This window comes from Dipodomys merriami, unplaced genomic scaffold, assembly GCF_024711535.1.
Source record: "Dipodomys merriami isolate MVZ:Mamm:240054 unplaced genomic scaffold, mDipMer1.0.p SCAF_7, whole genome shotgun sequence".
Lineage (NCBI taxonomy): Eukaryota > Metazoa > Chordata > Mammalia > Rodentia > Heteromyidae > Dipodomys > Dipodomys merriami.
In genome coordinates, this window is record NW_027206290.1 from 668,337 (window position 1) to 1,821,769 (window position 1,153,433).

Sequence of the window (1,153,433 nt, forward strand, 5' to 3'; positions counted from 1 at the left end):
AAGAGGAATTGTTAGTGGCTTGAGCTTCACATTTTTTAATTGAAAAAGAAATAGAGTACCACTGTGCTAGGTTCTTCCTCTAATACATTTTCAGCAAATGTGGTGTTGCAAAGTTCCACACTATGGTTGTAACTTTTACAACTATTATATTGCCCTCACTTACAGTAACAAAGTCTTATGTTAGTCACTATATTCTGGGCACTTCCAAAGTGTAGAGTAACTCTTAATGGCTTATACTATATGTGCTGAAATGTATTGTTTTAGGTGATAATTATGTTTGTGAATCACAAGCTAAAGAAGGAAAGAATGAAAAAAGGGAAGACAGGAGGAGAGGGAAAGGGAGAAGAGAGGAGAAGAGAAAAAGGAAAAAATACATGAAAGGAAAAGAAGCAAAGGAAAAGACAAGAAAATGTAAGCACCAAACCAGTTAGACCACCATAAATATTGATTAATTTTGGTTTTCTTATATTCAGGATGAGAAAGAATAAAGACCTGATATTTCACCATGAAGTGAATGTGACAGAAATGAGAATTCAACTCAGAAACTATTACTAATTTTATACCAGTCCTTTATCATGCACAGGAATAGCAGAAAGATTCCCAGTTAACGGCCTGGATATGTAACACAGAAAACTCTTATTCTGTTGAAGCCTCAGTTCCCTCAATTGTCAGGTAGGAGGTTATTCTTCTTGCTTTTCTACACATTACATTGAGCTTAAAGAAAATACTGTGTATGTAAAGGACTTGACATTTTGACCTACTATATGAAAATACCTATATAGAAATAAGGTAAAGCATTATTGTAACTACATATTCCAGCCTTCCCATGGTGGTATTATTTCTTGGCCCCACCCTGCTCTTAACCTATATTCTCTATCATTTATCTTGCTGGACCTATGCTTTCTATATCCTGAGGGACAGAGAAAATATACAAGATGTGGTGAAGGTACTGGCGATTAGCAGATAGACTCCTGCCCTCTTTCTGCTGGGACTACATCCTAGAGATGCTCAAGTGTCAACATCATCTCTTCTGTCCTCATGAAATGGAGGAAGTCATAGTTCAGGCAATGAGTCAGGATCTTAGAGGAATTTAGAAAGGACTTCATGCTTGCTTTCTATACATATATGAAAGTAGGGATAAGGATAAGGATAAATGGATCACAAAAATGTGCTATATATATGTATGTATATACATATTACAAAGGCTCAATGATGCATGTGATCATATAAAATGATGTTTAGTGAAATGAACTCCAAAAATGGAAACAAGAGTTATGTTTTCAATTTTATTTTTGTTTTTGCTTTGTTTTGTTTGTTTTTTCTCCATTGTCTCTGTTCTTGATTTCTGTACCTTTTGTTTTATATGTAAGTTTCTCTTGAGGAGGGTAAGGTGAAGCACAGAAAAGTGGGACAAAGAGTGAACTAATTCAGCAGTGATATTCATTAGTTACTATGTTGAAAATGAACTATACACCTTATGCGGGAGGGGAGTTGGAAGGGAAAACTTGGGAGAATATAAGGGAAGAGGTGACACTGTTGAAAAGAAATGTACTCACTACCAGACTTATATATCTGTAACTCTTCTATATGTTACCTTTACAATAACAATTCTAAAACAGAACTCCCACCCCTTAAAAAAGGAATAGGACAAATTCTGGTCCAACTCAGGTAATCATTTTTCCTCTGGAACTTGAGACCAATCAACAGATCTCCAGGAGGTATTCTCAATGGACTTTGAGAAAACCTCTGATGTGGCACATACATATTCCATCAATTTTATATTTTTAATTTGACTTTTGCAACTGGACTCAGCAAAGAATTTGTCTTGTTTTATTTCTATTACCTCAACGCTCTATTAACCATATGTTACATAATCAACACAGAGCATTTTAGTTTAGTTGTATGTGAGTGTGTGTGAGTGTGTATGTGTTTGTGTGTGCTTATGATGGCAAATATAGGAAAGAAAGAAGAAAGACAGACAGACAGACAAGAAGGAAGAAAGAAAGAAAAAGAAGAAACACAGAAAGAAACACAGAAAGAAAGAAAGAAACACAGAAAGAAACACAGAAAGAAAGAAAGAAAGAAAGAAAGAAAGAAAGAAAGAAAGAAAGAAAGAAAGAAAGATGGAAAGAAAGAAGGAAAGAAAGATGGAAAGAAAGATGGAAAGAAAGAAAGAAAGAAAGATGGAAAGAAAGATGGAAAGAAAGATGGAAAGAAAGATGGAAAGAAAGATGGAAAGAGAAAAAAGGAAGGAATGGAGAGAAGATTATGAACAAAAACATTTTCTTTCCACTGGAGTAGATGATTATGTTTATCATTATTGCATGAAGAGCTACAATTTCAGCTCTAAAGATCTATTATTTTCTTAGGTGGTAATATAATTGCAACCACTGGTGACCAACTATATTTTTTCTTCAACATCCATTTTGATTGCAGATTTTCTTTCAGATTAAAAAAAATCTCAGAATTTTCCTTAAGTAAGTACTTTCTGTGTGACATGGCAAACATACGTAAATGGCAGTCTGAAAATGTTTTAATCAGCTTTCCTTTTCCTTCTGGGATTATTTTTGTTTTTAGTTCTAAAATGTAAAAGAAAAGAGTAATGCATTTCAAAAAACTTCTAGACGATGTTGCCTCTGATTTGGGATGTGGGCACTCATTCTTGTGCTGCAATTAGAATCAAGCAAATCATTAAGCACTTCTAGAGGACATCCTATGTGAATTTAAATAGCTTGTATTTTTAGTTCTGTCTTCCTAGGTTAAAGCATTGCACCACACATCAAAAGGCATTTCTAGGTCAAACATTCACCTATTCAGTTTCTTGATACTATATTTTTTTAATTGAGGTAAAATATAACACTTATTTTTTTTCCTCAGGTAGCTACCGTTAAAGTCATCTATAATCATGAAATAACAACAAAGAATCGGGCTGGGAAGGTGTCTCAGTGGTAGAGTGCTTGCCTTGCATGCCTGAGGCCCTGGGTTCGATTCCTCAGCACCACATAAGCAAAGAGAAAAAAGCCGGAAGTGGCGCTGTAGGTCAAGTGGTATAGCGCTAGCCTTGAGCTGAAGAGCTGAGGGACAGCGCCCAGGTCCAGAGTTCAGGCCCCACAACCGGACCCAAAACAAAACAAAAAACAAAGAATGAAGAAAGTAGAGAGAGGAAATAAAACAAAGAAGGAAAGAAAAGTTATATTTAAGTCTTTAAAGCATTGAACAGGTAATATTTTCATGTCTAGGTTTCAATAATAAAAGTAAAATAATAAAACAAATCTAGCTTTACCATGAAAAGGCTATGTAGAATACCTTTCTGCCATGTCCTAAGAGACTATAAAGTTTCTTTTTGTTGTTGTTTTTCATTTATTTATTTATTTATTTATATTGTTATTGTAAAGGTGATGTACAAAAGTAATGAGTAGAATTCCTTTTGAACAGTGTCACCCACTCCCTCTCTTTCTCTGGGTTTTTTTTTCCTCTCATTCCACCCACAAGTGGTACAGTTCCTTTTCAACATAGTATCCAGTGAATATCTGCTGCATTTGTTTATCCTTTCTTCCACTATTTCCATGCTCCCTCGTTACCCTCTCCCAAACAGATAAACTTACAAACAAGAAAAAAGGTATAAAAAACTGAAACAGCAAAAAAGAAAAAAAATCTTGTTTCCATTTCTTGGAGTTCATTTGAAAATATATCATTTTATATGATTATATGAACATAGCTATTGAACTTTTGGGTTTTAAATTTTATTTTATTTTCAAGGTGATGTACAGAGGGGTTACAGTTACATGTTAGGTAGCGAGTACCTTTCTTCTTGAACATTGTTACCCCTTCCTCATTTTTCACCTACTTTTCCTCTCCCCCCAACCCCTTCCCCAAGTTCATTTCCAACATAATGCCTTGTGAGTATCGTTGTTGTATTTGTTGAACCTTTGTGATCCTCTTCTAAGAATATCCTCCTTTGGTCTCCCTGTGGAAATATCTAGAGTCCTGTATAATTTATCATGTCCAAGTATTTTTTTGTCTTTTAATATCCAGTGTGTTTATTTGTAGATTTATAGGCACTTTGTAGTTACATGCAACCATGCAACCTATGCTTCTTTGGATCTGGCTTACTTAGCTTAATCTATTTTTTTCCATCTTTCCATTTCCTTATAAATGGTTACTTTTCTTTATTTAAGAGTAGTCCTCTTTTATCCTTAATTTGCTTTCTATAGTTTTAGTTATCCATGGATAACAATGCTGTGAAAATATGCAATGAAAAATTCCCGAAGTAATTCATAAACTTTAAAATGTAAATTATATTATAATGTATTATTATAGTTATTCTATTACTTATTGGTTATTGTTGTTAATCTCCTACTGTACCAAATTTATAAATTAAACTTTATGTAGGCAGGTAAGTATAGGAGAAGTAGAGTAGGATTTAGGGCTGTTGGTATCTCAGGCATCTACTGGGGGTCTAGCAATATGCTTTCTGCAGATAACAGAGTAGACTATTGTTCAATATCCAACATTATCTCCCTCACTTGCATTTGACTTTTGAAAGTTTCTTATTTTAAGGTTGATATTTTGTTAGAGTCTCACATAATTTTTTTTGCCAGATCTGGGGTTTGAACTTGGTGCTTAGGCACTGTCCCTAAGCATTTTGTTTTGTTTTGGTTTGTTTTTTACTCTACCACTTGAGCCACAGCTCTATTTTCAACTTTTGGGTGGTTAATTAGAGTTAAGAATGTAATGGAATTTTCTGCCTGTGATGGCTTGGAGATATAATCATCAGATCTCAGCCTCCTAAGTAGCTAAGATTAGAGGCATGAGCCACTAGTGCCAAGCCTAAACCCATTCTTAAAAAGTTTAAAGTATAATCATGTTAGAAGAACCACCACTGTCATTACCACTATTTTAGTAAAGTGAGGGACTTTGTGTCTGGCATCTTTTTATGTCATAGTTTGGTTTTACAGCACATACATCATATATTGCCTAAATTATTGAATGATATATGAGTAAGAGATATCCAATTTTAAACAAAATGAAATAATATGGCAGCTTTCGTGTTCAATTTAGTTGAAAATCACAAATATGTACCATAGGCCTGCTGTTTTAGCACATTAAATTCAATGCTGTAAATTACAGAAAATTAGCAAGTATCTGAGTTTTGAAGAAGAATTTTAGTATCAATTCCATATTCCATGATGGTGTGTTTAAGTAATCAGCACCAAGTTTAATTGATGTGATTGTGGCTTTCTACATTCATTGCCAAGAATTCTCCCTCATTCATTTTCTGACCTTTGTCTATTTTGCAGAAACTCAGAGGCCAAAGTCTTAATGTATACAATGCTATCAGTTAAGCAGCAGCATTTTACTGAAAGTAGCAGAGCTTTTATAATAGTTTTATATATGGAATTTGAAGGAATTGCATTTTAGTTTGAAAATGGTTCTTTTTTTTCATTTTTGACTATTTGAGAGACTAGGTGTGGATATGGTCAATCAGGACAAGGACCAAACTGAAAGCAATAATCAAGCCTTTATTCACTCACTGTGATGGAGCAATCAAGAATCACAAATTGGCACCGGCTCTCTAGTATTCTTAATTCTACCCCCCCCCCACCATGGAATAGAATAGTATCATGCAAGGGTTAGGTGTTTCACCACTGACAATGGGAGAAGTAGATGATGGTGGATAAAGAAATGGCTTTACTGCTAAAAAGCCTTGACCCAGGGGCTTTTGGTAGACATGAGTTCCAGAGAGGGAGAGTTGAGAGGGCTAAGAGTAGGAATGTAGTGAGTTAAATTGAAGAAAAAAATCTCAGTCAGTGTTTAGAGTAAGGAGCCCTTTAAACTAGGCACTCAAGCTAGAATGCTTATAGTATGGCTGATCAAGGAAAGAGGTGAGGGAAAGTCAATTCTTGATCACAACAGCTTCTAGAAAACTGTGCACTGCCAATTTGCCAAGTTGTAACTGCCTATGGTTAGATTAAAACATATCACATACAGGGAGTGGGACTGGAGCTAGAGACCCACCAATCCAACCTTTTTCCATTAGCTGTTCAGCAATGTTGATTATGTTGCTCATCTACACCTACTCCTTCCTTCAGCATCATTACACCTGACATTCTCTGGCATCTGGTTCCAGAATATCATTTATTTCTAGGCAATTATTATCTTTTGGATACCTGATCTCATGGCTGATTACTTTCAGCTCCATTGCTGTTCATTTCTACTTGATATCAGCCATGTTCTGCAAATAACAGAATCCTATCCCTGAGTTCTCTGGTTTTGTTAAAAATAAAATTATTCAAAAGTACTAAAATCTGACATCTCTAGCTGTGCTTCTTGTACACAACATGTTTTTCTACACACACTAATATTTTCTAGTAGTATAAGGTTAAGCTACTTAATGAATCCTCTCATTTTATTTAATGAATCCTCTCATTCAATGATACATTTTTGACTAATCCAGGTATCTCTATTCTGTCCCTGGGATATTGACATCTTCCATTGCCAAACTCCCTCCTCTCAACATTCCACAGTACCAGGCGCACATTTTCCTTTCTCACTACTCCTACCTCTGGACTACAGTGCTTGTTGTCACCATCAAGCTTGGCTTACTAGACATTTGTGCTGTCCAAACATAACTTGGCATTGGACACTTGCTTGGCAATCCTCTTATTCATCCCTCATTGCATTTCTGGTGCTCTCTCTCTCTCTCTCTCTCTCTCTCTCTCTCTCTCTCTCTCTCTCTCTCTCTCTCTCTCTCTCTCTCTCTCTCTCTCTCTCTCTCTCTCTCTCTCTCTCTCTCTCTCTCTCTCTCTCTCTCTCTCTCTCTCTCTCCCTTTCTCTCTCTCCCTTTCTCTCTCTCTCTTTCCCACTCTCTTCAGTGACAGACAAAGGTTCTATCCTTCCATCATTTTCCATTCCCCCTTCTCTCCTCACCATTAACAACTTTATTTATTTTTTTAAATTTATTTATTTTTTATTGTGAAAATAACTTACAGAGCAGTTACAATTACATGGGCAAGATAATGAGTACATTTCTTATCAAGCCTTGTTGCCTCCTCCTTTATTTCCCCCTCCCAACCCTTCCCATCTTCCCAGCCTCCTCCCATCCTCCAACCCCCCACCCCGCGCCAAAGTTGTAAAGTTCATTTTCGACATAACATCTTGTACATCTCATTGTTGCAATGGGTCCACCTGTATCCCTATTTAAACAATTTGTTTTTTCCCTTCCCTTCCACAAATTATACCAACATCAAATACAATGAAAACAGGGGTTATACAGTGGGGGAGAGGCATACAAAGCAGCAAAGAAATATAATAGACACAATAGCAAGAAAGTAAAAAACATTTGAGTCCTTAATAACAACTTTCTTTTCCTTCAGTGATGTTAGAATTAATAGATAAGGATATTAGACTATTATAGTTACTATATATTTTCTTCTTCAAAACTTAGGAGATTCAAACTTGAAATTAGGAAGATGAAAACTGTAACGTTTATAATAAAAATGTAATGGAGAAGATTTATAGCAAATTAAATATTGCATAAGAAAAAGTAGTGAACTTAAAGACAAAGTAGAAATTATTCAACAGAAGTAAAGACAGAAAAACAGAGGCCTAAATAAATTCTGTGAGCATCACTGAACTGTGAGCCAATCAAAGCAGCAGAATATGCATATAGTAAGAGGCACAGAAACATTGACTTGGAAAGGAGATAAACCTTCAGGTCCAAGAAACTCAAGCAACGAAACATAAGCATCATGAGAAATACTAAACGAAGGTCTAGCATGATTAAATTGTGTAATAGTTGCAAAAAATGAAAATTACAACATCTGCTAGAAGAAACAAAGATATATTTCCTACAAAAGAACAAATTTAAGAATGACAGCGGATTTCCTTTGTGAACAGTGCAAGTGAGAGGAAATGTAACATCTTAAACTATGGACGGAAAAACTGTCAACCTACATTACTACGCCCAGCAGAAATCTATTTTAAAAGTAAAGGTGAAATAAAATAACTTCTAGACATTCAAAGTAAAATAATTTATTACCAACAGATTCATACTTCAGGAGTTATGCAAAGAGTCCTTCAGGCAGAACAACAGTAATGTGTGATGAAAATCTGGAGCTATACAAATGAATAAATACCGCTGAAAATCATGACCATATGAAAGATAAATAATAGCTTTTCATGTTGCTTAAATATGTCTTAACAAATAATAACTATTAAACCAACATTGTGGCTTTTATTGCATATCTGTAAGTAAAATGTTTAACAGTGAAGCCAGGAAGAGGGGAGGAGGGAGAAATAAAAGAAGTCTCTTCACAACACCATATGCTGTCAAGGTTGAGCAGCAACAGAAGCCTCATTTGCTTATAGTAGGAATGCAAAATGATGTGGTCAGCTTGGAAGACAGGTTTGAAGATAGGTTTTTTGTTTTTTGTTTTCAAATTTAAACCTATTATTAACATTCAACCTTGTAATCATATGTCCATTGTTTTCCCAGGAAAGTTGTAAAATGACATCCACACAGAAACTGTTCATAGCAATTTTATTTATAATTGCACCAAATTCAAAGGAACACAGATGTGCTTCAATAGCTTAACAGACAACTGATGGTATATCTAAACAACAGAATAGTATTCAGCACTCAAAAGAAAATCACTATCAAATAAAGCCATAACTTACATGCATATTAACATTAAAGAAGCCAATCTAAGAAGGGGAGGTATCATGTGATTTCAAATTCATACCATTCCTTTTATTTTTTTTTTAAAGAAAAATAGGTGTCCTACTCTAAGGGTCTACACTCTCTGTGAAGTAAGACAATATAATTTGGAGGTATTCTATAGCAAGGTAAAGATGTCCTTGAGGCTCAGAAAATGTCATAAAAAGCTGTTTTAGCATACTGAGTACTTTCAGCTAAACGAGATTGGGAGTGCTATGAAGTAATGTCTCTCTGACCTTTTATTGACCTACTGCTTCCCATTTATCATTTCCCTTGAAGTGCTTCATAGAAACCAGAATGTTTCTTACTAAGCCAAGTTATAGGAAGTAGAAATATTATTCTAACCTTTTCCTGCCTTTTTGTAGAGGATGAAACTCTGTGGCTGGGCACTGGTGGCTAGTGCCTATAATCCTAGCTCCTCAGGGGCCTGAAATCTGAGGATAATGGTTCAAAGCCAGCTCAGGCAGGAAAGTCCGTGAGACTCTTATCTCCAATTAACCACTATAAAAGAGAAGTGACACTGTAGCTCAAGTGGTAGAGTGCTCACCTTGAGCTGAAGAGCTGAGGGACAGCTAGGCCCAGAGTTCAAGCCCCACATCAGGAAAAAAAAAAAGTAATTCTGTATCAGATACTGAGTTGTCAGGCTGTTAGGCTAAACCCTAATTCCAGAAGAAATCCTGTCCTAAACCCAGGGGGAAGGTGCTACACATATTGTCAAGAATTCTGAACAGAACTTGGTAGGCTTCTTCCTCAAGCTATTCTATTATACCATACATTTCAGTTCAAATATATTTCTGTGTAGATGAGCATTCTCTATCAAACATAATAATGGGATAGCTTGGTTTAAGTCTTTGGAGTTTCAACTCTAAAGATTCCATTTGTTATTTAAATTTTGGGTTAAATAAGCATATCCTGCTTTCTCTTGTTAAGCTGCTTTTTCCTACAGGGATGTTGGCTATGACACTTAAAAAGAGGGAGAAAAGGCCTAATATCTATCACAGAATGACTATATAATATTTATAGTCAAATAAGACAGCAACAGAAATAAAATGAAATCACAAAATATAGTGAAGCCAAAAAAAGTCAAGAAAATTAGAAAAAGGAAGATAAGAAGAGATAGAATAAATGGACAACGTATCAGTATGACAGATTTAAATTTAACTAAGTCAACAATTATGCTAATGTATACTCAATTTAAAGATAGATATTATTATACTGAAAGATAAAAGTAGGCTGCACTACATAGTGCCTACATGAAAAATCATTTTAAATTAAAATAGTGTGTAGATAAAATTCTAGATGACTTTGCTGGTGAATTAAGATAGTACGATTCAATTCAATTCAGCCTTTTCATTAAAACTGAAGAAAAACTTTAAAACTAATAGTGTAAACACAAAGGCAGCAATAGATAGATGTTCGTACTGCAGCAAGTATTTAGTGTTCACTAAATCTACCTGAGCTAATAAGAAAAGTCTTGATTTTTTTTTTTTTTAAGAATTTGGGGCCAGGCGTCAGTGGCTCACGCCTGTAATCCTAGCTACTCAGGAGGCTGAGATCTGAGGATCACGGTTCAAATCTAGCCCCAGCAGTAAAGTCTGTTAAACTCTTATCTCCAATAAACCACCAGAAAACTGGAAATGGTGCTGTAGCTCAAGTGGTAGAGCACTAGCCTTGAGCTGAAGAGCTGAGGGACAGCGCCCAGGCCCAGAGTTCAAGACCCACAACCGACAAAAAAAAAAAAAAAAAAAAAAAACAACTTGTGGATTTTATGTAAGTTAAGAGTACAAGGTTGTGCCTTTGAATAATGCCTGATATGTTTGATACCAGTAATATAGTCTATATCTTAACCAAAGGAATTTTCAAAAAGGGGACAAATACAAAAATGTTCCCTCAAGAGAATGCAATATGCAAATCCCTTAAATATCTATTCTATAATTCTAAGATCTTGATTTATTTATCTTTCATTGAGTAGCTTTCAAAGGTTATGGTAAAAACAAAGATATTTTTCTTGATAGAAATTTGGTATATCATTTCTTTAATGCAAGCTACTCCAATTACCATTTAGCTAATGAACCTTTCAAATTTCATTTGCATAATTGGTGCCAATTTTGACAAGAGGAACTTATCCTGCTGTGATAAAAGCATCATTGGACTCACCAATAGAGTGATGATTATTTAGTTTCAAATCAGCATGGACATGCCACTAGACAAGCAGAAAAGCTAGCTTTTCATTCTGGCTGGCTAGAGCTCATACTTTCTGTTAATAAGGCCTGGGAGTTGAGACATGATTGACTACATCAATATTGAATAACTAGTCATGAAGCTTTAATTTCAATGGTGTCTTCATGCTATCAGAACACTTTGATCGTCAAAATAAACTACCTCCTTTTTAAATATGTGGATATTTTTCTGTTATTATTTCTAGAGTGGTAATTCCTCCAAATCTCAATCTACAACTTCAAGAAATTACTCCTGAGCTCCATAGTCATGTACTAAACTTCATACTAGATATCATCAGCAAGTGTCTTGTACTGCATTAGGCTGTGTGCTAAGCACTTTATATGCATTATGCTATCTCTTCTATAGGTTTGTGTATGTATGAGAAAAGCCAATACCACAAGTAAGTGCCAATTCACACAGGTGGCAGGGAAAGAATGTGAGATCTAAATTAAATTATTCTGGGTTCTAAACCATGCTATACTGTCTCCTACTTTAGATTATGTCTTCAAAAGAATCAGACTTAAAATTGAACTTTCAGAGCAAATAGGGCTTGACATCTTGCCTTTAAAAACAAAACAAAACATCCCATCCTCCTACACACTGTGTTGATGAAAGCATCGTTTTAATCAAGCAAAAATGTCATGTTTACTCCCAGTCAATAGTGATAAATAATACCAGCTCATTTGTAGAGATCTGTTTAGGGATTTTCTTTTTCTTATTCTTTTTTTTTTTGGGGGGGGGTCCAGTCGCATGGCCTGAACTCTGGGCCTGGGCACTGTCCCTCAGCTCTTCAGCTCAAGGCTAGAGCTCTACCACTTGAGCCACAGTGCCACTTCTGGCTTTTTTTCTTTTTGCTTATGTGGTGCTGAGGAATCGAAACCAGGGCCTCATGCATGCAAGGCAAGCGCTCTACCACTGAGCCACCTTCCCAGCTCCGGGGATTTTCTTTATAAAGAAATGCAACCTAATTTTAAAATGTTTAATTAAATATTAGTAACTAATTAAGCAGATATTTGTTGATAATCTGCTGTGTGTTGTCACTGCTCTACTGGAGCATATATTATCCCTTCAATATGTTTAAATTATTTTTAAAATATATTTTATTGTTATTGTAGAAGTAATATACAGAGGAGAGAAAGTTCTAAAAGTCAGGTAATGATTACATTTCTTTTTGAACTATGTCACTCCTTTCTTCATTCTCTCCCAATTTCTCCTTCCAATATTTACCCACCATGTTTTTAAATTAAACAAAAATACGAGTACTCTGATTATAGGAGAGGTATTAAATAAAATACAACAGTCATCCATAACAAAACAATAATTTCATATCTAAATTGTAATAGCTTAAGTGACACAACAAGAAGTATTAAAAGTTAATAAAAGAAATGAGTAAAATTGAAGCCACAAAATAATTGAGAAAAAAGAATTACATATCAATATTAAGGCAGAAGAATAAAATTGTTGATATCTGAGGTTCATTGATTAGAATGAAGAGAAAAATTACTTATGTCAAAAATGAAAGAAAAGCAAATCAAATTCTACAAATACCAAAAGTGTTAGAAGGGAATATTATCTATGGATTCATGTCAATGATTTTATATGATGAAATAAATAAATTCCTTTAAAGATTAAAGAAAAAACTTGGGGGTCTGGGAAGGTGGCTCAGTGGTAGAGCACTTGCCTTGCATGTATGAGGCCCTGGGTTCGATTCCCCAGCACCACATAAGCAAAAAGAAAAAAAGCTGGAAGTGGCGCTGTGGCTCAAGTGGTAGAGCAGCACTAGCCTTGAGCTGAAGAGCTGAGGACAGCGCCCAGGACCAGAGTTCAGGCCCCATGACCGGACTCCCCCCCCCCCAAAAAAAAAAGAAAAAAGAAAAAACTTGGGCTGAACTTTTGATTTTACGAATTATTAACTTCATAATCATTGGCAAGTCCAAACATCATGAGCCTATTTCTTATCTATTCTAGTTGGTAGTAAAATTTCCCATTCTAGCTTGCAGCAGACATTACATGTATCAATGTATGAACAGTGCACGGTATACCACACATACTCATAAAAATATTTTCATTAAATTATTTTGAAGATTGGTACTCTTTCTTCCTGTGTGTTTGGCATCTAGCATAATAGTATAGATACTTAAATAATCCTTATAGAATGGATAAAGAATAAATGAGGGAATGATGTATACAGAGCACCCAAAAGTCACATATGTGCCAGAATATGTTTTTTGAAACCTGAGAGTTGAGATATATTACTAATTTGCAATGTCTTGCTCATCTGTTTGCTTCTTAATGGATCCTGCTGTGAGGTAATAATAATAATGTTTCACCTTGTATTTTTAAAAGCATGTCATGCTGGTGGATGAAACAGGACCTGAGTAAGCACAAATCATAGCCAGACTAGGACAAGAGAAAATGATCTATTAAACCAGAATGAAACTGGATCAAAATTACCAAAGATGCTTGAGTGGGCTTTTATTTGATAAAGCAACTCATGACATAGTAAGCTTTTTATAAACCTCTAACACACAAAGGTATACTTAGAGCTATACTTAGAACATCTCACCTGGAGATAAAACAAACAAGATATACTTAGAGCTATACTTAGAGCTATACTTAGGCAATCTAACCTGGAGATAAAACAAACAAGGCACCATAGTCAGATATGATAAAAAGAACATGGAATAAACACAAATATTTTAATGTACATGGACACAACTTTATCCATAGACAAAAAGTGTGATCATTTTAGGAAATGAGCATTTAAATATAACTGACATACTATTGAGGGTTATTTATATGTTATATTTTCTGTATACAAGAACTATGTTAAGACTGATTTTACATTATGGCCTTAAGAAACATATGATGTCATTTTGTAATGTTCACCTTTACAACAAGTTTTCAAAATTAAGTAAAGAAACCATTTTTAAGGGAAAAAATGTTTCAGTTATCTAATGCATATCCTATTACTAGACCTGAGAATTTTGACTGATTAGATTGTGGCTCAGAATTCATTCCCTCCTTTCCATGCTATATATGTGCTCACATTTTGCTTTGGATTTCATCTTGTAGCTTTCTTTGACCAGTGTGATTTAGGTAGAAGTAATGGTGCTTTATTTCCAAGCCTATGATTTACAGGTAGAGTTGTCTGACTAAAAATATGAGATGCTTCATTAAACTTGAAATTCAGATAACAAAAAGTACTTTTTTGTCACAAATATATTACATGCCATATTTGATGCATACTCATACTAAGATATATTCGTGATTCATCTGAATGTAAAGTTAACTTGGTACTTCTTTAAAGAAACACTTTAAGTCTTTTTATGCTTGTCCATTGTCCACAACTGTCCTTTTGCATTATCCATAGGCAGCCATGCTAACATCTTCCCTGATCTTACTTTTATTATCATATCCACTATATGACCTCATGATCATATATTTTTAAATTATTTTTCATTATTAATTCTTTAAAGCTCTGTTTGATGTTTACAAAAGGCACACAGTGTTTATTATCTTAAGAAAAAGTAACATCTTGGCTTATATTTCAGATCTCTAAAATGAGAACCTCTGTATTCTATCTCTGTCTCTCTGTCTCTCTTGCTCTATCACTGTCTGTATGTGTGTCTCTCTCTCTATGAAAACACTTTTATACTTAGGGTCTTGAGCTTGCTAGGCATGTTTTCTACCACTTTCTAGTTCTGATTTCTTTTATGATGATGCCCTAAGTTCACATAATTGTCTCCACAGCAAGATTAAGCCATATATTTCATATGTCAGAATATAAAAAATTATTTGTAAAGTACATGAATTATTTCAGCATATGATTAAAGTTATTGTTTCACTTTTCTTCAGCATTATAATTCTCAAGAAATACATTTTGCCTTTGAAAGAAACATCAGAGACAAAATACTGTGAATATTTATCTTGGTTATCTCGATTTGATTTCCATTTGTGAATATGATCACATATTGATAGCTGGACAGGTGGGGCATGAAGACATGAAAAGAGATGTCTCCATGTTTGGTTCTTTTCAGAGATGTAATTGAAAACTCACAGGGTTACTCCAAACTATACAATTTCTCAAGAAAAAACATTACACTTGAATTTGTGCTGAGCATATATGTGTTTGGGGTTGAGAATCACGCATTTGTTGGATTAAAATTGAACTGAGTTGAAAATCTTTTCCCTGTCACTATTTCATCTTGAGCCCTTAAGTTAGTTCTCTAGGGAAAAAATGTTTTAAAATCCCAATAATAGCAAGTGTATTCCCCAAAGCCTTTTTTCTCTTCTGCGTGCGTGCCCCTATTTCCACTGCCCTCACGAACACTTTTCTAATTCTGTTTATGAATATCCTATGCAAAGCATCAGAGAATGGGGCCAACTCACAGATGGGAACTTAGAACTTGGGCCAGACAGCTAATGTATTCATCCAATGTCTTCCAGAGTTAGTCAAGTGTGTCCAGCTGGTTTAGCATAATAGGAGACTTATTAATACAACATAGCATCATAATCAGTGAATTGAGACTAAATTTTCTTTCAACAGAAATGAAACTATATCACCATGGTAAGAGTTCTACAGAGCTTATGGAGGAAAAGCACAAACCAGTTTAGACAGGATTCCACAGCATCCAACTCGATTATTGACACAAGGAACAGAAAGTGTGTTTGCCTTGTTATGCCTCTATGTCCTATTTCCTTTGAAGATCTTCGAATGAAAAGCTCATCACATCTACACAAGGCAGGTTTTAAGCACTTGAACACAGGTAAGCTTGCTGGGCACCATTGACTGGGCACCTGTAATCCTAGCTACTAAGGAGGCTGAGATCTGAGGATCATGGTTCAAAGCCAGCCTGGGCAGGAGAGTCCCTGAGACTTTTACCCAGAAAACTAGAAGTGGAGCTGTGGCTCAAGTGGTAGAGTGCTAGACTTGAGCTGAAGATCTGAGGGACAGCGCCCAGGCCCAGAGATCAAGCCCCACGACCGACAAAAAAAAAAAAAAAAAAAAAAAAAAAAAAAAAAAAAAAAGGTAAAGTAAAATGTTCAAATTTCACTGTACCATAAGGTAGAAAGCCTACAATGAAAAGTTCATGTGCCACTTAAAAAAATCCAATTTCAGTAAGAAAAAGCTCACCAATTCACCACATAATTTATAGTGAATATCTTGGATATAATTGTCTAATTATAAAATGAACTCTCCACATCATCTCTATCAGGAGACATATCCAGTGAAATGGAGAAGGGAGACAATTTTGAAGTTTAATTGAACAAGTAAACAAAACATTTCTCCAGTACCTAAAACAATCCAGAATTTACATGGATATATTTTCTAATTTTCAAAAATTATCTCTCTGGCTTTGATATTTTGATAATAACTATCTGGAATATATTTATTTCTCTCAATTTTTTGGAGAATTCATTAAACATATACAACCTAGAAATAATCTTTCTGTAATTGGATAAACAATGATACCACTGTGGCTGCTGAAAGTCAGAAGGATGCCACCTTGGCAAGCAAAGAAGGTTTTGGAGGAAGGAAGGTTCACTGAAGAAGGTGGACAACGGGGTTTGAATACTGTCTGCACAAACTGCCAATTAGCTTGGACTAGCTACTTAAATGCTACTTGAAACTCACTAAATTCTATGTAGGCTAATTATGTAGCTATTTCACAGAGTTTATGAAAATAGCATATAGTGCTCAGAACCCTGGCATATAATGAAAACTCAGTTTAGACCTCAATACCACAATGATTGTTTTATCAGTAATATTAGTATTTAGATCAAAATAAAAAATGGATTTAAATCACATTTTAGATCAAAACAAAGATGGATTTAAATCACATTTAAATCACATTTAAATCTCTAGCTTTGTAAACTAGAGAACATTGTGTAGCTACTCTCACACATAATCTCTGTGTACCATAACTATACTAATGAGGTAATACTGAATATCTCTCCAATTAGCTACAGGACTTTTTTTATTATTTTGTACTATATTTTATTATTATTTATGATTATTAAATGATCATTTATTTCCTCACAGTTCTGAAATCTACAAGTCCAAGAGCCAAGGCATTGCTGAGATTGATGTCTCTCTGGCCTCTTTCCTTGGCGACTAGATGGCCATCTTCTCCCTGTGGCTTCCCACTGTTTCCCTTTGTCTATACAGAGTATAAACAAAGTCTTCCGTGACAACTTGTACTACACTGCAAAGCATCAACTTCTGTCTTAGTATTGTATAAGCAATAGCAATTATTGTTCTCTCATTGTCTTTCATGCTGAACAGCACCCAAAGGATGCCGAAGGGAGGTATGTTCAAAGGCTCTTTCAGCCTAATTATGAAGTCAGGACACACAGGATATTATAAGGAATATAAAAGGATATTATAAGGAATGAACTATCCAAACAGTCACACATTTTTCCAAACTCATATGAATAAAATTGGATTTCCCTAACTTATGAATATTTATAAAACAAACTACATGTGTTAGTATAGTTATTTAAATATTATGTAATATATACAAATAGAACAAATGAATAGATTATTATTGAAGATGTGAAATTCTATTTACATCATTAGCATTGTTGTTAGTATGTTATACAATAACAGAAAGTTTGTATTGTAAGTATATTATACAAACTGGGAAAGCAATGTGGCTGAATATGCTACCTTTGTTCTTAATATTGACTTAGTAGTGTGTGATAAAATGATGTAAGGATGAATTCTGGTCCATTTTTAAAATTCCTGATTTTTAATGTTTTCATAGCAGAAAGAGATTTATAAATCCAAATGGTGGGAATACATAACTGACTGCATTTACTAATCTGACTTAGGCAAAACGTTTGTTTATCATTTGTGCAGTTTATGATGAATTGTATCTAGTACATTTCTTCTCCTGTGTTCAACCTAATTGTTAAATGTTACAGTGTTGCATTTTTTCAGAAGTAAAGTTCAAAATTCCCCACAATGCCATTTGTGAAAATTTGAGGAAAGTTTAAAGAATGAAGCATTTGCTCTGTAGAGAGAATGCTTTGTGGGTGATGGGTAGAATGGAAATGGAAATAATTCTGAACATCTCCCTCTATGGCATGACAACCTATTTTTTCCTCCTGAATAGCAATTTTTACTTATTGTTGAAATATCATACTCTTACATTGAAGGGATAGATTATATTAGTTTTTTAAAAGAAATATTTTAAGATCTGATTGGTAATAGTTACCCAAGAGACATTTATCAAAGCAAAAAAAAAGATCCAAAAATTTGGAATAGCTGTCATTTGTAAAGTGAACTGCATATAATTTACTTTTTACTATATTGCCAAAAGCTATATTCAGGCAAATTCTATGAATGACATTTTAACATTCATTTCACATCTTATCATGTAGTACTGATTCAAATTTAATACAATTAACCATTTGATAATAGTCCATAAATAGAGAATGTGCTATGTTACAATACATAAACCATCCAGTAAGAACACCATTAAATAAAATGTCTGACTTGTAGAGTTGCTATTACTTAGAAATGAGTTTATTGCTATAATGATACACTGAGAATGCTTAGATTAGTTCATTTGTTGACCATTAGAAAGCATATTTTTCCTTCATATCTATGTTAAAAATAAATTTTAGGTATTGTATTTTCTTGCATATTAGTGGGATATCTCTAGAGACCATCATAAAACTACAAGCTATTGGGACAATATAAGGAGGAAAACTGGTAAAAGTTGGAGTTGGAGGTTAGTTACTTTGAGTCTGAACAAGCTTTCATTTGAAACCTGCTTAGTGATGAATCTTTTGGGAGGTGCGTTAAATTAAATATCTTTTTAGTGCATTTAAGAGTTTGTTCCTCTGCTGAATAAAGTAACTATTAGCCATATGTGTCTATTTAAATTTTTTAGATAAAATGTTTGATTCCTCAGTTGTGCTAAACCCTGTTGCTAAGCTCTGCAACTAGTAGATAACACAGAACATACAAAGATCTCAGTGTTTTAGTTCATCTGCTATTGCTATAACAGAATAACTGAAGTTGGATAAGTTACAAAGAAAAGTTGCTCAGCATGACTGGAATTCCAAAACATTGTACTAGTATCTGCTCAGTCTTCAGTGAAGACCTCACCCGTGCAGGGTGACAAAAAAGAAGTTCAAGAAGACATACATAGAAGAGAAGTGAGTGTATAAAAGATACAGAAAGGAATTAATCAGTCTTATTTTATAACAAGAGCTCTCATCACAACTAACTCAACCTTATTTTTGGTGGTTGTGGATTCTGAACTCAGGATTTGTGCTTGTGATGCAGATGTTCAACCAGTTGAGCCACATTAAGTCTTCTGTATTTCTGACTTATTCTCTCCTAACCAAGCACATTTGTTTCTGTTGATAAAGAAGTAGCGAAATATTGCTTCCATCTCATATTCTTCAGATATTTTTTGATGAATGTTGACTGATAGAACAACTGTCAGTGGCAGAAGGAGGCATAGCTTAACTCACAATTTAATACAACTGTGGTATTTTCTATTCCAGATCAGGTTGCTCTGACTACTTTTTAATGATGATACCATGCTTGGTAACATGAAACATGGCATTATTTCTCATGTTTCTGTGCATTGATTGAGCTAAGATCGGGTGGTTTTCCTGTGTGGAATAGGCGGAGTGACACTGTCTTTGTCTGGGAAGTTAGTTGACTACCATTGAAATGACTGAGGTAGCATTTTGTCTTCCATGCTATCTATGTATAATGACTGGCTTCCAAAAGTCAAAGCTGAAGATGCCACTCTGCTTAATCCTTCGGTCCAGAATATTATTGAGTTGGCATTCAAAGCAATACCTGAATCCAGGACAATTTTAAGGAGAGAGAAAATAGTTCCCACCTATGGATTAGAAGAGTGACACATGCGTATAAGGAAGAAAGGAAGTGATGACAGAAATAGCTGGAGACCATTTATTGATCTGTTCTCTATATTCTGATACATTTCTCTCTACCGCCCTGTATCCCCCCCCACCTCCACATCTGCAAGCACAGTCCATTTTTATGAATCTCCCAGGTCAAGGATTCTGTCACCTTCATGGCATCCAGGTGAGTTTCCCTGAGGACTGAATACAAAGTATGGCAATGGTATTTGATAGTTGGCAGAGGCCTGAATGATACTGAGGAGATTGTTAATAAAAGAAAAATGAATGCTGGGAAAATTGCCATGGAAATTAGAGACAGGGTAGATAATGGAATATATGGGCAGAAAAAAAATGGTAAGATTGAAGTTACTTTGAAAATAGAAAAAGTGTCTAATAACGGCTGGATGTGGCTGAGGAGGTATCTGTACGGTAAATTATATCTAAAATATACTTGGAACTCAAAAAATTAAACCACCCAACAACAAATCCTCAAAGAAACAACTGCCCAATAAATAAGTGGGCGAAAGACTTAAAGAGAAGCTTCTCTGAAGAAGAAAGAAGGATGGCCATTAGACACATGAAGAAATGTTCAACATCCCTAGCCATAAAAGAAATGCAAATCAAAACAACATTGAGATATCACCTCACTCCAGTTAGAACAGCAAAAATCAAGAACTCTAACAACAACAGATGCTGGAGGGGATGTGGACAGAAAGGAACCTTACTTCATTGTTGGTGGGAATGTAAACTTGTTCAACCACTTTGGAAAGCAGTATGGAGGTTCCTCAAAAGACTTCACATAGATCTCCTCTATGATCCAGCAATCCCACTTTTGGGCATTGACCCAAATGTTTACAAACAAGACCACACTAAAGCTACCAGCACAACTATGTTTATTGCAGCATTATTTACCATAGCTAAGATATGGAACCAACCCAGATGCCCCTCAGTAGATGAATGGATCAAGAAAATGTGGTATATATACACAATGGAATTCTATGCCTCCATCAGAAAGAATGACATTGCCCCATTTGTTAGGAAATGGAAAGGCTTGGAAAAAATTATATTAAGTGAAGTAAGCCAGGCCCAAAGAAACATAGGTCCCATGGTTTCCCTTATTTGCAATATCTAGTATAGGTATGAGTCAAGCGGAAAAGATCAGATAATGTGATGTTAGGAAAACGAACCCTTAAATATGTATTTTAATGTTTTCGTTTCTTTCATGCATGTGTTTCTAACGCATTTATAAGATTATTTCTTTGTTGCTTTGTATGTCCCTCCCCCACAGTGTAACCCCCGCTTTCACTTTATTTGATGTCAGTATAACATGTGGAGGAGAGGGGGACAAACAAGTCGTTTAAGGATTCAGGTGGACCTGTTGTAACAAGGAGAATTACAAAATGTCATGTCAAAGCAAGCTTTACAATGTCCGAGTGGGGGGGGAGGGGGGTAAGATTGGGTGGGGGGGAGGGGGGAGGCTGGGAAGGGAGGTGAAGGGTAAACAAAGGAGGAGGCTGCAATGCTTGGTAAGAAATGTATGCATTATCCTGCCAATGTAATTGTAACCCCTCTGTACAGTATGTTCTCAAATAAAATAAAATTTAAAAAAAAAAAAAAAAACACTGGAATAAAAAAAAAAAAAAAAAAGAAGTAGGTTTAATTAGCTGATAAAGAGAATACCACATGGTGTTTAGCAGGAAGAGAAGTTTATTGTATTACCAAACTGCTACCCAACCTTGCTTGGTGGAGAAGCACAGGGCCTAAATGCTGACTCATCCCAGGGCCAGGACTTACCTAGACCTGGGATGGGAAGAGGTGTGGCCAGATGGAGGAAAGGTCATCCAGGCCACACAAGATCAAGATGTGACCACAGGGCCTGAGACCCTCCCCCAGTCCAATGGGAGGTGTGAAGGGAGGGGGTCCAGGATGTAACCTCAGAGGAGGGAAGGCCAGTGCCCCCATGCCCGGGCAGTATTTAGGCACATCTTTTTTTTAAATGGCTTTGTTTTTAGCTTATTTTTTTTTGTCAGTTGCCTTGTTTGAACTAGGGTCCAGCTTTACTTCTGCTTTTTTTTTTTTTTTAAGTGGTTAATCAGCTATAAGAGTTTCCTGGTTGGCTGAGAAGGTGGCTCAGTGGTAGAGCACTTGCCTTGCATGCCTGAGGCCCTGGGTTCAATTCCTCAGCACCACATAAGCAGAAAAGAAAAAAAAAAGCTGGAAGTGGCGCTGTGGCTCAAGCGGTAGAGCACTAGCCTTGAGCTGAAGAGCTCAGGGACAGCGCCCAGGCCCAGAGTTCAGGCCCCACGGACCCAAAAAAAAAAAAAGAGTCTCTTGGTTAATCAGCAATAAGAGTCTCCTGGAGACTTTCCTACCCAGGCTGGCTTTGAACCGTTATCCTCAGATCTCAGCCTACTGAGTAGGATTACAGGAGTGAGCCACCAGGGCCTGGCTGTTTTTAGCTTCTTATAAGAAATTACAGGAAGGACAGATGAACTAATGGCAAATGTTTTAAGTTTTCAAGCACAAATGGGAAACAAGCTTTTCAGTTTCAGTTTTACTAAGTTGGAGAATAATATTATCTCATTCACAATTCCTTAAACCACAAATGGCTTTCCAAGCAAGAAGTAGCTTCAGGGCAAGTCAAACTTAGGCCCTGACAGTAAAATGTGGCCTCAGGGTTAAAACCAAATCAATGATATATCTGTTGGATTGTTTTGAAGAATTCTAAAAGCTTTAAAACTATTCCTGGAAGACACCTTCAAACAAGACAAAAGCCATTTAAGGATTTTCAACATATAATCCCTGGGCATCCTGAGTCACCACCCAAAATAGAGAGAAAACTGCTTCATAGGTAGTTGTAGCTGTGGTATTTCTCTGATATAGAGGATTATATTGGATACCTTGGAACCTTACAGATTTTTTAAGATTGTCAGATTATATTGGATGAAAACAGCCATGGACATCTGGAAAAGGAAAGAGGATTTTAGATTTCCAGCTTGTCCTGGGGTTGAACTCCAGGTCTTGAACTTCACAAGCAATTTATCACTTGAGTCATATCCCCAGTTCTTTCTGCACTCAGTTTGTTCTTTCGATTGGATTTCCACACAACCTTCACCTAGGCTAGCTTTAGACAATAATCATCCTGTCTTCACCTCCAGACTAGTTGGGATTACAGGTGTATGCCAGGTTTTGAACTCTATATATGGGCAGGATGAAGATGAGGAAGCCACCCTGTAATCAGTACAGGCCCTTTACTTTGTAAAAGGTAGGATGATTGAGAGAATAGAGCCAAGGTTCCCATGATAGTGACACAGAAAATTATCCCAATAAACAGAACTAGTACTTAGTCAAGGAATATTTTCCCTGCACCAAAGCAGCAAGCTCCGAGGACTTCTGCTTTGCCCCAATATGCAGGTTCTTTTAAAAAATTAAAACTGGCAATCCATATTAACAGGCTCATACTGGAAGAATCTCATTTGAATGTGAATGTGGATCACAAGATGCTGGACTTACTTCACTCAAGATTGATCCCATAAATGGATGAGATTTCTGAATGTTCAATGGAAATGGGTTATTACAGACAGAGGGTTGGTTGATTGTGGCCAAGTGCCTGCAAATATCTCCATCAATAATTTTACCCATTTCAGCTCTATGAGTTCAAGTCTATTTCGCCTGAGGTAGTTGATGATTTTCTCTGATAAAATATGGAAGGAGGGAGGGTTTCGACTTTTAGGTCAGGACTTTAAGAATGTTGGAAGCTTTTACTTTGTCTCCTTGGCTGATTTGCCATGCAAGAAGTTCAGCGTTCCTTTTGGAAGGTTTGGGAAAAGAATGTTGACACTCTCTTCTGAGCTCCCAGCAAACAGCCAATGTGATTACACCAACAGACACCATGTGAGATTAATTAGGCCACAGAAGTATTAATGTATTACATCGTATTTGTTCCAGCCACTATCTTTTAACATATGTAACAAATTACTACATATTAAGCAGCCTAAGCCAGACATGGTGGTTCACATGTCAGCTTGTCCATATCTTATCTAAATAGAATCTGCTTCAAGCTCATTCAGGTTCTTTGCAGAAGTCATTTATTCACTTGGGAGGTGTTACCCCTTTCTGGTTGTCAGCTGACATCCTTTCTTCAGTCCTAGTAGTAATTTTGAGTCTGCTTGCACAGAACCTTCCTAGGCTGGGTATGTCTCCTTTTGTCTCCTAAAAGAGGCCTATCCAATGTCCTAGAGTCAGAGGGGATATCTGGCTAGCTTTGCCATTTAACATAACCTAGTCATAGAAGGACACTCCATCGCCTTCACCAAGTTTTATAGGTGAGAAGAAGTCACACATGGGCATGACTCATGGGTGGTCACATTTGAGTGCCCGACACAGTCATTACGTTTAAAGTGGTTTGTCCACCAGCTATAAAGAATCAAAACATTTTCCCCTCAGTCGAAATTCTTTGAGTAAAAATTTGTCATTTTTATAAAACAGTGGTGGTAGAGAAATAATTTTATTGCTTAGCAAAATTAACGCATCTTTACCTTAGTGACCTTACTGGTATAATACTTAACCAAAGAGAGCTTCTCGTCTGACTCAGCAGAGAAGTACCAGCCCCAGGAAATCTCCAGGCCATTTCAAATCCTGAGCTGAAGCTGGCAGTATTTTATCCATAGTCTGCTTTCACATGCAAGATTCAAGTAAATTTTTTTTGAAATATGGCTAGTCTGTATAATTAGACCATTTCATATTTTAAGGCTAACATTTAGGAACTGAAGGTATAGCTCAGTGTTACAGAATTTAGTTTAGGATGTGCAAGTCTCTGGGCTCAATCCTCACTCACACATGCATATACACACACATACACCCCCACACACATACCCCATACACACACACACACACACACACACACACACACACACACACACACACACACACACACACACACACACACACACACCATGACACCAAGTTTAGGAAAAGTTACAAAAATATGTATCATCTGTTGTCAGGTGCTCTTGAAAATTGAAGGTCATAAACTGTGATGTCCGTGTTCATGTTTGGTAAAGTGAATTGGGTTTGAATGTTATAACTATTGCCCTAATGTTCAAACCACTCTATGTAAAGATGTGGAAAATTCAGATTGGGCACATTTCTACATTGCTAAAGAAGCTCTAAGGAGATGCTTTTTTCAATGAATTAATTTCAAAAATAACCTGGATCAATATGCATCACTCAGCTTTGGATTATATGAGTGCAATATTGCTAGAAATTCTGCTGCCATATGTTCAAACTATGTACAGTTGTTTTTACATCTTAGTATATGTGATATGCTACAGATGTCATATGCTAAAGCACTTTATGTGGTCTACTCAATGAGCAATCAAAATAACCCTATTATATTTGCTGTTTAAAGTTTATTTTAAAAAATGACAAACAAGTCTTAGTTTATTCAAATGCCAAGGGTCAATCAGCTAGCAATTCAAGGAACTATGATACCAACTTCATTCATTTCTATCAGATTCCTAAACTACATAAGTAATATTCACTATGACAAACTTTCTTTTAAAATTTTGTCTTCACAAGTAGATAAGGCCAAGGCCTTTTTGCCAAGATTTGATTTTTCCTACTGTGCTTCTGTCTCTAGGGGCTGATTTTCCTCAAAGAAGTAAGATTATAGATGGCAGAGAGAGTATCATTTCAAGTGTATCCAATCCCTGCTGTCTATAAATGTATTTTTGTTTAGTTTTTTAAATTAAAAAGAAAATTTGAATTCTAAGCAAAAACAAGACCTTGACCTAGTTAACACAGTTAGCTGTTTTTTATCAATTGTAGTGGCAATGAAACTCAATGGCATTTTGAATCCAAAGAGCTAAAAAGAAGATTCAAATAGAGTATTAGAAAAGTAATTCTAAGTTTATGAAAATCATACAGTCGAGTTGGGAAGGTAGCTTGCCAGTAGAGTGCTTGCCTCGCATGCATGAAGCCCTGGGTTCAATTCCTCAGCACCACATAAGCAGAAAAAAGCTGGAAGTGGTGCTGTGGCTCAAGTTGTAGAGCACTAGCCTTGAGCTGAGGAGCTGAGGGACAGCGCCCAGGCCCAGAGTTCAGCCCCATGACCAACAAACAAACAAAAAAAAAAAAAAAAAAAAAGAAGAAGAAGAAAGAAGAAAGAAAAAGAAAAAAAAGAAAATCATACAAACAATTGAACAAGAAATTTGCAATGGTAGAACCAGCCCTACCAGTCTCATAAATAAAGCCTGAAACGTTCTCAGTGCTGAAGAGAAGAGAGTTGCCATGCTTCACACCTTCGAACTTCACAGAACAGCTGAACTTCAGTCTAGCTACAGACAGCGATGGAAACTCAGAAATGTGGTGATTCTGCTAGGGTCACTGAAAAGGTATAATAGAGAAGAAAGGATTTTACACCCATCAGTTTGACCTAGATAGCTTCGAATTAGACTTAAGCATGCACCTCATTCACTCATTCATTCATTCACTCACTCCTTCATGCTTTTATCATTCTTTGGTTCATCACACTATGGTTCTCACTATCTGCAGAAGATATCAAAACAATCCTTGAGGTTACAATGGTGAGCAAACACATTTGGTTCCTTCCAGAGTTGATACTAAGTGTCCTGGAAAAGAACAGGGAAATGGGCATTCACAGTTCCTCAGAACATGACAGGTGCTCAGTTATTTGAGCCACAGAAAACATTCACACATTAGGGCTGCAGGGAGTGTGTATCAGGGAAGACTTTTAGGAAAAAAAATCTCACATACAGTAAAATCTACTTAACAATACATCACAGGTTAGAAGACTTTGGGAGCCTGTTTTCCACAAAGGAATGGCTTCTGTGAAGACATGGTAGTCAACTAGAGCAAGATAATTCAAGTATGGAACAAATTGTAGACTGGTAGAAGTCAGGGTTATAAAGGTAGAAATGGTAAAATGTAATAAACAATATTGGGCCAAAAGAGAAGCTTACCGCTCATTTAGACAATGGTAAAGAGTTTGTGTAAAGAAACACCCAACAGAAGAGAAATGGTCAGGTTATTCTGGTTGCTCTTTAGAATATCAATTAGCTCTGGCAAGGAGCTACATAGTGAGAGGAATATGGTAGCTACTGAATTGTAGAAGCACATAGTGTAGTGGCTGACTGAAACTGCTGAGAGGTCTCCTATGTGGCTAGATTAGCCAGGTATATATGTAGATGATGGAGGATAGTGATGTTCACAGCGGTGGAATTCAAGGGGCCGTAGGGAAGAGCAGAGAGTAAGGTAGGCAGATGCACTCTTTTGGAAGCAAGAAAACTAATGTGTGTTTACTGAGAACCAGCAGAGTAAACATTGAGAGTACTTTAATGTTCCTTCTGTATTACAGCATTTCTTCTCATGTGTTGGTAGGATTGCTTGTATTTCTAGTATTATTACTATTATGTTCATGACCTTGCACATATTGAATGGTCTTCATGGTCTTAAACTTTGCACTTATTAATCATAGTGTTTAAATTTGTATAGTCTGGGATAGATACTATTGAATCATTTAGGCACACTGGAGTTAAATAATTTATCCAGTATCATACAGGTAATTTATGGCAGATTAGGTCTTTGAATGTTGTTTCCTGTCAAATTCCATGTTATCAACTATCATTTTATTTTATTTTATTTTATTTTGGTCAGTCATGGGGCTTGAACTCAGGGCCTGGGCACTGTCCCTGAGCTCTTCAGCTCAAGGCTACCACTCTACCAATTGTCCACAGCACCACTTCTGGTTTTCTGGTAGTTAAATGGAGATAAGAGTCTCACGTACTTTCCAGCCTGGGCTGGCTTTGAACCATGATCCTCAGATCTCAGCATACACTACTGTGGTATTCTCTGTGATAATTTCTTTGAAAGGATTGAGAATTAGGGAAGTTGGTGGATGCTTCTAAAAAGTGAAAGCCACAGAAGCCATATAAAGTACTGGATCCTAAATGATGTGGTAGAATTTTGGATGATTGAGTACTGGTGTGACATGAGAGTAGTAAGAAATGTAGCTGAAAAAATCAAAAGTCTGAAAATTAAAGGAGTAAATGTTAGAGAATGACATTTTGATTGTAAACTCAAATTAGATCTTGAGGAAAGTTTTGAGCCTAAGAATGGAATTATTAGACTTCCATTTAAAGATAGATAATTCCAGGAGCAAACTAGAAAGTTTGGAAAGAACAGCAATGAAGATGCATAGAGAAAGTACACAGTATTTGCAAATCAGGATAGAATTTGGCTATTACAATTAATTTATGTTCTTTGAGTGTGAAGAACTCTGAAAAGTAGACTGAGAGGTTTGCTTTTTAGGAGAAATAACCAGATGAGTGATTATGTACAAATTCAGTATTATGACCATTCATTGAGCTGGATGGTCAGGAAATTGGAAGACATTCTATTAGAAAAATTGGAGACAATGAAATTTGAATAAGAGATATGCAGAGAGATTTCTCTGAATGGACAAGAGTATTTTTCTTAGTTTGTTAAGAATACATTTATTGCTTTAGCTTCTCTTATCTCCTTGTATTTTAGTATAACATGTATGTATAACAGTATTCACGGAATCAATATCACAGTATTCAAATAATATTCATTTTACATCATAATATGGAAATTACTGGATATATAGGAGAAGAGTAAATATCACTCAAGCACTTTATGCTCTCTGGTAAGGAGGGTATTTTTGTTTGTATGCAAAGTAGTTGTATCATATTGGTGAAATTAGTTTATTCTTATATTCTGGAGAAGGAGAATAGGTATGATTTAAGGAGAATTGAACAGGTGCTAAATTGTCATGGATAGACTTCTGATTACGTTTATGTATTAACTTGACAGAATGTCCAAATGTCTGATTAAATATTTTTAAGTATGTCTGTAATAATGTTTCAAATTGAAATTAGTATTTGACTTAATGGACAGAGTACAATAGAAATCCCTCTGCAATATGGGTAAAGATCATTCAACATTACATAAAAAGATGGAAGAGAGTTGAATTTGCTCTTTTTATGGTCTTCTCTGGCACTAAGTCTTCTTTTCTTCTCAGCCATTTTAGACATGGGATACAATCTTCACCATCAACTCTTTAATCTCTGGCTTTTGACTACACCATTAGATTTCCTAGATTTACAGTGTGCAAATGGTAGATCAGAGTTTTTCTAATTTCCATGATCATGTGAGCCAATTCCATAAAATTAATCCTATACATTTTTTTAAGATGAAGAATCTTAATATGGTCACAGAATTGTTTAGACCCTAATATTTACAATATTTTAAATGAGAAAATATTCAAAAAAGAATTCTCCAATTTCTTATAGTCTTCATTTTTTTCTATTTTTCTTATACCTATCTGCTTCATATACTTACATTACCATACTGTTCACTGTATTGACAATCTTGACAATAGTAAAAAAATGAAATGATAATGACTTAAGAATGACTGTAGTTTTAATTCTGGGTAGAGATTGCCAAAAATTATTCAGAAGAATGCAGTACGTGAAATCAATGGAACTGAAAGAAGGGGATATAATTTGTGAGTCACAATGGATGGTAAAAGTTGATTTCACCCCAGTAGGCTGTGTACCCAGGTAAAAGAAGCAGAGCAGAGGTTAGAGATGTGGAAAATACTGACATATAAAGATGGATTCAGGAAGCGTAATGAATAAAGGAGACTTTGAAGTTGGGCTACTATGTAATCTCTTCCTATCTCTGCCCTTTCCAAGCCTGTGACATTTGACTATGAATCATAATTATGAGAAAGAATTGGGGGAAATGTTTATAAACAAACTGAAAACATTCTTAGAATAAGAGGTCCAGTCAGCTTATTTGAACTTTCATCAAAAAATAGAGGAGTCTATTTACATGGCAAGTATGTCCATAACAGCATTTCATAGTCTACTTTATTCAAAGGTAACTAGGTCAGCCTAGTTACTTGGTATCTAATACATGGTAACTGTCAGAAGCTCCTAATGTTGTCTCTCTTTAAATATAATATTGTTTACCTATTTGTTCACATTTGTTAAGAAAGTAAACCCTCACCAGACACTAAATTATCTAGTGCCTGGATCTTAGACTTCCCAACCTCAGCATCTGTGAGTAATTCATTTTTATTATTTATAAATTAGCCAGTCTAAGGTATATTTTTACAGTATAATAGGGAAGCCCAAAGAGACTAAAAGGAAATGTAGAAATATAATTTAATTCAGTGTTTATTCCATTTTTATTACTGTGATTAAGTGCATAGAACAAAACATTTATGGGTGGTGTGTGTGTGTGTGTGCCAGTCCTGTAGCTTGGACTCAGGGCCAGGGCACTATCCATGAACTGTTGTGTTCAAGACTTGTGCTCTACCACTTGAGGTACAGTTTCACTTCCAGATTTTTGGTGTTTAATTGGAGATGAGTCTCACAGACTTTCCTGCCTGGGCCGACTTTGAACTGCGAGACTCAAATCTAAGCCACCTGAGTAGCTAGGATTACAGGCTTGAGCCACCAGTGCCCAGATCTTATCTTTTTCTCCCTCCCTTCCTCCCTCCCTTCCTCCCTCCCTCCCTCCCTCCCTTCCTTCCTTCCTTCCTTCCTTCCTTCCTTCCTTCCTTCCTTCCTTCCTTCCTTCCTTCCTTCCTTCCTTCCTTCCTTCCTTTTCTGCTTTTAACATTCTGTCTTCATTTTTATCCTTTTAATGTTTGATCCTGATAAGTCTTTTGATCTATGAGTTCACATTTCTTCTCAGATGTTCATACCCATGTCTTTCATCAGTTTTGTAGTTTGAGCTTTTTTAATTTTTTTCAAATAGAGTAGTCAATCTTTTTGTATTTCCTCTCTTCCTTCATTGGCTCCCAGGTTGCATATGTTGGTCCACTTTATGAACTCCCATAAATTCCATCACTTCAATTGTCCTGTCTTCAATTTCACTGACTTTTTTCTTTTTGTCTTTAATTTGTTCTTTGAACTTATCAGTGTATCCATTTCAATCACTACATTTTTAACATCAACATTTCTTGTTTCTTATGTTTTCTATTTCTTCATTTATATTTCATTTTGATAGCACATTGCTTCCTTGATTGTTCGCCACATCTTTTCTTAGACACTGACCATTCTTATGACATTTGTTTTAAAGTCATTATATTCTACGTCTACTTTTGGTCTTTATTCATTTTTTCCTATGAATAATTTCTACTGCTTTATCTTGTTTTTGAATAATATTGTATTTCTTTATCTTCATATATTTTGCAATTTTTTCATTTTATGCATATTAAATTTCCATATTTTGTAATGAACAATTAATCTTGCCCTCACAGGTGTCTATACATTATCTTTGACTTGTGGGAAGAGATCGTCAGGTTTCTCAAACACCGTGGCTTGATAGGATTGTTTATAACTGGGGACTTTAGTCATTGGACAGTTGCATATCTAATGTGATATGTGAAAGTGACTGAGCACTGTAACCTATCAATTCTAACTTCTAGAGGGAATGATCATTAGAAATATTATCTCCCAACTGTGAGAAATATATATTTATACATAAGTATGTTTTATATATATAGTGCCTGAAGAACAAAAGTCAGACATATAAGCAGTATTTCTTCATGCCCTGATCAAAAACTCTGCACCTCAAAGGCTCTGGTGAGGATCTCTAGTTTTTAGTACTCTGCTATTTTCATCAAATGTGACCAGAACAAGTGATGCCATCCATATTCTAGAAATAGAATTGAGAAACTCCCTGTTTGCAACCCTATACATCTTTTTCCTTAAATGATTTAATCTGTATTATTTTCCTGTAATAAGTTATAATGTGAGTATACAACTTTCAATGAGTTTCATAAGTCTCTCTCTGCTAGCTATAAAACCAAAGGGGGTCACTGGGAATTCTATACACTTGTTATTACTGACAGAAATGAGGACAGATTTCTTCAGGAACATATATCATAATCTAAATATCTCTAGGTTGGTGTGTTAGTCAGCTTTATTTCATTGTGACAAAATATCCAACTTCAAAGGAGGAATGGTTCGTTTTGGTTCAAGGTTTCAGAGACTTTTGTCAATGATGACTTGATTCTGTTATTTTGAGGCCTGTGGTAAGTCAGGCAGGCCTGATAGCAGGGAGCACATACTTAAACCAAACTGTTCACCTTTCCCATTGCTGTACCCACCTTGCATTTCGTGGAAAGAAACTTTCCTTGATCAGAATAAATTATTCCATGTTTGTTTTTGTTGCTTAGATTTATGTTTATTTTGTGGCAATACCTGGAAACTGTCTATCCTTTCTTATATTCTGAAAAGTAATGATGTTGGTGCATATAATAATTGTGTCTCCTTTGAAGATATAATAGCGTAGGATATTGAAATACATCTTTATATACTATAGAAAATAAGCACTTGTATGGCCAGAAATGACTGATGATGTTCTGTGTGCATACAAAATATTCAAGTATTAAATGATTATGCTAGTTACTTGGAAAACATATAACTGGCCAATACCACATCAGTGTGTTTTTGCTGAACTACTTCTCAGGTATTGACATGAGAATAAAGATGGAAGTTCTTCTTGCTATGTTCAGTCTGACTTGAGAAAGTTACTCAATAACCATGGAGTGAGTGAGCAATTACCCAAATGGGATGGAGTTTGATGCTAATGAGAGACTGGATAACTTAATGTACTTTAACCACACCCCCAGTGTTTTCTAGGTTAATCACAGTCGAGTTATCACCTGAACTATTGATCATCTTTAATTTCTACTTTTGCCTCCCATATTGGTTTGATGCCAATTTTTATAATTTTACCTCTTTAATCTCTTAAAACTCCTTTTACTTTACACTAGTCCAATGGTCATTTTTCAATCTTTACTGTTTTATTTCTCACTGCCACAATGCTGTGAATGTACTATGTACAAATCAGGATGAGGGTTAAAATTTACAACACAGACACTATCTGATACTAAACGTGTATTGGGAATTATCTGAACAATTTTCCTGGTGTTATTATTTATAGGTAGGTCTTTCATACTGTCATGTTTTTCTATGGTTATTATTCAATCCAGGTTTTTGGATTTCTCTTCTATTGTTTGAAATTATGCAGTACACTGATAAGCTTCTAAAGATTAGTTTTTGATTTTGAAGCTCATATTTGTTCTCAAACTGTCTAGAATTTATCAATTTACATTGTTTCTCTGATAAAATACAACATGAAAAGTCTTGAGTTGGAGCCTTAGTTTTACTTATCAGCAAGCTCTGTTTTCATATGCCCAATTCATGGATTATTTTGGACATTGTTTTTGTTTTGTTATGTTTTGGTCGGTCATGTGGTTTCAAGTCTGGGGTTGTGCCCTGTCTCTCAGCTCTTCAGCTCAAGGCAAGAACTCTACCACTTGAGCCACAGCTCTACTTCCAGCTTTTACTATTTATGTGGTGCTGAGGAATCAAACCCAGGTCCTCATGCATACGAGGCAAGCACTCTACCTCTGAGCCACCTTCCCAGCCCCCCTATTTTTGACATTGTATAACAACATTCATTAAACCCCTCTGTATACCACCTTGACAATAAAATTAAATTTAAAAAAAGAATGAAGTTGAACAAAAATGTTTCTCTCTTTTCTAAAATATTTTCAGTGTTTTTACTCAACATTCTATCACTTATTTTTTCTTTTCTGTTTTCCCTTTTTCCTTCCTTTCTTTTTCAGTACTGGGGAATGAACTCAATGCCTTGCACTTACTAGGCAAATAATTTCCTCGTGAGCCATGCTCCCTGTCATATATTTATTTTCTTATTGGTATTTGTTTTTCAGATAGCGTCTTGAGCTGTTAACTTTGACCAAGCTGACTTTGAACTGTGATCCTTCAATGTCTTAGTCTCCTGAGTAGCTAAGATTATAGGCTATGCCACAGCTATCTGGCTTGAGTTTGTCTTTTCACAGGAAGTAAAATAGCCATAGTTCATTTAGGGTGTATTTGGGCAAATAGGAGCAGAAAGATGAGGATCTCATTCTATACTTCCTCATTTGGCAGAATAAGAGAGTTAGCTTTGACTAGGAGTTACTTTGGACTATATTCTTTCTCTCAAGAGTCGCCTCTGTGTTACACTCACTTTCCCTAATTTTAAACTTACCTTGCAAACTAACAAAGAATCAAAATTATGTGCTTTTTCTTGTTGAATGTCATGCAAAAAAACCACGTATTATGTTTTTGCTCTATGAAGAATCTAGACCTAAAGTGATGATAATGAATAATAATAATAATAATAATAATAATAATAATAATAATAATAAATAGGACATGAGTGTAAATTGGAAACTGTAGGGGGATATCAACAAGTTCTGTGAGTGGGAAAGAGCCACTAGAGTCAGGAGGGTCTGCAGATGAATGTTTCATAAATATATATGAAGGTAAGAAAATAAAATCCACCAAAAACTGCTTGGGCAGGGAGCAAGAGAGAGTGGAACTAAGGTGATATAATAGAGATGGTAAATTTATTCTCAATACACTTACACATCTATGGAGTTATCACAAAAACCTCTTATACTGTCAATATATTTTAATGAAAATATGTTTAAAATATCCTGCCAGGCTGGGAAGGTGGCTCTGAGGTAAAATGCTTGCCTTGCATACATGTGGCCCTGGGTTAAAAAAAGCTGGAAGTGGTGCTGGGGCTCAAGTGGTAGAGTGCTAGCCTTGAGCTGAAGAGCTGAGGGACATCGCCCAGCCCAGAGTTCAGTCCCTACTACAAACTGACAAAAATATAAAAAAATAAAAAATGAAAAAAGCCAAGCATCTGTGGCTCACGCATCCTAGCTACACAGGAGGCTGAGATCTGAGGATCACGGTTCAAAGCCAGCCCAGGCAGGAAAAGTCCATGAGACTCGTATCTCCAATTAACCACCAGAAAACTGGAAGTGGCACTGTAGCTCAAGTGGTATAGCGCTTGCCTTGAGCTGAAGAGTTGAGGGACAGCTCCCAGGCCCAGAGTTCAAGCCCCACGACGGACCAAAAAAAAAAAAATCATGTCATCTTGGTTGGATAAGTTAGATAGTACTTTTAGCCTAACTCTTTACATCATCTTTATAAAAGTACATCTCCTCCTTGGTACTGTGCACTGAGCTTTCCTTTGGGTGGTGAAATGAGCACATTTATTGCTCTTCCTCTGCTTTCGTGCTTGGCATCAGGACATGATTTACTCTCTAGTCTCTCTCTAGTCCCTCTCTCTCTCTGTCTCTCTCTGTCTCTCTCTCTCTCTCTCTGTCTCTCTCTCTCTCTCCTTCTCTCTCTTCCTCTCTCTCCCTCTCTCTCTCTCTCTCTGTGTCCACACACAAACACACACACACACATAATATACACAAGCATAGATGTGTGTGTTGTGTATGTATATGAATGAAATAGACCTAAACTTATGAGTATGAAAAGTTGGTTTTCCAAGCCATAGAAATTTTGATTTTATTTTCAACTCAGGACTTCACACTGGCTCAGCTTGCTTCTTGACTGGTGCTCTTGTAACTTGAGGCATGCCTCCAGCCCTGCTTTTGACTAGTTAGAGATTGAGTCTTGAACTCTTCTGCCCAGGCTGGCTTCAAACCTAAATCCCCTAATCTTAGCCTCCTGCTTATCTACTGTTATTGGAGACTCACTGCCAATGTTTGACTTTTGAGATTGTTACTTGAAATTTTAAATTAAGTTCTGGCTCCTGCTATGGGGGAAAGACCAATTTATATTCCACAGTGCTTGAACTAATTGATATTGTATCTTATTCATTCATTTCACAAATATTTGTTGGTTAATATTACCCTGGAGGGATTAATACTTTTCTACTGCCAGTGACAAGTCTTCACTTTTTTCATGTAGATACAGAAACCTGATTTTTAGTTTCTTCTTACATTTGGATTCAGGTAGAGAGCTGTTGTTAAAGAAAACATAACTTGATATTATTGTTACAAGTAATTGTATATAATCACTTTGTAGAATGAATATAGAAAAATCAGACAGAGACTATTATGCTTCTGATTAACAAAGTAATGATAGGGTTTTAAGCTTTCTATATACAAATGAATTTACAGTTTGTGGATTGAAGAACATTTGAGGGACAGGTCAGAATAGGATGCAGTAACAAATGATTCTTCAATCTCTGAAGTTTATATGGGATTTGTATACATTTCTCAATGGAGCTATGTATATACCTGGGGTGGCTTATAGATCTCCTCATGATCTTCCCTTTATTGGCCACCCAGGCTGAAGAAAATGACAATATACAAACATTGATGAACTTTCAAGAAAGTAAAAGTATAGCTACCTTACAAAGTTTCCTTTGAAATGGAATTCTGGACTTCATTTTGTTGATCATTTGGCCATTTGTTATCAGTAAGTCATGGAATTATAATCTTCCCTGGGAGTGGAAGCAGCAACAATTTTGAATCATCATGTTCATTTTCCACAACATCTAGAATGTGTAACATTAAAAATAATGCTGACCTCTCATGGGAGAGCACATTGGATTTTTGAAGTCTACTTGCCTTAAGGAAAATTCTTCAAAAATAGGAGATCATTTTATGACAAGAAGATCAGTATAGAACAAGTCCAAAGCAGAAACAAGTTTTATTCCAACACTATTCTGGTTATTTATACTTAATAACATTAGGTCAAATGCTCTGTAATGTTCTCAAATTTTATCTTTATCACTGAGTCATACATGACTTTGGACCTCAGAAATTTGCTTCTTACAATGCATTTGGGTCCGCATTCTTTTATTATCCACAACATTTATAGTCTCTGTTATAACTCCGATTTTTATTAGATATTTTAAATCAAAGAACATAGAGCTCATAGGTTTTATATTTTGAGATTAAAGATTATAAGGCTTTTATTTTTCTATCCTCTCAATAAAGTAACTAGTAAAATCCCTGTTACAAAATAAGACAAAGAAAATCTTCCTTCCGTGCTTTCAAATATACTTCTAGTTGCCTTTGAGAATCATTTAAACTTTGTAAAACCTAAAAGTATTCCTTTACCATTTCTACACCACTTTTAAAATTTCAGTTCTCATTACAGTCCAATGAAAAAAGTATTACTACTTTCCTTTCATTATGGATGAATATATTGAAACTTGCCTTAGCAAGGGTTTTTGTTTTTATTTTTTTGTCATGGGGCTTGAACTGGGCCTGAAAACTGTCCATCAGCTCTTCAGCTCAAGGCTAGCTCTCTACCACTTGAGCCATAGTGCCACTTCCACTGGAGATAAGAGTCCCATAGCCTTTCCCCAGGCTGGCTTTAAACTGTGATCCACAGATCTCAGCCTCCTGCATAGCTATGATTACAGGAGTGAGCCATTGGCGCATGGCCAACAAGTATTTTCTAAAAGGACAATTATTCAAGTGATAGTATGTGATGCTAGATATTTACATTGTAGTCCTAAGATGATTGCATCAAGTCATCAGGAAGTTAGACTCTCACTGTGGTCAGTTTGCAACAGGAAAAGAGGTTAGTCTTATGTAAGTCTTCCCACTGTCTATACCTAAACAAACACCTAAGGATCCTTTACCAAGTAGACAATTGATTAATATGGTTTTGATACTCTAATTTATTCTGTGTGAAATTAGTATCTAGTTACTAATTTGTGAATTTTTTCTGGATCATGTGATGCAAATTAGTCTCTATCTTTGTATCTCAGGAATTTTATCTTGTTTCTCTCTTCAAAACCATGTTAAAGAGGCATGCAATGTTTACAGCTATTATTCCTGCTACATGGAAGGGATCAGGGAGGAGGATCATGGTCTGTGGCCCATCTAGACCAAAAGCACAATAAACTATATGAAAAATAACAAAAGCAACAGGTAAAGCAAATGGGTTGGAAGTACTGCTAAAGTGGTAGAATAACTATCTAGCATGCATAATGCCATGAGTTCAAACCTCAGCACTAAATCAACACACACAAAAAAATTAAGTGGGTAGTAAACCTAAAGAATATGTGGCTATGAATTCGTCTAGTGTAGAAAACAGATTGTATAGGTCCATTCTGTGCCAGCTTTGCTAACAAGTAATAAACTAATAAGTGTTGCTGGATGGAACTGAAGAACACAAGTAACCTGATTTCTGTATAATATGGAAGCTAAATAGGGAGAGGAACACTCCAGTACCCCCAGGCTTTGCTGGCAGTTAGTCTACGTAGAAGTTGGCCTAGGTCAGTTCATAGTCACACCACGCATCTGTTCAACAGTACCATGCAGCTTGCCTTCCTGATTCCTGTGCTTTATGGTCTGAGATTATACATGTGTTAACATTGGGGATAGGACTCACTAACTAGAGCAGGGATTTTTTTTTCCAGGGCCTTCAAGTGCTTTAGATAAATATCTCAACTCCAAAAATACTTGTGTAGGCTAGAAATTAACTCAAGAATGACTTTCCAGACAGCTTTGGAGCACCCTAATTTGTTCTATACAACTATGTAGAATAAGTGATTAGACTACAGTTTTAAAAATTAATGTTTCTTATATGCAGCCAATACACAGAAAGTGTTGACAGTAATAAAATAAGAGCTTAGCAATTAAACAAAGCCCATTTTACATAGCTTTACAAAATATCAGCTAATCAAATGTTACTAAAGATAATTTATTTGTAATATAATAAACATATGATAGAAATTATTTTTAAAAAACCCTGAAACATAGCCCGAGAAAATAATACCCAATTCAATATCAATTGATGCAAAGTAGTTTTCTCCCACATAGTATAGGCCCATAGTCTTCAACAGTTTCTTTAATTTGTTTTCTAAAAGCTAAGTAAATTTCTTCTGACTGTGGCTGTGAGATTTACTATGTCTTGGGAACGTCTTTCAATTCTTATAGTCACATCTCAAAGGAAAGAATTATTTTAAAAAATATTTTTATACTTAAGTATTTGCACAAAGGAATTACCATTCAACAAGTCAGATTATAAGTACAATTCATCTTGATCAAAGCCACCCCTTTGCTCATCCTCCCCCACCCCACAACTCAATTTTTTTAACTTCATAGGGTATGTTTTGAATATTATAACTACATTTCCTCACCACACACAAAGTAAAAATTCTTTAACTGCTACTATGAAAATCAACTTTGAGCCAAAAATACTAATAAAAATAAAATTGAAGTTATATTGTTATTAAAATAAAAACTAAAGACTAATTTTCTCCTGTTTTTCCACATTAGATAGTCCTTGAGGTACTGACTAGGATCACTGTTTCCTGCACTTTTTGAGCCTTCCAGAAAGCCAATATTATTTTGATTCTGAGTACTTACTGACCGCAGAAAATATTTGTCAGTTGAACTGGGAGTGTAGCTCACATGATCGGGCATCTGCCTAGCAAAATATTTGTCAGTTTTAAAACCCTTGTAAATTTAGAAAAAAAAATAGTCTGCTTTGTGTGCTTGAGATCAGGTCTGTAAGAACTTTAAAATTTTGTTTTGTCCTCATTAATTACTAATTATTGTGTCAGGGGTTGTATGGATGAGGATAGATGGATCATACTTTTGGCATTTATTTTCTCATTTTCCTCTCTTTATGACTTCCTACTATTGTATTCTTCTCCTTAAATCTGTTGGAATAGTTTTATCTAAGTAAATGAGAGGAAGCAAAATTATCATAGATGCACCATTCCTTGTAGGATAAAGCTCAAACACTTTAGCATGATATACAATGAAGCCTTATTTGACCTTCTTGTTCTACACTCTCATTCCAGACTCATTTCTCAATGTTGAGCTACTTGCATCTGTAACTCCTCTTTTGCAAGGAAGTTTAATGCTAATCTGTATCTCAATTATTTGGCTCAGTTTATTTCTCAGTCTGATAAATTTTCTTGTATCAAACAAGCAATTAACACTTGATGACCTAGAATATCCACTTTAACATACATATTTTACCTTTGCAGGAATCACTATGAATCAGATAGATTTCATTTCAATTTTTTGAGGCCCATATGATCTTGAAGAACTTTGTTTTGGTGGTCTGGATTATTTGCCTAATCTGCCTTGACTTATTGAGCTCTTTGATGACAAAGATCATAAGTATTAGAGGGGATGGAAATTCAAGCTATGTATCTAATTCTAAGAAAAGCTCTGTTTTCCTGATTTTCTCTTTCTATTAAATTTTTTTCAAGGTAATGTACTGAGGGGTTACAATTATATAAGTAAGGTAATAAGTACATTTCTTGTCGAACTTGTTTCCCCTTCCCTCATTTTCTCCTCCTTTCCCTCCCCACAAAGTTGTGCAGATCATTTCTAACAAATTGTCTTGTGTATCTCACTGTTGCATTGGATAAACATATATACAATACCAGGGTACCAAAATCAGATACAATGACAACAGGGGATATACCATAGGGGGAAGAACATGTGAAAGAAACAAGAAACCACATAGCACATTAAAAACAAAAACAGCAAGGAAAAATCTCTTGTGTCCATGTCTTGGAGTTCAAATCTAATAACAATAGATGCTAGAGGAGATATGGCCAAAAGGGAACACTATTGCACTGTTGGTGGGAGTGTAAACTTTTTCAACCACTCTGAAAAGCAGTATATAGAAGTTCCTCAAAAGATTACACTTACCCACTTCTGGGCATTTACCAAATGATCACAAATAAGGCCATACTAAAGCTAGCAGCACAACTATGTTTATCACAGCATTATCCACCATACCTAAGATATGGAACTATCCCACATGCCCCTCAGTAGATGATGGAACAAGAAAAAATATATAGATCTATAGATATATAGGAATTCTATGCTTCCATCAAAAAGAATGGCATTGCCCCATTTGTAAGGAAATGGAAAGACTTGGAAAAAGTCATATTAAGTGAAGTAAGCCACACCCAAAGAAATATAAGTCCCATGGTTTCCCTTATTTGCAATTGGTATATGTCTAGGATAATGGTAGCAGATAAGCAGAATAGCTCAGTAGTTATGTACATATGACCATATAAGATGATGTTGACTTCCTTCTTGAAGGAACAGTCTTAATTGAATTTTCCAGATACTGTGTGATGTTGATGATAAGCCTGGACATTGTTTTATCTCTTATCTGAATCTTCCTGTCATGCAAGTAGAAAAGGAAATAGTCCAGAGCTCTCACTTTCAATGTAAGTCCACTTACTGTTCCCCTTTTTTAAGGCAGAAAAAGAGTTTTCTGTGGGATGGGGGGGGGGGAGAACAAACTGTGGGCCCTCAAGAGATGGAGGCATGCAGGGACAGAGGGGAAGGAAGAAGAGAAAAATAAAAGGAAAGTGCTGTTCCCTGTTTTTGATCATCCTTTCACACACAGTGAAACTTAGTTTGACATTAGAAATTCTTTTAAATAATAAGATTTATTAAGCTTTATTAAGCTTATCATTAAAGAGAATGTAGAGGAATTCCCCTTTGATCATTTAGGAAGCCAGTCCTGGCTATCTATTGTATACCACCTGTCACCTGTTATTTGGGGGAAGTGCATCAATATTTAGGGAATTTCAATGTCCAGAACTTAGCTTCAGTAAGCTAAGACAGAAAAATATGTCATCAAATGAGTATTTATGGCTGCAGATGCAGATCATAGGTCAATGACATAGATAGATAGCGCCTGGGAATAAAATATGTCAACTTGAGTAGAAAAATAATATGAGCCCTTAAGTTTCACATGGAAAGTAAAAATGACCTTTGGGAAATGGAAACAAAAACAATGAAATGTGATGGCCAATCAATTAAACAATTGCATAGGTAAACTGAATAAAGCAAGTCTACTGTTAAGATCTGCATTATTATCCTGGATGCCCAAGTGAAAGAAATAAAAGTAAGTGAAAATAGTTTTGAACTGAGATATTAATAGAAAAGTTAAGGAATTCTAAGAATAGATCCAGGATGTAACGGGCTGATAACAGGATTTCCAGAAAAAGAAATAACAGATGTAGGGGTTATCCTAATTTAACAACTATTCAACAAAAATATCCCCAGGCTGAAGAAAGATATGATCTTATAAATTCAAAAGATGCCATGAGTTTCTGGTATCAATGATAAAAAAGAGACATGTACCTCTGAATAAATGTTTAAAATTAAAGATAAAGAGAAAAAACTCTTAAAGTTATACAAAAAAAATCAACACCTACACCTACAAATTTAAAAGTTACATTTTTTTTTTTTTTGGCGGTTATGGGGCTTGAACTCTGGGCCTGGGAGCTGTCCCTCAGCTCTTCAGCTCAAGGCCAGTGCTCTACCACCTGAGCTACAGCGTCACTTCAGGTTTTCTAGTGGTTTATTGGAGATAGGAGTCTCACAGTCTCTCCTGCCCGGGCTGGCTTTGAACCGCAACCCTTAGATCTCAGCCTCCTGAGTAGCTAGGATTACAGGCGTGAGCCACTGGTGCCCAGCAACAGTTACATTTTCAAATGAATGTCACATACTCTGGCCACCTATGCTTGCTCAATGTATTGACATATCAATGCCAGATAGATAGATAGATAGATAGATAGATAGATAGATAGATAGATAGATAGATAGATAGATAGATAGAGATAGATAGATAGATAGATAGATAGATAGATAGATAGATAGATAGATTGTTAGAATATATGTTCTCTTATCATTGGTAATTTATCATTTTGGCTGATAGTACAACGTGGCATTATTAATAAATATACCACCCCAAGAAGCAACAATAATATGCTTTGGACCAAGGAAAACTGGACTGTCATATAATTCATCATCCTAACTGAAAGTAATAAATGACAATCTCAATATTTATGCTGAAACAACTAGGATTTCCTGGAAAATGGGATGAATAATCTCTACTCATTAATACATATGAAGAAAATTCTGAAGAACTTTTACCATGAACATAAAAAGAACCAGGAGAAACTGAACAAAGACCCTAAGATGAGAGAAAATGGATTCAGGAAGGATAGAAATATTAAGTAGAATACTTTCAGTTAAATAAAAATGTGTCAGATCAACTTGTACATAGTAATGAATATTAAGTAGTATTTCATAATAATAATCTGTAAATTAGAATAATAAACTACATCAATGAGATGAACTTAAGTGGAAGGGAAAAGATTGTGAGAGAGGACTGGGTAATGTTTTTCCAGACTTGATTATCAAACAGGGTAGAAGAAAGCCAGCATTTGGTAGCTCAAGCCTGTAGTCATAGCTACTCAAAGGCTGAGATCTGAGAGTCTAAATTAAAAACCAGCCCTAACAGGAAAGACCTTGAGACTTTTATCTCCAATTAACCACCAGAAAACTGGAAGTGATGCTGTGACTCAAAGTGACAGAGAGGTAGCCTTGAGTTGAAATTGCTCAGGGAAGCACCCAGGCCCTGAATTCAAGCTCCAATACTGATAAAAACGAAAATAAAAGGATGTAGAGGAGCAACAATGCAATGGAGTATTAAGAATTAGCAAAACTCAAGGTTAATGGCACAGCTCCCCATAACTAAGCCTGTCTAGATGTCCATTTTCACTTCAGACAGAGTGCTCCAAAGTTGGGGGGCCCCTTAGCACTCCTCGTGTACAATGGTTTGCTAAAATAATTCACAAAATTTAGGAAATTACTATACTTTATTACTGCAACCCTGTCATAACAAAAAGATTACAGGTTAGAGCAAGAGTAAAACAGAATTAGGACAGGCTTTAAGCCTGGAAGTAAATATACCAAACACAAAGTATTTCCATGTCTTCTAAGATGGCTCCCTTCCAGCATTAATGTGTGACAATATTTGCACAGAGCACTGGCAACTTCCCTTAGCTTTGGTGTCTGGAGTTTTTATTAAGATGTCATTATGTTAGGAATGATTCACTGAGTTGTTGGCTATTTGATTGAGCTCAACCTTTATTTACTATAATCTTTTCTGTAGATCAGAAGGATATCATTTGACTCAAAGCCTCAACACTATAATTACATGGTCGTTCTAGCATGGCCAGTCCCCATCCCAAGTAAATGTGATAGCATAAATTACCAACTATGATCAATGGATCCAACATGAACAATAACTCTTTACTATTACTTGAGGAGTTTAAGGGTTTAAGGGTGACTAAAGGAACTGGATACAGAAGGCAGACCTGTCTTTGTACTGAGGTCAAATTCTTTTTTATCCAAAAATATCTTTGTGAGGGAATTAGCTGATATTTTTGTTTATGTTACACGGATTTTTATACCTGCAAAAAAGAGAACATATTAAAAAAACATAAAAAATAAAATTGACCAAAAAACTGAATTATTAGGTTGGGTTAGAAAAAATAAAGAAAAGTTAAAAGGTAAGATATTGGTCAGCAGATGAAAGTGCAAGAGATGTTTATACCTTTCAAGTTAGGGAAATTTCCAGGTTCCTGTTCACCATCCTGCTAGGTGGACAGTAGATCTGATGGGACCTGAAGAAGATGTAGTTTTGCAGAAGGCAAGAGGGAATTGGTGAATTGAGAAAAATGTTATCCTTTGGCTTTCATACCATAGTGTTCACAACACATTTGAGGATACATTTGATGCATGTGAGATAGAAATAACGATTTTTATTTTTGGTCTGTCATGGGGCTTGAACTCTGGGCCTGGGCGTTTTTCCTGTGCTCTTCAGCTCATGACTAGCTCTCTACCACTTGAGCCACAACACCACTTCTGGTTTTCTAGTAGTTTATCCGAGATAAAAATCTCACAGACTTTCCTGCCGGGGTTGGCTTTGAATCCTAATATTCAGATCTCAGCCTCCTGAGTAGCTAGAATTACAGGCGTGAGCCACCAGTGCCCAGCAGAAATAACAATTTTTATATAGGAACTTAGGTCATACTCTGATAGAATAGCTAGGCAAAATGGTATTAAGAAGTTGTTCAAAGTGTGAACTAGAGGTGAAAATAACAGAATGGTGGCATTGAATTTTGAAAGCATAAAACAAAAAGGTTAATGAGGGTCAAGGATAATGATAAAAGGCAAAACTCAGTGTGATAACAGTCATGAACCAAACAAAACTATACACTCCAAACAATTCATAAGAAAACTTGAGAAACATGAGGGGAAATATTTAAAATTGTAAATGGACAACAATCAAAATCAAAACATCTATTGCAAAATTGCAAAATTTTTTGATAAATAGAGCCATGTGTCAATGTAAGCAAGAAGCTTGGTTTACTAAATGTATATACAACTGTCCACTAAAGAATATCAGGAATTTCATTTAATCAATGTATTTGTAAAAAACTTCATTACATTTAAAAGTTTCCTTTCAGGCCATAGGCTTTGACATTGTTGTAAGGTGAATCATTCCAGAAGCCACAGGTTTGGAATATGAAATATTGGAGTCATTGTTATACAGTTATTATGCTGCAGGCAGCCCATTGTTTACAAAGGCCTATAGCCCCCAAATACACATAGCACAGCTAGGAAACAGGCTAAAGAGGAAAGAAAGAACAAAAACAATACCAAGAATCCAATTCAGCTCCAATGGAGAGCTGCATTGGGACACCATGATGACTAGAGACAAGCCATGAGACAGAACACAGGAGACCATTGTGGAGACACACATGGCATGGCATAATGGCAGTAGGCTGGTACAGACCTAAATAGGTTGGCACAGGGAGCAGATCCACAGGAAATTCCCAGTCCCAGGCACTGACTGACAGATTCAGTAACCTATAGCCAAGTGCCCACCTGTCTCCAGGGTTCTGGTACCCATCATCTGGGAGGAAAGTGATGGGGGGGTGCTTCCTCCCCCAGCATGAAGACAAATTTCAGATACTATCATCTACCATGTGGCCAATATGGTGCCAGCCAGACCTCACCACCTTACTTCAACATCACCTGTTTAAATTAGAAATAATTATAAGTGTTATAATTCTTTTCAATTTGAAAAACTCTAATAGATAAATTAGACTGAAAAGATACATCAAAAGTAAAGTTACAAATTATCTGGAAAGAAAAGAAAAGAATATCTTATATGAAAGCATACATAAAGGTGGGACAAAGGGTGAACCAATTCAGCAGTGAAACCCAATAGACACTACGTTGGAAATGGACTTACAGTTTGGGGAGTCGGGGGCTCAGGAGAGAAAAAACTGGGAGAAAATGAGGGACATTGTTTAAAAAGAGATGTATTTAATACCTGACATGTTAATGTAACCTCTCTGTACATCATCTTTACAACAAATTCTTTTTAAAGAAGTAGAAAAAGACATTCTCCTGTGTGCCTTGATTTCAAAACAAAATGAAAAAGTTACAACAAAAAATTAGTCATATATATCAAAAATATAAATTGGAAAGATGGAAAAGTCAATATAGTAGAATTATTTTAAAATCTAATTCATCTTAATTTAACATATTAATTTATAACATATAAATTTGAAACCTTATAATTAACTGTAAATTAAAATGCATCAAAACTGATTATGTCCATTACAGAATAGTCTAAATTTTGCTTGAAATAGCCAAAGATTTTATGTTGATAATTAATGTTTTGAAGACTAACAATAAAAATGAAAGCAATGAATAAATTCGTTTTACTGTATTGTTAAAATGATATATCCCATGTCTTAAGAATCTTTGTGAAGTTATAATTCCATGATCTTCTTTGCAAATGTTATAAGTTAATCAATAGTTTAATACAATGCCCCTTTTTAAGATAAAGAGAATTTTGAATTCTAGTTTATTTGGGATTGGTTAGGAAGGCATCAGAGGTCATTTCATATAGTTTTCAAGTCAGAGTTCATCTTCTTTTTGAATTCTGGACAAAATTCATAATTGCCAAAAGTTACACCATAACAGATTATTCAGAAATGTGGATTAGTCATACAAATCTTCTTAAATCAGTTCTGTAAAGATGATAAATGACTGAAATCATGGGAGCCACGGGGAAGAAAGAACAATGTACATCTGTGAACAAAGCTGTGGGCCATTTGGCTTCACTGCAACAACATCCAAGGGCCTTGCCAGAGAAGAGGAGAGGCCTGGAAGGTAAATAATGAGTCCAGAGATTCGAGCCCCATCTGTTCAGACAGGCTGAAGCTTGTAGGACTGATAACACCTAAGTGAGACATTGATTGATATCATCTCAATTGGCTCTTGACATGAGAGGGAGTTGGGGATTTCTGAATTAGAAATTGGTCACAGTATTCTAAACATGAACCAAAAGCAGTGTTTTTAAAAACATTAGTAATCAAACAAATCCTTACAGTTCACTCCCCATTAAGAACAAAAGAAAAAGAGAAGGAAAAGGAGAGGAAGAAGAACGAAAAAGCAAAGGAAGAAGAAGAGAAAAGGAAAAGAATAAAGAAGTGGTAGAATGATCTGAGACTACAAAATGACAAATTACCAGATGCCTATTTCCAATGAGTAATAATTACATATACTTGACCCATGTATTGTTTTCATTTGCATTTGTCTTTCCTTTTTGTTTTAAAATATCAATTATTTTGAAATTCTATATATTTTTATAAAATATTTTGCTTGTTGATATTTATAAAGCATTTTTATGTTCCTAAAGCAATCTTTATATTTATACTGCATACAATTATTTGTGTATAATAATTTCTACATATTTTCCATATTATAAGCTTTTAAAAAACAATTTTTACCATTCTATATCTTTCAATGCACTTTTTGAAGAATTTAACCAAATACCTTGTTATATAAATGGCATCATCATATAAAACAATCATAATATACAGTTAAATTTGTGTCATTCTGATTTTTTCTTGGTCTGATTTCTGAAAGAGAATCTTTGGATTAAATGTAGTCTGTATAAATTGGATATATTTGCTCATTTTTCCCAAAGTATTTATTATATCTGACATGACTTAGGATAGTTCTAATGATATCCATCAAGTATGAGTGATCTTATGGTTTTATTCTTGTTTGGTTTGTAATACTATGGTAGACATTATACTATATCATTACCATTTTAGTTAATATTTCTTCGATTACTCATGCAATTAAACAGGATTAATATGTTTATACACATAAGAAGTTATTTAATCATTGGTGATTTGATGACTTGTTGATTCAGGTTGTATTTTGCATTTTAACCATCAAGTACTTCAATAAGATTTTCCCAATCTCTGTCTCCCATAAATTATATGTGATTTGATTTCTCTTAAATTACTCTTAACTCAATTATGTTATTGGTTACAAAAGAACAACACTGACAAAATATTTATCTTTTTATTCATAGATATTTCTTTCCTGAATTTAGGAAAATTATATTCAATTATCTCTTTAATATAGTCTCTCTTATGCTTCAAAACTGCCTCCAATTCCATATAACCACAATTAAACTGTGCTTTGACCCTCAAGCTTTTTTTGTGTCTGTTTTGGTGAACAGTCTTATACAATCATTTGAACAAATCAGGAATTTAAGGTTCATAATTCTCCTTGATTTTGATGAATCAAGAAATTTTGTAACATTTCTGAAAGTAACACTCTATTATCACCTTCCGAATTTTGCAAATTCAGAAAATACACTTGCAAAAATACACTTGCATGCATGATTATTGGTACAGAGTTAAGCAGTATACTGATTTCAGAGATATTAAACTTTTTTCAAATACATTTTAGAATTTTGAAATATGTTCTTTCTCTCCCTTACCATCACAATCTAAGAACATATATATATATATATATATATATATATATATATATATATATATATATATATATATATTGCTTTGAAGTAGTGTATCTGCATTCACCCTATTCATTTTCTCTAAACTCCACTCCATCCAGGCAGTCTTAAAATCTGAAAATGTCATTTATGATCATTCTTCCTTCTCTGATTCCCTTCAATGACTTCCCATTATACTCAGAAGAAAGGTAAAACTCATCTGCCAATTAAGTCTTCATAACCTTGCTTCTGTATCCTCTTTAACTTCATCCCTGTGTGCATTTCTTTACCCTCTTCAATCCATATGCCAAAGCAATTCTGTTTCTCTGATGAATCTTTATGCATACATTTTGTTCCCCTGTCCAAGTGACCTTTACTATGATTAACTTGTCCAAATACTGCAGTTCTTCACTTAAATCTCTTCCTTGGCAACGCATTCTTTGAACACTTCAGTCAAGTAAAATTACCCACACATTTCTTTGGCATAATATGTAACATAGTTTCAATGTTATCATTATTCTTATGATTTTCTGGGTAGACTACAAGTTTTCTCAGGACAAGGACCTTGCTTGCTTTATCTTTGTTGTCAGCAACTAGCACAGATTCTGAGAAAGAACAAATGGTTCCTGTATTTTATTTTATGTACAAGTGGTTCCTGTTAGGTAGAATCTTAATAATGCAGATTATAATAATACAGCATTATTTGCCTAAGAGTAGCCCTTGATCAATACTAAGCCATATTTTTGTGATTGTTGTCTTACCTTCTTTATAGTATCTCGAAGATCTCATTCAGTTTTGAAGAATAAATATTTCATTTATCTTTGCTGATAATAGCTCACATTTTTATTTACAGCTTTACTAGTTTTTACCTGTTTGTAGTGCAATGAACCAAAATGATCTCTATTAGCTATATAAGAAATGCATCTGCCCTGCAACGTTGTGTTGCAGTGTATCAACACCTGCTATATTGAGAAGAACATAGTAAATTAGAAGAGTCTGAAGCGAGGGTCAGATTTACATCACTAGAAGGGTATGAAATTGAAGACTAAATTTGACCCATTTAGGAAGTTAGACTCTGTAATGATTTATATGTATTTGTGGTTTATTTTCTTGGTTATAAAACAAAGAATGATAATAGGTTTTCTTTAAATTGCTTGTTGTAATAATCCTACTTACAGAATGCCATCCTTTCAGCATCTCTATCCCTTCAAAATATCCATTTGCTTGCTCAAAGGCCAACACCACTGCATTACTCATTAAGATTCCTTTTATATAAACACTATTAGTACAGAAAAGAAGGCTATAAAAAATGTCCTGTTCAGCACTATCATTTCTATGCATTTGCCTCTGCTCAATTAGGGTTTTTGATGGCTGTTTCATAATCATCATCCATTTGGTGGCTATGTGTGGTAGCTAGGAACAAGATGACATAGCACAAAGGATACCAAGTAAGAGTAGAGGCAGGCACCATAAACAATCTCAGGTTCCTCCCTTCATTATTTTCTTCCTTCATATCTCCAAATACTGGACAGACATCTGAGAACAGACAGAAGAGTAAAACAAAAAGCATTGTTCTTTTCAATTAAAACCAGCTAATTAAAATCCAGTCTTATAAGCAAACTATGTTCCCAATTCCTCATCTGCAGTAATACCAAGGTATTACTCTACCAGTAATACTCTACCACCATGAGTGGTAGAGTGCATAATTGTCATCAAATCTTTATCTTGAATGGAAATCCTTTCTCATGTTCATTTATATTACCCTCACCTAGCCCAAGGTTGCTTCTCTACTGAAGTGATACTGAACTTGGACACTTAATTTACTTTAGCTAAAGGAATTTTGGGGGCGTGTTGATGATAAAGACTTGATATTTGCTTTCATGACATCTGGCCCTCTGTTATTTGCATGTGAAATACATACTCAGGGTAGCTGAATGGTATGAAGGTAAGTAAATGAAAGGTATGTAGAGAAGATCTGGATCACTTGTGGCTAGGAGCCAGACTCAATTCAGCAAACTCCTAGCATGATTTGTAAACATATGGGAAAGCAAAAAAAAAAAAAGTATTGATTGTTCTCTCCCACTTTGGATGCTTTGTTATCCATCCATAGCTAATTAATACATAGTATTAAGATACTGTATGTTAAATTATTAATACTCTGGGATGCTGCATAAATGATACCTTCTACAGTAGGTAATTAAGGAAAAACTCTAAAAAGAACAGAAAGTTTTAGAAATGCACTTTGGAGTTCTAAAATCAATTGACCAGAATCTGTCATTATACTGTGTATCTTTTGGAGATATATAAGACTTTTGTAGATTATGGTTTCCTTATCTGTAAATTGAGGATGACAATAAATATTTGATTAATAACATGTTAAAGATCCAATGAAAATTTGCTTAGCCAAATTATCAGACATATTTTTTTTCAGTAAATGGTAGCTATTCCACTATGAGTCCAACTCTTAATAAGTACCCACTAGTTTTATTGCTAAAGTGCTTCTCATTTTATTTTATCTACCTCTTAGAGAAGTTAACTGAATTAGATCTACCTGCAAAGAATCAAAAGAGAAAACATTGGCATACAAAAAGAAAAACAACCAGTTTTAAATTCCCATTAAAAATTTTTTTTGATCCATTTGATCCAATTCATTCTGGTGTGCAGATACCTTGAAAGATCTTACAAAAAGGGATAGAGGATACATTAGGGCTCTTTGACACAAATAGAAACGTCTTAAACACCAGAAACACAGCAAATCAAAGAAAGGCAGAACAAACGGGATCATATTAAACTGCAGAGCTTCTGCATGGCAAAGGACATAGCTAGCAAGATAAATGGAAAGCCTACAGATTGGGAGAAGATCCTTACTAGACAAGGACCTCATATCAAAAATATATCTAGAGCTCAAAAAATTAAACTCACTGCAAAAGAAACAACTTCCCATTAATAAACAGGCTAAAGAATTAAAAAGAGATTTCTCTGAAGAGAAAATACAAATAGCCAATGGACACATGAAGAAATGTTCAACATCACTGGTCATAAAAGAAATTAAAACTACATTGAGATTTCACCTCACCCCAGTTAGAATGGCCATTATCAAGAAAATAATAACAGATGCTGGCAGGATAGATGTGGCCAAAAGTGAATACTACTCCACTGTTGGTGGGAAGGTAAACTGGTTCAACCACTCTGGAAAGCAGTCTGGAGGTTCCTGAAAAGGCTAAACATAGAGTTTCCCTATGATCCAGTAACTCCATTCCTGGACATTTACCCAAATGGTCACAAACAAGGTCACAATAAAGCTACCAGCACAACCATGTTCATTTACCATAGCTAGGAATGGAACCAACCCAGATGCCCCTCAATAGATGAATGGATCAAGAAAATGTGGCATAAATGTAAAGTGAAATCGAAACGAACTCCAAGATATGGAAACAAGAGGATTTTTTTGTTTCTTTGTTTTTTTCAATGTTCTTTTTTCATTCTTTTCCCCCTTTTGGTTTATACCCTGTTGTCACTGTTTTTGAATTTGATACATTGTGTCTTGTGAATACATTTATCTGATTTGGGAAGGGAAGGGAAGGGAAAACAACAAAATGGTGAGACAAAGGACAAAGGGTGAATCAATGCAACAGTGATATGATACAGTATGTTGAAAATGAACTTTACAACTAGGGAGGGAGGAGAATCAGGTGGGAAGGATAGTTGGAGTAAACAAGGGGGGGGTAACAGTGTTCAACAAAAATGCATTCATTACCTTGTTTATGTAACTGTAACCGCTCTGACATCACCCTTACAATATAGTACAATACAATAAAATAAAATACTTTTTAAAGGAAGCAAGATTTTAGAAATAGCAATAAGAAAAAAATTTTTATCACTGTTCATCTTTAGCAGGTAACTTTCCTCTTTATTCCAGCGAAAGGTTTTCTTTCCTGTTTTCATACACTTATCATTGGGGTCACAGAATCAGAGCCTTTATAAATGAAAACAGCTTCAAGCATCTGGCTCCTTTATAGTCCATGTATTACTTTGTTTTGTTTTGAGACCTCTCAGTTTGGAAGGGAAATTGGTTTTCCCTGGATCATTGAACCAGACACTTAGGTTTTACTTGCCTGGGTAGCATCACCTGAAATTCAAGGCCTGTTACTCCAAACTATGATTTACCCAATGAAGGTGAGAGAGTGAAGTCACACTTTTAGTGGGCATCAATTTATTTCAGGATAGGAATGCATAGTTAAAATGAATACATAAAAAGTATACATTTCTCAATGGAAGTTTCTGGGTAGGTTTTTTTGTTTGTTTTTGTGTTTCTTTGTTTTATTGTTTGGCTCCTTAAACCAGAACATACAGCAGTCCACAAACAGTCACACTTAAAATTAAACTACATAAAATGATTTCCAAGACCTGGACACAAGAGGTTTTTAATGTACTATGCGACTTTTTTGTTTCCTTTGTTCTTCCCCCTATGGTATATCCCCTGTTATTACTGTATTTGATTTTGGTAACCTGGTATTGTATAGATGTTTACTTGAATTAGGGAAGGGAAGAGGAACAACAGGATGGTAAGACAAAAGACAGGAGGGAACCAGTGCAAAAGCCATATTCACAAGACAATATTTTGGAAATGATCTGCACAACTTGGGGATGGGGATGGGAGGAGGGAAAGTAGAAGAAAAATGAGGGAAGGAGTAACATGTTTGACAAGAAATGTACTTATTACCTTACTTACATAACTGTAACCCCTCTGTACATCACTTTCACAACAAAAAATTAAATTAGTTACTAGGGACTGATAGTTGGAAACCAATTAAGCCTTTGGTCAGGTCTAGGATTAAATATCTTACATTCACATCTACATCTATGTCTATTTCTATATATCTGTATGTATCTTTTTAGGTTGAGGTGTCACAGAAAAATTAGCACACATTCCACTTTCTTTCTACACAATTTTATTGGTAGAAGCTTTGCCTACCACAAATCTGACCAACTTCAGTATATGATCTTTTTGTCCTTTCCTTATTAAAGTGAGAACTTTTCAGCTTTTCATTTAAAGGAAGCACCGTGTGGTATCTCTTTTGCCTATTCCAATTGTCAGCATGAGTAATTTTGTGTATTGGGACTTTATTAAGTAAACTAGGAATTACTGAAATGCAAGCACTGTGGTACTGCAGTAGTTGATGTGATAATACAGATAGCTATTCAGTGAAAAATGGAGCATTCTGTACAGCATGGGATGAATGGGACAAATTCACCATTTTGGTGGGACAGAGTGGGAAACAGTGTGAGTTTTCCTCAGACTACTCACAACAGGCAGACAATTTCAAACATAAATTCTTTATTTCTGGGATGTTCTTGTTAATATTTGAAACGTTGGTCATGATTAACCAAACTTCAAAAAGTAAAAGCATGAACCCCAAGATAAGGATTCAAATATTGTTTCTTTCTTGTGATTGTTTCTAACATATTTATAAGATGATTTCTTTATTGCTTTGTATGTCCCTCCCCACGGTATAACCCCTGTTCTCACTGTATTTGATGTTGGTATACTTTGTGGAGGGGAAGGGAAAAAACAAATTGTTTAAATAGGGATACAGGTGGACCCATTGTAACAATGAGAAAAAGGAACTTTACAACTTTGGCCGAGTGGGGAGGGGCACGGATGGAGTGCGGGGGCTAGGCGAGATGGGAAGGGATGGAAAGGGGAAACAAAGGAGGAGGCAACAGGGCTTGATAAGAAATGTACTCATTACCTTGCCCATGTAATTGTATCCCCTCTGTACGGTATTTTCACAATTAAAAAAAAAAGTAAAAGCAAACCTAATGGGAAACAGAACTACCATGTTTCTTTTACCAAAGAATTCAGTTCCTGAAACTGTTGTCTTTTGTCCAAATTCTTTGGTTTCAAATGGAGTAAACCCACTTGAACTAATTAAATTATGGGATTCCAGGGACAGCTCACAGACTTGAAGAGCTTTTCCCTTAACTCACACAGGAATTTGAGTGGTTGATGCAGCTACTGTTATATATCTTGGTCAATCAGATATCATTGATGAACTTCCTGGATGTTAACATTTCTTCCAGCTGATCACTATGAACAGCAATTCCTAAGTCATGCTGCAATTATTTTTCTGGCAATCTATTGCAGTTGTTTTTCTTTAGTGAAATGTGCTTGAAGCTTCCTTGAAATAGAGGCTGTTGACAAAGTGTATCATCTTCCTGTTCTACTTGCTAATGAGAACCTTTCCTCTCTTTGCTTGAAGCTCCAGAAATCATGTTTGCTTTCTTCAAATTATGAACAATTATGTTTGCATGTAATTAGACTCATTAAAACTCTCTCATTACTGACTCGTGGACTGGGAGGGGAGAACACCTTTCCCCTGGAAACGAGTTCCCTGGGAATAGAAAACACCTGAGCAGAGCAGATTCCTGGCATGACCCAGCCCTAAAGCAATTAGTCTCCTGTCATTTAGAGTGAGTTTCAGACTGATATTTTATATATGTTGAAATGATTAAAGAAAAAAATGCTGGAAACTCACATCCTTTGAAGGAACAGTATGTGTAAACAACCAATTAATGTCAGTAAATGCAAAAAGCTATTGAAAAATTTATGAGACATTGAACTCACCCTGATAATTGATAGCAGTTGGTGAACTTTCATCATGAAACTAACGCTAAACAGATGATATCAGTGTTTGTTATTAGTAATATGGCTGGAAATATTTTGTATGTAAATTGTCAACTATTTGAAACTAAACTTGTGTTCTTTTACATTTAATTTTCATACAAATCTCAAAGGTGGGAGGAATTTAGCAAAATGATTCCCAAATCTTACCTTCAAGAATAATTGCTCTAAGGAATAGAAGAAAAATTTTAATTTGGTAGGGTATTTCAGATCGATTTTGGCTATTTTAAATATAAAGAGTGTAGATTTTTGTGTTAAGACACAGAAAATCCAGATCTCTGACATAGAAAGGTTAGGTGATGTTTTATATATTTTTAAGATCTCCTCATTTCACTGGTAAAGATGGATGATATGAACCTCAGAGGATTGGAATAGTGTATGTAATTAGAGAATAGAGTAGCACATGACAGATTCAATAGGGGTTATTTATAGTGAGTGACACTATTTCATTAGAATATGACATAGTATATAGTGACTCCACACTCCAAATAAAGTAATAGTGATGCATTACAGAATGTAGGATCTTGAAGGAACTATTTAACTTTCTAAAATCAAAGATTTATATGTACTAGCATGTTGCAGACTTAATAAGAAAACTTAATAGTAATTGAGCCAAAAAATTTCCCTGGATTATAAAGGTATAACATAAATATTGCAAAACATTGTGAGAGAATGCAGGCAGGAATGAAGGAAGAGAAAGACAGAAAAATCCTGTAGGAATTTGGGTCAAAATTGTGAATTGTGAAACAGATACTATGACTACAATTTGTACTAGCAGACATATTTGAATGGCTTTGCTACTTTGGAGCTTGTGGAATCTATTCACCTCATGTCAACTGAGAAGTAAAAAGAGAAAAAGAGATGTGGCTGGGTCCCTTTCAGGGAATATCTTTAATGATGTAAAACTCTTCTCCTTCTCAAAGATCACACTATTTCCCAATGATGCCATAGGCATTGACAAACCTTTTAATAAGGGAGCACTTATTGAATCCAAACTGTAGCTGGTTCTATTCTACACTTTTTAGGTATATATGGGTCAAAGAATCTGACTTTTTTAATGGCTCTTAATATGTTTATACCATCTTCAGAAATTTTGGCTGCACCCCACACAATCCACTTAGCTAGATTTGCCCAAGGGACATTACATAGGTTACAGTAGTCCCAGGAGGGCTAGAGAGCTAAGAGTGGAAATTTTTTAAAGAAATCAATAATGATGTTTTCATTAGTGGCTCATACACTTTGCTTAGTGGCCTATCAAATCTTTCTGCTGCTCTCTGACATTTTTTAAATTTTTATTTATTTATTTTTTATTGTGAGAATACCATACAGAGGAGTTACAATTACATGGGCAAGATAACGAGTACATTTCTTATCAAGCATTGTTGTCTCCTCTTTGTTTCCCCTTCCCATCCCTTCCCATACTTCCCCCACTTCCCCCACCCGATCTCCCCCCTCCCACCAAAGTTGTAAAGTTCATTTTTTGACATCACATTGTTGCAATGGGTCCACCTGTATCCCAAGTTAAACGATTTGTTTTTCCATTCCCCTCCACAAATTATACTAATATCAAATACAGTGAAAGCATGGGTTATACTGTGGGGGATGGACATACAAAGCAACATAGAAATCATCTTGTAAATATGTTAGAAGCAATTGCATGAAAGGAAAAAAAACAATTGAATACTTATCTTGGGGTTCTTTCCCCTAACATCAACTTATCTGACCTTTTCTGCTTGACTCAGACATATACTAGTTATTGCAAATAAGGGAAACCATGGGACCTATGTTTCTTTGGGTCTGGCTTATTTCACTTAACATAATTTTTTCCAAGTCTTTCCATTTCCTAACAAATGAGGCAAATGTTATTCTTTCTGATGGAGGCATAGAATTCCATTGTGTATATATACCACATTTTCTTGATCCATTCATCTACTGAGGGGCATCTGGGTTGGTTCCATATCTTAACTATGGTAAATAATGCTGCAATAAACATAGTTGTGCTGGTAGCTTTAGTATGGTCTTGTTTGTGATCATTTGGGTAAATGCCCAAAAGTGGGCTTGCTGGGTCATGGGGGAGCTCTATGTGGAGTCTTTTGAGGAACCTCCTTACTGCTTTCCAAAGTGGTCGAACAAGTTTACACTCCCACCAACAATGTAGTAAGGTTCTCTTCCGTCCAAATCCCCTCCAGCATCTGTTGTTACTAGAGTTCTTGATTATAGCCATTCTAACTGGGGTGAGGTGTTATCTCAATGTTGTATTGATTTGCATTTCTTTTATGTCTAGAGAGCTTGAGCATTTCTTCATGTGTCTATTGGCCATCCTTCTTTCCTCTTCAGTGAAATTTCTCTAAGTCTTTAGCCCACTTATTCATTGGGCAGACTTCAAATTAAAATTAGTGAGAAGAGATAAAGAAGGTCGCTACATACTAATTAAGGGATCTCTCTGCCATTTTGGATTAGGGAGCTCCCAAGCAGTAGTATTAAGATGGGATGATTTACTGATACAATTATATATTATTTCATGAAATTGACAGAAGTCTTAAATTTCTTCCTGGCAGCTTTTGTAGAACCTAGAATATGGAAAAATAACAATGTTATATGTTAACAAGTTGAAGAACAGGTGCAAAGAAGAAAAATGCCAAGATGGAATGGGACAGATAATCAAGGGGAATGGGACAGATAATCAAGGAAAATGTTTGAAATGAAACCCAGAGAATACTTACATTTGAGAGGTTGGATTGAGACGATGAAGTGAACTCAGGTTTAAGGCTAGGACTGACTGTAACTGAAACTTCAGGGTTAATGCTTAGGTTGATAAGGGAGATTAGCAGCTGCCTGAACTCCCAGGATATAATCAATAATACTGAAACATATAATCTGATGAGAACAAACAAGTGCAATGCACTAAATACTGAATAATCTGAAATAGAAAGGCCTTTAGAAAATACAAGGAGCCCCTACAGTAATATTTCCATTCCCCCAACACATCTCCATTTAGTTCAAATTATAATTAAATACCTTTAACACTCTTGTAAAATCTAGAAAAATTCTTATGCATAGATTATCATGGCATCTCTCGCTGATCATTGGAATATGTACATAATTATAACTATCAGTCTTTCAAATTTTCCTATAATTTGTTCAATTACAGTTGTGAAGACTGTAGTCTTAAGACAGAAAGAAAAATTCCCAGGGTTGCCGGGCGCTGGTGGCTCACGCCTGTAATCCTAGCTACTCAGGAGGCTGAGATCTGAGGATCGCGGTTCAAAGCCAGCCCGGGCAGGAGAGACCGTGAGACTCCTATCTCCAATAAACCACCAGAAAACCGGAAGTGGTGCTGTAGCTCAAGTGGTAGAGCGCTCGCCTTGAGCTGAAGAGCTGAGGGACAGCGCCCAGGCCCAGAGTTCAAGCCCCACGACCGACAAAAAAAAAAAAAAAAAAAAAAAATTCCCAGGGTCATACTAAGTCCTTGATATCAGTGTCCCTTCTGTTACATGAAACAGTGTACATTTGTTATGATTTCAGACCGTTAGGATTTTGTGATCATTGATTTTTCTTTTATTTATTATCCCCTTGAAATGTTAGCTGTCATCTTAACCTATTCTGAATTTAGATTTCTCTTTCATCAGTAATTTTTCCAGAAAGCCTGTTTATATTGAAGGACAGAGTTAAACCCATTAACCTTTTCATAATTTGATTCCAAATTATTATTATTATTTGCTGATTTTACTACAAAAAGACTTGAAGATTCTTAGTCTTCATTTTAGATGAATTTACTTGTTTCGTTCAGCCTAGTGCTACATTTCTTGAGAAAATTTCATTGAAAATTTGTTGGACTTCTGGTCAATAGTAAATTGAAATCAAGGTATAATTCTAATACATTATAAAATTATATTTCTTTGATATATGTAGTAGTTTTTTAAAATAATGTATATATGTACACACACTGTAAAGGCAATAAAAGAAAGGAGGGAGAGGGAAGCCAGGATGTGGTGCAAACCCAATGCTCAAATGTGCCTGTGCTTCTATACATTTCTCACTTTCCCTTGAGGTTATGTTTTAAGGGACAGGTGATTCAGCTCAGCCTGAAGGATTGTAGACAGAAGTGATATTAGCTACTTCAAGATCAGGGTTCTTCAAATATCACACAAAATCCCTCAGCTCTTACATCCTCTTCTGCAATGATTTTTGAACTATGTGATTGAAAACTAAACTTAGTGTAATATGCCTTGAAATTTCAAAGCTGACCAGAACCTCATGTTAATTACCCTAAATAACACAGAAATTGCTTTTGGGAAATTGTTGCCAGCATAAAATGTCCCCAAATATTTCTTATTGGCTTCATAGTCATGCGGTAGGTAGAAATAAAATTGAATTTGAAACTTGAAATGTAGTGATATAAGTGAGAGACAAAATACTCAGTAAATCTATTGCCTGTGATCATATATGCCAAATATGTCTGTTGACTTTTTTATCTCTGCAGGACTAGCATAAAGAACACATTTTTAAAAATGTATTCTGGTTACTTATGATTTCTTTTGGAAGATCATGACAAGAAAGAAATAAACTCAGGAAAGAATTATCTGGATTGTAAAGTTAAGGGTATACCTAGAATTCACATGTGAGCTCTTGCCCAGTTGGAAAATACATAAGCATAATTTTTGAAGTTTTAGAAACATCTTATATTGAATATGTATTGTTTTCATAATTTAGAAAAACACAATCGAAAAAAATTTGAGTTTATTCACAATCATAGAGGTAGTATCCAGAGCACAGAGATAGAGAATTAGAAGTAAATTGAACTCATTAAAATGGAGAAAGAATAGGATGAGAATGGAATGTACAGGAATTTGGAAGGTAAGTATGAAAAAGGGTGGACAAGACACTTCCAATACAGAATGAAATAGAAGTACCCAGAACTGGCTAATAAAGTGAAAAAGACTATGAGCCATGTTAGGAAACAGCCTTCTTTCACTTCTCCTTACAAGGCAGAACGTTGGGGTGCCATAACTTAAAGATGCTCATATATCCATCAACTGCAAGTAACCCAGGTATAGATTCAAAATGCTTTCCAGTAAATGAAAATGTCCCCATGGATAACTGGTGTCACAGTCAACCACAAGGCAAGACAAAATATAAAGTCACTGGGCAAAGGCTGTGTAGAAAATATGAGTTGTATAATAGGAGAAAATAAAGTACCTAGGACCCATACTTTATTTTTCTCTCTTCCCAACACGAGATTGACCATAAATATTTTTAACAGGACATCATTTCTGTATGCATTGCAATTTCTTCTATGGCTTAACACAATTCATAATACATCATCCAACAATATTTTTTCAAAAATTGCAATAAGAATTTGGGAATGAGCTGGATATGACTGTTAATCAACTTGTAAAAATCTAATAAAATTTTAATCTAACAGTTCTAAAATTGTAGCAGTTACATAAACCCTAATTTTGGAACATATAATTTTATAATTTTTGAAAAATATAATTTTAGAGTTAAATTTCCATGTTTCCTTTAATATAAAAGTGCAAGGTTTTGATAAATGAACATATAGACTAGTTTCTATGGTAATAGAGCACTTTCAATTTAGGTCTGATAATTTTAAATTAAAAAGGGCAAGAAGTTGTCAGTTTTTTTGTATGGGAGTACTTAGCAACAAATACATAAACATATAAAGGAAGACCCGTGACTTGCAACACTGAGAAAGTATTAACTAGATGAAGGAATTTTCTTGGTCATGTACTTGCTAATGCTCTACCACTTGAGCCACAGTGCCACTTTTGGCTTTTTCTGCTATTTGGTGCTAAGGACTTGAACCCAGGGCCTCAGGCATGCAGGGCAAGCACTCTACCACTAGGCCACCTTCCCAGCCCATCTAGTCTTCCTTTGAAGGAAGACTTATGTTTTCCACTGGACTTTGGGGATAATATAGTTTAAGTCCACAGCAACAAAACCAGTGAAAATCTGCAAAACGTTTGGTTTTGGTTTATAGAGGTAAATTTAAACAATCTATATTTTTTTTAATTCAGTACAACTTTTCAATACAAGCTGTCAAATGTAGAAAGTATGAAAGGGCTTTCGGTGGTACTTTTACACACAGATTGTGTGTGTACATAGATTTTATAACTCACATTCATTAAGTGCTTACTTCATTCTGTGCACTCAAGGTATTTTGTGTATTTTTCATACATTTTTATGATCATACTGGAAAGTCCTATACTTTTCATTTCAACAGATATAGAAATAGGAGAGGGGGAGTTAATTATGTTGCAATTGATTTACACACTTCATCATTTATTTACCTATTTTGAAGTTGAATATACAGGCCTTATTCTCAATTAGAGATAAGGCTCTGAACAAACAGACAAGTTCCCTTGGGCTGGGAAGGTGGCTCAGTGGTAGAGCGCTTGCCTTGCATGCATGAGGCCCTAGGTTCGATCCCTCAGCACCACATAAGCAAAAAGAAAAAAAGCGGGAAGTGGCGCTGTGGAGTGGTGCTGTGGCTCAAGTGGTAGAGCATTAGCCATGAGCTGAAGAGCTGAGGAACAGCACCCAGCCCCCCCCCCCAAATAGACAAGTTCCCTGTTCTTGGAATTTTTTTATTTCCTGATATATACTCCTTTGATAGCTCCATTGATCACCATAATCTGATTAAGAAATAAAAAATTACAGAAGATAATTTCTCATACTGTAATTACTGTGAAAGGGTATGGCATTGCATAAGGAAGTCAATGGAGGTTTGAAATAGTGAAAATCAAGCTGATGGTCTCTGTGGAAGCAAGCATTGAAGCATAAGACGATCTTGAGAGAGAATGTCCCACAGCCCAGTGGTGATGGGAATGTAGAGACAGGAAGCAGGCCAATGTACACTAGTACCTGAGAAACAAGATTTAAAAAAAAAGTCAATTAGGTATACCTGGTCCTCTGACCCTAAATCCTCAACTCTGAAATAATAGCAGTTGGGATGATTTCAGGAATGGATCAAGGAATCTGAAGCTTAGTCCAGGATGGCTACCCAAAAGTAAGAAATTGCTGAGAGCGCTCCAGTATTCTACAACATACATAATTTTTGCATTCTATTCCCAGTATATCTTTGTTTTATGAGACTAGTACTCCTTTCTCTTTCAAAAAGCTGATTTTGAGGAAGATGAGACCCATTTTTGCTAAGACCAAATGGAACATTTATGAGAACATCTGATGTATGCATGAAGCATTTGAAAATCATGATTACCATGGTTTATGTAGGCACCAAAGAAGTGGTTAATGACATGTATATCAATTTATTTAGTGTTTTACTCCCCTCCCCTTTGAGCACCTGAGATATAGCAACAAAATCTTAAATGTCCTATCAGGAAGTAGCAGAGCAATCGTAAGTATAACTATGGATTGTTTATTTGTGTTTATTTATACTTAACTTTTGAGTATATCACTTATAAATTGGGTGGATCACTTAAATTCTGTGTGTCTGTTTTCTCTTCTGTTTCAATTTCCTCTGTCTGTTTCAATTTCACTGAAAAATAAAATTCTATGATACTTTAAAGTACAAGGATATTGTAAGCAAACAGCAAAATTCTGTACTTCATAAGTGCATGAGGATCAATAACAGTATCTGCCAATAAATAAAAATAATCTAGTTTGAAGTAGATATAAATGAGTATTCTGACTCAATAAACAGCAAAGCTGATGCCCCTCTCTGAATCTGATTTTAGGAGAGAGTATTCAACTGTACACATATGCCTAGTGCTTAGTCATCTCTTGAACATTTGCTGAATGAGAAAATTAGTAAATGAGGAATAACTAGTAGGGATATGTGACACATATAATTGGCCAGTAAAATAATTGACTATATATATATATATATATATATATATATATATATATATATATATATAATTTAAATAGTTGTAAAAAGAGATTGCAATTCTATGTCAAGTATGAGTCAATGCATATTAATCAATGATACCGCTTCTACTATTGGCCCTTATTCCCCCTCCCATCTTTATCCTCAACTTACTTAGCTCATTTTTATATACTGTACACTGAATATAATGATTTCATTTGCTCACCCTTTTCCCCTATATTCCTGTGCCCCCTTTTATCCTTACTCCAAAACATGTTTCAGCTATAGATACATTTTTTCCTATCATTTTCAGAAGATTCATTTTTATCCTGGCATAGAATCAATGCTAGAACTATTTCATGGCTACATATGTAGAGGATGTCATGGGTAGTATCTTATTAAGGTCTGCCAAAGTTCTATGATAAAGAAATTATCATCCGAAGGTCTGCTATGGTTTGGGAGAAGGACTCATGTGTGGTGTTACAATTTTCCATGAAGCCAATATACCCATTACTGTACTTCTCTGGCCTCTTTCTTTCTTTCTTTCTTTCTTTCTTTCTTTCTTTCTTTCTTTCTTTCTTTCTTTCTTTCTTTCTTTCTTTCTTTCTTTCTCTTTCTTTCTTTCTCTCTTTCTCTCTTTCTCTCTTTCTTTCTTTCTTTCTTTCTTTCTTGACCCAGAGACTCACAAATCCTGAAAGTTGAACTAAGTTGGGTAAATTAAATTAATATGTGGACAAGAACCACATGATTATCTCAATAGATGCAGAAAAAGCATTTGACAAGATCCAACAGCCCTTTATGATGTAGAAACTAAGAATCCATGGAACATTCCTCAATATAATAAAGGCCATATATGACAAATCTACAGGCAGCATTATATTTAATGGTGAAAAGTTAAAACCATTTCCTTCAAAACCAGGAATGAGACAAGGATGTCCACTCTCTCCACTCCTCTTCAATGTTGTATTGGAATTCATAGCCAGGCAAGAGACAAACACAAAAAGGATTCAAATGAGGAAATAGCAGATAATATGATCCTGTACCTAAAAATCCCCATAGACTCCTCCCCTAAACTACTTGAGCTGATCCAAAACTTTGGCAAATTAGCAGGATATAAAATTAACCCACAAAATTCAATAGCTTTTCTGTATGCAAGAAGAGCAAGGTTGAAATAAAAAAAAATCAAGTCATTTTGTTATAGCTTTAAAAAATATCTAGGAATAAACTTAACCAAAGAGGTAAAAGATTTTTATAATGAAAACGTTAAAAACTTAAAAAAGGAAAGTAAAGCAGATTTAAAGAAGTGGAAAAACCTCTGATACTCCTGGATTGGATTGGGAGAATTAACAACGTGAAAATAGCAATACTGCCCAAAGCTATCTACAAATTCAATGCAATACCTATCAATATCCCCAAATCATTCTTTAATGAAGTAGAAGAAGCAATCCAAAAATTCGTATGGAACAATAGACCCAAGTCGGGGAGGGAAGGGGTAGTGGGAAAAAAAGAATGTCTAACAATGTTTGACAAGAAATGTACTTATTACCCTACTCATGTAACTGTAAACCTCTGTACAGCATCTTAAAAATAAAATAAAAACCAAAAATTAATATGACAGATAAAAATGCCTTCCTGGTATGGATGGAATAAAAGACCATTCTTTTTTTTTTTTTTTTTTTTTTTTTTTGCCAATATGGACCATCAACTCTGTGCCTAGGTGCTATTCCTGAGGGTCGTTTAGCTCAACACTAGTGCACTACCACTTGAGCCGAAGCACCACATCTGCTTTTTTTTTACTGCCAAAACCTGCCCTTTTCAGTGAATTGGTGGCTGAACACACCTATTCTCCAAATAGTATTCTATTAATTTCCTTATGCTTTTTTATTTGATTTACCAAATTACAATCTAGTCCTAGGTGTTAGAACATTCTCTGTAAGAACTTTTGAATATCTATTTGGAAGAATTGGCCTCTCTATCCTTATCCATTCTCTTCTATTCTTACAAGTTCTTTGCCAGATGGCAATCTTTACCCTTAATATTTAAGCTGTTGTGAGTTGTACACTATAACTCAATAGCTTCAAATTTAGCAGCAAGGATAAATAATAGAGGGAGCTTGAGCTTCAGAGCTCTATTTATTCAGCTCAAAATATTGCATGTGCTTTTACTATGTGCTAGATGTGTGGTGCCTGGGAATATCATTATCAACTAGATGGATAGCTCTTGACTTCACGGAGATGGAGACCCCCCTGGCTTTGCCACTTATTAGATGTCCAACTGAGAAATTCCTATTTATCTCTTACACTTCCCTTATTGTAAAATGAATATAGCAACGTCTTTCGGCCTGTGTTGGGAAATACAACTAAAAGTAAAATCTTCCTCCATCTTCAAAGTCCTCTCTTTAAAAAGGTAATAGTGATAGAAAGATGTTTTATAAAAAGGCCTTGAAGTAGAATGTGAGGTACGTCAAAAATAAGCTGCTAAGAATGCACAAAGGAAAAAGTCTATTTCCTTATCTTTCATTGAGCAGGTAAGACGATCACACAAGTTCTCTAGATAAATTATAACTAGTTTTCAAGTAAGAAGAATATGTAATCCATTTGTCACTAACGCTCATCTTAACTTTATCGGGCTTTTGAAATGATTATATGTTAGCTAATTGACTCTGTCCAGAGCAACATTTCGTATGTTTATGACACAAAGTAATTCTGCATGCTGAAGCAAAGGTGCCCAGGGAATTTAGATTGGTTTCTCCACAAACACTAGGGAATATATCTCTTCCTACATATTTACATTTCAAAAAGTTGCCTACTAGATCTTTGAGATACACATTCATGAGTCTTAATGCTGACAAAAGGCCTACTCAGTTTTCAAAAGCTTGCATATATTTTTCAAAGAAATCTGAATGTACTTAGACATTTTCTAAAATGAATACTCTAGGAAAGAAGAGGAAAGAGGAATCTCTTATTTTGAAGAGCGAAAAAATTAAACTCCTGTAAAAAAATTTAAATTAACATACATTAATTGTATAAGGAAAATTTCACTGTGGCACTTCCATACTTATAAACCACACATTCTCCCATCAAAATGTCTTTTCATATTCTCTCTCCCCTATCCCTCTTAGAACAATTTCAGTTATTTTTATTCTTCTTTCTTGTATGTTTATAAAGTATGTTGTTCTTACTCACCCTTCTTTACTCTCACTATTCATCAACTCACTTAACTGGTACCCATCCCCAATGGATCTTGTTCTACTTTTCTGTTATGATTTTTTTAGTTTGTGTGAATTGTACTCTATTATATTTTAATCTAAATAATCCCATCCATTGCTTTCTCTCTCCCTGACTGCTCTGCCCTACTACAATTTAATAGTTTTCAGGACAAGTCTTCATTTGTCTTCGATGTTTGTTAGAATTAAGCAACATGTATATATAAAGGTGAATTCTGAAATCTTTTTACAGCTGAAATAGTAATTAGCTGGATGGACATTTTGGCTGAATCAGAGACATCTTAAAATCAGATAAGTGAAGGGAGGTATTGTTGGAGTGGACTCCAAAGAATATGGAATGAGATAGAGGCCCTTGAGGTCAGAGTGGAACACTTTACATCTTTCAAACAAATGCTCAGTTTGAAAAAACTATATACTAATATTTTACGACAGTATGTCAGAATTTGTCACAAGAGTCAATATTTTCTGATAGTCAAGTGGTAAGAGAAAGTAATGAAGTTCTTAAAAGAGGAATGTTAGAAGACAACCTGGTGAAATTAAGCTCTCTGAAGAAGGTGCATGCGAATCCAGGATTCTGCCTACTGCTTGACATTGGCTGACTAGAACATCATGGTGATGGAGAGATGTAACATATAGGTCATCCTTTCATAGCCATTTTACCTTAACTTTTGTATCTGCTCTATTATCCCTCTGACTAATAACTAAACTTCTAAGAATGTATTATTAAGCTTAGCTGACCTCTAGCCTCTAGTAACACCAAAGATAAGAATTCTGTAATGACAACTGCAAACACTTACAGGAAAGCTTCTTCTGCATTGCTATAACCTACCTCATATTTCTACCAATAAAACTGGCAACATTTGTTGATTTATAACTTGTATTTATTTTGTGACTATATAAGTTCATATAACCCTTTCCAGGTGGGACATATCATTCAAGATAACTTGAATCTAAGGGTCCAGGCCATGTTCACTTACATTTTCCTTGCAATATGTTATTTATTTTTAGTTTCTTCTTTTAAAAATTTGATTATTTTATGTTAACAGTAACATACAAGTAATTTTCTCTGTAGTATTTAGAGAGTTTAAAATTGCAAGTTGACTAACAGTTGAGAACCTAAATGTTGGCATCTGATACATGTGGATTTCAGTCCATGTCTCCATATTTATCAGCTGAACAAACCTTGATAATTCCTCAATCTATTCCTACAAGCCAGCTCCTCATCTCTCTGCCCCTTGGTGTCCACAGCTACAAAATAAAGTCATAACATCCTCTGAGAAGAGCCAATGAAAGATTTCAGTGCTTAACTCATGTCTAACACTTAGCAAATATAAATAAATGGTGACTACCCCCACCACTATTTAAAACAACCCCATAAATATGGAAGCTTGATTTAACTTATAAACTTATAAGTGAATGTGTTGGGTGGTGTGCAAGTATATACCAATGTATTAGCTGAAATACAGTAGATTCAAGAGAGAGCTCAAATAGTGTAATTCCTTAGAAAAGAAAATCAAAGTTCAGCATAAAAAAAATAGTATGAAGCAAGTACCTGAAAGGGATAGGCTGGGTTCAAGGGAAAAGGGGTAGACAAATAAACAGGAGAAGGCAAAATGTAGATAAGAATTGAATGTATATCAAAATTAAGAAGATGGAGAGATAGAATGAGTAGGGAAGGGATGGGTAAAATCATTGAGAGGAGTGACATTGATCAAGATCTATTGTATTCATAAATTGCTTTGTAAAATGACAAGTGCTTTGTACACTAAATAAGTAAATTAGAAGTTTGTAAATCACTAAATGGTCCATATGTGGGTTCCTAGGTGTTTGTTGTGGTCTTAGCTTTCTATTTTATATAGAAAAATGAAAGTTCTGTTGGTTGATTGAAAGTTAAATCAACAAAACTTGGACTATAATTTGTAAAATAAAGAGACCATACTGATTACTTTAAGTAACCCATTTATTTTTTAATTTTTAATTTTTATTTATTTATTAATTAATATTAATACATTTTTATTGTGAAAATACCGTAGAGAGGGGTTGCAATTACATGAGCAAGGTAATGAGTGCATTTCCTATCAAGCATTGTTGCCTCCTCCTTTGTTTCCCCTTACAATCCCTGCCCTGCCCCCGCTTCCCACCGAAGTTGTAAAGTTCGTTTTTCTACATAATGTCTTGTACATCTCATTGTTGCAATGGGTCCCCATTTCTTTATATACTGTCATAGAAATTTGAGTTTTTCTTTTCAAGAGGTAGGATATATTATTTCTATATATTTTTTCTATATATCTAGATAGATAGTTTTGTTGAATAGTTGTTAGCAGAAATGAGTTAAAAGAGCTTGCACAGCAACTATATATTTCCACTTGTCCTACTAGAACTTTGCTGTTACTACAAGGCTATTTAGAATAGCTTTACAAGGATTAAGAGAGATGGACCAGACCCAAGTTTTTTCAGCTGTCCTAGGTGACAGCCAGGAATTTTTTAGACCTGTGTGCAGGCCAAACAAGTGTAGAAAAGCTGATTCTAGATACATACACTATCAACATTCTGTTGTATAGCACCAAGATTTGTGGTTGGTTGTTATGCAACAGGAATTGACCAATATCTCATTGGACAGACATAATATCAGATACTCATTGGGAAAGAAAAAGTTAGGAGAAGCAATTTCTATCTCACAAGATTTTTGTTATTATTATATATTTTAATTGAACAAAGCATTTGGTACTTGAAACACTTAGTAAGAAGCTTGTTTCTGAGATTAAAGAAATCATCTTCCAATATATGTCTATAAACTCTCCATGTTGCAATACATTTTGAAGTTTATGATCACTGTCATTAAAGCTAACAAAAAGCAAACACATGGAGGTTCTATGTGCTATACGTTTTTGTTTATAACAGAGATTTCTTTTTAAAAATAGATTTAATTTTTACCTATTGCTTCAAAGGACCCAATTTATATATCAGACATTTAAACTAAGTCTCCCTCTAAACAATGAACTGCTCAAGATAAGATTTTATTTTCTCCCATTGAATCCATTTGCATAATGGATTCAAGCAGTCAATGATTGGTTAAATTGCTCATTCTGTCTCATACCTGCAAGGGTTTTGCTGGGAGCAAACATCAAATGCAAAACTCAGATTACCACGGAACATTAAACAACTATTCTCCACTTTAAACTTTGTGATCTCCATTACCTGGAGTTATCCAATAGAAAACAGATACAAATTAAGATCTCAATTCACAAAAATAATAGGTAGCATTTATACTGGCTTCCTATGGAGAAGCTTTAAAAAAAAGTGTGGAAGGCACAGATAACACTTCTAAATGAAGTGTGCGTGTTCTTACAGATTCATAAATACACCTCTTATTCTCTTCCAAATATTGACCTTTCTGTGCTCCAAACAAGGTGAGCACAGGCTTAAACAGGGTAGATTCAAAACAGAAAGCAGCCTTTCTTTAGAACATGCAAATGCTTCCAAGAGATGTTTTGGTGCTTCCTTCTTAGACATACTAGAGGAACAATAGGTTAATCCAATCTGACTTATGCCTGCTGAATAATGAATAAAGGAGCCAAAAAGCTGATAGGTAACTGGCTCTCTCTTAACATAACTGGCAAAAATTCCCTGGAACCCTAGAGTGTTACTGGGAAGGGAATTATCTTTCATTTGTGTGTGTGTGTGTGTGTGTGTGTGTGTGTGTGTGTGTGTGTGTGTGTGTGTGTGCTGGTGTGTGTGTATGTGTATACATTTTTTTGTTTTCTTTCATTCTCTTTAGATTTGCTTTATGAAAAAAATAAACAATAAGTAGAAGTCCTGACTGCCGTATGTGTTAAAATGTTTGGGGTCACTCTTTAAAGGGTGAGCTGATATTTCCCATGATAGTCATTGAAAATCTACATACAAATGCTAATTTGTCAACTTTGCAAGGGAAAAATAGAGAAATGAACTCAAAATGTTAAGCAAGGTGCAGGTTTCTTGTAGCATTTATTTGACATGGAACTGAACTTATTTTATTGGATCATTTGGCCTGGAAAATTTATAAAATCACATCAAATTTATGGAAAACTTTTACCAGAAAAATCTAAGATATATAATAAATATAACTAGGTGCCCAATATGTGCTTACTGAAATGCAATGAGGCAAGGCTAAGCTAAAAAGATACTTAGGCAAAAAATTAGTCCATTGCATGGTAAGACAATAGGAAGATAGTACTCTGGTCTCATGAAATTTCCAGGTATGTAATAGAATAGATGCTGACTCTGTATTTTTTTCAGAAGTTATTTAAGTTGACTGTAAAGATGTTTTCAACTTTCACCTCAGCTCTAAAATCTATATCAGTTTTCTGCTGGCATCTTATGCAAAATAAATTCACTTGTAAGGGCAAGAAGCAGACACTAATGTTTTCTGTCAAATATTTTGCAATCTACCTCAGAAAGCTAAATATAAAACCTCTCCTATGACCCAACCATAGCACTCCTAGGCATCTACTCTGAGCAACAGGAACAAGGCTACAAGGACACATGCACCTCCATGTTCATTGTTGCATTATTCACAATAGCCAAGATATGAAACCAATCCAAATTCCCCATTACAGATGAATGGATCCAAAAATTGTGGTAGCTATATACAATGGAATACTATGTAACCATTAGGATGGACAAAATAATGGCATTCACAGATGGAACTAGAGCAAATCATTTTGAGCAAGGTAAGCCAAGAGCAAAGAGAAAAATGGAACATAGTCTCCCTGATATGTGGCTGTTAAATCTAAAATGTGAGGAGATATGACAAAGTAAATAGTACTCAAGAAACAAAGGACATCTACTTAACTTGTCATATAATTTCTAAATGACTCCTTGTTCTTGACCTCATATATGGTATATATGTGAGCACATTGGGAGGAGCTAGGAGGAGGGCACAGAATCAGAAGGAAACAGGAAAATATACAACAGAAGGGCATTCTCATCATGCTTCAGTAAAGGATGTCTGCAAAATATCTTAGACAATGCATGAATATTGAATGTTAGTAATTTGTCACCATTGGGAAACAATTTTAATATTTAAAAAGTTAATTAGCAAAACCTATTGATATACAATAACTGATTCATATAACAACAACCAAAGGAGAACCTTCATGGTCTAAACTAAATACTTCTAATTACTAGTTCAAACACACACACACACACACACACACACACACACACACACACACACATGCCATCTGCAAGTTCATAAACTGAATTACATATAGTTATACTTTGACGTCATCATAAAATTATCATACAATGTAAAAATACCAAATTTTTAGCTATCACAAAGTTTCAAGACTTCTTGCTCTGGTAATGAACTTCAACTTTCTATTTAGGACCTGTTTTGTCTTCTATATCCTCAGCTATACAAAACCCTATAAACAATAGGAGCAAGGACAAGAACCACCTGATTATCTCAATAGATACAGAAAAAGCATTTGACAATATCCAACACTCCTTTATGATGAAAGCTCTGGAGAAACTAGGAATCCATGGAACATTCCTCAATATAATAAAGGCCGTATATGACAAATCTGCAGCCAGCATTTTACTTAATGGTGAAAAGTTAAAACCATTTCCTCTAAAATCAGGAATGAGACAAGGATGTCTACTCTCTTCACTCCTCTTCAATATTGTATTGGAATTCCTAGCCAGAGAAATAAGGCAAGAGACAAACATAAAAGGGACCAAATAGGGAAAAGAAAAACTCTCCCTCTTCACGGATGAAATGATCCTTTACCTAAAGAAGCCCAGAGACTCCTCCTCCAAATAACTTGAACTGATCCAAAGCTTTGGCAAACTAGCAGGGTATAAAATTAACCCACAAAATCAGTAGTTTTCTGAATGCCAACAATAAGAAGAGTAGGTTGAAATAAATAAAGCAAGTAATTTTGTTATATCCTCTAAAAAATAAAATACCTAGGAATAAACTTAACTAAAGAGATCTATGATAAAAACTTAAAAAAAGAAAATTAAAGCAGATTTAACTAAGTGGAAAAACCTCTGATGCTCCTGGATTGGGAGAATTAATATCATGAAAATGGCAATACTGCCCAAAGCTATCTACAAATTCAATGCAATACCTATCAAAATCCCAAAAGCATTCTTTCATGAAATAGAAGAAACAATCCAAAAATTCATATGTAACAATTGAAGACTCCAAACTATCTTTAGCAGGAAGAACAGTACTGGAGAAATATCAATACCAAACTTCAAACTCTATCATAAAACTGTAGTTATAAAAACAGCTTGGCATCGGCACAGGAACAGGCTTGAGGACCAACGGAATAGAATTGAAGACCCAGACATGATCCCATAGACTTATGAACACCTAATCTTCAATAAGGGAGTCAAAATTATCAAATGGAAGAAAGATAGCCTCTCAACAAATGGTGCTTGAAGAATTGGCTACACACATGTAGAAAATTGAAGTTAGATCCTTATATATCACCCTGCACCAGAATCAACTCAAAATGTATCAAAGACCTCAAGGTAAAAGCAGAGAACCTGAAAATATGACAGGAAAGGATAGGGGATATTCTAGGGCTCCTTGGCACAGGTTGAAACTTCCTAAATAAAGATTCAGAAACACAACAAATCAAAAAAAGTCTGGATGAATGGGATCACATTAGACTGAAGATCTTCTGCATGGCAAAGGACCTAGCTAGCAAGATAGAAAGCCCACAGATTGGAAGAAGAGCTATACAACAGACAAGGGTATTGTATCAAAAATACACCCAGAGCTCAAAAAATTAAGTCCCCCAATAACAAATCCCCAGAGAAACAACCACCCCATTAATAAATGGGCTAAAGACCCATTGCAATAATGAGATGTACAAATTGTTATGTTGAAGGTTACAACTTTGGCTGGGGCGGGGGGGGGGGGGGGGGGGAGGGAGAGGGGGTAGTAGGGCTGGGTAGCAGGGCTAGGGGAGGAAGGGTTGGGAAGGGGAAACAAAGGAGGAGACAACAATCCTTGATAAGAAATGTACTCATTACCTTGCTCATGTAATTGTAACCCTCTGTATGGGATTTTCACAATAAAAATTTTTTTTTAAAAGAAAGAGACTTCTCTGTAGAGGAAATAAGAATGACCAATAGACACATGAAGAAATGCTCAGCGACACTGGCCATAAAAAATGCAAATCAAAACTACATTGAGATTCCACCTCATCCCAGTTAGAATGGCCATTATCAAGAAAATAAATAATAACAAATACTGGTGGGGATGTAGCCAAAGAGGAACACTCCTGCACCATTGGTCGGAGTGTAAACTGGTTTAACCACTCTGGAAGGCAGTACAGAAGTTCCTCAAAAGACTAAACATAGAATTCCTCTATGATTCAACAATCTTATTCCTGGGCATTTATCCAAACAATCTCATGCTTGGCCACATTAAAGCTACCAGCACAACTATGTTCATTGCAGCATTATTTACCATAGCTAAGATATGGAACCAACTCAGATGCCCCTCAATAGATGAATGGATCAAGTTGAAAATGTGGTATACTTACACAATGAAATTTTACTTCTATCAGAAAGAATGGTATTGACCCTTTTGTAAGGAAATGGAAAGACTTGGAAAAAAATCTTATTAAGTGAAGTAAGCCAGACACAGAAAATAGACTCTGTTTTCCCTCATTTGTAGTAATTAGTGTATGTCTAAGTTAATCCTGACAGAGAATCATAATAGCTAATATGACCAAACAAAATGATGCTAATTGAAATGAACCCCAAGACATGGAAACAACAGGTCTTTTTATTCAGTTGTCAACCCTGATGTTGCCAATGTACAGTATCTAGTTCTTTCTCCTTGTGCTATTTCATTTTTCTTTTTCCATTGGTTTATTCTTTGCAATCTCTGTCTTTAATTCTAGTACCCTCCATTTTGTATATGCATTTATCTGATTGGGGGAAGGAAAGGGAATTAACAAAATGCTGAAGGAAGTACAAAAGATGTCCCATTGCAACAATGATACTCATAGGACACTATGTCCGAAATTAACTTTATAACTTCATGGGTGGGGAGGATTGGGGGGGGGGGGAGGGAAGAGTAACAATGTTCAATTTACTCATGTAAATGTCACCCCTCTGTATAGCATCTTTACAGTAAAATAAAATTAAAAAACACTATAAGCAATAATACCCTCAGTCTCTCTAACACAAAAGACTAGTGGGGAGAAATGCTTCTAGTTTAAAAAGTAGAAAATAAGAATATATATGCATATATATAATTAGTAGTCAGATTAAATTAAAATAATTTTTCTGATAAGGTATAGCCAAAATAAATTGAAGTCCTTAGTATTTGAAATCTAGCTCCATCATTTACTACCTAAATGGCCTTTTACATATTTTAACCTCTTTACAGCTTAGTTTCCTTGTCCATAAAAATGAAGGTTAGTTTTAGTAAGTGTAATAACATATGAAATGCTCAGGTAGTGTCTGGCTTCAACAAATGAAATCAGTGACGATGCTAGTAGTAATGATTTGTATTGCTATTTTTGCAGTTAATATTCTTGTTTATCCAAAGGATTATCGAGATCAGTAAAATAAAGAGGACATTTTAATGAGTACATATAATGAATTCATATATGAATTAGTTACATAAATATTAGGCTTGGCTTGTAGTCAGTATGAAATCTCCCATGTGTATAGATTGCTCATTACATATTGGTAATTAAAACCATACTTAAATTTTGTGATTCTCTTCAGTATGCTATCTTTATTCTTAAAAGGCAACAAGTACAAACTTACATAGGCCTGCATAATATACTCTGTTCTACATGTGTGCTGACCTCAAAGAGAATATTCTGAGTGATCTTAGTGGAAATCTGAATTACAATCCTAAAGGAAAACAAATCCATCAATTTACTATTTTCAAATAGATCTCTAGAATAAGTTTAAATTAGTATAGTTCAAGTGTGGGTTGCCATCCCAGTTCCACTTCTTACAAGCAATCAAACATGACTTATCAATAAAATGGAAAAGGAAAGGCTACGGGGCTTAAATGAGGGCAACTCATAGAAAGGATTTATTTGGTAATAGTTGGTCTATAGCAAGTGTTAATTAAACTAATTTGACAACCAAGAAGAAAACCTTGGAAAACCTCTGAGGTGCTACATGGATATGTTAAGCTATGTGTGTGTGTATATGTGTGCATGTGTTCATTTATAAACTATTAATTAGATCTATCAAAATATGTTCCTATTTATTTAACTCATCAGGGATATGTTTCAATATAGCCTTGTTATTCCATTAAATACAATGAAGGCTTGCAACTGATCCAAGATTGCTGTCAGGAGAGGCACAATGCCATGATCCAAGATGATCTTGATGGAGACTGAGCTAAACGCCATCTGACCTCACTTAAAAACAGCCTCCAGCATAGATTGTCATGTCACCATGAAACAAAACTTAATTTCTCTTCTTAGGCAGGTCCTGTCAGCTGATTGTGAAGGAATAATGAGAAGCTAGAATGCCTGCTGAGACTCTGTGTGTGGTACTCAGTGTGTGTACTTGTCCATAGGACACAGAACTCCAGCCAAACCAAACTCTGCACTTCAGAGATGCTCTTCTATCCCTACAGTGGATTTCTCTCTTCCTTTTGAAATGCAATATTGCAGGCATTTAATATGAGTATATAATTTGCTGGAGGACCAATGAAAGTGAATTATAAAAGGTAATGATAATAATAAAAACAACCATGATGGCTTTTCTATAAATGTTCCAGTCACTTTTTTAATCTCTGTAACTATTATAAGAAAAAGGCAACAATGACTCATACCTGTAATCCTAGCTACTCAGGAAGTTGAGATGTGAGTATTATGCTTTGAAGCCAGCCTGGGTAGGAAAGTCTGTGTGACTCTTATCTCCACTAAACTACCAAAAAAGCCAGAAGTGGAGATGTGGCTCAAGTGGTAAAGTGCTAACCATGAGCAACAGAAGCTTAAGGACAGCTCCCAGGCTCTGAGTTCAAGCCCCAGAACTAGCACACACACACACACACACACACACACACACACACACACACACACACACACACACAAATATAAACACAAACACTGATTTCCTTCATTTTCAAAGATGAAGACAATGATACTTACAAAGTTAAATAACTTCACAGTCACAAAGCCCACTGAGATACAAATTTGGGTAATATGATTCCAGAAAGCAGAATAGCCTTCAAGCTTTAGCACCTCTTTTTTTCACAAGTCTCTTTTAATCATGAGCAAAGCTATAGTGTTTGCCTTTGATTTTAGGGATCAACATCCTTTTAGATACATTTCTCGGCCACCTCCAACAACAAATCCTGAAAGTAGCCCAGGACAGGTCTAAGGTCACCACTGCTCTACACATAAAGGGCATTGCCCTCTCTCCAAATAGTTATGTCTATTAACACATTTAAAATATTTTGGGATGGGTGCCAGTGGCACATACCTGTAATCCTAGCTACTCCGGAGGTTGAGATCTGAGGATCATAGTTCAAAGCCAGCCCAGGCAATAAACTACCAGAAAACTGGAAGTGGCATGGTGTCTCAAGCAGTAAAGTGCTTGCCTTGAGCTGAAGAGCTGAGAGACAGTGTCCAGGTCCAGAGTTCAAGCCCCACAATCAACGGCCCCCCCAAAAAATCATGTGGTAGCCTTTCATAGCCTCGTCTCATTTGTCTTTCTTGTCCTTATCTCTCCCAGATTTACAATTTTTCTTCAGTTCTAAGCTCCAATTCCTTTGGTTTCTTAATTAACCTGCATTCAATCTTGTTGAGATTCTACGTCTCTTCTCCCACTGGTTAGAATACATTGTTTGCTCTTTATTCTCTTGTCAAGTGTCCAAGCAATCTGGCTGACATATTCTGTATCTAAAAGCCAATGGCCTGACTAAAGGACGAATGATTCTCTCTGATAACCATAACTTGTTATTCTTGCCCTTGACATTAGCATCTTTTCAATTACATTTCCCAGAATAGGTTTGCTTTCTTGTGCCTGAGTCCAGGTTGCACAGACTCTGGTATGTGACTATCATGATCGATACTAAAGATATTACAACCAGATTTTCAGACCTATTCACTGTTTCTTTACCATTATTCACTATTCATTTATAAGCCTGTCACTGGAAGCTATAAATTTCTATATAGATGACTCATGCTTACTAATGATCACTTTGAACAAAGCCTAAAGCCAAATAACAAAAAAGCAAGAGAATATAAAGCAACAATAATATGCTAGAAGCCAAAGCCTTATTGTATATTTGTATGTCTGAATCCATACAATGAAGGATAATTTACCATTTCATATGGAAAAATTACAACAAATTCAGAACTAATCCTTTTATGTGAGCTTTTAGATTCTATCAGACTGAATAATTTATTTATCATCTATAACATCTCTGGAAGGGGCTATTTAAGAGTATATATTGTTTTATAATTTTTGAAAACTTTTCACCTGTCATGATTCTCTCATACTTCACACCTAATAGAGAGAGGCTTGTCATCTCTACCTTTCTAATTTATGAATGAAGGGGAAACTGGGCAAATATGTTGATTCATTTGGAGCACTGAATCTTTATAAAAAAAGTTTAATTTTCTAATTTCAATGATATTTTACATCTATATCTTTGTGATATTTTACATCTATATCATTAGTCTTTTAAACTTCAAAAAAAATCTTATTTTTTATTAGGAAAAAAACCCATTTGCCCAGTGGGTTTTTATCATCCTGGACAACTAGTCTCTCTATAGTTAGAGAATTAGTGTGCCAATCCTTCTGTCTGCTTTCTTCTTATAAGTTTTGTCTACAATTGCCATGGCTTTTCTTCTTAAAAGGATATAAGGCTTCAGAAGCCAGAAATACAGGGTGGGAACATTCCCACTGGGTCTTGGACATCTTCCAAATCTAAGAAGGATATTATTTTCAGTGTCATGCTTCCAGTCTCTCTGGAAAGATCTCCCCTCTTTTCTCATACCTTAGCTCTGCCTAATCTCGCTAGCTTGAGTCTGAATGGCCTCTGTCTGTCTCTGTTTCTTTGGAAAACTTAAGTCCTTATCACAGATATACTATGACAAGTGCCAGATACTTTCTTTTCTACTTTTATCGTTGATACTAGCCCCTGCTGTCAGGGCTGGTTATCAAGATTGCAATCACACACACACACACACACACACACACACACACACACACACACACACCATTGGTCTCCAAATGAAAATCTGGGTGCTGGCCTTGGAGAGCAATCTTATTTGCCATCTTTGTCTTTCCTCTAAGGTACAAAAGGCCACACATTGATGTTTACTATAAATGCTGTAATTCCAACATGATTTGCATAATGGAATTAATTTCACTGTCATTGCCTTAGGTCAAAACCCCATTACTGTACTGTTGACAGTTGCTTCCTAACTGGCCTCCTTGTCTTATTTAAAAGAGTATTTCTGAACTAGAAACATAGAGTTTCCTTATTTATAACCTTTCAGTCTCCCAACAACTTTCAGGATTAGAATGCACATGGTGTAGAATTTTCTCAAATTTCCCATCATGCAGTCCCTCGATATCTCTTTAGTCTTCTTCCTTTCCTTGAGTTCTTCTTTTCATCCCTGTATATTTCTTGTAATTTCCTAAATATGACAGGCTTTCTGTTTCACTGTAGAGTTGTATATGCTGTCTTGCTATTCAGGATATTTTTATATTTGCCCGGCCACTGTCTCCTTAGTTTGGAGAACTTACCTCATTTTTGACCACAAAAACTCTATGGATCTGGGGAAGGCTTTCTTTACCTGGGCTCCAGCATTGCTACAATTGTCTGAGAATGTATTTTTAGTTTGAGGTCAAAGGCTCTCTAGTATTCATCTCCATGACTTCCTTTCTGGTTGGTACAAAGTACATTCTCTGACCATATTGAGTGATTTACTATCTATGCCCAGTACATGAGCTCACAAAGCAAGGATTACCTTCTCAGAGATTTGAGTTTTCATCTACTAGTGGTCAAGCAGTTTATCATCAAGCTAGGAGTTAGAAAGTCCACTTCTTATTACTGTTACTCCAACTCATTGACTGAATCTCTATTTTAGTGACACTTTTCAAAGCACATGTACGTATTTTTACTGACTCTATTAGGTATTAGCACTGCTATCATTTCCTGAAATTGTATTATAGGAGACCAAAAAACAAAACAAAATTAAACCCAAAGATAAAACAAAACAAAGCCCAAGGATAAAACAACCAAATGAACAGATATATAATGCAAGTCAACTTCTTATAAACATTATAAAAATGAAAGTGGTATGCAATTTTAAGTGAGATATTTCCTAAAAGCATTTTTTGGTGGGATAGTTGAACCAAGACCTAACAGAAGGAAGTAGAGTGGTCTGTGCTCTTGGATGGAAAAAATTCTAGGCAGAGCAAACAGAAATGTCAAAGATCATGAGAGAGCTCAATTTCAGAGTAGCTCAGGTACAGCAACACTGCCATGTGGTTGGAGCATAGTGGTCTGACCACAGGTAAGGAGTGAAAGATGAAGCCAGACAGAGTTGGCTAGGGCCAAGCGAGGAAGCACCTTAAGTTTATGGTCAAGTATTTGTTTGGCTCAGTTAGAGGGGAATCCCAACAGGGAGATTTTGAGCAGATTTATGGAATGATCTGATTGCTCTCTTGAAGGATCACTCTGTCTCTTCTATGGAGTAGACACTATTGGGGACAAAGGGAATGTGGAAGCAAAGAGACTTTTCTGCTGACTTGGGTTTGGGTGGAAGCAGTTAAAGAAATGAGAAACAGAAGCCGGGCACCAGTGTCTCACACCTGTAATACTAGCTACTCAGGAGGCTGAGATCTGAGGATCAAAGTTCAAAGCTAGCCTTGACAGGAAAACTCTGTGAGACTCATCTCCAATAAACCACCAGAAAACTGGAAGTGGCGCTGTGGCTCAAGTGGTACAGCACTTTCCTTGAGCTGAAGAGCTGAGGGACAGAGCTTAGGCCCAGAGTTCAAGACTTATGACTGACCATAAAAAGAGAAAGAAATAAGAAAGAGTTCTAGATACATTTTAAAGGCAGATGTGATAACATTAAATTTATAACATGAAAGGTTTTTATTGATGATTTGGCTATGTGGCATGTTAGAAAAATAATCAGTGATAACCTGGAAATTTCATGCCATTTAGTGAGACAAAGAAGAATGTGAGCAAAACAGATTTAGAAGGGAGTTGGAGCTTAGAAATGAATATCTAAAATATGTCTCTGGTTTCAAACTGAGAGTATTTAGAAATTGGCAAGGGTAGAAAAGTCCTGTCTCTGAAATTCCCTTATCTTGTTAAAGACCAGACCAGCCAAAGGAGAGCTCAATTGCATCAAATCTTATTGAAGTTTTACTAACCAAGGAAGAATAAATTTATATCACAGAAGAAGAAACTTTGCCTAGAACCCAGAACAATACCATCCCAGACCACTGTCTACAATGTGGGTTCATTTATTTCACCTAAAAATCATTTACATCTCTTCTAAAAGTATTTATAGATCCATACTTCTCTTTTCCTTATGAAGAGAATACTTAAGCCTCAACCATCCAAGCCTTCCTTGAAGTTCATACTTCGTATGATTCCTGTGCAAATATCTGATAAATTTGCAGATTTTTCCTTAGTCTGTCAATTTATTTGAGCAGACTCAAATGCTCAGTCTTCAATGGGAAAGTCTAAGCTTCCCCACAGTGGATAGAGAAAAATTAAAGAATTATAGATAGATACTAAAAGATGTAGCCATACATATAGAAAAGGCTATTCATAGATATCAGTGGAATGTAGATATAGACATAGACATAGACCATTGGAAACCTTGAGTCAGCAGTAAGATCAATGAGCCTAGAGATAGATGAGCTCAAAGCTTGAAAGTAAAATTTAGGAGTAGTGTTAATAGCTTAAATGTGGTAGGATTCACAGCCATGGGATTTGGAAGGAGCCACAAAGAGAGTGGAAGCACTTAGGTTAAAAAGCCTAAGAGTAGGTTTGAAGGCTAGGAGAGACTACTAGCCGAGACCAAGAAAGTGGTATTCATTCCATGAGAGCAAAATCAAGACAAAATGGACTGGAAAAATCCAGGAGATTTCAGTAAGGAGTTATAGTTACTTCAAATGGTGTTGATAGGCCAAATTAAGTGAAAACTACCTTTGCCATGGAATCTGGCAATATGCAGGTTATTCATAAGACTGGCTAGGGAATCTAGGGGTGTAATGGAAGGGAAAGTGACAGAAGTGAGGTATGAATGGTTACAGAATTAGTAGACACAAATATGGAGACTACTTAGAAGATAAGATGGCTTAAATGAATAATTTTTAAAATCAAATGAGTACTTTAAAATTCCTTTACAACCATAATATCTATGAATATAAAAGTCATATTCATGATACGGACCCAGTACTTAAATATGTTGCTAATTCAGAGAATTTGTGTTCAGTCTAAAAGGCGAAGAGATGAATTACCTTAAATGTATTTGATTTTTCCTTTTAGAATTCAGATAGCGTCTCAGAGCCTGAGGACCACTTGTGCCTGCATCAATTTCTCTGTGTAATGCAGAGGTGGTAAAGTGACAGTTCATAGACTCCTAGGTGACAGAGAAATTCTTGAGTTGTAGCAAACTTCATCCTTGTCTTTGTTCTGCGCATCACAGACCCATCTACCCTAATATCCGGTCCTCCAACCATCCTCCTCCTACTCATCGAAGAGTAGATAAATTGAGATCTCAGAGTCCTCTGTCTTTTAGTTCAGGACACTGCTATGGGATGTCTCTGGATCTACAGAAGAGTCTCCCAAAGTAGGCTACGTTGAACAGGTCATATGTTATAAACTAAGAGGAAATGATATGAAGAAAAGCTGAGGAATTATAGTCAAAGACTTAATTATAATCCCTGAGTAGATGTTGAGATGATGCCATAAACATTGTTTGAAGAATCATTAAATCTACACACATCTATCTACCTCTTTTTCTATCTGTCTACCTATCTACACATGAGTAAACTTGCTTCCACTTCCTCACACCTATAAGTTGGCTAAGGAGGCTAAGATCTAAGAATTAAGGTTTGAAGCCCAGGCATACCAATGTAAGGTTTTCTTTTTCCCCCTTCAATTGGCTAGCAAAAAACTGGAAGTGGAGGTGTGGCTCAAGTGGTGAGCAATGAGCAAAGTAGCTGATTCAGAATGTGAGGCCCTGAGTTCTAGCCCTAGTACTGGAAGAAGAAATAAAGGAGAATTTCCAAGTCAGGAATAGCAGTTAAGGATGAAGTCCCTATACAATGTGCTAAAAGCCAACTTACTTATTATAAATGTTTATGGACTAGGTAGAGGGGTGGTAAGGGAAGGTTGTATGTAATACAATAATAAAACACAAAATAATGAAGGCCTTGCTTTTGTAAAGGTATAAAAAATAAAAGAACAGTTTCCCTTATTTTTTTTATTCTTTCTTTTCCTATTCTTCTTCCCTGATTCTGTCTTTTTACTTACATGGCCCAAAGTGAAATAGGATACAATACATGGTGATATAAAGCTTAGAATAAAAAAAAATTCTTTCTTTAAAACATCACTCAGAATTTAATATAAACTAAGCCTTCTCTTTTCATGTAACTTTCTGTTTTAGGTTATATATCTATTTTTCCCAGATGACACAGATATTTGCCAGCAGTGACATTCTTGACACTTTCTCAATGGGAAGAAAGCACAGAACTATCTGATATTTTAAGTGCAACTTTCAACATAGCAGCATAGATAAGCATAACAAATACAAAAGAGAAAGCAAACTAGGAAAATGGGCTACAGGGTTCTTTTTTTTTCTCTTTGTCTACTTCAGCAGGACAAGGGAAGTAATTATTAGGGTTTATGTGTACAGATTCAGAATTAAAACTAGAGAAGCAGAATGAAGTCAATCTATCAGATGGAGTGGTCCATGGCTATGGCAGAAATAAATGTTCCCTGCCACAGGGAAGAGGATCCTGATACACCTGACTTTCTCCCAGACACTTAAGACAGTGGGAGCAGTGGAGCAGATGTGCCTGGAGATACCAAATAGATATACTTGATGGAGGGAGCATGGAGCAAGATAGCTTCAAGTTCTTGAGGAAAATAAGTTACAGCAATCAATGGAACTGAGAAGACTCATTATGCGAGACATTCGTTGCAGGACAGGCACCATCCTGAGGGAATTCTCTGCTAGAGCCTTAAGACTTTTACCCTGCTCAGGCAGTTTCTACATCTTAAAATTGATTTTTTTTCTTCCCAAAATAGATTAAGCTTTCTATCCTGTCTTGAAAAAAGAATTTCTAGTGGCTATGACAGAAATGAAGGAAGAAAGATATATTCATCCCAAGGCCTGCCTCTGAATTAAAAGGGAAATAACTATGCTTTTTTCAGACTAGTTGCCTAACTTCTAGAACTTTTTCACATTTTTAATACCATGGATACATCCTAACTGGAAGAATAGACTGTTAATCATTTTAGAAATAAAGTGTCTACTAAGTTCCATAGTACATGATGATGTATTTTCAGAACCTTGAGATATTATTGTCCTAATGGCATGATGCTGCCCGGTACAGTATGGTGCCCTTGAATCCCAAACTTCAATCTTAAAATATGACATTTCTGAATTTATAAATTATCCTTGTCTAAAAATTGGTGGCAATTCTGCTTAGCTCAAAGTTGGTGGAGAGGACTGCATAACACCCACTAACAAGAGTTAAACTGTTTCTACTATAAAGTGTTTATAATGTCAGCTACATATTTGGTTTCTAAATTAGTCAAGCACAAGAATAGCTATCACTGAATCTCTATGGCACATTTAAAATATGAAATAAATACATCTTAAAATACATGCCAAAATTATTGCTATGATTATTCTTTATAAAGATTGGTTTTTATGTTTCTGTGCCCCTATGTTTCTAATAGTTTCTGGTTTCTGATGAGCTAACTATTCTTTGTTTCTTACAATGACCCATCCTGGACACTTGTCAACATGATATCTGGAACTTGGGCTGTCCAAAATCATAGTTACTAGTCACATGTGCCTACACAGAACATGAAATGTAGTTAGGATAACTTAAAACCCAAATTCTTAATTGTCTTATGGATTTTTTTTCAAATGGCAATAAATTCAGTATGGGAAAACTTTAAGTAAGTTTGGAACATCATGAATATATAAATCAGCTTTTATCTCCCTTTTATTAAATTCAAATATTGATCATGTGTTTCTGGAGAAAATTTAACATCCATTGAAATGTTAAAATGTTATATTGTTAAAGACAATATATGAAGAAAGAATGTAAATATCTTGATATGATGTTAACTTGGTCCTACTATAATTTATTAGATAAAATAAATTGCTAAAGTTAATTGAACCTGTTACTTTTTAGCATTTTTTAAACATTTCTGAATGTGGCTGGTAGAAAACTCAAAACTAAATATGTATCTTACACTGCACTGTTCCTTGGAAGTTCTATTGAGGGCTTATTGACTTAAGTATGCAACTTTTGGTCTTTACTCTGAGCTTTAAGTTCAATTGAGTCCAGTTAAGGTGATGATGATGATGTTAACTAAGAAAACATAAAATCTTAAACTTATGTTTTATACGATTTTAGTATATAAAGCATTTTTACCTTGGAAGTAATATTAAACTCTATAAGTCAATGTAATATGCTACAAAATTCATTAAAGTCCAGAAAAGTGCAATGTCTTACTTAACGTTACTGCATCCATTGTTGGCAGGGCTGGTATTGGAATCTACATTCCCTGGCCCTCAAAAGGTTTTCCCAACAACATAATCAATTTGCCCTTTTGTTTAATGGTGGATAGAGTATTGGGTATAGTTGAATATACTTAGAAAATGTCCATTGAGCTTCATATTTGTATCATATAGATTAGTGACTGAAGGTTATAATTAGTAATTAGCCATTTGTTAAGTTGTCATTCTAATGATTTTTTTTTTGGTGGAGGGGATTGGTCCTGGGGCTTGAACTCAAGGCCTGGGTGTTGTTCCTGAGTTTTCTTTCCTTAAAGGTAACACTCTTCCACTCAATCCACAGCTCCACTTCCAGCTATTTTGTTAGGTAAGGATCTCATAAACTTTCCTTCCTAGGCTACTCAGCCTTCTGAGTAGCTAGGACTACAGGTGTAAGCTATGAGTACAAGGCTTGGCTTTCTTTCGTTCCTTCGTTCTTTCGTTCCTTCGTTCCTTCCTTCCTTCCTTCCTTCGTCCTTCCTCCCTCCCTTCCTCCCTCCCTCTCTCCTTCACCCCTCTCTCTTTCTTTCATTATTTTTCAAGTTTTGGATCTAGATATAAAAAACTTAAAACATTTTGAGTGAATCTTTCATTCATATACTGTCAAAGAACCTAAATGATAGAGATCTGGCATTTCCGTTGTTGTTGCCATTGTTGTTGTTGTTAATAGTTTGGTTACTTTAGTTTAAAATGATCTTTATAAAATAAATATTTAAAAATTTAAGAAATATGCATCATTACCATAATGTAGCTACCCAGAGAGCTGCAATTTGGAACACTGCAGTTTGAAACTAACCCAAGAAGAAAAAAGAGTTTGTCTAAAAGAAACATGAGAGTCTGCCTTCATGAAACTTTGTCTCCAAAATAATCAGCAAAAAGTAGGACTGGAGGTAGAGTACCAGTTAAGCAAAGAAGCCAAGTGAACATGGAGCCCTAAATTCATCTCCCAGTACCACCAAAAACAGAAACAATCTGAAAAGTACAAAAAAGGGAAAACAATTTTCACAGCTTACCACCTAGAAAAAACTCAAAGGAAACCTGCTATGCATGTTGCATGACCATTTGTCATCTGCCTACCAGTAAATAATTGTGTGGTAGAATTTAGTTTATGACTTTTGTATATGACTTGATGTTTGGACATTTTTAGAGGGAGTATTAAGAAGAAAAATATTGCAAGTCTTTCTACATCATCTCTAGGAATAGCTTAATAACCATAACATGTAGCATTTATCTCAGTAACTGGTGAGAATGAAAAAGGAAAAGAATTTCTACAAAGTAGGGCAACAGATGATCATAACAGATTCCTTAAACCTAGGTCCAATATATCTCATGTGTTGGGAGCTATTATCATCTTATTTAAACATAAAGAAGCCTATTGGGGTAGTTATTATTTTTAATGTTGTACTGTTATTGTAAAGATGATGTAAAGAAGGGGTTACAGTTACATAAGTCAGGTAAAGAGTATATTTCTTTTGGGACAATGTCACCCATTCTAGAGGAGATATTATGATTATTAAAAAATTAAAAACTAGAGGCCAGAGTGGCAGGTGGTAAAATTAAATCAATACTAGGCCATTTCTATGGCATGATCTTGCTATTTTTCTTTTTTCTCTAAAATTTATTTATTGTTTGAACTGGGAACTATGTAACTATTAAGGGAAAGAAAGGGGATGAGGTAAGGAAAACAGAATAAGAGAGAGAAATAAATGGGGATAGAGCAAGATGGTAGATTAGAAGCATCCACAATTTTGACTCCATAAAAAAGAAGAGTATGGTAATGAAAGAACAAGCATATTTGGAAAGTCACATTGTGTCTCAAAGTTGTAGAGTACTAGGCTTGAGCAAAAAGAGCTCAGAGACAGTGCCCAGGCTCTGAGGTCTAGACCCATGACCAACAAAAAAATAAAAAATAAAAACATAACTCTAAAAACTAGATTTTGAAAAGGGAAGGAGAGGAAAAACATCAGGAAGTAGCATGAAGGCAAAAAAAAAAAAACCCAGAAATAAATGTAGTAAGGATTTCCAAGCCTGTCCCCAACTTTGTAGAGAAGGAATGCTGAAGGTATCATCACAGACACAATTCTAGCTGCAAGATAAAGCAATGTATCCTAAAAGTCTTATACCTAAGGTGGGGATTTGGGAAGAGATGGTAACTTCTCCACTATGGAAAGCTAATAGTGGAATGAAAGACATTATATAAATCCTTTATCTTGGAGGATGACAACAACATTCCATTTTGAGAAAGGAACTGATGTTTGAGACAGACATACTCTGGGATCCTGGAAACAAAAGTATATGCACAGAGCAATGAGTTCTGGGACACTATGATACACAGTCTGAGTGAGAGAGAGCTCTGAGATGTTATTAAGGAGAGAGAGTGTGATAGGGTCTACAGAGTTTAAGCTGTGGAAGATTGTATCAGCAGATGAGACACTAACAAGTGTCAATAACAGAAGCTTGGATCCTTGCCAGCTCAGGTGCCTGGGGAATTGGTGGCAACACAGTGGTAGCTGTATCAGAGGTGCTCAGCTGTGGCTTGAAAACCGGAGGTGACGTGCAGCAGTGGCTTAGGCAGTTGCAGTCAGAATCGCAACAGATTGTCCAATAATAATACAGGTGCCTGCCACTGGGGAGCCAGTACTTTGAGTGTGAGTGGCAGTGCTGTGACAACATGGAAACAGTCAAGGACCCACAGCAGTGGCTCGGATGTCCCCAGTGGCTAGTTGGAAGCTAACATCTTGGGCCTTGTCAAGAGGTTCTGTCCACCACAGACAAGAGTGCCTCCCACTGCCAGAGCCTAGGCCAGCATCTTTGATCGGTTATGCATTTAGCCTTCAAGACCAGTTTTCTGTTCTGGATGTGTTGATTGTTGGGTAGGTCAGAGGCCTACCTACTAGATCAGACCAAATGAAACCATTGACTGTTATACTCCACAGAGAAGTGAATGGCTGAGTAGAACACCAAATCATAGAAACACAGTGAAAACTCTATGTGATAGGTACAGTGTCAGAAATGAAGACATATCCAGAGTTTTCAATCATATAATTTCTTGTGTCCTCTTCAAAGAGAAGTGAACTGCTACATGGGGCCTATAGAATTGAGACCAACAGGTAGAGTGGTTAGGTCTCCTCAATCTCTGTTGCATTTAGGGATTGCTGCAAGTCTTGTATACTTGCTTCTCTTGATGACATGCACCAGAGTGTATATATAGAGAGAGTGAGAGCCTGTCAAACCCACAAGCTATAAAGCTTCCTACAGCAAACAGCAGCTCCCATTATACAATGAGCATATACTTGATAGTAATCAACCCATCTAATAGAGACTTCAGCTAGATTACTGCAATCTGAGTAGTGGTAGTGATCATGTCCAATATCTGGAGCACTGGAAAAAGTCTTGGTAAGTGAGCCATACTGTCAAACTCAATGGTGAGAAATAGAGCCTCAACCTAGATCTTATATTGTCTTCCCTGAACATTAATACTATTTCAACTGAACGATGGCAGATGATTATATTTCCAACCAATGATATGCTTTCAAATGAAGAAATGCAAGCATAGAAACGCAAGCAATATTAAAAAAAATAAGACATCATGTCTCCTCTGAGTCAACAATTCTATGAAAGTAGAATTTAAATTTCAAGTGGAACTTCAAGTGGAATTCTAACAATTCCAATGAAATACTTGAAGGATAATGACATAAAAGAAATTCCAAACAATGAACTCAAAGAACAAAGCTAAGAATCATCAATAAAATTTTAAAAGGACATATACAAGCACTTTACCCTAGTCAAAGAAGATAAAAATAAAGCGCTGAGTAAAATCAGAGAAAATTCTAATAATTGAATGGGATAAAGACAATAAAATATATAGAGATAGTTCAGTAAAGATTTAGAAATCATGAAAAAAATCAAATACAAATAATGGAAATAAAAAGCTCAAAAACTCCAATCAAATCTCAATTGTATCTGGGTGCAGATGGCTCACACCTTGAATCCTAACTACTCAGGAGACTAAGATTTAAGGATCACAGTACAAAGTCAGCCTAGGCAGGAAAGTCTGTGAGACTCTTATCTCCAATTAACCACACACACAAAAAAAGAGAAGTAGAGCTATGGCTCAAGTGGTAGACTGCTAGCCTTTAGCAGAAAAGCTCAGAGACAATGCCCAGGCCCTGAGTTCAAGTCCCATGACTGACATAAGACAACAAACAAAACAAAACTTAAATGAAAGACTTACCAACAGAATGAAAGTAGTTGAATATACAGTCTTAGCAATTAAAAATACAGAAGAGAAATTAGGTCACTCAGACAAGGACAAAGAAATAATACTAGGAAAATACAGAATATGCAAGAACTTTCAGACACCATCAAATGGCTCTGTAATATGCATTGTTTTGAGCAATCCATGGAACTTTTTCCAAAATAGAGGCATATTTTAAAACATAAAAAGTCTTAGCAAGTATAAGAAAGATGAAATACTCCCCTGTAGTCTATCAGACTATAATTAAATTAAACTAGAACTCAACAGTAAATTAAAATGCAGAAAATATTCAAGCACACAAAGACTGAAGAACACATTGTTGAATGATGAATGAATCATTGAAAAATAAAGGTGAACTTAAAATGTTCCTAGAATCTAATGCTAATGAAAGCACGATCTACCAAAAGTTTTGGGATTCAGCAAAGGCAATGCTTAGGAAAATGTTTATAGCTTTTGAACATCCATTTATCTACTCTACCACCCCCCCCACACACACACATAGATTTCTCACTTAAATAGTTTAGTGATACACCTCATGATCTTAGAAAAATGAAAATAGGACAAGTTGAAAATTAATAGATGGGAAGAAATAATAAAATTTAGGACATAAATTAATGATAAGAATAAAATCCAGTGCAAGGAAAAAATGAGACAAAAGTTGATTCTTTGAAAAGATAATGAAATTGATAAATCTTTTTGCCAAATTGACTAAAAGAAGGAAGGTAAAGAGATCAAGTAGTAACATTAGAGATGAAAATGGTACATAAAACAAATATCAATGAAATCCAGTGAATCACAAGGGAATACTTTTAAACCTATTTTCTAGTCAACTGTGAAATCTAGGAGAAATGGACACATTTCTAGACATATTTAACCCATAAAAATTGGACCAAAGGATATAAAGCACTTAAACAATGATATACCACGTAATAAGATTGAAGCAGTAATAAAGATTCTCAAAGAAAGAAAAATCCAGTTAGGCTATCATTCAGAATTGGCAGAGAAATAAAACCCTTCCATTATAAACAAAAACTAAAAGAATTTATTATCTCTGGCACAGTAAAAGTTAGTTAAGGGATTCTTAGCCCAAGAAAAAAACAATAAAAATAAAAAATAAAATGCATGATTAAATAAACTTCCTAGAAAAGTAGAATTACTAAAACAGGGAGAAGAAAGAAGCAAGTACCACAAAACAACAAAGAATATTTCTCAATACTAAGGTTAAGCATCAATTGGCTCAACTCTTCATTGAAAAGATGTAGAAGAGCAGCCTGTATCAAAAAACAATGGTCAACTATTTGTTTTTATAAGACAGACATTTCAATCAAAAATAAACACAAATTCAGAGTGAAGAGATTAAAAAAAAAAACCTTTCAAGCAAATGCATCCTGAAGAAAACAGGAGTAGTCATACTGATATCTGATAAAATTGACTCAGGCTAAAATCAGTAAAAGGAGACAAAGGGTTCCTTCATGTTAATAAAGTGAATAGTCCACAAAAGAAATTACAGGAGCCAACATAGATGTGCCTAATAGTGGCACACTGACAGACACTGACAGTATAACAGTGGGAGATTTTAGCATCATACTCTCACGAAAAGACAAGTCAACTAAATAAATGATCAGCAAAGAAGCCTCAGAATTAAATGACATCATAAGTGGATTAATAGATGTCTACTGAATATTTCACCCAGTATTTCCATAATACATATTCTCAGTAGCCCATGGGACTTTCGCTGAAATAGATGATATCCTACGACATATAGCAAGCCTGAGTAAATATAATACAATTGACCACAGTGGAATTAACCTAGAATTCAACAGCAAAAGATACTACAGAAAACATTCAAGCGCATGGAGACTGAATAAATATTGCTTGAACCACAGCTGGGTTACTGAAGAAATAGACAAATCAAAAATTTCTTGCAAACTAATAAAAATGAAAGCATATCCTGCCAGAGCCTCTGGGATACAGGAAAAGCAATGCTGAGCGGAAAGTTCATAGCTATCAGTACATACATATAGAGAACAGAAAGTACTTGAATATATAACCTTATAATGTAATTAAAACTTCTTAAAAAAACAACAAACTAAACTCAAATCTATTAGATTGGGAGGAAAAAAGATCAGGGCAGAAATGAAGGAGAAAAACTAAGGTCAATAAAAACTAAGGTCAATAACAAAAAGGTCAATAAAAGCTGGGTCTTTGTGTAGGGGAAGGGAAAAAACAAATCGTTTAAATAGGGAGACAGGTGGACCCATTGCAACAATGAGATGTACAAGTCATTATGTCGAAAACGAACTTTACATCTCATTGTTGCAATGGGTCCACCTGTATCCTTATTTAAACGATTTGTTTTTCCCTTTCCCCTCCACAAATTATACCGACATCAAATACAGTGAAAGCAGGGGTTATGCTGTTGGGGAGGGACATACAAAGCAATAAAGAAAAAAATCTTATAAATGTGTTAGAAACAATCGCATGAAAGAAAAAAAAACATTTGAAATGTCGAAAACGAACTTTACAACTTTGTTGGGGGGGAGGGGGAGCAGGGAGGATTGGGTGGGGGGCAGGGGGAGGATGGGAAGGGATGGGAAGGGGAAATAAAGGAGGAGGCTACAATGCTTGATAAGAAATGTACTCATTATCTTGCCCATGTAATTGTAACTCTTCTGTACAGTATTTTCACAATAAAAAAAAGAAAATAAATTAGTATGACTGACAAGCTGACTTGACCAAAAAAAGAAGAGACCCAAATCAACAAAATTAGAAACAAAATAAAATAAACATCATAATGAATAGCAAAGTAGCAAAAGAAATCCAATATTTTTTTTGGGGGGGCAGTCGTGGGGCCTGAACTCTAGGCCTGGGTGCTGTCCCTCAGCTCCTCAGCGCAGGGGTCTACCACTAGAGCCACATGGCCGCTTCCTGATTTTTCTGCTTATGTGGTACTAAGGAATCGAACCCAGGGCTCATGCATGCAAGGCAAGCACTCTACCACTGAGCCACCTTCCCAGCCCAGAAATCCAATTTTTTTTAACCTATACTGAAATAACTTGGAAAAATCTATGTAAATTTCTAGAGTTATAGCTGAATCAAATATATATAAACTACTTAAATAGATTCATAACAAGCAATGAGATTTAAGTATCAGTAAAGAGTCTTCCAATAAAGCAAAGTTCATGTCCTGAAAAATTCATAGTCAAATTCTAAAAGGCCTTTAAAAAACTAACAATACTACTCAAACCATCCCATGATAAAGGAAAGGATCCCTACAAAACTCATTATATAAAGCCAGCATTCCAAACCAAAATAGGGATCCAACAACAACAACAACACAACAAAAGAGATAGATTAACCTCTAGAACAGTTTCTTAATAAAATACTTGCTAATACAATCAACAAGTAATACAAGAATATTTTTTCATGCCAGAAATGCAAAATTGGTTGAATATTTGTAATTATAGGTAGAATATTCAATCCATCCGATCATGATTTATAACATTTTTCATTCATTAATTTACTCTTCATTTAGCAAGTGATTGCTAATTCCATTCCTAACTCCATTTAACTCCATGTTAAATGCTTAAATGTTGAGTTTAATGAGACACATCAATAGAAGTATTCTATGTGTTCTTTAAACCAATTGCTTGAGAGTGTTCATTTTGTCAGGCAATAGCTGTTAATGCCTGAAATCCTAGCTAGTCAGGAGGCTAAAATCTAAGGATTGCATTTTTTTTAAATTTTATTTTATTTGTGAACATACTGTTCAGAGGAGTTACAATTACATGGGCAGGATAGTGCATACATTTCTTACCAAGCATTTCAGCCTCCTCCTTTGTTTACCCTTCACATCCCTTCCCAGCCTCCCCCCTCCCCCCCATCCCAGTCCTTCTCCTTCCCCCCACCCCCACACACACCGACATTGTAAAGCTCCTTTTGGACATGAAACTTGTACTTCTCATTGTTGCAACCGGTCCACCTGTATCCTTAAACAACTGGTTTTCCCCATCTCCTCCACAAGTTATACTGACATCAAATATAGTGAAAGCAGGGGTTATACTGTGGGGGAGGGACATACAAAGCAACAAAGAAATAATCTTATAAATGCGTTAGAAACACATGCATGAAAGAAAAAAACATTAAAATACACATCTAAGGGTTCATTTTCCTGACATCACATTATCTGACCTTTTCCGCTTGACTCATACATATACTAGATATTACAAATAAGGGAAACCATGGGACCTATGTTTCTTTGGGCCTGGCTTACTTCACTTAATATAATTTTTTCCAAGTTTTTCCATTTCCTAACAAATGGGGCAATGTCATTCTTTCTGATGGAGGCATAGAATTCCATTGTGTATATATACCACATTTTCTTGATCCATTCATCTACTGAGGGGCATCTGGGTTGGTTCCATATCTTAGCTATGGTAAATAATGCTGCAATAAACATAGTTGTGCTGGTAGCTTTAGTGTGGTCTTGTTTGTAAACATTTGGGTAAATGCCCAAAAGTGGGATTGCTGGGTCAGAGGGGAGTTCTATATGAAGTCTTTTGAGGAACCTCCATACTGCTTTCCAAAGTGGTTGAACAAGTTTACATTCCCACCAACAATGAAGTAAAGTTCCTTTCTGTCCACATCCCCTCCAGCATCTGTTGTTGTTAGAGTTCTTGAGTTTTGCCGTTCTAACTGGAGTGAGGTGATATCTCAGTGTTGTTTTGATTTGCATTTCTTTTATGGCTAGGGATGTTGAACATTTCTTCATGTGTCTATTGGCCATCCTTCTTTCTTCTTCAGAGAAGTTTCTCTTTAAGTCTTTCGCCCACTTATTTATTGGGCAGTTGTTTCTTTGAGGATTTGTTGTTGGGGGGTTTAATTTTTTGAGTTCCAAGTAGATTTTAGATATGAGTAAGGATTGCATTTTGAAGCCAACCTGGGTAGGAAATTCCATTAACCATGAATTAAAAATGCAATTAACCACAATAAAAGACAGAGGTGGAACTGTGTCTCCAGTGGTAGTGTGCTAATCCTGACCAAAAAAAAAAAAAACTCAGAGACAGTGCCTAGGCCCTGAGTTCAAGGCCAAAGACTAGTAACAAAAAAAAGAAGAAAAGAAAAAAGAAAAAGTGTCCCTAGGGAAGTAGACAATATTAACCAAGGAAATTACTCATTCTTTAATTTTTATCATGTCTATAGTCTATGACATCTGGAAAATTATCTCTATGCCCATTACTATTGGTTTAATTTTTTGATCAATTTGAATTGGCATTGTGATTCTTTTCACACTTATTCATGAGCCTCAATTTGACATTGTTCATCATATCTATGCTTCATTAAGAACCCCGTATTGCTGGCTCAAACATGATAATCTACCGTTTAGCTTCTTCATATCCCACTCATTCACCCCAGAACTTTAAACATATTCAACTTCTGCAGTTTCCCAAATCACATGATTGACAATTCATGGTCCTATTATCCTATATTTATACTAATTGTTGCAAATAAGGGAAACCATGGGACCTAAATTTCTTTGGGACTCGGTTACTTCACTTAATATGATTTTTTCCAAGTCTTTCCATTTCCTAACAAATGGGATGGTGTCGTTCTTTCTGATGGAAGCATAGAATTCCATTATATATATATATATATATATATATATATATACATATATACACATATATATGTATATATGTATATATATACACATATATATATATACATATATATGCCACATTTTCTTGATCCACTTATACACTGGGTTGGTTCCATATCTTAGCTATGGTGAATAATGCTGCGATAAACATACTTGTGTGGTAGCTTTAGTATGGCATTGGTTGTGATTATTTGGGTAAATGCCCAGAAGTGCTATTGCTGGGTCATAGGGGAGCTCTATATGGAGTCTTTTGAAGAATATCCATGCAGCTTTCCAGAGTGGTTGCACAAGTTTACACTACCACCAACAGTGCAGTAGGGTTCCCTTTTGGCCACATCTCCTTCAGCATCTGTTGTTACTAGATTACTTGATTATAGCCATTCTAACTGGGGTGAGGTAGAATCTCAATGTTGTTTTGATTTGCATTTCTTTTATGGCCAGAGAAGTTGAGCATTTCTTCTTGTGTCTATTGGACATTCTTATTTCCTCTTCAGAGAAGTCTCTCTTTAAGTCTTTGGCCCACTTGTTGATGGAGCAGTTGTTTCTTTGAGGATTTAATTTGCTGAGTTCTAGGGATATATTAGATATAAGGCCGTTGTCTGTTTTATAGCTAGTGAAGATCTTCTCCCAGTCTGTGGGCTTTCTATTTATCTTACTAGTTATGTCCTTTGTCATACAGAAGCTCTGCAGTTTCATGTAATCCCATTTGTCCAACCTTTCTTTGAATTGTTGTGTTTCTGTATCTTTATTAAGAAAATTTTGGCCTGTGTTAAGGAGCCCTAGAGTTTCTCCTATTCCTTCTTGTAATGTTTTCAGGGTGTCTGCTTTGACTTCAAGGTCTTTGATCCATATGGAGTTGATTCTGGTGCAGGGTGATATATAAGGATCTAATTTTAGTTTTCTTTTTTCTATATATATTTTGTATTGTAAAAATACTGTGCAGAGGAGTTTTTTACATGAGTAAGGTAATGAGTACATTTTCTAATGAGCATTGTTAACTCCCCCTTTGTTTGTTCCCTACCATCCCTTTCCTCCCCACCTCCCCAAACCCTCGATACCCTCCCTGAAGTTGTGAAATTCATTTTCAACATAGTGTTCTGCACATCTCATTGTTATAATGGGTCAACTTTAATCCTTATTTGAGCATCTTGTTATTTCCCTCCCCTCCCAAAATTAGAAAAATGTATATACAAGATGGGGGACACTGGAATCAAATACAGTGAAAACAGGGGTTATACTGTGGGGGAAGAACATACAAAAGAAACAAAAAAATTCACATAGTACATTATAAATACATTAAAACAATAACCAAAAAGTAAAAATCACTTGTGTCCCTATCTTGGGGTTCATTTCACTTAACATCATCTTATATGGTCATATGTAAATAGCTTTTGACCTTTTTTGCTTGTCCTAGAGATATGCTAGTTATTGCAAATAAGGGAAACCATGGGACCTATGTTTCTTTGGGCCTGGCTTATTTCACTTAATAAAATTTATTCCAAGTGGTTCCATTTCCTAACAAATGAGGCAATGTCATTGTTTCTGATGGAGGCATAGAATTCCATTGTGTGTGTGTGTGTGTGTGTGTGTGTGTGTGTGTGTGTGTGTGTGTGTGTGTGTGTGTGTATTTTCTTGATCTATTCATCTACTGAAGGCCGTCTGGATTGGTTCCATATCTTAGCTATGGGAATAATTGTGTGGTAGCTTTAGTATGGTATTGTTTGTGATTGTTTGGTTAAGTATCCAGAAGTGGGATTACTGGGTCATATGGGAGCTTTATGTGGATTCTTTTGAAGAACCTCCATGCTGCTTTCCAGAGTGGTTGAACAAGTTTACACTACCACCTACAGTGCAGTAGGGTTCTCTTCTGGCCACATCCCCTCCAGCATCTGTTGTTACTAGATTACTTGATTATAGCCATTCTAACTGGGGTGAGGTAGAATCTCAATGTTGTTTTGATTTATGACCAAAGAAGTTGAGCATTTCTTCTTGTGTCTATTGGACATTCTTATTTCTTCTTCAGAGAAGTCTCTCTTTAAGTCTTTAGCCCACTTGTTGATGGGGCAGTTGTTTCTTTGAGGATTTATTTTTGGTGGATTTAATTTTCGAGTTCTAAGTATATTTTAGATATGAAGCCCTTGTCTGTTGTATAGCTAGTGAAGATCTTCTCCCAGTCTGTGGGCTTTCTATTTATCTTACTAGCTATGTCCTTTGTCATGCAGTAGCTCTGCAGTTTTATGTAATCCCATTTGTCCAACCTTTCTTTGAATTGTTTTGTTTCTGTATTGTTATTAAGAAAATTTTGGCCTGTGTCAAGGAGCCCTAGAGTTTCTCCTATTCCTTCTTGTAATGTTTTCAGGGTGTCTGCTTTGACTTTAAGATCTTTGATCCATGTGGAGTTGATTCTGGTGCAGGGTGATATATAAGGATCTAGTTTTAGTTTTCTACAGGTGTTTAACCACTTTTTCAACACAATTTATTAAATTGACTGTCTTTCTTCCATTATATTTTTTGGCTCCTTTATGGAAGATTAGGCGGCTATAGGTCTTTGGGTTCATTTCTGGTTCTTCAGTTCTAGTCCATTGGTCTTCAGGTCTTTTCTTTTGCCAGTACCCAGCTCTTTTGACTACGATGGCTTTGTAGTAGAGTTTGAAGTCTGGTATTGATATTCCTCCAGCACTGTTCTTTCTGCTAAAGATTATTTTTGATATCTGGTATCTTTTATAGTTCCATATGAATTTTTGGATTCCTTCTTCTATTTCATTGAAGACTGAGTTTGGAATCTTGATGGATATTGCATTGAATCTGCAGATAGCCTTTGGCAGTATTGCAATTTTCATGATGTTAACCCTCTATCCAGGAGCATGGGGGGATTTTCTACTTCCTTAGTTCTGCTTTGATTTCCTTTGTCAGGTTGTTAAAATTTTCATCCTAGAGATCCTTCACTTCTTTAGTTAACTTTATTCCTAGGTATTTTATTTTTTGTGGAGCTAATACCAAAGGAGTTGCTTTCCTGACTTCAGTTGTGCTCTTCTCATTATTGGCATACAGAAAAGCTATTGATTTTTGAGGGTTAGTTTTATACCCGGCTACTTGGCCAGCTCAAGTAACTTTGTAGTGGAGTCCATGGGATTCTTCTTTATTTTTTTTGGGGGGGGGGTCCAGTCATGGGGCCTGAACTCTGGGCCTGGGCTCTGTCCCTCAACTCTTCAGCTCAAGGCTAGCGCTCTACCACTTGAGCCACAGCGCCACTTCTGGCTTTTTTTCTTTTTTTTTGCTTATGTGGTAGGGAATCGAACCCAAGGCCTCATGCATGCAAGGCAAGCACTCTACCACTGAGCCACCTTCCCAGCCCATCTATGGGATTCTTTAACTACAAGATCATCTCATCTGCAAAGAGGAAGAGTTTTACTTCATCTTTCCCTATTTGGATCCCCTTTATTTTTGCATCTTGTCTTATTGCTGTAGCTAGGCATTCTAGTACTAAATTGAAGAGGAATGGAGAGAGTGGACATCTTTGTCTTGTTCCTTAGTTTAGAGGAAATAGCTTTAGCTTTTCACCATTATGTTTGTCATACATGACCTTTATTGTATAGAGAAATGTTCCCTGGATTCCTAGCTTCTCCAGAGCTTTCATCATAAAAGGATGTTGAACCTTGTCAAATGCTTTTTCTGCATCTATTGAGATAATAATGTGGTTCTTATCCTTGCTCTTGTTGATGTGATGTATTACATTAATTGATTTGTGTATATTGAACCAGCTTTGCATCCCTGAAATGAATCCTGTTTGATCACGGTGTGTGAGTTTTTGGATGACTTGTTGAAGTCAATCGTCCAAAATTTTGTTGAGAAGTTTTGCATCAATGTTCATCAAAGAATGGGTTTATAGGTTTCTTTCTTTAATGAGTCCCTACCTAGTTTTGGGATGAGGGTTATGATGGCTTCATAGAAGGAGTTTGGTAGTGAACTTTCCTTTTCAATTTCATTGAAGAGTTGGAGGAATACTGGTGTGAGTTCTTGTAGAATTCATCAGTGAACCCATCTGGTTCTGGGCTTTTCTTGGATGGAAGATTTCTTATTTAAGCTTTTCTTTACTGCTTGATATGAGTTAAGTTGGTTTGACTAGTTTGGGTATATCAATATTTGCTAGAAATTCTTCTATTTCATCTAGATTCTCAAACTTATTAGCATAAAGGTATGAGAAATATTCCATTATAATGTTCTGTATGTTGGTTGTTTGTGTGGTGATGTTTCCAACCTCATCTCTGAGTTTGTTTATTTAGGTGTGCATGCTTCGATTTCCGTACCTAAAATGTACTTGCTGTACTTCTTCCCCTAATGAGTTCCAATTGATCTTTTCAATTGATCTTTTCAATTTAACCTGGATTTTCCAATCTCTTACCTTCAATGCTGATGATTCAATTGGCCAACCTTTTATCCCTCTTTGCTATTCTTAAGTAAGCAATAGGCATAAAATATGATGTTACTATGGCACTAGTAGTGCCTCACTTGACTTTTTATTTACACAAGGGGCTTAGCTTACTAAACTTTACAATTCTTAGATAGAACATTATTTTATTTAGTTTTAGTGCCTGGTACACAGCATATACACAGCATATACTTGAGTTGTGTTTACTATAAAATGAATTAATAATTTTATTATCAGTGCTTAAAACCTTTTAGTGAGTGCTTACTATAACAAAATAAAGTGTGGATTCATTGCAGTACTATATTAGGCTATTCTTCATAAACTTCTTGCATAATGTGGTCTGAATTCTTGCTATTTCTTGTACACTTTTCATAATCCTGCTATATTAAAATAAAAGGCAACTCCAGCAATAAACCTTAGAATTTCAGGCTTCCAGACCTTGACTCATCCATATTCACAGTGGAACTATTTCAGGGTCTGGTCAGTCACACCATTCCTGTACTAAAGACCTGATGAGAAAGGGCTTGTGGGAGCTCTTTGTTACCCGTGGATCTAAAGAGAGTGGGTGTGTTAAAAATGTAGGCCAGCTTCAAAAGCAAAATCTAAAATGTTCCTGGACTATATTTTTTACACCCCAGCCCATGTCAGTTCTCTATCTCTTTAACTGAAAAGTCCTCAATCTCAAAAGATCCCCTTCCTTAAAAGATCTCCTTCCTTCCTCTCACATTCACTCCTTGGTTCTTGTGTCTGTGTGTTTGTGTATGTGTCTGCACAAATGGCTCCAGCTGTCTTATAGCCCTCCTCTAGTTGTATCATAGGCCCTGGATGGAATCTTAGATTATAAGTATGTCCTAGTTTTCAGTGCCTCATTTTGAATATTGACCTGCTCCTCAGTTGTCTGGTGGGAACAGTGAGGACTGGTCAGCTCATTCCATGAAATGTGAGTGCTTTCTTACACATTTTCTCACTCCATTCCCTATGAAATGAGAAGGCGTGTTTTCCAAGAGAAAAGGCTGTGCATGAGTTTTCTGCAACTCCCTTCCTGTCAGTAAGTTTACTTGACATCCCCCATTCTACGTAGGCTGGGGCTGGCACACAGCAATGCCAGCATTTCCTCTGCTATGAACATGTAATTAAATGCTTTGTGAAGCATTTGGGGACATTCAGTTATGCTGAAAACAACCCAGAAATGAAAGTTGACTTGGTCTTTGTTCTGTAAGGCAGCTTGTTTCTTGTATCCATTTTTTTTCCATGTACTTATTGGTTCCTTAAAAGCCCAATTTGGACCTTAGGTTATGGAGATTTTGTTTTTCGGAGTGAGAAGTTGCTAATAAATAATTCTATCAGTGGCAAATGATATCCCTTTAATTTAAAAGTGGATCAATGGTGATTCATATTCTGAATCTTGTTTCTCTTCTCTAATATTACTTAATAAGTCACTAACAGTTTCATGTCAGCCTAATTTAGCTGACTCTGCCTTTCTGAGTCCTTTTGTGCCGTCCTCTTTCTATTAGTTAATCATGGCAAAGTCAGAGGTAAAAAAAGGGCCCCTGTCTCAATCACGTGATAGGTTTTAGATGTGACTGTGAAGTCAATAGGCTTAATGTATAGTTTGAAGTAGCTTCTGTGTCACAGTATTCTCTCTTCCCCAGTATCAGAGCCATGTTGATGCTTTATTTCCAGAAGGCAAGTTCCTTCATTTCTCTGCCTGTAAAACAATGGTTGCTTTTGGGCTAAACTGCCATGAAGCCTGTTCAGTTCTTACCAGCTGATTGTTCTCCTTAGTGTATCCTTGATTTTCTGTCAAGGACTATGTGATATATGGCTGCTTTCTCTGAACACTGCCACCCACTGGATCGTATTAGCTGCCTGCCAACCCACACAGTTTCTTAGGCCAGATTTAACATTTCCTTCTGCCTCATTGATCCCCAGCACAATAATTGCCATTTGCCCAAATTCTGCCAGGACTTCCATGCCAACTAAACTCAGCCTAACAGGTCCAGGTCCTGCCTTCTTTCACTCTACTTTCTTTTCTTCCCTCAGCATTCTTTTTACCAAGGCCTAATTATGACATCTAGTGAGATTAGCACAGTTTACAAAGTAACTTACCTTTTCCAATGAAAAAATACGTTCCCTTTTCATACAGTGTTTTATCTTTGATTAATAGCTAAATTATATTATATTTTATTTTAGTTCTAGGAACAATTGTAATAGTGTTCATATTTTAAAACCTACTCATTATTTATCATTTTGTTGCTTGTTTGTTGAAAAGAATATTGTAGATGGCTATATATTTTTTCTATCGATCTATAGTCAAATGCATAGTGAAAATATATTAAATAGCTATCTCTATACAACAATAATATTTTATCATATATTTATGATAAAGATTCCTAATATAAACAAAAATCTTTATGAAAAATATAGGGGCAGGAAACAATTCATGTCAGAATATATAGTGATGATCTTCATTAAAGCAACTTTACATATTTCTTCTATTCTATATTGAAGTGACAGCATATATGAAACATAAAATTCATCCAAGAATGTTCTAGTAATTGAAAGTAAAGGAAGCAAAGGGACTATTGTTTTCTTACCCACAGGAGGCCCAGAAAAATTTGTAACAATGCTTAATTATATCCTTTGCATCAAGTCACTTAGATTACATAATGAAAATTACTGTTGCAATAGATAACCCATCTAAAAATAATGTCCTTCTATACCACTACTCAAGAGGTTCAATAGTACCTACTCATATGAGAGGGCAAAGATGACTCTTTCATTGACCAGTAGTCATATGCACACTGCTTTTTGAAAAATCAGATGGGAAGTTTTCAAAGAACACTTTAGGTTTCAGCTGTTATAATGTTTAATAGTACATTATGTATCATTTGATTCAGCAAGAAAATGGCACTGTTCCATAATCACACTGGAAATGGCATTAATCAGGACAGATGTTCAGTCATTATTTAATAACATGGTTCCTGGTAAAATGACTCTCTCTCTGTTCTTTACACATATACTCACATATTCAAATGTGCACTTTTGTTGAGGTATAATCAATCATTTTTAGATTATGTTATTAGGGATGTCACATAGTTGTAAGGCACAACTTTTCTAAATCTTTTAATGTTTCTATGTCTGGAAAAAAGAGGATAATAATGTCCATTTATCCATATGGATATTGTGACCACTGAATGAGATAATTTATGTGAAACATCCAATTAGAATATGGTAACACCCATTCTACAAATTTGATCTATTTCCCCATTCTCCTATCTATAAATTTGGAAGGGATCTTGAAAGTATCCCTCTTTACAATGATATATACAAGAGCAAGTATGGATTAAGTAGATAGCTATAGCACCTTATAGACAATAAATATTACTTTATTGATATTTATTACTAATTAATTTTCCAATCGATAGGTTTAAAACAATCATGGCTACTCACTTATTATCTACATATAGTATATCACACTGCGAAAAATAAGTTCTCATTTATTAATAAACATTTATCATCTTTATATCGTAACAGTTTTCTTAAGAGTGAGAATTTACTCTCTTAGTTTTGCAAATGGAAACACTTAAGCACAATCAAGTTAGGAGGTATATGTAAAAGTGGAAAGCTAGTAATTGCCACAGCTGGTGACAAGCAGTTTGCATTGCCTCTCAAGCATGAGCATTTCCATCACATCCGATGCCCTCTTTTCTATTTTTTTACCTTTCAGCCTCCATCTATGAGACACTACCCATGGTATAGTCATGTTATTTTCTTTCCCAAATGACATAATTGCATCTGTAGATCAGATCGTCCTAAATAATTTTATGAAGAAATGATGACTCAGCCCAGTGAATCATATCATTCATTTCAGCTCAATACACACCTCCAAAGATGTTACAGCAGACCTATGAAATTCTTTGTTGAAGTATTAAAATATAAAATAAAATTATTGGAGTTGTAATTTATCTAAAAAATTAGCTTCTGGGATTTTTTTCCCCTGAAGAACTTGTGACTCTTTTTGTGTGACACTAAAGTCCTGCAAGGCTGAGCCTAACAAGTGAGGCATCATCGGTTTGGGGCTGTACATTTGGGTTCAGAGAGCAGCGTTACCTGCCTAAATTGGACTTTGAATGAGAAGCAGAATTTCACAAGATGACAATAGGGAAATGATATTTTGAGCTATAATAGATGCAGAAGCAAAACTGAAAGAGCATATGCATTCCTATGTACCTGTAGATGATTTACTCTAAATTTAGGAACCATCTACAAAGAAATCTAAGCTGCATCACAAGCTGGCCAAGAGTGACGTATACTTGCTTCAGTGAAACCCAGCATAGACTCCAGAAAACTAGCACTTGTAACTAATATTCAGAACTCAGAGATAGTAGCCAAGTTTCATCAAAAAGTTTACTTTTATCTATGCCCTTGCAAGGCATGACAGGATAAAGTCAGTTATTATCCTTAACATGTATAGAACTAGCTGAGTGTAAATTAAATGAGAAAAGCACTGAACCCAAGGAGGAGGAAAGAAGGAAGATCAAAGGAATCCTTGAAATGTTAATTACAATCACTGAAAAAGAGGTAATATGAAGCTGAAAGTAAGATGATCTTCTATAAATAACATTTGAGTGAAGAATATTAGAAGGTCAGCAGATGGAGTTCTATGAGGTGAAAATTATACAGAAATTTAGACAAAGAAATAAGGGTATATAAAGAATTCCAAGAAAGATTAGGTAAGTAAATCTCAAGTTAAATTGGAGATGAATGTTCACTTTGTGGGTTAAATAGAATGGCAATGGCTAAAACCAGCCCTCTGAAGAAATCAATGGTGATGAACATGATTCTTAAAGCAGGGAGAGTAGAGCTTGGAATGGAGTATTAGAACTAGAATGGGATCCAAAAGGTCAATAACATACAAATGGAGAGACAACTCCAGTGGAAGGCATGCTGAAATCTGAAAACTATTTGTAGCTTTTCCTGATTGTACAACCTTTCCATAGATAGCTAATCCATCTTTGCCTTAGTTTCCACATCAGTATAATTGCCAACATTATACCCCAGAGGATACTGTAAGAAGAGTGCCTGTTCCAGAACCAGTGCAAATTCTAGCCTGACAATTTATCTCCTGTGAAATTTGGCTGTAGCAATCACCTTACCTCAACTTATCATCTGCAAGTTGTCGGTGATTATGCACACTGTCACCCTTTGCAAAAATTATGTCAAAGGGGTGAATCTACAACGGCAATAGAAATAAAAGCAATATAGAATAATACGATTTCAGGATTGAGCATGATTATTTCCAACAATAAATAAATTTTAAATCTTAAAGATGTAAATTGATAAATGGGAATGTATCAGAACTAATCAAAATAGACAAAGTCAGTCCCATTTGTTCAAACTTTCTTTGATTTGTCATGTTTCTGGGTCTATATTAAGAAATTTTGCCCTGTGCCAAGGAGCCCTAGAGTTTATACTATTCCTTCCTGTAATGTTTTCGGGGTGTCTGCTTTTACTTCGAGGTCATTGATCCATTTGGAGCTGATTCTGGTTCAAGGTGATATATAAGAACCTAGTTTCAGTTCTATTCTATTGGTCCTCAGGTCTGTTCTTGTGGCAGTATCAAGCAGTTTTGATTACTATGTCTTTGTAGTAGAGTTTGAAGTTGGTATTGATAACCCTTCATCACTGTTCTTTCTGCTACTTAGAATTCAAAAAATTAAATTCCTCAAAAACAAATCCCCGAAGAAACAACCCTCCCATTAATAAGTGGGCTAAAGACTTGAAGAGAGACTTCTCTGAAGAGGAAATAAAAGTGGACAATAGACACATGAAGAAATGCTTATCTCTGACCATAAAAGAAATACAAATCAAAACAACATTGAGATTCCACCTCATCCTGGTTAGAATGGCTATAATCAAGAAATCTAGTATCAACAGTTGCTGGAGGGGATGTGGCCAAAAGGGAACACTACTGCATTGTTGGTAGGAGTGTAAACTTGTTCAACCACTCTGGAAAGCAGTATGGAAGCTCCTCAAAAGACTCCACATAGAATTTCCTTATGACCCAGCAATTCCACTTCTAGGTATTTACCCAGATGATCACAAACAAGGCCATATTAAAGCTACCAGCACAACTGTATTTATTGCAACATCATTCACCAGAGATAAGATATGGAATACCCAGATGCTCTCAGTAGATTAATGAATCAAGAAAATATTATATACATGCACATGCATGCATGCACACACACACATACATACATACATACACAGAGTAGAACCCATGGTTCCCATTATTTGCAATAATTAATATACATCTAGGATAATCTTAGCAGATGAGCAGAATTGCTCAATAGCTATATACATATGACCATATATGATGATGCTAAGTGAAATGAACTCCAAGACATGGACACAAGAGGTTTTTCTTTGTTGTTGTTTTTAAGGTAATATAAGATTTTTTGGTCTCTTTTGTATGTTCTTCCCTCTACAGTATATCTCCTGTGTCACTATATTTGATTTTGGTACCCTGGTATTGTATATATGTTTACTTGAATTAGGGAAGGGAAGAAGAACAACAGAATCATAAGACAAAGAACAAATGCAACAGTGATATACACAAGATGATATGTTGGAAATGATCTGTACAACTTGGAGGTGGGGAGAGTGTAGGGGAGGGAAAGTAGGAGAAAAGTGCGGGAAGGGGTAACAAGTTTGACAAGACATATACTTATTACCTTACTTATGTAACTATAGCCTCTCTGTACATCACTTTATCAATAAAAAAATTTTAAAAATTAGATAGAGGGAGTGAGAAGAAATAACATAAACTGAGGGAAATATCACTTGTGTTACAAACATAAAAACAATATTTACAATAAATTGTAAAAACTTAAAACCATCAATCTGATAAGCCAATAGGAAGGAAAGGCAGATACTAAGAAAATATTTAAGATAATGTTCATTTAAGTTACAGTAGGGGAGTAAGACTCTGTATGTTCTATTTCTTAGGGTAAATGACAGATAGTTTGGGTTTATTTTTATAATGATAAAAAGATGTTACAGACTTGGGGGTGGAAGTGTTGCATGCCTCTTAGCCCAGTTACCTAGGAAAACAACAATCTGGAGGGTTTTGATTTGAGGCCAGATCAGGCAAACTGTTAGTGAGGCTCAATCTCAATCAATAACCTAGATGTGGTAGTGCACATCTGGGATCCCAGCTATCTCCAGGCAGAAATTACGATGCCCTACCTGAAAATAACTCCGGGAAAAATGGTTGGTATCATGGTTCAAGTGCTGGAACACCTGCCAAACAAGCATAAGATCTTGAGTTCAAGCCCCAGTATCACCAGAAAAACAAAATATAAATTGTTTGTAAATAATGTACGCTTCTTAGCATGTTTTTTTAAAGGAGCTTGTAATAAAACCCTATGTCATAAGATTTCTCCAAGAATAATCGAGTTACTTAGAACAGTGCCTGGAGCATCTTAGTTTACTAGGAAGTTGCAATGTTTTATTAATATTAATCATAGTAGTATTATTATATTAAAGCATTGGAAGAATTATAGGAACTACTATGAGGAAGTTATTCTTCTACAGCTATTGTCTCAGGAAAAAAAAGTGTTGTAGATAGTAAGAAGCCTATAACAAAAACAAGAACAGAAAGCCATGCAAGGAAAAGCCTTAAGTATCTCAGTGACAGTTTTGCCTCTACAATGGAAATGGTTTTGCACAATATCAGAGGTCTTTGATTCCAGCTGTTTTGGTTCCCTGTGATGATATAGAACTCATGATTTATAGTTTCCCACACAGCTGTTATAAGAACAGAATATGCAAATCAAACCCAAATTATCTACCAATTGGTATGGTTTCCTTATTTTATCTAACAATAGAGAAACATCATGGTCTGTGCCTCAATCCCTTGTCACCCCAGTTAGTATGAATCTTAGACTTCTACATTCAGAAAGCATCAATCAAGGTTTGTTTCTAGGCCAATGAAGCAGCGCACGTGGTCATGATCCAGCCCTGGGGTAAAACCTGGCTGAAGTATCATGCTATAGAGCATTCTTTTATCATTTCCTAACCAATCACATACTGGTAAAACTGATAAAGATGTTTTGACAAGCTACTGGGGTTGACAATAATACTAGAATAATAAACAGATACCATCTATTGAGTTCATTTCAGTGGGCTGCAATGACCTGGTAGAACCATTCTGAGAGGGAAGTTTCAAAGTCTTAAGAGAGTTAACCACATAATGTATGGAAGTCAGCCATGCATTATACAATGGAATGAGGATTCCAGCAGACTTGTTCATCTATAAATAATATTCAGATCACTAACCACAGGGAAAGGAAAGACATAGGAGAGCAAGTAGGCCCTGAAGTAATAGGAAAGCACTGAGCAACAAATCAAAAACAGAAGTGATTATTTTGTAGGTGAAAGAATAAATACATGGTATGGGAATAGATGCTCATTATAAATGTAGAGACATTTTTCTGGGGATCATATACTTGTACTGCGAGGAAGTTAGACCATGAAATGGCGAGATAGTTTAATTCTGGGAGCTAGGTTTAGAAATAAAACATAATCAAGATTATGTTCTTCCCCCACAGTATAACCACTGTTTTCACTGTATTTGACATCAGGGCCCTGCATCTTATATATACATTTTTCTAATTTGGGGAAGGGAAAGGAAATAACAAAATGCTGAAACAAGGATACAGGTTGATCTACTGTAACAATGACATGTACAAGACAATATGCTGAAAATGAACTTTACTTCTTGGGGGTAGGAGAAGGGGAAGTTGGGGAGGTGGGGAGGGAAGAGATGGTAGGGGAAAACAAAGGAGGAGGTAATAATGCTCGATAGGAAATGTACTCATTACCTTACTCATGTAATTGTAACCCCTCTGTATAATATTTTTTACAATAAAAAACATAAAAAAGAAAAAAGAACATAATCAAGCTGGGCATCAATGGACTCATGCTTGTAATCTAGCTATTCAGGTTGAGATCTGATTATCTTGTTTCAAAGCCAGCCCTGGAAGGAAAGTGTGTGAGACTCTTATCTCCACTTAACCAGAAAAAAGTCAGAAGTGGAGCTGTGGCTCAAGGGGTAAAATGGTAACCTTTACAAAAAAGCCCAGGGACAGTGTCCAGGCTCTGAGTTCAAGCCCTAGAAACAGCACCAATAAAAACATGATCCTGCTTGACTCAGACATACTAGATATTGCAAATAAGGGGAAAAACAACTCGTTTAAATAGGGATACAGGTGACTCATTGCAACAATGAGATGTACAAGTCGTTATGTCAAAAACGAACTTTACAACTTTGTGGGGGGGGAGCAGGGAGGATTGGGTGGGGGGCCGGGGGGAGGATGGGAAGGGATGGGAAGGGGAAACAAAGGAGGAGGCTACAATGCTTGATAAGAAATTGTACTCATTATCTTGCCCATGTAATTGTAACCCGTCTGTACAGTATTTTCTTTTTTTTTTTTTCCCGTGGCTTTAAGGTTTTTTTATTTTATTTTATTTTATTTTATTTTATTTGAGAACATACTGTACAGAGGGGTTACAATTACATTGGCAGGATAATGCATACATTTCTTACCAAGCATTGCAGCCTCCTCCTTTGTTTACCCTTCACCTCCCTTCCCAGCCTCCCCCCTCCCCCCCACCCAATCATACCCCCCTCACCCCCCCAAACCGACATTGTAAAGCTTGCTTTGAAATGACATTTTGTAATTCTCCTTGTTGCAACAGGTCCACCTGAATCCTTAAACGACTTGTTTGTCCCCATCTCCTCCACATGTTATACTTACATCAAATAAAGTGAAAGCGGGGGTTACACTGTGGGGGAGGGACATACAAAGGAACAAAGAAATAATCTTAAATGCGTTAGAAACACATGCATGAAAGAAATGAAAACATTAAAATACATATTTAAGGGTTCGTTTTCCTAACATCACATTATCTGACCTTTTCCGCTTGACTCATACCTATACTAGATATTGCAAATAAGGGAAACCATGGGACCTATGTTTCTTTGGGCCTGGCTTACTTCACTTAATATAATTTTTTCCAAGCCTTTCCATTTCCTAACAAATGGGGCAATGTCATTCTTTCTGATGGAGGCATAGAATTCCATTGTGTATATATACCACATTTTCTTGATCCATTCATCTACTGAGGGGCATCTGGGTTGGTTCCATATCTTAGCTATGGTAAATAATGCTGCAATAAACATAGTTGTGCTGGTAGCTTTAGTGTGGTCTTGTTTGTATACATTTGGGTAAATGCCCAAAAGTGGGATTGCTGGATCATAGGGGAGATCTATGTGAAGTCTTTTGAGGAACCTCCATACTGCTTTCCAAAGTGGTTGAACAAGTTTACATTCCCACCAACAATGAAGTAAGGTTCCTTTCTGTCCACATCCCCTCCAGCATCTGTTGTTGTTAGAGTTCTTGATTTTTGCCGTTCTAACTGGAGTGAGGTGATATCTCAATGTTGTTTTGATTTGCATTTCTTTTATGGCTAGGGATGTTGAACATTTCTTCTCTGAATAGAGACCCAGAAACACAACAAATCAAAGAAAGGTTGGACAAATGGGATTGCATAAGGTTGCAGAGCTTCTGCAGGGCAAATGACATAGCTAGCAAGATCAATAGAAAGCCCACCGATTGGGAGAAGATCTTCACTAGCCATACAACGGACAAGGGTCTAATATCTAAAATATACCACCCAACAACAAATCCTCAAAGAAACAACTGCCCAATAAATAAGTGGGCGAAAGACTTAAAGAGAAGCTTCTCTGAAGAAGAAAGAAGGATGGCCAATAGACACATGAAAAAATGATCAACTGTACAGTATTTTCACAATAAAAAAAGACCATGATCCTGAAATCATATACTTAGGTGTGATGTGATTACAGAACCTGGATCTAGTATCTATGCCTGAAGGTAAACATGTGAAGTTATCCTCAAGAGAACTAAGAAGGCTTACTTACATATTGAAGTAAAGTGAGATAATGTGTTTTCTGACCATAGTGTGATATTAGTTGAAACTAATTTCTCAAAAGCCTGAAAATTTGACAGAGATAAATAGATGCTGATCAAATTCCCATTAGAGAGATAAATTGTTCTTAAGCAGGTTGATAAATAGAAGACCCCCTTTTATTCTCAAGATATTCCAGTGTATTAATACTCTGTATTCAATAATACAAAGAGAACTTTCAGAGAAGGAAGAAAACCTTGTCCTAAATGTGTATGCACTAATTATGACAATGTGAAGAAACTAGAGTAAGAGGTACCTGAACTTCCAAAAGTGAATGAGGCAAGCCCAACCCCAGAACCAGAGGGAAGAAAGAGAGACAACACTACACAGCTTCTGCAGAGCTCATGAGAAAACCAATATACAAAGAACATGTTAAAAGAAATGATGGGTAAGATAATAGCTTTTCACGGAATAGTTTTAGGCAGGAAACGCACAGAAACAATCATTCATTCCTTCACCCAGTCATTCTTAGTCACGATGCAGAAGCTGGATGGATACCGATAGAAATTTGCTATGGATATCAAGACTGCACACACACACACACACACACACACACACACACACACACACACACACACACACACACACACACACACACACACACACACACATCAAAAGGGTTTGCAAATACAAGATTTTTTAGGAAACCAAGACTAGTTCTTCAAGCTGGTTCTTGGGTGGTTTGGTTGAAGAAAACAAAAAGATGTTGTGATGTCTGTTCTGTTGGAAGTGAGATGAGGGTTACTATGTGGGAAGGCTGGTGTATGGTTTGAATCTGCCCGCAAAGAGGGAGCAGATGTGTCTTCTATTTCGTTTTCCAGATGTTTGCTAGAGAATGAAGGGTCCCAGATGTAGACCTAAGAAAGAAGTGAGATTTGTTTTGTTTATAAAGGCAAGGTAATAAGGAGCTGTTGGAGTTTTAAGCCTTCAGAATATGATGTGAAACATATGTGTAAAATTTTGACTCTTGTGCTGCTATATTGAAAATGGAATGTAGAGAAACACAGTGAAGGCAAGGGCATTATTGGAAGGATTGTACAGCCATCTGCAAGCTTCTTAGTTGAAAGGCATAGTGAAGGTAGTAGGAAAAACTTACACTTTTATTTTAAAAGTAGAGTTAACTGAACTTGATGACAGATTGTATTTAAAAATGTGACAATAAGGGAGGAGTACTGCATGATCCCTAAGTGTGAAGTGAGCTAGGCAGGTTAAGTATTGTCTCAATGGAACCAAGCAGGAAAGGCATTTGTTAGAGGTAACATGAGGAGTTATGTTTGGACATACAATTTTCAGATACTTGTGAGACTTGGAAATGTAGATGTCATATGGCCTTTGGATATACCATAGTCAAGACACTATGGGGTCTAGATATTTTAAAGATGTCTATTTTAAAGATGTTATTGGGTGAAGATCAATTTAAAAACTTAAGCTAGATTTGGCAACTCATGTGCAGATTCTAGTATTATAATTTATTTCAGTAACAATCAATTTAAAAACTGTAAATTTATTGATATATTTAGGATGAAGGTAAAACTGCTGCTCTGGCCCATTCACCCAATAGTACAGTCTGCCTGAGATCCTTGCTGAGTCCTTTAAAGCATCTCAGAATGGCTTTGACCCCATCTTTCTCTGCAGTTTTAATGGTATATTGGCTAGTGACATAATGACCAATGTGATGGGACAAGAGATGTTAGTAGTTAGCAATGGATTTAAACAAAAATGAGAGAAAGATTTTATGAAGTAGAGGCAATTAGCCTAACTTATTGACTACATAATTTTAGGGTACGACTTTTTCACAATCTGGCAGGAAAATAGGAGAAGGCGATAAAGTTAACAGGTTGCCATAAAGTTAAGATAAAAATGTATCATTGACAGGGAGGAGAATGGGCAGAATTAGATATTTTTGGCCAATAAAACAAATTAAAATTTTTCTGCTTGTGATAGAATATGTAGAATGTCACTTCTTCTAAGTTACTGAGTATTTAAAACAATAATTCAACTTGGAAAGTGACATTTTTCCCTTGAAAACCTAAGATTGTTCAGCCGATGTTATCATAGGAAAGCTACGCACCTGTGAGCTTTCTAGCCAGACTCCACATGCTGACAGAACTGTCTTTCAGAAGTCAAACTCATATTTTGTTACTCCCACTTCTCAAAAATATCACTCATATCCTCCTTTGAAAATTGCTTTTTAAATTCAAACTTCCATTAACTTTGTGCCTCTCTCTCTCTCTCTCTCTCTCTCTCTCTCTATATATATATATATATATATATATATATATGCTAAAGTTGGCCTTCTCCAAAGTGTCCTCTTAAGTTTTTAGAAAATGTTTCCTACACATTTTTCTTTTTTCAAGGCCCAGATTCATAGATCTTCCATGAGAAACTTTCAATCAAGGAAAATTCATACACAGCATTTTCTTCCTCTATTTCTCTACATGAAAGTATCAGAGCTACTACATAGTTGCTAATGTCTAGTTTTTCCAGTTAGAATGTAGACACTACAGAGATGAATACCATGGCTCAGTTCACATTTATTTTGCTCTTTCTGCAATCCTCAGCAAAGCAAAACATTCACAAGAATATATATGGGTGTAAGTGGCTCAAACTTGCAATCCTAGCTACTCAGGGAGCTGAGATCTTAGGATCGTAAAGTCAGTCCAGGTTTGAAACTCTCCCCAAAAAGCTCAGAAACAAAGCTCAGGATCAGAGTTTAAGCCACATTATTGGCACTGAAACACACACACACACACACACACACACACACACACACACACACACATACATGCACACACATACACACATATACATATATATGTATATATACATATATATATATATATATATATTGGAATGTGCAAAGTTAGTCAAGTGCTTAGCTAATGAATCCTACTCTTGGTTCTTTCCTTTCGTTGTCTTTTCAGACTAGTCTCAAACTTAACCATCCTTCCATTCTAGTCTCCTGAGTATCTGAGACTACAAGCATGCACCATTGCACCCATCAAAACAATGGATTTTAAAGGGTAGTATCACTGCCTGGCATTAACTTAAGATTCAATTCCTCCTTGTACTTGATATTTAATAATATAAACACAATACTATAGTTGTGTGTGTTTTCTTTATTGCATTTTTATTACTTAACTAGGGAGAAAAATGAACTCAGAATTTTGGGGAAAAGCAATGTCCTGACTTTCCTTTTTTACATGTCATATTTAAGGATAAACACATATAGGTACAGCCAATAGGTCAGGGAATTTCTGAAGAAATTTTTATTTGTTTCTCACTGTTCCACAGTCACATTGCAAGATATGAAGACATTAGATTGAATACAAAGGTGATTTTTAAGGTGCGGTGCTTCAGATAACCTAACTAATAAGCATTTATGGAATTTTTGGTGTCTACACCATCAGAGACCTATAAAAGAACAAACAATGATGGTTTATAATATCACTTAGGTTCATTTTATTCAGGGTCTTTCTATTCCAAATGTAGCAAGCTTTATCTTTATTCTTATTTTCTAACAGTGTCAGCTTTATTAAAACAAACTGTTTTCCAGGAATAAATTACTTTCATGGGATTTCTTGAGCCCCATATCACATAGAAATATAGCAAAACAAAACTTTGATAAATGTAATCCTTTCCATTAAGAAACAAATTTTCTATCTTTTTTTATTGGCATTTGGGAAATAATTCACCACTTTGGAACATTCCGAAGTTGCTAGAGTTTAATATGTCTATCAAGAAACTGTGCAGTCAATAGTCATTTTAAGATGAACTTTAAAATTTTTCATTTTGTTTGCCTATATCATTGAGGTAATAAGCTCTGGGCTGAAAGTTTGCCATTCATCGAAAAGGTACCTTCGCAATGTTTCCTCAGTCGCTTCTATAGAAGGGATCTGAGAAGCAAAATTTTATTTCCAATGAAGAAAATAAATTAATGACCTGTTAGTTCAATGCAAAATCTTTTAAAAATAACTATGAAGTTGAGAAAAGACATTTTTATAGACTAGTCTCCTCAAAATTCACATTGAAACATTGACCCTTAAGTATCTCAGAATTTGTATTTGGGAATATGACCTGTAAAGGTATGGTCAATTATCCATTAACACAATAACGCCATCAGGATACATTCTAATCTAACTGGACTGGTGTCCTACTAACAAGAGGACATTTGGATACCAGAGATTGGGAGCACACAGTAGAATGACTGTGAGAACCCAGGGAAAAAGAAGATATTTGCAAGCCTAGAAGAAAGACCACAAAAGAACCCAAACTTGTCAGCACCTCAGGATTCTGTTTTTCAGAACTATAGAAAACACAATTATGTTGTGTAAGCAAGTTAGCAAATTATCACAGGTGCTCCTCAATTTTGATGGTGTTGCATGCTGATAGGCACTTCATACATGGAAACTACCTGATGTCACAAGTGCCGTTTTGTCACTTTTAGAAAAATTTTATTTTTAATAGCAATGAATTAATTTACAAAAACATTCTCATAAAATTATTCACAAGTAGTTTTGTACAAAGAAGTTTCAATTCCACATATCAGCTTGTGAGTACAAGGCAGACTTGATCAAGGTCACCTTTCATCATTCTCCCCAACTGTCCTAACCCCACCCATCTCCTCAATTTACCTAGTTCCATTTTCACACATATAGGCTGAATATTATGACTGTGCTCACCCACCTTCCTCTCTATTCATCTGTCCCCCATCTTTACTATCTTAACCCAACAACACACATTCCCGCTTCCTGTCTTTCATTTTGTAAAATTATGTTACTTGTTCAAAAAAGTTTTTTTTACAACTTTTGAGTCCTTCCCTGCATATACCATACATTGATTAACACACACACACACACACATTTGTAATTTAGATCTAATATGAGAGATATGAGAGAAAATACATGTCCTTTATCTCTCTGAGCCTGACTAATTGTATTTAACAGGATTTTCCCAAGGTCCAGTCATTTCCCTGAAAACAACACAATATCATTCTTCCTGATAGATGAGTAAAATTCCATTGTGTGTGTGTGTGTGTGTGTGTGTGTGTGTGTGTGTGTGTATCAAGTTTTCTTGATCCATTTGTCCACTGAAGGGCATCTAGGCTGTTTCTATAAATTGGCTATGGTGAATAGTGCAGCAAGGAGCATGGGTGTGCAAGTGCATTTAATCTGTCTACCACACTGAGCACTATAGCTTAGCAGTATAGCTTACCATTCACTGAAGTAGCAGCACCAGGAGAACTGCATGGCTAGTGGGAGCTGCTGTTCACTGATGCTACCCAGTATCTGCCAAGTATGGTATCACACATCATTAGCCCAGAAAGAAATAATGCATATCCCAGAAGGGATAAATCTTTACATTATTATAAAGCTGAAAAAGAAAATCTAGGATGAACTCCTGTAAGTCATGGATGCTGTTTATTTATAATACGTTGAGGTAGAGAAACAAAGCAGAATGAGATGTCTATCATACTTTACCTTTGTATCTGGTTGATGATTTAGAAGATAAAAAACTGAATGGATATATTGACTCCTCTACTTTCTTTCATTTTGTTATATTCCTTCATCCAAAAAAACTATATGTTCCTGGTTTGTTATCCAGCAAATCTGGATATACATATGACTCTCTCTCCCTGTGCCCTTGGAAACTGCCTGCTTTCTGTGAACATACACTGTTTTCATGTTACAAATGTCCTGATAAGAATAACTGCTCTTTCCCAGTGTTGTGTTTAAATTTGGTAAGTAACGAGGCAAAGCTTTAAAGATCCCATTTTCTTAAGACATTTTCCTAATTTTCTAATTACTAAAGCCATTAGTGAAAACAAATTTTTATCTCCCTCTGTTTTACTTTTCTTTTATTATCTTTTGGTCCACTCTGTGGGTTTGGAAGGACTATAATCTACGTATACATTTATGTTTTAACAAAATGATAAACGGATCAGAGTAGTCATAGGTAATACAGAGTTGTTAATGATATGTAATTTATTATAGAATAATTGACTGTCCAAAAGTCAGAGAAGACAGAAAATGCCTGACTTATACCCATATAGTAATTCACATCAAACATAGATGGCTAGTTGGTTACTTATATTTGACATCCCACCCCTAAAATTAAATTTCCTGTTTATGTTTGCCTTCTTCCCTACTCCATAACTTTGGAAGATATTTTACTTAAAATCCACTTTTCCCAAAGGTGAATGACAAGCTTGGAAAGTAAAAGGAGAACTAAAATAAACCCAGTATATTTCTGTTTAACAGTTCTTCTAAATTTCATTTAGGTTCAGGAGAAATATCAACTTTAGTGACATTGTCACATTTATCCAAGCTATAAAATTAATGATAATGATGGTAATATAACAATTCAGAGTATACCTAATGGCTAGTATGTATATAGTAGAAGGCTGAGTGCTGGATGTGCATTTTCTAATTTAATCCTCATTACAACTTCCTGAGGAAAAGCAGCTTCAGGAGATTAAGTACCTGAATGAGTGTCACTCACCTGGTAATGATGGAGCTGAGAATTGAACTTCAGCTCTCTGATTCCATAAATGATGCATTTACTACCACTTGTTTCTTGCTCTATGCCTTAAGCAGGCATTAAGAGATATTAGGGATTTTTTCAGTAATGAAAATACACACAAACAATTCAAAGAAAATTGCTCAACCTCCGAAGGGAATTACTTGATAAATTAACAACATTTTATTTCACATAAAAACCTGGAATATTCTGAAACATAATTAAAAGTCTTCTCTCATTTTCTTCCAAAAGGTCACCTCCATTCCTTCATTGGTGGAATAAAAGAATGATTTAGCCAGTACTATAACAGCTTAAAGCAAATTGATTGCTTTTTAATCAAAGTTTTTATAGCTCTTGGAACTAAAATGAAATTGAGTCCAACTGATTTAGACAGAAACGTAACATTTTAGGGCAGCAAGTTTCCTAAGTAAAGTATCTTCAAAAAACAAACACTAAAAATATAATACTCAGAGTCTGGTGCTGTGGCTCATACCTGTAATAATAGCTACTTGGGAGGGCAAGGTTAGGAGAATCATGGATCAAGGCCAGCCTGAAAAAAAGTCAGTGAGACCCTTGGTCAACAAATAGATAGAGGCCGTGGTGTATGCTTGCCTGACTAGCTTTGCAATCTGAGAGTAGAGGATGGAAGCTTGAGGCTATCCCTGGAGAAAAGTTAGTGAGAACTTTTTTCTCCTATTTTAACTGGAAAACTTTGACAAGATGGCTTGCTCCTGTTATCTTAGCCACAGTAGAAAGCATAAATAGGAGGATCATGGTCTATGCTGACCTGGGAAGAAAATGAGACTCCATGTAAAAAATAATACTAAGAAAAAAAACTATAGGCATGACTCAAGTGATAGTGTACCCACTTAGCAAGTTCAAAGTCTTTATTCAAGTCCCAGTACCCCATGTACACACACACAAACACACACACACACAAATATATGCACACACATATACACAATTATATACATACACATACTAGTAGGCAAAAACAAAACTTATGAAACATACATATGAAACTTAAAAGTGACCAAACAAAAGCAGATAATCAAAGATACTGTTTTCTATTAACTGTTTTTTAGAACAAAATATCCTTAGTATTTTATTATAAATGAAACTTCTAAGCATTAGCAGATTTCCTTAATTGGCATTGCAATCTTCTCTTTTAAAAATCTAAATGTGGATCATAGAAAAGAACAGTGCAAGTAGAGTGAGTCTCCCTTCTTGTGCTCAATGAACTAAGTAGTTCTACAAAATGCATATTCTCTTATGAGCTGGTCACTAAAAAGATCTTCAACAAGATAAGAAGATCCCCAAAACTACATGCAGAGAAATTTAATGAGCATTAATGGTATTCCAAAAGAGATGCTAGACTTGTTAGTGGTAACCAAGGATGCTTAGATCATGCTAATGTTAAAGCCTAACAGATTTCCTAAATGCCTTTCATGTTGAGGCGAGATTCCTGTTTCCATGGCAACCTGCAGTGAGTTAAGGAGGGTACTGTTAAACTGTACTGCAATTTTGCTTAGTCTTTCTGAAAGAAAAATGTCAGAAGAAAGCATTTTCTATCTATGATTATAATCAAAGATCCTTCCACCCCACCCACAAGCTTCTGTTGCTGCTCCTGAAGAACATATTAAATACACTAAATTAGAAATTTATTTACTGATCTACTATGTTCTACATGAGCTGCAGACCCGTTGCTGGGCCCAAGGATCACATTTGTAGCAATTAACACTGGCATATTCGTAGGAAGAGATCAAAACAGATAATGGTGCCAAATAATGAGCAGAAAAATAATGAAGGAAGCATCTATGATGCCTTAATTTCTAGAGGCTGCTTTTAAATTTGTTAAAAAACAACTTCCTCCAGGGAAATGCCTTTCTCTTCTTCTTTTGAAGCTGCACTATTCTTTGAATTTTGAAAGGATTGAACATATAATGAATATTTCTGTTGTTTTGCAAAGAATCCAAATCAAAGCTCTGGCATGTGATATCCACCCACATGTTTGCTTCAGCTTTTCCTAATTTATTCATTATCATGCTACAAGCTCAAGACCAGGCCATCTCACCCAGAGCGACAGAAGCAGCATGTCCACTGGCAATTATCCCAGATCATTCAAACAGAAAATCAAAGATCCTGATACAGGATAGAAACACATGGCCAACTTTTAGAAGACCATTTATTTTTCATGATATAGAACATTTTCAGCTAACATAGACTGTTTTTAGGATTTATGCTAAATTCTTTAGGGCATCCTTTTGATAACTGTAATAACTTTATAAAATACATGGACTGTGGATATTATCCCATTTTATGAATGAGAAAATTGATCTAGTAAATCACCTAAGATCACACATAGAAAAAAATTGAAAGTAATCAGAGGCAGACTTGGGGCTGCCTTCCTCTCTTTTATGCATTCTTCTGCTCTTTACATATTAAATACATATAAACTTAATGCACAAGCACACGTTATGAGTAGTGGCAAGGATTTAAAAACAAAGCATACAGTGTGTTGTGGAAAGCAAATAGACAATGACGAGAAGTAATGGAGTCATCTGTTCTTGATGCCAGGTCCTGTCGATGTTTGTCATGAGGAAATGTGGTCTCAGTCTTTTGGTTCAAGACAATCCATTCCTCCAAGTCTCTTATATGTAATCTTTGCATTTTAAAAGATGGATCCAAAAAAGAAGCCTTTGAATCAAGAATAAAGAAAAGCTAAAAAGCTGTGAACATATGACCATATAAGATGATGCTAATTGAAATGAACTCCAAGATATAACACAAGAGGTCTTTCTTTGTTGTTGTTTTTAATGTACTATGTGATTTTTTTGTTTCCTTTGTATTTGTATGTTCTTCCCCCCTATGGTAAATCCCCTGTTGTCTCCATACTTGATTTTGGTACCCTGCGACTTGTACATACATTTTTCTAATTTGGGGAGGGGGGAAGGGGAATAACAAAACTCTTAAACAAGAACACAGGATGACAGATTGCAATAATGATACCCATATATTGTATACAGTATATTGGAAATTAACTTTACAACTTCAGGTGGGAGTGTGTGTGGGGGGGAGTAAGAGTGAAGGGAGATGGAGGACAGAAGGGTTAGTGAAAGAACAAGGGAGGGGTAACAATTCTCGACAAGAAATATACTCATTGGCTTTTCATGCAATTGTAACCCTTCTGTACAGCATTTTTACAATAAAATAAAATTTTAAAAAAGATTTGCCCCATGCTGATTGGTTTTTATTTATTAAAAAAACACACAGAATAGGGATCAGTAATTTAGACTTTCAAACCTCCTGCTGTTGAAGTTAGTGTCAAGGGTAGGCAGGGACATTTGTAAGGCATATTCCTCCATGGCAGGAGCTCTGCAGTGGTTTGAATGTGTCCCCTCCAGAATTCTGGTATTAAAATTGAACAGGTGGTATTAAAAAGTAGAAAACTGAAGAGATGATTTAGACCATGGGGGCTCCCACCATATTGGTGTTCTATCTTCTACCATATGAGAATGAAGTATTTGTTCCTTTTGCAATATGAAACAAAAGGTGTCATTTTGGGGCCAAAGAAAATCAAGTCTCCAGAATTGTGAAAAAATAAATACTTACTCTTCATAAATTATCCAGACTTTGGTGTTCACTTAGAGCAGTGCCAGAAGACCAAGAAAAGCTTATGTTGGTCATCTTTTTGGCATTATGACACAGTAACTGTAACAAACCATTTCTAAGAATGAAGGACTTATTTGGGCTCATGTCTTTAGGGTTTCCAGTCCATAGTTGATCATTGTGTTGCTTTAGAGCCTGAGGCAGCACAGTACACCATGGTGAGAGCACATGGCAGAAGATGTTGCTAATATTATAGCAGAGGAAGAAAAAGAGTCCCAATATCTTTTTTTTTTATTGTGAAAATACTGTACAGAGGGGTTACAATTACATGGGCAAGATAATGAGTACATTTCTTATCAAACATTGTAGCCTCCTCCTTTGTTTCCCCTTCCCATCCCTTCCCATCCTCCCCCCAAATCTCCTCCCCCCTCCCCACCAATGTTGTAAAGTTTGTTTTCCACATAAAGACTTGTACATCTCATTGTTGCAATGAGTTCACCTGTATCCTTATTTAAACGATTTGCTTTTTCCCTTCCCCTCCACAAATTATACCGACATCAAACACAGTGAGAGCAGGGGTTATACCATGGGGGAGGGACATACAAAGCAACAAAGAAATAATCTTATAAATGTGCTAGAAACAATTGCATGAAAGAAAAAAAATTGAATACATATCTTAGGGTTTATTTCCCTAACATCAACTTATCTGACCTTTTCTGCTTGACTCAGACATATACTAGTTATTGCAAATAAGGAAAGCTATGGGACCTATGTTTCTTTGGGCCTGGCTTACTTCACTTAACATGATTTTTTCAAGTCTTTCCATTTCCTAATAAATGGGGCAATGTCATTCTTTCTGATGGAGGCATAGAATTCCATTGTGTATATATACCACATTTTCTTAATCCATTCATCTACTGAGGGGCATCTGGGCTGGTTCCAGATCTTAGCTATAGTAAATAGTGCTGCAATAAACATAGTCATGCTGGTAGCTTTAGTGTGGTCTTGTTTGTGATCATTTGGGTAAATGCTCAGAAGTGGGATTGCTGGGTCATAGGGGAGCTTTATGTGGAGTCTTTTGATGAACCTCCATACTGCTTTCCAAAGTGGCTGAACAAGTTTACATTCCCACCAACAATGCAGTAAGGTTCCCTTCTGGCCATATCCCCTCCAGCATCTGTTGTTATTAGAGTTCTTGATTATAGCCATTCTAACTGGGGTGAGGTGGTATCTCAATGTTGTTTTGATTTACATTTCTTTTATGGCTAGGGAGGTTGAGCATTTCTTCATGTGTCTATTGGCTATCCTTCTTTCCTCTTCAGAGAAGTTTCTCTTTAAGTCTTTAGCCCATTTATTTATTGGGCAGCTGTTTATTTGAAAATTTCTTTTGAGGGGATTTAATTTTTTGAGTTCTAAGTATATTTTAGATATGAGATCCTTGTCTGTTGTATGGCTAGTGAAGATCTTCTCCCAATCCGTGGGCTTTCTATTGATCTTGCTAGCTATGTCCTTTGCCATGCAGAAGCTCTGCAATTTCATGCAATCCCATTTGTCCAACCTTTCTTTGATTTGTTGTGTTTCTGAGTCTCTATTAAGAAAATTTAGGCCTGTGTCATGGAGACCTAGGGTTTCTCCTACCCCATCCTGTAATGTTTTCAGTGTCTGCTTTGGGAGTCCCAATATCTCTATTAAGGACATACTCCCAATGACTTCACTTCCTTCTACTAGGCCCCACCTCTTCCCCTTGGTTAGTAGCCAAGCTCTTAGCATGTGGGCTTTTGGAGGGCTTTAAGATCTAAACCACAACAAAACCCCTTTATACAGCAAACAAGACCAAAAAAAGGTTAGATTACACTAAAATATCATGCACAATTGATTCTCGTAATCATTTACTTTTGATGACAGAACATACATAATTATATAAACACAAAAGAAGGAAAATATTCAGTTCTCTGTTTCATCTTAGCATTCTCATTAATATGTGAATGAAGTATACAACTCTCCCCCACGGTATAACCCCTGCTTTCACTTTATTTGATGTTTGTATAATTTGTGGAAGGGAAGGGAAAAAACAAATCGTTTAAATAGGGATACAGGTGGACCCATTGCAACAATGAGATGTACAAGTCGTTATGTCGAAAAAATGAACTTTACAGCTTTGGTGGGGAGGAGGGGGGAGATGGGAAGGAATAGGAAGGGGAAACAAAGGAGGAGGCAACAATGCTAGATAAGAAATGTACTCATTATCCTGCCCATGTAATTGTAACTCCTTTGTATGGTATTTTCACAATAAAAAAAAAGAGAGACTGGATAAAAAAAGAATACAACTTTCTTGGGGAAAGGATATGAAGTTCTTTGAACTTGTCTAAGGCAGTATTAACCTTATGAATTTTGTAAAGCAATGTTATAATGTTGCATTAAATACCAACACATCATTTAGTTAAAGTAATGATTCAAATCAATTTCTCATTTACCACAACCATTAGCTGGCTAATAAAAGACTTGAAGTTACATAAAAGTAGCCTGATCATAAGAATAAATGTGAGTGCTCACAGTGGTCCAGCACCATATGCAATAATTCATGACTATGGCCTCACAATGATACTCTAGAGTTTTTTTCCTAACTTAACAAAATTGTGAGAGAATATAAAGCAACCAAAATTCTAGCAGCATCCTGGTGTTAATAGCAGCTGATCAAAACTAATGAATCTTGGATATGCAAGCACATATGAGTGGAAAAAATAATTTATTTTCTGAGAATCTGAATTTGAGGCCATGACAGAGAGAACAAATATCTCAATCTCCATGTCTCTATTTGCATACTACATTTCCATTGTGCACTGTTGCTTATGAGGTTAGAGAAGAATATATTCAGTTCTTACTCTAGACAGATACTCCTGTATGTCCCAATAATCTTATCTTAGGTTGAAAATATCATAAGTCAAGAATGTATTTGAGGCTAGATGCCAGTTGCTCACAACTATAATCCAAGAAGATGAGATCTGAGTATCGTGATTTGAAGCCATCCTGGTCAAAAAAGTTCCTGATTCTCTTATTTCCAACAATCTACTCAAAAAAATCCAGTGACACTGTGGCTCAAATGGTAGAGCACTAGCCTTGAGCAAAAGAAGCTAAGGGGCAATGCCCAAGCTCTGAGTTCAAGCCCTAGATCTGGCCAAAATAAAATCATTTCACAGATACAACCAAGCCAACATCAGGGATGAACATTACAGCTCCCTGTAGAGTATCTGGTTTTTGTTCTTGTGAACATGGGGCTAACTGGGAGGTGCTATTGTCTAGCATCTTACCACATGTCATTAAGCCAGAAAAAGTGGAGCATTCAAAATTCCAAGTCATGTTTCTACTGAATCCATATCACTTTCATACCACGTTAGAGCATAAAATTCAATGAACCACTGTAAGTGGAGAGCTATCTGTATTGTCAAATGACACTAGTTCATTCATTCAATTAAAATAAGAGAGTTCTAAGTAACATTTTCTTTCTTTTATGGCTAAACGCAATTCACACACAGACAAACAGAGCTAGGTGGATAGAGACCAAAGCAAGAGAAGTTAACAGTGTGGAGGAGGTGTACCCTGTACCTTTCAATAAACAGAGAGAAATTGGAATTTGTAGAGACCTTTCTTACTTTCATCAGAAATATACTGGCTTGGACAACATAGTGCAGTAAAGAGACTACCCTCCACAGGCTTTCTGGTTATTTAGGCTGATATAAACCATGGTCCCAAGTCTATCCAGTATCAGCTTTTGATAGAGTAAGCCTGAAAAGTTTAGGTATAATGTCTCCCAGTGTAAATCAGCATAGTGATCAAGAACCATCTCCAAACAGAAAGTGTAATGCCAATTGGTATATCAGTTGGGGGCCACAAGCCACTATTGTAGGTTAAATGAACATAAAACTTGGCACTAAACGCTGACTAAAGCAAACGATGAGACCATGGGGTTTCAAACTGAAAACAGATTTTTGCTTCAAACAAAACTCCTTGTGTTTTACTATTCAGTGAATCCCTGAAGCTTCCTCCTATATTTGAAGGTACCACTTATGCCCAAGCACATTACACTACGCAACATCGGCCAAGCACCCCAAGCTGTTTCATATGCTCAGTCTTTCATACATTTTCCCTTCCCATTTGCTGTAATGTCTCATCAATGAACATTAAACTCTTGTACATTTTCCAAGATTAAACCTAAGGGTTAGTGCATCAATAAAGCTTTCTAGAACTGCTACATAGGGAAATCTTCCATGCTCCTCAGACACTATATTCATTTCTTTATTATAACATTTACCATGTTATGAAGGTAGCAGAATGTCCTGAGTTCAAACTAAGACAGTCTGTGTGCATTAGTAATGAGTTAATGGACAAAATTTGCATATTTATGGTGAGACTTTGGGTTTGGTCTAAAGAAGAAAGGAAATATTTGGGTTTATCTGTTTATTTCAAGCTCTTAAGGGACACACAAACAGAAATGAAAAACAGTGAAGCATTTGCCCCTGCTTCATTGATCCTTTACCCTTTGGATAAGCCAAAAAAAGAAGAAGAAGAAGAAGAAGCAATAGTCATGGCTGGAAACTATTTCTGAGTGTCTCTGAGACCCTGGCTATGAGAGGCACTTTGTCAGAATACCCTGTTGACTAAACGCAATTTAGATCAAATCAAGAGTTATTTTCCCACTGTGGTTTGAGGCAGAGGGCTGGCTTACAGCCATCACCAGTGTCATAGTAAAATTCACCTCTACCATTTTATGAAAACAAGGTTGTTCCTCTGTCCATGTGGCTTCTATAACAGTGTGCCTACAGTAAAGCCCTGCATCTGGAAGATCAATCCATACCCCACAGGAAGCAATGACTGAGTGTTCCTAGGAAACTTCTTGTGTATTTTGTAGCAGTGGTAAATGAGCTGTCAGAAAAAACAACAAAACTACATATCTTTGGGACCCTGAGTTAAATACTTAAGAAAAAAATTGAAAGATTAATATGCAACTGAATGGCTTCCATTGCCAAAGTAAACACCGCTATAATTATTACTTTGTATGTATTCTTTTGACTGTGAACATTTGATCAAGAATAATAGCTTGATAACCAAGTTTATAGCAACTCATGCAGGAATCACTCTATGGATGATTGTTAAATGAAAGAATGAATAAATATAAATTAAGCTTAAGTGTACACACCATGCACTTGTGTATAATAAACCTTTATAAATTTATCTAAAATAATGGAACAGCAAAAGGAAACTCAGAATGTCTTACTAAAGCAAAACAAGCAAAACAAGTTAAACTAATTGATATTCATGTTTTGCAAGCTGCACAAATACTATAAAACTACTATTTTAAAAAGATTCTTATCCCCAGAATGAGAATAGTGCCATGGTTAAAGTACAGTTTAAATCTCAAGGCTAAGACTTGAGGATTGAGGTTCTAAGCAAGCCTAGGTAGAAAAGTTCATGAGACTCTTATCTCTAGTAAACTGGCAAAACAAAAGCAAAAGCAAAAACAGAATACAACAATAGAGTGCCAGCCTTGAGCAAAATGGCTAAGGGGAAGTACCCAGAGCTTGAATATAGGCCCTAGGACCAGAAAAAAATATATACTTGCAGAGTCCAGTTACCTGTGCTGAATCATTATTTTCTTTTTTAAAAAAATTTATATTTCTTTTTTTTTCTATTTTTTTATTGTGAAAATACGGTACAGAGGGGTTACAATTACATGGGCAAGGTAATGAGTATAATTGTTGCCTCCTCCTTTGTTTCCCCTTACCATCCCTTCCCATCTTTCCCCCACCCCTTCACCCCCCACTCCCACACGTCAAAGTTGTAAAGTTTGTTTTTTGACATAACATCTTGTACATCTCATTGTTGCAATGGGTCCACTTGTATCCCTATTTTAACAATTGTTTTTTTCCCTTCCCCTCCTTTCCCCTCCACAAATTATACCAACATCAAATACAGTGAAAACTGGGGTTATACTGTGGGGGAGGGACATATAAAGCAACAAAAAAAATCTTATAAATATGTTAGAAACAATAGCAAGAAAGAAAAAAGTTTTGAGTCCTTATCTTGAGGTTCATTTCACCTAACATCAACTTATCTGACTGTTTCTAAGTGAAGTAAGCCAGGCCCAAAGAAGTATAGGTCCTATGGTTCCCTTATTTGCAATAGCTAGTACTTATTTATTGTCAGTTGTGGGGCCTGAACGCCAAGGAGAACACTCTGCCATTTCCAGCTTTTTCTGCTTATGTGGTGCTGAGAAATTGAACCCAGGGCCTCATGCACTCTAGGCAAACACTCTACCACTGAGCCACCTTCCCAGTCCTTAGTATGTCATTCTTAAGTTGTAATGTTTGCCCAGTGTATTTCAACTGTCTCCACAAAATGTAAGAACAATAGTACCTAACTTACAGGGTTGTTATATAAAATGATGATAATAGCTTCTAGAACATGCTAAATATTTATTAAGTATATACAATCCTTGTATATATAATACATATCCTACTTTAGTAATCTGGGCCTGGCACAAAAGATAATAATTCTAACCACTTACTCAGATTCTGGGTTCCTGTATTTCTTTTTCCCCCAATCTCCTTTATTTCTTATATTTGTTTCCCTTTTATAATACTGAATCTAGAGCTGGATGAATATACTGATTATTAACAATAGTTTGTGGTTAATTTTTATAGCGAGTTATTTCAAAATACCTAAGATGTATTGCAGCCATACTCTTGCTCTTATGAAAAAAACAATGTTAAATTCCCTGTCAAACTTTATCCTTGGCTTTTTTTCCCTCTTCCATTTTAACACTTCCTCTACCATGCATAGTTATTGATCTCCTGTGGAGACAGCTTCCTGGTGCTGCCTGTACTCATCCAGTTGCAAGCCTACAAATTGACCGATCAGTATGAGAACAACTTGTTCCAATGTGGCCAATACTCTCTATTCTAGAGAGTTGCAATTAGAATTCTAGCCATTATATATGAAAGAACTCCCAGGGAAAGGTTGAAAAAAGGGGCAGGAACAGGGGCAAGGGACATTTAGGAAACACATGGTTTCATAATTAAAACAAGATCTTGTGTTTAGAAAATGAATATTAAACAATTTCTGCTCACTGGCCATGTGCCCGTTTCTTCTGTGGGTATTGTGGGCTGCTGTTGCTTCTCTGATGGATGATTTTCTAGAAATAAAAGTGTCAGTCCATTTGCTACACCTTGCTGTGAATCAAAGTGATGTAGCCACAAACTCAGCAATCACTGCCCTCTGAATGAGTCAGGCACAATAAGTGCAGGCTTCCTTGAGGATTGGGTTGCCAGATTTCAAAGGAGGCAAAATGAGTATGCTCAGCTTTGCAAGTGAAATTACTGTGTTTGTCAGTCACTTTTGTGTATTGCCTCTTGTCTGCAGAACATGAATTCCGAGAGAGAATCCAAATTCCCATTTTTGTTGCAAGTGAGCTTTGTTTGCTCTAGTGCTGATACTGTAATTTATCTTCATCGGGCTGTATTTACAATATTATCCTAAGTTGCGGGATTCAGCAAGATCGTATTATTGATTTTACTGCAAAGCCATGTTTGGAAGAAATCCTTAAGAAAATTAAACACATTTGAAAAGAGATGCATCATTTGCACCAGACCATTTATTATTTTGATAATTTCAAGTCACATGTATCACATTAAGGTTTTAAAATCTTCGTGGTTTGCCATTTACCTAAGGTAGAGTTGCAAGATAAAGTAGACACTATTAAATTTGAATTTCAGATAAACAAATACATTTTAGTATTAGTACACCCCATATGTTGCAAATATTGCATTAATCTCTAATTTAAAAGTATGCACCTGTTTTATCCCTGTAGTTTTATTTGCTTAAGCTGATGAACCTTTCTTAAGACAAACATCTATATATTCATAGCTGAGTTTTATGTGATAACCCCTTTGTGTACAAGTCCAATCTTATTAAAAGTCTCTCACTTTTGTTCTAACGATAGTGAATTTAGCATTTCTTGGGCATATTTTATGTGATCACTTCCATGCCTTTCATTGCTATTCTTTTAGCTCTAGACAATTCTTGCACTTAACCACCAATTACCCAAGTCATTTCTTCACCCAGCCAGCTGGCATTTCTTTCACCAGAAAGACCAATTTTGTATATTCTAGTCCGTATTTGAGTTTTCATGAGGGCCACAAAAAAATCTTGCCTTGGTTTCTTGGGTTCATAGTCAACTGAGAGATAGTACATGGAAGACAAACAGGAAGGAATCATTATGACTGAGGAATGTGATTCCAAAATTTCAGGTAGAAGGGCTTCTACTATTGTTCTCATTGGACCTAATTGTCTGAACTGCAGGCATTGTGAAATGCTGCCAATGAGAAGGAAGATAGAAAGCTGATTTGAGGTTTTATTTCCTTACTGGTGAGTCCAACATGTCACTCTTCCTCTCATGGAACAGGGAGAAAGCAGGACTCTTCCTTTGAAAATTTTTCTTTCCAATAAGGTGAAGGGAAATTCTCTCCTCTCTCTAAAACCCAGTTAAATATTAAGAAGTTGAAATAAGTGTCTGCACCCAGTGCTCCCAGACTTTTATTCTCAACTCATTGAATTGATCCATTAAATCTGTGAGGAACTATTAATGTGTTCTGACAACTTGTCAGAGTAGGTTAGTATGGTCATGCTCTTAATCTCAGGTAGCCACTTCACCCACTGACCATACTGATGCTTTCTACAGAGCAACAGGAAAACTGTTTAGAATTTGCCACAAAAGGGATATGAAATGAGCCAGATATGAATCTGTGTCCTGTATGTAATTAATTTTTTTGGTCAGTCGTGGGGCTTGAATTCTAGGCTTGGACACTGTCCTTGAGCTTTTCAGCTCAAGGCTAGCACACTACCACTTGAGCCACAGTGCCACTTCCAGCCTTTTTTTACTGTATATATGGTGCTGAGGAATGGAACCCAGGGCCTTATGATGTGAGGCAAGCACTCTACTGCTAAGCCACCTTCCCAGCCCCTGTATATAATTAAATATAATAAATATTTTGTTTTCTGTTTAGCTTTACTACTGCTCATGATGTCTAGCAACAGTCCTAAAGCAATTCTTTTTTTAATTTTATTTTATTTTTGTGAACATACTGTACACAGGGGTTACAATTACATGGGCAGGATAATGCGTACATTTCTTATCAAGCATTGCAGCCTCCTCCTTTGTTTACCCTTCACATCCCTTCCCAGCTTCCCCCTCCACCCCCCAACCCAATCCTCCCCCCCCCCCCCCGCACCAACGTTGTAAAGCTTGCTTTCGACATGACAACTTGTACTTCTCATTGTTGCAACAGGTCCACCTGTATCCTTAAATGACTTGTTTTTCCCCATCTCCTCCACAAGTTATACTGACATCAAATATAGTGAAAGCAGGGGATATACTGTGGGGGAGGGACATACAAAGCAACAAAGAGATAATCTTATAAATGCGTTAGAAACAAATGCATGAAAGAAAAAAACATTAAGATACATATCTAAGGGTTCATTTTCCTGACCTCACATTATCTGACCTTTTCTGCTTGACTCATACATATACTAGATATTGCAAATAATTCTAAACTTAAATGAAAATTATCTTCTACTGTCAAGATTATGTATAAAGAGGAAGTTTAAAAGTTACATCTCTTGTTCTTTAAAAGTTTATATCAAATAAAATGCAGGTTTTTTAATTATGACTGATCAATTTCTTCTTTTGTTTAGTGCTGAGTAGGTTACCACTTGGACATCTTTCTACCTAAGAGTAAAGATTTTAAGACATGTTCAAAATTTAATGACTTCAACTTAATTATGTGTCTTATTATCTTTAGTATTAGAATATAAAAGTATTTATTCCACTCAGAAAAATTTTAAAACTCAAGCCACTCTCCAGCATCTACAGAAATATTTTTTTCAAGAACTCAATATTCTGTACAATTCAGGCCTATGTTATCAATTCAAGGAATGAGACTAGGTACTCATTTGCTAGAAGAAAGAGATGACAGATAGGGAAATATTGACTTTAGAGTTTTAACAGAGTGAATAGCAGTTTATGTCTGAAGGCTATAGCCTATTAATTTAAAATCCTACAAAAAAAAATCTTTCATAAATGTAATTGTAGGCACAATGGCTTTCCTTTACAGAAGGAGAGCTGGAGGTCTACTTCCACAAATGAATTATCAGAAAACAACATTGAAGATATGCTTGCCCTCTTTTAAAGACATAACTGATCAAAAGACATCAGTTCTTCTTTGACATGATTTTCTTTTCAACTTAGAATATATAGAATCTCTCATTTCTGTTTTTTCTGGCATTTGGGCTAAGGAGGGGCTTGTGTTGTATGTTTTATCTGGTGATATAGACACTATTCTTGTGAGAAAGCATTCTAGTTTTGTACAATAGTGATCGTTAAGATTGTTTCTTCCTGGAAAAGTTCATTGACATTTGAGCCTCTCTTATTCACATTTATTTTTACTAGAAGCTCTTATTGTTAAATTTAACAAAACAGTATCATATTTTAATGCTTGCTCCATTTAATCCCAAATTCTCAATCTCTCTTTGCCAGTAAATTAACTTGATTTTTAAATGCTAATCCTTGCGTTTACTTCTTTGATATCTTACAAAGTCATCAACATGAAGGGATAAAAAGGACACTGGTAAATATCACATTTATTTTCTCTTACAAGTGAAGATTTCTAGAAATAAGCAAGGCCATAGTAAATAAGTAAAGATCAGAATATAAACTCATTTTTTAGCTTCATGAAGCTGATTGGATAACAAAGACTTTCCCTGAGTCTGAACTCTGAAGAAACTCAGTTTTCTTTTTACAGGCTAGACTCCCTGTAGTCAACTAATTTCTCGAGGAAGAGAAGATCATTCTGCATCTTTCTTTGAGGCTCTTTATTCAAAGAAGAAACCAGGGCTGGGAAGGTGGCTCACTAGTAGAGCGCTTGCCTTGCATGCATGAGGCCCTGGGTTTGATTCCTCAGCACCACGTAAGCAGAAAAAAACCTGAAGTGGTGCTGTGGCTCAAGTTGTAGAGTGCTAACCTTGAGCTGAAGAGCTCAGGGACAGTGCTCAGGCCCAGAGTTCAGGGCACACCACCACGAAAGAAAGAAAGAAAGAAAGAAAGAAAGAAAGAAAGAAAGAAAGAAAGAAAGAAAGAAAGAAAGAAAGAAAGAAAGAAAGAAAGAAAGGAAGGAAGGAAGGAAGGAAGGAAGGAAGGAAGGAAGGAAGGAAGGAAGGAAGGAAAGAGAGAGAGAAAGAGAGAGAGAAAGAGAGAGAAAGAGAGAGAGAGAGGGAGAGAGGGAGAGAGGGAGGGAGGGAGGGAGGAAGGGAAGGAGGGAGAGAAAGAGAGAAAAAAGACAAAAAGAAAGAAAGAAAGAAAGAAAGAAAGAAAGAAAGAAAGAAAGAAAGAAAGAAAGAAAGAAGAAAGAAAGCAAGCAGAGAAGTTGAGCATGTTCATTTCAGCCCCCCCACAACTCACCATTTAGCAACTATTCCCTTGCTGGGGAAGAAGTGAATGAGGAGGAATTATAAAAATGAAAGGCATGAGTAGTTAATATCACTGATCTCAAATCCTCCAACATTCAATGCTCTTTGTATGAGCATTTGAGTATCTCTCCCCTCTTGTCTATCTCCTGAGATATAATAACAGTGAAGACAAGAGTTTACTCAGTAAGTACTTGCACCTGAATAAATGATTGCATGGTTCACTAGCGTGGAATTCTGGAACAGTGCATCTTTCAGTGAACCTGGCAATGGTATCTCCCAAATACACTCATACTGACATTTCTTCCATTCCTTTTCCATGTCACAGAAGAAAATAGCATCTGATATAAAGATACCTGCTATGCCACTGTTCCTTGAGCAGCTTGGCAATACAGAATATCGCTGTATAGCCTTAGGGAACCATCGATTATTCTTCTCTTTCTTTGCAGTGGTGAAGTGTCTCCTGAGACTACTGTATAGTTACCAGAAAGTTCATCTCCTCATAGAATGACAGATTAGCTAGTTATCCTCAACTTAAGAACTTTTACAGAAAGTATATCTTATTTGCAGATGCATTTACACATGATTTTGGTCAAACACAGTAAAAAATTAATAAAGGAAGAAATTAAACAAATTTCAAAAACAAATGTGTTTGACTCTCATATGGGTGGTCCATAACTGAGTGAATACACAGAAGTGCTCAGTTCTACCTTGTCATGAATTGTGTTTAAATCATTGCATAATCCCTGCCTTTATTATTGTGAATATGTGCCAATCTCAAAAGTAAATGGGACCCGTCCCCCAAACAACTTGAAAGCTAATGTGCTTAATTTGAGGGGTTAAGTGAGATTTGTTGAAAGGCAGCATATTCTTGACAGAAGTTGAATAGAGCTATGGGAAAAAACATAACTTACATGGTTTCCAAGCTATGGATGCTCAGATCTTATATGGCATCAGGAAATTTGAGTAATTTAAGCAGTTCTGAATTCTATTCATCTTGAGAATTTGAGATGTTTCTTTAATTCTAATTTCCTTCAAACCATATAACTGTGAATACCAAAGATGTACTATATATGATTATTATTTCATTGTTCCTACGTGTTATTTTTAATATTATTTCCAATACTGGTAACCAGATAGTCTAGAAGCAATTTCCAATAAGCATAAATTTTTATGGGAAAAGTGATATTGATCCCAGAGCTTCCCTCCTTGCTAAATACAGAAATGTGGGAAGAAATATTGAATGATGAAGTTGACATCTATGTGAACTCCTAATATAGTTCAACCAAAAGCCTTAATAAAAAAGTTAAATGAATTATATGTAAAATTGGGCTAAAGGTCATGTATTCTATCCTGTTCAGTAGTTGATATGTGATGATTTGATTTAAATGAGAAGTTGTCTTTCTTTTATTTTAAATAATATTTTATTTTATTGTAAAGGTGATATATAGAGGGGTTACAATTACATAAGTAAGGTAATATTCTTATTTTTGCTTCAATTCTAATCTTTATTTTCTTTTTTTTAATTGTGAAAATACTGTACGTAGGGTTACAATTACATGGGCACACTTTTGGGCATTTACCCAAATGTTTACAAACAAGACCACACTAAAGCTACCAGCACAACTATGTTTATTGCAGCATTATTTACCATAGCTAAGATATGGAACCAACCCAGATGCCCCTCAGTAGATGAATGGATCAAGAAAATGTGGTATATATACACAATGGAATTCTATGCCTCCATCAGAAAGAATGACATTGCCCCATTTGTTAGGAAATGGAAAGGTTTGGAAAAAATTATATTAAGTGAAGTAAGCCAGGCCCAAAGAAGCATAGGTCCCATGGTTTCCCTTATTTGCAATATCTAGTATAGGTATGAGTCAAGCGGAAAAGGTCAGATAATGTGATGTTAGGAAAATGAACCCTTAAATATGTATTTTAATATGTATTTTCATGCATGTGTTTCTAACGCATTTATAAGATTATTTCTTTGTTGCTTTGAATGCCCCTCCCCCACAGTGTAACCCCCGCTTTCACTATATTTGATGTCAGTATAACATGTGGAGGAGATGGGGACAAACAAGTCGTTTAAGGATTCAGGTGGATCTGTTGCAACAATGAGAAGTACAAAATGTCATGTCAAAACCAGCTTTACAATGTCGGTGTGGGGGGGGGGGAGGGGGGTATAATTGGGTGGGGGGAGGGGGGAGGCTGGGAAGGGAGGTGAAGGGTAAACCAAGGAGGAGGCTGCAATGCTTGGTAAGAAATGTATGCATTATCCTGCCCATGTAATTGTAGCCCCTCTGTACAGTATGTTCTCAAATAAAATAAAATAAAATTTAAAAAAAACAATTACATGGGCAAGGTAATGAGTACATTTCTTATCAAGCATGGTTATTGCCTCCAGCTTTGTTCCCTTTGTTTCCCCTTCCCATCCCTCCCATCCCCCCGCCCATAGTTGTAAAGTTCGTTTTTCAACATAGCAATTTGTACATCTCATTGTTGCAATGTGTCTGCCTGTATCCCTATTTATACTGTGGACATACAAAGCAACAAAGAAATCATCTTATAAATATGTTAGAAACAATAGCAAGAAAGAAAAAACATTTGTATCCTTATCTTGCAGTTCATTTCGCCTAACATCAACTTAACTGTTTCTGCTTGTCTCAGACATATACTAGTTATTGCAAATAAGGGAAATCAATGTGTCTGCCTGTATCCCTATTTATACTGTGGACATACAAAGCAACAAAGAAATCATCTTATAAATATGTTAGAAACAATAGCAAGAAAGAAAAAACATTTGTATCCTTATCTTGCAGTTCATTTCGCCTAACATCAACTTAACTGTTTCTGCTTGTCTCAGACATATACTAGTTATTGCAAATAAGGGAAATCATGGGACCTATGTTTCTTTGGGCCTGGATTACTTCACTTAAAACTTTTTCTAAGTTTTTCCATTTCCTAACAAATGGGGCAATGTCATTCTTTCTGATGGAAACATAGAATTCCACTGTGTATGTATACCACATAGAGCTTCCCTATGACCCAGCAATCCCGCTTTTGGGCATTTACCCAAATGATCACAAACAAGATCATACCAAAGCTACCAGCACAACTATCTTTATTGCAGCATTATTTACCATAGCTAAGATAAGAAACCAACCCAGATGCCTCTCAGTAGATGAATGGTAATATTCTTTTTGAAGTGTTCCTTCTCTTTCTTGTTCTCCCACTTTCCCTCCCCCTAACTCCCTCCAAAGTTGTAAAGTTCACTTCCAACATAGTGTCTTGTGAGTATCATTGTTGCAATTGGTTCACTCTTTGCACTTTGTCTCACCATTTTGTTATTCCCCTTCCCTACCCCAAATCAGATTAACACATATACAAGATACAAGTTACCAAAATAAAAAAACAGTGACTATAGGGGTTAAACCAAAGGAAAAAATTGAAAGAAGAAATCTTTTTTTTTTTTTTGGGTCCGGTCTTGGGGCCTGAACTCTGGGCCTGGGCGCTGTCCCTCAGCTCTTCAGCTCAAGGCTAGCGCTCTACCACTTGAGCCACAGCGCCACTTCCGGCTTTTTTCTTTTTGCTTATGTGGTGCTGAGGAATCGAACCCAGGGCTTCAGGCATGCAAGGCAAGCACTCTACCACTGAGCCACCTTCCCAGCCCCAAAAGAAGAAATCTTATATATACACTTTTATAATTTGGGGAGGAGAAGGGAAAAAACAAAATGCTTAAATAGGGATACAGGTTGAGCCATTTTAACAATGAGGTATACAAGACACTATGTTGAAAATAAACTTTACAATGGGGGGGGGCAGAGCAGGGAGTGTAGTTGTGGAAGTGGGAGGGAAAGGAGGGTAGGGGAAAAACAAAGGAGGAGTTAACAATACTTGATAGGAAATGTACTCATTACTTTGCTCATGTAACTGTAACTACTCTGTACAGTATTTTTTAAAACAAAAATGTATTAAAAAAGAAATAACTTCATACAGTACATTAAAAAGGCAAACCTCTTATTTCTGTATCTGGAGTTCAGTTCCATTTAATATAATTTTATATGAGCATGTTTACATAGCTATTGAGCTATTGTGATCCTCTGCTAGGACTATCCTAGCCATATACTAATTATTACAATTGAGGGAAACTATGGAACCTATGTTCCTTTGGGTTTGGTTTACTTCATTTAATATGATTTTGTGTAAGTCTTTCCATTTTCTTACAAATGGGACAATGCCATTCTTTCTAATGGAAACATAGAATTCCATTTTGTATATATATATATATATATATATATATATACAAAATATATATATATATATATATATATATATATATATATGTACACACAGTTTTTTGATCCATTCATCCACTAAGGAGCATCTGGTTTCATTCCATATCTTGGCTATGGTAAATAATACTGCAATGACTATAGTTGTTTTGGTAGCTTTAGTGTGACTTTGTTTATGATCATTCGAGTAAATACCCAGCAGTGGATTGCTGGATCATAGGTGAGCTCTCTGTTTAGTCTTACAACCACCCTGCTTTCCAGAGTGGTTGTACCAGCTTACATTCCCACCAACAGTGTAGTAGGGTTCCCTTTGGCCACATGCCTCCTGCCAACATCTGTCATTATTTGTTTTCTTGATAACAGCCTTTCTAACTGGGTTGAGGTGGAATCTCAATGTAGTTTAGACAGGCATTTCTTTTATGGCCAGAGATGTTGGACATTTCTTCATGTGGCTATTCTTATTTCCACTCCAGAGAAGTTTTTTTTAATTCTTTAACCCATTTATTAATGGGGCTCCATAGTTTCCCTCATTTGTAATAATTAGCATATGTCTAAGATAGTCCTAGTAGAGGGTCACAATAACTATGTACATATAATCATATAGAATGATGCTAATCAAAATTAACTTCAAGATATGTAAACAAGAGGGATTTGTTTAACTTGTTTTTAATGTACTTTGTGAAGTTACTTCTTTTTTCTTTCATTTTTTTCCTTTTGTTTTTCCTTTTTTTCACTCATTTTGGTTTTGGTACCCTGTATCTTGTATATGTTTATCTGATTTGGGGATGTGAAGGAGAATAAGAAAATGGTGAGACAAAAGACAAAAGGTGAACTAATGCAAGGGTGATACTCACAAGACATTGTTGGAAATTAACTATACAACTTGGGAGAGGAAGGGAAGCAGAAGGGAGAGAAAGTGGAAGAAAAGGAGGCAGAAGGTAAGACTGTCCAACAAAAAATGTACTCATTATCTTACTTATGTAACTGTAACTCCTCTGTGCATTGCCTTGACAATAAAATAAAAAATCAAATGCCTTTATTATATATGGAGCTTATACATATATATGACTAAGAACACTATATTACTATATTTGAACATTAAATTTTTAAGTATGAATTTTAAAAATTAAAAAAAGAGTTTGCCTAGGATTCTTGGAGTTTTGAAGGCAGTTACTGCATGAGTCTCTATTTCTGAAACTAATGCTCATTAACAATTCGCTATGGTAGTAAGATACTCCAAATGGAAAATGATGTATAGCATGCTTAGACAGACTCGAAATTACTGTTTAATGGAGAAAGATACCAAACAAGTTATCAGATTTCATGCTGATTTTGTCCAACTCTTTGGTGGCAGTAAATTCCAGCAAAAGTCAAAATTGCACAATTACATAGTTTCTTCTGCCATGATTTGCACAAGGAAAAATTATGGTGGCAGTAAAGAGTGCCATAAATAGAGAAGATCCTAATGCTAAAACAATTCAGCAGGATAAGAACCCAAAGCTATAAGTAGAAATAGTATAAATGAAGCTGTCTACCTGTCTTCTGAAGTACATGCTCAACATAGGGTCCTCATGCTTCAGAATGAGTCTTGGTCTCATGGACCTTCATCCTTGGAAATCCCAAGGGGAAATGGAAAGGCTCAAGCAGGGTGAGCTGATTCGTAATGCTTTTAATGCCAAAGATGAAATGCATCTGAGATTTCATCACAAGTACTATCTACTTACAGACTTCATGTAGACACTAGTCCACAGAGGCTAATCTGATCTCCCTGAAATAAGACTTGTCTTTCTCTTTTATTTATTTCTTTTTCCCTCTCTTTCTGTCCTACTTAGATTTGAGAATGTTTGACACATGGAATACCATGCCTATAGTTTTTAAATGTTTTTGTTTTGAGGCTGAATTACAATTTAGATGCTTAAGTGACCATGAAATATAGATTGGATTCAAGTAAACATAAAACATTATAGTTAAAATGGGAATCAATATAACCTCTGACCTAATTTAGAAATTCTTTGTAATAGCATCTTACATATATATATTGTCATATAGACAATTATTCATTGAAAACCCTGTTATATGTACAGATAAGCAATCCCTTAAACAGTCATTTCATTGTGGATCTGATCTGATCACTAATAAAATTCTTTCTTTATATTAATTGAAAAAATGCTCATTATGATTTAGAGTTTTGAAACTGAAAAAGGATTGAAGATTCATTTTGTTATAATAAGAAAGTCATTCTTCTCTCTTTTAAGAATTTCTGTGGGTCTATTACTTTCCCCATAATGTTATTGTCACTATGGTGATATAGTATTGAATGCAACAGATAAAAGTTCCTAATTTGGACAATATATAGTATTAGAAGAAAATGAAACAAAATTTTGGGTATTCGGTATTAAATATGTTGTTCCCTTTGCCAAGATTCCTCTTCCTTCTTTTACTCCCCATTCATCTTAGTAATCCTTACAGCATTGAATAAAATCATAGTTCAACATCAATCTCCTACCTATAAACAGAGTCCTTTATTCATAATTCTGTTGTGGTATATTAAATTATTTAATTCTATCTCTATTTATTCATCTTCTACAGTAGACTCTGAATTTCTGAGTTACCAAAATGTGTTCATGTAACTTCATAACTTTCTGAGTATTTTAATTGAATATAGTAGTAAATTATTGAATATTATCTTTCCTTTATTCATTTTTTGAAGAAATATCTTCCAATATTGCCTATTATTTACAATGATTATATGAGCTTACGGAGATCCATAATAGCTTAAAATCTGATATAAGTGTAAGATACTTAATTGCATCTGGGTGGAGATTTCAAAAAGGCATTAAATACAGGGAGAAAATTTGAAAATTAAGTGGGTGGGTAGATACTTGTATCTACTCCCCACCCCGGGTCTTTGCATGAGTGTATATTTAGTATTCAAATATTTGGATCTACAAGTATGAAAATACCAAAGAAGTCCAAGGAAAAATTAACAAGAGCTAATGAAAGAATAAGTTGGTGTGGTGGTGTTTCAGAAAGAGTGGAAAGTGAGTAGTGGTCATTTAGGAGAATGGAATACAGAACTGAAAAGGAAGCAGTATGAGTTCCAAACAGCCTTGGGCATGCCTAAAATTCAGGGTCTTGAATTCAAAGTGAGATCACTCAACATGGGTTATGTTTCCTTCCAGTCATACTCAGTTTTACACATGCAAAGTTGACTAACATTTTAGGCATCATTAAATCCAAGTGTATGAACTGAGTACTGGGGAAAATACATTGATAACTACTATCACATTTGTGCCAAAGAAGAAAATTACTAATATTTCAGAAAATATATTAATGAACACCTGGATTTCGAGCATATGGCTTAAAAAGATAAGTTAAGTGTATGTGAAGGAAAATGTACTGCAGGGAAAATTGTGGTTTTCCTGAGAAATCATGTAGAAAATGGACGGAATGTTGCTGAAAGATGAACTGCTTCATAGCCAAAGGGAAAGTAGCCAGGGGGAAAGTTCCACAGGCCACACAGCCAAGGAAACTTTAAAATACCATGGCTATTTTCTCATTATAAGTTATGTCTAATACTTCGGTGTTACACAACTCAGTCACTCTGTTTAGTACTCTGCTGTCACACAAACTCCCTAATGGATGTGGCTGAAATCAGATAAGAAGACTACAAAAAATGACTTAAAACAGAGTCTAAGTGGAGTAAAACCCTGGAAGAAAAAAAAAAATCTAGTAAAACCCTCAAGGAGGTGAAGATATATTAACAGACATTAGCCATAATGTAGTGTGATGATTTAAGTCATTTTTTAAATTAAATTTTAAAGCATTGTTAAATAACAGATGTTTCTCAAAAAAGATGATAAAAATTACTGTATTCTGAATGCTTTTAGTTTGCCTAACAAACGTGTGTGTGTGTGTGTGTGTGTGTGTGTGTGTGTGTGTGTGTGTGTGTGTGTGTGTGTGTGTGTGTGTGTGTGTGTGTGTGTGTGTGTAGCCAGTCCTGGGGCTTGAACTCTGGGCCTGGGTGCTGTCCTTGAGCTTCTTTTGCTCAAGGCTAGCACTCTACCACTTGAGCAATAGCACCACTTCCAGCTTTTTCTGAGTAGTGTATTGGAGATAACTGTCTCAAAGGACTTTCTTGCTTGAGCTGGCTTTGAATTGCAATCCTCAGATCTCAGGCTCCTCAGTAGCAAAGATTACAGACATGAGTCACTAGCTCCAGGCCATGGATGGATTTTTTTCATTAAAAGACCCTGCAAAAGAAATATTATTAATATCTGATGATAAAAAACTCTTATTAACTTACACATTTTTATAGTTGAGTTCTTCATTGGGTTTGATAGAACTCATCACTTTTTGTAAAATGCAGTTATTAAATTGCTGTCATATTTTCCATTTAATATTATATTATAGTTAAGGAAATACAACACTTGTCATTTATAGGTAACAAAACTGATGTGTAGAAAGGTTAAATAGATTATCTAGTTTCTCACAAATGAATGAGCTAAGGCATCAAATGTAAGTGTCGGAGACTTCAATTTTCTGTCTCTTTTATGTAAATTAAGGTTATTTTTTCTACCATTTCAGAACCAGCCCTGATTCAGCCTAGCAAGCTTAATTCCATTTGCATACCCAGAAAAACATGTTCATGTCATAGCAGAAAACATTTCACACAGCTACAGTTCATCAGATAAAAAAAAACTGCCTCTTGTCAGCAGTGACACAGAAAGCTTCTCTTTGGTTGAGACAAAAACAAGTAGTGTAACTATCTGATTTATTTAATAGAGCAAAGGGGTCACAAAGAATAAGATATATTTTGAAGGATGGAAATAAATCTTATTTTCTAAGTGAAGCAGAGAGATAAAAGACATGACCCAAAGTAACAGCTGAATTTGGAAAAGGAAAGTTTCAAATTAGTTTTTAGACTTGGCAGGGTGGATCAGGGTTAACTATGAATCAAATAAAAAGCAATTAAAATATTCAACCAAAGTAATTGTTCCATGTGGTAAAATGAAGTAATTGTTCTATGTGGTAAAAATAAATATTTATGAAACCATTAGTATGACGGGGTACAGTGGTACAACCTGTAATCCCAACTACTAGGAGATAAAGATCAGGAAGATCACAGTCTGAAGCCAACAATAGGAAAAAAATTAGCAAAATTGTATCTCAGTAAATAAGCTGGGCGTGGTGATTTGTGCCTGCAATCTCAGCTATTTGGGGAGCACAGGAAGGAGGAATGTAGCCTGAGATCAGACTGGGAAAATCAAACAAAACCCCTATTTGAAAAATAAGTAAAAAGGGCCAGATTTGCAACTCAAGTGGAAGAACATTTGCCTAGCAGGAAGAGGTGCTTAGCCAAGTTGCAGGACAATTTTTTTAAAAACTTTACTCTCCTGTGAACTCAATCATGATATACCCTAATAAGATGTTCATATATGCATATAATCCATTCCAGAGAGCTTGAAATTCTTAGGTTTTTCCCAAAATGTACCCCTACATTTTGAGTTTGTAGTTCAGTTCTGAAACTGTGGCAACAGAGGCCAGGAATGTCCCAAAACTTGTATGAAATGTATGATGGCTAAGTTACTAGAGAAAAGAAAATGGCAAGCTGTGCTTGATGAATTACAGCAGTGGACTAAGGAAAGGAAGCAGCAAATTATAACACCAGAGACCTAAGGAAGAATTGCTACTGAAATTATTATGCTTGGGAAAGAAGCAACATTCTTAATGACAGAAGGTTCTCGCGAGAAAATTCAGGACAAGCTTGCAATATAAACTGGTAACTTATGGATGCAAAAGGCTATCTAAAGTCAAAGGATGAATAGTCAGAATATGTATAAAGTGTATAAAGTCAAAAGACAAATGAGGGCAAGTGATCTTATAATCATTTGTTTTTTTTCTTCTGTTAATGTAATCATCTTTAAGATCCAATATGATTTAAGTCTTTAGATTCTTAGCTGTTACATTTTTTTGATCTGTGACATCCTCACACATTATTCAACAACATTTGTCCAAAAATGATACAGCATCTTGAAGAGCTTTGGTCCAGTCCACTGACAATGCCACCTGGACTTTGCATCTCAATCAAATTTAGCACCATTCTCAATTCACACCTCACTAAAAGCTTATAATAGTTGTTTCCACTTTTCTGATTCCTGAGTGAGTTGGTGTTAACCATCTTTTTGCATTTCTGATGGGATTGATAATGGGAAATTAAATATTCTTTTATTTGATTATGCCTTTCAGGTTTTGCTTCCAGTCATATTTTTTATTCATTTTTCCTAATGGCTTGTTTGGTTTTTACATGCTGTTGAGGTTTGGATATGAAGTATCTTTCCAAAAGATTTCTGTGTTAAATGATCCCAAACAAGTAGTGCTAATGAGAAATTATAGGATCACGAGGCCTTTGATCTTATCATGATATTAGTCTATTATTGACACACAATTTGACAGCGTTATTGGGAGTGGTGGAAGTTGAGAAGTGAGTCTGACTCGAGAGACTTGGTCATGGTGGGGGGGTATCTCTCAAGGATATCTCTTGTCTCTTGTCCCTCTTCTATCTCTTTCTTTCCCTATGTGTTCAACATGAATTGAGCTGTTTGACTCTGTTACATTGGTCTATAGTATCAGTGTATCAAGGACTGTATCAGGATAGAGTGAAGCCAGAATTTCCTCTTGAAGATTATGCCTCCAGGAAAGTAACTTCTTTCTAGCAGGCAATATCTCTTAGAGGTTCCAAGATTTTCCACTAATACTACAAGCTAGTGATTAAAGCTGTAACATGTGTGTGTTTGGAGAAAGTTCAAGGTACAAACTATAGTTTTATGCCTCTGTGCCACAATGGCTCTTATCCCTCCCACAATGAAAAGTACATCCAGAATTTAAAGTCTTAGAATTTCCAATATCATCCAAAAGTGCAAGTCTAAAGTCCCCTCTAAGACTCAAGGCAAATTTAGCCATGAACCCTTGCTAAACACAAAAAGAAATCAAGTTGCAGATAATGGCACAGAGTAAGTGTTCCTATTCTAAAAGAAAGAAGTAGGAAAAAATATAGATGAATCAGTCACCAAAGCAACACCTAACTCTGGCGGAGCAAACATTTAATCCTAAATCTTCATGTCTAAGAGTCAAGACTCCAAGTAGAATACTGTGAGTGCCTGAGTGCCTACTCTTACCGCCTTGCAGGTTGTACCTCACATGATCACTGTCTTGGACTGCCTCTACTTACACATGCAGTCCCCCTCAGCAAGTGTTTCTGGCATCTTCAACTTCCTGGGTCTCCTTCGCAGCAGCATCTTTACTTTTGGCTTCATCCATTTTCCACCAGGGGCGACTTGAGGGACTCCATAACTGTCAAACACTTCCTGACCTTTCATTTCTTTTGAAGGTATGTCTGGGAGTCTCCCTAACCCTCAAATCTTTGAATTCTGCCTAGCTGCAAAACAGCATCTTGTGGAAAATGTCATGGTTTGGTGCTGGTGTAAGCTGCATGAGGACCTACAAACTAGTTAAAATAAGGCTAATTATTTGATTTATTTATTAAGAAGATATTTTATTGTCAGGTACTGCTTGCTTATGCCTATAATCCTGGCTACCCAGGAGTCTGAAGTCTGAAGATCACTGTTTGAAGTCAGCCCTCTCAGGAAAGTCTGTGAGACTCTTATCTCCAAATAACTATCCCCCATGCAAAAAAAAAAAAATCCAGAAATGGAACTCTGCCTCAAGTGGTGGAACAATGGCCTTGACCAAAAGAAACTCTGGGACAAGCCTCAGTCCCTAAGTTCAAGCCCCAGGACTGATACACACACACACACACACACACACACACACACACACACACACACACACACACACACGTTACTTATTGATGGTTATTTTTGGTTGTCAAACTGAGGGGCCCCTAGAAAATTGGTATTAATTTAACAATGTAAAAAGGCCTTTGAAACTACTTTATTAGATGGATTAGAAAAGTTTAGAGTACTATGCTAGAGATAGCCTAGAATACCATAATCAGGTGATTATGGCCCTGTCTCAGAAGACTGGAGTGCTGATAGGAAATGTGGACAATAGGACCAATGCTGATAAGGCTTCTGATGGGAATGAGTGTTCTTTTAATTTTTTTCAATTAAGCCAGAGGCCAATCTTGTTAGACAGTGGTGAACAACTTGTTTGTTATGCCATGAGTGTGGGATGCCAAGCTTAAAGGTGATAGACTAATTTTATCTGGCAGAGAAATTTTATGAAAGCAAAGCATTTATGCTGTTGTATCTGTGTCATTAGATGCTTTCAGCCAAATTTACAATATATATCAGTGGCAAAGGAGCAATGCAAAAAGAATTTTCTGGCCAATTGGCCAGACAAAGAGTTCCCTAAGATTTGGGGCCAAAGGAAAAAAAATGTAGTTATTAGCTCTCATTATTTTTTAACCAGACAATAGGAATGATGCCTTGAGGGTATCTCAAAAATCTGCAAGAAACAATAGGAAGAAAGAAAAATCATTTGAGTCCTTACCATGGGGTTCATTTTGCTTAACATCAACTTATCTGACTGTTTCTGCTTCTCTCAGACATAAACTAATTATTGCAAATAAGGGAAACCATGGGACCTATGTTTCTTTGGACCTGGTTTACTTCACTTAATATAATTTTTTCCAAGTTTTTCCATTTCCTAACAAATGGGGCAATGTCATTCTTTCTGATGGAGGCATAGAATTCCATTGTGTATATATACCCCATTTTCTTAATCCATTCATCTACTGAGGGGCATCTGGGTTGGTTCCATATCTTAGCTATGGTAAATAATGCTGCAATAAACATAGTTGTGCTGGTAGCTTTGGTATGACCTTGTTTGTGATCATTTGGGTAAATGCCCAAAAGTCATAGGGGAGCTCTATGTGGAGTCCTCCATGGAATAACTCCTATTTTTCACTGTATTTGATGTCCGTATAATTTGTGGAGGGGAAGGGAAAAAACAAAATTTTTTTAATAGGGATACAGGTGGACCTATTGCAACAATGAGATGTACAAGATGTTATGTCGAAAAACGAACTTTACAACTTTGGAGGGAGGATGAGGGGGGAGGGGAGGGATGGTAAGGGGAAACAAAGGAGGAGGCAACAATGCTTGATAAGAAATGTACTCATTACCTTGCTCGTGTAATTGTAACCCCTCTGTACGGTATTTTCACAATAAAAAAACTTATTAATAAAAAATCTGCAAGACAACTGCAACCATCACAGGCTCAAATATGAAGAATTCACATTTGTTTTAAAGACTTTCTCGGACAGAGTCTTTTGAGAAAAAGAGTCTGAAGATGCTCTGCCACATACGACTAAATACAGATTCAATTTCCCCTGGGAATTGTTTCTCCAGGTTCAGCTGGCAAGGCACTCAGAGGCTGTTGTGGCCATGGATCAAGGTGGGTCAAGGCCTAATTCAACCTGGTATAGTTTGCACTGGTGGCAGACCTTGGCATCATCTGTAGAGTGCTGGTTTTGCAGCCCTGTGAGATGTGATAGGTATAAGGCACGGAGGCTTCCGCAGCTATTTCAAAGGAAAGCCGGTAAAGTAGGCAATGACTGATAACATCGATTGCTTGACAAGCATCACATGACAGAAATTTGAGACAGTGGAGTGAAACTGAAACTATTATGCAGGCCCCAGGAAGTTAAAGATGTGAACAACCTGGGAAATGTACAGAAATGCTGCAGGCAAGCGTAAAAGCTGCTCAGGAGAGTGACCTAATGGGCTGGAACTGGCAAGGCTGTAGGGGTAGGAGTTGAGTAAGCCCTTCAGAGTCCACACATCCTGCCACAACTTGCACTGAATGCTTTGATATGGGGTTTTGACATCTGGTGTTTGTCGGTCTTTCAGTCTTGCCTTGAACATACCATTCCTTACTATTCTCCTGCTCCTCCCCTTTGGAAGGGGAGTATGGACCATTGGTGTTTGCTCTACCATTTTACCTTGAAAGTGTGAAACTTCCTTTTCACTTTTTTGCATGGGATCACAAATGAATATTCTTTTACTCATTTGTGTATGAGGCTAAGGCAATTTATTGACTGTTTGTTTTTCAGTGCTGGGTATCAAACCCAGGACCTCTTACATTGTCCTCAAATGCCAAAAGGTACTTGCTAACTCTTCAAGTCTCTTTCATAAGGGTACTGTGTTAGTCAGTTGTCATAGGTATAACAAAACACCCTTGAGGCTGGACAACATAGTCAAGGAAAAAAATTATTTGGTTCACAGCTCTTGAGTTTTTTGCATGTGCACATAAATCAGCCTGGCCCTCAGGAAGGTATCCTGGAAGATGGTAGCACATATTTGGAGTGCATGACATAGCAATAGTTCATATCAGTAGACTTGACATGAGAGAGTGGTTTGAGAGATAGGGCTATTACAGCAACTCATTCTCACAGGGGCAATCGCAGGGTACCACAAAAACTACCTGAATCAGGACAGCATCCCAAATTATCTAAGGATTTCCAGCTTGGCCTCACCTCTCAAAAGCACTATCTCTCATCATTGGCATCATAGAGTCCAAACTCCCAACATAGGAAATCATAGAGACAAGGGGAAAGCATATTCTAATTACAGTAGACAGTCTTTCATGAGGTCTTTGACCTCATGGCCTAATTTTTCTTTCAAAAGTCCTACTCCCCAAAGTCTTCATCTCACCTGAATTATGGGGGAATGAGGTAGTTAGTAAATTTTATTTTTCTTGGCCCCCAAAGTTTTGCTCTCCCATGGATAAAAAATGTATTAATTTCATCCCATAGCCCAAAAGTCTTACTCATTCTATCCATATGAAAAGTCTCAACTTCAGAGTCTCATCTAAATCAGATATGGGTACACTAAAGGAAGAATTTGTACTGGAAAAATCACTCTCTATGAACCTGTGAAAACAAACCTGGTATGTGGTTAAAAAACACAATGTTGTGACAGACACTTTTATTACAAAAAAAGAAAAAACAATAACAGATCTCAAGTGAGACTAAAACTTACTAGGGTAAACACTAGTACATCTTGAGGCAGGAGACTAGTCTTTTTGATTCAATGTCTGTCCACTAAGTACACTAGGCTGATGGCTGGACACGGCAATGCTGCAAGAACTCCAATTCCCATGGTTTTGCTGGGAATAACCCAGCCCACAGCTATCACAAGTTACAGGCAGGAGCCTGCACTTCTCTGTTTCCAGGCTGGAGGGAGGTTACTACTATCATGTGATATTACTTCTCACAACAACCTCAGATGGAAGAAAATATAAGAAGCAAGTCTCAGAGGTACGGGTTGTCTTACAAGGGCATTAATCCTAGGCACAAGGCTTCATCCTGGTGACCTAACCAGCTCCCAAAGCCATATCTGCTAATAACATCACCTTGGGTTATCAGGGGAGTATTCACAGAGGAAAATCGAGCTGAGAACCACAAAGAGCAGCAAAAAAAGCTCAATTGGGTGAATAAGTCCTGGAAAGTCACATTATGATATATAAACCTACACATGTATAGCCTTCTTACAACTAATATAGCAAATATATAGCTAATGAATGGTAAGTGATCATTAAATTCATCAATATAAAATGTTATTGGTGTGTACTTAATATTGAACGAGATGTAAGGTTGAAATCACAGGATTATAAATATCCATGGGACATTTGGGTAGTAAGTAATGGATGAGTATTAATAGGGAGTAGTATGTATGATTTATGAAAACATGGCTATAGATAGGAGAAGAAATGACACTTTGAAAAATAAACCAGTAGTAATAAAAAAATGGAAGCTTTAAAGTGAAGCTTACTAGGCAACTTGAAGGGATGTGAGGTGCAGGGTAGATGCGGGAGAGTGGTGGAAGAGGTGACCCTGTTCAAGGTGAATGGAAACCCCTTTGTACAAGTACTTAAAGATAATGAAAAATAGAGTGAAGCTTGGTGTCTGCTCACTAGAAAATAGAAAAACATGTGGCTTTTAAGCTCCTTTCATGGTATCTGTGTGTGTGTGTGTGTGTGTGTGTGTGTGTGTGTGTGTGTGTGTGTGTGTGTGTGTGTGTGTGTGTGTGTGTGTGTGTGTGTATTCCAGTCCTGGGACTTGTTAGGACCTGGGTACTGTCTCTTTTTTGCTCAAGGCTAGTGTTCTACCACTTGAGCTACAGATGCACTTCCAGATTTTTTTTGGTGGTTAATTGGAGATAAGAGTCTCACAAACTTATCTTCCCAGGCTGGCTTGGAACCAAGATGCACATACACTATTTATTTAGCCCTCAGTACAATGAAGCTGTAATAAGTGAACTGCAATATAGCTAGGGTTGACTGTATCTCACCTTCCTGACTAGTCAGGATTACAGGCAGGAGCCAGCTGCACCTGGACAATTTTCACAGCATCTTAAGTGACAGTATAAAGTGTGCCCTTTCTAAATAAACAGATAAAAATGTGAAGTAACAAATTACAAATAAGTGATGCTCACTAATCCCCAAAAGGATCTGACAACAACAACAAAAATGTAGTATTTTGAACACAGATGCAGAGCTCCTCAATATAATATTAGCCAACATAATCCAGAAACAAATAAAAAATCACACATTATGACAAAGTTTGATTTATCCCACAGATGCAAGGCTGGTTTAACACATGCAAATCAATGAATGTAATTCACCATGCCAACAGAGTCAAGGATAAGAACCATGTGATCATCTCAATGATAGCCTTCAAAAAATACACATCTATTCATGTTAAAAGCTTTGGAGATTGTTGCCATTGTTGTATTTTATTTTGGTACCCTGTTTATTGTATATACATTTATCTGAATTGGGGAAAGGGAGGGGAACAACAAAATGGTGAGACAAAGGACAAAGGGTGAACCAAAGCAAGACAACATGTTGGAAAAGACCTTTACAATTTGGAAATGAAAAAATTACTCAGAATTCTAGATACATACAATGAGAACAAAAGAAGATAGTCTTAAGAAAGAATCACCAAAGTGTAATACCCAAGCACCTCTTCATTTGTATATAAAATAATATACATACTGAAAAAGACATTTTCTTAATCTGTCTCTTTTTCAATGATTCTGTGTATATGGTGTATTCACATTCACATCTGTAGGAGGGTGGAGAAAGGGTGCAGAATAAGAGGAATAAGGTTGAAAAGTGCAGCAATGGAGCACACTAGATATGTATGAAAGTGAACTATGCAACTCATGAGTGGAGATAGGAAGGAGGACATGGGAGAAAATGAGGGAACAGATGACACTATGTGAAAGGAAATGTCCTTATTACCTGACGTTTGTAAAGGTAACCCCACGAATATCACCTCTGAAACAATAGAATAAATTAGAAGAAACAAAAACAAAAGAAGGTGATGCTCATAAATATATTCAACAAATGTGTATCTGTCTGGTAATAAGCCCTGTTTTACAAATACAAGAAATATCTTTGCCTCACATATTCTTGCCTAAATTAGGATATACCTGCTAGCAAAAAATGGCAATACTGTGTGAGATGAGGGACATGGACAGGGAAAAGAAAGTGCTTTGAACATGCTGGGAACACATTATAACCCAGCTGATGCTTATTTTATGTTCAATTTTTCAAGGAAGAATAGTTAGTGTAGGAAAAAAAGAATGATATCTATGTTTAGGCACAAATATGAGCTGGGGAAAATGAAGAGGCAAGTGCAAAATCTGAAAAAACATTTCCTTAATGGCTAGAGAAGTTGAGCATTTCTTCATGTGTCTATTGGCCATTCTTATTTACTATTCAGAGGAGTTTTTCTTTAAGTCTTTAGCCCACTTACTTATCAGGCAGTGATTTGTTGTTGGGGAATTAGTTTTTTGAGTTCTAAGTGTACTTTAGACGTGAGACCCTTATCCATTGTATGGCTTGTGAAGATCGTCTCCCAATCCATAGACATTCTATTGATCTTGCTAGGTATATCCTTTGCCATGCAGAAACTCTGCAGTTTCATGAAATCCCATTTGTCCAGCTTTTCTTTGATTTGTTGAGTTTCTGGGTCTTTCTTAAGAAAATTTTGACCTTACCCCAGTTAGAATGGCTATAATCAAGAACTCTAATAACAGATGCTGGAGGGGATGTGGCCAAAAGGGAACTCTACTGCATTGTTGGTGGGAGTGTAAACTTATTCAACCACTTTGGAAAGCAGGATGGAGGTTCCTCAAAAGACTCCACATAGAGCTCCCCTATGACCCAGCAATCCCACTTTTGGGCATTTACCCAAACGATCACAAACAAGACTATACTAGAGCTCCCAGAACAATTATGCTTATTGTAGCATTATTTACCATAGCTAAGATATGGAACCAGCCCAGATGCCCCTCAGTAGATGAATGGATCAAGATAATGTGGTATACACACACACACACACACACACACACACACACACACACACACACACACACAATGGAATTCTATGCCTACATCAGCAAGAATGACATTGCCCCATTTGTTAGGAAATGGAAAGACTTGGAAAAAAAATATGTTAAGTGAAGTAAGCCAGGCCCAAAGAAACATAGAACATGGGTCCCCTGGTTTTCCGTATTTGCAATAGCTAGTATATGTCTAGGACAAGCAGAAAAGGTCAAAAGCTATGTATATATGACCAAATAAGATGATGTTAAGTGATATGAACCCCAAGATAGGGACACAAGTTTTTTTTCTTGCTATTGTTTTTTAATGTATTTTAAATGTACTACATGAGTTTTTTTGTTTCTGTTGTATGTTCTTCCCCCACGGTATAACCCTTGTTTGCACTGTATTTGACATCGGTGCCCTGCATCTTATGTATACATTTTTCTAATTTGGGGAAGGGAAGGGAAATAACAAAATGCTGAAATAAACATACAGGTTGATCCATTGTAATAATGAGATGTACAAGACACTATGTTGAAAATGAACTTTACAACTGGGGGTGGGGAGGGAGGAATTTTGGAGGTGGGGAAGGAAGGGATGGTAGGGGAAAAACAAAGGAGGAGGTAACAATGCTTGTTACGAAATGTACTCATTACCTTACTCATGTAACTGTAACCCCTCTGTACAGTATTTTTACAATAAAAATATATAAAACTCTGAAAAACAGGTAAGTTCAGTAAGATATCTGAAGAAAGTAATAGTTAGAGCTAAGCCTGAAAATATACAAAGGGGAAGAGACTAGAGATAAATTTGTAAGTCTAATATATAAAATACCAGGATAGAAGTGAAGAGATTCTAGCACTAGTGCAGCGGAACTATGTAAAGTGGAAATGAAAGAGAAAAAGAGGTATGTTTGCAAATGTCATACCCTCAATGTTCAATAAAAATTACACAGCTATAGGATATGGGAGCTTTTTGCATGGAGGAAGTAAACTGATGTTTATGATATAATTTGACATTGGAAGTACGGTTATTGCATTAGTCAGGATGCTCCAGAGAAATAGATTCGATAGTAAATAGACAACCGATAGCAGAGAGATACATGATAGGTAGGTAAGTAGGTAGGTAGATAGGTAGGTAGGTAAGAAGATAGATAGATAGATGATAGATAGATAGATAGATAGATAGATAGATAGATAGATAGATAGATAGATAGATAGATAGATAGATAGATAGGTTATTCCGAAGCACTGGCTCCCATGGTTGTGAAAATTGACAAGTATGAAGATATGACTTATAAAACTGGCAATGAAACAGCAGAATAGTTACAGTTCAATTTTGAAATCCTGTGACCCCTAGGAACCAATAATACAAGCCCAGTTGAAGTCTGAAAGCAAAACAACCCAGAGGAACAGGCACACCCATATAGAGAGAGAGAGGGTAGAAGAGGACTGATGGCCCAGTACAGAAGTGAATTCTCCCTCTGTTTGCCTTTATGCAGCATCTAAGTTGATTGGATGATGACACACACTCTCAGTGGTTGAGGATGATTTTTTAAAACTCTTTACCCTCTTAAATTTGAATGTATTTATGAAACACACAGAAATCATGTTTTACCAGCTCGCTGAGCCTCCTTAAGTAGACCCATCATAGCACTGAGTAGAATTTGAAGTTGAACTAATAAAGGAAAATTTAATTGTAGATAAAACATGTTTGAGAAGTTGATGGAGTTTAGGGTACATTATCCAAAATACCAGTATATTTGAGAAAATGTAGAAGCAGGAAGATGTCTCTAATCTTCTTCTACCTCCTGTTCTCTCTCAAGTAGGTCATAAAGCCACATTACAAAAGTGTACTGCCTGTACTTGAAACAAGTACATCCTTGTCCTAAAAGACAGTGATATACCGGAAGACTCTAACTAAAAACTTAGCTTAATATTACTATTAACATAAGCCCCCTTTTCCTAATTATCATTTAAATGACTCACTGATTTTCAACAAAACTCATCATATTAACACACAGATTTCACTTATTCTTAAGATGTTTATTTCTGAAGGCTCCAATATCATTTCAAGCTCATATTAAATAATATGATTAAATAATACGATTGTCCATGATTCCTTTTGATAGGAAACTCAGCTATGAAACTTGCAATGAATAAAGAAGAGTGATCATTTTTTTTGTTCTCTCTACAAAATCTGCCTGCGTTCTCCTTTGGCCTTGCCTCAGGGAGTGGAAATATTGCGTCTAGAGCTGAAATGTCATAGAGTTAAAGGGCAAGCCTCAGGAAAATCCTGTTCATCACACCCACTGTGTAGCAATTTTTCTTCTGCATGGCAAACAAATCGAATTAACAAATGGTGACTATTTTCTATTGTTCTTAAGGAAGAGATTGCTAACATGTAACTGCCCTTTCCAAAAAAGGTACGCTGCTCCTTTACATTTAGAGAATATACATCTATAAATCTCTTACTCAAAGCCTTTGTACTGAAAAATCATTCCTCTTTAATCTCTTAGGCATATTCCTAAATTAAAAAAATACTTGTAGAAAAATATGTTCCTTTGACTATTGAGTAAGTCAAAACAAAATTATACTTGGATGCTTCTTAATTTCTGCACAAGGAAGATAATGAAATGAATCAAAACAACTTCTCTTCTGTTGAAAGAGCTGCCCCTCGGAGCTTTTCTTTAGATGCCAGCAGAGATCATTTTGTGCCCACTCATTTCACTCAGTGGCTATTCCAAGACTTCTCAGAACATTAACAAATCCCACCTCTGTCTAAGACCTCAAAGCAATATTGCTTGGTTTTGTTTAATGAGGAAGGAAGAGAAAGTGAAAAGCTTTCACTGAACTTGGTCTATTGATGCTCTGAAACAACCAGAGAAATCAAAATATATGTAGAGAGAGAGAGTGGGGGGAGAGAGATCCCTCGTTTGAAGAAGTATTGAAATATTAATATAGAGGGTTTTGAAGCCAAATATCATATATATGTATATATATATATATATATATATATATATATATATATATATATATATATATATATACACACACACACACACACACATATATGTATGTATAGTTACAACATTTGGGTCCATAGGAAAGAATAATGAGAGTCAGGGAAAGGCATAGAGGGGAATGGAAAAAGAAAAAAAGGAAGACAGAAAGAAAAGGGACAGAAGGAGAAAGGAGAGAGAATATAAAATGATCAAGATCAACATAAATAAAAATACTCTAGAGTCACTGTAATGCTCAAAACCTTGAAAACCTTTTGTTCTTCCAAGGGCCATTTGGATGTTTATATCATCATTCCTGAGCCTCAATACAGGTAGACAGCCTCTCTAAGAACAAAGAAGCAGCACATGGGTCTTTCTTGTCATGTACCAAACAATTTCTTTAATCATGTTTTCTATGCCTGGGAGAGAAAGAGGCTGAGATAAACAATTTTAACTGAATATTCCAAATATTGGTGGTTCATACCTGTAATCCCAGCTACTCAGATTGAGATCTAAGAATCATGATTCAATGCCAGTCAGGACAGGAAATTTTATGAGACTTTTATCTCCAGTCAAAAAAACCAAAAGTGGAGCTGTGACTCAAGTGGTAGAATGCTAGCTAACCTTGAGCACAAAAGCTCAGGGACAGTACTCAGTACAAGCCCCAGGATTGGCATCTGTGTGTATGTATATGTGTGTATATGCGTGTGTGTGTGTGTGTGTGTGTGTGTGTGTATGCGCATATGTGTGTGTGTGTGTGTGAAGGCAGGGTAATGGAAGGTGAGGTTAAATGATTGAAAGGATGAATGAAGACAAAGACCATTGAGAGGCAAGATCACAGGGAAGTGAGAGCACTGAAAGGTGTGAACATGAGGAAATGTGAACACAGGGAGTGTGACCACTGGGTCTAATCACTGACCATAAGAAGTTACTTGGTGAGTATGAATGAAAATCCTGGAACGAATATTCCAAGCATGATGTTACTCTGTCACTTTTTTCTAGATAATGTCAAATATCCTGGCAAATATGAGAAGAGATATAAAAACTGTGCTTGAATTAAATATTTTAGACTTAAAGAGGAATCAGGGTTTTGCAGCATCAAGTGGCACAGTAGTGTTAGCCCACTTTCTATAGTTTTAAGCTCTGACAGGTGTGGAGGGATGACAAAATTAGCCTTTGGTGGAGCATCTATTTCTTTACACTTTTGGAGAGTGTATTTTGCACTAAGTCTATTCTCAAGATTTTGGGTAAAGAATAGAAATTAAACATGCAAGGTCAGTGCATTCCAGTCATACACCTAATCCTTTTAAATCAGATATATTAGACAGATAGATGACACTTACATTCTATCATGTTTCAAGTCCAGTTAGTTTTTAATCCTAATTATGCTTGGCCTGATTTAAGGTGAACAAAAATTCATTTTCAACTAAGTAAACAGGGCCATAGAGCTTCTGTTATTTGTTAGAACAAGCCTTATTAAACACCAAGCCTCTTTGCTCTCCATTCCAATTATTGTTCAAGGCTTTAAGGGTCTGGGTTAAGTAGAGTTGTCAGGTTTTACTTTGTTGGATAATGAAGTCAGAAATATGAATTAATAGCAACAGCTGAAATTTGTGTCATGTATGGAATTTGCTAATGCATCCGTTAGTTTGTTTTCTTCTGATGATGCTACATGGTAAACACATCTGCTTCCTCATCTCCACAATGGGAATATGTTCTCCTTGTAGAGTTGCTTCAAGAATTAAGTGAGTTAATAAATCTAGGGAGCTTAAACTATGCCAGATACAAAAAATTCCTGATTAAATGCTAGCATTTTCTTTGCTACTATTGCTGTGATTATTGAGCTCAGTGTGCTTTGTGTCATTGGAATCACCCTAAAAGGAGAGAAAAACAAATAGGGGGTAGTGTCAGGAGGGCCAGGAAGTAAATGGAAAAAGAAAGAAGGGATTAAATACCAGCCATACATTTGAATGGAGCTGAATTCTATCTGGATTCTGGATAGTGCCTTGTCATTAAGTAAAGTGAGTTGAAGTAGATATATGAAAGTGATATTGATCAGTTTTGTAAATAAGTATTCTCCCAGTCAGCAGTGGAAGATCATTTAAATTAAAAGAAAGAGTGAAAAAGTAGGGCATTCTGGAGATTAAATTGAAGGTCTAAGACCCACTGACCTATGAGCCTATGTGTAATTAATCTATTCAGGCCTGAGCTGCCTTTTCTGTAATATGGAGCTAAATGATTGCTTCATATGTTTATTGCATTAGAAAGTACCCTACATCTTGTATATACATTTGTCTAATTTGGGGAGGGTAAGGGGAATAACAAAACACTGAAACAAGTACACAGGATGGCCCATTGCAACAATTATACTCACAAGACAGTATATTGGAAATGAACTTTACAACTTCGAGGTGGGGAGTGGGAGGTAGAGGAGGGAGGGAAGTGTGGGAGGGAAGGGATAGTGAGAGAACAACAAGGGAGTGGGTAACAATGCTCCACAAGAAATGCACTCATTGCCTTACTCATGTAACTATAACCCCTCTATACAGCATCTTTACAATAAAATAAAATTTTTTAAAATAAAGTATTTAGAATCTTTCATAATGACTAATGTAATGAGGAAGAATCTCAATAAATTGCTCTCTGTGTCACTTTCTTCATCATTTAAATATATAATATTCTATCTTTGTTACTATTTTGTTCATTACGTCTTTTTTGGATGACTGCATTGCTTGTCATTCTGAATGTTTCTTTTCCTCTATTCAGCTGCCATGTATATCAAATACGTAGGGACAAGACGAGGTTTTTTTCTTTATGGTAGAAGACCATGATTAAGAATCTTGAGGTCATCCTAAGACACCTACAGTATTCTAGCATAGATATTGTTTTTCGAACTTTACAACTTTGGCCAGGAGGGTGGCGGGGGTGGCGGGGGGGAGATGGGAAGGGATGGGAAGGGGAAACAAAGCAGGAGGCAACAATGCTTGATAAGAAATACACTCATTATCTTGCCCATGTATTTGTAACCCTTCTATACAGTATTTTCATAATTTAAAAAAAAAAGGATAAAGAAAAAAAAGATATTGTTTTTAGGCCCAGGCTTTGAATTCATCTGCCTCAGGTTTAAATCTCAGTTCTGTTACTTCCAAACTGTAATGTCCACTTCAATTAAGATAGTTATATTCTTATTTCCTTAACCTTAAAGAAAGGACATCAATTCATACACATGTAAACATATTTTACACATGCATGCACATGCACGCACAAATGCACATACACATATACACCATTTATGACAATTTCAAGGATCACATAAGAAAAAAATATGTGGAAATACCCAGAAATATGTTTGTAAACACTTGCATGAATGTAGTTAAAGTATTAAGATCATTATTAGTTAATATGGATTTCTCCTAGCATTCTTCATAAAAAGGCTAAAAGAAGTATTACCATAAAATATAATTCCTGTAGGCCTAACAAATTTGACTCAAATCCAGGGTGAGAAGGTCTTGTATTTGAGAAGTGATTTTCACTAAATGTTTTCACTTAAAAAAAATGGCAAGACAATGTTTCTTTCTGCATAAGAATTCACCATCCATGGAAATCTGGTAAACAAGCATGTGAAGCAGGTTAGCTGCTTTCCTTTTATCCCTAATGAGTCAGGCTCTACCCCTTTACCTGGATTGGTTAGGCTTCGGGTCCGTGGTCTCTTCCAACTGGCTAACACTCAGCATTTGAACCTTGGATAGGGCGTTGTGTTGACAGGCTCTTAATAAATAAAGAAAAAAAAGGACTGGACATGAAACTTTGAAAACTCTGGCAGGCTGATAGGAGTCCGGCAAGTCTCACAAACTTTACATCTTAGTGGACAAATTTCACAGACAAAGGGTGGAAGGCTTAGCAAAGCAAGAATTTGAAAAGATAACTCAGAATAGAACAAGTGAAACATAGAATCTTACAAATGAATAAACCTTAACTTTGAAAAAAGGAGATTATTTTCTACAAGTCCCCTTCTTCTATTTTAATTCTTTTCTTCAAACTTTTTAAATTTGTTGTTGTTAGAGTTATTTGAACCTGATCATCAACTTTGGTCTTAATTAATAGCAACTGATATAATGCAGGGACCTGCTTTGTCAAAGCAGTTTCTGTAGGTCTGGGAATTAGCCTCCTCACATACACTATGACATATGATCTGATCAAGATGTATCCTCCAATTCTGACACTAAAAGGTAGCAGTACTGTATTATTCATTTCCCTTTTGTTAACCATTGTTCTACCTACCCAGTGAATGGGTCATTCATCCCAAAATTTTTGACTAATTTTGACAAGCCCTGTAGAGCTATATTGTTGGGAATGAAAATCTAACATTCACTTCTGATACTAACACATGCATCTCCCATTTCTTCCAGGATCATATCTAAGTAAACTCAGTGATTTTACTCATTGGGCCCAGTTGCACTGTAATTCCATTAACTGCATTCCTGGTTGTAGATTCGTGAGGAATTCCTCAGGGGATCCTGATGGCATCCATGTAAACCTGGGAGTCAAATGACCCACCTGGGCTGAGGTCCCATTTTTGTCTATCCTTTGTGAAAGAAGGCTTTGGGGAGTGAATGCCAGTGTGAAAGAGAAAGCCAATTGAACTACCAAAATACAGGTTTTGCACCATACAAACAGAACAGTCTCAAGCAAGTAAGCTTCTGAAAACTATTTTTTTTCAGGGTAATTTATCAATATGTGAGGTCAGGCTGAGGAAGGCGTAAATACAGAAACCTTACCAGACACTTAGCCACTTCTGCTCTGTCACTCTTCATTTATGACTCTATCATCTTCATGGACATAGTCTTAGATGATGAAAAAAATGTTTTGTTGTCTTTGCACACTCATAGTTGGATCTTCATAATTATTTCCCTAAGTTGTCTATTTTAATAATAATTCCAATCCACATATTTATGCTTCTTTATGTTATCCTTAGAAAGATAGCCAGGTCCAACTCAATCTAGAGGCTCGGCAGGCTTACATCAACTCTGGGTCAGATAATTGCAAATGTATAAAATTGTTATTCTGAGTGTGTATGGTTTATTGCTAATATTTAGCTTTGAGATACATGTGGTAGTCTCTGTGCATTTATCACAAGAACCTAAAGATCATGTGATAAAATTCACTTACTTGGAAATTCTTCATTCTACTGTCTACCTAGAGTTTTGAAATCAAATACAAATAACTTTTAGACAAAGCAATGTATGTGGTAGATGCAGTAGATGCTTTGCAAATGCAGTGTTTCAAAGTGGAATTTATAAAACCTCTTATTCTCCTACAGCATCAGTTGTTAATAAATACATCTCTCTAACAATGTCTGCAGAAGACTTACACAGTTCTTAGTGCAACTTGGACTCCTGCCATAGGCTGTGTGAAGGCTGCTGGAGAAGTAAAGCACCCAATGAATCCAGAGAGCCATTAGGCCACCTCAGGCTCATGATCACAAATAAAATTACCTTATCTCTGCTCTCTTCATGACTAATTGACTTGTACTTTTAAAAAAAAGTCACTTCATCCCAATGCAATTCCTGAACTTTCATTCCTTAAGTTACTCTGATTTGTAGCAAAATGAATCAAAAGAAATTTTATCAAAGGTCAGTTTTCAGACTCAAAAAGGAAGTCATAACAAAGAAGGTGTCATTTCTCCCTACTAATCAAAGGAAGGAGTGTAAAAGTGTAGATTCGAGTAACTTTGAAAGGTAAGCTAGAAATTTTAATAAGTGTACTTTGTAGAGTATAGCTATCACTTGAACTTTGTAGTAGTCTGTTATCCAATAAAGATGAAGACTTGAAATGAACTTATGAAGAGGTAAGGCAATCTACATGCAGACCTTAAAAACAAATTACTTCCCAGGTGCCAGTGGCTCACGCTTGAAATCCTAGCCACTGAGGAGGCTGAGATCCGAGGATCATGGTTCAAAGTCAGCCTGGGCAGGAAAGTCGGTGAGACTCTTATTTTCGATAAACCACTAGAAAACCAGATGTGGCACTATGACTCAAGTGGTAGAGCCCTAGCCTAGAACCAAAGAGCTGAGGGACAGTGCCAAGGCCCAGAGTTCAAGCCCCACAATTGGAAAAAAGGAAAAAGAAAAAAAATTACTCTTTGAATAAGTTGAAATATTCACTGCTTAAGGACCTCAACCAGTATTGGTCATTTGATTCCCCAGGTTTACACTGATATTTTCAAGGTCCAAAAGGGAGTTCCTAATGCATCTAATGCTAGGAATCAAATAGCTACTGATTGAAGCAACACTATTTAGGCAGACACTATTAATATGGGAGTGGATCAATTATGTCTAACATAACTAACAGAAGTTTTTCAATTATATTAGGACAGCAATGAAGAAACTGCAGAGGAATTAAGTCCAACTAACAATAGGAATAGGAAAATTGGATGGCTCCTGGTATTATTCTAGCAGAAAAAAAGGGGAAGATGGTATGTGTCCTGATTAAGGGTGAAGGTTGTACCTTCATCTTCCGAAATATTGTCCCTGATGGGACCATCAACTAAAATTTCAGAGGTTAAAAATGGTTTCCTTGCTATGGAAGGGACTGTGAACCTCAATTCTAATGTCCCTTGTAATTGGGACTCTGGCTTTCAAGGGGTATTGTGGGACTTCATACGGAGACGAATGCCAAGAGTTTGAAGAAAATAATAGAAAATAAAAGAGGAGGGGCTGGGAAGGTGGCTCAGTGGTAGAGCGATTGCCTTGCATGCATGAGGCCCTGGGTTCAATTCCTCAGCATCCCATAAGCAAAAAAAGGAAAAAGCCGGAAGTGGCGCTGTGGCTCAAGTGATAGAGTGCTAGCCTTGAGCTGAAGAGCTGAGGAACAGCGCCCAGGCCCAGAGTTCAGGCCCCATGACAGGACCCCCCCCCCCAAAAAAAAGAAAAAGAAATAAAAGAAAAGAGGAGGAAATTGTGAGGAAAACTGTGTTTTGAAATGGGTTGCTTAAAAATTCCTACATTCGACTGGTAGTTTGGCTCTTCTTTGTTATTCTGCAAAGAGTACAACAGTGAGTAAAAAAGGGAAAAGAGGAACTTGTTTGTGGATGAGGAAGGATTTTTGAAATATTAGAGTTTGTCTTAACTGGTTTCTCCAAGATGGTATTCAGGCACTCCTTAGAAGGCACACCTCAGATTGTTCAAGAAATAGTAGAGGGGGTGAATACGTTTTGAGATTGTTTATGCACTCTTATTCTTATTTCAAAGTCTTTTAATGGTCACTCTATGTAAATACATCTTGCCCTAACCCAACTAGCCAATTGAGAGCAGATTGTGAACCTGAGCTCAACCAGTCTGAGCAGAGAGACGGGGTTGTTTGCTGTATTAGGGAGAAATAAAGGAGAAACCTGCCCGCTCACTGTGCTTGCTGGCCAGGTTTTTGGCTGGTGACAATATAACTCAAGAGAAACGATGCAAGTGTAAATAAAACAGGATAAAACCTCATTATTTTAAATATCCAAATTTAAAATTGGACAACTTCATTTCTCATGCTATGATCTCATATAATATTGTGCAACTAGCTTCAATCATTGTTTCTACCACAATTGTTTCATTCATTTATTTATTCAAGGAAAATTACCTGTATAGTATCAACTCTGTGCTATGATCTATTTCTGATATTCGTGATACAGGGGTAATAAAAACAGCACACAGAGTACATATCTTAATTTATAATTGTAAGATAAAGAAGAATACAGTGAACATGTAAATAGTCATAATATGACATTGTTGTTAGTTACACAGATTTAAAAAGGAGCAGGGAAAAGGATAGAGGTGGCAAGTTGAATGTGGAAAGGGTTGGACTTAATGTGCAATAATTCCTCTGAGCAGATACCTTTTTATATTTGAACAGAGCCTTAAGGATGAGGAGTCCTCTTTCATTTCATAAGCTTCATCCTCCTTCTCTGGAAAATGAGGATAAGATAAGAATATATCCCAGTTTAAGACATGAAATCCTGCATTGGAGTTATTTATCAATGGAGCATTTTTATACTCAGTTAATGTTGGTTAATCATATGATGTTAGATATTACACCTATAATTAGGGGTATATTTAAACAACAATAAAAATCCAAATTGTCTCTAGAGAGGATGAAATTGGATAGGCATCACCAAAAAAATAGTATATTATTAATTCAAAGATTAGAATAGTTACAACATAGTAAGGAAATGACTTATGAAAATCCAAAGCCATATCATAACCTTCCACCATTCATTAGTACTTATGATAATATCAAATTGAAAATAATACTGTCTATGTAAATAATGTCTTTTATCTGAGCATGTTAACAAGCTTTAACCATATCTTGACTAAAGTGGAAATGATTAATCTCTGTCAATGTTTGAAATAAATACAATATTACAATGTTGAATCAGAATTACAAGTAAATTAGAGAACCTGGTATCATACATAGAACATGTTTTTCTACCCCTTTTAGGTAACAAGATGTCCCAGAATATGCATTTATTTGAGTAACAAACAGTTGCATACTGCTCATTAACTATATAACTTTAAGGAGGATTTTTAACACCCTGAGTCTTAGTTTTCCTATTTGAAAAACAAAGATAATCATTTCAATCTTCAGGCTCCTTGTAGTATTTGTGATATATATCTATATACTATATATAATATATATAGTATATATATATATATATATATCCATATATATACTGTATATATATACAATATACAATATGGATGATAGAATGAAAAACAAATGTGGACAAATATGGTCCCTCTGTCATGCAAATTAATCTACTAGGGAAAAGAAATATAAATAAATATGATTATAACTAAGCAAAATACCATGAAAAATAAAATAAAATAAAAATTATGGAGTAGTTATGACTAGTACAATCATGAATATCAAGGGCTTGTTTTTATTCTAGAAGCACCCATCTCGGAAATATACTTTTAAGAAGGCAGAAGTTAGGCTTCCTTAAATCACTCAGTGAAGACAAGAAATGTCATATTGAAAATTGAGTTGATAAAAGTGACTGATTAATTTCATAATATAAACAGGTGAGACACGCCAGTTAATCTGATAAGAAAACAAGAAAGGAAATACAACAGAGTGCTTATTTCACATTTCAACAAGTCTAAAAGCTATCAGGGGATTAAAAGGAGAAAATGTTATATTTGAAAAGAGACCAGTCTACATCTGAATCCAACAACTCCTATAGAATGAAGAAAGGAATGCAAGAAAGGAAAATGTACCGTGTCAACAAATCACCCCAGTCTTCTCAGTCAAACAAAGAGGTGATGATTTGTGCAGTACCACCATCTTTCTAATGGCCACAAAAGCAAAGTAGAAGGTTCTAACTTACATAAGAGTTACAGGTAAGTGGGCCTTACTCCAAAGGAAATGAAAAGGAATAGAGACATTCTGACTGGTCTTCCTAAATTTATGATTTCAAATTCCAGTTCATATCCACTGAAAACAATTTGCAAAGTACTCTAAATTATATGGACAGAACTAAGATATAATAACAGGAAAAAAAAAAGCTAACTTGGAAGTTATCAGACCAAGTGCTTTGGCAAACTGAAATCAAACTCAGTACTTACTCAATTAGAAAGCACTAACTTATAACTGAAATCTGTCAATCAGAAATCACCAGATAACCTTTAAGTAAGACATCCCAATCAATAAAATATGCTTTTTCTTTCTGCTGTTGTTGCTTCCTGAAACATCTTTTAATTTTTTTTTCTAATTATATCTCAACTTATCTCCTCCAGTGCAGTCCTCAATGACTTCGGGTCTGGTGATCCCTATTCATGAATGAATGTTCAAATGAAGTCTTTCAAAATTTTAATAAACCTAAACTTGCCTTTCAATGGAGTAGACTCAACTAAGGAAATAAGGATTAAATAGTGAAGTAAAATTAAAGAAGTACTAAGTAGACATTTTCTATTTCTAGTTACTTCTCTTTGTTATTTTCCCTTTGGTCCACCCATTTAAAGAGTAAATGTGAGAATCAGTCAAAACCCAATGTGAAATAAGTAGCTGGTCTCTTTGGTGTAAAGCAAACACAATGATTTTTGCTGAAATTACATGAAAATACATGTCAAAGAGTCTAAGAGATATTGGAACACAAGAACATTGTCTATTTTTTCTTATCTATAGGAAGAGCTACAAGATCATTGTTGAATTATTCCAAGAGGTCTTATTTCAGCAGAGCTATTTGTCAAAAGGCATGTTTACACAGTCTCTGGCACACCTTTTATTATTCTACCTCTGCAACTGTGGAAATCAAACCAAAAAACCAGTTAAAATGATAATTTTTTCTTTTTATAAAAAAGTATAGCATTCACGTATTAAATTCCATTTTCTTCAAGCAGATTTACTAGCTTCTGCCATTCAATGGCTATCCTCATTTCTTCAGAAAACAAAGTTACTGGGAGAGATAAGCACTTTACAGTCTATGCAAAAAGTAAAAAAAATCCACAATTAATGGATATGGCAAATGCTTCTTTAACACTCTATTCTTATTTTTATGATAGAAAGCTAGGTACAAAGACTAATCTATTATCTCTGTTATTTTAGTAAAATATAGGATTGGGAAGATATGTGTAACAGGAGTGCTGAAATTCTTTTGAATAATGATTCCATTAAAATATTATGTCTTACAGTTTTTCAGGATGAATGAGATTTTGAATAGTGGAGTGACTCGGGCAAGTTCATACCTTGTCAAAGGTAGAACAGTCAGTTTTCTGACTTCTGGCAATATGCCTTGATCTTGTGAAAATGTTATGTATAGTTATTGAAACCTTATCACATATACTGATGTATACAAAAAGCCACTGAAGCTGTTAACAATGCTGTTTTAAAGCTTAGCAAAGTTCTTAGGCTTGGAAAATTGCTTTGTGAATCTTAAAAACACATAGAACATAAAGTAGATAAATATATTAAAGATCATAAGATGGAAGACCATCACAGCAGCACCTGATCCTCCCCTTCCAATCTACTGGGCAAAGAAGAGCTATTTTATATTTTCTTTGCTCTTCCTACACTGTGGTTGTCCGAAGAAGCCTGTTAGAGAGCATGTTTCTGGATACTGTAAGTACTCTACTAAACTCAGACACATTTGACAATCTTGAATGATTATTGCAGTGTGTGTGTGTGTGTGTGTGTGTGTGCGTGTGTGCTATGTGTGCATGTGTGTGTTTGTGTTTGTGTGTGTGTGTCTGTCTGTCTGTGTGTGTGTGTGTGTGTGTGTGTGTGTGTGTGTGTGTTGGGTCTTGAGCTCAGACTTGAGCACTATCCCTTAGATTTTTTACTTAAGGCTGGTACTCTACCACTTGAGCCACAACTCCACTTCTGGCCCTTTGCTGGCTAATTGGAGATAAGAATCTCATAGGGTTTCCTGCCCAGGGGGGCCTTCAAATTGTGATCCTCAGATTGTAGTCAACTGAGTAGCTAAGAATTCCAGCATCATACACTGGCTTCTGACAATTCCATAATCTATTATTATTATTATTAAGCTAATGATGTTACAATTAGCCAAATCAGATAAAGAGTATATTTCTTTCCTTTTTGGACAGTATCACTTGTTCCTTTGCTCTATGTATTCCAGAATCATAAACATATCTACAGTATTGGAAGAAGTTTCTGAAATATTTAAGCCTTTAAAAGTGTAGGTTGAAAAGGCTATAAAATTATAACAATAACATGAAAAGAATCAACACTCCCATACTAATATTAGCAAGATGGGAGTTGAACAAACTATGTTAGGGACTTTGTTCTCTGATTTGACATAAATAACTTATAACTTATTATATACTTATGTTTTATACATATCAAACTTGATTTATACCTATATCAAAATTTAGATACTTCTCAATTGCTATGATAGTCTAATAATATTTATATGGTATTTATTATTTTTCCATTTTTAGTCCTTTTTCTTTAGGATTGCTTTTCCTAAGCAACAATAATTAGATTTTCCCAAAAAAAATTCCTTTCGGAAATATAGGCGATCTTTGATATGGAGGCCAAACAGCCAGGCTTTGAGTGCAGATAACTCCTTCTTAATTCTACTGTCAGCTGCACTTATTTCTAGCTATTATAGTCCATTAAATCTCTGTACCACCATGAATCTGTGCTACATAGAGTATTTACTTGGCACTCTACATCTATTCCTGCCTCATTCACTTTTAAAGGCTAGAAAACTGAAAAATGCATTTCCTTAATTTCTTTGTAGTAAGTTCACCAAGTAGATGTACTCAGGGCAGTTGCAAATCATGTCAACCATCTTATACTATAGTTAGCTTTATTTTTATTTGACAAAATAAAACCTACTACGGAAATAAGGGCTTTTGCAGCAGCAGTGCCTTAGTGTCTATGAACAGCAAGAGAAAATTTTTAAAGTTTTAAGGGGCTCCTAACCTTATTTTCCATTTTTCTACTAAGCAGCTAATGCCTGTATGCTTTCACATCCAGAGGCTCAGCAGGGTCCTGCTGATGCCACCACCTTTACCCTGGCCTATCAATTTTGCCTGTTCTATTTGTTGGATGCTATCCTTAGATATCCAGCCTAGAGCACTCCTTCTGCTATTTGGTGATTGTAAATATCAAATTCCATGTGTTAAATCCATATCTCCAGAATTCCCTGAAGGGGTTCTGCTTCCTGCACTAAAACTTGGCTGATCAGTCTCCTTCAGGAATAAGCCACTGAGAGGAACTGAGGGTTTACCTAGAAATGAGGACAGAGAAGTTAAATGTCTCAGGCAAAATTGTTTGACTCAATGCCAATTCAATAACCATACGAGATATATAAGCTATTATTATTTTAAATATAAACTTAATGCTTTTCTTGCTACTGGTATTCGCTTGCTCACTAAAGATAATAATGTTAAGTGAAATATAATTTGGCTTGAGAATGCCTCAGCATTTTGAATTTTTATTGCAAAAACAATAAGGATTTAAACAAATTGCCAAGCTAACTTATGTTACCTACTTAGATTAATTAAGTAAATGAAAATGAAACATGGGAATGTATTTGTATTACAAATAGTTAATTCTCAGCCACAACAGAGCTAGGCTTCAGTCAATCACGAGTAATCTGTCACTGATCATTTAAAAAAGGCAGTGGGTGATTTATTGGTCAAGTCAATGGACGAATTTATGTATTTCTCGCTTTTGTTTTCTATTCATAAATGCTACCTTCTCAGATGGAACAATATGCTCTTCTGCTCCTGAGAATTTCCTGATCCAAGAAGGGTGATTTACTAAGCTATGCACTGCTAAATTTAATTGTCTAGAGTTTTTGTTTTACTAGTAAGAACAATTGAGATGAGGGAAAAACAACACTCAAAAGATCACTAGATTGAATCAGTACCAAGGTTCCAAAATGGCCTTGTTTCATTAGGAGAGCTGTGGGTCAGAAATGACTCTGGAAAGAGAGGCACCACAAAGTAAGGAACTGCATCTCTGGCCAGCAAAGAAAACTTCTGGATGGGGCTGGGAAGGTGGTGAAGTGGTAGAGTGCTTGCTTTGCATGCATGAGGCCCTCAGCACCACATAAACAGAAAAAATGGGAAGTGGCGCTGTGGCTCAAAGTGGTAGAGCACTAGCCTTGAGCTGAAGAGCTGAGGAACAGCGCTCAGGCCCAGAGTTCAGCCCCCACGACTGACCAAAAAAGACATAAAAATAAAAAAATAAAAGAAGAAAAGTTCTGGATGATGGAGGAACAAAAGAACAGATGACAGCCAATAGGGTGCAGGGATGTGATAAGCCAGCACTTTCACAGTATAATCAACTGTGGAAACAGTGAAAATGAGCATTTACTGCTGCTACATCCTTATGTGTAAAACTTTTGACACCAGAAAGTCAAATGTCTTAGGGAAAGGCAATTCTGCCTTTAGTACCAAAAATGCTTGTTGCCTAGTTCTATTTCTTGGTCTAAAATTCTTTTATGAGGGTTTGCTCACTGACTTAAGGGAAATATACTCAGAGGTTTAATTTTGAGAGTCATCTGAAATAAGGGTTATGAGAGTATTTATAGCACACTTCTTAATCATTTTCACCATCTTTTGGATGTTTTTCAAATTAGGCAATTGCTCCCCTACCTCTGTCAGATTCAGTCAATCAACCCTGCCTGTAAGTTTAAGTAGTTCTCTTATGCAAATTGGAGGTCACATCAGAGAAGATAAAATTAGAATAGGCTCTACAAAGAGACTTTAATGGAGGTATTGATCTGTTCATCACTTGGCCTCCAGATTTTAGACATCATTAGCAGGGAAGAATTTAGCTGAAAAGTTTCATTAATAAAAGGAAGGTGTGCAGGAACCAGGAACCTATGAAAGTAAGACCAGATATTAGAACTCTTTAAACACCTGTAAAGTATTCCCAGGCTCCTGAAAGAGCACAGGAAATCACATTTCTAAAACAAACTCTTCTTTTCTTTAGGATGTAATTATACATTCAGCTCTGAATGCATCTTTACAACAGGTTCCATCTCTTTCTGTAAACTCTAAAGCCTTGGAAACCTTAGAAATTATAAAATCTAGCCAGACGCTGGTGGCTCATGACTGTAATCCTAGCTACTCAGGAGGCTGAGATCTGAGAATCATGGTTCAAAGCCAACCCCAGCAGGAAAGTCTGGGAGACTCATCTCCAATAAACTACTCAGAAAACTGGAAGTGGCACTGTGGCGCAAGTGATAGAGTACTAGCATTGAGCTGAAGAACTGAGGGACATCACCCAGGCCCAAAGTTCAAGCCCCATGACCAGCAAAAATTAAAAATTAAAAAAATAAAATCTAACGTATAGAATTTATGACTTGCACAGAAATAGAACTGAAATTTCCCAATTCCTTATTCATGTGGATTTTCTAATATGTCGTACTTTCTTCTCCTCCTCTTCCTTTTCTAATTTATGCAATTTATGCTTCAAAGTGATTCAGTCTCTCTGTATTATCTGGTAAATATGAACATACAATTTTAAATCAGTTGTTTCATTTTCTACATTCCAGTATTTTCTGATGACTACATCTGGTGTCAAAAAGATCTACAGATTTTTAAAAAAATTATTTAAGTAGTTGTACAAAGAATTGCCATTTAACAAGGCAATTTGTTTATACAATGCATCTTGATCAATGTCACCCTTTTTAACATTCCCCTATCCTTCCCCTTTTTTAATCCTTACTTCATTCTTCTTAATTTTGTATTATGTACATTAAATTATATGCATCTCACTCTCAACCTTTATTTTATTAAACATAAAAATAGATTTGCTAGGGGGATTTATAAATCTTCATGGAAACTAGGTTTTGGGAAAGTATAATTTATGAAATTCTGTTGACAAAATATAACAACTGCTTTAAAGGAAATAAATAATTGGCTATTCAAGTCTGAGCAAATAAGAAAATTGGTTATTCAGGTCTGAATATGAATTACTATAACCTGAGAACATGGACTCAAGTTATTCTGAGTTATGTGTGGCACTGTAGAAATCACATGAGTTTTCATAGATAAAGGACAAAGAAATTCTTAAGTCAATATATTTAACAAATAAGTTGGTGGGGGAATTGTGTAGGTAGGCTACAGGAAAATGTATATAGTTTTCAGATATTATAGCATTCTTAGCTTTTATGGTTGGTGGAGGCTATAAATCAGCTAATTCTGGCAATATTTCAGCTTCACAGTTAAATCAACTGAACTTATAAGCAGGATGGGGATCTGAAGAAATACATAAGACAGAAAAAAAATGCATGAAACAGGAAAAATTTGAGGATGGTAGAGACAAGAAGCAGACTGGTTTCCTTTTTATATTACCAAAATGTCTTTGTTTCTTAGGGAAAATAAATTCATATTTCTACGGGATGAAAAACTGTGTAATTTGCATCTAAGCTATACCAAATTCATTAAGAGTAGTCCTGTAGAAAATTTGACAGAATGCTGATCTTGTCAAAATTTCTATAATAGGCATCTATCCAAATGACTTTATTTCTTGGAACTTTAGCGTTTTTTCATTTACGTAAATGAAAACATTAAAAATGGCACCATGGTTTTCAGCTGGGGTTTCATGGAGAGTTCAGGGCTTCCTCTTGAAAGTGCATGGGACTCGGGAACAGTCAGATGGGTGGGACTTGAATAAAAATGAGCTGAGCTTTTATCTTTTTAATGAATTTCACATACTGTTTTGTTTAAAAAGTAAGGGCTCTAAAAAAGAAAAGTAAGCCCTAATTACTTGAGAATATTTTAAGCTCTGTAAGACTAAGATTCTAAATGACCAACTTATTTATCAGATCTCTCTTTTAGAAGTTGGATTAAAGCAGGTCAAAAAAATTGCATTTGATGGAGAAGACATACATTTTCTCTTACGTGGAAACATCTCGTGAAGTCTCTTCTTGTGCCCATGAGGTATTGACTTTACCCCAGTTTGAATAGAATTTATTTTTTGTTTGGGGTATGTTGTTCACTTGTGTGTTTTTTGTTTTGTTTTGAGATAGTCTTACTACATACATAGGACAGGTAGATCTTGGACCCAATATGAAGTCCAAGCTGGTTTCAAACTTGGGATCTTCTTGTCTCGTGTCAGGGTTAATTTTATTTTCAAATACAGTCACACTAAATCGATAAATTCTGTATACTCCTGACTCAGCCTCTTGAATAGCTGGTATTACAGATGTGTGCCACAATGCCTAGTGCCTCACCATGAATATAGATTCTGTTATAATCAGTAGGCAGAAGATGCAGTTAAAGTCCACACAATGCAGACAGGAAAATAAAGTCTCTTTTATGAGATCTTATCAGGAGTTATTTGGATTCTAGCCACCAAGAAATATAAATACTTGGAATTTAAAATGTTATAAGGGGGGGAAAGTAGAAATAAAGCTATACAAAATAATTATGTTCAGTTTTTAGGTATTTTATTCTAAACAACTTTAGAATTTTAGATAAGATAATACACAAAGTTCCTCTATATTTTCACCCAATTTACCATAATATCTATCTTTGATGTAACCATGGTACATTTGATATAACTAATGCATTGAGATTGGTTAAAAATCCATTAAATAAAGACTGCATTATTCTTCCATTACTGTCCTTTTCTATGCCACAGTCTAATGCAGGATATCACATTGTAATTGTATCTGTTATAGATTTTCAACTTTTTCCTCAGTATTTTTTAGAAATTACTAATAAGGTATTTTGTAGCATGCTCCTCAATTTGGCTGTGTCTGATGCTTTCCTTAGGACATCACTTGGGAGAAGAATGGCTCAGACATGTCTTGTTTCAATGCATCATGGTTGGGGCACCTGCTGTGAGCATGTATTACTACTGGAGATGGACAGCTTCTTTATTCTATGTTACTTTTCCAGACTCTATTCATTAAGATGGAGTTACAGAGTCCATTCCACAGTCAATGTGAGGAAAAATAAGCTTAATTTCCTGGAAGGATGAGGTTTTATGCTTAATTCTTCTCTGAGGAAGAGTTGTCACTTGACTCCCATATATAATAAATAGATTTGCAAGTTATGATAAGAACTGCATAGGAAATAAATGTAAGATATGGGGAGGCAAAAAAAGGAGAAGCTATTGAGACAGTTTTATGAACAAGACATCAGCCTTCAGGCATCCTAGAACAATGCACATAAAGCCATGAGGGATTAAAGAGAACACAACAAGAGAAAAATATTTCCTAAATTCCCTAACTCATCTCCTTTCTCCCTACCATTATCCACCACCTCTCAGTATTTACAGATATTCAGGATTGGCGGATGGTGCTAGGAGATAGTTAAATAAAAATTGTCCCAGCCATAAATAGAATTTACAAACTTTGGTGATAGTTACTACTAAAGCATAGATTATCTTAAAGGAATATTTGAAGTGATTGTTTAGTTGAGAATAAGAAAAGAAAAAGGTCACAAGTAAATGTTGCTACCTAAGATGTTACCAGAGAGATTATATCCCTTTACTTCCTGTTTATGTCATGTGTATTAAATACTGAGGGCATATAAAAGTCAGGAAGTATAACATGAAGTGTCACATACAGTATCTGAGAGAAATATATTTTGAATATTTGAATAAAGAAAGTAATTTAGCCAAGTGTGATAACACATGTCTGTGATCAGAGAAGTGGAGACATGGACATATGGAGTTGGAGACTGGCTGGGTCAAAGTTTCACAGGAAACAATATCTCAGAAACAAACCTAACCAAAAAAAGGGGTTGGGTACATAGCTCATAGAGTGCTATCCTAGCAAGAGTGAAACCTTAGATTCAGCCCCCAATACCTCAACAAAACAAAACAACAAGAGAAGGAGAAGTAGAAAAGGAAGAACGCAATTGAGACAAGGATCTATGGCAGAAGATGGAGTTGGCATTAACAGACAACTGAAAGAGCCAAAATGAGTTCATGAGCTAGGTGAAACTGTGTGACCTATTCCTTGGTTAGGGAAATTAGTAGATGGAGATTTCTAACCTCAGAATCTTGTAAATTTGTAACTCTAATCATGGAATGGAATAGATAATGTAGGAAAACCAATGGAATACAAAATATAAGTAAACCAATATATTTTTTGGAAAAGTTTAAGGAATAAGGCTAGCACATTACGAAATCAAAGAGAAAGCAGATTGATTAGGTAACTGGTCTTCTATTTGTGCAGCACAGTAGATGAAATAAGTAGATAAAAGTGCTTTCTAAGCTTCTATGCCCTTATTTTGTGTGATTTAACTTTCTTTCCACAGTTCTCAATCGTGTGCCCTATTTCAGAACCTTTTTTCCTACTCATCTTGTGAACCTCAGGACACTGAGCAAATTTTGATGTTCCAAAATTTTATTTTTAGGATATCACATTATATAATATCTTAGGTTGGTGTCATTCATCCCCAAAACTGCTGTTTTGAACAAGAACTGAGAAAAATGTACTCAGTAGATATCAGCCTTTTACATCCAAGCTGTCTTCAAAACACCTTATAAAACCTCAGCAATCGCCCCTGAAAGCATTTTTCTTCTTTTATGTATTAACAAACACATATGTGGTTTAGGTTCATTTTCAAAGTCCCATACCCCATACCTCTTTTTCTGGCTGTGTTTTTCTATTAATTAACATTCCTGAGATCTCAGTCAGGCACAATATTGAAAAAGAGAACTTTTATTTATTTTGCTTCCCTGCTGAGTAGCAAATATTACAACTCCAGTACACATTATCCTTCAGGAAATATCCCTTTGTTCTCCTCCCATTAAGGAAACCATGAAAACAAGATATAAAGAAGAGAAGAAAAGTTCCAAAGGTAAAGAATAAAAAAGCTGCTTTATATATACACTAAGGGTCAAATATTCCTGCCCCATACCTGCAATCACATCTGCTCACCATTGAAAGTGTTTTATTGGAAAGACATTTTGTGGGGTGTCACTGACAACAATATCAATGTCCATTGAAACTTCTTATATGGAAAACAATAGTGAGCTTCTGATCTGCAATTATCATAAAGTCAAAACATCTGATAGTTTTATGCTACATTTGTAGAATTGTGTTGATATGGGATTTATCTGAAAGGCCTTTTCTCAGTGCTATCAATCATTTGTTTAGTATATCCTGTTAATGGAGCTAGTCTGATGTTTAAACAAGAGCGATGTGGGACTGCAATCCTACAATACTGCTGAAAGGCCTGTGCATAAACCAGCCTAGTCATTAGCTTTATTGCTAACACAGGAGAAAAAAGTGCACATAATTATAGCGGTTGTAGAGCCAGCAACAAGAGCTGGCATCAGGGAATTATTTCCTTGCCACCATTACTTCATCAGGATCAGAATTGTCTGGGATTAGGAACAAATAAACATGTTCTCCTTTTACTGTGGGATTTCTTTACAGTAAGCAAGACTCTTTCTAACCCTTGCTAGCTCACCTATAATAGTAATGGATAAAAATAACAATAATGAGAATGAAATTATGAGAAGTGAGGCTCAGAGAGATCTTAGCTGTTCAAAGCTATGAGACAAATAGTATGTGTGTGTGTGTGTGTGTGTGTTGTTCACTGTTACCACTACAGTAGAGGACATATGAAGATATTTATGTTAATATGCTGCAAGTGCCATAAGAGTCATGATAAACTACAACTCAGGACCAGATGGGACACAGGACCAGGTAGGCTTATTATTTGGACATCCCTTGGGAATTCTTAATGTTTATTTTGTAAGGTTCATCCTCCGTCCCTTTAATGAGATAACATGTCCTTCAATGAGATAATGTGCATTACTTACCAACACAGTTCCTGATCCAAAGAAGACATTCTCCTTTCTTTGGATACTTTTCCATTCCTCCCCTCTACATACATGGCAGAGTGACACTCAAGGATCCAGAGCACCCTCACTGACAATGACTGAGTCCCTCAGATTCCTCCCTATAATGCCCAGACCATTACATCTGTACTACTTTACCCAAAGGCATTGATGTTAAATCAAAAGCAGCAATTTATAATAGATTTATAAGAGATTGGGTGACTTTATCTCAAAGGTCCCCAGAGCTGTCACGAAGTGTCTTTGGATGAAGCCCCTGGGCTTTACTCAATAGACTCAGGCTTTGTCACCATTTATGATTGTGTTTGGCAAATCAAAAAGCTGATTGGTCATAAAAACTCTTTTCTGTCTGTACTATACCCAGAGATTTACAAGCAAAGAAGAAACACATCGTAAGCTTTGTCAATGTGGGATATTGGTGAAGTGAAATATTGCCATGCAGAATGAAGATAAATCACAGTTCCAAATGGCCTTATGGTTGGAGGCTTCCCAGTGACCCAGCTCAGCTCACAGCTGCAGCTGCAGCAGATAATAGCCAGGGAGTGATGATCATTGTGATTTTAGTCCATTATTACCGGGAGCCTGATATACATAAAATGTAGGTCAAAACATTCCGTTTAATACCATATTTATCTTCAGAACATGAAGCATGAGAATGTTGTTCCAGCATTGAAAAACAAAAATGATAAATGAATAATCTTCTAAAGCACAATTTAAATAACCGACCACATTCAATTTCTATCTCTTCATGGAAATATAAATTCCATGAAGAGACAGGATGTGTGTTTTTGTTCTATTAACCACTGTGCCTGCCTGCTTCCTATTGCAATCAGATACATATAGAAGGTTGGATTAATTAGATGTTGATTGAGAACAATGTTGCTGCATTTATTTATTTATGACTTATTTTTTTTATAGAACTAGTTCCTAGCCTGTGAAAGCACAAAACTGTATTCATGTTCTTTTTTATACTTTCTAACTCAGTATGTGCTTATTAAGTGAACAAGTTAGTATATGAAAAGAGGCTGTCTGCGATGGAGTTGCTGATAATTCCTGCATTCTTCCCTGGGTCTTGGGCGTGTGCTAGAAGATTGATAGATCTGTATCTATCAATTGGAGTCAATCTCCAAGGATTAAGGAAGACAGAAACTATTATGAATAGAAAAAATAAACAAAACAGATAAAAGACAAGAAAATTAATGGGATGTTCTAGGCATAGACTACTCGGCCAGAACACAGAAGGAAACTCTGGAACAAGTTAAGAACACAAAGGAATAGAGGGAATTCACAAAGTCAGAGAAGCTAATAAAAGTGGTGAACAGAACATGTTGCTTTTTAAATGTCAGCATACAAAGAAAAAAATCAGAGTTAAGTTATAGGTTCCAACAATGAGAATTTGTAAGAAACAGCATAGAGACAATTGTTGGAGGGCTAGTGATGTGTTTAGATGCAATTATGTGAGGAATATGGAAGTTTTCACTGTGAAAAGCTGTGGTTGGGAATATAGGGACTTTTTTTTTTTTAAAAAAAAACTACATTAGAAAATTCAGATTGTTGGAGATTCCCCAGCAGTGTTCTGCATAGAACTTTCAGTTTTTATCTCAGAGACTAATATTATACTTGTTCTGTAGTTAAAAATAATATATTGGTGTTTTCTCAAAATTGTATTGACTCAATGGAAAATTCCATAGGAAATATCAAGAAGTAGCTGCCCTTCATATGTGATTTATAAAATTTCACCCTTTCATAGAAACAAATTTGAACAGTTTATGTATTACTATTTATCCATGATTTTTACATAAAAATAAAAAATAAGATATGAAGAATATGGCCAAATAACATACTGTATCTTTCAGTGATTGATAATTTTGAATTTGACTTATTCTAGATTTAGAAAAGAGCTTGTTTGGGTGTGTTGTCATCTTACAGATGGAAACATTATAGGTCTTTGATCCATTTGGAGTTGATTCAGTTGCAGGATGATATATAAGGATCTAGCCTTAGTTTTCTACAAGTAGTTAACCAATTTTGCCAGCACCATTTACTGAAGAGGCTGTCTTTGTTCCATTCTATTATTTTAGCTCCCTTATTGAAGATTAGATGGCTATAGGTCTGTAGGTTCATTTCTGGGTTTTCAATTCTATTCCATTGGTCCTGAGGTCTGTTCTTGTGCCAGTACCAAGATGTTTTGATTATTATGGCTTTATAGTAGAGTTTGAAATTTGGTATTGATACTCCTCCAATACTGTTCTTTCTGTTGACAATCATTTTTGCTATTCAGGGTCTTTTATTGTTCCATATAAATTTTTGAATTGCCTCTTCTATTTCCTTGAAGAATGATGTTGGAGTTTTGATAGGTATCGCATTGAATTTGTAGATAGCCTTGGGAAGTATTGCCATTTTCATGATGTTGATCCTTCCAATCCAGGAGCATGGGAGTTTTTGCCACTTTCTAAGTTCTGTTTTTATTTCCTTTTTCAAGTTTTTAAAGTTTTCATCATAAAGGTCCTTCACTTCTTTGGTTAAGTTAATTCCTAGGTATTTTATTTTTTGTGGGGCTATTACGAATGGAGTTGCTTTCCTAATTTCAGCCACACTTTTCTCATTGTTGCCATACAAAAAAGCCATTGATATTTGAGGGTTAATTTTATACTCTGCTACTTTGCCAAAGTTTTGAATCAGTTTGAGTAATTTGGGAGTGGAGTCTATGGGATTCTTTAAATAAAGATCATGTCATCTGCAAAGAGGAAGAGTTTTAATTCTTTTTTCCCTATTTGGATCCCCTTTATGTTTGCATCTTGTCTTATTGCTGTAGCTAGGCATTCTAATACTGGATTGAAGAGAAGTGGAAAGAGTGGACATCCTTGTCTTGTTCCTGAGTTAAGAGGAAATGGCTTTAGTTTTTCACCATTCAGTATAATGCTGGTTGTAGGTTTGTCATATACAGCCTTTATTGTATTGAGGAATGTTCCATGGATTCCTAATTTTTCCAAGACCTTCATCATATAGGGGTGTTGGATCTTGTCAAATGCTTTTTCTGCATCTATTGAGATAACCATGTGGTTCTTATCCTTGCTCCTGTTGATGTGATAAATTATATTAATTGATTTGTGTATATTGAACCAGCTTTGCATCCCTGAAATGAATCCTGTTTGATCGTGGTGTATGATTTTTTGGATGGATTGTTGAAGTTGATTGGCCAAAATTTTGTTGAGAAGTTTTGCATCAATGTTCATATGATGATTTTTATTTATAAAACGTTTTGTTGAATGGTAATTCCTTTGCACAACTACTTAAAGATAATAAACATATAATTAAAAATTATAGACAAAGCAGAAACAGATAATTATGACTTAGAGGGGTAAACAATAAAGACAAAAAAAGAAGCAAGAGGAAGCCAGATCAGGACTGTGGGACCCAGGATGGAAATGTTAGAAAGGATTGAAAATAATCATTTCAAATGAAGAGCTTCAGGAAAAGCAGGAGCTACCCAGAAAAAAAAATGGCAATGCAGTACATCAGTAAATCTCTTTTGGCCACAAGAATATTGTAATTCTCACTGCAAATTGGAGATATTGTTGTGTATATTAAAATGTCATCTTTAAAAGAAGCCATAAGAGCACTTCATGAGTGGCGTCAATATTATGGCTGATTTCCTCTTGAACATTTGCTTTTTTTTACTTAAGAGGTGTGGTCAAGCTAGTTAATATTTCCTAAGGGTTTAGATCAAGATGTTGGGTTATTTTGAAACACAAATTTGTATGATTTTCAAAATCTATGTCTCTACTTATATCATCTTTTATTTTTCAAACAGTTTATTTCATGAAATATCTTTTTTCTGATTATGAAATCAGGTCATGGTCAATGAAGAAAAATCAAAACCAGAAGTATATACAGAAGAGTCTGAGTTGAAAAAATTACCCAGTAATAACCTCAAATGAATGTCTGAATGAGAATGTATATTAAATGTTTAGACAGAAAAGGATAGTGATAATGGTTTATAAATTGAGCTGTGCTGCAGTCTAGCAAGTGACTTCCAAAACAAATGCTATAGATACCATCCCATGTCTCCAAAAACATTCTGCAACATTTAAGTGGCTATATAATACCTTATTTTCTGGAGGGGCTAAAATTTACTTATTTGTAATATTTTTTAGAGATATGTGTTCTTTCCACAATTACTGACATACACAATTCCAACATTCTCTTAAGAATTATTAATATACTCTATTTTATTTTATTTTATTTTGCTTCTTTTTTGCTTTTATATATTTAAGTTTTGAGTTTTTGTCAACTATGAATGTATTACAAATCAAGTTGGGATTTGAAATAAGAGCTGGTGTTGGGGACAAGTACCTAGAAACCTCTAAATCTACCTTCTTTATTTACTGACTCTTCCCAAACAAGTGTCTGACAAAAATGACATGATATATTGCAAATTTTCAATATATTTTGATTTGATTAAATTTCATACATAACTGGAAATTATATTTGTAATATATTTTTGTAATATATTTATCTCAAGAGCTTTTCCTTCTCTATGTCTACAGTGTTAGTTATATACTTGCACAAGTAATTCATCATGCCAACAGTTTCTCTAAATATATAAACACATACAAGCATACACAAATACATATAATAACATTATATATACATATATTATAAGTACATATAATAACATTAATAACAAATCAGTATATTCAATATCAGTGATTTTGCATTAATGCTATATTAATCTTTTAATGTTAGTTTTTCTTTGATTTCACATATTATTAATTTAGTTCATTGATAATTTAAACATCTCTGTTTATTTTCTTTTAAATTAATTTTATTTTATTTGTGAACATACTGTACAGAGGAGTTACAATTACATGGGCAGGATAATGCGTACATTTCTTACCAAGCATTGCAGCCTCCTCCTTTGTTTACCCTTCACATCCCTTCCCAGCCTCCCCCCTCCCCCCAATCCCAATCCCAATCCTTCTCCTTCCCCCCCCCCCCCCCGCACCGACGTTGTAAAGCTAAACATCTCTGTTTATTATTTTAAGTCATTTAAGAAAAATTTAACAATGTAAATTGTTGTCTTTCTTTTAAAAAAATTATTGTAAAAATACCATACAGAGGGATTACAATTACATGGGCAAGATAGTGAATACATTTCTTATCAAGCATTATTGCCTCCTCCTTTGTTTCCCCATACCATACCTTCCCCTCTCTCCCCTCCACCCCCATACCCCCGACCACACCCCCACCCCCACCTCCCACCCCGCCAAAGTTGTAAAGTTCATTTTTTGACATAACGTCTTGTACATCTCATTGTTGTAATGGGTCCACCTGTAACCATATTTAAACAGCTTATTTTTTCCCTTTCCTTCCACAAATTATATCAACATGAAATACAGTGAAAGCAGGGCTTATACCCTGGGGGAGGTACATACAAAGCAACAAAGAAATCATCTTATAAATATGTTGGAAACAATCGCAAGAAAGAAAAAAACATTTGAACCCTTATCTTGGGGTTCATTTCACCTGACATCAACTTGTCTGACAGTTTCTGTTTGTCTCAGACATATACTATGGTGAAAATATTGTACAAAGAGGTTACAGTTACATGAGCAAGGTAATAAGTACATTTCTTATCCAGCATTGCTGCCTCTTCCTTTGTTTTTCCCCTACCATCCCTTCCCCCCACCTCCTCAACTACACTCCCCCACCCTCCCCTATAAATTGTAAAGTTCGTTTTTCAATATAGAGTCTTGTACATCTCCGTTGCAATGGGTCAATCTGTATCCCTATTTAAACAATTTGTTTTTTCCCTTCCCCTTCCCAAATTTTACCAACATCAAATACAGTGACTTTCTTAAGATATGCTGTAATAAGTAAAATGTGCAGCATATTAGAGGACTAGGTTCTAGGAAAAGAAAGAGACAGAATAATGGATCTCAGAAATATAAAAGTTGGGAAGGGAGTGATAGTAAGAATGACCATTATAGAAAAAGTAATGTGGGTGAAAAATTTGGAAGTGTTGAGGGAATATTTAGAGCTGGGAAATTGGCTCAGTGTAGAGTGCTTGCCTCGCATGCATGAGGCCCCGGGTTCGATTCCTCAGCACCACATAAGCAGAAAAAAAGCCGGAAATGATGCTGTGGCTCAAATGGTAGGGCGCTAGCCTTGAGCTGAAGAGCTGAGGGATAGCGCCCAGGCCCAGAGTTCAGACCCACAACTGCACCAAAAAAAAAAAAAAAAAGAATATTTAAAGGACTTTAGAAAAATAAAACAATATAAGAAAATTGTCATGTAGGCATCTTAAAGCAAAAGTATGCTTCAGATATTTGAAGAAATGCAGGAAATTCAGTGGAGTTAGAGCAGAATGAGTCCACCATTAGGTCTAAAAGTGACAAGACAGAACTTGTAGGTACTCACAGGTGTGACTAAAATCAGCATATGAGGGTTTGTGCGAAACAGAAACCCAGTCATGATTTCACAAGATTGGCCAATCTGTCATGTTGGAATTAGGAGAACAGAACAGGAGCAGAGGTCAAGAGAGTCTTCTACTCCACCAGGTAAAGTGGCTTCATTGACCGTGACAATGACAGAGGTGGTAAGTAGCTGTACCCATTTTGTATTTTGAAGGGGCAACCAATAGATTTCAAAGCAAAGAAATTGACAATATATTAAAATCTCATCCTTAAGAAGATTCAAAATGATATTAAGATGAATCCATCAAGGTAGCAAAAGTAAAGAAGATAGACAATCTGAAGCATCACTGAAGATGTACTACTATGTGAATTCATAAACTCTGCAGGCAAAAGTATCAAGTCCTAGGTCCACTTTGGAAAACAGTTTAATAGAATCTGCTAAAGCTGAGCATATGAACCCTCTGTGACCTAGTAGTCTTGCTTCTAGATACATGCCTGATAGAGAAGAACATCATGGTACACTGAAAGATTGGGCTATTTGTAACCCAAAGCCCATCAACAGTAGAATATAAATTGTGGAATAATTACAAATTAGAATAAAATATAGTAATGATAATAAACAATTACTTTTAGGGGGTGGGGGGAAAGAAGGTTGGTCGTTGGGCTTGAACTCTGGGCCTGGGCGCTGTCCCTCAACTCTTCAGCTCAAGGCAAGCGCTCTATCACTTGAGCCATAGTGCCATTTTCAGTTTGGGGGTGGTTAATCAGAGATAAGAGTCTCATGGGGATTTTCCTGTCCAGGTTGGCTTTGAACTGCGATCCTCAGATCTCAGCCTCCTGTTTTGCTAGGGCGTGAGCCACCTGCACCCAGCTTAAACAATTTCTTTATGCAAAAAAGATGTATTAATTTCACACAGAAAAAGAATCCAGATAAATCAACCACATAGATTAAGTTCACATGAAAGGTGGAACAAGAAAATCAATGAATAATGTTAGAAGTCAGAGAAAGGGGACCATCAGTGACTGTTGAAAATTCAAGGAGCTTCTTTTGAGATAGTAGTAAGCATTATACTGTTTTTCAATCTGGGTACAAATTATGTGAGGTTGGTTTTTTATCTTGTGAACATTTATTAATATTTTGTGATTTTATATATCCTCTACAGTTTTTAAAAGTGATAATTATGCTTGCTCTTTGCCTAGGAAAATGGCTGAAGTAGAAAATTGGTATTTGGTAAGTAATGAACGACATGGCATGCATCAAAAGCTATACATCGAAACACTGTTTACACTAGCAAAAACCTCATAGGTCACCCACAGGGGTAGGGGACTTGTTTAAATAAAGCTGACAATAGTTGTTCAATGGAAAAATCATAGGGTATGAAATAGCACAAGAAACAGCTTTATACACTAATACAAACACTTGTCAAGGTCCACATTGTTAATTGTTTTTAAAGTAAAACACAGGCAATATGATAGCTATACTGGCTTTCATTTTTAAAAGTTTGTGCTTGTAAATATACAGGGAAGAATGGAAAACATACAAACATTCCATGTGTCCAGGCAAAGGAAATGGTAATGAAAAACTGATAAAAATAGTAATAAGACCTTCACAGCATATTCGTGGCTTTTGTGGAGGTCAATTATTACTTATTCGAAACATAAATTCTATGTACAATGAAATGAAAATTATTTCATTTAGAAAGAAAATATGTGTTTTATCATAGACTGAATGTAGTCTGATAGAGAAGGAAATATTTTTCCTTGAGTATTAACCAATGAAGTGACTTTAATATCATAAAGTTGCACCTTATATTATTATGAGATTTAATAAATTGTTGAAGGCATTCAGAAATGGCAGTTTTATGGTTCCCTCCTAATGGAATATAGTACGCCCTAGAGGATATATGTATTGAACTGTGTCTTTGTCAATTTAAAATTATGTCTACTTCTTTATTCATTGAATTGAAAAGGAGATTATCTACCATACAGTCAATTTCCACTTGCCCTTGTTTCCAGTTTTTCATAATTTTCATGAAAAACTACAGACATCTTTTCTCCAAAAATATTTATATTTACTAAACATCTGATATTTTGATGAAAAATCCAAATGATTTCATTCTAACACTACATTTTGTTTATATGTTCAAGTTAACATATTTATTTCAGCATTGTATACCTAGAGTTAAATTTGTTGTAATCTCAAAATTTTTCTGAGAAGCAGTTGGGATTTTTTTCTCTAATCATAAAGCACAATTGGATCTCTTTTATTCATACAGAAATTCATTCAATAGAAAAGCTAATTATTTGGTTTCATAATTTATTAATCAAGTACATTATAATATATATTGATAAAGTTGTTTCTGATTCACATCTAAATTTAAAAATCTAATGACACTGAAAAAATAAAAACAGTCCTGAGCTTACATCAAGGATCCTACAGACACTACAGTGAAGGGAAGCTGCAAACTGACAATTTGTTTACCCCATGATTCTCTTATCAAAGTGGTAGACATTATCATATTCTCTTCCAGTCAAACTTGAGGCAGGCAAAGGGTTTTTCTTTCATGAGGAAAACTATCTGAAGCTTTAAATTGGTTCCTCCAAGCAGAATCATTCTTATCTCTATTAAAATCTCTCAAATTCTATCAATAAATACTATGTACTCTTGTTGGATGAGTGTTCCAGAAAGGTCCATGGGTGTTTTCCTTGTTTTCCAGCCTGTCACACTATTGGGTGGTGTGAAACAGCTGGTGAGAGGCTGTGGAGGGAAGTTAGGTCATGATGCCATGTCCTAGGAGAAGATGCAGGCTTTCCTTCTTCCCAGTTGCCTGAGGTGAACAGGATTCTTCTGCCACATGATGCCTCCATGTTGGACTCTGCTGCCAAGGGCCCAAGACACCAGGGACAAGTTCTGCTACCCTAAAATCTCTGAAACTCTGAGGCAGAATAAACCTTTTATATTATCAAGCTGGTTATCTCAGATTATCTTGTCACACTGACAGAAATCATACCATGTCAAATCTTTCTTTTCTCTTTCTTGATGAGTGTTTATAATTTCGGACAGATTTCCCTTAGATATCCTAAACAACAAATATTTTCTCCTACTTTTTAAAATAAGTTTTTATTATGATGAAAATACTGTACAGAGGCATTACAGTTACATGAGCAAGGTAATGAGTACATTTCTTACCAAGCATTGTTGTCTCCTCCTTTGTTTTCTCCTACCAACCATCCCTTCCCTCCCACCTCCACAACTACACTCTCCCCCACTCATGTCTAAATTGTAAAGCTTGTTTTTCCAACATAGTGTCTTGTACATCTCATTGTTACAATGGATCAACCTATATCTCTATTTAAACATTTTGTTTTTTTCCCTTCCCTTCCCCAAATTATACCAACATCAAATTCAGTGAAAACAGGGGTTATACCATGGGGGAGGGACACACAAAGCAACAAAACAAAATCACATGGTACCTTATAAACACGTTAGAAACAATAGCAAAAAAGAAAAACCCACTGTGTCCCTATCTTGGGGTTCATTTCACTTAACTTCATCTTATCTGGTCATATGTACATAGCTTTTGACCTTTTCTACTTGTCCCAGACATATACTAAGTTATTGCAAATAAGGGAAACCATGGGACCTATGTTTCTTTGGGCCTGGCTTACTTTATTTATATAATTTTTCCAAGTATTTCCGTTTCATAACAAATGGTGCAATGTCATTCTTTCTGATGGAGGCATAGATTTCCATTGTATGTGTATATATATATGTATATATATATATACATATATATATACACTATATATATATATATACTATATATATATATATATATCACATTTTCTTGATCCATTCATCTACTAAGGGGCATCTGGGCTGGTTTCATATCTTAGCTATGGTAAATAATTCTGCAATAAACATAGTTGTGCTGGTAGCTTTAGTATAATTTGTGATCATTTGAGTAAATGCCCAAAAGTGAGATTGCTGGGTTATAGGGGAGCTCTATGTGGAACCTTTTGAGGAACCTCCGTACTGCTTTCCAAAGTGGTTGAACAAGCTTACACTCCCACCAACAATGCAGTAAGTTTCCCTTCTGTCCACATCCCGTCCAGCATCTGTTGTTATTAGAGTTCTTGATTATAGCCATTCTAACTGGGGTGAGATGGAATTGTTTTAAAGATGTATATAACTTGAAATGCAGTATTCAATGTTGCAACATTTAAATGTAATACTCATTGATTCACTTACTGAATGTGTTCAGTATCTGCTGAGCACTTTCGGATTTCTAACCAGGCTTAAACTTTAAACATTATTTTTTTCCCCGAGAATACTTCTCAGTTCTTAGAAAAGGGAAATCTCACTTTACTATTCCTTTTTCTTTCCTTCTTTTCATGAATGCATTTTTAAAATTGTTAGTTATTAAAATTTTCTCTGAAAATTGCTTTTGATCAAACATGGCTTAATGGTGCCTAAAATTCTAGTGATATTTAAGCAGTGAATATATCACTTTCTTTGCTGATCAATGTAGATCTTAGGCTGGCTGACAATGCCTTCCATACATACCTCTAAAACTGTTTGGGGCTGAACGTGCTATTATACCAATTCCATTGGAAGAGTACGAATGTTTTTTAAAAATTGTAGTGCAGCTTGCCTTTTGAGATGAGGCATTTTGATATTTTTCCTTAGCATTAAAGTAAATGCTTGGTTTACAATTAGCAATAATAGGAAAATGAGGGGCTGACAATTAACTATCATTTAGAAAAATTAATGTATTCATGGTCCATTTAATGCAAATGCATAATTAAATCTTATACTGTAGTCATAAACCATCAATGTGGTTCTCTTTATATGCCATTTTTAAATTGAAAACTTCTTGCAATTCAATTGGCAGGCTATTTTCAAACGTCAGGTATTATTTGCTTAAGTAATTTAATCCATATGTGTGACATTTTCTTTCCAAATGCAGAATAAGGACATGAATATTACCACATAGGATAATTTTAAGTATTTCTGTACTCTCAAGATCTCACTTAACTGTGTTATTCAATTTTACAAGGAAAGACTAATTTCTATAGCATCCAGTTACTTGTTTTGTCATCCTAGATATACTGATTGGTTGGTTACATCATTCACTAAAATATATTTATTATGGGCAGAGTAGATAGCTAGTACTGAGGTAAAAGCTGGAGTTATTTGAAGTTTGCCATTTTCAAAAAAGTTCTGCTATATATAACAATTATTATTATCAATGTTAATCAATCACACTGTGAAACAATGAGCTACAGAGTAGGAGAGTCTACTGCTTTTATGTTTTGATACGAAGAAATGATTCACTAGTAAGTGGTATTTATACTGAATCGTGAAGGTTGAGTCCAATGTTAAGTGAAAAGAGAATTCTATACAAATAGCCAAAAAGAAAAAGAAAAGAAAGAAAATCTACAAAGAAAGAAATGCAAAAAAGGCAGTCATGGACTGGTAAAGAGTGTATTGTGTTCTGCAATCTGCTAGTCTTGTGCTCATTGCAACTGAACTACAAAGTACACGTGTACAGGAGAAATAAACTAAGCTGGATGAATAGGAAGGGCTTTTAACTGGGGCCACACTAAGGAGCTTAATCTGTTTATCAAATATTTGATGGCACCAAAAAAGGAAAAAAATAAACATAATCTTTATAAAAGACTAAAATTCCCAGTTTGCTAGCAAAGAGGAGGATGAACTGAAAACTAGTGTGTGATGAGACATGAGGACAGGATTATAGATGTTAGAAAAATGCTGTTGATTGAAAGCATTGGGAGTATGAACTACAAGAGCTGTAGCAAACACCTGAAACAGAAGTTTGAGAAGCACTTATCTAGTAAAATGAAGGTAATTTTTATTTAGATAAATAATGCGAAAGCGCATCTATTTATGTGTATACCCACATTCATTAATCTCAGAAATGTCTATTGAAGAGTCTTCATGAAGCTGGACTAGTCACAATTTCTGCTGTTAGAAAAAACTGCAACTTAGAGAGAAAGAAGTAGCATATTTAAATATGTGAAGGGAAAGTAAAAGTTAATAACCTTCTCACATGAAATAAAAGTATAGCACACAGAACAAAAACCACTTGGAAACAGAAATCTATATCACAAATTATAAACACACTAGTTATTGACTACATTCAAGGTATTATTTAGAAATTCTGATCATTTTATCTTTTTGTGGTATGTTAAATAGTTGGTTTTTTTTTTTAATTGTGAGAATACCATACATAAGAGTTACAATTACATGGGCAAGATAATGAGTACATTTCTTATCAAGCATTGTTGCTTCCTCATTGTTTCCCCTTCCCATTCCTTCTCTTACTCTTCCCTTCCCCCCACCCCCCACCAAAGTTGTTAAGTTTGTTTTTCAACATAACGACTTGTACATCTCATTGTTGCAATGGGTCCACCTGTATCCCTAGTTAAACGATTTGTTTTTTTCCCTGCCCCTCCACAAATTATACCAACAACAAATACGTTGAAAGTATGGGTTATACTGTGGGGGAGGGACATACAAATCAACATAGAAATCATCTCATAAATATGATAGAAACAATTGCATGAAAGGAAAAAAACATTTGAATACTTATCTTGGGGTTCATTCCACTAACATCAACTTATCTGAGCTTTTCTGCTTGACTCAAACATATACTAGTTATTGCATATAAGGGAAACCATGGGACCTATGTTTCTTTGGACCTGGCTTACTTCACTTAATATAATTTTTTCCAAGTCTTTCCATTTCCTAACAAATGGGGCAATGTCATTCTTTCTGATGGAGACATAGAATTCCATTGTGTGTATATACCACATTTTCTTGATCCATTCATCTACTGAGGAGCATCTGGGTTGGTTCCATATCTTAGCTATGGTAAATAATGCTGCAATAAACAAAGTAGTCCTGGTAGCTTTAGTGTGGTCTTGTTGGTGATCATTTGGGTAAATGCCCAAAAGTGGGATTGCTGGGTCATAGGGGAACTTTATGTGGAGTCTTTTGAGAAACCTCCATACTGCTTTCCAAAGTGGTTGAACAAGTTTACACTCCCACCAACAATGCAGTAATGTTCCCTTCTGTCCTCATCCCCTCCAGCATCTGTTGCTATCAGAGTTCTTGATTATGGCCATTCTAACTGGGTGAGGTGGTATCTCAATGTACAATAGACAAGGGTCTCATATCTAAAATATACCTGGAACTTAAAAAATTAAATCCCCCCAAAACAAATCTTCAAAGAAACAACTGCCCAATAAATAAGTGGGCTAAAGACTTAAAGAGAAACTTCTCTGAAGAAGAAAGAAGGATGGCCAATAGACACATGAAGAAATGCTCAACCTCTTTAGCCATAAAAGAAATGTTTTATCTTTTAGGAAATAGTGTTTTTGAATTTAAAAATAAAGCTTCTTTTCCCTAAAATATTATAGTGATACCAAGAGCAGATTATAGAGGGAACACAAAATGCTTCACAGAGAATCAGTATGAACAAATGAAAGGGTGAAAGGGAGATGGTCTTTATGAATTTGATGCTTAGGGAGAAACAGATGAAGGGCAAAGCAAAGACGGAGGAGAAGAGATAGAGGAGGAGATGGAGGAGCAGGAGAAAGAAAAAGGAAAGAAAGAAAAAGGAGGAGAGGGGCGGAATAGAGGGAATGAGGAGGAAGAGGGAAGGGGAAAAAGTAAGAAGGAGGAAATGGAGGAGGAGGAGGAAGAAGAAGAAATATGTATTTCATCACACTATGGGAAATGTTGAGCTACACGTTTGGGAAATGATAAATGGAACTATAATGACAGATGTTCCATAATTACTCTGACCATAGGATGGAAGCGACGTGTGTCTTCTGCATTGATGGAGGTGAGAATTGATGAAAATGATAATGTATCAACATCAGGAGAGATATCAGATGAATGTGGTAAAGTCAATGTTGTCTTAAGAAATAGTGGTAAAAGTGGGATGATTATTGAAAGAGATGATACACTTACAAAAGGGAGAACATTTATCAGGATGGTGAAAATAGATGCTGTTTCTCCATCACTGAGGGCTTATGGTGTTCCAAGTAGTGCTGTCAGAAGTTCAGGTCCCTTTTTCATTTGGTCTACATAATTATTTTATGAATAGTCAATCAATCTGCCTATTTTTCAGAGGGGGAAATTAAAGCTCACAGTAAATAGTATTCCCTGGGATTTTTAGTTGAGCAAGAGTAAACTCAGTTGTGGTAAAACTTTGTTCTTGACCAACAAACTACACTGCATTTCACATATTCATATGTTCACACCAAAAATAAAAAGGGAAAATGAGCAATAATGCTTCTAAATTGTCACATTAATTATTTAATATTTTTGTTGCTATGTGGTAAATATTATGTGACTGCTGTTTAGAATATAGTCTTCATACTTGTGAAGGTAGGGGGTCTTAATTTAGGGTACAACAGCTGCATGTCAAAAGCACAATAATGTGAGGCCATTCTGGTTAGCTCCTGTTTTATGAGACTAAGTGTGAAAGAAGCAGCAGGATTTTGTAGAGAGCTGGTGTAATGGTCCCTCAGCTTCCTGTCTGTAGAATTGGTATGAGCCCTTGAAGAACTAGGTCTGCAGTAAATCACATGACAAGGGAAGATAAGCAGATAATACATCTGATGAAGTAATTTTAGAGCACACCCACTCACAGATAACCCACTGCTCAAAGAATTCTGAACATTTCTTAAAAGTCACATTTGTCCCACTTCTTAGTAGGGAGGTTACATTTCTGCCTGAATTTTACAGGAGATCACCTATGTTCAAACCATAGCCCTAAGCATCAGAGTGGGAGATTTTAGTTTTTTGGTTCCCCTTCTGCTCTTATTTCCAGTTCAATTATATTATCATCTGATAATATACCTTGTACATTTTTAAATTGGGGGATTTAATGAAAGTTTCTTTGCAGCTTAATCTGTTATCTATCTCTGTAAAACATCCATAAACAAATCCCTTTTTTACACTACATTTATTTATAGACATGTATTTGCTCAATTTCCTTAAACATTTTGTTAAAATTCTTTTTTTTGTTTTGTTGTTGTAAAATGCTGTGCAGAGTGGTTACAGTTACATGAGCAAGGTAATGAGTACATTTCCTATGGAGCATTGTTGCCTCCTCCTTTGAATTTAATTTTACTTTTTTCTGTGTGTATATAGAAAAGAAAAATACAGTCCTACATCAATTACAATGTAGATTGTAAGCAAGAGATGGATAGATGATTACAATCTATCTCTTGTATAGTTACTGTAAACTTGGCTTTCAGTATTGACATATTTAAATATTAGAGACAACTATGTTTTTATTGTGAATTTGTGCAGTATAAACAAAAGTACTATTGTCGATATAATTATATTTTCCTTAAATTTAATTTTTATCTCATACAACTTTTTAAAGCTTTACAATAGATATTCACTTGGTCTAATTGAAGACTCATGAAATGTAAAGGCTAATTAATGGACAAAAAGAATCCATTATCCCCAAATAATGCCATTGCTGTTTCTCTCTCTTCTAGTCAAATCTGTTTAATTTCACGTGTCTAGGTAGAAAAATAGCCATGCAGAGGTCATAAATTATTTATATATATTTAAAAATATTTATAATTCATATGTGCACCGTTTGGGGGATTAAAATTTCTGAACAGAACCTTAATATTTAATCCCTTCAAAACTCCAGCTGAAATTTCATTGAATACTTTTTCATCTATTTAATCAACATAATAAATTCAAGCATTTTATTAAGGCTTTTATTGCAGTAAAATTATGTTATTTTCCACCACTCTTAAGAACTGCATAATGGATTTGTCATAGCTTTGCTGAGTGTTTTTTATGGAGAATTAAATGAAATAATCCTATTCATCATCAGCAGTTGTTTTAATAGTTCTTGCAGGTCCTAAGTAAGCACTATGAAATGAAAATAACTCAAAAGGGTAACTATGCACAGTTACAGCTATGACTGGGCTTGTTTGGAAAATGAAAGTGCACTGTTGTCATTAAGATCAAATCTAAGATTCTGCTACCATTTCTTTATGTTTTATTGGACTTAACCTTTCTTTATATTAAGCATGACACATTTAACAATCAGAACAGAAATTTACTCATTTATTTTACATTTGAAAAATGTCCTTATCTCTGAAGAGCATCCTTCTACAAATAAAATATCCTTAGCTCCCGGGTTATTACTACTTGTTATTTAGTAGAAATAAAAGATGTTCAGTAGACTGGAGAAAGAATTTAGTTTTCGGTATCCCTTTACATACCTTTAAAATTTGTTAGATTTGTCCTTCATATAAAGGACAAATTTTTATTAATTTTTATTGAAAATATTGTAGAGAGAGGTTACAGTTACATGAGTAAGGTAATGAGTACATTTCATAGAGAGCATTATTACCTCCTCCTTTATTTTCCCCCTACCATCACTTCCCTCCCCACCTCTTCAACTCCTCCCATCCACCTCCCCGACATTGTCAAGTTCATTTTCAATATAGTGTCCTGTACATCTCATCATCACAATGGGTCAGCCTCCATCATCATTTAAGTTTTCTACAATATCCCTTCCCCTTCCCAAATTACAAAAATACATATACAAAGTACAGAGCACCAGCATCAAATCCAGTGAAAACAAGGGTTGTACCATGGGGGAAGAACATACAATGGAAACAAAAGAATCACATAGTGTATTGTAAGTTCATTAAAGACAGTAGCAAGAAAGAAACAAAACCTTTTGTGTCCCTGTCTTGGGGTACATTTTGCTTAACTTTATCTTGTGGTCATATGTACATAGCCTTTCACCTGACCTGCTTGTCCTAGACATGTACTAGTCACTGCAAATAAGGGAAACAATGGGACCTATGTTTCTTTGGGCCTGGCTTACTTCACTTAATATGATTTTTCCAAGTCTTTCCATTTCCTAACAAAAGAGGCAATGCCATTTCTTTCTGAGGGAGGCATAGAATTCCATTGTGTATATATACCACATTTCCCTGATCCATTCATCTACTGAGGGGCATCTGGGTTGGTTCCATATCTTAAACATGGCTGTGCTGGTAGCTTTAGTAGGGTCTTGTTTGTGATTCATTTCCGTAAATGCCCAGAAGTGGGATTACTGGGTCATAGGGGAGCTCTATGTGGAGTCTTTTGAGAAATCTCCATACAGCTTTCCAGAGTGGTTGAACAAGTTTTCATTCCCACCAACAATGCAGTAGGGTTCCCTTTTGGCCACATCCTGTCTAGCATCTGTTGTTATTAGAGTTCTTGATTATAGCCATTCTAGCTGAGGTGAGGTGGAATCTCAGCATTGTCTTGATTTGCATTTCTTTTATGGGAAGAGAAGTTGAGCATTTATTCATGTGTCTTTTGGCCATTTTTATTTCCTCTTCAGAGAAGTCTCTCTTTAAGTCTTTAACCCACTTATTTATTGGACAGTTGTTTCTTTGAGGATTTGTTGTTGGGGAATTTAATTTTTTGAGTTCCAAGTATATTTTAGATATGAGACCCTTGTCCATTGTATGGCTAGTTCAGATCTTCTCCCAATCCATGGGCTTTCTATTGATCATGCTAGCTACTTCCTTTGCCTTGCAGAAGCTCTACAGTTTCATGCAGTCCCATTTGTCCAACCTTTCTTTGATTTGTTGTGCTTCTGGGTCTCTATTAAGAAAATTTCAGCCTGAGCCAAGAAGCCCTAGAGTTTCTCTTATTCCTTCCTGTAATGTTTTCATGGAGTCTGCTTTTATTTCGAAGTCTTTGATCCATTTGGAACTTCTCAACAAAATCTTGGCCAATCGACTTCAACAACTCATCAAAAGAATCATACACCACGATCCAACAGGGTTCATTTCAGGGATGCAAAGCTGGTTCAATACATGCAAATCAATTAATATAATTCATCACTTCAACAAGAGCAAGGATAAGAACCACATGCTTATCTCAATAGATGCAGAAAAAGCATTTGACAAGATCCAACACCCCTGTATGATGAAGGCTCTGGAAAAACTAGGAATCCATGGAACATTCCCCAGTATAATAAAGGCTATATATGACAAAACTACAGCCAGCATTATACTTAATGGTGAAAAGTTAAAGCCATTTATTTCCTCTAAATTCAGGAATGAGACAAGGGTGTCTTCTCTCCCCACTCCTCTTCTAGTATTAGAATGCCTGCGTAGAGCAGTAAGACAAAATGCAAACATAAAGGAGATTCAAATAGGGAAAGATGAAGTAAAACACTCCCTCTCTGCAGATGACATGATCTTGTATTTAAAGAACCCCATGGACTCCACTCCCAAAATACTTGAACTGATCAAAAACTTTGGCAAAGTAGCAGGGTACAAATTTTATTTTTTTTTGTGAAAATACAATATAGAGCAGACATGGGCAAGATAATGAGTACATTTCATATCAAACATTGTTGCCTCCTCCTGTTTCCCTTCCCATCCCTTCCCATTCCAGCCCCTCCCCCCCAAGTTGTAAAGTTCATTTTTCAACATAAGGACTTATACATCTCATTGTTGCAATGGGTCCACCTGTATCCCTATTTAAACGATTTGTGGAGGGGAAGGGAAAAAACAAAATTAACCCTCAGAAATCAATGGCTTTCCTGTATACCATTAATGAGAAGAGCACGGTTGAAATTAGGAAAGCAACCCCTTTTGTAATAGCCCCACAAAAAATAAAATACTTAGGAGTTAACAACAGAGGTGAAGGACCTATATGACGAAAAGTTTAAAAACCTGAAAAAGGAAATTGTGGGGGAACTAAGCAAGTAGAAAAACCTCCCATGCTCCTGGATTGGGAGGATTAACATTGTGAAAGGCTATCTACAAATTCAATGTGACACCTATCAACATTTCAACCTCATCAATGAAATAGAAGAAGCAATCCAAAAATTCATATGGAACAATAAAAGTCCCTGAATAGGAAAAGCAATCCTTAGTAGAAAGAACAGCGCTAGAGGAATATCAATTAAAATCTTCAAACTCTACTACAAAGCCATAGTAATCAAAACAGCTTGGTACTGGCACAGAACAGACCTAAGAACCAATGGAATAGGACTGAAGACCCTGAAATGAACCCACAGACCTATAGCTACCTAATCTTTTGACAAGGGAACTAAAGAAATAGAATGGAAGAAAGACAGCCTTTTCAGTAAATGGTTCTGGCAAAACTGGTTGAACATTGTAGAAAACTAAAACTAGACCCGTATATATCACCCTGCAGCAGAATCAACTCCAAAAGGATAAATTTATTTTTTGGGGCCCAGGACTCAAACTCAAGGTTTACACGTTATCCCTGAACCTCTTGGTGTTCAAGGTTAGTGCTTTGTCACTTGAGCCACAGCAAAACTCCTGGCTTTTTGAGTAGTTTATTGGAGATAAGAGTCTCAGGGACTTGTTGGGGGTTGCCTTTGAACCGAGTTCCTCAGATCTCAGCCTCCTGAGTGGCTATAATTAGAGATGTGTGTCTGGCTTTTTTTAAGGTTTTATTATTGGTTTTTTTGTTTTTGTTTCTGTTTTACCATTCCCTTAATCAACCTGGTAAAGTCCCAATAGTTTTCAAAACCTGATGAACATCTTTACAGGTATAAAGGGCCCCTTTCCTAAATATTTTGTGACAGCTTCTTCTCCAGAATTCCTTTAGTGTTTGTGTTTCTGACTATCTTCATATTTTGGACTTTACCCTTCCCTCTTCAGAATATTTATTTACAAGGTTTGCAAGCCTTCATTTTTGGTTTTACCTCCTGAGTCATTTCCATTTTTGCTTATTTTTTTTTAATACCTTGTTACCCCATTGTCAAATATTGGCCCATTCTTTCACTATATGGCTTGCCCTCTACCAAGGTCCATGCCCACTTCAATTTACAGCTCTTTAGAGCAGTTTTTTCCTTGAGTCCTTAGTGTTACCATTGTAATCATATTGTAAATAATATTTATATTATAATCAGTGTGAAACTTAATTGTAAAAAGTGTAGAATGAGTTTTCCTATAGCAGTTACTCAGATTAGTCTAATTTTTAAAAGTCTATTACAAAAATGATGACTTCAGGGGCTGGGAATATGGCTTAGTGGAAGAGTGCTTGCCTAGTATGCAGGAAGCCCTGAGTTTGATTCCTCAGCACCACATAAACAAAAAAGCCACAAGTGGCACTGTGGCTCAAGTGGTAGAGTGCTAGCCTTGAGCCAAAAGAAGCTCAGAGACAGTATCCAGGCCCTGAGTTCAAGCCCCAGGAGTGTTGAGGGGTAGAAGCAGGGGGATAGGAAGGGATGGGAAAGGGAAACAAAGGAGGAGGCAATAATGCTTGATAAGAAATGTACTCATTACCTTGCTCATGTAATTGTAACCCCTCTATATGGTATTTTCACAATAAAAAAAAAGGTGAAAAAGAAAATGATGACCTCACCAAAGTGGTTCTACTATTATATTGCTTCCTTAAAGTCCTTTTTTTCTATTTCTGAATTTATATTTGATTCTTTACTGGGCTCAGTTTCTCTGCCTAGTTGCTCTCCAGCTACATTCAAGCATATGTATATCTTCACATTCTTCATATCTGGAGAAATATTGGTGACATCACACAGTCCTCTGGGAAACTGTCCTTTATGTATATTCATCACAGATCAGTGATCTCAGGGCTTGCATAATCTTTCATCTTTCTAGTTTTCCTAGCTATACAATAAAATTAACTATTTTTTCTCCCTCATATATGAAGTTACCATACAGAACTACATATAGAAATTGATTCTCAGAAACAACTAGAGATCAGTAAGCTACTTTTATATAGTCTCATGTGATTCAAAACAATTCATTTTTATATAAAAATATGCAAAATTCTGATTGACCTATCATTTATGTAGTCACAATCTACTATTATCTTATGTATTGTTTAATACCCTGAAATTTTTTAACTTCTATAGGATTTGAGAATGAACTTGTATAAAGCTAGAAATAGTATCTATTTATATAGCTTTCAATGGCAGGAGAACAGAATTTATTAGATAATTTTAATAAGTATAAAATTAAATCAGACCTATTGTCATGTTTAATAGAGGTGAGATTCAAGAATGAGAAATAATTTCTTGAAATAAATCTCTAAATTGATCAGCTACACAAGACAACAATGCCAGTCATTATCTAGATATAATTGTTCCCTAGATTTCTCTCTGTATTAGTCATGGCCTCATAGGAGCTAGAGTAAGATTTAAAAAACATAGACTGATTGGTTCTTGGGCACTTGGGGATTTTTTTGAGCTATTAGAAGTGATCATATCCTAATTCAAATCTAATTCTGAGAAAGAGATTTCATCAGGTTCTTTGAGTTTCAATATTAAAGCTTTTCTCTGGTGCCCCTCCAAATCTTTTTCCCTCCTATCATATCCGTCTGAGAAAACAAAATGCTAATGTCTAACTAGTCTTTGTCTCTTATCTGAGATCACAGAGTAAAGTTTTTAAATGCTAGTTTCAACTCCAGCCATGTACCTTTGAAAATTTTGTATACTATATAATGAGAAACCTGTGTTTCTCTGAAAACCTACAAAACATAATAGACAAGAAATAAGAGCAGTACCTTATAATAATCCATTAACACATAGAAAAAAAAGAGACCATGGCTTTTTACACATTAGAGATAATGCACATCCTGCTGATAGACATTAAGAAATGTTTCCTATTTATTTGCTTAATATTAGCAGGAAAAATTACTCAAAGCTACTTGTAAATCCTGCTATACGATACTTGTAATTCTTTTCAACATCACACTGAAACATTGCTTAGCAGAATCAAAGAACTAATGATTAATTACTTGTGATAATGTGCCTTTCTCTGGTTATTTAATATTTATAGAGTTAACACTATACTGTTTCTTGTGAAATTGGAGATTTTTATCTGGCAGAATGCAAATAATTTCTGCTACAGAACATTGAATACTAAAGTTAACTCTCAGACATTTACTTTTTTTTCAGTCTAACCTAATAATTTTCCCTAACATTTTTATCAAATGTCCTATAAATAGTCTAGTTCTTAAATACCCTTTGAACTACCTTGATTATATCAGTGCCTTCATTAATTAGTGAGTTGAATACATTTTGGAAGTGTGGTTATTTTGCACTCATATAGGGGTCATGATTATACCCTCGGGAAATTATTCTTTGCGAATTTTGCTTCAATTTTAGGCCTCTTTTGCAATTAATATTAAGCCTTTACAGAGAATGCTTCTAAAAAGTGAACTAACTAATCCTTAACAGTTGATAAAATTGAAAGGATTCTCCAAAATAAGATGACTTCGTCTATGAGTATTTATTGATTTGATATAGGCACTAATCTAATCTGATTTTGTGTGCTTCCTGGTAGAGAAACTATCTACTTAGGAGAGGATAGAGGTGACCAGCTGACATGACATTTAAACTTTCAGAATAGATGATGATTAATGTACTTTCTAGTCAGCTTCAGACAGCTAGCTTCCTGCTGAGTTTCCATGTGGCCTCTGTTGTGGATAGTGTTGTGCTAACCTCTCTTACTTAAGCAAACCTTATGATTTTATACTCTGGATTTTATATCTGTTCCTACTGCACAAGCATCTTGCTATCACTACTGGTCAATTAAATAGGAGACCAAAGAAAACCCCAAAATATCATAATGTACTTGGTCTATTCTATTATATTTTGTAAAGAGAAAGGATTCAATAGAAAAACAAACCACTCAAAGACAGAAACAGCAGGTGAATACAGGTTACTTGTGAAAACGGCTTTAGAACTAAGCAGATGTATTTATTTTCTACTTTCAAGACCAAAACACTTGAGAGTAGACATCAAACAGCCAACATCATTATTATTACAAAGTTCCCAGGGGTCAGTAAAAACAGTCTTCAACTCTGATGCTGTGGACATTTGGTATGGCCATTGTGTAGACTTCAAAGAGCAAAAAAGGTAGAGGGTGATAATAGGGGTGTATTGACAGGTCCTAAAAGTGGTTTGTCAATCAGCAGTTTAAAGTTGCAATGGGCTTTTGGAATCTCAGGATAATAATTTTTGTGCAATGGAAAGAAAGCCTTTTCTTATATGTTACCTGTGCAGTCCAGGTTCTTTTTAATCTTTACATCATGAAATAGAGGCAGTTAATAAGAGGCATTTATTCCCATTTTCTTCTGCAGGAAAAAGTCTTGTTCTTGTTTTCATTTCAATGTAGAGGCATACTCTTTTGGCTTACCACAAAATGAATAAAACATTTTGGCTTACTGGACTAGTAAATTCCATAAATTAATTGCCTATTTGGTCAACCTTGGTAGGAAGATTGTGAGACACTTTTAGTTCTTGTTGGATTACTAATGTACTGAATCATTTTAGTCCCCAAGTAGAATGTGAGAGTTTATATCATGACCTGAAATGATAAATGGAGATAGTACTATTTTCTATTTCAACCAATCAAAACAACTTCAAAATGTTTCAGCCTAAAAAAAAGTTTCTTTGGACAACTTTAACTTGGCTTTTTTTAGACTAGACTTAAAGCATTTTGTGTGTTTCTGTATATCTACAAAACCCACTCAATGGAATTCCTAAGCTCATTCAAGAAATCTGACTAGCTTTCAGACATCTCTCTGAGGGAGCATGGTAGGAAATCCAGCATCTGCCTCAGCGACAGCAGAAATCCCTTGGTTCCCAAACTGCCTCTGTCTTAATTTCCTGTCCTCTTTTTTGTCAGCTTATTTAACCTGTAATTTTATAATTAAAGTACAAATGCTTTCAGATCACTGAAAATAATCTTATTCAACCTCTCTCCTCTCTTGTGGATCCAAGAACCCTAGTGGATTTGCAAAAACAGACTAGAGGAATGTCTATGTTCTCTAAGCTTCTACCTTATGCACAGTTTTACAAATTCCATGTTTTCATTATAGCACAAAAGCATAATTACAAATGTGGTACTTATGCCAAATATCTTAGCTTTTATTCCTCAAAAACACAGCAAAAATGAAAAATGATGATAAAGATGTTTTATATGATGCTCCAACTAATCCTTTAAATGACAAGCCTGATAAAGAAAACTATATAGCTTCTTGATTATTTTCTTCTTTATTTTTCTTATTTTTTTATTGTGAAAATACTGTATAGAGGGGTTACAATTAGATGGGCAAGATAATGAGCATATTTCTTATCAAGCATTGTAGCCTCCTCCTTCGCTTATTTTTGAAGACTATATGAACAAAATCCACACTCTAGAGTATGACTGTTCATATTGAATTCTTATTTATTAGATGTTCATTTCATGGCTAAATTCTCACAGAATAGAACCCTAGCTTTTTAATTTTAAGGGTCTTATTATAAGCATTGTAATGGAATCTGCAAATATCTGTGTCATATTTACATTTTCCTCTGAAATTGCATTTTTTTCTGCTAAAATTCTTCTTCCACCTAGAAATCAGAAAAAATATGTTATAGTCAGGATTGTTTCAAAAATTAGTACTCTTTCAGATATGAACTATCAAATCCAACTCAAAATAGCTTGACTAGATAGAAAATAAGTAAGTACTTATGGTACCAAGCTATTACTCATCAACTCTCAAGACCTTTAGTTAAGAGCCTTTTCCTTTTCCTTTCATAAAGGTGGACATTAAGCAATATGCACCCCATCAGAAAACACTTCTCCATGTCCTTCACAGACAAGCCATATGATAACCCATAATAATTTCAAAATATCATCACCCTATCTTAGCAACCACAGCAATCACTAAGATCAGCTCTATATGTTATGGTTGTACCATTCCCTGTTTTTAAAAAGTGTTGTTCTTTGCTCAACCAGGCTTTTGTCATTGGCTCACCCTAAAACTGATAGGTAATGGTAAAGCAAGCTCTAATATTATTATTCAAACTGGGACAGTAGGAGAAATATATGTTCAAATAAAATTTTGTTTTCAATAAACAGATAGAAGCACAAAAGATTTTCCTGAAATACAACAACTATATATCTCTTGAGGGACATAAAGGCAAATACCCAAATTTTGTCTAGTACCTACAATTTCAATAGTGTTCATAATTACTATATAATGTGGCTAAATCCAATGTAACTAGAAATAAATATTTCGCTTCCCTAAAGGGATAACCAAATTGCATCTTGTCTCCAATTCATGAATGGTGAGTTTCATGATATGGAATGAGGTTCATATTCTGGAATCTATGATTTGAAGATAAATACATTCTATCAAATGTTAGTATAATTTATAAAAACTGAAAAGTAGAGGCCCATATAAACAAATATTGAAGAGAAGGAAAGGGAAATACTATAGAATGATACACAACAGTGTTAGACTGAGGAAGATCAGTTGGTGAATATTTGAGATTCAGAGAATTGCTCTGGTGGTCGGATGATCTGTGTGTGTGTGTGTGTGTGTGTGTGTGTGTGTGTGTGTGTGTGTGTGTGTGTGTGTGTGTGTGTGTGTGTGTGTGTGTGTAATAGGGATTTGAACTCAGAACTTTGATCAAGGTTAATACTCTACCATTGAAGTTATGGCTCTACATCTGACATTTTGCTAGACTTTTCTTCCCAGACTGGCTTCAAACTGTAATCCTAAAGATCTCAGTCTCTTGAGTAGCTAGCATTTCAGGAATGAGCCACTGACACCTGATTGGCTTTGATCTCTCCTTTTTGTAGTTCTGGGGGTGTGATTAAGAGTGTCACACAAGAGTCTCTACCACTGAAGTACATCCCTAGAATTAGTATCTAATTTTAAAGCACAAAATCAATCAGCCTTAAAACTTTAGGTAGAAGAGAAAGTATTTAAATCACAATGCTGAATTAATGACTCAATTTGAACCTACTGTACCATTGAGAAGAGTTAGAAAACTGGAACAAAAACCCATTTTTAAAAGAAAATATATTTTACTTATCAGAAAGCTACAAAGCTAAGTCTTGTGAGACTAATATTTCAAAGAAAAAAAAAACAGAGAGTCTATGCAGTAGAGGAGCCTAGTAGAGAGTCTACATCTCTTGTGCTGACAGGGTAAGCATTAGTAAGAGTACAAGCTCTTTCCCCAAAGAATTAAAAAAATAAAAATGGTAGATAATTAAAAGTTTTTAGCATTTATACTTGGCACATATCTATTGATATAAGGTACAAAGTTTAGATTTTTTTTTTTTTTTTTTTTTTTTTTGTCGGTTGTGGGGCTTGAACTCTGGGCCTGGGCGCTGTCCCTCAGCTCTTCAGCTCAAGGCGAGCGCTCTACCACTTGAGCTACAGCGCCACTAGATTATTTTGGTTTTAAGTCATTCTTTTGGAAATTTTAGAATTTCAAAATGGAATGGAATTTGTGGGCCGTAAGTTGCTGTTAGCAACTATGAGAGACAGGGCCAGAAATTGCAGCATTTTTAGTATACGCATAAACACAATTGAAAAATTTTTGTTGTTATGCATGTCATTACTCATTAAGCAATTACTGCTAGAAAAGAGGAGGAATTAAGAGCACAAGTATAGAGCAGATTGTCAGTCATCTCTTCTTTATATGTGTGGGCTTGGATAGGTTTATTTACCTGTAAGCATTTTTTCACCTTTCACTTCATCTTCATCTGTAAAATGAAGATAAAATAATATTAATCTTACAGAAGCATGTTTTGAAAAATTAATGAATTAAGATATATAAATGATGAGATTTGGATTAGTGTTTGTTTTCCTTTCTTCCTCTGATTGAACGCCTCTTTGAAGTTAGGAGAAGGCTATGACTATTTGAGGGTAACCATTCTATTTTATGAGGTGATAAATTTATCCTAAGGTGCTTTCTTAGCTTTTTAAATCCACCTAATAATTTATTCTGATCATAGGCCACTTAGGTATTAGACAAAGGCACTTGATGAATCAGAACATGATCAAAATGCTTGGCAGTCATGATGATTTAGTGTGATATTTCATTGAAAATATTTCTGTCCATTAATTACAAGATTTCCTATTGTTATTTTTCCACTTCCTCAACATTTGGGTTCATCACTATATAACAGAACAGTTTCTGAGCTTCTCCATCTACAACTTTTAGAGACACTAATCAATTCATTTTGTTTTAAAAAAACTTGACAGATAACAATAGAGGTTCATAAAGTTGCTAGGCAGATAAAGGCTTACAATTTTCTTGTAAATATGAAGTGAAAAAAGTTCTGAAGTAGACAGTAATGTTTGCTGATACAATGTTAATACTTTGATGTTTCTTCCTGATTTTGAGATAATTTTTGAATAAATTTTGAATAAATTTTGAATAATTTTGAGTACCATCAAAGTAAAATCTACTTTTATATTTGTGATTTTTCAATGAATATTTTTATTCTAATTTGAATCCCAAAGTTTGTTTCAACCTGAAATGATGGTTGAACACTCATATCATGGAATCCCACTGACATGAAAATCTAAATATATACATCCTATTATATCTTAACATATGTAACCTTGAGTATATCAAGTTCCTGGACATATACTTGCCAAGCAAAGAGTTTGAAAGGAGCTGAGAAAGGACAAGTGTCATAACCACATATCAGTACTTAAGGTTCAGGTAATCAATGGTAATCAATCTGTAAGCATTTTATTTCATAAATGACTAAAAACTATCTTTTCATGAATTTAGTTTGAAAAGGACAAAATATTAGATACTAAGCCATTAAAGATTGCAATTTGGAATGTAACAACTATTTAGTATTTACTTGGGCATTGTATATTTGAGTGAAATACTTAATCAAATTTCTAACTATCAATGAGGAAGATTTATTCACTAGGAAACAACTTATTTCACTGTAAGTGCTGATACAGAACACAAAATGTTTATTACAGCTATACAATACAAAGAACATCACTGATAATATACATTATACATATTATTATACTTGTAGAAGAACCATACAGGAAAATTCCCTTTCCAAATACCTTAATGATTTACAAATTATTTGAAGAAGTAGATTTTAAGAAAAATGAATCAGTAAATATAAAAGTGCTCTATACTATTCATATCTTTAATAGAATGACTTTCTGGTCAAGAGCATTAACATTCTCAGCATATAAATAATTATATGGAATGATTTGTTTATAATTGTATTACACTTTGTTGTGAATAATCCAATAATCACAAGTTTATAAAGTGGCTAGGATTCACCAATAATAAGTCATTTAATGTTTTAAATAATTCCCATCCTTTTGGAGCCATTATTATTTGTTGTATGTATCAGAAGTGAGGGGGTTTACACAGACTCCTTTTTTCTTGTTGTAATTATTCTCCCAAATTAATATCCTTATTATTTTATAGCTTAAATCTTACATGTTTCTGTTTATTTAATAATGTTGAAACAATTTACAAATATAAAATTAAGATATATTTTCTTACAAAAATATGAAAATTACAGAAAAACACAATTGAAATTTTAATCCCTAATTCTATTAATTTTCTGAATTATAAAGTGTGTTTTTGGCCAGGTGCCAGTGGCACATCCCTATAATCCTAGCTGTTCAGGATCTGAGGATCATGGTTCAAACCAGCCCAGGCAGGAAAAACTGTGAGAATCTTATCTCCAATTAACCATGCAAAAGCTGGAAGTAGAGCTGTGGCTCAAGTGGTAACCTTGATCATCAAAGCTCAGACAGTGCCTAGGCTCTGAGTTCAAGCTCCAGGACCAGCACAAAAAAGAAAAAAAGAAAAGAAAACAAAAAGAAATGTATATTTCTGTAGATGTGATGTGTATGCACAAAATAACAATTTATGTAGTTTAGGTTTGCATTTCCTTTAGAATGGCCACTATCAAGAAAACAAATGATCACAGATGCTGGCAAAATAGAGCCAAAATGGAACCCTGATAAACCGTTGATGGGAATATAAACTTGTCCAACTACTCTGGAAGCAAGTTCCTCAAAAAAATTAAGCACTGAACTAGCTTATGATACAGTAAATTCCACTATTGGGCATTTATCCAAAAGAATACAAACCAAGGATACAGTAAAGCCACTGGTACAACCATGTTTATTGCAGCACTATTCACCAGAGCCCAAGTACAGAATTAGCCCAGATGCCCCTCAATGGATTTATAGATCAAGAAAATGTTGTATATTCACAATGGAAATTTACTCATCCATTAGAAGGAATAATATTGCACCATTTTTAAAGAAAGCTAAAAACCTGGAAAAATACATTAAATAAAGTAAGACCCAGAGAGACAAAGGATTCATGTTCCCCTATGAAGGAAAGCTAAATTTAGCTCATAAACTTATAAGCAAATACACAACTGATTATAAGTATAGCAATTTAAATACAAATATAGTAATTACAATATAGCAGATGCAATGAGAATTCAAATAGTATAACTCTTTAGAAAGGCAAAGACAAAAATTCAATTAAACAAACACCAGGATATGGGGACTTGAATAGGTGTGGGATGTAGGTCAAGGTTAAAGGAGTAGATGAATGAGATGAAAGAGAAGAAAGATGCAGTCTAAAATTCAATGTATATCTTTTAAAATTAAGAATAGTAAGGGAAGGGTTGGGTAAGGGAATGATAAGCGAAAATGTTGAAAAGGGTGACATTGATCAAGATACATTATTCATAAACTGCTTTGACAAATGGCTACTTTGTTAACTGCTTTGTTAAGGTTAATAAAAGAAATAAGAAAGGATGCACTGTTGATGATGGATTGTTTCATGCTTTTTATGAAGGAAAAAAGAACATAAAAATATTATACATATTGCCCTAGGTGGGAGGTAGCAGATCATAAACTTGAACTCTTGGTCTCTGACTCCTTGCTCTATTGCTCTTTCCTGATATTGTACAGCATTAGGTAACAGCTGCTACTTTACAGATTTTGTGAATATTAGCAGAATGTGTATAGAACACCGGCTGGAACTGTTGTTGCCTGGGTATCATATTATCATTTCAGTGCACAATATATCCTCTTTGTGTGTGGAATGTTTAATATGCATAAATACTGAACTTATTATGAATAATTATAACAGTAACAGGTACTTGCTCCCCTAATTAAGAAATAGAATGTGGTATTACATGTTTATGTCTCTTTCCACACTTTGAAGACAAAACATGCTGGGTACAGGTAGCTCGCATCTGTAATCCTAGCTATTCAGGTAGCTAAGATCTGAGGATTGTGGTTCAAAGCCAGCCAGGGCAAGAAAGTGTGTGGCAATCTGATTTCCAATTAAATCTGAAGGGGATCTGTGGTTAAAGTGGTAAAGTGCCAGCTTTGGGCAAAGAAGTTTAGGGACATTAGGGTGGAATGGATGAGGCCTTGAGTTAGATTTCTCAGCACTACATAAATAGAAAAGCCGGAAGTGGCACTGTGGCTCATGTGGTAGAGCTCTAGCCTTGAGCTGAAGAGCTGAGGGACAGCATCCAGGCCCAGAGTTCAAGCCCCACAACCAACAACAACAACAAAAAAGGTGGAATGTATGATAATATAGAAAGGAGTGACATTGTTCAAGATATATTGTATTCACAAACTGCTTTGTTAAATAGCAAATCCATTGTACAAGCAACTTAAAGGTAATAATAAAAAGTGGAGTAGGGGGAAGAAATAGAAAAGGACAATTCCCGAACTCTAGCACACAAAAATAAAAAATGAAAGTGAAGACAAAACATATCCTGTCCCTCTCCCTGCCACCCCTCATAAAATGATCTGACTTTGAATTATTGGCTAATCATTTTGTTTTGTTTTTAATTCAGATATTAGTTATCATTTACTCTGTATCTTAACCTGGTCTCTTTTCAAAGTAAAAGCTATTTGTCTAAATTTCTCCAATCAGCATTCTATCTTATTAACTTCTGTCCTCACATTTCTTTTCTTCTAATTTCTTCAGTTTTTCCCTTGATTAACCCATTTCTAGAGTTAGAAATTATGTTGAAACCTGAATATGTATTCCCTCTTAAACTGTCATAGATAACTACTTGAGTGTTGCATCTTCTCTTTCTCAGTCTATCTCAGTCCATCTTAGTTGCTCTTTCTCACCTTATGCCCTGTATCATTGAAGATATCAACATTATTCCTAACCGGACTCGAAATCTCAATGCAGTATAGGAGATACACACTCCTAAGGATGCACTTTTGGCATCTGAAAAGTCATTTGGAGTTGTAGGGCACAGGTATATTTCACATTCTCCCCAGGCCTTCATTGAATTCTTCCACATAATGAATCAATTGTAAATACCCTACCAGGCATTTGAGGAGATAACAACAAACAAACAAACAAAGAAAACGACCTTTTGTTGAAATTTCATCAGCTCAGAACCTAAATCTGTAAGAACTGCTGGCAAAGTTTTATCATGTATTGAATTTCCAGAAATTCATACACTATGAAAACTATCCCTTTTTCGCAAACACTGCCAAGAATTTTTACCATTACAGAAAATTTTTTCACTGTTGGCAACACCACTTAGAGAGTTTAGGGTAGCAACACATAATCCTCCCATTCATTTGTGTTTGTAATTGTCATAGTTATGGCGATGATTTACTTTATTTGGTATAAACAGTACTTCATTCATTTATTTAAGGCTTATCAGCTTTATGATTTTGTTGTGGATTTATGCATTACAATATATATCATTATGTTTTTCTTTAATTTCTTTCTTTCATCTGTAAAGGATTGTACTCATTTTTAGGTGTCTGAACATTTCATTTTAGGATAAGCAAGAGAGGAGTTACTAGTAATATTCATCTATAAAGCTAATTTTTGAGTGATGGAATCTTCACTTGGCATTTATTGTCCATTCTGATTTACTAGCATTAAGTAGTGACAATTTTTTTATAAATTTTGCTTTCATGAATCAGTTAAATATATATCACACATGACCACTACTTATATCACAATTTCTGTGCAATTAATCTGAATACTCAGGTACTTCCTGACTTTTCCTTGAAAGATGGATCTATATATGCATTATGCATATATATATGCATCTATATTTTTAGAAATTAAACCATTAGATTAACATTTTATTGTGTCTCTTATTAGTTAGATTTAAATATTACTTTTATTTTTAAAGGGGCATAAATAATTCCTACTGACCAATAACAGTATTGTTGATAGAATCTAATAAATCAATAAATAACATATATATTAATTTCCCTTTCCATTTGTTATAGATAGTGCCATGTTCATAACACCATAGAGTGTCTATTATAATCTTAATCATGATGTTACACAGTGTTGCCAAAGCATGTAAGACAGTGTTAGGTTTAGAAAATATGGCTTAAGGGTGAGTATGCCCATAGGAGTAATTGAGAATTCCAATAGTAATGGGCATTATATGACCTCAGGAGATACATTTTCATTCCTTCTCCAGTAATCTTGCAGATAAATTTGATGTTAGGTATGAACAAAATTTTCTTCTCATCCTAGCTGCCATTTCTATTGAATGTCAGGAGCTTACTTATTTTCAGCTTACATTTTTTATGAACTGTATTTCCATTCAATTTCTGTTCACCTGAAATGGAAATATGAAGTACTTATCTGAGAGTAGGACTTTTCCTGCCTTATTATCATGAAACGTTTCTGAAAATTAATGTGGTGCCCTAAGTTAACAGCAGTGATTTCAGTGCCTGCATGGATACTGCATAAAGGAATAGGGGATTTAAGTTATTTCTTTTGGCTTTAGTCGTATTTGTAAAACCCATTTCAAAAAATTGCTTATTTTTTCCAGTTGGACTTTATTTTTACTGTTAACCTACAAAATAAGTTGTCAAAAATGTAGGTAGGATCAGGTTTCTGAGGGTTTTTTTTTAATTTTCATGTATTTCTTCATTTGTATCAAAATGAAGATCAGAGACAGCTATAGAAATACAGGAATAGTTTAGAGCATTTAGGACAGTAAAAGAAACACGTCTATAGTTAATATTAAAGACATGGATCTGCCTGTGGACCAGAGAGAGGAATTCCAAAGTGCTCTGAGTGAACAAGGGCAACATTTATAAATAGAGAATAGAACATCATCCCAAAGAAACAGACTGTGCACACCATTCTAAAGTAAAAAATAAAAGTAATAGAAGAGTTGGAAAGAAAGAAAATTTGTGAGAGGGGTAGGGAGCAAGGAGATGTAAAAAATGATAACATCAGATTGAAAGGGAGATTTTTAAAACTTAACAAAAGGAAAGAGGGTTGGACTTAATGAGAAATATAAGAATCAACTTATATGTTTTTAAGTAAACATTATCAGATGAGAAATATAGTCACATTCTAGGATGAGCATATTTCATCTAAGAAAAGTTGCTGGTTTCTTTATTTATCCAATAATTTTAACTTCACATTTTAGACATCTAAGTATAAGTCAATTGTCATCTACCCTGCTGTTAAATTGAGTTTTCTTTTATTATTAATGGCAGAAATTAATCATATTAGAAAGCATTAAGATTTCCTATTGAGAAGCTACAATATCATAGCTTGGCATTACTGCTAGCCCATATTTTCTCCATGTCAATTTAAAGTATTAACATTCAAGAAAATAAAATATAAATGATTGTTGGAAACTTCTGCTTCCAGCCACAGAGTAAGTGGACTGAAATTGTCATCCTGCTGTCAACAGCTATAAAACAAAGTAGAAATATATGAGGCAATGATGTCAGGGACTGAAAACCTTGCAGTAAAGGACCAGATTATTGAGGAAGGTAATACCTGTTCAATCCCCCCTCTCTCTGTCTCTCTCTCTCTCTTTCTCTGTCTCTCTTTGTCTCTATTTGTCTGTCTGTCTGTCTCTGCCTCTGTCTGTCTCTGTCTCTGTCTCTCTCTGTGTCTCTCTGTCTCTCTGTCTCTCTCTGTCTCTCTCTGTCTCTCTGTCTCTCTGTCTCTGTCTCTGTCTCTGTCTCTGTCTCTGTCTCTGTCTCTGTCTCTGCGGCAAACGCCTTCTCGGCCAGCGAGGAAGAACGACCACCACACCAGGAGTCTTCTCAGATCACGCTTTATTGGAGAGCCTTCTTGCTTGTAGGAGAGCTTGAGTGCGAGAGAGCATGCACAAAAAACATGGCCGCTTATATAGGGAATAGGGACACGTGTCGTTCTATCATTGGTCATCTGCCTTTCACCGTCACCAGGTGCCACGGGATTGGCTGGGGACTCTACGTGGCTCGCGCATGCGCAAAGCCCAGGACCCACCGTCCCGCCAAGCACTGCCTAATATGGAGTTGTTTACCTCAAAACTGCAAGGAAGTGGGTGGCGCCTTGTAATTGCGTTCGCCCCGGCTCCCCGCATGTCTCTGTCTCTGTCTCTGTCTCTGTCTCTGTCTCTGTCTCTGTCTCTCTCTCTCTCTCTCTCTCTCTCTCTCTCTTTCTCTCTCAGCAGGCATTATCTTGGCCACTGCAACAGAAAGTGGACCCATAGTTCAGAGCTAGTAAAACACAGAGAACCTCAGAGCTGATGAAATATTTGTAATGTGCATAGCAGAGAACCAGACAAGTGGTAACTATAGAGGTAGTTATCAAAGGTCAGAAATGGACACCATGTGAGTTCTTGCCATGCACTATTGCACATCATAGATTCCATGCTGTATCACAAAGAGCAAGAAATGTTGGTTTTTAAGTGATAGAAAACCAGAAAATTTTCATTGCTGGGACACACGTGGGACACTGGTGGGAAGGAGTGACTTCACCAAATGACCATAATGGACCATCTTGAAACCAACTTGAGAGAGAGGGGGTAGAGAATACCCCCATCCCATTCAATAATTATTGAACTCTATGGAGCCTTCTCACTTCTAGTCTCAAGAATATAGTTCCCCTTCATGATTTCCATAATTCTAACAGTGGCAGGAGCATTCTCCCAGTCAGTAAGACTAAAAGTGAGTTTTTTTTCTGTCTAAATATACTTTTCTCAGGCATGTAGTAGAATTTAGCTCCCTTTCCAGAATTACTTCTTAATATGTATGACATTTAGTGTACAACGTAGATATAGTTTATCATGTTCAGTGCTGTTCCAAACAATGTTTGGGTGATTGGAAGGACCCAATAAGCATTTGTTGAATGCATGCCTACATAAACTTTGCACACTATTAGTAGTTTAATTATCATAGAGATCAGGCAAATTGAAATATAGGATCCATCTTCCCCTCTGTAAGTTCAACAAACTTGCAGGTTGAAGCTGAATTTTGTCGTTCAGTAGTAAAACACTCCCACAGCATGCATTAAGCCATGAATTCAATTCCAGCATAAAGTATACACTTAGTTCAGATGCTCAGCTCAGGGCCTGGCAAGCATTGTTAGATATAGCTGAATTTTCTGCCACAAGAGCAAATGATTCAAAACTAGGCAAACTTATTAAAAGACACGAACTAAAGGTGCAAAAATAAGATAGAATAAAGAGACAAGTAGTAAAATTCTAATTATTAAAGATTTTGAAAACATATAAAGAATGTAGTTCCTCCTTTGTATTTTACAATAGCCACCCACTCACAGAAAAATCCCAGGCATTTATTTAATACTAAACTGGTTTAAAGTAAAATTCTGAAAGCCTTCAATATGCATTACAAATTTCCAAAAGGTAGAACAAACATTATCAATCCCTTGGTGGGCCATAAGATAACAAATGAGAAGATTTTGCACTGAAACATTGTAAAGTCCCTCAGGATCTCATCTTAAGTCCAGTTAAAATTTGAACTACAGGATGAAAGTTATGGATAAGAAAATAGATGATCAGGTCAAAGGGTCAATAGCAGAGATGGAGTTTAATTCTTTTGTTGTTGTTGTTGTTCGTCTTGTCTGTTGTTGGGAATTGGACCCATGGCCTTTCACACACTGCAATACTGACCCCCAGCCTCAATTTAGGAGTCAGCTGTTACTTGGCAGTCTTATGTGATATGACCTCAGGTGCTCAAGAGTCATGCTGGAGGTGGGTAGAGTAATTCATGGAACAGAAATGATACCAACTTTGCAATTAGCAAATATATTTTCTGTGTGCTACCACCACCCATGGCACACAGAGTAATTGAGCAGAGGTATACAAGTTTCCTATGCCTTCTATACTACCTATAACATGAAATAGTGAAATGATTGACTTAATGTCTTCTAAAATGTTCAGTAGCTCTAAAATTCTCTTGATTGATTAGAATACTTTCAGTTTCCAGGTGTTAGTAGCTCATGTCTGTAGTCCTAGTTACTGAGGATGCTGAGATATGAGGATTCAGGTTCAAAGCCAGCCTGCAGGAAATTCCATGAGACCCTTATCTTTAATTAACCCCAACTTGAGCTGTAGCTCAAGTTGTAGAGTGATAAACTGTAGCAAAGTTGCTCAGGGACACAATGCCCTGGTCCTGAGTTCAAGCCCCTAGCACTGGCATACACACACACACACACACACACACACACACACACACACACACACACACACACACACACACACACACACACACACACACAACTCTCAGGAATTTCATCGTTAACAGTTTTCATTAGAGTCTCTCTAAGCATGACCAAACAGGACAAGTCATCTTGTTTTATATTTCATTTTGATCTCTTTATTAAAAATCCCATACTAAATAATTATCATTGTGTGTGTTGATATCATTCCCTAAAATGGTACGTTTGTGATTTTTCACCTCCTTTGTGCACGTTGAAGTAGTAAACATGGCAGACACATCTCACTGAATCCCTTTTGGGAGAGGAACAGGTATCTGTATATTTCCATAAGGTCTCCCAATAAGCAAAGTGCAAAGTCAATGTCTACTGACTTCCAGCCTTATGCTCTTCTTTCAAGATTGCTTTTTTTCTTTCTATCACTAACATTTTAAAATATTTTCTTAGTATGTGGCTCCTTTCCTGATTTAGATTTCTAAACTTTAATTTTTTTCCTGAGATCATGATCTCTATATATCTAGAGCTGGAGCTTCTCATCTGACTTTCGTTCAGCCCCAGGGCTTCCTTCTCTGCCTTTAGATGATTAAAACATCTCACTGCTTGTAGAGATGCCCTTTGTAACATCACTGTAAACTCAAACTTCAAACCTTCTCTGATAAAAAATTCCTCAAGCGCAACTCACAAATAGAGGTATCAAACCTTGAAATGGTGTCAGAGGTTTAATAGTTCTTTCTTTAAATGCAGTTTTTATTAACATTATTTCATATGTTCACATTAAGGGATAATGATATTTTAGGTGGTAGAAATAGGTATAAACTACTTAAAACATGACTTATTAGCTGAGCACCAGGGGCTCATGCTTGTAACCCTAAATAGTTAGGAGGCTGAGATATGTCCATCATGGCTCAAAGCCAGCCCAGGCAGAAGAGTCCCTGGGAGATTGTTAAGGCCAATTAACCAGACAAAAGCTGCTAGTGGAGCTGTGCCTCAAAGTTGTAGAGCACTAGCACTGAGCACAAAAACTTAGGGACAGAGCCCACGGCCTTAGTTCAAGCCTTATAACCTACAAAACAACAACATCAAAAACAAAAATAAAAAAATATTGATTAATGTTAAATGATTCTTAGGTGATTTGTCCTAAATAGAAAAAAAATCACTTTTTATGTCGTAACATTTTTTTTTTAAGAATCAAGGTTTTATTCCTGGATTTTAATAAAGAATGTGCAACACCATAGTAGCTTATATAATTTAAATAAGATTTATCTCACTATAAACCATCATTTTTTTTCAGAAACATTGAAGAAGGAATAGACTTTGTGAGGTTTTATAACAGGATCTGGTTGGTTTGAAAATATGTAAAAAAGAAAAATGTATTTGGCCTCAGAGACTTTGTAGTCTAATGAGATGAACAAAGTGTATATTATCAGAATCCAAAAGAAAAATGATCTTAATACAAATTGCCAATCATCACTTTAATAGAAATTGACAGATGCTGCTAAGATACATAAAAAAGTAGTTTTTTTTCTTTTTCTTTTTTTCCTTTTTTTTTCCAGGGCTGAGGACTGAAACCAGCACCTTGAGCGTGCCTGGCGGGCGCTCTTCCACTGGGCTAAACTCCCAGCCCCAGGAGTTATTTTTTCTAGACAAAAATGTTTTTTTTTCTCCCAAAGAGAGGAAAGAAATCTTCCAGTCAAGAAATAGTGGGGACCAAGGAGACCTAGGATTTCTCCTATTCCTTTCACTTTGGAAAACAGTATGGAGGTTCCTCAAAAGCCTCTACATAGAGCTCCCCTATGACCCAGCAATCCACTTATGATCACAAACAAGACCATACTAAAGCTACCAGCACAACTATGTTTATTGCAGCATTATTTACCATAGCTAAGATATGGAACCAACCCAAGTGCCCATCAGTAGATGAATGGATCAAGAAAATGTCGCATATATATATATATATATATATATATATATATGTATGTATATACATATATACACATGCAAACACAATGGAATTCTATAGCTCCATCAGAAAGAATGACATCGTACCATTTGTTAGGAAATGGAAAGACTTGGAAAAAAAATATTAAGTGAAGTAAGCCAGGTCCAAAGAAACATAGGTCCCATGGTTTCCCTTATTTGCAATAACTAGTATATGTCCGGGACAAGTAGAATAGGTCAAAAGCTATGTTCGTATGACCAGGTAAGATGATGTTAAGTGAAATGAACCCTAAGATAGGGACACAAGTGGTTTTTTCTTTCTTGCTATTGTTTCTAAGGTATTTATAAGGTACTATGTGATTTTTTTGTTGCTTTGTAAGTTCCTCCCCCACGGTATAACCTCAGTTTTCACTGTATTTGATGCAGGTGTCCTGCATCTTGTATAAACACTTCTCTAATTTGGAGAGGGGAAAGGAAAAAACAAAATGTTTAAATAGGGATACAAGTTGACCCATTGTAACAATGAGATGTATAAGACACTATGTTGAAAAACTAACTTTACAAACAAATTGTTTAACTAGAGCTACAGGTGGACCCATCGCAGTAATGAGAAGTACAAGATGTTATGTCGAAAAACGAACTTTACAACTTTGGCAAGGGGCTGGGGAGGGGGGGGTTGAGAGGGGGAGGAGGGGGGAAGGACCTGGTGGGGGGGGATGGGAAGGTAAAGGAAAACAAAGGAGGAGGCAACAATGGTTGATAAGAAATGTCCTCTTCCTTGCTAATGTAATTGTAACCCTTTGTATGGTATTTCCAAAAAAATCCAAAACAATTAACAAGAAAAAAAAAGGAAAAATGAACTTTACAAATTAGCGGGGGAGTGTAGTTGTGGAGGTGGGAGGGAAGGGATAGTATCATGGTAGCGGAAAAACAAAGGAAGAGGCAACAATGCTTGATAGGAAATGTACTCATTACCTTGCTCATGTAACTGTAACTCCTCTGTACAGTATTTTTACAATTAAAAGCTTTTAAAAAAAGGAAGTAGGCGGGACTATATAAGGGAATCACCCAGGCAGAAAGCACATTTGGAGGCCTGGGTTCAGTCTCCACACTTGGGTTTAATCTTTTCTGAAAAATCCTTCTCAAAAAGAAAAAAAAAGTAGGTGAAAGACATTAATTCTTGATATAAGTTGTGGCAAATGGAAAAAAAATGCATATCACTATAAGAGAAATGGATATTCTCTGAGAGGGCAAGATTCCACAAATTTGAGAATGATCTTTCTAGTGGCCATGTTGAGTTTGTTTGGATGGGAGCAAATGGAAGGATCTTCAAAGCATAGATAGTGAAGATAAGGTTTGATAGTGAGGATAAGAGGAAAAGAGATGTTGAGGTATCAGAAGATTCTGAACATAGAATGAATAGGAAAGAATGGCTAAAGGATTTTCTCAAAATGTAGTATAAACCAAAAGATTGTTAGTTTGAAAAGAAAAATTGGGGAAAATTTTTTTGTCTTATAGGTATGACACTAAACATTCAACTGGAAATGTAGAAAATTGGATATGTAGTCTGGCAGTTTAGAAGGATATACAGATTGGAGTTTAATATTATTATCATAAAGGTAAGATTTATAACCAGTCAATAAAGATCATCCAGAGTCGAAACATAGAGATCATTCCAAGTACTTTGAGAATATATAAAGGAGAGGTGATTATTTGCACAAAATAACTGGTACAGATATTAGTCTTGTTTTACTTCCTTTCCTTCCTAAATGAAATTCAAGAATATATCTGAAATTTAAACAGGGTACTCACTACAAGAATAAAGCATATGAAGTCTTGAGGACACTGGTTTTTTGATACAGAAAGTAAAGCAAATAAGGTGATTTGATAACTTTGATATGAAACTGTTGTTCTTGTTCTTCTACCTATACATCCCATGTTGTTAGCAATTGAGCTACTTTTTCAGGACTAGAATGAGCCTTCAGTTTCTCACCCTTCTGATAGATGTTCATTCTTCTACCCGGCTAACTGTAAAGACAAATAGATCATTATTTTAAATGTGTTCCTCTGTGTCCACACAAAAGCAGCAAGGCACTCAAAACATCAGATTTTCTCCTTTAATTAACCCTGAAACGTGTGTTTCATGATCTGTGCCTCTCCTGAGTGCTGGCAGGATTCTTGTTTTGTCACCAGTTTATTTCCAACTGCTCAGGTAATAAAGAGTATAAAAAGTTGCTTTATTATATATAAAAATGAGTCACTGCTGATTGATTCCCAGGGGAAATATTTGCTCCTATAAATAAAGTAAACATATTAAAGTTAGAAATTTTCATCCTTTTAAACTTCAATGAATGCTCTTGTAGGTAACAATGAACATCTCCCAGCAATTCTAAGATTAATGTTATAGATGAAGTATAGAGATTGTGTGTGATTCATTATATCTTATAGAAAAAGTAACAAAATAAAAATTCAAAGTAAGAACCTCTAAAAGAATGTATAAATAGCAACCAGGAACCAATGGCTCATGCCTGTAATCCTAGCTACTCAGGAGGCTGAGATCTGAGGATCAGGGTTCAAAGCCAGCCTGGGCAGGAAAGACCATGCAACTCTTATCTTCAATAAACCACCAGAAAACCGGAAGTGGCACTGTGGCTCAAATGGTAGAGTGCTAACCTTGAGGTGAAGAGCTGAGGGACAGTGCCCAGGCCCAGAGTTCAAGCTCCATGACCACCAAAAAAAAAAAAAAAAAAAAAAAGAATATAAAAATAGCTAGGTGAGTAAATGTGATTTTAACATGTTAATTAATAGCAACACAGTAGTGGAAGTATTTTTGTACATAAAATAGGCAAAGTGGCTTCACACATTCAACATACCATACATACTTTCCATAATTCTTTGAGACTGTTCTCCATTTTCTTTTCTATCATCTGCTTCACTTATCACATAAAATTTGCCAAATAAAAAAGTGATTGTTATCCATAAGCACATATGCTCCAAGTCCCTTGTCTTCACTTTCTTCCCCCGTGGTGAACGCAAGAGAATTAAGATGAATTGATTTTGTTTTGTTTTGTTTTTGCACTCAAGTTAGAGAGAGTGAGAGAAGAAGGAAGGAAGGCTCACACTTATCTGTAAATGTTGACCAAGAAAAAAAAATCAAGTTGATTGAAATGAGAGTGGAAATATAATTAAAAAGACAGAATAGAGGGGAAGATGGCGGAGGAGAAGCTGGAGGCTAAACAAGCTCTTGCATAGAAAGCAGTTTTAGAGTTCCAGTGAACAGTCCTAAGCCAGAGAATCACATCAAGTGTGCCTTCACAGGACAGAGAGCTAGGCCAGAGAGAGAAAATACAGGCAAGGAGACAGCCCTGAGCACAGGCCAGCAGCCGCCACCACTGCAGCAGCGGTGGTGGCAGCGACTGCAGCAGCCATACCTAAATCACAGAGAGTCTGGGACGAAGGAGTCAGACGCACCCGGCAAGCGGATTCCACTCAACACCAGCAAGAACCGACAAGGAGCAGACATCTTCATCCTGCAGTTCACAGGCCAGAGACGACCCAGGAACCAAGACTCGGCATGAGTAGAAGCCTGACATCCTCATTCCTTCTCAGGGAGAAGAGGAGGGAAGGCCACCCCTCCCCCCCTCCCCAGTACTGGAGATCTCCATATTGGATACCAACAAAGCTCGGTGGAGCTGCTAGCTCCAACTCAGGCCCTGGAATAAATTTCTAGAGTCATCTAGCAGGTCAAAACAGCCTACCTGACCTGACCTGCCAGACTCAGCTCCACCCAGGGAAAAGTTACCCAGCTCCAGCGCCAGCCCTAGGAGTGGCTTTCTTCACCAGGTAATCAGAGCCAGAGGCTGCCCCTCGCTTTAACAGCCTTGACAATCAACTGAAATTCAGTAAACAGAAACCCTGAGAGTTGCTCCAGGCTGGGCTCTGTGAGTTTCTTACAAACCAGCCCCCGGGAAAAGCTACTGTTTGGTGAAAGGCCTCAACTCTACCCAGAACCTAGCCTCATCACAGCATCTCTAAACTTGAGGAAAAAGCCATCTCCTCCCATTGAACTAACCTGGGAGGAGGATCGCAGAGCATTTTTCTGCCTGTTCAAAGAAACTGACTTAAGTAACCAACCAAGCCACAGGAACACAAGCAGACCAGAGACTCCAACAAGAGGCTGGTTACGGACACAAGGGAGATACAGGATTTTTCCCACCCCTCCCAAAAAAATCAAAGAACTTTTTCTTGTTGTTGTACCTTTTATAAAAAAATTTTTTTAATCTTTAATTTTTACCTTTTTTGAAAAAAAATTGTTTTCTAGTAATTTTATTTCTCCTCTTAGAATTTTATTTTAGGGGTATAAATGTGTGTTCGTTTTTCTTCCTTTTTTCTTGTTTTTGTTTTTGTTTTTGTTTTTTTGTTTGTTTTATTTTTGTTTAACTCTACTGAACTTCTGATCTTTCTTCTTTCTCTCTTATCCTTTTCACCAGTTCTTCTCTTTCATTCTTTATGTGACTTAATTGCTATTCTGCACATCCTCAGATAAACCCATAGTTGATTATTAGACTTTATCCCCCATTGTGTACACACTTAATCCACAAAATTATTACTCAGTTCAAAACCTCTTAGATGTAAATTCCTTAATAGCAGTACTACCTCTTTATACCTATGTAATATTTTAAGTATTTTTATTTTTAAGTTTTTCACATCTCCTTTATATCCCTCCCCTTCTCTCATTATATTCATCTTCTTCTCTGAATAGCTTGTTTTCGATTCTGTATAATATTATTAATTTTTACATTTCTATTTTTGTTGGTCTCTTTTTCTTCCCTTTCTCTTCTTTTTTTATTCTCTCTCTACTTTCTTCCTATCCAGCCTATTTACTGCTTTGAGATTAGGACTTAGTTAACACTCCCTGTGCCTTCCCACATCACTCTATTCCTATTTTTTACCCACATCTCTTCCTAAACCTAATAATTTCTGATTTACCAAATTCTTTTTTGCGGTTCGTAGCCCATTAATATATAATTGTTTGATGTTGAATAGATGTATCTGTTGAACTAGATTGTATCTGCAGACCATTGACTGTGCAAATACAGACTTTGATTGATGCTTGCCTTAAGATAGTGTTCTAGCACAAAACTGGTGTTAATTTCATCCTAAATGGGCAGAGAAAGCTGGAAAAACACAAGAAAAATGGGAAGTCCAGGTATCTCAACTCACACTCATGATAACCAGGGGACAGAACAGATACTGATTAATCCAGAGGAGAGTTCCCAAATAGCTTTACAAACACTGCTGGCAAACATGATAAATGAAAAGATTGAAAACATACAAAGGACTCTGTATGAGCTTGATAGGGAGAGAGAGGAGGCAATCCAAAAGTTTATACAGGAATATCATCAGCGTGAGGAAGCTACTCAAAAACTGATACAGGATTTGCATGAGCAGCTTGAGAATACTCAAAGAGAAAGGCAGAAATGGTGCAAGCAGGCTGAGAACACTCAAAGAGAACTACAGGAATCCCAAGAATGGGAGGAAGCTAATCAAAGAGTAATACAGGAATTGAGACAGCAGGATGAGAATACACAAAGATCACTAAAGGCATTCATGGAATCCATTAACAAAGAGCTGAAGGAAGTCAGGGAGACCACAAAGGGAATGCTGAATGGAACCCAACAGAAGGAATGGGAGTCCAAGGAAACCATAACCAATCAACTAAGTGATTTGAGAATAAACACTGAACACCAAATTAAGGAAGTAAAGAAGTTCATACAAGATCTAAAAGAGAGCTTGAACAAAGAATTTGAAGCCATCAAAGCTGACCAACTAGAAGGAAAAGAAATAAAAAACAAAGTAGAGAGTCTTGACAGCAGGTTAGACCATGCAGAAGATCGAATCTCAGGGATTGAAGACAGCCTAGACATTATAGAGAAAGAACATACAACCATCCAAGACAAATCCAAGAAATATGAGAGATCTATCCAACACCTGGAAGACACCATCAGAAGACCTAATCTAAGGATAATGGATGTAGAGGAGCACCTAGAAACAGAAGTTAATGGTCTAGGAAATTTGTTTAACAGGATCCTAGCAGAGAACTTCCCAAACATGCAAAAAGATAGGACTATTCAAATACAAGAAGCTTTTAGAACTCCAAATAGACCAGACCAGAATAGGACATCCCACTGTCACATTATAATCCACACAGGATAAATTCAGACCAAGGAAAAGATCCTTAAAGCTGTCAAAGAGAAAAGATTAATCACCTATAAAGGGAAACCAATTAGAATCACCTCAGATTTCTCAGCAGAGACAATCAAAGCAAGAAGAGCCTGGAATGATGTATGCCATTCCCTAACACAAACAACTATCAACTAAGAATACTGTACCCAGCTAAACTCTCCTTCATAACTGAAGGCCAAATTAAATCCTTCCATAACAAAGAAAAATTGAAACAATACATCTCCACCAAACCAGCCCTATGAAAGATTCTTAAAGATGTCCTACACATAGAAAACCAACAAGACCACAATAAAGGCCAAGAAACTGCAACCAAACTCAGAATCCAAGAACCATAGGAAGAACCCAGTTTTCGCAGCCCCCAAGAAGGTGGATAACATGGCAGGAACTCCCAAATACCTCTCAGTCCTATCTCTTAACGTTAACGGACTTCAGTCTCCAATTAAGAGACATAGACTGTCTAGTTGGTTTAAAGAACAAGATCCTCTATATGCTGCCTTCAGAAGTCACATCTTGCCCATAAAAACAAACACATTTTCAATTTTAAAGGCTGGAACAATATCTACCAAGCAAAGGGCCCCCATAAACAGGTGGGAATTGCAATCCTAATATCAGATAAAATAGACTTCAAATTAAAATTTGTGAGAAGAGATAAAGAAGGTCGCTACATACTAATTAAAGGATCTCTCCTTCAGGAGGATATTACAATTCTAAATATCTATTCACCAAACAACGGAGCACCCAAATTTATCCAAGAAACACTATTTTCCCTCAAATCCCACATAGATCCAAAGACATTAATTGTTGGGGATTTTAACACACCACTCTCCCCACTAGATAGATCAACTCGGCAAAAACTCAACAGAGAAACTGCAGATCTAAACAACTGCATAGATAGACTAGATTTAACAGACATCTACCGAATATTTCACCCAGCAGCATCAGAATACATGTTTTTCTCAGCAGCACATGGAACATTTTCTAAAATAGACCATATTTTAGGCCACAAAGCAAACATGTCCAAATTCACAAACATTGAAGTTATACCTTGCCTGCTCTCAGACTACAAGGGAATAAAATTAGAACTCAACACCAAAAGCCACCAAAGAAAGTCTGGTAACACATGGAGGCTGAACAATATACTGCTGAATCATGAGTGGGTCAAGGAAGTGATTAGAAAGGAAATTCAAATGTTCATGCTATTCAACAAAAATGAACACACAAATTACCAGGTCCTCGGGGACACAGGAAAGGCCGTCCTCAGAGGCAAGTTTATAGCTCTGATTTCCTACATCAACAAATTGGAGAGATCTGAAACCAACAATTTAATGAGACATCTGAACCTCCTTGAAAAAGAGCAGCAAGATAAACCCCAATCCAGTAGATGGAAAGAAATAATTAAAATTAAATCAGAATTAAATGAATTAGAATCCAAAAAAACTATAGAAAGAATCAACAAAACAAAAAGTTGGTTCTTCGAAAAAATTAACAAAATTGACAGACCCTTAGCAAATCTTATCAGAAAAAAGAAGAGAACACACCCAAGTAAATAAACTCAGAGAGCAGAATGGAAACATCACCACGGAAACAACCATGATTCAGAACATTTTAAGGGAATACTTCCCAAAACTTTATGCTAATAAGTTTGAGAACTTGACAGAAATGGACCTCTTCCTAGCAAATATTGACATGCCAAAACTAAACCAAGATGAGTTAAACCATCTTAACAGGCCCATATCAAGAATTGAAATAGAAACAGCAATAAGGAACCTCCCAGCTAAGAAAAGTCCAGCACCAGATGGAATTCCACAAGGCCTTCAAAGCTGAGCTCACACCAATACTCCTCCAACTCTTCAATGAAATTGAAAGAGAAAGCTCACTACCAAACACATTCTATGAAGCCATCATAACCCTCAACCCAAAACCAGGCAGGGACTCATCAAAGAAAGAGAACTATAGACCCATTTCTTTGATGAACATTGATGCAAAACTTCTCAACAAAATTTTGGCCAATCGACTTCAACAATTCATCCAAAAAATCATACACCGGGATCAAACAGGATTCATTCCAGGGATGCAAAGCTGGTTCAATATACTCAAATCAATTAATATTATTCATCACATCAACAGGAGCAAGGATAAGAACCACATGGTTATCTCAATAGATGCAGAAAAAGCATTCGACAAGATCCAACACCCCTTCATGATGAAGGTTTTGGAAAAATTAGGAATCCATGGAACATTCCTCAATACAATAAAGCCTGTATATGAGAAACCTACAGCTATCATTATACTCAATGGTGAAAAACTAAAGCCATTTCCTCTTAACTCAGGAACAAGACAAGGATGTCCACTCGCTCCACTTCGCTTCAACCTAGTATTAGAATGCCTAGCTAAAGCAATAAGACAAGATGCAGACATAAAGGGGATCCAAATAGGGAAAGAAGAAATAAAACTCTCCCTCTTTGCAGATGACATGATCTTGTACTTAAAGAATCCCATAGACTCCACTCCCAAATTACTCAAGCTGATTCAAAACTTTGGCAAAGTAGCAGGGTATAAAAATAACCCTCAAAAATCAATGGCTTTTCTGTATGCCAACAATGAGAAAAGTGGGGCTGATATTAGGAAAGCAACACCATTTGTAACAGCCCCACAAAAAATAAAATACCTAGGAATTAACTTAACCAAAGAAGTGAAGGACCTCTATGATGAAAACTTTAAAAACTTGAAAAAGGAAATCAAAACAGAACTCAGAAAATGGGAAAAACTCCCATGCTCCTGGATTGGAAAGATTAACATGGTGAAAATGGGAATACTTCCCAAGGCTATCTACAAATTCAATGCCATACCTATCAAAATTCCAACCTCATTCTTCAAGTAAATAGAGGAGGCAATCCAAAAATTCATATGGAACAATAAAAGACCCCGAATAGAAAAAACGCTCCTCAACAGAAAGAACACTGCTGGGGGAATATCAATTCCAAATTTCAAAATCTACTATAAAGCCATAGTAATCAAAAGAGCTTGGTACTGGCACAAGAACAGACCTCAGGACCAATGGAATAGAATTGAAAGCCCATTGATGAACCTACAGACCTATAGCCATCTTATCTTTGATAAGGGAGCTAAAACAATAGAATGGAAGAAAGACAGCGTCTTCAGTAAATGGTGCTGGCAAAATTGGTTAACTACTTGTAGAAAACTAAAGCTAGATCCTTATATATCACCCTGCACCAGAATCAACTCCAAATGGATCAAAGACCTCAGAGTCAAAGCAGACACTCTGAAAACATTACAAGATGGAATAGGAGAAACCCTAGGTCTCTTTGACACAGGCCGAAATTTTCTTAATAGAGACCAGGAAACACAACAAATCAAAGAAAGGTTGGACAAATGGGATTGCATGAAGTTGCAGAGCTTCTGCATGGTAAAGTACATAGCTAGCAAGATCAATAGAAAGCCCATGGATTGGGAGAACATCTTCACTAGCCATACAATGGACAAGTGTCTCATATCTAAAATATACCTGGAACTCAAAAATTAAATCCCCCAACAGCAAATCCTCAAAGAAACAACTGCCCAATAAATAAGTAGGCTAAAGACTTAAAGAGAAACTTCTCTAAAGAAGAATGAAGGATGGCCAATAGACACATGAAGAAATGCTCAACATCCCTAGCCATAAAAGAAATGCAAATCAAAACAACATTGAGATACCACCTCACCCCAGTTAAAATGGCAAAAATCAAGAACTCTAATAACAACAGATGCTGGAGGGGATGTGGACAGGAGGGAACCTTACTTCATTGTTGGTGGGAGTGTAAACTTGTTCAACCACTTTGGAAAGTAGTATGGAGGTTCCTCAAAAGACTTCACATAGAGCTCCCCTATGACCCAGCAGTCCCACTTTTGGGCATTTGCCCAAATGTTTACAAACAAGACCACACTAAAGCTACCAGCACAACTATGTTTATTGCAGCATTATTTACCATAGCTAAGATATGGATCCAACCCAGATGCCCCTCAGTAGATGAATGGATCAAGAAAATGTGGTATATATACACAATGGAATTCTATGCTTCCATCAGAAAGAATGACATTGCCCCATTTGTTAGGAAATGGAAAGGCTTGGAAAAAATTTTATTAAGTGAAGTAAGCCAAGCCCAAAGAAATATAGGTGCCATGATTTCCCTTATTTGCAGTATATAGTATATGTATGAGTCAAGCAGAAAAGGTCAGATAAGGTGATGTTAGGATAATGAACCCTAAGATATGTATTTTAAATGTTTTTTTCCCTCATGCATTTGTTTCTAATGCAATTATAATATTATTTCTTTGTTGCTTTGTATGTCCGTCCCCCACAGTATAACCCCTGCTTTCACTATATTTGATGTCGGTATAATTTGTGGAGGGGAAGGGGAAAAACAAGTCGTTTAAATAAGGATACAGGTGGACCTGTTGCAACAATGAGAAGTACAAGTTGTCATGTCAAAAACGAACTTTACAACTGTGATGGGGGGAGGATTGGGTGGGGAGGGGAGGGAGGATTTCAAGGGATGGGAATGGGAAACAAAGAGGAGGCTACAATGTTTGATAAGAAATTTACTCACTATCTTGCCCATGTAATTGTAACCCCTGTGTACAGTATTTTTACAAAAAAAAATTCACAATAAAAAAAGACAGAATAGATCTAATATTTTAAATGAACATATACACCTATAGGTGTATATGTGTGTGTATATATATATACACACACACACACATACTGTCACTGTGAGAATTTGGTTCATTTGATAGCACTGGTAAATATTTATGTACTCTACATCATGCACTTGAATTTATTATAAGATCAGTTTAAAATATTCCCAATTGCAATGTAGCTGACAAATTGAATACTGAATAAAATTACTGCTTTAAGGCAATATGGATTTGTCTCAGTTAAAATAATGTACTAAAATGCGTATTTCCCAATGTCAAATATATCAACTTGTTTTCAAGAGACAAATTCAAAAGGATTACAATTTCAAATTATTCCTCCAAATAGCAAAAAAAAAATCACAGTACATTCAAGGAATATCACAACTATGATAATAAGAGTTAGAGAATGGAAAAAATAACATTTTTCTTGTTCTGAAATAATAATAATTTAAGTGGACATGAAGTTTTTCCTTTTTAAAACAGTTTTTGCAGCTGGGAACCAGTGGCTCAGGCCTGTAATCCTAGCTATCCAGGAGGCTGGCATCTGAGGATCATGATGCAAAGCCAGCCAGGGCAGGAAAGTCCCTGAGATTCTTACCTCCGATAAACCACCTGTAAACTGAAAGTGGTGCTATTGCTCAAGTGGTAGAGTGCTACCCTTGAGCTGAAGAGCTCAGGGACAGTGCCCAGGCTCACATTTCAAGCCCCACAACCAACAAAAAAAAAAGAAAGCCAAAAAACAGTTGTTGCAATATGATCCTTTTTTTAATGGTACATGGATTTTATGCATGCCTTATGCATGCTTTAGCTTGTTTCCTCAGATGGTTTTCTATGACTTCAGCCAAGTCTATCACCTGATTTTGTTTCCTGGTTCCTGAGACAAATTCTCAAACTTTTCTGACTAAGCTAGCTTTGAACCATGACCCCCTGGATCTCAGAGTAGCTATGATTATAGTCATGAGTTACTGATGTTCAGCCTTGAGTTTCTCTTTATAAAAACTCCATTTTGTAGAGGAGAAAATGGAGTCAGTTGTCCAACATTATACAACTAGGATGCATGGTACTATGGTCAGCATTAAATGTCCACTCTACTTCTTAATTTTCAAGTCTTCCTCCATATCAAACATCTTCCTTTTGAGTGTATCTTTTAAGTCTTTTAAATTATAAGCTTTATAGTAAATTAAAGCAATGGCCTATTATAAAAATCAAAATTTCAAATTATATTTTACTGTTAAAAACCAAGAGGTAATTTAACCTCATGCAACAACAGAATATAAGAGTTCCGTTTTGTTGTCCTTTGCCTTCTAGAATTAAAAAAGAAAGTAGTAGGGGTAGAAAGAAAAGAAATAAAGAAAATTGCCAGGTATTGGTGATTCACACCTGTACTACTAGTTTACTCTGGAAGCTGAGATCTGAAGATTAGTGTTCAAAGCCAGTCTAGGCAGAAAAGTCTGAGAGACTCATTTATTATTATTACTACTATTATAATTATTAGTATTGTAATCATAATTATTATCTTTAAGTACTTGTTTATAGGAATTGCCATTTAATGAAGAAGTTTATAAATTAATGTACCCTGATCAATATCACCCCTTTCAACATTCTTTCTTGTATCCAACTATAAGATTTTTATCTGCAATAAACTACCAAAAAAAAACAGAAGTGGAGCTGTGGCTGAAGTGGTACAGTGCTAACCTTTAGCAGAAAATGATCAGGGACAGTGTCCAGGCCCTGAGTTCAAGCTGCAGGGCAACATAACAGTAAGGAAAAAAAAGAGATGGAAGGAAACAAAAGGGAAGGAAGGAAGAAAGGGAGGGAGGGAGGAAGGAAGGAAGGAAAAAAGAGGGAGGAGAGAAGACAAAAGGAAAGGGGGGAAAGGGAGGAAAGGGAAAAGGTCAGGCTAGGAAAATAATGTGAAATTACTCAGATGTATCCTATTAAATGGAAAAACTTGTCCTTTCTTCATTGTTTAAGATAGAGATGAATATGTTTAATTTTTATCTGTAGCATTTTTTGATAAATGGTGTAAAAACCATCAACTAGCCCTTAAAGAAGCTCTGTCTCAGCACTGGTTCCTTTTTGCTACCTAGAAAATTATTTTCAGATGACATTTAAGAACTTTATTTCCTTATTTATAGCTTTAAAATAAACTATATATATGTATATATATGGTATGCCAATAAATGTTCTTCTTCAGCTCACTAATTATGTAATAAAAACCTTGTGATTCTATTAGCAAAATATTTCCAAACTGAGAGATAGATGTCTTGGGGAATAGTACACATACTTGCTTACCAAATTAATCTTGCTTTTTTTTTTCCTTTTGAGAAGATTTTTATATGATTTTCATTGTAAAAATACTGTGCAGAGGGATTAGTTACATGAGTACATGAGTAAGGAAATGAGTACATTTTCTATTGAGCATTGTTACTTCCTCCTTTGTTTTCCCCCTACTTTCCTTCCCTCCTCACCTCCCCAACTCCTCCCTCACCCCCCCCCCACCCACCACAAGTTGTAAAGTTCGTTTTCAACATAGACTCTTGTACCTCTCATTGTTACAATGGGTCAACCTGTATTCTTATTTCAGCATTTTGTTATTTGCTTCTAAATTAAGAAACTCTTGGATCCCAGTAATTATTTAACATGCATATCTACCTCAATGGAAAGGGACTGAGTCTCTAAACTCTTAAATTGAGTGTGATTTGAGTTTGAGGAAACTTCATGTTTAAAGGCAAATTTCCGCCGGGCGCTGGTGGCTCACGCCTGTAATCCTAGCTACTCAGGAGGCTGAGATCTGAGGATCGGGGTTCAAAGCCAGCCCGGGCAGGAGAGACTGTGAGACTCCTATCTCCAATAAACGACCAGAAAACCGGAAGTGGTGCTGTAGCTCAAGTGGTAGAGTGCTAACCTTGAGCTGAAGAGCTGAGGGACAGCGCCCAGGCCCAGAGTTCAAGCCCCACGACCAACAATACAAAAAAAACACAAAAATAAAGGTAAATTTCCTTTTGCAATACAATATGGTTTGTATTCAATTATTTCCTGGTCAAATAAAATTAGTGAATGGGTCGTACACAGGAGTAACTCCTTTTTCTAGCATGAAATTTTTATTATATTTACCATGAAGCTTATTACTACTAGTTATCACCACTTGTAAAGCATATTGCTAAAGACTTGCTCTCTCAAGTACAATATGATTACATAGAAAAATAAACAGGGTTAAAACAATCTGATTCTAGTAAAATTGTTTACTCAGAAAGCCCAGTATTTCCATTAATAGGAAAGTGTTGTTTCTAATTATTCAGTCTCCTTTTGTGGTAAAGGCCATACAGAACTAACTAAATGTGGGTTTAAAAGATCAAAAAAGAGTAGAAATAAAATTAGAAACAATGTTCCAGTAGAGGTGATACTTTCAGGAAACTTATTTATTTATTCTTTAATTCAACAACTGTGTTTTTTGTTTCTAGCACCTAACAATTTTAGTCTCCTTGTGGTGTGGACATGATAAGAGCTTCAGCTTTCCAATCCAAAGTCCAAGCATTAATTCTCCCAAGCACTCCTTCCTGTTATTGAGGTGGTCAGGCATAAAGGACTTACTCATCCTGAGATTGCTTTTTATCTGTAAAATAGAAGTGATAATACAATAATTAGGAGCTTATGAACATTAACTGGGACAGTATCTATCAATTACCTGGTAGACTGATCTAGAATTTAGTAGTTCTTGGGAAATTCGTTGTGTTGTATGCTAAAACAGATAAAACACGATGTTTACAAGATGATCAAATTCCTTTCATTTGCTTCAACATCTATAAAGCAATGCACTTTATAGGTGATCTACGAATATAGCTCTGTAAATCAGTATAGATTATTAGTATTTTTCTGGTCCCGTTGTGGTACCTGAACTCTGGGCCTGGGCGCTATCTCTCAGCTCTTCAGCTCAAGGCGAGTGCTCTACCACTTGAGCCACAGTGCCACTTCCGGCTTTTTTCTTTTTGCTTATGTGTTGCTGAGGAATCAAACCCAGGGCCTCAGGCATGCAAGGCAAGTGCTCTACCACTGAGCTACCTTCCCAGCCCCCAGTATAGATTTCTGAGATAAGTTGAAATATATGGTATGCGTATTATCAAAAAATGCTAAAGATGTATGTCAAACACTTTAGTCATGAAATACTTTCTGAACTCATTTAGACACCACAGTGTTTGTTTTATAACAACAGTAAAAATGACTAGTTTGAGTTTAAAAATAAAGGAGAGTGTAACAATGCTTGGTAGGAAATGGACTCATTACCTTGCTCATGTAACTGTAACCCCTCTGTACTGTACCTTTACAATAAAAATATATATATCAAGAAAAAATACTTAATTATTAAATATACTGTGATGTTAATTTTATGAATCAACTTGGCTAGACTAAGGAATGTCTAAGAAGCTAGTAAAACATTGTATTTGATTTTAAGAGTATTTCCAGTGACTCAGCTGAGGCCCAATCTCTGGAGGTCTAACAGAGGGAAATATGATGAAAAGGCATTTCAAGGGCATTTGAATCTTTCTTCTGCAGCAAGGACATCTACACTCTCTGGCATTGAAACGTAAACTTCTCTGGCATTCTGATTCTGAGATGTTAGATTATGAGCTCCACTGGTTCTCAGTCCACCAGACTCAACCATAATTATACACCTAGCTATTCTGGTCCTCCAGTTTGCAGAGATCAGATTGTGCCATGCACTACCTGAATAATTCACTGAGTTAATTCCCTCAAATCACTCAATTAGTCAAACAAGCTATCCTCTGTTTCTCTGAAGATATTTGAGAAATACATATACCTTAGATTTGGAGTGTTTAGAAACACATATTCAAAGTTAAAGTCATTTATTTCCACTAATTATTATCATCGTACTGCATGAATATATGACAAATGTTTATTCAAAAACTGATTGACATTTAAAATGTTAATTCTTTTCTTGTTGCAAGCCTCATAAATTGCCCCCAGTACATGTGCAGTTTGCACACGTAGGAGTGGAACTGTGCTTTGTCAACCTTATGGGCAAACTCCCCTGCAAAGTGTTCACAGCAGTTTCATGTCATGAGCAGCAGGTGCACATTGCCATGGCCTACATGTTTACCAACACTTGATGTCCTAATACAACATGGTTTTGAGACCTCAGTATGCACCGCCCAAATTGCTAATGAGCCGGAACCATTATTGTTGTATTCAAAAGTCACTCATGTACCTCCATGGAATGTCTGTTAGTGTTTCTTTTTCAGTTTTAATTGGTTGTGTTCCTTTATTTTTTAATTGATTAATTAGTAGGGCAATAAAGCTTTTTGGGTTACATGTATTGTGATTCTCAATTCTTAGCTTTAACTTTTCAGTCTTTGTAATGTCTTGTGATGATCAGAAGTTTTTAACTTTAGCAGTAGGTTTTTATAAGTATAATACTTTCTGATTTGTGTTTCTTGTTTAATAAACCCTTTTTTACCCTAAACTATCTCAGCATTATTTACCATAGCTAAGATATGGAACCAACCTAGATGCCCCTCAACACATGAATGAATCAAGAAATGTGATATATATAGACAAGGTTTTCTCCAATTCACCACACTTCTTTCAGCCTCCCAAGGAGATGGAATTACAGGCATATATGATCATGCCAGGCGCTCAAATTTGATTTTTAATTGCAATCATAAAATTTGCTTTTCTGATTCTTAAAAACAACTCTGTAAGAATAGTTTGACTGCTTTGTTTGTTTTGTTGTTTGTCTGTGCCACAGCTGGGGCTTGAACTTAAGTTTCTCATCCTTATTTAACTCTTCTATTCAGGCTGGCTTGAAACTGTGATCCTCATATCTCAGCCTCCTGAATAGCTGAGATTACAAGTATTTACCACCAGAATCATCTTGCTGTTGTTCTCAGTGTGTTTTCCAGGGCCTTCTGTAAAGTATTAAAATAGTGAGAGGCTAAGAGTAGGTATCCTTGACTTACCCCTCATAGTAAAAAAAAAAATGACTTCAACACTTCATGGTTAAGTAAGTAATATTCATTGTAGATAATTTTGTGGGTATCAGCTCAGAGAAGTCCTGCTCCTCTTTGGATTTGTTTGCTTTTAAATCTTGAACAGTCATTTTAAGGGCCTAGTCCTTAGATATGCCTGGAACAGAAACTTTACAGAGCCTGGCTCCCTATATTCTCTTCATCACATTTCCTATTCCACTCCTGCCTATTTTCTAGAAAAATCAGACCTCTTTTTTTCTTCTTCCAAGCACCCAACATATTCCTACCTCCTCATTTTGTTTTGCTGTACCTTTTACTCTCTTGAATCTGTCTGCAGAGTTACCCACTTCTTCGGTCACTCTTTAGGTCAGTACTACAGCGTCTTCCTCCAACGTATGGATTTCCAGTGTTCTCCGCCTAAAATTGTAATGTGTGCCTTCATTTGGATAGTGCTTTGCCATGATCACTTATTGTTAGTATATTGTACACATTTTTATCTTGTTAATGGCTTATTAAGGAAAACATTAACATTGAGTATGCCTCACAAATAAATCAACTGAAAAACTGCTTGAGAGACAAATAGATTTGGTGCAATTTCTTCCATTAAATGCCTACTGTCACCATAAATGTGCGGATTATCCTTTGAAAAGAAAAATACTTCAAAACACTTTCAGTTACACACCAATATCAGAGATTATTTATCTGTAGAGTTTGTAGCAATTTCTTCCATTGATTGTGTTTTCTCTTACTAGGCCCAAAGGCTGAATCACAGTTTTATTTTTGTTTCATACTTTTTTATGTTTCATCTACCAGATAATGACTGAGTGTCTCAATTATAGAAGAAAATAGTTCCTGTTATAGTTTTAAAATGAAGTAAAGAATAAAAGTTATTTTTAACATGAAGCAAATTCATAAGAAATTTGTTTCTATAGTTACTAATATTCTTAAATGGAAGAATGAAAGATACATTAAACAGAAAGAATGAAAGAAATAATAAGCGGATTACTGAACGTTGTAGTCTCAGTGCATTCTGCTTGTGCTTTTGTGTGTGTGTATCTGACAAGCAATAGCAGTTGTCTTCATTTTAAAGATAGATGACTGGACAAAAAAAAAACAAGTTTTTACTTATTCCTGGAGTTGGTACATTGGAGCAGAGAAAAGCTTACATGGTACCTTTGTGGATAGTCAGGTTGTTTTTGGTAGTTCTGCTATGTTCTAGAGGAAGGACTGGTGGATGTTGGGTAAGACAAAAGGGGGATTCAGATACTATCAGAGGTTGTTTGTTAAATCCTTTCCAAAACACTCCACTGAAGAAATTAAAACTGGAGATTTCTTGGCATTGGCAAGACTAAGGTGAAAGAAGTAAGGTAATCAGCTGGATCCCAGCATTTACAGAGTTCTTTGTTCTCAGTCTATCTAAGTACAGGATTGGCACTAGAGAGTAAATGCCTTTAAAAACTCCGTGCCTTGAACATCCTACTTGCTTTACTCTAGTCCAAATTTTTCTTCTTAGAGTCCTTGACAGCTCAGTACCCATGTGGCCCAGCTTCTGCTATAAGATCTGGAAATAAGAATAAGGCAGAGTTAGTCCCATTTCCTGGAAGTTATCATGGGTCAGCAAGAGTGAGAGCAGTCAGGATGTCAGATTTTCTTAATTAGCTTAATTGGTATTATATAATATATTATGTATTTATTATATATTTTGTATTATATATGTATTATACATTATGTACTTTACATATTACATATGTTATATATTATATATTATAATATGTATTTGTTCTTTCTGACTAAGCTAAATAAGTTGATAGTACTTGCCTGTGACCAAGCAGAGAAACTTCATTTGTTATTACTTTTGAACTTAAGGAGGGTAATTCATGATTGATTCTAACCCAGACATTTTCTGATACTGATTATTATTTTTCAGTGATTTTTCTCTTGATTATCAGTAATACTGATACGGAAGGCACCTTGAAATAAAAATGTTTATTGATGCTACCTAGCAAAAAGACTGGTTCCTAGGATAAGTTCCTGAAACTACCTGAACCTTGGCTAGGAAAGTATCTATGCATGTTAGAGATAAATGTATTTTAATAACATAAATGTAAGGACACAAATAAGTTACTTACTTTCATTTTTATATTAGCCATAGATAAGAAGAGTAGGATACTATGAAGCACAGAAAGTTCAGGTTGGAGGATGATTCAGAAGGAGACGCAATTATAGCTTCTCAGTTGGTGAGGGTTGTTAGGCAGATTCAGTGGTGTCAGGTAGAGGAAGGGTCATAAAAGGATTTAGTGAAGGTTTCAGTGTGCATTCAAGAATGAGAAACAGTCTTTTTGTTTTATACACTGAGCTGTTAGCTGATTTTTTAATGTTTCCCACTTTTTCTGATCATCTTCTACCCTTGTCACTAAATTTGAGACACTTCAGAGTTTTCCTTCTATCAGTGATTTCAGTAGTTGACCTTCACATTGGTAGGCATTGAAAAGGAGAATTAAATTAGTCCATAGGATATTCTGAAACTCTAGCCAGGAAATAGGGTGACAGATCCTCTACTACTGCTTTCTGGATCATACAAATACAAAACCATTCAGTTGCCATTCTGACAATATTCTGGAAGTAATCAGATGTTATCTACAGCTGTCCTTCAAGATCTCTCAACAATTTTAAACATATTATTTATAACTTTCTCATTAAGTTGAGAGACTATTAAGACTCTGAGGATTCTTTATTTTTATTTTTATTTTTATTGTGAGAAAAACGAACAGAGGAGTTACGATTACATGGGCAAGATAAAGAGTCCATTTCTTACCAAGCATTGTTGCCTCCTCCTTGTTTCACCTTCCCATCCCTTCCCATACTCCTCCCCTACCCCCAACTGGTCCTTCCCCCACCCCCTACCAAAGTTGTTAATCTGAGGATTCTTAACTGAGGCAGGGAATGAACATTTACTGACCAAAGAAAATAATAAATGAAAGAGTGTTATATTATATCACTAGGATTGACTAGAAAAATCAGTCTATTGTCTATTTATACCTAAAAGTCCTAAAATTAACCAAAGTAAACATGTGAATGCTAATTTGATCTGACAATGAGAGAATTCACTTAGTATCATGCAAATGAATTAACAGTTTTGTATTAATTACATGATTTGAAATCTATTCTAGAGTCTAGAAGCAGAAGAGACAACAATATTTGAAAAAATATTCTCTTAAAAAACTATACTTGCATTTTTTGCTGTCATTTTTAAGAAAATAAGTTGAAGTAACTGAAATAAGACAGCCCTCCAACAAAGCAAGGAATATATATATACATGTATATATATATTCACACACACACTTGTAGGCCTAATATGTCATCCATATTTAAGTGATTTGACTGAATATACTAGCAATTATAAAGAATATCTATTCTAATATATTCTATATATAGATATATATTTTAGTCTATCTATCTATGAAGGTGTGAGGAAGTGGCCTGCTATAGTATAGAGCACAAGTGTAGAAGAATGATTTTATAAAGTCATAGAAGCAAGTATTCCCTTCCACTGAAACACTGGCCAGAATATAATAGTCTTAGTCATGGACCTGATAGCTTCTACCCTGTTGGACAGGCCATTCTCACAAATACATACAAATACAAACCTGTAAAATGATTTTTTGTTTCCTATATTTTTACTCCCAGATTCTCTTCTTCTATCTTTATGTCCACCAAGTGGTGTTATAATTAGATTTGAGAGGAAGTGCACCTAATATCTGTTCTGTTATACATCTCATAACAAACTGTGCTACTAATATGCTTGCTTCATCACACAATCACTATATGAGCATCTGTTGCTACAAAATATGTTATATCTTGATAGCATTGTAAAATAAAATTTTGAGTCTCTAAAAACTGAAGGTTAATGCATGGACTATGGAAATTTGACCAGTGTTAACTCTTTTTTTTAATTTTATTTTAAAGATGCTGTACAGAGAGGTTACAGTTACATGAGGAAGAAAATGAGTACATTCATTGTCAATCATTGTTACTTCTTCCCTTCCTTGTCATTGTCCCACTATCCTTTCCCTCCTCCACTTCCCATACTACTTCCCACCCTAGCCCATTTCCCGCCACCCTCCCTGGGGGCTTGGAAAGTTCCTTTCCAATATACTGTCCTATGGGTATCCTTGTTGCAATGGGCCATCATGTGTCCTTGTTTCAGTGTTTTGTTATTCCCCTTCCCCTTCCCAGATTAGACCTATGTATATACAAGATGCAGGGTACCAAAATCAAGTACAGTGACAACAGGGGATGTGCCATAGGGAAAGAACATACAAAGGAAACAACAACAAAAAAAAATAAAATCACATTGTACATTTACAACAATAACAATAAATGGACCTCTTGTGTTCATATCTTGGGATTCATTTCACTTAGCATCATCTTATATGGTCATATGTTCATGGCTTTTGAGCTTTTCAGCTCATCTGATAAGATTATCCTATATGTATACTAATTATTGCAAATAAGGGAAACCATGGGACCTAAATTTTTTGGGGGACTGGGTTACTTCACTTAATATGATTTTTTCCAAGTCCAGTGTCAACTCTTGATGATGTATTTTCTCAGACAGAGAATATATAGTTCTAGACACAATACAGCAAGTAGAACTAAAGAGGTTTTTGTTTGTTGGGTTTTTTTACATCACTTTTACTTCTGACTAGAATAACAAAATGGTGAGACAAAGGACAAACGATGAACCAATGCAACAGCGATATTCACAAGACACAATGTTGGAAATAATCTTTACAATTTGGGTCGGGGAGAGGAGTCAGGGGGATGGGAAAGTGAGAGAAAAGGAGGAAAAGGAAAATACTGTTAGACAAGAAACATACATATTACCTAACTTATGGAACTGTAACCCTTCTGTACATCACCTTTACAATAAAATAAAATAAAAATAAAACTTCTGACTGAAAGTTCTTCTAATTTTTCTTAACATTGTGGTGATTTTTTTTCAGGTCTGTTAATTGACTGCTTCATTGACCACCCTAGCTGTAACACTAATGCCTGCTAGAAAGTACATATTTTATAAACATTTGAGGAATGAAAGAACTAATAGATAGGTGAACACAATCAAGAATATATAGAAGCCATTTTGTTGTATAATTCAAATTTAATTATTGTATTCATAAAATATACATAAAAACTGATAGTATTTCACATGAATGCGATAAAATGAAGGCACTGATACAAGATAATAAGAAAGGATTAAATATGACATTGATCAAGATATATTGTATTTACAAATTGCTTTGTTAAGTGGTACTCCTTTGTACGATTAATGAGGAATAATAATAAAATGACAGGATTTAATAAGAGAATAAGTTCAAGAATATGAAATTTCAGATTGGGTATTATAATTTTGAGTCTTGTAGAAGCACCTTTCTTATATTTTTATATATGCTCAACTGCTTCCAAAATAGAAATACAGTAAGCAAGTACACAGATGAGCAGGTAACAAACTACTGGTTTCTATTCCTTAAAATAAACAAGTGCAACATGTTTACTTGTTCTTCCCTGAATAATATGTAGCTGAACTATAGTTAAGAAACCACAGCATCCTCAAAAGGACACAATTTAAGGAGAAATAATAAAGAAGATCATTTGAGTTCTAGTTTCCTATGTCATTAAAGCAACTATATAAGTAATTATATGGAAGCTGCATTTTCTTCTTTTATCACAAAGCCTTATCAAGTGCATAAAAGCACCAAGCATTTGATATATAAAATCAACAAAATGGACTAGATTCTGGAGTGTGTAAAATTTCAATGAGGCATATAAACAGAATAAGAAATTGTAGCTCAAATGATAAACTACTTTAAGGGAATATGAATAAATTAGAACAGAGATAGCTTTAAAAACCAACAAAGAAAGTTCTCTGAAGCTTAGTAAAGAGATTGAAGAATGTGACCTATTCTCAGTGTAAGAGTTTTTACAACTATTCATATCTCTTCCGTTAAGTGTAGCAATTTTCCTTGATGGTCTCTTTACCACCTCATGTTTCATTGAATATACTATCTACTAAAGGGTATAAGGGAGACAAGGCAGATCACTAAACAGAATAGAATCAGAATGGGGGGGATGATATAGCCCGTGTCCTTTAATACCATCATAAATAGTGATGTTGCATATTCTTGTGCTTGACCTTCTACTAAGTGTTAATTGGAAGTCCAAGATCAGGGTGTCAGTGGATTCAGAATCTACCAAGAATGATGTTCTAGGCTATACACTGCCAAATTCTTACACCCTTACAGCACAAACAACATACCTAGGGGCATGCTGGGATTTCTATTAAGAAGGATATCAAACCCAGTGATGGGGCTTCATCATCATGACTTAATTATCTCCAATGACTTATTATCTCCAGTATCACCTGAGGAGATAGCACACTGACAGAACTGCAACTTATGAATTTTAAGGGGACATACTTAGTCATAGCACACTGCATATTAAAAGTGAAATAAATTCTTATCTCAATCCTGTCCTCAAGGAGAATTAGAGAAAATAGTCAGACTGTGTTAGAGAAATTGTATGTCCTTCTTCCACTGATTTATGCCAACAGCCTTGAAAAACAAAAAATGGGAGGGGGCTCTTTTGCTCTCAGCTGAGAGGCAGAGATACCTTAAGAGTTTGCTGGGCCTGATTTGATAAGCATCTCCTGAATTTGAGGGATGAAGCTGCCCTGATACAAAAGGGAATATGGCTAATAAAGAAAATAAACTATGAAAGAAAAATAAAGCAATCAATGGGTGGATGCTGAAATAGAAAATGTGACAGACAAAAACATAAATGGAGAGGGTGTCATTTGAGTATTACCTCAAGGAATTTTGGGGCCCCAGACAAGTGCCAGAGGCACTAATAAATAAGAAGTCACATTTTCCAATGAGCTCTATAACATTTTTACATATTTTCTTTAGAGAATCATGAGCACTGCCATGATAAATGAAGTACAGTAGAGGTGACTTAGATCAAGATGGTGTTAGAACAGGCATTATTAAGAGGCATAACTGTCTTGAAGGGGAATCCAATGGAATTTATTGACATACTGAATATGGTATGATAGAGCAAAATAGGAGTAAATAATAATCTTGGATTTTTTTAACCTAAATTACTAGAAAACAGAAGAAGGAATAGTGAAGACTTTGGTTCGATCAAGGTGAGCCTTATGAGAAGAATACAATGGAGAGAAATAGGATGGATGAATGGACAGAAAGAGCTATAAACAGAAGAAACATAAAAACATACATTTACCACTAAGCCTGGGTCCAAAACCAGCTACTAATATATTTTTTAAATAGTTATTATGTGTTGAGTTTCTATAATGAACTAGGGGTTATAGTACATTTTATTATAGCCTTAGAATTTTGTTAGAAAAAATGGACTATGTCAGACATTAAAAACAAGTTTTGTGTAGGAATCTGGTAGTGATCTAATCACAGTCAGTGAGATCAACAAGAAACTAGAACTGTAAACTAGCATCTGTCCCTAGATCTTGGAGCATAATGTATTACAGGAATATAAGATTAGGCAGGGGCTTGGAATGTGGCTTAGTGGTAGAGTGCTTGCCTAGCATGCATGAAGCCCTGGGTTCGATTCCTCAGTACCACATAAAAAGAAAAAGGCAGACGTGGCACTGTGGCTCAAGTGGTAGAGTGCCAGCCTTAAGCAAATGAAACTCAGGGACAGTTCCCAGGCTCTGAGTTCAAGACCCAAGACTGGCACAAAAAGAAAAACAGATTAGGCAGATTTTATGAGTGAAGGTTCAGAAGCCAGGCTGGAACTTGTGAAACATAGCATACGCTTCAGAATTTTAAAAAATAAGTTATAAGGTGCCAGGCAGATAAAACTCAAGGAAATTCAGGTTTTTGTGATATAGAAAAATGTTGCACAACTCTTGAGATGCATCAGTTTACAGAGGTTACAGTTACTCAATTGAGCATCAAACTAAGTATGGCTGTGACATTATCATGTAGAAGGGATTATGCATATAGAGATGGTCCTACATTACTAGGTGGAACTGACTCCCCAAGAGTGTCTTAGAAATAGAGTGAAAGCTTTCCTGAAGCAGGAGAAATTCATGTAGCTTCAGTTCATTTTCCAAAGTTTTGGGGTGTCCTTCTTAACAGCCTTCCCTATGCATTTTGGACTTAAGTCAGCACTACAACCACTACAATTTTGCAAAGAATCTTTTATGTTCACTAGTTGTTCTTTTCTCATTTACTCCTAACAGCCACAAGTCCTAACAAAGAAAACAGAGAAAAAGATATCTATAAGAAATGTTAAGAGGGGAATGATTGTCCAAAAAGAAACATACCCTTTATCTGACATATGTGAGTGTAAACTCTCTGTACATCACCTTTCCAGTAACAATAAAAAAGTTTAAAAATAGAAGAGGGGAGTGGATTAGAGGTAATGATAAATGGGGCCTTGACAAATGAATATCCTTATGTCACATCCATGGACACCTATCTTTTTTATGTGGGTAGTAATGTGTCTTTTAGCAAAATTTACCCCGGGGTCTCTAGAATCTTCCACAGGGGTAAAAATGCTAGTGTTAAATGCCTTCATAAAAATTCACAGAGAACAGGCCATTGATTTTGATAGATTGTTACATGAACAGTCACCAATAAATTGCATGAAATATTGACATCCTCTATCCTCTTCTACTCCCCTCCTATGATAACACTAAGATTGGCAACATGACTTTCTTTAACCAAATGGGACACAAGGATAATTGGCCGAACATACACTGGTGGCATTCCTTACATGTATTGTGACAATACTTGCAGGTGTATTATGCTGTTGTAACAGTCCCTGAAATCACATGTAAAGAAGCATAACAAGGCCTCCTTCTTCTTGAAGGTGAATGGCTGCAAGGGGAAAGAGACAGGGGCTCATCTCTCTGGATTCCCTTGCTGGCTCTAGATGAATGTAGCTACCTGAGTGAACCCATGCAAGAAAAATCACCCAGTCAATCCACAAAACTACAAACAAATAAAAGATTGTTTTCTCAATCTACTAAGTTAATCTAATGGTTAGCCATAGCTAACTTAAACATTGGTATCTCTCTGAAAAAATATATAATCAGCAGGAAATGGCAGCCTAATGACACTTAATGCTTCATTTATTTAAACAGATTTTATTTAAAAAATAAATATTTGTTTATTTATATAAACAAATTTTATTGTCATTTTGAGATTTTTCATGGGGAGATTGTAAAGTGCCTTTACCTTAATGTCTCAAAATATGAAAACAAAAAAAAAGAGTGGGATAAAAAATGTCGTGAATAAATGTTATAAATTCAATGTAAAATGCAAATTAATATAATTTTACAAAAATAATTCCCTGATCCACTAGTAATGATTGTAGAGTCAAGAAGAACATGTGGATATCAATAACAGTATACAATCAGCTATTTTATATAACATTTAGGACAATAGAAAGTATTCTGCCACCCAGCAGAACTGCAAAGCTGTTCTGCATTTTCTAGACAGAGCCATTCAGAAGATACAAGTCCTCACTTATAACTAGTTCTCTCTGAAAATACTTCTCTCCCTACTAATACAAGTTTGGACAACTCCCTGGAGAATACTTTGATGTGACAGCTATTGTCATCTGGGCTATATAGTTTGCATTTTTCTTTTTTCTTTGCACTTCATGAGAGTTAAATTCAGCTATTCGGTTTCTCTATGTTCCTTTTTTCCCGAATCTTTGAGCACAAACTCTCAAAACTACACCTTCTCTTTACATTTCTAATGTTCTTTGCCTTTTCACCACATTAAAAGCTCTTCTTGTCCTGATTAGTTCGATGGCCCAATGAATGTTCAGTCAATTACTGGTCACCATCTCTTTAGTCTGATTTTGAGGAATGTAAAATGGATAGAATTATGAGCCAACCCTCCATTTTTCCATCCTTAATCCCTTGTAGATTACAGTGAGAACAACATTATTTTGATAGTTATAATACAAAATTTCACCTCAAAAGGAAGATAGAAAAATGTTTCCATGTTTTTTTCTCTTGAATTTCTTTAAATTATGACATATTTATATTTTATAAAATGCAGCCAACATTTTAAGAAAAACTATAGCAATATTATTGGTTAACTGTACTCTATATTCATATAAGGATTTAATAGTCAATTTGATCATGGGTAAATTATTGAACTTATTTAGGTTTTAGTTTTCGGGTTTGAAATTAAATCTTCTGGTGATAGGTAAAATGAAATGATTGTTATGAAGATCTTAGTTTATTTTGCAGCATTCAGTTACAGTCATTAATGTTTTTTTCCTGATGTTTGCTTGAAGGAATAAACACTAACAGCAAATACTTCTAAATTCCAGCCAGCTTAGTAAGTTAGTAGAAGACAAGTTTTTTACCAGTTATTAGTCAACAGAAGGCTAAGGACCTCAGGAAAATGTTACTTTTTGTTGTTCATTAAGGAAGGCAATCCTGGAGTCGGTTTTGATGAGGCTATAGCTGAGTCATTCATCAAAAGCTGTTAGAAGTTATCTGGATCTGTTCCCGCAGAGACAAGATGTTGCTCCTGGTGACCCTCATGCACTGGCATTCACTGTGCTTTTTTTTCACAGACGGTGTTTGTTACACAAGACCTCCACATGAGCTCTGAAATGCCTTGACAAAATTAGACATTCTGAAAAATGAGAAACCCTGTGCATTAACTGAAAGTTGCTATAACACACTGTCTCAGGAACTGCCAATACTGAACAAAATTTAGGCTCTTTTGAGCTATCCTGTTTAGAAAATTTTATGTAGTCAAGATCCCTCTTCTAAGATACAAAATTTTGTAGAGAATAAGGCTGTTGTAATTTCACAAATATTTAAGTACCAACAGGAGTTGATATCCCAATTCCATTTGCATTTGACTTGTTCCATTGGTTTAGCTCTCTATGTTTGTTCCCTTACTGGAAAATTAGACATAATCATATCTACTCCAGGCTCAGTGAGGTAATGTATATGAACAAATATCCTATTGTCAATATGAATTGGTGTGCATGTGGCCTGTGTTTGTATATGAGGTTTATTAAAATGTCAATTCCTGCATGTTCCTCCAAAGACTAGGATGGAGATTTGTGTTAAGACCTACAAATTTAAATGTCAGTCATTTGTTTGTAGACATTCATTGCAAAGCCTTGTAACTTTTCTATATTATATACTCTTGAGTTATTTGGTATTACTAGTGGCCATAAAAGAGGAAATGCATATTTTTCTAGTGCTATAAAGTATCAACTGGGAAGTAGGCTCAGTGGTAGAGTGTTTGCCTTGCATGCATGAGGCCTTGGGTTCAATTCCTCAGCACCACATAAGCAGAAAAAAACCGGAAGTGGTGCTGTGGCTCAAGTGGTAGGGTGCTAGTCTTGAGCTGAAGAGCTGAGGGACAGTGCCCAGGCCCTGAGTTCATCCTCCACACTGACAAAGAGAGAGAGACAGAGACAGACAGACAGACAGAGAGAAATATATCTACCTAAATACAATTAAAACCTGAATATAAGTAGAAAAGCTAAGAGACAGAACAGACTGTGATATAAAGCAAATTGACCTTTCTTTTGGCTTGAGTAAGCTGACAAACACCACTGAATTCTCCCTAATTACATATCTAAGGTCTAAAAAATAACCTGTATCTGGTGGCTAACTATTGTAATCCTAACTACTCAGGAGGTTAAGGTCTGAGATCATGGTTCAAAGCCAGCCTGGGCAGAAAAGTACCCATGAGACTCTTATCTCCAATAAACCACTCAAAAATCAGAAGTAGCTATAGCTCAAGTGGTAGAGTGTTAGCCTTGAGCACGAAGAGGCTCAGGGATGGCCCTGAGTTCAAGCCTCACAACTGACCAAATAGTAGTAATAATAATAATAGTAGTAGTAGTAGCAGAAGCAGCAGTAGTAGTAATAACAACAACAACAACCTACAGTGTCTCTTAATACCAAATAGCATAGGATAAATTCAAGTTAGTGGGGATATCAAAATCTAAAAGGATACTATGGTTTTATGATCATCCAAATCTAGGCTTGCAGCCATAGGTGTCCTTATATAATTTATATACTAACAATAGAAGCTGTACATAATGCAGATAATCTCTACTGCCATACCCAAGAGAGACTATTAGAGAGAGAGAATCAGAGTTAACCTCTAGACTCTCATTTGAAATGTTCTTAAACACTTCCATTCTCTAGCCTATTTCTTCCATTGAACTTATTCTTTATAATCTCTGTTAAAATAACTTTTAAGGAGTAACTAAATACTTTTAGTGCATCAATTCAGATAGATGTTTAATTCTGTTAACAGGAGCTGTTAGTCAAAATGGAATTTACTAGGTTCCCAACTCTTTTAGGAAATTTAAAAGCCATTAAAACTCTTCAATTACATTCTGGTTTTCTGGTTTTGTCTGAGTCAATGTAGATTTGTTTATTATAATTGAATTAAGTTTTAGACAAGATAATAAAATTAGAATATGTGTTAAGTTTATTTATAAAATATTAGGATAATAAAGTTTAGCAAGCTGAGATCCCAAAGATGAAAGAAACAAAATACATGGACATGGCACTGGAAACAACTCTTCCCTTCAGAGCATTTTCTTATCTAACCAGAGTAGCTAAGAGGCTAAGAACATAAACAGATCTTTTTGGCAGAGTCATGGATTAAGAGAATTAAAAGTAGTAGAACACTAGAATTTGAAGGTCCACACTGAGACCAAAAGTTAATACCCTAGTAATAAAGATCAATTTGACATATATCAGCCCTTCTAAGACTTCATACCTCAATCCTTAGGTATCTGTCATAAACCAATCCATACTTCACTATAAAGTCATAGCATTGTCCAGAATTCCAGTCATCTCTAGAAATGTTTGCTTTATCTTTCAAACAAGTAGTACTGGGTGACATTGATATTTGTACAGATAAATATACTTGATACTCACTTTACCTCCTCTATAAAAAGGCTTCCAAATTATTTAATAAAACTAAACATGAAAGACAAATCAATAGAGCTTAAAGAACATGGTAATAACAACTACCCAGTACAACACCTTTGACTAAATTTTAAAATTTTAAAAAATTAAAAAAAAAACTTAAATTTTAAAAAATTTTACAATTTAAAATTTAAATTGTAAAATTTTTTTAAAAGAAGTTAAAAAACTACATACAAACAAATATACTCCAATAGGACTGTAGAAAGTCATATAATGAATTTCTAGAAATCAATTTAAAAAATCTGACAATCCACAAATGAGCAAAAGACTTGAGCACATAGTGTGTTAAAAACAAATAGCCTACTTTTCCTCTACTCTCACAAGCAATCAACACAGAGGAATTCTGTGCCTGAAAATTTATGTAGATTTCTTCCTACCAGCAAGCAAGCAATTCTGCAACGGCAAAGTTGAGGGTCCTCAACTCAGATCAAATTCATTTCAGACACTGTCTGAATATAGTATTACAAATTGGGATCCCAAGGCTTCTCCCTACTTTAGATTCCCATCACAAACCCCATACTGTTTAGCCTTGTATTTATGAATAGTAAGCTATAGTTCAGGGTTTCTACAACTTCTCCTTGGGTTTGCTAAATTTGCTTGAGTAACTCACAGAACTCAAAAAATACTTATATTTACCACTTTGTTACAAAGGATATTACAAAGCATCATAAAGGATATTACAAAGCATAGAGATGAAGGTTTCCTTTGAGTATAAAAAAGGAGAAAACACAAGAGTTTTATGCTGTCTTTGGGTATGATGGCTTCCAGGAACCTCCACATGTTCAGCTATGTAGACACTCTATGAACGCTGTCCTTTTGAATATTTATGGAGTCTTCTTTGTATAGGCATAAATTAGGCAGGGAAAACCAGAAAGCTGTGCCTATTCTGATCTTGTTGGCCACTCTGTCTAACATTTCTACCTTAAAGAATGACAGGGACACACCATGAATGAGGAAGCTCTTAATGACTTGCTAGAGAAATTTTTTATTACTAGCTGTAAGATAGAAAAATGGGGGAAAATTAGACTTTTTCTATGATTCAGCATAGAAAAGTTCCAGATTCTAGGGTCCATACTGGGGCAGATGATAAAGGCAGAAACAAATTTAAATGACAATATACATATTCATGATTATATATTTGTAGTATATGTATTTTCTTTTTTGTATTTTATTTTATTTATTTTTGTTTAAATTTAATTTTATTTTATTTGTGAACATACTGTACAGAGGAGTTACAATTACATGGGCAGGATAATGCGTACATTTCTTACCAAATATTGCAGCCTCCTCCTTTGTTTACCCTTCACATCCCTTCCCAGCTTCCCCCCTCCCCCCCTAATCCCAATCCCAATCCTTCTTCTTCCCCCCCCCCCCCACCGACGTTGTAAAGCTCGTTTTGGACATGACAACTTGTACTTCTCATTGTTGCAACAGGTCCACCTGTATCCTTAAAGAACTGGTTTTTCCCCATCTCCTCCACAAGTTATACTGACATCAAATATAGTGAAAGCAGGGGTTATACTGTGCGGGAGGGACATACAAAGCAACAAAGAGATAATCTTATAAATGCATTAGAAACACATGCATGAAAGAAAAAAACATTAAAATACACATCTAAGGGTTCATTTTCCTGACATCACATTATCTGACCTTTTCCACTTGACTCATACATATACTAGATATTACAAATAAGGGAAACCATGGGACCTATGTTTCTTTGGGCCTGGCTTACTTCACTTAATATAATTTTTTCCAAGCCTTTCCATTTCCTAACAAATGGGGCAATGTCATTCTTTCTGATGGAGGCATAGAATTCCATTGTGTATATATACCACATTTTCTTGATCCATTCATCTACTGAGGGGCATCTGGGTTGGTTCCATATCTTAGCTATGGTAAATAATGCTGCAATAAACATAGTTGTGCTGGTAGCTTTAGTGTGGTCTTGTTTGTAAACATTTGGGTAAATGCCCAAAAGTGGGATTGCTGGGTCATAGGGGAGTTCTATGTGAAGACTTTTGAGGAACCTCCATACTGCTTTCCAAAGTGGTTGAACAAGTTTACATTCCCACCAACAATGAAGTAAAGTTCCTTTCTGTCCACATCCCCTCCAGCATCTGTTGTTGTTAGAGTTCTTGATTTTTGCCATTCTAACTGGAGTGAGGTGATATCTCAATGTTGTTTTGATGTGCATTTTTTTTATGGCTAGGGATGTTGAACATTTCTTCATGTGTCTATTGGCCATCCTTCTTTCTTCTTCAGAGAAGTTTCTCTTTAAGTCTTTCACCCACTTATTTATTGGGCAGTTGTTTCTTTGAGGATTTGTTGTTGGGGGGTTTAATTTTTTGAGTTCCAAAGTATATGTATTTTTATATGCAAAGGTATCTAAGTTACTTCATCAGGGAAATGAAAAATAAACTCCCAGAAGTCAAAATTAGCCACATAATAGCTCAGAATTCAGAAGATTTGCAATAATGTTAGAAAACATATAAAGGAATAAGAACAATCACACCTTGCTGCTAGAAGTATAATTTGGTAGGGTCAACTTAAAAAAAATACATACAAGTGACAAAGTGCCTATATACAAGCTTCATGACATTTTTATGAAAGCAAATTCATTACTAGGAATGTGTGCCTATGTGCTCCAAGAGACAGGCAAAAAGGAAGAAAGCACATTTGCAGCAATATTACAGATAATTGCTTGAGAGATTTGGAAATGCCTATCAAAAGATAAACTACAATGAGCCTAAACAATTGAGGTAATAAATATAACAGTATAGAAACAAACTTCTTCTCCACATAAAGCATGAATTAATCTTGCAAACATAATATTGAGACTAAAGAAATTTCAGAGATTTTTTTTGAAAACTAGGTTTTTCTATATATATTTGTTATTCCTTAACATTTCGATTTTAAAGAACTCATTTCATTTGTTTGAAATTCAGAAGAGCTAAAAACTAACCTTTGGTGTTTAAATTTGAGGATAAAGGTTACCTTTGGAAAAGAATTAATACATTGTAAGGGACAAAAGAGAAGGCTCTTGTTTTCTTTCTTATTATTCTGTTTCTTGGATTGAGAAAGTGTTACATAGATGTGCTCTTTTCTGATCCTTTATTGACCTATTTTCTTATGCCCTTCTATTTTTCTCTAAACTAAATGTAATGCTGTACATAGACTGTTTAAAGTTAGCATTAACTTCTTGCTGCAGACAGGTTATAATTGAAGAAACTTTTATTCTAACCTTACATGTTTTGGTTCTTATTTTAAATAGCAACCTGAGGACCCTGGCTAATGCTATTTACAATATTAATTAAAGTGATCACCTGAAGTTGAATGAAAAACTTTAGGACATAGGAGGTTTCCTCTGAGGAGGGGGATATGAGAAAATTTTGTTTTGTTTTTAATAGCCCTAAATGATTTTGGGTGGCCAAGACTGAGAACCCCTTCTCTAGAGTTTCCAAGTTTCCTTCAGTTTTATTTATTCCCATGAATATTTTTCCACATTCACTATTCAATGGTTATAATTATTACTATGTAAGTGTGTACAAGGTAAAACATACATAATTTTTGATGTTTCCATAAAGATTTTCTATAGTCTCAAGTTTTGCAATAAAACATGATTGAATTTTGAGTAAAATGCAATTGAAGTTTAAATTTCTGTGATATTATATTTAGTACATTGAGCCTTGTTATTTCAAGATAGAGTTCACTGATCTGCTTAAAGTAGTAAAACACATAGCAATGCTGGAAAGTTTGTAACTACTATTGTCTCCTTGGAATCTAGATGGGAATAAAGGATCGAACCTTGTTTATGCATGCCTTTGAAACTGGCATTGTGCTATATGGTATCATTCAAGATTATTTAACATGAAATATTATTTTAATAGAGGGAAATACTCTAAATATTACTAAGACATATCCCATTGTGGTATGAATGTTCTAATACTAGGGAAAATAAATATAATTAATTTACTCCTATATTAGATTGTATCACATGGTACAGTTGACATTAAGAGAGGAGATCATCCAGAAGAGTTTGGTATGTTCAAAGTAAACTAGAGGCTATCAGAATACATTTTGGCTGGCCAGGCAGGAAAACATTCTGTAAATTGCTAATGCAATGAAAAGACCTTCAGAGTATCCCTCAACTGATAGCTACCCAATAAAAAAGCTCTAAAGTCCATAAAATTCTTTGAACAATCAATGAGCATGGACAGGACTTCAAGACAAATATGAGAACTACAGTCCTAACAAATATTTAGGTAGATCCTTTCATGTTCAGTCTTGTGGCATATATGACTAAGTTAGTAAATGTCTTAAGCTGCTAAATACTGGTAATATGTTACATTGCAATAGAAAACTACAAGAGAAATGGTTACACTGTCACTAGTAGCTAACAATATGGACTGGCCTTGGAACCAAGCAGTGAAGCACTGGAGTTTTTAGTAGAATGGTAAGAACCATGGTAGAAAGAGCTTAAATTGCCTTAAAGGGACTTTTAATTGAATTGTGGATGTTGAAAATGTTGCTGATGATAATTTGGAAGGAAATGAAATATTTATTATCACAAATTGGAGTGGACGGGCTGGATTCTTGATGTGTACTGGCAGAAATTGTGCCCTTACAGTTGCATGAAACAAAGAGCTTACATAAATGATGAATCTGTGTATAGAGCTAAAGAGATGTCTAAGCATGGGGAAATCTGTATAATTTCTTCTTAAAGCTTAAAAATGGCAGAGAGAGAAAGAAAGAGAAAGGGAGGGAAGGAAGAAGGGAGTGAAGAAAGGAAGGAGTATAGAAAAGAAAGGGAAAAGGAAAAAGAGAGAATCTGAGATCGCAAACCACTCAAATGTGAGATTCACCATCCAGCCAGGCAATGATAGCTTATGCTTATAATCCTAGATACCAAGGACTACGAGATACAGAGGATTATGATTTTGAGGTCTGCTTGGTTAGAAAATCCTATTACACTCCATAAATTCGACAAGAAATGTACTCACTGCCTTATTTATGTAACTGTAACCCCTCTCTACATCACCTTGACAATAAAATAAAAATAAATAATTAATTTTTAATAACAAACAAAATAACCAGTAAAAAAGCAGGACTAAAGATATGGTTTAAGTGGTAGAGTGCCAGCCTAGCAAGAATGAGCACTAAATTCAAACTCTAGTACCACCAAAAAGAAAAAACAAATTCAATTTCTAGTGAAAAAGCTGAACGTATGACTGTAAGGTTTATTCTGAAACTTGGAAAGATCAAAAGATCACAATATTCATTCACAAGAGATTAAAGATGTTCCATAGATCCCCTCCATCAAATTAGACATTTCTAGAAAGCTTAAAGAGATGGTCACAAATGTTTTCTGTAATCCACTTCAACACAAAGCCTGCAATGAAGTTATTATATCAAAACCTGTGACTATGACTTATGTCTAATGGAATGAATCTCTTATGAAATTCACACAGAGCCTGTAACATTCTTGAGAAATTATGATAGCACTAGCACTTCCATTATAAACAATAGGAAAAATCAAAAAAAGCCCTTGAACCAGCAAAATTATACTGGAAGGCTATAAGAAGTTCCAGCTGTACATACCTGATATTTCTCATGAAGCAAGAATCCAGCATTTATAATAGTGAGTTCTCAGAAAGCAGAATAGAGAGTCAAGAAAGATTGCTCCCCAATCTAGAGGCTAAATCAAGGAGTAATGGGTCTATTTTGTCCAGATGGATTTCAAAGTTGGTTCATATACCCTGTTTTCCATTGATTTCCCACAGTTTTGAATACAGGAGTTCTTATAATTACTGTGCTCAACTGGGTCCCATGATTGTATTTTGTGACTGATCATTTATTTCTTCCATTTCAAAAGTCAAATAATGAAAAGAATTATTTGCAGATTCTTATTGAATAGAAAACTCACCGATACCTTGTTAAGATGATGGAATTTTGGGCTTTGATTTGAAGCTGTAATGAAATGACACCATTAGTCACCTTGGAAAGAATAGATTGGAAAGGGAGCATTCAGCACCGTTAAGATGAGGGTAAGAATTGAGGTACATAAGCGCTAAAAGACATTATAATTTAATGACAAAGTTCAAGAAATATCTTTTAAAATAGTTTCTTCCTCTGTAAGGAAAGAATTTTGAAACAAAAACATTGTGTGGAAAACCAGACAAAATAAAAAAATGAAAATAAATCTCCATGAAGCAAACTTGAAGATCATAAATCAATATAACTTAATTGGGATGGCCTTACGTGGATTGAAAGTGTCTGTAAAGGAGAGTAAAGATCCTTCCTCATTAATTATTTCAGAATTTGCATTTTGGTTGAAAATATTCATTAGAGCTCTGATGTTGCAAAAACAATTATAAGCTTGCTTGCTGCCTTTTATGCCAAGAATGGATACATAAATGTTCTCATGTTTGTATTTATTTATGACTTGCAAATTTAAAGCATCATCAGTATTGCATATGTGACAGTGTTTTTAAAGCACAAATTAGGAAAACATTTTCTCTCTAATTATCTTTTATTTGAACTGCAATGGATGCCATTTCTCCCAGAGGGTTATTGAATCATATATTTGACCAAAATGAGGCAATTTTTCCCTTTAACACATCCCAGCTTTGTATACTTCAAAATCCCCAAAACTTTGTCACAATTTTTCTTTGGTAGATGATTTCCTGTGCTGCAACTAATGACAGTTTTCCTGGATTTACAATAAGAACCAATCTCCTAGGTTCTCCTTGGCTGTGGTGTTTCCTGAATTTTAAAAGAAGCACTCAACCATAGGCCCTCTGGTTAATTAGAAATCAGTTTCAAGAATAGAAAATTATACAGAACTTCAGATATTGGCTTGAGGGATCTAGAAACTATGTCATATGAGGAATGACTGCAGAAGTGAGTGATATTTAAGCAGATGGATATTAAGCATATTTACTGCTTATAAAGGAGCTTGTAGCCAGGAGAGCACATTAAATACAAAGGTCAGTTGGAGGATATAATGTAAGACTGATTCATTTGTTTCTTGTTATTGTTTTTGTTTTAATGCCAGTACTGGGGTTTGAACTCAGGGCCTGGACATTTTCCTGTAGTTTTTTGTTTGTTTTGGGGTTTTTTTGTTTTTGTTTTGTTTATTTTTTTCAAGGCCAGCACTTCATCACTTGAAGTTTCACTTCAGCATTTTGCTGGTTGGATATAAGATTCTTATGGACTTTTCCTGCCCTAGCATGGCTTTAAATGTGATCCTTAGATCTCAGCCTCCTGAGTAGCTAGAACGACTTAAGCTACTGATACCCACTCTTAAGGCTCTCATTTGTTTAACAAAATAATTTCTACTAAATGATATCTGAACCTTTTTGAGGAGAGCTATGTGATAGCATAGCCCATGTCGCATGAATATCACAGACCACGCTATTTGTGGAGGCTACATTGGATGCAATGAACTATCCAACGTACACTCCTTTTGAACTCAGAATCTAGGATTCTCTCTTGCTAGGTTTCTGATATAAAGAATGTCAGCTCAGCTGGTACAAAAAAATCATATAAATAAGAGAAGAAGAACAAGACAAAAGGTGACCTAAATTATTTTTAGAGGTAGAAACTTTTCTTGATAGAACTGAAAACAAACATTAAAGAATTCTATGTGAGAAAGATCTGATAGCATCCCCCAAATTCATCTAGTTGAGACCTCTGAGGCACAGTGATCTAAGAACCCTCTGATGTCACAACCCTAAAAGTGAGCAAGTCCATCACAGATTCCAGATTATTAAGTTACTAGCCTCAGCTGTGTTATAATTGCAATTCTGTTGTTTCTTTTTTTTGCATCACTTTAAAGAGCAGTGTACCTTCAATTTTCCTCTATAATTCCACAGAGTCAGCTGACTATATCAATCTTTCCTTATTCTCTCTCATCACCTCTACCTTCACACTAAACTTCAAACACCCTACTTGTTTCTTTAGTGAAATTAGAATGGTTAATGCCAATCTAAAGTAGAGGCCATCCTAGGTTTTGTGGGCATGGCAGTTTTTAAAGGGCAAACATTCTATTTCTTAGAATTATCACATCATACCCAAGAGTCTGAACACATGCCATAAGAACTCTTGCTAATGCAAAGAGAAGGAGGCCTATTAGAAGAAATAAAAGTGGTAATTCTTTAGGAAATCTAGGACTAAGGTTTCTAGACATGGACAAGGCAGAAGGGATGGTAATAAATGCTGCCTATTTTCCTTCACCTGCAAGAGTTTTGGTCCAGCTTCTTATGTAAAAGGTCCATTTGTTTGTCCTGGACTTTAGAACTGTCAGCAAATTCTGACACTAAATTTTGTAGTATAAAACCTTTCTACAGGTTCTGGCTTAGCCCTTTCATTTTTTTTGACATGATATGCTTATTCTGGAGAAATAACAACAAATGTGAATATGTGAAGATGTTGCTTTCCTTTGTTAAATTGGTCTCAAAGTTTTTTTTAACTATTCTGCAAAAATAACTTAAACCCTGAATATGTAAGTAGCTCAAAATTGTTTATCTCTGTCTTTAAGCTGGATCTTAGGATTCAGAATAAAAATACATATATTTTATCTGGCAAAACATAGTTCAGCTCCTCATCTTATTTACCGCCCGTAGTTATTTGTTAATACATTTTTGTTTAAATGCATATGCCATGTACCAAGTAAAATATTTATTCTGAACTCATTTTATTGGAGCCATGCAAACATGTAGAATAGATTATTCTCCTAATTTCTTTTTATTTGAAATTTCATTTTCCTTTCACCGATTTGAATTTCATGTTCTGAATGGAAGTGAAAGAAGTGAACATTGAGTTTGTTTTCGTATACTCTCTGTTGCACAATGTATAGGAGAAAATGTCTCAGGCTTCCACATAGAGGAATGGGTCAAGTATCAAGATATGGCTTTCCCCCCACATTACTAAGGTAGATTTTTACTTATAGTTGGGTTTATAGTTTGCAGGAAAATTGATTGGCAATGACATTCTTCAATGGCATATTAACTCTTTGAAAATATGTATTAAAAAAAAAAGAAAATATGTATTTGATAACATTTCAAATACCACTTGAAGTTTAGGCAGGATATTGTCACATCATAGTCTATAATGGTTATAAAGAACTCAGCAAACACAAAAGAACTGTTTTAGTGATATATAATTAATTTAATAAAGGGTATTGATAACTTACTGTGTCTACCAGGAACTCCTGATTAAAGAAGCAGAAGGGAGTCCTGTGGTCAAATATATATCTAACACTAGAACTCAGATCATAGGAAGACAAAATCATTTCTTGGGATTTACTAATCTGAAACTAGTAATCAATTTAATTTACTATATTTAATTATAACTTGATTATTCTTTTTTTTTTTGAACTCTGGGCCTAGGCACTGTCTCTCAGCTCTTCAGCTCAAGACTAGTGCTTTACCATTTGAGCCACAATGCCACTTCCAGTTTTCTAGTGGCTTATTAGAGATAAGACTCTCATGGATTTTTTTTACCAGGGCTGGCTTTGAACCACAATCCTCAGATCTCAACCTCCTGAGTAGCTAGGATTACAGGCAGGAGCCACCGGCACCTGGCTTAACTTGATTATTCTAAATATTTAGTTGTAAAATAAAATATTAAATCAATATTTTTAAATACTATTAAAGAATAAGATTCCATGTCTTTTTTTTGTTGCTGTTGTTGTTGGTCGTGGGGTCAGAACTCTTGGCCTGGGCACTGTCTCTCAGCTTTTCAGCTCAATGCTAGAGTTCCATCACTTCAGCCACAGTAACACTGTGGCTTTTTCTGCTTATGTGGTGCTGAGGAATTGAATCCAGGGCCTCAGACATGCAAGGAAAGCACTCTGACACTGAAAGACTTTCCTAGCCCAAGATTCCATGTCTTTTAGAACAAGTTTCCATTCTAATGCTTTTCGCCATTCCATTCTTCTTCCTCTATAGTCTATATTACTAATCACAGAGTATCTTGATTTTACTCACTTGCACTGAAATATTGGCATCTTGTACTCTACCACAATTTCTAATATAAAATGCTGTTCTCTGAACAGCAACCTCTTATCAATGATATATAAGCTGAACAAGCTACAAATTAGAATGCTAAAGTGGAGTGATACATTTTTATTTTAGTGGCTTTAATTTATTTTCAGTATACATTCCACCAAAAAAAAGGCCAAGTTCTGGAGAAAGAAAGGATTAAATAGTATCCTGGTCTTTCCATGTAAAAAGTGGGATAAGACAAAAAAAAGTTTATATTTATCTACTCTTAACAACCACACTGACATCTGTTTATTCCCATCAGAACTGTGGTCATAGTTTCACTCAGGCTGTTGATTTTCCTCTTCATTGGGAATTCAGGACACTAATCCTATGCAAAGGACATACTTCTGTTTACAAAAGATAAATTCTGTGCACTCAAAACCCAGAAGGTGGCTCAATGGTAGAGTGCTTGCTTTGCATGCATGAGCCCTGGGTTCAGTTCCTCAGCACCACATAAGCAGAAGAAGCCACAAGTAGTGCTATGGCTCAAGTGGTAGAGCGCTAGCTTTGAGTTGAAGAACTAAGGGATAGCGCCCAGGCCCAGAGTTCAGGTCTCACAGCTGACAAAAAATAAATAAATAACAATAAAAATAAAAATCAGGCAATGAATGGTACATTTTTCATTTCCACATTGGAATCTACTTAGGTCTTGATTTTGCTTTTGCTTTCTGGCCATGTTTGATGTGTGGTTGATCTAGGTTCCAGTCTGGGGTCAGAATTGAGAACATTTTTTCATCTCCTTTTTCAAGAACTCTCTATGATGGGTCAGAGGAAGGGCACAAATCTTCATTGTCTTCTTTTGATTCCTGTAATCCTGTCTAGAGAAAACTCCATCCACTCTAGGGACAGAAAAAGGCAAGAAGCCTGTTTCTTCATCCTTTCTTTTAGAGTTATCATCTATGACATGTGGTATCTGAATCCTTGAGAGTTTAGGCATTTGGAAATCTAAAAACAAGATTTTTACTATTCTAAATAATTTACTTTTATTATGCTTTTGTATTGCATTGTGTCTCCAAAGAGAAGACAGAAAAGGGTACAAGACAATCTGAGGCAAACTCCTAAAATATTTCCTATAGTAGCACTCATATTTACTTTCCTTTAAAATACTCCCTATGCATCCTGCTGTGCCTTCCAGCACTGTTTTGTGTATGTGTATTTCTCCTCTGGTTGCCTCTGCCTTCCACACAAATTACAACAACAGGAGGGAACTTTACTTTCCCTACAAAAGAGCTGATTTTTAATTTTCTGTTTATGACATTAGTGGCTCCCCCATTGGGCAGAAATATGGACGCCATGACACATACTGAGCCATGTCATTAAACATTTTCCACTCTGCCACACCTCCATCCTGCTGGCTTTGGTAGCACAGCAAAATGATCATGTAATTAAAAATATAGTCAATATTGTATGAGTTACAGAATCATACTATGAACTCTAAAGTGCTATTGATATATTTAATCCCAAGCAATCAGTACAGATCAAAGGATGAGCCAGTTTGTGAGGATAAGATCCTTTCTGAGCTGCTGTTTTGGGGTAAGGTTATGTATAATGGTTCAATATGAAAAATGTTACAGCAATCGATTCTTCTATTGAGCATAGTGCAGATGTCAAAGCTTCATTGCAACAGAATAACATACTTAATAACTGATTGCTACCATCTTTACCTAGGTCTAAAGGACAGAGCTGGATTTTCTGTAAGACCAGCATATAAACAGAGAGACTATAGACTGTATGCTCATAATATATAAACCTTACATGGATTGGCTTTTAGTTATCAATTAAGCTGAAAAATACTTATCTTCTAAAACAGATGACTCTTGGATCATACTGAAAACTTCTGTCTGATTATAAGAAAAAATACCCAGCAAGTATTACTGACATATATACATGGCTTTAGTGGTAGACCAACAGGCTAATAACTCGAGGCCCTGAGCTCAAAACCCAGTAGTGCCAAAAGAAAAAGATAAACAAGAGGGAAAGAATTAAAAATATAATTCAAATATCATACCAGCATATAGAAAATTTTGTAAAACTATTATAACGTCTAAGTTTTCTGAATGATTGCATTTCAGTTGACAAATGAATATCTAAGACAAGTTTTAAATGTTGGCCTGGACTTATTTTTACATCATTGGAGATTTAACTCAGAGTATTACAATTGCTAGGCCTACCCTTACCCTTTTGTTTTGCTTTAGTTTATTTTTAGGTGAATGTTGCATTTTTGCATTGAGCAAATCTTTGGCCATGATTGTCCTACCATATCTGAGATTACAGATACCCTCTATCAAGCCCAACCTGACCTGTAAGACTTTGAACAGTTGATGTCATGAGTCAAAAATATTGATGTCAGTAACATATAAAGTAGAAATTAGGATTAGCAAGATAGGAAAATATTGGGTTTATTCAAGGATAGTTTGACCTCTGTGATTGGAAGAGGATAATTTTAAAGTGCATCTGAAGTGAGTTACTAAAGGATCCTAAATATCAGGCTAAGAGGACCTACTGAAGTTCTTAGGCAATGAGAAAATAGTGATGGGATGAAAGTGTGCAGTGTGCTACCTAGCCCATTTACTGCAATGTAAATGTGCATATATACATATGTATGCATATATATATATATATATATATATATATTCCTACTTTCTTTTTCAGTACTGTTTTCTGTCTATGTCTTTTCTCTTGGTTCCAGATGTTGGTGCTTATGTTTTGTTCACACTTGCTTCCATACAAAAATGAATATGTGTACATATACCTTGCCAAGCTCTTTTCCAGACTGATTTACAATTGCTTTATTACTTGTGTGTGTTTCCATTATGAAAAAAAAACAGATGATCTCAAGCTTATGATGGTTCAGCTAGCAAATTTTAAACTTTGTAATGGTAAGGAAGTAATATGCATTTAGTAGCAATCTCACACTGAATTTCTATCTCTTTCTGGCACCATTTGCAGTCTAATTTAGACTAGCAATGCAGACAAAGGCTGCCAGCTAGCCACAGCTCCTAATTAGGCACAAAGGTAAGCAACTGATTCACTTTGTAACTATGTCATGTTGCCAGAATCCTTTAGATGCAGGTGCTCAATAAATTAGATGAATTTGCTTTTCCTAGATAAAGTCATGTTAAACATCATTTGACATCAATTCAAATACAAATATAAAGGTCATAATTTCATCTGTATTTTAATTGAATAATTGAATTATTATTTGGAGTTTGGTTTTTCTACTTTGATGTGGAATTTACACTGTGTAAACAAGTGACAAATACAATATTCAAATGTAACTCTTATGTGATTTGGTAAAATTTGATACACTGCTAGTGAAATGTATGTTATTAAAGATTACATTTTGCCGGGCACCAGTGGCTCATGCCTGTTATCTTGATTACTCAGAAGGCTGAGATTTGAGGATTGTGGTTCAAAGCCAGCCCCAGCAAGAAAATCCATGAGAGTCTTATCTCAAATAAACCACTAGAAAACCACAAGTTGCACTGTTGCTCAAGTGGTAGAGTGCTAGCCTTGAGCTGAAGAGCTGAGGGACAGTGCCCAGGCCCAGAGTTCAAGCCCCAGGATGGACCACTTCTTTAAGTGTCAACCTCTTTCGTTTGCTATATATACTTAGGATGAACCGACAATTCTCAACATAGTATAGAAAATATAAAATTGAATTTGTCAATGCTCCACATTATGTCATGAGTCTGTCAAGAGCATTGAGCTTCAGCCTCTTGCTAACACTACAAAATATTCTAATTTAGTATTTGGAAACCAAAAAGGCCCCATTCTATGAAGACAGAGAGAGCCGTTGAATCATTTGCCAATCAATATTACTCTCAAGAGTTTGCTATACAAGTAAAACATAAAGCCCACCTTCCCGATGATTGGAAGTTATGGAAAATGATGTTAAGTGAAATAACTCAGCACCAGAGAGACAAAGAATCCATGTTTTCCCTTATATGTGGTAGATAGGTTTAGCTTAAAAACTTACAAGTAAATACAGTGGGTGATATGCAAGTGTATACAAACGCATTAACTGAACTATGGTAGATTCAAAGGAGATCTCAAATAATTCCTTAGAAAGCCAAAATCAAAGTTCAGCTAAAGTTCAGGAAGGGGAAGTACTCAAAAGGGGAGAGTTAGGGTCAAGGGGAAAAGTGTGGATGAGTAAATAAGGGGAAAATGTACACAAAAATCCATTATATATCCTACAAAATTAAGAAAACAGAGAAGGGATCACATTGATTAAGATGCATTGTATTCATAAATTGCTTTATTAAATGGCAACTCCTTTGTACAACTACTTAAAGATAATAAAAAATAAAATTGATAAAAAAATTTATGAATGTCAGGCCCAAGAAACAAGAGAGTACGCAGTTATGTAATTACTATTTGAGGACTTTTTTCTCCCAATTGGTCATGGGGCCTGAACTCGGCCTGGGTGCTGTCCCTCAGCTCTTCAGCTCAAGGCTAGCTCTCTACCACTAGAGCCACAACACTACTTCCGGCTTTTTCTGCTTATGTGTACTTGAGGAATTGAGCCCAGGGCCTCATGCATGCAAGGCAAGCACTCTACCACTGAGCCATCTTCCCAGCTTCCATTTGAGGATTTGTTATATAAATTAATCCATGACTATCTTTATGTAGATCCTCACAAAATTTTATGTAGCATTGCTGAAGCTATGGAAGTCATTGTGCAGTTTATCCACACAGTAAACTGGATTTGTGCTTTAAACTGAAGAGTAGAAGCATAGAAATTAGAAAGATGTGGAATCCATTTTGAGCAACTAATAGTGTTCTAGAACATCACAGGGATACTGGGAGGGCAACTAAAATAGAATGTGTTACTGAGACTAGAGATCATCATCAGAGACAATAATGTTAGTATTAAAGGAGTTTGACAGCATAATTAGGGCTCTGGCTTTAGCTACAAAACCCCTTTTCTCCTGCTTATTTTATTCACCTTTTTCTTTGGGCTTCCTGATAGTTTACTGAGTTACCTGAAAACTTTCCAATAAATCCATTTTATGCCTTAATTAAGTAGAGTTGGCTTCTATTGTTTGTAATCAAGATCTCTGACTGATACACCTAGTAAAACAAAAATTATTTTCTAGGATTCTAGCCTGCTCAATGATAGCTCTTTTGCCTTCCCTTCCCTTCCTAGAAACAAAATTATAATAATTAAAATAAACAGCAGGACAGATGTAAAATATTGCTTTCTCTAGAACAGCCACTAATTCCTTGAGTAGGTAAAGTGTTCTATTTACAGTTTCCTAAAGCATATCCCCTTATAATAGCTAGTATTTTAGTCATATTATTTGTTAACTCTTCTTTAATGGAAGCAGTCTCTCTTATTCACAGGCTTTATCTCTCTTTAAATCAATATCTGGTATGTAAAGTTTCTCAAATACTTGCTAAAATAATGAGTGAGTATGTTAGTTATGCTATGATTTTCTCTACAGTTCTGGTCCCAATGGGTAATTATTCATGGATAACTTTGGATAGCACTTTGCATCAAAAAAGTTAACTTTTTCCAATATCATTTTGCTTTTTAGTCCTAGATTCAAAAATCATTCACATTAAAAAAATCTTAGTTTTCTTACTTCAGTATTAGAAAACAAAAGTATCTTTGATTTCACCTGAGATTCTCCAGATAATGTTCAAAATTTTATAGAATTGATACATTATCAGATAAAATTCTTTTTTATTAATAAGTTTTTTATTGTGAAAATACCATACAGAGGGGTTACAATTACATGAGCAAGGTAATGAGTACATTTCTTATCAAGCATTGTTGTCTCCTCCTTTGTTTTCCCTTCCCATCCCTTCCCATCCCCCGTCCCCTCTGCCCTGCGCCAAAGTTGTAAAGTTTGTTTTTCAACATAAAGTCTTGTACATCTCAGAATCCTACTGCATTGTTGGTGGGAGTGTAAACTTGTTCAACCACTTTGGAAAGTAATATGGAGCTTCCTCAAAAGACTTTACATAGAGCTCCCCGATGACCCAGCAATCCCACTTCTGGGCATTTACCTGAATGATACAAACAAGATCACACTAAAGCACAACTATGTTTATTGTCACATTATTTACCATAGCTAAGATATGGAACCAACCCAATTGCCCTTCATGAGATGAATGGATCAAGAAAATGTGAGATATATATATATAATATATATAATATATTATATATAATATATATTATATTATATATTATATATTATATATTATATATATTATATTATATATATTATATTATATATTATATATTATATATATAATGGAATTCTTTGCCTCCATCAGAAAGAATGACATGGCCCCATTTGTTAGTAAATGGAAAGACTTGGAAAAAATTATATTAAGTGAAGTAAGCCAGTGCCAAAGAAACATAGATCCCATGGTTTCCCTTATTTGAAAAATTCTTAATGAATGTTAGTGGACCAATCCACCAGTTTAATTGCCAAATATTTACTATATGTCTATGTATTATCTATATATTACCTACAGTGCATCACATCCTTTGGTAATTTACTCTGATTCTCTACAGATTATCAAAGTCAACCAGCCAGTACAACCTAATTCAGACCCTTACTTTCCCTTTCTTTCCCAGTTGTTTATTTTCTTCAAGATCCAGCAAAAATATGGTGCCCTTTACCATGGTTTCCCTATCCAGCCCCAAACAATCCCCTTTCTTCAAACTACTTATAATTTCTTTAATGTGAACCTAAATTTTATCTATTTTGCTGCAATGTAAGTTCCTTCAGATTATGATATTTGAATGGTTCATCTTCAATTCTCTCAGAACTTTACACACACACACACACACACACACACACACACACACACACACACACACAAATGATCTTACAATGACTGAAACATAGAAGGAAACTACTATCAGAAAGTGTTTCACTAATGACTTGTATTGAACAAATTTTAAGTAAAAGGTATTAGTTTATTCTAACTTCTGTCATGGCAGTGATAGCATAAATACCATGTATAAGTATAAACTGAAACAATTTTATTACCAAAAGACCACCCATTAAACCTTGCAGAAAGATTTTAACATGAAAACTTTGCAGAACTGATCAATTATCTGCTTTTATGCTTGTCTTTGGTGGTTCTATGCCAGCTATATTTCTTATAACATTCCAATTATCTTTCAGGAAACTTTGGGATCTGGTGATATCATGTGTGTACAAGTACAAGTAATGTGGATCAAATACCAATCAAGAGCCATGGTATTTAATCATATGTATGAGACTTTCACTCTGGTATGGTATTTTAGTACATGAGATGATACTGTTCTATCTTGTGAATACCTGAGATGCTATTAGAAAACACGCTATTGTTGACCTGAATGAATATGAACTAAAAGAACGGATTTATAAGTCACTGAGAATTTGAATTATCTGTTGAATCAGTCTAAACATTTATATTTTAACTAATGGTACATTCACTGTCTTTTCCATTTATGAAACCAGGATATGTTTAACAGCATAATATTCTTATGGCTTCTCATTTTTATTATCATTTACATCACACTTCTTTTCTCTTATTACTCAGAATATTATTCCTCAATTTATATAAATGCAAAAGGAAGATTGTATACCTATAAGAATTGGATATGGACATAGAGATTTTTATTTTTAGTGAAGATATAGGAATATGATAGCATAAATTTATTTTCAAAAGAAACGAAGGATTTAACCTTATTTTATATGTAGAATGAAATAAATAAAATACTAGAGTCTCAAATTCTTTTGGATACTTATGGTTTATTGTAAGAATTATAAATAAAAGAGAGAAAATGATTGAATGCAACACAAAAGAAACTTTTAGTTTCACTATGATTATAAAAACAAATTGTTTCAATAGGGATACAGGTGGACTTCATTGCAACAATGAGATGAATAAGACGTTATGTCAAAAAATAAACTGGGGGTGGGGGGGAGATGGGAAGGAATGGGAAGGGGAACAAAGGAGGAGGCAAAAATGCTTGATAAGAAATGTACTCATTATCTTGCCCATGTAAATGTAATCCCTCTGTACGGTATTTTCACAATTAAAAAAAAAGTAAAACTATCTGTTAAAATCCAAGCTGGGCACTAGTGGCTCATGCATATAAACCTAGCCACTCAGGAGACTGAGATCTAAGGATTAAGGTACCAAGTGAGGCCACACAGGAAATTCCATGAGGCACATAACTCCAATAAACTACTCAGAAAAAGCTGGAAGTGTAGCTGTTGCTCAAGTGGCAGCAAACTATCCTTGAGCATAAAGAATCTCAGGTACAGTGCTCAACCCAAGTTCAAGCCCCAGGACAGGTAACAGAGAGAGAGAGAGAAAGAGAGAGAGCGAGAGAGAGAGAGACAGAGACAGAGACAGAGACAAGAGACAGAGACAGAGACAGAGAAACAGAGACAGAGAGACAGAGAGAGGAAGAAATAAAATCTACATTCTATTAATGTGTTCATAGAGAAAATTTATATAAATACATAAAACTATAAAAACTTTACCTTAATATGCAATTATTATCATACCTTTGTAAAGAAAAGTACTAAATTGGTTGGTTGTTTTCTTTTTTGTTTTTTAATTTTTATTGTAAAAATAGTGTATAGAAGGGTTACACGATGTTAATCTTTCCAATCCAGGAGCCTGGGAGTTTTTCCCATTTTCTAAGTTCTGTTTTTAAAGTTTTCATTATAGAGGTCCTTCACTTCTTTGGTTAAGTTAATTCCTAGGTATTTTATTTTTTGTGGGGCTATTACAAATGGAGTTGCTTTCATAATTTCAGCCACACTTTACTGATTGTTGGCATACAGAAAAGCCATTGATATTTGACGGTTAATTTTATACCCTGCTACTTTACCAAAGTTTTGAATCAGCTTGAGTAATTTGGGAGTGGGGTCTATGGGATTCTTTAAATACAAGATCATGTCATCTGCAAAGAGGGAGAGTTTTATTTCTTCTTTCCCTATTTGAATCCCCTTTATGTCTGCATCTTGTCTTATTGCTGTAGCTAGGCATTCTAATACTAGGTTGAAGAGAAATGGAGAGAGTGGACATCCTTGTCTTGTTCCTGAGTTAAGAGGAAATGGCTTTAATTTTTCATCATTAAATATAATGCTGGCTGTGGAAAGATTAACACCGTGAAAATGGCAATACTTCCCAAGGCTATCTACAAATTCAATGCGATACCTATTAAAATTCCAACCTCATTCTTCAAGGAAATAGAAGAGGCAATCCAAAAATTCATATGGAACAATAAAAGACCCCGAATAGCAAAAACGCTCCTCAACGGAAAGAACACTGCTGGAGGAATATCAATACAAAATTTCAAACTCTACTATAAAGCCATAGTAATCAAAACAGCTTGGTACTGGCACAAGAACAGACCTCAGGACCAATGCAATAGAATTGAAAACCCAGAAATGGACCTACAGACCTATAGCCATCTAATCTTCGATAAGGGAGCTAATGGAAGAAAGACAGCCTCTTCAGTAAATTGTGCTGGCAAAATTGGTTAACTACTTGTAGAAAACTAAAGCTAGATCCCTGCACCAGAATCAACTCCAAATGGATCAAAGACCTCGGAGTCAAAGCAGACAGTCTGAAAACATTACAGGATGGAATAGGAGAAACCCTAGGTCTCCTTGGCACAGGCCGAAATTTTCTTAATGGAGACCTGGAAACACAACAAATCAAAGAAAGGTTGGACAAATGGGGTTGCATGAAGTTGCAGAGCTTCTGCATGGCAAAGGACATAGCTATCAAGATCAATAGAAAGCCCACAGATTGGGAGAAGATCTTCACTAACCATACAACGGACAAGGGTCTCATATCTAAAATATACCTGGAACTCAAAAAATTAAATGCCCCAACAACAAATCCTCAAGGAAACAACTGCCCAATAAATAATTGGGCTAAAGACTTAAAGAGAAAATCCTATGAAGAAGAAAGAAGGATGGCCAATAGACACATGAAGAAATGCTCAACCTCCCTAGCCATAAAAGAAATACAAATCAAAACAATATTGAGATACCACCTCACCCCAGTTAGAATGGCAAAAATCAAGAACTCTAATAACAACAGATGCTGGAGGGGATGTGGACAGAGGGAACCTTACTTCATTGTTGGTGGGAGTGTAAACTTGTTCAACCACTTTGGAAAGTAGTATGGAGGTTCCTCAAAAGCCTCCACATAGAGTCCCACTTTGGGGCATTTACCCAAATGTTTACAAACAAGACCACACTAAAGCTACCAGCACAACTATGTTTATTGCAGCATTATTTACCATAGCTAAGATATGGAACCAGATGCCCCTCAGTAGATGAATGGATCAAGAAAATGTGGTATATATACACAATGGAATTCTGTGCCTCCATCAGAAATAATGACATTGCCCCATTTGTGAGGAAATGGAAAGACTTGGAAAAAATTATATTAAGTGAAGTAAGCCAAGCCCAAAGAAACAAAGGTCCCATGATTTCCCTTATTTGCAATATCTAGTATATGTATGAGTCAAGCAGAAAAGGTCAGATAAGGTGATGTTAGGAAAATGAACCCTAAGATATGTATTTTAACAGTTTTTTTCTTTCATGCATTTGTTTCTAACGCAATTATAAGATTATTTCTTTGTTGCTTTGTATGTCCCTCCCTCACAGTATAACCCCTGCTTTCATTGTATTTGATGTCGGTATAATTTGTGGAGGGGAAGGGGAAAAACAAGTCATTTAAATAAGGATACAGGTGGACTTGTTGCAACAATGAGAAGTACAAGTTGTCATGTCGAAAACGAACTTTACAACTTAGGGGGGGAGGATTAGGTGGGTGGGTGGCAGGATGGGAAGGGATGGGAAGGGTAAACAAAAGAAGAGGCTACAATGCTTGATAAGAAATGTACTCACTATCTTGCCCATGTAATTGTAACTTCTCTGTACAGTATTTTCATGATAAAAAATAAAAATAAAAATAAAGAAGGGTTACAGTTTCATGAGTAAGGTAATGAGTACATTTCCTATCAAGCATTGTTACTTCCTCCTTTCTTTTTCCCCTACTATCCCTTCCCTCCCACCTCCACAACTTACACTTCCCCCACTAATTTGTAAAGTTCGTTTTCAATATAGTGTCTTGTACATCTCATTGTTACAATGGGTCAATCCTTGTTTCAGCATTTTGTTATTTCCCTTCCCCTCCCCAAATCAGAAAAATGTATATACAAGATGAAGAGCACTTATGTAAATACAGTGAAAACAGGGGTTACACCATGGGGGAAGAACATATAGTAGAAATAAACAAAAAAAATTACATAGTACATTTTAGATTTGTTAAAAATAATAGCAAGAAAGAAAAAATTAGTCTTGGGATTAATTTCACTTAACATCATATTATATGGTCATATATACATAGCTTTTGAGCTTTTCTGCTTGCCCTAGAATTATGCTTGTTATTGCAAATAAACCATGGGACCTATGTTTCTTTGGGTCTGGCTTACTTCTCTTAACATAGTTTTTTCCAAGTCTTTCCATTTCCTAACAAATTGGGAAATGTCATTCTTTCTGACTGAGGCATAGAATTCCATTTTTCATATATATAATCACATTTTCTTGATCTATTTATTTACTGAGGGGCATCTGAGATGGTTCCATATCTTAGCTATGGTAAATAATGTGGTGATAAACATAATTGTGCTGGCAGCTTTAGTATAGCCTTGTTTGTGATCATTTGGGTGAATGCCTAAAGTGGGATTGCTGGGTCATAGGGGAGCTCTATGTGGAGTCTTTTGAGGAACCTCCATACTACTTTCCAAAGTGGTTGAACAAGTTTACACTCCCACCAACAATGCAGTAGGGTTCTCTTTTAGCCACGTCCCCTGTAGCATCTGTTCTTATTAAATTTGTTGATTCTAGGCATTCTAACTGGGGTGAGGTGGAATCTCAATATTGTTTTGATTTGCATTAGTTTTATAGCTAGAGAAGTTGAGCATTTCTTCATGTGTCTATTGGCAATTCTTATATCCTCTTCAGAGAAGTTTCTCTTTAAGTCTTTAGCCCACTTATTAATCTAATCGGGTAGTTGAGGTTTTGGTGGGGGGGATTTAATTTTTTGATTTCTAAGTATATTTTAGATATGAAACCCCTGTCCAATGTATGACTAGTGAAGATCTTCTCCCAATTTGTGGGTTTTCTATTGATCTTGCTAGCTATGTCCTTTGCCATGCAGAAACTCTGCAATTTCATGCAATCACATTGTCCAAGCTTTCTTTGATTTCTTGTGTTTCTGGGTCTTTAGTAAAAAATTTGGCCTGTACCAAGGAGCCCTAGATTTTTCCCAATTTCTTCCTGTAATGTTTTCAAGGTATCTGCTTTGACATCGAGGTCTTTGATACATTTGGAGGTGATTCTGGTGCGGAGTGATATATGGGGATGTAGCTTTAGTTTTCTACAGTTGTTTAACCAATTTTTCCGGCACCATTTACTGAAGAGGCTATCTTTCTTCCATTCTATTTTTTTAGCTCCCTTATCAAAGATTAGGTGACTATAGACCTTTGGGTTCATTTTTGGATCTTCAGTTCCATTCCATTGGTCTTCAGGTCTGTTCTTATGCCAGTACCAAGCTATTTTGATTATTGTAGCTTTGAGTTAAAGTTTGAAATTTTGTATTGATATTCCTCGAGCACTGTTCTTCCTGCTAAGGATGGTTTTTGCTATTTGGGATCATTTTATTGTTCCATATGAATTTCTGGTTTGCCTCTTCAATTTCATTGAAGAAAGAAGTTGGAATATTGATAGGTATCACATTTTGTAGATAGCCTTTGGCAGTATTGCAATTTTCACAATTTAAATCCTCCATATCCAGGAACATGGGAGGCTTTTCCACTTCCTAACTTCTGCCTTAATTTCCTTTTTTAGGTTTGTAAAGTTTTCATTGTAGGGATCCTGCACTTCTTTAATAAGTTAACAAGTAGGTATTTTATGTTTTGTGGGGCTATTACAAAGGAATTGCTTTCCTGATTTCAGCCACACTCTTCTCATTGTTGGCATTCAGAAAAGCCATTGATTTTTGAAGGTTAATTTTATACCCTGCTACTTTGCCAAAATTTCAGTTCAGCTCCAGTTATTTGGGAGTGGAGTCCATGTGATTCTTTAAGTACAAGATCATGTCATCTGTAAAGAGGCTGAGTTTTACTTCATCTTTCCCTACTTGGATCCCCTTTATGTTTGCATCTTTTCTTACTTCTGTAGCTAGGCATTCTAATACTAAATTGAAGAGAAGTAAAGACTAGACATCCTTGTCTCGTCCCTGAATTTAGAGGAAATGGCTTTAGTTTTTCACTATTAACTATAATGCTGGCTGTAGGTTTGTCATACACAGCCTTTATTATATTCAGGAATGTTCCATGGATTCCTAGTTTTTCCATAGCCTTCATCATAAAGTGGTGTTGGATCTTGTCAGATGCTTTTTCTGCATCTATTGAGATAATCATGTGGTTCTTATCCTTGCTCTTGTTGATGTGATGAATTATATTGATTGATTTGTGTATATTGTACCATCTCTTCATCCCTAAAATGAATCTTGTTTGATCATGGTGTATGATTTTTGGATGAATTGTTGAAGTCGAAAGTCCAAAATTTTGCTGAGAAGTTTTGCATTGATGTTCATCAAAAAAAATGGGTCTATAGTTCTCTTTCTTTGATGAGTCCCTGCCTGGTTTTGGGATGAGGGTTATGATGGCTTCATAGAAAGAGCTCGGTAGTAAACTTTCTCTTTCAATTTCATTGAATAGTTGGGGGAAAATTGGTGTGAGTTCTGCTTTGAAGACCTTGAAGAATTCAGGAGTAATTCCATCAGGTCCTGGGCTTTTCTTGGGTGGGAGGTCTGTTATTGCTGTTTCTATTTCAATGCTTGATATGGGTCTCTTAAGTTGGTTTAAATCATCTTGGTTTAGTTTGCACATGTCGATATTTGCTAGGAAATTGTCCATTCCTTCCAGATTCTCAAACTTATTAGCATAAAGGTTTGAGAAGTATCCCTTATAATGTTCTGAATCTTGGTTGTTTCTGTGGTGATATTTCCATTCTCATCTCTGAGTTTATTTGTGTGTGTTCTCTTTTTTAAAAAAATAAGATTTGCTAAGGGTCTGTCAATCTTGTTAATTTTTTTGAAGAACCAACTCTTTGTTGATCTTTCTGTTTTTTTTTTAATTCTAATTCATTTAATTCTGATTTAATTTTAATTCTTTCTTTCTGTCTACTGGCTTGGAATTTAGCTTGGTGCTCTTTTTCAAGGAGGTTCAGATGTCTCATGAAATTGTTGGTTTCAGATCTCTCCAATTTGTGGATGTACAAACTCGGAGCTATAAACTTGCCTCTGAGTACTGCCTTTGCTGTGTCCCAGATGAGCTGATAATTTTGGTGTTCATTTTTGTTGAATACCATGAGCATTTGAATTTCCTTTTTAATCTCTTCCTTGACCCACTGTATTAATCTTTCCTTAGCCTCCTCATGCTCATGAAATTCTTGTATTAATCTTTGGTTATCCTCATTATGCTCACAAGATTCCTGTATTAATATATGGTTAGCCTCTTCAAGCTCACACTTTTCCCTATCCTGCTCATGTGTTTCCCTATCATGCTCACACAGGGTCCTTTGCAAGCTTTCAGTCATTCCATTCAACATGTTTTTGGTGTTTGTATAGCATTTTTGGAACTCTCCTCTGGATTAGTCATTAACTCCTCTGTCACCTGATTATCATGAGTGGGAGCTGAGATACTGGACTTGCCGTTTATCTTGTGTTTCTCAGCTTGTTCTGTCGATTTGGTATGAAAGCAAAACCAATTTCATCCTAGAACACTGTTTTAAGGCAAGTATCAATCAGAACCCTGTAGTTGTACCAATTATTTGATGTGGTCAAAATGAGTATAGATACAATTTATTTCAGCAGATACAATCTAGTTCAACAAGAAACGACTATGGATGAATGGACTAAGAACATCAAAGAAAGAGTCAGAAGACCAGAAATTAATATGTTTAGGGAGAATTGTGGGGAGAAGATAAGAGGAATGTGTGGATGGAAAAGGAGAGAGTGAATTTAAACAAGACCTAAATTCAGAGAGAAGAAACAGATACAAGGAAAGGAGGAGAGAAATAATCAAGGAAAAAAGAAAAAATAAAAATTAAAAATTAAAAAATGAAATATTTAAAAATCATGTAAGTATAAAGAAATAATACTGAAAGAGGAGGATAGAAAGGAGGCAAGATAAAGAAAAATAAAAAACTTAAAAATGAAACACTTAAAATTATATAAGTATAAAGACATATTATTACCATTAAAGGAGTTAAGGCTGAGAGTTTATGGGTTTAGTAATCAATTTCTGAATTAGATATGCTAACAATGAAATATAAGGTTTAATAATCGAAGACATATATCTGGGGATGATTAGAACGTTTAAAAAATGTTTAAAATATTAGGTAGAAAAAAATAGCTCTTCCAATTTTTGGGGGATGGAGGTGGGATCTTGTGTCTTCCCTGTGTCCATAATCAGTCTCCTGGTGGAGTCTCTGGTTTGCTTGTGGTGGTTGCTTTTACCCTGTCTTGAATGGTTTCTTAAATCAGTTTGTTTGAGCAGACAGAAAGAAGCTCTGCCTTACCCAGAACTTTAGGACCCTCCTCCCAGGCAGTATCACAAAAGAGGGAAATGGCTTTTTCCTCTAGCTTGGAGTTGTTGTGTTGGCGCTAGGTTGTGGGTAGGGTTGAAGCCTGTCATAGATCATGAGCTTTACCCTGGGGACTAGCTCCTGAGACACTCACAGAGCCCAACCTGGAGCCATTCTCAATATTTATGTTTATTGAGTTTCAATTATTTTTCTTTTACTGCTCTTCTTGCTGTGTCTGATGCCTAGGCCACAGTGCAGAGCAGTGGCCTCTGGCTCTGTTAACCCAGTGTAGACAGTCACTCCTCTGTGGGCAGAGCTTTTGCTGCCTGGGAAGGGCAACTTTTCTCTGGGTGGAGCTGAGTTGGGCAGGTCAGGTTTCTGTGACCTTTCGAATGGCTCCTAATTTCTTCTCCCAAGGTCTGAGTTGACTGCTAGCTGCTCTGGCTTGGTCTTTGTCAATATCAAAGATGGGCTTCTGAGCTGGGAAGGTGGATCAGTGGTAGAGTGCTTGCCTTGCATGCCTGAGGCCCTGAGTTCAATTCCTCAGCACCACAAAAGAAAAAAGAAAAAAGCCGGAAGTGGCTCTGTAGCTCAAGTGGTAGAGCCTTGAGCTGAAGAGCTAAGGGACAGCGCCCAGGCCCAGAGTTCAGGCCCCAGGAACGGAACCGCCCCTCCCCACCCCCCCCCACTCCCCCCTACCACGGCAAAAAAAAAAAAAAAAGATGGAGCTCTTCTCCAGTGTGTTTGGGGAGGGCTACCTTTCCACCACTGCTCAGTGAGATGGAATGAGGATGTCTCAAAGTACTCACGCCAACCCTTGGTTTCTGGGCTGTCCAGGGTCTGAGACTGTCTGTGATCAGCATGGTGAAGATTCCTGCGCCTTGTCAGTTCTTGCTGGTGGTGAGTAGAATCTGCTCCCATACTGCCTCTGGTGCATTTATCCTGGGCTCTTCTCTGCTGGTATGGCAGCCACAGCAGCAGCTGCCTCTGCCACCACCATGGACACTGGCAAGTGCTGTAATCTGTCTCCTTAACCAAGCTGCCTGGATTTTTCCTCTCTGGCCAAACTCTCTGTACTATGACTGCACATTTGGTATGACTCTCTAGCCTAAGACTTTTCACTGGAAAACTAAAACTGCTTTCTATGGAAGAGCTTGTTTAACCCCCACCTTCTCCTCCTCCAGACTCTGGTTAGATATTTTCTAAAATTTTAATGAAATATTTTTCTTTTCTATAGACCCAAATTTGAAATTTAATTAATCTGCTATTGGACTAAAGTTGAAGCAATAGAAATTTAAAGTATAATATGATCTTTCCACTTTGATTGCAAATTATTTTCATACTAACAATTTGCTTTCCCATGGACAAAAGATGATCTTAGAAGGATAGCATTTTCTATCAAGGTTATAATAGGAAATCTATTGTGATGTAATTTCTTTGTTATTTGGTTTTTAAATATTCCCCAATGACACATAATGAATCCTTGGTCACTAATCTATAGTGCTATTATAATGGCATTATGAACTTGGAAATAGCAGTCTAGAGAACAGAAATGACATCACTGAGGACATTCCCTTGAAATTGATTTTGGGACTTCAGTCCCACATCTTCTTGTCTTTTGCTTTGCACCTACTGCAATCTGAGTAGTTTCATCCACTATATGTTTTCACAATGATATTTTGCCTTTCCATAGGCCCAAAGGCAACAGGACCAAACAACTACGTATTGTATCCTGAAACCATGGGACAAAGCAAATAATTCCTCCTTTCAAGATCATTTACCCAGGCATTTTATCTCAATGAAAAAAAATCTAATGCTCAACATTGTAAACTATGATGTCATTTTAACCTACTGGGACATTTAGAGTTTGAAATTTTTCTATATGCTCTACATATACATATATGTGTGTATGTGTGTGCGTGCGTGTGTGTATGTGTGTGTGTGTGTGTGTGTATGTGTGTGTGTGTGTATGTGTGTGTTGGTAAAAGCCCAGTGGTAGGTAAGCTAGGGAGTCATTCACAGTCTGATGGAAGTCATGGTAAAAGATGGAGAAAGGTCTTAAGACATGAAAGGGCAGGAATTTTTGAGAAAAAAATATAAAAGTTTTCAAGTTCTCACATTTCCATAGCATACAAGATTCAAATGCATTTAGCGCCATCACTCCCAAAGTTGCAATCAGAACATGACATTACTCTATTTTTATTGCAGGGATTCATAATACAGAGGGAATTCATTGCTTACCAAATCATTAGAATGTATGAATATATAAATATCAGGAGAAATGTTCACTAGCTTTTCAGTTCGAGACTACAGGTATAATGGTGATATGGAGAACCAGATGGTGCTCAGGTTCTGCCAAATTGTTCTTGATGAACACAGCAAAAACACTTTAAAAACCTCACATCTGCTGAAGTCTGCATTTACCAAGCAAAAATAATATGGCATCTCTCCCTTCCATCATTCAAATAATTATCAAATAGCCTTAAATCTTAATCTCTAGCACTAAGAAACTCTGGAGAATATAGCTCTCAATCCCTGAAAAAAACCCTAGAATAGTTCCAGAATTTCTCAAAAGAAAAATTGAAGAGATTTAATTCACTATACCTTTCCATTTCCCTGTATCATCTTAAAATTCTCATACACTGTGCTTCTCACTCATCTTTCACTCGCTTTGCTATCAAATATCAAATATTTTCATTGTATTCCTTTTCCCTATTTTTTTTTGTCGGTCATGGATCCTGAATTCTGGGCTTGGGCACTGTCCCTCAGCTCTTCAGCTCAAGGCTAGCACCCTACTATTAGAGCCACAGTGTCACTTCTGGCTTTTTCTGCTTATGTGGTGCTGAGGAATCGAACCCAAGACCTCATGCATTCAAGGCAAGCACTGAACTACCTTCTCAGCCCCTCCTTTTCCCTTCTTTGATCTATATTCCTACCTTCATGACTTTATTGTTCAACTTATAAAAGTAAGCAATTTTTTTAAATGTTTCAGGATTTTAGGCAATTTTATGTAAATTTCTTAAGCTATTCAGCTTACTTTCTTCTATTTTAAGTTCTTAGGAGCTTATGTGATTATGATTACCTTTTATAAAATACTATTAACTTTTATAGAATGACATCATGACTTTATCATGGGACTTTGTCACTTTTCCTTTATCTATTCACAACAGCACCCTTGACAGACATCTGCAGAAATTCTGATGAGTAAAGGCTCCAAATATCATAGGACAAAGGAAACAAATGATACTTAGCACTTCTCTTTCTTTAGAAATCTATAGCACTGAGAATTTATTCATTCTACCTTTGTGTGCATCTTCTTGTCTTCTTTACAAGTTTTCTTTTTTCCCCAATCTCTTTTTAATTCCATGCAGAACATAAATTTTATGCTCTCTTCCTATTACAGTAGGAAATGAGAGACAAGGAACATCCAATTTTCCTATGCAAAGCATAATATTTGTAATCACGCTTTGCCTGTATAACAGAATGATTGAAGTAGGGCAATTATACTTACATATTCTTCCCAAACGTTTCCTTTACTTACATATGAGAAATCCAGGAACAGTTCCTCTAAATTCTTGTATCTATCTTATAACTTATTAGCTTATTGCTGCTTGTCAACTGGACAAAATATCCACTGATTTTACTTGACCACACTGTGTACCGTTACTTCTGCTTCGTTTGGACCCTTGAATTTGGCTTATCCTTGAGATTACCAAGTTTGTTAGTCAGCATTTACCACTGTGACAAGATACCTGAGAAAGTTTATTTAAATAAAGGATTTATTTTGGCTCCCTGGTTCAGGGATTTCAATTCATGGTGACTTAGCTCCTTTGATGAGAACTTATGTTGAAGCAGAACATCTTTGCAGGGAGCATCAAAGCTGCTCACCTCATGGTGGCCGGCAAGCAGAGAAACATGGAAGGTTTCTGCAAAGGTATGTTCCCAGTGACTTCCTCCAACCTAATAATGAATTCACTTCTGATCATAACCCCTAAAGAGTGCCAGCAATTTGGTCTTGGGGTAGGGGTGGATAGGGGATGGCTGGAAGTTTTTATCCTAACAATAACAGCAAATACTAGGGAGCTCAGGGGTATTTTAGAATATGAAATAAGCCCTAATTAAAAGGTCCTTCAAAAAGGGGTGGCATTGATAAAGATACATTGCTTTCATAAACTGCTCTCTTGTATGACTAGCAACTCCTTCATACAACTACTTAAGTATAATAAAAATATACTTTTTAAATATCCTTCCAAGATTCACTTAGTAAACATAAGGATATGCTCTACTCAACTATTCCATTATGTTCACTTGTGTATCTGCTCCCATACTCATATACAAAAGTAGTAAACAAAATTATAGGTAAGTCATGATTTTTGTCTTCACTAAATGTACTAGTTAACTGCAGTGACATCTTTTAGGATCACAACAGTTAGTCTTTAAAGACATTTATTAGAGAGATAAGAAGCATAATAAGTAAACTACCTATTATTCATTAAGCAAGATTTCTACAATGTACCAAAATTTTATTTCTTAAAAGAGTGGGGAGAATTAGAGTTAAACCACTGTATTTAATGGATAAGTCTCTACTTAGTTTAATATATGGCTTAAATAATGAAAAAGATTTAGTTGTGGGAAGTGTAGAACATCAATTATTAGATCCTTGTTAATTTTTATGGGTAGAGATACAAGTCAGTAGGTACTTCCATTTCTGAGACCAGTTTCCAAGGAAATATAGAGAGAAAAATGCAGGAGACAATAAAGAACGATTTTCTAATGCAAATATTCTGATGGCTTTATAAAAATTTCACTGTTTACCTTCAATTGCCCCTGCTATAACAGATGTAGACAAAATTCATATTGTGAATATAGAATCGTAGGCAGTTCTACTTAAAATGATTGATTTTTCCTCAATTGCATTATTCTTGATAAATAAGCTATAGGATAATTTTTAATTGATGTATCACTATATAAGACAGCATAATATACACTCATTTCAAAAGTTTCATTTTAAAGTATTGCATTGGTCTTTGGTTTGAAATTTTATTATTTAGTATCAGAATGTTTGGGTTCTGAAAGTTAACAAATTGATGTTTTATTGTGTTCTAATTTTAAACACCTTATGAAAATGATTATTTTTGGCTTGTGTAGTCTAATTTCAAACCTAAAATATATAGGTGTGATTACAAACACTCTGATATTCAATATAATGCAATGGTTTTTAAAAGTGATATTGATGACTGGTGATATGAATGTTTCATCTTTATCTGAAAATCCATGGTCTTAAAGAATGGAGATCATGGGGCTGGGAATGTGGCTCAGTGGTAGAGTGCTTGTCTAGCATGGCTAAAGCCCTGGGTTCAATTCCTCATTACCACATAAACAGAAAAAGCTGGAAGTGGTGCTGTGGCTCAAATGGTAGAGCACTTGCCTTGAGCACAGAGAGGCTCAGGACAGTGCCCAGGCACTGGAACAGAAAAACAAAAAGAATGGAGCTCACTATATTTGTGGCAATAAGATAGAGTAAAACAAACATAAAACCAGGAAATCAAAGTTTACAAATTCTGTTTACATTCACATGTGACATAAAAGACAATAAGGAAATCAAAAAATATCAATAAAATTTATGAAGAGTAGTAGCAACAGGGATGAGAAGGAACATTGAAAAGCTAATGCTACATATGATTCTCATGTAGTATAGCTAAGCACTCAGTAACTTGACCAAAACAAAAAAGCCTGGTACAGTCACACAAGAATCAGTATTGCAAAAGCCTAAATTCATAATAAGGAAAGATTCGTATTTAATAAGTAGAATGGTCAGCCTATTGTGCATTATGTTAATATCACCTTAAGAGATTTCTTTAAATTACCTTAGTTATCCATGTGTGAAAAAATGGTAAAAGTATTTTTCTGTTAAAGGTCATAATCCTTGTGAAAATTTTAGAAGCAAATGTGGTGAAATAAAATTTGGTCATTTCTGTTCTTTACACAGTATGAATTAATTTTTTTATTCCCTTCCCTGATTCTCATTTTTGAAGCCCATTTATAGAATATGATATGTTTTAGAACATACTCCAGGTCTTTATAGCAACAATATTACAAAGTTTTGCTGTTCATATGCTGTCTAAACCAATTAGTTAATAGTTCCCACACCTGTAAAGACCTTCTATAACAGGAAAATTGAGAAACACTAAATCCTGTGGTTTTAAAATATTGTCATGTTTCTGTTGCTGAAAGTCACTTATTTTGTTGTAATCAGTGGTGTGTGGTATTTTAGGTGTCCCCACCATGGAAGCATAGGAGTATGGAAGCCACATTCATGTCAAGAATAGGTGTCAGGTCATCATGAATAAATTACTACTTACACTTGAAGGAAATGAGACAATTGTACTCTCCTATAGGATGCCTTGTTTGATCTCTTCAAGAAATGATATTTTATTCTGGGATCAGTATCAGTCTTTTTAGTGGAAATACTAGATGAGGAGTTGCCAGATCAGCTCTCTTAGTTGCACATTTAGATAGTTTTCAAACTCTGATATCATATGCATTTTGTCATTCAGCAAGCACCATGTATTATGTTAGGCAACTCTCTCAAACTATTACAATGTAAAAGAACATAAACTCAATACCTGAAGATGAAAGTGTTGGTAGGATTGACTCACACTGAACAGTCTTAAGGAAAAAATCTACTGTACTCCTGGCTATGCAAAAATCTAGAGATCTTAGTCTCAGTCAGAGTAGCAAATTAGAACAATGGAAAATAGGCAGGAATTGTCTTCAGGGTATCAGAGAATAAAAACGTTGAAAAGGTTGGGTTTTGTTATTATCTTTAGACCTAATAATTTCAGGAAAATATTATCACTCAATAAGAGCCCAGCAACATATGTTTATCTGAAAGCCATATATACTGTTTGAGAGGAACTCAGTGGCTCTCTTTCATCATTGACACTTTTGGAGCTACTGTTTGCAACTAGGCATTGCTAGTGCTAACTCTAGCAATGACACTTGTAGAGGCAAAATGCCTTCTACCATTGTCTCAAGTTCTAATCTCTATTGGGTGCCTTCCACAGGCTCTAGAAAACTCACACAGCATTTACTTGTAGAGATTTGCTTTCCCAATGTGAATTTTGGAATCTAGAACTGGAAGGAAATAAAAAGTGTGGGGAGATTTCTAATACATTCAAACACAGACATTTGTTGTCTGTTACTATATTGATCCTCTTACTGGGATTCTGTTAACTTCAAGAACCATTGAAAGCCAATTTCCTGCATCCCTAGACTTAGTGGGTCTCCTGACTACCTCTCTATTTGGGGAGATAAGTCAATATTACTGATTAAACTACAGTCAAATCATTGATCTGACTCTCCAAGAAGAGTGCTTATACTCCAAGTTGAATCTCCTAATTTTACCTAATATATATTTTTCTCCAACTGTTCTTAAAATATTAAAGCATTGATTTTCATATGCACTTTATAGAATAGGTTCTAGTATCACCTCCATCTTACAAATCACAACCTACATAAAGGAATAAGGTAAAATAACTTGCTATGGTCACAGTATTAATAAGCAGTATAATTGGGGTTATTAAACCAAATAGTGTGATTACAAAAGCCATGTTCTTGACCAATGGGCCAAGCTGCCCATGAAGTTAAATTTTATATGTCTCCTATTATACTCAGTTTTATAGTAGGGATTCCCATCTACTCTTTAATATCTTTCTTATTTCACACTTGCTAAACTTTCCCAGTGTACAGATAAATACATCTGTGCATGTGCAAATACACGTAGATAAATATATTCATGTTTATGTACACATGCTCATACACACATACTTTTGAGGTTTAAGTACTATTAATGTGCTTGTAGTTTTCATAATACAAAATAGTGCTTCTGTATAGGGTCTGTATAAACTTATTAGCTTGGAGAATGCTTCTTGTATTAGCTTAAGAATGCTTTTTAAGTGTCTTTTGTTCTCCCTACCCCATTATTTATACTGTAAATAGAATCATATATGTTTAAAATATACATATATATAAGTATATATGGTGTATATCCCATAAAATTTTGCAAAGTTTGACTAAAATTCATATTGTCATTCTTTTACTTAAAAGCTTTTTTTCAAAAACTTCCTGCTGCCTATGAAAAAATTAAAAATCCCTGAACTGTTTAGCATTACAGTAATTTCTCCTTCATTCACCTGTAATATTCACTTTGTCAATTTCAGATCTCATTTAAATACCCATAAAACAACCACTTTTGGGGGGCTCCAGAAAAAGGAAGTTGGAATAGCTTGTAGGTTCCAGATCACCACTTCTATTTGGACTAAAGTTTACTATTCAACAAGTGTAACCCGCCATTTCTTGCTTTTATGATTTTGTCCACTTGTCTTTGCTATCTAGAATGCAATTATCCAGCCTCTATCATTCTCAGAAATTCTGCTGAATCTCAATTCCTCACTTATATGAATGCTCTCTTAAGCTAATTATCTCTTCTTCTGTAAGTTAGATAAAATATACCTTTTATAATCTGTGAGACCATTGATTTTATGCAGCCTTTTTCTTCTTATTCATATATAGCCATAGTTTACTTCATGTGTTGTTTCATTATCTCTAGGGGAATTTATCTCTGCATTTCTCATGTTGGGTTTTCCCAAAGCACTTTGCATTTAGCCATGGCCCCAAGCTCCTGTGCTGACAGAGAGAAGGCTATTCTTGTCCACACACTTAATATTTGAGAATAATTATAGGCACATATATTTATGTGGTATAATTAAAGTGTAATCAGTAACAAAATAAATATGTTTTTGCTAGTCACATTCCATTAATCAGCATGATTGGAAAATTAAAAAATAAAGCTAGAAAGTAATACAAATAGTTTCCATTTCTATGTGATATATATATATATATATATATATATATATATATATATATATATATATATAGTATGTTATCCCTATACCATCCATTAGTCTAAGATAGTGGGAAACTGAAGCTCAGAAACATAAATAAACATGGCTAAACACACCTAGAAGAAACTATGGTTGAATCCTGGAGTAGCATATACAAAGGCTTGGAGTTATATGTTGGCCAGTCTCCTGTGCTTATGTTTTTATCTCTGTAATTCCACTTCCCATATACAAGTCACATTTCCCTATGTATTTGTATGAAGTGTTCCTTAGAACAACCATGTGACATAAGTGTTACATTCATCTTTTTATAGATAAAGAAACTAAGAGTTTGAAGAAGTTTAAGTTTTTCCTTAAATAGCATATAAGTGATTAACTTGACTCTGCCTTCTGCTTCTTGTACTTTTGTGAAGTATGGGCAGGAAGGTATACAGAACCACTAGTTATGTTGGAAGTTTTCTTTGAGCAAATAAAGGGCTAAAACACTCCAAAGTTACAGCCCAACATACATTTATACTGTGAAATTGTTTTCTTTTTCCTCTGAGCCCCAGAATGAAAAACCCTAAATTTCCATTTAATTGAATGATTAGTCACTTGGTTATTTTTTCAATGAAGCTTTTTTGAAAGGATTATTGATTCACATGTGAGCTGGTCTTTAATTAGTTTCTCTTTTTCTTACAATAATATTTATGGTTAAATCAATCAGCAGGCAGGTAAATAAATAACTGATGGCACATGTACATTCACTTAAATTTTCAAATAGTTTCAAACACTCTTGGCTTCAAAGAAACCTTATGTTCAGTGATTTGTTGAGACAGACTAAAATTTTTAAAAGGCAGGAGTCAATTTTGTCAGGTAACAAGCAATAGGATAAATACTTGGATTATGCTAAGCCTCAGGAAGGAAGAAGGATAAAGGACTCAATGATAACTTCAACCCAGAAGTAAGCAGCCAACCCTTATCACACTACAGTTTCTTTCTTTTAATGCTTTATAGTTTTTATGCTACAGGTGGTTTAAATGTTTAGTTAAATTTATGCCTACTTATTTTTGAAGCTTTTGTAACTGAGTTCATTTTTCAGACTTAGTTTTTGACAAGTTCATTGTTGGTATACAGAAAATATGCTAGTTTTTATATTCTTATTTTATATCTTACTAGGTTACTGAAAGTGTGTATTAAATCCAGGTCTCCAGGTACAGTATTTTGGGTCTTTTAAGAATAGGAACACGTCATCTGCAAGCAGAAATACTTTGACTTTTTTCTTTTCTATTCATATGTATTTATTGCTCTTGTTGCTGGTTCTTTCTAAAACTTTAAGCACTTTGTTAAATAAGGGTGGGTAACATTTTCTAACTTCTGAGTTTACAAGACGTGTTTTGAGTTTTCCTCTACTTGGTACAGTGTTGGCTAGTTATTTATTATTTTGTGGTAAGTTTTTATTCCTAGGTTTATCAGGGCTTTACAAATGAACATATGTTGAATTTTGCCTAAAGATTATTCCTCAGCACACTTTACAGAAACAACACCAACATTTCTCAAACTATTCCATGAAATACAAAGGAAAGGAACACCTTCAAATTTATTCTAACAAGCCAATATTGCTCTGATAAAAAATCTGGATAAGGACCCACTAAATAAATAAGCAAATGATGGAATAAGCATATATGGTATATGAATTGCCTTGATCAATATAGGTACAAAAATTACCAGTAAAGTATTTTCAAAGTGAATTCAACAACACATTGAAAAGATTATACATCACGAACAAGTTTGGTTCACCCCAGGAATGGTTCAATATATGCAAATAAATAAACATAATACAGTATACAAACAAAACCAAAAATAAGAATCACATAATCATGTCCATATCTGCCAATCTTTTGTTTGGAATTTTTAGGTGATCTGTCATTTTTTCCTTCCAATATTTCTTTCAACATTATATCGGTCTCAGAACTTTTTGAGAAGTATCACTTGTTTTCTATTCTGTGGAAACACCTGTGTAAATCAGCTGCTATGTTATAAATAAAAACTGGCTTCATTCATTAGTGAGGAAATCTGAGTATGGAGGTTCATAGGAAGGTTTTAGTCATTTTTCAGAAAGCATATTAGAGGCATATTTTACTTTTGTTAAATTGTCATTTTATCTGAACTTTAATTTCATAGGCATAAACTTTTTACAATTATTTTTATCTTTTAAGTGTCTAGATGGTATGTGGTTACTGCCTCTTTATTATTCCTGCTGTTGGTTTTTTTCATTCATTCTATTCTTGGTCAGTATTGCTGAGAGGAGAATGTTTGCTTTTACAAAAAAACAATTCTCAACTTGTCTGACACCCTTTGTTATATGTCTTATTTAGTTTGCTAAATTCTGTTCATGCAATCATGCTTTCTTATATTTTGAAAATGTATTATTTTATTGTTTTTGGTATAGATGCTCATAATCATTAACTTGTGGCTTTCTGCCTCCTATTCTATAGATTTATCTCAACATATAACTAACTCACATACTTTACATGTACTACACATGTACTAATCGTTACAAATGAGGGAAAACATGGAGCCTATGTTTCTCGGGGTCTGGCTTGTGTCACTTAATGTGAATTTTTTCCAGTTCTTTCCATTTCCTTACAAATGGGCTAATGTCATTCTTTCTGATGGAATCATAGAATTCCATTGTGTATATATACCACATTTTCTTGATCCATTCATCTACTGAGAGGCATCTGGATTGGTTCCATATCTTAGCTATAGTAAATACTGCTTCAGTGAACAAGCAGAGGACCATAATAGCTCAATAGCTATGTTCATATGACCATATAAAATAACGCTAATCAAAATGAACTTCAAATATGTAAATAAGAGGTTTTTGTTGATTTTGTTGATGATGATGATGTTTTTTTAATGTACTGTATGAAGTTCTTTCTTTTTTTTTTCTTTTTTCCCTTTGGCTTATCCCTTGTAGTAATTGGGTACCCTGTGTCTTGTATATATCTGATTGGGGGATGGGAAAAGGAATAACAATATGATGAAACAAAGGACAAAGGGTGAACCAGTGCAATAGCGATACTCACAAAATGCTAAGTTGGAAATGAACTCTACAACCTAGGTTGGGGGAAACAGGGGTGAAGAAGGAAATTGGGAGAAAAATGAGGAAGGGGTAACAATGTTTGGCAAGAAATGTACTCATTACTTTATATATGTAACTGTAACTCCTCTGTACATCACCTTGACAAAAAAATAAAATAATTTTTTTAAATGAGGAAAAAAAGAAAAGGAAAGCAAAGGAAAGCTTTGAGACTACATCTGAAAACTTTCTGAAATACAAAAGGGTTTGCATTTGGGTCATATGGTAGAAGCCCTGAGTTCAAATTCTAGTCTCATCAATAAATGAATAAATATTGCTTTGTAATTAGTTACTAAACCTATGTTCACATGGAAAATACTGATTTATTTGAGTTTTAATTTACCATATTATAGTTGTACATATCTTTTACTGCTGTTTTTTATTTCACCTCTTCTTTTTCTTTTCTGGTACGCTTTATAATTTAATTTGATTAAGCATGTGTCATTATTTGTTTTCTCATTGAGTTTTTCTTAGTCACATTGTTTTACTACCTGTCTGCTTCATTATCTACAACAATAAGTATCCTTAAGTTGGAACATTATTAGTGCAATTGCTATGTTGTAATAAAATAATATCTGTGGTTGTTTTACCTCATTCTCATATTTTATGCTATTTTAAATGTGCATTATAGTTACACATAAGCTATACTAAACATTGCTAAATTCATACACACACCAATACATAAATATATAAATAAAGATATAGATTCATGGACTCCAGTGCAAGTCTTATCAGGTTATTACTTACAGTCCCAAATGTGGCATCTTGACTTGAATTCATGATGTTGTACCCTCTGAACATATTTTTGCCATTCAGATGAATGCTAGATTTTGTCAATAAGGGCACTACAGAAAAAATGGAAATCAATAACAGCAAGGAGACACTTTCCTTCTGCGTCTGTCCTTCAAAGTTTGATTTAGCATGATATCCCTGTTAACCTAACAGCTCAGGTACAGCCACCTTTTCATGTCTTTCTCTTCTCACCCAATGGCCATTTCTAAGATCTAGCTACACTGTTTTGGTAGCCCTGGCTGAACTCATTTCTTCCCATTCAATGGCTTTGGAGAAAGACCAGTGATCTGCTTACACAGGAACTCTGGTCTTATTCTAAGGCAATTATCTTCTCTCATAGATGGGTCTAGCTTGCCACACTTTCTAGAAAGGTTAACACATTTCTCAAAATGAGTTCCGACCCAATCCCTCTGGCATTTCTCTTTATATCTGGGAGGTTACGTGTTTCCGTGTGACCATATACAGTTACTCTTGCATTCAATCTTTTTCTCCTGACCCTCACCTCATATTGTATATTTTTAATTTTTTCACAATCCATTAATTTGCAGATTTTTATTGTTCTGGCTTCTGAATTACTATTATTTTCTTCTTCAGGGTCAACTTACTACATTAACATATATCAAGATTCTAATGTTGTTTTCCTTTTTTTTTAATGGATGTGTGTGTGTGTGTGTGTGTGTGTGTGTGTGTGTGTGTGTGTGTGTGTGTGTGTGTGTGTGTGTGTGTGTGTGAAAATACCAAACAGAGGGGTTACAATTACACGGGCAAGGTAATGAGTACATTTCTTACCAAGCATTGTTGCCTCCTCCTTTGTTTCCCCTTCCTATCCTTTCCCATCTCCCCGCCCGCCCCTCTGCCGCGCGCCAAAATTGTAAAGTTCGTTTTTCGACATAACGTCTTGTACATTTCATTGTTGCAATGGTCCATCTGTATCCCTATTTAAACAATTTGCTTTTTCCCTTCTCCTCCACAAATTATACCAATATCAAATACAGTGAAAACAATTTCTTAAATATAGTAAAAATTCTTTTTCAAACACATGTATGTTCTCTGTATTTTCCTCTTGTTTTATGAATACACTAATAATTTTTGTTGAATTATTCTGTTCTTTAATGCTTATCCTCATGTCCAATGAAGATCTATTTCTATTGTAAGCTTTCTTGACTATTTGATCCTGTTCCATGAAATATCTGACAAAGTGTCGGCAATTTCAGAAGTAATTCATATCTACCTCATTTCTATTGTGATTTTAAATATTTGTTTTATCTTCACAATGTAGACTAAATTCTATAAAGCAAAATTTATTTTATAGGTTTTTCTGTAGGTATACCACATTATAGGATATAATTCTAGAGTCCAATATGTAACTAAAGTCACAATTATAAACAGTGAATTTCTATTATTGCTTTTCTGTTTATTCTGATATTTTCTAATACCTGTCTATGCAAAAGCAATAAGTTATAATTTTGGAAAGACTATACAAAAGTAGCCTCATATAAACATCATTCTCTCTAAGAGAGTAGGATACATTTGCAAAAGACTTGCTTTTGTCCAGGCAGTCATGTTATAAATATAGAATGGGCAATCAATTTTGAGTTCTATTATTAAGTAAAAAAAAATCTTTTATAGACCTGAAAACTTTTATAACATCTTTCTAAGTCAGTAATTGATCACAAATACTTAATGTCAGGATAGAATACATATTGAAAGAAAAGGTTTGTGAACAAAAAAAGAAATATCTTTAAACAACTGTATAGCTATATGCTAGGGGGAAGACAAAAAAGGTGGGGAAGAAAAAAATACATGTAATAAAAATGTAATATTCCAATGAATTCTATATTTCACCATTGCAGAGAAGTTATATTTATATCAGTCATATCTAAATATAACAGAACAAGACAGTATGTTGAAGAAAAAGAATTAAAATAGAAGTGCCTGAGATTGGATGTTAGCAGGCAACAGAGGCAGAATTCAAATTTCAGTCTGGAAGGAGTTATTTTCTTCTTGAATTCTAGTCCTATATTTATAACTTTGGAGGATATTAATAAATAATCTATTCATACGCAATACAATCTGCCAGGATACCTCAGGACAACTGCTAAGTACATTTCACATATACTGTCTCCTATGAGCCAATAAGGTAACAATCATGCGCCTCTAATAACCTATATAAAAAGAGGTGTCCTACATATCTAAGCTTAGGATATTGATCCATATGGTTTTAAAGAGAGTGGACTAGCACATATAGGATATCCAGGAATCTCTATGTTTTTAGAAACAATTTTGTTAATTGTACAATGAGATTACAAACACACACACAGAATAATTTTTAAAACATCTAAGCCATATATGGATGGCAAGGTACTGGTACTGCTTGCTCACTATAGGACCTATTAAATATTAAACTTTGGCAAGAAAAATAGAGTAGATGATTAAACAGTAGATAATCACTCAACCAAACTTGTGGGAAAAAAGTCATGCAGTTTATTGAAATTCAGTACAAAGCATTGTGCACTATGGACTGAAGTTCTTGGATTTCAACAAGTTTCAGCTGTAAAAAAAAAAATCACACTACAATTACAGAATGGCTTGATTTTCTTTTAAAAAATCATTTTTGAATAGCAACTCTTTGGTAACTATAGAAAAACCCAAGAAAATTGCAAACCCAAATACTTTGTTTTCAATATTTCTCTTTAGATTTTCAGAAATTGTTTCCTACTTACCAATGAGTATAATTATTTTCTGCCTTTGGCCAACAATCATGCTTTCATCAGGTTTAAAAGCTATGTATTTTGTAGTACAAAAGCACTGCAAAATTTCCAGAAAAGTAGTATCTTGATAGTTCTCTCAGTGGACTTTCCTCCTTGGATTTCTCTGGAAAAGCTCATTATACTAGATTCATTCTATTTGATCTTTTTCTGTGTGAGGAATTCTAATAGGAAAAAGGTAAATAATAAGCATTTCCCACCATTAACAAATAAGACTCCCAAATTAGAATCGCCATTTTCAAGAAAACAAACAACAACAAATGCTGGCCAGAATGCAGCCAAAAAGGAACTCTAATACACTGTTGATGGGAATGTGAGCTTGTTTAACCACTCTGGAAAGCAATATGGAGGTCTCTCAAAAATCAAATCATAGAACTACCCTATGACATAGCCATTCTACACTTAGACATTTATCCTATAGATCACAAGCAAGGTTATAGTAAAGCAATCAGTACAACCATGCTATTATGCCTACATATATTTACATTTATTCAATATACTCTGCTTTTTCCAAACTGTTCTAAATGCAGAGCTCCCCCTAGGACACAGTCAAAAGTAATGCATTGTGTAAGATGGTGAAGTAAGTAGAATTCCCACAGTAAAGGAAGCAAGATTCAAATTTTTATTCCCATACTATTCAACATTTTCTGGCCAAGTCATGATAAGGCAATATAGCAAATTTTTCCATTTGTAAATTTAATCCATGGCCTAAGTCTTGTGATGCAACAAGGTAAAAGTTGAATTTTAATCACAATCAAAAATAAATGACAAGCTGTTTAGATGATACATAAACAGTTTCCAGACTGAGGCTTGGTAATAAGCATGTGTTTTAGGATCCAGATAGCTTATTATGAACCTAACCTTGAAAACTTACAGAGCCTTTGTGTTCCTCAGTTTTCCCAAATGTCAAGTGGAAATAGTAATAAAGATTACCACCATCACTTATGAAGATCACTAAATTATGATGAAGCTCTTAGAACAGTGCATAGTCCATAGAAAATAATGCTTGTATTTATTAATAAATATTGCTTTCATTTCTTGTCTGTATCTTATTGATTATCCTTTTCTGATTGGGAAATTCTAATTTTTCTTACAAATTAAAAATCATTGAGCTGACACTGATCAAATATCAAGTTTGGGTACAATTTTTCAATGTATTTATGTGTTGAGTACAGTGAATGGATGAGAAGGAGAGTTTCATATACTTCTCAATATGAAAAGTACATTTATATCTTCTACTTTGGGACAAACTCATTAGAGAAAACCAAATAAACTCATGTAATAGGAATAGCAGGATATTTCCTATATTGTTCCCTGTTGCCTCCAAATATTTCTTTGTGGACTTTGGTTCTGCAACATTAATAAGAACAGTTTATTTATTGAGGGCTTACCATATACCCTATGCTCTTCTTGGGGATTTACATGTTATTTATACAATGAACTCCCACAAAAATGCAATGAGGTGAATACTGTTGTCTCTTTTATGTAAGTGAAAGAATAATAGCAAAAATCTAAACAAATACTAAACAAACCTAGAATTCCATAATCTTTAAATTACTGCAAATTATTTAGTTCTTTCATCATAGTAAACAGTTACTAAGAAAGAATTTTTCTAAAGACTGTTTGGTAAAATAATCATGGCTCATAGGTGGCAGATATTCACAAATTATCAGTTATATACCAAGGACAATGTCTCTTTGATATTCATCAAAACCTACAAAGTTACAGAAAAGCAAATTAAAGTTTATCAACGTTACTTGATTTTGTCTTTGTACAAAATGAAAATCATTCACTTATTTTTAAAAGATGGGATACAGATATGAACATAAGATGCTCATACTTTTATCACTTGGACTAGAGAAAGAATAGTAAATGTATGGGTAGCTCAGTAAACTAGTATAAAACTTTGGAATGTGTTTCAATGCTTAGCTAGAAAAGCAGAGCATAATTCAGATCAAGATTTAATGGGAATTTTTCCTTACTGCTCATTTTCACTAAAGACAATTATAGATTCCTTTGTCAAGAACAGAGCACAGGAAAGTTACTTTACATAAAGAATATTTATATAATTCAACATGTCCATGCTAGTCCATGTACATCTTTGAATTGAATAGACATTTGAATTGCAGGTGCAATTAGAGGAATGGCCAGGAGAAAAATTCACAGTGATTTCCTTTGCATCTAAATGAGTCTGGTTTCCTTGTTAAAAGTGACACAACAAATTCTCTAAAAGGCATAAATATGTATCTGCGAGCTAGGTACATATTTTGAATTATTCCAGTGCCTTTAATTTCAATAAAGAATGTACTGTTTCTGTGCAAGAAACTTGCTGTGCATCTATCTCCTCTAGAAACAAAATATATAGATTTTATCATCTTTTGTAGTTACCCTGAAGCATTCATACTTCTTTTAGGTATTTAAGAGAAAATAGTCACACTACATCAGATACAATTTATTTCACTATAAAGGATAGGAAAACATCAACTAATTGGCAGTTAAAAATTGGGTTTATAATCAAAGTTTCCAGCATTGTGTTGTTTTGTATGCAAATGCCCTTTGCCAGAGGATTAGTTCTATTATCTAAAGAATGATAAAATTTCAGTGACAATTTTGTTTACAAGGTATATAAGCTACAAAAATTGATCTAGTTTTTTTGATACTTAGATATAAATAATGGCTGGATTAAAATTCACAACACATTTAGAAAACTCTGAAAATTTAATTTATACCACAAATGGAGTTGTAACTCCTGGTCTTTTACTATATTCCAATTCCACCTAGCCATACCGTTAAGAGGTGGTAACTTTTTTAAACCTTAATTTCTTCCTGTAAAAATGCAATCATTGCCATGATTAATTATGAAATAATATGCCATATATTTATATATTACTTATCCATGAATATTAATTCTCTATGTAAATGAGTACTATAAATTATATCTTAACTGAGAAACTAAATGTCTACATGTTGAATATTGTAGATATACTATTGTTTTGGCTAGATTAAAAATAGTATTTAATTAAAATGGTCAGGGCCACAACTTGACAAACATGTCATGCCATGTAAGGACTTGACTTCATACTATCATAATTAGTGGCATGTTACTGAAAATTTTACCCAGAAGAATACCTTGGGTCTGAAAACAATCATTCTATTTGCTAGGTAGAGGATGAATTAGAAGACATTCTATGTAAAACAACGTGAGCCCAGATTATGGGAATATTGACTTTTGAGCTGGGGTGTCCAAGGAATTAGCCATTTTTTGTGATGTCTGTCCAACTCAATAGCCACTTCCTTTTGTTTTCTTGAAAAACCCCTCCTAATCATCTTCTAATATAGGTACATGTTTTACTCTAGGCTTATGTCCTGCTCTTTCAAAGCTAATTGGTATAAGATAAACAATTGACTCCAGTGGGCCAACCATATTCTCTTGATGTATTTTAACAATGAGACCAAGACTAGGGCGTCTAATTACTTCTTTGATAAAGCTGGGCTGCTAAATTCAGAAGTTTTGATTTGCCTTTATGGGAAATACTTATTGTCTATTTGTATACAACAATAATTGATACATAGCATTCCTGGGTTTCTAAAGATTTTCCCATTTCTACATCTTGATTCTTGAATGCTTTTGCCTGTAGAATAGTGCTATGATTTGGTTAATGTTTGTCACCACAAACAAGCATGCTGAAATCTAATTACTAATGCAAGAGTATTCTTAGATGTGATGGGACCACTAACAGATATTTGGGCCATGGGGGAGGCTCTACCCTCTTGAAGGGATTAATTTAGAGAGTGGGTTGGTTACAATAAGAGTGGGCTATTATTATGTACCTAGCTTCATAGGTCTCTTCCCTACTGCGCATGACAACTTCCTTTCATCTTTCCTCCATGCGTTGAAGATTCAAAAGACTTTTACAAAATATAGCTACCCATTCTTAAATTTCCCAGACTCCAACAGTGGGAATTATAATTAACCTCCTTTTTATAGAAATTATCCAGTGTCAAATAATCTTCTAAACAAGAGAAAATAGATATTTTCACAATGATAAACATATGTATATTAGTGTAGATATAGTGATATATGAAAGTGCAATGTTAAAACTAGCTACCAGAAGTTTTAAAGTTGGAAACAACATTAATGTAAAAGATTGAAATCTAATAACAATTGAGACTCAAGAATCTAAAATTATACTACGTGAAGTAAATCAGACCCAAGAACTAGGTTGCATTTATAATAATTAGAACATGCCTATAAATCTACAAGTAAACCCAATGGAGAGTAAAAGCCAGAAAATTACACTTGGATATAATAAATTATGCAGAACTCTAAACATTCACACATTGAGAACAATGGAGGATATTCTTCAGAGAGGATCACAAGGGCTCAATAACTATGTGCATATAATCATATAAAATTATGCGTATCAAAATGAATGCTAAGAAATGGAAACAAGAGGGTTTTTTTTAACTTTTTGTGTTTTTTTCTGTTTTTCCCCTTTTGTCACTGTTTTTGATTTCTGTAACATTTGTCTTGTATGTAAAATTATCTGATTTATGAAAAGCACAGAAAAGATGGGACAAAAGGTGAACTAATTCAGCAGTGATACTCACTAGACACTATGTTGAAAACAAACTATACAACTTGTGAGGGAAAGGACTCAGGAGGGAAAATACTGGGAGAAAACAAGGGAAAAGGTGACAGTGTTTAAAAAGAAATGTGTTCAGTACCTGACTTATGTAACTGTAACCCCTCTGTATATAACCTTTACAATAAAAAACTTTTTTAAATGACATAAAAAATTTAAATGAAACTCCATCCTAAAACATTCTACACAAAGAAGATACCAAAAAAAGAACAAATGAGTAAGAAAAGAAAAACAGATGTGACTTGGAAAGATTCCATGAATAGAATTTTCATAAGATGGCCTCTCTGACCAGGAGTAAATTCTCAAGGGTGTCAAGCTAGTTTGGAAAGTCATACCAAAAAATGTAGAGACAACAATAAATGAAAACTATTTTGCATAAATGAGGGATTATTTTAGAGGACAAGAGTGAAGAGAGGTATCAGGTACTTGTTAACCAATAAATTATTTATTTCACATTATATGCAACTCTTTCTGTTTTGTAGATTTAACTGTCAAAAAATGCCAAAGTCCTCCCTTACTCAAGTCTATTACCTTAAAGTAACTGGTAGAGTGATATGTATCAACACTAATTAGACTTGTCTAGTTTTGAAATATACATAAATGGAATTATAGAATAGTCGCTCATTCAAGCTTTCTTTCCTAATATTAGGCATATTAAATTCAAGCATATTTTGCATTTGGACCAGATTACTCATCAATATTACTGAATAATAGTGCATTGTATGAATAAAAATTGCTTTCATTTTAATATATTTGGACATCTTAAGTACTTTAAGCTAAAGAAAATTAAAATATTGCTTCTATGAATATTTTTTGTGTGCTCTTGCTACAAATATGAATACATTTCTGTCAGGAATGTACCTAAGAGATGAATTACTTGGTTAGTGAAGCATGCATATTTTCAGCTGTAATTTATTGATACTATCAGTTTCTCAGTAGTTGTACCAGTTCGGATTTACACCAACAGCTTAAATAAATTCCAATTGCTCCCCATCATTGGCAACACTTGGTATCATTGATCACTTTAATCTCTGTTTTCATGTATGTGTGATGCTTTTATTTTTCTATTGGTTTTCTTGTCTTCCTTGTAAATATTGATAGAAACATGTTAATTTTTTATTTTGTTCTTGTTTTTATTTTATTTTGTTCTTGTTTTTGTGGGGTATATATTTTCCTCTACTTTGGGTAAATACAAAATATAGAAACTACTAGCTATCCAGTTCAATATTGGCTACAATTTAGACTGGATTGTTTGTCATTCCTTTGTTGATACCGTTTGGGATACTAATTCTTTGTTTTTGTCAAATGTACATTTTGGTTATTGTTCCTTTGTTTTTTAATGCCAATATTTTCATTAGAACTCAGGGTCTTGCCCTCAGCTTGTTTGTGTTATTGGAACCCTACCATTTCAGCCTGTCTCCAGGATCCTTGTCAAATAATTTTAGATGTACTTTCATCTAGATTTTTTCTTGCCTATTGATCTGAATGAAATTTTATGAACAGAGTTTTGAATGTTACTAAATTTATAATATATAAATATTTCATTTATGATTATTAATTTTGTGTATGATTTCTCTTCCAAATCTTTCCCTCCCTTCCTTTGTCTTTTTCCCCTGTCTCTCTTTGTTCTATATTAATTATAGGACATTTCTTCTATTTCTGTGAAAAATATCAGTGGTATTTTGAAATAAAAGGCATTGAATCTGTAGGTTACATTTGATAGTATAAATATTTTAATATTAATATTTGTAATTCATGAACCTAAGGTATTTTTAATTTATTTGAATTTTCTCCAATTTCTCTCATTAATGCTTTATAATTTTTTTACTGTATAGTTTTTTTTTACTTCTTTGGTCAAATTTATTCCTAAGTATATTATTTTATCACTATTGTAAGTGAGGTTTTCTTATTTAATTTTCAGATAGCTTACCACGAACACTACTTGTATTATTATATATCTTGAGACATCACGTAAATTGTTAGATCTAGTATGTTTTGACTGGATTTCTCCATGTAATACCATGTCAATTGCAAACATGGATAATTTAATTTATTTCTTTCTAAAATGAATGTTTTGTTTCTCTCCCTTCTTTAGTTGCTCTATCCAGGAGTTCAGTAGCAATGATAACTACGAATTGAAATAGGCATTAACACCTTGTTTCCCAACTTAGAATAGAAGTTTTCAACTTTTTTCTATTCAGCTGTGGGTTTGTCATATATGGTCTCTATTTTGTAGAGGTACATTCCTTTATAGTTAATTTGTGAGAATTTGGGGTTTTCAGGGATTTTTTTTCTTTTTTTTATCTTTTTTTTTATTGTGAGAATACCATACAGAGGAGTTGCAATTACATGGGCAAGATAACCAGTACATTTCTTATCAAGCATTTGTTTCCCCTTCCCATCCCTTCCCATACTCTCCCTCCTAACCAATCCTCCCCCCACACACACCAAAGTTGTAAAATTTGTTTTTCGACATAACGACTTGTACATCTCATTGTTGCAATGGGTCCACCTTTATCCCTAGTTAAACAATTTGTTTTTTCCCTTCCCCTCCACAAATTATACCAACATCAAATACAGTGAAAGCATGGGTTATACCATGGGGGAGGGACATACAAAGCAACATAGAAATCATCTTATAAATATGTTAGAAACAATTGCATGAAAGGAAAAGAAAACATTTGAATACTTATCTTGGGGTTCATTCCCCTAACATCAACTTATCTGACCTTTTCTGCTTGACTCAGACATGTACTAGTTATTGCAAATAAGGGAAACCATGGGATCTATGTTTCTTTGGGCCTGGCTTACTTCACTTAATATAATTTTTTTCCAACAACATTTCCTAACAAATGGGGCAATGTCATTCTTTCTGATTGAGGCATAGAATTCCATTGTGTATATATACCACATTTTCTTTTGTTTTTATCTTTGGTCAGTCATGGAGATTGGACTCAGGGCCTGAGCACTGCCCCTGACCTCTTTTGCTCAAGATTAGCACTCATCACTTTGAGTCACAGCACCATATCTGTTTTTTTGGTGATTAATTGGAGTGTCATGGACTTTGAATGGCAATCCCCAGATCTCAGCATCTTGAGTTGCTAGGATTGCAGGCATCAGTCCACCAGGGCCAAGTAGCTTTGTGAGGAATTTTACATTATGAAACAATATCATATTTTATCCAGTGTTTGCTTAGATTTTGTGTTTAGCTCTGTGACAAATCTCAATTTGTGTTTTTAGATATAAGGTAGATCTAGATCGTGGTCCAGATATACATGTATATCACCAACATGTGTTGGGAAGACTTTCTCCACTAGCTTTGCTGAAAGAAAGATTTAATCACAAGAGAATTACTGTTTTTTATTGAACTATAAACCCACATTTATACAGGAACTATTTTATCTTTATTTTTGTAGCTTTTTAAGAGGTTTTGAATTAAGGAAGAGCAAGTACTACTTTGTGCTTTTTTCAAAATACCTTTAAATCTTCTAGGTCTACAAAATTGAACACTTCTAACCAATAAACCGTTTTAGTTTTCATACACCTTTAGGATTTTTAGTTTTCATGGTAAACGTATTACATTACTCCAGTTAAACGTATGACTTTCTGGTTGCTTTACAGTGATTAATGAACTTTAAAAATTTGACTTCCTGATTGCTACTTCTCTTTAACAATAGAATTGACTTTTATACAAAAGCCATATTTCCTATAAACCATAAGTTAAATATTTACTTCTTTTTATAGATTTTATAAGATTTTTTTACCTAAGTAATTACTTTTGCACAGCTTTAACTCCTTTATTCTCATCTATGACTGCTATAGTGTCTTGATAATCTCTCATGTATGTTATTGAATAAAAGTCATAAGAATTCGAATTTTTGTCTTACTTTCAATTCAAAAAGATGTTCAATATTTCATCATTGAATACTGGGTTTCCACAGTTTTTTCCACAGATACTTTTTGCAAATTAAGAATTTTACTTTGTACTTTTAGTTTGCTAAGATTTTTCTTTAATGTAAGTTACTAAATTTTTCAATACTTTTTCATTACTTTTATTCTTTTCTGTAAAATTGGCATAGCAATGGTCAATTGCAAGTGGTAAGTGATTCTTGCATTCCAAGAATATCTTGGTTATGATATATATTGTTTAAATGTATTGTTTTATCTCTTTTGCTAGTATTTTGGTCTTATCTTAAGAATAGTGACAACTATAGAAGCTCAATTTTATATTTTGTATGTTCCTTGACAAATGTGAATATTTTGTGCTGACTTTTATTAAAAATTAGCATTTTTTCTCTATGCTTCTCCAAATTAATTGCTGGTCATGTTTATATCTTGAACACTTAAAAAGTTTTCCAGTGAGAAGATATGAATCTGAAATGCTAATAGGAAGTACAAGATAAAAATTCAGTATATTTAATAGATATATAAGGTTAACCAGCTTTTTCCCATGTCAAAGATATTGCCCATCTCTATTGTCTTTTTGTTTCATCCATTCTGCTACAAACTGTTTTTTCAACTTTATCATATGTCTTCTATTTCATTGATTTCTGACCTTAAATTTATAATATTCTCTTTGGGTTAATTCTTCTGGGATATTTTTTCTCCCCTAATTTCCATAACTGTAATTTTAGAATATTTTTTATAAATATGTTTTCTCTAACATATATTTTCTATTCTCATAATTCTAACTTTTTATACTTTTTATTATAAAAATACTGTATAGAGGGGTTACAGTTACATGAGCAAGGTAATGAGTACATTTCTTATTAAGCATTGTAGCCTTCTTCCTTGTCTTTCCCCTACCATCCCTTTCCTCCCACCTCCACAATTACACTCGCCCCACCCCCCCAACCCTCCATCCCCAGCTAAATTGTAAAGTTTGTTTTTCAACATAGTGTCTTGTACATCTTACTGTTACAATGCGTCAACATGTATCCCTGTTTAAGCATTTTGTTTTGTCTTTTCTCCAGATGCATGGCATGACATCAAATACAGTGAAAACCAGGTTATACCATGGGGGAGGATCATACAAAGAAACAAAGAACAATCACATGGTACATTATAAATACATTAGAAACAATAGCAAGAAAGAAAAAAATCACTTGTGTCCCTATCTTGGGGTTCATTTCGCTTAACATCATCTTATCTGGTTATATGTATATAGCTTTTGACCTTTTCTGCTTGTCCTAGACATATACTAGTTATTGCAAATAAGGGAAACCATAGGACCTATATCTCTTTGGGCCTGGCTTAGTTCACTTGGCATAATTTTTTCCAAGTCTTTCTATTTCCTAACAAATGGGGCAATGTCATTCTTTCTGATGGAGGCATTGAATTCCAATGTGTATATATACCACATTTTCTTGATCCATTCATCTACTGAGGGGCATCTGGGTTGCTTCCATATCTTAGCTATGGTAAATAATGCTGCAATAAACATAGTTGTGCTGGTAGCTTTAGTATGGTCTTGTTTCTGATCATTTGGGTAAATGCCCACACAACATTAATCAAATAATAAGTACATTTCCTCTCTTAACGTATCTTCTGTTCCCTCATTCTCTCACAGTCCCTCCTTCCAGTATCCACCCACGAGTTGTATAATACCCTTTCATCCATGTCCAGTGAGATCCATTGCTGCACTTTTTTACCCTTTTCTGTGCCCCCTTTCCCACCCTCATGAAGTTATATCCTTATGGACTTTTTTTCTCAAGGTGATGTACAGAGGGGTTACAGTTACGTTAAGTACTGTAAAATAAGTACATTTCTTGTCAAACTTGTTACCCCTTCCCTCATTTTTCTCCTGCTTTCCCTCCCTCAAAACCCTCACCCCTGCAAGTTGTACAATTCATTTCCAGCATATTTTCCAGGCAGGGCTGGGAAACTCCCAGTGGAAGAGTGCTTGCCTGGTGAGAGCAAGGCCCTGAGTTCAGTTCTCAGCTCTGGAAAAAAAAGGTTATAAAGTACCAGGGTACCAAAATCAAATACAGTGACAAGAGGGGATACAACATAGGGGGAAGAAGATAAAAAAAGAAACAAAAGAAAATCACCTAGTACATTATAGACAACAACAACAACAAAATATCTTGGGGTTCATTTCACTTAGCATCACCTTATATGGTCATATGTATGTAGCTATTCAGCTATTCTGCTCATCTTCTAATATTATCCAAGACGTATATTAATTAATGTAAATAAGGAAACCATGGAGCCTATGTTTCTTTGGGTCTGGCTTACTTCACTCAATATGATTTTTTGATGTCTTTCCATTTCCTAACAAATGGGGCAGTGCCATTCTTTCTGATGGAAGCATAGAATTCCACTGATATATATTGATCCATTCAGCTACCGAGGAGCATCTGGGTTGGTTCCATATTTTAACTATGGTGAATAATGCTGCGATAAACATAGTTGTGCTGGTAGCTTTAGTGTGGCCTTGCTTGTGATCATTTGGGTAAATGCCCAAAAATGGGATTGCTGGGTCACAGGGGAACTCTATGCATAGTCTTTTAAGGAACCTCCATACTGCTTTCCAGAGTGAATGAACACATGCAGTATGATTTCCTTTTGGCCACATTCCCTCCAGCATCTGTTATTATTAGATTTCTCAATTATAGCCATTCTAACTGGGGTGAGGTGGAATCACAATGTTGTTTTGATCTGCATTTCTTTTTTGGTTAGAGAAGTTGAGCATTTCTTCATGTGTCTATTGGCCATTCTTATTTCCCCTTCAAAGAGATCTCTTTTTAAGTCTTTAGCCCACTCATTAATGGGACAGTTGTTTCTTTGAGGGTTTGTTGGTAGGGGAGTTAAATTTTTGAGTTCTAAGTGTATTTTAGATATGAGGCCCTTGTCTGTTTTATGGCTAGTGAAATTCTTCTCCCAATCCATGGGCTTTCTATTGATCTTGATAACTATGTCCTTTGCCATTCAGAAGCTCTGCAATTTCATGCAATCCCATTTGTCCAAACTTTCTTTGATTTATTGTGCTTCTGGGTCTTACTAAGAAAATTTTGGCCTATGCCAAGGAGCCTTAGAATTTCTCTTATTCCTTCCTGTAATATTTTCAGGGTGTCTGCTTTTACTTCAAAGTCTTTGATCCATTTGGAGTTGATTCTGGTGCAGAGTGATATATAAGGATCTGACTTTAGTTTTCTACAGGTGTTTAACCAATTTTTCCAGCACCATTTACTGAAGAGGCTGTCTTTCTTCTAGTCTCTTTTTGGCTCTCTCTTTGAAGATTAGGTGGCTAGTCTGTGGATTCATATCTGGGTCTTCAGTTCTATTCCATTGTGTCTTCAGGTCTGTTCTTGTGCCAGTATCAAACTGTTTTGGAATAGAGTTTGAAGTTTGGTATTGATATTCCTCCAGCACTGTTCTTTCTGCTAAGGATTGTTTTTGCTATTTGGGCTCTTTTATTGTTCCATTTGAATTTTGGGGTTGCTTCTTCAATTTTTGAAGAATGAGGTTGGAATATTGATAGGTATTGCATTGAATTTGTATATAGCCTTTGGCAGTATTGCCATTTTCATGATGTTAATCCTCTCAATCGAGGAGCATGGGGGATTTTCTACTTCCTTAGTTCTGTTTTAATTTCCTTTTTCAAATTTTTTAACTTTTTATCATAGAGATCCTTCACTTCTTTGGTTATGGTAATTTAATTCCTGGGTATTTTATTAGGGGAGGGGCTATTACAAAAAGAGTTGCTTTCCTGATTTCAGCCATGCTTTTCTCATTGTTGGCATACAGAAAAGCCATTGATTTTTGAGGGTTAATTTATACCCTGCAACTTTGCCAAAGTTTTGGATCAGCTCCAGTAACTTGGAAGTGGAATCCATGGGGTTCTTTAAATATAAGTTCATGTCATCTTCAAAGAGGGAGAGTTTTAATAATTCTAATTCTGGAAGATATATTTGTTCTTATCTTTTTGGTACCAGTTTTTAAGAAGAATTTAATAGTACTTGTATTTCATCATTGAATATAATTATGTATAGCTGTTATAAAATCCTTGGAAGTTACTTTCAATATCTGAGTCTTTCTGGGGATTGATTCTAATCCAGGTTGAGAGGTTCACATTCTCCTCATTTTGGTTTTCTCTCTGTCTCTGTCTTCTTCTGTCTTTCTGTCTCTGTCTGTATCTCTGTCTCTCTGTCTCTTCTCTGTCTCTGTCTCTCTCTCTCTATCTGTCTGTCTGTCTGTCTATCTCTCTTTGTTGTTCTCAGGCCCTCTATTACAGAGATAATGTTTCTATCTCTGTACTTTATAATAGCTCTTTGAGTGATTTGGATTCGCCTTTGCTGTTTATTATTAATAATTTATTATCCCGATTCTTACAGGCTCAGCACAAGTTAATCTCCCATTAGTTTACAGAAATTTTACCCAGTTCTCTAATAGGTATCAGAGAGTCAATCATCTCAACCTTACCATGGGCTTACTGACATGGCTTTAGTTTACTTTTTAGTCAGGTTCAAATCTTCTTTTTTCCCCCATATTCTTATTGACTTTCAACTGACAAATAACATTGTATTTTAGATGCCTCCTTCTTGGTGGCCTATAAATGTCATTTCTTTCTTCAGCACTACAAGTCTGATAGAATTCTAGTGTGCTTTATGGTTACTTTCTAAAGTTAATTCCTAGAGCCCTTAGTTTAAACCTCAGTTGTTAAATGTATCACATGTTGAAGTGGCTTAATTGTATCTTTCTTTCCACTGAGGTCTTGACAATTCAAATCTAAGTCATTTCAGAAATCTTAATAAATAAAACCCAAATCTTTATTTTACCACAGAGAAAAGATTAACTTGAAATTCATCTTTGGCTCTCTACTAGCATCAATTCTGGTCAGGATTTTTTTGGCCCCTTTGCTTTTTGACTTGTGAACTATGCTGAAAACAAGCAAATGCTTGAAGAACATTGGGAAATACATTGCTGAATTTCCTTTCTCCCTTTGATGCAACCTCTCACACCCTGGTTACTTAGAAATTATGTAGAAAATTTTTACAGATTTTTGCAAAATTATTCTGTTTAAAAATTTGTTGTAGGTAAAAGTGTTAGTTTACTAATGGATGGTAATACTAGTAAGTACTCATAAGTATAGTGAACCATTACCAGGAGAAATAGTTATAGCAAATATTTTACAGCAATAAATTTCTAATCATACTTAATAGAATTTCTTAAATAACTTTTGTTTTAGTAAAATTTTGAGGATGCTATTTTAAGCTATTCTGTAGTTAATACTTTTGGGGGCTTGTTTCCTGTATAATTTACTTTTTTCTGACTAAATTTCTGGTTGAAAGAGACTGTTTAATGTTCTAAATACTATGAAGAATACATTGTACTCTAACGGCATTTCTTGATAACCTTTCAAAGTATTGTACCAATATGTAACACCACTTACAATGTATAATTGCTGTTTTTTTAATCACAAGCTCTGTAATACTGAAAACTTCATAACATTTAATTTTGAATTATTTGGTATGGAATAATATATATTCTTTTGATTTGAATTCTCTTTAACATTAACAAAGCTATAAATCATATTTTGTTAGAGAAGTATAGAGTAGTTTCAAAGACTATGTCAAAAGAACTAGTGGCTAAAATTATGTAATTATAGAAAAACATGAATTCATTTCCTAAGTTGTTTGGGGGTTTGTTTTCTTTTTATTTTCAGAAATTTTCATGATACCTAAGTCATAGAAAGTAGCTAGAAAACTCTTATTAATTTAACTACTATTTCAGCTTTCAAGTTTCAATGACATCAGAAAGATTTCTTGAACAGCATTTCAAAAACATTATTTGCATATGGTACACAAGTGTAATTTCTCTGTTTAAATCACTCACCATGTGTCTGATACCTTTCTTTTCTGTGTGTTTTTTACTATTTCACCATGATAAGAAACAAGTTTTCAGTGTTCTATATGCTTTCATTGCTAGGGTTTTCCTTTTATCTGTAACAAACTGGCAAAGAGGACACAGCTGTATTTCTGGACTTGAACAGGCACATAAAGACAAAGTTTTGAAAAATGAGGACATTATTCAAGGAAACTAGATAAAACACGTCAGAAATAGTTTTAGATCAGAAAGTCACTTTTGCTGAATCATCATCTGTAAAGCAAAGACTCTCTTCCTGTAAGGAAAAATAACAGACCTAACTTGTCATCATTAACATGGTTTTGAGATTTTTTTCTAGCAGTAGTTATCAATTGCCAATGACCTTTTCTAGAATTATAAATTTTTAGACAAATTAGAAAATAGTTTTTCTATTACTTAATGACATTTCCAAGAAAAGAAATGTGTCACAGTATGATATGCAAATATTCAAAATTTTTAAATGTCTAAATTTTCTTAGAAGCATAAAATTTATGATATGCATTTGGATTTTTCTTATAAACCATCATGTTTATTAAATTCAATTTAGAAGTAAAATTTATTCAAATAGTTGGAAGTATTCTAATTAAATGTCCTTATAGTTTTTTACATACAGAACCACAAATTACTCAACATTAAGGATGCTAACACATTTTGAGATATTAAAAAAACTAAACTTTACAAAAAATATGTGTTAAATAAAAATGACCAGAGAAGGACAATAAATGGACTTTAAATCTATTATCTTATAGAATACGTTTGAAAAGATAGAAATAAAAAGGAAAAATATTTTTAATTTGGCCCCAGAAATACAGAAAAAAAGTTCCTTTAATTCTTTTTTTAAATTTTATGTTCTTGTATAGGTACTGTAAACAGAGGTTACAGTTACATCAGTAAGGTAATGAGCACATTTCTTGTTGGGCATTGTCACCCCTTCCTTTGTTTTTCTCCCACTCTCCCTTTCTTCCCCTGTCTTCCATAACCCCTCCTAACGTTGTAAGGTTCATTTCCAATATAGAGTCTTGTGAGTATCATTGCAATGGGTCATCTTTGCCCTTGTTTCAACATTTTGTTATTCCCCTTCCCCACCCCAAATTAGATAAATGTATATAAAAGATGCAAGGTACAAAGAGCAAATAAAATGACAATAGGGATATACTATAGGAGGAAGAACATACAGAAGTAAAAAAGAAAACGGTCAGACTACTATATTCCATTCCTATCTATCCAATGAATGAGTGCCCTTGCCCCTATCAATCATAGACAGTTAGCCACATTCTGGACTCCATGGCTGATTAAAGTATACAGAGAAGCCAAGGTAGCCTTAATAGCTCATGCTTTTGTCAAGTTAAAGACAATAAAAAATCAATAAGACAGAATCACAAAATTTACCCCCAAAATAATTCATCACAGACTGAATCTAATTATCATGCTAACTTTTATCAAATATAAATAATTCCAACTTCAGAAATCAGTGCTTTATAAAATTTGGAAGGGCTGGGAAGGTGGCTAGTGGTAGAGCACTTGCCTTGCAAGCCTGAGGCCCTGGGTTCGATTCCTCAGCACCATATAAGCAAAAAGAAAAAAGCCGGAAGTGGCGCTGTGGCTCAAGTGGTAGAGCGCCAGCCTTGAGCTGAAGAGCTGAGGGACAGCGCCCAGGCCCAGAGTTCAGGCCCCACGACCAGACCCAAAAAAATAAAAATAAAAATAAAAATAAATAAAATTTGGAAGTTCTAATTTTTAGAAAGTTTTATTAGTTAAAACGAAATATATTTATACTTCTCCTTCGTATGCTATGTCTATCTTCTGGAACTACTTGGAATAAATGAATTTTTTGCTGTAACATGTTTTTGTAAGGATTAGAACAACTGATGATATTAAATTGTTGGAATCAGATTATTATTTTTAAGTTTTGGTGTTCCATTTAATTAATTTTGAGCACTTTTAATAAATGACAAAGGAAAAAACATAGAATACTTAGTTGATCAAAATTTACCAAATAGTTTTTAGCTACACAAATAAAAGAATTAGGAATAACTTTTGCTGGCTGAAAAATGAACTTATTTTCATGGGTATATGTTTTCCGTGATCAGATTTGCCTCTGAAAATAATGCACTACAGTGATAATTCAAATTAACAATAGCATTTGCAACTGTATGTGAGATTTTAAAGCAGTTAACACTAAAAAAAACTTAAATTTTGAGAAACAAATCAAAAAGTATACAGAAAATATGTAACTAGCACAGAAATACCTATCAATCTATCTATTCTTCACTCTACATTAATAGTATCTTTAAAAGTTTATTATTTTTGTTACAGCTGCAAACTTCACTAGGTGCCATTGCTTGATTGAGTAAATGAAATTTTAATTGCCTGGGGCTGGGAAGGTGGCTCAGTGGTAGAGCGCTTGCCTTGCATGCATGAGGCCCCAGGTTCAATTCCTCAGCACCACATAAGCAAAAAGAAAAAAAAGCCGAAAGTAGCGCTGTGGCTCAAGTGGTAGAGCGCTAGCCTTGAGCTGAAGAGCTGAGGGACAGTGCCCAGGCCTAAAGTTCAGGCCCCACAACCATACCAAAAAAAAAAAAGAAAAAGAAATTTTAATTGCCTGCAATTCAATAATAACTTTTAAAGAAAAATGGAATTTTCCCAATTTTTATTATTCTTTGGAAAAGTAATATTTCATGTTGCCTGATGAAGGTGCTCATAGTTTTATTAAATTTTATACAGCTTCATGCCACATTTTACCATTTTCAGGGACTTCCAAAACTCAAAGCTTTGGACACATTTGCAAAGGCTTTGAGAATTTAATCTGCAAGTTTATAGTATTTTGGATATGAGTTTATGCAGACATGTTAACTTCAGATAATGGTGGCTATCTCGGGAGTCAGTAAAAGGTGATCATCAGGGACTTTGTCCAGAGAGCCCAGGTAGGCTTTCTTGGTAGCACCTAGAACTACACTTATGGTTCAGACAGTTGAAGGATCGTTCAGTTTTCTCACTTTGGAATTGCCTTTCAGAAGTCTGCATGTGCAGCACAGTTTTCTGTCCCGTAAATGTCATAATAGTGTCGCTCTTCTCAAATTAGAGGTGTCCCTGGAGGCAGACATGAATCATATTTGCTTTTGGGCGTTATTTGTCTTGGTTACAAAAATAGTGATGAACTGTTCCTGTGTAATTTGACATCCTCATCTTGTAATGTTTGTAAAAATCACTCTAAGGGACTAAAAAGTATAACAGTATCACAATGCTTACCCAAAGGGATTTAGTTCTAATAGTATTTCCACCTTGTTTTTTCATGGTGCTGCAAAATTTCTCCATAAATATGTTCATTGTCTTTATATTAGCATCATGCATATTTATATAATGTTTCAGGGAGAAACAGAAACCCTCTATATTGATTCAATAACCATTCTGATCTGACCCCTGCCTGCCTCAGCTGGATCTTTCCCCATGACTGTTATAACTAAAAACCACAGCAACATGGGACCATTCATTCCTTCAACCCCACTATTCCTTCTTTTTTTTTTATTGTCAAAATACTTTACAGAGGGGTTACAATTACATGGGCAAGATAATGAGTACATTTCTTATCAAGCATTATAGCCTCCTCCTTTGTTTCCCCTTCCTATCCCTTCCCATCCCCCCCTCGCCTCCCCTCTCAATCCTCCCTGCCCCCCCCACCAAAGTTGTAAAGTTCATTTTCAACATAACGACTTGTACTTCTCATAGTTGCAATGGGTCCACCTGTATCCCTATTTAAACGACTTGTTTTTCCCCTTCCCCTCCACATATTATACCGACATCAAATACAGTGAAAGCAGGGGTTATACTGTGGGGGAGGGACATACAAAGCAACAAAGAAATAATCTTATAAATGTGTTAGAAAGCATCGCATGAAAGAAAAAAAAACATTTGAATACATATCTTAGGGTTCATTTCCCTAACATCACCTTATCTGACCTTTTCTGCTTGATTCAGACATATACTAGATATTGCAAATAAGGGAAACCATGGGACCTATGTTTCTTTGGGCCTGGCTTACTTCACTTAATATAATTTTTTTCCAAGCCTTTCCATTTCCTAACAAATAGGGCAATGTCATTCTTTCTGATGGAGGCATAGAATTCCATTGTGTATATATACCACATTTTCTTGATCCATTCATCTACCGAGGGGCATCTGGGTTTGTTCCAGATCTTAGCTATAGTATATAATGCTGCAATAAACATAGTTGTGCTGGTAGCTTTAGTGTGGTCTTGTTTGTAAACATTTGGGTAAATGCCCAAAAGTGGGATTGCTGGGTCATAGGAGAACTCTATGTGTAGTCTTTTGAGGAACCTCCATACTAGAGTCAATGGTATTGTCCTAACAACTCTCTTTTTCTGAAATACACTATCCTACCAGCATTCTAAATTACATGTGCCACTGTTTTTTTTTATTGTTAAAATACTGTACAGAGGGGTTACAATTACACTGTTAATAGCCTTATCAAATCAGCCTCCCTTAAATCCTACATATCTCTCAGTAGCTGCAACATTCCATCTTGACACACACCATATTTGTTCTTCAGTTTTTGTTTTACCTTATCTTTGATGGAGAGCATCTTGAAAAGAGGACCTAATAGATCTACCACCATATCTTTGCTCTTGGAAATTTTGTTTTTCTTATACTACCATGTTGTGTTTTTTAATATGATCTACTTTACAACCAAGCACATATATTCATAGGAAAACAGAGTTATGATGAAAATTGAAAGAAGCAAATCTACCCATCACTAACATATTTTAAGCCAGCACAGATCTAGCCTCACTGCCAAAGTTGTTCAGCTAAATAATAAATATATCACGGGCCTTTTGGTATCCCTTAGTTTCCTAGGAATAATGTCTGTCTCTTTGTTCAGTGATATTTACTGGTTTTTATGAGCATAAAGAATTCTGCTAGTGAAAGCCATAGCATCTCTCTGACCACTAGATGTAGAACAGCTAACAACTGTGAAGACAGGATAACAGCAAATTTGTCATGCTCTTTTCAATGACAAGTACGAAACACGGCCACGTGTTTTCTGTAAGCAGATTTTGTATCTTCTTCAAATATTTCTCAGTCATCATGCTTGATAGTTTGACAAGCTCAAAATCATTTTCTCACAGGAAAAATTTAGCAAAGCATCATAACTTGGTTAAAGATAGAGTGAAAATTATAAAATCAAAGAATGTGAATAAAAGAAAACAGTGAGTATATCATAGTATACATCACTTAGGTAAGCCATTTCTTTGCATAAGGTCACAGTACAAAGAGATTATTCAAGCATCTTTCGTAAGTGCAATCAAATGACAAATGCTGGCCAGTACATAATTCTAAAATCAAGCAAACAACACCATTTTCATAATAATAACCTAGTTATCAGTCATCTTAATTAAAACAATACAAACAATTCTCTTTCTAATATTACCCAAAATAATGCTATCAATATAATTGGCTGAATTAGTGTATCTGTGTGTGAGCCCCATTTTCACAACTGTATGTAATCATCAGTTGTATTGTGATTCTGTCATTGCCTTTAAAATGAGATCATTATTTGCTCACCATCAACTTTTTTGGTATTGGGTCTCTGTCATTAGAATAGAATAGTTCCAAGAATCTGGGGGTCATTTTAATCTCCTTTTTTATAGAGGACAAGGTTGTGACTTAATTCAATAACCTAGCCAGACTGAAGTCTAGATCAAAGTGAGTTCACAGCCCCTTCAGTGCCATGGTGTTACATTACCATTGAATTGCTTTGTTGTGAGTTGATCTTTATGTAGTCTCTGAATACTTCATAGTTCCACAAGACCTTCCCAGGAAGATGGCATAGGTATTTTATCCCATTGAGTTGTCCCAGTATATGTGTTTCACTATCATTATTTCAGATTTCTCCAAATCCTGTATCTGAGCTTTTCTTCAAATCACACAATTAGAAATCTGACAAGGTAGATCCCAGACATCTACAGCTTTTAAAAAAAGTCTCACAAATGAGCCAGATGTACATGCTAAATTAAATATTTTTCCTAACTTCATAATTATTTGTTGAAAACCTAAGGCACTCTGCCAAATATCCATAACTACAAAGATCTAATAAGTATCAGGAAAACCATCTTCTTGTTCTTGACATTTTCCTGGAGCCTGATAAGTAGGCTATATTGACCAGAGATTGATCTAAGAGTTTTTTATGTATAAAAAGATAAACTCATCATCCTATGTAGATGTCTATTTCATATAAGCAAAACAGGTGAGTATATTCTGATTAAGTTCAAAAGGGAGTACAAGAGATCAATCTATGTTATTTACAGAAAAGTTGATATATAATCCTATGAGTATATGCTGTAGCCTTTGTGAATCAAATTTTTAAAAACATGATTTTGGTACTTACACAGAATAAAATGCTGTCCTAATGATTCTGTCACATTCCCATATGGCTAAAATGTCCTTTTGTTAAGTTAAAAGAATAATATTTCCATTTTGGCAGAAAAGGTTTCTCTTATTTATAAAAAAAATCCCTACAAAGCACAGAATTATGTTTTCTTGTTTGGGATGAAATTTTTACTACAGCCTAACACATAAAAATGAGCTAAAAATCAATAATTTCTCCTTTATTTGTCAGGAAAATGAGAACACTGGTCAAGCTGCCATCCTCAAAATTGGACAGGCAGGCAGGCAGATACAAAGAATCACAGCTGACTGGAGCAGAAATTTATAAGAAAAAAATGTTTGTAGAAAACTGGGTTAGTGTAGGGAAAGCTAAATTTCAATTGAGTATTTGCTAAAGACTAAGAGTACACAAAAATTGAAAATTAAATATTTGTAGGACCCCAGTTATAGGGGTCCTATAATTCCTGAGTTAACAGTAGAAAAATATACTGGTTCCTTGCAGTGAATGCCAGTGGAAAAAGCCCCCTAAGTTTAGTTAGGGGTTGAAAACAAAGAACCACTATGGATTAGACCAGTAATTGTGATTAATAATTCCTGGCCTTAGGTAAAGTCATTTGGTTTTCCCTGTAATCTACCTGAGGGAAAGAAAATACCAAAATGCCATTTAATTTCTAGGTGGAGGAAGAGAATATCTCATCCCAAACCCACTGATATGCTATCATAAGAAGGAAAAAAAGAATTGTAAAGCACTTGTGAAGTTCATACTCCAGAAACATCAGCATATTAAAAGCCTAAGACTAATTGTACTATAACAGAATGCTTCCCTTTTCATTATATCCTATCCCTGAAGACATAGCTACTACAGTTCCTTCTACTCAATGCATGATGCCTATCTACTAACAAAAAAATCACAAGGCACATTGAAAATGGAAAAGATAGAACAAGCTATAGAACCAGTTCTATTAAATAAGTCAGAAACATTGAAATTGGAGTTGGCAGACCAGTTTGTGTGTGTGTGTGTGTGTGTGTGTGTGTGTGTGTGTGTGTGTGTGTGTGTGTGTGTGTGTGCGCGCGCGCGCGCGCTGGTCCTGAGGCTTGAACTCAGGCTTAAATTAGCCCTCAACTATTTGCATCACAGCTCCACATCTGGCTTTTTTTGATGGTTACTTGGAGATAAGAGTCTCATGGACTTTCCTGCCCCACCTTTCTCTACCCCCAACTAGATTTCTTTTAATTCTTAACAATATAATTAGAAATTTAATTTTTAAAAGATAAGATAATTTTACAAGATAAGATAGACGATGTAAACAGACGATTTTTTTTTTGTCTGTTATGGGGCCTAAACTCTGGACCTGGGCACTGTTCCTCAGCTCTTCAGCTCAAAGCCAATAATGCAAGGCAAGCACTCTACCACTGAGCCACCTTCCCAGCCCAATAGATGACATTTTTAAGAGTCTAATTCTATAGTAGACATCAAAGACAGAATGGAAGAATGCCTTTTGAGGAGCTCATTAATAGACAACCCATTTGAGGAAAGAATCTCTGAGATTGAAGATATGAAACCTCTAAAACTGCAAAGAAAAAGGATTAGAAAAGATAGAACAATATTAAAGAATACTGGGACAATTACAAAAGGTATAATTTACCCGGGCACAAGTAGCTCACGCCTGTAATCAGGAGGCGGAGATCTGAGGATTAAGGTTCAAAATCAGCCCAGGCAGGAAAGTCCATGATGCTTTTACTTCCAATTTAAAAAAACAAAAACAAAAACAAAAACAAGAGGAGGCTGCAATGCTTGGTAAGAAATGTATGCATTATCCTGCCCATGTAATTGTAGCCCCTCTGTACAGTATGTTCTCAAATAAAATAAAATTAAATTAAAAAAAAAGAAAAGATAGAACAATATTAAAGAATACTGGGACAATTACAAAAGGTATAATTTACCCGGGCACAAGTAGCTCACGCCTGTAATCAGGAGGCGGAGATCTGAGGATTAAGGTTCAAAATCAGCCCAGGCAGGAAAGTCCATGATGCTTTTACTTCCAATTTAAAAAAACAAAAACAAAAACAAAAACAAGAGGAGGCTGCAATGCTTGGTAAGAAATGTATGCATTATCCTGCCCATGTAATTGTAACCCCTCTGTACAGTATGTTCTCAAATAAAATAAAATTAAATTAAAAAAAAAAAAACACCAGAAAACCGGAATGGGCACTGTAGCTCAAGTGATAGAGCACTAGTTTTGAGCTGAAGAGCTGAGGGACAGTGCCCAGGCCCAGAGATCAAGCCCCAATTTAAAAAAAAAAAAAAAAGGTTTAATTTATGCAGAATGGAAATGGCAAGAGAACAAAGAAAGGAACACAAAATCTTCACTACTAATGACAGAAAATGCTCCAAATAGCCAGACATAAACTACAAAACCAGAAGGCTAGAACACACAAACCAAACAAATAAATGAGAAACCTGGTTATATTTAAATTGGGAAGACTCAAAGATAAAGAAAATATATAAGCAATCTGGGAGTGAGGAAGGGAGGAAATTATCTGTAGTGTATCAAAAATAAGAATTACACTGTCTTTTTTCCAGAAACCATGCAAGCATAAAGAGAATAGAATACAATATTTAATTAATTAATATTTAATCTTGAGAGGGAGGAAAGAACAACCCTAGAATTGCATTCTATTCCATACTCTGTTCAATTGTCTTTCAAAAGAGAAACAAAATTCATTTTTTCAGACCAAAGATGAAACTATCTTTTGCTAGTCTGCTTTGCATAAAAATTTAAAAATAAGTATTTCAGAGAGAAGAAAAATAATAAAAGCTAATAACTTTGATCTTTTTTAAAATAAGGAAAAATACCTGAAGGTAAAATTTAAAAAATTAAAAATTGTATTTCATGTCTTTATTGATCCAACAAACAATTGAATTACCAAAATGTATTTGGTAATTCTTAGTTGTATATGTATTCTAATAGGCAAACAGACAGTAAAATATGGTTATATACTCCATGGAATATTATTTATCTTCAAAAGAAATAAGTGGTCAAACCATGGAAAGACCTGGAGGAAACTTGAATTCAGATTAAAGTTATAGAGGTTCTTTTTCCACTGTTATCTTCCTACCATATGATACGTCAGGAAAGTCTAAATTACACACAGTGTGAAGAATGTGGTTGTCAGGGATGAGGTAGAAAGAGCCAGAAGCATAGGGAAACTGTTCTATAAGTGGTGAACATATTTGCCAATACCATAGAATGTGAACTTTAAGAATAAACCCTAATGGAATCTATAGACTGAATGGAATCACCTATCAGCGTGGGTTCCTTGTAGCAGAGGGGTGAAGTATCAATAGCTTACGAGATCATTTGAGATAAAGGCCTGGGCTTCTGTACTTGCTAATAAATTTGCTGTGCATATAGGACTTTTCTGAAAGTAAAGTTTATTGAGATTTTTTTGAAAGCATTATATTATATTAAAGTATCAAAATTATTATTAAGGAAAGAAAGTAGTAAATAATGCCAATAAGCTTTTTTTTTTTTCTAATGGCACTACAGTTTAAACTCAGGCTTCATACTTGTTAGACAGGCATCCCTTGAACCATGAATCCAACCCAGTGTGTGATATAAAAAAATAAACTTGGGCTACATTTGTCTTTCAATAAGGAATTCATTTAGATCTATACCTTTACTTGAAGAAAGTGATTCATTGAATACTAAACAGAAATCACTTGTTCTATTATTTGCTTATTTTAATAATGATAAACATTGATCAAAATATTCATTGTAGTTTAACTTCCCAAACAGGATAAACAATTTAAATGTGTTTTTGTAAACTACTTATCAGCATTCTGTATTTTTCTTATTAAGATGGCAAGCCATACTATTAGTGATTTTTCTATCACTTTTGCAAGAAATAACAATATTACAGCGTGTGCTTTATATTTATTTATATTTTAATTTTAGAAGCAATTGTTTTAATGTCGATAGATAATTTTTCATTGATATGCATTTCTACATTGTCTACAGAACTAGTGAAATACATTAATGTTGACAGTGATGTATATATATTATATAATATATCTATATCTACATAATGATATGACTTGGTTCTAGTTTACGCGGTAATAGTGCTTTTAGACTTTGTGAGGATTCCCAACTCTTACATTTACCTTTCATACTAGCATAGTACCCAGAATCTGGTCTGAGATCCTGCATATAGAATCAGCAAACCAAATTGAGAAAACAATATCTCCATTCCAATGCTTAGTATTCAAAATATGCAACCATTACCTGTGTTCCTCGGTTTATTGTTTTTCAACATTTCTATGACAAGTAAACCTGTCAAAGGAAATAAAATATGTACTGAGAAATTGCTACATAAGCAAAATCTTACCAATGCATAACACTAATACAGAATGAGACAAAGCATACAGAGTGTGGATGACAAAACTTCTCTTATTGGTGGAATGTTCTGAGAGTTTGTGAAACCTTGTACAATCTATACTCAAGATATTAATTAGCCTCAAGAAGGCACATACTATTATTTCTGCAGTATCTCCATAGTTCAGTCAAATTCAGTGCGGGAGGAATCTACAAAAGGAAGTTAGTACTAGAACTCAGGAAATATTATGTGCTATTTTAAAGGTAATCCAGCTACTAGAGCTAGTATATGAGTATTGGTTGTTTCATTTCCTTCCCGATAAAACCACATTGGTGGTGCCTTATAATGAGCAAACAAACTAAAATTCAGGAATTGGCACTATGACTGGGTCTCTCACTGCTCCTCCCTCTCTCCCTTTCTCTCTTTCCCTCTCTCCCTCTCCCTCTCTTCCCCTCTCTCTCCTTCTCTCCCTCTCCCTCTCTCTTCTCCTTGCTCTCTCCACTTCTCCTCTCTCTCTCTCTCTCTCTCTCTCTCTCTCTCTCTCTCTCTCTCTCTCTCTCTCTCTCTCTCTCTCTCTCTCTCTCTCTCTCTCTCTCTCTCTCTCTCTCTCTCTCTCTCTCTCTCTCTCTCTCTCTCTCTCTCTCTCTCTCTCTCCCCTTCCTGGTTTGAACTTAGGACCTAGGTGCTTTCCCTGAGCTTTTTTCACTCAAGCCTAGCTCTCTACCACTTAAGCCATAGCCCACATTTGGTTTTGTGGTAGTTTTATTGGAGATAATCCAGAAACACTCCTGACCAGGCAGGCTTCTAACAATGATCTTCAGACCTCAGCCTCCTGAGTAGCTAGGATTACAAACAAGAGCCACAAGCACTCAGCTGAGTGAGTCACTTTTTAAGACCTATGCCCAGAAATAAATATGATGCCATTTATACTTTACCAGTGAAAACAGTCATTTTCCCCATAAAAAAAAATAGTAAAATGGTTAAAGAATTGTCATCGTCTTTAAACACAAGCATGATTGCTTTTACATTTTTAAATGTTTTTTATTGAGAAAATACTGCACAGAGGGGTTAGTTACATGAACAAGGTAATGAGTACATTTCTTATCAAGCATTGTTGCCTCCTCCTTTGTTTTTCCCCTACCATCCCTTCCCTCCCATTTCCACAACTACACTCCCCTCCCCCCCCACCTAAATTGTAAAGTTCGATATGTGTGTCAAAATATTTGGAATTCAATAAGCATTCATTGAATAAATCAACCAACAAATAAAAATGAATGGACCATGTGTTTATTCTTTATATTATTGCTTATGCAAATATCTCACAAACCTTCTAGAACTAAAATTTTCATGTATATTAGTATATTCATAAATAAAAGAACATATGCTCTTACATCCCAATTAAAATATCCATTATAATATTTAAGCTATTTATCTTTTCAAAAAAGAGAAAATCAATCTACACACCTGTGCCTCATGCTTGTAATCCTAACTACTCAAAAGGCTGAGATCTGAGGATTGTGTTCAAAGCCAACCAGGGCAATAAAATACATGAGATTCTTCTTTACAATAAAAAAAAGCCAGAAGTAGAAATGTGGCTCAAGTGAGAGACTGCTAGTGTTCAGCAAAAAGAAGTTTAGGGACAGCATCCAAGTCCTGAGTTCAAACCCCAAGATGAAAAAAACAACAATAACAACAAAAAACTTAACAACTAGAGAGAGGAGAAAAATCACAGCACAGAAGCTGCTGCCTCAAGATAGTTTTGTTAAAATGTACCTCAAGTAGAACTTGAAGCTTTTTAAGCTAATATGACATAATACTGTTATTATTCAATCTATCTTGGTAGATTAACTATGTATAGCACAGAAAAATTAATAGAATTTTATCAATGGAATAAGATGTTACCAAGTAGGTAGGTTGGAGGAAAGCTAAGGAAGGGGGCACACGGTATTTCTAGATCTTTTTACACCATATGGTTTATTTCTAATCAACTACAATAGAAATAGGTATAATTTCTAACATCTCTTTCACTATTTTACAAATATATGCTTAGATGGGTTTGTGTAATACTTCCTTGGATAAAAATAGCACTTGGAGCATTAATGTCCATGCTGTCATATTGTTTACACCTTTAAACAAACAGCTAACTATATTTTTGAAAGGCAGGAAAATGAAATTACAGTCCTGCTGAGTCCAGGTTCACTTTTAGATAGTTCTTTTCAACCAAATTACAAAGCTTTTCATAAAAGCAAGGCCGGCATTTAATTACTATTACCAGTACGGCACCATTCCAATATAACATTCAGCAACCCATATTAGCAGTCAAATTGTATTTTTAATCATGCTTTGTGCAGAGCACATGATCGATTATGTACTCTGTGTCATAAACAGTTTTCAAAGGACCTTAATCCATATTGGCTTTCACCCTGCCCCACAAGGTTCTCAGCAGCATTCAATCTGAAGTGAGAAATTGTAATGAAAAGATAAACAGTACAGTACAGTATCTAATAGTTGTATGCAAACCTTTATACAGAGAGGATTTTGTTACTGTTTCACAGCTAGGCACAAGTTAGAACTTGACTCTGACCTGAATAATCATGGGGAAAATCCTGTATTAATTTTCACCTTGAGTACCTATGCCGAAGTTTCACTTATCAAAGAAATTGTCCATAAACTTTTCTATTCATTAGCACTTCTCCTAGAAAATTATTTTGAAATCACAACAAAATCTCAAATACTTATATTAAATGCCATTACTATAAAGGTAATTGTGCAACATGATTGCTGATGGAGGTTCACAAGAGCAAAAATCTGCTGATTAATTTAGAAGTAGAACTCAATAATAGAAAAAGGCATCTTCAGAAATGATATTTAAACTTCAATCTAAACTATAAAAAGAAATCAGATTTCAAGAAGTCCTAGAAAGTTGGCTCTAGTGTCAGAGAAAGATAAATATAAAGTCTTAGGAAGGACTTGCAGATACAAGATACTACCCCAAAAAATATATCAATACACTTAAATTTAGGAATGAAACTAAGGAGAGAGTGATGGCGATATAAATTTAAGCACATGGATCAAGAACAGATTGTGGAGAGAATGAATGAACATCATAATATAATTTTAAAAAACAGATTTTCTGTTAAGAACAACAGGAAAAGACAGAAACATGTTTTTGTTTTGTCTTGTTTGGTATTTGTTTCTTGTTTTTATTTTGATGGTACTGGGGTGTGATCTCAGAAATCTGCACTTGCTAAGCAGATACTCTATTACTTGAGCTACATACTTAGATAGACCTGGGTGTTTTAAATAAAAACATTTGATCAGATAAAATCATTGTGAATAAACTGTAAGAGTGCAAAGGAAAACTAGAAAAGAAAAGTTAGAAGGCAAATCTGATAGGGTTGGTGACAATGGTGACTTGTAGTAAGACAGAAGCAAAGAAGATAGCATAGAACAGACATGGGGAAATGCACCATGGAAACATGGATGGATTATCCATGAACTCTACAACAGGTGGGACTATCAGGAGGACAACCTGGTTTCCAAATTAAACAACAGATGAGATTCTACAGCCAGTTAGTAGAAGACACTGGAAGAAAAAGAGTCCTGGTAAACCTAATAGTTTTACTATAGTTCATGTTAACTCTGAGATGTTTATAAGTTGTGTGACTATTATTCAATTATTTCTCTCCTCGTAGTAAGTTTGAATATCAGAAAAAGAAGGTCCAACTTATACTTAAAAATGGGTGTTTACATCATGAAGATAGTTTTCAAAATGATAGGAATTACTATACTCACCTTGAATAACAAAATATAAAATCACTGACAAATATTTAAGCTCCATATGGAATGTCAGTAATTGAATGTAGGAGGAGAAATTGAAACTTTGAAAAAATCCTGTATAACATGGTAAAATAAAAACTGAGAAAAGGTTTGATCAAAAGTAGTGACCATTATGTTGTAAGACACTCTAGAGTCCAAAGAAACAGCAATCAGAAAATGGTGCCCACCATTCAAGATTTAGAAATGCTATGATTATAATTCCAAAAATTGGAAAAGGTAGGTTTAATTGGTTTAGTGGGAACCGAAGACTGATTAGGAAGTTGAGAAGAATAAATATCAGATGAAGAAATTGAGACACCATAAGTCCTTTCCAAAATATTTTATAATAGAAGGAAGTTAAATAAACCTAGAGTGCCATGGGGTGATGGAGGATGCAGAGAGTAATTTTGTAAAACGGGAAATAAGCAGGTTTCAAACGGATGGAAATGCCACATGGCACATGTTGGTGCGGAAAAGGTTGATGGCAAGGCATGACATTGCCAAGAGGGAATGGCAGAAATTATGTGCCAAAAGAAGTCTTATTCTAATAAAGATGAGAAGTATGGAGTATAAACAAAAAGAAAGTAGAAGGATGCTCTGTCTACCATAAGAGGAAGAAACAAGAACAGATGGGTACAGATAGGACAAGGTGTGAAATAATGATTTCAGAGAGTGAGAAATGAATTTCATAGGAAAACACAGCAGAATCAATGTGCAAAAACAGAGCCCCGTTTGTGGTTTGTAATTATGAATTTAAAGTGAAACAAAGAGCTCTGAGATTTTTCTCTGGCAGTATTCACTTCCTAGGGTGAAAGCACAGAGGGAAAATAATTTGTTTTCTCTGTAGTTAGGGACACATTAGGTTGGAAGATGGGGAGAGAGGAGTAATTAACCTAGGGATATTAGTAGTCATTATAATTTAATTATAATTTAAAGTGAACATTCCAATTCAAGCAATAATACTGGCCCTCCAAGCTCCTATGTTAAATACTTAGTTCTCAATTGGACATTGTGAAGTTTTTGAAGAGATTACTCTTTGTTCACTGGTGATGTACCTTCAAAGGAAATGGTGAGACCTCCACCTCTTCCTCTCTCTTTTTGCTCCCTGGACACAATAAGGTGAACTTCTTCGCCCTGTCATTGTCTGCTAAGTACTGCAGGCATATTTAGAAGCAAGTTACTATTAACATCCTTTCAAGCGATCATATTGTGACAGCTTAGCACACCAAGATACATGCCAGTCCTTTGGTTACACAATTTATGTCCACTAAATCTTTTGGACATGTGTTCCATGACCTTGTACTAAACATGACCCCAAATGTACCTTCCATCTGGTCTTCTTGAATTATGACTTTAAACTGAGTTGTGCTCAGAAAGATGCCAACATTAAAGGACCTTCTTATACAGATTCATATAAGCTACCCAAATAAATCTCATGTTTCATTTGTTCAAATGGTTTTCAAAATAACTCCTATATTCTACTTACATGCTACAGGTAACAAAAATTTCCCACTATTTGGCTTGGTCATATTTACTTTTCAGCTATGCACTCACCAAGATGTGAGCCCACTGTGTTTGGTAAGCTACTCCATGATACCACCATGATATGCCACAATCACAGAGACTCCAAGGCCAAGCCTGTCCAACCATGAAAAACAACTTCTATAACTATTATCAAAATATTTTTCTTGTACAAAATTGATTTTTCTCAAGAATTTGTTAGAATAAAGAAGGCTAGCCCAGAAAATGGATAAGGAGAAGTAAAGTCAATGCTATAACTGTCTCTATGATATAAAAAGCCTTTGAAATTGTTTGCAGGAGGAATTTGGAAATGTTTAGAGAGCAAGAGAAAGTGTACAGTACTGTAAGCAGAATACAAAAAGTAATTCTACTAAGGGCTCAAAGGACCTGAATGTTCATAAAATGCAGAATAATGGTTATGTCTGATGGAAACACTCTATTGGAAGCTGAAATTAAGGCCACCCTTTTCGCAGTATGAAAATTCCTTTGATAGTAATATTTCCAAGCCTTGAGGCTTTCTTTTTAAAATACATTTTTATTGTAACAATACTGTACAGAGGGGTTACAGTTACATGAGCAAGGTAATGAGCTCATTTCCAATCAAGCATTGTTACCTCCTCCTCAGTTTTTCCCCTACACAGATGGTTCACACCTTTAACTGGAACTACTTCAGAGGCTCAGAATTTGAGGATTGTGGTTCAAGTTCAGCTCAGGCAGAAAAGTTTACCAAACCCCTTCTCAACAAATAGGTTGGCACAATGATATGTTCATGGGGAGCGCTGTAATCTTAAATTCTGTGAAAGGCTGAGATTTTGAGAATTCCAGTTTCAGGCTATGCCAGGCAGGAAAATGAACAAGTCTCCAACTCAATAGAAAGATACTATATGGTCTGAGGTTACATACTCCTGTCATTCAGCTGTGATAAGAAACTTAGACAGATCATAGTCTAGGCACATGCCTAGGTAGGGATCAAGACCATATCTCAGAAATAGCACCAAAGAGGTTGGAATTATGAAGCAGTAGTAGAAAGCCTAGCTGGTGTATATGATGTTCTGAGTTCAAACGCCCACCCAGACAAATATAAAAGAAAATGAAGTCAAGGACTTTGTATGCAAACAATCAAAAGATATTTGGAGGCAACCTCAGCAATCAAGGAGATATAAAGATATAAATGTACAAGTTTGTTTCAAAGACTTTCCAGAGCAGGTTTTGAGGGAAGCTCAGGGCATCCTCTAGTCTAAGACTGTTCAATACTAAAAGGTACTCGGAGGCTATGATACCGATAATTAAAGGAAGCCCCTGGGCAGCTTTTGCTGGCATTAGACCTTGCTGTTACACACTTACTACTTGTTTTGCAGATATACAGAGTGCAAAAGTTATACCGTTGTGGAAGCTTCTACCTAGATTTCAAAGAAAAGCCTGGGAGGCCAAGAAGCACATTGTCAGAACAGAGCTTCTGTAAGCTGTCCTTGCTATGGTTACTGATGGAGCTGTAAGAGTGAAGCAGAGGCTACATTGGAGACCTCAAGGAGAATGAGTAGTAAAAGAAAGAAGCTGCCAGCACATAAAAAATCAAGCTAGGGGAGAGGTCATGTGAGCTACAGGTAGCAAGACTGCTTGGGAGGGAATGCTTCTGCCTTTGAAAACGCTCAAATCTGTGACTTGGATGCCAGGCAGATTTAAGGTTTAATGTTTGGCTCTGCTAGAGTGCAGCCTTGTTTTGGTCCAATATTTTCTTGCTACTTTTTACTGTTCTTTCCTCTTGGAATGGGAATTTTTCCACTATAAAAAAGTGTGCTTCTTTCACTATTAAATTCTTAGAAGTATGGAAAGTCCAGGTGTTTTGTTTTGTGTTTACTTTTGGTTTTGTTTGCAGGGATTCATACCCAAGTATACTTTGAGTGTTGAAGACGATTTTGGTCTTGGACTTCCAAGAATTCTGTGAACATTGACTAAGGGATAGATTAAATTTATTTATTAAAAAAATTCTGTTGTCAAGGTGATGTACAGAGGGGTTACAGTTACATAGTAAGGTAGTGATTACATTTCTTGTCTAACTTGTTATTACCCTTTATTTCATTGTCAGAGAGACATGAAATTTTGGAGCAGAAAGAACAGGAAACTGTAGTTTGAATCTGGCATACCTCCCAACAATCCAGCAATAAAGTCTTGGTCATCAAGTTAATGCTTTGGAAGGCAGTAGAAATTTTTTTTTGTCAGTCATGGGGCTTGAACTCCGGGCCTGGGCACTCTCCCTCAGCTCTTCAGCTCAAGGCAAGCGCTATACCACTAGAGCTACAGCACCACTTCTGTTTTTCTAGGGATTTATTGGAGATAGGAGTCTCATGGTCTTTCCTGCCTGGGCTGGCTTTGAACTGCGATCCTCAGATCTCAGCCTATTGAGTAGCTAGAATTACAGTGGTGAGCCACCAGTGCCTGGCTCAGGTAGTAGGAATTTTTAAGAAATGGAAGCAAGAGATTTTTTTTTATTGTACTGTTTGCAATTCTTTTCTTCTTTCATTTTTTTCTTTGGTTTATTCCCTTCTGCCACTTTTTGTGATTTCTGTACACTTTGTTTTGTATATTGTTTGTCTGATTTGGGAAAGGGGAAGACAGAAATAGTGGGACAAAGGGTGAACCAATTCATCAGTGAAACCCATTAGATACCAGGTTGGAAATGAACTATACAACTTTGGGGGTAGGGAAGTCAGGAGGGGAAAGACTGGGAGAGAATGAGGGAGGGAGGGACACTGTTAAAAAGGAAATATACTAAATACCTGACTTGTATAATTGTAATCCCTCTGTATATCACATTTACAATAAAAATTTAAAAACAAAGAAAGAAATAGCACCTAAATCTTCCAGCCATTGACAGTGTGGGACAAGATGAATTGTGGAAAATGAGTCTCTTATTCTTTTTCTTTGATAAATGTAAACAGACTCCTGTACTAACTCTGTGCCACCACAGGTGCAAAATGACCAGGTCAATTCATCTTGGAATGAAATCTTTACAACTGAAAGCCATAATGCACTTTTCCTCCTTATAATTTGATTATCTCAGGTTTTCTGCTACAATACAAAAAATCAACAACAGATGCTGGAGGGGATGTGGACAGAAGGGAACCTTACTGCATTGTTGGTGGGAGTGTAAACTTGTTCAACCACTTTGGAAATTAGTATGGAGCTTCTTCAAAAGACTCCACATAGAACTCCCCTATGACCCAGCAATCTCACTTTTGGGAATTTACCAGAATAACCACAAACAAGACCATACTAAAACTATCAGCACAACTATGTTTATTGCAGCATTATTTACCATAGCTAAGATATGGAACCAACCCAGATGCCACTCAGTAGATGAATGGATCAAGAAAATGTGGTATATATACACAATGGAATTCTATGCCTCAATCATAAAGAATGACATTGCCACTTCCCAAGGCTATCTACAAATTCAACGCGATACCTATCAAAATTCCACCCTCATTCTTCAAGGAAATAGAGGAGGCAATCCAAAAATTCATATGGAACAATAAAAGACCCCGAATAGCAAAAACGCTCCTCAACGGAAAGAACACTGCTGGAGGAATATCAATACCAAATTTCAAACTCTACTATAAAGCCATAGTAATCAAAACAGCTTGGTATTGGAATAAGAACAGACCTCAGGACCAATGGAATAGAATTGAAAACCCAGAAATGAACCTACAGACCTATAGCCATCTAATCTTCGATAAGGAAGCTAAAACAATAGAATGGAAGAAAGACAGCGTCTTCAGTAAATGGTGCTGGCAAAATTGGTTAACTACATGTAGAAAACTAAAGCTAGATCCTTATATATCACCCTGCACCAGAATCAACTCCAAATGGATCAAAGACCTTGAACTCAAAGCAGACACTCTGAAAACATTACAGGATGGAATAGGAGAAACCCTAGGTCTCCTTGGCTCAGGTCGAAATTTTCTGAATAGAGACCCGGAAGCACAACAAATCAAAGAAAGGTTGGACAAATGGGATTGCATAAGATTGCAGAGCTTCTGCAGGGCAAATGACATAGCTGGCAAGATCAATAGAAAGCCCACTGATTGGGAGAAGATCTTTACTAGCCATACAACGGACAAGGGTCTCATATCTAAAATATACTTGGAACTCAAAAAATTAAACCACCCAACAACAAATCCTCAAAGAAAAAACTGCCCAATAAATAAGTGGGCGAAAGACTTAAAGAGAAGCTTCTCTGAAGAAGAAAGAAGGATGGCCAATAGACACATGAAGAAATGTTCAACATCCCTAGCCATAAAAGAAATGCAAATCAAAACAACATTGAGATATCACCTCACTCCAGTTAGAACAGCAAAAATCAAGAACTCTAACAACAACAGATGCTGGAGGGGATGTGGACAGAAAGGAACCTTACTTCATTGTTGGTGGGAATGTAAACTTGTTCAACCACTTTGGAAAGCAGTATGGAGGTTCCTCAAAAGACTTCACATAGATCTCCCCTATGATCCAGCAATCCCACTTTTGGGTATTTACCCAAATGTTTACAAACAAGACCATACTAAAGCTGCCAGCACAACTATGTTTATTGCAGCATTATTTACCATAGCTAAGATATGGAACCAACCCAGATGCCCCTCAGTAGATGAATGGATCAAGAAAATGTGGTATATATACACAATGGAATTCTATGCCTCCATCAGAAAGAATGACATTTCCCCATTTGTTAGGAAATGGAAAGGTTTGGAAAAAATTATATTAAGTGAAGTAAGCCAGGCCCAAAGAAGCATAGGTCCCATGGTTTCCCTTATTTGCAATATCTAGTATAGGTATGAGTCAAGCGGAAAAGGTCAGATAATGTGATGTTAGGAAAATGAACCCTTAAATATGTATTTTAATGTTTTCGTTTCTTTCATGCATGTGTTTCTAACGCATTTATAAGATTATTTCTTTGTTGCTTTGTATGTCCCTCCCCCACAGTGTAACCCCCGCTTTCACTATATTTGATGTCAGTATAACATGTGGAGGAGATGGGGACAAACAAGTCGTTTAAGGATTCAGGTGGACCTGTTGCAACAATGAGAAGTACAAAATGTCATGTCAAAACCAGCTTTACAATGTCGGTGTGGGGGGGGGGAGGGGGGTATAATTGGGTGGGGGGAGGGGGGTAAAATTGGGTGGGGGGAGGGGGGAGGCGGGGAAGGGAAGTGAAGGGTAAACAAAGGAGGAGGCTGCAATGCTTGGTAAGAAATGTATGCATTATCCTGCCCATGTAATTGTAGCCCCTCTGTACAGTATGTTCTCAAATAAAATAAAATACAATTAAAAAAAAAAGAATGACATTGCCCCATTTGTTAGGAAATGGAAAGACTTGGAAAAAATTATATTAAGTGAAGTAAGCCAGGCCCAAAGAAACATAGGTCTTATGGTTTCCCTTATTTGCAATAACTAGTATATGTCTGAGACAAGCAGAAATGGTCAGATAAGTTGATGTTAGGCAAAATGAATCCCAAGATAAGTACTCAAATGATTTTTTTCTTTCTTGCTATTGTTTCTAACATATTTATAAGATGATTTCTTTGTTGCTTTGTATGTCCCTCCCCCACGGTATAACCCCTGTTTTCACTGTATTTGATGTTGGTATAATTTGTGGAGGGGAAGAGAAAAAACAAATCGTTTAACTAGGGATACAGGTGGACCATTGCAACAATGAGATGTACAAGACATTATGTCAAAAACAAACTTTACAACTTTGGTGGGGGGCGGGGGGGCCTGGGAAGGGATAGAAAGGGGAAACTAAGAAGGAGGCAACAATGCTTTATGAAAAATGTACTCATTACCTTGCTCATGTAATTGTAACCCTTCTGTACAGTATTTTCACAATAAAAAAGTCAACAAACATAATAAAAGGTAATGGAGTATTTTTTAAATCTTTTTTTTTTTTCCGGTCGTGGGGCCTGAACTCTGGGCCTGGGCGCTGTCCCTCAGCTCTTCAGCTCATGGCTAGTGCTCTACCACTTGAGCTACAGCGCCACTTCCGGTATTTTTCTTTTTGCTTATGTGGTGCTGAGGAATCGAACCCAGGGCCTCGAGCATGCAAGGCAAGCGCTCTACCACTGAGCCACCTTCCCAGCCCTGGAGTCTTTTTTAGATGTCAATGAAGTTAACAATTGAATGAATATGTGTTTTAGGCAAATGTAGACATTTAGAAAGTTATAATCTAATACTGGGTGCTTAAAGTCTAGATCTAACAGTCATTCAATTTTATAGGAGCAGATGGCTGAAGAGGTGTGAAAGAAATGGACATTGGAGGTGCAGAAAGAAAGAACCAAGATGCACATTTTCGCAGTGAACACTGATATCTAAGTTTCTATGAAATGTATGGCAGAGATGAACATGGATCCAAGAGAAGTTTTCAATGTGTTCAGTAAAGTATTTTCCATTTACTATACTTGCTAGGAATAGAGAACATTTATTTAATTGAATTGGTCTTTTTAATGCAATCAGATTTATTTCTCTTCAGTTCCCATGAACTCATGAAAAAATAGAGCTTTTCCAATGCAGTTTTTTCTTACATTAAAACATTCTGAAGATTTATGTATTACAAACCAGAACTCCTTATCACTGCAGTTCTGGGAAATGCTGAATCCAGAAATGATTGAGGAGTGCTACTGAGCAGCAAGAAAAACAAACAAATAACAGAAAAAACGGGGATGTCTCTGAGTATCAAGATACCTAGAAGACAAAAAGAGAAAGATACTCAGGGGAAAATGACTGTTAAAAAGGCATGAGTTACATATTTTCAAATCATTCTGCCAGTGTATAGGAGCTAAATATTGCCTTGAATAGAACTACCATAGAGTTTGCCATTTATTTGGAATTTGTTTTACAGATCAAATGACAATGGATATGTGAAATTCATTTCTTAGACTACAGACTAGGCTGTTGTAATAAAGTAATCTGAAATTACAGTTGCTTAAAATAAATGTATGTCTTTGTCCTCTAATACACTAAGATAGATAGGCAATCCCATTTTTCAGGACCTTTGAAGGGCTCAGTATTTTTTCCCACCTGACATGACCCATCTTATGACTGATCCTCCATTTGGCTGGTTCCCTTCATGTCTGCATCTCTGTTCCTTAGTGGACAAGAATGAGTGGAAGTCTAGGAAAGACAGCTTGCTGAAAAATGATGTACATTACTTCAGCTTGCAGCACAAGGGCCAAAGGTAGTCAGATAATTTGTGTGGCAAGCCAGTCCTCTTTTTGCTTTATTTTTGAAGTTTTAAAATAGATTACAAAGAGCAATAGGAAGAAAATAAATTATAAGTCTATTCACAGCACTATTCACAATAATTGATTTATATTATTCTAAATATTAGCTCCATTAACTCTTAAGAATTCATTCATTTATCCTTTACAGAGTTATCGACAATACATTTAAAACATGTTGGATTTTAATTAATATGTATATTTGATTCTGTACTGATTGCTGACATCTGTCAATGTTTTTAGAGTATTAGAGAGGTAGTACCCAACTTAAAGTACTTCAACTTATGATTGTTTTTAACTTTAGGATGATGCAAAAGGGAAGAGGAATCTGGTTTCAGAAGAATTTGGGATTGTGTCCTTTTCTGAGTGTCTGGTTTGAATGATTGGTCCCCTCTAAAATTCATCCTGAAATATAGCCCCCAATAAGATACTTATGAGCAAGGCATGGTTGTGCATGACTATATTACCAGGTCTTTGGTGGTAGGGAAGTGGAGGTAGGAGGATCACTGATAGAGACTATTCTAGGCAAATATGTTAGACCCTTTATGAAAAATAAACAAAAGCAAAAAAGGCATGAGTAATAGGTCAGGTGACTGAGTACTTTTCTAGCAAACCTAAGGAGTTGTGTTCAAATGCCAGTATCACCACCAAAGCAAGCAAGCAGGAAAGCAAGTAAATAAGCAGGCAGGCAAGCAAGAAGAGAAGGAGGGAAGGAAGGAAGGAAGGAAGGGAGGGAGGGAGGGAAGGAGGCAGAAAAGTTTAATAATCCGTAAAATGGATTATTGCTTTTCTAATAGGATTAAGTTTATCCTTGCTGGAGCATATTATTATATAGTAAACTTGTTTATATATATACATATATATGTATATATACAAATATATATACATATATATAAGTTTTTCTGCAAACTTTTGTCATTTTGACTGATTTTTATTATAAATGGAAGCAGCACAAAGCTTTCATCAGAAATGAGCAGATACACTGTTGGTAGGAGTGTAAACTTGTTCAATCACTCTGGTAAGATGTATGGAGGTTCCTCAAAAGACTACACATAGAGCTCCCCTATGACCCAGCAATCCCACTTCTGGGTATTTACCCAAATGATCACAAACAAGACCACACTAAAACTACCAGCACAACTAGGCTTATTTCAGCATTATTCACCATAGCTAAGATATGGAACCAACCCAGATGCCCCTCAGTAGATGAATGGATCAAGAAAATGTGATATATGTGGTGTGTGTGTGTGTGTGTGTGTGTGTGTGTGTGTGTGTGTGTGAATTCTATGCTTCCATAAGAAAGAATGACATTGCCCATTTATTAGGAAATGGAAAGACTTGGAAAAAATCATATTAAGTGAAGTAAGCCAGACTCAAAGAAATATAGGTTCCATTATTTGTAATAATTAATATACATCTAGGATAATTTTATCAGATAGACAGAAAAGTTCAAAGCTATGTACTTATGACCATAGAAGATGATGCTAAGTAAAATGGACACAAGAGGTCTTTCTTTGTTGTTGTTGTTTTTAATGTACTATGAGATGATTTTGTTCCCTTTGTATGTTCTTCCCCCTATGGTATAACTCCTGTTGTCACTGTAATTTATTTTGGTACCCTGTATCTTGTATATATATTTTTCTAATATGGGAAGGAGAAGAGGAAGAACAAAACATTGAAACAAGGACACAAGATGACCCATTGCAATAATGATACTTATAAGACTGAATATTGGAAATGAACTTTACAACTTTGTGGGGGGAGAAGAGTGAGGGAGTTGGGGAGGGAAGGGATAGTGGGAAAAGGGGCAATAATGCTCAACAAGAAATGCACTTATTGCCTTACTCATGTAACTGTAACCCTTTGGTAAAGCATCTTTATAGTAAAGTAAAATAATAAAAAAGAACTGAGCAGATACTTCATATCCCAGCCTCCACAACTGTGAGACAAAATAAACATCTCTGTTTTATAACATTCATTCACAAGTATCCTATTTTAGCAATAAAAAGTACACTAATACATCAGACTAACCATAACTGGTAACACATTTTAGCAATACTGGGGTGTCTCCCATCCAATCAGGTACATCATCATCATGGGAACAGGTGGTCTTTAGTGCTGTTAAGTTATAATGATAGTAGGTTAGTTTTATTTATTAAATTCTTTTTTGACTTACAATAGTTTAGATTTATGGTAGATTTACCTGGAGCATCTGTAAAAGTACATGTAAGTATTTAACCTGGTGATTTGTGACAAAATCATGGCAGCACACAGGCTTTAGATATTTGAAGAATTTTAATTTGAAGTCTCTAATCAGCCACTTGTTATGTTGAGGGACATAGTGGAGACCAATATGTTGGTTGACTTTGGTGACTGATTTATGTATATAGGATCAAATCCAGGTAATATTATTCATAAGAATCAGGTTAATAAAATATTCATAAATCAAGTTCTACTAACTTAATCTTATAAATGGCTCAGAGCAATACATGATCTCTTCCAAAAAAAATATTTGGGCAAATCTAGTTCCATTACCTCTATTTTACTAACTAAGCACTTTTTTGCTTATAAATACTCTGGTTGTTGAGCACATGTCAAGTGAAACAAAAGAACATTTGCCTCTGACTCTACCAAAGCATTTCCAAGAATGTACGCATGCTAAATAAAGCAGTTGTAACAACATTAGGAACATGTAAATCTGGATGAAGAACCAAGTGCTTTAAAATTTAGAGGGTTCTCAGGAATGTGGCTCAATGAGATAAAATAGGTCCTTACAACTTAAAGTTAATTTTATTGAGAAATAAGAAACTTCATTTCTATTGAAAATGAAGAACTATATAAAAGAAACTCTATAAAATCAATGTGAACACTCCCCTATATGAATTATTTCAAGACAGATCCATGTATAGAGCAAAGTATCATAGTACTCAACATTGAATAACAATACTTCTCCCCCTATTAAACGATATGCATCATCTCCTTTAAGGTCATTTTTACATTTCACTTACTTCAAAAAGTTTATTTTTACTGTCTCCCATACTCTTATGCTCCATTTTAATACTTTAAAATATTATGTTAAATTTGCAATAGACTTAATTGATGTATGAAACTGCAAAAGAAATCGCAATGTAATTATAGTTTCATTGTTTAATTACTAGTATTATGAATATAGAAAGGAATGGACGTATGCCTAGCATGCGATCTGCATTAACTTCCTCTATATACATATTGTTCTTTAATCCATTGCAACATGGTGGAGTGATGGAAACTCGTGTTCTAATCAACTAGTGCTATATATGAATTGCCTGCCTCACAACTTTTGCTTCAGTAATCTTAGTCCAGGTGAGCCTGGAATTTTTTCACCTTGATAATCATTCAGCTAAATGACAAAATGAAGTACTTAGATATCTTGTTAAAAGTTGCAAATAAGTATTAGCTACTGTTATTATTACCACACATTTCTAAGGATACTGTATTATAAAAAGTCCAATTGAATTATTGGCAACACCAAAATAATTCATTTAAACTAAAGACATGTTCAATAGAGGATCTAGAATGCAAAACCTGCCAACGTGTTTAATATTCCTATTATTTTCATATTTTATTCTTTTTTGCATTTTTCGATACCAATGCTTAAACAAAATATATTATGTTTTGTTGAGGAATTATTAAGAACTAAAGCTCATATCTAGGCAAGGATCTGGTTGGTTATTTTGTTTACTGGGTGGGTTTGAAACAGAAAGATAGTAATTGCTCTCTCATGCATTTTGGATCTTGTTGCTTTTCACATAATGCTGTTATATAGACAAATGCTTTTATCAAGTGGTTTTGCTCAGCAAATCTGTATCTCTCTTTAAGGAAAGAGTCTAGAAAAAAAATAAAGATTGGTCAGATCAAAAGCTAAATTACTGCACTAAAACTGAAAAGTTTGAATTGTTCTCTACCAGACTCCATCACTAACATTTTTTCATTAGTGTACTATGATGATTGTCCTAAATTAAATAATATATTACCCAGGCTCCAGTGGCTCACACCCGTAATCCTAGCTACTCAGGAGGCTGAGATCTGAGGACTGTGGTTCAAAGCCAGCCCGGGCAAGAAAATCTGTGAGACACTTATCTCCAATAAACAACCAGAAAACTAGAAGTGATGCTGTGGCTCAACTGGTAGAACACTTGCCTTGAGCTGAAGAACACAGGGACAGCACCCAGGCCCAGAGTTCAAGCTCCAAAATGGACAAAATAATAATAATAATAATAATAATAATAATATATTCTGAGAAGCAATGCAGCAATTTTAAAGAAAAAATCTGATTCATATATTAGAGAGAACATTCAATAAGCAAATATAATGGTCAGCATCTGAGTCACTGAGTTCCACTGTATTTGGCACAATGTCCTTTGGGAACAACTTGTGAACTAAATCTTTTTAGTACTCAGATATAGTCATTATTATGAGTATGTATCTATATATACACATATGTGTTACATATGTAAGACTAGGCTTTTACAGTTTGTTTTTTAATTCACAAGAAATGCATTTGTCTTAAGGCAAGGATTTTTGACATATATATTCTGCTTCTACACATGTCATGAATTGGAGCCAAATGGAAGCATTCTATATGATTCCAATGATATTGGTACTTGGACTCACTGTCAGAAGACAGGATATAGAAGCTACATTGACTTGGAACAGAATAGGTAGGTATCAGGCAAATAAGAGATAATTGCAATATTCTGCATAATACTTTATAAGTAAATTAAAATTAAGTAAAATTAACATTAAAAAATTAAAATTAAGGACTGGGAAGTTGGCTCAGTGGTAGAGCGCTTGCCTTGCATGCCTGAGGCCCTGGGTTCGATTCCTTAGCACCACATAAGCCAAAAGAAAAAAGCAGGAAGTGGCACTGTGGATCAAGTGGTAGAGTGCTAGCCTTGAGCTGAAGGCCCCCCCCACGGCACCAACGTTGTAAAGCTCGTTTTCGACAGGACAACTTGTACTTCTCATTGTTGCAACAGGTCCACCTGTATCCTTAAACGACTTGTTTTTCCAAATCTCCTCCACAAGTTATAATGACATCAAATATAATGCAAGCAGGGGTTATACTGTGGGGGAGGGACATACAAAGCAACAAAGAGATAGTCTTATAAATGCATTAGAAACAAATGCATGAAAGAAAAAAACATTAAAATACATACCTAAGGGTTCATTTTCCTAACATCACATTATCTGAACTTTTCCAGTTGACTCATACATATACTAGATATTGCAAATGAGGGAAACCATGGAACCTATGTTTCTTTGGGCCTGGCTTACTTCACTTCATATAATTTTTTCCAAGTTTTTCCATTTCCTAACATATGGGGAAATGTCATTCTTTCTGATGGAGGCATAGAATTCCATTGTGTATATATACCACATTTTCTTGATCCATTCATCTACTGAGGGGCAACTGGGTTGGTTCCATGTCTTAGCTATGGTAAATAATGCTGCAATAAACATAGTTGTGCTGGTAGCTTTAGTGTGGTCCTGTTTGTAAACATATGGATAAATGCCCAGAAGTGGGATTGCTGGGTCATAGGGGAGCTCTATGTAGAGTCTTTTCAGGAACCTCCATACTACTTTCCAAAGTGGTTGAACAAGTTTACATTCCCACCAACAATGAAGTAAGGTTCCCTTCTGTCCACATCCTCTCCAGCATCTGTTGTTATTAGAGTTCTTGATTTTTGCCATTCTAACTGGGGTGAGGTGGTATCTCAATGTTGTTTTGATTTGCATTTCTTTTATGGCTAGGGATGTTGAACATTTCTTCATGTGTCTATTGGCCATCCTTCTTTCTTCTTTAGAGAAGTTTCTCTTTAAGTCTTTCGCCCACTTATTTATTGGGCACTTGTTTCTTTGAGGATTTGTTGTTGGGGGATTTAATTTTTTGAGTTCCAAGTATATTTTAGATACGAGAACCTTGTCCGTTGTATGGCTAGTGAAAATCTTCTTCCAATCTGTGGGCTTTCTATTGGTCTTGCTAGCTATGTCCTTTCCCATGCAGAAGCTCTGCAACTTCATGCAATCCCATTTGTCCAACCTTTCTTTGATTTGTTGTGTTTCCGGGTCTCTATTCAGAAAATTTCGGCCTGAGCCAAGGAGACCTAAGTTTTCTCCTATTCCATCCTGTAATGTTTTCAGAGTGTCTGCCTTGACTTCGAGGTCTTTGATCCATTTGGAGCTGATTTTGGTGCAGGGTGATATATAAGGATCTACCTTTAGTTTTCTACAAGTAGTTAACCAATTTTGCCAACACAATTTACTGAAGAGGCTGTCTTTCTTCCATTCTATTGTTTTAGCTCCCTTATAGAAGATTAGATGGCTATAAGTCTGTAGGTTCATTTCTGGGTTTCAATTCTATTCCATTGGTCCTGAGGTTTGTTCTTTTGCCAATACCAAGCTGTTTTGATTACTATGGCTTTACAGTAGAGTTTGAAATTTGGTATTGATATTCTTCCAGCAGTGTTCTTTCTGTTGAGGAGCGTTATTGTTATTCGAGGTCTTTTATTGTTCCATATGAATTTTTGAATTCCTTCTTCTATTTCCTTGAAGAATGAGGTTGGAATTTTGATAGGTATCACGTTGAATTTGTAGATAGCCTTGGGAAGTATTGCCATTTTCACGATGTTAATCTTGCCAATCCAGGAGCATGGGAGGTTTTGCCATTTTCTAAGTTCTGTTTTGATTTCCTTTTTCAAGATTTTAAAGTTTTCATCATAGAGGTCCTTCACGTCTTTGGTTAAGTTAATTCCTAGGTATTTTATTTTTGGGGGGCTATTACAAATGGAGTTGCTTTCCTAATTTCAGCCACACTTTACGCATTGTTGCCATACAGAAAAGCCATTGATTTTGGGGGGTTAATTTTATACCCTGCTACTTTGCCCAAGTTTTGAATCAGCTTGAGTTATTTAGGAGTGGGGTCTATGGGATTCTTTAAATACAAGATCATGTCATCTGCAAAGAGGGAGAGTTTTATTTCTTCTTTCCCTATTTGGATCCCCTTTATATCTGCATCTTGTCTTATTGCTGTAGCTAGGCATTCTAATACTAGATTGAAGAGAAGTGGAGAGAGTGGGCATCCTTGTATTGTTCCTGAGTTAAGAGGAAATGGCTTTAGTTTTTCACCATTAAGTATAATGCTGGCCGTAGGTTTGTCATATACAGCCTTTATTGTATTGAGGAATGTTCCATGGATTCCTAATTTTTCCAAAACCTTCATCATAAAGGGGTGTTGGATCTTGTCGAATGCTTTTTCTGCATCTATTGACATAACCATGTGGTTCTTATTCTTGCTCCTGTTGATGTGATGAATGATATTAATTGATTTGAGTATATTGATCCAGCTTTGCATCCCTGAAATGAATCCTGTTTGATCGTGCTGTATGATTTTTTGGATGAATTGTTGAAGTCGATTGGCCAAAATTTTGTTGAGAAGTTTTGCATCAATGTTCATCAAAGAAATGGGTCTATAGTTCTCTTTCTTTGATGAGTCCCTGCCTGGTTTTGGGATGAGGGTTATGATGGCTTCATAGAATGTGTTCGGTAGTGAGCTTTCTCTTTCAATTTCATTGAAGAGTTGGAGGAGTATTGGTGTCAGCTCTGCTTTGAAGGCCTTGTAAAATTCCGCTGTAAAAACATCTGGTCCTGGACTTTTCTTAGCTGGGAGGTCTCTTATTGCTGTTTCTATTTCAATGCTTGATATGGGCCTGTTAAGCTGGTTTAACTCATCTTGGTTTAGTTTTCGCATGTCAATATTTGCTAGGAAATGGTCCATTTCTGTCAAGTTCTCAAACTTATTAGCATAAAGTTTTGAGAAGTATTCCCTTATAATGTTCTGAATCTTGGTTGTTTCCGTGGTGATGTTTCCATTCTCCTCTCTGAGTTTATTTATTTGGGTGTGTTCTCTTCTTTTTCTGATAAGATTTGCTAAGGGTCTGTCAATTTTGTTAATTTTTTCGAAAAACCAACTCTTTGTTTTGTTGATTCTTTCTATAGTTTTTTTGGATTCTAATTCATTTAATTCTGATTTAATTTTAATTATTTCTTTCCATCTACTGGATTGGGAATTATCTTGCTGTTATTTTTCAAGGAGGTTTAGATGTGTCATTAAATTGTTGGTTTCAGATTTCTCCAATTTGTTGATGTAGGAGCTCAGAGCTATAAGCTTGCCGCTGAGTACTGCCTTTTCTGTGTCCCAGAGGAGCTGGTAATTTTTGTGTTCATTTTTGTTGAATAGCATGAACATTTGAATTTCCTTTCTAATCTCTCTTATGACCCACTTGTGATTCAACAGTGTGTTGTTCAACCTCCATGTGATACCGAACTATCTTTGGTGGCTTTTGGTGTTGAGTTCTAATTCTATTCCCTTGTGGTCAGAGAGAATGCAAGGTATAACTTCAATGTTTCTGAATTTGGACAAGTTTGCTTTGTGGTCTAAAATACGGTCTATTTTAGAAAATGTTCCATGTGCTGCTGAGAAAAACGTGTATTCTGATGCTGCTGGGTGAAATATTCGGTAGATGTCTGTTAAATCTAGTTGATCTATGCAGTTGTTTAGATTTGCCGAGTTGATATATCTAGTGGGGCGAGTGGTGTGTTAAAATCCCCAACAATTATTGTCTTTGGATCTATATGGGATTTGAGGGAAAGTAATGTTTCTTGGATAAATTTGGTGCTCCATTGTTTGGCGAATTGATATTTAGAATTGTAATATCCTCCTGAAGGAGAGATCCCTTAATTAGTATGTAGTGACCTTCTTTATCTCTTCTCACGAATTTTAATTTGAAGTCTATTTTATCTGATATTAGGATTGCATCTCCCGCCTGTTTATGGGGGCCATTTGTTTGGTAGATTTTGTTCCAGCCTTTAACATTGAAAATGTGTTTGTGTTTACGGGCAAGATGTGACTCCTGCAGGCAGCAGATAGAAGGGTCTTGTTTTTTAATCCAACTAGACAGTCTATGTCTCTTAATTGGAGAGTTAAGTCCCTTAACGTTAAGAAATAGGACTGAGAGGTATTTGGGAGTTCCTGCCATGTTTTCCACCTTCTTGGGGCCTGCGAAAACTGGGTTCTTCCTATGGTTCTTAGATTCTCAGTGTGGGTGCAGTTTCTTGGCCTTTATTGTGGTCTTGTTGGTTTTCTATGTGTAGGACATCTTTAAGAATCTTTTGTAGGGCTGGTTTGGTGGAGATGTATTGTTTCAATTTTTCTTTGCTATGGAAGGTTTTTATTTGGCCTTCAGTTATGAAGGAGAGTTTAGCTGGGTACAGTATTCTTGGTTGATAGTTGTTTTGTTTTAGGGCATGGCATACATCATTCCAGGTTCTTCTTGCTTTGATTGTCTCTGCTGAGAAATCTGAGGTGATTCTAATTGGTTTCCCTTTATAGGTGATTATCCTTTTCTCCTTGACAGCTTTAAGGATCTTTTCCTTGGTCTGAATTTATCCTGTGTGGATTATAATGTGACAGTGGGATGTCTTATTCTGGTCTTTTCTATTTGGGGTTCTAAAAGCTTCTTGTATCTGAATAGGCCTATCTTTTTGCATGTTTGGGAAGTTCTCTGCTAGGATCCTATTAAACAAATTTCCTAGACCATTAACTTCTGTTTCTAGGTGCTCTTCTACATCCATTATCCTTAGATTAGGCCTTCTGATGGTGTCTTCCAAGTGTTGGATAGATCTATCATATTTCTTGGACTTGTCTTGGATGGTTGTATGTTCTTTCTCTATAATATCTAGGCTGTCTTCAATCCCTGAGATTCAATCTTCTGCATGGTCTAACCTGCTGTCAAGACTCTCTACTTTGTTTTTTTTATCTGTTTTCCTTCTAGTTGGTCAGCTTTGATGGCTTCAAATTCTTTGTTGAAGCTTTGTTTTAGATCTTGTATGAACTTCTTTACTTCCTTAGTTTGGTGTTCAGTGTTTATTCTCAGATCACTTAGTTGATTGGTTATGGTTTCCTTGGACTCCCATTCCTTCTGTTGGGTTCCATTCAGCATTCCCTCTGTGGTCTCCCTGACTTCCTTCAGCTCTTTGTTAATGAATTCCAGGAATGCCTTTAGTGATCTTTGTGTATTCTCATCCTGCTCTCTCAATTCCTATATTACTCTTTGATTAGCTTCCTCCTATTTGTGGGATTCCTGTAGTTCTCTCTGAGTGTTCTCAGCCTGCTCATGCCATTCCTGCCTTTCTCTTTGAGTATTCTCAAGCTGCTCATGCAAATCATGTATCAGTTTTTGAGTAGCTTCCTCATGCTTATGATATTCCTGTATAAACTTTTGGATTGCCTCCTCTCTCTCCCTATCATGCTCGTACAGAGTCCTTTGTATGTTTTCAATCTTTTCATTTATCATGTTTGCCAGCAGTGTTTGTAGAGCTATTTGGGAACTTTCCTCTGGATTATTCATTATCTGTTCTGTCCCCTGATTATCAAGATTGGGAATTGAGATACCCAGACTTGCCATTTTTCTTGTGTTTTTCCAGCTTACTCTGCCCATTTAGGATGAAATTAACACCAGTTTTGTGCTAGAACACTATCTTAAGGCAAGCATCAATCAAAGTCTGTATTTGCACAGTCAATAGTCTGCAGATACAATCTAGTTCAACAGATACATCTATTCAACATCAAACAACTATATGTTAATGGGCTATGAACCGCAAAGAAGAATTTGGAAAACCATAAATTATTAGGGTTAGGGAGAGATGTGGGTAAAAAATAGGAATAGATTGATGTGGGAAGGCACAGGGAGAGTTAACTAAGTCCTAATCTCAAAGCAGAAAATAGGTTGGGTAGGATGAAAGTAGAGAGAGAGAAAAAAAGAAGAAAGGGAAAGGGAAAGGGAAAAGCGACCAGAAAAAACAGAAAAGTAAAAATTAATAATATTATGAAATAACAAAAACAATCTATTTAGAGAAGAACGTGAATATATTGAGAGAAGGGGAGGGGTATGAAGGAGATGTGAAAAACTTAAAAATAAAAATGCTTAAAATATTATATAGGTATAAAGAGGTAGTACTGCTATTAAGTAATTTAAGTCTCAGAGGTTTTGAAATGAGTAATAAATTTGTGGATTAAGTGTGTACACAATGGGGGATAGGGTCTAATAGTCAACTAAGGGTTTATCTGAGGATGTGCAGGACAAGAATTAAGTCACATAAAGAAGAATGAAAGAGAGCAAAAGGTGAAAAGGATAAGAAAGGAAGAAGAAAAGATCAGAAGTTCAGTAGAGCTAAACAAAAAACAAAAAGATAATTAAAAAAGAAAAAAAGAGAAAGAAAACAAAAAAAAGAAAGGAAAATGCACACTCACGTATCCCTAAAATAAAAATTATAAGAGGAAAAAAAAGTTATTGGAAAACAATTTTTTTTCAAAAATGGCAAAAATTAAAGATTAAAAAAAGTTTTAGAAAAGAAAAAATAATTTATATAAGGTACCAAAAGAAGAAGAAGAAGAAGAAGAAGAAGAAGAAGAAGAAGAAGAAGAAGAAGAAGAAGAAGAAGAAGAAGAAGAAGAAGAAGAAGAAGAAGAAGAAGAAGAAGAAAAGAAGAGGAAGGAGAAGAAGGAGAAGAAGAAGAAGAAGAAGAAGAAGAAGAAGAAGAAGAAGAAGAAGAAGAAGAAGAAGAAGAAGAAGAAGAAGAAGAAGAAGAAGAAGAAGGAGAAGAAAAGAAGAGGAAGGAGAAGAAGGAGAAGAAGAAGAAGAAGAAGAAGAAGAAGAAGAAGAAGAAGAAGAAGAAGAAGAAGAAGAAGAAGGAGAAGGAGAAGGAGAAGGAGAAGGAGAAGGAGAAGGAGAAGGAGAAGGAGAAGGAGAAGGAGAAGGAGAAGGAGAAGGAGAAGGAGAAGGAGGAGAAGGAGAAGGAGAAGGAGAAGGAGAAGGAGAAGGAGAAGGAGAAGGAGAAGGAGAAGAAGAAGAAGAAGAAGAAGAAGAAGAAGAAGAAGAAGAAGAAGAAGAAGAAGAAGAAGAAGAAGAAGAAGAAGAAGATGAACAAGAAGAACAAGAAGAACAAGAAGAACAAGAAGAAAAGAAGAAGAAGAAGAAGAAGAAGAAGAAGAAGAAGAAGAAGAAGAAGAAGAAGAAGAAGAAGAAGAAGAAGAAGAAGAAGAAGAAGAAGAACAAGAACAAGAACAAGAACAAGAACAAGAACAAGAACAAGAACAAGAACAAGAACAAGAACAAGAAGAACAAGAAGAAGAACAAGAAGAAGAACAAGAAGAAGAACAAGAAGAAGAACAAGAAGAAGAACAAGAAGAATATTTCTTTGATTTTTTTGGGAGGGTGGGAAAAATCCTGTATCTCCCTTGTGTCTGTAACCAGCCTCTTCTTGGAGTCTCTGGTCTGCTTATGGTCCTGTGGCTTGGTTGGTTTCTTAAGTCAGTTTGTTCGAACAGGCAGAAAAATGCTCTGCTTTACCCAGGATTTTGCGATCCTCCTCCCAGGCTAGTTCAATGGGAGGCAGATCTGCTTTGAGTATCACAAAAGAGGGGGATACAGTGATGAGGCTAGGTTCTGGGTAGAGTTGAGGCCTTTCAACAAACAGTAGCTTTTCCCAGGGGCTAGTTTTTGAAAAACTCACAGAGGCCAGCCTGGAGCCATTCTCAGGGTTTGTGTTTACTGAATTTCAATTGATTGTCAAGGTTGCTAGAGAGAGGGGCACCCTCTGGCTCTGATTACCCAGTGAAGAAAGCCACTTCTAGGGCTGGCGCCTGAGCTGGGTGACTTTTCCCTGGGTGGAGCTGAGTCTGGCAGGTCACGCCGCCGTTAAGTTCTTGTGACCTGCTAAATGACTTGTTTTATTCCAAGGCTTGAGTTAGAGCTAGCAGCTCTGCCGAGCTTTGTTGGTATCCAAGATGGACATCACGGGTGCTGGGGGGAGAGGGGTGGCCTTGCCTCCTCTGCTCCCTGAGAAGGAGTGAGGACGTCAGGCTTCTACTCACACCGAGTCTTAGTTCCTGGGTCATCTCTGGTCTGCGAACTGCAGGATGAAGATGTCCACTCCTTGTCGGTTCTTGCTGGTGTTGAGTAGAATCTGCTTGCCCGCTGGGTCTGGCTCCTTTGTCCCTGACTCTCTGTGGCTCAGGTATGGCATCTGCGATCGCCGCTGCCACCACTGCCGCTGCCGCGGCAGCTGCTTGCAAGAGCTCAGATGTGTCTCCTTGCCTGGATTTTCCCTCTCTGGCCTGACTCTCTGTCCTGTGATGGCACACTTGGTGTGATTCTCTGGCTTAGGACTGTTCACTGGAACTCTAAAATTGCTTTCTATGTGAGAGCTTGTTTAGACTCCAGCTTGTCCTCTGCCATCTTCCCTTCAGTTTGGTTATTGCTAGAACATTTGCAACCCAAAGTTTCATATAGTAGATGATGGGTTATATTTATCTTAGTTAAAATGTTGTCTCAAAAAATAATAACAAGAGAGAAGTTTAGATCATAGCCAAGTTTTGATATTAACTCACGCAAACAGCATTCATTCCACTTACTCTGTGTCACACATCCAGATTGAGAACAAATATGGAATTAATTTGGAAAAGCCAGAGACATATGAGATACCACCACTTCAAACCAACAATTCAGATTTAGCATAAATTTCATCAAAGCAACAGAATTTGTTCCTGATTTGTAGTATTTCAGGACTAACTGAAAGATTTTATTGAGTTACACATTATTTTAATCCATTCAGCTGTTGACCAAAATTCCAAAGGGCATTTTCAATTATGAATAAATATGAAATATATGCTTTATCTTTATTTGGTGGGCATTGTATCTTCAGAACCTTAGTAAAAGAAACACAACATGTATTAACACTTTTTTTCCTTATATCTATTACAAGGGTATTCAAGTTTTTCACTCTATATTCTTTTTTCTTATGTTTAAATAGTTATACAAGGGAGTTACCATTCAACAAGGCAGTTTTTGAATATATTGCATCTTGATTAGTGTCACAGCTTTCAACATTCTCACCCCACTTCAACTTACCCTTTTTCTTACTTTCCTTAATCTGGTAGTATATATATGAATTTTTAACTGAGTTCTACATAACTAGGAATAGGAAAGAAGCTTTTAATGGTGACTGAAGTTTTCTTTGACATTATTGTAGTTCCCCTGCAGAAGTCTTTAGCTACAGTGTCAGTGAAATCTCCTAATAATATGGATTTTGTAATTTATATAACTATTTGCTTTGTTAAATCCTTAAAATGATAACATGCTTGTCTACAGAGTATTATAAACACAAGTTTGCCTGCTGTCTAATTAAGAAAGTGTGGCATCAGTGCAAGTTTCTGACAATATGACATAACATTATTTGTATCATTCTCTTATCTATAAAATCAAAATAAAAAGAATCTAATTCTCAGTGTGTCTGAAATAGTCATGCAATACTTGAAATACCATTAAGAGAGTAGAAGAGCATGATTTTTTCCCTGAAACTATAAAGCTCTGTTAAGTGAAAGAAGTAATTTGAGCATTCAACAAACATTGGATGCAAGCAAGGCACCATCAATTACATATATGAAGATAAATAGGTAACTCTCATCTTGTAAAAATCTGTCACCCTAAATGGAGATATTATATCATAGGAAAATACCATATGACATGAAACAATGAAGTACACACAGGGCTTTTACAGTTTGTTAAGAAGTACATATCATGAGATTTACTTATAAGAATTCCTGAAAGGTGAGTTGGCATTGTTCATTTGGGTTAACACAGTGAGCAACGCAATCTTATCTTAAGGATAAGATATTCAAAAGGAAGGACACTTAAAATGAAATGCTGAGACATGGCTCCCCCAATATGGAGTAACCCCATTACTCTAAGGCCCTCTTCCCTAACACAATAAAGAAGCAGAGGAAATCGTGGTAAAGTGGAAAGAAGAAGGCTGAAAACCTAGGGATCCTGCGCATTGAGAGTTGCCTCAATGCAATGAGTTGAGATGAGTTCCAACAGCTTCCTTAATAACTCTCATACATCCCAGCCAAGATGCTGTAGAGATACAACCTAGAACTACCAACAGACACAGACTAAAATAGTTGCAAAACAAACAAACAAAAAATCTCTTCCCTCAGAAGAGAACGAGAAGAACTTTGTCCAAAGCACACCTACTCTCCCTCTCTGCAGTATGAGTTAGTCTCCCTTCCCTCAATAGAAAAGAAGACCATTTCCATAATTTTCTTCATGGAAACTTTCTTATAGAACTTCAATTTCCCAATTAGGACGGTGTTCACAGAGTCCAAGATCCAACTGGGCTTCTGAATCTATCATCAACGTCAATTTCAGTAGGAGACCATAGGACTCAAAGAGGTCCAGCAAAGTACTGCTCCTTAGTGCTGGAAGAGCTCAGCAGGGAGTTATTCTTACAATCCTGTTGGGTTACAAGGAGGTAGTGCGGGTCTGTGTCCTACAGTCACTCAGAAAGGCATGGAGAAGATGGACTTCCACCCCTCCCAAAGCTCTCCCTGGCCCTCATCTTCAATAAGATAGTGTGACTTTCCATATAATCAAGTCAATGATCTAAGTTCTTATCTTAAATTATTGTAAAAGAGAAGAGGAAATCCAGGCCCAGTGAATCACATCCATCTGTAATTTTAGTTACTCTTGAAGCAGAGATTGGGAGGATTGCCATCAGAGCACATTCCAGGCCAGAAGCCCAAGAGGCTCCATCTAGACCAATAAAAAGCTAGATATGATGGTGCACACCTGTTTTTCAAGCTTTTCAGCATGTATAAATAAGTATGCCCACTCTGACCTGGACATAAATGCCAGGCCTGATTTTAAAAACAAAGAAAGCAAAACGGGAGCACGGGTCAAGTGATGGAGCATCTACTCGGAAAGGGCAAGACTCTGAAGTACAAAACCCCAATGCCATGGGGCATGCGGGAGAGTGGGGGAAGAAAAGGAAAAGAGAAGAAAATAAACTCAAAATAACAGAAGAAAAAATACTAAGGAAAAGTACACAAATTAGGGAAATTAAAAATAGGAAGACAATAGAGACTATCAATGAGACCAATACTGTTTATTTTAAAGCATTAGTAATATTCACCCATATAGCAACACTGACAAAAATTATCAGACAGCAAACACAAAACACCAGTGTTAGCAATGAATCTGAAATTATCACTACTTACATGGTAATTATTATAAAAATAAAGGGATAATACCATAAATAATGTCATGTTCATGAATTTGATTATATTACATAAGGATAAATAGACCAACTACTCAAATCCACAATTTGAACTCAGCCAAGATGAAACAAATAAGCAGCAAAACTGTATGAGGATTATATAAATTAAAAATTCTTGAAAGATAAGGATCCACTTTCAGATGATTTCCCAAGAGATTTCTATCAAACTTTCAAGAAAGAATTAATATCAATTTTGCACAATCTCCCTCAGAAAATTTTAAAGGAACCAACACTTTTAAACCAATTTTATGAAACAAGAACCACCTTGCCATCCAAAGTAAAGATAATTCCACACAAAAAAAAAACTATAGAGCACTATCTGTTTATGAGCAAAGATGCAGCCTCTTCTAAAGATTAGCAAGAAAAAGCTCTTAGCCAACTAAAAGCCGAGTAAATATCCCTCATTGTATAAGAAAAGGCTGCAAAAGTCTTGAAAGTTACATTCTCTTTAATGATGATTGAAATGATGATACTCAGTATCTTTACTCTTATTACAGCAGTGCCAGGATCTCTGTATTTGTGGTAATGTAGCAAACAGAAGAAAAATTGCAGAAATTTGAAAGAAATAAATACAACCTTTACCAGATGACAATTATGTAGGATTTTTTTAAGAATATGATAAAAAGCCTCTTAAAACTTATAAGTGAGTTCAGGAAGTTCAAATGTTGATACAGAATAAACACATGTCAATAACATTTCCATGAGGTAACTAGCACCATGTGGAAATCAAAATGAAAACAGTGATATTTGCAATCACTTCAAGGAAATTTTGAAAAGAAAACATATAATTAAGTATATACTTGAGCAATCATATACAGAAAGTATATTCTGGAAATTAGAAAATGCTGAGATAAGAAATCAAAGAATAAATCTATATAATATAAATGATTTATATCCTATAAACTATGAGGGTGCACCATATTAGTTCAATGAAATTTCTTTCACAATATTGAAATATCTTCTGTAGACAGAAACAAACTTCTTCTAAAATACATATGAAAAGACACTCTCCAAATAGTTATGATAATCCTGATGAGTTTTAAGGCAGAAGGAAAGAATGCACTCTAATATTGAAGCCAAATATACAGTTACATTGACAAAACCAGAATGATATTGATGAAGGACAGACAAATAGAACCCTAGAACAGGAGAGAAAATCCAGAAATACACATACGAAAGGACAGCAGAATGACTTTGTGTGGGTGTGTGTGCCAGTCCTGGGGCTTGAACTAAAGGCCTGGGCTCCATTCCTGAGCTTCTTTTGTTCAAGGTTAATGCTCTACCACTTGAGCCACAGCTCCATTTCTGGATTGTTTTGTAGTTTAATGGAGTTAAGAGTCTCACAGGCTTTCCTTTCTGGGCTGGCTTCAAATGACAATGATCAGATCTCAGCTTCCTAATTAACTAGGATTATATGCATGAGTCACCAGAACTTGGCTCAGCAGCATGGCTTGTGACAAAGGTGTTAAGCATTTTAATGGAGGCTACAAAAGTCACCTGATCTGTCTTCCATAATATGTATTTTCCCTTTTTTATGTACTCTAATTCATACCAATATTCAAGTACCAAGATTTATACTCATTTATATGTTGAATATTTACTAATTTATGTAAAATATATATGAACTAACCAAATTTTAAACTACAAGACAAATAAATTTAAGAATTTTAACCTATTATTCCTTCACCTCAGTAGATTGTTTTGAGAAGCTATTATCTCTATCAGATTATGATCAACATAAAGAGAAACCATTCAAGTTTTTCTGTAAATTCTTTTTGTTTTAGTATTACATTGAGTCCATCTCCCCTGAAATAGAAGAAGGACTATGCAATATAAGAGGCATTCACACAGCATTAGTCAGAACACACCACTAGTCTCTAGAGAATATTTTCTGCATTATTAATAGTGGAAACTTAACTGTCTTGTGCAGGCATGAAAAATGTGAAAAATCTTGAGTTTGCTCATTATATTTAAAATATGTGTGATAAATTTTGTAGAGCTAAGAGTTCAGAAAATCAAAATGTACTTTAAAAATTTCCTCTTAATCTTCCTTACACTTCGTTCTTTATATTTCCTCACAAAATACCTGATGACTAAAGCTGCAACTTTTTTACATTATGCATACACGTGTATATAATTCAGTATGGCAGAAACATGATGTAATTTTAAGTTTCTAAAATGTTTTATTCCTCTTTGCTTTGTTTTGTAGAATTGGCTCATAACAATAATATCTGCTATTTCAATAAGGTAATACAATATTGCTAGGTTATATTTTTTCTTAGATAACCCACAGTAAGCAAAAGAAAAATCTTTGGATATTACATAAAATAGTAGCAAATATATCAGCTACACAATGTAAAACAGTTGGGAGAAAGTTCTCTAACAAGAAAAGTAAAATTTTTGGAATAAGTACATATAAGATCATTTAATAATCTTTATTTGGTTTTTGGTACCAATCTTGGGGCTTGAACCAAGGGCCTGAGCATTGTCCCTAAGCTTTTGTGCTCAAAGTTAGTACTTTACCATTTGATACACATCTTCACTTCTGGCTTCTTGCTAATTAAATGACTACAAGAAGCTCTTGCTTCCCTAGCTAGCTTTCAACCACAATCTTCAGAGCTCAGCCTCCTGAGTAGCTAGGTTTGTAGGTATGAGCCACCAGCATCAAGCTATTTAATCATCTTTTTTTTTAACCCAGGATTTTAATGTTGACAAAAAAAGTCCAAGTATAAACAAAACTATCTACTAAAAATTGAGCAATGAACTCCATCTCCTACTCAAATGCTAGTCGACTCATCTAATGCAAAACAATTTAGCACCAACTTCAAGAAGGATGCTGCTTATTAACATGCAGCTGTTTTTTCAAAAGCATAGTTCTTACAGATTCAGGCTAAAAATACAAGTGGTCTGTAGGATAAATGCAAAGGACTGCATTTCCTCCAGTCACTACTATAGGCTGCAGAGAAATCACATTTATTCCAACCTAGGTTTCTCATTAGAAAAAAAAATCAGGAAGAAAGTAAGAGCTATGGTTTAGTTAGAAATAAACTAACCAAAAATAACATCGAGATAAATTATATTTAATTTGAATTGAAAAGCTTTGAAATACATGTGACCTATTTCTTAAATTTTTATCACGGAAACTGGTTTGCTCTAAAGAGGAATGTGTTGGATTCCATGGAGTGCATCATCACTGCAAACCAAACATGTTTTTAGGGACAAAAATGGTGATCACATATAGCAAATAGTTTAGTAAAAAGAGAGGAAGATTCTTGACTTCATTGCCTAGGGATCCAGTTCCTTAGATCACCAGCAGGCAAGTAAAGAACTAAACATCTAATTTATGACTCGCTTCTATCATCCTCAAGAAAGTCTTACCTCATTCTGAATAAACATGTTATCAGTCTTATAGCTATTCTCTACAACATTTCTACATGTCATCTTCTCCACTAGAATAAAACTTTGTATTCTTCTGTCTTGTGCTAGAATATACTCACCTCAAGGGCTGATTTGTCTCTGTCTTTTTGCTTTTATATCTCCATAGCCCAAATTAGTGTCCTGGCACTGAGTTGAAATTAATCATTATATGATTGCTGAAACAAACTTAAGGAGAGTAGAGGAGATTCTCACTATAGTATTTTGTGACAAATTGACTGAATCAAACTTCAACAAATTGACAATCAAAATTCAACAGCAAAGATAAGACTCATATAAAGATTTCTTTCTTATATAAAAGTGTGAGTTTGTTCACTGACCTTGAAACATGACCTGATCCAAGGCTCTATTATTTGCAGAACATTTCTGTTGGGATGATGTGAAGCCTCATAGAAGCTACCAGGAAAGGGAGAGAAGGGGTAGGCAGTTTCTCTTTCTTAGTAAGGATGAGATATAGACATACTTATTCATTATACTCAGATTACATTGGTCAAACATTTCAAATAGACAAGAAATGGACATTTGGAAGTACATAATGTGTATTATAAGTTATTTCCACCCAGTTAATATCTATATTAGAAGAGAATATGTAGAACATATTGGAAAATAACAGTAGCACACTTGCAAGAAAGAAAATCAGCATAATATCAATAACTGAATTATGCTAATTTGACACTACTTACATCTCTACTCATACATAAACCTGAGTTTCATTAACTGAGAGAAGAATTGAATTCACCTGGATTGTACTAATCTCACCTTTTATTAAATTTAGCTTGAGACACTATGGGGAACACTAAGTTGTTGAATTACTGGACTAATAGATTGTAGCATACACTGCTTTAATTAAGTGGGCACTCTATATCCAAACAACAAATACATCATCGTTACCTGTCAGATTCCAAATTATATTGAATGAAAATTTTATTATTTTCTTCTCCATCACCTTCATGGATTTTTATATTACCATTTACAAGGGTCTCCTCTGTTTCAGATTTGATGGATACACCCAGTATATGAAGCAATCTATATTTATGTCCCTTGCAAAGTCCAGAAGTTGACTAAAGCCCTCTGGAAACTGCTCTTGTCAGAATGCCGTTGTGCACACCATGAATACATTATTACCTCTGCCGTCTCTGCAGTGCATTTGGCACACTCTGCAGCAGACGTGCAGAACACTGCAGCAAATGATAAATCCACATTGCTTTCTGTTCTAAGGGGAAACTGAATGTTTTGTGAAAGTCCAGTCTCCAAATTTGTGCCTTCTGCAACAAAAAAATTACCTTAATACTTGTGATTTTCTATAAAAGAAAAGCTCATTTTAATAATTGTCTACATATGCTAATCTTCAATAAGTTATTTTATATAATTAATAATGTCAAATTGTAGTCTAAATGACAAACTTTCAATCTAGATTTAGTAAAATACAAATTTCATGATCAGAAAGTCTCATCTGCACATACTATAAATGCAAACAAAAGAAATACTTTTTAGCTTCTAAATGATATAGATAATTAGCATTTTATTAATAAATACCACATTGCTTAATAAAATAAGGAAGCAGATATTTAGTAATTTAGTTACTTTTATTTATTTTGGAAACAAGAACTTTGAAAATAGTCAAGAAGCTCTCATAGAAGAAATCACTCTTTAGAGTCCTCTCACCAAGTTAATTTGAAAAGATATTTTTAAAAATCTAATATTAAAATAAAAAGAAAGATCAAATCTAAACTGATGAAAGAATCATGATCACCAAAAAAAATGACTGAAAGAGTATATAAAGGAGAAAATGAAATAAAGAGAGAACAGAAGAAAAAAATAGTACTTGAAACTTTAAAATATGACAACCAAAATAATATTTAAAACAGTAGGTGAGACTGGGCATTGGTGGCTCACACATGTAATGACAGCTCTCGGAGGCTGAGATCTGAAGATTGTGATTCAAAGCCAGCACAGGCAGAAAAGTCCACAAGACACTCTAATCTCTAATTAAGCAGTGCAAAACAGGAAGTGGAGCTGTGGTTCAAAGCAGCAGAGCTTAGCCTTGACCAAAAGAGCTCAGGGACAGTGCCCAGGCCCTGAGTTCAAACCCCACAACTGACAAAAACAAACAAACAAACAAGAAAAACAATAGATGCACTAAATGAAAATAAATTCATAGGAGAAAAAGAAAACATAAAAGGTATCACAAAGAGAAAAGGTAAAAAATTTTAAAAATTAAAGAGTCATATATCTGAAGAATAGAAGTTCTACAATTTTGAAATAAATAAATTTTTCCAAATTTCTGGATTAAAGGATACAGATCCTTCTTCTACTGATAAGACTCACCAGAGTTGTATCACAAAGAATCAAAATGATTTATCCATGCACCATAACAAAATTTCATTACATTGTAGAGAGCAAGAAGCTCCTAAAATCTCAGAAAGGTAAAACAAGTCAGGTCCAAAGGGATAATGGAAAGATAGTTCAGAGCAACTTCAGGCCCTAGCTAATGATTGGTAGTGCCTTCCATCTACCCAGGAAGAAGAAATTCCAAATTCAAATGTTATCAACAACCAAACTCTTATTCAATTGTGCCAATTCTTTTTATCATATAAACAGTAATAGCTTACATCAAGAACAGGAAAAGGAAGCACAATAATATAAATCCTGATAAACCTTCGTCAATAAGAAATGAATGATATATAGAAACAAAGAAGGAAGGAAAGGCAAGGGAAGGAAAGGAGAATAAAAGGGAAAAACGAGGGGAGAGAAGGGATATCTAGGCAACAAAATGGAGAGGCAAAAGTCCAAACTGAAATATCTAAGACACCCTGACAGATAGATATACACAAAATAGGGGTAATTGTGGTATACAGCCATTTCTAGGGTCCTTGGAAGATGGTGTCAGTCAATAGCTCCACTGACCTTCAGATACCAGGTATCCTTTATAAAATCAGGTAGCATTCGTATATAATCAAGTGACATCCTCTCATATGCTTTAAATCATATCTACATTTATTATACTAAATAATAACTATAAATGATGTGTAATATAAATGTTAGTATGGTTATTATGCTAAGAGATACACTGTACTGTTTAGGGAATAATGAAAATAGTTCATGTGTGTTCAATATAGACATGGCCATAACAGGCCTAACTACACAGTGTAGGGTTAGGCTCAAGGTGAACATTGCTCAGACAATGAGCACTGAAGAGCAGGGTCATGTGCAATGAGAGGAGGCTGTAGCAGACAGCCTTAATGATTATTTATAACAAGTTCCTTCAGATTACACCTGAATTTTTGCTAATGAAGCTATAGGAGACTGATTACCAGAAAGACCAAAGGATTAGAGAGTTGAATGAAGACAATGTGGGATATATACACAATGGAATTTTATTCATCCATTAGAAAAAATGATATTGCATCATTTGCAAATAAATGGAAGGAACTGGAAAACGTTTTGCTAAGTGAATTAAGCCAGGCACAGATAGACAAATGTTTGTTTGTGAAGCTAGAACTAGAATGAGTTTCTAAATATGTAAGTAAATATTTAGGGTAGTATGCAAGCAAATACAAATGTATTAACTGAAATACTTAACAGTATGACTCTTTAGAAAGGCTAAATCTTAGTTCAACAAAATAAACACTAAGAAATGGATACTTGAAAGGGATGGGGTGTGATCAAGGGAAAGGGATAGACAAAAGATAAGAATACAGGTAGAATACAGTCAAAAATTAAATGCATATCCAACAAAATTAAGAATTGTGAGACAAGGGGGAAGTTTAGAGACATAGGTGAGAATGTTGAAAGAGGTGACATTAAGATGCATTGTATTCCTAAACTGCTTTGTTGAGTGGCAACTCATCCATACAGCTACTTACAGATAGCATATATGAAAGGAACTTTCAATCTCATGGAACCTCTTTTGCAAACAGATACCACAGCTTGAGTTCTGGAAAACTCTTAAGAGAAGAATTTGGGCAGTGTGTAAGTGGGTGAACATGCAGACTTACTGGGAAGGTGGTGGACCAAGAGAGAATAGAAATTTTTCACTTCTCCTTTACCCTCATACCTTACCTATGCATGCCTACCATCTGACTCTTCTGAGAGTCATTTCTTATGGGAAACAGGTAAAGGTAAGTAAAGGATTTCCCTGATCATTATGAGCCATTATATCAAATACCAACTTGAGAAGAGGATACTCCAATGGAAATCTCCCATTTTATAGCTGATGGGTTAAAATTACAGATAGTCTGGGGCTTAGGACTGGTGTCCCAAGTGGTGCAAGATTGGAGGACTAAAACTTCAAATTTATGAAATGAGTTGAATCAAATAGTTGGATTCACAATTGGTGTTGGACAATTTCTTGGTGAAAGATAACACTCCAGAGCAGCATTGACAAAAAAAAAAATCAGTACAAGTGCACTGTGTGGTGGCAGAAAGTATCAGAAAGAGGGGAGGAAATGGTTCATGTTCTAAAGTGGTTTCAGCTAATCACCATGCAATATTATGAAATATACCAACTTTAAAGAGAAACTAATTTTATGTAGATGTTCTTTAACACAAATTATGAAAATATTTTTATAATTAACCATATAACTCCCACATTAGTTTTTATAGTACAATATTTAGGCCAAGTATGTTGGTGTATACCTACAATCCCAGCTATTTAGAAGAGAGAAATAGAGTAGATCACAATTCAAGGCTAGTTGAGCAAAAATGAATCAAGATCCATTTTATCAATAATCTGGTGTGGTGTTATATGCTTGTGTTTATGCTATGCAGGATACTGCAGGTAGGAGAAACAATGGTCTGAGGCCAGCCCTGGCAAAAATTCAAGGATATATCCCAAAATATTCTTCTTTGACCTGCCAAACAAGGTTGTTGTGAGGATTAATTAAAGTTGGTATCATAGTTTGGAAATAAATAACTAAAGCAGAAAAGGATGGAGCCCTTACTCAAGTGGTAGAATGTGTGCTTAGCAAGGGCAATGCTCTGAGTTCAAACCCCAGTCCATTAAATAATTTAGTACTCAATAATTTTAAGAAATATGTATTAAATTCAGTAATACACAGGATACTATACAAAAAATAAGAAAATGGACATTTATAAGGCTGTGAGACCTCTTTTTCTGTAAATATTAGAATAAGAATTTTGACTTAGATACTCTTTCATGGAGAGAATGTGTCAAAAATAAAGACTTTCAAGAAATAAGAAATCAAAAGTGAAAACTAAAGTATACTCTTGACCTATGTGTATAATAGAAAAACAATATATTCTCATATACAAAAGATTGGCAATGCTGTTGACAACAATACCTTTTATTAAGACAATATTTTAGCACTGTTATCATGGGCTGAGCATAGAGAAATTCTCTTGTAATAAGCTTTGACATTAGAAGGTTGACCATCTTTAGAAATATATCCTCCTCAGTCTCACAGTGGCAAGAGGTAAGAAAATACCTGAAAATAAAACTCTTATGCTAGGGAGCCAACCAAACCAGCCAAATCAGAACACCAATTTTAAGTCCTTCTTTTCTTTTCCTGGGTTTCTCGAACTAGAGACAAACTAAAAATGAATCCCTTCAATAAATACACACACACACACACACACACACACACACACACACACACACCACTTAAAAGACAGTTGTGCCCTTTATAAAAAAATTTTATTGCTATAACTTATAGTATTTTCCTTTTTATTTGTTCTCATTTTTGTTCTGGATTACTCAAATAAAATATGATTAGCATAACCATTAGAAAGTTATTTATAGATACTCAACACAATTTTTCTTTTCTTTTTTTTTAATTTAATTTTATTTTATTTGAGAACATACTGTACAGAGGGGCTACAATTACATGGGCAGGATAATGCATACATTTCTTACCAAGCATTGCAGCCTCCTCCTTTGTTTACCCTTCACCTCCCTTCCCAGCCTCCCCCCTCCCCCCACCCAATTATACCCCCCTCCCCCCCCACACCGACATTGTAAAGTTGGTTTTGACATGACATTTTGTACTTCTCATTGTTGCAACAGGTCCACCTGAATCCTTAAACGACTTGTTTGTCCCCATCTCCTCCACATGTTATACTGACATCAAATATAGTGAAAGCGGGGGTTACACTGTGGGGGAGGGACATACAAAGCAACAAAGAAATAATCTTATAAATGCGTTAGAAACACATGCATGAAACAAACGAAAACATTAAAATACATATTTAAGGGCCTGGGCATTTTCCCTCAACTCTTCAGGTCAAGACTAGTGCCTACCACTTGAGCCACAGCACCACTTCCAGCTTTTTCTGCTTATGCGGTGCTTTTCTGCTTATGTGGGGGCCTCATGCATGCAAGGCAAGCGCTCTACCACTGAGCCACCTTCCCAACCCCCTATAATTTTTCTATTTATAAAGGCACTTTTGCAAGATTACTAGGTCAAATAACATAAATCACTATACCAACAGGACCACTCTAAGACAGAAAATTAAGGGACTATATACCTAATGTTCTCCATGTCTCAAGCTATTCCCTCTTCTACTTCCTAACTCCTGGTGGCAAATACTCTCAGTGCCCTGTCCACATTCACTAGAATCTCTCTACTTATTTCACATGTATTTACTACTACACCACTTGTACAGTTTGGCTCGCGGTTTGGCCTTTGACAGCTGGCACCAGCCTTGACCATAGAGAAGACTAGAAATGTCTTTACCTGACACACTCCAGTAACAATGGGTCATCCAGGCCAATGGTTGAATTGAAGAGAAACTCAGAAGCTCCAGTTCTCTTGCCCCTTACTATAATAGCTGGAAGTGGGTACTTAAAAGGTGAGCAGGGTTCTCCTGTAAGATTGAACCAAAATTACTTTCTGAAGAATATTGCACCCTTACTCAAACCTGGTCCCTTACTTGTCCCACTTATTAAATACCCTAGCTTTTATACTCATTTCCTAAGGCAATGGATAGCAAAGTACCACCCATAAAACAATCAGAATTTATTGCCTTACAGTTCTTAAAGTTTGAAGTTCAAAGTGTCAAGGGTTGTTTTATCCTAATAATTCTAAGGTAACTATCCTGTCTTTCCTCTAGTTTCTGCTGATTTGGTAGCAGTGTTTTGTGTTTCTTGACTAAAACAAACATCACATGCTCTTACTCCTTTTTCTTTCTGTCCAAGCAGGACTTTGACCTCTGTATCTGATGCTGTCACTCATTGGCTGGCTCTGTACCACCTGGGCCCTGCCACCAACCCAAAGTCTTCAAATTCACCTAGTTTCTCTTGTGCTCCTGTCTGTATCCAAGTTTCTTCCTTTAATCTTAAATTTAAAAATGACTTCATTTTCACTGGTTACAACTACAATGACCTTAATTCTAAGTAAGGTACTAAGAGTTAGTATTTCAACATTTTGTTGAAAAGGAGACATAATTTAATTAGTCACAAAGTATTTCCTTATGAATAATATTTGTATAAATTCTTGTCTAAATGGCTGATTCTGCAAGACCTTCTGTCCATTAAATACTTAATTATGGTTGCAGTTACAATGCAAATAGCCTCAAGGAAAAGATATTCCAACTTAAACTGATTTAAATAATAAAACCATATATTCATTTATGTTAATAAAAAACACAAAAAGAGATCATTCTTCAGTCAAGGATTTGTGACTCACTTAAAAAACTTTATTGAGTGTTCACTATATCACAAAAATGAACTCTATTTTCAAGGTATCTTAACAAAACCAATAGAAAGCTTCCTCAAATATTCAACAAAAAGACAGAAATGTAGATAAAAATAAGTAAAACAAGTATCAATCAGATAATTCTAAATGTGATGAAAAAATTAAGATGGAAAGGAGTAAAGTTGAATTTTTAATGTGATTAAGAATGAATGGAGTTGGTGAATATAATCAAGACTAAGGAAGCATGGGACTATATGAAAAATATGAGACTATATGAAAAATAAGTAAAATGGTAAAAATGGAAAATATCACAGTAAAGTAGATTGATCATATATATCGTTCAGTTTTCCCTTGGTGAATTCCTAAACCACCAAATATGAATGTCTTTCTACTTAGCTAGGAACAGAGTAACAGGTGGAGGAATGCAAAGAAAAAGTCAGATCTCATCTGATAAGTGGAAAGATTCTACTATTTATATTTTTTTAGATATTAGAAATTTTATTTTATTGGTATAATAACTTTTTGTGTGTGAAAAAACCATACAAAGGAGTACAATTACATGGGCAAGGTAATGAGTACATTTCTTATCAAGCATTGTTGCCTCCTCCTTTGTTTCCCTTCCCATCTCCCACCACCATCCTGCACCTCCCTCCCCCACCAAAGTTGTAAAGTTCATTTTCGACATAATGACTTGTACATCTCATTGTTGCAATGGGTCCACCTGTATCCCTATTTAAACAATTTGTTTTTTTCCCTTCCCCTCCACAAATTATACCAACATTAAATACAGTGAAAACAGGGGTTATACCATGGAGGAGGGACATACAAAGTAACAAAGAAATCATCTTATAAGTATGTTAGGAAAAAATCGCAAGAAAGAAAAAACATTTGAATCCTTATCTTGGGATTTATTTTACCTAACATCAACCTATCTGACCATTTCTGCTTGTCTCAGACATATACTAATTATTGAAAATAAGGGAAACCATGGGGCCTATGTTTCTTTGGGCCTGGCTTACTTCACTTAATATAATTTTTCCCAAGTCTTTCCATTTCCTAACAAATGGGGCAATGTCATTCTTTCTGAGGGAGGCATAGAATTCCACTGTGTATATATACCACATTTTCTTGACCCATTCATCTACTGAGGGGCATCTGGGTTGGTTCCATATCTTAGCTATGGTAAATAATGCTGCAATAAACATAGTTGTGTTGGTAGCTTTAGTATGGTCTTGTTTGTGGTCATTTAGGTAAATACCCAAAAGTGGGATTGCTGGGTCATAAGGGAGCTCTATGTGGAGTCTTTTGGGAAACCTCCATACTACTTTCCAAAGTGATTGAACAAGTTGACACTTCCAACAACAATATAGTATTTATATTTATTTTTAAAAATTTACTTTATTAGTGTTATAAAGGTGACAAATAGATGTATTACAATTGCATGAGTCAGCTATTAAGTACTTTTGCTTTCATACAGTGTCTTCCCTTCCCTCATTCTCTGCCAGTCCTTCCTTCCCGTCACCACCCACAAATTGTATAGTACTACTTATATTTAAGATCAAGCAGATAATACCTTTACGAATGATGACTTAAGAAGCCAACAGTTCTTCCTGGCTTTGTTATTTTTATATAAATAATCTTTTCTCTTCTTGAACACTGAAGTTTGAGTGACTTGAAGTATTGATATGATATTTGACTATTTCAGCCTTCCTTAAGATATTGACGAATTTTTATTACAAACTCAGAAAGTGAGAAAAGCATTAATTAATTCAGAATCACAATATCACAATTCAGATTTTGATAGTAGGAGATAAATTTGTAATACCTTTTCTAAACCATGATGGGGGTCAGAGAAAACTAACAAGCAAAATGTATAATAAAATTGTGTATATATACCACATTTTCTTGGTCCATTCATCTACTGTGGGGCATCTGGGTTGGTTCCATATCTTAGCTATAGTAAATAATGCTGCAATAAACATAGTTGTGCTGGTAGCTTTGAAAATGTGGTATATATATACCCAATGGAATTCTATGCCTCCATCAGAAAGAATGACATTGCCCCATTTGTTAGGAAATGGAAAGACTTGGAAAAAAATTATATTAAATGAAGTAAGCCAAGCCCAAAGAAACATAGGTCCCATGGGTTCCCTTATTTGCAATATCTAGTATATGTATGAGTCAAGCAGAAAAGGTCAGATAATGTGATGTTAGGAAAATGAACTTTAAGATATGTATTTAAATGTATTTTTTCTTTCATACATTTGTTTCTAACACATTTATAAGATTATTTCTTTGTTGCTTTGTATGTCCCTCCCCCACAATATAACCCCTGCTTTCACTGTATTTGATGTTGGTATGATTTGTGGAGGGAAAGGGGAAAAACAAGTCGTTTAAGTAAGGATACAGGTGGACCCGTTGCAATAATGAGAAGTACAAGTTGTCATGTCGAAAACGATCTTTACAACTTGGGGGGGGGGAGGTTTAGGTAGGGGGGCAGGGGTGAGGCTGGGAAGGGATGGGAAGGGCAAACAAAGGAGGAGGCTACAATGCTTGATAAGAAATGTGCTCATTATCTTGTATGTAATTGTAACCCCTCTGTACAGTATTTTCACAATAAAAAATAAATAAAATAAAATAAATGTATAATAAAATTATCTAATTCAAGTTTTACTTGATTCAAAAGGTTTACAGAGGTAAAGATCAAAAGATACAGGGAAATGTGTCCATTTTGTGCACAGGTCAGACAAAGAATGGATAGCTGTGTAAAAAATGTGTTTGAATAAGGAATTTGATATAATATAATACACTGGGAAGTGGGGTGGGCAGCAAGGCCTCTCTACTAGTTGTATAGCATTCCACCTTGGGAATGCATTACAACTCTGTACAATGAAGCTTTTCAAGGAGGAGATAGTTTCCTTCTAAATGATATGGGTTGCTTTTTTAATATCTATTTTTATTGTAAAGATACTGTAGAGAGAGGTTACATTTACATGAATAAGATAATGAGTACATTTCCTACCCAGCATTGTTATCCCCTCCTTTGTTTCTCCCTTATGATCCCTTCCTTCCCTATCTCCCCAACTCCTTCCTCTCCCTTCCCACCACATTGTAAAGTTCATTTGCAACATAGTGTCTTGTACATCTCACTGTTACAATGGGTCAACATGTATCCTTGTTTCAACATTTTGTTACGTCCCTTCCCCTCCCCAAATCAGAAAAATTGTATATACAAGATGCAGGGCACAGGAATCAAACACAATAAAAGCAAGGGTTTTACCATGGGGGATGAACATACAAAAGAAACTTTAAAAATCACATAATACATTAAAATCAATAGCTATTTAGGGTCTTTTATTGTTCCATATGAATTTTTTGGGTTGCTTCTTCTATTTTCTTGAAGAACGAAGTTGGAATATTGATAGGTATCACATTGAATTTGTACATAGCTTTTGGAAGTATTGCCATTTTCACAATGTTGATCCCTCCGATCCAGGAGCATGGGAGGTTTTTCCACTTCTTAAGTACAGCTTTATTTTCCTTTTTCAGGTTTTTAAAGTTTTCATCATAGAGGTCCTTCACTTCTTTAGTTAATTTAACTCCTAGGTATTTTATTTTTTTTGCTATTACTAAGGAGTTACTTTCCTGATTTCAGCTGCATATTCTCATTGTTGGCATACAGAAAAGCCATTGATTTTTTAGGGTTAATTTTATTCCCTGCTACTTTGCTAAAGTTTTGAATAAGCTCGAGTAACTTGAGAGTGGATTCCATGGAGTTCTTTATATGCAAGATCATGTCATCTGCAAAGGGGGAGAGTTTTACCTCATCTTTCCCTATTTGAATCCCCTTTATGTTTGCATCTTTTCTTATTGTTGTAGCTAGGCATTGTGGTACTAAATTGAAGAGAACTGGAAAGAGTAGACATCCTTGTCTGATTCCTGAGTTTAGAGGAAATGTCTTTAGCTTTTCACCATTAAGTATAATGCTGTCTGTAGGTTTGTCATATGCAGCCTTTACTATATTGAGGAATGTTCCATCGATTCCTAGTTTTTCCAGAGCCTTCATCATAAAGTGGTGTTGGATAATGTCAAATGCTTTTTCTGCACCTATTGAGATAATCATGTGGTTCTTATCCTTGCTCCTGTTGATGTGATGAATTATATTAATTGATTTGTGTATTTTGAACCATCTCTGCATCCCTGAAATGAATCCTGTTTGATCATGGTGTATGATCTGTTGGAGGAATTGTTGAAGTAGAATGTCCAAAATTTTGTTGAGAAGTTTTGCATTGATGTTCATCAAAGAAATGGGTCTATAGTTCTCTATCTTTGATGAGGCCCTGTCTGGTTTGGGGATGAAGATTATGATGGCTTCATAGAAAGAGTTTGGTGGTGAACTTGAACTTTCAGTTTCATTGAAGAGTTGGAGGAGTATTAGTGTAAGTTCGGCTTTGAAGGCCTTGTAGAATTCAGGTGTAATTCCATCAGGTCCTGGGCTTTTCTTGGGTGGGAGATCTCTTATTGCTGTCTATTTTGATGCTTGGTATGGGTCTGTTAAGTTGATTTAAATCACCTTTGTTTAGTTTGGGCATGTCAAGATTTGCTAGAAATTAGTCCATTTCTTCCAGATTCTCAAACTTATTGGCATAAAAGTTTGAGAAGTATTCCCTTATAATGTTCTGAATCTTGGTTGTGGTGATGTTTCCATTCTCATCTCTGAGTTTGTTTATTTGGGTGTGTTCTTTTTTTTCTGATAAGATTTGCTAAGGGTCTGTCAATTATGTTAATTTTTCTAAAAACCAACTCTTTGTTTTGTTGATTCTTTCTATTTTTTGACTCTAATTCATTTAATTTTGATTTAATTTTAATTATTTGTTTCCATTTACTGGATTGCTTATTGCTCTTTTTCAAGAAGCTTCAGGTGCCTCATTAAATTGTTGATTTCAGAACTCTCCAATTTGTGATGTAGGAACTCAGAGGACTAAACTTGCCTCTGAGCACCACCTTTGTTGTGTCTCAGAGGAGCTGGTAATTTGTGTGTTCATTTTTGTTAAATATCATGAACATTTGAATTTCCTTACTAATCTCTTCCATGATCCACTGGTGGTTCAACAGAGTGTTATTCAGTCTCCATGTGTTACAGGATTTTCTTTGGTGGCTTTTGGTGTTGAATTCTTATTTTATTCCCTGTAGTCTGAGAGAATGCAGGCCGTAATTTCAATGATTCTTAATTTGGACAAATTTGTATGGTTTGCTTTGAAGCATGGTTCTGGTATTTATGACTCATTTCAGGGAAGAAGGAATGGGGTGGATACTTTGTTTCTGAGGTCTGCTAATATCCTTTAGGTCAAAGTACTTGGCATGTCAAAGCACATATTTTGGAGTTTTATTTTCTGAGCTACAATAAGACCAAGAACTGAATTTTTATGTGTAAACCAAATCATTTAAGTTAGTAAATTTTGCCTTAGTTTAAGCAATCTATAAATATTGATCAAATAAATAATTTAATATAAAAATGTCCTTACTACAATCTCTCAGATGATGTAAGTCCTCTGAAAGACTTTCTTGCCAGTGTTATAGCACTCATTCACTCTTAACTGTGGATCAGGTACTAATAGAACTTTTATATAGGTACATTAGTGCATTCTCATAGAGACCTATCTTCATCCTACAGCTGGAATCAAGCACCAAAAGATGAGATAATAGGACCCAAGTTGAAACTGAAAAGTTTCCTTCCAAAATCCATACTGCTAACTGTTATGCCCACAGAAACCTTCTATTTTATTTTTTTATATATTTTATGGTAGCTATTACCGGAAGAAATCAATATTTGTAGTGTCTCCAATTCTAAATGTAAATGTGAAAACAGCAAACAATAATGTCAGATCTACTTATTTAGATATTTTAATTTGAACTTTGTATCATTGATTCAATTGATTTCACCATGGGACACAGACAGATTACTGAAAAATTGTCTTCAAACAAATCAATTTTGTTGCCTACATAGATATAATTTGATTTAGTAAATACACAATAAATATCAGTTGCAATTCATCTTTTAAACTCTGATTTATTAATAAATAAAACTAGTGTTTCCTTTTCAATTTTATTACATTATCCTTTCTTTTTAACTATGTTGAAGAGAATTAGTGTTTTGGACAAAAGGGCTAAGCCTACTATTATGTTCTTGGCTTTCAATTAATTTCATTTTTTTAATGGGGAGGAACTATATTATCTCTAATTTTACTTCCATATCTTAAAACTCACAAATAGAAAAACATAAGATATCTGTAGAAGTTACTTCCTATAACTTAATTCTGTGTGTAGTTAAATATGATTATATTCCAAATATCTGGAGGTATCTGAATTTTAACACTCAAGCATTTATTATATTTACACTTCATTATAAATGCATAGACAAACATGGACTATATATAATAAATACACTTATACATATGTAACATCCATACAAATACACACAGACTGAATATATGCACATAATATATACACACATATGAATATATAGTATATATTTGTATATATGTGTATCACAGACACATAATTATAGATGTGTTGTGATATTATTTCAATGAATAGCCTTTGTTGTATTGTCACATGACAACATGATAATTTTTACAGGGAAATGTACAATTAACTATACTAAAAACAAAGCTTCTAAAAATAAATATAAAAGAGATACATGGTTTTCAATCTCAATTGAAGTTTCTGTCTTTGTGTGAAGATGACAGTACAGAACGCAAGTTTTGGATCTTGACATAGGACAAAAAAAAAACTCTTTATTTTTTTTCTTTTATATAGCTTTGTGAAATCCCAAGAACTCTAGCTATGCATTAGATCTCAGGATATATAAAACAAACACATCAAAATACTAACAGAAATTCTAATGTGCCCTCATTGAGGATAATGAGTTGAACCTTCAGCCCCATGAATAACAACAGAGTATCTAAAAAGTCTCACTTAAACTTGGACATAGTCTTTCTTTCAGATAATTCTTTATATAGATGCTGTTCTGGATAAGCAGTTTCTAATATGTATATCTTAGTAAATGAATATTGTAAATAAATATCAATCTCTTAAATTCTAAATAAATTCATCTTTTGGCTATATAGCAATAAATTAGAAAGTATTTTTAATTGAATGTTATGTCACAAAAATAAGAATATATTTCCTACAATATGGCAGACTGAATTGTCAATGTTTTACCTAAATACATAGAAGTATTTGATAAAAATACAGCAACTAAAAATAAATATCACTTCAAATCAAAAAGATAAAATACACAGATGAACAAAAAGATGTATGTAAATGCACAGCAATTAAGTTATTGGTTGAGGCTGTGAGAATTTAGGGAGACCTTGGGCCAAACATTATCACCATGGTTTAGACTTTTTTTTATTTCTACAAAGAACAGGAAGTAGGAGATAAGGCCTTGGACCTGAGAAACAGTGTAAGCCCTATGTTTAATCTAGCTGCTTGCTTGTGTGAGGGCAATTCTCTGGGAGAGTTTATCTTTATACTAGAAGGAACAAAGGAAAAGCTAAGGTCCCATCTTATTCAGGTCTTACATGGTTTGGAGGACCACACTGGCACATGGAATAGTAACCCAACCTTTGAAATATAAACATTGGTCTAAGACAAGTAAAATTCTACAGATCTGAACAAAAAGTAAAATTTTACATTATGAGAAGTCCTAATAACAAACTAGGATTCATGAGTATCTATAAGAAGCAAAATGTAAACAACAAAACAAATTAAAACATCCACAGGAGTAAGAAAGAAACTGATAAATCACTACTGAGCAAGGAAACTATTCATCAAAAGATGAATAGTTCCACATATAACAAAATAAGAAAAATAGAACTCAAAACCTTGAGTTAAAGAAATTTGCAAGAGACAAAACATTCCTGTTACGCAGCACTGTTACAGTGACTAAAATTTGTTTTGTGCTTACTGTGTCTTACACTGCTCTGCCCTGAATTATATACAGTAAGTTTAGTTTTTTTCAATTGCATATACATCAGAAATATACAATTTGCATACAGAAAGCATGAACCAAATAATGGCATTCATTTATTCATTTGTTTATATATTTGTTTATCTGTTCACTTTTTTTTGGAGTCTGGGTTTCACTATGTAGCCAAATGGGCCTTAAATTCATGCCTTAGCTTCCTGAGTAATGGGCTTACAAGAGTACACCACCAAGTCCAGCCTGAGAATGTTTTAGAGTAAACTATAATAGTCTATAACTGAAGCTCCATAGTTACAATGAAAAATATTGGAATACCTTTTTAAAATGCTACAGAAAATGTACCAATTTAAATTCTACATCCCAATAAATCATGAATAACAATGAAATAACAAACACATTTCAGTCAAAGCATAAAAGTTTGCCACATACGACCCTGATTTAAACAGTCTTTTGTGTTTCAGTCACATGAATAAATGAACAAATAAATTCCAAAGAAAAGAATGTTATGTAAAAAACAATCATATGCCTAGTAATTGGTATTGGCAAATCTAAATAAGCATTGATTGTATAAAATTGTAATAATGATGATGACTAATTTGAGGGTACAAAAATCAAGTTGAAAATAAAATATTAGACATTATCATGTTAAGATGGGGGAGGAATTTAAATATCCTAGAGCTTTGCAGTTTTCTGGGCTAGGCCAGAAATATGGATGTAGATTAAACTTCATTAAATAGAGTATTCATCAAACAACTAAACATGAAATGAATAAATATCAAATCCATAGAGGAGAAGAAAACAGAAAATTATGAACAGAACTTGAATAATCAAAAAAAAACTAAGAGAGGAGACAAAAGAGCTACAGGGTTGCTAAATAGAAAACCCAAGTCCAAACATGTCAGCAATAACAAATATCATTGCAACTAAATTAGTTATGAAAAGTCATATTCTGACTCAATCAAATGTATTATCACAATGAAACTCCTTGCTACTTAACAGGGCCATCCACTGCTTTGCAGATATGAAAAGGTGGATGAAATTTGGAAATAAACATATATGACATGAAAGTCATATACAGATGACCTAATGGTAAAAATATTATTTGGGACACAGAAGATTTTTTTACATTTTTTATTGTAAAAATGCTGTACAGAGGGATTACAGTTACACGAGCGAGGTAATGAGTACATTTCCTATTATGCATTGTTCCCTCCTCCTTTGTTTTCCCCTACAATCCCTTCCCTCCCACCTCCACAACTACCCCTCACCCCCTCCAAAGTTGTAAAGGTCATTTTCAACATAGTGTTTTGTACATCTCATTGTTACAATGGGTCATCCTGTATCCTTATTTAAGCATTTTTTCCCTTCCCCTCCCCAAATTAGAGAAATGTATATATAAGGCACCAATATCAAATACAGTGAAAACAGGGGTTATACCGTGGGGGAGGAACATAAGTATTGCTTATCAGAAGATTATTATATAATGAAAATAATCACCATGAACATGCTATAATTCTAAAAGTATAGACATTGAATTAAGACTCAAATACATAAAATAAATTCTCAAGTGGACAAAACCATGAAAATAAATGATTAATCTAGTATGGAAAAATGTAATGCACATGTTTCAATCACTGGACATTGAGTAAGAAAAAATTTAATGTGGAATTTGGAGATTTAGATTATGCAATTACTAAGCAACATATAGAATTCACTAGAATCTATTCTCAAAGTTGGATCACTTATTAAGCTGCAAGTAAAATAATGGCAAAAGAGAATAAAAATTATAAATCCATTGATCTCTGTTCATAAAATCTTTTTGGAAATTAATTCTCAAAATTTTGAAACAAAAACCAACTTCCAAATATGTGACTAGAAGATTTACCAGAAGAAATCACAATGAGAGTTGCACAAAGTTGAATATTTGACAGAGGCAATAAAATTTTACCAAAATTTGCTGTCTCAGAGAAATCAATGTCGTTGAAGAGTAAACAGATTGAAAGTAAATCATGAGGTTAATTTAGGGTGGAAAAATAACACAATATTAGAAATAAGAGTATAAATGTAAATAATAAATATATATCTAAAACCTTTTAAAATACGTGATAAAAAGCTAAAAATAGAAAGGAGAAAGTAAGAGACAAATAGAATTATCTATTGAAATATAACACAAAGGGTTAGGGATTTAGCTCAATGAACAATCTCTTGGCTGGCAAGAGTTTGGACTCAGCTTTGCAAAAAATATATTAATAAAAGAAGCTAAAATGAAAAATGACATAATAAAAAGCAGGAATTAGACAGAAAGAATAAAGTAAAAGAGTAAAGGAATTATTCATATTTGAAATGTGTATATAAATCTATTAATATAGATCTAATATGTACTTTCAAATAATAATATTATAAAAGTACAAATAAGTGAAAAAAGACAAATTCCCCTTCTAGAATACTCTCCCACTACCCAGCATTCTAGCTCTTTATGTATGCTTGATTTCTACTCAAATATACTTTAGAGTTGATTTTGTAACTATTTGGATGGAAATTTATATGGATTCAAATTCATACTTTGATTTTAACCCTTGACCCCCTTTGATATTTACTAAGTGTTTTGATCACTTCCTCTGGAAGGCTTTCAGACCTTCCTGGTTTAATCCAAAGCCCCTATCCTAGTTACTCTCAGCAAATGTCTTTGCTTTCTTTCTTTTTCTTTAAAATTTTATTATCAAGGTGATGTTCAGAGGGGTTAGAGTTACAAATGTAAGGTAATGGGTATATTTCTTGCCAAACATTGTCACCCTCTCCCTCGTTTTTTCTACTTTCTCTTCCTCCCCCCAACTTCCTCTCCCAAGCCGAAATTTCATTTCCAACATATTGTCTTGTGAGTATCGCTGTTGCATTGGTTCACCTGTTGTCCTTTGTCTCACTTTTGTTGTTCCCCTTCCTTTCCCCAAATCAGATAAATGTATGTACAAGACACAGGGTACCAAAATCAAACTCGGAGCTTCCCTATGATCCAGCAATTACACTCCTGAGCATTTACCCAAATGACCACAGACAAAGCCGTATCAAAGCACAACCAACATTATTTATCATAGCTAAGATATGGAACCAACCCAGATGCCCCTCAGTAGATGAATGGATCCAGAAAATATAGTATATATACACAATGGAATTCTGTGCTTTCATCAAAAAGAATGACATTGCCCCATTCATATGGAAATGGAACAACTTGGAAAAAATCATATTAAGTGAAGTAAGTGAAGTAATTCAGACCCAAAAGAAAGATAGGCTCCATGGATTCCCTCATTTGTAATAATTATTATATGTCTAGGATAGTTTTAGCAGAGGATATAGCTCAATAGTTTGTACATATGACCATATAAGATAATAAATGCTAAGCAAAATGAACTCCAAGATATGGAAACAAGAGCTTTTTCTTTGTTGTTGTTTCTAATGTACTATGTGAAGTTATTTCTTTTATCTTTCTTTCCCTCCAGGGTTTTCCCTTGTTGTTGCTGTATTTGATTTTGGTACCCTGTGAATTGTATATATGCTTATCTGAATTAGGGAAGGGAGGGGGAACAACAAAATGGTGAGACAAAGGACAAAAGGAGAACCCATGAAACAGCAATATTCACAAGAAAATATGTTGGAAATGAACTGTATAACTTGGCGGGGGTGGAAGAGAGGGAAAGGGGAAGAAAAATGATGGAGGGGATAAAAATGTTCCCCAAGAAATGTACTCACGACCTTAGGTACATAAATATAACCCCTCTGTAGAGCATCTTGACAATAAATTTTTTAATAGCACAGCTCGTTATCTAGATAAGGGACAATTCAGGGATGCAGAATTATTCCCTCACTAGGTTTAGTGAGAAGACTACCTGTGGAATGATTCTGTCCAATCAGAAATAACCACATGAAACCAAAGGTCAAAAGTCACAATTTAGACAAAGGCTAACCATAGTTACCTGCGCTGTGTCTATTCTTGCTTGCCCTATGGGCTAGCATGTGTCCATAACTTACCAGTTCTCTGTAAGAAAAATAGTAGCTGGAAGGAGATGCATGATACTCATATATTGGCTTGGTGAATGGGACTTTGTATTACTATTTAATAATAGTAACAACAACAATATAAAGTAAGTAGATGGATAGTTGAGCTTGTCGCACAATTTGCTTTGACGGGAGAAATAATAGTGATTAGGGCTCAGTTCAGCAACATGCAGATTCCAAAGTAAGGAGGAAGGTAGAGCTAAATGCTCAACATTTAAACAATGCTCAACAAGAAATGTACTCATTACCTTACACATGTAACTGTAACCCCTCTGTACAGCATCTTTAAAACAAAATTAAATTCAATTTTAAAAACAATAAGGACAGTTTTGTGACCATATGAGTTTTTAGCAAGAGAAAGAAAGTAATATTAATGTACTATGATTTGTGATCTACTGGTCACTCTCTTTTAAAAGTAATAAAAATAGCCAGGCATGGTGATGAGTTGCCTATTATTCTAGGATGCAGGAGGCAGAGCCAGGGGATCACAAATACAAGGGCAGCTAGGCTCTGTAGTAAGACTTAGTTTCCAAAAGTGACAAAAATGATAGAACGTTAAAACTTCAAGTGATGATATTTTCAATTAATTTTTAATTATTAATTTCATAAAATTATAACTTTTGAAGACATTTCATTTCAGTGCGTTTCAGATCATGAAAATGGGAATGAAGCATTTCTTCTAATTAACATAAAGAAAATTTCATTTTTGTCAAATTAACTGCCGAGATGTTTAAGTTGCAAGCTGAAATAATGACTATTTTTCAAAGAACACCATTTCAATTTGAAAGAATGATAGATAAGTAAACTCTGGTTAGTCATATTGGATACTTTGTACACATTTTCTTAAAAATGAAGAAAGTGAGCCTGACATCTCAGAAATGTCAACTGACAGTATTGTTACCAATGCTAAAATTTGAGCTTTCATATAAAAATTAGAATTTTAGAATACTTATTTCTGCTATGATAAGCTTGACAACTTTCCAGAACTAACCATCTTTTCTGATGATATCAGACAAATATGATTTTATATCACAATGGTTCGTGTGTTATTTCTCATTGGACAGATCATTCCACAGGATGTCTTCTCACCAAACCTAGTGAGGGAATCATTGTCCCTCATCTACATAACAAACTGCACTACTTTTTCTGAATTTAATTTTATTGTCAAGGTGATCTACAGACAGGTTACAATGAAATATGGCAACATCTGAATATCTGCATAAATTAGTGAACCAATATTTTCAAATAATCATGCCAGGTGATACAGAATTATGGCACAGATTTATTCAAAATGCAAGAGAGACCAATGAATTTTGCTATAAGAAAATATTGAAAATTCTTTGAAATTGTTCTTTATAAATTGACTACTTGTCAAATGTTAGCACATTAACAAAAAATATATACAGTTGCTTTAAGATACTTCTTCCTACAGCATATACATGTAAGGACTCTATTTACTTCAACAACAACAAAAAAACCTAAAGCACCAATATAGCAGATAGAACAACCTAGTAATCTCTCACTTAAACCAAGAAATTAATGCACTAAAAACCTTTATTATATGACCTGGAAGGCAGCACAAATATCCCACCAACTAGAAAAAAAACCTGTTGATGGAAAGTTCCAGAAAATTGTTCCTAATGTTTGAAAGGGTCATAAAAATCATTCATACTATATGTGTCTGTACAGAAATGAGAAGAAATAAGGCTTTAATAGCTATTACTAACCACTCCACCATCTACATGCCTGCTAGTAGAGAGGTAGGAAAAACAGTGTGAAGATAGAAGGCCAACCAACACTGAAATTGTCTCTCCATCTAAAGTTCATAATATTAGAGACATTATTTTTCTTATTGTTACACTAATTCCACTCATACTTTCTGATCTCTATAGGCCAAACAAAGCATGGTACTACTACAAGTAAGCTATCTTTTTATCATCAAATTTCCCAAGTAGAGTTTTTATAGGTTTTTGACCCCTCACTTGTTGCTTTCTTGCTCTAGGGAATAATTTGCACAGAAACTCAAGTTAATGTTATTCCATTTGTCTAGAAAACCCTCCCCACCCATTTAGCTGATTGATTCAGGCCCCAGGTAAGGACTTTTAAAGCTTTGGCTTATATTTTTCATTGCCATAATAGTTTATGATGCAGTACTAACAGACAAGCTCTTTAACTACAATTGCTAATGCCTTAAAAATGCAAACTTATCTTCCTAGCAGTTTTTGAAGACGTGTATTTGAGAGTAATATAATACCAAACCCAATATTACATAATGACTATCCAAGGTGTTGCTCCTTTCAGCAAAATGCATACTCTTGAAGTTTTCATAGCATGTTTCCTGTATAATAAGAACAAGATATCAGTAAATAAAAACATTTAAAAATTGACATTGTTAATTCTTATTTTTAAATCAGATTCCCCCCCCCAAACTTCTCCTAAGTCAGTGAAATGCTTTTTACTTTATGTAAGAGATGCATAACATGACTTAACAGTGAAATAAAACAGTTTATTTTCTATAGTAGAAAAATAAGTGAAGGTATGCAGCCCCTGGATTTGTTCAATACACGCAGGATGTCAGGAATTTCCAGTTAAGTTATCAGTAATACTTTTGGCTTTTCTTCATTGTCTCAACATGACTGTGTCAGTGGTACGCTACTTCCTCAGCTTCAACATAGAAACAAGGAGGTCACAAGCCTATACATTCTACTTTCACTCACAAACCCTGTATATTTCACTTCCTTTATCACACATGCATTCCTCCAGCAAAATCACAGTGAGCTATTCATCCATTTTATGGCAAACCCAAACCAAGTAGGCAAGGAATTGTTGTATGATCATTCTGATAGACTAGCCCTCTTTTCTTTGCCATAGTGACATTTCCCATTTGAAATATAGATATAGATATATAATTTGAACATGGAGCCTCCTGCTTACTAAGCAGGGTCTCTCCTTCATAAGCCATGCCCTAAACCATTTCTGCTTTACTTTTCAAATAGTTTCTTTTGATTTTAATAAGGCTGGCTTCCCACACGGCTGGGGTGACAGATACATGGCACCATGCCTACCTAATGGGTTGATATAGTATCTTACTCACTTTGTTCTGCAGGCTGGGTTGGTAATACCATCCTCTTGATCTCTGTCTCTTAAGTAGCTGGGCATATAGGCATCAGCTACAATGCCCAACCCTGGAGTTTTGTTAATAACTCAGAAGTAGGTACTATCTGAACATAAAAATAACTCCATCTTCTCCTTGTCGTCCCCTATATATTAGATGTAATTTAATCTCGTTTCTCCTAAACTGTTCTGCTCCTTCTCAGGTATAATCTACCATTTACCACTATGGATACTCAGAATTGATTTCACTTACTCTAGCATGTCAACAAAATCAAAAGTGAAGAGAATAAAGCAGTGTATCAGCCTCTCTACTTAGCATATACCTTGTAAGCAATAGCCATGGTGACTTCGTCTAGTATATCCACCACTTGATGATTCAAGGAATGGTATGTATATCTTAAAATACTACCATTTAATATGAAAAGTAAAAGTGACATGCTATAAACAAGAGGCAGTTTTACTGAGATATGGTACAACTGCATAAGAATGGGCAGATGTAGACATGCATGTTTATATTATGATTTCTAGCTGGACTGATGCAGTACTGGTTTTCATCCCAGCACTGCTGTAGCAGCTGAGTGTGCATTAAAAGTAGTATATGAATACACACACACACACACACACACACACACACACACACACAAAGACTTCATAAATGAAAATCCATTTGTACATGTCATTCTCCCACCATTTCTAATTTTCACTCCTGGTCTCCAATTAAAAATCATCAAACATTGGTAGTCGCATCTTTTACTTAGCATCTTATCTTACTCTCATAAATTAATTTATTTCCATAAACTGGCAAACTGTTTCACTAATTACACTTATAATGAGAGTACCATATTCAGACACATCCTTTTACTATTTGTTGTTGTCATAGTGCCCTCTCCTTCAGAGAACAGAGCACTTCATAGCCCCAGAAGAGGGAAGTTGTGGCTTTATTTCTTGTTTCCCTGCACTAGTCTGGAATCTTTATTAAACACAGACAGAACCTTCTAGTTCATTTTCATCTCCTTCATGTAAGGGACAGTTTCTTAAACACTGCTGGATCCCCCAACACTTTTTATTAAAGATATAAATGAATGGATTCATAACCCAATTTTACTTTAATTTCATTCTTCATTCATCAGTGGATGAATTATATTAATGCACAAATACTATTTTGCAAAGATTGAATGAGCACAGACTCCATGTCAGTCAATGGAGAGATGAAGCTTATGATCTCAGGACTTCTCAGGAGAATGAAACTTGTGTTATCAAACTAGCAATTTTATTTCTGATTCATAAAACCAGTAATGAGGGTGCCTAATGTAGCTCATGACTAATTCATACCATTACCAGATACTTTTTAGTATTATAAAAAAATTCAAATATATTTAAAGCAATTAAATAAAAGCTATATAATTCTTTCTTGTGAAGAAGTCAGGCAGGGCATAAAGAAACAGAAATAAAAGCTTATATAATAAAGAGTCATGCAAAGGGTAATCAAGGCCCAGTGTTCATGAAGTGAAAGGTGAAAATTGATATCATGTATGTATGAAAACACATCTGAAAACAAACATCAAAGTCACATGAATGATACTTTACAGTGCACTTTAATGGTAGTTTACGATTACTTCTCAAAGTCTCACTTCTGTGGTAGGTGTCTCTGATTTGGCTTTCAGTATAATGAAGATGACAGGTGCCCACCATTGCACCTGGCTATTTGTTGATAAGGGGTTCTCACAATCTTTTGTCACTTTTTGTTTCTGGCTGTTTTTACATTGTTACCCTCTAAATCTCAACTTCAAGTAGGATTACAGGCATGAGCCAATGATGCTGTTTGGCTTGCCACCATATTCTTAACCTCATAGGTCTCTAATGTATTATCTGGTTTTGTAATCAATTAATATTTTCTATGGTAAAATGTGGCAGGTTATAATCATGGATTGATATTAGACCTGTGTTGGAAGACTGTGACTCTCCTTACAACATCCAAGGTAATGAATGTCACATGAGGAAATACGTTTTTAAAAGCATATGTAAAGGACTATAGTTAATGATAATAACAAAGAATATAAGGACATGAAATTACATAGACTAATATCTTAAAGAAAGATGAAAGGATATCAAATTTTCATAAGGGTTAACACAATTATTCTAATCAGCTATTATTTCTCAGCTCTTTATATATGACCTCATAAATACGTAGATCAATTGTAAGCTTGTAATTTAAGGTACCATGTCAAAAAATGATAAGTGATCTTCTCTGAGAACTCTAACAACACTTAGTTTGCACCTCTGTGCCTTGAAGTGAACAGAGAATTGTGAGAAACTTTAGAGGAAATGCATCTGTGTCATGCTTTTATGTGGTAGTCAATGATTTCTCTGAGAGGTGAGTGTACAACAATCATAACCTATCTCCACTGTTCTGGCTAGGAACAAGGCTGGCATACCTTCTCATGATTTCTGGAACATATAATCATATTCTGATATAAGTATTCTCTACAGGCACACACACAAATGTTCCTCTTACAGATTTAATATCTCCTGAGCTTTGTGAAGTATATAGGAAACTGCTGCTTAGAATTACTAGACTGGGGAATTTTCAACATAAAGTGGGAAGGACTTAGAAATCTCCTATTCCTTAGGAAACATTTCCTGACCATCCATTATTGAATTCATAAAATATTTTCTGCTTCTTTATTGTCAGGACTAGTCATGTTTTGCCATCAATTATCACTATTTTCCATACATATAACCACATGTAATTTGATCATCTCCATTGATTGTTTTTTTTCTTTCTCACCCCTCCTAGATGTAGTGTGAAGTCTTGGAATAAGAACACAATCAGCATTCCCTCTAATTTATATCTTTTGAAAAGACTGGATAAAATCACGGGGCAGAATCATGACTTAAAATGTGACTCTCAGAGTCTATGTCATCTTCTTCCCCAATTAATCTCATTGTCTGGAGTTGCTCTCAGAAGTCTGCAGCAACAGTGCCCAGTACCCTAATTTGTACTGGTTTTATTTTTCTTTCCAAACCAATTATCAGTACTACCACTGCCTACTTTTGTTTGAAAAGTACTGTATCCGGTGTCTTCTGGTCTCAGTTCCCATTCCATTCCAAATAAGCAATTCCAATGACTATGCACAATCATATTCTGGGTATCATAAGCCATCATGTGTGAGTGCTTATTTCTCTATCATGAGGATGGAGAAAGACAAACAGCAAGGGTATGTTCATGTTCTGCCCATGTTGCTAAGAGATAAGCTATACCTGTTAGAAGCAGGAAAACAAAACAAGTTGGTTCTTTTTATATCACTAAAGTGCAGGTAACTGAGATTGGAAATAATGAAATTCTTGGGAAAAAATAAATTTTAAATAACAGCTAGTTTTTGGAAGCAAAGAATTTCTTAGCATTACCCTTGAGCCTGGTAGAGTGTACATATAATCCACTATAAAAATTGACTAAACATCTTCATGTAGCAGGAAGTTTTGGCCTTTGTCCTATTCTCTCAGAGACTAAAATGGTAAGCCAGTCACTTTCAACCAGGGCACATTGACACTGCAATTTATTTTCTTTATTGTACTTAAAGTATTTTGTACATAATAAATACTCATCAAGTAGACTGAGCACAATTCTATACAGTTAATCACACATTCAGTAGAAATGGAAAAGCTTAATATTTGTAGTCTTTTTATGGAAGTCAGCTAATTGCCTGTAATTTCAAAGAAATGAGCATACTATAAAGATTGGGGATGGCAATGGGAAAATCTTATAAAAGAAAAAGGAAATTTTATTTAAACCACTTTGCTAAAAGTAATAGTTACAAAGATATTTGAATACACAGCATAGGTAACACAAGCAGGAAATCCAGTTTAAAAATTAAGGTGTTTGTAATGTTACAGTTTTGCTATCTTTATAGCTTTTAGTTTATTGCCAAGGAAGTGAAATAACCTCTTTAAATTTTATGCTAGCCTAAGCTTGGAAATCTTAAATTAACCAAGAGTGTACTTTAGAGAAACAGGAATGTATTTAGAAATATATAATACATAAAGGTTAAATACTAATGATAAAAATCTTCCTGGCATTTTAGATGTGTACTTAGCAGTACAAAATACAAATACATAGTTATGCTTTAGAAGGTTAGCCCCATGGTTTCCCTTATTGCAATAACTAGTATATGTCTGGGACAAGCAGAAAAGGTCAGATAAGATGATGTTAAGCGAAATAAACTCCAAGATAGGGACACAAGTGGTTTTATTCTTCCTTGCTATTTTTTCTAACATATTTATAAGGTACCATGTGATTTTTTTTGTTGCTTTGTATGTCCCTCCCCCACGGTATAACCCCCCGTTTTCACTGTATTTGATGTTGGTATAATTTGGGGAGGGGAAGGGAAAAAATAAATTGCTTAAATTAGGATACAGGTGGGCCCATTGCAACAATGAGCTCTACAAGATGCTATGTCAAAAAAACGAATTTTACAATTTAGGCTGGGGGGGGGGGGCAGTTGAGGAGGTGGGAGGGATGGGATGGTAGGGGGAAAACAAAGGAGGAGGCAACAATCCTGGATAAAAAATGTACTCTTTACTTTGCCCATGTAACTGTAACCCCTCTGTACAGTATTTTCACAATAAAATCATATTAAAAAAATGGTTAGCATCTGCATCCTGATTCAGTATCACTTTATATAATGAAAATAAAATCATTTCCCCTGGTTTAATAATGCAAGTAAATGACTTTCATAATTACCTTTATTTTACTTGTTAATTGCTAAAATTACCAAATTCTTACTTACATTTTGAAAATATACTGCCATACATCAAGAAACTCCTATAGAAAAATACTCTTCTTTTTTATTTATAATCAAACACCAAGCTTAAAACAAAATGACTATGAATGAACTATTTTCTTTTCTTGTACAAAAGCAAATACACCAAGTAATCCAAACTCATAGATGATATTTTCAAGCAATGAAAATTACCAAAAATGTTATTGGGTTGAAGTGTACACAATGTGAACTGTTAGCACCTGATGAGAAGAATAAGGTTATCATAAAAACCCTTTGGCTGTATCTATGTAATATCAAATTATTGTAAAAATATTAAAATATTTCTTTAACTCAACTGGTTAAGGTTAGTTCATTGATGTGACTTAAATCCTGGAGAAGATCACAGATTCTCAGATCTGTGACCTTTTATTGGGAGAAATGAGAAGGAGCTTGGTCATGTGATACTGAAGGTATATAAAGAATGGAGAAAATGTCAATATCTTTTTTGTTTACTGTTGTATACTCATGGAGCTTTACTCAAAACTAATTTTCTTCTACTCAGAAGATTTCTGACTTCTATACTGAGACCTAATTTTCAGTTATTTGTGCCCCCAATAGACAAATACAGTGAAACCCCCAAATGTTTCTATAATTATAATGAGATTCATTCAATATGATCCTTATTAAATTGGGAAGACTTAAATGGTGATCATAACCCAGGATTTCTGATATGCAATTTGTGAGAACATGAATTTGTTTAATATTTGATGAAAGATAGTCTGAGTCACATTTGTAAAGGTGTTGTTTTTATATTACTGATAATGCTCCATCCGTGTGTCTGTCATGCTGGAGAATAAATCCATGACCATGGACATGCAAGGCAAGCTAAGACTGTTAAAGCTTTCTGCATCCTCAGCTTTACCAGTATTTCTAACAGTTCATGTGATAAACAAAAATCTTACATAAGAATGCAAACATATGTGAATAAGAATACTCATTGAAAAATTGTTGAAATAGTGAAAATAGAATTTATTTAATGCCCATTAATAAGTAAAAGACAACATAAATTATAGAAAATCTATTCAATGGGCTATTTGAAAAACTACTAAAAGAATGTTATAATCACTACATGAGTTCTGAAAGGAAGGCTGTTTCACATCATAGTATTCAGTTAGAAGAAGGCTACCATGAAAATGTTTAAGAAATGAAATTTTACTATATGGCAAGAAAATTATAAAAGTAAATCATATTTATATCTGGTAATTTCAAAAAAGGAATTATGTAGATTTTTCAAATTTTACTTTATAAGACTTCTGAGTTCCTTAGGATTTAACAATAAGAATATATTTCTAGTCTGGGAAGATGGCTAAGTAGTAAAGCGCTTGCCTTGCATGCATGAGGCCCTGGGTTCAATTCCTCAGCACCACATAAGCAAAAAGAAAAAAGCCAGAAGTGGTGCTGTGGCTCAAGTGGTAGAGCGCTTGAACTGAAGAGCTGAGGGACAGTGCCCAGGCCCAAAGTTCAAGCCCCACTACCGGACTCCCCCCCAAAAAAGAATATATTTCTATATTAAATAATAAAAATAGAAAAAAAACATAAAGAAGTAGGCAATTTTCAATATATTCATATAAAATGCTATACTTTTCCTAGCTTGCTTTTTTTCCATTACATTCTAACTTATTGAATTCTCCTTTATGTATTTCTCAAGGAATTCCAAAAAGCTAAATTTGTTTGATTTTTTACCTTTTATTTCTCAAATTTAAACTCTTCCTGCAATGTGAATGTTAAGAATATTTTCGAGGATTCAAATTCTTTATCTATTCTGTAACCACATCTACACAGAAAATTTTAGAAGTAATCATTAATACTTTTGTTTCTTGTATTTTAAACAAACAGAAACATATTATGGTTATTACCTATCTGATAGAAATAATTCATATTTGAAAGACATGTTTGCTTACATTGACCTGGAAAATATAGGCCATAACAATAACCAAAAATTGTTTTGCTCATTTTGTTTAAAATCTGTCTGGAAAGTTACCATTGCTCTTCTATAACAACATATGGGCAACAAGACTAATTTCTCCTAAGTCTTGTGGTAATTTCAGGGCTCCAGAAAGAAAATATATACAAAATGCTATTTGAACTAACATAAACATTTTGTCACCAAAACATGAACTCAAAAATTGCAATGTAAATACATAAATTAGACAGGCTAAAAATTATGAAAATATTGTCAGAGCTTCTGGTAATGCTGAATTAAGGAATAAATGCTTCTTTTTTATTGTTTCATGGACAACGACCATCCTAACAAAATGGTGGATATTTAGAGGCAAAAAATAAGGAACAAAATAAGAAACCTCAATAGTAATAAACATCAAACATATTAATCTTTTTTCTCTCTTTGAGTTTTATTTTATTTTTAATTTATTGTAAAGGGAATGAACAGGGACCTCTTAAAGAAAGTGACCAATCCAAGTAAGTTAGAATTTGTCAATTTAATAAATAATGGAATAGGGTACTTCAATAGCACACAATTCAACTATTGGCAGTTGAGTAAGATAGTAAGTCTCTAGCATAAGAAAGATGGTAGGTAAGAAAAATGGGAGTTGAGTAAGACCTCTATTTAAAGGTTGAAATCTTTGAGAAGGAATATGTTCATTAGTGGTTGACATAGAAAATACTTATTTTCTTGCAAAGTAGGGATTTATAATCTCCACACTGTCTGCAATGGCCTTGATTCTGTGTGGGAAAGAAACACTTGCCCAACATATAATCACAACTATGCCTTTTTCAGCATTGTGGAATTATTCGTGCGAACTGGCAAATAAACAGCTAAAAATGAAATATGTACTTAACTTCCAGGAGCAACCAGAAGACACAAATTCAAATTTTTATTGGAGAGAATTAAGGGTTCACATGATTTCCACAGTAAAGTTCAACTGAAAATGAGGTCACAACCCCAGAAAATACACCACCATGAACAAAAGTCAGGAAAATACAAATCAGTACCTCAAAACAGACTTTAACTTTAGATATCAAATTAGTTACAAGACTTAATATAATGAATGACTTCAAAATAGAACCAAAAATAGGATATGAGAAATTATCAGCACATAACTAATAGAACTTTTGAAATTATAAATCTAATTAGTGGCAATAAAAAACTCAATGATGGCTTATTCATCATTTTAGATAATTAAGAGAATTAATTACATAACTTCCAGAAAAAAATGAACCACGAATTTGAAGAAAACGTAGCACATAAAGATAGACAAAAATATAAAAGAAAACAACTATAGAAGATAAAATACACAATGTATATTAAAAACTTATGTATGCATATATGTACATGTACATTTTTTTGCTTTTGGCTTCTCATCTCTCCAAATACATAATTGAAACATTAATTACAACTAAATGTCTAAAATTTTTGCTCAAGTTTTTAACCTTGTTGGGAGACATATCACAGAATCATATTTGCCCACTTACAGTTGTATTACTCAAGTCTTAGAGACTGGAATACAATGTCAGGAACTTGCTTTGATTTAGACCCAGAATTCCTAGGAAAGAATGCTTTACCATTTAATGATGAAGACATAGACATAGACAGAGCCAGAATACTATTCTCATTTTTTTTAGTTATGTAAGCCAACATCCAAACCTATGGGAGATGATGAGACTAAATAAGAATAAAACACTAATTTGATTATAGCAAAATGTACTAAATATGTACTAAATGTACTAAAATGTGTAACAGTTTTGCAATTTTATTTTGCAACTTTTTGCTTTCGTTTCTGGACTGTATAGCTATGTTGGGACATTGTTCTGGAGAGCAAAGGGACAAGCAGTGACAATAAATATAGTATGTTTAACCTTATGATTAAACATACACATGTATATATAAATATATACATACACATATGTGGCATGAAAAGCAACAAGAAAATAAGGAAATATAACAGGAAATAGAATGAAAAGTAATCTCATAATAGTCAAAGGAAAGGGAAGTTAATATCTTAGTAATCACTAAAATGGTGGGATAATTGGCTCCACGGAAATACAGTTAGACCAAGTTCCAATAGAAATTGCTATCTCCACAAAAAGATGAATACCCAAACAATGATTTCTTGAAATTAATGGCAGATGTTGGCCATCAAGCAGATACTTGCTACCCAAGAATAAGGGTAACAAAAGTCATTGTCATCTAACTAAAGTTTGGGAATTTGATTTTTATTGTTGTAGGTTAATACCAAGTACATACTTCTGGGGAGAAAATGTAAGTAAAGTAAAATATTATCTTAAGTTCAAGTCCATCTCAATTCATTTCATATAAATGAAATGCTGATTGTTGTGATGACAAACTGAAGTAAAGTTAACATTGAATAATAAGCATTATAGCTTTATTCTTCTTAACCAATAGTATCAAGTCTCTATCATAAACTTTAGATTCTAAGCTATATATTACCACCTGAAATTTATTGAGATATCCCATTTGATTTGTACTAGTCAGCCTTTAATGAAGCTAAATATGGATAGTGCAACCTAACCAAAAAATGCTAGCTCCTGACTGTACATGATATCCAAACTACCCACATTATTCTTCTTATTAAGACTATGTAATTTTAAAATCATAAGATTAAACATACTATTTTTATTGTCACTGATTGTCCCTTTGCTCTCCAGAAAAATGGTCCAACATGGCTGTACAGTCCAGAAATGAAAACAAAAAGTTGTAAAATAAAATTGCAAAACTATCACAAGTTAGTACATTTTGCTATAATCAAATTAGTGTTTTATTCTTATTTAGTCTCATCATCTCCCATAGGTTTAGATGTTGTCTTACATCACTAAAATAAATGTGAATAGTATTCTGGCTCTGTCTATGTCTATGTCTTCATCATTAAATGTTAAAGCATTCTTTCCTAGGAATTCTGGGTCTAAATCAAAGCAAGTTCCTGACATTGTATTCCAGTCTCTAAGACTTGAGTAATACAACTGTAGGTGGGTAAATGTGATTCCATGATATGTCTCCCAACAAGGTTAAAAACTTGAGCAAAAATTTTAGACATTTAATTGTAATGTTTCAATTACGCATTTGAGGAGATGACAAGCCCAAAGCAAAAAACATAAACTTGATATTTATTAAGCACCGTACTCTAAGGAAATAGCAAAAATGTTAGCCTAAAAAAGAGCTAAGGCAAAAATGGTTAGGAAACGTGGCTCAAGTAGGCCTGAGTTCAAACCTCAATAACAGCATTTTGTTTTTTAAAGACTCATCTTTACAAACAAAGGCTGATTTTAAAAAGTCAAAATCAGTTTACTAAAGAATAAAATACTGTATTGAATTATATATGTATGGGTTAAGTATGCAATGGAAATATTGTTAGTATGAAAATGGTCAAAATTTATGACTGTACAAATAAATTAAAAACTAGAAGCAAAGTAGAGGAGGGATAAATGATGGAACAAGAAGCTTCAGACACTACAAAACATTTGCTTCTTTAAGGAAGGAAATATGATAGGCACATCAGTGTTATATCGGTGTTGATTGTATTATTTTTATTGTAAAGATACTGTACAGAGGGGTTACAGTTACATGAGTAAGGTAATAAGTACATTTCCTATTGAGCATTGTTACCCTTCCTTTGTTTTTCCCCTACTATCCCTTCCCTCCCCACCTCATCAACTCCTCCCTCCCCCCCAAGTTGTAAAGTTCATTTTCAACATAGTGTCTTGTACATCTCATTGTTAGAATGGGTCAATCAATATCCTTGTTTCAGCATTTTGTTATTCCCCTCCCCTCCCCAAATTAGATAAATGTGTATACAAGATGCAAGGCACCTGAATCAAATACAGTGACAACAGGGGTTATTCCATGGGGTAAGAACATACAAAAGAAACAAAAAAAATCATATAGTACATTTAAAACAACAGCAATGAAGAAAAAAACTCTTGTGTCCCTATCTTGGGGTTCATTTCACTTAGCATCTTCTTAAATGGTCATATGTACATAGCTTTTGACCTTTTCTGCTTGTCTGGTAAGATTATCAGAGAGGATAGTTATTGCAAACCATGGAACCTAGGTTTCTTTGGGTCTAGCTTACTTCACTTAATATAAATTTTTCCAAGTCTTTCCAGTTCCTAACAAATGGGGCAGTGTCATTCTTTCTAATGGAGGCATGGAATTCAATAGATAGATAGATAGATAGATAGATAGATAGATAGATAGATAGATAGATAGATAGATAGATAGATAGATAGATAGATAGATATAGATATGTATAGATATATGTGTATATATGTATATATACATATGTATGTATATATACATACATATGTATGTATATATATATATAGCATTTTCTTGATCCATTCATCTACTGAGGGGCATCTGAGTTGGTTCCATACCTTGGCTATGGTGAATAATGCTGTAGTAAACATGGTTGTACTGGTAAGCTTTAGTATGGCCTTGTTGTGATCATTTGGGTAAATGCCCAAAAGTAGTATTTCTGGGTCATAGGGGAGCTCTATGTGGAGTCTTTTGAGGAACATCCATATTGCTTTCCAAAGTGGTTGAACAAGTTTACACTCCCACAAACAATGCAGTAGGGTTCCCTTTTAGCCACATCCCCTCCAGCATCTATTGTTATTAGATTTCTTTCTTTTTTTTTTTTTTTTTTTTGGTCCAGTCATGGGGCCTGAACTCTGGGCCTGGGTGCTGTCCCTCAGCTCTTCAGCTCAAGGCTAGTGCTCTACCACTTGAGACACAGCGCCACTTCCGGCTTTTTTCTTTTTGCTTATGTGGTGCTGAGGAATCGAACCCAGGGCTTCAGGCATGCAAGGCAAGCACTCTACCACTGAGCTACCTTCCCAGCCCTGTTATTAGATTTCTTGATTATAGCCATTCTAAGTAGGGTGAGGTGGAATCTTAATGTTGTCTTGATTTGCATTTCTTTTATGACTAGAGAAATTGAATATTTCTTCCTGTGTCTATTGGCCATTGTTATTTTCTCTTCAGAGAAGTCTTTAGCCCACTTATTAATCTAATCTAATCGGGCAGTTGTTTTTTCCAGAATTTGTTGGTGGCGTATTTAATTTTTTGAGTTCTAAGTATATTTTAGATATGAGGCCCTTGTCTGTTATATGGCTAGTAAAGATCTTCTCCCTATCCATGGGCTTTCTGTTGATCTTGCTAGTTATGTCCTTTGCCATGCAGAAGCTTTGCAGTTTCATGCAATCCCATTTGTCCAACTTTCTTTGATTTGTTGTGCTTCTGGTTAATTGTATTCTTAATATATCACTGATGTGTTAAAATTAAAAATCAAAGGAATTAAAATCCACAATAAAGAAGCATTCTGTTTAGTTGGATCAATTATTATGCTGAGAAGGTAGTTTCACAGGGATGGTTACCTAACAAATTCATTGGAAGACTAATTCATGATCTTCTATCACTTCCTGTTCAAAATTTCACCCTTGCTTTTCAAATGCTAAACCCAACAAAGCAAAGCTGTCTTATGGGTCCCCCAATAGAACCACTTATGTTGGTCTTGTTCTGCCAAATACTACCAGCTATGAGCTCTTTACATCTGTATGTCCATACATCAATTTTTAACAAGGTTTCCTATTACTCCAATTGCCAATTCTTAATTAAAACAATACTTTGAAGACATTAACAATGCTTAAAGCAGATCTGCTATTCTCTCTATAAGTACTTTTATGTAATTAAAGAATTGTTAGAGAGGATATCTGTTAAGAAACTTCAAGCATACAAAGAGAAATATTAGAAAAATGTTTGGTACCTGGTTAATTAATACCATGGATGTGTTTTATTTTCAAATAAAGTTAGTCCTGCGTAAGCTAGGAGCAGATACTCATTTCAAATGTTTCAGTGGTGTAAGTTAAACAACTTTATTAACAACGCAAAATTTTATGACTTTACTCTCTTATCTTTTTTTTGGGGGGGGGGTCCATTCGTGGGGTCTGAACTTTGGGCCTGGGCGCTGTCCCTCAGCTCTTCGGCTCAAGGCTAGTGCTCTACCACTTGAGCCACAACACCACTTCCAGCTTGTTATCTTTTTTCATATGTGGTGCTGAAGAATTGAACCCAGAGCCTCATGCATGCAAGGCAAGCGCTCTACCACTGAGCTACCTTCTCAGCCCACTCTCTTGACTTTTATCTACAGAGTGACTGCAATCTGAACAGCTGGTCTGTGAAAACTACCTTGATCCATTCTTTTCTATTGTGACTTCTTTTGGCACTGGACCTCTGAAGGCACAAGAGATAGATGATTTTTAGCATTCATCTGTCTCTAATTCTCATACTGTCATCTTTGCTTCTAGAGGGCTGATGACAGGGCAGCTTGGAGTTTAAAGACTGCACCTATATTTGCATTTCAAGAGTTCCATAATTCTATGAAATCATTGAAAACTCTTCAATATGCATCGTTGTATAAATAGAGAAGGTGGCCAGGTATTCGTCAAGATTCATAAATTTCAGGGAGAAAAAATAATCTGGGCCATTGTGTACAAAGCCTATTCTAAAGAGAATGTCTTCTCTTACATTTTTAATGCTAAAATCTTGTTTAATATTGAAAATCTTTACCCATTTAGATCCATAGGGTTCCAAATTAAGATTGTGAAATAAGTATAAAGGGGAAAGAAGGACATGTGGTTTACAACATTATAGTAAAACCATCAATTTTTAATTTGCAGATCCCCAAAATACCTTTCTCTTAGGAAAACAATTCCACTTAAAATACAGGAGGTCTCTTCATCCATAGGAATGCTATCCATTTGCAAAGACCTACAGTTATTCATAATTACAGTGGTTTTTAAAAATAGAATTTTGTGACATATTGTAGCACAGAAGAGTGAATCCTTGGTTAAAATACAAAATCCTGAGTGCAAGGCAACTGGGTACCTTTCTCAAATAAGCCCTTATGCTTGTCTGGTAAGTTTGTGGACCCAAAGACAGCCTTAAGAAGGGATTAAATGAATACATTTGAAAGTACTGTGTAAATCACATTCAAGGGGAAAGAACAAAAACACCTGAGGCCCACAAAAGATTGCTCTAATTGGGCAACTGTGTGTTACTTGTTTTTAAATAGCTTTTCAATCAATAATTAAAACTTTTCATATCACCTCATCCAGCTTAGACATTAAGATGTTCACAAGAACAAAACTGTGGGTGAAAAGATTACTGTATGACAAAGGTCATTTTTTTAAAAATAAAATGTCCTTTTCACATTTTGTATTTCTTTGCCATTTTCAAAAACCTGTTTTGTAACACTTCTAAAGAATCATCTGTTTTGTATGTTTCCAGAACATACTCTCACTTCTGTTCCCTTCTACATACAAATTGTAGGAAACACTGGGAGGCTGTCTTTAAATTCAGCCCACCTTTCTGCCCAAAGGTGCCACTAGGCCACTAGGCCTTCTTAGTTGCCTGCAGATAAGGATTTAGTTTCCAGAGCCTCTATCTAGACCATTCCTGCCAGCCAAGCCAAATGACTGCTTTTTAACCTTGAAGACTTTCAATACTCCAAATCAAAGAATACAAGTAAGCTGACGTTTTGCTCTTTGGTAAAGTGTGAGCTTCTTAAATATACCTCCAAGTGGCATTTGAATGTCACAAGCAATCTGACTGTATTAGCAATTAGAGAACAAAAGCCAAGATTCTTCCTCTCCTGTAATTAAGCACGCACGCACGCGCACACATACACACACATATACACACACACACACACACACACACACATTCACTATCCCATACACCACAAAACAATGATTGTAGGATAACAATTCCATTTTGAGAGAAGGAATTCATTAGCTATGGCTGCGTCTATAGAATACAAATCCAAATATAGTACTAGCTTCGTTTAATATTTTAAACATGTGGCAGCTCATGAGAGTTTAAAGAGAAAGTGGGAGAAGAAAGTGTGTGCATGCATCTGTGTGTGTGTGTGTGTGTGTGTGTGTGTGTGTGTGTACGCGCGCGCGCGCGCGCGCGCGCGCGCTCTCGTGTTCCTAGGTAAGGAAGTTCAGAATACACGAAGGGAAGTTGGGAAATCCCTTCCCCACTCCCCCAACCCCCTCTTTCTTTTACACTCTCAGAGCAGCTACCGAGCCTTAAAATGAGAAGAAGCAAAGAAGTGGACCTAAGAGATGGCACAAAGGTCGCTGCCTTGACTGATCCAAAGTGACTGGTCCTGCCAGCACAGACTTTTCTCCTGGGTAGCCAACAACCTGCAGCAGACTGGGCGAGGCGGGCGGGGGAGGGAACCCCGAGGAGGTGCTCCTGGCCGCCTCTTTGCTGAGATAGCAGGAGCGGCTGGCTGCGGAGCCACCAGCACAGCGTCACCAAGCTGGTGCGGGTGCGGGTGCTAGGGCGCGCGCGGGCAGGCGCGCGGGCGGGGAGCCGCGGATGCTACCCGGGCGCCCGCGCTGCAGAACGCCGCGCCACGCCGCCGGAGCGCCGGGGGCTGGTCCGCGCCCGCGCTGCCCTGCGCCCGGCCCCGAACCACCTGCCTCAGAGAAAGCCAGAGAGCTCAGGCCTGTCGTCCTCTTCTCCAAAAGCAGCTTACATCCCGGTGGCGGAGCCGGGGAAGGGCGAGCATTTCTATTCTCTCTGGGACTGGGATTTTATTTTATTTTATTTTTTCTCGTCTCAATTGCCCAAGTAAAGGTCAGAAAGACAGGCTCGGATCTCACAAAGCGACCGAAGGAGGCGAACACGCTCATCCCCTTTTATCGTTGGGGGGGAAAAAATTCTCCTTGACATTTTTTACACTTTGAAGCAGCTGCAGCTGGTGTCGTCGGAAAAGGGGGTGGGAAAGAACGAGAGAGGGGGGCGGGGAGAGCAGGCAGAAGACAGGCGAGAGCCCCGAGCAGCGCCTCCTCGCCTGCCAATCCTGGCACCTGTGTGCCGAGCTACTGCACCGAGGAGGACCCCACTCGCGGCGAACCCCGGGTTTGAAATCACGGACATCCAGCCCCGGGGCAGCGGGTTCTCTCTGGCGGGACCCGCAGCCGCCCACTCGTGGCACGGTCCCGGCCCGCAGCCCCGGGAGCGCACGGACCCTCGGAGCTGCCAGCTGAGCCCCGGACACCCCCTCCCCTCCCCCGCCCCGCCGGGATCCTCGCCTGGCATTGGCACCGCAGAGGGCAAGGGCTGTCCACGGAGTTGGGTGCACGATTCGCTCTGGCTGCTCGTCTCTTCTCCGCCCAGGATTTATTGTCTGTGTGGAGCCTTCTGGGGGCGGGGAGGGAACTGCGCCTCCGCCGCCGCCGCTGCAGCTGCGGTCGCTTAGCGCGGCGCGCGGGGCCGGCGGAGGCTGGGGAGTGGACGCGCTCCGGCCTCCCCCGCGGGCGCTCCGGGCTTCCCTCCGCCGCTTCCCGCGGGAACCTCTCCAGCAGTCCACCTGAAGGGCACCGGCATCATGGTCTAACATAGCTCCTGCCTGGAATCCTCCCTCCCACACCTCTTTCTCCTTCCTTGCCGCTGCCTGCCCTCCTCCGGGGACCCTCGCGCCCCTCCACTGCGGACCACCGAACACTTTAAGGAATTACCCTGCTCAGCTGCACGGCTGTCGCTCTCTGGAACCTCATGGGCAGTTTCTCCCATCGACGATGTGAGTGGACCGCTCTCGCCCGGTGGCCCCCGTGGGGGCTGCTTGGGAACGGGTGGGGATTGGGGAGGGGGGCGATCGCCCCTGCAGCCTCGGCGAGCGCGCCTAGCCGGGGGTGGGGACCGGGTGGAAAGGCACGAGGAAGCTGGGGAGCTCCCTGGGAGCTGCCCGTGAGGTGGCCCGAGCAGGCAGTGGTGCCCTGGTAGGTTGTTGGGCATTCGGAAATGGGGTGCTAGCGGGGCGAAGAGTGCCTCGGGTTGGCGAGAAGACCCTAAAGGGTTACATACTGCGAAAAGGGAAGGCAGAGCACGAGTTGGGGCGCTGGTGCTTGGACCGTGAGTCCAGCTGAGATTAGACTTCCTATCTCTCCCTTATCTCCGTTATCCCCATAAACCTCCCCCCCCCCTCCAGGTGTGTAAGGGATGGAGGCAGTGTGTTTGATCGTGACCACACACACACACACACACACACACACACACACACACACACACACACACTTGTGGCAGGTCTCACTTGTCCCTTTATCTTGGAGGGTGTTGGGTGACTGTCTTGATACCTATTTGAAAAATGCAATTCGATCTTGATGTCATTGAGGATGAGGGGAAAGGGTGGGGTTGGGGAGGGTGAGACATAAAAGGGAAGAAGGCGCTGGAAAGACTGACGGACTGAAAGAAGTGAGAGGGGACAGCAGCAATGGGGCGAAAGCTGTCCCTAGGAATTAGTTTCCCTAGCAGGTAGGTTGCTTCCTTCTCCTCTTCCACAAGCCTGGCAACTCCTACTCACACTTGTCCTTTGTGTGGCATGGAGAAGCTGGTGAACCTGCACCATTCTCCATCCAGCGTCCCTCTCTCAGTCATTCAGTCTGCAGGACCGAGTTTGGGCTTCTGTGTGAGAGCAGAAGGAAAGCCCATTAGCATTAGGGTAATCCTGGCACCCTAGCTCACTGACGATTAGATTGGCTACCAGAGGTCTGGAGTCTGTTTTTAGAGTCAAGAACTGGGGGCGGGAGAGAGGGGCGATGATGGGGGCTGTGCAAGATTTCTTTTAAAAATAGTGTGACTTCATCATCGCGGAGATGTCAGCAAAATTGGTTCCTTATACTACTACTTCTCGGCCATCAGGGTGGAATAAAAGACCCGCCTCCGCCCTCTCCTTCTTTCCTTCCCCCTTTTCCCCCTCTCTCCCCTCCCCCCTCCTCCCTCCCCCCTCCCCGCCCCCTCCCCCTCCTCTCTCTCTCTCTCTCTCTCTCTCTCTCTCTCTCTCTCTCTCTCTCTCTCTCTCTCTCTCTCTCTCTCTCTCTCTCTCTCTCTCTCTCTCTCTCTCTCTCTCTCTCTCTTCTCTCTCTCCCAGTCACAAAGCTGGCGGGTTGGGCAGGAGGCTACCTACCCAGCTCGAGGTGGAGAAGGGAAAGGGTTACTTTCACAACTCCTGGGAATCGGCTTCAGAAAGGAGCCATCTGCGACTCCCACGTTCCTTTCGAAGTTCTCCTTCAAAAGGAATTGCAAGACGCGGGAGGGGTGGGTGGAAATCGGTGAGACAGGGCTCCTCCACCCTTCCCTTTACTTTTCCCATACACTCCCAGCACATCCACGGAATGTACCTGCAGTGGTAAATTGGGTCAGCAGGTAAACATGGGCACCCATGGATGCTGAAAGGTGATTCACCTGATCGATAAAAGGAAATTTGCATTTGAGCATATTTAAACCAGAACAAAATTTCTCAGCACAATAGAGATTTTTAGAGCGTGGGCGAGCAGCGTGCATTCCAGCGAAAGCAAGACACGTGATCCCCCCAACCGGAGAGATACAGTATTAGGAACTCGATTTTCTTTGTTCCAGGCTGAGTGCATGAGATTTTTCACCATCTCAGTTGCTTAAGTCCTCCTATAAAGGGATAACGGGCGGGGGGGAGGGGGGTGGGGGTAGGAGGGTAAAACAAAGTTACCGCTAGAGGCTATAGAACAGGGAAAGGAGCACTGGTAGGTAGCTGGCTTGAAACCGCCTCTCTCACATTTCCTTAGTAACAGCACCCACTACACCTCCATACCTGCCCCCCAGCCGTCCCCCTATCTTAAAATGATGCATTCCCTTTGAGAGATGCGGTGGAAAAGTTCTGCAGCCCCTGCACACGTGGGTGCTCCAGCGCTTCAGAACCTGCTACCATTAGCAACGGATTCTGCCACCTCCCCAGCCCAAGTGCCATGCCTCAGCCTCCATTCTGGTATCCTTAAGCCTACTTTCCTGGACTCTGAGGAAACCAACACAACCTACCTACCTCCCCTCCCCTCTCCCCCCTCTCTTTCCCCCTCCCCCTCCTCCCCCTTCTCTCTCTCCCTCCCTCCCTCCCTCCCTCCCTCCCTCCCTCCCTCCCTCCCTCCCTCTTTCCCTCTCTCTCTCTCTCTCTCTCTCTCTCTCTCTCTCTCTCTCTCTCCTCTCTCTCTCTCTCTCTCTCTCTCTCTCTCTCTCTCTCTCTCTGCAAAAGGTTGTAGAACAGTCACATCCTTGCTTCTGAACAACCACTGGAAAACCATTGATCACATAAGGGACCAATGGGAAAGAATGGATATAAGAATATATTTTTTCTTAAGATCATAGAACTAAATTGCATGTACACTGAAGGTGCAGTTAGCAATATCTGTGAATTCCTGTGGTGTCTCCGTTCTGTGGAATATTTGGTGTCTTGATAATTTATTAATCTTAGTGAGTTAGAACTTGCTCTCTAACCATCATTTAATTTGAGTTATCTGACCTGGGACTTTGGATTTATTTCATCTTTATACCATGTTTGCAAGCAATTTTAATGGGCTAAAGTTTTGTCTTTTAATTGGTGAGCTCTCTTTGTCATATGCTGAATTGTATCATGTTAATACATCATGGTAGAGAAAGCATACTCAATCTCCAGAATGTATCATGAGCTGAGTTCTTTATACATGTTCTTAAATTTGACTCTCCCAGAAAAGATGGGTACTTACCATGGCAACCCTTCATTTCACATCACTGGTGTCTGCGCACAAGCAGCTTCAGAATAAGAACAACTTCATAAAGATACAAACTGGATCCAATGGCAGTAGCCATGTTTTATTCAGAATTTTAGCATGGCTTTAGTCTAGCATGTGTGAAAATTTTCTTAGTTAAAAATCTAATTCCTCTTGCATTCAATTTTTTCTAAAAGACAGAAGACGAACTTAAAAGTGAATTTTTGTCTCTGCATTTCATTTTCTTTTAAAATTGAAAATATTAATTAGTACTGTGAAACTTTAATGTTGGCAATTAGATAATTCCTAGTTCCATGGGAAGTTAAACAGAAGAGTTTGGGATCTTTGGAGAACCTTGAGATTTTCACGTTAAACCTCTTGTCAAAGGACCACATCAGGCTTCAAAGAAAGATTTTAATGTGTCAATACTAGTTGATAGAATTTTAGTATTGAAACAACAATTTCAACTAGTAAAATTGTCAATGTGCTGTTTATTCTAGTCAGTGAATCTATATTATCAAAGTCCATAGCTTACTTCAGAGTTCACTCTGCACTGGATATTATGTGAATTCTGACAAATGTGTATTCATATGCAAATATATATATATATATATATATATATTATGCTATTGGTTTTGGTCAGTATTGGGGTTTGAACTTGGGGCCTTGTGTTTGCAAAGCAGGTGGTCTGCCACTTGAGCCACATCTCCAGTGCTTTATTTCCAAAGCTAGATCAATGTCTCTACATATACCTGCACTAATTCAGATAACAGATATACACCACCTGCCAGACTTGTTTTTGAGATGTTATCTTATTAAATTATTTGCCTGCTCTGGCTTCAAATTTTTGTACTTTAAGTATGAGCCCCTGTATGAGATATGAGCCCCTGTATCCAGTTATATCCACCACAAATGTCTGATTTTATATCACAGATAATGTTTTATTCCCCTATAATTTTTCTGTGCTCTACCTATTCATCCTTTGCACGACAAAACCCTTGGTTGCAGTATGTTATTTACTGTTTCCATGGTTTTTGTCTTTTCCAAGAATGTTATTTGATTGGAATAACAGAGTATGTCACAATTTATAACTGGCTTCTTTATGTGATTATGTATTAAATGTTGAATTGTTAATTGTTATGAAAACTCAAAATTCGAAGTAGTATTATAAATAAAGTGTTTGAAAGATAGTGGTCACTACTCAGCAATCTTTTGCCCCTATGAATATTTTAAGTATATTCTTAAATCAGATTTGAATCATTTAAAATTTTTCATTTTCAACAAAGGATTATACTACCCTGATAGAGTGAAAAAGGAGCAAGAGAATATTGAACACTTGTAAGAAGTAAGTCATAATTTCTAGTTATATCAGCCAATCTTTTAATTTTTGGTGAGGTGGGGCGGTTATACTGAAGTTTGAACTCAGGTCCTCATGCTTGCTAGGCTGGCACTTTATTACTTGAGCCTCACTTCCAGCTTGCTTTATGGCTAATTATTTTGGAGATGGGAGTCTAACACACATTTTGACCAAGACTGGCCAGAAATTACATACTTCCAAATTCCAGCTTCTTGAGTAGCTAGGATTACATGTGTAAACTCCAGTGCCCAGCAATCAATCTTTTTTAAAGCCATAAAATGGAAGTAGAAATAATTGCTGATTTATAGCTATTGCAAATACTGAACAATGCAATGAAGTGGCACCTAAAAAGTGGTTGGATATTTTTGAAGAATACATCTTAAAACTTTTGGTATTAATCAGTTATTCTATAGTGTGTGTGTTTAGAAAATAACCATATATGCATTTTAAAATAATGTGATTTAAGTAATCAATTGCATATTTTTTCTATGCTGGAATTAGGTGATCCCTGTCCATGAACAACATTTGTTATCTTGTTTTCCTTAAAATAAACAGTGCCTGAACTGCACTCATATAATGGTTATCCATTCCTACAATGAATCAGGTGCACTACTTAAAAGTAATGATAGAAGTAATATTCTCACCACTTCAAGTATTAGAAAATTGAGGCTCAAGGACACCAAGGACCTTATCTGTCATATAATTATAAAGTACTTGGCTAAAATGTAAGCCTAGACTTGAATGTGGTGTGGTGACTTTTCATAGGCATAATCTGAAGTTTGTTAAGTAACTGGCGTGCATAGACCCATGCATCATCCTTGATGTATAAAGAAAAATTGAGATTTTGATCCAACTTTGCGAAAGATCCATTTGTTTGTCATCAATACACCATATTAATCTTGTGACCATCATTTAATATCAGAAGGAAAGGTATTACTGCTTGTTTCCTGACATAATTAATTCATGACAGAAACATTTTATAACCTATTAGATTCTGTCATCCAAAAGTACACCAGGAAGTGTTCAGTAAAGCAAATTTTTAGTCAATAGCTGTCATCTATGTAAAAACTGAAGGTATAGTTGATAAATATGTTTCCAGAGAAGTGTCAGAGATGTTATTAAGTTATTAATCATAGTCAAAATATTATAATTTGTCATTCAAAGACACAGGGCAAAAATAGTAAATAAATAAAATGACCCAAAGAATTTCCTATGTGTATTCATTTTAACTGCATTCATTCATTTTAACTGCTTTGGCAAATGACTTTAAGTCTCCATACGAAGTGTTATTTTACTGGAATACGGATCAAACAGTAGTTACCAGGGATAAAATATTAAGATTTATATTTGCATTGACATTAACTGTTTAAAATTTTAAAGAATTATTAAATATTTAAAAGAAAGAACATATATTGCTTAAAGAATTCATTTAAGCCAAGTGCCAATGGCTCATATCTATAATCCTAGGATGATAATAGAATGTTTCCAATCTTGAAAAACAGGAAGCTAACCTGCACCACACCTTACCAAGAAAAATCCTTACAATGTAAGGCTACATAATTTTTTGAGATTTTCATAGGGAGAAAGAATATGGTACTATGTACAAAACAGTAACATGGAAATAGCAGAGAAAACTGTAGGATAAATAGTTGGGAAGGTCTGTGTGACTTACTTCATTGATAAAAATATATAGGATTTTTTTGCTGTTATATTAATGGCAACTATTTTGTAGTGGCAAAATATTTTGCAGAAGGTTGATTCCATTATCAAATTATGTCATAATGGGGAAAAAAAAGTAAGAAGAGAACCTTACTGAGATCATGCCTAAGTGTTATGATGACATTTGTTATACTAATTTGGTGGGTAAAATATGTAAGACTAACCTGTTCCAGTGAATTTTACAGAGTTAATGTGATATAGTATAATAGATAGTATAACTAAAATAGGTGAAAGTGCAGGTGATTAGATTCCTTGCCTAGGTGCTCTAACTTCACCATTGTGGGGTCCACAGAAGGGCCTTCCAAAATCAGAGAATGGAAATGTACCTGGGATCACATATTTTGAACATTCTCATCATAAGGAACTTTCCTATCCAGTATTATTTTGTGTCACTATAATTCAGAAGGTGAAAAAAATGTTCTTCTCTAGTTCAAATGTGATTAATTTCTTAAAACAATTATAAAAGCTATTGTAATTAAATCAAATGCCTACTTAGGTTTGGTTTGTGTTTAAAAAAATTAGTAATGTCCTTAGGGTAATACTTCATTTTTGAACATTGGGTATCCTGTATCTACACAGCTGAATTGTTCTGATTCACCACACATGTACACATAGCTATCATCATACTACCTCAAGAATCCCTCACACTTAAGAGCAGGAATGGACTTTAAAGGACCTCATTTTGTAAAAGAAAAAAAGAGGTACCTAGCAAAGTTTGTTTTTTTTTTTTAAATTCAAGGTTGTAGAACTGTAAGTACAAGAAAATACAATGAAACAGAGCTCAACTTCCAACTTCTGCAAGTAAAACCACACCTGGTAATATTGGATTCCTTCATACCTGAGCAAAGCAAATGAAGGAAAGGAGCTCTAATATAAGAGATCCAATTAAGGTAGCCAGCCAATATGACATCTTCTCCAAAACACATTTCTTTTTTTCATTTAATTTTTGGCCTCAAAGTTTGACCAAGTTTTTATTTGGCAATTACCATATTTAACATCCATTAGGTACTCTATTTTTAAAGATGCCATTAATTAAGAAATATGGAATTAATTTTTACTAATATTGATATATACTAAATTTGGATACTATATGCTTTTTTTTTTTTGGTCTGTCGTGGGGCCTGAACTCTGGGTCTGGGTGCTGTCCCTTAGCTCTTCAGCTCAAGGCTAGGGCTCTACCACTTGAGCCACAGTGTCACTTCTGGCTTTTTCTGCTTATGTGGTACTGAGGAATCGAACCCAGGGCTTCATGGATGCAAAGCAAGCACTCTACCACTGAGCTAACCTTCCCATCCCTATGTGCTTTTTTAATGAGAATTCAGATATTCTTTTTAAATTATTGATTTTTAAATGAAAATTCTAACTAAATGAATATTAAATGATGAAGAAATGTTCAGCTCAATTAATGTAAATGAATTCTTTTCTAAATTTACTAATTTCATTAAAGACCATTCACTGAGTTTCCTTACCAAAAATCAAGAATCACTTTAAAGTGATGTTAGGCCTAGCTAAAACAGATCACCTTAAATACTGATTAGGAACGTGATCTCAGCAAGAAAACAAAATATGACACCATTAACTTTATAAAATAAATTTATAAAATAATAAATTTCTATGACTTTTTTTCTTACCCTCATGTGAAAGCCATTTTAGGTTGATTTACTTATTAGTTATTTTCTGCTGTGAAACACCTAAAGTTGGATTCCTAGGGTAAAAAAAAATTATGCCACTGAGAAGGCTGATAGCTGAAGATCGTGCTATGAAGCCAGCCAGGGCCTGAAAGTCTGAGAGATTCTTATCTCAGTTAAGTACCAAAAAGCTAGAAGTAGAACTGTGGCTCAAGTGGTAGAACACTAGCCATGAGGGGAAAAAAAAGCTAAAGGACAGAGCCCAGGCACTGAGTTTCAAGCCGTACTATTGGCACACAAACAAAAAGTATACCATTAAAACTCAAATATTACAGCTCAAAGGGTCATTTGAAATATACCGTCTTCTAAACATATGCTTAAGATCTGTTATACCTTATTCCTCTGTCATAAGAAATATTTGAAATAAGTGTTCTCATGGAATATTTCTTCTAATGCTAAATTTATCACTACATATAATATAGAGTTTTGATTACTAGGAAATAGTGAAAGAAGTTTTAACTTACTGATAAACCTGCTAGCCATAATTATAATCAAATGTTATATAAATCTTTTAAAGTATAAGTTTGCATTGTTGATATGAAATAGAACTATTTGCATGGTCTCATGTAAGAATCCTTTCAAAAAGCCAATTAAAACTTCTTAGTACAAATAATGTTTAAACTTGAAGAAATACCATACCGGGTAAATTAGAACATTACATGTCAGCATAGTACCTATGGCTTTCATGTGTAAAATAGTTCTTACTCATGCCAGCTTTCAGTGTACCATACTGATTCGTAGGTGTATTTGTACAAAATATATTTCTGCCTCTGTGAATATAATCTCACATAAAAAATGTGCATGTTCTTCTACTGTGTGTCAACAGTAAGACAAGATGTTACCCTGTACCAACCCATGCCTTGAATCACCCCTGTACTACCTTACTTAAGGGGAGGTTATTTAGACATGCAATGTAGAGAAAAGCAACCTAACTTGTTTGTCCTCCTTCTCTACCCCAACTTATCTAATGTTTACTTCTGCAGACACATCACATCACTGAAACCCAGATATAACTGACCCAAGGTAGGAGATAAGCAGAAGAGGCTATGTGCAAAGTTCTACTCGTGTTATAGGTGGACACTTACCAGAATTGAGACACATTTATTTTCTCACATAGGTAAATTATAGTTGAAGTTAGCATATGAATCACATTCTATATTTCTATATGGAATATGATACAGTACATGTTCATTTATTGAAACATAGTAAATTGTGGCAATGAGTAAAAAGATGAGAGCGAGATTTATACAAACTGGGTTTAAAGATCACATTACTTCTTAGTGCCAGGAAATATCATTTGTTTCAGACCTGAGAAACTTGCCTTCTATGGCAGTTGGTACGGTATATATCCTCTCTGTTGTTTAAAGAGATAAACAGAGACCTGACCTAGTGGAATGGTAACTATAACTGAATAATGTTATTAACATCGTAGCCCATTTTCTGATACTAAAACAAATTCCAAGGACTGGATGGTTTATTCCCCTCATGGTTATGTAAAATGAGAAATCTAAGGTCTCCTTGTGGTCCTCTTGCTGTTAGGTCTCTGCAGAGTCTCGAGGTCATCCAGTGCATTTCCTTGGACCATAGGTAAATCTAATGGACAGATCCAATTAGGGTTTATAACAGATCTACTTCAAGATAATTTCTTAATCCATTCATCCATGAATTGGCTGTATCCTTATAATCTAATCATCTGGAGATCAAACCAGGACCTTTTACATTCTAGATGAGTACACTTACCACCAGGCTTCTAATCAACTCTTGTATGTTATATTTGTTTTCATCTTTTAATATCTAATAATAAGGATTAAATGTCAACATTTTGTGATCAGTCTTAGAGATGTACTCATCACTCCTTTATTTCTTCATGTTACCAACACAGATCCACACCTCAAGGGTACATTTGTTCTCTGCATATGTATATACAGCCTATAAAAAGGAATATATTTCTTTTTTTCCTGGTAGAATTTCTTTATGAGTTTCTGTGTGAAATGCAGAAAAAGGACAGTTGTATTGGTCTTCTGAGAACAAGGGTGGACACTTTCTTGTTTCAAATGTCACCGGATGCTGGTGACTCAAGCTGATAATCCTAGTTACCCTAGAGACTAAGGGCTAAGGATGGTGGTTTGAAGCCAGTGTAGGCACACAAATCCAAGAGACTCTTATCTCCAATTAACCAGCAAAAATCTAGAAGTGGGACAGGGCTCAAGTGATAGAGTGCCATGAAAAGGCCAGACTGGGTTAAGCGTCAGTTCTGGCACATATACATACACACAAAAATGTCAGTTAACTGTTTCACTATTTATAACAGTTGGTAACAAATGTTTTTAATATAAAGGATTGAACATTCATGATTGAGAGTTAAGAAGGTTAATTCTGGAAGTGGCACTGTAGCTCAAGTAATAGACAATCCTTGAGCAAAGGAGCTCAGGGACAGCACCCAGGCCCCAAGTTCAAGCCCCATGACTGATTTAAAAAAAAAAGAAGTATAATTCTATGAACCCATCATAAAATATAATACAATGTTCCTACTGTTTATATTGAAAAGAAAGGGGAAAAGTCCTAGAGTGCTGATCAACTAATATGTAAGTCAAGTAATAGTTTATCATTAAGCCAAATAGTAATCATTGTTAACTGGTAAACTCATTTAAATAATTAGTTGACTGAAACTTTGCTGATGAATGTAGAGCAGTTTAATGTTGCTTCAGACTTATGATTGTGTTCTCTACCTATCTCTTTCTCTTAGAAATGATCAGACTTTTCAAATGGATGATTTGTGTGCTTTCTCAAGGCTTACTTAAGTGTTTTCCAGCATACTTCAATATATGGTCCATTCATTCTTAGTACTTATCCCCTAAACCAGCACACATATATTGACTCCAATTTTTAATCCCTCAAAAAATAGCTCACAGACTAATACAAAAAAATACACATACCCTGGGAATGAAAGCTTGACTGAATGGATGGTTTCTCTCTTGCTTCTGAATATCGTTAGGTGATGTTTGTAGCCATGAATGTTGTTCCCCACTATCCTAGACCAATTCCTTGTTCTTTCCCTTTCTAAGGACATCACAGTACTATATTTCTCAAACCCTACTTTAAGTTAGACATTACTATGGAACTTGATTTGGCCAATTTACTAGGAACAAAAGAAGCATCTTTTCTAAATAGTACTATTTATTGTCCACTGAAGTATTTGCTCATGCTCGTATGCAGCAATGGGAGAGTATGTAAGCATGGTGGATCCTCTTAAGCATGAAACACTAAAGAAAATCTTCCCTTCGTTCAACAAGTAGTCTGAGCAAGAAATGCTGAAATCTGTGAGTTTATTTGTTCCTGTCAATGTAAGAAACAAAGCAAAATTCTATTGAAAGTATAATTCTGATGTCCATTCCATCTTGCCATGACTTCAGAAACAATGCATGAACATTCTTCTTATTTAGTTCTATGGAAAATATTACATTTAAAGGCTTATTTGGGTCATAGGAATGAACAAAACAGGTAACTAAAAGATACAAAGATTGGGTCAAAGATCAAATCATTTATAGATTTTAAGCATTTGACAATCTCAGTTGGTGATTGTTGGTACCAGTATATTTTGATACAGCAGAAGTTTAAGAGTTATGCCACTGTCTGTGTACAATCTAAGGACTATGATATTGGTCTTCTGCTAGAATCATTAAGTTTTCTTATTGTCTATATCATTGGGACAAGTTTATTGTAAAAAACGGAGCTAGGATTTTGCCAGTGGAAATAGAATGTCAATACAACTGAGACAGACCTGCTTTATAAAAGTTATTGGGTTTATTGCTGAATTAATAGTGAGTGAAAGTTCAAGTGTGACATCAAGGATTATTTCAAAACTTTTGGAATAGCAAATTAGATAAATGGAGGGAAAAATTTTGTAGAATGGAGAAACTTAGGGAGCTAATGTATTCAAGCATAACTGGAATACTATATTAATAGGAGGGAAGATCAGTAACTGGATGATACATTGAAGAAGCCTGAATCAGAGCATCGGTTACATAAAAACAAGATTATATACTGATAAAAATTACTAGAAATATATTGAAAACTTCTATGGTGAAAATAATTAAAGCTTCTTTTTAAGAAAAAGGAAGTTTTCAAATAATTTAAAATTAGATTTGTAATAGAGTGACTCATGTTATATTGCTATCTTGGTTTTCTTTTGATTATTTTTTTGGCATGAAAAGGATTCATAAATGCGCATACCCATTCCTTCTGAATACTAATTTCTTCCATCTATCATGCTTTTCAATTTAGAAAGGACAGTTTGCTCCTGGTCTGTTTACATACTTGGCTTCCTGGTACAGGAGAAAGACCTGCTCACACCTAGCGTATTCAAAATGTGTTGGGTAAATCAAGTCATATAACCAAGCCTATCTTCACATAAAGATGCCTTCAGTATGTCTGACTCTTTCCAAATCATTGCTGATGTCGTGGCTCATAGTTTTAGTATTGATCATTTGAATGGTGATTTTTAAGATGTTAACTGCCTCTAAAAGAACTAGCACTAAAGGTTATACCAGCAATGAACACCACCTGTGAAGTTCCCCAAATCTCTTCCTTAGTCTTTGAATCTTGACCAACAAGTAAACATATTTATGAATGAGTTTTGTTTTTCACATCTTTGATTGAGTTGAAATGAATTTTACAGGTTTCTCAGGGAAATTATCTTTTCTGTGCCCTACCATTTCACCGGGTTGCCTGACAGTTTCCAAATGTTTGACAAAGTCATTCATCTTGAAATTCACATTAACAACAATCTAGTTCTTGAGAGACAAATTCATGTCTTTTTAAGCACTAAATCTTAGGTGTTGAATAAAAGTTTATTTCTTATCAAAATCTGGGGCAGTTTTTGGCATGTGTTAGATTTTAAGAATGGATATTTGGAAGTTTTGAGGTATGTAACCCAGAAAGCCTAAAGTTTCTTTCAACATTTAAAATCTTGTATATTTCATTTTTGTTCAGCTCTATTGCATATCATTATTTATATAGTGAAGTGTATTTTCAGAAAAAGTGAGAATTTGGAATCAGTTGAATTAGGATTGTTAGTAATTAAATATTTTATTAGTACTGAGATTAGAACATTTGTCTACTTTCTTGGCATTATTTTGAAACCAACTGAACTTCTAATTGGAGGAGTAACACAGCAAGTTTTAGAACAGAGGATTTCAAATGTTTATATTGCTTGAAATACCTTTAGCAAGTGAAATATTACCAAAAAAACCCAATACATAAAACAGACACTAGAGCGAACCTATTGGATTTGAAACAACTATGTTCTATGTTCAAGTGTCATAATAGAATACAAGTATACAACTAAATTTGATCACTTATCACTTCCTATATGAAGAGAAAAGGTCCCTGAGATAGGGTAATCATACAAAAATATAGACATTATTTGTTATTTTGCAGCTACAGATTACCAACACACTCAGCATTGAGAAAGGTTATTTGTATTGTCAAAGACATATAAATTGGTTGACATTGCATTAGCTCTCCATTTGGGGTGATGAAAGGGAGATTGATAAAGAATAATGCTTTCTAAGGCATCTCAGAGAGGTTTATACAGATTATCCGTGAGTATTTAAGGCTTCTCCAAGACAGAAGGGTATTTGAGACGTCTAGATCTGCCTTAATTAATTTCTTTCTTCTGTGTCTATCTAAATGAGTAAAGAGTAGAGAAAACACATTTCCAGAGCAATGTGCGGCAATTGAAATGACTTGTTCATATTGATGTATATGAATCATTCATGTGGCTTTGGATTTTGGACCTGTCAAGGTTTAGAACCTTTTATTTCCCTAAATATCCCGTTGAGAATGATTACAGTGTTTGTGGTGTTTTATTTGTTTGCTTATTTTTATTTTTTGCCAGTCTTGGGGCTTAAACTCAGGGTCTGGATGCTGTCTCTGAGCCTCTTTGTACTAATGATTAAAACTCTGTCCCTTGTTTCTGAGTAGTTTATTAGAGATAAGAGTCTCACAGACTTTCCTGCCCAGTTTGGCTTCGAACAACAATCCTCAGATCTCAAACTCCTGAGTAGCTAGAATTATAGGCGTGAGCCACTGGCATCCAGCTGTTTATGATTTTTTAAAATGATAACAAAACTTCCTTCGGAGCAAAGATGTACAGAAAGATTATTTCCTCAATGTTTTATTTCTCTGTTATCCCATGAGATAGAAATATGTGAGGGTATTTTGGGGGAAGTAACATGCAGTTGAAATTGTAGTCAGATCAAAGACATGGATTCAAATGTTTTTCTGTTCCTTTGTAGCTAGGTGACCTTAGAAAAGTTATTTTAATTTTCCACATAAAAATATATGCATGTTTGAGCCAGACACAATAATAGCCATCTCACATAAATGCTGTGATGATTAAATAACGTAAAAAACTTACACTGTAAATCATGCTTTGGACATGCAATTTGTCATTTCACTATTTCCCCAACTAAAATGTCTTACTAGTTTTTGTTCCTTTGAGGATGAAGATGATAATCATTTTTCCTATCAGGGCCCTACTCTGACTATTATCATCTACATTCTATATTTGTCTTATATCTGTCTAAAACCTTTTTGAAAGGCCTTGTTCCTACAACCTCAGTACCTTTACACATGCTGGACTGGTTAACTGTTTTCTATATCTGACAAGCTCCTCTTTTAGATTCCTGTACATAGAGTAGATTCTAAACAAAGGGCTCCACCCATGTTTTTTGAATGTGAACTGCACTAATCCACAGTGGCACTATTCGAATCTTTTGAAATATTCTTAAAACTAGTGATGTGAATGGAATAAGAGGAGAAAAGAGAAGTTAATATTTATTGGAGGCTTACTATTATTTCCTTAACTCATTTAAGAATAATTTACATTATTTCCTGGTGTAACCCTCACCACCTGAAGGAAAATATTATTTCTAGGATTAAAAATAATGATATAATAATGTTATAATATATTTTAATATATTAATGATATATTAATTTAATTTAATTATTATTTGTTACATTTATAATGTTATTGATATTTAATATATTAATCACTAGTGTTTTAATGCCCATTGCAAAGAAAAAGAGAGGCATGTGAAATTTGTAGGCTAAAGAAGTTGCTTTATGTTTGGTGGAAAACTGAGAGACTCATGGGAAAGTTTTATTACATCAGTAAAATTATATGTTATACATTATTCTAATCTTTTTTGTCAGCTGATATCTTTCTTGTTTTGTAAGATCTAATTGGGTGAAATTTAAGTCAACACCACAAATAGTATATACTTATCACCTCATAATAAATTTATAAATTGAGTCTCTATTATGAAAAATGTTTTCATCATGTGTGGATCTCATCTGTGATACTGATATTCATTTATCCTATAAATACAAAAAGTAAAGCTTTGACAAAGCCTGTGGATGTCAAGAATAGATTTGTGGGCCAGCACAGTAAACACTTCTTGGAAATACAAAATGTGATAAAACACTTTCAGCCAGCTAAATGAGGGTCACTGACCTTGTCACAAGGACGCAGCCAGCCTCTGGAGAGTTCAGAAAGAATTGCATAAACTATTACCAGGAAATAGATCCTTCTAATATTTTAATTAGCAAGCTCTTCCATTGTTTATAATCTTAAATATTTTTGTAAGATAATGCTTTTAGTTCCTTCATCAACTACTAAATATCTTTGCTTAAAAGATTATTCTAAATGGAGGGACTGCAGATCCTCCTACAAATAATAGAGGTTTATTGTGGACTTAGAATTATTATTATTATAAAGTAGTGGTACTAAGAGTTGGTCTGACACCTGTCCAGCATTCTTTTCTTTTCTGGTCCTGGGGGTTGAACCCGCGGCCTGGGTGCTGTCCCTGAGCCTGTTTTTTTTTTTTTTTTTTTTTTTTTTTTTTTTTTTTTTTTTCCCTCAAGGCGTGCACGTAACTACTTGAGCCACCAGTTTTCTGGTGGTTAACTGGAGATAAGAGTCTCATTGACTTTCCTGCAGATGGGTTCAAACGTGATCCTCAGTTCTCTGCCTCCTGAGTAGCTAGAATTACAGGTGTAAGCCACTGGTGCCCAGCTCCAGCATTCTTATTTCTTCGTTCATTAAAGGATAAATCCAAATTCTAGAATAAAATTAAACTTTTTTGGGGGGGGTCCGGTCGTGGGGCATGAACTCTGCACCTGGGCACTGTCCCTCAGCTCTTCAGCTCAAGGGTAGCACTCTACCACTTGAGCCACAGCGCCACTTCCAGCTTTTTTCTTTTTGCTTATGTGGTGCTGAGGAATCGAACCCAGGGCCTCAGGCATGCAAGGCAAGCACTCTACCACTGATCCACCTTCCCAGCCCCTAAAATTAAACTTTTGCAGTTCAAAATATTGACCTACTTGAAAGGTTTTTCTCTCTCCCTCTTTTGCTATACATAAGAACTTCTTGATTTTAGTCTACCCCTCCCATCTGTCAAAGTAATCTTTGCAAATGCTATTTTAGAATTAATTTTCTTCTCATCATATTCACACACATATCAGCAAAGTTTTTATTTTTTAATATATATTTTATTGTAAAGATTCTGTCCAGAGGGGTTACAATTACATGAGTAAAATAATGAGTACATTTCCTATCCCCCTCCTTTGTTTTTCCCCTACCATCTATTCCTTCCCCACCTTCTCAACTCCTCTCTCCTCCCACAAAGTTGTAAAGTTCATTTTTAACATAGTGTCTTGTACATCTCATTGTTACAATGGGTCATCCTGTATCCTTATTTCAGCTTTTTGTTATTTCCCTTCCCCTCCCTAAATTAGAAAAATGTATATACAAGATGCAGGGCATCATAGCCAAATACAGGGACAACAGGGGTTATACCATGGGGGAAGAACATACAAGGGAAACAAACAAATCACAAAGTATATTATAAGTACATTAAAAACAACAGCAAGAAAGATGGAACCTCTTATGTCCCTATCTTGGGGTTCATTTCACGTAGCATCATCTTACATGGGCATATGTGCATAGCTTTTAACCTTTTCTGCTTTTCCTAGACATATACTAGTTATTGAAAATAAGGGAAACCATGAAACATAACATTTCTATTTATCTTTTTTTTGGGGGGGGGTCCAGTCGTGGGGTCTGCACTCTGGGCCTGGGCGCTATCCCTCAGCTCTTCAGCTCAAGGCTAGCGATCTACCACTTGAGCCACAGTGCCACTTATTCCTTTTTTCTTTTTGCTTATGTGGTGCTAAGGAATCAAACCCAGGGCCTCAGGCATGCACTCTTACCACTGCCACCTTCCCAGCCCTTCTATTTATCTTAAAAGTATCAATGAATTGTCTGAGGCCACTGTGAAGTTCTGTTGACAATAAAGATAAGATGTAAAGGGAAGCCTTCATGCTTGCTTTGTTTGTTCTGAGAAGCAAGGGCTGCAACTTCAGCTGGGCAGGTTGGTCCCAATTTTCAGGTCTATGCATTATACAAAGAAATCCTCTTCTGATTTGGTATTCATGGGGAGGATTCAGTGAAATAATACATGTTGTTTAGTTAAAATAGAAATGCCAAACAAAAATGGGATGTTTGATTACTATTGAAGAGTTTTCATTTTATAAACTTTTTAGTTCCATTAGATCATATTAATATCTAAGGCTGCTAAGAAACTCTCATGTTGGCACCTCATAAAAAGGGCAGGGGATAAGGAACTATTTGGCAGAACAGTAGTTTCTTTGTAGATGTCAAAAAGAAAAATCTCTCTGCCTTGCAAACATAAATCATGCATGCTTTCAAGCAAGGCCATATGATCTTGAAATAATCTCCGTATGGAAAAGCATAATAAAAACAATAGCTTCCATGATAGATTTACTGTAAGGGCATTTATAAATATAACCTTTCAAATTTGGACATCATTTTATGATTCCATAGTTTTGTATAACTCATATCACCAAGATAAATACTTCTATTTTTCTATATTATCTGGAAATTCACCAGAAATCAAATTGGTGATCCCAGGATTGATGATTAGGTATGTTCTTAACTTAGAATTTCTACATCCAAGTAGAATATGAATAGCCATTTGATGAAGTAGACATTTTTCACTTTTATTAATAAGATATTAACAAGTTTATCACATGTAAATGCAACATATCTGTCTACTGTCTTACTTCAGTGACCCTAATGCTCCCATTCTCATTTCTTCTTTTATTTCCTTTTTTACTTTGTTCTTCTTGATTTTTAAACATGTATTGAAAAATATAGTGATAGATTGGGGATGAGTGGCTCAAGCCTGTAATCCTAGCTACCCAAGATGTTGAAAGGTGATAATCAAAGTTCATAGGCAGATCAGTACATAGGACTCTAATCTCTAATTAACCACCCAAAACACTGCAAGTGCAGCTGTAGCTCAATTGGTAGAGCACTAGACTTGGGTAAAAAAAGCTAAGGGACAGTTCTCATGCCCTAAGTTCAAGCCTCAGTATTATCACACATACATACACACATGCATATATCCATATATATTGCATGTATGTATATTTATTTGCACATTTACATATATGTGTCTATATACATATATATTTATATATTGATCCAATCATGCCCACCATGTGAAAGTTACTGTAGCAAGTTCTAGAGAGTAACCTAATTTCCTCTCTATAAAAACTTGTAGACTACTTTATAGTCTACTGGAAGAAAGAAAGGAATTTATATTCCCATGTGCACATGCTATAGACTAGTTCAATTTATTGTAGCTGTCTCATATTTTTTCCTCATCTCTCCCTTTAGCCTCAGTTCACTCCACAGTGACTACATGCACGTCATATCTCTGCAGTCTGTGAAAAAGGAACAAGCGCTCCACCTTTAAATGAGATTAAGCCATTACATAAATCTACTAATTCAAAGAACATAAGATCACCTGAAAGAGTTCAAAAATGAACTTTCAAAGAGACTGTAACCTCAAAGTAAAGACAATTTAACTTTAATTTTGTTTTACTCTGGTGAACTAATACTTTGGAACTACTTAAGCACTTTCATAACTTTTGAGTTCTGAGTCTTATGTCATTGCATTTTTAGTTACCTAAATACTAGCCAAAGACCACTGTAAATTTTCTATCTAAATCTAGGATGATGACTGATCAGGGTCCAGAACTGAATTTATGGCAGTTTTCTGTCTAGTAAGGTTTTGGCTAAAGCACAACTTGGCATGGAGGGGAGATTGTATAAATTTAAGAGATTGCCTTAGTAATAGAATTGCCAAGCTTCTGTTAAACTTAATAGTAACAGGTGATACTCCTGTTTATCAAGTGTGCTTTGGTCAATAACTGACAATATTTAAGCTTCATAATGGCACTGAAAGGAAATTTCATATTGCCAAGTTTACTGATAAGAAAAGTATGAATAAGTATTTGGGCAACATGAGTGATCTTCCCATGCTATTAAGTGAGGATCTGAACCTGGAACTCCTGACATCTGACTTTTTCTATGTTACAAAGATCTTAGCTTTCTCTTTTCAGACAAATAGTTTTATATTCATAGAATGCAAACTTATTTCTCATTTATTATAAAACCTCTAAGTTCACGGATCCTAATGAGGAAAGTCAAAAGTATTTCTAATTAATGTGTTGTTTATGCATATATGAGTTTTTGAAAGATCAATTTCTTAAAAAAATTAAATTCACAATGAAATCAAATACAGTATGAATTTAATTTTTGAAGAAATTGATCTTTCTCATGTAACTGTAACCCCTCTGTACAGGATCTTTACAATAAAAATATAATAAATAAATAAATAATTTATTCTTCCTAACATAAGGACAATGTTTATAAATTTCTCATCATATGCTGTAAGGCTTAAAACTATTTGGAACTTGTAATTTTATTATATTCATTATTAAAATGAATTTATAAGATGAGTTATTTGTTGCTTCGTATGTCTTTCTCCCAAGGTATAACCTCTGTTTTCACTGTATGTGATGTTGGTATAATTTGTAGAGGGGAAGGGAAAAAACAAACTGTTTAACTAGGCATACAGGTGGACCCATTGTAACAATGAGATGTACAAGACGTTATGTTGAAAAACGAACTTTACACCTTTGGTGCGAGGGAGAGGGTGAGTGGGGTGGTAGGGAGATGGGAAAGGATAGGAAGGGGAAACAAAAGAGGAGGAGACAACAATGCTTGATAAGAAATGTACTCATTACCTTGCTCATGTAATTGTAACACCTCTGTATGGTATTTTCACAATAAAAACTTATTAATAATAAATAAAAAATAAAAAGTAAAATGAATCAGTAAACTCTCTAAAAGTACAAAAAATTAAATTAGCTATTTCTGTAATATATCACGTAAAAGGCAGACTGAGTAATGATGTATTAAAAATAAACATTTGGTAATTTAGATTACTAAGAAATTTCATTATTTATAGTATTTAACTGATAAGCAATCATATTCTAGAAATAGATTATTATTGAAAAAAAGTAATTTCATGAAAAATTCAGTAGAGTACAGGTGGTTTTAAAGCTATAGTTGGACACCTAAAATATACTTTATAATGGTTTTTAATTATTTGGCTTTACAATCAACTCATGAGTATATAAAAGGATGTTTCTAGATTATATTAGGCACATAAAAGATATTTGATAAAGTCATTGTTTTTAAAGTATCATGGCAGTTCAAAGCACTAGAAAGAGTCTTGAATATGGAGTGGAGTATAAAAAAAACATTTCTCTAACCTTGACACCCACTTTTTAAAAACGTGCTTTGTTCATAAAACCAAATCACAATAATATCTAAGGAATTTTTTAAAACTTATAAACTACTAGAGTTTTACTTCTTTATGCATTCTTATTTTATTTACTTTTTAGGTGTACAGATGTATGATTGAAGCTGAAGCCTGAGCCTGATTTTGCATGCTTTTTAAAAGATTTTTATGAGGATTATAAAGGTGATATACAGAGGTTACAGTTACATAAATCAGGTAAAGAGTACATTTCTTTTTGGACAATGTTACACCCCTCACTCTCCTAGCTTCATACCCATGCCCCCTTTATTTTTTAAACATTTCATTTGTAAGGCCAATGTTCAGGTTACAGTGAAACTCATCATGATCTGAGTTTGAATCTTTATTGTTTTCAACCTGTGAAAAGAGAAGTCAGGGGCCTTTACAGCCAATACACAAAATTGGCCCTAAATTTCTTAGTACAACCCATTTGCCACTCACTAATTGACCTTGGGACATTTTCTTAATATTCTACAGCTTAGGTTATTTTTTTCCTCCTAAATGAAATATCTATAAAGGTGTATCTATTCAATCTATAAAGGTATATTTTAAAGTCAATAAGTACTACAAGTTATTAGCATGTGTCCTTTCATTGTGCATAGATCCATTTATGAAGCAAATATATTACCATCCAGATTATACAGACATCCTCACTGTGAAGATATTCTCCTTAATATCAATAAATGTCCAAATTACATCTTTATACAAAGTTCTTTGTCCCCTTACTGGTGAACTTTAGAATCGTTTTCCATAAAACCATGCTGTGACATTATGAATGGTGCATATGTGCATCAATATATATTAAAAATGATACTAATTGTTAGTAAAAAAAAACTGTGACCAGGTTTATTTGGTGGATACAATCTCAAGTTCAAGAAATACTTGAGGGTTCTCTTTCTTCTTCAGTGTTGTCCCTAGGAGGCTTACTTAGCTCTGATGCCAATTATTCTGTTTCAACTGATAACTATTTAAAATGTTGTTGTAATTACTTTAATGATCCTAGGGCTTGTTGTGAATTCTCCTTCTTCTTCCATATCCTGTCCATTGCTAAGTTCTGTCCCGCAGGACACTGTCCTTACACAGCCTTGTGCTAATCCCTGCTTTTACTATCATATCATTCATGCTCTAAGCCAGATTCTCATCATAGCTAGGCTGAAGTATTCCAGTAGCATCTTAACTGGTCTTTCTGCCACCTGTGTTAAAGTCATTGAATCTGGTGACAACAGGTATCTTTATTAACCCGAAGTCTGGTCAGATCTTGTATTTTATCCTTTTTCTATGACCTTTCTTTGCTCTCTGAGTTAACTACCCATTTGTTTGACTTAATCATAGTCAACATAGAAGAAGTATTACTTGAACTACCTTCAAGAATAATTTTTCATTAACTTTTTCTATTACCAGCTTCACAGAAGATGGTGACACTGAGCTTTGAGTTTTGAAAACAAAACAAAACAGTCACTTCTTTCGCATGTTTACCATGTAACCATTCATACAGAATTTATAGAAGTTCTATCAGAGGGACAGTATCATCAGTTTCCAAAATGGCTAGGTTTGAAATCTAGGATAAAGGCTCCCTAGAAACTCTGACACCTTTTTAGGAGTAATCACTATGTCCCAACCACTGAGTGCTCAGCATTATTTTTCCCACTTCGGCTTCCTGTTTAAGCTGTGCAGTGAGCACCAGCACACAAAGCAGAGCCCAGCATGTGCTGACTTCACAGCTGGTTATTGTGTTATCACATTGCTCCCTCTGACTATGGTCAGCTCAGCCACATGGCAGTTCAACATCATATCACAGCATTACTTACAATCTGTACAGATAGCCTATTGTTTGTGCCTTTTGAAAGTTTTTAGCTATGATGATGCCATTGAACTCTCTAGCACTTTTACTTGAACTTCTTTAGCTTTTACCATAAAGTATATGTTTAAAAACCTATATTAGTAAAATGTGTACTGAGTAATTGCTGACTCAACCTGTTAAATTGTCTCATCTAGAGTTGATTGTGGATTTGATGATAATATCTAATTTGCCTTCATGTGAATCTTCAGTATAATTATTCTTAATCACACATAAATGGACAATGATACTTGTGAGTACATCTATACAAGACGAACTGTTTGGGTACTTTAAAAACATATGACTTCTTGTTTTCAGGCTAGTCCTTCATAATGAGAGCACTTAATTTGTGCCAAGCATTTTTCTAACTACTTTATTAAGATGATTGCCTTCACTCTTCATGGAGATCCTATCACTGGTACAATTCATAGAGAAAAATTTTAAATGCCAAAAAGGTTAGGTAACTTATTTAAAGATACAATAAATGGCAAAACAGAACAAAACCCTGGATATTTGCTATTGGAGCCCTCACTGCTAACCATAGTGGAACAGCTTTCCCTGATACTGTGTCCCTCAGCCTGGATTCCCACTTGAAAATATAAAAATGCTCATTTCCTGTTGAAGGTCAATGTAGGTACAGGTTAATTGTTCCCTGAAAAGATAGTTCACGTTTACATTGGAGATTAATCAATTGCTGCAAGAAGTAATATCCACTGGTGTCTCCAAAAGAGAACCTATGTTACACTGTGTGCTTACAAATACATTTCCAGCTTTTATTGGTACATACAGTCTCCTTTCATCTCAAGTGAATTTGAAGCCAATCATTTTGCTCTATGGAAAGGGCTCCCAAGATATACCTTCAAAGTAAGTCGCTTACATTCTAATGGGAAACAAAACTTACTTTGAAATTTCTTTACACCTACTTTGACAACAAAAATGTCATCAAGTTCATCTTCACAGGTTTACTCACAGTGCACTTTGGGTTTGTTTTGAGTGTGATGGTAATATGAGAGCAGTGGTCACTGTGTGAGGCTGTCCACACTTGATGTGATGCTAGCGATATCACAGGATTGAGAGCATCCCAATGACAGTCAGATAGGGTGTTTATGAAGCAGGCAAAGAATGATTAAGTTCAGGAATTAATTCAGAGTTTTATTCAATATTGCATAAAACAAAAATGCAGGCCAGTAAATACTCATTGTCAAAATTACTATTTTCTTTTTCTTTTTGCTTTGGAATAGTATTTACGTAAATGGTAACAGAAAAATAACAGATTATTTGTAATTTGAAGGCTTTTCATTGAATTTATTTCCCAACAAAGTATCTTCTGGGCCCTTATTAATTGAGAAGTGGTACAGAAAAAGGGGCAGAGATACCAACTAGGTGAGCCTAGGCTTGTGTGTGTGTGTGTGTGTGTGTGTGTGTGTGTGTGTGTGTGTGTGTGTATTTGTGTGTGAGTGCACACACATGTGTGTGTACTAGGGTTGAACTCAGAGCCAGGGTGTCCTTTACATTTTTTCTCTCAAGGATAATGATTTTCCACTTGAACCATAACACTTCAGCTATTTTCTTATTTTGTAGTGAATTGAAGATAAGAGTCTCACAGGCTTTCCTTCCTAAGCTGGCCTCAAACCAGAATCCTCAGATCTCAGCCTCCCAAGGGCTAACAGTGTGAGCCACCAGTACCCAGCAAACCTAGATTATATTCTGATTCCATGACTTTTTAGCTGGTTTTTAGTGGTTATTAAATTTTTCGAGACTCAGGCTCTTTATCTATAGTACAGAGATATCACCCAGAAGAAATATTGCATGAATTAGAGATGATATATGTAAATAATATAAAATATTGCCTAAAACAAAATAGGAAATCACTGTTATTTACTATCTTTCCCAATTCTTGCTCTGTTCCATACCAGATGCTATAAATTTAAAAAAATCCATTCAATGAGAATAATCTTCCTAAATATAATTTAAGTAATATATCTTCCTGATTGAATTTGAATCCAGGCACCAAACATAGTGTGTCTAGCACTTGGGAGAATATTTGATTCATAACAAATGCTTAATAAATTGCTGTTGATGGAAAACATTTATTGACTTGAAATCTCAGGTTTCAGAATGAGTGCAGAGCAAATGGAATGTAGAGATATCTGAGGAATGGCCTCTATCTAGACTGACTTATTTACTTCACATAATGTCCATTTACCCTACCTTCATAATAGACTATGAAGACATTAATTCAGGGAATTAATCTCATGCAATACCACACAGCAGAAGCATTTTTGTTGCTCTTCTAACACTTACAAGTATTTTGTGATTTGGTGATCTCATTTTAAACCATAGTCATAGAACCTCCTGGGAGATAAAACAAGGAAGATAGGACCCATTCCCTAAAAATTAATAACTATTAAAGAATCTCAAAAAACAACAAAAAATAGCTCCGTTCTCCAAATGGAATCTATATAATCAACACAAGTTGATTTGTGGAGCAAACTTCTGTTACTAGATAATTTCATTAGATTTAAATCTGAATATGTTATTCTACCTAGAAATGCATGCATGGAAAAAGACGTTTAGTCACAGTTACATCCATTATAGCTTTCAAAAAAGTTTTATTTTTAAGTAGTTGTACAAAGAGGTTACACTTCCAAAATTCAGGTTATAAGTACAATGTATCTTGATCAATATCACCTGCCCCATCTTTCCCCCTCCCATCCCTACCCTCAAGTTACATATTCAATTTTTACATAATGTACATTGAATATAATGACTGCAGTTGCTTGTCATTTTCCCCTCAATTCTTGTGCCCACTTCCCATTGCCATTAGAGTTTTTTTTAACGAAGGGCAATCTTCTCCTACTCTGTTGTTCTGCAGTAACAGGTTACTAAGATTTATTTTCCTGTGATCCATCAACTAAACTTTCAGGAATATAGTCTGAGATAACAGATAAAACAATATTTGTCTATCTTGCCTTAAAAAACTAAAATATGTGCTGATGACAAGATCTTGGGGAAATGTAGTCTACATTGTGGGCTGATATTTGAACAAAGACCTTATGAATGTCACATTGCCATATGGTAGCCAGACTGGCAAGAGTATATTTATATTCACTAGTTATGATGTATTACATGTATTCTTGTATTAATCCTTTGTTCCTAACACTTTTCTGAAAGAAAAGTTTCAATTTGAGATAAACTCTGTACTTCTTCAGACATTAGTCTTGTCTCCACCAAACAACTGTTTTTTCTAGCATATTCTGTGAATAATTCTAACACAGTAAGAATAATTCCTACCACCAATATTATACTTTGCAATTAGGAAATGTCATATGATAGGCATAGCTATACTATGAAGGAGGTAGGATTTCTTCCATTACTTTCTACTAAGTATAGAAAATAGAAGTCCAGCAGAGTAAAGTATTAGAATAAAAGGCAACCTAGGAAACTCACCAACAATTAGGAAACAGCTGAGCCAAAGCTGAAATGAAGTCTTGGCTTTCATTATACTTACCTTTTTTCTATATCATGGACTATATACAATCCCAGCTAAACACCACATTAGTTAAGATGTTTCAGAGAAACAGAGATGACCATATTTTGGTTTTGTGCATGTGTGTGTGTGTATATTTGTATATAGAGAAAGAATAGAGCAAGATACATGTTGACTTTATGGATTTACTTCATATGGTTGAGGACTTTGGGTTAGTCCAAAATCTGTTGGGGTCAGATGGCAGCTAGGAATTCAGGTAATTGCCAGTTGATTCTAAAGGCCATTTTCTGGCCAAATTCCTTCTTGAGAAGGGAACATAAAACTTTTTCTATTGAGACTTTCAACTGATTCAGTGACACTGACCCATATAATGAGGGTAATCTGCTTTATTCAAAGCTCATTGATTTAGTTTGTAATCCCATGAAAATACCTTTAGAAAATAATATTTGAATAGATATTTCAGCACTGTAGTCCAGCCAGTTAACATATAAATTTAGCCATTACAAGTTGGTCACCAGTGGCCCACACCTGTAAGTCCTAGATAATGAAAAGCTGAGATCTAAGGATCATGGTTCAAAGCTAGCTGGGACAGGAATACCTAGGAGACCCTTATTCCAACTAATCACCAAGAAAAGCTAGAAATGCAGACTGAGTTAAGTAGTAGAGTACTAGATTTGAGCAAGAAAGGAAAAAAGACAGTGCCCAGGCCCTGAACTCAAGACCTTGTGCTGGCATTAAAAAAAAATTAGAGTTTACACTCCCACCAACAATGCAGTAAGATTCCTTTCTGTCCACATCCCCTCCATTGTATGTTGTTATTAAGAGTTCTTGATTATAGCCATTCTAACTGGGGTGAGGTGGTATCTCAATGTTGTTTTGGTTTCCATTTCTTTTAAGGCTAGAGAGGTTGAGCATTTCTTCATGTGTCTATTATCCATCCTTCTTTCCTCTTCAGAGAAGTTTCTCTTTAAGTATTTAGCCCACTTACTTATTGGGCAGTTGTTTCTTTGAAGATTTGTTTTGGGGGGATTTAATTTTTTAAGTTCCAAGTATATTTTAGATATGAGACCCTTGTCTGTTGTATGGCTAGTGAAGATCTTCTCCCAATCCATGGGCTTTCTGTTGATCTTGCATAGAGCTCCCCTATGACCCAGCAATCCCACTTTTGGGCATTTACCCAAATGATCACAAACAAGACCACACTAAAGCTACCAGCACGACTATGTTTATTGCAGCATTATTTACCATAGCTAAGATATGGAACCAGCCCAGATGCTGCACAGTAGATAAATGGATCAAGAAAATATGGTATATATACACAATGGAATTCAATGCCTCTATCAGAAAGAGTGACATTGCCCCATTTGTGAGAAAATGGAAAGACTTGGAAAAAATTATATTGAGTGAAGTAAGCCAGGCCCAAAGAAACATAGGTCCCATGGTTTCCCTTATTTGAAATAACTAGTCTGAGTCAAGCAGAAAAGGTCAGATAAATTGATGTTAGGGGAATGAACCCCAAGATAAGTATTCAAATTTTTTTTGTTTTTTCCCTTTCATGCAATTGTTTCTAACATATTTATAAGATGATTTCTTTGTTGCTTTGTATGTCCCTCTGCCACAGTATAACCCATGCTTTCACTGTCTTTGATGTTGGTATGATTTGTGGAGGGGAAGGGAATAAACAAATCGTGCAACTAGGGATACATTGCAACAATGAGATGTACAAGTCATTATATCGAAAAATGAACAACTTTGGTGGGGAGGTGGAGGGAGGATAGGATGGGGGAGGGGGAGTATGGCAAGGGATGGGAAGGGGAAACAAAGAGGAGGCAACAATGCTTGATAAGAAATGTACTCGTTATCTTGCCCATGTAATTGTAACTCCTCTGTACAGTATTCTCACAATAAAAACATAAAAGAAAAAAAGAAAAGAAAAGAAATTAACCTTTACAAATCCCAAAAAGTTTTCAGCTGAAATATGCAAAGGATTATTGGACAGAGTTATTTACATCAGGGACACTTAGCAAAGTCAGTGATGCAACATTCTGCTGATTTCATGTTCCAAGTATGTCTATTGAACACTATTGACTCTGGTCCCATTTGAAGTTCTTACTCTCCTTTATGTCCATGGCTTCAGATCATTTTAGATCACCATGGCATTAGTTTAACTTTTTCACATATTTCTTATCTGACCTAGTATGACAAATAAAACACAATTGGCTCAAATGTGACTGAAGCCATATGAAAGTCTATAAACAACAAAGACTAAAGAAATAGCATGACCGTTATTTTCATAAATCTATTGTGTTCCACAGAGGGATGATGTAGACATTCTCTCAATGTTACACATGAAAAAAACGGAGAAGGCAAGAAATAAGTCTAGGATCACACAAATAGAATAGATTATACTTGGATGCCAAACTCCATTTTCTTTAGTTTTATTTTATATTTTATCATGTGTGCCAAAGGTTCTTCTGCATTCCTGAAGAAGTAGACTGGCAGCTTTCTTAGCCATTTATTTTGTTGCTCTTCTGCTTTAGTCTGTGAATATATTTATAAGCTATATTTTCAGTAGAAGCTATACTAAATTGCTTGAAACCAGCTATTTCAGTGACATAATTTATAACTTTGGACTTTGACAGAATATAGAATGAAGTCTAATCTGTACTTTTTAAAGCATGTTATAAGGTATTTACTAGGTTTTAGAATTGAAACAAGAAGATCTGTAACAAGATTTTTGATGAGACTAAACTTAAGGCAACCCTATCTCTAGCTTTTATTTATATATTAGACTAAACTGACATTTCTCCTTTCTTTCTTTCTGTCCTGGGGCTTGAACTCTGGGCCTGGGAACTGTCTCTCAGCTCTTCAGCTCAAGACTAGTGCTCTACCACTTGAGCCACAGCATCAGTTTCTTGGTGGTTTATTGGAAATAAGAGTCTCAAGGACTTTCCTGCCTGGGCTGGCTTTGAAGTACGATCCTCAGATCTCAGCCTCTTGAGTAACAGGAATGCAGGCATGAGCCACCAGCACCCAGCCCTTTTTCTTTTCTTATGAAAACTTTTTAATTTTAGTTTATGTATATACACTTAATTGTTACCTAAACTTGATATTTAAGTTTTTGGAATTTATTATTTAAAATCCTTCTTCTTTGGTCTTGTATTAATTTTATAGGGCTATCATAACTAGTTCCTACAAACTGGGTGAAAAAAATGACAGAAATATGTTCTGTCAGTGTTGGCAGATTAGAATTTTGAAACAAAGCATTAACAAGTTGGTTCCATTGGGGGGAATTTCAGGGAAACCTGATCTTTTTCTAGGATTCAGTGGCTCAGGCAATCCTTAAAAAATCCTGGACTTATGCATGCATCATTCCAATGTGTACCTACATCTTTATATAGCCCTCCCCTTGAGTGTCTCAGTCTCTTTTCCTATTCTACACAGAAACTCATCATTAGATCCAGTACCCGTTCTAAATCCAGCATGTTCTCATCTCCAGCTCTAAAAGCTATATTTACAAATAAAGTCACAGTTACAGATATCAGAAGTTCGAATTTGGACATCTTTTTAAAGCTACTATTCAGCCCTGTACATATATATATATATATATATATATATATATATCTGCATGTATGAATGCATACATGCATACTTACATACATACATACATACATACACACACTGGGGGTGTAGCAAAGTTGTAAAATTCAAATCAATCAGATAACATCAGTAAAGTTAATTAGAAATAGCTTGCATATGAAGTCCTTTTATTTTACAGGGTTTTTTTCTTCATATAAAAAACTAATGGCTACTAGAGCATCTCAAACCTCCCTAGTAAGTGGAGAAAAGGGAATCATGGTCTGAAGCCAGCCCAGGCACAGCAGTTCATAAGTTTATATCACTGAGTGGCCATGCAGAGTGGCATGTGTCTGTTATCCTAGCTATAGGGAAAACACAGTGACTGATGGATGACACAGGGAAGCACAAGTAGGAGATCTCAGCCCACTCAGCCTAGGCACAAAGTGAGGCCCTATTCTGAACTAGCCAGTCTAACAAGGGGCCGGAGGTGGCTTACTGTTAGAGTGTTTGCTTAGCAAGTATGAAGGCCTGAGTTAGAATCCCATTACTGGCTTCCCCACAAAAGATAATTCCTGCGCTTACTAATTTGTACTAATTAAATTGGATTACTGAAATAGAATTACAGTAGATATTTTCCTATACATTATAACTTCTGTTCCGTTAATATCTGTGTGTGTATGTGTGTATGTGTGTGTGTGTGTGTGTGTGTGTGTGTGTGTGTGTGTGTGTGTGTGCAAGAAAATTGATCCTGGGGGCTGGGAAGATGGCTCAGTGGTAGAGCGCTTGGCTTGCATGCCTGAGGCCCTGGGTTCGATTCCTCAGCACCACATAAGCAAAATGAAAAAAGCCGGAAGTGGCGCTGTGGCTCAAGTGGTAGAGCGCTCGCCTTGAGCTGAAGAGCTGAGGGACAGTGCCCAGGCCCAGAGTTCAGGCCCCACGACCGGAAGGAAAAAAAAAAAAAAAAGAAAATTGATCCTGGGGTTTGAATTTAGGGTTTGACTGCTATCCCTGACCTTTTTTGCTTAAAGCTTGCACTCTGTCACTTGACTCACAGCTCCAATCCTGGGGTTATTTTTTGGAGGGGGGGTTAATTGGAGCAGGAACTTGGCCTCCCTGGCTAGCTTCGAACTTCCATCCTCAAATCTCAGCCATTTGAGCAATGGGAATTAACAACCATGAGTCACTGACTCCTGGCTACACTAATATCTTAATTCTGAACTGTAATGGAAATCATTTTTTTAAGAAAAACAAATTGAAATCCCTGCTTTACTTGCTGTTTAGATTCTAAGAGTTAGATATTTAGTATGTAATGGCTCAAAGTAATTTCTGTGATAGCTCTTTAAAACTTTGAATGTCTTTTCTTTTCTTTTCTTTTTTCTTTTTTTTTTTTTTTTTTTTTTTTGCCAGTCCTGGGGCCTGGGCGCTGTCCCTCAGATCTTCAGCACAAGGTTAGTGCTCTACCACTTGAGCCACAGCACCACTTCAGGATTTTTCTGCTTATGTGGTGCTGAGGAATGAACTTAGGGCCTTATGCATGCAAGGCAAGCACTCTACCACTGAGCCACCTTTCCAGTCCCTGAATTTCTTTTTTAAGCTTAGTTTTCTTTGTGTTTTTTGGAATGCCTGAATGGAAATGTCAGGATAGGAAGCATCGTAGCACCTTTCACAGTTTCTTGGCTTCAGTAGTTTGATACATTTGTGTATAAATAGATGTTTCTAATGTTTAATTCCTGAAAGTTTGATTATAAAGTAAGTGAATAATTTTTCAACCATATGAATAGTATAAAATTTCAATATCAGTTTTGTAAGTACTTTTTTGTCTTTGCAAGGTCTCGAATATTTTAAGTAGTTTCCGATGGTAGGAGTTTTGTGTGGTTGGTTTCTGTGGGTTTTTGTTTTGTTTGGTTTGTCCATTTGGGCCTTGGAACAATGAAATCTATACAGAGAACTTTTTGAAAAGGCAAGTTGTAATTTCTGTCTTATTGTTTCTGGGATTTTATGTAGGTGGACATGTTACTTTTAATTCAAAATATACAGCATAAATCCTCTGAAAAATTATTCACTCTACTAATTTTATTTTATTTGGTCTAGTCACTATAGATTTTAATGAAGCCACAGAAGTAAATACTACCATTTATTTTTGGAGTTCAAAACAAAATCATTTTTCAATTTAAATAAATGTCAATAAAAATAATGTGGTGTTTTGTATTGGCCCTTTAAAAGAATTTATGTCTTGTAAAATCCCTGAATAATTCTCTCCACTGGTAAGAACAGATGATTTAATAGAAGGCTTCTGTCAAGACTCAAATGTAAGACTAGAAAAACATTAAGTCATTAATACCCTAACTTGATTTAATGATTTGGTTTATTGGATTAGGTCTAGCAGAGAACAGAATCCCAAGAGAACAACTTGCAGAATAGATTTTGTTTTGATGCAGGACTACAATGTTTTGACATCACTTTCTATTGTTTTATTGGTTTTGCAGTAATTGTTTATAAGTAATTCCAAATATACCAACATATTTTTTCACAATCCCCTGGGTTTGACTGCATTAGGTTACAGGTGGTGGCATTTGTTGGGATGACCATAAGAAACTTCATGCCTCTTAGAACAAGATTATAAAAGAAGTAGTTCATCAAATGTGTGGCAATTTACTACTTTGACATATGAAATACCAATTGAATCTGGTCAGGGTAAATGTCTGAGCTAACTGGCTACTGTGTATATGGGGGGAGGGGGTTCTTCTCAACTTACTGAAGATGATTATCCTAATTGACATGAATGATTATATTAATGATATAGCATGCATTCAACAAAAGAACTAAGAACTTGTATGGGCCAAGCATTGAACTACTTGACATAGAAGATATTAAAATATTATCTTATTTTTAGAAGTAGTTATAAAGTTGGTCAAAATACAAATAATATACTAATATTCTAATATACTAATAATCACAACTTTGGTAACTATAAGAATATAGTTGTAATTTTGATTAGAATGGGACAAAGGCTAATTCAGTTATTGGAGGATATTTCCTAGAAAAGGATGTACTTAATTCAGGTCTTAAAGTATAAAAAATTCAATAAATCGAAATGAAATAAAGATATTATGAAATATACATATATGTAGCAGAACCTGAGGGTTTTGATTTAGCATGAACTTGTACTTGGCTAAAATCTATGGTTATTCTAGTGCTGAGTGAGGATTAGAGTTGAAAAAAGTAAGTGTTTCAGAAGCAGAGTGATTCTGAGACTAGGCCAAAGAGATATACAATGTTCTCTAAACTTTTAAGTAAACTATATATTAAAATGTTTAAATCAAATGTCATTACCATTTTATCTTATTAAAGATGTTATAATTCTTAAAAATATATAAAGCCTAGTTGGTTTAAATCTATAATGTTATATATTCACACATACATCTACATACAGTTCTCAAGCTTTCTGCTCAGACCAATTTGCTATTAATAGATGAAAATCTTTACATAATGCCAGCACAAATTGTTCTTAGCACTTACACTTGTAACATATAAAATATTTTACCGAGTAAGCAACTTTTTAGGTAGCCCTGGTGTTAAAATGTGTGGTTTTGCTAAGACATCATTTTCAGTATTTATATCTCTTTCAGAGATAATCTCTGGAAGTAAAAACCATCAGTTCTCATAATATTGTATATATTTTATTTACATTATTGTTATTATAGAGGTGATATATTCAGGAGTTACATTTACATGTGTCATGTAGTAAGTACATTTCCTTTAATACTATGTCCTCTGTTCCATCCTTCTCTCCCATTCCCTCCTTTCCATCTCCACCCACGAGTTGTATAGTTCACTTTCATCAATGTCCACTACACTCCATTGCTGCACTTTTTTCACCCTTTTCCCTCAGATTCTATGTCTTTTCCCCACCCTCCCAGAGGTATGCATGTAAATAGACCATATATAAGATAAAGAATACAGAATGATCACCAAAGGGGGAAAAACAAATTAGGAAAACATCCCTTTGTTTCTGTATCTTTGCAGTTTGTTTCAGTATGTGTATTATTTTATGTACATATGAAAAAGCAGTTGGGTACTGCACCTTTGTAATCATCTCCTAAGCCCTTCCTATTTTGGTCTTACTGTAGGTGAGTATCTAGAATCCTGTGTAATTTTTCATATTCCAGTGCATATTAGATCTAACTTCTGCATATCAGGGAGATGATGTCCCACTTGTCTCGCTGATCTTGACTTACCTCACTTAACATGACTTGTTCTAGCTCCATCCATTTCCCTGCAAATGACTGATTTTGTTCTTTCTAATGGCTGTGTAAAATTCCACTGGATCCCCATAAATATTGTGGGGCATTTGGTTGTTTCCATTTCTTGACTATTGTGAATAATCCAGCAATGAACATGGAAAAAGTAATGATGCCAAAAATAGATTCATTAATTCACCCACTGATTTCCAGTAAATTAGTGTAATATATATATATTATATATTTTATATATATATATATATAACTACAACTAAGGGTTTTTTATTTTTTATTGTGAAAATACCATACAGAGAGGTTACAATTACATGGGCAAGGTAATGAGTATATTTCTTATCAAGAATTGTTGCTTCCTCCTTTGTTTCCCCTTCCCATCCCTTCCCATCCCCTCCCCCCCAAAAGTTGTAAAGGTTTTTGATATAACATTTTGTACATATTGTTGCAATGGGTCCACCTGTATCTCTATTTAAACAATCTGTTTTTTCCCTTCCCCTCCACAAATTATACCAGCATCAAGTACAGTGAAAACAGGGGTTATACCATGGGGAAAGGACATACAAAGCAACAAAGAAATCATCTTATAAGTATGTTAGAAACAATCACAAGAAAGAAAAAACATTTGAATACTTATGGTTCATTTCGCCTAGCATCAACTTATCTGACTTTTTCTGCTTGTCTCAGACATATAATAGTTATTGCAAATAAGGGAAACCATGGGACCTATGTTTCTTTGGGCTTAGCTTACTTCACTTAATATAATTTTTTCCAATTCTTTCCATTTCCGAACAAATGGGGCAATGTCATTCTTTCTGATGGAGGCATAGAATTCCATTGTGTATACATACCACATTTTCTTGATCCATTCATCTACTGAGGGGCATCTGGGTTGGTTCCATATTTTAGCTATGGTAAATAATGCTACAATAAACATAGTTGTGATGGTAGCTTTAGTATGGTCTTGTTAAGCACCATCAGAAATCTGTGTTATTTTGTTCCATCTCAGATACTTATATATTTTATATCTTACATTGACAAAAGCCTATGATTATACATCATATTTTATGCACAATTTGATGAAATAGTAATGATCCATAGAGTCCATGAACACTTGACATCTGTACTACATTACAGAGCCTCTCACTGAAAAATATTATATACCAAGAAATAGGCATATAATGAATTCCAAAAACACCCAATGAAACTGTGATCATAGTGGCTTAATATTTTAAGTTTAATTTTTATTAAGATAGATTTCAAGAAATAAAAAGAAAAATACACTTGTTACAGTTGGCTTCTCAGAATAATCACTTGTCTAATAAAGCAGTTTACTGATTAAAAAATAGATTTCAAGAAACATACATTTTGATGTATTATACTCACAACCTCTTTGTATAAATACTTAAGGATAAAAATTAACTGAAAGATACATGAGTTTTAAAAGGTCCTCTTGTTTCAGTTTCAAAGAACATTTTGGTTTCTCATAAATCAGTCCAGCTGCACTTACACTGCCATTGTTGGGCTACATTATTTTTGGAGAGAGATTTGATTTTCTGATTTGGGGCTACAGAGGACAAATGGATATTAGTGTTGTCCTTGAGAATAAGATAAAGTAACCAGAGAGTTCTATGTGTACAGTAATTTTTTTTAATGATGTTGGTTAGGAATCCTGACTCTATTTTTCATTGTTACATCTTGCTCTTTTTTTACACAAAGGAATGTGATTGGGCTCACATCTGATTTTTTTTTTTTGTCTTTTCTTTTTTGGTACTGGGGATCGAACCCAGGACGTTGCACTTGCTAGGCAAGCTACATCCCAGCCCTCACATCGGATTTATAGGTGAAAATTTGTAATTGCTTGCTAGTGGTTTATCATCATAATCTGTTGGATTTAATTCACTAAATTTCATGTAAAATCATTGATACTTTCTCCTCTTTTGTAATCATTTCTCACTCTAGGTTGTCAGAAAAGTCCTGTAACACCAAATCAAAACTAAACTTTTTTTGCATTTCTTTTAAAATTTTTAATACATATATTTATTGTAAAGATACTATAAAAGGAGTTATAGTTATATGAGTAAGGTAATGAGTACATTTCCTATCAAGCATTGTTTTTCTCTTACCATCCCTTCACTCCTTACCTCCCCAACTCTTCCCTCCCCCCTCCCCAAAGTTGTAAAGTTTGTGTTCATCATAGTATCTTATACATCTCGTTGTTACAATGGGTCAACCTGTATCCTTATTTCAGCTTTTTGTTATTCCCTTCCCCTCCCCCAATTAGAAAAATGTACATACAAGAAGCAGGACACCATAATCAAATACAGTGACAACAGGGGTTATACCATGGGGGAAGAACATATAAAAGAAACAAAAAATCACATAGTACATTATAAATACATTAAAAACAACAGCAACAAAGATAAAACCTCTTGTGTCCCTATGGAGTCATATCAATATTTTAAGAAACAATTCTTTTATAGTTTTGATTTGTCCCCCGTTTCTTTTGAAATTGAAAACTATTATTTTTCTTTTGTTAATTTTATTTTATTATAAAGACACTGTACAGAGGGGTTACAGTTATGGGTAAGGCAACGAGTACATTACTTGTCGATCATTGTTACCTCTTGCCTTGTTGTCCCACTATCCCTGCCCTCCCCCACTCCCACTCTCCTCTCCATCCCACTCCCAAGTTGTACAGTTCGTTTCCAGTGTAGTGTCCTGTTGATATCCCATGGTTTCCCTTATTTGCAATAACTAGTATACGTATAGGATAATCTTATCAGATAGGCTGAAAAGCTCAGAAGTTATGTACATATGTCCGTATAAGATAATGCTAAGTGAACCCCAAGATATGGGCACAAGAGGTCTGTCTTTGTTGTTATTGTTTTAAATGTACTATGCGATTATTTTTTGTTTTCTTTGTATTTTCTTCCCCCATGGTATAACCCCTGTTATCACTGTATTTGATTCCAGTGTCCTGCATCTTGTATATACATTTTTCTCATCTGGGGAGGGGAAGGGAAATAACACAGGATGACCCATTTGTCCCCCTTTATACCCTAATAGACATTACTATTTTGTTCATTTTCTTTTCTTTCCTCTCTTCTTCCCTTTGCCAGTGTCTAAGCTTAGTGTTAGCTCATTCAGCTACCTTCCAAAATGTTTTTTAATTAAAATTCCTTTGGTAATAATAAGTTAAGTTTGTTTTTGTTCCACTATAACTATTTTGTTCTAAAATTGCAGGCATGCAAGTGCTTACTAGAGAGTAGGTTCATACAATTCATCCCCATTCAAAAGATTTCCCTGTGGAGTGTCTCATTTCAAAGCCATGGAACATAATCAGTTTACTAAAATGGTAAAAAAAAAAAAAAAAAAACCTTCATTTGTAATGTGATGGACAACTATATTTCTATCAAAAGAATTGTCATTTGATGGACTTGAATATTCAAACTCAATTTGAAGTCTGTCTTAAGGAATAAGGAGTATTGGCTTTTCTACTTGGAATGATGTTCTTTATTCTAGAATGTCAGCTTCCTGGAAAACAATTTCTATTAAGCCTTCACAAGCAAATCCTTGGAGTTCTCATCCACACTGGGGTCATTCCGAAGTTATGCTTCCTGGTTTGAGCTGGTTCCTCTCTTTGTTCTGATACTTGTTCTGTTTTCACAGCAAATAACAAATAACAAAGGTGGGAGACAGTACCATTTTTACTCAAGGAAGGGGGAATTAATTTCATAGGATGAATTTCAACCCTAGTTCAACTAGAGATTTTATATAGTTGGAAAAATCTATATACAAGGTATATTTAATATATGATATATAATATATAGCATATATTTGCATAGCAAAGAGTGATGAACTGACATAGGAAAGTTCATCTAATCTAACATTATCTAAAAGGTCATCTAATTTAATCTAATGGGCACAATGGCTAAAACCTATAATATTATCTACTTGGGAGGAGGAATTCTGAAATCTAGCTCACAGATAGCCTCAGAAAATAATAGTTTCAATATTCCCACTTAATCCATGGCTGGGCACAATTGTATATGTGTATCATTCCAGCTAAGGAGAAATGCAATGGCTGGTTGCAATTGTGTTTACCTCTAATCCTCAGCGACTTTGGAAAGCACAAAGGGGGGAATTGTACTCCATGATAATTCATGCATAAAGCAAAACTCTATTTTAACCAGCACAAAAAAGAAGATGAGTGACTCAAGAGGCTAAGCACTTGTCTAAGGAAGTATAAAATGCTGTTAATCCTAAAATCAATAAAAAGTGGTATTTCTGGGCTGGGAAGTTGGCTCAGTGGTAGAGCACTTGCCTTTCATGCTCGAGGCCCTGGGTTCGATTCCTCAGCACCACATAAGAAAAAGCCGGAAGTGGCACTGTGGCTCAAGTGGTAGAGCACTAGCCTTGAGCTGAAGAGCTGAGGGACAGCGCCCAGGCCCAGAGTTCAGGCCCCACGACCGGACCCAAAAAATAAATAAATAAATAATAAAAATAAATAAATAAATAAAAAGTGGTATTTCTCTATGGTAAACATATCCAGATCATGGGATATTTGATAGTTGAGTAGAGATAGATTGAGAACATATTAGGCTTTGTATTTGGATAGGAAGGAACTAGTCTGCAAAACCAAGAGAAAGGAAACTGGAAGAGACTTATTAAAAATTTCACAGTTTGGCCTTGAGACAATCTTGACTATATTTATTACAGTTCTTACATACTGCTTCTAGTCTGTACATTCAGCAACATAGTATATTTCTCTTCTAATTATTCAAATCTAACTACTTTATTTATATTCATAGTGATGATTAATTAGACATAATAGTAGAAATTGATTCAAAATGGAGGAAAAGTGATCCTCTTTCTTCTTCAAGGAAAAAAAATGACATCTTTACAAAGTTTAGTACACTGCACATTGAAGCCCTCATGGGTAAAACGATGTATTATCAAGATTTTCTGTGAAATATTACAGAAAACAAATACTTGCCTGGGTGAAAAAAAGAATAGTAAAATGATTATTGTTGAAGGTGGCTAATCGGCTACTCGTGGTCCAATTCATCATTCTTTCTGCTTTTTTTGTATGTATAAAAATGTAAAAATTAATTTTGGAAGGCAGTTTGTAAAATGCCAGCTGTACCTGTCACCTCATTTCTTTGTTAATCTTCATATGATTTTCATCTATGCTAATGAAAGGTTTCACTATTTTCACAAAGATTACAAACGATTGAAAACATTTTAGTCTCACAATATTTTACACATTTAGACACGGAGAGAAAGAAGAAATCAAACCGCAAAGATAAAGGTCAATAGTAGTCCCAATAGGCAGAAATAAACACTGGTAACATTAAAGCCTAAACATTTTTTCTTAATACATGTACTATTATGTTATCACTATTCTAGAGATGATGGAACTAGTGCTTTCACTACATTGATGCTCAGCATGAAATGGCACAGAAGTTAGCTGAATCTTTTAACATAACTTCAACACCTTGTTTTAACCAAAGCAAACCATAATTCTTTTAGCTTATAACTCCAAGTGAGTGATGATTTAACTTTGGGGATATCAACATTTATTAACTACACAGTGCTTCAATAATCATTGAACCGTCTGGTCCCCTGTTTATGCAAAATAATGCAAAGAAACGAGGTGACATGTACAGCTGACATTTTACAAACTGCCTTCCAAAATTAATTTTTACATTTTTATACATACAAAAAAGCAGAAAGAATGATAAATTGGACCACGAGTAGCCGATTAGCCACCTTCAACAATAATCATTTTACTATTCTTTTTTTCACCCAGGCAAGTATTTGTTTCCTGTAATATTTCATAGAAAATCTTGATAATACATGGTTTTACCCATGAGTGTTTCAATGTGCAGTGTACTAAGCTTTGTAAAGATGTCATTTTTTTCCTTGAAGAAGAAAGAGGATCACTTTTCCTCCAAAATTTTCTATAATCTAGATTTCTTTTGTGGTAGTAATGAATTCATTCCTTTACCTACTTTTTATTCCAAAACCTGATGATCAGGTCAAAAAGTTGCTGAGGTTCGGATACTTCTCAGGTTATGAATATTCTTGCTGTGTATGATGTCAGATGGTTTGTCATTTCAGTTTGACCCACTTTCAATGAAGACAAGTTTGTTCTCAAATCCAAGTACATACCCTTCGTTTCCCCTCTCCTCTTATACCCTAGCCTCTAATTGCCAACTTGTACTACTTTTCGATGATTCCAGTAATACTGTTTCTGTTAAACACACTTAATTGGCCCTTGAACTGCTTTACAAAGCTACCTCTTTGTCTGCATTTTATTAATATTTTCCATTGCAGAAGAATATATAGTGTTCCATCTTAATGTAATTAGAATAATGGTATATTTAATGTTTGCATAGACCGTTTTTGAGGGAGAACTTTAAAATATTTCTAATTTAAGAAGAAAACTTTTCTTATGTACTAGCTTAATGATAACCCATAGTCCATGACTGCTAGAAGATTTGTGAGTAGATCCAACCTCTAAGCAAAAACATTTCACAAATTAAAAATCTATATATACTGTTTTGAAGGGAAGGTCTGAACGTAGAGCCTAATGTACATTAACCTGTTATCTACCACTTAAGCTATTCTACCCAGCCCTGCTTTATTACTGGTTATTTTGGAAATGAAATCTAGTGAATTTTTTCTGCCTAGAAGGAAGTGTCAAGGAGATTATCTGCTGTCCTCAAACTGTAATATTCCATATATCAGCTTCCTAAGTAACTAGGAGTACAAATGTGAACTACCAGCAACTAGCTTAGAAAATACACTTTTGAACATGAAATATTTTAACAAGTATCTAACATTCAAACATCATTGTGGGTTTTTTGTTAAACATATTAGGTCTGAGAAACAACTTAAATATATGATAAGATACAGAATAAGTATAGAATTATGTACGGCTGCATAAATATGTGTTAAATTTATTTCTAAGTGAAAGATAAAAAATAAATTTTATTCTAAAAACCTTGCTAACATCTTTTTACCTCATGTCCCACTAATATTTTTGCACTTTTTATATAATCATTTTAACTGTAACTTAAAAAGTAAGTTAAAGTTATTTTGCTTTCAAAGTTATCTTGTATTCAATATGCTTTATTTTGATAACTTTTTCTCATTGATTTATAAAATAAAATCTTTGCTGTCCTAAGTAATGTAAACATCCATAAGTTTTCATTTGTCTTCTGCTTTATTTATTTAATATGCTTACAGCAACATCTAATTATATGAGACAAAATAACTTAATAAGTCACTTTTTTATTTCATGGTAGTTATGTTCTATAAAGTTCAAACCACAAACTTTGAACTAGTGAATACTGAATCATTCCTTTAAGGGAAATATAAGTTTAGGCTCCTGGAAGCCTTTGAGTCACAGCATTTCATTAACTGATTATATATAACCTTGTTTTATGAAGTTGTCTGTTTAAAAACATTTCATTCAATATATTTTGTTGGGTCATGAATGTTGAACTTATGGCCAACAGCACCCCAACTAATGCCAACATGAATCTTCTTGATGAGAATATTTTCATCAGCCTGTTTGTGCTTAGAAACACTAGAAAGCACTTTTAGCCTATGATTTGGGGTCATTGTAAGCAATGAGGCCATTGGCCAAAGCACCGCAAGTGGAAATGTGGCACTGAAGACCACAAATAGACAACTATTCATAATGTGAGGCATGAAACAAAAAGCCAGCACATCCCCTCAACCAGTCATAGTAGGCACTGGGCACAGAATGAGGGTTCAGATTCTGGGACCTCAGGCATACAATGGACCATAGATGTTGTAAAAGGGCTATAAGCATTCATTTTTTATTACAACTTATTTTTATCAATAGAAAACTATAAATCTGTGTGTGAATAATGCAGATCGGCTATCTTTTCTATTATAGAAAAGGTATTATATATCTTTAAACTTTTTTCTTTATCACCCATACTTAATGAAATCTTTAGATAACTTCCTATGCTATTCTGATGCCATTCACTTCTATTTTATTGAAAGTAAACGACAACTTCAAGCAACATGGAAATAGTGATGAAACGCCATAGCAGTGTTTTCTACTATAGTATTCTACTGATTTTTATGACTAAGAGTTAAAACTAGTCCACAAACCTTGACCTCATCTAACATTAAAAAAAATAAAATCTCCTTCCTTTCTCTCAAAGAAATAAGTTGTATTTTGTTATTTTCTATTTTATTTTTATTGGTATTGATAGTCAAATAACAAGAAAATGTCTGACTATTTGAAAATTAAGTTTGTGAGAAGTTTAAGAATTAAGCCGGTGCTGGTGGCTCACGCCTGTAATCCTAGCTACTCAGGAGGCTGAGATCTGAGGATCGTGGTTCAAAGCCAGCCCAGGCAGGAAAGTATGTGAAACTCTTATCTCCAATAAAAACCACCAGAAAACCGGACGTGGTGCTGTAGCTCAAGTGGTAGAGCGCTAGCCTTGAGCTGGAGAGCTGAGGGCCCATCAAGCCCCATAACCAACATACACACAAAAAAAGAATTAAGTTAATAGGTACTTTTCTAACTTGGAAAAAATTATATTAAGCGAAGTAAGCCAGGCCCAAAGAAACGTAGGTCCCATGGTTTCCCTTATTTGTAATATCTAGTATATGTATGAGTCAAGCGGAAAAGGTCAGATAATGTGATGTCAGGAAAATGAACCCTTAGATATGTATTTTAATGTTTTTTTCTTTCATGCATGAGTTTCTAACGCATTTATAAGATTATCGCTTTGTTGATTTGTATGTCCCTCCCCCACAGTATAACCCCTGCTTTCACTATATTTGATGTCAGTATAACTTGTGGAGGAGATGGGGAAAAACCAGTTGTTTAAGGATACAGGTGGACCTGTTGCAACAATGAGAAGTACAAGTTGTCATGTCCAAAACGAGCTTTATAACGTCGGTGGGGGGGGGGGGGCGGGAAGGAGAAGGATTGGGATTGGGGGGGAGGGGGGAGGCTGGGAAGGGATGTGAAGGGTAAACAAAGGAGGAGGCTGCAATGCTTGGTAAGAAATGTACGCATTATCCTGCCCATGTAACTGTAACTCCTCTGTACAGTATGTTCACAAATAAAATTAAATTAAATTTTAAAAAAAGAGTAAGCTACTAAAAAAAAAATAGGTACTTTTCTATATGCTTTGATATAATAGGTTACTAGAAATTGTCCAAAGCCTTGTTTGAACATTAGTTTTTGTTTGTTTGTTTTTATTGTTGTTGGCTCTGAGGCTTGAACTCAGGGCCTGGGTGCTGTCCCTGAGGTTTTCCTTTGTTTTGTTTCGTTTTACCCCCAAGGGTAGCACTCTATCACTTGAGCCACAACTCCACTTCCAGTTTGAGGGTAGTTAATTGGAGATGAGTCTCAAAGACTTTCCTGCTGAGGTGACTTCGAACCACACTCTTCAGATCTTGGCTTCTTGAGTAGCTAGGATTACAGGCGTAAGCCACCAGTACCCAACAAGCAATAAGGTTCATAAAACATTCTTAATGCGAAGAGCAAATTTATTCTGAAACTCATTACTACACAGAAATTCTTTTTGTTCACTTAAAGCAATATCCCTAACTGTGAAAGAAAATGTTAGAAATGTTTAAGTAGGAGAAACTGTTTTCTTAATTTAGTTTGTATATTTTATGCCATTTAACATGATTTTCCTAAAATGATTCTAATGTGTTTAACTTAATTTTGCAAATGAAACATACAAACACACACAGTCTCTTTTACACTCTGTAGTGAAGACACCATTGTCTCTGCTATGCAAATAAGGAGACTTGGACTTAGGCTTTTAAACAAGGTCATGTGCTTAAGACAAAATTCACCTTTCTACTCCTTACACAACAAAATTCAGTAATAGTATATAATTTAAAGTTTTCTAATAAGGCATATTCTTTCTAATTCTTTGGCTTTGCTATATGTTAGTTCATCTTCTCTAAACAGTCTTACCTAAACACCTATCTTCACTAAGGAAACCTTGCTCATCCTCTTACTTAGCACAAGCTGCTAAAACAATTATGCCATCGGCCAGGTTATCCCCTAGATGTGAGAGGGTAGAAGATCTGAGAGCAAAGTACCACCCATCCAGGATACATTGAGGGCCTGCTTCTTTATGTCTGAGCATTTTTCACTGTGTCCTCATATGGCATAGTTCAGAAAGACCGGAAGGCTCTTCATAAAGACCTTGATTGAAATACCAAGGCTCCACCCTTGTGATCCAATTACCCCCAAGACTCTACATCTAGATCCCATCACTTCTGAGGTTTAGATAGCAATGTGTGGAGACTAAAAATTCAATACATCTCGTTTTTATTTATCAGTGCTTTTCTTTATTGTTATTGTGAAGGTGATTTACAGAGTGATAACAGTTACATAAGTCAGGAAATTAGTATGTTTCTTGTTTGACGATGTCCAAAAGAGTGTTTTATAATTTGCTTTATTTGCTTGAATTTTTCAGTTGGTAAGGCCTTCCAAGAACATAATTTGCTCACTGTGTGTTCTTAGTTTCTAGCACAGTGAGTGGCACAAAGTGGAAACATCTGATTTGAAATGTTTGCTGCTTAAGTGAGTGCCTCTTTCCAAATGTTAAGCAAAGCAAAATGTTTTCAGATTTGCCAAAGAAAGCATTGTGTAATGATTTCTACCAGCTTATTATTCTGGAAATGTTTTCTTAGTATCATTATTATTACACTTGTGGCATAATGTCAGAAAATATATATTTCTTAGAGGAAGGAATAATGATAGACTGTTGCTAATTTTCCTCAAATGCCTGGGAAATAGCAAAGACAAGAAAATTATGAGAATATTTATCTAACATTTAATTGTTAAAACATAATCACTGTCACTCGTAGTTTCCAAAATTTGAAAACATTTACTGTATCATATATCTAATAACTATTCATTACAAATCTGTTTAGTTTTGATTTTTGTATTGAGATGCATATATGAGGCTATCATATACATTCAGTTTATTGAAAATGTTATCATGAGTACTTAGTAATCATTTAGTGTTTGAAGTGGTACAAGTGACTATTATGAAATGGCACAAGTACTCCTCTCAGACTTTATTTTAAAGACAAATGCCAAGGAACATAGTAAACTGTTCACTATAATCATTTCCAAGCCCATTGCCATTTTCCACTTACTTTGAACAATATTAAAAACAGTCAGATACAACCTTGAAATATGTGATAAATGTGTATCACTCTTTTTTTAATGCTACTAAAATGGAATTCAAATTGGCTGGGGAAAGTGTTCATTTTTTACCTGTTAGCACTGTAGGCAGATAAAACCCATTTGTCTGGCTCCCATGGTATGTTGATATCACTGACCAAACACCAATTTAGGCTGCATTCTCTTGTGCTAGAAGAACAGGAGCAATTTAAAATCACCCCTAGGCAGCTTTCATTGTCTTCATTCACGTTCCCTTTCTTGGCACTGATTACTTATCTGGGCTGTCCTATTAACTTCCCTGTGACTTGAGGGATACAGAAATTTAACAATGTGTGTGATCTGTCTTATTTGTAAAATTCAACTAATCTACTTACTGCAGCAATGTGTGGGATTGCTAATAACACCAGGCAACTCTAATTACTTAACTGACTAGAGACAATTCACCAAAGGTTTGAGATTTAGAAATGGGTTTTTATAAGGATTATATAAATCTCCCAGTCTGATATAAAGATATCACTACTATCTATCACACTGGGTATGGTAAAAGTAGCTGATATATATTACGTATTTATTTTATTTACAAAATCTTAGGATAATTTCCTTTAGCTTTTCCCAACATTGAATCAAATATATGGCTTAAGAATAAGCAGAATAGGTATAGGCATGAAGGAAGTAGAAGAATGTACTTTGAGGACTGATGCAGCCACTGTGATGTGCCTGTATTTTATCCTTGCTGTAATGACTATGTGTTTCTAGATGGTTTCTACTCTTCTTGATCCTTTAAAGATAGGGTTGGTAAACCTCTACTCCCAAATATATGGTGAAATCAAAAAAAAAAAAAAAAAAAGAATAAGCAGAATAAATATAAATATGCTGAACTAAAATTCATATAATTACTCTTCTTGCTTTAAATTCATTGTTATACTTTACACCAATAATCTCTTTGGCAAAATACTTTATAAAAACTATTATAGTAAACACTCTTAATCTTCTTATCCCATACCTCTGTATCATTAGGAGATAAAGACTAGTTTCTAAATTTCCTTGCTTCCCTTGCAGCTATGCTTGGCTTTATGATAATAGTACTGGTTAATGAAACTTCAAGAAGACTGTTTGGAAGTTCTTCAATGGTTTTGTTTTCCTAGGAAAAGATACAGAAGCTGATGTTACTGTTCCTTCTGTCATTACAATGAGCAAAGGCTGAAGTCTCCATCTTGAAAAAAGACCATCATAATAGCAGAGAACATAGATTTGACACTGTTGAACTACAACCTCAATGTCAAGAACTTTCTATTTTCAGAATTTTCCTCACAAGAAATAGATCTTTTTAAAAGTTAAGCCACTATAAATGGATTTGTTTTAAACTGAACAGATTCTGAAAATAAGGTGAAAGTACACATATTAAGCAATTTTTATGCAATACATGACATGTGTTTGTTAATGAAGCAAGATATTTGAGAGAAAGATAGAGTCCAAAAATTCAGTCATATAAAATTAATGCTTGCATTACTTACTGTGAAAATCACTAGTTTAACATAAGTAGCATAACTGTAAAGATTTTTAAGATCCTTGTACTTTTCACAACTAAGCACATACTGCAATCCCAAATTATCATGGGGCAATCACTTCCTAATATCTATACCCCTATTTTCAGCCCAGAACATTAGAAGCAATAATGTTAGCTACCTGGAGGCTGGCCAGAAGATGAGACTTAATCACCAATTATGCATAACCCAGATTCTGGTAATGAAACTATTAATTCACAGCAATGAAAGACATAAGGAAAATTATAGAGGTGGTCATCAAATAATTCAATAAATATATTCCAGGTATCATCAATGGTGGCATTGCTTTGTAAACATTTAACTCAACACTTGCCTTTTGAACTTGAAATAAACGTTCCTTTTATTTAAAATAACCTGGGCAGGGAATATTGCCCAGTGGTAGAGTACTTGCCCAGAATTGCAAAAGAAAAAGAACAAATAACCTTACTTATAGTGATCATAATGCAATAAATAAAATTTAGTACCTATTTTATATAACTAATAAATAATATTTCATTACTAAAATCCATGTCCTTTTGGTTATTACAAGCTAATATACTTAAATTTTGTACTTACTTTCATAAATGATCAAAGAGTAAATTATTCTAAACTCTTCAGTCGTTGTGCACTGAAAATAAATATAAAATAGCACTCTCATAATCAAATGTCTAATAAAGTTCAAAATGCTATAAACAGGTTGGTAAGGTGTCCCAGTGGTAGACTGCTTGACTCATATGCATGAGGCCCTGGGTTCTATTCCTCAGCACCATATAAGCCAAAAAAACAAAACCAGAAGTAGTGCTGTGGCTCAAGTGGTAGAGTGCTAGCCTTGAGCTGAAGAACTGAGTACCAAGACCCAGAGTTCAGGCCCCATGACCAACCAAAAAAAATGCTATAAAGCATCATGTGATTCCTATGTGAATTTGCTTCCTCAAACAAGGAATCTTTAATTTAAATTTGTCATTGCTATATGATATGTAGTAGAAAATATATATCTTCAAGATCCTGGGGCTTGACCTCCAGCACTTGAATCACTTTCAGCCTTTTCTGAGTAGTTTATTGGAGATAAGAGCATCATGGACTTCCTTGTCTGGGCTGGCTTTGAACTGAAATCCTTCGATCTCAGCCTCCTGAGTAGCTAGGATTATAGGCATAAACCACCAGTGTCTGGCTAGAAAAATTACTTTTTAAAGAAGCTTAATGATTTGATTAAAAATGAAAACCTCAAAAAATCTAGCTGAAAAAATAAATTTCACTAAAAATATGTTTTATTTGTAAGGAGTGACCAAGCTTTGCTTGACTTCTACCTTAAAGACAATGTCAGAAATGTCTGTTTTGTCAGATCTTCAGAAAAATGAATTGACCTATATTTGAAAGGAGAATGGACCCATCCAAATGGTAACAGATAGGCCAGGCTAGGTGGAAATGTAACAACTTAGAAAGTGTTCTATGACAAATTACTTCACACCCTTTCAAACTACTATGTTCAGAAGATCCTCCTGGGAAATAAGAGGGAAAATGTATTTCCGAAGAAATTCTGTTAGACTGTACAAAACTTTAGATCATTTTAAACATAATTTTAGATAATTTTTTGCTTTGGGGAATTATTTATTGTCTTTTAAGAACTGTTTAATTTCCCTTTTGTATGTGCATTTTAATCCTTCATCTACTTATATTAAGATACATGACAAAATATAATTTATAATTAGTAATGTGACCAGAAGTTGTAGTTGAAATTTTCATTGCTAGCATATCCTTTCTCTATATTTTGCTTTCAGTGGGGATAACTGAATCAATGTACCATTATGATGGAATATGAGTGACAGCAGGTAAGACGTAGAGGTCTGCTGTGCTTTCAGAATTGGGATGGCATTCAGTACAAATTAAATCACATACAAGCAAGGCACCAAATCCACCCTTACTATTTGTAGGAATGGAGGGATCAAGTCTGATTTGTTTGCCATAGTATCACCAACACCTACTATAAAGCCTGGTACATAACAGTTTCCTAACCAATAATTATTGAATCTTCAATTAAAACAATGGTTCAAAATTCTCTTGGGAGTAGTTTCTATAAGACAACATATTAGTTAATAAAGATGGAGCAGGGTGGGAAAAGCTATGCATGGCCATTGTACAAATAATGAAAAAGAATGAAATTCTTTGAGGCCTTTGTAAGTGAACAAGTGAAGGAAATGACTTGGAAGACTCAGACACTAAGCCCTCTGGTGTACAAGTATAAACAGCATCTCTTACAAGACCAGTCATCTTATCATCATTCTTCCTAACAGTTTAGTAAATATTACAATGAGATAGAATCCCTGATTTTAAAATCTTTTTATGCCCCTTGGATGGTCAGTATTTTGGGGAGTATAAAGGAATTCTTCTGCTTCTCCAGAGCCCCCTCTTTCAACTGGTGACAGGGAAGAAGAGCACAAATTGCAAGTATGAGTTACAATCACTTGGCCTACTGAAACAAAACACATCCCTCCCATTCCATACTCCCTTAACTACAAAAAACTCATGTCTCTTGCTCCTAGGGAACTGGACAATGTCTACCTTGTGCTCATAAAGAAGACAAATAATGAGCACTGACAGTCTCTGACACATCCCTGAATTATAATTACTATGCTTTTCATGTGACTGGAATGCATTTTTGACAAGATTCTTCCCCTTAAAGAAGATTGTTCTCAACCTTTTCTATTCATTTGTATTAATATTCACCTACTCTGTAAACATATGTCTTCTTTTCTGCAATTATCATTTGTTATATTCACCTACTCTGTAAACATATGTCTTCTTTTCTGCAATTATCATTTGTTGAAGCTCTAATTATGAATTAATTTTGGTATGGTATTTTACCTGTATTCTAGTAATATTCACAAATATGTCATGACTTGATGTTCTTATCCACATTTTACAAAACATATCCAGGTAAGAGTCAGGTAGTAATTTACCCTCCAGAATCAGACTTCACATTTAAATTTATTTAAACCTACCATCTCTGTTCCTTCTAATTTCTTTTACTTCTTTATAGAAAAATGAGTGCCTGAAGTCAAAGTCTGGCCATTTGATTTTCTATGAAATGGCATTTGTACTCAGCAATTTCCTAATTTAACTCAGATTGTGTGGAATCTTTTGGAACTTACCAAATATCTGGAGGAATTCGATTTATATCATGTCCTTGACTCATGCATGTAGGAGATCTCCTTTCACTAGAAAAATTCTTGGCTGAAAGATCATAGTTGTTTCATTATTGCATTCAAAACTTTCCTAGAATAAGGTGTTTCTTTTTCTACTTTCTAAGTGTCAGCTTGTGAATTACCTTGTCTGATTCTATCACTTTTATGTGTAGATATGTCTGAATCAGAATTTCTACCTAGTGAAGCAGCAATAGCTAAAACAAGTCCAGTCTTAGGAAGAGGACAATTTTCCAATTCCATTTAATTGCTGTTGTTCTACACATTGAAGATCTTAGACTCTTCTAGAACTGCTGCAATAAATATGCCACATTATTCCCTCAATTTTTATGTTACTTTTATTTACTATAATCCAAATCTTTCTACACATTTTCTACTAGTGAAGCCATAGTTATTGATCAAATAGTTTCTGAGTATTTACCTATTTAAGCAACATTTCTAACTTAGATGTGGATCCAAAGCCTCTTGGAATCCAATTCTATGAATTTCATTACTTGCTGTCATGTACGGTCCCTAAACCCTCACTAGATAGAACCATTTATTTCTTTTTCTTTTCCTCTTTTTTCTTTCTCTTCTCTCCTTCACTCCACATCCCTCCTCTTTCCTTGCTTCCTTTTCTCACTCTCTCTTTATCTCTCTCTTTTTCTTTGGCTTTGTATTTCTCACTCACTCTGTCTCTCTGTCTCTATCACAGTCTTTCTTTTTATGTCAGTACTAGGGCTTGAACTCAAGTCCTGTGCTCTCACTTGACTTTTTTTTTTACTGAAAATATGCTCTAACTCTTGAGACAGATAGCCACTTCTGTCTTTGTGCTAGTGAATTGGGGAAAAGGTTTTCATGGACTTTTCTTCCCAGGCTTGTTTTGAACCATTATCTTCAGATCTCAGCCGCAAGAGTAGCTATAGCTAGGATGGCAGACATGAGCCACCAGTTCCCAATGAATGAATGAATCCACTTTTTAAACTTGTGTTTCTGTTTCTCAGTTCTTTACCTATCTCTTACTTTTCTTTAATCAATGATACCTCTTCATCCTACTCATGCCTTACTAATTTTTTTCAGTGTCCCCACGAATCATGACATTTTTCTTACAACTTTTTCAGGTTATTATTCATAATCTTTTCTTCTCTAAACTCCCAGTTTTTATTTGTGGCTTTCTCATAAAGCCTCCAGTATGTTAAATTTTTTTTCCTCCATTTGTGGACAAAAAGAAAATAAAGTCGATGAGGAAAGTCCTTCAAGAAATATTGCCTTAACTATCTTTTACCTTAATTATGCCTGCACAACAGTTGTATGTTCTTTATGGTACTTTTTCCTTTGTTCACTAATTATCCAATAATAGGTAGAAAAGTCTACAAGACTACCATAAAGATAACAAATTATTTAGTAAATCATGATTCTCTTGGCAGTAGGTTTTTTATTTTATTGTGAAGGTGTGATAAACAGAAGAGTTACAGTTATAGAAGTCACGGATTGAGTACATTTTTTAACAGTGTCATCTCTGTACTTGTGTCCCCAGTTTTTGCCTCTTCCAAAAGTTTTATAGTTCATATCCATCATAGAGTCTAGTGAGTATCACTGCTGAATGGATTCAACTTTTGTCCCATCATTTGTGTGCTTACCCTTCCCCTCTCCAAATCAGATAAACTTACATACAAGATAAAATGTACAGAAATCTAAAACAGTGACAAAAAGGCAAAACATGGAGAAAACACAAAAAGTAAATAACAAACCTCTTGTTTCTATTTCTTGGAGTTAATTTAGATAAGCATCATTTTATATGATCATATGAATATAGCTACTGAGCCCTTGTGATCCTCTCATAAGAATATCCTCCTTTGTTATCACTGTGTGTTTAGAGTCCCTTTTAATCTATCATATCCAAGTGTAATTTTTCATCTTTTACTATCCATTGGATTTACTTGTAGATTTATAGGCATATTCTAATTATTACAAGTGAAAGAAACCATGCTAGTTATATTCCTTTGGATCTGGCTTAGTTCACATTATATGATTTTTCAAAGACTTTCCATTTCCTTCTTAATGTGGCTTGGTGTGGTCAATTGGGTAAATGCCCCTGTGGCTGAACCAGATTGCATTCCCATCAACAGTGTAGTAACAGTCCCTTTAGTCCACATCACTCCGGCAAGCATCTGTTACTGTTAGTTTTCTTGATAATGGCTATTCTAACTGGTCTGAGGTGGAATCTCAATGTTGTTTTGATCTGCATTTCCATTATGGCCAGAGATGTTGAACATCTCTTCATGTTTCTATTGGCCATTCTTACTTCTGAATATTCTCTATGTCTTTAGGCCTTTTATTATTTGAGTTTTGTTGAGGGTTTGTTTTTTTGGTGGTTAATTTTTGAGTGCTAAGTATATTTTATATTTGAGGCCCTTGTCTGATATAAAGCTAATAAAGATCTTCTCCCATTCTGTGGGCTTTCTATTTATCTTGCTAGCTATGTCCTTTGCCATGCAGAAATTCATCATTTTGATGCAATCCCATTTTTCCATTTGTTGTGATTGTGTTTTATTTGTTGTGATTCTGGATCACTAGTTTTGAAACTATTTTTTCTTGTCCACATGTGACTCACACTTGCCTATAATTTTTTAGGTGGAAGAAGTCATTCTGAAAGGGTTGCATACTGTATGATTCCAACTACATGGCATTCTCGAAAAGGCAAAGTTTTGGAGACAATACAAAGATCAGTAGGTCCCAGAGATTAAGGTAAGGTAATATAGGTGTAACCCAGAAGATGTAGGGAGAAATGAAACTACTCTTCACAATACTGCCATAATGACATATAATGTCCCATCATGCTACAATACATGAGTCAAAACCTATAGATATTATTTATTAATGGTCTCTGTTTGAATATGGTCTCATTATACAATATATTCTCAATTTGTCAATTCTGCCTTAGCTCCTTACAGGTTTTAAAACAACATAGAGTAACATGTGCACTTTGGATGATAGTGATGTATCAGTATAGGCTCATCCCTTGTGTCCAATGTGACATTCTAATATGGGGTAGAGATTTGCAGGATTGCTACTGGTGAATTTTAGGATATCAATTTTCTTTTAGTTTATTACAATGAAGAAATCCCTACCTTCACATTTCTTGTTAAATGGAACACGACTATCCATACTATCTTTATTTTATGAGAGGTTATACATTAAGGTAATCAATCTAACACCTAAATATTTTAATCCATGAATTTAATACATGTTTTGTGATTAATGACAGTAAACACCTTCCAACATATTCCTTACTAATTTCTTATGCTACTAAGTTGTTTGTTTTGTATCCTTTATCTTTTATCTTTATATTTATAGGACTTATTTGAAATATATTATAAATATTCTCTTACTTTACCTGTCTTTCAAATTTCTTGGTAGTTGTATGGTCATAACTGTCACTTTTTCTCTCTGGTTTTCAGTTACATGTTTTAAGGTTTTCTTTTAAGGAAATTATATACAATGACTAATTCTTGAAACTTCATTATACCTCAATTCAATTCACTCTATTATGAATTTCTGTCTTTCTTGTTATACAAATATTGCTATTGCCATGGCCAGTAACAGCCATAGAGACCATATCTTCCCTGAAATGCTTTTTTCTGCTATTTGGTATAATTTTACATTACTCTTCTCCTTTTCTATCCTTCTTTAAATAAGATCTTCACAGTCCCTTTAACTAAAATTATGTGATCATTGATTTTTCAGAGTTTTCTCATATGATCCCATCTTTACTTGTTTTAAGTAAACTCTGTTTTTGAGGCTCTTTGGACAATATGGGTATGAAGACAATGTTTTAGTTCTGTTAGTTATGATTTTGATCAGGTCCTCACATGTAAGTTGTGTCTCTTCTTTCCCTTCTATGAGGCCAGAGAGAGCTTTTGATAAGAAAGTAGCCAAAAAGGGAGAGAAGATACCATTTTTAAAAAATCTATGCTGGGCTTATGTCATATAGTCTTCATTTTAGAATCACCTCTGTCACCATATTCTCCTGAAATCTCAATCTGTGTCCCAATCTGGGATTTTTTTACACTCTAGCATTGTGCTTCAAAGAAACACTCTGGCTCCTCATCAGCCTGCCCAATGTATTTTCTTTCTTTCTTTCTTTATGCAGAGTGTTTGTCTTAATCTTAAAACTGATTGTTTGTTTTCTTCTCAAATCACTACAAGGTTTCCCTATTGACCTAAGTTTACAATCCAAACCATTTATCATGTCTTACAAGACTTTTTGACTGACATCTGTTTCCAATAGAGCTTCATTTTTTCTTAATAGTTTTTCTTCTCATGTATAAAGTAGTAAGTGATTTCGAATCACCAAATAAAACATATTCTCTCTTAATGTAGAGGCTCTACATTATTTTTACGCTGGCCAAGATATCAGGAATTTCTTCCCTGTACATTCATTGATGTTCCATGATACTGTAGTTTCCCTACATTCCTCTAGCTGTATTATACTCACTATAACTCTGCTTCCCTGGATATTTTATAGCTTTTTCATCAGAATCAGACCTATTTGAACTAGGACATAGTTTTGTTCACATGATCATAGTTATTTTCAATATATTACCTAGTTTAAGTGTAGTTGTTGAATGTTAAGTACAGTATTCCTTTATATCAGATATCCTTTATATCCTTTTAATTTTTTATCTCACTCATTATTGATTTTAGATACTTGTATTAATCTTTTTATGTGATGGGATTTGTGAATGCTGCATTACTGATTTCAGTTTTTAATAAGCCTTTACATTAGCTTTCCCTATTATATATTTTCATATTTAAGTCACTTCTTTATTTGTCATCATATTTTGTTCTTAAGGTTTTTTCATACTACCTATTTTAGTTATTAGATATTTACTCAATTATTGGGCGAGTGAATAAGTTAATGAGTGTTGCCTTTCCCAGTTAAAATAGAGCTTCAATCCAAGCAAAGATTATATTTATCTGGTTCATTAGTGACTGTGAGTTTACATATTGATTTAATGAACCCATAATTTCAAGAGTAAAATTTCCAAATGTTTGAAATATTTTTTCTTACATTATTTTCAATTGTGATTCTATTAAATCACAAAATGAGGCATCTATATTTGTGCTTTACAAAATGAGTTTTCCTTATTGGACAATATCTAACCAATAGATTGTAATCTTCCATGAATATTTATACTTTTTACAATGCAGAATATTTGATATGTGACTGTAAAATGAAGAATAAAGCACTTAGATCAAATTTACTTATCAAGTTTTTGCTTACATGTTTTACAAATTGCTTTTAAATAAGTCAAATTTCTCATTACTATTTTCCTTAGTTTTCCTGCATTTCTAAAATCTATGCAGATTTTATATTAATACTTCATTATTTGTTTTATAACATTATAGTTATGCACTAGTTACACCTTATTGAATATTAGATTAGCTACATATGTCCATCTTAAGGTTCTTTGCTTTAAAATGTTATTTACATAATGGTCCAGTCACAATGACCAAATGGTGTTGTTGAATAATGTCTTAGTGTTATTTTAACATTTAACAAGCATTGTCTTGAACAAGATAATGAAACTTCAAGCACATAGATCATCTCCTCCACCCAGAGCAAGATGGCTAAACAGTATGATTTTTCTCAACATTTACTACAAAATTAAAACAGCCTTAGAATATATACTATCACAGTACCTTTAGCTTTTATCTAAGCTGTATACTTATAAAATTTCAGTCCCTACACAGTTGCTATGAAAACTGTTGAGTCTTGAGTGTTGATTCTAAATGCTGAGACCTTGTTGTATACGTATATCTTTAAAAAGACTTAAATTTCTGGTTCTCATACCTCTTTTGTTATTTTCCCCCACTATATACCTTAGTAGTTTTAAGTACATATCTAAGGAACCAATAGTTTGTTATTATAAACTGATATAAAAGAAAGCTGGATAGGCCCAGTAAAAATAAGTGTAAGCATGGTGTGGTGGTTTATGCCCATAATCCTAGTTATTCAGGAGGCTGAGATCTGAGGATCCAAGTTCAAAGCCAGCCTAGGCAGAAATGTCCATGAAATTTTTAACTCCAATTAACCAGCAAAAGGCTGGAAGTGGAGTGTGGCTCAAGTGGCAGAGTACCAGTCTTAAACAGTAAAGCTCAGAGACAGTGCCGAGGCCCTGTGTTCAAGCCTCAAGTCCAGCATGAAAAAACAAATAAAAGTGTACAAGCCAAGTATGGTGATACACACCAATAATATCAGCATTTGGAAAGCTGAACTAAGAGGACTGTAAATTAAAGACCATTCTGGGCCCTATAGCAAGTTCCAGGTCAGCCTGGTCTAGATAGGGATTCCATTCCAAAAAAGTAATATGTTTAACATTTGAATTAATCACATATTTTGATTAAATTACATGAAAAAGGTTATCTAATATTTAACTTAAATCTAGACCCAAGAATGTAAAAATAAAACAACTTAAGAATAGAAATTTGCAAGTATCATAGTTGCAGGTTAAAAGAAAAATCTGCTGATAATGTAAAATCTTAAGGTGGCAAAGAAAAAATAAAATAGCTGTGAAGATAAATAACACAAACATGCAGCTGAAACAGGACTTTCTGGGATCTAGACATCTGAATCCTGTTCTATTGTTCTGGGTGTGGGCTATTTGTTTCATAAGGTTGATAGCTTTATTTGAAGAACTAGGGAGGGCAGTTGTCTAGTACATGTAACTGTCTGCTTGCTAGGAAAGTTTCTGATAAAAACTTTAGCCCATGCTCAGAATTTGTCTATTTCTGGAAGATCCGAAAGTCTTCAGCTGAAGGTCTCCAAGCAGGATGTCGATTTGAGGAGTGTTCTGTTGTGTGTGACAGATAATGTAACTTGATAGTGTCTTAAGGGAGATTTTATTTCTAATGTCTTCTTGAGCATTATTAAAGTAACAGAAATTAAAATGTTACTTAAGTAGAAGATGACACAATTCATTTTTAAAGATGTAACCTGTGACTTCTGTGGGAGCACGAACATGTCATAAACATGAACTTCTGATTTGTGTAATGGTGAGCACAATGATTGTGCAGAAGTAGTAAAAACAATGTAACCAAAATCCCAGAAACGGAAGTCATGTATAGACTCATTAAAATATTTCTTGTACAGAAAAAACATATATTTTCCTAAGAAATATGCAATCATTAACCATTACCAGTTTATTCATACTCAATTAATTTTGGATGACTTAAAAATTTGCTTTTTGAGCTGTCTAGTTTTTGTTTTATACCTAAGTATAATTTTCAGTTAATTAAAAATTGGGGACTGAATTACAAGCTTTATTCTGCTATTGTTTCATGCTTAATATTTAATAGTAAAGATAATATGGGCTTAAATGAAATATTAACCCTTTCTATTCTTCTGAGTTGAAAAGAAAAATATTAATAAAGCTGGTGGGTGGAGTTATACATGAACACAAATCATAGTACCTACTATAACTTTTTTTCGCAGGGTCAAAAAATGTTGGTGATAAAATGGAATTCTTTTGCATGGATAAATAACTTGATATTTTATGTAAAGAATGGAAATTCTAAATCTATTACTTTATAAGTTCCGTGTAATGAGTTTTGAAAACTATATATATATAGGCCTTTTAGATATTAGAAATAAATCCAATAATATTGGGCTAATACTATTAAGAAATCTTGAAAGTAATATATTTCTTCCTGTTAGTCATACACACCAAGCATCTATGCATAATATCTCAAACATTTTCCATACCTACTGTATATTCAAATTTGATGAACTAAGTTCAGAAAAAAGGAAAGGAGAGCAATAGGAAGGGGGGAAAAAGAAAAAGAAATATAAAAGAGAGTCACCTCATTACCTTACCTATGTAACTGTAACCCCTCTATACAATAAAATAAAATTGGGTGACATTCTAACATGAATTGTTGTTGAACTCAACTTCAGTCCTTTACAGGAATCAGAGGTATTTTCTACAGTTTTAAAGTCTAAATGCACAAGAGTAAAAGACATTTTACAGAGGAGCAGAGAGGAGGCGAGCTGAGGGGAATATAGAAGGGGTGGAAAAAGAGGAAATAGGTGGGTTGGGGGAGAGGAGAAAGTAACATTTCCAGTAACATTTCTTCTAAACAGTCTTTGAAGTAAGCACCTATTCAACTGAGGTAATTAGCTGATGGGGGGAGGAGAAAAAGCAAAAATGAAAGTCTGAGCAATGGAAATAATAAAGTGGGAAATATAGGAGAGAAAAACAGAAAACTACCTATGAAAATTACCTATGAACCAAAATAAATCAGCATCTCAGAAGCTAAATTATTGTAGTCTTAATATGAATCTATTAGTTTTTGCGTGACCTGTGCCATTTCTTCCATTGGCAAGAATTACAAATATGTTATAAACTTTGAAAAAAGAATAAGTGCATCCGTAATTTCAAGTTAGTATGATGATAATACTTTAAATATTCAATAATTTTTAGAGTGAAGATTTAAAGTAGCAAATCTCAGTTTATGATATATTAGATGGTAATTATTACACTGCCATTTGTGGTGGATAATATTAAATTTCTATTCTTGATTGTAACATGAGAACTCACCAGACTATTTGAAACTAATTTATCTAACACTAGTGGACATGATTTGCCAATATAGCACCATCTACAGGATTAACTCTATGACTCTTCCTTAGGATCAAGTCCTTACAAGAAGTACTAACTTAATTTTGGAGTGCAAGTTTTAAAGATAATCCTTACATAGTGAGATTCTAATCCAACTAATGGATTTGAGAATGATACTATTAACTCTGCTCTCAAAGTGAGAAGGTCATATATTCTGTAAAAATCTTTTTTTTTATTATTGTGAAAGGACCATACAGAGGGGTTAATATTATAATGAGTACATTTCTTATCAAGCATTATTGCTTCCTCCTTTGTTTCCCCTTCCCATACCTTCCCCTCTCCACTCCTCCACCCCCACCCCCCAACCGCCCCCACCCTGCACCCTGCCAAAGTTGTAAAGTTCGTTTTTCTACATAATGTCTTGTACATCTCATTGTTGTAATGAGTCCACCTGTAACCCTATTTAAACAGTTTGTTTTTCCCTTCCCCTCCGCAAATTATATCAACATCAAATACAGTGAAAGCAGGGCTTATACCTTGGGGGAGGTACATACAAACAACAAAGAAATCATCTTATAAATATGTTGGAAACAATCACAAGAAAGAAAAAAAATTTGAATCCTTATCTTGGGGTTCATTTCGCCTAACATCAACTTATCTGACATTTTCTGACAGCCTAGATCTTCTGTAAAAATCTTACAGAAACAAAGAGAAATATTCTGTATAAGAGTTCATTACCTGTGCTAAAATTATCAGCGATGAATCTCACCATATCTCAGTGGGATTTCACACCAATTTCGTGTATGTATTTATTTTTCTATGAATCCATATCTGTAACCATATCTTCTTTGCCCTCTGCAACATCAGGGATAGAGTTCATAACTCCCTGGTCAGTTTCTCATATTTAAAATTTTAGTCGGGCTTAAACTTTAATTTCAAAGCAATATCCCTGTCACTCTTTAGAACTAGCCAGTTCAGCCTTGAACTTATCAGCTAAGAAAATGATCTGACCTTTTCTTTCTCTTCTTCTAAAATGGTTTATCATCTTGTGCATTTAGATTTTCAAAAAGGAAGAAAATACCACTTACTGATCTGGCCCCTCTCAGGGACCTGAGTTGAGTTCATCAAAGCTAACTTGAAGTATAGCTGATCTTTCAACAATATCCTTTTAGTGAAAGGTTTACATTTGCTGGTATAGGTATAGATTACTTCAAAGGAATCTCTGACAAGGGGTCTTTTACACTTTATTCCTCTAATAATGAATTACTCTCCATATTATTTTAGTTCTAACACTCACACATGTTTTCCTAATGGTGTAGCCATGTTCTTCTTCTTCCTTTCAGGTCCTCTTTTTTCCAAATATGAACAATGTATCCTATGGTTATTAGTCATGGGAAAATCTTCCTTTTTGCATCATCTATTGGATATACCTAAACTACTCTCTCTCAAGGATTGACCATTATTCTCAAAATCATTACCCTCTGATCAACAGAGGATGGACTGATGTCAGATGAGTATAAACAACAGACATAAATCCCAAAAATGTGTAGTTTCTTTAAAGCATTTCAGCACTCCATTATTGGCTTATAACTTCTCTGCTGATCTAATGGAATATCTCCCTGATTACTGTGGGATTAATTTACAGAATTTAGAAAAGCTGAGAAATCACATGTGTTTTAAGTCCAAGTAGAAAACACAAACTAAGTAGAAATGACATGTGTAGAACGGATCTAAACAATGATCATAGCAAAAAAAAAAAAAAACCAAAAGACTTTAGCTATATGTGGTATATCTTTGAATGAGTCCCATATATACCTGAAGAGGAATTCTGCAGTTGTTGCGTGTTAATAAGAACGGAGTGTGACATTCAAACCTTCTATATTCTTACTGACTTCCTCTCAACAAACTTAGTTACTAAGACACAGGTTTTGGTGATTTCCAAACCTGATTTTAGACTTTTCCATTTCTTTTTTCTTTTTGTCAATTGTTGCTTCTATACATGTTGGCTCTCCCTTATTTGGAAAATGTTCATGCCAGGTTGTTATGTCTTTCTGATGAACTAATTATCCTCTTCACCATTATCAAAAATTTTATTTCTGATTGCAATCTCTGAATTTTATTTTACATTTTCTGATGTTACTCTAGTCTTATCAATTATTTACAATTAGAGTATGCATAATAAAGCATATTCCATCTTTTTACTCTCAAGACACCTTCTCATTAGGAGAAGCTCACCAAATATTAAAAAAAGAAATAATAGCTGTACTCAAGAATATCAACACTCAAAAAATACCAGATGACAAAAAGTAATATAGGAAAAGAAAATTTGAGGCTAATACCTTGCTGGGAGTCAACACAATAAACCTTAACAAAATGTTAGCAAATCTAGAAATACGTAATAAGAACATAGCTTGAACAGTGAGAGAAGAGGTTTATCTAATGATGAACATTCAAAGTTGAACCAATTTAATTCACCACATTAACAGAATAAAAGAGAAAAATCCTATGACCTTTACAATAAATGAAGAAAAAGCATTTGAGAAATTTGATAACCTTTAATAATAAAACTGCTAGCTTCTTTCTTGTGATTGTTTTTAACATATTTATAAGATGATTTCTTTGTTGCTTTGCATGTCCGTCCCCCATGGTATAACCCCTGTTTTCATTGTATTTGATGTTGGTATAATTTGTGGAGGGGAAGGGGAAAAACAAATGGTTTTAGTAGTGATACAGGTGGACCCATTGCAACAATGTGATGTACAAGACGTTATGTCGAGAAAAGAACTTTACAACTTTGTGTGTTGGGGGGGTGGGGGAGAGATGAGGGCAGGGATGGTAAGGGGAAACAAAGGAGGAGGCAACAATGCTTGATAAGAAACGTACTCATTACCTTGCTCATGTAATTGCAATCCCTCTATACGATATTTTCACAATAAAAAACTTGTTAATTAATAAATTTAAAAAACTGCTAGCAAATATGGAATAGGAAAAGAACCAGAGTAATTGCAAACATCCACAGATAACATCATGCTTAATAATTCATTGAATGCATTCTCCAAAGAAGGGAAGGTAGCAAAAATATCTTCTTCCAAAATTCCCATTAATTCAATAGAAAAATCAATTGTTTTGTAAGGTAGCAACAAACATTTCCAAAGTGAATATTTTTTAAAGAATTCACTATAAAAGCAAAATTCACACGAGGCAGGCACTGGTGGCTCACGTTTATAATCCTAGCTACTCAGGAGGCTCAGAACTGAGGATCACTGTTAAAAGCCATCTCAAGCAAGAAAATTCAAGACACTGTTATCTCAGTTTAACCATCAAAAATCTGGAGGTGTAGTTGTGGCTCAAGTGGCAGAATGTTAACCTTGAGCATAAAGGGACCCTGACTAGTTCCTGAGTTCCAGTCCTAGGACCCCTATAAACAAGCTCACTGACACTTAGTAGAAGGTGAACCTTCACAACATAAATGTTCAAGATTTTAGTTCTGGAGAGTTGTGTTTTTTTCCATAATGATTTTCTTAGCACCAAACAGACTAGGAGTAATACATGCGTATTATCTGGCAACCTGTCTACTGGATAATGCTTGTTTGTTGAGGCCAAGGAGATACTTAAAAATTCTACTATTTAAAATTTTATTAAGCTTGGTTAATTCTGCTGACCATATACTTAATTTCTTTTAGCTTTTTCCCTTTATTGATCTGATTTAGCTAAATATTTAGATGTACTTCACATACCACCCATCATACTCAGATGATGGGTATGTATGTTTCAGTTTTTGTTTGCATACTTTTTCATACCATGTTTCTATTAGCATGCATTGCACAAAATGAGAGGTTTCATTATGTCATTTTTATGCAAGTATATAATGTTCTTGTGTTATTTCATTCTATATTAGTCTATATCCCCTCTCTCCAGATGATCTTCTTCTCCCCAAATAGCCCCTGTTCTTAATTTCATCTCTCTCTTCTAAAATGCTGATTCCACCTATGAGAGAAAGTATTTGATACATATTTCTGTCACAATATGATGGTATTTGCTTCCATCCATTTTCCTGCAAAAGACATAATGTGTTTTATAGGTGAATTAAACTCTAATGTGTGTGTGTGTGTGTGTGTGTGTGTGTGTGTGTGTGTGTGTGTGTGTGTGAATAAAATCAGGTACCTTCAACATTGTTCTTTCTTTTGCTTCTAATTGATTGTCATTGCTATTCAGACTCCTGTGTTTTCATATGAATATTGGTGGGGTTTTTTGGGTTTTTTTGGGGGGAGGGGGGTCCAGTTGTGGGCCTGAACTCTGGGCCTGGGCGCTGTCCCTCAGCTCTTCAGGTCAAGGCTAGCACTCTACCATTTGAGCCACAGCGCCACTTCCGGCTTTTTTTCTTTTTGCTTATGTGGTGCTGAGGAATCGAACCCAGAGCCTCATGCATGCAAGGCAAGCGCTCTACCACTGAGCCACCTTCCCAGCCCGAATATTGGTGTTTTTAAATTTTATTCTGGGAAAGAATATCATTGGAATTTTCCTGGGTATTGCGTTTTATAATATAGTACATATATTTTATAATATATTCAGAATATTAATGCTATTAACCTATGTACATGGGAGGACTTATTTTTGTCTTCTACTGACTTCTTCAGTTTCTTTAGTCAGTGTTCTCTAATTTTTGTTGTAGAGGTCTTTCACCTCCTTGATTGGGTTTATTGCTAGGTATTTTATTTATTTTTAAGGGTATTGAAAGTGGAATTCTTTTTCTGATTTCTTTTTCAGCGTTTTTGGCATTTGTACATGATTTTTATGTTTATTCTATATCCTATTGCTTTGTTCTGAGAGTTTATCATATCTAAAAGGTTTTCTTATGGATTTGTGGATCTTCTAAGAGTAAGTTTATAGTATATGCAATAAGGATAATTTGAATTCTTCTGTTATTATTTATATTCCTCTTTCTTCTTTCTCTTGTCTTTTAGATAATAATTCAAGAAATTTATTGAACAAAAGTAGAGTGAACATAATTATCCTAATTTTGAAATGCTTCTTTTATTCCCATTCTGTGTAAAGTTAACTTTAGCTTTGTCATATATAACCTTCATTATATTGAGGAATGATCCTTATCTTCCTATTTTCTTCAGAGCTTTTATTGTAACAGCTTGTTGAATTTTGTCAAAGGCCTTTTCTGGCAATATTGAGATGATCATATGATCTGTGTATTTGGTTTTATTTATATGCTCTATTATTATTTTATTTGCACCCATTGAACAATTTTGCACCCCTTACAATAAAATCATCTTGAATGTGTGTCATTAAATTCAGTTTGCAACTATTTCATTGAGAATTTTCACATCTGTACTCACCAAGTAAACTGGTTTATAATTTTCTCTTTTTGTTATGTCCTTATCAGTTTTGGGAATCAGGAAAATACGAGTTCTGTATATTAAGTTTGGATATTGTTCTGTTTATATTTTATGGAGTAGTTTGAGGAATTTATTGGAATGTAGGTTTTCAAAATCATCCCTAAAACTCCTCTGAACTTTAGTGCTAGCTCTTGTACTGGGCCCTTTTAATCCATAATTTTATTAATGTGTGACTTCTCTTGGATAGTTTTGCTCCATGACTCACTAGTTACATAATGTTATGTAATTGACTTTGCTTCTCTATACCTCAGTGTACTCACCTGTAAAATGGAAATCATAATAGTAGATAGTTTATCACATAAAATGCCGAAAATATCCTCATTTATAATGAGCCCTACAAAATAGCTCTTCTGATTGTTATTTCCTCAATTCTGGAAGTGGAAAACTTATTTTTTACTTTGAAAAGTTAGGGAAATGATATGCTTTCTTTATCTACAAGTATTGCAAGCCGACCTATAGATGTGTGGGAAAAAAACAATGTGAATGCTGGAAATGTTGATTCAGGTTTCAGGATTTGATTGTCTTGATTTGATGGTATTAAAGACTTGTAGCTTATAATTAAATCTCTAGATTATGGAGAACTACCAAAGGTTTTTAAACAGTCAACAGATATAAATAAATGTTTCCTGCTTATTTATTCAGGAATAATTCTCTCATTAGAAAAAGGAATTGGAAAAGGGTGATTGATAATGGCAATTAAGAGGAATTTGAAAAGTTGTAGTGACCTTCCAGGTCAGATGTCAACAAGGACACTACTAACTCATCTGATACACTCATGCTACTTAAAAATGACACCCCTTGGGGCTGGGAAGATGGCTCAGTGGTAGAGCGCTTGCCTTGCATGCCTGAGGCCCTGGGTTTGATTCCTCAGCACCACATAAAGCAAAATGAAAAAAGCCGGAAGTGGCGCTGTGGCTCAAGTGGTAGAGTGCTAGCCTTGAGCTGAAGAGCTGAGGGACAGCTCCCAGGCCCAGAGTTCAGGCCCCACGACCGGACCCAAAAAAAGAAAAAAATGACACCCCTTCCTCCACTCCAACACAGCTCACCCTCAAGCAAATGTGTTTGATGGACACATGCATAAGCTAGACATACTTATATACAGTTAACAAAATGCCTCTAGTTTATACTGAAAACAGCTTTAGACTTTCCTAAGGCCCCAACTATGGCTAGCAAAGAGAGCCTAAAGAAAAGGATAGATTTCAAAACAGGCTCTCTCACAGAACAATACAATCTGGCCTTATAACAGTCACATGAGGATCAAGCTCAGCCTGCAGGTGAATTTAACAGCAATGAATACTTTATGAATTTTGATAGGCAAGTATGCCATAAAAGTCTGTAAGATGCTGTTAGAGAAGCCATCAGTTTCCTAAATAAACATTAATTTGCTGTTTCTCTCACACCTACCTTCTCTACTAATGAAAAGCTATAGTACAACAATATTGTCTATTCGTTATTTTTTTCAAGGAACATTCCTTAGTGTAACCTTGCTATTAACTTTTTCTTTGTTTTCGTTTGTTTGAGATCACAGTGTAGCTCAGACTGGTCCCAAACTTTTGACTGTCTGCATCAGAGTCCTGGATCCATATACAACTTATGAACAGAATTTTGTACAGTTTCTTATACTGAGAAAAACTTAAGTCTTTCTCACAAGTGCTCTGAATGCTTCACATTTACAGATATTCCGGCAGATTTGGGGAACATATAGCAAGCATCATTAGTCTGGCACTGTTGATAGCTTACCTAATTTAATGGATATATCTTAGCCCATTTTTCACTCGATTACAGCTGCCACTGATAGGAATACCATCCTCTTTTTAAAAAAAAAAACAACAACTTACAGCAGTGATGACAAGTATGGATGTAAATTCCAGAATTATGGACTGAGACCTCCAGCTAAATCATCCCCTTAGACAGTTTGGCAGGTCCACATTCATGAAAATAAGTGATGAATGTCAACCCTTTCTAATTAGATGCAAACTAGAGGAACCACCTGAATGTCACTAACTTTTGGCATAAACAGAGAGCTATGAGTAATAGCAACTTTTCAATGTTTTATTTGAAATGTGTTTGAAATGTGTTTTATATCTATTTGAATATACAAAATATTTAAGAAAATTGATTTCTAATTTACAATCAACCTCTGATAACTGTTTAGGAGGGGAAAACTGTATAGAGCTGGGTGTGGTGGCAGATATATGGAACCCAACATCTTGGGAAGCTAAGGCAGCAAAATTGTACATTTAAAGCCAGTGGAAGCTACAAGCAATACCCTGTATTTTCTTTTCTAAGTGCATTACATTTAAATAAAAGCTATGAAATTTTCTTTAACAGTGGACCAAAATTTGGCATCTCTTTTGAACAGAATGGAACTTTGAATATCCTGTTTCTTGTATCAATTGAAATATTTTCTTGCATTTTGCCTTGTTGCAGTTACAGACGTTATTTTACAAGGTGCTAACAGATAAAATCAACTTAAAGTTTTTACTTTAAATGTCAGTAGCATGGTGTTGAGGGACTAATGTCAGAAAAATGGCAGAATAGGAAGTCCTAGTCCTTGTCTGCCCACAAAAACACTAATTTATGGTAAAAATACTAGTATGTGAAATTCAAAAATTAGTTAAAAAATTCAATAGCATAGGTAAGCCCAAATCTGAGAGCATTTAAAATAAGAAGAACAACTTCAGTTTACTTGCATCAACCAATCCTGTAAGCCAGAGCTGGAGAACACCTGCCAAATTCCTTCTCTGTCAAGGAAAAAGAAGAATGCAACATGAATCTAAACTTGCACCTCTCTGAAAGACGGCCTAAGGAACTGTTTTCTGCCTTGCCTCATTCAGAACACTGAAAGAATTGGCATAGTCTGTGTTCTTTGGGGCACCTGAGAACAAAGAGGAGGGAGTAGCTTTATGCAGCCAACATGTCTTGGCATGAACAAGGGGAGACACATAACATCAGGATTCTTCCAACAGAGAAAGAGAAAGAAGGAGAGTGCATCCTGTGTCCCACCTCATTGGAGAGCTGCCCAAAGGACTGGTATTTATCTGGCCTTACTCAGAACTTATAAGAGACCTGAAACTTCAGATGCTTAGTGGCTGTTGAGAAGAGGGGGGAAGGGATGTTTACTGTTGACTTGAGATGTTTACTTGCACTGCATAGTCACCAGAGGAAGGAAGAGATTGATTATAATTTCTTGAAACACAACCTGGCAAGCATCATTCATTGAAAGATTTATAATTAGGCTCAGAGAAATTGAATCCTCCCACCAAACACACACACACACACACACACACACACACACACACACACACACACACACACACACACACACAGAGTTTAGTATTAGCAAAAGTCTGCCTATGTAAGAAGTAGTATAAAGGATGAAAGAGGTGGCTTTTTTCCCAAATCAAATAATAGGTCAAAACTATGAGCCGCAGAAAGAGAAACATGGCTTGAAGAAATTAATAAAATAATCTCCATATTCTGACCTAAAAAATGGAAATGCATGAATTACCTAAAAGAGGAACTAAAATAACTAGCATTAAAGTGTTCTGTGGGGCAGGAGGTATGGCTCAAGTGGTAGTGTATCTACCTAGCAAGCATAAACCCTGAGTTCAAAACCTAGTAGTATTAAAAAAAAATCCTGTGCATCCAAGAATGTTATGCTTGAACAAGAATAATGCATACAAAAATCCTCATTAAACTATCAGTGAACTTAATTCAACAGCATCCTTAAAGAACCATTATGACCATGAGAAATAAGAATGGCTTCAGAAATAAAGATCAATGACTATGATACATCACATTAACAGATCACTTTATATCCTAAATAATACAGATAAAAAAATTCAGTACAACAGTCAACAAAGTGGGAATAGAAGTAAATGAATGCCACATTATCAGTGCATAAATAGCAAAGCCACAACTAGTTTCATTTCAATGATGAACTTTTCCATTGAGATCTAGGCATAAGAAGGCAAAGATTCTGACTCACTCTCCCATTTCTATTTAACATTGTAATAGGAGAACTGGCCAGAGCAATTATAGGAGAAAAAGAAATAAAAGGTATTTAACCAGAAAATGTAAAATTGTCTTTTTTTTCCAAATGGCAATCTCATCTATAAAAGCATCGAGAACAAAATACTTAGTTATTAACCAAAAGAAGCAAAAGACTTCTATACTGAAAATTCTAAAACGTTCCTAAAAAAATAAAGAAGATATGAATTGAAATACTCCTGTTATAGAATTAAAGATAGTAATATTGCTCTAATTCCATATTCAATCTTCAGATTCAGTGAAATTTCTATCAAAAGCTCAATGGCTTGGTTACAAAAAGGAATCCAAATAGATGTAACAATCATAAAAGAAGAACCAAACTAGAAGCCTTGCACTTTTTATTTCAAAATAACTTTTACAATAGTAAAATACCATAGTACTGACATAGAGACAGACATACAAACTGATGTAATAGAGTAGAAAAGAAAAAAAGGATAAAAGTTGAAATCACCTTTAACCTTTAACCATGCTGTAAGACCATACCATGTGGAAATGGCAGCATCCCTGAGTGAAGTTTGAGAAATCTGAATGTCCCCATTCAGGAAAATGAAATTGAGTTTCTATTGTTCCTCATACCCCCAAATCAATTCAAAATGTGTTAAAGCCTTAAATGTAAGATCTGAAAATTTAAAATTTATAGAAGAGAGTAATTATAACATTTGTTTCAAAAACTATTTCTTGACTGTGACACCATAAGCAAAGATAAGTGGAATACTCCAAACTAAAAGCTTTTAAAGTAAGAGGAAGAGAGCCAACAGGATGCAAAGACAACTAAACATTGAGAGAAAATACTGCAGACTGCGTATCTGCTAATGGATACCCTTATTCATAAGAAACTCATATCTGAAGAGCAAAGAAAAAATTTTAATTTAAAAATTGGTTAAGTATTTGAATAGCCTTTTCTTCAAAGAAGATATACAAATTGCCAGCCAGAGATATGAAAGAAGCTGTTGTTATTAATTGTCAGGCAAATGCAAATCAAGCACACAAATACTTACCACCTCATGCATATTAGGATAGCCATTGTCAATCAACCAGAAATGACAGAAAATATGAAGTGTTGTCCAGAATGTGGAGAAATTGGAACAACTGATGATGGGAATGTAGAATAGTGCAGCCAATATAAACAGTAAGAAGATTCTTGAAAATAGGAACTAGAGATATTGCTCAGTAGTAAACTGCATACATCCCATATAATTCAGCAATACTGCTTGTACGTTTTAATGTAAAATAATTATAATCGGATACTGGAGAGACATTTACACTACCAGGTTTATTGCAGCATTATTCACAGTAGCCAGGAAGTAAAAACATGTTGAATGGCCACAGATATCAGTGGGTAAACACATGTGGATAGACTATAGAATATTAGCCAGCCATCAAAAAAAGAAGGTGGGCTACGAATGTGGCTCAGTGGTAGAGTGCTTCCTTGCATGTATGAAGCCCTGGGTTCGATTCCTCAGTACCACAGAAACAGAAAAAGCCAGAAGTGGCACTGGGGCTAGCCTTGAGCAGAAGAAACTCAGGGACAGTTCAAGCACCAGGACTAGCAAAAAAATAAAATAAGAGAAGAGAGAGAGAGAGAGAGAGAGAGAGAGAGAGAGAGAGAGAGAGAGAGAGAGAGAGAGAGAGAGAGAGAGAGAGAGAGAGAGAGAAAGAAATGTTGTTATGAGATGACATGGATGAATTTTGAAGACATTGTGCTAAGTAACACAAACCAGTCACACAAAAAAATTCCTAAATGGTCCATTGACATGAGGTTTCAAAAGTTGTCAAACAGAAAGTAAAATGGCGGTTCCCAGAAGTTAGGGATAGGAGGAAAAGAGGAGGTGCTATTCAGTAAGTACAGTAATTCATTCAGGCAAGATGAAAAGTTCTATAGTGCCATTTTATTACAGTATGCATGTAGCTAGCAAGACACTACCTCATATGTTACAAACCAGTTGAGAGGGGAGGAACAAAGCACAATGCCTCTGTGCCTTTAATCATAAAACATATTAATCCTAATGAGACCCAGGAAATGGAAACAAGGGGATTTTTCTGTTGTTGTTTTTGCGTTCTTTCTTTTTAAAAACTGTTGTTGCTTTCTTTTCTTTCTGTCTTGTTTGTTCATTCATCTGTCTTTGGGAGGATAAGGGGGGCACAAAATTCGTGGGACAAAGCGTGAACAAATGCAGCAGTGATACTCATTAGACACTGTGTTGAACATGAACTAAACAACTTGTGAGTGGGTATGGAAGGGAAAAACTGGTACAGAGAGAAGGAAGAGGTAACACTATTCAGAAAGAAATGTACTCAGCACGTGACTTATGTAACAGTAACCACTTTGTATAACACCTTTATAATAACAATAAAAGAATTTAAAAATAACAATTGGGATCCAATCTCTCAATTGTATTTTTTTTACCACAATACAAAACCACTGTGAGAAAAATGCATAGATATAATTCTTATATTTATGTTAGAAATAAAATATAATGCACTTATGAAATAGCAAAAAAATTTAAATTTATATCACAGCTTTAATTACTTGCTTTTGAAGTGCATCTCCTTTCTTGTCTTATGAAAACAAATTATACATGTGAACACAAAAGAAATGTTAACATGAAATATGAAAATATAAGCTACAATGTCTTTACCTCTTATTTAAATTGATAAAGGTAAGCAAAGATGTATCAGAGCATACCTTCTTAAATGCCTGATAGTTACTTCCTGCCAATATTAATGTGTGCCAATATTAATGTTTCTTTTGAGCATCCATTTCCTTTTCTACAAAAATAGTAACTCCTACTAGGGAAGTCATACATTATCCTGAATACAAGTAAAAGAAAACTTGAGATGAGTTTATAGTGAATATGGCATCCTGCCTGTCACTTACTCACCATTAATAACTGGTAAATTGTCTAACAAATCAATTAATCATCAGAAATAAAATTAACTTTAAGAATGAATTTAGATGATGAATTATCAAAATGATCTAGACCAGATATATTAGAAAACATTTCAAAGAGCCTGGCTTCAAATTGAGTTCTTTGTTATTCATCACAATTGAGATGGTTAAAATGGTGCAGTGTTCTATAATCTTATAACTAGTTGGTTTCAGTTTAAATGATGTTGTATTCTATAAGCTCATAGCTAGTTTCATCTACTAGTAAGCAAATTAATCCCTGGAACAAGGCACTTTGAGAAAGCTATTAATGTGTTCAGATTTCTGTGATGTTACTACTTTATAAATTTTTAATGACATTAAATTAAAAAAAGACCTTATATGTATGCTTGAATACATTTACAACCAGTATCCTTGTATAAGTTACGAATTACATTCAAGTGTTAGAAATACAAATCACCCCAAACTGTGTTTTATTTCTCTGTACTTATCTCTGCTTACAGCTAGTATCAGAGGAGAACCTAGGCAATTCCACCTGAGACTCCAGCTTCTTGTCACTTTCTGCTATCTGACTTTTCTCTTCCTGCTCTCGCCCTTCGGGTACATTTCCCACCTCTGTAATCATATCCGTGTTACAAACAGAGGAAAAGGAAAATCACATGAGAAGAAACTAGAGCCTGCCCCTTTTAAAGAGTTTTCCAGGAGGCTCAGGTGTCTTGACTGTTACAGCATTTTAATCTGAACCAGTTCATATTGGCACTCCAAAATTCACAGGAAGTTAGAAGATAGAAAATATGAACATTTAGACATGTTATTGCATAGAAAAAATTGAGGATTTTTGTAAAGGAACAGAATAATGATAGAAGGCAAGCTAGTGGTGTCTTCAAAGTTAGTCAGATGCTTGAACAAAACTATTTGACATTTGCTTTGATATTAATAGATAAATATAAGGTATTTCCTTTTCTCGTTTTGTAAACTAGAGACATAGAATTTGTATCATACTCTATGAAAGTAATTTTAGTTTGTTTGTGATGTTAATGTTTCCTGTAGTGAAACCACTGAACTCTCAGTGTGTGACCCAATAATGAAAAAATGAACATCTAGAATTAGTATCAGAGATTCAAATGTCCATGTATTCTTAATTAGGTTAGATTAGATATGAAATTATTGCTTCCTATTTACATTATTTTACAGATAAGGAGTCCTTGAACTGGCTAAGTTTACAACTACAAGTATTATATATATATATATATATATATATATATATATATATATATGTGGGTGTATATATATGGGTGTATATTTAGATTACATAGGTTGTTTCCATTTCATTTTTTTAACTTATTATTTTTGTTGGTTGTGGGGCTTGAACTCTGGGCCTGAGCACTGTCTCTCAGCTCTTCAGCTCAAGGCGAGAGCTATACCACTTGAGCCACAGTGCCACTTCTGGTTTTCTGGTGGTTAATTGGAGATAAGAGTCTCACAGACTTTCCTGCCTGGACTGGCAGTGAACTGTGATCCACAGATCTCAGCCTCCTGAGTAGCTAGGATTACAGATGTGAGCCAGCAGTGCCCAGCTATTTCCATTTCTTATCTACTATGAAAATTGCTCAAATAAACACTGGAGAGCAGATTTCTCTTCAACATGATGTTTCTATGCCCTTAGGTCATATACCCAGAAATAGGATTTGTTGATCATACAGTCATTCTTTTTTTCTCTAATTTGGGGAAAGCTGCAGTGGTATTTTCCCATGCTTGCTGTACTAATTTGCATTTCCACTGATAGGTACAAAGTTTGCCTTTTTTCTGCATTCTCATCAGCACTTCTTATCTTTAATAATTTTGATAATATTGTGGCTTTGACTTGAATTTTCCCAATGTTTAGCGACATGGAAGATTTATTTCATGTGTCTGTTGGCCATTTGTGTGTATTTTTAAAAAATTGTTATTTATATCTATTGTCCATTTTTAACTCAAGTTATTGTGATTGACATGACACTAATGTTGCAAAAGTTCCCAGTTCATGCTCTCAAGAAATTGGCAGTGTGGTTTAATCCAAGCCAGTGATATGTTATGGAAGCCAAGAAGCTGTCATTCATAATCCATTCTAAATAAAAAGCTCCTCCTTTCTCTCATTATAATCAGAAGCCTCTGGCCTACCCATATGTGTATTACAATTACTTTTCAATTTCGAACATAAATGAAAAATTAGGATTTTTTACTCTCAGGAAGAAAAATATACATCGTAATTTACCTTTAGGACTAAATAAGGTACTATGTAGGCATAATACGAGCACCGTGAATTTTAGTTTTTAAAGAAATGTTTTCCAATTCAGTTGGTTACCAGTATGGGTTGAGGAGCCAGCTGGCTTGAATTCAGATTGTCTCCCCTTGACTCTGTAGCTGTACGTGAATGAGAGAAAGAGACTTTCTCTTCTGTGAAATATTGATCTCATTAACCTTCACAGGAAAACCATGAGAAGTTAATGAAATATTTATGTAATCATATATCCCAAATAAATTTATTCCAATAACTTATTAATTGAAGCTGGATTATTGAGCCTCAGTTTACATTGGATTGGGTGATATTTGGTAGAGAGTTTTTAATCAACATTTAATGATTTTCCTTTTTCTTTATATAGCAAGGATATGTTAAATCTTTTACATTATAAATGTCACAATTATAAATCTGGATATTAATATACAGCAAAGTCAATTCATATGTAAAGAATGTTTGCTGAGTACTAACTACTCTCTTTTCACATTTATAAACTCATATAGTTATTTTAACAAAGATCTTTTATGATGAAATTTAGTGATTTGGGGTTTGTTTTGTTATTGCCTTCCTTGCCTCCACTTAGTAATCCAGGTAGTTAAAGCTTCTCAGTAAATGAATACAAAATAAGTAATATGAATATTTTCAGGATTTTGCAATTGATATTATCATTTGATATCAACATTGCTCCACTTTTTTCAGGAATAGATAACTTTTAGTAGAAAGAGTAGACATAATTCTTAGAAATTATTGTCATTTCATCCCATACATAACTATTTTACCACCTACAAAGAATTATTGTTCTTGAATCTTAAAAGTATGACTTACTAATGCAATATTTTTTAAAATCCTCATCTACAAAAAATCTTTGAGAGTTAATGTAAAATTTAAAGTTAGAAAAGTGACTAAGAGCTAAACTTGTGGGTTAAAATGGGTTTCTAACCAGACACCAGTAGCTTGTGCCTGTAGTCTAACAACTCAGGAAGCTGAGATCTGAGAATCTTGGATCAAAGCCAGCCCAAGTAGGAAAGTTCATGAGACTGTTATCTTTAGTAACCCACCAGACTGGCCTGGCACTAAACACAAATATACAGACACACACAAAACAACAAAAAAATAATCTTCACATAGCCTTTCCATTTCTGAACAAATGGGGCAATGTCATTCTTTCTGATGGAGGCATAGAATTCTGATGGAGGCCACATTTTCTTGATCCATTCATCTACTGAGGGGCATCTGGGTTGGTTCCATATCTTAGCTATGGTAAATAATGCTGCAATAAACATAGTTGTGCTGGTAGCTTTAGTATGGTCTTGTTTGTGTCCATTTGGGTAAATGCCCAAAAATGCGATTGCTGGGTTATAGGGGAACTCTATGTGGAGTCTTTTGAAGAACCTCCATACTGCTTTGCAAAGTGGTTGAACAAGGTTACACTCCCACCAACAATGCAGCAGGGTTCCCTTTTAGCCACATCCCCTCCAGCATCTATTGTTATTAGATTTCTTGATTATAGCCATTCTAACTGGGGTGAGGTGGTATTTCAATGTTGTTTTGATTTGCATTTCTTTTATGGCTAGAGAGATTGAGCATTTCTTCATGTGTCTATTGGCCACATTCTTATTTCCTCTCCAGAGAAGTCTCTCTTTAAGACTTTAGCACACTTATTAATCAGGCAGTTGTTTCTTTGAAGATTTGTTGTTGGGGGATTTAATTTTTTGAGTTCCAAGTATTTTTAGATATGAGACTCTTATCCGTTGTATGGCTAGTGAAGATCTTCTCCCAGTCCGTGGGCTTTCTATTGATCTTTCTAGCTATGTCCTTTGCCATGCAGAAGCCCCGCAGCTTCAAGCAATACCATTTGTCCAACCTTCCTTTGATTTGTTAGGAAATGGAAAAACTTGGAAAAAAATATATTAAGTGAATTAAACCAGACCCAAAGAAACATAAGTCCCATGGTTTCCCTTATTTGCAATAACAAGTATATGTCTAGGATAAGTAGAAAAGGTCAAAAAACTATGCACATATGACCAGGTAAGATGAAGTTAAGCAAAATGAAACCCAAGATAGGAACACAGTGGTTTTTTTTTTTTCTTGCTTGCTAATGTTTCCAATGTATTTATAAGGTACCATGTGATTTTTTTTGTTGCTTTGTATGTTCCTCCCCAACGGTATAACCCGTTTTCACTGTATTTGATGTCGCTATAATTTGGGGAGGAAAAGGGAAAAAAACAAAATGTTTAACTAGGGATACAGGTTGACCCATTGTAACAATGAGATGTACAAGACACTTGGTTGAAAAATGAACTTTACAATTTAGGCTGGGAGGGGGAGGGGTGGGGAGAGGAGGTGTAGTTGTGGAGGTGGAGGGATGGTAGGGGAAAACAAAGGAGGAGGCAACAATGCTTGATAAGAAATGTACTCATTACCTTGCTCGTGTAACTGTAACCCCTCTGTACACTATTTTCATAATAAAAAACATAAAAAAGAAGAAATTGGAAAAGAGGGAAAAATAGAATAAGGATGAGCAATACATAGAAAAGTAGCCAAGTAATAGATAAAATATCTAAATAGTTTATAAATGCTATTATTTACCTTTTACATTCCTAAAGGATGTAATTTTTCTAAAGAATGAAAATTTAAAAGCAATAACATTTAATAAAAGATATTTATTAAGAAAATAAAAAATAATCTTCGCATAGATCCAATGGCATCGTCAGTGTTTCTTCAATCTCAATCCTAAATGACCAAGACAAGTGCAGAAAACACTTCCTTCTATTGGCAGCAGTCAGAGAACAGACCCTCAGTTAACAAAATAACATACAGTACAAAAAAATACAAAATCTCTTTAGCACATAATCTATATTGTTTTCTTGCTAGAGCTAGTGTAACAAAATGTCATGGTCTGGGTGAACAGAAGAATAGAAATGTGTTTTCTCACAAGTTTAAATCTAGAAGTCCAGGACCAAGATCTAAAAAGACTGGTTTCTCATAGGCTTCTCTTCTTGGCTTATGAATAAGCCCTCATCTCTGAGTGTCTCGTTCACTTTTTCTCTGTGTATGTGTCCTACTATCTCTTCTTGTCCAAATTTTCTCTTCATATATCAATCAGATTGGACTGTGAATTGCCCAAACAGCATGAATCTAGTCACTTTAAAAGAATCTTGCTTCCAAATACTGTAACATTTGGAATTACTAAGGGTTAAGATTCCAACATATGTATTTTGGCAAGTCACAATATTCAGCTCATAACAATTATTTAGCAATCAATTTTCTTCTACACTGGCTTTTGGACTTTAACTGAAATAACGAAATGTGGTAGCAATATAATATGCTATGTTTCTTCTTGTTTCAGTCACATGTGATTTTTCTAGCCAAGAATCTGCTTATTCTTTTAATAAATGCACTTATCAACATATTTAAGCAAAGATAAATAAAATATGAGTTCAGTGACATGTATTTCAGATTAGATCACAGAATTAGAGTATACTATCTTGTAATGTATCTTTATAATTGACTAATAAACACTTTCATAATAAAGATAGTATAGAATGAAATTCCATCTTAAGTCAAAGGTTTGGAAACTCATATGGAATGTTAACAATAGCTGCTGAGGGATGTTTTCAGAGGTTTCTAAGTAAAATAATTTTGCCCCCAAAATGAGAAAATAAAATTCTGTGTGAAGGCAAATTTTCTCAAGAAAGAAGGATTGTATTATGAGTTACCATTTTTATCTTCTGACATTTCTACTGAAATTGCATTGTATTTACAAAGGGAAATGGTTTCTACTTCTCCCCCACATTTTCAGAAAGATTTTGTTTGAGTCTTTATTATGTATATTTGTCAGTTCAATTGTCGATGATCTTCGGTGCCTATCATTATAGTAATGCCAGAAAAACAGCCCTCCAATTCAAGTATGGGCAAAATGTCTCACTGGGCATGATGTGTTCAAACATATCCATCTCTATTTACAACTGGATATTTATTCTTTCAGTATTCATTCAGCTACTATTTTTCAAATTCTTTTCTAATTTATGGATTCATATATTTAATAAATTCAATAAATAGGTAAGCAATGACATATGTATATAATAGGCAAATAAAAACGTAAGAATTTTAGATTTTTTTCTCACATATATTTTTATTGTGAAAATACTGTACAGAAGGGTTACAGATACATGATCAGGGTAATGAGTACATTTCCTATGGAACATTGTTACCTCCTCCTTTGTTATTCCCCTACCATCCCCTCCCTCAATGCACTATGTGATTTTTTTTTGATTCTTTTGTGTGTTCTTCCCCCATGGAATTTTAGATTTTTTTTTTAAGTAAATTCTTCAATAAGAATAAAATATTGTTATTTTTCCCAAATAGAGAGCTGATGTCAACAAAACCACCCAATAAAATAAGGCACAACATTTCATAAGACAAAATTCACATATAAGATTAATTAATATAAATTTACAATGTTTTGATGTCTTGGAGGGAAGTAGGAAGTACTCAAATTAGTTTCAATATTATTTAAATTTGTTACAATAAACTTACCCAGAAAATAAAACTTAATTCTTGAATCATATTACTGAATTACATTTATTTTTACTGTTAGATTTTTAATTATATACTTAAAAAGAAAGTCCTAATTCAAAAAATTTCAAATATAGGGCTGGGAAGGTGGCTCAGTGGTAGAGCACTTGCCTTGCATGCATGAGGCCCTGGGTTCGATTCCTCAGCACCACATAAGCAAAGAGAAAAAAGCCGGAAGTAGCGCTGTGGCTCAAGTGGTAGAGCACTAGCCTTGAGCTAAGAGCTGAGAGACAGCGCCCAGGCCCAGAGTTCAGGCCCTGCGACCAGACCCCCCCCCAAAAAAAAATTAAATATAGAAATTGAGTAATCAGATCATAGTTAGTCATTTGACCACAGTAAAAGTAAAATATATTTTCAGCATCCTCCATTGATACTTTAAAGTATCAGGGCCAAGCACCTTGACTTGTTTTTGTTTATTCATAATTTCCTGCACAAAAGTATATACCTATATGCCCTATTTCTGAATTATCAAGTTTTTACCAGAATTTTCAGGTAAAAATGAAATTTCGTTTTCCCCTAGAGACTGACATTTCATAGAGAAATTATATGCTTTTAAAAACTGACATAATATTAAAATTACAATGATAAATTTATCATTTATCACCAACTTTATTAGACAGCTTTTGCTTGCTGTTACAGTACACCTGAGATAATATGAGGAAAGATTTCTTTGGGCTCATGGGTTTTGAAGTTTCATTTTATGATCACTTGTTCCATTGTCTTTAGGCATGTGAAGGCAGAACATCGTGGCTGAGAGGATGTGTTAGAGGAAAGATGCTCAATTTACAGTGGTGAGGAGAAGAGAGAGGGAATGAAGATACCTCATTCTAAGACTTGCCTGTAGTGACCAACTCATTTTTATCTCCTAAAGTTTCTAAAACCTTTAAATAATGCCATTGATTCAATAAACCTCATAACCTATCAATTCTAAAAGCTTTACCTTTGAGCATTGCTGCTCAAAGGACCAAGCATTCAAAGGTTGAGTTTTAGAGAAACTTTTCAGATCCAAGCAACAAGTATTTTATGAGACCATAACTTAATAAAGGCCTCTGTAAACTTCTAATTATTCTCATTTCCCATGTGAAAATTTTAAAATCCATTGTCCAGACTTTGGTAGTGAATGATCTAGAAAACATTTACGGGGTCTTTATTAAGAAAATTTTGGCCTGTGCCAAGGAACCCTTGTAATGTTTTCAGGGTGTCTGCTTTTACTTCAATGTCTTTGATCCATTTGGATTTGATTCTGGTGCATGGTGATATATAAGGATCTAGCTTTAGTTTTCTATAGGTGTTTAACCAGTTTTGCCAGCACCATTTACTGAAGAGGCTGTCTTTCTTAAATCCTAATTTTTTTAGTTCCCTTATTGAAGATTAAGTGGCTGTAACAAGCTGTTTTGTTTACTATGGCTTGGTAATTGAGTTTGAAGTTTGGTATTGTTATTCCTCCAGCACTTTTTTTCTGCTAAGGATTGTTTTGCATTAAACTGCAGAGCTTCTGCATAGCAAAGGACATAGTAAGCAAGATCTATAGAAAGCCCACAGATTGGGAGATTTTCATTAGCCATACAAGAGATGAGGGCCTCATATCTAAAATATACTTAGAACTAAAAAAAATAAATCCCCCAAAAATGAATCTTCAAAGAAAGAACCACCCCATTAATAAGTGTGCTAAAATCTTAAAGAGAGACTTCTCTGAAAAGGAAATAAGAATGGCATATAGACTTCTCTGAAGAAGAAATAAGAATGGTCAATAAACACATGAAGAAATGCTCATCTCTGGCCATAAAAGAAATGTAAATCAAAACAACATTGAGTTTCCATCCCATCCCAGTTAGAATGGCTTTCGTCAAGAAATCTTATAACAACAGATGCTGGAGGGGATGTGAACAAAAGGGAAAGCTACTGCACTATTGGTGGGAGTGTAAACTTGTTCAACCACTCTGAAAATCAGTATGGAGGTGTCTCAAAAGGCTATACTTAGAGCTCCCCTATGACCCAGCAATCCCACTTCTGGGCATTCACCCAAATCACCACAAACAAGACCATACTAAAGCTACCAGCACAACTATATTTATCACAGAATTATTCACCATTGCTAAGATAGGGAACCAACCCATGAGCCCCTCAGTAGATGAATGAATCAAGAAAATGTGATACACACACACACACACACACACACACACACACACACACACACTGGAATTCTATGCTTCCATCAGAAAGAATGACACCACCCATTTGTTAGGAAATAGAAAAACTTGGAAAATATCATATTAAGTGCAGTAAGCCAGACCCAGAAAACATAGGTCCCATCATTTCCCTAATTTACAATAATTAGTATACATCTAGGATAATCTTAGCAGATGAGCAGAATAGCTCAGTAACTACATACATATGACCATATAAGATGATGATAAGTAAAATGAACTCCAAGACATGGACACAAGAGGTTTTTCTTTGTTGTTGGTTTTAATGTACTATGTGATTTCTTGTTTCTTTTGTATGTTCTTCCCCCTATGGTATATCCCCTGTTGTCACTGTATTTGATTTTGGTACCCTTGTATTGTATATATCTTTATCCGAAGTAGGGAAGGGAAGGGGAACAACAGAATGGTGAGACAAAGGACAAAGTGTGTGTGGGGAAAACAATGCAACAATGATATACACAAGATAATATGTTGGAAATGATCTGTATAACTTGGCGGGGGGGGGGGATTGCGGGGAAGGGAAAAATGAGAAAAAGGAGAGGAGGGGTAATAAGTTTGACAAGAAATGCACTTACCTTTCTTATGTAACTATAATCCCTCTGTACATCACCCTGACAATAAAAAAAAAAAGCATGAGGAAGCCAGGCATTGAATGCTCATGCTTGTAATTCTAGCTGGAGACCTGTAGGATCTTGATTTGAAGCCAACCTAAGTAAAATATATTTTTTAAAGTCTGATAGACTCTTAACTCCAAAATAAACAGCAAAAAGCTGGGCTGAAGACAAAGTTGAAGTGGTAGGGTACCATCTGTGCACAAGAAAACCAAGCCAGCTCAAGACCCTGAGTTCAAAGAAGAGAGAGAGAAAGAGAGAGGAGAGAGAGAGAGAGAGAGAGAGAGAGAGAGAGAGAGAGAGAGAGAGAGAGAGAGAGAGAGAGAGAGAGAGAGAGAGAGAGAGAGAAGAAAGGGAGAGCAGTAGGAAAGAAAGAAGAGAGGGAGGAGGAAGAAAGGGAGGAGGAAGGAAGGAAGGAAGGAAGGAAGGAAGGGAGGAAGGAAGGAAGGAAGGAAGAAAGGAAGGAAGGAAGGGAGGGAGGGAGGGAGGGAGGGAGGGAGGGAGCGAGGGAGGGAGGGAGGGGCCCATGTATGGAATCATTCATCTCTTCTCACTGTATCAATGATTCTCTAATTAAAACACCAAAAATGTTTCAGAGCATATTTGAAACAGTGGCATTTATTTACTTAATATATTAAGTAAGTATATATAATAGATACATGAAAAATAATATACTTTAATTGAAGGTTTTCCAGATTATGTAGTGAAATTTGTAGCTCAAAAGGTCCCATATAAAATAATATCTTTCAACAGGGATATTCCTTTTTATGGTAGAACTTGAGGTTGACTAAATGCTGATAAATCCTTCTGATAGTCAGATACATAATTATAGTGACAACATAAAAGAAAGCCAGTAAAAATGGCTACTGAAATCATTTACTATAGTATAATGGTAGAACAATACAAGATATGGACCAGAAGGAAGGTAGAAGAAATGAAAATAAAGGAAAATAAAGAAGGAGAAGATAGTAGAAATGCAATTATAATGATTTGTTATGGTGTGAAAATCCACAGTCAGTTTTAAGCACCAAGCTGAATCCTTGCACTCTATGTGTTTGTATACATTTGCAGTACTAATTGCTGACCTAAATTCATACTGACCTATTTTCTCCACAGTACTCCTGTGTTACTAATGTGTATAAACATTTCTGAGATTACTCTAGAATTAATTTGAAAGAGGAAAAGCATAACAATTTTAAACCATAATGGCTCTAGAAATATCTAATTATTTGTTTAAGACATCAATTTATTTCAAATTTAATAGCACAGTTTTTGAGTACTTGTTTTCCTACAAAATATCAATATTTCAAAGTATTTTCTGTTCACAGAATTACTCAAGTAAAATGTCTATAATTATATGTGGAAGGTTGGAAGGTTATTTGTGTTGTCCAGCTAGGAAAGCATCATAAAAGCACCTAGGAGCTACGTATCTCAGCTACCAAGAAATTGCTTACATATATTCATTTCTGTTGGTGTATCTCATATAGAGAGAGAGTATTAAAGGACAAATATTGAATTAATTAACCACAAAATATTATTGACTTATCTCAGTCTACAGAGAATATGGTCCAGGTAAAGACAAATAAACTGTAGGAAGTAAAAAAATTATCAAAAGGAGACTAGAGAACACAGATAGATTTTTTTCCCTAGCTTAACTTTTTCTAAAAGAATAGTCATGCTGAAATAACCAGTGTTTTCATGTTATCATTTTGGCTATCAATTTATTTCATCTCCTTAACAGAGTCACAGACTTACCTATGACTTGTTCATAGAATATTTCCACCAAGTGATATTGGAATAACAGAAGTCTTATTGTGCAGATTTTGAAATCAGTGAAATGTGAATCCTATTTTTCCTGCTTCCTATCTATGTTATTTTAGGCAGCTTATATACTTACATGGCTAAGGCTCAGCTTTCTCAGATTTTGAATATAATAGCCATACGTTAAATAATTCCAACTAGTTTATTTTGATTTATTCTATAATCATGATAATTGAATTATTTTTAAAATAAGACTTTCATGATTGTAAAGAACAAGCACTAAATACCTAGCAATAGTCATCCATGAAAACAACTAAAACGTCTTGATAAAATATAAAATAAATTTCTTTAAAGCAATTGCACTTGGCTAGAAAATCAGAAAGTTTTACCAAAAGGTAAAACAAAGAGGAAACTCCGGAAGGTGAGTAAAAAGTGATGATAGGTTTACTATAATAAGGGCACCTGCTAAACCATAGGGACTTTGAGCATCCGCTTTAGTGGCTTTGGTGGCAGTGGCTCAGTAGTCTAGAAGACTCTATATTTTGGAGTAAGATATACTGTAATGGGAGCTTCAAATAAACATACATAAAAAAATGAACTCATAGGATGAGACCTGGTTGTTGATGACTGTAACCCCAGGTACTAACTTTAGAGATAAAGCTAGAAGTACAGATCGCTAGAAGCACTATGACTTAAAAAAAAAAGTCATAGTGATGCATACCTGTAATCTTAGATATGTGGGAGGCATAGAAAGGAGAATACCAGTCCAAAGACAGACCATTTAAGCAAAAAACTAGAGACTCTCTCTGAAAAATAACAGCAAAAATATAGTGGCATTTTGGCTCAAAACCCAAGTGTTGCAGCAAATACCTGCCGTACATTCAATCCCTAGTACTACCAAAAATTGAAAAAATAAAGAGCTTATTGCATAAAATCATAAGTATGTAAGAAGCCAGAAATCATCAGAAGCATAGTACCATAAATGAGTCTATAGAAACAAGAATCTGCAGAGTTACATCACAAAGCTTTTAGGAAGTGGATCTGTGGCTCAATGTAGCAGAGCTCTCTTGAAAAGCTCAAGGACAGAGCCTAGGCCCTGAGTTCAAGTCCCAAACAAGAATCTGCAGAGTTACATCACAAAGCTTTTAGGAAGTGGATCTGTGGCTCAATGTAGCAGAGCTCTCTTGAAAAGCTCAAGGACAGAGCCTAGGCCCTGAGTTCAAGTCCCACAACTGGGGAAAAAAAAGATTTTAAGTACTGGAACTTTCTAAAATATATGTGCTTTTAGAAATATGGGTAGAACTATGACAAAAGGACAGGAATCTGTAAGAATAGCGAGTTGGCTTTGTAAAAATAGGATAGACAAATTAAAGAAGCCAACACTGTAAGATGACACTTCCTGAGGTTCACAAGAGCAGGAAGCTATTTCCAGCTTATGTCTGAGGGAACATGGAAAACAAGTTACCAGAAAGGGAGAGAGCCACGATTGCAGCTGCAGCACAGGAGTCATGATGGTAGAAATAGCATGTTCAGTGAGCTACAGGTTATAACTGTCTGCAGTTATACTTCTTCGTTTAGCTCAAGGTTCTTGATTTTTGTTGTTTTTGGGTTTTGGGGTTTTTGTTTTTGTTGTTGTTTTGTTAGTGGTGGGGCCTGAATTCTGGGCCTGGGCACTGTCCCTCAGCTCTTCAGCTTAAGGCTAGCCACAACGCCACTTCTGGCCTTTTCTGCTTATGTGGTGCTGAAGAATCAAACCCAGGGCCTCATGCATGCAAGACAAGCACTCTACCACTGAGCCACTTTCCTGGGCCCCTAGGTCAAGTATTTTTAAGAACTATAAAATGTAGAGATTTGGGGGAGAACAATATTAAGATGGCTTTAAAAACTCTTGATTCACTTTAAAGTGGGCAGGTGACTTATTGATAGAGTGCTTGCCTTGCATGCATGAGGCCCTGGGTTCCATTCCTCAGCACCACAGAAGCAGAAAAAACTGGAAGTGGTGCTGTGGCTCAAGTGGTAGACCGCTAGCCTTGAGTTGAAGAGCTGAAGTACAGTGCCCAGGCTCAGAGTTCAGGCCCTATGACCAACAAAAAAAAAAAGAAAAGAAAAATTAAAGCAATGATCTTCAAACCCAAGGTAAGTGTTGATTAAAAAGTAGGAAGTTCAATAAAGCATAAGAAGCAAATGTTAAACATAATGATAAATTAAACAGAGTTTATTAAAAGTACAATGAGCCAGGGGCAAGGGGCCAGGGCAGAAAATGCCATGAGACTCTTATCTCCAATAAACTATTCAAAAAGTGGTGCAGTGGTTCAGGTGGTAGAGCACTCACTTTATGCAAAAGAAACTCAGGGACCACACCCAGGCCCAAACTTCAAGCACTGGGTCCACAAAAATTAAATAAATAAAATGAAAAATAATCTCAGTTCAAAAATCAAAAAGGCAGAAAATCTATAAACAGAAAATCTATATGCATAGAAAGCACAAAAATAAGATTGAAGACATAAATCCAAATTAATATAAAAAATCAGATAAATTCAAACACAATCTGATTGAGACTGATTCTAGTGTAGCATTGAAAACATAGCAATAGTTTCTTTTCCTTTCCAAACAAGATTTTGTTGTTATTGTAGAAGTGATATATGGAGGGCTTATAGTTACCTGAGTCAGGTAGTGAGTACAGGTCTTACTGAATCATGTCTCCCCGTCCCTTGCTCTCTCTCAGTTTTTCCCTCCTGACCGCACTCACAAGATGTACAGTTCATTTTCCACATATTGACTAGTGAGCACCACTGTTGTTGTTCATGCTTTGTTCCACCCTTTCTGTGCCCCCCACACTTGCCAAAGACAGACTAACAAACAAGACAAAAGCAAAGGAGAACTAGAACAGCTGCAACAATGAAAATAACTCTTGCTTCCTTTTCTTGGGGTTCATTTCATAAAATTATTTTATATGATCATATACATATCGTTATTCCTTTGTGATCCATGTCCTCCTTTGGACTTACTGTGTGAAACCAGAGACCTACACAATTTGTCATGTCCTGGTATATATTATGCTTTAATTTGTCAATGTGTTTACTTGTAGTTTTATAGGCACATTCTAATTACTGTAAATGAGGGAAACCATGCAACCTATGTTTCTTCAGGTCTGGCTTACTTTGCTTGATAGAATTTTTCCATGTCTTTCCATTTCTGTACAAATGGGGCCAATGCCATTCTTTCTGATGGATGAGTACAGTTCCATTGTGTATATATGCCACATTTTCTTGATCCATTTGTCCACGAAGGGGCAACTGGGTTGATGCATATCTTGGCTATGGTCACCAATGCTGCAGTGAACATAGTCATGCTGGTTGTTTTAGTGTAGCATTGTTTGCATTCTATTAGATAAATGCCCAGTAGTGGGATTGCTAGGTTCTGGGGAAGTTTAATCTTTTGAGGAAATGCCATGCTGTTTTCCATAATGGTTGCACAAGTTTGCATTCCCACCAACATTGTAGTAGTGCTCTCTTTTGGCTGCATCCCTGCCAGCATTTGTTATTGCCAGTTTTCTTCATAATGGCCGTTCTAACTGGGGTGAGGTGGAATCTCAATCTTGTTTTGATTTGCATTTCTTTTATGGCCAGAGATCTTGAACATTTCTTCATGTGTCTATTGGCTATTCATACTTCTTCTGAGAAGTGTCTTTAAGTCTTTAGCCTATTTATTAATTGGTTAGTTGAGTTTTTCAGGGCTTATTTTGTGGAATTTAATGTTTGAGCTCTAAGTATATTTTAGATATGAAGATATGAAGCCCTTGTCTGATATATAATTGGTAAAAAAAAAAAAATCTCCCACTCTTCTTGGCCATGTCTTTTGCCATACAGCTCTTCAGTTTGATGTAATCCCATTTATCCAGTCTTTCTTTGATTTGTTGTGATTCTGGATCTTTACTTAGGAAGTGTTGTTGTTGTTGTTGTTGTTGTTGTAAAGGTGACATACAGAGGGGTTATAGTTATATAAGTAAGGTATTGAATACATTTCTTTTGGAACAGTGTTACCCCCTTAGTCATTTTCTCCCACCCCTCCCCCAAGTTGTAAAGCTCATTTCCAACATAGCTTCTAGTATCACTGTTACACCGGTTCATCCTTTGTCCCACCTTTTCTGTGATTCCCCTTCCTTTTCCAAATCAGATAAACTTATACACAAAGTCGCAGAAATCAAAAACTGTGACAACAGTGTAAATAAACCAAAGGAAAAAAGAAAGAAAGAAAAAAATTATTGCAAAGAGTACACTAATAAAAATCCTTCTTGTTTCCATTTTCTTGGAGTTCATTTCAATAAGCCTCATTTTATACGGCCATATGTGTATAGCTATTGAGCTATTGTGATCCTTTGCTAAGAAATTCAACAAATCAAAGAAAGACCAGATAAATAGGATTGCATTAAACTGCAGAGTTTCTGCATGGCAAAGGACCTAGCTAGCTAGATAAATAGAAAGCCCACAGATTTGGAGAAAATTTTTACTAGCTATAAAACAGACAAGGGCCTTATATCTAATATATACTTAGAGCTCAAAAAATGAAACCCCTCAAAAAAAATTCCCAATTCATGGTTTCTACAATAACCCCATTAATAAGTGGGCTAAAAGACTTACAGATATAAGATGATGTTAAGTGAAATAAACCCCAAGATAGGGACACAAGTGGTTTTTTTCTTTCTTGCTGTTGTTTCTAACATATTTATAAGGTACCATGTGATTTTTTTTGCTTTGTATGTCCCTCCCCCACTGTGTAACCCCTGTTTTCACTGTATTTGATGCTGGTATAATTTGGGAAGGGGAAGGAAAGAAACAAATTGTTTAAATATGGATACAGGTTGACCCATTGCAACAATGAGATGTACAAGACGCAATGTTGAAAAATGAACTTTACAAGTTAGGCAGGGTAAGGGGAGTGTAGTTGAGGAGGTGGGAGGGAAGAGATGGTAGGGGGTAAACAAAGGAGGAGGCAACAACTCTTGATAAGAAATGGACTCATAGCTTCTGCATGGCAAAGGACATAGCTAGCAAGATCAATAGAAAGCCTATGGTGTGGGAGTAGATTTTCACTAGCCATACAACGGACAAGGGTCTCATATCTAAAATATACTTGGAACTCAAAAAATTAAATCCCCTGACAACAAATCCTCAAAGAAACAATTGCCCAATAAATAAGTGGGCTAAAGACTTAAAGAGAAACTTCTCTGCAGAAGAAAGAAGGATGGCCAATAGACACATGAAGAAATGCTCAACCTCCCTAGCCATAAAAGAAATGCAAATCAAAACAACATTGAGATACCACCTCACCCCAGTTAGAATGGCTATAATCAAGACCTCTAATAACAACAGATGTTAGAGGGGATGTGGACAGAAGGGAACCTTACTTCATTGTTGGTGGGAGTGTAAACTTGTTCAACCACTTTGGAAAGTAGTATGGAGGTTCCTCAAAAGACTCTACATAGAGCTCCCCTATGACCCAGCAATCCCACTTCTGGGCATTTACCCAAGTGTTTACAAACAAGACCACACTAAAGCTACCAGCACAACTATGTTTATTGCAGCATTATTTACCATAGCTAAGATATGGAACCAACCCAGATGCCCCTCAGTAGATGAATGGATCAAGAAAATGTGCTATATACACAAAATGGAATTCTATGCCTCCATCAGAAAGAATGACATTGCCCCATTTGTTAGGAAATGGAAAGACTTGGAAAAAATTATATTAAGTGAAGTAAGCCAAGCCCAAAGAAACATAGGTCCCATGGTTTCCCTTATTTGCAATATCTAGTATATGTATGAGTCAAGCAGAAAAGGTCAGATAAGGTGATGTTAGGAAAATGAACTTTAAGATATGTATTTAAATGTATTTTTCTTTCATGCATTTGTTTCTAACACATTTATAAGATTATTTCTTTGTTACTTTGTATGTCCCTCCCCCACAGTATAACCCCTGCTTTCACTGTATTTGATGTTGGTATGATTTGTGGAGGGGAAGGGGAAAAACAAGTCGTTTAAATAAGGATACAGGTGGACCCATTGCAACAATGAGAAGTACAAGTTGTCATGTCGAAAACGAACTTTACAACTTTGGTGGGGGGGGTAGGATTGTGGGGGGGGGGAGGCTGGGAAGGGATGAGAAGGGTAAACAAAGGAGGAGGCTACAGTGCTTGATAGGAAATGTACTCATTATCTTGTCCATGTAATTGTAACCCCTCTGTACAGTATGTTCACAATAAAAAAAAGAAATGGACTCATTACCTTGCTCATGTAACTGTAACCACTCTGTACAGTATTTTCACAATAAAAAACTTATTTAAAAAAAGACTTAGAGATTTCTCTGAAGAAATAAGAATGGACACACGAAGAAGTATTCAACATCTGTGTCCATAAGAGAAATGCAAATCAAAACAACATTGAGATTCTGCTTAGGAAGTTTTGACCCATGTTTAGACCAAGTGTTTCCTTCCTGCAATATTTTTATAGTATCTGGCCTTACATTGATGTTTTTGATCAACTTAGAACTGATTAGCTTCAGTTTTCTTCACATGGGTAACTAATTTTGTCAGCATCATTTTTTGAAGAGGCTGTTTTTCTTTCAACCTGTGCTCTTGGCTCCCTTATAAAACATTAAGTGGCTATATGTTTGTGGGCTTATGTCTGGGTCTTCTATTCTGATTTATTAGTCCTCAAACCTATTTTTGTGCCAGTACCAATTACTATGGCTTTGCAATAGAGTTTGATATTTTATATTCCTCTAGCACTATTCTTTCTGCTAAGGGTTGTTTTTGATATTTGGGATCTTTTATTATTCTATATGAATTTTAAGATTGCTTTCTCTATTTCTTTGAAGAAAGTTTTTGAGATTTTGATGGTTATTGCATTGAATTTGTAAATTGCCCTGGGCAGTATTGGCATTTTTATGATGTTAATTCTGCCCATCTAGGAACATAGAAGATTTTTCCATTTCCTTAAATCTGCTTCAATTTCTCTTTATAGATTTTTACAATTTTCACAATAGTGATCCTTAACATCTTTGGTGAAATTAATTCTTAGGTATTTTTAAAGACTTACAAATGGAATTGCTCTTCTAATTTCAGTCTCACTCTTCTCATTGTTGGCATACCAAAAAGCTGCTGATTTTTCTAGGTTTTTATACCCTGCTTCTTTATCAAAGTCTCAGATCAACTCAAGCAGTTTGGGTGAGGAATTTATAGGGTTCTTTACATACGAGATCATGTCATCTGCAAAGAGAAATAGCTTTATTTCTTCTTTATTTGAATCCTATCTTTTCTCTTGCCTTATTGGTCTTGCTAGGATTTCCAGAACTATATTCAAGAGGAGTGGGGAGAGTGAACATCTTGGTCTGGTTCTTGATTTTAGAGGGAATGGTGTTAACTTTTCACAATTAAGTATAATACTGGCTGTAGGCTTGTCATATATAGCCTTTATTATATTGGAGAACATTCCATGGATTTCTGGCTTCTCCAGAGCTTTTATCATAAACAACACAACACAAAAATATTGTCTTTCAAAAAGGCATTCCTCAACTTTGAGAACCACATATTTGCCTGAGTATGGAAAAGATATTTCCAGGAATTACCACTCAAAAGATACTGCAACTGCATTACCAGTTAAATGGATTTTAAGGCAAACAGCAATATTAGATGTCACAATCACTCTAAACTGTTAAAGGTATAATTAATGAGAATGCTATAACTTCTATATCATCAATTATATAGCCTCAAATTACATAAACCAAAATAAAATGACAGAACTATAGGAAAAGTAGACAAATTCACTATCATTTTGGAAAACATGTTCACATTTCTCTCACTAAACACTGGATGTAAAATCAGTAATGCTTGTATTATTGTACATTCTATTCAAAGCAAGTATGAATCTTTTCAGTCAATAAGCAATGAATCCACAAAGGAAAAGGAGAGGGAAGTAAAGAAGGAGGAAAAGAGGAAGAAAAGGTAGAAGAGGAAGAGGAGGAGGAGGAAGACATAAGTCCAGGGGTAAAGGAAAACAAAATAGAGCCTGATTAGGAATACCAAATGTTTTGGTGTAGTAATGGTATTTTGGAGAAACTGCTGGGAGTGTAGGATTGACTCATTGTCAGGAGACATATCATTGCAAGAAACAAATTTGGTCAAAGGGATTCTAGAGAGAAGACAATGCTAGAATAAAGGCCTGAGGCAAGCACATATTTTATTTGTTCAAGTTGAGTTAATTGAAAATACAATAGGACAATAAGAAAGAGAGGAGAAGAAAAAGGTTAGAAGAGAGATAATATAACAGGTAGCTAAACTCACAGCGCCCCATAAGCCATCACGGGACTTTGGCTTATGCTATGAGTGAAACTGAAGTGCTAGGATCAGTGCATTGACTCAATCTGACTACTGACTTAAAAGGTTTTTCTGGCTCCTGAACTGAGAATGGATCATAAGGGAGGATCATAAGGATTGTAGGAAAGAGGCTATCTGCATATCCTGTAGTATTCTTTTAACAGATAATATGTTTACATTTTTTCAATGAAAGCAATGGAAAGCAACCAAAAGGAAAGAAAAAAGGCAAATTCTTCCTGCTCTGGGGAAAGAACAGAGAAAGAAATGAAAGATGTAGAGTTTAGGGGTGCATTCACTGTGCCCCTGGTGAAGTGATATTTCCTAATGACTATATGGATTTTTAGAAAATGCAAGGAAGTTTTTGTTTAATGCTTATGGAACTAGCACAGAGTCCTGTGTTGTGCACCTGAGTTGTGCAGACTGTTAACAGATTCACTCGGTCTCAAATAGAAATTTATTGAAGGCTCTCTCTCCATAAACAAATCTCCCTAAATGAATATATATCTTGACATAACATATTGTATATTTTCATATTAAATACTAAGAGATGAAAAGTATTTTATGCTTTTAAAATCCTGGAAGCTATAAATCTGCTTATGATCATGTTATGTTCTTTTTCTCATCTGTTAGTCACAGCCACCAAAAAGTATTTACTTGATAAATCATTACAGTTTATCTATTTGAAAAAAAAAATCTTAGTACCTTTGACTCAACACTACAGGTGAAATTTTTCTAAAGTGTTCACAAGAACATTGTGCCAACACCTGCAAAGTTTGTATCTCAGTCTAATGACTGAATTTGTTGGCTTGTAGGCTATAAATACCACTCAAATTCCTCATAGAAGGCAGAAAGGCTGAAGGCAGAATTCCAAGAAAGTACTTGGTCTTTACCTCTCTGATCACAAAGACAATGTAATGTCACTTATATTCTCCACCATGGCATGAATTTAGATGCACATTTACAACATAATGTCATTTTTTTTCTTTTTCTTTTCAGTTGTGGGGCTTGTACTCTGGGCCTAGTCACTGTCCCTGAGCTGTTCAGCTCAAGCCTAGCACTCTACCACTTGAGCCACAGTACCACTTTCAGTTTTCTGGTGGTTTACTGGAGATCAGAGTCTCATAGACTTACCTGCCCAGTCTGGTTTTGAACTGTGATCCTCAGATTTCAGCCTCCTGGTAGCTAGCATTACAGGCATGAGCCCCACTGACATTTATTCTTATTTGCCACCACTCCCCAATTATTTTTCAAGAAAGGAATGCACATGTTTCTTACAGAACCACTACAGACCTTCCACACACGTGTTCTTTCCTGCCATTTAAATGACAGCAGAATATATATAGTAGTTTCTGTCTGAGATAGAAGATTCCCAGTAAAGGTTATATCATGAGTACAGCAGATCCTTCTTTCAGCAACTGTAGTCAGGTAGGGAGATCAACAGGAACCAGCAGCTTTGCTGCTGACCTTAACTTCTTCCTCTGGAAAAGACTAAATACACAGGGCCTTTATGAAAATACATTCAGAAAAAGATGTTTATAAATATAGACATATTAACCCTCTATGGGTCATTCATGTATTTATATGCAATTCATTCATTCATTTTTTAAATTAATAGATAACTGTCTGCGGCATCCAATGACAGAACTTCTGCCCAAGTGTTGGTTGAGAAGTATGTGTAGGACTCTGTAACAATCTGGATTCAGAAGATAGATGGGGAAGTAGGTAAAATCATACAAGGATACAAGGGGGTATGACTCTGTGTTGGTTCAACCATTAAAAACATAAGACACAAATCTTGACACTGACATCTCTTTAGGATCAATGTGTCAGGGGACAGGAAAAGGAATGAAGAAAAGAAATCTAACATGGCACAACTCTTTCTTTTTAAGTTCTTATTTTTTAATTTTATTTTATTGTAAAGATGCTGTATAGAGGGGTTATAGTTACATGAGTAATGAGCACATTCCTTGTGGAGCATTGTTACCCCCTCTTTTGTTTTTCTCCTACTATCCCTTCCCTCCCCCACGTGCCCCATTCCTCTCCCCAATCCCTCCTGCAAAGTTGTAAAGTTCATTTCCAACTTAGTGTCTTGTAAGTCTCATTGTTGCAATGAGTCATCCTCTGTCCTTGTTTCAACCTTTTGTTATTCCCTTTCCCCTCCCCAAATTAAATAAATATATATACAAGATTCAGGGTACCAAAATAAAATGCAGTGACAACAAGAGATATACCACAGGGAGAAGAACATACAAAAGAAACAAAAGAAAATCACATAGTACATTAAAAACAACAACAACAAAGAAAAAATTCTTGTATCCATATCTTGGGGTTCATTTCACTTAGCATCATCTTTTATTTAGAGGTTTCTTTCATTTCTTTTGGGGTTATGATCACATGAGCAAGGTAATGAGTACATTTCTTATGAAGCGTTGTTGCCTCCTCCTGTGTTTTTTCCCTACCATCCCGTCCCTCTCAACTCCACAACTACAATCCCCCATCCCTGCCTAAACTGTGAAGTTCATTTTTCGACATAGTGTCTTGTACATCTCATGTTGCAATGGTTCAACCTGTATCCCTATTTAAACAATTTGTTTTTTCCCATCCACTTCCCAAATTATACCAACATCAAATACAGTGAAAACAAGGATTATACTGTGGGGGAGAGACATACACAGCAACAAAAAAAAAACACGTAGTACCTTATAAATATGTTAGAAACAATAGCAAGAAAGAAAACACTTGTGTCCTTATCTTGAGGTTCATTTTGCTTAACATCATCTTATCTGACCTTTTCTTTAGCATCATCTTATATGGTCATATGTACATAACTTTTGAGCTTTTCTGTTCATCATTATCCTAGATGTATGTATACTAATTATTGCAAATAAGGGAAACCATGGGACCTATATTTTTTAGGTCTGGCTGACTTCACTTAATGTGATTTTTTTCCAAGTCTTTCTGGGGTGTTGTCATTCTTTCTGATGGAAGCATAGAATTCTCGTGTGTGTGTGTGTGTGTGTGTGTGTGTGTGTGTGTGTGTGTGTGTGTGTGTGTGTATCTTGGTATGTATTGATATATATGTTGATATATAGCACCTTTTCTCCATATATTCATCTACTGAGGAGCATCTGGGTTGGTTCCATATCTTAGCTATGGTGAATAATACTGCAATAAACATAGTTGTGCTGGTAGCTTTAATGTGACCTTTTTGTGGTCATTTGGGTAAATGTCCAGAAGTGGGATTACTGGGTCCTAGCCGGGCTCTATGTGTAGTCTTTTGAGGAACCTCCATACTGCTTTCCAGAGTGGTTAAACAAGTTTACACACCCACCAACAGGGTAGTAGCATGCCCTTTTGTCCACATCCCCTCCGGCATCTGTTGTTAGATTTCTTGATTTTAGCCATTCTGACTGGGGTGAGGTGGAGTCTCAATGTTCTTTGATTTACATTTTTTTATGGCTAGAGAAGTTGAGCATTTTTTCATGTGTCTGTTGTCCATTCTTATTTCCTCTTCAGCAGAGAAATCTCTCTTAAGTCTTTAACCCACTTATTAATGGGGCCGTTGTTAAATTGAATTAATTTACTTACATTACACTTCTGTTTTTTACATTACAAATAAAAGATTTTAAGCAAGCAGTTCCATTTACCCTGTAAAAGACTAAGTATGCATGGTTCTTATGAAAATGAATGTATGTAAAACTACCTTATAGCCACAGACATATTAGCACTGTGTAGGGTACCAACATACTCAAGTACCATTGTTTGGTAAGTCATGCTGCTTGGCTTTTACCTTTGGGAGTAAAGCAAGAATTGTTTGTTGGAGTGCTTTCTCAGTTTTCTTGTTTCACATTATTCCATCTTTGTGTAAAGCCATTCATTTTTGTAAGCAGAAGTTTTCTATTCATTTCTACTCATGTATATGGTCCCGAAGGATTTATACTATAAATAACTCTGAATTTACTGAAATTATTTGGTTGTCCTTTTGTGATGTGAGTTATGAACATATTCCTAAATCTTGCTAATAAACCAGTTACTCTTGGAAGGCTTTCACTGAAGAGAGCTCACTGTTAGCTGTGCTGACTGATTTGTTAGCAAGACGCTTTCCTAAACACAATAGAGTTCTATTCTACAGTTTTACTACATATATGAGTAGAAAACATAAAATTATTCTTTAAAAATATAGATTGGAAGCTGGGTACCAGTGGTTCACACCTGTTATTCTAGCTATTCAAAAGCCTGAGATCTGATTATAGAGATTCAAAGACAGGGCAGGAAGGTCAATGAGATGCTTATTTCTAGCTAAACACTAAAAAGCCAGAAATGGAGCTGTAGCTCAAGTGATAGAGTTCTGGCCATGATCAAGAACTCAGGTACAGTGCCCAGGCCCTGAATTCAAGCTGTAGAATTGGCATACATGCACACACATGCACACACAGAATGTAGGAAAATAGCTTCAAGATCACTCTTTTGTTATTAGTGTGCTTCCTGGGTGGGTAAACTGCTTGAGTTCCTGCTCCCATTGCTGTGCATGTGCATGTCATTCATTTTATAGATTATTTTTCTGTGAAGCATTTGTTTATTAGGTCTGTAGAGGAAATTATCTACCACTCACATTCTAGTTCTGATTTGTTGTTTATGAACGATACAATCCATATTTCCAAGAAGTTTATAATGTTACTCATCAATTTTTAATTCTATGTTTTTGAAACAATGTGGGAGAATGTACTGTCGTTTGCCATTTATCAAATTCTGTGACAAGGCAATGCTAAAACAAGTTTTTCCTCTCTGAAACAATTGCTGGTCCTTGTTCTTTTGATAAATCATTTCTGACCTTACAAATTAGACATTCTAGTTCATTTTCAACTCAACAGCATATCCCCTATCTTTCTATAGTACTATGAATGTGAAAAATCTCTTTCTAAACAGTTTAAGGTTGGTTAAAGTATGGTTTCTTTTCAAAATCATCTTGCATTTAACTTCAGTCTGCCCTCATTAAGGATCAACTCAGTGTATTTGGCTGAGATAAATGAGTATTGATTATTTTTAAACTGTCATTTGCAGTTCAAATTGGACTTTTGAAAACACTTTAAACTCTTTTGAATGGCTATTGTATGCCTAATATACATGCCTGCACAATAGCCCTCTTCTGATATTTGACTCATTGTGCTGTGAGCTTAATTGAAGAAAAACCTAACTTAGGACCTGGCACTTTAGAATAGTTAGAGCTGACAGCTTTTTTTTTCCTTTTTAAATCTTAACCCAACACCATTGTCCTGCCTGAGTTAGTCATTCTTGCTGGTCTTCTGTCCCACACTGCCACAAATCTTTATCTATCCAAATGTGGCTGAGACTGGCAGAGTGCTGGAAGAAAACTATTGAGATGATCAGCCATTCACATGGCTGACCACAAACAACTTTTCAATGCTTCAGTATTATCTCTAGAGCCATTGTTAATTTATTATGAAGCCTGTTATTACTGCAATCTCTCCCTCAGTTGCTTACTTCATTGCTGTGTCAGTATGTGACTTTAGGATATGAATAAATCCTTTAAACTTTCCTCTCCATCCCCATGTATGCAGTATCTATTTGCCAGGAGTTGTCAAGCACCAATATCTGAAACAATAAGCCTGGCTACTTTAGGAGGACGTGCATAATACTTTTTTTAAATAATGGGCTAGGAAGGTGGCTCAGTGGTAGAGTGCTTGCCTTGCATGCATGAGGCCCTGAGTTTGATTCTTCAACACCACATAAGCATAAAAAGCCAGAACTGGTGTTGTGGCTCAGGTGGTAGAGCATTAGCCTTGAGCTGAATTGCTGAGGGATAGTGCCCAAGCCCACAGTTTCGGCCCATGACTGAAAAAAAAAAATCAATCAAGACTTGACCTCACCCTATGAATTAAAATCTTCAGTACTAGGAATGAGGGATCTGCATTTTTTTAAAGCCACACAGGGATTACAGAATTGGTGAGACACCACCTAGAGGGTTATGGACATCTTTTGCTCATAACCACTGAGTGCTATTTCATGCTATTTGATATTAATCTTGATGCCCCAATTTCTTCTCAGCAGTTAAATATGTAGACTGTACTTTTTAGAGCTCCTCAATGAATTGTCAGAGCATCTGTCTTGCCTGTGGTCATCACACCTAATCTCTCCTTACTGGAACTGTTAACACATCTCCACTGGTGGCTTGCCAAGCTTGAGAGTAGCTAGATCAGCTACTTTGTAACTTGCTGGCTATATGCCAAGCTTTCATTCTCGGCCATTTTTTGACCATTTAATACAAACTGTAGATCATAAATGACATTTGGTGGAAGAGTTCAAGTAGGCAGCAGTGTAAGATCATGAAGATCATGGAATTAATTTTTTATCAGTTAGAAATAAACCAAAGGTCAGAAAAGATTTCTTAAGCCTTAGTTAAGATTTCTTAAGGCTTGTGGCCATAAACAAATCCATGAGCATTTCTGACTCTTATTTTCCTTATCTTTAAAGTGCTCTTTCAGATCACTATAAAATTATTAAATTGAATAAATAGTAGTGAGCTATAGATATTTCTATTATTCTTCTTTTTTTTTTTTTTTTTTAATTTTTTTTATTGTAGAGATACTATACAGAGGGTTACAGTTACATGAGTGAGGTAATGAGTACACTTCCACTTCCTCTTGAACATTGTTACCCCCTCCATTGTTTTCCCCCTACCATCCCCTCCCTCCCTCCCTTCCCCAAGGTTCTTTTTTTTTTTTTTTTTTTTTTTGATCGTGATTAAGTGATTACTTAATTTCCGGAAATTCACAGTATTGTGGAATAATGATGCTCATTTAAAGTCACAAGTTCATTCTAACTTTCCTGGAGCAAATTGTCTATCACAGTCTATAATATATAACGGTGCTCATATGTTATATACCATATATGTGATCAGCAGCATGGGGATATTTAGTAGTGGTTCAACCAGATGAGTGGGAGTTCTTTGTTTCTTAAGTCCTGTTAGTTTTGTCATATCACCTAACATTTTGGATTCATCATCCACTTATCAGGGAGACCATGTACTGTTTGTCTCTTCGTTCTTGGCTTACCTCGCTCAACATGATTCCTTCTAGCTCCATCCATTTCCCTGCAAATGCCATTATTTTGTCATTTCTAATGGCTGCATATCTATTATTCTTCTTTACGTAAGAGATCACTATGATTTATTTTCCTATCCTGGGACTTGAACTCAGGGCCTGGGCACTGTCCTTGAGCTTCTGCTCAAGGCTAGCACTCTACCACTTGAGCTACAGCACCACTTCTGGCCTTTTCTATCTCATGGCCTTTCTTGCCTGGGCTAGTTTCACACCATAATCCTCAGATCTCAGCCTCCTGAGTAGCTAGTGATTAGAGGCATGAGCCACTGGCACCCAGCTCAGAGATCATAGTAAATTTTGAAATACTTTCTGAACTCTCTCAGAAATAGGAGGTTCAGCACTTTAGTAGAGCAAGATTATAACCCAGATACATCTATATCTCTATCTCTATCTCTATCATCTATCTATCTATCTATCTATCTATTCTTGAAAATATTCATTAGTAATCCTTGAAATCTTATTCATGAAAATGAAGTTATTAAAAGTGAATTCTTCCTGAGCTGGTATATCTATTACTGCTATCCTGGACATCAGACTCCAGATTTTCTAACCTTTCAACATGAACTCCTATCCACTGTTCTTCAGGGGCTTCTGGGCCTTCAGCCACAGACTGGGGCTGCATTATTGGTCTCTCTTGTTCTGAGGATCCTTCTTCTTTGGTTAAAAAGACGGGTTTCCAGCATGCAGCTGGCTATTGCGGGGCTGTCCAGCCTCAAGTCATATGTTACAGACAGCTTTTAGGAAATGGTGTAAAACCGAATAGGTTGAAATTTAAGGATAAAATTTACCCAGGAAGCAGCCAAAGCTGGTATCTGCTACCTATCTCCACCTTCTTCAGATTTTTCAACTCCAATCCCCAAGGCCTATGACATCTGGTTCCGGTTCGCTAAGTAATTTCTTGGCCAGAAAAAAAGTATATAACCCAATCTCAGAGCCACCATCCATAGTGATAAAGGAATGTTGCAAACATGATGGGGGATAGCCTCCTTACCCTTACTTCCAAATGCTATAGGTTCAACTTGGTTGATAAGGCTAGCCTTTAAGTTTGTTTTCCTTCCCCTGCTTTTCAAGGATTTTCTTTTACTCCAACTTATTTGGCAGAGGCTTAGCACTTCTCCAGTTTCTCACTAATCAATATTTCCTTCCATCACTGTCTGCCTGAAAAAGATTTCCTATATGGCTAATATTCCAGTTATCACACACACACACACACACACACACACACACACACACACACACACACACACACACACACACACAATATCCCAACAACTTGCAACATCTCTCTCTCTCTCAATTTTGATGTGCCATGATATTCTGTCTTGCCATTGAGTCTTTCTGTCTCAGACCACCAGTTGAAACCCTTCATTCTTCCATAATGATCCATGTCATTTTGGTGTTCCAGAGGTCTTCCCAATATGTTCTAAGGATCAGTTCTTATTTCTTTCCCATGTTGTTGTTTTCGTTGTTGTTTTTATATGAGTGTGACAAGATAGGAAGTGCAGTGGAATTAAGGCATAGCCTTAAATTTCAATAAATATTTTCAAAGATGAATTCTATTTCTTGTGTCACCTCTGAAAATGGGTAGTTCATATACATGGATGGTTTATATTTCAGTAACAACTGGGATATTTGTTTTTTTTCATACTAGTGCCAACTGTTCATTTTCTTTTAAAGGCCAGTTTTGACACTTCTGCCTAGTATGCTAGACATATAAAATATTAACACATCACATTTTTATTTGTGATAAATGTGACTAATAATAACTACCTACACTTAGTTTTTTTGTGAGAAATATAATGCAAAGCATTATATTTATATATGTGTGTTAACACATCTAATATTCACTTCTGCAAGATAACTACTACTATCATCATCTTACTGATGAGGAAATGAAGGTGCAAAGAATCCAAGCAACTGTCCTAAGACCATTCTTTAAGAGACAAAATAAAGCTGGGTGGCAGTGACTCATGCCTGTAATCCTAGCTACTGAAGTGATTAAAATCTGAGGATCACAGTTTGAAGCCAGCCAGGGCAAGAAAGTCCAAGAGACTCTTATCTCCAACTAATCACAGAAAAAAAAGAAGGAAGGAAGGAAGGAGAAAGAAAGAAAGAAAGAAAGAAAGAAAGAAAGAAAGAAAGAAAGAAAGAAAGAAAGAAAGAAAGAGAAAGAAAGAAAGAAGAAAAAAAGAAGGAAGGAAGGAAGGAAGGAAGGAAGGAAGGAAAGAAGGAAGGAAGGAAGGAAAGAATAGGTGTAAAGCAAATGGTAGGGCACTTTCTTTGAGCAATAAAGCTCAGGAGAGCACCTATGCCCCAAGTTAAAGCCCTAGGACTGGAACCAACAAAAGAGAGAAAGAGAAAGATACAAAATAGGATTTTGAGCCCAGGAAGTCTGTTTCTAGGACAAGACTTGTCATATTTTTGCAATGCTTCATTGCTTACCTTGCATAATCTGCATATTGGCTTGTAGAACATACCCTGGATGCTGATTTCTGGGTGGCTGACTTGGGTATTGTGGATGCCCATTAAAACCAGAGAGGCATTAACATTATGTACATGGTAAATAGCCTGGGTATTTCTCTAAATTTTCAAATCCTACACATTCATTGGAATATTTTAGCTATTTTAGAAATTAGCCAAAATTAGTAGAACAAATTAATGGTCAACAAACTTTATTAAAAAACAGAAAATATCACAAAGTATATGATGATGACAAAGTCATACTGGATGTATTTTATTATGTGCTAGTTGTCAGTACTGACACATAATAGTAGCTGAGAAGTACAGTTTATACTAACCACAATTTTGTACATTTTTACAGTTACCTACTTTTTAAAGAAGTCATAATTAGTAGGGTTACATACCCTTTCAGATTCAATATTGAGCATAAAAAGAGAATAGCAATTATACTCTTGAATTCTAATATTTGAAATGTCAGTGAAAGACAGGATCATTCTTCCTAAGTGATCACCTTAATTTTTATAAATATATTTGCTTTGCAAGTAATTATTCTTTGTCAATAGTTTCTCTTTGGTCTGGTTGGTCTGCCATAAAAAATTTCCATACATTGAGTGGCTTAAACAAAGACTTACATTACTCATAGTGGTGAAGCTAAAAAGTCCGAAGTCAAAGTGTTAGTACATTCTCTTCCGCAGGAAAGCTTTATGCTTAGCTTGCAGATAGCTTCCTTTCTTCCTTGTGCTCACATGGTAGAGGAAGAGTCTGGTCTTTTGCTCTTATCTTAGGAGACTATTAATCCCATCATGAGGCCCTTCCATCGTGACACTTCTTTGTTTTTTCTTATTTTATTGTAAAGGTGATGTACAGAGGGTTACAGGTACATAAGTAAAATTATGAGTGCATTTCTTTTTGAAGTGTTGCCCCTCCCCCATTTTCTCCCACTTCCTCCCTAACTCCCTCCCCTCCAGGCTGTAAATTTTATTTACAACATAGTGTTTAGTGAGTATCACTGTTGCATAAGTTCACCCTTTTTCCCACTGATTCTATGAGTCGCTTTCCCCAAATCAGATAAACTTACATTCAAGACAAAGGGTACAGAAACAAAGGAGGAGGCTACAATGCTTGATAAGAAATGTACTCATTCTCTTGCCCATGTAATAGTAACCTCTCTGTACAGTATTTTCACAATAAAAAAAAATCAGAAGACAAAGAAAAAAAAAGAAACAGTGACAACAGGGAATAAACCAAAGGAGGAGGTGGAGAAAGAAATAACTTCAGACAGTACAATTAAAAAACAAACACAAAAACACCTCTTCCCAAACTCCTATACACCATTACTTTGGAAGCTGAATCTTCAGCAAGTTGATTTTGAGTCTATAACAGTGTCAGATTGGAGACTGTGTATGAGCTTTTTAAAGCTGAATGCCTTGCAAACTTTACATACTCGCCATTTTACTCCATTTCCTCCTTCCTTCCCATTTTACTGTTTGCTAAATATTCTTCATAGGATTGTTTACCAAGTTTCTATAGATATTTGAACTTGTGATTTTTTATTTAGATCATTTGAGGTGTCAGCATTTATCAATATTTTGATATTAAAAATACTCTTGGGATTTCCATCTTGCAGGATGGCGAATCTAATAAGGGGAAGGAATCCCCCTCAGTACCAGAGAAGTCCTTGCAAAGAAGTTCGTGCAGCACTTCGGAAGAGGCCTGAAGAAGAGTGTAAGTATGTTTAATGGGATTAACTTTGTTGTAGGTGAGATTTTGGTGAGTAGCACAGTAAAATGAACAGTTGACCTTTAAATATTCAGACAAATGTGAGGTATTCAGTATTTGGGGAGCTGAGCTGATCTTTACAAATGATCATACCTTTCCTGAAAGCAAGTACTTAGAACATCAAATTTCCTAGGAGTATTCTTCTAGTATCCTAAGAAAATACACTGACATTTGGATTCCACGTTCAAATGACAACACGTGTATGCACATATCAAGTCTATTTTAGTGCATTAACAATCCTGAGTCCTGAAGTAAAGAAGTTTGTATGATAGCCTAAATTCAATTTTCCCCCATTTCCACTTAACCACAATTCTCTTTAAACATGAAATTTTTAAAGACTCTGAAAAACCACAGCTCTGTGAAAGAATAAATATCTAAGTGTGAATATAAACCTAATTGTTAAACTGAAGCATTTAGTTACATTGAATTTTAGAAAAATATTATTATTATTATCTTTTAGTAGTTATACACTGGGATTTCAATTCAATATATCAATTTATGAGTACAGTGCATCCCAATCAATGTTGGAAAAACTTCTGAAAGATGAGTGCCATATATAAATAACACTAGAAAGTCATTTTGTCCCCTTCTCAAAGTATTCAATATTAGATTATGTGATTTTTATAGAACCTACTTAAATACTTATAGTCGATAACACATAATAGATTGGGGAGATTTTTTTGTGTAATTTTCATATGAGTATGTAAGATGGTCTATGCAAATAGAATTTGCATACAATTACTTTCAGAGAACTAAATCTTATTCCTCTGTGGAACAAATTTATTTGAATTTTTCCCTTTTGAGGGAACTTGCATTTTTTAGGAGAAAGCTAATATAGAAAGGCCACTGAAATGATAGAGTTTAGTATACTTTTAAGATTATATTCACATTTTAAATTAATTTAAATTACACTGCTCTAGGTAAAGACATTAAACTTGGATATACTCTTAGCAAGTAAAGTGGTTTTGTTTTGGGTTATTATAAAGTCAATTATTGTGCTATCATCTGTGTCATTCAATATAGTATTAATCTTTTGATTGATAGAAGTTTTGCTTCCTAATACTATGAACAAAATCCAATTAAAATTTAAATGTGAAGATGTAGTTCATGGGTATTAAAACAAAAAGTATGTAAAACCTGAAGATTTTTGCCTAAAAGTATAATTATTTTTAAACTAAGTTTATAAGAAACCTTGGAGTTTTCTTTGATGGCTTAATATAATCAGCCTAATCTCTGGTTTAGTTCAATAGAGTTTGATTTTAAAACTTAAAAAGAACTTTTGTGGATAAATCTGTGGGTGATTCTCATGGAGTTTCCATTTAACATAAATTGATTTTTCATGGCTCTTCTACTGAGTTATGTATACCATAAATTGACCACCTGTGTTTTATTGATGGAATTCAGTCTGACACCTGTTCCCATAAATAAAATTTTATTGAAGTACAGATATCACTTGTTTATTTTGTCATTGTGTAGAAATGCTATCACACTGAGCAAAATGATTTAAATACTTGTGATCCAAAGATACTTGTAAGTAATACTTGTAAGGTCTACAGAGCCAAAAACATTTTACCTGGTACTTTATAGGAAAAGAGGTTTTTGCTGTTGCTATTGATTTTTTTTCTTTATTGAAAGAGCACCTCATTCTTGCATATTGGCTGATCTGGAATTCAGTATATAAGGAGGCTGGTGTTTAGCTTGCAATCCTCTGGTCTTAACCTCAATGCCAGGATTACAGATATATGCTTTTAAGCCTGGCTAGGAAAATATTTTTGAACCTTAGTTTAATGCAGTGATTCTCAAACTGTGGAATCTAGCACAGTCATATCATCTAAAAACCCATCAGAAATGCAAATTCAATAAAAATCTCTTAAGAGTAGGTCCTATATTTTAAGAATCCCTATGTGAAATTATGATGCAAACTCAAGATTGAAAATCACTATACTTAATGACGTGTTTGGCAGCAGATGATATATTATTTGGACAGAAGATGATACACCTATCTCATAGTTAAGGCTCATTGTTTTCTAATGTAAAGTTTATACATTAAGGTATGTAATATGTGACTAGAAATTCGGTAAGTAACATAATTGTTGTTTATGTGATAAATTCTCAATTGAAATGAAAACTTTGTGCAAGTTTGTTTCCTTTAAATTAGATCTTTAGTATTGCTCATTAGTGTAATAAGCAGAACTCATCCTTTTACAGAGTTATATAAAAATGACACCAGTTTGTTTGCAATAGAAGCAGTATATCATGATAGTAACTTTAGGGCCATACAAAAGGTGTATTCTCTAATATGACAGTATAACTAATTGCAGAACACTGGATTTTTAAAAATTTAAGCCTCCAGGGCTGGGAAGGTGGCTCAGTGGTAGAGCGCTTGCTTTGCAAGCATGAGGAGGCTCTGGGTTCGATTCCACAGCACCACATAAGCAAAAAAGAAAAAAGCCAGAAGTGGTGCTGTGGCTCAAGTGGTAGCGCGCTAGCCTTGAGCTAAAGAGCTGAGGGACAGTGCCCAGGCCCAGAGTTCAGGCCCCACGACCGGACCCAAGAAAAAAAATTTAAAAAAAAAAATTTAAGCCTCCATTAATATATGTAAAAAATGAGGAAAGTAATGAAGCATATCCTGTCGGATTGTCTTGAGAATTAAGGGGAATCTTTATTAGTATTGCTATTTCATATCAATACAATCATTTATTTGAAGATAATAGATATTTTTTGTAGCAGAAATGGAGTTCATTCCTGCATTGTAAAAAAAAAAAAAAGTATGACAAACTACATGTTGCAAAGAAGTGGCATAAAGGTAACCATCTTTTAGTGATGTTAAATAGTAATTTATACTAGATAGTATTTCATCTAGCATATGGAATACTTATTTCCCTTTAATTCTATATATTCAGCATGTATATTTCTATTTAATTCATATATTCAAGATCACTTGTTCAATTCCCATGGGCAGCTACCACCATGAAAAGTTCATCATACAAAGTCAATTAGTAGCAGCTATCCCTTACCTAACAGTAGAAGAAAATAGTATAACTTCATTAAGACCATATATACCCTACAAAGCCTTCTCTTATTTGGAGATGTTTCTTGGAGGAACGTTTTGCTCAACAGTATAGTTCACATCGCTTTATTTTGTCTCATTTTATAGTTATTTATAATATTTTAATGTAAGATTAATATTGTCTCCAGACATAGCTCTTAGCTAATTGTTAAATATTAATTTCATCTAGTTTTGCTGTATCTGGCTGAGCCAAGCAAGCTTCTAAAAAAGTTAATTAATTCTTGTAAAATCAAATTCTTAAACATAGTCAAATCGTTCCTTATTTAAAAATATAAATAAAAAATAAAGTGTTCTCAAAAACCACAACTCCATTCAGCAAAGGTCCTACATTCTTGTTCTATTTCCAAGCAATCTCCCTATAGAGCCATCTCTACTCGCTCCAGTTACTCACTTCCCACTCATTCACACAGGTCCAGTCTGGCTCCTTCCCAGTCACTCTACTGAAACAGCTTTCATTGGGATCACCAATAACCTTTTTATGTTGTTGTAATAGTTTCTGTCACAGTGTAACAAACCATTAACTCAGTGGCTTAAAACATCACTAATATGATCTCACAGTTTCAGTGGGTCAGTTGTCCAGCCATAAAATCCAGGCACAAGTGCTCTGACTCCAGTTCTCACCAGGTTCTACTCTCATCCATTAACTCAGTGGCTTAAAACATCACTAATATGATCTCACAGTTTCAGTGGGTCAGTTGTCCAGCCATAAAATCCAGGCACAAGTGCTCTGTCTCCAGTTCTCACCAGGTTCTACTCTCATCAGGAGCTGAACTGGGATGCGGCTGGGGGAAATCCACTTGTAAATACACTCAGCTATTGGCCAATTCCTTTTTGTGTGTTGGCATGACACTCTTCTTGATGGTGGTTTTTAGTTGGCAGTCACCATTAGCTAATTCTAGAGACCTTCATGTGTTTCCTTGTTTTATTTATTTTTTAAATTTAATTGTAATGTAAGGTAATATACAAAGGGTTACAGTTACATACTTCAGTTAGTGAGAACATTTCTTGTCAAACTTGTTACCCCCTCCCTCATTGTTCTCCACTTTCTCTTCCCTCCAACTCACCCTGCTCCAAGTTGTACAGATCATTTCCAACATATTGTCTTGTGAGTATCACTGTTGCATTGGTTTGCCCTTTGTCCTTTGTTTCACTTTTGTTGTTCCCTTTGCCTTCCCTAATTCAGATAAATATATATACAATACTCAGGGTACTAAAATCAAATACAGTGAGAAAAAAGAAATCACATAATACATTTAAAACAACAACAACAAAAGAAAAACCTCTTGTTTCAATGTCTTAGAGTTCATTCTGCTTAGCATCATCTTATATGGTCACATGCACATAGTTAAATCAACCACTCTGGAAAGCAGTGTGAAGTTTTCCCAAAAGACTAAACATAGAGCTCCTCTATGACCCAGAAATCCCATTTCTGGGCATTTAGCCAAATGGCCACAAACAAGGCCATACTAAAGCTACGAGCACAACTATGTTTATTGCATCACTATTTACCATAGCTGAGATATGAAACCAACTCAGATGTCCCTCAGTAGAAGAATGGATCAAGAAAATGTGATATAATATATATAGTATTATATATATATATATATATATATATATATATATATATATATATATATATATATATATACACAGTGGAATTCTATGCTTCCATCAGAAAGAAAGACACCACCCCATTTGTAAGGAAATGGAAAGACTTGGAAAAAATCATATTAGGTGAAGTAAGCCAGACCCAAAGAAACATAGATCCCATGATTTTCCTTGTTTTATTAATATTCTAAAATAGCTGCATATTCTGTCCTCAGGAAGAGAGCCATGTCCCTCTTTAAAGTGCTTTTAGGTGGCTAGGCAAGAAGCACCCAAGTTAATCTCATTGTTTTACTAACTCAAGTTTGTCAAACAGAATGAAATGATCCCCATTACCTTTGTCATATTTCATTGGCCAGGAGAAAGTCTAAGTCCAAGGAGAATAGATACTGCATGCATCAAACATGGCAGTGATCTTAGAATTCTGTCTCCCACTACTGAATTCATCAGACATTTCTTTTTGGTACTCTTCTTACCACTTGAACACTTCAGTAGTCTGGATATCGGTATCTCTTCAAAACTCTTATATGAAGCTGGGAAGGTGGCTCAGTGGTAGAGTTCTTGCCTCACATGCATGAGGCCCTGGGTTTGATTCCTCAACACCACATGAGCAGAAAAAGCCAGAAGTGGTGCTGTGGCTCAAGTAGTAGGGTGCTAGCCTTGAGCTGAAGAGCTGAGGGACAGTGCCCAGGCCCAGAGTTCAGCCCCCATAACCAACAACAACAACAAAAATCTTATATGTAAATCTAATTCAATATAATGGCAACAGGAAGGGAGCCTTCGGGAAATAAGATGGTTATAACAAAGCCTTCAGGAATGGAATTCTTGTCTTTATAATAGAAGCCCAGAAGATTGCTCCCTCCTTCCACTACATGAAGACACATGCACATGAACTACAAAACGCTAAGCACCCTCAACAAATATAAAAAAAAAATTCCCTCCCCAAATATTCAATCAGCCAGTGCCTTGACCCTCTGCTTTGACTTTCAGAACTCTAAGAAAAATTTCCACCAAGTGCAGTTCATACTTATAACCCTCACTGTACCAATTCCTAGTGGCTCAGGGGTGATTTCACAAACTCTCATTAGTATAAAGTGTGATTATAGAATTCTAGTGTGCTTCCCTCAATATCATTTTTGCCCTGATGGTTCTTATTTTTTTAAACTACCCCTTCTTCTGGAAATCTATCGCCCACTTTAGTTTTTTTCCTGCAGAGAGGTGAGAAATATGATAAAGCATCCTTGTTCAACAATGTATATAAATTGTGTGACAATGAGGCAGAGTTTGAAAATCAATGCAGCCTAGGATGCTTTGTGGAAAACAAAGAAAAATCAGTAGAGAGTGTTAGCAATGTAAGCAGAAGATTCCATGAGTCAAAAAGATCCTAAAGGGGCTGGGAAGGTGGCTCAGTGGTAGAGTGCTTACCTTGCATGCATGAGGCCCTGGGTTCGATTCCTTAGCACCACATAAACAGAAAAAAGCTGGAAGTGGCACTGTGGCTCAAGTGGTAGAGCACTTGCCTTGAGCTGAAGAACTGAGGGACAGTGCCCAGGCCCAGAGTTCAAGTCTAACACTGGCAAAAAAAAAAAAAAAAAAAAAGATCCTGCAACAACAAATTTGGTTGACTTTATCCCAAGTCTGGGTTTTATACAGATTTTTTTTGTTCCTCATCAGGTCTTTATTTCTAGACTATGTTACAGTGATTCAACTAAGATATTAATGAACCTGTGCTCCTAGGGCCAGGGGATTAAACACTGATAAATATGGGAGAGTATTTCTCAATTCAGGAAAATCGTAGAAAATAAACAAGATTAGCACATCACTATTCTTTTTATGTTTGCTGCTTTATCCTCAGAATGGTAGCATTTGTTCTTGGTGAAAGACCTAAAACCTGCCTATGACAGTATTTACATGAGTAAAATCTGTCTTTTCTTAGGCTTCTTCTTATGTTAAAAATAAAGAGGAAAGATCCCCTAGAAGTCTCTATTATTATATTAGCTTAAATTATATTACACTTGTATTCCTGTGTAAGTACTATATCTTCATTGACTTAAGCCTATTATACTATTATATAACCTAGTTACTTTCAAGAACTGGCTCTATGCTAAAAGTAATCTCAGATTACCTATTTGCTATTTGGCCTAACATAAGTAGTAGAGAGTTGAGTTTGCTATCAACACTATATCTTACAATATTGCTAAAGTATAAATCTGTCTATGCATCCTCAGATATCCAACTATTTCAGGGTAGTGAATGAAGGTAAGAGAATACGAGATGGCACCTGGAGAACAAGAGTATGAGCACTGGTATTAAAGTGTGATCTCAATACTCATCTATCTATGTGTCATTCAGAGCCCTCTTCCTCTCTGAGCCTTTCATCTTGGGAGAAATTTACACTGTCATTATCTTGGGTTTTCTTTTAACTTATGAAATGCAGTTTGTTTAGATTCTGTAACCTGACTCACTTTCCCTGCCTTTCCTTCCAGGGCCAATGTTTCTTCCTTCCAAACTTAAGTAATTATTAGTCAGTTATCTTTTACAGATAAAGGTACAAAAATTTAAATAGGTCAAGTCATTTATATAATGTGACATATCTAGTAAATGCCTATGAAAATATAACCTAGGTTTGACACACAAACCTATCTCCCAGTCCATGCTGTCTGTTTGTACTAGTCTGTGTTCTTCATTTTTACCTAATCAGGATTTGTTTTCTGCTTAACTCTCAAATGTATTTCCATACATATATATCATACATTTATACATATATGCCATATATTTATTCTTATATATATATATGTACCATATATATGGTTGTAAATATATGGTACATAAATACATGTACCATATAAATATATGTGCCATATATTTATAACCTTGAAATTATAATTAATGAAGACTAACATTGTATTACAATATCAGAGACACTTCATTGATCATTTATGCTTAGATACATCCATTCCAGGAGACTGGTCTTCACCATTTTTCCATGTTTGAGAAACAAGTGGGCAATGATTTCTCATTTATTTAAACTAGAAAAAATCTTATTAAATTCTATGTTTTCAATTAATACTTTAGATTACAGTTATATAGTGTCATAACACTTAATTAAAAAAACAAAGTTCTCAGTTTAATTTTATCTGCACATTCAAATTAAAAGAATCCTTTCAATTATTACTTTGTCATAATTCAAAAATAAGATTATAGGGGGATTAAATCAGAACATTCATGGACTTCAGAAAATTGAACCTAAGAAAAAGCAAACCTAGTACCCAGTTGGAATATTTTAAGTATATTCAATGGATTTACAATTCGTGGTAGTAACAAAAACTCAGGCAAAAAATGTTATGGCTTCTTATATGTGGTCCTTAGCTATATTTTATTCCAAACTCTCCCTAAAATGTTACATAGGATAGGAGTTTAGCAAGCCACTAGCATTTATCTTCCCATCACCACTGGCCTAGCTAATCAATCACCTGTGATAGAGTTTGAATTCCCATCAGACTTCCCCTAAAGTGCAAATATATATATATAAATCATAAAACTCTTTGATATGAAGGTGTTTTCAGATCACTTCTCTTAGTAACCGGAAGGATCAAGAGATTTCTAGATTGGTGCAGAGTAGAGAAAGGCTGGAAAATTGGCATGAGTGGTTTGAAGAACAAATTTCATTTGCCACACATCTTGCCAAGGGGTTGATCTTGTTATCTGATAAAGGAGTTTTTAAAATAAGCTTTCACCCATTGAACAGTTTCTTTCATTTTAGTCCTATCTTGTCTTCTGTATTTCTCACATAAGAAGTAGCCTCTGATTGATTTGCTTTTCTTAACAGAGGGCATCACCTCCCACCTATCTGTTCCTGAGACACTGAATGGGATTGGTTATGAAGATCTTTCTTCAGTTACCTCTGTGGTTTGCATTTATATTTCCTCCCTGTCAAGTATAAACTGCTTAACAGGAGGTGCACATATTTTATTCATCTATCTGTCATTTCACACACAATATTAATTATGCATTAAATCTACTAATTGTCTAGAATCGAGGAGTCATGCCTTTTTTTTTCAAATAGAACTCTCCCTTCCATCCTGAAGTTAAATTTGGCTTGAAGTATTTACAAGGTCTGTAGGAATGGTCACTTAAAATAGTTTTCTCTTTCAGAAAGACTTAAAATAATGTAGCAACTTGCAATGCATAATACCCAAGTTATCAGAGCTTGATTATAGGGTCTTTGTTTTCCAGTACTTTCAAATCCTTAAAATTTCCTCTTCCTCTCTGAGCAACAAAGGGGTACTGAATGTGTTTGTCTACAAAGTCAGAGGATTTTGTAGCCTTTAGTCTTGGAGCCCTGGTGACTGTTGCCAGGTACATTGCTGTGGAACTGCTAAGGCCCCTGCTGGTCATTCATGTGTTTTTCATCTGGAGAATTAATCTCAACATGTCTCTAACCTAAAGCAGCTGTCTTTATTTCAGAAATGTGGGCCCCTAGAGACATAAGGAGATCAATGTCTGCTCTTTAAAGCAATTTGCTTTCGTCTGTAGTGGAATTACTTTCTGCCACATCTTTGTCACAGAAGTGAAACATGTTAGTCGTGTTTCATATCTATCAGTTGGTCCATGGCTTTTAAGGCTGGGGAGGGGGAATCTTACATAACATTCAAAACGTTTGTTTCAAATTGAACTTCAGCTGAGCAACAAATATGTTTTAATGTAAGAATGTCCTGTGCAGTATTTAGGACACACTAAAGATTATTCATTTGTGTGGGGGAGGGAAGTGACAGAGAGAGAGATTTTAAGGAATTGGCACACAAGAGTTTGGAGACTCATAAGCAGGCTAGACTGGCAGACGTCCTGGGAAGATCCAGGAAAAAGCCACTGTTTGCAATTAAGTTCAAAGGCTGCCTTGCTAGGAGAATTCCTTCTTCCAGGAGATCTCAATGTCTGTTAATGCCTTCAACTTACTATACCCACCCATATTATGGAGGCCAATCTGTTTTATTCAAAGTCCATCGGTACAAGTATAAAAGTTACTTCTTCAAAGCCATTCCCATGGAAACACTCTGAATAAAGATTGTCTATATCATCTATTTTTATTTCCTAAATATTTTGTTTCCAAAATCTGGCACAACTGTCATGAACTGAATATACTTTAAATTTATTCAATAGTTTATCTTTTTCTTTTTTTAATAAGTATTTTCTTGTGAAAATACTGTACAGAGGGGTTACATACAGTTACATGAGCAAGGTAATGAGTACATTTCTTATCAAGCATTGTTGCCTCCTCCTTTGTTTTTCCCCTACCATCCATCCCTTCCCTCCCACTTCCACAGCTACACTCCCCCCCACAACTACATTGTGAAGTTCATTTTTCAACATGGTGTCTTGTACATCATTGTTACAATGGGTCAACTTGTATCCCTATTTAAACATTTTGGTTTGTTCCTTCCCCTCCCCGAATTATACTGACATCAAATACAATGCAAACAGGGGTTATACCATGGGGGAGGAACATACAAAGCAATGACAAAATCACATGGTACCTTATATATACGTTAACAATAGCAAGAAACAATAGCAAAAAAGAAAAAAGCACTTGTGTCCTTATCTTGGGGTTCATTTCACTTAACTTCATCTTATCTGGTCTTATGTACATAGCTTTTGACTTTTTCTACGTGTCCCAAACATATACTAGTTATTGCAAATAAGGGAAACCAAGGGACCTATGTTTCTTTGGGCCTGGCTTACTTCACTTAATATAATTTTTTCAAATTCTTTCCATTTCCTAACAAATGGAGCAGTGTCATTCTTTCCGATGGAGGCATAGAATTCTAATATATGTACATATACCACATTTTCTTGATTCAATCATCTACTGAGAGGCATCTGGGTTAGTTCCATATCTTAGCTATGGTAAATAATGCTGCAATAAAAATACTGGTGGTGGTAGCTTTGTATCGTCTTGTTTGTGATCATTTGGGTAAATGCCCAAAAGTGGGATTGCTAAGTCATAGGGGAGCTCTATGTAGAGTCTTTTGAGGAACCTCCATACTACTTTCCAAAATGGTTGAACAAGTTTACACTCCCACCAACAATGCAGTAGGGTTCTCTTCTGTCCACATCCCCTCCAGCATCTGTTGTTATTAGAGTTCTTGATTTTAGCCATTCTAACTGGGGTGAGGTGGAACCTCAATGTTGTTTTGATTTGCATTTCTTTTATGGCTAGAGAAGTTGAGCATTTCTTCATGTGTGAATTGACGATTCTTGTTTCCTCTTCAGAAAAGTGTCTCTTTAAGACTTTAGCCCACTTACTTATTGGGCAGTTGTTTCTTTGAGAATTTGTTGTTGGGAGATTTAATTTTTTAGTTCCAAGTATACTTTAGATATAAGACACTTATCCATTTAGATAGACACTTATCCACTTAGAAAGTGGACAAACCTCCTATGCTCCTGGATTAGAAGGATCAACATCGTGAAAATGGCAATACTTCCAAAGGCTATCTACAAATTCAATGAGATACCTACAATATTCCAACCTCATTCTTCAAGGAAATAGAAGAGGCAATCCAAAAATTCATATGAAACAATAAAAGACCCTGAATAGCAAAAACGATCCTTAACAGAAAGAACAGTGCTGGAGGAATATCAATACCAAATTTCAAACTCTACTACAAAGCCATAGTAATCAAAACAGCTTGGTACTGACACAAGAAAGATCTGAAGACCAATGGAATAGAATTGAAAACCCAGAAATGAACCCACAGACCTAGAGTCATCTAATCTGTGATAAGGGAGCTAAAAAAAAATAGAATGAAAGAAAGACAGCCTCTTCAGTAAATGGTGCTGGCAACATTGATTAATCACCTGTAGAAAACTAAAGCTAAATCCTTATGTATCACCCTGCACCAGAATCAACTCCAAATGGATCAAAGACCTCGGAGTCAAAGCAAACACCCTGCAAACATTACAGGATGTTAGGAGAAACCCTAGGTCTCCTTGGCACAGGCCGAAATTTTCTTAGTAGAGACCCAGAAACACAACAAATCAAAGAAAGGTTGGACAAATGGGATTGCATGAAGTTGCAGCGCTTCTGCATGGCAAAGCTAGCAAGATCAATAGAAAGCCCACAGATTGGGAGATCTTCACTAGCAATAGTTGATCTCTTTGTTATGAAACAAGTCCTCCTTACCAATATTTTGCTTTCATTATTCATTACTTTGGGACCCACACTTATTTTTGTAGTAGATTTCTCTGAATATTCTGTGAGGTATCTCTGAAATTAGAGATTTAAATTATTAAAGTCTGTATCTTCCAAGTTCTTCTATATTCTAATCATCTCTACCTTCCTAGATTGGATGATGCCTTCCAGAAGGATATTTCCCATAAATCAGCAATTTCCAGCTTGTACTTGATCTCTCACTGTTCTATCTGAACTTTCCTATAATATGCTTTGTGGATGGTGCCTTATCTTGCGAGATTTCCCAAATTCCATAAATTTCTAGTGCTTCCTTTAAGACATCATAATACCTCTCTACCTGCAATAGTGATTTTTGTCATCCTGAAACTTGCCTAGGAATGCTTTGAATATTATCTGTTGGGTTTTTTTTCCTGTCTTCTCCCTCTTATATTTATGCCAACTTCCAGAGCTCTTGGTCTAGTGCCTTCATTCTTCAAGCTGTAGTTCCTCAATTGCTGTCATTCAAAATGTTTTATCTATTGCCTTAAAAGACCACATTTTCAGTATTTCCCCTGATCCTGGTCCTTTGGGGAATTCATTTTTGGCTGCTCTTTGAAATTCTGTCTCTCAGCTTCACTTAGATTTCCTTAGGCTCTGCATCTTCTGCTTTTCTATTCTCCCATTTAAATTATTTGGATTACTCTCTCTATTTTTTAAAATATCTGTTTTTCCAGAGCTTCAAGATCCCACTTTCTACTTCATAGCTAACTAATCTATCCCATGAAATTGATGTTTTTCTTAAGGAAATATCTCTTTAAAGAGATAGTAAACAGTCAATTTTTTTTTATTTTCACCGCTTTTGTACCAAGAATAAAACTGAAGTATGCCTCATTCCACACCACTTCTGGATATCTGACTCAAATTCAGTTCTTAAAGGCCAAGTGCTCCAAACACAGGCTATTTCCATTCTTAGTCTTTAATATGTTACAATTCTAAGATCTTATTTACTTTTTGAAATGCCATCTAAGGGGAGGGAAGATTCTGTTCATCCTAAGAGCTTGCCACTACTATTCATTTGTTGGTTAATCAAAGTTACCATTCATCCACAATGAGAGCTGTCTCTGTAAGGCCATGGAGAGCTTGCATAATTATGTGATCCAAAACTTAGGAGCCCAAACACTGGCCAGCATATACTAAGGCCAGCAGGAGTAGTACTCTGATGATGAAACAGTTATGTCTGTACCCAAACCACCTGTAGATTAGGGATAAAACTGCCAGAATGGCAGCAAACTCCACAGTCAAACACCTGCATACCCTATCTATTGAAATTAAAACCCCAAAGGCACATGGTGTTGTTCCATTCAAAATTCCTCCAGGTGTTGAGTCATTAAAATTTATGGTTATTCTTTATGATTATTAGTAAAAAAACATGCATTGAAGAGTGTGTCTTAAGTGAATGATTACAATGATCTTTCTAAATATTAACACATCTAATCTTGTCCTATGGGACCAAAAAATTCTATTCAACTGAAACTTTGGAGAGCAAAATGACAAATCTCTGGTAGGCTCCTGAAAGAAGCAAGAGCCCCAAACTCTGCTTACTTTTTAGAATTTGAAATTAGGTAAAACCTTCAACATGTGTATGAAAGAGAAAACAGGGCAAAGGGGAAGGAATAGGGGAAGTAAGGGAAAGGCTCCTTGTGAAACCTAGAAGTGAACAATTCTTTCTCTTCCAACAAAATTCCTGTGGCCTTGGAACAATCTACAACTCTGGAAGAACTTCTATAGACTCAGTCTGCCATGACAGGACTGCATACCAATATGTGGGATACTGTTCTAGGATAAAAAGTCAACCAACAGGTAAAACTTGCAAATAGAAGCTCCATAAATTCATGAACTTGTCTATTTTAGATTAAATGAATTTTCAGGCCTCAATAGTCTCTTATGCTATGTCAGTCTCTCTAGAACTTGACAAAAGTTGACACCATACCAAAATGCATGATCCAAAATGTCTGCTGAATCCTATCCCAACAAAGACTCTGTCTAAAGCTGTGATTAATCAAATAAATTAGAAATCTTACTATTTCTGCTTCCCAAGAGCATGAGGAAGCAGAACATTTTAAGCCCCTTTTTTTCTTCAACCAGACTCATGTACTTTTGTTCAACCATATTTCATGACGTAACAGAGAGGCATTTTCCCCTTTTTCTTCATCTGTAAAGGAGCATTATCTTCCATTGTTCTGATATTACTGAGCCATCCTGAAATTATAGGCAGCCCTATGATTGCTTTAAATCTCAAAACACAGCCTTGATTTTGTAATGAGACTACCTCTGTTCAAAAACACTGTCCCAAAATTCAAATGTAAGACTTTCCTTCCTTCAGTCATCCCATCTGTAACTGTCTTGGCAAGAAGGTGGAGTCAGTCTTTTAATTGTGCCCCTTCAATCTGAACCCTCAGATTGCAGAAGGAGCTGGAGAATCTTTAAGATGTGGAAGAAGCTCTTCTTGGATGAAGAACTTTATTCTCTATGAGAGTTGTTTCTAGGTTATTACTGTAAGCTATTTAGCATGGGCCAATCCCTTGTGTTCTATGATTTCAATGGCAGGAATAGATTTCAAGCTCTCTGAGGGGCATTCCTCATAGACATTCCTCTTCAGGCTTAAAGGGAGATATAGTAGGCTCCTAAATTCCACACCTGGATGGGAAAGATACTCATGTTAGTTTTGAATGTAAACATTTCAATGCACATAGATATCTGCAGTTGAACTACACTTCTCTAATTATTGTATGTGATTCTGCCAAGTTGTTTAATGTCTCTGTGGTTTAGTTTTCTCATTGTAAACGTGGTATCTATTACATGGTTATGAAGCCCTTAGAATAATTTCTGGCACATGGTAAATGTAATTCTTTTAATTGTTATTTCTTTGTAAACTCTACACACATTTAACTGGTTTTGGAAAAACTCATCCATCACTTCTTATTGCCTTATTTGAAATTTGCATTGGGACAACTTCTTATAGTTATAAGTACTTCTAATTCCTCTCTGTCTAGCAGAAACCTACATCAAGTTGGACCCATTATGTCCCTCCTAAGCAGCATGGGGCAGAAACTAAAGTAATTGCAAAAATCTGTGAGAAACATCTACTTATTGTTGAGTTGGATTCTTAACTTCCTAGAATAACAGTGCAAGTCTGGGGATAGCTTAGAACTTAGTAACACACCAAACTCCTTCACTCCAGCCAATGGCAGATAAAAACAAAAGAAGAAGAGTAGTACAGGGTTCGGACAAATTCTAATAACTTCTGTGCTAGGAGTACATAATTTTTCCTTTTCAAGTGTCAGTATGAAGGTGAATCAGCCCTAGTGATCTGAAATCACTAAGTCATCCATTGCAAGTTTGCTTTCTGAGTAGAGAGGTTTGACCAGACCAAGACTGGAGTCATGTTGTTCTGTGTATTAAAGTCATTCCCCCAAAGAAATTTTTACATGTGACATAATCACCCAGAGGTAGATGCTCACTGTATCTTCAAGCCCAGGACTAACTCCATGTCTTCTTGTGGCTTCCTCTCTGCTGTTCTCTGACATCCTTGACTGTTGATCTGCAAAAATCACAAGTGATCTCTGTTAGACTCAAGATGCTTTTTAACTGTGCTATGAAAAAAATGGTACTTGGTTTAAAATAATGGATGCAAGTAAATACCAAGTTTTAAGAACCGTCCTTCCTGTTTTTAATTTTATTTTTTAAATTTATACTTTTTATTTATTGTAAATAAAAGGTGATGAACATGGGGGTTACATTTACAAAAGTAAAGTAATAAGTACATTCCTTTTGAAACAGTATTTAAAAAGAAACCTCCTTTCTAAATTTTCAAATCACACACTACAAATAAAAACCTAAGAAATGCATTTCAAATATTCCAGGCCCACTGGAATAAATATTGCAAAAAATCCCACACAATGTAGGATATTGTCATAATAATTTTGCTTTTCTAAACTTCTAGCTGTGAAAACAAGGGCTGTGGCTCTTCTGCCTCAGTGCTTGGTATGTGTAGATACATATGTAGAAACATGGTACTTATTCACCAAATGAATTAACTAATGAATAGCAGAGACATCTTCATTAAATATATATATATATATATATATATCTTATCTACCATACTAAATGAAAAGTCATTAAGTTTGTATCATTTTGAAGCCAGCTACGTATTTGTGAATTCATGTTCTTTGGCAATAGACTTATTAACAGCAATACACTGATTATGTAAGACTACTAGAATGTATGTTTTTTTTCTAATTAAAGGTCTTAAAATCTAGAAATGCATTCCTTCTTATTTGGAAAATTCTCTATTGAATTAAATATTATTGAATAATATTTGAATTATTGAATAAATATTATTGAATATATTGAATATTATTGAATTAAATTGAAGCATTTAACCAGAGCATGCGAATTTACAAATGGGTCATTTATTTTCAAATTAGTATACAGAGTATGTTTGGACTCGATGATTTCAAAAATGGAACCTGCAGCATTTGAGGAGGACAAAGGAGCGAGCCCACTGTGCTCTTTCATTTGCATAGATACTGTGTCCACACCATATAAACCACAGAAAGCCTCTGTATTCACAATTTTTAAATTATGTTTATAAGTTGTATAATGGATGTCCAAAACATAAGCATTGTGTTTTATTCTGTGCACATTTGGACATCCCATAGTCAAGACATTGTCAAATGCTTTTTTATTTATTTTAAAAACAAACAAATATATATATATATATATATATATATATATATATATATATATATATTGATTTTTTCAGCATTTGGCTGAATGTCCAAAGAGAGAATAATGTCACCTTTCTGCTTCTGGGTCACCACACACCATGTTTAATCAAGAACATAGCTTTGCTTATAGCACTTGACATGTCACATGCCCATCAATTTCCTGTCAAGCAAGAGAGAACACATTATAAAGTGCACGCGTGCTTATTGCTCTCCTTGGGAGTCAAACATTACAGATGACAGTAAACATGACAAGTTTTGTGATCAGCCACATTTTTGTTGGCATGGTGTTATTAATAATAGTTTGGCTAGACATTATTTCCAGAAATAATCCATGGCAGAGTAATCTTTCCTGCCTTGTTGGCCACAAAATTATTTTTAAGTTTTTTGTAAGGCTTTTACATTTTTAGATTTTTTTTTCCTTCTGCCTTTGGCCAGACTCTCAGCTAAACTTACTAATCAGAAAAGGGGTGAGTAAAAGGAAAGAATTCCATTGAAGGCTAGCTTTTTAATTCTTGACACAAACCTCTTTTGTAGCTTTTAAGAAACATAATATGTAATGATGGATACAATGAGGAGGAAAGATAGAGATGTGAACTTAAAGTATAAGTAGAAAGGATTGTAAAGTAAGTGGGGATTGGATATCATACTTGGGAGCCATAATGACTTTTGTGTTTTTGTTTTTGTTTTTGTTTTAAATCAATAGCAGTCTGGATGAGGTGAGCACTTTTACAACAAACCATTATCTGGATGTGTTTTCCTCCCCAGAGGATCAATTGTAGTGTTTGTCATATAGACATAGAATATTTCTAGTATTATGAATTATCCACACCATCAATAAGCAAAGTTCATGAAGAGACTTGTTCCCCATTCCCCAGCTTACTGATACACCTTCCTAGAGTTCAAATTTTAATTGCTAATACATACATTTAGTTATTAGCATCTTTCAAGTATCTTAAAATAAACACAAAATATTTTTGTGAATTTTACCCCTAAACATATTTTATATTTACCTGATTTTTTTTTTGTCAGTCATGGGTCTTGTACTCCTGGACTAGGTGTTGTCCCTCAGATCTTCAGCTCAAGGCGGGCACTCTACCACTTGAGCCATAGCACCACTTCCCATTTTCTTAGTGGTTTATTGGAGATAGGAGTCTCAACAGACTTTCTTGCCAAGACTGGGTTTGAATCTCAATCCTCAGATCTCAGCCTCCTGAGTAGCTAGAACTACAGGCGTGAGCCACCGGCTCTAATTTTACCATAAAAATGTTTTTCAGTAAAATAACGAGTTTGTTTCAAGATATGTATATATTAGTTTCTATAAACATAAAGAGGCACATGGGCATGGTGCCTTTGTGTTTCTCTCCTAAGAGTATCCTATTTTGGTCTCATTGTGTGTGAATATCTCATTTTTTATAATTTTTTAAATATTTTATTTTGTGATGATTCTGTCTGCTTTTCATTATGTATATGCATCCATGTGTATGTCTTTCCAAAGTGTGCTGGGGAGGGTACAGAACTTGACGGGGAAAAGGTGAAAAAGTGCAGCTGTGAAGCTCACTGGACACTGGTGAAAATGAACTGTACAACTTGAGGGTGGAGATGGAAGGGAGGGACTGGGAGAGCGTGAAGGAACAGAAGATACAGTATGAAATGACATGTACTCATTGCCTGACTCATTTAATTGCAATTCCTCTGTATTTCACCTCTATAATAACAATAAATTAATTATAAAAAGTCTTTCAAAAATAAATCTCTCCTGTGGCTGGGAAGGTGGCTCAGTGGTAGAGCGCTTGCTTTGCATGCCTGAGGCCCTAGGTTCGATTCCTCAGCACCACATAAGCAAAAAGAAAAAAGCCGGAAGTGGCTCAAGTGGTAGAGCGCTAGGCTTGAGCTGAAAAGCTGAGGGACAGTGCCCAGGCCCAGAGTTCAGGCCCCATGACTGGACCCCCCCAAAAAAAATCTCTCCTGACAACATCTTTTAAAATTATATGAAATTAAAAATCAGTTGCATTCATGAATAGTCTCATGTTTCTTTTCCATTGTATTCTATACTTTTATATATTATTTACATTGTATTCTGTACTTTCATATTGTAATGACAAAGCTTTTATTTTGGATCAATTTTTAGATTTTGGGAAACATATATTCTAAGACAGCAAAATTTCATCTCCTCTAATATTTTTATTCAATTGTTGCAAGTTAGGAAATGAAAGTGAAGTTCATTTCGCCTAACATCAACTTATCTGACCATTTTTGTTTGTCTCAGATATATACTAGTTATTGCAAATAAGGGAAACCATGGGACCTATGTTTCTTTGGGCCTGGCTTACTTCACTTAATATAATTTTTTCCATGTCTTTACATTTCCTAATAAATGGGGCAATGTCATTCTTTCTGATGGATAGTTGACGTTATGCGAAATGAACCCTAAGATAAGGACTCAAATGTTTTTTCTTTCTTGCTATTGTTTCTCACATATTTATAAGATGATTTCTTTGTTGCTTTGTATGTCCCTCCCCTACAGTATAATGCCTGTTTTCATTGTATTTGATGTTGTTATAATTTGTGCAGGGGAAGAGAAATAACCAATTATTTAAATAGGGATACAGGTAGATGTACAAAACCTTATGTTCAAAGACAAACTTTACAACTTTGGCATGGGGGGAGGGTGCAAGGGGAGGGGGTAAAGATGGGAAGGGATGGAAAGGGGAAACAAAGGAGGAGGCAACAATGCTTGATAAGAAATGTACTCATTACCTTGCCCATGTAATTGTAACCCCTCTGTACGGTATTTTTTTTTGGGGGGGGGTCTGGTCGTGGGGCCTGAACTCTGGGACTGGGCGCTGTCCCTCAGCTCTTCAGCTCAAGGCTAGCGCTCTACTACTTGAGCCACAGCGCCACTTCCGGCTTTTTTCTTTTTGCTCATGTGGTGCTGAGGAATCGAACCTAGGGCCTTATGCATTTAAGGCAAGCGCTCTACCACTGAGCCACCTTCCCAGCCCCTGTACGGTATTTTCACTATAAAAAAAAAAAAATCATGAAAAAAAAGAAAGAAAAAGTGAAGTTCATTTTGTCTTAGACCCATATCACCTGGTTAGTTTCTCCAAGGGCAGCATAAATTGAGAACACTTTAAGAGTTGTTGCTAGTTTCATATCCAAGCATCTATTCTATGATCAAACTCAAACTCCTGATCTAAGTCTTTCAACAGATTATAACTGTTGCTTCAGATTAACTTCCATAAATATGTCCATGTGGAGGTAGCATGTAAATAATGTACCTATATCAATGTACCTATATTTCATTTTGAGCTTTTCCCTTGAACATAAAAATACTTCATAACAGGAATATCAACATTGGAATTGGTGCTGTGGATCAAAGTGGTAGAACACTGGCCTTGAACAAAAGAGCTCTCAGGTCAGTGCCCAGGGACCAAGTTCAAGACCCATGACTGACAAAGAAAGAATATCAACATAAAATTACAACTAGAATGATTGGTGATAATGATGAAAATGAAGGTAGATAGATGATAAATAATAAAGATATATAATCACACATTTAACTTAATCACTATTTTTATATAAACAATTTCTTTTTGAGACTTGAAAAAGGATTTGGTAAATACTCTCTGTAGAATGTTGTAGGTAACAAAATACATAAATTATCAGTTTATATACCTTTAAGAATATTGCATCACAATGTTCTCCTTTTTAATAAACAGGCAAATTTAAAATCTATACTTTTCACTCATTGTTGCTCTTCCAGGAATTAAATAGATGCACTCAGTACTGACTTACAATAAGCACAGTATTCTTGTAAAATGTTTTATTGTTGTTTCTTTTATTGTTATATTTTTGCTAGTTTATTTCTATTTTTTAAATATATTATTTCCTTTGTTTCTTCAGTTTTTTCTAAGAAGTTAGGAAGAGAAAATACAACAGTGTCAAAATAAAATAGTTATTTCAGTACATTTTACTTTCATGTCAATGAGAAGTTACTCAGCATTTAGTACATTCTGTTCTTAACTACTTTATGTAGATTGAATTTTTTTCTGATTTTTTTGAGGAAAAAAAATAAACCCACATGAAAAGCTAAACATTTTCACAATAAAAAAATCTTTTTTCCAAGACAAAATTATCTATAATAGCCAAGATTTTATTTACATTTTAAAATCTAGAAAACTTTTGTGTCATTTATATTCTTTTATTCTTCTTTTTAGTATATGTTTTTGCTGTAAAGATACTGTACAGAGGGGTTACAGTTATGTGAGTAAAGTAATGAGTACATTTCCTATCAAGCACTGTTACTTCCTCCTTTGTTTTTCCCAAACCATCCCTTCCCTCCCCACCTCCCCAACTCCTCCCACCCCATCCAAAGTTGTAAAGTTCATTTCAACATAGTGTCTTCTACATCTCATTGTTACAATGTGTCAACCTATATCCTTATTTCAGCATTTTGTTATTTCCCTTCCCCTCCCCAAATTAGAAAAATGTATAAACAAGATGCAGGGAACCAGAATAAAATATAGTGAAAACAAGGTTAAAAGCTATGTATATATGACCATATAAGATGATGCTAAGCGAAATGAACCCCAAGATAGGGGCACAAGAGGTTTTATCTTCCTTGCTGTTGCTTTTAATGTAATTATAATGTACTATGTGATTTTTTTCTGTTTCTTTTGTATGTTCTTCTTCCATGGTATAACCCCTGTTTTCACTGTATTTGAAAACTTTTTTAAAAAAATGTAGTCTCTCTATTTACTTCACACTGGCCTGGCATTTGTGATGCTCCTGAATGCTAGAATTACAGGTGTGTACAAACACACCCTTCCAGTCAAGAAGTTTTAAAAACAAACATGCAGTAAAGGCAAAAGAGAGGATAAAATATTCTGGGAAGCAGATGAAAGTTACCTTATAAATTACAGAATTGCTAAACTGACTAAATTACCATCATATTTTGTTCTGCACAGCTTTTTAATTTCTGTGTGTTTCCATTTTCTCATCTACACAAAGTGAATTACGTCACTATTTCTCTGACTCTTTCTCATAGTTTTCCATAGTGGTCTTGAATAGTTGTACACAATATCACACTATGGGCCTTGGAAATGTTTAAGTGATTTTTATCTTATAAAAGTTAAATTTTTAACAAAGTTAGTTTTTAATGCTTTTGAAAAAGCATGCAAAGTTAAATGCTATGTTCATAAATTTGATATATTTAACTAATCATGTTTGAGAATTACTTTTTAAATAAGTTTTTTATTGTGAAAAAACCATACAGAGGAGTTACAATTACATGAGCAAGGTAATGAGTACATTTCTTATCAAGTATTGTTGCCTCCTCCTTTGTTTCTCCCCTACATTCCTGCCCTCCCCTCTCCACGACTACATTCCATCCCCCCCTCCTCCCCCCCGCACCCTCCCCCCTCCCCTTCCCCCCCCCCCCCCCCCCCCCCGCCAAAGTTGTAAAGTTCGATTTTCGACATAGTCTTGTAGTCTAGTACATCTCATTGTTGCAATGGGTCCACCTGTATCCCTATTTAAACAATGTTTTTTCCCTTCCTCTCCCCAAATTGTATCAACATCAAATACAGTGAAAACAGGGGTTATACCATGGGGGAGGGACATACAAAGCAATCAAAAATCACCTTATACATAAGTTAGAAACAATGGCAAGAAAGAAAAAACCACTTGAGTCCTTATCTTGGGGTTCTTTCGCCTAACATCATCTTATCTGACCTTTTCTGCTTGTCTCAGACTTATCTGCAGGCTTTGTTACAGTTAGAATTTCATTTTCTTTATTAAATATAATCTTTTTTATTTTCGAAATCTAAAGGCTTAATAACAAACAAAAATCCCTAAACACTCAAGCCATGCTTGAATGTCTAATCAGTTAGCTATCTATACATAAGTGTAGTAAATTTTAGATTCCCTTGAATATTACAATACAATGAAATTTTCTTACATGGTTCAGCTGAAAATCACAATATGGGGACTCATTGCTCACTTCATTTAACACCCCAGCCGTAAGTAGGCCAAATTCTTCAGAATGTTAGAAGGATTTGAAATACTTTATAACTGGTTTTTGCATGTCAAATTTTGAATTATTTGTGGAAACAAAGTAGCTTTCTTCATTAAATCAGTTTTTAACTTGTCAACTTTTCAGAATCAAAAAGACACTCTTACCCACTGCTTAGTTGACCTTACCCACTGTAATCACAAACAGCTCCCAAACTTTAGTGTTTGCAATATGAAAGGTCCATTTTTCATGACAATTATAGATTGTCTTCAATTTGGCCAGAGCTCTGTGCCACTGCAGCTCTTTGTTCCATAATCTAGAAAAGAATGGAATGCATGGATAGATTCCACAGAGGAAACAGAGTACAACCGTAGACATACAGCCCAGCTCTGAGGCTTCTCTTTGGCTTGTGCTTCATTAGGCACATGAGTCACTTGGCTTAGCAAACTCTACTGGGACAGAATAGAACAATCCCACCCAGAGGGAGGAGAAGGCTATTATAGAGAACTCCAAATATTTTATACAGTACTGCAATTTGTACTCTGCCCTTAGTCCAAAAGGAAAAAGAAAATAGCTCTGGGTACAGTGGTTCATGCCTATAATCTCAGATACTTTGGAGGCAAACATTGTTGAGGATCACCCCAGGGTGTGTAAATATTAGTGAAATCACATCTCAACAAATCAACCTGGACATTGTGGCCTGGATCTGTAGTCCCAGCTACTCAAGAAACATCTATAGAAAGATCCCAGTCTGAGGCAAACTCTGGGGAAAAATATGAAATACTACCCTCCCAAATCACTAAAGCAAAGAAGTCTGGAGGCTTGGCTGAAGTGATAGAACATACCTTGTGCCTACCAAGCCCAGGGATCTGAGTTTAGATTGCAGTACCACCTAAAACAAACAAACGTAGTCATATCACAGCTTAATTTCTGCCTTGAATTTGCAGTCTAATGTTCAGTCTGAAACTCTCTTCTTCCAGTCATGTTTTGCTACATGATGGGATGTTAAGTTCTTTTGAATCAGTTCTGCAGTCGAACTAAAATGAGAGGCTTAAAGTGAGAAAACATAAATGACAGTGTCTATACATTATGAGCATATGTAAGTAGGACTGCACTGTTTCTTGTTCTCTTGTCTCTGGCTTCATCCTTTCCAGTTCCATTTTATTTTTAGAGTTGTATGAAAAGCAAAATAGTTTATTTGAACATGGGTAAGAATTGTACTCTCTTGTCCCCAAAATATTTCTGTTATATTCTGTTATATATATGTGTGTGTGTGTGTGTGTGTGTGTGTGTGTGTGTGTGTGTATGTATATATATATATATATATATATATATAATATAGCCATTATATATTGGACTTTTCTTTATCAAAATGGGTCAATACTGCAGTTTGAACTCAGACCCCCTGTTTCCTTAGCTTGAATTCTTTACCACTTGAACCATGTTCAAGCTTTGCTTTTTGCTGGTTATTTTGGAAAAGGGGTCTCATGGACTTTTCTATCTAGACTGGCTTCAAATCACAATTCTCCAGATTGTAAGCTCTTCAGTAGGTAGAATTGCACACATAAGCCATATGGATTCTACTTTTAAAAGACTAGAACATGCTATTTCCTAATATTAACTAATTGTTAACAATTAGCAGCCTACAAGTCATTTTCACCTACAGTTTCAAGCAATATTTCATTTACCCTTTAACTGATTCTTTTCCACTAATTTTTCTTAAAGATGCAAGACGAATCCAACTAGTCAGATTTTTGAAGTGTTTGAAAGTCAAGCAGAATTTATATTTAATGATGTAGGATATAGGAAATAATTGAGTTTTTCTGAGGCAGGAAATAGGAAAATAGCATGATGCCATTATTACAGTTTGGCAGTGTATGGAATTGCATATCAAACCATTGTGAATTGGAATCCTGTTACTGCCAGTATGGTCTTATATACCTACTTGTACCGATGAAAACCACAATGCCTCCTTCATAGGGTTCTCACTCATCCATTCATTAAATACTAACTTTGTGATTTGTAGTAGATGCTAGCAAATGAAAGACTCAGATCTGAACCTCATTACACTTACAGTCTAATTATAACTTCAGAATATTGTAAAGGTAACTTAATTATGAACAGTTTTGATAATGGCCCAGAAAAAAGGAACCAGTGTTAGAGAATTGTAGTATGTGTGTTTAAGTTGGTTAGTTAAAGGATTGAGGGTCTAAAACAGTGACAATTAATGAAGAATACTGAAGAATATTAGTTAGTTCTCCTTTTCCTCACTCTTGCTTCTCCTTCAGACCTAGTCAAAAGCTTATGCAAAAAAATAATGTTTTAGAAAGCAATCTCTAGATTATATTAGTCTTGAGGTAGTCATAGAGATTATTGCAACAGACTATTGCTTTAGAACTGACCAACTGCAATAAAGACCCAGACAGACCAAGGTGAGAAGCTGGTGAAATTTAGTGAAATGGTCAATTTGTGACTCTACTGTGTCCTTAACTGTCCATTTCATTCTCTGTTAGACCACTCAGTTATATGAGGTAGAATAAGAGGGTACTGATGCTATAAAAATATCATTGAGGAAAAGAGTTTTTTCTCATTATTAGGCCAATGGAAGTGAGTTGAGAGATCAGTAAGTGTTCTGGGAAGTTAGTTTCTCCAGTCTCTCTTCTTGTCTGTCATACCTGGCAGGAGATGTAGCAGTAGCTGAAACAAGAAGAAGTGAAGAGGTGTGAAATGACCTTTGTCTCCATCAGCACCTGCCAAGCCTTCTCTCCATATATATAATATTGAAAATTAAACAAAAATCATTCTGGCTAGAATTGCATTTTCAAGCTAAGTATTTTCATCCTCTCTTACAGCTCATTTTTCACTTCTTAGTTTTTGGCAGAGATAATATGAAGTTTCTAGTATCTCTTAGAAATTTCAAAGTCAATCCCTATGAGAATCTATATTACCTGTTCTTAGGCTACCCTCCTTCATAATCATTAGATTTAGATATATTGAATATAATTTTAATTTCTTGAAATATACCCCATACCTTTTAAATGATGTTTCCCTCACAGCATTTTTTGAATGTTTGTATTATCTTTAAGTAGTTGTACAAAGGAGTTACCATTCACCAAGGCAGTTTAAGAATATGGTGGATCTTGATAAATGTTGCCCCATTCAGCATTCTCATCCACCCTTCCCAACCTACAACTTCCTTCACTGTTCTTCAATATATATATACATATACATATACATATATACATATATATATATATATATATATATATATATATAATGTTTCTCTGAATCTGGCTTACTTCACTTAACATAATATTTTCCAGGTTTTTCCATTTCCTTATGAGGGTTACAATATTATTCTTTCTGATTGATCCATTTGTCTGCATCTTGACTGATTCCCAATCTTGGCTATGGTAAATAATGCTGCAGGAAACATGGTTGTGCTGGTAGCTTTAGTGTCTTTCTTTGTGCTTTATTGGAAAATGCTCAGCAGTGAAATTGCTGGGTTATTGGGTAGTTCTATGTTTATTGTTTTTAGGAACCTCCATACTATTTTCCAAAGTGACTAAGCAAGCTAACATTCCCACCAAGAGTATAGTAGAGCTTCCTTTTAGCCACATCTACACCAGGTATTTTAATTGTATTGTGATATATATATATATATAATTGTGTGATAATTTTATATATATAATTCACTCCACCTGAGATTAGGTGGATTCTGTGTGTTGTTTGGATTTGCATTTCTTTTAGGGCCAGAGATGTTGAATATTTCTTTATGTGTCTATCAGTCCTTCTTACTACTTCTGGAAAGCCTCTCTTCAAGACATCAGCTGATTTATTAATTGGGTTGTTGTTCCTTTGAGAGTTTACTTTTGAGGATTTAATTTTTTATATCTCTAAGTATATTTTGGATAATTGGCCTTTCCTGATGTATAGGTGGTTAAAAAAATCTTCTCCAATTCTGTGGGCTTTCTGTTTAGCTTGTTAGCCATGTCCTTTGCCATGAAGAAACTTTTAAGTTTTATGCAATTCCATTTATCCAATCTTTCTTTGATTTCTTGTGATTCTGCATTTTTACTTAGACAGTTTCAACCTATGCATAGAAGTGATAGTGGTTTTTTTACCCCTTCTTGTAATATTTTCATGGTTCTGGACTTACATTGAGGTCTTTGAATTGATTCTGGTGCAAGGTGATATTTAAGGGCCTAGTTTTCTGCATGCTCTCACAATATATTTATATATATAGCCCTTGATTTCCCCTCTCTGTTCTTCTGTGTTGTCTTTACGTTGTCTTCTCTGATCAATTTATTTGAAAAAAGTAACAGTTGTCTATTACTTCAGTGATGTGCAGCAACAAAAAACTTTGATGTTATGGAAAATAAAATTTTATTTAGCTGAACTTTCTGTGAGTAGTTGTGAATGTCCTGTCCTAGGCTAGCTTTGCTTGATGACTCTGCTGAACTCATGTCTGAGTTCATAAGATGGAAGTCAACTAATCTGAGGCACCCCAACTGGTAGAACTTTACCCTGTAGTTCTCTTGCAATAGTCTAACCTAGACATATTCAGCCTCCTTCCATATGGTAGGCTCGGAATAGAAACACACAAATCCATTTAAAGCATAGATTCAGAACTTGTCATTCCTTACTTTCACCCATTCTCTTAGCCAAAGCAAGTCATGGAATCAAACCAGCATGCTTAGTATACTTTTCCTGTCGAAATATGGAATCAGAGAGTAAATGTTGATGAAAACAGTACTTCTCCTGATATTTTTGTTTAGAACACACTTCCCATCAAAGAAATTTCATTTTCTGGTATCACATGTTTTTAATCCTTTATAATTTGTCTTGCTCATGAAACCTTTTCAGTAGCCAAGAAAGAGTAGACCATGCCAAAGCAATAGATTAAACACCAATTGAACCCCAAATAAAAGTTCGAGTTTCTCCATGTCACAGCTCACTGCAGACTGAGAGCCTATCCTCCACTTTAAAGTGTGTCAGCTGGATCTTTTCAGCTTGCAGAGTGGGAAGACAGACTGATTGAATGGGATGATTTCTTCTAGATCCAGGCCTAGAAATCGTTTTTACTATCTTCACCGACCATATTCACATTGTGTGCCAGAGCCCACTTACACAAGGATCTAGAATACCTTATACTCATATGAGGAATTTTGTTTTGTCCTCTAGTGTCTGAAAGCTATTTATCTTTTATAGCTTGACATGAACTGCTTTTAAATTCAAATGACCAATAGTGCTTGCTGCAAATACATCCTTTGCTCTGCCCAAGATTTCACAAGTCCAGTGTTGAGTAAAGGATCACATGTTTTCTGGAAAACTCTACACACTGATTTTATAAATGGTGCATGTATGAAATATGAGGACAAATCCTACTAAATTTCCTGAACAAACTGGTAACCTTCAAATGCAGTCATTTCTTATTTGCTCAGGATAAACAGAATAATTTTTCTACAAAAATTAAACTGATTATGGCTATTTCAAATTTCTTTTAAGCCTGTAGTTCAGTGCAAATCTTTCTACCATAATTCTTATCTGTGATGGTGGTTCTAAATTTCTTTGATATGCATTGCCTGTACTTCATTAGCTCCTAGAACACTACTGGTATCAACTAGTCAATGATTATTAGTAATCATATTGCAAAACACAAATAGAACATGAACCATGTATTGAATCAAAATTCTTTTGCCAATTCTGTGTCTGTTTTGACATTTTAATTCCCCTCAAATTTTCATTTGTACATTGTTTAGAAAGCTGTTTTGAAATTTTTGGGATTTTTAAGTATGCCCACTATACCTTCTGGTTTTGAAAGGTTAATTTTAATGAATGTTTAAACATCTGTATGAAGAAGTCATATTAACATCTAATTGAAACGTATAGCTGGAAGTTGTAGTGTTTGACATCCAGAGCTGGCCTATTTACTGTGCAGTCACAGCTCAAGTGCCGAGGCAACATGTGTTAAATATTTCAGCATCAACAGAGTCATTCACACTGATTCGAAGCGTAACTGAACAAGGTCCTTGCCCCTGGGAAATCATGTTTTAAGTAGGAACTTACACCCGAAGGACTTCTAACATGCACTTTCTACTTCTGAGTAGTTTGTCAAAGAAGCAGATCAAACTGAAGGCAAATGCAGTTTGGGCCATGAAACAATATAGAAAATTGCAAAATGTCAATGCCACAATGAGGAGCACATGCTCAAGGGAATTAGCATGTGAAGTCACATTTGCATAGGATTAACTGAAGAGATTTTATTTCTGGAAGGTTGACTAAAAAAACTGGAAACCAGAAATGTCACAGAAAAGGAGTTATAGGTTATAGCCCAAAGTAAGGAATATTTTAAAAGGTTTTCAAACAATACATCCATATATAAGCTTTCTGTGTAAGTCTTTTAAAATAGATTTTCACCTGGAGGCTTGGGCACTTAGCCAAATGTACCCTTGACCTACTGGGACAGAGATAGCTCATTTTCATGAAAAAAATACTTAATATATAATGTTTTAGTACATCCTGCTTGATTTAGAGGAAAAGAACCATTAAAGCTGTCTTCCTAGACTCTAACATAACCCAGAAGGTATTTTCTGCTACCTTTTTTTTAAACTTCAGTATTACTCACTCTGATTAATTATACTATCTATGGCAAAGCCCAATCCAATGATTTCCAAGAGAAAAAAGCAAATCTACTCACCTTTGAAATGGTACATAATACAAACATCTATAGTTTGAATTCAGACACATGATGCTTTCTTGTATATTAAATGGTAAATTGACTTGAAAGTAGAGAAACAATGTTTATTTTTTAATGACAAGAGTATAAAAATAAGAATGTAAGAATTTATTTAAGTATATTGCTTTCATGAGTACTACAATCATGTAAATCATATATTTAGGCTTATAATCTTACAGTAAAAATAGTAATAACAAAAATGAACATTTTTAAAGCAAGTGCTTATTTTTCAATAAATTGGTTTACTTTATTTTATTTTTATATTAATAAGTTTTTTGTGAAAATACTGTACAGAGGGGTTACAATTACATGAGCAAGGTAATGAGTACATTTCTTATCAAGCATTGTTGCCTCCTCCTTTGTTTTCCCTTAACATCCCTTCCCTCCCATCTCCACAACTACACTCCCCCCCCACGCCAAAGTTGTAAAGTTAGGTTTTCTACATAGCATCTTGTACATCTCATTGTTGCAATGGGCCCACCTGTATCCCTATTTAAACAATTTGTTTTTCCCTTCCCCTCCCCAAATTGTACCAACATCAAATACAGTGAAAACAGGGATTATAACATGGGGGAGAGACATACAAAGCAACAAAAAATCACCTTATAAATATGTTAAAAGTACAAATTGTCATGTCAAAAACGAGCTTTACAATGTCTGTGGGGGGGGAGAGGGGGGAGGATTGGGGGGGGAGGGGGGAGGCTGGGAAGGGAGGTGAAGGGTAAACAAAGGAGGAGGCTGCAATGCTTGGTAAGAAATGTATGCATTATCCTGCCCATGTAATTGTAACCCCTCTGTACAGTATGTTCACAAATAAAAATAAAATAAAAAAATAAATATGTTAGAAATGAAAGAAAAACCACTTGAGTCCTTATCTTGAGGTTCATTTTGCTTAACATCATCTTATCTGACCTTTTCTGCTTGTCTCAGACATATACTAGTTATTGCAAATAAGGGAAACCATGGGACCTATGTTTCCTTGGGCCTGGCTTACTTCACTTAATATATATAACTTGTTCAAATTCTTTCCATTTCCTAATAAATGGGGCAATGTCATTCTTTCTGATGGAGGCATAGAATTCCATTGTGTATATATACCACATTTTCTTGATCCATTTATCTAGTGAGGGGCATCTGGGTTGGTTCCATATCTTAGCTATGGTAAATAATGCTGCAATAAACATAGTTGTGCTGGTTGCTTTAGTATGGTCTTGTTTGTAATCATTTGGGTAAATGCCCAAAAGTGAGATTGCTGGGTCATAGGGGAGCTCTATGTGTACTTTGTTGAGGAACCTCTGTACTATTTAACAAAGTGGTTGAACAAAAAAAAAAAATAGAATGGCCAAGCCCAGAGTTCAAGCCCCAGGACCAACAAAAAAGAAGAAAGAATAAAAATAAATAGAATGGAAGAAAGACAGCCTCTTCAGTAAATGGTGCTGGCAAAATTGGTTGATCACTTGTAGAAAACTAAAGCTAGATCCTTATATATCACCCTGCACCAGAATCAACTCTAAACGGATCAAAGACCTCAGAGTCAAAGCAGGCACCCTGAAAACATACAGGGCGGAATAGGAGAAACCCTAGGTCTCCTTGGCACAGGCCAAAATTTTCTTAATAAAGACCCAGAAACACAGTAAATCAAAGAAAGGTTGGACAAATGGAATTGCATGAAATTGCAGAGCTTCTGCATGGGAAAGGACATAGCTAGCAAGATCAATAGAAAGCCCACAGATTGGGAGAAGATCTTCACTAGCCATACAACGGACAAGGGTCTCATATCTAAAATATACCTGGAACTCAAAAAATTAAATCCCCCAACAACAAATCCTCAAAGAAACACTGCCCAATAAATAAGTGGGCTAAAGACGTAAGGAGAAACTTCTCTGAAGAGGAAAGAAGGATGGCCAATAGACACATGAAGAAATGCTCGATCTCTCTAGCCATAAAAGAAATGCAAATCAAAACAACACTGATATACTACCTCACCCCAGTAAGAATGGCTATAATCAAGAAATGTAATAACAGCAGATGCTGGAGGGGATGTGGCCAGAAGGGTACCCTACTACATTCTTGATGAGAGTGTAAACTTGTTCAACTACTTAGGAAAGCAGTATGGAGGTTCCTCAAAAGACTCCACATGGAGTTCCCCTATTTTATTTTTTAAAAAGAGAAACACTTATGGTCAGTTATGGTTGCCTTTACAGAAAAAGAAATTACAATAGTTAATTCCTATTTTCTAATCAGGATTGCTAAATCATAGTGAAAGTGTTTAATCAGGCTGGAGAATGGCCAGTCCATTAATTTCAGCAATGCTTCTGATCACTAAAGCCAAAACTCAGTTATTTAAATCACACACAGCTGGAATCTGCATGGCACCTGGTAAGAAACTCATCAAACAATTTTGCATTTTGAAAAATAGACAGAAATATTAAGTGTTAATTCAGCCTTTTACCCCAAGCAAGAATTCTCAATGTACTGCAAAATCTTCATAATAAGAGCTGACTGCTTTGCTTGGATGATCTTCTCAGTAATCTTTCTAATTCTTTAGAGTTTCAGCAGCTCCTATTATTCTGTTGCTTTGTCAATTCCAATGCGTGGTTCAGCCAGTACCCATAAACCAAATATTTTGTATTAGTTACTGTAAGGAAAATATGCAAAGTTGTACTATAGGGATGTGCAGTTGGCTTCCATGATTCCCCTGTTTCCTGGCTAGATTAGTAAGCTTTCTGTTGCTGGGACAAATTATCTGTGATCATCATTTTATTTGAAGGAAAGGTTTACTAGAAATTCCAAAACAAATAATGGTTTATTTGAATTGTCAAAGGTTTATTTAAAATTTCAGCCAATGGACAGTTGGCTCTATTACTCAAGGGCTTGTGATAAGACAGAACATCATGGCAGGAATTTGAACAGTGAAGTGGAGCTGCTCACTTCTTGGAGACTGAGAAGAAAAGGGGAAGGAAAGGATGAGGCGGGAGTTCCAAACTCTCATAGAACTCCCAGTAGTCAAATTTTCTTCCTCTAGGTTCCAGAACATTCTAATAGCATCTTGGCTTCTCATCATGCCTTTAGCCCAGGGCCTGTGGGATCATTTCAGACCCAACTACATCACCAGCCTTTCTACTTCCCACAGAGATTCTCTTCCTGCGAGTCACAGATATGCCTTGCCACTTCGATACCAAGAGGGCAAGCACTAAGGAATCTTCTCAGGAAAAAAAATCTGGTCACTTCTGTACATGAATCCTCTTAACAACAGATCTTACTCCAACTTGGAGAAAGAACAAAAAGAGCCAAGGTGCTTTTGATATTGAACGTTGTAGAAATAAAAGAATAAATCAGGGGGAAAGCAACCTATAAAGAAGCTGCAGTTCAGTTTTTTCAAGGTGATGAAATGTAAATTACGCTAATATATGTAAAGTGCTTTGAGAGAGAGAATAATGAAAATTCACAGCACAGAGCTTACATGTGAACTTGGAAGAAACAAGAAAGAATTCTCAGAATATGGAGCTCAGTATTTGTACATGTGTGAGAGTGTGTGTGCATGCATGCACTGCTAGTCCTGAGCTTGGGTTCTGTTCCTAAATATTTTTACTCAACTAGCACTCTTCCACTTAAGCCATACCTCTACTTCTGACTTTAAAAAAAACTTTATTGTAAAGGTGATGTGCAGAAAGGTTACAGTTGCATAAGTCAGGTAATGAGTACATTTCCTTTTGAACAGTGTCACCCCCCCCATTCTCTCCTAGTTTTCCCCTTCCCAGCTTTTCTCCCCTCAAAGTTGTACAGTTCATTTCCAACAGTGTCTAGTGGGTTTCACTGCTGAATTAGTTCACCCTTTTTCCCACTGTTTCTGTGTTTGATCTTCCCCTCCCCAAATCAGATAAATTAATATACAAGACAGAGAATATAGAAATCAAAAACAATGCAAGAAGGGAATCTCTGCTTCCATCAGAAAAAATGGCATTGCCCCATTCATAAGAAAATGGAAAGGCTTGGAAAAAAGTATACTAAGTGAAGTAAGCCAGATCTATGGGCTTCATGGTTTCCCTCACTTGAAATATCTATGTTATACTTGTGTAAATCTATCTAATATCTAATATCTATGCCTATAAATTTACAAGTAAAGCCAATGGACAGTAGTAAAACAAATAATTACACCTGGACATGATTAAATGGCAATCTAAATATTCCCTCAGTGAGAACAAAGGAGGATATTCTTAGTAGAGGATCACAAGAGCCCAATAGTGACATGCATAAGATCATATAAAATGAGGCTTATCAAAATGAATTCCAAGACATGAAAGTAAGAGGTTTTAATTAAACTGTTTCAGTTCTTTTTTTAAAAAACCTTTTCCTCTTTCCTTTTTTCCTTGGTTTACTTCTGTCTTTTTGATGCTAGTTGGACATAAGAGTTTTACAGACTTTCCTGTATAGGCTGGCTTTAAACCATGATCTTCAGATCTCAGCCATTTGAGTAACTAGGATTACAGACATGAACCACCAGTACCCGACTTATTACTTTAAGAATAGACCCACCAGAAGTCAGAAGCACAGTCCATGTGGAAGGAACAGTGTAAATAAAGACAAAATGAAGCCAGGAAAAAGTTCAAGTGTTTTATCCTCATGGCTCTAAAATTTATACAAAAACTGCTAGGGTGAAGTTGGTGCCAGAGAAATAAAAGTTTTGTGCATCATGATAAGAAATCTGTTTTTGTTTTTCTTTAACAGTACTGTTTTGAACTCTGGGCCTCACATTTGCTAAACAGGCACTCTTTAATGATACACACACACCAGCATTTTTTTTGCTTTTGTTATTTTTTGAACAGGGTCTCCCTTTTCCAATGCTGGACTAAACTGTGAGCCTCTATTTCTGCTTCCAACATAACTCAGTTGACAGATGTGAGCCACACATCAGGCAGAATCAAGAATTATTTTTCCCTATGAACAATTACTAGACAGAAGGTTGTTGAAGCAGGTGAAAACATTAAAATATACCTCACTTTTTTGGTTGCTTTCACTTTTACTTAATTTCTTGTTTAATAGGGCCATATTATCTCATCTTACTAACCCAAAAATTACTTGAAACTAAGCTTATTTAGGCTCAAGACTGTACATTTTAAATAAATGAGTAATTGTATTAATTAAATAGATATAAGCTTTTTAATTTTATCTACTATTTTATTATCACTCTGGTTTTTATTTCCAAAATATGTTTTCAAAGAGAATTCTTTTAGTAAGTTTTGCTGTGTATATACTTGTCTTTTTTAAACTTATCTAGAATATAAACATTTTAATTGGAACATTACACTAAGTAATAATGACAACAAATCTTCTCTTACAACTGAAAGAACCCAGGCTTGGCGTCACCCTGAGTATGTGTGGTATGGATACTTAGTTCTCTTGTCCACTGATAAATGGAGGTTCCCTATAATCTCACTCTATCTATTAAATTATTATATAGAGATTATTGGGGTTAAGTTGTATATCTAAATTAATAATTTTAGATACTTTTCTCTTTATTTTTTATAGAGCAGGACATGCATAGAGTGCATATTGTATATGAAAAATGTGAAAGTCCACATTAGTCTCATGAAAGTGAATTTTCTGAAATAAATTTGATTATTAATTGTTGGGACATATGGGTATTTGGAGCTTACTTATTTTAGTTATGCATAATACAGTGAATACCAAAGGCCATGACTAAACACACATGTAATGACTTTCAAAGTCAAATATTTTCTTTGTATTAAAGATGATTAGAAATTACTATATCAGATATAGTAGTGAGAATCTAAAAATGATTCAAATGGAATAATTAGGAAAGATGGTAATACTAATGTATAAGAAATTAAGTTATTTATGAAATTTTGTTAAAGATATTATGGTTTTATAATTTCCAGATTTAGGGGATCGTCATTGCTTAGTTTTTAGTAATCAAATAAGAAGGAATATCACTATGCCAACAATTTCCTTACAGGTATTAAGGTGTTCCTTTAACAGAGAAGTTGTACAACAGTATACATTTGTTACACACAGGAATTAAGTTTACAGTGGTAGTGCTGTGGATTTACTCTGACAGGATATATAAATTGACAACTAAAAAAGTATCTCATTATGTCCTTCACATTCCATTTTGGTTTGTTATGTTCATTTAGATGCACTTGCTAATTTATAATTACAGTTAATTAAAAATTTTTAAATTTTCTTTTTTTTTAAAGGAGCCCGCTACATGAAAAAAATGCAAGTCAAAGTGGTCACAACCTAGAAGTCTGCAGAGACAGGAATAACTAGCAAGTAGATACTATTATTTTACTATGCTTAAATATATAGAATTAAGTAGTATTCTGGGAATTTTATTCTATAATGACAAAAAGTCTTGTAATTTTTAAATTATACCTAATAGTATTTATGCTAAACTATATTACATCATAAAAATAACTAGGAAGACAAATGGTAACTATGGGTTTCAGGAAATTCATTTTATCATCAATAATGGATTTTGGGGGGTAGGAATGTGAGTTAAATATTGAGTCTTCCCCAGGTCCTTTTCTTATAACACTTTTACTTTCACAAAAAGAATACATGAATTTCCCTATGTCTTGTGATAGATTTAATACTATGTAAATGCATTAATTACTCTCATAAAGCATTAGTAGGAAGTATTTTGTAATCAAGCTTTTAAGAAATAGAATAAAATTATATTCTTTTTTAAAGGTTACATTTCAAACCTCCAAGATGATACGAAATGAAATCCATGCATAAAATAGGAGCTTTCCATTTATCAGTACTCTGACATTTTCAAGAAATAGTATTGGAGGTTTAATAATAAAACCATGAACTATTTCCATGAATTGATTAAAAAATGGGCTTAAGAACGTGGGAAGGGTTAAAGAAGATTATTTGAATGGCAAGGCAAACTTGTAAAAAATCTTATTGCTCCATATTAAAGTGGGATCAAAAACAAGTTTAAACTAAAATGAGTATAAAAAGTATCAATACTAAATATTTCAAATAGCTCACTGGATAAAGAAATTACATTTGCAATTCAAAACTGAATTTACATGTTAAAATTGCATACACATACACCTATGTGTATATATACATATATAAACAAATCCATATTTTTAAAGTAAAATTGAATTTGTTCTTAATAAATTTTTTCAAAGATCATTATAACTAAAATATATTTGTAGACAAATAAATAAGAAATGATGGTGATGTTCATAATGAAACATTTTATTGCATAAAAATATTTTGTATTAAAGTCCTATGGTAGTATATATTTATATGCTCAAAACTCAAAATGTAAATTTGTTTTTCATTTAATTAACAGTACATGCTCCTAAAGAATTAAAGAAGCCCACAGCCATTTCTTTCTTTCTGATATTCTTTGAAGACTTTTATCAGTGATATCACAGATGATAAAAGTAAAAACCTAAATATGATCAGATATTTAGTGGAAACCACACATTTTGATATAAACAATACTTCACAATAACTCAGTGAAGATTAAAAGTATTTTACAATGTAAATTGCTAGGCCTTAATACATTTGCCTTATACATTTCCAATTTTATTTTTTGTACTTTCAAATTTCAAAGTCTTTTCTAATAGGTTGGGATACTTTTATATAAAAGGAAGGGAGACTGGAAAAGATGCACTTAGAAATACCTTCTAATCCTTAGGTAACAATGCTTGATAGGAAATGTACTCATTACCTTGCTCATGTAACTATTACCACTCTGTACAGTATTTTTACAATAAAAAACATATAAAAATAATTACAAAAAAGAAATACCTTCTAATCCTTGATGCCAGTATTTGAGGAAGGAAATCAAGAAATCCAAAATTTGACAGGTATTGAAAGTAAATAGTAAAAAAGAAAAATATATTGGGACCAAAGTCTGTTGGGAAGGAGTCTGTGGGAAGAGAACCTGGAAATAGCTACTTGAAATAATCCAGGGGTAAATTCTAGCTGTCCAAAACAAAGTGATGGTAGTAGGGATAAAAAATAAAATATCAACAAAATATCTTTACCAGATTGTACAGGAACTTACTATGAAATGGGATTCTGGTACTTTAGATCATATACATTAAAAGAAAGAGAATCAAATTTTCCAATGTTAAGAATAATAACTTTGTTTAGGAAACTAAATGCATGTGCCTATAAGCATACCAAAATAAAGATAATCACAGAACTGCTTTACTATTCTAGTGGTTACTATCGAGTTTTGACATTCATACTTGACTTGTCATTTAACACAGAAAATTACTTTTAGCAATTCCCTGATTTTGCTAAAAATCTTGGGAAACATTTTTAGATTAATTTTTATTATCATTATTATTATCATTTTGGCAGCACAGGGAACTGAACACATCCAGCATCTTTTTTGTGTTGATTAGTTATTTTATTTTATTTCATTGTAAAGGTGATATACAGAGGATTACAGTTACATAAGTAAGGTAATGAGTATATTTCTTGTCCATCATTGGTACCCCCTCCTTCATTTTCTCCCATTTTCCATTCCCCCAGACTGCTCTCCTCCCAAGTTGTAAAGTTCATTTGGAAAACTTTAACTTCATCTTTTGCCATTTTTATTATTACATATTTTCTTTAATTATCTTGATCCTCACAGTATACTTTCTATATTACTTATTTTGTTAATATCTATTAATATTTGTCTGCATATTTTTCCATTGTATTTTATTTCTTGCCATTGATGTATATATTTCTTCTTATCTATGGGAAGAAATACATATATCTACATGTATATGTATATGCATATATACATATCTAAAATAGTCTGAGAGTATTTTCTTTAGATCTGAATGGATCATTTTAGTATTTCTTTTAATGCCATTGTACCAGAAATAAATTTTCTCAATTTTTACTATTGTGAAAACATGATGAACGTATTGTTTGTGGTGATGGAAGCTCTCTGCATTGAAGGATGCCATTCCATTGTGTTCTTGCTTCTGAACCCCTCTGTGTGGTAAATCCAGCATTCATTATTACAACTTGGGTTAGTATTTGTTTCATTGTTTAAATGTTTTTCTTAATATTATTAAAATCTAATTTTTTAATTTTTAAGAATTTGCTACATTACTCATAAGATTCAATCTCTTAACAGTTTTTTTATTGTGAAAATACTGTACAGAGGGGTTACAATTACATGGGCAAGATAATGAGTACATTTCTTATCAAGCATTGTAGCCTCCTCCTTTGTTTCCCCTTCCCATCCTTTCCCATCCTTCCCCAATCCCCCACCCAATCTTCCCCCCTCTCCCCCCCTCCCGCACCAAAGTTGTAAAGTTTGTTTTTGACATATCGACTTATATATCTCATTGTTGCAATGGCTCCACCAGTATCCCTAGTTAAACGATTTGTTTTTCCCCTTCCTCTCCACAAATTATAAAGACATCAAATACAGTGAAAGCAGGGGTTATACTGTGGGCAAGGGACATACAAAGCAACAATGAAATCATCTTATAAATATGTTAGAAACAATTGCATGAAAGAAAAAAAACATTTGAATACAATCTTAGGGTTTATTTCCCTAACATCACCTTATCTGACCTTTTCTGCTTGACTCAGACATATACTAGATATTGCAAATAAGGGAAATCATGGGACCTATGTTTCTTTGGGCCTAGCTTAAGAAAGAATGACATTGTCTTTTAACAAGTGTTGAGTTCAGTAACATTTTATTTAGATGTATTAGTATTAACCTGTATTATATTACAAAAAATAATTAGAAGGGAAATAGAAACTTAAGATTTAAGAAACTTGCTTTCTATCAACATTAAAGACATTATCTTGTTCAGAAATATGAATTTAAATATTGTCTTTGCTGAAGTCATATTGTTAGTCATTTAGTTATTAAATATATCCACACTAGTGTGCAATCATCCACCCCAACGTATGTCCAGAACTCTTTGTTTTCTAAAGCCCTTATGGGGGAATCTTTTTACTGACAAGGGCCATCTGGATATTTATAACATCATTATAAGCCCTACAAAATTATCAATACAGGCAGATAGTCAATGAACATTTTACAGAATGCATCAGTGTTTGTCCTGCTGAATCATATTTAGTGTTGTGAGGAACCTCCATAGGATTTTATATTGTGGCTGTGCCATATTATGTTCCCATCAGAAGTGCATAGGAGTTCATCTTTTTCACATCCTCACCAAACTTGTAATTTTTTAGGGTGTATGTATGTGTGCATATGTGTGTGATTGTTGGTGTTTTATAATAACCATTATAAAGTATGGGATATATAACATGGTATCACTGTGCTTTTGCATTTCTCCAATGCTTAATTATGATGTGCATATACTTTCATGCGCTCACTAACCAATTGCATAATTTTATATTTTCAATTTTGTATTTTCTTTAAGTATTATCTTTAAATATCTTTTGTATAAAGAGATTTCAATTCTACACTACAATTTATGAATACAATGCATCTTGATCAATGTCACCTCGTCTATTATTCTACTCATCTCTCCCAATCCCCATCCCCCCAATCTACCTGCTTCAATTTTCACATGTGTGTGTGTTGAATATTATTACTATATTCACCCACCCTTCCTCTCTCCATTCATTGGACCTCCATCCCTTAAATTCTCTACTCTAAATCACTTAGGTTTCAGATTCCTGGTATTTGTTTTGTTAAACTGTAAGTTAATTGTTTGAAGGAGTTACCCACTACAATCCTTCCCTGTGACTATCATACTTTAGACTATATGCTTATGCATATATTAATATGAATTTGCATATGTGTTCATATATTATAATTTAGCTCTAACTTCCTACAAGAGATGAATGGATCAAGATATGTGCAAGATAGAATTTTATTCATCTATCATGAGGAATATTATTATGTCATTTTCAGAGAAATGGACAGACCTGGAAAAGTTACATTACATTAACTTTGGCTCAGAGTGACAAAGTATTCATGTATTCTCTTAGATGTGGAAGTTAGATCATTTCTTTAAAAAATACCTATTTAAATCCTTTGTGATTTTTGATCAAGGTAACAAGACGTTATGTTGGTAATTTATTTTTTAGTTGTAGTACACATAGATTTTTTTAGAATTTCTTCCTTATTTGTTATCATCAGCATTTATATTATGATATGCCTAGGCATAATCTAGTTTTCTTGCTCTTACTTTTCTTGGAGTTTGCATTTTTTATAATGTCCTGGTTCCGTTTTTTTCAGTTTTGGAATACTCTTTATCATTATCTTTTTAGAATCTCATTCTTCCTTTGTTATGTCTGAAACTATAACCTCATATATCTTAGGTACTTTTATTAGGTCTCACATAACTCTCATTATGTGTTCTATACTTTAGTCTTTTTTCTTCTATTTTAGTTTGGATATCCACTGTTGGTTCTACTTCCCACTTCTCAAATCTAAATTTGAATCTGATTTTAAATGTATTTATTAAGTACTGAATTTTAAATATTATGTTTTATCAACTCTGGTCTAGTTGAGCCTTGATTTTATGTCCCAATCCTCTAGTTAAATTTTATTTTTAATCTAATCTCTATTGTGGACCATTTCCATTATATTCTTGAACATAGCCATCATATTCACTTTAAAATTGTCACATAACTCCAATAACTCGGTCACTATGAACTTATTGGAGGTGTCTGTTCTCTTGAATTTAGGTCATTGTGTTCTTGTCCCTTTCACTTATTTTAATTTAATTAAAGAATTATATTTCGTAACTTTATGTCTATGTTGTTTTTAAAAGATGGCTACTATCAATACTTACAGTTTTTAAAGTATAGCTCTCACACATGTACAATAGCCAAATTGAGCTAATTTACATGTACATTGTGCATGTAAATTACTTCATATACTTATCCTTTGCGGTGAGCTCTTATGGGTTGAGTCCATATATTTAAGTAAATTTATGCTGAATGATAGTTATTAAGGGTATAAAATTTTATAATCTGAGCCTGTCTTTGCCTTATTCCTGTAATCCTCGCTTCCTGAGAGTCAAGATTGGGGAAGATGATGGTTTAAAAAAAAGAAAAAAAAGGAAGAAAAATAAGCCAATCCTTGCACCTCCTCTTGACTAATAAAAAAGCTGGGCACATCTAAGATCCCAGCCCTGAAGGGATATAAATAAGAGAAATATACAAAAGAAAATCCTGGTCCAGTCTGGCCTGGACAAAAGGCCAGACCCTAATGAAATAAAGAAAGCAAAATAGGCTTCAGGCGTGGCTCTAGTGGTACAAGGCATACCTAGTAAGCACATGGCCAGAAGTCCAAAACCCCAGTACCTCCCAAATTCTTTACATCTCCCAGGTGAGACTATTTAGGTAAATAAAATAAAACAGCATTCGATCTGGACGCTGTGCACCGAGGTGAGTGGAGGTGATTGTGTAAGCCAGCCTGGGGGTGTCCCCTGCATACAAAATACAACCCTCTGGGACTTTCTAGTGCAAAAGCTGTGTATGCTCCCTGTGAGCATCCCTGCTGATAGATGTTGGTTGACAGGACAATGAGTTTCAGAGGTTGTATCCAAACATCTTGTTTTCTGTGTCACAAGGCACGAGAGCATAGCAAATGGTCCAAAGAGAGAAAAACGATACATTAAGGTTTCTTCATTCCTCCATTTTTTAACTCCAGGCTCACAAGACATTTAAAACTCTGTCTATTTATCTTTTTCCCAATGTGGCTGTAAAATAGAACTCAATCCACTCAGATTCTCGGAGCCTTACTTTCTGGCACAGAATTGGCACACGGTCTATAGGCAAAGGGTGTTTCTGTTACGTGCTCAAAACTCTAGTTCTTCTTTCTCTGGAACCACCCACTAGCCTCCCAACTTCCTTGGTTGTCTGACCCAGGGAGTAGATGTTTCCATGTGTATCATTTTTCAGTTCCTCTCTATAGAATATTGGTGTTGCAGCAACCATACGTTGTAATGCATTGTTTGATTTATAATGGCATTTTTTGTATTTATGTGCAAGATCATGTCATATTACACATGATGCCCAAATTTTGATAGCTTTTTTTGTCTTTCATAACATTTCCTCATCCTTTTCTGTCAATTACTACTCTAATTTTTTTTGCATGTAAGAGTCTATTTGAATTATTTTTTTACTTATGTATCTACTTACAAATCATAGAATTATCTTTGGAAAAGATTTTGGCTGTTAGTTATAGGGTTAATGCATACTTAACCTTACACTTTTAACAATACAAAAAATATCAAAACCAAAGTCCACACAAAGACCTGAAGAAGAATTTTCTAGTAGGCTTATTCGCAGTAACCAAAAACCCATAAGCAAAACCAATACATATTAATTAATGTTAAATTATGGAATACCTGCACTTGGAATATTACCCAGCAATGAAAAACAATGAACATAAATAATAAAATGAACACATCTCAATAGCTTTGTGCTAAGTAAAAGAATCCAGATGCAAAATGCTATTTTATTTATATGATAGTCTATAAAAGACAATCCATAGGTAATGAGCTCAGATCCATTGTTGACCCATGTATGAGAGACTTTTTAAAGGATAATTGAAGTATTCTACAACTTTATTAAGGCAGCCAATAAACAATTAGATATGTTTATCAAAAATGATGAAACTGGTGAGTGATTGTCACTCATGCCTATAATCCTATCTACTCAGGAAGCTGAGATCTGATGATCATGGCTCAAAACCTGCCTACAGGAAAGTCCATGAGATGCTTATCTACAATTAATCATCAAAAGAGCCAGAACTAGAGCTGTCTCTCAATTGGTAGAGTGGTAGTCTTGAGCCCCAAATCTCAGGGACAGCACTCATGCCCTGGGTTCAAGCACAAAGACTCTCACAGAAAAATAAAAGCATCAAACTCTGTATTCTAATACACCTCAACCAACCAAAAATACTATTGTTAGAGAAATATCTAGACAAAAATCAATCAATCATCAATCAACCTTGGAAATAGTTATTTCTTGATTAGTATAGATAGATGCATTCTTTCTTCACTTTCACTTTTCAAATGTTTTTGCTCTTAGAATGTGCATTCAGAGTAAAAATTGCGAAGAAAACACAGGTAGTAGTTACCACCTGACCCCACTGTCTTCACCTGTCAACACCACACACTAAAGTAAAATGTTCATTACACTTGATGAACCAACCTTGACTTATGATTAATCGCCCAAAGTCTATAGTTCACACCAGAATCTGCCCTGGTATTTTATGTCCTCTGGGTTTTGATAGGAGCATAATGACTTTCCCACCAGCATCACATCACATTGACTAGTCCTACTGTTCCAGAACATCCTCTGCTGCTCATTCCAACTAATCACTGGCAATTGTCTATGGTTTTCCTTTCTTCCAGGATTTCATGTGGTTGACAGTTTGTACCTTTTCTAGTAATACCCAATTAAATTTCTTCCACTTCTTTTCATGGATGGATAACTCATTTCTTCTTGTACCGCTGAATGTTTTGTAATTGTATAGATATGCCACAGTCTAATTATCCACTTAGAATGTATTCCTTTTCAATGGCTGCATTAGATTTAGTATCTAGGTAACTTTTAATAAATAATCTCTTACAATTTATTGTTACCAACTTTTTGCCACCTAAATGATATATGAGCTAACTTGAATACATCTTTATTTTCTTACTATTGTTTCCAAACTCCAAAATATTTTCTTTTGTTTTAAATTTTTTAAAATGTCTTTAATTAAGCGAAAGAGTTCCGTGTGATTACATACATTCATATTTCTATGCACAAAGATCATTTTAGTGTTAATAGATGGTAGTTCACATAGCTCAAAAATTAAAATGTCCTAAATGATAGACACTGAGAAATGTTCTAACTCTATCCTCAACGATTTTCCCTTTCTAAAAGGTGAGAACTACTACTATCAGTTTCTGAAGTTTCCAGAAATAGGTTTCACATATGCTGCCTGTACACATACTTGTATTTTTCTTTCTTTGCCTTAGAAAGACCAGAACATTTAGACATTGTTTAATACTTGACTTTTATACTTGATAGAAAATAGAAGATATAATTTTCTATCAGTTCATAAAGGAGTCTCTGTATTGAGAACTTGGTATTTTAAAATAACTTTCCTGAACATTTACTACAAATAATTATCTAAAGCTTATTCTATAGCTTGTGCTAAAAGCTTTTCAGACTTAAAAAAACAAAGCCTGAGAATTCCTCATTCATTTGTAGGATAAGATAGCAAAGCACATCATGTATTGTGTAGGATAGAAAACACTGATACTAATGCAATATTGTTCATGAGCAAATTAAATTAAAATATATTCAGGCAAAAATTCATGTTAAACAGTGCAATTCCAATATGCAACTTACATGCCTATATATTATGAGTATTATGTTAGGTGAGGAATCTGTAGGAATCAATGATGTTTGAGGTAAACCTACAAAGTACTCAAAGCAGGAGAGAGAAGGTAGAGGCAAGCAGCAAGATGGATGGGAAGTGCGCTTCACTCTCACAGCCTGGGAGAGCAGAGAGTGGCTACTTCCAGCTGCATACTCCAGACTCAGAGCCAGACCTATGCTTCTCTTGGGAGGTCTTCATGAGCCAACAATCTGGCTTGTGGGCCCTAAGGTATTACAATGTCAGGCAAATAAGTCCCAACAATTATGTCTGATTTTGTTCCTAGGTTTTCTGTACTAGACAAACAGCCCCAACTCCATCCTGTCCAACAGAGGGTATTTCTTACCTGGAATTGAAGAACTGATTTTAGATATTTTATCTAGAGCAGGATCTATAACCTAAATAGGGAAGAAAGAGCCATCAAGAGGAAAATTAATATTTATTGATTATCTTCTATTTACTCCAAGTGTTTCTACATGCATTTTTTTTCATTTCATCAGATATAAGAAGGAAGAAACTAAGGTGCAAAGAGCTTTGTTGTGATCATTCTGTGCTTACCACAGTTACTAAAAGAAAAAAATAGTGTGTTGATCCATGTCTGTAGGATAGGAAAGACTATTCTGTTTCTATTGCATTCCCAGGGAAAAAGATTGGTTAGGGGAAATGGGATGGAGAGCACATCATACAATTTTATTGCTATCATAAAACTCTACTGAGTCATAGGTCTATGAAATAGAAATGAAAAACTTTTTACTGCAACAACAATGAAAAAATGACAATAGTAGAATGAATGCCATTGAATGTGGTACCTCTGGCCATGGATTAGATTGGTGAGGATTGTGGGGTAGGGAGGGAGGGACTTACAGGAGCAGTCATGAGATATCTAGAGAGCAAATCAGTGGGCTTCTGAAATTTAAGACAGAGATCCTGGTTAAAGATAAGGGTTCAGGAGATTCTATCACGAAATTGGAAACTAAATCTAAAAACATTAATGAAATTGGCCAAGGAAAAAGTACAAAAGTAAGATAAGAGACTTGAGAGTAAACATTGGGGAAAAGTAAAAAAAAAAAAATCAAGAAATCTTAGAAAAGTAGGAAGAGGACCAGGGCAAATCAAGTTTACAGACTCAAAAATAGGAAAGTGCTTAGGAAAGTGGCCAGTAAAAATTAGAAGCTTCTGAAAAAAATCAACTCGTTTGTGGAATCTGGCAGTTAAGATCTATTAGGGACTTGTGGAAGAATTTCATAACTCATAACTCAGTAAGGAATTGAATGGGTCTTCAGTTGGTTCCTTGGAAACAGACTGAGAGAAAGCCTGTGTAGGAGGATTATTGAGTAGTTCTGGATAGAAAGAAATGAGAAATTGAACCATAAGGAGACTTCAACAAAGGACTCAACAGAGCCCAATGGTTCACCCTGTAAGTAAGAAAACCTTGAGAATTATGCCTCTGAACCGCAGCAGTTAATCATTGGGTGTATCCTGAATGAGGCAGTTCCCTTCATTGAAGAGCAAGCAGTGCCCACAGAGGGATGCTCTATGAGCCATTTGTGGGCAGGTTCCAACAGTTTGTGGGAGAGGGAGTAAATCATTCTCTCTCCTCATTCCCAACCTGCAAAGGGGTCTGGCCTGATAAGTGCCACTCAGCATGTGAGAGAGTAGGAAAGGTGAATGTTACAGCCAGGTAGATATTTTATATGGGGGAAAATATTGCTATGGGGGGAAATATTACCATGGTCTCTAATCCTCTCTCAGGACAGTTTTGTCAAATCATCTCCTTTATCAATAGATTTGTTACATATTTTGTTTACATTTTTGTCCTCTAAGTAGCTCTCTGTTTTTTTCCTCTGTTCTCATTGAGTTGCTACTTAACTTGCACCACAGGTTATAATGTAAATCAAATGGATTTCTAGAACCATTCCTGTTAACATGGTGTTATGTGAAATATAGTATGTGAAATGTTTTCCCTGGATCAATTGCCACTAGAATGGAGGCTTTCCACAGAAAGTCTCTGTTCCAACGTTCTACCTGAATGGAAGGACTCTAAAGTATGCTTTTGCATACTTTACATGGAGTTTTAATGCTCTTAAAAAGATACTAAGTGAACACACCACAACTATAAATAGGTACTCTTTCTATCATCTTATGCTCATGAATATAGAAAAGGTTAATAAAGGCTGTTAATCATTTGGCAATTATTAATTTATAGAAGCTCTGAATTTGGGATGATGTAAAAATAGATCCCAGGAGAGATTTGAACCAACACTCACTGACCTCATCATATCAACTGGTTTTATCTTCCTGCATTTTAGGATCAACATAGGTTTTTAATACAACTTTATCCCTGGCAATTGTCTCTCATGTATATTAATTACAGCTTTATTACTTTTTTAGAATATATAAAACTATATTTTTATTTTAAAATTACTAATAGAGTGGCTTAAGATATGTTAGTCATAGGATTCTGTTTTTGAAACTGTGAAGTTCTATTATACTAAATATTCATCAAACATGGAAAAGTGCCTTTTTGCACTCCTTTCCCTAAAAAAGAAAAGCCCAGAAGTATGGAACAGCTTTATTGAGATCTAACTAGAAACTGTTTGAAAAAGGCAGTTTATCCTTACATTGAAAATGCACACACACACACACACACACACACACACACACACACACACACACACACACACACACACACACACACACTTACCAGTCCCATCTGTCAAATTGCCTAGAGACTGAATTTAACATTAAAGACTGTAACTATGCAGCCAGGGAGGGAAGAATAAAGCCACCCTGCAGTTCATTGGCTTCACCTACTGTGCAGTATACTCCTTGTGAACAAGACAAATTGGACAAGTCCTGCTGCATCAAAGTGTCTGCCATAATAGAGAGAAAGAGAACTGAAAACAGAATAACAAAGTACCAAACTCCAGATTCCAGCTTCTTCCGTGATCATTAGCCAAGTAAATATGAAAAGTAATTACATGTTTCTTTCTTTTTATGTTAATTCATCAATTTTTTTCCTAGCAGGAGAAATAACTTATTTGCAGTCCAGGCGCTCAAAACTTCATTAATATTATTAACTTGTCAATTAAAGAAATGAACCTACTCTTGAGTTTTGTAGCCATGTCCAAAGGGAAAGGAACAAATTGCTAAAAGATGTGCTTATAAGACCAAAAATGTCTTGTCCAAAACGAGCTTTACAACGTCGGTGCCGGGGGGGGGGGGGGGACAGGGGGGGGAAGGGGGGGAAGGAGAAGGATTGGGATTGGGGGGGAGGGGGGAGGCTGGGGAGGGATGTGAAGGGTAAACAAAGGAGGAGGCTGCAATGCTTGGTAAGAAATGTACGCATTATCCTGCCCATGTAATTGTAACTCCTCTGTACAGTATGTTCACAAATAAAATAAAATAAAAATTTTTTAAAAAGACCAAAAATGTCTATTAGGTAAACTTACTATTGTTTCACTGGATTGTAAAATAACATAAGAAAAGAGAGCTCATTTAGAAAATGCTAACAGAAAATAAGGTGCTATTTGCCCATTGGTAAAAGAGACACTAACATGTTTAGACAACCTTTTGAAGTGTAGCTTTCTGCTTAAATTGTACTTTTGAAACATGTTCACTTTGCTATCAAATAACAAATTGGAAAACATCATCTCGGACAAAATGTTCACTGTCAAACTTACTGAAAATGGTCTCCATCTGTGAATGTTAGCAAATCTATCCAAGAATTATCTGGTTACATTTTAAAGACTGGAGAATAACATCAGATGTTCAAGTAGTTTATAAGCACTTATGAAATAGATACTACACTGTTAAAATATTTTGTTTATGAATATTAACTAATTTCGTACTTCTAGGCAAAACATGAAAATGTCTTCATTGCTAACTTTAAATTTTATGATTTTAAAAGGAAAAATTATTTCGGTAACTAATGTATTAGAAATACTACACAAAGTATTCGATTCCTTTCTCCAATTATGGAATTTTTAAGCCATGTACTTCATGGAAAATGTACTAAACTATAAAAACATTCCTCTCCAGAAGATATACATTAGAATAAATATTAAAGAAAAATTAACTCAGGAGCAATCAAAATGTACCCACAAGCACAAGCATTGGAAATGGTAAATAATCAATTAGTAAATAGAATATGTGTGCATATTTCTTATCTTATTTATTGATTATATTAAATGATTTGTATAAAATTATATTGTTGGGATAATAGCATATAGAGATTAAGTACATAGGATAATAATATCAAAGAGGAGTTATAAGAGGAAAAAGCTATATGAAAAAAAGAAATGCCATGAGCTAATAACTTGAACTTATAAGCACAAAGAAAACCAGAAATGATAAAATATAATAAACCATAAACATGCACTCATTCTCATTTCTCCGTCAATGTACTTAAAAACACAATTATGTAAAACAACAATTACTATGGACTATCAAGTTGGGAACATGAAACATGCAAAATGCACAGAAATAGTAGCTCAGAGATAAGGAAAGGGACTATATGAACATAGGAAATGTTCACTATAGAAACATTTTCTCTGTCTCACTGGAATTCTTATAAGGCAGAAGCTGATTCTGATATATATGTTAAGTCCTAGTGCACCTATTAAGACAGAAAAGAAATAAAAGCAAACTCTTGATTTAAGCATGCTATTAGTTAATGCGTATTATTCTAATTTTGTGGTAATAATGATCAGATAATTTAAAAATCACTGACTTTGTTTTTAAAAAATTCTATAATACAACTACAAAAATATGAGCTAAGTATTTTTAAATAAGCCAAACGCTGCTATAGCAAAGGAACAGATACCTTTTAAAAGATTGTTTACAAACTTTTAAAGTTAGACATCATTAAGAAATGCAATAAAAATAGGAAATATACATATGCATAACTAGATACAATATTATTATTTATTAGCTCTATATGTGTGAATATACAGATATTTTTCCAAATGAGAATACAAAAATTATGACTAATAAAGTCAATCACTAAAAGCATCACAAAAGTTTTGGTCAAGTGTAAAAATGTATCCCAAAAAGCTTTGGAATAAATCATTTCAACATTATAAATGATAAATTCCTAGAATTCAGGAATTGTAGTATAGCAATTACTTTAAGTATTATTCTTAGGAAATGAAGTAAAGATAGTTTCATTTTGATACACAGGGGCTAGAGCCTAAAGAGAAATTAGGTATATGTAAATATACTAATGATCCACTTTGAATAAACATAAATATTTTATAATGCTCAATTAGACTTAATATATACTTGCAACAGTTTAATACAAACTTTTAATTAGGAGATTAACTCCATTTTATTTTAGTAAACAAATATTATTGTGTCCCTAAACTAAAACTTAGAAGTAAATGAAAACTGGATTATACCCAACATACTCCTTTGACTTAAATGTTTTTCAAAATGAACTTCCATAGAGTAAATCCCTTTGATAGCTTAGATATAAAGCATTTCTTTGGTTAATAGGGATTTCATACATTTCTTGAGAATGTGGGAATTCATTGCCTAAACTCTTGAATTTATCTAAGAGTTCTGCACCAACCTAACATGAGGAGATATCTACCTAGGAGAGGTTCTGGTGTAAGATCTATGTAGAAAAGGTAACTTTTTAAAATGATGCATGGATGAAAATAGAATAATGAAACCTGTTGAATTGGTTCAAGAAATGAGAAAGATCAGAGAGAGAAAGTGATGAAGGAGGTGAGTCTAACAAAAATGCACTGTAAGCATAGATAGAAATGTTACAATACTCCTCAATACACCTAATGCATGTTAATAAAATGTTTTAAAATATGAATTTCTCATATATTTTAAGACATAGTAATGTTCTATATTCATTAATAATGGTCACTAGTGTGTTTTGTTTGTGGTTGAGAACATGTAAGAAAGAGTGATTTGAATGTTTAATAGAGAACTAAGACTAGAATTCCGGTCCCCTGGCTCTTAATCCAAAGCCCTTTAATGGAATTCTGGCAAGATTCTTGATGATACTTGATGTTCCCTGTTAAACATGCAATTAAGCTTATAATTGGTCCTTGTTCCACTTCTCTGTGAACATAGCTTTCTTCAGATTCTATGAAATGGCACATTATTCACCCAGGGACAGAGAAGAGAGTATAAAAAATTGAGTCAGTGAAGTAATCTTATTTCAGCTGTCCAGAAAACGAGGATAATAACATGATTTGATTATTTATTATTTTCAGCTCATGTTTTTCCCATTTTCATTAATTAGATACCTGATTTATCTCTATTAAACACAAGTGACTCCCAATTTAGTTTTTTTTTTTTTATTCCTGAAGTATCATAGAAAATTTGTCACAATTGGGGCCTCTGATGGCTGTACCATCACTATGTATTGCATGTCTATAATCAAAATAAAGAGAATCTGAAGTAGCTATAAGCTTTCAAAGAGACTCCTATGGCATTTCAGTTATCTCTATATGAATATGCGTACACATATGTGTACACACACATCATAAAACAGAAGGAGTAATCTGACTGTGCCACTTATTAAACTTTTGCTCTTAGAAATGTGTGACAAAGATTTTTCTCACCTAACATAGTCAATTTTGACTATTAAAAAGCAGTATGTGGATTTTACTTGAAAGTTGCCTTTCTATAAATGGGAGCCAGATGAACTAAACTAGGATTCATATACCCAATATGAACTTTTTTTTGTAAAATGCAATTTTAAGAAGTTTAACTCTGCAGATTTAAGATACAATGTAATGTTATGTTATGTGAAATTGTTACTGAGGTGAGACAATTTAACATATCTGACATCTTACATAATTACCCATTTTCCTCTGTGGCAAAACAGCTATCATTTTACAAAATTCCAGTATGCAATGCACTATTATGAATTATAATGTCCTCCCCTTACCAGACTTCTGAAGTTGTTTACTTTATCTGCTGTTTTTGTATCTTTTGATCTATATCTCTTCATTCTCCCTCATATTATATTCTCTACCTATGGGAGAGCTTTTTTAAATTTCACCTGTAAAGGAGATCATGCTATCTGTTTCTTTCTGTGTCATGTAGTTGCATGAAGTTTCATACAATTTAATGTCTTAAAAGTCCACCTGTGTTATGGTAAAATGTAGGCTTTCATTTTCTGAGTCCAATAATATCCATTATAGATATACATATATAATCACATTTTCCTTACCTGGTCAGGTGTCATTTTGATTATTGTTGATAATACTGAAAATGGCATTCAAATAAATACACCTTTTCAGCATATTGATTTCATTTTCTTTAAGTGCATATCTAGGGATTGAGGATTGTTAAGGTCATACTAGATTTCCAGTTTTAATTTCTTTACAAACTTCCATAGTGTTGTCCATAATGGTTGTATCAGTTCACATCCTCTCCAGCATGATACTAGGGTTCCCTTCTCTTCACCGTGTCAGCTTGTTATGTTACCTCTTGTCTTTTTGAGAATCGCCACCCTTATGAGCTTCACATGATCTCTAATAATGGTCTTGATTTATATTTTCTTTACAATTATGGATGTTGGAAAGTTTCTTTATATAGCAATTGGCCAGTTTTATGTCTTCCTTAGAGAAATGTGTGTTCAGATCCTTTTGCGCATTTTAAAATCACTTTAGGAAGTGGCGCTGTGGCTCAAGTGTAGAGTGCTAGCCTTGAGCTGAAGAGCTCAGGGACAGGCCCAGGCCCAGAGTTCAAGCTTCACAACTGACAAAAATAAATAAATTAAATAAAATCACTTTATTGTTCTGAAAAATCTATTTATTGAGTTTTAGATGTTCTTTATAATTTTTATTTTAGCTTGTTATAAAATATTCAGTTTGCAGTTCATTTTTCCAAATTTATTGGTTGTATTTATATCTTAATGATTTTCTTTTGTAATTGTTAATTGGAAGCATATTAATTCAATGTGGTTCTTGTTTTTTTTTAGTTTTTTTAAACTTTATCAGGATAAATGTCAAGGTAACTTTCCCCTATATTATTATCTAGGACTTTTATGATTTTAGATCTCATTTCAAGGCCATCTCTTTTATCTACTTTGTAATAATTTTGCATATGATAAAATTTAATGGCCCAATTTTATTTTTTGTTTGTGTGTGGAAATCTAGTTTTCTAAGGCCTAGATATCCCTCACTGTGCCTTCATGGTGCCTTTAATGAAGATTAATTGATCATTTTTTATAGTCTTTATTTCTCAGGTCTCTACTCTGATCCATTGGTTTCCATTTCTCTTTTAATGCCAGTATCATGCTATTTAATATAATTTTAAATAAGGAAGTGTAACTCTCAAATTTATTTTACTTTCTCAACATCATTTCTTTTTAGTTCTGTGAAAAATGCTATTGTCTTTTTGATAGTGATGGTGGTAAATCTGTATATTGTTTTGGATGGTGTGAATAATTTTAAAATAGTCATGCTTCCCATTTATGAATACAGAATATCTCACATTACTTTTCATTTCTTTTATCAATTATGTGGTTTGTTGGAATGAGTAGGAGAGGCAAGATATCCTGTAGCCTTAAGTACCAGGTTCACAGCAAATCTCTATGTCCTTAGAGTTTTGGTGCAGCAGTGGTTCACATGCTAAGAGTGCTTTTCTACATATCCACACCCAGCTCCCCTGTTGGACCACACTGCCTCATTCTTCAGGGACACAGTATCCCTTTTTCTTGAGTACTAGAGGTAAAGTTTTTCTACTGGGCCTAGACTCCAACAAATCACTGGGAACAGGACAACGCATCCTCTGGGATGGGGAAAATGGTGTGGTTTCTAGGCAATTTGTTTCCAGGCAGAAGAAAGCTGCAGTGGCTCAGGAAGGAATGGTGTATTATGATGTCTGAGTTTGGTGCAGTGATGGCAGAGCATCTTAAGAACGAAGACATGTAGCAAGCTGGTGACACTTGGAGAAAGACTCACCCCATGGCTTGCTCCAGTTCCAAGGTAGCACAGTGCAGCAACAGCTTGACTCATGAAGGAGAGACAAGATGGGGACTCTGGAATAATGTAGCCATGTAAAGGATGCTCCTAAACCTGGGCTTGGGGTTTGTGAGGACTGTTAGATTCTCTGGAAGCAAAGATTTCAGAGGTCAGTTGTAGAGGGTCTTGTTGAAATGGAGTTGGCTATTTGGGTATTCATCCTTCTCATTTGAGGGACAGGGTGGTAGGCCAGCATGCTGACAGCTTGAATAGCTTAACATTATTATTACATCATTTAATGGCTGCTAATAGTCCATTAAAAATGCATTATATATTCGTTTAAACAACTTTCTGTGACTCTAAATTCTTCTACATTTTCTTTGCTTTTATAAGCAATCATGCATGACTTTATACACATTTAGTTCTGGACAAAATTTCGAGGTTAGAATTGTTAGTCAAGTAAAATTTTTAAATGAGTTTTGAACTCTCCACTTCCTTTTCTGGTTTGTAATGTATTCCTAGACATGGGATTTTTAAAATTCCATTTCTTGGGCAATATGGACAACATGACAAGTAAAGTTTTAAAATTCTATAGATAAATACCATGCTTATGTAATAGCAGTGTTCAAAGAAATATCCTGAAAAAATTTTGTCCTAAATTTTCAGAAATATCCACAGCTATGAAAAGTATTAAAAATAGCCTTCAGGCTGGAGATGTAGCTTGGTGGTAGAGTACATTTTAGAATGTGAGAAGCCCCCAGCAAAACACACACACACACACACACACACACACACACACACACACACATACACACACACACACGAACACACTTCAAAATCAAAAATTTTTAAAAAGGAATTACAAAGCTCATGTGCCTGTAATCCTAGCTACTCAGGACGCTGAGATAATAGGATCACAGTTCAAAGCCAGCCCACGTAGGAAAGTCTGTTTTGTTTTTTTTTGAAATATGTTTTAGTCCTTTTTTAAATTTTTTTATTGTGAAAATACTGTACAGAGGGGTTACAATTACATGAGCAAGATAATGAGTACATTTCTTATCAAGCACTGTTGCCTCCTCCTTTGTTTCCCCTTCCCATCCCTTCCCATCTCTCCCCACCTCCAATCTCCAATAAACCACTCAGAAAACCAGCAGTGTGGCACAGTAGCTCAAGTGGTAGAGCTCTAGCCTTGAGCTGAAGAGCTGAGGCCCAGAGTTCAAGCCCCATGACCTACAAAAAAAAAAAAGAAAAGATTGATCTGGGAAGGTGGCTCAGTGGTAAAGCTCTTGCCTTGCATGCAGGAGGCCCTGGGTTTGATTCCTCAGCACCACATAAGCAAAAAAATAAAAAGCCGGAAGTGGTGCTATGGCTCAAGTGGAAGAGCGCTAGCCTTGAGCTGAAGAGCTGAGGGACAGTGCCCAGGCCCAGAGTTCAGGCCGCACGACCGGACCCCCCCCCCCAAAAAAAAACAAAAACAAAAAAGAAAAGAAAAAAGAAATTCCATTATGACTTTACTAATGTTCACCATTTGTCAACTGCTATCCACTTTAATATGATCACTCTTAGTTGTAGATATGCTGAGTTTAGGTATTTAAATATCGTCATATATTTCTTAAAATAAGGACAATTATTTTCTGTATCAACTGTATCACTCCTAAAAAATATTAGATACTTCTATATCATTTGACTAGTTAGGCTAGATTTAAATTTTCCTTCAAATGATTTTTCTTTTTTGCCAGTCATGGAGCTTGAACTTAGGGACTGGGCCCTGTCCCTGGGCCTTGCAGTCAAGGATAGGGCCCTGCCACTTTGGGCAACAGCACCACCTCTGGTGTTCTGGTAGTTAATTAAATATGAGAGTTTTCCAGATAATTCTGTCCTGACTGACTTCGAACCACAATCCTCAGGTCTCTGCTTCCTAAGTAGCTATGATTACAGGCATGAGCCACCAGTGCCTGGCATCCAAATGAATTTTTTACTTCAGTCAATATTGGCAAATTACATTTGGCCATTGTGTTCCTTTATTCTTATAATCTAAAATATTCTAATAGTCTAATGCTGAGCCAGTCAATCTTATTTTAAAAATTCCCAGATGATGGTTTCAGTGGCCATTTTGTCATTATGTTGAGGTAATCCATTTGGCAGAGACTGTTATTTTATTATTTCTATTTACTTTATTTCATACCAGATAATATGCAATTCCAATTTGTCCCACAACTAATGACTCTAAATCTGACCACTTACTTTACAAACATCAAATCCCTCTATGGTATATTTATTCCTTTGCATTCGAAATGATGCGTGAAGGTAAGTAAATATCCTGTCTATAACTGCTGTGTTACTAAATATGTGCAGCATCTATTAAATAACCCCTGACTGAGTTCTTGTTAATGGTTGCAGAATGGAGTTATTATTTTTCTATGCCATATTAAGCTTCCTGTTTAGTTTCTTTTTTTTTTTTTTTGTCGGTCGTGGGGCCTGAACTCTGGGCCTGGGCGCTGTCCCTCAGCTCTTCAGCTCAAGGCGAGCGCTCTACCACTTGAGCTACAGCGCCACTTCCGGTTTTCTGGTGGTTTATTGGAGATAGGAGTCTCAAGGTCTCTGCTGCCCGGGCTGGCTTTGAACCGCGATCCTCAGATCTCAGCCTCCTGAGTAGCTAGGATTACAGGCGTGAGCCACCTGTTTAGTTTCTTACTCCCTCATTCCTCTCCTCTCTTTTTCTTTCTCTTTGTCCAACCCTACATCCTGTTTGGATGCATGGGTTTATTTTTAATTTAATAACATTTTTAAATAAACAAAAGCAATAAACAAAAGCATAGTAAGTCTGACTTACTATGGCTGTTAAAAATGCTCAGACTAAAAAATCAAACTATAAAAAAAAAAAAAAATGCTCAGACTTAGCTGGGCACTGGTGGTTCATGCCTATAATCCTGGCTGTGTAGGAGGGTGAGATCTGGAATCATGGTTCGAAGCAAGCCTAGGCAGAAAAGTCCCTCTAAGACTTTATCTCCAGCCAACAACTCAAAACAAACAAACAAAAAAAATCAAGATCTAGAAGTGGTGCAGTATCTCAAGTGGTAGAGCACTAGCTTTGAGCACAAACAAGCTCAGGGACAGTGCCCAGGCCCTGAGTTCAAGACCCAAAATCAACCCCCCAAAATGTTCAGACTTACAATAGTAAGGAAAATGTAATATTGTATAACATTATCACTGCTATATTATTACTTTTAAAGCAATAGTTTTAATTTTTAATGTTTCAGAAAGTTACTATGGCATATGTTGAAATAAGTTACTTCACAATTTCCATTTCCAAAAACAACATTTGAAATTTGCAAGATTAGACAACTGAAGATCATGGTTTGTACCCACATCGGGCAGAAAAATCTGTGAGATTCCATACCTAAAATAAATTAGCAAAATCATGGCTGGAGATGTGATTTAAATGGTAGAACACCAGTGAAACAAGCGAGTAAATGAAAGATTATGGACCCTGAGAACCAGACAAAAGAAAAATGAAAAAAGAAAGAAAAATAAGAGAAAAATGGAAAGAATAGTGTTGTACAGATTTTATAGTTAAGCCATGACATATTTCAGTCAGACTTAGTTTCCTCATCTGTATAAAAGGACAAAAATACCAACTCTTTCTCCTTATTGTGACTTCAAGCATGCCTCTGTCTCATGTAGCCATTGTGATTGTTATCACCTTGTCATTTTCTCTCAGTCTCTGTCTGTCTGTCTCTCTCTCTGGTTAGAATTCAGGACCTCTCACCCTTGCTTACTAGGCAGATATAGGCAGATACTCTATTGCTTGAGCCACATTCAGCCCTCCATTAGTTCTGATAGTATTAGATTCTTAAATTTGTTTTGTTTGCCAGATAAAGGGATTCATACAGGTTTTTCTGTATATTGTTCTTTATATTGTTTACTGGCTCCAACTACCAGTTCAAAGTCTGTGGGTACCAAATTCAAATTGTTATACATCATATGCTTTAAATGTAGCCCACATAAGCACATTTTAAGACAGTTGGAGCCTACCTGTCTTTCATACACTACAAAATTATACCCACTATCTGCTAGCCATAGATAAGTTCAGTGGCTACAAAAATCTTCAGAGGGCTGCATGGCACCTTTGTGATTCATAAACTTTCTCCCTGACTTAGTATCAGCACCTAAACAGGTAAGGCACTTTCCCATTACCCCAGAATTCTATGTCTTAGTCTCCTTCTCTATCTTCACATGATTACATGGTTGGTCCAGGTGAGAGACACTTCCCAGAATTCTTGCAAACCTGTCCCAATAAAGCCTATTATGCAATACTGCCACCTTGTGATCATGCCTTTTCTTCAAAGTATGTGGAAAATCTTGAACTCACCACAGTCTTCATATTGAAGTTGTGGGTGAAAGATTTGAGGTTCTTAATAAACTTTAAGCCTCTCTCTCTCTCCTGTCCCCCCTTCTCTCTCTCTCTCTCCCTTTCTCTCTCTCTCTCTCTCATTTTCTTAAGAAAGATTGTAAGAAGAAAGGCAGATTTGGTTTACATTGTATTTCTTAACCTCCTTTGAAGGAATTCTATTGTAAATTCAAATTGTTCAATAAAAAATCTGCTTGGGTAATATTGCTTTGCTTTGTTCCAGAAGGGATTATAATGTGTTAGGGCGCACAGGAAACTGTTTTAGGTGCCAGTTGAAGGTTGATCTGCTTAAGGAGTCTCATTTCAACTTTGTACTGAGTTCTAATAAAGAATGTTGAATTCATTCATCAGTTCTTTTTAGCAGGGATTATTTTACTGGGAAGGTAATGAGGATGACAGAGCTAGTACTGGGCAGAGCTGATATTTGAGGATTGATTTAATAACTAGGCCATGCTCTTGCCCACTCATCATTCTGTTTTTTATTTTTAACATGTTTCTTATTGTGAGAATACTGTACAGAGGAGGGGTTACAGTTGCATAAGAAGGTAATGAGTACATTTCTTATCAAGCATTGTTGCCTCCTCCTTTGTTTTTCCCCTACCATCCCTTCCCTCCCATCTCCATGACTATACTACCATCCCCCACCCCCGCCTAAATTATAAAGTTTGTTTTTCCACATAGCATCTCATTGTTACAATGGGTCCACCTGTATCCCTGTTTAAACAATTTGTTTTTTCCATTCCCCTCCACAAATTATACCAACATCAAATACAGTGAAAACCTGGGTTATACCGTGGGGGAGGGACATACAAAGCAACAAAAAATCACGTGGTAGCTAAATACATTAGAAGCAATAGCAAGAAAGAAAAAACCACTTGTGTCCTTATCTTGGAGTTCATTTCGCTTAACATCATCTTATCTGACCTTTTCTGCTTGTCTCAGACATACACTAGTTATTGCAAATAAAGGAAACCATGGGACCTATGTTTCTTTGGGCCTGGCTTACTTCACTTAATATTATTTTTTCCAGGTCTTTCCATTTCCTAACAAGTGGGGCAAATTCTGTTTTACCTGCTGCAGAGCTGACATTAATCAGTATTTGAGTATTTATACATCTAATGGTACAAGTTCAGTGACAATTTTACTTTAAGTTTTTTTTTCAATTCCTCAAATACATTATAACATTAAAACTTGAAATTTTTTTAATTATGAAAACACCATACAGAAGGTTTACAATTACATGGGCAAGATAATGAGTACATTTCCTATCAAGCATTGTAGCCTCCTCCTTTGTTTCCCCTTCCCATCCCTTCCCATACTCCCCATTACCACCACCCATCCCCCCCCAAAGTTGTAAAGTTCGTTTTTCACCATAACAACTTGTACATCTTATTGTTGCAATGGGTCCACCTGTATCCCTATTTAAACGATTTGTTTTTGCCCTTCCCCTCCACAAATTAAAGAATGACATTGGCCCATTTGTTAGGAAATGGAAAGACTTGGAAAAAATTATATTAAGTGAAGTAAGCCAAGCCCAAAGAAACATAGGTCCCATGGTTTCCCTTATCTGCAATATCTAGTATATGTATGAGTCAAGCAGAAAAGGTCAGATAAGTTGATGTTAGGCTAAATGAACTCCAAGATAAGTATTCAATTTTTTTCTCTTTCGTGCGATTGTTTCTAACATATTTATAAGATGATTTCTTTGTTGCATTGTATGTCCCTCCCCCACAGTATCACCCCTGCTTTCACTGTAGTTTTTAAATATATCTTTATGTGTGTTTTATTATTTTTTAAAAAAGTTTGTCAGTTGGCTACTCTTTGATCCATTTGACAAAGGGGACTTAAAGAGAAGCATCATGGGAGGGGGGGGGTAGGGGAAGGCTATTTCTATTTGGGCCTATGAATTTTAAAGGCAACCCTCACAACCTACCCATGGGTAATATACATGAGACAAATATGACACAGAAAGCAACAAAGTGCTTTATTTAATAATCAAGTATTACAAATTTGAGTTTCAGCAGGTTGAGCAGGAAACAAAGATAGTGAATCCTGGAGAGTCAAAAAATGTAAATAGGTAAGAAGTTTATGAAGAGCTCTTAATAACCTACAAACTCTTAATATCTTACAAAAAAAACCTTGAGCAAGGAAAAAACAGACTACAATTATGCTCAAAAACCATAGTTTTTAGGTTATTAGGTATAATACAGAATTCATATATCTGACAATAAAAAGGATGGAGAGACTTGACTAAAGATATGATAGCAATAGCTTGTGACTGTGATAACGAGAGGTGAAATGATGCTCAGGGGAGAAACATTGTCAAGACGAAGTTAAGCTTATATACTAGGGCCATAGAAAAGGAACTCAAGTTGCATTTTCCGTATATATTTTTCTGAGTTAGAAAGGGAAAGAGAGAAGGAAAGGCCTTTGACCTAGGAAATCTCATAGTATGCATCATATAGTTTTCTCTAGCCTTGTTGGAAGCTAGCAGAAGGCAGGACAAGATAAGAGGAAACACAATAATTACAGTTATTAGTCATCGAAGGGAACAGCCTCCATATGTCTTCTATAAAGCCAGGAACACTCCCACCTCCAAAGATCTGGATGGATGGAGACAATTTTTCTAGCAATATGTCTTAGCATCTATACAGCCTCAGAATTGATCCATCAGAATATAAGATTATAATAAAATTGGAGCTACTTGTTGGTAATTGGTCTGACTAGGCTGTGTGGTCACTTCTTAAGATAAAGTTTACTAGTATTCATATTTATAATATCAAAAGAGGATTTAATTATCCAGCCAGCTGGGTAATTTAAGGGTTAATTCTGGTAGGTAAGTTACATCTCATTTTGATTCACCAAATCTACTTGACAACTACACTGTACAAATATCCTCAATGTATGTTAGTCAGAATTAAGTTTGATAACTACCCACTGTTCAATAATAGGAGAAAATCAGAAGAAAAAAACATAACTCAGACAGCAACCAAATGAGAGAAATAAACAAGCTGAGAACTCAGAAGATCCACTATATGATCAATTATTTATTATGGCTATAAAGGCAAGGATTGCTGTTTATTTGCTAAAGCTAATACTGTGGTTTGAATGTGGTTTGTCCTCCTCAAAATTCATGTTGAAATTTTGCCCAAAATATAACATTATTTAGAGGTGTAGAGTCCATTGCAAAATACATTTAGTCATTAAGAGGGAATAACACTTCTGTCTCTGAAGTAGGCTATTTTTCAAGAGTAGACTATTATAAAGTGATTTCTACTTCCATTCTACTTTTACTTCCATTATAAAGTCATTTCTCTTCTAACTCTGTTACTTCTCTTCCACCCATGTAAGCAATACAAGAATAAACCATACTCATCGACTTCCAGACCCACATATCAAAATAAACCTTTTATCATTTTAAATTACCCAGTATCAGGTGCTCTGTTCCAGCAACATGGAACAGACTAAAACAACTGCCAAACAAAAGACCATGGAGTTAGTGACTTAAACAACAGACATTTTTATTTTCTCATAGTTCTGAGAGATGAAGGTCCAAAGTCAAGTTATCAGCATGGCTCGTTTTTCTTCAGCCTCTTTCTATAGCTGTAGACAGCTTCATTCTCCATGTGTTCTTTTCTCTTTGTGCACATGGAAGGTACAGGCTCTAGTTCTTTGTCCAGGAAACCAGTAAGTCTTTTGTTAGCATTTTAATGACAAGATCTATTATCACAAAGGCCAAATATTGCTCCAAGGGAGGCAGAAAAATCTAGACACTATGAAGATACAAGTGGTGGGGGAGAGGAGGACTAAGATTGTTTACTATAACCATTTTTACACAAGTTTGTACTGAAAGGATTCTGGGCTATCAAATCTGACAATGACTTTAAAGAAAGAACTGTAATTACATGGATGTTAGTTCTGCATGCTTGTCCTATGTCACAAATTGGGAAAACCATTGCAACTTAGGCTTTTGTAACTATACTGTAAAATGCAATATAGATCAGCTCCTTCTATGTTACCCAAGGGGGTAAGTTGTGGCGATCTCCAATGTCTGTTCTCTTTTCATAAAGATGCCAGTCCACTGAGATTGAGGTCTCACACTTCAGGCCTCATTTAAGTTTAATTAGCTCTATAAAAGCTCTAGTCTCCAAACATTGTCATATTGAAAAAACACTCCAGACACAGCAGAAGGCATTGGAGGATACACAGTGGAGGAACAAAGTTGTTGAATGTTATTCTATATGACAGTGGAAAACAGAGTCATTTAAATAATTATGCTATATTAGATGGAGTTTTGTCATATGAAGAGAAATATAAAGTTATGTGGGTATGTATATGTTTATGCAAGTAATGTGACATGAACTCCGAAAATTGCCTAACATCCTCATGAATTTTAAATTGAATAAAAGAGATATGTGAGATCATTAAAATCATAATTATGGTTTTTGTTAAATATCTCGACAATTATTTTGTCTAAGAAAAACTAAGTATCACATAAATTAAGACTCTTATTGATCTGCAACAGAATTTGGTTTGGAATGCAGAATTTCTAATACCTAATATTAGATGTTTAACATAATATCTAATACAGTATAATCATGTTGCTTTACACGTTACATATAATTAAATAACATAGAATATCCTCTGGAAAAAGATTTCCAAAACAATTTAATTTTAATTTTAGAAACAAAAATTTTGTATAAGATAATTTATATAATCTTACTATTTTTGTGTTGAATGTGTTTAGTGTCTTCAAATTAAATAGCCATTAGAAGATATTTATATATACATATTGGCGTATATAAGTAGTTAAGGTATCTCCATGATTACCTATGAATAATTTGGGGTATAAGACTCAAATTACCTACCAGCATGGTCAACCATTCTCGGAATAAAGCAGAAATGTAGAATAACTATTATTTCAAGGTTATACATACATCATTGTTTTTAAGCCTTGTGATTAGAAGCAAAATATTAGGAATCTCAACTTTTCAAGCTTTTCCTAACTTTTTAATATATATTTTTATTGTAAAAATATTATACAAAGGGGTTACAGTTACATGAACAAGGTAATGAGTCCATTTCCTATGGAGCACTGTTACACCCTCCTTTATATTTCCTCTACCATCCCTTTCCTTCACACCTCCCCAACTCCTCCCTCCCCTCTCCCACCTCTCCCCCCCACCCCCCAAAATTGTAAAGTTCTTTTTCAACATACTGTCTTGTACACCTCATTGTTACAATGAGTCATCCTGTATCCTTATTTCAGTATTTTGTTATTTCCCTTCTCCTCCCCAAATTAGAAAAATGTATAGACAAGATTCAGGACACCAGAATCAAATACAGTGACGACAGGGGTTGTACCATGGGGGAAGAACATACAAAGAAAAAATCACATATAGTACATTATAAGTACATTAAAAAGAACAACAACAAAGATAAACCCTCTTGTGTTCCTAACTTTTTAATGCATAAATCATGAATGTTATAGGTTTTTCTGAATCATAAAAGCACATCAGAGCCATAGATTCGCTAAGAACAATAAGAGATTCTATTGTTGAACAGTCGTCTAAGTGTCTGGTCATATTTCCTATAACTTGTGAGAGTGTTAGTTCATGGAGAGATATTTCATGGGAATGATGATTCATCATTTGATATTACCTACATTGCAGTAACTAGTAAAACATGTAAATTGAAACTTACAGAAACAATTGAATCATTGACTTGCTTGAGATGGATACTTTCAAAGAAAAGAATTCTAAATTTTTTTTATCATAGTTAAGGAGTAACAGGTTGTGGTCATGATAAATCCTTAAATAGGGCTTTGCAGTTCAGCACAATGGAAACATCCTGGTAGCAAAAGACAAGAAAAAGGATGGAGCCATGGTGGCTCATGCCTGTAATCTAAGAGTCTGAGATCTGAACATCATGGTTCAGAGCCAGCCCATACAAGAAAGTCTTTCAGACTCTTATCTCAGATAAACAAAGATCCAGAAGTGGAGCTGTGGCTCAAATGATAGGGTGCTAGCCTTGAACACAAATCCTTAGGGACAGCACCCCCTAAGTTTAAGTCCCAGGACCAGCACCCAAAAAAAAAAACCCTAAAAGTACTTGGAGGGAGATAAAAGGGATTGTGAGCTGTCCTAAAGATGAACGATTAAGATTTAAAAAAAAAAAAGAAAGAAAGAAAGAAATCAAAATCATGAATATCATTTCTAGAAGAGAAAACTATTTGCAAAAATATGGAAAAAGGTGAAGCACTGGGGGCATTTAAAACTCTCACATATGGGAGTTAACGTGTAGAATAATAGAAAAATAGGGAGTGTAGGATGCATCCAAAAGGCTAGGAGATGGAGGAATGTTAATTCATTAATTTAAGGATGGTAATATCTTTCAAAGGTGAGATTTGGGGAAGAAAATTATGAGAGCATGTGATAAATATTATTATCAGTTTATAGCACAGAGAGAATAGCTGTGGATGAGAATTCCTATAGAGGGAAAAATTCACTGGAGGAAAATAACCTTGTGAAACTAGAAATATGAAACTAAATAGTAGAAAAAACTGATTTGTTTGTCCTGCCCTTATTAAGATTGTATGACTATATGCATTTACTGTTCACTTAAAAATGGAAAAACATCACATTTAACAATGATTTTTTAGGGCTGGGAAGGCGGCTCAGTGCTTGCCTTGCATGCATGAAGATCTGGGTTTAATTCCACAGCACCACATAAGCAGAAAAAGCCAGAAGTGGCACTGTGGCTCAAGTGGTAGTGCTCTAGCCTTGAGCTGAAGAGCTGAAGGACAGTGCCCAGGCCCAGGGTTCAGGTCTGATGACCGACAAAAATAAATAAATAAATAAATACATACATACATACACACATACATACATACATAATAAAAATGATTTTTAAAAAATAACCTTTTTATATCCTACAGAATTATATCCATTATGAGGCTTACCAATCAATATAGTTGTATTCATCATAATGAGCAGTAACAAATAATATTAAAAAATAAATTAGATATATTTCCTTTCCTGTGATTGGTGAACATATATTGCAAAGGAGAAATTAAATGGTTTTGCTTTATAAAGTATAAATGGAATCTAAAGAAGTGACAAGATTTCTCATTACTAAGTATATTTCTGTATTTCAAGTCCGTATTTGAATACATAGTACATGTGAAAACACATGTGCACAGTACATGAAAACTCAGTTAATGATGCCTATCATCGTAAACACTAAGTAGACAGATGATTCTAGCAGAATGATGAAATTGTTTCTTTTCTCCTTCAGATTAGATGACTGCTGATTTAGAGTCAATCTAGAACAGCCTTGGCCCTTTAATGAGAAAATAGGAGTACTTTTGTCTCGACTGGCATTCATTTTTGCATCTTGTTTTGCATCTTGTTTTTGCATCTCCATATAGCTTCAAAATGAGAAATAATGCATTTGTTCTGGCAGTATTCATAAGTTGATTTCATGATAATTGGTAGAGGTGGTTTAACTTTTTACTGGGATCATGAACATGATGTATTTCTAAAGAAAGTAACATAACAGTAAAGAATTATTTAGTCTATGATATCCTATGCCAGTAAAAATTTTAAATATTCTTTATATAAACCTTAACATAAAGGTTTAGGGTCAGTCAATGAAAGGTTTATCAAGACATGTTTGCTTTTGCCTTTGAAGAATTCTATATAGTGACAATAGTAAATAAATCTTAGAAACATTTTTTTTCTTATTTCTTCATACTTTTGTAAATATACTTCTCTGAAAACAGAACCAAATGAGAAATTATATATATATAGTAAGATGCAACTACCAATAATGTTTCACATAGAAATATACAATAGTTCCTTAATCATTATGTGGGTCTCATAATAAATCTACTTTACAACCATGGCACATAGTAAACATCCAAAAATATTCCCTGGATTTGAGTATTTTTTAATACTTATCAAGATTAAATATTCAAATCCTTTACCTCTTAAATGCATAAAAATTTGCTCTAGAGATTGTTTAATCAAACCATTAATTAGAACTTGGAAGAGTGCTAAATTATATGAACCCTAAGGATAGAAAAATTAGTAGACATATTCAGAATTTTCAAGAATGTTTCATTAAATGTTTAATGAAATGAGAAAGTGTTCATGGCATAATGCTAAGTGAAGGAGCATATTTAGTCTTAATAATATATGTGTTGTGTGAATTACATATGTGCATATATGTGTGCATATGCATATATATAAACTTAAAAGAATGATAGGAAATAATCTTATTGTGAATGAGAGAATTTTGTGAATTTTGTTGTCTTTTTTAAATTTAATTTTATAGTCAGAATGAATGACAGAGAGGTTACAGTTACATACATAAGGTAGTGAGTACATTTCTTGTTGAACTTGTCACCCCCTCTCATTTTTCTCCCACTTTCCCTTCCCTCCAATCTCCCCCCACGTTGTACAGTTCATTTCTAACATTGTCTTGTGAATATCACTGTTGTATTGGTTTCCCCTTTGTCCTTTGTCTCATCATTTTGTTGTTCCTCTTCCCTTTCCTATTCAGATACCCAGAGTATCAAAATCAAATACAGTGATATCAGGGGATAAACCATAGGGGAAAAACACAAAAGAAAAAAAATCACATAGTACATTAAAAATAACAACAAAGAAAAACCTCTTGTTTCCATGTCTTGGAGTTCATTTCGTTTAACATCATCTTATATGGTCATATGTACATTGTTTATTTTCTTAGTTGCAAATTCTTTGGGGTTTTGCTTTAGATTTTTAATGGTGAACATATTTTATGCCCTGAGTAGATGACAAATGAAATTTTAACTGGATAAACTCAAGCCAAATAATGTGTACAGATGCTAGATAGTTTACTTCTACTTCTTGTCTCTGTGAGAGATAATGTTTGCTAGTAAATAGATCATATGATCTGATTAATAGTGCATTTACTAAGATAATATCATTTCAAGTTTTATCCTCTCTCAAAATTTTTCCACTTTATTTTCTTGTCAGCTTAGGATCGCCATCATAACACAAATTGGCCTCTTTCTTCCATGGGAAATGCTTCTTCCATGTGAGATATACTTACCCTTTCCTTTCTCTGTTTTTTTATGTGCATACTATTAAAATATAGTGTACTTTATAAGGGAAAACAAATAATAAACAGCATTCACAAGTTTTGAAAAGTGAATCATACTTTTTACAGTACAGTATAGCCTTTTTTTCTTCAGACCTAGAGGTTTATAATTTATTGTAGCTGGGTCCTGGTGGCTCACGCCTGTAATCCTAGCTACTCAGGAGGCAGAGATTTGAGGTTTGCGGTTCAAAGCCAGCCTGGGAAGAAAAGTCTGTGAAACTCTTATCTCCAATAAGAAAACCGGAAAGTGGTGCTGTGGCTCAAGTGGTAGAGTACTCATGTTGAGCTGAAGAGCTGAGGCCCAGTGCCCAGGACCAGAGTTCAAGCCCCATGACCGACCAAAAAAAAATTTTTATTGTGTATAAAGATTCAGAGTCCTGTTTTGCAACCTACAAGTAGTTTTAGAAATTACCTTTACACTTTAATGAACTGCATGAAGAACACAACGCACATGTATAATACAATTGCTTTGAGTCAGGCTAGATCCTTGTCAAGAGAATCACTCTCGAGGACACAGAAGTCCTGTTCAGACATCTTCTTTTCCAGCGTGGCCAGGCCTCCTTCCTGGTTTCTTTCTCTGAATGTCTATGGTGAGTTGTCTGCTTCTTGGAGCAGGTATTTTTCACTCTCTACCATTGGAGGGGTGTTAGACCCACAAGTATAATTGATTTGACTCATTATTTAGGGGAGGAGTTCCAGATAGCTGTCTTCCATCACCAATGTGGAACCAGATGAACACCCATAGCCTCACCTCTTTTTTGCATCTTGCTGTGGCAGAAATTTGAAAGATAAAATGAAAAGGTTAGTTATTCCCCAGAATAAACCTGTTTATCAAAGTTAGTCGCCAGGAGGATTGATTCCAACTGTCCGACCCTTGTCCAATCGAGATATAAGCCATCTTGCCTCCTGTTACCCAATTCCTATTGACTCTATCCATCTCTTATGGTCGCTATTATATCAATTGTTAAGTTACTTCTGAGATCCATTTAATTCATTGGATTTTTCAGTGCAAGAAGGTTGTTTTTTTTTTATAGTCCCTGTGTGGTTGCTAAGTACACTAGAAGTTATTTCTCTCCCTGGATGTGTATTTCTGAAAGTGAGTGGGTGCCTGCTCGGTTTTATTCTTTCTGTGTTGCCACACATATTCTTTAGCGTATCTAGTTTTATACTCTCCATGGTAATTGTCTTTATCAGGATCCAAAATTGCACTTTCTTCTACAAGTTGGTGAATGTAAAGCCCAACAAAATTTCCCTCTTTGTTAATTCACTACGCTATACCAAAGAGAATGTAACTGACTGCATTTGTATGGCTGCCAGGTAATATATGCTTTGTGTTCAGAGCACAAATAAAAACCAATGTCCATAGTCTAATAAAGAACCCATATTACTTTGAGAGACTGACAACAAAAACTATGGCAAGTCAATCCTAGAGTTTGGACCTGGGTTCGATAGATTTCAGAGCAGGTTACCTCATCTTTGCTTGGAAATTAAAGAAGAATTTGTGTGGGTTTTTAAGGACTGCCATCATAAAACACCACAAATCGATTATTTAAACAACACAAGTTCTGGGGGCCTAAAAATCCAAATCAAATTACTATGACCTCTAGTTCCATTTAGACAAAGGAAGACTGACTGCTGCAGAACTCACCTAGTGACTAGGTGGTTGGCTTCTCTCCACATCTCTTTGCATGATTGCCCCCGCCATGTCCATCTGTCTTTTCACATTACCTCCTTTTCATAGACACTTACTCTACAGGAATAGGGTCCCCCCTCCTACAGTCTGGTCTCATCTTACCTAATTATATCTATAGCAACTCTTTTTCCAAATAACATTATGTTCTGAAGTTCTAGAGGTTCAGACATATGAACTGGTTAGGAAGGTCACTGTGCAGCTCATATCAGGGCCTTTCTAAGCACATTTTCTGCCCCTGGAGATATACGCCCCTCCTTTTGTATCTTACTTTGGTTTTTAGTTTTTAGTTTTATTTATTTATATATATATTTATTATAAAGATACTGTACAGAGGGGTTGCAGTTATAAGAGTAAGGTAATGAGTACATTTCCTATCGAGCATTGTTAGCTCCTCCTTTGTTTTCCCCTACCATCCCTTCCCTCCCCACCTCCCCAACTCCTCCCTCCCCCTCCACGTTGTAAAGTTCTTTTCAACAGAGTGTCTTGTACATCTCAGTGTTACAATGGGTCAACTTGTATCCTTTTTTTCAGCATTTTGTTATTTCCCTTCCCATCCCCAAATTAGAAAAATGTATAAACAAGATGCAGGACACCAAATTCAAATACAGTGAAAACAGGAGTCATACCATGGGGGTAGAATATACAAAAGAAATAAAAAAGCCATACAGTACATTATAAGTACATTAAAAATAGCAGCATGAAAGATTAAACCTCTTGCGTCCCTATCTTGGGGTTCATTTTGCTTATCATCATCTTATATTGTCATATGTACATAGCTTTTGAAACTTTCTCCTGATTTATCACAGCATTATTCACCAACTCTCATACTATTGCCATAGCAAAATGTCACTGTGTAGGCTAGACTGGCCTCCAGTTCATGAGCTTCCTTCCTGTGCTCTCCAAGTAGCTAGGATTACAGCACATGCTACCATTTCTGGCATTGTACTAGACTAATCTTTGAGATTCATTGACCATGATAACGAAGACTAGTTCAGAAGAGAAAACTCAGTAGACAAGCACTGAGGCAGGGCAACAACAGCGTTTCAGCTCAGAAATGTCAGATTGATGATGAAAGCAACAGGGATCCATTGGAGAACTGTATCACTGCTGGATTTGAGTTTATAAATGATTAGGCTCATAGCATCTATGATGTACACCTTGTCCACCAGTAGGAATTACATTACTCAAGTACGTCCTATTCATTCTTTCAGCCTTTCCCAACATTATCTGCAAAACTTTTTTCCTTATTTTTAATATAATTTTATTATTATTAAGAGACAGACGGTTTAGCATTTCATTAGTCAGGAACATTTCTTTTCTTGAACAATGTCACTCCTTCCTTTGCTTTCCCTCTCCCCTCTCTACCTACAAGTTACATAGGTCGTTATCCACAGTGTAGACTGACTAGCATAATTGCATTTGCTCACTTTCCTCTCTAACTTTCTGTGCCCCCCTTTTTTCCTCCTAAAAGAAAGAAACCCAAAGCAAAAAACAAATACTACCACCAACAAAACAATAACAAAAACAAAAAGCATATTTCCATTTCCTAGAATTCATTTCAATAAATAGTGCTTTAAATATTCAGAGAAGTTATACCCTTCGGTTCCTGCTCTAAGGGTATCTTCCTTTAGGCTGATTGTTTGTGTGGGAATGCCAAGAGTCCTATACGTGTTATCATGCCAGTTATAGTTTATATCTAGCTTCTACATATGAAAGAATACATGGACTATTTCGTCTCTTAAATTAATTCTTATTTTAACTCTTCTTTCACATAGAGGGTGATATTAAGCAGGCATGTATGTTCATAACTCTTCAAATTTTTCCAATTATAAAGTAACTGCCTAGATTTCTACCCAATGCAACTGAGTTGATTTATAGATGATCACAATAAACTCTGTTAATTTTCTGGAGTTTCAAAATTGTAGCATTTGCTATAACTTCCCTGAAGGTACAAACATCACCAGTATTAATTGAAATATTAATAATCTGATAATATCAAAACTTTTTACAGCTGTGATTGAAGAATGAGCACAAGGCAGCATGAAATGTTATTGAAATGTTTTAAGTTGTTTGTATCTGATGAAAAGATAAGTCTTTCATTTTGTCCTATGAAAGACACTATGTTGACATTGTGTCAGATCACAAAAGGCAAAGAATCCCTGAGAGGAGAAAACCAACCACATGAAAAAATGCTTAGCTATTGGTGCCTATGAAGCTCCGACTCAAATCTTTGGAGGAAGGTATTGTGTGTTACATGTAGAGAAACCTTTACAAAAATAATTATTAGCTTTTCATATGCCTCTAAAGGATTTAAGGCACATTTAAACATACACCAAACCTCTCAGACCTCTCAAAGGTAATAATGAATCATTGACTTTTTGGGGGGTCGGTTGTGCAGCTTGAACTCTGGGCCTGGGTGTTGTCACTCAGTTTTTCAGCTCTTCAGCTCAAGGCAAGTGCTCTACCTCTTGAGCCACAGTGCCACTTCCGGTTTTCTGGTGTTTTTTTTTTTTTTTTGAGAAAAGAGTCTTTCCTGCCCTGGCTGGCTTTGAACCCCAATCCTCAAATCTTAGCCTCCTGAGTAGCTAGGATTACAGGCGTGAACTACTGGCACCCAGCAAGCTTTTTCTTGTTAATTCACTCATCATTAAGAACATAAGTCATCATCCTGTACTTTCTACTAGGGGACAAAATTTCTCCAAAGATAATATGATGTTAGAACATCACCTGATTAGTTCATTCAAGAATCACATGTGTATTCAGATTGAGATCCCTCTTGATTCTATCAACTAGCCTCTAACTGTCTCTTCTGTTCCATTCTTTTATGTGTTTCTGTATAAGCAAGTCTTCTGCTATTAGTGCAGAAATAGTATTTTAGAAAAGTTAAATCTTTGAAAATATCTCCATGCTTAGAAATGTGTTTCCTTTTATTGCTTTTGGCTGTACTTTATAAATTGCCTGGAAAGCAAATTCTTCAACAAAGACCACTGGAAAAATTTATTACTGAATTAGAACTTTTCTTTGAAGTTTGGATGTGTATACTGTGGTACTGAAATTTACTTTCTGTTGTCCATACAGCTGTAAAAACCACTCAAAGGCACTATCTCTTAAAACCTCTAATAGAGATTAAATTTTAGCCTCAATTTTGGAAGAGCACAACATTCAAATTGTAACTTCCCTGGCACCTTACTATAGTATTGTATTTTACTTATTTCTTTTTTAATTAAGTTTTTTATTGTGAAAATACTGTACAGAGTGGTTACTGTTACATGAGCAAGGTAATGAGTACATTTCTTATCAAGCATTGTTGCCTCCTCCTTTGTTTTTCCCGTACTATCCCTTCCCTCCCACCACCACAACTACATTCCCCCACCTCCCCACCCCCTGCCTAAATTGTAAAGTTCATTTTTCTTTTTTTTTTTTTATTTAAAGTTCGTTTTTCAACATAGTGTCTTGTGCATCTCATTGTTACAATGGGTCAACCTGTATCCCTATTTAAACATTTTGTTTTTTCCCTTCCCCTCGCAAATTATACTGATATCAAATACAGTAAAACAGGCATTATACCGTGGGGGAGGAACATACAAAGCAAAAAAAAAAAATCACATGGTGCATTATAAATACATTAGAAACAATAGCAAGAGGGAAAAAGCCTGTGTCCCTATCTTGGGGTTCATTTTGCTTAATTTCATCTTATCTGGTCATATGTACATAGCTTTTGACCTTTTCTACTTGTCCCAGACATATACTAGTTATTTACAGACATATCCTGTTATTTCTAACAGGAAGATACAATTCGAAATACTAGTATTCCAGTAAATACTAGTATTGAAAATAGAAACAATACTCACCCGATGAAACCCTAGATTTGATTTCAACACCACAAAAGTAGAAGTATATTTTTTAAAAAAAGGAAAATATAAACTTAATGATACTTTTAGCCTGAAGGATATATTCTTATTTAGAACACTAGCTGGCATATGTATTAATATATAAAACTATTTATAATGATATTTAATATTAATTTAAATTTGCTACATTAAAGTGAATTAATGTTTCACTTAAACACCATAAATGTATGGGTCATCATAAGATAAAACATATTTAACAGCAATTATTGTAATGTGCAACTATGGATTTATTTACTCAACTTTTTGTTTGATATTTATTTTATTCAGTGAACTATATATTATAGCAGGGAATTCTTTTTTTTGTACATTTATTGTAAAACTGCTGTACAGAGGGGTTACAGTTACATGAGCAAGGTAATGAGTACATTTCCTATTGAGCATTGTTGCTGCCTCCTCCTTTCTTTTCTCCCTACCATCACTTTCCTCCCACCTCCACAGCTACCCCTGCCCCCGCTAAACTTGTAAAGTTCGTTTTCAACATAGTGTCTTGTACATCACATTGTTACAATGGGTCATCCTGTATCCTTATTTAAGCATTTTGTTTTTTTCCCCTTCCCCTCCCCAAATTAGAGAAGTGTATATACAAGATGCAGGGCACCAACATCAAGTACAGTGAAAATAGGGGTTATACTGTGGGGGAGGAACATACAAAGCACCAAAAATTCACATGGAAATTTATAAATACATTAGAAACAATAGCAAGAAAGAAAAAAGATATTTGTGTCCCTATCTTGGGGTTCATTTCACTTAACATCATCTTATCTGGTCATATGTACATAGCTTTTGGCCTTTTCTGCTTGTCCTACACATGTACTAGTTATTGCAAATAAGGAAAACCATGGGACCTAAGTTTCTTTGGGCCTGGCTTACCTGACTTAATATAGTTTTTTCCAACTCTTTCCATTTCCTAACAAATGGAATAGTGTCATTCTTTCTGATGGAGGCATAGAATTCCGTTGTGTGTGTGTGTGTGTGTGTGTGTGTGTGTGTGTGTGTGTGTGTGTGTGTGTGTGTGTGTGTGTGTGTGTATCACATTTTCTTGATCCATTCATCTACTGAGAGGCATCTGGGTTGGTTCTATATCTTAGCTATGGTAAATAGTGCTGCTATAAACATAGTTGTGCTGGTAGACTTAATATGGCCATGAGCTCCCCTATGGCCCAGCAATCCCACTTTTGGGCATTTACCCAAACAATCAGGGAATTCTTTTATTCACTAAGATTCCACAATGTATAAGCACCTAGTACATAGTACCTTGTGCACAGCACATACTAAATATTTGCCAAGCAAATGATTATATAGGAAAGGTGCCTAGAAATAGTGTACATTTTTTAGTATTCCTTTGTCAGTAGTACTAGGAGATGGTAAGAGTTTGATCTAGATTGACAGAATGGAAAACAAAGAGGAAGGAATAAGATACTTATATATGAGGAAAAGAGGAGCAGTAAAGATGTCTCTAAGGTGCAGAATTAAGAATCAACACTAATCAAAACAAGAAATCAAGAAGAAAAGTGAGATAGATAGTACAGAGAAGGAGCTTAGCAAACATTTCCAACTTCTTTAAAAGTTCTTTAATTTTAGAAACTCATTTAGCAGTTTAAAATGAAATCAAGAAGGACAATTTGTGTGTGTGTGTGTGTGTGTGTGTGAGAGAGAGAGAGAGAGAGAGAGAGAGAGAGAGAGAGAGAGAGAGTCCTAGTGCTTGAACTCAGCTCCTGGGCACTGTCTCCAAGCTTTTTGCCCAAGGTTAGCACTCTATAACCTGAGCCATACAGTTTTTTGAGCATTTTTTGAAAAGTTCCTTGGAGATCAGAGTCTCATAGACTTTTCTACTCAGGCTGACTTTCAACCGCAATTCTCATCTCTCAGCCTCCTGAGTAGCTAGGATTATAGACATGAACCACCAGTGCACAGCTAGAAATATCAGTAGATGAAAATTCCAGGGAATACTATGCCAAGAGAGCATGGAATCACTCATTTCTTCAGTGAAGAAACTTGTCTGAAGCAGTACTTGGAAACATTGAAAATCAGCCCTTAATGTCAGGCACTCTTCTCTCTAATTTCTGTTTCCATTTTTGCTGTGCTTACATCAGCATTAAAGACTTTCTAACAGGCCATAGATCTTGGTGAAGACAAACTGGTTTCTTGTAGTGATAGCAAATCAAATCACATACAGTAATTGCAGGCTTTCAGATATTATGATGACAATAGGAAAACAAAGCCATGAAATGTGATCAATTTTGAAATGTTATCATTTCAACAGTCAAAAAGCAAAACAAGCAGGCCTCTCCTGCTCCACTTAGAATCTAGAATCATCATAGTTATTGCCTTAATAGGAGGGTTTGAGAGATGTGCTTGTGCTTATGTAATGGTTTTAAGGATATTTCTTGGAAGTAGGACATGGGGAGAGCTTGGCAGATTTCCACATCCCTGTGGCACAGTTAGTGAGACAAAAGGTTTCTCAGTGAATAAATTAGAAACATTTGTTATTTCAAAACTGCAAGACTATGCCAATTAATGAGGAGAGCCAGAATGTTTGTCATAGAAAATCTTGGAAAGACTAAATTTCCTTTGTCTCTTTATCTTTCCAAGTATGGAATATTATTTGGAAATAACTGGGACTGCCTTTGGCCTAAATTCTGGAAAATGAAACAGTATTAAAACGTGGTGATGTTGCACATGTCTTCTTACTATTTGAGTAGTCTACTTAAGGTAAAATCATCTGGGTGATTGAAATTCTCATTGGCTTCAATTTTCAATAAGGAAGGATTGAAAAAATGGAGTAAGATAAACCTTCCTGATGTTTCATGTAACTTAGGCCCTGCTCTACAACTGTGTTTCACCCCATGAAAGCATATCAAAAGAAAGTTTATATATATATATATATATATATATATATATACAGTGTTTACAGACAATAAAAAATAACCTGTAGGTATTGAATTTGTATTGAAAAACTACTTATAATTTTTCTGAACTGCAGAACATATTTATTTTGGCACAGGAGATAAAGTATCTCATTCATTTCTAACATTTCAAGTTAATATTTTTTGTTGTGTTTTAATTAATAACATTAACACACTGTACTTGATTTTGATAGCATGCATCTTTTATACACATTTGTCTAATCTGGGGAGGGGAAGGGTAATAACAAAACACTAAAAACAAAGACACAGGATGACCCATTGCAACAAGGATACCCACAGGACAGTATATCGGAAATGAACTTTACAACTTCAGGTGGGGAGGGGGAGGGAGGTGTGCTGGGGTGGGAGAGTAGTGTGGGAGGTGGAGGAGGGAAGGGATAGTGGGACAACAATAAGGGAAGGAGTAACAATGGTCCAAAAGTAACTGTAACTCCTCTGTACGGCATCTTTACAATAAAATGAATTAAAAAATTAACACAAAGTGTCACAGGCCTCCTTGTCACCAATACAATTCAATAAATTCATTGTGAGGGAAGCCCAAGACTCAAATTCACTGTATTAGTAATTCTTAAACACCATGATAAAATGGTACCTGTTCTCATCCAGAACGAGTCAACATCAATCTACCGCAAATTAGGTCCTCTTCAAATTCTTCACTATCCCTACTTAGACCATCTTTGGGACTGCTGTAGTTCAGCATTGTCTTCAGGTGGGGCCAACTCTAGAACTTGATGTCACATTCTTTTTATAATAATTTTAATATATTTAAAAACTGTTTGTTTGTTTTGCCAGTCATAGGGTTCGAACTTTGGGCCTGGATATTATCCCTGAGCCTCTTTGTGTTCAAGACTAGAGCTCTACCACTTCAGCCACAGTGCCACTTCTGGCTTTTTCCGAGTAGTTTATTGGAGATAAGAATCTCATGGACTTTTCCGCCTGTGCTGACTTTGAACCATGATCCTCAGATCTTAGCCTCCTGGGTAGCTAGGATTACAGATGTAGCCATCAACACGTGGCTTTCCACACACTTTCAAATGCCAGTTTCTCCAAATTCCTTTCTTGAACCGTGAGTATATTTTTCTAAGGAATTCTACAATTTGGATTATCCCTCTGCAAATATGATACTTGGGTTAATACATTTGGATACACAGGCATACAACCCCTATGTGTTTACTTATACATTTATAAATTAGTTCTAGCTCCCACATAAGAAAGAAAACATACATCCTTTGGCACTCTGAGACTAACTTACATCATGTAACATAATTTTTTCAGGTTCATCCATTTCTCTGAAAATTATGTAATATCACTCTTCCTAATGGATGAGTAAAATTCCATTGTGTTTATATACCAATCCATGGATTGAGGGGCATCTGGACTGTTTCCTTACCTTGGCCATAATGAATAGTAGAGCAATGAACATGGTTGTATAGGTGGCTTTACTATATCCTGGTTTATAATGTTTTGGATTAATGCCCAGTAGTAGATTGCTGGATCACAGGGTAGTTCAGTGTTGTGTTTTCTGAGGAATGTCAAAATTGCTATCCAGAGTCATTGAACAAGTTTGCATGCTCACCATTGGTGTATTAAGTTCTTCACACACACACACACACACACACACACACACACACACACACACACACACACACATTCATTCTGTTGTTGTTTATGTTCTTGATGATGGTAATTCTAACTAGAATGAGATAGAATCTGCGTAGTTCTTTATGGCCAAAAAGTGGAACATTTCTTCATGTGCTTATTGGCCAAATTTTAATCTCTTCTTCTGAGAGGTCTGCATTCAGTTCATTTGTCCACTTATTAATTGGACATTTTATTCTTGGAAGGTTTAGTTTCTTGAGCTCTTTATGTATTTTTGATATTAAGCTATTATCTGATGTATATAGCTGGCAAAGACTTTCCCATTCTGTAGAGCATCTTTTTAGCTTATTAACTATGTACTTTGCCATGCAGAAACTTTTTAGTGTGATGGAATCCCATTTGTGAATTCTTTCTTTGAGTTACCTGAACCCCTAAATCTTAAAAAGTTCCTGCCTGTGCTAAGAAGTTCTAAAGTGTATATGTAATAGTAAGAATCAAAAAAAGATTCTCTTTTTTTATATTTTTATTGTAAAGATACTGTATAGAGAGTAAGGTAATGAGTACATTTCCTCTTGAGCATTGTTACCTCCTCCTTTGTTTTCCCCAGGCTTCTCTTCCCTTCTAACCTTCCAACTCCTCCCTTCCCCCACCCTCAAAGTTACAGTTTGTTTTTAACATAGTGTCTTGTACATCTCATTGCTACAATAGGTCAGCCTGTATCCCTGTTTCAGCATTTTGTTATTTCCCTTCCCCTCCCCAAATTAGACAAAATGTATATATAAGAATCAAATACAGTAAAAACAGTGGTTATACCATGGGGGAAGAACATATGAAAGAAACAAAATAAATAGTACATTATAAGTACATTAAAAACAATAGCAACAAAGATAAACCCTCTTGTGTATCTATCTTGGGCTTCATTTCACTTAGCACCATCTTATAGGTAATATGTGCATAGCTTTTGACCTTTTCTACTTGTCTAGTAAAGTTATCCTAGATGTATACTAGTTATTACAAGTAAGGGAAAACATGGAACCTATGTTTCTTTGGGTCTGGCTTACTTCATTTGATATAGATTTTTCCAAGTCTTTCAATTTTATAACAAATGGGGCAATGTCATTCTTTTTGATGGAGGCATAGAATTCCATTATATATATATATATATATATATATATATATACATATATAGTATATATATAGTTTATATATATAATATATACATAGTATATATATAGTATATATACTACACACACACACACACACACACACACATATATATATATATATATATATATATATATACACTACATTTCTTGGTCCATTCATCTACTGAGGGACATCTGGATTGGTTCCATATCTTAGCTATGGAGAATAACACTGTGATAAACATAGTTGTGCTGATAGCTTTAGTATGGCCTTGTTTGTGATCATTTGGGTAAATGTCTAAGTGTGGGATTGCTGGGTCATAGGGGAACTCTTTGTGTAGTCTTTCCTCATTCTTCAATGAAATAGAAGATGCAATCCAGAAATTCATATGGAACAATAAAAGACCTTAACTAGCAAAACCAATTCTTAGCAGAAAGAACAGCACTGAAGGAATATCAATACCAAATTTCAAACTCTACTACAAAGCCATAGTAATTAAAACAGCTTGGTACTGGCACAAGAACAGACCTCAGGACCAAAGAAATAGGACTGAAAACCCAGAAATGAACCTACAGACCTATAGCCACCTAATCTAAGGGAGCTAAAACAAGTGGAATGGAACAAAGCCTCTTCAGTAAAGGGTGGTGGCAAAATTGATTAAACACCTGTAGAAAACTAAAGCTAGATGCTTATATATCACCCTGCACCAGAATCAACTCCAAATGGAGTCAAAGCAGACACCCTGAAAACATTACAGGATGGAATAGGAGAAACCCTAGGCCTCCTTGGCACAGGCTGAAATTTTCTTAATAGAGTCCCAGAAACACAACAAATCAAAGAAAGGTTGAACAAATGGGATTGCATGAAGCTGCAGAGCTTCTGCATGGCAAAGGACATAGCAAGATCAATAGAAAGCCCACGGATTGGGAGAAGATCTTCACTAGCCATAGAACAGACAAGGGTCTCATATCTAAAATATAGTTAGAACTCAAAAAATTAATTCCCCCAACATTAAATCCTCAAAGAAACAACCACTGGATTAATAAGTGGGCTAAATACTTAGAGAGAAACTTCTTTGAAGAGGAAATAAGAATGGCTAATATACATATGAAGAAATGCTCAACTGCTCTAGCCATAAAAGAAATGCAAATGAAAACAACATTGAGATTCCACCTCATCCCAGTTAGAATGGCTATAATCAAGGGGTGGCAGAGGAAAAACAAAGGAGGAGGCAACAATGCTTGATAGGAAATGTACTCATTACCTTGCTCATGTAATTGTAACCCCTCTGTACAGTATTTTCACAATAAAAAATAGAGTTCTTTTTAAAAAGAACTCTAATAACAACAGATACTGGAGGGGATGTAGCCAAAAGGGAACCCTACTGCATTGTTGATGGGAGTATAAACTTATTCAACCACTTTGGAAAGAATCTCTTATCTTCATGTTAAAAAAGACTAAACAGGGAGGGGGGACCAAGATGGCGACGGGGCAGTAGGGAAACGCCACAGCTCTCTCCAACCAAAAAGAGAGTTCAAGTTCCAATGCTTAATCTCCCCAAGAGACCGACAACAACAAAAAGATGAACACTCAGAGAAAAACCAGAGGTGGAAAATAACAAAAAAAGAAAGAGAGGAAAAGAAGAATTTCAGAACAGAGAAAAGCGAAGACCCCTCCCCCAACCTTTACTGGCCACGTGGCAGTGCGCCAAGCCGCCAGCCAGCCGGCCAGGCGGGGGCTGCCGGAGCCCCAGAGACACAGGGGGCCGCTTGCAGATCACCAGGTACCGGTTTGCAGAACAGCGGATCGTCAGGAACAGAGAAACCTACCAGCCGGGAGTCTCCACGAGGATCCCACCCCCACCCCTCACTCTCCACCGGAGCAGAGAGGCTCCATCCCGCCAAAGCCGCTCGGCACCAGCAGCAAGACAAAGGGACCTGTAGGCAGACCACCCACCCGATGGCAATCACAAGGACCCGGCGGGGACCACCCGGCGCCCGGGTACCAGAGGCACAGGGGGCTGCGTGCAGATCACCCACGCAGAGGCACTGAGGCACCTGCATCAGACCCACTGGATCTCTACAACCCACGAAGAAGCCGCCTGAGCGTGGACACTTTTGACCCGACAGCTTCGACAGAGGCAGAGACAGAAAAGAATCACACAGAGCCACCACCGCCCAACCCAGCCCGCAACCACCCCAACTGAACTCGGATTGTAACAACAACTGATGACCTACACCACACAGAAACAACCAGCTCCAGGGTGAGCACCCCACAGGGGACAGTGTATCCCTCAAGGAAGACCAGAGCTGGAGGGAATCCCCAGACCCTGACCTAGACTCCCTACCCCAACACCCGGACCACAGGACCCACTAAAACTGGGAACTGTTCGAGAGCTCCACCAGCCCGTGGAGCACACTCTGCTGGCCAGGCCAGAGCAAGAGTGCCCCTGGAAGGGAGCTTAAATGCCCAAGCCAGGAACAGCGCCCCTGGGTCAAGACTACCAACAGTAGAAGAAATTTGAACTGTGTCCCCCAGGCTGCATAACCTAGGTGGTATACACATCAGCACAGGCCTAACGAGTGCGATCCAGGCTGGGGCCGGAACCAGGCCCGGGGATCTGGCGCCTGAACAACACAACCAACTCCTCCCAACTGAAGTAAAAAGCTGAGCATACGCCTCAACAGAGGGGAGAAAAACAGGGAAAAGCACTCCCCGGGAAGCACGCTTGTGACAATAAAAGACCTGGAGGCCCAGGACAAGAGAAGCCCAAACCCCACCAAAACTCCACCCATATACCCTAGGCTGGGAATTGGGCAACACAGGCTGCCAGCACCTGATAGTAAGCAGGAGCTCAGGCTGTTAAGGCGGCTCAGCAATAGAGTGATAGTCTTGGATGTATGAGGCCCTGGATCTGATTCCTCAGCATCACAAAAGCAAAAAGGGTCAGAAGTGGTGCTGTGGCTCAAATGGTAGGGTGCCAGCCTTGAGCTGAAGAGCTGAGGGACAGCACCCAAACCTAGAGTTCAAGCCCACAACCAGCCCAAAACAAACAAACAAAAACACATCAGGAGCCCATAGCAGACTCCAGTATTTGGGAGAGTGCATCCAGAGCATCTGATCTTCAAAAGAGTACCTGTAGGAGCAAACACAAGCAGTCTAGGCTGCTCAACCCTTCCAAAGGCGGGAATTGCCAGCAATCTACAGCAGAGAGCTGAGAATCCTAAGTAAGTCAGAATAGCAGCTGGAAATAGGCTCCCAACAGAACCCAGATCAGGCACAGACTCTCTCTATCAATACAGAATCAGCAACCAAGCAAAGACAGACACACCAAAACAAAATTGAAGAGCAGTCTCCTGAACCCCCATGCGAAAATCACAGAGAAAAATCACAAGGTTTACCACCACCCAGGACAGCAAGCTCACCTCAAAAGCCAGCAGCCACGCAGGGGAGAGCCCCAGTGGGAGCAAAGCAGGAATGGAAGACAAAAGCTACATCCAAGGGTTGCTGGAGGCAATGACTCAAGAAATAAAGCGAGAAATTGATCAGAAATTGAAAGAGCACAAGGATGAACTATCAAAAGAGATACAGGATATCAAACAAGAGTTGGATGCAAAAATAGAAGTGGCACAAATCTCAGTAAGAAGTGAGATAAATGCCAAATTAGAGGTAATACATACCTCATTGAGAGGCGAGATCAGTACTCTGAGAACCAACATTGAATCCATAAAGGGATCCATTTCCTCCATGCAAACCACAATAGAAGCCACGGTCAACAGAGTGAATTAAATGGAAGGTAGAGTGTCAGATACAGAAGACAGAATACACCAACTGGACCAAAAAGTGACAGATATGGAAAAATCACTCAAATTAAACCAGAGGGAAATTCAGTAGCAAGCAGATAATGCTAAGAAATTTAACCTTCGCATAATCGGAGTGGACGAAGGTGAGGAATTCCAGAGCAAGGGAATGCAACACCTATTTAACAAGATAATCAATGAAAATTTTCCCCACCTCAAAAACGACCATCTTAACTACATCACAGAAGCTTATTGAATACCGAACAAGCAAGATCCCAGGAGAAACACTTCTAGACACATTATAGTAAAAATGATAGATCTGAATAATAAGGAAACAATCCTGCATGCAGCAAAAATGAAGAAGGAGCTATACTACAATGGGAAAAAAATTAGAATCACTGCAGATCTCTCCACACAAACAATGAATGCAAGAAAAGCCTGGGAAAGCACCATATGAGCCCTGAGAGCCAATAACTGCCAACCCAGACTAATATACCCGGCAAAGCTAGCATTCACATTTGATGGAGAACTGAAAACTTTTAATAGCAAAGAAAAACTAAATGAATACATAAACATTAAGCCAGCATTACAAAGAATTCTAAGAGGGGGGACACAACCTGAAGAAAGCAACCAGGAACTGGGACCTGCCCCAAACAGGCGTTACTCAAAGTCTAACTGAGCAAGCACAGGAGGAAAGGAAAGAAGAAAAACTTAGGAAAATGGAATGGCAGGGACAACAATGCATCTCTCTATACTTTCTCTTAATATAAATGGGCTGAATTCGCCAATTAAAAGAAAACGAACTGAGGACTGGATCAGAAAACAAGACCCATCCATCTGTTGCCTTCAGGAGACCCACCTCTCAGCCAAACATACAAACAAACTCAGAGTGAAGGGGTGGAAAAGGATCTACCAATCAAATGCCCCCAGTAAGAAAGCAGGTGTAGCTATCCTGATATCTGACAAAATAAACTTTTCATTAAAATCAGTACAGAAAGACAAGGACGGACACTACATATTAATAAAGGGAACAATCCAAGAGGAGGATATAACCATCATCAACTTATATGCCCCAAATATTGGTGCACCCAGATATGTCAAATAAATGCTCTCAAACTTACAGAATAAAATAGATCCCAATACGATAATACTAGGAGACTTTAACACACCACTCTCACCAAAGGACAGGTCTACCAACCAGAGGATTGGCAAAGAAGCTACCGAATTAAGAGAGGCCATACTTTAAGCGGAATTAACTGACATCTACCGAGTATTTCACCCTAAAACAACACAGTACACATTCTTCTCAGCAGCTCACGGAACTTTCTCCAAAATAGACCATATCATAGTTCATGCAAGGAACTTAAGCAAATACAAAGGGATCGACATAATCCCCAGTATCCTATCTGACCACAGTGGAATCAAGCTAGCTCTCAATAACAAAGCATACCGCAGAAATTTCTCTAATACATGGAAATTGAACAGCACACTCCTTAACAAAGCCTGGGTAACAGAAGAGATCAGAGAAAAAATAAAGCATTTCCTACAACTCAATGAAAATGAAAACACCTCACAAAGAAACTTGTGGGACACAGCAAAAGCAGTCCTGAGGGGCAAATTTATTGCCCTCAGTGCCCACATCAAGAGAATGGAGACAGATCAAGTAAATAATCTCATGTTGCAATTAAAACAGCTAGAAAAACAAGAAAAAATGGGACCTAAAGCTATTAGACGAAGCCAGATAACCAAATTAAGAGCAGAGAATAACCAATTAGAAAATCAGAAAACCATAACCAAAATAAACCAAACAAAAAGCTGGTTCTTTGAAAAAATGAACAAAATTGATGACCCATTGGCTAGATTAATTAAAAAAAGAAGAGAGGAAACCCATATTAATAGGATTAGGGATGCCACGGGAAACATCACAACACATACCCAAGATATCCAAACAATTCTAACAGACTACTTTCAAAAGCTATACTCTCTAAAGAAAGAAAATCGGGCAGAAATGGATGCATTTTTAGAGAAATACAAGTTGCCCAAACTGAGCAAAGAAGAAGTTAACCAATTAAATAAGCCAATATCCTATAATGAGATACAGGAAGCTATCAAAAGTCTTCCAACAAAAAAAAGCCCAGGACCAGATGGATTCACAGCAGAATTCTATAAGACCTTTAAACAAGAACTAATACCCATACTCCTCAAGCTCTTCAGAGAAACAGAGATGGAGGGAGCTATCCCAAACTCATTCTACGAAGCCAATATCACACTCATCCCCAAACCAGGCAAAGACCCAACCAAAAAGGAGAATTATAGGCCAATTTCCTTGATGAACACAGATGCAAAGATCCTTAACAAGATTCTAGCTAACAGAATCCAGAAACACATAAAAAAAATACACTATGACCAGGTAGGCTTCATCCCAGAGACACAGGGATGGTTTAACATACGTAAGTCAATAAATGTAATCCAACATATCAACAGAGCCAAGGTCAAGAATCACATGATTATCGCCACAGATGCAGAAAAGGCCTTTAATAAAATTCAACATTCATTCATGCTAAAAGCTCTGGAGAAAATAGGAATAGAAGGAACATTTCTAAAAACAATAAAAGCCATTTATGACAGATAGCCAATATTATACTTAATGGGGAAAAGCTACAACCAATTCTCCTAAAATCAGGAACAAGGCAAGGATGCCCACTGTCTCCACTCCTCTTCAATATAGTCCTAGAACCCTTAGCCAGGGCAATAAGGCAAGAAAAAGACATTAAAGGGATCCACATAGGGAAAGAAGAAGTTAAACTATCCCTTTTTGCAGACGACATGATACTATACCTCCACGATCCCAAAAACTCCATCCCCAAACTCTTAGAAATCATAAATCACTTCGGCAAAATAGCAGGATACAAAATAAACCCACAAAAATCAGTTGCCTTCCTATACACTGATAATGTACAGGAAGAGGGGGAAATAAAGGGAGCAACCCCATTCACAATAACCTCCCCAAAAATAAAATATTTAGGAATTAACCTAACCAAAGATGTAAAAGAACTATTTAATGAGAACTATAAAAAGTTAAAGAAAGAAATTGCAGAAGACACTAGGAAATAGAAAGACATCCCATGCTCCTGGATAGGCCGACTTAATATAGTAAAGATGGTAATACTTCCAAAACTAATATACAAATTCAACGCAATTCCTATTAAAATCCCAATGACATACATCACTGAAATACAGAAAACATGCCAAAAATTCATATGGAACAACAAAAGACCTAGAATAGCCAAAACAATTCTAGGGGATAAAGACAATATGGGAGGGCTATCCATGCCGAACTTCAAACTCTACTACAGAGCTATAATAACAAAGACAGCATGGTACTGGCACAAAAACAGACCCGAAGACCAATGGAACAGAATAGAAGATCCAGAAATAAATCCACAGGCCTACAGCCAGCTGATATTCGACAAAGGAGCCAAAGACATACAATGGAAGAAACACAGCCTCTTCAACCACTGGTGCTGGGAAAACTGGGCAGCCACACGCAGAAAACTAAAAGTGGACCCCAGCCTATCACCATGCACCAACATCAACTCAAAATGGATTAAAGACCTTAACATTAAACCTGAATCTCTGAAAATACTGCAGGACAGAGTAGGAGAGACACTTGAACTAATAGGCACAGGAAGGAACTTCCTGAACAGAGTCCCAGGGTCACAACAAGTTGGAGAGAGACTAGACAAATGGGACTACCTTAAAATAAAAAGCTTCTGCACAGCTAAAGCTATCACAACCAAGCTAGAAAGACAACCAACTAATTGGGAAAAAATATTTACCAGCAATATATCAGACAAGGGGTTAACATCCTATATACAGGGAACTCAAGAAACTAATCCCTCCCAAACCTAACAAACCAATTACTAAATGGGCAAGGGAACTAAAGAGGGACTTCTCAAATGAAGAAATAAAAATGGCAAAGAAACACATGAGGAAATGTTCATCATCCCTGGTGGTGAAGGAAATGCAAATAAAGACAACCCTGAGATACCACCTTACCCCAGTCAGAATGTCCCACATCCACAAATCAGCCAGCGACAAATGCTGGAGGGGATGTGGAGAAAGAGGAACCCTATTACACTGCTGGTGGGAATGTACACTTATACAACCACTTTGGAAAGCAGTCTGGAGGGTCCTTAGAAAGCTAAAGATTGACCTCCCTTACGACCCAGTCATACCACTTCTAGGCATCTACCCTGAACAACAGGAACCAATATACAAGGACACGTGCACCTCCATGTTTATTGCAGCACTGTTCGTAATAGCTAGGATATGGAAACAACCTAGATGCCCCACCACAGATGAATTGATCCAAAAATTGTGGTATCTATACACAATGGAATATTATGCAGCCATTAGAAATGACAAAATAATGGCATTTGCAGGAAAATGGATGGAGCTAGAAGGAATCATGTTGAGCGAGGTAAGCCAAGAATGAAGAGACAAACGGTACATGGTCTCCCTGATAAGTGGATGCTAAATCCAAAATGTTAGGTGATATGACAAAACTAACAGGACTTAAGAAACAAAGAACTCCCACTCGTCTGGTTGAACCACTACTAAATATCCCCATGCTGCTGATCATAGATATGGTATATAACATGTGAGCACCATTATATATTACAGACTGTGATAGACAATTTGCTCCAGGAAAGTTAGAATGAACTTGTGACTTTAAATGAGCATCATTATTCCACAATACTGTGAATTTCTGGAAATTATGTAATCACTTAATCACAATCAAAAAAAAAAAAGAACCTCTGGGAAGGGAGGTAGGGAGGGGATGGTAGGGGAAAAACAATGGAGGGGGTAACAATGTTCAAGAGGAAGTGTACTCATTACCTCACTCATGTAACTGTAACCCTTTGTATAGTATCTTTACAATAAAAAAAAGACTAAACAAAAATAATATATATATATATGTTTTTTCTTTTTTTCATTCTCTGACAAAAATACAAAAATACAAAAGTTGCATTTTTATTTTTGGACACAATATTACTATATAATCAAATACCACCAATTTGCAATCCTACAGCCTCAGCTTTCAGAATACTAGGATTGTGGAAATAAGCCACACACATTACTCAGAAAAACTTCTATTTTGATGTGTAGGATGTGTGATATTAGACATAAGGTTGCTACAAAATGAGAAAATATCTGATTTTGTTGTATAGTGGGCTGTGGCTATTATTCAGGAGAAAAAAACAGCCAATATATGATCCTGTATATCAAGTATGTATGTGTTCATGATTTCTACTGTATTGTGCTCCATTCAATTTTGGATATGATTTCCTTCACTCTATATTACTACATTTTCTTCCTTATTATACTAAAAATTATTTGAAACTCTACAGTACTTTTACAATAAAAACATACAAAAAGATGCGTAATAGTTATAAATTTATAAAACATGAATTTTAATTAAAGAGAAAGGCCAGTACAAAAAAATATTTGATACTCATGTGAGAAAAGAACAGCAATATTATTTTCCTCACTTCTGCCTTCTCCTTTTGCTTTACACCTAAAAAATACTTTGTGTGTAGATCACTGTCATGTGTGTGTGTTAGAGAGAGAGTGAGAGAGAGAGACAGAAAGAAGAGAGAGAAGGAAGGAAGGAAAATAATTCCTTGTACATTTACAACTTTGTAAATGATCAACTGTGAATCTGTATATATCACTGTCAGGACATTTCAGCCTGCTACTGGAAAAACACAGTAGTTTCAGGTAAAAGGTTGTGAGATACAAGTCTGAGTCTACCAATTATTCTATGTGATCTTATACACATCACAGAGGCAATAATTTTTAATTATCTTTTCACTAAAATATGGGATGAACTTATTTCTCATGAAAGAAGATCTCTTAAGATGATAGACTGTAAATTTACTTGAAGTTTTTCAAAGACTGTACTAGTAAAATAATTGCAGTCTTTTCAGCTCCCATATTCATTACTTTTGTGGTTAATATAGTTTATAAAAATACTTTGAACTTGGTACTAGACATTACCAGAAATATACACGTTGAAAGAGCTTTCAATCTAGTGAACAGGTTATTTTAGAATGAGTAATTAAACTGTGATCAAAATGACTTACAGGAGGCTGGGAAGGTGGCTCAGTGGTAGAGCGCTTGCCTTGCATTTCTGAGGCCCTGGGTTCAATTCCTCAGCACCACATAAGCAAAATGAAAAAAGCCGGAAGTGGTGCTGTGGCTCAAGTGGTAGAGCTCTAGCCTTGAGCTGAAGAACTGAGGAACAGTGCCCAGGCCCAGAGTTCAGGCTCCACAACCGGACCCCCCCCAAAAAAAATGACTTACAGTGTGTAGCTGTATAATACATAGTGTATAAAAGGAATTGTGTAGTGTTAAGTGTGTAAAAGAAGACATGAATTCAAAGAAGAGTAGAACTTGACCAGGCAGAGCAGGATATGAGTTTGAGTGAGGGAAACAGGAGCCAGACAGCAGGATCATATCGGCATTAGTGGACCATAGTATAATCTGTGGACTTTACTTTGACAGTAGCAAGGAGTTGTTGAAAAGTTTGTAGCAAGAGGGCAATGGACTCATGTCTGCGTTTGCATGAGGTTACTGTACTGTGAGTGGAAACAACAAGAAAATAGAGACACAGATGCAAAAGATGTTTATAGCTAAGATAGGCTGGTGGACAGTTGAGATTAAGAAAGTTCGCCCATCTGGGCGCCGGTGGCTCATGCCTGTAATCTTAGCTACCCAAGAGGCTGAGATATGAGGATCCGCGGTTAAAAGCCAACCTGGGCAGGAAAGTCTGTGAGACTCTTATCTCCAATAAACCACTCAGAAAACTGGAAGTGGTGTAGTAGCTCAAATATAGCCACTAGCCTTGGGCTGAATAGCTGAGGGGACAGCGTTCAGGCCCAGCATTCAAGACCCATAGCCAACAACCACAACAAAAAAGTTAGGCTCAATTCAGGAAATGTTTAGTTTACTTAATGACTGATACTTGGCAGTTATTAAAAACATGGAATGAGAGGAGCCAAAAATGATGCTAAGGTTTCTGACTTGAGAAACTTTGTCAGTGGTACAGAGGTTCAGAGATTAGAAGCATAAATAGTTTTCATGAGTGGAAGTTGTTAACAGTTAATACTTGAAACTTGAAGATCTAATTCTAAATTCTCTGGATACACTCTACAATTTTATATATGAGTTAGCAGATGGTGACAAAATAATGGGCCCCGGGCCACCCAGACAACCAGTTGGCTCCAGAAACCAAGCTGTGGATGGTGAGGGTGTGCAAGTTACCTTTGGAGAACATTACACCTACTCTAAACATAATATTTGCAATGATCTGAAAACACAGAATAGAAATGATGAAGAAAATAAATCTGAGTTAAAGACAAAAAATTTTTATAGCCATCCCTTACCATTTAATTTCATTAAATGAAGTGAGAGCTAGAAAAGGTGAAGAGAACCATAAAGAAAAAAAAGTATACAATTAGAAGGGCAATTGAGTTAGTAAAACTAACATTACAAATCATGGTGTCTATAAAGGAAGGAACAGTTTCTGGAAAGATCAAAAATGAAGGACCTGAGGAGAATGAGTAGTGTGAACACATGATGTTAGGGGAACCAAAGGCACAATATTTCCAAAAGAAGGTGGTTAAGGTTGTGGCAAGAACCATGTGGAACTATTTCCTAACATATGGACTAAGTGGATGAAAAGGACAGAACAGATTTAAAGAACACCTTCTTTTAGATATGGAAGTTATCTCCCCCCTTCCTGATTTATCTATTCTTTCAACCAAGAGTCCACTAAACTAAGAAGACTTTAAAATATGTGTACACACTCATAAGGATAGAGAAAGCAGGACACCTCATCAGGTGAAAGCCTGTAACAAATACTCAAGAGATGTGGAAAGAAGATGTAGTTTAAGTATATCCACATTACAAAGCACATGATTTGCTGAATTATAAAGTACCCCCAAAGGATTATGAATTTATTGGCCTCATAAGTATCCTTACAATGTTGGAGACACCAGTCACCACACAAGGAGCTAAAAAGACATACTTCAAGAGGAAACCTGGCTGGAAATCTCCATGTACAAAGTTGCATAGAAAATACATCATAGTTTGTAAAATGTTCTGTGGTTTTCTGCCAGAACATTTTGCATTGAAACTTGCCATGCACACAAAAATTCTAATTAGCATTTTAGAGATCAATTTCTCAATATCAGAGGATAGCTATGGATCAACGGATAATAGTGGAAGACCTCTGTTATGAGAGATGAAGACCAAAATCAATAGAAAATTAAATGGGAGCAATACAAGGACAAAAAGGAAAGAAAATATATATAGTTGGTAACATCTGAGAGAAGTGAAATGACATGTCTCAGTAAAACACAGATAGAGAACTATGAAAAAGAAACAGTCAGGAAACTACTTTCAATTATTATAAAGTGAAAGGCATAAGCTAATAAAAGATCATTTACTACATAGGTTTAGAAACTAAATCTGAGAAAATTTCCCAGAGAAAGAGAATCAAAAGACAAAGACAAAATTTATGAGAGAATAGATATTAAATTGTAGTATAATGGGAAGAAACCATTCTGTCATCCATATAATTAAGAATTATATAGAAAAACAAATTGTTAATAACAAAACACAATTTAACAGAATTACAAAAAAAGCATTTCCAGAGCGAAAGAGCCTATGAGGCACAACAGAATTTTTTCTAATGCACAACAAATCACATAGTCATGAATTTTCACAACTGAGGATAAAATAAATTTCTAAAATTTTCTGTTAGAGCAGAAATTGGGTGTGAAATGGGATTCTGAATAGAAATGAAATTGGGTTTACTCGCAAGCTAGAAAATACAATAAATAAAGATATGTTTGATTTTTATGAAGAAAAAGTATTTCTGACACCTAAAAGTCTATATTCAGATGAACCTTCGATCATTTTGTGGGTAAATTAAAGCAATTTTCAGACACACAAGGCCTCAATAAATGTGCTTACTATAAATCTTTTCTCTGAAAGTTAATGGATGCTATATCCTGTCAAAGTGAAGGAATGAATCTTGGAAGAAGTCATAGAAATCAGAAAATAGAAGATACAGCACAAGAAACAAGTGCAAAATTCGTAGGATGATAGTCAAGAGTAATTCCTGGAATACAGCTATCAGTGGACCCAGGAAAGTATGACTATGTGTGAGTCCAGCCAGACTGGAGCAAGAAGACAAGAGTACCCACAGGGTTACTGGAGGGGGAAGCACATTATGTATGCTTGACTGTGTCAAGTGGAGAGAGCCAGGAAACAAAATTAGTAAAAGATACATAGAAAACCAAAAAAAAATAAGATTCCCAAGAAAAATAGTAACTCAAAGGAAACAAAATTGTGCACAAGAAACAAAATGTGATCTACAGTGATATACAGCCATGATAAAATAGATCCTTTTAATTTAATATACTACTTATACATGTGCTTTGGTTGGTTAGAAGTATGTGAGTGTTTCGTAGGAAAAAAATAGCATCTCCATTTAGCATTACCATTTAGAAATAGCATTACCAATTAGAAATCAAGGAGTAGAGTTACTACTTAACTTCCAGTTATTGAGAAATTTGTGTTGGAGGAGGCATCAAAAATGTTTAAGGTTATTTTGTGCAGGGTTCATAAATCAAGAATGGATGGAGCTATACTTGGGAAAGTTCTTGAACAGATGTCAAGGCCCTTAATGAATAGGAAAAAAAAGTTTTCTAGAGACTAGAGAGTGATAAGAGCAAGAATAACAAGGTATTACTACTAGACATTAGGACCATCAAGGAGACCCAGATTTTACAGGATGAAAGAAAGAAGACTTATATGTTTTATTTATTTTTCTGTTTTCAGATAGATTCCATTTTAGTGAAAAAATAAGCAGAGTCCATTTTAGTGAAAGTCTGTCAAAGGGAAATGTTCTGTTTTTGAAGGTCTTAAAGTGTCTTCATATCTCCTTTTCCTTGCAAGATAGTTTGATTAAGCAGACAGTACACTGAACGTTACCATGCCCCAGCCTCTCACTCAGCATTCCTCTGTCTCCAGTTTTGGTGCTCTGGTAGAGAAGTTTGGTGACATGTTCCAGACTAATTAGTTTCCTCTGTACAGAAATCTTTTATCAGTCAGGCACTGGTAGCTCATACCTATAATCCTAGCTACTCAAGAGGCTGAGATCTGAGGATCTCAGTTCAAAGCCAGCCCAGGCAGGAAAGTCTGTGAGACTCTTATTTCCAATAAACCACTAGAAAACCAGAAGTGGCGCTGTAACTCAAGTGGTAGAGCATTCGCCTCGAACTGAAGAGCACAGGGACAGCACCCAAGCCCAGAGTTCAAGCCCCACAACCAACCAAAAAAAAAAAGAAAAGAAAAGAAAAGAAAAGAAAAGAAAGAAAGAAATCTTTTATCTCTGACAAGATAAGTATTTTCTTTGTAGTCTGATTATAAGTTTAGACACAATATGTTTTTTTTATTGTGAATGTGGTGTACAGAGGGATTACAGTTAAGTTATTATGTAAGTCAGGTAATGAATACATTTCTTTTTTACCAGTTAGACACAAATTTATTTTGCTAATTATGCATAGGATACATTGCGATTATGAATATATAGATCTGTCGTTTCCTTAAATTATAAACTATTAGCTGTTGCCCTTACAATCCTCTCCTAAGAATATCCTCCTTTTTTCTCACTGTGTGAATGTTTAGGTTGCCGTTTAATCATGCCTAGGTTTAATTTTTTTTTCCTTTATTATCCATTGGGTTTACTTATAGATTTATAGCCACATTCTGATTATTACAAATGAGGGAAACCATACATCCTATGTGTCTTTGGGTCTGGCTTACCTTGCTTAGTATAATTTTTTTTCAAGTCTTTCTATTTCCTTACAGATGGGGCAATGTCATTTTTCCTGATGGAAACATAGAGTTCTATTGTGTTTATATACATATTCTTGATCCATTCATCCACTGAGTAGTCTGGGTTGATTCCATATATGTTATATGATCATATAACATATGTAACAAAATGATGCTTATCAAAATGAACTCTAAGAAATTGAAGCAAGAGTTTTTTGATTGTACTGTTTCCAGATTTTTTTCCTTCATTTCTTTATTTTTTTATTTATTCCCTTCTGTTGCTGTTTTTTTTTTTTTATCTATTTGCCTTTTGTCTTATATATCAGTTTTTCTGATTTGGGGAGGAGAAAGGGGAGCACAGAAACCATAGAACAGAGGGTGAACCAGTTCAGCAGTGAAACCCACTAGCCAATATGTTGGAAATGAACTACATAACTTGGGAAATAGGGAATTTGGGAGGGAAAAAACTGGTAGAGAATGAGGGTAGGTATGCCACTGTTCAGAAGGAAATGTACTCATTACCTGACTTATGTAACTATAACCCTCTGCATATGGTCTTTACAGTAAAATTTAAAAACCAAAAAAATAAGCAATTATAAATTACAGTATATTTTCTGCCATTGTTCATTCATATATCATCTTTTCTTTCTGTCTAGTCTGTCCTGGAACTCCTATTGAACATAGAAACATCTGTATATTCTGTCAGTAAATTTTCTATACTTTGTCTCTCTGTACTTGTAACCTGGATATTTCTTATGATATCTCTGCTAGTATACAAAGTCTGTGTTTTGAGACGTATTGTATGTTGTTTAATCTAGATGTTAATGAAAATTTTAATTTTTTCTGTGATTTTTAAAATTTTTATTGTAAATGTGATGTACAGAGGAGTTACGGTTACATAAGTACAGTAAAGAGTACATTTCTTTTTTTTCTTTTTTAAATTTTTATTTTTATTTTTTATTCTGAAAATACCATACAGAGGAGTTACAATTACATGGGCAAGATAACGAGTACATTTCTTATCAAGCATTGTTGCCTCCTCATTATTTCCCCTTCCCATCCTTTCCCATCCTCCCCCCACATCCCCCTACCCAATCCTCCCCACCCCCACCAAAGTTGTAAAGTTCATTTTTCGACATAATGACTTGTACATCTCATTGTTGCAATGGGTCCACCTGTATCCCTAGTTAAACGATTTGTTTTTGCCCTTCCCCTCCACAAATTATACCAACATCAAATACAGTGAAAGCAGGGGTTATACTGTGGGGGAGGGACAGACAAAGCAACAAAGAAATCATCTTATAAATATGTTAGAAACAATTGCATAAAAGGAAAAAAAACAAAAAAAACATTTGAATACTTATCTTGGGGTTCATTCCCCTAACATCAACTTATCTGAGCTTTTCTGCTTGATGCAGACATATACTAGTTATTTCTTTTTGAACAATGGCACTCCTTCATTCTCTGCCAGCTTTTTCTTCTCAACTCCCGTCCCCTACCAAGTTGTATAGTTCATTTCCAGAGAGTATCACTGTTAAATTGTTTCACCCTTTGTCCCACCAGTTCCCCTTCCCCTCACCAACTCAGATAAACTGATGTCCAAGACAAAAACTACAGAAATAAAACAGTGAAGAAAGGAAAAAAAAAACAGGAAAAAAATGCAAAAACTAAAAAAAAACAACTCTTGTTTCCATTTCTTGGCATTCATTTCAATAAGCATTGTCTTATATGATCATATGCATATAACTATTGAGCCCTTGTGATCCTTTCTAGAGGCAAGATAAAAGAAAAAATAACCCATCTGAACACAAAAGTGTGATGTGAAGAAGTGTGATAAAGAAAAAGATACTTTACTCCATTATTTTTGTGCTGAACCTAGAGCTTAATTCAGTCAGGGCCTGGGTGCTGTCCCTGAGCTTTTGTGCTCAAGGCTTGTACTCTACTGCTTGAGCTACAACACTACTTCCAGCTTTTTGGTGCTTAATTGTAGATAAGTGTCTCGCAGACTTTCCTGTGGGGAATAGCTTTGAATCTATAGCGGTCTTCCTCCATTGTTAAAGATGTAGGGAGAAGCAATGCCCTCAGGAAGAAAAACGTTTTAGTTTTGTTAATGAAAATAGAAGAGGAGCATCATGGGATGGACAGTCAATGAAAATGAGATGGTGTAGGTACAATCTAAGAATTTAGATGGAGTAGATGAAGAAGCTGATACAGAAAAACAGTTCAGCACATGCAGAGAGCACAGAAGAAGTAGAAAAGTTGACCACAGAGCTTATATTTGGGTACATGAAAGGGAAAAACACTGAGTGAATTCCCAGAGTTCTGATGTACAGCAAACATCAACCAAATGGTCCAGGTGCAGACCCCAGTGTCCTTTTATTCCCTTTATTTTTAGTTTAAAGAGCTGTTCAGTGGCTAAAACAAATAGACCTAGAGAAATAGCCACATTGTCTAGCACAATCAGATGTGTGAGACTCCGGATAACAAAAGACCATGAACAATTGATTTGATCCTGAGTCATAGAGATGGGTATCAGATCAGCTCTGTGGCACTATTCCTGAGTTGTCAACGTGGCTACTACTTAATCAAACCAAAAACCTGACATCTCCCTTTCCCATTCAGCCTCCCTTGTCCTCTCCCATTTAATACACCACCAAGTGAAAGTGTACTTAACTACCTACCTAGTTCTTTATTTCTCTTCTTTTTCATTGCTACCAGTCTAAGCAATCAGATTTAACCTTTGCAACTGCAAACACTCATTTACTGGGTACCTAATAGGTATCACATATTCACCAGAGTCATTTAAAGCATGCTCCAAATGTGGTAGATCTAAGGTAGAGATATAAATGCATCAGTCTAACAATCAGAATTTCAAGCAAAGTCAGATAAAATCATAGTTTAAAAATCTTGCCAGTCAGACTTACAGAAATGGAAAGTATGAAACTTAGAGTTTTAAGGTAATGATGAAAATAGGTCATATTTTTAATGTTTGTAGTTGACATTTTAAAGATTACCATGTATAAATAAATATAAATGCTTACTCATGGACCTCACCTCATAACATTCTTTAATTACTTTCAGAAGTTAAAAGAGGAATAACAATGGCTTTAGTCTGAAATTATCAGGCTTTAAGTATGTACTACCTGATTGTCTTCAAATTTGACATAATCTAAGCAATTTGAAAAACAATTTTATCTGGTTTTTAACATAAAAATCTCTAACTTGTATTTAAGCTAGGAAATTATATTCTAAATAAGAACAATTGAACAAATTAACTGCACATTTCAAATTAATGGTCATATAATGCTAATTCAGCATTTGGCACAATGTCCTGATCAGTGTCATAATTTAAAAATATGGAAGACAAATTTTCCTAAAGAATTCACCTCATATCTGGAGAAATAACACACATTCTGAAAGCAATGTGTATACTCTTCCTGGGGGCATAGTAGTCATAGAGATAGTGACTTTCTAGCTAGAATGAGGTTTTCTCAATAGCACTGTCAGCTGTTGATACTGATCAGGAGGAAAATTTTAATGTATCTATTTATCCACATTGCTTTGTTAATTCTGCAGTTGTTCAAGAATAATACTATGTTAGGCACCAAAGTGAACTCAAAGATGAATAAAATGCATCACTATCCTTCAAAGCATGCAGTATAGGAGATCATGACATGAAAAACAGTAGATTAAATACATTCTTGAAGGTGCCATGATACCTGTCTATACAGTTTTATGAGATTTTGTGAGTTTTACCCTAGAAACATAGGAAAGAGATATGTCCAGTATATCACAGAATTTCCTACATTGTTTCAAATGTTAGATGCTGAATAACCAATTCAAACTTAATCTGGAACAACAACACAGTATAAACTCCACAAAAAGAGAGACTTGATTCATCGCTATATTCACTGTCTAGATAAGAATCTGTTATCCAGTTAATATTCAATGATCTAGTAAATAACTCTTTATTACTAGAATTAATATGTGGATCAAAAAAAACTTTAGGAATAACTTTTGAATATTTTTGAAAATGCAGGAAAAATGTGTGTTCCAACAAATTCTAGAAGTTTTTTCTACACTGTAATTTGTGTAAAAGAATATCTTATGGATCCATGTTTTCAATGAGAATGTAAGCAAGATAATAGCATTGGGGTGCTACCAGATTGTACTTTGACTCTGTAATTTAAAACTAAGTGATGATGTGAATATCTCAACTTCTCTGGTCCCACTATTTTTTAATTTGCTACATGGGAATAAAACATGTGTCATGTATCTTATAGGACTACTTGAGGATTCAATGGTATAATGCATGTGTGTGACCTATCTAAAGTGTTATAGAATCAGGAAATATATAAGAGTTACATTTGGAAGTGCTAAAGATTTTACAAGAATGCTTTTGGGAAAGCAGTTAATTAAATACTTGTCTTTTGTCTCTCCCTAGTGCAGTGCCTGGAGATGACCACCAAACGGAAAATCATTGGCCGTCTGGTGCCGTGCCGATGTTTCCGAGGTGAAGAAGAAATCATCTCTGTGTTAGATTACTCCCACTGCAGCCTTCAACAGGTGCCAAAGGAGGTCTTTAACTTCGAGCGGACATTGGAGGAGCTTTATCTAGATGCCAATCAAATTGAGGAGCTACCCAAGGTAATTGTTGACAGCTCGAAGCATACTGTAAATGAGTATTTCATCTGGGTAATTGGAAAATTATTGGAATTATATTACCTCCCTGATATTCTGATTACATTTCAATACCACTCCATTTATAATTTAATGTGATATATTAATAACAAACTGAACCACATGAAAATCATTTTATGAATTATGCCTTGTTATTTTATCCCCACAAATCCTAGCTACTCAGGAGGCTGAGTGCTGAGGATCTTGGTTCAATGCCAACCCGGGCAAGAAAGTCAGTGAGACTCTAATCTCCAATTAACCACCAGGAAACCAGAAGTGGCGCTGTTGCTCAAGAGGTACAGTACTCACCTTGAGCTGAAGAACGCAGGGACAGCTCCCAAGCCCAGAGTTCAAACCCCACAACCGACAAAAAAAAAAAAAAAGTGATCTGCACAAAAATAATATTTGAGGGATTGATACCAAAGGCTTACATTTGCAAAAATGAAAATACAATACTCTATTCTAGAACTGAAAAAATATATTGTACATTAAGGTGACATTTTTTTTTATTTTTTGATGTATTGTTTTATTTTTTTAATTTTTTATTTTTTTATTGTGAAAATATTGTACAGAGGGGTTACAATTACATGGGCAAGATAATGAGTACATTTCTTATCAAGCATTGTAGCCTCCTCCTTTGTTTCCCCTTCCCATCCCTTCCTATTCTCCCCCGCCCCCCTTCCTCCCCGCCTCCCTCTTCCCCCCCCCACCAAAGTTGTAAAGTTCATTTTTTGACATAACGACTTATACATCTCATTGTTGCAATGGGTCCACCTGTATCCCTATTTAAACGATTTGTGACATTGTTTTAAAACATTACACTTCTGTTTTACATCTGAGAAATGCTTTTATTCACACAGACCTACAAATACTACTATTGTGAACAACATACAAAGTTCTTAGAGTTTAAGTATTTGAATAGTCAATGAAACAGTGAATTCACATAGCATATAACTAGTAAAAAATACACTATTTTAACTAATGAACTTTGCATGCTTCTGAATTTCCATTATTAACACTGTGTTATGCAAGAAAAGCAAGGTCTCTGGAGACTATCTTCTCTCTTGAAGACCAGATTGGATGGTAAGAGATTAGTTAAAGTAGACTCAAGCCACACAGCAGAGAGGTTAAAGTCTAACTAAGTGGTTCTTAACAACCACTGATGTAAATCACTTAGAACAAGTAGTGAACAGGAATGTTCCCGTGAAGGACATATGCAACTGAGAGAACAAAATGTGTTACATTTCCCTGGCTTATGCTAAAAGCAGTCTATTACATATTCAGTCACCAGAAAAAAAGATATTCTACAATACACGTTTGAACTTCATTATCAAAATTTTATATGTTAATGTGCTCATCAAAAATAATTATGAATAATTTTTTACTTAGCATTATAAATGATGGTGTTTACATGACACTTCAAAGTTAAGAACTAAGTTAAGAACTATGTAAGGTGTGCTTTGCAATCTACTTTATTTTTTTGGCACTGGAAGTCTATCTTCAGTATGCTTCATCTTGGATCTTTGCTGAGGAGTGTTGACTGAGACCTTAAAGGTTGTTGATCATGTGGATTATTATCACAGTTGGGCATCAAATAGAAAACTAGATGAACAGAAACTCTAGGAAGGGGGGAGGGAGGGAGGCAGTGGGGAAAATTGGGTGGAGGGGTGGGGGGAGGGTGGGAAAGGATGGGAAGAGGAAACAAAGGAGGAGGCTACAATGCTTGATAAGAAATGTACTCATTATCTTGCCCATGTAATTATAACCCCTCTGTACAGTATTTTCACAATAAAAAAAAGAAACTATAGGAAGGTAGAATGGAACTTTATGCTTCCTTGTCTGTACATAGACATGCATGTGGCTAAGTGGATATGTATATTTTTTTGTTACTGACTATTGGAACATTACAGAGAATGTCAGGTACTATGGGACTAGATTAGCAAAAACAATAAATGCTTAAACCATTAATGCAGTATTTCATTCTAATTTAAAGATATAAGTACAAGTTTTTTGTTGTTTATACCAGACTAATTGAGATTTGCCAAATAATATAGAGAATGCTAGATTAGATTTCAATTTTTTATAAAAATTATATAATATGGCTAATTGCTGTTGGCACACATCTGTAACCTAAGCCACATGGAAAGCTGTGATTGGGAGGATTGTATTTTGAGACTAGCTTGGGCAGAAGAGTTTACAAGACCACTTCTCAATCTGTAGCATAGCTGGTTGCTGTGGTAGTACATTAGTATAATACCATAAAGGACAGGAAGCTTAAAGTAGGCAGAATGTGATTTAGACACATGACAAAGCAGAAAATGAGATCTTATTCTAAAAATAATCAATGAAAAGCAGGGCTGGAGATGTGGCTCCACAGTACTACAGGAGTCTACCAAAGCAAGGCACTGAATTCAAGGCCCCGTTATAAGACATATAAGATATGATCATAACAACATATGGATATATTTGCATATTATAAGAAAAAAACGATGTTAAGAAACAGAACCAAAAATAACTTAAGCTTCATTATGTAGTTGAAGTAATAGAGAACTTTTAGAAGAACTATGTTTACTTAAGTGGAAGATTCATCTCAGCACAAGATCCAGACTGACTTATTTTACTTTTTTTAGGTGAAATAAACTTCTATCTCTAATTTTCCTCAAGGTGGAAGAATGGTTGTGACAGTTCTAAATTCACTAAATTTTCAAAGAGAGAAATATCTGACTAATAAAAACCTTTCTGTGGACCTGGAAGTGTCTCCTCTAATAGTCTCAGCCAATTTGTCCTAATAGATCATTGACATTATTTGTATTGCACATTTCTTATTGAGTCAAGAAACTACAAGTTATAGAATAAACTACTCTGGCAAGAAAAATGATCTTAACCATATTGGGGTGGAATAGTGAGCCACCCATTGGTGATATGATTCATAGTAAGAATGGGTGGCTATTGTACTCTACAATGTAGAATATTACAATAATCAATGTAAACTACAAAGTGCTATACAATGTTTGCTTTAGAAGGAAAAGTTGTTCTTAACTAATGACTATATATAAAGTCTTTTCATGACTTATAGACAAATTATTAACCTCTCTGGGAATTTAAATCCTCAAAGGTAGATTAAAGGATTTTTTATCTTGTCATTTTCTTTATATATATATATATTTTTTTTTTTTTTTTGGTTGGTCGTGGGATTCTAGCTCTGAGCTCTTCAGCTCAAGGCTAGCACCCTCACTTGAGCCATAGCGCCACTTCTGGTTTTCTGGTGGTTAATTGGAGATAAGAGTCTTGCAGACTTTGCTGCCTGGGCTGGCTTTGAACCATGATCCTCAGATCTTAGCCTCCTGAGTAACTAGGATTACAGGCATGAGCCACTGGCACTTGGCATTTTCTTTATATTCTGTTGGTATTAGTTTCAGATCTGTTGAATGATAAATATACATTTATACCCAATATTGTATTATGATTTTAAAAGTTCTTATCTTTTAGCTGTTCTTTACTTATTTTTTACTAATTTATGCAGTGAGTATTCTAACTGGTTTTACATCTCTAATGTAAGGTGTTATGCAGCAGATAGAGAACAAAAAGTCAAGGTTAACAACATTAGAGAAGATATGTCGAGTGTGTCAGAAAATAGGCAAAAGTAGACTTGAAACATGTGAAACTATTTTTATTAGGAATAGTTCGGTGTTCCTTAATTTTTTATAGTAAAAAGTAAAAATTCAAACACACACATAGCTAGATGTCCACACAATTCATTATCTAATGCTACTTTGTTATTTTGAAATAAGAACTTAAAATTGTAGACATAGTAGCAAACTGTAATAGATGCATATAAACATATATAATAGGAAATATATATATATATGTACATATATATAATAGGAAAGAGTACCATGAATAAATAATAAAGTAAAATCTTAATATCTTAATAGTGAACAACTCTGGAAAAGAAAAGATAAATTATCTTAAAATGGGTAATATGTGTCCAAAATTATAATACTTCATGAGTGAACTTAATAGGTTAAGTTAATTTAACCATATCCAAAAAGGAATAGATCCAAATTTGAATTACCATACTTTCAAAAGTTTTCCATTTAAAATCTGCTCCAAAAGTATTTTCGAAGTTTAGAACTTAATTTTGAGACCTAGGGCAGCCTGAAATTTGATAACAAAGGTATTTTATTTTCTAGAAATTTTAGTCATTAATATAATTAGAGAAATTATACCAAGGTATGCAAAAGATAAAAAGGAAGAAAAAGATATAAAAGAAAGGAGGAAAAAAGGAAAAGGGGTAGAAAGACAAAAAAGGAAGAGGAAACTTTAAGAACTCAGGTTGATACAATTATTCTTTAAAGCATGCCTTTCGTGGATGAAGAAATATGCATCCAGAGTTAGTATCACAATCTTTCAAATATATTAAAATATTTTTACACTTTGTCTTACACTTCTTTTTTTCAAGACAAATTTCTAAGTTTTTTACAGGTGCTTCCTGGATTCTTAGCCATCTTAATTTCTTCTAGACATATCTGGTTATGCTTTGGTTATTGGCATTGTTTCATCAAATAAAAAATATCCAAGCGAAAGTACTTAAAGCAATGAACAAAGTGTAGTGGGGGACTCAGAAGAGAGGTAAGAAATGGAGATGACTGAAGAGTCATTCTCCTCTTGATAAGGTTAACTCCAGGGGTCCAGAAATGACCTTGGAAACCTACAGAGGACCTAACAAAATCACTTGAAAAGCAAAGTGATAGTAGAAAGCTACCACTGGATTTTGCCTAGGAGGTACTTGGCTTCTCCCAAAATTCATGGCAATAAAATTGGGCATATTCATTGTGCCTATGAAGGCAAAGGACTCCATCAATGAGAGGAGTGTAACATCTCAACAGCTTCGGCTCTAAATTTTTACACATGACAGAGCATACTTGTTTTAAGGAGCAGAAAGATAAGTTACTTGCTGTATAGTAGTTAAAAAGTAATTCTGGATATTTACAGTCTTCCAAGATATTTGCTATTGAAATCTTGAGCATTTCACTAAATTAATTAAACTCCCTGGCTTGAAGCTGAAGTTCTGATTTGTAATCAGTGCCATAAAACACTCAGAGTGGATACAAAACCAGTAACATATAAGACAGTCAAGCAGATATTCGAAAATAATTTTATCAGGAAGTATGTTTAATTTGGATATAAGGCTGTATGTATTCTTAGAACTTGGTCATTCTCTGGAGGCATATCAATTGTGTCTTCATTTAGTCAGTGGCAAACTATCTGGAAAAGTGAAAGATGGAATTAAGAAAGTTCTAGATTGATTCTCAGAATTGGCAGCACAGTGACAATCTAGTCCATATACTCCTGCTCTTGTGAGAAGAGCTACCACCAAAGACTTTCATATAATCATGACATATGCTTAAGATTCCTACTTCATCTCCAAATAGTAAGGAATGAGGGAAAGTTTAAAAGGAAGGTCAAAGATCTAACAGAACAAGGAAATAGATTCCACACAAGAAATAAAAAATGGCATTCTCTTTTTGTACACCCCCTACCCCGCCCCGCCCCGACCCTCCGCAGTCATAAGGCTTGAACTCTGGGGCTAGACACTGTTCCTGAACTCTCCCACTTGAGCCACAGTGCTACTTCCTGATTTTTCTATGATTAATTGGAGATAAGAGTTTCACAGTTTTTCCTGCTTTGAACCTGGATTCTCAGATCTCAGCTTCTGAGTAGATAGGATTACAGGCCTGAGCTACTGATGACCTGTGATATTCCATCTTCTACAGATCATACAATCAGTTTTGTTGTTCCTTCTTTTCATTCTCTGATAATTGCAACTTAAGACTTGTTAGTCTGGGGGGGAGGAATAAATATTATAAAAGTATATTATATATACCTAAAATAGCATAATTAAGGCAACTAAAAACTCTTAAATTGAAAGGGGGCTAAGTAAAAGCAATACAGAGGAGGTGATTTAATCAAAGCATAATACATGCATGTGCATAAGTATCTCAATGAAGGCCCTTTGTACAATCAATTTATGCTAATAAAAGAAGAGGGGAAAAAAAAGACTGATTAGTCAAAGGCCGTGTTTTGTTTTACCTTTAAATAAAATGGTTTGACATTAAAGACACTTGCTTATTCCTCAAGAAGACTAAAGTAAATGAAAGAATAACAGAAATATTTTTATTTATTTTATTTAAAAATATTTTATCATCTTTTTAAAAAATATTTTAAATTATCTTTTTATCTTATTTTTATTATCTAATTGTACCAAGGAGTTGCCATGCAGCTGAGCAGCATATGAATACAGTGTGTCTTGATCAGTGTCACCCCTTTCAATATTCTCACCCATCCCTTCCCAACTAAACCCTTCCTTCACTTTTCTGAATTTCACAGGATATGTATTATTTTTTGCCATTTAGCAAAGCAGTTTATGAATACAATGCATCTTGATCTGTGTCACTCCCTTTAACATTTTTACACACACCCTCTTTAGCCATTTTTTCCTTTATTTTTCTTACTCTGGAGGTATATATAATGAATTCTTGACTACATTTTAGCCCTTCAACATTTCATTTTTTCTACCCATCTTCCCTTTGTCTCACCCTTCTCTTGCAAATAAACATTTCTTAGTGCTTATTTGGGGGGCTTTAACTTTATATAAGGGGCTCTACAGAGAGTCTATTATAGTAGTATAATAGTATAATTCTTTAGAAAGCAACAACAAAATTTAAGGTGAAAACTTGAGGGGGGTGACAATTCATAGTTTTCAATGTTGTTTATCAGAAGATGAATGATCATTGATTTTTTTAACTTTTCCTACTTCTTTATGAAGTGACAGAAACTACAGTTGATTAAACACTGTCATGATTAAGAAATATCAAATGGTTTACTCTAAATTAAGCATGACTTAAAACTGCAAATGCAGAACATAAAAGCTGCTACTTGTTTGATAAACCTGCCTCGTTTTATAGTTTGCATCAACAATAATCCTTCAAGCTTTGCCTTTCTCATAAACACAATTGTCTATAACTTTTCATGTAAGCATACCATGTAAGGGCTTTCCTTAGACCCCTGTTAAATAAAAGTGAAAAATGAACTTCTCCCTCCCTTATAGACATCTAGAGTGCATCGTTCTGTCCTCCTGTGCCAAAAGTACAGAGCTTTTCTATATAGAAATAACCACATCCAGAATGAAACTGTCTCATGTATATGCATAAGTGATACAAAAATAACAAAATTTTATTTTTAAATCATTGCCATGGACTCATTCTCTATTCTTTTTTTATAATTACTTTTTGAACATGTTGTATCCCAATGAGTAAATATTGTCAATGGATTCTCCAGAGGCCTTGAAAGAGTGATATGAAGTGCAGATTAGAAAAATCATTTCTGCTGCAGAAAATCTTCTGGTTTAATAAGCATTTAAAAATGTTTTACTCTTTAAGAAACATAACATCAGCCACTTTCTCATGTGTGATGATGAATGACCTTGACCTCTGTATTGCCCTAGACATTTTTGGAACTGTCTTACAGTCATTCAACTGAAGACTTCCTCATGCCTCCACTTATTTCTAAATGGCACCCAAATAGCATTGAAAAATCAATTAAATAACCCATTTGTTTGGGGGGGATACTATACAAATCTTTAAATTTTAGGTAAAATGTAACAATGTATTAATTTATTCATTCAGCAAAAGTTTCTTAAGTATCAACTATGTACAGGCAGGATCCTATATACCAGTGAACCATCACTGGATGAGGCCAACAGATTTCTAGTCTCAAAATCTACTTAGCTGCAAAATAAAATTATGAATAAGCAATTCTAAAAGAAAGCATTAGGTAGTAGCAAACATTATATAAAATAAAGCAGGGCATATCTTGAAAGTTTCTTTACATTGGAAGGACAATAAATCCACCTTTAAGGAGTAACTTTTTATTTTGCGCTCTGAATTAGTGATGGCCAGAAATAGATCAAAGAAGAGATATTCTGGGAAAAGAGGACCAGTCCAACTAGAAATGAGTGTGACTGAGTCAAAGAACTGAAATGTGTGATAAGTAAGAAGGAAGAAAAAGGATAGGAGAAACCATGGGGAGGTGGGAGGGTAGGATCCTGTGAGTTCACATAAAGTAGGGTGTCTTTACAATTTTATTTCTAGTAGCCACAAAGGTCTTTAAAGAAAAACAATATTATGAAATGACCCAGTGTTTAACAAAATACCATTCTCACAAAAGGATACCTTTTGATATTTCAACGGTAGAAACAAAGAGATTCAAGGATGTTGTCATTATTCAGATGAGAGATGGGTGGCTTCAACTCTACTACCAAAAATGAAGAGAGAGAGAAGTGTTTCCTACTGTGTTTTGCAGGAAAAGGACCAGACATGTTAATGAATGCCTTAGTGAAATAAGGATATTTTAAAAAGATTTTCTGTTAAGGAGAAGAACAAGGAGAAAGCGTTGTTGGCAATGTAGGAGAAAAGCATGTGTTGTCATGGAAGCCAAGAAAAAATAGAAAGTGTTTGAAAAAGGTAGAAACTAAGAGGTTGATGAAGATAATGAGATGCCAAAGGAGGGAACATTGTGTTCACTAGTGTGGAAGTCACTTGTGGTCTTCACAATATTAAGGTGAAATGAGATTGAAGGAGATTGAAGAGGAAATGATAATATAGACATCTCTCTAAAGAAGTCTTGCTGTGAGAGAAAATGAGGAAAGATAGAGGGAAGAGTTTGACAAGATACTCTTTGGTAGTGTTTTGTTTTTTAAGATCAATAACATGAAAGCATATTTGTACACCCATGAAAATACATGAGAAGACAGAGAAACAAATGCAGGAACTGGATATAATCATTATAGCAGCAAAACTTCAGTGACAAAAAGACACAGGCTGTACTGGAATCAAGAAAGCTACATTTGAGAGAAGCAGACAGCCCCCGCTTTTGTAATAAGATCGAGAAGAAACCATCAATGTGGGTAATATGCTTGGTGGTACATGCAGGGCATGAGGCCCTGGGTTCCATTCCTCAGCAGCACATAAGCAGAAAAACCAGAAATGACACTGTGGCTCAAGTGGTAGGGCACTAGCCTTGAGCTGAAGAGCTGAGGGACAGCACCTAGGCCCAGAATTCAGCTCCCAAAACCGACAAAAAATAAATAAATAAAATAATTTGGGAATTGAAAGTCTTAAATATGTTCATTAGCTATATCTTGTATAGTCCCTTCTTCAGATGGAGAGGTAAACAGCAGCACAGATGGAAGGAAGTTCCTCAACAGTCACATGGGCTTATGTGACTAGGTCAGCATGTTAACAGAAGAAATTAAAAAGAAGAGAGATGAAAGGCTTCCTAAATAGAGGCAAATTTTTTTTTTTATCGTATGCTGTCTGTTAGGCACTTCAATAATTCTTTTGTTCTCAGAACAACTCTGACATATCAATTTCATGTTCCTCATTTGAAATCTAAGTACACTGAAGCTCAGTGAAGTACAAGATTACCAAGTTACTCAATTAGAAAATGGCACTGTTACAATACAAAATTAACCTTATATTATTTCAAAGTACATGTGCTCACTTTCTAATCTGATGACCTTGTAGAATTTGGCCATTTGACCAAAGAAAACAGTATCAAAGATAAGATATTCATCCTTAGAAAACTAAGAAGCAATGCTATTAAATATTAAAAGAGGCTATCGTGGAGAGAAAAAAAGTAGATGAATCCTATGATAGATGCAAAATATGGGACATCAACCCAACATTTTCATAAACATTCCAAAAGATGGTGAAAGATCTAGTTCTAAGCCTTACCTGTCAGGTAAATACAAAGATGAGTCAGTAGCCAAACTTAAAATACTGCATTTCATGCAAAAAGACAATATATCAGCCTTATTTTTGAAACACTGTAAAAAATCTAGTGAGATCTATATTCCCATTTGTTACCAGTTTTCACTGAAACTATGGCAGGACTCGGCCTTTAAAATGAGGAATACCTAAATGCTAACATTCCCTCCTAACTTGGCTCCCATATTGAAGTCACCTGCTTAACTTCTATAGAAAATTGCATTTAGGGCTCAATATGGACATTCATTTATATTTTCATTGAAAAAAAATAGTATTTTCTGTTTGCCAGATGACTTGCCCATCACTGGGATAATAGTGATTGAATAAACTCACATGCTATTTAGCCTGAAAGGCAGACATACTGCAATCAAATATATTGTCTAATATGAACGGGAAATAGCAGGTATTTTGGAAATATTCAGCAGAGCATCCTTCCTAAGAAATGACATCACAAGTAGGACTTAAGGAAGAATTAGTAAGTGTTCACCAGAAGAGAAATTAACAGTATTTCCAGATTGTGAGTTTTAGGTACTAAAAAAATGGAGTATTATTTAAATACATAGAGCAAGGGAGAGAAAGAGGAATGAGACTAGAGCAAATGTTAAAGGGATTCTATGGGCAGATACAGAATTTGAATTTTATTCTGAAATCTGTGTGAGTTCATGTAAAGGTCTGTTTGGGTAGTACCAAGAGCGAATATGTATTTTAGCAAGATAGTTCTGGCTGTGCTAAGACATTATAAAGGGTAAACTCGAAGCCTAGGAGTCCCGTTAAACAGAGCTTGTAGAGTCTGTAAGAGCTAATGTTGACTTGGCCCCAGGGTAAAGACATTAAAGATAGAAGAAAATACACAGACTTGAGAGACTTCTAAGCAGCAAAATTTACTGGACTTGGTCATCTATTTGATGTTTTGATGTTAGGGAAAAGAGCAAAATAGGGCCCAAGTGACTTATGGAAACTAGGGCCCCGTTCAGAGGAATATATGTGAAGGCCAAATGTGTGTCATATTCCACAGGAGCATCCCTTAGAGCACAAGAAGGGTTGGTCAAGAATAAATTATGGACCTTGAAGTGTATCTAATGTAATTCCAATTTGAGAACATAATTGCTAGGTATTTAACAGATTGACTCCTGGGGGAAAATTAAGGATCAATGCATAAAGAAGTAAGCTTACAAGTAATGAGTTGACTTCAGGAAAAAAAAATCCATGATTAAAAAACAAAAACAAAGCTGGCTGCTGGTGGCTCAAGCCTGTAATTCTAAACTACCTGAAGACTGAAGGTTGAGGACTATAGTTAAAAGCCAGCCGGGGAAAGAAATCTCCAATTAATCACCAAAAAAGCCAGAAGTGAAGCTGTGGCTCAGTGCTAGCCTTGAGCAAAAACACTCAAAAACTGAACCCAGATCCTGAGTTCAAACTCCAAGACTGGCACACACACACACACACACACACACACACACACACACACACACACACACACACACACACACACAGTGTGCACATATGTATTTACTAAGTTTGGTTATCTATTTGGTATTTTGAAGTCAACACTGTAAATTTAACAAAAAAATTCAACATGAAGGGTTGCTTTTTTTTTCTAAAAACTGAGAAATAATAGTTCCCCATTCTACAAAGGGCAGTATCTTCTTTTCTATATTAACAGTGAAATGGGACAAAACAAAATTATTCACAGATACTTATTCATCCAACATTCATGCAGGATTAGATTGTAATAAATTTGTTGTTTCAATACTTAAGACAGCACTTACTGAGTTGTCTTGACCAGTAAGAGTTTTTGAGGTAAAACCAATATTTCAACTCTCTATTTAGAAGCAACAATATTGCCTTATTATTGATTTTTATTTTAGTGTATGTGTGTGTGTGTGTGTGAGTGTGTGTGTGTGTGTGTGTGTGTGTGTGTGTATGTAATACAAAGACATACAGAGAAAAGTTTATTGCACAGGGAATTAGGATTTCTGTTGGGGTTTTTTTTTCGATTTTAAGTAGACAAATTAAAGGTCTGTTTCCTTTAGGTGAGATGGCAAGAAAGGTTAATTATATTGCATTTTATCACCACAACTTCAATAGAGTCTTTCCTGTGTCAGTGGTCTTTAATAGAAATAAAGGTGAAACTTTGTTCTAAATAATAAGTGTTGGCTACATAAACACTTGTAAAATGAAGGCACTACATGAATTTATTCATTAACATTAATAATGGCTGCCACTCTCATTGCCAGTGAAGCACTTTCAATGGCCTATAGAGAAATTCTGACTCTCCAAGATGTGGAGGAAAGCCAAGACCTACAGGGTCAGGGTGTACTGGACCCTAATACCAGAAGTCAGCATTCTATTTGGGAAAACAAAGTCATAGAAGCAAGATCACTGGGAGTTCCAAGCAAGAAGTGGTGTCATTGTCATAGGGATTAGGGGGTACAAGTAAGGCAAGAACTAATGATCCACAAGACTGGGCAAAATTTTCCTTTGCCACTTTAAGATACAGCTTCAAGAGAATAAAGAGAAGGCTCTTAAATGTCTGGTTCCATCTGAGTTCACACATTCATCTATTCTTATAGTTTCAGCTGCACACTGACTCAGATATCTATTATGCCATCTCATCTTTTTATTTGCATTTTTATTAGCATTACTTAGATGTATAAACAGATTCCATTTGAGTTATCCATATATGCTTAAAATGCAGTTCATTACTCTCCCTGTCATTCTCCTTCATTCCTTTGCTCCACTTCCCAAACTAACTTTAACAGCTTTCATTGTTCAGTTTTCACACATGTACACACAGTATTTTGACCATATTTTCTGAATTCACTTGAATATTCATACTTAACAAGTCACATTTCCCCTCTTGAACCCTGTCTCCAATTTTCTCTGTCCTATTTGATTGTACTCTGTATTCATTCTACTAGCCCACCTTCCAAGGAAAAACACCCACCAGTATTTCAACTTTGCTGCAAAGTGTTTGTTAAGTCCCATTCCTCTTCTCTGTCCTATGACTACAACTTTTGCCAGGCTCTCACCACTTTTTGGCTAATAGATCAGCTACCTTATTGATGTTTCCTAAGCCACCCTCTTCTTCCCCATATTTTTCACCCAGACTGTAGAGGGTTATATTATTTATTTCCAGCATACATATGACCAGTCTGTAATCTCAAATAAGGAAAGCTTTGTGTCTTTATTACCCTCAGGAAAGAGAGTTCACTTTGGCCTAAACCATTATGATTGGGTCTCCACTATCTGTCTCCTACCTGTGCATAGTAAAGTCATTTGTGCTTTTGAAACACAAAACGCCTCCTTACCTCCTTCATTTGCTCTGTCAAGTATGCCTTCATGGACTGGCTTTTCACCCTCACTTCTCCTAGTCTTCATTCTGCTCTCACTGGCTCAATTAAACTCCTCTGTGACTCGATTTGGCCATGTATACAGTTGTATTTTTAACAACCTATGAAATTTGTTTATTAAGTACATATTTACTGGGTATTTGTACTATTTCAGGGACATAAGAGTGAACAACAAAATCCCTACAAGGTAACTACATGCTCCAATAGATTGTGAGTCTATTTAATGACGTTTCAAAAGAAAATTCAACTAAGGACTTGGTTAGCTTGATAGCTGAGTTATCGCAGACATAGGCCAGTGGAGAGAAAATGACTAGCACAGTGTTTGGTCTAAAGCTATATTCTCACTACTTGTTTACTGAATGATTTTTACAATATAATTTTCTAAAAGTGGGTTACAGAAATATAAACCCAAGGTTATGTGAAATTCAATAGAAACACAACTAATAGGGCCTTTGCTAAGTGTTCATAGTAGTCTGCTGGCAGAATGCATTGCTAAGTGCCCAAATAAAACACAATTTGTTTTTTGTTTGTGTATGTGTTTGTGTGCACGTGCACATGTGTGTGCTGGTCCTGGGGCTTGAATTCAGGACCTGAGCACTCTTCCTTAGCTTTTTTGGTTCAAGACTAGCACTATACCACTTGAGAAATAGTTCTACTTCTGAATTTGTGGTGGTTAATTGGAGATGAGTCTGTCTGGGCTGGATTTGTACCTTGATCATCAGATCTCAGCTTCCTAGCGATTAGGATGACAGTTATAAGTCACCAGCCTTTTGCAAATAATTGGGCTTTAAGTTCAAAAGTGAGCCTTAGATAAGGTGGAATTTGCTTGTTAATGTGACTAGAGATTGAGTCAAAATTCAAGTATAGGTCTATTGTAATCAAAAGTTTATCATCTATCCACCACTAGCAGCAGTGGAGAGGATAATCTAGTTCTGACATGAGCCATATTCTTTCTGCATCCCTAATCTGGTGGGTAAAGTTGGGCTTTTATTTACCCAGAGTTTATCATGGTAAAGAAAGACCAAAAACATTTTATCTCTGTATGCCAATATGAAAATCTAGAATAATAATTATTCAACCCAATTGTTCTTGTACTACAATAATTGTTCCCTTTAGACAAAATCAGTACTTCCTTAAATATCATTTTACCAAATACTTCACAATTTGTAGTTACTAAAAAAAAAAAAAAGGAAGAAAAACGTCATCTCCTTGCATATGTTCAGATACAACCTCTCTTCAACTTTGTAGGGGTATTAGTAGGGATATCTGAAATCTTCTCCAAATCTTCTGACACAATGAATATAGTTAAAAACTAAGAAAATTAAAGATATGCTTTTCTATTTCATTTTTCCTTTTCTCTGTTTATTTCTAAATGGTATTACCTAGCTGCTATCAAATGATAATGCATATGTAAATTAAGATGTTTGCATTTAAAGTTCTTTTAAATTCAGATTGTCATTTAATTGGGTAGATATTGCAATCTTATATCTGTATATTATGACTGACAATTATTCTACTAACTCAGGTATATTCTCTTCTGGAACAAGAAGTAATAAAGTAACCTTGCTGTTACAAGGGGAAAAATGACTCAAAAGCATCCCTGTACAAATTGTTACTGGAAAGATTTACAAAATAAGAGTGGTTGTCTTTATTCTCTAGAAAAAATTCATTTTATAATTTTATAGTGCATTTATTTTAATTGCCAACTTCCAAAAGAAACAAAATAGTTTACTTTAGCAAACTGAGAAATACTAAAAATATATTCAAAAGAATTGTAAATGTTTTCCTTTCCTACTGCTGGAATCTCACATAATTCTATCAGTATTTGTCCAGCCTCACACCTACTACACCAAACCAACATGCCAATTACTAGAGATTCTGATGTCTTACTTAGTAAGTTAAAAATCTTCCATTTGTGTCCCTCCATAGTTTTGTAACCCATTTGTAATGATTTTTCTTTTTAAATATTTTCCTTACTCATCCCTAATGATAGTGCCTACTTATTCTCACTAGCAGCACCTTAACTACAACTTTTCCATCTTGATGGTTTTTTTAACCACTGACTAGCCCACTTCTGGTCACAGGTATCAGTTGATTGTCAAAGAAAAAAATCTTCATAAGTCACTTCTTTGCTTATGAATATTTAAGTGTTACTGTAAGGGAAGGAATATGAAACAATTGAAAGGCACACTATTCACCACACTACAGTTCTCTAGGGCAAATGCTTCTTTTAATATAAATTGTACTTTGCCAAGCCCTTTCTCTGCTATTGTGTTTATTTATAAACTATTACTTTTTTCTGTATTTATAATCACTATTTGACCAGTTGATTTGCACTATCAGCATCAAGTAACTTTTTTAGGATGAGATTCTTTGGGTTTTTGTTTGTTTGTTTGTTTTTATGAATCCTGTCAGTGTTCCTGTCTCTGAGCAGAGGGTCAAGGGATGCTCACTGCACATAAGCAATCTAGGAGGATGGGAAATAGGAAAAAATGAAGAGATGAAGAAAGGAAGAAGAGTACGGACAGAGGGCTAGAGGAAGGAAAGGATAGGAGGAAAGAGACAGAGGGATAGCAGAAGGAGTTAGAAAATATTATCATTAGAAAGCTAGAGTTTCATGAGCCGCATCTGTGAAACTATTCTTTATTACTTCTGAATTGGCTCTTTCCTAACTGAAGAGAATTATCAGCAAATGTATTGCACTAAAGAATTTTAAAACCTTCAGTTGTGATGTGCTCAAAAATAATTAGTTCTTTGAAATATGTTTCAAGGAAATGTGGAAATGCTATAGACTGAACATTTCAAAAGAGATTCAAAAGGAGTACTTCTGAAAAACCAAGCCATTCAGTGATGCCAACCCATTAAATAATTAGGCCTTCTCCCTGGTGAAATCCATATGTGCCAACATAACAGCACCAACAGAATCTCTTGTTGCATATTTATGATTTTATAGGAAACTCTTCAGGAAAAGCTCTTATGCTTTCACAGTTCACAATTGCTACATTTTCCCTTCTGGTGAAAGCTAAACCATTTGTTTTCTTGCTTGCATCCTCCCCCCAAGGAACTATAGTTTGGGAAATAGTCATTCACTTCAATGATATTTTTATAGAAGCAATAATTGGGCAAGCCCAAATATACAAATGATGATAATAATACAATATAGTATTTTGCATGGTGCAACCTTGCATTTGAAATGGACTTTAGGCGTAGCACACTGCCATCATATTTGTTCTAATTTTAAGTTCTTGTTTGTGGCAGTCATTGACTATGAATCTTCTCTCTTGACACCTCCACCCTAGCACTGTCATCATGGCCAGGTTTTCTTTCTTATTTAGTCCCCTCACACAGGAATCCTGCACCTATTATCCACTGTCCATTGAGTCTTTCCAAAATATGGAGCTGACACTGAGGATTATACAGATTATACATCCCTTGCTGGCTGCATAATCTCACCAATTACCAAAGCTGTATAAAAAAGACATAAAAATGTCTTCTTTTCAATTTTTCTGTAAGAACAAAAGATTGCATACCTTAAATGTAGTTTATTTATACTTAAGAAATAGGGGCTACTTTGATAGAATGTCACTCTGCTGAATAATAATATTTATGAAAGAACATGTGGTACTATGCTCCTAGCATTGGGCTGCATCCTCTCCCAGCATACAGAAATTAGAGACACATGTAGTCTAGTAATCACTGCATGAAGATCGATACTTCCATAGGGAGAAGTAGACAATGTTCCAAAGATAAGTTGTGGTGATGTAAGCCAATAATTACAGCTACTTGGGCAACAGATGCAGAAGGATTGATATTCTGTAGCCAGTTCAGGCAGTTATTGAGCTACTGTATCACAAACAAACTAAAAACAGAAAGACTGGGGGCATGACACAAATGGCAGAGCCAATGTAGCAAATATAAGGCTCCGAGTTGAATCTCCAGTACCGCAAGCAAAGAAGGAAAAAGAAAAAAATAAGTGAATGTGACAAAAAATACATAGAACAAATAAATTATCCTTAACCTGTCACCTGAAAAATATGAAGTTGGACAAGTAGATGGAGAGGATATGGGGTGGAGAGGGAAGAAAAGGGTATAAGCTGATGAGCCGACCTTTGCAAAGGAAAGGGAATCACAGAGCGATGCAATAACTTTCCCTCTATGGCCATGCAGGTTGAATATTGTTTCCAGAAGACTAGAAGGGAAACTAGGAGGAAAGGATAAAAGACAAGAGGAATGTCAAAATGAGAAGCTAGAGAAGTGAAAAGCTTTGGAGCCACATGTAGGAATCTAGACTTTTTGTGGGGGAGGGAGGTGGTCATGGGGCTTGAACTCTGGGTTTGGGTGCTGTCCCTCACCATTCCAGCTCAAGGCTAGTGCTCTCCCACTTGAGCCACAGAACCACTTCCAGTTTTCTGATGGTTAATTGGAGATAAGACTCTTCACAGACTTTCTTGCCAGGGCTGCCTTTGAATTGTGATCCTCAGATCTCAGCCTCCTGAGTAGCTAGGATTACAGGCATGAGGCACTGGCGCCCAGCTTGGACATTTTCTCGAAGAAAGCAGAGGGCTGTTAAAAAAAATTATAAGCATGAGATGGACATAATATTTTTGCCTTTTGAAAAATAACATATCATGACCTCTTATCACAGACACCAGTAACCTAGCTAACAGATGCAAGTCAAGACTTAATTTAGATGGAAAGGTCCTGAAATTACATGAAATGTGTATATTTTTGTATGTGTATGCCAAATACCTATGAGTATCTCAAACATTTTATGAGGTATCTTTAGGTAATACCTGTTAAAAATGATTACTCAAACTCTTTCAGCAGGAGAGAGCTCAGTCTTTCTAGCTTTCACATTCAGAACAGTCTTTGCATTCCCCTCCACACAGTTCAGTATATGCTCTTCCACTTCTAATGGAAAGAGCTTGGAACTTTTCTTGCCAATGCTACTTCCCTAACTGCCCCTTTGTTCCTAACCTACAGTTCTGCCCTGTCCTGACTTCTATTCAGAAAGCTACCCCTCCATCTAAAGCTGGTTGAACTGAACCTTCCTCATGCAGCCTCCTCTCATATTCCTTCTGCATTCTGCTCTAGTGCAAACACTAAGCACAGCTGTGGAATACTGGTGAGCCAACGAGAATGAGAAATAAATAGATAATAGTCCAGAAATAGAACAGTCTAGAAATAGAACCTCTAAAGACTGACCAATACTTACATGAAAACCACATATATCACAAACCTGTTTTGGAAACAAGTAAAAGAATAACAGACAATTTTTAATGATGCTGGAACAATGGGTCATCTATTAAGGAGAAAGAATGGGTGCCTGTTTTAAATTTTAGTTTCAAAAAATAAAAAATTTCAATTGCATGCAGGTGGCTCACATCTGTAATCTTATCTACTCAAGATATCTGAGAATCATGGTTTGTATCCAGCCCAAGAAGGGAAGTCCATGAGACTTTTACCTCCCATTAAATAATGAAAAGCTCTAAGTGGAGATGTGGCTCAAGTGGTACAGCACTAGTCTTGAGAAAAAAAACTGAGGTACAGCATCCAGGCCCTGAGTTCAAGCCCCAGGAGCAGTACATGCATGTGTACACACACACACACACACACACACACACACACACACACACACACACACACACACACACACACAGAGTTAATAAATAAAATAAAATAATAAATCTCAGATGGATAAAACCATAGAATGCTTCAGGAGAGAAAAATAAGATACTTGAGCAAGTTAAAACTGAGAAGTAAATTTGATGTCTATAAGTCTTTTCTATTTGGGGGGGGGTGGTCATGGGGCTTGAACTCTGGGCCTCGATGCTGACCCTGAGCTCTTCTACCATTTGAGGCTTAGCACCACTTCCAGTTTTCTGGTAGTTAATTAGAGCTAATAGTCTCACAGACTTTCCTGCCCAGGCTGGCTTTGAACCATGATCCTCAAATCTCAGCCTCCTGAGTAGCTAGGATTACAGGTGTGCTCCACCAGCACCCGGCTATAAGTCTTTTTATCTAAAGTTACCACAAAATACTGAGAGAAAAGCAATATGTTGACACAACTGTCAAATTAGTAGCTAGAAAATGTGATGAACTTATTCATATCAAAGAAACAAGATGACCAACATTTACTTGACCAAACATTTACTTTATTACTGCCAAAATTTAGTTATGGTATTAAGAAATAAAATATTAATTTAAACACTTAATTTCAAATTTTATTTACTAAAGCTGCTTGGAAAACAAATTGTATTACTTGGTGAATTTGAGTCTGGATCTCCCTGTGCAAAGAAACTTTATGTGTACTAGCATGTATATAAAAATATATTTAACAACATTATTCATATCAGAACATGTTGGAAATAATCCTAAAGTCTATGAGTAGTAGAGTATTTAAGAAAGTTCTGTGGTATGTAGCATGAAGTTATATTAAAAAAGGAAAGTGCAAGAGAACATAAATATTCCACCTGTATACAAATAAACCTAAGCAAATCTAAACAATATGTATTTTTGATATCACTGCATCTGAGAAAAGTGATGTAATGCAGATTTTCACAATATTTAAATGTCTGCCTAAACATGGTCACTTATTTACTTTACACTCCATGTGTAAAGCTTATTTTCTGTCTTCTAGCAGGTCTCCATTACTGGGTTTCCATGAGTGAATAGATGAAATAATACTTTTTAAAGCATACATTTTCAGCTTCAACTATTTTTATTTTCAACTTTTGGACCTTTTCTTTTGCATTGCTTCTCACAAAAACAAAAAAGCAAAAACAATGCAAGTATACACAAACATATTAACTGAAGTATAGTGCTTTCAGGGAAGAAATCAAATGGCATAATTCCTTAGATAAGCTACCTCACGGTCCAACAAAATGAATACTAGGAAACCAACACTTGAATACTATAAGGGAAAGTCAAAAGGAGGGGATTAGATGGATGAAGAGAAGAAGGGAATCGAGTGCATTTATAATATTCAATGCATATCCTTGAAACTAAGAAAATTGAGGGGGAAGAGTAGGGAGAGATGGGGTAGAATTATGAAAGGGATGACAATAATCAAAGTACATTGTACTTATAAACTGATCTGCTGAATGGTAACTCCTCTGTACAACTACTTAAAGATAATGAATACAATTTTGAGGAAACAAAACAAAAACTATACCTGACAGTTTCTGCTTTGGTTCTAAATGTCAAGCTTGGAACCGGCAATTTAAAGTGCATACTCTTCTCAAACCAATTTCATCAGAGTTAACTTGTTTCTATTTTCTAAAGACAAAGACCAATTTAGCACAAAAGTCTTTTAAAACAGAAGTGTTATTGTCTTTGAAATGTGAAAATAGCATCCATAAATTAAAAGCAAGATAAACAAGATTATTAACAGTGTTACTCTAGTGTAACTCTGGTTACATTTGCTCTTTCCTATAATATTGAATAATTATAACTATTCAATAATCATTCTTCATGCAAAGCTTTAATCCTGGAAAAGTCACTAAAAAGCTATATTCATTTCTTTGCCAATCTGTAGACATCATGACTCATATTAAGAAGTTCCCTCATATATAATACTCATGCAAGAATCAGGAGCTGAAATAATGTTTGTAAGCAACAGAATAAATAAAAACAAAAAGTACTATTTAATGGAAAAAAAAACAGAAAGTTTGTTTGTAATACTTCAGTGAGACAATCAACATATCTGAAGCTCATTCAAGTGAACTACTATGTCAGCTGGAATTTAGCACTTGTTATCCTTTTAATTATCTAGGCATACTTTCAAAAACATTTATTGAGCATACACTATGTATAAAAATCTGTGTGAGTCACTATATTATGGAAGAAGAAGAAACAGTTGGACACCAGTGGCTCACACCTGTAATCCTAGCTACTCAGGAGGTTGAGATCTGAAGATCGTGGTTCAAAGCCAGCCCAGGCAAGAAAGTCCATGAGACTCTTATCTCCAATAAACCACTAGAAAACTGGAAGTGCTGCTTTGGCTCAAGCGGTAGAGTGCTCTCCTTGAGCTGAAGAGCACAGGGACAGTGCCCAAGCCCAGAGTTCAAGCCCCACAACTAACCAAAAAGAAGAAGAAGAAGAAGAAGAAGAAGAAGAAGAAGAAGAAGAAGAAGAAGAAGAAGAAGAAGAAGAAGAAGAAGAAGAAGAAGAAGAAGAAGAAGAAGAAGAAGAAGAAGAAGAAGAAGAAGAAGAAGAAGAAGAAGAAGAAGAAGAAGAAGAAAGAAGAAGAAGAAGAAGAAACATGTAAACACCAAAAACATGTAAACACGTAAACATGTAAACACCAAAACACCAAAAACAAACCCAAGCCTTCAAAGGCCTCCTCATCTAAAAAAAAAGTAAGAAATAGAACACTTTCAATATGTCTTTATATCTGTGGATACAAATCTTAGTAATTGCTAGCAGTTATTAAGCTCTATTATAGGACAAATGGTTTTATATTTTTGCAAGTATTACATTGAATCAAATCTATGTCTGTTGACTATCAGATACACCATTGATATAGTAATGTTATTTTTTAAAGCAAACTCCTCAAAAATAATAACTTACTCTTGATTGCCAGATACATTCCAAATACCAAAGATGCTGAAGTAGGAAAGATACAGATTAATTAGTGATAAAATATAGCAACTCTTTTCATCTCTCAATAACATTTCAAATTAGGGCATTGATCATCTGCATTTTACAGGCAGGAAATCTGAACATTCCCATAATTTTAGGTTATTAGGTAAATTTCATAGAAGAGCCAAGCAAATTTGAGCACATCAGTCTGCTTCCAGATGTCTTTGCTCTTACTTACTAGAAAGAGGTCTGAGATTTTCTTTACTGTGTCATACTCAGGAGTTTCCACAGCTTTTTTCCTTGATGTGACTTCATTTAAAATTGATGAAGATACTGGGATTTGTATTAATTATTTAGAGCAATATAGAGCTGGGATATGAGACAAATTTCAAAGAAAAGCTTTAGCCTAAAATGTGTGTAGTAATCAAACTAAAGAGTGATCAGTAAATCCTACTAAAATCAGTGATTCAATAATTAATTTTTAGAATCTATCAATCCATAACTAATTATATTGCATTTAGATATAAATGGAATAATTTTAACAGAATTATATACTAAAAAGAAGTTTAACTTATTTTTATGCACATTGGTTGTGTATATGCTTTTTAAATTTTAACTTTATTGTCAAGGTGATATACAGAGCGGTTACATAAGTAAGGTAGTGAGTACATTTCTTGTCAAACTTGTTACTCCTTCCCCATTTTTCTCCCTCCTTCCTTCCCCCAATCCCCCCCAAGTTGTACAGATCACTTCCAACATAGTGTCTTGTGAGTATCATTGTTGCATTGGTTCCCCCAGAGTTCAAGTTCCTCTGCCGACTTGAAAAAAAAATGTAGATTCAGAAGATCCAATCAAACAGGAATCTGCATTTTTAGCAAGCACACTAGTAGTCCAGCTATGTTAATGTATGTGTTTCCAGTAGAATTTTCAGAAAAATATTAAATTCAATTTTTAATGTTCAACTTGTCTTGACTACTACTAGATATGAACAGCTTGGATAGAATTTTTGATTCATTACTGGAAGAATTATCTAAAGAGATTTTTTTCAGTTGATGTTTCTAATTTTATTTGCAAAATTTGCAAAGATAAAGTATGGTATCAGTATGTAACTGCCACTTGGTATATTTAACTATCACATATTTATGTAAGCCATGTTTACAAGAAAAAGTAGTAGCCAATGGTTGTTAGTTCTTAACCCATTATCTTTTTAGGAAAGTTGTGCTACAAGTATGTACTACTTGCTACATAGGATATGAAATGAAGTTTTATATTTTGGGTTAAGCATTTTTGGCTTTTTAAAAGATTATTTGCAGTACTTGTTGCAATGTTGAACTTTTTAACACCATGTACAGAATGAATTTCTTTTTATCAAAACTGAAAAAGAGAACATTAATAGACACTCTGATAGAGTGAATCTACATTTTAAACCAGAATTTCTGTCTTCCACTGACTATGAGTATGCTGGATTCAAGAATCATTGTTTTGCTGGGCACCCATGGCTCACACCTGTAATCCCAGCTACTTAGGAGGCTGAGATCTGAGGATCGCTGTTCAAAGCCAACCTAGGCAGGAAAGTCCATGAGACTCTTATCTCCAATTAACCATCAGAAACCCAGAAGTGGTGCTGTCCCTCAAATGGTAGAGTACTAGCCTTAAATTGAAGAGCTGATTGTTTAAACAGGGATACAGGTGGACTCATTGTAACAATGAGATGTACAAGATGTTATGTTGAAAAACAAACTTTACAACTTTGGTGGGGGGGTCTGGGGGAGAAGGAGGGGCAGGGATGGTAAGGGGCCACAAAGGAGGAGGCAACAATGCTTGATAAGAAATGTACTCATTACCTTGTAACCCCTCTGTATGGTATTTTCACAATAAAAAACTTATTAATAATAAAAAAAATTGAAGAGCTAAGGGACAGCACCCAAGCCCAGAGTTAAAGCCCCATGACAAAAACAAACAAACAAACAAAAAATAAAACATGGTTTCGACTCTTTGTCTTTTTCCCATTCCATAAATAGGAATGATAGAAAATACAAAGCAAACAGCAGTGGGGGGGGGGGGTATTTGTTTTTTGTTTTTGTTTGTTTGTTTTACCAACTATCAGAAGTTAAATGTTTCATTTGCTAGTTATTTATGAAACAGGGCCAGAGGACATTAAAGGAATGTAAGCTTGTATATTCTGATGTATTGTTATTCTGTATGACACATAAATAACTGTTCAACATGACAGAATAGATACTTCCACTTTAGGAAAAGCTTTGTGAAATCTAACATGATTGCTGTAAAATAGAAGTGAGGTAACCCTGGTAGCTGTAGGAATAGAAAGTGACAACTCCAGAAGCTATTTCAAAGAAAACAAAATCAGTAAGATTCAAATTGAATGGAAAATAGCAAAAAGAAGTGGAAAAGTAAAATACTTCAAGTTTGGCATCTGGGTAGACAAAAATAGTGAGTTACTGACATGGTGAAGGAATATGAAACTGTTCTGAAAATGTTAAGAAGAAGGTGGGCGTGGAAGAAAAGTGAAGAAGGCTTATATAGCTGGATCTTTTTTATTGTTTTACATTTTTAATACATTTTTATTGTAAAAATACTGTACAGAGGGGTTACAGTTACATGAGCAAGGTAATGAGTACATTTCCTATCAAGTATTGTTACCTCTTCCTTTGTTTTTCCCCTACCATCCCTTCTTTGTTCCTTAGTTTATGTCTGAATGGACTAACCAAACTGTGATTTAATGGATGTTTATTTTCTATTACAGCAATTGTTCAACTGTCAAGCTCTACGAAAACTAAGTATTCCTGATAATGACCTTTCGAACCTGCCAACCTCTATTGCTAGTTTAGTTAATCTTAAAGAACTGGACATCAGTAAAAATGGTAAGATTCTTTACTATTCTCCAAATACCTTGATACTTTTAAAAAAATTTTTACTGAAAATGTGTTTTAATGTTTTCCTTAGAGATAATATAAAATAATTTCATCAGCTTTTTGTGTAACTAAAAGTTAATTTTGTTACAGAATTAAATCCTAAATCATAACCCAAAGACAGAAAACATCTTTCTCCTCCCCTTACAATGTGCTTAACTCATGGAGGTCTACTTCTCTTTTCATTCTGATATGTGACCTACCATTTACTCTGAGGATATAAAATGTTACTTAGCTGAACTCTGTGCTTGGCATGAACGTGGACAAACAGAACTCTAGTTATTCCAATTGTTATGCTTGATAGCAAGGGAGAAACACGAACAAAAACAGGTCCCTTCCCTCACCAGGCTTACATTCTAGCCAGTGATTTATATATTGAAGCATATCACATGTTTAAGTTATTCATATATTACCTAGACTCTCTTAATAGAATTATAAGCCAGTGATATCCTCGATTTTTGTTGCTATTGCTGCATTAATCACCATTTATTTCCCTGGCCGAAAAGAATGTCTGGCACACTGTAGGATCGTAATAAATATTTGCTCTGTGAATTAATGAGTGAATGGTTCAGAGTTATCACAAAGTTCACAGTGTCACTGGAGAAGATTGACATCCAAAAATCATCACTGATATCGCAAAAATACAAATCAACTAAGTGCTTAATTATATGGTATAAATTACAATTATAAATTTGTAGAGAATACAAAGACTAACTAAAATGGCTGAATTATTAGAAAACAGTTCAAGTATAGGATATAAACTAAAGACTTTCTTGAAAATCAGTGGCATCTAAATAAAGGAGAGCATTTTGTTTGAAGGAGATAATAGAAATGTAAATGAGGGACACAAGGGTCTTTCTGCACCAGCTTGATTTATTACTTAGTTTTTAGAAAGACAATCAAGGAAGGACCATATGCACACTCACAAGGAGAATAGCAATTTGGTTTACACTCATTCAAAGATAATCTCTGGCCTGCCATTAATCTTTAATAAGAAATTTGCAGGTTATATACTTGTGTGGATTCATAATTTTGTACTTTTACAATTATTACCTACTAATATATGTTTCTGTAAATCAAATTCTATTTTCAAATCTTAGTTTCTGAGAAATGTCACAAGGCTCAGTAACACATCCCATTCCTGTCCATTTGTTTTAGCTTGTTAGTCCAAGTAAACAAAACTTCATTTTATTTGTAAAAAGGAGCAAACAACAATATATGGTCAAATATGAATCTGAAGCTTTTAAAAAACATAAAAATTTTGAAAGCATCTTATAAGTCCTGGTGTCATTTTACATCAAGAAATTTTTGGTTCCAGTAAGTGAATCACAAATTATATTTCTTCTCTTCAGAAGTAAGTCTCTGAGCAACTTTATGAATATTTGAAATTATAATTTTGTAACTATTAGCTTTGCATATATTTCCTTACCTTCAGAAAATATTCATTCAAAAAGATATACAAGACATGTGTTTTGATAAAGTGGAAACTTTCAATCATTCTGGGTCTATTTCTACATTTTGTGGAGGCTGAAGAATTTCTCTGTAATAAAAGCAGATAATAGACTGAGGGCCTCAAAAAAAAGTTATACAAGACATGGTAATGTTAGTACAATGTTAAATGTGCAGTATGAGGATATATCAACCACCACTTGATATTTCACATATATAAAAATACTTCATCTGATAAACTTCTCAGAAATCAGAGCATAAAATACCTGTCACTGGTTTCTGTGTCAGAAGCCTGGATAGTCAATTTAAGAGTTTAATACATCCTTTGGGAATCTGTCAAGGGAAGAAAGAACACATTACAGCATCAAGATTGCAGTTGACCAAGGTGGAGTAGCCCTGGTGGGAAAAAGTCCAGATGAATGAGGCACATGGTATTCACAGAATTGGTGTTTAATGATGTACAGCGAAGGCTTATTGTGACATAGGGACCTATGTAATACTACTCAATTTTAGTAAGAACTTGGCTAAAATATGCTTTGATTTAGCTTAGTGACCCCTAACATCATGAATTCTATGAAGTCTGAGGTTTTCTACAATCTTCTGTATACTGTTCATTGGCCTGTCATCCGGATTCACAACTTTTTCATCTCCATAATTCACAAACACTATTTTATATTAAACCCTTGTAAATGATCTGTTAGGTACAGAAAGATAATGGCACAATTTGAGAGAATAGCTTCCATCCACCTCTTAACCATATCTCCAACTATATATAATTCACAAACACTATTTTATATTAAACCCTTGTAAATGATCTATTAGGTACAGAAAGATAATGGCACAATTTGAGAGAATAGCTTCCATCCACCTCTTAACCATATCTCCAACTAGCAATCTTCTGTTCCATTTCATCTTCAAGGACTACCAAAGGGTCATTTCCACAGGCATCAGGCTGCCTTCTAGTGATTTTATCTGCCCAGAGTACTCTCAATGTTCTACCCCAGTCTCTCCACAAAGAATCCTCTTCACCTTTAAAAACATACATTCCAAAAGTCAGATGAAATGAACTTTTTCTGACAGCTACACAAAGAAAAGTGTTCCTTCTGCTATGATTCTGTTTTTACTTTATATATGGTTTTATATTGAACTTCTCATTTTTTGCAGTGCTAGAAATATAACCTGAGATCTTGTTCGTGCTAGACAGATACTGCTTTTTAATTTAAGTTCTGTATATGGAACTAAACTTCAAGACTCTTGAAATCCAGGACTGTCTTAGTCATTCAGAGCTACCAGTATAATACCTTGGAGACATGGAGGGCAGATTTCTGATAACTATTTGTCAGTTAAACAGCATTTTGCAAAATACTTTCCTTTAAAATATGACAATTTTATATTATGTCATATCCCACATATAAGAAAATGTCCAACTAGTACAGTAGAAACCTTCTAAATGTTTTAGCTGGATTATGGAAAAGATAGAAATAGGACTGTAATAACTAAGGAGTAACTACTCAAATCAGTTCTAATCCTACTTACTATTTGATTTGATTTCTCAGTTTAATATTACTGTGATTCACAAAGGTACTCTATGCAAAAACTCATTCTGTCCTCCAATTCCTTTATCCATTCAGTCAACATCTGCCAAATATACCCAATAATATAGGGCAAATATGTTTTCCTGATGTATTTTCTATTGTTGGGGTCTTAGTTTAGTTCCATTTCTTTTCTATGTTCTCAAATACACTCTTAATTGGCTTCCTCATCTGCATTATTTCCACTATCATTACCAAACCTTCCTCCACAAGATAGCTTTAGCAGTATTTTAGATTTCTGACATTTTAAAATTCATCTCCAATCTAAGTTACTTCAGCTGACCTAGGATAAAGGATAGATTTATGAATTCCTAACATAACAACAGAAAAACTCCACAAATGACCACTCACAATGATGCTATTCTAAATGCATTCCCCTCAAGAATGATCTAACTTTTAACTAGATTCTAAAAACATTCCTCAAATATTTAAAATTGTTCTGCTATCTCTTTTACTCTGCTTATTTTTTTAACCTAAACTACCTTCACCTTCTTTTTATCTGGCTAATCCTTACTCCATTAAATATTCAATACAAGGCTTATTGTTTATTGGTGTCTTCTGAAGTCCAAGACTAAGTCAAGGATTCAACTTCTATGCTATATAATTTGTGCATTAAAAATTATTGTTTTATCTAAAGCACTTCATATTAATCTATATTAAAACATTCATTTGGTTTTAATTTTTAAATCTTAAATAGCCTTAAAGAAAATAGATTCCAGTGTACCTATCATGGAAATTAAAATGTGAACATTTAATTACATTAAAAATAACATCCTCTTTTTTAAAATAAACAATACATTCCAGAAACATTGGACATCAATTCACATCCCTTCCCACTTTTCCCTGTCAGAAATAAGGTGTTCAAAATTTCAGTGAAGTGCTAACACAGTTTGTTGATTATACCAAGAGCTATGGATTAGATATTATCTTTTTTTTTATTTTTTTTTAATTTTATTTTATTTGTGAACATACTGTACAGAGGGGTTACAATTACGTGGGCAAGATAATGCATACATTTCTTACCAAGCATTGCAGCCTCCTCCTTTGTTTACCCTTCACCTCCCTTCCCAGCCTCCCCCCTCCCCCCCACCCAATCCTTCCCCCCTCCCCCGTTCCCCCTCCCACCTACACTGTAAAGCTCCTTTTTGACATGACAATTTGTACTTCTCATTGTTGCAACAGGCTCACCTGAATCCTTAAATGCCTTGTTTTTCCCCATCTCCTCCATAAGTTATACTGACATCAAATATATTCAAAGCGGGGGTTATACTGTGGGGGAGGGACATACAAAGCAACAAAGAAATAAACTTATAAATGCGTTAGAAACACATGTGTGAAAGAAAAAAAAAACATTAAAATACCTATCTAAGGATTCATTTTCCTAACATCACTTTATCTGACTTTTTCCGCTTGACTCATACATATACTAGATATTGCAAATAAGGGAAACCATGGGACCTATGTTTCTTTGGGCCTGGCTCACTTCACTATTATAATTTTTTCCAAGTCTTTCCATTTCCTAACAAATGGGGCAATGTCATTCTTTCTGATGGAGGCATAGAATTCCACTGTGTATATATACCACATTTTCTTGATCCATTCATCTACTGAAGGGCATCTGGGTTGGTTCCATATCTTAGCTATGGTAAATAATGCTGCAATCAACATAGTTGTGCTGGTAGCTTTAGTGTGGTCTTGTTTGTAAATATTTGAGTAAATGCCCAAAAGTGGGATTGTTGGGTCATAGGGGAGCTCTATGTGAAGTCTTTTGAGGAACCTCCATACTTCTTTCCAAAGTGGTTGAACAAGTTTACATTCCCACCAACAATGAAGTAAGGTTCCCTTCTGTCCACATCCCCTCCAGCATCTGTTGTTAGAGTTCTTGATTTTTGCCATTCTAACTAGAGTGAGGTGGTATCTCAATGTTGCTTTGATTTGCATTTCTTTTATGGCTAGGGATGTTGAGCATTTCTTCATGTGTCTATTGGCCATCCTTCTTTCTTCTTCAGAGAAGTTTCTCTGTAAGTCTTTAGCCCACTTATTTATTGGGCAGTTGTTTCTTTGAGGATTTGTTGTTGGGTGGTTTAATTTTTTGAGTTCCAAGTATATTTTAGATATGAGACCCTTGTCCGTTGTATGGCTAGTAAAGATCTTCTCCCAATCGGTGGGCTTTCTATTGATCTTGCTAGCTATGTCGTTTGCCCTGCAGAAGCTCTGCAATCTTATGCAATCCCATTTGTCCAACCTTTCTTTGATTTGTTGTGCTTCCGGGTCTCTATTCAGAAAATTTCGACCTGAGCCAAGGAGACCTAGGGTTTCTCCTATTCCATCCTGTAATGTTTTCAGAGTGTCTGCTTTGACTTCGAGGTTCTTTGATCCATTTGGAGTTGATTCTGGTGCAGGGTGATATATAAGGATCTAGCTTTAGTTTTCTACAAGTAGTTAACCAATTTTGCCAGCACCATTTACTGAAGAGGCTGTCTTTCTTCCATTCTATTGTTTTAGCTTCCTTATCGAAGATTAGATGGCTATAGGTCTGTAGGTTCATTTCTGGGTTTTCAATTCTATTCCATTGGTCCTGAGGTCTGTTCTTATGCCAATACCAAGCTGTTTTGATTACTATGGCTTTATAGTAGAGTTTGAAATTTGGTATTGATATTCCTCCAGCAGTGTTCTTTCCGTTGAGGAGCGTTTTTGCTATTCGGGGTCTTTTGTTGTTCCATATGAATTTTTGGATTGCCTCTTCTATTTCCTTGAAGAATGAGGTTGGAAGATATTATCTTTTTGAAATTTCTTCTTTAATTGACATGGACTTAGTTGCCCCAGGAGAAATATCAATGTTCCCGTTGCTTTATATCTTGCCCTCACTTTAGGTTATTACAGGTATAGGTGACAGATCATCAGATGAATATATAGAGATAAATTAGTACCTAATATTTTCTTAATCATTAAGTTGACATTTCATTTTTTTCTCTATACATTTTCATCTATTTTTATTATGGAATGTCTTTTAGGTTCTCATTTATTTTGAAAGATTTATATATTTCAAACAATGATTTATATACATCAAACAAATATTGTGTCCCAGTTGGTGACAAGTCTTTTTGCATTGTTTTAAATGCCATTTTTCTTAAAGAAATTGCCAAGATTAATGTATTACAATTCATCATTTTTTCTTTCAATCCTTATTTTTACAACCTATCGAAGAAATTTCTACTTTAACATCACCAGATATTTACTGTATATTTCCTTCTAAAACTATCAGTTTTGGGTTTTTTTTCCACATGTAAGTCTCTACCTCATTTGCAAGTTATTTTGGGGCTACATACAATCAAAGTTATCGTTTTCTGTATGGATGTATTATTAATTATTTTATCAATATCTAAGTAGTCCTTGTTTCAAAAATGCTACCTCATTTATAGAAAAAGTCTTTGCCAAAGTATTCAACCTACTTCCTTTGCTTATTTGACTATTCTTCTGTTGTTGCCACACTGTTCTAATCATGATAACTTAAGATTACTTCTTAAATCTGAAAATGCTACTCTTCTCTTTTGCTTTTCTCATGTTCAGATGTGCTTTTCTCCTACTTGCTCCTCAGGTCTTCCGAGGTATTCATTTTGACTTCACTGCAAGCGTTCCATCCAGGGGAATTTTCTTAATTAGCTTAACTTTAAAGATTGGTGTAGGAAAAGCTTCTGTTTTGGTGATGGCAAATATTGCTATTTTTCTTTTTTAGGTCAAATTTTATGCTTTTCAATAGTGTTTTGTGATTTTCTTCAAGGAGGATTACACATGTTATTAATATGTTTTAAGCATTTATATCACTAGAGGCATAAACTTTACCTCTTAGAGTTTTTTCCTTGATGCTATATAGGAATATTGCTACTTTTATGCCCTTTGTCTTACTATAATGATTCTAATATATAATTTATACTGTACAACCAATACATTTATTTGGATTTTTATGTGAATTTAAAAATTCACATAATTTTTTTCTTTTGATCTCATTATCATATATCTTAATGACTTCTTTCTCATAAATTATAACCAAACTAAGAAATAATCCATTCCATCACCTAGGTTTCTTATTATATTTTCACGTATTGCTGATAATTTTTAATCTACCTCTACCATATCTGGAACTGTTTTCTTCTTTGCATTCCTAGCATCATTTAGCAGTTCTATTTACCTGCTTGCTTGTATCAACCTTGCAAGAGCTTTTTCTAATCTTTGACTCTTTTAGGACTCCTTTGGGACTTTTAAACAACTTTTGTCTTTTGTCTTGATTATTTATTTTCTAAGTTATTGATTTTTACTTCTCTACCTCTATTTTTACCATGCTTTTTCCCACTGTTTTACTGTTTACCCAACTGGGTTTAGTATTCTAAAGCATTTAAGAAATTTTTTAGTCATCATTTTATTGAAATACATTATCAACTATAGGGCTTGACAATTACTGTTTCTTATTATTGCTTTTGTTACCCTGTGGTGAAGTAAGTGGTCAATTTTCAAAGTGTTCCTATTGCATATAATAAAATAGATGTTCTCTCATTGATCAGTATAGGCTAAAAATCTACAAATGTTACACGTTAATCTCCATTAAGTTGTCAGCTTCTCTGGGAAAAGTATTGAATGTTTATAACTTTTACATATTTGAAATATTGAAAGAACATAAAATAGGTGATTAATGAGCACCAAGTTGTAGTCAGATAGAAGTAAGATACTGTATTATGGCATAGTGGGATGGTTGTAGATAATATCATGGTGAATGCCTTGATATAATTAAGTCATTGTAAAAGAAATAAATAAATGAAAGTAAAACAGTCTCTGCAGGAAGAAAGTGAATGAAGAAAGTTGGTAAATAATGACTCTGATCAAAGACATATATTTTCAAATATGAAAATAGAATAATATATGAAAAAAGGATAATGAAGCCTGTTTGCCATTTTAAAAGGCAGGAAGGAGCATGAGAGAGATAGAGGGATGAGTTTGATGCAATACATTATGTATGTGTTGAAATGTCACAGTGACTCCCTTTTCAACTAATGGATGTTAATAAAGAATTTTAAAGAATACTAAAGTACTAGATATTTCAAAAGTTAGAAGAAAGAGGCTTCAATGTTTTGTTTTGTTTTGTTGTCATTCCTATGGCTTGAACTCTGGGCCTGGACGCTATCCCTCACCTCTTCTGCTCAAAGCAAGCCCTCTACTACTTAAGCCAAAGCACCACTTCCAGTTTTCCGGAAGATAAGGGTCTCTTTCCTGCTGGGCTGGGTTTGAACCATAATCCTCAGATCTCAGCCTCCTGAGTAGCTAGAATTACAGACGTGACCCACCAGTGCCCAGCTTTGTGTATGTGTGTGTGTGTGTGTGTGAATGTTTTTACCAAGCAAATGATATTTTTTTTTCATTTTGCTTTCTTGTTTATTTTCTCTATTTGAAAATATCCTTTTCATATATGTGTTATTTCTCCATTATTGTCTGATGAATCTGACTTTCTCTTTTTTTTAATGTTTTTTATTGTAAAAATACTTTTCAGAGAGGTTACATTTACATGAGTAAGGTAATGAGTACATTTCCTATGGAGCATTATTACCTCCTCCTTTTTTTTTGACTTACATATTTTTTATTGTAAAAATACCATACACAGGGGTTACAATTACATGAGCAAGGTAATGAGTACATTTCTTATCAAGCATTGTTGCCTCCTCCTTTGTTTCCCCTTACCATCCCTTCCCGCCTCAGCCCCAAAAGTTGTAAAGTTCGTTTTTCGACATAACTTTGTTTTTGCTCTACCATCCCTTCCCTCCTCTCCTCCCCAACTCCTCCCCCCTCAGTTGTGAAGTTCATTTTCAACATAGTATCTTGTACATCTCATTGTTACAATAGGTCACCTGTATCTTTATTTCAGCATTTTGTTAGTTCCCTTCCTCTCCCCAAATTATAAACATGCATATACATGATGCAGGGCACCAACATCAAATACAGTGATAACAGGGGTTATACCATGGGAGAAGAACATACTAGAGAAACAAACAAAAAAATCTCATAGTACATTTTAAATACGTTAAAAACAATAGCAAGAAAGAAAAACCACTTGTGTCCCTATCTTGTGGTTCATTTCACTTAACATATTTACCATAGCTAAGATATGGAACCAACCCAGATGCCCTTCAGTAGATGAATGGATCAAGAACATGTGGTATATTTATCCAATAGAATTCTATGCCTCCATCAGAAAGAATGACATCGCCCCATTTGTTAGGAAATGGAAAGACTTGGGAAAAATTATATTAAGTGAAGTAAGCCAGGCCCAAAGAAACATAGGTCCCATGGTTTCCCTTATTTGCAATAACTAGTATAGATCTGGGACAAGCAGAAAAGGTCAAAAGTTATGAGCAAATGATAAATGTTTGAGGGAGTAGTTAAGTAAGCTTAACCTGATTTTAATATTACCCAATGGGCATATGTATTGAAATGCCACATGGCACCCAATAAATATGTAGTTACTTTGTTCTTATTTATCAGTTCAAATAAATTTACATTTTAAAACCAACCAAATACTTAGACTATTTACCTACTTGGAACATTCAAAATACCAAATTAACTGGAAAGCAGTGAACTGGAAAATGAGATTTCAACTTCTTGTGTTCAATAAAGATTGCATTCTTCCTTCTTTTAAAATAAGTACATTAACCTTGACCTTAGTAAAGAAGATTCAGTCAATTTTATTAAAATTTGGTCTTCTGTCTATCATCTACCTAGAAAGAAAGAAATATCTATGCAGCATTTAAACCACCCAGGCTCTCATAATTATTTGTTCCCTAATTACATGCAGAAATCCAAAAGTAAATGAACTACTTTCCATTGCAATGGATTTTTGTCTATTATTCCACACATCTTAATTCAGTAATAAAATTAAAATCCTATGTATAGCCAAGATGAATATATTTCATGATATTGCAATCTCTGAATCAATAGTCTATGCCTGTTTATAAAGATGATACATGGTCGTAATGCAATAAATTGTTTTATATGATAAAGTAAGATAATGAATGATAAGGTTTAATTAGGCAGTGATTTCATTTCAAATTTGATTGTTGATTTGTCATAGAGGCATAGAGATTCTGACACTATAATTTAAGGACTTAAATGAAAATGAATTAATTTGAAAGCTCTTGTTAATTCTCTAGCAATTAAGTGATTTTTGTCTCATCCTCTAAAACTTATTTCTATACATGAATGGGTTTGAACAGCACCACAGTGGGCAAAATCACTATTGTTAGCTATAATGAAAGGCAATCAGAGTTGAAGCCATTATTATATGTTTTATTGACTTGCCAGTTTTTCCACCCCCATCTCCAAGTGCACACAAAACACTGAAGATAAATCACATCTTCTATTTGGAGGGAAGAAAAGGAAATTTTCCCTTTCTAACATAGCTGAGAGAACAGATATGAGTAACTAGTTAATTGATTAAAAAAAAATCTTTAAACATTTGAGCATATTTAGAGAATAGAGAGACTCATAGTATATATTTTTTTAATTCTTGGGGAATACTATTTTGGTAAGCTTTCTAGGGGTTAGGGAGATAATAATATTATTTAGTTGCTCTCTATATGCAATACATGTGCCCTTTGATGCTTGGCAAAAAAAATAGACAATATACTTAGAGTAAATGCTTATTACTTTGCCTATTCAACACTTCACTTTTAACACAGTTAATGTGTCCTTAGTCTGAAAATCACTAATGCTTCCTTCACTTTAAGACAATTTTCCCTTTCTACAGAATCCACTTTGGCCCATGATTATAATGTAAAAATAAACTGAAGTTAGGCTCTATGTGTAGCCATTAAAGAACTTTCTGAACTAAAACCAAATGTGCTTATCCAGCCACCTTCACAGCTGCTGCCACAACTTGTAACTCTTTCTAATGTCTTCATAGTGAAATACTATGCATTAGGGGTGTTACCAGCACTTACTCCATGGGAGATAAGCCTACCATCTCACTAAGTACAGGAAAGAAAGGAACTACTGCCCATCTCCTCGTCCATCTGAAGTCTAGGTTGTGCTCTGCTAACTAAACTGATTCATCTTAGAATTACAGCAGAGCCTTTTTTGAACTGAGTAGCCTGTCCTCTGTATTCTATCAAATATTGAACAAAGGTAAGAATCCTCCTCTCTTCTACATCATGCTTCCTCTTAGCATAAACACTGTAAAAATAAGAACTGAACCTTTATTGTCCATACATCCACCACAGCCTCTATCAAAGTACAAACATAGTGAATGTTCACGAAAGAGGCTGGCTGGAAATGAAGGAAAGTTTCATTAACCATACACGAAATGATCTTAAACACCCCATTTCACATAACATGTTAAGAAGTCACCTATATTGTTTGTATAGAGACAGTCGCCCTTTTCATCTTCAGACAATAAAAATCTACCGTCTCTCTCCAGTATTTTTTTCCATGTTTGTAAAATACTTTAGCTCTTTCCTGCAAGCTATTAATGTAGTTTCCCAATATCAACCTCGGTACTTTTTGAACTATCAAGAAGCTGAAAGTCAACTGATGAATACATGCCTGGCACCATATTACTATTTTTTAAGGTCACTCCCTCACACAACCGCAACCATCTGTGAGCCCCTCCAAACTATCAATCCACCAATGCCGCCATCTTGCCCTGTACTACTCACCCACCCAGCCACGTCTTCAGCTTTCTTCTCTCCTCTTTACATTTCATTCAAATTTTTGTGGTTAATCCTCAAACTCCTCCTTTGTGAACCCCTCAACTCTTTTCCACTTCGTTCATAGCACTGTGCATTGTTCAGCAAAACCCTACTTCAATTCTGTTCTCTAGTTATTGCTCAGTGGAGCTAGAAATAAAACCCCGCTGATATCACGTTGAATTCGTGATCACAAATCTGAAGTACTTCCCTTGAGAAAATTAGAGCTCTAAGGAAAGAATTTCTACCTGTTAACATCTGTGCCCATATTTTGTGAATTTTTAGCTATTTAGTAACACATGAATTATTCCAAGTCAAAATCTCCCTAGTTATATCATTAAACTGAGGTTATTAATTTCTCTATTTCTGAGTGAATACATTTGAAAACATTTAGAAAAATTGGAAAAAATGTATTTATTTGTATTCATGTTACACATGCATGCATGTGTATAACAACAAATATATGTAACTAAATATAAACATACATGTGTGTATGGAGTTATATTTTTTCAGAAGACCAGATAGACCAGTCTCAAAGGTTGTTTAATAAAGTCAAATCTAATAGTCTTTTTTTTGTTTTTTTGTTTTTTTGTTTTTTTTTTGGTGCTGGCCTGGAGCTTGAACTCAGGGCCAATGAAAGCACTTTATAAAGTCCATCCACTTCACATCTGAAGCTCCTGTTACATTTTGTTTTTACTGATTTTTAGTAGTTGTCTCATTAATCTGTTTCTCATATTTTGTTTATTTGTTAGGCATACAAGGCAGGATTCTCCCTAAGTTTTATAAATGTTCTAGATGTTCTGTTACCTAGATCTTGGCAATGATTCTCTAGGGCTTTTTAACCTGTTCCAACCTAGACCATTAGCTCTCTGCTTTATTATGTCATTTTGATAGCAAATATCCCTCAGAAATCTCTTGGAAAAATGATGCATGCAAAATAAAGATACTGAGTTCTAGAACATCTAAAAATACTTTAAGTCTAAGCATTTATTGCTTCCAAATATACAGCTTATTTTCTGCTCAATTAACCTTAAAGATTTGTTGAATTTTCTTTCTAGTATTCTCTCTCTTCTCTCTGATCAAGACTTGCCAGACAAGCACTCTACCAATTGCACCTTTCTCCCAGCCCTTTTGTTTTAGTTATTTTATTTGCATACGATCTCCCACTTTTTTTTATCTGAGCCAATCTCAAATCATAATGTTTCTATCTTGGCCTCCCAAATAGCTGGAATTCCAGTATTGAACCAGTCCATCTCTCCCTTTTCCTTTTTAAATATCCTTTAACCCAACAGTTTAGGGAGAACAAAGCAACTTCTTAAAAGTCAACATTGATTGAGATACATGTATTTATAAACTGCTTTGTTAAACTACTTAAAGATTATAATAAAATATTAAAGTCTGCTATGTTCACAGGGATTGTCATCCATTCATTTAACAGGGCTTCATAACTTGCAGCACAGCTCCATTGAAATCCCTGAAACAGATTTAGATCAGGAAACGTTTTCAATGTGTAAGCATCCATTTATCTGAAGTCTTATTCTGATTTGAATATGGGCAAGAGAGTTATTTTGTCATTGATGCTTTCACTGTAGTCCAGGGGCTTTATCACAAAATACTACAAATTGTGGGGCACATAAATAACACCAAGGTGCTGGCAGATTCTACATGTGGTGAGGGTTTGTTCCTTAGGGACAGCACCCCATGTGGTAGTCTCTTAAAGAAGTCAGACCACTAACTACTCTTTTACCTTTTCACTGTCTTCACATGGGAAAGAGGGAAAGCTTCTCACCTTAGTTTCTTTACTGAAAGGCACTAATCCCATATGAAAGGGTCCCAACCCTATTATCAAATCATCTCTAGAAGTCTCAGCCTCCTAATACCATTTCCTAAGGATTTCAATACTTGAATTTGAGAGGGGCTCAATTATTAAGACTGTTTCAGGCCACATGCTGACCACTTTGTAGCCAATAACTAATCCAATATGTTTTATCCAATAGTATGATTTTAAGAAAATTTCTTAACTTTGTATTTTAGTGAAAGACCTAATATGTCCTAGTGAAAGGATTTTTGAAACTAGAGATAGCAGTGGACTTTGTTTGACAATAACTTTAAGTTCACTATTAGATAATTAACTTTTTTAAACTTTTTAACCTGATTTGTGAGAATAATGATACCCATTTAAGTTTTAAAAAAGGAAGTAATGAGAAAGACAAAGAAGACAGAAATTGGATCAGAGCCCATCATATGCATATATAGACATAACAAAGAAATAACTTTATACAATTATGTATAAAATAAGCAAGCCAATCTGGGTAACTAAAGTAACCATGATGTATATTAAATGTAAAAATTTATTAATCTTAACAACTGAAAGCTTTTATCCTTTGGCATATCTTCATTTCCCCTCTAACCTACTCCCAAATGCCTGGTAATCACAGGGTTTTGTTTTGATGATAAGAGGTCAATTTTTGAGATGTCTCATCTATATAAGATGAAGTAATAATTTTTTGTGTGTCTGGTTTTCTCATTTAGAATAATATACTCTGGATCCATCTAAGTTGTTTCAAATGGAAGGATTACCTTCCTTTTTCAAAACAAATAGTTTCATCACTATTCATCCAATGGGCACTTTAGTTATTTCATTATCATGACAATGATGAATATACTGTAATAAATATGGGGATGCAAATAATATAATGGCACATAATTACAAAAGGATATGTAAATATACAAACAAAACACAATTTTACATATTTATACATTTATAAATTTCCTTATATTCAAGGACATTTATCTCAATGACCACATTTATTATATATTGCTAGTGTTTGAACACATTAGTTCTCGCTACTTTCTTGTGTGTTTAAGGTAGATAAATTATGTTAATTCATTCCCCCTACTCCCTCATTCTGGCACTATTGTTGATATTTGTATTGATTGACATTCCCTACTTCTTTTTTATTACTAATAATTGTGGGTTAAAATAATACATCACTTGATTGTTTAATACATCTCTCACTCCTCACTACAACTCTATTATGAAATACTTCACATAATCAGTTTTAGAGCAGGAAACTAAAACTTTAAGAGTTTAAGTTTCTAGCCGGGCATCAGTGGCTCAAGCCTGTAATCCTATCTAGTCAGGAGGCTGAGATCTGAGAATGATGGTTCAAAGCCAGCCTGGGAAGGAAAGTCCGTGAGACTCTTACCTCCAATAAACCACCAGAAAACTGGAAGTGGTGCTGTGGCTCAAGTGGTAGAGTGCTATTCTTGAGCTGAAGAGCGTAGGGACAGCTCTCAGGCCCAGAGTTCAAACCACATGACCAACCAAAACAAAAAAAGAGTTTTAAGTTTCTTGCCTCGGGTTACTCAATCAGTAAAGATGAAGCTGGGATCCTATCTTAAGCCAAAATACTTGACCCTGAATGATCTCACATTTAGACCATTAAAAAAAAATACAAATCTGTAAACCAAGTAGGTAAACCCATTTTCAATAGAAAAATAAATTCAGTCTTGTCCTTAAAAATCATATTTAAATTTATTTTCTGCTTCTCTGTCTTGGTCTGCACATACGTTGAGGAAATAACATTCTAGTCAGGAACCTGTGTAAATATGATATGCGTTATACCACCATGAGATGGAACCATCCTACAAATTTACCAGACAAAGCTAAAGATTGAAAGGTTAGTTCCAAAAATGGGCAGATAGGAAAGGTTTAAAATTAACTTTCCTTCTAATATTTTGCAAGACCTATTATATTTTGTTTATTTTCTATCAACTGGTTGAAATGTTATCTGTATCATTTATTCCCCTGCTCTTAGTTCTTATGGATGAGGCTTATAGCTTACTGATTTTCAGTTTCATAGAGAAGCTTCTGCAGTTGAGAATTCTCAACTGCCACAAAGACTCCATGGAGAACTCAAAGAAGGGCCAGGGCAGCTCACCTCTTCACATTCTCAACCAGAAGCAGAGTGATACTCTGCATTAAACAAGAAAAAAAAATGCATAAAATTTGCTAAAGCCTTATATTGGCTTGGAAATTCCTATCAGTTCTGTGATCATCTTGAAGTATTCATCAAACAAATATGTCTGTATTTCCTAACTGTGTAAAATTGAGCCCTGGAAGCACAAATTTTTATCTTGAAATTTACTTTACATCTTCTGATTCTTCCCTTCCCTAGAAGAGCATTATAGTGACTAAATAACAAGTTATATTTTCCCCTTAAAGTTAGCAAAGAGACAAGATACATCTCATGACAAATATAATTATCCTCAATTGTATATCCATTTCCACTGTTGCTGTTATATTATTTAATATTCAACTTTTGCCAGGAAAAACTATATGTATCTATGCTTCTGTTATTGGACAGCAGTATATGAAATGTTTACTTATTTATTCTAATGGTGTCAATGGCATGATGATTTATAGTCTGTATTGATTATTGTTGTTATCTGAACATCATTTGAAAAATGTTTTGCTGGAATATTTTCATGTGCTTTGTTATTTTTGTCTTTTAGGTGTACAAGAATTTCCAGAAAATATAAAGTGCTGTAAGTGTTTGACAATAATTGAAGCCAGTGTCAATCCCATTTCCAAGTGAGTATAAAGTTTTATCTCTATATTTATTTGTATTTGGTAATATATGTAGATGTAACTAATATGACAATTGAATTTTAGTTTAGCACTGATGTAATAGTTAATATAATTATGAGAAAGAAATAACCAAATTAGAATTGTTTCACCAAAGATGACTAAAAACATTACTGAATAGAAAAGCAGTCCAATTGGCACAATCTAATGAAGCAAACCATGTCATCATTTTTTGTAGCTCTCAGGCAACTTTCCACAGATGAGAACTGGAACTTAGAAAATAGTCATTAGGAGCCAGGAGCCGGTGGCTCATGCCTGTAATCCTAGCTACTCGGGAGGCTGAGATCTGAGGATCATGGTTCAGCCCAGGCATGAAAGTCCGTGAGACTCTTACCTCCAATAAACCACTAGAAAACCGGAAGTGGTGCTGTGGCTCAAGTTGGAGAGAGCTTGCCTTGAGCAGAAGAGCCCAAGAACAGTGCCCAGGCCCAGAGTTCAAGCCCCACGACCGACAAAAAGAAAAAATAAAAAAGGAAGTAGTCGTTAGTTGTTGTCACGATGAGAAAGTCACATCAGGACTTGGTCGGAGTTCAAGGGAGTGCCAAATTTTAAGGCAGTGTTAAATTCCTTAAAGGTACTCATGTAGTTCAAAGAAATTTAGTCTTATTAGAGAAAAAAAAAGTGTTCGTGTACCAGAGCAAAGGCAAAAGAGATAATCCTGGGATTCTAGCAGAATGGGAGATACAAACAATAAAGATGCTAGGATTATCTAGATAATCCATTTTATGATCTGTCGGTGTTTGGTAATTGAATGCATAATGGAGGGATGAGATCTGTGGATCCAATGAGTCAAGAAAGCATGAAGTGAATGGATTGGATGAGTCATGAACTTTCATGATAAAGTAAAATGAAAGCAGAAATGAAATCTAGAAGATCTAGTGACAGTTGCAGTAATATTTTTAAATAGAGTTAAAACAAATTTGTGGTATTGGGAAGCAGAGATCTTGAGTCCCCTCAGGATAATGCTGAGAATAAGATCTGAGCAAATCCCTCTGGCTTGTGTCCATGTGAGGTTGAGGAGTCTGAGCAAAACCCATTGATAAGATAATAGAAGAGTGTTTTCAGAAGACACATGGAATCTTCCAAAGGGAAGTTGAGAGAAAATTATGTATCATAGTATGTGAGTGAGAGACAAAAGTTTAGAAGGAGAACTTTGCAGTGACTGGTTTGTGAATCAACTTGACGCCTTTGGTAGAAAGAGAAACATCAACCAATAAAACAAAATAAATTTGAAAGTCCCATCTTTCCCACCTCAAAGTAAAATATGAGGGAGTAACAAAACAGTGAAAGTTTTCCCCAAAACTCTTAGATCAAATGCAATTTTTTCACTATCTCAGCGAAAAAGATGCTATTGAATCCTTACACACAAATTTCAAACATGCCCTTGACGTGAGTCATACTATTTAGAGTAGATGGTGAATTTTTTCCCTTTAATTCTTTAACTCTATTAAATTATTTTATTTATAAATCATGGTAGTTTTTAAGGGTGGAATCCAGAATTTAAATTATACCTTCGAGTCTTTAAATTATATAGTATTATTAACTATTTCTCTGAATTCTTTTCAGAAAATGTTTAACATTTGAAAACTATTACTTATTTCATGAAAAAGTGTTTAATATTCCAAACATTAACCAGTTTCCAAATTTGTAAAATGTCACACTAATCTCATTAGTAGATGAATTTTTAAAGTTGGCTTAAAAGATAGACTATTTAAAATAACACACTTTGTATGTATGACTCAATGAATTTTGACAAATGTGTATAACTTAACCATCACAATAATAAAGATATAGATTATTTCAACATCTCCAAATTTCCCTCAACCCAGGAATCCCTTTTTCTGACGATTAACCTCATAGTTTTGCCTTTTCCAAAATGCCAAAGAAATATCAAACTTTTTGCCTTATTCCTCTTATTTAATGTCACAATTTTAACATTTATCCACGATTTTTTCAGTAATTCATTCCTCCTATTGCTAGGAACTATTCTAGTGTACAATTATCATATGATTCGTGTATCTTATCAATTGATTCATACCAAGGTTGTTTCCCTTTTAGGACTATAATAAATACTCCTATAAATTATGAAGTGGTATTTGTGTGAACATATGTTTCATTTTTATTGCTTAAATACCTAGCAGTAGTTTTCTGGCACCTGAGTGCTTAAACTTATAATAAACTCCCAAATTGCTTTCCAAGACAGCAATTTAATCATGCAATTTCAACACTAATGTACTAGTTTCAATTGTTTCCCATCTTTGTCATCATTTGGTAATATCAGATTCATTTCTTAAATTTTAGCCAGTCTATCAGATGCAGTATTTCATTGTGGTTGTAAGTTATATTTTAAAATCTAATTAGTATTTTTCCATGTACTTATTCATAAAATATATTGTTTCTTTGGGAATGATTCAATTTTGTTTGTTTTGATGGATTTGCCTTTTTATCATTGAAGTATAAGATTTATTTTAGATGCAAGTCCTTTGGCAGACAGTTGATAGAAAATATTTGCTCCAACTGTGTGGATCCAGAATCTGGGCATAACAGAGCTGGTTTCTGAGTTTCATGGGGCTGTAATCAAGGTTTTACTTGAGCAGTGATCCCATCAGATGACTCAACTACCAAAGCATCCATTTCAACCCTAGTTGTTGGCAGAGTTTGTCTCCTTATTGCAAGGCTGAGATTCCTAGATTTCTACTATCACCTAAATGGCACTCTTGGGACCTTGAAGGCTATTTATAGCTTCCTGCCCTGTAATGCTTTCCACAGACAATTCAAAACATAGCAGTTTGCTTCTTCAATGATGGTAGCTAAGTGAGATTGAGTCATCTAGTAATAGTTCTAGAAATGGGATCCCATTATGCTAGCCATGATCTATTTGTTAGCAACTACAATAGTTGAGGTTCTGATTATGAGCCTTGAGAGATTAGGATCTGGGATCCACCTTAGGTTGTGTTTGTCACACTATGATTTGCCTCACTGAGAGTACTTATTGTCAGTGAGGATTAAATTTTGTCAAAGTTATTTTAATAACTTACTTGAATGAGTGTTTTCATCATATGGTGACTTACACTGATTGATATTTTATGTCAATTCAGTTTTGCAACTGATGGACAAATTACATTTACCCATGAAGTATTATTTTCTTACAAATGGATTGTTCTGATTTGGGAATATTCATTGATAATTCCTCATCTATAACCATCAGGTATATCAGTCTGAAGTTCCTTTTCATGTAATTTCTTTATCTAGTTTTGGTATAAAATTGGTGTCAAAAATGAGTTGGAAAATGTTCTATTTTCTGTAAAATTTATAGAAAATGTGATATTATTTCTTTTTAACATTTTTGGTTGAATTAGACATTTTCAGACATTTTGGGCTTGGAATTTTCATTGTTGTAATGTTTTTATTATGATTTAAATTTCCTTGATTACTAAATTACCTATTACTTCTTAAGTAATATAAAGTAAGATCTGGGGGTTACATGAATTTGTGTATTCATTTAAAAATTTAACCTTATTGGCCTATTATTTTTTGTAAAACTTCTTTAATGGCTTCTTAATGTGTACATTTCTACATATCTAGTGATGGTCTCTATTTCAATTTTTGCTTGATTACTCTGACTTCAGATATATCAATTTTATTAATCGTTTTATGAAACTAGACTTGGTTCTATTGATTTTTTTCTATTGCTTTTGTTACTTTCTTTGCCCGAAGGAATTTATGAAATATTATGAAATATTATGAGAAATAGAAGGTAAAAGTTAGAATGTAAACTCTTCAATAATACATGGGAAAAGATTTAGTGTAGCCTGAATATCTTAACCAAGTCATTGGTAAATATTTTCACAGCAGACTTAAAAATAACTTCTCAATGAGAAAAGCAAAGGATAGCATTTGCTGAGAACTATCATGTTTTAGGCTTCTGGATAGTGTTTTAGTTTAATTTTTACAATGGCTATATTATGTAAATAAATACTATTATTGCCTTTTTACAGATAGAAATGCATGAAGCCAGTTTTTACTTATTTATTTATTTAGGTTGGTTTTTGAGCTTGAATTCAGGGCCTGGGTACTGTCCCTGCTCACGGCTGATGCTCTACCACTTTGAGCCACAGCCCCACTTCCAATTTTCTTGTAGTTCATTGGAGACAAGAGTCTCCCTGAATCAAAAACAGTGGCAACAGGGGATAAACAAAAATAAAAACAAAAGAATAAAAGAAATAACTTCACACAGTAGATTAAAAAACAAGAACAAAAACCTCATTTCCATATCTTGGGGTTCATTTCAATTAGCATCATTTTATATGGTTATATATACATGGTTGAGCTATTGTGAAGTTATTTTTTTCCTTCTTTTTTTTCTTCAATTTTTTTTCTTTGGTTATCCCATGTTGTTAGTAGTTTTGATTCTGGTACCCTGTGTCTTGTATATATGTTTATCTGATTTGGGGAAGGGAAGGGAAATAACAAAATGATGAGACAAAGGACAAAGGGTGAACCAATGCAACAGTGATTCTCACAAGACACTATGTTGGAATGAACTTTACAACTTACGAGTGAGAGGGAAAGTGGGATAAAATGGGGAGATGTACTCATTACCTTATTTATGTAACTATAACCACTCTGTACATCACCTTTATAATAACATTAAATTAAGTGTAAAAAGAAAAAGAAAAAGAATCTCCTTGGACATACCTGCCCAGACTGGCCGCAAACAGCAATTCTTAGATCCCAGGCTCCTGAGTAGTATTATAGACATGAGCCACCAGTGCCCAGCTATGAAGCTAGTTTTTAAATTCCTGGGTTTATGTTCTTTATGCTTAATAATACCTGAAGCAGCAAAAATTGTAAATTAAGGAATATATTTTGAGCCCAGTGTTGATAGCTCACAGCTATAATCATAGATATTCAAAAGGATGAGATCTAAGGATTGCAATTCAAAGCTAGCCTGGACAGAAAATTCTACAACTCTTCTCTCCAATTAAACAGCAAAAGGCTGGATGTGGAGATGTGGCTCCAAGTAGTAGAGTACTAGCCTTGAGCAAAATAGCTAAATAAGGGAGAATATCCTGGCCCTAAGTTCATATCCAGTACCAGCACCAAGGGAAAAGAAGGAATATATTGAAACATCAATATTGTTCAACAATGAGTAATTAACAAGTGATGGTGCTCCCATAATGTGAATAGGAAGGATACATACATGTATGATGACCACATTTCTATTTATTAGGATCAACCCCATTTATGCTTCTTGATGTTGTGTATTTAACTTTAGCTCCCTCTAACTGTGAAAGTATCCCAACATGAATTATAACATATCACTGTTTATAAAGAAAAATTGAAACAAAATTTTAAAGCAAAGGGAGAAATAATTATGTGAGTCTGCAGTTATATTGAAACAATGAATAGACAATAAGAAATGCATGAAATGGGAATTATGGTCATGTTAAGGAGGTGCAATGATTTTCTTATTTGTTTTCCAATGTCCTCTCAAATTATTATATTAGTTTCATGTTTTTAAATTATATAAATAAAAATACTTAAATACCAAATGCTTTCCTGGCTAGAGTGGCAAGTTTTACATTGGCTTCTTAATCACAGCAAACAAAAGCTTTACTTTTATACTAGTTAACTGTTCTAATAGGGGTAAGATGCTTCAACTGTTTTCATTTAATTTTTAAAGCAAATACAAAAAGGAAATAAAAATGTTGAAACAAGGATATCTGCAGCCAGATGTAATTTTCCTATTCCACAAATGAAAATTAGCAATTACAAAACTATTTGAAATAGAGTTCTACCCTAATGTAGAAAGATTAGAATGAGAGCAACACTAAAGGAAGTAGAATATTGGCTCCCTCATGATTATTGTTATAAGTGAAAACATAATAATTGCAGAAAGTCTGAGAAGTAGAATGTTAACATTATTATTTTACACATAAGAAAACTGACTCTTGTAAAGTTTAGTTACTTGAAAAAGTAGCATGAATATTAACTAGAAGAACTAGGATTCAAGCCCTGGCTTTGGACTTCGGTGTAATGTATTCAGGTGCTACGTTGTGTGCAGTCCCTAACAGGAACTTCAAAAACATAGCACAGTGTTAACAGGCAAATGGAATATCTACTTCATTTTTTGTTTGTTTTGTTTGTTTTGGGAAGTACTAGAATTTGAAGTCAGGGTCTCATATTTGCTCAGTTTGTTTTCTCAGATAGCTGTTCTATCACTTCAGCAACATATCCAGGGCAGCTTTATGCTCATTATTTGAAGATGCAGTCTTTGTTCCCTGAGATAACCTCCAATTTTTATCCTCCAGACCTCAGCATCATAAGTAGCTAAGATTAAAATCATGAGCCACTGGCATCCCACATGAATATCTTCTTGGGTAGACTTATTGACAAAATCTACTTTGAAGATATGTAAGCAATTTTTATTGCCTACTGTTTTCAAAGGATAATCCTAGTTTAGTAGATTCCTTATCCTTAAATAACTTATAATTTATATTTTCTAAGAAAAGAAAATAGCTAGTAATAGTATAAATCATAATTTATATAAAATATATTAACTTAAATATAAATTTTTACAAAAATATATTAACTGAATCCTGTAAGGGAAAAGAAAATACATTAAGTTTGAAACAAGTGCGGAGTGACCATTCAATAACTTATTGATGAAAAATTAAAATAAAAAGGTATCAAATATGGTATAATACATAAATTTGCCTTTAGCTCTATATTTAAAGAAGGAAACTCCAGTATAAAATATCAGCATATCTGTTTTATAAAGAAGGCTGAAAATTACTTTACTTTGTATTTTTTTATATAAAACTTTGTTTTTTGGTAGTCCGGTGTGACAGTTTTAATCTATAGTTAAGTTTGGTAATATTTGATGGAATAAACCATTTTTTCCTATGGCATCAGCATTGATGGAGAAGCAGAAATAAATAGAACCCTGATCAAGATGTAGTAGAAGCCAGATGCTGGTGGCTCACACCTGTAATCCTAGCAAGGCAAGAGGCTAAGATCTGAGGATTGTGGTTCACAGCCAGCCCTAGAAAGGAAAGTTCATGATACTCTGATCTCCAATTACACACCAGGAAACTGGAAGTGGTGCAGTGGCTCAAGTGGTAGAGCACTTTCCTTGAGCTGAAGAACTCTGGGACAATGCCCAGGCCCAGAGTTCAAACCCCATGACCCACACACACAAAAAAAGTAGTACATCACCATCAGGCAATGGCAACTCACACTTGTAATCCCATCTACTCAGGAGGCTGATCTTAGGAGGATAGTGGTTCAAGTCCAGGTAGTGTAAAGAGTTCATAAGCCACCCCCATCTCAACTTATAGCTAGGCACACGGTGGCATATATTTGTCATCCCAGCTGGGGCAGGAAGTGTACATTGGAAGATCATGGCCCATACTGCTCAGGGTGAAAAGCGAAACTCTTAATCTCAAAAATATCTAGAGCAAAATGCTGCAGGAATGACTTGTGTGCTATAGCTCCTGCTAGCAAATCCAAGGCCCTGAGTCCAAAACCCAATATCACAAAATCAACAAAGGAATAAAAGAACAAGAGAAAGAGAAAGAGTACAATAAACTTGGTATATACATAGTAGACTGTGTCTGAGGGAAGTTGGATAGTCAAGACTGTCCATATAATTAGAAATATAAGCATTTTTTTAAATTTTCTTTTACTTATCAATCATAGTGGTTCCTTTTCAGTGTTTTGACGTAAGTCTCACTATGTGTGCCAGGGTGACCTTGAACTTTTAATCATCCTATCTTAGCTTCCCAAGTGGGATTACAGGTTTGCCTCACCATTCCCAGCCTGTTGTGAAAACTTTAAATTACCAGCTTAATGTTACAATTAGCTTTCTTACCACTTGAGCCACAGCACCACCTCCAGGTTTTTCTGCTTATGTGGTGCTGAGGAATAAAACCCAGGGCCTCATACATGCAAGGCAAGCCTCTAACACCGAGCCACCTTCCCAGCCCCTGTACTGATCTTTTTTAATGTCATGAATAATTCTTTCCTATAAACAACTCTGGGAGCCAAAAAGACATCAAAACAAGATGAGAGATCCTTCCAATCCAGGAGCATAGGAGGTTTTTCCACTTTCTAAATTCTGTTCCTTTTTCAGGTTTTTAAAGTTTTCATCATAGAGGTCCTTCACTTCTTTGGTTAAGTTAGTTCCTAGGTATTTTATTTTTTGTGGGGCTATTACAAATGGAGTTGCTTTCCTAATTTCAGCCACACTTTACTCATTGTTGGCATACAGAAAAGCCATTGCTTTTTGAGGGTTAGTTTTATACCCTGCTACTTTGCCAAAGTTTTGAATCAGCTTGAGTAATTTGGGAGTAGAGTCCGTGGGATTCTTTAAATACAAGATCATGTCATCTGCAAAGAGGGAGAGTTTTACTTCATCTTTCCCTATTTGGATCCCTTTTGTGTTTGCATTGTGTCTTATTGCTGTAGCTAGGCATTCTAATACTAGATTGAAGAGATGGGAAGAGAGTAGACATCCTTTTCTCATTCCTGAGTTAAGAGGAAATTTGCCACCAATTCTTAGTTCTTACAGAGTCAAGCTCAATCCTTTGAGCTGAACATTCAAGGTCTTTGAAATCCTGTTCTCTATTGATGTCCTCAAGTCTTCACTTTCCAAAGTATCATACAGTTTTCTCGTCTCTGAATTCATTTACCATCTTGCCTCTACATTACATAAACTGTCACTCCATACCCCCGTACCTCACATCCTTTCTCTTTCTTATCTGCTTTCTTTTCTCTCATGAAGTCAGATTTATGGAAACATCCTCTGTGAAGCCATACTCAATCCAACTCCAAAACACAAACTAGAACAACATATGTGCAGCAGAAATAATCAAATTAAGGTCAATGTCCTGAGGATATGTCAAGAATTGCTACAATTTGGTAGAGAAATATTAATTGTGCCAAGTTTGGATTCCCACAAGCAGTAATGAACACAGACAGCGTAGTCAGATGCTCCCAGGAAACTCTTGAAGAATATCACCAAACTACTGATCAAGTTCTCAGACAGGGTGAAGATCTTAGGTATTTATACAGTAGTCCTGTTATATGAGAGTTGAGTCTGATCCTGAGGAAACTGTGGCTCAATGAACCAAGCAAGGCTCTAGCAGCTGTAGAAAAAACCTTCAGGGTTAAAAACAACAAGGTTGGGATCAGCAGGAGATGAGGGTCTACAGAATAGGAAAATGGCTAGGATAACTTCACATTTTTCTACAGAAGAGGTATAATAAACTTACAGGAAAAATTTTCATAAGAAATCAAGAAAATGGCTATGATGATATTAGTAAAAGGTAAAAATGTGTTATTATTTTACACTTACAAAACTGACAAAAAAAGTAAAATCTAAGAAAGGCAAAGATTAAAAATGGCATGGGAAGCAAAGTTCTTTGACACAGACAGTTTCATTATAAATGGATACAATTACTTTAAATAAACGTGTAAGCTAATAAATTTAAACTTACATTCCCTATGACTCAGTAAAAGTATACTAGGATATATGTTCAGAAGTCTTCATAGAAGCAGTGTGTCTCATAGCAAAACAAAAATCTAGATGCAAGTGTGAGATTCACAAAAACAAGAATGGTAAATAAATTGTGGGACATTCATACACTAGCATAGCATGCAATGAGGGCCGTTCATATCACAGTGGGTGAATTTGAGGGGGAAAGTACTTTTAAATTAATGTCTAAAAGTTAAAGGAAAATGGACCCAGCATGATATTCAAAAGCATGGAAATGGTGGGGGGGCGCGTTGGGAGATGCGAAGGGAAGAGAAGGGGAAACAAAGGAGCAGGCAACAATGCTTAATAAGAAATGTACTCATTATCTTGCCCATGTAATTGTAACCCCTCTGTACAGTATTTTCACAATAAAAAATAAAAATTAAGAAAAAGAAATGTACTCATTACCTTGCCTATGTAATTGTAACCCCTCTGTACAATATTTTCACAATTTAAAAAAAAGCATGGAAAACTACACACCATATTTCTTTTAAAAAAAATGACATTAGGGCAGAAAATTTCTTTTTTAAAAACAAAATAATTAACAGTGTTTAGAAATATGGGAGGGGGGTCAAAGAAAGATGTAGGAGGGAAAGGCTCCAAGAAATACTGGTCCTATTTCTTCATTCTATTGGATGTAAGCATTCAGCATAGAAAAACATTTTATAGCAAAGGTCAGGCAGAAGAAGAGAAACTGGAATGAATCTCAGATATAATAGCCCAGGAGTAGGAGGAGAAACTGGAAATTTGCTATGCTAGAAGCAACTGTTGCTAGGTAGTATGGGATAGAAAAGACATAGAGCTAATGAGATTGGGAGCTAAGAGGCCATGGGAGACTTTAATGAGTGCCATTTTAGTAATAGACTTGGGATAGATCCTCAAAACAATGGCTGGAGGGTACTAAAAAAGCAGTGAGAACAGGCAGCTTTTAAATAATTTTGGTTGTAAATTCAAGAAAAGAGGATATAATTTTAGGAGAAAGAAAATTTGAAAGCTAACAGGAAATATAAATAAAACAATATATAGCTTGGATTAGACTAGAGATGAAGACATTAAAATATTTAAATAAAATTACCTGTAGAAAGCTTAATATTTCTCTCAGAAAACAATCTCTGGGAGAATCCTTGAATTAATTCATTTTATTAAAAAATTTATTTAATTTTTTAAATAACTATTTCACCTAATTTCTAAAATTCCTTCAAATATATTTTCTCAAATTTTAATGCTTCTTGTAGTCTATAATTCCATTCAAATGTCTTTGGAATGTTATTGTTTATTTGTAATAAACATGAGGTAAATCAATTTGAATCATAATATTAAAGAAATTATAAAACCAGACTCTGGTGGCTTATACCTGTAGTCCTAGCCACTCAGAAAGCTGAGGTCTAGAGTATAGAGCTTCAAAGCTAGCTGTAGCAGAAAATTTTATGAGACTCAGTCTCTGAAATAAAGACCATCAAGCCAGTCTAGAGTGACTTACATGGAAGTATGACAATCTTTTTTTTTTTTTTTGGTCTGGTCATCAGGCCTGAACTCTGGGCCTGGGCGCTGTCCCTCAGCTCTTCAGCTCAAGGCTAGCACTCTACCACTTGAGCCACAGCACCACTTCCAGCTTTTTGTTTTCCTGCTTATGTGGTACTGAGGAATCAAACCCAGGGCCTCATGCATGCAAGGCAAGTGCTCTACCACTGAGCCAACTTCCCAGCCCATGTATGACAATCTTGACCAAACAAGCCAAGCAAAAATATAAGGCCCAGTAAGAAAGAAAGAAAGAAAGAAAGAAAGAAAAAGAAAGAAAGAAAGAAAGAAAGAAAGAAAGAAAGAAAGAAAGAAAGAAAGAAAGAAAGAAAGAAAGAAAGAAAGAAAGAAAGAGAAAGAAAGAGAAAGAGAGAGAGAAGAGAGAAAGAGAGAGGAAGGAAGGAAGGAAGGAAGGAAGGAAGGAAGGAAGGAAAGAAGGAAGGAAGGAAGGATGGAAGGAAGGAAGGAAGGATGAAAGGAAGGGGAAGGATGAGGAAGAGGAGGAGGAAGAGGGAGGAGAAGGAGGAGGAGGAGGAGGAAGAGGAGGAGGAAGTGGAGGAGGAGGAACAGAGGAGGAGGAGGAAGAGGAGGAAGAGGGAAGGAAGGAAGGGGAGGAAAAACAAAAGGAAAAACGGGGGAAACCGTCAAAGTGTCATTACCTCCCTTTTCCGTATTTGGCACATTGGTCATCATGGTAAGAGAGAAACAGATTTTAAAGTCTCACTGTATAATATATAGATATTCTTGAGTATGTACTTAATAATCTATTAAGAAAAAGTATTGACTGGTGTGGATAAGGTTTGTCCAGTAGTAAGAGATGCTGTTGCTGACTTTGGTAGTGACATAAATCTCAATCTTAGTATAGGAGAGAAGCATGGAGGTTGGGAAATACCATTTGTTTTAATAACAGACAAAATTTCCAAGTTGTAACAATACCCTCTATGCATTTCCTCTTTGTGAAACCAAAGGAAAATTAGAATTATTTTTCTTCCCAGAGATATACGGTTTTATTCTGTTCCTATAGCAACTCTGATAAATCCTAAAACTTTGCCTCCTTTTTAGACTCCCTGATGGATTCACACAGCTTCTAAACCTGACCCAGCTCTACCTGAACGACGCCTTTCTTGAATTTCTTCCAGCCAATTTTGGAAGGTAAGAATAAGAAATACAAAATTGTGCAATCTTAGTTCACCTTGGGTAAGCGAAGTTTTCAAAGAGCCCAGTTGTGTGTAGTTATACTGCATTAAGCCTGCGAGTAAAGTTACACTGCAATAAGACTGTTAATTCATGAAAGTTTCTAGTAAAAGACCTAATTTTAGGCCTTCACAGCATTAATAATTTTTTAAATCTCTTGATGAATTAAATAGAAAAAGCAGTAAAAAATGATCTTAAAAATGCAGAAAAATATTTATGGCTTAAGGTTGCAAAATGCCTCTATAGAATCATAGCAAAATACAAGTGGACAGACAAATGTGAACTCTAAATGTTTTAAAATAAAATTAATAAGAAAATATAAAATTTAAGATAGATTAATAAACTAGGAAATATTTTCAGTATGAAAATCAAATAATATTTCCTCATGTAATTGATTCTTATAATATTAATATGAAGATGAAAATGTAGGGCAGAAATGGGTGAATTAAATGCACAAGGATTTTTTAATAAAACATGCAATAGTCAATATGCACATTATAAGGGCTTATTTCACAAATAATAAATATAATAACAATTAACATGATGGGTGTATGGGTTATCGTAACTATAGCATGTGTTCTTGGTGATAATTTCATATTCTTTAAAAGACGTGGAAATACAGCTACTGCCTTTATTATTCATTGTTAGAAATATTTCTCACCATGGTCAAGTATCAACTGGTTTTGTGGACAAATACATTTGTTGTTATTGAAAAATGGAAAAACTAGAATTGCACAGCCTCTAGGAGACTGGTTAAATATATTACAATCCATTCATACAATAATATCATATAGCAATTAGTAATCTTATGTCTGATGATTAAGTCTAAAGGTGTATTTTAACAACGTAAATAGTTTTCAGTATACATATGTAGGATATAAAAGACTAGTTACTTTGAAGTAAAATTACAGGGAAATTTCATTTTCACTCATATTTTGTTTCAATATCTTCTAGTTGGAATATGATAGGATCATGTTTTTGTATAAAAGATACAGGTTAAATTAAAGAAATGTTAATTTCATTTTCAACTGATTTCTCAAATGATTGTGAAATAGTTTACTAATATATGAAATTGTTTTACTAATATACTGGGCATAATTAAATGCCTGTCTATTGACAGAAGCTATTAGATGCATTTTATGAACTCAGTGGTATAATAAAATCACTTAACATGTATCCACTACCATCTACAAACTGAAAGCTCATGGGCATTTTCCAAATTCCTGTACTTCTGTGAATCAAAAATATTAAATTATCCATGAGCAGGTTTAACTGTCACAGGTTTTTGAAAGAGCCTTTGCTGGATTTATAAATGAATTGAGGCCTTAATGTTTACCCACACAAATCAAAGTGTTTCCTCTTATACTGACTACAACACTACAATATGCTTTTGAAGCAGCAAATTATAAATTATTAAGTCAACATTCTAAGAAACTTTTCTGTTTTGAATTTTTGTCAATTCTCTTTAAATAGTACTAAAATGAAGATGAGATGTGAGCCTACAAAAAACATAACTCTGTGTGTGTATGTGTGTATGTGTGAGTATGTGTGTGTATGTGTGTGTGTATTTCTCCTTTGTCGCTGTTTTGACTTCTGAATTTTTTGTCTTGGATGTAAGTTTATCTGTTTTGGAAAGGGTAAGGGGGAACACACAAATGATAGGACAAGGGGTGAACAAATATAGCAGTGATACTAACTAGATGCTATGGTGAAAATGAGCTATATAACTTGGGAGGGGAGTCAGGAGGAAAAAATCTTGGAGAAAATGTGGGACAGTGTGTCACTGTTCAAAAAGAAATGTGTTCAGTACCTGACTTACATAACTGTAACCCCTCTGTACATCACATTTTTACAAGAAAAATTAAAATTAAAAAGTTCTCAATCGAAAATAAAACATAACACTAATACCAAACTACTGGGAATTAGAATTTAAGTCATATAAGTTGTCTTCCAAGATAAGCTTTCTTTTATTATAACCTAAAAAGTATTTAACCTTCAGCTAGGATAGTATAACATGAAGATGTTAAAGATTCTCCTCTAAGATTGTGTACTCCTAAAAGCTAAAACAAAGTCTTAGGATATCATTATATTAGTACAATTGCTGTGATTTGAAGCACAAAAGAATCTATGTGCTAAATAACTAAATCACTTCATAATTACTGATATTCATATTCTAATGAGCAATATCACTTTATTATATACAGGTGTAGTGGTAAGGTTGAAAATAAATTAGAAACTTGATAGACAAACAAAGGGAAAGGTAAGAGAAACTAGATGAGTATCTAAAAGTTCAGTAAATCTTGAACGTTACATCTGAAATAATTAAGAGTGAAACATTCCTAAACTACACAAACATTTCAAGTACTAAAGTATCATTTCTTCTGCCAATTTCATTTCAGTATAATTTCTGCTTTGTGTAGACATAAATAACAGAATATTCCAGATCACAAGCATTAACAAATAATTGCTACAGGGATTTCTGAGATATCCAATAATAGAAGCCTTTCATTCTTTTTGTGTGATTTTTTTATCCAACTTCAGTATTGCTGCAGAACAGTTGAAAAAAGTTTTCAAATGTATATATTTTTAGAAATTCTAAAATGTGTAGTTTTTTAAATTATGAAAATACCGTACAGAGGGGTTACAATTACATGGACAAGATAATGAGTACATTTCTTATCAAGCATTGTTGCCTCCTCCTTTGTTTCCCCTTCCCATCCCTTCGCATCTACCACCCCCCTACCCCCCCCAACCCCAGCCAAAGTTATAAAGATCATTTTTCCACATAACGACTTGTACATCTCATTGTTGCAATGAGTCCACCCATTTAAACAATTTGTTTTTGCCCTTCCCCTCCACAAATTATACCAACATCAAATACAGTGAAAACAGGGGTTATGCCATGGGGGAGGGACATAAAAGCAACAAAGAAATCATCTTATAAATATGTTAGAAAAAATAGCAAGAAAGAAAAAACATTTGAGTACATATCTTGGGGTTCATTTTGCCTAACATCAACTTATCTGACCATTTCTGCTTGTGTCAGACATATACTAGTTATTGCAAATAAGGGAAACCATGGGACTTATGTTTCTTTGGGCCTGGCTTACTTCACTTAATATAATTTTTTCCAAGTCTTTCCATTTCCTAACAAATGGGGCAATGTCATTCTTTCTGATGGAGGTATAGAATTCCATTGTGTATATATACCACATTTTCTTGATCCATTCATCTACTGAGGGGCATCTGGGTTGGTTCCATATCTTAGCTATGGTAAATAATGCTGCAATAAACAGTCGTGTGGTAGCTTTACTGTAGTCTTGTTTGTGAACATTTGGGTAAATGCCCGAAAGTGGGATTGCTGGGTCATAGGGGAGCTCTATGTGGAGTCTTTTGAGGAACCTCCATACTACTTTCCAAAGTGATTGAACAAGTTTACACTCCTACCAACAATGCAGTAGGGTTCTCTTCTTTCCACATCCCCTCCAGCATCTGTTGTTATTAGAGGTCTTGATTATAGCCATTCTAACTGGGGTGAGGTGGTATCTCAATGTTGTTTTGATTTGCATTTCTTTTTTGGCTAGGGAGGTTGAGCATTTCTTCATATGTCTATTAGCCATCCTTCTTACCTCTTCAGAGAAGATTCTCTTTAGCCCACTTTAGCCCACTTATTTATTGGGCAGTTGTTTCTTTGAGGATTTGTTGTTGAGGGATTTAATTTTTTGAGTTCCAGGTATATTTTAGATATGAGACCCTTGTCCATTGTATGGCTAGTGAAGATCTTCTCCCAATTCGTGGGCTTTCTATTGATCTTGCTAGCTATGTCCTTTACCATGCCGAAGCTCTGCAATTTCATACAATCCCATAAAATATGTAGTTTTGAGTCAGTAAAACCTGGTACTCTATGGCACCTTTCCCATTGTGCAATTAAAGAAATTAGTAATAACTATAATATTATAATGCATGATGTACTAGGATATATGAGTGTGTATATATTTCACCCCATGGATTTGGCACTGTTGATCATTTTGGTATACTATTACAAAGATAGAATATGGTAGGGTCTAAATTTCATCCAGATCTGTCTTGCTACAAAACCCTAATTTTTTGTTTCTGTGTTATACTATTTGCCTTTCAAATCCATTCATAGTCCCCTGAAGAAAAGTGTTGCTATGCTTCACTGAACTTAGCTCCCAACATTTAGTGTATTCTCAATGATCTACTAAACACATAAAATTAATTGCAATAGTGAATATTTTATGAGCTATTAGTCAAATGATAAAGGTTTCTATTTATCTTTGAAATATTATTATGAGAAAAGTGGTTTGTCATAATTCAGTGTCAAAGCACCTTCACAGCAATTTACACATTTACTTAAACTTTGTAAACATAATAAAGAATTTCAGCAGAGATATTTGGATAGTGATAATGATAATTCAATTTACCACGTGAATGCTTCATTTACACAGAAATAGTAAGAAGTAATTTTTAAAACTTCTTTTCACAGACTTGTCAAATTGAGGATCTTGGAGTTAAGAGAAAATCACTTGAAAACTCTACCAAAGTAAGTGATTTGTGGATTTTCTAAATTTTGAATTGCGATTTTTTTTTCCAACAGTAAGAAAAAGTAGCTATTCAGCTTTTGTTTCGGAAGTTCTGCCATTTTGCCTAAACTGCTATACAAATTCTACTAAAAGTCAAAATATACAGAATTCTGTATGCTATTCATATAGAATAAGAATGTCTACTGTTTGAAGAAATAAAAGTGGGAAAAAGCCCTTCAAGCTTCTTCTCATGCTGAAAGTACTTGCCAGGAAATTATTGCATTCAAGTTTGTGAATTTGTCTTTATTTTTTCTTATTGTTGGTCATGGGACTTGAACTCAGAGCTTGGGCACTGTCCCTGAGCTTTTTCAGTCAAGGACAGCACTCTACCACTTTGAGCCACAACTCCACTTCTGGTTTTCTGGTGATTAATTGGAGATAAGGAGTCTCATGGACTTTTCCTGCCTGGGTTAGCTTCAAATTGCAATCCTCAGATTTCAGCCCCCTGAGTAGGTAGGATTATAGGCCTGAGCCACTAGTGCCCAGCTTGAATTTATCATTTTTAATAACTAAAATTTATCATTTCACCTGGTGCAACACAAAAAAATTTAATGCTGCTAATCAATTTGTGGACTATGATATTTTTCAGTTTTAAATAAAAATGTCAGACATTTTTAGGTAAAAGGTTTTTTCAAGAGATCTTAAAGTTATCTTGTAAAAAAGCAAACAGCTATTTTTATATAGTCTTTCAAACGGTTCATTTTTACTGGTGTATTTAAGATGTGGTTTCTATAAACATGGAAGGAATTTTAAAGATTGATCTCTAAATATTACACAATGTGTGGTTAATAAAATGCAGCTTCACCTAGCTTTCCTTTATTCATGCTCAATCACAGAATTTTGTGTTGCACAGAATATTTTTATAATCAAAAATTAATTTCACGTATATGTTATATATTAAATAATTATGACTAAAGTATGTACTACCTTCTTACATGTCTTCAATATCACCAAAAATATTCAATATAGTGATTAATTTTGCAAACATTTGAACCTGATTTAGACAACCTGATTTAGATTTTTTTTTCCTGAATCCAACTTGATCTTAATGTTTATGTGTGATATTTTCTTCCCCTAAGCAAACTAGACTGACTTTCATTGTTCTTCTTAAGTCTAATCGATCAGTCAAATTGCCTTCAAGTCCAGGTTGGATTATAAAAATGTATTTGCTACAATACAGTAACATGATTTTGAGAGTAATTCTCAGCACTGATACGGAATCTATCTAACACTTTTGTAGAGAATCAATCCATTGATGCCTTCCTGCATTGGTGGCAGTTGAGTAGCATAGAGAGAAGGAATGGCTCCAAATTTCAGTGCTCTGTGATCTGAGTGATGCATCTGTGTGCACCTTTCCCAGATTGGAAACATAAACAGATAGAGACACAGCTGAAAGTTCCAGTGTTAATCTTCTGCAAATGCAGCAAGTGCGTCTGTGTGCATCCCAAATGATTAAAGTGGCAAATTGGCTAAAAGAAAGCTAAACCAAGAGGAAAGAACAATTATCAGTTTCATCCAAATACATACATTTAGGGCACAGATAAAACATGGAATATAGAGGGAGGAGAATCCACAGTGATTTCAAGTAATGCCTTAGATCTGAAAGATAAAATATACCTGACATAGGACTTTTAACATAGATTGTTAAATATAAATATTTATACAAATGAAAATCAGATACAGATTGATAATATTAACTTTATATATTACTATGTGATTAACACAGGGTAATGAGTAACAACGCTCAAAATTAATACATGGGTATTCTATAGAATTTAAGGAGTTTTAGCATTAAAATAAGTAGCATAAATATGCAAAATCACTTTGAGTACAAAAACATTCTAAAATCTGCTAGATACATATTCTAGCCCTCTTCAATAAATTGTTATGCCCTTATAACTTGTGGTAGCTGCTATAGTTTTTACAATTTAAGAACCATTTCAAAGTTATTTGCAATCAAATGTGCTCATTTTATACCTAATCAAAAAAATCTAAAGAGTGAAACACAGACATATAACATCTGTTGAGATTTATTTTAATTCTATGGCAATGGAATGGGAATTCCAGAAAGATTCTGTCTTGAATAAACTGTATTTTTACCACACATGAAACCTTTTCATACAAATACGACTGTATCTTAAATGTATGTGAAACTGTATGCTTCATTTTTTACTTATAATGAAAACAAAAGTAAAAATGTAGTCGTAGGAAAAACAATTTTAGTTTTGTAATCAATATTCTAAGAAGAGATAACTTAGAATTTTTATTATATATTTTTTTTTCATTATTGTCAAAATACCATACAGAGGGGTTACAATTACATAGGCAAGACAGTGAGTACTCTGTAATGCCAAAAGTATGCCAAGTCTTCAGTGAGCCTTTCATAATTTTTTTCCTTCCTCTTTTGTCTTGAATTCTATATGTGTGACAATCTGCATATTGTAAAAACATATGAATAAGAATTGTGGTATAGCATACATTGAAATGCATGTCCATTAGGAAACAAATTATGAAGTGTATAGATTCTCGTCTGTTTTTTTTTCCAGTTAAATACAGAAGTGAGTGTGAACATTGTCTTACAGTGTTCCTTTATGATTATTCTTCTAAGCATATTAAGGAATCATAAAATTAGATTACTCACATGGACATTTGCTTAAAAAAAAACTCATTGAAACAGGCAGGTCTTGATCAGGTGTGGTAATTGGGAAGAGTAAACTTCTGAAAAGAAAGTGACGATCCATAAGAAAAAGTTTTAGAACCAATGATACTATTTTTATCATACCAAAATTGATTTCTTCATTATGTTTTTTGAGGAGTCAGAAAAGTGAGGATGGAAGAGAAAGTTCAAATCAGTGTTAGCTGACAAATTAAAAAAACAAGCCTTTGTTAGCTTGTGTTAATTTATTTCCTTGATCCCTTGCTTCTTTTTTAAGAATATCTCAAGTGTCAAATTATGGGTAGTTCTGTTTCAAGGTATTTCACAAGGTTAAAGGCAAAAGTTAGCCAGGTGCAGTGGCTCATTCCTATAATGGTAGTTACTCTGGAGACTAAGAGCTGAGGATCAAGGTTCAAGCCAATGAATCTTACTTCCAATTCGCCACCAACAGGGCTGAAGTGGAACTGTGGCTCAAGTGGTCAAGTGATAATTGGTAGCAAAAAAGTTCAGAGACAGCACCCAGGTCCTGAGGCCAATCACAAGGCCTGACAAAATAAATAAATTAATTAGTTAATTAATTAATTAATGAAAACTTGTTGACTGAACTGAAATTATATGAAACCTTCCCTGGGCTGGTAAATTTGCTTCTAATATCATGTGAGTGTGCAAAAGAGACAGAACGACACAGGGAGATAAAACCCAAGACAAGTCCTTGGAGTTTATCATTTGATTTGAGAAGTATGTTCTTGGTCCTCAAGATGGAATCTGGATGAGTGTGGTGAATGGCATGAGTGTGAATAGCAGGACGGGTTGCTGGGCAGCGTTGTCGAACTTCCTACCACACTGTCTGGTGCTCGGTGTGGCTGGTCTGGAAATTCGATTTGGACAGAATGCCCAAACATCAGATATAGAAGGAGATTCACAAATCAAATCAGCAGGGATTTTTATGTCCATATATTTTCTTTTATCCAAATATTTCAAGAATTCTTTGGGTGTCTTCAGAGGAAAATGAATCTGTTCCCATTTTAGAGCCTTTATTCCACAGCGTCTGATTTCAGTTCTTTTGCTACAAATATTTGTGTCCTTGTTCTTCCTCGTAATTCACTTCACTTTGTCCTGAGGATGCCTCCTCAGACACACCTTTCTCAATCACATCACATGAAGTTGACCCCTGTTTAAACCACTTCACTATTCCACTTGATTTTCTCTGTGGCATTTATAATACTAATTTGTTCAACTCCGTGTACTTGGAAATAATCATCTCAGAAGAATGAGACTTATTTTTTATTTAGTCATTCGTTTTTATTTTAATATTATTATCTTTAAGTAGTTATACAACGGAGTTAATCTAACAGACCATGAGTACAATGAATCTGGTTAATGACATCCTTCTCTCCGACAAGAGGAGGCTTTTTATAAAGTATATTTTGAAACTTGATTCTTCAGTACCAAAAAGAATCCAAACATAAAGAAAGAGAAGTGCTGATCTCCTGAATCCTAATGAGAAATGTCTATCATATGACATGAAAATGTTGTATCACCAGGTAACTTTCTCCACTGGAAATTATATGGAATCCTGAATATATGAAATGATCCTTTGATGAGCATGATGGTAACAGTGGGGTAATTCCCGGTTCTCAGTGGCCCATAGACTCACAGCCTGGACTTGATTTTACAATGACTGATAGGCTAAGTACTTAGACTTGAGCTTAAAGATTTAAAGTATGACAAGGAAGAAAAATAATTTCAAATCAAGGAAATTAGTATTGAGAACACTGGAGAAATGCAAAAGTAATATGTAGTATTTATTTCTCTTTTGTTAAAATGTGACACATTAAATCAATAACCAATATAAGTAAAGTTGTAAACGAAAGAACAAAAACATTTTTTATTTTAGCTAGACATTTATTTATTTTTTATTAAATATATTTTTTATTGGAAAGATATTGTACAGAGGGGTTACAGTTACATGAGTAAAGTAATGAGTCCATTTCCGATCGAGCCTTGTTACACCCTCCTTTATTTGTCCCCTACCATCACTTCCCTCCTCACCTCCCCAATTCCTCCCTCTCCCCTGGCCTCACAAAGTTGTAAAGTTCATTTTCAACATAGTGTCTTGTATGTATCATTGCTACAATGGGTCAACTTATATCCTTATTTCAGCATTTTCTTATTTCCCTTGCCCTCACCCAATTACAAAAATGTATATACAAGATGCAGGGCACCAGAAAACAGGGGTTATACCATGGGGAAGAACATACAAAAGAAAATTTAAAAATCACATAGTATATTTTAAGTATATTAACAACAACAGCAAGAAAGATACAAAGGGTATCCCTATCTTGGGATTCATTTTGCTTAGCATCATCTTATATGGTCACATGTACATAACTTTTGATTTTTTCTTCTTGTCCTACACATATACTAGTTATTGCAAATCAGAGAAACCATGGGACCTATGTTTCTTTGGGCCTGGCTTACTTCACTTAATATTATTTTTTCCAAGTCTTTTCATTTCCTAACAAATGGAGTGGTGTCATTTTTTTCTGGTGAAGGCATAGAATTCTGATGGAGGCCACATTTTCTTGATCCATTCACCTACTGAGGGGCATCTGGTTTGGTTCCAAATCTTAGCTATGGTAAATAATGCTGTGATATACATAGTTGTGCTGGTAGATTCAGTATGGCCTTGTTTGTGATCCTTTGGGTAAATGCCCAAAAGAGGGATTGCTGGGTCATAGGAGAGCTCTATGTGGAATCTTTTGAGGAACCTACATACTGTTTCCAAAGGGGTTGAACAAGATTACACTTCCACCAACAATGCAATAATGTTCCCTTTTGGCTACATCCCCTCCAGCATCTGTTGTTATTAGAGTTCTTGATTATAGCCATTCTACTTAGGGTGAGGTGAATCTCAATGTTGTTTTGATTTGCATTTCTTTTATGGCTAGAGAAGTTAAACATTTCTTCATGTGTCTATGGGCCATTCTTATTTCCTCTCCAGAAGAGTTTCTCTTTAAGTCTTTAGCCCACTTATTAATTGGGTGGTTGTTTCTTTGAAGATTTGTTTTTGGAGGATTTAATTTTCTGAGTTCCAAGTATATTTTAGATATGAGACCCTTGTCCATTGTATGGCTAGTGAAGATCTCCCAATCCGTGGGCTTTCTATTGATCTTGCTAGCTATGTCCTTTGCCATCCAAAGGCTCTGAAGTTTCATGACATCTCATTTGTCCAACCTTTCTTTGATTTGTTGTGTTTCAATGTCTTTATTAAGAAAATTGTGTCCCATGCCAAGCAGCCCTAGAGTTTCTCCTGTTACTTCCTGTAATGGTTTCAGGGTGGTTGCTTTGACTTTGAGGTCTTTGATCCATTTGGAGTTGCTTCTGGTGCAGGGTGATATATAAGGATATAGCATTGTTTTATACAGGTGTTCAACCAATTTTTCCAGTACCATTTACTGAAGAGGCTGTCTTTCTTCTATTCTATTTTTTTTAGCTCCCTTATCGAAGATTAGGTGGCTATAGGTCTGTGAGTTCATTTCTGGGTCTTCAGTTCTATTGCATTGGACCTCAGGTCTGTTCTTGTGCTAGTACCAAGCTGTTTTGATTATTATGGCTTTGTAGCAGAGTTTGAAATTTGGTAATGATATTCCTCCAGCACCATTCTTCCTGCTAAGGATTGTTTTTGCTTTTTGGGTCTTTTATTGTTCCATATAAATTTTTGGATTGCTTCTTCTATTTCATTGAAGAATCAGGTGGTATACTTATGGCCAAAAAAAAAGGCAAAATTGGTTAACTACTTGTAGAAAACTAAAGCTAGATCCTTATATATCACTCTGCACCAGAATCAACTCCAAATGGATCAAAGACCTCAGAGTCAAAGCAAACATTCTGAAAACATTACAGGATGGAATAGAAGAAACCCTAGGTCTCCTTGGCACAGGCCGAAATTTTCTTAATAGAGACCCAGAAACACAACAAATCAAAGAAAGGTTGGACAAATGGGACTGCATGAAGTTGCAGAGCTTCTGCATGGCAAAGGACATAGCTAGCAAGATCAATAGAAAGCCCACAGATTGGGAGAAGATCTTCACTAGCCATACACCGGACAAGGGTCTCATATCTAAAATATACTTGGAACTCAAAGAATTAAATCCCCCAACAACAAATCCTCAAAGAAACAACTGCCAAATAAATAAGTGGGCTTATATTGGTCTAGAAATGTTAAACTTAATTTTTTTCCATTTGTACAGGGGTAAACGCACTGTATTAAATATGTAAGGTCTTATCTACGTGGGTTTGATTACAGAAACTAATAAAGTATTCTCTAAATAATGAAAAAATAAATAAATAAATAAATAAATAAATAAATAAATAAATAAGTGGGCTAATGAATTAAAGAGAAACTTCTCTGAAGAGGAAAGAAGGATGGCCAATAGACACATGAAGAAATGTTCAACCTCCCCTTGCCATAAAAGAAATGCAAATCAAAACAACATTAAGATACCACCTCACCCGAGTTAGAATGGCAAAAATCAAGAACTCTAATAACAACAGATGCTGGAGGGGATGTGGACAGAAGGGAACCTTACTGCATTGTTGGTGGGAGTGTACACTTGTTCAATCGCTTTGGAAAGTAGTATGGAGGTTCCTCAAAAGACTCCACATAGAGCTCCCCTATGACCCAGCAATCCCACTTTTGGGCATTTACCCAATTTACAAACAAGACCACACTAAAGCTACCAGCATAACTATGTTTATTGCAGCATTATTTACTATAGCTAAGATATGGAACCAACCCAGATGCCCCTCAGTAGATGAATGGATCAAGAAAATGTGGTATATATACACAATGGAATTCTATGCCTCCATCAGAAAGAATGACATTGCCCCATTTGTTAGGAAATGGAAAAACTTGGAAAAAATTATATTAAATGAAGTAAGCCAAGCCCAAAGAAACATAGGTCCCATGGTTTCCCTTATCTGCAATATCTAGTATATGTATGAGTCAAGCAGAAAAGGTCAGATAAGATGATGTTAGGGAAATGAACCATAAGATATGTATTCAAATGTTTTTTTTCTTTCATGTGATTGTTTCTAATGCATTTATAAAATTATTTCTTTGTTGCTTTATATGTCCCTCCTCCACAGTATAATCCCTGCTTTCACTGTATTTGATGTCAGTATAATTTGTGGAGGGGAAGGGGAAAAACAAGTCGTTTAAATAAGGATACAGGTGGACCCGTTGCAACAATGAGAAGTACAAGTTGTCATGTCGAAAATGAACTTTACAACTTTGGTTAGGGGGGAGCGGCGCGGGGAGGATTGGGTGTGGGGTGGGGGGAGGATGGGAAAGGATGGGATGGGGAAACAAAGGAGGAGGCTACAATGCTTGATAAGAAATGTACTCATTATCTTGCCATGTAATTGTAACCCCTCTGTACAGTATTTTCACAATAAAAAATTAAAAAAATAAAAATTTTTAAAAATAGGTGTGACTCTTGAAGGCAGAAGATGGAAGGCTCTTGCTTATTGAGCCAAGGAGACAATCTGTTGCTAAATTGGAGAATTAAGTCTATTAATATTGAGAGCTAGAACTGAGAGGTGCTTATTAGTTCCTGTCATGTTATCCACCTTCTTGGGGCCTGTGCCAACTGGGTTCTCCCTATGATTCTTGGACTCTCTGTTTGGGGGCTTTTTCTTGGCCTTTACCATGGTTTTGTTGGTTTTCTCTGTGTAGGACATCTTTAAGTACCTTTTGTAGGGGTGGTTTGATGAAGATGTATTGTTTAAATTTTTCTTTGGTATGGAAGGTTTTTTTTTTTTTTTTTTTTTTTTTTTTTTGCCCTTCTGTTATAAAGGAGAGTTTAGCTGGGAACAGTATTGTTTGGTTGTTAGTTGTCTTTAGGGCGGGGCATACTTCATTCCAGGCTCTTCTTGTTTTTATTGTCTCTGCTGAGAAATCTGAAGTTATTCTGATTGGTTTCTCTTTATAGGTGATTGATCTTTTCTCCCTGACAGCTTTAAGGATCCTTTCCTTAGTCTCAATTGATCCTGTGCAAATTACAATGTGACAGGATATTCTGTTCTGGTCTGGTCTATTTGGGGTTCTAAAGGCTTCTATATGAATGGGCCTATCTTTTCCTGTTTGGGAATTTCTTTGCTAAGATCCTGTTCAATAAATTTCCTAAAACTTTCACTTCTGTCTCTAGGCCCTCCTCTATACCTATTTGCCTTAAATTAGGCCTTTGATGGTGTCTTCTTCATATTGAATAGATCTATCATATTTCTTGGATTTGTCTTGAATACTTGGCTGTTCTTTCTCTAAAATATCTAAGCTGTCTTCAATCCTGGAGATTCAATCTTCTGCATGGTCTAGCCTACTGTAAAGACTTTTTACTATGTTTTTTGTTTCCATTCCTTCTAATTGGTCAGATTTGATGGCTTCAAATTCTCCATTAGATCTTTTTGTAGATCTTGTATGGACTTCTTTACCTCCTTAATTTGATTTTCAGTGTTTATTCTCAAATCCCTCAGTTGATTGGTTATAGTTTCATTAGACTCCCTTTCCTTCTGTTTGGCTTCATTCAGCATTCCCTTTGTGGCCTCCATGGATTCCTCCAGCTTTCTGTTTATGGATTCCATGAATGGCTCTATAAATCTTTGTTTATCATCATCCCACTCATGCAATTCCTCTATTAATCTTTGATTAGCCTCCTCATGCTCATGAAATTCCTGTATTAGTCTTTGGTTAGCCTAATCATGCTCACACATTTTCCAATCCTGCTCACACAGAGTCCTTTGCAGGCTTTCAATCTTTTCATTCAGCATGTTTACCAGTAGTGTTTGTGGAGCATTTGGGGAACTCTCCTCTGGATTATTCATTAACTGCTCTTTTGCCTGATTATCATGAGTAGAAGTTGAGATATCTGGTCTTGCCATTTTTTTTGTTTCTCTGGCTTCTTCTGCCAATTTGGGTATGAAACCAAAACCAATTCCATGCTAGAGCTATTTTAAGGCAAGGATCAACCAGAGCCGTATAGTTGCACAGATACTTTGACTCAGTCAAAATGAGTGCAGATACAATCTAATTCAACAGATACAATCTATTCAACAACAAACAACTAGGGATCAATGGACTAAGAAAATCAAAGGAGTCAGAAGACCAGAAATTAATATGTTAAGGGAAAAGAGTAAAAAGAGAATAATAAAAACCCTAAAACAAAAATGATTTACAAAATAGAAAACAAGTTTTAATTTAAAAAATTAGGTTAAAAAAAAGAGTTCTTCATTTTTTTTTGGGGGGGGAGGGGAATCTTGTGTCTCCCCTGTGTCCATAACTAGTCTCTCGATGGAGTCACTGGTTTGCTTGTGGTGTTTGGTTTTCCTGTCACTTGACTGGTTTCTTAAGTCCATTTGTTTGACCAGGCAGAAAGAAACTCTGCCTTACCTGGGACTTAATGACCCTCCCCCCCAGGCTAGTTCAGTAGAAGGGACATCTGCTTTGAGTATCACAAAGAGGGAGATGGCAGGTTCCTCTAACTTGGAGTTGCTGTGATGGGGCTAGGATGTGGGTAAGGTTGAAACCTGTCAGCAGTTAGTAGCTTTTCCCTGAGGGGCTAGCTCCTGAGATACTCACAAGGCCCAGCCTGGAGCCATTGTCAGGATTTATGTGTATTGAGTTTCCAATTGTTTTTCTTTTACCCTCCTGCTGCTAGGTCTGCCACCTGTGGTGCAGTGGGGTGGGGCACCTTCTGGCTCTGTTTACCCAGTGAAGAAATTCACACCTCCATGGGGGGATATTCCTCTGCCTTGGTGAAACAGGCCCACAGGTCAAGTTCCTTTGACTTCTTGAATGGCTCTTATTGTCTTCTTCCAAGGCCTGAGTTATATGCTAGCTGCTCTGGCCTGGTCTTTGTCATTATCAAAGATTCAGTTCTTCTCCTATAGTCGAGGAGGGTCTACCTTCCCACTGCTGCTCCTTGAGAAAGAGTGAGGATGTATTCTGGGGTACTCATGTCTTTCCCTTGGTTTCCGGGCCATCCAAGGTCTCCAACTTTCTGTGGTCAGCAGGATGAAGATTTCTGCTCCTCGTCAGTTCTTTCTAGGTGTGAGTAGAATCTGCTCGCACACCACCTTTGGCACCTTTGTTCCAGGCTCTCTCTGTTGATATGGCAGCCACAGCAGCAGCCACCACCTCCATGGACACCAGTGATTGCTCAAATCTCTCCTTAACCAAGCTGCCTGAAGTTTTCCTCTCTGGCCAAACTCTCTGTATTATGATGGTACACTTGGTGTGACTCTCTCTCTAGTCTTGGACTTTGCACTGGAACACTGAAGCTGGTTTCTAAGCAAGAGCTTGTTTAGCCCCCAGCTTTACCTCTGCCATCTTACGCTGGCCAAAAACATTTTTTAAAATAAATTTAGGAATGATTTCCACAAAAATCACCTAGCAGGGGCTGGAAAGGTGGCTCAGTGATAGAGTGCTTGCCTTGCATGCATGAGGTCCTGAGTTCAATTCCTCAGCACCACATAAGGAGAAAAAGCTGGAAGTGGCACTATGGCTCAAGTGGTAGAACACTAGCCTTGAGCTGAAGAGCTGAGGGACAGCACCAGGCCCAGAGTTCAGGCCCCACAACCAACAAAAAGAAAAAAAGAAATCACCTAGCAGCATATAAGTGGTTAATTATAATGCTGGGCTTTGTCTTTAAATTTTTGTGAAAATTTTTCTGGTATCTTAAGGTTAACACCAGGCCTTATCTATTAATAATTTATTCAGATTATGTCTAATTTCATTTCAAGTTGGACTAAAATTTATTATATAAAATATTATTTGATAACTATGAAAATATGAAATACATATTTCATATGTATGCTTGGGAAGTATCAACAGAGTAATCCTGAAGACCCAAACTAAAATGGGACAGGGAGAAAATCAATGAATTCATGGAATAAGACATCTTAAGAGATGTTGGAATCAAAGTCTCAGAGTGGAGAGCAAAGTCTCACTATGATGCTAACTTTTCCAGTATGGGCCATTCTGAGAATCTGAAACAATAGCTAGAGAATCTAGAAAAGTATTAATTCAAAAACTCCAGTTTTTGAATATATTTCCACTAACTTCATGGCCCATTTTTAGTGTTCATAATTTTGTGGTTATCTAAAAGTAGAGTATTTGACTTCTATATAAAATAAACCACAGTAAATAATACCCAGTATCCTATGAAAAAGCATACAAAACAGAGCCCTCCCATTTTGAGAAAACAAAATTTTTCAATGAAGACTATTTCTAGTATACTCACTCAAAAAATGAGAACATTTTATTAAATAAATATTCTCTGGGACTGTCAAGAAAATTACATGTAATTATTTGTCAAAATATTTTAACCTCCCTTAGTAAAATAAAAAATAATAAATAATGTAAAGGAAAAATGTCCCCATGTATAAGTATGGAAGATACTTTGAAAAGGCTAATCTGTTTATGCTAAATATGCCATCAAATGGTGTGTCTATTACTGACTTAATTCCTTCAGCATCATTGCTTTTATTAAGTGATTTCCCACTGAAGACAAGATTGAAAGACTGGAGATTTTCCTTTTGGTGAATCATGAGCAAGCTTATAGAACAAACCCATAGTCACAGAAGACACACATACCTCATAGTTTAAGTCCAGTAGAATCTAAACAAAAGTTATAATTTGATTTACAGATGATATAAGTTAAAAGCAGAGCTTCATTAAAACATTATGTCATGAAATCCAGAAAAGACCTAAGGTCTATTCCAGACTGAAGAATAAAGGAAATTGTATAACTAAAATGAATATGATTCTGAGCTAGTTCCTTTGCTATAAGGGTCAAACCTCAATCGTGTGTGAGGATTCAATGGTAGCAACATGTCCCTGCTAATTTTCTGTTTCGTTGGTTATGTTTGGGGACTGTAGGGAAATGTCTCTGTAGGAAATATACGCTGTAGTATTTGAGAATGATTGGGCACCAGAATGGAAAGCACTCTTCTGTCATTGTAGAAAAAGTAATGTTTGTAATATTTTCAGCTGCTGTATGGTTTTATTATTTTCTTCAGCATAAAAATTCATTTTATAGTTGTTCTTTGGCCTTATTTTATATTGCAGTAAGAATGCTTATTACAAAAATAACCTCTTAACTTTTAAGTACACCGTGCAGCATAGTCTCTCCCAATTTATACAGCAGATCTGTAGAATTTATTCATCCTGCATAGATGCTTCCAATTGCCCCCTCTTCCTAAATGCTGGCAAACTTGTTTCCTATTAGTTTACCCATCATACACACAACATTTATAGATAAGTATTCAGTCCCAGTTCTGATAAGAATTGCACTACTTAGCAGGTTCATCCATGTTATCATGAAGAGAACAACTTTCTTCATTTTAAAGGCTGAAATGTATTCCATTGTGTATGCATCCCATATTTTCTTCATTCTTATTACTCAGCATTTAGGTTGAATTGTTAAATAATGAAGCAATGATGAGGAGAGTGCAGATACTACTTTGATTATCCTGATTTTGATTCTTTCCCAAAAATTCTTAGAAGTGGAATTGCTGTACCATACGATAGTTCTGTTTATATTTTTTTAAAAAACTGTTTCCCATATTGATTAACATTGTGGTTGTACTTAAAAAATTATTAGCATATATCAGTTGTACAAGGTGGGCTGTGACATTTTCATACATGCAGGAGAGACCCTGACATGCAGGTAGAAGTATGCAAGTGGTAATCTTAAGGTGCCTCTCTCTGGGCACATAGGAAAAAAAATAGCAAAAGTTACATTTTTTTTTAATCTCTTAACAAGCTTTATTCAGAAGGAAATTATACTATTTTTTAGCCTTTTCTTTTTAAAAATTTTATTGTAAAGGTGATATATTGAGGGGTTACAGTTAAATAAGTTAATTTACCCCAATCAGTCCTAAGCCTTTTTACCAGAGAGAGCACAAAAACTTACTCCAAAGATAAATATTAAAGATAAGAATAAAAATGCCATCAACAGAAAATTCTTAGCTTTAGATCTAAGATATTGGCAAATACGAAGGACAAAGGGACAGGTTCCGTTTATAAGCTAAAATGCTTAAAATTTTATAAAAGCAAGCATATATATATAATATTCTCCTATTTGAATAGCAACAAATATATGTATTCATAACTACCACTCAAATTTCTTAAGTACTTAAGGTCTAAATTACCTGTTCAACTTTTTTTAAATTTTAATATTTATTTTTTCTTTTATTTTATTAGTTTATTGTCTATGTGGTTCTAAGAAATAGAACTCAAGGCTGCATGCTTGCTAGGCAAGAACTCCATCATGAAGCCACATTCCTTGACCTTTGTTCAACTTTTATTTTATCAGTTGTGGGGCTTGAGCTCAGGACCTGGGTACTGTCCCTTAGCCTCTTTTCACTCAAGCCCAGCACTCTACCACTAGAGCCACAGTGCCACTTCCAGTTTTTAAGTGAATGATTGAAGATGAATCTCAAGGGGACTTTGCTACTCTGGCTGACTTTGCACCACGATCTTCAGAACTTACCCTCCTGAGTAACTAGGATTACAGTTGTGAGCCACCAGTGCCCCATCTGTTTAACTTTTATGGAAGTTTATTTGTTCTTCCTTGATAAGATTACTCTACAAGCAGACTCAAAAAGACTTATGTGCTTGCCTTGTTTTCTTTCTTTTAAACTTTCCCTGTCTTTCTTATCTATTTCATGACTAGTTGTCATTGTCAACAAAATGAAGAAAAGTTCCTAAATTAAAAGTGTATTCTCAACTGGACATCTTCAGTTAAGCCACTTTCTCTTCTCATTCCAGTCATTTAGTAATGGGTTTGTTATCTCATTTGGTATAATGGTGTCCTACTTGTTAGTTCTATGAAATACCTCAATAGGTTCCTCATGCTATTATTGCAAAGGTTCCATTCTCAGACACTGCTTACTGAACAGCTTTTGATGTTTCTATTAACTCTGAGTTTGCAATTCCATTTTGTAACCACCACACATAATTGGATATTTGCATTTTTAGAATCATACTACCTTATGCTTTTATATCAATTTCAAAAGTATGGTGTTTTTTCTGAGGTACCAATTCCACACTGGGTTACCCTTATCAATACTGACAATATGATAAGCTAGCTAACCATATTTGCACATCTGGTAGTAGAGAATTTTGCTTAGAACCAGCTGTTTTCTTCACATCTTCTCATGAGGTAACATATTTTCACATCAAGTGAAAGACACGATAAATGGCATTCTACATTGAGAGGCATTATATAGATTACAATGCACTACAACAATGTAACTAGCAGCAGCTGTTCAAAATATGAAACAAATAGCTGCATAGATCCACAAAAGGAAAAATCATGAGCTGCCCTGTGAACTAATTATATTTCTATTTAATCTTATATAATAAAATGAAGATGGACAATATTATGGTGTTATTCCAGAGTGGAACCAGAGAGACAGAATACAAACAAATAACTATGGTACTCAAATTGTTCTTTTTAGAGAACTCCAACCAATAGCTGCTCTGATCATTGTTGATTTCATTTATCCAATGATACAAATTGCATCATTGGTAGAACAGGAAAGTTGAAAGTTGCTGTCCCTTTATTTCAGAGATCTCAAGGCTGAAATTCTCAGAGAGCAATTAGCCGGTACTCCAAGTCCTTTTTCATCTGAGAAGAGCCATGTTGTGTTACAATGCATAAATGCATTAGGATCAGTCAGACCTAGATTTATAATCAGGTCCCTGTGCCTTGTCTATGAGTTTACCTTCTCTGAACTCAGTGATGTTATTTTAAAAGGTACTGACTACTATGAGTTCCTTAAAACTAGAAACTATATTTTGGATAATAGTTAATGAAAATAGCACTTTTGATCATTTAGTTCTGGGGGGGGGGGAACATCTAAAAGTATAGGAGGGCTACTTACAAAAGCTGATATGTTCAAATATAGCTGAGTATGGGTGGCTCACAGCTATAATCCTAGCTACTCAAGAGCCTAAGAATTGAGGCTCAGAACCAGTCTAGGCAGACAAATTTGAGAGACTCTAATCTCCAATTAACCACCAAACACTGGATAAGGCTCGAATGGTAAAGCAAGAGCTTTGAATGACAAAGCCAACTGAGTGAAGGCCCTGAGTTCAAAGCCCAATACTGTCATTCAGTTAAAAACACTAGACATGTTGCTCCAACACTTTTCAGATGTTCAACCCATCACTGATGATTTCCGATAAAAAGCACGATTAACAACCTGAAGGTAAGCTGGCAGAACGGTTCCTGGAGGAGGAGAGGCTCTGGCGTGCAGCTAGGAGTAGACAAGTGCTAGTCTTCAGATCCCTCCCTCTGGATTCATAGAACGGAAAAAAATAGCAAAAGTTACATTTTTCTTCATTTTATCTCTTAACAATCTTTATTACAAAGGAAATTATACTGTTTTTAGCTTTTTCTTTTTTAAAATTTTATTGTAAAGGTGATGTACAGAGGGGTTACAATTACATGTCAGTTAATGAGTACATTTCCTTTAGAACAGTATCACTCCCGCCCTCATTCTTTCCCGTTTCCCCTCATGTCTCTCCTCTCCCTCAAGTTGTGTAGATCCTTTCAACATAGTGTCTAGTGACTATCACTGTTGAATTAATTTCCCTTTGTCCTACTGTTTCTGTGCTTGCCCTTCCCCTTCCATAATCAGATAGACTTATGTACAAGACAAATCAAATGCAGTGACAAAAGAGAATAAACCAAAGAAAAAGGAAAGAAAAAAAACACAGACAGTACAATAAAAATCCTCTGCTTTTCCTTTTTCTTTCTTTTTTTGGGTCAGTACTGGAGTTTGAACTGAAGACCAACCACAGAGCCCAGCATTCTACCCCCTGAATCAAACACACCCTTTTTTACTTGTTATTTTTTGAGTAAAGTCTGTACTTTTTGCCTAAGGATTCAGGACACAGTACTGCTATATATGCCATCTATGAGGTTAAAATTACAGACATGAGATGACATACCCAGATTCTTTCTGAGATGAGGTCTTGCTAACTTTTGCCTAAGCTGTCCTCAATCAGTAATCTTATAATATCTTCCTGCTAATAAAAAGAAGATGGGAGGATTAGAGTATGAGCCACCACGCTTAACTCCTTTGTTATTTTTTTTCTAATAGTCTTCAAAGAAAGTTTTTTAGTTGTTCAGTGAAGTATTTAAGAAATTAAGTGCTTCTTGTTTCCGACGTTCTCCTAGGTCTGCTTTGAAAAAAATCACAACCCCTGAATAAAACAATCTTCATGAAACTAGGGTTATAAGCTATATTTTTTTTAAAAAAAAAAAAGGTTATGAGGAAGACAAAGTAAAGGAGAAAGAAGTGAATTTGAGGAAAGAAGGGGCAATGAAAAAAAAAGAAATTAAGTGCTTAATTATTAAATCTTAAATTCTGTACTTGTATTTGAACATTGGTAGTTTCTTTCAGTATATATTGAACCCTGGTTGTAAGAATGATCGTGCTGTCAAGCCTGGCCTCCTTTAATAAATGCAATAAAGCCATTCTCTGAACCATTACACAAGTATTGACTTTGCTCTCAGTATCGCAAGCCATGAAAATCCCAAAGAACCTAGGTTACATCCCCCATACCAATGAGTTCCTACCTTAGTAGCCTACCCAAGCTTCATACCAGAGTTCCAATTCCATATTTCAGTGGCTAGATCTTAATGAAATGTAGTGACAACTAACCTCTTACCTTCATCTCTCTATCCACCATCCTACAGCAAAGCCAAATAAAATTCCTGCTAAATGACAGAACCACCCACCCAACCAGAGAAATTAGAAACCTCAATCCCTTTTGCTTTCTTCCTTCCCTCTTCCCCATATTGGATGCCCTCACTGGATGTCACTGCTGAGACCTCTTCCCTTCCCAGGTTATCACTCTGCTTTAGTTGCTCATAGTACTTGCCTTTTGCAAGTCCCTTCCTTCTCATCTCTGCCATGGGATTCCATCCTCCTTCCTATTATCAGAGCTTTCTTACTAAAACAGCATTAACACCTGTCATCTTCAAAACTCACAAGAACTACTGCTCACAGCTTCCAGAAGACAAACATGTCAAAATCCTTCTAACTTCTGACCTCATTACCTCCTGACATTTTTCACCATACCACAACAATCCACAGTGTGGCTCTATATCTCTGAACATCTTTCCTAGGACTTTCTCTTTTTTCTGGCTGAAAAATTTCAAATTATCCTTCAACTTTCCCATAGCTCCAACTTTCCCATGTCATGAAAGTAACCACAGAGTGTGTATTCAGTGTGGTTAGCGTGGGGAAGTGTGTTGAAATTTTTTATGTCCCCACAGGAATGTTGATCTGACTATATAGTTGCATTCAAAAAATTGAATAAACTTAATGTTATGAGAATATTTTTGCCATCTTGTTTATATTATCGAATGCTCTAGCTTGAGAGCAGCTGTCAAGTTAGCAGATGCTGAAGGGTGTGCTGTCTCCTCTCAATGACAACACCTGCAGGATCACAGTCACAACCACAATGGCCATTCAATGGGGTTTGGTGAATTCATTTTTTACATGCTACATGCAAGGGGATAATTGACTTTCAGCAGGTACGTTTTATTTCACCATTTTTCAAGATATCCCTGACACCTGTGTGTTGACTTGATTTTTTTTTAACAAGGACTGTTCAGGAATGAGCAACAAACAACTGCCTATTACTGAGAAAGGGTTCAAGAAGACAACTCACACTATAAGATGAAAGGCAGCTAACTCTCCACTGATCCTCTACTTTCTCTACATTTCCATCTTCCTCTCTAAAGTCAGGGTTATTTCAGGTCTTTCACTATACAAAACACATCTTTAAAAAGCTTTCTGCTGAACAGATGCAAAGGGAGTATTTCTAAATTGCTACACATTTCTACTGTTTCAGTGTCACTTAAACCAATGTTGGAGTGATATTTAAAATAAAAATGTTATATAGGATGTTAATTTCAGGACTTTAATTTTTCTGAATACATATTTTATATTTTCTTTGGTTACATGAAATTTTGCATTGTGCTTTCACGGCATTGAAGCATTATGATTTCTTCTCTGACAAACCACTTATTTAATTGCATTGAGTTTTGCCTTGTTTATACAAAAGGACCTCAAACCTTTACCTAGATACATCATCATTCTATCCCTTTTTCTTTAAACTTAAACTTTACTCACAACTGTAATAAGATTTCTGTTGACATTTACTATATACTAGTAATCTTTTATAGCGATAAGATAAATGGTATATTATTTTCTAAACAAAGTCAGAGATTATTCATATTAAAAAGCTATAACTTTTATGGTGGTTCATTCCTGTAATAATAGCCACTCAGGAGCCAGGGACCTGAAGGTCATAGTTCGAAGCCACCCTGGGCAGGAAAGTCTGTGAGATTCTTATGTCCAATTAGCCACCAGAAAACAGGAAGTGGCATTGTGGCACAAAGTGGTAGAGCACTCACCTTGATTGGTAAAACTCAGGGACAGCACACAAACCCTAAATTCAAGCCCAGTAACCACAACCAACAACAACAAAAAACTCTATAACCTATGAAACATTACCTATTTAGACTTAAATTCACTGTAAAAAGATTGGAAAGAATATATTACACAGTGAGGATTGGTTAAAACGCAATAAATACATTTTCTATTTAGGAAATGTTTAGGGCATTTTTGCTTAATGAATTATTGTGTTTTAATTAAATTGAAATGTTATTGAATCAATTTATTGACTCTTCTGGTGATAGTGAAACACTCCTTAATTAAACTTATCTCTAAAAGCAAAAATTTCATTTTGCTTAATGTTTCATGCAATTTTAAAAAATGGAATGTCATTTTGTATTCTAAAAGCAATCCTAGAGGGCATCTCTAAATGAATATGTACTTTAGAATGTTTTATGTACTTCAGTTTTAGAAAAAGAACATCTAGTATGTAAGGTTCTATATTAAATAGAGAACATTGTCAAGCATGGTGTAATATACCTGTAATCCCAGATAAATGGTTGAGAGAAATAGAACAATCAAGAGTCCAAAACCAGGCCAGGCAGAAGCTTGAGACATTATCTGAAAAGCAAACTAAAAACACAAGAGATTGGGGATGTGTCTCAAGTGAGAGAAATAGGGACAGAGACAAAGATAGAGCATAAAAATGAATAGTCTGGGGCTAGGAAGGTGGCTCAGTGGTAGAGTGCTCCCTCCCATGCATGAAGCCCTGGGTTCGATTCCTCAGCACCACATAAGCAGAAAAACTTGAAGTGGCTCAAGTGATAGAGCACTAGCCTTCAGTGAAGAGCTGAGGGACAGTGCCCAGGCCCAGAGTTCAAGACCTATGACCAACAAAAAAATAGTCTTTGTTCTCATACAGTAACATCTATACCTATAAATATCATATTGAATACATTTTATAATCTGACCCTCTCCTTCTTTGTCACCACTTCCCCCCTAATTTTCTATATATGGCTTGCATGAATGTGGCTTTGTAAACATCATCTTAAGTGATTACCTCAGATAATAAGTTAATTTAAAATAACTTTAATTGACCTTGTACCAAACGTGTTAGGCGCCATTCTGGGGCTAGAGCTTCTAACAGTAAATAATAGAGACAGATTCTTTATTCTTTGATGGCATTCAGATGTGATGGAGAGAGGCAGACCACAAAGGATGAACTCATAAGAATTTGCTTAAACTACACACACAATGATGATGAAAACATGGAGATGTGGGGTTTATTGAAGGATTGAGAAGCAGTGGTTTATATTTTGTTTTCGTATTCATCAAACTGGTCTAGGAAATCCCTTGAAAAAGAAGAGAGTTTTCATTTAGACTTGAGTAATGAAAAGGCTGGCGTTCTAGAGGAATAACAAAATCCAACAAATGACCAGTCTTACACAACGCAACCTGATATGTCTAGAGATAAAGGACCAGAGTAGTCGGAACATGGAATAAAAGAGTATGAGTCCATGGAACAGGGGAAACTATTATAAAATATTTGTGTTAGACCCTGTTTTAGGTGATATGGGGTATAACATTGTATAACATTGTTTGAGCCATGTTGGAAAATTAGGATTATATTCTAATTACGATGGAGAGTTACTGGGGCTTTTAACAAGACAGAACTGTCAGCTATTCCAAGGTTCGCCAAGATCAAGCAAGCTACTTTCCAGAGATGAAGTTTTAGAAGAGCAAAATTGGAAGTGGACCCTAATAAGGAGATGAGTACACTAGGGAAGATTAGAAATGATTGTCACTCTGTCTAGGTTGCGGTTATGGAGATAGTAAGTGGGAAGATCTAAGTTAAAGTCATTTTATTGGTTAGAAGAATCCTGGTTAGAAGAAAAGCCTGGACTCAAGGAGTAATCCTAAAGTCTGTGTTTAAATAACTGGAAGATGGAGTATGATTTCCTTATGTTGAGAAAATTTAAAGAAAAACAAACAGGGTGAAATTCAGATTGACAATAGAAAATTTGAGCTACCTATTTGACAATCACATACACAGTTATATACATAAATCATCTGCTTAGGGAGAAAGAAATGTAAATCTAAGAGTCCTATAGGTACAAAAGATATTTCCAGTTATAATGTTCGTGATGTTGTCAAGGGAAATAGTATAGATAGAGAAAAGGACTCAGAATTAGGTGGGAACACTAAATATTCATAGTTTTGGCATGAAAGAAAAGCCTATAAAAGATCCTAAGAGTGAGAAATGAGAGGATTAAGAAAAAAATACAGGTAGTGACAGAAAAGCAGAAGTCTAGAGAAAAATGCAAGAGGGAGGAATGAATTGTACCAAATGTTTCTGAGGTGTCAGGTAAGACAGGAAAAGAAAACAGCATTGGCATTAGCAAGACATAGGCACTGATAGAAGCTAGATAAGAGCTATTACAAGGGTGTATTCTGTGCAGCCTCATTAGAGTAGCTGGGCAGAGAATACAAATTAGCTAGAGAAGACAAGTACAGACAATTCCTCCAAGTTTGCCTACAAAATGGATCAGTGATAAGGTGACAGTAAACCAGACAGGGACATGGTGTGATGGGAAGGATATTTCAAGATGGATTATTGTAAAGAATATTTGAAAACTGGTAGAAGTAATCTGGGAGATTACTGATTACTGATGCAGGAGAGAAGGACACTTGATGATACAGGAGAGAAGGGGAAATAATTCTAAGAATCAATGCCTGAAGAGATAAGGGAATGGGTTACTGAGCAGAAGCCACAGATGCAAGGATCCTTCAAACATAGAAATACTGGGATGCTGGGAGAGGAAAGATAAGGATGTGTCAATTCACGGCTGAGCCAGATTTTCTCCATGAAATATAAAGAATTACACCTGCGTGTACTTAAGAAATTTCAGGTAATAGGATGAAGCATGTTTTCATGCCTTGAAAACAAGAGGGTGCGTCCATCCTCTTATAGATGGCGAGTATGACTACCAAAGGGTATGTCCTACAGTCATCAGGCAGTGTTGACTAACCGTTGGATCTTAAAGGTTTTACATTTGAAGGAATACCAGTCAAAAAAAACTTACAGGTTTTCTAAAGATAGCAGTTTTGTAGGCCTAGAAAAAAAAAAAAAAAGCCTGATGGGCATTTTGGTGAAGTGAGCAAGATGGAGGAGGAAGGACATGGGAAATCAAGTTTATGGGACAGTAATTGGGTCCAGGACAATAAAAGCTAAAGTGGAAGTAACTGAAACTATGGAAAGGTCTAGAAGAAACGTGTGTCCTTTTTTTCCTTTTTGATCTACTGTGATTTCTAAAGTGCTATCCAAATGCCATTTTCTCTAAAAAAAAAAAAAAAATGCCTCTAAACACTTTAGGCAAAATTAATTCTCTTACTCCTTATTACATAACATTTTATGCATCTCTTTATGAAAGCATTTGTTATATTGAATTTGTGTTCTATGCCTATATAGCCAAAGAAACTGAAATTTAAAGGGCAGAATTATCTCATATTTATTATACTTTTATTGGCAACAATGTATGGTATAAAGAAGGTTCTCAAAGAGCACTTGGTAAATGAAGATGGGTAGTATGACAGAAAAGGAGAACTTGGCACTGAGAATAAGAAAGTACCTACAACCTATGTTTCTTTGGGTTTCGCTTACTTCCCTTAACATAATTTTTTCCAGGTCTTTCCATTTCCCTGAAAATAGTACAACATCATTCTTTCATTCCATTGTGTATATATACTACATTTTCTTGATCCATTCCTCTGCTGTGGGGCATCTGGGTTGACTGCATTTCTTATCTATGGTATACAATGCTGCAATATGTAACCATCACCCCTCTGTACATCATCTTTATAATAACAATTCTTTTTTAAAAAAGAAGAAAGAAAAACTCTGGGGAGATCCATTCTTACTGGCCGCAGGTTGGAAAATGTTGTCCAGTTGGCACTGTACCATGAATGATTTTTTGACATGCCATTCTTTGTGTTAAGGGGACCCTAACTGTGGATTTTCATGGCACTGCTGTGACTCTAGAAATCTTTTTCATCCCTCCAGTTTCAACAAAAGTTCTACCTTTCATATGGAGCCATCTGGTAACATCTCGGTGCTCTCCTGTGTTTTATATTCACATCATTATGGGACATGCATTATTCTGCTTCTGATTAGAGTTTGCTGTTTAAAATAAAGTCCACTTTACATCATTTGTAAAGTCCTTGAGAGCAGGATGAAGTTTGATTCTGATAACCTCATTTCTAGGAATCTTGAAATACCTTGACACTAGTACAAGGCAAATTTGTAAAGAAGGAGAAAAACATGATAGTTTAGAGGATTCTTGTGAACATTCAATAAAATAGTATATTTCAGTAAGGAAAATAAAGAGTATCTGGTAAATACTTAACAGATTTTAAGGACAAGGAATTAATAATTCAGTCTCTGAATCTTTTCTCATGAAAGAATCTGACCTCTAAAACTAGCTCTTAATTATTAGCCAGTTAATAATTCAAACACATTGTCCACTATCTTCCTTCTCATTATGCTTCTTCACCTATAACTATTTCCCTTGTTTTACAGAGAGTTACACATTTAAATAATTAATACCTTTAAAATTATTGGCAATGTATTAACATGGCTTAAACTGGCCATTTATGTTGACACTATCTGCTTTCTTAAATTGGTAAATTTAACATATCATTCTTTATAACTGAAAAAAAATACAGACCCTGGACATATTCTTAAATTAGGTTTCCTTATAAGGAAAAGTACTGCAGTATGTTTTAGAAGAAACTCATGTCCATAACATTATGTAAAATGAAAATGTGTTCCAGAGAAGTGCATTGTATAGCAATATATAATGAATTGTATAGGAATTTGGCCTCTTCTAGACCATTACATGTTGTGGCCCAGGAACTAAACCACTTAAGCACTTTCTTTCAGAATTTCTGCAACGATATTTAAAATGTAATTGTTACCTTGAACCAGAGTTTCTATAGATTCCCAAATATGTTTCACCAGTAAATACTTACAAAACCTTTAGGTCAGCCCTGGTGTGTGAGCGCAACTACTGTCCATTCCCCTGTAAGGCTGAGGCTCTGAAGGTGAGGAATAGTAAATGGTAAGCAGTATGTTCCATTGTTATAGTTAGGGAACCATATTTGATTTGTGATCTATCTAATATTGGAAAGTAATCCATAATGAAATTACATTCTATTTTGAGTTCCCCATAAGATTTGGCTCCTTTGCTTCTTTTTTCTTTAACATATAATTCCAGATACAAAATTTTACGTTTGAAATAAGTTTTTTTCAGACTGTCATTAAAAAATAAATCATGCTGAAAGAGTCTAATCCTAGATGAAGGCAGACAAGAAATTCAGCAAATTGTGGGAGACATTGGAAGAGAAATACGAACTCTTTTGATTTAGGACAGTGGATGCTGTTTCCCTTTCTGGTAGCAATAAGAAATTAAATTTCTTGGGCTGGAAAGGTGGCTCAGAGGTAGAGTGCTTGCCTTGCATCCATGAGGCCCTGGGTTCGATTCCTCAGCACCACATAAGCAGAAAAAGCAGGAAGTGGTGCTGTGGCTCAAGTGGTAGAACACTAGTCTTGAGCTGAAGAGCTGAGGGACAGCGCCCAGGCCCAGAGTTCAGGCCCCACAACTGGCAAAAGAAAAGAAAAGAAAAAAGAAATGAAATTTCTGCTTCACTCGAAAGTCAATAATATACAGAATATTTAATAAGATGTAATCATTAACATTCAAGATTACTTCATAAATAAAATTTATCTTCTTGCAAAATTTGCTACACATTCCATTGTAAAGAATTTTTGTAGACATTTCAAAATCCCCTTCAGTCTAAATTGTTTCTATTCCCATTGTACTGAAAAAACTACTATTTAAGTCAGCATAGTTCTATTTTAACTATGTCCTGTCTTTAAGTTGACACTCTTAAATATCACTGAAGTGAAGATAATGAATTTTCTTTAAGTTTCTTTTAGTCTTTGCTAACATTTTCCATGTGTATCTTCAAACATAGATGCACACTGTTATACCTCTTCTGGGATGACTGCACAAGATAAAAATGAATGTCAATTTTTGGTATACTGCAATCTATTTTTAATTCTATGTGTTTAAGCTGATTTGATGTAGTGTGAATCCAGACATCTTTATAATTGCATTCAGAATGAAGTTATTATTTGAAAACTAAATAATAAATTGGAATTATGCATTTTTCAACAGTTTAATGGCAAAACAGTGTTCTAATAAATTCTAGTACAAATATCAAAAAGTTCTGCCAGCAGCAGTGTTATGCCTGTAATCCTAGCTCCTCAGGAGGTTAAGATCTGAGGATAACCATTCAAAGCTATCCAGGGCAAGAAAGTCCATAAGATTCTTATCTCAAATTAACCACCAAGGAGCCACAAGTAGAGCTATGGTTCAAGTGGTAGAGCACCAGCCTTGAGTGAAAAGGCTAAAGACAGCACCCATGGCCTGACTTCAAGCCCCCAAGACCAGCAAATTAAAAGAAAAATAAAAAAATTCTACTAACAAATTGATGAAATTAAATTTCTATTATTTTTCCTTAATGCAATCTGTGGTCCTGCCTATAACAGGAACATCATAGCAAAGTGGTGTGGCCTTAAGGTTAAGGATACTATAAACCTGATCTCAAATCTTGGTCATTCCTAGGTACCTTTGTGAGCAAATCATTTAGCCTGCCTGAATTTGACTTCCTATTATATCATGTATTTAGACATCACATTTATATTATATATCCTGGTAGTTTTTTGTGCAGCATTTGTGTGTGATAAATAGAAGTGCCTTTGCCTCAGGAGAGAACAAAAAGAAGCTGAGAGAATATTCTTTAGAAAGTTGAATACTGTGGTAGTCCTTGCTCAAGATAGCAGTCCTTATTCAAGATAACAACAAATACATGCAGGCTACCCAAAATTACCATGCTAGAAAGTCTCTTTGGATTTTCTTTGTTTCTCTTCCCTTTCATCCTTGAGCTGGAAACAGGGCAGATCTCTTGCAGTCAAAGTTGGGCAATTCTGCCTTTGCTTTACTTCACAATGGCAGTTGCACAGTGGATCTGGAATGGCTCTAGAAATCAAAGGGCTCAAATCAGAATCACTCTCCTTTGCCCACTAAACTAGGATCCTAGACATTTGTACCAATTGCACCTGGCATAAATACCAATTTGCATCTCCTGAGTTTTCTGACCTCTGTGTCTCAAGGAACTCCCTTTTGAGTCATTTAATCTTACATATCTTAGTAACTTCCTCTTTTCCTGGCATCTGGACTCCAGAGACCAAGAAATCCATTACAAAATGATTTTTGTAAAAAGTCCATTCAGCAGAACTCCCGAGTATATAAATCAAATGCTGACAAATCTGAAAGGAGAAATGGACAGCAATATCATACATTACATTCTTAATTCCAGGTAACTGATTTTGAAATGAACATCGCTATTCAGATAAGCTCCTCTATTCCTCCTACCCCTCAAAAAAGTGTACCAGACTAGTGTTTCATTTACAACCCAAACTATAGCATGTTCCTAGTGAGAGGGGCTTGGACTGTAGCCCTGATTTATACAAAGATTACTAATAAATTTATTGGAATTGAAAGTTTAAAATTTTTCCAGCAACTAAAATGGAGACAAATTTAGACATTTTTGTTTCAAATAATAAATTACATGCACTGTGGTTTCTAAAGTTAATTCAGGTGCCTTTATAACATTAGTTTAGCATCAGATATCTATATAGTAGAATTACTAAATATTTAATATCAATAATATAATTGCATTCAGTCATGATCCTCTACTCCAACATACTATTGAGAGATAACTAATTTGGATATTTGTTTTTCTTCAACAATTACTAAAGACTTTTATTGTCAATTAAACCAAGTGTTTATATTGCTTTTTATGTCAGTTGGTGTCAGTTGGGGTCAATTGGTCCTGACAAGTATTTCCTTTGACAAGTACGTATAAATTAAGTGCTCTGGGAGATGCTTTTCTTCACTAAATTATCAAAAGTTAAATGCCAATTTCTGTCTAAATACAATGTTTTTCTTAAGAGCTAACAAAGTTGAGAAATGAGGAATATAAAATAGTAGCAAGGTTTTTTTAAATTTAATTTTATTGTAAGGGTGATGTCAGAGAGGTTACAGTTACATAAGTAAGGTAATGAGTACATTTCTTATTGAACATTGTTACCCCCCCCTCTTCATTTTCTCCCCTTTCCCACCCCCATGGATCCCCTCCCCTAAGTTGTAAAGTTCATTTCCAACATAGTATTTAGTGAGTTTACTGTTGCATTGGTTCACCTTTTGTCCTTTGTCTCACCATTTTGTTATTACCCCTCCCTTCCCCAAATCAGAATAAATGCATATACAAGACATAGGGTACCAAAAAAAAAAAAAAAAAAAACAGTGACAAGAAGGTTTTTAAGCTGACAAATATAAGTTCCTTTAAAACCATCTTAACAGAGTGAAAAAATGCAGCAGTGGTATTCAGTAGACACTATATTGGAAATGAACTATACTATATATATAACATATATACAGCAATACAACGTATGGGTGATATATATATTTATTTATATAACTTATATATACAGCTATACAACTTATGGATGGAGGCCTGAGGGAAAAACTAGGAGAGAATGAAGGGGTGACATTGTCCAAAGAGAAATGTACTCATTACCTAACTTATGGAACTGAAACCCCTCTGCATGTCACCCTTATAATAACGATAAAAAATCTTAAAAAAAAAAAAAAAACATTTTAAAACCAGAAATAAACAAACCCTAGTAAAACTCTCCAGTGTTGACAATGATTAAGATGCATTCATTATACTCAAACATTGACATATGATATTGAAATTCCTTTGTACAATCATTTAAAGGTATTTTTAAAAGAAAGAAAAATTATCCTGATTATATTTTAAAAGATGTTAATCTTTTAGTAACTTAAATTGAACTTAATTTATATTGAAAGTATCCATGTATGCTACACCCCACTGAAAAACTCAATTCTTTCTTCTTTCAGTGGTGCCCATAATCCACAATTTTTAATTGAACATTCTTATGCAAGGTTTTTATTTTTTAAATTATCTTTAAATTGTTGTACTTTAAAAAGTTGTACTAAGGAGTTGCCATTCAACAAAGCAGTTTATTAATAGTGTATCTTGATCTGTGACACCCCTTTCAACACTATTACCCGCCTTTTAACTACCCTTTCCCTTACTTTTCTTAATTTTGTAGTATATATAATGAATTCTTGGCTGCATTCTCCTTTCCCTTCATTTGTCTACCCCCTTCCCATTGGCTCTGACACTTCCCTCCTCCTATTTCCTGATTGGGCTTTGAGTTTGTCTTTCTAAGGAATTATACTATTTGAGCTCTGCATAGGGTCTACCATACTTCAGTTACTTCATTTGTAACCACTTGCATACTACTCAACATGTTTGCTTATAGATTTATAGGCACCATTCTAACTACTGCAAATGAGGAAAACCATACAACTGTTGTTTCTCTCAGTCTGAGTAATTTCACTTAATATAATTTTCCCAAGTCTTCCCATTTCCTCAGAAATTTTAATTGTTGATTTTTAAATTTTAAAAACATTCATTAGGTAAAGTATATACTTATCATTGAGTTTTACTAGTCCACTGTTGTATATTTTGGGGAGAATAATTCTTATTCTTGTAGTTACTATAAAATTTCTTCATTTCATCATTTCTCAGCGTTATACCTGCCAGACACTGAACTAAAGTGCTTTATATGTACAGTATTGTTTATATTACATGTATTACTGTATTGCCAGTTCCATTATCAATTTCCATTTATAACAAAATATAAGACTTAAAGAAGAGGATGTGCTCCATATCATATTCCCTCCTCCTTTCCTTCTCTTTTATACTTTCAGTGCTAGAGATTAAATCCAGGTCTTCACATATGCCAGGAAAATGCTACATCTCCAGGCCCAACACTGCACAATTCTGAAAGCTAGCTTAGAGTTCAAAGACAGACCTGCCTAAATAATGCATCTGAGGAGAAATAACTGAAATTAGAACTTATATTCTTTGGTAAACCACATAATCATACTATTTTCAGTGACTCTGAGGACCTAACTACTACAACTAATAATATGAAAAGGAAAAAGATTACTTTGCAGATGGAGACAAATAAATGGCTGAATGTCATTCTACAAATGATGAAAGAAAGTGCAGAATATTCCATTTTTATAGCAACAAAAATTAAGTAACATGACAAATAAACAACATAGGAAGCATAATGCTCATGAAAAAAACTCTAAATTTATGTTGAAGAGCATAAAAATTGAAAAATAATAAATAAACTAATTCTCATATAATAATCAATATATTAAAATTTTATTTTTCATTACTCATTATAAAGTTCAATATTCATTTAACTCACTTTTCCTTAGGATTACAAAGTTCTTTAATTAGATGAAATATTATTAACTGTTATACCAGAAAAAAATTAATGATATGTACCAGTCATGAACTTATGACAAAAAGTATTAGTGTTCATAGATTTTTCCCTGTCAGATATCTAAATATACTCTTCTGTGTTCTTCCAAATAAATATTGTCATAATACACTCTATTAAAGAAAAAGTAAAAAATAGGTCTCAGTATACATAAATGTAAATATTAGCATTTTAAATAAGTGGGAAAGAATGAGGCATTAAATAAATGTGTTTGGTGTAATTGGTGATTTCTTGAGATAACTTTTAATTAGACTGGCTTATGCTATGCATATAAATGACAACCAGATGTCTGTCTTCTTTTGTTTCTTCTCTTTCTTCCTTCCTTCCTTTCTTCCTTCCTTCCTTCCTTCCTTCCTTCCTTCCTTCCTTTTTTCTTTCTTTCTTTCTTTCTTTCTTTTTTTCTTTTTTTCTTCCTTTCTTTCTTTCTTTCTTTCTTTCTTTCTTTCTTTCTTTCTTTCTTTCTTTCTTTCTTTCTTTCTTTCTTTCTTTTGTTTATGCTTGTGCTGGTCATGGGGCTTGAACTCATAGCCTGGGCACTGCCCTAGAGCTTTTTTGCTCAAGGCTCGTGTTCTGTCACTTGGTACATAACTCCACTTATGGCACTTTTGTAGTTAATTGGAGGTAAAATTCTCACAGACTTTCCTGCCTGGATTAGCTTTAAACCATGATACTCAGATCTCAGCCGCCCAAATAGCTAGGATTACAGTCTTGAGCCACTGGTGCCCAATGTAGTAGTATTTCTTAACATACAATTTATAAACATAAACTTCTTAACATAAAGTTTATTGTAGCATTGTTTCAAATATCAAACAAAAACACTAAGAAAAGCTCATTAAAGAGTCAAGACTGAATAAATAATTGTAGAGAAACATATAAAGCCATTGAAATGGTCTTTTTTGCATGTAGTAATATGACAAGAAAGGCTCAGAAAACTATAACATAATTTATTTTGATGATGCAAACATTTCTAGACTTCCTGTTTTTGTAATTATACAATGGAGAACAAAATAAGTTTGAAAATGTACTGGCTTATATATTTGGGTTACTTGTGGCTAATGTCATAATGATAAGTGTCTAAAAGGATAATGGGAAGGGAAGGAAAAGGAATAACAAATAAATGCAAATTTAAGTTATAATAATATTGAATAAATACAAACTATGGGATGATCATGTTTTATAAATGTATAGGTTAATTTTATGCATGTAAAACATTTTCATATAGCTCTGAATTTTTAGATCTATGTCTTCAACAGTGCTATTGAACATTTTCTAGAAAATGTTCATGCTTAATGTTCATTAGATAAGTAATTAGTCAGGGGATGATTTTAGTAAACCATATTCAATGGACAGGACATCGTGACCTTTGGTCAAGCTTACTGATTTAGGAAAATGGGGGTATCAGTAAAACTTTAGCTGTGGTAACCTGAGAATTGTAAAAACTTTTTAAGGGATGTTGAATTCTAAAAATTGTAACAGATTCAGGCCTAGCTTGAAGGACTAGGAATGGAAATCAGAGCAAAGAAGAAAAGTATAGCAATCAAGTTTATCAGTAGAGTTGAGTACAATACCTTCAATTATCTAGACAATCTAGTTCCAGGATACCTTCTAAGAAGCAAGACTTAAGCTGGTACTACAGTACTTACAGAGCAAGTAGGACCTAGTTAGAATAGCAGTGAGCAAAAAGACCAGTTCTAGACCAGGGATACTTGATTCTTGTATCCTGAAGCTCCTGAGTAGTAGGAGTATAATGAAAGTGTTCTCAAAGTCCAGAGACAAGTACATATATTCTATCTATACTTGATAAAAATCAATTTGACAAAGATTAGCCTTCTGGCACTTTTTGAAGATTATTTAACAAGCAGGTCAATTTTTTTGTAGTGCAGACATTCTTCCCGCCTGCATTGTAAAGTCTGAGTCACTGTGTGTCTAAGCAGCAAGACAGTTTCTGACATATCTGAACACAAAAGGAACTTTACAACATGGATAGATGTTATTTAACACAATGCCTTACAGAATTAACTATAAGATATCCCTCATAAAGGAATCCAGTCAAGGGTAGGCATCTTCTAGTAAAATCTAGTGATGGCCTTCTTATCTATGACATAAAGGAAAAGAGCCTATGACCCAAAACACTGCTGAAAAATATTTGACGAGGCATGGTGGCTCATTCCTGTAATCCTGGCTACTCAGGAGGCTGAGACCTGGAGGATCACAGTTCAAACCTCTCTTGAGCAGGAAAATCTGTGAGACTCTCCAGTTAACTAGCAAGAATGCCAAACTGAAAACATGGCTCAAAAGGTTAGTGCTCCAGCCATCAGCAAGAGGAGAAAACAAGAAAACCCTGAATTCAAATCTTAGTACCAGCACACACAAAAAAAAAAGGAAAAGAAAAATATTTTAAATAAACTCCTTATCTCAGAATCAGACCTCCAACTCTGAACATGAAAAAGTAGCCATATTTTATTATATATGAAATGTATGTTATTTAGCTGGGCAAAAATAGCAGCTGGGACCCCAAAAGAATCAAGGTTTTTTTTTTCAATGATTTTTTTATAACAAAATAGAAATGGAAACTATATTGATAATGTAGAAAAGTCCAGATTCCCAGATGTACACCTGGAAGTAGTCTTTCTAAAACCTACCAATAATAATCATGTTATCTTTAGATGGCCAGATCAACAAAAAATTCTGAATCACATTAGAGCCTGCTAGTCATAAATAATAACAGATGTCTGGAAGACTTCAGTAAATATAGTCAAAGATTATATTGCCAGTTTAAAGGTTTTTGCCTGGAAAACAGTGGTCCACACATTTTTTGTTTTTAAAGCACGTCGCAGAAGTGAATTATCTGTGTATTTCTATGCATCACTGGAATTTTAAAATCAGCAGATCCTGGGCTGAACTCGTCCTTTTCTTCAGTGTCTGTACTTTGCCCAGTATTCCCAAGCTCAGCTAATAAAAATAACATTTTTCTAGATCCTGTGAATCATCTTAGCCCTATTTCTTACTCCCACATCCAATCAGTCAACAAGTTCTGTCAAATCTGTCTAATTCGCTTATTCATTTCCTTCTGTCTGGAACTCTCTGCCCCCAAAGGCTGGCTCCTTTTTTATCATCCAAATCTCAACTCAAATGTCACTTACCAAAAAAGGGCTTTGATGACACTCCGATCTAAAGTAGCCACTCCCATTCTAGGCACTGTCTCAAAATCCTATCTTCAATCCTGTGGTCACAATAAACTCTTCTTTATTCTTTGTTTTTCCCCTTCCTAAATTATATTCTGAGAACAGAATTTTCCCTAACATGTTCATCATTGTGCCCTCATCGCCCAGTGTCTAGAGTGCATTGATAGAAAAAAAAAACCTTCTAAATCCACTAATTCATTCATTAAATCCATAGAATTCATTCACTATGGCATTCATTCAAAAAATGCTTATTAGATACTTCTGTGTCAGACATTGTGCTAACTATAGGAAATACTAAGATAGACAGATATAATTCTTATCTTTGTCTTTGTGAAACTGATATTTAATCAGAGACAGACCATCATTTAATAATTACCTAAATGAGTGTCTGGTTGCAATTATGAGTAGTAACTCTCAGCTCTTCATTGAGCTTGCATTTCATTGATTTAGTTCAAGTTGTCATCATCTTTGCCTCAACTATTAAGTGGATTCATTTCTCTGCCTCCACTCATCACTAACACACTTCTCTAAGCTAAAATGCAAATACAATGCCACTTTGACCCTAAAATCTTTCATAGCTTTAATGACCTTCAGGAAACAAGATCCACACTCCTTGAGATAATGGCTTTCTGTGACCTGCCCGCTTCCATCTCTTCTGCTTTTCCTCACCATTGTTCTCTTCTGTACACTCTAAGCTCCAGTTACCACAAATTACATTCTTATCTCTGGGGTTTTGGATGTATGGGTCCTTCTGTCAGATCCTTCTTTTTCTACTCTTTGATTAAATTTATTTACGTCTCTCCTGTGACTCAGGGGAGATAAGCCCCCTCAGTCTTCCAGAAAGCCTCTTCTGACCCACTCAGATTGAATCAGCCATTCCTCTTCTGTATATTCTTAGCAAAAAAAGTGCTATAACTGTTCCTCTGTAGAAGAATGTATTTTCACAGTATCTCCATTTTCTAAAGCAGTAGCTAGTATAAAAAGTAAATGACAGGTGGATTTTCTTGACTAAATTCAATTAATGAGTGAGACATGGTGGCTCAAGCCTGTACTCCTAGCTGCTTGGGAAGATTGGGCTTCAAGGCTAATGGGGGGAAAATTACTGAGCTCTCATCTTAACCAATAAACACACATTGATAGTGTATGTCTGTGATCCCAATTATGTGGGAGGTACAGGTAAGTAGATCATGGATCTATCTCAGCCCTGGGCAAAACGTTTAAAATAACCTAAAGCAAAAATAGCTGGATGCATAGCCCAAGTGGTAATGTACTTTCTCTAGAGTCATGATCTAAATAAAAGAAAGTGAGAGAAAAGAGGGAGGGAAGTCTAGACTTTAGGTTCTTTTTGGTATTTGTGGTATCCCAAAGAGGCAGGATTTCAGCACTAAAGACTGGAGGGTTGAGGGGCCATGCTCCTGGAGAGAAAGGAAGAGGATGCACAGTGGACAACACATAGAAAACCATAAGCTTAAAAAAAATTAAGAAAAGAAAGCCATAAGCTTAAAGATGGAAAGAGATATCCTTTACTCTCCCAAAGTGAACTTAAAGAATTTTTGACAGTTTAGAATGTGATGCTATCCCAGTCTCAGACATGGACTGACTGATTATAATGGTAATTTTTTAATTTTCTATTTATAAAACTTATTACTGATATCCACCCTCTCAAAACTACACATAATATATATGTATGTGCATATATATATAATAATCACTTATCCCAGAAAATAAAAACATGGGAGCATTTAAGAATCATAATAAAAATCATAACAATAAATAGGTCTCATCATTGTTATATTCAAAGCAAAATTTCTCTCCAATCTTAGCTTCAGAATTAATTTGTGAGCACAGACTATCAATTCTACATCAGTGTTCCTATGGTAATTATTGCTTACTTGAAATGATTAATGCATACCTCTCCTGATTGCTGCTGGTGATTTTAGGAGTTAGTCTTAGAATGATAATGATTTTAGTAATAAATTTATTGTTTTTCAACATTTGTTAATTGACTATATCTGTATAGCATTTTAAGCTTCTTATTTATAATATCATGTTTATATTAGCTTAATGATATGACCTATTTTTCCAGACTCTTTGGAACACTGGTATAAAATAAATGAGTTCAGCAAAGGGGATTTCACAGCAGTGTTTTTATTTCAGTTCTGTTTGGGATTAATGGCAAATCCCTTACTTTTTAGTCTCTTTCCTTCTAATATTAATCCTATCTTGAACATATTGTGAAATTTTATTTTACGTACTTTATTAAGCTTCACTTATTTTTATAAGTTTTTATTTCCAGTATGGATTGATTTTGGGCTGACAGATACATAAGTGGCAAGCATAATGCAGCTATATGAGACACACAAATATAATTTTTGTTAACCAGGCATATTCATTCAGAAGGATTACACGAATAAGTGAAACATCTAGAAAAGAGCCATCTGAAGTCCAGTTAGCTAGTGTAGCAATGATGATACTGAGGGTTCTGAAGATAGCATCACAGATTCATAGACCATTTCAGTTGCCAAGGAATTTAAGAACCATTTAAACCAATGGCAAAGGAGTAAAGAAGACAGAGAAATATACTGAAGTGATACACTCCAAACACTGTCGGGCAGAGTTGGATTTAAATCAAGAATAATGGAAGGAAAAGGCAAGTCGGGGATGTCTCTCTGGTTGTTCGCCTAGGAGATTTGGTGCTTAGATGAATTATTATGCTGAAACTAGGTACAGAAAAAAGGTTGAGAAAGTGCAACGCACTGGAAGACACTAGGGAAAAATGAGTTTAGCTGTGAACTAGTTCAATTTTAGTGAAATAACACACCTGGCTGAGTGTCAAGAGATAAACAGATCCCGAATCCAAAGAGAAGTCTGAAATACCAGATGTGGAAGTCATAGAACACAGCTCTCTGCTAAGTATCAAGCTAGCCATGATGTCGTCTGAATTTCTGGTTATAGAAAAGTGACTTATTTAAATAAATGGATGTATTATTTAAAATGAATATATTTTGAAATTTTAAATTAGTTTTAGTGGTGCAAGAGTATGCAAACAATAATGTCAAATTAGATAAAAATAGAATGCACAACTACTTGTTCAGTAAAATCTTAATTGGGTAAAACAAAACAAACTTCCAATGTATTAAACAGTTGAGACAGTTAGCTGGGGGTTAAAAGTTTATGATGATTTTTTCCCTCACTCTATCTATATATATTTTATGAGTTTTCTCTGAGTGTTACATAGAAATCAGTTAAAGGCAAGAATGCAGACCTGAAAATGTAATGATTAAACTGAGTGTTTAGGAGCCAAGCACCAATAATCATAGATACTCAGGAAGCTAAGATCTGAGGATATGGTTCAAAACCAGCCCAGGCAGGAAAGTCCGTAAGACTCTTTGTCTCCAAAATCAACTACCAGAAAACCAAAGTGGTAGATCACTAGCCATTAGCAAAAGAGCTCAGAAACAGCACCCAGTCCTTGAGTTTAAGCCCCATGACTACCACCAACAACAACAACAAAAAGAACTAGATAGAAATTATCCAAGTGAACAGGATAGTGATACCAAAGTAGAGGTGAGGAATACCCTATGCACAAAACTAAGCAATTAAGGGCTCTTAAAGATACAGCATGATGACAGAGAGGAAGATGGATAGAATAGTATGGCTACATATGGAGCCTTGTTATATTAAAGGTTTATTCTTTTTACTCAACAAATATGCAAGTAACATTTTCTTTGGCTAAAGCTGTTTTAACAAAATGCAACAAACTGGTTTGCTCGAATAATTGACATTTATTTTCTGGTAATTCTGGAGACTAAAAGTCTAAAGTAAAGGACCAAGCTGTATTGATGTCTCTTGAGACGTCTCTCTTTGTTTCATAAATAACAGTATTCTGTCTGTGTCTTTACATGGTTGTGGTCTTTCCTTGTATATTTGTATTCCAATCCATATAAGATTCACTGTAGGGACTTCGGTCAACTGAATTACTGCCTTGAAAACCCTATATTCAAATCCAGTCACATTCAGAGATACTAGAGATTCAGACTTCAATGTATCAATTTTAATGGAACACAGTTTAATCCCTAACAAAGAATGGTGTTGTTCAGTTTCCTCTGATATTTATACAGAGTACTAACCCAAAGAAGAAGAAATAGATTAACAGGTCATTGAGAAACATCAAGTTACTCAGAGATGGAGATAAAGTAACCACTTACTGAAATATTTAAGAAATCTAATTGTTACCACCACCACTTAAGGGACTAGAAGAAAATGAGCCCATGAAGAAGACAATATTATGTGAAGGACAGTCACAGCATCAAGGGGCAGAGAGGAGCTTAATGAAAGGAAAAAATCAGTAGAGGAAAAGGACAAAGAGATAACAAAGACAGAGGCTGGATTAGGAATTTGAATGTTATGGGACATTGATACCTAGTAATAATTGCTTGAGCTTTCTGTGTTTGGTAACAGGAGAAACAGATTGTTTCCCCTTATACCCGGGTTTAAACTCAGGGCCTGGCCTCATGTTTGCTCGGCTTGCCTGCTCATAAATGTTGTTCTACCACTTGAGCCATGACTCCAGTGAAGCTTTTGGCTGGCTATTTTGGAGATGGAATCCTACAGACCTTTCTACTGCTGTTGGCTTTGAGCCCTGCTCCTCTAGATCTCAGCCTCTGAGGAGCTAGAGTTATAAGCATAAGCTACTAGCACTGAGTTATAATTCTTTCTGAGAAGTTCAGTAGAGCAAAGAATGTGTCATTGTGTCCTTTTACAGATGAAGAAGACTGTAGCTCAAGAAAATCAAATGCCTTGCCTAAAGGTCAGCCAGACTATAGTAGATAGGATGATTGTCCTAAAATTCTCCCATGTCACAAAATAGCTGCTATACGTGGAAGAAATTAGAATTCTGAGAAAAGTGAGTTGATGGCTGGTGAAGAAGAGACATAGATTGACCCTTTTCAGACGAGTGAAAGGACACCGGCCAGCTAAACTCATTCCTACAGATTCCTCCACTGTTTTCTACATTAGCTACATTAGTATACAAAAATACTCAATAATAGTCAGTTGAGTTATCAAGAAGCAAATGTTAACTTGTGTGCTACCTATCAGGTTTAAATGTAAAGGATAGAAAAGTAGGTAACAGAGATGTGTTTGGCTGTGTGCACACAGCCAAAAAGTAAGGAGCCAGTAGACAAGACAATACTGAGAGAAGTCTTTAAGAAGCTAGTTCCTTCCTAGAAGTTATCTGAATTATCTGAAACTTACATGTAGATTTTATTTCACCTGTATTAAAAAAAGACACTTTCTATGAGGTTGAACACAAGGAATGAGGTATGGAAATACTTGTGTCAGGACACACGATAAGTGATTTCATCTTCCAACAATCCACCTCATCGTGTGAAATTCTAGCCCCAGTAATTCACTTTAAAGATTTAATGAATTTATACATGTAATTCCCTGTGCTTTAATTTTCCTCTTTTCATTGTCTAATGAACTCTTGAGGAAAATTAGGGACTCAAATAAAAAGATTCTCAGAATTATTTCTGGAATTCTCTAAATAAATTGTGTCATTCCATCTATTTTATACCTTTTACCACACAGGTTGCTTGTTCCAGGGACATTTAGTAGCTATAGAAAAACAACTTCCCATTTAGTTGTTGAACTTCTTTGAAATGGCTTAACATATTAAACCATAATATTTTTAAATGTTTTATTTTAGAACAAAAGCATTTTATAAGTTAACTTGGCTTGAATATAATTACATTTACATATTTCACCCTTTTATATTTAAAAAGTGTTATGTGATTTTTCTTACAAGTTAGAAAACAGACTGTCAAATGACTGCATTTGTAATAAAAGTATATTTTTTTCATTGAGTTTTAATAATTGCATTCCTTAGATGAAGCATAGATTGGAGAGGAATATTAAACATATTTAAAGAATACAATAGTTTGCTGATGAAGATTTATCTATTGATTTCCTTGATGTTTAAAGAAAATGATTTGAACTTGTGCTTTATTGGTCAAACACATACTCTAAAAGCTTTAGGCTAGAGTTTTGAATTTTGGTAGATTCCATTGTGGAATGAAAATATTGACTGCTATATGATGGTTCTGTTGGACAGTGTCATTCTTGAATAATCAATATGACCTCTGGAGGAGGGCAAATGATAAGGCAGAGAAATCTGAGGCAAAACACTGAGATGGGGTTGGTGTACCAAACTGCATTTTAAAATCATCGAAGGAAAATGCACAGAGTTTGCTTAACTTGACCTTGATCTCAAGCTGTGTGACATTATTGTCATCTGATTTATTGAGTATAGTAAGAAGTTTAAGCTACTAAATTGTAGTATTCTTTGTAATATATTAATGCTGTTTTTATTATTACCAAAAGAAGAATGTGAACTTAATAAACATACATTAGAAGAATTAAAATGTGAATTTATCAATCTGTAAATAAATACCTCTTTTAAATAAGTAATATTATTTCCAAAAGTAAATAAGGCCAAATTTCTAGCAGAATCTGCAAGATAATCTACATAAAGAATTTCTTTATGCATTGTCTGTCAATTAAGCAGTTATTTCATTCCATCTCTGTATATTTTAATCTACCTATTAAATATAGGGAATTGTTTAATTTTTAGAGCATTTGTCAAGTTCTTCTAACGTATTAATAATCATGGAGTTGAAGACAATACTTCTTGCCTTCCAGTGTAAAAATACCTTAAGATTAATGTGCCCTAATTTCAGTTGTATGCAAGATTATTGTAAAGAAATATTATCTATTTTAATTGAAATATAAAGGTTTGCTTTAATAGAGCAAAGACAAATTTCTAATGCAGCTAAGGTATTCAATCATCATTTAATATTATGTATAACCATAATTGCATTTCTGACTGATTGTAATTTGCTTTGTGTTTTTCTATTTGAGCCTATCCCATTTTTAAATTATTATGCATTAGCAAAATTAGAGCAATTAATTTGAATAAAATGTAGTACATCAAAATCATGAACAAAAATGTATGTCTTTAATTGAAATATGTGTATGGTGGCTTTTCTGGGAGGAAAATGAAGAGAAAACTAGAGGAGTAGCATGATTAATTCAGAATGGCTCCTACTGAAAATTGTATTTAGTAAGAATCTGTCATAATTTGTGATCATTTGTCACTGCAGTATATCAAATATAATAGATTTAGGAGCCCTATTGGTATTTGTAAATGTATAAAATCACCAGTTGTTTTTTTTCAGATTTGTTCTTAATTGATTTAATTTGAAATTTCCATGACCTGTTAACCTATACTATTACTGTGTTTCCAGAGATGATAAATATTTTTGTAAATATATACATTCTTATTGTGCTTTCATGTCTAAGGAGATTTATGCACAAGTTTTAATAAAATGAAGAATTAGAATTCAGCAAAAGTTACTATTAAACATGAAAAAGAAATTAAATGTAGAAAATAAATGTTTATGATTCAAAATCCCTTTTTCTTCCTCCAACTTTCCTTCTTCCTTCCTTCATTCCTTCTTTCCTTCCTTCCTCCCTTCCTTCTGCCTTTCCTTCCTTCCCTTCTTTTTGCAATACACACATATGTGCATATCATATGCTCAGGTCATCCTCAAACTCACTATCCTCCTACCTCATCATCCAAATTCTGGGATTATAAGCATGAACCACCCACACTTGACAATCAAAATACATGGTATGTAATAAAAATACAATGTATTCTTCAATACTCTCTATTTACATTTATATCTATCAGTGATATTTTCTTACATATGGGCCTTTTTTAAAGATAGAGATTGAACTGATATATAGTGATATATATATATATATATATATATATATATATATATATATATATATATATATGTAAAATATCTGGAGAAGAGCTACATAAAAGAAAGAAATTTTACACAATTCATCCTTTTCCAGAATAAGGTTTACCATCAAAACTTACAGGAAAATATCAGTGCTTCTGAATTGTTCTTATTCTGTATTGAGTAACCTGTATCCCTATTGTAGAATAGATTTCATTTAAATCAGCAGAAGTCATCTTGGAAGTTCAAACAACTTTCATGAGAATGGCCTATCACTTGATAATCAACATATGAAAGTTTTGCTTACTCCTCTTAGAAATATGCATGATGTTTTCGTCAGCTAGTCCCATTCCACTCCAAGTTCAATTTTCTGCTTGTAACCCTAGAGTTGCATCTCTTGCGAAATAAAATAAAATAATCTTCAAATTGTTTCTGCTTGTATGGGTTTGCAATAAGCCAAATAAACTTTCTGCCTCCCTGTGCTGTAAACCAATTGGTAATTATTTTAGTGACCTTTTACAGTAGGCGTTCCATCTTTTGGGCATTGAAATTGATTTTTTTCATCTTAGCATCTGAAGATCCAGAGTGTACCCCTTGCCCAATCGCCTGAGACTATACAGTGACTCCTACAGCAGAGGAAGTGGAGGCAGCGCTATTCGGGCTCCAGAAATGGCAGCATCAGGAGCATCAGCACGAGTAGACTTGGTAGAGGTAGTTTTCCCAAACGGTATCATGAAACCAAACATTTTTTGTTGTTGTTGTGCTGCCTGCTGATGGGGCTGCCTTCTTACTGCCTACTGTATACAAAATGTTTGGTCTTGGCTAAAATTTAACAATGACATTCCTGACTGCTAGAGAGAGAGAGGAAGAGAGATCTGATTTTTCCAAGGTATGTTTAGTGGCCATATCTTTCAATAAATAGACAGTTCTATCTGTCTCAGAAAAACACAAGTGCCCATATTTTATCGAATTCATTTTACTATTTGTTATGTAAATCTGCTATTGCCTATAAGAAGTATTTTAAAAATAGGTAAATATAAGCCATCATTTAAAAGTCATTCAATTGCAGTAAATAAGAGGATTTTTCTAGAAGGTTAAATGTAGTTGCTTGTTATTTTTTTGTTCCCCTTGACCATATTCCATCCAGAACTGATTTTTGTGCAATGACAGCTGATTCCCAGATGGGTTCACGTCAAAATATGAAATGCCACAGATTTATTGATTTTATGTATTTTCTCATCTTATGCAATTTAATGTGAAGTAGGTCATTTATAGCTGTAAACCATATTTAATTAACCACATTGGCTTTATTTGTACAGCTCAGTAGCTTATAGCATTTTAATTTGCATGCCAAATGAGTCTGCATAAAGATGCGTTTGCAAACTATGTAACAATTGACATGGTGGGTGCATTTCCTAACATCTCATATATATAACTGAAAAATAGGTGACAGTTCCTGAAATTTTGAATAGCTTGATATTCAACATTCAGATACCTAGTGCACTACAGCATAGTCATCATGTCATCTTAACTCCTTTCGAAACAACACAAAATATACAGGAATTATAATGATTTCACTGGAGATATTGCTGGATTAAATATAATTTGAAGGCTCTTTTGATGAAACATTTATTAGGATGATACATTGAGTTTAAGTTTCCTTTTTTAATTTTGGGGTCAATCTAACATTACTATATAGAAAATAATGAAATATAACACTTCCTGGAAATATATAGGAATTATAATGATTATATACAGGAATTATATACAGGAATTATAATGATTTCACTGGAGATATTGCTGGATTAAATATAATTTGAAGGCTCTTTTGATGAAACATTTATTAGGATGATACATTGAGTTTAAGTTTCCTTTTTTAATTTTGGGGTCAATCTAACATTACTATATAGAAAATAATGAAATATAACACTTCCTGGAAAGATCTGTGCTATGGAGCCAAAAATGTAGCTTTTCTAAATATTTCTATTTTGTCTTATATACTTTAATAATGTGAAATTCAAAATCGTATCTTAGAATTCATAGTCCTTTGCATAGAACATGTACATATGGAAGTTAATGTTGATTTTGTGGAAATTGTGGAAATTCTGATTTATTACATGAATAACCATGAAGATACATGTGTAAAAATGTATAAATCAACTTAAAAAGTGTATTTGTACACCACTGTTTTAGTTGTGTACTCTAGGATGACTTTTGTTGTTTTCAGATATAGTTCAGCTATCACTCAGAAAGTGCTGTGATATATGCTCCCCTAAAACCATCGAATATCAATTGCTTATGTATCTGTAAAATAGATTGTAATTTTTCAGTAAATATATGTAATGTCATCTTGTGAATTTTCAAACCCTTGAAATATCATCAAAATTTGTATTTTAGTAATAATTGAAAATAGTTGGCATGATTTTTTAAATGTTCCTGTTCTGCATCTATAATGCTCCAAAAATATGAACTTTCCATTGTTAACACTCAAAAGTTGTAGAAAGCTTCAATGAAAGTCTGCAGCCATATGCAGAATATTGGATAATTATGTTTTGGGAATGACCTTACCTCAGTAAGGAGGAAGAGGAGGAAGAGGAAGAGAAGGAGAAGATGGGGAGCAGGAAGAGAAAGAGGAGGAAGAAATACCATATGTGGTTATTCTCTTATACACCAGGGTCAACAAAGCCCTCTCGTTCCTCCTGAAATCAGACCCACTCCAAGGAATTTGTTGTTGTTTTTTTGTTTTTGTTGGTTGTGGGGCTTGAACTCTGGGGTTGGGCGCTGTCCCTGCACTCTTCAGCTCAAGGCGAGCACTCTACCACTTGAGCCACAGCGCCACTTCCGGTTTTCTAGTGGTTAATTGGAGATAAGAGTCTCACAGAGTTTCCTGCCCGGGATGACTTTGAACCATGATCCTCAGATCTCAGCCTCCTGAGTAGCTAGGACTACAGGCATCCACCAGCGCTCGACAGGAATCTGTTATAATGAATCATATATTGAGGTACATTTCAGCATCCTATTGATACCTTATGAAGAGAAGTTAGTTTTCGTGGCTTGGTAGTGCCTTGGAGAATACATATGTCCTTACATTTATCAGCAATTATAGGCCCCTGGAAGTTTGTTGAGAATTTCCTACATCTACTCTTCCATCCATGTATTTACATTCAGATCAAATTTCATCAACTAAAGTTTCTTCCTCTTTACATTTCTTTTCAATCAAGTTACCTCTTTCTGGAGAAAAACTGTCAGACCTAAGTTCTGTCACTAAAAATATTATGATTATTCTACAAAGTCTTTAGTTAAAAAGATTTAAAGAAGTGATTTTAACTGTAGTCTATTTTATTTTGTACCACTTGTTTCAGCCAATAGCAAACAGTATAGGTTGCCTAAAATAGTCAGTTTATGTATTGGCATAAAAATATATAGCATCTTAGTGTTCAGTATAGTCAAAGTAACAGGTTCACAACAGAAAGGGCATAGATGATGGGGAAATGATGAAAAGAATGACTGGTCAGGATGTGTTTTACACATAAATGGGCATGTTAAATTGAAAGCCCTTGTTAGATTTGGAAATATTTTTAAAATAGAAAGGGTAGTTAGGCATTGTTGGTTCACACCTATAATCCTAGCTTCTCAAGAGGCTGAGCTCAAAGGATCACAGATTGAAGCCAACCTGGGTAAGAAAGTCTATGAGGCTCTTTTCCCTAATAAACTACCAAAAAGCCAGAAGTGGACTGTAGCTCAAATAGTAAAGCACTAGCCTTTAGCAAAAGAAGCTCAGCGCACCAGCCCTGAGTTCAAGCCACCAGACCAGAGTGTTCTCTGTCTCTCTGTCTCTCTGTCTCTCTGTCTCTCTGTCTCTCTGTCTCTCTCTGTCTCACTCTCTGTCTCTCTCTCACACATGCACACACACACACACACAGAAACATGCACACACAGAAACATGCACATGCACACACATACACCACCACTACAGAGAGAGAGAGAGAAAGAGAGAGAAGAGAGAGAGAGAGAGAGAGAGAGAGAGAGAGAGAGAGAGAGAGAGAGAGAGAGAGAGAGAGAGAGAGAACAGAAAGGGTAAGAGCAAATTTGAGAATGTGGACAGGAAATCTGAAATTCAAGCTCTTAATCACTTTTTGTTTGGGGGTAAAATTGATGAAAATACAAATATCTATAATCTAGGTCATTAAGCATTTGTGGAGATCTAACTGTGATGATCACTGTAATTAATACTGGAGATAGCAATTATAGAGAGACCCCGCTGTTTGTCATCTTACAGAAAAGAAAAGCATTACATGCAGGATGGTATGGCATAGGAGATTATAGATGCACAATGGATTCAGGGAAATACTACAGAGAAGTACTTAGTCCTCAGATAAGTCCAGGAAAGACCTTACAAAAGAGGTGAAGGTTAATGAGACTTTCAATCAATAATTTGGAATTTGAAAGTGGGCAGAAAATAGTTTTGTTCACAGGGGGAAATGCTGTAGAAGGAATTGAACCCATAAAAATGGTGTGGGAGAGAAAGGAGTAACTGTAGCATAGACAGGAGAGATTGTGATTAACTGCTATGTGGTTAGACTTCATGCAATTATGATACCAAAAGGTTTTATGAAGAAGAATGACAAATCAAGTTTATGAGTGATGGGATACATTTTTTAAGTAAGAATTCACAGGCAACCTCCTGCTAAGACAGCAAAAAGTAAAAGCCATTCATTCCTTTTGTTTGAAAAGCTTTAATGAGGTGTGGAGCAAATAACATAAGACATATCCATTTTGCATGTACAATTCAATTTCTTATACTAAATACATAGATCTAAACAATTATTGCCAAAATCCAATGTGGGACATGTTTATCAACTTTTCCCAATCAAATCTCTCCTACTTATTCCCAACCAATATCCAAGCTTATCTTCTTTTCTCCTCCAGCCCCAGGCCATCACTAATCTGATTTCTGTCTTTATGAATTTGCTTCTTATGCACATTTCATACAAATGTAATTATATGTAGTCTTCAGTGTCTGGCTTCTATCACTTAGCATACTGTTTCCAAGATTTCTGCTAGACTGTTATTAGGCAAGCAGCACAGAAGTACTTCTCCCTAGAGAGATTATGAGCACTACGAAAAGATGTATCATAAGACGGTCTTGGAGCCTGCCCTCATTGGAAGCTTCGGGTAGGTTCCACTGAGATAGGGAGAAAGTAAGGGCAGCAAAAGAGGGCTCTCAAGAATATGCATATACAGGGGCTGGGAAGGTGGTTCAGTGGTAGAGCACTTGCCTTGCATGCATGAGGCCCTGGGTTCGATTCCTCAGCACCACATAAGCAAAAAAGAAAAAAGCCAGAAGTGGCGCTGTGGCTCAAGTGGTAGAGCACTAGCCTTGAGCTGAATAGTTGAGGGACAGTGCCCAGGCCCAGTGTTCAGGCCCCACGACCGGACCCCCCCCCCAAAAAAAGTAGATGCATATACAAGAAAATGTCTTGAGTTTGCCACGAAAGCTGGAACTTAGGGTCCATGAATGCCAGGAGTATACACTGCAGGAATTTGTCTAGTGCTATCTACTGCTAATAGAGGTTAGAAAATGAGGTAGACCTAAAAGTATAGTGACTCTCAGGATAAGGGTGTACTATTGTTTTCTTAATGCTCTAGTAGTATGCTTCAAAGTAAAATGAAAAGTAAGTACTCTGAACCAAGTTATTAGATACCCTGAAATAGCAGAAACAATCTTCAGAGTCATTATTTCTTCTTTTGTTATTCTTTTGTCATACTCAGGTTTGGACTCCAGGCGTCATGCTTGTTCAGCTTGTTTGCTCAGCCCGCTCCTTCTGCAGGCATTCTACCACTAGAGCCATAGTTCCAGTCTGACTTCTTGCTGCTTTTTATTAGCATATACTAATTGTACAAAAGACAATTTTCATTGTGACATTCCCCTACTGGAACTTAATGGACTTTATGCAGTCACTATTAAGCCATGTACTTTTAACATTCCTTGAGATAAATAACCCAGCTTTTAATATCAAGGCATTTATATTCTAAGAGATTTTCAAGTTTACTTTTGATACAAAAACTTCTTCTTGACAAAAAGCAGCCTTCCTTTCAATATTCTCAATGAGCTCTTGGTTTCATGGAAGAGATATTCTAGGCCAAGGAAAGTCATGAGCAAAAGGAAAGAGATGAATAGAAACTGATGAATTATGCAAGCTACCAGGAGACTCGTTTGTGTGGAATGTATTGGCCAGTGAATGTCAAGAGATGAGATGTGAGAAGTAGAACAGAGCCTATTCAAATTTGACTTCGTATGCCAGTATAATAGCTATGTTGGCAAAGGAGGTGGAAAGCCTCATTAGGTTGATTTTATAAGAGGCAGTGCTTGTTTGATTCTACCTAACTTAGGAATGTGGACCCTAAATCTAATATTTAATAGAGCTGCTAATCCTTACATCCTTTACATGTTTTAGTTTATAGGGTCCTCATAGTAACCACAGTAACTCTTCAGCATAGGTACTACAGTTATCGATTTTAAATATGAAGAATCTGAAACAAAGAAATAACTTGCTCAAGATCACAAAGCTAGTACGAAGGAGAAGAATTTAATCCCAGCATCCTGATACTTAAGCCTTGTTCATAATTACCATGAGACAGGTGAGCCATGCCCACCCACATTAAACTGAAGTTCTGAGAACATGTATTTTTAGAGCTTTGAAAATAAATTGATCTCAGAAAGGCCTAATGTGGTGGTGAAGTTGCCATCCTCCTTTTTTATTTGCATATAAGTAATTTTTCTTTTATTTGAAATTTTATTTTATTTAAAAATAAGTAATTTATTTGAAAATAAATAATTGCACATACTTAAAGTATACAAACTCACAATAACAGAGGAAGCAGAACAATCCAAACAGACAGTAGATGTTTTTAAACTGTGGGAAATACATGTCATGATTCCATTATTTGTCCTTCAATAAAGAAGAAAACCCTACCATTGGCAACAAGGAGGATGTTTGTGAAAGTCATGACTAACTGGAATAAACCTAGCCACTGAACAAAGACTACACTCCTCTTTCATAAGGCATCTAAAATAGTTAAAACAATAGAAGCAGTCACTAGAATTCTGATTGCCAGGAAATGGGAGATTTTTCATTGAAAGGGAATAACAAAGTTCTAGTTAGGCAAAATGGGGAAGTTACAGAGACCTGCCATACAATAACAAAGGAGTAGCTACGGTTAGGCAGCTGGTATCTTATCATCCTCTCCTCAGCTCATTACTATTCTCCCACAATGCCCTACCACTACATTCTGCACCGTTGCCTTTTTACCTTTTAGTGGAATTGCTTGTTTTACTGTGTTTCATTCTTGTCACCATAGAAGCTTTCTGAAATAAAAATAATGTGTAACTTTCTCAGCTCTGCCATGACATTATCATGATGCTTGAGACATAGCAAATACTGAGTAAATTTCTGAACATCCCTGGCAAGTGCTGTTCAGAATTTAGCCTCTGATTATTGCTTATGTGATTTCTTCTAAAGACTTTCCTTCCTTTGTCTGCCAAAAAAATGTTGATTAGTTCATATGACATTGGAAGTTTTGCTTCTAACCTGTTGTGCTTTGTTCTAGTATGTTTTTCAAAACAGTAATAAGAATATACATATATCTGTGCTATATATTTGTATCTTATAATTTCTTTGATTTTAAATTAGATAATAGTAATTTTTCCCTCTTTTTTATTGTGAAAATACTGTACAGAGGGGTTACAATTACATGGGCAAGATAATGAGCACATTTCTTATCAAGCATTGTAGCCTCCTCCTTTGTTTCCCCTTCCCATCCTTTCCCATCCTCCCCCCTCCCGCCCCCCACCCAATCTCTCCCCCCCCACCAAAGTTGCAAAGTTCGTTTTCAACATAACGACTTGTACATCTCATTGTTGCAATAGGTCCGCCTGTTAGATAATAGTAATTTTATTCTCCAAACTTTCAGTAAAATGCTTTCTCTGAGCTTTTTTATGCTTAAGGCTAGCACTGTACCAATCACTTGAGCCATAGCTTCACTTCTGGCTAGTTTGGTAGCTAATTGGCTTTCCTGATGGTGCTGGGCTTTGATCTGTTGTCCTCAGATCTCAGCCTCCTGCGTAGTTAGGATAGCAGGCATAAACCACCAGCACCTGGCTTATAACTTCTAACTTATTTCAGATTCAATATTATCCCCAGTTTTCAAAAAGGAAAACAAAGGGGCACTGATACTAAATATCTTGCTCAAGATTCTTTGTCTCAGAAAATGACTGCGCTCCAATTTGACCTCAGGCTATATCCAAAGCCAGAACTCAGGATTTTATCCAGTATAGTCTTCAACATTTATCTGTACTATATTACATTATAAGAGTCCCTCATTTCCTTTAGCACATTGATAAAATGCCCCCCTATATTTCTTTCATAGTACTCACCACCACTTGACAGATTGTGTATTTGTGCTTATTTTCTCCTTTTACATCTCTCCCTAGTAGACTGACAGCAGAGGTTTAACTGTGCTATGTTTGGCTCTGTTCCTCTTAGAATAAGAGATGGAATATAGCAATGTTCATAAATTGCTGCTAATGAATGATGAAATATTTATGGAACCAACATAGTAAAATATCCTATAATCTGTGGAGCTAATGGGGGCCAAGGCTTCCCAAACTTTCAAATCTGTGCCTAGAGCATGTCATCTAATGATGCTCAAATGATTTTTATTGAATTAATGAAAATCTAATTATTTGGTTAACGAACTTTATAAGTTTAATCGATAAAGACATACTGTGAGTTACCAATGTGGTACAAAAGTAGAGAGTTTAGATAATCAACCTGTTGTTTCTGTCCACAATGATCACAATGACTTGTGAATTTAGACCCTTTATCCATTTTGAGCAATTAGTCAAGCATTTTGTCACATAGGAAAAAAAGAATTAATCTTTCCAGTTAAGTTCAGATTCTGAAATATTTCTCTTGAGAAAGAAAATATATGACTATTAGATTTTTGGTTGATTTTATGAATAGTTTAAAGCAAGATTTAGTCTATGTAGATGCTGGACAAGAAATGTACTCATGACTCATGTAACTATAACCCCACTATAGAGCATCTTTACAATAAAATAAAATTTAAAAATTAAAAATTAAATAGTATAAGTGCTATGAATGTGCCTTAGTGGTAGAGTGCTTTCCTAGCATGCACAAAACCCTGGGTTCAATTCCTCAGTACCACATAAACAGAAAATAACAGAAGTGGTGCTGTGGCTCAAGTGGTAGAGTGCTAGCTTTGAGCAAAAGAAGCTCAGGAACAATGCCCAGGACTAGTAAAAAAAAGAAAGAAAGAAAGAAAAAATGAATGAATGTAAATAAACTTCAGTGTCTTTTACAGTACTTTGATTGAAATGAGTTTTCATCATGAACCATGTTACACAATGGTCTCATTTTGAAAAGATTTTTTTACCCACTGTTATGTTTATTATCCAGTCCATAATCTCAGATAACCATTCTATTTTATTTCACAACTTCTTAACACTGTTTTGTTTGTTTGTTTTTGTTTTTTGTCGGTCATTGAACTCTGGGCCTGTGGCCTGTCCCTCAGGTCTTCAGCTCAAGGCTACCACTTGAGCCATAACACCACTTCCTGTTTTCTGGTGGTTTATTGGAGATAAGACTTTTAAGGCTTTCCCTGCCCAGACTGGCTCTGAACAGCGATCCTCAGACCTCAGCCTCCTGAGTAGCTTGGATTACAGGCGTGAGCCACCAGTGCCCGGCAGCACTGGTTTTTATAATCATATTTTAACATGATAATTTCTTTGTTACATTATATACATTGCAAAAAAAGTTGTTCTTGGTTAAGGGGAATTTGAAATTTATCCTAAATGAAATTCATTCTTCAATTGCTACAAAAAAAAAAGTGCTTACCCAGCTTAAAGCAGTTATTACCATAATTATTAAATAAAAAAGAAAATTTCTCAGATGTACCAATATGTACTATTAACATATGTACCAGATAAGTTTCAACATTGATAAGTGAAATAAGCCAAACTGACAACAACAAATATCACATTTTCTCCCCAATGTGGAATCCAGAATGTAATATATGAGATTGTTGGGGGCAGGGATGACCAGTGAGGGAGAAGGAAAAATAAGTGAATATGATCAAATATTTTATAAGCATGTTTGAAAATACAATAGAGGGGGTAAATTTGATCAAGAGTACATTATATACACATATATATACATATCACATGAAATTCCTTGGTATCATTAATATATGCTAATTATTTTAAGTTGTAATATGTAAATGGTAAGGGAAAAATTCAAGGTACCCATTTACATAGAAGAAATAACTGAGTTGACTGTGCCACAAATATATATTTAAGGAAAAATAAGTTAGAGAAAAAGAAGTTTGAAAACATTTACTTTCAAAATACAATCAGTGTAAAATATAAGAGCAACAACAGGTCGTTTTACTGATTAACATCTTTTATTTCAATAATAAAAACTAAAAAAATAGAACGCATAAAGAATCAGAGACATATCTTTGTTGCTGTTGTTTTTAATGTACTTATAATGTACTGTGTGATTTTTTTTATTTCTTTTGTATGTTTCCCCCATGGTTTAACCCCTGTATTTGATTCCGGTGCCCTGCATGTTGTATATACATTTTTCTAATTTTGGGAGGCGAAGGGAAATAACAAAATGCTGAAATGAGGATGCAGATGACCCATTGTAAAAATGAGATGTACAAGACACTATGTTGAAAACTAACTTTACAACCTCATGGGGCAGGGGGAGAAGTTGGGGAGGTGGGAAGGGAAGGGATGGTAGGGGAAAAATAAAGGAGGGGATAACAATGCTCAATAAGAAATGTACTCATTACCTTACTCTTGTAACTGTAACCCCTTTGTACAGTATCTTTACAATAAAATACATATATATTAAAAAATCAGAGACAGTTTCTTAGCAGAAATTTAAAACACTAAAAGCACATAAAACTGGACAGAATATATATGAAAAATGAGCTTATAAAAATAAGAAACCAGGGCCAGGTTTGATGGCTCCCACCTGATGGCTCCAACAACTCGGGAGATAGAGATCAAGAGGATTGTAGTTGAAGCCAGCCTGGGCAAAAATGCTATTGAGATCCCAACTCCACAAAGAAGCCTGATGTGGGCTCATCGGAGGTGTAGGTAGGAGGATCCTGACCCACAGTCAGCCCTGGGCAAAAGCACTAGAAGCTGTCTGTAAATTTGCCTAAAGCATAAAAGAGCTAAGAGAATGGTTCAAGTGGTAAAGCACCTGCTTGGCCAAGCTGAGATTCTTGAGTTTAGTACTACCAAAAATAATAAAGGTAGGGGACCTGGAAAAGTCAAATGCAATATGGAAGGAAACAGTCTCTGAATCCTGAGTGATTCATAGCAATATGTTTTATTCATTTTAATAACATAGAAATTATACAAACATTTTATATTTTTCTACTTTTTAAATTTTTATTTTATTGTAAAGGTGATATACAGAAGGGCTACAGTTACATATGTAAGTCAATGAGTACATTTCTTTTTGAAGTGTTACCCCTTCCTCATTTTCTCCGCCTTTCCCTCCACCCTGACTCATCTCCCCCTCAAGTTGTACAGTTCATTTCCAATATAGTTTTTAATGGATTTCACTGCTGAATTGGTTCCCCTTTGTCCCACTGTTTCTGTGACTCCCCTTCCTTTCCCCAAATCAAATAAACTTATATACAAGAAAAAGAGTACAAAAATCAAAAATAGTGACCATGGGGAATTAACCAGAGTGGGGAAAAAAGAAAGAAGAAATAACTGCAAACAGTACACTAAAAAAAAAAGAAATTTTTATTTAATAGACTTTATTTGTCATAATCTCCAAAGTATTTTGGTCCTAATTAAATTCTTTTTTTAAATTCTTTTTTGGGGGGTCCGGTTGTGGGGCCTGAACTCTGGGCCTGGGCGCTGTCCCTCAGCTCTTCAGCTCAAGGCTAGCACTCTACCACTTGTGCCACAGCGCCACTTTGGCTTTTTTCTTTTTGCTTATGTGGTGCTGAGGAATCGAACACAGGGCCTCAGGCATGCAAGGCAAGCACTCTACCACTAAGCCACCTTCCCAGCCCAAGGAAACAATTCTTAACTCTTTTAAATCTAATTTCTTATAGTTTTTTTTTTAAATTTTGACATTACCAACATATTTTTTCCTAATCAACAATAAAACTAATTAGCTGGGAATACAATGGCTCTTGCCTTACAATCTGGACTACCAGATTTCTGCAATATGGAGCATCAAAGCCACTGTAGGCAGAAAATACTGCTAGACCTCATTTCCAAAATATCCAGCCAAAACAGGGGCCTGGAGGACAGTGCTGGTGGCTCCCTTCTATAATCCTGCTCAGGAGCCTGAGATCTGAGGATTGATTTTCAAAGCCAGTCCAGGCAAGAAATACTTAGCTCCTATAAACCACCAACAAGCCGGAAGTGAAGCTGTGACTCAAGTGGTAGAGTGCTAGCCTTGAGCAAAAAAGCTCAGGGGCAGTGCACCAGCCATGAGTTAAAAGCCAGGACAGGCACAAAATAAAATGCCAGACTGGGGGCTTAAGTGGTAAAACACAGCCAAGTGAACAAACCAAGCCCAGGGGTCTTAGTTCAAAGCCTGGTACTAGCAACGAGAGAGAGAGAGAGAGAGAGAGAGAGAGAGAGAGAGAGAGAGAGAGAGAGAGAGAGAGAGAGAGAGAGAGAGAGAGAGAGAGAGAGAGAGAGAGAGATTTATAACATCTGACTTTTTGTTTTATTTACTGATCTATATTTACTTATGTAGCTTAACATTCTCTAAACCTTCAAATATAGAAAAACATGTATTTCAATTCTCAGTACATTTTGTTTATATTTTAACTCAGTCACCAATTATAGAACTATTTTATAAGTAACTAATAAACAAGTGTATTTTCAAATTCTTCTTGCTAAAAGAGAATTCTGAGAAAAAAGTGACTTTTTAATAGTAGGTATATTGTTTTCTGTTACAGAGTTTCAAGATAAGTAATTCCAAAGTTAGTTTTGCATCTTAATTATATCAAAAGCCTAAGGGGTTTTTTTTTCCATTCTCTCTCTGTATCAATCCTTTTCAAGTTGACTTTCATCCTTGGATTTATTATCTCATTGTTGTACAGTGTCTGCTGTAACTCCAAACAACACATTCTCATCCAACCATGAAGAAAAGAGAAAGAAAGGAGAACCAGGAAGAGATGTTTTCATGCCTCACTTTCTCTTAAATCAGGGAAAGTAAATCTTTCTTTGAATTTCTCCTGCAGATTTTCTCTTGCTGTTCCACTGCACAGAACTGAATCATATGTCAGCCTCTTAGCTAAAAAAGAGGTCTTGATAATGATCGTTTTTCATTTTCTGTCTCTGTGGTACAGGGACAGTAGTACAGGCAAGGGAAAAAACAGACAAACCACCATGACTATCTTGACAGATTATTTTTTAAGGCCCTCATCTTTTAAAGTTCAAAGTCTCTGACATTTGAGTAATAGTATTGTATTTATGTTGTTCATTAGTCAGAAAACCAACTGCTTAAGGTCAAATCTCTGCAAAAGTACATGAATATTAAATAATATCTAGAAAACCCAATGTAACAATCATGATTTCTAGGAAGTACTGGATACAATGATGATACAGTCCTCTGTGTGGTTGTGGTTGTCTATGTGTATATTAAGGGAGTCTCTTAGAAAAAGAACCTATTTCCTCCCACTTATCCACAGGAGTTATAAAACAGCGCAGTTCTTAAGTATCTTTCAGGAGCATCCAAAGGTCTTCAGTGATGTCAATTACATTATCTTCTACTGGAAATGGTCAGAGTTATAGCCTATTATGTTTCTCATCGCTTTTGATTGGACTGTTGTAGTACACATGAGGAGATTGGGGCCCTGCAGAGCTGTCCTCCACAGAGATAATTGTCAAAGTTCCTGATTACATAGCATCTTTCTCCCCACAGAAAGTTCAACAGGGTTTGCAAGTATGATTATATCTTTGTGTTATTATCACGAGCTAGAATTGCACAATAATTTTCGGTCAATTCACCCTGTGCAAATTTTAATTCAGGCACAGAGTGAATACTTGTTACTGCCTGTAAGCTCAAGATAACTACAAAGGTAGTGAAGAGATGCAGGCTTCTTCTTGATATTAGGATATCTTTTCTTAAAAGATGTATCATAGAATTTGTCCTGGCTGCTGTTCTTATGGTCCAGTTTTACTTCATTCTAGTCTACTTTAGCATGGAAGCTACAATTACCTTAAAAGGTTACTTGTGAGCTTGTTCATTCTACCAAATCTTTCATTAACCTAGAAATCGGTAGCTATAAGAAAGTAAACTTTCACAAGAAGTCATAATAAAGCTGACTAAATTTTGAAATATTGAGTATTTGAAAGAAAATATAAATACCCAAAATATGTGAGAATTTGAACTTGAGGTAACTTAGATGTTTTAAATGTTTATTTAAATAATTTAAATATCCTAAGGAGGAGCCTTTTGATGGATAACCATTAACAAACTTGTCTAAAAAAGCAAATCTTCCCAACATACATATCCAATTTGTTATACATGCATCTAGAAGATACCAGAACCCAGTATTCTTATGGGGGAAAATCAAATTAAAATGCCAAAGGGTACATAATACCTATACCTGTGACATTTGTTCAAGTTGTAATCATAAAGGGAAAAAATGATATAAAACAAGGATTCATAGAAATTATATTTTATTTACCCATTGAAAGCTTAATTCATATTGTTTTTCTGGTTTGTATAGGTATATTACATGTCTTTATAATGAGGTGTGTCAATAGCTGTGGCTTCAAAGCAAGATAATTTCCAGGTTTTCTAGTCTTTATTACTTACTGCTGTAGAGAAAAAAAGTATATAATTCTATTTGAAGACAAAATTTATTAACAAAGGCAAACCAAAATAATGGATATTGTCAGGTTTATAATCATAAATGCCAGTATCTATTAAGCAGTTCACTAAGAAAAGCAAAGAATTGCCTTAAATTCAATAAGAAAGAAAAATCAGAGAAAAACAACTCAGAGTTGTCCTGTCCTTGTGCCATGAATAGCCACTAATTGGAGAAAGTGTCTGAGCACATTTAAAAGACAAGTTAAAGCTGGAATGCTTAAGCTAATGCCAAAAGCCTGCAGAATCCTGCAAGTCAGCAAATTCAAGTTTCTGCCTGAAGTTTGTGGAGAAACAACAGTCCTGCCAACATTCTGTGACTTCAGAGGTTATCGAACATTTGAATAGCTAAAGCCTCTGAATCACGTAAAAGGAAAATCATAGATTATACTATTTTATCAAAGTGAAAGATATGCCAAGATATTTCATTGCTTACCTTCATGGCTCCAATTGGAATCTTTGTAATTAGGTAAATGCTATAAAGTAATAACCTGATAACAAGGCAGTTAATTTTTTAAAATGCAACTAAACGACAGCATTGAAAGCAAATGTCCCTGACTACCAGTGAAACATGTACCCAAAGAAATGAAGATTGCAAAAGTGTTTCTGATAATAAATATTCTGAGTCTTTGATTTATCTGCCATAGTTATGCTCAAGAATTTAAAAACTTACATACAAGACAAAAGGTATAGAAATCAGAAACAGTGACAAGGAAGAAAAGAAACAAAAACGAAAAGCAAAATAACAAAAAAAAAAAAACTCTGGTTTGCCTTTCTTGGAGTTGATTTTGGTACATATCATTTTATGTGATTATATACACATAGCTATTGAGCTATGTGATCCTCTCTTAAGGATATCCTCAGTTGCTTTCACTGTGTGAATGTTCAGATTCCTGTTTAATTTATCATGTGTTTACTTGTAGATTTATAGTCACAGTCTAATTACCACAAATAAGGGAAACCATAGTTTTTCTGTTTAGGGGAGGTTAAGGAGGAGAACAGAAATGGTGGGACAAAAGGTGAACAAATGCAACAGTGATATTCAGTAAACACTATGTTGAAAATGAACTATTCAACTTGTAGGGGAGGGGGTTAGGAGGGGAAAAAACCTGGGAGAAAATGTGGGAAGAATCTAACTCCTTTGTACATCACCCTCGCAATCAAAATTAAAAAAAAATAAAATAAAATTTTAAAAGAATTTTAAAAACTTCAGTGTTCTTAGGGACTACGGTTGAAACCTAATTTTAGAAAGTCATCTTATATAGGGTTTTAAGACCTGGTGCACTAGGTTTTTGGACACTATGGTTTGTCATCCTGGTTGCTAGCATGACTGGCTGCTTTTGAATTAAGTTTTAATGTCTATGTTAACATGTGATCTATGGTGCTTTGTCACAACCACGGGGGTACTGGAATGTAGAGACAGAGGTCACAATGAACAGCAGAGACTGAAACATTTTCTACCTAGCTCTTCACAGGTCATTTGTTGACTTATAGCAAATACCATAGTAAACTAGAGAAGAGATATTTTTCATTACCATATTTATATTTAAACAAGGGGCAAGGCAAACAAAGCAAGTCAGACTCAGATATCTGACCAACTGTGGGAAATGAGATGAAAATCTGAGGTCAAGCCTGTCACCAGTTTCCTGTGTGATGTAAACCAAGGTGTCAATTCTCTTTGTATAAGAAGTTTTTCCTCTTTACTGAGGTCTGGGTATAAAGTCAAATAGCAAAACTATGTGCACTTTCAGGGAGATGTAAATTGGATCAGGGAACCGTGTCTAAAATGATCATAAATTCATGAACCTAAAGTGAATATTGGGAGCTGAGGTACCAAGCTTAACCCATCAGTGTCAAGTGGGCAAGTAAGGATGGGCGAATCAAGCTAATACTTGTGTTTTCACTGAGTATATAGGACTATGATTTTATAAACTGACATCAACAAGGATTCTGTTCCTGAAAATAATGAAAGGATATAGGGTGGGGACAGGGGTGGGGGGAGGGGGGAGGGGGAAAGCTTGTTCACAATCTAACAAATGTCCTCTAGAGCAGGAGAGGAGTTCCTTTGTCACATGCACGGGAACTATTCTAAATTATTTCCATCTGTTAGACAATCACAAGGAGTATTTTGTATATGTTATCTGAGAAGACTTACCATTAAATCAACATTTCTTCCAACAACTTTTCCCAAAATATACTATTTTAAGTCTTTAAAATGGTATGCATTTCCCAGGCACCCTTCAGAATACTTTAGGAGTTGTTGATTTAGGCAATCTCTTAAATCTAAAATCTGAAAGCTTTATGTTTTGTTTTGTTTTTTTTAATTATCCTTAAGTAGTTGTGCAGAGGGGTTTCAATTCAACATGTCAATTTTTGGTTTTTTATTATCTTTAATTGTACAAAGAAGCTACAGAGCACTTACCGTGTGTTTTCCTATGTCAACTGTTTTTATTGTTTATATTTTTATTGTAAAAATACTGTACAGACGGGTTACAGTTACATGAGTAAGATAATGAGTACATTTCCTATCGAGCATTGTTATTTCCCTACCATCCCTTCCCTCTCCCTCCCCAACTACTCCTTCTCCCCTACCCAAGTTATAAAGTTTGTTTTCAATATAGTGTCTTGTACATCTCATTATTACAATGGGTCAACCTATATCCTTATTTCACCATTTTGTTATATCCCTTCCCCTTCTCAAATTAGAAATATATATCTATATACATATATATAGATATATAAATATATAGATATAGGGGCTGGGAAGGGGGCTCCGTGGTAGAGCGCTTGCCTTGCATGCCTGAGGCCCTGGGTTCGATTCCTCAGCATCACATAAGCAAAAAGAAAAAAGCCGGAAGTGGCGCTGTGGCTCAAGTGGTAGAGTGCTAGCCTTGAGCTGAAGAGCTGAGGGACAGCACCCAGGCCCAGATCCCACGACTGGACCAAAAAAAAGAAACCAAAACAAAAAACCAAAACAAATATATAGATATATACAAGATTCAGGTCACCGGAATCAAATACAGTGAAAACAGGGGCTTCTTCCCCCATGGGGGAAGAACATACAAAAACAAAAACAAAAACAAATCACATGGTACATTTTAAGTACATTAAAAACAACAGCAAGAAAGATAAAACCACTAAGCTACCAGAACAACTCTTTATCACAGCATTATTTACCATAGCTAAGATATGGAACCAACCTAGATGCCCCTCAGTAGATGAATGGATCAAGAAAATGTGGTATGCCTCCATCACAAAGAATGACACTGGCAAAAAGCTATGTACATATGACCATATAAGATGATGTTAAGCAAAATGAACCCTAAGATAGGGAAACAATTTTTTTTCTTTCTTGCTATTGTTTCTAACCTATTTATAATGTACCATGTGATTTTTTTGTTGCTTTGTATGTTTCTCCCCTGTTTTCACTGTATTTAATGTCAGTGCCCTGCATCTTTTTATTATTATTATTGTGAAAATACTGTACAGAGGGGTTACAATTACCTGGAAAGACAATGAGTACATTTCTTATCAAGCATTGTAGCTTCCTCCTTTGTTTCTCCTTCCCATCCTCCCCTTGCCCCCCCGCCCAATTCTCCTCCCCCCCCACCAAAGTTGTAAAGTTCGTTTGTCCACATAATGACGTGTACATCTCATTGTTGTGATGGATTCACCTGTATCCCTATTTAAATGATTTGTTTTTTCCCTTCCCCTCCACAAATTATTCCAACCTCAAATACAGTGAAAGCAGGGGTTATACCATGGGGGAGGGACATACAAAGCAACAAAGAAATAATCTTATAAATGTGTTAGAAACAATCCCATGAAAGAAAAAAAAACATTTGAATATATATCTTAGGGTTCATTTCCCTAACATCTACTTACCTGACCTTTTCTGCTTGACCCAGACATATACTAGTTATTGCAAATAAGGTAAAACATTGGACCTAAGTTTCTTTGGGCCTGGCTTACTTCACTATTATAATTTTTTTCCAAGTCTTTCCATTTCCTAGCAAATGGGGCAATGCCATTCTTTCTGATGGATGCATAGAATTCCATTGTGTACATATACCACATTTTCTTGAGCCATTCATCTACTGAGGGACATCTGGGTTGGTTCCATACCTTAGCTATGGTAAATAATGCTGCAATAAACATAGTCGTGCTGGTAGCTTTAGTGTGGCCTTGTCTGTGATCATTTGGGTAAATGCCCAAAAGTGGGATTGCTGGGTCACAGGGGAGCTCTATGTGGAGTCTTTTGAGGAACCTCCATACTACTTTCCAAAGAGGTTGAACAAGTTTACACTCCCACCAACAATGCAATAAGGTTCCCTTCTGTCCACATTCCGTCCAGCATTTGTTGTTATTAGAGGTCTTGATTATAGCCATTCTAACTGGGGTGAGGTGGTATCTCAATGTTGTTTTGATTTGCATTTCTTTTATGGCTAGGGAGGTTGAGCATTTCTTCATGTGTCTATTGGCCATCCTTCTTTCCTCTTCAGAGAAGTTTCTCTTTAAGTCTTTAGCCCACTTATTCATTGGGCAGTTGTTTCTTTGAAGATTTGTTGTTGGGGGATGTAATTTTTTGAGTTCCAGGTGTATTTTAGATATGAGACCCTTGTCTGTTGTAAGGCTAGTGAAGATCTTCTCCCAATCCGTGGTGCCCTGCATCTTGTATATACACTTCTCTAATTCAGGGAGGGGAAGGGAAAAAACAAAATACTTAAATAGGGATACAGGTTGACCCATTATAACAATGATATGTACAAGATGTACAAGACACTATGTTGCAAATGAACTTTACAACTTTGGCATGGTGGGGGGAGTGTAGTTGTTGAGGTGGGAGGGAAGAGATGGTAGGGGAAAAACAAAGGAGGAGGCAACAATGCTCCATAGGAAATGTACTCATTACCTTGCTCATGTAACTGTAAACACTCTATACAGTATTTTTACAATAAAAAACATACAAAAAAAGAAAGAATGGCACTGCCCATTTATTAGAAAATGGAAAGACTTGGAAAAAATTATATTAAGTGAAGTAAGCCAGGCCCCATAGGTCCTATGGTTTCCCTTATTTGCAATACTAGTCTATGTCTAGGATAAACAGAAAAGGTCAAAAGCTATGTGCATATGACCATATAAGGTGATGCTAAGTGAAATGAACCCCAAGATAGAGACACAAGTGGTTTTATCTTTCCTGCTGTTGTCAACTGTGTTAATCATTGTTACAATCCTATTCCTTAGGAGGAAGTGGCACTGTGGCTCAAGTGGTAGAGCACTTCCCTGGAGCTGATAGAGCTGAGGGAACCTATTCCTTAGGGATTCTTTAAAAAAAAATATTGTAGTGGTGATGTCCAGAGGAGCTACAGTTACATAAGTCAGATGAGTACATTTCCTTTTGAACAGTGTCTCTTCCCCCATTCTCTCTGTTTTTTCTCCTCCCAATCCCCCTCTTCCTCAAGTTACATAGTTCAATTCCAACATAGAATCTAGTGGTTTTTACTGCTTTAGAACCCCACTGTTTCTGGGGATCTTATTAGCACCTTACCACCACCTCCCATATTTAAGCTGAGAAAACTTGATTCAAAGTTGACTCACTACTAATTAGTAAACTCAGAACTTAAACGAGGATATCTGAGTGCAGAGTTCCTAGTTCAACCACTAGACACATACAAGTCAATTGCTGTAGTTCAGATACCTAGAGACATAAAAAACTTACCTGAACATTTCACCCACCATTTCTCTTGCTTCCTTGAATTTTTTCTTAACACTGGAATCATTAGGAAATTTACATAAAATATGAGCATCTAGGACTGTTGAACTTCAGTTTTAGCTGCCTTTATTGACCAGGTGTATCCCAGCAACAAATGGACTGAGCTATGCATATTACAGGACTCATTATAACTGACCTGTCCAAATATGTCCTTAACAACTGTCAAAAACTTCTAGAGGGCTGATAGAAACTAAGTAGTTTATCTTTGTAAATCTTCTGGAACTGAAACTTCTCACTGGTTCAAAAAGTCAGTCATATACATAGAGCTCCCCTATGACTCAACAATCCCACTTTTGGGTATTTACCCAAATGATCTCAAACAAGGCCACACTAAAGCTACCAGCACGACTATGTTTATTGCAGCATTCTTTACCATAGCTAAGGTATGGACCCAATACAGATGCCCCTAAGCAGATGAATGGATCAAGAAAATGAGATGTGTGTGTGTGTGTGTGTGTGTGTGTGTGTGTGTGTGTGTGTGTGTGTGTGTGTGTGTGTGTGTGTATGGAATTCTATGCTTTCATCAGAAAGAATGACACTGCCCCATTTGTTAGAAAATGGAAAGACTTGGAAAAAATCATATTAAGTGAAGTAAGCCAGGCCCAAAGAAACGGTTTCCCACAGTTTCCCTCATTAGCAATAATTAGTGTATATCTAGGATATCTTATCAGATAAGCAGAAAGCTCAAAAATTATATACATATGACCATATAAGTGGATGCTAAGCAAAATGAATCCCAAGATGTGGACACAAGAGGTTTTTCTTTGTTGCTTTTGTCTTTAATGTACTATGTGGTTTTTTTCTTTGTTTCTTCTATATGTTCTTCCTCCTAGGGTATATCCTTGATGTTGCTGCATTTGATTTTGGTGCCTTGTAGATACATTTATCTAATTTGGGGAGGAGAAGGGGAATGACAAAATGCTGAAACAAGGTCACATAATGACCCATTGCAACAATGAGACTCACAAGACACTATGTTGGAAATTAACCTTACAACTTTGTGGAAGTGAGTAGGGGAGTTAGGGAAGGGAAGAGATAGTGGGAGAAAAACAAAGGAGGGGGTAACAATGCCCCCAAAAATGTAATCATTACCTTACTGGTGTAACAGTAATCTCTCTGTACAGTATCTTTTTTAAAAAAATCAGCCATTTATTTCTTCATGAAAGTATCCATTTAGCAGTCCTGATTGAGAAGCTTATTTATGCTGTGAATAAAACTGGTAGGTTACTTGCTCTCCTGGAGTTTAAACCATAGCAGAAGGATGACTGCAAGTATTAAAAGAAAATTATGCCTGTGTAGTACATAGAGTGGAATGCAAGGCAGAAAATTGTGTCTAGGGTGGTTATAGATGAGTATCTACAGAAGAAACATGTGAACTGAATTGAAGAATAAGATATATGGTTATGAAGATTGACAGGAAGGACATCACAGATGGGCGGAGTAACAGCAACCAGGTTTTGGGATGTGTGCACCTATAATGTTACTGTCGCTTGAAAAATATTATTTAAGGCAATCAATTTTACTAGAATTTGCTCCTTTAGTTAACTAAATTAACATATGGACGAATCTATATTACCATCATGACAATTGGTTCTGACCAACAAACATCAAAATGTCAGCATTAGTGGTGATGAATGTGCCCCAAAACTTCTCACCAAGTTTACTGCCTGAACTATGGTAATGACCTTGGCTTCTAGGCCAAGCATTGCAAAGGGGGATCTGGTATCAGTTGGACTTGCATGCAAAGACAGAAAGATACATGTGCTTACTTTAAAAAGTAGAGCCAATGAGCATATTTTAAGCACACCACTTTGACTAGCATAAGGACAGAGTTCATGGAAATCTCCCTTAGTAAAGAAGTAGACAATTGGGCTGGGAAGGTGGCTCAGTGGTAGAGCGCTCGCCTTGCATGCCTGAGGCCCTGGGTTCGATTCCTCAGCACCACATAAGCAAAAAGAAAAAAGCCGGAAGTGGCACTGTGGCTCAAGTGGTAGAGTGCTAGCCTTGAGCTGAAGAGCTGAAGGACAGCGCCCAGGCCCAGAGCTCAGGCCCCACGACCAGACCCCCCCCCAAAAAAAAGAAGAAGTAGACAATGCACACACATACTATGTTCATATTCCTACTAATAAGTAAAAGGAGAAAACATTTTATAATACCCAGGAACAATTTAATTTTGACAGCTCTGGGGTGTTAACTGATACTTAGTGGACAGACTTATAGGTGCTTCAAAGTATCCCACAGTGAGTAGGTAGTCCCCTAAAATAAACAATAATACCCCAATCAAATTGTACTGCCACGCTGAGAAGTATTACATCCCCAATGTTCTGTTTTCTAGCACTGAAAGTAGGACACTGGGTTTCCCACATTCTCTAGTGGGTATTTTAGAATTTCTTCAATTTTGACTAAAAATCATTTACTTCTTTGAGAATACATGTCTATATCTGATATACTATTATCATAAGATACAATTCCAAGTATGTGGATTATATTGCAACTATAGATGTATTCTTTCTGTATATTCATTCTTTTCAATGTGCAAATTATATGTGATTCATTTAACAAACTTTTCTAAAACCCAATGCAAATGTCACCTCTTCCTGGATTTTTTTTCTTAATTACTGAATTGTTAGTTGTTCTTTCTTCTGAGTTCCTGTAGCAATCTATACATACTCTTATTCTTGTACTTATCACCCTATGTAGTCATTATTCACTTAAAGGTCATTTCCATTTAGAAAATAAGCCTTTCAGAATAGAGGCTGTGTAGGATGTGCTAAATACCCCCACAGTATACTGGGAGCCCCCAGTATCAAAGAATTAGGCAGCTCAAAATGTCAGCAATGCTGAGGTTGAGAAATCCTGCATTTCAGAAATCTTTATAACTCCAGTGCCCACATGTACCTTCCATAAAAAAGGAGCACAGATGATTAAGCAAATGAATGAATATTCACAAAGAACACTAATGCACAAATATCATGAGTTCTATTCTATTTTTTATGACAGGCTTATTTGATTATATCATCATAAAAATTAAAACTTCATGCATATGGTCATCTAAAAGAAAAATGAGGAATCATTTGACAGAATGATTATAGTTTAGCAATAAACATATGAACAAAAAAGCAATAGGCCATGTTATAGACTGTCTACAATCTAACCACTTGTGGGTAAGTGAAAAGAGCCTTTTATAAAGGGGTGAAATATAGAAACAATATTCAATGCCATCTTTGAAAACAAAAACAGTAATTTCATACTGAATATCTAAAATGAAAGACATTATATTGGAAAGAGAGCTTCAGAAATAGAAACATATAATAATCCTAGTCAAAAGTAATGATAGCAAGTGAAAATTGTTGTAAATTGGGATTGTAAAAATAAAAGGAGACTAAATTTAAAAAGAAGTAAGCTTATAAAAATAACTTAAGGGGGTCTGGGAAGGTGGCTCAGTGGTAGAGCACTTGCCTTGCATGCTTGAGGCCCTGGGTTCAATTCCTCAGCACATAAGCAGAAAAAAAAAAAGCCGTAAGTGGCGCTGTGGCTCAAGTGGTAGAGCGCTAGCCTTGAGCTGAAGAGCTGAGGGACAGCACCCGGGCCCAGAGTTCAGGCCCCACAACCGGACCCCCCCCAAAAATAATAATAAAATAACTTAAGGTCCAAGAAATAATTTAGAATGTACCAAGGGAAAGTTCCCCCTTCCCTAGCAAACAAATTTCAGTTCCAATAGGAAGGAGAAGAAATTATGCCATAAAATATAGCACGTAGGTAATGAAGTTATGAACCAAATATTTCAAAAGTAGGAGTCCAAGACTAGAATAGTCAAAAAAAAAAAGTTCACAGGTGGTCTAGAGGCTACCCATTTCTCACACAAAAAGGAATTGATACTTATTGTTTCCTTATACATGATCTTGGTCAGTCTAGAGTTAAATAGGCATGTTCAATATAGAAAGAAAGTGGCTGTCAGAAATAGGAAATGTTTCAGGCTTGACGGTATTTTGATCCCTGTCCCAGGTGCTCAGTACTATGGTTGACATGCAAAAGCATCATAGACTATCTGTCAACAAATGACCATGCTATGCTCCCATCAAGCATTATTTATTGAGAAATGAATGAGTAAAGGGATATTAAATGGAATGAAGGTTTTAGCAAAAGGTTTTACACTAAGAAAATTCATATCAAAATCCCCCATGTTGTTCAATCAAAGGGTCTCTTCTCTGACCTATCAGCAGCTTTCATTGTACTTTGTCAGATTTGTCTGCCTTGAAATGCTTACTGCATGCACTTTATATACTCCTGTGATTTTTCTTGTAGGACCCTAGTTACTTGTCATTCTTTTTAGACTCAACTTCACATCCTCTTGGACCTATTTTCTTCCCATGTACACTCACTATGTTGGTGATCTCGTAGTCTCACAACTTTATATGCATTTCTATGCTGCTAAGGTCAAAATGTCTTTCTTTCTTGGACTTTTTTCTTATACTCCAGACTTGATTGACATCTCTGGTTGGCTTTTGTTTTGTTTTGTTTTCCATTTTTAAGTCCCTGATAGTGTCTGAGTGGCAAGAGTATTATGTTTGATGTTTATAAAAGCCAAATAACTACTGGGTGCTGGTGGCTCATGCCTGTAATCCTAGATACTCAAGAGGCTGAGATATGAGGATCTTGGTTCAAAGCCAGCCCAGCAGGAAAGTCCATGAGACTCTTTTCTCTGATTAAACACCAGAAAAACGGAAGTGGCACTGTGGCTCAGGTGGTAGACTGCTCGGCTTGAGCTGAAGAGTGCAGGGGCAGTGCCCAAACCCAGAATTCAAGCCCCACAACCGACAACAAAAAAAGAGCCTATTTTAAAGAAGAAATTAAGAAATTCTAAGATTTAGGACCAAGATGCTTCAAGACTTTCTTCCTAGATAGGACTTCGTAAGAGTAATCTAGGTGATAAGGAGACCACATCTTGCAGAAAACACCATCTTTTTATGTTTTCTGTTTATTTAAGAATGGTTTGGGAAATGATGACTGCATTTGGAGTATGTTAGTGTACCCTAACCTTTGACACAATGTTTTGCTCACAGTCTTTCAAATAGTCAGAAGTGTTGCAGTATTGAGACAATACTTATAGGAGACAAAGACTACTTAAATTTGTCTGTAATGTAATTTCATTCAGGAACAAAACTGATGATTTTTTTAAAAGCTCTGTATTGTAGAGTTTTAGAATGCTTTCCTAAAGATTGAATTGGTTCTCAAAACAGTGATGATTCTTTAAAGTATGCATTAAGAGATTTCACAGCAGACCCTATCCTAGCATAGATATTTAACCAGGTTTTTGTTAAACAGCCAGCCCTCTTTTTCAACAATATAGTCTCAAATAGGAACCAATGCTGTAGAAGTTCATGATAAGCTACCAAAGGCCATCAGGTTGCAGTTTGTGTACACTCACATTTATTTGCAATTTTTGTCTTACGGAAGAATAATCCTCATTTTTGCGTACCACACAAATTTTGTATAGTCTACAATTTGTGTCAGATGAACATAACAAAAGACTTGAGTGTGGTATTTTTTTAGGTAATACATCATATATTCCCTCATAATACTATGTCTCTTCCTCTGTTACAGGTCAATGCACAAACTGGCCCAATTGGAAAGACTTGACCTAGGAAATAATGAATTCAGTGAGCTGGTAAGCAAATGCATTTTCTAAACTTGATAAATGCACACCAGGAGATCATTTCTTATGCTATCTCATGGGAATCTCAGGTTCTAAAGCATTGAGTGCCTATTTACATCTGCTAAATATAAAAACAAAACCTTAGATTTAAAGTGATTCTTTTACTATATCATAGACAGTGAACTTAATAACACAGCTATCACTAGAGAAAAAACTTGAGATTGAAACAGATGCATGTTATCTGTTTGAGCACCAACTACATTGCAGGAACTATGGAAGTGTGTTATATATTTATGTCATTTAATTCTGATTTACTATGCTACTGTTTTAGTTCTATGGAAATTAGCTTGAAGTAGTAGCTGCTGACATGTGTAATTATTATGTGGCCAAGCATGGGTTACACAGATTTGAGTCACTCCAAGTATCATCAATGTCCATACCTTGAACACATCCCCATCGGAGGCTACTTAGTGTCATTGTATGAGAGCTGTGATTCTTCCTGGCATTGTGTACCTAATTGTACTGACAGCATCTTTCTAATGCACAGGTGTCACTACCTCACTGCCAGAAAGTTTGGCAGAATTCTTCCTGTTTCTTTTATACTCTGGTTTTCTTTAGAACATGTCTGAAGACCAAAATCTCAAATGCAAATTAGAAAGCAAATACTCCTTTAAAAAATGGCCCAGATTTCTTTATTCAGAAGTTTCCTGTTATTTATCTTCAAATTCAAAAATCCAATTCACTTAAAGTTTCAAATTCAAAAATCCAATTCATCTTTCTATCTCAGCTCTGTTGCTATGAAATTTGGGGCAACTCATTTACGTTATTGATAAAATGGAAGATGTAAGTGGTTCCTACATTATAAGGCTTATGTGAGAATTAAATACTACATTTCAAATCCTGGCAAAAAAAAGGAATTCAATGAATGGGCCATATATAAAGTAGACAGGGTTTAATTCAACTGTATTTTGAGTGTCCAAAGAACATTAACTTTGACAATAGCCAATAAAAATTTATTTTTACCATAGCCATAGTATTACCTGGACCATAGCCAATCAAGACATTGCTCCAACTCTGTTAGCTATATACTAATGGACTAAAACAACTTTTACTTTCCTTTGATTAAAAGCTTAATCCTTTTGATGCTTTAGAGGTCCCTTTACAGAATGCTCTTAGAGAAGGAACTCAAAGGTGTAACTTCCCTGAACATTTGCGATACTATTTATGGAAATGAGTTGCAGGCAATGGAAACATGTTTTTTGTTGTTTTTATTGTTGTTAGTGGTGGTGGTGATGGTGTTTGTTTTGCCTTTTTTTTAGGGGAGGCAAAGTGAGGCACAGAAAGGGAGGGTGGAAGGGTGAACAAATATAGTCATGCTATTCCATTTACAACACGTGGGAAATGACCTATGTAACTTGTGGACAGGAGAGGAAGAAGAAACTGGGGGAAAGAAAAAGAAGTGGTGACATTGTCAAAAGGAAGAAATGTAGTTATTCCCTGACTTATGAAATGACAACCTCTCTGTACAACATTTAATAATAACAATAAAGGTTATATAATTTTTTTAAAAAATGGAAAAAGAGGTCCATTTAGGTTGTATTACATCCCCTTAAGTAAATATTCTCAGTCTCTCATGCATCCTCTCTCATTCTCCCTTTCTCTGCTTCCTTCTCTCTGGTGGAATTAGAGTCTGTGCTAAGGAAGTGACAAGTTTGATGACCTGATTTCTCAAGGAGGGTTACAGGGAATGCTGGGAACACATGCTGGCATCTGAGCTGTAGTCTGAAGTTGATAATGTCTCCTAGATGTCATTATTAGTCTTAGCCTGAGGTCAGCTTTGGGGCTCTGGCATATGCTCCCTGAGAGCAGTAGCCACCTCCCTCATGCATGCATTGCTACACTGATCTCTCACTGTCCAGTCCTCATTCCAGCACAAAGTGTGGCGTCCACCCCAGTTTCTGTTGGGATTGTACCACACCAGCCATAATGTCAATGATAACCCAATAGCCAGTTGGCAAGGCCACATGATATACAAACTGAGACAGGCAAGGTAAACAGAAACTTCTGAGCTCCTCTTCTGAGCATTACATTTACTCTCTGTCTTAAATACATCCAATGTTTCCTACAGCTTTGCAGCGTGGCTGTTTCCCAAATGTGAGGGCAGGAGACTACTGGGTACAGTCATGCATCACTAGCATTTTTAAATTCTATTTTGCTTTATTGTAAAGGTTATGTACATAGGGGTTATAGTTATCTAAGTAAGGTAATAAATACATTTCTTGTCAGTGTTACCCTCTACCTCATTTTCTCCCACTTTTCCTCTCCCCCAACTTCCCTCCCCTCCAAGTTGTAAAGTTCATTTCCAACATAGTGTCTTGTAAGTATTGCTGCTGCATTGATTCACCCTTTGTCTTTTGTCTCACCATTTTGTCATTCCCCTTCCTTTTGCCAAATCAGATAAATGTATATACAAAACACAGGGTACCAAAATTAAAAACAGCAACAACAGGGGATAAATCAAAGGGGAAAAATGAAAGAAAAAAGAAATGACTCCACAAAGTACATTTTAAAAAAACAAACAATAGAAAACTCTGAAAATGGCAATATTTACAAAAAGCTATGCAATTCAACGCAATACTCATCAATATCCTAACAACATTCCTTAATGAAATACAAACAGCAAACCAAAAACTCATTTGGAATAACAGAAGACCCCGAATAGCAAAAAAAAATCCTCAGCAGGAAAAACAGTGCTGGAGGAATATCAACATCAAACTTCAAACTCTATTGTAAAGCCATCATTATAAAAACAGCTAGGTACTGGCACATGAACAGGCCTGAGGACTAATAGAATGGAATTGAAGACACAGAAATGATTCCACAGACCTATTGCCATCTCATCTTTGATAAGGGAGCCAAAATCATCAGATGGAAGAAAAGACAACCTCTTCAACAAATGATGCTGGTAGAATTGGCTATACATGTGTAGAAAACTGAAGTTAGATCCTTATATATCACCCTGAACCAGTCAACTCCAAATGGACCAAATTGATCTAAAAGCAAATACCCTGAAAATATTACAGGAATGGAGAGGGGATTCACTAGAGCTCCTTGGCACAGATCAGAACTTTCTAAATAAACATCCAGAAACACAACAAATCTAAAAAAAAAAAAAAATGGGTGGATGAATGGGATTGCATTAAACTACAGAGCTTCTGCATGACAAAGGACATAGCTAACAAGATAAATAGGAAGCGCACAGATTGGGAGAAGATCTTCACTAGCCATACAACAGACAAGGGCCTCATATCAAAAATATACCTAGAGCTCAAAAAATTAAATTTCCCAATAACAAATCCTCAAAGAAACAACCACCCTATTAATAAGTGGGCTAAAGAATTTTAAAGTGACTTCTCTAGAGAGGAAATGATAATAGCCAATAGACACATGAAGAAATGTTCAACATCTCTGGCTATAAAGAAATGCAAATCAAAACCACATTGAGATTATACCTCGCCATTATCAAGAAAATACATAACAGATTCTTCTGGGGATGCAACCAAAGGAAACACTACTATCCTGAGCATCTTTAAAGGAGATGTTTACTGTCCACTTCTCTTCAATCTAGTATTAGAATGCCTAGCTACAGCAATAAGACAAGATGCAGACATAAAGGGGATCCAAATAGGGAAAGAAGAAATAAAACTCTCCCTCTTTGCAGATGACATGATCTTATATTTAAAGAATCCCATAGACTCCACTCCCAAATTACTCAAGCTGATTCAAAACTTTGGCAAAGTAGCAGGTTATAAAATTAACCCCCAAAAATCAATGGCTTTTCTGTATGCCAACAATGAGAAAAGTGTGGCTGAAATTAGGAAAGCAACTCCATTTGTAATAGCCCCACAAAAAATAAAATACCTAAGAATTAACTAAAGAAGTGAAGGACCTCTATGATGAAAACTTTAAAATCTTGAAAAAAGAAATCAACACAGAACTTTAAAAATGGCAAAACCTCCCATGCTCCTGGATTGACAAGATTAACATCGTGAAAATGGCAATACTTCCCAAGGCTATCTACAAATTCAACGCGATACCTATCAAAATTCCACCCTCATTCTTCAAGGAAATAGAAGAGGCAATCCAAAAATTCATATGGAACAATAAAAGACCCCGAATAGCAAAAACGCTCCTCAACGGAAAGAACACTGCTGGAGGAATATCAATACCAAATTTCAAACTCTACTATAAAGCCATAGTAATCAAAACAGCTTGGTATTGGCATAAGAACAGACCTCAGGACCAATGGAATAGAATTGAAAACCCAGAAATGAACCTACAGACCTATAGCCATCTAATCTTCGATAAGGAAGCTAAAACAATAGAATGGAAGAAAGACAGGCTCTTCAGTAAATGGTGCTGGCAAAATTGGTTAACTACATGTAGAAAACTAAAGCTAGATCCTTATATATCACCCTGCACCAGAATCAACTCGAAATGGATCAAAGACCTTGAACTCAAAGCAGACACTCTGAAAACATTACAGGATGGAATAGGAGAAACCCTAGGTCTCCTTGGCTCAGGCCGAAATTTTTTGAATAGAGACCCGGAAACACAACAAATCAAAGAAAGGTTGGACAAATGGGATTGCATAAGGTTGCAGAGCTTCTGCAGGGCAAATGACATAGCTAGCAAGATCAATAGAAAGCCCACCGATTGGGAGAAGATCTTTACTAGCCATACAACGGACAAGGGTCTCATATCTAAAATATACTTGGAACTCAAAAAATTAAACCCCCCAACAACAAATCCTCAAAGAAACAACTGCCCAATAAATAAGTGGGCGAAAGACTTAAAGAGAAGCTTCTCTGAAGAAGAAAGAAGGATGGCCAATAGACACATGAAGAAATGTTCAACATCCCTAGCCATAAAAGAAATGCAAATCAAAACAACATTGAGATATCACCTCACTCCAGTTAGAACAGCAAAAATCAAGAACTCTAACAACAGATGCTGGAGGGGATGTGGACAGAAAGGAACCTTACTTCATTGTTGGTGGGAATGTAAACTTGTTCAACCACTTTGGAAAGCAGTATGGAGGTTCCTCAAAAGACTTCACATAGATCTCCCCTATGATCCAGCAATCCCACTTTTGGGCATTTACCCAAATGTTTACAAACAAGACCACACTAAAGCTACCAGCACAACTATGTTTATTGCAGCATTATTTACCTTAGCGAAGATATGGAACCAACCCAGATGCCCCTCAGTAGATGAATGGATCAAGAAAATGTGGTATATATACACAATGGAATTCTATGCCTCCATCAGAAAGAATGACATTTCCCCATTTGTTAGGAAATGGAAAGGCTTGGAAAAAATTATATTAAGCGAAGTAAGCCAGGCCCAAAGAAACATAGGTCCCATGGTTTCCCTTATTTGCAATATCTAGTATAGGTATGAGTCAAGCGGAAAAGGTCAGATAATGTGATGTTAGGAAAATGAACCCTTAAATATGTATTTTAATGTTTTCGTTTCTTTCATGCATGTGTTTCTAACGCATTTATAAGATTATTTCTTTGTTGCTTTGTATGTCCCTCCCCCACAGTGTAACCCCCGCTTTCACTATATTTGATGTCAGTATAACATGTGGAGGAGATGGGGACAAACAAGTCGTTTAAGGATTCAGGTGGACCTGTTGCAACAATGAGAAGTACAAAATGTCATGTCAAAACCAGCTTTACAATGTCGGTGTGGGGGGGGAGGGGGGTATGATTTGGTGGGGGGGAGGGGGAGGCTGGGAAGGGAGGTGAAGGGTAAACAAAGGAGGAGGCTGCAATGCTTGGTAAGAAATGTATGTATTATCCTGCCCATGTAATTGTAACCCCTCTGTACAGTATGTTCTCAAATAAAATACAATAAAATTTAAAAAAAATAAATAAAGGAGATGTTTATTAATGTGAGTAGATAGACTGATGATATCCGTAAACAACAGACAGTATTAAATTGGTAGTTGATAATAATAGATATTGGTTGCTATGGGAATCCCAAGCTTCCCTACAGACAGATATTTTTCATCTAGTGATAGGAAAAAGATAATACGGTGGATTCAAACAGGTAGATTTGGCTGTCAGCTCTCTCACTGACTAGCTGGTAGCTTCAAGTCCATAGCTCACTTTCTAGCTTCAGTTTCCTTATCAATAAAATAAGGCTATCAATCTCATCTATTTCATGGGCATGGGGGAAATTTTTCATGCAAAAGATACAATCTACATCTCAATTAACTTTAGTTTTCAAGTATTTTACAAGTTTCTCATATAGATATATGCAAATAAGTGTTTTATTGTAAAGATTTAGGTCAACAAAGATGCATGGAATATGCTTATTTTATGAAAATAAACTTACTGGAAGTAAATTTAAAATTACTGGCTTTATGTTTTATGGTACCTCAGAAATCATCACCTAAACAGAAACAGCTTTTATGTTTTTGATATGATAATATTTTAGGCAAGGTGCAAAAAAAATGAGTCTCTTTTCCTTTATTTCTCATTTGCATAGGACTTTTTGATGATGCTCAGCTCTTTGAAGAGTATAATCATGGAACTTTGTGTTTCTAATGCTAAACTAGTGGTGGTATTAGTCATATGTGTGGAATAGGCAGTTGTTTCGTGACAGGAACAACTTTTAATGAGAAAATGAGAGAAACTGCACTGACAAGAGGACTTAAGAAACAATACAGGCAAAGATGGGATCAAATTCCATCCTACCAGGTTATCTTCCGATGATTTACTTAGTATAACACATGAAAGAGATAATTGGCAAGGAGATGACTGTAATGTAAAAGACAAAGACAAAAAATAAACTTAGAATGTGCGAGCCTGATAAAAATGGAATAGCTTGAGAAGATTATAAATATCTGAAATGAGGCTTGAACTATAAATGTATACTTAGAGATGCCAATTTAATTCTGCAAAATTAAACCAATTAGCAAAAATCCTAAAGGTACATTTTTAACAGCAACAAACACAGAATATATTGAACAAAGTTCTAGGAGTAGCATAGTTTTCATCTTTCATCAGTTCTGCTCAATATAAAACAAATTCATTAAGAGGTCTTTATAGTTAAAAGAAAAATAGTTTTATATATATAACTATATATATAACTATATATATGTAAACTCAGCCAGACTCATAACTGTAATCCTAGCTACTCAGGAGCCTGAGATCTAAGGATCATGGTTTGAAGCCAGCCTGACAGAAAGTTCTTGAGACTCTCATCTCCAATAAACTACTCAGGAAAGGTGGAAAGTGGTGCTATGGTCAAGGGGTAAAGGGCTAGTCTTGAGCACAAAGAATATCAGGGACAGTGTTCAGATCCTCAGCTCAAACCTCAGGACCAGCAAAAAAAAATCATCTGAGATCCCATATCTATATATAACCATTGTTAATAGTTTTGTATATTCTCCCTCATTAATTCCTTTTTATAATGTTAAATTAAAATTATTCTGAAGTCAAAGGTAGGACACTACTGGGATGATGTGTGGCACTGGATAGCATTGACCCTTAAAAATCCTCTCCCTTATTGTGGGTACAATGTCCTTTTAAGTGTCACAGAAAGTTTTCTGACCCTCCCAACAGTTATAGAAAAATCAGGGATACTGAAACCGATTCAACTATCAAGGGTCTAAAGCCCTAGAGTAGGCATGGCCTCAAGTAGTTATATCTAGTGAATTCAGTCCTTTCTAGTCTGAACTGGTGGAGCAAATATTATTATTATTATCATTTTGCTCAAGGCTAGCACTCTACCACTTAATGCACAGCTTTTTGGTGATTATTTGGAGACAAGTATCTCATGGAATTTACTGACCAGGTTGGCTTCAAATCTGGATCCTCAGATCTCAAATTCCTGAGTAGCTAGGATTACAGGCTTGAGCCACTGTGCCTAGTGCCTAGTGATATTTGAACCCTCCACTTCTTTAAGTTTATTGAGGTTGCACTTTTACTACTTTGATCCAGTAATGAATTGTATTGAGATAGTCCTGACATTAAGATCAACTTTTTGTTTCTGATGAAGACATCAGGATTATATTATAATCACAATCTTCTACATATATATTAGTCTGTACAACTATTAAACATTTCCTGAGATTGAATAATTTAAAGCAATATCCTTATAAGGAAATCTCTTTCTCCCCATTCTGAAGATTAGGAACCCAAAGAGAAGGCACTGGCACATCCAGGATCTGGTGGGTGGCCAGTGTTTCTGATTTTTATGGTGGTGCCTATTGCCGTGTCCCTACCTGGTAGAATGTAGAAAGAACCTTCTTTTATAAGGGCCGTAATACATCCATGAGTTTATCATTTCTAAAACACCTCATGTATATCTGAAAACTACCACAATGAGCATTAAAGTTCAACATGAATTTTGAAGAATAGATCATCATATAAACTGTTCAATTCTGTTCAAGGTTTATTAAAATCTACACTGTAACATTTGTACACACTAGTCCCCTACACACCATGCTTCCTTGTAATTCACTAATTTTAGAAAATTATCAGCCTTTATCTCTTCAAAATTGACCGTTTATCTATTTTTTCCTCTCTCCTGCTGGATTTAGAGTATGAATATAAGTGCTTTAGATACTTTAGATAATTTAATCCACTATTTTATGCCTTTTCCATGAAAATGTAATCTTCCTTTAAGATATTTTTTTCCTTCCTACTTAACATTGTCCAGTATTAATGCTCCAGGATTTGGAAGCAGGATGATAATATCATTGTGAGAATATTTTCAACATTTTTGGACTATCATGTGCAATTTACTCACAGAAATACTTGGGTTACATAGCAAAACATGGTTTTAAAACAAAACCTCTACGTGACAGCAGCAAAAAAATGTCAAGAAAAAGAGAAATAGTCTATGTGTAATAAAAAAAAACACATTTAATTTTTAAGAACAATGAAAAGGTGGGTTATATCTACAAAATCAGAGAATTCATCAAAAAACAAATAGTACTAGAAGCCAGTGGGTCACACCTGTAATCCTAGCTGAGATTTGAGATGAGAAGCTGAGATCTGACTATCGAAGTTCAAAGCCAGCCTGGGCAGGAAAGTCTGTGAGATCATATCTCCAATTAACCACCAATTAAGCACTGTCCCTGAGCCTTTATGCTCAAGGCTAGTGCTAAAGCTCTAGATTCAAGTCCCAGGATGAACACATGGGCACAGAGACAGGGAGACAGAGAGACAGAGAGAGAGAAAGAAAGAGTTCCCTTACCATTTAAGACTCTGTGTTTACCAAAAATATTTCATAAATGTAACCATCTATGGATATTAGAGTATATCGTAGGAAACAACTTCATAGAGAAGCAATAAAATAGTACTCTAAAAGTCACAATACTAAAGATTACAATAAGGAAGAATTTTTCATCTTAATATGCAAATGGATTTTGTTTCTGTTTATTTTTCTCACTGGATTTTATGGACTCATAAAAATTTCAGAGACAAAGTAAATAAAAAGAAATTTTAGACAGAGATATTCTAATGGGTACAAATTGAAACATGCACCAATCATATGAAATATATAAGCAATATAAATGTATTTTCATAGAATTTTGTAAGGCGTGAGTTTGAAATTGTTTAGCATGCTTATGCCTTAAGTGGTACTGAAAGCTGATTAGAATTAAACTCATTTTATTAAAAAGTATTGTAGTGAGGTTCCACTCCCCTGGTTTTCCCAAGGTGTCCTTGCTTTCAATGACCTATGAAGCATGTCTAACAGGTTTTTTTAGGAAAAATAATGATTAACTTATCTGTTTTCCAGCATTTATTTCTTAACTACTAAGTCCAAATAAATACTCCTTGTCTCTCACCTGTATTCTTAGCTACTCAAGAGGCTAAGACCTAGAGAAATTTAGATCCAAGCCAGCAAGAACAGAAAAGTCCTGGAGATTCCATCCAATTAACCAGATAAATGCCAGACTGGAGGTGTGGTTAAGAGAATTAAGCAAGAGAATGAGGCCCTGAGTTCAAACATGGGAGGAAACCCAACAATTAAGATCATAGAGAATATATATATATATATATATATATATATATGCATATATATATTCTCACAGATATTGTCAGAGGATATTAATTTATCAAGAAAAATGTAAGACTTGAAACTTATTTTTAAAGTTCCTGAAGGCACATAAATCTTTGTGTCAATCAGAAGCCTGTCAGAGGATGGAAACTATACCAATTATTTCACAAAGAAAATTTAATATAAAGAATAATTAGGTACTGGAGAAATAAAGGGGCCAGAAGGCAACATGGAAATATTGTAATGATAATGACTCTGGGAAATAGACAGCACTCCTAATGTGGGAGGAAAGTGGGGAGGATGGCTGAAGAATGGGAAGGTGTGGCTGGAGCCATGAGGAGGAGCACCCACCAGCTGCTGTGATGGCTTGGCAAGAAATGACAAGGCTGTCCTAACCATATGGGAGAGTAAAATGACAGACCTAGAACAGCTGCTGTCACTTGTGTTTAGTGTCACTACAGGGTGAAAAGATTGCTGATCAAAGCACAAGAAGACCAGAAGTGAACAGAAAAAAACAAATCCCTTCTTCTTACAGCCCTAATGTCTCTCTAGGGTACCTGATTAATAAAGCGAAACATAGAGACACTGGTTGAAAAGGAAATGTGTTTAACTCCACAATTACAGAGTATAGAAGAGAGAGCTCACAGCTCAAAGACAATAGTTTAATAACCATCAAACTGGTACTGTCTTTTTCCAGGCATTTTTATTGTATTGTATTGTATTTTATTATAAAGGCAATCTACAGAGGGGTTCCAGTTACATAAGTCAGATAAAGAGTACATTCCTTTTTTAAATAAACTCTCCCAGTTTTTCCCTTCTGTCTCCACACAAAAGTTGTATAGTTCATTTGTAACATAGTGTCTACTGAGTACCATTGCTACGTTTGTTCACCCTTTGTCCCTCTATCTCTGTACCCCTCCTTAACCTCCCCAAAGACATGTAAGTGAGAAAGCAAGACAAAAAGAAAAGAAAATGAAAATAACAATAAAAACCCTTTATTTCCATTTCCTGGAGTTCATTTTAATTAATATTATTTTAAATGATCAGCTGCACATAGTTATTGTGCATTTGTGTAAGAATATCTTCCTTTGGCTCTCACTGTGTGTGAATGTCTAGAGACCTGTAAAATTTATCATCTCCCAGTGTAATTTTTTTTTTACCATCCAGTGTGTTTACTTGTAGACTTACAGGCACATTCTAGCTACAACAAATGAGGAAACATACAACCTATGTTTCTCTGGATCTGGCTTACTTCACTTAATGTAATTTTTTCCAAGTATTTCCATTTCCTAACAAATGGTACAATATAATTCTTTCTGATGGATGAGTAGAATTCCATTGTGTGTGTGTGTGTGTATACATATTATATATGCATATATATATACAAGATATGGTATATATTTTTTTCTTAATCCATTTGTCCATTGAGAACTATCTGGGCTGATTCCATATCTTAGCTGTGGTAAATAATGCTGCAGTGAGCATGATTGTGCTGGTAGCTTTAGTGTGTTTACCTTGTTTGTGTTCTATTGGATAAATGCCCACATAAAGAAATGTTCATCATCTCTAGCCATAAAAAATGCAAATCAAAACAACATTGAGATTCCAATGAGATTCCACTTACCCCAGTTAGAATGACTATTATCAAGAAAACTAATAATAATAGATGCTGGTGTGTATTTTTTTTTGGTCGATCATGGGACTTGAACTCTGGGCTTGGGCACTGTCCCTACACTCTTCAGCTCAAGGTAAGCTCTCTACTGCTTGAGCCACAGTGCCACTTCCAGTGCTGGTGTGTATGTGGCCAAAGGGAATTCTATTACACTGTTGGTAGGAATGTGAACTTGTTCAACCACTCTGAAAAGCAGTACAGAGTATCCTCAAAAGACTAAACATATACCATATGACCAACAATTCCACTCCTGGGCATTTATCCAATAGATTGTTGTATCTAAAAAAACAGATAAAAGAAATGTTTTGATAGGCATAGAAAGCTTTTTCTGTTCCCCCTGGCACCTATATGTTTTTGAGTGAATGAATGAGTCATTTGAATTAAAAACAAACAATTCAGTTCTACTCAGAATCACTTCTACATAAGTAAGAACATGTTAATTCAAACTAAACAGAAACTAACAAAGTTAGAAGCAATACTTTTATTTATCTGAAAAACAACCATCTAATCAAAAGCCATCTTTTGAGGTATCAATTTTAGTTTCAGTCTTCTAAATGAATGAAAATTTTCTTGGTGAAGTTTTAAAGGAGAAAATTGGTACTGTAACCAAGTCATATATGTGTATTCCTGTTAGGTGGAATTTGAAAGGAAGCCTTGATGAATCATTCAATTAAAATGCATTTTGGACTGAAAATAATTACAGAGACATTTCTTTCAGAGAATGATCAAATTGGGATCACCATTCTCATCAAAGCAACATCTGTTGACCTAGAGTTTTAATAAGCAATCTCCACTGTCATACACATAAATAAAGAAACTTGTTTTCTTGCTTTCAAACTTTCCCTTTCCTGGCAATTAAGTAAGTCATCTTTATGTCTGTTTCCCGAGGAAGTGGTTTTTCCCTTATTATCTTTTCTCATTACTGCAATATCATGACTGGTCCCTATGAATGAGATTAATTAGCCTTTCCTTCCATAAAAGGATTTTTCTGAGGATAACTTTATTTCAATATAGTCAAATTCTGTGATGATTATGCAAACTGTCTCAACCTAAGAAATTAGAAGATAAAGTGTCCCTTTACAGAATCAGAGTAAAGTACATTAGAGTTCAAATTTACAATCAAGACTCCACAAAGAAAATGGGATTATGCAATCACAGAGTAAACCCAAGAGAACATTCTTCAGTTGTAAATAAAATTAACAAAATAGGTTTAATCTTAAGTTATCAAAACAAATATTTCTTATTTCTGTGCTGAGATAATAATATCTAGATATGCCATCTGAAATTAAATTAATAGAAAAACACTCCTTGGTTTCAGGTTTTACACCAAACTAGAATACAGTAGAAATGCTAAATAAAAATTTAAGAAAAGGGGGCTGGGAAGGTGGCTCAGTGGCAGAGTGCTTGCCTTACATGCATGAGGCCCTGGGTTTGATTCCTCAGCACCACATAAGCAGAAAAAGCTGGAAGTGGTGCTGTGGCTTAAGTGGTAGAGCACTAGCCTTGAGTTGAAGAGCTGAGAGACAGTGCCAGGCCCAGAGTTCAGGCCCCACAACCGGCAAAAAAATAAAAATAAAAAAAATTAAGAAAAGGTAATAGAAAATGTATAGGTAGAAGAACCAAGGAAGCTTCACTGCAAAGGTGACATGTTAATAAAAACCTAGAGGAGATACAAGAGTTGGTCCTATAAATATATAGGTGGAAGATTGCTCCATGCAGGCAAACCAAGTATAGCCTAATATGGGAGGCCACATATTCCTTAGCTTCTGGTCACTCCCTTGCATCAGTTCATCTCTGCTTCTGATATCAATTTTGCTCTATGTTCTCTGACCCTTCTGCTTTCCTCCAATTCATGGAGTACCTTCAGATAATCCAGAATAGTTTCTCTATCTCAAAATCCTGAAATTGATCACGCCCTGAAACATTGCTTTCCTGTATAAAGCAGGATATTCATAGGCAATGGGAATTAGGACTTGGACATCTTTGTGGATCCATTAATTGGTCCACCTTAACACTCAAGAAAGCTAGACATGGGTAGCCTCACACCTGTAAACCTAATTACTCAGGAAGTTGAGATTCAAAGATGGCATTTCAGAGCCAGCCCATGCAGGTAAATCTGAGAGACTTTTTTTCCCAAGTAACCAGCAAAAGCCAAAAATGGAAGATAGACCACCAGCATTGAGTGAAAAAGCTAAGGAAGAGCACAAGCCCTAAGTCCAAGCCTTCAAACCCCACGACTAGCACAAAATCAAAAACAATAAAGTAGTTAAGGTTGACTTCAACATTGAAACCTAATAACTAAAACAGGAAATTTCTATTGTAATAGACTGTCAAAATGAGGATTTTTTTATTCAACTCTTATCTCTTTTAAATTGGGTACAAAATGTCTCTAAATGAATGGCCTGATAAAAGATAAGATAAAATGTCAAGATTTGTTATGTCCTTTTATATTACTACATAGTAAGGATTCTTTAAATATTTCATTGTATTTAAATTTTATTGTAAAGGTGACATACAGAGAAATTAGTTACGTAAGTCAGGTAATGAGTACATTCCTCATTTTCTCCTACATTTTCCCCTCTAAACCCTCTACCCCCTAAAGTTGTAAAGTTCATTTCCAAGATATTATCTAGTGAGTATCACTGTTGAATTGGTTTACCCTTTGTCCCACCATTTCTGATTTCTCTTCCCTTCCCCAAATCAGATAAACATGTATACAAGGTAAAGGGTACACAAATAAAATTTTTTAAAAAACAGTGACAACAGGGAATAAACCAAAGGGGAAAAAAGAAAGAAAAAATCAGCACAATAAAAAAATTCCATTTCTTGGAATTCATTTCAATAAGCATCATTCATATGGCCATAGGCACACAGCTATTGGAAATACTTAGAAAAAGTTAGATTAAGTGAAGTAAGCCAGACCCAAACAAACACAGGCTGCATTGTTTCTCTCATTTGTAATAAGTAGAATATGTCTATAAATCTACAGGTTAATACAATGTATAGTAAAAGACAAATATTTATTTTCTTTCTTCCCATCTTTCCTTTCTATATCTTCCTTTCTCTCTTCCTTTCTTTTTTATCTCTCCCTCCTTCCCTCCCTTTCCCCTTTCCTTCCTTCCCCCTTCCTTCCTTCCTTCCTTTGTTTCTTTCTCTCTTTGGTTCTTCCTTTTCTTCCTTCTTTCTTTTTTTCTTTTTCCTTCTTTTTCCTTCCTTCCTTCCTTTCTTTTCTTCCTTTCTTTGTTTCTTTCTTTCCTTCTTCCTTTTTTATCTTTCTTTCTCCTTCCTTCCTTCCTTTCTTTTTTCTCCTTTCTTTCTTCCTTCCTTCCTTCCTTTCTTTGCTTCTCCTTTCTTTCTTCCTTTCTTTCTTCCTTCCTTCCTTCCTTTCTTCCTTCCTTCCTTCCTTCCTTCCTTCCTTCCTTTCTTTCTTTCTTTCTTTCTTTCTTTCTTTCTTTCTTTCTTTCTTTCTTTCTTTCTTTCTTTCTTTCTTTCTTTCTTTCTTTCCCTCTTTCCTTCTTTCCTTTTTTCCTCTTTCTTATCATACCAGTACTGGGGCTTAGGTTAAATTTAGGGCCTCATACTCTTGCTTGATTTTCTTGCTTATGACTGTCACTCTACCACTTGAGCAACATCTCTGATATCAATTGGACTTTTTACACCACATGTATAAATGTAAGTGTTTGTTGTTATTACTGAGTATCTTTTGTCTCAATGTGAAGGACTCCCTTTAGCATTCCTTGCAGAATCCAGGAATGATGAACTTGTTCCATTGACCAATTCCAGCTGTAAAGTCTTTCTTGCCCAGTTCTATTTTCTCATGAATTTTCCCTTGCACCATTCTTCCTGGATAGCCACTCATGGGGCTCCATATTGACTGTGGTGAGTGAAAAAGCAAGTATCCAAAGAAGCACATATCATTGAATTAACACCACTGAGAAAACAGACAGCACAGAAAGGCCCTTCTTTAAATGGCACACCCCTAATTCCCAGGCTGTTGTCCATGCTGGATTAATCAATGTTATGATTAATGTGACAAGTACCTGTTATGAGGCCCTGTGGTTGAGTTCAAATGTCTGCAGAGTGCACCTAACCCATCTTCTCCAGCCAATATAGGGGTAAAGACCTAAAGCTGTATTTGCCAACAAGATGCAAAAGAATTACCCATAAGAACAAACATGTTATGGACTGTCACTTCTATTCTGGTTGTGCTAACCTGAAGTTACCTCAATCACTACCTCCTCTGACCGTACCACTCACATCAGAAACCAATACTAGTCTTTAATGAGTAGTCCCAGCTAGGGAGATAGCCTGACATAATAAGACCTTAATGTTTAAAAATCCTCCAATTGTTCCCCTACGGACTAACTATGACTGGTGTTCCTTCTAGCCCCTGCTGTTCCAAATCCAAAGAATTTCTTAGTTTAAATTGCTAACTTGATTAGATTTTTCTCTAGTTACAAAACTGATTATAGCACAGAACTATAAAAGGGAAATAGAGAGAGAAAAATTCTCTCTACTAACTCACAAGGCTCATCCCTAGCAGTAAGGCCAGTTTATTGCCCTTTTTACTGTGTTTTGTATTGTAAAAATATTGTACAGAGGGGTTACAGTTATATGAATAAGGTAGTGAGTACATTTCCTATTGAAAATTGTTACCTCCTCCTTTGTTTTTCCCCTACCATCCCTTCCCTCCCAACCTCCCCAACTCCTCTCTCCCTGCACCCCAAAGTTGTAAAGTTCATTTTCAACATAGTGTCTTGTACATCTCATTGTTACAATGGGTTAACCTGTATCCTTATTTAAGCATTTTGTTATTTCCCTTCCCCTCCCCAAATTATAAAAATGTATATACAAGATGCAGGGCGGTAGAATCAAATAGGAGATTATATCTTCAAAGTCCCTCTACTCTCAACCATTTGCTTTTACTGAACTTTCATGCATCACAATATATTGCATTCAGCTGGGTGCTTGTGGCTCATGTCTGTAATCCTAGCTACTCAGGAGGCTGAGATCTGAGGATCCTGGTTCAAAGCCAGCCCAGGCAGGGAAGTCCATGAGACTCATAAAAACCACGAGAAAACCAGAAGTGTTTCTGTGTGGCTCAAGTGATAGAACACTAGCTTTGAAGAGCTCAAGGACAGAGCCTAGGCCCAGAGTTCCAGTCCCATGACCAAACACAGAGAGAGAGAGAGACAGAGAGAGAGAGAGAGAGAGAGAGAGAGAGAGAGAGAGAGAGAGAGAGAGAGAGAGAGAGAGAGAGAGAACAGAGAGAGAGAGAGACAGAGAGAGAGAGAGAGAGAGAGAGAGAGAGAGAGAGAGAGAGAGAGAGAGAGAAAGCACATTCTCTTGTCTCTTTCCTACATTGGCCAAGTTATAGAAATCTCTCCTGTTTTTTTGTCTCCCTACCATCCTTCAAAAAACCAATACAAAGTCCATTCTCACAGAGCATCTGTGTGTCAATCACAATTCAAAAATGTGGTGACACAGAGTGTAAACGTCCAGGTAAGTCAGCAATAACATCTTTTTTTTTTTTTTTTTTTTTTTGAGATTCTTCCTTACCCCAGTTAGAATGGCTATAATCAAGAAGTAACAACAGATGCTGGAGGGGATGTGGACAGCAGGGAACATTACTTCATTGTTGGTGGGAGTGTAAACTTGTTCAACCACTTCGGAAAGTACTATGGAGGTTCTTCAAAAGACTCCACATAGAGCTCCCCTATAACCCAGCAATCCCAATTTTGGGCATTTACCCAAACAATCACAAACAAGGCTATACTAAAGCTACCAGCACAACTATGTTTATCACGGCATTATTTACTATAGCTAAGATATGGAACCAACCCAAATGCCCCTCGTAGATGAATGGATCAAGAAAATGTGGTATATATATACAATGGAATTCTATGCCTCCATCAGAAAGAATGACATCACCCCATTTGTTAGGAAATGGAAAGACTTGGAAAAATCATATTAAGTGAAGTAAGCCTAAAGAAACATAGGTCCCATGGTTTCCCTTATTTGCAATAACTAGTATAAGTCTAGGACAAGCAAAAAAAGTCAAAAGCTATGTACATATAATCACATAAGATGATGTTAAGTGAAATGAACCCCAAGATACGGACACAACATGTTTTTTCTTGCTTTCTATTGTTTTTAACATATTTTAAATGTACAGTGTGATTTTCTTGTTTCTTTTGTACTCTTTCCCCATGGTATAACCCCTGTTGTCACTGTATTTGATGTCAGTACCCTGCATCTTGTATATACATTTTTATAATTTGGGGGGGGAAGGGAAATAACAAAATGCTTAAATAAGGATACAGGTTAACCCATTGTAACAACTTTGGGGGTGGGGAAGGGGGTAGGGGAAAAACAAAGGAGGAGGTAACAATGCTCGATAAGAAACATACTCATTATCTTACACATGTAACTATAACCGCTCTGTATGCTAGTTAAATGCCTCTTATGCCACTTTCTTTACTATGTGTCAACAAAGAAGCAAGTGCATATACATCTTTTTCAATTATTTCTCATAAGTAGGGTACATTTTTATTACTTTTGATATTTTATATAGTTTTCTATGGTAGATATCCCCTTGCTCATTTAAACTTTAATGTATTGATTTTGAGAATTCTGAGTATTATTGTTCTGAGTATTTTGGAATGCTAATGATGTTGTGACCAACCACTTTTTGTTCATATGTTAAATGTTGTTTGACTAGGTTTACTTTTTATTTGTATGGAAGTTATTATACTACATTAAGTACTTATACATCATTCAATCTAAGACAGGGAAGGGAAGGTGGTTAGTGACAAATGGTCAGGTTCATTGCTATAAGGATAAAATGAACACTTGATGTTTGACGTGACTAATCCACATGTAACCTTCCTTATCACTATTGGGGCTTGTTATTTTTATTGTCTTTAAAAGTGGTTGTATAGGGGAGTTCCAATTCAAATATCTCAGTTGATAAGTACAATTCATTTTGACCAATGTCAGACTTTTCATCATCCTTCTTCATCTCTCCCAACCCCACTTATCCTCTGAAATGTCCTAGTTCCATTTTCACATATATATAGTGAATATTACACGTTTGAAAAGAATGTATTTATGGAAAAAGATTGCTGGACTATTGGATTGATTTTTTTTTACATTAACATTCACTGTGAATTTTTCCCTTTCAAAGTAGTAACCTATACAAACTTCTGGAGCTCATTAGAGAAACTAAACAATTCTGAGTTCCCAGAGAGTTCCTTTGTGTTTTTTATTAAGTCATAGGTGACGGGCACTGAGTTTTATATAAGCTAATTGAATTTGTTGTTTCTGCTACAAAATCCTTCACATTCCTGTATTCTAGTTTTTATCCTGTCCTGTTCACTAACAGTAGCATTTTTTTCTTTAATTATTTTAAGTTCTGTTTTTATATTGTCATGTCAAATAAAATTTAGAAAAAGGTGAAAGATAAGAAAGTTTCACATCTGAGTCAACTGGCTGTGTATTCATGTGTTATATATTTGCTGTATGCTTATGCAGGTACTATGCAAGAACAAGATACATAGAGTAATTCAACCCAAATATGGCTTTTCAGAAATCAGGCACATAAGAGTAATGCAAATTAGAGGACCACAATTACCAGACAGGTAGACTGACAGAAAATAAAAATTGAAGAAAGACTTTCAGGAGAAAGGCAGAATGGTTCAAGGTATATTTTTTTTTCTTTTTTTGGGGGGGGGGGGTCGGTCATGGGGCCTGAACTCTGGGCCTGGGCGCTGTCCCTCAGCTCTTCAGCTCAAGGCTAGCGCTCTACCACTTGAGCCACAGCACCACTTCCAGCTTTTTTCTTTTTGCTTATATGGTGCTAAGGAATCGAACCCAGGGCCTCTGGCATGCAAGGCATGCGCTCTACCACTGAGCCACCTTCCCAGCCCTCAAGGTATATTTTTAAAAATATAAAGTCATGAAAGATGAATAAGGAAGAGAAAAGGAGGCAGAAACAGGTAGGTTATAGAGGCAGAGAAATTAGAAATATTTTTAATTATGAAAAAACACATTCAGGAAATTAAGATAACCAAAAGATAAAGCCAAAAATTAATTAGTATTCCTCTCAGCATTCTCCCTTCATTTAGAGACCAAGACAATATCCTTAAATAAATGGGAAGAGCAAGAATAGAAGGTATGTTTTGCCTAGTGGATTGATTTTTCCACCAGTAAAATGTCTTAAATATTACACCTATTATTGCCATGTATGGGAGGGGGTAATAACTGGCACACTCCAAGCCCCTTGTCTCCATGTTTAGAGTAATAAGACTCAAAGCAAGACTTACTTTCTTCATAGTTTAGTAATAGCAAGAACATGACCCTAACTAAATGGTTGGCAGTAACTGGATGACCACGTGTCAAGCTTAAATTCCTCAGCCCAGAGCTATGCATATATTTGAAACAAATACCACCACTTTTTAGCTTCTTTGAAGAGGGGATTTCACTTTCTTGCTTCTAGTTCCCCTTGGTATCCTCTGTTTTGCTAATTAAATTCTTGCTAATCTACTTCATGAGATTCCTTTGTTATGAAACCCCTCAAAAGTATTTTCTTTCCTACCAACAGTGTAATAGGGTTCCCTTTTGGCTATGTCCCCATCAGCATTTGTTGTTATTACTTTTCCTAATAATGGCCATTCTAACTGGAGTGGGGTGAAATCTCAATGTTGTTTCTTTTATGGCCAGAGATGTTGAATACTTCTTCATGTGTTTATTGGCCATTCTTTTTTCTCCCCCTGAGAATTAGGTTGTTGAGTTTTTGAAGGTTTATTTTGGGAGGGTTTAATTTTTTAAGATCTAAGTATAATTTAGATATAAGGCCATTTTCTAATGTGTAGCTACTGAAGATTTTCTCCCATTCTGTGGACTTTCTATTTATCTGGCTAGCTATGTCCTTTGCTACTCAGAAGCTCTTCAGTTTGATACAATCTCACTTATCCAGCCTTTATTTGATTTGTGATAATTCTGAATCTTTGTTTAGGATGTTTTTCCCCATGCCTAGAAGGCTTAGGGTTTCCCCTACCCCTTCCTGTAATATTTTCACAGTATCTTGCCTTACATTTAAGTCTTTAATTCAAAAGCTTCCCTATGACCCAGCAATTCCACTTCTGGTCATTTATCCAATGGGCCACAAACCGGGCCACAATAAAGCCACCAGTACAACCATGTTTATTGCAGCATCATTTATTACAGCCAAGATATGGAATCAACCTAGATGTCCCTCAGATGAATGGATCAAGAAAAATGTGGCATATATACACAATGGAATTCTACTCATCCATCAGAAAGAATGATATTGTACCATTCATAAGGAAATGGGAAGACTTGAAAAAAATTAAGCATTGTAAACCAGAGCCAAAGACACATAGGCTGCATGATTTCCCTCATTTGTGGTAACTAGAATGTGCCTTTAAATCTACAAGTAAACACACAGAATGATTTTATATATATATATATATATATATATATATATATGCGTATACACTGGGACATGATAAATTATATAGGACCCTAGTCATTAGCATACAGAGGACAAAGGAAGATATGCATATAAGTGGTGGACAAAGGCTCAATGGCTATGTATGCAGGATCATATAAAATAATATTCTATGAAATGAACTCCAAGAAAAGGAAACAAAAGACATTGTTTAGTTGCCATTGTTTCTGTATTTGTTCTTTTCCTCTTATCTAGCTTGTTAATTTGTTTGTATTTGCGAGGATAAAAGAGGGCACATATAAGGTAGAACAAGGATGAATAAATATGATACTCACTAGAAACTATGAGGGAAATGAAATGGATATCTTATGGGTGGGGACAGGAGGGAAAGACCAGACAACAGAAGGGAAGACATGTTTCAAAAAGAACTGCAGTCATTACTCATTACCTGATGTATCAACTCTAGAATAACAATAAAAAATATTTTCTTGGGGGATTTCAAGTTCCTGTGATTTGTGTGGAAACTGGGAAACTGATTTGAAGATTCACCCTTCTTTCATCAAGGATCTTTCTGGCCCCTTTGCTTTCACAAGTGACAAGAAGAGCTTCTGGAAGTTATAAGAGGTGAAATACAAAAATGGACTTGGAGATCTGAGTTGCTTAAATAGTTTGCAAGGCAATCTATAGAATAAAGGAAGGAGGAAAAAGAAAACTTCAGCAAGGGCACCAAAGTCTTTAACTACCAAGCTAAGAATTTAATATTCACTTCATGGATGACCAATAGCCTCTGTGTTAATAATACAGTCAAGATTGCACATTAAAATTTACTGTGATATGAAGATTGAAATAACCACTGAAATTGTGAGAGGAGCTAGAACTTTAATAAGAACAGACTAAAAAGAATAGTAAGTGAAAATTTTTATACTAGTTCAGGGAATTTTAAGCAGCCAAAACTACAGTGAAAACAGAAAATGAAAATGAAGAAAGAGATGAATTCATGAAATAAAACTTTGAACACTTTAGAAATAAGTATGGAGGTTTTCCCGAAACTTAAAAAATAGAACCTCCATTTCCTCAAAAGACTCAAAAGACATTATGTTGAAAAACGAAGTTTAAAACTTTTGCAGGGTGGGGGGTTCGGTTCATAGGGGGGTGTGGGGAAGGGGGTGGAGAGGGGAAGGGATGGTATGGGGAAACAAAGTGTTTGACAAGAAATGTACTCGCTATCTTGCCCATGTAATTGTAACCCCTCTGTATGGAATTTCCACAACCATTAAAAAAAATAGAACCTCCATATGTTACAACTAGACAACTCCTTGATATAGACAAAGGGAAAAAAACCACCAGATTGTTATTGTGTTGATTGTTGTGCTATTCACAATAGCCAAATAACAAAATCAGTTTAGAGGCCCATCAATAAATGACATGAAAAAGACAATGGATAGGTGATAGACCCTGAATAGCAAAAACGATCCTCAACAGAAAGAACAGTGCTGGAGGAATATCAACACCAAATTTCAAACTCTATTATAAAGCCAAAGTAATCAAAACATCTTTGTACTGGCACAAGAACAGACCTCAGGACCAATGCAATAGAATTGAAACCCCAGAAATGAACCTACAGACCTATAGCCATCTAATTGATAAGGGAGCTAAAAAAAATAGAATGGAAGAAAGACAGCCTCTTCAGTCAATGGTGCTGGCAAAATTGGTTAACTACTTGTAGAAAACTAAAGCTAGATCCTTATATATCACCCTGCACCAGAATCAACTCCAAATGGATCAAAGACCTTGGAGTCAAATCAGACACTCTGAAAACATTACAGTATGGAATAGAAGAAACCTTAGGTCTCCTTGGCACAGGCCGAAATTTTCTTAATAGAGACCCAGAAACACAACAAATCAAAGAAAGGTTGGACAAATGGGATTGCATGAAATTGCAGAGCTTCTGCATGGCAAAGGACATAGCTAGCAAGATCAATAGAAAGCCCACGGATTGGAAGATCTTCACTAGCCATAGAATGGACAAGGGTCTCATATCTAAAAGATACCTGGAACTAAAAAAATTAAATCCCCCAACAACAAATCTTCAAAGAAACAACTGCCCAATAAGTAAGTGGGCTAAAGACTTACAGAGAAACTTCTCTGAAGAGGAAAGAAGGATGGACAATAGACACATAAAGAAATGCTCAACCTCCCTAGCCATAAAAGAAATGCAAATCAAAACAACATTGAGATACCACCTCACCCCAGTTAGAATGGCTATAATCAAGACCTCTAATAACAGATGCTGGAGGGGACAGAAGGGAACCTTATTGCATTGTTGGTGGGAGTGTAAACTTGTTCAGCCATTTTGGAAAGTAGTATGGAGGTTCCTCAAAAGACTTCACGTAGAGCTCCCCTGTGACCCAGCAATCCCACTTTTGGGCATTTACCCAAATGTTCACAAACAAGACTACACTAAAGCTACCAGCACAACTATGTTTATTGCAGCCTTATTTACCATAGCTAAGATATGGAACCAACCCAGATGCCCCTCAGTAGATGAATGGATCAAGAAAATGTGGTATATATACACAATGGAATTCTATGCCTCCATCAGAAAGAATGACATTGCTCCATTTGTTAGGAAATGGAAAGACTTGTAAAAAATTATATTAAGTGAAGTAGGCCAGACCCAAAGAAACATTGGTCCCATGGTTTCCCTTATTTGCAATAACTACTATATGTCTGAGTCAAGCAGAAAAGGTCAGATAAGGTGATGTTAGGGAAATGAACCCTAAGATATGTATTCAAATGTTTTTTTTTATTTCATGCGATTGTTTCTAACACATTTATAAGATTATTTCTTTGTTGCTTTGTATGTCCCTCCCCCACGGTATAACCCCTGCTTTCACTGTATTTGATGTTGGTATAATTTTTGGAGGGGAAGTGGAAAAACAAATCATTTAAATAGGGATACAGGTGGACCCATTGCAACAATGAGACGTACATGTCATTAGGTCAAAAATGAACTTTACAACTTTGGTGGGGGGGGAGGGGAGGAGGGTTAGGGGGTGGGGGAAGGATGGGACGGGAAGGGGAAACAAGGAGGAGGCTACAATGCTTGATAAGAAATGTACTCCTTATCTTGCCCATGTAATTGTAACCCCTCTGTATAGTATTTTCACAATAAAAAAATTAAATATTAAAAAATAAATGTCTAAAATATATAAAATATACAAATATTTCAGAATCACTTGTCTAGTTGATCCTATACCTTTATCCAAAGAGGAAAAGTTTATTCAAAATCAGAATGAAAGACCATTGTAGAAAATAACCAATATAAAAACATTGTACAAATTCTTAGATGCCATGAAATGTAACTAATAACTTGCTATTGCTGAACAATGGTATCAACCCTCTAGATCTTATTATATAAGTTCCACAAAACCAGGCAATTCATTTCCCCTGTTCAGCAATGTATCTTGGAACTTAGACCATTTCTAGTCACATGATAGGTTTCTAGGAATTATTTCTTCCTACTCTGGATGTACTTACTGCCTTACTGCCTTTGTAGTAAGTACTTTTTATACTTCATGCAGTAGACATTTTATAGGAATGTATTAGAGAGTCATAACTTTCCCAGTGAAAACTCTAATGACTCTCTTCAATAGCCACACTACTGGGTTTATTCATCCAGAAATGTTTCTTCACCAAATTTATAGTACACATAAAATGACGCCAGTTATTATATCTTAGATGCTCACACTATTGATTTGGGGGAGTAGTTGCTATATTTTCCCTTACAGGTGCATATTTTTATGTTATGTTAATTGGATAGAAACAAAAATTAAAATATTTACTGTTAATAGGAGAACACAAAACAGAATCACACATTTATAATAGAGTCCTGGAGAGGCTAGAGTTGCATTGCTCATTTTCAGACACTGTAAGCATTTTCAACATGACTTCTATGATTTTTCAGCAATGATTATTTTCCCAGCTGCTTTATTAATGTCAACAGAACAGAGAAGACTTATGGTGCAAAGTACTTCTGTGTGCTAGGGAAGCCCTTTTTTGTGTGTGAACAAAAACAGTCCTTCAACGAAATGAAGATTTTTGACTCCTGCTGTGCCAGGCACTGTCTTTATTCTGATGGACTTAGAAAGAAGTTTGAAGTATGTCCCTACCTTCGTAGTATAAATAAAGAATAAGTGGATGGAGGAGAGTATAAAAACAATATATACTGAAGTATCAAATGACTTCTCTGAGAAATAAATGTGACTTTAGAGTCTAGTTCTCCAGGCCTCCTAATATCTGGCTCAGCTTTCTTTTGTGAAATGCTTCCCAAATTCATAACTACAAGAACAATTTAACTTCTCAAACTATTCACTGGGGTGAACTGATCTTGCTGCTATCTTCCACATGTACAGCAGTGTCTGCAGCTTTGTTATCAGCTACACATGCATCCTTCTCTTCTTTCCCTCACCCTGATTTCTCTATTATAATTTGTATATTTATACTTTCCTCAAGATCCAGCTCAAGTGCAGCATCTTCTCCAAAATCCTCCTTCCCACATTCCTCTTTGAAGAGAATATCTGTTTTGCAGCTTAGTTTTCCCTGTCCTTGTGGATGCATGATCGTGTTATACAGATTTCTCCTTCCCCTGCTGCAATGTGACTGTTACCCATAAAGAGATCCCAATTCCATTAATATTGACTCTTCCCATTTACTTTGATCATTGAAACCATCACACAAACCTGTTCTATTTTTAACATGTAATAATTACATAATATTTGCCTTATGTGTTGATTGGTCATGCATCTCAACTAGGTTATGGTCTCCACAAAGTCAAGGAATCTGTGCATTCATCTTAGTAACCCCTGTATCTGAGCAATGTATGCTAAAAACATATTATCAGCATTATCAACAACACTTGCTAAAAATTTCATATTTCTGAGCCACACTGTTTAAAATTATGACTGAGTTTGTATGGAGCACAAGAATCTCCGCAGATGATTTTTTTCATTCATGGTAAATTTTGTGTGTGTGTGTGTGTGTGTGTGTGTGTGTGTGCGTGTGCGTATGCGTGTGTGTTTGAACTCTGTTTGTATGTGTGTGTGTGTGTGTGTGTGTGTGTGTGCGTGTGTGTGTGTGTGTGTGTGTTTGAACTCTGGGCCTGGGTGCTGGCCCTGAGCTTTTTTTCCTTCCATTTTGGAGCTTGAACTGGGCACTGTTCCTGACCCTCTTTTATACTTAAAGCTAGTGCTCTACCACTTGAGCCACAGCACCACTTCTGGATTTTGAGTGGTTAAGTCAAGATAAGAGTCTCATGAGGACTTTTCTGCCCAGACAGGCTTTGAACCACGATCCTCAGATCTCAGCTTCCTGAGTAGGTAAGATTGAAAGTACTTGGCTGGCTCGGAGCTTTTTCGTTCAAGGATAGACACTGCTCCATTTCCAGCTTTTTGGTGGATTAGAAGTAAGCATCTCATGGGCTTTTCTGCCTGGCCTGGTGAACCATGATGATCAGATCTCAGCCTCCAGAGTAGCTAGGGTTACAGGTATAAGCCACTAGCACCCAGCAGATAGACTATTTTTTCTGTCTCTTAAACTTATAAACATCTTAAAGAACAAACATGTGACAACCTAATCTTTGTGATTCTCCTAAATATATGGCCTAGTCATTCATCCGTAGTAGATTCTTGAGCTCTATGTAATTGGTACATGTTGATGGGCTGGTTTAAAAATGGTAATTATGGAAAGCTCTCCCTAAGGCAGAGACTTCCCTAGGCCTTGAAAAATAAGTTGGATTTGGATAAGTAGAACGGGGAAAGAGCATTTTGGTCAGGATATTGACATAGTCAAAGAAAAGAAACTGAGGAAACATAGGTGTGATGAAGGCTGGCTAGATTGGTTTCACAAGAAGATTCTTATGTCAGAGGAATGAAAAAGAAAGATGCCTCCCCACTGTATAAAATAAGCATTTGTTAGCAGAACTCTCATTTAAGTTTTGATTAAATAAGAGAAAAGGTAAGTGGTTTTGATGTGATTAATGACTGACAAGGGATCGATAGAGCTGACTTGGCCCCTATCCACCTCCATGGCATGTGCAGAAATGCAAGATTGAGTACGGAATTAACCTGCTCATGCATCTGTTCATAACTCTGTGTTAAAAAGAAAGAAAGAAAAAAAAAGAGACCAAGGCATATGCTACAAGTTAAAGCCTAGGCAACTTTTTTTTCACAAAATGTTTGTTAAGAATTCACATTTTTAGTCCAACCCTCGTGTCTTCACATGAATATAAATATTAAATGGTTGTAACAATAATAAACAATATTTTTATTTTCTAAAAATGTTATGTGTTGACACATAGAAAAACTTTCACCTTTGTAACTTGTTACAAAAAAAGAATGACAAATTATTATATTTCTTATCAAGTATGTGCCTTTGGTTTTAGGACATACTTGATAACAGTCTGTATGCATCCATAATTTATTCAATATGAGATCCATTCACCAGTCTGGTAAAGGCTATTAGCAATGTGCAATTTGTAAAGCAAAATACTCACAAAATACTCACAGTAAAGCACTAATGACATAATAGAAATTAAAGATAACATTCTTATGTGGAAGAGGGGTTGATTTGAACTACTTATTAAGTTATACTCATTACTAAGTTATACTTAGTAAGTTATACTCATTCATTTATTTAATTCTGTTGTGTCTCCTATTCTGAGCATATAATAGTGCTTAATATATAAGCATTAGAAAAAATATTTGTTGGGTAAGTATACTACCTGATCATTCTTTTAAGCTATTAGATTACCAAAACTCAGTCTAGCAAAGGAGACAAGTACATTCAGAAATGAAGAATTTTATCCATTAAATGTGTTAAGAACTTCAAAGGAGTATTGGCCTATAATACAAAGAGTGTTCTGAGAAGTGACCTTGAACAGAAATCTAAAAGATGTATGAAAATAATTAAAGACAAAGACCAAGAGCATTCAGACAAAAAAAGGAACAGAAATAAGATTGAAGATTCCACAATGACTGAAAATCAAAGTGGAAAGCTAAGCAGATAAGGTGAAAGTAGGTGAAGGCAGTACTTAGTGAGTCTGTATACATATGTATGTATATGAATATATCTCATTTGAAGTTGATAAAATAAAAATTGGCTTGACAAAACTGATACATTCAATTGACATTTTGGTTGAAGTTGCAACCTAAAACTCATTTTTCATTTGTAATATATGAGAAAATTTTGATTAAACAAAACAATTTTTAAATGGCATGCAAAACAATTGAGCATGTAACTTCAAATCACATAGCTTTGGTCCTTGTAGATTGTACCAATAAAATTATTCTTTTACTAAATTGTACAGTATCAATTAACCCTAAAATGGAGGTTAATAAAGAAATCAACAGAGTACCATAAAGTAATTTGAGAGTAGTGATGTAGAACTGTATTGACAAATTAATATAACCTGGTAAACAGTTTGTTCAATTATTGTATAAAACTAATAAAATATGTATAATTAACTTGGTGCCATTTAGATGATAGAATTCAGACATAGGAAAATGAGGCTGAAACTTTAAAAGAGAAATTATATAATATAGAAGCAAAGATGGGTTTGAAAGATGACCGAAAGAATTGACTCCTCTCGTTAGTTTCTGTAATGTATTTGATCATGTAGATTATTTTTCTCAATTTATTTAGTTTTTCCTTTGTCATACATACTGTGATCACTTTTGCCAAAATATTTAGTCCTAGATTACATATCTTTCACTATTAGTCTATTTATATGTTTCAATCAAGATCATATCAAAATCTGAATTTCTCTCACATTCATCCCATAAAACAGTGCTCAGGCATGAAGATGGTGCTTGATACATACTTGTTAAAGTTTCAAAAGTAGACAATTAGAATGTTTATAATAATAAACACTATAATTTGTAACACGAAAAATAAAAATAAAATAAAATAATAAAAATAAATATTATTTCTAACACTATTATTGTGAAGCATTATAAGTTCTCAGGTGCAGTTTGTTGTTACTATTTGAACAATCAGATGTAGGGATAATTGGTACACACCATAATAAATTTTATGTTACCCTCTTATATTATTGATGTGAGATATAGAAACAAGCAAATAAAAATCCATTAATGCCCATACTCAATATTACTCATAGCCAAATAGGAGAAGCACAGAAATGGTGGAACAAAGGATGAACCAATTCAGCAATAATATTGACTTGACACTATGTTGGAAATGAACTATACAATTTGGGGTGGGGATGGAAGACACGAGGAGAAAAACTGGGAGAGAATGAGGGAGTGGGGGACACTTTTCTAAAGGAAATGTACTCATTACCTGACTTATACTATACCCGCTCTGCACATCACCTTTAAATAAAAAGAATTTTTTAAAAAGAAAACAAATGAGTAACAGAAAAGTAAAAATTAGAACAAATGGTAGAAATACAAGATGATATATTCAAAAGCTGTAAAGATTATATATTCAAGAGTAATAAATCTAAAATAATGAAATAAAACAAATATGAAGTTGATTACTGAAAATTAACTTGACCTGTAGAATTATGTGTATAAAAATATTTCCACATCTCAAAATACATTTTAAAAGTCCATAGTGTACAATACTCAAGATCTACATATAGTTGCTATGCAGCAAGATCAAGTAGAATAATCAGAAGGATTTCTCTTCCACTAATTGGGAAATTAAAGCACAGCAAGATTAAAGGTTCCTACTGATAGCACTAATCTTTTTTTTTTTTTTTGGATTTTTACTTAACAAATATTTATTAAGCGTTTGCTCTCTCCAGGCACCGGTAGCTCACGCCTATAATCCTAGCTATTCAGGAGGCTGAGATCTGAGAATCACAGTTCAAAGCCAGCCTGGGCAGGAAAGGCCATGAGATTCTTATCTCCAATAAACCCCTCAAAAAACTGTTAAGTGGCACTGTGGCTCAAGTGGTAGAGTGCTATCCTAGAGCTGAAATGCTGAGGGACAGTGCCCAGGCCCAGAGTTCAAACCCTAAGACTGACCAAAAAAAAAAAAAAAAAAGAGTTTTCTCTGCTAATTAGAAAGCTAGGTTATGACTTAATTCAGTATTTCCTAGCTACATAAACTAAAGACAGATTTCTTTGGAACTTAAATATGAATATGTCATGCATCATTTCTTATGTTGTACTAATGAACCATTCTTACCAAACACATAAACAAAACATCTTCACCTGGAAAAATTTACAATTTTAATACAGGTTCTTGTTTTCAGTGAACATATGTAATACACTGTTATAAGCAGTAAGTTGACTTTCTGCTTTCTCATTTGCTGACTTTAACAGAAAAGACAATATGTGCATAGTTGACAGTGTAGTTTCCCATCTTTATAAAGTGCTTATTAATTTAGCAGATTAGTCATGTAATTTCTGTTAGGTATTGAGCAATATAATATAGAATGCAATACAGAAAAAATGACATTACATACTAGATATTGATTACTAAGTTTCAGACAATTCAAATTTTGAATTACCTTGAACTCACTACACAGCAATCTTTTTTTTGTGATTCAGGAGGGATGGGAAGGGGAAACAAAGGAGGAGGCTACAATGCTTGATAAGAAATGTACTCATTATCTTGCCCATGTAATTGTAACCCCCCTGTACAGTATTTTCACAATAAAAAAAAAAAAAGAATGTGCTTCGGCTTTGCAAAACATCTTTATGACCTTTCAAGGTCATTACCAGAGTTTTTGCAGCAAATACACTGCTAAGTGTCTGCCTTCTTCAAAAGCTCACAATCATATAAAACAGTTAAGAAAGAATTAAGATTTCTGTTTACTGATAAGAAATAGTAACTGATTTGTTTTTCTCTGAATGAAATATCTAATTGGGTAAAAGATATCTCTATGGTCCAGAAAAAATAAAACAGTTTTAGATATTTTCAAAGTTAGCTTGTAGTGCATAACAGAAAGTATGTGTATGCATTGTCAACATTTCAAACAATAACAGTTGGGAAAACATATACAAAAAATTATAATTTACTTCATATTTGACACTAACCATGCATCACATAAAGGTAATAGAAAAAAGATGGTACTGCAAGTATGCATTTTCTACCTTGAATATAAAATAGTAAAAATTTCTTTAATCAACTTGGCTTTTAGTGTAAGATTTGAATGTACACAATAATTATATATTTATTTTTCTCCCTTATTTATTCTTTATTCTTTATTGGCTAACTTGTTAGCAGAGTTACTAAGTCAGACTTATGTAGCATTATTTCAGGGTCCAAGCCCTAATTGGAAATCTGTATGACTTCCTCAAGAACAGCATTTAGCAATGTATCTCAGTAACCTGGAGAGTGAGTGGGAGAGGAGAAACAAAGGCAGGGTGGCCAAACTATTTATAAAGTGCTCCCATGAAGAACACCAAATAAATAGAGAAGTTGATGGAAGTTGCTAAGGAAGCAGTAAAAGTACTTTGGTTTTTTGGTTGTGTTCTGGTCCTGAGGCTTGAACTCAGGGAGTGGTTGCTGTCCCTGAGCTTTTGTACTTAAAGCTAGCACTATGCCACTTGATCCACACTTCTATCCTGGCTTTCACTCCTGGTAGTTAATTGGAAATAAGAGTCTCAAGGACATTCCTGGAGTGGCTGCCTTTAGACAGTGATCTTCAGATCTCAGTTTCCTGAGTAGCTAGGAATGTAGAATTGAGCCAATGCTAACTGCTGAAGTACTTCTTTTTAATGGTCAGAGAAGCAAAAACATATTTGTATTTCTGCTAGAGGTAACCTGGTAGAGAAAGTGAAAGTGTATGTGAGAAGGAGTTAAATTCAAGGCTGGATGGAATCTATGTAAAGACAAGACAAAATTTAAAAACTTTGGTGGGGGGGGGGAGGGTTGTGTGGGAGGATGGGGGGAGGATGGGATGGGAAAGGGAAACAAAGGAGGAGGCTACAATGCTTGATAAGAAATGTACTCATTATCTTGCCCATGTAATTGTAACCCCTCTGTACAGTATTTTCACAATAAAAAAATTAAAAACTCAGACAAACAGGAAACACAAGTGTGAGAGGGCCCAAACACAGCTAATGAAAGAGAACCACTTAAGAAACTAAAACCCATAGATGTTGGCTAAATCTAAATTATAATCTTCCCCAACTCAGAGTTTGGAAGTGGTACAGTGTACCCCAGGAAGTATGATACAGTCGTGGGAAATTCAATGTAAAAAAGACAACAGCCAATATCAGTCAATATCAACACATATCTCTTTGCAGATTTTTTAAACTGCATGGGTGGAGCCTCGTGTTAATGTCCATTACCTTTGTAGTAAATGCATTTGGATGGTCTCTGTTTAATTCAGTGAGCAAAAGCATAGGGCATGAGGTAGAGTAAGAGAGGATGTATCTAATAAAGTCAAAGAACCATGAAATGGTCCTTTTAAAGACTTAAAAAGTAACTTGTTTAGACAAAGTAATAGTTCACAGTATTTAGTCCCCATTTTAAGCATTTGCCACAAACTTAAAGGGAAGATATTCAGCCTTTATATATTGTAATTCTCTTCAGTATAGGTTGGTGCAATTTTAGAAAAAGCAAAGTCAGATTCCTTTTCAGCTAGGCTGAATGTGAGAAAAGTGTTTGCTAAATGTGGTATACAAGAAACTATTCCTAATAGTAGACTGTTTGCATTGAAACTCAGCTTAGAAAGATGGATAAATGAAGACAAGTTAAATTGAGTATATCATAGCAAGTCTTATCATTAACTGTTGTAGAGAGTTCTAGGCTACTGGACTAAGCCAGCTGAAAGTGGAGAAGGAACAGTTAGCAAATAGTATATCCATATTTGGTAGCAAAGTCTATGTGTTATTTGAGATTGAGCTACTGAGATGTATTAGAGGAAAAGAGTGTCTGGGAGCATGGATTGTTCATTTTATCCACAGTAGATGAAACTTTTGGAGCAATAGACTACAAAGAGGAAAGAGTTGGAGATGCATATTCAGACTATGTGCAGTTGCTATACAGACACCAACATCAGATGTCTAACCCAATCAGAGGTCAGATTTTCAGGTTTAGAGAATAACACTTGCAAAGACAAGACTGAAAGGAAGGGAAGTGGAACAACAAAATGGTGAGACAAAGGACAAAGGGTGAACCAATGCAATAATGATAAGTTCATTTGGGTGGGGAGTCTGAGGGGGTGGGAAAGTAGAAGAAAAACAAGGGAAGGGGTAATGATGTTCAACAAGATATATACTCGCTAGTTCATACATGTAAACGAAACCCCTCTGTACATCACCTTGACAATAAAGTTTTTTTAATTTTTAAAAAATAAAAGAAAGATAAAGTATGATGCCCTGAAGAACTACTAAGACTTGAATTTCTCTCAAGGCTAAACTGTTCAGTGAAAGAAGAGACCAAAAAGTAAGTGAGGGTCAAATGAGAGTCATTTTATATGAAAAGAAATTCAGTATCATATCTGGGGTGTGTCTTTTTTGTGAGACTGAAAGGCTGTTTTCAAGCAGGATTTATCAGACTGAAGCAGCCTCAGGCTGCAGTGTAGATTGAGGGTAGAGGAAGGAAATGGCTGCAGCTTTATTTGATGTTCTTTCTTTTCTTTTCTTTCTTTTCTGAGAAGGGAAGACCTGTTTGAGTTTTGAGATTATATTTGTTATACCATTCTTTCTCTTCAATTTAGACTCTGACAAGGTCAAAAAGGTTGAGATCTAGTTTTAGTACAGTAGTTGAAATAGTAATCATGAAACCAGAATTGCTTTTTCTTATCCAACTGCTATTTTGGAGGGCCCAGCCTAAGAAACATGAACTCCCATGAAAATTTGGTTATTATTTACTATTTTTTCCCTCTGGCCTGGGACATACTAGTAAACTGAATAAAATTGTTGAAAGGTTTAAAGTTTCTAGCATTGGAGCTCCTCCTAAGCTACCTTCATTCTAAGGAGATAGCATGCTCGATATGAACCACTTACAATGTTGCTTTTTAGAATATTCCTCTATTTCTAAACAATAGTCATCACATCTTAGAAAACTTGAAGATCATGTCATGTTCCTCATATATTAGTTCTGTTACTTTGGGCTCATACCAAGACCCTCCCCTGAGTAATGGCCACCAGTTGTGGGTAGGAGACGCCAAATTGGCCATTACTGGTACATTGTTTTCCTTTAGTAGTGTCTTCCTAAGGTAGAGCGGGGATATTTCTAGAGTGAATGAATTCACTACAAATATATGAATGAATCTTGACCTTACTCCAGTTAAATCCCCAATTTTCTTCACATGTGCTATTGCTTCTAATTCCATATTTCTGTGATTGGTTTGGGAACATACAGTGGATCTTTCTATCCATTTCCATTCAACATCATTTTGCTAGAGTAGTCAGTCTTCCAACCTTTTCAGATCATTTTGTACGCCAGTTCTTCCTTTGCATACTCTGTTTCCTTATCCACAATAAGTTGTGCATAGATTTTCCTCTATTCTTTTAGTATACACAACTGAGTATTTAAATGAATGAATTCATTATGCTCAAGTCCTACTAAAATATTCATAAGAGCTTATGAATTAATTTATCAATTTATATTTTATTATTGTCACTAAGAACACCTATTTATCCACTCAACAATTATTAAAGTGCATCTTTTTCCTGAAGGGAATGAAATAAAAGCAAATTTTTAAATTTGTATGCCCATTTTAGTGGTATTGACTTCCTAAATAAAACTGAGAGACATGAAATTAATGTAACCTGGAAATAGACCAGACCCTGTGGATCTAACCTTTTCCTCTCCAAAGAAATTAGCTGAGGAAGTTAAACAATCTCAAGTCATGTAGTACATTACAATTGAGAGAATGATAAGTAGGCTTTTCAAAAGAGAACAATTTTAGTCATCCAATTTTGTATATCAGGAAGAATTTCAACCAGGGCTGTGAAATTCATGAATAAAAGATTTCCCAGTTGTGAGAGCTAAAGGGCTAGCAATAAACCAAGTGAATTACTAAATAAAGGATTTAAATAAAAAAGGAAGAAAGTTTCTTAAACAGAAATTACACTTTCTTGGCAAACTGCAAACACCAAATGTTATTCAACAAAGTTCTGAAGAGTAAACAAAAGAAAACAATACCTCTTAAGTATTAAAGATGTGAAAACAAAAATTTGAATTATAATAGCTCTATGAAATATCAGAGTTATGTCACTTTGGTTAGAGAATGTAGTTTTAAAGTTTGCATTAGATATTTTGTATTTATTGTGTGGCGAATGAATCTTCACATTTACTTATTTGAATCATAGGTTTCATTCCAATATCTTGTAGGTCTACAAGTCTCTATTGTTATGACACTTACTGGATCATCTCATGGAATTTTAATTTAATTTAATTAATTTGAAAAAAATATTATTATAAGGGTGATGTACAGAAGGGTTACCATTTTGTAAATCAAGTAATGAATACATTTCTTTTGGGACAATATCACCCCTTCTTTCGCTGTCTCACAGTTTTCCTTTTCATTCCTGTCAAGAAGACTAGTGAGTACCCACAAGACTAGTGAGTACCACTGCACATCTGTTCACCCTTGATCCCTCCATATCCCTGAACCCTCTTTGCCCTCCCAATGACAAATAGGACAAAAAGAAAAAACAAACAAGAGTATATTTTAAATCTAGCTTACTCAGATGAGAGAAAACATGCACTGTTGGTCTCTCTGAGCTTGGCTTACCTCAATTAACATGATTTGTTCTAAATCTTTCAATTTTCCTGCATATGACATAATACTATTCTTTCTAATGGTTGTGTAAATTTTCATTGCGTCTAGGTATCACATGTTTTGGACCCACTTATCCATTGGGCATCTTGGCTGTTTCTATAACTTGGCTATTGTGAATAATACAGCAATGAATGTGGATGTGCAAGTGTCTTTATAATATCCTGTGATGTTCTGGGTAGATGCCCAGGATGGTATGGGCCTATCTGTGGTAGAGGGAAGATCTGTGTTTAGTTTTTTTAAGGAACTTCCATAGCACTGTCCAGAGTGGTGAAATTTGAGACATTTAACCTCTAAAGATCCTTTTTTTCCTCTTACTGATTTTACTTTGAAAAGTTATAGAAATAAAAAATGTTAGGTTTTTTCCATAGTGAACATTTCTCTAAACCACATTAGAACAGAAATATAGTAGGTTATAACCACATATAATTGACCTGCATTATACAAATTAGTGGTATAAACGATAAAAAAAACTATTCAAAATAATATAACAATCTAAAATTACATGTACTTGAAATGAGTTGTTGGAAATCATTGCAGTCATTCAAAATGTTTTCTTTGTGTTTTTATTGATGTGATAATTTTCTTCAATCATTTTGGGTAGTTATGGAAAATTACTTTGAAAACAAAGCTTAAGTAAGCTTAAGTATCAATTTAAAGAAAATACACTGAAATGTTCTCTAATTTTTAATACACTTTGATACACATACTATTGGAGACTTGAAAATACTGGAAATGCAAGAGAAGAAAATTTTAAATTTATTCTAATAGCATTACTAAGATTTTTGAAATTAATATTTGGATATAATGTAGTTTCTTCTAAATTTTTAAAACTGAAAAAATGTAAAAATTGTAAACTAACATAACAAATACCTCTAACCAAAATGCACAAAAGTTTGTGCAGTTTGTCTTTGTAGTAAAGAAACAAACCACTACCAGTCAATTAGAAGTCTTGTCTTTTCTCTGTTCTAGTCTAGTCTATCCTAATCTCTCCTCCAAGGTCATTATTTTTTAAAACATGTTATGCGTCATCCTATATTCCTACTTTTACTGTTTGTATGTATATTCATGGAAATACAACAGTTTTTCCATACAACAATTTATAGAAATTGATTAGTGCTAGATGAAATTTTGTGCTTGCTTTTTACCTTCAAATTATTACCTTCAAATAGTTGTACAAGTTGGGTTGAATTCAGAATGTCCTTTTTTTGTTAGTAGTGCTGGTACTGAAGCTTGAACTCAGGTACTGGACACTGTACCTCAAGGCTAGGACTCTACCACTTGAGCCACTGAGCTCCACTTCTGGTTTTTCTGGTAGTTATTTGGAGATGAGAGTCTCATGGACATTCCTGCCTAGGCTAGTTTGGAACCATGATCCACAGATTTTAACCTTCTGAGTAGCTAGGGTTACAGGTGTGAGCCACTGGCATCCAACTAGCTGTACAACACATGTTGGTGAGACACTCTTCCACCACTCTTCCCCCTCCCAACCATCCCTTCTCCCACCATCCCACCAAGTCTCATTGTTCCATTTTCAAACAAGTGCATTGAGAATTAGGACTATATTCACTCACTTTTCCTCTTTCCATTCACTATATTTGCTTTTACATGAGACATTGTTTGCAAAACTGTAAGTTAGTAGAGCACCTGCCTGAGCAAAACTGCTCAGGGGCAGCACACAGTCCCCAAATTTAAACTTCAGTACCAACACACACACACACACACACACACACACACACACACACACACACACACCTAGGAAAAAAGCAAACTACTCATTTTTTAATTGTGAAAATACCGTACAGAAGGGTTACAATTACATGAACAAGGTAATGAAACTACTCATTTTTGTAATTAAAAATTAAAAAATACATATAATCTATCTGTGTTGCTGAACACTAAACCAATTTATTAATTATAATTTTGTTGTCTATTCTGTTATATTATCACATATTTAGCTTGGAAACCAACTTTTAAACATTAACTTCTGCAATGAACATTTTTCTATATTGATATTGTTCTCTATTTTAAATATTTTTATATGATTGCCTGGAACCAGATTTGAAAGTTTTCAAAGCATGAGATACTTATTTGAAAATACTTTGGAGGTAAAAAAGTTGCTTCTGAGTTTGATTATCTTACAGGTCTTTTCTCAGTATAGAACATGCCAAGTTACTTTGAGGATTTGTTGTTGGGGGATCTAATTTTTTGAGTTCCAAGTATAGTATATTTTAGATATGAGACCCTTGTCCATTGTATGGCTAGTAAAGATCTTCTCCCAATCCGTGGGCTTTCTATTGATCTTGCTAGCTATGTCCTTTGCCATGCAGAAGCTCTGCAACTTTATGCAATCCCATTTGTCCAACCTTTCTTTGATTTGTTGTGTTTCTGGGTCTCTATTCAGAAAATTTTGGCCTGTGCCAAGGAGACCTAGGATTTCTCCTATTCCATCCTGTAATGTTTTCAGAGTGTCTGCTTTGACTTTGAGGTCTTTGATCCATTTGGAGTTGATTCTGGTGCAGGGTGATATATAAGGATCTAGCTTTAGTTTTCTACAAGTAGTTAACCAATTTTGCCAGCACCATTTACTGAAGAGACTGTCTTTGTTCCATTCTATTGTTTTAGCTCCCTTATCAAAGATTAGATGGCTATAGGTCTGTAGGTTCATTTCTGGGTTTTCAATTCTATTCCATTGGTCCTGAGGTCTGTTCTTATGCCAATACCAAGCTGTTTTGGTTACTATGGCTTTATAGTAGAGTTTGAAAATTTGGTATTGATATTCCTCCAGCAGTGTTCTTTCTTTGTTGCTTTGTATGTCCCTCCCCCACAGTATAACCCCTGCTTTCACTATATTTGATGTCAGTATAACTTGTGGAGGAGATGGGGAAAAATAAGTCGTTTAAGGATACAGGTGGACCTGTTGCAACAATGAGAAATACAAGTTGTCATGTCCAAAACGAGCTTTTCAACGTCGGTGCGCGGTGGAGGGGGGGGGGGGGAGGAGAAGGATTGGGATGGGGGGGGAGGGAGGAGGCTGGGAAGGGATGTGAAGGGTAAACAAAGGAGGAGGCTGCAATGCTTGGTAAGAAATGTACGTATTATCCTGCCCATGTAATTGTATCCCCTCTGTACAGTATGTTCACAAATAAAATAAAATTAAAAAAAGAACATGCCAAGTTATCCTTGAATTAATTTATTTGCTTTTAATAAAGCTGATTGACTTTGTGATGAAATTAATTGAACACAAGCCATTTAGTTTAGTTCTAAGATCCACTTTTAAATTATCTATTGAATATAAGCCATTTAGTTTAGATCTAAGATCCACTTTTAAATTATCTATTGATCATGAGATGATCATCATATTACATTTTTGTTTTGTTTAGAGCAAGATTGTATTGATCGCTAACTACATTTTTGTCTCTGCTATTATTTGGAAATTCCTGCAACTTCCTCTGTGGTACACTTTATAATACTAATATTATTATCTAGTGATTAAAATATGTTTTATTTAGAAACCTAGTACATGCTTTTTTCTCTTTCTGGGTCATTTGTGATTACTAGTTCTCTTTGTTATTTTGGAATTTTAATTTTAAGCTATAATGTGATGTCATCTTTGGAGCCAGAAAACCTGAAAAACAATTCCAGCTACAGTGATACCACCCTCGTCAAATTGTTCTCATTTTCCTCAGGAAATGATTTTCAATTATTTATCGATAAAGTAGGACTGTTATTCCATTATCCTATTAAAGAGCAGGAATGAGGTCTTTGGAAATAAAGCAGAAATGTAGGTTAGCAAATTATTCCTTTCTAAGAAGTTGGAAATTTCTAGGATCCCTAGTAGAACTCAGTGTTAGAGAAATTTCAGAGGGATAATTAGTCATCTTTTCTATTTTGTCTGATGCATAGCCAAGACAGCAGATATGTGAGATTAAGATAATGGACTGCTAGAATCCTTAGAAGCCACACAAGGCCTATGTTCTTATAGCATCGCCCTTGCCCACAAACCATGACATCATACTTCCTACCTGGGCTGACCATCTTCAGGGGTAGAGCTTGAAGGCTGTCATTATCTGTAATTACTTCAGAAATACCAGATTCCTAAATTCTGACTTCTCCTTCTAATTTTCCATCTTTGTAATATTTTCTGTCCCTCACTCCTACTTCATTCTTTACTGACTTAATGTAAACCTGAATGGAGGTTTTATTTCTTCTGTTTTATGTTAGACTATCAATCCCATTCCTGGCCCAGAGAATGACATATCTCTTTCAATTGACCTTGTATACTCTCACATTTGTATCCAGTTCACTCCCAGCTATGCTGTTATGTAAGATTCTTGCTCCCTTTTCCTCCATCTCATCTAGAATACTTGATAATTTAATGTATGCATCCTCTCAACTTCTACTCATCCTTTCTCCATGTCTCCTTATACTCATAGCATACTGAAGCATTCTCCCTCAAATCAGAGGGAAAAAAGCATATCACATCTGTCTGAAGTCAGTCCCTTCTCTCATGCTATCAGTTCTATTTATTTCTTGGCTCTATCTTTCAGCTCTAGCTTGTTTTCCTTTCATTTGAAAGACTCTATTTTCAAATTCTTTCCCCCTTTTCTTCTTGACTGAAATTGCTTGGCTGCTTCTTTCTAGTTTCTAATCCAACAGGAACTACCAAGAGTCTTAACCAAGAAGTTCCACTCCAAGAGTGATTGCTTTACATGTTTGATTGATTGTTGGTTAGTGGCACTAGGGTTTGAATTGAGAGCTTCATTCTTTTTATTATGTTTTTATTGTAAAAATAGTGTACAGAGGGATTACAGTTACAGAGAGCTTCATTCTTCATGGGCAGATGCATGTAAATTATGACCCCAGCCCTTTTTGCTCTGGCTGAGAATCTATCTTTTCCTAGGCTAGCCTGGAGAGTAAATCTTCTATTTAAACTACCCTCTATAACTGGGATGACAGGTACACACAGCACACCCACCTTTTTCTGTTTAGATGGGACTTAGCCTAAAGTAGTCTGGAACTATGATCCTCTTTCCCAAACAGCTAGGATTACAGGCACAGGCCATGAGCCTTTACATAGGTTTTGAACAAGTCCCATCTCCATCTCTGAATCAATCCCTGTGGCTAGGTAATACAATGTTTTGACTAGTGTTAGTCACTCCCATAAAATGATGAAACAGACTCTAATTCAGAAGAAAGACAGAGCCTAAAACTTAGGAAATTGGTAATTTCTGGAGAAAATAAAAATGGGTGAAAAGACCACCACAAGGAGGGAGATGATGCTGACAATAATGGCAACTTTTACCCTTCTGGTATAGTGTGACTACCAGGTAGTTAATTTTGCTTCTAGATAGGTAATCAATATCTCATGCACTGTGGTCTTTCTCTGTCGGTCTCTCTGTCTCTCTGTCGCTCTGTCTCCCTCTCTGTCTCTCTGTCTCTCAGTGTCTCTCTCTGTATCTGTGTCTGTGTCTGTCTGTCTGTCTGTATGTCTGTCTGTCTCTCTCTCTCTTTCTCTCTCTCTCTCTCTCATTCTCTCTCACTATGTTTCGCCTCCATTCTCTATGCTGTTCTTTTCTCTCGTGTAGTTTTTTTTTTGGGGGGGGGGTGGTTAGTTATCTATAATCCTTTGTCTTCAATAATCTAGCTCCAAAACTTGCTCAGAACACTTCAATAGAGAATGAATCTGCTATTGCTTGATTTGTTTTGTGCAATATATACAGTAGGCATCTCTCCTATTTAGCAGATAATTATTAATGGATTGAAGGGATAGGAAACAAAGGATCTTAATCTAGCCCATCATAATACACCAATGCTTCTTGCAAGTGGGTGTTTGAATGTGAAGTACCAAGTATGACTATGTAGTAAGAAACAGAGATGCAAAAATAAAGTGTTTGAAACAACACACCCTAGCCTTTGAATGTTTACACTCTTGTGAAAAAGAAACTGCTCAACTAATTAGAGTAAAATTAATGTTACAAAGGACAAGAGAAAGGTATTAAAGTAGTAGAGTAAGATATCTAAATAATGGATTTTAATGTTTATAATTATTGTTATTCTAGGTTGGCTATCTCTCCAGGACTACCAGGTTGATAGAAAGTCTGTGAACCCTGGAATCTCTTAGAGAATTAACATGAGTCAATTACAAACAAAAGTTCAAGAAATAACGTCTGATATACATGATAAGAAAAGACTAACTTGTTTTTTTTTTCCTCTGTTCTCTCTTCCTGCCTCTCTCCCAGCCTGAAGTTCTGGATCAAATACAAAATTTAAGGGAGTTATGGATGGATAATAATGCATTGCAAATTCTACCTGGGGTATGTAAGTTTTATTATGCCATGATTTATAGCATTTATATTACATGTTGATTGATTATTGTAATAACCCTAGATGTTGAATCTCAGTGTTCACATTTCTCAGAAAAGTAATGTTTAGAGAGTTCAGTTACCAACTGTTTTTCATTGAGTTTTGTGTTTAATGTATCTTTTGTAAGTGTTGTGTATGCAGTGAATTATTTCTTTTGCTGTCTCAGGAGCATACTTGTTATTTCTTCCCATATTTACTGTTTTAAAAAGTTGGTGAATTCATAGTTAATTTTAAAGAGAAATACTATATCTAACACCGAATTTAATTTTATAAAATCAACATTATTTCTTATAAGTAAATAGATAATGATTTCATCTCATATTAAGAGAGCTCTTTCACAAAATGTAAGTATAAGTTCAAATGAGGTCCAATAGAGCCAATTAGACTTTTAAAGATGGCAAGGACTATACAGCATTAAAGACAAAGTTCAATTATAGTCAGATTTTTTTCCTCAACAAAGAGGCAGCCCAGTAACATCTGTGAGCAGTGGATTTGGCTTCAACTGTTGTAATGTGACCACCCATCTACTAAAAGAGTGCTAGAATAGAATATTGTATTATACTACTCAGCACATGAATATAAATAAGAATGCCATTACTAATTCCAGTACAGAGATTGTGGAACCAGAATGTATGTCTAGCTGCAATTTTACATCTGCTTATTGAGTATAGTTATTTATTCAAAACCACTTACATAACCACTGAACAAGTTTACATTCCCACCAACAGTGTAGTAGAGTTACCTTTAGGCCATATCCCTACCAGCATTGCTTATTGTTAATTCCACAATTTGCACTTGTTTTGCGGCCAGAGATATTGAACATTTCTTCATGCATCTATTGGACACTTACTTCTTCTTCTGAGAAGTCTCTCTTTGAGTCTTTAGCCCATTTATTAATTGGTTATTGTTTCTTTGTGAGTTTATTTGTGGGGTGTTTAATAACTGTGAGCTCTAAGTATATTTTAGGCCTTTGTCTGATTAGCTAATAAAAATCTGCTCCCATTCTGTGTGGACACTATGGAAGTTCCTCAAAAGACTAAGCATAGCACGTCCCTATCACCCAGCAATTCCACTCCTAGGCATCTATCCAATAGAATACAAACAAGGCCATACTAAAGCCACCAGCATAACCTTGTTCATTGCAGGATTGTTTACCATAGCCAAGATATAAAATCAAACCAAATGACCCTTAATGGATAAATGGATCATGAAAATGTGGTATATATACACAATGAAATTCTACTCATCCATCAGAAAGAATGATACTGCACTATTCATAAGGAAATGGAAAGACTTGTGAAAAATAATATTGAGCCAAGTAAGGTAGACCCAACGAAACAGAGATTTCATGGTTTCCCTCATTTGTGTAACTAGAATGTGCCTGTAAATCTAAAAGTAAACACACTGGAAGGTAAAAAAAAAAAATACACTGGGACACAATAAATTACACAGCTCTCTAGGCATTCACATTGTGTGAGACCAAAAGAGGATATTGTTAGGAGAAGATTACACAGGCACAATAGCTATGAGCATCTGGCCATATCAAATAATTTTTATCGAAATGAACTCCAGGAAGTGAAACAAGAGGGTTGTTTTCTTGGTTGCTGTTTTTGTTTTCATTTCCTTTTGTCTTGTTTGTTCATTTATTTGTCTTTGGAAGAGTAAAGAAAGGCATAGAAATGGTGGGGCAAATGGTGAATGAATGCAACAATAACATTCACTAGACTCGATGTTGAAAATAAATTATACAACTTGTGGGTTGGGAACAGAGGGAAAAACTAGAAGAGAGTGAGAAAAAGGGTGACATTGTTTAAAAAGAAAGGTATTCTTTATCTGACTTATGTAAATGTACCCCATCTGTACATCACCTTTATTATAACAATAAATATATATTTTTTAAAGCCACTTCCACAGTATTTGTCATCAGCTAGGCATTACATGACATTTTACATATATTGACTCATTGAATCCTCATCAGAACCCTGTGAAACATGTTCTATCACTGCTCTCCTTTTGTAGATAATGGAAGTGAAAGAACAGGTAAATAGCCCAACATAATACAGCCAGGAGATTTTGATTCAAACCATCTCTAGAGACTGCTATGCATGGCACTGCTCCTGTATGCTCTCTACAAGACCAGGAGAAGGCACAAATGAAAATTTGATTCATCATGCTTTTCTAGATGCTGTCATGTGTTTCAGCTTTCTAACTGTAGAAATTAACTCATACCTCAAATAAGCTTATTATATAAATGAAAAGGCGGTGGTGAAATCTTTAAAAATCTTAAAAGCCTAATTTGTCTTTTGTCAAAGTTGTCATCTATTCTCTCAGCTTTGAATAGATCCCATAACTTGCTTAGCACACTTTAATTAGTCATCTTGCTTCAGCATATATGTGAACATCTCACAACCCCTGCCAAAAATAGCCATAGCTTTTCTGAATGCTGGTACTGACAAATAGGTGTTTGTCAATCATCCATCCAGGCTTGGCTATGACAGGCTCATGTTTAGGTGAAGTTGGCAGCCCATGTCTGTCAATGTTCACAGATGATTAATTCTAAACTATTTAATGTCAAAAAAGCAAGAAAAAAATCAAGTTCTCCTTTTTCTTAGCTCCTATACTACTAACAAGTTAATATGCCATTGAAAGCTTGAGCTTTAACTTGTGATTTTCATTCTCTACATTTGCCAGCCCACTGCTCACTTACAGACACCCCTATGTCCTGAGAGACGTTGAAACAACTGTCAACATCCTCAAGGATTCTGAGACCTGAAACCTGAAAGACCTAGAACTTATTAATGCCTCAAGTGAAGCTTAAGAAAGACTATAAGTAAATAAATAATAAATAAATAAAGCTCACAGGCATCACAAAGCCTTATTTTGTTTCCAAAATATATGTTCAGAAACTGCACAGCAAAATATTGATCTGGGTTGGAAAAAAAGCAAGATAACACTGAAAGAAGCTTCAAGGATGAAAGAAATTCCCTTATGATAAAAGAACAAAGAAAGAAATACACACACATGTGCAAAACCCTAACATATCATGGGGTGTTTTTTTTTTTTTTTTTTGCTCAACACAACAGTAGATGGCTAGCATAGCAGTTCTTTGAGGAAGAAAGCCATTAATAAAGTGACACTTTCTCCTGGGGAGGGATAAAGCTTAGCTCTGTGACCTGAGTGTTCTAAGTGCCCTCACAACAATTCAGCTCCCTCAAGACTGCACTTATAATCTGTGCCCAGGAAGGATGCTGAGGAAACAAAGCAAAGGGTTTAGTTAATCAGAGACATGGAGGTCAAGAACTTCCAGTACAAATGCAGGCTTTGCAGCCTGTACTTAGATAAAAGTTAAGTTTCCATTTCATTTCCACCCTTTTGTATTGGTATGGTTTTGTGTCAGGACTGTTGTTTATGGCAGATGCTATCATGTGCCCTTTTCCAGGAATGAAGAACTTTTTTCTATCTCTGTTCCACCCTAGTTTCTAGAAATGCTGCTTATCAGTCCATCACCTCTTCAGGAATGTCTTACCTGGAGCAATTACTCAGGATCATACCCAATCCTAGGAGGCTTCCAACAAAAGACTCTCCAATTCTGGATAAAAATTGCCCAGTTCTTTGGCTCCTGGACAAATGCTGCCAAGTCCCAACTTCTAGATGAATTAACAGATTACTTTCTCATGATTTCCTTAGAGCCAGCTTCTTCATCCACTTAAATCTACTTTCCTTTTTCCAGTACCTTCCTTTCTGCCCAGTCCCTAACAACCACACTCTACAGTCTGTCTATGGATTTGTATCTTCTGGGCATTTCATGTACATGGAATCATATACAATACTTAATCTTTTGTGACTGACATCTTTCAAGGTTCACTCATTTTGAATAATGTATGAGTAGCTCATTCATTTTTATTTTCCAATAGTATTCTATTGCATACATATATCACATTTTGCTTACCCATTCATGGATTGATATACATTTGAACCTTTACTGTTTTGTAACTGCAATTTTTGTATGCATATATCTTTATTTACAGGTATATATACATATGGATATCTCAGTCACATAGAAACTCTTTTACATTTTGAGAAATGTCAAGCTGTTTTTACTATTAGCAATATCTGAGAGTTACAATATTTCCATATTCTCGTCAAAACTTGTGATTGATTTTTTAAAATTCATTTTATAATATTGTGGGGTTTATAAGCTTTAAAATGTCTTGTGAAAATTTCTCAACTAATCCTGAGTTTATGCAATGTCATCAAGTCTATAGGGAAGTTAAAGATGCTGGTATACCTGGATATGTCCAAAAACAGAATAGAGACCGTCGACATGGACATTTCTGGCTGTGAAGCCCTGGAGGACCTCTTACTGTCATCCAATATGTTACAGCAGCTACCCGACTCCATAGGTGAGAATAAAATATTTTGTCATGAATAATTATGTCAGATGTAAACATCTCTTTGGCAGTGTATCTTTCTTGTACACATGCATGTACCACTAGCTTGGCATTAATGAATTAGCAAATTTGCTATGCATGACTATTAAATGGATCTTAACTCTAGTTACATTTCACATCATTCCTATTACAATACTCCTATTAAATTAATTTAAAATGTTAAACATCGTAACTTGTAAAGGGTTATTTACATAACATAGCATATTTGTTAGATTTTGAGTAATTAGATAATGAATGGTATCTCCATAGACTGACAGTAACGTCTATCTATATGTTGTTGTTATATTTTTAATGTCATTGTAACATTGCTACAATATAGAAATAACATGAAATCTCTAAATATAAAATGTTTTCATGGTTTAATTATTTTAAAAGGGACATATTGAAAGCAGAGTTGTGACTGATAATTTTATTAAATATCCTAGATGAAGGTTGTTAGCACTTAAGTATGGAAATCCTAGTTGTGTTGGAACAGATAAGGAACAGATAAGAACAGAAAAGGAGCACTGGTAAAGATGATAGAATTCAACCTTACACCCAACTCACCCATCCTCCATACCACTTTAAATGCATAGAATTAATAGAATTAACTACCTGTATTCAAATAAATTTCTTGATGGCTACTTTCTCAGTGCTAAGAACTATGCCTGCATATTGGTATATCCTCCTTAAATATTCAGTCAGGAGAAGAATTTATCCACATTTAAGAAGAAAGAATAAGCACCTGAACTTCATCAGATAAACTGGAAATATAGTGATGATCTGAGGAAAATGTAGGACCCCAGGAAATCTGTAAGAAATACAAAACTAAATGGGCATATTTCATTTTAAAATGTATGCCTTACATAGAAATCAAATTTATGATTTCTACACAAAGGGAGAAGAGAGGACAAAACTAAAGTTTTAAACACATCAAAATAGAAGCTATAAAAGTGAAATCAAATTATTTGTCATAAATTGTAATAACTATAACAAATTAATTTAACTTGCTTTATTTTAAAGAATGCTTATTTTTAAGTTCAACTCTGTGCTGGTGATGAGACACTTCTAAAACAAAGAAAAAGCAGATTTTATTTTTGAAAGAAGATAGAAAATGAAACATGTTAACATGATACAATTGTTTGTCTAAAGTGTCCTCCTTCAAGAAAGCAGATTGGGAAATTAGGTTGTAGGAAGGCTACATGTATCAGTAATAGAAACTGTTGGCTGGCATAACACACATGAGGACAAGCAAGTAGCATAAATATAACCATTGCAGATTTGGATGGTTCTTGTCTGGAGAAAAAAAACTGTTATGCTAGCTTATTCTTCAACTGCCTTGAGACCTGACAGAAATTTCAGGGTAAATTGCATTTGTATATCTATGGCACTATGAAAGTACCTGATTATTGAGGCTGATTTTTCTCAGAGAATACCCTTTCTGACCTAAAAACAAAACTTGCCTAGATAAGACACTGAGAGCTTTGTTCTGGCCCCAGAATAATGTATTGATTCTAATTGGATAGGAAATTGCATCTTGTCTTTCATATTTGAGCATGGATTGTCTTTTGAGCCACCACCATTTTAAAGAATAAGAGAGAGGATTTCATAGTTTTAACACAAAGAAATAACAAGAAACTAAAATATTTACTTCCATTGTGCCTGTTTGTGTCCTTCTGCAGCTGTGAAAGAGTTGAATGGACTGACATACTCAACAAGCCTCAGGTGCTTACGCCTTCCTTTATGCTGGTTTTGTAGGAAATGGAAGGCCCTCTTTTCTCTACTAAAGAGCCATCCAAATTCTTTGGAAAACACAGAAAAGCAATCATGGAGAATACAATTTTTCATGTCTCAAAATAGTTTATCTTATACTCACTTGTTATTAAGGACACAAGCTTTGTAGTTAGGCTAGCTGAATTCAGACCATTTTGTTGTTGTTTTTAACCTTACTAGTTGTGTGATCTCAGACACATTACTTAATTTCTCTGTGTCTCATATCATCAGCTATTATGTGGGATTAATAGTAGTACTGCAACATGGGATTGTTCAAGGAACTAGTTAATTAATATGAGTACTTAGAAAAGTCTGTGACATTGTAAATGCTCAGTCAGTACATGATTTTTTGGTTGTTTGTTTTCTTGGTTGTTTGTGGGGCTTGAATTCAGGCCTGGGCAGTGCCTCTGAACCTCTTTGTGTTCAAGGCTAGAGCTCTACCACTTGACCACAGCTCCACTTCCTGGTTTGAAGTGGTTAATTGAAGATAAGATTCCCACCGGGACTTTTCTGCCCAGGCTGGCTTCAAACTGCAATCCTCAGATCTCAGCCTCCTGAGTAGCTAGGATCTCAGGCATGATCCACAGGTGCCTAGCTTGATAGGTTTTATACTTAGATATTGGGCAGCTACTAGCTTCAGTGTTGTATTGTGTGAGCAGATATGATATGTAAACATTAGCTACTTTAAAAATAGTAATAGTAGCCAGGCACTACTGGGTCAGGCCTATAATTGCAAATTGAGAAAAGGTAACAGAAAGAAGGAATAAGCCAAAATGCCTTTGATTTATATAGGGTAGAAGAACTCGAGCAGATAGAATATGGAAATGCAATAGGAAATTCAGAGGGAGATCTGAGTGATGCAGGTGAAACAGATGCCCAAGTATACAATCATATTCTTCTGGGGGTCCAGAATTGGTTTGAAGATGGGAGCCTTGGCTGGGGTTTGAATGGTAAAATAGCCTCACCACAAATGAGTGAGGATCCTATAAATCCAGAGATGTGGAGCTAAACACTGAGGCCAAACTCCCCTCAACTTTTAAAACTTCTTGTCAGATCCCCTACCCTAATCTACAGGAAAAGGAATCGCACCAACAGTTGCTTTACTTCCAATCCGCCTCATTTTTCTCACCACTGTTTCAGATCAGGGTTCCTAAGAATATTTGGTGACCTGGCTGGCTTCCTGGTGCCTGCTCAGTCATCATTAACCCATAATTTATTGTGGCCTGATGAAGTGATAAAGAGAATATTAACCTTCCTTTAGCTCTACTGGGAGAGCAGCAGTTTGTATAGCCTAGGCTACAAGTCATAAAAAACATTAGCTATGATTCTTAATCCTCCGTTTTCCTTCCACAGCTGATACAAACAAGGTCAAGTGTTCATGTACATTTCCAGTTGATTTTTTTTTGCCAGTCCTAGAGCTTGAACTCAGGGCATGGGCACTGTCCTTGAACCTCTCTGTGCTCAAAGCTAGCACTCCACCACTTGATCCATGGTGCCACTTCCAGCTTTTTCTGTTTATGTGGAACTGAGGAATCGAACCCATGGCTTCATGAATGCTATGCAAGCACTCTACCACTGAGCCACATTCCCAACCCCCAAGGTTGAAATTTTAATATACATAGAATAGGAGTGAAGCTAACATGATTCTGTCACCTCTGGAACATAGATGAACACAGCAGTGTTCAGAGATTCAGTGTTCAGACTTCAGAGACAAATTGCCATGATTACGTTTGTTTCTACTAGAGTAGAGATTCTGACTGTCTCTAAAGAAAATGTAACTAAGCACCCTGAAATTTAAAGTTCCACAACTTTATTTCAGACTTTTTTTGTGATTTATTCTTGCCTTTAAAGAATCCTCAAAATACTTAAGAGGAAGTGGGCATGAAGTGAAAGCATGTTCCTAAAATACTAGCTCTTCAAGGTAGTCTTTCACATGTGTGCATGTAAACACACACACACACACACACACACACACACACACACACATGCTACTTCCAAGTATAACTTTAGAGAATAACATTATTACATCAGTATATCGAAAGTTCCTAGAAAAACTTCAATAAGAATGTTATATCATTTCACTTGACACTTCTCAAAAGACATGAAACTATGGAACTTAGATTTTCAGGACAGACTTTCTGTAGGACACAGTACTATACAACATATATTTGTAGCTCTAACCAAATTTAATAAAATTCCAATCTTAATGGTTTGCCTTTGGATTTTAAGTCATTCTGATTTTATAAGCTATATTTTGGCTGGATAAGAAAGTTGAGTACATCAAATGAACTGTTCTTCAGAGCAAGATAAAGGTATAGAGCATAAATTGGACAGTGAAAGATAAATAGTTAACATTAATTCTTGGCTGGTACTACCCATTATGTTAAAAATGCAAGTTTTTGTGCCTAATGCTGTTCCAAGTGAAAGATTTATATTTTAACTCTGTCAGTCCATACTTACGAGCACTGCAGTGCATTATTGTAGTGTTCTTTTTTTGGTTATTAGACTTAATTGAGATTTGTTTACAATATATATGACAACAGGAATTTTAGTTATTCCTGTGTAGGTGTTAATTTAATATTAAATCATAACTGGTTTGAGAATTTCAACTGATCCATTTGCTATAAAAAAGCAAAGGAGGAAGTAATAGTATTTAAGTTAACATGGGCATAGATATGGACCCTTGGTTTTGTTTATCTGTCTGCATTTGGCATTCTTGAACTATCATAAATATAAGTGAATTTTTATAACATTAAAACTAGAGTACACAAGAATGCAATATCAATTTATATGTTTATGTAAGTACAATGAAGCCAATTATCATGCCAAGCATTCCTCACAAATGATTTTTTTTAACTTCTTTTCTAAGACATTGCTTGCCATATTCTTCTCTGACATATTCATAAAACTTTCTCCTCTGTTTTAGGACTGTTGAAAAAACTCACTACTCTAAAAGTAGATGACAATCAACTTACGATGCTACCCAATACAATTGGAAAGTAAGTGCCAATATTTCTTACAGTCACCCAGTCTACAACCAGATACAAAAGAATGTATCAAGTGTTCTTCTTCCAAATGTTTTTGTCAATTGTTAATATGTCAGTTTATTTAGGCAATATTTAATTTAGTTGTATGTGTTTGTATTCATTAGGACTTAATTCTTTCTGAACATCGCCTCAGCATTGACTTATATATTATGATAAAATAATCAATATTAAACCTTTTACAAGCAAATCTGTCATTCAGACCTTCAGTTAAACAGTAGATTATATTTTATGAACAGTATTAACATTTATTTTTAACTGAGTGGCAGCTCCAAACTTGAATATTTCTTTTAATATCCAATGAGTTTTTCTAAAAAATCTACGTTATGCATATAGTTCCACTGTACTGTTAATAATCTTTGTATGTGTAGAAGTTTAGAGGACAAAGACAAGAAGTGTCTGCTTAGCTAGTACAATTTAAAACTTTTTAATAAACAAAAAAACACAAAATTACCTTGTAGGGATAAAAATTGTTCCCTTGTTGGACAGCAGTTTACTTTATATTGCTATGAATACTTTTTCACAATTCTTTAGCAAATACATATTCTCCTCAGGAAATACATATTCAGTATCACTGAATTGCTTCCATTTACAATTAGTATGAAGTGAGAAATCAATCTAATCTTTCTTCACCTGCATCTCAGCATGAACAATAATACAAATCCTTTCATGGGTTTAGGTATCCTTGGAACAGAAAGCTTTACTTTTTAGCAAAGCAGCTATATAATTGACAGACAATAGAGTGCAGTTCTTCACTTCTTTGCTCTGACAAGTTTTGACATAGGTAGAAAGCCCTGGAACCACCCCCACCACTATCAAGATGCTGAAATATCCTCATGTCTCTTCACCACCTCTGTCACCTGCCAAATGACAAGCACCACTCAGGAAAGCTTCACTTTGAAAAAGTGAGACAACTCAGTAAAATTCCAATTCAAAGGTTCTGACTTTGGATAGCATTAAAGTCACAATCAGTTCTAACAGTTTAATGTCCACACCTTGCCATGTTTCTGCCTTTAGTTGCTTTCATTTTCACAGTATAGAGAGAATTTTGCTGTCTTTTAGAACATACACAAATAGATGTCTCTATCAACCTTATGTCTTTAAACAGTTCTTCACAACTGTATTCTTTTTTCTTTCTTTCTTTCAAGGCATAGTCCCTTGGCTTTTTTGCTCAAGACTAGCACTCTACCTCTTGAACCACATCTCCATTTCTGGCTTTTTGGTGGTAAATTAGCAATGAGTCTCATGAACTTTTCTACCTAAGATGTCTTCGAACCATTATCCTTAGATCTCAGCCTTCTGAGTAGGTAGGATTATAAGTGTGAGCTACCAGCATCTGTCTCCAATTGAATTCTTAAACCATAGTCTTTCTACTCAAAGGAAACCAAATTCAACTTCATTTATCCATACTAAGACTATGATTGTTTTTTTTCACTTATGTTCACATTTTTTTAAATAAATATGTACCCAGTTCTCTGAAGACAAAAAATGAAGAGATTTGAAAGGCAAAGGTTACTTGTCTTATTGTTGTTGTTTTTCTTAATAAGAAGTAAAACCTTATCTTTGGTCATCCTGAGAACAAGTTTTTGCTCAATAGACTGATGGTTTTCAGTCAGAATTTTGACTCGTGATGACTTCCAGGTGGCAAACTCAGCCCTTTCTGGATTCACATTTTAGCCCATGACAGACACTATGGTCTGAGTTCCTGGTGTACATGAGAATGAGTTCCTGCCTTTGTCCTTCACCAGCTGCACCATGCGCCGGACTGGCTATGTGTTAGGAATAGGCAGTTTTCAGCTCCTTTTTCCCAGCAGCCACTGGTGTGGGGGTGGGGTGTTGCAGCTCAGTTTTACAGTGTTACTCTTGGTTCTTAAATCACCACTAGTATTTAGTCACATTCCCTGGGGCTTGCCTGGTAATTGAATTTTAAGTGTGGAGAAAGGAAAACAATGGCTCAACCTAAGCTTCTCTATTGCGGTATTCAACAGATAGAGATGCATCCTTTGGCTACCAACAGCTTTCATTTGCTTGGACAAAAGACTTATATCTGAAATGAAACAACTATAAACACTTGACAAGCCAGAAAACATGACCGCATGTGGATAGCTACTCATTTTTTTATTAAATCCTTACATGTTACAAAACCAGAAGAAATACTTACGTTGGGTGAAACAATATCTAAAGGATCTAAGCAGGACCAGTTCTTTATTAACAGGTTCAGTGAAACCTAGTGGAGATTCATGGGTAGTGGGAGGAAATGTGTGCTTTAATCAATATTAGGCTGGGGTTTCCAGAACACCATTGAAGCACATTGTGTGGACATAAGGATCCACTCAAAACCCATACGTTCTAATAGTTCACATGCTCCATGACACTTCTGACTGCCAGTTACAGGTATCACTTCTAATGGGATGACCAGAAGATGATAGGCATGAAAGATATGGAAGTCTAAATCCCTGGAGGAAAGGTAGAAAAAAGTTAGAGAAATGTTTTTGAAAATCATCTGATAGAAGGATGGAACTAATTAAAAACAGAACAACTGCAGATCCACAATCACAGGCCCACCTTCCATGATGCTACCCCAGTGCCACTTTCTAGACCTTACTCCCCATGAATGCAGACCCCAGAATTTCAGAGCACTGTCACTAGGTACCACCATTCACTCCAGCTCTGGACTTTCTTTCCACCCTAATAATAATAATAATGGCTTCAGAGTAGAGTTGAATTGTTCGTTCCTGTCTGTGTTAGTCAGATGTCTAGCACTGTGACAAATGCACCTACAAGAAATAACTAAAAGGAAGGAAAGCCTTGTTTTGGTTCACAGTTTTGGAGTTGACAATCTATGTTCATTTGGCTCCATGAGAATGGGCTGTGGTGAGTGAGGTAAAATATCCTGTTGCAGATCATGTGGTAGAACAAACTTCTTCATTTCATGGTGGCTAGGAAGATAGAAAAAGAGAAAGAGAGACAGAGAGTGGGGAATGGAAAAGGAGAGAGTATACTCTATGCATTCCAAGTGACTTCCTTCAAACCCTACCTACTAAAGTTTCCACCACCTCGCAATAGCTTATTAAGATACAAACTATCAATAGATTTACCTAGTAATGATGATATAGCTCTCATGATACACATTTTCTCTTTGGGGGTTTCAATACAACAGCTTTGGGGAGTACATTTTATATCCAAACCATAACACTATATACCTTCTTAGAACACAAAGATGTAAGCTTTGTTGATGTATGGCATATAACAAAAAAATCAAAATTAAGAAATTGTATTATAAACATACAGGATAGGACTTACACTGTCCTGATGAAATCTAACATTCAGCAATCCCATAACTCTATATACCCAGTCACACTGGCCTTTCTTCTTGCCTCAGGGCTTTCTTACTCTACATAGCATACTCCTTCACCTCTCTTCATATGGCTTAATATTTCACAGTATTCACTCCTAAGTCCATGGTTTTCAACTGCAATATGCATTCAGATTGTTGAAAATCTTGTTTAAAAGTCAGATTCTGATCTAGGGAATCTAAGACTTCCTAGGGGGTGTTGGAATTCTACATCTGTCACAGGTATCACAATGTTATCAATGCTTCAGGTTCACCAACAGTATGGAATAGGAAAGGTATAGTTCTATATTTTAGTATTGTGTCTACATTGAAGCCTTCCCTTAATGCCATTCTACAAATATGTCCATCTGCAACCATTTTGTTTCCTTCATGTTACTTTTCACAATTTTAAACGGCTCATTTCACAAACCATCTTATACTTTGATTCCCATCTTATCCTTTTATTCTGTTTCACAAACACATAAAACATGACAATTAAGATTGTTTTGAATCCCAGCTTCGGAATTGTATGAGGCTTGTGAAAATGATAGTTAGTTTTGGTAAACTACATTCCTGTGTTGTTCTATGTTAATCAGAGCTTTTCAGGAAGAACATGAGAATATCAAGCACTAAGAATTTTTGTGATGGATATGTCTTCTTATTTAAGCTCTCACACTTCTAATTTCTATTGAATGTCTTGATGCACAGTGAAAGTACATAATGAAAATGAGGAAAATTATGCAAGTGAATGTGGAGGCCAGGCTATTCACATACTTCACTGCAATTAGCAATCCTCTTAACTAATTCAACTGGTGATTACTGGTTTAAAAGGATAAAAGTAAAGAATTCTGTCATAAAAGTTTATTTTTCAGGGATTGTTAGTATCATTATCATCCCTTATTGTTTCAGGGAAAAATAGAGAAATATATAACTAGTCTAATAATTATCAGTGATTTTGAAGAACCAGTAACAGGCACATAGGAAAGAGAACTGTGCTCACTCTTTTGTTTAAATGTTTTCATTTGCGAAAGCATGGTTACTTTGCAAAAAAAATGTTTATTACTTTAACAATTTTCACTGTTTTTGATTTAATACCCTTTGTCTTGTGTATAAGTTTATATGATTTGGGAAAGGTAAGGGGAATCACAGAACCAGTGGGTCAAAGGGTGAACCAATGCAACAGTAATACTAAACACTATGTTGGAAATGAACTTTACAACTTAGGGGGAGAGGTGAACCAGAGTAGGAAGCGGGAGAAAATGAGTTCACAAAGATACGTACTCATTGCCTGACTTATGTAACTGTACCCCTTGTTCACCACCTTTACAATAAAATTTAAGTTAAAAGATAATTTTTAAAAATCACCTTGGGAGCCAAAGAGCTCAGAGACAGCACCCAGGCCCTGAGTTCAAGCCCCACGACTGACCAAAACAACACCTTGCTTTCAGAAAGTTCTCAAGAATAGGCTGTTTAGAATCATAATACTTACCACTTATTGGTGGGGATATTTTTTGAAAAGCGTATTTTTAGGCAGTTTTGTCTCTATGCAGAGATCACAGCTGTCTGAGGCTGCTGCTACCTTCATTGCATGGGACACAATTTCATAATAAACTTATTTTGTAAGTAGAAGGAATATACTCAAAACAGGGATAAAAGGCATAATAGTATAGTAAATACCTAAACCAATAGCATAATCATTTACCATCATTGTCAGTATTGTGTGTTATACAAAATTATATGTGCTCTGTGCATGTGCACATGCCAGTAGGTCCTAGAGCTTGAATTTCGGGGCCTGGGGGCCGTGTTCTGAGTGTTTGGGGGGTTTTGTTTTGTTTTGTTTTGTTTTGTCTCTTCTTGTTGTTTCTTGCTTCTTTTTGCTTAAGGCTAGCACTCTACCACTTGAGCCATAACTCCATTTACAGTTTTTTGGTGGTTGAATTGGAGATAAAGATCTCATGGACTTTCCTGCCCAGGCTGGTTTCAAACCATGATCCTCAGATCTCAGCCTCCTGAGTAGCTAAAGCTATAGATGTGAGCCTCAGTCTTCTAGCTATGTGTTGTGTGTTTATGCAATGACAGCACAGTATGATTACCAGAACTGGAGTTTGAACTCAAGACCTTATGCTTGTGAGATTAAAAAAAAAATCTACTCTTTGAGCCACATCCTCAACCCCTAGCACAGAAGATTAATTCACACCAATACAACTACAAGCACAGTAACATATTGCCTTATGATGTAAGGATGTCATTAGGCATGAGCAATGAATGTGTATATGTATATGTACATGCATATGTGTATATGTGTGAGAGAGCAAGGAAAAGAGAGACAGACAGACAGACAGACAGACAGACAGACAGACAGACAGAGACAGAGATGGAGACAGAGACTGGTAATGGAGCCCTTACCGATGCCACGTCAGTACTCTACCACTTATTTATAATGCTTTAACTTCACAGTCTTACAAAATAACTGTCATATAGGCCATCTATAAACCTTTTATACTACCAATAGTAGGTAGTTTGCCTTTACCAAATAAATCTCATCTCTCTGTCTCTAGCTCTCTTTTTCTCTTTGCTTTACATTCCTCTCTACTAAATTTTGGCTAAAACATTAACACATTAAAACTTAACAATTCTTCAGAGACAACTGAGATTCGTCTACCATTCACATACAAGTAATCAATTGCTTGTAATTTTGCATCATTTATAGAGTAGAAGCTATCTTTATTTCATGCAATAGCCCATTTTAATAGGAAAATATCCCAGAATGACTTTTTTTTTTTTTTTTTTTGTCTGTCGTGGGGCTTGAACTCTGGGCCTGGGCGCTGTCCTTCAGCTCTTCAGCTCAAGGCGAGCGCTCTACCACTTGAGCTACAGCGCCACTTCTGGTTTTCTGGTGGTTTATTTGAGATAGGAGTCTCACGGTCTCTCCTGCCCGGGCTGGCTTTGAACCGCGATCCTCAGATCTCAGCCTCCTGAGTAGCTAGGATTACAGGCGTGAGCCACCAGCGCCCGGCTCCAGAATGACTTCTATATGTCTCAGAAATAGTTTGTTCAAGTTTGATACTTTGATGCATTTTTATTGTTATTGTAAAAGTAATGTACAGATGGTATTACAGTTATATAAGTCAAATAAAGAGTACATTGCTTTTTGTACAATGTCACCATGTTTGCCATTTTCTTAGTGTACCTCCTTCTGGGTCATTTTAATGAAGTACTATCTCTATATCAAAGGTTTAGCATACATGTGTTATGCATGGAAATTCTGTATGCTAGATGCTATCAAATAGGTAAAACTGGGGTTAATCTAGATTAAGGCTATTCAGATATTAAGAGCCACATAAGAATTGGAGTCAAAGCCTGTCAGAACATTACCTACCAAATTACATGACATTCTTTCCATTAAGAATTATAAATGAAAGGTCAAAGCCATTTATTTTTGTTTATTAGCATCTACATTAGTAGTAGATTTAATAAGTATCTAATGGCCATAAATGATGTTAGAAGGAACTTAGAGACTATATAATATATTTGCAATCCCTCTTCCCCATTAGCTAGATAATTGAGGGTTAATGATGCAATAATGTTTTCCTAACCAAGGGTTTTATAAAGACAGAACTGAAGTGGAGAAAAGCGTAGCAACTATTTTTTTTAGAAAATGAGAGTAATACCATTGATGAATTTCTTCACTGAGACTTATGTGAAGCAAGCACAATTTTATATTTCTACATAGTTTTAACTGCTATTGATATGTCTCTGTTGGGAGTTTAAATGTTCCTCTTGAAATCCCTTTTTTCAGACCTTTATTTAAAAATCTTGAAATTGGGGCTAGGAATGTGGCTTAGTGGTAGAGTGCTTGCCTAGCATGTATGAAGTCCTGGATTTAATTCCTCAGTAGCACATAAACAGAAAAAAGCCAGAAGTGGTGCTGTGGCTCAAGAGATAGATTGCTAGACTTGAGCAAAAGAAGCTCAGGGACAGTGCCCAGGCCCTGAGTTCAAGCCCTAATACTGACCATAAAACCTTGAAATTTAATTTAGCATATAATTTCTGGAGCTGAAGTTTCTACAATACCTGGGAGCCGGGGCTGGGAAGGTGGCTCAGTGGTAGAGCGCTTGCCTTGCATGCCTGAGGCCCTGGGTTTGAGTCCTCAGCACCATATAAGAAAAAAGCCAGAAGTGGCGCTGTGGCTCAAGTGGTAGAGTGCTAGCCTTGAGCTGAAGAGCTGAGGGACAGCGCCCAGACCCAGAGTTCAGGCCCCACCACCGGACCAAAAAAAACAAAAACAAAAAAAACCAATACCTGGGAGCCAGTTAAGAACTTAGCTTGTGATAACAACCCAAACTATTGATTCAGAATCTCCATGTTAACAGGTTCTTCTGAGGGTAATACAGTCACTGAAGTTTAGGAAGCATCGCTTTAGAGTACTTTATACTTTCTTTTAATTTGTTTTCACTCTTATTGTGTACAATTATACATTGAATATATCCAAAAGATAACCTTTCCTCTACTTTTTATTTCATTATCATCAATGCCTGTGATCAAATAATTAAATGTGATAACTGTTTTCATGCTAGATTCTATATTAAAACACCTGTAGTAATTTATAACAAGAAAGCCATAAATAAAACTGACTGGAACTTGAAGTTATGAGTTTGAAGTTTTGAAATTTCAGAGATCATTAAGCAAAGTGTTATATATTGAATAGCTCTCCTTTGTAACTGAAAGGTATAAAATACTTTTAAGATTCTAAATTATTAAATCAGGTTAGAGTATTGGGCAGTAAAAATGCTATCTTTGTAACACAGGGAGTTCTTCCTTGAAACAGTAGTATGGACTTACATAGAGAAAGACAAATATTTTCCCTAGTATACATTCAGCACACAGAAAGAACACTTCTGGACAGAACTGTGTAGGGTTTGTCTATGCCAGACAGTTTCTTAGTTCTCTATTAATATTGAGTTTCCTATAAGCTGACTCTGACATATCTATCTGGAATTAGAATCCGAACCCACAGGTTAAGGATTCAGCCCCATAAGACTACCCTCTACTTTGAAGTCAATCATCTCAGGATTATCATCTGTTATCTCCCTCTTTGGATCTGATGTTTTGGTAGAATGACTCAGAGAAATCAGGGAAACAAGCTAACCAATGTATTATAAAGGATATTGCAAAGAATACAAGGGAGCAACCATATCCATGACCTTTGGTGATGAATTTAACCTTTAGCCCTTCTCCCTTTCCCAGAGGTCAGTGTTGGTTTTCCTGGCCAGCTGCTCCTAGCCTAAAGCTATGCAAGAGCCCTCAGCCATAAATCTTCTCACTAGAAGACAAAAAAGCAGTTAATACTTTGGAGAAGCCAGGGGTTTTAGGAGCTCTGTGTCAAGAACTGGCTGAATATCAATTACTTATTTCTTACTATAAATCGCAGCATCACAGGGATCATAAAAACAACTCTGCAGTTTGAAACTGTGAAAAAGGCCTTAACAGTTGGGGAAATAAGATTTTTACAACTCTTTTTTTAAAAAAAAAAAAAAAAGTCCCTTATCTTCATGTTAAATGCTTTTACTGTAAGTTATAAATGCATATGAAAATGGAAACATAGTAACACTAATGTTTTAAACATTAAACATTAATTTTAAACATTAAACATTAATGTTTTAAACTTTTAAACATCAGGAACACTGAAAATTAAAGTTGCTTTGGTATGGTGTGGTTTTGGAAAAACTTTTAAGTATTAGTTTGAACAGTGCCTGCTTGCCTCACAAATTTATATAAGCTATATAATCTAGTGAATACCATGTCAATGCATTGATGAATTATCAAACTCCTTTTAATCTTTGGATCTACTTCCAGAATGCTATCATTTGTGCTTTCAGCATCATGAACTATCTCAGAGTCCTTTTAGCCTGGAATTTATTGTCAGTGTCACACCCTCATTTATGGGGATAAGTTGGCCTTCACTAAGTGCTTTGGCAGCTTTATCTGGGGTTCTATAATAGTAAAGTTTCTATGGTTCACTATTTCTTCTATAATTCTATTTATGTCAGATTCAAATCTAGCAAAGTTATTTGCACAGTATGCTAGATGTTTCTGCTATACTGCACACGTATTACTTGATGGTACTTCCTGACATCAGGCTTGAATATTTTCAGGACTTTTATGTTTCCTACCACATTTCATCCAGAACCAAGACAATGAAATTACATGCCAATCCATTGTGGCAGGAAGAGATTCCTCAATCTGTGTGTAAGGTAATAGGCTTAACAACTGAAATAACTCTATAGAGTCCATTGGCTGGATTAATGAAGTTATCTTTGGTGATAAAGAGCAAATTTTACTTAAATCTCCAAGAGAATTATAGTGATCCACAGCATTATACAGGAGTCAGTGGTGTCTTAACAGTTAAATTATTTGCCTGTGGTATCAGTTTACTGCTGGCAGGCAAAGAAGGAATGCAGCTACATGATTTGTTATCTATGGTGAACTTAATAACAGATGTGTATGACCCATCACTGACAGGGTGATGTAACTGGTCATTGATCGTGCTGTGAAATCTCTTATTCACATTGTGATTTGTGCATCAGAGAAACTCTGATTCTTTATGCAGTTCCTCACAGTTAAAACACCTAGTGCCTGAAATGTAAATCGTGCTTTTAAAAATCTAGTGTTACTTAATGAACTGATAACTGAAATCCGTGGATAATAAGACTGCACAAAATGAGGGGCTGTGCCTCAAGACTAACTTCAAAACATGTTTGTATAAAAGAAAGGAAAAATGAGAACATTTGCTTAATTTTTTAAATAATTTAAATAACTCCCCTGATCTCAACTTCTGAATGAACACCTGAATTTTTTTACATTTAAAAAAAAACAACTTGGTACTTTTATGAACATTTGCTGAGAACATGATCCCAGTCTATTGGTAGAACTCTCTTTTATGCCATACTCTGAAGTGTATTAAGAATATTGTACATATAAGACAAAGTGGTAGGCTTTGCTCAGTTAAAAAATAACTGATCTTTCTCCCAATTCCTATCACACACATACATTGAATCCAACAACCATGTCTACCTAGCCCTCAAAAACATAGCCACTCCTGTGCATGAAGGTCTCAAAGCATTTAAAAGCAATTTTAATTATATCTTCAAAGGACAAGAGAAAAAATACTGAGCATGTGTTTTATGACAGGTACTACTCTGTTTTATATTTAGGATATCATAAAATATTCAAAGCAACTGCCACGTAGCAGAGATTATTTCTATTTTCATTGCAAATGTTTAAAAAGTAACTGCGGCTTAGAGAGGTTCTATGACTTGTCTATGTCAAAAGGAAATGTGTTCCCTTGATCAGCTTTAACCTAGGAAGTATTATTCATACCTAAATTCTGTGTTTCCCCACTACTAGTTCTAACCAACTGAGCCTGTTAAGATTCATGAACCTTGAGTGACCCTGACCTGAGTCAGACTACACCTGAGTGCAAGTAGATATTTTCCTGCCCCTGGGACAATGAGATTTATCTAACTGTACTCAAACTTGTAAAGCCATTCCACCTTTCCCTTAATGTAAGTTTTTGATCCTTCAAGAACCTAATCATCATGACCTACTGTAATCATTCTCCTACCTCCACTTTGGTCACTGATGTTTCCTTATTAGCAAACCTGGCAGGTAAATAAAATCAGCTCTGTTTTTCATTTCAGTGGTTGTCATTTTATTTGATATCCAAGATCATGCATCAACTAAATGACAGAATTAGCACAGAAATCCATTCTGATTGATTTCAACTTATGTATTTATTTTCTGTATTCACCTGTTAACTTAAATGATGAGGACAAATAACATCAAACTATCCACTTGATTGATAGATAGACAGACATAGATATGCATAGATTTATATACAAATATATATATGAAGCTTTTTCTACAATCTTAATCCAATTAATTTTCATTTATTTTTCCCATTACAAATAGCATCACCCCATTTGTAAGGAAATGGAAAGACCTGGAAAAAAATCATATTAAATGAAGTAAGCCAGACCCAAAGAAACATAGATCTCATGTTTTCCTTCATTTGTAATAAATAGTATATGTCTAGGATAGTCCTAGCAAATGTGCAGAATAGCTCAATAGCTATGTATATATGACCATATAAGATGATGCTAAGCGAAATGAATTCCAAGACGGACACAGGAGGTTTTTCTTTGTTGTTGCTGTTTTTAATGTACTATGTGATTTTTTTTCTTCTGTGTTTTTTTCCGATGGTTTATCCCTTGTTGTCACTGTACTTGATTTACGGTCAGATAAGTTGATGTTAGGTGAAATGAACCCCAAGATAAGGACTCAAATGGTTTTTCTTTCTTGCTATTGTTTCTAACATATTTATAAGATATTTCTTTGTTGCTTTGTATGTCCCTCCCCCACGGTACAACCCCTGTTATCACTGTATTTGATGTTGGTATAATTTGTGGAGGGGAAGGGAAAAAAAACAAATTTCTTAAATAGGGATACAGGTGGACCCATTGCAACAATGAGATGTACAAGACGTTATGTTGAAAAAACGAACTTTACAACTTTGGTGGGGGGGGTGGGGAGGGAATCGGGTGGGGGAGGGGAGAGTATGGGAAAGGATGGGAAGGGGAAACAAAGAGGAGGCAACAATGCTTGATAAGAAATGTACTCATTATGGGGCTGGGAAGGTGGCTCAGTGGTAGAGCGCTTACCTTGCATGCATGAAGCCCTGGGTTCGATTCCTCAGCACCACATAAGCAAAAGGAAAAAAGCCGGAAGTGGCGCTGTGGCTCAAGTGGTAGAGTGCTAGCCTCGAGCTGAATTGCTGAGGGACAGAGCCCAGGCCCAGTGTTCAGGCCCCACCATAAGACACCCCCCAAAAAAAACAAAGAAATGTACTCATTATCTTGCCCATGTAATTGTAATGCCTCTGTACGGTATTCTCACAATAAAAAATTAAAAAGAAAAGAAAAAACGAACTTTACAACTATAGTGGAGGAGGGGGGCAGGAGGGAACAAGGGGGAGGGGAGAAGGGAAGGGAAGGGAAACAAAGGAGAAAACAACAATGCTTGATAAGAAATGTACTCATTACTTTACTTATGTAATTGTAACCCTTCTGTACAGTATTTTCACAATTAAAAAAAAACTGCTAAGGAAAAAAACAATCAAATACCAGAATTCTCATGAATAGAACAACAGTAATAATAATAGTCTGAATGGTGACAACAATAACATTAACACCAACAGCAACTTAAATATACTCCATGCCAGGCACTCTGCTTGTCAGCTACCTCACAGGCATTGAAGTGTTTTGTTTCCTTGTGACAATTACAGGGAATATTTCCACATTAGTTTCTGTATCCTGGGTTAAAATGGGTAAGTATAGAGAGGTAAAGATGGTTACAAACTGGAGACAAACTAAAAACCTGTACCTGTTTGAAGGCAGCAGTTACCACTCTGTTTCCAGTACTTGTCTGGGAAGAATAGAGGCCCAAGATTGCCATGGTGGAAAGAGACACCGAAATACGGCTCATCATATAAATTTCACTGCGCTGTATAAACCTGTCAAAGCATACAAAACACATCTTGAGGCTGAAAGGTTCCTTGTGTCTACTGAAGATGTGCAAGCTAAAGAGGCAAGGCAACATGCTAGATCCATAGTCACTTCAGGACCCAATTTGCTTTTGTGAGGCTTAGAGAAGGTTAATTCTTCTCTTTAAGTCTCAATTTTCTTATCTGTAAAATAGGTTTTTTAAAAGCAGATAGCTAATACAGTTGCTTAAAGGAAAGGTAATAAAGCATTCAGTAAAATATGCAGCAATTTTTTGACAGCTGTTATATTTTTTCTTTCTTATCCTCTCTTCCTTGGGCCTGCCACCCACATCTTCTGCTTACTCAATTCCAGTTACAGGTCTTCATTCCAAGAATACAAATGCTGAAAATCTAGCTTAAATAATACCTGAGTTATAAATAAAAGGCCACAGACCATTCTGTCATTTTTAAGAGTCAGTTGAACTTAGAAAAAAATTCAGCATATTCAAATAACCAAATGAAATTATGTGTTTGATGATATTGAGCCAGTTGACAATTACATAAGTGATGTAACAACTGTATACACTTTGGTAAATTTGGATCTGTGACTTTTTCCTAAAGTTTGTTTTTTGTTTGTCATTTAACATTTTAGAATGTCTAACAAATGTGTTTTATATTTCAGTTTGTCTTTATTAGAAGAATTTGACTGTAGCTGTAATGAGCTGGAGTCGATACCTTCAACTATTGGCTACCTTCATAGTCTTCGAACATTAGCAGTTGATGAGAATTTCCTTCCAGAATTACCCAGAGAGGTGAAGAACGTATTTGTTTTCTATCATAAACTTTTAATGTATCTGTTCTGAAATACAATCTTAATAGATATGATATCACTGTGGTTCATGAATTCAGCTTTAAAAATATAGGAATTAATTTACATAATTATATATATATTATTATATATATAGCCTAGAAAATGCACCTGGCTTTGACGAAAATCTTGCATGCAGCAAAAGATAAAATAATTATTTTATGTTAGTCAATATCAAGGCACATAATTTTAATACATTTAACTTACATGTTTACTTATAAGAAATTATAAATAACATTTTGCATAATTATATTTTAAAGATTTTTTTTCACCATAAATACATTTCTCAAATTGCTGTTGCTGCTACATTACTTTAATTTCCAGAGCTACCAAGAGATTGTTTTTATTTCCACCTCGGATTTTGTTTGTTAGTGACAATAAAAAGACTGAAGTACATTTGTAATTTAATTCTTCTTACTAAATGTTTCCATACAGGTGGCACAATAATCAATATATCACTATTTTAGAGCAATAAGTTGTGATTAAACATGACAAATACAATTATAATGTGAGTAGAATTAGCTTTGCCAAAGAACTGCCAACAGTATTTCATTTTTGAATATATATGCTCTGCTGATATGAAAATATAGATGTATTAGTACTTTGATTTTAAAAATAATTGATTTATTTAAAAAGTAAGTAAAATAAAAATGAAAGTATTTTAATAATAACTTTTCTTTCTTATGTTTTTTTTTTTTATTTTTTGTTTTTTTCGGTCCGGTCGTGGGGCCTGAACTCTGGGCCTGGGCATTGTCCCTCAGCTCTTCAGCTCAAGGCTAGCCCTCTACCGCTTGAGCCACAGCGCCACTTCCGGCTTTTTTATTTTTGCTTATGTGGTGCTGAGGAATCGAACCCAGGGCCTCAGGCATGCAAGGCAAGTGCTCTACCACTGAGCCACCTTCCCAGCCCACTCTTTCTTATGTTTTTTAAGAACCATATACTCCTTTTTAAAAACCAAATATAAAAACTGAAGGCAATAGACATACTGAAAGCATAAAAGGATGAAAAAGAAGTCATGAGTTAAATTGTTCCATAAATTAGGAAACTGAATATGAAAATAGCTGTGCATTGTGATTCCTTATTTTCCTTTATTGCCCAAAGATTGGAAGCTGCAAAAATGTAACAGTTATGTCTCTGCGCTCCAATAAGCTGGAATTTCTTCCTGAAGAAATTGGACAGATGCAGAAACTGAGAGTATTAAATCTGAGCGACAACAGGTATTCTAGCAACATTTAACAATTGTGTATTATTTAGTAAAATCAAATTGTAGCTGTTTGTCTGTAATTCTACAGATGTTTTCTGAATCTTGTGAAGAATGTGGAATTCAAGTACACAGCTTTAGGTAGACAATGGCAGAGGCTGAATTATCTTTAAACCAAGGATTTCTAAATCTTTTTTATTTTGCTATGGTAAAATCCTTGCAATTTTATATTGCAATTTTATAGAGTCTTGGTGCCCACATGTATACAGAAAGCCTTCTATATGCTCAATGCATAGTAACATATAATAAAAACATAGTTGAAATTAAAGCTATAAAATATATTAATAAAAATATGTGCATAGCTAGACATAATGGTACACTCCTGCCATTCCAGCAATGGGAGAGGCTACAATCAGGAAGATCACAGTTCCAGGCCAGGCCAGGCAAAAATGTTAATGATATTTCAGCTCATCACAGCTATGCAGGAAGCATAGGCTGGCCCAGACACAAAACAAGATCCTATCTCAAAAATAATCAAAGCAAAATGGTTGAAGGCATACTCAGTTGGAAGAGCATCTACTTGACAACCAAAAAGCCCTGGATTAAAACCCTAACAGTGCCCCAAATATATTTTAATTTTATTTGTCATATCTGTAAGTAGTAGTATAAAGGGGTTACTATTCGACAAATTGGTTTGTAAGTACAATGCATCGTGATCAATGTCACTTCTTTCACCAATCCCTCATTCCTCCCAGCCCAACCTTATATATATTTACACCTACAAGTCACCTGGAAATTCATATATTTCAACTCCACCAGAGTGCTAGTAAAACTACGGCTAATGCTCAAATAAGTCTACTCAAGAGTCTTAATGTTTGCACATTAGAGTAAAGACAATCCAATAGCTATTAGCTATGTTCAGAAAAGGATCAACAGATAAAGAAAGATCCTCTTCTTGTGATAAAAAGTATTATATTTGTGGATGGGTATACAGAAAACCTGAAAGCCTAAAATTCATTTTTGTTTTTAATTCTCTATGAAACAAGTATCCTTGAATAAGAAAGGATAAAAGTAAATATTGACTGGAATTAACTAGTAGTTTGGTAAAGTGATTACAAAATGGAATGCATGAACTCTCTCTCCAGTAAATTTTTGTCAGACAAGTGATAGTATGAGGAACTTGGAGACCTTGCAAGGAAACTATCACAATGAACCTTCATGAAATCCTAGAGAATACTCATAGAAGCATCAGGATAAGTATGGCAGTGTAGTTATTTATTTAAAAAAACAAGTAATATGCGTTTTAAAACACTTCCTTTTATAAGTTAAGTAATATTCCCTCCCAAGAGAATAAACATTTTATTAATAGGTTTAGAGTTTTACAAATCAACCAAGATGACATGAAGTATCAAGGCCTTGTACACCAAAAGTAAGTCAGGGCGAGCCAGGCATTATAGCTCATGTCTGTAATCTCAGCTACTCAGGATATGGTGAACAGGAGGATCACAGTTTGAAGGTAGCCAGGAAAAATGTTAGCAAAACCCGCATCGCATGTGGTGATACACGCCATGATCTGAGCTATGCATATAGCATCAACAAGATCATATTCTAGGCTGGCCTGGGCAAAAAAAAGGAGACCTTTTGGGAGAAAAAAATTAATAAAATCAAAAAACTGGAGACTACTCAAGTGATACAGTACTTTGCCTAGCAAATGTGAAGTTCAGAGTTCAAACTCCAGTACTGCGAAAAATAAAAACAAAAACCAGAAAATAAGGAATAGGTCATGTCATACCAATATTATTTTCTTGTCGCTGAGCTACCAGATTTGGAGATGATGGGAATGTATCAAATTTCATATTAAATTTTCAGGGAGACACATTAGCGTATTTTATGATGCTTCTTAGAAATGAACTTTATCATCTTCACCTATGTTATTAGAATTTTATTGTTTGCAGATTGAAGAATTTACCATTCTCATTTACAAAACTTAAAGAACTTGCAGCATTGTGGCTCTCTGACAACCAGGTACAAACCCTTTTTATTGCCTATTTTATTCATTTTGTTCATTAGGGCAAGCTATAATTGAAACTTTAGATTGCCAACTTGTTTTCAATAGGTACCTTCTACAGTTGCTACAAAATATAGGTTTGTTATCCCCTACAAGAGACGTTTATAAAGGTACCAATTCAACTATTGCTATAGGTAAAACTACTTAAAACTGTATCCTTTTCAAGTCTGTAGATTTAATAGGAGCTTCATTGTCAGAGATACAAAACACAAAAATGATAATTTTCTAGTATGTTAGCTCCTCGTGGTACACATTTGTCCTTAGAGGATGTACTTTAATTATATCTCAGAAGGTAAAGAATATGAAATTATTAACAAGATCCCCACAAGAGGGAATTATTTTATCTTCTTTCTGCCTTCTCATGCTTTTAATTACAATCAACTTCAATTTAAAACTTTATTTAAGAAATTTGCTGATATCTTTTAGTAATTGTTATCATCATTTTTGTGAAATTATTTGAATATTATTTTTCTCCTCATTAAAATAATTTTGATTGAATTGAGTGTTAATGAATACTTTTATTAACTAGAAAGTAACAAGAAAAAAATGTAGCCATATAATTTACCACCAGAAATAGTGATGGAATTGTGACATAGTTTATTAGTCTTCTTTTCTTTTGTTCTTAGAATTTTGAAACACAGATCCAAAAATATGAATAAATAAAAACAATTCATTTTGAGTTGAGTTTACCATTATTTCCTGAGCAAAAAAAAATACCATTATTGACAAATGTATTATTCAAACGTCTAGCTACTTGGATACATTGTGAAAAATCAAAAATTACTTCTACAAATTACAAAAATACACATGCAAGATAATGTATGTTTTCCTCCAATTAATTTATAGCACTTGTCTTCATTTACACAGTAAAAAATTAGATTGTCAAGCATATTCAAAGCTTATCAAAAAGCTATTGATTCTCCCAGCATCTATAAGTCATTCTAGATAAGTCAGTTCAAGAATCAATGTCGGGGATGGGAAGGGGAAACAAAGGAGGAGGCTACAATGCTTGATAAGAAATGTACTCATTATCTTGCCCATGTAATTGTAACCCCTCTGTACAGTATTTTCACAATTAAAAAAAAAAATCAATGTTGGGGGGAAGGAGGTTAGGGATAGTAAGCGGAAACAAAGGAGGAGGCAACAATGCTTGATAAGAAATGTACTCATTACCTTGCTCATGTAATTGTAACCCCTCTGTACAGTATTTTCACAATAAAAAAAATGAAAAAGAAAAAGAAAAGAAATGTACTCATTACCTTGCTCATGTAATTGTAACCCCTCAGTACAGTATTTTCACAATAAAAAAACTTATTAATAAAAAAAGAATCAATGTGAACTATACTAATAGTGGAGTATGTTCTACCATTCTTCATTGTGGGAAACATCCCTCAATACCATGATTTATTATCATTATAGTATTATGAACGCAGAAGTTACTGTGCCCTTGTAGTTTAAGCACTGTCTTAATGTGTTTCAGACAGTTTCATGAGACATGGTGGTTTTCTATTAGTAAGTCTTGAAACAAGCAAATTTAAATACATTAGATAATACAGCCATTTCCAATATATTGCTAGAATATGTTAGTTGTTTTTACAAATCCTTCTAAAAAGTAGTTGAAATCAAATTAATACCAGATGTTCAAATTTGATCATAAGTATATCAAATATAGGTATTGTTGTTCAAGTATCTCTGAAAATGAAATGAATGCTTATGTTTCAACCTAATTAAATTCTTAGATGATCTGTGTAGTGTGAATTTGACAGCAAGTTACATTTGTCTTTCTAGGGCATCTGCCCATGAAAATGAATAAGCTTATAGAACCATATTAAAAGCTTACTTAGCTGAGCAATTTAACATACTCTGGTTTCTGCAGGATTAAAACTGACATTGCATAGTTGAATAGGTTTGGTAAGTTTTGTAAAATAGCATGTTAAAGAAAAAGAAAACCTTATTATGAAAATCTTAGAATTTGAAAATATTTCTCAGCAATAGTCTTATGTTATACTCTGATTCTTCTTTTACATTCACTTTCTTTTGATCATTCATTCATCATCATGAGGCTAAACACCATTATCTTATCTGAAATGGACGTTCTTCATGTTGCTGTTTTTGTCATACAATCTATGCTTTCTTGCTTGTAGTCCAAAGCTCTTATCCCTTTACAAACGGAAGCCCATCCAGAAACAAAGCAAAGAGTGTTGACCAACTACATGTTTCCCCAGCAACCTCGTGGTGATGAAGGTAAGTTGTCAATAGAGGTTTCTTTTGTATTCATCATGATTGTGGATAAGAAGACCTGTGCAGATAATGATAATATATATTAATAATATATAATATATAAAATATATATCACTTTAGGAGTTCTTGGAAGCATGTACCTATGCTCTTTGTTAAGTATGATTTTTAAAAAAAACAGTGGGCTGGGAAGGTGGCTCAGTGGTAGAGTGCTTGCCTGTCATGCATGAGGCCCTGGGTTTGATTCCTCAGCACCACATAAGCAGAAAAAATAAAAAAGCTGGAAGTGGCGCTGTGGCTCAAGTGGTAGAGTGCTAGACTTGAGCTGAAGAGCTGAGGGACAGTGCTCAGGCCCAGAGTTCAGGCCCCACGACCGGACCCAAAAAAAAAACCAAACAGTTCCTCTATATATCTTACATGAAAATAATGTTGACATTTAGACACGACTTCTATCTTCTCTTGATCAATTGCCACACATAGGATGAGTTAGCCAAGTTGTGGTACCCAGCTAACTGCAGGAAGAAGAGAGCAGTCAGATCTGCACATCAGTGGCTCACTCCTAGCTACTCAGGAGGCTGAGATTTTAAGATTGTGGTTCAAAGCCAATCTAGACAGCAAAGTCCATGAGATTCTAATCTCCAATTTAAAGCCAGAAGTATGGGGTGGGGGGGAGGGGAAGGGATGGTAAGGGGAAAAAAATAAAATAAAAGCCAGAAGTAGAGATGTGGTTCAAGAGGTAGAGCACTAACCTTGAACACAAAAAGCTCAGAAACAGTACTTAGACCCTGAGTTCAAGTCCGGGGGGTGGGGGGAGAGAGAGAGAGAGACACAGAGAGAGAGAGGGAGGGGGAGAGAAAGAGAGAGAAAGAGGGAAAGAGGGATAGAGCAATTAGAATAAGAACATTTTTTTAAGTCAGGAAAAAAAATTGTTCCTTGCAATCTTGGGTCCTAAATTATTTCATTATAAATTAACCAAGAGATATGACTTTCAAATAATGACCATCTTTCTTTTCCAAGATGACTTTTTCCTAAACAATGTCTGAAACTATGATAGAAATATTGTTTCACAAATTAAATCTTCTACCCTGTGTTCATATTATTTATTTGAAAAATTAAAGAGAATAATTGTCATTTGCTATTTGAAAGTTAGCCCAAGTCAGCATGGGTTGACTTTTCCATTTTTTACAATTATATAAAATAAACCATGTAAAACCAGCTATGGATTAAATCCACTCAATCTACTTGAATCAGATTAACATTTGCATATGTATTTCTTATTTTCATGAATAATTATAACAAACAGCTTTAATCTATGACTTCCAAATTAAGTGGATAGTTTGGGGAATATTTTGGAATATTTTTATTTAAATTTGTACTTATAGCAGGAAGAAAATGGATGATGATGGGATGCATATTTTTCAGATCTCAATAAAATTGATCCTTTGAATTAATGAAAGAAAAGATACCATGCTTACACATCATAAAGGAAAAATCTTAAAGACTGTGTTTCATTTATGTAGTGTGTTATATCTCAGTTTAATATTTCTATGTCTTGGAAATATTTCATTTTAAAAGAATATAGAGTAAAAATTAAAAGTCTCTTGAATTCACAGATCCTTTTTCAATGTCTAATCTTACAAATTAAATTCTTAATTTGTTCCAGGGTAGAATGGATGAGGTCCTGGAGAGTGTGAAGTAAAACAATTGACATTTGTTGCTTGGTTGGGTTTTGTTGTTTTTCCTTTGAGTAAAAAAAAAATTATTCATTGAAATTTTTTCATGAACTTCAAAAAAGTCAACTTGTGGTTTGCCAGGCAGAAATGTAATAAATGCACTTTCAGAATCCCTTACAACAAAGAAGAATATAATAAAGGCTATTATTTTGGAACAAATGTAGCCTTTACTAAATGTTTTTATTATATATATATATATATTTTTTTTTTCTGGTCATGGGGCCTGAACTCTGGGCCTGGGTGCTGTCTCTCAGCTCTTCAGCTCAAGGCTAGCACTCTACCACTTGAGCCACAGCCCAACTTCCAGCTTTTTCTTCTTATGTGGTGCTGAGGAATTGAACCCAGGACCTCATGCATGACAGGCAAGCACTCTACCACTGAGCCACCTTCCCAGCCCCTTTGTTATATTTTTATGATCTTCACAACTTCATTGCAAAGAAGATAATATCATTAGCTGAAATTTTGATGCATACTAAAGATTTAATATATAGAGATAGATACATATATCTATATATATATATATATATATATATATATAATTTGAGACACATTCAAGCTAATTAAGCCTTAATGAAGACTAAATTTTTCACATGCAAACAAGCTTCCCTCCATATGTATGTATATATGTATTATACATATATATACATATATGTATTAGACATATATATATGTATTAGACATATATACAAAGAATAAACCATGGGCACTTTATTGCAAAACAGATGTTATTTAGTATCTTTTATTTTAAAATAAAAAATCTGCTTAAGAGTTTACTAGTTACAAATATTGGCTTCTTCAATCATATGGACATAAACAGATTCTGTATTAGGTATAGAGAAGCTGTGTAACTTTGCACAACTATCTTAAAGCTCAACTATAGTTTCTTCCTTAGCAAACTAATTGTGACCTTTATGCTACTGTGATATTGCTGTGAGAATAAGAATCTGTTTAAAAGTAGTTTGTCCTGCTCTCTATTTCCTCACTGTTATCTATGGGAAGGGAATTCCCACAATAGAAATTTTCTCAATGCCCTGAGGAAAGTAGTGTTAAAGCTTATGAAAGCTATATTTAAGTTAAGTTAAAATGTGAAACACACCATAATAAATGATCAAGGATTCTTTTTCTCCTTTTGCCTTCTTTTTAGTCTGTTTTTTCCCTATCCTTCTTTCTTTTTCATTCCTTTTCCTCTTTTTTATTATGTTTGTTTACACTTGTAGTATACACCCCAGAGGTTCTTTTTTATATAGTATATTAATCTCTGTTAGTAATACTCTGTGTTAAAAATAAAATAAAATAAAAGCAATAATATTTTGGAATCTAACTGTAGATTTCCAGTCAGACAGTGACAGCTTTAATCCTACCCTGTGGGAAGAACAGAGACAACAACGCATGACTGTTGCCTTTGAATTTGAGGAAAAAAAAGAAGATGATGAAAGTGCTGGGAAAGTTAAGGTGAACCCTTTAGCCTTTGTTTCTCCATTCTTCTCTTAATTCTCTTTTGCTTGTCCATTATTTCTCTTCTGATAGATCTGTAGACAAATTAAATGACTTCTGTTGGAAGGTTAAATGGCACCTTGAAGTCTGATGGTGGTAATTTTCATTATGGCAGACTGGTAGTTTGTGAAGCCTTGGTGAGATTCAGAATGAAACTCATGCCCCAATGCTGACTGAGCAAGTTTGATAAGCCCCCATCTCTGCCTCTGCCCTACCCTACAGAGAACAGCTTGAGAGAGATTCAAGCTTACAGAAAGTTAAAATAAACAAACCTTGGTGACAAACTTCACCTACACACATTATTTCATCTTGAACATACTGAAACAGTATTTTTAATCACTAAGCAAGACATTATGCAGAAATGGCTCCTAGTTGACATGTTCAGTGCCTTTAAAACTCTGGAAGTTTCTGTGTCCCTGTGATATTTGAGAATAATTTATGAGTTTTCTTAAATTTGAAGAGAACTTTGAAATGTGGGTACCTAATAGTATGGGAGTGTTCCTTAGGGAAAACAGCCTTTTTTCTTTATCCCAGGACACATTTTGTAAGTACTTTTTGTGACTAATTTAAGTCAACTAACAAAGGTAAAGCTTAAAATCTGTACTTTTCCATTATTTAAATTGTGAAATGTCATCAGAATTGACTTAGATTTTACTAACACCCAATTTTTATGTTATTGTCATGGTAACACCTTGAATCTCTCATTAACATTTTTATAGCATTTGTGTACCTTTTCCATCATGGGTACTAACAGTTCTCACTCTTAATAACTCATTTAAGTAATTGTATATGTATCCTATTCATAAATATAGATTGTGTGATAGTAACTAATTACCTAAGAAATGGTATATGCATCCTGTTTATAAATTTAGATTTGCATAACGTGTTCTCTGTTTCCCCCTTGTCTACTTTTTCCAAACATTATTTCTTAAACTATTATTTCTAGAACCTTACTTTGTAAGGTAACAGAGCATTAACCAATAAGGCCTATCTACATCTTTATGCAAAACCCAAACTAGACTGACAAATTCAAAGTGACAATTTTTTGGTAAGCATTTGGGTTTAAAAAAATGTTTCTGGATGATTGGTTATTGTCACTTATCAACCAAAGAGACAATTTTTTTAACTTGAAAATTCCCAGAAATAAACCAAAAAGTTGGAACATTTTGTTCCATTTTAGTTCATATGTTATATCTAGAATCAATGAAAAATGCGTTCTATATTGGATTGCTGGTTCATTTTTATATTTCATTGAATTGTCAAAAGCCACATGCTTTTTCTTAAAAAGCTATATTCAAAGCATCCAAAAATAGAGTGCATTTATAAATTCTGGTGTATGTGTTGATGAAAACATAAAATATAGAAATGGAAACAGTTATTTAGAAGCCCTGTTTGTGTGTTATGTGGTTAGGTTTGTTTATAATCAAAGTAAGTTCATTATACTTTAGAGTGTTTTCTCTCCATGTGTGTTCTATTTGGTTTATTTATATTTTGGTAAAACAATATGTTTTTCCAAAAATTTCTCTAACTACTTGGCTTGGACTAATTTGTATATTCCCAATGCCAAGGGCTATTGGACAAATTAGAGCACAAACAAACTTCTAAATAAATCATCATGGGAATATGATGAATGAAATATATTGAAATTGTATATTAAATTAACCGCACTTTTCTGGTTCATTACATGTACATTCAATTTAGCACCATTTTACCTTAAATTTACATGATATTTAAGAAGGACTTTTTAAATGGACTAGAGTATAATGCCCTACTTACAATGTGATAGTGTAGTGTGAGTCTGCAGTGCGTGAAGCAGTTGTGACCATTACAGCTTCATGTGAGATTGGTACTGTCTTATGACATGCATTTAACACTCTTTTGAATGATGGTCATTTTAAATATACTACCCAGATGAAACAAAAAAAAAGAGTAGAAAAATGATAAAGTGAAAGTATTGCTACAGTGCTCCTCTTTCTCCCAGAAAATGGAGATTCCTTCTCCCACAGGATCTGTCCTGCCAAGCCCCCTGGGACAGGGGCCAGCGTGGGATTACTCTCCAACCTGCCAGGCTGTCTGGCGATTGCTGCACACCATGGGCCAGGTGTGATCAGCAGATTCAAGATTTGCCCGTCCCCCAGAATGACCCACAGCTGGCATGGGGTTGTATAAGTGGCCTCCAGCAGGAGAGGAGCATGTGTACTCCATTGCCAGTTGCAGCACAATCCACCACTCTTCCCTCTCTAAGTGGCAGACAGGTAGGCCTAGGTGTTTGGGGTAGGAGAATTCCCATTAGAGGCAACCTTGGAACAGTAGTTTATGGGGTATGTTCTGCATGATTTGGGGTAATAAAAAAATGTTGATCACATTAAACCCCTCAGATTGCCAGCATTTGATACCAATTTCATTTCATTTTTTTTGCTTACTGACACTGGTAAGAGGTGGGGTGGATTGAGTCAGATGGGGGGGAACATGCGAGGCTTCTGTTGGTGGGGATACTGCCATAGGCTTTGTTTTGTTTTGTTTTTTAAATTGGGTGGTCCATTCTTACATTTTTTTCTTTTAATTTAAAAATGTGGGAATACCAATAGTTGGGCAGAAGGTTGATAGCAGTATTGGTGGCCTCGAAATTGTCCTCCTGATGCATGAGAAGTGTTAGTTCTGGGAAGATTAAGTAGCTAAAGCTTGCTTCTTAAAATAGCATGAGTTTAAATTGAGATTTGCTGAGAGTGGACTTTGGACACAAAGATAGACATCTGTTGAAAAGCATCAGTTTCCTTTAATTTGAAGACACAGATGGTATGAATTCCTGTAAGAGAAGATCGGGTTGGCAGTTATGGCAAATAGAAATTGCTCATCCCAGTGGGTGGGTGGTTAAGAAGTTAATGGGAAGACAAATATGTCTTCATGAAATATGTTAGAATGCTGCATTTTTTGTAAATTTTACCATCCACATGTAATGGACTAGATTCTTATTCTGTGTCTTATATTCCATATAAGACAAGCTGATAATGCAATTTCTTCACTGAAAATGCTGTTTCCTTTCTCTGTAAAACAGTCTGGTTAATTCCTGGAATGTAATGTTTAATAATCAGTGTCAAAACACCATTATTTCTCTTACTGGAATTTACAATCAAACTAGAATTTAATCATTCTGTGAAATATATTATATTAAGCAAGTTTAATATAATATATGAGAAACAGTTCAATATGAACTCCAGATATCATTTCTAAATTCCTAAGCGTTCACTATTAAGCAGTTCTTTCTGTGTTACTGAATTGGGGGTAGAGGTTCCAGCATCTTGCAGCTGCTGTTTGCATTTCCTAAACTTTATTTAGATTTGAGATACGTAGAATGTTGCAAAAACATTTCTATTTTCCAAAATTAAAATAAAATAATATTTTAGTAAAACTCTTGTATTCTAATGATATGTATATGTGACATGAGCAAATACTTTATAGTGAGTGATAAATATAGAGAGACAAAAATATAACAGTAGATATTCTCAGTTTTACATATAAGAAATTAAAATTCATATAATTAATTATATATTAATTTTTATATATTATGAGGGAATATTTGCTCCCTATAGATGCAAAAGCATAAAGAAACTGCTTCTGTTTCTGAGTATCACTAAAATAGTAACATAACTGTTTGTGATCATGTTTATTCATTTCCAAAATACTGAGAATTGAAAAGTAGGGAAACAATCTGTAAAATGGCATCAATATGGGGCTGGGAAGGTGGCTCAGTGGTAGAGTGCTTGCCTTGCATGCATAAGGCCCTGGGTTCAATTCCTCAGCACCACATAAGCAGAAAAAGCCAGAAGTGGCACTGTGGCTCAAGTGGTAGAGTGCTAGCCTTGAGCTGAAGAGCTGAGGGACAGCGCCCAGGCCCAGAGTTCAGACCCCACGACCAACAACAACAAAAAAATGGCATCAATATGCTTGAACAGAGCTTTCAAAAATTATATTATAAAAGTAGTATAATTTCATCTCAAACAAATCATTAAACTGTACTTATTTAGTTTACTTTTTAATGAACTTAAGGAGTGGTGATGTGCACCTGTTATCCCCACCAACACCAGAAAGCACCAGTAGGAGAATATCAGGCCAAGTCATCTTGAGTATGAAGTGAGGTCCTATCTCAAGAATAACCAGGGAAAACAATATCTGAGGCATGGCTTATGTGGTAAAGTGCCTGAGTTCAATCCCCAGTGCTTTTAAAAAAACCCTGAGGTCATCTTAGTATTTAACCAAGTAAAATTTACATTTTAGACTTAGAGTATTTCTTCCACAAGCTGATACATGTATGCACTGCTGCTGCACCAGGGAATAAATCTTAGAGCTAAGTAACCCTGGTATGCCATAAACCTTGAAGTCAGATAAACCTGAGTTTGATATTACCTTAATTATACTATCTAAGCCTTAATTTTCTTTGTGTAAAATAGCCACAATTAATTATTCATTCTATTATAATTAACAAATAATTGTTAATTATTTAGCAAATAAATAGTAAATTATATTTAAACTTAAAGGAGGAATTAAAAATAGTGTTATATATTATACAATTAATAATAAATATCACTACTATTAAACAGTTATTATGATACCTTGAACATGATAGATAATAAATTATAACTGCTGCTGCATTAAGTTTTCAGGAAAAAAGTTTAAACAATTGCAAATGTTACAGATTAGCTATATAGCAAAGGAAATCCAGACTTTAAAACCTTGTAAAGCCAAATATGATGTTAGATAGCTATTCTCTGCCTAGAGCTTACCAATTTTCAAAAGACTTTCACATTTATCTCATTTTAGCTTTAAATTAACCTAAATATTTTGGAAAGAATATCATCATTTCTATTTTTCATGAGTAGAAATTACATATTAGCAGATTGGGTTAAACCTTTGGCTGGAATTTACACTTTCTGATTCCAGGCCCAATGACTTCAATGAGAAAACCAGTTCATAGGAAGCAATGAGCTGATTTTCTAGGTGAAACAAATCGAATTTCATGAGACCTGAGAGTCCAAAATCTGGGAAAAGGCCACTTTTGGGGAAACCATATAAGATGACCACATAAAACAGACAAATAAACAAACAGGATACCTCACAAGGCTGTGGAAGAAATGGGTAAAGTGACAGGCCCTAAAATTTAAGCTCCAACAGCTTCATGGTAAATGTTTCTGTATTAGAAGTTTTCACAGAAACAAAAGGCTTAAAGGCATTCTAGTGATAAGACTCGTTAAAATAACCAGGACCCATTACTATCATGACCATCAGCAAATATTTGTCTAATTGTGTCACATAGGATCTAGCATCTATTAAAAGTAAATTATATTATTCAATGAAATATCTTATGCAATGAAAGAAAAATTCTCATATTTCTTTTACTGAGGACTTTTAAGTTGCATGGAATTTTAGTTTAATGCCTTCCTTTAGACTTTTTTCTTCACTCATGTGCCATGATTATTTTTTTAAATAATGTTCTTTGTGCCACAATAGTCATACCATTGAATAATTTACATTTTTTTGGGGGGGGGAGTCCAGTCATGGGGCCTGAACTCTCGGCCTGGGCGCTGTCCCTCAGCTCTTCAGCTCAAGGCTAACGCTCTACCACTTGAACCACAGCGCCACTTCTGGCTTTTTCCTTTTTGCTGTGGTGCTGAGGAATCGAACCCAGGGCCTCATGCGTGCAAGACACGCGCTCTATCACTGAGCCACCTTCCCAGCCCCTAATGTACATTTTTACAACACAGTATGTGAAATAAAGCTCTTTTATGTCAAGTTTTTTCACCAAGCTCAACAATCTAATTTGAAAATTAGATTAGATGCATGATGAATGTTTCTAATATCAGTTGAAACAGCAAGTCCATGAATGCATGCACCCAGTGCACTTTTTCTAGCACAAATATCATTTTTTGTTTTTGTTTATTTAAGATTGCATTATAAATTAACTCCCCAGGGATATATTAATAGTACACCCTAACAACTTATACTTTATGTCTGTAAAGTCTAATTTTATCTTGGATTATTATAGCTCTAAATCTACTATAAATTAGTAATTTTATTCTAATTTATTTGAGAGTGGAAAAGATGACACTTTAGCCAAAAAAAATCTAGATTTTGGTATGTTTTCCAAGTGTATATTGGAAAGGTAATTTTATATTTTTCTTATGAAAAGCATGTTAGAAATCATATAACAAAGTGCAATCTTGATGTTTCATTAGGAAAATGAGCCAAAGGAAGACAAGAACACTTGAAAGAAAGGCAAAGCACAGTTGGTGGATTTGCTAAAACTGCAGATGAGCAAAAGTGTTTGAAATCTCATTCATACTCTTCAGGTCTATTCCACCATCATAGTCTTTTACATGCCATGTATTACATAGGTGTAATTTCTCTTTTCTTCTGTTCCCCACTCTGCCTTCCACCTTCAATTCTCTTCTACTTTTTCCGCTCACACCCTCCCACCTTCATACGCAATTATCCACAGCCACATAAATCATTCCATTTTGAAAAGTTGATTCTACTCAGATTCAAAAAGGCAGGACTGTTGAAACAAGGTAGGGCAGATAAATCTGCCTATTTTCCTCCACTCACTCAATCAGCATGGACAACTTATTCCACTTTAAATATATTATACTAAATAATCCAATGGTAGGATATTCTGTATGACTCAATTCTGTACTAAAAGTAGATATTATCATGTATTCCAGAAAGCCAGATTGGTACCCCAGAGTGAATCAAAAATGGGAATAGCTAAATAAACACAAACTAAACTTTGTACATTTACCTACAATACCTTAGAAAATAGCCTCATTTTTTGTTTCCTTTAGCTAAAAGATATTACCCAAGAAGCATGTTATTTTATTAAAGCTAAAACCAAATATAAAAACCTTCCAGATCATTTTTCTTACATATTAATATCAATTAGATCATTCTAGTTTTGATGAAACATGCAATTAAGTATTTAGGCTAATTTATATTTGGGTAGCAGTTAGGCCAGTTCTACCTTCTTTCATTGTACAACTCTATTTGTAGCTCTTTTTCCCATTACCTGAATTTATTCTCCAAGGATATTCTTAATATCAAAATTATAATTTATAAATAATTAAAATAGGGAAGGATGAAAGCACTGGATAATAAATTGACTAAAATTTTCAGAGATTAATAACTTGACCTAAAGCTATTTGAACCATCCAAAGAATAGGTAGCCATTTGGAGATGATATATTCCAAAACTTATTCATAATCTAGAAGTGTGAGAAGTGATGGGGTGAAGTCCCATGAGACTAAGCAGGAGAACACATAGTGTTCTACTCAGTAGCAGTTTTTCAGCCAGCTCAACACTCACTGTATTGCATTTGGTTATACTTCTGCACGTAAGATGGAGTAGCTTTCTAAACATGCTTGCTGAAGTGATTTTTTTATGTTAAATTTCTTTTTACAAACTTCTAGGTTGAAATAAACCTAAAACGATATCCAACTCCTTACCCAGAGGATTTAAAGAATATGGTAAAATCTGTTCAAAATCTGGTGGGTAAGCCAAGCCATGGAGTGCGTGTTGAGAATTCAAACCCAACTGCTAACACGGAGCAAACTGTGAAAGAAAAATTTGAACACAAGTGGCCGGTAGCGCCCAAGGAGATTACAGTGGAGGTATTTGAAGGTTATTGGTAATTGCTAGTGTGGTTTGGATTTTTTGGAATTCTAAATGGTACGTTTTTAAAAACACAATATATCTTCCTTGATAAGTGCATTTCTTCCTAAAATACAAATGATCTTTCCATGCCTTCAAATTATGAGGGTTGTGTTTGATAATTCAAAGATGCATGATACCCTCATAGCCTAAAAATCATTACTACACCTCCGAAAGTTCTAGTACACACAGATTGAATAGCTTGTCCCCTACCTTGGCCTAGACAGTAAATGTATTCCATCAGTGGTATTATTTTGGCTGCTCCAAATTTTTATTGTATCAGTTGTTAGAAAAAGCTCTGAGGATATTTCATTTGGCAATTTTCAGTGAACTTCCTACTTAGGTATAGAGAAAAAAATTTTACATTTGTGTGTGTGTGTGTGTGTGTTGGGTAGTCTCTTTGTAGAAAACATGACTATTAACACCAAAATAGGGGGATGACAGAAACATAGAGGTTTATGGAATCTAGATGTGAAAAGTCTAAATCCTATATTTCAGAATAAGTCAGAAGTCCATCTTCACTGATTTGAGTGGTCTGAAAAGAATTCAACTACATTTATGCCACCTCTACTCTCCCATCAATTCTTCAACTAACTTAGTTACCATCTTTTATCATCACTAAAAACATAATTGGTATGAGTATGCCTGTAAACTCATATTACTTCTCTAAAATCTAGATTGATAAAACTCTTTTACAGATCTGCATTTCAAAGCATCAATTTGTTGCGTTCATTGATCACCAACTATGTGTTGCACTGTGCTAAACACTGTGAGAGAAAAATGAAAAAGAAATTAAAAATGTGACCTTAGTCCTCAAATAATATAAGCCTAGCTAGATGAACATAACATACAACTGACCAATGAATATATAGGAAAATGTGTGGTCAAGAATTTGATGCCTTATTAGTGCTGAAATGCATAAAAAAGATTGAGATTGAAGAATGATTTGAATTCTACAAGTTATAAATTCATGGCTTTGGTTTTTTTTTGGGAGCATGGCTCAAATGGTATAGCGTGCCTGCTTAGGAAACAGAAGGCCTTGAATTCAAAGTGATAATGAGGGGAAAGTGTTGCAGAAGAAGGAAAGACTCTAGTAAAGTTAAGCAGAGAAAGCAGAGGTGTCTGCCCTGGAAAAATAGATTGTGCCTGCATAGCTAAGGAAGTAAATTTAAGTATTCGTTTTTTGCCTGTAAAACAAATATTATTGTCCTTTTTTATTTCCTAAAATATTGCACATATGCTATAAGCAGGTTTGTATTTCACTAAGATATTACTACAATGTAAGAGAGGAAGCAAAAATACTTAGCAGGTACCCACATATATACTTTATATTTAAATGTCAGGCAAGCACAGTTCAATCTCAAAATAGCTGTGTGATCATGAAAGTGTACCTGATAAATAAAGTTACTATAATAACAAGATCCTAAAATTGCTTTTAGGATTAGCATAGGTGAAGCAGGAGAAAGATGGCTTATATCTCTAAAGGCTTTTATTCTCTATTATGTCACCTTGAAACCTTATCATAAGTGCCTCATATTAAACTTCAACATTATTTTCAAAGTCTATGAAAAAAAATCCTGGTTTATCTCTTCAGCCTCAGGATATTCATCAAGCCAGTCTCTCTCTGATCTCTCTTCAAGACTGATTCTACATTTTGGATTCCTCATGTTCCCTCACCAAGACATAGCACAATATAAGGAAGATAGACTAGGTCCAGATGCTACTTCCATGCAGGATTGTTGTTTTATTAACAGAGAATCTCAGCCTGAAATAGCTCCAGGAATCTACATCTAGACAACAAAACAATTGGGCTAAAAGATCTGTCATGTTATACTGATTTTTTTTTTGTCAGTAGTAGGGCTTGAACTCTGGGCCTGGGTGCTGTCTTTAGCTCTACAGCTCAAAGCGAGCACTCTACCACTAGAGCTACAGCACCATTTTGGTTTTCTGGTAGTTTAATGGAGATAAGAGTCACACAGACTTCCCTGCCCAGGCTGGCTTTAAACTGCAATTCTCAGATCTCAGCCTTCTGAGTAGCTAGGATTACAGGTGTGAGCCACTGGTGCCTGGTGGCTTGTTTTAAAAAAATAATTTTCAGATTGAAATTTTTAATATACTTTTATTTTCTTTAAGTAGTTGTATAAAGGAGTTGCCATTCAACAGAGCAATTTATGAAGACAGGGTATCTTAATCAATGTCACCTCTTTTAATATTCTCATCCAGCACTCCCACCCTTCAAATATTTTCTTTTTTTTTTTTTTTTTTTTTTTTGGGTTAGATACTTTCTTTTTTTTTTTTTTTTTTTAAATTGTATTTTATTTTATTTGACAACATACTGTACAGAGGGGCTACAATTACATGGGCAGGATAATGCATACATTTCTTACCAAGCATTGCAGCCTCCTCCTTTGTTTACACTTCACTTCCCTTCCCTGCCTCCCCCCTCCCCCCACCCAATTTTACCCCCCTCCCCCCACCCAATTATACCCCCCTCCCCCCCCCCACACCGAAATTGTAAAGCTGGTTTTGACATGACATTTTGTACTTCTCATTGTTGCAACAGGTCCACCTGAATCCTTAAACGACTTGTTTGTCCCCATCTCCTCCACATGATATACTGACATCAAATATAGTGAAAGCGGGGTTACACTGTGGGGGAGGGACATACAAAGCAACAAAGAAATAATCTTATAAATGCATTAGAAACACATGCATGAAAGAAACGCAAACATTAAAATACATATTTAAGGGTTCATTTTCCTAACATCACATTAGCTGGCCTTTTCTGCTTGACTCATACCTATACTAGATAATGCAAATAAGGGAAACCATGGGACCTATGCTTCTTTGGGCCTGGCTTACTTCACTTAATATAATTTTTTCCAAACCTTTCCATTTCCTAACAAATGGGGAAATGTCATTCTTTCTGATGGAGGCATAGAATTCCATTGTGTATATATACCACATTTTCTTGATCCATTCATCTACTGAGGGGCATCTGGGTTGGTTCCATATCTTAGCTATGGTAAATAATGCTGCAATAAACATAGTTGTGCTGGTAGCTTTAGTGTGGTCTTGTTTGTAAACATTTGGGTAAATGCCCAAAAGTGGGATTGCTGGATCATAGGGGAGATCTATGTGAAGTCTTTTGAGGAACCTCCATACTGCTTTCCAAAGTGGTTGAACAAGTTTACATTCCCACCAACAATGAAGTAAGGTTCCTTTCTGTCCACATCCCCTCCAGCATCTGTTGTTATTAGAGTTCTTGATTTTTGCTGTTCTAACTGGAGTGAGGTGATATCTCAATGTTGTTTTGATTTGCATTTCTTTTATGGCTAGGGATGTTGAACATTTCTTCATGTGTCTATTGGCCATCCTTCTTTCTTCTTCAGAGAAGCTTCTCGTTAAGTCTTTCGCCCACTTATTTATTGGGCAGTTGTTTCTTTGAGGATTTGTTGTTGGGTGGTTTAATTTTTTGAGTTCCAAGTATATTTTAGATATGAGACCTTTGTCCGTTGTATGGCTAGTAAAGATCTTCTCCCAATCGGTGGGCTTTCTATTGATCTTGCCAGCTATGTCATTTGCCCTGCAGAAGCTCTGCAATCTTATGCAATCCCATTTGTCCAACCTTTCTTTGATTTGTTGTGCTTCCGGGTCTCTATTCAGAAAATTTCGACCTGAGCCAAGGAGACCTAGGGTTTCTCCTATTCCATCCTGTAATGTTTTCAGAGTGTCTGCTTTGAGTTCAAGGTCTTTGATCCATTTGGAGTTGATTCTGGTGCAGGGTGATATATAAGGATCTAGCTTTAGTTTTCTACAAGTAGTTAACCAATTTTGCCAGCACCATTTACTGAAGAGGCTGTCTTTCTTCCATTCTATTGTTTTAGCTTCCTTATCGAAGATTAGATGGCTATAGGTCTGTAGGTTCATTTCTGGGTTTTCAATTCTATTCCATTGGTCCTGAGGTCTGTTCTTATGCCAATACCAAGCTGTTTTGATTACTATGGCTTTATAGTAGAGTTTGAAATTTGGTATTGATATTCCTCCAGCAGTGTTCTTTCCGTTGAGGAGCGTTTTTGCTATTCGGGGTCTTTTATTGTTCCATATGAATTTTTGGATTGCCTCCTCTATTTCCTTGAAGAATGAGGGTGGAATTTTGATAGGTATCGCGTTGAATTTGTAGATAGCCTTGGGAAGTATTGCCATTTTCACGATGTTAATCTTGCCAATCCAGGAGCATGGGAGGTTTTGCCATTTTTTAAGTTCTGTGTTGATTTCCTTTTTCAAGATTTTAAAGTTTTCATCATAGAGGTCCTTCACTTCTTTGGTTAAGTTAATTCCTAGGTATTTTATTTTTTGTGGGGCTATTACAAATGGAGTTGCTTTCCTAATTTCAGCCACACTTTTCTCATTGTTGGCATATAGAAAAGCCATTGATTTTTGGGGGTTAATTTTATAACCTGCTACTTTGCCAAAGTTTTGAATCAGCTTGAGTAATTTGGGAGTGGAGTCTATGGGATTCTTTAAATACAAGATCATGTCATCTGCAAAGAGGGAAAGTTTTATTTCTTCTTTCCCTATTTGGATCCCCTTTATGTCTGCATCTTGCCTTATTGCTGTAGCTAGGCATTCTAATACTAGATTGAAGAGAAGTGGAGAGAGTGGGCATCCTTGTCTTGTTCCTGAGTTAAGAGGAAATGGCTTTAGTTTTTCACCATTGAGTATAATGCTGGCTGTAGGTTTGTCATATACAGCCTTTATTGTATTGAGGAATGTTCCATGGATTCCTAATTTTTCCAGAACCTTCATCATAAAGGGGTGTTGGATCTTGTCAAATGCTTTTTCTGCATCTATTGAGATAACCATGTGGTTCTTATTCTTGCTCCTGTTGATGTGATGAATAATATTAATTGATTTGCGTATATTGAACCAGCTTTGCATCCCTGAAATGAATCCTGTTTGATCATGGTGTATGATTTTTTGGATGAATTGTTGAAGTCGATTGGCCAAAATTTTGTTGAGAAGTTTTGCATCAATGTTCATCAAAGAAATGGGTCTATAGTTTTCTTTCTTTGATGAGTCCCTGCCTGGTTTTGGGATGAGGGTTATGATGGCTTCATAGAATGTGTTTGGTAGTGAGCTTTCTCTTTCAATTTCATTGAAGAGTTGGAGGAGTATTGGTGTGAGCTCTGCTTTGAAGGCCTTGTAAAATTCCGCTGTAAAACCATCTGGTCCTGGACTTTTCTTAGCTGGGAGGTCTCTTATTGCTGTTTCTATTTCAATGCTTGATATGGGCCTGTTAAGCTGGTTTAACTCATCTTGGCCTTCAAATATTTTCATACAAACCTAACCCCTTCTTTAAAAAGTCCAAAAGATAAAAGGTGATCAAGAATTAAGGAAATGTACTATATATATTTCCCTACATTACCCCTCAACCTGAACCTGTAATCTTGGAGATATATAAACTTTTCACTAAGAGTTTCAATCAATTACTTCTTCTCCTTTTGAATTTCTGATACTTTTGGCCAATGATACTATTTCTCTGATTTAACAAAATACTTCTATATATGTTACGTTAGTGTTCCAAACTGATAAGACATTTACAAGGAAACAAACGTAAATTCTCCTTGGAACTTGAATTAGCATAAAACTAAAAGAGAGACATTCATGTAGCTGTAACACGTAAATTACTTATGAGCTAAGACAAGACATTTTTGTGTTAAAAGAAAATGAGAATTTAACATTTTGTCTTCCCTAATGTTCTTCTACTGACTGGTTAACTGGGAAGAATGAATTGAATTATACAAGTTCAAAATTCATGGCTTTTTGTTCTACAGGGAGCATGACTCAAATTGCATAGAGCACCTGCCTACTAAGTGCAAGGCCCTGAACTCAAGCACTGCTAATGTAAATAATAATAATAATAATAATAATAATAATAATAATAATAATAATAATAATAACCCAGGCATTGGTGGCTCATGCCTCTAATCCAAGCTACTCAGAAGGCTGAGATATGAGAATCTGGGCAGAAAAGTCAGTGAGATTCTTATCTCCAATTAATCACAGAAAAATATGAAAGTATACTGTAGCTCAAGTAGTAGAGTGCTAGCCTTGAGCAAAAGGAGCTAAGGGACAGTGCCCAGGCACAGAGTTCAAGCCCCAAGACCAGCAAAAAAAAAAAAAATAGTTTTTGTTTTTGTTTAACAGGTTCGTTCACTTGGCACTCTGAAGTTACGTTCTGTACCGCCTTCACTGGGTGGATGGCTATCGAATAAACACCTAATAGACTTCACTGGTCATAAGAAAACTAGAAACCTTAGAAAAAAGTCATGCTAGAACTAAATAATTGAGAAGACAATCACCAGGAAACTGTAGGAACAATCATTAGGAAACTGGAAGGACGAATAGGAAGAATGGCAGAAAGCACAGGTTGCATAGGGCTGGTAGCTCATTAATGTGGCAAGGGGAATACATATATATAGTCAATGATATGGTTGCACTTAGAACTCTGAGTTCATTACTTGGAATTCTGTGTATATAGTATAGACCAGTATGAATCACACTATTCACAGAGGGCTTCTCATAATTCAGTGCTCTATTAAGATGAGTTCTACTTCATCTCTGAATGTTATAGATTTCCAGAGAGCCACATTTTATCTTTCTTTGGAACCTCCACAGTTCTTTGCACAGTGCCAGGCATATAAACAACTTTTTTAAGTCTGATAAATAAATGGACTCGCATTGGGAAAAAAAACTAGTGTGTTACTTAGAAATATATATGGTTCATTTTCCCTGATGCCCCAGGTTAAATTACATCTTCCAATCACATCTTTGAGTCTGAACCAAATAAAGATATTGCCATCTTGGTTAACCGCTGTTTAAATGTTTACTTTCCTTGTCCTGTATTATTATATCTCTCAGGATTCTTTTGTTCATCCAGCTAATGAAATGAGGATTGGGGAACTTCACCCTTCATTAGCTGAGACCCCTCTGTACCCACCCAAACTTGTTCTGCTAGGGAAGGACAAAAAAGGTAACATTGTGAAGCTGATGTGAAAAATACGCTGCAAATGCATGTGCATGATGAACCACCGGTTGTAATTTTATGATGTGCCCTAGTGTATCAGAATACTTACAGATATAAAAATATATTTGTAACACTAGTCAGTATGGAATCCGTTTTTCATACTTATCTGCTTGTAATTGTCAGTGTTCATGGCATCATGACATGTCTCCCCTTTAAATTTCAGAATCAACTGATGAGTCTGAAGTTGACAAAACTCACTGTCTGAATAACAGTGTTTCCTCAGGCACTTACTCAGACTACTCGCCTTCCCAGGCTTCCTCGGGATCCTCTAACACCCGGGTTAAAGTGGGGTCCTTGCAGACAACAGCTAAAGATGCCGTTCATAATTCTTTGTGGGGTAACAGGTGTGTTTAGAATTCCCACTTTTCTCTTCCCAAAATACTGTGTTCTGCAACTTTTTTTAAAAAATGGAATCTTCTTAATTTGGAATTGTATTCAGCACGAGTGGCATAGAAGACAGAAGGGCAGGTAAGCAAATGAAGTTCCCCTGGAGACTTCCTAGAGCAAATGAATTCACCGTGCACGATGATGCCATTGATTAAGGGAGTGATGGCCAGCTATTAACAGGATGACATGTTAGGAATAGAACTTTTAAAGTGAAAATTTCTGTTTAATCAGTACATGTTTAAGAGGGATGTGGACATTTCACCATCTAACATGCATGTGAAATACTTACATGCCTGGCACAAAGTAAATATACAGTCTTAATGTTGTGGTCCTATTTATTATCATCATCAACATATCAACATTATTTTATCATCAGCTGAACTTAGGATGTCTGGAGAAGTATTCATTCATCTTTTCAAATACCGTGGTACAGATGCAAAAATCAAGAACTGCAGAGAGCCAGGCACTAGTGGCTCATCCATGTAATCCTAGCTACTCAGGAGGCTAACATTTGAGGATTGTGGTTCAAAGCCAGCCCGGGCAGAAAAGTTTCTTATCTCTAATTAACTACCAGAAAACCAGAAGTGGCTCTGTGGCTCAAGTGGTAGAGCGCTCACCTTGAGCTGAATCGCTGAGGGACAGTGCCCAGGCCCAGAGTTCAAGCCCCACGACCAACAAAAAGAAAAAGAAAAAGAAAAAGTGCAGAGCATGACAAAACAGAAAGAGAGAGGGAGAAAAAAAAAAGAAAAACAGAATGAACAAGATAGCATTTGTCTTCTACCAGTTCCTACCTTTGGTAGTTGTAATATACAACATCTTAAACCCCAAGGAGCAAATAAAAATCATCCTAGGATATAAGTAGTGAATAAGTGTTATTCATATTTTACTGAATATATCACCCCTCTTGACAATGTCTTCTTTAATAATTCAATTATCACTAATCATCAATGCCCATTTGTTTTATCGGAACTCTTTAAATTTATAAATTCATTATGTGAACTGAGGCAAATTTAGGTAATTTTGGAAGATTTCTTTGAAATGTTCTTTTTTTCCAATTCACAGAAGCATATAAAATCTTGCCCTCACTAACAAAAAATATAGATATAGACAAGGATAGCTATAGATATTGTTTTTAGTGTGCAAATGGTTTGGAATAAGCATTCAAAATTAGCAAATACTAGAGCTTTGTTGGAGATGGTCATTGGGATAAAAATGCCAATGATCTAAAGTCATAATATAATTTGGAAATACTGAATCAGAATCTCCAGGGATGACTATTTGAAACCAGGTGATTCTAATGACATGTCAGGTTCCAAATGGAATACTGAAGGCTTATGATGGTCAGTCATTCAATCATTCGTTCAGCAAATATGTGTTTAATATCAACTATGTGCCAGGCACTCTTCTGAACCTGAAGAGAGAAAGATTTCTGTTCTCATCAATTTTCATTCGCTCCAAAAGCATGAAATGATATACAGTAGTATATGTACTCCCTAAGCTAATTTCACAATATGCTAGAAGATCATTATTACTAAGAAGAAATAAAAAGTGAGGTACGGGAGTGAATATGGGTGTGGTGGAATAATATAAAACTCAATGTTAAGTTAGGGAAGATGAGTCAAGCAGCCTTCTTTGCTGCTTGTTCTCATTCTGCCACAGACCATCTCTTCCTCGTGTTCACGTGTCTTCTTCCCCTTGTGTTGACAGGATTGCACAATCTTTCCCACAGCCTCTTGATGCTAAGCCATTACTCAGCCAGCGGGAGGCCGTTCCTCCAGGAAATCTACCCCAGCGTCCTGACCGGCTGCCAATGAGTGATGCTTTCACTGACAACTGGACTGATGGCTCACATTACGATAACACTGGGTTTGTGGCTGAGGAAACCACAGCGGAGAATGCCAACAACCCTCTCTTAGGTTCCAAGTCGAGAAACAACGCGCCTTCCCACGGACGCAGGCCTCTGATCAGGCAGGACAGGATTGTCGGTGTCCCCCTGGAACTTGAGCAATCTACACACAGACACACGCCAGAAACAGAAGTGCCTCCTTCCAATCCTTGGCAGAATTGGACCCGAACCCCTAGCCCGTTTGAAGACAGGACCGCTTTTCCTTCCAAATTAGAGACAACCCCCACTACCAGCCCCTTGCCTGAAAGGAAAGACCATATCAAAGAGCCTACTGAGCTACCTGGGCCCTTTTCGCCAGGAGTGCCATGGGAGTATCACGATTCCAACCCCAGCAGGAGTCTTGGGAATGTCTTTTCTCAAATCCACTGCCGCCCAGATTCATCTAAAGGTGTCATTGCCATTAGCAAAAGCACAGAAAGGCTTTCCCCACTCATGAAGGATATAAAGTCCAGTAAATTCAAGAAGTCACAGAGTATCGATGAGATTGACATTGGTACCTACAAGGTTTACAACATACCGTTGGAAAACTACGCTGCGGGCAGTGACCACTTAGGAAGCCACGACAGGCCAGACAAACTGCTGGGACCCGAGCACGGCATGATGCCCAGTATGTCTCGAAGCCAGTCGGTTCCCATGCTGGACGATGAGATGCTCACTTACGGAAGTAGTAAAGGGCCCCAACAACAAAAGGCCTCCATGACCAAAAAGGTGTATCAGTTCGACCAAAGCTTCAATCCTCAAGGAGCGGTGGAAGTCAAAGCCGAGAAGAGGATACCTCCCCCGTTCCAGCACAACGCGGAGTACGTGCAGCAGCCCGGCAAGAACCTCGCCAAAGATCTGGTTAGTCCCCGAGCCTACAGGGGCTACCCCCCCATGGAGCAAATGTTTTCCTTCTCCCAGCCGTCGGTGAATGAGGATGCCGTGGTGAATGCCCAGTTTGCCAGCCAAGGAGCCCGGGCGGGCTTCTTGAGAAGAGCCGACTCCCTGGCCAGCTCCACGGAGATGGCCATGTTCCGCAGGGTCAGTGAGCCCCACGAGCTGCCTCCCAGCGACAGGTACGGCCGACCTGCCTATAGGGGAGGGCTGGATCGCCAAAGCAGCGTATCCGTGACTGAGTCCCAGTTCCTGAAGAGGAATGGCAGGTACGAAGACGAGCACCCTTCGTACCAAGAAGTGAAAGCGCAGGCGGGAAGTTTTCCAGTAAAAAACCTTACCCAGAGGAGGCCGCTGTCTGCCAGAAGCTACAGTACAGAGAGTTACGGGGCCTCCCAGACCAGGCCAGTTTCAGCTAGGCCTACCATGGCAGCTCTTTTGGAAAAAATACCGTCTGACTATAACTTGGGTAACTATGGTGACAAGCCATCAGATAACAGTGATTTAAAGACAAGGCCTACTCCTGTGAAAGGGGAGGAGAGCTGTGGTAAAATGCCTGCAGACTGGAGACAACAGCTGCTTAGACATATAGAAGCTAGAAGGTTAGACAGGGTATGTTTGGCCTTTCTCTGTAAGAATATCCCTCCTGCCTTTCGTTTTCCCTTTATTGGCATTTCTAAGCACGTGTCGTCAAGCATGAACGACATGAACGGATAGAGGGTCAGCACTTTGGATCTTGGTATTGTGGGGGAAATTGATCATGATAGATTTTCCAAGAATGCCACATACTACTTTCTGAGAATCTGTAATGTGCCAGTGAATCAGATATCAAATCTAACCCAAATATTGTTAGTAAGAAAGTATTTACTCTTATTATCTGAGATGGCGCTTCAATTGCTGTCTAGCCATTAAGGCAAGGCAAAATGCTTCTCCTAAAACACAAAACGGTTCTCTAGTGACCTACAGTATGATTTTTATTGAATCTATAAAAAAAAAAAAAAGTATTTTGCCCTTTGCTGCACCGACTCACTTATATTAAATCCAGGCCTAATTTGTTTATAAAAATTTGCACATAGTCATTTCTATGGGACTGCTAAAGTTATTACTTCTAATGAGCAATAATCTTCCCAGCAAGAAACAGAAAAATAAAATAAGCAGAGATTAAATGCCTTCCCACACAGTTTCATTTAATAAAAACCCTGCCATTTAGAATATTGTTTTAATACAGAAGGAAATGTTTATGTTCAAATCATGCTATAGACATCAAAAACAGCCAATGTTTTACAAAGACAGCAAATGCACAGATTAGAGTGTACGTGGTAACCAAAAAATAGAAAATAATCTTAAATTAATCCTAATCTAGTAAAAAAAAATTGGCTCATGATAAAATGTAGACTGAACAGTGATTGTAGAGTTTAAAAAGAAAAAATATAAAGGGTAGAAATACATTTTTGTTGCCAGTTCAGATCTCTCTACAAGAAATCTGGTGTTTCATTTGTTGAGAACAACCATTAATTTCCCATGACCATTCAATGTACTTTGTGGCTTTGGCATAGAGGGCTTTTGTGTGCTCTGCTTTCACATTTGAATTTTTAAGATCTTTTCTGTTTTTGTAGGTGAACATGGAGACTTTTGTTCTCTCATTCTCAAGATTTACATGTGATGTGTAAATTGAGGATCTGGATAATGTGTTTCTGAAATTTTTACTCAAAAAATTATTACTTTCTTTGGTGTCCTGCTAAAAGTATAGGTCACTGCATATATCATGAATTTTTTTTTAATATTCAACTTTGTGTTTTCAGGTTTGCTCTCTTTAAGTAAGTATAGTATGTGTAGGTCGTGTCTACATGACAAGAAAATGATATTGAGGGAAAAAATGAAGTAATAAATGTGGTTGTGGGTGTTAGTTTCTCAATGTGGAAATTGGTTCTGCCTTACAAAATATTTCATCAGAATGTCTGTTTCAAATAGGTGTGCTCAGTCCTATTGAAGGGAACTTCATCAAAGCCTCATGACTGGCTCTCAGGGAGACACCTGCTTGGTTGAGGGTATAACCTCAAGTTATACCCTCCATATAGACAGATAGCTTGGAGGGCAAACATATTTGGGGCCAAATAATACAGTACAGTTTGGGAACTCTGGCCTTCTGTAGACACAACCATATGTTAACAGGGCAAGATAAACTAATCGAGAAGGGTTATAAGAAGCTTTTTTGGAGCATATGTGCATTGACTAGTAATTGAGGCAACAGAAGAGTGAGTGGAAGCAAAGCATGAAAATGAAAAGCTAAAGGTCTAAGCATCTGGTATCATCATTTATTTACTGATATCTTAGATAAAATGGTTCATTTATCTCCCCAGAGCCATGCTACTGAGAAGTCAATGACTCCTCTAAATGGAGCACAAATGGCATGGGGAAAGGGGATAGAGTCTGGGATGGGAACTTGAATCAACAAAAGTCGGAGGCCCTGCCTGCCCAGATGATTAAAAGTGAATTCATGTGTGGTCTTTGTTGCTGTAATGACACCTCCCTTTTACTGTTCTCTATATATCCTCTGATTATTCTGCCACTTTAGCATATTATTTCAAGTTATCCGAAGCTCTTCCTTTTGTTTTCTCCAAGTAAAAGATTACCCCTCTCTTTCAATTGAGTCACTAAGCAATTCAGGCTATGTCTTATTTTAAATTTCCCAGCTATTCAACAAGATGAATCTGTTCCAAAGCACAGATTTATTACATAAAATTGGTTTTGATATAACTGTGCTCTTTGAAACCCTGCCCAAAGTACAACAGCTGGAGAGACATGGTATGTTCCTTTCCAACTGAAAATGAGTCATTAGACCCCTGCAAATCAAACAGCTATACTAGCAGCTGCAAGATGTTTGGGATAGATAGAAAAGGCAACTGCCTAGAGGTTTAGACGTGGGATAATCTTGACAGTCCAATGTAATATTGGTAAGAGAGCTTTAGAGAGGCAGCTCCAGGTATCATAGTGGAAAGGGATATTTCTCCTTTAATTTAACCACAAAACATGCTGTGACAGAATTTAAAATGTGAACCCACATATCTGAGGCAGCTACTCTAGTATAAGGGCCAAAAGAACACTAAACTGGAATAACCTAATCCCCAAGAACGCATCCAAGTACAAAATCAAGATGGTTAGTGTCTTTTTCACTCTGGGCATGGTGACAATGACACGTATCTGTTTGAAGTAATCATGAATCCATAACAAGTATGATTGGTAGACAAGCACATCAGCAGCAGCATAATAATCTTTCAGCACAGCTCGATGAGACTTTGATGGTAAAAATCATTACTTTGCAAATAATGCTCTCAAAATAAAGTAGCTGCCTGCTGTTAGTACTCAATAGTATTCACTCAAGATTTTTTGTTTGACAACAAGAGAAATACTTTTAAAAGTTAATATTACCAATGAGCACATTTCCATTGAGGTTAAAGCCTTTAGGATAGGGCTTTAAAATACTTTAAATTTTCAGTGAAATCGGAAAAAAAAAAAAACCCTACCTCCATTCACAGATAACAATTTTAGATGTAGATGCTAAAGAGGAGCCAAAATGTAAATACTCTGTCATGTAGATGAGATGCTTAACATGATAAACAACCTTAGCAATCCACAAAATAGAACTGATTTAATAGTATATGAAACTCCCTTGATTTAAAGTGTACTTTTTAATAGTAAATCCATAAATTCTGATCCACATGCAAATTTTTGATGGATATAACTGAATAAATAAGGCAATTCAGTCAAGCCAATTTGGACCAAATTGAATGAGTTTTTTGATCAACTGTTTTTCTGACTTGCTGTGTTTCTATCTACCGACTCAGCAAGAAAATATATGATTTTGCCTTGAACGTTGCAGTGCATCCACTTCAGGCAGAATTAGATGGTAATGTTTGTCTCTCGTATGTGATGGTCTCACAATGTGAAAGAAGCAGTGAGCTCTGTAGCTGATACGTTTCATTTAAAATCTCATTGTTTGAACTTTAAAACTTAATAGACTACTACAGATGAGCAATCCTTGTCCAGAGTCACTACTATCCTGATCTATCAGGGAGAGATTTCACGCATCAGAGTTAGCACTAAGTGTAAAGCAGAATGTATCTTCTTTGCTTTCTGTGTTCTCTGTAGTTTTGGATGGTACTCATTATGTGCATAACTAACACTGTTTACCGTATGCTTTTGTCTGATCAATTGCATGTTTTTAAAAGAGAGTTACTGTTTGCCCGCTTAAAGTTAAATGTTATAAATTTAAACATGTTCATGTAATGATCAGTTTGTTGAGCATGTGTTCACATCCTGTCACATGATTATTTCCTCTACTCAGAATGCTGCTTACAAACACAACACAGTTAACCTTGGCATGCTGCCCTATGGAGGTATTTCAGCAATGCATGCAGGCAGAAGCATGACTTTAAACTTGCAGACTAAGTCTAAATTTGATCATCAAGAACTACCTCTTCAGAAAGTAAGTATGGACTGCCCTACATGTGTCAGCATACCAAAGCCAATTAATGTTGTTTGTTCACTTAATGTATTTAGGCTGTACATACAACCCTGATTGTTATAGACTCTCATGAGTCCAAAATGTACCAGGGTAAATCATGTAAAGCCTGAATTCTTAGCTGCTAAATGTATTTTTGTAAGACCAATTATCAGGTTCCTGCTATTTGAATTGAGCATTGCTTTTTGGATTGAACAGATACATGGCTTTTTCTTTTGCTTTACAAATCATTTTTCTTACATATTTTTATTCTTTGTTTTTCTTTCTTTTGAGTTAACATGTTTATGCTTTACTCTTTCAGAGGTAGTCCTGACTTCTCTTGATGATACATTTTTAGAATAGAGCTGAACATTATTAGTAGATTTCAGCTGATTTCTTTGGAAAAGTCATCAAAACCTAAACTAGAATGGAAATTAAATGGTTGGTGCTTTTAACTGCTTTTCCAGTTTACTTTCTTTATGGCAAATATAATACAGAAATACAAGATGAAAACCAAGTTGTGGCTTAGCCAGCAATTGCTATTCTTCCTAAGTTAATGGAAAAGTAGCAAGTTAACACACATTTAATAAAAATGTAGGCATAATTAATGGGAATATCCTATAAGAGGATGTTTCAGGCAGTCAACAGTTGCTCATACCTATAATCCTAGCTACTCAGGAGGCTGTGATCTAAAGATTGCAGCTCAAAGCCAGCCCAGGCAGAAAAAAGTCCATGAGACTCTTATCTCCAATTAACCACCAGAACACCAGAAGTGAAGCTGTGGCTCAAAGTGGTAGGGCATTAACCTTGAGTGAAAAAGCTCAGGGACAGCACCAAGGCCCTAGTTCAAGCCCCACAGCCAACCAGAAAAAAAGGAAAGAACAAAGAAAGAAAGAACGATATTTCATTGTCAACGAAATATATGCTTATTTTCAACAGGAAAATGTGAGAATGCTTATTCTACATGCTTTCTTTCTTAGTTATATCTTCACGGAGACTAATGAATTATTTTCATACAATATGTCATTATGTCTACATATTAATACAGTCATAAGCCTAGAAAGTTTATGTGAAAAAAAATGAAAAATAAAGTCAACAGAATGACAACAGTAACCTCCAAACACATTTTCTTTATAGTAAAATAAATAAATTGTTATCCCCAAGGAATGTCGTAAAATTTCAAAAATCATGTTTTATTGTCAAATTTGTCTCTAATAACTCTATTAGTCTCCCTTAACTCAAAAGAGTTGGTTTTTGACTCTAGGTAGAATCACAAAATCAATGAGATGCTTATAACTGCATCTTCTTCGCCATTCAATATCACTTAAATGAAACAAAGCAAATCAAGAAACCTAACTAAACCAGAAACTTTGAATATCATTCCACCTCTCCTCAGCCTCCTATGACTTGGCAGTGGAAGGCTGAAAACTTTTTCTCCAAGAAAAATTTACTTTGGGTATTTGCTAATGTCAGCAATATAATTAGTCTCACTATAGCCAATTTCACAGTCGCAAATGCATAGCATTGGAATCAAAATTGGAACAACTTGGATATAAATGGCTCCTGTGAGCCAGTACAAGTTGGCTCCAAATGCCACCCCATGACCATTTTACGTGAGTCCCTACTTTAATACAATCTGTCTTTCTTGGCCCCTCAGATGGCAGGTGCCCAAGGCTCTCGTCCTGTTTCCTAACAAAAGAAATTTTCTTAGAACTTATCAGCACTATGAAATAGAAAAAATGTTGCTTGGGTAGACACCTCTCCTAGAAGGCTTCGGAATTCAATAGAAATAAAACTAGTTTCAAAATAACAAACTTTCAAAACCCAGTGAGCAGATTAAAGAGATTTGGGTATGAAGGAAGCTATTGCTTCCTGAATCATCTGAAATTATATTAAATGAAAATTCCCTTATTTTGCCTAGTTTTGGGCCCTATTCACTCTTCAATCTACATACTAATACAGATGTGGGCAGTATCTGAAAAAAAAATCACAATATACCCAAAATGGTGTGGCTCAATTATTCTTCAGTAATAGATTAGGGACATGTACATTGCTATATTAATTTTATGATGTAGTTTTGGATACCTTAGAGAATGAGTTGCTTATCCATAAATATAGCAATAAGATGTTCTTTAATAGGAATAATACAGAGTTGTATTCAGGGATTTTTCAACCACCCCCCTCTTTTGAACACAGAGATGACCTACAGGCTTTCTTTTTGGAGACTATTAAATTGTAAATCAAGGATGATTGCAAGTATATGCCATAGTAAAGTAGTTCACAATGATTAATAAATTACTAGCAATATTTTATGTCCTACATAAAGAAGTAGGAAGAAGAAGAGGTAGAGGAGGAGAAAAGGTAGAGAAAGGAAGAAAAGAATGAGAGAAGACAAATACTCCCTATGTCAGAAGACATTATGATTCAAAAAGTATCCATTTAGGGCTTTAAAATATATGTAATACTCAGCCTGGCATGGAATAAAGAAGAAAAATTACAGATATTCAAAATACATAGCAAAATATATTTCTCAAAAGTGTCAGGTTCTGCTCTCTCTCTCTCAGATTCCAATTGAAGCTTCTGTCCTTTGAGCCCAACTATATTTCTAGGGATTTTTTGGTAGTTTTTTCCTTGGTTTGGGGCTTGAACTGAGGGCATGGGCACTGTCCCCAGAGTCACTGGCACCTGCCTCTCCTGCAGAGTTTTGATTTTGATTTGCTTAATTTTCCTCACGTACTACACAATCTTTCCTAAAGTACATGCTCTCTTGCTGGACGCTTCTGGCTCACACCTGTAATCTTAGCTACTCAGGAGGTTGAGACCTGAGGATCTAGGATTTAAAGTCTGTGAAACTGTTATCTCCAACTGAGCACCAAAAATGCCCCGAAGTAGAACTGTAGCTCAAGTAGTAGAGTGCTAGCCTTGAGCAATAAAGCTCAGCGACAGCACCCAGGCACTGAGTTCAAGACCAACAGACACACACAGACACACAGACACACAGACACAGACACACACACACACACACACACACACACACACACACACACACACACACACACACACACACACACTATGCATTCTCTGAAATTGACTGTTCTTTGGCTTTCCTAGCCATTGCAAACATCTCACATGATGGAGAACACATTTCCTGTGAACCCTTCTTGCCAGAAAAGATAGGCTAAAAATTAGTTGTAATAGAAATCTACTACAACACTTTTACTACTTAAAATAATAAAATTAGTGACTTGGGCATTTGAGATATTTGTCCAGTAACTAAATGCTTGCTATCTATAAGAATTGCACTACAATGTAAGGTGACATCAATTATAACAATTACCAGTTAACAAAAGTGACCGTTTTCTTGAGGAAATTATGTAGTTGTCTCTAGTATTCATAAGTACCCTGAGTGATAATTCTAGCCATCTCAAGTTAAATGTTGTGACAATTTACACTGAGGTTTCCTACAAAGAGTGAGTAAAGCTTCCCAAGGAATCTAAATTAATGTTTTCACCTTTGAGAAGTTAAGCACATATCTGGGTAGGTGATACCCTTTCCAGAGAGCAGTTAAGGGGCTTAAATCAGATCCTAGTATCATTCTCTCTGTCAATTCTTGCTTCCTGCAAGTAGCAGGTAGGAGCTCTTTTCTTGAAACTAATTTCTGTTAACTAATTAGATATAACTATTTATGAATAAAGATAGGAAAGTCTGGGCACTTGATAAAGTACTTACATTGTGAATACTTAGTGAAAGGAAAGAGAAGACTCCTCTAGATTTTATTTATTTTGAATAGTTCTCATTTTAACATAGTTATTATATATCAGCTCAAATGTTTTATATATATATTCTATGAAGGCCTTCTTTTATATAAGCTTTCTGTAATTAAAAAAGTAAATTATAATTTTTGGAACTCTTAAATTTTCTTTAATGCTAACAAATAGCAATCTTAGTATAAAGATTTAATATTTTCTTTGATTGATGCTTATATTAATTGCCCAGAAAGTGTAATAGTATGCATAATCTAGAACATTTGATGTATGTCAGCTAGTAAGCTATAAAATTATTAATATTTTCTATTTGTTTTTATTTATTCATTTATTCATTTGTCCATTCATCATTTTTTCCTGCCTTTCCAAAAAGCACTCAAGGCAACTTTCTAGAATGTAATTAATGGTTCTACGTGCTTTCTCTGGATGTGTTCTGTTGTAACTGAGCAAAGCTATTGTCTCAAAAAATGTGTTATCAGAGAGAAATACAACACTAAAGAAAAAACAAGTCATTTCAAACTATTATTTTTATTACCAGATGATTAACAGAATAAATAAATATTTCCACTGACAGTTAAAACAGTATAGGGATTATTGAAGATCTATGTATTCTTAGTGTCAGGAGATATTTTAAACATGATTTTTTTGTCTTGTAACTCAGAAACAAAAACCATAAAATACATTCATTGCTGTGGAAATAAATGAAGAAACTGAGGAATCTCACCTGCACTTTTACTGGTTTACTGTTAGATCCCCTGGACCTGGCATAGTAGTAAATTGAATTTAAACTCTACTCTGCTTGGTACTCAAACCTATGCTCTTTTTTCTATATGATGGTGCTTTCTCATGTATTTGTAAAACTTGACATTATCATAAACATGGCTCATGATAGTTGATTAAGTTCCTCAGTAGTCATTATTATCTTACATCATCTTTTTTTAAAAAATCTAGAGAAGTAGCTATTATGAAATGGAAAAAACAGTGCATAAGTAGAATATCTTAATTAGACAACATGCAATCCTAGTTATTCCCTATATACCACAGGTATAGTGATCTCTTAGCTGAGGTAAATAATTGCTATTAATTACTTTGTGCTTTGTCAGATCCACCTGCATTTTCTCAGATTAGGGACCTAAAAGAAATCACTCAATCATCAGGCTGCTGCAGCCCCAGAGACAAACAGGACTGGGGTAGAAATCGTAACCTTTCCTTAAGCTCTTCATTCAAGCGTAGCTGGTTACTAATGTAGTATCGTTTCTTCAACAGTGGAGAAATTGGTAATCTCTCCTTTAAAAAATTATTGCTATAATATTATACCATAAAATCTAACACTTACTGGCTTATAAAATCAGATACTCATATAAATTAAACAATATCAGGGAAAGGGAGCCTAAATTCATAAAAATGTGTGTGTTATATAATTGTTTCATAGAATTTTGCCTGGAAGAGCATGGTCTTGCTGCCAGTTATATTGGTTTTAAAAAATACAGTTGATACTCATCTCACCAGCTATGAGAAATTTATGTAGCAATGTTTATACCTGAACTATGTTTAAATTTATAATGTTCCTTCTCACTGAATCTTACTAAATGTCTTGGGATCAGAGCATACCAACATTTCATATGCATTTATTAAACTTTGTGCAAAGGGTTACTTAATGCCATTTTTCCAGCTGAAAACAAAGCAAGATCTATGTTGCACTTCAGGGCAACTCATGTCTATAATTTCTATTGATTTTGTTGCACTTATTAATGGCTACCTATCTGTCAAGAATGATTTGCTTACCTTTCTAATTCTGAAAAAAAAAAGCCTTCAGCTTGTCTTGTAAATACACACAAATCCCCATAGACAGTGGCAAAATTACTAAAATAATTTTCATGTCCCTATGAATGCTTCATCACCATTACAATGAAATGTGGATTTAGAAATTACTTGGGCATTCCACTATACTTACAGATGGAACCCATGAAGCCACAAGCATTTATACCTTAGCTCAACACATACCTACTTTTGTAATACCTATTTTTTGTTCAAAAGACATGCCAAAAAATAATTTTAATGAAAGCACTCTGGCAAATTATCATTTAATGGCTTTGGTTGGTGGTAGTAACAGGTTGTTTTGTCCATTTGTTTGCTTACTTAATGCAAGGCTTTGCTATATAAACTGTGCTGCCCTCCTACTCATGAATACTGAGATTACAAGCATGAACCACCACACTGCCAGGGAAAATTACTTTGAATACATTATTTTGATCACATTTTATAAATTTATGGTAATGTTCTTGACTAATCACATGTCAATTACTAAACTAACTAGATCTTTGTGTTCATAAGGGATCTGTCCCAAGACCTTGCCAAAATGCCAATTGCTATTGCCACTGTCATATAGTTTCTTCAACAAAATAGCAATAAGAATTTCACAAGCATAGTGGATGCCATCAGATAAGAACAATGCTGCTCACATGTGTGCAGACATATATTTATGAAAATATACAAATATTTATAAAGACATACATATGTACATTTTATGTCTCAGCAAAATTAGAACTTACTTCTTTCGATAGATATGATTATTCGTGGTAATCAAAATCATAAATATTCAATCTACAAATGTCCTCACTAGCTTTTGGGATTAGTGTCTGCTCAGCAATCCTTCTACTCAGCAACATAGTACTTCTTATCCATTTATCTGTGTAAGTGGTTATATATGATGCAAAAAATAAGATTCACCTTACTCTATAAAGTATCTACAGATTGTATCAAGTATGTGGCATGAGAAATAACTGAATTAAATGCTGAACTTTAATTGTTTTCTGTAATAATAGATTTTCAACATTTATGGCCTCAGCTTTCTTACATTATCCAGTTGCTACTTTTAATCATTTTAATTTTTTATTATAGAAATTTAGCAACTAAACAACTGAAATTAAAACAATAGACATACTCCATTGAGAAAGAATGTGAATGTATTATATGTAATTCTCTGTTGTTTTTGGTTTTTTGTTTTGTTAGTTTTGTTGTTGTTGTTGTTGTTGTTGTTGTTTGAACCAGGTGTGAGGCTTGAACTCAGGGCCTGGGCACTGTCCCTGAGCTTTTATGCTCAAGGGTAGCACTCTACCACTTGAGGCACAGCTCCATTTCTGGCTTTTGTTTTGTTTTGTTTTTGGTGTTTAATTAGAGAAAAGAGTCTCATAAACTTTATTGTCCCATCTGGCTTCAAACCTCCATCCTCAAATCTCAGCCTCCTCAGTAGCTGGGATTATAGGCATGAGCCAATGGCTCCCAGCCACAATTATTTTTTTGGTCTTCATACCCCCACCACAATGCAATACCAATAGATTGTCTTCTTTATATTTCTGCAGATTAAAGTTGTTCCCAGGGTGAGTCATTTAAGAAAAATAGTCAGGAGACTCTTAAAATTAATGAAACAGCTGTCAGGACATCCCCTTAATTTTGCTGTGTAATCAAAGTACCTCTTTAATGTTTCCGCATGTTTCTGTTCCCTTTGTCCTCTGTTATAGAGAAGAATTGCCTTCAGTTTTAATTCTAACTTTAAAGGTACAGATTAATTTTTAGATTCATGAAGAGGCTAAACCATTATGACATTAAAATTTTGATAAAGATTTAACCTCTTTCTTGTGCCAAAAAGAATTTTGCAGCTCTCAGCTGCTTTTTAATGATAACGAGGAGTTATATCTGGGTAGGTAAGCAAACATAGAAGAAGAACTGAAGAAATGGTATGGATAAAGAAAGGAAATCTGTGTTGAATTCTGGCCACTTCTCAAAAATTTGAATTGCACAGACCTGGCAGAAAAATTATTATCCTATCTCATTGGCAAAGAAACCAAGCTAGAAAAATAGATGGAAACTGAAAATTCAGAAAATACTAACCAATACTACTTAAGCCTTATAACTACGTTTTAATTGTTTAAGTGTACTATTTTATCATATTTCAATATGATAAGAAAAGAATGTATATAAGAAAAATATGCATGAGCATATGTGAACATATTTATCTGGAAAAAAATAAAGACTAGAAACTTCATGCTTGTAACCAGACAAGCACTGACCACATTCCAGATCACTTTCCTGTTCTTAAAATATATTATCCACATTTTATCATGCAAACACAAATCAAATCAATCCTAACTAACTCAACAGCTTACATTCAGGAACTTTTTCCCCTTTTTCACACTTCCTCCTGGGTTTGTGAAAAAAATTAACCGGACCAAAGTAAAAGAGGAAAAATGAGTTAGCTATTGTTCTTTATATCCATTAGCTCCACCACGGACTTGATAGAATATTATCATGAATCCTGTTTTAAAATACTTCTGAGCAGTATTTCTTTAAAAAAAGACATGTGACAAGAATATATATTGGGTGGTTATATAACTAAAAGAGAATAAGCTAGTTCCAGTCCTATCATCAGATGAAGGCTGGCAAGCAGCTCCTGTGTGTATGTCATGATGAGAATGGCCTCCTTTTCTGGGATTGAAAGAAAATGCTTTGCACAAAGTACAATGGTACATACACACTCTACCCATGTTTTATCAGTAGGATTCCTTCTGAACAAGTGCAAAAATAGCATAGGATAATAGCTCTATTACATAAAATTTCCCCAGGAAACCAAGAAGTATTTGTACTAAAAAAATAGCTGCATACACATTCTCTCTGTATATATACCATACCACTATGTATCTCTCCCCTATAGGCTAACATTCTGTTGATGTGGGAATCTATTAGTAATTATTGGAATCTAATAGTGGAATCTAATATTAAAAGCTACTATTAGAAGCCAATTGCTACTAATATTAGAAACTAATAATGATATTTCTGTTGTTATTTGTTAAAAAAATAATAATGATATTTCTGTTGTTATTTGTTAAAAAATGAATCAGACAAAACATTTTACCTTATCAAGAGTTTAAACTTTAATATACACTTGATCTATACAAATAAATAAGTTGGTAACTAAAACAGTCATGATTCATTTACAGTGTGCTTCAAATATAATTTCTTTTAGGCTACTTTATTAAACTTTTCCCTTAAATCTGCTTATCAGTAATGGCACAGTACCATAAATCTTGAACCATGCTAGTATTAATTCTATTTTGGATTAGTGAGAGCTGTATTCCCAAATTATTATTGCAGTATTATAAGACTTATTTTTAGGCTGTGGCTTGGAATAGTATAAGCTCTAAACTATGGTATATATGGTTTCAATTTATATTTTAAATGGTAAGATAATACAGAAGAAATAAATTAAGGAAATGTAAAATATTGTTATTTTTAACAATTGATTAGTTTTATTCTGATTATTTGTATTCAGGTACTGTAAATAATCTAAACTTGTATTTAAAATGTAACAAATAACTCTTAAATGGTTCTTTTAATTGTATTTCTCACTGCTTCCTAAAAGCTATCAACTTAGAATTATTGCTCAGTAAATAGTATATATTAATACTACCAGTTAGGATATATGTTTTTCTACAATCACACAAAATTAATTTTACCATAATTATTAGGGACTCTTTTCAGAAAACTATGATAAGCTTCTATTACATCACTAAAGAATGCCATACCATTTTCGCAATAGACCCCGTCCCAGCAAAGCAACATTTTAGACAATGGACAAGAAGATCTATCTCCTAGTGGCCAATGGAATCCTTATCCACTTGGGAGGCGGGATGTACCTCCGGACACCATTACTAAAAAGGTAATCAATTTCAAATTGATAACACAAACCATCAACCAGGAACCTTCATTGTAATATGTAATCCATACTTTGTGTCTTAACATCATTCTTACCTTTGTGAACAATTTAGTCTAAACCTCATCCCGTGTTATAAAAATCATTCAACTATTAAATCCATTGAAAAGAATAGAAAATGAACACTGCTAGATGCTCAGAGTTAGCTATGTATGTTTTTAAACATCCCTAACATCTCTGTGCAGACACTGCCAGTCTCACAAGGATTTTAAGAAATTCTTTGAAGTGCAAGTACAGAAAGCTATGTGACATATCTTTCTGTCTCTCTTGCCTTCAACGGTGTCTTGTACCCGTGGTATGAAATAATATTGGATCACATAAAGATTTGGTACACCATTTCTGAAGTTGTGACAACTAATTGAACAAAAACACTTAGTGAGCAACAATATGTACATCAGTAAGGTGCTGAGCACTCTCTAGGTGCTAGAGAATAAAAAATGAAAAAAATATATTTACCTGAAGAGTTTTTTAATCTAAGGAAGTACATGAAGTGTATTGGCAGCCTTTCTATTACATGATAGGACATTATAAGGGAAGTGAAACAGAAAGCCATACCAGGAGGAAGATTTTTACCACATATGTGGGAGGCAAATTATGTCTATTATTGCATAAGAGCTCATACTAATCACCATAGGAACTGTGTGTACAATTCTTAAATTTTAAAAATTCCAGGGAGCAAAGAGGATGAATAAGTAAATTAATATTAAAACAAATTGAAGCCTTCTGTCACTAAAGGAAATGAAAACGAGATGCCATTTTACATTTACCAAACTGGTAAAAATGAAGAAGTCTAGAAGACAAAAAGAGGTTTGCAAGCATAGGAGACATTTTACACTTCCAAATGGAATACAAAACACACAGCACTCTGATAAGAAATCACATTGTAAAATTGAACATACTCTACATCCAGCAAATCTCCTCTAAATTAAAAAAAATCTCCTTTAAAGTAGAAAAACTCTTACACACATCATTCAAGGGATGGTCAATGTTTACAATATCAGAAAACCAGGCAAACAATTTTCTATCAACAGAAAATTGTTCAAATTCTGTTATGCCATGAAGAAATACTCATAGAAATTAAAAGAGTATGCCTGCTTATCATGCTCAAGGCCCTGAACTCAAAGCCTGGTACTATCAAATAAATAAGTAAATAAAATAGTAAATTATGTCTACAACCATGTCTTGGAAAATGTAGTTCAAATGGGAAAATATTTCAGGAACATGAGGAATATGATGTTTTTAAATCTCAGAAAAAAAAAATCTCAGAAAAAAAAAAAACTGGAAGTGGCTCAAGTGGTAGAGAGCTCACCTTGAGCTGAAGAGCACAGGGAGAGCACCCAAGCCCAGAGTTCAAGCCCCATGACTGACCAAAACAAAAACAAAAAACAAAAAAAAGAAACAAACAAAACTAAAAACTACTAAGTACGTGCATAAGAAAACTATTTTATAAAGACATAGAATTTTAGAATTATGCTTCTAAAGAGAATGCACAGAGTAAGATCAGAGAAGTGACTGATACCGTTTAATGCTGTTATAATTCTAAAATCCAATATGGTTCTTCAGCTCTACTTTTTAAACTTTGCTGTGTTTTTTTTTTAATTAGAATGCATTCATTACTTATAGATATATTGCATCATTGCATATAGTCTTTGTAACTTTGGTGATTTTTCCCTGGTGACTTTAATGCTCTGTGTGTGTGTCTGTGTGTGTGCACACACACACACATGCACACGCGCGCGCGTGCGCGCACACACACACACACACATGTATGCCAGTCCTGGAGTTTGAACCCCAGGGTTGGGTACTGTCCCTAAGTTATGTTTTTGCTCAAGGTTAGCGCTCTACCACTTGAGCCACAGATCCAATTCCAGCTTTTTTTTTTGGTGGTTAATTGGAAATAGGAGTCTCACAGACTTTCCTGCCTGGGGTTGCTTTGAACCACAATCCTCAGATAGCAGCCTCCTGAGTAGCTAGTACTCCAGACAGTAAGCCAAGAACACTCGGCTGATGTCAATGCTTTTTAAAGATATATTTTATATCTAAAATAATTGGTAATACAATTGATATGTAGAGACTGTGCTTATTATTAATTTGCTTATGCGATAATATCTAGCACCAAACAGAATACAGAATGTAATGTTTATTGTGCTTCGTGCAAGGAGCACAGGATGCCAACTATGACAGGGAATACTATGAAAAGGGAACACATTTAATGAAGAAACCAAAGGAATTTAAGGACAGTCTTACTTAGTGTCAAATAAGATTGGAAAGAGAAGGAAACACCAGATTATTCTGGTCTTTATCCTTTAGGAAATGGGAAGAGGAAATGTGAAGTACTTTAAAGGGGGAAAAGAAATGTCAAGTTTTCATTAAAAGACCACTCTGAGAACTTTTCAGAGATTGAACTAAAGGAGAAAGGGTGGAGACAGGAACAACAATTAAGAAGCTTCTCTAGTTATCCAAAAGATAACAGATGGAAACATAGATGATAGGCAGAAAGGCACAGATCTCATATAGTCTTAATAGTTAGAGCCAAAAGCATCTTGTGTTTGACTGGACATAGAGCATAGAGATAGGTAAAACCACTAAGGTTGATAACCAGGTTGCTAAAGTGGTTGAGCTAGTGATGTCATTCCATTCACTGAAATGGAAACTATGGAAAGAATAAGTGATGGAAGAGAGAAAGAAGGAGAGCTTCAATTTTAATATATTGGTTTGAAGTATCTTTAGGACAACCATATGGATATTTGATTATCTATCTGAAGTTCAGTAGTGAAGGCTGAGCTGATGATAAGCATTTGCCAATCATCAGTGTATGTTATAATTCAGCCTTCAGTGAGACAGACAAGGATTGTGCCAAGCTCTATGGAAACACTAACATTTACAAGATATACTTTGGAATAAGATACAGAGGGGAAAAGCCAAAGTTTTACCCAATAGAGATCTCCACCACATGTTGTAGAAACGTCAAGACAAATAGTCTTGCATGGAAAAAAATGCAAATGAAGATTTAGATAAGAGGCAAACTGATGAAGATCTAGAGGCTGGGGTTTATTCTTTTGTTCTATGATTCATAAGGACCTAGATGTTTTTAACTTTCCACGGTCACCCATAGTTTTGTCCTAAAGCTGGTTTCTCTCAATGATAAGATGATTCCAGGGACAATTGTTGCTACCCATTTCCTCTTTCAAAGCCAGCAGGGGGACAAGCTTCCAATGGCTGTCTCTTATACATAAAACCTTTCTCCCTCAAATCAACAAGCCTCTCTATATTTTGTGGATTCAAACTAGCTAAGCACTTTCCATCAAAGAAGAAGAAATGATGTAGTTCTGAGTTTGGCTTTAACTAATTAGTTGGACTAGATGGGACTAATAGACAAGATGGAATTGACAGGTCTAATGAAAACTAAAGAATAACATACAGAAGAAATTAAAGATAATAGGATACCTTGGGAACCAACAGGAACAATAAAGTATTTCAAAGAGGTTATGGTCAATAGCACCAAATGATGCCCTCAGAAAATCAACAAGTTCTCTATGATGAAGAAAAGGCTCCCTGAATTTGGAAACTTAAAAAACCCAATAAAGGAGTTTCTATTTGGAAAAAAGGTAGTGTAACGAATGTGGTATAGAAATGACTATAAGGAAAACAAAAGGAGTATATAGGATGATATATGTCTGAATGTTTATAAAGGCTGGAGGAGAGAAGCAATTAGTGAAGGGGAAAATGGAAGTGCTGGACAGGAAAGGAGAGAATCTGCTTCATATGAGAAAGAAAGGTTAATATGTACATTTCGTAGGCTATTGAAGGAATACATCATATTCAGTTATGTAATTGTAAAAGACTGTTAACATTTTTGTCTTCCAAGAAAAATTCTTTTTTATTTTTAAGTAGTAGTACAAAAGCACAAACAAAGCAGTTTGTGAATTCAGTGCATCTTGTTCAATGTCACCTCTTTCAATATTCTTACCGGGCTACTTTAACTAGTTAATTGGACTAGATAGGACTAATAGACAAGGCTACTCCTTCCCTTGCTTCTCTTAATTTTGTAGGATATGCATTAAATTTTTACTGCATTCTTCTCCCTTTCTTCTCTGCATTTCTCTACCTCCCTCCTCTTGACCCCACCCCCTCCCTGTCAAGTATCCATTCCAATAAAAATTCTTAAGTATTTATTACTCTAAATGCTTACATTATCTATATATACACCCATTCTTCTGAAGTTTAGTTGAAAAGTCCATAACAATATGCTAAATCATAGTATCAGTTCAAATGAGGAAGATCGTTTTCTTGCATCACTACTTACTTTAGGAACCCCCTATGTTGATTAAACATCTGTGAAATCATTAACTTCATCAAAGGCCAAAGTAATTGTTTCATCTACCTGAAAACCTTATTAGTTTGACTATCCCTAAAGAGATTTAAAATCAAAAGGAAATATCTATACAGACATGTTGAGACAGAAATAGCAGTGCTAAGGTAACCTTAAATAAATAAGAGTTCAAACACTTCCCTTCTACAACAGGCAACTAAGAATCTACCAACCCCTATCAATATGGTATTTGAAAATTCTTTAATATGTGAATTTGAAGTATTCAAAGGTCTCCTTTAGTATTCCTGAGTCTTCCCTCCCTGAGTGCCTGTCTTTTCTAGAGTGTTCAAGGTTAAGTTCAAAGAGACTTGACAGTTAGAAAGGTAAGGATGGATAACAAGGGTCAGTATCAATGGACACAAGTGAAGACAAAGGTATAAATGGTTGCTGATTAAGTCTTGACTCACAAAAAACTCCCTTTATGCTGAACTTCCCTGTGACTTCCCACATCTATACTGTTAGCTCAACCATTAAGGGCTTGTGATTTGCCAGGACATCATCTATGAGGCAAGTAAAGAAATTTATTATATAAAACTAGAAGAAATGATGTGGAGTGTGTGTGTTTGTGTGTGTGTGTGTGTGTGTGTGTGTGTGTGTGTAGTAATGATCATTTTTATGTTCCTGATAATCTTCTCTCCTCTGATTCCACTTCCAAATTTCAATGGTAGTTTTTTTCAGGGCCATAAGGAAATATCTGTTTATGAAGCTTCAAGGAAGAACTATTCATTCCTCACTTTAATTTTAGTAGTTGTTTTGCTTTTAGATAGAGTAGATTTCAGTGTTTCTACAAATGTAGAAAGGTCAGATCCAAAATACCTTTTAGAAATCCTAAATTGTTTTGCTTTTCTCCATATGGCCAAACTACCTTTTGTGTCTAAAAACAGCTGGATCATATTTGTACTGGGATTGATTGATTTTTCACTAGATACTAAAAGTTCATCTATTGTAGAACTTTCCAAAGGGCCAGAATAAACTAGAACCATTTTAAAATAAGTAGATATGCAAAACCAGTGTGGCAGGCACAGTGTAGTATCCCTGTAATCCCAGCATTTGAGAGGCTGAGGAAGAAGATCATGAGTTCAGGAAGATCATAAGAATACCCTGTCCCAAAAGCAAAAAGATAAATCACCTTAGAGATACACTGAAAGGTTTGGAGTTATGGCTCAGTTGGTATAGTGCCAGCCAATGAGTGAAAGTGTCAGGTACTGAGTTCAAGTGTCTGTCTCCGTCAAAAAAAAAAGATACATTTACAAATTTAAAAGCGATTTTATTACTTTATGAATATCTAAAATATATAATCTTTAAATTGTCATTGGAGAATAACTTCTTAAAACTTTTCCCACCCAAAAAAAAATTTCTCTCAGGTAGCTATATATAAGGAATTGGGGTGGGAGGACAAAGAAAGAAAGAAAAAGTACCTTTAATTCTGAGATTCAGCATAATGTTACTGAGATAACTTAGAGGATGAGGAAAGGAAGCTCATTTACATAGAAATAGAGGAAAGTACAATATAGATAAGAAACAGACCGACATGAAATTAAATATTGGGGAATGTAGAGACAATCGAAAATAAAAGTGTATTTAAGGCTCTGAGAGTCAAGATATGGAAGAAGCAGATATGAAAATCAAACAGGAAAGTCTATATTAGAGACAAGAGAAATAGAAATGTTTCCTATTTCCATCAGCATCAAGTCAAAAATTCTTATTCCTGTCAGTAAAATTGAATTTGAAAAAAAATGATTCTGAAACTTTACTGATTATCATACTACAGCTCAGTTTTCCTTTTGTGCAGAAGGAAATGGGTCAGATAGAATAGTTTGGTTTTTTTTTTTTTTTTTTGCTTAGGCTTTACAATTAGTAACAACTCATTATTAGTCATGAAGAACCCCAACAATAATGCCTTTACTTCATTAATCCCTAAGCAAATGAGAGGAATCATCTGTAAGTACTACCAACCTCAATCTAGCTTCAGAATTTCTTCTGAAATTCTTTTTTCTTTTCTGATATGAGAAAATCTTTTACTGATCCAAATAAATATTCCTTCTGGTTACTGGGCAGTACAGCAGAAAAGATTTTAATTACTTAAAATGCAAAACAGATTGGAATTTCTTACATAGAGTCATTCTGAGATCTGTTGAGTGAATTCCCTTCTGCATCCTCTTTCTCTTTCCTGACTCATGCCATGTCCCTGAGAACTCCTTATGGAGCCATATGAAAGACTGCATTGACATTCATGGTAATACATATTATATTATGAGACAATGGATGACAAATAGCTTTAAAAAAATAGTAACTAAGTGTCTTTGCTGTTGATGAGTCTGCCCCCAAACAAGAAATGAACCTAAAGAGGACAGAAGTCATACAATTGCAGAATTTTTACAGAAAAAAAAAATCAGCCCAATAAAGTAGTCCTTAATAAGTCACTTCTTTTTTAATATATATTTTTATTGTATAGATACTGTACAGAGGGGTTACAGTTATGTGAGTGAGGTAATGAGTCCATTCCCTATCTAACATTGTTACCCCCTCCTTTGTTTTTCCCCTACCATCCCTTCCCTCCCCATCTCCCCAACTCGTCTTTCTCCCTCCCTCCCCATCCCACTCCCTCTCCATGCCTGAAGTTATAAAGTTCATTTTCAACATAGTGTCTTGTATATCTCATTGTTACAATGGGTCAACCTGTATCCCTATTTAAGCATTTTGTTTTTTCCCTTCCCTTCCCCAAATTAGAAAAATGTATATACAAGATGCAGAGCACCGACATCAAATACAGTGAAAAGAGGGGTTATACCATGGGGGAGGAACATACCAAAGAAACAAAAATAATCATGTAGTATATTCTAAATATGTTAAAAACAATAGCAAGAAAGAAAAAACCACTTGTGTCCCTATCTTGGAGTTCATTTCGCTTAGCATCATCTTATATAGTCATACACGTACAGCTTTTGACCTTTTCTGCTTGTCCTAGACATATACTAGTTATTGCAAATAAGGGAAACCACAGCCAATAGACACATGAAGAAATGCTCAACTTCTCTAGCCATAAAAGAAATGCAAATCAAAACAACATTGAGATTCCACCTCACCCCAGTTAGAATGGTTATAATCAAGAAACGAGACACTTCTTAATAGAAATATACACAATTTGTATTAATGGAAAGGTGGCTTTTTCAGGGGTCATAAAAGAAAAGAAGAACAGTGAGATGGGATTTAATATACCCAGATAAAAAGGAACATCTACCCCTAATGAGACTTGGAAAGAGATTCTAGAGCTAGTAATGCAACCCTACTTCCCTTTGAGTTTTAGTATTTGGAAATAGCCTAGAATCAATTGCTTGTGTGAATAATAGGTAATCGGTACTTAATAACATCCTTCTGGTTGATAAGGAACTTTAAAGAATTATTTCTAATCACATCAGTTGCCCAGAAAGCATTCATACCCTCTCTTACACAGCCATTCTTCCACTTGAACTTCCACTTAACTCCTGTTAACAACAGGAGAGGTTAAACACATACTGCATCACAAGGAATGTTTGTGGTTAGGATCAATTGTTGATAATATTTGGGACCCAGGAATCACTAATAGGAATCTCTTTGAGATTTCTAATAATCACATTTATTTATATATCCGTGTCATGTTAAGACACTGACTAACTCATTCTGTGTATTAAATCTATGCTTCTATCTCTACTAATCTTATGCAAGCATGGTTTTATGGCAATATTAGTTACTCTTCTGGGACAGAATCTAATACACTGAGGTTGAGATTGTACAAGCTATCATGGATAGAACCACCTAGAAAACATAAATATCTATGGTCTCAAATCAACTGACACACTTTTATGATGTCATAGAAGAGAATCATTATAAAAACTCCTATTGATATAAGTCAAATGCAATTCTCAAAGTAAAACTTAACTATTGCCATGGTAATTTTTCCCAGAAACACCAACACAGCCATGTCTTTTGCCATACTGTGGAAATAAGAATGAATATACCTATTAGACTCACAGTTTTACCTCCCTACAAATTAACATAACATGGAGATAGAAAAAGAGGAGATAGACAGAGAAATAGAGACAGAGACAAAGGCAGAGAGAAACTTGATGTTAAACAAGAATTATTTGCCAAGCAAAAGTATATGTCCTAGAAGGAGCCAAAATTCTATGAAGATGAGATTCTTGGTGGGGACAGAATTGTTCTCATCTAGACCAATTCTGAATTATTCTTTTGATAAGAGTGCAAATCCATAGAAGTGGCGCTGTAGTTCAAGTAGTAGAGTGCTAGCCTTGAGCTGAAGAGCTTAGGGACAGCACACAGGCCCAGAGTTCAAGCCCCAAGACCACAAAAAAAAAGTGCAAATCCAAAAACTGTCAATCAAGTAGGTACTAAATCAGAGGAAGGAAATAAATTTGTCACTGAATAAAGCAACAGAAAGACTAGTGGAAGAAAATACTTGAAACAAATGACTGTTCTTCAGAAAATTGAATTAACTCTAGCATAAATATTACCTTTGAGGCAAATCTAAAAGCAAAAGTTCAAGAGTAATCCAATGCAATAAAAGTGTACATAGTTGCAAATGTCATTGGAAACTTAGATAACATAACACAGAGGGGAATCAAGGATTGTGACCAAGTAAGGTATGTCAAAACCATAAGATTCTGCCTGTGGCTAGTGACTCATGCCTGTAATTCTAGATACTCAGGAGGATGAGATCTGAGGATCACAAGGTTGGAAGTAGCCAGGGCAGAAAGTCTGCGAGACTCTTATCTCCAATTAACCACTAAAACAGCTAGACTGGATATGTATTATATTTGATGTATAACATTGCCCCTGTCCATTCAAATGGGCCACTGTTCAACTTACTTTACTGATTACTAAAAATAACTTGTAAGTCTTTCTGAGCAGAATAGTTGTGAATCCTGAAGGTCGGGGATTAGATGATTTCCAGAAGTTAGTATTTGGGATTCATTCACAAAGCAGTAACTGGGCATAGCTACATAAATGAAGCTTAGTGATTGGCTTATTTTCAGAAACAGTTTGTAAATGAGTTGTCATTGATTGATTACATCACATTTAAAACCAGTTCTTTCTGGTAGTTGTTTATCATTATGGCCAAAGAACAATCACATTTATCCAGCAGATAGTTAATTTTTTATTCTCATTGCCTTTCAGAGTATCTGCTTTGTACTGAACACTGCATTACTTCTTACAGTATTTTCTTTAAACCTCACAGCATTCTATAAAGCCTTTATTATTGTCTACAGCTTTTACATGATAAGCAGAGAACTTAATACCTTGTGTAAGATTGCAAAACTAAAAGAAAAATGACTGCTCAAGGAATGAATCCCAGGTTCATCCAATTCCAAGTAAGAACTCACCTATATGCCTGTGTTAATGTTTTCAAATTGACACCTGGCATTTCTGTTACTAATTTTATTGTGTCAATCATGCAATATATAAGCTATTAAAGCTTGGCTTTTTAAACTCATCATCTCCTCTTTTATTATTGAATAATATTCCATGGTATGGATGATTAGCAGTTTAGCCCTTCCTCCTTTGAAAGGAAGCTGGATTGTTTTGGGTTTGGCTATTTTTAAAGAAAGCTGCCAGACATCCATGGACAGGTTTTGTGTAAATAATAAAAGTCTTCAAAAGTCCCTGAGATAGTTGCCTGGGAGTGTGATCGCTAAGTCTTATGGTACTTGTGTGCTTATATTTTGTTTATTTTAAAACAAAACAGCATTGAACACTTTTGCAGAATGGCTCTACTATTTTATATTTCCAGTAGCAGTGAGTGGTCCAGTTTCTGGCAATATATCTTCAGTTCTTAGTGATATCTCTATGCTCTGTTTTAATCATTCTGATGGATGTAAAGTGATATCTCATTGCTTTTTTAAAAAATTTCCATAATGACAGATGATGTTCAACCTCTCTTAATGCATTTATTTGTCACCAGCTGTGTGTCCTCTTTGGTGAAATGTCTGTATTTTTTTGCTCATACTCTCATTGGGTTTTTTTAGCCTTAACTTTTTACTTTTATGTTTGAGAGTTCTTTGTATACTTTAAATATTGTGCTTTGTCATCATACACATAATCTGCAAATATTTTCAGCAAATCTTTTTAGTCTTTTACTATTTAACTCTGGGATCTATTTGGAATTGATTTTCATAAATGATGTAAGATGTAAGTAAAGCTTCATTTATTTTGTCTATGTGTTTTCAACAGATCCGGCATAATTTCTTGTAAGATACTTTCCTACTTTGAATTAATTTTCATTTTAACTTTGTTTAAAATAATTCGGACATACTTTTTGGGCCTAGGTATATGTTCTGTGTCCTATTCCACTTGGCTGTGTGAATTCCTTCTGCAAACACCACATAGTGTCAACAGTTATGGCTATAATAAGCTTCAAATCAGATGCACTGACTCCTCCTCCTTTACATTCTACAGTTTCAGGATTTGGAGTTGACAGGTCCTTTTTACCAGAATTTGGAAGTCATTACACCAAATTCTCTGCCATCCATAACTTTAATAAAAAACCTCCATAGTCATTCAAGTTGTTTTTCATAGTATCATTCTCTGGTTGTTTTGAAGATTTTTTTATTTATATTTCAGTCTTAGACAATAATGATAATTCATCTATTAGTGGGTTTCTTTGGGCTTTTCTGTGTGGGTTTCTCTCTGTTCTTGATTCTGCTGAATTTGTTGTTAAGTATTTTGTTTTGTTATTTTGCGGGGAGGGGTTTGTTTGCTTTGTTTTCATTTGTTTCACCTCTTACAAAACTTCAGTACGTTTGGGCCATGCTTCCTTTTTTTATCATTTAATTAATAAGAAACATTTTTTCCTCATTGTTTCTAAGGTTTTTAAATTTTAAAAATTTTATTGTCAAGGTGATGTACAGAGGGGTTACAGTTACATAAGTAAGGTAATGAGTACATTTCTTGTTGAACTTGTTACCCCCTCCCTCGTTTTTCTCCCACTTTCCCTCCTCCCAGTCCCCCCCCCAAGTTGTACAGATCATTCCCAACATACTGTCTTGGGAATGTCACTGTTGCATTGGTTCCCCCCTTGTCCTTTGTCTCACCGTTTTGTTGTTCCCCTTCCCTTCCCATTATCTCTTTTGAAATTACTTAGCTTCATCCATTTTTCTTCTCCAATATGAACATTAAAGCTTTTGTCTTGTCCCCAACTTTCCTAACTTTTGATCATATCTTTTCCTGTATGCTTGCTCTCTATTATTCAGGGTGTATAATTTCTGTTGTCTTCTTCCAGCTCATGTTTTCTTTCCACTATTTTTTGCAGTCTGTTACTAAAGTTATCCACTTACTGACTTCTTGCTTCAATTTTTATGTTTCACAGCTCTAAAATTTGCAAATTTTTTATTTGTATTTTTTTATTTGTAAACCTTAGTAACATTTTTTTATTTATAAACCTTAGTAACATTTAATAAGAACAAGTTGGCTGAAAGTTTTCAGGATTTTTTTTCTTTTAAAAAATGGATTGAGCCGGGTGCTGGTGGCTCACGCCTATAATCCTAGCTACTCAGGAGGCTGAGATCTGAGGATTGCAGTTCAAAGCCAGCCTAGCCAGGAAAGTCCTTGGGACTCTTTTTTTCTTTTTTCATTCTGAAAACACTGGAGGGGATGTGGACAGAAGGGAACCCTACTGCATTGTTGGTGGGAATGTAAACTTGTTCAACCACTTTGGAAAGCAGTTTGGAGGTTCCTCAAAAGACTCCACATAGAGCTTCCCTATGACCCAGCAATCCCACTTTGGATATTTACCCAAATGATCACAAACAAGAATATATATATATATATATATATATATATATATATATATATATATATGTATATAGATATATATATATATTCTTTTTGTTGGTAGTGGGGCTTGTAATCAGGGCCTGGGCACTCTCCCTAAGTACTTTTGTTCAAGGCTAGCTCTCTACCCTTTTGAGACACAGCTACACTTTTAAAGATGATTTGGGATTTTCCTGCCCAGGCTGGCTTCAAACTGTGATCCTCAGATCTCAGCCTCCTTAGTAGCTAGGATTGATTACAGGCATGAGTCACCAGCACCCAGCTTCTATTTCTTCTTTTACTTCATGTGAGTACCTCTGTGTGTGTGTGTGTGTGTGTGTGTGTGTGTGTGTGTGTGTGTGTGTGTGTGTGTGTGTGTGTGTGTGTGTGTATGTTTGTGTGTATCTTGGGACTTGAACTAAGGGCCTAGGTGCTATCTCTGAGCATTTTTGCTGGAGGCTAATACTGTACCACTTGAGCTACAGCCCTACTTCTGGCTCTTTTTTTATGGTAGTTAATTGGAGATATGAGTCTCACAGATTTTCCTGCCTGAGCTGGCTTCAAACTATGACTCTCATAACTCAGCCTCCTGAGTAACTAGGGTTACAAGCATGAGCCCGTAGTGCCTGGAAACATTTATTTCTTTTTTCTTTTACTTTTTCTTTTTTTTTTTTCATTTTCTACTTCTTTACTGATTTGTTTTATTTCTTTGCTAATGGCTTTCTTTTTGAGTGTGTGTAATTTGGCCACTGAAGTTTTTTTCTTGGTGTCTGCTTAAAGTCAGATGATTCTAACATCTCTGCATTTACATTGTGATATCTCTATAACAATATCTATTAAGTATGATATTTCATTTGGTCTGATATCTTCCTGACTCTTGGTATAATGAGTGATTTTTCAATTCAAATCTGGATATATGTTTTTCATTATATTACCAATTTCTGGATTTTATTCAAACCTTTTGTTTTAGGTAGGTTTCTCTGAGACTTTATCCAGTGAAGACAGATGTCTAGTTTTCCCTTTTAAAATTCACTAACATCTAGGCTGGGAAGGTGGCTCAGTGGTAGAGCACTTGCCTTGCACGCATGAGGCCCTGGATTCGATTCCTCAGCATCACATAAGCAAAAAGAAAAAAGCTGGAAGTGGCGTTAAGGCTCAAGTGGTAGAGCACCAGCTCTTAAGTATTACTCAGTGGTTACAACTCTGAGCAATGTTTCCACTCTGATGATAGTGAAAGTCCCCATTCCCATTCCATCAGCCTTACCCTGATGGAAAGGTAGGAGCTGTCTCATTGCTGCTAAGAGGTATAGGAAGCCTGAGAGCCCCATATAGGCTCCACTAGTACCACTGGGATAAGGCTTATTACTAGTCATTGGGGATGTGATATCTTCAGCCCTTTATAAACTTGGCCTTTCTTAATAACCCGTCAGCAGCAATGTTGGTTGGCTTTGTTATGCCCGCATGTAGGTAGAAATCTAGGCTTCCCATTAGGCCTTTGCTGGCATTATTACATTTGAGCTGTAGTTATTTCTATGGTGTTCACTATGGTAGGGAATATCTAAAAATATTTTGTGCACTAGGCTTTTCTTTTGTCCAGAAAGGAAGCTAGTTTTTGCTTGACATTGCTTGATACCTGATGACAGTCACAGATTTCCTCATTCTTCAACTCGGTGTCTGGTTCTATATCTAGAGGTTGTGACTTGGTCTCTAGGTGTCTTTTGTTATATTTGCTCAGAATCTTGCTATATTAGTTTATATACAATACCCAAAGATTGTCAGTAAATTTAAGGAAAGAAAAGGTGATAGTACACATATTCTATCTACATGAAAGCAAGTCTTCCTGGCTCACTTCAAAACATAGCCTACATTAAAAGGGGAATTTTAGAATATGTGGCATGAATAAAAATGATTTGTCTGGGTTTCTGTAATGGCTGTTTAACAAAATTGCAAAACCATATTTTTAATGAGTTACTTAGTTATCCTTTGGAGATGATTCTGTATTGTTGTGCTTGGTTCAGAACATTTTGAGACTTCTTTTGGGCTTTTAGGTAGTAATTTTTAGTTTAGTGAATCATATCCTTTTGAACGTTCTTAGTAGTATAAATCCTTTGAGACTATATTTTTTAAAGCAAGCCCTATGGGTTCAAGAACCAAGATGGGAAATAAAACAAATGACCAAATTGGGAAATGCAATATCTGCTTAGTCTAACACTCCTGGTTAAAAGAACAGTGTGAACCAAAGCATTATTGAAGTGATAGAGTCATTCTTTCATGTTATACAAAACCTCCCAAACACTTAACAATTTCCCATAATAAGACTGATTAGCTGTGGGATGAATTTTACTTGAACAATACCATTCAGTATCAAATCAACATTTCTTTCTACTAATTATAGCATAAATATTTCCGTGTGTCCTATGAGTATTGAAGCTTTTCACTGGAAATTTCATAGTTTATTTGGGGCCAACAATTCCATCACTATGCTCCTGAAATACATGTTGTTTGGCCCAACATCCCCGTGAAGACTTCTAACAAATGTCAAAGTTTTTCTATTTCTTTTTATCATTCAAAATGTGTAGCACAGCCTTAACAGAAACCTTTGTGTCCAAATTCCCCTCAGTGTGAGTCAGTGTTCATATAGCTAACCTCTGCTTAAATAAATCCAGACTCTGACATTTCCATCAGCCCTTTGTGCTCCATTAAACACATCTCTATTACCTTCTCTCAGTCTTTGTGCCACTAAAAAAAGAAGTGTTCTCTATAGACCTCCTGCACCATAACTGTCCCTCCAGATGTTTCGTCATTTATGTTTGTTTAACTTTACACAATATTGGGTGTGTTAATTTTTTGCTTTGTACAGCTGTCATTCACTATCACCATTTAACACAGCCTATCACCCAAGAGAATAAAAGTGTTGCCATTGCAAACAAAATCACTTTACAGCAGGTTCCCTACCATGCCTACTTTTTGTTTTGCCAATCCATCTGAGAACACAATTGCTTTCTGTCGATTTGTAGTAATTGAAAGCCTACTAAAGACAAAAGCCTCATCTTTTTTGTTTAACTCTTAAGTTTGAAGCCACCTGCATAGCATCTAAAATGGCTAATAGATCTAATTAACCAAGTAGGAAATAGCCTTTTGACAAATTCAAGAGCTGCTAAAACAACTGAATACATCCTCTCAACAATATCATCCTTTTGTTCCTCTGCATGGCTTTTTTGTTCTCGTTCTCGGTCATGAGGAGCTTTCCCTGAGTTTTTGCACTCAACGCTAGCTAGTGTTTTACTACTCTGGACAACTGTACCACTTCTAATGGTTAATTGGAGATGCAAGTCTCACAGACCTTGCTGCCTGAGCTGTGTTAAACCACAGTTCTCAGCTCTCAGCTCCCTGAGATGCTAGGATTACAGGCATGAGCCACCGGCACCAGGTCCACATGATTCTTTTTAATTTACAGTTAAACTATTTTTAGTAGGATGCCAACTTGGAGAAAGAGGGCAGCAGTATAATGCCATGTTTAAAGGCATGACCTTTGATAGCCATGATTCAATGCTGGTCATGATGGTTTACGAGTTGTACAAATTTGTAGGAAAACTGACTTCACCTTTCTGAGCCTTAAATTTCCTTCTTAGCAAAACTGGACAAGACAGTAAAGGTAACTGTTATAGTAACAATGTCTTGTGAAGATTAATGGAGAAGGTATGTGAAAGACACTTTGAATTTTTTTGCTCCAAGTGTTTGTGTGGCATGAAGTTATTTATTAAACATAGTTACCATGCCAGTTAGAAAAACAGCACATAGCACCTGGTGCTTCCCCTAAAAGAATCCAAAGTCCACATAACCTTGAGCTCAGATTTTCTCATGAAGAGAAAACTAGTCAGAAGGCTATTACAGTTCTTTAATCAAGAGTACTAGGTTTCCACTGTTGGACAGACTGTTAACAGATTATTCAACAAAGTAATCTTTAAGCAGTCACTATTGACTTCCTCGTGTAGATAATAAATTAAGGAGCCAAACTATGAGGCTTTTTAATGATTAAGTACTTGTACTTATAGGTTACAATTCCATAAGCCAAGATATGAGTACAATGCATCTTGATCACTGTCATTTTTTCACCATCTTCACAACAGTTTTGACTTCCTTCTAAGTTTATTTGGTGCAAAATTTCTTGATGATGTTTTGCTCGTTCTCCCTTTCTCTTCTCCAAGCACTGAAGACCCATGACTTCTATGTTAGTGGATATGAAGAATAGATTTAAGTGTGAAAGACAGACTCTACTCCCAGCTTCTCTAACTGCAGATGTAACCACACACAGAATGAGTCCATTCGGAATATAGCAGTTCAAAACATGATAATAGCATTATATTGTTTTATATTAAATATCATACAGGCTTTACCAACCATAAAAACTTAGAATTCAATGAAAGCACAAAAGAATAAATTTGTACTAAACATTTTACCACAATGGTGCTCTTTCATGCAGATTTCTAAGAATGCATACAGTAGACATATAGCCCATTTCCCTTTGTGAGATTATCTTAATTGTATATATAAGGTTATTATTTTGTGATCTCTGTGTGTGTTAAACAGTGTTGGGTAGGTAATTGATCTTACATTGTACTGAAACATTTTGCAACTTGTCCTTCAGTTTCTCATAAAGTTGTAATGTTGTGAATGTAAAAAAAAAATATATATATATATATATAAAATACCAAAACAGCTGATTGAACATCTACATTCCAATCAAATTGTTTCTTTTACCCTGCATATTGCCTAATAGCAAAATTGAATATTTTCTTTTTAAATTGCCTCTTGCTTAAAATCCAACAATATACTTTCCCACTTTAAATGGGTTTCACTGTAGTTATCACTATAGCTTATCACCACATTATCACTGTAGTTTCTTTGTTGTGTGCACATGTTGCTCTTTAAGAACTGTAAAATAGCCGGGCACTGGTGGCTCACACCTGTAAGCCTAGCCACTCAGGAGGCTAAGACCTGAGGATCAGGATTCAAAGCCAGTCTAGGCAGGAAAGTCCACGAGACTCTTATCTCCAACTAACCACCAGAAAACCACTTGAGTGCTGTGGCTCAAATGGCAGAGCACTTGCCTTGAGCTGAAGAGCTCAGGGACAGCATACAGGCCCAGAGTTCAAGCCCCACGACCAACCAAAAACAAAAAACATCTTTAAAATAAAGCAAATGTGCAGAGCTTGTTCTAAGACCTTTCCATATCTAATGCCTCCATAAACTACAGATAGTCCTATGAACTTACCACATGATTAACTTTTAGGGTAACTTAGAATTTCCAAAAGACATAATCTTGACTTAATACTATAACAAATTAATAAGTGTTGACTATAAACGCCAGAACAAGCTTCCTATACACATAAAACTTAGGGAATCTAATTATTTTTTTCAGAATTATGAAACAGGTTTATCATTTCCCTTCATGTTAAAATATATTACATATCTCCGTTTCTAAAAATTAAAATAAAATTGCCAGCTGTAGCTCCGTTTATTTTTAATTATGGCTTCTTTTGCTTCTTGATATCTTTCAGGTTAAATTGTGTTCCCTTAAAATAAGAATTGATATAAGTTTTGTCAAGCCACTATTTGGCCATGAATATATTTAATACAAACTTGCCCCAATATTTACATTTTCCCAAACCCAAGTAGGCATGCCCTTACTGTTTCTTCATTATCCTTTCTAGCTGTGGCTAACAGACCAACCATTCTTCTCTACAGAGAAGGTATTCCATGCATGTGTTCTGCTTTAATCATATCTTTCCCATACCAGGACTGTCTGCCTGACAGATTATGTTTCCCACAGGCAGGCAGCCACATCCAGACTTTGATGGGGTCGCAAAGCCTTCAGCATCGCAGCCGGGAGCAGCAGCCATATGAGGGAAACATAAACAAAGTGACCATCCAGCAATTTCAGTCACCATTGCCTATTCAGATCCCCTCTTCACAGGCCACCCGGGGACCTCAGCCTGGACGGTGCTTAATTCAAACTAAAGGGCAAAGGAGTATGGATGGCTATCCAGAGCAGGTGAGAAGAGAATTTATAACTGATTCACTTTGAGGAAAAAAGACTTGGTTGGCCTCTCTTTTGTTCTTTCTTTCCTTCTTCCTTCCTTTTTTTTTTTTTTTTTTTTTGTGCTGGTACTAGGGCTTGAACTCAGGGCCTGGGTGCTGTCCCTGAGCTTTTTTGCTCAAGGCTAGAGTTCTAGCCACAGCTCCACTTCTGTCCTGTTGGTCTTTAATTGGAAATAAGAGTCTCATGGACTTTCCTGCCTGGGCTGGCCTCCAACTAGGATCCTCAGACCTCAGCCTCCTGAGTAGCTGTGATTTCAGGCATAAGCCACCGATGTCCTTCTGCCTTCAATTATAAATGTGGTTGAGGACACATCATGCTGGCAGCCTGTTGAATGGGGTGAAATAAGCTCTATAGGGATTTATCATTATGTGCAGTGGATAGAGCTGTCACATCTAAACATTTGTGGTTGAAGCTAGACACCAATGACTCATACCTGTAATCCTAGCTACTCAGCAGGCTGAGATCTAAAGATCACGCAGACAAAGCCAGCCCTGGCTGGCTTTAGAAGTAGCGCAAAATAAAGTAAAGCTGCTTCTCTTTTGGCATCGTAAAAGTAGGATATGTTTTTCTATTGTAGTATCTGCTTTGCTTCCTTAGAATCAGAAAACAGAAGGGAACGGTAACTATTGAGTTACATTAAGATTCGGAAGTAAGACTGAAGGATCTTAATACTCAGTATAAAATTTAATTTCTCTTAGTTTATTCTTCAGATGATTACACAAAGCACTCACTGACTGCTAATTCCTTAATATGGTTTATAAAGGCTTCACTTTATTGCTGCTTACTCAAAGCTTTACATGCTAACCGCCTTATTTTCTAAATATATCAGTCAAGATTAACTTCATTCTCCAGAGTTTTTGTCTTTATATTTATCATTGGCTCCAGCTGCTTTAAACATTGTTTCTATTTCTTACCACCCATCTGGAAATTGAAATGATGTATTACCATTCTCAGCATCATAGGTACGTCTTTCAAAATAATTCTCTTCCTTTCCTCCCTTGATCTAGGCCAATTGTTTGATTTAATGCATTATAAGCCAGGCAGGCTCCTTTAATCAGATAATGATGGGTAAGGTTTTACATTCTCCAGAGTTTCTAACTATTAATAAACCTTTGAGTTATGCTTCACTAAAGGAGAGTGAAATATTGCTTATATCCACTGCCCCTTAGAAATTCAGGACCTCAGCCCAGTTCCCTGGTTCAGTCATTCTCCTCTGTAACTTGAGGGGGATTTTTTCTCCCCTAGAATCAATATATTTTAAATCTACTGAGATCAAAACCCTCTTTAACCTACTTTGAATTATAAAGTTATTACTACCATGTAGCTAATCTGAATAAACAAACACATAATTTCAAAAAATATGAATAATACAAAGATTACTAAATTTAACATTTCCATGTCAATTCAGATTTATTCTTTCAGAGAATGTATTTACAGTCAGCAGCTTTCCAGTGTTTTTATTTATAGCTCTGAATCTCAAACTAAGAGAGAAAAAGGTAAGCATTAGGGCTATATTAAGGGAGAACATAGTGATATATGTAGAATAAGTAGCTGCCAAAGCAAAACTGAGAGAGAGACATGTCATTGCAATGCTTTATTCACATCTCTTTTATGAATTAACTGGTTTTAATTGATAATGCTGTGATCCATATAAATCAGTTTCTATTTTACTAAGAAACCATGGCTTAGAGAAGTTAAGTGTGTTGGCTGTTGTCATACAATTCAAAAGCTGAGCAAGAATTAAAACTAGTCTCATGGGTCTACCACATTACATATCGCATACTGGCTACACTGCATCCTTACACAGTTCAAGAGTTAAGTTCACACTGTCACAATAAATCAATAGGAAACTACATCCTCCAGCTCACGCATTCTAACATGTGACTGTCGCACAATTTATAAAGTTAATGTATAAAATTAATTGTGTTGAGTTGCACATTATTTGTGTCCAGTCATGAGTCATAAATTCAGAACTGCAGCATTATTTTGGTGGCTGGAGAAGAAAGGTGTATGGGGAAAATATTTATAACTACACATACTTTAAGAGGTACAGGATGAAATATGGGGTATTCATGAAATCAGTAAATAACAGACATTCAAGTCATTTAATACCTACTTTTGAACTGTTATGAATTATCAATTAATTGTTAAACTCTATATTTTGATAGTATGCATTGTTTCTATATATTATTGGGTTCAGTGTGTTATGTCAACACACATGGTATTGACTGCTCTAATAGAGACCCCCTTTATCTACTCATCCAAATTCTTAACCTGTGGTATGACTGTCTGCATTCGATTTATTTTCTTCCAGTTTCCATATATGAAAGTCCTGATGTCTAGCTTATTATATTTAACATTATATCCTCTCATTCCATGAATTTTGCTGTACATAAGGCTGAATAATATTCTATTGTTGATCTATACTACATTATCCATTCATCCACTGATAGGCACCTATTCAGGATTCCATGTCTTCTGTATTGTGAATAGTGCTGTTTATAAAGATGAACACAGGAATCTCTTTGGGTCTTTCCTTCATGCTAGAAAGACAGCTCCAAGAGCTCCAGAATTTGTCAGATTTCAAAAAGTAAATAAAAGCAGAACTGCATTTCTTGGAATCCCTGGAGATCATTGTATTATGCTTTTTTGATTTGGTTACTTACCAATTCTATTTTTTAATCACATTTTTAGGAAATATAGTCCTTTGTTTCAGATCTACATAACATGCTATCTAAATGATATCACCTATATATCACCTACATAGCATCTAGATAGCATAGTGGCTCAGGATTGGAGAGTGGGTAGTACTTCAGATAAAAATTAAAGTCAAGTAACTAAAAGAACAATAAATAGATCTGAAGCAATAAAAGCAAATAGCCACTAAAAGTTTTGTAATAGATACTGCTGAAAAACAGGATGATCAATAGGCAGCCAATTCATTATGGCATCACTGTATGTTTCTGTAGTGTTACCCCTTAAGTATAAATATATAAATTACACCTCCCAACACACACACACACACACACACACACACACACACACACACACACACACACACACACACACACACACACACACACACACACACACACTTTCTTTAGTCCTGGTGCTTTTTTAAATCATTGTAGGACCAAATCAGAATACTACCTTCTAAGGATCATAGATTATGACCTTTTAGGGACTCACTAGGACATCATAGTCTATTTGCCATGAAGTTCTCCTTTAAACAAGTCCAATTATTTTAATTAAAATAAGATAAGCACAGACCAGAAATCTCAAGTACAGCGAAATGATGGATGTTGACTCTGAGAGGAACTAATGCACGGCTGGTGCTCATTCATTGCTTTTATGTTTTTAGCCAGAAAGGTATTCATCATAATCATCTTTTGAAAAAAAATCAAAATAATGATTACAATAAAATTAGTTATTTTCTAGACTCCTAAACTTGGCCTTTAGCTCAGACACTGCATTTCCCCTTTGCTAATCTTTTGTTTCATGCTATAGTGTCTTCCATTTTATGGTCTCTTTGGGTCTTAGCGGGCAGGTGGAACTCCTTATGTGTGAGATGAATACTCCCCCTGACATGCTTTACAAGACCCAGTAGCCACAATGCAAGCTATTAGATATACCTTAGCATGCCCAAGAGCAGTCTAGCTTCAGATCAGAATTTATGTGTGTTTATCACATGTATAAAACCACGGTGTCATCTCTATCATTTCTGTTATTAAAAAATATATATTGAGACAGTTTGTCAAATATGTTTGGCATGTATGAAATTTGTTTTCCTTGGATTTTAGTGCCTTACAGATTTACAATAGTATAAAATAGATGTAGTCCCTACCTTTAAAAAAATGACTGAAAACAACTCCCAGGAATTTTCTGTGTAAGTGAAATCTTCTGCATTTGGTTCCTTTCAGGTTGTAGAGTAGCCTAGAGAAAGCCAGAAATGTAGACACTTTCTGTGTTGCATAAGAGGAAATTTTCTCATTGGGAAGATAAAAGCCAAAATTGAAATAATTTATTTCCAAATGCATATGTTGGCAACCACAAAAGAAAGCATAATTATAATAGTTACTTTTTTCTTACGCTTAACTAACAAAAAGTATCAAAAAGATTAATACATTGAATAAGGCTAAAATACTCCCTCCAGAAAAATTGAACTATTTTAATCTCTTACCCATAGATTGTGGACTATCTAACTATTATAAGCTGTAATTTCTTTTTTTTTCTTTTTTTTAATTGTGAGAATACTGTACAGAGGAGTTACAATTACATGGGCAAGATAACAAGTACATTTCTTATCAAGCATTGTTACCTCCTCTTTGTTTCCCCTTCCCATCCCTTCCCATACTCCCCCCACCTCCCCCCACCCGATCCTCCCCACCCCACCAAAGTTGTAAATGATGTTGGTATAATTTGTGGAGGGGAAGGGCAAAAACAAATCGTTTAAATAGGGATACAGGTGTACCCATTGCAGCAATGAGATGTACAAGTCGTTATGTCAAAAAACGAACTTTAATTTCTACCATTCTATGATATAGCACAAATGCCTTAATTGAAAGAAAAGCTATAGATAAATATATCTTTAGCATAAAAAGATAGAATGTATTTTGATAATTACATTTACTCATAGTTTAGAAACTACTCATTAAAATGACTATTACTATTTTTTAAAACTACTATATAAATCACATTAGTGAATAAATTGTTCAATATTATACATACTAATTATAGGTATAAATACACAATGTATACATTTATAATCTATAAATATATGAGATATATATTACATGCAGAGCCAGCAGTATTCCTCAACCCACACATGCCCCGCTTCCCCTCCCCCAGCTCAAGATCACCAAGGATTCCTGTTTGTTATCATTGCTTTATGTAATCCATAGTACTACTTTTCCTTCTAAATACTTGATTTCTACTCTGTGTTAGACTTCACAACTAACAGCACTTTTACTACAGCCTCACCCTAGGGTGGACCCAACTCCTCATGCTGTCACACCCTGTAGTCCTACCAAACCCAAGGCTCCTGTGTTCATGTACTTTTCTTGATCTAAAGTATTGGGGAGTAATATAACAGAGGACATTAGATAGCAGCCTTCACTATTTATTTGACATTCCTTGTCACAACATCTCCACATTCTTGACCTTTTTCTTCCACCTTTTCATGTTCTCCCTTTCTTTTTGGATCCCTAACTTCCGTTATAGAGCTGCTTTCACACTCAAAACTCTGCTCAGAGGCAGCTTCATTCTCCCTGTATTCCACCCTCACTCCAGCTCCCTAAGAACCCTAATGTTCCTAAATACTATCACCAATGAATGCGGAAGTGAATTGTGCCATCCTTCTAGAAAGCAGAACAACTTATTTAAGCACCTTACTTAAGTACCTTATTTAACTTTTTCCTACTTATTCGTTTAGTCCTATCTAACTAGTCAGAGTGGAGTGGAATCTTGGCTCAAGTGGTAGAATGCCAGCTTTGAATGAGGAGTGAAAGCACAATGCCCTGAGTTCAAGCCTAAGTACCAGCACAAAATTAATAATAGTAATGAGGAGGTAACAATGCTGGATAGGAAATGTACTCCTTACCTTACTCATGTCACTATAACCCCTCAGTACAGTATTGCTACAATAAAAATTAATAATAGTAATAATAATATCTGAATACAGTGAATTTATAGTAAGATTGGATAATACATAATCTTTTAACTCTTCATAAGACATTGTTTTGAAAACCTGGTAATCATAAGCTAGTCCTGCATATGGTAACAAGTAAGTCCCTCCCTAATAACTGCCTGCCTGCGATATTTAAACCTAGTTTCCATCATAAGTGGTGCATATAGAAACACTGAATGCTGTGTTAGGGTTTATTGTATCTTCTATATCCCAGGTCAACACTGGTTCCCCCTAAAAACTTGAATGTGAACATTTCACTGAGATGGACTAACTTGAAAGCATTTAGCTTTGATTCCCATTTGATTAAATTTTTCTATTTTTTTACATAGTTTTGTGTGAGAATAGAAAAGAATCCTGGTCTTGGATTTAGTATCAGTGGTGGAATTAGTGGACAAGGAAATCCATTCAAACCTTCTGACAAGGTAAGAAAAGTATTTCTTATTGGAAATTTTAGTTATATAAAATGCTGATTTCTACTGTTATATAATGGAGAAAAGTATGTTAAATATTATGTTATTGTGATTTAATGGCCCATGTAACACCAATTAAAACTTTACCCAGGGAAGGTAAGAATTCACTATAGTGCTTGAAAAATTCTAAGAGTAAGAAAACATACACACACATTTATACACATATACATCCTCTCAAGCTTTCTTGAAGTCTACTTAAAGCCAAATGTTTTTGGTGGTATTTTGTAATTATTTTTAGGGAAGAAGTATTTTTTGGGTTTGGTTTTACTTTTTCTTTTTTTTTTTTTTTTTTTTTTTTTTTTTTTTTTGTCGGTCGTGGGGCTTGAACTCTGGGCCTGAGCACTGTCCCTCAGCCCTTCAGCTCAAGGCTAGTGCTCTATCACCTGAGCTACAGCGCCTCTTCCTGGTTTTACTTTTTGACTTTACACTTGTATATATTGTACAGGAAGGAAGCTACATAGGCAATTTACAATTAATTTTTGTCAAGGGATTATTTGTAAATCACTTATTACTGAAGGAAACTCTTTTCTCACAGTGACACAATGATTATGTTGTAATTCAGTGCTAGGGCAAGCTGACTAACATCTCTTCAACCCACCAGGCTTCTAAAGAATTTTATTAATAGAAATACAGTACTGAAAAGCCACAGAAAGCAAATTTGTATGAGGAAAGGAACTGTATTAGCCGAACAAGCTATTCATTTTATCCCTGCTTGTCAAACCATGGGAAAAGTTGAAAGCTCTCCCCCCACCTTGCCACCCTGTTCACATGTGGTCTGCCAATTCCATGTCAACCTTTAATAATTTTTACATTGAAAAAATAAAATTTACCCTGAGCTGCATAACCTGCCCTGGTACCATCAAGTGTTTAATATTTTCAGCTTTGAATCAATTAGTAATTATAACTTGATTATAATTGAAATGCTCTACTTTTGACCCCACCAAACTTAATTGCTTTAAGTGGCATCTTAAACTTCTGAGAAAATAAAGGAAACGGAAAATCACATTTGAATAAATCTCCACAAGGTCTTGCTTTACCTTTAAGTGACAACCTGGTCCAGACCCTTTCAACCTTCTACTAATATAAAAGTAACACATTAATCAATTTCTGGTAATGAAACATGCTTCTGAAATATCTTGAAGGTTCCTATTGTAAAGACTTGTGAAACTTGAGAGACTTTAATAAAACATTTTCTTAGACTTCTTTCTACTCTTTTTTTTTTTTTTGTCGGTCATGGGTCTTGAACTCTGGGCCTGGACGCTGTCCCTTAGCACTTCAACTCAAGGCAAGAGCTCTACCACTTGAACCACAGCACCACATCTGGTTTTCTAGTGTTTTGTTGGAAGTAAGAGTCTCTCGGACTTTCCTGCCCAGGCTGACTTTGAACCGCAATCCTCAGATCTCAGCTTCCTGAGTAGCTAGGATTACAGGCATGAGCCACTGGCTCATTTTTTATATCCTCCCTGTTTTTATGGGGGGGGGGAATAATCAAAATGGGAAATGTTACGCTATAATATTAATTGGGAAGAAAGGAACAAGATGAAAATCTCCAGCAATCATAGATGTGGGCTCTTTTGGTCAATAGACTGGAGCAGCTGTTCCTATATAAGAACTGTGCATGACGCAGCCCTGAATAATTAGGGGAATACCATTTATAAACATCTGTACATCTATTTCATTCACATTTGAAATGATGTTGAGAATAAGCATGGGTTTATCAGAATTAAAATAATTGATGGTTAAATGGACCAACTATTTAATTTTTTTTGGCTGGTTTTGGTACTTAAACTCAGGACCTTAGTGCTGTTCCTGAGCTTTTGTTCTGAAGGCTAGCACTCTACTACTTGTGCATTTTGTAGTTAATTGAAGATAATAGTCTCATGGTCTTCTCTATCTGGGCTGTCTTTGAATGGCAGTTTTCAGATCTCAGCCTCCTGAGTAGCTAGGATTACAGACATGAGCCATGGGGGACAAGCTTACTTACTTAATTTTAATAAATTATTCATGGACCCAAGACAAAAAATGTTAAAGTTCAAAATTATCAGAAATAGGCTGATGATCATGACTCAAGTGCTAGAGCACCTGCCTAACAAATGTGTTCAAATCCTAGTATTGCCAAATAAAAAATTATCAGAAACATGTGATACTTTTTTTGGGGGGGTGGGTCCTGTCATGGGGCTGAACTCTGGGCCTGGGGGCTGTCCCTCAAATCTTCAGCTCAAGGCTAGCGCTCTACCACTTGAGCCACAGCACCACTTCCGGCTTTTTTCTTTTTGCTTATGTGGTGCTGAGGAATCGAACCCAGGGCCTCATGCATGCAAGGCAAGCACTCTACCACTGAGCCACCTTCCCAGTCCCATATGTGATACTTTTTAAACCTCCAAGTCAAAATATTTCATTCATCTTTACTTCTGTTTGGGGCTCTGGTTTTACAGGCCTCCTATAAATTCTTTTTTTTTTTTTTTTTTGGAGGGGGGGTTCCGGTCATGGGGCCTGAACTCTGGTCCTGGGCGCTCTCCCTCAGCTCTTCAGCTCAAGGCTAGCACTCTACCACTTGAGCCACAGCTCTACTTCCGGCTTTTTTCTTTTTGCTTATGTGGTGCTGAGGAGTCGAACCCAGGGCCTCTGGCATGCAAGGCATGCGCTCTACCACTGAGCCACCTTCCCAGCCCCTATAAATTCTTTCAAAGAAAAACTAAGTAACCTGATCACTTTAAAGATGATTGAAATTCAAGAAACATGTTTCTCTCTGCTTTGTCACCAGCATATAAATTTTCCCTTTGTTTTAGGAAGGGATAATATTTTTAAATTAAAGATTAAGAGATTGCTGAATAGTTGAATGCAATACAGCTGTATTTCTTTTATTTTGAACTGCTATTCTGAGGTTTTCAAATCATTGTGTATTATCCTTCCACTATGATCAATATGAGCACTTTAAAATATGAACTTAGAAAGTGGCAATGTGGCTCAAGTGGTAGAGCGCTTGCCTTGAGCATAAACAGGCTTGGGGACAGTACCCAGGCTATGAGTTCAAGCCCCACAACCAACAAAAATAAATAAAAAAACATGAATTTAATTTTTCATTGGTCATTTGGATGACTATTGATACTAAACTGTGCATGTGATTTTATTATTTGATTTTTTGTTTAAATATAATACATGTAGAACTGAGGTATATCATGTGTCCATTAAAAGATTTGAGTATAGTCAAAACCACTTCATGGCATAAAAATGATTCTCTATTTTTGCAAAATTGATTCCAAATCTACAGAACAATCTCAATATTATTTATTATTATGACACATGTTACTTAGTTAACAGTGTTCGAAGCATCTCAAGACATTGGCTTTGACAATTTAGATAAGAATTTAGCCTGTTCACAAGGAAACAGATTAAGGTCTTGGAAATCCACTTTTGTTTCTCTAGCCCTAGTGTCTCATTCTTTTAATGATTAAATAAACTTAGAGCTAAAAGCAATGCCTACACCTACCTTTACTTATCTCCCAAACATCAGGATGGCTTGGAGGCATCATGAACTTTCAACAAGAAAGCAATAAATTAATATATTCTAGTCTCTTCCTTATTGTTATTGCAACTGCTACTTCAGTTAATGGGAAGGACACACATGAAAGAGCATCCAAACTGATACAGCCAGTTTGGGAAAGCCTGAGGGAGTCATTCCAAAAGGTTGAGAGTAGGAATTGGGCAAACATGAGCTCTTGTTCAGCCTGACAGAAGCCATGATCTAAATCTTGGGAGAGTGTGAGGTGAATGTTGAAAAACACTAAGGGCAGTCCAAAAGTTAGACCCTAGGTTCAGGGTTAAGCCTGACTATTTAGACCAGACCTGGGGAATTTAGAACTGTATACACATCCAACAACCAAGTAGTCTTAATCAAACATGGCCTCTTCTAGGATAAAGGAATAGAGCAATTAATCCTCCAGTTGATATTGTCAGAAGAATATTCAGTAGATGAATAAAACGATTCCCTCACCATAGAGATCACTATTTTAGAATTCATCACCAAAGGAAAATTACTTGGAAACAAAAGTAGTAGAACACTGCATGGAAAACCCCTGTGTGATGCTTGCCTCTGCTCTCTCAGTGAAGTGGATAGAGCCATTAGGTGGCTTGTTCCATTGCAAAAAATATGACTTGCAAGATTCTGTGCGATATGAAAGATTTTGGCCCAACCTGTTCATAATGCAATGCAAAACAGTAGTCTTTTATTATTTACAACGTGCTAGGCACTGTATTAGGCTCTTTATTCCTATGACCTTATGTAATCTTCTTAACAACTTCTGTTAGTTGATCATACTATTATATTCCCCACTCTACTAAGTCCCAGCAGGGTTAATTAACTTGCCCAAGGTCATTTAGCTTATCTGTGGCAGACAAGATTTGAAAGCAAATTGATCTGACTCTAAATCCTTTTCTCTTAATAAACTCGATAATGCATGCCTCTATCCACAAATGCCACTTAACAGAAGAGTTACATGATAAATTTATACCCTGTAGAGTTGAGACTAATATGATATTCTAATATTGAAAGTATTGCAAAGCCCTCTAATTAGTCATAGTCCACATATTTGCTTCAACAAGTCCTTGGGAGTCAGCATGTATTCTCTATTAAACCTAGATAATTAGGTGCCTACTGCACAGAGTGAGTTGCTAAGTAATTACATAACATGTACTGTAAGGTATTGCAGATGCAAGTCTGCCAGTGGAGCAAGCTGCAACATTTTCTTTGTATTAAAAAACCCATAAAATAGTCACTCATGGCTGTAAAATTCAAGGCATTTACCAGGATAATTTCCATAGAATGTAGTTGGAAAGAGGAAACTAGATTAATAAATGACTGATAACATGTTGTTGCAGAATTTGGTAACACAATCCAAGACTGTGCGACTGAAAGAGCTTTTAATGATGCATTCAAAACTCATCATTCAGGGACTGATATCCTTCCTTGCTCCATTTGAAGAAAGGAAGACTCAGTGCCTGGATTTTAAAGTTATTTTTAAAGAATTGCAGCTCCTTCCCCTAATATGCCATAAAGATACTGAACTGAACAGTCCATAAATAATCACCCAGTCATGGGATCACAATGGAATCTGTATTATAGATCCAGCCAACCTGTAAAGGATTTGACAATAGAAAATACACATAGTGAGACAAAGGATCCAGCCAAAGACTCACTTGTTCTTCGTGGTTTGTCATAAACTCCTACATTCAAAAGAAACCAGAGAGCAGTCTGAATGTAACCACAGAAATAAAAGGAGAAATAAATTCACATTATTTAATTTCCCAATGATTCCCAATGAAGTTCTAAGCTGTATGAAGAATACTGAAAGCATACGAAATGTAAAATAAAATCACCAATATACCCTAAAGCAGTGTCCTCAAATTTCAGGAATATTGTAGCTTATTTATATCACTATTACTGTTTCCACATGCCCAACATTCAATGAGAGTTAAACTCTTTTAATCCTACTTTCTACCCCTAGAAAACAAAAGATATTTTCCTTTGTGTTAACACAGATATTACACCAAATAAAATGTCTTACATGATTAATATTAAGAGAGGAGAGTTAGATAGGCAGATATAAAACATGTATTTGACACTTTAACCCAGCAAGGCCAATACTTGTTGGTATTTGTGCCAAGGGCCAGTTCAAAACTGCACTAAAATAATTTTCCAGTTTTGCTTAAACTTGAAACATTAAGTGGCCCATAAATAAAGGTATGCAGAAGATGTACTTTAAACCTATGTAAAAGATACATAATGTGTCTATTTCCTGTCAGATCTTTTTCATGGAAGTATTTTTCTAAAAAAGTGGAATAGTAATCACATAGAACTTCTCACACCAGTATTAAGATACCCTAAGCATTTTCTCCTCTTTGCATAACAACTGAGCCAATATAATTTATGATTTTTTTTTGCCCATACTGGGGCTTCAACTCAGGTTAAGCTTTCTTTCTCAAGGTAGGTGCTCTACCACTCGACCCATGCTTACAGTCCTGCATTTTGCTCATTTATTGGAAATGGAGTCTTGAAGAGTTTTCTTCCTAGGCTGGCTTTGAACTGTGCTACTCATTCTCCTGAAGTGCTCAGATTCCAAGCCCATGCCTGTAATCAGCATCTTGCATCTAGATTACTTTTAAATTTTCTAAATTAATTTTAAACATGATGTAATTTGTGTATTTGTCCCATCCTTAGTTCCACTGAAAGTGACTATGCAATGCAAGTTAATTTGGGATATCTATGAATTATGTGAAAATAACATTCAGAAGAAAAAAATAGACATATTGCTGGTAAACTACACTCTGGATTAAATTTAGGAGGAATTAAAATAGCTCTTATTTCATATATAAATTTGGATTTTTAAAAATAATTTTAAGCACAGTTTATTTTATAACATACTACTTCAGCTACATCTTAGTCACATTATAATTTGAGGTTTCAGATGTCACTTGATTGTTTGAAAACAGTCTTTCTTGTTTCAGTAGTTTGGAAAAATCCTGAAATTAAATCCTAAGCCTATTGAGAAACCGTGTCAAAACGTAACCTTTACAACTTGCTATTAATAGGACTCCTCCTGGTATGACCAATTATTAAAGCTTTTTTTAAAAAGGCTTAATTGTTCTAACCAATTAAAACATGTCTGTATCAACACATTACAATTTGAGCAAGACATGAATTTGGGCCTAGGAAACCAAATGAACAACTATTCAAAACAAGCATATTGGCAGGCATTTTGGGTTTAGAAAAGTTTTCAAGATGCTATCTCAAAAAAAAAAGTTCCCTAGGAAATTATCACAAGGCATATATGTAAAAAAAAAAACTAAAAAAGCACCTTTTAAAATTTAAATGTGACCTTTAATTTCAACAATATATTTAGAAAGTGATTACAATTGAGAAAACTAATATAGCTGGATGGCTAGCTATATATAATTGCTAGAGTTATATATTATTTATATCCTAGCTACTGCAACATTTTATCTATTTATCAAGGAACAACATAAGCAAGGGAAAAAATTAGAGCAGGAAATGATTTGTTGTTGGTGGTGGAGGTCATGGATCTTGAACTCTGGGCCTGGGCACTGTCCCCTCAGCTCTTCAGCTCAAGACGAGTGCTCTACCACTTGAGCCACAGCACCACTTCCATAGAACAGGAAATGATTTAAAGACTTGTTTTTCAACTTCACTTTTACTCATTGGGAAAATGTCAAACTTCAGTCAAAATATCTAAGCATTTTAAAGTTAGTTCGTAAATAATGTCTTCGTGATTACTTAAAAGAATTGACAGGCCCACCAAAGACAATTATCCATAGTCAATTGAATCTTGGGAAAGAATGTGAATATTAAACATTTCATTTGCAAAGTTACTGAATGTTTAAGTGGAACATTATTTCAAGAACGCATAAGATTTCTGATTTCTTGCTTAAAAGATTAGAAATTTATGAAAATATGAAACCAAGTTACTAGAACTAAAAATAAATAAATAACAAGAGGTGTCAAATCTTTGCTAACAGCAGTATTGTTTCACATTTTTTATCCAAGTAACATTTTAAGATACAAATATAAAATAGCATGTCACCTACTTTTCCCCATTATACTTCCAAAGTTGTTCTCTGGAAGAAAAAAAAAAAACAGGTTAAAAGAGATACATTTGTGAACTTCAGTGGGATCTGTAAGTATAAAATAAACATATCACTTTTACCCAGCCATTCTTTCTCCTTAGATGTGTGAAGAAATTATGAGATCTCAAATAGATTATTCTCATCCTGAGAATTCAGACCTAGTCTCTCCCTGAGATCCTTTGAAACCAGTTTCAGGAAAACCACTAACTAACACACGAGAATAGATTTCTAGGAAGACTAACCACTAGGCAACGTGAGGATCTAGAACAATGGAAATTAGACCAAAAGATTGGCATGCAATGTATTATTCTAAATATATATTTTTAAATTTTATAGTCATATATATGTATATATAATATATAAAAATTTTAAAGATAAATTAAATTACATTAAATAGTCATAATTGTTTAGGATTACTATATAGGTTATAAGGTATCAGATTATATATATACATATATGCTTAGGTGTAGTTTACCATTGTCTTAACAATGTAATTAGTGCAATTATACATTGTCTTAGAAACAAATAACATTTTCCAAAGTATAGTCAAAAACTTATTGATTAAACCCCATCACCCTGCACAAATAACCTCCTCATACCAGAGGATTTGCATTTAACCCTTGAGAACAATCATGAAGAAGAAATAAACAACTTCTTAATGTCAGACTCAAAGGGGTTAAAGAAAAGTCATATATTATTTTTATTCATTTGCTTCTTTATGTCAGCATACTGAAGCCTCTGTTTAGTGAGAGAGTTAACAAAAACAAAAATATGTGTTCTATGCTCCTTCTATTCCCTGTTTGGCAGCACATATTTCTATCTTGTCTTACAATAATTAATTTAGTGAAAGACTCAAGTGTGATAATCATATTATTCCTTGACTGCAAGAAAGACCTATGATGAGTGTGATTAAATATGAATTGCACCAAAACCAGGGATGACTTCAGTTCCTTGAAGGTGTCCATCTCTGGGCCATAACTGGAGAGTAACGAAAGGATGTGAGGAAGGAAACATTGTAGGAACCTTCTGCTGGTTCTGCTGAGTATGAGCTGCTTCCCCTTAGTTCATCAGCACGGTGAGGTCACAAGACTATTACTGTGCTCACATAATTGTCCTCCTTGCAATATATCCTCAGTCTCAGATACAATGTTCTTTCTACTTTAATCTATACAGCTTAAGATGTCTGCATGCTATATATGAAAATGTCTATTATAAAACTGAGTACTGCTGGACACTGATGGCTCCAGCCTGAAATCCTAGCTAATCAGGAGACTGATATCTTTGAATCATCATTCAAAGACAGACCAGGCAAGAAAATTTGTAAGACTCGTATGTCCAATTAACTAACAACAACAACAAAAAAAGCCAGAAGTGGAGCTGTGACTCAAGTGGTAGAGCACTATCCTTGAGCAAAAGTGTTCAGGGACAGCACCCAGGTAGAATCAACCTCCAGGACCAACACACACACACACACACACACACACACACACACACACACACACACACACACACACACACAAGCTGTATACTAGAAATTTTTAAATCATATAAAAGAAAAATGAAGACTACTTTTTCATTTTTCCCCCTTCACTTGCTGCTGAACCATGACCCAAGATGATCCACTTTATCAATCACTATATCAGGAATTTGCAACTATAGTGTCATGTAACCCTTGTCCCTGGATGTTTTGACTTCCTGATTTCTCTACTAGCATTTCTTCTAGCATGATCTAACTATACAACAATATTTGCCATATTAAATATTCTGGGATCATTGTTTAAATAGCTCTTGTAACAAAACACTTTCTAACTTCTGCATTCCCCCCCAAAAAACCCAAACCCATTGAATGAATTTATCATTTTTCTATTTATGATTTTGAAATGGAGTATATAGTGAGGGAGGATCTTTGAGGACCCTGCAGGGATAATAATCAGAAACCTGATTGCCACAACTATTTTAGAACCAGCTAGGAAAGAGAATGTAGTTACCTGCTTCTGTTTTTTCATTGTTTCTACTCTTGTATGCTACTTTTGAAGCTAAACAAAAAAGTCAGTTAGGGGCTCTGAAAAGATCAGTCAGCTGTGAGTTGAGTTTCATACTATATACAGGCTCAAAGACTTATTATAAGATAAAATTAGGTGGAAAGTATCTTTCCTTTTCCCCTGAATGGCCAGAAATCTTCAAAGACAGTAAATGAAGGAAATGATGATTTGCTTTTTAAAACAAGACATGGAAATTTATTAAAAATAAAATTACTTTTCCTAGCTACTCAGGAGGCTGAGATCTGAGGATCACGGTTCAAAGCCAGCCTGGGCAGGCAAGTCCATGAGACTTCAATTAACCACCAGAAAACCAGAAGTAGAGCTGTGACTCACATGGTGGAGCACTCACCTTGAGTTGAAGAGCTGAGGGACAGCACCCAGGCCCAGAGTTCAAGCCCCATGACCAACAAAACAAAACAAAAAAATACTTTTAAGCTAGAGTTTCATCAAGAAATAAAGAAAAGGCAAACATACTTTCAATCCTTACACATAATCAATCCAGAGATGTTTAATTGTCAGATACTAGTGGGAAATCTGGGGCAATTAATAAATGCTTAACATCACTATAAAATAACCCAAACCAGGTATAATTCTAGTCCTGATATTCCAATTCTCCAAATGAAAATAGACTATAATATACAACATCATAACTATTTTTTAAATATTCTATTTGGTAGTTTGTCTCTTTCTAAAAGCAATATAAGAACCAAAGAGAGGGGCTGGGAAGGTGGCTCAGTGGTAGAGCACTTGCCTTGCATGCCTGAGGCCCTGGGTTTGATTCCTCAACACCACATAAGCAAAAAGAAAAAAGCCAGAAGTGGCGCTGTGGCTCAAGTGGTAGAGCACTAGCCTTGAGCTGAAGAGCTGAGAGACAACGCCCAAGCCCAGAGTTCAGGCCCCACGACCGGACCCAAAAAAAAAAAAAAAAAAAAAAAGAACCAAAGAGAATATATTGCTTTGAGGGGGTCATGATTTTTACTAGTCAGAAGACCTGTATTTTGAAGATTGTTTTATTTTGTTTGGCTTTTTTACTTTTTTGTCATGGGGCTTAAACTCTGGGCCTGGGTACTGTCCCTCAGCTTTTTAGCTCAAAGTGAGAGCTCTACCACTTGAGCCACAGCACCACATCAGGTTTCTCTAATGGTTTATTGGAGATAAGAGTCTCAAGGACTTTCCTGCCGGGCTGGCTTTGAACTACAATCCTCAGATCTCAGCCTCCTGAGTAGCTAGGATGACAGGCGTGAGCCACCAGTGCCCGGTTATTGTTTGGCTTTTATAAAAGAAACTTTTAGAATGATTTAAAAGAATGTTGCAACTCCAAAGGCCAAACAATAGGTATTCCATAGAATATACTATTCTATTATATTGCCTCCATGATTTTTGTGAACTGATAGTCATTTCTATGAGCTTCTGCTAATATTCTTCTTGTTCCAGTTCATTATTAATAATTTTAACAAATTTTATAACATTTTAACATTTTCTTTATGATAGTGAGATTGAGTTTGAAATTCTTTAAACATCAGTAAATAATATTTTTGTTATACTTTTAAGGATTTGACCAGTTGTAGAAGTTTTAATCAGTATCTCAGTCTCAAATTCCTCAGGTCACTAAAGCAATTACATTTATCATTTATGGATTTATACTTCATTAATCTGTAGGCTAAAAATTCAGCCCTACATGGAAGCATTATATTCACCTGACAATCTCTTTCTCTTTCGTTTCCTTCCCCTTCTCCTTCCTTCGCTAACTTCCTCTCTTACTTACCTTCTAATTGCTCTTTCATTTAGCTTCTAAATCTCTTGATGTATATAAAAAAGGTAGAAAACTTTTGAAAGCTTAAAATTTGTCAAACAGCAATAAGCCATATGCTTTATTAAGGGAGAAAAACAATAGTAATAGCCTCAATGTGCCTAAAGTTTCCTAACAATTGCAGAAAATAAGTAAGAATCATTTATTTTACATATTTAATGTTGCCACAGTAATTAGCTATAATATAGCTAAGTATTAATGCCATCTACTTTATAAATAATGTTAATATTTACAACATTTCTGAAAACAACAATAGCCCTTTAAAAGTTTTTAGGCCTTCCCTTTTTTTTTTTTTTTTTTTTTTGTCAGTTGTTGGCCCTGAATCCAGGGTCTGTGGCACTGTCCCTGAGCCTCCTTGTGCTCAAGGCTAGTGCTCTACCACTTGAGCCCTAGCACCACTTCCAGTTTTTGAGCAGTTCATTGGAGGTAGAGCACTAGCCTTTGAGCACAAGGAGGCTCTGGGCTAGATTCAAACTGCCATCTTCAGTTCTCAGCATCCTGAGTAGCTAGGATTACAAGCATGAGTCACTGGTGGTTGGCCCCTTAAAAATTTTTTGAATACATGACTGTCTGCTATTTTTACGAATTAATTTTTTTCTCTAGAAGCACTTTACAATTTTCATAATTATTTGGAAGCATATAATCTGTGTTCTGAAGAATTTTATATGTTCTGAATTGTAGGAGTCTATTATTTTTACTTGAGTTATAGCCTTCCTAGAAACCAATTTCTTAGCATCAGTTAGTGCTAAGACTTTGGAATTTTACAGAAAAGCATATTTCATAAATTCAAGTCACAGGTCCCATAAGACAAGTTCTATTTTGGTGTCTACATTTACAATAGCTGGCACTGTCACAGTCGTTCACCTTCATCATTAAAAAACCATATAAAGTTCCTTTCTCTGCTAAACTTAGAATGGTAAGTGCTAGCCTCATAGACTTTCAGTCCTTGGTGTCTGTTCAGAGGTGTAGAGGTGTAGGTAGCCCGTAAGACAAGGGCAGATCTTAACACTGTGAGAAATCACCTCAACTCAAAACTACTTGTGAAAAGCAAAACTTTTTATGGATACTTGAATACAAACCAGTTATGGGTGTGTTCTCTCCTGATGCTCACACTCCATAGATTCTATGTTGATCTTAATCACATCCAGATATTGGTGTCTGAGGAAAGCAATGATTTATAGTCTTTTGAAGACTTAATAATACCCACAATGATGTTGCTCTGAGATGCTTCTAGAGATGATGCTGGGGAAGCTCATTAAACATAAACCACTAAGGAAGCTGTTTGTGAGGTAAGAGGCAGAGCAAAACACATTCAGTGATGCCATCAACTATGAACCAGAGACGATTCTAGAGTCTCTTACTATGAAGAACCCAGTCTTATGTGGAAGAGCCTAAAGAAGTCGTTCTAAACGTTATTAAGAACAATTAGAATTACTTCAAGATGAGTACTCAAGCCAATGTGGACTCTTTCTCTACAGACACATTACAAGAAAACCACAAATGAGGCAGGAAGGACTTTTCAGCCCTCTTTCTACTTCCATCCAAAATAGGAGATGTTAATGTTATCTTTCAATGTAGGCCACTGAAAGGAAAAGACAAATAATCTCTTGCCAATAAATCTGATACCATTGGACACTGAAATTCTCAGTGAAAGTTTGTGATCAAAGACATTGAATGAGAGCCGAACTCTCCAACTCTGTTAGAATAGTACTTATTGACCATTACTAAATGTAATTTACTGTGACTGCTTTAAGAATTCTATATGTGTTCATTTACTTAAGATAATTATTATATGCCATTTTAGTATTCATTCGTCTAATGGAGACAGTCATACAAAAGTTAACCTGCCTATTACTGGCATATCTATAGTACAATAGACAGTGAAAAAAACAAAGAGGCTCCCAATATATGGACACATCCTTAATTCCAAGAAGGAATGAATATATGACATTCCAAAGTGAACGTGGCAGAGATGATGAGGTGACACACTTTGAAATTAGAAGATAATTCTGTACAGGCCAGATGGGCCCAAAGTAACCACATAGGTTACTTAGAAATAGAGAAGACATGACAAAAGAAAAGTGGTTGGAGAGAGGCACCATTGCTGGCTTTGAAGGAAGGAGGGGGGGAGAGGAGGAGGAGGAGGAGAAGACTACAAACCAAGGAGTGTGGACATTTCTAAAAGCTAGGGAACCAAGAGAAATGGATGCTCTCCCAAGAAAATCCATTCAAAGAATGCCACCCTGCCAACATCTATTTTTGCCCCGATGATGCCTGTGCTGGTACACAGGAATTCCAGCACTGTAGGATAGTAAGTTTCTGAAGTCCTAAACAATTACTTGGTTACAGCAACAATAGAAAACTAATACATAGTATGCCATTGGAATAAATAATAGCTAAGATTTCCTCTTACTTGGGCAGGTTGATTTTCTTGTAACTTTAGTGAATAGGTTTTTTGGTACATACAAGATGGCTTACTGGGCTGGGAAGTTGGCTCAGTGGTAGAGCGCTTGCCTTACATGCATGAGGCCTTGGGTTCGATTCCTCAGCACCACATAAGCAAAAAGAAAAAAGCCGGAAGTGGTGCTGTGGCTCAAGTGGTAGAGCGCTAGCTTTGAGCTGAAGAGCTGAGGGACAGTGCCCAGGCCCAGAGTTCAGGTCCCACGACGGGACCCAAAAAAAAAAAAAAAAAAAAATATATATATATATATAAGATGGCTTACTGTGGCCTGAAAAAAAATAGGACATTGCTTATCACAAAAAGTAAGACACCATCATTATTCTAATCTTTATAATACAAAGAATCTGATGATTTCTCACCAAATTCTGTCACCAGTGCAAAAGTATCCTTTGAAGTCTCATTGAGTTGCTTAAAGAGAAGCACATTATAATAAGCTTTACAAAAGCAGTGTAATGTTTTCATATTTCTCATAAGTATCCATCATGGGCTGAGACTCAGGCCTTCTCCTCCATTTAGTAGTGTTCATATACATAAATACAATGAAATTCCTTGGTGCCAGTGGCTGACATTTTAATCCTAGCTACTCAAGTGGATAGGACCCGAGAATCAAGATTGGAAGCCATCCCCAGTAGACTCTAACAAACTAGCAAAAAGATCTAAGTGGAAGCATGGCTCAAGGGATAGAGCATCAGCTATGAGCATAAAAGGCTGAGTCAAGTGCGAGGCCCAGAGTTCAGCCCACAATAGTTAAAAGATGGATAGAATTATACTTGTGGATGTGAGGGAAAAACTGGGAGAGAGCAAAGGAAAGGGGTAACATTGTCTGAAAAGAAATGTATGCATTACCTGGTTTATGTAACTGTAACCCTATGAACAACACCTTTATAATAGCAATAAGACACAAAAATGGAGATAGAAAGATGCCACAAACCATCATTGAATGCACCACTTCTGATTGCTAGTTTCACTGCTGTAGCAGTATACTTCCCAGTAAGGTATAAGAGAAGAAAGAAAGCTATATAAGTAACAGTTTTGTAATGAATGATATTTATTGATTGAAAAGAAATAATAAAGCTTGGGCTGGGAAGGTGGCTCAGTAGTAAAGTGCTTGCCTTTACATAAGCAGAAAAAAGCTGGAAGTGGCACTGTGGCTCAAGTGGTAGAGCTGAAGAGCTCAGAGACAGCACCCAGGCCCAGAGTTCAGACCTCAAGACAAAGAAAGAAAAAGAAAGAAAGGAAGGAAGGAAGGAAGGAAGGAAGGAAGGAAGGAAGGAAGGAAGGAAGGAAGGAAGGGAAGGAAGGGAAGGAGAAAGAAAGAAAGAAAGAAAGAAAGAAAGAAAGAAAGAAAGAAAGAAAGAAAGAAAGAAAGAAAGAAAGAAAGAAAGAAAGAAAGAGAGAGAGAGAGAAAGAAGGAAGAAAGGGAAGGAAGGAAGGAAGGAAGGAAGGAAGGAAGGAAGGAAGGAAGGAAAGAAAGAAAGAAAGAGGTGGAAAGGTGGCTCAGTGGTAGAGCGCTTGCCTTGCATGCATGAGGCCCTGGGTTCGATTCCTCAGCACCATATAAGCAAAAAAGAAAAAAGCCAGAAGTGGCGCTGTGGCTCAAGTGGTAGAGTGCTAGCCTTGAGCTGAAGAGCTGAGGGACAGCGCCCAGGCCCAGAGTTCAGGCCCCATGACCGGACCCCCAAAGAAAAGAAAAAAGAAAAAAAAGAAAAGGAAGGAAGGAAGGAAGGAAGGAAGGAAGGAAGGAAGGAAGGAAGGAAGGAAGGAAAAGGCTTTAGAAAGGCCACTAGAAAAGTCAACTTCAAGTAAAGTTTTAAAATGAACATTGCATCTATCTCCTGCAACATTTCATTTGGACTATGCATTTAATTATAATATGAAACATTTTAATTGAAATAATAAGATAAAATCAGAACTTACACAAAAGATGATTCAGCATCCTATTTCAAATGATTTAAGAGAGAATTGTTTATGAATGTGCTATGAGATCAATTTTGGAAAACAAGATGAAATTTTCTATTGCAAGGCAATTTACTGCTTTTCTTAAACTTGACTTAGGAAGCAATGTTTTAATTAAAGTACTATAATAATCTATAAGCTCATATGTGCAAGCTGAAATTAATGTATTCACTTTGAATATATTAAGTGGGCCTAGTTGTTGGTAATAGAATCCTAACCTCTGTTACTTCTGACCTATAGGGTATCTTTGTTACTAGGGTTCAGCCTGATGGGCCAGCATCCAACCTACTGCAGCCTGGTGATAAGATTCTTCAGGTAAGATGAACAAAGCAATGCATGCAAAAGTCAACATGAAACAAACACATCATTAAGTGTCTTGAAATAAATGAGTGAAAATATGTCCTTGTTACATTGCTTGTTTGCCTCTATTGTTTTGGCGTTGAGAGACAAGTCAAAACAATTCAGTCTGACAGAATACCTTGTCCTTAGCACCCAATAAGAACCTGGCACATGAGAGCATCTATGTATTTTTGTTGGCTTGAATGGAATTACTTGGTTATGTAAGAAGAATGTACACATACATACATGCAATATACATACACACAAGTGCACACAAACCTATGAATAACTATTAAACAAAAGCAAGTGTAATTAAGAGCCCATGTTGGATATCTTTGTGACTTTAAAAGAGGAAGAAACACAGGCTTATCTTCACGTTTTGAGAGTGAGCTTATTTCCGTTTAAATAATGTGAAATACGTGTTTGCATCACTCTCATTCCCTTATCCAGATGAACACAAAATTTACTGTAGCCGAGATGACTTCTTAGAATGTATTGTCTGATGATGCTCTTTTCTGTGAAAGTCTACAAAGGTTTATTATTTGTCATACCTAAGTTTGTATAACAACAGCAAGGTGCACAGAGGAGTGGATTCCTAATTCAAGAAGCTGAAAGAAAAACTCAATGAATTTTAAAAAATAGTCCTAGCTGCTCAGGAGGCTGAGATCTGAGGATCATGGTTCAAAGCCAGCCCAGGCAGGAAAGTCTGTGAGACTCTTATCTCCAATAAACCACTAGAAAAACCAGAAGTGGTGCTGTGGCTCAAGAGGTAGAGTGCTTGCCTTAAGCTGAAGAGCTGAGGGACAGCGCCTAGGCCCATGACCAAAAAATAATAATAATAATAAACAAAAACCTAGAAGTCTCGCTTCTCCATACAAAGCAACTGAGCCTATGACTTTTTGTTGTTGGGGGTTTTTTTGCTATAAATCTTAATTGCAAATCAAAATCCATTTTCAGTAAGAAATACATAAATCAAATAAATTATTGTATTCTATTTAATTCATAATAATGAATTCTTAAATTCAGTTAGCAATACTCTCTGAAAGAAGTAAGATTAATTGTCAATATCAAGCTAAGCGAGGAAGCTACACTTCAACTCTGTAATGCTACTGGCTATTTAAAGAATGCTGAAAAATGGCTTAATAACACTGGATTACCCATACAGTGTGAGTATTAAGTGTTCTTACTTGAGACAATTTACTTACAAAGCTTAATGACAATGAAGCTAGAAAAGTCAAATAAAAGGAAGAAAGAAATACACTTACAAACTTACTAACTACCCTAATTGATTAAAGTTATTCTTTGGCTGTTATTATTTGTGGCACTGGGTTTTGAACTTGGGGCCTTGCACTTACTAGGCGGTGCTCTACCACATGAGCTATGCTTCTTACCCTCATTTTGCTTTTGTTAATTTTTTAAAAAGTTCGCAGATTTAGGTCCAGGCCAACCTGGACAACAATTCTTGTTTAGGCTTCCTGCATAACTGGGTTGATAAATGGACAACATCATACTCACTCAGCTTCTTATTGGTTGAGATGGAGTCTCACAAATGCCTTTTTTGCTGAACTGACCTCAAACTGTGGTCTTTCTCATCCTCTCTTAAATAAATAGGATTACAGCCATTAGCTACCGTGCTTAGTCAGATACTGGTTTCAATTTAGCCCAATACCCAAAAAAGACATAGATAATAAGAGATACCTTTCCTAAATACCTTCAACCCAGTTTGTTAGTAGTGCCTCTGTTTTTTTTCTGTAACTCTTTTTGACTTACTGCTTTCTTATTCTGATATATTATTTGCATGTATTTGAATTACATAAAGATGTACGTATCTGGGATGGTACTAATTAAAACACACTCAGATTATTTTTCTGTCATTTCCTATTCAACACAGGCACCCTGTAATTAATGACCATATCCAGTGACTTATGGTGGTTTTATGCTTTAAGACAGTGTAGCATGTGAGATGAGCACTCTGATAGGAAAACTGACCCTTCCCAGCCTCACCATCTGTAAAGTTAAATTATGTAACATTGAGAGGAAGGAAAAGTGGGAAGAACAGGAACTGGAAACAAAATAAATGCTAGTAGATTGAACCATGTGGATTTGCCAATAGGAAACCATGATTAAAATATTAATTTGGTTATTTTAACATCAGAGTTTCTTCTTTCTAATGTTCTTTCCAGTTTTAAAAAAATTACTACATGCTTTACAACTCAAAGTTATCTGAATATAGAAAATCCATTAATTATAACTACTCTGTTAAAAAGATGAATAGATTAGGATAAAGAGTGTATTATACTGAATAGTTAACAATGGTACTCACTTGTAAGAATATTGTGTTCTGTTAGGACATCCCACCCCATCCCCCTCTAGTTTACCTCCTCCTACCCTAAATTCGAGCCTACTTTTCTTTCTTTTTTTTTTTTTTTTTTTTTTTTTTTTGTCAGTGGCGGGGCTTGAACTCTGGGCCTTGGCGCTGCCCCTATGCTCTTCAGCTCAAGGCACATGCTCTATCACTTAAGCCATAGCTCCACTTCCAGTTTTCTGGCTGTTAATTAGAGATAAGAGTTTCATGGACTTTCCTGCCCTGGCTGGCTTTGAACTGCTATCCTCAGATCTCAGCCTCCTGAGTAGCTAGGATTACAGATGTGAGCCACTGGTGCCTGGCTCTTCAAACCTACTTTTAACTAGAGAAGATAGATTAAATAATTTATAGAGAATGGTATAATAGCATTTATTTTCTTCCAGCTACCAAAACAAATTATCCCATATTGGCATGCAATGGAAGATAAGTTTATAGTCCCCTTACCTGTCCATTATTGTAAGAATTTGGAATTCATGATCCACATGCTTTCCTGTTCTCTTGCTCTATTCTTTCCTTCCTTCTTTCTCCCTTGCATCTTTCTTTCCTTCTTTTCTACCTTTTTTAGTTGTATTGTAGTTTGAACGCAGAGCCTAAAGGGCATCAAGCATGCTAGGCAAGTATTCCTCCACTTGACTTAAGCCTCTAGCTATTTTTTACTTTAGCTGTTTTTCAGAAGGAGTGGATCTCACATTTTTGCCCTAGCTCACCTGGATCACAATTCTCCTACTTATGCCTGCTATGTAGAAGAGATTACAGATGGACACACCATTATGACTAGCTTCTTGATTAAAATTGGTTATTAAGGGGCTGGGAAGGTGGCTCAGTGGTAAAGCTCTTGCCTTGCATGCCTGAGGCCCTGGGTTCGACTCCTCAGCACCACATAAGCAAAAAGAAAAAAAAAGCCAGAAGTGGCGCTGTGGCTCAAGTGAGCTGAAGAGCTGAGGGACAGCACCCAGGCCCAGAGTTCAGGCCCCACGACTGGACCCAAAAAAAATAAAAATAAAAATAATAAAATTGGTTATTAATTGTTTGCCCAAGTTGGCCTCAAAACAAACATCTCTGCCTCCCAAATAGCTGGGATTATAAGTCACCACACCCAGCCTCTGCCTGTATTTCATAGATATTAAAATTGGCTTGGGGGTAGAGTTTAGTGGTAGAGAGTTTCCTTGACCCATTCAAAATCCTGGCTTAGAGCTTAGCACCGAAAAAAATAAGAGACTAAAAAAATAGTTCAACATGATAATGATTCAAAAACACCAGATCGTTATCCTCTTCTCCTAGTCTTAAAATTCAAAAAAGTAGTTCAAACAACCACATAAGACTGGGAAGGTGGCTCAGTGGTAGAGCGCTTGCCGTGCATGCATGAGGCCCTGGGATTGATTCCTCAACACCGCATAAGCAAAAAGAAAAAGCCAGAAGTGGCGCTGTGGCTCAAGTGGTAGAGCACTTACCTTGAGCTGAAGAGCTGAGGGATAGCATCCAGGCCCAGAGTTTAGGCCCCACAACCAGACCCCCCCCCCAAAATAAAAAAAATGAACGTTTAAAAAACCCACTAAAAATAAAAAAGTACCATGACTATAGCTTTACTAATATTCCACATATCCTTTGACAGACTTACTGGTTGATTTTTTTTGTTGTTGGTTGTGGGGCCTGAACTCGAGGTCTAGGCACTGTCCCTTAGCTTGAGCCACAGCACCACTTTTATTTTTTGCTTATGTGGTGCTGAGGAATCGAACCCAGAGCCTCAGGCATGCAAGGCAAGCGCTCTACCACTGAGCCAACTTCCCAGCCCCAACATTCATTTTTATTAGTTGATTTGTGGTGGTTGTTTTTCTGCATCCTAGCACTGTATCTTGGCATTCATAGAATTTGATGCCCATGAGGTCTATTTTATCACTTTTCTTCCTCATAACTACTGATAACTCCATCTTACATGATTAGTCTTACAAAAATGTCATGAGAAACTAGATTAAGTTAGACGTTTCAGCACCAGTACAAAATATCTGACCAAAAAAATAAAACTATAGGGAAGAAGGGTTCATGTTGCCACTCAGTTTCAGAAGTTTCATTCCATCAACAGCTCCATTGCATTTGAGTCTGAGTGTCATGGGACAGAGCATCTGGCAGGGAGAATATGGCAGAAGAGAATAGTTCATATCATGGCAGACAAGAAGGAAGGAGAAGAAAAGAGAGAAAGGAGAGAAGCAAGGAGAGGAGAGAGGAAAGGAGAAGATAGAGGAGAGATGAGAGGGGGGAGGGAGGGAGAGAGAGAGAATGGACCAGGAACAAGCAAATGCCCTTCCAAAGAATAGCACCAGTGACCCCACTTCCCACTTCCTCTAACCAGGCCCCAGATCCTGCTTTCACTTCCTAATAGCTCCATCCTACTATGAATCCATCAGTAGATTATTGATTACATCCGAGCCCTGGAAAGCCAATCACTTTCCTAAACCTCATCACCAAACCAACAAGCCACCAACAGGTGAGCCTTTTTGGAGAGACACTTCATACCTAAAACAAGACAACCCTAATAAATAAGGAAGAAGTTATGAGCCTTCAACGAAGCTCATAGATTGAAAAGATGAATGTATTTAGATTCACTCAAAACATAACATTCTTGATTTTGTGATTTAACTAGAGTTGTAGCAACATAAATGAAGTGACACCTTGGACCACAGAAAGGGTGCACATTCATACACACACACACACACACACACACACAAACACACAAACACACATACACATACTAAAAATCCATGACACCATCCTCTTCTCTTCTCAACTGAACCAGCAGGAAATGAGATTGTATAGCAAGGAGCCAGATAAAGAGGCTTAGGCCAGAAAGAGAGAATGTCGAGAACAAAAGAGAGAATATTGAGAGGGAAACTCATTTATGTTTCATGAAAGAAAGCCTTGGGACAAATCAAGTTCTTTAGGCTTGAAAATTCATTAGGGTGGCTAATGTGAAAGTAACAGTTACAATTTAGATTGTTTTTTTAAAGAAACACCACATTGCAAAAATCTATGATTGAGAGATAATTATTTGAGCTCTGTCCATTAGAGAATATGAAATCTCTGGAGCAAATTGTACTGTTTATTTACTTGTTTCTTTGGGAAAATAAGTACCAAAATGCCCAAGATATAAAGAGTTCTTATGCCCAGAAAGGTGGAAAAAAGGGTATCAGAGTCTGTAATTAAGTTCCTGCCTTTATACAGCCTAATACAGGAAGTAGGCATGCCCAGAATTACTGAGCAGAAAGTAAAGTAAGAAAAAAGTTGAAGTCAGGTGATGCTGGCTCAAGTCTATAATCCTAGCTACTCAGGAGGCTGAAGTATGAAGGTCACAGTTCAAAGACAGCCCTGGTAGGAAAAGTCCATGAGATGCATATCTCCAGTTAACAACAACAACAACAACAAAGCCACAAGTGGAATTGTGGTTCAAGTCATAGAGTACTAGCCTTGAGAAAAAAAAAAAAGCTCAGGCCCTGAGTTCAAGCCTCAGGACTGACAAAGAAAGAGGAGGGGAGGGAGTGAAGGAGGTAGGGAGGGAAAAAGAGAAAGAGAAAGAGAAAGGGAAAGAGAGAGAAAGAAAAGGTGAGATAGAAAGGGAGAGGGAGGAAGGGAGGGAAGAAAGGAAGGAAAAAGAAGCAAGGGGGAGAAATAGAATGAAATAGAGTTGAATATAAGACATTTAATACAGTAAACCCCATCTGTCTTTTGGTTTTGTTCTTCATTTATTTTTCTGTTTTGTGGATCAAACCTAGGGCCTCATGAGTGCTGGCCAAGTGCAGTACTACTGAGCTGCTCTCTGGGCCGAACAAAGTCTCCATCAAAACAGAAACCAGCCTGAGAGAGTCTCCTGAAAAGACTGTATTTTCAAGTTATTTTTTCCTATGTCAGTAGTAAAAGGAACCGAAAATAGCTTCTTGGGAAACTACCTTTAAATCAAAGTTGAAAATTACCTTTCTGAAGATGTTCATTTGAGACATTTCATAAGAAAATGGCATCATGCTAAAATCACAGCAGGTTATTAAAGGTCTCTCATATATATATATAAGAGAAAAACAAATTTTATTTATATTTTATTCTATGAGGGTTATTTTAGTACTGCTGTAAAAAAATTTTAAGACTTCAATTTTTCTTGTATTTACAAGGAATTGGCACTTGAACTACTTAAGAAATGAAGGTCCATGGGTCAGATTTTTGAGAGAAGGGTTTTTTTTGTTGTTGTTTTGTTTTTATTTTTTTATTTTTTTGGTCGGTTGTGGGGCTTGAACTCTGGGCTTGGACGCTGACCCTGAGGCTCTTTAGTTCAAGGCGAGCGCTCTACCTCTTGAGCCACAGCGCCACTTCCAGTTTTCTAGTGTTTTATTGGAGATAAAAGTCTTACGGATGTTCCTGCCCGGGCTGGCTTTGAACCGTGATCCTCAGATCTCAGCCTCCTGAGTAGCTAGGATTACAGGCGTGAACCACCAGCGCCTGGCTTTAATTTTTTAATTATGTGTTTACTATCTTTAGTTGTACAAAGGAGTTGCCATTCAACAAAGCAGTTTATGAATAAATGCATTTTGATCAATGTTACCCCTTCCCTCATTTTCCTTCATCCCTCCCAACCCTATGTATCCCCTCCATTTTTTAGTTTTGTAGGATATGTTGAATTTTATGACTGCTAAGAGTCAATTCAGTATTGATCACATAGTATACTCAGTTCTAAATATAGTTCAATGTTTAGAGTACTCTACCAGATGAAAGTTCTAAAATGGGAATTAATTTTAGATAGCTGATGTGATGCACAATTATAATTACCTATGTTTCTCATAATAACTGGCTGCCAGAATTGGATCCCATGAAGATTTGCCTTTATGTTCCTAACTTAATTGCTACATTTTTTAGTTTTCCTTTATCCATACAATTGCAGGAAGTACAAGACAATAATGGGTTGGTTGTTGAATATCTAATATGCAAGATATATTAGAAATATACAAGACATATTTGTGCTGCTACTTCAGCTTGAACTGAGGGCTTCACGTGCTCTTTCTCAGCTTTTTCCTCTTGAGGCTAGAATTCTACGACTTGAGCCACACCTGTACTTCCATTCCTTACTTTTGGATAAGCCTAACCATCTCAAAGACTAGTTTTTAATTTCAGAGTTTTAGCTATGAATGCAGCTGAGAAATATAGCCCTCATCTGGAAATTTTCTGCAATATAAATATTCATAATTTATGTATTTAACAAAACATTTACCAGAAGGAAGTCAAAGATAAATCCAGGAAAGAACAAGAGCAAGAAATGCAGAAAACAGTATGTTTTACAGTAAACTGATGGGCTACAATCATAAAGCTCCCCTTATAGTTGGAATTGAGTATTATTTTCATTAACCCTCAGTATTTTCATGTCAAAATCATGAGAAAAGAAAAATAAAAGCATTTTGCCATGAAAAAAAGTCAAGGGGGGGAGTGGGGGAAGGAGAAGGATTGGGATTGGGGGGGAGGGGGGAGGCTGGGAAGGGATGTGAAGGGTAAACCAAAGGAGGATGGTGCAATGCTTGGTAAGAAATGTACACATTATCCTGCCCATGTAATTGTAACCCCTCTGTACAGTATGTTCACAAATAAAATTAAATTAAATTAAAAAAAAAGTCAAACGGAATTAAAATGAATAGGAATGTCTTCTGAAAATATCATAAAGCTTGCAATAAACTGTTTCTTCTTACTTTCAAATCAGCCAATGCTGGAAACCAATTAATTACATGTTCTTGAAGCATAATATTTTCAGAATGTCTTTTTTGATTGTTTTCATATTAACTCCATTAGAACTTAATAAGCCACCCATTTGTTTCTTGATTTTTATTCACTTACAGTTTCCTCCAAATTGCACACATTTTATTTGAATCTGATAGTGTGTTTACATAAGACATATATGTAACTGAATTTGTTAACATTTTACATTTTCATTCATTTATCATCATCTTTATGTAATTTTTTGTATTTATAGTGTGCATTATTCAAAATGTTCCATGTGTAAATAAGCCATATACCCTTCTATTTCAAATTATCATTGAATTTTCATTTGCAATTGGTACTGTAGAGGATGAGTTTTTATTTGTTCAGCCTCTTGTATTCACACCCACCTAAAAACAACAACAACAATAACAACAACCACAAAACCATTCATTGAGATGCTGGGATTTTTATGATCTTTCTTTTAATTGGGAAAGTCCTACAAATAGTAGCATAATTCTTTGATTTCTTGTCTGAATTATCAAAGTTGTAAGCCAGATAGCCATATACATGGTAACAGGCGCAGTGTAAATTTTTTTCACTCTTCTGTCTGAAAGTATGGAAGAGAGGGTTCTGTTGGCCAGGACTTTCCATCTCTGTTTTCATTCATTCCTTTTTCCTCTACACTCTACCTTTGCCCTCTCATGACATCAAGCATAACACAGTGCTTTACATCAATGAATTGATCAATTACTATCAAAAACTGAATTCCTTTGATGGATCTAAAATCAGTGTTACAACCTTGCAACAAACATCCATAGAAACAAACTATGCCAAGATAGAGCTGACAGCTGCAACGTGTAAGTTCCTACACAGCCCCTCACTGTGTTACCTCAGATATTTCAGGTGATCTCTTTGATCTTCACAATTTCATTTCCAAAAATTATGGCTTCCAAAGCAATAAAGTAACTAAAAATTCCTTCCACAGACTTTTCTCCTTCTATTCATGTGACTTAATGGAAATCATATTTTTTAAGTCCAAGAAGATAATTGTAAGCCAGTGGCTCATACTTGTAATCCTAGCTACCCAGGAGGCTAAGATATAAGGATAGTAGTTCAAAGCTAGCTGGGCCAGAAAAGTCTATGAGAGTCTTAATCTCCAAATAACCACCAAAAAGCTGGAAGTAGAGCTGTGGGTCAAGTGTACAAGTGTAGAGCACTAGCCTTGAGCAAATAAAACCTCACAGACAATGCCCATACCCTGAGATGAAGATGAAGCTGAAAGAAAAAGAAAGAAAGAAAGAGGGGGGAAGAGAGAGAGAAAGAAGGAAGGAAGGAAGGAAGGAAGGAGGAAAGGAAGGAAGGAAAGAGTATTAGTAGCATTAGCTAACATCAGCTAATATGTATTAACTTTTCCAGGCTTTAATAAACTTTCTAAAATAACTCAAAATCCTAGATTCCAATATTTTGAAGCCATTCCCCAGTTCCTGGTTGTGGTCTTTTGAAACAGGCCTCTTGTGGTTCACCAATGCTTCATTTGATATCCAAAAAATTTCTGGTGATTAGAATTAGAGTCCTAATATTCATTTGACTAAGGATCAAATTCACTAATCTGCTTTTTTCCTTCTGAGGTGTTTGCTCTAATGGTGTATGTTCAATGATCTAACCCCAAAAAGCTAAGCACTAGCTATATTCAAAGCTTACTTCCAAAAAGGGTTCACTGGACATGAGCCAGAATGTAAGCTATAGTACTCAACATCTTCAAACCTGCTCTTTAGAAACAGATACAGATTTAAGCTCAGCATTAATTCGTTTGCTTGATTCTTCTTAGTGCTGCAGAAAAATAGTGGTAGATGCTACCACTGGGAAATATTCCACTTCCACCTCTGTCTCTATCTGTGCCTATACTTACCTCTAAATCTCTCTAGAAATGTTGGGTTTACATGTTTCCCATCTTGAACTCTTATCTATTTCTTCCAAAGAAAGAGTTATCTAAACTAAACCCCTTCCATAAATAAAGCCTCTCTGATTTTGTTTTATGATCACTTTTTATGCTGAAAACTAAATTCTGCACTCACGGGATTTTAATCATTCTCACCAAGTGATTAAATACTTAAAACTCAGATATTTAACCTTTGAACCTTTCCCTGCAGTTTTTCAATGGGTTCTGGGTTCAAGAACTTTCTAGATTTGGGACTGAAGCCAAAAGAATCTGAGTACTTATTAAGGCTTTCTTATGTTTTGACATTTGAGAACTACTTTTTTAAAGTGAAATTTAATTTCACAATAAACATATATCTTTGGGGCACACTGAAGACATCAAGGTAGTTAGTATATCCTTCAAAACTACAATAGAATAAGGATATATTTAATGTACACTTGCTATTTCCCTGATGTCACAAATAAGAGGAGAAATAAAGAATGTGGCATATGCTATGTTCTTGATTTCCTGTTACCTTTCAGACAGAAGTAATATCAATGTAATCCTATTGCCTTGTTTTTTTATTGTAACTCAAGCAAAAAAAAAAAATGAGATAACATACCCAAATTCTTCTCAACTACTGTATCCTGCCAGTGATAGCCAGTGCTAACTGGAATCAGCATTTTTATCAATTAAATGTTATTAAGGAATACATAAATTTTCCTTAATTCTAAGAGAATTTATACCTCTGAGTGTATTACTTCCAAGGGTTTCTATTTGGTTTCTTGGAATTTTTTAATAGTAGATGTTCGGTGCTTTTAAAATGCAGTATTTAAAAAATATTCCTTATCACATTATCCAATCAATTTTAATGACCTAGAGATAAAATATCAGACGACTTCTGTTTAAATTAGAAAGGTTGCATAGTATTGCTAAAGATGTAATGTTATTTGAGAGTTGACAAGCTCAACATTTTAGTTTTAAGTGATTATTTGAAGTATTAATCATATTTTCTTGCAACACAAAAGTGAAAATAAAATAACATGTCCAAAATAAGTTTATCAGTCCACTGAAAACTGAAAAAGTCAACCACTTAACAGCCAAGCCTTCGATAATCATTGAGTTGTCAAGATTTATAGTTCCTGCTAAGTTTCAATTTTGCTTTCATGACATTGAAGGCCTATGGACCCACCTCTAATTATATAAAAACAATTCTAATAAGACAACTTGCAATTTAAAGAAAACTAAAGACACATGACCATTACAGAAAAAAATGTATGTTTCTTGATTAAAAATATCAAATAATAGCCATGGATCCTGAAATGATAACCTTAGGCTAATTATGTTTAATGTAAATTTTTATTTGTTACACTGATGATTCTAGACTGCAGACAACAGGCATGCCATGTTATTGCTGTCAGTGTGCTTTCTCTCCAGGGATAAATCCCTTATATTTATTTACCAATGGGGGAAATAAAAACGTATTTAATATAAAAATGTATAAGAAGATATAACAGTATTTAAATTTTCCAGTCCTGCTTGACATAATTACAATATTCAATATGCTGATAGGTTTATATCAGCAATTACATAATACAAATGCAAGCCATCTCAATGAAGGTTTCTTTAAAAAACAAATCCCAACAGTAGGGTTGGAGGTTGGAGATGTAGCTAATTGATACAAGGTCCTGGGTTTGATCCCAGAAACACACACACACACACACACACACATACACACACACAAAATAACAGTAAAACCTAACTTCTATGTCAAAACTACATGTGTCAGATTTGCCAGTGTATCTTCATAGCTACAATAGAAGCAACACTGGGCTTTTGATAAGTACTTGTTGAATTAACAAATCAGGATTAAAATTAATTACCTCCATGCCTGCAATTTCATTGTGAGTTTCCAAAACTTGGAACCTGTGGCTCAATGCTCCCTTAACTTTATGATGGAAACAGTGATAAAGTAATGGCCGCTTGCATTGACTAACCTGTTTGGCTTGTGTGTTTACAGGCAAATGGACACAGTTTTGTACATATGGAACATGAAAAAGCTGTTTTACTACTGAAGAGTTTCCAGAACACAGTAGACCTAGTTATTCAACGTGAGCTTACTGTCTAAATATTTTTTATAAATAGTGAAGATACGTCTAGCCAGAGCTAATGTTCAAAAATAAATTTATACATAGAAGCAAATTTTTGCCAATTGCTGGACCAATGGCAAACATTATTGCCAAATGTATAATACTCTATGTTAGCACTGATCACCCTTGCAGATGTTAACTCTATAAATACAATGTTCATGTGGTTATGTATTAGTTTTAATTGTCAGCCTCTGGCTGTGCATTGGTGCGGTTTTGGTTCTGTTTTTGTTTTTAAACCCAATAAGTTTCTTCTCAAAGTGGATTTCATATAATTTCAGAGCACGGAAGCACACACAAGCTCTTTACAAATTCTGCTCTCCATCAGAAACACTGCCTCAAAGTTGTATATGCCTTTATATAGAAAATATGACTATAAAGAATTGTAATTCCCATAAAATATTTCTAGCACAAGGTATATGTTGGCATATATAAAAAAAGAATATAAGAGAAAAAAACAATATTTTCATAAACTAAACATCTCGGATTGAGAAAGAGATCTATCTTAAAATAAGACTTTACTATATTGAATCTTTTTCAATAAAAATTACATGATATTGCCTTATGAAAGCAACTGTACATATGGTATAAAGTGTTTATATTTGGTTCCATACTCATGTGCTAAATTCTCATGATGCAGAGTGAAATATTTCATAAGTTAACCATTTATCTCTGGGACCTGAATAAAAATAGGACAAACTAATGCGTTCAATGGCTTTAGCTAATTACAATACATTCAGAGTTAAGAAACAAACTAAAGGTCATTGTAGATAAGTCTTCTTACCACAAACTTACGCAGTGAATGATGGGTGGCAGGAAATGATTGATTTCCTTCTTCCAAGTTTATGTTGACTATAAATTGTAGCCCCTGTGATTTCTTTACTTGTAAATGTAGGATTTATTTGTGTGCTGCTTTATTTAATTTGCTATTTTTAAATCAGTTTAAGGGAACTGATAAAGTTTATTATTAAGAAAGAACTGTTAGAAAGTTATGGTGGGTGATTTAAAAACTTTGGTATTTATGAAACTTCAAATATAATTTCTCAGAGCTGTGGTCTGCCTGTATTACTAATCTCAATGACTGTTTTATGGACAGAAATTAATTAAATACTTTTTTCCAAAAACTTTACAACACATATAAAACTTTGAATTCTGTCTCACTAAAATAAACATAGGTAATATAGAATTATTTCCTTTTACATTAGACCTATTTAACTCTCTGAATTTTAAAAAATCATTTTAAAATCCTTTAAAATATTTCTCTTTATATTACTCATTAATTTGATTAAAATTGCTTTGAATTTCCAGAATAATTTCCCAGAATTAGTAGTATGCATTCTCTCTCTTATTTCTACATAGCTGTTTTTATACAATGAATTTACTTTAGATACTAGTATTTCAAATATTCCACTAAGATTTTACAACCAAGTCACATCTTGTTGTACTGGAGCTCTGAGAATAATATTTGTAAGTTAATGTTTTATGGGGACAATGAAAATATTGTATTTTTGTAGGATCTATTAAAATGAGTGTCACTTATTAGAAGTACAGTGGTATTTTTTTGACATAGAATTTGTCACTTGAAGGCAAATGATACTTCATTTTATAGATAATGCACTAATTTTGGTGTTGCTTTATGTCATGGTGACATGATAACACTATTTTATAGGCTTTGACAATTAATGATTAAATAATTGACATATTTAGTAGATTTCCCAGAAGTGACTTTTAAGTGTATTTTAAATACATTGAGAGTATCTAATGTGAAATGTCTTTCAAAGCCTAATTTTTTTTTGGTCAAAAACATATGACATATCATGATATCCAGATTTTATAGGATGATCATCATTAATCAAGTCAGAGGCCTTCACTGGCCTCACAAAATAACTTCAAGGAAAGGCAAAGTCAGAACATAACCAAACTCCAGGTCATCACATCAGTTTTGTTAGTCTTTTGTGGGAGAGATAGAAAGCCATATGTAGGACTTCCCAGTCTTTTTTCTTACATCAGGTTTCCCTATCAATTCCAAAGCATCGGGAGATGATTTTGAGATAGTCAGTTGAGAGGACCATAATCCTAATGTACACTACCATTCCTGATCTGACAACATTGTGTTGGCCAATGCTTTAATACTTCCAGTTCTGCAGTTCAGAAGTTAGGAAAAGAGAAAAGGGATCCCTGACCAACTGGAAAGGAAATCTTTCATGCCAAAGCACCTCATTCCCAAATATACTTACTGTGCTGCATGTTGAGAACAGGCAAGTTATAACAGACAGAGGTCTTTTCTCATTTTTAAGCTTACTCACTAAAATTACTGATAGCTTGAGAGGAAACAAATCAAATTGATTATATAGGTGACTAAAACTAGTAAGTCATTGATTTTTTAGTATCCATTTCTTTTAGAATAATGGGTTTGCTGCCTTAAAGTAGAATCTGGTTCATGTTAACAACTACAAAAGATGTTAAGGGCATGCCTCTTAAAAGAGAGAAAGGAAAAGAAAATGAGACAGGAAGGGAGGGAGGGAAGGAGGAAGTGAAGGAAGGAGGGAACAAGAAAAGGAGGGAGCTGGGTAAAAGGAAGGAAGGAAAAAAGGAAGGAAGGAGGAAAGGAAGGAAGGAGGGAGGGAGGGAGGAAGGGAGGGAGGGAGGGAGGGAGGGAGGGAGGGAAAAGGAAGACAAAGGGTGCACCCGAAAGGAGTGGAATTCATGATGGCTCAAATAGACTCTACCTCTTGATTTTTACTGCCATCTTCCTGCTGAGAAAGCTTATACAATTCAGTTATGTTGCATCCGTATTATATAATCAAAGAGATTGAAAAAGATTATAGGCAGAAGGAGCAAAAGCTGAAAATTATTAGCAAAATTACAGATTTTACAAGATGAATAGCCAAGAATGGACAATGTAAACAAAAACTGTTTATCAGGCTTATAATATCTTGTAGTAAAAGTATTCTTCTATTTTCAACACTCTAAGCAACCTAAGTCACCTAAACAGCAATTTCAAAATATAAGTGTATTTGTAACAAGAACTATTCAGTCAGTATGACACACACTTACAGCATAATTTGTTGCTCACTGAAGCCTATAGAAAATATATGTCCCAGTTACTTAGAATTGTAATTATATACATATCTTAGTTGTTCCTGAGCCTAACCTTGAATTACAACCTTCAGGATACAAAACCACTTTGTAAAGGGGGTAACAAACTAATATAATTTTACTTTTATCTTACACATGATGACACACATATCACTAATATACTTGCTTGCTTAAAAGTATGGTTGAAAAAAAGAGAAATATGTTTTGCCATGTGAGATGAAGTTAGAGAAGATTCAGAGGCATGAAAATAAAAAGTGTCTGAATTTTCCAAAATGATTAGATGAAGAAACCAGAAAAAGAAATAGATAATATCTACTTACTATTAATCTCTAAGACAATTTATAGCTTTAGAAAATTGCCAGCTTGTCTTTTAATTTGCTTTCAATACTATCCTTGATCAATTTCTGCCTCTCCTTGACACTTAGATCGGGAATATCTGTTCTGATGAATACTCTTATTAGGAGACAAGAATATAACCCAACCAGATAAAAATCCATCCTGCTGTAGTACTACCATTCTAAGTCTTTGGTCAATTCAGACAACACATTAAATACCTTACACACTGACACAATAGCAAGTTTGTCGGAACACTAGATCAACAAAAAGTTTAAAGTTAAGCCAGAGCTTTTTTTTTTTCTTTTTTGGGGTCCGGTCGTGGGGCCTGAACTCTGGGTCTGGGTGCTGTCCCTCAGCTCTTCAGCTCAAGGCTAGCACTCTACCACTTGAGCCACAGCACCACTTCCGGCTTTTTTCTTACATGGTGCTGAGGAATCGAACCCAGGGCCTTGAGCATGCAAGGCAAGTGCTCTACCACTGAGCCACCTTCCCAGCCCCAGGCCGGAGCTTTGACTCAGTGGTAGAATGCCTTTTGGGCAAGCCCGAAGTCCTGGGTTCAAATCCCAGAAGAAAAAAAAAAAAAGTAAACCCTTATGCAAATAATGAAATCCAACAGGTTAGTAAAATGGGTCCTTTAGTGTAAATAAAAGCAGGATTGAGGATCCAGTAGAGGTCATCTCACAGAAATGCTAAATCTTCCCAAGGCTTAACAAAAATATTCAGACGCCCAAAGTCCCATGGCTGTAGTTACTTGGAATTAGGGTGAAATTCCCAAACCCAAGACCACCTGCACTGAGTTTTTTCCTTAGCAATACAACTACTTTCTATTATGTATAGGAATATTTCTCCATCACTCAGAAAGACTATGCCCTAAAGAACACATTACAAGCCAGGCTCCAGATGGCTCTCATCTGTAATCCTAGCTACTCAGAAAGCTGAGATGTGAGGATCAAGGTTTGAGGCCATCCAGAAAAGTCCATGAGCCTCTTATCTCCAATTAATCACACACACACAAAAATTCTGAAAGTGGAGCTGTGGCTCAAGGGGTAGAGCACTAGCCTTGAGTGAAAAACTCAGGGGCAGTGCCCGTGTCCTAAATTGATGCCCCAGGACAGGCACAAAAAATAAATACATAAATATACAAATAAAGACATAAATTACAGCAAGAAAATAGAATGTAGGCTGTAGAAAAGGGATGTGTGCTATGAAAAGCACACTCGTGTGAGTTACTATTCTAGGAGATCCCAGTATCTGCTGTCCTATGCATCGTTTAATCTCCATTGGTATCTACACTATTCAAAGGGTATCTTCTTTGCCAAGATACTCCCACCATACAATAACTAAGACAGATACAGTTAAAGATTTTCAGTTATGTCCTGAAACTTCTGGGGCATTTCTATGTTTTGCACACAACACTGACCTCTTGTCACTGCTGCTGTTACTGCTAGAGGTCCTTTCCTCCAGCTCCCACGGAATCTGAGGGCATTAGATGCTGCTGCGATCCTGCTGAAGCAAGCATTGACCTTCCCTTTTAGAGCTCAAGCCATCAGAAACTCTTAAGGGTCAACTGATACTTCGAGCTTCCCCTTTGGGAGGAGCTTTCTTACAGGATCAAGGATCTGTGAGTAGTAGCATTAACCAAGGCTCTAAGGCACAGCCCTCACTGTCACTAACAGCAGCATATACCGGCGCATGCCGGGCTGGGTGACATTGCCTTAATAGAGCCCTAATTCTTCTAGTTATCATTTCATTTTTAATCTCTATTGTTTGAATGTTGGGTTGTGTTACATTTCCATATGGCGGGACTTTGTCTGAGCTACTCAGCTACTTTATGAGGACAAAAATCTGTTCTTTTTCACCTTGCACACTATTGAAAAGAGATTGACTTTCCAAACACTGTCCCGAGGGGATGCAAACTCCTTAGCTTGTACCTTGCAGAATTCAGGGGGTTATGAAAGAATAAGGGGGAAAGTCAGTTCATACTTTACTTTAAAACACACAGTGAAAAGGGAGGATGGGGCAAGTCCCCTGGACTGTTAACTGTGTGATTATCTTAATTCACCCTCCGAGCAGTTCGGGAAATAAGAAGGCCTAAGAGGAGGGAAATCACTTACTGATTCAGACTTTTTTTTTTTTTTAGCTGAGGAGAAGTCCTAGCCCATGCTCTTGGTAGTAACACACTGAGTTCTGAGCAAGGGAGGAAAGGGGCCTTGGACTACCTGTGCACAAATGGCAATGGCATGGACAGCTTGATTTCTCTCCTCTACCATATGCCCTGTTTGGGCCTGAGTTTGTTCATGGGAGCACCTCAAAGCTCAAAGGTTAAGAAATTCAAGCAGTGTTTGCGTAGAAAGTATAAAAATACTGTGGCTCTTTTAGTCTGGGACTGGAACCACTAAAGGCCTGTCCCAAACAGATGGCTATGGGTCAAATGGCCACATATGAGATTTTCGGACTTAGCTTTTGTTTTTTTTTAAAGACTCACTTTCATTCTTTATACTAGTATAATTTTCAATAGGCGTAAGAATTGGTGCTGAGGAAAAACAAAAGTGAAGTGGAGCATCCTAGATTTCCTTAGGTTTGAAAGTACTTTTTCTATGGCTGTTAGGATAAAATGTCTAACACGGTGCTTCTATCTCTGTCTACCTACCAAAAGAAATATTTTGAAGAAGGACTTTTAAATTGATCAGCAAACTTCTGTGTTTACTTCACAGGAAAACAGTGTTGCTGAATCTCAGAAGCCTAAAGTATGTTTTTCATAAATTTAAAACAGGTCCAGGCACTTGCAGTTCATGCCTGGGATCCTAGCTAATCAGGAGGCTGGGATCTGAGGCTCACAGTTTGAAACCATCCCAGACAAACTTCTGTTAAGACTCTTATCTCTAATTCATCACCAAAAAGCCACAAGTAGAGCTATGGCTCAAGTAATAGGGTGTCAGTCTTGAGTGAAGAAACTCAGGGCCAGTGCCCAGACCCTGAGTTCAAATTCCAGGACCCCACTACACACACACACACACACACACACACACACACACACACACACACACACACACACATTCAAAGCACTTCAAAATGTAATAAAAATGCAATGATTACAAATTTTATATTTGTTGAGCATCAACTAAATATCAGGTACTTCGGGGGATATGATGTAATCTCTTCTGCACAGAAGCTCACTCTCAAGTGGGAAGAAATTCCAGAGATTGCAAGACAATGCGGTGAGTGCCTTTGTTCCTGCCCTTAATTCATCCTATGATAAAAAGGGAAATAGCAGCTTTATCTTGTCAACAGAAACCGAGACAGAGACAGAGAGAGATTGAAACTACAGGTTTCTCATAGGTCTCTCTACTGTGTCCCTTGGGTGGCCATTCTGAATGCTGTGTGGATTTAGGGAAACATTTGACAGGCTAGACATGGTCAGGGAGAATAACATTCTGGACAAGATGCATAAAAACCAGAAGCCCTGGGGTCTCTGGAAGAGGGGCTATAATTCTGCCAGCTAGTTCTAAAAAAGTAAAGGAACGCAATGAATCATGGTGGCTATCAACCTCATCCTGCACTACCTGTGTGCCTCTGGCATGATGGGAAACAGAATTAGAATCCAACACGCTAGCTAACGGGGTGTTAAAGAATTCTTCTACATTAGGTGCCCCCAAAAGGCCAGTCCTGTGAACACTGCCTCAACATTAGCCAGGGTTAGAAATCCATGTGGTCCAATATGAGAAGGAAGCAGTCAGAAATGCCATGAGTTGGATAGTCATCAGCTGGTTGCCTTTTGTATTTCTTTCTTTCACTTGTGTGTTGAAGAATATTTCACTGCATGCTGTTCAACTATTCCCATGGTGGGCGGTGGGGAGCCCTGCTTATTTAAAGTTGAATTACACCTATCCACCTATCATAAACATCTATTTATTCTTACAAGAAGAAGTTGGTCCGCTGGTTTAAGGAATTGTTTTACCTCAATGTTTTCTATCAAGATTCTCCCTGTTCTTTTGAAACCTTTGCCTACATTGTTGTGTCTCTTAGCAAGCCTACCTCCTTCTTCCTTTTCTAAGTTATCAAAATCAAAGACTGCAGAGTCTAGCTTCAACAGCACTTAACAGCCATGAGACCCTTCCCTAATCTGTGTGTGTGTGTGTGTGTGTGTGTGTGTGTGTGTTTGTGTGTGTGTGTGTGTGTGTACCACAGCTTGAACTCTGGGCCTCATGCTATCATTCAGCTTTCTCACTCACAGCCGGTACTCTACCACTTGAGCCACTCCTCCCATCCAGCATTTTGCTGGCTCATTGGAGGTAGAGTCTCCAGGACTTTTCTGCTCAGGCTGACTTTGAACTGAGAACCTAGATCTCCGTTTCCTGAGTAGCTAGAATTACAGGTATGAGCCACTGATAAAAGAGATTTTTCTAATACTATAATTGTATACTTCATAGTATCTTCACTTTCTGCCTGAGAGCATGGCTATTTAGTGTTTTTACTTCTCTTCTATGAACTGTAAAGTTATTGAAAAAGACAATATGTCTGGGTAGAAGAGTTTTCGAGGGCACATCTGTTTCTATTTGCTGGTAATCCTTAATGCCTGTCTTAGTGTCAGCAGTGTAGTGGGGGCTCAATAAATATTTGTGCAATGATTAAATGGAAGACAGGCTTGGCAAGTAAATGTACTTAATAAATATTGAATTAACAGGAAGTTCAAGTTCAATTTCTGTAACCTTAAACCAGGAACCTTTTGCCTTCTCAGCTGAATTACCATTCCATGTTTTGTTAGAAAGGAGCGGGAGAACAGCGGGAAGGAAGGAAAGAAGGATGGAAGGAAGGAAGGAAAGTTATTTTAATCTCATCCTCCCTTCCTTGACATTTCTTCTAAAAGCTTTCGGCTTCTTGTGCTGTTCCAGCAGTTATGTTTCATTTCCTTTTTATGTGTTTTAAGGACCTTAACACTGGCCAAAACATTTACAGAATTTTGTTCAGTTAATTGTAACATACCATCTCTATCCTTTTGATTTGTTTGGGTTTTATTTCTCTTCTGGAAAGAAGTCATGCATTTACCTGTCAGAAATATCTCAGAGAGATAAATGCATGAAGTTGAACTCACGAAGCCTTGTGTTTTGGAAACTTAGAGATAAATAAGCCCTGTTTGTTCATCCTACAAGACACTCCCAAAGCCCCAAAGCAGACTGTGAACTAAGGAGATGACAGCCTGAGGCTTTGTCTGGCTTTACACATCTTTGAAAGATTCTGTTTAGCTACACATGGTAACCTGGAATTTTGCTCGAGCTACTTCTACGATGTGGAGCTGAGAGGAAGTGGGAAGGTGATGACCAAAGAAACAGGGGTAAGGTCATCCACAGGAGGAGCTCCCGTCCACTTCTAGCTCTAGCTTTTAATTTCTGCCTTATGCCACCTGTTGTAAAGAAGAGACGAGTCCATCCACAGGCCTTTGGCTGCTTTTCTTTATGCTGGCATCTGTGCCTGGCTTTCTGGTGGCATTTTGTGTGTGTGGCATCTACTGCATTCCCAAAATGAAATGTCATGTATTCCAGTAAAAGTTCTTAGGCCACTGCAAAGCTACAGAATTGGTATGAGTAGAGATGAGTGTTGCATACATAGAACCACCCCAGTAGCAGGGCACATGCTTAGGATGAGTGAGGACCTGCATTCTATCCCTGGTATTAAAAAAAAAAGTTAGTATGATAGAACACACACACACACACACACACACACACACACACACACACACACACACAACCCAAGGCTAAACTTTGATCAAATTGTATTCTCCCTCCCAAATTTTTATAGAGATCTGAATATAGCCTATGAACCTCAAAGGAAAAAGAAGTGCTGTTGTTTGTACTGCCACAAACTTGGCTTTATTAGATTCTTCCTTGTAGAGACAGGGGGAAGAAAGGAATGCAATACTTTAAAAGAAAAAATAATCTAAGTGAGAATAGTCCAGCTTGATGGGCGCCTCTCCACAATCCCTTTATTACCCCATGGGTCCTTGATTTCGTCATAAGTAAAACTCTCAAATATTTCTCATGTGTCTTAAATTTAGGTTTCATAGTGACTTGATTATAGAATTGAGTAGAATATTCCCAAACACGATTCCTTTATGTCATCTACTATGTTGCTTACACTATTGATTGCACCCATTCGGCCTTTGGTTTTTAAATTATTACAGTGAAAACTTGCTAACTGTCTCTGTTGGCTAATTACGTCTTTTTTTCCCCACAAGAAACTTCTGATTTTTAAAACATTTAGAGATAATTAGTCCACCTCAAAGGAAACTGGCAACAGTGGTTTCTTTGATACTCTTGAGGCCTCAAAACTATTCAGACTATCTACTCAAACTATCTACTGTTTGGCCCAATAGCCTGGTGTCTGCATGCTCACATAAGGGAAAGAAGGTCAGTATCTGTGTGAACAAAAAAATGATATGAAAGATTGAAAAGGAAAAGTGAAATATTGAGTGATTCCATTTTAGGAGAGAAAGTTGGTAAAAGTATTTTTAAGTAATAAGAATACTTTAGTAAGTCAGGAATCGTAAGGACAGAAGAGGGTTGAGTAAAGGAAGAAAATTTAATTATTAAGGAAGTAAGAGTGAGAAAAGGGAAAGACGGGACGTAGATGATGATAAATAGGCATGGGAGAAACTGAATGAAAGAAACCAGATCCCACAGTTTCTCCAGATTCAGCTCTGGAAGCAGTGTTCTTCATCGTACTGTCCTGGAATTCCCTTTCTCTCCTTCTCTCAAGGCCAGAAGAGTGAGCTGTCATCTCTTGATTTCTGGCCTTCTTCCTGTTCTTCTAGATGTAAAAAGAAGAATTCAAAATAAAGAAATAAGACACGTATTAGACACATATGCAGTTTAATTGATCTTCATTTCTAGGAGCAACTTTTGTAATGTACTCATATCTTTTTAGTCATGTAACTTCTCAAAACAAAGAAAATCACTACAAGGTAATTCACTAAAAAGAACAATCACAGCTGAGTGCCAATGGCTCATGCCTGTAATCCTAGCTGCTTGGGAGGCTGAGATCTGAGGATGGTGGTTCAAAGCCAGTCTGGGCAGGAATGTCCATGAGACTCTTATTTCTAATTACCCACTGAAAAGCTGAAAGTGGAGCTGTGGCTCAAGTGGAAGGGGGCTAGCCTTGAGCAAAAATTCTGAGACACAGCGCCCAGGCCTTGTGTTCAAGCGATATGACCAGCACATAAAAAAAGAACTATCACAGCACTGTTCTCAAATAACATCAATATCAAATACTACAGTCATTGTTAAAAGCTCTGTGGTGGAATGAGGCAAGTTATTGTTCTATCATAAAACATCAGCGGACCTTTGAGTAGATCTGGTTCATGTCTACCTTCAGGGAAGAGTTAAAGTTATGTTTAATTCCTACAGAAAAGGGTCTACCTCTTTCCTCTGTGATAACACTAGCAAAAAAATGAATTATGAGTTTCTTCCCAATAAAACCATCAGTTTCAATTACTAGGTTCAAGGCTACATATGTATTCTATTTAAATATGGTGGGATGTACCCATATACATTTTGAAAAGTTTGTGTCTGCAGTTTAAAAAGCTACCACCAGGGCAGGGAAGTTAGCTCAGTGGTGGAGTGCTTGCCTTACATACATGAGGCCCTGGGTTCGATTCCTTAGCACCACATAAGCAGAAAAAGCTGCAAGTGGAGCTATGGCTCAATTGGTAGAGCACTAGCCTTGAGCTCAAGAGCTGAGGGACAGCTCCCAGGCCCAGAGTTCAGGCCCCATGACCAACAATAAATAAATAAATAAATAAATAAATAGCTACCACCAGGTGGAGACTGCAGGTATAAATTTTATATCTGAGCCTTGGCAATTTTCTGGCTAAGGAAGCAAGACTGCATGGTACAATTTTATGCTTCATGTGCTGGTTAACTGTTAGGAACACTCTTTTCCATCATCTGTTGACTTAATTTGAATTAATGCTCTAAATTTAAACACCTTAAGTGATATATAAGTGACTCTCAAGTTTTGTCACCTACCTGCACACTTGACTCTGTGCCAAACCTTGGATGAGAGTGTGCTTTGAGATTTGGGTTTCCTAGTTGTTTAGTTCATGATCATACCCACCAATTAGGTAGTTCTTTACTTGCTTGTGTAGTTTGATATACTATAAGGTACACTCAATCTATGTGGGGCTATATTTGTTCCAAAATCCTCAAAATTTATTGTTTCAATGAACCCTGTGAAATTTGAACATAAAGAACTAAAACTGCTTTGTATAACCTTTTTGTATATAATTTCTAAATTGGTCTAATCTGTGTATGTGTGTATCTGTGTATGGCTTTGTTTCTCACCAGCATCTTGCAGTAACAAGTCATCTACTCTAAACTCCTACTTTTAGCTATGTGAATTATGAACTGAATAAGGAATGTATCTCAAAAAGCATCTCATAAAGTGAAAACTGGACTCCAATGGTAGTTTCTAGTCCCCAGCTTGTGTTCTTTCAGTCAGGTCTAAGCAAGGAAGGCACAGAGCCCTGGCAGCATCAGTGACACATGTCCTTTGCTATCTTGGTTCTTCGATATTTGGATTTCAGGACCTCTGATGGTGGGATCCTTGCTAACAAAGCCAAATGTTTCTGTTTACTTCCTCTAAGCTAATTGTATCTTCACCTTCACAGCTTAGCCTGCACATTTGTCTGGCAGCCCTACTTATTTGTGAGTCCATAGTATTCTCTGCCAATCATTAAATCTTTTTTCTTTCTCAACTGAAAGCAAATTTAGAAGGAAACAATATGCTCTTTCTTGAAGTTAATGTAAAACTTTAAAATATCCTGGCACTTGTTTCCAAAGTGAAGTTTCTTTCTAGCCACATGACCATGAGCTACTATTATGGTAGGCTCTCCCTTAGCAAATCCAGGTCAACCTTCTTGGGGGCGAGGCCGGGAGGAATGTTAGTGTTTTATAATTTAATGATCTTGAGCCTGATGGTTTTAGCGCAGCCCAAAATGCTAGGCTTACCACGTGAGTTTCCTCTCTTTTCAGGGAAAGTTAAATATCCTTCCCACAATAAAAGAAATTTAACTTGCACACATTTCCACATTCCTTAAGACATACACAATGGTGACCAACTTGTGTCTGTTCCTTTCTTAATGCTGGTAACCTATTACCTCTAGATCTTTGTTACCAATTATCACTTAAAGTATCTTTTTCTTTGTCATAGATGAACTATCTTAATTTTTTATTCCTGTGAGCCATCTCTAGGTCAGGGCTTCTTCTCCAGCACCCACCATAATTCTTGATTTTAGCAGTGATGAGGACCTCAGAGCCAGAGAGCTTGTGGTTTACTGCTTTCACTTTTTTCCTTTAACCATGTGAACTCCATAATGCTGAACAAGCACGGTCATTCTATCTGCGTCATGATGTGAAGAGGTGGGGGAGCTCTGCTTTAAACGAATGGGAACATCACCTAAGCAAGTTGCTGGTGTGGCCCCCAGCGGTGGGAAGAGAAAGCCAACCCTGTCACTTAAAGGTGCTGAATACTTTAAAACTGCCCTTGCCTCCTGCCCCCAAGATAGCCATTGTCCAGTCTGTTACCCTGGAAAATAAGTGAATATGTATTATAAGTAAGATTTCACTGCATTGGTGTTAAGGCAAAATTCTTTAAAAAAAAATTGTTAGGTAATGGGCAAGTCTCATTCACCAAATATTTTTATGCTATTCCTAGATTATCTATACTATTATTATCTAAACTATCCCTTGCTTGGAACAATGCCATAGGCTGTCTCTTGGTTATTTTATTTCATAACAGAAGAAGCATTTACTATGGTTCACATTTTCAGAGGACTTAGTTCATGGCCATCTAGGTCTGTGAAGCAGGAGAACATCATGGTGGCAGAAGTAGGTGGTTAGAGATTACTCAACTGTGTGCAGTCAGGAAGCTGAGAGAGAGAGAGTGGAGGAGGAGAGAGAGAAGAGGGGGAACAGAAAGAGAGAGAGGAAGGGGCCAAGGGGTAAGATATTCAGCCAAGGACCTCTTCCCTGAGACCCACTTTCTCCTTGAAGGTCCTATCTTAAAATTTCCTGAAACAGTGCCCCCATGTGGAGAACAAGCATCTAACACATGAACCTGTGCAGGACATTTCACATTTAAACCCTAACATTCTGCACCCTGAAGGCCCCTGGCCATCTCTTATGCAAAATGCATTTAGGCCTTCCCTAGAATCCCTGAAAAATTAATAGTCTCAGAAGTCTAAGGCTCGAGCAGTCTCTTAGCAGTGAGTCCATATAAAATCAAAATCTCATTTTAAAGCAGCTATATTCTCTCTCTCTCTCTCTCTCTCTCTCTCTCTCTCTCTCTCTCTCTCTCTCTCTCTCTCTCTCTCTCTCTCTCTCTCTCTCTCTCTCTTTCTCTCTCTCTCTTTCTTTCTTTTGGCTGGTCCTGGGACTTGAACTTGAACTCAGATTTGGCCTCAACTCTGTCTCTGAGCTTCTTTTTGCTCCAGGCTAGTGCTCTACCACTTGAGCCACAGTACCACTTCTGGTTTTCTGAGTAGTTTATTGGAGATAATTATTGGAGATAAAGAGTCTCATGAACTTTCCTGCCAGGGTTGGCTTTGAACCATAATCCTCAGATCTCAGCCTCCTGAGGGTTAGCACCCAGTTAAACCAGCTATCTTTGATAGCAAGATTTTATATATAATTCACTCTTACTTGTGGACTTATTCAATTTAGCAATAAGTAGTTTGCACTTTTTAGAATCAAGGGAGATTCTATAGCAGGCTAATCATTCTGGTAGCATTTTATTAAAACCATGAATATTGCTAGCAACATTGCATGAGCATTTCCCAGAGATACCCAAACTTGGAAATCTCTCTCTCCTCTCTCCCTCTCCCTTTCTCCCTGCCTGCCTCCCCCCTCCCCCGCTCCCTCTTTCTCTCTCTCCTGTAACTTCTCCCTCTATGTCTCTTGTTCCCTCCCTCCCTCCCTCCTTTTTCTCCTCATCAGTTTCTCTCAATATTCATCTCTTTGTTTTTTAATCTCCACTCATTTCCCCCCACATTTAAGGCCCCTAAAACAGATTACCATTTACTACTCAAAGGTAAGGACTATGACTTTTTTTTTTTGTCAGTCATGGGGCTTGAACTCAGGGCCTGGGCATGCTATCCCTGAGCTTTTTTTGCTCAAAGCTAGCTAATGCTCTACCACTTTGAGCCACTGGGCTATTACACCAGTTTTCTGGTGGTTAATTGAAGGGTCTCATGGACTTTACTGCCCAGACTGGCCTCTATCATGATCCTAAGATCTCAGCCTCCTGAGTAGCTAGGATTACAGGTGAGTGAGCCACTAGTGCCCTGCAACCATGACTTTTTTAAAACTTTTAAAAAATATTTCCATAAATATCCCTAGCACGTTCACCTACACCTGGATATAAACTCATATTTTGAGAATTCATCCAGATCTACAGGTTTGAGCCACTCTAGTTTAAAGTCTCTGCTATTGTTCCTGGGGATAGAAGCCAGGGATTCATTCATGCTGAGTGAGTCACCCTAAGAAGTGTTTCATTCTCCCCTAAATCTGCTCTGGATAATCCCAACATCAGTCCTCTAACATGTAGTCTTTAATCTATCTATCTATCTATTTATCTATCTATCTATCTGTCTACCTATCTATATATCCATGAAGCATATATATCCATACATGCTTTTTGATTGCCATTTGATTTAATCACCAGATATTAACAAGCCAAGGATTATGAGAACAGTGAAAATACACATATAAATAGGTCATGGTCCCTTTCTCTTCAAGAAACAAAGTCTACTTGAGAAACAGACAAAAAGTCTACTAAAGGTGGCTCTGTATGTACAAAATAAGAGAGGAAAGGGAGAACAACATTGTCAATTTCTCTCTGTAATAAAACCGCAAATGTTTCCTTTGAGCTTTATTAGTTTTATAATGTGGATGTGGAACAGCCATCCTTCCCTCCAGAAGGCAGGCTCCTCCTATCCAACATATACCAAAAAGGACAAATCTCGAGAGATAGCAGAGGCCTAAGTAACTGCACTATCATTCTGAATGAATCATATCGGGCCTAAGCACTCCACCTGACTTTGACTTTGTACTTCCAAGTGGTTGCCTCTTAAGGGTCAGAGGGTGGGGAGAAATCAAGAGAAGGTTATCCTTCCTGCAAACAGGGCACTGAAGACACAGCAGGCATCTCAAGGCTTGATAACAGAGGCCACCATTCCAACTGAAGGGATTAATGCAAGTGAAGAGATGAACAGAAGTAAGCCTTTAGCAACCTTTGAAGATTTTTGCATTGGAAGAAATCATTTGTGCTTTCAAACACCTAGTTAAAAAAAAAATGTACTTTTAGTGGACTTGGTATTCTAAATACTTATGGACCCAAATATACAGAAAACATTCAAAATACTCATGGCAAACATCAGAGATATACATTTCAGTACAAAATAGGACCCATAGAGTTAGTTCAGTAAGAAATGCAACTCGAGAGATGGGTGTGGTGGTGCATGCCTCTAAGCCCAGCAGTTGGGAGGGAGACTTGAGGAAACATCCTGGCAGTTTCACGACCAGCCTGGGTTAATGGATACTTGTTCTTTAACAAGCCTTTCCAGCGTGCCTGGAACCAGACAAGCACAAGTCCAAGTCTCATTCATGGCACTTGGATAGCAGAAATAGCCGCTCTATCACACCTGTCCTAAGGGAACTCCAAAACTGACCATTTCAGCTGCCATTAGAATATCTCTGTGCTAAGAAGTAGGAACTATCCAACTTCCCATGACTAATCCCAGGGAAACAATGTCTTCTGAGATTACATTGGCAAGATGATGAGCAGATACAGCTTTTATTTCCAACAAAATATTTGAATTTGGGGGATATTGCCGGAGATCCCAGTTGGAAGGCATTGAAAACAAAAACCTGTAACTATGTCTATTCAGTAGTGGAAAACCTTTGTATTTTAACTTGTTGGTTATGCCCAGCATAGTATTTGCTAGTCATCATTAATCCAGTCATAGGTGAGTTTTATTGTTTTTTTTTAAATTTCCAAGTATTTTTGGCAGTGGAAAGCAATAAAAATCTTAAATTAGGGAAATTATTTTATGAGCTCAATATTGAGCTATATGATAAACTAAAGAAAACTGTAAGCTATTTTTACAATTTTCGGGAGGGGACAGTACTGGAGTTTGAATTCTGAGCCTCACATTTGCTAGGGCAGGTGCTCTACCATTTGAGCAATGCCTCTGACTATCTACAGAGCCTCATATAGATCAAATTGTCTTCAAAAACTGAAGGAGTAACATTTAAATTCTTAATACCATGTATGACTGGCTTATGGTTTTATTTACTTATTTAGTTTTGCTGGTCCGGGGGCTTGAACCCAGAGTCTGGGCACTGTCCCTTAGCCTCTTTGTGCTTGCGGCTGATGCTCTATCACTAAAGCCACAGTGCCACATTTTTTTTTTTTCTGAGTATCACGAACATTTCTGTCCAGGTTAGGCTTTGAACCACAATCCTCAGATCTCAGCCTCTTGGGTAGCTAGGATTACAGGTGTGAGCCCACAGCACCCAGTTTAGTCTATAGTTTTAAATCCTTGACTGAGTAATGAAGGGATGTGGATAAAATTATTAAACACAGCAGTGTCAGGCGACCTCTTACCCTGGACGAGCTCGTTTGATCTGCCAAAATCTAACCGTTCTTTAGTTTGATCTTACTCATCCAGTTTTTCTTCAAGAATCCACTACTTGATTTTAAGACACTATATAAAAATAAAAAGCAATAGTCTCTTCTTTTTTATCATATGTCAAATTCTAAGGCAAAACCGCTGTGAAGTCCTCATTATAACTGAGAAACAGATTGCTTACTTATCTTTACTAAAAAGCAGAGCATTGTGAAGTTCTGTAATTATATTTTTAGTATCTTAAAGGAGTTGCATGAAAGAGTTACAATTCAACCTTGAGTACAATGCATCTCAATGCATGTCGCCCCTTTCATCCTCCTCCATCCCTCCCAATGCCCTCCCCATCCCTTGAGTTCCTATAGATCTCAAGAGTGATTCCTGCCTGTAATAACCAAGCATGGAAGTCTCCAATCCAGAAATTCACTGGAACATGGATGTAAGAAATTTAGTTAGCATCACATAGACGATTGAACTCAAGCCTCCATTTAATGGCTCCTGAATGCTTCCCCGAAGTTGCCTGAAAACTGGAAGTGGTAAAAATCCAAGTGTTTTATTGAATTTCAGAATTTTCTTCCATACTCTTGAAGAAGAAAAACTAATGCGCTTTTGCTATTTCAAAAACTCACTGTAGAGATTGTTTAAGGCTTCACTAAGGAATCCTTATAAATACCACACGCTAACTGATTATGCCACTGGAGTTTCACTAAGGAACTCTTAAAGAGATCAGAAAATCATTAGAGCGTACTTACTACACAACACAGCATTTTATTCAGACCCCTTGTCCTTAGATGTAGCCTAAAGATAATTACCCAATAATGGCTTATCTCCTACTTCCTAGCTTCCATGCCTCCCTCTTGCCCAGGTGGATGTAATTTTGGTTTGTTTTGTTTTGATGTTTGAGAAAAGAGGGAAACAATAGGTGAAGGGTGTCACTATTAGTCAAATCAAATCAAATCATCTACAGTGGGTCAGTTCCCCATGTCCTCAGGGTAATTGCATTCCATACCTGCCACAGCAGAAGCCATAGGAATGACATATTAATTGTAGGATTTCAGGAAATAGCCTTGTGGGAAGCTAGGGAGAGTCTCCCAGGGACAGTCTCCCAGGATGTTTTGTAAGTGTAAGATGCAAGTTTGTATCAAGTGAAGTAAAATACTTATTCCTTTGAGACACTAAGTTCTGGGTTATTTACAATAGATTCCTTGTTGGGGAAGGAACTTTGGATATCTGAAGAATCTGTTTTTTGTTGTTGGTTTTGGTTTTGCATATTTGGGAAGATGCTCCAAGCAATAATATACTAGGTGTGCAATAATTCTGCCAGGTACTGTGTCCTACCTTTGCACAGGTTAGAAAATGTTTTCAGCAGGTTGTTTTTAGAAAACTAAACCTAGACATGCCTTTCCAAAGGACCTAATTGAATGTAGAGTTAACATTTATCAGGGATGGGAACTGGATTTTAGAGGTCTTATTCAGAACAAGTGATACTACTTTCTACTATCTCCTAGCATTCCCTACATCTAGCCTCCTGGGACCAGCTACTGGCAAGTCATTTTCTCTGTTTTCAGAGATCTGGCCAAATGAAGAACATTCTGTTTCTTTAAATCCCAAATGCTCAAATTGGCATGTAGAAACCACCTCCCTATCTATTTTTTTTCCACATTTAATCTTTTGCTTCTTGTCATATTTTTATTTTTCCGCACCGGTTCCTATGGCAACAAGTCTGTTGGCAGAGAAAGTGTGACTCTGCTTTTAGCCTTCTGCACAATGCAAAAATCTTTCTCAGGCAAGTGTTATATAAAATGGCAGGAAGAGACTACGATTCCCTGGATAATGCCAAAAATCCTGTACTCTCCTGAAATAGTTGGCCATCCTGTCCCAAACCAGACTCACTAAGGCAGGAGAAAATCAGCATGGAAGGACATTGCCTATACTGATAAAAGTATCCAAAGGCCCTACTATTCAACCATGGATACACGGATTGGTTCAGATGGCTTCCCTTCTCTCAAACTGTCAGAGATTTAACTGACAGAAATGCATAATCAATTTTAAACAACCAGTAACAGCATGAAAAAGCCACTTTCACTCATGTTTCTATGAAATATCCTCAGTGTTCCCATGAAATGTAGCCCAGGACATAATTATGTCCTGAATTGAGCCTTAATCCAGTGTCTAACAAGAAAGTTATAAAAACAACAAAGATGTAGGTAGGGAGAGAGGACATTATAACTGGCAATGCATTGAACCTGGGTGTTTCAGATGGGACAATTCAGTTTCAAGTATGTCAAGTATGAAAAAGGAAAGAAACTGCATCCAGCATGATAGCACAAACCTGTAATTCCAACACTCAGAAGGATCATAAGTTCAAAACCAGCCTGGCTATATAGTGAGATCCTGCCCCCAAGAACCTGGGGAGTAGCTCAGTGATAAGAGGTCTGTGCAAAGCCTGGATTCGATTCCTAGTACTGCAAAGAAAGAAAAGCGGAAGGAGAAACAAAGGGAAAGAAGGGGAGAGAAAGAAGGGAAAAAAGTGAAGGAAAAGGGAAAAAAGAAAAGGAATCTAGGAAAAGCTGAAGATCTGGAGAAAAGGGTATCTTCAGGATTTAACAGTCTATATAGAACAAATGCAATCCACTTTATGAAGATTTTGTCAATAAATATTATTCATAAAATATCTTTTACTTTGAATTTTAAGTTCCATTGTAGCTTGGCACTAGCAACTCCAAATCTCCTATGTCCTCAATATTCAGGAAAAAAGCAGGAATTGTTGTTCAGAAATTAAACAGGATTTACTTGAATGTATTTGTGTAGATTTTTTAAGGGAAAGTTGATGCATTCAGGGGAATGAAAATAGATGTTAAGAAATAAAAATACAGACATCTCTGCTATAGTTAAGAAAATTAGTGTAAATGACCCATTTTTTGCTGAGTCTTAAAAATATGTCATACTTAAGCACATTGATGTTTTAAAGTTAGCTGCATATATTGTACAAAGGTATATTTTGGCTCTTTAAAGGTTATTTTCCTACATTCAAAGAAGTTTTCTTATATTAAAAACCTTTCGTGACTCAGGTTTTGTGTCTGTATACAGACGCACATACATAGGAGGGTTTTTTCCTTTGCTCATTTGTTTTGCACAGCTGAAGTGATAAGTTTAAATAATGTCCAGGGATGTTGGTCCACTGACCTTTACAGTAGTTAAGACTAAGGAAAGCATTTGACAAATAGACAAAAGAATCACATTGTGTTTCTCTGTATCTCTCCATCCCTCTTACACCTTCCCAGCCTTCTACTAAAGAATATTGCTTATTTAGTCAGGAACTCTTAGGTGACTGTTTGGAAAGTCTATAGGAAAAAACAAGATGAACCTCTCAGGCAGACTAGAGAATATAAAGTAGTTCCAATATTGGCTAAAAAAGGTAATTTATATTCAGAATGTAATGTGAAGATAAATTCTCTTTTCAGTACTTATAGTCTTTCCATTCAGAGGACTCTTGGTGGTCTTGAACATGGGAAAGGCACCTGGTTCAGATCAGGACTGCATGCTAAGCTTTACCTTAGGAAATTACATTTTAGCTTTGGTGACACCTAGCGTTGACAGAGTGCAATAAGTATTATCCCCTCTGAAAACGCAAGAGTTAGTATTTCGTTTGGAATAAATAAGTTCTCTTTATTATCAGGGCATAGAAGAGACCGAAAGAAACACAAAGATAATAACGTTGTTTAATATAGAGTAGGCATATTTTCCCAAGCTAGAAAATCAGAAGCAAATCTAAATTGTAAACTTCAAAAGACCATCACAAATGACCTTGTAAAAGTAAGGTTATTGGAAGTAACTATAAGTTACTGCAAGGACTACAGATTTATTTTTTTCCATTTTATGTCTCCCCCAAAACACCATCCACCCAGCTGTGTATGAGAACCACAATATAAACTTTGCCCTCATTCTATTCAGAGAAGAAATATTAAACTAACATAAGTGATTCTAAAGACTGACAGGTTTTCAACTTGGTTGTTAGGAATTATTTTTTAAAGTACTGCATACTATGTTTTAGGTTATTTTAAGATAATATTCATAAATATTATCTTTCCATTTTTCTAGACTACTGATAATTATTTTTCCCTCATTAATTTGTGAGGAATTTCACTTATTATTCTACACAGTTCTAATTTTCTTGCATGCAAAACACACACAAAGGTTTTCCATTTTGAGGTCATATAAGGCAGTGAAATATTTCACTCTCCTGTAAGTTTAAAAAAAAATTCCTAAGTAGTGATACTACTTTGAATCATTATTTTAGTAAAATTATTACAGTCTCTAGACTTCTATTTTGTGACATAGAACTTCACTACCATATGTGCAGCACAACAGTGACATCTTAAGGCCAAGTAAACAACAGCTCTTTCAGTCAGAGAAAGAACTTGAATTGGGATATGATTTCAAAGAAATTCCATTACATTACTAAGTAGTTTTTCAAGTTTACAAAATGCAACCAGTAGATAAAGTGCTTCTTTATGACTTCTTTTGCAGTCTTTGTGAACATTTTAATGTGCATTGGTAAACACTGACATTTTTACATAGACATATTGTATATTAATGCATGCATTCCACTACATAGTTTATTGATGCTTCCCTTGTAAAGCTTTTATGGAAATACCAACAGGCCACAGCAGCATAGCAAAAGAGGCTTAATCTTTATATAAATTGGGGCCTTTTCTGTCTCTTTGCTAGCCTAGGTGGCTATATACAAATTCGGGTGGGAGGGGGCAGGAAACACCTCTTAATAGTTAAGATTTTCTACTTGGATGTACTCTAGCCAATTCAAAACAAAATGCTTACTTTAATAAAAAAAAAAACAATTTTACCATTTTATAAAAAAATCAAATCATGACATGTTTAACTGAAATGGCTGTATTGTAATTAATATTTTGAAATAATTGTGATTTTGAGCTTCAAATTATATATAAAATGTCATTTTTGTACGTGTTAAAAGACTATATCATGATTTAACAGTACTTTTTAGTTAAACTACATATTGATGTAAATACAACTGAATGAAGACATATTTACTACTTTATTAACATAGATTGTGAATGTACTTAATGGGTTTTTTTCTGCAGTATGAGACCATAACAACCTTGAAAGCTGCTTCATTTATGTGCAAAGAAGTCCTATGAATCTATATTTTAAATTTACTGAATCAGTGAAATTAATTAATTTGCAAATGCAAGAATATTCTCCAGTTTTATTTTATGTATTGATACTACTGGGTAAAGGTGTACAATGTGATTAGGATGCATTTTGAAGATGCTTTCTGTACAGACACAAAATACAGGGACTAAAATAAAGCTGTGCAGTGTATAGCAGAGCCATTTTTCGGCTTTGATGTACTCAACTTTTTCAGTATTTAAAAAAGTGTTTTGAATAACATAAAAGTCTCCTTATTGTATAAATAATAAAATGTCACCTTATTGTAAAGTGTCTTTGATTTACTATTCAAGCAGACTTCTTAAAGTTGAGACATAAAGACATGTTTCTTTACAAACAAAAACATTGTAATTGATATTTGAAAAATGTAATTTTTATTATGAACATGTAGTATCTTTATTAACAATGATTTTTCATAATATAAGCATGCCTTAATCTAAAAATTTCTGTATCTATCCATCTGTGCATCTATCTATCGATCTATCGATCTATCTACTGATATACATGCTACTGCCTTGGCTACTTAATAGAATCATATGGTAATTCTGGTAATTTGAGATAAACAAAATTGTTTATATTTGAGTTTTATTAAGGCAATCTATACAAAATTCCTTTTACAAAATAACTTATAATTGCAAGTTCAGTCTTGACAAGGGCAAGCAAATCTCAAAATTAAGGTGCCAGAAAGAAAAATCCATACAGAGCTTCATTAAAACCTACTCAGAGGTACGTTATAAAACCAAGTATACAAATATACCTGCTTTGTAAGTGTTAAAGCAAAGTACTCTTTGAGACTTCTCTATAATATAGACTACTCATTGGTCTCTGTTTTCTGTAGGATTAATAAGATAAGGAATTCAATTTTATTTTCTTGGAAGAGACAAAAAGTACTTAAATACACCCCTTTTCACTGAGAGGAACTATGCAGATCCAATCTTATTGAAGCTCCTGAATTAAAAGTACTAGAATATCATCTTGAAAACAACACCAACACTTAAAAATATTGTTTTAATGCCAAAATTGTGAGAGTAGCAACAATAACATTACTTTCTCCAATAACTAAAACTTGAGTAGCATTTCTATAAAGTAAGCCCCCCTGATGAAATGATTTCATAAAACAGAAGGAAAACACTAAATTGCTAGCAAACAAAAAACTCACTAGAGTAAGAAAAAAAAAAAATCAAGATAGTAAATGCTAATTCAAAGCTTTTACTGAAAACAAGGCACAAAGTTGTATCCCAAAACTTAGGAGGCTAAGGCAGGAAGATTACTCAGAGGTCTCCCTGGGCCACATAGTCACTATCTAACAAAAAAACAACAATTAAAAAAAAACACCACCACCAAAAACAACAACAAAAAAACACAACTTGAACTGAGATTAATCACATTACAAAAGACTTATCATGGGTATGAAAAGTTTTACCTGTTTTTAATGCCAAAGAATGATCTTAAATGGAATTCATTTTATTTCTATTAAAAAGATAGAAATTGGATATTCATATTCAAGTCAACTAGTCATAGCACATGGAATACAAAAAGAAACAAGGGGAAAAATCCAAATCTACAAAAAATGCTGTTATTATAAAAATATTAAATCACATCAAATAAACTATACTTTTGAAAACAGTAGTTACAGTGTTAAAAGGAAATGAATTTGAGTAGGAAAACTTCTGTGTAAAATATTCAGAACACGTATGGAGGAAATTACATGACTATATGCATTTAACATCATTATAAATGTGCATGACATTTCAGAAAAATGAAAGAATAATAAAAGAACTTTGAATGACAATGATTATAGCCAGCTCAACTATACCAATGTCTATGTAATTACTGGGAAACTGTAGGATCAATTTTACCTGTTACCTTTGGGATGGTACTAAAACAAAATGTTCTACTATCCTAAGGATTAAGAAACAACTAATTTGTAGGAATTCGGTCTCTCAAATACTCCAGGATAGCAGCTGTTCCCTTCATTAATATGGCTGCTCGAGGAACACGGAATGGATTTCCATCTAGAAGTAATGTCCTAAACAAAAGAAAGAAACAGAGAACTTAAACATTTTCTATTTGTGGACGTTTCTTTCAAGGAAATAAATTATTATTTATAATTTTATAAATCATGCACTTTTTCCTATTGGTCGATTTTCAAATCAGAGCACTTAAATACTTGGACTAATAGCTATAAGAACCAACACACAATATTAATTGAATAATTATTACATGAAACTAATTAAAATAAGTAACTTTTATTTACTGGTCAATTTTTCAATAACTCTATGATGTAGGTACTATAAATATTCCTATTTTACAGATGAGAAAAAACAAATTTAGGGAAAATAGGCTTGCTTAAAATCAAATAGTTCCTAAATGCTGAATCTTTGGTTTGAATCACCATTTACTCTAGATTCTTCTCAGTTTTATATGAAAACATAATAAGTGATCAGATTAGATTATACAAACATTCAAACTGACAAGCATCCATCCACACCAAGAATCATAATCAATGTATCAGTTCACCACTTCTGAAAAACATTAAAATGTCTGTCCTTTCCATCCTTGACTATACACACACATATGTCAATTAACATGTTTGGAAATAAAGTTCCTAAGCCCTTTAAAACTTAAAAGACTTGTTTTCTTTATATAATTCATGAACTATCCTCAATTAAAAATATTTTAGCCGGGCGCTGGTGGCTCACGCCTGTAATCCTAGCTACTCAGGAGGCTGAGATCTGAGGATCGCGGTTCAAAGCCAGCCCGGGCAGGAGAGACCATGAGACTCCTATCTCCAATAAACCACCAGAAAACCGGAAGTGGCGCTGTAGCTCAAGTGGTAGAGCGCTCGCCTTGAGCTGAAGAGCTGAGCGAGAGCGCCCAGGCCCAGAGTTCAAGTCCCACGACCGACAAAAAAAAAAAAAAAAAAAAAAATATTTTAAAGCTGGGCACTGGTGGCTCAGGCCTATAATCAATCCTAGCTACCCAAGAGGCTGAGATCTGAGGATCACAGTTCAAAGCCAGCCCAGGCTTTGAGGCTTTGAGTCTGTGAGACTCGTATCTCCAATAAACCACCAGAAAACTGAAAGTTGTGCTGTGGCTCAAGTGGTAGAGCACTAGTGTTGAGCTGAAGAGCTGAGGGACAGTGCCCAGGCCCAGAGTTCAAGTCCCATGATCAACAAAATATATATATATATATATATATATATATATATATATATATATATATATATATAAAATCAATTTTAATAGTTTCTGCAAACAAAATCAGAAGCCATACACCATATTGTATAGTTGATCTAAATTTTATCTTTAGCCAGGCATGGTGGCAAACACCTAAACCCCAGCTATTCAGTAGGGTAAAACAAAAGCAATGCATTTGAAGTTAATCTGAGATGTATAGCAAGTCCTTATCACAAACTAAAATTTAAAAGGATTGGAATGCCGCTTAATAGTAGAGCCCTTGCCTAGCACACCTGAAGGCATGGTTTTAATCCTCAATACCACAAAGAAAGGCAAGGAGAGGAAGAAAGGTAGTAGGGTCAGGGAGTAGGGAAGAGGGAGAAAGATAGTGAGATCACCAATATTTATAAATTATTTCAATAATTCCTTTGTTTTTTAACTCCTGGGGAAAAAGTTAATGATAGTTGAACTTAATTATTCACAGATTCCATATTTGCAAATTTGAATATTCACTGAAGTATGCAACTCCAAAATCAGTATATGTGGTACTTCAGGGGCATTTACAGGCATGCAGAGCATAGAAAAGTATGAATCACTCAAAAGGCTATGTCCTAGCTTAAGTCAAACAAAGTAATGCTCTATCTTTCTGTTTCAGCTCTTATATTGGAAACAAGTGTCCTTCCTGTGGTCAATCAAGTGCAACAGTTTTCAAATTCCTTACTTTTTCTTGATGATTTCATTGTTTAAAATGTCCTCTAATAGGTGTGAAAAGGCATTCATACAACCTAGCACTCTGGAGGCCAAGGCAGGAGAATCTTGAATTTCAACCCAGCCTAGGCCATTAGGACTATGTTTTAAAAGATATTTTTAGATGTCTCTGTCTTCCTTTTTTATGTATGGTGTATTCAAGTGTATATCTTCAGGAAGGTTGGGAGAAGGGTACAGAGCTCAAGGGGAAAAGGGTGAAAAAGTTGCAGAAGTGGAGCTCACTGGACACAGAAGAAAGTGAACTATACAACTTGTGGGTAGAGACAGGAGGGAGAGACTGGGAGAGAGCGAGGGAACAGAAGACACTGTATGAAAGGAAATGTACTCATCACCTGACTCATGTAATTGTAATTCCTCTGTATATCATCTTTATAACAACAATAAAGTAAATTAATTTTTTAAAAAGATAATTTAAATTTAAAAAATAAACTAATTAAATAGCCCCAAAGTATAGTGTTGAAGTACTTCCAATTTTCACAGGTACAAAAGTGTATAATGGGGGCTGGGAAGGTGGCTCAGTGGTAGAGTGCTTGCCTTGCATGCATGAGGCCCTGGGTTCGATTCCTCAGCACCACATAATCAAAAAGAAAAAAGCCAGAAGTGGCACTGTAGCTCAAGTGGTAGAGCGCTAGCCTTGAGCTGAAGAGCTGAGGGACAGCACCCAGGCCCAGAGTTCAAGCCCCATGACCGACGAAAAAGAAAAAGAAAAAAGAAAAAAAAAGAGTATAATGAAGAAAATACATACATTATTTTATTTTAGGATTAAATTATAGTGCTCTTGGCCATGAATTCAATGCTAATGAATCAACAATAAATTTAGAAGGTGTCTACACAGAAACACACAAAACAAGGTTATGTACTGATGGGCTGATAAAAATGTTGGGATCAGGCTCTTATAGAAAAAGAATACTTAGAAGCAATATTCAATATTCTCCAGTTCACTTCACAAAGACTTTATAGAACATGACTATAGCCAATAATAATAATCAACCAAGTTTACTTACAGCAGATACCAGAACTGACCCAGTAAAGTAGAATTGGCCAAAAACTTAATATTCAGATAGTTATAGTAAAGTTATTTCTGGCACGTTCTGCTTAACTAGTTAGCTTTCTAGTAACATCTCCAATTCCCTTTATATCTAATGGACTTAATGAGTGTTTACTATGTTTTAGGCACTAGAACAAATCTTTTTTAAAGATGGCAAAATAGTGATACAAACTGAGTCCAAAAGAGCATGATGATACATCAGAACAGGAATTAATTTTGCTGGAGAAAAGCAAAGACCTTCAAAGGGGATAGTATGATTACTGATGACAACTGTCTAAAGGCTGGAGGAATAGCTACTGTAAACAGTACAAACAGCCTCTCTATAGAGCAGCACACAGACTGAAACTGGAATGACACAAAGAACATAAGTATAGTCCCTGTGCAAGGATGGCACAAAAAAAGGAGAAAGGAGAAGGGAAAAGGTAGGGCAAATAACTTTGTTAACATTGTAAGTTAACAAACATAAAGGAAACAACATTAAGAACCCCAGTAAAAGCTTTTGATCAATGGCTGAGGGACGGGGAAAGAGAAACAGACTATTATTAGGTGGGTAGATGAAAGAAGTTTGAATTCAGACAAAATAGATAGTGACTATGTAAATAGCACAATGACACCTGTTGAAGTAGTTTTGTGAAGAAGGAAGAGAGAATAATAGAAGAATTGAGACTGATTAAAAATATTGTAAACGTTTGGAAATATAACATTGAACCCCCATATTAACTAATGAAAGCTAAGAAAAAATAGCTAGTAAATAAAACAGATTGAGAAAGAGTGACAATGTCCAAAAAGATATGTACTCTTTATCCAAAAAGGTATGTACTCTTTACTCAACTTACATAACTCTAACACCTTTGTATATCACCTTTATAATAACAATTTTAAAATTATATTAAAGATTTTAAAAATAAGAACAAAAAGCTCAGGCACTGAGCATTACCCAGGCACTAGTTCAAGCCCCAGTACCAGAACAAATAATGATGATCATGATGATGATAACAATAATAATAATGTCCTATATGCAATGCTAAAGGGTTCATATTTTCCTGACATTTTTATGTAGAGCTTGCATTATAAGCATATAAAAAAGTACTACTAATATAGCCCATATATTTATACATGTTTACTACATATGTATACTATATGCATATACTATATAAATAAAGTTTAAAATATTTGATCAAATTTGAAAAACAGAATTGGGTTTCTGAGTTTTTTTAACTCTATTATTTAGTAGTTTAAAAATCAACAAATTCAGAAGAATGGTGTAGTTACCTTAGATTCACGCAATTTCCAAGCTCTGGTGGAATTTGTAAGAGGTCATTATTTTGAAGGTCCAATGTGATCAGATTTTCCATCATCTTCATTTTCCCAGGGTCTAGAGATCCAACCTGATTGTTACTAATCAGAACAGTTTCTAGTGTGGGGATACGATACAGAACTTCAGGGAACGTTTTGAACCTATTAATATATGAACAGAACACCTAAATATACTGGAACTAGAAGTTAAAATCATTCCTTAAAAAGAAGATTATAAATTATGTCATGAAATAATGTTTTCTTTAGGAATTAAGTCTTACATTCAAATTTCCTAGAAGAAAATATATTAATTTTAGAAACCTTGCAATACATGCTAACTGGACAAACTTATAAGTTACTACCAATGATAAATCAAAAATCCAACATTTGGAATAAATTCTTTGTTGTTTTACTATTCATATTCAGTAAAACATTCAGACATAAAGAAATTCGGAGGTCTCATGCAGGCATTCTTTCCTAGTTCATTTATTATAAACCACTATCTATACATAAAGTACAATTTGTGATATTTTTTAAATATACAAAGTTCATTCCAAAATGAATGATCTTTGTGTTTTTCCAAAGATGACACCAAGCAAAGATTCTTGCTCTCCAAAGCAAAAGACAGAAGATTGGGGGGGTCTCTCAGGAATACTAAATTAACCCCAAATCACAGAGGGTCCCATGGTGTACAGTCTGGTTGCTACAGTATAAGTTAAATTGTAACCTAGGCTAGAAAAAACAAGAATAGGCTGATGGAGAGAATTTCATAGATGTGATCTTTTCATTTCTCAATACTTCCCTTCCCTTGCTGTTAAAAAGTGCATTGGCTGGATGCCATTGGTTCACACCATAATCCTAGCTACTCAGAAGGCTGGTTCAAAGCCATGAGGCTATTATCTCTAGTTACCAAAAAGCCAGATGTGGAGCTTTAGATGAAGTGGTAGAGTGGCAACCTTTAGTGAAAATACTAATGGACAGTGGCCAGACCTGAGTTCAAGTCTCAGTACCATCACAAAAAAAGAAGAAAGCAAGCGGCAACAGTGAAAGGGAAGCTCAAGACAACTCTGAAGTTCCAGTGTCACTTGAGAATGGATAACCAGTGATACAGATGGCCCAAGTTACTCCAAAAAAGCCTCTCTTTTCTTTACCAGCCCCCAACCAGGAACAAAATAATTATAAAAGATGAAGCTCATTTTTTAACACAGAACTTAGGGCTAGTTTGTACTACTTCCCCAAATACGTTACTTATAATGCAACAGATAGTTCAATAGACAATTCAATAGAGAAGTGATAGCTCAATTTACAAGTAAAAATTAAGAGACACCTGAGAAGTATGCTTAAGCAGCAATATGGCTATAAACTATTTGTGTAAGAGAACACAAATACTGAAGCCAACAGAACAAATATCAAAATGAGAAGTATACATTTTAACAACACTGCATTATTTATATATAAGCTTGCGATTAGTATTTTAAAAATTGCTACTAGCATCAATTTTCATCATAAAAAACTATGAAACAATGACTAAGAGCTCAATTGGATTCAAACTACCTAGATTCAAATACTAGCTCTATAATTTATTATTTAAGTATGCTTAAGTTATTTAAATCTTCAATTTTTAACTAGACATAATAATAGAACCTACCATACAAGATTTTTATAAGGATGAGATGATATATCCAAGTGCACAGTACAGCACCAGCAATAACTAGCTCCCAGAGATGTGAACTATTCTTAATCATCTGTAGTATTTTGATCATGTTTGCATACAAAAAAATCTAATTTCATTTAGCATAAAAAGCTCTTAAAGGTCTAGCTACTGTTTACATGTCTAACTTCATCTGTTATTCTCTAGATCTTCAATTTATGGACTCCACAGGATATCTGAATTTCTTGAAGTACCTCAAACATACCAAGTTATAACTTATTTGTACTACAGCACATGCTATTCGTTGTAACTGGTAGTTCCTTTTCCTGTATGCCTGGCAATGTCTATTGCCTCAGTTTCAAAATTACCTTCTCTACCTTCAGGTAATCTCAGAATATTTCTTTTCTTATGTGTTGTGATTCTATTTAAGCAATTAAAATCATTTATTTGAATATTTGTCTAAATAAATCTATTTATCTAGATAAATCTAAAATTTAGATTTCTCAAAATGGTAAAAGAGAATAAAAATCTGCTATATATCAACTGAAAATTCTAAGCAAGCTGTATCACTTTCAAGTATATTGAATGAATGAATATTGGATAAATGAAAATAAAATATGACTACTAAAATAATGGGCATTTTTATACATGAAAATAAAATATGACTACTAAAATAAAAATGGGCATTTTTAGTTGTTTTCTCGAGTTAGAAAGACCTACATTTTTCTACAGAATGACTTCTAGAATTACCTTAATATCTCTTACCTATTAAAGGACAGATTGATTGTTTGTAATCTTGTCAGTGATTCCATTTCTTCAGGCAAAGAATTTAAAATATTGTTCCTAATGGCAAATTAAAACAGAGGAGTTACAAAGTTTAAAACTTTCATTAAGTTTAATTTATAAATCATCAACTTTTTTTAGGGAAAAAAAACCATTCATTTAAGTTCTTACTGTCAGTTCTTAATCTCATCTCATTAAGGCTAAGTTCTGAGTATTCTGAATCAATCAGTGGCTCAAAATATTTAGTGTGCCAATATGCAGTCAACTCTTTCATAATAAATATGAGGTAGATACTGTAAATTAATTATCTCCTTCATAATGAATTCAGCAATCACACTATATAGGATTTGGATCACAATGGTATACCACCTGAAATAAATATTCTTAATAATAATACATATATCTTATATAAAGACAAAAATTTCAGAAGTGGCACTGTGGCTCAAGAGGTAGAGTGCTTGCCTTGGGCTGAAGAGCTGAGGGACAGCACCCAGTCTCAGAGTTCAAGTCCCACAACAGACTAAATAAATAAATGCAAATTTTTCAACTCCAGGAATATTTAGAAAATAGGAAAAAGTGAAAAGTGAAATAAAAGAGATTATATATGTTTAGAAACATCTATTCAATTGGTCTACTTCTATCTAAGTTTAGAATTTCAATTTATACAATGCTTGCTTATTTATATCTCACTACACTACAATAAACAGAATTATATTTACTGTTGGAAGAATCTGGGAGCAATGTTATAATGAAAGTTAACAGCAAGGTAGAAAGTGTCTAGTAGCATTATAGCTACTATCAACAGAAAATACTTATGAGAAGCAGGGCACCACTGGCTCATGACTGCAACCCTAGCTATTTGGGAGGCTGAGACTGGAAGAATCCAAGCTCAAGGCCAGCTGAGCAGAAAAGGTCAAAGATCCATTCTCAATCACAGACAGGCACAGTGTAACACTCATTCTCAGCTATAAGGAAGGCTAAGATTAGAAAGACCTCTGATCCAAGCTGGCAAAGGTCCAAAAACCTCCATCTCCAAAAAGGAAAGCGGGATGCAGTAGCAAAGGCCTGTCATCCTAGCAACAATGGGAAGCCTTACATCCCACCACTCCCTGCACTACATATTGCATTCAAGACTAGCTTGGGATACGTGAGATCCTGCCTCAAAAACAGGAGAATAAGAAACACAGAGAGGAAGGGATGGTATGGGGAAACAAAGGAGGAGGCAACAATGCTTGATAAGAAATATACTCACTATCTTGCCCATGTAATTGTAACCCCTCTGTATGGCTTTTTCACAATAAAAAAAAAAAAAAAGAAACACAGAGACAGAGATAGAAGAGGGACAATTAGCATAGCAAGAAGAGCTATACTCTTTCATTTTTATGAGAGGTTTAGTGTATAGTTCAGTCAAGGGCCAGACTGTATATGCCACGAAATATCTGGCTAAAAAGAGCTTAAGAAGCATAACTTTAAACTAAAACCACCTGTAATAACAATATAAAAGTATGAGAGTAACCTAGGGAATAAAGATATTTTTACAAATAAAAATTTTAAATCAAGCCAAGTGCCAGTGACACTCCTGCTACTCTGGAGGCTGAGATCTGAGAATCCTAATCAAAACCAAACCAGGTTAAAAAAAGTCCATCAGATGCTTATCTATAATTAATCATCAAAAAGCCAGAGAAACAAATATGACTCAAGTGGTAGAGCACCAGCCTTGAGCAAAAAAGCCAAGTGAGAGTATGAGGCACTAAGGTCACACCCCAGTACAAAATGAAAAATTTAAATTATATCAGAGCAAATAAATTACTATATAATTCTGTTTCCCTCTAAAGAACGGTCAAACTTCTGATACTGTCACTCCAAATTGGACATAAACTAAACCTCATATTATTTATGAATAGATCAAAATAGTTTCGATTATTTTTGCCAGGCATAGTATTCTTTTACTTTATGGCTTTGTGTATTAAATGTAGTATTTTAAACCAAGTAGGTTCCTTAAAGAGAAGTCATGCAAGCTGATCGACTAGCGAGGGCTGTGTCAGCCCTCAACTATTTATCCGGGCACCAGTGGCTCACACCTGTAATCCGTGAGACTCTTATCTCCAATAAACCACTAGAAAACTGGAAGTGGCGCTGTGGCTCAAGTGGTAGAGCGCTCACCTTGAGCTGAAGAGCGCAGGGTCAGTGCCCAAGCTGAGTTCAAGCCCCATGACCAACCAACAAATAAATAGATAAATAAATAAATAAATACATACATACATACATACATACATGCGTACATACATACATACATACATACATACATACATGAAAGACAAGTTCTACATTTACCTATGGAATATGACTTAAAGGGCTAGTAAAGCAAACATCAAAGAAAAATTATAACTTTTTTTCTAAATCATGCAAAGAGTATCAATAAATACCTTAGATCTAAAAAAGTCAATTTTTGAAGCATACATAACTCCACGGATATAAAGGAGAGTTTATTAAAACTGAGATTGACATCAGACACCATTTCCTTCAGTTCTACAATCCTGAAACAGAAACAATTTTAAAAATGTTACCAACTGCATCAAGTCAGAACTATATGCAGATTACCATATTACTTCTGCTGAAATGATTTTCTGTACTTTTTACTTTTTCACAAACATTCCAAAGATTTTACATGCATAAATAATAAGCATAAAACATTAAATGACCTTACTATATTCTGTGTAAAATCTTCCACTTGACCTTAAGTGTATGTTGAAGCAATTTAAAACTCCACTTTTTCTGTGTTTAAGCCAATTGGCACAAAGGAGACTAATAGACCTATTCTTATATCTTAATTTGAATCCATAAAACAAATAGGTATGGATCTATAGCAGAGTGATTTTCTATTTTTTTTTCTACTAACTATATGTTACTTCAATATATTTAAATTTTGTTTGAAATATGTCAACTTTATTTGGGTATATGGTTTTCTGCTAGCTAACCAATATTTTTCAAAAGTTCAGAGACATAAAAGTTCACAAACTAAAGATTTTGCTAGCTCACAACAATAAAGATGCATTAAACAGTACAAATCCCCTATTAATCCACTGCATTGGGTGAGCTCTTTAACAATTTACTTGTGATGTTCATTATTATTTTTTTTTGTTGGGGGGGGGGGTGTCTTGGGACTTGAGCTCAGGACTGGGGCATTGTTTCTGAGCTATTTTGCTCATCTAGAGCTCTACCACTTGAGCCATGGCTCCACTTCTGGACTTTTGGTGATTAACTGGTGCCAGAGTGCCACTTCTGTATTCTGGTGTTTAAATGGAAATAAGAATCTCACGGACTTTTCTGCCTGGGCTAGCTTTGAACTGCAATCCTCAGACCTCAGCCTCTTGACTAGCTAAGGATTACAGGTATGAGCCACCAGTGCCCAGCTTTTCCTCTTGTGTTTGTTAGAAAGAAAAAGTAATTTCATATTTTAAGAATTCTAATATCTATTTTCCTTTACAGTGTATGAGAACTAAAGTGTTCACAATAATGTATACTACTCAAAACAATTGAAAAAAGTAATAATAGTAATACAGGAAATTTAAGTTTATTACTTAATTTGTTTAAACCATGGGAAATCATTTCACAAAGATGTAATACAACTGAGAACAAATGATGTTTTAATGGAAATTGCAGTGAAAAGAGTTCTTACCTTTTCGGAATTTCAGATAGATGATTCTTACTGAAGTTAATAGAAGTGATTATGTTGCCTTTCACGGAATCAAATACTTCATCAGGAATCAAAGCTGTTTGCTTATCACTAAATGAAAAATTATTTTTAAAATGAAATATTCTTATCAATCCAGAAGATGACTATTGCTGTTTGTTATTATGGTTTGATTATTACCATTTTTTTTTAATTTAAAAGTGCTGCCAAAAACAAAACAATTACAAAAAACCTGAGAACATTTTGAAAGTGGTACTGTGGCTGCAGTGGAAAAACACTAGCCTTGAACACAAAGAAACTCAAGGACAGAGCCCAGGTCCCTGAGGTCAAGCCACAGGACTGGCAATAAATAAATAAATAAATAAAGTGCTGGAGGCATGGATGCCTTGTAAGCATGAAGCTCTGAGTTCAAATCCCAGTATTACCAAAATATTAAACAATAAAAAATATTTTATAAAGTTTTCAAACTAATTATGAAATTTTGTGAAGAATGACACAAAAACTTACAAACACATAAAGTGTTAGGAATTCAGAAAGTTAGGAATTCAGAAAATACATTGTGTCACATCTGCATGTTTCACATGTCCAAGTGTGGGGTGAAAAGAGCAGACATATTTTTAGAGTGTGGGAAACCTATAAGTAATATAGTAAGTGAATAGTTCTTTCTTCTACTGCTCAGTAAGGAAATAGAAAAACTTAGAAAAAATTATATTAAATGAAGTAACCCAGACCCAGAGACACACAAGTTGCATGGTTTCCCTAATTTGTGGGAGCTAGAATGTGCCTATAAATCTGGAAGTAAACACTGAGTAGCACCCAAACAGTTATAAATGAATTAACTGAAGTATAACAGACTCTATGGACAATGGAAATAGTATAATTCTTTAGAAAGACTTAGTAAAAGCCCAACAAAATAAGTACCAGAAAATGGGTATTTGTGCCAGGGGAAGGGCAAATGGAAAGAGGTAGAAGAATGAATGGGAGAAATGAGTAGAATGCAAGCAAGGACACATTGCACATGCCACAGAACTGGCAAAAATAAGGGAAGGGAGTTGAAGGGGAATGAAGATATTAAAGGGATGACACAGATCAAGATGCATTATATATATAAATTGCTTTGTAGAACTTAGCCTCCTGAGTAGCTAGGATTACAAGTGTGAGCCACTGGTACCTGGCCCATGTAACTTTTTTTTTCTGAAGGACTCTTTTTCAAAATTTTCCCTATGTGTTTTGTAATATTTACAACAATGAATTACATACCTGTAGTCTAATAATTTTAATGTGATGATAGAGTGTACATTGACTCTGGACTCACTTGGTAGTGTCATAGCAGTCTCAGTACGAGAGTCACTCTGGCTAGGTTCATCATCTGGCAAAAGAGTTATATAAAACCAAAATTTATACTATGAAGTCATTTTTAAATTCTTTTTGTGTGTGTGTACCAGTGCTGGGGCTTGAATTCACGGCATGAACTTTGTCTCTGAGCTTATTTTGTTCAAGGCTAATGCTCTGTCACTTCAGCCACAGCTCCATTTCCAAATTTTTCTGGTAGTTTAGTGGAGATAAGAGTCTCAGACTTTGCTGCCTGTGCTGGCTCTGAACCGTGATCCTCAGATCTCAGCCTTTTGAGGAATTAAAAGTTAATCCTAACCACCCAGAAGGATCATAGCTCAAAGCTGGCCTGGGCAAAAAAGCCTATGAGGTTCTTATCTTTATTTTTATTTTTTTATTGTGAAAATACTGTACAGAGGGATTCCAATTACATGGGCAAGATAATGAGTACATTTCTTATCAAGCATTGTAGCCTCCTCCTTTGTTTCCCCTTCCCATCCCTTCCCAGCCCCCCATCCCCCACCCACCAAAGTTGTAAAGTTCGTTTTCGACATGACAACTTGTACTGTCCAGCAAAAAGCCACTAAAAAGGGATGTACTCTTCTAAAAAGGGGATTGATCTGAAAGATAAATTTACTTGTCATTAATTTTCACAAATTGGTTAATTTTTTATCATGTTCATTTCATGTGTACTTAAACCTCAATAATAATAAAAAAATTCATTTGGGTGCTGGTGGCTCATGACAGTAATCCTAGCTACTCAGGATATTTTGAGGTTCATAGTACAAAGGCAGCCCAGGCAGGAAAGTTCATGAGACTCTTATCTCCAATTTACCACCAAGAAGGCCTGAAATGGAGATCTGGCTCAAATAGTAGAGTACTAATCTTGAATAGAAAAACTCAAAGACAGCACCCATATCCTGAGTTCAAGCCTAGGACCAACACACATATGCAAAATCAAATTTAAAAGACCCACTAAATAGCAAGTTCAATGAATGAAAGCAGAGACACACCAAATTATTATATATATATATATATATATTTTTTTTTTTTTTTTAGTATTGGGGTTTAAACTCTGGGCCTCATGCTTGCAGTTGCTCTACTACATGAATCATATCCTTAACCCTACTATCATCAAAACAATGGGAGAAAAGATGCTGTAAGTTTCCAGTGAGAAAAACACCCTATTAGCTGTGCAAGTAACTGGTTGCAAAATAATAGGACAATCCATTAATTTGGGAAAAGAAAAAGTGTGTGTGTGTGTGTGTGTGTGTGTGTGTGTGTGTGTGTGTGTGTGTGTGTGTGTGTGTGTGTGTGTGTGTGTGTGTGTGTGTGTGTGTGTGCGTGCGCGCGCGCGCGTGCTCACACACACGCGGGCTCCTAACTTTAACTCATGGCCTGAGTGCTGTCACTAGTTGTTCCAGACTAGCAATCTACAACTTGAGCCACAGTTCCACTTCCAGCTTCTTGGTGGTTCGCTGGAGATGGATTTTCCTTCCCTTCCTTGTCTGGCTTGGAACCACCACCATCCTCACATCTCAGCCTCCTGATTAGCTAGGATCACAGGAATGAACCACTAGCACCATGAACAACACACTCTTTTTTTATTCAGGTGGAAAAGTAGTACTGGAATTTGAATTCAAGGCCTTGCCTTGCATTTGTTAGACAAACATTCTACCACCTGAAACACACATAAGACCCTTTTGCTTTTTTTTCAGATACGGTCTCAACTTTTTCCAGGGCAACCTTAGACCACAAACTTCTTATCTCCACTCCCACAAAACTGGGAATTCCAGCTTATTTTTTGAAATAGGATTTTGTTATTTTTTATGGTCTAGGCTATCATGGAATCATGATCCTCCTACCTACACCTTTGCAAAGCTGGGATTACAAGGGTATTTTTAGGAAATTCTCCACATTGATTTATTTGATGAGCTAGAGGACATGTGGGCCATTTATTTGAATGCATGTCACCTACTCAGGGTCCTCAAGGCTTCAATTTATACATCTGAAGCAAGCACGATTGATTATTCTGCACTTGTTGTAGTACATTTGTTTTTTTGCTCCTTCATTCTGTAACATCAACATATTTATTAACTAGTAAGTACTACTACAGTAAGACATGAAGACAGAAGATGAACTGAGTTCTAGTGGACAAGATAAACAGAAAAACCACAAAATAACATGGTACAGGTGTTAAGTACATATCTGTGAGATCAGAGTTTTGTGGAGAAGTAGGAAAGCCTTATATGATTTAGAAGTGCCTGGGAAATCTCCCAAAAGAGTAACTACCACAGAAGGAAGGCAAACATGTGCCTGTCTACAGAATTTAAAAGAATTTGGTACTGTGTTAAAACGTTTTAATATCTGATTTTATTATCCTGCATTAAAATGAAAGAAACCAAATAAATACTTATTTTCTAAAGCAAGAGAGCTAGGGTTTAAGAGGAGGAATGAACCTTAGGAAAACCACTAACAGTATTGGCAAAGCTTATAGATACTATAAACTCTATATAAACTCTATGAACCAAATGAGTGGCTACAGACAGGAAAAAAAAGCCAAGTCCTTGAAGGAAAAGTGGTCCATGATATGGTATTTGAGAGGGAAGAGTATAATGGCACAAATATGATCCCTAGTATAGCAACATCAGTCTCACCTGGACACTTGTTTTTTCAACCAGGCCTTGTGTTACACAACTGCCAATCTCAACACTTAGGAAACTGAGATAGGATTGTGAATTCTCAGACCATCCTGAACTACAGAGTGAGTGTGAGGTAGATCCTGTCTCAGAAAAAAAAAAAAAAAAAGAAAAGAAAAATGTAAACATTTTGGCTCCACTTATAAGAAATGTGAGAGTGAGGCCTAACAATCTGTTTTACCAAGCCCTCAGTGATTTCAATAGACATTAAAGTTTACTAAACACTATTTTCTTTTGTTGAGCACACCACTTATATTTTTAAAAAAAGATTAGTAAGAAATTTCAAAGAAACTGAAAATACATCAAATTATACAATATGTGGACAATTTATGGGAAGATTTGTACAGTTGATTTAACAAATTACTGGAAATTTTATTTAAATTTACTGCAGTGCTTAGGCTCAAGCCCAGGACCTTACACATTCCAGGCAAGTGTGCTATCACTCACTAATCTACAACTCACCCTAGTATAGTAATTTTAAAGAAATATGATCTTGCAGCTTAATAGTACAAAAGTGTTAATGAGCATCATTGAAGTTTGATGTAAGTCTAAATTCTTTTTGCTAGGGAACAGTATGTTTCCTTTCCTTTGATTCTAATAGCCACACATATTCCCTGGTTCACAGTCTTCTTCTTCCATCTTCAAAGCCAGCAACAATTGGTTTTTCTTACATTGTATCATACTGACCTCCTCTTTAGCATCTTCTGTCTGTTTTTAAGAATCCTTGTGATAATGTTGGGCATTACATTTACTCTATTACAACATCTTTATTTTACTCTTATTTAAATGATGAGCAGGGGCTGGGAAGGTGGCTCAGTGGTAGAGTGCTTGCCTTGCATGCCTGAGGCCCTGGGTTCAATTCCCCAGCACCACATAAGTAAAAAGAAAAAAGCCGGAAGTGGCGCTATGGCTCAAGTGGTAGAGTGCTAGCCTTGAACTGAAGAGCTGAGGGAGAGCGCCCAGGCCCAGAGTTCAGGCCCCACAATTGGACCCCTCCCCCCAAAAAAATGATGAACAATCTTAATTGCCTTCTGCCATGTAAGAACAGTACCACGTTGCAGGAATTAAGATGTGGAAATTGTGAGGTTAGTATTCTATCTACTATAGAAATAGCACAGCAAGATGGTACAGATAATACAGTAAGAAATTACACTGCAAAGTAAAGGCAGTTTTAGCAACAAATAATTAAGCTTAAAAATTATGTTGACTAGCCGGGCACCGGTGGCTCACACCTGTAATCCTAGCTACTCAGGAGGCTGAGATCTGAGGATCTTGGTTCAAAGCCAGCCCGGGCAGGAAAGTTTGTGAGACTCTTATCTCCAATAAACCACTAGAAAACCGGAAGTGGTGCTGTGGCTCAAGCGGTAGAGCGCTGGCTTTGAGCTGAAGAGCACAGGGACAGAGCCCAAGCCCAGAGTTCAAGCCCCACAACCAACAACAAAAAAAAATTATGATGACAGAGATCGGAAGAAGATGGTAGAAGAGAAGCTGAAGGCTAAATAAGCTCTCACATAGAAATCAGTTTTACTGTTCAGTCATAGGTTAGAGAATCACACCAAGTGTGTCCTCATGGTACAGAGAGTTTGGCCAGGGAGGGAAAATCCAGGCAGCTTGATCAAGGAGACAGATCTGAGCACTTGCCAGTAGCATTGGATGCAGCAGCTGCGGTGGCAGCCATAGCCGCCATACCAACAGAGAAAGTCTGGGACACAAAGGCACCAGACGGGGCATGCCAGCAGATTCTACTCACTACCAGCAAGAACTGACAAAGAGCAGAAATCATCCTGCTGATCGAAAACCAGGGACAGCCCAGGAACCAAGAGCCTAGCTTGAGTAGAACCCTGACATCCTCACTCCTTCTCACCTTCTCACCTCCACCTTTGATACTGACAAAGACCAGGCTGAGCAGCTAGCTTCAAGCAGGCATTGGAAGGAAACAATTGGAGCCATTAGCAGGACACAGGAACCTGACCTGACTTGCCAGGCTCAGCTTCACCCAGGGGAAAGTCACCCCACCCAGGCAGAGGAAATCCACCCCCAGGGGAGTGACTATCTTCACTGGGTAAACAGAGCCAGAGGCTGCCCCTCCCCACAGCAGCCTAAACAAACAATTGAAACTCAGTAAACATAAACCCTGAGAATGGCATCAGGCCGGGCTCAGTGCGTGTCTTAGGAGCTAGCCTCTCTGGGAAAAGCTACTGTTTGCTGAAAGGCCTCAACTCTACCCAGAACCTAGCCTCATCACCGCATCTCCAAACTAGAGGAAACAGCCATCTCCCTCTTTTGTGATACTCAAAGCAGATCTCCCTCCCATGAACTAGCCTGGGAGAAGGATCACAAAGTCCTGGGTAAGGCAAGGCTGTCTGCCTGCTCAAACAAACTGACTTAAGAAACCGATTAAGCCACTGGAAAACCAAACACCAAAAGCAGACCAGAGACTTGGAGACTGGTTACGGACACAGGGGAGATACAAGATCTTCCTCCTCACCACCCCCCCCCCCCGCACCCCCCACAAAAAAATCAGAGCTCTTTTGTCTACCTATTTTTATTACTATTTTTAATTGTTTTCTATTTTTTTCTTTCATAATTTTTATTTTAGGAGTGTATTGTGTGTGTGCATGTGCGTGCTTTTTTCAAAATCTCTTTTGACCTTTTGGCTCTTTTTTTCTCTCTTTTTTGTATGACTTAATTGCTGTTCTGCTCATATATATCTATTGTTGATTATTAGACCTTATCCCTCATTGTGTACATACTTAATCCAGAAACTTATTACTCAATTCACAACCTCTTAAGCTTAACTTCTTTAATAGTCATATTATTTCTTTTTGGCTATATAACTTTGAAGTATTCCAATTTTAAGAATTTTTATTTTTATTTTTTCATTTTTATCTTTCCCCTCCTCATCCTATCCCTTTCTTCTCTCAATATCATTTCTTTATACTTAATTTTAAGTGTTTCATTTTTTTATTTAAATTTTTGTTTTTCCATTTTTTGTTTTTTTAATATCTCTCCTATCACTCTGTCCTATCATTTCCCTCTTTGAGATTAGGACTTGGTTAAATTCACTCTCCTTTTACCTCTCCACATCTCAGCAATCTTATTTTTCCCCACAATTCTCCCTAAACCTAATAAATTCTGGTTTGTTGAATCCCTCTTGGATGTTCTTAGCCCATTAATCCATAATTGTTTGATGTTGAATAGATTGTATCTGTTGAACTAGATTGTATCTACAGCCATTTTGACTATGCAACTACAGGACTCTGGTTGATGCTTGTCTTCATATAGTGCTCTAGCACAAAATTGGTGTTGCTTTCATACCAAATGGGCAGAACAAGCCAGAGAAATACAAGAAAAATGGCAAGTCCGGGTATCTCAGCTCCCACTCATGATAATCAGGTTACAGAACAGTTAATTAACAATCCAGAGGAGAGTTCCCAAAAAGCTCTACAAACACTATTGGTAAACATGGTGAATGAAAAGATTGAAAAACTGCAAAGGATTCAGTGTGAGCATGATAGAGAGCAAGACAAGGCAAACTAAAGATTAATACAGAAACTTCATGAGCATGTTGAGGCTAACCAAAAATTACTACAGTAATCTCATGAGCATGAGGAAGGTACTCAAAGATTAATACAAGAATTGCGTGTACAGGTTGAGAACAGTAAAAAAGAAAGACAGGAATTGCGTGAGCAGGCTGAAAACAGTCAAAGAGACACACAGGAATTGTGTGAGCATGAGGAAGCTAATCAAAGAGTAATACAGGAATTGCGTGAGTGAGATGAGAATAGACAAAGATCAACAGAGGCATTCATGGAATCCATAAACAGACAGCTGAAGGAATCCAGGGAGACAGAAAAGGAATGCTGAATGGAGCCCTTCAGAAGGAAAGGGAGTCCAAGGCAACAATAACTAATCAACTAAGTGATTTGAGAATAAATAAATTTGAACACCAAATTAAGGAAGTAAAGAAGTTCATAGAAGATCTAAAACAAAGCTCCAACAAAGAATCTGAAGCCATCAAAGCCGACCAATTATAAGGAAAGGAAATAAAAAACAAAGTAGAAAGTCTTGACAGTAGGTTAGACCATGCAGAAGGTAAAAGTTCTGAGACTGAAGACAGCCTAGATATTATAAAGAATATAGTACCTAAGACAAATCCAAGAAATATGGGAGATCTATTCAACATTTGGAAGACACCATCAGAAGGCCTAATCTGACAATAATGGGTATACAGGAGCACCTAGAGACAGAAGTTAATGGTCTAGGAAATTTATTTAACAGGATCCTAGCAGAGAACTTCCTAAACATGCAAAAAGATAGGCCTATTCAGATACAAGAAGCTTTTAGAACCCCAAGTAGACCAGACCAGAACAGGACATCTCACTGTCACATTATAATCTGCACAGGATCAATTCAGACCAAGGAAAGGATCCTTAAAGCTGTCAAGGAGAAAAAAACCAATCACCTATAAAGTGAAACCAGTTAGAATAACCTCAGATTTCTCAGCAGAGACAATTAAAACAAGAAGAGCCTGGAATGATGTATGCATGCCCTAAAGACAAACAACTATCAACCAAGAATACTATACCCAGCTAAACTCTCCTGTATAACAGAGGTCAAATAAAACCTCCCATAGCAAAGAAAAACTGAAACAATATATCTCCACCAAACCAGCCCTACAAAAGATACTTAAAGGACTGGGAAGGTGGCTCAGTGGTAGAGCGCTTGCCTTGCATGCATGAGGCCCTGGGTTCGATTCCTCAGCACCACATAAGAAAAAAGAAAAAAGCCAGAAGTGGTGCTGTGGCTCAAGTGGTAGAACGCTAGCCTTGAGATGAAGAGCCGAGGGACAGGGCCCAGGCCCAGGGTTCAAGCCCCATGACCGGACCCAAAAAAATAAAAAAGATACTTAAAGATGTCCTACACATAGAAAACCAACAAGACCACAATAAAGGCCAAGAAACTGCATCCAAACTGAGAATCCAAGAACCATAGGAAAAACCCAGGTGTTGCAGCCCCCAAGAAGGTGGAACTACCTTGGCAGGTGCCTTCAAGAGTCACACCTTGCCCATAAAAACAAACATATTCTGAAAGTAAAAGGCTACAATAAAATCTACCAAGCAAACAGCCCTCATAATCAGGTGGGATTTGCAATACTAATATCAGATAAAATAGACTTTAATTAAAATTAGTGAGAAGAGATAAAGAAGGTCACTACATATGAATTAAGGGATCTCCCCTTCAGGAGGATATTACAATTCTAAGTATTTATTCACCAAAAAACAAAGCACCCAATTGTATCAAAGAAACACTACTTTCCCTCAAATCTCACATAGATCCAAAGACATTAATCATTGGGGACACAACACTATCCCCACTATACAGATCAACCCAACAAAAACTCAACAGAGAAACCACAGATCTAAACAACTGCATAGATCAACTAGATTTAACAGACATCTACCGAATATTCAACCCAGCAGCATCAGAATACACATTCTTCTCAGCAGCACACGGAACATTTTCCAAAATAGACCACATTTTAGGTCACAAAGCAAATTCAGAAACACTGAAGTAATGCCCTGCATTCTCTCAGACCACAAGGGAATAAAATTAGAACTCAACACCATAAACTATCAAAGAAAGCCCTGTAAAATATGGACACTGAACGATAACACACTGTTGAATCACAAGTAGGTCATGGAAGAGATTAGAAAGGAAATTCAAATGTTCATGATATTCAACAAAAATGAGCACACAAATTACCAGCTCCTCTGGGACAGAGCAAAGGCAGTACTCAGAAGCAAGTTTATAGCTCTGAATTCCTACATCAACAAATTGGAGAAATCTGAAATCAACAGTTTAATGAGACATCTGAACCTCCTTGAAAAAAAGCAGCAAGCTAAACCCCAATCCAGCAGACAGAAAGAAATAATTAAAATTAAATCAGAATTAAACCAATTAGAATCCCACACCAAAAAATAGAAAGAATCAACAAAACAAAGAGTTGGTTCTTTGAAAAAAATTAACAAAATTGACAGACCCTTAGCAAATCTTAGCAGAAAGAGAAAACACACTCAAATAAACAAACTCAGAGAATGGAAACATCACCACAGAAACAACCACGCTTCTCAAATCCTTATACTAATGAGTTTCAGAACCTGGAAGAAATGGACAATTTCCTAGCAAATATCGACATGCCAAAACAAAAACAAGATGAGTTAAACCAACTTAGCAGGCCCATATCAAGCGCTGAAATAGAAACAGCAATAAAGAGACTTCTCACCTAAGAAAAGCCCAGGATCACATGGATTTACAGCGGAATTCTACAAGGCCTTCAAAGCAGAACTCACACCAATACTCCTCCAACTCAACGAAATTGAAAGAGAAAGTTCACTACCGCACAAATTCTATGAAGCCATCATAACCCTCATCCCAAAACCAGGCAGGGACTCATCAAAGAAAGAGAATTATAGACCTGTATCTTTGATGAACATTGATGCAAAACTTCTCAACAAAAGTTTGGCCAATCAACTTCAACAATTCATCCAAAAACTCATACACCACAATCAAACAGGATTCATTTCAAGGATGCAAAGCTGGTTCAATACATGCAAATCAATTAATATAATTCATTACTTCAACAAGAGCAAGGATAAGAACCAAATGGTTAATTCAATAGATGCAGAAAAAGCATTTGACAAGATCCAACACCCTTTATGATGAAGGCTCTGGAAAAATTAAGAATCCATGGAATATTCCTCAATACAATAAAGGCTCTATATGACAAACCTACAGCCAGCATTATACTTAATGGTGAAAAACTAAAGCCATTTCCTATTAACTCAGGAACAAGACAAGGATGTCCACTCTTTCCACTTCTCTTCAATTTAGTATTGAAATGCTTAGCTACAGCAATAAGACAAGATGCAAACATAAAGGGGATCCAAATAGGGAAAGATGAAGTAAAACTCTCCCTCTTAGCTGATGACATGATTTTGTATTTAAAGAATTTCATGGACTCCACTCCCAAATTACTCACCCTGATTTGAAGTTTGGCAAAGTAGCAGGGTATAAAATTAACCCTCAAAAATCAATGGTTTTCTGTAGGTCAACAATGAGAAGAGCACAGATGAAATCAGGAAAGCAACTCCATTCCTAATAGCCCCACAAAAAATAAAATACCCAGGAATTAACTTTACCAAAGAAGTGAAGGTCCTCTATGATGAAAACTTTAAAAACCTGAAAAAGGAAATCAAAAGAGAACTTAGAAAGTGGAAAAAAGTGGAAAAAACCTCCCATGCTCCTGGAAGGATCAACATCATGAAAACGGCAATACTTCCCAAAACTATCTACAAATTCAATGTGATACCTATCAATATTCCAACCTCATTCTGCAAGGAATTGGAAGAGGCAATCCAAAAATCCATATGGAACAATAAAAGACCCCGAATAGCAAAAACTATCCTTAACACAAAGAACAGGAGGAATATCAATACCAAATTTCAAACTAATACAAAGCCATAATAATCAAAACAGCTTGGTATTGACACAAGAAGTGACCTCAGGACCAATGGAATAGAATTGAAAACCCAGAAATGAACCCACAGAACTATAGCCACCTAATCTTCAATAAGGGAGCTAAAAAAATAGAATGGAAGAAAGACAGCCTCTTCAGTAAATGGTGCTGGCAAAACTGGTTAACTGCTTGTAGAAAACTAAAGCTAGATCCTTATATATCATCCTGCACCAGAATCAAATGCAAATGGATCAAAGACCTCGAAGTCAAAGCAGACACCCTGAAAACATTACAAGAAGAAATAGGAGAAACCCTAGGTCTCCTTGGCAAGGGCCGAAATGTTTTTAATAGAGGCCCAAAAACACAACAAATCAAAGAAAGGTAAATGGGATTGCATGAAGTTGCAGAGCTTCTGCATGGCAAAGGACATAGCTAGCAAGATCAATCGAAAGCCCACAGATTTGGAGAAGATCTTCACTAGCCATACAACGGACAAGGGTTTCATATCTAAAATATACCTGGAACTCAAAAAATTAAATACCCCAACAACAAATCCTCAAAGAAACAACTGCCCAATAAATAAGTGGGCTAAAAACTTAAAGAGAAACTTCTCTGAAGAGGAAATGAGATTGGCCAAAAGACACATCAAGAAATGCTCAACCTCTCTAGCCATAAAATAAATGCAAATCATTTTTTTTTCTTTTGGTCCGGTCGTGGGACCTGAACTCTGGGCCTGGGCACTGACCCTCAGCTCTTCAGCTCAAGGCTAGCACTCTACCACTTGAGCCACAGCACCACTTCCAGCTTTTTTTCTGTTTGCTTATGTGGTGCTAGGGAATCAAACCCAGGGCCTCATGCATGCAAGGCAAGCGCTCTACCACTGAGCCACCTTCCCAGCCCCAAGAAATGCAAATCAAAACAGAACGGCTATAATCAGTAACTCTAATAACAACAGATGCTGGAAGGGATGTGGACAGAAGGGAACCCTATTGCATTATTGGTGGGAGTGTAAACTTTTCAACCACTTTGGAAAGCAGTATGGAAGTTCTTCAAAAGACTCCACACAGAGTTCCCCTATGACCCAGTAATCCCATTTTTGGGCATTTAGCTGAATGATCAAAAACAAGACCATACTAATGCTACCAGCACAACTATGTTTATTGCAGCATTATTTACCAGGCTAAGATATGGAACCAACCCAGATTCCCCTCAGTAGATGAATGGATCAAGAAAATGTGGTATATTAAGTGAAGTAAGCCAGGACCAAAGAAACATAGGTCCCATGTTTTCCCTTATTTGCAATAACTAGTATATGTCTGAGCCAAGCAGAAAAGGTCAGATAAGTTGATGTTAGGGAAATGAACTCTAAGATATGTATTCAAATGTTTTTTTTTCTTGCAGGTGATTGTTTCTAACACATTTATAAGATTATTTCTTTGTTGCTTTGTATGTCCCTCCCCCATGGTATAACCCCTGCTTTCACTGTATTTGAAGTTGGTATAATTTGTGGAGGGGAAGGGAAAAAACAAATCGTTTAAATAGGGATACAGGTGGATCCATTGCAACAAGGAGATGTACAAGTCATTATGTGGAAAAACGAACTTTACAACTTTGGTGGGGGGGAGGCGAGGGGGGTGGAGGAGGACTGGGTCGGGGGTGGGAGGAGAATGGGAAGAGATGGGAAGGGAAAACAAAGGAGGAGGCTACAATGCCTGATAAGAAATGTACTTATTATCTTGCCCAGGTAATTTTAACCCCTCAGTACAGTATTTTCACAATGAAAATAAAAATAAATAAAATTAAATAAAAGAAAATGTGGTATATATGCACAATGGAATTCTATGCCTCCATCAGAAAGAATAACATTGCCCCATTTGTTAGGAAATGGAAACACTTGGGAAAAATTATATTAAGTGAAGTAAGCCAGGCCCAAAGAAACAAAGGTCCCATGGTTTCCCTCATTTGCAATACCTAGTATATATCTGAGACAAGCAGAAAAGGTCAGGTAAGATGATGTTAAAATGAACTCCCAAGATAAGGACACAAGTGGTTTTTTTCTTTCTTACTGTTGTTTCTAACATATTTATAAGGTACCATGTGATTTTTTCTTGTTTTCTATGTCCCTCTTCCCCCACGGTATAACCCTTATTTTCACTATGTTTGATGTTGGTATAATTTGGGGAGCGGAAGGGAAAAACAAATTGTTTAAATAGGGATACAGGTTGACCCATTGCAACAAAACGGACAAGATGAGATGTACAAGATGCTATGTCAAGAAACTTTGGGGAGGGGAGAATGTGTGAAGATGGGAGGGAAGGGATGGGAGGGGAAAAACAAAAGAGGCAATAATGCTTTATAAGAAATGTACTCATTACCTTGTTCCTGTGATTGTAACCCCTCTGTACAGTATTTTCACGATAAAAAAAAACCTTATTTTAAAAAAATTATGATGACAAATCGTATGTTCCAGCAAAAAAAAAAAAAAATACAAACAGTAATTTCTAAATAACTGAAATGTACTGAAAGCCAGGATCCAAGATCATGGGGCTGTCTGGCAAGGGCTTCTTCAGCATTCTCACATGACAGAAAGAAAAGAAGATGCTCCCTTTAACCTTAAACTGTTTCATGAAAGTGTCCATCCTATTCAAGAGGCCCCTATCCTCATGACACAATCCTCTCCTGAAAGCTACAGCTCTCAATAATGTTGCACTGGAGATTAAGTTTCAAAACAAACTTCAAAGCACACACTAGGATTCAAGTATAAGGGTACCTGATGGGAGACTTTAGGAACCTAGCAGGACCACACCCTGAACAGACAAAATATCACTGCTACATATTTCCTACCCATAAACTGCAGAAGACTGAAGTAACTACAATCCTAACATTTCCACCTTAAACTGGTCTTATAAAGTTTTCTGCTTAAAGTATACTCTCTTTTTTTTTTTGTCAGTCATAGGGCTTGAACTCTGGGCCTGGGGGCTGTCCCTCAGCTCTTCAGCTCAAGGTTAGTGTTCTACTACTTGAGCCACAGTGCCATTTGCGGTTTTCTAGTTGTTAATTGGAGGTAAGAATCTCACGAACTTTGCTACCTGGGCTGACTTTGAATCATGATCCTCACATCTCAGCCTCTTGAGTAGCTAGGATTACAGGTGATACCCACCAGCACTTGGCTAAAGTATGTTCTTTAAGCTTATGATGAACTAAATCACCTAAGCCTGGAATGTCAGATGCTGAATTTTTAAGAACCTCAAACCTAATCCCCAATACTGACATTTTAAAAAGATGGTTAAATTCCTAATAATGGTCTATCTTTAATAACTTGAATTATATACCCATTATATCTTGACAAAGCTTCAATAAACACCTACTTTAACTTCAGAAAGGAACAAATCTTTGCTCTCAGGATATAACTTATGAGTTCTACTCACTTGTTACTATATTGACAGAAGTATCTACATTCACAGGTTTGCTAAGTTCTGACAAAAATTTTTAAAAAACACACTTTAGTTTATGTTAATTTAGAATGACCATGTTCCAAAAATAATGTTATAAATTTAATCTATTTTAATAATTTATTAAATGTTAATGCATTACTCAAAGTGTGATATATCTGTTTTTATTTTATGTCTGACATTGCAGGAAGAACAAGAGCATGAAGAAAAAATAATTTTACCAGTGTATTGTTGTGTAACAAATCAGTTGAAAATTCAGTTGTTAAATGCAGTCACTACTCTTTTAACTTGCATCTGTATGGATTATGCACAATCTGGCCTAGTACATTTAAATTAAGCACTGTTAACCTTGCTATGCTTTTCATGTAGTTCTTCTAAGAAGAGGAAATAACAGAAAAGTACCTCTTATCTTGCTTCTTAGGTATTTCAGGACTTCTTGAGTTCCTTTCTGAAAGGAGAAAGACAAAAATCACATTTGCTAAAGCATATCTTAAAGTTTATAAATCAAAATATCTGAATTAAAAAAAATAAAGAGTTGAATTCTAAAAATACTTACATTTAGAATTTCTCTACGAATAGTTCTCAAAGGATTTCCTTCTAGTGACAAAAATTTCAAATGAAGGTTTCCCAATGAATAGGGCAAGCTACAAATAATTTCAGGGATAATATTTAATATAAGGACAACCTACTAGTGTTGACTATAAAAATAACATATGACAATATATAAATCTCAAAGAAAATACAAATAACATAGATCAAAAATATTTCCCTGAAGATATATGCTAAATACATAAAAGAGAACCAAATATATATTTAATGTGTATCAAGTTGAAACTGCTAGAAATGAAGATAAGCTAACAGAACACTTGCTGAACTGTATCTAATACTAAAAAAGCAAGTATTAAAAATGAAAATATTAGAGAATAGACATGGTCGTAGTTGTCTAGCAGCAGCTAACCAGCCTGCACAAAGTCTAAGTGCCAGTATCACAATGAATAAATAAATAATCAATAAATATTAATAAACTGCTATGTGAAAAAGAGCAGACACAAAAATTATATGCTATGTAATGCTATTTATATGTTATTCTGTAAAAAGGTAAAAGTATAATACAGGGCATATTAGTTGTTAGGTATTAGGAGTGTGGAAAGGTAATTAACTGCAAAAGGCCCGAGAAATTTATGATCAAGTTGTACCATATGCCATAATGTACACTGTGGAAGTAAATGTGCAGTTTTAGAATATTTATCAAAATACACATATAAAAGAAAATCTGTACCAAACCCTGCTAGCTCATGCCTATAATCCTAGCTCCTCATTCTAAAATCTGAGGATCAAGGTTCAAAGCCAGCTCAAGAAGGACATCCCATAAGACTCATCTCCAAAAAAGCCAGAAGTGGAGCTATGGCTCAAGAGGTAGAATGTTAGCCTTGAGCAGAAAGAAACCTCAGGGGCAAGCTGAGCGCTGGTGGCTCATGCCTGTAATCCTAGCTACTCAGTAGGCTAAGATCTGAGGATCACAGTTTGAATCAGCCTGGGCAGGAAGTCCATTAAACTCTTGACTCCAATAAGCTACTCAGAAAAAGCTGGAAGTGGTATGTGGCTCAAGTGGTAGAAAGCTAGCCTTGAGCAAAAGAGGCTCAGGAACAGTCCCCTGAGTTCAAGCCAAGTACGAACCAAGCCCCCCCCAACCCCCACCCCAAACAAAACAAAACAAAAACTCAGGGATAGCACCTAGGCTCTGAGTTCAAGCCCCAGGACCAGCACGCATGCACGAACGCGCACACACGGAAGGAAGGAAGGGAGGGAGGGAGGAGAGGGAGGGAGGAAAACAAAAGAAAATCTGCCCTGTTAGTATTTCTTCTCTCAAACAGAATCGAAGGAAGGGAGGGAGGGAGGGAGGGAGGGAGGGAGGGAGGGAGGGAGGGAGGGAGGGAGGGAGGGAGGGAGGGAGGAAGGAAGGAAGGAAGGAAGGAAGGAAGGAAGGAAGGAAGGAAGGAAGGAAGGAAGGGAGAAAAACAAAAGAAAATCTGCCCTGTTAGTATTTCTTCTGTCAAACAGAATCCAGTCTTCCTAGCATCAAAGGTCAAATCCTTAGACATTTAATAGATGTATAATCCTGAGTAAATCTGAATCTCACATTGGCCTGGATACTATGAGTTCCTTAGTGAGAAATAGTTTAGGTTAAGCTAATAGAGTATTATGTAAATTTTCCACCCAAACAACACTCTTATTCTCTCTATTCAATTACCTTACTCTCATCAGTTTACTGTTAAAAATAACATTTCAACCAAAGTAGTTTGTTCAGTCTATCAATAGTGCTAACAAAAAATTATTCTTCAAGAGCTTCTTCCACATGGAATTCAGATTTTAAAGCCCTAAATTCTTATAACCTCCCTATTTCTATTTGCACCATATTTTTAGAATTCCCAAGCTCTGTGCTATTTCTTCCTGCCATGTGGATCACTCACTACCTCCTCGTACATGAATCTGAAAATCACAATTATTGTTTAAATGAATGGCTGCAAAGCAGGGCTATGGTAAGATGTGATCCCAAAAGTAAATGTGGTCTTAAATTTTACACTGTAGACAATTAACATGCTTCACCCTAATCCCAGTCCTAAAGCCTTCCATAATTCCTATTAAATAATAAATCCCTTAAGATCCTAAAGCATTATGTTTTTCCATACAATTTTATATTAATTTAACAAATTCAACAAATAGTTATCAAGCACCTTTTATGTATGAGACATTGCACTGGGAGTTAGATATAGAACAATGAACAAAAGAGATGATAATTTTCAGGCTTATTACAGAGCTTAGTTATAGTAAATTACAGCAATGTGGAGATCCATCTGCTTTTATTAATATACCAAATTGGCTAAGGACAAAATATAATTTTAACTGATTCCATTTTTTAAAAGCACCTCCGTTTTTAATTTTTTAAGCAAAAAACTATAACCATAGAACAGGCAAAGTATCTATTCAATTGTTCTTTAAGCTTACCTGCTAATATCATTGTTGCTTAGGTCAAGTCTTTCCAAAGACTGTAGTAGTTTAATTTCATCTGGAACAGATTTTAACTTGTTATCCCTCAGGTCTAGCACAAGGATAGAATTCAGATGCTTAAGATGATCTGCCCCTAATACTTCAATCTGGTTTTCACCTACATGCAATTCCTACAAAACCAAACATCAGTTATGTGTATTTGGGATACTCTTTCATTTTAAATAATTGAAATACACATAGGAAAATAATAACCTTTTAAATACTATACTGTTTAGATTTTCTATTTCAATTAAGGTATTTTCAAGCTAACAAAACAACAAAATGTCATTTTTTCAATAATTTTCTGGTAACTTCCAAATAATTAGAATTGAATCTGGCAGAAATACGAAGTTTCAAAACTAAAACAGATACACTTTATTTTATTTGTAGGATTAATGGAAGTATAAATGTAAAAATTACTAATGAAAAATTATTCCCATAATCAATCAGTTCAAAAATATTTACATTACATTTATTTATATATTACATTTACTAAAAAATGAAAACTTTCCCAATGTTTATTTTTCATCACTGTCACCATTCTATTAAAACTTTGGGTAGAAAAGGCTAAAGGATGGTGATAGAGAAAGTCTAATCAAGATACATTGTTTGTATATATAGACATATGGAAATAAATTCCCTATTCAATTAACACTAATAAAAAATATTTTTTAAAAAAGAAAGAAATTCCTTAACACTGGTGCATAAAAGTCTACAAAAAAACAAACTGTGGCAAGTTTAAAAGACAATATCAATGTTATTTTTAAAGCCAAAAGAAAGTAATAAACCTTAAATACACCTGAGTATGATTAGGTAAATTCTGAGAGGTGCCAATTTAAAGAATTAAGCCCATATTCCTTACCAGTATTTCAGAACTCCTGCCATATAGCCCAACTTCCCATTTTAGCCTTATTATAATACTTCTCAGCTATAAACTGTTCACCAGACAAAATAAATTTTAATTTGTAAAATTAATATTTTCTGTTAAAAATGTATTACTATCAAAGCTTAGGGCCACTGGCGCACACCAATAATCCTGTTACTCAAAAGGCCAAGAGCTGCAGATCAAAGTTCAAAGCAAGCCCCAGTAACAAAGTCTTTGAGAATCTTATCCTCCAATTAACTACTAAAACCTGGAAGTGGAGCTGTGGAGTAGAATGCCAGCTTTGAGAGAAAAATTTAGGGGACAGTGCCCAGGCCAAGTTCAAGCCCCAGTACCAACATACACATACACAAATACTACTAACAAAATAGCACAAATGTCAGTAGTCACATTAAATTTGTGAAAAATATTAACAGGAAAAGAATAGTTCATATAACTAACACACATGACTACTAGAAAACAAGATAGCTCCTTTTCAAGAAATACATTCTCATAAATAAGTTTTGAAAAACATACTCATTTAATAATCAACTAAATGGTACCTTTAATAGTCTACAAGATGGAAATTCAGGTAGAAAACGTAACTTATTCTTGCGCAAATAAAGCAGTTCTAGTGACTCCATCCCAGCCAATTCAGGAGGAATAGTTTCCAGGAGGTTACAATTACAATCCAAATGCTTTAATCCTGCAATACATATTTATTAAAAATCCAATATATTTTCAAAGAGAAAAAAATATTCTGTGATTATATGGAACTTCAAAGAATCTATTAGAAATCCTCATCAGTTACAAACCTATACCATAGCTGTAATAACTAAAAATAAATTACCACTGAATGAATATATGTAAATGAAATTTATTTTTACATATTTAGAGAAATAGTAGTATTAAAAATAAAGGCTGGGAAAAAAAATAAAAAATAAAGGCTGGGGCTTTAGATCATTGGCAGAGCACTGACCTAGAGTGCTTAAGGTATTAATATCCCAGTATCTTTTGGTGCTAGTTGTTTAGGTAAATAGTATAAAATAATTGTTTGGAGAAAATATATATTTATTGTTTGCATTTACCACCACAAAAACACTCTCTGTAACTGTACTAAAAATTATTTGCCTAAAATCAAGTTACATTGAACTCAAACATAATTTTTAAATATAGAAGACTTACTTTTCATTCTACTTATTTCCGCTGGCAAACTCTTCAACTGGTTACTAGAAAGATTGAGTCGCTTCAGACTGGACAGAGAAGAAAAACTAGCAGGAATGGTTGTAAGACAATTGTTCGAAAGATCCTTTGAAAAGCAAAGACAGAATGAACAAATGAGTTCATGGAAAAATAAATAAATTTCACTAAAAAAGGATTTCAGAATTTTGATAAAATTACATTAGAATACTTCCAAAAATTTATATAATACTCTTCCTTCACTGAATATCTCTCAGATAATCATTAATTTAGATACTCCTCAACATCTATAGTCACACAATGTATTCATCAATGTAGTAAGCAGGAATTAAAACAAATTCTTACTTCTAAAATACCATACAAGATTTTCATTAAAACTAATTTATGCTACATGGCACATGTCATCATTAGGATAAATTCATTCATTTATTGAGTACTCATGATGAATTAAGTAACTATTGAAAATTCATAACATGAAGTGAAAAATATCTTTACAATAAGAATTTCTGAAAGAAACAAAGATAAAACTACAAATATAACCAGCCATTTTAATTTGGGAGAAAAATATTTTTCTTAGCTCTGCTGCATTCAACACATACTCTTTGACAAAAACCCGATGTTTATTCTGTATGTTTACTAATTCAATATTGTTAACTAATCTCCATATCTCATTTTTTTCTTTAAATTTTTATTTTCTGTTTTAAAATATGTAATGAGAAGCTAGGCACTGGTGGCTAACACCTGTAATCCTAGCTAGTCAGAAGGCTGAGATATGAGGATCATGGTACAAAGACAGGCTGAGCTCAAGCCCCAAGGCCAGAAATGAGAGAGAGAGAGAGAGAGAGAGAGAGAGAGAGAGAGAGAGAGAGAGAGAGAGAGAGAGAGAGGGAGGGAGAGGGAGAGGGAGAGGGAGAGGGAGAGGGAGAGGGAGAGGGAGAGGGAGAGGGGGAGGGAGGGAGGGAGGGAGGGAGGGAGAGAGGGAGGGAGGGAGGGAGGGAGGAAAGGGAGAGGGGGGGAGGGATGAGAAAAAGGAGGGGAGGGAGAGAGAGAGAGAGAGAGAGAAAACTTTACCTCTAAAACAACCTTTAAAAAACAATATTGCCAGTCACTGTGGCTCATGCCTGCTACTGACACTGTTATGCATGAGAAGTCAAGAGCTGTGGTAGGCACTGTAAGGTTCCATTTATGGCTAATTTATCTCTCACTACAGAACTATTAACTTACTGTAGTCCACATGGATTTTCTCTGTAATAGCTCCCATCTTTTAACTTTTGTCTCTTTAGAATATTAAAAATCCATTTTGTGTTATCAGTAGTTTTATTTGTAGTCTTTACATCACGTACTACAAATTTCAACAAATGTCTTTAAAATCAGGCATATGTTTAAAAGACAAAGAATATGCCTTCAAAAAAAAAGACAATGTTATGAATCGAGGATTACACTATCTAACACTCAGTATCAATAAAGTGCCAATGTCATAGAGACAACGTCAACAATGAATTCGAATAAATGACATTCAGGATGTTTTCAGCAGACTTATTCAGTCTAATGTCAAGCAACTATATTCTACAGCTAAATACAGTAATTAGATCTAAAACAGTAAAAATACTAGATCACCTCATCTTTAAAAACAAACAACAACAACAAAAAAAAAAAACGTTAAAAGTGTTGTGTGGCTCACGCCTGTAATCCTAGCTACTCAGGAGGCTCAGATTTGAGGATCGAGGTTCAAAGCCAGCCCAGGCAGGAAAGACTGATACTCTTTATCACCAATAAATCACTAGAAAACTGGAAGTGGCACTGTGACTCAAGTGGTAATGCATTTGCCTTGAGCGGAAGAGCTGAGGGACAACACCCAGGCCAATAGTTCAAGCCCCACGACAGACAAGGAAAAAAAAAAGTGTTGTAATCCTAGCTATTTGAAAGGCAGAGATTTGGGGATCACAGTTCAAAACCAGATTAGAAATAAAAACTGATGGCAGTCAATCCCAATCAATGACTGGGCACAGCAGTGTGTACCAGTCATCCCAAACTTTCAGGAGAAGCACACTGGCTAAGCACAGTGTTGTGCACCTATCATCCAGCAACAAAGGGAAGCACAAATAGGATTAAATTCAGGCTAGCTGGGACATAATGTGAGACCTGTTCAAATGGGCTGGAGGCGTGACTCAAGTGGTTGGAGGACCTGCCTAACAAGCTCAAGGCCCTAAATTCAAACTCCACTACCACAAATAATAAATACAAAACTAAAAAATGTAAGGGCTTTTTCACATGCTATGATCATAATTAACATCCAAGTTAGTATAATCAACAATAACAAATGGACAAGCAATTAAGAATCTGGAAATTGCTATTAAATATTTCAAAAGCTATGGATTTCAGTCATTTTCTCTGTGCTTCTTGGCTATCATGATGGGAACTGCTCTGTTCTGCCAACGGCTTCTCATAATAATGGACTGAAACCTCTGAAACTGAAAATTTCCTGACTCCAGAATTCTTTATCTACTGAAACAGAAACAAAAAAGTCTTGGCCATTTATCACTTCTTAAAACTGCTTATGAAGCTGGGCACCCATGACTGACAAAAAAAAAAAAAAATTACTTATGAAGACAGTAGGTGTCCTACAAACAGCATAAATTGAAGGTACTATGGGAAGGTATGGTTTCCTAAGTGGTGTTCTCCATGACTTCTATTCAGCCTATCCTCTACAGTATGTCAGAGGACAAATTAGGAAAGTTTCATTTTTACTACAGGGACCTAAAATTTTTGAAGAGGGCTAGCAGACTACTTATTGGAAAAATAATTTTTATACAATGGAGAGTTAAAAACACTTTTGTAGATTCACAAATCATTGGTTTCCTATGTATTAGAACCACCAGCCATAAATCATACAAAAACTGGAAAATCATAACTTACTAAATCTTCTAAATTGGAAAGTTGCTCAAATCCCTCTGGTATGTAAGTTAATGCATTATGCTGGAGATACAGGGTCTTCAGGTTTCTTAGGTGTGTCACTTCTTCAGGGAGCACTTCCAGTTTGTTGCGACTATTGGTTGACAAAAATAAATGCTGAATAATTTGGTAGACAAGATAACAAATATTTAACAATGGAACACTTTTACTTTGTCTATTTTTTGTGCCTGTTCTAGGGCTTGAAATCAGGACCTGGGCACTGACCCTGAGCTTTTTTGTTCAAGGCTAGTGCTGTACCACCAGTTGAGCCACAGTTCCACTTCTTGCTTTTTGGTTGTTAACTGGAAATAAGAGGTCCACTGACTTTCCTGCCCAGGTTGGCTTTGATCCTAAGATAGCTTCCTGAGTAGCCAGGATTACAAGAGTGAACCAACACCCATCTAACAAAGGCATTTGTCCTTACATGAACTCATTATAGAAACTAAGTGCTTATTAAAGCCGGGCACCCGGGGCAGGAAAGTCCGTGAAACTCTTATCTCCAATAAACACTCAGAAAACCGGCGCTATAGCTCAAGTGGTAGAGCGCTTGCCTTGAGCTGAAGAGCTGAGGGACAGCGCTCAGGCCCAGAGTTCAAGCCCCATGACCGGCAAAAAAAAAAAAAGAAAGAAACTAAGTGCTTATTAAGAATTTATCAAAACTCACATCCACTCATTGATACAACAGTAAAGTAAGCAAAGGGTTTCAAAGAAAAACAACAAAAATGTTAAGAACTTCTAATTGCTAACTTATAGTCAAGTCTTGGTTTTACATGTAAATGAAAATAATTTACTGAACATTTAATATTTACTATTGTACCTGACTTTTAAAATTTTGACAAAAATGTATTTATGTACATGCTACAAGAGGGATTCATGTTATATAAAGGTTAGGCTTCAAGATTAGCAGTCAGAATAGAAATAGATGTTTTAGTTTGAGAGCCTCGTAGTTCATGTTGAAAGTATTATTCAATTACACTCTGTTTACTTCTTAGTTGAGCCTCTGTGTAGGACATTCAGCTTAATTAGAAGCACAAAATCAGGGGATAATACAGCCCATGATAATTAGGAGATAAATGAACAAGTTATCAGGTTTATCTTTGGAGGTCTTACCTATGTCTTTGATTTGTATGAGAAGAAAGTTTAAGGCAGTTCTAAACAATTACCTTTGTTTTTCCTATACTCATACTGAAGCTTGAATTCATGGTCTCACACTTTTGCTTAGCTTTTTCCATTTCAGGTTGACACCATTTAAGCTATATTTCCACTTTTTATTGGTTAACTGGAGTTAAATGTTCTCAGATTTATCTTCTCAGGCTGCTTCAAACTGGGATCCTCAGCATCCTGAATAGTGGGGATTTTAAGTGTGTACCACAGTGTCTTTTTCAAAATTAAAAATAAAAATGTTTTTGGTGTCCATCCTGAGGCTTGAATTGAGGAGTTTGGGTGCTGTCCCTGAGCATTTTTTCCCAAGGCTGGTGCTCTATCACATGAGCCACACTTCTACTTCTAGATTTTGTTTTTGGTAGTTAATTGAGGATAAGAGTCTCACAGGCTTTCCTGCCCAGGCTGGCTTTGAACTGTGATCCTCAGATTTCAGCTAAGACAAATGCATTTGCAATTAGAAAACAGACAACTATCTTATGTTTAAGAAATATGTACAGGCTGATTACAGAACTAACCAGCAAAAAAAGCCAAATGTAGAGCTGTGGCTCAAGTGAGTAAGAGTTGCCAACCTTGAGCAAAAAAGCAGAGACAGTGCCAAGGATCTGAGTGCAAGCCTCAATACCAGCCCAAAATAATTTTTTTAAAAGTTATAAACAGGGCTGGGAAGGTGGCTCAGCAGTAGAGTGCTTGTTTTGCATGCATGAGGCCCTGGGTTCAATTCTTCAGCACCACATAAGCAGAAAAAGCTGGAAGTGGCACTATGGGTCAAGTGGTAGAGTGATAACCTTGAGCTGAAGAGCTGAAGGACAGCGCCCAGGCCCAGAGTTCAGGCCCCATGACCAACAAAAAATAAAATAAAATAAAATAAATAAGTTGTAAACATACTTATTTTATAAAAGTTTTCCAGATGACACATGTAAATGAAACATCTTAGAAATAAAAGTATCTTATTTCTGGGCTGGGAAGGTGGCTCAGTGGTAGAGCGCTTGCCTTGCATGCATGAAGCCCTGGGTTCGAGTCCTCAGCACCACATAAGCAAAAAGAAAAAAGCTGGAAGTGGCGCTGTGGCTCAAGTGGTACCACATAAGCAAAAAGAAAAAAGCTGGAAGTGGCGCTGTGGCTCAAGTGGTAGAGTGCTAGACTCAAGTGGTAGAGTGCTAGCCTTGGCTGAAGAACTGAGGGACAGCGCCCAGGCCCAGAGTTCAGGCCCCACAACTGGACCCAAAAAAATAAAAATAAAAATAAAGTATTTAATTTCTTCTCCTAAATCAAATTACCCCTGATTTCTTCTTTTCTAACCCAGATACAGCAAATATTCCTAAATTCTGGATGTTTTGGGGAGCACATAATTAGCTAGGGCCTAAACTACTTAGTCTCCTAAGTACCTATCAATGGCAGTATAATAAATATGTTCATAGAATCCCAGAGGTTTTGGAAAAGTTAAAAACTGGTAATATTACAAATCATAATGACAGGTACAGTTGAGAGGCATAGTGCCTGTCTAGAGTATATAAGGCAGAGTCTGATATCAAGCATCACAATGAAAGAAATAATAAAATTCTTCAGCATTAATGAAAGAATTAGTATTTTTTCCTTATACTTTAATAGCTAGATATTTCTTTTATCAAAGTAACTTAAAACTTGGCATATCAAGAAAGTAATCAGCCAAAATAAAAACCACAGTTAATTTTCACATTACAAAGACAATTTTTTTAATCACTGGGCCTTAAATTCATAAAATAAACAAAACAAATTTAAAGCTAAACACAAAGATAATCTGCTGTGCATTGTGGAAAATACACTACGTGTAGTTAGATATTTGGAAAGGTGAGGTAATAAATAATATCACTGAACACCTTTCTACAACTACTTAACAGTAACAATTAAAAAAATTAAAAAATGGGCTGGGAAGGAGGCTAGTAGAAGAATGCTTGCCTTGCATGCATGAGGCACTGGGTCCGATTCCTCAACACCACATAAGCAGAAAAAGCCAGAGATGGCTCTATAGCTCAAGTGGTAGAGTGCTAGCCTTGAGCTGAAGAGCTGAGGGCCAGCACTCAGGCCCAGAGTTCAGCCCTCATGACTGACAAAACAGGAGAAAAAGAAAAAAGAAAAACACATACCATTTGAGTCCAGCAATTTGGAGCCAGCCTGGACAACACAGTAAGAAAAAAAGATGTAGAGGATGGCAGCAGTGGTAGCTCCCACCTATAATCATAGCTACTCAGGAAATATGAGATTGGTAGTAGCAAGCCAGGGCCACCCCACGCAAAAAACTGTACTGTTATCTGAAATGCTGCTAAAGCAAGAAGGGCTAGAATATGGCTCAGGTAGTTCCAAGTTAGAGGCCCTTAAGTTTCAAACACCAGTACTTAAAAAAAAACCATTATTATTACTCACCTACTTTCTGAAATAATACAAAAATATTTCCATTCATTTTGAATTGCAGATTAAAACAAGGAAGGGTCCAAGAGGTACTACCTATAAACTAACAACCCAACCTAATAACACTTTCTAATGTTAGGAAAAAATATTTTAAGAATATTATGTTTATACTATTGTAATTGCAATATTATTTTTTAAAAAAATAAGCTAAACTTTACCTGACATTAAGCTTCTGAAGATTTTCTAGCTCTCTTATCGCAGAAGGAAGGGATGTCAGTTGATTGTCATGTATCTAAAATTGTTTTTAAAAAAAAGTTATATTTAGCAATATTTGAGCTTTGCTATTATACAAAATTATGTACTTATAATCCCTTGTTCTTCTAACTCAATGGCAATGATGAGGTAATTTGTTCTATGTGTAGTAAAGGAGAAATAGTTTGAAACTGACTCAATTGTTCATAAGATATAAGAACTTAGCAATTTAAAACAATTAGAGGGGCTGGGAAGGTGGCTCAGTGGTAGAGCGCTTGCTTTGCATGCTCAAGGCCCTGGGTTCGATTCCTCTGCACCACATAAGCAAAAAGAAAAAAGCCGGAAGTGGCGCTGTGGCTCACGTGGTAGAGCGCTAGCCTTGAGCTGAAGAGCTGAGGGACAGCGCCCAGGCCCAGAGTTCAGGCCCCCCCCCCCCAAAAAAAAAAAAACCATAATTAGAAAATACATAAAAAGTAGTTTACCTTGTCGGATGCTGTTAGCTCACGCCTGCAATCCTAATAATTAGGAGACTAAGATCTGAGGATTGCAGTTCAAAGCCAGCCCAGGCAAGAAAGTCCATAAGACTCTTACTTCCAATTAACCATCAGAAAACTGGAAGTGAAGCTGTGGCTCAAAGTGATAGAGTACTGCTAGCCTTAAGCAGAAAAATCTCAGGGACAGCAGCACCCAGCCCCATGATCACCACCACCAACAACAAAAGTAGTTTATCTCTTTGAATAGAGTTTCAATTTCTTGTAGGAGGTGAGAGAATCATAAACAATAGCCTTCTGATGATATTTATGTAAACATCTGTAAAAATTACAGAATTATTTTGTTTTATTTTGGTTTTGTTTTGGGGTTCAGTGCTGGTCTTGGGGCTTGAACTCTGGGCCTGAGTGCTGTAACTGAGCAATTTTGCTCAAGGGTAGTCCTCCACCACTTGAACCATAACTCTACTTCCAGTTGTTTGCTGGTTAGTTGGTGGTAAGAGCCTCAGACTTTCCTGCCGACTCTGGTTGTGAACCTCAATCCTCAGATCTCAAACTTCTAAGTAGCTAAGATTACAGTCATGAGCCACCAGTGCCTGGCTAGAATCATACTGTTTTTAAGATTACAAACAACAACAAAGGGGGAAGCCAGTATATTCATTTTACAAAGACAATAAAAACTTCTCTAGAAATTTCACTATTTCCACCTGACACACGTAAACTAGAGAATTTTTGGTGTTGCTAAATGAAGTATAAAAGTACTAGTGGAGCCCGGTGCCAGTGGCTCACGCCTGTAATCCTAGCTACTCAGGAGGCTGAGATCTGAGGACCACGGTTCAAAGCCAGCCGAGGCAGGAAAGGCCGTGAGACTCTTATCTCCAATAAACCACTAGAAAACCGGAAGTGGTACTGTGGCCCAAGCTGGTGAGCTCTCGCCTTGAGCTGAAGATGAAGAACACACGGACAGCGCCCAAGCCCCAGCGTTCAAGCCCCAGGACACCCCCCCCACACACACACACAAATACTAGTGGATTCTCAATAAATGACTAATACCTCACATTACTACATGATATGGCATCTATACCCTAAAAATGGATCCCCTTACTAAGAACACAAGGATTTAAAGTTTACTTAAAGGCAAGTTGTAAAATCAATAAATAAGCAAATAAATAGATAATAAAAACACTATCTTAAGTAACTAATATAACTGCTTTGATATTAATAATAGACTGTAACAATAAAAACTGTAACAATCCAGGTGCTAGTAATGTCTTGAACCTGTAAACTTAGCTACTCAGGAGGCTTAGATCTGAGATTGTGGCTCAAAGCCAGCCTGGGCAGAAAACTCCTTGAGACTATTATCTCTATCTTAATCAGCAAAAAACTAAAACTGTAACTGCAGCTCAAATGGTAGACTGCCAGCCTTGAGTGAAAAAGCTAAGGGGTAGTGCTCAGGCTCTGAGTTCAAGCCCCAGTACTGGCATGAAAAAAAAGTAAATAAATAAATAAGCAACCACTTGTTACCTCTTGGACTGATGCAGATATTATTCACCATCACCAAAAATTCCTCATAATTCAGTGTTTTTGTGTTTTTTGTTTTTTTTTGTTTGTTTGTTTTTGGTCATGGGGTCTGAACTCTGGGCCTGGGCTCTGTCCCTCAACTCTTCAGCTCAAAGGCTACCACCTGAGCCACAGCACCACTTCCGGCCTTTTCTACTTAAGTGGTGCTAAGGAATAGAACCCAGGGCCTCATGCATGTGAGGCAAGCACTCTACTACTGAGCCACCTTCCCAGCCCTTGAAAATTAATTTTTGAATTTAGTTATGGGTTACAAACATAATCCTTGCTTATTATTTTTATTTTTTATGCTGGTCCTGAGTCTTGAATTTAGGGCCTGGAAGCTGATCCTGAGTTTTTTTGTCCAAAGCTAGCCCTTTGCCACTTGAGTCAGAGATCCACTTTTAACTTTTTGGTGGTTAATTGGAGAGAAGTCTCATGTACTTTCCTGCCCAGGAAATCACAATCGATCACAATCACAATCCTCTGATCTCCAGCTACTCGTGCCCAGCCAGAATCCTTGTTAACAAGTGGTAACAAGTGGTTGCTTATTTATTTATTTACTTTTTTTTCATACCAGTACTGGGGCTTGAACTCAGGGCCTGAGCACTACCCCTTAGCTTTTTCACTCAAGGCTGGCAGTCTACCATTTGAGCTGCAGTTACAGTTTTAGTTTTTTGCTGATTAAGATAGAGATAATAGTCTCAAGGAGTTTTCTGCCCAGGCTGGCTTTGAGCCACAACCTCAGATCTAAGCCTCCTGAATAGCTAGGTTTACAGGTTCAAGACATTACTAGCACCTGGATTGTTACAGGGCTAGAGTTCAGGCCCCACAACAGACAAACAAAAAAAAAAAAAAAAAAACTTTCAAAAGTAGGCAATGGTATCAATTTTTGTTGATAAGGAAATAGAACCAAGGCACAAAGATGTAACTTTTCCAAAGTCACATAGCTATTAACCATTATTCTATTCCTTATACAATACTTTGTTATTTGACCTTGCATTCTACCAACTCAGTATGAAAGCGTTGTTTTGGGGTTTTTGTTTTTTGCTTACCAATGTCTAAGTTTAGCTTCTTCAATTAAGAACCCATAATTATAAACAACTTACATCAAGAACAATCAGTGCAGGTAAAAGCCGGAGGTCATCTGTAAGTGACTGGAGTTTATTGTTTGATATTATTAATTTGGTCAAATCTGTCTGCTCCCACCATCTTTCAGTAGCACCAAATGAGAAGTTCTGATTAGCTTCTGCAGGGATATCCACATTTATTCTCCAAACACACTGCGGCACTATTTCCAACATCACCATAAAAAGAAAACAGATAAAAAACTCCTAGTCCAGTTACTCAAACAGCAATAAATTGCAACTATGGATGGATGCTTATTTTTAAAGCAAAGCAAAACAACAATTTTTTTAAAAACTACTCTAATTTTCTTGAAAACATTAGAATCATACTATTATTATTTTGATATGTAGTTATGGACAGTTGAATGGGAAAAGAAATACAAATCAGCCAGCAAAAAGCACGTGAGCTTATTGATACCATCATGTGGCTAAAGTGACTCAAGTTTGTTTTTAATTGTATGTGATAATGATTAATTAAAAATTTAAATAGTCACTGTGGCTTTCATACAGCATGACTCTTAACAGTAAAAAAAATTCTCTATATTTTTGATATTTTCTTTTCCAACTGACAACAGATAAATTATAGAAATGAGGAATAACAAATGGGCTGTAGTCATTTTGTACACTCTCTTTGGAGGAAAAGAGTCAATTTGGTGCAGGACAAAAAGGAAACAGCTGCCAGAAAATCAGAAACAAATATGGTGTTAAGAAATAGCTTTAGTAAAAGCACAGAAGTACTGTTTTTGTTGTTTTACACTCATAAATTTCAACATTTATTAAAATAAAAAAATTAACATAAAAAATTAAAATTAAAATTAAAAAATAAAATAAAAAACCAACTTACCTTGCCCACAGTATACTTAACTAAATGAAGAAAAGAAATAGTTCTGGGAAACTGACTCCTTTGGGCACAAAAAGGGATTGCTAGGAAAGTATTTATCTCAGGGATGGACATGTGTGTTGAAAGCAACACATAACAATCTATTGTCTCAGATCAATGACTCAAGTGGAGGAAAATGCCAAACTACCCAGTGATCCAATGTTTAGCAGGTCAACCCTAGATCTCCAGTCCCAATTGATAAAACAAAGTAACATTAAAAATGACTAAATGTACCATGTGTTCGAACTTCTGGTTAATCGGATCCAAACACTATCTACTTTTTTTTTCAACACAAACACTTGTGATACTAAAGTACTCACTGTACATAGATGTTCCCACAACCATAGTTGTATACTAGCTTTCCATTACTTTGCTTTACTAATAAAGTTGTTTGGTGTCTCCCTTGAGCTCTACCTTGATTTTTTTTTTCTGAGGCCACATCAATAATTCGGTATCCGAAGGCAAGGCAGAGGCCTCCTCTCCTCCCTTTAGGACACCTCCTTCCAAGGAGCAACACCTGTCAGTAATCTGGTAATAAATTCACTGCTAAAATTTGAGAATACATTCACTTCTATAGAGACAAAAGAGCTCACTGAAACTGAAACGAGAAATATTCATTTTCCCGTTTGGTTTTATTAGGTTTCTCAAGGTCGATCAAATCAAAGTGCAGCGCTCATTTAGATCCCACAATTTAAAAAAGAATGCAGGGTTGGGAGAGACAAGGGAGAATGATAGGGGGGACGGGGGATGGCATTGACCAAGATGCACTGAACTAATAAACTAACGTGTTAAATTGAAACCCCTTTGTATAACTGCTTAAAGATAATAAAATTATAGTAAGTTTTAAAATATACTCTACCTCTTGTCGTTAGGACTTTGCTCAGTTGCATACACAGGAGGGCCTTGGCAGGAAGCAGTGGCCTTCACTTTATGCTAACACAGGGACAGATGTAAATTTTCGGCGTTTAAAATAGAGAATTGGGAAGAGGTGTTGCGGCTAAAAGTAGTAGAGAGCTAGCTTTGAGTGAAAAAGCCCAAGGACGGTACCCAGGCCATGAGTTCAAGCCCACGGCCGACTAATAATAATAATAATAATAATAATAATAATAATAATAATAATAATAAATACGTGTGTATGGAGAGAGAGGAAAAAATGGTAGCGTTGGTAAGGCCATTACCAGGAAGAAATCGGGCCAAAGAAAAAACATGTGCCCATCTTGGTAGCGGGCTCTCACGTTATTTCACTTATCCTACAGGACGGAGGAACTTCCAGAAAGTGCCTCGTCTGAATTGTGGCCACAGTCCCAGCAGGCCCCCCTTGGAGGAGGAGCGGGAGCGGATTCCAGCACGGATCCCGGCTGGGAGGGCGGACCCCCGGGTAGAGGAGGGCGCGAGCCGGGCCCGACGCCGGGCGGCTGAGCCCGGGGCTTCCCGACGCGTCTGGGCCTTACCTTCACTGAGATTCCGACCAGACAAATTCAACTGTCCGCTCTGCCTCGCCGCCTTCAATAGCCCCTGAGGCACCGAGGCACCACAGTCCTTCGCGGCTGCGAAACCCGCCCGCGGATCGCGCCCGGCCCCGCGGTGCAGGCGCGACATGTTCAAACCCTCCTTGTCCAAGCAGCAGCCCCGCCCAAGACTTTTCAACGCCGCGCGGCGAGCTCGCCCCGCCCCTCCGGCGAGCGCGCGTTCCCGGCGCCGGGCTGCTGGCCACCGGCGGGGCCTTCGCTCTCCGCGTCGCGCGTCGATGACGTCACGGCCAGTTCCCGGGGGCTGGAGGACACGGCAGCCCGTCCCGTTGCCGGTGCCGGCCTAGCGTCCTGGAATTACTTTGCTCAAGTAAGTGCGTTTAACCGGCTTCAGCGAGGCCTTTCGGGTTGATAGTTGGATCTGTTACGGTGCCTCCGGTCTCCTCTGTGCTGGCGCAGTGGCGAGGGTTTGGGGACCGGAGAACCCGCTCTTCCCCTCACCTAGTGGGAACGTGGGCCTTCACCAAAACTTGAGACCTGGGCGCGGCCTGCGTCGTCTCTGGACCCCAGCCCGCTTTGCAGCTCTGGGTGGCGATCACAGACCTCCCAGCCTCCAGAGCAATACCGATTAAATGGCCTTTGGCCCTGCACGGTGTCTCCTAAACTAGCACATCATTTCCCTTGTTGCATTGAGTTTGTAGCAGGCCGATACTGGAGGCAAACAGTGTGAACTACAAGGATTGCTTGGGAGAAGGAACGAGAAAGCTTAAATTTTCAAAAACAATGTTCTGTTCACCAGACAGTTGAGCGACGTAAGTGGACGATGTAAGAGGAGAGGGCAAGTGTGTTGAGTTGTGTAGTGAAGCGCTACAGCCTGTACTTTGGAGCGCCAGAAATGCAAGTGATAACCCCATCAATTTACTCTAAACCTGAGGCACTTTGTTTGGTTCAAGCGCATTTGAAATTCGTTCTTTCTCTCTTTAGCTTACGTGTAATCATTCCGATTTTATAAGATTTGTCAAATAATTTACTCAAGGTGGGGGGGAGTTAAATCTTGTGCTCTTGGTGAGGGAAAGGACTCAAGTTCAGAAAAGATTAAAGATTTCGTGCAATGTGTCTATTTCCTGACTGTTACAGTTTCCATCTGAAATGTATAACTTACTGATTCATCCAAGGAGAATTAAGAACTCATCCTGAGTTGAGAAAGTATCTCTGTAGTTAAGCCCTTGTTTCCCATGTGCCAAGCCTTGGGTTCTATCCTCAACACGGGGAAGAAAGAGTGGCGAGGAGAAGAGAGAGGACACATTCATTCCGCATCCTTCTCTATTGCTGGAGATGATTTTTATCTTGAAAGCACAGATTGGGAGATAGATAGGGGCCTAACTCCCATCAAGATCACTGGGGATGAATAGTGTTTGTTGAAAGGTTGATTGATGGTCTTTGACACACACAATTTTGCCTGTAAAAATTGCTGCATGGTGATTTTTTTTTTTTTTGGTGGATCATGGGCCTGAACTCTGGGCCTGGGCGCTGTCCCTCAGCTGTTCAGCTCAGGTTAGTGCTCTACCACTTGTGCCACAGCCCCACTTCCCGCTTTTTCTGCTTATGTGGTGCTGAGGAATCGAACCCAGTGCCTCATGCATGCAAGGCAAGCACTCTACCACTGAGCCATCTTCCCAGTCCCCACGAACTCAATTTTAAACACTTCACCCCTTTTGTTATTAATTAGAAAACTAAAAAAACTAAGCAGAAAAGCCGGGCGCTGGTGGCTCACGCCTGTAATCCTAGCTACTCAGGAGGCTGAGATCTGAGGATCGCGGTTCAAAGCCAGCCCGGGCAGTAGAAACCGTGAGACTCCTATCTCCAATAAACCACCAGAAAACCGGAAGTGGCGCTGTAGCTCAAGTGGTAGAGCGCTCGCCTTGAGCTGAAGAGCTGAGGGACAGCGCCCAGGCCCAGAGTTCAAGCCCCACGACTGACAAAAAAAAAAAAAAAAAAAAAAAACTAAGCAGAAAGATACCAACAGTTACTTTACTAAGCAACAAAAGGCTGGATTTTAAAGCAAAAAACAGTTTTTGCAAGGTTACTAATTATCCTCCTGGTCATCTTGTCTATACTGTAAAGATAATTGGAGCCCTTACCAAATAAATGCTAGGCTCAGTGCTAAGAATACCTCTATATTAATAATACCTCTATATTTGCTATTTCTTTTTTAATCTGAAGGCCAGTTTGGATAAATTGAGGCCAAAAGAAGTTAAAAGTTTACTCAAGGTCACAAATTTCTGTAAGTGGGATGGCCAGGCATTTGAACCTACATGTGACTACTTACCTAGTGGCTTTCTTATATTTTCCAGTTTTCTATTCTGAAATTTTTGTAATAGACAATTTTATTTATTTATTTTATTTATTTTTGGTGCCAGCGCTGGAGCTTGAACTCAGGGCCTCTGATCTCTTCCCCTGGTAGCACTTGAGTCACGGCTTCACTTCCAGCTTTTTGCCAGCTAGTGATGAGAGTCTTGTGGATTTTTCTGCCTGGGCTGGCTCTGAACCAAGATTCTCAGATGACAGCTTCCTGAAGTTAAGATCGTAAGAATGAGGCACCAGTCCCGAGCACTTTTGTTTGTTAGAAGATTTGAAAACCTTTTTCTTTTATAAGAAGTAACAAGACTACTTTTAACAAATGACTGTAACCTTCTCTATACTCCCTTCTGTAGTTTGATTTTTAACATGTAATAGCAAAGTATAATTTTTCAGTCTTAATCCAGCTCAGATCCTTTTGCTTGATAAGCAGGTGCTGTACTATTTATCTATACCTCCAGCCTTAGTATTTTCATTATTGATTGTTTAATAAAAACATCCAATTGAAGCATTGTTTCATTTTGTCTAAACATACCCTGCTTAATGACAAAGTAATTCTGAAATCCCCAAGTAGCCATATACTTGTCATGAATGTCAATACATAAAAGTGACAATACTTAAAAGTGACATGCATAAGAATTTTTCTAGTTTATGTTTATAACACATTGTGTGTTTTATTTGGGGAGCAAATGTTGATTGAGCAAGTGGTAAAAGTTATTTCCTTATTCACTTGGGAAAATTATGTGTTTTATTTCCTAGAAAATAAATGATAATCAACTTGAATTGAGCTTCCTGAAGAAATAATAATTACAGTCATAAATAGTTATATGAGTTAGAATTACCTCTTTAAATCAAATGTATTACTTCAAGGAAAAAACTTGATTCTTCTTCAACACTTGCATTTTTTATTTTTATTTGTATTATTATAAAGGTGACATACAGAGGGGCTACAGTTACATAGGTCAGGTAAAGAATAAATATTTTTTTGACAATGTCATCCCTTCCCTCACTCTATTCCAATTTTTCCTCCTGTCCCCATCCACAAGTTGTATAGTTCATTTTCAAAATAGTGTCTAGTTAGTATTACTGCTGCATTTTTCACCCTTTGTCCCTCTATTCTGTGTTGCCCTTTACCTTTCCAAAGAGAGATTAAACAAGACAAAAAGAAGAGAAAACAGAAACAACAAAGAAAAAAACTTCCATTTCCTGGAGTTCATTTCAATAAATGTTATTTTATATGATCAGAGACATATAGGCATTCTTCTTTTAAGAAACACTGGCATTTAAATCAAAGTGTTCACTTCTTTGAAAGAATGGACTTCAGCCTGTATTCCTTATTATTCAGGAAGATTGAGATCCAAAGAGTATGGTTTGAAGCCACCCAAGGCAGAAAAGTCTGACTGACTCCATTTCGAAAATAATCAGCAAGGGGCTGGGAAGGTGGCTCAGTGGTAGAGTGCTTGCCTTGCATGCCTGAGCCCCTGGGTTCTATTCCTCAGCACCACATAAGCAAAAACAAAAAAGCCAGAAGTGGCGCTGTGGCTCAGGTGGTAGAGGGCTAGCCTTGAGCTGAAGAGCTGAGGGACAGTGCCCAGGCCCAGAGTTCAGGCCCCACGACCGGACCCCAAAAAAAAAAAAAAAAAAAGAATAAGCAAAAAGCTGGTCTATAGGTGTGACTCATGTGATAGAGAATCAATCAGGCAAACTCGGAAAGCTTGAGGCCCTGAGTTCAAACCAGTCCAAATAATGAACTTTAACCTGGTAGATGTGGTACAGTTATAATCTCAGCTACTCTGCAAGCACAAATGGGATGATCACAAATTGAGGCCATGCTGTGTAAAAAAGGTAGCAAACAAATTGGATGTGGAAGTACACACCTTAACCTCAGCTTTGAAGGAAGTAATTGGTACGAGTATTTCAGTCCAAGGCTGCACTGGGCAATAAATATAGGATCTAACTAAAAAAATAATTTTTTTTGGTTGGTCGTGGGGCTTGAACTCTGGTCCTGGGCACTGTCCCTCAGCTCTTCAGCTCAAGGCTAGCTAGCCTACCACTTGAGCCACAGCGCCACTTCTGGTTTTTTGGTGGTTTATTGGAGATAAGAGTCTTGCAGACTTTCCTGCCCGGTCTGGCTTTGAACCATGATCTTCATTTCTCAGCCTCCTGAGTATCTAGAATTACAAGCATGAACCACTGACGCCCAGCATAAAAAAAAATAACTAAAATGCATAAAGGGTTGAGGAACTGGCCCAAGTTCAGATATGTAGTACTACCCAAAACATGGATACAGACATGTAGACATAATCTACACTGTACAAAAGATACCTGCTTCTCTACTGGACAGCTAGCTGCCTTTTGTGACAAAACTTTTTCTGTAATATATTCAGTATATTTAAATGATGTATGCTTGTGTTATTCAAATTATTACTAAATAAAAAAGTGAAGAAATCAAAACTAAGCCTAAGAATCATATCATCCATAAAATGCTATTCTGTTTTATAAGGGAAAGTCAGACTTCTTACCAAATGAAGACAGCATTTACCCCTGTCACTAACAACTGTTTTACATGTACTAGTGAGATAGGAGGTGTAGCCCAGGCCAGCTGCATACTTGTGTAGCCCTGCCTGGCCTCCTACGACTATCCTTTGCCTCACTCAGTCTGTTGCTGCGATTACACCAATGAGCTACCTACATTCATTCAATCCATCATTTATTGTACTGGAGTTTGAACTTAAGGCCTAGTGCTTGTATACCCCACATCTTGTGCTTTTGTTGTTTTTCTGATAGAGTCTTGCAGGTTTTTTGGCTGAGCCAGGACTCATACCACAATCCTCCCTATACCTCTCCCATAGCTAGGATTATAGCGCCACCATGAACAATGTAGTCTTTTTTTTTCCAAACTAGTCTCAAACCTCAATCCCTGATCTCCACCTCCTGAGTAATTACAGGCTTGAGCCACCATGCCCATTAAATTTTTAATAAGATATTTTTAGAATTAGCTGTATTACTCTTGATATATTACTTATTGCCCTATATTTTTTTCAAAAGCAAAAGCTAGTATTGAAAAGGAAAATTTATTAAAACAAATCTAAAACTGAACTAAGGGAAAATGAGATAAATTTGTGCAGGCTTTCTAAGCACATTTGTTTAAATACAGAATCAAAAGCAAAGTGAACTTGCTTTACAGACATTTCCCTTAAGTTTCCTTTTGTATAAAGTAGCAGATTGATGTTTATTTTTCAGAACATTGCCTTATCTATGATAGCTTCTTCTATCTTGTGTTAAAAGTTACTTACTGAAAGAACCTTTGAGTTCTCTTTAAAAATTTCAATTTCACATCTGACTTCCCTCAAAGCTTTTAACTGTAAACCTTTGTTTTTGCATTTTTTTCTCCCCCTATCCCTATCCAGGCCTAGGCCCTGGAGCATGCTAAGCAAAACAATTTACCACTAAGCTGTGTCACCAGCCGATAACTGTCAAGTTTTAAAAGTACTCAGTAGAAAATATGTTATTTCTTTGACGTCAGTACATATTTTGCATGTTTATTTTCAGTTTCAGATGTGGCTATGAATTGTATTTTGTTAAAGTTGTTAATGGAGGGTTGTGGAAAAAATACATTTTCAACTTTTAACATGTCAATATTTATCCCTTGAAAAAAAAAGTTGTAAAAAAAATGTATCCTAAATGCAGTTAATTTCCCTGTTTTGTTATTGCTTCTTATTTTCTTTATACAGTCCTGAGAAAGGAATCTAAAGCCAGGATAGTGATAAACTAATATTGCTTATGTCATTTAAGAAAAAACTTATTGAGATTTATTGGTCATTTTCAAAATCACCTGAAAATGTTTTGCTATTCCAGTGCTTTTTTTTCTGATCTTTAACAACTAAAATGAATATATTGCATAACATTGATCTCACTCAAGTGTTATAAATTGAGAAAGGCTAAATTAGTGGAAAGAATAGGTAGAATTGGGTGAGTGTATATAATACCATTATGAGTAACTTTAAAAATCAGTCTGAGGTCTAAATATGTAGTTCAAATGATAGCAAGCACCAAAATAAATAAATAAGTTTGAGTCAAAATGCAGTTTTTTTTGTTCATTTGTGCCAGTACTGAGCAGAAAAAGCTTACCCACAGTACCCAGGCTCTGAATTCAAACCCAAGGACCTATTCAGAAAACAAAAAAGTTCAAATGATATCACTATCTCTCTTTCACAGAAAAATACTAGAAATTACATGACTAATTAGGGCAAGCACCTCTATGATACTTGAGAGCATGCAGAAGCTGTTTGTTGGGATGGTGGGGCCAGAATGGAAAACTAAGTATGGAATGGCAAAATGTGGAATGTAAATGGTGCTACCTAGATTAACTTCTGATTTGAATCTTCCATGTGAGGGAAGTAGTAACTCAAAGAAAGAGAATGATGGTATAAAATGGAGCCTTGAGACAGCCTTTTTTTTTCAAAATGTGAAGATTTTTTTTCCCCCTGATGATACGGAACCTGAGATGAATCATTAGTGCTTCTCATTTTACAAGTTTAAATTTCTTCCAAAATTATATGGCAGGTTATATAGGAGGAGACAGCACAACATCAAGGAGTAGTGAGATATCTGCCTGGTTTGATTTAGTTTGGTTTGGTTTTTAATCTTTGCCTGCTTTACTGTCCCTTGTTTTATACAAAACTGAAGTCCATTGCTTAACTTTTCTAAATGTTAATTTCTTTGTTGAATAGGCATTATAATAGCTAATCTTCTCTCAGCATTTGTATGAATAGCCTCACTCATCTTCACCACTAGGTGGAGCATTATTTCTCATAATTCCAGTAACTCATAATTACCTTTTTTTTTTTTTTTTTTTTGAGGAAGGGTATCATAACACAGAGACATTTTATTTTCCTTCTGAAATGAGTAGGACGCCATTGTGGAGTTCCAGGCAAGAAACACTTCATAGTGTGATAGTGTTTGAAAGAGAGTAGGGATGGGAGACCTTGTTTAGGGACTGTAGTTTGCAGGTGTGGGACTCATAATTATCTTAATTGGTAGTAGAACTCCTTCAGATTGACCCAGGACCTGTATTATTAATCACACTAGTACCTTTGAGTGTTAGGAGGATTAAAGGCCACTTTTAAAGCATTCAGTTAATGAAATTCAGTCTTATTACTGGGTTGCATACACTCCTTTGTTGTTTTATTTTGTCAGTCTCTAAAAATAATTGTCCTTTATGAAGAGAACATTAACTTGACAGCATAGGAAAAAGAAGTTAAGGGTTAAATGATGTAAATGTCTAATTCCTTGAAGTAGGAAGACATTAAAATTCTTGAAGCTAGGTAGGTACCTGTGGCTTATGCCACTCAGGTGGCTGAGATCTGAGGATTGCTGAAACCAGCCCTGGCAGGAAAGTCCCCGAGATGCTATCCAGTTACCCACCAAAGAGCCTGAAGTAAGCAAGTAGCGGATCAAATGGTAAAGTGCTAGTTTTGGATAAAGAAGTTCCAGTACATGCCCTGTCCCTCTATTGAAGCGGTGTGGGGGGTTGGGAGGGGGGAATATCCTTTAAACTATTTACTTAAAGATACATAACTACACAGGATTTCTTTCCACTAAATTTATGTGTGTGTGCACAAAAAAAACACTGCCTTGAGCAAACGTGTATGCACACACCAGACCTGGGGTTTCACTTGGGGCCTAAGCACTGCCCCTGAGCTTTTTGTCCAAAGCTAGCACTCTGACTTGAACTACAGCTCTACTTCCAGTTTTGGTGTCAAGGCTTCACACTTGCTAGGCAGCTTACCATGCTTACAGCCCTAGAAATGGTATCTTAGTGCTCAAATTACTGTTTTTATCCTTTATCAAAACAAAGACATATTAAGAATAAACTTGTGTTTTTTGTATGTCCTAGTGGGAAGTTCTGAGGTCTGTGTCCACTTTTTCTAGCTGTTTCTAGTGCTAGCCCATCCTTTAGCTTCTTCTCTTCACTTAAATGAAGAAGAAAAGGGATCATGAGGTTTACAGTTTTAATACAGTATTTATAGAATTACCTAAATTTATAGAAATACCAACAGAAATATTATCCAAATAATTAGAAATACTGTAAGCCTTCCTTATTTGTGGACTTATTGCATGGAATTAGTACCAAATGCACCAAAAATAGGAATAAACAACCCAATTAACAAAAAATCAAATTTCAGGAACAAAACTTTTCAGTTCCTATGCACCTCACCATGCAGATTTTTGGTGTGGAGAAGCTTTGTCCTGATTATCCTCAGTTGTGGTTGAGTCACTATATGATATACTACATGTTCCCTTCTCTTTGTTTGTTGACAATAATACCTTCCAAAAGCAAACTGAAAATTACTATGCTTGCTGGGCACTGGTAGCTCACACCTATAATCCTAGCTACCAGATCTGAGGATCATGGTTCAAAGCCAGCCTGGGCAGGAAATTCTGTGAGACTCTTATCTCCAGATAACCACCAGAAAACTGGAAGTGGTACGGGCACAGGAACAGCACCCAGGCCCAGAGTTCAAACCCCATGACCAACAAAAAAAATTACTATACTTAATTTAAGCAATTCGCAAAAATGTTAGATTTGTTGAAAGGCAGCACAACTTTCGTGGAAGTTTAGCAGCATATGGAAAAACATAATGAAACATCTGTAGTATTTGGGGAAAATAGCATGAAATAAGATCTAGTTTGGTGATTAATACTAGTGTGTACAACAGTAGTTTTGTGACAGTAAAATACCCTGCTTTGTGTGGTTGTGTGTTATGGATGCTCTGGCTAACTACACATAGGTTTTAGGCAAATTGGAGTAATTTTAGAGTACTGAACTCTATCCATCTTGAGTATTGGTGGTTTTTTTCCTTAGGGCAGTTTCTTTGCAACTATGCCCATATGTCAAGGATGTACTGTAGAAAATAAAATATATCATAAATTTTAGAGATATGTAAGCAGCAGTTTTATTTACTAGTTTTTTTCCCTTTTTCTCTATTAGTATAAAGGAAAAATTTATCATCATATACTTGGAGATTTTTTTTTTAACCTCAACAAAATCTCTTTTAAATCTTTTTTTTTTTTTTTTTTTTTGGTCGGTCATGGGGCCTGAACTCAGCCTGGGCGCTGTCCCTGAGCTCTTCAGTTATAGACTAGCGCTCTACCACTTGAGCCTCAGCCCCACTTCTGGCTTTTTCTGCTTATGTGGTGCTGAGGAATCAAACCCAGGGCCTCATGCATGCAAGGCAAGCACTCTACCACTGAGCCACCTTCCCAGCCCCTCTCTTTTAAATCTTAACAGATACATTGTTGTCTGTATTTGCCAAGCCTTTGTTGCATGCATACCCTTATGTATGACACAATGATAAACTATCTGCCTTACCGGGATTCGTAGACTATGTGAAGCATTTGTACAGTTTAGCACATTATGAAACTCACTAAACTTTTACTAAATGCTGAATTTAATTTAATACAGTGTAGTAATATTGATTGCTAGGTTCCATGGCACACACCTATAGGAGATCTAGGTCATCCTAGGTCCTAGGTAACACAGAAAGATCTCTCCTTAAAACATTGGTCCATCAGGAGCCACAAAAGTTAATGCATTGCCTTCAGTGCCTTCAAAAGTTGCTTAATTAGTTAGGAGTTGCTTACCTAATTAAAAATCCAGTTGTTTGTGCAGATATGCAGAATTGGAGTCAGTGGAGTGTCTACCATCATTTCTATTAGTATGAACAAAAGTAAGTGTCTTGTATTATACAAGTTAGGACAGTGGTGTACAGCAGCAGTAGGGATGGTATGTTTCTGTGTCTGTGTTCATTTATCTAAAAAACTTACTTCTACATACATAAGTTCTTTTAAAAACTTGAGACTAGAAAGGACTAAAACTTCATAAAACTAACAGGATTGGTATTTTGAGAATTTGCATAAAACATTTGCAAATATTCTTTGCCATACTTTTCTGGCAATATCAAGAATCAGATTAGCCTAGTGTGTTGGGGCTTATCTATAATCCTGACACTTGAGAAGCTGAGGCAAGTTTGAGGCCAGCCTATGTTAAAGTACCATGGGAAAATATGTAAGTTTTTTACTATCTCTTCCCTTTGAGCATCCAGAAATCCTTGAAACATAATACATATTTGAATTGTGATTTTTTTTCTTGTTCCTGGACTTGATTTCCACAATTGTTCCATTTGCTTTGCTTGACTGATGTTGTTATTTGACCCATGCCTCCAACAGGGAATTTTACTGGTTATTTTGGAGATAGTTTGGGAGAGAAATATTCGCTGCCTTCTCCTAACTTTGAACCTTGATTCTCCAGAACTCAGCTTCCTGGATAACTACAATTACAGACATGACCTGGCACTAACTTGTGATTTGAGGCTGTAGGGTTATAGTGAATATGCTCCAGAATTGTGATTTTTTTGCTTTTTTTATGGTGAATAAATCTTGAGATATACTGGAGAATATATGTCTCCAGATTCTGTACTCCTTATTGCCTTATTTAGTTTGGAGCTTAAACAAATCAGCAGTGCCTGAAAACTAATATAGATTTGAGTGTACTTGTTTGTTTTGACATTATTTGTTTGCCTTTAGCTAAATATTTTCTGAGAGATAACAGATAATAATGCAAAGTATTTAATTGTTTAATCTACTCATTAGACCTTCAAGAATGTTCAAAATTAGCCAATTCCATGTTTGATTGGTTAGGAAACAGGTAGATTCTTAGAAGCAAAGGGACCTTTTTTCAGATCACATGCTTTATGAGAGCTTGGTACTTAGGCTGCCTTCTCTTTAAATTCAATTTTGGCTTTTGGTTTTGTGTGTTTTATAGCTAGTAGATGATTTTTTTTTTGGTCCGTCATGGGCTTGAACTTGGCCTGGGCACTGTCCCTCAGCTCTTCAGCTCAAAGCTAGTGCTCTACCACTTGAGCCACAGTACCACTTCCCGTTTTCTGGTGCTTTGTTGGACTTTCTTGCCTGGGCTGGTTTTGAACTGTAATCCTCAGATCTCAGCCTCCTTTGTATCTGGATTATAGGCATGAACCATCAGTGCCTGGCCCTACTAGATGATTTGAAACTAAAATATTTTAAGATCTACTTGAATAGAGTATTTTTGCCACCTTGTTTTTCATGTCATGTTTCTCCATCTCCATATTCAAAGTCCCATCTTATTAGTATGTCCAATAAGTTGTTCTAAATTGATTTCTGATTAAATAATTTAATCACTGAATTATTTTTCTTTGGCTTGAACTTGTAATTTGAATTCTGAATTATGCATTCAGAAAAGTGTAGAATTACATAAAATACTTCTGTGTACTATATACCTACAACAAAATAAAGAGATGTTTGGTAATGGTAAAGAAAATGAGGCAGGCAAAATTAACTCTGCCCTTGTTTTTTTTTGTCCTTTTTCAAATATTGTAGCAGGTGTGGCATATTATAAGCACTGTTACTATTTAAAGTGTTGAACTGGTAAAAATCCTTAACCATTCCATGTCTAATTCAAAATGAGAAAATAAATATCTTAACATTGTTTAGATTCACAAATACACTGTCTAGTGAGTCACTAGTGAGTTAACCTAGACAAGTCATTTTACATCCAGACCTCAATAACTTGTATTATAATCTTGTACAAATTGCACCTGTGACTGAATTTATGCCAAGAAATATTCACTGATGTAGATATACCATAACGCCTTGAATTTTAGCCTCAAAAATGCTGATTCAAACTGTTTTACAATAAATGATACTGCCATTAGAGTGGTTTTGTACATGTATTAAATACACAGTATTGATATTTCGATAGATGTGATTTGTTCTGCAACTGTAAAGGGAATGCATATTATAAGTACATACAGTCCCTGTCATGGAGTAGAGGAATTACTGTTTGTAGAAATTAATGAGGGAAGACTGTGCATGGTGTCAGTTAAATAAAATGGGAGAAAGTAGTCGTTACCTAAAGGTCCAAAAAAGTGAAAGTTTTGTCAAGTTTGAGGAACTGCCTAATTGGATAATAATGGATGTTAAAAACATAAGGCAAAGCTTTTTTTGTATGTGTGGGTTGGGACCAAAGGGAGAAAATGAAGGAAGGGGTCACATTGCTTAAGAAGCATTGTGCTCATAACCTGACTTCGGGAGTTGTAAACCCTTCGTACAACTACTTCATAGATTTTATTGAATGCATGTAAAGCAGGTTTTCCTCTAGGAGTTGTTGATCATATACCCGAATATCCTTAAGTACTGTAAAACGTGCTTGCAAATAATATTGTGCAATAAAAATTTAACTTACAAATAGCAGGTTTGTAGTAGGTTTGTGAAACTGTTACCTTTTCCGAAGATTTTAGACACAAAGCAAATTAGTTACAAGTCTAGGGCTACCAAAATTTGTGTGAAAACTTAAGAAAACAGTATAGTGGCAGCGGCCGAGAAGAACGGTAGCGAGGGTGGGTGTGCGTGCGACACCGCCATCCCGCGCAGCTCCCTCCGCCGGGGGAGACACTGTGGTCGCTAGTTAATAGGATGGTTGCCAAAGTGGGCAGATTTTTTCCAGTGGGATGAACGCGTGCTTTAAAGAAAAATGAAAAGTGAAAACCCGCCAAGAGGGCCAAGAGGACGCAAGCTACTGCTCTCCTTTCCCTCGCCGCCGCCGCCGTCGGCTGGGCCTGCGCTGGGCGGAGCGGACGCCGACGCTGACGCAGGCGCGCCGCGAGGCATTGTGGGCGCCGGCCCGGGAGGGAGGTGGTTGGCGGCGGGGTGGGCCGTTTGTGCTCTCGTGGTCTCGAACTCGCGCGCGCTCTCCCCTCCCCCCCCGGCGTGCTGTGGGGCGGAGGAACGGCGGCGACGGCAGCAACTGGACAGCAGTGGCGGACACCTTGTCTCCCCCGCGACCCGGTTCCTCTCCCCCCTCTTACTGTTTGTTGTGTGTTTGATGTGTTAAAGCAGGAGCGAGAACTCGAGCAGCGCCATGAGCAACACCACCGTCGTCCCCAGCACTGCGGGCCCGGGCCCCAGCGGCGGGCCGGGCGGCGGCGGAGGCGGCGGCGGCGGCGGCACCGAGGTAATCCAGGTGACGAATGTCTCCCCGAGCGCCAGCTCTGAGCAGATGCGGACGCTCTTCGGGTTCCTAGGCAAGATTGACGAACTGCGCCTCTTCCCGCCGGAGTGAGTATCGTCCACCATCCTCGTTTCCGCTAACGCCGCCCGGGCCTGGGCCTAGCCGCCACTCCGGCCCCGCGGCGCTTCCGGGCCCGGAAGCCGGCGCTGACCTGGTGCTCGTGTTTACGCAGGAAAGAACTTACGGAAAGGGAAGCGCACGGGCTGGGCCACGACTTGGGAGATTAGGTCACACTGCCATTTCGTTTGGGGATTTTTGTTGTTGTTTTTCTTAAATTGTGCCAGCGTGTGGTGGTTTTCTTTTGACAAACTGCATTTTACGCCTGTCGCATATCGATTACTTTAAAAACATATCAAGCATCCTTGGTGAAAGAGAGGTCGCAGAACTGTCATACGTGTGTACATTTGGAGTTAAAACTGGTTCACTTATTGTAGATGCTGCTCGGTGATTTTGGCCTATGGAAGGGGGCTTAGACCAATTTTTGGTTAATCCAGTGAGCCTGAATACTTAATTCTTTTTGGTATTGATGTGTCAAAAATAAGAAATAGCCGAGTCCTTGTGTCTCCTTCCGCTTAATGTGTAGAATTTTATTTCCTTGAGAAAGCATCTTATATAAAAGGTTGGAAATTTGGGGCTGGGAAGATGGCTCAGTGGTAGAGCACTTGCCTTGCATGCATGAGGCCTTGGGTTCGATTCCTCAGCAACACATAAGCAGAAAAAGCCGCAAGTGGCACTGTGGCTCTAGTGGTAGAGCATACTAGCCTTGAGCTGAAGAGCTGAGGGACAGTGCCGGGGCCCAGACTTCAGGCCCCACGACTGACCAAAAAAAAACAGCATAAACATCTAGAATACTAGTTATATGCTCTTTAGGAAAACTAGTGGAAAGGTGAAAATTGAAATATTGTCAGTAAATCATCTACTACGTGTGTTAACAGTTTTATGGTATTTAATTTCTAAACAGGAAATATAGAAATCCTGAAGAAATTTACTGTTAAGGTGTATATAATCAATCTTGGTATATTTCTGCTCAAAATGATGGATAAAAATTGTGATAATGAGTTACTACTTTAATAATGTTCGTGTATTTCGTTACTTTATTTGATATTTTCACATAACTTACTGTTTTCATGTTGCTATGTTGTATTTAATTTTGGAGAAAACATACACCTGGAATTTTCATAAAAAATGGCAGAAAATCAGTGATACTTTGGTGGTTGTAATCATTTAATACTCAGGCATTTGGAACACTGAATTGTAACATTCTTTCTAGGCATGGAAGTTACTAACTTTCCTTTTTGGCCATTCCTAGGGCTTTCACTCGGGGGGCCTGGGTGCTGCCCCTGAGATTCTTTGGCTCAAAGTTAGCACCACTTCTGGCTTTTTCTGAGTAGTTTATTAGAGTTAAAGAGTCTTAGGTACTTTTCCCTGGGCTGTCTCTGAGCTGTAATCCTCAGATCTCAGCCTCCTGAGTAGCTAGGATTATAGGCAGGGGCCACCAAAACCTGGTTTTGTTTTTTGTTTTAAACCTATCAATGGACAGTGTCTTGGAGAAAGTTGTGATGGACCAGAGTCTGGCTTTTTCCTTTGTAGTAAAATGAATAATTTCATTATAACTAGAATAGCTGCTGGGGAATTGCTCAACCATTCACAACATGTAAGTTGCTATGTATGCATTCAGAAGACTCCTTTCCCAAGGGAATATATTATTGACATATTTTTGCTGTTTAGCTCCATCCTTTATGTTCTACATAGATATCATTTCCTTCTGAAAATGTACAAGTTACAATATAGAGGATACTGCATTGTCTTTAATGGGCTTTCAGATTTGAACAATATTGTAAGCAAGTGCTTTTATTTATTTAATGTTGGGTTTTGTTTATTAGTCTGTCTGAAGTTAGTCTGACCTGTTCAAACTGGGAATACTTTCTTGACAATTTAGAGTTTCAGCAGTAGTTTGTCAGATAATATGTTACCGACTAGCAGCAGTCCAAAAGGACATTTCATTCCAAAAATGTTAAATTACTTCATATGTTGGGGAAGCTGCTCTACCACTAAGCTACAACCCCCACACCTGGGTTTTTAGAGATGGGGTCTTTTGCTGTGTGGCTCAGACTCACCTCAAACAGTCCTTCTGCCTCTGTCTTTGAAGTGGTGGGATACAGGTGAGGGGTGGGGCATGGGTAATTATTAAGTATATGGATTTAGTGTGATTTCCAATAAGAGATTATAACTGAAATGCTTATCAAATAATTAGTCCAGTGAAGCATGTAATTGGGGTCTTGTTACAGTAAGCTAAACTACTGTTGCAATGTAGATATATTTAAGATCCTTAATAGCTTTTGAGTAATCAATCAAGTACATTAACGATCTTTTAAAATTAGTTACATTTAACAAAAAACTTTTTACAATGCAACATTTTACTGTGTACTTCTTGTATAATAAGGAGCAAGGCAGGTGCTGTTTGGGGATCATTTTCCTTAGAAATGATCCACTCAAGCTTAAGGTAGGATTTGAGAAAGCCTGTTGTCTAGTGGCCTCACTAGACAAATGTGAGGTTCTCACATTTTAGTGGCCGTGAATATAGACTGTAAAGACATTTACATTTTTAGAAGTGATTCTTGCACAAAGTAAATGGAAAAGCAGTAGGTGGTAAACAGAAGAACTGTTTTGTTAGTCCTGGGGCTTGGCACTCAGGGCCTGGACCCTGTTCCTTAGCTTTTTCACTCAAAGCTAGCATTCTACCACTTGAGCCACAGAACTACTTCTAGTTTTCATTAATTGAAGGTAAAACTCTCTAGGACTTGCCTGCCTCGACTGGCTTGGACCCAGTCCTCAGATCTCAGCTTCCTGAGTAGCTAGGATTACAGGTTGTGAGCCACCAGTTCCCAGCTTGAAGAGCTGTTTATTGCCAGGTACTTTCCTGTAATCCCAGCTACAAGAGAGGTTCTAGGCCAGACTGAACAAAAACATGAGACCATATTTGAAAAGGGACTAAAAAAAAAAACTGTGGCTCTAGCTCACAATTGATGGAGTGCCTGCCTAATGAACTCAAACCCAGTACTGCCAAAAAAAAAAAAAAAAGAATTTCATATGTATGTTAATTATATATAATATATAGTTTTAAGAACTTTTTTGTCTTTTAATCTGATGATAGTATTAAAGAATTGTGAAATAGCTTACTATTTCCTAAGGCATTGTTAGAACATAATAGTATTGAGTGTTCTAAGAAAAACATGTATGTTTTAGAAAAGATATACAAAATAACAAGTTTAATGTTTGAATAAAAATGTTAAATATTCTTTTTGCTCTTTTTGAGTGAAACATTGTTAAATTCTAGAGTAGTACTAATTCACATTATTTATGTATGTATGTCTTAATCCTTTCAGAAACATTTAACAGTAAGACTATGGCATACTGACTTAAGTTCCTTGTGTATCACTTTGAACCTGAAGTAGGTAGGATCCCTTTTTTCCTTTAGGAAAATTTTATGTAAGTTCCAATGGGTATGACTACTAAAGGTATTTATACAGTTTAAAATTTTACTATTATATATATATATATATGTATGTATGTATAATTATATTATCTCCTTTTTATCACTGAGTCTTAAAATACAGTTGGCTTGTTGTCAGGAAGAATTTAAAAAGGATGGGCTAAGTGCTTTGCCCACCAGAAATACTGATTTAGTTGACAGGAAGTAGAAAACCTAGCTGTTAACACACAGATGGCCAGGAATTAAATGGTTTCCATTGCATTAGGGCACTGATTTTTTAAATAACTTTTGGTGTGTGGTTGGGAAGCAACCTCTGCCTTTTATTTAATGTTTGGGGATTTTTTTGTTGTGGTTGGGAGGTGGGTGATTGCTGGTCCTGGGACTTGGGACTTGGGCATCATCCCTGGCATTCTTTTTCTCAAGGCTACACTCTGAGTGGTTTATTAGAGATAAGAGTCTGAATGACTCATGATCCTTAGATCTCAGCCTCCTAGTTAGGATTACAGGTGTGAGCCACTAATGCCTGGCTATCTCTTATATCTAGCTATCTATTTATTTATTACCAGCTCTGGGGCTTGAACTCAGGGCCTTGGCACTGTCCCTGAGTTCTTCAGCTCAAGGCTAGTACTCTACCCCTTGAGCCACAGTGCCGCTTCTGGATTTTTCTGTTTATTTGGTACTGAGGAATTGAACTCAGGGTTTCCTGCATGCTAGCAAGCACTCTACCACTAAGCTATATTCCCAGCCCCCTTTTGTTGTTGGCCATGAGACTTGAACTCTGGGCCTAGGCGCCGTCCCTCAGCTCTTCACATCAAGGCTAGTGCCTTACCACTTGAGCCACAGTGCCACTTCTTGTTTTCTGGTGGTTAATTGGAGATTAAAGTCTCATGGACTTTCTGCCTGGTTGGCTTTGAGCCAGGATCCTCAGATCTCAACCTCCTGAGTAACTAGGATTACAGGTATGAGCCACTGGCACCCCTGGTTCTCTGCCTTATTAAAGAGGCCAGGGAAACTGGCCATCATATAGCTGCTTTATCACCGTATTCTTTTATTCTTGAGATTAAAATGTCAGTTTTACTCTGAGAAAATAGCTATAATGAAAACTTTCTAAGCTGAAACTAACTTGTTACCTGTTAAAGTAAATGGCATGTCAGGCACTTAGGCTGAGATTGAGGATTGTGGGTTCAAAGCCAACCCAGGCCAAAAAGTCCTCGTGAGACTCTTTTATCTCCAATTAACCACTCAAAACCCGAAAATGGAGCTGTGGCTGAAAGTAGTAAGTGCTAGTCTTGAGCAAAAGAGCTCAGGGACAGCACCCAAACCCTGAGTTCAAGCCCTAAGACCCACTAAGTAAATAAGTAGTATAGGAGGGGGTGTGGATCATTGTGTAGAGCATTTGCCTGGCTCTGGGTTTGATCCTCAGAACCTCCACATGACCGAATATATATATATATGTTATTCTGGAAATTGTCTATATTTTTGTTGTCCCATGAATGTTGGAAACATTTAAAACATGGTATATTATAAATTTAAGTAGTTGTTAGGGTGATACACTATTTAATGAACAAGTTAAAATAGTATATATGCAGTTCTATGTTCATAACTTTTTTTTTAGGATGCAAGTGTTATACCTTTATTTTCTAGCTGGTAAGATTTTTCTCATGTCACTATTCTGTTTTTGCTTTTTAGTGATTCACCTTTGCCAGTCTCATCTCGTGTCTGCTTTGTTAAATTCCATGATCCAGACTCAGCAGTTGTGGCACAGCATCTGACAAATACTGTATTCGTTGACAGAGCTTTGATAGTCGTACCATATGCAGAAGGTTTGTGCTTTGTTTAACTACCTATATGGGCATCATAAGATGACCATCTACCTCAGTGTAGTTATAGAATGAGCATTAGTAGCATGTTAAAATCTTAAGTTATTAACATTTTGAAACCCTTGTTATACTGCAGTCCATAAATCTTTGCTTGCAGTATTTTTTAACTCTAAAAATTAGAAATCAGGTATATTTACCTTTTATTTTTAAGTTCATTCCTAATTTTGACTCCCTAAGATCTACTTAATTTATTGTTAAGTTTTATTTTTAAAGTCCTTGAAGGTAAATGGTTCACTCCATATACACCTAACAGAAACCTTCAAATAAATGCATGATGATGTTTTTCTTTTAAATAAATGACTAGGTTACTTTTATTTCTTCAGTACTAACTTCCTATTGGTAACTTGGGGCAAAAAAAAAAAAAAGAAATCCCTCTTTGTATTCCAGTATACCAAGGGTTACAATGGATTTTTTTTTCTTTTTTTCTTTTTTTTTTTCTTTGGTGGAAATTGAAGATTTCCTGTAGCTTAGGTGCCAGATGGGCACTGGGTGTTTTGTATTTATGCCAGATTTTCTTGTTCATTCTTGTTATATTTTCTAGAATATCTCTAAATAATAAATTCTTCTCTCTGTTATTTGTGTGTGTGATTTTTGTAGTGGAGAAGGCAAATGCAAAACCCTTCCAGATGACTGAAAAACAGTGGGTCCTCTGCAGCTACAGGGGATTCTAGACATTAACTAAAGGCCAGCAAGCACTCAAGCCCCCCAAGTGTTTTCCTGGTGTAACCATATGTTAACTACATTTTCTCTCTTTTTACATTTTAGGCTGTTAAAGTAATTTGACAGAAAAAAATGCAGGTTTTTTGGACCTATAAATGCCACTGTGACGAGACAGCACTATTATGCCATTTTGTAAAATTTTCTAAGGCATATTTTATAATTAGTTTGTTCCCAGTGTACTGCTACTTGATTTGCTTTTTGGTAACTATAAATTTTTATCAAAGAAATCATTGACATGATAAGAAACTTACTGGATTTTAAGTTTAAAAATTAATATACTGACCAGAATTTACCTGCCTTACCCTTGTTTTAGTAAACTGGTCAGTGGAAACAGTCTTGTTAAGTGTTGAATTTAGATGCGATCTTTGAATACAAATGTTTAGATTTGCACCATACTTTGTAAGAGTTGTGGAATGTCTAAACTCAAAAAAATTACCTTTGGTTTTCAAAAGTATATTCGAGGTGGGTTAAGGCATGCTATATCATAACAGTACATCTATTTCCATAATAAAGTGTTTGAGCCCAATTTTATAGTTTTTATAGATATTTTGATTTTTGAGTTAGTATGTTTGGGTTCAGCAATTTCTTTTATGTTAGTCTGCCTGCTGTGTGATAAGACTTGACCACCAAAAAAAAAAAATTTACAGAATTCAGATTCAAGATGAGAAAAATATACAGGTGATAGGTCTTACAACAAAGGTCATATAATGTAATTTACAAAATGTTATAGTTAATCTTTAATTTTAATGAATTCTTTACTGGCTAAGTATTATAGTTCTCAAGCCTGGGACATAGTACAGTATATCATAACTGGTTTTTATAAGTAGTATTAGACCACAGTCATTTTTGTAGATTAGTCTTGAAAGTGAAGTTTGGGGGATTATATGTAGAATTGATAGAAATATTTAGCTTAGAAATTTATATTTGTTATATTTATTTGTAGTATGATATGCTGTATTAATGTTACCTCCTCAAGTAAATTGATGTATTCAATCCCTTTGTCACCATTCACTCCAGTTTTAGCTCTTACACTTGGGTGTTGGTTGCTCAGTGTTTTAGAACAATAGACACAAAGTATACGGTAAGGTATAGTCTTAATTGGTAAGAATGAGATAGCTAGATTTTGAAGGGACTCTTAATAGTAATGAATTTGGGGGATATCTAGGTTCCTTGGTTAATGTTTGTTTCTTTTGTCTGTTTCTTTTTTCTTTCATTTCTACACATTCATGCAGTATTTCATGGTTCTATCAAAGCAGCAGTAAAAAAAATACTCTTGACGCATGAAAATTAACTGGTGAGGGGCCTCATTGCTATTTTTAAATTGTAGTTTTATTTTTAAATAGTCTTTTTTAAATCAGAGGATCAGATGCATGACTTTTTTTTAAATGGATGCAGATCTTCTATCAGGTGTTTTACAATAAATTCAAGAGGATTTTAGTTTGCCAGAAATGTTGCAAATGCACTAATTTGAGTAAGATGTTGATAATATATCCTCTTGAGACATAATTTTGCATGCAAAATTATCCCTTAATCTTCATAGGTTTGTTAATATTGATGCATTAATGCCCTATATCTAAATGATCTTCTCCCCCTCCCCTCCATAACTCTTGGTATCTAAATTGATGACAGCTCTGACACAAGCAAGATAACAGTGCTGTGTAGTATACATTTGTTTATATTATCGGCACTTCTCAGTATAGGTGGAAGGAACCATTACCTTTATTTAACAGTGGTTTTTCTTTTTTGTTGTTGTGTTTTACAGTTCTTTTCCCTGGTTCAGCCTGAACTATATACCAGGCCCTGCTGAAAATACCACCCAACAGTTTTCTTCTGCAGCTTATCCAGTTTCTCTTAAGTGCCCTGTACATATTGTATGTTTTATGATGAGATGCAGTTTCTTAATATGTATTACAGAAATACTACTGGTATTTGCAAATATGTAGTTTAATTGTATTATTGAACTCTCATTTCGGGGGCTTGGGCACATTAACAGATTAATCCATCTGTATAGGGCTTTTGCTGTTGGATAGAATTTAAATTGTCTACATAAATTGTCTTAGGACCCTTAGATTTTATCTGAATACACAGATTAGGCTTTAAAAACAGACATATATGTCATTTTTGGCTTACGGAGTTTGGCTAAGTTAGCTTTTGAACTGACACTGTATAGCAGCATTTTTTGGTATGGGTTAGCATGGCACATGTGGGGACATAAAGCATTTTACAGGTAAGGAATGTGCCATGTTATTTTACCTGTTCTCTCTTTCTCACTCACTTCCCCCCACACACACATCCAGTGTGTATTCAGAGACCTTCAGAAACATTCGTATTCATGAATCAGCAAAAGCCCTACGCTTGATTCCAACAGAATATTTCCTTTACATTTCTTTTCTTAAATTTTACAAAATTTGTATGGTAGGTGTAAAGAAAATCATAGTAACTGTACCATATTATTAACCCCTAAATCAAACTTTTTTTGTCTTGTGTATCTTGATTTTTCTGTGTGCTTTATAGTGAAGCAGCCGACACGAGTCGTTGTTCATAAAACAGCTTTTGAAAGTTGAGAGCACACCCCTGGAGAACCGACTGTGCTTGCTTACGTTTGGTTCATGACTTAAAAATCGAGTACAGGTGATGAAATCTTGGCAGTGTTAACAAACAAGTAGTGTGTATTGTGCTATTTTTTTTATTCTAGAAACTTAACCATATGTAGAGAAAAAGGAAACAAATTTTCACACATTGAAGTTTCATTCTGACATAAAATTAATAATAAATAATCATAGAGATCAAGCTTTATATTTTAGCGAACATAAAGTACTTTCAGCAAACTCAGGTGGTGTATCAGGGAGACATTTTCTGGGTGTTTTTGTGTGTTTTCTGTCTTACAAGAGAGTGTGTTCTCATGCATGGATGTTTCTCTGCAGGAGTTATTCCTGATGAGACTAAGGCTTTGTCTCTGTTGGCACCAGCTAATGCAGTGGCAGGTCTTCTGCCTGGTGGTGGACTCCTGCCTACACCTAACCCACTTACACAGGTAGGTGCCTATTTGGTTGTATTCCAACTGGATAAAAGTACTTGGTTGCCAGACATTAGTTTAATACTAATTGAAACTAAAGCTAAAAAGCATACTTCTTCTAGAGAAAGACTTCAAATTACAGAGTTCTACATGTCACTTAAATAATGGGTTAGTCCACTTGATTAGGACACCAAACTGTACCATAGTATGCACAATGAGCCTTAACATAAGGAATAAACTGTTAGGAGATTACTTAGGGGAAATCTAAGGAATACCAGAATATTGTATGAGAAACAATACTGTGAATCAGAAGAAACATATATATAAGTCAAGAGACTTAGGCTTCCTGCTTAATATGTGGAGAATTTAAATCTCTGAAAGAGTAGATAGAGAAGTTTAGGTGCCCATAGAACTTGTAAAGCTGCTCAAGTAGATGGCTGTTCAGGTAGTGTGCCACTTAAAAGTACAACAAAAGTCAATAAAAACACAAGCTTTAACACATGGCATTTCCCAAAATACTTCATATAGTCCTCAGCACTGGTAGTACAAAGCCAGAAAGAAAGTGGGTTTGAGTCTCTAAGAAGCAGTAAATATAGTTGGCACACCTGAATATAGTGAAACAATTTGCTTTTCAAAATCTAGATTTTATAAATATGGAATATTTTGTACTATTATCTGTCCCTTTACAGAAAATAACTGTTGCTGTTACAAAAGCAAAAATAAAATTGACATAAATTACAACTTTAATGTTTGCAGATTGGCGCTGTTCCATTGGCTGCTTTAGGAGCTCCTACTCTTGATCCTGCCCTTGCTGCACTTGGGCTTCCTGGAGCAAACTTGAACTCCCAGGTACAGCTTACCTACACTTCAGTTTGTGAGCTGTTATTATAGGAAAGATGCTTTCTTTTAGTTTGTATACCAAGAGAAGGCCTTAATTTCTTTCTTCCTTTCTTTCTTTCTTTCTTCCTTTCTTTCTTTCTTTCTTTCTTTCTTTCTTTCTTTCTTTCTTTCTTTCTTTCTTCCTTTCTTTCTTTCTTTCTTTTTTTGTTTTTGTTTTTGTTTTTGTTTTCTTTTCTTTGTTCCGTCCTGGGGCTTTAACTCAGAGCCTGGACAATATCCCTGAGCTTCTTAACCTCAATACTAGCCCCTAGCCCTCTACTACTTGAGCAACACTTCCAGACTTTTCTGAGTGGTTTATTGGACTTTCCTGCCCGGCTGGCTTCAAACCAATCCTCAGATCTCAGCCTCCTGAGTATGTAGGACTATAGGTGTGCATCACCAGCACCCATCCCTAGACTTTAATTTCTGTACTGAAAAAAAAAAAAAAAACTACTAAGGCTAGCTCATTAAAAAGAGACTTATTTGGCCACTACATAATTTTTCTAAAATTTTTTTCATATAATTCAAGGTAGAAAAATAATGCTGGACACCAGGGTCTCACACCTGTAATTCTAGCTATTGGAGAGGCTGTAATCTGAGGGTGGTTGGTTTGAAGCCAGCCTGTACAGGGAATTTAATGAGATTCTTATTACCTCCAGTTAATCACCAAAATTGCTGGAAGTGCAACTGTGGTTCAGCGGTAGAACACTAGCCCTGAGCAAAAAGAGCTGCGACAGCACCTAGCCCCTGAGTTCAAGCCCCAGGATTAGCACCATAAAAGAAGAAAAGGAAAAAATAGAAAATAAAATGCCAGGGAATGAACACATCACATCATAGAGTCATGAAAAAATGAGAATATGCATTCATAATTTTTCTGTCTTTTTAGTTTGATGGTTTCAGAGTTATGTTGAAATTCGGCTTAACCTTTACTAAAGTCCTTGGTTTGTAGATATCTTGAAATAGATTAGCTAATAAGTTGTTTTGTTTTCTATATTTCTTTTTATCAGTGTTAAAGAGGTAATTCTACAAAATCTAGACTGTTTAGTCTCAAGCTTCAAATAAATAGCTTTGGTAAGGGTACTTGATATATTAATACCGTAGCCACTTGGTTTCTTTGATATTCAATGTGAGTACCGAAAGAATCACACATAGATTTATTTAATTCTATTGGTCAAACTTCTTCACAGACCATCTTTTTAAAGGATGGTCCCAGAAGATTTTTCCAGTACATTACAATATACTGAAAAGACTAAGGATCATTTCTTGTCTTACACAATGTCATTGCTTATGTTTTTGGTTTTTGGCAGTCTCTTGCTGCAGATCAGTTGCTGAAGCTTATGAGTACTGTTGATCCCAAGTAAGTATTTTTTTTTCTGGCTCCTTGCTGTTCCTTTGTGTCAAAGTCTGAAGAAAGTTACTTTGTTTTGCTTTGTTGATGAGATCCTTTTACTAAGAAACTCAGGGTAGCCTCAGATTTGCAATTCTTCTGCCTCTCTTTTCCACTATTGGGATTATCACACCACCACACCCAACAAAGAAGGAAGAGTTAATTTTGATTTTTATTGGGAGATTTTTTTTTAGGGTGATAGTTTTTATTAAGTTATACTGGGGAGGAGGGATGATTTCATTGTGACATTTCCATGCATATTTACAAGGTATTCCTATTAGTCTTCCCCTCTGTCACAAAAAGAGTTCAATAGCAAGAAATTTACTAGGCTTGGGGATTTAGCTTAGTGGAGGAGCACTTGCCTAGCAAGTGCAATGCTCTCAGCTCTGCAAAAAAGAAAAAAAAAGTTACTTATTTTGATGGCATCTCTTACATATTTGCTCAGAAAAAATAAAAACAGCTGGAAATCCACAAAGTCAATGAGTCCCATGATGGTCTTCATAAGTTTTTAAGATCAGAGTCTGAGCCTTAAAGATAATGAGAGAGAAACAAAGCTGAGAGGGAAATCATCCCCACACAAAGAAGTGCATGTTATCTGTAGTTAATAGCCAGTGTGTTTAAAAGTGCTTTGATACATGCTTTCATGCAGTAATTGAAATTTTTCTTGTAGCAAATCTCATATAATGAATTTTTTAATTGGTACTTTTTTGGTAAACTAAATTTGAATTGTATACTATTTTTCCTTACGTTGGTAGAAAAAATGAGAAACATTGGGGTGAGAGGGCACTCATTTGACTTTTGTTAGTGGGGGCTTTTCTTTAAAATTTACCTTACAGTTAAGGAAACAAGCATGTACCTACCCCCAAGCTTATAAAATATCACCAGTATCATTAAAACTCTCTGCGTATCCATTCCTGATAACATTTCCCACTCTCCCCACAAATAACTATTGTACTAAATTTGGTGTCTATAATTTTTTCTTACATGTGTAAACCCTTAAGGGGCATCTTTAGCCTTGCCAGTCAGGATTTCATGTGTAACTTTGGTCGGCCATTGGCCACTGCCTCAGTTTCTCCCCATCTGCAAACTAAAAGGTAACGCTTTCCCCAACAAACTTAAGATGTCATAGAAAGTTTTTAAATCATTTAAAGTTTATTTTTGCCATCAGCACATTCTTTTATACTAGCATTTCTCAAAATGTGTGTTTATGGAACACTGATGGATGTTGAATTTCTTATTCCAGAATCATTAAAATGGAGATGCCCATTGTAAATATTCAAATCAGTTCTATGTGCTATACTATATATTGTTTACTAAAGTTAAAGAATCTTCCCCCTTTTCAAGGATTATTTTACTTGAAGTACACACTTAATATTAAAAATCTTTCCATTCTCAGTTGTTGATTCTGTTTTAGGTTGAATCATGTAGCTGCTGGTCTTGTTTCACCAAGTCTGAAATCAGATACCTCTAGTAAAGAAATAGAGGAAGCCATGAAAAGAGTACGAGAAGCCCAGTCCCTGATATCTGCTGCTATAGAGCCAGGTAAATTATGATTGTTGGCAAAAATGATGGTGAAGAATAAGTTAAAGTGTGTGAATAATGCTCTAGTCATTTTTTTCCATTTTCTAAGCTGTCATAAAATATCCTGTAATGAAGTGCCACTGAGACATTTCTAGAGATACGTGAAGACATTTCTGGTTGTCACACTGGTACCAGTTACCAAATGAGTAGATAGGGCTGAATATTGCTATATATGCTGTAAGTAGGACAGTTACCCACAATGATTGAGCCAATCTAAAATGTCAGTACACCTAGGCTTATTTAATACTTAGAATAGTACTTTGGGCTTTTAATCCCTTTGTTTTGTTTTGTTTTGTTTTGTAGAAGTGATTTGCTTTTCTCTTTTTGCATGGTAGGTGCTAGAGAACAAATCCAGGTCTTTGTATCTGCCAAAGAACTGCTCTTAACACTGCTCTGGATTGTCAGTATAATTGATAAATTGATACCAAGTGCTTTAAATATATCATTTAATCAACAGAATGCAAAATAATTAGTTGAAGAGTATTAGAGATGCACTAGCTAACTCTAGGACATACTATGACTACTTCCATGACTGATAGGACTTCTGTTGGTTGTTTTCTTTGAGACAAAGTCTCACTAATTGCATAGAATGGCCTCAAATATATGATAGTCCTACGCTTCCTATATGCTCAGATTATACATGTGCACCACTATGCTTGACCAAAAATATTTTACAAACTACTTTAAATTTTTGTAGATCTTTTATTAATAGTGACATTCTCAGTAAGTTTAATCCTATTCACTATAAATTGTGAAAGAGCTGCTCATCCTTACTTGATGATCATACAAGTATGAAAAGTGGTTTATTTTCTCTTGTAAGTCTTAATTTCAAGGAATCGCATAGGTTTTATGTTAAAACTAAGAAATAACGCAATTCTGTTATAGATGTGTTTCCTACACAAAAATACCAGTAAGAGGATTAACTGGCCAACAGGAAGAAGGCAGGCTTACTAAAATCTAATTCTGTAACTGCATAAATCAAGATTTTCTTGATTAGGCAGCCAGATCCTGAACCTGAATCTGTTTATTAATTGGGATATAATTTATCCCTGAGTATTTATTTTAACACAGAAGATCATAGAAGTAAGTGGTAGAGAGAAGATGAAGTTTCTCCTTTGAACCCCAGACATGTACAGACAAGCATGCATTATAACATTCTGCTAGACCAATAATAAATCTTCATATTTGTATTTATTGTGAACTTACACAAAATACTTACATTTAATGTGTTTAAGAATGTGCTATTAGGGCTGGGAAGGTGGCTCAGTGGTAGAGCGCTTGCCTTGCATGTCTGAGGCCCTGGGTTCGATTCCTCAGCACCACATAAGCAAAAAGAAAAAAGCCAGAAGTGGCACTGTGGCTCAAGTGGTACAGCACTAGCCTTGAGCTGAAGAGCTTAGGGACAGCGCCCAGGCCCAGAGTTCAGGCCCACGACCGGACCAAAAAAAAAAAAAAGAATGTGCTATTAATATAGAAACATGAAAATTAAAGCTTTACACATTTAAAGTTTTATTAGAAAAGCTGAATATTAAGGTAAATTCTATAAATAACTCCTATGCGATCTCCCTACTAAGTGGATTTCTAAGTATTTCTTTTCTATTAAATCAAGATAAAAAAGAAGAAAAAAGAAGGCATTCAAGATCAAGGTCACGTTCTCGGAGGAGGCGAACTCCCTCATCTTCTAGACACAGGTTAGATTTGTAGATTACACAAAGGTTATTGCTGTTGTGTTGTATCTTAAATATTCCTTACTCCTTAGTTCCTGGTTAAAGTGTGTTTGATTAACAATTGCTGGTAGCAGGGTATGGGGTAAGTGTTGACATATATATAGGGGAAAAGATGTAGAATAGACATTTCATACTGTAATACCAAAAAAACAATCCATTGGTGGTAGGGAAAACTACTAAGGAGCTGAGCACTATATTAAGAGAGTGCTATGGAGAAAACTGAACTTGATACTTTCTAGGTATGATTTTTCTCTGGTCTCCATATGACTCACCTTCATGAATATGTATGGTTTTGTGAATACATTATGTATGTGTATGGAAGTAACCTGAGACTTACCAAGTACTTTGAAAAAGGATGGACTAAGTATAACAGGGGATTGATTTGTTCAAAGTACACTGTATACAACTATAGAAGTATCACAATAAAACACCCTTGTTCTATTAATATATTCTATTTTTTTAATAGTTAAAATAAACCCAGTGATGCTGGCTCATGCCTGTAATCCTGGAGCTACTCAGGAGGCTGAGATCTGAGAATCATGGTTCAAAGCCAGCCTATGCTTAAAAGATGGAGACTCTTGGGCTGGGAAGGTGGCTCAGTGGTAGAGCACTTGCCTTGCATGCTCGAGGCCCTGGGTTCGATTCCTCAGCACCACATAAGTAAAAAACTGGAAGTGGCGCTGTGGCTCAAGTGGTAGAGCGCTAGCCTTGAGCTAAAGAGTTGAGGGACAGTGCCCAGGCCCAGAGTTCAGGCCGCACGACCGGACCCAAAAAAAAAAAAAAAAAAAAGATGGAGACTCTTAGTGCCAATCAACCATCAAAAAGCTGGACGTGGACCTGGGGCTCAAGTGGTAGAGTACTAGCCTTGAGCAAAAAAAAAAAAAAGCTCAGGAACAGTGCTCAGGCCCTGAGTTTAAGCCCCCCATGCACAAAGAAAAAAATAACCTATTCACTCTTGTTCATGTAGGTTATAGTTGTCTGTTGATTAAATTTTTTTTTGTTTTTTTAAATTTTTTTATTGTAAAGATACTATACAGAGGGTTACAGTTACATGAGTGAGGTAATGAGTACACTTCCTCTTGAACATTGTTACCCCCTCCATTGTTCCTACCATCCCCTCCCTCCCTCCCTCCCTTCCCCAAGGTTCTTTTTTTTTTTTTTGATTGTGATTAAGTGATTACTTAATTTCCGGAAATTCACAGTAGTTGTCTGTTGATTAGATTTTTAATAAAACTCAGTTAACTCCATGTTTGCATAGCTCTAAAGTACAACTGATGGAGAATGACTTTCATATTTCTAATGCTTAGCTTACTAGAAGATAATTATGCATATAATATTTGGCAGTGTAATTGGTAAACATTTAGAAAAACTGGTATTTTACTAAATCTTAGGTGTGAATAGTTAGAAAAGAGAATGGGACTTTCATAGTCTTGTGACTTAGTAGTACGTGTTGGTAAATGTTAAAACTTAACTAGTTTCTGAAATGTAAATTACATTGTAGAACTTTCTTCTTTTAAATTAAAAATCTGTTTCTCTTAAGCTTTGAATGGGTCCTCCCCGTAGGCATAAGAAGTCTTATAAAACTGCAGGTGGTCAGTCATACAGGTGTCTTTCTATATAGCCATTTTATTAATAAGTATCAAATGATTTATGTTTTCCATGCAAATTAGTACTCAAGAATAGTTTTTAATACTCAGTAAAAATTTTCACTGCCTGAAGATGCTTACTGAATATGACATTCATTTTTTTTCCTTTGTCACAAATGCATATAGAAATGCCAGTGATAAATCTAACAACTACTAGAACAGTTCATTTACCTCTACCTTGATTTGTGGAGAGGATATGGAGAATACCACCTCCACTCTCCATTGCTTCTCCATAGAATGTCTGCATAGTAATAACTTTGATCTTACAGACCAGTGAAATCAGGAGTTTTGGAGTACCCTGGATTCTGCAGTTTGAAAACTATCAGTTTTTAAAATGTTTACCAACTATTTCAACCCTCAAATCTCATTTTACTTACTTTGCTCCTTTTTTATTTAGTTTAGCTTAATTGTACTCTAGTTCTAGTTTGAGCCCATCACTGGCTGTCAGTTGTTTTTGCCAGTTTCAGCTTCACCTTATATGTCCTTTCACCACTTGACTCTTGGCTGATAATCTACACTCCCAGGAATTATTTTCCATTTTATAGAGCTGCCGAAATCTCTTCCTATAGAAATGTGTTTCTACCAGAGATTGTTAAAATTGCGTCAGATATGGCTGAAAATAAGACATGGAAATAAAAGTTTCTTAATCAAATTCAGTAAGACAGTACTGATGAGTTTTATGGGCATATTTTTTATGGATTTAATAGTAATCAAAGCTATATAAGCACATCATACATTCTGCTCAAGCACTAGTAGCTAGAATTACAGGTCTGAGCTGCTCGTGCCCAGCTTTAATAACAATTGAGTCACTGGGCGCCGTTGGCTCACACCTGTAATCCTAGCTACTGAGGAGGCTGAGATCTGAGAATCACAGTTCAAAGCCAGCTCAGGCAGGAAAGTCTGTGAGAATCTTATCTCCAATAAACCACTAGAAAACCGGAAGAGGCGCTGTGGCTCAAGCTGTAGAGAGCTAGCCTTGAGCTGAAGAGCTGAGGAATAGGGCCCAAGCCCAGAGTTAAAGCCCCACGACCAACAAAAAAAAAAAATACAGTTGTGTCTTTACAGCCATTTGTTACAGTAGAGTCCCCATATCTTTGCTGAAACAGCAGCCTCAGAGACATTAGATACTACACTTAACGTGTATGGTTTATAAATGAGAATTGAACAGATCTTATCCATTTGAGTCAGGTTTTTACTATGTACTAGCCTAGAACTAGCCCAAGCTAGCTACTAATTTGCCATCTTCCTGTCTCATCTCCCTGAGAGCAGTGATTATAGACATTTCCCATTATATCTGGATACAGTCTTTTCCATTTCTAAAGTATCCTTTCTCTTTACATATAATGAAAAACAGGCAGAAAGTTTAGACCATATTTGATATCTGTCATTTAAAGAGGTTGAGTGGTTGCTGGAAGTTGGGTAATCAAAAGTATAAACACACTGAATCTTATTTTTAATGATTTCTTAGAGGAATGTTTTAAGACAAAAAAGATAATCAGATGCCAGGTGCCTCTGGCTCACGCCTGTAATCCTAGCTACTCAGGAGGCTGAGATCTGAGGATCATGGTTCAAAGCCAGCCCGGGCAGGAAAGTCTGTGAAACACTTACCTCCAATAAACCACCCGAAAACCAGAAGTGGCGCTGTAGCTCAAGTCTTAGAACGCTAGCCTTGAGCTGAAGAGCTGAGGGACAGTGTTCAGGTCCAGAGTTCAAGCCCCACAACTGACAAAAAAAAAAAAATCAGTAACAACATATAAAGGTTATGTTAAATGTGCCTCAACAGATGGAAATAAGATAGCCTTACTGAGTTGTATTCAGCCTGTAATCATGAGACTTGTAGTGGGTGGGAAAATGATGTATTAATCCTGTCCTTCAAACTAGGTTGCTTAATGAAGTCCTTGTACCAAAAAGGAAATAAGGATTCTTTTTTTGGGGGGGAAGGGGTCCGGTCGTGGGGCCTGAACACTGTCCCTAAGCTCTTCAGCTTAAGGCTAGCGCTCTACTGCTGAGCCACACCACTACTTCTGGCTTTTTTCTTTTTGCTTATGTGGTGCTGAGGAATCGAACCCAGGGCCTCTGGCATGCAAGGCAAGCGCTCTACCACTGAGCCACCTTCCCAGCCCCCGGAAATAAGGATTCTTATCCTCGAGAACCCAGTGGTAGAGCTAAGAATTTTTGTCAGTCATGGACTTGAGCTCGGAATCTGGACACTATCCCTTAACTCTTGCTCAAGGCTAGCACTCTACCACTTTGAGCCATAGTGCCCCTTCTGTTCTCTGGTGGTTAATTGGAAATAAATGTCTCACAGACTTTTCTGCCCAGGCTGGCTTTGAACAGCAGTTCTCAGCTCTTAGGCTCTGGAGTAGCTGATATCACAGGCAAGAACAATCAGCACCTGGCTGAGAAGTATTTAAAAAGAATCATATAATGTCATGGAAATATTGAAGGAAAATGAGTACAAAGCATTTGTACTGAATTATATGTGTAAGGCCTACATTCTTTGGAGTTTAATTGAAATTCAAGTGGAATACAATTCAGGAAATAAACTTGCAAGGCCTATTTGGAAAGTATGTAGTAAGTACAATATGCATGTTTGATAATAGACAGATGGGGAATCAAAAAGATACATGTTAGAAGATAATGTGATTGTATAAAATAATGCCAGCAAGAGAAGGGATTATTTATCTTCTTTTTTTGGGGGGGGGGGAGTCCAGTCGTGGGGCCTGAACTCTGGGCCTGGGTGCTGTCCCTCAGCTCTTCAGCTCAAGGCTAGCACTCTACCACTTGAGCCACAGCGCCACTTCCAGCTTTTTTCTGTGGTGCTGAGGAATCGAGCCCAGGGCCTCAGGCATGCAAGGCAAGCGCTCTACCACTGAGCCACCTTCCCAGCTCTATCTTATATTTTTAACCTGAAAAGATACAGGTGTGGTGGACATAATCAATTGAGTCAAACATTAAAAAGTGAAGAATTCTAAGTATTAAAGGGGTATTAACTTTTCTAAGGTATTAAAGATGTTCAGTGACAGCAACTGGAGGAGGGGGAACTATCTCCACTTTATATTGATTCTTAGTGTGTCTGACATGAGCTGAAATATCCACAAACCAGTCTTTTTTACATTTATATACATGTATTACTTCCTTATACATTATTAGGCGATCAAGAAGCAGGTCCAGGAGGCGATCACATTCTAAATCAAGGAGTAGGCGACGATCCAAAAGTCCAAGACGGAGAAGATCTCATTCCAGAGAGAGAGGTAGACGGTCAAGGAGCACATCAAAAACCAGGTATAGCATTGGGTGAGAACACAAAAGTATAAGAGTTACTGACACCCCCAGATAATATGCTACTAAATAACAAAAGACAAAATGTAAGGAGATAGAAGTTGAAAAGGTACAAAGCTACTTAGGAATTAAGTAGACTGACGTTTGGGGTTTTTTTTGTTTCTTAGAAACCTGAAGTCCTTGTACCAAAAAGGAATTAAAGATTCTTTTCCTCGAGGATTTTGTTTATTAAGAAAGCAATAAATACAATTACATGGAAAGGACTTTCCTTAAATAGTGGCCATTTGCTATTTATTGTTGGGACAGGTATAATTAACCTGCATTCTGAAAGGTTTGAGTAGACTCAGTGGACTCAATTGTTTCAGTTTCTTGTAAAGAATAATGTATAAAGGTTAGTGTGAGGGCTAGGTTGTAGCTCAGTGGCAAAGCACTTGCCTAGCAAGTGCCACGTCCTGGGTTCAATCCCCAGTTTCAATACAGAAAAAAAGACCCAAAAAAAGTTAAAAAAAAGAAAAAAACGGTTAGTGTGAGTTGTACAAGTAGCAACTATTTTAGTACAGAAGGACCAACAACAAGGTCAGAAAAGAGGAGACAGTTCATAAATGGCTTTGTTGTTTGTGCTTGATCTAGGAAGCAACTGTAGCAGGTTCACAAATGATGAGGGAGGGAGTATTGTCAGATTTGTTCAGTCATTTGTCACTTAATGACAGGAAATAATGCCAAGAAATGCATCATTAGGCAATTTCTTGGTGCAACCACCAGAGTATACTTCCACAAACTACAATGGCTACAGTATCACTGAGCAGAAATTTAGGACCATATATGTGGGTCAGTCATTGAAGGAAAACATCCACATGCAGCACACAACTGTGCCTGGAAAGAAGTCTTCTAGGTATAGTACATGAACAGTTTGCGAAGGGTGTGATGAAACTCATTAGAGATCATTAAGAGACAATTTAGAATCTCAAGAGATTGTTATTATCTAAGACATTACATGAATTATTAACTTGAAAGGAAGGATAACTACACTATAGCAAGATGAGCAGGGAAGGAAAAGGATGAGTTAGAGGACATAAGAGTAGCACAGAAAAAAGGAATATTCTGATTCCAATTTTTTTTAATACAGATATGTGTTTAGAACAGAAATACATATTGTCTACCCCCTATTCAGATTCTTGGATATAGCAGATTAATGATGGAGTACTTAAAAACAAATTTATAGAACCACTTTTGAGATAGGGTTCCCAGTGCATTATGATTGTCACTGGGTAGTCCAGAATGTATTGCAACAGAAAAAGATAGGAAGCATTGCTTAGGCCTTCATACATCCTATGGAAGAATACTGGTGATAATCAGTGAATGATACCAATAATTAAGAGAGAGAAGCATAAGCCAGGTGCCCAGCTATTCAGAAGGCTAAGACCTGAGGATCACAATTCTGAAGCCAACCCAAGCAGGAACGTTTGTGACACGCTTATCTCCAGTTAACCACCAAAAAGCTGGAAGTGGAGATGTGGCTAAAGTGGCAGAGTGTTAGCCTTGAGCAAAAAAAACAGTTCAGGAAAGCACCCACACGATGAGTTCAAACCCAGGACTAGCACAAAAAGAGAAGAAGGAAGGGGGAAAAGATAGAAATAGGCAGAGAGGGGTGGGGAAAGGGATGATAAAGTATCTAGAATCCCATTATTAATCTCCTGAAATTTACCACAAAATACTAGCCAACAATCCTAATTATTTTCTTAAACAGTAAAGTACTTCATTCTATTACTCAAAGAAATTAGACTTTTAAGGAAATATCTTTCTGCAAATAAGTCACAGAAGCTATAGTTCCTAAAATACCTACCAGAATAACAAGATTAGATCTGATTATACTTTTAAGTTGCTATTTGCAGCACTCCATAGAAAGAATCATTAGCTTAGTCTTCTTATGCATTATAAATTGTTTATTTATTAGAGATAAAAAGAAGGAAGACAAAGAAAAGAAACGTTCCAAAACACCACCAAAAAGTTACAGCACAGCCAGACGTTCTAGAAGTGCAAGCAGGTAAGATTTCTATGTTCCTTTATAAAATCAGCCTGTGGACATGAAAATGTGTTCCTGAACTTTAAATACTTAAATACTTCAGTGTTAAAAATAGATTTAAATAGTTGAGTTTTAATAGCTAGAGCATAGTGGAATATTTAGACCATTTATATTTATCTTGTCTACATATTAATAGACAAGAATTTTGTGTTTCTCATACTGTGGTTCATAGATGAATGGAAAGCAGTATAAGTTGTGATTTATTCCATGTCTAGGCTACCTTATATTTTTAAACTATTTTAGTGAAAATTGAAATAGAATTGCAAACTTCACAGGAAACATTTTTTGTACTTCCTTCAGATACTGATTATATATACTTTCATACAATTTCTTTCTTAACTTACTTGATGGCTGGGAATGGTGGCACATACCTGTGATCCCAGCTTCTTTTGATCACAATTTGAAAAGTTAGCTACTTTAAAAAACAAGCCCAGAGATATGTAGGCTCAAAACACTATTGTAAAACAGGTATTACAGTCAGAAAAACCATGTTATTAGAATTTCTAGTAGAGCTAATGAGATCATACTATATTTTAAAGCCTAGTTTGCACATTTCTGATTTTAGAGAGAGACGAAGAAGAAGAAGCCGAAGTGGAACAAGATCTCCTAAAAAGCCTAGGTCTCCTAAAAGAAAATTGTCTCGCTCACCATCCCCTAGAAGGTAAAAGATGTTTAGTATTTAGATCTCTTGTAATTCTCAGAAATCATGTTTTAAACCATCCTACTATTACATAGTTTTCCTTTTTAGTAATTAAAAATGTTCTTTGTATTAAGACAAGAAGTACATGTTTGGATCAAGCATTTCATTTTACCCTTAGAACAAGGTTGCAATTTTTCACCTACATTATGTATGTATGACTTGTATCTTTATTGCCAGTGTTTGCCACCTTCTGAACTCCAAAGTAATCTAAGCAACTAAAACTTTTGCTCCACTTCAGAATGAAACATCTTAGGTTTCTTTAAAGCATTCTTTAAGCACATTTTTAACTGATTCTAGACATAAAAAGGAGAAGAAGAAAGATAAAGACAAAGAAAGAAGCAGAGATGAAAGGGAACGATCAACAAGCAAAAAGAAGAAAAGTAAAGATAAGGAAAAAGATCGGGAAAAAAAATCAGAGAGTGATAAAGATGTAAAAGTATGTATACAAATTCGTTTATTTTGTATTCGGTGTAATATTGGTAGCTTTGAAATACAACTTTTCTTTGAAGAAGCTTATTTTTTTTTATTCTCCTTGGCAAAGCAGGTTACACGGGATTATGATGAAGAAGAACAGGGCTATGACAGTGAAAAGGAGAAGAAGGAAGAGAAGAAATCAGCAGAAGCTGGTTCCCCTAAAACCAAGGAATGTTCAGTTGACAAGGGAACTGGTGATTCAATAAGAGAATCCAAAGTGAATGGGGATGATCATCATGAAGAAGACATGGATATGAGTGACTGAAAATTGCCTCTGTGGGAATCCAGCTGTACACATGCATCAGTGTCATTCCTTTGTGTGATTTTTAATGCTGTAATTGTTCATCTCAAACTTAGATGTATACAGCTCAAAATTACAAATGGTTATAAAGTTTCTGATACTGATACTGATAGTTATTTACATCAAAAAGCTTTCAGAAAATGGTAACCAACTTTGTCATGGTGAATCTGAGTAACCAAGCAGTTTTACGAAAAGCTGCATGCATCTACAGCAGGCATGGATTGTTTATGTTGTATAATCCCTTTTATTAAGTAAGTTCACTTATAGTAATTCTAGAATTTGAGTCATTGCTGTAATAGAGCCATGTAGGGAATGCACTGATTGCATGTTACTGTGGCAAGAATATCCTAAATGTCATTAAAAATCCTCCAACATGATGGATCTACTTATGGTCTTGTTGACATGACAAATTAACATTCTTAGAGCTACATCTGGAAACAAATTTGAAGTAGATAATCCTTTAAGCCTTATGGCTAAATTTTGTGGCTTTGTTTAACTTAGAAAGGTTATATATGCACTAACCTTTTTTATGGCTAATTAGTCTTTAATTACACAAACAAGATTTCAGATGAAACTTCTCGGTGAGTAAATAGCAAAATATTTTGAAGTAGAATTATATACTTTTCCATAGGTGTTTAGGATTTTTTTTTCCCTGCAGTAATTTATTTCATATTTGCATCCATGAAAGCTATCAACTTATCCTGCTGCATCTGTTTAAAAAAGAAAAAAAAAGTTTTCTTGTCCTGATTTCAGTTTTCCACTTTGGTTTGTTTTAAGCTCACTCTTGAGGGAGAAAAAAAAAAAGGATAGTGCATTTTTAATTGACTTTCACAAGCTTTTTAAGACAAATTACTTGATGATGTACTTTTATTTGATCTCAAGTTGTATAAAAACCAATTTGTGTTACTCTTACTGCATAGTAATCTTATGCACAGTGATTCCATGTTATATGCGTAGTTAGGTAACTGTTTTCTTAGTTACAGGATTTCAAGCTTCACTTTTGTGCAGTTAAAACAAAAGTAGGCTACAGTCTGTGCCATGTTGATGTACAGTTTCTGGAATTGTTTTACATGACTTTGATAATAAAACCCTTAAACTTATGTTCATGTTCCTGTAAAACTGCATTTGTATTTATTCACACTATTGAATTGTATGACATTTACCTCATTTTACAAGTTCTATCTACATTTAAATACAGTACCACAAGATGAAAACCATCAGCTTAGTGATAATTGTCCTAACACCAAATAACTTGTCTAGAATTATCTTTCTTTCTTCATATTTTTGTGTGGGAATTGGGGTTGGATAATAAAATGAACTTTAGAATAAATGATTCTACATATACATAGTAAATTTATATTTTCAGTGAAATATAAATATTTGCCTTTTCTGAACTAGTATCAAAAGTTAATATGTATCTATTGTATAAGTGGTATAAACATTTATGAAATATGAGTAGTGTTGGGTGGCTGAGATTATGGGAAATCAATACTTGGAATTGTGGCCTTTTCTAAGTTTAAGGTGATTTTTTTCTAAAATTAAAATGACATTTAGAAAAGCTGTGTTTTTACAGTTTGTAGTAAAGATTTTATCAACAGGAATTTTTCTTTTAGCAAGTGTAGGAAATTAGTAAAAGGTGTGAATAATCATTACATTTTTTTAAGTTGAATGCAAGTATTTGTTTAAATTACAGAAACTTTTAGTCAATAAAGGTAAACCAAGTCACACGGCTTTTTTTTTTTTTCCTTTATGCTGGTCTGGGATTAGAACTGGGCCTGAGTGCTGTCCTCTGAATTTTTTTGCTGAAAGCTAATGTTCTACCACTTGAACCACAGCTCCATTTAAAGATTTTTTTTTTGGTGGTTAACTGGAGATAAGTCTCAAACTTAACTGCCCATGCTGGCTTCAAAACCAGAATCCTCAGACCTCAGCCTCCTTAGTAGCTAGAATTATGATCATGAGCCATAGATACCTAGCAAGCATGCCCATTTTTTAAGTCAGAAACAACATTGACATTTTCACAGTAAATTAACACTTATAAATCTCTGAACTCAAACATTCAATCCCTTTTCTAAAAGGGATCAGAGTATTTCAGATTTTCAATAGTGTCATTGACCTGAGGTGGTACAATGAAATACTTAGGGTACTTACTTTTTAGTGCATTATAAATATTGTGCGCTTAGGCAAGATTTTAACAGGTGAGAGGAAAACCAAGTGAACATAACATGACTTACACACAGTTTTGTTCTGTATTTGGTAGTAAAATGGTTTAAAAAGTGGTTTTGTTAGAAAACTGTCCTAAGACTTCAGGAGTGACAGCCTGTTTTGAAAGATTTGCAGACTTGAGTCTGAGCTTTAAACAGTTGTATGAAGGTGTTTCACTTCAACTTGTCAATGTGACCTGTTCCATCACTTCACACATACACGCACACACACCTACCAACTTATCCCCCCATTCCAATTTGTTTCTATTATGTATTGGTTAGTATAATTTGTTTTTTGTTTTTTTTTTCCCCCGTCATGGGGCCTGAACTCTGTGTCTGGGCGCTGTCCCTCAGCTCTTCAGCTCAAGGCTAGCACTCTACCACTGGAGCCACAGCGCCACTTCTGGCTTTTTGTTTATGTGGTGCTGAGGGATCGAACCCAGGGCCTCATGCTTGCAAGGCATGCACTCTACCACTGAGCTACGTTAGTATAATTTGTTACTCACCCAATCATGCTGTCTTAAGGACTTTTTAAAAATGTAATTTAATGGGCAGGACTAAAGCAAAAACTTGAATATGAATTGTACGCATACAGTTAAGAATTATTGCCCTTTACATCTCAAGTTTCACTAAGTTCCTGGTGGCAATTTTGTAACTTAAAAGTAGAAGATAGGATCATGGAAAAAGCACCTCTACCAGAACAGTTTAAATGAGTTGGACTTAACATTGAGCGGGTCAGGTTTTGGTTTGTGTGTCATGCCACTTAATTACCAATATCACATGTATGTCTAGCACCAAAGCATACAAGACCCATGCTGTGTGTTCCAGTACTATGGCTTGTACTCTGGGCCTGTTGCTCTAGGTCTGCTTGCTTGGTCCTGGCAGCATTCTACCACTTGAATGTTTCCAGTCCAGCAATTTGCTGGTTAATTTGAGATAAGAGTGTCAAGACTTTTCTACCCATGCTGACTTTGATCAACTTCCTGAGTAGATAGATGTGAGCCCCTGGCACTAGGCCAAGATAAGATTTTTTTAATTGAATTGAGTATTGGAAAAATGGAATTGCTACTAATACTTTGTATTCACAATCTATTTCTAAGACTAAGATGGAGATGGACATATATCAATTTTTTTGTTCCCATTTTAATTTAATATCCAACTAATAGGTAGATCTGGACATTTGGCAAAACCAAAGACTAATAGGAATAGTTAATACTCTTAATGTATAGAAGATAACAATCTGAGGTGATTTACAGAGAAAGTAGATATTGTAAGTTACTAATGTCCTTATAAAAGCTAGCATTCACATCCTTTTCAAAACTTTTTGTATTACATGGTCACTAAAATTACTATGAAGCCTATTTTTTAAAACACATTAAGGGCTGGAAAGGTGGCTCAGTGGTAGAGCGCTTGGCTCGCATGCATGAGGCCCTGGGTTCAATTCCTCAGCACCACATAAGCAAAAAGCCGGAAGTGGCACTGTGGCCCAGAGTTCAGGCCCCACAACCGGACCCCAAAAAAAACACATTAGAATATTTGTGCTTGAGAAGATGGTCTAGGTTGCCAAAAGGAACAAATTAACTCACTGAATGATATAATCTTAATTTTTCTGCCTGATAAGAACTGGTTTAGCTTTCTGCAGATACACTAAATGTACTTGTAATAATAAAAACTGAAATATTTTGTTAAATGCTAAATTTTGGAAGACACCTTAACTGCACAATATTTCTAACTTTAGTAAAGTTAAGGGTACCCACCTGTAATCAAATAAGCAAAACCTCTGGAGGAGAGTTATCATGTGTTTGTTTTTAATAATTTGATCTTGATAATGGTATAAACTGGTTAAGAATCTTGGAGATTTAAAGTCCACAGGCAATTCAGAAGGAAACATTGAACCACAGACAAACTGGCACTCAAAAATGTACTGACACACTGGTCACATCTTGTTTCTGACCTTAATGGCTTGGGAGGCCTACATGAACCTAATACACACAACTGAATCAAATCTTGACTTTAAACTTGGTGCTGCATGTTTAAATTGAGGTCCAACCCCTTAAAGAAGGGTGGAATAAATAACTGCAGCCTTAGCAATTGCCTCATCCTAAAGGGCAATAGACAAAAGTTACAAGATTTCACTTTTATGTTCCCAAACGCCTACACAACCTATACTACTTCAAAACTCCCAAATCCTTGGCCTTTAGTGACCATCAGCAGTCGGGGAAATATGGGTAATAAGTGGATTGTTTTTGGTTGTGCAGCATTGTTGCTTTAGACAACATTTTCACTTGTAAAACAACAAAAGGCAAATCTTTTAATACCTTAGGAACTTTGCATCAGTACTTTTAAGGTATTCAGCAAGTGAAATTGGATTTCTGTGTACTGTAGGTTACATAGCTATTAGTACTAATATTCTAAGGGCTACAACAGAAACCATAGAGTTGTCAATGATTTCTAAAATCAAACACTGAAAATTTCATGTGGCAACTTAAGATTGCTGGTAAATATATGTTTTGTTAAAGTTTCTACAATTTTATAGTATATAAACAAGTCAGGGACTTTTGCCAAGCTTAGTTTTGCTAAATGTATTATTTCCTGTCCAGTTCTCTCTGGAAGCAAGTTTCACTGCTATTTAAGTTTTCAAATCCAGCAGTGATTCTTTCGCTCAAATTTAAATACTGGCACACTACAAGCGGTACCTCTCATTTCCTCCTAGCAAACTATTTTGAAACATAAATGAACAGAATGGATCATATCTTAATGATAGTAATTTACTCCAGCTTTTTCATGGCCAGCAAAATCAAACAGGACATTTACCTGCTTCAGACTTGGTGAACACTAACAGTACTCAACACTGTCCCCAAGGCATGAGGCATAAAGTATCTAATACTTATGAGGGGTGGGTGATTGGGGAATGAAACCATGCAAGTACTTTACCACTACATCACTACTCCATTTTTACTTTAAGATAGGGTCTTGCTGTGTTGCCTAAACTAGCCTTCCATTTTCAATCCTACCTTGGTTTGGAGTGGCTGGAATTACAAGTGTTTACAGCTATGCCTATCCTGAAAACCTGTTCTTGGTGTTAAGACTTAACAAGTTTTGATCAGCAAAGGAAACTAAGTTTCTTAGCTTCTGGTGACAGATGTGTCAATTTCCAAATCATATGGTCTCTAACTCAGAGCATCTGCTCTATATTTTCCGGTTAAAAGGCTTCTCTATGAATGTCTACTAGCTGCTGGGCATGGTGGCTTACACCTGTAATCTTGGCTACTCAAGAAGCCAAGATCGCAAGATCACCGTTTATAGCCAGCCCAGACAGAAAAGTGCAAGACACTTACCTTTATCTCCCATTAATACCTCCAAAAAGCTGTAAGTGGAGCTGTGGTTCATGGCTTAGAGTGCTATGCTAGCCTTGAGCAAAAAGCTCAAAGACAGTGCGTAGGCCCCATGTTCAAGCCCCAGGACCAGCACCCAAAAACAAGGAATGTATACAGACTGAAGAGCTAAAGTAACTCCATTTTAAGATCAAACCCCCTGAGCTGTGGGGCCCTCAGAGTAACCCACAAAGAGAAAAATAGTTCTCGGAAAAACTGCAGGTTGCCACCAACCCTGCCCACCCTTAATGAACAGAACAGCTGCCTAAGTGTTCCATCAGAAAAAGGGAAGTGTGTTCAGGGTGAACTTAAACCCCCTGGACTTGTGACCTTGTTTAATACTATAAAAGCTGTGCTGATTCTATGCTCGGGGCCTCTTAGCGTCACTGGCTACCAAGGGCGCGGAGGACCAAGCTTGAGCTAGTTATTTAATAAACGACTCTTTGCTGTTTGCATTGATCATGGTCTCTGGTGGTCTGTGAGGGGACGTCCGAAACTGGGTACTTCACAGAGGACAAGCTGTTCCAGAAAATTTCCTAAGACAGGAATCACATCTTTAGATTGACATTAGTGGCAAGAATATAATGAATTTCCAATGGCTGATTTAGCTGGACGCCCAAGGCTCACAGCTGTAATCCTAGCTACTCAGGAGTCTAAGAGCTAAGAATCATAGTTTAAAGCCAGCCTAAGTAGGAAGATTCTTATCTAAAAGCTAGAATAGAACCATGGCTCAAGTGGTAGGGTGCTAGTATTGAGCAAAAATGCTCAGGGATAGCACTCAAGCCCAGGACCTGCAAGGTGGGGAAGGGGAGGAGGGGGGTTCTTATGTACCCTCCTCCCTGCCAGTGTCATTTTAAATTCGTAAGGTAAAGACAGGATAATTTTACGCATTTACTTATTTTAAAGTCTTGAGTTTCATTTGAGATAGTCAAAATACAGCATTGTGATCTATTTTAACCAGCTTATAGCTTCATTCATTAACTGGGATTAAAAGGAACATCTTCAAAAATCTAATATTGTGAAAAGTTTATTTGCTTATTTGCATTAACTCCTTTTGTCCACCATCATGAGATATTGACACTTAGTTCTTGTTTGTGATCAGAGAAAAGACATTTTGGAATGGAATGGATTCTACTATTTTATAAAGAAAAAGAAAAGATTAAGGTCTTAAAAACAAATCCAAGTGCAAAATTTTTCAGTAGTCTTCCTATCTCCAGTGTACCCCAGCAAAATATTCACAGCTGTTAAGAAACTGGTAACTCCCACGCTGCAATTTACCATAGGATTTTTTTTTAATAATCCCCTAAATTGTCTGTACTTACTAATAAATGTGCAGTATATTCCTGAAAGTATACCACATTTCTACAAAACAAGATAGGCTAAAAAACAATAATGGGCAATGCCTTTCAGAATCTCAAACTTTATGTAACCATTGACTGGACATTTCTTTTTTTTTTTTTTTTTTTTTACTTTTTTTTTTTTTTTTTTTGCCAGTCGTGGACCTGAACTCTGGGCCTGGGCACTGTCCCTCAGCTCTTCAGCTCAAGGCTAGCACTCTACTGCTTGAGTCACAGCACCACTTCTGGCTTTTTTCTTTTTGCTTTATGTGGTGCTGAGGAATCGAACCCAGGGCCTCATGCATGCAAGGCAAGCACTCTACCACTGAGCCATCTTCCCAGCCCTGACTGGACATTTCTTTGAGGAGCTGATCTCTCACCGTTTCCTAAATTCTAAAGACCAACTCCTAAGTTAAAAAAAAAAAATCTGTGTTTTCCATTCTTTTCTCAAAATTTAACAGATGCACATTAGGGTACTGATAGGTCTTTGAATTTTTAACTATAATCATTTTTCTTCACTATAAAATACATTTAATAAAATGTTGACATATTTAACATGTTATTGGTATGGAAGATGCAGCTTTAAAGATTATAAAATTTTTCTTATGGTTTCTTTGGAATTTCAATAAATCATCTCTCCAATAAAGAAGGCTAAAGTTATTTCAAATTATCTAAAATCCTGGAAAATAAAATGTTAAACTACTAGTCACTAAAAATTCATTCTTGACACATTCATTAGGACAAATTAAAAAACATTTAGCTAAGTTCCTTAATACAACATGATAGTGTATAATAACTGTTATAACATTATACTCCCTAATTTGTTTTCATTCTTGGACCTTCAAACCATCTTGTAATAAATATGAAAATTTGTAAGTGTAAAAGTGAGTGAATGATTTTGACATTTTGAAAACAAAATTAACAAATATTTTTCTGTGTCTTAAAAAAAATAGGAACTGTCAATCTCGTATACACTTCTGAACTTTATAACTTGTAACAAATATATTGTTAGCATATAAAATGTTTTAACATTATATTGAAAGCATTAAATATGTAAGGTTGTCTAAAATATGTGGGTTGTTTTTTAAAATTGACACCAATGTATCCATATTCCACTAAAAACATACTCATCAGACTTATATGCACTTTTTAGGAAGCAAGTTTAAAAACCTGGAATTTGTTTAAAGTGCTGAGACTTGGAAGAGAATCTTAAGCATGCTAACCATACTGTATCTGAACATAACAAGGACTTTTAAACTAATTTAGAAAACAAAAAATAGAGGTTCTATGAAAGGAAGATTAATAACAACATTTTCCATTGAAGAAAGAATTCAGGTAAAAACAAATAGCACCACAATGAACTGCACTAAGGTGCTAAAAGAGGTACCTTATTCCCTGCAGCGTGAACGCTCCCTCTGAAATGTATTGCAACATATAAATGCAATTATTTAATGGTTACCATTTGGTTCATTCATCTACAGAAAATTGCATTCCTTCTAGTTCATTATATTGAACAAACATTCAAATTACTGAACTATACATAATGTTACAGAGTTTACATTTTGTGAAAACAAAGCGAACAAATATTTATGTCACCTTGAATATAAGATGACGAGTTTAAAAGGGCTTCATATCTCTTTTAAGACATTTAATTTACATTAATGGTCCAGGAGTGTTTTAGATATATAGATATATAGATATATAGATATATTTATATGCATATATATTTCAACAAGAAATGTAAAAATCTTTAAAAACAAATCACAGCACTGGTAGCTGCTTTACATACGAAGGTCTTAGGGTCATTAAGGTCAAACTATTACACTTATATTAAGTATACTTTTAAAAAGACTGAAAATGGCACATCAGAAAACTTGCTGAAATTCTTATTAGAGGCCCATTTCTTTATATCCTATTACTGATGTGTCAATTCAACATATAATTCCCTTTACTGAAAGCATTTGTCCCTTCTACTTGGATTCATTTCTGGGAGTCTGTTTTTCTTGTTCTTGGTTGAGTAGTATCATTTTGCATGTCAGTTAAAGGTCTGGAAAACGACTGGGGTCTTCCTTGTAGTCATCAGGTATGGTAAAGATAGAGCCATCAAATTCATCATATCGAAACTCCTGAAAAGTCACAGTGGCTGTGATCGTGGGAAATACAGGTATATCTAGAGAGAGAACAATGAATGACATGATAAAATGAGATGTTAATGCACATATTAACCCTAAAGTTTTGCTAAATGCCATTATACCTTAAAAAAATTGCTAATTAAAGAATCGAACAAATACAAATGTGTATCTAACACTGAGCCATGTGTGTTTGGGGGAAGAGAAAGATTTGGGTCTTGAAGGAATTGCGAATTACACAACTGCATTTTTTTTCCATTTTAAGAATATAATGCCACGGGCTAGGAAGGTGGCTCAGTGGTAGAGCGCTTGCCTCGCATGCCTGAGGCTCTGGGTTCAATTCCTCAGCACCACATAAGAAAAAAGCCGGAAGTGGCGCTGTGGCTCAAGTGGTAGAGCGCTAGCCTTGAGCTGAAGAGCTGAGGGACAGCGCCCAGGCCCAAAGTTCAGGCCCCACGACCGGACCCAAAATAATAATAATAATAATAATAATAATAATAATAATAATGCCAGATTCCACCAGTCCATCTTCTTGGAGCAAGACATCACTTCTATACATGATACCTACTTTTCCCGAATATAGTATGCTTATTATTCCCACTCTTTGAGATAATTTACTTTAACTCTAGTTTACTAGTCCAAGTAAAATTCATTATTTTTTGTTTCTTCTTGAAAATAAGAGTTTTATCTTTATTGTTGGTTTTTGGCTTCTTTTCTTTTTGTCGTGTTCATTTATCTGTCTTTGGGAGGGTAAGGGGAGCACAGCAGTAGAGGGATAAATGGTGAACAAATGTAACAGTGGTACTCACTTGACACTATGTTGAAAATGAACTATACAACTTGTGGGAGGGGACAGAAGGAAATGTAGGAAATAATAAGGGGAAGATGACATTGTACAAAAAGAAGTATCCTCATTACCCTACTTATGAAACTGTAACCCCTCTGTACATCACCTTTTTACACAATTTTTTAATAAATTAAAATCAAATTTAAATAAAACACTAAAAGCAGTTAAGAGTATGGCTCAATTGGTAGAGAGCTAGCCTAGGAAGCATAATTCCTGAGTTCAAACTCCAATAACAACAAAAAGAAAACCATGAAAGAAAAAAAAAACTAAAACAATCTACCACTTGAAAATGTGGAGTAAGGGGCTGGGAAGGTGGCTCAGTGGTAGAGCGCTTGCCTTGCATGCCTGAGGCCCTGGGTTCGATTCCTCAGCACCACATAAGCAAAAAGAAAAAAGCCGGAAGTGGCGTTATGGCTCAAGTGGTAGAGCGCTAGCCTTGAGCTGAAGAGCTGAGGGACAGCGCCCAGGCCCAGAGTTCAGGCCCCACGACCGAACCCCCCCCCCAAAAAAAGAAAAAGAAAATGTGGAATAAAAAGAACTGAAAAAACACACCTATAACAGTCTTCTAAATGAAACGTATTTCTGGCTGAAATAATAAGTGGAATCTGACATAGCACAAATCTGGAAATAGAACAAATTATAAAACCTCATTTCTTAGTCCCAAAAACTATTTCACTTAAGAATCTCAGATATTTCAGCTATAATCTCTAAAACTCCCTTAAAAATCCAAATTAAGCCTGGTGATGGGGGCTCACACCTGTAATCCTAACTCAGGAGGCTGAGATCTGAGGGTCACAGTTCAAAGCTAGCCCAGGCAAGAAAGTCCGTGAGATTCTTATCTCCAATAAACCACCAGAAAACCAGAAGTGGAGCTGTGGCTCAAGTGGAAGAGTGCTATAGCCTTGAGCTGAAGAGCTCAGGGAGAGTGCCCAGGCCCAGAGTTCAAGCCCCACAACTGACAAAAAAAAAATCTGAATTAAGTCTATGTTAAGTTAGTTCGAATGTCTGACTAGTATAAAAGACCTATGTGCTCGCTTCGGCAGCACATACACTAAAATTGGAACGATACAGAGAAGATTAGCATGGCCCCTGCGCAAGGATGACACACAAATTCGTGAAGCGTTCCATATTTTTATCAAGAAGCCTATTTAAAAACATTTACACCTATACTTTTTTAAAATCTCAAAATAAAACCAAAGAACTACAAAAAAAAAAGAGATACAATAAATTTGCCACTAGAGGTCCAGCATTTTTTGTCAGAGAAAGGAATATTCTATTGGGCTGGGAGTGTGGATTAGTGGTAGAATGCTTGCCTAGCATGCATGAAGTCCTCTATTTGATTCTTCAGTACCACATAAACAGAAAAGGCCAAAAGTGGTGCTGTGGCTCAAGTGAGCAGAAGAATCTCAGGGACAGTGCCCAGGCCCTGAGTTCAAGACCCAGGTCTGTTAAAAACACAGAAAAGAAGGACGCTAAGAACACTAAGAACTGTGAGAGAAAAATCACTTGTACCTTCTGCATGCAGATGGAATTCTCATATAGGAGTGAGCAACTAAGGCCCACTGACTGGCCTGTTTGTCCAAGGTATGACAGATAATTAGGAAAGGATTTTTAATTGTTGGAAGAAAAAAAAAAAGGAATTTTTCTTCAAGTGAAAACTACATGTAATTTAAAATACTTTCTTGAGAACTATAAGAAGATACTCAGCCATGTACTTATTGTCTACAGCTGTTTTTATTCTCAAAAAAAGACAGAAAGAGAAAAAAAAAAGTATTCACAGGGCCAAATGGACCAAGAAAGTATTTAATACCTTTCAGAAAATGTACTAACACATTTCAGACAATAAATACACATCAGTAAACAAGACACAACATTCATGCATTTGAAAACTCATAGTCTGATTGGGAGAAATAAGGAAAAAGGTAAGAAAAAAGCATGGTGAGGAGAATATGAAGTCCTAGTGTTGGGGGCTAAGAGTTGTTCAACAGGATGGTCAAAGGAAAGTCTTAATGAAGTGACCTTTTAGGAAAAACAAACTAAATTTTAAGAACAAACTATGTGGTTGCCTAGAAGATGACAATTGCACATAAAAGGAACATGAAGTATCAAAGCTCTGAAAGTGAAATTCTTCATTTTGATAAACAGTACAGTTTGCAACCGAGTGAATGAGGGGAACAATAGCAGAAATTGGAGGCAAAGGGAGGTTGCCCAGTCATGTCAGGTTTGTTATGCCAAGGAAAAGGCTTTCACCTGAACTGTGGATGAGATGAAAAGTCAACAGAGACTGTGATCAGACTAAGAGTGAACTTCAGTTGTAGCAGCTATGATTGGGATGACAAGAATGACATCAAAGTAAATACCAATTCATTAATGTATGGACCAATCATAAGAGTAAGAAAGACATAAACAATAGTTTCCACCAAGCTACATTTAAAATCTGCAATGAATTAAAGAAGTAAATGAACATTATTCTAGATTTGCATATAATTTTAATAAGTATCTTAAGAAAGATCTCCTGTACCCTTTTGCCAAATTTGGACCAATCATAAGAGTAAGAAAGACATAAACAATAGTTTCCACCAAGCTACATTTAAAATCTGCAATGAATTAAAGAAGTAAATGAACATTATTCTAGATTTGCATATAATTTTAATAAGTATCTTAAGAAAGATCTCCTGTACCCTTTTGCCAAATTCCCCAGACCTAGGAAAACAACAATACTATATTCAAAGATGAACTGTGCTACCATAGGCATGAACTACTATGAGGCCATGTGATACCCTCCATGTTGCCCCACTTAGTTCCTTTATGTTCGTTCCATCCTCCCTTTCCTCAATCCCTAGCAACCACTAAATACTGCTATATTTTTCTCCCTATAAGTACTTTTTGGTGTGGAGGAGAGGTTTAAGACCATGGAGCCCATGCTAGACTTGGGCTGATAGCATCTTTATCCACAATAGCCAAAAACGTACAACTAAAAACCTGCCTCAATCTCATGATAACTGGGATTATAGATGTATGCCACCATGCCTGGTCTAATGAAGCACATTTTTTGTTGTTGTTTTGGGTGCCAGTCCTTGGGGCTTGAACTCGGGGCCTAGGGACTGTCCCTGAGCTTTTTAGCTTCCAGCTTTGTAGCTCATAGCTAGTACCATTTGAGTTATAGCTTCACTTCAGCTTTTTGGTGATTAATTGAAGAGTCTCACAGCTTTTTCTGCTCAGGCTGGTTTCAAATAATGATCCTCAGATCTCAGTCCCCTGAGTGGTGAAGATTACAGGCATGAGCCACTAGTACCCAATTTTAAACACTGTTTATAAAACCTTACCAGTGTTAACATTTAGGGATATATTCTTTTCCTATTTCATAGCATTCGTTAGTTAAATAAGTAGCAGTCCATTATGACATGACCATTTCCATGTAGAAAATGTGTCCCAGTCTAATGTTGATTTTTTTACTCACCATCTCTGGCAACTCAATCATATTGTTTTATGTATTGGTACTTCTTTTTAATTTATGAATGATATTCCATGGTATCATTTTTTTTTTTGCACAGTTCATTTTAGCTGCTGAAAACTGTAGGTTTCTGACTATGAATAAAGATGCTATGAAACAAACTATGTATAAGGTTTTTTACTTTCCTGAGATAAATGCTTACGAGTGTGAATTGCTTAGTCTATGTATATAGCAGCTACATGCTTAATTTTTGAGAAACTGCCATCAGAAATGAGTGATTTGCTTCTATCTTCACCTACCAACATATGGCATTGTCATAATCCTTACCATTCTGTTAGGCATCTAAGTGTTACCTCATCATATCCCTACAGGGTAATGATACTGAACATTTTCCATGTGTTTCACATCTATATATGTTCTCTGGTGAAATATATCTTTATTCTTTATTAGTTGGTTAATTTGTTAATGATGGATTTTGAAAGCTCTTTACCTATTTGAAATATTGGACTTCCTCAGATAAGTGTTTAAAATATTTTCTCCCACTCTGTAGCTTCTGGCATTTTACTGCTACCTGGGTCTTCTTTCACAGAATAAAAAGCTACTTCATTTGTTTTTCTACTCAGAGCTAGTGCTCTACCACTTAAGACTCAGCTCCACTTCTGGCTTCTAAGTGGCTGATTGGTTAATTGGAGGTAAGCGTTTCATGGACTTTACCCTTCACCAGGTTAGCTTTGAAACAAAGATCCTGTTTGGAGATAAGGATCTTCACAGAAATAATCAACTCCAGTGTCTTCAGTGGTTGCTAATCCTTATAAAAAAGAAAAATCAGGAAATAGAATACCATATGAAGATGAAGGCAGAACACTGGAATAATGCTTGTTGGGATCAATGAGAGCTATCAAAAGTTTCAAAATGTACATAAATTAGAAATTCCACTGTTGCCTTCAGAAGGAATCAATTCTACTGACAGCATGAACTTAGATTTCTGGCCTCCAGAACTGTGAGACAACAAAGTTCTGTTACTGAAGCCACTGAATTTGTAATGCTTTGTTATGAAAGCCCTTGTAAACCAATACAGTTATTCTACTTTCTGTGACTTCCCTTTAAAAACAAAAGGAAGCTGGGTGCTGGTGGCTCATGCCTCTAATCCTAGCTACTCAGGAGGCTGAGATCTGAGGATCACAGATTAAAGCTAGCCCGGGCAGAAAAGTCTCCATGAGACTTCTCCACTTAACCACTTAAAAACTGGAAGTGGTGACGCCCCTCATCCTTAAGGCAGGGATGCTGAAAAACAGTATCTGTTGCACAGAATTGTTGGGAGGATTAATAAGGTAGATGTTGGTATGTGTAATACTCTTAGAGCACTATCTGCCTTTTGGCTTTGTTAGCTAGGGCTATGTGAAACAAAGTGTATGTCCTCTATAGTCACCAGTTACCTTATCTTTTGCTTGCAGTCTTTGCCTCCTATGATAGAAAGAACATGTAGAATATATATTTGTACTCATGTGGACACAATATTTCATATACTTGCTACCAACTTAAGACTAACAGATGGAAGTCTCAAAAGTTGCTTGAAGATATTTTATATAATATCAACTGCTCTATATTTCATTAGAGAAAGTTTATAATTACTAACTTTGATGGGAGTTATTTCATCAGAAGTCTCTATCTAATGTGTCATTTTAGTATAGATTCATGACAAGTAAATAGTACTGGCTGTTTTGGGGGTTTTCCTTTTCCATCTTGTGGAATATTGTAAAGAAATCAGATGCAAACTACTGCAATTAGAAAATAAAGTATGAAACAACTTTCAACGATGTACACAATTGATGTTTTGCAAACTAATATTTTAAATTAAACTTGTTCATAGTGAAAAAAAAAACAACCGGAAGTAGAACTGTGATTCAATGTGGTAGAGTGCTAGCCTTGAGCAAAAGAACTCAGGGAAGCACTCAGACCTGAGTTCAAGCACCACAACTGACAAAAAAATTAGAAAATAAAATAAAAACTACAATTGTGATGGTATTGGGGATTGAACTCAAAAACCTCATACTTGTTATGCAGGTAGTAGGCCACTTAAACAACACCTCCACCCCCATATAAATTTTAGATATAATCTTACCTATAAAATTATTACCTATAAAAAATTTCTTTTTCCTGAAAGTAGGTAAAGCAATGTGAGGACAACTGCCATCACTGCTATGTTGAATCTTTCAACCATAAACACTGCGTGTCTTTCCATTTGTTCAGGTCTTCTTTTAGACTATAGTTTTCAGAATATAGGTATTATACATTTCCTTCTTTAGTAACTTTAAATGGCATAATTTATAATTAGGATGTTAATATGCTCAATGCTAAAAAATATTATGTTCAATAGTAATTAGCATTTAGAAATGCCATATTTGTGCCAGGTACCAGTGGTTCACACCTGTGAGCCTAGCTACTCAGGAGAATGAGATCTGAAGATTGTTATTCAAACTAGTATTTTTTGGGGGGGGGGGGGTCCAGTCGTGAGGCCTGAGCTCTGGGCCTGGGCACTGTCCCTCAGCTCTTCAGCTCAAGGCTAGTGCTCAAGAGCCATAGTGCCACTTCCGGCTTTTTTCTTTTTGCTTATGTGGTGCTGAGGAATCAAACCCAGGGCTTCAGGCATGCAAGGCAAGCGGTCTACCACTGAGCCACATTCCCAGCCCCTGAAGATTGTTATTCAAAACCAGCCCAAGCAGGAAAGAAAGTCCATGAGATTCTTATCTCCAACTAACCAAAAAGAAAAAAGAAAGAAAAATGAAAAAAAGCAAGAAATGGAGCTATGGCTCAAGTGATATAGCTAGCCTTGAGCAAAAAGATAACACTCAGGCCCTAAATTAAAGCCCCAGCACAAAAAAATTTCTTTTTTTAACTTGAATCTTATAACCCTAATAAACAACCTATACTTCTACTTTGTAGGATCTTAGGAATTTTTCTACTTATAAAAAAAAAATCATGGAGTTTGAGTTAAAGTCCCAGCACAAAAAACACTAATAAGCAACCTATACTTCTACTTTGTAGGATTTTGCTACTTATAAAAAAAGCATGGAATTTGTCATGAAAGATTTTATTTCTTCTGATCATACAAAATACTATTTATCAAAATGAACCCCAGGAAATGAAAACAAGAGGTATTTTTTCTTGACTGCTGTTTTCAACTTGTTAACTTTTTTTTGTCTTTGGGTAGGTGGGAATCACAGAAATGGAGGGACAAAGGGTGAACATATTCAGCAGTGGTACTCACTAGACCCTACATTAAAAATGAACTATACAAGCTGGGCACCAGTGGATCATGCCGGTAATCTTAGCTACTCAGGAGGCTCAGATCTGAGGATCGCGGTTCAAAGCCAGCCCAGGCAGAAAAGTCTGTGAGACTCTATCTCCAATAAACCACTAGAAAACCAGAAGTGGCGCTGTGGCTCAAGCAGTAGAGCCCTCACTTTGAGCTGAACAGAGCAGGGACAGTGCTCAGGCCCAGAGTTCAAGCCCCACAGCCAAAAAAAAAAAGAAACAACTTGTGGGTGCAGATGGAAGGAAAACAGAGAGAGCAAACAGCTGACAGTTGGCTGTTCATTATTTTTTAATTTGTTTTCTTTTGTCTGTATTTTTTTGGGGGGGGAGGTCCAGTTGTGGGGCCTGAACTCTGGGCCTGGGCGCTGTCCCTCAGCAATTCAGCTCAAGGCTAGCACTCTACCACTTGAGCCACAGCACCACTTCCAGGTTTTTTCTTTTTGCTTATGTGGTGCTGAGGAATCGAACCCAGGGCCTCAGGCATGCAAGGCAAGCACTCTACCACTGAGCCACCTTCCCAGCCCCTTGTCTGTATTTCTTATTTGACTATTTGAATTCCATTTTCACTTATCTATATAGTGCTTTTCAGTGCATCTCTTTGTAAACCATCTCTAGTGAATTGGACAGTGGTGGCTCATACCTGTAATCATAGCTACACTGAGGGCTGAGATCACGGTTCAAAGCCAGCCTGGGCAGAACAGTTTGTGAGGCTTATCTCCAATTAACCACTAGAACACCAAAAGTGGCACTGAGGCTCAAAATGGTAAAGCTCCAGCCTTGAACAAAAGAGCTCAGGGACAGTGTCCAGGTCCTGATTTCAAGCCCCAGAACCAACAACAATAACAACAAGAATCTCTAGTGGTCAAACTAACTGAGCATTTAAGACATAATTGTTACTTACTAATTTAATCATTTTACCAGTTCAGTTCAAATGAGATAGAAATACTTTGCCTTTATGTCCCTTTACCTAACCCCATTTATAATTGTAAACAGGAAGAAAATGGAGATAAAATTAGACTTTGAAACAACTTGGCTGTGAACAGCATAGAATCAAAGAGAGTTGGGTAAAGTGGAGTCTGAATTTTCTAGTTGATTGACTGAATATTAAAAGATAAAAAGACCTGAGCAACTAAGGAAAAGATGGTAGAAAAAAATGGAGGTTGGGAAGTAAAGAAGAAATGTGGTATGGTTGATGGAACTAGCATTTTAAAAATAGCTGAAAGCGGGGCTGGGAAGGTGGCTCAGTGGTAGAGTGCTTGCCTTGCATGCCTGAGGCCCTGGGTTCGATTCCTCAGCACCACATAAGAAAAAAGCCGGAAGTGGCGCTGTGGCTCAAGTGGTAGAATGCTAGCCTTGAGCTGAAGAGCTGAGGGACAGCGTTCAGGACCCAGGAAGGACCCAAAAAAAAAAAAAAAAGCTGAAAGAACTAAGGCATAGCTCAAGTGGTAGAGTATAAAGGGTGAAAAATCCAAATTAGAAGCCCTGAGATCAACCCCCCACACCCGCACACATACATGCTTTTTTTTTTTGTTGGTCGTGGGGCTTGAACTCTGGGCCTGGGCGTTGTCCCTCAGCTCTTCAGCTCAAGGTGAGCGCTCTACTACTCATACATGCTTTTACACACACACACACACACACACACACACAAAAAAAAATAATGCTACACATACACACACAAAAAAAACATAACCAGGTGCCATTGGCTCATGTCTGTAATCCTAGCTCCTCAGAAGGCTCAGATCTGAGGATCATGGTTCAAAGCCAGCTAGAGCAGGAATGTCCATGAGTCTCCTATCTCCAATAAGCCATCAGAAAACCAAAGTGAGGCTATGGCTCAAGTGGTAGAGCTCTGACCTTGAGCTGAAGAGCTCAGGAACAGCACCCAAGCTGAGTTCAAACCCCATGACCAACCAAAACAAAAAAAACAGCAAAAAAAAAAAAAAAAAAAAAAAACTTACAGTACAAAGGAAGAGGTTACTCAAACTAATAAGAGCAGTATCATTTCCACTGAACTAGGAAGGATAAAAGAAAAGATGTGGCCGGGTGCCAGTGGCTCACGCCTGTAATCCTAGCTACTCAGGAGGCTGAGAGCTAAGGATCACAGTTCAAAGCCAGCTGGGCAGGAAAGACTGTGAAACTCTCCAATAAACCACCAAAAAACCAGAAGTGGCACTGTGGCTCAAGTAGTAGAGTACTAGCCTTGAGCTGAAGAGCTGAGGGACAGCACCCAGGCCAGAGTTCCAGCCCCAGGACCAACAGAAAGTATGTATAAGGAGTTTGAAGTAGGGCTGGGAAGGTGGCTCAGTGGTAGAGTGCTTGCCTTGCATACCTGAGGCCCTGGGTTCGATTCCTCAGCACCATATAAGAAAAAAGCCGGAAGTGGCGCTGTGGCTCAAGTGGTAGAGCGCTAGCCTTGAGCTGAAGAGCTGAGGTACAGTGCCCAAGCCCAGAGTTCACGCCCCACGACCGGACCCCCCCCCCCAAAAAAAAGGAGTTTGAAGTAGAGAGGAAAGTCTTATTTCTAACAATGGAAATAAAATTCATCTTCTTGTTAAAGTGGAAGAATTAGTGGAAGAGTAGATTTGATCAAAATGATTCAAATTTAGCCTTGAAGCTTAGAGTGGTGGTACACACTAAGCTCAACACAGAAGTGGCTGACTCAAGTATGAGCTCAATCTAAATACATACAACAGACCCCGTGCTTGGGGGGAGGGGAGGGGGATCAGAATTAGAGAACAAATAGAGTATCATTTACAATCAACACGTAAAGCTGTGAGTGATCTTGAAATCATGGAATGTGTAATCAATTTCCAATCTATAATAATTTTCATAATTGTAGCTTTATGCTGGAGAAACAAAAATAGTGGAAAATTAAAAAGCAACCCAGGAATGAAGTATTACAGGACCAATTTAAACATAAAGAAACCATAGAGAAATGCCAATACAAATTTCCAATAACTTTAAGTATAAAAGCAAAGGATTATCTCCTGCTTAAGAACGCAGCTTTTAATCAGAGAAATGCCTGTAAAAATATGCTACAAACTTTTTTCCTATTTTATCAAAATACCTCTGTTGCATAAAATTTTACGATACTGTGAAGTATGATTAGATGAAAATTAAATTGGAATTCAGAAATAACTTAAAATTCTCATCTGTTTAACCCCTGTCCCTTTGCTGTTATTTATAATTTGCCTCTTAATCCCAAGAAGGGTGTTCAATGCTTAGAATTTTTCTGGCCATAAATGACTTGTCCCTTTATATACATAAAAAAATACAAGTATCAATGCATTTGGATAAAGAAAAACATAAAAATGCAAGCCACAAGAAAATTTATTTTCCTTTGAAATACTTATTCAATGTTAATAAACAACTCCAAATTTATACAATTACATGTAAAATTTTCTCTTACCTAATTTTACAGGAAAGCCTGGCGGAAGCTTCATTTGAACAAATTCTCTAAGCTTGTTAAAGTGCTTGAAGGGAGCTATTACTTCTAGAACATTCAATAATCTGAAAAACAGAAGAAGAAAAACTGTTTTCACTGTTCAAACTAAATTCTTTGCATCTATACATTGTTTTTAAACTAATTTGGATATTTCATGAATGAGGAAATTGTACTTTATGCTTCTTGGTTTTAGAATTTTTGTTGGTATTCCTTTTTCACTGCGATATGGTTTGTAACCTTAGTTTGTGCACACTTAAGACCTTGGATGTAATCAGACTCCCTTTTATATGGATTTAAAGCTTTCACTTGTTTACTAAAATCCACACCCATTCAAGTTCTTTCATCAAACTTACTGTTTGCATCACAGATTTTCACTAATCACTTGATAAGTTTTTATCAAGTATGTGAATGGCTCCAATTATTTGCCTAACATTCCTTGATTCCATGATCTATTAATTTATTAAATGAGTGTTTCTTGCCATTATATTTAAAGAGAAATCTGACTTCACAGAAATTTCTGGTGATACTATTCTTTTGTCTGAACTAGCTCTTCTGATGTAAATGATTTCATCTTCAGGCAAGATTATCTTTTTTTTTTTTTTGTCGGTTGGGGGCTTGAACTCTGGGCCTGGGTGCTGTCCCTCAGCTCTTCAGCTCAAGGCGAGCGCTCTACCACTTGAGCTACAGCGCCACTTCCGGTTTTCTGGTGGTTTATTGGAGATAGGAGTCTCACGGTCTCTCCTGCCCGGGCTGGCTTTGAACCTCAATCCTCAGATCTCAGCTTCCTGAGTAGCTAGGATTACAGGCGTGAGCCACCAGTGCTCGGCTGAAATGTTATCTTGGAGGTACAGTTTTTTATTACAAAAAAATTTCTTTTAACACATTTTGACTACTATTTGTCACACTTGGAAGACTAAGTGGAACTATCTACACTTCTTATGGTTTAACTATAAATCTATTATTTTGTTAATTGCTTTCATCTGTTCTTCCTTTCATTTATTATGAGCTATTAAAATTTCCTTTTCAGTCAAATTTAAGTCTCTTTTTTTTACTGTATATAAGTTTTGGGGGGTTTTTTGGTGGGGTTTTTGGTGGGATCCTATATAGTATGACAGGGGTTCTAACCACTTGAGCCATACCCCTACCCCTATATTTGTTTTCTAACACTGCTATTTAATTGCTCTATTTTTTTAGCTTTTCAATTTTGTTGTTGTTGTTGTTGTCAGTACTGGGGCTTGAACTCAGGTCCTGGCTGTAGTCCCTAGGCTTTTTTACTCAAGGGTAGACACTCTACCAATTGAGCCACACAGTTCCACTTCTGGTTTTTTGGTGTTTATCTGGAGATAAGAGTCTAATGGACTTTCATGACCAGGCTGGCTTTGAACTCTGATCCTAACATCTTGGGCTCCTGAGTAGCTAAGATTACAGGCATTACTCACCAGCACCTGGCCTTTAATCTCTTTATTTCATTTGACTGTCTTTCATCTCAGAGTGGTCTAATTTTACAGATTTCATGCTCATTATGTGATTTTCCATAGGCTTTACGAAACAATTTCTTCTGTTCTCTGAACTTTAACTCTAGAACAAATACTTTGTTGACTGCAATGTTCTTTATTTTCTATTTTTTTTTTTGTCCAGGGATAATAATTCCAATTCTGACATATGTTTCTAAATGTAACATACTTGAAATTGAGTACTCCTAAAAATTAATGTCAGCATAAAATTAGCCACACTGCTTCTTTATTAGTAAATAGAATATAAAACTGGTACATCATAGAGCCTCCAGGATCACAGATATGATGGATCTTTGGCATGGATATTATGCATGGATAAATCCCTTCTTGCACTTTCTGAAACTTATCTCTTTGGCCTATAGCTTTTGGACTATACAGAACATTTACTTTCCTAAATTAGCCTTAGGAAAAAGTCAAGAAATATACTGGATGAATGGTAAAGTCCATCATTCTTATCTCCAATAAACTACTCTGAAAAAGCCAAAAGTAGCACTGTGGCTCAAGTGGTAGAGCACTAACTTTGAGCTAAATAAAGCTCAAGGACAGTGCCGAAGCCTAGAATTCAAACCCCAGGACTGGCAAAAAATACTATTCCCCACTACTCAGAAAAAGCCAAAAGTAGCACTGTGGCTCAAGTGGTAGAGCACTAACTTTGAGCTAAATAAAGCTCAGGGACAATGCCCAGGCCTAGAATTTAAACCCCAGGACTGGCAAAAATACTACCATCCCCACCCCCCAGTTGGTCATGGGCTTGAACAGGCTTGGGCGCTCTTCAGCTGCAGGCAAGCACTCTACTGCTTTGAGTCACAGGGCCACTTCCAGTTTTCTAGTGGTTTTTTGGGAGATAAGAGTCTCACTTCATTGGAGATAAGAGTCTCGTGGACTAAGATTACCACCCTGGGGTTGGCTTTGAACGGAAATCCTCCGATCTCAGCCTCCTGAATAGCTAGGATTACAAACGTGAGAACTGGCGCCCTGCTCCAAATACTATTTTTAAAGGGGGATCTTGCCCAGCGCCAGTGGTTCACGCCTGCAATCCTAGCTACTCAAGAGGCTGAGATCTGAGGATGCAGTTCAAAGCCAGCCCAGGCAGGCAAGTCTGTGAGACTCATCTCCAATTAACTGCCAGAAAACAAGAAGTGGCACTGTGGCTCAAGCAGTAGAATGTTCACTTTGAGTTGAACAGCTGAGGCCCAGAGTTCAAGCCCCATGACCGACAAAAAAAAGGGGGAGGGGGAATCTGATGAGTTATGAGTCTGAATGGACATATTCAAGAAGTTCACTGCAATATTGTTTCAAGGGAACTAAAAACAATCAAAATGGGGCTGGGAAGGTGGCTCAGTGGTAGAGCACTTGCCTTGCATGCGTGAGGCCCTGGGTTTGATTCCTCAGCACCACATAAGCAAAAAGAAAAAAGGCAGAAGTGGCGCTGTGGCTCAAGTGGTAGAGCGCTAGCCTTGAGCTGAAGAGCTGAGATACAGCACCCAGGCCCAGAGTTCAGGCCCCACGACTGGACCAAAAAAAAAAAAAAAAAAAAATCAAAATGTTTTTTAGTCGAGGAATGATAAAAATGAATGACAAACACCAACTACTACAAATACATCAATTGAACAAGAAAAACAATTAGACAAAAATGTAGTTACTTTAAGAATTCCAATATGGACACCACTTCAAAAGAAAAAAAGCAAGTAACTGAACAAAATCCAAATTTGCCATTTTTATTTTTAAAATGCAAAAATACTGGTAAATTTAGACAAAAATACACCAGTCCTTATCCTTGGTGATTGCGGGTGGGGGAGCACATTCTTCAATCTATAAATTTCCATGCCATGGTATACTTTACACTAGTAGTCATGTATTACTTCAATAAATTTTTGGAAACTATTCAAAAATTTATCTGAAGAAAATGAAAATACTTTTGCTAATCAGAACATTTCTAGAAAAATACCCTCATTAGGAAAGCAACAGCTGTTTGTTTTTAGATTTCAAAAGCTTCAACAGTACTCTCAGTTACAAATATTATTACAATCTTTAAGGTCTATCGTGAACATAAATAATGAACTTACAATTCAATCCCTAAGGGAAATTCCTGGCTCATGGCTATTGTGGCTTTAAATGTCTTCTTACTTTCTTTGCACACTAGTTCTCTTCCCAGATGAGGAGCTCTAAAGTTAAAAGAAAAAATAATAAAGGAAAGAAAAAAAAATATGTTAAGAAACTTGTTCCATTCTAGATATCAATCATCTACCAATGAATTCATGCATAGCTCAATTTTTCTTATTGACTATAGAAATGAATTAAAATTATGCTACAAAGAATAAGCTGAAAGTAAGAAATGAAACAAGCATAACAAAATAATTTTTAAAATTTGGAAAAAATTATCAGATTTCAATTAATTCACACTGAATACAACTGAGTTTTAATTAATCAGTATAATCTATCTTCAAGTCGCTTACTGTATTCAATCTCCTTTACTATCTACTACAATTTTATCACAAATTGTAAAGAAAAAATGCCAGACACTGGTGGCTCATGCCTATAAGCCTAGCTACTCAAGGTGGCTGAAATCTGAGGATTGCAGTTCAAAGCAGCCTGGGCAGGAAATTCCGTCAGACTCTTATCTCCGATAAACTACTCAGAAAAAGCCAAAAGTGGCACTGTGTCTGAAGTGAGAGTGCTAACTTTGAGCTAAATAAAGCTCAGGGACAGTGCCCAGGCCTAGAATTCAAGCCCGAGGACTGGCAAAAATAAGTTAAATAAAAGAACTCTATGCTAATCATGTTCAAAAGCAAATTATAATATAATTTTTATAGATCTACTTTATTATTTTTGCATTTCTTTGATAGGGTCACACTTTATACCATAAAAAAAAAAGGTTCTACTGGGCTGAACAGAGTATGTTTGCTTTAAGGACATGAGAAAGAGGTAAAAGAAGAAACAAAATAAACAGTGTGTTAAAATTATTTTCCATATAACACTGACTCATGTTGACTGGAATCTCTTGGAGGTGTTTTACTTGGTTACAGTTTTTGCCAACTGACCTGTTATATTTAGTTTGATTTATGGCACATATCACAGAGTAGTTTATTTTGACTTGGTCTGATCAGACAGGTAGTGTGACAAACTAGTTTAAAAGACTGCCCAGAAACTATGTTTAACACTATAGAATATTAAGACAGAGAAACTTTATAGTGAAGTAATAGTAAAAGTAACAAACCTTCAATAAGAAAAAAAGAAAAAGATAATTTCCCTCTGAACATTCTTCATCTTTTTTTTGGATAGTCCTTGGGGCTTGAACTCAGGGCCTGGTCACTGTTCAAGGCTAGCACTCTACAACTTGAGCACCACTTCTGGGGTTCTCTGAGTAGTTTTATTGGAATGAGTCTCATAGACTCTTCTGCCTAGACTAGCTCTGAACTGCAATCCTCAGATCTCAGCCTCATGAGTAGCTAGGATTATAGCTGTGAGCCACCTGTGCCCAGCCATTCATCATTCTTTTAGTAAATAAGTATGTACCAGCTATGTACTAATACTTAATTAAGAGTTAGGAATATTAAATACAAACTATGTGCTAAGTACGATAATAAATGCTAATAATAGAACAGTAAGCAAAGGCCTCAGGAGTGGTAATGTGAAGTAGAGTAAAATAAATGAAAAAATAAGCTAGGAAAATAAGATAAGAAAATAGGGGAAAAAACAGAATAATTTTATATTTAATGATAGAGAACCACAAAAAATGAATAAATTCATCACACAATAGAAAGTTTCAAGGAAGTTAACTACATTGGGCAATTTTCTACATTATATTTCCTTAGAAAAAGTCCTACAAGGTTTTTTTTGTTTGTGTTTGGGGTTTTTTTTGTGAGTATAAATTACAGAACGAATAGAGAGAGAAAGAAGGCTCTACAATCTTACTAAAGCCTATATACAACTTGGATACTCCCTCATCATTCTTTTTTTTTTTTGGCCAGTTGTGGGGTCTGAACTCTGGGCCTGGGCACTGTCCCTCAGCTCTTCAGCTTAAGGCTAGTGCTCTACCACCTGAGCCACAGCGCTACTTCTGGCTTTTTCTGTTTATGTGGTGCTGAGGAATTGAACCCAGGGCCTCATGCATGCAAGGCAAGCGCTCTACCACTGAGCCACCTTCCCAGCCCCCTCCCTCATCATTCTTAATCCATATTTTTAGAAGTGAAAAAAAGTTTCAGACAAAAATATACCAATATTTTCTTATAAATTCAAATACCTAGGTATTTATACAGTTTACTTTTACAGTTTGTTCTTTCTAAAATTCAAAGCCATAAAACCACCTACTTTCCATTTTCAGCAGATATATATTCTTCCCAAGTAATAGTGTTCTGAGGAGGAGGGGTAAGGGACTGTCTTCTAACAGGCTGCCAAAAAATAAAAGAAAAAGTGCAGAGTGTAAAGAAAAGTCACATTTTTTAATACAAAATTGTTTAATACACACAGTAAGCTGACACTGGGAGTTTTGCTCACTGGTAGAGTATACAATAGCATGCAAGCAGCTCTGACTTCAATTACCAACACCAAAAATTAAACAAGGAAGGGGAGCAAACTATTTAATACAAGCTACTTGGAAGTGGCTCTGTAACTCAAAGGGTAGAGTGCTAGCCTTGAGCGAAAAAGCTCAGAGACAGCACCCTGGCCCTGAGGTCAAGGCCTACCACCAACAAAATAAATAAATAAATAAACAACAATCTATTTAACCACTTCAACATGCTACTTGAAAAGATTGCAAGATAGATCAGTCATAAGTAGTGGGTGAAGATAGCAAAGAGATTCTCAAAAAATTTATATACTTGTCTCCAACAGCACAGTAAAAATTCTCATAGACAAGTCTGTAGAGACAGAGCATCACCAGGCCTACCAACAACGGTGTGGGTAATAGCAGCCTGAAGAATGGTAGAATAGAGTTCCAAGGGTGTTATTTCCCCAAAACTTCCTATCTCCTTTGTTGGCAAAGTTGTCTTTGGTGGCCAAACAATCCTTTCAGGGTGAGGAACATTTGTTCTGCCAATGCTTTTTTTGGGGGGTCCGGTCATGAGGCCTGAAGTCTGGGCCTGGGTACTGTCCCTCAGCTCTTCAGCTCAAGTCTAGTGCTCTACCACTTGGGCCACAGTGCCACTTCCAGCTTTTTTTCTTTTTGCTTATGTGGTGCTGAGGAATCGAACCCAGGGCCTCATGCATGCAAGGCAAGTGCTCTACCATTGAGCCACCTTCCCAAACCCTGCCAATGCTTATTGTGCTATTTGTAACATCACTTGAAAGCCATACAAAATTATAAATACAGGCAGCCTAAAAGCAGTGAAAGAGAAATGTGTCAGTGCTATCATGGAAGTAAACCATACAATTTGTGGGTGGAGATGGGAGGGAGGAATTGGGAAAGAATGAGGGAATAGAAGACATTATGTGAAAGGACATGTACTAACTAACTCATCTAATTATAATCCCTCTGTCCATCACCTCTATAATAAAGTAAATTATTCTTAAAAAATTCTCAGAGATACAAAGCAAGTGAAAAACAAGAATTCCTTCAACATTTTTAAAAAAGGCCTCATATGTAAGGACCAGACATCTAGAAAAAGATAGTGGTATGGGTACAGGAACTAAAGTGTCCTAACATTTATTACATTAGATAAAACAGGGTGGGGGGCAACAGGATGACATGTGTGCACAGTTAGCTATTCCAGCCAAGTGAGACCTGGTTAGTCATTATTTCTGTTCTGATTATACAGAGGACTCCAGAAAAGTTGCTACTGCTGTCATTACATGATGGAAGCAGCTGGTCCCCATGAGATGTTTATTCCTGCATTCAGGCTACCTCATGGTGAAGATCTATTCTGTGATGCTCAGCTGTTTCTTAGGTATTGTTTTAGTCCCCTGTGTAACTTTGTCAGGAGAAGGGTTGGGGAGGAGTTGGGGAGAAAGGGAGGGTAGGGGAAAAACAAAGGAGGGGGTAACAATGCTCAATAGGAAATATACTCATTACCTTGCTCATGTAACTGTAACCCCTCTGTACAGTATCTTTACAATTAAAAATATATGTTTAAAAAAAGGTGTTATAGATCAGGGTCTGTCAATCAATATCCAGGATGTTTCATTGAAGAAGAGAGGCCCCAAGCAAAGAAGACAGATATAAAAGGGAGGCAAGGATGTCAAGTTTTTATCTTACTTTCAGTTAACTCGTGGACCCAAGTAAGGAGTCATTAACAACCTTTTGGCAAAAGCAGTTAAGTTTCTATGCACCTGTTACAATTCTACATTGATTTAAGCTCCAATAGACATATTATCTATCTTTTCTAGATTCTTGTTGGTGTTAAAGTAGTGAACTCATTCAATGTTTCGCTCATCTAAAATTAAAATGTCTGCACATTATGCTAACTGCTGAAATAGTAGTTAGAGAAGCTGAAGAACTAATTTCAGGAATAAAAAAATGATATAAGTCAGGGGAAGAACAGTTGCTTAGCATGCATAAGGTCTTGAATTCAAACCCCAGCACCACCAAAAAGAAAAAAGAAAGAGTTGAGAAGCAGAACATAGCCTAGATGTATCAGACTCTAGGTTCAACCCATAAAACTACAAACTAAATACACACACACACACACACACACACACACACACACACACACACACACACACACACACACACACACACACACACACACACACACACACACACACACACACACACACACACACACACACACACACATCAAACTATCAGGGTCAACAGGCAAGCAGTCTATAAACTGCTATTCTACATTCTCATCGCAAAATGACTTGTCATTATTAGGGTGGCCATAACCACCCTAATAATGAAGACAGTTTTTAAAAGAAGATCTAAAAAAGATTTAAATCACAAGTCAAAATAGCAATATATTTTTTTTGGCTGATCAACAATAAGGAAATGGGGTAGTTTTGTTAAAGACTAAGGCATTCCTTTTAACCAACTTATCTCCTCTTTCTCCTGAACACATGCTATGCTACTTTCTTTTATTGGCCAGAAGATCAGAAAATGAAGAGACTCTAATTCAAGCCAAGGAAAAAACAAAAAAGCATAAATACAACCTGTTAGGAAAGGATAGGCTCATACTAAATTGGGAGTTTCAGCTTAAGTATTTTACATAGTGTACTCAATTATCTATTGCTAATTAACTCATGGACTTCCCACATTAAAATATTTTCCTGGAACACGCAGAATTATCATGAATTATTTTGGAATCTGGCATGCTACTACCATTCAGAGTTGTCCATATCTAAAACATATAATACCACAGGGGAGGGACTAAACATACAAGAAATCCAAGCTTTCTGCTACTATTTCATTTTTCTATGACTATTACATTTTCAGTATAATCTAACAGCCTCACATATGAATACAATACATCCACCTCTAAAATTATTGTTTTATGAGCCAGTAATGACTCTGCATAATGGGCCCTTTTTAAAAATCTATTGCTTTTATTAAGGAAAGGTGGTCATGGCCTATTAAACTAGTTGCATTACCTCCTAAGGGTTCCCCACCATACAGTTAGGAAAAAAGTACAGGAAAACATTAACATTTGGGAAATCTTCATAAACAATATCCAAGAATTCTCTGTAGTACTGTAATACTTATTTGTAAATCTAAAATTGTCAAAACAAAAAAATAAATAAATATTAGCTGGCTCATGAGGCTGAGATGATCATGGTTTGAAGACAGCCCCCACTGAAAAGTCCATGAAACTCTTATCTCCAATTAACCAACACAAAGTTGGAAGCAGAACTGTGGCTCAAATAGCACAGCATAAGCCTTGAGCACAAAAGGTCAGGGACAGCACCCAAGAGTAGTTCAAGCCCCAGCAATACACACATGCATGTACGCATGCACAATTTAAGAAGCAATCTAATTCATTTTATTAGGAAATAAATAGCAAGAGCTGTCACCATATTTCATGTTTTATTAATTTCCCTTCCCTGTACTATTAGTCATTCAATATTTGCATATAGTATGTATTCATTAAACAGATGCAAAATAAAAAAATATTTTGAAGAAATAGCCTCAAGACTAACATAATAAGAGCTGGTCCTTCAAAGCAGCAGATTTCACTGAAGCAGATTATATGTAAAGGGGTATGGAATAAAATTTAACACTGTGTTTCATACTAACAAAATGATTTTATATTAAGGAAGAATCAAATACCAATGTAGAATCTTGAAACATAACAAAGTCTGTTTTTTTTTTCCTTTTCTAATAATGACCTGACAAAGATAAAGATTCATGGAAAAATAAAAGGCATTACATAGTAAATATAATAACATAAGTAAACGTATTTTTAAAACACATCTCAAATGCCAAGAATGAAGTTCATTCTCTCTCTTTAAAAAACTATAAACTATACCTCAAAATTCTGTTCCATTATGTTTCCACCTTTACTCAAACTTTCCATGATGGCCTTATTTCGAAGAATATCCTCTTCACTAAGATGTTCTCTTCTTTTCCTTGATTCTAAAACAAGTCCATTCACCAGATAGAAGTCTGCCAAAAAGTTTCCTACTCTCTCCTAAAACAAAATCAAATATTCCAATGCAATAAATTTTAAAGTAAGTTTATCTTAGATTTCAAAAAGTTTAAATGTAGTATATTTTCTATAAGTATTTAGTATATAAATAAATTACAAGAGTATTTTATTGTATTCAGTTAAAATATTTAAATTATACACTTGTAATCAGTAAAGAGAAGTTTAAATGACACAAAGATATATGGTAATTAACCTGATAATGAGTTAAGTCTAAATAAAAATACCATAGTATTCCTTTATCTACTCCCAAGTAGCACAAAGCTATCTGAGAACTTTATTAAACCAACAATCGAATATTATAAGTAACAAGGAGGGGTCAGGGATAACACTGTTCCCATTTTATAGATAGAAAAAAAAAGTAGAATAACAATAGTTTAAGTCACAAAGGAATCTCATACAACTAGAATTAGTGACCCTGTGCTTATTTTCTATTCTTTAGGACCAAAACTTAGAACTGCTTGCTGCTTTGCAAAAAAGAAAATGGATCAGCCTTGCTCCCCAACACAACTACATGTTTTGAATAATGAATAGGGGAGAAGGAAATTCAAGTAACATAAATGGTAACAAGAGTGGTAATTTTAATAAAGTCTTGATAAACTTTCAAAATTTCCAAACCCACAGTGGCCAGGGGAAAGAAAGGAGGGGGAGAGGGAGAGAGGGAGGGAGGGAGGGAGGGAGAGAGAGAGGGAGGAGAGAGAGAGAGAGAGAGAGAGAGAGAGAGAGAGAGAGAGAGAGGAGAATTTCCAAACCCACAGTGGCCAGGGGAAAGAAAGAAGGGGGGGGGGGGGGACAGGGTGGGAGGGGAAGGGAGGGAGAAAGGGAAGAAAAGAGGAAGGGAAGAAAAGGGGAAGGGGAAAGGAAGAAAAGGGGAAGGAAGGGAAGGAAAGAGGAAGGGGAAGGGGAGGGAAGGGAAGGGGAGAAAAAAGATAAACAAGCTTCCCAATTCTACCTACATGTAGTGACTTAAGTTTCTACCTAGCTTCAGAAAAACAGCTAATACAAGCTTCCCACTACCTACATGTAGGTAACTTAGTTTTCACCTAGCTTCAGTGGCATCCTTACAGAAGTATTACTAAAAAGCAAAGCATGTGCACTAGTTTCTACCTACAAAATGGGAACCATAAGCATACTGACTCCCTCCTTACCTGTCAAAGATTTAAGGAGATCACCTAGACGCTGTTCAAGAGCTTTGAGCTGCTTAGCAGTAGCACTAGATGAATAGCAGTTTCAATTTTATCTTCTCTTCAAGTGATCCGTCTAATGCTGTCCAGAAGAACAGAGTACAGACAAATAAGACTTCAAAGCAACAAATGGATTGCTATGAGGGATTCCACAACCTGGAATCTTAAATGCCATTTGTTGCCAAATAGGCTTAGAGAGGAGTCTAGAAGTCACAGTTCCAATTTATTTGTGGCTAGGTGATAACAGGTTTTGAAACCATACAATGCAAAAGCATTTATTACATGTAAATTACCATATCAGTAAAAATTTTAAAAGTATATTCCTCATCATCTAGCCAAATGCATGTTAAAGGACAGTAAACACAGCATCATTTATAATGGTAGAAAACAACAAATAGTGCTAATTATTTAAGTTTCCAAAAGTAAGTTTGGCTAGACAGGCTAAAGTCACAGTGTGGAATGTTATGCAGTCGATAAAGAATAAAATAATCTACAGGTAATGGTACAGAATGGCTTCTCTAATACTAAAGAATGAAAAGAGCCAGTTGCAGAACACTATAAACAATTATGACACCTCATTAAGAAATATCAAAACAAAAAACTAACATAAAAAAACCTAATACTATGTGTACTATTCATGTATAGAAAATGTTTTAAAAGGTCTGGAGGAGATACAAACAGAACCTCTGGCAAGGGGTTCTAAGGTTGTAGGCAGTAGTCAAGGAAGACTATAGTGGGTAAATCTGTCTGATGACTTAATACCAACTTGGGTAGGCTAAGGTACTTAGGTGTTGGTTGAAATTCTAGAAGCTATTTTATATATGTAAATAACAATCAACAGATTTTTGGTAAAGCACATTACCTTCCATAATATGGCTAGGTATCATCCAATTAACTTAACTGAAGATGTTAAGTCAAACTGAGGTTTCCAAAAGAAAAAGCAATTGTCTCCAACACAATATAAAAGTCCTAAGTGTAACCTCTGGACATCTGACTCTAGACTATTTTTCAAATTTCTAGCCTGTTACACTGTTATAAATATATTAGGGTTGTCAATCTCCACAATTAGATGAGCCAACTTCTTAAAACAGTTATCTCCCTCTTTTCCCTTCTCTCCCTTCCCTCTATCATTTCTATCTCTCATTGTTTCTCAGAGAATTCTGAAAATGTTTGCCTTTTTAATGCAAACATGCTCATTTTTACTATATGTAATAAAAAATACAAATTTTAAAAGCAGTTAATCTGTCCCCTTACCTGTAGTTCTTAAATTTAAAAATGCACATTTTATTCAAAACTTACAGTAAATATTAACAATATATAATACATAGTTAATAAGTTAACTTTTCAAAATGTATATGGGGATGGTAAAACAGGATCTGGCTATGTAGCCCAGGACTGAAGTATAGAATTGACCACTGGGCTCATGCCTATATTCTCTAGTGAGGAGACAGATACTGGGGGAATTCAGGGCCAACCCAGACAAAAAAGGAAAAGTTCCATCTTAGCAAACAAGCCAGGCATGGTAGCAGTTTCTTTACAATACCAATTAAATGGGAAGTGTAGTAAATAGAAAGATGACAGTCTGAGGCCGGCCCTTGACAAAAATATAAGACCCTACCTGAAAAATTACCAAAGCAAAACAGGGCTAGAGAGAGGATGGCTTAAATAGATCACCTATTTATGAAGCACTCGGTCTGGAGTTCAACTCCAGCACCAAAAAAAAAGGAAATTTGCAACTGATCTTCCTGCCTCAGCCTCCTGGGATTCTATGCTTTATTTCACCAGTAAAAAAAAAAATTTTTTTTTAAGTATATTCTTGAACAGTCTTATACAACCTCTTACTGACAACATGCAATGGGAATTATGGCAAGAATTTATAATTCACTAACAAGGAAACTTCTAGAGATTTAATTCAATAATAGTATAAAAATGTAAGACTGATTTCAGTTTGTAGAGAACACTAAAAATTAGTGACTTAGAAGTCTAAATAGTGTGGGGAGGGGCACAGCATGTAGACAGGAATGTGGCTTAGGGGTAGAGTACTTGCCTAGCACACATGAAGCCCGGGGTCCAATTCCTTAGTACCACATAAAACAGAAAAAGCCAGAAGTGGTGCTAAGCAGCTCAAGTGCTAGAGTGCTAGTCTTGAGCAAAAGCAGCTCAGCAACAATGCCCAGGACCTGAGTTCAAGCCCCAGGACTGCAAAAAAAAAAAAAAAGTCTAATAGTAGGGGGAAAAAAAGGCCTAGAAAATGAAATCAAGTTTACCTCTTTCTGTGGACTTCTTTAAAACAAAAGATTGGAAATGCAATGAAATCATGTGAAAATCTTATTCTCTTTATAATATGAAACTTTCCACACAGAATTCAAATAAAGTGAACTTGTTCTGCTGGTTTCTCCAAGATTCCAACTCTATAAACAAATATAATTTGGACTCCAATCTGGAATCAAAGAGAAATATATCCTTCTCCTTTTCTCCCTTTTTTCTGTCTTCTTTTCTATCTTTCTTTTTTTTTGTCTCTTCCTTCTCTCTCTTCTTCTCTTTCTCTCTTTTCTCTCTTCCCTCACCTCTCTTTTTCCTCTTCTCTCTTCCTTCTCTCTTTCTTTTCTCTCTTCCCTCTCCTCTCCTTTTGCTTTCTCCTCTCTCTCCCCCCTTCTCTCTCTTCTGAGACAGGATCTCCTATGTACCCCAGGTTGGCTTAGAATTCAATGTATAGAAAAGTTGTCCTACAATTCTCATTTTTCCTGCCTCAGCTTTCCGAGTTCTGGGATCACTTGTATGCACCAACATACTTGGCACATATTCCTGCATCTCCAAGATATTATTTTGATAATATTAGATTCAAATTTTTAAAAATCTTGATCACACATACTGTTTTGTCTTCTCGAAAAAGCCATCCAGTTTGGGCACGTGTGAAAGAAATTGATTTGGTTGATAAAGTTGCAGAATAAATATCACTGCTCATTAAAATGTCAACTTCTTCTTCTGTTTCCATCTCTGATTCCTAGAGGGGGGGGTGTATAAAAATAAAAGAATCTAGGTTTTCTTCAAAAGATTATTAGTGCTATATATGAATACATTACCAACTACAATGTCACATACTGGAAAAGTAAAAAAGGCTTCCAAATAATGTGAAGTACTAAAAAACAAACTAGATGATTAAACTTTGTTATCTAGTATCTTCTCTGACAGATTATAATTATAACCAATTATGAATCTTTGGAAGCATGAAACTCAGAATTTTTACACTATAGATATATAATTAAAATAGTGCTACCAAGTACTATAGTGCATAATTTTAAAGCATTTAAGAATATGACTGTCTCATGTTGTTTAACTTTAATTTTAATCTTTTAGAAATATGTAAGAAAGTATCCAGAAAGATTACATAAAATACAGAATGTTTATATTATGTTCAACTATAAATTTTTTAAAAGATAATTGCAAAACATCAATGAAAGATAAATGACCAAATGTCTTTTCTTTTTTAAATAGGAAATATGATGATGAGAAAGGATGGTTAAAAATTATTCCCAAGTATCTGAGTTAAGAAAATGGTAACATTCACCAAAGGAAGGAAAACAATAGTATGACAGGAAAATGAGTGAAGTTTTTTTTTTTTTGTTTTTTGTTTTTTTTTTTTTTTTTTGTCGGTCGTGGGGCTTGAACTCTGGGCCTGAGCGCTGTCCCTCAGCTCTTCAGCTCAAGGCGAGCACTCTACCACTTGAGCTACAGCGCCACTTCCGGTTTTCTGGTGGTTTATTGGAGATAGGAGTCTCACGGTCTCTCCTGCCCGGGCTGGCTTTGAACCGCGATCCTCAGATCTCAGCCTCCTGAGTAGCTAGGATTACAGGCGTGAGCCACCAGCGCCCGGCTAAAATGAGTGAAGTTTTAAATGAGGCAATTTTAAAGTACTTGGGAAACATACACTATCTACCCATATAAAAACAGATAGGTCTCCACCTTTAACTAACTAAAATACATGTATTTGTGAATCATTAGCCTATATAGGAGGAACTTACAGAAGAATGTTCTGAGGTTTTTAAAAATAAGAACTCAAAAAAGAGCATATCAGTATTTCAAAGATAAGTAGAGGGAAAAAATGAGCAAACGAAAGAAAGGAGAAATGGGAAAAGGGCAACTACTATCCAAGGTAAATCTGAAGAAAATGACAATTTCAAGAACTGAGTTACTAAGTAGCAAATGCTTAATAAAAGTCTACTAAAAACGTAGTTGAAGCTGGGCACTGGTAGCACACACCTGTAATCCTACCTACTCAGGAGGCTGAGATCTAAGGATGAGATTCAAAGCCAGCCCATGCAGGAAAGTCCCTAAAACTCTTATCTCCAATAAACCACTCAGAAAACCAGAAGTGGTGTTGTAGCTAAAATGGTAGAGCACTAGCCTTGAGCTGAAGAGCTGAGGGACAGTGCTCAGGCTCAGAGGTCAAGCCCCATGACCGACCAAAAAAAAAAAAAATAGTTGGAAGTAAATATACTAATTTTAGCAATGGACTCAAAATAAATATTACTTGAAATCCTAAACATTTATCCAAACATCCCCAATCTACCAAGTGCCACCACCATCATCCATTCTTCAAGCCAGCATCACTACACTCAACCTTAAGCTTTTCTTCATCTTAATTCACTCATCTGACATCACTGACAACTTCTAACAATCCTTGAAAATTATAGTTTCTTAATCATTTATGACACTATCCTAATATCTTCCTCACCCCTCAAATAAATAACCATAAAAATTTCTCATACACAAAAAAGAACTCCATCCTTATACTTAAAAATTTAAACTTATGTCACCAATCACAATCTTCCAATTCATTTTACATGCTAGCTATGTGATCTTGAAGCTGTCATTTAACATCCATAAGTCTCAATTATCTCACTTGTAAAATACAAAAACTATCTTATTTGACTGATTATCTTATGGAGGAAACAAAGTACTTAGATTATAATCCTAATATTCTGGCATTAATTTTGGTATATGTTAACAATCAATTTATACTGCAAATACAAACCATCCAAACAGTTTTCTAAAAGCACCAACCAGTGCCTAGAATGTATTAGGTCCTTGATAAATGTTTTGAGAATCAAAGGAAAGAAAGAAATGAGAAAAGAATGGATCAAGAAAAGGAAAATCAACATATAAGATCAAGTCACCTCAATTACTTCTGATCAAATCAAGAGTCTTGTTTAAAAATCATGACACAAACTAGGAGCCAGGCTAGCTTGGACAACACAGAAGACAAAAGACACCTCTCTCTCCCAAAAAAAATTAAAAAATACTGTAGCACTACAATAACATACAGATACTATAAAAATTTTCTTTGGTTTATAGTGAGGAAAGGAAACAAAGGTAAAAAATGTACTTTGAAAGGGAGAAAATGTTTTGAGAATCAAAGGAAAGAAAGAAATGAGAAAAGAATGGATCAAGAAAAGGAAAATCAACATATAAGATCAAGTCACCTCAATTACTTCTGATCAAATCAAGAGTCTTGTTTAAAAATCATGACACAAACTAGGAGCCAGGCTAGCTTGGACAATACAGAAGACACCTCTCTCTCCCAAAAAAAATTAAAAAATACTGTAGCACTACAATAACATACAGATACTATAAAAATTTTCTTTGGTTTATAGTGAGGAAAGGAAACAAAGGTAAAAAATGAACTTTGAAAGGGAGAAAAATAAATGGTAGCAAAAGCCAAGGAGTAAAAAGAATGGCTAAAGAGCCAAAAGAATGTTCATATTAGCCGGTGGCGCATGCCTGTAATCGTAGCTACTCAGGAGGCTGAGATCTGAGGATCATGGTTCAAAGCTAGCCTGGGCAGGCAAGCCCGTGAGACTCTTATCTCCAATAAACCACTAGAAAGCCAGAAGTGGTGCTGTGGCTCAAGCAATAGAGCACTGGCCTTGAGCTGAAGAACGCAGGGACAGTACCTAAGCCCAGAGTTAAAGCCCCATGAACGACCAAAAAAAAAAAAAAGATTGTTCCTATTAAGGAGATAAAGGTCAACAATGCTGAAAATAGCAAACGTAATACACTAAATAGTAGATGTATTTCCAAGAAATGAAACTACAAATGAGAACAAAAGCTGAGGTTCACTGATTTAGGAGATAATCAGCAAATTCTGAACAGCTCAATAGACTGGTCAGGATAATAACCATATAATAGAAAAAAATGGGGAGGTAGGGTACTAGAAGTAAGGATATTAAAGCTTTGAGAATAAACCTTCTCAACCATACTTAATGTTCTTAAAGAAATTTAAGAACATCAAGTAGCTCTGAGAACTGATGATTTATACAAAGCCAGCACAGGCAGGGAAGTGTGGAAGACTAATCTCCAATTAAACAGCAAAAAGCCAGAAGTGGAGGTGTGGCCCAAATGGGAGAGTGCCAGTCTTGAGTGAAAAAGCTAAGGAAGAACACTAGGCCTGCCCAGAGTTCAAGCCCCACAATAAATAAACACAAACACACAGAAATTACATGGAGAGTTGGCTAAATATATTTATGTTTTTTAACCATTTTGAAAAATAGTGATAACATACTCACCTCATGATGTATCCGCTGATAAACTTTTTGTTCATTGTCTAACACTACAAAAGATTCAGAGGGTGCCGCATCCCCATTGAAAATGAAGCTCAAATCCCCTCGTTGGCACTTCATATCAGTAAAGTCTATAAGAGTTGTGTCAAGCCTGTGAACGATTGGTGAGAAACATAAAACCATGATAAAACTTTAAACAATTAAGCAAACTAAGATGCTACCATATTTCAAATTTAAATTTATAAAAACTAAATTTATTCCAGGAAATGGAAACAAGACTTTTGTTGTTGTTCTTGCTGTTTACATTTCGTTTGTCTTTAGAAGGGAAGGGGAGGAAGAGAAATGGAGGGACAAAGGCTGAATAAATGTAGTAATGGTATCACTAGACACCATGTAGAAAATGAGTGAGTGAGTGGGCATGAAGGGAAAAATAATTGGGATAGGGGCTGGGAAGGTGGCTCAGTGGTAGAGTGCTTGCCTTGCATGCATAAGGCACTGGGTTCCATTCCTCAGCACCACATAAGCCAAAAGAAAAAAGCCCGAAGTAGCGCTGTGGCTCAAGTGGTAGAGCGCTAGCCTTAAGCTGAAGAGCTGAGGGACAGTGTTCAGGCCCAGAGTTCAGGCCCCACGACTGGACCCAAAATAAATAAATAAATAAATAATAATTGGGATAGTGAAAGGGAAGAGATAACATTTTTTTATGTAACTGTAACCCCTCTGTACATGACCTTTATGTGAGTATAGATTTTTTTGTTAGTCCTGGGGCTTGAACTCAGGACCTGGGCATTGTCCCTGAGCCTCTCTGTGCTCAAGGCTATCACTCTACCACTTAAGCCCCAGCACTACTTCCAGCTTTTTCTGCTTATGTGGTACTGAGGAACTAAACCCAGGGTTTCATGCATGCTAGGCAAGCAGTCTATCACTAAGCCACATTCCTAGCCCTGTATATCACCTTTACTATTAACAAACAAACCAAAAAATTAAACTTTACCCATCATGTCCATTTTATCTGCATTATACTTTTCTGAATATACTTCATTTATTCAGCAAGGAAAATAATAAATTTTCCCATTGTTAACATATTTCCTTTACTGTGCCTTTTTTCTGACCATTCAATACTGTAGGCACTCAATAAAGATATAGAAAAGAACTGGGCTGGGAGGGTGGCTCAGTGGTAGAGCGCTTGCCTTGCATGCCTAAGGCCCTGGGTTCGATTCCTTAGCACCACATAAGCAAAAAGAAAAAAGCCGGAAGTGGCGCTGTGGCTCAAGTGGTAGAGCGCTAGCCTTGAGCTGAAAAGCTGAGGGACAGCACCCAGGCCCAGAGTTCAGGCCCCACGACCGGACCCAAAAAAAAAAAAAAAAAGAAAAAGAACTAACTTTCTTTGATCTGAGACTATGTTACTATTTCAGAAGAGTATTTAGATGGGTAGAACAATATGGATCACATTCTTGGGTTTTTTAATTCCAATTTTGACTCAGATCCATATATGCATATGATCCTAGATTAAGTTACAAGGGATATCTAAGACCGCCCCAATTCTTGCCTTTTCTCCATCTCTTCTTCTTTCTTGTTTCTATTTATCCATACCTGAGTTCATCCATTTATTTTTTTTAGTTATCTGTCCATTTCACTGAACACTTTTTTTGTTGTTTTTTTTTTTTTTGTCGGTCGTGGGGCTTGAACTCTGGCCCTGGGCGCTGTCCCTCAGCTCTTCAGCTCAAGGCGAGCGCTCTACCACTTGAGCTACAGCACCACTTCCGGTTTTCTGGTGGTTTATTGGAGATAGGAGTCTCACGGTCTCTCCTACCCGGGCTGGCTTTGAACCTCGATCCTCAGATCTCAGCCTCCTGAGTAGCTAGGATTACAGGCGTGAGCCACCAGCACCCTGCTTCACTGAACACTTTTAAAGCTGATTTTAGTTTTCTTAATCTAGGATCAAAGAGGTGACCATCCTAAGTCTTCTAAGTATTGAATTGCAATCTTCTACTAAATGTGCTGCAACTAAACAAAAATAGTTTACTTCAGCCAAGATTTTTTTTTTTTGGGGGGGGGGGGTCCAGTCTTTGGGCCTGAACTCTGGGCCTGGGCACTGTCCCTAAGCTCTTCAGCTCAAGGCACTAGTGCTCTACCACTTGAGCCACAGCGCCACTTCGGCTTTTTTCTTTTTGCTTATATGGTGCTGAGGAATCGAACCCAGGGCCTCATGCATGCAAGGCAAGCACTCTACCACTGAGCCACCTTCCCAACCCCAGCCAAGATTTTATTATCTGTGACTCCTTTATATGTCTCAAATGAGTGGAATGTTTAAGTTATTAAGCACAAAAATTGTAAGAAAAATTTTCTCTATATTTCAATTCTCAGTTGCTTAAGAAATAAATAATCAAACTACCTTACCTGATATTGATACCTTGTTTGTATATTTTACATGCATCAGAAGGCAGAATTCGGGAAAGTAAAGGCACTGTATATTTAAAAACAAAATTGTTTTTAAAAATTACCTATAATGCTGAAACATTTACAAGCCTTCAAAAAGTTTAACTATTTAAGAGTAGCAAAAACATCTCACTAATCCATCAAATTATAACCATTTCCTGCAAAATAGTATTTTTCTACTTTGAAATAATTATGACATATAAAGCAATATTAAATAACTTTATGCTACTTAAGGGTAATTTCAGGTTATTTTACTATAACTTCACCCAAAAACAGAGTTAACGAACTAAAAAAGTAATAAAGTTAATCTAATGCCACTTTGTATCATCATATAATATTTATTATACATGAGTCATCAGTGCCATATGATAATTGAACACACCTAAATAGGGAAGCAGAGGAACCTGGAACTATCTGATGTATTCCTTAAATAGAATTCCCAGAAACAGACAAAAGGTAATGTAAACAGTACACAAATCACTGAAACAAGCCAATGGAAATTAAGTTAGATGTAAAATATGTGCCTTGGTAGTTTAAGTTCATTGTGCCTCAGTTTCATAATCTATAAAACATAAATCATACTATTTATCTACAGCTTTCTTCACTCCAAGTTTTATATAACTCATATCCATATCATAAGTCAAATTCTGATTTTTGTATTAACATCTTCTATGTTTTAGTAAGCAGAAGTTATTCTGCAGATGAATACATCTCCATCATAGGCAGACTTTAGGTAAACTAAAAAAAGAGAACATGAAGCTCAAAATTCTTAATTAAGACCATGCTTCACATGTATGTGTGCACCTAAACTGCATTTCTACATATGTAAGCTGCCACATTTATATTTCAAAATTCACTATTGAAAAAATTGGTGAAGGATATCAAGAGCCAGTGGCTCATGCCTTGTAAGGCTAGCTATTCAGGATGTTGAGATTCTATGGATTGTGGTTCAAAGCCAGCACGGGCAGGAAAGCCTGACAGACTCTTAGCTACAATTAACCACTAGAAGCCCAGAAGTGGTACTGTGGCTCAAAATGGCAGAACATTAGCCTTGAGTGACAAAGCTCAAGGACAGTGCCCAGACTCAGTTCAAGTCCCATGACCAGGAGAGAAAAAAGAAAAAAAAGCTGGGAGAAGGAGGCTGAGAGCTAAGGATCATGGCTTGAAGCCAGCCTATGCAGAGGAAAGTCCTGGAAACTTTGACCTCCAATTAAATACCAAAAAGTTGGAAAAGAGGCTCACGTGACAGAGGGCTAGTCTTTAGCAAAAAAGCTCAGGAACAGCACCCAGAACCTGAATTCAAGCCCTAGGGCAGACAAAATAAAATAAAATAAAAACAAAGAGTTTCTAAGCCTAGAGTTTTCTATCTATATCATAAAACAATCACAAATACAGGAATGAATATTCTGAGGATAACCAGAAAGAAATAAAAACATAAGTTTGTCAATTTAGAAACTGAATATATAATACTAAATTTGAAGTTTTATTATGAATACTTAACAATGCAGAAGAAGCATCCTTCCAAAATAATTCATTTCATACATACCAAAAGGAGCCTTGCAAGAGATTACATAGTTACTATTATTCCATTTTTAAGATGAAAAATAAATAAACCAAATGTTGGTGGCTCACAGCTGTAATCCTAGGTACTGGGATCTGAAAATTCAAATGCAGCCCAGGCAGGAAAGTTTGTGAAACGCTAATCTCCAATTAAACACCAAAAAGCTGGCTCAAGTGGGTACAACTCTAGAGCCTTGAGCAAAAAAGTTTTAATAGTGCCCAGGGCCTGAGTTCAAACCCCTGGACTGACCCAACAATAATTTTAAAAAAAGAAAGAAAGAAAAAACCCTGAATCTCAGGATTTTCTATACTAAATAACTGAAATGAGGGGCTGGGAAGGTGGCTGAGTGGTAAGAGCGCTTGCCTTGCATGCATGAGGCACTGGGTTCGATTCCTCAGCACCACATAAGCAAAAAGAAAAAAGCCAGAAGTGGCGCTGTGGCTCAAGTGGTAGAGTGCTAGCCTTGAGTTGAAGAGCTGAGGGACAGCTCCCAGGCCCAGAGTTCAGGCAGGCCCCAGGACCGGACCCAAAAAAAAAAAAAAAAAAAAAAAAAAAAAAAAAAAAATTGAAATGACTACATCCAACTCCCATTTAAAACTTTTCTATACCTAACATAGCAGTCTTGGGCAGTTCAGTTGCATTCGAAGTTACTATTAATTAAATCAAAAGTTAGTTTCTATGTAAAGTAAAAATAAACAACAGAATGAAAAAAAAGAATAATGTGCTCTAAGGTCACAAAGTTGAACTTGCCTTGTTATAAATATATTTTGGCTACTTTTAATTTCTGGCTTGCTTTTTAAATAATAATATGGGTTGACAGGAGGAAGTAACATCTCAAAAAAAGTTTGCTTATCAAATCTAGTAATAGAGATTATGTATTTTGCAATACAATATATCTAGAACATGCAGAAGTAAATGGCCTTAATTTAAATTTATAGATCTATCTGGTACAGTTTTGACCTTCAATCACTAATATCCTTTTCAACAATGAAACAGATGTTCTACCTGATCTCAATGAAAGAAGACTTTTGACAAAACCTCAGCTCAGGGTTACATCATATATCTGAGTATGCAACATTTAGAATGCATTACTTGTAAATGTAACTACAATCACAATTCAATAGTTATTACATGTATTCGTAGTATCTCTTCATATAATGCAACTGTCTTTTAAATATATTGTGTTCAACAAGACAAATGGACTATTTTAGAATTCAAACCACAGCAATTATGAAAACAACCAGTTAGAGTCAACACATACAAGAGACACCCAATTTAGGATCACCAAGCAGGACTGGAGTCTCTGCAGATGAGGAAAAATATACTCAGTCTGTAGATCAATCTGACTTGGAGTTATTTAATTACTAAAGACTACTGAAAAAAAATTTTCTCCATGTATAAACATGTATTTTATAGTAAAATGAAGCACTCTTACCCCAGCTTTGAAAATCCCAGTGAAGTTCTAGATAAAAGTCACCTAGCTGAAAAATGAAATGTGAAAAATTACAAAATCCATTTTAAAATAATAGTTCTTATACCTGCTTATTAATAACTAATATCATTGAAAGTCTATCAACAAGAACAAAAATAATAGAAAAACTAATATTATGTTTGTAGAGTTTAAAAAACAGAAAAGTATCAAAATATGACTACTTCTTGAGGCATTACAATAGCATGCATTGCCAATATTTAATTACAAAAGAAAATACCCTCCACTGCAGAACTTATAAGAATATTTTAATAACATATGAATATATTTTAAGCTGATAAGTTACATTTATATCAATAAATACTCTTCTTAGAATAACCAAAATAGTACCAGGCATTATCTTTTAAATAATTAACTTTAAAATTATCAGAACTATTGTTTATATTGAAATGCTTGGAAAAAAAGTCCATTGCAACAGAAATTAATTTTAATATGAAAACAAAATATAAGTTACTAACTCCAAAATGGATCATCATATAAGATCTATGGAGAATTTTGTTTTGTTTTGTTTTGGCCAGTTGTGGGCTTGAACTTGGGGCCTGAGCTTTTACTCAACGTTAGCTCTCTACCACTTTTAGGCCACAGTGCCACTTCTGGGCTTCTGGTGGTTAACTGGAGATATGAGTCTCAGACTTCCCTGCCCAGGCTGGCTTTGAATGATGATTCTCAGATCTCAGCCTCCTGAGTAGCTAGGATTATAGGTGTGAGCCACCAGCACCCGGCAAGAAATTTTATTTCACAAAAGCTACATACCAAAGTGACTGAAGAAATGATTAATTACCAGTGAAACTGCAAAAAACACAGCAACAAATTAATCTTTCCTATTTTAAACACTGAAAAAAAGTGAATGTTAATATCAGAAATCACTGAAAACAAAATATTTTTTGTATTCTTTCTATACTTCTCTAGACCAAAAAATACTATTATAGCAGTCCGAAGAATAGGCAAACTGTTACCATTGCATAAAAGGTCTTTTTCCCATTCTTCTTTCGGTCATCAAAAAAGAGGAAAAGGACAGGAGGTATGGTTCAGAAGACAGAGCACCAACCATGAAAAAAACCTGAGAGGTCAAGGTCCTGAATTCAAGCCCCAGTACTGAGTTAAAAAAACAGGAAGAAATAATAATACAAAACAAATCTCTCCCTTTCTGTGTCAACACACTTATTTCTTACAACTGTAAGATAAGGCAGACAAAAAAGTGTATTAAGTTATATAAGAAAATGTAAACTGCTCCTAGTAACAACAGCTTCAGTTATTTGTAATCTTCCATTCCAAACAACATGGAAATTTATTTCCTTCCATTCATTTTAACTTACCTCCTTTCTTCCTAGATCATATCTCATTTGTTAAAACTAATAAACCTTTAAATTCCAGTTCAAAGAAAATGAGTACTTCTGCTTCACTTATACATTATAATAACAGAACTCTGTTATTTCAATCACTACTGAATTTAAACATATATTTTACCATTTATTGATGCTAAGTAGCAAGAATTAAACTATATTACAAAAATACTCTACATTGCACCTACAATTATTCTTGAAGTGGAAAATCAGTAAAGAAATAAAACCTACCTCTTTCAAGGCTTTCAATAATCGAGGTCGTTTTTCTTCAACACTTTCCCTGGATTGCTGCTTAAGTTTCCTTAAGAGAGCTGTAACTAAAGTTAAAAAAAAAAAAAAAACAACTTAAGTAGCATTTTCTTTTTTCAATACTTGGGATCAAACCCAGGATTTCACACACTCTAAGCAAGGCCTCTAATACTGAGCCTTATCACTAGTTTCTAATCATTTTTTTTACCGTGCTAGCAAATACCATTAGCTCATAATACATGGAAATAGACAGTATATATGCTTATGTGTGTGTATTCGAATGTGACTACAATACTAATATGTCTAAAAAGTCAAAAATCAGAGAGCAAGTTAAATAAGCAAAGGTCTCTTGGAATAATAACAAACTCACACGTAGAAATCAGCAAACACTAGACAGGTATGTTCACATACACATATATACACATACATACACACACACACACAAGGTTAGTATATCTGGTATAATTCCCAAGACTAGTGTGAAAGATCAATTCCTATAAATCAAACACAGTGACACTAGATTAGAGTTAGAATTTTCTTGCTTTGCCACAACATTTTTCAATCTCAGTATGAAGGAAGATTAATGTCATTTAAACTAGAGCACTAGCCTTGGGCAAAAAAGCTGAGGGACAGCACCCAAGTCCTGGGTTCAAGCCCCAGGACACACATACACACAAAACACACACACACACACTACTGGGTGCTAGTGGCTTATGCCTGAAATTCTAGCTACTCAGTAGGCCAAGATCTGAGGATCAAAGTTCAAAGCCAACCTGGGCAGGAAAGTGCATGAGACTTTTATCTCCAATAAACTACTCAAAAAAGAAAGAAAAAAGCCAGAAATAGAGCTGTGCTCACCTCATGGTATTTGCCTCTAGCAAAACAGCTAACGCTACAACGCTAGCTGAACAGAGACAGAGATCTGGGGTTCACCATTCAAAGCCAGCCTGGGCAGGAAAGTCTGTGAGACTCTTCTCACTAATTAACCATCAAAAACCAGAAGTGGATCTGTGGCTAGAAGTGGTAAGAGCACTAGCCTTAAGCAAAGGAGCTTAGGGACAGCACCCACACTCTAAATTCAAGCCCCAGGATCAGCACAAAAAAAAAATTTTTTTTTAAAATTAAGTTGAGCAAGAACACAAGCCCCTGAAATCAAACCCCAATACCAAAAAAAAAAAAAAAAGCTGAGATACAAGAATCAGTCTTTTCTAAAAAAAAAAAAAAAAGTATTAGTTCCAAGCATTGGTTGTTCATGTCTGTAATCCTAGCTCTCAGGATGATAAGTTCTGAGGATCACAGTTCCAAGCCAGCCCAGACTTATGGTCAATTAACCACAAAAAAGCTGGAAGTGAATTAGTGACTGAAATGTGTTTGCCTTGATCAAAATAAGCTCAGAGACAAGGCTCAGAGCCTGAGTTAAAGCCTACAACTAGTACCCCAAAAAAAAGGTATCAGTAAGTATTCTGTTACTGATTTCCCATGGAAACTTTCTTTGCCTTCTAAAAATTAGGACTGCAATTTGGGGGGGGGGGGGGGGAGAGCGTCAGTCCTAGCCTTGAACTCAGGGCCTGGTCACTCATTGCCCCTGACCTTTTTCAGCTTGAGGCTAGTGCTCTACCACTTGAGCCACACCTCGGATTCTTGGAGATAAAAGTCTCACAGACTTTTCTGCCCAAGCTGGCTTCCAAACACAATACTCAGATCTGTCTTCTGAGTAAGCATGATTATAGGCATAAGCCACTGGCTAGTGACAGGATTGTGAATTCTCAAACAGCAAAAGCTACGTTTTTATTCTTCACATTTTAACATTTTAAAACATATAGGCTTCATATATACTTTCATTGTAAATAAAAGAATCCTTAAAGGTCACAAGTCTTGCCCAGCCCTGTGGCTATACCTATAATCTTAGCTACTCCAGAGGCTGAGATGTTGTCTGATTGTGGCTCAAGGTCAACCCTGCCAAAAAAAAAAAAAAAAAATTCAAAAGACTTCCCTCTCAAACAACAGGTAGACAAGGCAGTGCATGCCTGTATCCTAGCTATGTGGGAGGCTGAGAGCAGGGGGATAGAGGTTCCAGGCCAACCTAGGTAAACAAGTTTCCTTGTGTTTCAACAAAACAGGCTAGGTGTGGAAGCATACAGCTGTCAGTCATCCTAGCTACATCAGTAAGTATAAATAGGAAGATAGCACTTCAGGATGGCCCAGGCAAAAGCAAGACCCTATCTACAAAACAACTAGAGCAAAGAGCTGGAAGAATAGCCCAAGCAGTAGAGCACCACCCAATGAGGCACCACCCCGTGAGCATAAAGCTCTGACCTCCAACCCTTGTACCACAAAAAGGCTAAAAGCCTATTTAGGTTCCCCTTCAGTGTGCTAACTGGGGAAAAAAAAAAAAAAATCAGAGAAAGTTTCTTTACCCTATTTGCTGTATCTTTATTCTCTTAAGCTCTTTTGAATTTATACCTTTTTATCTTTTCTCTGTAATAACTGTAGAATTACTATTTTTTTATTCTTGTAAGGATCTCCTGACATTTGTCAAGAACTGTCAATGTATAACAAAAAAATATATACACTCATTTAATTGCTAAAATGTTATCTCATATTATGTCTTAGCTCAAAAATAAACTAATCATTGAAAGTTGCACGAGGAACTCAGGAAGCCAACAAATATATATAATCTGTGGTTTACATATGGAGCTAAATCACACAAAAGTATTCAGAAGAACCCAAAACTTAGCATCAAAATAAGCTTGAAGCTGGGCATCAGTGGCTCACGCCTGTTACCCTAGCTACTCAGGAAGCTGAGTTATGAGGATCGCAGTTCAAAGCTAGCCTGGGCAGGAAAGTCTGTGAGACTCTTACATCCAATAAACTACCAGAAAATGAAGTGGCACTCTGGCTCAAGTGGTAGAGCACTAGCCTTGAACTGAAGAGCTCAGGGACAGACTCCAGGCCCAGCCAGAGTTCAAGCCCCATGACCAACAGAAAAAAGGTTTTAAAAAATAAAAATGAATCCATCTAACATCCTGGAAATATCCATGATGTGCAATTTCCTAATAAAAGTATTTTATTCCCTTCTACAAGGCTATGTTTATAAAGTTAATCATGCCTAGAACTGTAAAGAAACAGCACAGTTTGTGCTTTATCTAAAGTCAACTTTTTGTAATTATCCAGTAGATGTACTTGACAAAAATAAGACCCATACAGAAAGTTAAAAAGAAAATTATTTGTAAGAGGAAGGGAGTAGAATAAGTGAACATTTTCTATATTATGAAACAGTCTGTGTCAGTTTTTCAATGTACTCATTTTAAGACGAAAGTCTTACTCCCCGCTTCCAGCAAAGCCTGCTACCAGCTAAAGTAGATAATCATTATTACAACGTGATTATTTTTAACTCCAATTAATAATACAAACAGTTAAATAGTTTGCCAGAAATTACAATCCGGACTACCTTTAAAAAAGAAAAAAAGAAGGACCAGGTGCTGATGGTTCATGGCTATAATTCTAGCTAGTCACAAGGCTTAGATCAGAGGATCATTGTTCAAAGATCCCCTCAGAAGAAAAATACAAAAAATTAATTTCCAAATTAGCCATTAAAAGAAGCAGATAAAGTGCCAGGTTGGAACCAAAATTTAAAAAAATAAAAATAAAAAAATAAAGCTCTGATTTCAAGCCCTATCACTGACAACCAAAAACGGAAATTCAACTACCAATAAGGAAGGTAGAATACTGCAAGGAAAAGGAAAACACATACTTTTAAACATGACCCTTTGATTTTTGTACTGTTCAATATGCAAGTTCCTAAGTTATAAATAATCTATACAGAAGCTTATATATATATAAAAATTACAAAATTTAGTATAGGCATTTATACTTAGTAAAAATTATTTCCAACACATCACTTTGTAGATTGTTTAACAACAGTAATTCATATTGCTTACTCATCTGTCTATCTCCATAGCTGATGGCTTCTGCCAGAGGGCTCCATCCCTGAGCATTTTTCACCTTTACTGGAGCATTGTGAGCCAAAAGTAAATGGGCACATTCTGCAATAAAAATAACATAAACAACACTATTATGAAATATGCAAATTTTGGAATCTCTTAAATATAAATATCATATAAAAGCTTAATAAATCAAATTAGTATTAATACTGTCCTACATATAATAAAATAATACCAGATCATTACAGACCAAATGATTGAAAAGCATCACCCTACCTAACAATAAAGTGAAATCTTTATATTATATTATATTATATTTACATTATATTAATTGTGTCCAAGAACATTTTAAGAATGTGTCTATAAGCTAAAAGCTAGGAACTTTGAGATTAGTTTACATATATACCTGTAATATCTAATGGAAAATCCTTATTTTAGGGGGAAAAAAATGTATCTTCAAAAAAGGACCTGTAATGTTTCCATAAACCTTATTTTTCAAATTTTGTAATTCTTTCAGTTTGAAACAACTCTCCCTCCAAAAACAAAACTCTGGTTTTGATTATAAAATCTGAACAGTCTCCAAGTAATCAAAAGAAATCCAACTTATAGACCCTTCTAAAGGTTGAGAAAATGTTTTAAAAAAATAGAAACACGAGATCAAGGGGTTAGGGGAGGACAGATTAATGGAGAGAGATAAAGTAAGAGGATACATAATATTCAAAGTACATATACAAAAATGGAACCCAGTAAATTGAGGAGATGAGTTAGATTGGGAAAGATGGAGGAGGATGAAAGGAGCAACACTGATCAAAGATGGATTGTACTCATAATTGAGAGCTGGGGATTGCAGTTCAAAACTAGCTGAGGCAGGAAATTCTGTAAGACCCTTATCTACAATTAACCCCCCAAAAAGCCAGAAATGGAACTGTGGCTCAAGTTGCAGAGTGCTAGTCTTGAGTATAAAAGCTCAGAGACCTTAGATCTCAGTTTAAGGCACAGGATTAGCACACGCATGTGCACAAACACACACACAGACACACACACAACAAAATTATGAAATATATTTAAATTTTTAAAATGTAGCTGGGAGTGAGCAGTGCTACAGATTTAAAATCCCAGTTGTTCTGGAAACAGTGGTAGGAAAATCTTGCAGGATTAGATGATCAAGAGCTAGCCCAGGGCAAAAAAGGAGATACTCTAAAAACTAAGTCTTGTAAAATAAACTATGGGTATGACTCCAGTGGTGGAGTGCTTATCTAACAAGCACAAGGCCTTGAGTTCAAACCCCAATACAAAGCCAGAAATCAGTGACTCATTCTTGATACTCAGAAATCCTACATAGCTGTGCATCACAGCTTGAAGCAAGCCTGGGCAGAAAAGTTCACAGGAGTCTATCTCCAAATTAACAAATTCTGGACTGGAGGTGTGGCTCAACTGGTAGAGGAGGGAATAAAAAAGTAATCATGCTATTATAATTATATATCATGTAAAAGACTTTATTACCAGGTATGGTGGTTTATACCTATAATCCCAGTCCCTTGGGAAACAGATTGGCAGGACTGAGGCTCAAAGTCAACCCAGGAAAAAACACTGGTGAGATTTTAATCTCTACAAGTAAAGCTGGACACAGGAATCATCCCAGTAATCCAAGCAATGGTAGAGCTGTAGATAAGATAACCCCAGTCTTAAATCAGCCTTGAGCAAAAAGTATAAGACCCTATCTGAAAAATAACTGAAAAACAAAAAGGCTAGGGTTTCAGTTCAAGTAGTAGAATGCTTGCTTAGTAGGCATGAGTTCAACCACTAGTTCCATCAAAATAAAGAGACTAGACTTTAAAATTTAGTTATGTAAAACATATTAAAAGTGATAGTTCTGGGGCTGAGAAGGTGGCTCAGTGGTAGAGCGCTTGCCTTGCATGCTTGAGGCCCTGGGTTCGATTCCTCAGCACCACATAAGCAAAAAAGAAAAAAGCCAGAAGTGGCGCTGTGGCTCAAGTGGTAGAGTGCTAGCCTTGAGCTGAAGAGCTGAGGGACAGTGCCCAGGCCCAGAGTTCAGGCCCCATGACCGGACCCAAAAACAAACAAACAAAAAAATAAATAAATAAAAATAAAAGTGATAGTTCTCATAAGCATTACATTAGTAAACCTTAGTAATTAGAAATAAACCTTCTAAAATCATAAATATTTGCTAAATAAAATATTCAACTGAGGCTGGGAATGTGGCTTAGTGGTAGAGTGCTTGCCTAGCATGCATGAAGTCCTGGGTTCAATTCCTCAGTACGACATACACAGAAAAAGCTGGAAGTGGCACTGTGGCTCAAGTGGCAGAGTGCTAGCCTTGAGCAAAAGAAGCTCAGGGACAGTGCCCAGGCCCTGAGTTCAAGCCCCAAGACTAGAAAAAAACAAACTAAGGGAGAAAAAGTTTTAAATGATGTAAGATTAGTACAGGATTTCCCTTAGCTCTCTTCAGAAAGAGGCTATGGAAAAAAAGAGAAAACATTTATTAATATTAGTATACTAAATCCTAAATTCAATTACAAATGAGGTAAGCTTTATAAAACACAAATGATAAGACTCATCCTGACATTTTTAAACTCACTATACATGTAATAAGCAAAGTTAAACATAAAAAAAATTTACTAACCTTTATTTCCTAACATCACAGCAAGATGTAAAGGAGTATTTCCTAAAATTAAAAATAAATAAATAAATTAGAAAATAGAATGTAACCAATTTTACTTAAATGTGGTTTTAACTTCTTCCAAAATTTCACAGAACAATTTTAAGCAAAAGTAACATGATTGTAAAAATTACTGTATAAAAATACTGCTTATAGGATGCAAATTCAAAGTCCTAGTATGCCAGGGTTTCTCAGTACCCTACATTCCTCCATGACGCCATGAAAAATTTTTTAAAAATTCATTCATTGTATCTTTGAGATCTTCCCTAAATGAGTCTAAAATAAAAACACCATTTTCCACTTTTTGCAAACTATTTAAATATGCACATCCTTGACCACAGAGAGCATTAAGATCCAGTCCAGAAATTTTTTTCTGCTATTAGAAATGTGTATGTCTGTAAACAAAAGCAATACTAATACCCCAGCTTTAAACAAATACAAAAACACCAAAACACATACATAAGAAACAGATACTACAAAGATGAAACTAAAGGCAAAGATTACTTAAAAGGTATGCACTTTGGACTGTATGCTGTAATCAATATCACCCAATAATTAATTCAAAATGGTAACAGACAATGCTTAGAGACTAAAATGTCCTTGATAATTCATTTGTTAAAAACTGACAAGCCAGCCGGGCACTGGTGGCTCACATCTGTAATCCTAGCTACACAGGAGGCTGAGATATGAGGATCCCGGTTTCAAAGCCAGCCTGGGCAGAAAAGTCTGTGAGACTCTCATCTCCAATAAACCACCAAAAAAAAAAACCAGAAGTGGCTCTGTGGTTCAAGTGGTAAAGCACTAGCCTTGAGCTGAAGAGCTCAGGGACAGAGCCCAGGCCCAGAGTTCAAGCCTCACAACCAACCAAAACAAAAACAAAACAAAGGGCTGGGAAGGTGGCTCAGTGGTAGAGCGCTTGCCTTGCATGCATGAGGCCCTGGGTTCAATTCCTCAGCACCACATAAGCAAAAAGAAAAAAGCCAGAAGTGGCGCTGTGGCTCAAGTGGTACAGCACTAGCCTTGAGCTGAAGAGCTGAGGGATAGCGCCCAGGCCCAGAGTTCAGGCCCCACTACCAGACCAAAAAAACAAAACTGACAAGCTGGGCTGGGAATGTGACTTTGTGGTAGAGTGCTTGCCTAGCATGCATGAAGCCCAGGATCTGATGCGTACGAAGTAGCTCTATGGCTCAAGTGGTAGAGTGCTAGCCTGGAGCAAAAGTTCAGGGACAGTGCCCAGACTGACTTGAGTTCAAGCTCCAGAAACAGCACAAAACACTGAAAGTAGTTAATTTTAAATAAAACTTAGTAAATTTTAAGTAAATACAGAAGTAAGCACATCAAGAATTCTGGTCAATAAAATGAGCTAACCATTATAAAATGATCATATGATAAACATCAATAGACTTAACTGTTTCTTTCTAGAACATGTAAAATCTCCCCCAAGTATTTCAGCTCAATGAAACCTTCCAAAGTAGCCAGGCACCGGTGGCTCACGCCTGTAATCCTAGCTACTCAGTAGGCTAAGATCTGAGGATCACGGTTCAAAGCCAGCCTGGGACAGAAAAGTCAGTGAGACTCTTATCTCCAATAAGCCACCAGAAAAACCAGAAGTAGCCCTGTGGCTCAAGTGGTAGAGGGCTAACCTTGAGCTGAAGAGCTGAGGGACAGCACCCAGGCCCAGGGTTCAAGTGCCAGGACCAACAAAAAGAAAAAAGAAAAAAAAGGGAAGTGAAAAAAAGTATTGTTTTAGAAATGTTGATTATAAACCAAATTTAGAATAATGAAGAAAAAGGGCAATTTCATTCCAGGCATTTTATATACAAAGCTGGTAAGCTTTTTTCATGTGTTAAAATCAAGTATCTATCTTCCAAATATACTAAAGAAAATTCCTGTATGCTAAAAATAAATACTGAATTTTTTGCATCAGGAATTCAGCAAAACAAAATTTTTCTACCATGTTCTATTGAAACATGTACAATGTGAAACTGTAATGTATTTATAACAGGTGAGCAAATATCTGTGGGTTAGGTTAAACTATTCTGTGCCTTCACGGGCAAGTGTAATATAAGGTAAGAAAAAAAGACACAACATGAAAACTATTTACACTTCCTAAATTTGCATTCACATTCTGCGACAATTCATCAAGACCAAAAAGTCATCACAAAAAGTAAACAAAACATATTAACAGATCAAGGTAGAGAAGGGCTTTGTGGATCATACCTATATTCCTTAGCTACTCAGGTGGCTGAGATCAGAGGATCCCAGTTCAGAACCAGTCAAGAGTGGAACAGTTCATGGAACTCTCATTTCTAAATACCAGTAAAAAGCTGGAGGTGGAAGTATGGCTCAAGTGATAAAGTGCTAGGCTTGAAATAAAAAGAGTTTATGAGATTCTTTTTTTTTTTTTTTTTTTTTTTGGGTCCGGTCATGGGGCCTGAACTCTGGGCCTGGGCGCTGTCCCTCAGCTCTTCAGCTCAAGGCTAGCACTCTACCACTTGAGCTACAGTCCCACTTCCGGCTTTTTTTTCTTTTTGCTTATGTGGTGCTGAGGAATTGAACCCAGGGCCTTGAGCATGCAAGACGAGTGCTTTACCACTGAGCCACCTTCCCAGCCCCAATAAAAAGAGTTTAAACCCCAGTACCAACACACACACAAAATAAATACAATTAAAACCTGTCTGTGTTACTTGAAAAATCAGAAATATTCCTTGTTATTTGACTTTTGTTTGGGTTTCTGTTTTTGGAGACAGGGTCTTGCAACCTGGCAGCAGACTCTATCCTACCTCTACCTTCTGAGTGCTGGGATTAGAGGCAAGGAGAAATAATCCTTTTTTTACTTTTAACATGCTATAAAGGGTTTCCAATAAATGCTTCCCTTTATTCTACCTCTCCTTATCTCATGAAAACTACATAATTTCTCCAATAATCTAGTTTCTCAAGTTTTTATAAAACATATTGTTAATGTGTCCTAAATATTCCTTCTCCATTTGCCTTATATGGTAACACTTTGAGACATCTTTTTCTTTTTTTTGGTCAGTCTTGGGGCTTGAACTCTGGGCCTGGGCGCTGACCCTCAGCTCTTCAGCTCAAGGCTAGTGCTCTACCATTTGAGCCACAGCGCCACTTCTGGCTTTTTCTGCTTATGGGGTGCTGAGGAATGGAGCCCAGGGCTTCATGCGTGTGAGGCAAGTGCTCTACCACTGAGCCACCTTCCCAGCCCCATCTCTTCAAGGAAGCTTTTATTGGCCTGAAGATGACCCTCTTCTCTGTTCTGCTCTCAAAGCAGAACAAAGCTTATTTTCTTGGTCTATGTATGGCAAATGTTTCACATGCACATTCAAAATATCAAGCTGGGAGCCAGTAGCTCCCACCTGTAATCCTAGCTACTCAGGAGGCTGAGATCTAAGGATCTCGGTTCAAAGCCAGCCCAGGCAGGAACCTCTGTGAGACTCTTATCTCCAATAAAAAGAAAAAGAAAAAGCAGGAAGTGGCACTGTGGCTCATGTGGTAGAGACTGGTCTTGAGCTGAAGAGCGGATGGATAGCACCCAAGCCCAGAGTTCAAGCCCCATGACCGGAAAAAAAAAAAAATATATATATATATATATATATATATATATATTAAAACTTTTCTTTTTTTTTTTTTGGTTGGTCATGGGGCCTGAACTCTGGGCCTGGGTTCTGTCCTTCAGCTCTTCAGCTCAAGGCTAGCACTCTACCACTTGAGTCACAGTGCCACTTCTGGCTTTTTCTGCTTATGTGGTGCTGAGGAATCGAACCCAGGGCCTCATGCATGCAAGGCAAGCTACTCTACTACTGAGCCAACTTCCCAGCCTGCATATATATATATATATTATATATATATATAAAGAATATATATTAATATATCTATATAGCAAGAAACACTGCAAATCAAAGAATGAGGGAAAAACATAAAAATATCCTTATGATTATAATGTAACTCATATTACCTCACAAATTCAAATGTTTCTACAATTAGGTAATGTAATTTGAAAGAATTTAGTGTTCTTTTTTTCTTTTAAATTTATTGTTGTAGCCGGGCGCTGGTGGTTCACGCCTGTAATCCTAGCTACTCAGGAGGCTAAGATCTGAGGATCGCGGTTCAAAGCCAGCCCGGGCAGGAGAGACCATGAGACTCCTATCTCCAATAAACCACCAGAAAACTGGAAGTGGTGCTGTAGCTCAAGTGGTAGAGCACTCACCTTGAGCTGAAGAGCTGAGGGACAGTGCCCAGGCCCAGAGTTCAAGACCCACGACCAAAAAAAAAAAAAAAAAAATTTATTGTTGTGCTGGTACTGGAGCTTGAACTCAAAGGCCTCAAGCTTTCACTCAAGGCTGATGTAGTACTACTACTTGAGTTACCCATCTACTTCTAGATAGTTTGCTAGTTAATTGGAGATAGGACTCTCAGGGACTGTTCTGCCTGGTTGGGCTTCAAACCATGATCCTCAGATCTCAGCCTGATAAGGAGTTAGATTACAGGCATGCTCATTCTGCCCCTGCCAAAGCCTCTGGTATTTACTTTCAGTACATTTTAGAACCCTTATAAAACCACCAGGGCCATGCACTTGTGGCTCACACCTTTAATCCTAGCTATTCAGGAGGCTGATATCTGGGATCATGGTTCAAAGCCAGCTGGAACAGCCAAGTCAATGAGACTCATCTCCTAAAAATTGAAAGTGGCTCTGTGGCTCAAAGTGGTAGAGCACTAGCTTTGAGCAGAAGAACTCATGGACAGCATGCAGGACCCATATTCAAAGCCCATGACTGACAAAAAAATTAAATAAATAAAACCACCAGGATCTGGGTATCCTGACATACCCCTGTGATCCCAACAGTTCAGGTTGATACAAGACAGAAAGCTTGAGACTATCCTAGGATACACAGGGAAAATCTGGATTTTTTTGTTTTATTGACCTTTTGTTTTTAAAGATGAGAAAGTTAACCAGACAATAGTTCTCATCCATAATCCTAGCTATTTAGGAGGCTGAGACCTGGAAAGCCATGACTCAAAGCCAGCCAGGACAGAAAAAAAAAATTTTGGGGGGGGGGGGTCCAGTCGTGGGGTCTGAACTCTGGGCCTGGGTGCTGTCCCTCGGCTCTTCAGCTCAAGGCTAGCGCTCTACCACTTGAGCCACAGCACCACTTCCGGCTTTTTTCTTTTTGCTTATGTAGTGCTAAGGAATCGAACCCAGGGCCTCAAGCATACAAGGTGAGCGCTCTACCACTCAGCCACCTTCCCAGCCTCCAGAAAAATTTTACAAGACTTCATCTCCAAAGTAGCTAGCAAAAGGCATGGCCACAGACGTGACTTATGTGGTAAAGCACCAACCATGAACAAGAAAGCCAAGTGAGATGGTGAGAGATGGTGAGGCCATCTCACTTTGAAAGGGTTCTTTCAAAGGAAACTTTATGTTCCTTATTATCATCTTTTTTTTGGGGGGGGCGGTCAGTCGTGGGACATGAACTCCAGGCCTGGGTGCTGTCCCTCCAGGGATTCAGCTCAAAGGGAGAACTCCACCACATGAACCACAGAGCCATTTCCGGTTTTCTGGTGGTTTATTAGAGATAATGATTCTCACATACTTTTCCATCCCAGGCTTGCTTTGTGAACCGTGATTCTCAGATCTCAGCCTCCTGAGTAGCTAAGATTACAGGCATGAGTCACCGGAACCCGGCTTATCATCTTTCTTATATCTTGTAAATGGATTATTTTTATTATTCCATCTTGTTTTTGCATGTATCTGACAATACATAATTCTAACTTTACTATTCTTTTAGCAGTCATATGAGAGTGTTGTTTTGCCTTGTACAATAGCTACATGTGGTTTCTATGCATTTGAAATGAAACTATTCCAAACTGAGAAGTGTCACAAGTAGGATTTTAAAGACTTACCATGAAAAAAAATGTTAATATTTCAACAATGCAAGTACTTACAGATAAAAATAAAATTTAAAAAGATAAATTTTAAAAAATACTATGCAGAGGCTGGGAAGGTGGCTTCAGTGGTAGAGTGCTTGCCTTGCATGCATGAGGCCCTGGGTTCAATTCCTTAGCACCACATAAGCAGAAAAAGCCAAAGTGATGCTATGGCTCAAGTGGTAGAGTGCAAGGCTTGAGCTGAAGAGCTGAGGGACAGCACCCAGGCCCAGAGTTCAGGCCCCATCACACACACACACACACACACACACACACACACACACACACACACACACACACACACACACACACACACACACACACACACACACACACACACACACACACACGCACGCATGCACACACACGCACACACCTATGCAGAAAAATACTTCAAGAATGTTTTATAATTGATCTTATTGAAATGTTTTGGATATGTTTGGTTAAATAAATCACTAAAATTAATTTCATTTTATTTTCTGTCTATGGTTACTAGAAAATATGTAACTGCATATGTGGCTTGTATTTTATATTCAGTGCAATCCCTAGAACTAGCTAACAACACATCTATGATTTATCCAAGTTTTGTTGTGAGGTGAGCCACTACAGAGGACCACACAGACACAGAATACAGCCAAAAGGAAAGTCTTTATTAACCAACCGGTAACTACACTGGGCCTTTGGGACACCCAAGTATAGTCCCAAGCCTGTTTTTAAGGCTCTTTTTAAGCAAAAACAAAAACAAAAACCCCACATTCTTGTTTTGCACAGGGGTGGAAAGTCCTCATTGGTTCTTTCCTGCAGGTTCTTTCTAAGCCAAGCAAAGTTACAAAAGCCAAACATACCCTTGAGCAAGGGCAGCATGACCATTACTTAGGAACAAAAGCCAAAGCATAGCCTTGAGAAGGGGTAGCATTTATTCTTAAATCTTGAAAACCAAGAGGAACTCATTCCTATAGTTGGGGGTGCAGTCCTGTTCTAAAGATGGAGTCACATTTGTCTAGTTGGTCCAGGGATGCCCTATCACAATTTAATGTTCAATGGTATTTGACTCCCTATTCAGAGCAACACAATGACTTCAGAACTCAACTTCATTCTCTCTATCGAAACTTAAAAGTTACTAGCATCTAGTCTCATGTTTTTCTTTGGGCTTTATAGTTTATATCCATTTAGGCTTAATCTTTTCATGGCTCTTTATTCCTTCTAGCATGTCTTTATCTTCCATCTAATTCCTTTTAGATCTGTGTAATATATGCTAGTCCTGGGGCTTGAACTAAGGGCCAGGATGCCGCCTCTGAGTTTTTATGCTCAAAGTTAGTGCTCTACTGCTTTAGCCACAGCTCCACTTTCTGGCTTTTTGGTTGTTAGAGATAAGAGTCTCATGGACTTTCTTGCCACAGCTGGCTTTGAACCTTGATGCTCAGATCTCAGTCTCCCAATTTATACATACACTCTCCAAGAACCACTGGAGTCAAATGACAGACACAAAAACAAACAATTGTCTCAGCAAGGCAAAATGTACTTCTGCAGAAGGGTACACCACACCATCAACCAAAAATCTAGCAAACAAATCACTGAGCAAGTAGGCTGTTCCCCATGTATCCTAAATGCAGCAGACCCTGCCCCTCTGTTCCAACTGATTGAGCTCAGATTCTCACTCTACTACAGATTGACTAGTTGTAAAATGGATTTATATAAGGTGACCATTAAAGACCTAGAAATAAAATAAACAGTACACAAGCAGTCTCAAAACATACCTTACACCCATTGCTATTACAAGAACAATCTGATATGTATTTCTGTGGTATGTCTAAAATCCATCCAGGAACAACCAATTAAGACAATACCACATCTTTCAGAAATACTTCCTTATCCCAAAGCAGTTCCTCCTTTTCCTTTCTTTACTTGCAGATACTTTTTTTAATTAACAAGAGCCAGGGCAAAGTAGGAACATTCTAGCTGGGAAGTTGGCTCAGTGGTAGAGCACTTGCCTTGCATGCCTGAGGCCCTGGGTTCAATTCCTCAGCACCACATAAGCAAAAAGAAAAAAGCCGGAAGTGGTGCTGTGGCTCAAGTGGTAGAGCGCTAGCCTTGAGCTCAAGAGCTGAGGGACAGCGCCCAGGCCCAGAGTTCAGGCCCCACGACCAAAAAAAAAAAGTAGGAACATTCTAGAAAAGATAGTTTCCTCAAGAGTAGCTAGGTCTACAGGCTTGAGCCACCTTGAGCCTTGTTAATTCCTCTATTTTAAATGTGTTTTACAATAAACTTTATTTTAAATCTTTTATTTTTTTATTTTATCATGCTGGGGAAGGAACCCAAGTAATTGAGCATCCTAAACAAGCTGCCTACTACTGAGCTACATCCTCAGCCCCAAAAGCATTTTCCTTGTAAGTGAAAAACAATTTTCATTGTTTCTTTTAGTGACAAATTCTTCTTTCCTTTGTAAATGTTCATTTGACTTCTACCTTAAAGAAGACTGTACTAAGTATATAATTCTTCTTAGTATTTCCTTCCACATTCTATGTGATAGAATAGGTACCTTTTCTTTTTTCTTTTTTTGGTCGGTCGTGGGGCTTGAACTCTGGGCCTGGGCGCTGTCCCTCAGCTCTTCAGCTCAAGGCGAGCGCTCTACCACTTGAGCTACAGCGCCACTTCTGGTTTTCTGGTGGTTTATTGGAGATAAGAGTTTCACAGTCTTTCCTACCCGGGCTGGCTTTGAACCTCGATCCTCAGATCTCAGCCTCCTGAGTAGCTAGGATTACAGGCGTGAGCCACCAGCGCCCGGCAGAATAGGTTCCTTTTCTTGTTGAGTAGTCAAAAAGTTTTTATTACATCATTGCTTTGAAAGTAATGACTTTTTTTTTTCCTGGCTACTTTTCAGATTTAGTTCTTAATTTTCAGCCAAATAGACTATTCTTTATTCCGATTAGATTGGCCATCTTGAATTTGAATCAAAACCTTTCAGGAATTTTGGGAAATTCACAACAATTCTTTTTAAATATTTAGTGTGTTTCTTCTTTCCTGGACTTCAAGCAATACAGAACTTCTCTTCCCCTCTCCACTGCTTCTTTTTCTTCTCAAAAATTCCATTCCCCTTCCATCTTCTATTATACAATCGATACTTTCTTTAGATCTATATCATGGATCGTGAATTCTGTCTTCTGAGTCAACTAAACTGCTTAACCTCTTTAGTTACTCCATTTATCCATTGGAGAACTTAAATTTATCTTTTATATTTATCATTTTCAGTTCTTTACTACAATATTCTATTTGTCTTTTATTCCTCAAGAGCATTGTAAATATTTTTATTTACTGTCTAAATAAGCCCTGATAGATCTATTTCTCTTTAGTTTCTCCCTGTTCTCATACAAGTTAGCATTTCCTCATAATGCTAGTCATCTTTAATTTTATGTTGGATGCATTATTTAATTAATTACATAAAAAACAAAGCCTAAGAAACAACTCCCCAAGAGATTTTTGTTTGTGCAAGCCCTGGGTCTTAACTCCCGGCCTAGGTGCTGTCCCTGAGTTTTTTTGTTCCAGGCTAGTTGAGCTCTATCACTTGAGACAATCACTTGCTCCAATTCTGGATTTTCTTCTAGTTAATGGTGATAAGTCTCACAGATTATTCCAGTTGGGCTGGCTTGGAGCCTCCAGAATAGCCAAGATTATAAGTGTGAGTCACCAGCACTTGGATAATTTTCATTATTTCTGATATGTGGGTGAGGGCACCAACCAAAATGACTTCTGGATAACCTATTCTAGGGTTTGTTTGTATTCCTAAGCCTCAGAAATGACACAAAGCTGTACTCCAGCAGAGCTTATTACCTTCAGATAGATCATACTATTCCTATGGTTTAGCTCTTCAAGTTTGTAATACAAAGAGCACTGTGTTTGAGATATCCTGAGTGACAACCCCTGACTCTTCTGTCCTCATCAAGGCTGTCAAAAGTGCTCTCAGCTTCTTAACCACTGAAACAAAAGTCACTGAAGCAAAATAACCATAAAAAACTAGGCTCACAATATCTAGTATATGTATGAGTCAAGCAGAAAAGGTCAGTTAAGGTGATGTTAGGAAAATGAACCCTAAGATATGTATTTAAATGTTTTTTTTCTTTCATGCATTTGTTTCTAACGCATTTATAAGATTATTTCTTAGTTGCTTTGTATGTCCCTCCCCCACAGTATAACCCCTGCTTTCACTGTATTTGATGTCGGTATAATTTGTGGAGGGGAAGGGGAAAAACAAGTCGTTTAAATAAGGATACAGGGCTGGGAAGGTGGCTCAGGACTTGCTGATCAAGACTTTAAAAGAGGGCTGGGAAGGTGGCTCAGTGGTAGAGCCCTTGCCTTGCATGCTTGAGGCCCTGGGTTCAATTCCTCAGCACCACATAAGAAAAAAGCCGGAAGTGGCGCTGTGGCTCAAGTGGTAGAGTGCTAGCCTTGAGCTGAAGAGCTGAGGGACAGTGCCCAGGCCCAGAGTTCGGGCCCCACAACCGGACCCCCCCCCCAAAAAAAAAAGTCTTAAATAAGGATACAGGTGGACCCGTTGCAACAATGAGAAGTACTCATTGCAACAATGAGAAGTACACATTGTCATGTCGAAAACGAACTTTACAACTTTGGGGGGGGGGAGGGTTAGGGGGGGCAGGGGGAGGCTGGGAAGGGATGGGGAGGGGAATCAAGGGGGGAGGCTACAATGCTTGATAGGAAATGTACTTATTATTTTGCCCATGTAATTGTAACCCCTCTGTACAGTATTTTCACAATAAAAATTAAATTAAAAAAAAAACTAGGCTCACAACTTATGCCATGTTGGTCCAATTTCTATTTAATCAGCTCTCCATTGCCATTCAAATACAATAATCTATTCTTTCTTGTTCCTACTGAAGACTGGTCCTAATTAGCAAGTCCACCATTATAGGATGCAAAAATACCATTTTGATTTTATTTGTAATATTTTGCTTCCTATATTTAATACTCAATACATAAAGATAATGCATAAGAAAGCATGACTATACTTTCTATTAAAACATAATTACTTGATGTTAAAACCCAGTCTTTGCACACACATACAGGAACACAAAAGAATATACTCAGAAACATGTACCACAAAAGATGCTAAATACTATGTTGTGTGAAGTCAATATTTCAAACGATAAAGTCGTATCAACTTTATCATCATCACCTAGCTAAACTACTAAGGAATTACTCTATCAACCAAGTGTATCGGGAAATTACGTGCTCTAATGTCTTACACACCTCCAGTATTATTATTATCCTCTGAATTTCTATGTCTTGAACAAAAAGCTAACATAATGGTTTTATTCCAAGTAAAATAAACCCATTATGGATTAAAATTTTTCAATTTCTATTACAAAAGGCAAAAAATAACAAATATTATATACTCTTAGTAAGAACCATTATGGAAAACAGTAAGGTTTCTCCAAAACTGAAAACAGAAACACCATATAATCCAGCAGCCTATTTCTTACATATTCAAGGGAATAGAATCATTGTATTAAAGATATGCTTGTTTACCCAAGTTTATTGTAGCACAACAGTTAAGACAAAAGTCAGGTTGGATTATAGTATAAATCTAGCCAGAGAAAAACTCAATACCCAATCTAAACAAACTAAACCATAAGGGCTGAGTGCATGGCTTAATCTCCAGTACAATGCAAGCCGGAAAGAAAAGAAGATTGAAATTCTGTTATTTGTAAGCAATGTAGATAGAATGGGAAGGCAAATACTATTGAAAGACCCCCTCCCCAACCAACCAGGCCCTGAGCCTCTTTGTAGGGGAACAGAGTTTTGTATCTAACCAAGCTATTTCTGGCTTCTGTAACATGCTTTGCTTTTCTATTACCCCACACTCCCCCTTTGATAACTAACCTCACCAGTTAATCAACAAGCCCACACCCTACTAACTAATCCCACCCCGCAGTCAGCCCCCTGGTGTGAGCGAAGGACAGGCGCTGACAAAGGTCACTTCCTCATACCAAGGGCGGGAGACACACAACTCGGGGCATGTACACCGAGGGACCCCCTCGAACAGTGATTGGCCAAAACACATGATTTGTTTTAAAAGGATTGGCTGCCTGCGTGCAGACCAGGTTGTAATACTTTAAATTTACTGGCTGAAAAAGCGCGGGCACTCCTGTAACGGACAGAGGGGTCCCATAAAAGGACCATCCCCGGGACTGCTCGGAGTTCCCAGCCACTGACCCGAACCTTGCGGATCTCGAGGTCACGTGCACCTGGGAACCTGGGCATGCCCAAATAAAACCCTCTTGCCTTTTGCATCTGGTGTCGTCTGACTGGTGCTTGGGGCAGGGAGGTCCTGATATGGGGGACACCCGAAGTCGGGGGTCTTTCACTATGTTCTCACTTATTTGTGAAAGCTATAAAATCTAATTGCCCAGCACAGAAAAACTGATACTCCATGTTCTCATTCATTTGTGGAAGCCAAAGGAGATTTCATAGAAGTATACAGCAGAATAGGTCACAATAGGAACACAGGAAGACCATGAAAAGGGGCCCAATTCAATTTACAACTAAATTTCACAAATGTTTTCTTATTTATCCTTTAGTACTTAGTAGAGCCTCTTGCATGTGCTTTCATTATGTCACCAAGAGCAAAAAGGCAGGTACCCAACATTGCTTCTTCCTATCAGTGAAAACTCATCACTATCATAAAGGCAAGAAATAAATAGCTGAGAGCTAGTGGCTTACACCTATTACCCCAGTCATTCAGGAGACAGAGCCTATAAGCATCAAGTTTCAAGGCCAGAGGGAAAAGATTAAGGAGATCTAATCTCACCAAACAAACCAGGTGTGGTGATGCTTTCCTGTAATCCCAGATACAATCTGGTAGGAGGCAGGCCAGAGCAAAAATGCAAGACCCTACACTCTATAGAGTTCAAACCTCAAGACCATCACAAATAAAAGGACAAGAATGACTTAGTATTATTATAAAAACAGTACCAGAGCCAATAAAGCCCCTACATTCAAATCCCATTGAAACAACAGTACAATGGGAGAATTTCAGCATTACCTCTCAAAAATGGTACTACTCAATAAAACTCACACAATCCCTCATTAACTCCTTCCCAGCTCTAACATCTCACTTCTAGTTAGACCCTCACTTATTATAATAGTTATACTAACCCTTGCCCATCAAATTTTCTGCTTAATAAGGCAGCTAGATTGCAGCTATTAAATATCAACAATGTAGCTGGGCACCAGTGGCTCACACCTGTAATCCTAGTTACTCAGGAGGCTAAGACCTATGCATCGTGGTTGGAAGCCAGACAGGTGGACCAGGAAAGTCTGTGGGACTGTTATCTATAATTAACTAAACACCCCAGAGTTCAAGCTCCAGGACCAGCACAAAAGCTAACAAAACAAACCATACACATACACATACACACACACACACACACACACACACACACACACACACACACACACACACACACACACACACACGTGCACACAGAGTTGATAATGTCACTCATCTACATAAACCCAGCAACTTCCCCTCACACTGCTCAGAGTAAAAGCAAATTCCTCAACAACTTTGCAATAGTATCAGACACTAAAAGCCTCAAATCTCCTAATTGCCAATCACACTTCTTGCTCACTTTCTTCCACATACATTAGTCTTCAGTGACTTTTGTTTCAGTGGTTAAGAAGCTGAGAGCACTTTTGACAGCCTTGATGAGGACAGAAGATAGAGTCAGGGGTTGTCACTCAGGATATCTCAAACACAGTGTTCTTTGTATTACAAACTTGAAGAGCTAAACCATAGGAATAGTATGATCTATCTGAAGGTAATAAGCTCTGCTGAAGTACAGTTTTGTGTCATTTCTGAGGCCTAGGAATACAAACAAACCCTAGAATCGGTTATCCAGAAGTCATTCTCTAGTTCAGGCCCTATGCAGTCACATTGGATTCTAGGAAAGAGAAAATTCAGTAAGTATCTAGTGTGGAAGGTAAAACTGTTATCACAAATAAGAAATGCATTCTTATCATCTTAAAAGAGCCAAAAACTCTCCAGACTACCTAGCGTTCCTAGTTCTGTTCTTTTCCAGAAAAGATGGGATAACAACAACTCTACCCACAAAAAAACACTGTGATAAGGGTCAACCATGCCACATCAGTAAATTGGGACTCTTTTAATTACGTATACCTTCCTCAACCCCTGTACAATTCTTCCTATTTAACCTGAAGCCAATATCTGTACCCTGAAATGGTGGTGTCTTCCCACGGTTGCCATGTAATAAACCTCTGTTCTCTGACCTTCACTATCTCTGTATTGGAGGCAGGTGGCCAGACCTGTGACACCTGACTTTGGGCTGAGGTCTAAAAACCCAGTTTCAGTATGCGCACCCAAGAATCCAAATGTGCTGACTTAGAGCAGTAAGATAATCCTAGCTTGTCTAAAGAGAACTAACCAGTGGCTTTGCTGAAGGGTACTTAACACCAAAGGCAAGAACAAGACATGGTATTACTGCTATGCAAACGTTGAGAGTTAAATATTCTGTCATTTGTGACTATAGTGCCCTTACAGTACTTCTACTTATTTTAGAGGGTAAGTTAATATCATGAGCCAGTTTGTAAAGAAGCAGGACCTCAAACCTGGATCTGATACCAAACACAGAGATGGCATTCTAGCTTGGTGAATAATTTTCTGGATTTCAATAAGAAATAATAGGTATGAGCAGGTGAAATTCAATTAAACTGCATAGTAAACCCTCACAGTGAGAATACCATCTCTAGTCTTCAAATGGCTAGTCTTCAAATGACATTTCAATCTTGCTCTAAGACTGATTTCTCAGAAATAAATGATATAGAAACAGAAGCACATTGTTTGTTTACCTAGTCCATAGCCAATTCTCCAGGAACTCCACTCATTTTCTAACCCAGTACATCACTTAACAGTGTTCTCCCCATTAAAGTGGATGTTATTACTTAGGGGTGATGACTCACTCCCATAATACTAAAACTCTGAATCTGAGAGCAAGAGAATTAAAAATTCAAGACTAGTCTAGGGCTGGGAAGGTGGCTCAGTGGTAGAGCGCTTGCCTTGCATGCATGAGGCCCTGGGTTCAATTCCTCAGCACCACATAAGCAGAAAGAAAAAAGCCAGAAGTGGCACTGTGGCTCAAGTGGTAGAGCGCTAGCCTTGAGCTGAAGAGCTGCCCAGGCCCATAATTCAGGCCCCACGACTGGACCCAAAAAAAAAAAAAAAAATTCAAGACCAGTCTAAAGCCAGCAACGAGCTCCCATCTGTAATCCTAGCTATTCAGGAGACTAAGATCAAAGACTCGCTGCATTTGAAGCCAGCCCAAGTAGGAAAGTTCATAAGACTCTTTTGTTCAATTAACCACCAAAAAGCTGAAGTAAAATTGTGGCTTCAGTGGCAAGAGAGCTAGCCTTAAGCAAAAAAGTTCAAGGTCAGTGCCCAGGCCCTAAGTTCAAAGCTCAGTATAAGAACCAAAAAAAAAAAAAAAAAAAAAAAAAAGACCAATCTGGACTATACAGCAAGTTGGAGGTCAATGTAGGGAACATAGTGAAACCTCATTTCAAAACAAAAGGAAAAATGAAAAAAGAAAAAAAGGAATGACATTAACTGAGGACAGCTATACATCTAGAACTCAATTTCCACTAAGTCCTCCAGAATTCTTATGCCTCACTGAGGAGGCACAAATGCCTAGGACTTAATGTCACCCAATAAGTACCTATTTCTGCTGCCCTGCCCTTTTTTGCCAAAATTTAAGTTACTTTTTTTTTTGTTGGTCATGGGGCCTGAACTTGGCCAGGGCACTGTCCCTCAGCTCTTCAGCTCAAGGCTAGCACTCTACCATTTGAGCTAGCTTTTTCTGCTTATATGGAACTGAGGAATTGAACCCAGGGCCTCATACATGCAAGGCAAGCACGCTACCACTGAACCACCTTCCCAGCTCTCACAATTCTTTTTTAGGCATCAAGGCTTGAAGTTAGGCCCACTTGGTCTCACCTATTTCCTTGCTCACCTATTTTCTTGCTCACAACTAGCACTCTGCTTGTCTCAACCTTGCATTTTGCTGAATAATTGGAGCTAAGTCTCAAAGACTTTTCTGCCTATGCTACCCTTTGAGCCACAACCCTTCAGGCTTCACCGTGTAGAGGAGCTAATATTATGAGCATAAGGGACAGGTGTCTAACTTTACTAATGTTCTTTTAAAGGTATTCCATCACTTCAGTACATTCCTGGTTAAAATTGTTCACCAGTAGCTTAGGTCAGGCCTTTTCTTCTTTTTCATGCAAGGTCATGCTTTCAAAGGCATCTTTTCTCAAAGAGACCTATTTCACATTACTCCTTTCTGTCAATCATCATGAAAGAGTTCAGTGACAAAAGCAATGTGCAGGGAAAAAAACAACATGTCCACTCAACAAATTATCCTGCTTCCTTAATTCTTAAATGTAGTTTTCTTCTTTTAGAAAATTAAAACTCCTGGAAGTGGCACTGTAGCTCAAGTGGCAGAGCGCTCGCCTTGAGCTGAAGAGCTGAGGGTCAGCACCCAAGCCCAGAGTTCAAGCCCCACAACCGATAAAAAAAGACATTAAAACTCCTTAAATCCTTGTCTAAACAAATTTGTCAGCTATGAAACAAAGATGTACATGTTAGCCATTTCATCATCACTTGAGTTACTGTCATAAACATTCTCAAACTTTCTAATCACTATGTAAAACTGCTTTAAGATACTAAAACTGAACATTAATGAAAATTAACTGGGTACAGAGAAGGGGGCTTGTCACACCAGGCAATATAATTAAAGACAGTAGAAAATTTGCATATATACATAGAGTAAGTTTGAGCAATTCATATACCCATGCTTTCATCTCTCTGGCACCTAACATCCAAGGGAAGCAGCTTAACTGTTTAAAGATCTATATCACAAAGGGAAAAAACAAAATCACAGGTTTAATAAACAGGAAGTACCATCAAAACCAAATTATTTATATCTGTCACATTCTCAATTCTAAAGATGCTAAGAAAAAAAAATTTACAAGGGTGAATAAATGCAACCATGCTATTTAGTATATACTATGTAACTTGTAGGCAAGGACAGGAGGGATAAATTGAAGGAAAGCAAAGGAAGGGGTGACATTGTCCAAAAAAAGAATGTACTCATTATCTGATTTATGATATGGTAATCCCTCTGCACAACACCTTAATAATAACAATGAAGTATATTTTTTAATTACTAATTTTTTAAATGACCTATCCTAAGCAAAATACCAGTGGCTCAGCCTCCTAGCTCCTCAGGATGCTGAGATCTGAGAATCAGGGTGAGCCTCTAATCTCTAGTTGACCACCAAAATGACTGAAGCAGAAGTGTGTGAAGTGGTAGAGCACTAGCCTTGAGCACAAAAGCTCAAGCACAGTGCCCAGATCCTAAATACAAGCCCACATACCAGCACAACTGGAGGCTCACGCCTGTAATCTTAACTACTCAGGAGGCTGAGAACTGAGATCGTGGTTCAAAGTCAACCTGGGCAGGAAAGTCCATGAGTCTCTTATCTCCAATTAACCACCAGAAAAATGGAAATGGCACTTTGGCTCAAGTGGTAGAGCATTAGCCTTGAGCTAAAGAGCTGAGTTGAGGGACAGAGTTTAAGGCCTATACTATGAAAAATGTGTTTAACTACAGATATAAACTTTATTTTGTTTTGCTTGTATGAGTCCTTAGGCTTAAACTTGGAGCCTGGGTACTGCTCCTGACATTCCTCAAGGCTAACTATAGCCACAGCTCCACTTCTGGCTTTTTTTGGTGGTTAATTGGAGTTTCAAGGACTTTCCTGCCTGATTCACCAAAAGATGTTTATCAAATTAAGATGACAGAAAACTAAAAAGGATAGTAATTAGTAAATCAGTCACCAAATCAGAACTGGGCAAGCTCTCATAAAAGAACTAAAACTACCAAAATAAAATGTGATGAATGTAAAATTTAAGGAACTAAAAATTCAATGGAAGCCCTGTATTAAGGTTTATAAATAAATAAGCAAGCAAGCAAGCCAGCCATGTATGTATGAGCTAACAGAGGCCTGTAATCCCAACACTTGAAAAGTTAAGGTATACAAGTTAAGGTGTGAAAGGTATGAACATCTCTATCTAGTTCAAGTCCAGCCTGTGCTACACAGGAAGATCCTGTCTATAAAAAGCATCAAATAAATAAATACTAACAGGGATAGATCACTTGAGAAAAAGTGTTTTTTTGTTTTTTTTAAATACTGCAACATTGCCTGGCTTCAGTGGTATACACTTATAATCCTATGTAACTAGGAGGTTAAGAATTGAGGATCCCAGTTCAAGATTATTCTGAGCAGGCAAGTCAGTGGTACTCTTAATTTCCAAATAACCAGCAAAAAGCCACAAGTGGCACTGTGTCTTAAGTGGCACTGTGGCTTAAGTGTTTGAGTTGTTGAATAAAAAAGCTCAGGCCCTAAATTCAAACCCCAGTATCAGCAACAACAACAAAAAAAACCCCATAATCTTGAACTGTATAACCACATGTTTTAAAAGAAAGTTATAAGTCTCTACATATAAAGTTGCCTTTGCTAATGGCATTACTAAAGCACTCACACTAAGGTTAATTCTGGGAACACCTTGGAAGAACAAAGTAAAGTTCCAATAAAAAAAAATGACTATGATTTTCATTTATTTAACACTTAATAATAGTATTTACTATATTTCAGAGCCATTTTAAACACTTTATAAGGTGTATCTATTTTATGAATAATAGATACAGAAGTTTTATGTGTTTAACCTAAAGGGAAACCACGGCTTTTGTCAAACTTCTAAAGGGTTATCTTGGGAATGTAGTAGCCCATTTATCGCTGCCATTAAAGAGGAGCAACAAAGTTCTACAGAAAATGAGAGCTTTACAATGACAATCTTTCTACTAATGTAAAAATATTAGAAACTTAGTAACTAACAATTAAAAATTACAGAATTACAACCCTTTATTGTATTATGTGAAAAAAATACGTATTGAAGAATGTTGCTGGGCTGGGAAGGTGACTTAGTGGTAGAGCACTTGCCTTGCATGCATGAGACCTTGGGTTCGATTCCTCAGCACAACATACGCAAAAAGAAAAAAGCCGGAAGTGGCACTGTGGCTCAAGTGGTAGAGTGCTAGCCTTGAGCTGAAGAGCTGAGGGACAGCGCCTAGGCCCAGAGTTCAGGCCCCACGACCGGACCCAAAAAAAAAAAAAAAAAAAAAAAAAGAATGTTGCTATAAACCGTAACATAGTTAAATGACTTCCTTAGCCAGGCACCAGTACCTTGTGCGATAATTGTTAACTACTCAGGAGAGTTTCAAGACAGCCCAGGCAGATAATTCAGTAGTAGTCTTACCTCCAATTAAGCAGAAAAATGCTACAACTGGTGGCATGGACCAAGTGGTAGAGCAGTGTGAGGTCCTGAGTACAAGCCCCATTACCAGCATTTACAATAAATAAATAAAAAGAATTTTACTTCCTTACAATATGGCTGGCCTCAATCAATAAAAGTATTTACAAAGTGAAGGATTATAGGCTTAGAAGTCCAATCAATTTAGTTCTACTTCTGTCTTTCCAACTTATACTAAGTATGTAACTTGAAAAGTATTGCTTCTTTAGGTTTTATTTTCCTCACTTTTAAAATGAGGCTAAAACTACCTGCTTTGCAGGATTGTTGGTACAAGTAAATGTGACAAAAGTAAACTTTTAGCAGATTGCTGACATACTCAATAAACTGTTATCTACAATATATATAATTATCATCATTATAACTGCATCATCATATTATGGAAGGAAACTATGTGATATGTGGTATCATTAAATGGTTCTGCTAATCACCTGTATGCATATATAATTTTGCACCTATCACTTTATAGGTATCCAAATATACATAATTTGTTTTTATCTGCTCAATTTAGAAGATATCTTTTATAATTTGAAAGGAAATATATCTTTAATACCTAAATATAGGAGTCCATTCAATAAAATATCAGGAGCAAAATAATTCAATGGAATGTATGAAGAAATTATGAAATAATGGGGGGGAGAGGTGTATAAAGAGCTGGGCTCATGCCTGTAATCCTGAAAGCTACTGAGGAGGCTGAGACTTGAGGATTGTGCGGTTTGAAGCCAGACACAGCAGGAAAGTCCATGAGACTTACCTCCAATACACTACTCAGAAAAAGCCAGATGTGACACTGTGACTCAAGTGGTAGAGAGCTATCCTTAAGCACAAAGAGGGGACAGCACCCAAGTGCTGAGGTCCAGCCCCAGAACTTGCAAAAAAATAAAATAAAATAAAAAAATCAACTTGTTTTTCTGGGATATGAGAATTACATGGGGGAAAAGAGGCACTTTTTACAACTATGTGAACCACTGCTTACAGTCACAATAAGTAATATTAGCCAGGTGTTGGTGGCACACATCTGTAACCAAATTATTCAGGAGACTGAGATCTGAGAATCACAGTTCAAAGCCAGCCTAAGCAGGAAAATCTATGAGATTCTTATCTCCAATTAAACATCAAAAAAGCCACAAACAGAGCAGTGGCTGGAGCAAAAAGAGGTCAATGACAGTACCCAGGCCCTGAGTTAAAGCTCCAGAACTGGCAAAAAGAAAAAAGAATTTTAGTGGGCTAAGAAGTTTCAAGTTATACATGGTTTTACATAACAGAATTTGAACCTAAATGTATTCCTAAATGTTTGTCTAAAAACACAGAGTCCAACAATCTAGCAACTCAGTAAATTAAGAACTGTGATATTCATCCATCATCTTTTAAAAAAACTTCTAGTTTATTTTCAGATGTTTCAAGATAATATTACTTTTAAAGGCAATTACCATAAGATAAAACATACAGCTATTATTCAAACCAAATCGAAAAACTTAACAACCAGTTCCCAAAAGTTGCACTATAATTCTCATCATCAAGAAACATTATGCTTGTAACAATAACATAATTAAATAAGTTAAATATAGGAAGAAAAACCCAGGTACTTTTAGAGGGATTTATATGATAAGTGGTGGTATTATTAATTATAATTTAAATTCAAAAAACAAATGCTATTATTACCGAACTATAAAATCAATAGAAAATGTGTGTGTGTGCGCGCACGGGCGCACACGCGGTCTGGTCCTAGGCTTGAACTCAGGGGCTGGGTGCTGTTTCTTAGCTTTTTCACTCAAGGCTAGTCACTTGACAAACAGATTCACTACCAGCTTCTCTATGTATGGTTAACCCTAGATGAGTCTCAGGGACTATCAAGCCCAGGCTGGTTTAGAACTTAGATCTTCATATCTCAGCCTCCAGCTTAGCTAATTTCAGGTGTGAACTACCAGCACTACCTTCTACTTTTTCTTTTTTGCCAGTTCTGGGGCTTGAACTCTGGGCCTGGGCACTGTCCCTGGGCTCCTTTTATTCAAGGCCAGCACTTTACCACTTGAGCCACAGCGCCACTTCTGGCTTTTTCTGTGATTAATTGGAGGTAAGAATCCCATGGACTTTCCTGCCCTGGCTTGCTTCAAATCCCATCCTCAAATCTCATTCTCCTGAACAGCTAGCCTTACAGGTGTGAGCTACCAGCACCTGGCTTTTACTTTAATTTTTGTCCTAATTCTAGATAAGCCTTGCCCCCAACAGAACTAAAGGAGCTTATTCAACAGGCAATTATTTCATCACTATGTTCTATGATTTTTAATCATCCCACAAAAAAGTATATTCAATTTTCATACTCACTTAAAAGCAGAGCCATCAACAAAATTTTCTAACTACTCAATTTAAAATCGCCTATCTCCAACATCAGCATATTTACATTAGTTTTCATCATCAATTTTAGTATTGTGCAAGGCCCTGAGCTCAATCTCCAGCACCAAGAAAAAAATTCATTTTAAAATTCACTGCAGTATAAGTCAAATCCATCACATTACTCAGTATAACTAAAGAAACAAAAACCCAATGAAAATAACCAACACTATAGTTTCTCAAATAGGCTAGGAAAAATTATGAAAAAAAAATCAATACTATTTTTAGTAAGTCATCAAACAAAACCACTGTATTAACATCTGTATAAATACAACAGGCAATGAATAAACAAAATAGCTACTGAGATGTCACTTTGTTATAAGCCTCCAATACCAACAAATTTCTATGGTGTAGTTTTCAGAACTCTAAGTTTCCTAACCCGCAGGGCTGGCGGGTGGGGTACACAGCAACCTGGTAGCAGATAAAAATCACAACCAATTACAGTCTAGGTAGGAATCTGTCCCTGGGTAATGTTAAGGTGGGTAACGTATATGTTTAAAATTCATTATCTCAATAGGGAACGAAGAAAAAAAATGTAGTTCATAAACAAAAGGAGGCTGGATTACAAGTTAACCTAAAATTCCTGACAGGTAACAATCAGTACATTGTAAGCCTGTCTCAAAGATGGGGAAGAGAAAAAAAGAAAAGAAAAGAAAAGAAAAAGCTTTTCCCAGAGCACTCTGAAGTGGGCAAGGGGAAACCATCCCTTTTGCACCCACAAGAATCATCCTCCAGACCACTGGCATCCTACTACAGAACCGGTTATGATTTACGGGCACTCGTCCCAGATGATGGGCAAAGGCGAGGGAGGGATGAAGGGTCTGCGGGAGGGGAGCCTGCGGTCCCGGAGGCCTGGAGGTAACTAAACCTACACCCTAGGCTCGAGGGGGCGGGGGTTGGGGGGGGGGAGGCAAGGTGGAGAGGGGCCGGCAAACCTCACCGTGATTATCCTTCTGCCCGATATTGTGCGTGCGGATGAGGGAGGAGAGTCTCCTCACGTCCCCCTTGAAGACGCACTCGTGCACCGGGTAGTGTGCGGGGCAGTGGCCTTCCTCGGCGACCGCAGCCTCGGGATTGGGGCCGGCCGCGGGAGCCGGGGTGGTCACGGAGTTGTGCAGCGGCGCGGCGGGCGCGCCGGGGGCGGGGGCCGCCTTCAGCTGCAGCCGGTGGTGGTGGTTACTGAAGATCTTGTGGCAGGCTCGGCCGCCCTTGCCCATCCTGCCTCCGGCGGTGAAGGTGCCGCCGAGGGCGGCCGCCGCTTCCTCATCGCCGGGCTCCAGCAGGTCGCCCTCCTCCTCCTTGCTGGGCTTGTGGTCCCTCCGCAGGGAGCGGATCTTCTCCCCGGTCATCGCCGCCGCCGGGGGAGCCGTGCGGGGACGCCCGAGGCTCACCGCGGGCGGCGGGCCGAGCCGGGGCGGCGGCGGCGGCGGCGGCGCGAGGCGCTTAGAGCGGCGGCCGGGAGCCTGGGGCGCAGCAGGAACTCCCGGAGCGCCCCGGGGCCCCGGACGCCCGCATCTCCCGGAGGAAGAGGCGGCGACTCCCGCCTAGGCGCCGAGGAGCGGGCGCGCGCTCGCGGGGGGGGGGGGGGCGGGGGAGGGAGGGGATGGAGACAGGGCAGGAGGGAGGAGTCGGAGTGCCGAGGCCCGAGACGCCGAGAGTCTAGTCACCGCCGCCGCAGTCGCCGCCACCACGGCCTCACGGGGAAAAACAGGGCACAGCCATCTTCCTTTGCTCCTCTCGCGAGAGCTCCCCTGGGAGTTTGAAGGGAGGAAACATCGCGATAAGTGAGCCGTTCGTTCCCTCCTCCCGTCTCCTCCTCCCGTGTCCCCCTCCCCTCCGCTCCCTCCCACGCACCTATCCTATTCCCAGGTCGCTTCGCGCCCGGCGCGTCCCAGGCCGACAGCCGACGTCTGGCTTTGCCGAAAGCGTCGGGCCGCGCCGGCCGTGGGCGGCCTGCAGCCGCAGCCTGCTGTCAGGGGACATTCGGCGCTGTTATCCCCGGCCATAGAAGCCTCGGAGGCTCCCGCGGAGGCGTGCTGAATGACGTCGCTGCGCGCAGGATGTGATGTCACTGAGATGGCACGGGACACTCGTGCCCGACGCCTTTACCTAAGCACCTGCACTGCGCGCCTGGCGCTGAGCTACCTGGGGGGACAGGGGGTCACGCCGGGCCACTGAGTCCCCGGAGCACGGCTGGCGCTGGGAGCTGGGGCACGCAGAAAGGAGGGCAGGGGAAATGCTTATAATGTTGGAGGAATCTCAGTGGATGACGTGGGAAAACGACGCGCTGGCACTGCAGCGAACTCGGAGGAGGGAGGTCCCTCCAATACTGGTTAGAGACGCGCTTGGGGAACGGGTCAGGGTGAACGTATCTGATGGATGCTCAGATGGCATCCAACAACCATAAGGCTTTGATAAGGTAACCAAAGCTGCCCAGCGCTGAATGAAGAGGCTGTGCAGGAGAGTTATACAAACACTGTCAACATTTGCATCCGTTTTTATCACCCGTTTCCTGTTTTTCTCTGACTGCTGCTTCTCTCCAAGTTATTCTTTCCTAAACTTGACGATCTCGCTCCACCCCGCCTACTGGAAAATAAATAAAGGAAACAGCGCTGGAGATCTAAGTCAGTAGATGCAGGGAGAGCATTTGCCAAGGAAAAAAAGCTACCTCTCTGGGTGCTGGTAATCACATCTGTAGCTGTTCATGTGGCCGAGGTCTGCAAGGATAGTGGTTCAAAACTAATCCAGGCAGAAAAGTCACTGAGACTCTAATGAGCCAGCAAAAAATCGGGCTGGGGGTGTGACTCAAGTGGTAGAGGGCCAGCCATGATTGAGAGTTCAAGGTACTGAACCCTGAAACAACCAAAAACCTAGTGAGAGCCTAGGTTTAGACCCGCGTTTTGCAAAAACCTCTGTGTCACTATAACAGCCTACTTTTTTCTAATGAATTTATTTTAGTTTTTTCGTGTTTGAGAGGATGATGGTGGTTCATCTATGTTCAAACATTCAGTTGTATATCAAAGAACCTTTGTAAGACTAAAGACCTATCTACAATAATTGATAAACCCATAAATACAACATTTCTGTCTCATGCATACACACACACACACACACACACACACACACACACACACACACACACACACACACACACACACACACACACACACACAGACCAAATCAGCACCTCAAAAGAACTTCCTGAGCAATCAAAAGAATGAACACATACACAGTATTTTGTTCTACCATAATAGCCCATATTTATTGTGAATCCTAAACCTGACAATAGGGTCGACTCTTTTTATTTTTTTTTTGCTAAAGGCTAGCATTCTACCACTTGGAGCATCCACTTTTTTGGTGGTTAATTTTGGAAGTAAGTCTTACAGACTTTTCTGCCTGGGATGGCTTGGAACTATCATGTTCAGATGTCAGACTCCTGAGTAGCTAGGATTATAGGCCACCAGCACCTGGCAGGGGTTGACACACCTAGTGGTAAGTATTATCTTTACAATTATTGGCTGAAGAATATTATTCAACTTCAAAATTGAAAAATTAAGTCAATTAAATCTGACTCTAGAACTACATCCAATCATGCAGGCTTTTGAATGTCACCATAAAAATTTATAATTGCCCAGCACTGGTGGTTCACACCTATAATCCTAGCTACTCTGGAGGCTGAGGTGTGAGGATCGCAGTTCAAAGCCAGACCAAAGAGGAAAGTCCTAGACACTCTCTAAATCTCCGAGTAATGACCAGAAAATGGGAAGTAGTGCAATGGCTCAAAGTGGTAGAGCACTAGCCTTGAGTGAAAGGGCTTAAAGAGTGTTCAAGCCCCAGGACTTACCAAAAAAAAAAAAAAAAAGTCTTATCCTTTAGCCAGGTGCTGGTGGCTCATGCCTATAATCTGAGCTACTCAAGAGACTGAGTAGCCAGGAGAGGAAAGGCCTTGAGATTCTTACCTCCAATTAACCACCAGAAAATCAGAAGTGGCTCTGTGGCTTAAAGATAGCCTTGAGCAAAAGAGCTAAGGAACAGTGTAAAGGCCTCAAGTTCAAGTCTCACACCAAAAAAAAAAATAAAATAAAAAGGTTTATACTTTAGCCGGGCGCTGGTGGCTCACGCCTGTAATCCTAGCTACTCAGGAGGCTGAGATCTGATGATCTCGGTTCAAAGCCAGCCCGGGCAGGAAAGACCGTGAGACTCCTATCTCCAATAAACCACCAGAAAACTGGAAGTGGCCCTGTAGCTCAAGTGGTAGAGCGCTTGCCTTGAGCTGAAGAGCTGAGGGACAGCGCCCAGGCCCAGAGTTCAAGCCCCACGACCTACAAAAAAAAAAAAAAAAAAAAAAAAAAAAAGGTTTATACTTGAAATTGGATGTGGCTTTACACACAAAAAAATCTAGCTATTCAGGAGGATGAGATTGGATTCCAGCCTTAGGCAGACAAGTTCTTATGAATCTTATCTCCACCTAACCAACAAAAAGCCCAAAGTGAGCCAAGCACAGGTTGTTTATATCTTAAATTTAGTTACTCAGTAGGCTGAGATCTGAGAATCAGGATCAAACCCAGCCTGAGAGAAAAGTCCCTGTGAGACTTATCACTCTTATCTCCAGTTAACCACTCAAAAAAAAATGGAAGTGAAACTGTGGCTCAAGTAGTAGAGGGCTAGCCTTGAGCACAAGAGGCTCAGGGGCAATGCCCAGGGCCTGAGTTCAAGCCCCACAACCAGAAGAAAAAGAAAACTGGAAGTAGAGCTGTGGCTCAAAGTGGTAGATCCCTTGAGCAAAAATTGCTCAGGGATAATACCCAGGCCCTGAGTTCAAGCCCCACAATCCACACACACACACACACACACACAACACACACACACACACACACACACACACACACACACACACACACACACACACACACACACACACACACACACACACACACACACACACACACACACACACAGAGCCCAAAGTAGAGGTGTGTTTCCTCTGGTAAAATGTTAGTTAACCACAAGCCTAAAAAAAGAAAGAAAAAAAAAGCCTATGCTGACTTCCCTAAAAAGATTTAGACTTTATTCTTAAAAAAAAAAAAGAAAAAAAAGATTTTTTTCAGGGATCTTTAAGTTGGGAATATAGCATGTTAATATTTTCCTTTTCAGGAAAACCATACAATTTAGGAACCTATATATATTTATTTATTTGTTTATTTATTATATATAGAGAAAACAGATTATAAAGTGAATTACCTGTTCTTCCTTTTCCTTTTTTCTTTCCCACTTTACACACACACACACACACACACACACACACCACAGATAAGCCAGATGTTGGCAACTTGCTTGTGATCCCAGCATAAATAGTAGAATTGTAATCTAAGATAGCCAGTGCAAAAAGGGCTGGAGCATAACTTAAATGGTAGAGCACCAGTCTTGTGGGGGTCAAGGCCCTGCTAGGCACTGGTGGCTCATGGCTGTAATCCTAGGTATTCAGGAAGCTGAGATCTGAGGATTTCAGTTCAAAGCCAAGCCAGGGAAATTCTTGAGACTTTTATCTCCCTAAAACCTGGAAGGAGAGCTGTAACTCAAAGAAGTAGAGGATTAATCTTGAATACAAAAGGTTGGTAACAGTGCTCAGACTCTGACTTCAAGCCCCATGACCAGCACCACCGAAAAAAAAAAAATCCCAAAGTATGTACAATGTACCAAACCAACTGTAAACACTCTTAACTGAAATTTTAGGACACTCAGGTTAGCTACTGAACCGGAGTACTCATTTGTTCATTTACAAGGAACAGTAAATTCAACTTACATAACAAAAAAGTGCAGAGGCAAGTCTTCAAGAATGATCTCCAAATCCCTTGTGAGGCTCATGTGACTCCTTCAGCCTAAATTGGCTTTTGGAGCGTCCTCGGGAGCCTCAAGGACACATATGGCTGCCAGCCTTACCAGTGGCTTCGTGCCAACCGAGACAATACTGTTCAGGCTACGTATCCAGCAGAACACTGATTGGCTCAGGCATAAGTTACATCAGCCAATCCCTATAAAGGATGGGATGACACTTGTTAGTCCTGGCCAATCAGGACTCATATCTGAGTCCAAGGTGGGACTAAACCTTCCACATAGTAGAACTACTTCATAATGGGGTTTAGGTGGAAAGATAGACAAACGCCATTTTCACCCAGAAGCAGACACCTAAAAAGGAAGGAAACATAACAGGAGTGTTTTGTTTGGGATTAAATATGAAAAAATATAATCATTAATTATCTATATGTAATAAGTGAATAATTTCATGCACAAATAGCATGTTTACACTGTGTGTGTGCGTGTGTGCGTGTGTATTTACAGATCTTGGGACTTAAACTCAGGGCCTGGACACCGTCCAAGTAAATGGACATTTACTTTTCATTAAAATATGAACAACACAGAATTCAATCCCAAAACTCAAGAATGTATCTGAGCTATTGAATTTACTAGACAGTACTCAGGTTAGAACACTATATTTCCTCTTGCTATGGTTAAGAATCCAGTATGCCGGGCGCTGGTGGCTCAAGCCTATAATCCTAGTTTCTCAGGAAGCTGAGATCTGAGAATCATGGTTTGAAGGCAACCCGGGCAGAAAAGTCTGTGAACTTTTATCTCAACCACCAGAAGACCGGAAATGGCGCCTTGACCCAAAGTGGTAGGGTCTTGAGTAGAAAAACTTCAGGGACAGCGCCCAGACAATTCAAACCCCACGACTGACAAAACGAAAAACAAAAACAACAACAAAACAAATTACATTCATTTAACCTTGATTAGTAGGGAAAAAAAATCCTTCTACTAAATAGGTATGTTTCAACTTTTAAACAGTTTTATTAAATGCTTTCTCTATTCATTGACTAGACAAGACTAAGAATATGGGTTTGATCAAACAGTATCAGCACAAAAAATTAAAATAACGTCCGGCACTGATGGCTCACACCTATAATTCTAGCTACTCAGGAGGCTGAGATCTGAGGATTGCGGTTCAAAGCCAGCCTGGTCAAGAAAGGCCATAAAATTCTTATCTCTAATTAACCACTAGAAAACCTAAAGTGGCACAGTGGGTTAAGTGGTGGAGTTCTAGCCTTGAGCTGAAGAGCTGAGGGATCAGGGTCTGGGCCCACAGTTCAAGCTCCACGACCGACCAAAAAATAAAAATAAAAAATATTAAAACAAATAAGACATTGTCCAAAGGAAATATACTCATTACCTGACTCCATAGTGGTTAATCCATGGCTTAGGAACACTTTCATTTGAAGAGATAGTCCACTTCACACACAACAGTTCTTTATCAAATATAAATCACAGGGCATGTAAATCTATCCATCAGTATTTTCTCACACACTTTATTTCCATTTGCATAGGTCTTAGTATTTTGCTTTTCACTTCCTTTCTCAGAGGCTGTAGTGGGCACTTTCATTCTCTTTTACTATTTCTATCCAGTGGTTATTGGTGATTCCCTTGAATTGCTCTTAAATAATCAGGAAAAAAAAATAATTCTTCGAAACAGGAGTTGCCAGGGAAACCAAATCCAATATCTGGAAGTTCCTGAAGAAAGCAATTACTCTGAGACAAATAAACACAGTGACTGATAGAAGAGGAAAAGAAGAGAAGATGCCAGAAGCTTGAGAGCCAGGTCGATGAGATGAAACGAAATAGAAAAGGCACAAATGTCTCTAAATGAAATTATATTTAAATCACCAACAAAGCTTGGAGAAAGAGAATTAAATCATTCATAGGAATGAAGTTTTCAGTAAGTGAAGAGTTTTTAGAACAGCAAAGGTAGTTATGTAAATGACTAAATGGGGTATGTGGGTGGATCAATGGACAGACAGATGGAGAGAGAGAGAGATTAGATGGATAGAGGAGAGAGAGATTTTAGTGAACTTGGCTTCTTGGATCTGTTTTATTTTTAAATTAAATTATTTGGTTGCCCAGAATATTTCCTACTCTATTCTCTATTAATTAGCCTAAGAATTCCCCCAAGAACATCAGATCAACATGCTCCAAATAGAACTAACCTGCATCAGCAACTCTACTGACTAAATTTTTATTCAAGTCTGTGTTTCACTTTCATATGAAACTCCTGTCTTTCTTTTTGGGCTACATTGAGCCAGTTACCAAATACTGATCTTTCTACCAATTGTACAGCTCTGAAATAAAAATCATTTCTCTGGCTTTTCCAGGTGCCAGGTTTGGGTTCATACTATCATGTCTTAAAACTGCCAACAGACTGTTTTGCCTTTGTTTTGTTTTTGTTTTTTAAATTTCCAACCTGTCCCTACATTAACAACTGGCATTCATTCACCATTTGAATTGCCACTTTATTGAATGAAGACACAAGGCACCCAGCTAACTTTCACTGTCAGGTAAGCAAAGGGCAAAATCTCAAATACTGCATGAATATTTATTTACAATATCTATTCTCCAGATCCACCCCTGACCAGAATTTTGCAGTGGTATGACTTCAGTAAGTATGCAATTAATTAATTAATGATAGACTGCTTTATTGAACATTATTGAGATGTACTGTGAATTATCATTTGACTGTAACTCCATATGTAAAAACAAACAAAATAATGTAAAAACAAACTAAATAATACTCACAACTTTCCTTTATTATGACTTTGCCTATTTGAGTTATTTTATCTCCTTACCTGTTTTTCAGAAACAAGTGTTAACTTTACCAACACTCTTCCTTGGATCCTACTTCTCACGATTCTTGTCCTGAGCTCTCCCAGACCCTTGATTCACAGCATGTCCTCATTTTCCTTTGAAGGAAAGAAAGTAGAGGCTGAGGGAGAGTTGAGGAATACAGTTTTGTGACACCAATTCTGATTCTCTAACTTTCTCATTCCAGCTCTTAATTCTTTCTCACCCTCACATTCCACTTTTACAGCACCCCAAAATAGTATCACTTGGGTCCTTTGGAGGCAATATTGAGAACATAGAAAATAAGAAAAATAAGTCACCCAGGGATCCTGCCTGTTATCTCAACACTTGAGAGGCTGAGGAAAGATCACCAGTTTGAGGCCAGCCCAGGGTACATAGTAACCTCATATAAGAAGGGAAGGAACAAGGGAGAGTAAAGAGGGATGGACGAAAGGAAGGAGAGGAAGGAGAGGAGGGAAGGGAAGAAAAGAAAAATAATGCAAGTACTTATTCAACTACTGAGGCCCCTCCAACTGCTAAAATCTAAACTTAATGTGGCTCTCTGTCTGAAAGGATCATTTGACTAGAGAATGACAAAGCATTTTGTTTGGAAACTACTGGTTGGCACTCAAGAGCCTCATATCACAGCACTTCTTAAGAGAGAGTCACCACACACTTGTCACTCGGTGTGACAAGTAAAGAAATATCATTTTCTGATAATGGTCCCATTTTTCAGGACGGATCTGAGATAGGCCAGAATAAAAGACTAATATGTCAACTAGGCATGGCGGTACACACCGATAACCCCAGCACCAGGGAGACTGAGGCAAGAAAACATCAAGTTTGAGGCCAGCCTGGGACACATAGCAAGACCTGTCTAAAAATTAAAAAGGAGACTAACATGTCATAATTCTAGCCTAAAATTTGTCAACACATCCATAAAATAACTTAAAAGCCAAACAAGCAAAGGGCAGCTTGGTAAGCATGGAATCAGAATACAGAGTCCGTTATTTGGTTCTAATATTTAATGGCATGGTTCTGGAGCCTAATGTGGGAGGTCCACAGATTTCTGTCTGTGAGACAGATGGAGACTCACAAGACCAGAAGCATACCAAGCCACTCCTCACAAACACCTGCTACAGGATGATCAGTGCCAACTCTTGCCTCTCTAATTCTTCCTTTGCACTCCTTGATGAGGGATACATGCATCTGCTCATCATCCTTCAGCTATAGTAGAACACTCATCATAGTTATTGCCAAGTCTGGTCCAGAAAGCTAATTTGTGCTTTTTGGTTATTTTTCACATTTCTATTTCAATTTATTGTGTGATCATTTCAAAATTTCACTTTCAAATAACTTATTTCTTAGTTTTATGTCTTGGAGAGATATTTCATTGTGGTATCTATACACTGAAGACATATAAAGCCAGTTACTGGTGGCTCACACTTGTAATCCTAGCTACTCAGGAGGCTGATATCTAAGGATTGAGGTTCAAAGACAGCCCAGGCAGGAAAGTCTGTCAGACTCTTTTCTCCAATTAACCACCAGTGGAATCTGACAACTGACAAAAAACAAAAACAAAAACAAAACCCATAAAATTAAAAGCAAAATGTTTTCAATTTCTCATCTCAGAAAGATACTGAGAATGTTCCTAATGGATGTGACCTATTAATGAAATACTAGATATTTTAAACTATCCTATGGCTTTTACATGCCTATATATGCACATACACACAATTTACCACAAGTATTCTTAGTTCCTACAGTTTTAGTTATTGTTAAATAACCACAGATAGTAAAAGGAGGAGGAAGAGGACAAAGGGAAACAGAAGAAGGGAAGAAACATGGTCGTGTAGATTAATTTTAAACAAAAGCTATTCAACACATATTCATCTTCATTTTGACAAAACCATCTGTAATTTTTAAACCTTATCTAATTTTTTTAAAACCAATGTTTTATTTTATTATTTTATTTTTTTGGGGTCCAGTCATGGGGCCTGAACTCTGGGCCTGGGTGCTATCCCTCAGCTCTTCAGCTCAAGGCTAGCGCTCTACCACTTGAGCCACAGCGCCACTTCCGGCTTTTTTCTTTTTTGCTTATGTGGTGCTGAGGAATCGAACCCAGGGCCTCATGCATGCAAGGCGAGCGCTCTACCACTGAGCCACCTTCCCAGCCCACCTTATCTAATTTTTAAACATCATCTTTTCCAAGTTCTCTTTTATACTGTAGGTATACATACTCACTCATACTTGTCTACCTGGTCTAGCTTTGAACCTCAATCATCAAATTTCACCTCCTAAATAGCTAGAATTATAGGTGCTAGCTATTAGTTCCCAGGTGATCTAGTTCTTATTTTTTTCTTTCTGCAGCCTCCTTCATCCAGGACTTAGAAATTTAAGGGCTATTTTATTTCATTTCCTATGCTTTTGTAGTCTTAGGTTTCAAATAACACTTTTATTTTGTCGGTCTTGGGCCTTGAACTCTGGGCCTGGGAGCTGTCCCTCTGCGCTTCAGCTCAAGGCTAGCACTCTACCACTTGAGCCACAGCACCACTTAAATCAAATAACACTTCTTGAAGTCTCACCATAGACTTTGAATGTATGAACTCATTTATTCCATATACAAACCCATGAGTTAGATACTAGGATTAGCTTCATTTACAGTTGAATGAATTTTGCTCAGTCATGTGCTTATCATTATCTTTGCACTAGCAAGATTCAGTCTGTTCTCTTGTAGTGTATGATTGTATAACACCAATTACCTAATGCTCACTGGTATAGAAATCCTGAGAGTATAATTTGAAAGTTGAAATAGTTCATAAGGAACTTACCCTAGGCAAGAACAGTTGGATAGTGATAATAAAATTATAAAATTGTAAAAGGAAAAGAAAACTACTCTCTCCTCATCCCCTACCGCCCATTGGATGCTACACAGACAAGAACACTTTGAGTTCTATTTTAAGAAAGGTAAAACTTAGGGCCTTCAGTTTCCTATATTAGTGGCTATTTGGGAATGTGTTTCTGTAAGGAAAATAAAAAGGAAGTGTAAAGTCTGGCCCTTGGTCCCATAGTAACTTCTCAGAGAGGTGTACAATCAGCCTTGCTCTACTCTCAGCTGAGAGAAATGTACTTCCCTTTCTCTACCTTTGTAACAGCGACTCTATCATTCTAAGCTCATCTTCCATCTACAATGTCTTAATACCACATACTGTCCTTTTCACTTCATGGTTTTGTGTATTTTTAGTGTTTCTGAACCAGCATCCAGACCTACTAAGCTCCTTTCTGGATTTTCTAAAGCTCTTCTGGAGGCATCAATTTTATTTTGTAGTAGTAGTACTCTAGCCATCTATTCATATAGGTGTGAGTGATCTGCCCCAATTCTCAGTAATATATATGTTATACATAAGATTATAGCTTCAAATGGGGAAAAATGAAGGAAGGGTGACATTCTCCAATCAACATTATACTCATTCCTTGACTTATGGAATTGTAACCTCTTTGTACTACAATTAACATTAACAACAACAACAAGATTATAGCGTCAACCCTACCATTGCAAGTTAATGTCATCCCAACATTGAGAGAAAAAGCCAAGTGAGAGGCCAAGTTCCAATCCCAATTCTAGTGTGCATGTGTGCGTGTGTGCATGTGTGTGTGCGCACACGCGCGTGCACATGGGCACACACCTCCTTCATACCACACCTCCTGGTTATTAATTTACAAAATGAGAATTCATAGAGGTTATCTAAATCTGTTTTATCCTTTAAAATGGATAACAAACAAAAAACCTGGAAACTCCTTGTTGGTTGAGTAAAGTCAGAAAGAATGAAAGTCCTAGCTAGCAAAGGTTATGGGTTTGGGGAGCCTTACCATTTTACTCTCTCCAAACCATTGTCTAAGAATTAGGAGTTGCTAGATGACATGATTTCCTGTATACATGCAACTCAGAAAGTATTAAAGGTACTGATAGGAATCACCAATTGAAAGCTTTAATTCAGGGGCTGGGAAGGTAGCTCAGTGGTAGAGCGCTTGCCTTGCATGCATGAGACCCTGGGTTCAATTCCTCAGCATCACATAAGCAAAAAGAAAAAAGCCGGAAGTGGCGCTGTGGCTCAAGTGGTAGAGTGCTAGCCTTGAGCTGAAGAGCTGAGGGATAGTGCCCAGGCCCAGAGTTCAGGCCCCATGACCGGACACCCCCCCCCCAAAAAATGAAAGCTTTAATTCAGGTTTCCTATATGTTCTCAGGAAATAACTTTTTTCTTTTTACTATTTCTCCCTACATTAATCCTAGTAAGCTAATGTAAGTCCTTGCTAAAAGAGTTGGTCTTGTGAGACTTTTTCCTTATTGGGAGACACTTTTCGGGTATTAAAATCCTGAAGTGATTCAGAAGGTCCGTGCTAAACTCTAAGACAAACTTTGAAACCTCTGAGAAGTGAATGAAACAAACCCAATTTGTTTGGCTCCCATTGGAGAATGGAAAAAATGCCTGTCTCACTTCCCTTTTAGAGAGAAGATAGATGATAATTACAGAGTATATTTGATATTTGCAAAATTTGCTGCTTGCCTTCTCTTTACCCTATTTTATGAAATACTGATCATTGAACCTAGGGTCTCACACTGTCTAGGCAAATGTTATACCACTTGAGCTAGACATTCGGTCACCTATCTGGTGCCTCTTAATCAATCTATTCATCTCTTCTTACAGGACAGTAGATAAGAATGTGAGGATCAAAAGTGGTTTTACAAACTCGGTCTCTGTCTCAGTTTTTCTGTCTTTTAGTCTCAGTCTCCCAGTTACAGTCCCTTAGCCATACTATATCTTTTTTTTGTTATGTTGTTAAAGGCCATTTTAAAATTATATATTATTATCTATAGATTTATTTCTTTATCCTGTCTCCCTTTTCTCTACCCCCAATGAGACTTGAACTCAAGGTTTTGTCCCTGAGCATTTTTGCTCAAAGCTAGCACTCTACCACTTGAGCCACAGCTCCACTTTTGGCTTTTTGTTGCATTGGAGATAAGAGTCTCATGGGCTTTTATGCTTGGACTGGATTTGAACCACAATCCTCAGATCTCAGCCTCTTGCATAGCTAGGATTATAGGGGTGAGCTACTGGTGCTTGGCTTCTTTCTTCTCCTTTTTATTATCATTATCAAGTTTTCATTTTAAAGCTAGGCTAGCATCACAAATTACTGAAATTTTCATTTTTTTTCCTTACAATTGCAATAGTTTAAATTCTTGTTACTCAAATTGTGAGCTGTGAAGCAACCATACTGGTATAATTTGGCAGCTTAGATATGCATAATCTTTGGCCTAAAATTTGATTTACTAAGCTAGTAACCACATTTTAAAAAGCCCCAAGAAAACAGGTGCTGGTGGCTCATGCCTGTAATCCTAGCTACTCAGGAGGCTGAGATCTGAGGACCACAGTTGGAAACCAGGCTTTGGGAAGGAAAATCTGTGAGGCCCTTATCTCCAATTAATATCAAAACCCTGAAAGAGGAGGTGTGGCTCAATTGGTAGACTACCAACTTCAGATTAAAAAACTAAGGGAAGCTGGGCTCTAGTGGCATACACCTGTAATCCTAGCTACTCAGGAGGCTGAGATCTAAGTACTACAGTTCAAAGCCAGCCAGGGAAGGAAAGTCTGTGAGACTCTTATCTCCAATAAACCACTCAGAAAACCAGAAGTGGCACTGTGGCTCAAGTGGTAGAGCGCTAGCCTTGAGCTCAAGAGCTGAAGGACAGCACCCAGGCCCAGAGTTCAGGCCCCACGACCGGACCACCAAAAAAAAAAGACTTTGGTTTCTACTCTAAGTGAGATGAGAAGCCATCAGACAGAGTTCAGGAGTAGTGACAAGATTTGGTTTGCATAGTTAAAAGACCTCTCAGGCTGAGGATGGAGGTAATGGGGAGAGAGGCCTGTTGACTACTAGTGTGGAAATGAAAGAGACAGACAGTGGTCAAGGCCATGGAAAAGCTTGTGCCAAGCAGAACCATGGGTTGTAACCAAATTACAAAATTAATGTTCTCTTTAATTTAGCAAAATAAAAGCATATAGGATCATTGTTAATGGATGAAATGTCTCAATGAATATATCTAAACACAAAGTTTTGTAAAAATTAAAGAAAAATTTCCTAAATAAATAGCCAGAAATAAAGAAATATCATTTCAGACTCATTTATGTAAAAACTACTACTGGGGCTGGGAAGAGTACTTGCCTTGCATGCATGAGGCCCTAAGTTCGATTCCTCAGCACCACATAAGCAGGAAAAACTGGAAGTGGTGCCGTGGCTCAAGTGGTGGAGCGCTAGCCTTGAGCTGAAGAGCTGAGGGACAGCACACAGGTCCAGAGTTCAGGCCCCACGACTGATAACAACAACAACAACAACAACAACAACAAAACCAAACCTAGTCTACTACTGACTCAATAGTTCTCATATTTAACTGGATAAAATTCCTCACTGACTTTTTCTTTGGATAGTGCTTGGATCTGAACTCTTGGTCTCATACTTGCTTGGTTTGTTTGCTCAGCTGGTTCTCTAAACCAGTAGGCCATGTCTCTAGTCTGACTTTTAGCAGGATATTTTGGATGTGGAAGTTGGGAGAGTTTTCTGCCTGAGCTAGCTTTGAACCTTCTCCTCCAGATCTCAGTCTCCTGTGTAGCCTACAGCTAAGCCTCCAATTCCATTTTTCACTTGTCAGTTGGAGATAAGCGTCTCTGGTACTTCTGTGTGGGTTAGCTTCATCCTCTCTTCTCAGGTCTAAGCTACTTGGAAGTGGCTAGGATTATAGTTGTGATCCTCTGGTGCCTGATTCACTAATCCTTAAAGTTGAATTATTTCATTTATTGTAGATTAAATAAATAAGATAGTCTTAAACTGGACATCAATGGTTCACATTTGTAATCATAGCTACTCAGGAGGCCGAGATATGAGAATTGAGGTTCCAAGCCAGCCCAAACAGCAAAGTTTGTGAGACTATTATCTCCAAAAAAGCACCAAATAAACACAGAAGTGGAGCTGTGGCTTAAGCTGTGGTAGAGCATTATCCTTAAGCACAAATGCTCAGGAACAATGCCTAGAACTGATTTCAACTTACAGGCTGGCACAAAAGAAAAAAGAAAATTCCTCCAAGGGATGATGGACATAAGAACAAAATTTCTGTAATATTCTCATTTATAATTCATTTGGGAGCAAAGATGTTTCTTTTTTGTATTAAAAAAGGTAGCTTCGCCGGGCGCTGGTGGCTCACGCCTGTAATCCTAGCTACTCAGGAGGCTGAGATCTGAGGCTCCCGGTTCAAAGCCAGCCCGGGCAGGAAAGACTGTGAGACTCCTATCTCCAATAAACCACCAGAAAACCGGAAGTGGCGCTGTAGCTCAAGTGGTAGAGCACTCGCCTTGAGCTGAAGAGCTGAGGGACAGCACCCAGGCCCAGAGTTCAAGCCCCACGACCGACCAAAAAAGAAAAAAAAAAAGGTAGCTTCATTGAAAACACACAGCAGTCAATAATGGGGCAATATCAGTGTGCTTTACTATTTATTTTTCAGTCTTTTTCAAGGGCAAAGACTAAGTCTTACTGTCCTCTTGATTACGTCAGTTTTTTTTTTTTTTTTGGTCGGTCGTGGGGCTTGAACTCTGGGCCTGGGCGCTGTCCCTCAGCTCTTCAGCTCAAGGCGAGCGCTCTACCACTTGAGCTACAGCGCCACTTCCTGAATGTTTTCTTTACACCAGAATCAACCATGATGTAAGTGATACTAAGATAAAATTTTGCTCCCTTCTTTACAGGAACACATTAAAGAGGGATATTTAAACAAGCAATTGAGCACTGTAAGAATTATAGAGCCCACGTATGACAAAGGGAAGCTAACTCTGGGAAGAGTAGCTTCAGATAAATTTGGCCAGAAGAGGAAAGCTTTGAACTGGGATGTGGAAAGCAGATGAATGTTAGCTAATCTGATGAGGAAGGGGGAGAGGAGAGAGAAATTGAGGACATTTATAAAGTCCCGTAATCAGATAGGATATTGGCCTATTCAAGAACATGTATGGCCATTATCAAGAAAATGAATAACAGATGCTGGTAGGGATCTGGCAAAAAGGGAATGCTAATATACTGTTGTTGTGAATGTAAGCTTATTTAACTACTCTGGAAAGCAGTATGGAGATTCCTCAAAAGACTAAACATAGAGCTTCCCTATGACCCAGCAATCCCACTCCTGGGCATTTACCCAAATGACCACAAACCAGCTTACACTAAAGCTACCAACACAGACATGTTAACTGCAGTATTATTTACCATAGCTAAGAAATGGGCTCAACCCAAATGCCCCTCAGTGCATGAATTGATCAAGAAAACATGGTATATATTCACAATGTAATTCTATGCTTCCATCAGAAAGAATGACATTACCCCCATTCATAAGGGAATGGAAAGACTCGAGGAAAACTATATTAAGCAAAGTAAGCCAGACCCAAAGAAACATATGCTGCATGGTTCCTCCCATTTGTAATAACCAGAATATGTCTATAAATCTACAAGTAAATCCAATGGGTAGTAAAAGACAAATAATTACCCTTGGACATGATTAATTTAACAGCACTCTGAGTATTCACACAGTGAGAACAAAGGAGGATATTCTTTGGAGAGAATCACAATGGCTCAATAGCTATGTGGATATGACCATATAAGCTCCAAGAAATGAAAACAAGAGGTTTTCTTTTTTTTTTTTCATTGTATTTTTTGCAGTTATTTTTTTCTTTACTTTTTTCTTTTGGTTTATTTCCTTTTTTCACTGTTTTTTATTTCTGTATCCTTTGTCTTGCATATAAGTTTATCTGATTTGGAGAGAGGAGGGGGAATCACAGAAACAGTGAGACAAAGAGTGAATCAATTCAGCAGTGATACTCACTGGACACTCTGTTGGAAATTAACTATACAACTTGAGGGGGAAGGGGTCAGGAGGGTAAAAAGTTGGAGAAAATGAGGGAGGGGGTAACACTGTTCAAAAAGAAATCTACTCATACTTGAATCTCATGGGCTCTCCTGCCACAGCTGGCTTTGAACCTTGATCTTCAGATCTCAACCTCCTAAGTAGCTAGGATTACAGGCATGAGTCACCAGTACCTGAGTTACCCCACCCTCCTTTATAAATTACATTTGTCTTACAACTTTTCATTGTTAGGAAATTGGTAACTTTGCATATGACATTGACAAAATAACTATGATTGAAAGCTGAAGGACATACAACTAAATATATAACAACTTAAGAAAAAATAAAATAAACCCATCCTTGTCTAAAGACAGAAAACGACTGATTAGAACTAAAAAAAAAAAAAAAATCTCAAGGGGCTGGGAAGATAGCTCAGTGGTAAACTGCTTGCCTTGCATGCTTGAGGCCCTGGGTTCAATTCCTCAGCACCACATAAGCAAAAAGAAAAAAGCCAGAAGTGGCGCTGTGGCTCAAGTGGTAGAGCACTAGTCTTGAGCTGAAATGCTGAGGGACAGTGCCCAGGCCCAGAGTTCAGGCCCCACAACCGGACCAAAAAAAAAAAAAAAAATCTCAAGATGATTGTGTGTGTGTGTGTGTGTGTGTGTGTGTGTGTGTGTGTGTGTGTGTGTGTGTGTGTGTGTGTGTGTATGTACACTGATACCAGGTCTTGAACTAGGGGCCACACATTTCATTGTGCTTTCATATTTTATACTGCCACTTTAGTCACACCTCCAGTCCAGCATTTTGCTGGTTAATGCAAATACAGGCTCAAGATTGTACTACCCAGATGGCTTTTACAGGTATCAGCCTCCTGTGCAGCTACAATTGTAGGCATGAATCACCTTACAGGCATTAATTATCTGTATAGCTTTAAAAGGAATTCATTGTAGGAAGGTAAGAAATCAAAGCTAATTAGTTTCTCAAGCACTGTAATGAAATTTAAAAGGATTTAAACCATTTAAATTTATTACTTAATATTTTGTATTTAGAGTTTTTGATACAACGTATGTTGTGGTTTGGCTTGTTTTTATTTTAGCTCAGAATCGAATTCTTTTTTTTTAATTTCATTTTATTTTCTGTTCTTTTGTGATGTGTGTGTGTGTGTGTGTGTGTGTGTGTGTGTGTGTGTGTGTCTTGAACTCAAGGCCTTACATTCTTGCTCAGCTTTTTGCTGGTTAATTGGAGATTTGAGTCTCAAAGATTTGTCTGTCTGGGCTGGTTTTGATGTTCTCAGATCTCAGCCTCCTGAATAGCTAGGATTATAAGCTTAAACCACCTGTGCCTGACTCTTTTTCTTTGTATCATTCTCAGCTTTGAATATATGTTTCATGCTTGCTGGGCAGGTGCTCTACACTTGAATTATTCCCTAGCCCTTTTTTTTCCTCCTTGTTCCTTTTCTTTTTTTTGCTCTTCTCTTTACCTTTTCTCTTCTCTTTTTTCTTTCTTCCTTTTCTTTTCTTTCTCTTTCTTTCTTTCTTTCTTTCTTTCTTTCTTTCTTTCTTTCTTTCTTTCTTTCTTTCTTTCTTTCTTCCTTCCTTCCTTCCTTCCTTCCTTCCATTCTTTCCTTCCTTCCTTCCTTTCTTCCTTTCTCTTTGTTTCTTTCTTTTTCTGGTATAGGGAATGATCCCCAAGCTTTTGTGCTCAAAGCTAGAGCTCTATCACTTGAGCCACAGCTCCACATCTGGCTTTTTAACTGGTGAGAAGAGTTTCATAGACTTTCCTGCCCAGGCAGGCTTCAAATTGTGATCCTAATATCTCAGCCTCCTGAGTAGCTAGGACTACATGTGTAAGCCACTAGGGTTTACCAGTATAAGACACTTTTTATTTTTTCTCTTTTTTCTTTAATTCTTTGTTTCATCCTTTACTTCTCTCTTTCGTTCTTTATTTCCTTCCTTTCTTCCTTCCTTCTTTCTTTCTTTTTTTCTCTTTCTTTTCTGACCTGAGCTTATTCTCTATTCTACTGATGAAAAATTATTCTTTCTTTCAAACAGTTAATTAAATTATCACACAAAAACCAAAGCTGCCACTCTTTCAAGTACTGTAATAGCCGATTGTAGTCTTGACAGCACAGGAAGGCTAAGGCAGGAGCAGTAGGAGAGTTCCAGACCAGACTGGGCAATATAAGAAAACTCTTACTCTTTGGGACTGGGAAGGTGGCTCAGTGGTAGAGCACTTGCCTTGCATGCTCGAGGCCCTGGGTTCGATTCCTCAGCACCACATAAGAAAAAAGCCAGAAGTGGCGCTGTGGCTCAAGTGGTAGAGTGCTAGCCTTGAGCTGAAGAGCTGAGGGACAGCGCCCAGGACCAGAGTTCAGGCCGCACGACCAGACCCCCCCCCCCAAAAAAAAGAAAGAAAACACTGACTCAAAGCAAAATAAAAACAAAAATACCAAAAGTGTTACTATAAGCTGCCTTTCTTTTGGAGGTCAGGGAAAGTGTCTATGAGAACAAAGTGCTGTGAGGTGTACGGCAATGGAAGGGCAATCATTGGACCTTGTGAAGAAAGGGTGAAAAAGTCCTGTGGGGGGTGGGGGGGAAGAGAGCACAGAAATGGAAAGGGCCTAAAATAGGCTTTACAAAAATTATGTTTTGAGCCAGGTACCAGTGGCTCATATTTGTAAGCTGAGCAACTCAGATGGTTGAGATCTGAGACTCACTGTTCAAAGCCAGCCCAGGTAGGAAAGTCAGTGGGACTCCTATAACTGATTAACCACCAAAAAAACTGAAAGGAGAGCTAGGGCTCAAGTGGTAGAGCTCTAGCCTTGAGCAAAAAAGCCCAGGCACAGTGCTCAAACTCTGAGTTCAAGCCCTAGTATGTGCATAAAAAAATCATATTTTGCCTGATGGGGATAGTTCACACCTGTAGTCCTAGCTACGCAGGAGGCTGAGATTTGAATATCACAGTTTGAAGGAGGATAAGGAAATCCAGTGAGACTCTTATCTCCAATCAGTCAGCAAAAACTTGGAAGGAAGTGGAGCTGTGCCTCAAGTGGTATAGTACTGCCTTGAATGAAAAAGCTAAGAGACAGTGCCCCTTGTTCAAGCCCTAGTACCAGCACAGATACACAATAAACTAATAAATAAATAACAAAAATAAAGGAAATAAAAAATAAGGAAATACTAATAATTTACCTTTTTATTGTCGATCTATTGACTTGTCATAATTTATTTTTTTTATTTTTTTGGCGGTCTGAACTCAGGGACTGGGCTTTACCCCTGAGCCTCTCTGTGCTCAAGGCTAGCACTCTACCACTTGAGCCATAGCTCCACTTCCAGCCTTTTCTGTTTATGTGGTACTGAGGAATCAAACCTAGGGCTTCATACATGCTAGGCAAGTACTAAGCCACATTCCCAGTCCCAGAATGATTTTTATACACATATGAAAGCATAAATATCTGTTTACAAATAATGTAAGGTAACATATAGTCTTTGAAGAACTAAAAGTATGATTAAGGTTGTTTTGTGACTTGCTTTACTGTCTTAGAAACAAGAAACCAGGATATACTAGTGCCTGTTCTTTCTGCTTCTTCATGTAATCTTCACAGAGCTGTACCATATTGCCTGACCAGTCATGGGTAGGTGATTAGGTTGCTTCCCATTCTTTTGCTGTTAAACATAGCTAATAACATAGAAAACATTCCTAATCATCTCTTCATGTGTGTTGAAGGGTCAGTTCCTGAGTTAATCCCTCAAGAAAAATTCTGGGCCACTCACGTGAATATTTTAAATTCACAATAGAAAATATTAACCCCTACTTATTAAAGTCTTTACTTTTTGGACTCCCAAGTACTATATCATGTCACACAAATAAGAATTTATGTATTGTTGTAAGAGGCAATTTAACAGCTGCTTTTGCTGATTTATGCAAATTAACTGAAAGTCCTACAACTTTGTACCTGTGTCCTTTGATCTCTGCTACAATCAGTCCCCATGCAGTCAGTCACCTTGGGTTCCAGCAAACAGAAAAATCACTGACAATTATTGACACCAGATGCAGGTGAAATCTTAGCTCGAATCACTTGTGGTGTTACACTTTCTGAGTTCCTAGATATTTTGGGCATCCCTTCCAGGTAAGAATGTCTCCTGCCATAAAACACATGCTTACTTATCCTTGAGATAAAGAAGGCAATCTCTTTTATAAGCAAAAATAGTGCTTCTGTGTTTCTATGTTCCTTGTTTCTGAGTTGCCTTCACCAGGCCTTATTTTCCCTAACGTATCCTGCCTCAGTATCTCATATAGAAGGAAAACCCCCCTCAAACAGGCAGAGCTCCTTCTTAGCACCATCATATTAAAATGAATAGACAAAGACTCAGGAGACCACTTTGTTCCTATTCTAGTAATAAAGTCATAATTTCTCCAGAACTTCTCCAGTGACCAAGACTGGGACAATGGTCACCAGGCCATGTTGGAGACATGGACTATTTTAACTATTCATACATTTCTCACACCCTACCCCAAATTCTCCCTGTTTTAACCTGAAGCCAATGTCTACATCCAGGAAAATGGCTGAAGATGTACTTAAGTGCTATCTTCCCATGAGTGCCTTGTAACAAATCTTTCTCTATCCTTCACCATGCTTCTTTTTTTTTTTTTTTTTTTTTTTTTTTTTTTTTGCATAAGGGAGCAAGTAGTGGATCTAATTTGAGACTCCTGGCCTTTGGCTTGGGGTCTAAAAATCCAATTTCACAGTTACACATACAAACTTGATAGTTTGGAATGCTTTGTAATTGACAACCGGCCATATTTTAAAAAGAAAAAATGTATGTATCAACATCTATTAGTGTTTATGGACAATTCATCCCTCCCACATATAAAAATTGAGTGGGTTTCTGAAACCTCCTGTGCCCATAGGTATTGCTCTTCTAGTGCTCAGTGGGTAAGTGTCCTTGAAGCTAATCTGAAAAGCAAATTGACTCTTTCCCTCTCTTCACATTTTTCTCTCAAACTGCACATTTTGAAGAGTTGGAATTTTCCTTCTTTCTAAATTCACTTAATAACATTCAGATTTTCAGGTAATAATTCTAGGAACAGAAATACTCTTAAATTTTCTAGTGTCAGTCCCTGAAAATAGTCACAATAGTAATTAGGTCAATTGTTTGGGGAGCAAGATTTCTGTTTGTTTTAAACGCCTATTATCACAAGAGGACTCCGGGGCTCAGGTAAGTGGGAAATGTAATGATAGGAAGCTTCATCTTTCCTACAAGGATGTTGCTGTTAATTGTGTAACAATAAAAGCATTTTGTGTAAGGATCTGAGGTTTCAAGAGGTTTCTCAAAGCCACAATATCTGTCTCATCTGGGATTTCCTCAAAGTACTTCAAAGAAAAATAATGATGCTTAGAAAAGCTCGTTTGGGTAGCTTTTAGTAAGCTACTGAAGTTCTACTTATAGGCATCCTTGTGAGAGGTACTTAAAAACTGCTTTTTTTTTTCTTTTGGTGCAAAGCATTGACTCTTTACTTGGGCCTATGAATTAACTGAAAGCAGATTAAACACTAGGTAGCTAGGTATCAGACTCCATTTAGCAAGTAGGTCCTTTGTCCTGAGTCTTTCTCCCTTGTAATCACTTTGTATCCAAGAAAGGCTGGACCACTTGCCAGGCTTCAGTGACTCTTTGGAACAGGGCCTCAGCTGAGCAATCCTGAGACTGTGGATTACCAGATTGCCTGAAGCCACTTCTGCTCACCTCTGAACACAGCTGTTGAAATGGGATTTAAAAAAACAAAAACAAAAACAAAACCTTTTGTTTCTTTTTTTTGGAGTTCATTTCGATAAAGAAATGGGACTCTTCTACTCACACCTTTAACTATTCACTCCCTGCTCCCAATTCTCCCCCATTTAACTTTAAACCCATTAAACCAGTGTGTGTACCTCTGAAGAATGCTGAAGATGTCCCAAAGTCCTCTCCTCCCATGCCTGCCACGTAATAAATCTCCTTTCTCTGCCCTGAACCCTCGTCTTTATAATGGAGGAGAATAACCAGGCCTGGGATCTAAAGCTCTGGTTTCAACTTCATTGCAGTAGCTTCTCTATTATTTAAAAATGTGCCCCTCACTCCCGTCTGAACCACTGTAAACGCTGGGAACTTACAGAATTCAGTGTACCTTAAAAGACTTGCATTGTGCGTAAAGGTTCAATTTGCCAATTCTGCTAAGGCCACGGTTTTTCTAATGAATCTTCACGCAATCCTTTACGTCTTTCAACGTTACCATCAGGACAAAGGGTGAGGTCAAGGGCACAGGCTGGCTGAAAGAGGAGGTTATTGGTGCAATCTGTGTACAGGTTTTTACTTTTCCACACTCAGCAAGCTTATCTCCACTCCGAGTGAACCTCTGTCCTGGGGTCACACAGACGCCTAGTTTACAGGAGCTGGCCTTGGCCAGCGGTCAGGATTAACGCCCGCAGAGACGCACCCCCAGGACGCAGGCACCCAGCAGCACCACATTTTCTGCATGGGGAAGGGGTGGGTCGGCGACACGCCAGGCAACGCCTCAACTTCCAGCCAATGAGGATCGAGGGATTCATCAGGGGCTTCGTTCATTGGGCAGAACTGCCCCCGCCCCGCGGAGATGGCAAACCCTTTTCGGTGACTGATAAATACCTTAGAACCCCGAGTTTGTCTGGGGTTTGGCTTTTGAGTTGGGTCAGCCACTTGAGCTCTATTTCTCCGGATTTTTCTGTCTCTAGTCCTGATTTCCCAGTTACACCTTTTCTGCTTTTTTCACCTTTCTCCTTCCTTCGCTGCGCAGCATGCAGAAACAAGAGGAGTCCGCGCACGGGTTTCAGCCCAGCTTCCAACATTTCGCCACGCAGGCCATCCACGTGGGCCAGGAACCCGAGCAATGGAACTCCTGCGCGGTGGTGCCCCCCATCTCAATGTCCACCACGTTCAAGCAAGGGTCACCCGGCCAGCACTCGGTGAGCTGGGGATTGTGGTCTGCTGTTTGTCCTAGCAGGGCTGGGTGGGAAAAATACAATCAACACAGCGTGTATTGATTGATAAGATTTACAAATGGGGAAAACACTTGAAAGCATGTTTCTAGACCACAAAGCAATTTGTAGCTGTTAGGTTTTCACAAAAAGGTAACCGAGTAAGAACAGCACCACGCACGTGGTATTCAGGTAAGGGGTAGGTTTATTCATCGTTCAGGCTGGCACCAGGCCATCTTGGTCCTCCACGCCCTGGGGAAAGGCCTGGGAAAAAGAGCTGGGAAAGAGAGAGCTGGGAAAGAGAAAAGAGCTAGAAAAGAGAGAAAAGAGCTAGAAAAGAGAGCGTCTGGGAAAGGTGGGAAAGAGAGAGCTAGAAAAGAGAAGGGAGCTGGGAAAGAGAAGAGAAGGAAAGAGCTGAGAAAGAGCTAGAAAAGAGCAGAGAGTGGAAAGCATGTTTCTACACAGTCTCTGTGGATCAACCGACCTAGTGCGGGCATTTCTTTGGATAAGCAGGACTAGAAGGAGCAGGTTATCCAACTTGCTGTTATAGATTTGGGTTGAAATTCTTGTGATTTTGGAAAAAATTTATCTTGAAAAATGAGTCATAACTTCTTTGATTACCTTTAGCAGAATGGTCAGATATCTAATAGAGTCAGCTTAAAAAGGTAATAACTAATATTAAGATTATTCCCAGTGTCTGCGTTATTAGTTATGGAGTATCTACATACGCCAAATATATACATACACATTATTACTAGTATTATATGCAGTATTATGTACAGTGACTATCCAATCTTAACAGCAGCCTAAAGCATACTACTGGTAGAGGTGAGTTGCAAAAATCTCCTGAACCTCACCAATATGGTACATTGTACTGTATTCTAACAATGCTAGTAACAATTTAATCCATTGCATCACTTACTTATGCACTGTGGCTTAGTGATTAAGAGCACAAGTCATATAGTTAAAGCACATAGGTTTAAACAATGTCATCACCCTTTCTGAGGTGGATAACCTTGAGGAAGTTATTGAACCTATCCAAACCTCAAGTTGATTTTACATGCATAGGATAGTAATAGTACCTACCACATAGATTGTTGATGTTTGTAAAGCTGTATGGTACACAATGATTACTCACTGAGTTTTCATTACACTGTTCCATTTGGTCATCACAACACCTGGGTTAGAGGGTAGGACAGTTTACTTTTTATAGAAAAAGAACTGACCCAGACTCATGCATAAATGGCTTTTATGTAGATGAGAAAGGCTTCTTTTATCTTCTTTAGTGGTACGCTGCATAGGTCTTGGAATGTTTAAAAGTTGCTGAGTCTCAGAACAAATTCATTTAATAAACTTTTTATAGTTATCAAACATTGATTATGCTTTCAAAACCACTTCAGTGTGTTATGTAAATTAAGAAAATATTCTTAAAGAATTAGCCCTCTGTATTATGTGGTAAGGTTCTAAGGATGTTTCCACAATTGGTTAGGATATTCCCAGCTACTGCATTTTGGAGTACAGATGTGTAGACAATCACTTTTCCAAGCTTGTAGCTTGTTCCCAATATAAATTTACTGGATGTATGGCTCCCCGAGCTTTGGAACCTAGTGCATATCACTCAGGTATGGTATGAATAATGAAAGGTTTTCAGAAAGCAAGCAGGAATGTGTAAGTTGATAATATTCTGCTTAGTACCTTTAAACAACATCAGGTAAAAGCATAAAGAGAATTTGAAAAGTTGACTGAGAAGTTTCTAATTCTTTTGTTCCATTTGAAAGGCCACTGAACATAAGAGGCAATTTGCCACCAAAATGTAGTGCTTTTCCTCTCACTAGTGAATGTTTATAGAAACATGGGGTTCCTTTTTGTGGCTACTGTCATAAAATTTCACGCTTTTAAAAAAATTTGGCCTGGTGGGTACAGCTATAAGTGACACTAAGGTTGGTGGAGTGTGGTGGGAATATTCTTAAGCCCTATAAACTCTGTCTGCTCAGTGTGTCCAAAATAGGGAAACAACACAACAAAACTTAGAAATTACTATTACTAATACCGGGCACTCCAGAATCAGAAACAAAGATGTATTTTGGTATGTGCTGTATTAGTCAGGAGAAAATTATGAGACTTTTTCTTTGACCCAGTCCTGAAGCTTGAACTCAGAACTCTGAGCTACTTTTTTGCTCAAGACTAGCACTCTACTACTTCAGCCACAGCTCCATTTTGGTTTTCTGGTGGCTAATTGGGAAGGAATAAGAGTCTCATAGACTTTCCTGACCCGGTTGGCTTCAAACAGCCATCTTCAGCCTTATGAGTAGCTAGGATTACAGGTGTGAGCTGCTGGTGCCTGGTTTAAGACTTTTAATTAATGTTCAGGTCCTACATTTGAACTTCTGGCTCTGACACCTCTCAGGTCTCATAATATTTGGCTTCATTTTCCTTGAAGCAGATCATGAGGTTCAATAAAATGACAAGATGAATGTAGATATTATAGTATCATAGCAGAAAAAGAAGCAACGCAAATATTTAGAAAGTATTGCATAGATGGGCTGTGCCAAGAATTACTTTCCATTTTTGGAATCATTTTTTTTTCTTCCCTTTTGCTGGTCCTAGGCTTTAACTCAGGAACTGAGTTTTGCCTCTGAACTTTTTTTGGCTTGAAGCTGGTACTCTGCCATGTGAATCACAGCTTCACTTCTGGATTTTTGTTTTTGTTTTTAGTAGTTTATTGGAGACAAGAATATCATGGACTTCCTGCCATAGCTGGCTATTAACCATGACCCTCAGATCTCAGTCTCCTGAATAGGTAGGATTACAAGCATGAGCCACCAGGCCCAGCTTGGAATCACTTTTATAGGGCAAATATTTAAAAATTTTTTATTTTATTGTAAAGATGCTGTACAATTACCTTACATGAGCAAGGTAATTGAGTACATATTTTGTAGAGCATTGATGTTGGGCAAATCTTTCCCTAACTTGCATTGCTATTTCTTAGGAAATGAAATGCAGGTTAGAGTGAAGTTGCTCTGTGGCTTCATGTAATTCCCTTTTCCTACCAGAATAATAGATAAAGTTGACTCTAACATAATAATAATACTATACTGGTATTAAGAATTGCCATTTGCCTACTGGTTAACAAGTACCAGGAAATGAGCAGCGATAGTCACCACAGTTTTATGAACTAGGTAGCTGTAATTTCCTCCCATGGTACAGATAATTAAGATTACTCTTGTGTTATTTACCTAGTGTTATTTACCTAGACACAATCTGCTCATATGTGGTAGACACATAATTCTAGCTCAGTTTGGCTACCATAAGAGCCTCTCTATATCACCACAGCCACGACTCTGTCATATTTCTCTCTAACACTAAAACACGTTAGACTTATTTTGGTTGACTTAGGTTGAACACATAGTTATGGAGTTATCTTCATTAAAACACTGATAATAAACTTAATGTCCTTAGATGAACTCTTACTTCATTTTTTCAGGGATTTGAATACAGCCGTTCTGGAAATCCCACTAGAAATTGCTTGGAAAAAGCTGTGGCAGCACTGGATGGAGCTAAGTATAGTAAGTGACTAATACTTTACAGTAGAGATTTTTAAATGTATAGAGACCATCACAGAGGCACAGAATGTAGAACTAGAAAGAAATAAGAGATTTGCTGGCTCAAAACTCCTATTTTACTAAGACTTGGACTCTGTCAAGGATATTTCAATGGGTCTGATATACACATGTGGAGTCAGCTAGAAATAAATATGTATAGTGTCAAAATTCCAATGTTTATTTTTTAGTATTCATGGGACTACATTTTTCATCGAAAGCTTTGGTGTACTTTAAAAAAATACAGTTTGTAACTCTAGTTATGAAGATATAAACTTTCTTATATTCTGTTTCATTCACTTAATAATTTGTGCTTGAGAATAGCACAAGAGTTCTTTGTAAAAATGAGTTAATCTTGATAATGTGCTCTCAGAGTCTAGGAATAAACTCCTTGGACATTTTTTTTTTGGCCAGTCTTCAGGCTTAACTCAGGGCCTGGGCTCTGTCCCTGAGCTTCTCCGTGCTCAAGGCTGGTGCTCTACCACTTGAACCACAGTGCCACTTCTGGCTTTTTCTTTTTATGTGGTCCTTAGGAATCAAATCCAGGACTTCATACATGCTAGGCAGGCACTCTACCACTAAACCACATTCCCAGCCCCCTCCTTGAACTTTTTTATTGTCACTATTGTTTGTTCATGTTGTGAAGTCATCTTTGTAGTTTTCATATAGATGATACTGAATAAGCGCAGAATAATGAATAGAAAATAAAAGTCTATTTATCTGTCATATACATGCATATATATACATATTATTTTAAAACTATCTTACTCTTGAATTATAAACAGAGGTTTTGTTATGACCTTAATTAGGACACCTCTGGCAACTCAACAATGATGGCTGACTCATCAGCTATCACCGGGCAGTGAGTGACATAAAGTAAACAAGTAAACACTGTGGGTGGGTGTTTATTTGTTTGGTTTTATTTGCTTCAAATCTGTCTTTTTGGCTTACTCTTGATTTTTTATATTAGGTTTAGCCTTTGCTTCCGGGTTAGCAGCTGCTATGACGATTACCCAGCTTTTAAAAGCAGGAGATGAAATTATTTGCATGGATGATGTGTATGGTGGTAGGTAACCTCTCTCATTCATGCGTTGGTTGATATTCTAAATATAATAACATGAGCTTTGAATTACATTAATAATATTGCTCTATTTATGATCATTTATTTTCTTTGAAAGATATGAGAGGCTCAAGAGAAGTAAAGTCTAGGCTCTGAAACTGCTAATGAAGAGATTGTTTAGTATTAATTATATTAATTTAAACTGCTAGAATGAGAATGTAGGCCTTGATCAACTCTCAAACATATTCTGGCCTATAGAAGAAGATAGTGGGTAGAGAGAATATATTCTAATACTCTTTTTTGTACTGGTCTTGGGCTTGAACTCTGGGCCTAGGCACTGACTTTGAGCTTTTGTGCTCAGGGCTAGTGTTCTACCACTTGAGCCACAGTTAGACTTTTGGCTGTTTGATGGTTAATTAGAGATAAAAGCATCACAAGCTTTCCTGCCTGGACTGGCTTTGAACTTCAATTCTCAGATCTCAGCCTCCTGAGTAAGTAGGATTACGAGTGTGAGTCATCACCTCCTGACTACTTTAATCATTCAATACATATATATATACTTATGTATTGTATTTTACATATAATGTATATAATATATAAATAATATGTAGTACATATAACATATACTATATATTAAAGTATACATATATGACCTTGTTTGTGTTTATATATATATATATGTTTTAGGTGCAATGTCTTCATATAAGAGTAAACATGTACCCTTTCTCTTTCTAATCCTGGCTTATTTCACTGAATATGATAAGAACAAATTTTTCTTAATATGATGTTCTTTTCTTACTATTTTAAGTGTTGTAAAGAACATACATTTCTTAATACAATGTTCTTTTTATTTTATCTGATTATCTTAGGTATGAATAGATACCTCAGGAACGTGGCAGTTAAATTTGGATTAAAGGTTTCTTTTGTCGATTGTACAAAACCCAAATTGCTAGAGGCGGCAATTACACCAAAAACCAAGGTAATTTACTAGTTTTTAGTGTAGTCTTTTTGTTGTTGTTGGTGGTGGTGGTCGTGGGGCCTGAACTCTGGGCCTGGGCGATGTCTCTCAGCTCTTCAGCTCAAGGCTAATGCTCTACCACTTGAGCCACCTTGCCACTTCCGGCCTTATATGGTCCTGAGGAATCAAACTCAGGGCCTCAAGCATGCAAGACAAGCATTCTACTACTGAGCCACCTTCCCAGCCCCTTGTCTTTTCTTGTGATACCTGTTTTCATAATTTCTGGGTAGCAGAGGATATAATTTTTTTTGGTTGTTGTTAGTAGTGATCATGGGGCTTGAACTCTGGGCCTGGGCACTGTCCCTCAACTCTTCAGCTCAAGGCTAGTGCTCTACCACTTGAGCCACAGCTCCACTTCCAGTTTTCTGATGGTTTATTGGAGATAAGAGTCTCACAGACTTTCCTGTCTGGGCTGGCTCTGAAACTGGAGCCTCAGATCTCATCCTTCTGAGTAGCTAGGATTACAGGCATGAGCCACTGACACCGAGCCTGAATAAAAACTTTTTTAGAAGCCATTGGAAATACATATTATATATATATATATATATATATATATATATATATATATATATATATATATATATATATATATATATAGGCTGATATCTCACAGGATTATAACCTATTATAAATTCATACAAGAATTTCTGAATTAATTCAATTTCTGGTTTTGTGTCATAGTTGATCTATTGTTTTGTTTTCTTTAAACAAACTCTGCAATGTGTGTGTGTGTGTGTGTGTGTATGCCAGTACTGGAGTTTGAACTCAAGGCTTGGACACTGTTCTTTAGCTTTTTCACTTAAGACTGGCTCTCTATCTCTAACTCTTGGTGGTTAATTGGAAAAAAGAGACTCATAGACTTTTGTGCCTAGCCTGGCTTTGAACTACAACATTCAGATCCCAGTCTCCTGAATAGCTAGGATTACAGGTATGACAACTAGTGCCTGAGTTCAATTTCCTCATTTGTAAAAAGTAATTGTTCCTTCTTCATGGAAAAGTAGTTGTGATTAAATGAGACAATGCATAAGAACTGCTTGTTATAAGTGTCTGTCTGATATGGTAACTGTTAGAAATGTTCAGTTGAAATTGTTAAAAACAAAAATGGTGTAACATAATGGTAGAGCCTTTGGGCAGCATGTGAGAGGCACTGGGTTTGATTTTTCCGCCCTACACAATTATTTATTTATTTAGTATTCAGTAGCACTCAATTCTTAACTGTCTCACCAAGCTAGTATTAGTAACAAGTCATCACAGAGACTAGAATGTACAGAAGTTTGCTAAACTGCAAAACCCTAAGCATGATGACTCAGGACTCTGAAGGATATTGCAGCAAATAATAGAAATAAAGAATGAACACCTCCTCCTAGCCCCTTCCCCCACTCCCACTCCTGGGAAGCTTGTATGCCACCAGAAGGTGTTTTGTGCCTGAGTGAATAGCAGGTGTGCTATTCTTTCTTGGGATCACATTTAAATTCTGTGGTTGTCAAAGGAGCAGTATCTTTTGTAAAAAGTCAGCCTTTCTCAGCTTTTTGCTAAGATTGAAGATTATGTTCAAATGAATGTTATAAAATTAAAATCTTTTCTTATACAAACAACTTCTTTGTAAATTAACATAGTAGTGGGGGCTGGGAAGGTGGCTCATTGGTAGAATGCTTGCCCTGGGTTTGATTCCTCAGCACCACATAAGCAGAAAAAGCTGGAAGTGGTGCTGTGGCTCAAGTGGTAGAGCGCTAGCCTTGAGCTGAAAAGCTGAAGGACATTGCCCAGGCCCAGAGTTCAGGCCCCAGGACCGACAAAAACAAAACAAAACAACAACAACAAAAAATAGTAGTGGGTAAACTTTCACTATTTATATTTTCTTTTTTTTTACTAATTTTTTTGGGTCCGGTAGTGGGGCCTGAGCTCTGGGTCTGGGCGCTGTCCCTCAGCTCTTCAGCTCAAGGCTAGCACTCTACCACTTGAGCCATAGCACCACTTCCGGCTTTTTTCTTTTTGCTTATGTGGTGCTGAGGAATCGAACCCAGGGCCTCATGCATGCAAAGCAAGCGCTCTACCACTGAGCCACCTTCTCAGCCCCGATATATTTTCAAAGGTTTTGTTATTTTATTTAATCTTACTTGGGGGAAAGGATGCTTAATAAAATAGCAGGTCTGAATCTTTTTATGGGGAAAAAATAAACTGTGAGTAAATTAAATTTTGTTCAAAGAATTTTAGATAATTGCTCTTTGCTAACTTGATTTAATGGAATTTTTCTTCTAAAGTACCAGACTTGGCATTGTAAGGCAAATATTTTACTGTTATTTTTAAGACGTTTACAAAGGAGTAACAATTTTATAAGTTACGTTATGAGTAGAATGTGGGAGACATTTTTATTTTTATTTTATTTTATTTTTACAGTCCTGGGGCTTGAACTCAGGGCCTGGGGACTGTTCCTGAGCTTCTTTTGCTCAAGGTTAGCACTTTATACCACTTCAGCCACGGCACTACTTCCAGCTTTTTCTGTTTATGTGTTATTAAGGAATTGAACCCAGAGTTTCATGATGCTAGGCAAGCCACATTCTACCACTAAGCCACATTCCCAGCCCTTAATTTTTATTTTATTTTATTTTTTGTAAAGATTCTGTACAGAGGGGTTCAGTTATGTGAGTGAGGCAATGAGTACATTACTTATCCATCATTGTTACCCCTGCCCTTCTTTGTTGTTGTCCCACCATCCCTTCCCTCCCCCACCTCCCACACTCCTCCTAACCCCCTCATCCCTCCCAACCGAAGTTGTAAAGTTTGTTTCCAATATACTGTCCTGTGGGTATCCTTGTTGCAATGCATCATCTTGTGTCCTTCAGTGTTTTGTTATTCCCCTTCCTCTCCCCAGATTGGACAAGTGTATGTACAAGATGCAGGATACCAAAATCTAGTACAGTGACAACAGGGGATATGCCATAGGGGAAAGAACATACAAAGGAAACAACAGCAGCAACAAAAAATAAAATCACGAGGTACATTAAAAACAATAACAATAAAGACAGACCTCTTATGTCCATATCTTGGGGTTCATTTCACTTAGCATCATCTTATATGGTAATCTGTACATGGCTTTTGAACTTTTCAGCTCATCTGATAAGATTATCCTATATGCATACTAATTATTGCAAATAAGGGAAAGTTGGAGAGGAGTAGAGAATGGACATCCTTGTCTCATTCCTGAGTTTAGATGAAATGGCTTTAGCTATTCACCATTAAGAATAATGCTGGACAATGAGATGTACAAGTCGTTATGTCGAAAAACGAACTTTACAACTTTGGTGGGGGGGATGGGGGTAGGGAGGATACAAAGGGATGGGAAGGAGAAACAAAGCAGGAGGCTACAATGCTTGATAAGAAATGTGCTCATTATCTTACCCATGTAATTGTAACCCCTCTGTACAGTATTTTCACAATAAAAATATATTTAAAAAAAGAATAATGCTGGGTGTAGGTTTCTCGTTCATGGTATTTATTGTATTGAGAAATGTTCCCTGGATTCCTAGCTTCTCTAGAGCTTTCATCATAAAGGGGAGTTGGATCTTGTCAAATGCTTTTTCTGCATCTATTGAGATAATCATGTGGTTCTTATCCTTGCTCTTGTTGATGTGATATATTACATTAATTGATGTGTATATATTGAACCAGCTTTGCATTTCTGAAATGAATCCTATTTGACCATGTTGAATGATTATTTTGATGAGTTGTTGAAGTCAGTTGGCCAAAATTTTGTTGAGAAGTTTTGCATTGATGTTCATCAAAGAAATGGGTCTGTAGTTCTCTTTCTTTGATGAGTCCTTGTCTGGTTTTGGGATGAGGGTTATGATGGCTTCATAGAAGGAGTTTGGTAGTGAACTTTCACTTTCAATTTCATTGAAAAGTTGGAGGAGTATTGGTATGAATTCTGCTTTGAAGGCCTTGTGGAATTCAACAGTGAACCCATCTGGTCCTGGGCTTCTCTTGGTTGGAAGGTCTCTTATTGCTGTTTCTATTTTGATGCTTGATATGGGTCTGTTAAGTTGGTTTGACTCATCTTGGTTTACTTTGGGCATATCAAGATTTGCTAGAAATTCTTCCATTTCATCCAGGTTCTCAGACTTATTAACATAAAGGTTTGAGAAATATTCTCTTATAACGTTCAGAATCTTCGTTGTTTCTGTAGTGATGTTTCCATTCTCATCTCTGAGTTTGTTTATTTGGGTGTATTCTCTTCTTTTTCTGGTAAGATTTGGTAAGGGTCTGTCAAGTTTTATTTATTTATTTATTTATTTTTTATTGTGAAAATACTGTACAGAGGGGTTACAATTGCATGGGCAAAGTTCGTTAATTTTTTTAAGAACCAACTCTTTGTTTTGTTGCTTCTAGGTGTTTTTGGATTCTAATTCATTTAATTCTGATGTAATTTTATTTATTTGTTTCTGTCTATTGGATTGGGATTTGGCTTGTTGCTCTTTTTCAAGGAACTTCAGGCACATCATTAAATTGTTAGTTTGAGATCTCCAATTTGTTGATGTAAGAACTCAAAGCTCTGAATTTTCATTTGAGTCCTGCCTTTGCCGTATCCCAGAGGAGCTGGTAATTTGTATGTTCATTTTTGTTAAATATCATGAACATTTGAATTTCCTTTTTATCTTTTTGGTGGTTGTGGGGCTTGAACTCTGGGCTTGGCACTATCCCTCAGCTCTTCAGCTCAAGGCCAGCACTCTACCGCTTAAACCACAATGCCACTTCCGGTTTTCTAGTGGCTTATTGGAGATAAGAGTCTCACGGACTTTCTTGACTGGGCTGGATTTGAACCGTGATTCTCAGATCTCAGCTTCCTTAGTAGCTAGGATTACAGGTGTGAGCCACCAGCGCCCAGCAGTGTCTATGTCTTTTAGGATTTTCTTTGGTGACATTTGATGTTGAGTTCTAATTTTATTACCTTGTAGTCTGAGAGCATTCAGGGCATAATTTCAATGTTTCTGAATTTGGACAGATTTTCTTTGTGACTTAAAATGCAGTCTATTTTGGAGAATGTTCCATGTGCTGCTGAGAAGAATGTATAATCTGTTGCTGATAGGTGAAATATTCTATAGAGGTCTGTTAAGTCTAGTTGGTCTATCCCATCCCTTAAATTTTGAAATTGTTATTTTAAAAGTGATATACAGAGAGGTTACACTTTCATAAGTCAGATAATGATACATTTATTTTTTGACAATATCATCCCTTCCTTTGTTCTCTCCCAATCTTACTTTCCTGTCCCCACCCATTCATTTCATTTCATGTTCATTTTCAACATAATGTCTACTGAGTACCACTGCTGTATTTGTTCACCCTTTGTGGAAGACAAATTTTTAAGTTAATGTAAAACTTATTTTTAACTTATTTCTCATTTTTTGAATTATCTGTAGGAGTAATTTCTTAGCCAGGAATAACTCTTTATAAAGATTCTTATAGAATAAGCACTATTTTAACCACCTCGCTTTTTAAAAATAGTGAATTAAGAAGTGCGAAGTATATTAAACTATATTGCTTGTCCAGTTTACTAAAAACAATAATCCTACTAAGGAAAAAGCTGTAGATGGTGTATTTCAGTACACTGGCACCTGTATTGAATTCTTTTCTGTTCTATGGTCTTTTCAGTAATTGTTACTTGAATTGTAGGTAGGGTTTGGATTATGTGGGTAAACATTATATTTCTTTTTTTTTGCCAATAACTTAATAGTTTATTAGTCAGTCAACAATATTACAAATATTTAAAAATTACTTAATATAAATAGTTGGCAGCAAACTATTCCATTACAGAGTTAAATTACCAGTACAACAGACAGACTGGAGATTTAGACACCTAGAAGATAACAATAAAATAAACGAAAATATTTAACCAAAAATTTTAAGCTGAAGGCGTTTACCTAGTGTCCATAAAACATTATATTTCTTAAGTGAATTATAATCAGGCTTTCTGCTGTTTGTCACTTCTTTCTTTAATTAAGCCTAAAGCCAGTGTTATAATTTAAGTCTTAAGTGTAAAATTTTAAACTTTCTGGTGCATCTGGTAAAAACTATTTTAGTATCATATGTATAATTATCTGAAAGGTCTAGGATATGTTCTTTCTTTAACAAGATAATTGGTTATTTATTTATTTATTTATTTTTGTTGCTCTTGGGAGCTTGAATACAGGGTCTGGGCACTTACTGTCCCTGGGCTTTTTTGCTCAAAGCCAGCACTTTACCACTTTGAGACACAGGGCTACTTCTGGTTTTCAGTGGTTAATTGGAATAAGAGTCTCATGAACTTTCCTTCCCAGGATGCCTTCGAAACAACATGCTCAAATCTCAGCCTCCTGAGTAGCTAGGATTACAGGCTGATACTTGATTTCTTTAATTTGAACTTTCTGTCTCCAATAAAGTGAATAGTGCTCCAGGCTTCTAGAAGTGTCTGGCATTCTTTTTTATCAGTGTGAATTTTTTTTACAACTTTAAAAAAATTGTTATTTTAAAGGTGATGTAGAGATGCATACAGTTACTAAGTCAGGTAAAGAGTACATTTCTTTTTGGACAATGTCACCCCTTCCCTCCTTCTCTCCCAGTTTTTCCCTCCTGTCCCCACTCACAAGTTGCATAGTTCATTTTCAACAAAATGGCTAGTGAGTACCACTACTGCATTTGTTTACCCTTTATCCCTCTGTTTCTACACTCCTTCACGTCCTCCCTGCAAAGACAGATAATCAAGCAAACAAGGGGGAAAAAATCCCAAAAACCTCTTGCTTCTATTTCCTGGAATTCATTTTGAAAAAAGTTATTTTATATGATCAGATGCACAGAGGCATTGCACCTTTGTGTTCCTCCTCTAAGCACATCTTTCTTTGGTCTCACTGTGTGTAAATGTTTAGAATTCTGTATAATTTATAATGTTTCAGTGTATTTTAGATCTAGCTTCCCCATATGAGAAAAAAATGTATGCCATTGTCTCTCTGAGCTTGACTTTCTTCACTCAACATGATTTGTTCCAGGTCTATCTATTTCCCTGCAGATGACATAATGTTATTCTTCCTAATGGCTGTGTAAAATTCCATTGTGTAGAAGTATAACATATTTTTGACCCACTCATTTATTGTAGGGCATCTAAGCTTTTTCCATAACTTGGGTATTGTGAATAGTGCAAGCAATGAACATGGATGTGTAAGTGTCTTTACAATATCCTGCCTTGTGGTATTCTGGGTAGATGCCCAGGAATGATATGGCTAGGTTGTAGGAAAGATCTATGTTTCATTTGTTGAGGAACCTCTAGACTACTGTTGATAGTGGTTGTACTAGTTTATATTCCCACCAACATTGTAATCAAGTCCTTCTTCCACACCCCTGCCAACATTTGTTGTTGGCCAATCTAACTGGGGTGAGATGGAATCTTAAAGTTGTTTTGATTTGCATTTCTTTTATGACCAAGAATGTTGATCATTTTCTCATATGTTTCTTGCCATTCTTACCTCTTCCACAAGGATATATTCTTACACAATCTGTATTATTTATTTTTGAGGAAAAAAATCCTGACTGAACTATGACTCTGAAATATTTGTCTTTTTTATGGAAAATATTTATGCTAATTAACTTTGGTATTTTTCTGCTTAGATATACATTATCTCATTGGTCATTACAAAAGCTCTACCATGTAAATGTTGTCTACTCTCATTATTCAGGAGGAAGGTAAAAGATAATTTATTTAGCTATGATGTCTCAAATATTTAGGAGTGGACAGGATTTACATTTGAGCTTTCCAATTTCATTGTTCATATGTTTCAATAATATAATGTAAAAGCCTCCTAGGTTGTTACATATATGAGCTGTGCTGGCTGTTGGTGTCACACACTGATAATCCTAGCTACTCAAGCTGCAAATGAAGGTGTGTGTGCGGGTCAAATGATGGAGAACTAGCCCTAAGTGGAAAAACTAGCCCTAAGAGAAGAAGGTCCTGAGTTCAGCCCCATTACAGACAGACCCCCTACACACACACACACACACACACACACGAAAGAGAGAGAGATTTGTATGTTTTATTTCTTTGTGTAGTTTTTACAAACTGCTGTCATTTGTTGAATTATTATAGCTCGTTTGGATTGAAACTCCCACAAACCCTAATTTGAAGATAACTGACATTGAAGCTTGCGCACATATTGCCCACAAACACGGAGACATTATTTTGGTTGTGGATAACACTTTTATGTCTGCGTATTTCCAGGTAAATGACAGTGGTACTTTTGTTTGTTCTTTTAGTTATGATTAATAGACTACATGGGTTATATGTAATTAAGAAATGAATGACTTTGCATTAACATTATCAAACACCTGAAATCCGATCTCTGTTATTGATTAGAAGAAAATTAAATTTGGATATTTTGTTCCATTAGTTAATATCTTTTTAAACCTATGAAACCGTGTAATACTTGTATTTTTATTTATTATTTTTTAAAAGTTATTTTCTTTTGGTGCAGGTCCTGCCACTTGAACTAGGGTCTGAGTGCTGTCACTGAGCTCTTTTGCTCAAGGCTAGCACTTGAGCCACAACTCCACTCTCAGCTATTTGCTGGTTAATTGGAGATAAAGAGTCTCATAGAATTTTCTGTGTGAGTGGCTTCAAACTATGATCCTCAGGTCTCAGCTTCCTGAGTAGCTAGGATTACAGCTGTGAGCTACTGGTGCTAACTGACTTAAATGACTAAAAATCTAAACAGATTAGTTTATATGTATTTAATGTAAAAATCACTGAATGCTTTTATAAATTACTATATGTGTTTAATGAGTTGTAAAATGCCAGAATCCCTGATGTTTGTGACATGTTTAGATGCCATTCATCAAACTGCTATAAAGAAACAGGTTTCAGAGATGACTTGACCATGGAACTTGTAACTTTAAATTCCACATTAGAGTCTTAGATTTCTTTTTTTTCCTTTCTTCCTTCCTTCCTTTCCTTCCTTCCTTCCTTCCTTTTTTCCTTCCTTTTTTCCTTCCTTTTTTCCTTCCTTCCTTTCTTCCTTTCTTTCTTTCTTTCTTTCTTTCTTTCTTTCTTTCTTTCTTTCTTTCTTTCTTTCTTTCTTTCTCTCTCTCTCTCTCTCTTTCTTTCTTTTTCTCTTTCTCTCTCTTTTTTCTCTCCTTTCTCTCTTTTGTTCTTTCTTTCTCTTTTTCTGTTTCTGTCTTTCCTTTTCCTCTTTCTTTCTTTTTCTTTCTTTCCTCCTCTCTTTCCTTCTTTCTTTCTCTCTCTTTCTCTCTTTCTTTCTGTATTTGTTGTGAAGCTTGAATGTGGGGTCTGGGCTTTGTTCCTGAGCTCTTTTGCTCAAGGCTAGTGTTGTACCACTATAAGCCACAGCATCATTTCCAGTTTTCTGGTGGTTCATTGGAGATAAGAGTCTCATGGCCTTTCCTGCACAGGCCAGCTTCAAGCCATGATCCTCAGGTCTCAGCTTCCTAAGTAGCTAGAATTACAGGTGTGAACTACTGGTAGCTGGCTTCTAGTTTTATTTTTCATGTGAATTTGTTGGGAGGGAGTCGAGGAGAAAATATCAAACATGGTGGAAAATTTAAGATGTATATGCTTTTGCAAAGTTAGTATTGATGAAAACAGGAATGGAATTGAAAAGCAAAACTTTAATAAATATGAATTTAAATAAATGATGAAACATTTGTGTCTTTCAGCGACCTTTGGCTCTGGGAGCTGATATTTGTATGTGTTCTGCAACAAAATACATGAATGGTAAGATATACACAGTCTACACAGAATCTTCTTTTTCCATGATGAATGAAAAATTATGTAGAAGCCGGGCGCTGGTGGCTCACGCCTGTAATCCTAGCTACTCAGGAGGCTGAGATCTGAGGATCGCGGTTCAAAGCCAGCCCGGGCAGGAAAGACCGTGAGACTCCTAACTCCAATAAACCACCAGAAAACCAGAAGTGGCGCTGTGGCTCAAGTGGTAGAGTGCTTGCCTTGAGCAGAAGAGCACAGGGACAGCGCCCAAGCCCAGAGTTCAAGCCCCACGACTGACAAAAAAAAAAAAAAAAAAAAGAAAGAAAAATTATGTAGAGCTTGATATTTTGTGCCATTTTCTACTACTACAGAATTTTTCCCTATGACTCCTGTAGAAATTTTTTTTCAAAAAATTCACACTTTGATTAAATGTTTGACTTCATTTATAGTAGACAGAATGATGTTCATTCATGATTCATAAAAAAGGACTCAAGTTTATTATAAAGATTTTTTTTATTCAGTGATTTTTATTTTACTGCTTTATGTATAGTATTATTTCTGTTAAGCTAAATCATTTAAACATATTTTCTAGGATTTTCTTAAGTAGTTCCCTCCACCCCAAGTTATGAAATGAAGAACAAACAAATTGTTTTAAATATATTTTTACCTTCCATGTTGGGGATGGAACCCAGGGCTTTGTGCATGCTAGGCAAATACTCTAACTTGGAATGATACCTCAATCCCTGTCAATGTTTTGCTTTGTTTTAGGTCACAGTGATGTTGTCATGGGCTTAGTTTCTGTTAATTCTGAAGATCTCTATGACAGGCTTCGCTTCTTGCAGAACAGTAAGTAAATAGCCTGGATTTCCTTTTAGGCCACTAGTGATTCCATTTGAAATTTGTATTTACATGAATGTTACAAAACATTTAGAGAAAAGAAAACTCTGGCTTTTGGAGGAACTGAAAAAATAGTTATAAAATATTACAGTTTATATATATCGTCTGAAGCTTTATGACATGATACAAGAAGTGAATTTTGTATCCTTTTTAATTTAATTTGGTGGTACTGGGGTTTGAACTCAGAGCCTCAGGCTTGCTAAGCTGGTGCTCTCCCACGTGAGCCACATCTCAAGCTCTGCTTCTTGATGGTTGTTTTGGAGATGAGTTTGGTCGATTTTAAACTTTGTCTAAACCTCAACTTCCTGAGCTAAGATTACAAGTGTCTAGTTTTCTGTATTAATTCTATTTTTTTTTTTTTTTTGTGCCAGTCCTGAGACTTGAATTTGGGTCCTGGGTGCTGTCCCTAAGCATTTTTTTTTTTGTCGGTCGTGGGGCTTGAACTCTGGGCCTGGGCGTTGTCCCTTAGCTCTTCAGCTCAAGGCGAGCGCTCTACCACTTGAGCTACAGCGCCACTTCCGGTTTTCTGGTGGTTTTATTGGAGATAGGAGTCTCAGGGTCTCTCCTGCCCGGGCTGGCTTTGAACCGTGATCCTCAGATCTCAGTCTCCTGAGTAGCTAGGATTACAGGCGTGAGCCACCAGCGCCCGGCTGTCCCTAAGCATTTTTAATCAAAGATAGAACAACTACCACTTGAGCCACAGCTCCACTTCTGGCTTTTTTGATAATTAATTGGAGATAACAGTCTCACAGACTTTCTTGCCTAGATTGGCTTTGAACCATGATCCTCAGATCTCAGTCTCTTGAGTACTAGAATTTCAGGTGTTTAATACCACCTGCTCCTGGCCTTTCATATTATTATTAATCATGATTTGTTTAAGCCTAAATGAATTTTCAGTTTTAAGACTTACTAGAGGGCTGGGAAGGTGGCTCAGTGGTAGAGTGCTTGCCTTGCATGCATGAGGCCCTAGGTTCCATTCCTCAGCACCACATAAGCAAAAAGAAAAAAAGCCAGAAGTGGTGCTGTGGCTCATGTGGTAGAGCGCTAGCCTTGAGCTGAAGAGCTGAGGGACAGCGCCCAGGCCCAGAGTTCAGGCCCCACGACTGGACCAAAAAAAAAAAAAAAAAAAAAAGACTTACTAGATTTTCTCTGTGTAGTATTAGAATTTTTCAAAGAAATGCAAAGTTAAGTAATGGGCAGTATATCACGTCACTGAACTCATACAAAGGACTAATTACTTTATATATGAAAAGTTCATCTTATGTGGGAAAAGTTTTTGTGTGTGTGTGTGTGTATGCTCCTGGGGTTTGAACTCAGGGTTTTGCACTTACCTAGGCAGGTATGCTACCACTTGAACCACTTTACCAGCTCTGGATTTTTACTTCATTTATGGATATTTTAGAGCACATTTATCTTAAGCATGTTTTAGGAGTGACTTTATAAATCAGCTTCCCTCCTAAAACTGAAGCATTGAGCCTCACTGTTACTACCATGTATTATGAAAAAAAGAATCAGAGATAACTTTCTGGTCTTCATTATGCCTTCAAATTAACCCAGGATGTATTTATTTCTCAGCTCTTGGAGCTGTTCCGTCTCCCATGGACTGTTACCTCTGTAATCGAGGTCTGAAGACACTACAACTTCGAATGGAGAAGCATTTCAAAACTGGAATGGCTGTGGCCCGGTTCCTGGAAGCCAATCCTGTGGTAGAAAAGGTTATTTATCCTGGTATGTTATATAATTTAACTTCTAAGCAGATGTTGCATATACCACAACTTTTTAAAGAGTTATCCTGAGCATTTGTTCATGTAATTTGTAAACTAGGTACTTTCATATGTTTATGCTTATTATTATTGTTTATTATTTTGGTGTCAGACCGTACTAGGTCTGGCAAAAAGTGACATTGTGGCTATGGCATTGTATTCCCTATAGTAATATGGATGTTAAAAAAAATTGTGTTGGCCTGAGCATGGTAGTACATGTCTATAATCCCACCAGTTGGAAGAGAGAGACAGGCGGATTTTGAGTCAGAGGCCCGCCTGAGTTACAAAACAAAACTTTCTCAAAAAAAAAAACCAAACCAAACCAAATGAAACATTAGTCTTAAATGGTAAATATTCCAGTGGCAGTACTTAGCTGTAAGGGATTTATGCACGCCTATTCCAAGACTGCAGCACTGCTGTTGAGAGTTTATTTGTTTGTAATTTTTTTTTTTTTGCCAGTCCTGGGGCTTGAACTCAGGGCCCCAGCACTGTCCCTGAGCTTTTTTTGCTCAAGTCTAGCACTCTACCACTTGAGCCGCAGCGCAACTTCTGTTTTTTTTCTGTTTATGTGGTACTGAGGAACTGAACCCAGAGTTTCCTGCATGCTAGGCAAGCCACTATACCATGAAACCACATTCCCAGCCCTTGAAAGGATCTTTTTTTTCTTTTTCTTTTCTTTTCTTTTTTTTTTTTTGGTGAGGATCAGTTGTGGGGCTTGAACTCAGGACCTAAGTGCTATCCCTGAGCTTTTTTGCTCAAAGCTAGTGCTCTACCACTTTGAGCCATAGCTCTACTTCTTTGTTTATAATCTTGCCAGTCTTATGTTCAGCATAACTCTGACTTTAATATGAAAAGTTTGTCCCATTGAAGCCTGACTATTAGGTACCAAATTCTCACTTTTTTTTTTTTGAGCTTGAGCTCAGGGCTTGGGTGCTGTCTCTGAGCTCTGTCACTCAAGGCTAGTGCTCTACCACTTTGAGTCATAGCACCACTTCTGATTTTCTGGTGGTTAATTGGAGATATGAATCACATGGGCTTTCTTACCTGGGATGACTTTTAACTTAATCCTGAGAGCTCAGTAACTAGGATTACAGGCATGAGTCACCAAAGCCCAGCTCAAATTCTCAGTTTTTATTTCAGTTTGGTGAAGAAAATGCTCATGTGAAGTTTAACAAGTAAAGTAATGTTACTCTGTGTGTGTGTGTGTGTGTGTGTGTGTGTGTGTGTGTGTGTACTTGAACTCAGGGCTTGACACACTACCTTAGCTTTTCTGTTGACTCAAGGATGGTACTCTATTACTTGAGCTTCATGCTTCCACTTTGAGCTTTTTGCTGGTTAATAACTAGACATAAGATTCTCTTGGATATGTCCTACCTGGGCTGGCATTGAACCTAGATCCTCAGATTGTAGGCCTCTAAGTAACTAAAATTATAGGCATGAGCCAGCAGCATCCAACCTACTTTACTCATCTTTAAATTATGGTGGTTTTAAGTGCGTTTAGAACCTTTTAAGATAGTAGTTTTGAGTATCATTGAGGACACAGGATAGTCAAGACTGTGCCAAGTAGCAGGCTGGCCTGGGCCAGCCATCGACTCACTCTGTAGCACCAACTAGGTCATTCTGCTTCAGCCTACCAAGTGCTAGGATTATAGGTACAACACTCTGCCTGGGAAAACTTGTGGCTCTTATCATAGTATGGTACTGTTTTGAATATATATTATATATAAAATAGGGTTTTTTCTTAAAACAAAAGACTGTGTCAGGGAAATTAAATAAGCCAAGGTAGAAATAGATAAGACTAAAATGTCTTGCATATAGTTTAGTAAAGAGCCAGGTAGAGGGAAAAACATCTTGAACTATGTCTTGAAAATGTAACACTTGTTAAAAAAACATGGGATGAGGCATTTCACACTCATTCAATACATGCATACTAATTACCAACAGTTTTAATAGGAATCAGAACCCAATATTAACAAGGGAAATAAACTTTCCTCATGGAACTAGTCTGTTGGATAAGACAAAATAAACAAGAAATTATAGAACGATATACATGAACAAAAGGGGAGTCCAGGGTAATATGACAGCATGTGCGAAGGTCCTTCAAGAGAACGAGCTCCATGGTTTCCCTGATTTGCAATAACTAGTATAGGTCTGGAACAAGCAGAAACGGTCAGATAAGATGATGTTAAGCAAAATGAACCCCAAGATAGAGACACAAGTGGTTTGTTGATTCCTTGCTATTGTTTCTAACACATTTATAAGATACCATGTGATTTTTTTTGTTGCTTTGTATATCCCTCCCCCACAGTATAACCCCTGTTTTTATTTGATGTTGGTATAATTTGGGGAGGGGAAGGGAAAAAACAAATTGTTTAAATAGGGATACAGGTTGACCCATTGCAACAATGAGATGTGCAATATGCTATGTCGAAAAACGAACTTTACAATTTAGGTGTGGGGGGGGTGGTAGGGGGAGTAGGGAGGGTAGCCTAGGAGATGGGAGATTTGGGTTAGTAGGGGAAAAACAAAGGAGGAGGCAACGATGCTGGATAAGAAATGTACTCATTACCTTGCTCATGTAACTGTAACCCCTTTGTACAGTATTTTCTTTTCCTTTTTTTGGGGGGGGGGCCCAGTCATGGGGCCTGAACTCTGGGCCTGGGCGCTGTCCCTCAGCTCTTCAGCTCAAGGCTAGCACTCTACCACTTGAGCCACAGCCCCACTTCCAGCTTTTTTCTTTTTGCTTATGTGGTGCTGAGGAATCGAACCCAGGGCCTCAGGCATGCAAGGCAAGTGCTCTACCACTGAGCCAACTTCCCAGCCCCTGTACAGTATTTTCACAATAAAAAACTTAATTTAAAAAAAGAGAGAGAATGGAGCTCAGTTCTCCTGGTGGAAAGGACATTGATGTATGGAGATGACAGGAATGATAAATTGGTATAACTTAGAAAGGTAGCCAGGTGCTGGTAGCTCCACCTGTCATCTTAGATGTGAAGATTCAGGTTCAAAGCCAGCCCATGCACAAAAGTGTAAAAGATTCTCCCAAATTAGCATAAAGCTGGAAGTGGAGGTGAAGCTCAAGTGTTGGAATGAAAAAGCCAAGTAAGAGCATAAGTCAAACCCTAGTACTAACACACACACACACACACACACACACACACACACACACAATCACACATGATAAAATAAATAAAACTGGAAAGTAGGGGCTGGGAAGGTGGCTCAGTGGTAGAGTGCTTGCCTTGCATGCATGAGGCCCTGGGTTTGATTCCTGAGCCAGACATAAGCAGAAAAAGCTGGAAGTGGTGCTGTGGCTCAAGCAATAGAGTGCTAGCCTTGAGCTGACAAGCTGAGGGACAGTGCCCAGGCCCAGATTTCAGGCTCCACGACCAACAATTGCATGTTTGATGTTCAAACAGTCTTTCCTTGCCCTTTGTGATTACAGGGCTGCCCTCTCATCCACAGCATGAGCTGGCAAAACGTCAGTGCACTGGCTGCCCTGGGATGATCACCTTTTACATTAAGGGCACTCTTCAGCATGCAAAGATTTTCTTCAAGAACCTGAAGGTAAGCTTTCAAAACAGGTTTTAAACTGTAGGGGTCAGACTTCCATAGCTCTCACTGTAGGTTTCATACTTTCAGGTCAGACCTATAAACTTCATCATGAAAGCATTGGGTGAAAAATGATGCAAACTAGAATGGCTGCGCAGCAGACATCTGAGTTTGTTCCTTTGCTTAGCTTTCCATTTCCTGCAATTGATTTGAGAAAGACACATGCTTGTAAGGCATAGGTTTGCAAACCTTCTTAAAAGAGAGTACTTTTTTCAAAGGAAGGTGTGAGACCTCAAAATCCTATGCAGTGTAGTTCACAAGTCCTTCTTACAAATGGCTTTCTAAACCCTGCACCTCCCAGCCTGCCTCAGGTGATAGAGAGGAAAGGTGTTAGGGAAGAGGATGCCTAACAGTGAAGGAAGAAAGGCCTTTGTCTTAATTTTCAAAAGGCAGGAAGTTCTCAGTAGTCTTGCATGACAGGCCTGTAGAACACCACAGATTGTGCTTATTTGACCTCTTGGAGCAGATGAGATTTAAATATGACAGCCATTAGAGTATATCAAAGTCAGATTAATCAAAGCTCTCCTATCTCAGGTCTGCCCACCTCTAAAATTAGAAAGAAAGGTTTAATTTAATACAGCTGTATGAGGATTTTTAAAAAATGTTTTATAACATTAAACCAAGCATGGTTGCACACACTTATAGTCCTAATTACTGGGAGACTGAAGCAGGAGGACCACTTGACTTCATGAGTTTGAGACAAGCTTGGGCAATGTAGCAAGATCCTATCTCAAAAGAAAAAAAAAAAAAAGCTGTGTGCTGATGGCTCATGCTTGTAACCCTGGCTACTCAGGAGGCTGAGATCTGAGGATCATGGTTCAAAGCCAGCATGGGCGGGAAGGGCTATGAGACTTCCATTTCCAATTATCACAGAAAAAGCTGGAAGTGGAGCTGTAGCTCAAGTGGTAGAGCTTTGAGCAAAACGAGCTCAGGGACAGAGTGCAGAGCTCTAGCCCTAAGACCAGAAAAAACAAATCAGAATTCTTTGGTAATATACCATCTTGGTCAAGTTCATCAGTTTATGTTACTATTAAAAAATACTCAAAGATGGATAGATATGTTTGCTTTTCATTACTATCCCAAAATACCTGAGATGGGCTACTCTGTAAAGAATTTTATTTAGCTCTCAGTTTTGGAGGCTGAGAGCATATACATTGGGTGTCCCTATCAATTTGGTGTCTGGAGAGGGCCTAGTAGCAGATAGCATCACAAGTGGGAATGAAAGAAGGTTTCAGGAGTTTGATGTGCTCTTGGATCAGTTCACTCTTAAGAGAACTCAAGAGCTACCTAGGTTAGTCGTGTTCTCCAATGACCTAACCTCCCCCTAGGCCTTCTCGTAATGGCCCAACCATCAGTTGGTTGCTGGTGGCTCAGGCCCATCATCCTAGCTACTCAAAAGGTTGAGGTGTGAGACTTTATTTCCAATTAACCAGCAAAACAATGGAAGAGGCTGGGCACCAGTGGCTCATGCCTGTTATCCTAGAAATCTGAAGATCACGGTTCAAAGCCAGCCCTGGCAGGAAAGTCTGTAAGATTCTTCAATTAACCACCAGAAAACTTGAAGTGGTGCTGTGGCTCAAGTGGTACTTGAGCTCACCTTGAGCGCCCAGGCCCAGTTCAAGCCCCACAACCAAAAAAAAAAAAAAGAAGAGGAGATGTGAGTCTAATGGTAAAGCAATAGTCTTGAGTGTAAAAACCAAATGAAAGAGAGCAAGGCCCTGAATTCAAACTTCAGTACATACATACACACATATATTCACTCACACACACACGCACACACACACCACTATCATCCTGAAGATCAGGCTACCAACCATAGCTTATAAAAAGGCTAGTTAGGTCACAATGGTTGTGGTTAAAGGGTTTAAACCAAATGGTATTGAAGCTGGTGAGAGTCCTGTCTGTATCACATCATGGCAGAAAATGACATGCAGAGAGACACATGTGAACAAGGAGTCAAGACACCAGAAGTGCCCTAACTCAATGCTTACAATACATACTTGCTTTCTTGGAAATTAGTCCAAGAAACCTGACTTACTCCTAGCACAGTACCACAAGTCCACTTACCATGATAGTGCTCTTTCTCTAGACCTCACTTCAAAAGGCTTCCCTAACACAATCCCTCAGGAGGCCAAGGCTCTGTGAGGCATGTGCCTCTTTGGGACCAGACTATAGGGAATACTAAATACAAAACTGACTATTTTGCTAAAAACCATTTAGTGTTTTTTTGGTTTTTTTTTGTTTTTTGTTTTTGTTTGGTTGTGGAGCTTGAACTTGGCCAGGGCGCTGTCCCTCAGCTCTTCAGCTCAAGGTGAGTGCTCTATCACTTGAACCACATTGCCATTTCCAGTTTCCTGAGTGGTTTATTGGAGCTAAGACTCTCACGGGCTTTCCTGCCCAGGCTGGCTTTGAACTGTGATCCTCAGATCTCAGCCTCCTGAATAGCAAGAATTACAGGCATGAGCCACCAACGCCCTGCAAAACCATTTACTTTTAATCAGGCGCTGCAGACTGGCACCAGTGACTCACGCTTATAATCCTAGCTACTAAGGAAGGTGAAATCTGAGGATTGTGATTCAAAGGCAGCCCAGGCAGAAAAGTCCATTAGACTCTTGTCTCCAAAAAAAATACTCAGAAAAACCTGGAAGTGCTGCTGTGGCTCAAGTAGTACAGTGCTAGCCTTGAGCACCAAGAGGCTCAGGGTTAGCACCCAGACCTTGAGTTTAAACCTCAGAACCCGAAGAGAGATAGAAGAAAAAAAAATCAGGTGTTCATAGCTCATACTCATGGAGCTGAGATCTAAGGATAACGGTTTTAAGCCAGCCTGGACAGAAAAGTCTATGAGACTCTTATTTCCAATTAATCAGCAAAGAGTCAGAAATGAAGTTGTGGCTCAAGCTGTAGAGCACTCTTCTTAAACAGAAAAGCTCAGAAAGAGTGCTTACGCTTTGAGTTCAAGCTCCAGGGCTGGCACACACACACAAAACAATTTCAGAATTTGCTGGAAGTTCTAAATTTATTTTTTCTTTGCTAGTTATTTGCTCTGGCTGAGAGCTTGGGAGGATTTGAAAGTCTCATTGAGCTTCCGTAAGTATCTGTATATTTTTCTTTATTATTATTTTTGTTGTTGTCAAGACTGAGACTCCAATTTGCTTTCTGATGCTTGCTTTCACTCAGTTGCTGGCATCTACCACCTGAGCCACGTCACTAACACCTTTAATATTTTTTCTTTTAAATTAACTAACTCTCCCTTTTCTGTCTTTCTTCTTTTCCTCTCCACTCCTCCATTTTGTTGCCCAGGTTGGTCCCAAATTCCTGTGTTCAAGTGATTCTTCCTCTTCAGATTCCTAAGTGCTAAGATGTAAGCCAGGATCATCACACCCACCTGTCAGTCTTAGGTTAGTTTTACTGGTTGTCTGAAAAGAAAATGTGACAAAATTGCGCTATAACTGAAGTTATTTCGCAATAAAAACAGCATGACACTAGGTGAGGGATCAGAATGTATTGTAACTCAGGATGGAGATCCTTTTGATGGCTAGTGGTGTTTACTTATTAGACAGCTGTACCCTATACCTTCAAAAATGTTGTGTCCTTCTCTTTTCTGCCTGAAGAAAGTGCCAGCTGTAATTATATTCTAGGATCTCTGCCTTCTGCCTCAGTGATACCTGAACTTGGAAGGAAGGTTGGGAAAGCTGTTTTCATGGCTTTTTGGGAAATAAATATGTCTCTGATGAATCTCTTCTATGCCCCAGTGGAGAGAGAAAAAACATTACTAGATACTGCCAATCTCTGTAGGATAAATATGTCATGGCTCCATGTAGTCTGAAAATTACATTGAAACTCTACTTTTGTGTTCTAGACTATTCTCTATCTGACCCAATCAGTTCATCTATTTTATTAAAGTACCAGAAGATATTAGAGCCAGAAACAACGTAAAGTCAAGCAGTTTATTTGATAGAAAAGGAAACAATGATCCAGAAGGTTTAGCTGATCCACTCAAATGTCACAGAGAATATGTTGGCACTTTTACTCTTGAGGCTTTGAGTATACCAAAAATAGTGATTGGAGGTAAAAGGAGTCTAGTTATAGAGTTGAGATGCATTTGGGCCATTTACTCAACCATTGCACTTCATTTTTTAAAATCCATACAATGGGATTAACAATTAAAGTATTGATGGTTATTTATTACTTGTCCCACCAAGCATTCCTGAACTCTATGTGGCTATGACCATATATTGTACTTATTATACTAAGATAAGTCAATAATATTACTTAATTTTCAACTGCTCTAAATGCACATGATTTTTTGCTTTAATTTTCATACATATTGATGGAACAGCTCTGTCTTAGAAGCATTGTATTGAGTAATGTCAGGGATGTTAGAGGATATTTCCTGCCTTCTCACCATAGTTTGTAGTTAAAGAATAGTCAAATAATCTTACAAAGTTAAAATACATGGTGTCCAAATAATGATTTGAAATGGTTCAGACAATACAGTGTTCATGTCTTTCAAGATGCCTGCTAAGAATTGTGGATGCACAAGAGGGCACACTGAGCATATGAAATTGTTTTGTTTTTCACAGTAATGAAAGGTGTATGGCTTTAAAGCTCCTTCCTTAAAAATAGATGTATTTAGGCTTTAGTGTAAAGTTTCTTGGCCCTCAGACATCCAGTGTAGGCTATAACCCTGATGCCAGTGGACGAGGGAATTTAGGTCAGGACATAGCTATTCTGTCAGCCTTCATTCTGCACCTCCCATCTCTGCTCTAAGTCATCCAAGAACTGCAGTCAGGAAGGGAGGAAGTGGAGCCAATGTACTGGGTTAAGTTTAACACCACAGGTTATCTCTGTGGCCCCTTAAAAGTTACTATCTTCTCTAGATCGTAATTTCCTATCTATTTGGATTATTTTGAGAACACAGGGCAAAAACCCTAAGCTAATGTTTTGGTTTATATTAAGTCATCATAAACGTTTACTACTGTGAATTATTATTTATTAGGCATCTAGTACATTCTAGTGCTTGCTTTTTATTTTTTAATAAGCTTTTTTATTGTAAAAACACTGTACAGAGGAGTTACAGTTACATGAGCAAGGTAATGAGTACATTTCCTAACAAGCATTGCTGTCTCCTCCTTTGTTTTTCCCCTCCATTCCTTCCCTTCCACCTCCACAATTACACCCCCCCCCCATTGTAAAGTTCGTTTTTCAACATAGTGTCTTGTACATCTCATTATTACAGTGGGTCAATCTATATCCCCATTTAAACATTTCGGTTTTTTTTCCCTTCCCCTCCCCAAATTATACCTACACCAAAACAGTGAAAACGGGTTAAACAGTAGCAAGAAGAAAAAAACATTTGAGTCCTTATCTTGGGGTTCATCAATTTAAACCATTTCTGCTTGTCTCAGACATACACTAGTAATTGCAAATAAGGGAAACCATGGGACCTATATTTCTTTGGGCCTGGCTTACTTCACTTAATATAATTTTTTCCAAGTCTTTCCATTTCCTAACAAATGGGGCAATGCCATTCTTTCTGATGGAGGCATAGAATTCCATTGTGTATATAGACCACATTGTCTTGATCCATTCATCTACTGAGGGGCATCCGGGTTGGTTCCATATCTTAGCTATGGTAAATAATGCTGCAATAAACATAGTTGTGCTGGTAGCTTTAGTATGGCCTTGTTTGTGATCATTTGGGTAAATGCCCAAAAGTGGGATTGCTGGGTCATAGGGGAGCTCTATGTGGAGTCTTTTGAGGAACCTCCATACTATTTTCCAGAGTGGTTGAACAAGTTTACACTCCCACCAACAATGCAGTAGGGTTCCTCTCTGTCCACATCCCCTCCAGCATCTGTTGTTATTAGAGTTATTGATTATAGCCATTCTAACTGGGGTGAGGTGGTATCTCAATGTTGTTTTGATTTGCATTTCTTTTATGGCTAGGGAGGTTGACCATATCTTCATGTGCCTATTGGCCATCCTTCTTTCCTCTTCAGAGTTTTTCTGTAAGTCTTTAGTTCACTTATTTATTGGGCAGTTGTTTCTTTGAGGATTTTGTTGTTGGGGGATTTAATTTTTTGAGTTCCAGATATATTTTAGATATGAGACCCTTGTCCATTATATGGCTAGTGAAGATCTTCTCCCAATCCATGGGCTTTCTATTGATCTTGCTAGCTATGTCCTTTGCCATGCAGAAGCTCTGCAATTTCATGCAATCCCATTTGTCAAACCTTTCTTTGATTTGTTGTGTTTCTGGGTTTCTATTAAGAAAATTTTGGGGGCTGGGAAGGTAGCTCAGTGGTAGAGCGCTTGCCTTGCATGCCTGAGGCCCTGGTTCGATTCCTCAGCACCACATAAACAAAAAGAAAAAAGCCAGAAGTGGGGCTGTGGCCCAAGTGGTAGAGTGCTAGCCTTGAGCTGAAGAGCTGAGGGACAGCGCCCAGGCCCAGAGTACAGGCCTCACGACTGGACCCAAAAAAAAAAAAAAAAAAGAAAAAGAAAATTTCATCCTGTGCCAAGGAGATCTAGGGTTTCTCCTATCCTATCCTGTAATGTTTTCAGGATGTCTGCTTTGACTCCGAGGTCTTTGATCCATTTGGAGTTGATTCTGGTACAGGATGATATATAAGGATCTAGCTTTAGTTTTCTGCAAATGATTAACCAATTTTGCCAGCAGCATTTACTGTAGAGGCTATCTTTCTTCCATTCTATTTTTTTAGCTCCCTTATGGAGGATTAGATAGTTATAGGTCTGTGTTCATTTCTGAGTTTCAGTTCTATTCTATTGGTCCTGAGGTCTGTTCTTGTGCCAGTACCAAACTGTTTTGATTACTATGGCTTTGTAGTAGAGTTTGAAATTTGGTATTGATATTCCTCCAGCACTATTCTTTCTGGTAAGGATCGTTTTTGCCATTCGGGGTCTTTTATTGTTCCATATGAATTTTTGGATTGCCTCTTCTATTTCCTTGAAGAATGAGGCTGGAATATTGATAGGTATCACATTGAATTTGTAGATAGCCTTGGGAAGTATTGCCATTTTCATGATGTTGATCCTTCCAATCCAGGAGCAAGGGAGTTTTTGCCACTTCCTAATTTCTGTTTTGATTTCCTTTTTCAGGTTTTTAAAGTTTTCATCATAGAAGTCCTTCATTTCTTTGGTTAAGTTAATTCCCAGGTATTTAATTTTTTGTGGGGCTATTACAAATGGAGTTGCTTTCCTGATTTCAGCCACACTTTTCTCATTGTTGGCATACAGAAAAGCCATTGATTTTTGAGGGTTAGTTTTATACCCTACTACTTTGCCAAAGTTTTGAATCAGCTTGCATAATTTGGGAGTGGAGTCCGTGGGATTCTTTAAATACAAGATCATGTCATCTGCAACGAGGGAGAGTTTTACTGCATCTTTCCCTATTTGGATCCCTTTTATGTTTGCATCTTGTCTTATAAAGCAGAACATTTTAAAGGAACATTTTATGTGTAAAAACTTCATTAGAGGGGCTGGGAAGTTGGCTCAGTGGTAGAGCGCTTGCCTTGCATACATGAGGCCCTGGGTTCATTCCTCAGCACCACATAAGCAGAAAAAAAAAGCCGGAAGTGGTGCTGTGGCTCAAGTGGTAGAGTGCTAGCCTTGAGCTGAAGAGCTGAGGGACAGCGCCCAGACCCAGAGCTCAGGCCCCACAACCGGACCAAAAAAACAACAACAAAACTTCATTAGACTGGTAAGCAAGATTCCTACCAATTTACTCAGACCAAAACTAAAGGGTTTTTCCATGAGTCTAAAGTGAGCTACAAGAACGCAGCTGAGATAGATTTCATAGGTGTACAGTGAGAGGATGAGTGTTGATGTTGGAAATACCTGCACTGGGGCTACATAGGACTCGAAATATGCCCTCCTGTATGCTGCCTCAATTTGCCAAGATGTGTCATCTCAACTCTGGTAATCCTTTTTGTCCACACTTGTTTGACATTCTATGTAGGTTGTTTTTTTTTTTTTTTTTGTCGGTTGTGGGGCTTGAACTCTGGGCCTGGGCGCTGTCCCTCAGCTCTTCAGCTCAAGGTGAGAGCTCTACCACTTCTGGTTTTCTGGTGGTTTATTGGAGATAGGAGTCTCACGGTCTCTCCTGCCCGGGCTGGCTTTGAACCTCGATCCTCAGATCTCAGCCTCCTGAGTAGCTAGGATTACAGGCGTGAGCCACCAGCACCCAGCTGTAGGTTGTTATTTTGCCTTAAAAGTAGCCACACTTGGGCTGGGAAGGTGGCTCAGTGGTAGAGCGCTTGCCTTGCATGCCTGAGGCCCTGGGTTCGATTCCTCAGCACCACATAAGCAAAATGAAAAAAGCCGGAAGTGGCGCTATGGCTCAAGTGGTAGAACGCTAGCCTTGAGCTGAAGAGCTGAGGGACAGCGCCCAGGCCCAGAGTTCAGGCCCCACGACCGGACCCAAAAAAAAAACAAAAAAACGTAGCCACGCTTTAGCTTTTATTTCATTATCCAAGGAAGAGAAAATACTTTTTTGTTTTTACTACAATGCCTGATACATATCAGTGGTGTACTTAAAAAAAAAATGTACTGTATTGTTATCACTCAGGTGATGCACAGAGGGATTACATGAGTCAGGTAACGAGTACATATCCTTTCATCAGTATCTTCTGTTCTAGTGGTGTATTTTTAAACACATGGATAATGATAAGTTTCTAATTCAAGACCTCTACATTGTGGCTTATAAGATGGATTCTTGAAACTTTGTGGTTGCTAATTGTGGTCCTGCATTTTCTTGATCTGTCCCAGAAGGGGTAGTTCTAGAGTAATCCATTGACTCAGACTAAATTAGTTCCAAAAAATCTTGGTCCAACAGGCATTGGCCCAACATGCATTTTATATATGCCCAGCATACTGGTCATTTGGTTTCTGACCACCTTCATTTAGGCAGATAGTGAAATGTACATTTTTAAAGATAGCTTGTCTCTCCTGTAATAGTAACAGGTATCTTCAGTGTCTGTGTTTTTTTTTTGTTTTGTTTTGTTTTTTGTTTTTTGTTTTTTGGTCAGTCTGGGCCTGGCACTGTCCCTGAGCTCTTCAGCTCAAGGTGAGCACTCTGCCTCTTGAGCCACAGCACCACTTCCTATTTTCTGGTGGTTTATTGGAGATAAGAGTCTCACAGACTTTCCTGCCCAGTCTGGCTTTGAACTGTGATCCTCAGATCTCAGCCTCCTGAGTAGTTAGGATTACAGGCGTGAGCCACCAGCACCTGTTTTTTTAAGTATTACTAACAAATAGTATAAGTAGGTTTTAAAAATTGTCATTTTCACTTCAAATTGTGATTAGAAGAGATAAGTTTGATCTTCCTTTTCTTTTTCTTTCTTTCTTTTTTTTTTTTTTTTTGGTCAGTCGTGGGGCCTGAACTCTGGGCCTGGGTGCTGTCCTTCAGCTCTTCAGCTCAAGGCTAAGCACTCTACCACTTGAGCCACAGCGCCACTTCTGGCTTTTCCTGCTTATGTGGTGCTGAGGAATCGAACCCAGGGCCTCATGCATGCGAGGCAAGGACTCTACCACTGAACCACCTTCCCAGCCCCCCTTCCCCTCCTCTTTTCCCTCTTCCTTCCTTCCTTCTTTCTTTCTTTTTTTGGGGGATCCGGTCGTGAGGCCTGAACTCTGGGCCCGGGCACTCCCTCAGCTCTTCAGCTCAAGGCTAGCGCTCTACCACTTGAGCCACAACGCCACTTCTTTTTTCTTTTTTGCTTATGTGGCTTTTTTCTTTTTGCTTATGTGGCACTGAGGAATTGAACCCAGGGCCTCGAGCATGCAAGGCAAGTGCTCTACTACTGAGCCACCTTCCCAGCCCCTTTTCTTTCTTTTTCTTTCTTTCCTTCCTTCCTTCCTTCCTTCCTTCCTTCCTTCCTTCCTTCCTTCCTTCCTTCCTCCCTTTCTTCCCTCCCTTCTTCCCTTCCTCCCTCCCTCTTCCTCTCCCTCTCCCTCTCCCTCTCCCTCTCTCTCTCTTTCCTTTCTTTCTTTCTTTCTTTCTCTTTCTTTCTTTCTTTCTTTCTTTCTTTCTTTCTTTCTTTCTTTCTTTCTTTCTTTCTTTCTTCCTTCCTTCCCTCCTTCTTTCTTTCCTTCCTTCCTTCCTTCCTTCCTTCCTTCCTTTCTTTCTTGATTAACTACATAGCCCTGGCTGGCCTTGAACTCAATCCTCTGCCTTAGTTGCCCAAGTGTTGGGATTGCAGGTATGTGCTACCATGGTTGGCTGATTTTTTTTTTTTTTTTGCCAGTCCTGGGGCTTGGACTCACGACCTGGGCACTGTCTCTGAGTCTCTATTGCTCAAGGCTATTGCTCTACCACTTGAGCCACAGTGCCACTTCCAGTTTTCTGGTGGTTTATTGGAGAAAAGAGTCTCATGGACTTTCCTTCCTGGGATGACTTTGAGCCATGATCCTCAGATCTCAGCCTCTCAGCTAGGATTACAGGCAGGAGCCACCAGTGCCTGGCCCAAATATCTTTTCCCTGAGAAAAATTATAAGGGCATAAAAAAATTGATGTTTGGAACAGAAAAAAATAAAGTTAATAGAAAAAAATGAGACAGACATATACTTCCAATAACACAATATGGAGATAAACATGTATTCATATCTTCCAGGGCAATCATGACCCATGCATCAGTGCCTAAGAGTGACAGAGAGAACCTTGGAATTACTGACACATTGATTCGACTCTCTGTGGGTTTAGAAGATGAAAAAGACCTGCTGGATGATCTCGATCAAGCCTTGAAAGCAGCAGTAAGTTGTTTTGTGGTGGTGGTGGTGGTGGTGTGTGTGTGTGTGTGTGTGTGTGTGTGTGTGCTTGTGTGCCCATGTGCCTGTCTGTGCTTACCCTTGGGGAAGGGAGTAGTCGCTATGTGTATACAGTGGTCTCACTGTGAACTCTAAAGGTTTTTGCCTTCCTACAGTAGACCTGGTAGATAAATGTGCAGGAAACTCAAATGTAGATTTAAAGGGTGGAAGTATTCTGATGGGGAAGGTAAAGTCTTTGCTTCAGATTTAATATTGTATTTTTCTTGTGCACTCTCCATAGCATGCTTAAGTGAAGGTTACAACTAGCAATCCATACTGCTGTTTAGAAGCTGCTTCTCAAGAAGATGGGGAATCTTCTGAATAATTGAAGGGACCACTAATGAGCCTTTGCAGAATTTTCAAATGGGAATTGGAAGGCACTGTATGCCTTTTCACAACTATAATCATGTAGGGATTTTCCCCAATGTAAAGTTTCTACTATCTTTTTGCTAATTTCTTACACCTGTGAGATTTGTGGTGCTTTCTGGGATCATGTTGTTTTCATTGCCTAAGATTTATTTTAAGTTTAGAGTATACAGTTAATTAATCTTTGGTGTGTTGTGTGAAGCTACATTATTAAACGAATGTTCTTAAACTGAATGTGGTTTGTACACATTGTTGAAAAACATGATTCCAAGTGGTGGTTTACACTCAATTACCATAAGCCAAAAAATCATTTTTGAAAAGTCTACTTGAAATTTTACTGACTTAATGTTGTACTTATTCCATGTTACTATTTTATATAAATATAATTATCAAATGTATCCTGTTGTGATGTTTCTTGATCAAAGATGATTCTTTTTGTGAACTCAGAGCCTCATGAAAGTGTTCTCCCATTTGAGCCATACTCTAAGCTTCTATTGTGATATTCCTATATCATAACAGTATCCTGTATTCTTGGGTCCTTTTTGCGGGGAAGGGGGAAGTCAGTAATTTGGCTTGAACTCAGAGCCTGAGCACTGTCTCTTGGCTTTGTTTGCTCATGGCTGACACTCTATTTCTTGAGCTGCACATGGCTTTTTTGTTGGTTAATTAATGGTAAGAGTCTCACAGACTTTCCTGCCTGGGCTGGCTTTGAACTATCTCTCAAGTAAGTCAGATTCTAGCATGAGCCACTGGTGCCAGGCTCTTGAGTCCTTTTTAATCCCAATGACTACTCTTGGAGGTCTCAGCCAAATATTAATTTTTATAAATGTAAATGACTATTAGCATCAAAGCTTAATATTTTCAGATTAGTCATAAATTATATACATGGTAGATTAAAGTCTACTATTATATTTTTTACATATTTATCTGAAGTAGTAAATTTATTTGTTTATTTATTTTGGGGGGGTTCTGGTCGTGGGGCCTGAACTCTGGGCCTGGGCACTGTCCCTCAGCTCTTCAGCTCAAGGCTAGCGCTCTACCACTTGAGCCACAGAGCCACTTCCGGCTTTTTTCTTTTTGCTTATGTGGTGCTGAGGAATCGAACCCAGGGCCTCGAGCATGCAAGGCAAGCGCTCTACCACTGAACCATCTTCTCAGCCCCATGAAGTAGTAAATTTATTGAACTAAAGAAAGAATATTTAAATAGAATCTTAGCTGGATGCCAGTATCTCACATCGGTGATTATAGCTACTCAGTAGATGGAGATCTAAGGATCCTGGTTGAAAGCCAATTGGGTCAGGAAAATTCACAAGACTCTTCTAGCATTTTGCTGGTTTATTGGATATAAGTTGATCTGTGACACAAATGTTAGAGAGTACCCTTGAGTGAAAAAGCTAAGGGACAGTACCAACCCTTTTTTCAAGTACTGGTATAAAAACAAAAGAACAAAACAGATCCTTTTATAGTTAATGGGTATGTTATTGTCAATAATCCTTAAGTCAAAAATATAATATTGGGTTTTTTTTTGGTGCTGGCACCTCTGTAATAGCGCTTTTTTTTTGGTTGTTTTTCTACAAAATTAACTTTAATTTTTTTCATGGAGAATTTAGGAAGTTAGAGGGAAAATAAAAACTTTTTACGGATTTCCATTATAGAAAAGTAGAAATCAGCCATTTGACCTTCATTTGAGCAGCTTAAACTGTCCAGCTAGAATACTTTACCTCATACTACAGTGAGGATACTAATGATGTTGCTTCATGGACCATTATGAAATCAAGTGACATACATGCATTGGTTTGTTACTCAGAAAAAAACCTCTCTTCAGTGTCAATTTTTTGGGGTATGTGCTGTCACTAAGTTATATGGATAAGATTTTGAATTTTGAAGTCATGCCAAATAAAACTATCCATCCCACTCTGTTACAATTTAGATTCAGAGCAGTCTGCTGCTGCTACTAAGAAACAGACTAGTTATTCATTTGATTATTCATTGTTCAGGTTGGAGAGAGGGTGGTTCTCATTTTATCTCCACAAGCTGTCTTAACCAACTGGTTTGAGAATTAACAAAAAAAAAAAAAATGTGAATGTTAGAGAAAAACTGCTAGGAGAACTGTCCAAATATGTAGCTGAAAGGTTGACCCCCACCCTGTTTTCCCAGGTACATACACATAGCAGGCAAGCCACCAAAGATATGCACAGAATGACTGACGCAGGCTGGGTAATCTGACCTGAGCCTGGGTGTAAACATTCCATGGTAGGCCTAGCCTGTAAGGTTCTGAGGCCAAGCTGTGAGACCAGGAAAGGGTTAAGAGGCTGGAAGACTAAAACCTGTATCCTGTGAAGGTCAAAGTGACAAGGCAAGACAGATGTAGAGCAGTTTGAACATTAAAAAAGCTTGAGACCTTGGATAAGGGAATACTTACCCTATTCTCTGCCTGCACCTGCAGTCACCCCCCCTCTCCCCCCCTCCCGCCCCATATTAAACTCATGTAACCTCTGTCTCCTTGTTCAGACTCCATAAAAACCCAACTCTTGTCCCAGCTCTTCACACAGTTTCCAAGCCCGCGGGAAGGCTGTGCCCCTCTCTGCCATATCTCAAGAAACAGTCTTTGCTGGTAGAAGATGGAGTCCGGCTTGTTTTCTTTCTTTCTCCAGACAGCAGTTAATTCATATATACATACATACATATATATGTAGTATTGTCTGGTTCTAGGGCTTGAATTCAGGACCTGTTTTGGGCTCAAGGCTAGTGCTCTACAACTTGAACCACAGCTCTACTTTAGGCTTTTTGGGTAGTTAATTGGAGACAAAATTCTCATGGACTTTCCTGTCCAGGTTGACTTCCAATCATGATGCTCAAATCTCAGCCTTCTGAGTAGTTGGGATCATAGGCATGAGCCACTGATACCCAACAATAAAATATTTTTTACACATGACAAAGATTTTACTTTTAAATGATTAAGAGTATACCAAATAACATGTAATAAGTTCTTAAGTCCTATATCATCTAGTAATTTTGATTCAGGTAAACTAACATCAGTCCAAATAAGTACATCAGTATTTGTTGCCCTAGCACATAGCCAGAGTGGACTCTTTTAAAGCTGGTTGCTGTTTGTATAAGTTACAAATCACGACTTACTACTTTTTCATAGATAAAGTTCCTGACCTTTAAGAAGTGTAAGGAAAGAATTATTTAATCCCTTTTTTTCCTTCAAAGTATTATAATTTTTTTAGTTTGATCCTATAAGATCTAAGAAAGAAAAAGGTGACATTAACAGGTTGCTTGAGCTAAAAGGCATAGGAAAAGACAACATATACTCATTAAATACTTAAGAAATGGGAGGTCTAAATAGGATAAATACTAAATTTATATAAAGAAGCTAGACTGGCTACTCTGCAAAAAGTGAAGGGACCTACTACCACATACAGAAATAATTTAATGTGAAGTAAGGAGGTCAGGTCTGGCAGGCGCCATATTGGCCATGTGGTGATGGTAGGGCCTGGCATCTTGTCTTCATGCTGGGGGAAGGAAACACCCTCACCCTTCACCTGTCTCCCAGGAGTCAGGGGCAGGAACTTGGCTGATAGGTTACTGAATCTGTCAGTTCAGTGCCTGGGACTGGGAATTTCCTGTAGATCTGCCTCCTGCTTGGACCATATTTAGGTCCGGGCCAGCCTAGCTGCCATTAGGCCATGCCATGGGTCTCCTGGCTTGGTCTCCAATCATCATGGTGTCCCAATTTAGCCTTCCATTGGAGCTGAATTGGTTTGTTGGTATTATTTTTGTTCTTTCTTTCTCTCTAGCCTATTTCCTAATCATGTATAATAAGTGTATTTGCATGCTGAAGACTTTTGTAACAACTATCTGCCTGCAACCTGCTAACTGTGTAATTGACTCCAATATTCCATCTTTTAAAATGTGGCTTCCGGAATAATGCACCTTACAACAAATGTCTTTCACAGATCAGAGCTGGAGCTTTGCCAACACTCCATATTCCGTGAGAATGTCGGCTACACCAACCCATGGAAAAGCACTTCTCTTGTCTTATCTGCAGTAGGTCTCATGAATTTCTGGCTGGAATTTTTCTAGAACTTCCTCCCTGTTGTGCCAGAAGTAGTTCTGGAGGATGGTCATCGTTTCCTTGGTCTCCTTCTCCACCTCACTCCTGCAACTTCCATGGGATCCCAGTGTGCCTTGCAGGCCTCGGACTCCTGGGCAGCATGCTCCTCCACCTGTAGCAGCTGCTAGATTCGCTGCGACTAACCATGGCCTAGCCATGGTGGCTGAGACACAGAGGCTAAGGAGAGGGAATCTCAAAATATTTCAAAAATATAAAACAGGCTTAGAAGTTCAATCACAATCAGAAAGCAATAATTATCACTATAATATTATGCAAAAGTTTGAAATTAATCTTGTTATAAAGGGACCAGAAAAAGAAAATTTGCTGGAAGCTGGGTACCGGTGGCTCACGTCTATAATCCTAGCTACACAGGAGGGTGAGATCTGAGGATTGCAGTTCAAAGCCAGCCCAGGCAGGAAAGTCTGTGAGACTCTATTTTTTTTTTTTGTCGGTCATGGGGCTTGAACTCTGGGCCTGAGCGCTGTCCCTCAGCTCTTCAGCTCAAGGCTAGCACTCTACTGCTTGAGCCACAGTGCCACTTCCAGTTTTCTAGTGGTTTATTGGAGATAAGAGTCTCACGAAGTTTCCTACCCAGGCTGGCTTTGAACCATGATCTTCTGATCTCAGCCTCTTGAGTAGCTTGACTTACAGGCGTGAGCCACCAGCTCCCTGGGGTGAGAATCTTATCTCCAATAAACCACCAGAAAACCGGAAGTGTCACTGTAGCTCCAGTAGTAGAGCGCTAGCCTGGAGCTGAAGAGCTGAGGGAGAGCACCCAGGCCCAGAGTTCAAGCCCCATAACCCACAAAAAAAAAAAAAAAAAGAAAATTTGCTGGAAGAGAAAGATGAAAGAGAATGACATTGATCAAGATGCGTTGTCCTTACAAACTTCCATGTGGAATTAAAACACCTGTGTACAACTACTTAAAGATAATATTAAAAAAGATCAATAGATTATCAGAAAAGATTTTAAGCCAAACAAATTGCTGTTATGAAGATTTTACATTTGCTAGGAAACCTGAGGGGTTAGGATGGGGGCAGATTATGAAAGGGGTGACACAGATCAAGATTCATTATATATGCTAATTGCCATGATAATGTGAAGCGCTGTACAATTATTTCATCCATAAAGGATGACAATCATCAAAATTGTGCTGTTGCCTTGAAAAGGTGACATGAGGACTCATTATTGAGAGAGAATTGTTAAAAAGGACATTGAAAAGTGGGCACTTAGCTCATTACAGCAGGTCAAACAACAGTGCTCATTTCTGGCTGGATCCTAATCTAAGCTCTCAGTTCTGTGAGAACAGCAATGTAGGATGATCCATTCCACCATCCTCTGCATGCTGTCTTAGGGAAATTAAGAGAAGTATTTATTTTGACTGCCTCTGTGCTCAATATGTTGCAATCAAATCTGGTGTTGCTTTATTAAAGCAAATGACACTTTGAAATTCCTTGCCTGATTTTCTTCCCCAATTTACTTTATTGTTTTAGAGATGATATACAGCTGGGTTAACTTTATGTACATCTGGAATGAGGACATTTCCTTTTGCATAGTGTCATCTGTTCCCCCCTTCTCTCCCATTCCCCTTCTCCCATCTTTACCCAACAGTTTCACCAATGTCTGGTGCAGACATTGTGCTCCACTGCTGCACTTTTTCACCTTTTGTTCTCTGTTGTGTTTAGTTTGGAGACAAACTCACATAAAGAAAGAAAAGATGAGTTTTGTGTTGAATGTAGTGGGTAAAGCAGAAGGGATTCATAAGATACAGTCACTTAATGAGCTAATGTGCTTGCCTGATGCTTGTTGAATATTTTTGTTGTTGGAAGATGAACTTTCTAGCCTCAGAGCATAATTTCTTACCTCAATGATCAGATTCTCAGAGAATGGATCACCTGGAGTTTATGACATGAACATCTGCTGCCACTCCCAGTGAAGTCGCAGTGTTTGTACTTTATTATTATGTCTGTAGGCTGGAAGATAAAATTGATGCGGAAGAGACTCCATCAGACAGTTTACTGAGAAAGGCAAACTATGTAACTGGCAGGAAGAGTGATACATGATTGAAATTAGATGAAAGCATTTGAGCTGTTTTTAAAAACCACATTATTAGCTGAGTGCTGGTGGCTTATACCTGTAACCTTAGCTACTCAGTAAAATATTCTGAGAGTCAAGAAGTCCACGGACGGGGCTGGGAAGGTAACTCAGTGGTGGAGTGCCTGCCTTGTATGCCTGAGGACCTGGGTTCGATTCCTCACCACCACATAAGCACAAAAAGCTGGAAGTGGCTCAAGTGGTAGAGTGCTAGCCTTGAGCTGAAGAGCTGACCCAGAGTTCAAAGCCCCACTACTGACAAAAAAAAAAAAAAAAGTCCCCAGAGGCACAGTTAAAGATGACAAAGGAGTTTTATTAGCCAGCCAAGGCTGTCCTGTCCTGGATTCTGGGTTTTCAGAACAAAGAGCAGCCTAGGCCCACCTCTTGTAGAGTAGGGTTATAAAGGCAAAAGCCACACACAGGTGGCGAGGTGGTTTTGCAAGCAAGAAACTGATTCTTAGAAGCGAAATTTGCAGTTAGCCTTATCATAAGCAATTAAAAAAATTTTTTGCAAATTCTTTATTATGATCAAGTGATTACACAATTTCACAAATTTCACAGTATTGTGAAATAGTGATGCTTAGTTAAAGTCACAAACACGTTCTAACTTTCATGGGTCAAGTTGTCTATCGTGGTCTATAAAGTTTATGAGTTCTATGAGCTTTGCAATGCAGTTATTTCTTCCATATCGGGTGATATGTACATTTCTTTCCTTTTGCATGGCATCAGCTGGTCCTTCTTTGCCACTTGTTCCCTCCCTCCCATCGCTGCTATTAAGTTGCTTAGTTCATTTTGATCAATGTCCAGTGCAGCTAATGGGTCCCACTGTTGTATGTTTTTCCCTGATTCCCTCTAGTTCTGCTATTAAGTTGCTTAGTTCATTTTGATCAATGTCCAGTGCAGCTGATGGGTCCCACTGTTGTATGTTTTTCCCTGATTCCCTCTAGTTCTGTGTCCTCCTCCTAGTTTCCCTTTGGTGTGCACATATATACCATACATGTGATCAGCTGAATGGGGTTATTTAGTAGTGATTCGACCACCTGAGTGGAGGTTCTTTGTTTCTCAAGTCTTGTTAACTTTGTCATATCGCCTTACATTTTGGATTTAACATCCACTTATCAGGGAGACCATGTGCCATTTGTCTCTTTGCTCTTGGTTTACCTCACTCAACATGATTTCTTCTAGTTCTATTTCCCTGCAAATGCCATTATTTTGTCCTTTCTAATGGCTGCATAATATTCCATTGTGTATAGATAGCACAATTTTCAGATCCGTTCATCTGTGGTGAGGCATCTGAATTGTTTCCATATCCTGATTATTGTGAACAGTGCATAAGTAATTTAAAAAATTTTTTTTGGCTGTCCTGGGGCTTGAACTCAAGGCCTGGGCACTGTCCCTGAGCTTCTTTGGCTCCAGACTAGCACTCTACTACTTGAGCCACAGCTGAACTTCTGACTTTTTCTGCTTATGTGGTACTGAGGAATTAAACCCAGGGCTTCATGCATGCTTCAAGCACTCTACCACTAACCCACATTCCCAGCCCATCATAAACAATTTCATAAGCAATTTTTGAAAACAATTTCATGAGGTCACATCTTGGAGCCATTTGGGACAGGGAGCATTTCTGCAGCTCTCCCTGGACATCAGAAATAACACATAGCCCTGGGCAGGGGGAGGGAGTGCAGCAGTTGTGATCAGACCTGGGCGGACAGCATTCTGCTGGTGCTGCTGGAGGCTAGAGGTACCTGCAGTTTCAGTGCCCAGGGCTAACACAAGCTACATCATCTAATTTGGGGGAAAGGTTGAGTGTCTTAAAAAAGAGCATATCTAAAACTGGGTCTTACATTCAGGAGGCTGAGATCTAAGGATAGGGGTTGAAAGCCAGCCTGATCAGGACAGTCCCTGAAACTCTTACCTAAAATTAACTGTCAACAGATGCAGGTGAAGGGTTGTGACATTTCCCTCTAAAAGTAGGAAACTTCATTTAAGGTCCTTAACTTCAATTGCAGAATAAAAATTTCTGGACAAGTCATAATGGTAAGAAAACTTGGTGGCGCTTTTATTGAGTAAGGAAGCAAGCAGGCAAGCAGAAAGGCAGGGCCACACTCTTAACAGAATGTGGGTGCTCTCAAAGGGAGAGAGACACACAACTCTTTGACATCAGGGGTATTTATATGATAAAGGCAGGGGACCTGACTTCCAACTTATGAAAAAGTAAGAGTTCACCTTTGCTCTCAATCACTCTTGATGTTGTTGCACTTTCTAAGTTCCTGGCTCTTGTTTACCATTCTGGTTATTTATATCTTGGGTCCATCCTTTTATTACTTTGGGGGAGCATTTCTCTTAGGAAGGGTTACATCTTGCCAAGCATTTGTTAATTTGTTAATTTCTGGGGTGAGAAATGCATCTCTCAGGAAGGAATGCATCCTGTTGTCTCTCTTTGACATGCAGATAGTGCTTCTGTTTCTAATTACCTTGTTCCTGAGATGCCTTCATTAGGCCTCATTCTCCCTAATGTATCCAGCTTCAGGATTACTTTGAACATTATTTGTAAATAAAAAACATAACTAGATGCTATGTTTTGGTTTTTGTGGTGGTGGTGAAAATTGATCTAGAACCTTAAATAAGATAAGTATGTGTCCCAATCCACAGGTGCTATATTTTTATGAACTCATATTTTTGCATTTCTTTACCTTCTAATAGAAAGGGGTTCTCAAAAGTGAAATACCTCTTGACCTGCAAAAAAAGCATTGCATTTCTTTGAACCAGAATTTCCATTCCCTGTTTCTATTACTACCCATGAAAACCAATTTCATCCTTTCCTAGCATGAAATGTAATTTTTGCTTCAAAACATTTTTTGGTCTTCCAAGTTAGGGAAAATCTCTTTCCTCTGTTTTCCAGTATTATTGGTATGTACCTCTCAATGTCTTTATCTTAGGCTGTAGTTTTCATATGAGCAAGGCCCTTTTCTTATTCTTCTGTAGCTGATATCTTTTAGAAATTAAATTTTTTTAATGAAGTCTTTTGATTGCTGGCTTATTTATTTGTTTGCTTTTTTATTGTGCTAGAACTGGCACTTAAACTCAAGACCTTGAGTTCTCCCTTGGCTTTTTTACCCAATGCTGGTACTTTACCATTTGAACCATTTCTCTAGTCCCAGTTTTTTGTTAATTAAGTGGGCTATTTTGCTCACAGCTGGTGCTCTACCATTCAAGCCATGCCCCAGGTAACTTTTTGGTAGACTAACTGGAAATAAGAGTTTCACTGACTTTTCTATCTGGGCTGGCTCCAACCACAATCTTAGATCTGAGCCTTCTGAGTAGCTTGGCTATAGTACTTTCTGTTTTGGGGGAGGAAGGGAGACGAAGGATGGTGAGAGTCGTTCATGGGGCTTGAACTCAAGGTCTGGGTGCAGTCCATGACCTCTTTTTGCTCAAGGCTAGCACTCTACCACTTTGAGTCACAGAACTACTTCTGGTTTTCTGGTGGTTATTGGAGATAAGAGTCTCATGGACTTTATTTCCTGGGCTGACTTCAAACCATGATCCTCAAATCTTAGCCTCCTGGGTAGCTAGGATTACTGGCATGAGCCACCAGCGCCTGGTTTATGATTACTTTCATGAGAGGCATTTTTTATTAAATTTTATGATTCCCTTTCTCTCTCTTCTCTTATTCTCTTCTCTGGCTCATGTTGATAGACTACAGAAAAGTCTAAGGGACTTTGTTGCTGGGGTTAGCTTTGAGCCGAACATGGGAAAGGGTGACATTGTCCAAAAAGGTATGTACTTAATTATCTGACTTCTGTATATAATCTTTGTAATAACAACAAAAAAATAAATTAAATAGCACTAGCTTTTTGAGGAAAGTTTTCAGTTGGAGACATAAAGAATTACAGACTTCTGGGAGAAAAATAAATCACTGGAGGAAAGAGATGATACTGAGAGCAAAAGAAATATAACTAGTCATTATACTTAGATAAAAATAATTATCCTTAATCAAGAACCGTATGCTATAAATGGGAACAATCAAATTATAAAAGAACTTCAAGAAATTAAAGCAATGACTGCTAAATTAAAACAAATTCAGAATGAGGCAGGATAAACTGAGGAAAATGAAGTATCCTACTTTTAGAGGGAAATTTCACAACCCTTCACTTGCATCTGTTGACAGTTAATTTTAGGTAAGAGTTTCAGGGACTGTCTTGATCAGGCTGGCTTCCAACCCTTATCCTCAGATCTCAGCCTCCTGAATGAAGAAAAGCAACAGGATGCATTCCTCCCTTAGGGGAATGCTCCCCTAAAACGTAAGCAACCTCTTACCCAAAATGTAGAAAACAGGATGCCTTCCTTATCTCAAGAATAAGCATGTATTTTATGGAAGGATGCATTCTTACCTAAAGGAAATACCCCAAACATCCAGGAACTCAGAAAGTGTAACACCAAGAGTAATTAGAGCAAAGATGAAATAGGTGTTTTTGCATACCTTTGAAGTCAGACCCCTGCCTTTACCATAAATACTTCTGTTGCCAAAAGGGTTGTGTCTCTCTCCCTTTGAGAACACCCACATTCTGTTAAGAGTATGCCTCCTGAGCTGGGAATGTAGCTTAGCAGTAGAGTGCTTGCCTAGCATGCATGAAGTCCTGAGTTTGATTCTCTCAGTACTACATAAACAGAAAAAGCTGTAAGTGGTGCTGTGGCTCAAGTGGTAGAAAGCTAGCCTTGAGCACAAAGAGGCTCAGGGACAGTGCTCAGGCCTGGGAGTTCAGCCCCAGGACTGGCAAAAAAAAAAAAAGTGCCTCCTCTTTACTGCTTGTCTGTTAGTCTGCTTTTTGCCTGTTTGCTTACTTGCTTGCTTCCTTCCTCAATAAAGCTCCTCCAGGTTTTCTTACCATTCTGGCATGTCCAGAAATCCTTATTCTGTGATTGAAGTCAAGTACCTTAAGTGAAGAGTCCATACTTTTAGAGGAAAACTTTCACCTGCCTCTGGTGACAAGAAGATCAGCAGGATACATTAAGAAAAATAACAAGGCGATTGGGGCTGGGAAGGTAGCTCAGTGGTAGAGTGCTTGCCTTGCATGCCTGAGGCCCTGGGTTCGATTCCTCAGCACCACATAAGCAAAAAGAAAAAAGCCGAAAGTGGCACTGTGGCTCAAGTGGTAGAGCACTAGCCTTGAGCTGAAGAGCTGAGGGACAGTGCCCAGGCCCAGAGTTCAGGTCCCACGACCAGATCCAAAAAAAAAGAAAGAAAGAAAAATAACAAGGCGAACAAATACATAATAAGAGACAAAAAGATAAAGGTTTAACCTTGGAGGGCTCTATATTCTGCTAATAGAAGCTCCAACAGTAGAGAAAAAAGTAAAGAGAAGGGAAGAAATTTCCAGTTTAAAAAGCACCAACAAACATCCCAGAATTGCAACACTTGAATTTGCCCATAAAATTCCCAATGTTTAAAAATAAAATAAAATAAATAAAACGCTCTTTCCAAGGTTAATCATGACATTTTAAATACCAGGGGGAAAAAAACACTCCAAAATATTTCCAAGAGAGAGTTGATTTACAGAAGATAATGTATAGGAAACACAGGGAAGAAGCAGCAGATGGCTCAACAGGATATTTGAAAACTGGAAAACACAATTTCCTGTCACAGATCATCTGTCAGCGATTCCAGTGGCACAGGAACTGGCGTCAGACAGGAAACTCCCAAAATGTTACCTGCTGTCTATCTGCGATCAAGAATATAATGACAAAGATGTTCTACAAAATAATAAACAATTTTGGATTTAATTTTGGCCTAAAAGAATAGTTTGTCTGGATTGGAGTGGGAGGAGAGGAGTCAGTAGGAAGGTAGTCTCTAGTTAAACTGACAGAACTGATGTTATCTGTCAGGTTTGAGGTGTGTTCATTTTCTAGTGCTTCAGGAACATATCGAAAATGAAATAAATTAAAAATAACTGTATGAAAGTAATGTAATCACAATACTTGACTCAACAGTGATGAATATTTTCACAATTGTTTGTTTTATGGAACATCATTTATTGACTTCAAATATAAGAAAAGAGAATAATATCAGAAATTAAGTTCTTGAGTAGCCAAGTCTGAAATAAATACAGTACCTAAGTATAGACTATAATTCAATTTAGAAGACATCCATGATAATATAAAGTTAAAGTAAAATATAAAACGATGCATGTAGATTATGGTTGTATGAAATTTTTATTTCTTCTATTTGACCATATAAACAGTTGTTAACTGAGCTATTTGATGTTAGCTATCTAATCTATCCCTGCCAAACTGTCTTCTGCCTTGTTTATTTCCATCTCATACTCTGCTAACAATAACAGAATCATTTTATAATAGAGGAGAAAGTAGAAAATACAAATGCCTATTTTCAGGTCTTGTTAGAAAAGCACTCTACAATTTAGCTACACACAGCCCCAAACAATGCATTTTAATGGGTTCGAGGCAGCTCTAATTCTTATTAGGGTTGCTTTTTAGTCCTTAAATGCCTAAAAATATATATTAGTATAGAAAGTCATCAAAACTACTTTAACTTTTGTGGTGTAAAACTAATTCTAAATATATGTATTTATCCTGTCTACTGTTTTTTCTTTACTTGCGTCTGCTGTAAATGTATCATTTCTTTTTCAATTTTTTTTGATAGAACTGGGGTTTTGAACTTAGAGCTTCATGCTTAGCAGGCAAGAATTCTACCACTTGGGCCTCACTCATAGTCCTTTTCGTTTTAGCTTGTTTCTTGCATTGGGTCTTGTGCTTTTGTCCAAATCAGCCTGCAACTACAATCCTATTTTCATCTCACACAGAACTGAGATCACAGGAGCACAACACACCCACCTTTTTTTTTTTGGTCCTGGGGCTTGAACTCTGGGCTTGGGTGCTGTCCCTGCACTCTTCATCTCAAGGCTAGCGCTCTACCACTTGAGCTGCAGTGCCACTTCCTATTTTTCTAGTGGTTTATTGGAGATAAGAGTCTCATGGATGTTCCTGCCCGGGGTTGGCTTTGAACCTCGATCCTCAGATCTCAGCTTCTTGAATAGCTAGTATTACTGGCGTGAGCCACCAGTGCCCGGCTGACACCCACCTTTTCTTTGTTAAAAATCTTGCTTTTCCACCCAAGTTGACCTTGGACATTGATTCTCCTATCTCTGCCTCCCAAGAAGTTGTGATTACAGATGGGAGCAATTATGCCTGGATTCCCTAAAGTTTTGTATCATAATAACACAAAGATACCTGTTTCACAATTTCTTTCCTGAACATTTGTTGCCAACCCCAAAGAACTTTTCTGTAAATATGTTTCGTTTTGTAGAAAAGTAGTTTGTTCTCATAAAATTACTATATTTTAACATCACTAAGATTTGGAAAGCATTTTATTTTGGCAAAGTGTTCTTTTCCGGCTGCCAACATTACATTACAGAAGATGCTGCAAACCACATAAATTGCAAAAGTAATAGCAGTGAGGAGACAATTATTTGAGAAACTCACGTTTTCTGAGGGATTGAATATATTGACAAGTGCTTTCTAGCCTGCCCATCTTCCCTACTTCTCCAGAATTTGAATTAATTACAAATGTCAGAACCCAGGACTCAATTAGGTTTAAAGTCATATTATTTCAGCTTTTCTTTTGTTCCCCCAGAGATTTCTTTATTGAGATTAAATAACTACATATATTCCCCAGTACTGTGGCATAGTTATACTTAGCTAAAGTCACAAACACTTTTAACAATGATAATCATCATTCTAATCTACAAAGCTTATGAACTCTACGAACATTAACAATAAAATTATTTCTTCCAGATTGGGTGATATGTACATTTCTTTCTGTTTGCTTAGTATCAGCTGTTCCCTATTTCCCTCTCTCATTCCTTCCCTCCCATCACCACCCTTAAGTGGCTTAGTTCACTTTCATCAATGGCCAGTGCAGCTGATGGGTACCTCTGCTGTACTTTTGCATGTACTTTCCATTGATTCTGTGCCCTCCTCTCACCGTCCCTCAGATATGCAGATGTATACACCATATATGAGATAAAGAATATAGAATCATCTAAAAAGGATAAAGCAAATTAAGAACAGGTCTTTGTTTCCTTGTCTTTGGAGTTCTTTTCAGTCTGTATATTATTTTATGTACATATGAAGAGGTACTTGGGTATTACAATTTGGTGCTTTTCTCCCAAGACTGTCCTCTTTTGGTCTTACTGTGTATGAGTATCTTGAATCCTGTTTACTTTGCCATATCTCTTTGCATTTTGAATCTAACATCTGCATTATCAGGGAGACCATGTGCCATTTGTCTCTCTGATTTTGACTTATCTCACTCAACATGATTTGTTCTAGATCCATCCATTTCCCTGCAAATGCCATTATTTTATAATTTTTGATGGCTGTGTAAAAATTCCATTGTATATAGGTACCACATTTTTGGATCCATTCACGTGTAGTGGGGCATCTGAGTTATTTCCATATGTTGACTATTGTGAATAGTGCAGCTATAAACATGGAAGTACAGGTGTCCTTGTATCCTGGTTCCTATTACTCAGGGTAGGTGCCTAGGAGTGGTATGGCTGTGTTGTAGGATATGTCTATGCTTAGTTTTTTGAGGAACCCAGACTGCTTTACAGAGTGTTTATATTAGTTTACATTCCCACCAGCAGTACAGTAGGGTTCCTCTTTCTCAGCATCCCCACCAGCATATGTTGTTGTCTGAATTCAGACTATAGGCCATTCTGACTGGGTAAGGTAGTATCTCAGGGTTGTTTTTATTTGCATTTCTTTTACAGCAGGGATGGTGAACATTTCCTCATGTGTTTCTTTGCCATTCTTGGCCCTTCTTCTGAGAAGTCTCTCTTTAGCTCCCTTGCCCATTTAGTGATTGTTTTATTAGATTTGGGAGGGATTAGTTTCTTGAGCTCTTTTCCCAATTGGTTGGCTGTCTTTTTAGTTTAGTAGCTATGTCTTTAGCTGTGCAGAAACTTTTTATTTTAAAGTAGTCCCATTTGTTGAGTCTTTCAATCTGTTGTGCCCCTGAAACTCTGTTCAGGAAGTTCCTGCCTGTGCCTAGAAGTTCTAGTGTCTTCCTACTCTGTCCTGTAGTAGTTTCAGAGTTTCAGGTCTGAATTTTCATAATTATAAGAATAACATTCCTGGGGCTGGGAAGGTGGCTCACTGGTAGAGTGCTTGCCTTGCATGCATGAGGCCCTGGGTTCAATTCCTCAGTAACACATAAGCAGAAAAAGCCAAAAATGGTGCTGTGGCTCATGGTAGAGCACTAGCCTTGAGGTGAAGAGCTCAGGGACATTTGTGGCCCAGAGTTCAAGCCCCATGACACACACACACACACACACACACACACACACACACACACACACACACGAAGAATAAAATTTCTGTATTTAGGTTTGAAAGAGAGAGAGAGAGAGAGAGAGAGACAAAGAGGTAGAGATAATAGGGGAATTGTATTGGAAGGAATAGGAGGATAAACATAGTGAAATAATATATATAGTTAGGAAATAACTAAAATATCAGTTGAAAAAATAATATTACTTTCAACATAGTGTCACAGTGTAACTGAAATACAGTTGCACAAATCACTACTTTATGAACTCATTTATTCTGTTATATTAGGATTAACTTACTCCTATAAGATTTACCCTTATAGGGCTGGGAAGGTGGCTCAGTGGTAGAGTGCTTGTCTTGCATGCATGAGGCCCTGGGTTTGATTCCTCAGCACCACATAAGCAGAAAACGCCAGAAGTGGCTCTGTGGCTCAAGTGGTAGAGTGCTAGCCTTGAACTGAAGAGCTGAGGGACAGCACCCAGGCTCAGAGTTCAGGCCCCATGACTGACCCCCCCCCCCAAAAAAAAAAGATTTACCCTTATAAAAAAGTCTTACTTTGGGCTGGGAAGGTAGCTCAGTGGTAGAGTGCTTGCCTCATATGTGTGAGGCCCTGGGTTCGATTCCTCAACCCCACATATACAGAAAAAGCTGGAAGTGGCGCTATGCCTCAAGTGGTAGAGTGCTAGCTCTGAGCTGAAGAACTGAGCGACAGCACTCAGGCTCAGAGTTCAAGTCCACGACTAACAACAACAACAAAAGTCTTACTTTTGGGGATCTTAGAATTTGTCTACTTTTCAATTTCAAGTTTACTTATTTAGACTTAAACCACAGTGAGTTTATGCCAACACAAAGGCTCTTGGGAAAGGAAGTCCTTCATTGAAAACAAGCCCCATCCTGCTTTGCAGATTGAATCAAGAAGTTGTTTCTACCCCTGGAAATGAAGCATTGTCCAGAGTCCATCCATAGCCAGTTAAGCAGAGCTCTGAAGGGGAGTGAATGACCTGGGAAAAGACTGTGCACACTGCTCTGCAAGTTAGAGAGAATTACTCTTCATGGACTAGGACTTTGAAGTTGATGGAGTCAATGCAGAGCATAATCAAGCACCCACATGAAAGGACTCATTTCTCCACCATGTCTCTCAGTGTTCACAGAAGGATAATTGCTTTAGATCTTTCATCATTGTTACCCCCCCCCCCCCACACACACACAGACTGAGATTACTTGCTGTGCTAAGCACATGTGGCCTTCCAGGAGCATTAGATTTTCTTCTTCTTTTTTTTTTTTTTTGGGTCCAGTCCTGGGGCCTGAACTCTGGACCTGGGCGCTATCCCTTAGCTCTTCAGCTGAAGGCTAGCATTCTACCACTTGAGCCACAGTGCCACTTCCGGCTTTTTTTCTTTTTGCTTATGTGGTGCTGGGGAATCGAACCCAGGGGCTCATGCATGCAAGGCAAGCGCTCTACAACTGAGCCACCTTCCCAGCCCCTAGATTTTCTTAAGGTTAACAAAAAGCCTTCTTTTAGATGCACCTGATTGCTCTTCTTCACACAGAATTACTATTTATTTTTAATTTGTATTGTTATTATAGAGGTGATGTACAGTTACAGTTATGTAAGTTAAGTAATGAGTACATTTCTTTTTGGACAATGTCACTCCTTCCCTTGCGCTCTCCCAGTTTTTCCCTCCCATCACCACCTGAAAGTTGTATAGTGAAATATGGACACTGGGTCTAACTGGCACCATCTAGGATGTTGGTGGATGATGGACAAGTCCAAAAACTCTTAGAGGTGAAATTCACTTCCCCACCCCCACCCACAGGTGACAGATACCTGAGCTCCTAGAAGCAGATGGATGGGACGGACAGTAGGTTCCCGGACCTGCCAGACCCACAACCATGGACCCAGGAGACTCTTTGACCCCTTGAGCTACCTATGACCAGGGCTCCTAACTGTACTTAAGCCCCTTTACCCCTGCTGCCGTTGCACCATACCTGTGTCTCCTCTCTCCTCAGGTCACCATGGTATCCCTCTTAAACTGTCCATTAGAATTGATCTTGTTTTGTTGAGACTGTTTTCTGCTCTTTCTTAACTACCCTCATGGCTCAGGTTCCTAACAGTATTAAGTGCATTGGAGGCTGCGCATTTACTTGCAGTCACCGGCTTTCTAAGAAAGACTTCCCATTCAACCTCTCAAAATGTGGCTTATCTGTATCTCATGATCGTGTTCCCATGTAACAATGGTTCATTTTCAACCTAGTGTCTAGTGAGCATCGCTGCTGCATTTGTTCGCCCTTAGTCCTTCCATTTTTGTACCTCTTCTTACCCTCCAAAGACAGATAAAAGAACAATCAAGACAGAAAAGAAAACAAAAACAACTATGAAGACAAAAACGTTTTGTTTCCATTCCTAGGGTTCATTTAGATAAGTATCCTCTTTTGGTCTAATTGTGTGTGAATGCTTAGAGTTCTGTGTAAGGTATCATGTCCCAGTGTATTTTAGAACTAGCTTCTCTCTGAGCTTGGCTTTAGAATTACTTTTTGGTTTTTATTTTTGTTGGTTGTGGGGCTTGAACTCAGGGCCTGGGTCCTGTCCCTGAGTTTTTTGCTCAAGGCTAGTGTGCTACCAATTTGAGCCACAGCGGTTTTCTGGTAGCTAATTAGAGACAAGGATCTAACGAACTTTCCTGCCCCAGCTGATTTCCAACCATGATCCTCAGATCTCAGTCTTGTAAGTAGCTAGGATTGCAGGCATGAAACACAAGCACACAGCTCTATTATTCTTTAATTGGAAACAAAACAACTCCAAATGGATCAAAGATCTTATAGAAAGGGCTGAAATCTATGGGAAAATATAGGAAAATTCTGGAAGACAGAGTTAATTGTTTCCTGAATAGCACTCCAATATCCTTGCATATAAGAGCAAGAATGTACAAATGGGATGCATCAAAGATGCACACCAAAAGAAATTATAGCTGGGCGCTGATGGCTTATGCCTGTAATCCTAACTACATGGAGGCTGAGATCTGAGGATCCATATTTGATGCCAACTAGAAGTGGAGCTGTGGCTCAAAGTGGTAGACCTTAATCCTTGAGTGAAACAGCTCAGGGACAGTGCCCAAGCCCTGAGTTCAGGCTCCATGACTGATCTCTCCACTCCTCTATGAAAAAAAAAGGTTCAAGAAATTAAATGAGTAACAAATAACTCAATTAATAAATAAATAATTGAACTGATCCAACAATTCTCAGAAGAAATACAAGTGACTAAATGCATAGCTCTATACAAACACATGTAGCATAATTAAGTCCATTAAACACTGCTTGAGAAGGGGGAAGAAGAAAGGAAGTAATATAAATATGGAGGAGGAGGAGAATTTGTTCAAAGTATGCATACTATGCGCATGTATGAAATATTACATGAACCCTTGTCTTAAACCCATATTTTAAGAAAATCATGGATTTAATAGCAACAGCACAACAATGTACTAAAGTTTCACTCAGAGAATTGCTATGATATTTATGATATAACAAATTTTATAAAGTTTTTTAGGGGGCAATGTGTTTCCATGAAGCAAATATATATGTCATGCAGGCAGATCAACTGAGATTTATTTGTTCAAAGTCAACCTGAATGATCACAGTCCCATGAGACCTCTATACTGGAGTTGGCTACGTCATCTTCTCTCATTTACCAATTGCTATTACATGTACAGTTATATGCTATTTCTTGTGTACCAGCGGTCGCATTGAGGGATTCAAAGATAATGAGTACGGTCACCATACCTAAAAAGATAATTTTATTGTAACCATACTGTTGAACTGAGACATAATTGGCTTCTAATTATAGCGACTCACATTAATAGCATGTTTTCCAAGTGTGCAATCTAAGGGTTGATAGACTCATATCCATGAAATCATCACTGTCATCAGTGTAATGGACACACCCATTCCTAATATCCTTGTGCTCCTCTGAATCCTTCTCTTTTCTCTACCTATCTTCCTTCAACTCTTATCTTAATAGGTAATACTTCATATTACTGAGGAGTACTCCAGTGTATTTACTCATGTCTTTATTGATGAACACTTCAGTGCTTTCCAGTTTGGGGTTATTAGTAATAAATCTACTGTGGTAATTCAAACATGAGTCTTGGAGTAGATATATACTATTATTTCTCTTGGGTGAGTTCTCACTTGTGGAGTGACTGGATTGTGAGGTTATATGTTTTCCTTTTGTTTGGAGACAAGGTCTCCTTATGTAGCCACCTGCTCATAGACTCAATACTTCTGTCTCAAGCCTTCTGAGTGCTGTGATTACAGGCATTGATCACCATGCCTGGTATTATATTTAAGTTAAAAATTAAAATAAGAAAAAATTCTTAACTGTTACCTCTCTGTATATCACCTTTATAATTACAATTTTAAAATTAAAAAAGTTAAAAAACCTCTCAAACTGTTTACAACCAGTATTGAATCATTCACTCTCTATATTGACATTAGCAGACTGTGTTTTTAGACAGTCTAAAAATCACACTGCTGGCAGGGAAGGTGGCTCAGTGGTAGAGTGCTTGCCTTGCATGCATGAGGCCCTGGGTTCAATTCCTCAGCACCACATAAGCAAAAAGAAAAAAGCCAGAAGTGGCACTGTGGCTCAAGTGGTAGAGCGCTAGCCTTGAGCTGAAGAGCTGAGGGACAGCGCCCAAGCCCAGAGTTCAGGCCCCAGACCGGACCCAAAATAAATAAATAAATAAATAAATAAATAAAATCACACTGCTGTAGTTCAGTACAGTACTGATCTGCATTTCCTCATGACTAAGGATGATGACTATCTTTTCATACACTTATTTTGTATCTGTATAATTTCAATAAGCAGTGGCACATACTCAGTCATAGGGAGTGTCTTAATTCCTGCTTACCACAGAATACCAAACACTGAATTACTTAATTACTTAATCCATAACTATTTCACAGCTTTGGAAGCCCAAGATTTTGAGCTCAGGCTGCCAGCAGGACTGGGTTCTTGTTGAAATCCTCTTGCTGGCCCACAAAAACCTATATTCTTGATGATATCTCTACAGTGCGTGTGTGTGTGTGTGTGTGTGTGTGTGTGTGTGTGTGTGTGTGTGTGTGTGTGTGTGTGTGTGTGAGTGTGTGTGTATGAGAGAGATAGAGAAAGAGAGAGAGTGATAGTTTTTTTTTTTCAGGTAAGGGGTAGGTTTATTCAGTAGATCTGCTGGGACTAGGCCAGCTTGGCACTCCACATGGCTGGGAAAGGCCTGCGAAAGAGAGAGAGCTGGGAAAAGAGGTGGGAAAGAAGCAGAGCTGGGAAAGAGAGAGAGCTGGGAAAAAGAGCTAAGAGAGCTGGGAAAGAGCTGAGAAAGAGAGCTGGAAAAGATCTAGAAAAAGAGCGATAGATTCTTATTTCTTCACTTAGAAATTATTTATTTTATTATATTTAAACACTTGAACAAGGATTTTTAGTTCAACAGGTCAGTTTATGTGTACACTGCTCTTCACTTTTCTTTTAAAAAAGTAATCTTGTGGGCTATGAAGGTGGCTCAGTGATAGAGCACTTGCCTTGCATGTATGAGGCCCTGGGTTTAATTCCTCAGCACCACATAAGCAGAAAAAGCCGGAAGTGGTGCTGTGGCTCAAGTGGTAGGGCACTAGCTTTGAGCTGAAGAGCTGAGGGACAGCGCCCAGGCCCAGAGTTCAGGCCCTACCACCGGACCCAAAAAACAAAACAAAACAAAGCACACACTGGGAGGTCTGAAAGTGATTGCGAATGAGTAATTGAAGGATAATAGATGCTCTAGAGGACTCAGTAGTACAATATTTTAGAAAGACTAGGCCACAGCCTAACAAAATCAACACCAGAAAATGGGTACATCCAAGGGAGGCAGACAACGGGAGAGGGGAAGATAAATGAAGCTGGGAAAGGGGAAGAATGCAACCAAGAGTTCATTACAACTTTGGCAGAGGGGGGAGGGGCGGGGATATGGGAAGGGATGGGAAGGGGAAACAAAGGAGGAGGCAACAATGCTTGATAAGAAATGTACTCATTGTCTTGCCCATGTAATTGTAACCCCTCTGTACAGTATTTTCACAATAAAAAATTACAAAAAAGAGTTCATTGTATAATGCTCGATAGGAAATGTACTCATTACCTTATTCATGTAATTGTAACCCCTCTGTATAGTATCTTTACAATAAAAAAAACACTAGAAAAAAGAGTTCATTGTATATACCATAAAACTAAGACAAATAAGGAAAGGGGTGGGTTGAAGTGGGGTGATAATGTTAAAGGATGACACTGGTCAATATGTATTGTATTCATAAAGTGCTTCGTTATAAGGCACCTCCTTTGTAAATGACTTAAAGATAATTTTAGAAACATATTAATGTTTAAAAAGGTAGTGCCAGTGATTGGTTTTTGAGTACCTGTTGGAGGTAATAAGTATTGGGCTGCATTGGAGATCTATAGTATTTTTTAAAGTCTTCTACTCTATTGTTCAGAGTTCATTGACAGCAAGTAAAATATACAAATTATATTTCCAGGTCAGGGTAAATTAAACTCAACTTTTTTTTTGTTGGTCTTGGGGTTTGAACTCTGGGCCTACCACTCAAGGCTAGTAGTACTTCTGGCTCTTTCTGGTTAATTTGAGATAACAGTCTTACAGACTTTTCTGCCCTGACTGGCTCCAAACCACAACAACCTCAGATCTCAACCTCCAGTAGCTAGGATTACAGGCATGAGTCATTGGCACCTGGCTTAACCTTAACTTTTAAGTCAAGTGTAAAGAAGTTAATTTCTCCCTTAGAAAATTAAATTATTGGTTGAGAGCATGGGCTCACAATTGTCTCAGCTACTCAGGTGGCAGAAATCAGGAGGATTATGTTCCAAAACAAAAGTGAAAAACTATCAGGAAAATAACTAAAACAAAAACAAAAACTGACTGGGCATGGATCATGTGGTAGAGCATCTACCAAGGAAGTATGTGTTCAAACTCTGGTACTGCCAAAAATAAAACAAACAACAATAAAAACAAAACTGCAGAAAACTAAGAGGCAAATTGTATTATCCACATCTGTCAGTGTGCCAACATATTTTCTCAGCCACATCTGGGCAATAGATCCAGTTATCCTGAAGGAAACAGTAAGACTTTTGTTTGTTGACTCACCATTTGCACAAAGATCAGCATACCAGATATACTCTGTGCCTTTGGATCAAGGCAATCAAAGGCACTGATTGTATCAGAGGTTATTACATTGAAGCAAAATCCCTGATGGGTCATTAAAGCTTCACTTTAAGGCAGTAAATGGTATATACTTCTAAGATGAATACATCCCAGTATGAACACAAATGGAATTGTATATAAGTATTTAGTGTGTCAGAAAAGTTTGTGGAATATGAACATTAAAGATGATACAGTATGTTAGGAATGCAAATTCAACTCATTAGTCTCTTGTATAGGGCTAAAGTCTTTATTCATTCATGTAATATTTATTAAACTCTTACTATATGTCAGGCACTATTCCAGGTGTTAGAAATAAAACAGCACAACAGACAAAATTCCATATTCATATAAAGTCAGAGTAGGGTAGAATGTGTGTTTATAGGGACTACTACAGACAAAATAATGGAGCCATTGTATGGGCCCTTCAAAGTTACTGTAAAGAAGAAATCCTGCTTCTGACCACCAGCCCCCTGAGAAATGGATGAAGAAATGCCCATGTGTAGTGATATTTATATTTAATATCTTAATATTGAATAATTAATATTCCTATGCCACCAGGGAGGGAGGAATGAGTTTATCTAACAGACAAACTCAAGATGACTCATCTACTCTTTACAGTCTCAGATTAACTCAGGGCTTCTTTTTTAAGAATGTAATTTTCGGGGCTGGGAAGGTGGCTCAGTGGTAGAGTGCTTGCCTTGCATGCATGAGGCCCTGGGTTCAATTCCTCAGCACCACATAAGCAGAAAAAGCTGGAAGCGGTGCTATGGCTCAAGTAGTGGAGTGCTAGCCTTGAGCTGAAGACCTGAGGCCCAGAATTCAGGCCCCACAACTGACAAAAAAAAAAAAATGTAATTTTCTTGTTATTGTTAAAGTGTTGGACAGAGGGGTTACCATTTCATAAGTCAGGTAATGAGTACAATTCATTTTTGGACAATTTTACCCTTTCCTCCATTTTCCCCCAACTTCCCCTTCCTGTTCATGCTCACAACTACATAGTTCATTTTCCATATAGTGTATACTGAATAACATGATTGCATGTTTACCCTTCTTTCCTTTCTTTCTGTGTCTCCCCTTTCCCTCTCCAAAACAAGACCTTCCCAAAAGAAAGCCAAAAGCAAAATCAAGTACCACCAATACCAATGAAACACCCATGTTTCCATTTCCTGGAATTTGTTTTAATAAATAGATTTTAAATGTTCAGAGAAGTTAAGCTTTTGGGTACCTCCCCTAAGAGTATTCTCCTCTAATCTATTTTTGTGTGAATGCCTAGAGTCCTAAGTTATCATGTCTAGTTGTATTTTAGATCTAGTTTCCATGTATGAGAGAAAACATGCCATTTCTCTCTCTGAGCTTGGCTTACCTAATTTAACATGATTTTTTCTAGATTATCCATTTCCCTGCAAATGACATAATATTATTCTTCCTAATGGGTGAGTAAAATTGCATTGTGTACATGTTCCACAGGTTTTTTGATCTACTCATCTATTGTAGGGCATCTAGGCTGTTTCTGTAACTTGACTATTACGAATAGTGCAGCAATTAACATGGATGTACAAGTGTCTTTACCATATTCTCACTTGTAATATTCTGGGTAGATGCCCAAGAGTGGTTTGGCTGGGTCATAGGGAAGTTATATGTTTAGGCCTCTTCCTTCCTTCCTTCTTTCCTTCCTTCCTTCCTTCCTTCCTTCCTTCCTTCCTTCCTTCCTTCCTTCCTTCCTTCCTTCCTTTCTTTCTTTCTTTCTTTCTTTCTTTCTTTCTTTCCTTCTTTCTTTCTCTTTCGTCATGGTGCTTGAACTCTGGGCCTGGGTGATGTCCCTGAGCTCTTCAGCTCAAGGCTAGCGATCTACCGCTTGAGCCACAGCACCACTTCTGGTTTTCCGGTGGTTAATTGGAGATAAGAGTCTCCCAGACTTTCCTTCCTGGGCTGGCTTTGAACTGTAATCCTCAGATCTCAGCCTCCTGAGTAGCTAGGATTACAGGTGTGAACCACTGGGCCCTGCCTGTTTAGTTTATTGAGGAACTTCCAAACCACCTTCCATAGTGGTTTCACTAGTTTACATTCCCAGCAACAGTGTACTCTCCTCATTCCTGTTCATTTTCCCTACATCCCTGCCAGCATTTGTTATTGTTTGAATTTTGGTATTGGCTAGTCTAACTAGGGTGAGATGGAATCTCAAACTTGTTTTTATTTGCATTTATTTTATGGCCAGGAATATTGAGCATTTTCTTATGCATTTATTTGCCATTCTTACCTCTTCTGAGAATTCTCTCTTTTGCTCCATTGCCCATTTATTGATTGGTTTATTCATTTTTGGGGTTGGGGGTTAATTTTTTGAGCATCTTGTATATAGTATTTCGGATATTAGGCCTTTTGCAGATGTATTGCTGGTAAAGATAGTCTCTTGGTGCTACTTTAAGTGTTCAGACATTCCAAGGGATAGCTAACAGGGTACTAGGGAGCAGTAAGATAAGTATCCTCATGTGCCCATTCCTGTCTTTTGACAAGATTACTGCAGAAGGTCAAGCACTCAGCCCAAACAATCACAGAGTTTTCCCCTGATGGAATCATTCATTCTGTATGCACACTGCAGCCAGTCACAGTCCCCACAGGGCTGTAGTGTTCCATCTCTCACCCTTTTTCTTTTTCTTTTTCTTTTATTTACTTAATTAATTTAGTTTTTTGCTGGTCCTGAGTCTTGAACTCAGGGTTTGAGCACTCTCCTTAAGGTTCTTTTATTCAAGGGTAGTGCTCTACCACCTTGAGCCACAGTGCCACTTCCAGTTTTCTGGTGGTTAATAGGAGATAAGAGTCTCATGGACTTTTCCTACCTGAGCAATCCTCATATCTCAGCCTCTGAGCAGCTGGGATTAAAAGCATGTGTCGCTGTTGCCCAGCCTCTTTTTATTTTCTTTCTTTCTTTTTTTTTTTCTTTTGTTGGTCGTGAGGCTTGAACTCTGGGGCTGAGCGCTGTCCCTCAGCTCTTCAGTTCAAGGCTAGCACTGTACCACTTGAGCTACAGTGCCCCTTCCGGTTTTCTGGTGGTTTATCGGAGATAAGAGTTTCACGGACTTTCTTGCCCGGGCTGGCTTTGAACCTTGATCCTCAGATCTCAGCCTCCTGAGTAGCTAGGATTACAGGCGTGAGCCACCAGCGCCCGGCTCCCTGGAAGGTTTTGAAGGTTGAGGCACTGACATAAGATGAGGTTATTTAACATTGCTTGAGGCAACATGGAATAGAAATCAAGGATGTAATCTACAAAAGTTCAGTTATTATCTATAATGGATAGATTTAAAAACAAAAAAAACAAAAACCACTGTTCAGGAAACCATGGAGCTTGACTTGCTGGGGTCTTGTCAGGTCATCTCTTCCTCTGTGGTAGGGAACTAAAGGGTTAATCTTCAGTTTGGCAGCCATGGAGTTTCTGCAGATGGTAGAACAGAAGAAACATACCCTCTCCCCCACATATGTTTTATAAAAGAGAATATATCTTGAAAATGCCTTTTAGCCACTGTAATACTATGTTGGTTACAATTTAAATTTTTTTTCAGTAAATAGAAGGTTAGCTAATACATCTCTAGGGGGGATACATCCTCATTCCTATTTTTTGTTTTTTTAGATAAGCCTTAAGTGTTACTAAAATGTTTTTGTCAGATTTGACATGTTTAGTAAAGTAGAAAAAAGACTTAATATACAATTTTACTTACTTAATCATAAGATGATCATTTAAAAAAACTTGAGATAAAGTTTTTTGGTTTTTTTTTTTTTTTGGGTCCGGTCATGGGGCCTGAACTCTGGGCCTGGGTGCTGTCCCTCAGCTCTTCAGCTCAAGGCTAGCGCTCTACCACTTGAGCCACAGCACCACTTCCAGCTTTTTTTCTTTTTGCTTATGTGGTGCTGGGTTTCGAACCCAGGGCCTCATGCATGCAAGGCAAGCGCTCTACCACTGAGCCACCTTCCCAGCCCCGAGATAAAGTTATTTAAATTAATTTTGTTTTAGTTAAGACTTGGGTGTTTTTTTTTTTTCAATTTTTGTTTTTGTTTTGTTGGTCCTAGGTCTTAAACTCAGGGCCTGGTAGTGCCAGTTTCGGCTTTTTCTGTTTATGTGGTACCGAGAAATCAAACCTAGGGTGTCATGCATGCTAGTCAAGCATTCAACCACTAAGCTATTGCCAGCCCTCTCTGAGCTTTTTTGCTCAAGGCTAAAGCTCTACCACTTTGAGCCACAGATCCACTTCTGATCTTTGGGTGGTTTATTGATGATGAGAGTCTCAAAGAGATTTCTGCCCAGGCTGGGTTCAAACCCCAATCTTCAGATCTCAGTCTCATGAATAGCTGGGATTACAGACATGACCTGTCAGTGCCAGGGTAAGGCTTAGTTTTTTAAGTCATTGAAAGTTTAACCAGATCAACAAAACACAAGTACTTTGATAAATAATATTTTCCCTTAAGATCAACTCATTGTTACAGAAAACTTTACCTCATTGTGTTAATCTTTTTTTTTTTTTTTTTTTTTTTTAATCCGGTCGTGGGGCCTGAACTCTGGGCCTGGGCTCTGTCCCTCAGCTCTTCAGCTCAAGGCTAGCGCTCTAGCGCTTGAGCCACAGTGCCACTTCCGGCTTTTTTCTTTTTTCTTATGTGGTGCTGAGGAATCAAACCCAGGGCCTCATGCATGCAAGACAAGCACTCTACCACTGAGCCACCTTCCCAGCCCCTGTGGGGTAATAATTAGTAAAGCTGGGTGATGAGTGCCAGGTTCTTCTAGTTTCCACAATAACACTAAAAACAAAGCACTGAGTTGCTTCTAGTTCTGAAAAGCTCATAGTTTCTGACTAAGGGAGATGTCTGAACAGATTGTTTTCACATATTAAATACAGTTTATAGTCCAGTTTGAAAGGATAATGTTACAGAATAAAATAATAGTTTCTTAAAGATATTTTTTGAGATAGGGGTTTTACTATGTAGTCCAGGCTGGTCTGGAAGTATATATCTTTTTGTTCTGCCTCCTGAGGATGGGAGGATTATAGGCATGTGCCAGTGTGCCCTACTAAAATAATATTTATTATTTATTTTTAATGTCTTTTATTGTAAAATTAGTGTGCAGAGGGGTTACAATTACATGAGTAAGGTAATGAATACATTTATTTTTTATTTTAGGTAATGAGTACATTTCTTATTGAGCATTGTTACCTCCTCCTGTAATGCCAAGGTCGCAGGACCCCCACAAAAAGACCACCGAGAGTCAGATTCTACAGCTGTTTTATTTAAACAGGCTGCAGCTCGGGCCTCGTCCTACACTCCGACACAGCGGAGCCTAGGAGGAGAGCCCCGAGCTAAGGATTTGCAGGTCTTATAAAGGCACACAATCAACCAGGTGTTTTGATTATCACCACGCGTTGCTTTGCTAGACAGAAACAAGCAACACATGGTGGTCACTGCCTCAAACTTTAACCTTTCACTCCTTCATTTTTCCCCTACCATCCCTTCCCTCTCCCCTCTCTCCCCCATTATTACTTTTGCCAGTGGTGGTTCTTGAACTCAGGGTCTGGGTGCTGTCCCTAAGCTTTTCCACTCAAGGCTAGTGCTCTACCACTTGGAACCACAGCACCATTTCCGATTTTCTGGGAGTTAATTGGAGTTAGGAGTCTCACTCACAAAGCCAGGTGCTGGTACTTCATTCCTGTAATCCTAGCTACTCAGGAGGCTGCAATTTGAGGATCATGCTTCAAAGCCAGGCCCGACAAGAAAGTCTATGAATCTCTTATCTCCAGTTAACCACTGGAGGCTCAAAGTTATAGTGTGCTAGCTTGAGCAGAAGAGCTCAGGGACAGTGCCTAGGCCCCAAGTTCAAGCCCTACAACTAACCAAAAAACCAAGTCGGCTGTCAGTGGCTCACGCCTGTAATCCTGCTACTCAGGAGGCTGAGATCTGAGGATTACAGTTCAAAGCCAGCCTGGGCAGGAAAGTCCCCGAGACTCTTCTCCAATAAACCACCAGAAAATTGGAAGTGGTGCTGTGGCTCAAGTGATAGAGAGCTAGCCTTCAGCTGAAGAGCTCAGGGACAGCCTCCAGGCCCAGAGTTAAAGCCCCACCACTGACCAAAAAGAAAGAAAGAGAGAGAGAGAGAGAGGCAGAGAGAGAGAGAGAGAGAGGAGAGAGAGAGAGAGAGAGAGAGAGAGAGAGAGAGAGAGAGAGAGAGAGAGAGAGAGAGAGAGAGAGAGAGAGAGAGAGAGAGAGAGACTTTCCTGACCAGGCTGGCTTTAAAATGTGATTCCCAGTGTAGTAAGAAGACCCCTACTCAGGCAGGCAAACCCACCTAGTCGTCTGGAGTGACAGAGCCCACCGCAACAAAGTTGTTATTAAAGAAGCAACTTTATTGAGAAGGTTCCTACACTGACCGGCCAGGGCCGCAGCACAGGCTCCGGAGCTGATACTGCGACCCCGAGCGGCCCACGTGCTTAGGTTTTTATTGGCAAAAATCACAAGGTGAAGTCTGGTCACGTAGGCGACCAATGAGATTTTCACACACCCAAAAGATTGCACAGTCATACCAGACCACACGCAGGTGGCCAGTGAGGTTACACTTTGTCACATAATGGCTGTTTAAACCAGCCTATCATTTTGGGTTTAAATGACTCATGATTCAATGGTAAACCGGAGCTTAAGGTAAACATACACAATGGAGTTTAATATATACATGTGAAAAAGGCGGAGTTTATAGGAAACTCCGGATGTTGCCAGCATGCCAGCCAGCATGCCAGCATGAGCCGGATCACTGGCTACCTGTTTCATCGGTCGGTCTTTAACAGAACAATGAAAGTGGGTTAAGGGGAGGGGGACTCAGAGGCATTCTTTTCATTCCAAGAACTGGGCTGGTTGGAGCCAAGGTTTTTTTTTATAACCACTAAAACAAAAACAAAACCTGTAAAGAAGCTGTCCCAGTTCGTCTCCTCTCAGGGCCTACTTCACCAGATCTCAGCCTCCTGAGTAGCTAGGATTATAGGTGTGAGCCACCAGTGCATGGCTAAAATAGTAGTTATTTAAAAAAAATATTAACTCTACCTGTTTCTGCTATGTAGGAAGTGTGGCATAAATAGTATCAGTGGGAAAATAATCTTTATACTGGGGAGGAGAGGAAGAAAGTGGGATTCAGACAAAGTGACTCATTTTATTGTAGTATATAGATAGATGACTCTCTGAATATATAAAGTCTCAGCAGTGTGATTTTGAAATGCTGATGTTTTGGGTTGGGGATTTAGCTCAATGGAAGAGCAATTGCCTGGCAAATACAAGGCCCTGAGTTCAAATCTCAGCTCTGCCAAAAAAAAAAAAAGATGAAATGCTGATGTTTCTAAGAAGAGGAGGAGAGCAGTGAAAGAGAGATAGAATTGAGTATTACAAGAAAAAAGAATTGAATATTACAGGATGATTTTGTCAAGTTGGTGGATATAATTAAAGTGAAGTGTTTGTTTCTTATATAACCTTACCCATTGTCCCCAGACATTCATAAAAGGCTGCCACATAAATGGTTATTTTTTCTTTTCTTTTCCCTCTTATAGAATACAAGGAACTAAACACGATAACATTCCTGTTATGACAGATGGTTTTGAAGGGCAGTTAAAAGCAAGAAATCAGGTATATTTGTGACCTGAAGAGTTAATCCATAAATACACAAAAATCCTGGAAAAAAGGACCAGGCTAGATATTCAGACAAGGAGTTAAAATTGGAATTGTCTGTGTGAAAAAGGAAAATGAAACTCAACTGTTTAAGTCACCAGCATTTTGTTGGGAAGTGTTTGTCTTCATCAAGGGTCCTGGGCAGTATCATTGCTCAGACACCCTAGAGGAAAAAATGCCTCTGAATGAAGCACATGTAAAATTACCATGGTGAAATCTTTTTTAATATTAATGTATACTAAATTTTTTTTAATGAATGGCAGAAAAATAAAACATGGTCTGTTGGGGTTTGAGGAGTATACCTATGAAATGGCAAGGAGCAATAGGAAAGATAAATGTCATCCAAGTATTTTATATAAATGTGTAAAAATAGAACAATGAAACCTACTGACATTGTTTTTTGTTTGTTTGTTTTTCGGTGACAAAAGAGAACTTGGAAATGTGATACTCCTGGTCTTTATTCACTCATTTGTTTGTTTATTTATTATATTTAAGTAGTTGTACAAATGAGTTGCCATTCAACACAGCTCATTTTATTTTCCTAGAAAAAGACAATTGACTTCAAGGACTTTGCCGTAAACCTCTGTGGAAAATTATAGTTACTACCCAGTGAAGAAACTTGCTTTCAGTGCCTGAAATGGGCTTTTGGTAAAATTATATTAATATGGAATCCCTCCAAGAATTCTGAGCTTCATCAAACTATTTTAATGATTCAAATTGCATAATTTTAGCTTTGTGCATTTGGGTTTGAACTGGCCAAACTTTTGGAAGTCAATAAAATTCTGCATACATTTATTCTGTAATCTTGTCACTAAATAAAAATAATTTTACAGGGGCTGGGAAGGTGGCTCAGTGGTAGGGCGCTTGCCTTGCATGCATGAGGCCCTGGGTTCGATTCCTCAGCACCACATAAGCAAAAAGAAAAAGCCAGAAGTGGCACTGTGGCTCAAGTGGTAGAGCGCTAGCCTTGAGCTGAAGAGCTGAGGGAAAGCGCCCAGGCCCAGAGTTCAGGCCACATGACTGGACCTCCCCCCCAAAAAAATAATTTTACAGCCTGAAATATGATGAGCACATTGGAGTTTGAATAAATTTAGATTATAGTAAGTCTGAACTGCTGAGTGAGGTGAAAAGTCAATTTCTATCCAACTAATTTATATATTCTCTGGTTGTGGCCACTTGGCTCCCAACATCTATTATAGCTAGGTATTAATTTTGTTTCTCTGAAAGGAAGGTCAAAAATAGAGATTCTGAGGATTAAAGGCAGTTTCTATCATGGGACATTTACTGTTCTTAATCATACTAGTAATTACTTAGAAAGAAAGGTCACCTCAGGGCCTGGGTGCATCTGGATTGTATGCACAACACATATATAAATTTAGGGGTGTCTTTATTCAAGTGAATAGGCCACTTGTAATCCATGATGGGCTATGTACTTTTATGCCTTTTAATATTGTTTTGATAAACCACTGGTTGTTTTAATAAAACTCATTCAGCTTAGGCAGAAAAATCCCCGTGAGACTCTTATCTCCACTTAAAAGCTGGAAGTGGAGCTGTGGCTCAAAATCCATTAAGCACCTTGAGGAAGAGAGCCCAGACCCAGTTCAAGTACCACAACTGCAAAAACAAAACAAAAAAACAAAAAACAAGCATTTTTACAGGTAAAATTACATAGTATCTGGGATTTTATGTGGATAGTTGGGTCTTGGTTGTTTCTGCAATGTTTTAAAGGCTTGATCCCAAAAAGGTAGTATTAGGAAATGGTGAGATCCATAAGAGATGAGCCTAGCAGGTGGTCCTGAGATCAAGGAGCTCATGCCCTTGAAGGGGATTATGGGACTCCAGTATTTTTCCAGTCCCCTTTCCTCTTTGTAGCTTCCTGACTAGGAAGTGAAGGAAGGAACTATGCACTTCAGCCCTGATGTGCCAGCCCACAGCTACAGTGCCAGCCCACAACTACAGTGCCAAAAATCTTAGAGTAGGATCTTGAAAACTGTGAACCAAAATAAACTTGTTCTCTTTCTAAACTGATTATCTCAGATGCTTTGTTGCAGTGCCAAAATCCAGACTACACATCATGTTTGTTGGTTCATTTGTTTATAGTTATTTTAGTGTTATCATGGCAGAGGCAAACACCTGGTAGATTATAAATGATGGTGCTTACAAAATCTAAAATATTTACTAGCTTATTGATAGGTACATTTCTCATACATGAGCATGGTCCTAACTGAATTTTCTTAAGTGTTTAAGAAGCTAAATTTCATGTTTCCTAGAAAATATGAGTGCTTTGTCTACCTGTGGTGTTCTCACACCAGCTGTCACTGGAAACAATTTGTATTGCCACATACTGCATGCTGCATTTCACTACTCCCTGGCTCTATGATCTGTGTAACAGGTACCTTACAGACCAATGTATCTTCAGATAGAGCATAAAAGTATTTACATAATAATGAAAAGTCCCTAGGTAGATTTGAAGACTTCATAATATGCCACTGTGTTATTATAACTACTTGTTATTTGGCTAGACTGTGTTAGATACATGACAGATATATAAGATATTATATATCTTAATGGACATCTTGTTTGTTTGATTTTTTTTTTTATTTCTCTCTACACTCACTCTTCCTTTATCTGGTAATAGCACCTTGAGTTATTTTGGGAACATTTTTGTAAATGTGTATTCATTCACATGAAATGGGGGGATCTGACATGTTTTGAAAATAAAATCAACTGTGAATGAGGTGTAGAGTGTGAGGAAAAGAGAAGTCAATAAAGGCTCTAAGATTTTCATTTCCAATTAAAAAAATCTTCATCATCACTTATTATACTACGTATTTCTTTGTTTATTTGTTGCCTTTTTTCAGTCATGAGATCAAGGACTTTGTTCTTATTCCTAGTAACTACAAAAATCCTAGAACGCAGCATATTTTTAATAAGTATTCTGTTTAATGAATAAACATGACACTCTCTATAGCATGAAGGTCATAAAATAGAGTTGTATGTCATTAGAGAGAATTTACTGTAGAGGTTTATATTTTATATTTGATTTTTTTTTATGCCAGTTACAGGGTCTTACACTTAGGGTGTGGGTACTGTTCCTGAGCTTTTTTGCTCAAGGTTAGTGCTCTAACACCTGAGCTATATATCTCCATTTCTGGCTTTTTTTTTTCTTTTTGGTGTTTCATTGGAGATAAAAGTCACATGGGCTTTCCTGCCCAGACTGGCTATGGACCACAATCCTCAGATCTCAGCCTCCTGAGTAGCTAGGATTACAAGCATGAGCCACCAGCACTTGGCTTAGAGATTTAATTTTGATACATTGGAAACGATCTTTCAAAATAATTTGCTAATTACAATTCCAGTGATTATATATTAGGACGCCAAGATTGCAAGTGAATAGACAGGCAGGCAAAATAACTATCCCTTTCCAAATATATACATGTTCTAGTATTTGGGAATTGTGACAAGTTACTTGACCTGGCAAAAGGGGACATTGAAGTTATAATTAGGCTTAAGAAGTGAGAGAGAAAAAGAAAAAAAGATTGGGGAGAGGCTGTGGCTTAAAGGAGTGTGACAACAGAAAAGAGACAGGGTCACAGAAGGAGAGATAGGAGATTGCTGGCTTTGAAAATGAAGGAAATGAGCTATGAGCTATCGCATGCAGGGCGTTTCTAGATTAGCATCTAGAAACAAATCTAGAGAACTGGCGCTCTTCTATAGCCTCAGCATGGATTTCAGTGTGTGAATTTTAGCCCAGTAAGACCACCTTCTCACCTGTATAAGTCACCTTTGTATTGCTACATTAAAATACCCAAGCCTGAGTAACTCCTAACATTTCTTTGGCTCATGATTTTGTGGCTGGAGGGTCCAAGTAACCAGCATCCTGGTGTATCACTGTGCCGGATATAAAGAGAAACAACAGCCCTGTTCAGAAGAGGTCAAGCACGTGAGATGATCTCACCTTGTAACTATTTGCTCCCATGAAAACTAACTCATTTCTGTGAGACAAGCATTCATTCTTATCCATGAAGGTGGAACTGATATGATCCCAATCTCTTCCTCTCAGCCTCACATCTTTTTTTTTAATAAGTTTTTTTATTGTGAAAATACTGTACAGAGGGGTTACAATCACATGAGCAAGGTATTGAATATATTCCTTATCAAGCATTGTTGCCTCCTCCTTTGTTTTTCCCCTACCATCCCTTCTCTCCCATCTCACAACTACACCCTCCCCTCTCCCCTGCCGTCACCCCACCACCACCTAAATTGTAAAGTGCATTTTTCCACATAGTGTCTTGTACATTTCTTTATTGCAATGGTTCAGCCTGTATCCCTATTTAAACAATTTGTTTTTTCCCTTCTGCTTCCCAAATTATACCATATCAAATACAGGGAAAACAGGGGTTATACTGTGGGGGAGAGACATACAAAGCAACAAAAAAATCATGTGGTACCTTATAAACGTTAGAAACAATAACAAGAAAGAACAGACCACTTGTGTCCTTATCTTGGGGTTCATTTCATTTAACATCATCTTATCTGATCTTTTCTGCTTGTCTCAGATATATACTAGTTATTGCAAATAAGGGAAACCATGGGACCTATGTTTCTTTGCACTTGGCTTACTTCACTTAATATAATTTTCCCAAGTCTTTCCATTTTCTAACAAATGGGGCAATGTCATTCTTACTGATGGAGGCATAGAATTCCATTGTGTATATAGACCACATTTTCTTGATCCATTCATCTACTGAGGGACATCTGGTTTGGTTCCATATCTTAGCTATGGTAAATAATGCTGCAATAAACATAGTTGTGCTGGTAGCTTTAGTATGGTCTTGTTTGTGATCATTTGGGTAAATGCCCAGAAGTGGGATTGCTGGGTCATAGGAGAGCTCTATGTGGAGTCTTTTGAGGAACCTCCATACTACTTTCCAAAGCGGTTGAACAAGTTTACACTCCCACCAACAATGCAGTAGGGTTCCTCTCTGTCCACATCCCCTCCAGCATCTGCTGTTATTAGAGTTCTTGATTATAGCCATTCTAACTGGGGTGAAGTGGTATCTCAATGTTGATTTGATTTGCATTTCTTTTATGGCTAGAGAGGTTGAGCATTTAATCATGTGTCTACTGGCATTCTTATTTCCTCTTCAGAGAAGTTTCTCTTCAAGTCTTTAGCCCACTTATTTATTGGGCAGTTGTTTCTTTGAGCCTCACATCTTAAAGATCTCAACATTCCAACAGTGCCACTCTGAAGACTCAGCTTCTGAATCTTTGGGCAACCAACCATTCCCAACCATAGCAGATAATAAATTTGTATACTTGAAGCTACAAAGTTTGTGACAAAAATTTAAGCAGTAATAGACACTGACAACAGGCAGATGAGGGTCTGTAGGGTTGGTGGCATGTCTCAGGAAAAAGTTATGAATGAGCAAAATTGGAAGTAAGGAGACAAAGAAAGCAGGCAATGTGGAGTAGGTATAGTCTTAGTAACCTAACCATCATAGAATGGCAGTTGAACGCTTCATAGTGAAGACCTTGAATAGCATGCTAAGGGGTTTTAGTCATTCAGTGAGTAATTTTGACTAATTGAAGATTTGAGAGTTGGACAGTGATAAGACTGTAAGAAAAATGCGAGAATATTACCTATAGAATGATGCTTAAGGGGATACTGGTTGGGAATTTGGGTAGGTGATCCTAAATTAGCATTCTGTCACTATAATGAAACATTTGAGAAATTGAATTCAGAAGAGGAAAAGTTTATTTTGTTTCACAATTTGGAGGTTCCAGTCCATAATTGATGTCACTGTTGCTCTAGGTTGACATATCAAAGGAGGAGCAAATTCATTATGGTCTGGGGGAAAAAAGGGATGCAGATAGAGAAAAAGAGAGACCGAGATGAGAAAGATACAGAGAGGGAGACAGAAAGACAATGAAGAAAGGGGAAAAAAAAGAGGAAGAGGAGAAAAGGAAAAGGAAAAGCAGGGGAAGGAGGAAGAGATTAGCATTGCATAATCCTCTTTGTGTATTCTTATGCTGTTAAGAACTGATCACATTTTTATACCACTTTAAAGAGGTTATTTCAAAAGCTATTTTGAGGTTTAATGTATACTATAAAAATACCGCTTTTGGGGGCTGGGAAGGTGGCTCAGTGGTAGAGCGCTCGCCTTGCATGCTTGAGGCCCTGGGTTCGATTCCTCACCATCACATAAGCAGGAAAAAAAAAAGCCAGAAGTAGTGTTGTGGCTCAAGTGGTAGAGCGCTAGCTTTGAGCTGAAGAGCTGAGGGACGGTGCCCAGGCCCAGAGTTCAGGCCCCACGACTGGACCCCTTCCCCCCCCCCCCCCCAAAAATCCATACAGTAAGCCAAGCACCAGTAGTTCACACCTGTAATCCTAGCTACTCAGGAGGCTGAGATCTGAGGATCATGGTTCAAAGCCAGCCTGGGCAGGAAAGTTCATGAGACTCCTATATCCAATAAACCACCAGAAAACCAGAACTGGTGCTATGGCTCAAGTAGTAGCACGCTCCCCTCGAGCTGAAGAGCTGAGGGACAGTGCCAAGGCCAAGAGTTCAAGCCCCAGGACCAACAAAAAAAAATCTAAGCCGGGCGCTGGTGGCTCATGCCTGTAATCCTAGCTACTCAGGAGGCTGAGATCTGAGGATTACGGTTCAAAGCCAGCCCGAGCAGGAGAAACCGTGAGACTCCTATCTCCAATAAACCACCAGAAAACTGGAAGTGGCGCTGTAGCTCAAGTGGTAGAGCGCTTGCCTTGAGCTGAAGAGCTGAGGGACAGCGCCTAGGCCCAGAGTTCAAGCCCCACGACTGACAAAAAAAAAAAAAAAAAAAATCTATATCGTAGATGATCATGGATTTTGAATCTCAATGAACTGCTTTAGGACATAAACTAAGTAATGAAATTCTGTGCACCCAGACAAGTTCTTCTCTTCTTTTTCCTTCCCTCCCTCCGTCCCTCCCTCTCTCCGTCCCTCCTTCCCTTCCTTCCTTCCTTCCTTCCTTCTTTTCTTCCTTCCTTCCTTCCTTCCTGCTTGCCTTTCTGCCTTTCTGCCTTCCTGCCTTCTTCACTCTCTTTCTTCCTTCATTTTTTTCTTTCTTTTTTTAGTGATGATACTGGGGTTGGAGATTAAGGCCTCACTCTTACTCAGTAAATGACCTACCACAATCCACAACCTCTTTCATTGCTTTAGTTATTTATTGATAAGGTCTCATGCTTTTGCTCAGGTTAGACTTAAATTACATTCCTCCTCAGTAGCTGAGATTGCAGGGGTATGATATCACATTCAGTACTTTAGGTTAGTTCTTTAGTTTGTACTGTGGAGATCAAATAAAATTATCTAAAAATCCTGAGCCCATTTCTCAAACAATCTTGCCAAGAAGGAATAGAGTTCATTGGCAGTCAAGTATACACTTAATTATCATTATAGGTTGCATTAGACCAACAAGAGTATTTTGGCCTAGCAATAAAGGGGAAAGTTAATTTCTATCCAAATAATTTTCATTGCCAACAACTCTCTACTGCTGGCATCAAATCCTGGAATTGTATACTAAAGATCAAGCATCCAGATCTAGCTGTAATGATTGATGCCTCAAGCATGAACTAACATGCATATTATACCAGAAAGCTGGCTCCTAAGGTCATTGTAACAAGTTGGCTGAGACTGTAATGAAATCTTTGAAAGGAACTGGTTATATAGCTCTTGTAGTCTAACCATTGGAGGTAAATCAGCAGGCCTTGGTTCAAATGTTGGCTACAGGTTAGCATCTGCTACTGCTTCATGATTCTTGCTAGTCTTAAAACCCTAGCATAGAAGTGAGGCCTTGATAGTAAAGCCTGCATACAGAATTGGATTGTGTCTCTATTATCTCCCAAGTTCATAAAGCATTTTTTGAATACTAAAGTTTTTGTCATGCACCTTATGGAATTGATTTGCCTCCATTTGTAATTTACTTTTATCCTTTTCATTTTTCTCAGTCCTGCATTTCTATTTGATTAAGTTATATTTTGGTTTCAGTTTGGGGTTCATTTTTGCCTTCTTTACTCTTGAAAGTTGATTGCTCTTTTGCTATCTTCTGCTGCATTTAGTTCAAAGTCTTGGCTGCACTACTAGAGCAGAGAGGATTCACTTGTAGTGAAAGGGAGCTTCTATACCAATCAAAATACCATGCATCTAAAGGGTCATGCTACTTTGGTGTGAACTGGCATACCTATAAACACATTATTTTATTTATTAGATATTCATAGGCAAAATCATATGCATGAATTCTAGTTACTTGGAAGGATAGTAAAATGCACTAAATACCATTTCCATCCTCAAGAGAGGTTACTGTTTCTAAAGGAGAAAAGTTAGCAAAGGAATGTGATAAAGAATAGGAATAAGGGGGCTGGGAAGGTGGCTCAGTGGTAAAGCGCATGCCTTGTATGCCAGAGGCCCTGGGTTCGATTCCTCAGCACCACATAAGCAAAAAGAAAAAAGCCGGAAGTGGCGCTGTGGCTCAAGTGGTAGAGCACTAGCCTTGAGCTGAAGAGCTGAGGGACAGCGCCCAGGCCCAGAGTTCAGGCCCCATGACCGGACCCAAAAAAACAAACAAACAAACAAACAAAAAGAATAGGAATAAGTCACAAGAATACTTAGGAGCATAAGTTATTCTTGACTGGGATCCAGAATGTTGAGCTCCTCACCCTCATAATGCTCTTTCATTTGGTCTACTGGCCAGATATTCCTGAATAAGGGATAATCTGCTCAACTATACTCTCAAAGACTTGGCTTGGGCCGAATTAAGTATGACCTTATGAAAATAGCAGTTCTGTGTTGAGCAAAATGACTATAAAATTATCTCTTTTTTGAGTTAACATGATGACATGTCTAAAATATAGGATATTATAATCCTAAAATATAGGATATTATATAGCATAATGCATGGATAAAATATTATTTAAATTTCAGAAATAAAAATACCAATGAATAAGAGTAAACTTGTTGAATATTTGCTTTTGTATAAAAAGGAATGATAGCCTGGCACTGGTGGCTCTCCTTCTAATCCTAGCTACTTAGAAGGCTGAGATCTCAGGATTGTGGTTCAAAGCCAGCCTGTGAGTCTTATACCTTCAATAAACCACTCAAAAACTGGAAGTGGATGGAAGTGGCGCTGTAGCTCAAGTGGTAGAGTACTCGCCTTGAGTTGCAGAGCTGAGGGACAACGCCCAGGCCCAGAGTTCAAGCCCCACGACCGACAAAAAAAAAAAAAACAACGAAGTGGAGCTGTGGCTCAAAGTGCTAGAGTGCTAGCCTTGAGCAAAAGAAATGTGGGACAGTGCCCAGGTCCTGAGTTCAAGCCCTATAACTACCCAATAAAACAAAACAAAACAACCTGATAGATCAAACTGCAATGAAAGTAGGTATGCTCTGATTCATAGAAAAGCATTGAAATAAAATGCCCACTGTCCTCAATGCAAAGAAGAAGCTCTCAAGTGAGAGGCATTCTGATTAACATAGCAAGTATTTGAGGCCCACATATTATTTATTTTTGTTCCAATCCTACAGCTTGAAGGCAGGACCTGGGCACTGTTCCTGAGCTGTTTTGTTCAAGGCTAGCACTTTACCACTTGAGCCACAGCTCCCTTTCTGGCTTTTTTGGTGCTTAATTAGAGATAAGATTCTCACAGATTTTCCTGCCTGGGCTGGCTTTGAACTGTGACCCTCAGCTCATGAGACACTGGCACCTGGTTTTGAGGCCCACATATCAATTAGCACTAGTTTAGACTGCAAAGCTTAGAAATCTTTTTTGTTTTTTTTTTGGTTGTGGGGCTTGAACTCTGGACCTGGGTGCTGTCCCTCAGCTCTTCAGCACAAGACTAGCGCTCTGTCACTTGAGCTACAGGGCCACTTCTGTTTTTTTTTTTCTTTTTCTGGTCGTTATTTTGAAGATAAGAGTCTCATGGACTTTCCTGCCCGGGCTGGCTTTGAACTGTGATCCTCAGATCTCAACCTATAGGACTATAGGTGTGAACCAGGGGCGCCTGGCTTAGAAATCTTATTTGAATTAATTAGCACAAAGACAATTTTATAATGAAAATGAAATGTATAATACAAGCTAAGTATAGAAATGCAGGTGCTTTCTAGAAATAAGTACAAAGGAAAGCCCAGATAATCCTAACTTTTATCTCCATTTCTTGTCTCTGGTTAGCTCACGTATCTTTCATTTTTTCATTCTCTCTTTGCAGGAGGTTGCCTTTGATTCTCTAATCTAAATAGCTTTTCTCTTTAGTATCTCCTAAGATTTTTTAAAAAATTATTTCAGCCAATGGGGAGAAATTGGCTTTCATTCTCAGGTCCTGCTTTACAAATTACAGGAAGAGAAGGGTAAACAAAGGAGGAGGCTGCAATGCTTGGTAAGAAATGTACGCATTATCCTGCCCATGTAATTGTAACTCCTCTGTACAGTATGTTCACAAATAAAATAAAATTAAATTAAAAAAAAGAAAAAACAAACAAATTACAGTAAGAGGATTAATTGATTTATCTGGAGTCCAGTGCTTCCCCTCCACGCACCATTCCAAAAAAGGAGAGTGACAGTTTGCTGAATGCCACGATGTGTTGCAAATGCTTAACAGTTTAACAATTGTCTCTTGGGGCAGGCAGAAGGCAAAGTCCTCCAATTTGTGTGCTTGTTAATTTCTGTGAATACATGGTTAATTTTCAGCTAAGAAGGTGATATAATTTCATGTGGAATTAGAAGAGAAGCTAAAGATCAGCCTTCATCAGATAATAGAGGGCAGCTCTGAAATTGGCTGCTCCATAGCAACCAAGGATAAGGCAACATTTCTCATGAAAGGGGGCCACATAGCCTGCATCACACAGTAAATCTGCCAGTGCCTTGATCTTGGAATTCTCAGCTTTAGAGCTGTGAAAAAATAAACCGTGTGCTTTATGAATTACTTAGTCTATAGTATGTTGTTACAGCAGCTCAAAGATTATGGACCAGCTACAAATTGGGGTTTCCAAGGATCCCCTCCACCTGTATGATGATAGGCTGCTAGGATAGCTCATTGATTTCAAGAAGGCACTTAGTTTAATAGTTACTGGTCTGCTACAAAGGATGCAGCTCCAGGAAGCCAAATGAAAGAAATGAGCAGGACAAGAGATGGGCATGTAGCTGGAAGGGGATGTGTGTTAAATCTTGTGACCTATCAGAGCAGGTTTATTGGTCTGGACGGTTTCTAAACTCCATTATTAGGAATTTTTACAGACAACTGGTTATATAAGTGCTTTCCCCTCCCCTCACCCCCAAGTTGTGGGTTTTGAAATCAGGGCCTTGGGTGCTATTCCTGAGCCCAAGCCAGCACTCTATCACTTGAGCCACAACACCACTTCTGGCTTTTTCTGAGTAGTTTATTGGAGATAAAAGTATCATGGAGTGGCTTGGACACATGATCATTAGATATCAGTCTTCTGAGTGGCTAGAATCACAGGCATGAGCCAATGATGCCCAGCTATAGGTACTCTTGAATATACTATAGTTGTTTTTTTTTTTTAAATCCAATGAAAATATTGTAAATTCAAAGTACATTTACTATATCTAATCTACCAAATATCACAGCTTAGATTAGTCTAATTTAAATATACTCAAAGCATATTAGCCTATAATTTGCCAAAGCCCTCTGACAAAAAGGCCTCATTTTTTATAATAATGTATTGGATGGGTCATGTAACTTACTGAATTTTATTCAAAAAGTGAAAAGCATAATTTCTATGGGTGTATGCTTTTATACTTTTCTGATGTCAAAAATCATAAGCAAAACATTATAAACCAGGGACTGTGAGGCATAATTAAGTCACTGGCTCCAGTAACAAACTCAACTGCCGGTACCTCTCCTTCCTTGTAGAGAGAGAGGTGTGGCCAAAATTCCCAAGCTTCTAATGAAGGCTTCATCATTCTCATCAACAGCCCTCATGCTGAAGCTAAGAACTTGCCAAGAATATTCTTATTATCCTTATTGCTTGTAAAAATCCAGGGTTTTAGGAGTTCCGTGCCAGAAACCAAAATAAAGCCCACATATCTTCCTCTGATATGACACCATGGCATAGGCTCTATATGCTGCTGAAACCTTGTCAGATTTGTAGTTGCCAACTTTAACCTAGAAGCTATGTAATCTATTAAAAATGTGTGCTTTACTCAACATGTGTTATTGTTTGTATGATCTTAGCCAACATTGTGCATTAAAAAACCCACACTCGAGGCTGGGAAGGTGGCTCAGTGGTAAAGCGCTTGCCTTGCAAGCATGAGGCCCTGGGTTCGATTCCTCAGCACCACATAAGCAAAAAGCCGGAAGTGGCGCTGTAGCTCAAGTGGTCGAGCACTAGCCTTGAGCTGAAGAGCTGAGGGACAGCACCCAGGCCCAGAGTTCAGGCCCCACGACCGGACCCCCCCAAAAAAACAACAACAACAACAAAAAACCCACACTCATCTTGGGGGCTGGGAATGTGGCTTAGTGGTAGAGTGCTTGCCTACCATGCATGAAACCCTGGGTTCAATTACATTGTACCACATAAACAGAAAAAGCTGGAAGTGGTGCTGAGGCTTAAGTGGTAGAGTGTTAGCCTTGAGCAAAAGAAGCTCAGGGACAGTGTCTAGGCCCTGAGTTCAAGCCCTAGGAGTGGCAAGAAAGAAAAAAAAGAGAAAAAAAAGACTCATCTTTCATCAGTAATGAAAAATAATGATGAAGAGGTGCTTGGTGACATTTGAAATTTATTAATATATATGGGAACAAATTGAAAAAGTACTGGCAGAAGGTCTTCCATAAAGGAATAATTTATTTTTAAATTGCTCTATGGATACTGGTATAAACTTGAACATTTGGAAATGACAGGAGTTATGATTGACATATTTTCTGGGGATAGCAGAGGATCCTCAGGTCACCCTGAAGAGAGAACTTGCTAGAGTGGTTCATTCTACTCTAAACTCAGTTCTCAGCCAGTTGGCACTAGGATTGCACAAGAGTAAGCAAATGGAATAGACAAGAGGTAATTTTCAGAGATTTCCCTTTATCCTCAGATTTGTATACTAATAAAACATAGTGTATGAATTTGTTGTCTTGGTTGAACTGGCTCTTCAGATGTTTTCTGATCAGAGTATAAGATACTGTGTGGGGAGAAGATACATATACTTATCTCTCTGTTTTATTGGCTCAGTTCCAAAATGGAGGGGTTATGGCATGAAGGGATCCTTCTATAGTCAAAATGGGAATGCATGAAAATACATGTGTTTTCAAAATGTAGTATTATTACCATTACTGACCAAACATGTTACAGATAAAGAAATACTCTTCAGGGCTGGGAAGGTGGCTCAGTGGTAGAGCGCTTGCCTTGCATGCCTGAGGCCCTGGGTTCGATTCCTCAGCACCACATAAGCAAAAAGAAAAAAGCCGGAAGTGGCGCTGTGGCTCAAGTGGTAGAGCGCTAGCCTTGAGCTGAAGAACTGAGGGACAGCACCCAGGCCCAGAGTTCAGGCCCCACGACCGGACCCCCCCCCCAAAAAAAAGAAAAGAAAAGAAAAAGAAATACTCTTCACTACTATTAAAAAACATCTATTTACTCATTGTAGGTTTTTTTTGTTTTTGTTTTTGTTTTTTTTTGCTGGTTGTAGGGCCTGAACTCTGGGCCTGGGTGATGTCCCTCAGCTCTTCAGCTCAAGGCTAGTGCCCTACCACTTGAGCCACAACACCACTTCCAGCTTTTTCTGCCTGTGGTGCTGAGGAACCGAACCCAGGGCCTCAAACCCAAAGCAAATACTCTACCACTAAGCCACCTTCCTAGCCTCATGTTTTTTTGTTTTGTTTTGTTTTTTACTCTAGCACTGGTGTTTGAACTGAGGGCCTGGTACTGTTTCTTAACTTATTTTCTTAAGGATAATACTACCACTTGAGACGCAGCTCCCCTTGTCACTTTTTGCTGGTTAGCTGGAGATAAAAGTCTCATGGACTTTCTCTCTGGGCTACCTTTGAACTTGAAATCAAGGTACTGAGTTTAACCAGCACCATGTTGGCCACTGCTGGATGGTAAGGAATTGAGTTTAACTGGCGCCATCTTGTCTTATTTGGAGGAAGGTGAAGTCCCACCTCCCAGTGGATGGGAGTGCATGAATTCCTAGAGGCAGGGGTGGGGACTTGGACAACAGGTTACTTGGCCTGCCAGTCTTGGGTCATGACCTCAAACTCCCTGTGATGCTGCCCTCTGACTAGGACCCTATTTAGGCCCAGATCATTACACCATGCCTCATGTCTTCTGGCTCTCTTTGAGTCACTATGGGGTTCCACTTCAGCTCCCCATTGGAGTTGGCCTGCTTTGTGGGTCTTTCTGCCCTTTCTTTCCTCTCCTACTCAGTTTTCTAACAGTGTTAAATGTATTGGAGGCGGCTGTAGGTCTTTGAGACAGGAGTCCACCTGCAGTCACTGGCTCTCCAATGAAGACTCCAATAAAGGCTTCTGGGCTGGGAAGGTGGCTCACTGATAGAGTGCTTGCCTTGCATGCATGAAGCCCTGGGTTTGATTCCTCAATACCACATAAGCAGAAAAAGCCAGAAGTGGTGCTGTGGCTTCAGTGGTAGAGCGCTAGCCTTGAGATGAAGAACTGAGGGGCAGTGCCCAGGCCCAGAGTTTAGGCCCCACGACCAGCAATAAATAAATAAATAAATAAAAATAAAACATGTGGCTTCTGTTTCTTGTGACTGAGTTCCCGTACAACAAACAATAATTCTTAAATTTCAACCTCCTGAATAGCTAGAATTATATGAATGAGCCAGTGCCTGGCTTATACATTATAGTTTAAAGATAGAAGATTTGCAAGCAAACATACTTAGCACAAGTTATTATGCTTTTTTGAGCTTAGTCTTCCCAGTGGCTCTGATTTTCATTTGTTATATGGATAAGGTTGTAGAAATCAGAATTAGATAAATGCCAGAGCCTTTAAGAAAAGCTTCCAAATGTAACTTACTATTCTTCACAACACACCCTGTGCTCTACTATGACTCATTATGACTTCCTGTCCAACCCATCTCAAAATAGTACAGATAACTAGAAATAGAATGGGAGCAGGGCTGGTAATAGAGGCTGTGTTTAGTTTGACAAGTTTATACAAGGTTATTTCACCTGTGACAACAAAATGATGGGGGAGGCACTTGTTTGACTCAATTGCTGGAAATGGGAGGAATGAGTTAAGAAAGGAAGTAGAAAATATGATTCATCCAGGTCCATTCAGGTGAAAATGAGTCAGCAAAGGCGGAGGCAGTTCAGAAATGACATCTCCTTGTGGGTGTAGTGGTGCACACCTGTAATCCTGGCCTTTGGGAGGGAGAGCCTGGAGAAGCATAAATTTTTTTTTTCCCTTGGTCAGTCATGGGGCTTGAACACTGGGCTTGGGCGCTGTCCCTCAGCTCTTCAGCTCAAGGCAAGTGCTCTACCACTTCTGGTTTTCTAGTGGTTTATTGGAGTCTCATGGACTTTCCTTGTCCGGGCTGGCTTTCAACTTGTGATCCTCAGATCTCAGCCTCCTGAGTAGCTAGGATTACAGGCGTGAATCACCTGCGAAGACCAGATTTAGTTATGTACTAAGACCCTATTTAATAATAATGATAATACTAATAAATAAAAAACAATAGAAGACATTTTCCACTGTCTGTCTCTGGGTCTTCAGGTAAACATTCACAACTTACTGAGCACCTAGGTTTTTGGTGAGGTCTTAGTTGTCTGCTTGCATATCTTAACCATCTTTGGTTGACTAAAGCCTCTGGAGAGCTCTGTGTTCTATTTTTGGCACCAAATGTAAAGTAGAGGCATAGTTTTTTCCTTGAGTGATAGATGGGACTAAAGGCTGAGGCCTGAGACTTTTGAAGAAAACTTATATGCTCAAGTCAGGAAGATACTTGCAAGGCTTTACATTTTGAATGAAAAGCTCAAATCTGCCATTTGTCCTATCTCATTCTAACAAAACATTGGCCTTATGTGAGTTTTGTTTTTCAGGCTAGGCCTATCTTTTGGGAAACATATGAATTATATATATGGTTGAGTCAAACTAAACTTTTTTCTTTCTTTTTTTTGTGCTCCAGAAGGAAAGGGTACTCTAAAAAAAAAAAAAAAAAAAAAAGTTCTCTTGACTAGAACAATTACAGTTGTCCATAATTCTAACTCTCAAGGAATAATTACTCTTTCATTATTTGCTTCAAGATTTCAAATTGTGTCTGCTTTGATCATCAACTTTTCTGGCACATGTAGTATTTCTATGAATTAGTTATTCTTGTCATTCCTATTTTAGAGACAGAGAAATCCAGAATGGCTCATCCAATTCTAAGGCCAGGACTTGAACTCACGTACCATGTGTGGGCTTTCTGATGCATATAAATAAAAGATACAGCTTTTCCTATCATCCAAGGACCAAAGGCAACTCAGAATGCAGATCACACAATCTTTTGTTTCCAGAAGCACAATTTAGGAAACTGAAAGGAAATGATAGCTAAATCTACCTTTATTTAAGCCTTTTAATAAAGGCATAATTGAAAGCAAATAAGGAGTTTATTTTATTTTGTACAGTTTTATTCATGGTAGGCCCACACCAGACAAGATGTTGACAGCAACTTGATGGAGGGAAGTTTTATATAAACAGAAATAGAGTCCAGTTCCTTACATTCCTCATTCTCTCCCATACCAAGTGCGGTTCTGGTTCTTGTCCCTTGTTGCTGTCAGGCTTAGAAGCCAGGCAAGAGGAGAAAACTGGGCTGTACTCCAAATCAACGGTCTTTTCTGTGTCACTTTCACCTTTTTTTTTTTTTTTTACACAAGGAAAGTAAGATTCTTTCTGGCTGAAAAAGAAGACTGGTTACTGTTTTGTCTTTTTTTTATTATCTTTTCAGGCAGCTTCAGCATTTTTCATCTGTTGTCAGATGAAAAATGGACTGTCTTCATCAATGGATGGAGTCATCAGTAATAATTGCTATTTATATTTAGAGATGGTGGGGTCGGGATTTTTCGAACAGTTCTAAGATGTCAAAAAGCATTTGTTCTAATTTTTTTTTGGCCAAGTTTCTCCAAAACTAGCTAGGGTTGCTACTTGTGGTGTTATACAGGAATTTGATCGTGAAATCCAGAGAAGCCACATTTTGAGAGGTCAAATTGGGGGAGTCTTTATTAGAAAGCTGGTGCTGCAAGTGAACACATGTCCTCCCTAAACTTGCAGCCTCTAATGCATTTAACACTATTAGGAAACTGAGCCATGAGCAAAGAAAGAGCAGAAAAATAATCTCAACAAACCAGATCAACTAGCTGAAGGGGGACACCATGCTGACCTGAGGAAAGTCAGGAGACATGAGGCCTGGTGTAAAATGGTGGCCTAAATAGGGTCATGGTCAGGGGGCAGGGTGACAGGAAGCTGGAGAGGTCACAGAGTCTACTGAGTCCATGGAATGGGTCTGGCAGGTCAAGTAACCTGTTGCCCATGTCCTGCCCCTGCTTCTAGGAATTCAGGCATATGCCTATCACCTGCGGGTGGGACTTCACCTTCATCCACCAAAAAGCCAAGATGGCACTGGTTAGATCCAATTCCCTATCATTCACTATGTTGCCAAGTTGATGCCAGTTAGACCCAGTGTCCTTATTTCAATTACATGGGCCTGGTATCAGGAGCTTATTGTTTTAGTAAAACCCCTGCTTAGTTAAGTGTGGTCTGTTTGAGGAACTCAGGTGTCTGTTGCCTGGGGGGAGTATAGGGGAGTGGATTTTCACGTTTTGAGATTGTAGATTCCCATCAACTATAACACACATATAAAACATAAATATATAATAATGTATAAATAACATTTATATTTATAATATATGTCTCTTAAGTAATATTAAGGAAATAATTCAAAATAACTGACCTCATATTTGTTTTTAAATGAAACTTTCATATTTTAGGGAATAGCAAGCAACTAAATAACCTGTCCAAGATCTGAGTCTGTTTCTGCTGGTATATTCATGTGTTCCTGCTCAGTCCCACACTATATTGACTGGCATTGCTTTGTAATATACTTCAAAAAGTAGCTTTTTATGACAAAAGGCTGAACATTAAAGGATTCTGATAAAATGGTAAAGGCTTTGTAGTTCTTTTCAAATGGAAATCTAAGTAGTTTCAGGTTCCTAAAAACCTAGAGTACAGAATGAAGATTGAGCCAAACCACTTTCTCTAGCCTTAGGTCAGAAAGAAAGGCTGGGAAGTGGGAAATCCAAGCTTAGAGGAAAGATTGCAAGCCAAACTTCAGCTGAAATCTTGTGGAAGATCAGACTTAGGGAGAATATAATCAGATAAACAGTACTTGGGGTTGGTTATCAGGCAGAACTCATGACCAGAATAGCAAATAAACATAGGCAAGGTTATAGAAAGAAGTTATTTATGTGAAGATGTGGTCAGATAGCCAATTGGTACATGACTCCTTTTCAGATTGTGCTAGAAATATGTTGTAAGTTCTAAGAAATGGCCAAAGCTATCATGACCGATAAGGTAGGATATAAATGATACAGTTCAACAAAGTAGAATCAGGAATGGTATTGCCCTTTGGCTTTGGATGGATTCCTTCTTATCTTCAGTCCAAATAGCCAGTCCATCAACAAAACTCTTCAAATGTGTCCTCAGACTGCTACCAAACTAGTCCTTTCTCCACATAACAACCAATAAGGTATAAAAAATTTTATCTAGTGTCACTCATCTTCTTACAACTCTCCACATTTTTCTCACCACACTTAGGATCAAATTAGAACTTTTAGCTTTGGCTTCCATGGCTGTCATGATTTGCCCCTGGGGCAAGTCTCCAAATTCATTTCATTTCACTCCTCGCTCACTCATTATGCTTAAGCTAAGATGGAATTTTAAAAATTCATTGTCCATGCCAAATTTACTCTTGCCTTGGGGAGTTTCTCTTTGCTTTCCTCTTCCCAGAACCTCTACTAATCTTTCTCATGGTTGGCTTCTTCTTGGCAGTTAGACCTAGTCTTTCCTCCAGCATTTCAGAAGGTTGTCTTTCCTTCATTGCCTGCTTCTGACATGCTGAGGACATCCATGCAGGAAATAGGACTCTTCTCCTGAAATATACAAGCTGCCAGCTTTTGTGGTTTGATGGGCAGATCTGTTTGGTGGTATTCAAGAAAGTGGAGTTTATCAAATAAAAGGTTTTCTAGGTTTACTGTTCTGCTCATGTGTACTGCCCCCATCTGCTGCTGGGCAGATATGCTGGACTCTCAAAACTGCCAGGCACAATGCTTGACAGTACAGGAATAATCATAATTGTTGACACTTTTCTACTTTATTAGCACCATATTGTTTCTATTTTCTTTCTTTTCTTTTGTTTTTTTGTTTTTTTTTGGGTCCGGTCGTGGGGCCTGAACTCTGGGCCTGGGCGCTGTTCCTCAGCTCTTCAGCTCAAAACTAGCACTCTACCACTTGAGCCACAGCGCCACTTCCAGCTTTTTTCTTTTTGCTTATGTGGTGCAGAGGAATAGAACCTAGGGCCTCAGGCATGCAAGGCAAGTGCTCTACCACTGAGCCACCTTCCCAGCCCTGTTTCTATTTTCTTAATGGAGTTTCACAGCAATCCTGTTATTTCTGTTTTATAAAAGAGAAACCCACCTAAGGTCATCTGCAACCTCAAACTCTAGAGCAGTGTTGTCCTGAAGAAACTCTGCAGACTTTGTAAAGACCTTTTACAAATTAAAACCAGGATAACTTTGACCCACCTGTGAAAAGGTGTTTGAATTGATCAAGTTAACAGTCCCACTGGATATAATTTATCCAAGTCACATCAGTTTCACACTGCTCTTTGGATCCAAGCACTGTCCTGTTGCCAGCAGAGCTTTCCCATTTGTATCATTACCTCGAGGAATTATGAGACGCCGTACTACCCCAGCATCCCAATCAAACCATGGGGATCAAATAAGTATCTTTATTTATAGGGTACAAGAACCATTCAGAATGGTTAGAATCTGCAAAAATGATGATCAAATGGTAACTAGTGACTAATCAGTTATGCCAGCCAAATTGGCTTGAAGTATGTCTTAGTCTGTTTTTCCTGTTCCTATAATTAAATACCACAGATGGTGTAGTTTATAAACAATATAGACTTATAAAGGATCATTGTTTTGAAGGTTGGGAAGTCCAAGAACATGGTGATGGCATCTGGTGAGGGCCTGCTCACTGCATAATTACAGGCTGGATGACACTGCATGAAGAGACTAAGGCCATCATGGGATTCCTACCTTAAAGACCCTGTTTAGTCAAGTCTCTCTTTCTCTCTCTCTCTCTCTCTCTCTCTCTCTCTCTCTCTCTCTCTCTCTCTCTCTCTCATACACACACACACTCTCTCTATATACACATATATACTTTATTATTATTAAGTAGTGGTATAAGGGAATTTCAATTCAACATGTTAATTTATGAGTACAATACATCTTGATCCACATCGCCCCTTTCATCATTCTCCCCTAACTCTCCTCAATTTTTCCCTAATTGCCCCTTGAAGGTTTTTTTTTTTTTTTGTTGGTCGTGGGGCCTGGGCGCTGTCCCTCAGCTCTTCAGCTCAAGGCGAGCGCTCTACCACTTGAGCTACAGCGCCACTTCCGGTTTTCTGGTGGTTTATTGGAGATAGGAGTCTCACGGTCTTTCTTGCCCGGGCTGGCTTTGAACCGCGATCCTCAGATCTCAGCCTCCTGAGTAGCTAGGATTACAGGCGTGAGCCACCAGCGCCCGGCTCCCTTGAAGGTTTTATCTCTGAATTCCACCCACTTAACAATGTGATAATTAAGTTTTCAGTACATGAGTTCTGGGTGGCATAATCAAATTATAGCAATAGGTATATATAGATTTTCATAGCCCCAGGCTCAAATTAGGGAACCTGATTAAATAGGTCACAAATGAATGGATTTAGTTAAAATTGTGGCATAAATAAGTTTTTTGGTGGTTGTTGTTGTTTTGGTCGTGGGGCTTGAACTCAGGGTCTGGGTGTTGTCTCTGAGATCTTTTGCTCAAGGCTAGCACTCTAACACTTTGAGTATAGTGACACTTCCAGTTTTCTGGGGATTAATTAATTGTAGATGAGTTTCATGGACTTTCCTGCCCAGCCTGGCTTCGAATGGCAATTTCAAATCTCAGCCTCTTGAGATTACAGGTGTGAGCCACCAGTGCCTGGTAAATATGCGATTTTTAACATTGTAATTATCCTCTTTCCCAATGTCAATTTTAGTTATCCTTTTCATACTTAAGTACATAATATTCTTTTAACCCTCTATTACAATGTTTCATTTTATGTTAAGTCAATATAATTAAAAACAGCTTGAAGACTCTGCTTTCTCAGCAATATTTTCATTTAAATGGAAAGTAATATTTTATGCTGCTATGAAATTATAACAATATGAAAAAAATTGAGACCCAGCATCTTCCTGGTATTATGAAATCACATGAGGAATCACTTATTATTTCCATATAAAAGCCATGTACATGATCCAGGCAGGAGTGTGAGAAAAATCTCTTAGTCACAGAATGTGTGATGCTCTTTTTTATCTTGAACTAAATCTGCTAACCACAATTACACTTCTACAGTTGAATGACAAAGCACAGTCTTCTCACAGATCTGTGGGAATTTTGCCTGCTCAGGAGGGCATTAGTTGGGCAATCACGAATCAGAGTCCAGAATTTGAAAGGAGAAAGCCCTTTAGTTTATTTTAAATGCCTTGGTTTCTTCGTATTTAAAATGGGAAAAAAATAACGCTAGTTCTTTCAGTCAGCATGTGTTTATCTATTAGTCTATCCAATGCACTGTGTACCATAGAAATGTACACTGTAGAAATAGGATATATATATATATATATATATATACTCTATGTATATTTTATATATACATAAAATGAATATAACTTGGGCTGGAAATGTATTTTTCAGGAGTCATCTTTACTGTTTGACTTCGAGTTGACTTTTCAATTGACTTAATTGGACTGTACTGCAGCAAAAACTGTCCTTCGAAAAATAGGATTACTTTTTTTTTTTTTTACTAAAACCCTAAGACAATTATACATACTTTATTTTGTTGGATTTGGAAATAGTTTTCAGATTTCCCACTGAACAAAAGCAAACATGGATGTAACTTATGACAGTGGTGACTAATGTTATAAATATGCTCTCCAAGAACTACTGGAGTCATAACCATAAACATGAAAATAAAGAATTGTCTCAGCAAGGCAAACCCCTTCTGCAGAAGGATGAGCTATCAGCCAAAAATCTCTGGCAAGCAAGCAAGCACACACAGCAGACTGCCTTTCCTTCCTGCTACCCCTCCCCCACATCCTCCTACCCTCCCTTTATTCCTAAAGCAGCAGGCCCTACCCGTTTGCTCAGGTTGGTTGAGCTCAGATTCTCAATCTGCTCGTGATTGGCTAATTTGAATAGGGTAGGATGTATTTACATAAGGCGACTTGCAATAAGATTAACAGTACTTAAGTAGCCTTTAAAAAATACTCACAATTGCCAGGTGTTGGTGGCCCATGCCTGTGATCTTAGCTACTCAAGAGGCTGAGACTGAGGATGGTGGTTCTAAGCCAGCCGGAAAAGGACATTCTGTAGACTTTTTTTTTTGGGTCCAGTCGTGGGGCCTGAACTCTGGGCCTGGGCGCTGTCCCTCAGCTCTTCAGCTCAAGGCTAGCGCTCTACCACTTGAGGCACAGCGCCACTTCCGGCTTTTTTTTTGTTTTTGCTTATGTGGTGCTGAGGAATCGAACTCAGGGCCTCAGGCCTGCAAGGCAAGCACTCTACCACTGAGCCACCTTCCCAGCCCATTCTGTAGACTCTTATCTCCAATTAACCACCAAATAACCGGAAGTAGCGCTGTGGCCCCAAACGGTAGAGCCTTTGAAAGGATCAGTCACATCCATGCCAGGGGACCACGCAGAGGCAGGCAGGAATAGGAGGTTTATTAGAGAAGCCATATTTGCCCCGGAGAGAGCACATGGCAGCCTCAGCTATAGGTAGCAGCAGGATCTGGGGGTTAGGAAGAGAGGTAGATGGGAGTTCAGGTGGGTCTGGGTGGAGAGAGGGAGGGGCCAGCAGGTCTGGGTGGAGCTGAGCACCAAAGGTGGGAATAATGAGCAAAAAGAGCTCAAGGACAGAGCCCAGGCCCAGTTCAAGTCCCACAACTAGCCAACTCCAACTAACCAACCAACCAACCAACCAACCAATAAATACACCTTTGCTATTTCTTGAATAATCTGAGGCATGTCTTTAGTCCATGAAGAAAAGAAATCAGTAAAACCTTACATTTAATTAGATCCTTCTTTGTTCCCAAACAGTTCCTCTTTTTCTTAACAAGAGCCTGGCTACCAGGCCAAAGCAGGAACTCATGGGGCCCGAACTCTGGACCTGGGCGCTGTCCCTCAGCATTCCAGCTCAAGTCTATCGCTCCACCACTTGAGCCACAGCACTACTTCCGGGTCTTCTGGTGGGTAATTGGAGATTAGTCTGATGGACTTTTCCTGCCCGGGCTGACTTTGAACTTCAATCCTCAGATCTCAGCCTCCTGAGTAGCTGGGATTACAGGCGTGAGCTACCAGTGCCCGTCCAAAGCAGGAACTTTTAAGCGACACACTTTGATAGAAAAGACAGTTTTTCTCACACTAATCACAAGATGTTATCTAATTCTTTACTAATAAAGCAAAACCAATTGAATGAATTGCCACAATATAATCCTTCTTTACAAGAAAGAAACAAAGCACAAACACCTCCATTAACGACTTTTCCAAAGGAGAAGGTTGTGTAATGATGATGAGACGGGCAGAAAGTGCCACCTAGTGGTCTTCACAGGAAACTGCCTTGGGAAGTGAACACCTGGGAATATTTGTTTCTTAAGCTTTTATTCGATACTTGTTTAGTTCTTTGCCTTACGAGTTATTTAAATAGTAATATCATGAAAAATATTGTATTTCTGTCAGACAATGGCAGAGATATTTAGGTAACTTTAGGTCATGAGAATTTGTGGAAAACATGCTTACCTGAGAAAGGGGATGTTAAGAATCTGAAGTAATGAACGGCCAAATCTCTTACACATTT

At 36.2% G+C, this 1,153,433-nt stretch overlaps 5 protein-coding genes and 2 non-coding genes across 30 annotated transcripts; 4 read left to right on the plus strand and 3 right to left on the minus strand.

The window, feature by feature from the left end:
* Positions 1-379,819: 379,819 nt before the first annotated feature.
* Lrrc7 (leucine rich repeat containing 7) lies at positions 379,820-866,768 on the plus strand. Of its 16 annotated transcripts, none has more exons than XM_070006786.1 (28): positions 379,820-380,600; positions 482,183-482,280; positions 580,021-580,223; positions 604,787-604,904; positions 621,238-621,316; positions 633,492-633,581; positions 638,131-638,187; positions 705,203-705,266; positions 747,494-747,568; positions 751,876-752,020; positions 756,747-756,819; positions 770,422-770,551; positions 771,709-771,824; positions 773,764-773,833; positions 776,021-776,120; positions 779,175-779,299; positions 781,348-781,596; positions 786,799-786,999; positions 793,964-794,075; positions 794,293-794,473; positions 796,224-797,907; positions 801,641-801,781; positions 811,157-811,276; positions 829,223-829,261; positions 829,342-829,563; positions 835,627-835,719; positions 851,918-851,992; positions 864,044-866,768. In XM_070006786.1, coding segments are annotated over exons 1-28 (4,770 nt in total). In that variant the 5' UTR covers positions 379,820-380,598; the 3' UTR covers positions 864,152-866,768. The 16 variants fall into 16 exon arrangements, with proteins under 16 accessions (XP_069862887.1, XP_069862889.1, XP_069862895.1 ...); XM_070006788.1 differs by having other exon boundaries at positions 794,353-794,473; XM_070006794.1 differs by having other exon boundaries at positions 851,935-851,992; positions 864,044-864,129.
* Positions 866,769-887,485: 20,717 nt separating this feature from the next.
* Positions 887,486-931,433, minus strand: Lrrc40 (leucine rich repeat containing 40). 3 transcript variants are annotated; one of them, XM_070006827.1, is made up of 16 exons: positions 931,280-931,346; positions 930,688-930,761; positions 928,931-929,112; positions 925,743-925,816; positions 921,940-922,069; positions 919,009-919,132; positions 918,387-918,529; positions 916,920-917,092; positions 914,470-914,557; positions 914,316-914,361; positions 900,172-900,280; positions 898,897-899,004; positions 897,644-897,754; positions 895,200-895,277; positions 892,760-892,945; positions 887,486-888,520 (listed from the first exon to the last, which is right to left on the minus strand). In XM_070006827.1, exons 2-16 carry the CDS (start codon positions 930,716-930,718, stop codon positions 888,412-888,414), a joined length of 1,692 nt encoding a protein of 563 aa, XP_069862928.1. In that variant the 5' UTR covers positions 930,719-930,761; positions 931,280-931,346; the 3' UTR covers positions 887,486-888,411. The 3 variants fall into 3 exon arrangements, with proteins under 3 accessions (XP_069862928.1, XP_069862927.1, XP_069862929.1); XM_070006826.1 differs by lacking the exon at positions 930,688-930,761 and having other exon boundaries at positions 931,280-931,433; XM_070006828.1 differs by lacking the exon at positions 930,688-930,761 and having other exon boundaries at positions 888,433-888,520; positions 892,760-892,862; positions 931,280-931,433.
* Positions 931,434-931,580: 147 nt separating this feature from the next.
* Srsf11 (serine and arginine rich splicing factor 11) lies at positions 931,581-969,034 on the plus strand. 6 transcript variants are annotated; one of them, XM_070006940.1, is made up of 13 exons: positions 931,581-931,667; positions 944,594-944,812; positions 949,948-950,081; positions 953,783-953,892; positions 954,631-954,723; positions 956,061-956,110; positions 957,555-957,682; positions 959,331-959,412; positions 964,248-964,379; positions 966,331-966,420; positions 967,004-967,120; positions 967,457-967,595; positions 967,701-969,034. In XM_070006940.1, exons 2-13 carry the CDS (start codon positions 944,616-944,618, stop codon positions 967,896-967,898), a joined length of 1,470 nt encoding a protein of 489 aa, XP_069863041.1. In that variant the 5' UTR covers positions 931,581-931,667; positions 944,594-944,615; the 3' UTR covers positions 967,899-969,034. The 6 variants fall into 6 exon arrangements, with proteins under 6 accessions (XP_069863041.1, XP_069863042.1, XP_069863043.1 ...); XM_070006941.1 differs by having other exon boundaries at positions 931,630-931,667; positions 944,591-944,812; XM_070006942.1 differs by lacking the exon at positions 931,581-931,667 and having other exon boundaries at positions 944,386-944,812; positions 967,704-969,034.
* A 5,489-nt stretch (positions 969,035-974,523) lies between these two features.
* Positions 974,524-1,047,320, minus strand: Ankrd13c (ankyrin repeat domain 13C). 2 transcript variants are annotated; one of them, XM_070006935.1, is made up of 14 exons: positions 1,047,172-1,047,320; positions 1,042,309-1,043,119; positions 1,019,543-1,019,584; positions 1,016,896-1,017,000; positions 1,012,937-1,013,022; positions 1,011,309-1,011,354; positions 1,008,274-1,008,340; positions 1,005,883-1,006,027; positions 1,002,189-1,002,320; positions 997,956-998,117; positions 993,865-993,944; positions 991,620-991,718; positions 988,004-988,104; positions 974,524-977,019 (listed from the first exon to the last, which is right to left on the minus strand). In XM_070006935.1, exons 2-14 carry the CDS (start codon positions 1,042,715-1,042,717, stop codon positions 976,889-976,891), a joined length of 1,605 nt encoding a protein of 534 aa, XP_069863036.1. In that variant the 5' UTR covers positions 1,042,718-1,043,119; positions 1,047,172-1,047,320; the 3' UTR covers positions 974,524-976,888. The 2 variants fall into 2 exon arrangements, with proteins under 2 accessions (XP_069863036.1, XP_069863037.1); XM_070006936.1 differs by lacking the exon at positions 1,047,172-1,047,320 and adding an exon at positions 1,043,223-1,043,363.
* On the plus strand, positions 978,853-978,959 carry LOC138817419 (U6 spliceosomal RNA). The gene has a single exon (XR_011368864.1). It is a non-coding gene; the product is annotated as a U6 spliceosomal RNA (small nuclear RNA).
* An 18,314-nt stretch (positions 1,047,321-1,065,634) lies between the features above and the next one.
* On the plus strand, positions 1,065,635-1,099,070 carry Cth (cystathionine gamma-lyase). Its single transcript, XM_070006987.1, has 12 exons — positions 1,065,635-1,065,943; positions 1,069,440-1,069,521; positions 1,070,525-1,070,620; positions 1,071,484-1,071,593; positions 1,079,740-1,079,871; positions 1,081,323-1,081,380; positions 1,082,140-1,082,217; positions 1,083,844-1,083,996; positions 1,087,477-1,087,598; positions 1,090,678-1,090,730; positions 1,098,278-1,098,416; positions 1,098,712-1,099,070. The coding sequence occupies exons 1-12, from the start codon at positions 1,065,776-1,065,778 to the stop codon at positions 1,098,718-1,098,720; spliced, it is 1,200 nt and encodes a 399-aa protein (XP_069863088.1). The 5' UTR covers positions 1,065,635-1,065,775; the 3' UTR covers positions 1,098,721-1,099,070.
* Positions 1,099,071-1,125,523: 26,453 nt separating this feature from the next.
* Positions 1,125,524-1,125,587, minus strand: Trnaa-ugc (transfer RNA alanine (anticodon UGC)). The gene has a single exon. It is a non-coding gene; the product is annotated as a tRNA-Ala (tRNA).
* Positions 1,125,588-1,153,433: the final 27,846 nt, after the last annotated feature.

Bases quoted from the DNA above. Each gene is read 5' to 3' on its own strand.
- Lrrc7 (XM_070006786.1), top strand. The intron at 482,281-580,020 runs GTAAGTATGTTT...GTCTCTCCCTAG, and splicing joins GAAGAGGCCTGAAGAAGAGT to TGCAGTGCCTGGAGATGACC. The intron at 851,993-864,043 runs GTAAGATGAACA...GTGTGTTTACAG, and splicing joins CTGGTGATAAGATTCTTCAG to GCAAATGGACACAGTTTTGT.
- Lrrc40 (XM_070006826.1), bottom strand. From the start codon at position 931,427: ATGTCGCGCCTGCACCGCGGGGCCGGGCGCGATCCGCGGGCGGGTTTC. The intron at 914,362-914,469 runs GTAAGTATTTTT...TTCTCCTTTCAG, and splicing joins TTCGTAGAGAAATTCTAAAT to AAAGGAACTCAAGAAGTCCT. The intron at 888,521-892,759 runs GTAACTACACCA...TCTTTTGTTTAG, and splicing joins GGAAATTGCGTGAATCTAAG to GACATTACTTCTAGATGGAA.
- Srsf11 (XM_070006940.1), top strand. From the start codon at position 944,616: ATGAGCAACACCACCGTCGTCCCCAGCACTGCGGGCCCGGGCCCCAGC. The intron at 956,111-957,554 runs GTAAGTATTTTT...ATTCTGTTTTAG, and splicing joins ATGAGTACTGTTGATCCCAA to GTTGAATCATGTAGCTGCTG. The intron at 967,596-967,700 runs GTATGTATACAA...TCCTTGGCAAAG, and splicing joins AGAGTGATAAAGATGTAAAA to CAGGTTACACGGGATTATGA.
- Ankrd13c (XM_070006935.1), bottom strand. From the start codon at position 1,042,717: ATGACCGGGGAGAAGATCCGCTCCCTGCGGAGGGACCACAAGCCCAGC. The intron at 1,019,585-1,042,308 runs GTGAGGTTTGCC...TTTTAATTTTAG, and splicing joins CGGGCAGAAGGATAATCACG to GAAATACTCCTTTACATCTT. The intron at 993,945-997,955 runs GTATAGTTTATA...ATTTTTTGGCAG, and splicing joins TAATGGAACAGAATTTTGAG to CCTGTTAGAAGACAGTCCCT.
- Cth (XM_070006987.1), top strand. From the start codon at position 1,065,776: ATGCAGAAACAAGAGGAGTCCGCGCACGGGTTTCAGCCCAGCTTCCAA. The intron at 1,069,522-1,070,524 runs GTAAGTGACTAA...TTTTTATATTAG, and splicing joins ACTGGATGGAGCTAAGTATA to GTTTAGCCTTTGCTTCCGGG. The intron at 1,079,872-1,081,322 runs GTAAATGACAGT...TGTGTCTTTCAG, and splicing joins TTATGTCTGCGTATTTCCAG to CGACCTTTGGCTCTGGGAGC.